The 1,003,809-nt window shown below is 42.3% G+C and overlaps 1 protein-coding gene across 2 annotated transcripts; it reads right to left on the bottom strand.

Moving 5' to 3' along the window:
• Nucleotides 1-29,292: 29,292 nt before the first annotated feature.
• LOC127236843 (voltage-dependent calcium channel subunit alpha-2/delta-3) lies at nucleotides 29,293-804,905 on the bottom strand. Of its 2 annotated transcripts, XM_051204755.1 has the most exons (35): nucleotides 804,748-804,905; nucleotides 804,002-804,083; nucleotides 619,312-619,428; nucleotides 553,993-554,052; nucleotides 478,003-478,165; nucleotides 432,762-432,893; nucleotides 428,613-428,673; nucleotides 428,375-428,525; nucleotides 417,339-417,413; nucleotides 384,340-384,429; nucleotides 377,220-377,333; nucleotides 268,549-268,627; nucleotides 255,260-255,393; nucleotides 204,624-204,641; nucleotides 184,404-184,475; nucleotides 183,162-183,242; nucleotides 177,216-177,290; nucleotides 155,196-155,279; nucleotides 147,557-147,628; nucleotides 147,235-147,296; nucleotides 145,842-145,909; nucleotides 141,804-141,849; nucleotides 141,551-141,648; nucleotides 139,051-139,144; nucleotides 135,821-135,916; nucleotides 130,354-130,475; nucleotides 127,168-127,248; nucleotides 65,601-65,662; nucleotides 64,568-64,612; nucleotides 57,448-57,510; nucleotides 54,315-54,385; nucleotides 41,904-41,979; nucleotides 39,080-39,132; nucleotides 37,403-37,458; nucleotides 29,293-29,408 (listed from the first exon to the last, which is right to left on the bottom strand). In XM_051204755.1, exons 1-35 carry the CDS (start codon nucleotides 804,867-804,869, stop codon nucleotides 29,293-29,295), a joined length of 2,991 nt encoding a protein of 996 aa, XP_051060712.1. In that variant the 5' UTR covers nucleotides 804,870-804,905. The 2 variants fall into 2 exon arrangements, with proteins under 2 accessions (XP_051060712.1, XP_051060713.1); XM_051204756.1 differs by lacking the exon at nucleotides 204,624-204,641.
• Nucleotides 804,906-1,003,809: the final 198,904 nt, after the last annotated feature.

Here is a 1,003,809-nt window from a genome sequence, read left to right as displayed (position 1 = left end):
TCAATTAATCTATTGAAATATTCCAGCATTGAGGGACCCAAATATCTTCTCTGGCTTCAGAGACTACATTGCTAACCCTCCACAATGATACACCCACTTGTTTCTACAAACAAATAAAATTGTACCTGTATATTTGGTGACCTATGAACAGCAACTCCATGGTATGATCAACATAACTCAAGCTGGTCCTGCCTTATCTTTCATGCATCCTTGTTTTGTACAGTTTTATATTGGAGTAGTATACTAATTATATAACTCAGAAATTTCTTACATAAAACAGCTATAAGATATTCTGAAGCTAGTTTGTATTACCTAAGTTTTACTTAATTCCTCTGTCCTTTTAACTAAAAACTTACTATAGCACTAATAACTTACTATAGTGTCTTATGTTTATTATCTTTGAAGCAGTTTGGCTAAAAATTTGGGGCTCAGTTTTTAGATAAAAATGTCAGTGCAAGCCTCTGTACATGCTTAAATAAAAAAATACTTACTACCTTACAAATAAGAATTTAAAGCTGTATATATTCGATCAGAATTTCGAAGTATGTTCTTAGGAGATGTGTAAAATTCCTGAAGTATGCATATCTTTTAATTGAACATAACTTATAAATATAGGTTATCGGGCTTAAATGCATTTCTTCCCTTTCCATAGAACCACTACTAATGTGTCCTTCCATGCTTTCTCGGCTCATACCTGCTAAATTCCTCTCAAATTTAGTCTATTGACAGTAATACATGTGCTACATAAAGCAAGGTGAAGTGTTTTCCCTTTAGAACCTTGTATTTTTTCCTTTATTAATTTGAAGTATTTGTTTTTCATTTCCATACACACCAACCATAGTTCTCCTCCCATCCCTTTGCCTCCGCTTCCCTCTCCTATCCATCATCCACTCCTCATACAGAGTACATAGTGGTAGGCACACCTCAATTCCAGTACTTAGGAGGCAGAGACAGGTAGATCTCTATAAGTTCAAGGCCACCTGGAATCCACAGAGTAAGTTCCAGGACAGTCAGAGCTGTTACACAGAGACATTTGGTCCAGAAAAAAACAAACCAATTTATGGAAGCTTGCATTTCTATATTATAGAAATATATGTATGCAGAATAACCAAAGAGGCCATAGATTTGTGAGAAGCAAAGGGATGATGGAGAGAGGTTGGAGGGCAAAGCATATAGGAAGGGTTGGAATGCACCTAAAAGAAATATACAGAACATTTCACCCAAATAAAAGAAGAGCATACCCTGTGCTCGTAGGACTTCATGGTGATTTCTTCAAAACTGGGCATATATTCAGATAAAAATGAAGCCTCAACACATACAAAAAATTAAAACAATACCCCATAACCTAATTGACCAAACAGATTAAACATAGATATCAGCAACAACAAAAAGCATAAAATTCATAAAAAACTGAACAATTCACTATTGAATAAAAACTTTTAGAATGGAATGAATATTCAAACACAATATAATCAAACCTATGTGACACAATAAAGGCAGTTCTAAGAGTTAAGTGCACAGCCATTAAGTCCCTACACTAAGAAAAAGGAGAGATCACATATTAATAACTTAAGAGCACACCCTGAAAGCTTTAGAACGAAGATGAAATAGTATTGCGGTTAAATAAGGATCAGGATAAACAAATAGGCTGAATAATGTTTATTTCGGGAGAAATAACTTACATCCTAGACAGATTAACACTAGCAAGTTCCACTGGATGCTCTCCTGTCTGCGTTCTGCCTGCAAGAGAGCATTCCCCAGCTCATCCTCAAGACTTCCTTCCACAGGTCACTTCTGCCCCTGGTTCCCCCACAATGGGCGTGGCCAGTGCCACAGAAGGAGACAAAGTGAATATCCCACTACAAAATCGCACCCAAAGGAGTATGGATGGTAAGCAAAAACACAGGTCTCAAATTAATGAAACAGAAGTTATACAAAAACAAAGCAGATAATCAATTAAACAAAGAGCCAGTTCTTCAAGGAAATTAGTAAGATTGATAAACCTTTAGGCAAATTAACTAAAAGAAGAGAGACAATATTCAAATTAATAAAATTAAGAGACATATCACAAAAGATACCAACGAACAAGAGAATCAGAAGGATATACTTTAAAAATCTGTCCCCAAGCAAACTGAAACCCCCCACACATAAAACTGATCAATTTCTTGATATGTACTCTCTTTTGAATCAAAGTCAAAATTAGATGAGCAACTTAACCAGACATATAACGCACAGTGAAATAGAAAGAATGACTCAAAAGTTCCCAAGCAAAAAATCCCAGGTCTCGATAAATTTGACTAAGAATTCTACAGGATTTTCAGAGTTCAATGTTATTCCCACTTTTCTTCTATCTTCCTTGGATATGGTCTTATTGAGGTCATTGACCCATGCATAGTTCAGTTTGTGTGGGAAGAAGATCTATAGGATTTATGGAGAAAAAAAATGATCAAAATACATTAAATTCAAAGCTTATTTTAAGTAATAAAAACTATAAAAAGAAAACCAGTTATCTAGCAGGCATGGAGATGATGCCTGGTAATTCTAGCACCCAGAAATCTGAGGCAGAAATATTGTGAGTATGAGGATATCCTAGCATAGGTAGAGAATTCTTTGGGAAGCCTCAACTTCATAATTAGACTTCATTTCAACAGACAAATTAAAAACAAAACAAAATCTCCACTAATTAAGTATAATAAGTGCTTGTTGAATGAATGAGTTAATTAAATGAGATTTCAGAATGCTGAGAGGCTCTTGGGAAATATCCTTTTGCAGCTCTCTTTCTTATTTGTATATTTTGTGAATTAGGTACCAAGGTAATTGTGATCTTTGTAAAAAAGAGTTTGGTGTGGCTTGTGTTTCTATTGCGTGGAACAATTTGAAGAGTATTGGTATTAGCTCTTTCTTTGAATTTCTAGTAGAATTCATCACTGAAGCCATCAAGCCCTGGGCCTTTTTGCTTGGAAGGCTTTTTATTGCGACTGCTTCTATTTCATTAGGGGTTATAGGTCTATTTAAGTTGCTCATTTGTTTTCTTCAATATTAAAGCCGAAGTTCTAGGCTGAAGCAATAAGACAACAAAAGGAGATCGTAGGGATACAAATTGAAAAGGAAGAAGTCAAAAAGTCACTATTTGCACTATATGACAGTTTACATAAGTGACCAAAAACTCTACCAGGGAACTCCTACAGCTGACAATCATCTCTTCAACAAAATAGCAGGAACAAGATAAATTCAAAAGAAATAAGTAGCCCTACTATACAAAGATGACAATGGGGATGAGAAAGAAATCAGAGAACCATTACCCTTTACAATAGCCACAAACAACACAAAATATCTTGGGGTAACGCTTACCAAACAAGTAAAAGACCTATATAACAAGAACCTTGTGTCTGTAAAAAAGAATTAAAGAAGATACCAGAAAATGGAAAGATCTCCCCATGCTCTTGGATATGTAAGATAAACATAGTAAAAATGACAATTTTACCAAAAGCAACCTACAGATTCAATGCAATCCCCAGCAAAAATCCTGATATTAACCCACACACCTGTGAACACCTGATTTTTGACAAAACAGCTAAAAGTACACAAAGGAAAGAGGAAAGCATCTTCAACAAATGGTGCCTGCATAACTGAATGCTGGTGTGTAGAAGACTGCAGATAAATCCATGCCTATCGCCATGCACAAGAACACAAATCCAAATGGATCAAAGACCTCAACATAAATCCAGCCATACTGAACCTCTTAGAAGAGAAAATGGGAGGTACCCTTGAACATATTTGTAAGAAGACTACTCTTCCTGAACATAATTCCAGTAGCACAGACACTGAGTTCAACAATTAATAAATGGGACCTCCTCAACTGAGCTTCTGAGCCAAAGGACACAGACCAGGATTTATCCCTGGTGCACAAAGGACACAGGACCAAACAGCAGCCTAGAAGACTGGGACAAGCTCTTCACCAACACTACATTTGGCAGAGGGTGATCTCCCAAATATACAAAGAACTCAAGAAACTAATCACCCAAAACACCAAATAACCCTATTAAAAAATGGGGTATAGAACTGAAGAAAGAATTCTCAATAGAGAAAATCAAAAGGCTGATGGACACTTAGAATGTGCTCAACATCCTTTGTTATCAGAGGAATGCAAATCAAAACAACTCTGAGATACCATCTTACTCTTGCCAGAATGGCTAAAATTAGAACTACCAATAACAACTTATGATGGAGAGGATGTGGAGAAAGGGAAACACTCCTCCACTTCTTGTGGGAAGGCAAATTTGTAGCAGCCATTTTGGAGATTAGTATGGTGGTTCCTCATGAAAATGGTAATCAGTCTACCACAGGACCAGACAATCCCACTCTCAGGCATATACCAAAATGATCCACATCCATGCAACAAAAACATGTGACAACTATGTCCATAGCAGCATTATTTGTAATAGTAAGAACCCTAGAAGCAACCTAGATGCCCCCCAACTGAAAAATGGATAAAGAAGATGTGACACATTTTCACAATGAAATACTATGCTGCAGAAAAAAAAAAAAACAAAACAACAAAACCAAAACACAAAAACAATGGAATCTTGCATTTCCCTGGGAAATGGAAGGAACTTGAAGAAACCATCCTGGATGAAGGTCCAGCCACAAAAAGAGGAACATGGTATGTACTCACTCATATATGGATTTTAGACATAGAGCAAAAGATCACCAGCCTATAATTCACACCACCAGAGGAACAATGATGCAAGGTGTATTGTAAGAGATTCATATAAAGCCTCTCACAGAAGCGGAAAGGGACAAGTCCACAAGAGCACAGGGGAAGTGGGGGGAGGCAATGAATGGAGATAGAAGTAGGTGAAAGAGAGGAGAGGAGAGGAAAAATGCGCGACTAGTAAGATTGAGTCATGGTAGGAATAGAAGACAAGAGAGAGAGAGAGAGAGACAGAGAGAGAGAGAGAGACAGAGACAGAGAGAGAGAGAACATAAAAGAAGGAGCCAATATTGGTTTGAAGATAAAACTGAACCTATAGAAAGGTCTAGAGACCTACATGACTGCCACCAACTAACAATTTGAGCAACTGTGGAAAGGCTACCATAAATGCCCTTCCTGGATAGTGAGATCAACAACTAACTTATCCATGGAGCCCTCATCTAATACCAGTAGGAAACAGAAGGGAAACACCCACACCGAAACTTACTGAGTTGAACTAGAACCCAGATGCAGAGGTAGAGGACAAGACCAGGTTGCAGAAACACATAGATACAGCTAACCCAAACAAGAGGGGAGCTAACGGCCCCCAGACTGATAGCTTGGAATCCAGCATGGGACTGACTCAGGCCCCCCATGAATATGGGTCTCAGCCAGAAGGACTGAGCAGTCTAAGGGACCTCAGAAAGTGGAGCCAGGATTTATCCCTCGTGCACAAAAGGACTTTGCGAATACATCCCCTATGGAGCAATACTGCCTTAACCTAGAGACAGGAGAGAAAGTCTTAATCCCCACTTCCAAATGACCTGACAGATCTACTAGATCCCACCTGATGGCATAGCCCCACATGGGAATGGGGGGGGGGGGATGGGAGGGGAGGGTGGTCAGGGTGCATGTGAGGGAGAAAGAGGGGGTAAGAGGGAGGGAGGCAGGGAGAGGGAACAGCGATCATAATGTAAAAATAATAAATTAAAATAAATAAATAAAAATAACATCAATAATGAAATATCCAACCTTCCTACCGAGGAAGGAGCACAAAAAAGCTGCCTGGCCCCTAACATGTCAAAGGAACCAAAATGTCTAAATTCACAGATGATCAGCATAATGATTTCAGTGTTTCCTGAAGAAATGTGGTAAATCTAATGTAGCAGTATGGAATAAAGCCCAGGAAAATTACAGTTAGAGCGCTGATAATGCCTATAAAACTAATACTGTTAACCTCATCATTTTCCCTTCCCTCTGCAGTAATTGATTCAGTGTATGTCATCCTGTGCTCCCCTGGGCCTTGCTGATGGCATCCCCAGGCAATCTTAGAGCATCATGATTTGATGAAAGCACAGACAGGTGGGTAGATATCAGCTTCCTATTAATGAAGAAAACAAAGAGAGCTGGGCTGAAAGACCTTCCATATGCAGGATCATTTCAATTTTAGAGAAATTTAATCAGCTTTGGAATGGAAAAAGAAAAAAAAAAGCATCCCACTTATTTCCATTTTTCCTGACCTGGAGAAAGGAGCAGAGAGGTGAGCAAAGTTGCCTGCTAATCACATCAGGCCAAGGCTGCTTTAATGTGCTTTGATGTGGTGGCAAGGATGAAATGTTCACCACCTCAGAGCATTGTCCCCTCCTCTCGAATGGGCCACTCAGGATTGTGTTTGTATTAGTTAGGTTGCTCTACTTGGTGTTCATATTTCTGCCCCGCCAGTCCATTCTGAAAGAACTACATCACAGTTGCTTTATACCAGGGCAAACAGCATGGGAAAACTAACTGGGTAAAAATGCCATCACAGACAGTCATTTTCTCAAGTGTTCTTACCATCCTTCCCTCACGTTCCTTTTTCTCTTTCCCTTGAATTAGGTTAGTCACAAACTCACAGAAGCCAACTCAAATTGAGATCTACAGAGCAAGTTCCAGGACAAGTGGAACATAGCTCAAAAACTGGGAACAAATGAAATTCACAGCCAATAACGAGTAGAACTAGGGGGAAAATGTCCTGAGTAAGGTAACCTATAAGCAGAAAAGACAAACATGGTATATATTCACTTATATACCTATATGTGGATATTAGCTGTTAAGTCAAGGATAATCAAACTAAAATCTGTAGAACCACATGGGCTAGATATCAGTAAAAAGGACTGGGGCAACAGGTAAGTCTTGCTAGAAAAGAGAAATGTAAAAGGTAATTATGGATACATGGGCAAGGGGGACTGGAATGGAAAGATCAGTTGGGGAGCAAGATGGAGTATGGGGAGAGACAGCTAAGATTAAAGATCATTTGAGGAGTAGTGTGGATGTGTGTGTGTGTGTGTGTGTGTGTGTGTGTGTGTGTGTGTGTGTGTGTGTGTGTGTGTGTATAGGAAATCTGAAAGAAATCATCATCAAATTATGGTGGAGAGAGAGCGTCAACTTGACATCTCTTGTCAATCAATGACCACTTTCAGTAATGGGAATGGTTATACCCTAACTGACTTACTGGCCAGAGGGCCCATAATAACACGCAAACATAGGGTTTGAAGAGAAAACTGAATCCAGAGAAATAACCAGAGACCTACAAGACTGACCCCAACTAACAATTTGAGCAACAGTTGAGAAGGCTACCATAAACTCCTTTCCCTGATAATGAGAATGATCGACTAACTTATCTACCATCATAGAGCCCTCCCTGTAGCAGATGTGACTAGGTACAGACACAGCCAGACAATAATATGCAGGAAGTACAATGACCTTGGTGAATTCTCAGCTCTAAATGGTTGTCTTCATCAAATCCTTCCACTCAGGGCTCTGTGAACCCCAGGGAAGGGAGTACAAAAAAGTGTATGAGCCGGGAGGTGGTAAAGGACACCATGGAAACAAGGCCTTCTATATACAACAATAGCATTGCACATATAACAACAGAGAGACAGAAGCAGAATTATCTTGGCCTGCATGGGTCTGCACCAAGATGAGGTGCTAGAGCTGGAAGGAGAAGGGTTATAAGCCCCCATTCCTAACCCAGAAACTATTTTTCAACTGAAAACCTCTATGCAAATGAAAATTTAGTTTTATCAAAGGGGTATCTCACTGAGGAAACAAACTACTCTTAAGGGTAGGTAGGCTGCACGTATCTCAGTAAATGACCAACAGAAAATGACTTAAAGGCATTTTTGGAGGTTCATTATCTCATAATAGGGTGTCAGGACTTTTTAAATTTTTCTCTTTTTTACAAGATTTTTTTACCTTTGATTTTATTTCATTTTTTTCTTTTAGACAATACTTTGCATATATTTTAACTTCCTAAGTTTTTTTGTTTGTTTGTTTTTTGTTTGTTTTGTTTTTATGGGATTGCTGGAGTGTTCCTGTACTCACAGTTCTCTGCATCTCTCTCACTTCTTTTGCCTTTCTTCACATCCTTTTCTTCTGTTTGTTTCACTGTCACAATCCAATGTGTTTTATCTTTTTTGTTTTATTATATTATTGCTCCTTCAAAGCTTCTCGCTTATTGTCTAATGAGAGACAAAAAAATGGGGTGGATGCAGATCAGAGAAGGTAGGGAAGAACTGGGAAAAGTATGTGGGGTGACCATAATTGGGAAATATTACACTGAAAAAATTATTTTCACTAAAAATAACTCTATTTACTATACACACAATAAACATAGACATACCTGTATACAGAAATGTACATACACATATGTGTATATACATACGCATGTACACAAACATGCACAACATGACTATGTACACACATAGAGGCACATTCACATATTTGCAGACGCTAATAAACATACATGGATACATGCATTCTTATTCTTCTCTAATGCTTTTTTTTGGGTTTTTCCACCTAGTCTCTGCATTTTTTATGCATTCCACAATGTCAATGGCTATGTTCCTTCTTCACAACTGTGTTCCTCGATTGTTATCCTTTGACTTTTTTATTGAACCTTCATTATTTACTTAGCACTTAGCTGCAAGCTTTGAAAGGTATTTAGATAAAAGTTAGAAAGTCTGCTGTCCTCATGGGATACTCAAGTTAATTGACATAAGGTGACATTGATAATCCATGGCTTATTTCTGTCCAAGAGATCTGTGGTTTCCTTTGTGTGGGCCTCATTTTGTTTAACAGCTGCCCTGATGTGGATGTTATCATTTGATTTTTGTGGAACAAGGAAAACAAGTAATTAAAACTGAAAGTGACATAGTTAAAGATAAAAGGTCTTGAGGTCTGATCTACAGTTTCAATGGCTTGTTTCTAGAACCTGTGCTCCCTTTTTGGCTACAGTTTTTGTTTATAAGTTCTGAAAAGCAAAAAGAGGATGTAGGTTGTGGTAGGGAAAGTATAAGAAAATATAAATTTGTGAGTGAGGATGAGGAACACAGAAAGACTTAGAAACAAGGGACTTCAGAGGGGCTGGAAGGCAAAAAGGGATGGGGGGAAGTTATGTAACCATTAGATGTTAACTGAAATGTACTTTGAAAAATAAAAGTAAAAAAACTGTACATATGTTTTCTTTTTGACCAGTTGTATGCATGTGTTTTGCCTAAAACATAGGATAAAACAGAAAAGCATTTGATATTCATTCAGAAAAATATTATTAAAATGTGGTATTTCATGACCGGAGCATAGATCATCTGAGATGATGTATGCTAAGGACCTATCTGAGTGAGACTATTTTGACTTATTTCCTACCAGAATCATTCACAAACGATGATCTTCTTTCTCAACTGAGGAACATTCTTTGCAAACATATGTTTTATAAGCAAAGCAAACATTATAGAATCTTATTTGTGGAGACACATGAACCATAATGCCCAGCCAACCACAGGAAGGGAGGGTATGCTCATGCCTTTCCTTACGCTGCTGCCTTGCAGAAGTTAAAGCTGAAGATCAAGGGTGGCAGTGTAAGAATGCGGAGGGAACTGGAGCTTTTGCCTACACTGCTGTCAGTGAAAATGCCTGTCTTTCCCTGTAATGATTCAACCCATCTGACTGGTAGTCGAGTCCCTCATTGTCATTCTTTGTATCCTCAGCCCTTTCTATTGCTGTGAAGACACACCCGTAACCACAGCAACTCTTGTGAGGAAAAAACATTTAACTGTCGTAGCAGTTTATGAGTTCAGAGGTCCAGTCCACTATAAAATGGCTGGGAGCACGGTGGCATGCAGGTAGATGCGGTGATGGCTATATGTTGATATGCAGGAAATAGGAAGTAGACTGAGTATCACGCTGAGGGAAGCTTGAGCAAAATCATCCTCAGAGCCCCTCCCCTAAATCAGCATACTTTCTCCAACAAGGCCACACCTACTTCAACAAGGACATGGCTCCTAATAGTGCCATTCCCTTCAAACCACCACATGCCAATCCCTTGCCCGCAAAGGCTCATAGCCATATCATAATGAAAAAAAAAAAAAAAGCATTCAAGTCCAACTTCAAAGGTCCCATAGTCTTTCATGAGTTCAACAATGTTTAAAAGTCCAATTTGGGAGCATATCCCCCATGGAGGGATACTCCCTTAACCTAGAGACAGGAGAGAAGGCCCAGTCCTTATTCCAAATGACTTGACATATTTAGATGACCCCCTCCCTGAAAGGCATCACCCTACATGGGGAGTTGAGGGGAATGTGGAAGGGAGGGTGGTTGGAGGGCATGGGAGGGTGGGAGAGAGGGAAATAGGGAAGGAAGGAAGAGGGAGGAAGGGAGGGAGGGAGGGAGGAAAGGGGAGAGGGACACTGGAGATCGATATGTTAAAAAAAAAAGAAAAGAAAAAAAGTTTACAGTCTTTTCTTAATGGCAGTCCTAGCTATAATTCAATAGAAAATAAAACTCAAACATCCAGATTACATACTTCCAACAAATAATGGCACAGAATATATATTACCATTCCATCATGTAGGAAAAAAGAGTATAGTGAGGAGATACTGGACCAAAGCCAGACCGAAACCAGTTGGGCAAACTCCACACTATGCATCTCTATGTCTGATGTCAGAATGTTCTTCAGATCTCCAACTTCTTTCAGCTTTATTGGATGAAAACTTATAGTCTTTCTATTGGGCTCTGTTCCACTCCCTATAAGTGGCGTTCCTCCGCAGATATCCTACCACACTGGCATCTGGAAGCAGTGAACAGCTATGTGTGCTTCATTTTTATCATTAGAAATATGTTGAACAGCTTCAATGAAAGTAAGTATTTTATACATCTAGAATTTCCAACGTGTGGAAAGGAATTAAAGACAGATTTCTTTCTCCACCAACGAACGGCAGAACAATCTTGCGATTGTTATACTGTCATAGATGAACATGGACATCCCAGAATTCTGCCCGTTTGTTTTTCTATTCTCACAGAGGCAATATTATAAACGTAGTCAGTGAAAGATAATTGGGACTACTATTGTTCCTTTTGTGTGTATAAATTCAGTTTTAACTACCTGCTTTTTGACCTCACAAGGTCAATGCTTAGGATTATCCATAGCTCAATAGAATCATTGCAGTGATTAAATGAAGCAATGTGTGGAGAATGCTGATCCAGAATTCAAATAAGTTAGAACTACTGCAAACTCATTGGTATGAATGAGCAATTTATGGACCAGTAATTGTCCCTACATAACTTTTCTACATTTTTATCTCAGTTAGTGCTATCATCTAATAGCACAGAAATTAGGGGTGTTTATAACTAAGAACAATTTCTTTAGGCCCATTTCCTCCTCTATAAAAGCACCTAGTTCATAGGATATTTCTGAAAATGGAAGAAGACACATTTGTCTATGGTGCCGACAACCCAACTCTTCCCTGTCCAAGATTTATTCAGTACATTTTTCTACGCACAAGACAGATTCTCAGACTCTTTCAGATCCCAATAATTGGATTAGTGTACATGGCAGGAGCCTATCAGACATCACTGGCAGTGATATGGACATTTGATGCTATGTTTCTGAATCACTGCTCAGAGAGGGAATTGAATTTTAGAAGAGGAATAGAATGAAGGTAGGCAAGAAATAACATTGAAAAAGACAAGACACATATTCCTTCACATCATCTTCATGTACATTTATATTCAGATTTAGAATGAATGAGGCAACTGAAGAGCGGAAGAGGACTAAGAGGAAGTGTTCTATGGAATCGTTGTCCTGAATAGTGCTTAAAGTACCTCTCGCTCTACAGACTCTGTTTCATCATTATTGTATTCTTTGGGAAAACCTGGTCCTGAGTCACTGCCTAAGTCAGTTTTCCTCTGCACTCTTGGACTCAGTACAAATCATGCGACTCATGAGACATTCTTGAGTACATGCAAACACACACACACACACACACACACACCATGTAGGAATTATATATATATATATACATGTATATATATATACAGATATATGTATATATAGTTTGTAGATGCATATTTTATTTTATATATTATACATATATATATTATATATATATATATTTTACACAATCCATCAGTAATAACAGAAGACCATGCCTACTACAACCTCAGATCTCCAAACTGCCCATCCCTTTACTAGCAGTAGGATGTGGCTCCTAGAAACACGAGCTCCCCAGAGCAGGTCACTTTCCTTTATGATATTGTGCCAAGAACGTCACAGTTGGATATTGCTTTTAATATTCAATATGGGAGCCAGAAAAATGTATTTGGTTGGACACATATGACAATAAATATAATGACAGCCAGTTAAAATAAAATAATACGTTATAATTATTTGTAGTTGGCCTTCTATACTGGTCCTTTGCCCCCATTGTGTCTGTATGCTCTCTGTTTCTCTCCCTCTTGCTTGCCCTTTCTCTCCCATCTGTTCTTCCTTCCCCATCTCCCTTTCTCTACCCGAGGCTGAAAAGAGTAAAAGGACTGACTAGTTGATAAAGGGAAAAGAGAAATGAGAGATGAGGAGAACAGAGTCACGGCCTCATTTAAAAACAGATGTTATGAAACTATTTGAAAAATGTATCAGGTTCTATGTATGTATATTAAGTGAAAACATGGTGTGCTTTCCCAAGAATCTATAAAACTGTAATACTATAAATGATGTGTGTAGGCAAAGGCTTATGTCTTACCTTGTCCCATAGCCATTTAGACCCAAACAAACACACAGAGGCTTATATTATTTATAAACAGTTTGGTCAAGGGTTAAGGCTTTTATTGTCCTGCATTTGTATTAATCTGTGTATCTCCACATGTTTCTAGCTTACTGATGATGCCCAGAAATCTTGCTCTCTAAGCTGCTACATGGAGTCTCTCTGGAGATTCTCTCCCTGTTCCTTCTCCATATATATATATATATATATATATATATATATATATATGTGTGTGTGTGTGTGTGTGTGTGTGTGTGTGTGTGTGTGTGTGCGCGCGCACGCGCGTGTGTGTGAATAATACAGATAGTTACCAATATTTGATAAACTTAGTCACTGTTTTTTTTCTAATTATTAAAAGATGAGTAATGGAAAGGTGAAATGCAGCAGTACTTGAAAGTATATATCACTATCTGACCATGTAACTATGACTATATAACTTCTCACTGTTTCTTGGTTGCTTATTTTTAGTCCATTTTCCCAATGATTAATTGACTGTTTGAACAGCTGTCAACATAACTCTACTCTTTCAAAATTAATGTATTCCCTTTAATTTAAAAAAGTTGAAATGTTATTAGTTACAGAAAAGCCTAAAGCTGAGCTGGGCATGATGGTACATAATTGCAATTCCAACCCTGGAAGACAGTGTTGGATAGTTTTTGAGTCTGTCCTGTAGCTAACCTTGCCCTTTCAATTTCCAGGCCATAGAAAAATCGCTATTCCACTGAAATATAAGAAGAAGCCTGAGAATAGATACTCTCTTCTTCACTCCGCCTACATGTTCATATATTTGTAAGCACATGAATTCCTCCCACCTGCTGCTTGCACATGCATGCTCATGCATGTGCACACATGCACGCACACACACACACACAAAGAGAGAGAGGAAGAGAGAGAGAGAGAGAGAGAGAGAGAGAGAGAGAGAGAGAGAGAGAGAGAGGGAGGGGGAGAGAGGGAGGGAGGGAGGGAGAGAGAGAGAGGCTAGTACCATAGATCTTGTATGTCCTGGTTACTGTATGAGAAGCCATCCTTTCTTTGTGAGTGACATAGGTGAACAGAGCTAGCTCCTACTTTTTAGATTAAATATTTTTAAGTAGCAAAATTTAAATGCAAAGGGCAAGAGAAATTTGCCTTGTTCTGTTGTTACCTTTACAGTTCAGTGTGCAGCCCTGATAGACAGGCTTTTAGAAATTTGAGACTGTTTTTAACTCTCTATATTCTGCCACTTAATATATGTTTAAAAGGCAGCTTTACTCATCAACCAATGAGAGAAACATATATTCACAGCATACAGAAGGACATCCCCCATCACTAAGCATTCAACATCTCTTTTTAAAGTACATGTAGGTGGAATTTTTCTGTGTCCCCCCAAACATACTCTCAGAGACTTTTTATTAATTATAAATGCTCAACCAATAGCTCAGGCTTGTTACTAGGTAACCTTTATATTTTTAATTAACCCATATTTCTTATCTACCCTGTGCCATGTGGCAGTGCCTTTCTTCAACATGGCACATTCATCTTGCCTTTCTTCATCATGGCACATTGCATCTCTGGTAACTCCCAAGACTCCATCCTCCTTCTGCCCAGCATCCCTCTGCCCTAAAATCCTACCTAGGCATCCTCCAATCAGTTTTTATTAACAATGAGAGCCATGTGTCTTCACAGTGTACCATAGGATTATTCCACAGCAAGTACACAATTCATCGCTCAGCAGAGGTTTGGAAGACTCCTTCCCCAGCTGACTAAAATAATTTATTCTGTCTATCAGGGTACCCATTCCACATGCTTATCACCTTCCCTCCCAGGATCCATAAGTGCCTCTGACCTCCCATAGCCTCCTCTCCGGATTACGTGTCCTTGTCCCTACATTCTAAAACCGCAAGTTAATCAACTGAATATTTGATCTTCTCCTTCCACTCAACAACTTAGATTTTTTTCCTCTTCATCTAAAACAAACCTGATAACCTGTCATCTGAAATATGACCTGTGTTAAATTCAAGTTTGTTAATCTCCAACTCATTACTCATAGCATATACTGCTGTTTTCTATATCATAGATAAAAAAAATCCTAGTAGAAGAAATAACTTTTCCATTCCTGAGATGCAGTGCCTGGTAAGATCCTCATGTAATAACAATAAATGGTGAGCTGACACTTGATTTTCTTTTCTGTCGATTAGAGGCATTTCCCTGGAGAGACAGTCAATTGCAACAAACAGAATTTCAATCTAAAATGGTTTTAAAGAGGTTTTAAATAGCATACTTGCCTACAGAAAAAAAAATTGTTGAGCTCCCCAAACTCTTTGTTGAGGAAGTTATTTGTCTCCCACTCCTTAATGCAATATCAATGCAAAATAACTTTTAAAATATGCACTAAGTCTATTTCTGTACCAGCAGCCAGCTCCCAAAAAATGATATGGACATTTATTATTAATTATGAAAGCTCCCAGCCTATAGCTTAGGCCTGTTTCTAAGTAGCTCTTATAACATAGGCAAACTCATGTGTTTGGTTAATATATGTTCTTTCCCATGGCTTTGCCTCTATTCATCTTGCACCTCCTTTTCCTTTCAGTCTCTTCTAGTGTCTCCCCTGTGCCTAGATTTCTCTTCTTCTTTCTACCTGGAAGTTCTGCCTATCTCTCCTGCCTAGCTATTGGACATTCTTCTTTTTGTTAAACCAATTACAGTAACACTTCTTCACTGTGTGAAAACATCCACAACAAAATTTGAACTTAGCATGTTATTAAAATTTAGACATGAGGCTGGGAAATTGACCCACGAAATAGGATACAGAGATGAAGGTAGAATTGTGGAGTAAACATATTATTTTTCATAGTCCACATGTGTAGAATTTTCATGTTTAGTTTTTAAATTTCAGTCATACTTTTATTTGATAATTTTATATATGCATATAATATATTATATTCATATCCAATCACCTCATTTCTTTCTTCCAATTCTCCCTAGAGTTCCCCCAAACTGTTGACCTCATAAAGGTATGTCTTCTTCTGTAATTGCTAAACCAGGCATCTATATCCAATCCTCCCATCCCAATGGTCAGAGAACATCACAGAGGAGGAGATGGGTAGATTATGAAAACTAGAGGGGCTTGGAGGAGGGTGTGAAACACTGTGCACTCACAAAATCACAGTGACAGTGGTTACCTGCTTAAAACTTGTATAATGTTGAGCCAGGTGAAATTACATCATAGTTAGGATAGATTATCTCCATGCTCCACCCTCTAAAAAGTTATAGGATGTTTGTATTTGTGAAAGGATAGATGATAGCACTTCTTCAAAATTTGTTACTATCAGAATCTATACATTCCATAGGAAAAGTCCTACACTGATACACATACACTATCAGTAACTGAACTTAGCACATTATTAAAATTTAGACATGAGGCTGGGAAAGAGACCTACCAAATAGGATATAGGGATTTTGAAGTTGGAAATGTGGCGTAAATATATTATTTTTCATTGTACACATGTATAGAATTCTCATGCATAGTTTTTAATTTCAGTCACACTTTTTTCAGTATAATAAACATGAGTAGTATATTGTATCATCTGCACCCCTCCAATTCATCTTTTCCCCACTCACTCTTATATCTATAATGAATGGCTTTCTTTTATTTTACTAGAATTATTTAAAAACCATAATTTAACAATGCATCAGAGAGCGAGGATTTTACACTTGACCTAAGCAATCATTTTCATAATCTAGAAAGCAAAATAGCTATTTTATGTAGATTTAAAAAATATGAACTGGAATTTTGTCAGTATATGAGCTTTTGAAATATGTTGTATGCTTATAGATGGAAGTATTGTCATCTCTTTAATATAGCTATGGTTCCTGACATAGATAATGGAATTCTTCTAGATAGCTTTAGACATTCCTTAATTTTACAGAAACAGTGAAGCCTGACACTGAGAGGCAGGTGTGCTGAGACTGGGGCATGCTGTTTATCTGATAAATCCAATAGAGGGCCTGTGAATTTCTCACATAACTTCTTGTTCTTCCCATTATCAGAAATACTCTGCCAGACCTAAAATCATTAGTGAAGTCAATAGGTACAATAGGACCCTATGGGCTGTTGTGCATTCATCAGTAGGCATTTTCCTATGCAAAACATTTGGATATACCTACAATGTGCTTTATTGAGTAGATTTGAAACTCCTGACTGATAAGGGCTTCCTTGGAACATTCCAATCTATTATTGTTGGTTTTACACTACTGTAGTCTACACAAGAGTGTATACAACAGAAAAATGACTCTGATGAACTAGAAAACTAGTGAAAATTAAAACAATGGGAACCACAATTCTGTAAAAGCTGTCATAAGTAGTTCTATCTACCAAAAAGCCTCAAACTATTTGGTCAAGGAAACTATAACTATAAAATTTCCCATGATATTCTTATTTGGAATATGTGTTTGGTAGTTTCTGATCAAATTTATACAGACTAAAAATTTAGTTCTGGGAAGAACTTCCATTGAGAAAATGCTTCTATCCAGATTTCCTGTAAGAAGATATATAGACAATTTTCTTGACTAACAATTGATTTGAAAGGGCTCATCCCAAGATGTGGGGGTATCACTCGACAAGAGTTATCTAAGAATACAGGTGGAACAATCCATAAGGAGGAAGACAGTAAGCAGCATTTCTTTGTGACCTCTGCTTCAGCTCCTGCGCTGAGTTCCTGCCCTGAATTCCTTCAGTTCTGGACTGGGACTTGAGAATTTTAGCTGAAGTAAACCCTTTCTTCCACAAGTTTCTTTTGCCAGGGTGTTTTACCACAATAATATAACTCTCACTCAGATAGGACATCTAGTGGGATTTTCGTCATAACCATTTTATGTCAAATTTCTTAAGCATAGAGCACTGTAATCCACTAAGACATATTAGGTACATAAAGTCCCAATGTATAAAACTAGTTATGGACATTTCTTCCTCCTGCTTTTTAAGGCCCCTTTGGTAACATCTCAATGTCACATCATATAGTGCTTTGAGAATTTTCCTTTTCCTAGAGTATTCTCTTAGCGGAATGATAGATTTTATAATTTATTAAAACATGAATTGACAAGTCTAGTGCTTCTAGTAATGCAAAGGTAAATGATATGAACAACATAGCTTTTTTTCTACTTTAGGAAATAAAGTGAAGCTGAAAAAAAATGTTTAAAAATCAACCCAAGTTCCTTTATCTGGTTGCTAAGATGGGAAAACCAAGATGGAGGAGAATTACAATTTCAACCAGGGAATTTGAGCTTGATTACATTTCCATACCAAAATATATTCCCCAGAAAAAAGTTAACTCATGAAAACTTGGAAGACTGTGAGGAAACTTGGCTTATCAAGTCTTTTCCAAAAATAGTACCCTCAGAACTTTTGCCTGTCTAAAGGTCTACCTAAACTCCCAAGGAGTTTTAATTTGCCCCTTTGGGAGCATGGGGGAGGGAGGGGAGGGAGGAGAAAAGGGAAGGGAGAAAGAGGAGGGTAGGAGAGCATGAGGGATCAGGAAGAGGAATGGGGGAGATGAAGAGAAGAGAGCAAGAAAAGATGCACATTAATACAGGGAGCCATTTTTGTTTAAAGAGAAATCTGTCACTAAGGAATTGCACAGAGATCCACGGGATGACCCCTATAATGAGAATGATGACTACCTTAAATGCCCATCCTAGAGCTTTCATCCACTAGCTGGGTGAAAACAGAATGAGAGATCCTCAGCTAAACACTGAGCCAAACTCCCAGGATCCAGTTTCAGAGAGGGAGGGAGTTATAAACAAAGGGGGCCAAGACCATGCTGGGAAAATCCACAGAAACAGTTGACCCGGGAAGTGGGATATCATGGACCCCAGTCTGACAGCTTGGAGACCAGTATAGGACCAAAGCAGGCCCCCTGCATGTGGGTGTCAGCTAGAGAGGACTTGGCAGTCTATGGGACTTCTGGCAGTGGAACCAGGATGTGGCCCTAGTGTACAAATGAACTTCAAGATCCCATTCCCCATGGAGGGATACTATCTTAGCCTAGATACATGAGGCATGGCCTAGGCCCTACTCCAAATGACTTGACAGATTTTGATGATCCCTTATGAAAGGCCTCATGTTTCCTGGGGAGTGGATGGGGAATGGGATGGGGTGGGCGGTGGGGAGCATGGGAAGATGAGAGGGAGAGGGAATTGGGATTGATTTGTAAAATAAGAAAAAATATTAAATAATAATAATTTCAAAAAAGAGGTGAAAGCCACACAGTTTAATCATTCACTTAGTTCTGCCCTCACTCAGCATTTTCACACTGCACCAAAGAAGCATGGGCCAACTAACCAGAAAACAACACAGCATGGACCATGGGAGAAGGGGTGGAGTTTCTACCACTCATGCGTTTATCTTTGCCCTTAAGCAACATCATTTGATGCTTAAAAAGCTATATAAATAGAATGACAACAAATGGTATTTGGCACTATAACAACCATTACTAGATGGTACTTGATCTTTTAGAACAATGCTCAGCTTTGACATCGTGTGCAATTTTGTGTCGCAGGATATCTGATGAAGGATCACACCAACAAGAAACTTATTTTACTAAGGGCATACGATCAAACAGTGCTTCGCTCTGTCTTATGAGAAATGGTTTCCCCACAATACCTTCCCCACAATTCTTGATCAGAAAATCTGGCTTTAGTTATTTCTGTTAAAAATAGAAACATTTCTGAAAGAAATATTTTAAAAATTGTTAATTCAAGTGGAGGACTTGCCCAAGGACATTTCACTCTACATTTAATGAAAACACAGAGATATTCTCAGCACCGTGGAAGCGGGAATAATGATCCAGATTCATGCTCAGGACTTCAGTCTAAGATTCCCCTTTCTGAACATATTTATAAATATGTACTGGCACTAGTTGCATTCTCCCATCATGTTTGAATGTTGTATTATCTCCTGAGATGCTATAATAATAATGTAATAACGCTGGAAGACTCAAGTCACTCAGTTTGTAAGAGGGATATATTTAAGATACCACAATCTTTGTTCTCATTTATTGACTTAATTATGAAGTGAGCTCTCATTTCCTAAGTTATAAAATAAAGGATTATCAATATAATATTGTGAAAAATATTCTGGACTCATAGAACAGATATTATGAGAATTGCTATGGACTCTGAAAGGGCAGAGGTAAAAAAATTTAATTGGAACTGAAAACAAGAAGCCAGGATACAGAGACACATAAGGGATGCCTTCCTGGGGCATTTCCATCTCCCTGGTGCAGACTTCAACATACCTTATCTGATGATGGTCTAAGTTCAGTGCCAGTTTGATGAGAGATCTGGGCCTGGAGTACAGGAGTCTTTTTCAATGAAACTTTAGCTTTCTTGTGTGGAAGCATAGAAGGATGATTTAGCAATGATATTCAGAATAGGAAAATCACATGTCAATACTCAGAATGTTTCATACAGCAAGTAGAGGCAGGCAGAGGAAATGTCAAAGGTCATCTTTGGTTACATAGCAATTACAGTCTAGCCTGACCTCAAAACAAAACCATAAAGAATATACCAAAAGGGTGATTATCAATACCTAAAATACATAAAAAAGTTTTTAGACCATTTTAGCCACTCTATAAATACATTTGAATATATACATCTCCACATAAACATGCATATACATACATATGTATGTAAATATATGTAACTATTTAATGTATGTAACTAATATAAGGAACTGAAGTTAAAAAATTCATTTCATAGACAATCCCAAAAATATGATTGACTTCTGTCTCCTTATGAGGCTGACATACAACCAGGATAAGAATAGGAGAGTAGTGGGCAAAGTCTTTTGTATATTTCCTTTCATTATTCCTATTCAAATGAGTCCCTTATATAAAACACATGTCAGTCTATTTACATAAACTATCTCATAGAAACTTTAGGAGGCTAATGACAAGTTACTGGAGAAAAGGATTTCTATTTTTATTTCCACAGAAAATGAAAAGCTGTGGATTCCTTCCAGACTAATGTGGTTTGATCAAGCCAGATCCCCTGAAATAGCGTTCCTGGTGATCCAACATTCAAAACAGCTTGAACAAGGCAGCCTTGCAAATTACAGCAAGGATTTCTGCATGCTCTTAGGATCCCCATGACAGCGCCCTCTATCAGCAGGAAGTAGTTTGGAAAGAACGACGCCCAAATTCCCAAATATTGTCTATAAATGTTTGTTTTCATTTAAATGGGGTTGGTTATAAATGGTTAATGATCACAACCAATATCTTTTTAAAGGTAAAAAGGGAATTATGGTATAGATATGAATACTTTGTTTTGAATGGATTTTCATTTATTGATACAATTTAAGGTCAATTTTGTGATGTGTATATTTCTCCTTTTGTTTAGGTATTGTGTTTATATAGTTCATTCAGAAATGTATTGTATAATGTAGTAATAACTGTTATGTGATATATTTTGCCACATTAAGGTTAAAACCCTTTTTATTTAGACAGAAAAGAGGAGATGATGGGAGATGCCATTCTGTAAATGTTTCTAATACTGGTTAATGAATAAAACACTGTTGGCCAATAGAAAAGCAAGATAGGTGGGACTAGGAGACAAAGAGGAAATAGGAAGTAGTAAGGGAGGGGTCAAGATGGAGAATCTGGAGAGAATAGAACCACCAGCCGCCTCTCGCTGGTAAGACCACGTGGAAATACATAGAAATGGGTTAATAATTACGACAGAGCTAGCCGATAAGAAAGTAGTAACTGGCCAACAGTATAATAACAAATACAGAGTGTCTGTGTGTTATTTGGGGCTGGTGTGGCGGCAGGACATGACCAGGCAGCGGCAGGTGGAAAAACTTGTATTTCTTACAATAGGGTGAATGATTTGTCATCAGAATACAATGTGTACAGATTATTCTATGTAGTCATTATGTGATCAAGGAACTACCTGTGACTTTGTATTGCTTTGAAAAATCTTAAAAAGGGTTAATGGCTAATTGCTCTAGTAGAGACAAATTTTACTTGTTACAAAAGAGAAGCAGTCATTTCAGAAGGCAGGCAAAATAATAGGTAATGGTTCTGCATAAGAATAAATTCTCTCCCACTGGAAATTTGTGAAACAACTCAGGGAGACACATGTTGAAACTTCTAGACAGAAATGGCAACAATCAATTTCTGTGTCCACCTCTCCATCCATTCCTCAGGTTACTAATGAAGTCAAGGTTCTACAAAACATTGGATTTGTTCAACATTACACCCAAGGCCGTATGACATTCATGTGAGAGCAATCAATTATCATCGAACTAATTGATTACTCTGATCTTCTTTCTGCCACCACTTCTGTAAATTTCATAGTAACTCTTAGTAAACATTTCCAGTAAAATAGCTAGAATAAGGGTGATTTTTTCCAAATTTTAGCCATGCTGTTCCTTACTATTCATATTTATAACTTTTGACAAAGTAAAATGATTAATCATATATCCTTAGCATTTTATTTCTGTGGCACTTCATTGAAAATCGCTAAAATAAAATATATAGCTGGGCCATGATTATAAAATCTGCTAATTAGAAGCTGAGTTCAGTATTAATTGTTCCTATTTGCCACCACAACTAGGTAATTTACTTATCTGCCCTAAAATAAGGCCATAAAATGTATTTATGTTTTTCACCTCATGAATTCCATTGTCCTCTTTTTGTAAGTTAATACCATTTTCTAAATTCTCAGTCATGATCCGAATAGTTTATTTTTCTCTGAAACCTACTCTTTCCCTCCTCTAATATGGCTAATATATAGTAAGATATTAAATGACACTTAATCATTAATGTTATTCGTATTTCCACTTATGTGTGTTCTGAATTTATATTTACCTTGCCTGGGCATTGCCATTTACCTAACCAAGTCCCCTTGGCAACTCTATTCACATGGTACCATCTCATCTCTTCCCTACTTCTTTTAGGACAGAGGATATCTTCATCACATCTAATTCCCTAAACTTTATCATGTCTAATTCCTATTGCATTGGAAATATAGAATGAAGTACTGTCTTTTACTCATCATCTTTAAACCTTGCTCTTTCATTCTGTCTGCTCTATGCCTGATGACTGTGGTGTGAATGCTGATTAACAGCCACCCGATCTTATTTTAAATGCTATCATATTAAGAAATGTGCCTTTTGGCACATTTGATTGAATCCCCTTGGGCTCCACCCCCAAAGACTACAATTGGTGCTTTTAAAAAATAACCTGACAGCCTCCTTTATATTGTATGAGGGCTATCAAAATGTCCCATCTTTGAAGTGTTTTTTTAGCCCTCACTAGACAACAAAGTGTTTCTACCTTGCTATTAGCCATTCCAGCATTCATAACTATATGCAATAAGATGGTTTTATTTTTTCAGAACTAATCAAATTTCAGATACTTTCTTATGTCTGAAACACCACTTAAAAATTGCAAATAGTTTATGACTTTGACTTGAAGTCTGTGGTTTATTCATATGTAACATGAATAAAAAATATGTACTGAGCAGAAATTGTAGGGAAGATATTTGGAGGAATATTTTTATATGGAGGAAATTACTGATTTCAATGAATTTTTTTGTAGCTACTTAGATTCAGCAGTTGGACTTCTAAAAGTCGGGACTGATTAGCAAGATCATTTGCTACCAAAGGAGTGATTGTAACTGAAAAGCATGTTGATGGGAGATGTCATTCTGTATATGTTTCTCATACTGGTTAATAATAAAGCACCGTTGGCCAATAGGAAAGGAAGTAGGAGAGACAAGGAGGAAATAGGAAGTAGTAAGGAGGAGTCAGCATGGAGAGCCTGGAGAGAACAGAACCACCATTCCTCTGCTCTCGGTAAGACCACGTGGAAATACATAGAAATGGGTTAATAATTAAGATAGAGCTAGCCGATAAGAAACAAGTAACCAGGCCAACAGCATTATATCTAATACAGAGTCTCAGTGTGTTATTTGGGGCAGACCAGCTGTAGCAGGCAGAAAATCCGTACTCCTTACAGCATGTATTCTTCTCATAGGACATTCTGGGTGGAGGGTTGAAGGTCAGTGAGAGACAGAACAGCACCACCATTGTTGATAATACAACATTGAATGATAAACTGTTCCTTTCTATGTATATATAAACAAATAAATGAGTAAGTAAATAACATATGCAAACGTGCTCCTTGAAGAATCTTATATTTATGATGTTGCCCTTTTCCCTTCCTGCTAAAGTCTGGATCTCCTTTGTATTTGCCAAACATGCTGTAATGGACAGTGCTATGCACAATATACACACACCACACACACATACACCCCCCACACCACATACACACCACACACACACACACACACACTCACACACACACATATACACACACCACACCACACTTACACATCACACACACCACTTACACACCACACACACCACACACCCCAAACACACCACACACACATACACACACCACACACACCACACACACTACACACACATACACACACCACACATACACACGTTCACACACCACACACACACACACACACACACACACACCACATACAATAGCACAGGTTCTCATTATGTAGGCCTTTTTATCTGGAACTTGCTATATAGATCAAACTCGGCTTGAACTTATAGAGATTCACCATTTTCTTCCTCTTAGTTGCTGAGAGTAAAGATACGCATCATCATATCTGACTTATTTGACATACATATTTTCATAAGAGTTTTTAGTACTAGTCTTTGTGCTTCTCCAAAGCAAGACTGTTATTTTTATTCCTTTAGCTCTTATTTTGTTGTCTGATACTGGATAACCATCAATTAACATTTGTTGAATTAATTAAATTAGTTTATCTAGTGCATTACCTCTCAAATTCTATGAAGGTGACACTACCAGTAATTGAGTCACTAACCCACTGAGTATCAAGAGGATACGAATGGCATGGCTTGGATATCTACATTCAGGCTCTATTAGAAAAGTGAGAGTTAATATATGACTATAATTTAATAAGTCCCTCTACCAATTAAATTGACATTATCTAATAGTGAAATGATTCATTCATAAAAAGTTATTTGTTAAATTGAGTGGAATGAATCACTATCAGATCAAGGTCCATTCTTTAAACAATTACATTAATGTAAATGTCCAAGGAATTGAATTATAATCCTATGACTCCTGACCAAAACCAGTAATTAACTAGGATTGCACATGAAATGTCAATTATTTTAAGAGACTCTCAGAAACACTGACATGCACAGCTAGTGTACACTAATATAGAAAGACATATCAACAGTTCAGTGACTTAGCATCCTGTTAGATATTTTTGAACATGAGGAACATCAGTTGTTTGTATAACAGCAAACAATAAACGAAATCAAAAGTTGTCCTGAATGTGTTGATTTATGAAACTTCAGTTGTGCAGTACCTCTATGTGGAATAAAATGTAACAGTTACAGTCACCCCAACATTCTAAATGCTATGACTCTGTGAGGACTAATATTTTCAACTTGACAGTGTCCAGAATCACCTTGGAGACACAGCTCTGGGCAGGTCTTGAGGAATTTTCTTGATCAGGTTAGCTGTAGTTAGAAGACTTGATTGCTAGATGAAGCAAACACAGACTGAGAGATGAGCACCACTGTTCATTACTCTCTGACTCTGAGCATGGGCACCTGGTGGTTAATTATCTCATGCTATTGCCACTATGAGTTCTTTACTGTACTGAGGGTACTCTGGAATGTGAAGCAGAACACACCCTTCCTTCCTTAAGTTGTTTGTCAGCTCTTCTCTTCCAGAAACAAGTGCCGGATGTGGGAAACTGATAAAGAAAAAACAGAGTTATTGCTTTGGTAAATTGTGGCATGTGGTTTGGGGGCCTTTGGAGTTTGTTTTCCTAAGGGATGTAGAAAACTTTGAAATTTTGAGATTAAAAAAAGGCTCTTGAGTACTTTAAACAAAGCTTAAAAGGACTTCTTATGGGAAGTTAGAAAGCAATAATGTTACGAGAAAAGCAGGCTATGGAAGCCCAACTGTTGGGATTTCAGAAGAGAGTAAGAGATCTACCAGGGATATGGCAATGGACAGTCACATAATGTTCTATGGGTAAAATGTAGCTGCATTCTGTCCTTACCCCTGAGAATTTGAGTTAGGGTAAATACAGGAGTAGCTGTTGGCAGAAATGCAGATGTAAGGCAGAACATAATGAGAGATGGGCACTGTTTACTTATGCAACCCAGGTCTACAGTAAAAGAGACAAAATTAAACAAACAAACAAACAAAAAACAAAGATTGCCGGGATGGAATCCCACTTTGTTGTTGAAATATTTCAAACAAGTTTAAAACTATAAACAGAGGCTGGTATTTTTAAAGGAGGTCTGTTGCTCTGTAGTGTATGTAACAGCAGACAAGATACCTGGGTACAGCCATAAAAGGCTCCAATTTGTAAACAATAAGAAAGTAAGTAAATAAATAAATATTGAACGGAAATAGCCTAAACTCTGATTTATATTTATATGATTTAAGCTATCATAAACACAATCCTGTAAAATATAGTAATTCCATGATCACTACAAGTCCAGGGACTTTATTTCCCTGAAACTTAGAGTTTATCCTCCAGGTCTACACATGGTTTTAATGGCTTTTGAAAAATTTCTGCATTCCCCATTTAAGTTTGATGATTATTTTCTAGATGCCCAGTATTTGAAAGTTAAGAAGCATAAGTTTCCAGTATAATTAAGAAAGAATTCACTTTGTGAGACTAACTTCTGATATTCCTAAGAGACTTCCATCTGTAATGGTCTCATCTATTGAAAGAGTCATTTCCCTTGATGAGGAGTAAGGACTATTTTTTTTCTGATTTATATACATACTCCAGGATGTGTACTCACACCTGAAGATTTGGAAATAGATGACTTGGTGAGAGAGAATATGAGATGTTTGTTATTCTATTACAGAAAACTACAACCAATCAAAATTCAGATTTGTAGAGTGCAGCTCCAATGAATAATCCATGATACAACTCTAGCAGGTAAGGCTCGGGAATCATTTTGTAAGACTGGTGAGGAAATATTGTAAGAGCTAGAAGACCAGAGAGTTTGCCATGAGAGGATATCTCCATGTCTCAGGAGTAAAACATACTCAGTTTGTTTCCCATCTCAGTTTAGTGAGCATCATTTTCATTTTTGTTGACTGTACACAATTCATATGTGTTACTGAGCAGAGCTTTTAAGTAAGTACTTTGCTCTTCCTAAAGAGAAGTCTAATATATCAATTTAATGCCAATTTACTACTGTCTAATCATTTGCCACTTTATTAACCTGACTCTAACTTCATTTATAAACAATTAAGAGAAGAGTAAATGGGCTCTGCTTTACAAGTAGTTACTCTGGGATTTGAACCCTGGATATATTACTTCCTAACACTTTAGTCTAGAATAAGTCACTAAAGCTTCCTACCTAAGCCATAATATATATTTATAGCTTAGTACAGCAGAGATTCTGGAATGAATAACCAAGGAAATAATGATGATGTCCCTCCACCTGAAAGCTGAGATGCCCTGAACCTTGTGATTCACTTCAGCTGAACAAGGTGTCATATCAGTTTGTCCTCTTGTTATATCTCTGACCTGGTACCAAATACAATGATACAATGTTTTGGGATAACATTTTATGGTCCTTGCTAAAGCCATGCTTTACAAATAAAGCTAAGAATACAACAATAAAACATGAGGTGTGTTTGTAGAAACCAGCTGATGAGCTTGACAACTTCTTTATAGAAAATAATTCCCTTTTAGAAGAATTAAAATTCCTAATATTGAATAAACATACCCACAAGGGCTGTCCACATATTATGTTACCTAGTGAAATTTTTCTATAATATTAAATCAGTTACAATACTAGTCCCAGAAAGGAAGTGGCACATCTTTAATTATTAGGGTACCACTGGGAATTTAAACAAAACCTTGCCCTTAACTTACGTCTAAGTACATTTATCTGATGGTAAGCAAAGTAGTGGTAAGCAAAGACAAAAGTCAAGTAATGTATCATTTCAGGTGTGCAATACATACCACTAGAGCTTTCTCAGATCACTGGAATCAACTGTACTTTGTTTATTTCCATGTTTCCTTATGGTGTCCCCAAAATATAACAATAGGGATCAAATAGGACAAATTAATATTCCTACAGCAAAACAATACTTTCAATAAACAGCTGTCTTTAGATTAATGTAATTAACTCATAAAGATAAAATATTCTAATGAAATATGACACAAAGAGAGAATCTTTATAAAATGCATAAAGGAGTCTCTGGGTTTCTTTTGGGAGGTGTATGGGTTTAAGGGAGGGAAAGGAGAGGAAGAAGAGACAAGGTAGGAAGAGGTGAAGGGAAGGAAACAGAAAGGGAAGGGAAGCAAACTGGCAGAGGCAGAGAGAAGGAAGGAAGGAAGGAAGGAAGCAAGGAAGGAAGGAAAAAAGGGAGGAAGGAGAGAGGGAGGGATGGAAGGAGAGGAAATGAAGTAGGAGAGAAGAAAGGAAGAAAGGCAGGCTACATATACAGTCTTTTAGAATGATTCACAGCTCTTGTTTTACAATGCCTCCTGTATACACACTCTACAATGTAGCTTTATAGCTTCTCTTCTTTAGACTTGTGTTTGATCATACTACAGTTTACTATCTAAGTTGCCTTTGTGTGTGTGTGTGTGTGTGTGTGTGTGTGTGTGTGTGTATGTATCAATTATAGTGGGATATAAAGTGACATTTTTACTCCAAGCTGAGGCTGCAAGCATATTGTGTTGTGTGGCACATACAGGCAGAAGAAGCTAAAGTTCTAAACACAAACAGCACTCATTAATGTGTTCACAAAGAAAATGCAAGACTCCTTGCGAGTGGTACACAGGGCATAAAAACAGAAAAGGACAAAGTATACTATATCAAAATACAAGCAAAAGAGAGATTCATCAAGAGTCACTTACATCAATAGTGAAAAGACCAAAGGACAGGATGGCCCATAGAGAGTATAGCTTTGTGGCAACAAAGTCTTGGAAACACACACAATACCTCAATCAACAAGAATGGATCTGATCTATCCCATAGGCACCGGACCCATAGTCTCTTAAATGACCAACTGTGTTCATCTTCAGCCCATAGATGCTCAACATCAGACCACAGCCTATGAGGTGGGATTCTAGAGGGGGAACATGTTCCTGCTAAACACCCTAAGCACATTTGCTGAAGTTGTCAGCTGTCAGCTGGGAAAACACCAATTAGGACTTCCTCTGAGCACCCTAGAAACTTGAACTAAATTCTTATATTCAAAGGTATTGTCACACATTCTGGATGCTTCCCAAATGTTAAATCAATCTACCAAAACCCAGGGCTGTTTCCTCCCAGTTGATAGAATTATGTCCTCACACCAGAGGGCAGCCATGTTTCCTGGCTCCCAGTGTAATTGTGTGTGTGTGTGTGCTCCAGTATCATTGTCCCATGGGGAGGGCTCCCACAGTCAACAGAAAGGTGTGTACAGTGGGGCTGCAGGGGCTGGGGATAGCTTACTTGGAGCAGTCTTCACAAGCAATGTTCCCTGTGGTCTCCTTGATGGTGCGTTCAGAAACAAAGGCAGGGTATTCTGTGTCACAAGGCTCCAGGATCTGTTTCAGTTTCTGGGCTGTAGGGAAGCAAAGGGAAGCAAAATAATGAAAGCTGGGTGCTCAGGGTCAGTGCTGTGCCTGGCAGCCCACAGCAGCTCAAGAGCTGAGGAAGCTCTGTGATTTTTCTAGGCACAGCACAATGCATTATTTTCTAATTAGTCCAGTGATTTCATCTGCCAAGCAACTCTGTAAGCTATAATTCCTGAAGCAGTTGTGTTGGCTTTGATTGGCTACCATTTATGCATCACAAGAACTCTACTTTCTGGGTCAACATCAACCACAGGGTCTCTGACCTCAGATTCACAGTGACTTAGCACCAACACATCTGGGAAATCAAATACATACATCAAAATGTAAGCTATACCATATTACTGTTTTATTGAGGACAAGAAAAAATGTCATGATACAATTGCATGGTTCTGTTATTAAAAGAAAAATTGAAGTATGAAATGGTAAAATGCATAAATGTTTGTGAAGTATAGCACATTCCAAATTCTGCTACTATGAAGTTTCTCATTCAGTAAGACACTATATCAGTTTAAAATAACTAAATAACGTGGGCATAGGAATGAGTGCACAGGCACTCTATATGAGCTAGAGGCTGCTAAATAGTTTAGAAAACTTACATCCCAATGGTGGGATCCAAACTGTAAGCCTCAATTTTCTTATTCGCACTAGAGTGCATGGTGTTCTGTTTTCAGAGGTTGATGGGAGAAGTGAGCAGAACACTGATGAGTACTGAGTGCAGTGCTGGTACACAGTGCTAAGCATTGGATTAATTACAACAATAAGAGTAACTAACAAAAGAATAAGCATTCTTGGCTTTGTAACAGCAAATGATACCATGATGTATACTGTAGGTCATGATTAAGTGCAAAAGCTCCTATAGGAGAAGTTTGGGGGGAAAATTCCCCATCTGCTACTTCTAGCTAACCCTCTCATTCCATTCTTATCTATAAAATAGGGATACTGGTTGCTCAGGCACTCTGCACAGTATGCCTACTCACATGTTTAGAATGGAATATCTGAGTCTCTTACACATAGTTTATTTTGTTGTTGTTGTTGTTGGTTTTTTGGGTTTTTTTTGGGGGCTTGGTTTTGGTGATGTATGGAATTAAGCTTATATATAAAATTTACATTTATAATTCCAAAATGTGATGTGTAGAATACAACATGTCAAGTTACACTCCAGGTACAGGTGGATGAATATCAGAACCATGGCAAACTGCCTACCTTCCTGGGATGCTGTGGGATCTAAGAGCAACACTGTAAAATATCCAGCTGCTCACAGTCGGATAATTATTAGGGCATCAATAAGTTGTAGCCCTGTGCTTTTATATTCTAACACAACTGTTTCTAACATATGTGTTTTCCCCTGAGGCTTCCTTATTTTGAAGAAACAGTCGGAGTCATAGTACAATGACACATTTTGTTTTGTTCTCTTATTTAAAACAAAATGATGCAGAGTCTAGTTCAGTTTTTTTTGTTGTTGTTGTTTGGTTGGTTGGTTGGTTTTTTTTTGGGGGGAGTGTTTGTTTGTTTGCTAGAACATATGATTTCACTGTCCAGTTGCTAACCTTAAGAGCGTGTGTTTGCCAGCTGTCACCCCACACAAGCTACACTGAAGAGGAAAATTAATGTACACACTGATTTTGACTGGCAAACTCTCTCTCTCTCTCTCTCTCTCTCTCTCTCTCTCATTCATACACACACACACACACACACAACACACATATACACATACAATAAATCCACATAAACACGCACACATAGACACACAAGACTATCTCTTGAGTCCCTTGGATGGTGGGTTTTTTTTTTTTTTGTTTGTTTTTGTTTTGTTTTGTTTTGTTTTGTTTCAATCAAATACAACAGACAAATGGAAGAAATGTAGTCCCTGTGACAAAGTGCTTGTCCCTGGGGAGGGGAAGGTGAGATGTCCCCTGCCCCATGGCAGGAACCAGCCCCTCTTCCAGTTCTTGCTTTGTACCTGTCTTGAGCAGAGAGGAGGCAGTTTGGCTTGATACTGGAGGAGGGGGTCCTGTGTTTGTTGGAATCACCTTTCCCTTTCCCTTGCATTCCTTCCGTTGTTGTATTCTTAACTGGGGGAGGAGAACCATCTGGCAACAGTTTGGCAACACGTTTTATTTTCACAGTTCTCATTTTCAAGATTGGCTTTTCTCTGTTTGGCAAGTGATTCTGATGTCCAATTTAGGCAACTTCCTTTTTATATTTAAAGTATCTGTGTTTCAAAAAGATCACTTCTAAATGAAATAAAGATTAAATATGCAATCATGTAGGCTATAAGTGGATATGGCACACACATGTAAACGGCATATAAAAACAAACAACTAAATGTGTTAAAGAGCTGCTGTGTGCCACATGCCATTCTGCTTGAGACACATTAATTTATCTCACAACAAAATATGACAAGATTAAAAATAAAATAGGAAGTAGGAACTTCTTTTTTCCCCTTTAAAGAAGTTTTAAAAAAGAAGCCTTTCACTTTTAAAGAAGGCTCTGCTGGCAGAGGAGGTGGGAAGTCAGAGTAGGCTGAAATAAATTGTTCAAAATCACCAAGGAAGTAGGTGGAGGAGCCAAAGTTTGAACTTGGGCTATTTTGCTCCAGCATGTCTAAGCTCCAGGGCTTCGGGGGCTTTGTGAAGTCAGGCCAATGCAACAAAGCTCGAGGTCTCCAGGGCAGGCTGGGGGAGGTGGCACACACATGATTTAAATAAGCCCAATAATTTCACCATCTCTAATTCTAATTGTCTGGGCTCTATTATGATGGAATGAGTCCAAAATGTCCATGGCAAAAGCTCATTTGGCCCAGATCCTTACTAGAGATGGAATTCTTTTTCCTTTGACAACCGTAAGGTACTCATGCTGATGTAGCCATAAATACTGACTGTTTGCAGCACAACTGTAGACGGCTTGGTGTGCGAGAAACATACAAATTATCCCACAAAACCATGGCCACATTTACTCTACTAACCTGGGCCTTTTTTGTCTAGAGCACTATGGAATATACCATATATATTTGCTAGCCACTACTGTTTATCTTTGGAATTTCAAACTAATAACCAACCAAGACTGCCAGCAATCTAAGGGCATTCCAAACCCATGATCTAGCAAAGCTGTAGGGACTCAGAGATGCTGCTGCTAGCCTGGGCCAGTTCATTCTTCTCCCAGAAGGGACAGGTAATGGCTCAGAAGCTGGACACAAGCTGCCTTGAGTCCTGTACAAAGTGGCTTGTCATAATCTTATCTATGCATATATTGACTGACAGCAGTGCTGGGGCAAAACCCATGATATCACCTAGACTAAGCAAGTGTTCTACACTAAGTGACACCTCTTTACGTCACCATTTTCTTAAGTGGAAAACAGCTAAAGCCTTTCAGTGGTTACCACTCAGGAGGTGCTTCTGGTTATGAGGCACTGTGCATCTGTGAATGGAACCTTCATCACCACACAATAAGCAAAGCTCTGCTGCTATGTAATTTGGTGGATGGAGCAACTAAAGCTCTGTGAAGTTAAGATACCTGTTCAAAGGACACAGCTGTAAGTGGCCGGATCCAGGTGTGCACCTGGACAGTCTCACCCGGGAGCCAATACTTGCTGATACTCTGATCTGTCTCTCACTCCAGTGACACTGGTATCTGAAACTCAAGCCACCATGACCTACCACTCACTCCCCACAGAGCATTCAACTGGACATCTACACAATTGAATTGCTTGCATTTTCCTTAGCAACAAATGTCCCTAATGAGAATAACTGACTTGGCTTCACCAGAATTATGTGCAGGCAATTGGGAATGGGTAGATTTGCAATTTGAAAAGCCTCACTCTCTCTTTGTCTCTGTGAATGCATTCCCATTCATAATTGGGTGCCAGCAAGCTCCATTTTCTTTGTGAGGCTTCACCCAAATGAGACCTTTGTGGTAATCAAGTAGAAGTGGGTTTCCACAGTCCCTTCATCAAGGAAATGGGGCAGATAAACAGTGTAATTATGGATTCCATTTTTAGCTAAAATAAAGATGTATGTCTCAGCTCAGCATCTTTATCTAGTGTGAGGATGATAAATTTAGCATGAATTGCAAGTCAAGATGGTGCTGAGACTATTCCTTCCCTATACTGAATACAGGATTCAACCAGACTTTGAACAATAACAGCATCCCACAGATAAATTCACAAACCTCTGCCTGTTTTGGTGCCTTCATTTACAACATGGCAAAAATCATAGAATAGATGGCTGTGGGCCTGAGCAAGATAGTTCAGATGTAGAACCCAGTTCACACTCAAAGAAAGACAACTGAGGCTTGTTATGGTAGAAGGTCTTGACTTAGGTCTGTGTGTGTGTGTGTGTGTGTGTGTGTGTGTGTGTGTGCTCGTACAAGCCATGCCTACGCGCAGCTTCCCCTCTCCTGCACTTTTTATGTATCTCTGCTTCTATCTAGCTACCTATCTCCACAACTTGGGTCATCAGAGAGATCTGGTTGTAAGGACTGCCAGGGACCACCTCTCAGCTATGATGGAAGGAGGAATTTGGGGGATGTGAAAGGGTTTCCCAGCATTCTGCAAATGATGAAATGTTCTGAGTCAGCACATCACAGCAACTATGCAACTATCTGAGCAGTTTTTCTACTCCATGGGATGAATGTGTTACAGTCCAGAGCAGTGGTTCTCAACCTGTGGGTCATGATCCCATTAGGGGTCACACATCAGATATCCTGCAAACAGATATTTATACTATGATTCATAACAGTAGCAAAATTATAGTAATAAAGTAGGTACAAAAATAATTTTACAGTCAGGGTCGCCACAACATGAGGAACTGTTAAAAGGGTTACAGCATTAGGAAGGTTGAGAACCTTGGGTCTAGAGTCAATGGACATTTTGGAATGGTCTTTTAGGAAGAGGTGTTAAGACTCTCAAGGCAGAATCACATAATACTTTTGACCTGTGTTGGGACAGTTGTGGAGGGAGGGATGGGGATGTAGAACTCAGAGCAGGAACTCTTTTAGAGTGTCTGGAGAAACCACACAGAAACCGTGTCTTTATCAGCCATTCTACTCTGGCTTACACCCCACTCCATCAAGACCAGAACTTCTCAAGGCTCTCATGCTGACTTTTTGAATCAGCTACTGCTTTGCTGTGGGGGCTGGCCTGAGTGTTGTGGGAATGTATAGCAGCATCCTGGCCTCTACCCACTAGATGCCAGTAGCAAGCTGTGACAATCGAAAATGTCTTCAGATAGTGCAATGACTGCTGGGAGACAGAACTGTCCCTCAGTTAAACACTGCTTTCAGCAAGGATCACAGGGACAGGCTCTCAAAAAAAGAGAAAGAAACAAAAGAAGAAAGGAAGGAAGGAAGGAAGGAAGGAAGGAAGGGAAGGAAGGAAGGAAGGAAGGAAGGAAAGAAGGAAGGAAGGAAGGGAAGGAAGGAAGGAAGGAAGGAAAGAAGGAAGGAAGGAAGGAAAAAAAACAAAAAACAACCTCAAGTGAGGGTAGGTTAGGGTGAGAATGGGAGGTCTGTCTGAGAGTGAAAACTGACACAAAGAAGGTCTTTCTTGGGGTCTGAGGATGTGGCTCAGTTGGTAGTGTGTCCATCTAGCATTCAGGAAGATCTAGGTCTCAGCACTGTACAAAGAAGGCAACATTCCAGCATTGGAGAGGTAGCAGCAGGAGGATCAAATGTTCAGGGTCATTGTTAGCAATACAGAGAAACGACCTTTAAAAAAGGAGAAAAAATGAAGGGAAGGAAACAAAAGAAAAAAAAAGAGTTCCTTCCTCACTTATGAAAAGGAACACCAAGAAATTAACCTAGTACACGACCCTCAGCAAGAAGCTCATTCCTAAGAAAGAGCCGCCCCCCCAAAGCAAGAACAAGCACCTTCACACTAGACTCCTGCCCATGCCCTCCAGTGCCCAATTCAAACCCATACTATACCTAACTAACCTCTACTAACCATTGACCTGTACTATACCTAACTTTTACTAACCATTGACCTGTACTGTACCTAACTAACCTTTATGAACCACTGAGGAAACTAGAGATTCTCAGACCTTTGTACTTTAGGCAGGGTGGGACCTGCAGGCTAGACATCCCCTTCGGCGCCATCACAGTCTCATTTGGGTAGAGTGAGTCTTTGTTCTCACTTATTGGTGCTATAGGAAGATGGTCTTAACTAAGCTACATCTCAAGTCCTCAAGATCTACTGATTTATTTTGCCTCATCTTACCTTTCTTTTATAAAATGTACATAATATCAACAGAAACAAATTTATACCACAGGTTGTTTTAGGGGATATAATAGTCTTTTTCTCACCACCTTGAATCATAGTTTGTTCTCTGCCTACTAACGTCTTCATGTTGATTTCTGACCATATTAACTCCACAGATCCCCAACACTGGATTGCAAGTCTTAGGTCTGGGGTTTTGATTATCGTTTTACATTTTTTTATGAGTTTTTAGTAGAGCATATTAATCTTGCTACATGGCCCAGGCTAGTTTTTACCCCCTAAACACAAAGCAATTCTCTTGCCTCTGCTTTCTGGATAGCTTGTGGGCCTGCAGGTATGACTCCTTGCATCTGGCTGCATAAGAATATCAATATTTTATGAATTTAATTAAAAATTTTGCAGTACCAGCATAATACACCCTTCTGTGTGTGAATTATAATCCTACAATGACCTTCTTAGGGAACATTTAAAAAGTCACCATCATTTGTTATTGTAAGTTCCTGTCAACTATGGAAACCCTTCTTTACAGTCTCAGTTACAGCCTCACATTTCATTTCTAAACTATGATAATGAACATGCACTACAATTCAAAACTAGTACCAGTCCAGTGGGCTTGATGGGGTCATGCCCAGCACAAAGATGACTCAGTGGGGTATTTAATATGCAAAGTACCTGTTGTCCCCTTAGTTGGGTGCTGATGAGAATGAATGGGCATATTAGTATCACCAAGGGAAACCTAGTGTCACGTAAAACGAAGCAAAGAAAGGTGATGGTGATAGAGAAGTGCAAGGGTTGATTGTTAAGGTACTAAGGGAGGAGCAGAATTAAATGTTTGGGGATTCAGAAAATCCATGTAGAAGGCGCCTAAGGCATGATATGCAAGCCAATATACAATACCTAAGTTGAACCACTTTATGATCTTACCATCAAAACTAAAACAAATAATTGAAAATAAAATTCATGGTAGCAGCCTACCAGTCTTTAATATCCAGGTTTAAAGAATTCAGAAAAACAAAACAAAAGAGAGAGTATCTGAGAACTTGCATTGGCTGAGAGGCCTGGAGGAGATGGGCATGGGACAGCTCACCATTTTGAAGACAAACTTCATCACTGCCTGCATTAAAACCATCATCTTCATTGTCAGAGATTAATTACAGCAGCATCTTAAGTTCCATTTACTCTGGTCAACAGATAACATGATTTATCTATCTTACTACATACACACAACACATACCACACACACACACACACACACACATACACACATGCACGCATGCACACACGCACACATGCACGCACACACGGAGATAAATATTCTCCCCACTGTTTTTATGATAGGAAACTGAGACTTGGTGAGATTAATTACTTTGCCAAAGGAAAGACTTTAAGCCAGAGTTGAACCCTACCATAGACCTGAGTTGGGTCTCTGAGAATGTCCACTAATTGTCACTCAAATCATCAACTCATGTGTTTGCAGTTGTACAGACAAAACTAGAATGCTTATCCATTTCAGACCCCTCCAAAGTGTGACTTTTCTGCTTCTGTTGGGGAAACAGGACAAAGTGAACAGGGGTGGAAAGTATCTGTAGAATACTGTGTCAGGCTATGTGGCATAGGCCTCAGCAGAGTGGCTTTCTGTCTACAGAGCTGAGGAACTGTCACAAAGTCCTGTGTGGTTTAACAAAAGCCAATGTTCACTGATAAAAAGTATCAGAACCCAGGGTTCATCACTCACACTAAGAAACAGCAACCCCAGTAGCCACCTACCTTTAGCTGTCATGTCGGAGTGCCACCAACTGCACAGGTTAAATTCCACTAGGAACCTAAACAAAAGGTGAAAAACTCCAGGGTTATACGGTCATCTAAGCCGTGGCTAGAAGGGTGTCATTTTATGTCCTTCTGTGCTTCCCCCAACTCCATTTGAAAATAACATTGCACTTTGGAGAAGCTGCTGAGCCTGGCTGAGTTTCCATTGAATGGCCACTAGGTTTCAACACACTTGGGAAAAGCTATTTTAACATCAGTGCCACCATAGATCTCCTAGTTGAGAAGGACTTTTAGTTGAAAAATGTCTGCTGTTTGGTCAGAAGTCAGCCTCTAGTAATTCACTTTTATTTATATATAATAGCACCTGGTTTTATTCCACAATAAATAGCCAGTTTCTAAAGGGCCTTTTGCCTTATTTCAGAATTTAAAATTGAACATTCTTCTGGGTAAGAACCATGGTCTACAGCAATCTAGGGTGGGTCCAGCAAATGTGTTTATACTTGTGTGTGGGGGCGAAGAGTGGGTCGAACTTTTAATGAAATTACACCATAAGCCAACTTCAGAAAAATCAGAATTTCTCAATTGATAGTGAAGGATGCAAAAGCAATATAAATCACTTTCTAAATGGGTGGCAATAGATCAAAAAATACTTTTCATTTACTTCATGGCTATCCCTAACTTCTCCATCAAAATCCAACTGCTAGGCTAGTCTCAATGCATCTTCCCCGTCTTCCCTACACAGAGCAGGTCTTTGCCTTTGAATTTACAAACATTCTTGAATTAAGAGACTGCATTAAAGCAAAGAGTAAAAAAAACAAACTGTCATTCACCAAATGGCAATGGATTTGCCTTAACCCTACAACACTGGACCCTGGCTGGGAAAAAGAAGAGTGACAGTTTAGTGCAATTTGTTCAGTCTGGTCAATTGCTATTTCTGGGATACACTGTTGCTGCAATGTGTCCTTTATCTCATCTGGAGGCCAGAGTCTTCATAAATCTGATTTAATCATAGCACTTAACAGGCAGAGTCAGGCAGATCTTTGTGAGTTTGAGGCCAGTCTGATCTACCAGAGTGAGTTCCAGGACAGGCTTCAAAGCTACATAGAAACCCTGTCTCAAAAACAAAAACAAACAAACAAAGAAACAAAACAAAACAAAAAACCCAAAAGAACAAAACAAAAAAGTCACAGAGTCACAGAGTCATCCAGAATCCTCAGAGAGAGGATCACAATTTGATAAGGTTAATTTACTTATTAACCCCTCTCTAGGTAAAGCCCCAGCCCTTTTTGGGGCCCATGTAAACCTGGCTCCTTCCCCAAACCAATACAACCCAGCAACAGTGGACAGCTTGGCTGAATGTTCTCCTGACCACAGCCCACCCAGGCAGCATTAAGACAGCCAGGCATCCATGTTAAATTTAAGAGTAACCACAATAAATAGATTTGGCTTGTGTATCGTAAGCTGTTAGTCTGCTCAACAATGACATCGGGGCATACAGAGTGGTTGTGAGTAACTAACATTAAAAAGATAGCTTTGTGTTCTCAGAAGTCAGTACTTTGAGGTATTCAGTGGATCCAAAGTTAATGAGAGCAGGAAGCACCATCTCCCCATTCACTGCATCACAGAAACAGAGGGATGAGGATACTTGTGGAAAAGAATATACCAGATGGTACTTACAAGACAAGTTCAGTCATTATCCACTTGGCTGCTGAGAGGAAGGCGTTATAGGGCTGAAGGGAAGAATTCACCCCCATTAAAACAACGCTTACACAAGCAGTTTGTAGTTTGACTTGAGGCTTTACATAGAGACAATGTTATTCTTCTGGAGAGATGGATATCATGTTAAAAACCAGGGAGGGTCTAGCTAAAGGAAGAATATGCTTGGATACTGTATCCCAAAACTAACATTTAAAACTTTGAACTCCCCTGTAGTGAGATGTGATTTACAAGTAAAATAAACATGATCTAATACAAGGGTTATCACTGGGGGGAAGGAGGAAGTTCAACAAACGATGCTTAAACCTTTACCCTCTAGGGGCTAATATTTCACAGCCTGATGCTGAGGGGCTGGAGTCATGTAACTAATTTCAAATGGTAATTCGCAGCGCTCCCCTTTGGAAAGGTGACTTGCAGTTCTCCATCACTGAATGTCATTCATTGAGAGAAGCACAAATTGAACACACTTGATTTTAATGCCTTCCATGAATTATGGAGGATTTGGGTTGCCCTTTCTCGCACTTACATATTTGGACTTGAAAAAATGATAACCATATGAACATGTGATTTTATCCCCACAGAAAATCCCCTGCATGCTATAAAAGAAGGCATTGACAGCCTAATCTTTATTTCAGAATATTTTAATTAAAAAAAGCAGTCGGATTGTTTACTCTGTGATATTTCCTATGTGGATAATTCAATTTCCTGAATTCTGGAAAATACCATGTCCCCCTCAGTTGGTTCTTTGTACCTAGGTATGCCAGATATGTAAGTGGTACATAGACTTGCGAGGCAGACGATGGCATTGGCAGAACCGGGCTCCAGACAACAGGTCCAGAAAAATCCTCAGCACCTTTTGTGGCTGCCATTCAGGAAGGCCGTGCCAAACCTTGGTTTCTGAGGCGATAGCTGCCTAATCCTCCTCTCTGAGTACTTTTAATTACAAGAACCAGAAGTAGGAATGGAGGAATTATCCAGTTTTAAATGAAACAAGGATGAGAATTTATAGTCCCCTAACTTGCTGAAAGGTTCCTTTCTCAAGCCAGAAAGCGGCAGAGAGCAGTATAAACAGACAAACAAACTAAACCTATTGAGCTTATTCCTGGCTCACTCTGCTTTTGAAGGCTGGGGGAGTTCTTGCTCTGAGTTCAGTGAGTTCTTCAACTTGGAGCTCCTGAACTGGAGTACTCTGTGCCTCCAGGGTTAGGGTCAGAGAAAGATACTAACTTAATAATTTCTTAAAACTTAATGTGTCTCAAAGCCCTGTGGTTTTGCCATTAGGTGTTATGGCATTTAAGCCATCATTTTCCCGATCCCCAGAAAGACCCAGGGAGTCAGAGCAAGAACTAATTCTGGGTCTTTGTTCCCCCTGGGATGGCTAATGCAGGTGGAGCTGAGGGGGTAGGCTGTGTAGCTTGGCACTGGCTCACCAGAGGCCAGAGAAAAGGAGTTCTAGCAGAACTTGCTAGACTGAGCTCCAACTGGATATCTGAGCAAACAAAAGGATTATGCAAATAGGGATTAAGATTTTTGAAAGCTAAAGATCATTGAGTAGGATAAGGCCATCAAGGTTTCTAAAAGCAATGGTGGAAGCCAGTCTTGGGAACATTGCAAATCTGCAAATAGTCCCAGTCCGTGCAGGGAAGCCAGTGTGGTCATGAAAACCCTCCATTAGAAGTGGACTTTGCTGTAAAGTATCCTTTAGGTGTTTTCTGTAAAGTCCGACTCTCAGGGCCTCTCAGAAACTGTGAGGCTCGGACCCTTTCTTGCTCATTCTGGGAAGGAGAATCAGGTTAAGCATTTGGCTTGTAAAGTCTCATGGCTCACAGAGGTCCAAAAGGTGTAGCAAGAAGGCTTTGAAATTTTGTAATTTAAGGGAAATTTTTGGTTGCATTTTAGTATTTCCAAAAATCAAATCACATTCCAAGGGTTATATTTGTTTACATATGTGGCCTATCTTGAGGAATACTACCTTTAAGAAAAAAAAAAAAGAAAAAGAAAGAAAGAAAAAACAAAAACACTGAGTTTTCAGATAATTGAGGGTGAAACTGCTATTTTCTGTATATTGCAAATTACATTTTTAAACCAGGAAGAGTTAATTTCTGACAGTATGGAGGCACCATGTACCTTGATCCTGGGTTGTAATATCCTCAGTGGACACACATGTGTGCACACATCTGTGAAAGGGCTCATTGGTGTGTGCTCTCTCTCTCTCTCTCTCTCTCTCTCTCTGTGTGTGTGTGTGTGTGTGTGTGTGTGTGTGTGTGTGTGTGTGTGTATAAGCCCAGGGTAGATGGCAGATGTCTCCCTCAGCTGCAGTCCACTAGCTTTGAGACTGAGTTCAGAGATCCCAGCTGGCAGACAGGGCTGGAGACGCTGCACCTGCCCTGGGGCTGGGTTACAGGTGCACACCACCAGGTTTGACTTTCATGTGGGTACAGGGGACTCAAACACAGATCCCTATGGTTAAGTGGAAAGAACAATTTATGTCAAACAAAACTAAATTCTTTTAATTCTCTTATGTAACAAACAGTGAAGATTCTCTTCTCCTTGTCTATAAAGGGGAGTGTGTGTGTGTGGGGGGGGAGGTTCATTAATCCAGCTAAGACCTTGACCTGCTTTTTAACTTATATAATCCCTGAATCTGGGTTTAAACAGAAGCAGTTCTTAGTGAATACAATCAGGAAATACCTGTAAACAGTCTTGGTTTTGAGTAAGGTACCTTTGATACCCTAAAGCCCGAGCCACATCTCCTCAAGGCAGCAGGAGGGCCCTGTGAACTTACATCCAGGAGTCCGTGGGCGCTGCCGCTGCTCTCCTTGTTGGCTCTACACATGGCCTGGTAGTCATACAGGTTGATTCTACAGGGCAACAGAAAGAGGTGCATAAGGAAATGAAAACACATGGGCATTACATAATGCTTAGGATCAGGGAAGTGAGTGATCGCCAGTATCATGTGCAATTGTCACAATCAGAAAGAAGCCTAACTGTTACAGACACAGACCATAGCAGGGAATGTACTGGAAACTCATGTCATGCCACATCACCACTGGAGCTTAAAGAAGGTGTCTGCAAGAGTACAGGGGGATTTTTAAAAATCTAACTTGATAAATTCTCCATTTTAGTTCAAAGCAAGGACAGTTTGCATAGACCACTGTACTCCCTAGGCTACTCTGATTGAATCTAGATTCCTGGATACAACTGTTTGCTAAATGAGACCCAGCAAGAGCCACTTTAGTTTACAAAATGGCAGCACCATCTTCCTGTTCTCATGCACTAGAAAACAGACCAGGATTAAGTCAATGCCTAGAGTGATGGGAAGGAAAGCCAGAGGTTCATTGACTACAATCCACTCAGTGTTACCACTCAGCACATCCTAGTTTGAAAACAGCATAATTCATGAAAGAAGATTGTGGGCCCTTTGTTTCTACTGCTGATGAGAGATAACTGTCAGCCCCAGAAATGCTGTACACAGTTTGTCTGGGGTATTTAGTTTCCTGTTGACAATTTTATTTTTTAATAAAGGTGAATGAATGGAACATGTGCTTTATCTCATTATCAGAAGCAGTGGTTAGAGCCCTGGATCTCCATCTGGCCTTCAATGTCCCATCACAATTGCTGGCAGTCTAAAGGAGAGATGACCAAAGTCCAGTCTGACATGGAAATATTTCAAATAGCTTAATATATCCACTCATATATGTTGGTGTAGAATTCTCCCCACAAGAATTCCTTTCTAGAGCAATCCATTGCTTACCACTTTGCTATGCCTAGAAAGAATACTAAAATACAATACTACTACTCTATGTGGCCAGTCTGATGTGGTACCCATCTCTCCCTTCCCTCACTAGTATAGTATATATCAGGGAAAAGGAATTGTTTCCCAAGGCAAATGCATGAATTACTGCCTGATGACAATCTCACCTAAATGAGCCCCAAGACAATATGTACAGACCTTCTTGAACAACTCTCTGGGGACAGTACAGATCCATGTATGGGTACCAAAAGAAAACTGGCTACCTCTGACCAAATTGCAATGGAGGTCAGCTCCAACCAGTGGCACATAGTGGTGTCACAATAAGCCTGAACTGGTGGTCACACAATCACCATGCAGTCCTGGGTGACTCTTTCCATCAAAAACAGTCTCCCTTATGCCTACCTTTTTCTTCCTGCAAATAAGCAGCTTTGTTTCTGGAAATAGAAATAAAGGCCTTGAACAAACCACACACTACCCTGGGTGAAGTCTAGGTCCATGCTTCAGACAGCTAGGCAGAGGATGGACAGGTCACTGGAAAGCAACCTGGTCTGTTACTATAGTCCAGGGTACCCTCCAAAGCTGGAATGAGGGACCATGCTATAGCAACCTTCATCTCCACAATCTGAGCTGATGACTGTGGTAATAGAAGCTGCTGTTGGGTGGATCCTAAGCAGGGACCATAATCTACAAAGCATATCATCCGATTTGCCAAAAATGCAAAGCATGTCTCAGCCAGTCTGACAGTCCAAGTCCACATAGCTCACCAGTGACAGAGCCAGAATGAGCTGAGGGCCAATCTAATGCACTTCATTCTGCCTTCTTCGAAGAAGTCTGTTCTGAAGAGTCTCAGAAAAGCACAGAGTCACACCTGTATCCATGCCAGACTCTCACTGGACCACCCTAACAAATGCTGCCCAAGATAGGTTCTCAGAAACAAAGGCCAGGACTATTTTGCACCTCCAGCTGAGGGGCTACCGAGCAGTCCTGTTACTCACAGCCAGAAAGAACCAGCTGGCTCATAAGACCAGCTGGCTGGTGGTAACCATGGTAACCTCCTGACTGACAGATGGCTGGAAGCTCGGGATTCTCCCTGGATCTTTTCCAGAGACCCCAGCTGAGGGCAAAATGAATCACTGTGGGGAAGCTTCCGGGCCTGAGCACCTGCCTCTCACTGCAAGTGGGATGGGGGAGGGGGCGTCTGATGCTACTACTGTTCCCAAAGAGGTCAGAGAGTCAACCCTCCCTCCTGTCTACTACACACATTGACATCCAGATGTTAAAAAAAAAAAAAAAAAAAAAAAAACCTTTAAGATTATTGGTCTTTTGGAATTGATTTTTTTTTTCCTTACTGTTTTAAATAACTCCACTTTGTGGCTACCTGCATCCTGTTCTGCTGATTATAGTCAAAGAACAAGATAATTGCCTGGTTTCTTGGGCTCTAAAATAAGCCCCAAGAATGGTGCCTAGCTCTGTGGAGCTCAGGGCTGGGAATGTAGACTCATGACAGATAACATGCCTTAATTCCCATGACTTCATCACCAGACCACTTCAAGCCCCGGTTGTCCACAGCCGGAGACCTTGTCATTAGTGACAACCAGCTCCCTAGATGGGGCTCAGATGGGGCTCTTTGAAACTCTGAAGGAGATAAGCACTGTGTCCCATGCAGCAGCCTCTCAGAGCAGCAGGAGCAGAGCCTGCCATGCACTCTGGACAGGGTGGTCTACTAGGGCATTTGCTGTCATTTGCTGTTACTGTAATTTTCTCCACTAGGAAAAACAAAATAAAACAAAGCCCCAACCAAGCAATTTTTTCCTAAGATTTAGCAGGTTGATGTTTAAAGTAGTAAGCTGAGCTCAGTTAGACTGCTTAGCAACTGTGGAACAAACATTTATTAAACATCTACTATGTGCCACAAGTCCAGGAAACTGGCCTCTAATAATGCCTAATCACGGTAGTGCCCCACCCCCACCCCTGGCTAAAATGATTAGCCTAAAACCCAATCTTGAAACAGCTTAGTATTTATAAACACAGCCACAGAAGCATGAACAGAGAAGCCTTTGACCTAAGGCCCATCTTGGGGTGTAATTAAACAGTTTTTAATCTAAACCACTATGAAGCAAAGAGACTGACCTGAAGCAGCACCTACAAATGTTTTTCCTGTTGAGCTTGAAAGTGCACTCCATAGGGATCATGCCCACAGGTGAGGGCACTAGATACAGCCACAGAAAATGCTGGAAGAGGGGGAAGGGCTGTCTCTCCTGCCCCAAGCCATCAGCAGGGTCATCCCACTGAAGTGTCTCTCCACAAGACACTGTAATTTCCACCTGGCACACTCATAAGGGAGTCAGGAATTTACCTCACCCAGGCCCTGTTGCCTTCCAGTTGGCTAACCACAGATCACTCAGCACCGGCCTTAGTGGATGCACACACTCCCTAAGCTGCATTGCCCTACAGTCAGCATGGCCACAGCAGATTGCCTTCACTTGGGATGCATTAAATCAATGTCTTTCATTGTCAGGTGCTAACGGTATCCAAAAGACCAAAGCTCTTATCTTCTCCCAGGAATATTGGCATTCTCTCCCAGGTCAGGGCTTGGAACATTAACAGGAGTAACAACCTACGGCTAAGGAAGGTGAAGTCCAACTCAAGGCTATTCCCACAAGTATGAGGCAGAGTTTTCACAGACAAGTACTTAAGAGAAAGTTAAAAGGTTGAAATGTTTATCTCAGATTACAGTTTCAGAGGCTCCTGTATACAGTCTGCTGGAGCCATTGCTTTTAGGCCCATGGTAAGGCACAAAGGTATCATGGAGGAACACTGATCACATCAGGACATTCAAGAGAAGAGCAGGACAGGACAGGACAGGGCAGCGCCTATCTTCCTAAGTCATGATTCGACTCGGATGACTTACTTCTTCTAATCAGACTTCACCTTCATAGCCTGCCTCCCAAGAGTCTCCCCAAATACTGAATCCACCAGTGGATGAAGCCATTGATTACTCCTAGAGAGTTTTTTGAAGTAGAGATTTTTGGAAGTTGGGTTCACTCTTCAAAGGAACTACATAGAGTAGAGCAGGTGTGGAGAAGGCAGAGTTAGTCTCTCTGTGCCTAGCTACTCTACTAATAAGAAGTACCCAAGAATTTCCTTGATTACTTTGCCTAAGTACCTTGGAAGTATGATGAAGCCATCCATTTGAGCAGAAGTATTGCAAGGGGGGGACTGCTTAATAGACATGTAATTTACTAAAGCAAATTTTAGTGAACAAATAGTAAACTCGGTCTTTTGAACGGTTGTGGACATTATGAATCTCTTTCTGCCGACCTGGACTGCAGACACAGTGGCTGACATACAGCTTTCCTGCATCACCAAATGGTGATGTGTTTAAAGCCAATGCGGGAAACAAAGCTGTGGTCCTGGGCTCACACTGACTAACACAAGTTCTCCAAGGCAGTATTATAAATCTCCACTAGCTCTTAAGACAGAGTAAGCATAACAGTTAAAGTAAATGAACAACATCAACCAAAATAATCTCGGGGGGGGGGGGGGACTCTCCCATTCCAACCATGGCAACATGGCAAAAGACCAGCAGAGACCAGGAGAACATATTCTGAGCTCAGTTCCATTAGCCCCTCTCACTCCTATGGGTAAACTTATAGGATACTAAAATCCTACAGCCTCCATTTTGGCTCTGCTTTTGTCAAATGAAATGATAGTGGCTTCCTCTTGGGATTGGTATGGAGATTAAGCAAGGGCAGGCATGTGGCATCTCTGCCTATAGTCAGTGCTATATACTAAGGCTGGCCACCCATTTCAGGAAGACCAAGGCAGCCATTGTTACAGCAGCTTGTGAGGTTTGCAGAATGGCCTGTTGGAATCTTCACATTTCTTCATTCCAGAAAGTTTAGCCCTGAAACACACTTGTTCAAGCCCATTTGTCTCCTTGTTCCCATCAGCACCACCCCTGATATAGCATACTTTGGTGGAAGTGGCCAGGTCAACAGGAAGCCAGGATTGTAGTCATTACAGGAGCCGCTATGCATTAGGCTTCAGTGGGGAAGTGGACAACCAACATTCAAGCATAGTACATTTCTCCTCTCTCATTTGCTCAGCTCCAAAGCTGGGTTGTGAGCTCTGCCATGGCTAAAGGGAAGACGTGCCTCCATTTTCAATTCTGCCTGGATGTGTCACCATTTAGAAAGGTGACTTCAATTACAAAGCATTCTTGGTAAATATATTTATGACTCTTGGGGGTGGGATGACAAGCCTAGGTATACTGCATCAAGCACAGAAAGGGAAAGACAGGGGTGGCAGATGGGGTGGGTCAATAGCTGACAGACAGAAGTAGGTTCCATTGACAGCTTCAAAACACTAAAATTATTTGCCCACAGTTCATTTCCTTGCAAGCTATAAGTCAAGTGTATTCACGATGGACCTTTCTGGCTACAAGCAAAATTCGATATGTGAAGAACAAAGGAAGATGAGCCTTGGTCTTCCCAGAAACCACAGGAATATTTGCTAAGAGTAGAAATCCCAGGGAAAACCCTCAAGTCCCTGTAACTTGACAAATAACATCACTCTTATGTCCTGCAGGGTGGACCTACTCCTTACTCGGTTCCTACCTGCTTCGAATCCCTTGACTGATGGAAGATGTCATTCTGTATATGTTTCTTATACTGGTCAATGAATAAAGCACTGTTGGCCAATAGGAAAGGAAGATAGGAGGGACTAGGAGACAAGGAGGAAATAGGAAGTAGGAAGGAGGAGTTAAGATGGAGAGACTGGGGAGACGAGATGCCTGCCATATTCCCCGGTAAGATATGACCAAGTGGAAATACATAGAAATGGGTTAATAATTAAGACAGAGCTAGCCGATAAGAAACTAGTACCTGGCCAATAGCATAATATCAAATACAGAGTCTCTGCATTATTTGGGGCTGGCGCGGTGGCAGGGCAAGACCAGGAGGCGGGCGGAAAAACCATGCTCCTACTCCGTACCGGGTTCCTACCTGCTTCGAATCCCTTGACGTCTACATGGAACTTGTTTCAATGATCCTGTTTCCATCTCCCTGAGTCACACTTGTGCCTCTTACCATTGGCATTTCCTATCTCAGCTGTAGCCTGACTCAGTGGGACTCAGGTGAACTGTATTCTGCCCTCTTCGGGAAGACAGAGGCAATGGGGTAGGAAGAAGGGAGACACACATTTCTTTGATAATCTGCTAAATATTCTGCTGTGGTTAGATGCCCTTCCTGGGATGAAGCCTGAGCTCACTTCTTTGTGTCTGTATACCTGGTGTTTTGCTTTACTAAGTGTGGCAGATCCTAGAGCGGTGGTTCTCAACTTGTGGGTTGTGATCCCTGTGAGCATTAAACAGGCTTTCAGAAAGGTCCCCTAAGACCATCAGAAACACTGATATTTACATCACAATTCATAACAGTAGCAAATTACAGTTATGAAGTAACAGGAAAATAGTTTCATGGTTGGGGTGGTCACTACAACATGAAGAGCTAGCTGTATTAAAGAATCTTAGATTAGGAAGGTTGAGAACCACTGTCTTAGAGAAACCATAGGATGCCTGGGAGAGAAATCACCATATGCATGAAAGATGGATCTCATCATACCTGATTTGGTTTGAATGTGAAATGTCTCCCTCAGGCTTATGCATCTGAACATTGGTTTGCAGCTGGTGACATTGTTTTGGGAGTCCTGGTCTAGCTAGTCCTAGCTAGGAGTGGGCCATGAGGTTTATAGCCCTGCCTTGCTTCCTGATCGAGCAAGACATGAACAGGATGCATCATGAAGTGCCTTGACCAAACTTGCAGCCATAGTGCCTGCCCTGCAGTATGGCCTGGAACCACATCCAGCCTTACCCCTCCTCCCTTAAGTGCTCTGTCAGGCATTCTGTCACAGCAGTGACAACTCCCTCAAGAAAGGTTGCAGGTGTAGCACTGGAAGGCAAGGAGACCCCAGGCCCTATATAGGAAGCAATAGACTTAAACGGCCTTACTTAAAAAGAGGAGGAACAGATAGGGAATGAGCAGGTTATATGCTAACCCCCATCTTGGCTTGGTGACATGTCCCACTCTGCCAAGTGTTGTGTGTGTGTGTGTGTGTGTGTGTGTGTGTGTGTGTGTGTGTGTCTGTCTGAATGTCTCTGTATGTCTGTGTGTGTTTGTGTGTGTGTGGGGGGGTCTGTGTGTGTCTGTGTGTATGTATGTCCTGCAAAGGGTTTGTCCTATGGTGATTCCAAGACTGGGAGCACAGGCTATAACACAAGGACATTTTCTAGCTAGGGACATACCTACATTTTCCCATTCAGCTCTTATTTACAGCTATGTGAGGACTTCATTTAGAGTCTAAATTTTGGATCATTTTGCTAAAGAAAAAGATAATGATATCAAATAAAAGCCACAAAAGCTCAAGTACTGCCTATGCATGAACAATGGGACTGGTGCACAAATAAGTTTTTTGACACTGGCTTTGACCTTGGTTGCACATGAGGAACACATGGAGGCATTTACTATACACACATACTGGGGCTCCTTCCCCACACCAATATAAGATGGATCTCCCAGGATGCACCCTGAGCATAGGTATATTTTAGATTTGTTTCACTCCTATGAGACACTGAAGTACAAGAGCCCAGACCCCTTGATCAGCCTTCATTTGTACAGCGGGGTCACTGATTTCTTGTTAAGTGACCAACGAGAAACCGGTGGTTTGATCCCTTGCTGAAGGGCTGATGTTCCCTTCTTAGGCAATAGCTCTGCAATGCTCCAACTAACATTCCTGTTGACAAAGCAAGTTTGCTTCAGAGACTGAGAGACCTGTGCCTAGCCACATGGTTGCAAATCAATTGCTCAACATGAAGTCTTCCTTTAATACCGGAGCATCGCAGAGGTACCATTAAGAACTTGGAACCTGCCAGGCATGGGACCTCCTGCCTGTATAATCCCAGCACTAAGGGAGGACAAACATAAAAAGAATTTTCAACCTTTTCCTACGACTGACTAGTATTAATTTCTCCGCAGATATTTGATAATTTTCTTTAGGACCCCTGGAAGTAGGAGTGGGGGAGGAGACCCATAAATTCTAGTGTATTTGCAAAAGGGACAAGGTCATGGCTGACAACAGACAGATACAAGTATGCATTCTGAGAAATGCAGGTTCATGGCTTTTACTAGACAAGAGCATGGGTAGAAAAGAAAACAGCCAAGGCAAGAAACCCCCAGTGAGTCACCAGTCAGTGAGCCCACATACTCTCTATGATAAGAACAAAGAAGTATTTGAAGTTCTCTGGAACAAAAAAAGCTGACCTGGCACAGAATGACAGATAAGAAGAAAAAAGTAAGTACAGCCTACGGGCATGGTGGGTCTGAGGATTTGTGAATTTCAACTGAGTGATCTCATCACTCACCTGGTCTCCCAGCCTACAACTTCTGCTCTCCAGATAAGACACCGCTGAGCCAACAGCTTCTTTCACCTCTGCTCATCCCCAGAAGCTGAGGTAGAGGGCAGAGAGTGGAGAAGTCTTGCTTTGTCCACACTACAGAACACTGGAAACCAGCTCTGCCATAGAGAATTAGGCAGAGTTCTTGGTCTTTCCAAGACTTATCATCTCCATACATAGATTAAGTCTGAGGCATATTTATCCCCAAGGCTGTCCCCATGGGCCTGTAGACTGAATCACTGAACAGCCCTACACTTATGACGGCTCACATTGCTTAAACACACTGCTGACAAGTGTCTATCAAGCCTCAAACAAAGGTCCTATATCTCTAGTTTGCTCTTGGCCCTGCTACTAGCTTTTACTGTTTCATGAAGTTGCTGGAAGGTTTAAAGAACAGTGATATGTGTGGGCCAGAGTGGTACATACCTGTTATCTCAACACGTTGGAGGCTGGGACTTCAAGGCCAGCCTGGGCTATAGTATAAAATGACAGAATGGAAAGAGAAGAAGGGAGGAAGGAGGAAGGAGGAAGGAAGAGGAGAGTAAATGAGGATGAGAAGAAAGGAGGAAGAATGGACAGATGTATGTATGTACAGATGGGTGGATGGAAAGAAAGAAAGAAACAAAGAAAGAAACAAAGAAAGAAAGAAAAAGCAAAACAGGAGGAAGTTGGTGGTGCAACCTAGCTCAGCTGTGACAGAAATGTGGAAGATGCAAAGATTGCCATTTTCTTTTTCTCTCCTTTCCCCAACACTGCTCATGCATCTGTTCTTGCCTCTGGGCCCCTAGGTCACAGAGGAGCTGGTGGGACAGATTGATGCCAAAGACTTAGCTAAAGTGACCAACAGCAAGGAGTTTTGCCCTTAAAGGGTTTCAAGGGCTGCTGTGGAACTGTATCGAACATCTTGTAAGCAATTTAGTTGTTCACAGAAATCAAAGGCCCAAGAAATCACAGACCCCAACTTGAATGTTATTTCCTTCTGATGGCACTGCTGTGTACATTACCATTGGGCCACCAGGTGAGAAGGCAGAACAATGATAGCAAAGGGCCACTGCAGTATATTGTCAGATTTTGCATTGCTGTAACCAAATACTGAGAAGAGTAAGTTAATGGCTGAAGGGCTTGTTATGGCTCATGGCTTCAGAAAGTCCAGTCCAACATGGCGGGGGAGAGCAGTTTACACTAGGAGAGCCATGAAGCACAGTAAAGGAATACAGGAAGGGAACAGGGAAAGATGTACCTCTAAGAGACCTACTTACTCCATCCTTCTGCTTGTGAGCAGCTGTTAATTATGGTGCCTGTTAGGGATCCATCAAGTGATGAACCCACCAGCTAGAGCAGGCCCCTCAATAATACCTCTGGAAACCCCCTCACAGACACCCTAGCAGGTCTCCAGCACTTTCCTAGGTGTTACTTCATATGTTAAAGTTGAATCTAAACATTTATAGCGAGCATTGCTCCCCAGATGGAGGGGCTTAAAGTCCAACCAGGGAAACAGCCAAAGATGGAGGGATGGGAGGTGTTTGTCTTCCATCCATCTTCTGGAGACGACCTTATCTCTTGTGAATGATACTCATTAAATCAGAGAGGCTGATCAAAAGAAGAATCCTTGTGCCAGCAGCAACATCCATGATACTGAAAAAACTGAGCTCGGTGCACTGACTTAGGTCCTACCGGAGTAGACCATACCTCCAAAGCCAGTATGCCTCTCTGTAGGTATGATTCAGCTTTGTTGGGGTCCATAAAAATGGCTTTGCATCATCTTGGCTTAAAGTCCTTACTCTTCCAAGGTTAAAGTCATAAGTCCTAAAGGTCTAAGGAGTGGCTTCTGTAGGATGTTTGGTCTTTGTCATGGATGTCTTATCTAAATAACATGAGACTTGATTTAAGGTGTGGTTACTCTTAACCCTGAAGGCCAGATAATGAGAGATTTCGGCTAGAATATTTGAAAAATTAAGGAAGTAAGTCTATTTGTTCCTTGTATCTTGATGAAGAAGTCTCTTGCCTTTCCTTCCTCTTTGGTTTTGGTATATTAGAATGTTGAAGAATAAACAGAATAAACTGTGTGGATTTCCTTCCAGACTCTATTCTGTGTCTGTATCTTTTCCTTACTATCCTTAGTTGCTGTTTTTGAAATCCACATTCCCCCTCTCAGGTACAAACCTGGAAATCAGCTAGATCTGACTGAAACCTCCCAAAAATGGGTTCCTACCTAGTGGTGCCACACAGTCTGCAAAAGCATGGCTGAGTCAAGATCAACAACAGCAGCTAGCAATTACTAATCCCTTTGTAGATACTAGGCATGGGCTGAGAACTTCATCTCACTACCTGCATCTACCCTTGGAACGGATTACTAATAACCTTTCTGTTCCATACCAAGAACTGAAATTTGACCAAATGAGTTGACATATTCTATATCATACAGCTAGTACATGTTAGAGCCTGGCTTTGACCTTAGTCTGTGTGACCCCAAACCCATCTCCTCATTGTTCACCTGGCCCCAGGGAAGGGGGCCCTCTGAAGAGGCACGTGGGACTTGGGGCTTGTCATGTAGCTCCTAGAGAGCAGCAGTTGCTATCCTAAATCAGGCAAGCTTGTAGCCCTTCCTTTTTCTCAAAGATGTTGGCTAGTGTGACAATAAAAGTAAGTTGTAGGTTCATGCCAACCATAATTAACCCACAACAAGGAGAAGACCAAACCCTTAAAAATCCATTATAACTTTTCTCTTTCTCCCACCGATTTAAAACAAATATCCAAGAAAGGGGGGCAGTTGTTAAAGAAGTTGAAAAATATACTTTTAAATGAGAAACACATGTACCATTATTCTTCATCTTGTTTCTCATGCCCCCCAAGAGCTGAAAATCAAGCTGCCATTATACAAATGCACACAGTGATAGAGATGTAGGCAGAAGAAGCTGTGCCCCAATGGCTGATCATCCAGGAGGGAGTTGTTTTAGAAAACTCACAGAAGTCACAGAAAATTATAAAATAGCTCAAAGCCAGGCCCAGGTGAGAAGGACTCCTGTCAAAAACAAACATCCTTGACTTGTTGAGCTGGAATTAGGCAGGAGTACATCATACCTGCTTTAGTCAGACCTCAAGTCAGGTGAGGGTTAGAGATGACAGAAATGCTGGCCTCTGGAAACTTTTTGTAGCATCCCTTCCTCCCACATCTCTTTCTGGCACAAATAAGCTATGGAATTTCAAATGCAGTTCATCCTTTTATTAATTCCCTGCTCTTAGCACAGTGCTCAGTTGTCTTGTTGACTGGCTTCCAAGTCTGATTTCCCAAGCTAGCACTTCCTCACCACTCAGCTACAGGAAATGGCAAGAGGGGGCCTGGCATGGAGGTGCCAGGGATCTGGCAAGAGTGCCACAGGGTCACCCTTGTACTTCCTGCTATCACATACTTAAGAGCCTCAAAAGTACCCAAGAAAGCTCGACTTCAAAGGCCCTTATTAACTCTACGAGAGTTCCCTCACAGGCCCATGCTATAGCCATGAGGAGCAAGGAAGGGGCCAAGGGGAAGCTGGTTAACAGGACCCGACCCCTATGAAATTCACCGACATCCATGTCTTCACCAGTGGACTTCAGTGGACCATGGTCAGAAGAAAGCTGAGAAAGCTTTCTTTGATTTTCTAAAATTGTATCAGGAAATCTCAAAAATATCACCTTCCATTCCCAAACCCTCAACTTCTAGTGGCTCTGGCTTGTGAGACAAATCCGTCCCTGCTTTCTGCTCAGGCAGGAACTTTTCTCCCTGTGACAGAATCAACTGGCTGCGTTGACTCTCATTTCAGCATGGTCCTCTGATGAATTCCATGATGAACAGACAGAAAACTTGTGATAAGCTGAACCTGAAAGACCAGCATGTGTGCAAGGTGTGAAATCTCAGTGCAGAGTGGGATCAGCTCTAGGGTCAATCCTGGGCTGCTTTATTTGACCTTTGTTTATTTTACTCATGTAAAGCAAGAGCATCATCCAGTTCTTACCTTTTAAAGGAGCCCATTGTTAACAACTTGTTCATTACAGCTCCCTCTACCTCACCAAAGAAATCTCCAGTCTGTAGGAAGACAGGAATGCATATGAGGAAGGGTAGAAATATAACATATCAGAGTAGAAATATTAGAGTAGAAAGGCAGGCAGACTGTTCTCTCTCTTTCTCTCTGTCACTCACGAGCATGTGTGGGGGTAGAGTGGGGGGAAGGGGGGGCTGAGAAAAACCAGAGGCAGGTTTTTAGGACTTCTGTTACAGAAAAATAAGAATGACTGTAATACTCCTAGTAGTTGTGTGTTAACAAAACCAGTGAGCAGATGGGAAGTCTCCACAATACATAGGGGATGTTGCATAACATGTGCTCAGTGCAGAAATTAGAACACATGTGTGTATACAATAGTGCCTGTGTGCCCGCTCATGAGTGCATGCGCACGCATACACACACACACACACACACACACACACACACACACACACACACTTGGACAGGATAGACATTAATCCAGACATAATCCCTTCTGATGAAAATGCTACTTCCTACAGACAAATGAGAACCTGGAAGTACTTCCTGAGCTCTTATAAAAATAATGGTTTATAATGCCAGGGATGATCTGCTTAGGAACGTACAAGAGTCCACTTCCTAAGCCCTATACAATTCTCACAATCCATCCTTTCTCAAAATAACTTTCTGAAGAATGTTCTCGTTTTGTCTATAGGTCGTTAATCTGGTTACTGGAATAAGACTGCTCAGCTCCTTGGGGAGACAACATATCTAATCATAACTCTAACAGCCTATCCCTGTACCTGGTGCTATCTTCAGGCCATTGCTAAGTAAAGCTTTGGAATGTCTAATTCTTGCTGTGATGAGATTTACAAACTGCATGGCAGAATGAATGATTAACAACATCCTGCATGCTCTCCAGCCTCTGGGATCATGAGGAGAAAAACCGTGAAGAAGCAAGGCATGCAGCAGCACCCTTCTGCTAGCATCCTGCAATGTACGGTGTAGTGTGCTTGAGACCCCTATCTCTATTCTGGGTATATAGCTTGTAAGGGGAGAAAGGTGGCATTAACCAAACCCCAATTCCTTTGTACTTAGCTTAGTGACCTTGACCATATTTTCCGGAGTTTAGAGACGGTGTGTGTGTGTGTGTGTGTGTGTGTGTGTGTGTGGTCATGTGTACTTCCGTGTATGAGTTTCCACACTTGAGAAAAAAGTGCTCATATCAAGCACTTGGGCACTTGGGTTTCCACTCTGGAGAACTTGGAAATGCCAGCATGCTCTATGGGAATGTGTTGCTGCTGTGAGTGAGAAGGCCATGTGTATTTTATGTATGCATATATACCCGTGTTAATGGAACTGCATGCCACATGAAAAAGAGTTATCCTAACTGGGGTTCAGGAAGCCAGGCAACATCAAATAAGCCTGAACTCACCAGGCTGGCCAGTCCCTATTTCAGGGAGGGAGAAAGGTTTCCTGCAGGAGCCATGATTTTCTGGCCAGGCCAGTGTTTACTGTGGGAAGAAGGCACTCCATCCTTCTTGAGCCTGGAACAGAGTCTTATCTCAGCCCTGTGTGGATGGCTGTGGGATTATGATGAAACTCCTTCTCTTAACCAAGGATTCTGGGTTCTTACCCCAAAGGTTCTTTGGTATGTCCATGATCCTTTGAGTCAAATAGGCCTGTTACTGTAAGCTGATGGCCTTTGCAGCTGTCTCAGAGCCTGGCCTTGTTTCATAGATTCATTAATTCTACCTAATGTCCACTAGTAGCCCAACCCCCATGGTACTCACCACTGAGACTGTAGGCATCAGGAGTCTAGGAACATTTAGCTACTCTCAGAGAGAAGAGCCAAATGGAATCAAATTCCTCATTTTCTGAAGACACCATTTTATGTGAACAAATCTCTATGCTCAGATCTTACAGAGCAATGTTGAAAAACAATGAACTAATTTATTGAGTGTGAATCGACCTATCAAACTGTTGACTCCTGAGTCATTTCAGTTGAGTTTAAAGAAAGTTCATGTGTGTATGGGTGTGTGAATGAAGGATAAATATCAGAAGGAGAAAAACAAACAAACAAAAAAACTCCTTAAAGTTGTTGCTCAAACTCTTTAAAGCATCTAAACCCTTTAGGCTAAAATGTGTTTTAAAATGTGATCCTACATTCAAAACAGTTGGACAAAGCAGCCTGACAGACTACCGCCAAGGATTTCTGAATCTTCTTCGAATCCCCCATGACATCATCCCTTACCAGCAGAAAGTAGTTTGGAAAGAACAACGCCCAAATTCCCAAATATTGTCTATAAATGTTTGTTCTCATTTAAATGGACTTGGTTATATAAAATAAAAAAAAATATAGTCACAAAAAAAATCTATGGTGTGTGTGTATACATGCATGTGTGTGTGTGCATGTGTGTATATATATATGTATGTGTGATTTGTGTATGTGTATGTGCATCCTTGTACTTGTGTGCTTATGTGTGTGTACACATACATGTGTGAGTGTTGTATGCATATGTGTACATGAACACATGCAGGCGCTTGTTTATAAATGAATAAATAAATATACATATATGTGTATATGTTTGTTTGCATGTAGCACAGCACAGATATTGAAAACAGGAAATCTAGTGGCTGCCTTTTATCTTGTCCAGACTGTCATTCTTTGTTAGTCACAGGCATAAACTTCCTGTCAAGCCACCCATCTTACCAAAGGAGGACTTCAGATACACACCATGGCATCCCGCTCTACATGGGTTCTGGGGATTTGAACTCAAGCAAGTGCTTTATTCAGTGAGCTGTCACCTCAACCCCCAGGCAAATTTTCTTTTGTAGTTCACACAACTCTGAGGCAAAGAATTCTGTAAGTTTAACATTTGTGAGTGTGTACGGGGAGCAGACCCTGGGCTCTGCCTCTGTACCAGCCTCACATTAGGAGGTAAAAGTGATCTGAGGGCTGCCCAGAGGTAGGCTGTGACATTCTGAGAGAAATGAGCTTTATAATCTACTATTGCCTCTTAGATATATAGACCATCATTTCCAAGTGTTAACTCCGTAGTTTGTCCCCAGCCCAGACCAAGAGCCAACTGATCCCCTTTCAAGTTGAGAGGGTTTCCTCACTCACCTGTGTGTAGTCTTCAGACACCAGTATGAATCCATTATTGTCTATGAGATAACAGTTCACAGTCTAGAAAATCAGAACACACACTTCACCTTCGGGCCTCAGACAGCTTTTACACAGAATGATGTATTTCCATACTCAGAGAAATCCCCCTTTTTTTGTGAGGGAAGGGAGGGGAGTTGAAAGCAGAGAATTGAAAATATTTGCTGGCTCTGGCAGTTAGGGTCATGGTTAAACTAACCCCAGGGTTGACTGCAAAACTAAGGAAGTTGAGACAAGGAAACAAACAAGGGAACTGACCTTGGAAGACTGGGATTGGGATAGGGATAGGGATAAAATGGATATACACAGAAAGTGAAGAATTGAGGTTTGTCTTTTGTTTCCCCTTTAGAATATCTGACTGTTTTCCAGGAAGAAAGTGTTCACAGAGCTGCAGTCTTTTATTTGTTGTGGCCACAGTGCTGGCCATTTGGAAATCCAAATGCCAGCACAATGTCATTACTCTAATGATGTATTAATGAAAACACCGTGTCAGTTGGGGGGGGGGCATCAGGGGACCAGGTAATTCTTTTTAATTTGTTCATGAACTGAGGCATGGGGGAAGGGGCAGCCTTCTGTTAAAGGGGCCCCTCAGGCCTCCTAAAGGTTTTCAAACTGTGTTTTTAATTGGGAACTGGATGTGGGGGTAGGGCTGCTAGCTTTTGGTAGCTCAGACTTATAAATTGTGGGGAGCAAGGTAAGGCAAACAAACCCCTGCTTCCCCCAGGCTCCTTTAATCTCCCCTGAATGGCTTGCTACAGGCGAAGATTTAATTACAGTGCTGTGGAGTTTAAACTTAAGGCTTAATTCCGTCCTTGATGTAACTCAGTTTCTATTTATTGCAGCTTTACATACCGACGGCAACGTTTAATTTGTACCATATCTTTACCCTGAGCTAAATTCCGCTTAGCTCCAGGCCATCACCAGGCTGGTGTGTGCTGGGACATTGGCTTAGGCACAGGGTGGTTTTGTCAGACATGAAAGGACAGCTGGTCAGCACTGGGGAGCGAACAAGACATGAGAGTACAGCCAGAGCTCTTTTTTGTTTTGTTTATTTTTCTGTTTTCTTGTTTGTTTGTTTGTTTGTTTTGAGACAGGTTTTCTTTGGGTAGCCCTGGCTGCCCTTGCTTTATAGACCAGGCTGACCTGGGACTCACAGAGCTCTGCCTGCCTCTGCTTCCATTGTGCTGGGATTAAAGCAGGCATGGATACTTAGATGAATGGGAAATCTTGGCTTCATTCATCCAAGGGGTCAGAGGGATGCTTCCTGTCTGTTTGTACTCTTGCTCTCTGCGAAGCTCTTGGCCTTAGGGACACTACCCCTGTCCTGCCAAGGGTCACAATAAACTCCACGATACCTCAGCACAGGCATTAAAGGAGCCATCTCCTAAAGCTGTGCTCCTGAGACAGTAGCCACACACTTTATGTAGATTTATTTTAAAATTTAGCTGAAATCTGGTTAAATGAAGACAATTCATAGATTACCTGAGTTACAGTTCAATGTTCTGTAACTACTGTGGTTAGTGGCCATGCTTTTGCATGTCTATTGTTGTAGATAGGTATTTTGAACATCAGTCCTGGGGTTCCACTAGTTTGCTGTAACAGCTCTGTTAATACTGGGCCTTAATAATTCCAGTGCCATGGTGTTCATTTTGCAAATATAGATGTCCTCAAAGCACTTAGCCCATGACATTCAGTCCAGTCAGTTAATGTGTACCAAGAGCTGCAACTGTACCCAACTTTTAAAAAGAAACACATTTCCATAACTCTTCCTCAGAGCAAATCCTCACTAAAACTTGTTGTCTAGTGAAAACACCTGGTTCTTGCCAATCTGGCTTTCTGTTGACCTCACAGTGGCCAGTGCTAGGTTGCTAGGTGGAAAGAAGTGGGACACTGGGACACCAGTGTCTCAGGCGTGAGGCATGCTCCTCCCAAAGCCCCACACAGAGCGAAGACTCCTATATCTGAGGGGATAGCTGCTTCTTACTTTAATGTCTGTGGTGTGTATGTTTGTATGGGGCATGTGCACATGCACATTGAGGCCAGAGGATGGTACTCTTATCTGCCTTATTGCCTTGAGACAGGTCCCTCACCAAACCAGAAGCTCACTATGCTGTCTAGGCTGGTGGGCTAGGAAGGTCCAGCCTGTCTCCACCATGACCCCCAGCTTGTCTTCTGATATGGGTGCTGGGATTTGAACTCAGATCTTCATACTTGCACAGCAAGCTTTCTGACCCATGGAGGTCATTTCCCCAGCTCCCTCCACTTTAAAATTTTTTATTTTACAAAAATGAACAGGTCACAAAGGGAAGAATGCAAGCCTTGGTGAAGATAGTACAACTGTCATGGGGTGGATTATTATTTTTTTTTCATAAAATATGGCTGTGAAGACCAGGAGGAGGAAGGAAATGGAGGAAGTGATGGGGGAAGGAGGGAGATGAAGAACAGGGAGAGGAAAGGGAAAGTCTCCTCATATAAGATGTTCATTCAGATCAGATGGCCAGGAAAGAAAGGTACCCATGGATAGAGAAGAAAACTGAGGCTAAGGTCACACAAATAAGCACATGGGATCTGAACCCAGTGCTCTGTGACCTCAGACCTTTGGTTCTTACTACTGGCAGGCTACTCCCCCTTCTGAAAGACATAGTTAGGGTTTCCGTCCTGCTTGTTCATGGAAGGCTTTCTTTGAAGATGAAAACACTTAACCTATAGATAGCTAAGGCAGATCTGGTCTGCCTGAGTAACCACAGAGCAATTAACTTAAAGACCTTAACAAAAGCAGAATGTTGCAGCATCTTTCTGTGTCTGGCTCTCCCCGACTGAGCAAGAGTGCAAAAGAGAGCAAGCCCCTCCTCATGCTTCCCTCTTTCTGATTCTGTCCACTCCTGAAACCATACCCCTTACACTGGCAAGAAAGATGCTGCTACAGCAGAAGACTCAGACAGACCATCTCTACACCAAGTGCTTAGAATGTTACAGTTGAAAACTAGCAAAACTCCAAAAGTGACTGGTGCTTGGGTCTGTTGGGTCAGGTGAGAATGACCCCAATGACAGGTTGCTGAGAACCATGAGCCCAGCAAATCTCAAGCTAATATATGAACCTAAGAGAGTACTCAGAACCTAAGAGAGTACTCAGATAGATATAGCTAGTAGGGTTTTCTGTGTGTACCCGAATGAGCTATGGAGGAAAGCTCAAAAGTCAATGATAGGCTAAAGTCTACAAAAGCATTAACTGATGCCCTGATCATGATCAGATGTAGTCTATACCCTACCACATAGGGAGAGAAAGAACCAGGAGGTCCCAGCTGCTACGTCTCCAAATAACATCACATACTATACTCCACTTGGTGTGCATCTGTTTCCTCTACATTGAGAACTCTGGGCTCCAGGAGGACATGAATGTTCCTCCTTGGACCATGTATCTTGTTACCATTTTTTGGTGTACCTTTCCCCTGTTCTGTGAGGATACCAGGATAGGAGCTGGCAGCAGAGGACACACCTTGTTGGACTTATGATCAAGTTTGAGTTTCAAGCTTCTGCTGAATATAAAAAGACTCAGTCACCTCATTAGGCTAGAAGTAAGTACTGCCAATAGTGGGGCTGACAAATCACCAAGGATGCCATAGGCCAGAAGCAGAAGAGAATGCTGAGTCACTCAGTGGCATCACTCATTGATACAGAGCCAGGCCACTGGATCTGGCAGGTACCATTATGTTTTGAAGACAGGCACTGCTATGTTATCTACCTGTAAATACTGAAAGTCAATTTTAGTGACTGTAGCACTCCCCAGACAAGCTTTCTAAACAATCCACGAGTTAAATTATGGCCAAGGGGTGCCATAGCCTGGAGTCCACACTTAGAATGAGAGTGTCCAGCACTAGGTGATGAGAACAGCTGGGATGAAACCCTCCATTTTTGCCATCTATGATAAATATGATTTAATCGCCTTTATATATCCTAGCTTAATCCCTTCATGTCACTCCCCCTAAAAGATGCCCTGGTATCTTTAAAGTTATATGCAAGTCACCATGTCCCTAAGTGTTTACTAACAGGGTGAAGGCTTGGAGATATCAAGAGCTTCAAGTTCGGACATTGCAGGAGGGGGTTGGTCTTAAAATGTGGAAATAGGAAAAAGGCAGAAAGAAGGTTTATTGATTAGTATATTTTAGTCTTTCTACAATGATTTGTTTATTCAGCATTGCTCAAAGCACTTGATTCCAGTTGACTGAGGCACACACATGGATTTCACACCAAAATCCTGGTGTGAACTCAGAAGCTGCAGGCTGGAAGGAAAGGGCGACGGGAATGAGAAAGCACTCCAATTGTAGAGTTCACTGGAAGGCACGATCAAGCCTGGGGCTGAGATAGGAACTTTGCCACTAGAGGCTCTGATTGTTGCTATCAGCCTGGGTGTTGTAGGGAGTGGAAAGGCAACTACTGCCATTGGATGGGGCGTGAGAAGGCCCCTGTAGGACACTGTAGGATGGAATGCCCTTGTGAAAGAAAGCTGAGCACCTTGGCTGGTGGCCAGCAAGACCTTAAACAATGTATACTATCCACCCATCAGTGAAGACTGGTTCCACCATGTGTCCTATTCTGAGCAGCTACATGTGACAGAGAGTGCTACAGTTTCTCAGGAAGAGGAGCACCAAACAGTTACTAACAGGTTCCAGAGCGGGGGCGGGGCTTCCCCATGTTTGTTTTGGGAGATACCTTCTGTTTGTTTTGACTGATGGAATTCACTTAAGAGCTCAGTGCTCTGTGGTACAGCATTGCAGTTTTGGGGTGTGTGTGTGTGTGTGTGTGTGTGTGTGTGTCTGAGAGAGAGAGAGAGAGAGAGAGAGAGAAAGAGGAGAGAGAGGAGAGAGAGGAGAGAGAGGAGAGAGGGATCTTGTATCTGAGGGTGAGGCTTGGATTCCTCAGGACCTTTTCTCCAGGTCTCCCAACCATATCCCCAGTGTGTCACTGTGAAACAAAATGCCCTAGCCTTCTACATTGCTTACTGTGCCTTCTCATTATAGACCAAATATCAAATCAACACACCAAATTTTGGGCTGTGGAGAAGATACAGTGGTTAAAGTGCTTGCTTTACATGTATGAGGAGGGGGCTCAGATTCCCCAGAACCCAAGTAAATGCTGGGTAGGCATGTAAGCTCTTATATAAATCCAGCCTCAGAGGGCAGAGGCTATTGGGGGTAAGAGGGATCTGAAGAGCTAGCTGGCTTGGGAGACTACCCATATCAGTGAGCCCTAAGTTTGTTTGAGAGACCATGCCTCAGTGAATAAAGTAGAAGACCAAGCCAAGATGAGTTCTAGCATTGACCAGAGTCCTTGTGCATATACATGCATGTGTGTGTGTGTGTGTGCGCGCGCGCGCGCGCCCGCAGACACACACACACACACACACACACACACACACACACACACACACAGACAGGGAGACAGAAAGGGAGAAATTTTTTTTTTTTTAGAAAAATCATTGTTTGTAAAAGGTAACTCTGAAATATCATGTCTGGTAGGGTTCATCTATATCCTTTCTCACACTAGCTATTAAACAATTCTCTGGCCTATGGATGTAACAGCCTGGGGTTTCTAGATATGGAGGTATCCAGTTGCTTGGATATAGCCCTATTCGGCTCTGCCACCATTCACAGCATCTTTCATATGCCAGAAGATATTCCTGTCAAAACTTAAAAAGTCTTAGTGATTCATAGCCCACACCAACCTCTGTCTCTTTGGAAGGAACATATAGTTACATTTATCATGAAGATATTTACCTCTCACAGGACAGCCATTAGCCTCCCTCTGTCTTTGCAAACTACGGGTATTGTCCATAGTGATAGAGTTGATGGACAGGTAAGTGGGCAAAAAGTGGCTATACTGCTGGGTCATACATAAATGGGAGGTGAGCATGGTCTCTCTGCCCTTAATGCCAATCATGTCTTCTTTGTTACCTTGGTGATAAAAATTTCTCTTTTAAGCTGGCTAGATCACTGGAAACCTAGAAACCAAACTTTTTTAAAATTTTGTTCTAACTCTGTCCTGGACCCCTTTTATATTTATGTTCTTATTTTCCATTTGTCTACTTTTAAAATCTCTATTCCTAACCTATGCTTTCTGCATTGAAATAATGTTTGGTAAATGCTTCTGAAATCCTTGTTGTAACCAGGAGGATTGTAAATATCTGATTACAAAGTTTAGTTGATGGATTGACTGATGTTTAGCTGAAGCAGAGAAATGTAGCGGCAACCTAAGCAGAAGCAGAATGGCCACCGTGATCTGGTCAAATGGGCAGGCTCTGACAGTGACACATTAACTTCTTCCATTGCTGACCCAAGTGATTCAAATTTCTCCCTCCAAAGAAGAGAAGAAAAGGGGGAAAGATAGAGGAATCTTAGGTAGAAATAGGTATATTTGAATGAAAAGCTGTGAGTTTCAGAGTTTTTAATTCCAGATTTGTAGCTTGCTAATTACACGAAATGAACCAAATCATTCATTTCATCCTCAATTTTCTTTTCTTTCTTTCCAATCCCTTTAATCCCTATGCCTAGCTCTTTCTTTCTGCCAGAGTCTCACTAAATGGTCCTGGCTGGCCAGGAGGTCTCTATGTAGACCAGACTGGCCTTGAACTTAGGATGCGCCTCCTGCTACCACCTCTTGGATGGGTTCTGAGATTACAGCTATACACTACTTTGGCCTGTTTCATCTTTGCTTTTCTTACCTGTGAATAGAGTCACTAGTTCCACCTAGTTCACCTAGTGTTCTGAGGATGACAATAGAGATAATTCTAATGTGGTCTTGAAATGGGAACAATGTCAATTACTTCCTACAAATAAAATGCTAACATTCCAGGACTACAGGCCAGGGAATATCTAAAGCATGTTTCCCTGGCTCTGAGAACAAATCTATGTCACTGGGGGTGGAGGATAGGGGACATAGTAAATGCTCCCTACCCCCCTCCCCTGGAGGCTGGCCCAGAGTGATGTGTCAGACCTGGCTCTATTTACAGCAGCATTCCTTCTGTCAAAATGCACTGTCTAGCACTTCCCTTTGGCCAAAAAACATGACCAAGAGACCACCTTACCTCATCATCGCAGCTTATGGAGCATTTGCCATCCAGCGAGGCACACTGTGGGGGGAGGAAGCAAGGAACCATGTTACTGGGTCATCCTAACATTTGCTGCAGCTGCTGCTTATCTATGGGGGCCCCGGACTGTGAAGTCCAGGTTTCATCCAAAGGGAACATGTCGATATGAGACTTGGCTGTGCTCTCTAGAGACAGTATGAATTCAGAATCATAGTATAAAAGACACAATGTGGGGAGGGCTGGCTCTTTTCCATCTGTCTTAATTTATGTTGTCATTCAACACTGATGATATCGCTTAAAGATCTCAGATCTTTTGTTACAAAAGATATAATTATGTCATTATTTAATTTAAAGCTATTTCTCAATGACTTTAAAAGGAAACTCTTGTTTATGTTCTTAGTTTGTAGTTTTCTATCATATCATAATTTAAGAAATGATAAGCTCCTTATGTATCCATCCTTGGATGGGTCTCTAGGTTTATTCCATATTATGAAGAGTACATATTAAATGTGGTATTGCTCCTTTGCCTTTTGTGTGCAGATTTCATTTTCCCTGGAAATATACTTCTAACATTTAGAACTGGGCAGATAGAAGCAACTTAGTGGCTACCATTTCTCTTGAATACTGGACAGACACCCATGGAATGTCTTAGTTCATAGAGCACAGCAAAGGAGAATGCCCTGGATTTTCCAAGGTGCAATAGCCCCTCGAAGTCCTTTGGCTAGAAAGGCAGATGCATGCTTTGACAAAGCAGGTCACATGATGGCTATAAGGAGAAGCACAAATAACTAGTTGGACATCACAATGTAATTAGAATAAAATCTCCCTGAAATAGTAAAAGGCTCCGATATTAAGAGAGAAACTCCTTTTATAAAGTCACTCGCTTGATCTCATAATCCCCTCCTTTGCCTAACATGTGGTATCTAGCATGCTGACAGCCCAAGTTTTCCTGTGACATGAGTGGTAATCTGAGGAGACACCTGGGTAACAACAGTGCAGCTAAGGCTCCAAGATGCCCACTAGAACTTACCTGTCTGCTGGCAGTCCAGAACTTCCTCTGGAAGTATTCAAGTTTCATCTGGATGCCTACAGCTGGGACAGATTATAAATAAAGCAAAGCATCAGAGATTCCTCATATAGTGATTTCGTTGGAGATTATCTGTCATGGCAGATCTGATATAAGCATTCCAGAAGAGAACTCACAGTGAGCCATACACCTATGGACTTACAACTCTGACCATTATTCTTGCAGCTAAGAGAATCTCAAGGGTCCCCGCACTCCGAACTCAGTCACAAACTGAACTCAATGTGGCTGTTCTTCACTTCAGTGTGCTTTTCCAAATTACATCTGTTTGTAGTACCAGCACAAACTGACACTGGTCTTAAAAATATCGAAAATCTAAATATCTCTTCAGTTCCTTTCTCAGCTATTTCTTTCGGAATTCAATATATTCCTCATGGCGTTTTTGTTTCTTTGTTTGTTTTGATATGTTACAGCATCTGAAAGGCAGCCATCATGAGTCTGGTATTTGCAAGGGAGTCACTTTTTTTCTGATGTGCCTTGGCTTCACTGGCCCCCTAGTGACCACATCCCAATGTACTTCTTTCCCCAGGACAGAATATACAGCTCTGTGTATCTGTGGAAGTCTTTCTAACTTTCTAATGCAACAGTACAGGCTGGCTGCAGTGATAGCTACCGAAACTTTAGGCAATGATATTTTGGGGGACCTCATAACTAGCACATGAACAGGCCTGTCACACAACCCATTCCCCAGAAAGCCATGTCAGAGTAACTCAGAAAGCAAAATGATGGGGCCTAAATATCATCAGATGGTAATCATACTTTACAGGAGTGAACTAGTGATGGTGGTGGAGGGGTGTGTGTGTGTGTGTGTGTGTGTGTGTGTGTGTGTGTGGTGTGTGCACGTGCATGTGTGTGTATGTGTGCATGTATGTGTGTGTGTGTGGTGTGCACACGTGTATATGTGTGTGTGTATGTGTGCATGTATGTGTGTGTGTGTATGTAGATAGCATGTACCCTGGTGCAGATCTGCACACTGGCCTGGTGTGCTATTTCAGGGTTTGCCATTATTGTCTGCTCATAGCTTGTGTGCTATTTATCTTTCCTTCAACACAAATGGTAACTTCAAACTAAATAGTAACAGTACCAAGAGAAAATACAAGTAGTTAAAAAAGAAAATCTCACAGGTGATACAGTATAGTTAGAATTACAAAGAAAGATGAAGACTCTGAGTAATAATAATTGTTCACACATGGTTCCCAACAGAATGGAACTCTAAGGAACTCTGAGGAACTCTAAGGAAAAGCACTGGTGCCAGGGTATCTTCTCCCTGCCAAGTTCATGTAGCTGAGACTTTCTGGAGGTATATGTAGGTGGAGACAGTTTTTATAAAGGTGATATGTATATATATATATATATGTACATATATATATATACATATATACCTACATACACACACATATACATACAAACAAAGATTATCTGTCTGGAGTCTTTAATACCTTGGCTCTACAATGTTTGGTGTTGGGTACCTGGTGAGATTACCAGTTGAGTTTTCCATCCTGACCTTGAAGCAAATATCAGAGAATACCTGAAGGATACTGATCTTAGAGTCTGGGTGACATTTGTAGCATTTCAAATAAAACCTGTCTTTCAAAGTGTCTACAAGGCTAAAGCCAGGTGCATACTAACAGGCAGCTGGGATTTGCTCAGGTGCATAAGAGCCAATGGCTGTATCCTTTACTCAGAAAGGCTTGAGACAAACACTTATGGTTTTCCCAGTCAGGCTGGAGTGGACAGCAACTGACTTCAGAGAAGACGGCCTCAAATTGCTGTTAGAGCTGGCCACAGGTATCTATGAGGAGCAAGAAGAGTTCTGTCTTCTGCTTCATAGTTTCCCAGCTGCCCTCCGTGGTACTGAGTAATTTGAATGCCATCTCTTTAGGTTAAGGCCAAGATCATGGCAAAGTACAAGGCCCTGAAGGATGAGAATATGAGAGTTCTAAAGTAATCACCCACAACAAACTCCCCATAGTGTTTCTCCTTCATACAGTTCAGAGTTGTCTTATCCACCTGCCACCTCTTGTGTTTCCTGATGGTTTCCTGTGCCCTCTGTGAGCATCCTCCTATCCTCTGGCTGGACCCCTTATTTACCTCCCTAATGAGTCTCCATGCTCCCTCCAGGGTGTTTATTCATCCCACATACTTGGAGTCTGCTATCATCTGCCTCTATTGGTCCTGTACCCCATCTCCTCAAGGCAATTTAATCTTTCCTCATGAGTCAGTTCCTCTGCCCCATTAATCATACAGGCAGGCCGACTTGCTCTGATCTCCCTCCAACAAGCTTCATCCTTGCCCTAGGCCTAATGCCCTAACTGAGACACTGCCTCTCTGGCTCACTCTCCTCTGGGCCAGGCAGCTACTGTCCAGGACTCCTAGGATCCTGAAGGTAACTTGTCTGCGCAGTTTCACCTGGCTATGTTCCTGTAAACTGCCTCCCCTCACCCCCCCCCCCACAACTCCAGCAGCATAGCCCTGGCTGGCTATTTGGACTTTCAGGGTTTTCATCTAGACTTCTGAATACTTCTCTATGATTCAGAAACTCATAATCACATTGGTGGATCAAGTTAATGACTTTCTGTTTTCTTTTTGGCTTGCCCTTCACTGTACTAAGCTCTCAGTTGGTTGCTAATTGAAATGGGGTCGATGACCCTGTCAGCATCCTGCTGAGAAATAGCTCCATGGTAAGGACTACACTATAGGCAGAAGCAACGAATTCTGGGATGTGAAGTCAGCCAAGGGATCTGTGCATGTTGTGGCAAGGAGATCTAACTCAAGGCAAAACAGGAATCAAGAGGAAACAGGGATATAAATGGAGGGAACAGCATGGGCAAAGGCAGGGAGCATTTAAGACCACAGGGCTTTGAGGATTTAGAAAAATGGGCAACAGGGTCCTGGGTGTGCAGGGTGGGGTCAAATGATAAAAGGTCTAAGTGTTAGTCTAAAGCATATGAAGACTTTCCCATAGGCTGGGGATTAGCTCAGAGCCAAATCTAGCCCTGTTTTGTAAATAAAGTTTTATTGGAACAGTCATTTGTTTACATACTGTCTAGGCCTATAATGCCAAAGCTGAGGAATTACAACAGAGACAGAATGGCCCACAAAGCCTAAGCATTTACTATCTGTCCCTTTACAGCAAAACCACTATTGACATTTGCTATAGGTACTACTAAAGATATTTACAGAAGTATCAGGACCAGATTTGTAGTTTTGAACCCCTGCTCAAAAGCTTGCAGAACAAAGGCCAGGCAAAGGGCCCAGACAGTGGGTGTCAGGGCAGCACACAGGCTTTGGCCAATGGCTTTCTATTTCTTAAGCATGGAAATAATTTAAAGTACAAACCAAACAATAAAAAATAAGGATAGAATATGAGGCCAACCATCTCTCTGCTTCCTTTGTTTTGGCCCACATGTTTTTCCTTTTCAACTTTTATCAGAGAAAGCACTTTTACCTCAGCAAGCCCACTCCTTGCTCCATTTTCCATAACCTAAGTGGAACCTGAGGTATTTCTTATGCCCATCTGCTTGCTTCTTTCAACAACATTTCAAGCCCTAACAGTGTATTCTGCTTTAAGTCAGTCTTGCTAATTTAATAAGGAAAACAAGGGCAGAAAATGCTTTAGTGAAACTCAAATCCCAAGGAGAGTGCAGAAAATAAAAACACCATTCCACGGGTTTGAAATTTTTTAGACAGTCCAGAAAATCCTGAACATATTTTCCTGGAGTCTGCGGTACTTCTCACTTCCATACAATCAGAATGTCCCAGGGCTCCTCACTCACAACCTCTGCCATGAGGACACAGGATGCTTTTTGCATACAACACTGAATATACCCCCAAACATTATTCCATAGCATCCTTCCCAGTGTGCCCCCACAGATGACTTGAAAATATGTGGGTAGTCTTCAGAATTCAGCAAGAGTCCGTTAAAAGTCATCCTGAAGACCTCCAAGCCCATTCCCATGAAATACTCAGATATCTCAGGCACAAGCATCTCTTTGGATTTGAACTACACAGGTGATAGCTCTTGCAACTCATTATTGTGAAAAGAAGGCTTGGGTACAGACCAGCTCAACACCACACAACTCAGGCTTTCCGTGATCATCTTCTTCTAGACTTTTCTGTTTTCCCAACCTTGGAACTTTGTACCTCCTTTACCTAAGCAGCCTAGTAAGTGGTAGGTAGGAGGTATGTTGTCATAAGGATGCAAGATACAATAGGTAAGGGCTAAAAGCCACGGAGGGCTGTCCAATCACTGAGGAGAGCCAACCTTGAACTGACAGAGGTCATCACAGGCCATCACTTATGACCACTGGGCTATCAGAACACCCTTGGTTCATTCATTTGAATATAGGAGCAGGCGCTCTGACTCTATGCTATCAAAACTGATGACCATTGATGATGTGGCTATTTAAATTATAAGTGAATACAATTAATCACTGGGCTCCTTTGTTGCATAAATCACATTTTAAAACCTTAAGAGCTTTGTGAAGCCAAAAGTGCTGTGTGGACTATACTAAGCTAGAAAAAAATTTTATTGGACAATAACCAGCAAACACAAGGGGGATTGGAGGTAAAGTTCTGTGAAGGCCTTGCCACTTCTTAGAGGTCAAAGAAATGAGGATGGCATATGTATGGAGAGCTCAGAGTGTTCAGTGAGATATTGGTTCTGCAAAGGGAAGCTGTTAATTACGTTGAGAAAAACCCCCAAAGAAATTAATGCAATATGCTCAGTGTGGCTACCACCCCCAAGATTGATTTATTTTGCTTTATAAAATTTGAGAATACAAATTACATTTCCAGTGCTATTATATTCAAATGCACTCAAGATGAAATCAGGCCTGCATCTCATATCACGTTAATAGACATGCATTCAAGGGTAATCTGAAACTCACCAAGTAACAATGTCACATGTAAAATTAGAAATAAAATAACATTTTCATATTGTATTCATTTAGAAATCATTTTCCGCAGGCTTGGCCTCAACTTGCAATCTACCCCTAGGAGCCCAAATCCGGTTTATAAAATAGCATTCACCAGGCCTGGCATAAAAGCCCCAACAAACACCCCTGTTTCCAAGCATGCGCTGTCCCTCCAGCCACAGAATATGTTCACATGTACTTGGAAAGCTCATCTAGGAGGCAGAGAAGCAGTTCTGGCACTGGCAGTGGATTACATGCAAAGTGTGTTGTTGGGGAACCGTTTGTGAGCTCCATTTCTAAGACTACTGCTGTGAGTCTTGAGAATATCATTTTATCTCTTCCCTCCATAGGGAGAGTCTCACTGCCTCATTTTTGGAAAGAAGTGTGGGCCAAGGATGACAGTACAGAACATGAGGTGTGTTAGAGTACTCTAATGGGCCCATGGTATCGGCTACCTTAGCGTGTCCAGGCTTTTGATTTTCATCTATTTCAGGTCCAATGCGCCTTTGATGACAATATGTTGAGACTAAGCAGAAAACCCATCTATGGTGAATCTAAACAGTCTGTAAATAGAAATGTTGTATAGGGTGTAAAACTAGGGCACAAACACTACAAAATGGTATCAAGCAGAATCTACAGGATGGTTGAGAGGAATGTCCTACCATGCAGACATTATCAGCTGCTGCCCTGGGATGATACACAGTGATGTGCAAGGCCAGATGGGTCAGGGCACAAGATTGAAGAGGATTATTATTATTGATATGGCCACCATTAGTTCTGTGTGTTCACTGCCCATGTATTCAGCCATGGAGAGTTTTAAAGATTCGGGACTTGCTGACAATTGGGGACAATGATCATTTCTTTGTGGCTCACAAAGGGGGGGGGAGTCATACCCTGTAGTTTCTCTGTGCTCACCTGGTTACAGATGGTAAAACCATAACATATTTCAACCCATGATAGGAAGCTGCCTTTTTGTTATAGAAAACAAAAGTGTAGTAAAATGATAAATGCAACAGGAGAGGGTTCCCTATACCTCTCCTCTTTTGAGAGTAGAGCTTTGCTTTTTGGTACCAAATGCCCATCCAGGTGTTCTCCGATAAAAAACCAAAACAAAACAAAAAACAAACAAACAAACAAACAAAAAACAAAACAAAAAAACAAAAAACAAAAAACCCAGCCCCCTGCTGGTCAGACTTCTCAAGCAAATGATGGCTAGTATGAATGGTGGGTTAAAATCTGCTGTGTAGTTCCAGCTCACTCTTTAACAGTATCCCTGAATTGTTCTCACTTTGTACACAATAGCAAAGATTGCTTGATGTGATAGGAAAAAAAAAAAAAAAAAAAAAAAAAAGCCAGGAAGACTAGTGTTTCCAACTTGCCTTAATTAACAGTCCACCATAATAGTTGTTAGCCAAGCCACATTTGTTTAAATGTTTTCTTCTGTTTGTTTTCAAAACAGTTAATTGCAAGTAGAACTAACAAGGAATTGGAATGTCACTTCTTTGGAACATTTCACAATTAACCCCAGCTTTGCAATAAGGGCCACTAGTAGCATTGGAGTGTTGGAGGAGGGAGCCCTGCCCTTCGCTGGATCAGTGCAAGTCCATCCCAGGGTTCTGAGGATGTTCAGAGAGAAGCCTTCCCACAGGAATCACAACTGCAAACTCTAATGTGATTGATGACATAGCTCATCTGCAAAGTATTTCATGTGAAGACTTTAATGAATCACATGATGGAATGCCGGGCAGAAAAAGACAACTGAAATCCTGGGACTAATTTGGATGAAACTGAGAACAGAGTACCCTTGCAAAGTTGGGGTGCGGGGGGGGGGGCAGCTGCTTTCCTGTTCCCCTGGATGTCAGGTTGACAAACTCAAAAGTTCTCTTAAAGCACCACGAGGGAGACCAAGTAGCAACACTCTTTAGAAAAATGCAGATCGAAGCAGTATGTGTCCATCGTACTCTTGGTAAAGTCTGGGAACTCATCTTTGAAGTAAGGCATTATTTCAGAAACAAGGGAAGAAATCTCATAGCAGCAGACACCCCACATATTTCAGTTGATACCAAATGTAGAAGCAGGAGGATAAAAGGGGAGGAGGTACTTTGAACATGAGCCCCCTTACCAAATGCATAGTTCACTTCGGAAGTATTCCCTGTGGTATGTGGGAGGTAAACTTTCTCATACTGTACAGTAATGCTTTTAAATAACAAAGAGCTACATGATGTATGTCTGTGTTGAAAGGGAGGGAGAGACATGGGGCTCATGTTATCTTTCGATTGAAAAGATGATGCTGGAGGATGTTCTTTGAAGACTCATAGCTGTAGAAGTCTGTTTTAATCTAGAACTTTCTCAACCTACTGTGTGAGCCTGGCTTCTGGGGACATATGGAGGAAGGCCAGGTGCCTTGGCTCACACATCTCTTTTCTGACCACTTTTCATTCAGGTCAGAGTTTCTTGGGAATAGTCACCCTTAGTAAAGTCTAATAAATGACAATTATACATGTTTCCTCCATTTCGGCTCTAATTACTTGACTGAATCAACGTTGAAAAGAATTAATAGGACTTGTGGAATGGAATAATAATTTTTTCTTTACCCCTGAGGTAATCTGGAAGCATTTTCCAGACTTCACTTGAAGAAACTTATATTCCCCAAGCTTTCCAAGGCTGCTGGACCTGGCATTGAATGGTTTTTGTCAGATCATTTTATCCTCACAAAATTCTTCAAATAATATGATTTCAATAAAGATTTCAAGGTAATACATTAAGAGTTGATTTGCATCTCGTCACCATTTCAAAATAAAACACTTAAGCCTCAGGTTTCATTGTATTTTAATCGGGATTACACAAATCAATGCCTATTAAGAAAATTATAAGCTCCATATTATAGGTCCCTAGTCAATAATTCTTATTAGGTTGCCACCTAGTAATGTTCACTAAAGACATTATAACAAAATCAGGGGTCAAATTTCTAAACTTTTAAAACCCATAATAGAAAGGCCACATATATTTGCCAAACACCTCTGAGCTGAGTGTTTGTTACTGTGTCTAATACAAAGCAACAGTAAAAATATTCTCATGGGAAAGCCACAAGGCTGAGGGGATGGCCCTGTCCACCAATTGTAAAGCTTGTGTTACAGGACATGTAGAAGGAAAGGGGAATTGACCAGACACCTGGCTTCCTCGGGGAGATTCTGGGTCCACTGCAAAGCTGCCAAGCTCTAGCTCCCTTTAGGCATATGTGGGAACTGTGGTGACTTGGGGTCAGTCCCATGACCAGTAGGTAGAAAGGGAGCCCTAGATTTCAGCTTAGTAACTTGTGAGGATCTATGTAGATGCTCCAAGTTATTGATGCTGCAGCAGAATCTGAAAATCTAGACTTACTAGGAAGGAAATGACACTGTGAATAATGCATAGAATTGCCAGATAAAAATATATTTAACTTGCTAAATCTGGTAACCATAACTTACTTGAAGGCCACATGGCACAACCCCAAGGAACCTGCAGTGGCCTCTGTGGCAATCGTAGCCTTGAGAGGGCCAAGATAGTTTGCATCTGCAGCCTAACTCAGGACTGGGAGCTAAGGACATCATGACTCCCACAATGTAAATAGTTGTTCCACAAAATGAAATTCTTATTCAGAAAGATTATATATATATATATGTATGTATGTATGTATGTATGTATGTATGTATATACACACACACATATACACACAATATATATATATATATATAATATATATATTCCAAATTCCTATATGCAAACAGCAAAGTGATATAACAGCACTCTTTATTAGGATAATATGGTTTGACTAGGAAACTGCTAATTTTTAAAATAACTATCATTTTACAAAGATTCCAAAAAGGCTTAATTGTCTTGAAATATCCCCTGAGCAGATTCTCAAACCCTTTAATATCTGCTTCTTCTTTCATATACAACAAGGGTATTAGAGTGTGTGTCTACTGTGGAAGTGAGTAGCAACACTACCATGACTACTACCAACAACTACCACTACTACTAAGGATTAACCAAACTATTGGAGCCATACAATATTTTGATGTATGGTCACTAGTTCTACCAGGTTAAATTCCCTTAATAACATTCATCAAGCACTAGCATTAGTTTATAGCATATACCATTTATTGTTTTAATTCCCTTCACCAGCTGTTTGAGTGTCAAAGTTGTGGTTGGAGAAAGTATGAGTCAGGGAGGCAAGAACTTTAGCGAGGTAAACACAGAGGATGCAGGCTTCAGCCTTTGTTTCTAGGCTCTCAAATGTGGTGGGTATGGGAACACATTGTGATTTTCCAGAAACCATCAGAGTCATTGACATTGGGCAGCATACTATGCCATCTCCTGTCCTTTCTAACACATGCAATAAACCTGAATACTCAAGAAAGTTTGTGTGGTAAATTCCATCATGATTTGCTTCCAAATAAATTAATGCATGCAACATTTTCCACTGCTCAGTGGTCATATCTTCATATTCTATAAGACATTCCATAATGAAAATTAGTTTATAAACCAGGCTATGAAACATAGGGTCTAAAGAGATGATCCAGCAGTTAAGATTAAGCTCACTGTGATTTCAGGAGACCTGAGTTTGGTCCCAACACCCACATTGGACAGCTTACAACCATCTCTAAGTCTAGTTCTAGAAAACCCAACACTGTCTTCTGGTCTCCATGGGTTCTTGCACACATAAGGTGCACATAAAATCATGTACACACATATTCACATAATCTTTTAAATCTTTTAAAAAGTTGGTAGCACATAATAGTAGTAGCATTACTAGCATTTTATTTTTGAAACAAGGTTTTGCTATACAGCACTGGCTGGCTTTGAACTTTTAATCCATCTGTCTCAGTGCTCTGAGTGCTAAGTAAGTGTCCCCTTCTCCAACTAATATAGTCATTAATATTATTGGGCATTCTATTATGTATCAGGTGTCAGCCAGAGACCTTAGACACTTCACTGCCAAACCTCAGGTGGCCTGAAATGACTATTGTTCCCAGCCATGTGAGACTGTAAGGAGACCAAGGATCACAGAAGAAAGTCATGTGTTGAAACTTAGACAAGAGCGTGGCCTTCATTCTTAATTTCCTCATCAAATCAATGACTTTGATTTTTGACAAGCTTTCATACTTTCTGTAACTGTCATAAAGACACAGAAGTATCAGCAAAAATCACTTGCCAGTATCTGTTTAAGAATCAAGAATTTTCATGGCACTTATCTAAGAATTCAAGTTGAATTTGACTTGTTCAGGTATTGATGTTGGCTTCTGTGACTTAGCCATGATCTTGACATTACAATCTAAAGCTTGTGTAACTTCATTGAATAGACAGGGTCACTGTTGTGAGTAGAAATTCATAATAAACCAGTTAGCAAGAATAAGGAAGATGAAGAGAACATTTTAGGTCAGATACAAAATCCTAAACTGGCAAAGAGAATGGAGACTTAGAGAACTCAAGTCCATCTGTGTGCTGACGCAAGTGACAAAGTTGAATGTCCCCAGTTTTTACAAGACATGGACAGGGATGTGCAAACAAAGCTGGTGATCATTCTAGAGATAGCCCATCATCAGCAGAATTTCCCTCCCTGTGGTGGGTCAACAAGACCATTGTTTCCTATCTTTATCCCGAATCTCCATTTCATTTACCATGGAAAGGATGACTACACATCAGCCAAAGGAACAGCATGTATGTATGAGCTGGGCTTGCTTCCCTGTGGCCATCCCAATTCTCCAAAGTCAAACACCTGGGTGACAGATGTGTCCTGTTGTAACAGACCCCCCCCCCAAGAACAGCTGCACACAAGACGACTGAGTCAGGAGGGAGGAAAGAACTCAGATATATTAACAATAGGGGCAGGCAGTGCTGTGGAGTAATCAAACATGCTCTCACAAACTTCCTGGAATCTCAGAACCTTGAGATGTTTGGGAATCAGCCCTGGAGTGATGGATACTAGTTTTGTCCCTTAGTTTAATCAGGCAGATGCAGAGGCTGGAGAAGCCATCTCCTGTCATTGACAGATGGCTCTTGGCAGCCCATAGGACTTTCCTCAGGGTCCCTCCAACAGTCTATACTGGGAAGGTTTCCTAAGGTAGGCTATTGGGCAAGGATAGGCCTTCACTTTTGATTGACAGACAAGTTTGAACCCTTGTCAGCAAAGACTACACCTAAGGGCTCAAGAGACAGAGTCCATAAATATGAATAAGATGTCTATGATCCTCAGCTCTGATCTTCTTCCATTCCACAAGGGACCTAGTGTATGGGGGCCAAGGAGACATTAAATAAATACAAAATAAATGAAGGAATAAGCAAATCTAGGGCAGTCCAGCCATGAGGCAGTTAATCAGCTTCCTTTCACGCTTTCTTCTGGGAGGAGAGTTGGAAACACAGTTGTTTCCAGCATTCTTTCTCCCAGAGTTTCCTGGCACCCCCTGGCTCCTCTCCATTCCCTCAACTAAAGCATTCCAGGCCTCTGGCCTCCGGGAAGGGAAGACACAGAGAAACTCAGAGGCCAAAGGAACAAAATCTAGGGTTTTGAGTTTTTCAAGCTGAGGCACTAAGAAACCTCAGGACAGGAGAGGAAATGGAAGTGCTACTTGGGCCACTCTGGTATTTCCAACCCAACCAATCTCCAGCCCTGCTGAGACTGTTGGGCAAGGATAATGACTTGTGCTGGGAAGGAAGAATTCCAAGGGTAGCTAAGGTACTGGCAGACCCAAGGAATAGATGTGTGTCATGTTGTGTCCACTTTCTACCCTGCCCTGAGATGGTGTTTTAAGAGTAGAGGTAAGCACTAGGAACTCATACTCATTTATCAGTGCTGGGCTTCCTCTTCACCATCCTTGGTATTTATGGACAAGAGACTGTATCCCAGAGCCCCCCCCCCCCCGCTCCCCAAGAGGCAACTCAGCAGAAGAAGGGTCCTTGCCCAGCAGGCTTGTCATGATGAGGTCCCAAAAGTGCCAAATGACTCCAAGGTGACTGTCCCTAGAATGAGGAGACCATGGCACTGGCCTATGTGTGGACTGATGGCAGAACACCAGATGGGCCAGTGTGACTCAGGACGTGCATGCATGATTAGATGATTAAAGATCCGCCCTATAGCTATGGGTAAGTCTTAGAGGAACAGGAAGAGAAACACTGAATTCAGAAATGGTAGAGGCTTCAGATAGACATTAAACAAAGTTCCGGTAGAGCCACACTGAACATACAATTGAAAGGTAAGCACTACAGTTCATGGTCATTACATGCTCATGGCATAAAAACATAAGCAATGGAGTTCTAAACTATAGTAGGTGACTTTGGAGATGCAATTAGCAAATCTTAGGCCCTTTCCCATGTCCTTCCCAAGATCCCAAAGAGATCCAAGAGCTATGGCTATGAGCTTCTTCTAGTCTTTAACATACTGTGATACCAATAGGCTATAGAGGAAGTAAAAGCACATTCCAGATGCTGGACCACATGTCCACAGACATGCTAAGGAAAAAACAGATCCAACAGCTTAAACCATGCCTGCTTTTGCTGCTGTTTCCATGGAAATGAAATCTTTTGTTGGGGACAACAATCTATAAAAGAAGAAAGAATTGCAGGTATCCAACTATTGTAAGAAGTGATTTTGAGAGAATGGAGTTTTTTTTTTTTTTCCAGAGCCCCACTGTAATGACTGACACTTTTTATCTATCCACAAACCACCTGAGCACTGTGTAACAGAGCCTCAGCTGTATTTGATATTTTTCAATCAGTCCTGGGTGTTCCATGAGAGGGGGGGACACATCTTACAATATCACTATGCTCTTTAAATTTAGCACTTTCTCCTTTTTACTGAAATCACAATTTTACCAATTCTTTGAGAATTTCATGTATATAGCAGATTATGTACCTTGGTCACATCCATCCCTCACTGCTCCCTTTCTTAGTTACCATCTATATCTTTTTCCTTACAGTGATACATTAATAGATAGTACTGAGAGTTTGTAAGACTGAAGATCCTACAGCAGTGTTTCTCAACCTGTGGGTCATGGCCCCTCTGGGGGCTGAATAACCTTTCACAGAGGTTGCATATCAGATATCCCACATATCAGATATTTACATTAGGATTCATAATTATGGTTGGGGTCACCACACCATGAGGAATGTGTTAAAAAAAATCACAGCATCAGGGAGGTTGAGAACCACTGCTGTAGTTAGACACTGATCTTATCACCTTTATTTTTCAAGTGAGGACATGGAAGTGTCTGAAGGGTTGAGTTTGAGGATGGATGACTGATGTTTCCCAGCTGGAAGGCTTCTTAGGGAGAAGTGGACCTGGACACATAAGAAAGCACTATTCCCTATGACCAGGAAACAGGATTCACTAAGTGCCCACCATGGGCAAATCAGGGCTGACTGAATCATCATATTTAGCTGTTTGGCATTCCTCAGGGGGAAAATATAGTTTCTTCATTTTAAAGAAAAGGTGGGGGGACTGGAAGATGGTTCGGTTTGGGAACACATAACACATGAAGACATGAGTTCATATCCCCTGCTGAGTATAGCAGCCACATTTGTAACCCCTAGAGCTGGACAGTGGAAACAGAAGAACTTAGAGCTTGTTGGTCAGCAAGTCCAGCCCATCAGTGAGCTTCAGGGTTAGTCAAAGATTCTGTCTCCAAACAAAAGACAAGGGCAGTAATGGGAGACGACTTTTGACGTTATATCCTATAATCTCTACATGAGTACCTCCATACATGTGTAATACTCACATGGACATAAACATACAACACACACACACACACACACACACACACACACACACACACACACGAAGGGTAGAAGATCATTGAATGATGTAATCAGTATCCAAAAGGTCCAGGGACTTGGTGGAACAAGGAATTGAGCCATGAACCTGACACTGGAGCTGACTACTCATTTTTCCCTATTCCTTTGGTTCACAGTGGGGTTTGCATTACCCCCTCAGAAGCTGGTTTGGAACTCTATGGTGATGTTTCGGTTGTCAGTGTCTAGATGTCCCACAATCCATAGGTCAGTCCCTCAAAGTGAATGGTTCTATGTGTCTCATGGCTTCAAGTACACTACCTGGATCCAAATCTGAGCCTTGAACCAACTCTGGTTCACATCCAGAAACAAAGCATCTTTAGAAGTTTAGCTGTGGTCCTATTCTTCCTTATCTCAGGTTTACTATCAAGGGTGTGATGGATGTAGAGCAGTCATTGTGTTAGAGAGCTTCTGCCTCAGAACAGGGGCATAGCTTCTGGCCATTCTTTCTGCCATCTCCTGCTATAATGACTAAGATGTTTACATATTAAGACATCCACTATAAGTTATTATGTTTGTATTTCTTGTAAAGATACTACAGTTGGGATGTTTTGTAGATTACTTTTGGTGGCATATTGGAAAGTAGTTATATTTTATATTAAGTTCATCTTGAAATCTAGCCAACATATTCCATATTATTAAAAGGAGGGAAGGATATTGAATGGGATAGCATTGGGAACCGTCCTGACTTCAGTGTCCTCTCTCTCACTGTGCCCAGTGCACATCCTAACTTTTCTGTCCTCACTCCTTCTGGTCTGTGACTCACCCCTGCCAGGCTTGAACCTCACAAGCCAGCATGTTTCTTCTGTGCTTATCTTCAATTCTCTTGATTCTGATTCTGTTCGTATCCGAGGTTCAGCTGAGCTGAAGATAACTGTCTAATCTCAGAGCTCAGCAGGAAAGGAGAGGGCCCTTCTGTGCTTAGAGAACCCCAGAAGAGTGAGGGGACCCCTTCCTTGGGGGCCACATCACAGTAGAGAGTGAGCTGAAGGGTTTAGCCCTGCTGTGGCACATTTGACCCTACCAGACAGCTTTGCCTCTGGATGGCTGGCAGACTGGGGACAGGTACAGAGCCTTGCAAACTCTCTCTTCCCTAGAGCATCTTAATTATTATTGTCAGAACTTTGGTCATTGTCTTGGGAGGTGTGTGTGTGTGTGGGGGGGTGCTCTGCAGTTTGATGGCATCCACCAGCTCCTTGAAATAAGGAGGGTGACTGAGAACAAAGGAACCAGCCAGCAAGGAACAGAACCTCCAGTAAATTAAAAGGGGCCTTTGTAGTTGCTGCATCTGTGCATTAAAATGAATCTCTCTGAGTGCTAAACAACATCTACATTCATTTGGGCCAGGGCCACACTCAGAATTTGAGAAATCTGACAAATATTGTTTCAGCATGTTAAAGCCTGCCAACTCACGACCAGACAAGAAAGTGACTCTAGCCGCCCTGCAGAAACACCCCTGGTTCCCCATTTTCACTCCCGATTCCCATTTTCCTGCTTCACTTGAAAGAAAAAGATTTTGCCCTTTTTTCAGGTGCCAACCTCTCAGTGGAAGCCTGAAATGGACAGCAAATTGCCCTTGGAGGTGGTAGACTTCAAGAAGAATTCTGTTCTTTCCCTAGAGGAAGCTGCTGGAGACTCTGCGTGCCTGATAAAGCCTTTAATAGCTAGAGAAACACAATTTGGGGTGGCCCTCGGGTAGACTAGACATGAATAATGCCTCATAAAAATAATTACTTCTACCCTGAGTACACACGCCAGAGGAACTTGGTGGGGGCCGTCTCCACCATGCAAATGGAATCTTCCACCCAGGAAGCTTTCAACAGGACAGAGTCATCTGTGGCGAGGATCATATTCACTTCTTTGGAGTGTGGCCCTCCAAAGCCAGCGCTGGAACTTCTTGAAGTCTTGGTTAAGCCATGTTTGTAGGATAACTCCTTGTAACTGTGCAGCATAATCAGGTCTGAAAGGAGCAATTTACATGTCAAGGATGGTGACAAAGGATGGTGACTCTAGCTAGGGCAGTCTGTGTAGCTGCGGAATAAACAGGGTAATGAGTAAAGTTGAAAGCTGGAATGTGCCATTGATCCCAGCCTACTTATGAAATAAGCCAGCAGCTAGAGATATGCATAGGTCAACAGCTTGCTGGAAAGGCTTCAGAGATAGCTCTAACTCCTAGCTGGACATATGAAAAGTGAAACAAGAAACTGGGAGCCCTGGTGACTTCTGATGCATCCTAGATCCAAATGTACTGGAAACTAGATTTGGGTTTTTGTTTTGTTTTAGTTATGTGTAATAGGGTCCACCTACTTCAGATGGTCAAATAATTACTTCCCACTTCCTCTTAATGTACTGATATTTGCTTAAGCTAACTTGAACTTGTCTGCAGTGGATAGCATTCTGACATAGTCAGGTGTGGTCTAAGTCTGTGGCTTCTCCTCACAGGAGAAGGGCAAATGTAATGGCTGGTGACAGGTGTGGCATAGTGGCATGCCACCTTTCCTACTTCATGTTAAGTGTCATCCATGAAGACTGGAGCACCTTTCTAGGCAGCACCCATATCTTCCCAATGCAGAGTACCAGGAGACTATGGGCCATCAGTGGACCAAGTTGGCTGAGTACATAGTGTTCCACATGGCACAACCTCTTGAAGAACATGGTGCTTTTTCACCCACCAGCATGATATGCAATGGGTTCTTTCTCTGCTCTAAGTAACTCAGTGCAAAGGGAAAGCATTTGACTGGAGAGATGGCTCAGCAGTTAAGATCACTTGTTGCTTTTTTTTTTTTTAGAGGACCCTGGTTTGATTCCAATAATAATATGGTGGATTACAACCATCGTCCACTCCAATCCCAGGAGATTTAAAGCCCTTTTCTTGGCCCCCAGGGGATCTAGGTATTCACATGCTACACAGACACACATGCAGGCAAAGCACCCATACCAAAAACAAATAAATCTTTAAAAAAAAGAAAAGAACCAAACATGTATATTCCCAAGAAGGCCTGATTGTTAAACCTTGCCATGATGATGGCCAGAAATCTACTTTTTAAAAAGGTAGATAATGAGGTAGTGCGTTAAGGGACCACTTGGTGGCATGACTTTCACGAGTTACCCTCAATTGACCATACACCCAAGCTTTTCCAGATACAAAGATTCCTAGACAAGAAAGCCAAGGGCATGAGTGCTGGGTAGTGGAGGAACAGAGATAAATGCTTTTGTAACTTGGAGTCATAGGCAGGTCTAGAATACTTGGTGGGTGGTATTCAACTGGACCTTACCATCTTCTCCATAGGTAGTCTGCCTTGTATTGAAAAAGAGGCCAGGCTTTCATTCCCTCGAACAATCCCTTGTGTGACTCCTGAGCAGAGCTTGCCAATGAGAGGTTAAGTGCTAACTTTAGAAGGCATCAAAGAGATTGAGGCCATGTTGCTCTGGGGGCAGTGCGGGCAGATGTGTTGGTAGATACATGATACATTTCATTCTTGAGAACTACCTGTACGGATTCTCTAAACCCACCTCCTCTCATAATTCAGTGATTGTGAAAGCTCCTTATTTCCTGCTCAGAAATGAGTGTGCTTGAAACACAGAACACAGCGTCTGCTCCAAGGCCCAGGGCCTGAGTGACAGAGTCTACACTTTTGCTTTCATTGGGTAACACCACTCCAGAGAGTCCTTCATGCGTTGCCAAGTCTCAGCTATCTCCACACTGTAATTCTACTGCTTGCAGTACCAGGCCATCATGGAGACCCCCATACGCAGAATGCTGTGGATCTGAGTGACTGTCCTATAGGCAATATGTTAGATGTCCTCCCTAACAACGGGGTCCCAGCCACATCCTGGAACCTCTTCCTCCCTGCCTGGCTATAGTTTCTGGTGCTTCATGCTTTCTCTTAGGGTTGCATGAGCACTTGAAAGATGAATGCATCCCTTCCTGTTCCATAGTCTACTGAAAATGCCAAGAGGCAGCACAGAACTATTGTGGGCTCAGGATCAGAGTCCAGCATTCCCACTTACCGGCCACGGAAGGAATTTGGGCAAGTTATTTAATATCCCTCGGCTCAGTTTTAAAGCTGAGATGATAAAGTCAGATCAAGCAGAGTGTCTGGCACACAGTAAAAGCCCAGAAATGGTTATCTTTGGTATTATAGCATTTTCTCAGAATGCAAGATCACTTTCCTTCAGGGGTTCCAGAAAAGAATAATGAGGACCCTTTGGTTTGCCAGAGTCAGTAATCTCCTCTTCCAAACCCAGAGCCATGTTCCCAGATCCAGGAAGGCCTCTAAGAACTATATCTCATTGGCTCACCCCACTGTCTCTCACCAGCTGCTCCAATAACAACAGGCTACTTCAATCCTCTTGACATTGTTAAAGCTCACAGCAACCAACAGCAATGCATAGCTCCCTGCCTAAGGCTGTCCAGGTAAGTAGTCATCGGAGATGGACTCCGGTCACAGGCAGATCATTTTTCATGCTACTTATCCATTTTTGTCTACAGGGTCCTGGAACTACAGATAAATATCTCTACCACTGGAACTCTGTACCCCCAGAATAATCTCAGCTCAGGACTAAACAGTAAACAACCACTACTTCCCACACAGAGTTTCTTTCTTTTTATGCCTTCCTGTATTTCAAGTGTTTTGGGGAGGAAGAGATGCTCTTCATCCAGTGGGGAGGAGAGCAAAGCAGAGTACTTTTGGGAAGCACGCACTCCCTGCCATCCCCATCATGTGGCATCTGTGCAGACTAGCCTCCTTCACTTTCTTGTCACATCTACTTTTCAGTTTTTCCAAACCTGCAGGAGAGTAATGACAAAGAGGCCCCATTTTCTGCTCTTAATGGTTTCCCACATCATATCTACCCTTTGCTCTCCTCCCTCCATTACACTTTTGCGAATGAGGACCTTCAGAGCTGGGGACCCAGTGAAGGGTGTGACAGCTTACTTGCTCCTACAGGCTTAGATTCTGTTGAGAGGCACAGACATTGAGCAGTCAATGATGTCTGTGAGTGGTTGGAAAGATGTGGATGTACTAGATAATATGTAAGCACGAAAGGGAACCTCCGCAAACTCCTGAGGACCACAGGGTAGTGGCTTTTAATCTGAAGTCTGGAACTGCAGGATGAGCCTTGGCAGGCAAGGCCTTAACATCCGCAGGAGGACTGGCCCCTCAGGAGAATGGTGGCAGAATCTGAAACTTTCAATAGAAGAACTTAAACAGGATCTTAGGATCAAGGGAACTTAGAATGGGACTGGGAACACATTTCCTTAGTGTTGGGAAAGGCCTAGGTGGGTGTGGTAACAGATAGTGTGTGGAGCGTGGTGGGAAAGAACCAGGTTCCCCATTCTAGCTGATGTTTCTCCATCATACTTTGCCTTGTCACCTACTGACTTCCAGGTAAAGTCACTCTTCCATGTGCTGGAATTCTGTTATGTTCCTGTGTGATCCCACCATTTCATAGCCCTAGCATAGCTGTAGCTAAAAGGAAGGGGGAACAGAGGCTCTGGATTCCAGAGCAACAGTAGGGAAGCTCTTCACAGCTATAACTGAAGTTGGAAGAGTGGGGGAGGAGGTGCTGAATCATGAATCATGGCTCTAAAGGGTAGAGGTGAGAAATGACTTGCCGTAGATTATAGTCAGGACAGACTGGCTAGACTCCAGGCCTTCTGAGAGACTCTGGTCCCCATCAGTACACACTCCAGAGATGACACAAAGCAACCAAGAGAAAGAGAGAGGCACAGGTGGGCTTCAGTAGGGGAGAGAAGGCATTTGGAAAGAGGGACAACTGGCCCACTGGACATTTTCAAGGTGAAGACTCATCAGAATGATGCTCTAAGAACAAGATCCATTGCGAATTCTAGTCATTGGTGTAGACAGGCAAAGAGGAAACCTTAACATCCCTGGTTTCCCCACCACAAATGGCAGGGTAAGATGGTCCTCAAAGTGTTCTTTTCCAGAAGAGGCAGGAAAAGGGCTGGGCGGGAAAGCAAGAATTCCTAGGCTCCTTCACCCTTCCAGCTTCTAGTAAGCACTAGAATTATAGATGAGGATGTATGCTATCCCAGGTTCATCATCCCCAGAGTACCCAACAGTAACCTTTCAGGCAGCATTTTAGTGCTTCAGTTTTAAATAGAAGGAACAGTACATATATGTTGAGAACCTTCATTACAACAAAAACAAAAACTAGAATCGTGCAGAAAAGAAGAATAAAACAAACCGTTTAACTAGAGTCAATATGCGTAGAGGAGTATTCTGTCCCCAAAACAAGAATAGGCTACTATTTAAAGGGGGTGTTAAAATAAAAGAATCAAAACACCAGTTATTTAATTTAAAAATAGGAACATGTATCTGGGGGAAAAAAGAAACAGGGAAATAAATGGAGGAAATATTTGTGATCAATGATTATATATTTCTTATTCAAAAAGCTAGCAAGAAACAGCATTATAAATTAGGAGGAATTCTAAATACTGGAGACAATGAATACATGCATGAATACTTTCAAGGAATGCAAACATGCATATCAAAGGATCTAAAAAATAGACCGACATCATATTTTACACAGAGTCAAAAGGAAGTAGAACGATGCCTACAGATTTTGAGACTGAGGAGAACAGCCTCCCCTGTCTTAGAAAACCTGGAGAACATTCACTAGTGAAGTGAGGGATGACATTGGGAGGAAGGGAGAATTGGGTTTAGGACAAAGGGGACATGATACAGGAAATTAGTGATGAGAAGTCTCAGGAAGCCAATAGTCCAGCAGGGTTAGAAAAGCATGAAGACAACATAGGGTACATGGGTATATGGACTTCACATCATGAAGAGACAGGTAGAAATACCAAATGGGGAATATACTAACAGAACTGGGAGGGCACACAGCAACAATGATAGTGTTTGGGAATCAGAGGCGGAAGAATTGCCTAAGTTTAGAGATAGCCTGATCTACATAGAGAATTTCAGGTCATCCAGAATTACACAGAGAGCCTCTATTTCAAAAACAACAAAGAGCACAAATGGGCTTGTGTGGTAGCTGACAGGGTAAGGGGATAAGTGACAGGTGGGAGAAAAACAAAGCAAGCAAAGGGTTAAAGGGTTTTTTCATAGCAGGGGGGCATATAAAAAGGAACACATACAATAGTCATTATTTCACATGAGGAGTATACATAAGACTATTCTATACTATAACCACTGTCTGATAAATGGAAAGTAAGAAGTAAGCTAACTCATCATGCACTAGTGAGATGACAAGGAGAACTAGTGTGAAAAGACTTTAAACAACTATAAATTAAAGGAAATAATGACCAGCATCTAAAATGAACTAGAGAGCAGCTGTGTCCACTGGCCGTTGAGAAAGCTGAAAGTAGTTGCATTTAGGAAGAGACCACAGGGAAGCAGAGAGCCTACTTGTTTTCTCTGTAAGCTGCATTAGTTTTATTTAACATTACAAAACCATGCTCATGTATTTGGCAATGAGAAGTCGATTAGAAAGATGAAGCATTAAGAGGTGAAAATAACGAGCAGATTCAAGCTCCTGGCACCAACATGCAAGCCTGCTCCCTTCTCTGCTGGTTTGTGTCCTGTGCCTGAAGCTGCAGGTGTGCACTACCGAGAGATGCAGCTACAGAGGATGATGAAAGACTCCCTGGGCCCTGAGCTTCCTCTGACTTTACCTGCCCAGAAGATGGTTCTCAGCCAGTATGATGTCTTTCAAAACATGTTCCAGAAAACCAGGACTAAGGTATAGACAACTGTCTTGCTCTGGAGAACAGTCACTTGGTACAACCTACCTGAAGTTTGTACTTGACCAAAGATGTAGTTTTGCCAAATAAACAAATCCCATGAATGCCACTCATAGCTGACAATTCCCAAATCATCCCAGTGAGTTTGCTGAGGGATGGCTGTCTTTGGTGTTCTACTGCTGAAGTTGGTCTCAGATGTGAGCAGTTTCCATTCTCACTACAGCCTAGATACCTTGACAGGCTCAAACGGAGTTGTAGAACTCTAATTCAAGGAAGGGGTCAAATGTTTGACCTTGAAGCCTCTATCTCAAACCCAGCCCTTGGCCTAGTATCATTCCTTTAGAGGTCAAAGGCAAACATCCAATACCTCATAGTACTCCACCAAGATTCCATTAGCAGGAAGAAGTTATGGCCTTCATAAAACTTGACCTTGTACTGTCCCACAAGCCGTTAAATATTATGGGTTATCTACTCTTGTCACAAAAGACAATGAGAACAATATGGGGCATTGTGTGGGGAGCAATGTTAGATATTGGAAAACCCAAATGTCATCAAGACTTTATTTACTGCTCCCCTACATAATCCCAGCTCTATAAAAATGAGGAATAATGAATGGGAGGCGGGAGCAGAAACAACAGCCAGCCAGCACTGGAGTCCTGGTGCTCTGTCCTGAACCAAGGAGTCTGCAAAGAGGTCTATCAGGACCCATATGTTTCTGCATGTGTAAGAATGCTCTTACACAGGGGGCTTACTTCATAACTGAGATTCTTTTTCATTTAATTCAGTCATATTAGATTATGGGCCTGATTATGATCATATCCACAAATCAGTATTTTAACAGAGTTTCCATGGAAACCCTATATGCCCCTGTTTTTTAACTTTTTTGGACAAGGCTTTGCCTGTTTAACAACTTGAACAAGTTTGAGGAGGACAACATGTTTTGTTTAAGTTACATTAACTGGGGCCAATATTTCCTAATTGCATTACCAGAAGAAACATTCGCGGCATTACTCTGTACCATGGAAAAGCTCCCCTAGCCCAGCCTTCGATTTGCTTTAATCACTGGAGAACAGGAAACATACGAGGATTGCCTTGTCTTATCAAGTTTTAAATGTGTTAACTGGTTTTTAAATCTACGGAATAATCTCCCTTATTAAATGACAAAGTTAGTCTTGTTAAGAGGATCGGCATTCGTAGTTATGTGCATTTATTTCGCAAGATGCAAACACACAAGATCCCCTGGCTCCTGCTAGGCATAAGTGAGTGCCTCTTTTTTTGTGTGTGAGTTTCAGAATGAAAACGGACTCCCTTCAATAAATATCTTCAATAATATAATATACTAGAAGAAATGTAATGATAGCATGAAGGCAACAAGGGCTTTTCATAAAACAATCTCATTTTATTTTTGTGGTGTGTGTGCCTGTGTGTGTGTGTGTGTGTGTGTGTGTGTGTGTGTGTGTGTGTGTGTGTGTGTGCATGTGTGATTCTCAAACTTATTCCCTTGAGATAGGATCTTTCACTGAACCCAGAGCTCAGTGCTTTTTGGCTAGACTGGTTAGCCAGCAAACATCGCCAACACTGCTGGTGTTTGAGGCTTGTGCATGGATGCTCTGGCTCTGCAATTGGGTCTCATGATCTTGGAGCAGATCTCTTGCACACTGTGCTCTCTCCTAAGTCTGATAAAACCAAGTTTGCTTGTTTGGGATCCTAATAGGTATCCAGACTTACATAGCCTGCAATATTTATTTCCAACCACAGTACGCTTTCAAGCAATGAAGCCAAGTCTTTGAAAAAAGCTATAGTATATAAAGACCAGAAGAAGGGCTCTTGTGTATGTCAGAGTTCACCCTGACAGTGCATCAAACATATATCCCAATGTCTGTGAGATGTCTACATCACGAAATGCTGTGGTATTTATTAAAATACCCTTGAGGGATAGTGTAAGTTTAGGGCATTAGGCACCAAGACAGTGATTTGAGTGAGCTGCACTGTATTTTAGCACGTCAAAGTATATTACCCTACAAGGAAGCCGGATATGACTTAAAGAGACATTCCCTGCCCCACTCAGACTTTCTGAAGATGTCTTCTCTGAGGAATAACTAGAAAACAGTTACAGTCTCCCAAGGCTACATCTTGCTATTTAAAATACACAAGTGCATGTTCAGTCATCCATTTTGAGGCAAGTGCCTTTTGCTGGAATGGTAGCAAATGGAGACTGGGAATCCCTCTTGTGAGTGTGGCTCCTTCCTGTCCACAGATGCCTGTCACCGGATGACTTCAGGCTGGCCTCTGGCCTCTCTGTCTTCCATACCTCTGTTTGACACACCCACTTGCTCAGATCTCAGGCCTGGCACCTGTCCCTGTGTAGGAAAACCTTGGATTCCTCCATGTGAAGAGCAGTCTCTACTCCACCTCCTTTCTAGGCTATGCTCTGTGGAGGAATCTGGATGTCCAAGATAGACAGGGCCTTTTACTTAGGGTTGTCCAAACAATCAGCTGGGCTGAAGGGCAAAGAAGGCAGGAAGCTGTAAATGCCTTGCCTTTCTTGCTACTGTCTATAGATCAAAGGGAATGCTTTCCTTCCTGCCCAGTAACAGAAAGAGGTCACGTGAGCCTGCAGGGCAGCCTCTGAACAGGGAGCCGCTATAACCAATGTGTCCAAGATGTGATTGATAATACCACACAGGAATGGACCACATTGGCTGTAATAGCCTCAATCAGTGTCCCCTTCCCTCACTTCTGGTCCTGTAGCAGTCTCCACAGTGCTACAGGAAACAGACCTTCTCTTGTCTTTATGGCTGTCGCACCACAGGCTGTGACTACTGGAAGCTGGCAATGGTGGTCGGCCTCCTGTATAAACGGAAAAGCTCCAGCAAGTGGGCTTCATTTGGGTCTATGTTTGGTTTAGGGTCTTTCTTTTGCTTGTGCCTAAATACAAGGGAAGGGACTAGAAGAATAAAGCCAGAATAAAGGGGATAGAGCACAGTAGTGACAAGACTGTGAAGTCAGACAGGATGTGAATCTGTACACTTGTCAAGAGAGCCAGCTTACAAAGCCTCAACACTTCTCCCGTAGGATGAGATAGATAATAATTATTTCCAGGCAACACTGAAGAGTGCCATGATGACCTCCATTACAGTACCACATGCCAGAGATGGCCATTTGCCGATAGAGATCAAGCTGCTGTGGACAGTGCTCCATCCCTGTAACTAGGCTGACTCCCTAGCTTCTTGGTGACACTTCATTTCCCTGCAGTCTCGATCCTTTCAGATCACTGTCTGATAGAGCTGGCGTGCTGGGTGACATTCAGGAAGATGGCACCTAGGAGACTCACTGCACTCATGTGGCCTTCCCTGGCAATCACAGAAATGGTCTACCTGTCCATGTTTAAAAGCACAAATGAATAGGGCTGTACTAAGGCTTTTGTAATCTTGTTTCAGAGACAACCAAAACCTCAGCTTGACTTCTTTGGCCACATGCCCACAAACTGTGTCTCTCCCTTGAAGGCCATTTTAGAGGAAAGGATTGACTTATTTCCATAATTTCAAAAACTATGTTAATATGTTCACAAGAGTAAGGACACAAAGTTTTAACATGAAGCCTCAGAGGTCAAGGTGGGGCCAGGTAGCTTTGGGCAGCTACTCCTAGGCTTCAGCTATCTGGCACTTGGCTCTGTGTTAGAGATTGTAGGGACATTAAGTTCAGTTTGTTTTGGAAATGCTAAAGATAGAATTCAGAGATAGTGCTGAGACTTAGCAGGGTACCAGGGGCTGAGTGATGTCGCCTATTTCTGTCTGGGTCATGTCTGGAACCCTGGGGCTACTGAGTGAGGCCCTGATGAGCCTACAAAGCAATGGTTGTTGACATTGATACTTGTGTGCCCCCTACTCTGCTGGCTTTTGTGTCCACACTAACATCTGCAGGGCTCACAGGAGGGCGAGTTCTGTTCCAGCAAAGAAGTTGAAGAGTTGAAGGGTCCAGAAAAGTCTGTTCTACCACACTGGACTCCAGGACATCTGGACTAAGCAGGGTAGCTCCTCTTTTACAAGCTGTATGGGGAGCTTGGGATGTGAAACATGTGTACTGATACTCTGTCATGCCCACAAAGTCACCATCTTCCCTCCCTCCTCCGCAATGCATCTTGCTAGTTACAGTCACTCAGTGTTGCCTGTGGTGAAGTGTTAGCCTTGCTCATGAGCCCTGTGGTACCCCGATCCTGACCCAAGCACCAGATAACAGCATTTAGGGTAATGCATGCACGAGTGAGAAAGAAAACCTCTGTAAGTCAATAATTGAGGGGGAAAATGAGTCCTGGACTCACAAGCAGCTTCAGTCCCTTCTTCCAGGGTCCATGTGCCCCACGCCTTCTTTTACTATTATGAGCACAGTGGTTTCCTGAAGGCCCTGGGGTTACTGAGCCCTCTCTCGGCCCAACACATATTATGTCTGAATCTGCAAAGACTCTTGCCCCTGACTTCCTTGGGGTGAATTAAATCTGGCTAGAATCTCTAGGTATACCTGCCCCAGCCTCCATATCACACCCCTTGATTACATCCTTAGAGTGAGTGCCATGGATCTCTTCCTCCTAGCATGGCTCCCATCCAAGTGCTAACCAGGCCTGACCATGCTTAGCTTCTGATCAGATGTGAGCAGGAACATTCAGGGTGATGTGGTTACAGCCTCTAGGCTGTACTTCCCATTCATCTCTATGATGGAGGCATCCATGTGGACTCTACACCACTGATTTTGCTGTTGTATGTTTGGAAGGCTCTACATCTCCAAACACAAAGCTTACCAGGGCAGGAACATTCCAGAGCTGCTCCTCTAACAAAGAAATCACAGACAACTGAGGATCCACGGCAAGGGTCCCTTTCACTTTCACATAAGGATGTTTTTACTTTTTCCTAGAAACTCAGAGCATCAGGAAGTAGAAAAATCCTGGTTTCTACATCATCACCCGCATTGCTCAGTAGATCTCACCTGTTCAGCACCCGCCTGCCCCTCCCCAAGCCCACAAGATGTACTTCAAATGCCCTCATGATAGAAGCAAAGCAAAGGATATAAACATAAGCTGTCTGTTGGGGGAAAACACACTCAGTTGATTTTCTCCTTGGTCTCATTAGAATCACAAATGAAATGTTGACAACACATGAAGGAGCCTGCTTGTTGAACACAAATGTCTCCACTCCTATCAACTTCCAGACTCTGATAGTCATGCTGAATGATGAAAGCTAAGCAGCCCCAGGGAGACGACTACACGCTCTTTCTAATTATGCAGGGATTTGGTAAGAGGGCCTCCTAGGGACTGGGACTGAGCACAATAGAGAATGACTGGGGTGGGGGTATGGAGGAAACCCTTAACAGACTGTAGCTTACACACACAATAGATCGCCCAATATGAGATTCCTGAATTGGATGAAAGGACATGGGTCACTGCAAGGGCATCGGAATGGGAAGCTGTCCCGTATGAAGCCAGCAGAGACAGAATCTTCATTTTGTTAGCATACATCCCACTTGAAGGTTGCACATGCATGCTGCCACCAATAGCTTGCCTTAGAGGAGCTACTCTGATGGCCAGACAAGCTGTAGAGCACAACAGAGTTTGCAGTGAGTTCTAGGCAAGCATACCTATGTCCCTGCTTTTTAATCCCCAAAGACAGTGAGCAAAATGTCCTAGGACCTGACCATGCCTTAGCTCTAAGTATATCCTGAAGTAGTAGGAGCCTAGTAGATACACGTCATATAAACACAATAAAGGTGATACTATATAAGCTAAATTCCCACCTACCAACATGTTTAACTAAGATTTGAATAGCATTTTAAGAACTTCACTTAATCCTCCTCATAAATCTGTGGCTAGGTTTAGGTGCTGAAACTGGAGAGCAAAGCAGTTAAATAACTCATTCAAGCTCAGGCCATCGGGGACTTTGAGAAGCAGCTCATGAGCCATGAGCTCAGGGAGTTTCATCCATAGTTTATAGCTTTAATTGGTTGTTGTTTGTTTTTTTTAACTTTAATTTTTGTTTTATTTTAATTAGTTTATTTTATTTACAGACATCTATGTGTACCTGAACACATTTACATGCATGCAAATACTTGCAAAGGCCAAAAGAGAGAGGGTCAGATGCCCTGGAACTGGAGTTACAGGCAATGAAAGTTGCAGATGTGGGTGCTGAGAACTGAGTGGGGCCATCCAAAGGAACATCAGGCAGCTCTAAAGTGCTGAGCCACCTTGCCAGGCCATGTTTTGTTTTCAATCAGAAACATGTCTCACATGGCACTGAGTTCCTGATGCTCCTGCCTCAGCCTCCCAAGTGCTAAGACTATATGCATTTGCTACCATGCCTAGCTAGGGACATTGTTATGAAACAAAAATGCCAAGCAGATAAGCTAAGGTAACAAGAATGACTCAAGCTCTAGATCTGTGATTGGAGAGTTAGAATGTAAATCACTCTCAAGACAACTGTTTTTCCCAAGACATTTTGAATGAGTGTTTGGAAGGGCTAATGGGGAGAAGATTGTAAAGGGAGTAGCACAAGACATGATTCACTATAGCATGGCAACATTCATACCCTGAGCTGTAGTTGAAAATATATGAAATGTATAATCTATCACAGAAATCCAACTATTGGCATAATAAAAGTACAAAAGCCAATAAAAATCCACCAAGAAAAACCACACAAAGCCTTCATTTTTATGTGTCACATGCATGGGTAAGCAGTCAAACATGAACATGAATTTGATTCCATGGGACAAAAGTAGCCAATCAAAAGATCTAAGTAAACTGAGTCAGTGTGAGGCCTTGGCTAGGTTTCCTAAGATGCCTTATGTCTTGATCTTTTGTTTCTCTCATTAGTGCTGTATCCACCGGCATCTGCCTGTGTTTACTGGCGAGCCACATGAGCTCACTAATTACCTTTAATCATACTTATCTGAATCCCATCTTTACCTTCACAGACATCTTGCACACAGTAAAAGTGCTGGAAGGCCACAGTTGGTGAGACATTGGGCCGGGGAGTCTGTGTTTTTTCTACTCCTGACAGTACACAGAGAATGTACCCCCAAACAGCTCTCTAGTTTGCCCTCTTCGACCACTGAAATTCTCAGTGGTTACTCCCAAGAATCTGTTTCCTCCCTGGAGAATTAGGCTTCTTCAAAGAAGCCATCACACACACACACACACACACACACACACACACACACACACACACACACCACCACCACCACCAACAACAACAACACCAAAATAACCAATGATGTCAAAGACAAAAAAGCCTGGGAGGCAGCAGGTTCAAAGAGTATGAATTCTGATGCAATAGGTAAGGACTACAAGACAGCACCTCTCCCACTTGTCATGGTCAGCATGTTGTGTTCTTTCTAGAACCCCCAGCACCTCACTCAGTATGGAGAAAAATGAGTGCAGAAGAGTGCTCACACATATTATCCCCAACAGCATCATCTACACTAGTTTTAGGGAGAGCCGGAAAGGTGTTTCACAGCCTCTATCAACCTCACTTATATTCACATCCCCTAGTCCTTTCTGCCATCAGGTGATGAGGGGCCTACCAAAGGAATTGTAAACTAAGTATGGACACTTGGTTTCACTTGAATCTGAATTCACCTCATCCTAAGAGCAAGAGAAAGCACAGGGCTGACCAAAAACTCCCACCTTTTCCTGGAGAAACTATAGGGCAGCCTCAATTCTTCCCTGAACAGCCCAGAAAGGAACCTGGGCCCCAATCTCCTGATGTAGCATTTACACATAATTCAAGCCAAAGAATGGGTGGATAGGAGGGAAAGCTGAAGCAGGAATATCTCTGATTTTGAAGCCAGCCTGGGCTGAGTGAAGGTCCTGTCTCAAAACCCAACAAACAAACATCACAGAGTTCTCTGACTGTCATACTATACATGTTCTCATAATCTGTGTATTAATTGTGAACAAGCTAGAGAGCTAGGGCAGATGACTTAAGTTCTCTGTGTCTTATTTTCTGGTTTGTCATCTGGTTTTAAAATGTGATATTAATAATAAAACCATTGTATTAGTTACTTTTCTCATCATTGGGATCAAATCCTGACAGTAAGCAACTCATGGAAGGTTTACTTTGGCTTACAGTTCAAGTTCAAGAGGAAAGAGCCATCTTGGCTGAGAAAGCATGGTGGCAGGAACCTGAGGCCATGGGTGACATTGTTATCCACAGTCATGAAGCTAAAAGCAGATGACAAGTACACCTGAGCTACCCATCCCCCCTGCTAATTTGCTTTCTCCAGGGATTCCATCTTTTAAGCATCGTTGCTTTCCAGAATAGTCTCACTGGCTTCAAACACGTGAGTCCATGAGGACATGTCATTCTGTGTTTGTTTTGTTTTGTTTTTCAAGTCAGAGTTTCTCTGTGTAACAGCCTTAGCTGTCCTGGAACTAGTCCTGTAGTCTATAGACCAGGCTGGCCTCAAACTCACAGACATCTGCCTGCCTCTGCCTCCTGAGTGCTGGGACTAAAGGCATGTGACACCACTGCTCAGCAGGACATTTCATTCTTAAACCACAATAGCCACCATGAATTCATTCAACATTTAGACAGTGAGCTCACAGATAATGCTATCCAGTTATGGGCAGAAGGAAAATGGCATCAGAAGCACACAGGCTGCCATTTTGTAGCGAGAGAATGGAAATACAGTGTGGAGTACAGGCTGCAAACCATCTCCAAAAGCTACATTTCCATTTCTTCCACAGGATACATATCTCCTCACTGCAAGATATGGTCCATGTGATTTCTTTTTGTGTTAAGTACCCTTGCCAAGCCTAGCCCAGGCCACATACTTATTGTCTTTTCCCATCAGCCACCCAGTGGAAGATACTCTGAGAAAAAGAGAGTCCAGTTATTTATGGAAGAAGCCTGGATCCCTGGGTGAGTCTACGTGGAGCCTGCTACCCTGCCAGTGTGAATTAAAGTATGACAGAGCAATATACATGATGCTGTTGCTTTAAGCCACTAAGATCTGGGGATTACTCTGTATAATCACCAAAATAATTTTAACTAAGACTAATCTGTAGCAATATTTGACCTGTTGGGTGCAATAAATAAATAATCAAATAAAAAAATAAATGACAGGAGGACAAACATTAAAAAGATATTTTCAGATCTTCTGCTGTGTGTCACACAGAATAAATCCAAACAGGGAAAGGCAGCCCCAGAGACAGAGGGGAGCCACCTCTATCCCCAGCACAAAAGAGAGACTGAGAGAGAGAGAGAGAGAGAGAGAGAGAGAGAGAGAGAGAGAAGTTCAGTTCAACAAAGAGAGAAATTTTGGTGGTGTGAAGAGGGAGGAGAGTGAGAGGGAGTCAGAAGAGAGGAGTTCAATGACAGTGAACTCTTTAGCCAACTGGTATGGACTTACCCCTAGTATATCTGATCACCCAGATCCCAAGGGCGTGGTTTCTCCCCATGCTTTCAAATGCCTTACTGCCTCCAGAGCCAAATGAAATTGCAGCCAGCCCAGGGCCGCCTCCCTGCTCTCCCCGGCTGCAGCTGCTCTTGGTTGGGTCTGGCCACCTGGCCCTGAAATCAGGTCACTGCAGCATTTGATCTGGATGGGTACCCGCTGACAGAGATGAAGGAACATTTTGCCATGATTTCTCCTAGGCAGACATTAAAACTGGGAGAAAGGCTCAGGTGTATCCTAAGGCCTCATGGCAGGCAGGGACCCCTCAGCATAGAAAGAGATGTCACCTCTGGGACATGAGAGGAGGTGAGCTCAAGGTCAGACACAGGTAGGTATCTATAGGCATTCCTCAGATACACACAGTACTTGGCCAGCCACCAGTGGACAGTGGATGACGCATCTGAATTTCCCAGTAGGTGAAATGGACTTAACATAGGAAACCCTTTTCCTTCCTAGATTTTACATTATAGACTCAAATAATGCTTGTGGTAGAGAGGTCAAGATATAGAGAAGGATAAATACAAATAAATACATAAATAAAATGTCCTTTTCTCTTAAATCACCACAGCCACCTAATTATCAGCACTGCCAGTTGGGCGGTGATGAGCCTCTACTCACTCCATCTTCAGACAAACACATACACATGGGTAGGGATCATTTTAACATTTTGCTACATAAATAGGATTATACAATACATATTCTCATTACAAATTGCTCTCCTTCACTTAATAATTTATTATAAGTCTCCTTCCAGATGGATATAATTAGTTCTAACTTAGTCTTTTTAAATAGCTGTCTAATGGTGCCTGGAAGAAAGAGCTGGTGCATGCTGGATTTCCAAACATCATCAATTTTGAGAGTTAATAATGGTTGTTGATTTATTTTTGGAGGGAAGTGAAATGTTAACTACACCAATTTCTGTAAGGAAACATGCAACTTTAAATGAGGAAAAGAAAGTGTCTTTGAAGGTAGGACCATCTTGAAAGTGCAGTGTGACAAGAAATGTGTTGCTCTGAGGTCCTACTGGAGAAACTGAGGTCATGCTGGGTCTTGGTATAAGAGCCCCCTGCAGTGCAGGCCTCCTCTTGAGGGAATGGAGTGGGCCAGCAATGGCATCCGGCATCTCTCGCATCTCTCCTGGGTTGCGCTTTGCCACCTCTTGGATCTGGCTCAGGGAGGGGTGGGGAAAGCACTGCACGCATTAGCATGCAGGTCACGAAGCCTCACTTTGTTCTCTTGGCTGAGGTCAGATAGAATAAATCAATCAGCCTTCGCATCCAAAGTCCTTCAACGTGTCCTGGAGCCTTCCAGGCCATGTGTGCTCTGGCCCAGCTTTGAGTTGTCTGTGAGAGTCTACAGGAACAAACAGAACCAAAGAGCTCCCTGGGGCAAGCAGCTGCTCCCAGGAACCCATCTCCGCTGGAGGTTCTCTGTGTACCCAGGGCATTTGTGTTTTACGTGGGAGCAGCCAGCTCAGACTCTCAGAAATCTAACAACACGCACTTGTAATAGAGATTCTTACTTCAAATCTCTTGTTCTGCCAGAACCACGTTATATGCTTACCACACAGAACTTTAGGTCCCTGGATTCTACAACTTGGATGCTGATCCCAGAGAGTTCATGAGCATCCTTTATGGGCATTAACACAACACAAAGGTAGACTTCTTCCATAGCCAAACAGCCCAACAGTAACAGTACATGTCTTTGCACCCCTGAAGTTCTCTGTAGGTGTCCTGGCCTCCCAAGGCCAACTGTCAATTTGGCCCTTTTAGGTTGGGTTCTGCATGACACAGCTAAACAGGTCCACAACAACTGAAAAAAAAAAAAAAAAAAAAACACCAGAGCCTCGGTCTGTCTGAAGCCCAGCTACGTTGGTAAGCACAGTATGTTTCAAGTTTGTTCATGCTTCTGACTAGAATGATAAGCTTTTGACATAATCAGGCCCAAATGCTTAAGCAGTCCTTCCATTTATACACAAGCAGAGAGGATGGTGGGTATGTCTTGATAGGTGTGTGGTAAGAGTTTGGGGTGAGTGACAGGTGGCAGGGTGGACCGGTGACAGCAGTGATTCAAGGGTGCAACTGAGCCAAGGCAGCCCTTAGCCAGTTTTTGTAAATGAGCCTGTACTGTGGAAGAAGCATGCAGGACTGTCCCTGGCTGATTTAGCTCTACACTGGGAAGCAGTCTCCATGAAGACAGTGTGACCCTCAATATCTAAAATATTCTATTTCCCATCAAATAAAGTGACTTATGATCCCTGGGAAAGACAGGCATGCAGGCAGATATGTGACATCATGGTTCTTGGAGAGTTGTGAAGCTTTCAGGTGTCCATTTGTTATGGTGTGTGGCTGTTACAAGTACGCCTGTGATGGACATGTGTGATCAAGCAATGATTATTATTACATTGTATGCCCATGACAATGAGGAAGAAAGGTGGGAATGAAGGAACTGAGGAGGAAGAACCATTTACTCTTTCCTGGGATGGGTGTGGTTTCCACAGTCAGACCTTTCCTGTTAATCTCCACCTAAATTGTCTCCATTGATATTTGTATCAGATGCAAACTGTGGTGAAGAGAAGGACAACAGACACAGGCTGAGTACAGAGGAATTCCCAACAATAGCAGGACAATATTGGGCCTCATGCACAGGAGATGCCCAACCTCCCTCAGTAACCTAACACCTCAGAATGCTATGAGAAGCCAGGATTCCCTCTGGAGCTCTTCTAGTGAGAGCAGCTCAGAAGTCCTAGGAATATTCTCATTGGTCATTGTAGCCTCTAAGTAGACTTCATGAAGACACTCTGGGCTAGATTTAATCCTGGACACAATCTTATAAAGCACCAAGTACCATTCGCCACATATGAGATGAGGCTTTGTGTGGGGAAGCTTCACTCAGTCCTATCTGATTCCAGAGTCCACATTCAGCTGCTCAACTATACTTCTTGGGGCCAGAGGTTTACTTAATGTAACCTCAATAAAAACAAAACAAAACTAAATGACTTTGCCACCTGACCAGTTGCAGAAGACCTGTGGAACATTCTGGAGTAGTAAAACAAAGGCTCACTTCATGCACTGGGAACCCAGTTGGGTCAATGGCTGGGCATTTGTACATTCAAAGAGGTGGTTCCAGTCCCTGTTAGGGAAGTCTCAGCACTGGTTACTAGTAAACAACCAACTCCATTAATGTCCAGTTCCCTACAGAGTGGTTTCATATGTGAATGGAATCACGAAAAGGCCCGAACCTCAGCATTAGGTGATGCAGAAAGATGAAGTATTTCATGCTTTCAGAAGGTCCAGAAGGTCAGTTCAATGTGGGGAGGGGGTGTGGATCAAACAAGCAAGTAGCTGAGATATATTTGTGGCCCTGGGAAGGAGGAACTGTAATGTCTACTGAAGGAGACCATAGCTGAGGATTCCAGGGCATGGAAGCCTGTCAATATGGCTAATCTCAAAGGATGTGGGAAGAATGTACCCTCAATAGCCAAAGAAGTGCACTGTGGAAACTGTTAGCCTCCAGCAGGCCAATTTGTTCTCATATTACACACTTGGCTGGCTGTGTTTCGAGACCCCTAAGTTGGGGATCAGTTTCAGGCACCCCCACCCCCACCCGGTGAAGGTTGACACAGCATGGTTGATAAGTCAACAGAATGTAGGAGCCACAGCCGGATTAAGAAGGCTGTTTTATTTTGGTGCCCTGGACTTCAAGCAGATTAAATAATCAAAAGGGCCGGGCCATTGGGGTCATGTTTGAATGCTACAGCTGCTCACTAAGGTCTGACCAACATTCTTTATGTGGCTTGCCATCTGAATGGGAGAGGCAGAGGAGATCCCAGGGAGGCTGACATTGTGAGAAAAAAAGACAGGACACAATCAAAAGATCCTCCTATGGAAAAGGACCCCAGCAGACGGAGACAAGGGGACAACAGTCTGCTTTAATAAGTGACCTCCCGAATGCAGCAACTGTTTTCTGCAGCAGAGAAAAGCCCATGCTGGATTCTGGAAAACTGAATGGAAAGCTGGCTTCAAGTTTGCTGTGACCTGGGTGTGTTGATCTGTAAGCACACAAGGCAGGAATACATGTTGGATGAGGGCTCGCACTGCAGAGACTGAACCATGAAAGGTGAGCAGGAAAGAATTCCGTTGCCCTTACCCCATAAGTCACCCACTGAGAGGAAGGGATCCCCTCTGAGAAGTGTCTGTAAGAAATTAATTTTCAACCTGTCTTTCTTAAAACTTGGACAGATGTGAAAAATATCTCTCAGTGGGAAGATGGATATTTCACCATGCTGAGCACGGGGAAAGGAGCTGGAGACAAATGTGTGTAGCTGTGGTGTGGACATGCAGTTGGTTTGTCATGGGCCATTTCATAGACAACATGATGCCTTGAGTTGGAGTTCATATATTATTTCCTTTGGGGAAGTGGGAGGTCAAGAAAAGAGGAACAAACTGGCCCCCATCTCAGGAAGGTGCACCCTTTATTAATAATTGGACTGGGTGAAGAAACATACTCTGGAGTTTAAGAATTGGTTCCCTGTGACTAATTCACACTTGTGGCTCAGGCAATAGTGATGGGGTAGGGAGATTTCTAATGGAAAGACACTTGGTCTATGAAAGAAGTCATTTAGATATCTGAAAAATTACAGAAAGAAAAGCAAGGGCTGTAGTCTTCTTTTGGGGGGGGGGAAGTACAATGTTCTGTGTCTCTTGAACTATATCAAAGAAAACAACACCATTTGGAAAAGCTCTGCATTTGCTTGCCCTACAGGCCTGGGCATCAGCAGCCAGGAGCAGAGTCCAAAGCAGGGAGATCAAGATGTAGTCGATTTCACAGTTATGCTGTGTGTTCCCTTAGGTGAAGCCCAAACCAAACTAACAAACAAATAACCTTCCCTTGAAAGCCTTCATGTTGATAACCATTCTCAGATTTGAATAGCATTCTGTGGCCCTGTAAATGCCTCTACAGTTCAACTAAGTACCCTTGACAGATGTTTGCCATACTTAGAAATTCAAATCCCAGGAGAGGAAAGGGAGGGAGACAGCAACTTTGAAGAATGATCAAGCAATCTTTTAAGAAAGTATCAATTCTCTGAGCCTTATAATGAGACCCACTTTGGATTCTCAGGAGTTCTCATCAACATCCCTATATAGCCATGGAGTGCTGGGAGATTTTGCAGCATCATTTGTAATAAAGAGAGAAGGGAACCCTGGCAGCTCAAATGCTCCTTGGTGGGAGAGGATTGGATAGTGGATTTGACATGGTTACACATGGAATATGACATACTAGTTGAGAGAGAGAGAGAGAGAAAGAGAGAGAGAGAGAGAGAAGAGAGAGAGGGAGAAGCTTTCTAAGTACCCATGTGGATACACAGTTTTGACTAAACAGAACAGATTTCAGAATAGGATGCACTTTATTACATTTATGTGGATTTATTTTAAACAAGTATAGCACCATTCAAATCCCTCCCCAATTGCTGCACCATGTCTCTCTCCAGTTTTTGGCATGGAGTATGGCAGATAAGAATTCTCACCAATTCTGTAGAGAGTCTGGGTTCAAATCATGTTCTATTGTTTACTGTTTCTGTGACCCTGGGAAGTGATTTCTCTTCTCTATGCCTCTTTCTTCCTTTAAAATGCCAAAGACAAACAATCATGTTGACAAGGTCATTAGGGTGGATTCATATGTGAAAAGTGATCACTGCCCAGAAGTGAATACTTCGTGGTCATTTGCTATTATCCTTACTAACTACTGCATTTTACAAAGTTCAGTTTGACAATTTTTTTATCTTGGTGATCATCTCCAGCAATTACAGAAATGAAAACCAGAAAACCAGAAGGGATGTCTAACAGTCTCACTCCAAACTCAAGCTAAGGACAAGCTCACAGTACTTCACAAGTCTGGAAATGTTGGGTCTTGAAGTCAGTGAAGAAAATAAGAGAATATGAGTATATGGCATCACCTTTTACAATCTGGGGATTTAGCTCAGTGGTAGAACACTTGATGAGCAAATGCAAGACCTCAGGTTTAGTTCTCAGCTTCAGGGGGGAAAATCTTTAGATAACTCCAAAGGTCTCAATAGAGTGTTCAGGTGATACACCCCTATTTCAATGCCACCTTGAAATGTTATGAACACTTCAGCTATGCTATCATTTTTAAATAGCAGTAAGAAAGCTGGATCTTTGCCTTAGTCATTAGTGCTTGCCTAGCACAGGCAAAGCTTCCGTGTGATCCCAGTACATTGCATACTGGATGTGGTGGCACATACCTCTAATCCCAGGATAGTAACTGTTATCTTGAACATGTCTGAAGACATAAACCAGGTAGGTCTGTGAAGGGCCTTCTGTGAGAAAAACTGACATAATCAGAAGAGTCTGTTAAAGCACTACACTTCCAGTGAAAAGCAAGAAGGTGGATGGCTAAGAGCCTATGAGTGGCTGGCACAGGTTACAGAAATAAGGATGCTTATCATGTTATTTCTAATAATTTTGGGGGTAGTTTTTAAAACCTTTATATAAAAAAGGAACAGAGACAATCATCACAGATGGGTTTTCCCCTCAAACACAGACAGCTGTTTGCAGGCATGCCTTAGCCAATACAGTCACCCAAGCCACATCAGATCATTTAAATCCAAACGAATTAAAGCCAAGTCAAAATTCAAAGTCAGCTTAATGGTTGCAGAAACCACATTTTGGAGCTTAGTAACTGTCATTACTGTAGGTGGCTAGTGACAACCATGTTGGAGAGCAGACAGAACATTTCTACCATTATACAAAGCTCACTTGGCCTGCCCTACTTGGAAGAGTTCCTTTGAGAAGTATGAATATAAGATCCCCTGTTACCTATCTGTCTGCCACAGCACACACATTTGTCTCTGACCTCTGAAGGACATGTGCCCCAGAAACACTGTCTCCTCACTGTTTCATGTAAGATTATCAGTCTTACATACAGTCCCTTCTCCAAGGCCACTGACAACGGCTGGCTGCAGTGACGGGATGGTGTACTCAGTCCCATTCTGTCAAGTAGGTGAGGAATAGGACTTCCTTTCTAGGTGAGTGGAAGGCACTACTGGCTCAGGACCATACGACATGTGAATTCTTTGGCTGGTAGTGACCTTCTCTCATACACTGGCCTCCACCCCACCCTCTTCTCTTTGTCTCAGGTGTTCTGCTGCTGTTTTCCAGTGTGAGTATCCTGCTCCCAGGTGTGGGCAGCTGCCCCAAGAAATGTTTGTGTCACCCATCTTCAAACTCTGTAGACTGCAGTGGCCAGGGGCTGTCCACGGTTCCTACTGATCTACCCCCATGGACATTAACCCTGCTCTTGCAAAATAACCAGATCCACTGGCTCCCTGCTCTTGCATTTAGGACTGTGCCACAGCTCAGCACCTTAAATTTATCCAACAACTCTCTTTCGCATCTGGCTTCAGAGGCTTTCCATGGACTTCAGCACTTAGAGGTTTTAAACTTAACCCAAAATTCCCTGCTTTCTGTGGAAAGCAGCCTTTCCCATGCCCTGCCTGGGCTCAGGGAGCTAGATCTGTCATCCAACAGCCTCAGTCTACTGCCCAGATCCCTAGGCAAACCTTGGGAGAACCTGACAGTGTTTGCCATGCAGCGGAACCGTCTCCTACATCTGGATCGTGCACTTCTAGAAGCCATGCCCAAGGTGAGGCTGGTACTGCTTCAGGGCAATCCCTGGGAATGTGACTGCCACCTGCTGGGTCTGAAGCTCTGGCTGGAGACATTCACCTTTGCAGGTCAGTAGTATGTCTTTGGAATGCTGTCACCAGCCTAAGGTGGGCCTCTTCCATCCTCCAAATCTCACGAGGATGGAGGAAGGTGCAAGGGACAGTTGTCGGTTTCTGCACATCTTAACATGCCGACTTCAGGGTGTGGCAAGGGAGAAAGTGTCTGTGGGAGTTTGGAGGTATTTATGCTCATCAGTGTCGTGCAGATGGCATGCCCTTCTGTCTGAGAATCACACACCAAAGTGCGTTCACCTTTAATTCCCAAGTATGATCTGGTGGAGGGTGTGGCTCTCACTCCTTAGGACAGCTCCCTCTCTCTTTCTACTTCTACATAATGATGGCTATAAATCTTATCAAATAATACTAAAATTGGGTCGAGAAGGTCCCTTCTCTAAAGTAACTATTTCTTTAATTAGCAGCCTAAATCTAAGAAAAATATGCCAGAATATTAGAGAGAGTAAACGTTGGCAAACACTCAGTAACAACCTATGACTAAGGGCTAAATTCTGCCTGTTTTTTGTTTTTGTTTTTTTCTTCTGTTTATAAAATAAAGCTTTATTTGAACACAGCCATACTATTTCACTTTGTACTGAGTGGGTATTTTATACAATAGGGCAACATGGAGCAGTCGTGACAGAAACCATATAGTATACTTTATAGTCTTTGCTATCTGATCCTTGAGAGAAAAGCTTGACCACCTCTGTAGTCAATGGGAAAGAGAAGCCCAGAGAAGTCCAATGACTGGCCCAAGGTGGCACAGCAGAAGCATAAGAACAGGTAGCATGGCTATTTGGCCTTGGCCTTATACTCTTTCCTGAGCCCCATATTGCTTCTCTGAGCACTATTCTTTAATTTCTCCCCTTGAGTGCCCTTGGTGCTACTATAGACCCAGAGAAAGTAGCAGTGAATAGGAAGGCCATGAGGGTTACCCTGGAAGGGTAAAAAAACTTACTATATAAGATAGTATATAAAGGTAAAGGTTCAGATGGCAGCGCTAAGACAGTGAGGTGGGGCAAGTGTGAATTTGGGAGGGAACGCATTACAGCTTAGGATGGGAAAGAAAAGTGTCCCCAGAAACTGTCATGTAGAAGAGCCAGGATCAGGAAAAGAAGATAACCCTTAGCACGTGCTAAGGGTCTGGTGACTGAGTAGCCCGATTTAGAAAGAGACAGAGGAGGGGAGTCTGGATGGAGATAAGGCATAGCACATCCTGGGTGCCTGCCCGGTCCTTTCCCATGTGCAGAGCAGGTGCCCTGTCTGGATTTTATTCTAAGGGAGGTGGGAAGTTCTAAGGAATTCTTGTCTAGGGAACAGTATGATCTGACCACTGTGTAAAATGCTACTCTGCCAACTTAGAGGGCAGGGTAAAGGCCATTGAAGGAGAGCCAGAGGGATGAAGGTGATATGATCTCAGTGAATTACAGAAGAGATGACAGTGACCTAGACAAGGGCTCTAACAAGATTCTTTTGTATTTTAATCTGCTTGGCAAGTACATAAAGGGTGAGGCTCTTAGCAGATATGGATTGAGGTCAGTTGGAGAGTAGGGGAGGTACTCAATAGAAGATTCAGGAAGCTGACAAATTTGAAATATTTGCCATGTTTGGGAAAGGGCTTTGTTGGTGATTATATGCCCATTGCTCTGGAAGATCTGAGAGCTGGAGATATGAATTAGAAGGGGAGAAACCCCAGCATTTGGAGGTGTGGTCTAAATATAGAAAGGGCTCAAACTTGCAACATCAAATTTGGAAGTTTCTCAATAGCCTAAGAATAATCAATACATTGCTAATCAGCCAATGTTGAAGTTAGCTCACAATGGCAACTATATAACTTAGGAACATCCTTCTGACATGTCAAAAACAAAATAAGTTCCTGTGGAGGAGAGAGGGGGCTAGAGCCACTGCTCTCAGAACCAAATCATAAGCATAAAACAGCCCACCCCAGAAAGAGAGCTTTCATCAAGGAAGAACACTTCTTAATTTTAAGAAGAATATGTAGTTTCCAGACCCACAACATCCAAAGCAGTGTAAACAAGGATGGCATTCTCCCACTCAGCCACAAACCTGGACCAATGAATGCTTTCCACTGGTGCTTAAGTGGAAGCTGGCAGTACCAAGACTCATTTTGGTCCCTTGGTCCAGCAGTGCCATTTAACTTCTCTCTATAGCAATTCTTCTCAAATATAGATAGTGGCTGTGTTCAGAGGAAGGCGAAATCAGTTCATGCTACCATGAGCTGGCATTCTAGTATAAAGAGAGGAAAAGTACCAACAAGATGCAAAGCATGGGAGACAGTCTGCTTATGCATACACTGACTAAAATTAAGCCAATTGGCAGATGCTACCCTGAACCATCATAAACAAATATAAACACTGACAGTAATAGTCAAAGCAGGGTAATTAAAAAAAATCACAGACCACCTGTGCTTAAGTCTATTACTTACTTATGCCAGAGTCCAAGGGAGCTGGGAGTGGGGTCTGCATTCCATGCAACCATTTGGGGGACATAAGTGTCCTCTGGATTGTGATGTCACTAACTTTATCACTTGGCATCTAAGGTCACCAACTAACACACATCACAGAGAGGACCACCTTGGGGATGTTTTGCCCTATCTGAATAGTGACATTCTTGCTTCCACTGCATAAGGTTCAGTCATATGGCCCTAAAGCAGCACCCAAAGGAACTGGAAGATGCAGTCTCCTGTAGACCTAAGGGGAAAAGCCTTGCTTTGGTCAGTGTAGAACTGTCTCACCTTGACTCAAGCATATACACAGGATGGTCAGTTATCATCTTTTACTTACATGTGAACACATTCTCTCCTGTTCACGGTTAACTGTGAAACAGGTAGTCTGAGCAAGCCATGCTGAACACGTGACACGATTTATCCATTTGCATTCCCAGAAGAATCTTGAAAAGAGAATTTCATTTTTATTCTTCTTCCACTTTGCAGGAATGCAAGAAGAGGTTCAGAGTGAGTAAGGAACTTTCCAGAACTGAACAGCTAAGTTATATGCAGACCTAAGATCTGAGGCCAGGTTCCTTCAAGGCAGAGGTGAAGAGCTCTCAGTGTCAGGTGTTGGGGACAGTGGAGATTGGGAGTTGGAGCTTCTTGCTCTGTCAGGTTTTCTAAGAGAGGGACCCTTATACTGCAACCAGCAGATTTGCCTCTGGGGACATAGTCCCTGAGATGGTGGTGGAGTTGGGAGAAGGATCCTGGCTATGGTCATAGCTGCACATGAAGCTACTGACATGGTACCAGCCACAGGCCCTTCCTTCTAGCCATATCCAGGCATTCACATCATATCTGTCCTTTGCTCTGAGTCTTGAGGCTGTGGATTTTAGTGTAATTCTATAGTGCAAAGTATATCTGGAGCAAGATTGAAATCTGCAGTTAATACACAATGTGCCACAGCCCAGGCAAACATCAGCCAGTGAAGCTGCCTGGCCCAGCAGGTGGGGTTCTCCTTGTGGAAACCTCACTGTGCTGTGCATAGTTGGATTAAATGTCTTTGCTTCTCCTGGGTTTCTGTCTCTCTAGCTTTATGCCTTGACACATGGCTCCTAGTAAGGGCCATCATAGCCATGTGCAAAGGGAGGTAAGTTCCCAAAGGCACAGCCCCCATCTTAGCCTAGCTGGGTGGGGCCCTAGGCACAGCTGGAGGAGATACCTTGTCCCTCTAACTTCATGAACACCAGTGGATCAGGAAATCCCTCCTTGGTCTTTTTGTTTTAAAAGCCAGCATGCATGTCTCCAGTGAAGAAGCTGGGTGTTGATGGTGATATTGGTGTAGTGGTGGCGGTGCTGGTGGGAGTCTGACCCTGTGCCATTCAGCTTTAAGCAATAGCAACAAAAAAGAATATGCATTGAATTTTGTCATCAACCACTGTGTTTCTGAGCCATGTGACAGATCTTGTATTATGGGTGGCTCTATCTATTTATAGGGCACTTATAACTCATCTTAAGATGATTAGATAGCGTGGATGGGCATACATCTCTCAAACCCTGAACTACTATGTAATGGCATGTGCTAATAATAGCACTGAGTGACAACCACCATATGTACCTTTCTGGCATTAATTTAGATAATTCCCTAGGGTGTATAATGAGAATCTACCATTTGCATTTGCAAAGGGAGTGTGCCACTCTCCCCTGGGTGAGTTGTTTTTAAGATAGCCTGATAGGAAAAAAAACGACAGATCCCATGGGTCCTGCCTAGACAAGTAAGCTTTTCTGCCACTGTCATGTTCCCAGGAGATGTCAGAGAGACAGAAGTAGAAAGAGGGAAGTGTACTAGGGGGCTGGGCTTAGTTGTTGATTTATCCATTCCTGTCGTGTGTGAATTATAAGAGTTGATGAGGAGGACTTTACACTGTCAGGATGTTCTGGTGGCAGAAAACTTTAGGAAGTTTACTCCTGTGAAGTTGGATAGTGTACCATGGGCAGGATGAAGAGGCTGAGGCCAGCACTGCAGGGAAGGATAGCTAACTATCACAGATACCCAAGGGACTCAGCTACTGTACAGAGACCAAATGCCACATTGAATAACTCCTTGGGATATTTGGCACTCACAGCACTCATAGTAGTAAATGTCACCAGGCTGGAGAAGACAAGTTACTTAAATACTATGAACTAATGATATGGTATAGTCAAATGCTCAGATACATAAAGCACCTCAACTAAGAAGTGTTGGTAGGGACATGGGGTCTTTTTAATAGCACCCAAACACAAGAATAGATATTTGTTTTATGCTTTCTGTGATGTCCAGTGAGAATCTGACAGGAAAGGTTTCTTGTGTGGTGGGGAGTGGGCAGGAGGAATGCTGGAGGCCACAATGCCTTTGGCTGTTGGGCCCTCATAGTCCCTGTCAGCCTGTACCCAGTGGTCTGGCAGCCTTATATAATATTAAGAGAACTTGGTTTCTAATAAATTCTTAGCAATACGTAATTGTCTAGTCTGTGGCAAGATGGGGACTTTGGAATGCTGTCGTATCAAAGCTCTATCATCGCCCTTTGTTTCTTGAAGGGGGAGTGACAGACGGTGCCAGCTGCAGGCTGCCTGAACCCTGGAAAGGAAAGGATCTGCTCTCCATTCCCCATGAACTGTACCAGCCCTGTCCTCTGCCTTCTCCAGACCAGGCACCCTCACTAGTTCAACAGCCTGGGTATACCCCTCAAGAGGCCCACAAGCCTCCTGAGAATAACTTTGGACAGCAAGGTTCCTTGGAGTGTGAGGTCAAACCCAAGCCAAAGCCAGCCAACCTGCGCCATGCTGTGGCTACCGTGGTCATCACTGGGGTGGTATGTGGGATTGTATGTCTCATGATGTTGGCAGCTGCTATCTATGGCTGCACCTATGCAGCTATCACTGCCCAGTACCACGGGAGACCCTTGGCACCGACCAGTGAGTCTGAGAAAATGGGAAGCAAGGATCCAATAGACAGTTCAGCAGCCTGAGAACCTCCGCGTCAAGAGGCCTTGATTACTGAGGGCTGCAAGAAATGTCTGAGTGGGCCTGATATGTTTTGCTGCTCTTGTCCCATATTTTGTCTTCCAAAACAACTAAGAAAAAACATGTGTCTGTTAAAAAAATAGTACCCGAATTTATGGGAAGAAATTTATGGTGTAGCTTTTAAATATCATAGATAAAATAGGCATACACATATACCTTGCATCTGAGAAGTTGTGATGATAAGTCTATGTTCAGTAACATAAAGAAGAGAATGGCTGTCTCTTTTAGGTACCTTTCTCTGGATTAACTTGTTTCTGCAGAGCATCAAGAATGCTGACATGTCTGCCAATAGGCATTCTTAGGAGCTTTGGGGGCCATCAGTTGGAATGCCTGGGAAGAGGCTGGTGATCTTACCCGAGGGGTACTGGATGCCTCTATAATTCAAGTTCATGCTAGATTGGTGGAACTTTTAGATGTTGTGTATGTTACATATTTAGTGGAAATGTCTGCTGGTTGAGAATTTCATAGCTGGCCACAAGAGTCAGATTATATTTAATTTTCTAAATCAGAAAACCATTTGGGGCTTTCTAAGCTGCAGGAGAAGACAAGGGTTCCATGTCTGGTTAATAGGACTCAGGCCTGGAGCCTGGGCAATTTTTTTTTTTTTTTTTTTTTTTTGATGTGAAGGAACACAGAGAGAGTGGGTGAACCAGAACACCAAGCAGATATCACCAAAAGGCCATATCCACCAACTAACTGGAACCCTACCCTAGAACTCACAGCAGGGATGAATTTAGGTCAGGCTGAATGCTGCTTGTGTCTCTGCAATCTGCACACACAATGCACAGAGGGCATGGATTTGTACAGCTACACCCACACATAAACACCCTCAGAGCAATCAGCTTACCCACTAATGAAATGCAGCCGTGTCGGGTGGGAGCCAGTAGCTGTTGCTCACCACCCAGATGGTATGATCAACACTCTGGGATAGGAAGTAAGAGGGAGTTTGAGGGGGAGTGGGAGTTACTGGGGGACTCGAGGTGCTTGGTGGCAGACATCCTGGCTAGTGTTAAAGCAGGCCTTTGAAAAGTTCAGGTATGGCTTGCTAAGTCCACAGACTTTGTCCCGGAGAGTTGCATGCAAAGTGAATTTTTGTAAATTGAATCATCATTTTAATGCAGCAGGGGAGCTCGCTATTTAAAGGAACCTTTCATGGAATCTTTTCTGTAATGGAAATAATTGGCTCCAGATTGATGCATTTTTCAAATTTGCATTTCTATGCAAGGGTTTCTTAAAGTGGAATATACCTATACCTACTCTTTCTGTTTATACAACAGGCACTTTTTAAAATTATAACTACTTTGCACAGGAAGAGAACACAGAGGAGTTAAAGACATGTTAAAAGCAGAAAATGACAAATATGGGGCAAGCTGTTCCTCTAGACCCCATGACAGACACTGCTAATCAATCCCAGCACTCTTCCCAGCTGAGTCTCAAATATACCACAGATGGTTTCTTAAGACAGCACTATAGGCAACCAGAACTAATCAATTGGAGTTGGTTCAAAGGATAAAGCACATTTGCCATTCAGGGTACTGGCTCTACTTCACCCCTTAAGGCCATGTAAAAATTGGTTTGGATCCCCAGTCAGTAGTCTACTCCCAAACTGGAAAGCAAACGGGACATGCACCGTTGGGATGGACAGATGCCTAGCAAGCTATAAGCAGTGTAAACCTTGTACACCGGTGGGCTAAGAGTCCACTATCTTTTTTAGAGCATCAGTTTAGCTAGATAGTTTCCTTGAGAGAAAAAGTTGAAGCATGACTAGCCAACGCTTTTCTAAATATCAAAATAAAACTGTAAGTTTAAAAGCACAATGTACATGTGAATAGAAAAATCACAGTGAAACCATTGCTATGTGCAATTAATACATATTAATGATTACAATGTGAATAAAAAGAGTTCTCAGGGAAGGCCCATGGCTGCATGGGCTGTCCCTCACCATGACACCTCCTCTCTATTGTGCCAAGGTGGGCCAATTCAACCATGTGACAGAGTTCCTACTCCAAGGATGTAGCAACTACTTTCAAGCTGGGAAAAACATTTCTTTCCATTGTTCTAAATGTGCCTTTGTTGTTGTTGTTGGCCAAGAATGTAATGTGAGAGGAAATTAAGAAAGTTCTTTATTTTTCATCTCCATTTGACCAAATGTTTTCCAAGCTCACACAGTTAGCAGGCATGGTGCAAACTGTTCCTATGAGCATTCCACATAGAAATCTGACTCTCACTCGAGGGATACCTGAGCGGCTATTACATGACCCAAGAACTCCCAGGGCCAATAGTACATGGCTCCTCTAACAAGTGTTGTAAGACTGCATGCCCTGCCAATGGTTTAGAGGTACTATAGATTAGCCTTGCCCTCAATGATTACATGAAGGAGTTTCCAATACACAGCACAAATCATGAATGTGGCCCAAACCCATGCCTGTCAAATCCTAATCCTATTAGATATCCAAGTACAGGTGATAACCCAGGCAAAATGTTTCTGGCTTAATAGATAGTCTTTAAGCAATAGGTATACATATGTATACCCAGATTTCTATCATTTGCCTACAATCACTACACACAGCACTTGGCAATGAAAATAATTACTTACTCTGAAATGTCAACAACTTCTCAGCACAGAAAAAATATAAATCAAGTTGTTTAGATGAACAAATGTGGAGTTATCATTTGTTAATATGAGAAATGAAATGTTTTAATTGCAAAGTGCATAGCACATGAAAGACTGGGTTTTCAGGGAATTCTGCAAGAATCACAAATTATCTTTCACAAGTACTACATCTCACAAGGGGCAATTTACAAACGCCTCACAGATTATTTTCAGCTGCTTTTTACTGCCATCCTATTCATAGATTCCCATGTAAGAATATCCTTCCATCACATCATCAGTCTGGAGGAGATGCAGAGGGCAAGATTCATGCTTAGTGTTGATTATGTCAGAGAAAGTCATCTGAAATGCCATGTTTTCATTAAAGGTAGTATAACATTGTGGTGACAGGCAGGTGGTTTTTGCTACGGCAGGGCATCAAGGTCACAGATGCTGCTGATTTCTGCAGTGAAGCACATAGGAAAGGCATGGAAAACATACCATGATGAGGCGGTTTGTAAGGAGTAAGATCTGGTACCAAATTAAGAAAGCCTGCACAGTTACAGCAGGTACCTCAGATGCCACAGAAATCTTGTGCTCAAGATGATAAATGCCAGTGGACAAAGGCATGAGCTCATCTTGCCTTACAACAATATAAAGCGAAAAAGACTCATACCTGGGCTTCCTGCTTATGGCTCCTGGAAACTAAATCCTATTGCTGAAGCCAGTTAGGAACTACTGAAAACAGACCCTTTTGTTTCCACTCTAAACCAGTGGTTCTCACTCTGTGGGGTCACAACCCCTTTGGGGTCAAATGACCTTGTCACAGGGGTCACATCAGATACTATTCATATAGTCATGAAGTAGCAATAAATTTACGGGCTCACCACACCATGAGGAACTGTATTAAAGTTCTACAGCATTAGGAAGGTTGACAACCACTGCTCTAAATATTGAAAGAAGTGGCTAAATTGGTTTCCATAGTAATCTATCTGTACCCCATATTCATACTTACTCAGTAACCATTGGGAACCTGTAACTTCCTATGCAGATCAGGAAAGCAGTGTATCCAGTGTAGTTAAAAACCCATCAGTAGAACCACCATATGCTACTACCCAAAATCTACAAGACACTCCAACCTGGACATCACCATGCTGGACTATCTGCAGAACTTCAGGAGAGCATCCTGTTCTCCCTCTTGGTGGAAAGTCTTCATTTGTTTAATGTTTAAATCATGATAAGGTCTCTAAGAGGCCTCTGTTTCACTCAGAGACTGAGCTTTACATCTTACTGGCCTGCTTTCACATTCTTGACAGGACCACCTGTAGCTATGTTCAGAATCCTCCGGGTAGGTGCTTGGTCATCCAGCCTCACAGATCCATTAAGAAGACCCAGAAAATGAATGAAATGAGCCAGGAAAGGCCCCGAAGAGCAGTATGCCTAGGCCTGGAAAATTTCAGAACAGTTTCCATTGGCCTCCTTGTCCATCATGGGCATTGCTAACAGATCACAGCAAACTTATCAGCTGGTTACTGACCAGACTCAGAATCCTTTTAAATCTGTTTCCCAGGTGCTCACAACAGCTCAACTAGAGTTGACATAGGGGATTAAAACTATTTGCTACTTTGATATAGTTCAGTGCCTTTATTTTACAGATCAGAACTAGAAATATGGAAAAGGAAAAAAAAAAAAAACCTTCCAAATGTCACACACAGTTCATTGTATGCCTGATAAACTCAGATGCAGAAGATTGTCAATAGTGTGGATAACACAAACTAATCTCCCATTACCCTCTGCTCTTGTGCAGTCAGCCAAACTTGACATCATTGTACTAATCTCTTAGATAAAAACAATTATAGCACCACCATCAACATTTGTTGAGCATGGTGCTGGCTAGTTTTATGTCAGTTTGACACTAGCTAGAGTCATTTGGGAAGAGGAAACCTCAATTGAGAAAATGCCCCAATTAGGATTGGCCTGTGGGCATTTTTCTTAATTGACAACTAATGTGGTCAGGCCCAGCTCACAGTGGGTGGTACCACCCTTGGGCAGGTGGCTGTAGGTGTTATAAAAGAAAGCCATTGGGAAAGAAGCCAGTAAGCAGAGTTCTTTCTTAGCTTCTGCTTCAGCTCCTGCTCCAGGTTCCTGCCCTCCTTGAGTTCCTTTCCTGGCTTCCTTCAATGATGGACTGCAACTTGCTGTTTTTGTCAGTGTTTCATCACAGCAGTAGAAACCCTAAGAAACAAGTCTTTCCCAAAGCCTAGGTACTTTTCAAGACTGAACACACCCTGTTTTGTTGTTTGTTTTGAGGTTTGCTTGATTTTTGTTTTATGAGACAGGGTTTCTCTGTGTAGCCTTGGCTATCCTGAATCTCTCTCTCTCTAGACAAGGCAGGCCTTTAACTCATAGAGATTCACCTGCCTCTGCCTCCTGATGGCTGGGATTAAGGGCATGTGCCACCAAGTTTTCAGTTTTTTAAATGAACAGTTTTGGCTAGAATACAAAATAATGGGTTTTGTTATGACGCCTTTTTATGTGTGTATCACTGTGGTTTATTCAAACTCATTCCCCAGTACCCTCTCCTGATCTCCCTTCCCACTCCTTTTTGTTCCTTTCCTCCACTTTTATGATTGATACACACACGCATGCATGCACGCACGCACACACATATCTGCATGTATTTTGAACCAAGATTTTCCTTTTTTCTTTTAAAGATTTATTTATTTATTAGGTATATAACATTCTGCCAGCATGTATACCTACAGGCCAGAAGAGGGCACCAGATCTCATTAAGGATGGTTGTGAGCCAACCATGTGGTTGCTGGGAATTGGACTCAGGACCTCTAGAACAGTCAGTGCTCTTAACCTCTGAGCCATCTCTCCAGCCCTGAACCTAGATTTTTCACATGAAAGAAACATGCTATTTTCTTCTCCCCATCATCCTCTCTTATTCCCTTTATACTTTCCCAATAATACACAGGCTATGCTAAAGTTGGGAAGGCAACTTTGGATTGAAGGAGATGCGGCATTATTTGTCTTGGGACATGATTGTTGCAGCTCCCAATTAACCTAGACTAAGAAGGCGAGGGTTCTGAGAAGACAGGAGAGCCAGAGGAAATACCTTTGTGACTATCCTGGGCAGAACCAAGTGTAGACTGTGCAAGTGAGGGGATGCTAGCCATTGTTTAAAGATAATGAACCGGATGATAAATTGGGTAGGATGCAAAGAGGACTCAAAATGATTTTAGGGACCAGTGAGATGGCTCATGCCTGTTAAGCCATGATAACATGGGGTTGATCTCTGGGGCTCATACAGAGGAAAGAAGGTATCCTCTGACCTCTACATCAATGTTGTAGTATATCCACTGACCCACATATAAATAAATAAACAAATACAATTTAAAGAAGGAACAGCTTCAAGATCTTGATGCAAATCAACTATAAAAATGAATAAAATGTCATATTTGAGACAACTAGAAATTAGATAAACTAGGAATTCTTATTTTTTAGGTGCAATGCCATGTTACTGAGGATACAAAGAGGTCTCTACTGTTTAAAGGTATATATTAAAATCTTAGGGAACAATTATGACATAAGCACAATTTGGTTTAAAATAAACTAGAGGGTTCAGTAGTGGGCTGGGGTTGGTGTCGGGGTGAGTGAAAGGGAGCCAACCTGGGCAGGTCTGGCTGGGATCATCACCAGGGTCTGCATGGTGCTAAAAATCTTGATGGTGGAGAGGACACAGTTGGAGAACTCTGGACTCTCTGACATTTACAAGCTAGATAAATGAGTGAGGAAGGCTAGGAAAACCAGAACACTGAAAGGCAAGACGACAATTGGCATAGAACAAGACAAAGGGCCATCTGAGGGTAGACTTGGGTTTGTCTGATGTAGTGACATCATTGGGAAATGTTTTTCTGTGCACAAAGCCTGAGTGCTGTGGATTGTAGAAAGAACTGAAGAGAGCACGAGAGAGGAAGGTACAGTGTGAAGGGATTACTAATTGAGATATATATATATATATATATGTATATATATATATATATATCACTAATCCTCTCACTATACACACACACACACACACACACACACACACACACACACACACATATATATATATATATATATATATATTCATGAGTGAACAATGCAACTGCAAACTGATTTTGGCCTAAGTCTGAGGAGTTCATCTGAATTCAGGAAGATGAGTTCGGGAAGGTAGAAGGCTTCTGTAGGAAAAAATGTTTAAGTGCCAATACCCTATTCTTCCACTCAGATTATTTCTGATAATTTCTTCTGATTATTAAATTAGATTATACACTCCCATCTTTCAGGAGCTGGGCCATATGTAATCACATACTTAGACTTGAAGTGTGGAAGGCAGTCAGACATTGATCCTGGCATAAAAATAAGGGCAGCAAAATAAATCCCTGAGCCATGTGTTAAAAGGAAAGAAGGAGGAAGGAAGGATGGATGGAGGAAGGGAAGGAAGGAAGGGGAGGGAGGAAGGGAGGGAAGGAAGGGAGAGGAGGAGGGGAGGGAAGGGAGGAAGAAAAGGAAGGGAAGAAAGGAAGGCAGGGAAGGAGAGAAAGAAGGGAAAGAGAGACAGAGAGATCCCATAAATCTCATCCACCAATGTGTTTGGGGCATTTCCTCTGTTGTACCATACATCATAAGTGTACTTTCCCAAGGTTTATAGACCAGAGTAAAGATGAAGTAAATTGCTGCTGGGACTGAGAATGAGAATGGGGCCTTTGCTTAGGATTTTTCTGTATAACCACAACCAGGTACAACTGACTGATAAAATTCTGATGCCTGAAACTCTTATGCCCATATTCATTTACATAATTTCTGATTCCAATATCACCTCATTTCTATAAGGACATGATGAAAGAGGTGAGTGAAGGGGTGACCTTTGTTTGGTTTTGTTTTAAATAGACTGTGTGACATTAATGAGTTTTTGTTTGTCTGTTTATTAGGAAAGAACCAGGCAGTCAACATTTTTGTGTTGCTATCTATACAGTTTCTATCCAACTACCCAGCTTTTCCATTTTTGTAAGAAAGTGTCTTCAGATGAAAGAAATAAGGCTACATGCCAACACAAAGTATTTACAAAAATAGGCAGCAGATATGCTACTAGGCACTTATTTTTAGGTAATGTAGGGAGCTCATACAACATACCAAACAGGCAAGCCATTATCATTTAAATACAAACAAAGGATTTTAATAGACATCTCTCTAGAAAAGATTGCACAAATGGCCAAAAATCTCATGACCAGATGGATGCTCAGTATTGGTCAGTAGGGGAATGCAAATTCATTAATATCTATTGTTGCAGTTAAAATTAAAAAGACTGTGAATGTTGGTGAGGATGTGCAGAAACTGGAATCCTTATGCATTGCTGGTAGGATTCTAAACTAAAGCAACCACAAATCCAAACAGATTTTCAGTTCTGAAAAATACCAAATATGTCATAATTCAATTCTAGGCACCTGCTCAAGAGGAATAAAAGCAAGTCCACACAATAACTAATATATTCATATCCAAAACAATATTACTAATAGGTAAGAGGTGGCAACAATGCAAATAGCGACGACAACTTAGGATTGGATAAATAAACAGAATATTATTTTAGCTATAGAGAAGATGAAGTACTAATTCATGATATATATGGTCTTAGAACTTTATATTTAAGTGAATAAAAGCAACCACAAAGGCTCATATAGCATGCCATTGATCTGAAATGCTCCCAAATATGTAAATCCATTAATAAAGCAGATAGTGGTTCTAGAAATAAGAAGAAATACCAAGAAAGGGGGTGATGTATGTTGGTTTCTCCCAGGTTACTGAGTTCTAAAATTAGATATCCTATTCTGTCAAGTATATGAAAGAGCCAGTGAGTTATATGTTTGAAAAGAGTATACTTTACTACACAGGAAAGACGTCACAATAAAAATATAAGAAAATATTAAAAGTCAATAAAATCAGGTGGCAACTAGAATTGGTTCTGTGCGTTGCCATTTTTCAACCTCTCTGGTCTAAGGCATTTGTAATGAAAATGCATGTTTCAGTATTTTACTCTGAAATGTTAAGACATCAAAATGAAAGTCCTTTTGTGCACCAGGAATACATCCTGCTCCACTGTCTAAGGTCCCTTAGACTGCTCAGGGCTTTTAACTGAGACCCATATTCAGGGGGTCTGAGTCAGTCCCATGCTGGATTCCCAGCTATCAGTCTGGGGGCCCGTTAGCTCCTCCTTGTTCAGGTCACCTGTCTCTATGTGTTTCTGCAACCTGGTCTTGTCCTCTCCATCTGCATCTGGTTCTAGTTCAACTCAAGTGTTTAGTTATGGGTGTTTGCTTCTGTTTCCAACAGGTACTAGATGAGGAGTCTTGTAGGTCTCTAGACCTTTCTTTAGGTTCAGTTTTCTCTTTAAACCAATAATGGCTCCCTCTATGTTCGTTCTCTCTCTCTCTTCTGTCTTCTATTCCTACCCTGACTCAATCTCCCTAGTCGCACGTGCTTTTCTCTCCTCCCCTTCTCTTTCTCCTATTTCTCTCTCCATTCACTGCCCCCCCCCCACTTCCCATGTGCTCTGGGGGACTTGTCCCTTCCCCCTTCTGTGAGGGACTTTATATGCATCTCTTAGAATACACCTTGTATCCTTGCTCCTCTGGTGGTATGAATTATAGGCTGGTGATCCTTTGCTCTAGGTCTAAATCTAGAGACAGGAGAGAAGTCCTAGTTCCCCCACCTGGATGGCATTGCCCTACATGTGGAATTGGGAATTGGGGTGGGGGGATGGGAGGGGAGGGTGGTCAGGGTGCATGTGAGGATGGAGAGAGGGTAAGAGGGAGGGAGGGAAGTAGGTAGGGAGAGGGAACTGGGATCAACATGTTAAAAAAAAAAAAAAGACACCAAAATGAAGGGCTGGAGAGAAAGATGTCTCAGCAGTTAAGAAAACTTGCTGCTCAGGCAGAGTACACTGAGGCCCTAATCCAGTTCCCAGTATCTACAAGATGCCTCCCAATTGTCTGTGACTACAGCCCCAAAGGATGCCCTCTTTAGGCCTCTATGAGTCCAGAGTAGTCACATGAAGCACATAAATACATATAGGCAAACATTCATATCCATAACATTTAAAGAGATGATAATAATAAATATAAATATACTATAAATAAGATGCCCCCAGGTAAGATTTCACAGAGACCAACACCTGAGAGAGATTGGGGTGAGGGGGACAGCTTCAGTTTTAAGAAATCTATCCAAAGCACCCAAGAAGAAAGGCTCCTATTGGTGTGAAGGAGGTGGCAGCCTGTTGCTAACTTCTACATATTTAGTTGATGCTAACTTTAATATGCAAGTCTCCTGGAATTAAGAGAAAAGAGGGTGAACTTGATAACTCTGAGTCTGTGAGCCATGGCAGCCTGTCCCCGTGTTCTACTGTTGAGTTTCGAGTGGATGATGTCTGGTGACATTTTGAAAGTGTTTGTAGCTCTTGGAAGCAGTATTCTAGAGAGTTAACACAGAGGTTACAGCTCCTCAGGGTATGGGCTATTTTCACTTGTAGAGTGGTAACCTTGAACATGCTCTCCTTACAGCTTCAGTACCATGCAGAGCAGATGTTCCAATGGGCAGTCCTAACTCTGAAATTTTGTTGCGGATGGTAAACAGCACAATCTCCAACTACTCTCAAATCCATTTCCATGAAATTGCTGTTGTCAGTTCTACTATGCAGACTCCTTTTATCCCTGTATTGAACCCATCTATCTGTTTAAAAAATGCCCAACACAAAAAGATCCACCTTTTAGCTGATAATTTAGAACAAAGACATGATGTGGATTTCCATCTCCTGGGCTACCTACTTACCTGCCCTTGAGCTCTCTCTCATAAGAATCTGGTAATTGCCCCCAAATTATATCATTCAGGTCTCCAAGTGTCAACCAGAGATGTATATATGCATAAGAAATCTCATCCAGAATTCATTCAGATTCTTGGAGAAGGGAGTTGCTTCTTCCTAAAAGCTCTTCCCAGTGATTTGTATGCTGGGTACTTCTCATCATTCAGGCTTCCACTCATGTCTCTACCAGGCTGTGTCAAAACTAAGAGGCATCATCCTCCACCACACACACACACACACACACACACACACACACACACACACACACACTCATATTTGTGAATGCAAGGGTGGCTTTCTTCTCTTTGCCATTGACCAACAATCTGTCTCTGTTTTCAAAACAGTATTTTCTTTCCATCCTTCCTTCATTTGCCTTCTTCCCACACCCAGAATAATATATTGGTTCTCTAGCCCCAACACAACAGGAAGTTCTTCCTTGGCAGCAGTATTTTTAGAGGGTAGAAGAGGAACTGGGTGGCAGAGTTCCACCATGGACAGATGTGCCATCAGCCTCTTAGCTCACTGCCATGTTGATTGGCATCTCCGTTTGCTCCACACTGGCTTTTGGAGGACTTGCTCACAAGCGCATCTTCAGCACAAGGCACCACCAAGAACGAAGCGTATGCCTGTTGAGAGGTTTAGTGATGGCACTCATTTTCACCCAGTTTCTATCTCATCATTACTGGCATTTTGAACCAGATCATTCTGTGCTCTGGGTCAGTGGGTAACTTTTGCTTTTCGATGCTTGTTACAGTTTTTGCGTTTTACCTAGTAAATTAAATGCCAGTAGAACTTTTTAACGAACCAATGGTATCTTCTCTCTCTCTCTCTCTCTCTCTCTCTCTCTCTCTCTCTCTCTCTCTCTCTCTCTCTCTCGGTGTGTGTGTGTGTGTGTGTGTGTATGCACTGCATACACATGCACACATGCCTATATATGTGCTTGAATAGCAGATGCTTGTGCATGGCCTCTGTGGGTACCACAGGTCAAATTTGGATATCATTCCTCAGGCCACATTCACCTTGTTGTTTTGTAACAAGGTCTCCTAGTGGTCTGAACCTAGCTTTCAGCAAGGCATCGCTGGTCAGGGAACCCTAGGCTCCCCCATCCAGTCCCTGTTTTCCAAGAAGCTGGTGTTCTTGCTCATGCTAACCACAACTAGCTTTTTAAAATGAGCTCTAGAGATCAAACTCATTTCCTCACATGTTACTGAGTTAGCTGCCTACTCCAAATATGCATTTAAAAATGATAAAAACACTCCCTTTGCTGGTATTTCACAAACCAGAGGTTTACAAGTGACAGGCTTGACCCTGAATCCCTGAGATGCCAGTTACTCACTGTGAGGCTCCACCACAGGGATGAGGTCAAGTTGGATACTTGCTTGGAAGGTTTTGGAAAAATTCACACAACTCTAATGAGGGCCTATATTACACACTACACTTAGTTTAAATAGCACTTACCTGACAATAGCTAATGGTTAATGATGCTAATCAATCACTTTCCTAATTAGCTGTTTAAAATGAAATCTTCCCCTTCATTACACTGCCTTGAATTATGCAAATGAGACCACATAACCCACATTTTCAAATTTTCCTTGTGAGTGGCTCTAATGTAAGCCAGGCCCCTTGCTAAGGAGCAAGCTTGAGGTCAAGACCTCTTTCCAATCTACTAAAATCACTGGATTTTAAAGCACAAACGCAGTGAATATGGGATGTCATACCTCAATGAAATTATTGTTTAAAAAGTTGCAAATCTAATAAATCAGTACTTTAAAGTCTAAGTTTTGATGCTGATTACATTAGCTGCTAGTCTAATATTCACATCAGAAACTAGGACTTCAGTGGGAACCTAACATTTGGTTTATAGGTGTCATCAGGATGGAACAGCAAGTGATTTTTTATCCTTAAAATACTCATATAATTTGTGATGGTGTTATTATGATGTAGACTCAAGTTTGCCAATGAGAATCTCAGAGCTTTAGTTGTGTACAATGGCTCTCTAACCTGGCCAGCAGATAAGAGATACATACAGACTCATGTATAGCAAGTGGCAACGAAGCCCATATTCCTTGAATAACTTAGTCAGATAGCATCTGTACCATCAATCAGTCCTAAAAAGTAACTAGGAGAGTTCTTGCTTTGGGGAGTTCACAGTTAATTAAGGGGTCATATGGAACACAACTGGGACCAACTTCAGATTGTGATGTGTTAAAATATCCATTTCAGAGCAACTGCTATTAATTCTGAATTAATTATTTTGAAAATTGAGAAGTCTAAGCTGGAAACAAGATGATAACCCTGCAAGGGTGAGCACTACAGTTTGATCTTCAGAATCTCTGTAGAGGTTGTATGGGGGCAGTGGATACAGGGAAACTCTGGAGCAAGCTCATTAGCCAACAAGGCAAAACATGGAGTTCAGGCTCAACGAAAGAGCCTACCTTAATGCATCTACTAGAGAGTGACCAAAGAAGGTATCTGTGGTGGTCTGAATGTAATTGGCTCCCATAAGCTCATAGGGAGTGGCATGATGAAAAGGTGAGTGGCTTTGTTGGAGTAGGTACAGACTTGCTAAAGGAATTATGTCACTGTGGGGGTGGGCTTGGAAGTCTCCTGTGCTCACAGTTTGCTCCTGCAGGATCAAGATGTAGGACTCTCATCTCCTCTACCAACATGTCTGCCTGCATGCCACCATGTCCCACCATGATGATAATGGTCTAAATAAATCACAGAAACTATAAGCCATGTCAATTAGATGTTTTGCTTTAAAAGAGTTGCCATGGTCATAGTGCTTCTTCACAGCAATAGAAACCCTGATAAGACAGCATTTTATATCAGTCCTAGGCCTCACGTGCACATGCATGCACACATGCCCCTGTGCACACACCCCAGCCCAGCACACACACATGCCCCTGTACACACTCCAGCCCAGCACACACACTGCCCCTGTGCACACTCCAGGCCAGCACACCCACATACCCATACACAAAAAACTTTTTTTTTTTTTTTGAGAAATCTGAACAAAAGCCGAGGTTAGATATCTTGCATTTGTGAGAGTTACACAGTCCTCCCCTAGCAGGTCCATCCATTTCACTGCCTACTGTCTCAAACACCCCCTACACACACCCCACATGGTTTATCCTGTTAGATCATTTCTACCCCTGCATGGCAGAGACAGTACTGTAGACAAAGCTGGCCTCCCCTACAGAAGGCCCAGTGGAGAATTACCACCATGGTCTAGATAGTTTATGGATCCTAAGTTGGCAAATAAAGAAGTTAGGGCAAAGCAGGTTTCTATAATCTCAATTTATTTAGAATAATTCGTTGAGGTCTGTCTACCATGAACAAAATTCTGTCTAAATTCTCAGCTGGCTATGGTTTAGGGTGAAAAAAGGAAAAAAATACAAAATCCTTGGTCTCTAGAAACCTTCCAGAAAATTATACAGCTCTTTAATTCACTAGATCAACACAGATATGGCTTTCTTTTTATTTATTTATTATTACTGTTTTGTGTGTGTGTGTGTGTGTGTTCTAGGGATTAAACTAAACTCAGGTCATAAGGCTGGGTGGTGTGCTCTTAACTCCTGAGACATTTCTCTTACCCTAGATACTGCTATCATTATTAAAATTGCTGCTCTTTTATGCACTTGATGAGGAGGGAAGGGATGTTAGTACAGAACCAGTTATTACTCATTGTAGGTCAAGTGCCTGGCAAAAGCAGGGGTCCTGTCCTAAGTATTGAATGAATGAATAAATGAATGAATGCGTGAATGAATAAAACAGAAGGTGAAAATGCATCACTTCTACACATCCTGATATTTTTACATTTTTTTCATATGCAGGTGTTTTCTTCTTTGTTCTCTTATGTTATTCCCCAAAGTGAGAATAAGGTAGGGAACTAATAATCTCAACTCTGTTGTAGACCTCTACCGACCCATGACCATGAACTAGGCAATGTGTAAGATGATTGGCAAATTCAACATGACCTTACATTCCAAGGTTTGTATTTTTAATCATAACAGTAAAATGGATTAGCATCTTGACACACACAGGAGTTTCCAAAACTCTAGAGAGGCTGGGTAGGTCCTGTCATGTTCTCCTATTGCCCTGGGAAAGCAATTAAGTGAACGAGGCACAGTGCTGGCAGCTGGAAAGTTGGCAGAGTCCTCAAGAGGAGGCTGGGAAACACTGTCAGAGACGCAGAAGATGGATGGAGCCTGCTTATACACTGAGACTGATGCACAAATGGAATCTTGCCCACTCCAACTGGCCTTTCTTCAAAGGTGTCATTGACAGATGAGTATCTAAATGTTTTTGTTTTAAAAAGAAAACAAAAAAGAAGCAAGAAGAAAACCCCTTTCTACCCCCAAACTAGCATACACAGCTAATGAACATGAATGTATCAGGTCAGGCTGTGCAAGGCACAGCCTTTCAAGGAGGTCTTTAGGAACTATTTGCAAAGTTGTACACCTTTTCTTCTAGATATGTTTTAGCTGCACACAAGGATTTCATTGGGACCCCAAATTCCTGATGGTCGGCTGGATCCCATCTGCCACCAGAGACCTGCAAATGGGGGCGAGGGGGAGGGCATGCCTGCTCACAAGTCCATCTTCATCTGCCAAAACAAGACTGCCTCTCCAACTAAAAAGGCCCCCTTAATTTCATAGCGGTAAACAGCATCTGACTAATGTGAGGAAAATACAGAGTGGAATGTTATAGGGCCTCATCACCCAGTGACTGCCATGAGAGTTGAGGCAAAGTCCACGGAAGCAGGAGGTGCACCAAAGATTCTGTTCTGCTTTGGGAGACAGAAGGGTCCCCCTGAGGTCATTGCCATCATGGGGCTGCATCCACAGCCATCTTCAAGATCAAAAGTGAGGCTGTTTTATTTCAAGTCTTCCAAACACAGTTGGGAAAAGGAGGTCAGTAGTTACCAACTTTCGAAGGGTCAAACTAAATACAGTTCCCTGGATGACCTTGTTTCTTGGCATAGCTTTATAATTATCTTCTGAGTATGAAGACCGGTTGATACACACTTAGAAAGCAACAAATCAGAGATACCTTTCCTATCTCCACAAGGTGAGCCTAACTGTGACCTTCCTATGGTCTCTGGCCAGCTATGTAACTCAATAATAGATCAGCAAACCACTTGCAAAGTATTTGGTCCCTGTTAGGTTAGATGCACAGCTTCTAGTCAAGGCCTTATTCATTTATAAAATAGTAGATATTTGCTCACATCTGAATATACCTTCTAAACTTGGGCTGGGTCAGGTGACTTCAGAAAAGACCTCAAATGCCCTTTATAATCACTGAATAAAAGACCCATGGGAAGGGTTTTAAAGAGAAATTTTGAACCAGATAGGCAACTTTGGCTTGGTCATGTCTTGGACAGCTGTTGTCTATGACCCCGGCACCCAGGAGATAATGTGCCTCCAGAAGTAGCTGGCTGGAATAGCCCAGAGGTAAGCAAGTCTAATGTCCTTTAAGTAAAAATAAATCTTACTGAGCTAAATGACCCTGTCTCCTGCTCTCCTCAAGGAACATGAGGCATTAAGTGACAGTATTTGAAGACAGCAGCCATGAATCCTCAGAGCCCATATCTGCTGGCTGATTAATTATCGGTCTGCCTAGTTCAAGATAAGCTGCAGGTCAAATACATAAGACTGTCTTCCTTGTCATATCCAATAACCGAAAGATAACCAGAGTGGCTATCCCCAGATTGTTCAGCCCCTGCTAATATAATTATGATGCACAGGCCCTGTCAGGCAGAAAGTGGAGGGGAAAGCTGTGGTTCCCAGGCAAAAAGCAAGCACTTCAGTCAGCTCTGCTCCTCTGTTCCTTTTGGCCCCCTTTCCACAAATTATCCCAGCATGCAGAGACACAGGCACGATGTTCAAAGTCACTCTGAAGTACAACTGCATGAGGAAGGCCGCCCAAAAACAAATGACTCCCTTTGGTAAACACAGTCCAGATCAGGAGAGTGCTTGGCACATATTGCCCATCCATCAACCAATGGATGCAGAAATAATGTAGTAGGAAGGGACCACGTGCCAGGCATGCTCTTAAGGCTTTATAGGAGAGCTATGGCAGATTCCAGACCTTCAGTGCAGACATCACTAACCAGCACTTTTAGCCAGCCATAGGTGATTACTGGAACTCCTATGAGATGAAAGCAGTGGAAAGACCAGGAGAAAAGGCTTCCTTGACAACCCAAGACTTAATTGCCAAATGTTTTGGCTTTCCTCTGCTTGCAAACCCAGCACTTGCACATATATCTTGGTCTCTGAGAATGCTACATTTCAGCTTGTGTGTGTTAATACATGAAAACAAACCTATAAGTTCCTTGCATGTCCATCACCATCCTAACAGTATTTTTTCAAGCTGTTAGGGAATGCTCACTACATTTTCCAACTGTTTCTTCTGAGCTTAGATTCAACAGAAACCCTGGGAATGATTTCTGCTTTTGCATGCAAGCCCATGAACCTTTAAAACAATTGGTTCTTAACCTTCTTAATGCAGCAACCCTTTAATTACAGTTCCTCATATTGTGGTGAACCCCAACCATAAAAATATTTCATTGTGACTTGTAAACTGTAGTTTTGCTACTGTTGTGTATTGCAATGCAAATATTGATATACAGGATGGTCTTAGGCGACCCCTGTGATAGGGTTGTTCAATACCCAAAAGGGTCACAGCCCACAGGTTCAGAAATGCTGTGCTAGCTAGAACCTTAGTGTGAAGGAGAGATGAAGAAGAAATGTTGCAGGTTTACTCTTTTTGAAACCTACATTTTGGAGGATGAGTGTGCTAGACAAAATAGAAGCCCTGAGCATATCACAATTGCCAACTAAAATCATTGTTTACCTGCCACCACAGGAGATTTCCGTTCATCCAGGAGCTGGATGGAGGTACTTGCTGTTACCACATTGCTTTTGTTGACTGTTCCTATAGAAAAAAAAAAACTCATCATAGTAAAAAAAGAAAAACAAATGAAGAGTTCTGAAGTCCAGAGATAGAGAACAACCATAGCAGCCTGTGGCCATTCATATACAAAGTGTGCTGGGACTCTGCTCCCAGAGTCTAGTATGCTGTAGGATGTGGATACTCTGCCATTGTTTCTAGAAGCAACATGATGAGTGTGGCCACCTGCTCTGTTGAGAATCCAGTTCTTCATATTGAAAACATTGGCTACCATGAAGACCACAGGTTTGTAACCCCTGGGTATTCACTGAAATGTTTACCCATGTTTGTGGTATGATTTATGTTACTGCTGTAAATAAGGCCACATGAAAGTGAATCCTGAAGCTACAGTAAGTTGACTGCTATAACTCTGATTTGTTATATAAATTTTAACTGGTCTATAAACATGGAATTTTAAAAAGATTTTCTAGGCAAAACACTCTAAATGAATGAAAGCTTTATTCAAACTCTATTAATGTGATAAAAATTGAATGCAAGTATTGACTTCCTATTAGTAAAAACAGTTTCAATATCCATCAAGTATAATTTATGAGCAGGAATGCTGAATGCTCAGTTCAGCTGGTGTCTGCCTCAGAGAAAGGAACTCAATAAACTTGAGTTGAATGAAATCTACTGAATTGAGAACCAGGCAATGCAAACCAAAGCTGGAATAAACTCATGACCAAAGCAATTAAGAATTTTCTTTTAGACCAAGTCCAAATAGCCAGACTGTCCCTGAGTATTCAACTCTAGGAGCTTCACCACCATGGCAGGCACCTGGTGGTTTTATAGATTTTCCTTGAATCTAAAAAAAAAAAAAATCCAAGAGAAAAGTAGCCAGCAAATCTTCTAATATTGTACATTATTTAAAATTTTACCACAAATGAGGGTAATTTCTCTCATTATACAGTCAGATTAAATGTTCAATAAAAACCTGTTTCCAAAACTAATTCAAAGACAATTTTTTTTAAAGATTTATTTTTATTATGCATACAGAGACTGCAGGCCAGAAGAGGGCACCAGAACTCATTGCAGATGGTTGTGAGCCACCATGTGGTTGCTGGGAATTGAACTCAGGACCTCTGGAAGAGCAGTCACTGCTCTTAACCCCTAAGCCATCTCTCCAGCCCCTCAAAGACAATCTTAATTAAGCAGAATTGATTCCCCCCCCAAGCATAATTATTGTAGAAAACACAGAGAATGACAAAGTATCTTGGCAAAAGAGGTCATATACCCATGTGAGCATGCATGCAAAGCAGTTTAGGGACACTAGAGTCCCACCGTGCAAGTTCCCATATTATTGGCTTGATGACTCCTAGCTAAGTATTGTTTTCTGCCTTGTAGGATTAAGGTAAAGGAAGGTGAAATGAAATTAAAATGCTATTGTTGGTAGGTTTTAAGTGGAACTGAAGAGTTCACTGTGTTCTGGTTGACATGCCCAACCAGAAAATTCTGTGCAGAGAAGCATGAATAAAGAGCTCTAGAACCTGGAAAGCACACAGGAGAAACTGTTCAAGTATCCAAGATCAGAGTCACATAGGAACAGAGAGTGTTCAAAACCCTCACACTAGAATAGTACCTACTAGCTATGCTACTGGAAGCCCTTATGAAAATCTCATCAATGATATTCGACCTTTCTTTTAGTCTCTCTTTTAATGAAGGATTCTGATATATAGTATGTCCCCCATTGGGCTTATGCTTGTCACAAGGTCCCCATTTGAGGGTATTGTTTGAAAAGTTTGGAACCTTGAAGAGGTGAAACTTGGCTGGAAGATGGAAGTCACTTGTGGAACAGGGTTTCAATTAATGGTCTGGCCCTACTTCCTATCTATTGTTGCTTCCTGGCTATGGATATAATTTGTCCATCTGGCCTACAACTCCCACTGCTTTGCTTTCCCTGTCATGATGGAATGCATCTCCTCAACTGCAAGCCCAAATAAGCCTGTCATTCCTTAAAGTGCTTTCATTGGGTATTTTGTTGCAGACCAAGAAGAGTAACCTCTTATTGATGCTTCCCATTGCACCCATCTACATCAGACCTCTGCATCATGTCTTCTGTAAATGCCAGAGGCATTCTGTCTGCAAACATTGACATTCACAGGAATGAGAAAGCATCAAGAGTTACAGAGACAGGTGACACCAAGCACTGTGGAACTTTCGTCAAGGTTGACCTAGGATTGTTGGCAAGAGGGTGACATAATATAGGCCCTACTATAAAGTGCTACAATTGAGAAAGTTTTCCAGAGAAGTCCAATGAGAGCTTCTAGAATGTTCCATATAGAGCCTTCTACAGACAGGATACTGAAAATTATAAAGCCTGAAATGACAAAATAAAAACAAAACAAAACAAAAACCAAAAAACCCCACAACAAACAAACAAACAAAAAAAGCAAAAAAAAAAAAAAAAAAAAAAAAAAAAAAAAAGGAGCAACTGAAGTGCCCATTGTGTCTTCCATTGAACACTGCTTAAAATAAGTCAACACTTGGACACTTGGATTTCAGTGTATGTGAGGGGAAGGTAACTTTATTTTTTTTTTCATAAAAGTTCTTCGTTATATGGATCTCATTGGTCACCACATCCCTCAGTAAGTGACTGAAGAGTATACAGGTATACAAAGCCTTGGTCCTGCTGGGTGTGTTGGTATACACCTGTAATCCTAGCTCTTAGAAGGCTGATTACCATTAAGTTCCAGTTATCCTGGGCTACATTGTGAGTACAATTCAGCCAGGGAAAGCAAGATCTTAGCAGAGAGAGAGAGAGAGAGAGAGAGAGAGAGAGAGAGAGAGAGAGGTATGTCTGAAGAAGCCTGAACTTTCTTTTACATGGGAATTGAAAGCAAATTGAGAATTTTGTCCTCAAATTCCATAGGATGCTAAATGTCACCTTTGTTTCCTAAAATGCCCTTTGCACCATTTGGCTGAGAAAAACCTCTACTTACTGCATTGGAGGCTGTCGCTTGAGCTCAGACTTGGCCCAATATTTCAATATTCTGCACTGGCTCTGAAGACTAAACTTGGCTGCCCTCAGGATTCAGGCAAACCCCCACAATGGCCCGTCAGCAAAGTGAGTCAGAAGGCACCCTGTCCTACCTGTACTGAAGGGGATAGAGTAAACAAAGCTCCCTGGAATCTGTTCAGCAGCCCGTCGGTACCAAAGAGGGAAATGGTCCGCGTTGAAAATGTTCTCCTTGTCTCCAGCCTTCAGAAAGTCCCTGAAAACAAAGCAGAAGGGTGTTTTACCTCAAGGTCAAGAAGCACACCATCTATCCAAGAGCCTTGGTCAGGAAAAGTCCAACTTGCCCTCCTTGGCACAGTGGAGACCAAGTCAACACTTGACTCTAAAACTCCTTTGTAGAGTCTGGCAGTCAGATTCTTAGAGTGTGTCTCCACTACCAGGGAAACTACCAGGACAGGTGTAAGGGAGGGGAAAGTGGCCCCCTATTAGGACCTTTAGATCCTTCTTCTTTGCCTATGTTTGTTCCTTCTCTCTGAGCACAAAGGATGGCTCCAGGGCTTTCTGTGGAGAAAGCCTTTTTTTTTTTCCCCTGGCCTCCTTGTCCCTTACCCATGGCATTTCTTTCTAAGGAATATACCATTTATGTATATTCTCTTTTCCATTGCATTTTCTCAAAGTCAAAAATCATTCTTCTTATTTTATTAAAAATTTACTTTTAGTAGATGCCTAATGTGTAGAGCTTATGGAGTACACCAATGATTTTTAATCTGTGGATCTATTATAGAAAGAGTCAATTTGTCACATTCCCACAGTGTGTGTGTGTGTGTGTGTGTGTGTGTGTGTGTGTATTAAGAATTTGTTGATTACAAAGTTCCAAATATATTGCAAAGTATATGTCAGAAATTGTCTCTAACCCTTGTGAATCTAGACACAAGACACATATAAGCTCTTGTCTCACTCAAGGCTCTGAGCCACTTGGTAACATGGCCTTCTTTTTCTCTGGGCCTAATTTACACATTGTCACATCTCTTTTGCCAAACCTCTGTAGACAGCATTTTGTTTGGCTTTGTGCATCTCTCTAAAGAGCGTTAAATATATAGTCATCACAGTGGCTAGCATTCCTTGTCAACTCAATACCTAGGAGGCAAGCTCTGGGCACAACTGTGAGTGATTGTCTAAGATTACCTTCTGAGAATGTCTATAAGGAATTGTTTTGGCTATGCTAATAGATGTGGGAAGATCCGTATGAATTATAGGCAGAACCACTTGCTGGACGGGAGAATACTAGACTATAAAGTGAGGAAGGCAAGCTTCATCAATCTGCTGCTCTCTGCTCTTGACAGTGAAGGTAATGTGAATATTCTCCCAAGCACTTAGCACCATGACTTCCCTGACATGATGGGCTGTAACCCAGAATTGTGAGACAAATAAACCTTTCCTTTGTTTTGCTGCTTTTCCCACAGCAGCTTCAAAAGAAATCAAGATGTTTCTCTTTTCCTACAGCTTTGCTTTCTGTTGTGCCAGCACCTGCTAGTCAATCATGGTTGAGAAATATTACCTGGGAATTTATGAAAAAAAAATTAACTCAAGAGTTTTAAATTGTGTGCTAACTTGGTAAAAATTCTTGAAGTGTCATATATTTCACCAAGGAATGAGCACTCTTTTTTGCTAGCATATGCATACTGTATATATTACCTGCCCATTGGTCATTTGATATTTATCTGTGATCCAAGTTGACTATAACGACAGTGCTTGTGTCCAAGTGACCCTTACCTAGTGGTCCCAAGCTACGCTCCAAAGCCTACACTATTCAGCCCATATCACCTCAGCACTCAACAGTAAATCATCTTATCTCAGGTTATCCTAAGGAGAGCAAACGATACAAGAAGACATTTTGAGAGAAATGATTGACATCTGTATAACTTTTATTATACTATATTGTTATAATTGTTCTATTCATCATTAATTATTATGGTAATTACCAACTATGTTCCCAGTCTAAAATTAAATTTTTTCAATAAATGTAGAAGAAAGGCAATATATAGGGTTTGGAGCTATCTAGTTTCAGATTCCCACTAAGAGTCTTGGGGCTTCTCTCCTAGGATGAGGGGATTTTTGTCCTGAAGTTCTAATGAGTGTTTGTTGACCTGACCTTCCTCCAGGGAGCACAGTCACTCCCCAGCCTCTGGGCTCTTTCTGCTGATGGATCACTCCTGAAGTGAGGAAATGATGGCCTCACTAATCCACTGTTTGCAAGCATCCTCAGGAAGAGACCTCAGGGGGCAAAATCTAAGTATGGAAATGGTCATCACTTGGACCTGTAATGGCTCCATTTGCTGCCATGGACCATGGCTAGAGCTTGGTGGTTTCATGAACTTTAGCATTCCATTCAGAAAAATCAGCCTTTAGTTTTAGGATGTGACTAGTCAGGAGTCTCTTAATTTTTACCAAGAAGTACATACCATTCCATTGAAAGAAAACACCTGACAGGAGAGGCCATCCTCTGATTCCTAATTCTGAACCTGGTGTCCCTGCAACTATACTAGCAGGCCCCAGTCTTCTATAAAGACAGAAACATTGTTCTTCTCAATATCCTCAGTCCTAGGCATTAGCAAGCACTCCATAAAGTGTTTAACATCACAGGATAACTTTGATCGCACATGCAGCATTTGAAATAATTTTCTTTCTTTAAGGTATTTCCAATCTGCATAAGACCAAACTAGACTCCCTTAATATAGGTGACAATGGTGTAACTGGGACAATATAGAGGCCACTGGCAGTGGGTCCAACATCTATCTATCTATAACGCACAAGCTGATTTAGTGGGGCCCATTCTATATGGAGAGACACCTTGCTCAGCCTAGACACAGGAGTATTGGGGTGGAGAGGTGCCTTGGTCCTTCCTCAAAAAAATGATGGGACAGACTTAGTAGACTCCCTAAGGGAGGGCTTACCTTCTCCAAGGAGCAGAAGGGGGAGAGGTGAGGGGAGCAGGAAGAGAGGAGAGAAGGGGAACTGGGATTGGAATATAAAAATAAATTAATAAAAGAAGTATTTCTCCTACTCCCTAAGATTCCCTCAGTGGTAGGTATTGACTAACTTCCTATGTAAATGACCCATTGTGTTAATGTTGACTTGCCACAGTCAGTTTGCTACAACTTTTGGTATAGCAGCTTCCATCTGCTTACTGACCTTCACTAACAGCACCCCTTTCCAGAAATATACCCCTGAACTATTTAAAAATGATGAAATTGCCCTCCTCTCCTTCAGAATATCAAATCAGTCAGCAAGCATCCACTGTGGGTCTTAGCAATGCCATGGATTTGGAACTCACTGTGGCAGGTATGACTATTTTAGTTACAGGGATTTGATTCTCACAATAACCAAAGGTGACTATGACCTGTGTTTTCCATGTGATCTGAAAAGTGGCCCAGGAGTGAAATGTATCAGGTAGTTGGACACTTTCAAGTGTGGGTCTGCTGTCTATCATGTCCACCTAACAAAAAGGCTACCAGATTAGCAAGGTGTGAGATTTTATTGTTGCCAATTGCTTGTTTGCTTATTTTTGTTTCTTTAATGATTTAATATAGCATACTTTTATTATATCCTTTCCTGCCACTCAACTTCTTCCAGATCCTACCATCTCCTTACCCATATAACTTCATGTTCTTTCTCTTTTAAATAGAAAAATGACACTAAAAATCATGGAGTCTGATTTATAATGGTCAACACCTCCTGAGCATGTGGCTTGTCCTGTAGTATGATTGATGTATCTGGTGTCACTCCAATGGAGAAAATGGATTTTCTCTCTCTCAGTGGCTATCATTTAGGAATTGCTTCTTAGCTAGGGGTAGAACTTGGTGCCCATTTCTACTCCATATCTTTTTGAGTCATTGGTTACAGGGGTCCCCTAGACTCTGCTCAAAATGACAGGATATTGCCAAGGCTATTGGTTACTCTCCACAACTTGAGGGCAAGACCCTATTGCTAAAGACACTATGTAGTTTGTATGGCATAGAACATGAAGAAACCTGGGAGGTTCTCAACTGGAAGCTTCACTCCTACTGGGTAGCTTTCATAGGTTCTATACATGCTACCAGAAAGAAAGAGTAATCATTAATCTCACACAGGTCTGAACTCTGCAAGCTATAATAATGACCTGCTTATAAGATCTGCCCACTGGTACAATAATGGCACACATGTTAGGGGAATGAGCAAACACTTTGTATCAGATTTAAGGCCCACTCCACAGGATGAAACCTATACCCAACACTCTTAATGAGGCTAAGAACCTAAGATTATGTAGGCCATGGGCCCAGAGGAAAACCTATTACTATTAGTATCCACTTGTTTTCATATCATCACTAGCAACAGTATAGTCTTCTTCTCTAAGAAATAGAAAGTCGATTTCTGCCTTTGCTCATTTCTCTGGATCCTCCCCAGAGAAGGCAATGTGAAGCTCAATATTTCTCATTCTTCCTAGAAACCCGTTTTGAGAAAAGGCCATGTTTGAGGGTTAAGAGCTAACGGGGGGGGGGGGGTGCTTTAAAAAGTCAAGCTTCAAACTTAACTTCCAAAAAAATGACAGATGTGAGCTCCTAAAACAGAGAAAGTCCTTGAAGAAGAGTCAAAAGCCAATCTTGCCAAACATATAAAAATGGACCCATCTGCCATTTGCTAGACTTGGCTGGTGCCAGGGTGCCATCTATGGGAAGAACAGTGTTAAACCGGACTTTGAAGACCCCAAGGGTCAGAACCCCTCAAACTCATGACCACTGTGTGGATTCACCACTCACTGTCATTAAAGGTCTGGTGTGTGAGGTTTTCTGGGGAATCTCTGAACTCCATCAATTATTAAACATATCCATCTATGCTTAATCTTAGGCCCCATTTGTCCCTGAACTAATAATGGGCCCATATCAGAGAAAAGAGATTGAGAAAAAGATTCAGATTATGGACCCATGCAGGTGAAACACCCATCTGATGATTATGGGATGGGAACTCCTGATGTATTTGGGCTAAGCATGACTCAATAAGCAGCTGGAGGCTAGATTCAGCGACTGTTTAGTCCCTGGTCCATGAGGTCTCTTGGGAGCTACATGGAGACAATGTCAATCCTGGTACCTTCCGAGAGCCCATCTCTGGGTGAAAGGCTCTGTGTCCTCTCAAGCTGTGCATAGAGGCACAGAGGTTTATTGAAACATAAAGAAACAAATCAGGAGCAGACCTGAGACCCTGGGAATAATTCCTGGGAAGAGCTTCAGGACATCTGAGTGCCCTCATCATGAGTCAGGAGCCCAGCACGTCTCTTCCTCCAGCTGTTCCCCAACAGCTGGAACATCTCCCAAGCTAAGTCCTACATGACTCACCAGACAGAAGAGAACTCCAGGACAGTGGACAGAAGCCAAGGACTTTGAGGAACAAAGGGCTGTGGAAGGGCCAACTGACAGGTGAACATGTGTACTGGGGGCCCCCATAGTGGAAGGGAGAAGAAGACTCTCAGCAGGCCTTGGGTGGCCTGAACCTCAAGAAATGAAATAAGCCCCCTTTGAATCTCAACTTTGAGTTCACTGGGCCCTGCAGGGGGACCTGCCTACTTACTGATTGGTGAGCTGTTCGGCCCCCACAAACAGGTTGATTCTTGAGAGGCCTGTGCGAGTGCCGAGGAAGGCGACCTCTACACCCTTGTCAGAATTCCTGAAACAGAACAGCAGACATCAGGGAGTGCTTCTAGACAGTAAGCAGATAATGGCTTTTACATTTCAAGACTCACGGAATGTTTGACAAAATGACAGCTTTGAAACCTGAACTTTAAAAGTCACCAGGGAAACTCACACAGGCGAACATGCACACATCCACACATGCACCAAGACCGGACTACTCTCATCCTTGACACAGCTTGCATGAAGAGACTTTCAGGAAAGATGAAGGAATCCCCTGCTGACAAATACAGAATGGGGGCCGGGGATGATGCACTTCCAACCATCAACACCTCTCATCTCAAGGTTCTTGGTACAAGCATAGAAAGAGTAGCCTGAGACTCAGAGGAGACATGGGAAGATGTACATGGGGTGTGTTTTTACTGTGAGGCTACCGAGTGTATTTCTGGTCTGAACACTGTCAGAGGATCATCTCTGTGGAAGGAAACAAGGAGTAGAGCCACTGAACAGACTGTGTGGTATCCGTTTAGCAGGAAAAGAATGTATAGCTTTGATCCCAGCACAGACCTTATTCTCAAAACCATTCTCAAAGAGATTAGTGAAATAATATTTATGAAATATTCCTCAGAAGACTACATGTGCTAGGGGTTGGTCTTCAGGTGGTGGTGCTATTTTGGGAAGCTTTGGAAACTTCAGGAGGACATACCTAGCTGGCGAAAGGAAATTGCTAGAGGCAGAAGTTGAGGGGGATTCTCATCCCTGGTTCCTCCCACACTGCTTCTCCTATTTATCATGACAGGAAGAGCTCTTCCCTGCCACAAGCTCTTGCCACCATGATGGCCTGCACAAGCATATGGGGCCAAGTGACCAAAAACTAAGCTCTGTGATACTGGGAGCTGGATCTCTTTGCTCACTTTGCTTGCTTTTGTCGGACTTTCAGTTAAAGTGATGAGAAAGGCAATGGATACAAATGGCTCCTGCCACACCCATTAGAGAGTGCCATGCATAGAAACCCCAGCAACTGTCATTGTAAAGGGCACTTGTCATAATGGTGTTTCATCTCCCAGAGCATATTTAGTGTCTGAACATGTTCTTTAGGAGATTTCAACATGTAGTTGTTCGTGGAGAAAAGGAAAAGTCCTTTCTCACAAACCGTTTTTCCAATACACAAATTATGAATACAATGGTAATTCTTGTGCTGTTTCTCTGTCTTAGATGTTAGTAGCAACTTGTTCCAAAGCACTGCCTGGGTCATTTTCAATATAAGGTTTTGGATCTCTTTGTCTTTGACAATAGACAAAGTGGCCAGTACTACCTTTAAGTATGTGGGGGGAGGGGAATAAAAACCAAGACAGTGCTTCTGGCTCTGTTTGTAGCCTATACCAAATTGGAAGGTTGTCCGAACAGTACACATGCGGACAGCAGGGCAAGCTACCATGTAAGAAATCTGTAGCATGTGTGAGGGATGAGTCAGCAATCTTTCTTCCAAATTCAGAGTTTCATAAGACCCTAAGAGAAACATTTACATATTTGTGGAGAAAGAAGCCTTAGGACAAGTTTTGATTTGTTCCCGAGCTTGTAGGGAATATAAGCTATGCAGGTAAGGGGGCAGTCCAAAGAATAATGGCAGTGGTGTCTCTCTATGGAGCCCCAGCCTCACGCTCAACTGTTCACCTGAAGTTTCCCCTGGTAACACTCCAGCCCCAGCATCTGGAAAGGCTCTGGTAGTGTCTGGCCAGCATCTGCTCCTCCCTCCTTATCTTCTACCCTGGAAAACAGCACTATCTTCCATGTGTCTAGAGGCTCAGCCTCTATTGGTTCACACCACAAACCACCAGCAGGTCTTGGTGTGGGGTGGAGGATGGCAATCTCTGAAGCAGGCATACGGGGGCTTCATCTCTTGGTGCCCACTGCCCTGGTGTGTATGGCAGATACCTGAGTATTGCCGAGCCTGGGCCGTGTTCTTACCCCATTGCACTGTTTTATAAAAACAAAAGCAAATCTCTTTGTCCTAGTCCTTTCTTAAAAGCCTTTAGTGATTTCCCAATATTCTAAATATCTCTATACCATGGGTTCAACACCCACTACTGCCAAAATAATAATAATAATAGGAAAAATATTAATAATGATACTAAATTAAAAAAGAAATTCCCAAACCTCTACTGTGACCTTCAAGGTCCAAAGCTACCCATCCTGCTGCAGCAACTGTTGTCATCTGATATCACCCACTTCCTGCCTCCATGCTCTTGCAGAAACCTCTAATTCTTCAAAAGTATGGGGCATTTCCTCATCTAGTAGCTCTGAGTCTTGCTAGTTCATCTCCCTGAAGTTCCCCTTGCCCCTTGACTGGTGCTGCCTCTCAATGTACACTAGGTCTGTCATAGTCTACCTGCCTTCTTGCCTTCACTTCAGTTATCACAAGTGAAGTGACTCATATCCCATAGAAGGCATGGGGCAATCTCATCTGTCTCTTGTCTGGGTCACCCCTGCTTCCCAATTGCACACACCTGATGAATGAATGAATGAATGAATGTTATGAAAAAGTGAACAATAGATGTAATAGGAAGGAAGGTAAAAGTAAAGGAAGAAATGAATGAAGACTAGGAGCTTAAAGAGAATTTAAGTCTACACTGCTTGAGGGTTTAGGGAGAGTGAATATAATAATAATAATAATAATAATAATAATAATAATAAGCTTCTAATGCAGTTATAGCCCTAGTTTTTTACATCAACTACTCTTGATTTCCCCCACCTGCACCCCCTCTTCTACTTCAGATATGAAACCACAGAGCAGTAGCTGACACCCCACCAAAAAAAGAGTTACCCATTCCCCAGCCTATTCTCAAGTTCACACCAGTGAAGGGGGGGGCGTGGCAAGGCAGGAAGCTCCTTCCACCAGCTCCCCTTTCAGAAGTGTCACCCTACCTCCACAGACTGAATTTCATGTAATGCTAAAACTCTAAACAAATTCCAGGTCAAGCCCAGGAGCCTGCCATCCAAGCTACCATTCTTCTGTAGCTCTTGTGGTTTGAAGCTTAGGGAGAAATTAAAAAACTTTAACACTAGGATTCTAAAATGGTTAATGGTTTAGTTTCTTAAACCATAACCATATTTTAGAGCTTGTAAGGAAATGTCCAAGAAGGTGGACAGTGGACACATGTAGCCACTTACTCAGATTTGTTGAGGGCCAGGCTGGTCCAATAGGCTTCAATAGGGGCGCTCACCACAGCATCAAAAAGGACTTCTTGGATCAATTCTTTGTCACCTATTGGGAGGGACAAAAGACAAGAAGGCTCTGGCTAGACACCAAAGATGGGCACCATAGAGGTCCATGGGGCTGGTTTGTGGGGTCAGCAGGCTACGTTCTTATAAAGGGTGTTGTTTTATGAGTTACCTTTCCAGTGGCTAAAAGTATGAAACAGCGGATATCTGCTACACTAGGATTACCACTGCACACCAAGCAATGGGACTAGATAGTATCAACCAGAAAGGGTTGGGTGTCCCACATTTGGGCCTTCTGTTCTCTCTCCCCTGAGTTCATGCCAGGGCCAGCAGGCTGAGTCCTAACTTTGGAGATGGGAAGCCGGAACTCCTGGCAAAGCTGCCTCTGGCCCTCACTACAGCCATCACTTGCTCAGCACTCTGTACTCGGCAGAGTATGTGAATGGATGGAATACTAGAGGCACTCATAGTATGTTATTTCTTCCATTTAATACTTTTCTTCTTTTTAATGGAGGGTAATTGTCCCTATCCAAAAGGCTACTGGGTAGAGCTGTGTACAAGATCATGGGAGAGACTTCTTAGAGGCTGGCCAGTACTCAGTTTACCTAAGAGTAAAGAGGATGAAAAGCAAATACGATAAACACTTTCACACATTATCAGAAAGACTATGAATAGGTTGAGATATGGTTAGATAGCTGAATCCTATGGATAAGACAAGCAAACATGACAAGTATGAAGAGTAAAAGGGGGCTGTGCATATATCTGTACATTATACTGTCTTATGTAGTAATCCACACAATATATCAGTGTGCCTACACCCTGAGGGTCTCTTAACTTAAATGTCTGATACCAAAATACCTCATATTTCAGACTTTGGGGGTTTTATAATATTTGGCATGTGTAGTGAGGTGTGAGGCTGGGACATGAATATAAATACAAATTTCATTTTTTCACATATACCTCAAATATAAAATATGCATATACTTGCAAACAACATTTTAAGGTGATCTTGCCCATAGAACAAGTTAATTTTTCTGCCAATTGTAGAATCACTCTTGTTGCTTAAACATTTTTCAGATTGGGGATTTGGGAGTTTTAGATGAGGGATGCTAAACTCTGTATATATAGTTTAATATACAGGATAATGAAAAAAGTGCCGTGCACTGTTCATGGAAGCCTACTTAACCAGTAACAATATGAGTAAAACTCATGAGAATGATAAATGAATACAGGAAGGTCATTCTTTGGGGGACAGACAGGGAACAGGACATGGTTACACAAAGGCTTTGGTACTAACTGATGTTTCTTCCTCAAAGAGTACCCAAAGCATCACAACTATTAGGAAGCTAAGGGCTGATTTAAGAAGCTGAACTCAGAGCTGGAAAGGTGGCTTGACAGTTAAGACCACTCACTGCTCACACAAAGGCTCTGGGTTTTATTCTGAGCACCCACATGGTGGCTCACAGCCTTCTGTAACTCCACTGTCAGGGAACCCAAGGCTCTCTTCTTTGGCCTCTGTGTACACCAGACACTCAGGTGGTGTGTGTAGGTATGCATGTGGGCAAAACATACACACAGAAAAAAAAGTTAAATAAACTTAATTTAAAAATGCATTTTCACAGTATCTCCATTCTTGGATTTTTTTTTTTTTTTTTGATATAGCAATTAACAAGTTCAAAGAAATGAACAACTGGGCTCATCTGTTGCCCATCTGATTCTTTTCCTACCAGAGGATAACCCCAAAAGCAAATCCAGCCCATGAAACTGTCAATGCACAGCTGGAGAGTCTCCACACACCTCTGCTGGCATTGCTCTGATCATTCTATAGGGCACCACATGTCAAGCAGGCTTCCCTTTACTGAAGGGGGAGCAGGTGCCATGCTTCTTCTTGGTGACTCCCTCTGTTGAAGTTGCAGCTACTGAAACTATCTTGTCATGGGGAGGGTCTATTCAGGCCTCAGGGGAGCCTCCGGAAATCCTGCCCTTCAGTGGCTAGGGGCTCCTAGGCCACAGTCAGCAGTCATTTAGTTCTCACAGAGCATTTCCAAGGGACATTGGTGGGAACAGATTAAAAGGCAACAGATGCTGGTGGCACTTTCCACAGACCTAGGTCATAACCTTGCATGAGGTAATTCATTGGCCAGTATTAGTTCCTTGTTTGTAGAAGGAGGACTGGAATAGCTGAGATGTACAGTCTTTGTCCACCTTTATCATTTCCATATTATGCAGCTCTTAACTAGATGGCCTGGGAGTGCAGATCCAATGAGATTAAGAATACTGTGGTCATAAGTTTCATTATTTTTCATGTTTTGCTATAGGAAGAGACTTAGCTGGGTATGACTGACAATCTGTGCAAAGGCAAATCTGCTTTTGAAACCTGAGGCTCCTTAATGGTTTGCAGCTCCTGTCCCTCCCCGTGCCCACAGGCATACTTTGAGAGCACACTCACATTGAAGCAGAGGCTCTTTGCCTTTGAGGTAGAGCTTAATAGCTTCCAGTTGAGACAGATGCCGGTGCTCTGGGTGCAGGTCAGTGTTGCAGTAGGACCTAAGAAATTGACATGGTCCCAAAGGAAAAGATGTAAGTATTCACAGCTTCTCTTCTGCGTATTTGGATCAGGAAAACTGAGTAAGAGGGCATGCAAAGTAGACAACAAAGAGGGCAACAATCTGGAAGCTTATGAAGGGTTATTGGATTCTTACCATTCATCTGCCAAGGACACATCAGGATGTTCTAAGTCATGGAGGCCTAGAAGTCAAGGACAAAGCATTATTAAGAATCACTCTTCTTCCTTTTCCTAGAGACCGGAAATACCTAGGACAGCACTTGTGAGGGAGTGGGTTCACAGGAGATATCAACCCCAAAGGGATATGCTGGGGAACAAGGACTCTGGATGCATGTGAAAAGTCATCCAGAACACTCTCACCATGCTGTGGCCAGTACCACCATATTCTCTTAGTGTTCATCCAGAAGAAAACTCAACCTCCTGAAAATGAAGGGCATTTCCAACAGGATAGATTCTGGAGCTCCATGAAGCCTGAACTTAGAACTGGACCATTTAACTCCTGTATGGTGTTAACAGCTTTACTTCTCCATCTTTTCTTCATGTACAAAACAAGAACGATACAGACCCTCCATACACATAGTTGTGTGGGTAATATTATAGGTTGAATCATGTGAGATTGTCAATATTCCATTATTTTCAACCAGAAAAAAAGGTAGTAGCTACAGAAGGGCTCTAAGTGAAAGTGAGCCCAGTTAAGAGAGCTGGGGTTGGCATGGGGCCTTGGAGTTTCATAGAATACTCCAGAATTCCTGCTTTGTGCTAGTATTTTGATATGGGTTGTTTTACAAAGGGGTGTATGTGTGTGCTGGAAAATTGAACCCTAATAAGTCAGCATAGAGAGGGTAGCAACTTTTAAGAATGGGATTTAATTTCCACTAAACTAGGTAATTGGGTTACTATCCTCTGAAGAGATTAATGTAGTGGTCACAATAATGGGCCTCTTGCTTCCTCAATGTATGAGGAGCCCTATTATACATAGCATTCCTTTCTACCTTTGCTATAGTGCCACAAAGCTACACAATCTTGGACGTTAAGCCTCTAAAACTGTAACAGAAATAAACTTTTTATAAGGTACTTAGCCTCGGGTATTTTAATATAGCAATACCAATGAGGTAAGGCACTGTAGAGACACCCTCTTTCTCTGATCTCAGTGGGTTATCTGCAGAGAAGCATTTTTGAATATGCTTATGTTCTCTTTTGCTATTTGCAATGTTTCAGGAAGTCAGTTTCTCCAATGACTCACTGTACTCCAATCCTTGTCAAATACAGATTTCTATAATGCTAGATGTGCAACATAATATTGCTTAGCCCTATAGGAAGCAAGCCGTTGAACATTGGTTTATCTATCTTGGAAATATTTCATCAGTCTTGGAATTATATCAAATTTCCTATCCAAGAAATATTCTCAAAAACCCTACAAGATGATTAAATAGGATAGTGATTGCTAGTGATTTGTCCCTAGGGCAAGCTTGATGTATATGTATATGTATATATATACATGTTGTACATTGAATATATGTACATGTGTATATGTATACATATATATACACATATTTTAACCCTTTCCCTCCTTCTCTCCCTCTCTCCTTCCCTCCTTCTCTCCCTCATTTCCTGCACTCTTTTCTTCCTCACTTTCTTCAATATTTTTCCCGAGGCAGGAAAAAGTGTGTGCTAGATGCTAGAAACATCCCAACGAACCAAACAACCTGCCTTCGTGGGCTGTAATGGCAAGTGACAGGAGAAACAAGTAATGTTGGGATTTTTATATGCAGCAGTTGATAGTGGCAGGAAAGAATGCAAGGGGGAAAGCCAGGAGGGGAGATATGGAAAGGCTTTGGAGAGCTTTGCTCAGGTTCTACCTATGGTGGCCCAGAAATCTTCACAGAAAAAGTAACTTCTAAGCAAAGAGGCATATGAGGCGTGCTGATGGTAGGGATAGTGTTCACTACAGAAGTGATAGATGCAGAGATCTTGCTGTGGGCTGTACCTGCCCAGGGCTGACTTCAGGGTGTGGATTCTGTTCCTCCTCTCTGCAGGTTATTCTGCCTTCATTTTTGAAGCTCTTCCAGGCTCACAGGGAGACTCACAGATGAGACCCAAGAGATGAGCTTCACTCTCATTTCTTATCTGAGTTCTTGGATACCAAACAAATGTGATTTTTTTTCCAGTTCTTTTTCCCTTCTGATTTTGATCCTTCTGCAAAAACCATACTTGGGGAAGCTGAGATTGATAACATGTACCCAATTTATTTAATAATCATTGAATTAACTATCTAAAAGAAGCATCATGTAAATGGAGGTCTTGAAGAGATACAACATTAGAAGACCAGCTCAGGCTTCGTTCAACCTTCAACACTGTTTTAGGACTTCTAGGGACTGATTCCAGGGTATGATGCTTCCAAGACCAGTGCTCTACCATTGAACTAAACCCTCAGCCCTGATCTCTTACCATTCTGAGTAAAAATTTGCTATTCATCATCTTGGTAGCAGCAGGCACTGGCAAAGCATGTGGAAGACCGCCACAGCACACTCCCTCCCAGAATATGGCTACCATCCTCAAAGAACTTTCCACTCCAGGAATAGAAGAGAACTATGATTAGGCCAAGGCTCTCACAGATGAGAGCTTTTGGCTAGCAGCCTCGGGGAAAGCAGCTTTCCTGGCCTCTTTTACTCGGGGAGCTGACAGGGATGAGTCCTTTTGTTTACAGAGGACCCACAGAGAGAGGAAGATCTGATCTCATTTGTGTGGATAACCAGACACTCGCCCCCTTGCTAAGTATTCAAGCTAATTTGTTGCTTAGTTCTGAATTCTCTCAAGTGATGGCTCAGCCTAACAGCTGTGGAACACACAGGAAGGAGGTAGTAACTAGAAAAATGGTTCAAAAGACTGCAATTTTGTGCAGGAAGAGAGTCAGTGAGAAGAGAGGTAAAACATAAAATAGATGAGGGATAGAAGGAGGGAGGGAGGGAGAGAAGGAGGGAGGGAGGGAGGAAGGCAGACATGAGAAGAAAACAAATGAGAGTCAGGCTAAAGGGAGGGGTACTAGAGAGGCAAATGGTTCACTAAAGACCTCTCCTGCTCTGACCATGAATCAGTGTTGCCATTTCATCTCAAATGGCTTGGCTATGAATTTTATTGCTTCAGGGGCACTGATGCATTCAAAGCTATACAAAGCCCATTGAATTAGAAAATTCTAGAAATTGGAACATGTCTTCTGAGAATGCATCCTTTAGAGTATATCTTGTCCAGGCCACAAGGTTGACTCATGTTCTCTTATGTGTCTTTGAGAAGAGACACCAGATGTTTGGCACTTGGATGGGTATATCCTTACTTCTGTCCAGTACTCAGTGGATCCCTCTACTTTCTCTTCTGCTCTATCAGACATCATGGCTCCTTGTCAGATAAAACCCAGTGTCCGTAAAACACTGCAGAGCCAATCAGCAAACAGACCTGACCCAAAGGCCAGGTTAAACAAGTGTCTTACTCTGTCACTCATAGAATAAGAGCCCTTTAAACACCACACTCACATAATTCCAAGTGTTCACAGAATTGGAAATGGTAACTGCTTAGGATTCATGTGTTGTTGGGGAGGTAAAGGATAATTTCTGTGACAGCAACTTTGTGCTTTCTGATTTGGGAAGACTAAAGTTTATGGGAGTCACTGTGCACCTGCACTTTCTGAACATGGAAGATCTCAGAGCTATAAGATCCTGCTTCTGCATCCCAAACTCTTTCAGTCTTTCCAGTAGTCACAGTTCCCTTGGATGAAGGACAACGCAATGCAAATGAGACCGGTGGTCAGCTATGTTGACAGCAAAGGCTTCCAGATCTTTCTTTGCATTGTTTCTCCTAAGACTTGTGCTTTTACATTAATTTCATTCTTCCTCTAGCACTGAACATGTGAGAAGAATGGTATGAGATTCCTATAATTTGCCTCCAGAACTTTATGGGTAAAAGAATATACCAAAGCCAGCCACCGGCCAGGGTTCCCACTATTCAGAAACCCACATAAAACTGGCAAGAAAAAGGTGCTAAGAGGGCAATGATTTGAGTCAAGTGCCCAAATCACTAGCCAGAGGCTTGAACGTCACACACAATCCCCGGTTCTCTCAGAGCTTGCTCTGGGCCTTCCTCCCCACACCCAAGGATAAGCCAGCCCAAGTTTGTGTCTTACCTTCTTCAATGGTTACATTCCCTCGGAAGAAGTATTTCCCATGGCCCCTGGAGAGCGCCACACCTAAACTGTGCAGAGAAACAAAGCACACCTTGAAGTCCAGGGTAGTGACTGGCATAGACTTGTGGGCTAGCATTTTTATTTTATTTTATTTTATTTTCCATTTTCGCATTTCCATTTCATGTTCTGTAAACAATTTTTCCAACAGTTTACTTTCAAAAACCTCACTGATTATAGTGGGTGTTGGTTTTTCTTAGGCCCAAGCAGCTGCTTCAAAGTCATTTCCGATTGGAAATGCCAGCCGCAATTGGCTGCTGTTGTGTTTGCAAGATTTGTGGCCAACAGCTCGTCCCTCCAGAAAGCCCTCCACTGGATGTCCTCCCAAGGCCACACACCCTGCTCCTTGCTACCACCTTACACACCTCTGCTCTGAACTTAGGCAGAGTCCCAGACCCCAGAAAAACCGACTTCTTCTCAAGAGCAAAACTCCGAAGACCAGTGACACTCCAATGCAGCGCGGCTATATGGCTGGCCTGTTAGCCTGGTCCACTCCCTAGTCTAAGGGCTTTCCCACAGTCTTATTGGCTTGATTTAAATGCCTTTCTGTTTTGGCCTAAAGTGAGAGACTGTTTTTTAAAAACAGTCCCTTCATTTGGCAAAGCCATTTAGTGGCTCATGTGTTCCTTGATTCCTTGGTTCCAAATTGCATTTGGCCATAATCCTTGGCAGTGGGGGACAGTGACACTAGAGTTTACTTTTCAGATTGGTCTATACTGGGTAACTCTCCCTTAACTCTGAAAGATACCAGCTCTGGCACATGAAGTAACCCTACTAAAACAGAGTTGTTGTTTTCTACAAATCACATAACAACATTGAGTTCACAGTGGCAGGCAACTTTGGAATGTTCCATACATATCTGAAAGCAGGCCACAAGGTAAAGTCTATAACAGAGAGACAACACAAAAGGACATTCAGAGAAGCTGAAACAGAAGCACAAGGAGGGGATGAAATGCCACCTGCAGGGTTACTGGAGCATGAAAATAAAAGGTGACAAATGGGTCTTAAGAGGCAGCAAGTGGATGGTGAAGAACCTGGTGACCCTCTGAACTGGTCTCTTCCACCCTTGCTGGGAGCCCCAGAGATTTTTGGGGAGGCAGGGGAAGGGAATGTGCAGCTGTGACAAATGGATGGGCTATTTGGGGTGGGCCTGAACCATCTTCCCCCTTCTAGAAGAAAGACAAAGAGCAGCCTGGGCAAAGCCCCTTCCTCACTCTTTCCGGCCTTTGGGCGGGGTGTTTGTTATCCTTAGATGATGAGCTCTGAGAGGCCAGCAGGTTGGGTACAAACACACTGAAAGGTCTGATGGAATGTCCATGATTATGGTCAGCTCTACCTGAAAGGAGTACCCTTGATGTCTGTATAATAGTAGTCATTTGTCATCACCAAAACCCGTTTCTAGATCGGGGGGGAAAAGTCATAGAGAAAAGAAAACATAGTTAGTCTGCTAGATGACGTTTTTCAGAAGTCAATAAAAAATAAATGGACACACTGTGATCTGGTTAATAATAATACTACATGAATCTTGTTTGAGATAAGTAAAGACAAGAGAGAAATGAGCTCAGCGAAAGATATTTATTCCAAAGAGAACCTTCAAAGCTAATTTTTCACGCTGGTTTGTTTTAATGAAGTGGCAAGAATGTTTGAGAAAAAGGTACCCCTTTGTCCACGGTCTTCTTCACCTCCATGGAGAATTTCCCCGTCTTCCGGTTCACCATGGCATTGCGTAACTAGAATAAGAAAATGAAATTGGGAATTAGTGCCTCCCTGGATTTCCATGTCATTGGATGCCAGGCTCAGAAGTCCTCTGTACACAGTTCAGAAAGGACTCCCAGCAACTCTTCATGCTCCTGAGGATAAGGTTGCACATGGCATGCAGAACTCTGATTTGAGATGCACAAGTGGACCCCAACACCTCTCCTGCTCCTGTACAATGAGAGAGGGAGAACAGGGACAAATGACTTCCAACTCTGATTTGGGGTACAGAAGTGAACCCTTAGGGGTAGCAACAAGAGAGGTCTCAGGATGTTGATGAGTCCAGAGGTCAGAGAATGAACTCTAGACAATCTGCTAAAACTATCAACAAGCGGGAATGTCTCTGGGGGACAAGTTAGTTTTCAAAGGGGGTACTGATTTGTCACAAAGAAATCATTTTTCAAAAGATAATCAAGTTAAAGATGTTTTTTCTAAACAGTAGTTTAAAAGATTGGGGGGCACTGGGGAGTCAGTAACTCTTTTTCCACAGCATGAATCAGCTTCAGATGGTCACCCAATTAACAGCCTGGCTGACAAGACAGTGAACAGTGCTGACCCCCTGCTCTGAGTTTTGGAGGTCCCATCTTGGAACAGCGAGCCTGGCTTGCCTCCCCTCCCCCTGGCTGACCTCATTTAATTACCTGTGGCCTTCCTTGAGTTCAGAGGAGGACAGCAGTCTGGGTGATGAAGGATGTGCCTTCATGGGGACATGACAGGAAAGGCCATTTAATGGGTTAGGAACAAAGGCTGACATGCTGGTCATTGGGAACTGTTCTTTGTGCTTCAGGATTCATATGTGTGCATGTGTGAGCATGTGCACATGTGTGTGTGTGTTTGTGTGTGTACATGTGTTGCATGTGTGAGCATGTCCATGTGTGTACATGTGTGAGCATGTGTATGTGTGTGCGCATGTTTGTGTACACGTGTGTGCATATGTGAGCATGTGTGTGCACATGTTGCATGTGTGAGCATGTGCATGTGTGTATGTGAACACATGTGCATGTATGAGTGTGTGTGTGTGTGCGTGTGCGTGTGCGTGTGCGTGTGCGTGTGTGTGTGTGTGTGTGTGTGTGTGTGTGTGTGTTGTTTTTGTTTTTAATGCCTTTCCTCTCTTTCCTACTTTGGAACCCAAGTGAGATCAGGCTGATAGAAAACTGCAGGGCTTGCAGTGCCTCAAATTTGATTCCAGGCTGTCTAGATTTGGGTTCGCATTCCCGTCTTCTCTGAGAGAGCATAATTTTTAGCTGGAGGCATGTATAAAATAAAACATATATTTTACTTTAGATATTTTTTAACAACACATAATGGGCATTTCTGGAAATATTTTCCCATTTTAACTTTTGTGGTTTTGGATGGAGAGAGCTGGTCCTAATTAAGTCTACTTTCTAACTTTTAAGAACGAGCTCGATTTATCTTTAACATGGTTTTCATTTTTCCTCTTTCTGGTGCCTGCCTAAAGCCATTTGGGACCTTCCCCTCTCAAGTTCCCCAGGCAAGCCAGAGATTATGTCAGCTTGTCCTAGCCAACCTACCCCTCACCCCCCCCCCAGTAGCAGAGAACAATTAGTATGGGGCCAGGAAGGGACAATGGCCAGGGTTGCGGATGCTTTCTGGAGGTGAAGGCTTAGACAGTTAATGCTAGTCTTGCAAGGATAATAAGCTCTTCCTCATGAGCACCTCATTTTGAGGAAGGACAGAATGCTGTCACTTAGAAATAGACCCTAGAGACAGAACTTTATGATCACGGGTAAATCGCCACTTTCTCCTTGACTTAATTTCTTTTTCTGTCGAACAGAATTGAGCACAGCATCCATCTCATACAGTTCTGGTAAGGAACACATGGGCAATGAGCAGAGGAGGGCCAGGTGACACTAACTGTTCTCTGTGCCTTACTGCCCTCCATCTTCCTCACCTAGGTGTGGTGTCAGGCACCTCCCGCTACCGAAAGGAGTCAAAATTCAAGCTTCATATGACTGGACACCAATGTCCAATGTCTTAGCAATGTTTCTCCTGTTGCTTTGACGATGAGTTATGTGAAGAATGCATCGTGGTACTGAGGATGCCTTTGCATTTCCTGTCTCCATAGACTCAATTTCCTTTCTTCACTGGTCAGAGTCTACTGGGTGGTTTGATGACATCACCCCTATTTCTGTGGATTTCAAATGACTGTCCCTAACTCTCCATGAGTTAGACATACTCAAGAGGAGACATCACGGGCATCAGGGACTCCAAGATAGCAAGGCTCACATCACTGACATGTACAAGACATTCTTTGGTCTCACTGTGCCTCGATGTCTTCCTTTGTCATTTGTTCAATCAAAAATGACTCTGAGTGAAGCCACCCAGACCCAAAACTCCTGCTGGGTGCTTTCCAAGCTGTACATGCCAGGTTATTGGCAAGCTCCCATTGCTGAAATCTACTGTTGACTGAGACTTCCTGAGGATCAGGCACTCATACAAAACCTCTCACAACTGTCTTCTGTGTTTCTATTTCCATATCTAGTTGATCCAAAGGGAAACTGAGGCCTGGGGCTAAGAAGCTTGACCAAGGAAACACAGGCTCTCTATCTACCAAACCAAAGTTCTTAGGACTGGAAAGATGGCTGGGTAATTAAGAATGCCCACTACTCTTGTAGTGGGCCTGAGTTTGGTTCTTAGCACCCCAAACGGGCAGATCATAACCACCTGTAACTCCAGCTCAAGGTGTTGTGATAGCCCTTTCTGATTTCAAAGGGATTTTTCATGCTTGTGGTACACACACACACACACACACACACACACACAAACACACACACACACACACACACACACACACACACACACACACACCACAAGTTCCAAACTTCTGCTGTCTAAATCAGAAGATAAAATTAGCGATTTTATCATTAGTATGAATTATATGTTGTTATTTCTTGCTTTCTCAAAGAATAAGTTTTAGAAATCGACTGTGGTGTGGTCTGTGGTTTTACCTTATCAATAGCTTTTCCATATACTTTAGCTCTGGGACTCAGAGCCCATGAGAAGGTAATAGCCTGCTCTCATGATCAGAGGAGGGAAGAGACTAATAATTGGAATGCACTTTGTGAGGCTAGAACATTCTAGAAGTCACTTTTCTTTCTTAATGGGCTGTGTATTGACAAGGATCCCTTGCACATAATCTCTCAAGAAGTTGGTGGTCTCCAGACATGAGGGAGGTCCAGAGTTCAGGTGAGAGTGGTGAGCAATAACAATTCTATCCTCCCCAAGGAAGGCGGGAAGAGCATGACCATGTTGTTGCCCTGAACAGTCTTTGAACTTGCCACTGCCTGGATTTGTAATCATGAACAGCTGGAAAAAAATGAAAATGGCTTGGCAGAGGAAAACTTGAAAATAAGTTTTGGTGTGTCCATATGTTAGCTGATTATACTGTCATTAAAAATCACATGCATAGATGCTTGATTAAACACACCCAAAGAAAGGCAAATCAGATGTCAATGGTCTATGGCACTTTTTTTTTTTTTTTTTTTTTTTTTTTTTTGTTCCCTATCAGATGCCAGACATCTGTAGGTGTGATACGCAATGGCCACAGAGGCTGCTCTCATCACAATGAGATGAATAACAGAAAAGGCAAAACCTCCTCTAGAGGATATAAAAATGTAGCCACTATCAGCCTCCCCAGTCTCTGGGATACACCCTGACACCTAGTTCACATGTGCTTCCTTGGAGTTCCTGGGGATTGTCAGCTTGGGTGACTTCATCAAAGCACCTACTTTTCTAGCCCTGTGTTCCAGTTAAAGCTGGATGCTTATCCCACTGGAGGCCTGCTGCTCTTCCCTCTTAGGCAGAGCCCACTGGGGAAAACTCCAGAAACTGTAGGTAGGTTGTGTCTCCTTGTATAATGACAGCTGATTCTTCTGGTGGTGTGGTCTTGTCCATGTTAGGATGGGGGAGCACATTCATTTGATCAATCAACTAGCCAGAATTTCCCACATACATTCACACTAACAAGATTTGCCTTAATGGAATGTAGGAGTTATATGCAGCCTTTTTCCAAAGTAGGACTTGATAGCTTATTTTCAAGATCTCTTCCTGCGGCAGGGTTGGTGTGTGTGTGTGTGTGTGTGTGTGTGTGTGTGTGTGTGTGTGTCCTCTCAGTTTACTTCTCAGTGAAACTTCCTTTGCCTGTCCTTCTGACACTCTTTCATGGTCATCATTCTTCCTGAGTGTAAGGCAAGGAGTTGAGAGACTGGCTTGGGTGAATGCGGTGTCCGTTGACCATTGGGGTAACCATATACTTGTCTCACATATTTAGCCCACTAAGAGCTAGTAAAGAGTCCCCTTTTGTGCTCAAAGAGTCAACAATACCCCCATATGGATGAACATTTACTTTGTAAGAACTCACATTTATGAGGTGCCAGATGGAGGTTTCAATGACTCTGGGACTCTAGAGCTTTTTCCATGGCACACTAAAGTAGGGGTATCAGGGATATAGCATAGGGGGCCAGATATCCTGATGTGTGCCTTTGGACTGTGACATAATTTCTCTGCCTCAGTTTACTTAACTGTAAAATGGGGGTAGATACTTGACAGGACTGCAATGTGAAATAAATGAGCTCATCTTTATAACACTGAAGGTGGTACTGTGTTTGAGAGAAGTTCCTTATTTGGTAGCTATTGTTATTTATATGAGCCTTCTCTATTTATAGAAATATTCTTGCTCATTGTGGAAAGGTTCTGCAATGACTAAAATGTAACAAGACCAAACTGAAAATTAGCCTTAATTCTTTCAGTCATCTCCAGAAATTTCAAACTTAAAACCATATTCATACAAACACTAAAAACAGACTCATTAAGATATATATGTATATATATATATGTGTGTGTGTGTGTGTGTGTGTGTGCATACATGCTTCACACACACAAACATATACATACACACACACACAAATACATAAATCTCAATAATAATAAAATAAAAAGAGACTATCAACTTGAGAGTTGAGGAAACATGGGAGGGATTGGTGGAGAGGATCTTTAGGAGGGGCTGGAGAAAGGAAAGGGAGAAGGGTTAATAAATTAAAAAAAAAAAACAATATAATTTTTCTTTCCCAGAGGTGATTCTCCCTGGTGACTCAGAAGACTTGATCCTGTGTATTTCAAGGTTCATTGCTGACACATGGGTCCCCAAAGATCTGCCTTTTCATAGTAATTGACACGATACCTAACACCCTATAATGGCAACAGAAGTCACATGCACACTCCTATTATAAGGTCTACTTTTCCCTTGTGTATGTGTATGTATGCTTGTGTATATAGGTATATGTGTGTGTGTGTAGGAGTACATATGTATGGAGGTAGAGGTCAGAGTTTAAAGGTGGATTCAGTTCCTCAGAAATTATCCACATTGATTTTTGGACAGGCTCTCTTGCTGGGATTTGGGGCACAAACCCTGGGGCTAGCCCAAGTACTGAAATGACAGCTCGAATTGCATCATCCATATGGCTGGTTTTTTAACATGGGTGCTGGAGACCAATGTCAGATCCTCACAGCATTCGCTTTGGCAACTGAGCCATCCTTCCAGCCACGTTTATTTTAATTTTGGCCAGACTATTTTTGCAAATGTTTAAATGATATACATGATATTACATCATTTTTTGAAGTATGTGGGGTTTATGCCATAAATGTCCTCATTAAATTGTACAAGAGCCTTGCTGCTCACAAGAAGCAGGGTCCTCCATTCAGGGTCTCTGCAGCCAGGCCAAGTTCACTGATACTGCCCAGTAAAATCTGCTTCCTTGGTCCTTCACACATTTTGACCTGAAACCTGTCCTTTGTTACTTATTTGCAAGCTTCCCCAACAGCATATGGGTGTGCAGGCCTTTATGTATATTACTTAAAAATGTTTTTTTTTTTTGTTTGTTTTTTTTTTTTTTTTTTTTTTTTTTTGCTGATTCAAAAAAATTGTTCACTCACAGGGGCACAGGATAGATGGCAGTTTGGGTTTTCCCATGTCAAAAATATGGATATTGAAAGAACTCACCTTTCAAAAGCCTTGGACTTCTTGCCAGAAGGGATGCAAACAAAAGATAGCCAGAGACCAATTTGTACATAAGAAGAACATTGATCTGATTTGTGAAGTGGTAACTCTGAGAGTACCTTGAGTCACATGAAAGTGAAGGACACTCTGGGAATCTGGTACTTAAAACTCCAATCATAATGGAAAATGTGGTGAGATGTGAAGCATTTCTGAGCCACAAATAGCAAACAGAGATGTCCTCACAAAAACCCCAGCTAGGCACAGGAGCAATAATAGTGAGATGAGCAAAAACATTCCAGGTGAAGGAGAGGTGAGAGCATGCCAGCCCCTGAGAGTGGGACTTGGGAAGTAAGGGTTAGTGTGACCAGCTTTGTCTTCCCCAGTGATTAAAACAGAAAAGATGAAGAATCTTTACTCTGCAAAGACCCAAAATGGAATGGGCCACAGGGCCCATTCACAGAATCCTCATATAGCCGAAAAATGGCGTGAGCACTTCTTTATCTTTCAATCTATCAATATGTTTAATCCTCAAAAACCCTCCATCAGGACAACTGGGAGTTGCTGCAGGAATGGTCACACATTAGAGACACAGGACTCAACACACGTGCGATTAGAACCCAGGCAGTGTAACTGTTCACACTGGTGCTGGTGTGGACCAAACACACGAGTTTAATCCCAAGAACCCAGCAGGATCCTGGTCACAACTCTTCCAGGTCATTGACTGCATACGATGTCAGAGCAATGACAAGCAAGTGGGGGGGGGGGGAAGAAGAGTGGATGAGGCAGGAGCTTTCACTGAATGGCAAATTTATTTGGTCTGAACTTGGACTTAACCAGACAGGGATAGGTTAAATCTCTATAACAGATATGGTTCTTGCATTTTATAGGCAAGGGAGAAAAACCTGAGCTTCCTGCTAGCTAGGGCCATTTAGGGAGCAGAGGCTATGAAAATAAGGAAAGCAGCAACAGGGGAGCTGTTTCTATACACAAGCATGAGAAGACAGTCTGGGATGTCAAATGGTTCCCTTCAACATCCCATGGGAGGGGTAGAGGCACAAGAAATGGGGATGGCATTGGGGGTACAGGTGGAGGTGGAAAGCCAACCACACATGGAAAGAGTAGTCTTGCAAACCCCTCTGCTGTTCTTAAGAAACAAGACTTTTGTCCAAGTAGACCTGACAAGTTGATTCTGTCTTCCTTGGAGCCTGTATTATTGGCCTGTATGATGCCCTGACCTTGTAATTCCTGAGTCTTCTTTTGCCCAGACAGAATTCTCTGATGATTAAGGCCAGTCCTGGCAATTGTACTCATCATAAGTTGGGATACATTAGCTGCAGAGGAAACCAGAGCCTGCTGGGCACATGTTTGGCAGACTGCACAACTGGCCCAAATGACTGGAAGGAGAATTATACAACTCCAACCACAGTAGAAGGGATGTTGCATCCATGCCCCTCTGCACCAGCTTCTGAGGTATCCTGTATGATCAACAGAGCCCTCACCCATGAGGCTTGGAAAGGGTCTCTTACCACATCATCCCGGTCTTCCCATTCTACTTCGGAGAGGTCCACACTACTGTAGTTAGGTTTCCTTCTCTTCTTTCCTTCTTCATACTACCATAGGTAAGAAGAAAAAGACAAACAAATGGTCATGGAATCATCAACCAAGGTATCTTCATCCTCCTAGGACCTGTTTCCTGCGTAGAGACTGTGAATAAACAACAGCTACCAGGGTTAAACCCTGTGGGTGACAATATTAGAATTTTAATGACAGGCATTGCTATAAATGTTTCCTCTAACCTGGAGAATATAAAGGTCAATTCTTTGCTTGGCATGAATTTGCCTAGAGAATTTCTAGGCTCTAAAATGCCAGGCACAAATAATATTTATCTTACTCATTGATGCAATAAATTTGTTAAAGGTGGGGAGACCCATCTCTATTAATAAGCTGATGAACTCAGCCCTTTATGACAGAGGAAAGCACTACCTACATACATTTATCAAAATCTTGTCCTTTCCCCTAAGCTTCATACACTTCCTATTTCAAACATCCTCCAAGATCCTCAGCTGAGAAACAAAACTTTGATTTCTGCAGTTGGACTTAGGCTAGGTATCTGGAGACCACTTTGCTGGCTTGCATATCTTTTATTTGCTACTGGCCATGACAGCGCTAAGCTAAGCATGGCTCATTCACCTGGAGTAGATGGCAATATTGGGAATGGCTGCCAGATTTAATGGTCATTAGGGCATTTCTCTGGAAAATCTGATGAGTGCATTAGTAACTTGTAGAATGGTTTCACTTCCCCACCCCCCAAATCACTGGAGTTAGTCACCCAACAAGTGTACCATTTTATCGACCATTTATTCTTGTGTCTGGATGTTTGTATGTCTCAAGGCCTTTACTGTTGGTTATTGGGGTGTTTATTAGGTAGGAAAGTCTGCCCTCTGCTGCAGGCTGGGAATAACCAAGCACTTTACAAGTTCAGAAGGTAATGCTCATAGTGCACTGATGAACTTGTACATATATACAAGATACATGCATAGAAACGTTTCTGTTTTCTTTTCAGCTCTCTGTGTCAGTCTTTTTGATGAAATAATAGAGCTAAGCGAGATGCAGGATCAGTCTACATGTTTTAAGGCCTCCCCCCCTCTACTCACCAGTTTAAGCACTGGTTGGTGGTTGTAGATGCAGTTCCTAAAGGTACCCCTGACACAAGGAGAGACCTTTGCCTGTTTAGAACTGAACAAGTCTAAAGTGGACCTCAGTGCAATCAAGGTGACAGTGGCCAGAAGGGACGATTCTCACATCTCTGTGGTAGCAAACAACGTCAAACTCAAACATCGCTCCTGCACTCTATTCCTTGCCAACTGCATTGTGGGGATCCCCAACCATCTCCAGAAAATCCCCTCCCCACAACAACCACCCAAGAGGGTTACCCTGCCCTATTGATCATGCCTTCCCTCACTTCTCTGGGGTTTCCAGTTAACAAGACATTCACCATTCACAGTCGCTTTTATGACATCAGATCCACTCCAGATGAGGAGGGAGGAAAGTGACTCCCTCGGAAGCCACTGTAAACGATAGCAGATTAGCAGTTGGATCCTGTTAGGGAAAGTTCCTGTGTGCACAGAAGCTGAGCAAGCCAGTCTTGCTAAAAGCAGAAGTGACTGGAGAAAGAAAGAATGTGGGAGAGATACAGTCGTGGGCGGGAGGCATTGGGGAGGCACACAGGGTGCTAGAACTCTGGACTTTCCTTGTGGAAAGCAGAGTCTGACAGCAGTTCTGAACCTCAGCTGAGAAGGCCACGGGCTTTTAATCCCATTTCAGTAAGAACCATTCTCAAAAAGCTCACCCATCCCAGACTTTACCTGCAAAAGCGCACTTTCACAGATGATTTGGTCACCTACTGATGGCTCTGAAGGATTCTTATGTTTTGTTTCGGTAGAAGGAATTCTTCCTTTGGTCATTGAAAACTGTTCCTTATTCACTTACTAAGAACACACATACTGGATACCTTGATGATATTAAGCATGGGGGTGGGGTATGGAGATGGTAAAGTGCCTGCCATGCAAACATAAATACTTGAGTTCAGATCCCCAGGACTGTGTAAAAGGCAGATGCAGTGCATCTGTGACCTTGGCACTGGATGTGGTGACAGAGACAGGCAGATCATTGGAGCTCATGAACCATCCAGTCTTGCCACTAGTGAGCTCCAGATTCTGTGGGAGACCCTGCCTTAAAAAAACAGAGAATGATTGAGGAAGATACTAGACATAGATCTCTGGCTCCAGGATGCGCGTGTACATATATGCACATACCCATGGCCAATACATACATAACTAACACCATACACACACACACACACACACACACACACACACACACACACACACACACACACGTAAGGCACCAAAGATAGGAAGTTAGGTAAGCATTATTCCTCTCTTCCCATGGACTTATTGAGCCTCCCTCCTTCAATTGTGCTTCCGTTATTGCCCATTCTACAACTAGGAAAATGGGTTCTGAGAAGCTAAATAACAAACAAAACAAGTCAAGTAAGATTATATAGCCAATATGAGGGAAGGATATCTCCACGACTGCTAATCTCTGCCTTAATATTTCTGTGTAAGCCTCATGCTATTTCAGCCTTTGTTAAATTTAAACCCACTCTAAGGTCCTAAATACCCCGTGCATCTTTATCTTCAAAGTATGCACGGGCTTTTGTCAGAAGAAGGGGGTGCAGGGGTACTGCCATTGCCCACATCACACTGGATCTGTGATAATAAGCAAGCAACTGAACAAACTGTGTGAGGCCTTTCCAGTGAGCTGCAAAATGAGGATAGAACTTGCCAGCAGAGTCAGGCTAAATGGTTCTCCACCTAGGCAACTCCTGCCAGGCAGCATACAAGGTAGATCTGACTCTTTGCAAAGAGTTGGACCCATTTCACATATTTTTGAGATTAAGTCCCTAGGTTGAATTGCAGCCCCTAGAAATGTGGCTCCAGTGATGACAGTACCATTGCTGGGTCAGAGACTGGCACAGGGCCTGACAATATGGGGATGGCTCACATCCCAGGACTCAGGAATTAGTCCAGAGAAAGAAACATAACTCGCAACAACCCAAAAGGGACTCAAAAGACCACACCTGGGATGCTTTCCTGGATTGTACCAGAGAAGGTGTTTCCCATGTACCAACATTGCTAAGGGTGTGAGATGGGAGCTTATAGCACCTCATGGCTGCCTTGACCACTACTTTGAGTCATCCTGGGAATGAAGCCAGTACAGAGAAAGCAAAGAAAACTGAAGACATGTGTGTACCAGGACCACACTGTGCCTGAAATCTTTGCCTCCTTGGATATGACAACGTATGCTATCCAAATTGCTTCCTTCCCTTTTGGAGACATGGTATCACTGTTTGTCCTAGCTGGCCTGGAACTATATAAATCAGATTGTCTTCAGATTTATACAGATCCACCTGCCCACCTCCCAAGGGCCAGCACTAAAGATATATACCACCGCATCAGTCTACGCCACACCCTTTTCCTAAAAATAATTCTGCCTGTAGTTTCAAACAGCTTATGGTCCGATTATACACATTTAATGCCTTCCTTCCTTCCTTCCTTTCTTTTTTTGTAAGTGAACTACTTTTGGAGATCATGTATTTATTGTTTTTATGTGTATGAGCATGTTTGACTGAAGAGGCTGGAAGAGAGTGTGGGAGCTACTGAACCTGTAAGCTGCCTAATATGTATGTTGTCAACCACACCTGGGTCTCTACAAGAGCTGTAAGCATTTTCAACCACTGAGCCATCTCTTCAGCCTGATGTACTACTTTTTAAAGGTACATTTTATGTGAAATATGTATAGACTTTGTTCCTTCAATGATTATTTGGGAACATTTGATTTACAAAATACCTTGCCACCTACCAAGATGCACTACTGTGTCTGAGCAGAACTCAGCTCCATATAGTTTCTCTCCATACCTCCTCCAGGCCATGGCCAAATAGTTAAGCTCTAGACTCTCCCACAGTGGGACTGGTCCTCTCCTCCTCCACACAGCCTCTGTGTGGGACAAATCCCAGGTCTGGATCCCCAACTCCCTTCTTGTTCTTAAGGAGCCTGTTATGGTGCCAGGCATTGTATATGGCAATTGTTAGTATATCTATAATCTGTAACTTCCTTTGAAAATGTGATTAACGAATTGCAAATGGTTTCCAAAGAGTTGTAAACAGACTTTCAGAGGCACAGGTAGGCCTGCAGCTTTTGGTGCCTGTTTTATGAAATTAAAAAGAAATGTCTAGGAGAATTTAATAAGGAAAGCTATTGTGTGCTATGAAATACTTTGAGGTAGAGTTTCAAATAAAGGCCAGATGTGGTGAGCAGACAAACAAGTCAGTGGCTAGGGTGATGGGAGAAGAAGACACCCATCTTTGAGCAAGCCAGAACTACCCAAGGGCTTGCTTGAAGCACAGTATTTAAAGGTCTGGATACAAACTCCTTCTGTGTCAACTGCAAACTGGCTTTGAAAGCACACCAAGGTGAGCCAAGATGTGGCTATTCTGATTTAGAGAGAATGATAATGGCTTTGCTTCTGCAGTGTCCCTTTGGGAAAGGCTCAGGAGCATCATCCACACATGTACCTGTGACCTCCATGCAACCAAGATAGCACAGGCTAACTGATCAAAAGCTCACACTTTGTAGACTGCTGAAAGGAAGGAAGGAAATGGGAGGAAGACACCATGCTTAGAACAGTGCCATCTGAATGAGGATATGGTCAACACAGAGCCAGCCATCTGGAAGGATGTTTCTATCTCCAGACATTCCTCTGGTAAAGACTCCCTCCCTCTCCTCTCTAAGCCTAAAGAGACTGTTTCAGAAGGGACATGTGCATCTTTCTCTCCTGTGGACACTCAATTGTCTATTCATTTCCTGTTTACCTACACATCGCTATATCCTAATGGATGCCAAATACTTCTCATCCCCTGTGCCAAGCACAGTGATTCTCTGTAAGACCTGGAAAAATTGCCCTAAGAGGATCAGTGCCTACCTTCAAGTTGTTGGTCATAGCTCACTATTAATGGCTCATACTAGCTCAACATAGGCTTCTGGATGGCAACTAAAAGCTAGGCCCAGATCACTGTCTAGCCTTCTTTCTCATGACCCATGCCTAGTTGTGCATGTTTCTGAATCTCATTGTTCTTCTCACTAGATAGTTTCAGCCTTCAGTTCCCAGAGATGCCTTGAGAAGCACTGAAAATAAACATGGCTGAGCACAGAGCCCAGAACATCATAGCTTCTAACAAAACATCCTAAACATTTGCTCCCTTGGCCAGTGTTAATTACCCCGATGCTGAGGCTGGTTTCCAAAGTACCATTCTTGTGTCATACATTGCTCATCCCCTGTGATATACTCACAGGATAAACTGGTTCTTAATATGTAAATTTCTAAAAGCAAACCTCAATCTGTATTGGTGGCCTTTTCTCAAGGCCAAGGGGAAGAACATGTGGGCTTGTGTCAGAGTGATGTCCCTTCCCCTACAGTGCTATAATTGGATTTCATCCTGCCAGTGGCAAATCAAGGTTTCCATAGGGATGATCTCTAGGAGGTGGAACCCATGGCTACTGCCAGCTCCAACTCTCCTAGGGATTAGAAACAACAGGGACTATAAACTAATGTCACCATCTAAATGGTTTGGATACTTTCTGTTTCTTGCAATAATTTTCCCCTAATTGTTTGTGTAATAATTGCTTGTAGGAAATTTTGAATGGAAACAGTGCAGAAGTCACACTGCAATCTCCCCCAATGAGCACTCAAAAGCGCTTACAATTTTCAGCTTCCAAAGTTCATTACTTCCCTAACCAGGAACTCATAAAACACACAGCCTGCCCGCTCTGTCCACATGGCTCCCCACAGAAAGTGTCTCAGGCCAGGCACTATGCTAACCACTGTATCTTCCCAAATCCTCCCAAGTCCAGTGAAGGATTTTATAGATAGAAAATTGGAGCCGGCTCCCTTGGCGACATGGCTAATGGAACTGAGAAGCAGATCAGCTTTACCTGATGGCTGAGTTCTCCACTGGAGTGGCTCAACCTCACTAACTTGGTCCTCTGTGCAGGTGGCTAGCTCTGCCAGTACAGATAAGTGCTCAGTCATGGAGGTAGAGCTATCTGGAAGGTAAATTCCTACAGGCCTCCTCTTCTCTGTGCCCAAATGAAGGCTATCTAGTCCCCTGTCAGAGTTACTGTCCTTTGAAACTGGCCTTGGTGTCCAAAGATTGTTTTAGATTAAGACTTTAGGGGTCACAGTTGCCCCTGGGCCCAGTTTACAGTGTCTGACCTCACCATGACTCCTGTCAGGACCTCAGGCCTCAGGCAATAGCTACAAGACTAGAAGAAGATAACATGTGAGCTGGGATTTCCATCCAAATCATGCTGCTCCCATGGTATGTGTTCTATAATAGCCTATAGTCCCCTCAATAAGACACACACCTGCATGACACATGCATCATGCCCCAGCATAAATTCCTATGGGTCTGTATTGGAGATGAAATCCTACAAGCCTGAGAAGATGAGAAGATGGCCTAGACCCAGGGCCATGAGGGTGTATCCCATAGTAGCAGGGAGTTTGGAGAGGGGCAGTGGGGCATGTCTAGACAGAGCCTTTTCCTCTTCCTCAGAGGCATGCTGCCCTTGTTAATTAATGTTTTTAAGTGTCTAGAAGATGAAAAGTTCTATGTGCTCTCCTGTAGTTTGATTACAAAATCCTTTTGATGGCTGTAAAACTAAAATGGCTTGGATGTTTAAAAAAAAAAACAGCAACAATTAAGAGGCTGCTTTGAAAACCCAAATGACCTTTATCTTAATCTGTGTCCTCCTAGAAGTCATGAGTCACACACTGTGTGTGGGGAGGTGGTGGCCTGGCTGTGCATGGTTTTGTAGGTCATACGTGGCTTACTGTACCGTGGCTGGATTAAAGTTAATTCTCAAGAAGCCAGTCTGTCTGGTTACCACAACTAGTTAAAGACACTAAAATGTACTCAGTATCTTGATAGGAAGGAAAATGTGTGCCAGCAAAAGGGACAAGTTCAGGGATTGGACTCTGAGAAGAGAGGGGCAATGCCAGGCCTGGTGAAGGAAATAGGGGTGTCAACAAGGACAGTCAGTTGCTAGAAGGAAAGAAATGACAGAGGCATGCAAATTAAGGGTGCAGCTAGCACCTGGGGGAATTTTCTCCAAGCAGTCAGAATACTTTGAGACAAAAACTTGTCTAAAGGTAAAAGCAAGTGGTCCTTGTAAACAAATTCAGAGTTCCTGAGGGTTGCATTGGGCTCCTGGGTGTGGGTGTGGCTTCTTCCAAATACTATTTCACGAAGGTTTTCACATACCACCATGCCATTAGGAGATCCTATCTAGGGCCAAGAGAACCCCTGTAATTTGGAAGTTTGTCTGTGATATCTGGCAAGTAATTCTCCCTCCCTAATTTATGGAATTTTATTTGATATTTTCCATTACTGTGTTAATGATATCAGAAGACCCCAGGATATGTTCAGCTGTCACACCATTTTAGAAGGGGTCTGATCAGGCACAGCTGATGGATTCTAGAGCTTCAATGGCAATGGCAAAGAAAACAAATGCCAAGCTAATAGCAATGGGCTCTGCAGCTAACCTGGCCTTCCTTAGGGGGCAGCAGCTGTCATTTGCTGGAGAGAGAGAGAGAGTTCAGGGTGTGGCTAATTTCTTCCTGTGATCAGTCTTGGGTACCCACATCCTTGATGCTTCTTCCCAGTTTGCCACTCTAGTCATCTCTACTTCGGGGCCCAGAGTCAGAACCTAGAGAACTCTCAATGTCCACAGGAGTTTGACAAATACAGGAACACTAAAGAGATGGTTCTAATTTAAATGAAGCAATAGAGGGATGCTACAAAGGCAAAGAGATCTTCCATGTCAAGCACCATCATCTTTCTGTGAGGTTTTTCTAGATCTTTCCAACTAGAGTGTCTCTCCTTTCTCACCTAGGTGACCCTTGTTTCAAACCTCCCTGAGAACATGCAGCATGGATGAGCATGTGGTACCTTGTCTAACAAATGCTCTCTGCCCTAGCCACATTCTGACCTCCAACCTGGGCAGTTTTTGATTCATCAGTACCTCTTACAGTCCCATTGGTCTGGTGACCAAACAAAATGTTTAGCTTTTGTTTAGTGTGAGTGTGTGAATGTGTGTGTGTGTGTGTGTGTGTGTGTTTGTGTGTGTGTACACACCAGTACACACCAGTGCCAATTAGAGTGATGTATCTTTTTGCAAATGTTTTTGAATACATGGTGGTCCGAATAAACCCAGGAGATTTATGACTAACAGACTCACAGAAAAGCCAGGGTCCTTCCTGCAAGGTTGGCTGAGTTCTTAACAGTCTTGCTTTGCCTGTGACCATGGAAATGTGGGCAGTGTTGGGGTTAGAGGATGAGAGAATGGGCCAGTGGGCCAGTGGGCCAGAGAAGCAAGCTACCACATCCATGGATCACTTCTGGCATCTGAGTGTTTTGAAGGTGAGTCACTTCAGGCAGGCCATCAACTTAGTGTCAACTGCCAAGGAAAGTCTCCCTCTGGGTCCTTTACCTCTAACCCACTCCCTGGGATCTGACTGAAGTATTCTTCTACAACCAAAATCAGAGCATGCCAGTGCTTGGTATAGACCCCTCATGCTCTGTAGGATGTCACTTAATATTCCAGTATTTTGCAAGGCCTGCCACTTGGCCTCTGCTACTCTTGAAATTTATATCATTTCCTTCCTCTCTTTGTACTCTCCAGCTAGGCAGAGCTGGCTGCTGAAAAGGTCATCATTGCTTTTACCTTCTGATCTGGGCACATGTCACTCCATTTGCTCCTTATACCCTTGACTCCAACTGAGTCAAATGGTCTATCTCTCTGACCCCTATAGGCTCAGCTGAGATGGATTCCTCTGTGGACTGGGCCTAGGCAGACTCAGTTTAAAATCTTCCCCTATTGTCCCAGCCTCTCATGGTGACCTCACTGTATGATACAGGAGTCCAGCTTTTATGTTTGCTTCCTACATTGGCTCCTAAGCATCTTAGAGAAAGTAGCTATTATTGGTGTGCCGTTGGGTGTGCAGGCCTGGGAATTGCCTGGCCAAGAGTAGGTTCTTCAGGAAACAGCAGATGACTATAGAGTGAACATGTATAGGGATTCATTCCACCAAATCCTGCCTGACAGTGACATGCCTGGCTTGTTGTGGGCATCCAGGAGTATTTACTCACTTACTCCTCATTATAATCCTTGCAGGAGGCATTGTTTCTGTTCTCATTTTTTTAGGGAAGAACACTGAGACCCTAGAGTTAAGTAACTAACACAATCCAGGTCACATAGCCGACAGTGTCAGAGCTGACCCTTCAGAGTGTCAGATGTGCCTCTGCTCTATGGAGAGACGTATGCCATGGAAGAGCCCTGGTCTAAAACTAAGGTTGTTGTTCCCAAGTCTGAAATGAATCATGGTGGTACAGGAAGGGGACAATGGCAAAACAGAGGAGACAGCTGAGTTTATGATGATCACATCTTTGAGGAATCTTGCCCTTACACACTCTGTCGCGTGCACACACACACACACACACACACACACACACACACACACACACACACTGCAGTATGAGCCAAGTGAGCATAGACACCCAATAAGGGTAATCTAAACCATATTAGTATTGAACCTTCTACAGAACTATGCTTCAGATACTGTCAAAGCTCTGCTCTGTGACTCCCTAAAATCCCTTCTTGAAGTACAACTGAGAACCTGTCGGTTCCGGGAGAATCATATAATTTCACTGTTTCTGATATTCAGGGTACACAATACTCTGAAACCCCCACATTTCGGGAAAGATATAATAACACTTAAGAATACCTCACTTTGCACTTAAGAATATTTCAAATGAATCCCTTGGCTCCTCTCTTATCTGTTTATACTTCCTGCTCCTGGGGGGTAAAGTTCCATTCATTGGGCAACCCATTCGGCTTAGTTCTATCTGCCAAGCCAGGTCCTGCCTCAAGATAAAATGGTCTGAGAATAATGTAGCAAAGGTATCTTAGGATTTTTGGTGCATCTCAGAATGTGTGTGTGTGTGGGCTGTGTGTGTATCTGTGTGTGTGTGTGTGCATGTATCTGTGTGTGTGCATATGTGTGCCTGTGTGTGCATATGTGTATCTGTGTGTGTCATATATCTGTGTGTGTATGTATGTGTGCCTCTGTGTATGTGTGTCTGTGTGTGTATCTGTGTGTGTGCATGTATCTGTGTGTGTGCATGTGTACCTATGTGTGTATGTCTGTGTGTGTGTCTGTGTGTGTGTGTATCTGTGTGTGTGTGTCTGCCTGTCTATATATGTTTCTTCTAGTTGATAGCTTAGACGTGTCTCTTGTGGAACTTAAGCTACAACTCAGCCTGCTATGAACTGTACACCTGACAAAGTAGACTTTGATTTTGTCATCTCTGGGTCCACATTATGATCTGGATGTGAAATGCCTCCACAGGTTGTGTCCAAAGCTTGGTCCTCAGCTTATTGTACTACTTTGGGAGGTTTAGAAGACCTGAAAACATCAAATCTTGCTAAAGGAAAAAGATTGCTAGAGGCATGTTCTTGGTGATCATATCTTGTCTCTAACTCTTTCCTCAATTTCCTTCTATTTCCCAGCCACCATGACGTAAACAATTTGTTCCTCCATATCCTACCACCATGATCTTCATTCTCACTCAGCCCAGAGCCAGCTAGCTCACCAGTGACTAAACCCCAGAAATTTTTGTCCCAGTGATAAAGAATTAACAATAAGAAATGGGAAGTTATTGTGGCTATGTTAGATGTCCCTTGAGTTTGCTCTTATGAGCCTCTAGTCTTCCAGAAAGAGATGAGTATAAGAAACAACAAATCCAGTATCTTAAACCTAGCACTTCATCCTTGGAGCTGGTAGACCAGATCAACTTTTTGCCTCTGGGTAGAAGTTACTTAGGTGCAGTTTAATCCAGTGAAAACTTCATCTATAAGTCAAAGAACTACTACCAGGCATCGTCCTGTTATGCCAACTAATGGAGGGAAGAGGTGACTGGACAAGGGCAGCTGTAGACTCATCTCAAGTTGAAAGGGGCAGACAAAACAGAGCACTCTCAGTGCAAACTCTGCCCTGCCCAGCTCAGCCAATTTTCCTTCCTGGGTAATCAAAGGGTTTGGATGTTTGTATTCATCCAGTAAACATCCCCCAAGGAATGTAGACATGATACCTGGGTTGTATGTGTGGAAATATATTGGCTTTCCACTTGATCAGTAAAAGTTAAGAAAAATTTTAAGAGGATGCTCCTCCACTGTGTGGCCATCATTTCAGTGGTGGGATGGGATTAAATTATTGTGTCCCAAAAGCCCATGGTCTCAACACTTTTATCTGCATTCCTTGGGTCTTATCATTCAGGATTATGTAAAAATGACAGCTGCTTATAATTATTTGGGAGTTTTGTGTTGCAATAATTAAAAACATCTGCCTTTATCTTTCTGCTACCAGACTTAACCCTGCAAGGTTGGGTCTACTGAACTTCAAAGAGGGAATCAAGAAATAAAAGAAAACTCCACACATTACTAACAAATTTCTAGCGATTCATTTAAATGTATAACCAGTTATTCCAACAGCCTTCAAACCCTTCATTATCTTTTAAATATATATAATTTGGGACTGCTAATTAGATAGCAATTTAATGCTCTCATGGGGATTCAGATGCAAGGTCTTCCTAAAATGTAAACGCAGAGGAATAATTGTTGGCATTCACATGATTGAATTCTTCAGTTATTCAAATAAGTATGCACATTCACACAGTGAGATCATTTGAATATCCTGTCCTCAAACTCAGCTGTAGGTTTCACAGGACCCTTCCATACCATGAGGGTCAGCTGGGTGACCTAGTCCACTCAGCTTTCTGGAGAGGGCAGACAGGACCCCTGGGAAAACCTAGCTTCATTAGACTCCTCCTTCTTCTCTCTGAAGTAGGCAGTTGCTATATTTCTGGAGAAGCAAACTTGCTTTTAGAATCTGCAATCTGCAGTTCTGAAAGCTTTTGTGTTTGCTGCTCCTGCTTCTCTGCACTAGCCTGCTTGCTATTGTCTTCCTAGTTAGCACCAATGAGTATCTATCTCCCCAGCACACTGCTACAGATAGATGAGGGGAGAGTTTCACTCTGTCTCAAGTTTCTACTTCCCTATCAATGAAGATGGTCCTTTAAATTATATAAAGATGTGCAGCCAGCGGAGCAGCATGATTGATCAAGGAGATGACATTGGCAGTGATAGAAACCAGCACGCATGTCTCAGCCTGGAAGCATGGCTAGGGTTTGCATTCCTGGCCCAGGCTAGTAGCTAGCAGCTGAGGCTCATTTCCCTCACTAGGGAAAGGAGGTGCAGACAAATCTATAGGAATTTTTAAGAGATCATTATTCAACACATTGCCTGTAATTACATTTTGATGAGCTTTTTAGTGCTAATTTATCATCCAAGATGGGGCACTCTAGATATGAAATTAATCTAGTAAAACAGAGGTCAAAGTGTGCTTGGGGAAAAGAAGAGTCTTTTTCTCATCAAATTATTTTACCAAACAAAATAAAGCAGCAGAAATTTCTGTCTCTAAACCAGATTTCTTTCTGGGGTCCTACTCATGACTTTTAATGCTGCCTAATGGACATAAACACAAACTCAGATGGCCAGAGCAAAGGAGCAGAAAAGAATAATGGGAACATGGATGCAGGGGGCCTGGACTAGGGGGAAACAAATGCTGCCCACTGTATGTCCACAGAGATGCTGGTGTGGATGCACTCAGCGTGGCATGTGCCCTAGTACAGAAAAGACTGCCTTTCAAGCCCTAGCAGCACACATCTGTCAGCAGGCCTCAAGACAGGCTCAGTGCAAGGTTTTCCTTCTACCGCTGAAGAGATAACCCCAGTAACATGGCAGGACATTGATAGGCATGGCACCAATGGGGCTTCATTTCTCTGGGGAGTTATGAGAGCACACACCCAGGAGCTGGGACCCCTGGGTAAGAGTGTCAATTGTCTGGCTGTGCTGGGAAGGGATGCTCCTTATCCCTTGGCTCACAGGCCTCCTGTATGCCGGAGAAGTAGAGCATGTCCCCAGGCACACACAGCTGTGCATGCACACAATGTGCTCAGAATATCAGGGGGAGGGGCAGGTGTGGGTGATGACTGCATCATCAGGGGCTGGCAGCTGACCATGGCACTGCTTTAGAAGTCTGCCCTCAATCAATGGAGAGATTCCAGGCACGGTGTGTCTCTCCAGGCCTCAGGATCTTTGCACATGCTGCTTCCTTTGCACGGCCCCAGATCCACAGTCTGTAGGGAGATTTCTCCCTTACCCTCTAGCTCTCAGCTTACATGGAAAGGGGACCTAGACAATGGTCTGTGAAGACTCAGGTTGGTAGCTTCTTCTCCCTTCCTGGCTGACAGGGGTAGGGCTTCACAAAAGAGCTCCTGTAAAAGTTTGGGAGAGGATGACTGCCACTACAATGGTGGTATGGTTCCCTGCAGCTAGAAATGTTGGGAGACCTTGCTTCCACTGTGCAGGGAATGACAGAGGGAGGGACAGCTACAGGAGCCTGAATCAAGAAGGCCACAGAGAAACAATGAGTCCATAGTTTCAGCTAGGGTGCAGCCAGACTGGCCCCAACCAACCATATCTACACTAGAATGCAGAACAACTTCTGTGTCACCAACAGATTAGCATCCAGGGACAAAGAAAACATCAGCAGAGGGAAGAGAAACCAGCATAGCTTTAGAACCAGAGGAGCAAGATTTTAACAAATCATGTCCACAGCCATGCTTTCCTTTTGTGAAGACTGCCTTCAGTGTATTTTCTGACAGTTCCCTTGATCTGAATATCAAATACCTTTCTTCTGTAAATATTTACATAATTAAAACAACAACAGCAAAATACCACAGCCTTACCTTCAGGCGACCCCTCTAATGTATGCTAACAGACAGGATGCTACTGGCACTTAGTGAGACAATTTGGGCAGGTGTCCATCAAAGAGCCTAGCATCTGACATCTTGGGTAGTAGCCACAAGGTCATCACAGTCCCATTTGCCTGCCACTTCTAGCATCTAAGGGTAATAATGAAGCACATTACATGTTCAAAACATGAAACTGACTCCTAAGCTCATCTACTGCCTGAGCATCCAAGCACTCACTTGGTCCCAGGACTAAGAGGCTGTGGGTTGGGAATGGTGGAAGTTGAAGCACCAAGCTCAGCTCTACCTGGCAAAATGTGGGCTCTGTTCTTTAGATCTGGAGCTGAAGCTGCAACTGCAGCATTCTTGCTTAAGTCTTAAGTGCCCAGCCCATACAGTTCTCACAGGGCCTGTGGCATTTCAGCAAGAAGCAAGCATGCAGAGATGCAAGACTTGTGTCCACCTAGCCCATCAATGTTTATCAAAAAAAAAAGGCAGCTTTCTGTAGGGGTTAAACAGCACCACCACTACCTCCCACCCCCGCCGCCCATCAACACAATCTTTTTGAGCTGATACACTCTCTAGCCATCCTTTAATATTTCTCTTAACCTAGAGTGGATTCAGACCAAGCCTAAGCAGGGACTCTCCTCATCCTTGTTCTGGGGCTGTGCACTGGCCAGCAAGACAACACGTGCTCAGCACACAGTGATGCCTGTGCGCCACCTACTGGTCAATCTCCTCCAGTTCATCAGCAGCCAGAGAATGGAGGGCAAGGCGGCTGAAAATAACAGGTGTATTTGCTTCAAAGTTTACAATGGTCTACCATAGACTCCCTGATAGACTTTGCCAGCAGAATGTATCCTCCTAAGATCAGAGACACATCATCCTTGAGCTGTCTGAGGCCAGTAGTTCCAGGGAGATAGTGAGGTTTCCCCAGTAATTTTCCATCTCCTTTGGGAAGCCCTCTCACCCTTCAGGGCACCCATCCCTGAGAAAGAAAGGTGCTTAAGCTGCACACACAGAGGTCTTCTTGGCCATTCATGCTGTTGCTGGTGGAGAGTAGTTTTCTAAGAAGAAAGAACCCTCCAATTGCCCAAAATCTTTTGCCAGTACCAAGCTTGATGTCAGCAACATCTGTGGGATGTCAGCAAATACAAGGGCAGAGGGCAGAGGGATGACCGGGCTAGAAGGGCCCCACAAGCCACACATGCCCTGACATAATGAGTGAATGTTTGATGAGAGCACATGTGGCACCCACATTTCTCATTTCTTGAAGAAACACAGTACCCAGACTCTTATCATTTGCATCATCCTTCCTACTCGCACCTACTTTGTGTAGTAGCAAAGTCCAGCAAAGGGCGGCGGAGAAGTTGAACATGTGTGCACACCCTAGCAAAAAGTGACCCAGACAAACAGAGGCAGGTGCATGCTGGAGAAGCATTGAGAAAGAGAAAGGCTTCTCTGAGGTGACCAAGAGCTGGGGGAAAGCCACACAGAAGACCAGATTCCAGGTAGAAGGGCAGGTGGACAGGGAAGAACCTGGGTCTCTAAGGAATAGTCAAAAGCTTGAGGACTGGCACAATTCTATAAGGATCCTTCTTAAACACCAGGGAATGTAAACTTTTTAATTACACAGCATCCGCTCACATGGCCCATTAACAGAACTTCAGAAGCTTGCTAGACGAAGGGAAGAACTCTAATGTTGCCTTCGCCTAAATTCTGCTTCACCTGCTGTTAGATTCACCCTCTAATTAGTGTAACATATATTTACATGTGCTATGAGAGTACCCAGTCACTTCCACAGGAGAGGACTGAACAACACATTTACTAGCTTGGCTACCTTTCATGTTATGTACTGAATAACTTTCTATAGGGGACCATCAACATCCAATGTACAACAGCAAACAGGGCTTAGAAAAACGAACTGTTCATTTACCCATAAAACGAAGAAAGAACTGTCCATGCACCCATAAAACAAAGAAACAGAATGATGTTATAGGGTAAGCTAGTCAAGGGGCAGTAGAGGGTGACATCTCAGGATGCAGAGTGTCAATGTCTTGAACAGGTGCATTTGCATTATGGTAGGCAGGAGGCCTATAAGGAGTTAAGGGAGGTGATACTGTTATCTATAGACTTTGGCCTTGTGTGATAGTTAGCATAGATTTTTCCAGAAGAGCATGGATGATTTTTGCCCCTAAACAGCCTGATTAGGATAACCTGACACCTCAGCTTCTCCTAGTGTGGATAATGCCTTCCACCCACTGTGGCACAATTTGGTTTAGGAAGTCCACATGGTTTAGGAATAAAGCCACATGGCTGACATAGTCAGTACTTCCCAGCCAGAGGAGAGAGTCCATCTGCTCTGGCTTCCAGCCAGCCTCTTATGAATTCTAGCCATCCCACTTCCCCATTAGAAGCCAGACAAGCCACAGTCTGGGAGGGGGTGTGTACCCATGACTGACCATTACTTTCATCCATGTTTCTAGAAATTTCTAAGATGTCTGCTCACATCATAGGCCCATAGAACCCCTGCAAGTTGTCACAGCTAGACGCGGCTCTTGAGAACTTGAAATATTGGTTCTGTGTGAGTCAGTTCTAATCGTCAAATCTGTATCATATTTCACAGACTACTATAGGAAGAACGTGAGATGCTATATTAATTATTTTCATGTTCATTATATGTTAAAGCACCAGTGATTTGGATACATGAGCTAAAATACTACCCTTCAACTTAATGTCATCTGTGTCCTTTTTTACTCTTTAGATGTGGCTACTGGGAGATTTTAAACGACATAGGCAGCTCATCTTGTCGCTCACATTATGTGTCTGTTGAACAGATTCTATCTATAACTGTACCATGGCTGCCCTGGAAGTCATTCACATAACTGCAGAGACCAGGCCTCTCAACCATACCTACTCCCAGCCACTCTGCCACCCACTTCCTGAGGAGCCAGCATAGCACTGTTGACTTAGCCAATCTAGGGGATCTGGGCCAAAGCTCCTGGTTCTGGTACTTGCTGGCTACATGATTTGGGGACAATCACATCATCCCACAGCACTTTGACTTTCCATGGATGATACTTTCCTTATTCTCAGAACACTCCAGATTATCAATCCGTTGTTCAAAGTTGCCCAGAATGACTTCTAAAAACAATCTTGTCTATCTTTATCCCTTCCAACCTCCCAGAGCCTCTGGATTCTTTTACAGTGCCCCAGACTCACCACTGTACCTGTCAAATGAAGACAGTGGCATGTGAAAGGCACCTGGAATGATGCTCTTCCCAGAGGGAGGAATCAACACACTGGAAAGACACAGTAAGGGTAACAGCCACAAAAGCTAACTCTTCCCCTTGTCCTTGCTTCTCTGAATTTATATCTAACCCCTTCCCAGCAGATCTTCACTTCCCTGAAGCACGGTACATCACAGGAGCCTTGCATAGGCCTAGAATGCAGCAATGACACCAGAAAGATTATACATTTTCCAGTCTCAGTAGTCTACTTTCCACCTCTTCAACAGTAATTGGTATGACATATTAATAAATTTGCATCTAGGAGAGAACCTGGGGCTGGAGGTATAGCTCAGTTGATAGAGAACTTACCTAGCATGCAAAAGAGCTCTGGATTTCATCCTAGCACCACATGAACCAAGTATGATAACTTGGATCCCACAGATCTAGGATCCCAGCACAAGGGAGGCAGAGGAGGGAGGATCAGATGTTCAAAGCCAGCCTAGGCTATATGAGAACAGATTTTAAAGCAACTGAAAGAGAGAGGAAAAAGAATGCCATTTATAATACAATCCCCCAGCATCTTCCCCCATCTCCTGGGACTGCAGACACAGAACAGACAGCTTTTGGCTGATTTCAGCATGATCTCTGTGGAAATGAGTCCCAGATTTTGTCATCCAAGGCTCCCCGTGGAATCCTGCCATTGCTGTGGCTGCTGAGAGGGGCCTGCTTTGTGTTCCCTTGAGGGTTCAGCCAGATCCATACTCCAGGCTTCCTTGGAGAGTGGTCAGCTTAAACAACCTCATTTTTTACAATTACAGAGGCAGACCGAGCACCAAACTCCTTAACAAAACTAAAGGTCATGTTAAAGACAGACTAGTGCAGGCTGTTTGTCCCTCCATCCCTTGATGAACAAAGGGAAAAGATATATATTCAAGGTTTACTATTCTAAGAAACATCTTTAGAGAGAAGGAAAACTAAATAAGACATGAAATCTAGGTAGTTCATAGGAATATTGTTAGCCTGCCTTTAAGAATGGTGAATGCTACAAGATGATGCACAGGCTCTACAGTTCTACAGGGGACATTTCTTGTTTCTTTGGGTCTACTATAATCCCAGTTGCTGTGCAGTGTCCACTGCTCCACAGGCTGTCATGGAAGGCCTTCTAGTCTTCTGGAAGGCAGCTAGCTAGCTATTTCAACCTTCAGTGCAGGACAAGACACTTCCCATCAGAAACTCAGTGAGGACCTGTCACTTTGACATCAGTGAAGCCATCAGGAAATGACAAAGTTGGTGGGAAGAAGGTATGGGGGACACTTGACAGGGCAGGGGAAATCCTGGTTTTCCCAGGGAAGCATGACTTCCGAGAAGCTCAAGTACAGCTCCTAGGGTGAGCTACTTTTGGAGACATTTCATGATTCACACCCAAATCATACAAGATGAAAGGAAATACCGGATAAAACCAAGCCAGACATGGAGTGTGGGGGAAAAGATTTTATTGGACAAATTAGAAAAATATTGGTACTGTGCTTTAGCAAAAGCCACTTCTTTTATCTGGCTGCAAAGGGCAGGAACAACCTCAGTGGCAGACAGAAGGGAACACGAGTTGTGTGGAGCGAGCCTCTCCACCCTCCCCAGGCTGGCCACAACCCATGCTCACATTCGCCATGCTAATCTGGCAGCCTTAGCCAAAACAGAGGGGGAGGTCCATTTATAACAACTTCATTACAAGTCTGGGCCTGAGAGGAGGCGAGCGGGGCTTGAGGGATGATTCCTTGCCTGAGCCAGTCATGGAAGCTGCGAGCAGCTGTCTGCTGCTAGCTGTATTCCAGAGTTTAGCCAAGGCAGATCTATGCATGACAGACCCCAGACTACTAGCATAACCATGGGATCCACTTACAGCTGTCATAAGGGACACTGAAAATAGTGGGTTTGAAGGATCCCTTCATTCAATTTCTGAAGACTGGCTACATGCTAAGCAGTCAGGAAGGAAGAGGGATAGAAAACACAGAGAGCAAAGAAAGCAACCACAGTGCCCGAAACTAGGATAGCCACAAACACTGTGGATTCTAGTCTTTTTCACAGTGTTACCTGAACAAAACACCCCTCCCTTTGTTTTTTTCCCCCTATAGTAGGCCCACACGGAGCTACATAGTAGAGCTGTTGCCTATACCCTGGATTAGAGTGAGCCAAAATTATTGTTCAACAACAACAAAAACCCCAGAAACAAGAAGCAAGCAAGCAAACAAACAAACAAAAGTCTCGTGTGTACATGATACATACATGGGGCATCACAAATGGTTATCAGGATAACCCCTTGAATAACCAAAGTGCATTCTTTAGATGCAGGATTCACCTGCCTCTATCCTGTCCTCCTAGTCTTTAAAGAGGGCCAAGCCCAGATCAGCCTAGATCAGCAGAGCCAGGACAGATGGGATGCTAAGATAACTCCACCACCCAACGATGCCCTAAAACCTGCCACACCACAGGATTTAACATTCTCCCATTTGCACCAAAGACAAAGCTGTGGGATGCACACTATGGTTAAAGCAGTGTCACCATGGGAAGGTGAGTCTCACAACAGTTGTGTGACTTTCTCAGTCAAGAGCTGGAATGAGGCAAAATCAGAAGTTAAGGACAAGGGCAACCTGGGTGACATCCCCTCTCCTAACCTCTGCAAGACATCTGATGACCTCAGAGTAAGAAACAAATGACTGGGACAGAGAACCCATTGGTCTGGCCATGTCCTCATCATGAGTCAGCAGCAACAGATGTATCTGAACAAGTGAGCACCTCACATATGGAAAGCCGACCCTGGCTGTTGTTTCTGGGAAATCCACTCATCCCAGCATTTGAACAAAGAACGATATGCATAGCAATGACCTGCATATGTGACCATTCACATGGCCAGGCTCAAACAGTGCTGTCTGGAGGGAACTGCTTTTTCAGCCTTTCAGCTGTCTCCCAGTAGACACACATTCAACAATTGGCTATTTGTTGTGTGACCAAGAGATACAAATGGTTACAGAGACACTGGATATACTTGTGGAGGACAGCCATTTCCAGTGCTATAAAGAGAAGGAAACCAACATGGTAACTCCTGGTTCCATTTCCTTCCTCCTTCAAAAGTTAATTCATTCCCCGACAGAAGAGTCAGGTTTGGCCATGCCACTGCCTCGGATCTGTTCTAGTTTGGAACACATAAGTACCAGAAGCCCATGTTCTGCCACATCAAACCCACCTGTACCCACTCTGTCCAATTAAAAATCCCACTTGACAGCTTGGGGTGAGTAATGCAGTAAGCTTTTTAGACTTGAATATATCTTTAGGCTAATTTTTTTCTTAAGATATTTGTGGCTTTTTAAATCAGACACCCCAAAAGTTCAGAGTTATAATTGAAATCAGCTAGCCAGTTAATTCAGTCCTTTACAACACACACACACACACACACACACACACACACACACACACACACACACACACATACACACACGTACATGCTGCAATTAATCATCACCATCAGGCCCATCTGAAAGCAAGCATGTGGGATTCATGTGATGTGGTCCTGACTCCATTAATACCATGGTGATTAGAGCAGTTGGATGATGATGGGGCTCTCAAATGGCCAGTTTCTAAGCGATGATGTGAGTGAGAAGAGAATGGGTCCCTACAGTGCTTGGCTGACAAACATTTGCAGAGTTCTCTGCTGCTGTGCTATTCTCTAATTCTGAGGAAAGGGACTTCTGCTGTGGATAGTACTGTGTGTCTATACAATGTGTGTGTGTGTTGCCAACAGGATGACCTATACATCCTCAACTTAGAAGGCTGTGTTTCTCTTAATACCCATATCTTCTTTAAAATGATCCAAAAAGGCACATAAATCTAAGGGGGTGTCATTCTTGTGGCACATTCTGACTAGCCCAGAATGACAAACTTTGACACCCTTCTGCTCAACACCTCTCCAGAATCCACAGGAGATACCACCAGTCTCCCTCTTCCTCTCTTTACATTTTCCTTCCCTTTGCATCATGGTGGATCTAGTATACTCAAGGCAAGTATTCCACCATGAACCTCACAGTCATCCCTTTACACACATTCTCTTCCTATTCTTGAGACAGGGTTTCACTAAGTTGCCTGGACTAGCCTTGAACAGTGATGCTCAGTCATGCTTCTTCTGAAGATCCTGGCTGTCATCTGGGAAACAGTCCTCATTGTTCTCTGGAGGAGTGCTTTGGGGCAGCCTCCTCATGAAGCTCAGCTTCACCAAACAGACCATGGACTCTCTTGAATTGGCCTCAGACTACTCTTGGAGAAAGTAAAAAGTAGTGCTATTGGGTATGACTCAGCTGCTAAGAAATGGAGAGAAACCTTAGCTGTTTCCATTTATCCACAAGGGTGTTGAATAGCATCTATGAATACTGCATTCTGGCAGTAACTGGGAGCTAAGTCCTAATGGCGTGAATTTTCAGAGATCTTGTATCTGATTTGTTCTATCAAAACAGATGTTGAGTAAGTGGGGCTAGGGCTAGAGTATGAATATTCATCATAATGGATTTCAAACTGTGTGGAGTTAAAGCAAAATTTCAAAATGCTGACAGGTTTCTTTTAAAATTAATAAATGCATTTAAATATATATGAATTTATAGGTAAGAACTTGCTAGAAACTGACTTCTTCTTTATCACTGATGCACTGTGGGTCAAAATACCAGTTTGCATCTATTCAAACCACCTCTTTAACACAGTGAATAGAATAGTTTTCTAATGAAAACTGCTGTAAGGCACCATTGCTGCAGATCTGAAGAAATGCAGGAATGGACACTCCTCTTACCAGCGGCCTGAGCTCCGGGTGCGTCAAGATATATCCATTATTTGTGATGGCGAAGGCGTAACCATGAATTCCTAACTGAAAAAGGATAGAGAGAGAGAGAAAAAAAAAAAACCCTTCATTAACTGACTCGCAGGCAGATTCACAAAGCACAAAGCATCTCGACCTGAGTAATTTACAGCTTACACTTGGCATTCATAACCATTATCAGCACAATATTTCATTAAAATGAATGCAAAGCACTGATCCTTGACATCTGGTGGCAATGCCGGCCTGTCACAAATAAGCCCAGCAAACAGCACAATCTGAGATGTCATATCCCCACACTGGCATCCTATAGCTTAAGTTTTATTTATTTACAACAAAACAATAACGTTTTAGAAAATCCAACAGTATTTCTGGAGAAGGAAGCATGTCCAAGCAAAAAGAAATTTTGGGGTATTTTCTCCCTTATCTAGATAAGGAAAAGGGACAGTGGCCTTCATACTGTCTCACTCCCAGGCTTCCTATTGTCCCATACCCACTGGAGCCATTTCTAATTCTGTTTCTTCTCCTGCTCTGTCCTCTTCACAGTCCTGAAAGTCTTAAGGTGTTCCCACCAGCGCCATATGTGTGTGTGTGGGGGGGAGCAGCCAATTCCTTTATATCCTTTCAATTTTATTGTGGCTGCCAAGCTCTGCCACACATGCTTCCATCCACACAAAACATGGGTCATTTTCTATGCTGAGCCTCACTTAATTTATGTTTTCTGACTATGTGGGTCTATGGGAAATAGTTTGAGAGCAATGAAATATTTTATTAGCTTTAAAAAGTATGTAATCAAATTTAACACTCCACTCATTTAAATAATAATCCCAGCTTTTTGACAATATTTCTATTACACACTTGACTGCACCCATTGGCTACAATAAATTTACCTACAAATCATTCATGTATTAAAATGGCCTCTGGCGTAAAACCCATACTGATCCCCCTGTCTCTCTCTCTCTCTCTCTCTCTCTCTCTCTCTCTCTCTCTCTCTCTCTCTCTCTCTCTCTGTCTCTCAAGAAATTGTGGCCCACTTTTGCCAGATCAGTGAAAAGAGAGAGGGAAGAAAAAAATTCTGTATTTTCTGCCTGAGGATCATTTCACAGTTCTGAGCCTTTACTTATTCTTTACTTATTTCATCTTTAAGTTCTCTGCCACTCAGTCTTGAATCTGATACATTAAATGATCCAGACAACAGGGTTTACAAACCAGGAGTGACCCTGTCTGCTTGTTAGCTTAATGTCAAGGTGATGTGAAATGAACTTCAGAGAATTTAACACCAGCAATTAAAAGTTTCCGTTGCATTACATAAAGCAAATATGTCTGCAGTCGTCAAGGGCAACAGACGTTTCTCCCCGTCTTACCTTGCACAGCAAGTCTTAATAACATTCTACTTGACTCTAATGATAAAAGTATATTTCATTATGCCGGGAAAGATAAACCCAAGATTTCCTATCCTTTGAGATGTCTATCGTCTCTTTCATCTTGTCTTCTGGAAGAATGTCAGACAGTCAACACGGCATTAATTATCGTTATTAAGTCCTGGTTTAATATGGGCTGGAAGGGTCAGGAAGGACTCTGGGAGATTGACTTCTTCCATTAAAGGCAAGAATAGGATTTGCCTGCAAATTCAAACTCAGCATCAGACCAAACAAATGGTATTTTATAGTCAGCTAATGCAGCCAGTGTGTTCCAACACAGCCGACTTTGCCTCTCCCTCTGCTGTGGGTCTTAAGAGAAGGTTGGTCTCAACTCTCTGTTCTTCCCTGACATGGGACTTTACCAATGAGAACCATCATCTATGAGAGTATGATCAGTAGTCAAGGCATTGGCTATTAAGTATCTACCTCCCTCCACCAGATATAAGAGCCAGGAGGGAAAAAGTCAGAGCATATGGTTAAAAATGGCAGGTAGATCTCAGTGAGTTCGAGGTCAGCCTGGTCTACAAAGAGAGTTCCAGGACAACCAGGACTGCACAGAGAAACTCTGTCTGGGAATACAAAAACAAAAAAATTTTTTTTTTTTTTGAAAAGGCCAGAGGGGTGGATGGGATGGAGAGCAGGGAAGAAACACGGGGAAAGAAGGAATATGGGAAGGGGAGGAGAAAGAGGAGAAGCAGAAATTGACACAGATTTTTACAAGCTAAGCCCTCCTTTGTGCTTCCCCCCTGGGAATGCAAGGAACCTGGACTTTCAGACCAGCATCCTCTCACTGACCACCTGTGGTCTTGGCTGCCATTGCCCACTTCTGCCTCGACCCACTAGTCTCTGACTCTGCCCTCCTGTCAGCCACCAGATGACACCACTATTCTCCATACTTCCAGTAGCCTCCCGCCAGCCCGAGTCTATGGGAGTCTCTCTTTTTATTGGGGGGAGGGTCCCTGCTGGTTTCATGAGCTGATTGCTACAGCCTCCTCACCATTTCCTTAGTTGCTAACCTGCTTTCTTCCCCTTTCTCCTTTGTTATTCCTCAGGCCTGGTTCTCCTCCAGACCCTGTCCCATGGCTCCTGTCTATCTTAACTCTACTTTCCATCTATGAGCTTCATCAGTCACCACGTCTTCTGTTATCCCAAGGACTCTGCTTCCCTGAGCTCTCCTGCTGTTCTCTTCTTGTCTTCTCTAGATAGGTACCACTAGGACTTCCCAGTCTTCCCTCCCCCACAATTAGAAACAGAAGCATCTCCTTAGCCTATTCTGTTTACCCACAATCCTCCAAACCAAATAATCATGCCATGTTTTCTCTATGATGTTCCTCACATGCAAGCCTGCCTCCACTTATAATCATCATTATATCACTTCAATTTCCAAAAATGGTCCTAGCTGATCTCTAGGCCTCAAAGACAGACCAATTTTATAGGCAATTCTGAGCATCCTTCCCGTGTAAGACTCACAGAAAACCCCTTTTGTGTGTGAGATGGGTTTATGAGTCTCTCTCTCAGGTTTCCCTGCATCGGGTTCCTACCTCAGCAACCACACTGCCTCCTTCCCCTGCTGCCCCTCGGGAGACCTGGCACCAGCATTCTCCTGCAGTACTCTTTCTCTCACAGGCCTTTCCTCACTCACCAGCCGCAGGAGGTCCCTTCAGATAAAGTTTTTACCTACCACCCTCCCAGCCTTAGGACCTTCTCCTTTCCATCCCATTTTATAAACCACTGGAATATTTTCGTTTCTAACTTTACACAAGGCATAAAGATGCTACCTATACCTTCTTGCATCTCAACCCTTGTTAGGTCTCCTTCCTTCCTCTGCCTTGCTTTAGAGAGCTCTGGGGGCTGTGCCTTTTCTAGGAGAGGGGCCTCTTTTTTCTGGAAGAGGCTCCTGCTCTCATCCTGGACTTCTTCAGCCCTTGGCATCATGTTAGGCATATGCTGGGCACTCAGTTAAATCTGCCTGCACTTTAGGTACTTATCATTTTCCTCAAACACTATCTTAATGATTTTGAAAAACAGAACCAAAGTCAACAGCAAAAACTGAGCCAAAAAGAAGCTGATCTGCTTCAGCACACACAGCCAGTCCTTCTCAATCCTGTGTCTAACTTTTCCTGACATTCAGAAACTACTGGGTAAAATCCCTTCCCAGGAGAATACCCTGAGAAAACTAAACTGGAATTCTGTGTGTGCTGGTGGGTGACTCTTAGAGATTATCTGATACAGCCATAAGAAGAGAGAGTGAGGCACCTACAGTATTTGCAGGCTGTAGATGGATCTCTCTGAGAATCAGACTTCATAAAATGACAATGGACAATGTTTGGCTTTGGCTAAAAATCAATATGCTGACGAAATCCCTAATTCTCATTTCATTTGAAACACAGCCAGTCTCCCTGTCCATTTGCATGTTCAGTCCCGTGAAGTAACAGGGAACAGATTGGATACAGAACCTTCCAGCACAAGGCGCTGCCAAACAGGCCCTGGATCCACAGCTCACTCCCTTGCTCTCCTGGAGGCCAGGAGCTGCGCAGACCCCTGTCCCTGGGAGAGGAGCATGTCCCTTCCAAGCTGAGAGCCTTCAGGCTAATGAAGTGAACCCAATTATAAAATGGCTCGTTATGGTAACAGAGGCCATGGTGTCTGGAAATTATTGCTGGGGTGTCTGGGATTCTTAATAAAAATTATAGGAAGTCTGATGGCTGGGGGGGGGATGTATGAAGCTTGGGGAGAAAGAATAATTCTTGGGAAAATCCCCAGAGCTAAAAGCTGACGCATCCTTATGGAGCGTTAACCAGGAGGGCCAGTGTGCCCTGGATCCTGTTCTCCTATCATGCTGTCCCTAGCTCTAGCTGGCTAGGCTGACATGCATGCCTTTCCCAAAGCTCTTTACGGGAATGGAGGAGGGATGGATAGCTTAGGTCAGTGTGTACCATACCTCTGTCTCCAGTTTTCCAACCAGGCTCAAGGAAAGCATGGAACACATTCCCTGAGATGCTGGTTCACTCACCACTACTGACCTTTATTTTTCTCATCTCTCTGTGTTTTGCTGATCTCTTAGTGAGTGATGTTGAAAAGGTAACAATGCATGTTGAGTACTTTGGATGACACCAACCACATGGTAAGAATAATATACTTTATTTATTTTTTGGTTGTTGTTATTTCTACAATTTTATTTTAACCATGTCTTAACTATCATGATAATTGCTCTCATCATTCCTAATGAAATTGAAGTCCTAAAGGCTAAACTTGTGGCTTTTCTACTTGCAAGGTACAAAACATGGCAAAATATTTAAACTTTCTGTACCCTAGTTTCTTTTGATAACAACTTGGGATAAAAGGTAGCTACCTATTATTAACATACCTTAGCCCACTTCCCAGTAGAAGAAATTGTGAGAAACAGACCCAAAGGTAATTGTTGACATTCCATTTTAAATACATCTTTCCTTGGCTCATTTGGTACATATCAAGTAGTGACCGGTGCTTGGAATTCTACATATTCTCACTGAAATCAGAACTTAAAATTGACTTGAAATACAATGAGTAGATGCCTTGCTTAAACAGTGGGTGCTGGTTACAGATGCCAAGGTCTGGGGATTGCAACGGAAGTCGGCTCTCTTTAGAGGCCATGAAGCCTTCCTCTTCCCATTCTTGGCTTTCATTTTCTGGGGCTCTGCCATTTATATTACTGATTATGTGGGGCTAGATCCTTGTTCTGGTTCTGGAAAAATTATCCAAGTTCCGGGAGTCTTGGTGGGAGGAGGTGGCTGTCCCCTCCTGACATCCATGGAACTCCTCTTCCTTCTCTCTTGTTTTAGCAGAAGGTCAGCAAGGCCTGAGCCAGTCTCAGCCAAACAGACAAGAAACTGAGCTGGCCTCAGCTGAGCAGACAAGGAAGCCATGCAAAGAACCTGGCAGCATCAGTAGATTCCAGGCCTGGCCTCCATCTTCATAAAAGCAGAGGGAGCCTATGGCAACCAGAGTGAGCACAAAGAGAAAGGACGAAGCTTGGGTAGAGTACTTTGCCCAGCGGACCATCAGGACCGTTAGTGCACACCATGCTTTCCTCATTTAGGAGCTCTTGGAACAGTTCTGTGTGCCTATACTGGGCCTTGAGTGGGCCCACCCCCTCCCCATTTATTGATTTGTTCTCCTCTCCACCAGCAAATGAGGGAGTTTTCTTCATGGGAATTCAATGAGGCTCTGCACCATCTGATCATGTCAATGTTGAAAGGAAAATACAAGGACCTTATCAAAACACAGGGTTTCGCAGGAAGTCTTTATATTGAGCTAGAGGAGGCAGTAAGGAAACTATCTATTTAAATTAAGAAATACCCATCAAGGAGGAGTGCAAAAAGATACAAAGGCAGGCAATAGACTATGGTGGTGGCGAGGAGAACTTTGCCTGAAGAGCAGGCAGAGTCTCATGCCGGACCTCTGTGAAATCAAGGCTTCTGGGCCCCTCTTTGGCACCAGCCAGAGTGAATGAGTGTATTACCTTGTATTTAGGGATGGTCTTCAGAAGTTCTTTTACTGGGACATCTGTGCCAACCACACCCAGAAGAATGCCCTTTGACCTCTGAAGAAAGTAGACATAAAGCAGAATACAATAGATTACTGTCTGATTCCTTCTCTGAGACCACTAACTCAGATCTCTACAGGCTTCCTTTTTGTTTCACCTTCCACTCAAATTATAGCTAGCCAAGAAAGGGAGAGTCTCTGACCTAATAGCAACATAAGTTGTCCCCTACCCAGCTTCTTGCAAACTGAAGCATGCTGTGCAGGAGCCCAGAAGTTCCACAGCCAAGGACTTTCTGATTATAAAACAGCTTCTTCTAGCAAAGCTTTCTATAGGAGAGAGTGGCAACTGTTTGTTTGTTTTGTTTTGTTTTCCATATGGCATCAATGAAAGAGATGCCTAGTGAACAAGGAGAGACACATTTTTTTTTCTTTAAAACAGAATTATAGAACCAGGGTCCCCAATTTCCAGGGCAGGTGGCCACTGTGATTTGTGAAACTCCCACAAACAGAAAGGTCATTGAAAAGAGCATGCCCAGCACTGCTGTCTGTTGCTTTGTGGTTTTGTGTATGGTTTGAATAGTGTCCTGGCAAACTCACACTCACCCAGAACTTCAGAATCCAATGGCATTTGGAAAATGGGGTCTTTGCAGATACCATAGCTAAAGACCTCCTGAAGAATCCTCTTAGATTCAGACAGACATGCAAATATAGTGACTAATCTCCTTAGGAAGAGGAGAGATGGGGGTGTAGAAAGGACAAATGATGTGACTTAGAATGATGCTACCATGGGCCAAGGGATTTTGGGTTCCACAGCCAGAAATAACAAGGAAATATTCTTCCCTTGCTTCTTTGGAGGGACCCTGGCTCAGTCAACATCTTGTTTTCAGACTCTCATATCCACAAGTATTTGGTAAAGCATCCCACTTTGCAGTACTTTGAAACGTTGCTCCAAGAAATTAATCAAAGATAGCCAAGGAGAGGTGCAACCTCTAAATTGAGCATCTGATTTTTAGAGAGGAACTATTATGAATGCTAAGAACTCTATGCATCCCTTTCATTTACATTTGACTCACTAGCCCTCACAATATGGGAAAACAAAGAATAAACTCACATGCAGTATCCTTGCGGTGGGGGAGGGGGAAGCATACAGAGCTTAGATGCAAAGTATTTGAGAAATAACCCTCCCAGCACCAGGCAGGAGGCACAGCATCATACTCACAGTTTCGTTCTGTTTACTAAACACAGGCATGGCCACTGTGGTCATCAGGACGGGGCCCTGATCATCAGCAAGCTGGGTGGAAAGAGGAAAGGTAGTTACTGGCTATGCTGTGGATGCCTCTGTGCAGAGGCCTCCCATTGACCAGGGCATCCTTTGCAGCTAAAGGCTGCCAAGAAAGTACCCTCAGGATCCTTTAGCAGGGGAGGGAGAGCACAATCCCTCTACCTGACCAATAGGTAGATAGTCCCAGCCCCAGCTAGAAACCCACCTGTCAGTCTTACCAGCTGATGCATCTGTGTTCAGCTATTTTGCCTCAGATGAACATCATTTAGATTCCAGTGATTTGTTTTATTGTAACACATCAACTTTATTGTTTTACTCCCCAGACATTTATGTTCAGTGTGTGTTCTAATGACACTTCTGACAATGTAGGATCAGAAACCTCAGACATCAGAGGCCTCATGAAATACCCTTAGGGGGCAGGGACAGAACCCAGAAGCTCTCCCCAAGACAGGCAGGCCAGTAAAGCACCTTCACCTCTTCAGATTCCTGAATGCTAGTCACAAATGGAAAGCAAATGGATGAAAAGACAGCTTTAGCATCTGACCCTGAAAATCACCCCGAGAAAGCTAATCACTGCTTCCAAAGGAACTGTTCCTGAAAAAGAATGCAAACCTGCAATGTTTTCAGCTGCATACAGACACGTTGAGACCTTTGGCACATCTGCTTTTCATACTGTGTTGGGAGGGACACAGGCAGGAACAGCTGTTCTGCCCCAGTAACAAATGGGGAAACAGAGTCTCAGAGCACAGTAGCAGGCTTTGGTTCAAGACAAACCTAGCTCTGATTCTCAGCTTTGAGCTTCTTAGCTTTATGCTAGCTAGCCAGGTCTTCCATGCTAATTAACATCACCATGGAGATAAGATGTACCAGTGCCTGGCCAGCATAATGCTCTGATAGAGAGGCATGCAAAGGAAGCTGGGTTCCTTTCTCTGTCCTAGGGTCACACTGCAAGTACAGGGCAGACTTAAACACAATTAAAAGCAGCAGAGACTTATTTGGCACAGCTGACACACAGCAAAGTTGGTGTGCCCAATGAGAGAGATCATTTCTGGTTCCTGTCCTCTTTGAGCACCCACTGCAAGCACTCTAAGGACTGGACTTCACCATCTTCAGTCTACCTCACATTTTTACTACATTTTACTCAATTTTCCACAGCTTTAGCTCCATGGAGTAATTAGGGGCTCTTCCATCCCACTTCTCTCTCAGAAAGAGGCCACCCAAGGAGACAACTTTAGAATCTAAGTGGTTGACAGCTATACAGATTATCTAGTCTCTTGTGCAAAAGTCATAGACCTTAGACTTAGCACATCTTTTCCTATTTTTGTTTGTTTTTTTGAGAAGGGTCTTATATAGCCAAGGCTGTACTTACACTCCTGATCCTTTTGCCTTTACTTACTGAGTGCTGGAATTACAGGTCTGTAATACCACACCCCACACTCCCCTGTTCACTTAGTACTAAGCAAGTTACATATGTATCATGACTATTATCGAAGTTCTTATGGACCTCACTGCTTACAATGTGATACGCCAGGCAACAACACTCCATTGTCTGTCATAAATGCAAAACTTTATAGACACCATTCTATAGGAATTCTTATTTGAAAAATTAGTGTACATGACGCCAAGGAATATTGTTACAGGGAGATCATTCCCACTAACATTCGAGAGCAATAGAAAAGCTGTCAGATGTGGGGAAATTCCCAACAGAAATGGAGGGGACATGCTAATCTTGCATCTATTTAGAAATGAGCCTATGGCCCTCCATTAAAAAAGAGCCAAACAAGTCATAGTCTTTAAGGACCAGGAAACCTGTGGTATCTTCCTGGCTGATTGTGGTGTCTGTCCACTTGTATGACCAATCACTGTTTGTGTTGATGGCTGGGAAGATCCTTTTACTGCTATAACTCAGATCCAAACAGGAAGACTTTGAATAAAGCAGATACCTCTGCAACTTGCATGGCCCTCATCCAATCAGGTGAAGGTTGTAAGAGAATAGACATACCCTGTAAGGACAAAGGAATTCTGTCTCTGGTTTGACTTGGAGCTCAACATTGAAACACCAACACTTTCTGGAATTTCCATTTCACCAATCTGCTTCACAGACCCAGATTTACTAGATCCCACATTTATGTTCTTTAATATAAAACTCTCTCCAACCATAAGTCTGTGCATATGTATATATTTATATGCTCATATGCATATACACATAGGCTGTCTTCATATGCCACGTTACTCAGGTCACTTGCCAGGCATTAGAATAACTAACTAATGTATTTCCTAATATTAATAACCAAATTGCACTAACTCAAGGCAATGTTGACAGTTTTTGTTATGCCAAGAATCAAGGCAGCTAGTATATGCAGTACAGTAACTGTTTATGGAAACGCAGTTTCAACTTCTACGAAAAGTACTTAAAGTATAACAGGGTGGCCCCCAGAGGCTCAGAGGCAGACCCAGTCCACAGTAAATAGCTCTCTTAGCATCAGCCATCCCATTTCCCAACTCCTTGATTAATCCTTGCTGCTACACAGAAAAACTAATTTGAGCTGATCCATAACCCTGGACAATTTCCACTTTGCAACTCAAATCAAAATTTCAAGCAATGCCAGCATGGATCACGATGAAACCCAAACATACCACTGACAGTAATGAGAAATGAGGCCTTTCCCCTGCAACCAGGAAGTGTCCGTTATAAATCACTAGTAACTGTCCTGGCATAAATGCAAGGTCAGGGGAGCTGGACTCCCAAATGTTAAGCCAGAATGTAGTATCAGCTTCACCAGGGGTGGGGGGTGGGGGGTGGAAGGGTGAGGGGGGAGATATCCTTATACTATTGCATTTGTACTAAAACCACTCATTTGTAACCAGTCTCAAGCAAACAAAAGAAATATCATAAGTCCAGGCAGGCCAGAGTTCACGTGTGGGGCTATAATCTTGTGTACCCTTCTTCTAAGTGTTGTGACCCACTTGTTGGCTTGGCCAGAGCTCCAACCTGCAGGCTTCCTATGGACTTATCTTATGGACACAAAAACTAGCAGGAACCCAGAAACACCACATGAACAAAATTATGACCCTCCCCTCCATCAGTCCTTGTCTTCCCAGTTTGGCCTCTGTGCATCTGAAACATTTCATGGAGGAGAAAATCAATTTGAAAATTTATCTGTACCACAAGGATCAGAACACATTCTGTACTGCTGCCACGGGAAACAGTCAGTGGCAAGAAGTTTGTATCCAGACCTCCAAGAAGAAATCATGCAGCTAGCCATGGCCAGAAGCCCTCTGTCTCCGACACTCACTAGGAGTTGCTGGCTTTTCTGTGGCCCCAAACCTGCAGCTGCTGCTAAGGCAAAACCAGTACCTAGGATTCATATTCAAGGCTTCTAAGAAAAATGCAGACACAGAATCAACATTCATTTTCCAAAGGGTAGAAGTAGGAGATGGAGGTCCCCATTGTGCATCTGGGCAAAAATCCCATTAAGTCTAAGCGGGAATCCTAAAGTGAACTGCTGTTCAATTACACTTGTCCAAGCACTGAGCAGCCCCTGAACTGCTGGCTATGGTGTTCTGTTGTATAATAAGTGTATATTATCCTATATCCTTCGTTTCCTATGCTACATAATGGGGACCATTCTGGTATCAAAGGAAAGGATGGATAGTAATGCTGAACATCTGGTTTATAAAACACAAACTTGCTCAACAGATTGACTGCTTCCTGTCAGCTCCCCAAGTTAACCATGCATGTGTCCCTATGAATGTGCACACAGACTCTTGTGCACAGTGTGTGCGGCTATGCCAGGCCTCTATTCTTAGTGCTTCATACCTGTCCATGGATGGAGCCAGACAGGAATGTGGCCAGTCCCTAGCATGTGGCTCCCAACAGCTTAAGATTCCCAGGTCACTGCTGGCCTCCTCATTGCTATTCATTGTTTTCCTTCAGAACTTCCTTAGGCCTCAGCTGTAGACCCAGTTTTCTGCCATTGTGCTATGAAGATAACTAGGGATAAGACTGGACTGTCTCCCCACCCAGGGAACCCCAGGAGGCAGAAAAACTAATGAGACAGAGGGAGAAGGTCTAGTAGGGGCTGCCATGCGGGGTCTCCTGTGGCAAACAAAGAGGACATCTTCTCCTGCTCTAGCTTGGGTTGGAGTGGGCATCTTCTATTTATTGATAGCCATCAAGTTAAAAATGACAGGCCCAAAATGTCTCCTGAAAGCTGGCTTAACAAGAAGAAAACAGTTCCCTGTCTCACCCCAGTTCACTGAAGCAAATTATGGATATGTGAAACAATATCAGGGAAGAGTTTTCAAAAGGGCACCTTCCCTTTCTTTCCCGTGGGTGCCTTAGATCCCCAGCCTTAGATAAACCCTTTCTACCCTCCAACCACAGGGTCCCCTGGCACCTAATGCCTCTTACCCTGCTCATATGGCTAGGTAGCCAAGCAGACTGCTTCTTGTGTGCATGTATAAGCCACAGGGTTGGCTGTAATTAGGCACAAAGATTGGACCTGGATTCTCCAGGATTTCTTGCCTCTTTGTTATCTCAAGCTTGTGCAAAGAGGATTTTTCTGGTGGGGGGTTATAAGAACCCAAGTTTGGCACCCATGTCCCCTCATCCTAGATAGAAAATTAGACTGAAAAAATAGCCACCAGAGAGGAGGAAAGGAAGGTCAAGAGTGGAAAGCCAGGAGGGAGGGAGAGAGAGAGGGGAGGGGGGGGGAGAGGGAGAGGGAGAGAGGGAGGCAGAGAGGAGGAGGGAGGGGGAGAGGAGGGAGAGAGGAGGAGGGAGGAAGAGAGGAGGGAGGGAAGGGGAGAGAGAGGGGAGGGAGGGGGAGAGGGAGAGAGGGAGGCAGAGAGGAGGAGGGAGGGAGGGGGAGAGAGGGGAGGGAGGGGGAGAGGGAGAGAGGGAGGCAGAGAGGAGGGAGGGAGGGGGAGAGGGAGAGGAGGGAGAGAGGAGGGAGGGAAAGAGGAGGGGGAAAGGGAGGGAGAGAGAGAAAGGAGGGAGAGAAGAGGGAGAGAGAAAAGAGGGAAGGAGAGAGGAGGGAGGGAGGGAGGGGGAGGGGAGTGAGAGAGGGAGTGCTAGAGAGAGCAAATGGGAAGGGAAGAAGACCAACTCTAGCCTCTAGATGCCTTCATCCCTAGCAACTGTGCTTTATGATGGCATGCTGTCCTTAGGATGTTATGGAAAAACAAGAACTTGGCTGCTTTGAGATGTCCAGTAAGAAGACACAATCTTGGGAGTCTCCTCTGTCCAACCAGCACAGATATGCCAGCATCTTCAGGGCAAGCAGTCAGGGCTGGTGAGTGTGGCACTCCATGGGACTGAGAACCACGGTGGCTACTGAGCAGCACAGCGGCTGCTCTTGAAGGACATCTGTCTGCCTTGCTGTCTTTACATCTCCATAAAGAGGGAACTGATGAGGCTAATGGCAGGATGCTGTTCCTCCTGCAGCTGGATGCCCCGGGGGCGGGGGGGGGGGCAAATCTGGGGGAGGAGGTAATCTGGGCATTCAAGCTAGTTGAGGGCAGCACACTTGGCAGCACATTGGAGGACTACCAGGTGGGTTGAGCAGAGTCTCCCAGCAGATCAGCCCTGGAGGCTGGGACTGAAAGGGAAGGTTGTGCACAATGGCAGACTCTGCTGGGAAGACTGGCTCTCTGCCAAGGGCAAAGATTAATTCACTTACCCTTTTCCAATACACAATTTCTTCTATTTTGTTCCTCTTTTTCTCTGCTTTGCTTATTGAAGTTGATCACCACACTGACCATATTAACGGAGTGTATGGTATAAATCCACAATACTACCATACATAGAAATGTTATACTCAAGTATGAAGCTTAAGTACAAAGCCACTTTCCTTCCTGTTTCAACACCTACAATTAACTGCACTCAGCACTCTGTAAAAGAACACCGTTGCCATCTAGTGGTAGTCTTTGTGAATTGCAGGCATACTGCCCTGGGAGATTAAAAAGCCATTTGCAAAGTATAAGCTTTTCCAGTAAAAACACATTTAAAAGGCAGCTGGTGTTGTTTAATACCTACCTAGATGAAGCATAAGTTGCATTAACTTAGTTCTGTCAAAAAAAAAAACCCTCTTCCTTGACAGGAAAGGAATAGTTATAGGTGGAAAAACATAGCTGTGTGCACCTTTGAATACCAAGTGAGGCATTTTGAATGAAAAACAGCTATTTATTGGTGTGGAGTTTGGAAATGCAACCAGCGGTGCCAGAAAAGGTCAAGTCCTTTAAGACTCACTTTCTCAAGTGTAGCTTAAGCAAAGGGGAAGCCATTTTTCTCACACCCTGTCCTTGGGCCCATGAAGTCTTTGAGTAGTACTTGGGAGTTCCCAGAGGCCACATTCTGGGTGGTAAGTAATGATGGGAATTGTGGACAGGGCTTAAAAAAAAACATGTGCCACTCATATTCTCCATTTTACACTATGCAGAACGTCCCTGAAAGTCACTAAAACAATCCCTACACAAATGATGGCACAAGAAGAACAGAGGGACAAGTAAGGGGGCAGGAGCCCGTGGTGCAGTTGACACTCCTTATGAGTCTGGACCTTTTCACCTTCTGTCCTTAAACAAAATGAGCCCTCTGTATGTCTGTCACCTGTCACTGCCCCCAAATATTTTCAACTACCTTCTGTTACTATGACACAACTATCTTTTAATACCAAGCTGGGGGGGCGGGGCTTAGGTTCAGAATCCAGTAGGAACACACTAGTGTTGCAGGATGTGTTTCATGCAGACAGGACCCTGGTGAAGACAGAGGTAGCCTTCAGTTAGGCAAGGTTGTAAAAGTCCTTTCACAGTGACAATGGAACCTATTTAAGCCATGCTTTCTGTGGGAGACAGGGTCAGACAGCTTGTTTGTCTGATGCCAACACTGTCTAGCTCAGGCTGTATGCTTTACTCTTATAATCTTTGCTTTCCTCTTTCTGTTTAATAGAGGCCAGTTTTGACATGCTTTCTGTGAATGTACATATTTAAACATTGCTTAACTAACATTATACTTAAGATCTAAAAAGCCATTTGGAAATGGGAAGGGTAAAATGTTGCTTGTTTCATGAGTAGAACGCAAAGACTCTTACGCCCCCCCCACCCATGGTGAGAGGATGATATATATAGATACATGGATATTCTAATGACATGGGGGTGGCATGCAGTAGACATATTTATAATTGAATTGAAAAGTGATTTTTTTTTTCTGGGCAGTTTTATTCTAATTCCAGGACACAAATCCTTGTGTGATCTCTTTCAAATCCTAAATGACCATCTCACAGGAGTATCTAGATAAATCACAACATTTAGAAAAATAAACAAAATAGCAGAAGCGTACTTGTAGTACGAAACTATGTGTCTACATTTTTAAACATGCACAACGGGTGATGCTTGTCCATTGTTCAGATACAGACACTCATAAAAGAAAATTTGCACAGACAAGTGAGACAGAAATGTCAGCACAAATCAGAGCTCACAATCCAAGCAGCTATCTACAGAAATGGATGTAATGAAGGACTGTTTGCAAAGCTGCAGATGTCTTGCACAGTTCCCCAGAGGATGGGCACAGGTCCTGAGAGCAAGTGCTAGGAGTAAGGGGGCACTGCTGTACCACAGAGAGGGGTACAAGGAACAGCTGTAAAAATGGAGGCAGAAAGGCTGGCCTCCGAGGCTCCTATTAGGAGCCAGGATCTCCCACAGGAAGCTATCTACAGCCGAACTGCCAGCGAGAGCCAGGGTATATCCACAGAAGATCAGTCAGCCATGGCAAGCCCTTCAATTTTGATGACATTTCATACCATCAAAAACAACTCTTCAAACAATAAAATAAAATAAAATCTTTAGTGGATATTATAAGAATTTTGAGTCTTAAATCTGAATGGTGAGGGTACACATGTTTTTCTGATTTCCTTTCCGTGTGATTGAACGTTTGAACAGTAAGGAGGCTTTCAGCCTCCACTATAGAAAGCACCACATCAGTAAACCCACTTAGCAGTATATACCTGCAGTGAAGATTAATACAGCCAAGCTAAAAATGCATATTTTTATTTTAAAAAACAGTAATACTAAGTTGTAAGTCCTGTGTTTAAATCTCCTTTTACACAAAGATAAAAAACAACCTGTTACAGCAACCTTGGAAACAACGTTGACATTAAAAATGCCACCAGAATATACTTTTCATAGTCTAGGTTAGACATATTGTATTTGACCATTAGTATTTTGAATGATCTTTACAGCGAGGAGCATAAAAAGCAGATATTTCCTTTCCTGAAGAGTTGATGTTCACAGTGCATGGAACATAAATAATTTATGATAATCTCCTGGAAGAACACCTTCTCCTTTAAAACCCAAATACTGTTTAGATTTCTGTTGTTTCAGGGCATTTTTTTCCAACATTTTTGCAAGATGCCCAAATCCTAAATAACGCAAGGCTCTTGCAAAATGAACATGGAAGAATAAGACATAAATATGAAATAAATAAACTTTAAGCAATGTTTCTGTCCTTGATGGCCTTGGTAAATTATAGTCTTTCAACCCATAAGAATTATACTAAATGTTAATTTGTTTTTGTCAAAGGCAGTTTGTGTGTGTGTGTGTGTGTGTGTGTGTGTTTAAAGCAAGTCACTGTTGCCTGCATGGGAGATGCTGGATTTCGAAGAGACCCTGACTTTAGACTACATTGTCTAAACACAAAAGAAAGCCAGTGCCCTCTTTGAACTTTAGCTGCATCTTGCATAAACTGGATTGCTGAAGTTGTTTGTTTGCTTTCTCTTCTTAACAACCTAAGGACAACTTTGCAAATGATAACCCTGAATGAGAGTTGGAACATCTTTAAGAAAAATCCAAAATCACTCTTGTAAGAAAATAGCTATTACTTGGGGAAATGTTGATGCTGTTTCTCTTTCCCAGTGATTCTAAGATAAAAGCCATTAAGCAGGGAATCTAGTTTATAAGCAAACATTTCAATAGCATCAGCATGCTGTCTTTGACCAGGAACACATCTATAAATAAATCCATGGTCAAGAGAACACTACTGATTAGCATCTGATTAACATATCTGAAAGCTGTCTTGGAGACTGCTTTGTTTGTTTATTGGGAGTGACCTGCTCATTTCCAGAGTGCCCAGGAATGATGACAATGGGGATGATCACGGAGCACTGGATTTGGGCCAGGATTCATGATGAGCCTGACATACAACCAACCCCCTATTGTGGCCAAACATTCATAATTTCACAAACGTGGTTTAGACACCTCCCAAATAGATGCCTGAAAACACAGCCAACAGTTGGAGCTGTGGGGCCCTGGGACAAAACCTTCCCCTTGTTTAAAGACCCCCTGAAACGTGGCTTCCTCCATAAAACCTTCCCTAACTAAGTGGAAATGGGAACCAGATGTCCTTAACCTCCACTACAAAGATAATCATATTTATTCTACAACCAAAGATACCATCTAGACCCAAATCTGTGCAAACTGTTAATACAGCTAAGTCTCTGAACACGGTGGCTGGAAGAGACACAGGAAATGGTGTAGCACCTTGTGAACTCTGAGAGCAGGGAAAGAGGGTCTTTCCCTCAGCCCCAAGCTTTCAGTAGAGAGCCTGATACACAAAGTATTCAGCAAATGATCCTTGGGTAAATCCATTCAAAATCACCCTTTTGTTTTATTTTGCATAGGAGGCTCAGAGAGGAGAGCAATCAGGAAGAGTTAGTAGCAGAACTCGGACAAGATGCTGGCCCTCCTTTGCTTTGAGCCTGTGTGCACCATGTCTCCATCGGTGTGGCTAGCCTGACAATAAGGACTCTGAGGAGCTGGGACTCACATGCTGCTGCTGCTAGAAGCGGACACAGCACACTGCCAAGCCCAGGCCATGGTAACAAAGAACATGACTTAACTTTTAGAACCAGCTTAGTACTGTGAGTTCAAACAGACAGACCTGAATCAACACCCCAACTGGGTTTCACGCTCTTGAACTGGCATGCTTATACATCCATTCTTTCATTCCTGCTCCTCTCCCCATCAACCCATTCCACTATGTTTACCCACTGCCATGCTTTATATCCGTGTGGTCTCAAATCTAACCTTGGCACAGAACTTGTAAATTGTTTGTGCCCATTCAACATATGAAGAAATCAAAGCTAAAATAACCAGCCAGGTGTTGGTGAATACCTTTAATCTCAGCATTTGGAAGGCACAGGCAGGCAGATCTCTATGAGTTTGAGACCAACCTGGTCTACAAGAGTGAGTTCCAGGACAGGTTCCAAAGCCACACAGAGAAACCCTGTCTCAAAAAACAAAACAAAATAAAACAAAAAATAACCAAGGCAATGGAGGGTAAAGACATAGCCTTAGTTTCTGGAGATCAAGTACCAATCATTCTGCTCCCAGAATCCTTTTGTCAGGGGTGTAAAATGTCATGTTCTGCCTTTGAGAGCTTAGAACACGGCAAAAGAAACAACCAATAAATTGTCCTTAAAATAAAAATAGCCCTTTTAAAAGTTATTGAAAGATTAATCAGAATTATCAACAAAGAACCTAGTGTACTACATGGTACCCTGCCATGTACAGCTAAGCCCACAAGGACCATCTTGAGTTATGGAGAGAAGCTTGCAAGTCCCTTCTAAACTCATTCATTACTCTGATGAATCTGAACATGGCCTCTCCATTTGAGTCACATTAAAAAAAAAAAAAGTGACTGGTATGGGTTAATAATGACTTATGCCTATTAAAGGAGGTTGAGGTGATAGGAGCAATAGGGAAACAGTTTCTGGGAAAGAAGGGAGCAGGGAAAGGAGAGCTGTTTCACTGATACCCAGCCTCCGAATCACCTAATACATTGCAGGCCTGGGCAGATAGGGGTGGGTGCAATCCAGGCAAAAGCTCACCAGTCAGCAAGTAGTTCAAGTCTGTGAGTCATTTCTGGAAAAAGAAAATCCATAGCATGGCATTAGTCCTCGCCTGACATTATTCTACCTCATGAAATTTGGTTGAGTTTTCTCCAAATCCTCTGAGTTAATTGGGATGGGATAAACATCTAGCCTTTGTTTTTGAACTTCTCAGCATGGCTTTGCAAAATTGCACAACTGCCCCAGTTTTCCCCAAAGTGTCATTCCAGTTGAATCCATTGGCATGGCATCTACAGCTTGCCAGAGTCATCAAGTCATCATCTTTTTTTCTCATGGAAGACTGGGCAACAAATACCCATTACCTAGGGACCTGAAAAGTGAATAAAATGACCAGGAAAATGACTGGACAGCTGAACTATGAGCAGACTTGATTGGCAGGTGACTCGGTTTGTAATAAGACATGATGAATCATGTCAATGAAAACTGGATTTGTTTTATATAAAAAATTATGCCAAGAAGTGAGTAGGCGATGACTATTAGTGGATAATTGGTGTTTTTTTCTGCAGTCACTGTGACCTTTATTAGGTTTATCTGTAATATAAGAAATACTCTCCTATGAGGACCAGTTAAGGTAGATTAAAATAATTGGTAGTAAATATATACTGGTCTGATGTAAGCTTTCAAATATGATCTTCAAATCAACCACTGAATAGTACTGATTTTGTTTTGCCTCCATATGAGAATGGTCTTTGTACATTCTCTCTCTAATGCAGTAAAAAATACACTTCTTACTCAGGTCCATGGTTTTATGGGTTAGTCTACATAGTGGTCCTTTAAATGGCACATCTCCCATGACTTGATCAATACAAAAGTTGAGATTCAGAAACCACTTCTCCAGAAAATACAACTGCTATATTCAGAGGGGACTTCAAACAGCAATCCAGTTATGTGAGTTCAAAACTTCACTTGAGCCAATAAAAACCACTCTCAGAATTATACCTGGAAGCAAGGAAGCCAGAATCATAGGCATTTCCAGATGTCCCACCAAACTTGCCCTATTGATGATAGCATGACACTGTCATCATGTCCCATGTCACAAAGTTAATTTCTCTCCCTAGTCTGCTTTTATTTCTGCATAGATGGAAGCACAATTGAAATAAAATGACTTTGAAAATTGCCATCATTCAGACTCAGACATTCTTTGATTTTCAAAGGAAAGGGCAATTTCTTTTGTTGAATAGAAGCAGCCTCTTGTCACCTCCGGATGATCATATTTAATCACTGGGCTGATGTAAATAAACAGAAATTCACATTTCTTAAATAAATGAAATTTCTTGAAATTAGGCTTTGATATCCTTAGATGTCAAACATCCAAAAGCCAAGTTGGGGATCAAAAGATCTTGGGATATTACAGATTTTGAAATCAATGTTTTGGTTTTTCAGGTGTATGATTACCTAGTTCTACTGTTTATCTAAAAAAGAATCACTGGGGTATCCTGGACAAGGTACGGTGTACCTGGAGTTCTCTGTATAACTCCTGCAGAGGACAGTTATAGTGCTACCATGCAATGGAGTCCTGGGGGAGCTAGGCCCTGTGAGGCCTATGCACACCCTGCAGAAACTCCTGGAGACTATTGTTACCTCATCCTACCTTATTCTGACAATGAGGATACTGTGTCCTGGACCCAAGGAAAGATGTTTCAGGCCTTAACTGTACTTCCCACAGATCAGGTATTTGATCTTGAAGCACAAGGCAGGGTTCCCATTCCTTCAGCAAGAGTGCACTTGCCTCATGGTGAGGGCAGGTAGAAGAACTACACTATCAGTTCACTTTCCAAGCAAACTCAACTTTATTTCTACACCTTTCAGCAAAGTAGCTCTTCCACACACCCAGAGGCATAAGCCAGGTGCTGAGAAACAGAGAGGGGGAGGGGTGTGACCCCCAGAGTGTAATCTTACCCCTGACATTGTTAGTGTCCTTAGACTCATCTCAGTCTTCTCCTAAGCATCTGCTATGGACCAGCCCTTAGACCAACTGTCTTAATAAATGGTTTCTCTAGCCAGCCAGAAGTAAAGATTACTAACAAACACAGACAACTGCTATTCATGATCCTTCTGAGTCTAAGCTATGTCAACCATCAGTTTGGGATGCCCACCCTTCCCTTTTCTTCTGAAGAAAGCTAAACTCAATAAATACTAGGTTAACCTTTGTCAGTCTTATCCCATCTAACATATCACAAGTAATACAGGGGCCAGAAAGATGGCTCAGTGGGTAAGAGTACTTGTGCAAGCACGATGACCTGAGCATGTACCTGTAACCCCTACATTTGGTGAGCAGAGACAGGATTTGGGAGCTCTGGGTCAAGCAGTCCAGGCTCGTTAGTGGTTCTGTCTTGAGAGTAAAGAAGAAAAGGGAAAAAAGGAGACAGATAATCAACATCCTCTTCTGCTCTCTGCATGTATTCTGCACTTGCTAATCTCCCTCTCTCTGCCTCTATCTGTCTGTCTGTCTCTTTCTCTCTATATATAAATTATATATACATATACACACACAAATATATATCAAACACACATGCATACACCACATACACATGCCAAGAAGTAAAATAGTGTATTAGTATGAATATAATTAGTACCTCATAAAAATAGTGTTTATTGTATAAGCTTAAAAACAAATATATTAAGGGGAAAACAGATAAATCTTTGTTTTCCTGCCACCAGGAAATAGCCACTATTAATCTTTTAACCTGATTTTCAATGCTCTTAATATCTCATCTTTGGAAAGTTTAATAACTTTGTAGCTATTTTCCCATTTTGAATGTTTTTGGCTCTTCTTTCCCTTATTATAAATAAAATTGTAAGTCATGGACAAGTTAAAGTTAGAATCTGAAAGAAAATTATTAGATAATTACACACAAATATAAAATATTTTGACATGCCTTGGCAATATTTGGATGTACAATACTAAAAGAGCTTTTTAGTTTGTATCTTTATTAATACTCTATTTTTATTTTGATTCTCAAAGTAGTACATAAATGCTCACATAAATATGAAAATGAGGTAAAGTTACAAGTAGACACATGGTATAAGGTTGTCTAACATTGATGAATAATTTACTTTCAATGAGAAATGCAAGTACCACCTGGGTCTGATAGCATAGGATGATAATCCCAGTTAGGCTACGATCAAGGCCAAGCTGGGCTAGAGAGTAATATTCTGTCTCAAAACAAAAGATTTTTAAAAGAGGGCTAGGGCTGTAGTTCGGCTCAGTGATAGAAGGCTTACCTAACATGTCTGGGTGTGGTGAGGGGAGAAGATATGGTTCTTCTGAGTTTTATGGGGTTTAATTTTGGTTTTGGTTTTTATCTTTTTGGCTGGAGTTTTTTGGGACAGTCTTACTCTCTAAGATGGGCAGCCTAGAACTTGCAGCTATCCTTCTGTCTCAGCCTCCTGGATGCTAGGACTACAGGAGTAAGCAACTGTGCCTAGAGGAAACGATGCACTTTGACTCTAAGTGTCGTGCACTCATAGCGTGCTATCAGACACAGAACAGGGCAGGATCACAGGAAAGTAAGCCCAGATGCATTTGAACTTGAAGTGTGTGAAGCTTTCCTCCTCTTCAGGGGCAGTGCCAATTGAGTGGGCTAAGATGGACACACACAGAATGATAACAAAATATCAATGACAACCATGGTTAAATGACATTGTCACTCAGATTTCCATGGTGTCCATTAAAGTGGCCACAGGACAAGCTGATTGCATCTGCCCTATTTCTGCTTCACTGATCTTATGCACAAGTCAGATCCCAGAACTCAGAGTAGCCCACTGGCTTACTTATCTTCCTTCAGAGTGAGTTGTATCCCTATAAAATAGTAAACGATTTAGAGAGGAACACAATTATCAAAATCAGTAAGTATTCACATGAAAAGCAAGTAGAGGAAGAAGCCAGACAGAAAGGTAAGTAGTTACCACATCACTACTATGCCCATTACTGCATCTCCATGGCTTGTAAGCAGCTGCAATGGGCACTGAAGACACCAGGCCCACAGTTCTACCTGAGAGCAACTTTGTGAACTTTCTATTTTCTATGTTCTATAACAGTTAATTCAACTTTTCAATGTAAAGACCCTAGAAGAAGAGCAACCCATGTCCTGAAATTTCTGAGAGCCAATTACAGGGAGGTAGGAGGTAGACACCCCCAAGTTTGTGTCTAAAGAACAAGATGAGTAAAGGAATAAGATAAGGGCAGGGCAGGGAAAAGAGGAGAAGGGAAGAGAAGGGAAGGGAAAGTGCAGGGCATGGCAGGGAAGGGAAGGGAGGGGAAGGGAGGGGAGGGAGGGGAGGGAGGGGAAGGGAAGGGAAGGGAGGGGAAGAGAAGGAAGGGAGGGGAAGGGAAGGGGGGAAGGGTGGGAAGGGAGGGGAAGGGAGGGGAAGGGAAGGGAGGGGAAAGGAAGGAAAGGAAAGGGAGGGGAAGGGAAGGGAGGGGAAGGAAAGGGAGCGGAAGGGAGGGGAAGGGAAGGAAGAGAAGGAGGAGGCAGGAAAAGGGGGAGATAAGCAAGCTTGCTTTTGACAACTGAACACTCCTATGTATCCTCTGAAACATTATAAGAAAGCCTGTAGATAAATGAGTACTTCCATTTATTCCTCCCAAATATAATTGAAGTACACAAAAGAAAGTGCAAATGGATTCAGGGCTCCATTTGCCTTGGAGTGTGAGGAGATTAATAAAACACTTTATCCAGAGAAAAAGATTCAAACTGGACCTCCATTTAAGAAGTTAATTTATGTGGTCCCTCATACAAGTTAAGCAGCACAGACTATCACAGCAGGCACAGAACAACAGATCTTGAACCCTGCTGTGTTTTGTTCACAAAGGCAAGCTAAGCTATTCCTAACAGGAAAGAAAACACAGGGTCGGGCCATTAAACTGGGATCATTTTGCCATACTGTGCAGCCCTGAATGCATCAATTGCTGTTCCAAACAGGATTAGAGAAGTGATTTGCTTTAACTATGGTTGGGAGAAAAATGCTTATGTCTTCTCAGAATTCTCAGACTGATATTAACTAATACACTGCCAGGCAAGACAGAGTACCCAGGAAACTTTCAAGAATTTTATTTTATTTGGTAAAGTCTGAATCTGTATAAATAGTATCTGGACAAGGTAACCCATACAAATAGCCAAGTTTAGGGACATCCAACTAGACACTCAATGTCATTATAGATTAAATGAAGCACCCGGTGACCAACTTCTGTGCAGTTCCTACAGCCAGAACCCAGTAGAATCCAAGAGCATTTAGTTCAATAATCTGAATGGGCATTTAGAGACAGCTTTGGCTGCATTTATTATTTGATCAGTATAAATGCAAACTCTCATCTATTTTTTTTCCTGAAGTAAAGAAGTACCGTGTAAAAGAAAATAAAAGTACTCAAAGGCAGACATTGTTTGTGTAGATCTCTTTCCCAGGGTTCCACTGGGGAAATGGGAGTTCAGTTTTGGCCAGTGTGAAAAGACCCAAGGGATGGAAGTCGTGAGGTTTGGCATCCCAACTCCAAGGATTTGTGGTTTACGTATTTGGTAGAAATGGTCAACATCCCTTGGGCTTATCAACAACTGTTGTCACCCCATTATCAATATCAAGGGTTGGAATTTATAAAGCCAAAAGTTAGCTTGGAGATGCTTAATAGTTACAAGAAAAAAAAAAAAAGCCTTTTCCAATTCCTGTTCTGAAAAACTGGCATGTTAGTCTAGAAGAGGCATATTGGAAGGCATATTGAAATCATGAAAATCATAACTTGGGAGCTACCATCATTGATATCTGCCACACTGAAAACAAGGACACCCAAATGGAACATTTTTAGTTGTAGACAAGCCAAGATATTAAAATAAGCATGTTTATAGAGACAGAACTATTTATAGAGAAAACAGTTGTAGATGATACTGAGGTACTTCTAACAATATCAGTAGAAACACAGATGTCATATGGTACAATGCATGTGTCCATGATCTCATCAGACAAGAGAGCTAAAGACACAGCAGCTGGTCTGCTTCCCTTCACCCACAGAACAAACTTCTGGGTTTGCATAGAACTCACTATAACCAGTGGGTAATGTCAACACTACCTGAAAGACATCTCTCAAAAAAGTGAACCCTGCACCTTCACTTTGTTGGCATTCAGGCTCCATTTCTAACTATTTGGAGCAGGTGAATCCCAGAAATGCAGACTGGCTATTGAGGTGCTGGGAGTGTCACATGCCTGTTGGGTTCTTTTGTCAGTTCTGCTTAGCTGTTAGGCTTGAGTTAGGATGCCAAACCATATGCATGGTCCCAGACCTTGCACATAAATGCTCCCTTGATCAGCTTTGGGGTGTCAGGGACCACATTAAACACTTGTTGGAACTCTATATGCCTTAAGTGCTGTGCATATGCTACCACTGCTAGACAGAGATAGAGGAATCAGGTATGTAGCAAAACTAGAGAAGCAGTCTGATATTCTCATTTAGTACAATGAGCTGAAGGAACCTAGAGAGCTTTGATAACTTGTCTGCTGCCATAGATGGATGAAGTCTAGGAAGAAAACCAGTGCATCCCTTTGCTGGTCCAGCTACAAATCAGCACATCCAAAGCAGCAGAGGCTTATAAGACCCTCTTCCTTCTAGCAAAGATGTCACTGATATAACTCTAGGGAGAGTGAGGAAAATGAATGGAGATGGGCAGGGGGTGGTGGTGGTGGTGGTTAGATAGAGCGGATACCCCAGTCAATGGGATACTGCCCTCTCAGCCCTGCAGCCAAGATAACTGGTTTTAAAGACAAAGTGTCTTTCCAGAGACATAAGAATTTTTTTTTTTTTTACAGAAACTGTCCCCAGGATTATGAAACCATTTGAAACAGTATTCTTCATGTGGTTTTAAAGGTATGCATTGTAAGAATGTGATGCTAGGATCCAGCTGCTGTACAGGCCACAGTTCCTTGCAGCAACCCCCATTTTTTACAGATATTCAGGCACACTACTAAGTCTCTGCTCTCCTGGTAAATACCAGGAAACTTGCCCAGGGCCAAGGTCTCTCACCTGGAAAGGTGAGTTTACACTAAAGAGATACTGATGGCCATGTTTCTGCTCCCAACCACACTTCCTTGCCTCCTGCCTGGGAACCAGAGAGACTGGCTGTAGGTTTGTGTTATGATACCACCCACCCCATGCCCAGTAAGGTGTAAGAAGAGACCTCGTTCTGCCACTTGAACTCTGATTCCTCTCTTCAGAGAGCCTTCCATGTTGTCTTGTCTCCGGTGCTGGGGCATAAACTCTCTGCAGAGCAGCCATCAAGCTGTTACCTCTTTCTCTGTTAATGGTCATTAACTTTTCTAATAAAGTCCTCACTGGACAAGATTCCATCCGGGTCTCATCTTGAACCTCACCATACAAAACCTTTTAAGTACCTCCTCTGTTTTAGTAGGCAAAAACAGACAGCAAGCTTAGAGTAAGAGGCAGAACTCTTCCTGCTAGCTAGACAGGACTACAGAAGAAGGCCTTTGGACTGTCTGCCCTCTGCTGAAGACAGGGGAGGAACTGAACACTCAACTCAGGAAGCTTCCTTGACTCGGTCCTAGGATCACAGTAGCATGGACCATGCGATGAGAGTTAGTAAACAACAGCAGAAGGAATGAGTGTCATGCAGTAAGCGCCATGGAGAAATCACAGAGCCCACAGCCCTGGCAATATTGTTCCTACTGTTGTCTGACTCACTTTGTTTGGAGTTTGTTTTAAAATCCCATGGCTGATAGCACCTCCCGTTCTTGATGAATCTTCTACAAGAATGCTTTTGTATTTGGACCAGTGGAATTGACTAAATGCCAGTATGGTCTATTTCTGATTTGTTACGTCTCTTTCTAAAATAAGATTTTTTTTTTCAAAAATGTGAGCAATTAAGAAAGCATGTCCTATCAAAGACATCAAGCTTTTCAAACAACCTGGATTCTGCCCATGAATTTACTCTGGAAGCTGTTGATATCCTGGATTACTTGAACTTTTAATGAAGTATACAGTCATTGTGTGATGGCACTGAAGTGTAATCAAACACTGCTGTGAGCCAAGTCACACACTAGCATGTTTCACCTTGTTTAGATATCTCAGATATATCTGAGTAATTGTGTAATGATTTCTAGACCTCCAGTCATCCATATGGTCTGAACAGACTGTCTTTGTACAACAGTTGTGTGCTATCTTGATGAGGTGGACCCGAAGCATCCTGAACTCACATGGAAGTCTCAAGATGCCGCCTCAGTTTCATGCAGGCACTATACCTTAACTTGTGAAATGAAACTACCACACATCTGGTCCCCAGAAACTGCTATGCCTTCCATAAGGCTAGCTTATGTCTGTGAAGAACATGAGAATAACGTGGCAGGCATGGTGTGACATTTTTTAAAAATACCATAACTGTCCTTAGGATACAGCAGCATGCCAAGGGAACAACAAGGCAAAGCCATCACTGAAACCACATGGACTCTGTCTGGACAGAGGACATTCTAGATGGTGGGAGGGGATTGTCTCAGCTACACAATGAAGACCAGTGAAAGGATCTAGCCCTTGTTCTGGACTCGAATATTCTCTGGATATTATGGGTCATAGACAAGAAAAGGAACTACTTTTGAGATTATTATTGTTATTTTATGTGTATGTGTGTTTTGCATACATGAATGTCTAGTGTGTCATACTCATGCAGTGCCAGCGACAGCCAGAAGAAAGTATCACATCTCCCAGAACTGGCGTTAAAGATGGCTATTTGTCTCCATGTAGAATCTGGGAATTGAACCTGGGTCCTCTGGAAGAGCAGCCAGTTCTTTTAAACCTCTGAGCAATTTCTCTAGCCCAGAAACTAATTTTGTAATTAATGACACACATGGGCATTTCAGGATTCAGTCAATGGTTCAGAATTTAAACTTGGTCACTAAGCTTACAAACTATATGCATTATCTTTCTCCCTGGGAGATAAATTATCCCAGGAAAGCCTGGAATGCTGGTTTTGAACCTAACTTACTCCTGACCTACATTATTTAGGAAAACGCTTAGGTATGGATTCACTCTTTAGCCTGATCATGAGAGGGTTCTTCAGTATGACTAACGTGGGAGTGGGGAGGTGGGGGTGAGCACCGGTGGAGGGATTCTATGATCCCCTCCCCTCCTACTTTCAGCTTCCAAAGTCACAGGAGGGGACCCTTTCACTGGTCATGAACCAAGTCAAATGCGCAGCACCATGGACATGCACGACAGTGAATTGTGGGGATGACTCAGATGTGACAGAAAAGAGATTACCTTTTGAGCCTGAGGGAGCTGAAAAAAATGGGGAGAAAGACAAACAAAAAGAAAACAAAGCGTTATATACAAAGTTAACTATAAAACATCATTGTGTTGCCACTGGCAACTGCAAAAACCAAAACAAGGAAGGAAATGAAGGAAATAAAATCAATCTCAGGCCCCTTTCAAGTATATACCCTTGAACTGATTATTCAGCATGTTGTCCAAATTTGTGGCACTAACAGACACTTTGGGAGTTTTGCAGTAGTCTTTTGCACACAACCAAAACAGTGTAGTAACCTCCTGAAACACTGGGCCTGCAGTGCTTCAGTCCAAGATAGTCTCAGACACAGCTTCATGCCCAACTCCTTCCTCACACAGGCCACAGACCCCACAGGCTGGGAGTTCTCCCCAGGGGAAAGGCTTTGGGGAGGTGGCTGTAACAACTGTAAGTGGTAAAAAGACAGAGAAGAAGAGCTGTTGCCCTCAAGTGGGTAGAGGATAGATATGCTGGGAAACACTCAACTGCAGGATAACCCTGTGCATAGGTGACACATGAGAACCCACTACAGAGACATACCCAGCCCATTGTTCAACAGGACCAAAGGAGAACTTTTTGTTGCCTTTATTGGTGGTTAAGGAAGCACAAAACCAATTTATAAATGTAAATTAAAGCATGTATGTGTAAAAATAGTCAGTCAATCCATAAAACACACACAACAGCATTGCCTATGGTACCAGTAAGGAACTGAAGGGTATAGGTATGCAGAAAAAAAAGGAACCAATGTATGAGTTGCATTTGTCTAATGTTGCATGTCAAAACTCTGGTTTCATGTCACTGCGCAGTGGCTGCCATTTTATGTGTAGTGCTGTGAAAAGCATGTTCCTAGTTTGGGGTGGGATTAACATTATCCCTGTAGTCAATACTCTATCTAGGAATCACATCACTAGGAAGACTCAGCTTTTCACCCTGTTTTCACTAACAGTTTTTCAAGTGTGAAACTGCCACCATCCATTGCAGTTAAGCCCTTTGTCTACTTAATCCCAGTAAATTTCAGTGAGCCAATGCCAAGTACCTCCAATTGACAGGTGAAAATCAAGTGGAAAGTGGAGGTGTTCCATGGATCGTGGATTGTAGCTAGGGGGCTGCTCTGTCTCAACCCACAATGAATAAAGACCTTTAAGGCTTTTGAATTGTGCCTGCAGAGCCTTTATTAATTCTCTAGATTAAACCCAAAAGTTGTAAAAGATGCAAGATGATGCAATGAGACCCACCAGCTAGGGTCTTGGGTTAGCATTCTGCCTTTCTGCTGTTTTACACCTTGGGAAGGAAGTTGTTCTGTGTATATTAACATCGGGATTCCCACCACAATATCCCCAGTCCCAGGTTCTAGCTAATCCATCTGTGGATGGATCTCAGACAAGGGAAGAAGGGGTAAAGCCAAATGACTTGGATTTTAGACATCTCCACAGACTCTTCTTTCAGACTGTCGTCCCCATTTAAGAAGAGAACACAACTGCATCTGGGTTCTACTTTGACTCAGTGTTTATGTATGGTGTTTGCTCCTTTTTCCAACAGATAACAGTTGAGAGGGCTCCATGGATAAGTTAGTTGCTGATCTCACTCTCCAGGAAGGGCATTTATGGTAGCCTTTCCACGGAAGCTCAAATTGTTAGTTGGCGGCAGTCATGTAGTTCTCTAGACCTTTCTTTATGTTCAATTTTATCTTCAAACCAATATTGGCTCCCTCTTTTATGTTCTCTCTCTCTCCTGTCTTCTATTCCTAACCAGGTTCAATCTTCCTGGTCACACATGTTTCCTTTCCTCCTCCTCGTTTTCTCCTACTTCTCTCTCCATTAGCCCATTCGCTTCCCCCCCCACTTCCTCTGTGCTCTGGGGGGGACTTGTCCCTTCCCGGTTCTGTGAGGGACTTTATATGAATCTCTTAGAACACATCTTGTATCCTAGTTGCTCTGGTGGTGTGAATTATAGGCTGGTAATCCTTTGCTCTATGTCTAAAATCCATATATGAGTGAGTACATACTGTGTTCCTCTTTTTGTGACTGGGTTACCTCATTCAGGATGGTTTCTTCAAGTGCCATCCACTTGCCTGCGAATTTCAAGATACCATTATTTTTTTTTTCTGCAGAGTAGTATTCCATTGTGTAAATGTGCCACATCTTCATTAACCATTCTTCAATTGAGGGGCATCTAGGTTGCTTCCAGTTTCTTGCTATTACCAATAGTGCTGCTATGAACATAGTTGAACAGATGTCTTTGTTGCATGGATGTGGATCATTTGGGTATATGCCTAAGAGGGGGATTGCTGGGTCCTGTGGTAAACTAATTCCCATTTTCCTGAGGAACCGCCATACTGAACCCAGATGTAGATGGAGAGGACAAGACCAGGCAGCAGAAACACATAGAGACAACTTACCTGAACAAGGAGGAGCTAACGGGCCACCAGACTGATATCTGGGAAGCCAGCATGGGACTGACTCAGGCCCCCCTGAATATGGGTCTCAGCCAGAAGGACTGAGCAGTCTAAGGGACCTCAGACAATGGAGCCAGGATGTATCCCTGGTGCACAAAAGGACCTTGCGAACACATCCCCCCATGGAGGAATAACTGCCTTAATCTAGAGACAGGAGAGAAGCCCTAGTCCCTACTTCACATGACCTGTCAGATCTACATGACCCCAACTGGATGGCATTTCCCTACATATGGAATTGAGGTGGGGGGATGGGAGGGTAGGGTGTTTAGAGTACATGTGAGAGGGCAGAGAGGGTAAAAGGGAGGGAAGGAGGGAGGGAGGGAGGGAGGGAGGGAGAGAGAGGGAATTGGGATCGACATGTAAAATAATAAATTAAATAAAAAAATGCTTTGACTCCAAAATTTAAGTTCAAGGACAAGTTACTGGGGGAAAAGGATTTCTATTTTTGTTTCCACAGAAAATGAAAAGATGTGGATTCCTTCCAGACTAATGTGGTTTGATCAAGGCAGACCGCCTGAAACAGAGTACCAGGTGATTCTACATTCAAAACAGCTGGACAAAGCAACCTTACCGACTACAGCCAGGATTTCTTCATCTTCTTCGAATCCCCCATGACAGTGTCCCTTACCAGCAGGAATTTATATTTTCTATAAATGTTTGTTTTCATTGAAATGGACTTTATATATATATATATATATATATATATATATATATATATATATGAAGAAGAGAACACAAGAATGTGTTTGTGATTCCTTCCTTCTCAGTAGGGCTATAGCTAAGAAGACAAAGCTTACAAGAGCTCAGAAAAAAAAAGTGTATCAGGAGGGGTATGCAAGCAAGGCGATGCCTTGAGTTCATTCTCCAGGACTCACTTGGTAGAAGGCAAAACATTACTGGTCTTCTGACTTTTAGACACATGTCATGGCCCACCTACCCACCCCTTACACCCACACAAATAAAATAAGTATCAAACACCTTTCATGCAATGGGAAAGAAGCCTGGGACACACAAACACTGGGCTGAAAGTCCTTTGCATTTGTGTTTTGCCATGAAATGCACAGAGGCCAGAGAAAACAAAGATCCACACCAAGTCCCACAGAGACTTCAGAGTTCATTGACAGGAGCTGCTCTTTGTTCTTTCATGGAGTTTCATTTGGGTTAGACAGGAAACAAAACTCAGAAAGAGTCATCCACTTAAGCATATGAAAAGAAACGCTGGGAAGGAAAATAAGAGACTAGGCCTTTTGTGGTGATGTCCTCAGTTTAAGAGTAGCCTCAAACTCTCCACAAAACATGAACTTCCCTCAAGAACTAACTCATGAGAACAAAGAGCTGCTTTCCCATTGGAGTTTTGGGCTAACATAAATTACAGCTTATCCTGCCCTAAGCAGGTAGGCCCCCACCAAGGAGCTTTAGAATAGAACATGACAGATTTAGATCAACTCTTCTGCATCCACAGATGTTATGAGTGGGTGTGGGCACCTCCCAACCATCAGTCACCCAGCATTCATGAGTAACATGCAGAGCCCAGAACTGAGAACCAGATCAGTGGAATACTCGATCTACCTTAGTTTCTTATTGGACACCCAAGGTCAGTGGTACTTGGTCTTTGGTTACTGGGTTCATAAATTAAAGAAAAGGGGGTTGGTCAGAAGGTGGTTGGAGGATGGCTTGGGTTTAACCCAAGAACAACTCTAATTGCCTAGTTTAGGACTGTCTGCTGGCAGTGTTAGGAAGGACTCTGATAGAGCAGGACAGTGGTGGTGCAAACCTTTAACTTAATGGGAGGCAGGTGGGTCTCTGTGAATTCAAGGCCAGCCTGGTCTAGCATAGCAAGTTCCAGGACAGCCCAGGCTACACAGAGAAAACCTGTCTGAAACAAACAAACAAACAAAGGGACTCTTTGTCTCAGGTCCATTGGAAAGAATATCATGCTCCATTAGCATACCATACTATAGGCTAAGATCAGGGAAATGGTCCTGCACAGGATGACTTCTTAAGGTCTCATTTTACTCTTTCTTATCAGTTCTGAGCAATTAACAACTGTTAGGTAGGTTATCTATTTTACACCCCTTTCTCTTGCTAGGTCCCCTTTGGGTAGTAGAGATATGACCTAGCCTGTGCATACACATCTGACATTTTTGCCCTGTGACTAGTACCTCATTGTAAAATCAGAAGCTTCATTGTTAGATATACCCAGGGTTGAAACTGGGCTAAGAATATCTAAGAAAACCGCCTTTAATCTTGCCACCACTGTATGCTAATAAACCAAGATGATATCTTTCAAGAGAAAAAAAAAAAACATTTTCTTCTAGGACAGACAGGATACTTGTATCACGTATACATACTTCTGTATATTTGCCGTAGTCTTCCTGCCTTGAAATGTACACAAGGAAAATCTAGAAGTATCTTTCTCATAGGTTCACAGGGAGACTTGACTCTCTTTTCACACTGTGGAGGATTTTTTCCCCAAAGCCACCTTGTTGAACATGGCTCCCTGTGGGCCTGCCTGTTACTGGGAAAAATTGGATGCATGAAGGACACTGGAACAGAGAAGACTCGGATCATGTCTACCAGGAGAGAATGAAGTAAGGAGAAGAGGATGGTAAAGAATAAGTGACAGCAGTAATAGTGACATTTTCCAGGGATCAGGTGCTTGGCTAAATGCCAGGCAAATCTCTTTTCTTCTTCATGTGGGTCAGATATTAATATCAGTTTCCGTTCATAGATTGGGAACAACCCAGGATTTAGAATTGTCAAACACCTCCCCAATGTCACTGTTCTGGTTTCTACTCTGCTACTCTGATAAAATACCCTAACCAAAAGCAAGTTAGGGATTATTACATTTTACAGGTTAGAGTCCATCATTGATAAAAGTCAGAAAAAAACTCAAGCAGAAACTTGAAGCAGAAGCTAATGGGAAACATTGCTGACTTACTCAGGGTCCAGCTTAGCTAGTTCTCTTAAACAGCTAAGAACCACCTGTCCAGGGAATGGCATCACCCATAATGGATTGGGCTGTCCTCTCCTATGTCAGTTAGCAATCAAGACGTGCCCTACGGGCATTCCCACAGGTCAATCTGATATGAGAAACACCTAAGACAAAAACAAAAATACTACTCCTTTCTTAGATGCATCTAGGCTGTGTCAAGTTAGTAACACACTCAAGTTCAGAGCTTAGGATGTCTCCCAAACTTTGATACAACCACCGTGTTTACAGCAGTTTCTCATGAAGATTAAAAAGAACTAGCACCCACCCAATTGCCTGAAGGCTTTGGGGACCTTGTGTACCATGACACTCTAACATCAGCCATTTGAAGAAAGGGGAATGAGAAATCTTGGCCCCATTCCCTAAGGTATGGAGTCCACCAATCTCTTCAGCATAGTTGGGTATTTGGTGCATGATAGGTAGTACTTGCCTTCTATTGTCACAGACATTCACATTTCCCCTTTCCTCATCCTAGAGCCCTTCCTCACACCCTATGTCCTGAGGCTAGAGAATACATGTGCCTCAACTCAAAAGTCTTAGGAAGTTCATGAAATTGACAAAGTCCTTATGTTTTCTCTCTAAAGTTATGGAAGTTGTAAAGAGCTGCTGTAGAGAGAAGGCACTTCTCTGACCTGTCAAACTGCCTACAAGTTATACAGAGTCCTCCAAGGCTACAGCTTTTGTCAGTCTTCACCCATGCTGGGGCAGGCATTTTTTTTTTCTTTTTTTGTGATGCAGCTGCCTTTATGTTACCCATGATTTAGAAGTAACTCAAATAGCCTCATGAGTTCTACAAGTTGGAATCTATTGTGATGGTTAGTTAGGTCTGTCCTTGATTCCATATCTGGGAGATGCATATGTTTGTTGTCATCTCTCTAAGAATAGTGATACACTGACAATCATGTGTCACTGATTCAAGGAAGCATTCTAACCTCTCATATCCCACCTGTTCATCATTTAACACTCTACATAATGTAGATAATCCACATTGCCAGTGAAATAACTACCATTTCAATTTTAGCAACAGAATTCCAAATTTTAGCCAGACTTTGTGACCCTGGTATAGACAGATGTGGCTAAGTGAATTCAGCTATGGCCATTGAGGTATGCCTTAATGTGTCGTTTTAAAGACTGGCTGGTCACGTCTTAGTCTCAGAAAGGTAGATGTGATAGCTAGAGACTTTCTTGAGCTTATGATAGGATACCGTGAATAGCAATAATGATCTGGTTATTACTGCTGTGGCATGCTAGCCACTATTCAAAGTGTCTCACTTCTGTTTACTAACTAGAAACTTATTAGACAATCTGTGTTATAACTCCAGTCAAAGAATGAAACTACAAGGTTACACAGACAAAGAACAGCACAGACAGTCTGCTGGCTAGCTTTTTGTTTTGTTTTTGTTTGTTTTGTCAGCTTGACACAAGCTAGAGTCGTCTGGGAAGAGGAACCTCAGTTTTGAAAATTCCTCCATCCTGATTGCTTCTTGGCAAGTCTATAAGGCTTGGTTAATAGTTGCTGTTGATAGAGCCAGCACACAGAGGCAGCCCTACCTCTTGGCAGGGGTCCCAGGTTCTATAAGGAAGTAGGCTGAGCAAGTCATGGTGAGCAATCCAGTAAGCAGCATTCCTTCACAGACTCTGCTTCAGTTTATCCTTCAAGCTTTGTGTTTTGAGTTACTGCCCTTACTTCCCTAAATGATGGACTCAAAGTACAAGCTGAAGGAAACCCTTTCTCCCAAGTTGCTTTTGGCCATAGTGTTTGTCACAAGTGTTTGTCCTAAGATAGACAGGTGCTGAGGAGATCACTGAGATAGTCCCTGACAGACAGAGAAGGGACCTGGGTGGAAGCTGAACCTGGATGCCACTGGTGGAAGAGGAAGGCACTAGTAGCCTGTGAGACATGAGAACCAACCCCAAGAACTTCAGCACCAGAGATCTGGCCCCACTCCTCATCTGCCATGTGGCAGTGTGGGTGGGGGAGAGGTGCCCTCTCCCCAACTTCTCTATGCCTGAGGTGGGGAGGGAGCTGGCTCTGAGGTCATGAGAGTGGGAGAGCAGCTTCTGGCCTGCACCAGCTGTAGCACTCAGGAGAGCAGGCCCTGCACCTCGCCTGGGCAGCACAGTAGAACCAATCCTGTTGGCTGATGGGAGATGTCATTTTGTAAATATGTTTCTCTTGTTGGTTAATGAATAAAGCCCTGTTGGCAAATAGGAAAGCAAGATAGGTGGGGCTAGGAGACAAGGAGGATTCGAGGAGAGGTAAGAGGAGATTCAAGATGTAGGGATTTGAGAAGAAAGTCCTGACACTCTCTCCGGTAAGATAAGATCACGTGGAAATACTTAGACTGATAGGAATGGGTTAATATTTAAGACAAAGCTAGCCAATAAGAAACGCTAATAATTGGTCAACAGCTTTATATCTAATACAGTGTCTCTGTGTGTTCTTTGGGGCTGGTGCAGCAGTGAGACCAGGCTGGTGGGAAAGCTGCTGGCAACAGCAATGAGGGTGAGCAAGCCCCAGAGTTGTGAGGATGGGAGAGCTGTCCCCACCCCTCATCTGTCATGTGGCAGCATGGGTAGAGGAGAGTCCCCCCTCACTCCTTGCTCCCTGCCACACGTGTGGCAGAGAGCTGACCCTCCCCCTCACCAGCTGCAGCATTCCCAGAAAGTGAGCCTTGCACCTCACCTGGGCAGCATAGCACAGCTGACCCTACTGACGGGTACCAGTGAACTGACCTCACAATATGAATGTGGAGATCTGCAACATAGTAGAGTGTGTGGGGGAGATGCCCCTCGCTGTTGTTTGTGATGGGTAGGAGAGCTAGCCCTAAGGTCATAAGAGGTGGAGAGCTGCTACCCTCACCAGCTGCTTCACTCAGGAAGGTGGCCCCTACACCTCACCTGGGCAACACAGTAGGACTTAGCTGGCTGGCTAACCAACCCTGCAAGGGTTATGAGTTGGCCCACCCCAACATCCACCCCATCTATGATTTGTGGGAGCACATGAAGGGCCCATCCTGCAGACCCAAAGCTGCAGGATCTCCATAGCACACAGAAACAACAGGGTTTCCAGGAGGAGTCCTAGAGAGGGCTCAGCATTGATAGTGTAACAGAAACCAGAGGCCTCAAACAGGACTCTTTGTCATGAGCGCTTACAAGTGAAGCTATATGGACAAAAGGATTTACTATGTAACTAACCGTGTCATACTGCAGCTTTCATGGCAAGTTTTTTGTTTTGTTTTTTTCTTCTCAAATGTTATTTTATTGGGGGGATTGCAAGGGCAGAGGGCAGGTACAAAGGAGTGGGGACATGAATGGGATTGAGGGGCATGATGTGAAAGACACAAAGAATAAATAACGTGAAAGTAGAAAAAAGATGATGTGCTGGGCATTAGTATGAAAGGGAGATAACAGGAAGCCCCTGAAGCTTTTGGAATAGATACCCCCCCCCAATGGCATTACTATTTACTGGAAAGTTGGTGACTGTGAGATGAAGGAAATAACATTTGAGGAAAGTACCTCAAGTTAATTTTTTTTTTTTTTGAAACAAGTTCTCACTATGTCGCCCTGGCTAACCTGGATCTCACTCTGTAGGCCAGACTGACCTCAAACACACAGAGGTCTGCCCACCTCTGCCTCCCAAGTGCTGGACTTAAAAGTGTGTTCCATACCCATGGCCAGGTCCTGGAGCTCAGGTTTATGGAACACTGGCATGAATTTCAGACCCTTGGGCTTGCAGGAGGAGCAAGAGGGCAGGTAGCTGGGTAGATGGAGCTCCTGCCCAGGCTGACCAAGTCCACAAAGTCCCCCGAGAGGTACGTCTTGGCAGAGGAATTCTGGACCCCTGGGATTGTTCACCTCCTGGAGAACTGTGCACTGACGTAGCATCTGTGAATGGGGAGCAAGACAGACAGGGCCCCATGGAGGAGCAAGGGGTGAGACAGACAGGCAGACAGGGCCCCACGGGGGAGCATGAGACTTTCTGTCCTGAGGAGACAGGCGAGTCCCTGTACCAATTCTTCTCCTTCATTTCATATGTACCTCAGCGTTTCACACAAAGCCCTTTGGAGATGACTACAGGGACATCCATCGCTCTAGTTTAATGAAGTTACAGAGTTGAGTAGTCTCTTCTTTTTCAAAAGCAAAACTCCAGTGAAGATCTATTGATCAAAACAGCACATACCACTAGGCAATATGTAAAGATGAAGTGGGAAACAAAGCATTTTCTTGCCAACTGTCTTTTTAAAAGCCTGGTCTACATATGCTGATTCCATTTGTGAAACTGGCCCACTGCCTAAGGTCTTATGAACGAGCAGTAACTCCCTGCTGCTGCAAAAGTTCAATGTGTTCATTTTTCCCACTGTGTGGATGCTTGCATTTATAATCACCCTTTTCTCTACAGCAAGCAATGTGGATAAAGTGTCTCACTCCTCTACACAGCAGAGGGAGGTCTGTGGATTGGCTTGGCCCCCTAACCAGCACCAAGGAGTGGATGTTCTCCATAGAGCTGAGATTTGGTACTGTCCATTCTGTCTACCTGCATCCATTTCTGCTACCCTCTGCTAGGTCTCTATTGCTGCTTATCTGACATCCTCAGTTATACTCTGACCCTGAAAATCTTGGTCTCCTAATTCCTTACTTTGCATCCAGAATGACCTAAAAGCATAAGTCTGATATTTTTCAGCTTTGCTCAGGCCTAGGAGGTGTCACACCAAACTGTTATGTGACCCTTTTCCCCTGACTGGCTGGTTTGCCTCCCCCATCCCATGTCAATTCTCAGAGCCCCACTCATCATCATTCAGATGTAATGTATGATGGCCCCTGTTCTGAAAAGTGTCCCATATCTACCCAGGTGTCTTTCTATGCCACCCGCTTGCTTCATCTTGCCAAGCATGCACTGCACTCTGCAATTCTACTGTTCCCGAACCAACTTGCTCATTACTTCTCCACCCGAGAATTCAGGCCAGGGCCCAGGGCTACCCTATTCACTAGTGTGGCTCTAAGGGATAGATCTGGGCCTGGGCAAGAATTTGGAATAGGCATTGGAGAGCAGAGAAAGAAAAGGAAAGGAAACAAGAGGGGGCAGAAAAAAGGAAGAGGGAGAAGGGGAAGAGGAGAGAAAGAAAGAGGGAGAAAGAAGGCAAAAAGGAAGGAGAGAGGTAGAGAGTGAGGGCAGCTTTAGAGTGTGATATGCCAAGTTATCAAACACCCACCTCTACTACTTCCTAGCCACAAGGGCCTGGGCAACACAGTCAATTCTGCACCCAGAGCTCTCATCTATAAGACTACAGTGATGGCACTATTTGTGGAGCTCATGTGAGGACTGCATGGGATAATACACATTCAGTCTCTACAAAGGCAAATAGCCCATAACAGTTGCTCTTTGACAAGCTGCTACACCTTGATATTATAGGATTCAAATGTCTCCAGGTTGGTGCCAACCTAGAGTATGAGCAGTCACAACCATTGAGGCACTGTGTGAGATGCATTCACAGACTTGGTATCCATGGCATCCTAGACCATCACTTCATTATATGATAAATATTTAAAGAAGCACTAACACTTAAATAGGACATCAGGTAGTGAGTGACTCTTACAGTACATATACGTATGTGCTCAGCACTCTGTTCCTTTCATCCATGCTGTCTCCATTCCCTGATCCTGCATCTAGTAGACAATGAGCAGACATTCATTGATTAGCTTGGTCCTTTCCTCAGGCTCTAAGCCACAGCAATTGGTTCAGATGAAGAAGTGATCTAAGCTATGTCATCCAGCCTTTTACAGGATCCTCTGGGGATCCCTTTTCCCAACTAGAGTCTGAAACTATGGGCAGCTGGGGGGGGGGGGAGAGCATATCAAATGGGCACGAGAGCAAAACCAAAACTGGGCAGGTGAGGCATATGGCAGGAACTCTAGAGCTGTGATGTTACTGAGCCCCACACCCACCACTTGGCAGTGCTAAAAAAGCTGAGTTTTATCACCGGCACCTTGTAGCTGGCCATCTCTAGGTGCACGCCATAGCAAACCATGACAAGTTTTCCTTGAACACATGGAGTGAGCCATCCAAATATTTTCACTAACTCTTCAGCCTGAAGTGTATTCAAGGGTGATTTCCTTAAAAAAATCCACAGTACTATTCATGTAACTTCAAACACACTGGGCATTTCATTTCCCTAATATCTGGAAGGCATCCTTGCCTTTATGTGATGCTGGCCAAGTCAGGAATCGAAAGACTTTCTCTGGCAATGGACTACTCTCTTCATCTCATCCCAGATCTCCTCTCCAGATCCTTAGGGTTTGTACCCTGGTATTCATTCTATAATCCCTCCTCACACTGGCCTTTCTTGGTCTCACAGCTTCAAACTACTCCTTGTCCTAAAGTAGTGAAGAAGAAGGAAGAAGAGAAATGCAAGAAGTGGTAGAAATAGATAACAGTGTAAAAGGCGAAGTGAAAACAGCACAGGATTAAGCAAGCAAACATCTATGGCTAACTATCCTAAGGTAGCATCACTCAAATTCCCATCCCCATTCTTGATGCATATCTCAACTTCTGCTGGAAAGACCCATGGGAAAATAGGCCCTGCTTCAAACACAGGTATTACATTACCAAACCAAATATAATTTAGTGATTTCTCAACATCAAGTTTATGGTAAGATGGTAATTATTTTTTCTAATGGTATGTTTAAATAGAAAAAATGGACAGAAAGACATCTGTAATACAATATACATGTATATGCACACACACACACACACACACACACACACACACACACACACACACACACACACACACTGAGTGGTTTTAAGGATCATACAAGTAATGCATGTTCTTTGAAGAAAAGCAGCTATGAAGCCAGGGGTGGCTCGGTTGGTAAAGTGCTTGCTGTCCAGCATTTTGGATCATTTGATCCTACATAAAAAGCAGGGCATGGTTGTACATTCCTGTAATCCCAGCACTAGGGAGCTAAGGATAGAAACAGCCCTGGCTAGTCTAGCTGAGTACTTAAGCTCCAGGCTCAGGGAGAAACACTTCTCAAAAAATAGGGTAGAGCAAATTTGAAAAAAAAAAACACCCACCCAAACACATGCACACCACACATACCACACACATGAACACACACACACATCAACATACACTACTAACACACACACACACACACACACACACTCCATTACCACCACCACCATCACTAACACACATACACCAGCAACACACATGCACACTCACACACACACACCACTACCACCATCCCCAATACACATGCACCAACAACACACACACACACACACACAAAGATACACACACACACACACAAAGCAGACATGCAATATAGAAGGAATAATATATTTAAAGCCATTGATGTTGCTAATACCCACATTGATCTTAATTAACGTGTGAAATGACAGCATGATGCCTAAGTCATTTCAGTACATATAAACTGACTTCCTGTATCCCTCATGCTGGATACCTAGACTGGTTCTGTCCTGTAATGAACATGAAGGACACTGTAATAATCCCTGTCCTTAAGTTGTTATATACATGCTCCATCTCTCAAGAAATTGAATGACTGGCTAAAGGGCACTGTGCGTTTTAGTACAAACACTCTCAGGAAAATTGTGCCACTAAAGACCTTTCTCTTTGATGTTCATTTCACTGACTCTGTGCCAGCTCTGTATCATCTTAATAAAATAAAATAAAAAGTCACATTTAAATACAGATCAGCTGAATGTGCCTTCTTCATGTTCTGAATGTGTTCAAGTGTGAATCTTCAGGATTGTTTAAGGGGCTAGGTAGCTAGCTCTGATGCAGGTCTGCAGAGAATGAAACACTGTCCTCCCTGGCCCAGAGGACCAGGGCCAGGGGATTTAGTGGAATGGAGTAGACTGATGAGGAATGGTCAGAGTTTTCAAACAAGTTTCAGATGAAATGATCTGGGGTTTTGCTGTGGTCATGAAGTCCCGCCTAGACGAAAGACAAGCCCACATAAATTATCCACTTGATGGAAGACATTTTTGGGGATGCTGGAAAATGTGGATTATTAATGGGCAGGCCAGAACAATTCTCACATTACATATAGCTTAGACTATCAGCAGGGGGAAAGCCCTAGGTAGTTATAACATTCTAATATTTCTCACAATAAGAAGTCACTTCTCAGCAGGCTCGACCTCTGCATTGTATTGGAAAAATACGGTTCCAATTAAAATTGTCATTCTTCAGACTTCTTTGGGTGGTCATCCCACTGAAAAAGCCATCTGAATTGCAGTTCTAACAATGTGGGGGAGCAGTTCTAACAGTACGGGGGACACAGGTTGGCAAAACCAAACAGAAATGTGGCAAACTCCCGGTAAAATTATCACTAAGATGGGTTGGTGTTTCTTGTAACGCATGCAGCTGGTCAGGGTAAGGAGGCATGTGGACATGAGGGGTTGGTAGCAGTATTGATTAAGGTATGGAAGCTCTCTTCTGCAGTTTTCCTTCTAGAAAGATCCGGACAGGATGTGAACCCACCCAGACCTCCTCCTGAACTCCCACCCTACCAATGTCAACTTTTCAACATTGTGACGGCTTCCAGTTGGAGGCTCTGCTGGTTTTAATTAAAACTTAATTTGCAGAAATGTTTCATAATTTATGTATGTCATGTAATTCCTCTGAGAAGATGGACGTGGAGCCAACTCAGAGCCATATAAGGACACAGTTGTAAGAAGGCTAGGGGAGGAATGGTGTCTAGCAAGAAGAGTACCAAGAGGGCGCAGCAGAGGAAGGCACTGACATTTTCTTTCAACCTCCTGTCACCAGTATTGGTGGCCACTTGGGAGGTTTTGTTGCCTGAGAGCTGAGAACCTATTTGGCAGGATATGGCTGTGAAGAGCCTGCAGGGTCAGTGATGGCCAGAATGACCCCACAATGAAAGTCTCACCAGGAGGAAAGGGGACAATGAATTCAAAACCCTCCAGAATAGATGAGTGAGTTCCCCAGAAAGTAGGCATAAAAAAACCTTAGAAGAGAATTAATGGAAACTCCAGATTCTGCTCTCTTCGATAGATGTCTTCCAAAGAGATTCTTCAGAGACCCGACAAACTGTTGGGCCACAAGAGAAATCCACGGGGAAACTTAACTAGAAACAGTGAACCCTGAAGAAAGATAGCCAGAAAGATGCCCCTGGTCCCAATCCTCCTTCTTCTCTAATGTGAAGCGTCTCAAGTCACTCTCCCATGTGTGCAATGAGAAGAGGCAGGATTTTCCACAGTAAACAAACATGAAAGGGATCAGCAAAGAAGAAATAAAAAAAAACTATGTTTGTGGGACACATGTCAGTGCTATATATTTAAGCAAAAACATAGTAAGCTATACATGTCATATACAAAACCAAACTAATAGCTAGAATAACTTCAAATTGCAGAGTTTTCTGCTATGATATGACCCCTGCTAGAAAGTTCACCTTTGGATCTGGAGAGATGGCTCTGCAGTTAAGAATACTGGATGCTCTCTCAGAGGACCCAGATTCATTCCCAGCACCCACATGGTGACTCACAACCATCTGTAACTCCAGAGCCAAGGGATCTGACATCCTCTGCTGGCCTCAAAGAGCCCTTCACCCATGTGGTGCACAGACACCCATGCAAACAAAATAGTCATACACATAAAACATAAAAGTAATGGAAAGCAATCTCACAAAAAATAACAGGACTTACAGGAAAAATAGGTTCTTAATAGATAACTCTTAGCAACCTTCTGACACCAATCAAGGCCAAATACACACACACATACACACACTAACACAAATACACACACACACATACACACACTAACACACACACATACACATATACACACTCACCATACACACACATACCATACACACACACATACACACATATCATACACACACATACATACACACAAATACACACACACACTAACACACATACACACACACACCATACACACACACACACATACACACAAACACACATACACACAAGTCCTTTACTATATGTTATAGAAACTCCTTTATATTATTTTTGCCTTGGTCCATGAGTGAATATATTCTATACTGAAGTCATGTTTTCCCAACACCAGTTTTTCTTGGGCCTGTAGAGGTCTCTGGTAAAAAGACTGGCTCATGCTGACTAATAATAAAACTTTCAAATACAGAGTCTGTACCCTAAGGCAGACCAATAGCTGAGGTCTCTGAATCCACCCTGAAATTCCCAAGATAGCCCTAGGGTGAAAATGTGATCATCTACATTCTATAAGTGTTAAGACAGATGACTCCAGAGTCTTATTTTGGCCTGGTAGCACAACGAAGTTAAAAAAAAAAATCTAGCCAGTGTTCCCTCAAAAATAACTTTAGTCACCTATTCATGGACAAGGAGGGAACACAAAGTACAAATTATACTGAAGTTGTCTGCTTGCCCAAGGACTGGAAGAGACCTGTGCCCTCCACACCAGCCTGTGACATGAAACTGCTCAACTACTGCAGGTTGATTTGGGTCATTTCTGGACAGGAGAAGCCTGTTAACATGCTGGGCCTGCTGAGCCTCTCACACCACATCCCCTCTCACCCTACAAGGCTGGGTTTTGGCAGTCCTTAAAGCACTCTTTGCCAAACACATGTTCCTTTAATTTGAAATCCGTGTGTCTTTTCAGTGGAATTTTTTTCTCATGGTCCCGATTAATTTACAGTTAAATTGTGAATCAGAATTACTTTTATCAAATGTCTGTGTTTCCTAGTGCTTTCTTACCATTCTGAAGGAGGACCTCTTACTGGACAAAGTCATGTCTCATCAGTAGCACAAAGTTTCCATGTGAGAACTACAGGGATCCAAAGGCAAAGACCGAAACAGCAACTGCTCTCTTTAAAAATACACAAACGTATGCATTAGGCACAATGGAGGCATCATTGTTTGACCAAATTACCTAAACTCAATAAAGTTTCCTATCCTGAATTTGGACAAACAAGTTATTTTCAAAGATGAAGCAAATGCACAATCTTTATTCTCTAAGTTTCTGCTTAGGGTCACAGAGTCATGACTAACACAAGATAAACCCTACACAACTGCAAAGTTGGATGGAGTACAAGACACAAGTGTTTATCAGCCAACAACACAAACTAAGGCAATCTCTAGGGTTTTGTTGTTGTTGTTGTTTAGTTTTTACGGGAACTATTTACAAGAGTGTAGAGACTGGAGGAGCAATAGCAGAACTTGATTGGCTGAGAGTGAGTCCATCAAAGGTCAGAGGTCACTGGAGCTGCATAGCTCCATTTGCAATGCAGAGTAGTGAATAAGAGCTGTGCAAAGAAAGAGATCCAGAAATCTACAAAGAGGTTTCCATCATTGACTTTAAAAAGCAGGATGAGCATGTCTACACAGGGTTCCATAGGGCTGGGCAAAGCACAGCCTGCAAAGAAAACCAGCATCACTGAATTCTTAAATTTCAACTTGCAAGAGCATAAAGCTTGTTTACAATAGGTTAACACCAGGAACCTAGGTGCCCAATGAAAGCACAAATAATGATACTTTTCTACATTAAGTGACTGCCAGAAAAAAAATACTCAGCACTTCTTAAGGGAGACAAACACATTCAGAAGCATAATGTGTACCACTGTCATTTTATTAGCAGCTGCTAAGCATTACTGAGTCTGAAGGCAGGGAAATATAACTCTTCACAGAATAAATAATCTGATTAATATTGAGAAATAAAATAGAAATGATGGAATTAGCAAACATGGACTTGAAAATAGCAATGCAAAACACCAAAGATTTAAAGGAAAGCATGAATGCAATGAATAAGAAAATAAAATTAAGACACAATAAACTCTAAGTAAAATGAAACCCCTAAAATTAAAAAATATATAACTTAAAATTTTTATTTTTTATTTTGATTTTGTGCATGTGTACATGATGTATGTGTGTGCATGCATTTATGTGCATCAGGAGAGGGTTGTTCGTGTATGTAAATTCAAGCATGCACATGCCTCTGACACATAGAAGCTGGATGACAACCTCAGTCCCTGACATCTACCTTGTTTAAGGCAGGATGTTTATTGTTTGCCACTCAGCACACCAGGCTTGTTGGCTGTTAAGATTCTCAGTGTTCTCCTGTCTCTACTTTTCACCTCACATGGAAGCACTGGGATTACAGATACGTTGTACTGTGTCCAGTTCTTAGGTGGCTCCTGAAGATTTGAACCCTGATCTTCATGTTTGCACAACAAGCATTTTACTGAGCTATCTCCCCAGCCCCTATATTTTATTTATTTATTTATTTATTTATTTATTTATTTATTTATTGGTTTTCAAGACAGGGTTTCTCACCCCTGGCTGTCCTGGAACTTGCTTTATAGACTAGGCTGGCCTCGAACTCACAGTGGTCCGCCTGCCTCTGTCTCCGTAGTGCTAGGATTAAAGGTGTACACCACCACTGCCTGGGGTCAGCCCCAAGATTTTTGAAAGTCAATGTATGGGTGTGAAAGATGACACTGAATAATAAACACTAATAAATCTTTGATGAACCTACAGACACAGGGAGCCAAGAGAAAAGAAAGTGCACTGAACTGGACCTGTAATAGCCAAAAGGGCAATGTGAACCAGATAGACGGATGAAATTCCAGAACAGCTTAGAGCAAAGGTGGTATGGATGAAATGCCTCAGTAAGTAATAGATATGCACTTTAAATCTGATAAAGATGATGAATATACCAATACAAAAACCTCAATTAACCTCAAGCAAAAGAAACAAAAATAATACAAAGGTCAAAAACATTGCTGAAAGCCATTCTCAACTATAGAATCTTAAAAGCAGTGAACATCAAGAAAACAACAACAACAACAAAAACAGCTTGTAGGATGGAGGTTAAGAGTGATGGCTAACTTTTCATTAGAAGCAATGGAAAGGCAGATGAGAATAGAATGATTTCTTTAAATACTTTAATAAAAACACAGAAACATAAAAGTCTTTGGTGAAAAATCCCTCCACAGGAGGGCAAAATTAAAATGTTTTTAAGACAAAAAAAATAAATTGTGAGACAACTCACTGCCAGTCAAACTGTTCTATAGGGTAAAGGAAGATATCCCTGAAGAAAAATGACTCCAAATGGAATGATAAATCTATACAAAAGGATGAACAGCACCAGAAGGGAAAAGATGTGTGGAAACAGTGTTTTGTCTTGTTTTTGAGTTAACTGTTTTATGAAAAATAAAACAATGCACTGTGGGGTTTATGGTATACAAGAAGGAAAATATAAGAGAATGATGCAGATGCGATGGAGGGGGTGGTAGGTGACCCACTGTCAGCTGGGTTGACTATAAGAAAGTGCTCCATACAAACAGTTAACAGTAGATGAACCACTCAGAGAATATAACACATAAGGAGATAAGCTGAATAAAGAAACTCAGTTCCAAGGAAGATGGGAGCTGGCATGGTGAGTGATGCCTGTGTGGTGAGTGGTGCCTGTGTGGTCACTGGTGCCAGTGAATCTAGGATTCAAAGAGCAGAAGAATTTGAAGCTTAAGGCCTGCCTGGGCCCTCCAGGCCTCACCTGATAAACAACAATGAAAACAAACAACAATGAAGATAGAAAGAAAAGAACAGAATACCTAAGTGTGCAAATACATGCTTGTGTGTTGTTCTTTGTAATTATATATATATATATATGTATATATATATATGCCATCTTTTTATATATACATTATTTATAGTTATAAATAGTACATGTTTATTCATAACATGATAAAGTTAAATATAACAGCATATACACATGTATATATATAATGTCTATATAAATATGTTCTGTTATATAATTTTAAGTAGTTATTTGTTATTCATATATTTATATATGTTATGTATAGATAGCAATATATATTTGTAATATAAATATATATTTGAATATAAACCTTTAACACTATACAGAAATTAAGAAAAAGAAAGGAACAGTATATATATATACACACACACACATAAATGTATATTTACACACATTTAACAATGCCATACACTCAACCCTAAATAATATAATTGCATTAAATATAGAATGATTAAAAAATAATTAAGTAGTAGAGATATTAGAATGGATAAAACAAAAAAGGAGATTCACATATATTTAGTTAATAAAATTGTCTTTTGAATGAAGATACATAGGCTAAAGGTAAAAACTTATAGAAAATGTATACCATAGGAGAATAATCAATAACAAAATTGGAGTGGTTTACACACTAGAATAAAGCACAGTGTAAACTTAATGACAAAGAATATTGCCAGACATAAGCAGAAATATTTCATAGTGACAAGGGGTGTATTCTTCAAGAGGACATAATTGTCAATCCTTACATGTGTTCCTAACATGACACACATATGCACACATATTATGTAAAATATAAAAACTGTCAGGATGAAAACACTTAGGCTTTTAATGATACCACCATTTTTCTCTCAGTAACTAGGAAAAACAACTGTTCAGAGAACCAGTGTAGTTAAGAAAGACCTGAACACTACGAACAATATCAATCTTGTTGGGATTTGTAAAACAAAATACAGACTAATTATAAAATGTACATTCTAAGTACATAGGAAATGGCCCCTAGGAAAGTTCATGTATAGTGTAATGTAGCATAGTAAATAAATTGATAATGACAGAAGTCATACATGGTATAGTCTCTGCACACAGGTCAAGTTAAAATCAGTAATGAAGACAAACCCAATAAGTTCCAAATGTATTTAAAAATGACAAACTCCTAAGTAATTTCATAGTTACAAAACATGCTAGCCAGAGCAGTGTTTAGAATGGAAGCAGAGCTGGGGGGGGGGGTTGTGGCAGCAGGGCAAGGGTGTGGTCTGGGGGTGGTTGGCAACAGCACAGAGGAATCTATCATCAACACTCTGTGCTTCTGAGTCAGGGATAGAAAAGCTACGGAAGTGAATACAAGATAATCAGAAAGCAATAAAGAACAAGGAGAAACAAGAGAGGGAATGGAGATGGGCAAACACTGGATTAACACTATAAATATCTGAAGCTAGTTCTTTGAAAATATCAATAAAACTGAAACATGGAATTGATTCCACAAATTGCTGATATCAGGAACAAGAAAATGTCACCACTATAAATAAAAAGAAATTCAAGAGAATAGTGAAAGACTATTATGAACAACTCCATGCCAATAAATTTAGCAACTTGGAGAAAATGGAAAGGTTCTTTAAAATGCAAATCAGCAAAATTGACACAAGAAACATAAAAACTAAATAGCCATATACCTATAAAAGAAATAAATTCTCCACAAAGGAAGCTCCAGGCTGAAATCACTTCATTAGTAAATTCTGACAAATATTCCTAAAGTAGAGCATTCTCACAAAAACTTGCTTTAAAAATACTTATTTCTTAGACTAATATACCAAATTCTGACCACATACAAGAAGCAAGACACAGGCTTACATTCTTTGTAATACAAGCAAAAAATCTTTAATAAAAGTGTAACCAAACTGAATCCAGTGCTATACTAAAAGGAAAAGCATGCTCTGCTCAAATCTGTTAATTGCAGGAATGCAGGGTTATTGTATTCTTGTAGTTGGCATCAATTATTATAATTTGCCACACATGCTGGCTGTGCAGATGGTAGTGCCCCTTTAGTGATTCAATGAGAGCTGTTCTATGCAAATCATAGGGGTCTAGATTCCCTGCCCTTAAAACAGGGAAGGCTTTGGCAAATGCCTCAATCCAGACAGCATGTGCGAAGGAGAACCACGTGGCTTCTGAAGACAAATGATTAAGATGCCACATGCTGTGCTTTGTTCACAATACTTGGAGCTATCTTGTGAGGAAGATATAAGAGCCTATGTGGTGACCACACAGGAAGACAATGAAGGTGTGGCCAGGGTAGGTGCTTCTCTCATATGTCACATGAGAACCTAGTCAAGAGTCAGTGCCAAACACCTGACTTGGAAGATGTCTCTAGGTGACACTAGTGCCTAAACACCAAGTCACCCAAGCCACTGAGTCCTTCCAACAAAGGTACAGACACATAGTACAGCCAAGTTCTGCTCACTCTGCCATGTCTAAATGCCCACAGCAGTTTTGGACTATGTACTAAAGTGGGCATTTCACACCACTGAGTGTTGTAATGACAGTGACCACTGAGCTGTGGCAGTGGTCAAAAGCATATGTGACTGTTTTCGCCTCACAGAAGACAATATAACCCATGAGGCTGATTATGAAGGTAGTGGGGGTGACAAGAAGCAACAGCTCTCTCTGCCAAGCTGCTGCACAGCATGTCCTGAATGTGGGCAGTTCTCACCAGAATTCCAACCTGGAACTCTAGGAGGAGTTGGTGGCACCATTACCAATAGCAGTCGCGATTCCTAACTGGCCTTTAGTTGTTTTTGGAAGGCACTTAAAGTCTAGGTTTAATATGCTTGGTCCATGGTGCCCTAAAGAGTTAACTGTTAAGCATTTAGCAAGGAATATCTCCCATGCTTTCATTTGTAAGGTTCATGGTTCATAAATTTGGGGCACTTACACAAGAGTTGATTGAAACACAGCCTTAAGTATAGCTAGCCAAACAGCTGCCAAAGATCCAGAAAGTAGTGGCTTAAAACTACTCATATCTGCTTCCACCTTCATGGCAAAAGAGATTTCTGATGGCACACTAAGTACTTTTGATACCAGGGCAGTATGGCAGATTTATCTCCTCCCTAAAATGCTTAGTGACTTGGGATGAACAAGATGGGTTGGTCTTTCCTATTGTCTCTGGTCTCCACTACTTTACCCCTCCCCACACAGTCTCTTGGCTTTCGCCACCTTTCACAGATTCTACTTTCACAGATTTTACTTGGATTCATTGGCTGATTTATCTGAAGAGACCAGCACAGAATGGCTGTGTTTTACTTGTAAGACTTCTTCCAACCGTGAACTTGTGATTAATCGCTGAGGCTAACATCACTCTTACTCTAAGACCTTGTAGTTGGGCATAGGGTGACTCGATCCTCCCTTTAACCAAGATAGATATGTGTCTCCCAAAACCTGCATTCTTCATCCTGTTGACCTGAGGGCATAAATGTGTGGTCATGGGAGACAGCTATGACTTAAGCAGAGATGAGTCACACATCGAAAAACAGGGACAGGAGATGGTGAAAGGCAGACTTCTGACACCACTGGAGTGCTTAGATCCAGTCATACCTGAAGACAAATTGGTACTTTGATGTTCCAGTGGGATGAATCAGTAATGTGTATCCAGGTACATCTGCCAAAGCCAAATTCCTCTCATTGCCAAGGACATCTGAGAGACTCAGGCAACAAATGTGACACTGTCTCAGCAGCTCATGAGTACTCCATGAGTGCTCCAAAGAATTTTATATGCCCCAGGCTAATCAAGGAGACTATATGAATTCTTGGATCTGGTCCCATCAGAATCTCTGCATACAAGAGTCTGAGATGGACAAAACAGCCCTACAGACTACAGCTAGGATATCTGAATCTTCTTCGAATCCCCCAAGACAGCGCCCCTTACCAGTAGGAAGTAGTTTGGAAAGAACGACACCCAAATTCCCAAATATTGTGTATAAATGTTTGTTTTCATTTAATTGGACTTTGTTATATAAAATTAAAAAAAAAAAAAGAGTCTGAGATGGGCACCTTAAATCAGTACCTGCTGACTTGGTCTGATTTCCTTTCTGTTGCTACAACAAATACTCTCTTAAAAAAAAAATTTAGGGAAGAATTAACAGATTTGTTTGATTTCATCATTGCTGAAAAGGCCACACCACATCCAGTCCTGAGCAGAGATAAACAAATGCAACCATAGTACCTGCTTGCTTGCACTCAGCTAAGCCCCCTCAACTTTCATACAACCCTGGCCTTCATCTCCAAGTAATGGTGCCTGGCATACATGGGCTAGATCAATTAGAAAGTAAGACAGTCCCTCACAGATATGTACATAGGCCAACCTGACCTAGACAAGTCCTAGATCAAAACTCTTCCTTGGTTGTAATAAATTATATCCAGTTAACATTTAAAATTAACTAGCACGTGACCCTTCAAGGCAAAAAATGACATGTTCTTAGATCAGGGTGTCCTGTTACTCAGAGAACATCTCTCAAATCAAACCAGTGACCTGAAGATGCTAGCACAGGGTGGATGTAGGCTTCAGGAGAAGATCCTCTGTAGCAAGATAGCCACATCACCTACAGAAGTGTCACCATTACTATTGTCCAGTGCTGGGATCATGTTTACCAGGGAATGAATCTAGTCTATAGTGACAGCAAATATGAGGGTCACAAATGAAGGACTGGTTTATTAAAATGGATCTCTTAAAATTAAAAAATAAGGCCGAATATGGTTACTTTTGAGACACGTTAATTGACTCTAGTCTGTCTCAATGTGATTTTTCTATATTGTAAAGCAGGGAAAAAAAGGAGAGAAAATTCAAACTGGCAAATAATATCCTTTTAATTAAATAAACCAACAGTTTTCTCACTCTAATGAACATAAACTGTTTGCAGAAAAGATTTTATTTAAATAATCCAGAGTGATTACTTTAAATGCAAAGTTTGGTTAACAGCTACAGTCATAAATAATTAATTTTTCATATTTTAAAAGAATCATGCAAATTAAACTATGAAGCTAAAAGTTGAAGAGCAGCTAATCACATGCTCCTCTACATGTCTGTCTCTGCTGAGTTCTGAGTGAAAGGCACAGGTACCCACTGAGGTGCTACGAGCTAGGGAGGTAGATCTTACAATTCACAATAACACTGCTGAGCTGGGAGTGAGTGCATGAACTAGGTGACTACTCTTTGTTGTCAGTTTCCAGATGATGATGATGATGATGATGATGATGATGATGATGATGGTGGTGGTGGTGATGATGATGATGATGATGATGATGATGTGTGTGTGTGTGTGTGTGTGTGTGTGTGTGTGTGTGTGTGTGTGTGTGTGTGTGCGCGCATACGGTTAGTACACTCTTGGTGGTGAGGGAGATACAGAATCGATTGATCATGACACAAAGCTCCTGCCATGCACAGGAATTCTGCTGAGTGGGGAACACTTGGGGAAATGAGCTTCTTTTCTCAGGACTGCCCCTATCCTACCCACAACAGAAAGTTCAATGGAAATACAAGGAAAGGCCAGGCGCTGTTTGGGCAGCTCCGAGGCTGGTAGACAGTATCAGGAGGCACCACCAAATTTAATCAAGTCTTTTTGATTGTGGGGTGGTGGCTATTTGGCGGTTAACACAGACTTTGACTTCACAATCTTTCACCTATGCTCATACACCTAACAAGAGACATACACCTGACATAGCATGTTTTAACATAGATGATGAATAACAAACAGATGCTGAACTGTTACCTTCCAGTAACAATAGGTACCTAGGGCTGCCATGGAACCAACAAGATGAAAGGGAAGAAGGTAGGTCCCTAAGAAGATTCTGTATCAGTTTCACTAGCAATAGTTTAGACAGGCAAACCTCCCATGACCCTTCTTTTATACACGACGAAGCAGAAGCACAGATGTATTATGAAAGCTCCCCCAAGTCACACAGCGAACATTTAAAGTCCACACCCTCTGCCTTGTGTTCTTAACTAGCACAAACCATCCTTGCCATCTCCCTAATGATACAGATACCAGAGCAGGCCAAACTATAGGGAATCTATTTGGCTCTTCAATCATTCCATTTCATAACTCTTAAAGACAAAGAGTCTGGTCTCAGGACAGAGAAGAATGGCTTGGGCTTCTGAGCCAGCCTGGGTTGCCAAAACTCATCCTGCCCAATCTGGGTGCTTATGTATAAGCCCTGGATCATCTCAGATGAGTCACACTGCCTCACTGACATGATCGTAATCCATGTCTGCTTTAGAGGGGCTTTGGAGAAGTCTTTGGCAGCTTAGGCAACTGAAAGGGTAACATGAAAATGAATCAGAGGTCCAAATTAAATTCCAAATAGCTACGCGGTCTATGATGAAGAAGGGAAGAAAGCTCAGGAAAAAAAAAAGTGTGATCTGGGCCAAAACTGCCCAGATTTTCCTAGCTTCCTTTGAGAACATAAAATAACTCACTGACTTTATTTTTTAACATTTATGTTCTAGGAATGATCATTTTTAATTTTTTAAGCAAATGAATTTAATGGATAGTTGGGAAAGTATTCAACTCTTTCCAATAATTCAGTTTTATCATCAGCAAAGACTAAAAGCAATGACACCTATCATTCCCCCCCCTAAATGCTACTTATAATATACCTAATGATAGATTTGATTTTATATTTAAATACAATTTTTGTGTGTTTTGGTTTTTGACATAGGGTCTCACTATATAACATAGGCTGGCCTAGAACATCCCTATTGCCTAGCCTCACCAGCTGGGAGGTTACAGGGGTTCACTGCTATGCCTGGTAACTAAACAGAAGTTTGCTTTCACATTTATTTATAAATGTGTTTTTTGGTATAGCTCTATGACCCATGTCTGGACAATAGTGAGTACCTGATATGTGTAGCTATAATGTTTATATCATTTTTTTTTACTTTCTCAAGTTGCAATGCATAAATGCAAGAATAGATTTTTTTCTTTCACTCATTAACTCTTACTGAGTTAAACACCAGACCTTGAGAATTTGTGAGATGCCTCTCAGAGCTAACTTGCTGTAACTACTGACTGTGGGAAAATTTAGTCCTTATGCCCTGGTCATTACCCTATGATGTGGACTTTTGACTATTCCTAGTATCTCCCAGTTTCACTTCCTCTGCATATGATTATTCATAGAGGACCAGATCAAGTTATATAGGGAAAGCAGGGCCCAGACATGGGAGCTGATTTACTGATGACAAAAGCTCAAGAAACCAAAGGGAAAGCATATAGGCTCTCTTCCCCAGTGTCCATCCAGCTGTGAGGTCCTCAGCCTACTGAGAAACATTGGATGAAACTCAGTTCTTGCATCTTCACAATTCCCACTTTGAGGAACTTAAAAGTGATTTGGAAGACATCCCTTCCTGATTTCCCAATGGGTGCTCATGAATAGGGAAATGTATGTAAATTCAGTAACCACTACCCTCAAATATGCCTCTTTGGCATGAGATTGTTTTGAACTGTAGACAGCTGATGAACAGGAGGTGAAGGAGGGATTCTGAGCCCTCCCACTGCTGCCTAAAATCAGAGTTTAAACTTCACTCTGTGAAGGCACCTTCTTGCTCTCCACAGCAGAGTGAGTCCTTACACTTGTGTCTGCACAGAACCCTTCCAAAAGCACCTCCGTCACTGGTGGCCCTCATGTTTAATCACACCTAGAAGCCCTGATCACCTGTTTTTTAACCTTCTTACTTCTCCATTTGGAATTGTCCTTTCTTAAAGTAATATATAGGTTTCCAAGCCTAAAGATTTGGGAAGGGGATGCTTCAGTTATTTCCCACGAAGCATTTACATATATGTAAATTGAGAGATTTCTCTATTACTCTTATCCATCTAATTCATATGCCTTAGTGAATATAAATGGATTATGGGGCATATGGAAAGGTTCTTTCACCCCTCTCTCTGATATAAAACCAGTGTCATACACAGAAATAAGCTATGCTTATATCCTATATTTTTATCTTGGAGATAGATTTCTTTTTTCAAGAACAGGGGAAGGGAGAACCATGAACACACACTTTACTCAATATGTCTTACTACTCATAGGCTGATTTCCAAAGCAAAAAAATTGAGGCTGGAGAGAGGGCTCAGTGATTATGAGCATTGGCTGTTCTTCTAGAGGGCCTGGGTGATGGGAGTGTCCTTCTGCATATATGTTTCTCTTATTGGCTGATGAATAAAATACTGATTGGCCAATAGCCAGGCAAGAAGTATAGGCAGGGCTACCAGATGAGGAGAATGCTGGGGGAGAGGAGAGAGAGGCCTCGAGGAAGAGACACCATGTAGAGACTGTGAGATTGGATGCACCAGGCATTTTCCAGTAAGATAACACCATGTAGAAATACTTACATTAATAGAAATGAGTTAATAAGTAAGACAGAACTACCCAATAAGAAGCCCTAGCCATTGACTAACAGTTTTATATGTCTCTATGTGCTTATTTAGGGCTTAAGGGTGTCAGGACCTGGCAGGATAGAAACCTCCATCTTTACCTGGGTTTGATTCCCAGAACCCACATAGCAGCTCACGGAATCTGTGACCCCACTTCTAGGGCAACACAACAACCTCTTCTGGTCTCCACAGACACCAGGAATGTAAATGGTGTACAGACATTCATGCAGGAAAAAATAGCACTCATACATATAAAACAATAATTTTAAAAAGCTTAAAGAAAAATCTTAGTAGTGACCTAAATTAATGCATGGAAAAATGAATTTGTGAAGGGAAAGTTTGATCTGATATGGTAGGCTAGCTCATGAGAGACAGATTGTATCATTACCTTGTTAACTTGTTACCCAAAACTAAGTTAAAACAACTGTTTCAGAGTTCAATTGCCCTGAAACCTAAAGCAACTGCCATTAACTGTGTGGTAAGAGGGGCATGCTGAAAAATGTATATACAGAGAAACACCCACAGAAAGAGACAAGTTTTGAGACATGTGAGGATGGTAACATTGGGTTGTTTTCATCTTTCTTTGTTGCTAACTGAAATTAATGAGTACCAACCACAGAGCTCTTTCAAACAACAATGTCTTCCATATCTCCATGCTAGAAAATATGAAAATCTAACATAACAAGATACAGCAAATTGAAGGCATACATTCATGAGTGAGCTCGCCTAATCACATAAAGAATGAGTCTTGGGTATGCAGGCCACATGCAAAGATAAATAAGATACAGGCCCTCTGAGGTGTTACTGTATGTGTTCCCAGCTTCAATATTTCATTTGCAAAAATTCATGGTGTGCTTTCTTTTAAATCATGGATAGATCAGACAGATGCAGAATTGCGTACTGTCTAACAAGGCGGTTTTAGTGATGACCTCACTGCATTTAGAACTTTATAAGTTGAAACCTACCAAAACTCCCACATAGTTAATCCTTATTTATTTACCTATTAAATACCTATAAAGCATCAGCCTCTGGGGCAGGTAACAATGGTAGAGGTAAGAGATTTGGGTGTGACTGTTCTGAAGACTGGAAAGATACAGAAGGAAAGACAGCCATACTGTGTGGATAATGGAGCCAGTGGGAGGGGTTCACAGGGGAGACAGTGCTTACACAGAGAATTGAAAGGCTACATAAGAATTAGGAAGACGGATCCACCTATAAATAATGTATTCTGAGTGAATACTATTTCACTACTGAGCCATGCATTCTCTGGTGTGGCATGGCATGTGATAAGAAAATAAATAAAAATTCAGGGCCATTACCACATACAACTTAAGAGCAAGCTAAGGAAATACTTAAAAATTTTTTAGTCCAAGTAGGGGCAGGCAAATGGCTTCATGGGTAAACGAGCTTGCCACTAAGCCTGGAATCTTAATTCCTGGGATCTACAGGGTAGAGGAAAAGAATCTTTCCTACAAGTTGTCCTCCCTGTCTTGGCTGCCTAAGGTCACACTGACTTGTACAACTGTGTATTCGAAAAATTTATTAGCACATTAAGAGACTTGTTGGACTATTCACTGAGGTAAGCACACTTGCCATGTAGAGTCATTTAAATACCAGGAGGAGCATGGTTCTGAACACTCCATTTCCTCAGGAAAACTGTGCCTATTAGGAATAATGTAAGATTTCTGATACAGTGACAACAGTTGGAATTATACAAAATATAGGGTGTGATGTTTGCTGTGATAACATCTCCCTCCCATTCTTTTCTTATGTGTACACATCCAACATGCAAATGCAAAGACATTTAAAAGCCTATCAAACGTTGTTGACATGCTTGGAGACTTAACCCAGGAATGCTGTGGTTCTTCCTCTGTATTCTCTGCCATAGCAGAGACTGCTTCACAACAGTGCTTAAATTGCAAAATTTAAAGGTTCCTGTCTTGGGCTGCCAAGGCTCTGGTAATACAATCCAGGTCAAGTCGGGCTTCAGTGTCTGCGTCTCCCAAAGCAGACACAGTGGAGTTTTCAAAATTCGGTAGACAAAGACCAACTCAGGCTTGTGAGACAGAAATGGCATCACTAACTTCCCAGCAGGCATTCATAAGACCCTAGCAGCTCTAGGAAGCAGCCTGTGGGGCCAGGTCCCCAATCAGAGCACAGACAGGGACCAGGAAATCTTACTGTTGTGGCATCACATCTAAGGGGCTCCCATCCACACAGACTATGGGAGCTGAATTTCATGTGTCTGTGTAGTTATCCCATCTCCTTGTGCAAATTGCTCAAGTTCCCTTAGCCTAGTCTCTACCATCTGGAAAATAGAGTTAATAAAATATATCTAATAGAAGAAGAGACAGTTACACAGGTTATTGAGGTTCTTGACATTCTGGTTGTCCTCACTGTGTGGCTCAGGTAAAGCCAGTATGGGAGGAAAGTATGTGTCTGAGCATCACCCATCATTGCAGACTAGCCGTTCTCGCTGGCTTCATGGTATACTAGAGGGCCAACATACAGCTGAAAAGCATGGAAGATCCCAGTGTCACAGTCCCTTTTTATTCCAGCTGTTTCCAAAGGCTATAGCTATAATGTCTTCCTAGGCAGCAAGGGGGCAATGACCTTGGTAGAATGTCATTGGCTCCTTTTCAACCCAAGCATGGCACAGGGCTTCCACTAGGCACAAGGGCAAACATGCCATTCAGAGAAGACTCTTTGAGCCAAGACAATTCTAGAAGGAAAGGTCATTTGTGGCCTCTGTTATTTACTTATTGTTTGTTATTTTGGAGATTGTCAGAATTGGATAATCCCAAGTGAAAGGAAAATTTCATAATACTATCTATCTATCTATATGAAGTAAAAGTATTCTTAATTGCTAGTTACTGATGACTAGCCTTTATCAAGCACTAGCTATGTGCTTGGCCTAGTTATGAGTAGTGCTCTGTTTTTGTTTTTCTTTTTTAAATTTATCAAGTACAGGAGCTCAGCACCACTACCCCCCATTTCATAAAAAAGGACATAACACATCAGTGTTCTATAGGATGGTAGTCTCTATGGAAGGCCTCAGGATAGACAGCTTGATATAACTGTGAATGATTTGGTCTATAGGGGTTCTCACTACTTTCACCATTAACAGATGTCCTGTAGACTGGAAAGATGCTCAGTGGTTAAGAGCACTTGCTGATTTTGCAGAGGACTGGGCTCAGTATCTAGCACCTACATGGCAGTTCAGAACTGCTTGTAACTCTAATTTCAAGAAATCAGATACCTTCTTCTGGCCTCCATGGGAACAGCATGCACATGGTATACTTACATGCATGCATGGAAAACACCCATACATATGAAATAAAAATTCTCCAGAGCCTTGCTTTCAAGACAACCTGGTTATACTGTGGACAATGACCTACAGCCTCACTGCTCAACACTGATGGGTACCAATGAAAAACAAAATGATTGACAGTTATCAGCAAGAGAGTTGGCTCTTTTTGTTTACTATAAGAATTTAATTAAAAAAAGAAAAGAAAAGAAAGGAAAACTAGGGCTGGAGAGATAGCTCAGCAGTTTAGAGCACTGGCTGTATTCCCAGAGGACCTGGGTTCATTTCCCAGCACCCACATGGCAGCTCACAACTGTCTGTAACTCCAGTTCCAGGAGGTATGACACCTTCACTTTAATCTACATAAAATAAAAAGTTAAAAAAAAAATGAAAACTATGACACCTTTGTGTCCAATGCAGAGACTGACTCAGCCTAATAGGTGTCTGGAAATGAACTAGGTCATCCTACATCTGGTCACATAATAGACTCCATTATGGTACTGTGCTAACAGTGGCCCCTCCTAATTGTTGACCAGCTGCAGACATTGAAGGGGCATTTGGGCTCACAGGAAGACCACAAAGTACACACATTCTGAGCCCTCCTCACTCAGCCCTGTGTTAGATTATCATAACAAGAGAAATGGGAAATGGACACATTTGATCTAGATTCCATGAAGTCTGGGGAAATCACTAGACCTTATAAAAATGCACAGCTCTGCCAGGACAGCATAAGCGGCTGTGAATACAGGCCTTGTGGCCAGCAGCTGCCCTCCCTCGATGCTCTGCCACATGTTTAGCAATTAGTGTTCTTTTCCAAGTTCCTTCTTGTTTGCACTCAGTTGTCTGTGGTTGAAAAAAAAATCTGTTCTTAATAATATTAATAGTTAAGATTAAGATTATTTTAACCTCTAAATAATGTATGTTTAACAAAACCACAGCACTTTCTAAGTAGAAAAATGACCCACACATTTTCAAAACAAAATAAGCAATCCTTTCATTTTAAAAAGAGTTTTTGAAGATGATACATTTTTGTTTTGTGTCCATTGTCATGCAGTGATCAATATTTCTTAACTTGAGAATTCTATGCGTTTGCATAACAGCAAAATAATAAGAAGCAGATTGCCAAGTGCTGTGAAGGCAGCCAGCTGCCAAAAGCTTATGATTTCACCCATCCAGGCCCTGAGTATTCTGTTGCAAAAGTCAAGATGCTAATTCATTAAGGATTTCCTCAGTATCTCCTGCAGGAAATGCTCTACCCTTCAATCATGATAGTGGGCTTTCTGGGAACTTTTCTGTTCAGCCTAGCCCACAGTAATTAACTTGGCCTGGATGAAGCCAGTAATTAAAAGCAGATAGCATTTATGTTTTGATGGCAAAATGAGTGCTAATGCTAAAGAGGTTTTATGGGCCTAAATATTTTTCCCGGCTTCCCCTAATATCAAGTTTCTTTGGAGTCCACCTAAATCAGGATGATGCTCTACTAAGAAAAAAAAAGTCACATTCCGCACTTCATCTATAAACCATATCTATAGCAAGAAAACCACTGTTAGGAACTTTTCCATCAGACTCGAGGGCTCTAGCATAAACAATGTGACTTAAGCAATCAACTCTACTCTGTACATCTGGGTCATCCCTGATTTTCCCAGTCCTTCCTCATGAAATTAGGGACTGCTCCTCAGCAGCTAAAGATGTCATTCATACTAACCAGTTTCTTCAGAGAGAATTTACCAGAAGGCAAGTTTTTTAACAAGAAAGTCAAACAGAACAAATTTTGAACAGTATTCTCAGTACCACTACCCACATCGTAGCTGATATTCTGTAGTACTTCTCTTACTTCTGTGGGCTCATTATAAAATTACACACAGTGAGGAAAAGTTCCTGACACAACTGCAATGAGTACTGAACAGAGAAACAGCTGACAATGACTAATCCTGGTCTTAAATACAACGTATCAACCATGTGCCAGGCTTGAGTTCTACAGCCAAAGCAACTTTGTCCATAGTCATCATGGTGTTGGGTGATGAAAACAAGAAAGATTTTTTTTTTTAAAGAATGGGAAAATCGAAGCACACAATTATAATCAATCATCAAAGCCCTAAGATGGAAACTCAAAGACAGATGGAGTAAGATTTCATTAGAAGCACAGAACTTTCATAACTGCTTCTCCCCAGGAGGGGATCTGAGCAAGGTGGCTTCCCAGCTAAGAAAAAAGCATGTCCAAAGCTCAGGGGTGAGAAAGCATTCTAGGACACAAAGCAACAGACCAGGAAAGCTGATATTCTTTGCATGAAAGCTGACATCAATAGTGAACTTCAGCTCACCAGAGTAAGATACCTCAATACATTAGATAAAGCAGCAGACAGAAGGCCACGAAGTACAAAATCAATGCAAGGAATTATTTTCAAGGTCTTCCTAGGTGCCCATTACATGACTAGAAACAAAATATGCAACTACTTTTTAAAAATTTCCCTTTAACAGTGGACAGATATATGATTAGTTTTTCATGCAACAATGCCAAGTCTGATAGAAAACTACCTTAGTCACTCACGATGCCCATGTTCTGGTTCTTGGTGACTTCTTGCTGAATTGGGTATTGGACACATAATCATGTGTGAGTATAGGAAGATGAACTACTGACCACATGTATTACAAAGATGGCCTTGAGCAATGAGTGACATGCTCAAGGCAGTGTGTGGTAATATCTTGCTTGTATAACTAATGCTTGGCTGAAGATCAGAGAATGGAGCTTGCCACTAGCTAACCATAGAGTTCTGGAGGTCTGTACAGACAGACAGGAAGTGAAGAAGTTGGGCAGAAACAGGATATAAATAGAAAGAAACAGAACTGGCTCTCTTGTCTGCTGAGATACCGAGGAGGCAAGATGTGCCATGGCTTGCTCCTTGTCTCTGACTCCAGGTTTTTATTACTTAAGAACTTTTTTTTTATAGAGGTGTTGGAAATTATGCTATCCTTACTAATAGGATATTTCCAGATGTATTTCAACTTGAAAAGCTCCAGTCCATGAGATTCACACCCCTGGGGGATACATATACCTATGGATCCTGGCTCTTCACTGAGCACATTGCAAAAAGCTAGACACCATCTTTTCCCTCAAGAAGCCTAAATACATGTAGACATTCTGGGACAGTAGGCATTCTTGAAAGTTTGCAGATGCATGGAAAGAAGTGATGAACATTGCACTGTAGACTAGGGTCTGGGAGAGGAGGCCACAGGAGCAGAGGAACAGAAAACTGAAAACACAGAACATGAACATAGGTTCCACGTAAGGTGAGAGGAAGGCTGCTTCCGTAAGAAAGAACAGCATGCAGTGGTCTAGGTCAGATAGCCATCAGGGATGGCTTCTGAGATCCCTATGCTGCGAGCTAGATATGAATGAAAAGTAGGGACCAACGGAGAAAGGTTGTGCTAAAGCTCAGGCTAGAGTGAGCTACTATAGGCACCTGAAACATAGGCTTTGGACTCCCCTAAAAATCTGAGCCATAATTATCCTTCTGTACTTTAAATTCTCTATTTTATTACTTGAAATTAAAAAACAGCTCAGGTGCAGCTTAGTGACATCTTTCCAAACAAAATTCTTTTCATAGATAGACAGAAATGATCTTCTTATTGGGTTTCTTGATGATCCTACCCTATAAGATGCAAGGGCAGTGTTGTCCATGAGTACCTTACTTGGGATACTCCGGGAAATCTAGGTATATAGGGACCTGCCTTTCCCAAAGGAAGATACAAGGCAAGTGCTGCTTAACAACTGGCCACCTGGGAGAGAACCAAACTGTGTGGTGAATTCTCCCTGCTGGCTTCATCTTGGGCCACCTTGTGTCTGATCACTTCAGAACAGTAATCAATGACAAGTATCTTTAGTAGCTGTCCCTAATTCCCTAAAAAGATGGTTACATTCCAGGAGCTTTGATGACAAATAATAGAAATTGATTTGAAAACATGTTCCTGTTTGCCTGAATTAACTACGGCCTCTGCTCATCTTTTCTTTGCTCCAAAAATGAAAGAATTTTCTACAAGTAGCTGGCATTGGACATGGTGTTTGGCTTGGACAGCCGACAGGAGTACATATTACCAACAGAATAGATTCAGGTTAGCAGGCACATCCAACTGCCATATTGTTCTCATGCTGGATCTGAAGGACCATGAAGGCAAGAAAACACAAAGCAGGGTTTTTTACTGATTGTAAATAGAAGTTGGTTATGAGCCCAGGAGAGGTGACATTCTCATCTGTGGTATCTCTGAGCCACAGTCTCACAGGAGTTACACTTATCACTGCCACATCTATTCTTCCAGGCTGAGCATAAGAGAATTAAATTATTCACATGGAGAAAATCCTAGAGACCACAACAGACACGAAGCTGGCAGACGATATCAAACCACAGGCTGGTTCTCTGGGATTATTTTAATTGTTCTTCATGCTGGTAATAAGAGGAATGTGTTCATTTAAGTCTAAACCATGTCAAAGCATGAGAATATGTTCTGAGTAGATAACTCACCCAAATTTCTGAGCCATGATGGGAGACTAGCAGAACAGATTTCCCTGAGTCCTCAGATGGTGCAAGAGTGGGTGGCTCCTTCAACACACACACACCAGAGATGGTTTGGGGGGAAAGGAAATGACCATGACATCTGGAAGCAGGGAAGGGATCGGGGTGACACTTGTTGGAGAGAGTGATATTAGATCAAGCTATGTCCTAGTCTGTAAAGAGTAGGGGTTTTCTGCCCGCTGCCTGGTCTGGTCCCGCCGCTGCACCAGCCCCAAATAACACCCTGAGACTCTGTATTTGATATAATTCTGTTGGCCAGGTACTAGTTTTTTATCGGCTAGCTCTGTCTTAAGTATTAACCCATTTCTATGTATTTCCACGTGGTCTTACCAGGGAGAGGCGGCTGGCAGTTCTGCTTTCTCCAGACTCTCCATCTTGACTCCTTACTCCTTCCTCTTTCCTCCTCGTCTCCTAGTCCCGCCTGTCTAGCTTTCCTATTGGCCAACAGTGCTTTATTCATTAATCAGTATGAGAAAAATATACAGAATGACATCTTCCATCACTAGTCTAAGTTATTTTATAGTGTATAAAAGAGTGGTTTTCCAGGCTGTACATTGCCTTGGGAAACAGTTTTACAAGCAGGTTTTTAGTTCATTTTGGGGAAGAAGGAGAAGTCTAGCCCTCGAATGGATCAAGAAACTGCATTATCTGTGAGGTGCCACTCATCCAGGGCAGACCAATGACAAATTTTGCCCAGAAAGAGAAAGGGGTCACAGTATAAACTTGTCAGAAAGACCAAAATGTGGGGATATGGGGGATTCTTAAAATCACATGAAGAAAACCAGACACAATAACTTACTAACACACTAGATGGACAAATGGGAATAACTCCCCCATAAAGTGATGGACACCTGACACTGGTAAGACAGCCATTCTACCTCCCTGCTGTTGTTGTGGTCAGTCAAGTTCTCTTGGCCTTAGCCAAATCTGGGTGTACCAATGTGGCTGTGAGACATAAGATGACTGTTCAGGTGGCTTGCTGTTTCTGTCCTTGCTGCACCTTTTGGAAGTTGTCCATCCGCATTTTCTGTCTACTCTAGTATCGTTAATTTCCTTCTCAGGTCTTGATGAGGTTGAAGATTAAACTATCACAACTATTATTCTCTCTTCCTAGTTAGATATATTAGGTACTAGACTTATGTTTTCCAGCTTAGGACAACTCTATTGTAAACTCCATTATGCCCTCACCCTAGGACTAGATATGTAGGTCATTTTGTTCACGATTTTCCTTTTCTTAGAGCACACTTGTTATTCACTGTTTTGTATATAGTTTTGTATTAAGCCTAAATCTTTTCTTTAGACTAAAAGGGGAATTGTAGGGAAATAGTTCTGTGGCACTGACCACGCCCATTGGGGGTGGAGCCATGGGCGGAGTGACCTGTGGAAGGAGGTCTGTGGGGAGCCAGGAAAGGCGCTCTCTTTCTGGTGTGACTCGGACAGGAGAGGATCGGGTTGAATTTCCTGGTGTTCATCTGTCTAGGTTGTAAGTTATTTCTCCCTGAATAAACATCTATTCGGCCTATTTGTTTATCCTGATCCTTATTTACCGCGATAATGACCTAACTTTCCTACCTCCAACACACTTTCTGCACCTGGCCTGGGTCAGCCCTTTCACTTTGGATTCTGCTGTCTTGCTCTCAATCCTGTCACCAGTGCACTCTTCTGTACAGACTTCCCGGTTCACTTCTGAATCCTTGGAACTCTGCTACAGCCACATCAACTTGCATTTATTCACACACACACACATACACACACACACACACACACACACACACAGAGAGAGAGAGAGAGAGAGAGAGAGAGAAGGAGAGAGAGGGAGAGAGAGGGAGAGAGAGAAGGAGAAGGCAGGGAGTGAGAGAGGGAGGGAGGGCTTGTTACTGTGTCCTGTGTGGAATGAGTATTCATGTTAGTAAATAATCTTGGAAGAAAAGGACATGCTCCACCTCAGCCAAGCCACAAGGTACACAGATTCTATGACAAACTGCTGTCATCAAACTTGCTAGACATTGTGACCTTATTGTTATTCAGTAAATTCTGACATTATGGGAAGACACAAGTGTGTGCTGGCACACAACACTTGTGACAGTAGGGATAAAAGGAGGTGAGAGAGGACAGGAGAGCAGACATGCTCATGTGGGTTAGAATCACACAGAGCCTAGCTGGGCTGTGACTTGCTGGAGTTTAATGGAAGAACTTGGGTTTAGACATGCCAGGGCATTCAGATCCCAGGCATTTGCTCCCAATCACATCTCTCTGTGAAAGAATCTTTATCCACAGCTCTGGCTGATCTGTTCCTGAGCTCCACACACCATGGGCTCAGAAATGTAAACCTAGCTACGTAAACACCAAATACGTGTCTATGTGTTTGAACCAGGAAAACATAGAAAGCCAGGGCTTGGAGACAAGGTTTCACCAAACTGATGGGAAGAGGAGAACTGGTCTGGAGAGAGAAACACAGCAAAAGTTTGAGGGAGAAAGAAGACACGGGGGCGGAACTGTGACAGAGCCAATAGAGAGACTGTTGGTCTCGATAGTTTCCTGTTCTTAGTGGGTCTGATCCTAATAATAATAAGTCCCACATTCTATGGGTCCTGGGACCTATAGCCAATGCTTCTGAGAGATGATACAAACACAGAGTTGGCTTTCAGCTGTCTCTAGTAATCAAGAAAAATTTTGCATAACTTTACCTATTTGACTTTCTAACAGAAACAGATATAATTTCCATTGTCATATTTCCTAATGGAACCCATCTAATACCTCATTGCAAGTATAAGGGCACATTATATATTCAGGAGCTATGGAGATGGCTCAGTGGTTAAGAGTACTGGTTGCTCTTACAGGAGACCTGCTTCAATTCCCAGGTTGCAATGGTCTTCGAGCCCAGTTCCAAAGGATATGATCCCCTCTTCTGACCACCATGGATACCAGGTAAACACAAGTGGTAGTTCAACACTCATAAATATGAAAATAAATAAATAAATAAACAAGTCCTTTAAAAATGATAGCCCAAAGTAGAGAATTATGCTGCTAGTACCAGAGGGGAACACCCAATCACTTAAAACACCACTTGGGCTCTTCAGTGTCAGACAGTGTAACTGGAGGTTTCTGTCCCACCTCGTCCCGCCACCACTTTGCCCCACATAAGCACACTGATGCTATATTAATTATGAAACTGTTGGCCAGTGGCTAGGGCTTCTCTGGCTAGCTCTGACTTAATTATTAATCCATTTCTATTAATCTAAGTAATTCCATGTGGTCTTTTCTTACTGGAGAACAATCCAGGCCTGTTACTCCTTCCTCTCCTATATGGTTTCTTCTCTGGCTGCTTCTCTCTCTCTCTCCTCCTTCCTCTCATAGCCCTGCCTACAATTCCTGCCTAGCCAATCAGTGTTTTATTCACCAACCGATAGGAGAAACATATATACAGAAGGGCATCCCCCATCAAGACAGGGCAAAATATTATTTCAGAGCCTTTCTTGCCATTCTGGAGACAACTCAGAAGTGGGGTCTCCATGTTTCCAATACCCCAAGATCAATTACAGTAGCTCTGCACTCACGTGTTCTATAAATATAGTTCACAGAAACATCCAAGTAGGTTATAGCTTCCATAGCTATAAATGTGGTACCATGATCAGCAGCACACTGATATAATGATTTTGGCATGGATTGTTTTGGACTTCTAGAGACAAATTTCTCTGTCTGACTCTAAAACTTCTCAGACCTACTTCCTATACCAAATTTCTTTTGAGACTGATTTCTTCCTATTCTGCAAGATTCAGGCTGTTAGTATTGGCATCTCATCCTAGTGTGAAGGTATGAATCAAATAGGCCTGTGTATAACAGGTTAGGTTAACATAGATGCTAGAAGAGAAAGGGCTATGGGAATAATGCAAGTCAGTGGCTAGTAGAAGCAATCACTGTCAGAATCAAGAGTCAGTACAGGAATTAAAGCAAAAGCAAAAAAAGAAAAAAGAACCAAATCAAAATAACAACAAGACTTACCCTGAATCTAGCTATACTTCAGTGGGAAACTGCAAAGACACTATTGCTGTAAGAACTAACGTTTTCAATGCTACTTTGAGAAATAGACATGTCATCAAAGTACTGAACAATTCCATGTTGCTGGGTGTGGTAGTTTGAATGTGAGTGGACCCCATAATTTCATAGGTGTGGTCTTGTTGAATTAGGTGTGGTCTTGTTGGAGTAAGTTGGTCACTGTGGGGGGAGGGCTTTGAAGTCTCTTTTGCTCAAGCTTCTCTTCCTGTGATATAGACCATTTCCTGTTGCCTGTGAGATGTAGGACTCTCAGCCACTTCTCCAAAACTATGTCTGCCTACCCATCACCATGTCACATCATGGTAATAATGGACTTAACCTCTGAACTGTAAGCAAACAATCACAGTTTTACCTTATAAGAGTTTCCATGGTCATGGTGCTTTTTCATAGCCATAGAACCCCTAGAATAGAAGTTGGTAGCAGGGACTGGGATATTGCTGTGAAAGGCCTGACAATGTTTTCCTTTAGAGGAATTTGGGCTTTGGTACTTTGGGTTAGGAAAGCAATGGGATGCTTTAAACACTGCTTATGGGTCATACTAGTAGGAGCATGGAAGACAAGGGTGTTGATAATGATTCAAACTGGTGGATGCTGGCTCAAGAGGTTTCAGAGGAAAAGAATTTCAGCATGTGACCTAAAGACTACTCTTGTGATATTTTGGTGAAGAATGCTGCTGGTTTTTGCCCTTGTCTGCAAAGTTTGTCTAAGGCTAAAGTGAAGCATTTTGGATTAATTCACTTGGCAGAGGAAATATCAAAACAGCCTGGTAAGACTCCATTGTGTTAATCCTAATGAAGAAGTATAATGAAAAGGAGCAGCAAGAAAAATATTTGAGGGGACAAGGAGAACCAGAAAATGGAATGGAGCTAAATTCAAGGAGATAAACAGATTAAGAAAAGGAATAAAAGGTGTAGTGACCTCAGGGCAAGATCCCATACAACTAAATTTCCAACCTGTGAAAAGGAATTAAAGAAATCTTAGAGCCAGGTGTGGTGGTGCATGCCTTTAATCCCAGCACTGGGGATGCAGAGGCTGGCAGATCTCTGAGTTTGAGGCCACCCTGGTCTACAAATTCAATTTCAGGACAGCCAAGCTTAGGTAGTGAAGAAAACCATGTAAAATAGAAAGCTTATATAGATGTAATTAAGTGAGAGGGCCATGTTCCAGCCCCAACAAGCAGCAGAACTTAGAAGCTTTGGCCGTGTGGGTCTGGCTTTAGAGTTAAGGACAGAAGAAACAAACAGGTTATTGAATTTGCTTCCATGTTTAAGCAAAGACATTGAGGCCAGGCATGTGTCAAGGATTTCCCCAAATGGAGGCCTAGAGAGGCCACTAGGTAAAGTTATTGAAGTTAAAGCCTTGATTGCCTTGGAGACCCCAAGATGTTGGAGATGCCTGAGCCTTGGGATACCTGATAGAGAGGGCTGCTAACAGGCAGCAGAAACAGCCCAGGGGGAAAGTATGTTGTAGTTAGCAAAGATGAAGGGAGCTGGAGATCTGAAAAGTGTTTTGATATCGGGAATGGAGATGCAGAGTCTGGAGTTTGCCCAGCTGGTTTTCTGTTTTCTTTCCATCAAGTATTTCCTTACTATGATTATTTCCCTACAGTTAGGAACAACAATGTATATCCTTGCCATTATATATTGGAAGTATGTGATCTGCTTTTTGATTTTCATTTTATAGGGGATTACAGTTAAGAGATTTCATGAATCAAAGTCTCAAGAGACTTTGAACTTTGGACTTTTAAACATTGTTGAGACTTTAATAGACTATGGGTGTAGTTGGAGGTTCTTTTACACCTGGCCCCACAACCATTAACCCCAAATAATCACACAGAGACTTATATTAAATATAAACTGTTTGGCCAATGGCTCAGGCTTCTTAATGGCTAGCTCTCTCTTAATTATTAACCCATAACTACTAATATATGTATTTCTACATGGCCTTATCTTACGGGAGAATGCCCAGTGTCCTATCTTCCCAAAAGCTTCATGGCGTCCCTCTTAAGCTTCTCTCTGCATCCTCTCACCAGAATTCTCCTTGTTTAGTAGCTCTTCCTGTACTTCCTGTCTTGTTATTGGCCAAGCCGTGTTTTATTCATCAACCGATAGGAGAAACATGTATACAGAAGAACATCCCCATCCTATGGGGATTTTTGAAAATAGACTACATGCAATTTGCATTACGATATTGTTATAAGCTTATGGGGGTTAGGGAGTGGAATGTGGTAGTTTGAATGTAATTGGCCCCAACAATCACACAGGAAGTGGCACTATTATGAATTGTGGCTTTGGTGAAGTAGGTGTGGTCTTGTTGGAAGAAGTGTGTTGCTGTGTAGGCAGGCTTTGAGGTCTCTTTTGCTCAGGCTTCACACAGTGTGATACAGATAATTTCCTGTTGCTTGTAAGATACAGGACTCTCAGCTAGTTCTCAAGCACCATGTCTGCCTGCATGCTGTCATGTCCCACCATCATGTTAATGGACTGAACCTCTGAACTGTAAGCAAGTCACCCCAATTAAATGTTTTACTTTATAAGAGTTGCTGTGGTCATAGTATCTCTTTACAGGAATAGAAACCCTAACTAAGAGACAGGTTAACCAGAGCTTAATGGTCTCATCCATTTCTGCATGGTGGAGGACAGAAGCTGACCTGTCACTATCAACAGGTATATAGCATAGAACCAAATACTGGTAAACAGCAATAAAGACCTGAAATCCAAATGGCTCTTTCATTTTCAGCCCTAAGCTTCTCTAGTATTGACCATCATCCATATGGAATTTACATCTTTTCTGAAGTTAAATTTGTATTATTGACTAATAGTCTTATAATAACTTCAAAGAAAAAACAAATCAGGCTCTGAAAGATAAATAAGATTCAAACAACAATAACAATAGAAAGGACTTAAAAGATAAATCTACTACCAAGTAGAAGAAGAAAATGTTTGGGTGTCTATAAATGGTTCCCTAAATCAGGAACACACATCAGCATCTACTGCAAAAAAAAAAATAATAATTATAATAGTAATCTGTTGTGATGGAAATAAAGTACTGGAATATTTATGGTGTGTGCCAGAGTTATAATGATTGTGAGGCCAGAAGTGAAGTGTCACAGCATGCTCCACATGTTTTTAACACGGTTTCCAAAGGCTCTGGAGGCTGTTAAAATTAATGAACCCATCTGCTATGAAATAGAGGTCCCAACATAATCAGCTTCCTCCATGCCAAGTAATGCAGATGGCAGCCTCTGCAGGATGGTTTGTGTTTCTCCTTACGTGTTTCTCTGTCCTGATGATTGTGAATTCTTTGATATGCAGGGTTGTCTTGGGAAAATACTGTAAATTCCATTTCCAACCTCCAACAACTTCCTTACAATGGCTTTAATACCCTTGAGTAATTGATTGTAGGCAATAAGAAGTTGTAGCTTAAAGCAATCACCCAAATAACTCCTCAATGGCCGAGGTGCCATTCTTAGATGGGAAACTGAAACAAATGTGCAATTTATCAAACCCAAAAGCATTTTCTCCAAGTTGGACTTAGTGGGGGGTAAGGAGGAAGGATACAGGTCCAATTTGCCAATGGAAGTTAATAGGTTTGAAGTTCCTGCAGATTGCCTACTGAATTGCATTGCCAGCAAAAGGGAGGGACAGGAGGGCTGGGTAATGAATTCTCATTATTTTAAATGGTCACATTCCCACTGTTTTTGAAAGATTTCTTTGCTTCCCTTCTGTGTATCACCAAGATCTGTGCAAACTCCCCTGGAGGGGTTTATCAGAGTGTGGATGCTTCTTAGGCTTGATGCTGCCTCTGCCCTATATGGCAAGCTGGGTAGCTATCCCCAGCTGATTAAGACCCAACTGCAAAGTGCAAGTGATTTGCTTACAAAATGGAACAAATTCCACTTGTAATGATTTTTCACTCTGCACCTCCAAGATAATGGCTGTGCATGACTCGTGTTCAGATGAGAAGCCTGTGAATTCCAGAATTCTGGTGTTTGCTGTTTTGCCAATTAATACATGAGATCTTATTAAATTAAACATAATTAATGTTGTTAACATTCATTCATTTATTTGGTCGTTACCAGGAAAGAAAATTGAATAGAGCAGCTAGAGCAGACACAGAATATTTAATCAGACTGATAGCAAGAAGCCAAGAGTATGAATCATGAAAAGAGCTTTGTCGTTTTGATACTAGAGCCAGGCTGGGTAAATGCAACTTATGGCCCCAAGTACAAGAATCCAAATCCAGGCTTTGTTTATGGTTCAGCACTTTATCAAACTTGCCCAGACTTAGAACATCATGAGTCAGTGTGTAATGAGTATAAAAGCAGGGCTACACTCACAGGTTACTGTGAACCCTTCTGTCAACTATTGGAGATTATATAACTATATCTGTTAATGCTGGGTGTTTGGTAACAATGCCTAATGAGTCAATCAAACAGGAATTCCTGTCACCTTCTAGCTAAACCAGGTAACTGAGGAGAAAGAGCTCAAGTGTTCAGATTTATTAGACAATTGACAAATGTCAACTTCCTGGGGACTTGGTGGAAATTGATGGAAGCAGTGTGTCCAATGAGGCAGGATGGGACTAGGAGACAAGGAGGATTCTGGGAAGTGTAGGCAGAGAGCACTCAAGATACAGGACATGGGAGAAGTAACACCATGCTGGACATCTGGGTAAGCCACAGATTTATGGCAATAGATAGATTGATAAATATGGGTTAATAATTAAGACAGAGCTATCCTAGCATTGGTCAACAGCTTTATAATTAATATAGTGTTTTCTTGTGTTATTTGGGGGCAGGAGCAGTGGCAGGACCCAGCCAGCTGGAGGGAAAGAGTACACATAACAGGAAGTGATAAAAATCACAAGGGTCATGGGTTTTCTGCTTCCAAATGAGTGAAAAAAGACTTTTCACACCACAGAATAATGAAAACAACCAGGCTGCTAGAAGTTCATGGAGAACTCAAACTTTACAGAAGGACGGACACAGCTTCCCTGGTCCAAGAGTTGGTAGAATAAGGCATGGCTCAATTTCCTCCTGGCATTATCATTCCTTCTCAAACCAGAGTACAGAGACCGAGGAGCTGCTGTGGTAGATGACATTCTAAACCAGTTCCCAAGACTTCTGCCCCTAACAAGGACATCCCTGTAAAATTCCTTGCCCTTGAGAATGAGCAGGAAAGGATGCCACTCACACAATCAAATAGCCAAAAAATTGACTTTGAATTAATGAAAGGGAGTCTGGCCTGCTGAACCTAACCTAATGAGAGAAGTCATTAAGGGGAGGGTTGAGCGCAGAATGATACATTGTGGTGGTCTAGAAATAAGTAAGTTTGTGTGGCATAGCAACAATGTGATAAGGAATTGCAGGTAAGCTCTGAACAATGTCTGCAGGAGGCAACTCAGTCCTACAACAGCAAATGGAATTCCATCAAGAACTTGACCACCCAACTCATTTTGGAAAAGAACTCTGAGCTATAGATGCGCTCTAAAGCCCAGCTACCAGTGGCCTGCGTGCTCCAGAGTAAATGGTCACCCTTAGGAAATTCAAGCCCATGTTCTATACTGTTTACAGCAGTTAAATGCATGGCTGTTTGTTACCTGGTCATGGAGAACTAACAGCTATGTGGATGATGTTGAGCTGTGTAAGAAAAGAGGGCAGATGAAGAGAAGTCGGGAAGTGAGGGAAATCAGGACAGTGGAGGGGAAAGATAGCTGTCCCATCCTGCAAAGCTATTTAGTCCTCAGAGCTAACCCTGGAGGGCAGGCTTCATTTCCATCTTATAGGGGCAACTGGGTAGGAGGCAGAGCTAATGTGGACTGTGTGTGTGTGTGTGTGTGTGTGTGTGTATGTGTGTGTGTGTGTGTGTGAGAGAGAGAGAGAGAGAGAGAGAGAGGGCTACCATTATAACTCTGCATTCAGCATCCTTAGCTCAAGACCTAAGATGGATTTTATGTAACTATAAATACATTAAAGGGTTTAATGTCAACAACCCCACCAGAGTTAACACTCATCAAGAAGGGGTTGACTGCCTGCCTGTCACTGTAGCAAGTGCTCATTATTGCAAACTGAGTTACATAAGGACAGTGCTGACACTGGATTGTTCTGGATGGATGGGTTAGGATAGAATGTCAGGCATTTTAAAGTCATCAGTATATTAGACACTACTAATCAGCACTGGAACTGGCCTCCCAGGCACACCCAGAGGTGGGCATCACTGACCTCTGACATGTTTCTCGAGTCAATAAGGGTCAATCGCTACTGGCAGTTAGGAGCTCTAAGTATGCTGAACTCCAGCTGCACACTTAGGGGATTCCAATTTTAGAACTCAGATTTCACAGATGAATCCAGAATGTAAATCCAATATTGGCCCCACTGTATAAATGATTTTTTTTTAAATTTGGGTGTTTGTGTTTGTACTTGAACTATAACATCTAGGCCTCGATGACTTGTTTGCAAAGACTGAGGTTTCTAGGTCAAAAGCACTTGATGGGGTCAGAGCAACTGCCCCCTCACCCACAGAGCTGGTAAACAGCCACATAAGCAATGCCCCAAGAGGCCTCTCTAACATCTCCAAGGTGAGAAGCATCACCAGGAGCTTAATTATCTAATGGATCTGCAAATATGTAACAGAAGATGCCAGGGAAGCCGGGAAACCTTGCTGAGCTGTCATTTCAGGCTAACCGAACCCTGGGTTCCAGGTTTTGTGTGCCCCAGAGGGTTCGTGAGAAGGTCGGATGTGTCAGCTCTCTCATCTTGCCATATAGAGCTTACTGAGTAATGAGCCATGGGGCACAGAGTATTAATTCCAAATGGAGCATTAGACTTCAGAGGTAATCCTTATGCAAATGCTTTCCCAGGTAAGCTGTAGGCCCCCCTCCTTTCTTCTGCTGACCAGGGTTATCTATGGGGGAAACACTTTAGTAGCAGTGGGGCCTCAATGAGCTTCATGTTATATTTCCAACCAGAATAATCAACATGAGGACCACATCCTCCTTCTTGGGAATATAGAGTTCATTTGCCTCTCATTGGTGATGCTAATTTTACTGACCTACTCAAGATGTTGTTGGGATACTCCCACTACTTGTGAGAAGACATATTATTCTTCTGTTCTGGTACTATTATTTTTCCTCACAATGAATTAAAAATAATCTCTGGAGAAGCACTTTGAGACAATAAAAATGTCCATCTCATCATCAAACATTTGCTCTAGATTTCCAATCCATTGATGATGTTGGCTCTAAATGACTTTGGTGTTCCTAAACTTCCGGGGCTGCAGAATGGCCACTCTCTAGCTCCATTACCCCCTCACTTACCACTCAGCATGGTATTACGGATTATACTTCCCTCTCCATGTAGTCTGTCTGTTCAGTGTTTGTTCATTATCAGTAAGAATACATGGATTGCTGTTTTACTCAGCAAGCCATAGTCTATCACTGTTATATACATTGTTCTGAGTTTAACCTGTCCCAAGTTTGATGAACAAGAGAGATCCTTAATGCAAACTGCATGTGTTTAATATGGCCATGTTTTTGCTTTAAATATTTATTTTCTAGTATAAAATATTTCCTGTTTTCTTTATTCAGAAGAGAAAGGAACTTTAACTACCCCAGTCCTGGAGTGAGTAACTTTTCCAGGGAATCCTGCTTTCTTTTCCTGGGAGAGGATCTGACTCCTGGGCAAATTCACTGCATCGATACTGGGCTTTCTCGGGTAACATAGCTGGAATTGCATTCTGAAGGTTTTTACCCAGTCTAACCCATAGGCACCTGCCTTGTCTCGAAGAATTTCTTTGTGTTCACTTCCAGCATCCTCCCAATATAAACTAAGAATTGTTTATCACTACAAGGGTTGCTAAGAAAGTTTAAATTCACTTGTAGTATCTTTAGGTTTAAAGGTAGTATTAAGCATTTTATTCAAAATTTAATAATATATATTACTATGTCAAAAGTTAATTAAAAGTTTAGTTACATTTCTTTCCCCCAATTTCTGGGTAAATTTGCCATTTAAAATAAAATTGTTTTTCTTTTTAACTTCTCTGTACCCCATTTTTCTTCCATTCTTATTGTTACAATTTTAATGCTTGAATTCACAGAATACATGCTTTCAAAAGTCAAAACTTCATACACACACACACACACACACACAAGTAAAAATAATAAATGTACACAAAAGTTAGGTTTTTGTTTTGATTTGATTTTTTTGTTTTAAATTTGAGCTATCCAGATGGCTCATCAGGGAAAGGTACTTGTTACCAAGTCTGATGACCCATTCCTAGGAGCCACATGTTACCAAGTCTGATGACCCATTCCTAGGAGCCACATGGTATAAGGAAAGAACCAATTCCTGCAAATTACCTCTGACTCCACACATGTACCCCATGTCCTCCCCCACACAAGCATATGTTCACTAAATGTAACTATGTTTAAAGTTAATACTAGGCTAAGAATACAGATTGATAGGTACAATGCTTATTATGCAAGCACAAAGACATGATGGGTTCAGTTTCCTAGAAATCACATAAAACTAGACTCAGTAATGCATATGTGTAACTCAAGCACTTCTACAACAGGATGGGGCAGAAACAAGAGAATCCCTGGAATCATACAGACTTGCTAGCCTGGAGTAGGCAGAACAAATGATCCTGACTCAAACAAGGTGAAAGGTCAGGACTGCCCTTGAAACCAAAGGTTGTTCTCATACCTTCGCATGTGTGCCATAGCGTATTCACCTACACACACACACACACACACACACACAAAATTACACAGACACACACACACACATACAAGCACACACATAGACAACATACACAATGCAAAGGTACAATAAAACAGAATTCAAAACTAAACAAAAAGGGATGTGCCATTGCCTCCCCAGCCAATATCTTCTCATTTCGTACAGGTAGGCCATTCTATGGACTTCTTATTTCCCTAACTTCACATTTCTGTTTGTACTTGTGTAACTTCTCACACAGCATCCTGTCCTACACAACAGGCCACCTACAAGAGTCATTCTTGCATTTTGCTCACTTTCCTTAGCAGCATATCCTATGACTACATAAACACTCTATGCTGACAAACAGAGACTGCCCACATTCCTATTGCAATAGTCTATGGCTCACACAATCAATCTTTAATGTTTGGGGAGTTAAACAATTTCCAACATTTGGAAATTACACAGTTCTAGTGAGCAAACATCTGTGCATGCTTTTGTCTTGATGGAGAGTTATCTTCATGGCTCCAAGTATGACTGCTGGGGCAAAGGGCAAATGAGCACCACCTTCTCCCCCTAGAGACCACCCCACTGTCCATTTCCATAGTGATCTATTGACACTCTCCCTTATTGGTACCCTCATCAGCAGGGTACCTGGATAAGTTTCCAATTTCTATCACTCTGCTGTTGTGAGAGGGCATCTCATCAGTTTATTTTGCATTTTTCATACTATGGGTAAAAGTGTATTTTTTTTTCATATAAAAAGCCGTTTTGCTATTTTTTAGACTTGCCTAAGTCTTCTGCTAATTTCTTTTTCTATACAAATTTTGGAAGACTCTCCTCAGTTTCCCAAAATGCTTTATTACACTATTTATTTGCTTATGCTTGTGAGTGATGGTGGTGGTGGGGTTACGTGTCATGGAACTAAGTGTGGAGGTCAAAGGATAACCCATGATAATTAGTAGGTTCCAGGAATCTAACTCAGGTCATCAGGTTTGGCGGCAAGAGACTTTACCTGCCAAGCTATCTTATCAGTCCCTCAAATTTTAAAACACTCTTTGTCTTTTAAAATTATGGCCTAGCTCTGCTAAAATGAGATCACACACTAAGTTCCCATATGTCATCGGGCTTTTATTGGCCTCTGCTGTATTAATCTGTCCAAGTTCAAGCATCATATGGGGAGTTAAAACAATCTACAACCAATCTACCTGGATGTCTAGAGCTTGCATGACAAACTACAGTGTAGTTTGAACTTCAGCATCAGCTAGACACACACTTCTCCTTTGCTCTTGGTTTTTCTGCCTCAGTTAACTACAAGTGCAAAGAGATGGCACTATGACTGTTGTGGCCCTTGCCAGTTGTCATTGTTATAAACATGGTGTCAGATTAAATATGGCAGCCTTGCTGTTTTGTTTCTACAGTTTAGAACCAAGCTGGGATCCAACTCCCAAAATGACAAAAGATCACACTGTCACCAGCAACCAGAAAGTGCTTCCCAACCTTCACCTCTCATCTTTAGGTGACTTCCTGAGATTAACCATCTTTCTGAATCAGGAGTTACACAGTTCTATCTGTGTCTTCAAGGTCCCACTGTGTCCTTGAAGGCTGGGCTACAGTGAGCTATTGTGGCGTTGCTGTGTCAGGTTGCCACCAGTTTGACTCTCATGTGTTGTTATTGTCCCATGTATGCTTGCAACCACCAGAAATAATGTATGAACAAGATCAGGAGCTCCCGGAAAGAGGATAGTATGCCCAGGCAGCCATGGAGACCACTACACAACACAGCTGTGTCTGTGCTGCCATGATTAATGTGATGTGAATCCTAACAAAACTGATGGCAGTACAGTCCTTTGAGAGCATTTACAATCAATAAACGAAACACACCACTCCCATCAGACTGGTTATCACTATGAAAAATCACCCTGAAATTACACAAAAACACAGCCATAGAGTGATCACTGCATGACTGGCAAACCCCTCCTTTTAAGCGCACACTGGAATCCAACTTTTCAGGATCCCATGATCAGAGTTCACATAGCCTTGCTTGTAGAATCCCACCCACGTAATCACATTTTTGCCTGTCTATGGGAGGGAAATGTAATTGCATCCTCGATGGTGGCCCCCATTTATTATCACAATGAGCTTCAGTTGCATCTTCAAACGAGACCTAATAATCCATCATTAGGACTGGGCCTCACACATGGCCAAGTGCTGCTTCTTATCACTTCCTCATGTAGGGATGTGAACATATGTGGGACATGGGGAAGTCACAAACCAAAAGGGAGAATATCTGATACTTTCAGAGGTGCAGGTCATTCCTGTGGTCATTTTCTAGCATGTCTTTGCTCATTGAGGTGAACAATATCAACTGTCCCTACAATCTGGGTCAGTGTTACTAAAGCCCATTACTGATGGAGAATGATATGATGGCTTGTTTCTGGAATGAACATAAGAAAACCCTTGCACTGGAGCACAAGAGCCAACCCAGCATCTCCCTGAAGGGACCCATAGACTCACTGTGCTGTCGATGTATGCTTCAGTCCACACCACGTCATGCTCCTGGTCAATGACTTTGGGTCGGCTGAGAACATGAAGGTATTCCATGACATTTTCCTGCACATCAGCCAAGGTGGAGATCTGGGTGAAAAACCCTGCCAAAAGGAGGGCAGGGCTTAGAAATGCACGAGAGAACATGCATTAGGGAACACACATTGGCCAGAGTCCAAATTGCCTTCTTCATCATTCTGAAGTGCTGGATCTCATCCCTCCCTCTTGAAGTGAGCTGTATCTTCACTGACAGAGTATGGTCACAAAAGGAATAAACTTAAATTAACCCACACAGAAACACTTGTTGCTGACTCTTGAAGGCTATGCCCCCCCCCTCCAGGCTTTCTTATGGACATGGAAACCATAGCCCTTACTTCAGGCAATCCTATCATTCCCACATTAGTAAACGTATTTCCAAGGAGAAAACTATAAGTCAAAAGATTAATACAGATTCCAGCATCATAATATTAATAATAGTAATGATTAATGTACTAAAAATGGTGCCATAAAGTTTGCTAACCCCCTTTTCTTTGTTTTGGTTTGGTTTTTTGAGAGTGGTATGGCCATGCCACTCTGACTGGATTTGAACTTATAGTAATTTTCTTGCTTCATCTTCCTGGAGGCTGAGCTGGGATGGCTCTCATTTATTCTTAATAACATATTCAGGAGGATTATTATGTGGACTAAAGACTTGGGTTTTGCCCATGCTTACCCAGTATCGAGTGGAAATTATAGAAAAGAGCATGGGCTGTGGGTCTCTTGGTTTCACTTGTTTCTTCTGCGACTCTTGGTTTGTGCCCATTACTCATATAGTGTTTTACCCCACATATGCTTGAGGCTGGAATTTCAAGCCCTACTTGAATGTCACTATCAGACTAACAGGCCTGGTTTCTATGCAACACAAAATGTTCTAACCATGCAATCATTCTACAGGTGAAGTTGTCTGTTTGATCTTGAGTTCAGGGCACTTCGATTTGGAGTCTGGTGTGCTTTGTTATGGGCTAGGAGGTGTAAAAGGGAAGAGAACACTGGGCACAGCTCTGGCTCACTCAGAGGAAGCCATTTGTTCAAGTCTGTATGGAAAGCTTTCTTAGCACAATGCTAGGATTGCACCATGAAGAGAGGAGGAAAGAACCACAAAATAGCACAATCACCATTAAGCTAAGACATAATAAGGGTAGCCAATCAAGTTTGGCTACAATGAGCCAGGGTCTCTGGAGCCAAACATTGAAGGATAAGGGAGGAGATTAGTGTGTATGTGTGTGTGGGGGGGGGTGATTGAGGAGTGTGTTTGGCAAAGCAAAGAATACAAAGGAAGCATCTAGATTACAGAGAATCAGGCCCCTTCTGAGAAGTGATAGTAACTCAGAATAGCCCCAATTTAAGATTTTAACAGAGAGCAGAAATGACCCGAAGTGACAGGCCCAGGAAAGAATAGCAAAGAGTTGAGATCTTCTCCTAAAGCAGTGATTATGGAAGAATTTAAAGCTTTGGACACAGAATAGATATAGATTCATGCTGCTTCTTCTTATCACTGAGTATCAATTCCTACTCATAAAATAAGTCAGAGATGGCTTAAAAGGTCTCTCAAATTAGATCTGTTGCTGCACTTGCATAGCAATCAGAGACTCTCCTTGTGTCTGAAACAAGCACATGGTAAGGAAACACCAGCCCTTCTACTTTCCTAGATGGGTTGGACCCTACAAGCACATTTCCAAACAAAGGCCAGCTGGTTTGAATTTGGTGTGCCAGTTACAAACAGGTTGGGACCATGTGGCTTCTGGTTTCCTGATGACAGCTCTGCATAGTGCTAATTAGCATGCATTATCACTCCTACCTGCCCCATCCTGTGGCCATGACTATATCAGGTAAACAGGGCCCCAGAGAAATAGTGGGAATGCCTGTTAGAGAATGAGATCCCAGAACAGGACTGTGAGTTCTCTTGGAGGCCTGATCATAGGGAGACCCTTTGGTATATGTCTCCTAGGTAGTCCAGCGAGAGGCATGGCTAGCAACAAAAGCTTTATAAGGGACTGCTAAAGGACAAGGAACATGTCCTACTCAACAGGAGTCATCTCTCCATGCCATGAAACTATACGTCACTTTTGAAGAAGAAGAAATTAATATCTCTGCTAGTAGTTTGACCTTGGGTTCTGAGTGGAAAACCTTGCACATCATACAAACTAAGGAGGGCATCATCATTTTGGTGGTTTTGTGGTTCTAGATCTGGATGCGGATGCTTGGATGAGCATTTTCACTGTGAACCTGTTTCTGTGAAGGCAGTCAGTCTTAGAACTGCTCCATGATCACCTCTATCATTCACATCTAGCCCTCAAAGCCGACGTTTGAAGCTCTCTCTGATACAGGTTTTCCAAAACAGGGCCAAGAGAAAAGAGGAGATGGATCTGTGAGAGAGGATGAATGGCACAGTTCATCAGCTTAGAGCATGAGGTTGGAAGGGTGTCAATCATATGCTTGGAAAGGATTAAGCTGAGAAATGCCTACCACTGGGCCTCGTTTATCAGAGTCAAAACACAAATATTACAAACAGCTCACTTTCCAGAGCCTCAGACTAGTAGTCAGCCATTTTACCTGATAGCTCTTGTGGATGAACTTGGGAATCCAAGATAAAACCCAAAAAGACAACTCTTCAAGCCCTTGCCTCTAACCCCTTATCCTTCCCCACCTTAGGAATAGCACCCAGACTGGTTAGAACTGAAGCAAAAGAAACATCTAGACCCCCACTATCACTCCCTGCTCCACCCCTGGCCCCATATCTAACTTGCCAATATGTTTTCTGGTCCAGTCTCTAAAACACACTCAAGATAAATGTTCCTTCTTGAACAAGTGCCTCATGCCAAGTTTCCATGGTTTGTAAGTAAAAGTGCAACCACAGCCTCCCCATGGCCCCCTCTCCTCACTTAGGCTTAAGGATCATCTGAAAGTATAAAGTGTACTTTCATCTGTCTGGCTAATGCAGCTTCCATGTAGAGTTAGAACAAAATCTAAATACCTTACCTGGCCCTCCATCCAAGAGCTTTTCTCCGCTGTCCCCACCTTCCTGGAAAACCTTGCATACTGTTGCTGGTTTTTATTTCATCTTTCCCCTGCTCTCCTATGCTGAGCTGGCCCTGATCCTTCCCCCTAGCCTGACTAGAACCTTTTCACATTCTGCTTTTTCTCCCTGGACACTCTTACCTAGTTTTCAATGTGGGTCCATTTTATCTGTGATTGGTTGGTGGGGGAAGTCTCTCCTCAACTGATGGGCTCATTGAACTCACTCTCTCTCTATGCATCTTGCTTTGGTGTCTTGAGAATACTGACACCAGTCTGGTGCTGAACTCCAGCTTGTTTGCTGTCACGGGGGTGTTACCGCAGTGACATTAGACAAGCTAGGGCTTGTCTGGTTGGGAGCCACTTTCCTAGATTGGGAGCCTTGCAGGAGCCTTCACCTGAGTCTTCCTGAGACTCATGTCCCTCTCTGCCTTGGAACCCATGACAGCCCACCTCAGGCACTCTTTACAGAAGGAGGTGCAAGAGCTTGGCCCAGGCCAACTTGAATTCAGGTTGATTGGACTCCAAGGCCTTTATTCTCAACCTAGAGAACACTGTCTCTTGCCCAAATAGAAAAGGACCAAGGACTCTCATCACTCTTCCCTCAGGGGGCTTCTAGTGGGCCAATTGTGTTATAGCTGGGAAAGGTTCTGGGAACAAAAATGAGCAAACACACAAGCTTCCTGGCAATAATTAGTACAATCATACAATCCCAAAGCAGGGTTCTAACTTATATTTCCATATGATAAGCAGAGATACAAGTCTGCAAAAGGTAAGAAAAGCTTAAATTATATACACACACACACACATATATACATACACACATGCATATACATATATACGTGTGTGTGTGTGTGTGTGTGTGTGTGTGTGTATGTGCATGTTGCAAAGCTTACACACATTTGGTTCCAGTCTGTTAAAACCTGAAACCTTTCTGAAGGAGTCTTTTCTTGCTTTTAAATGTTTTTCTATAAGTTTTAGCTAACAAATGTATGGTATGGTTAACAAATGATGGATAGTAGGAAGTAGCTAAGGGTTGAGATCTTTGGTGGCTGAAACCATAGACGTACATCTCTCTTAGTTCCCTTCTGTATTCTCCAAGCTGGCTACCTTCCTTACTTCCCCCTTCTCTTTTCTTCCTAGTGAATTCTAGCTCTTGAATGTTTATTCTTGTCTTTAATGTGCCTTTTTGAACTTCATATATCATGTAAGAAAACAGAATCAGCAATCATTCAGTAATTGCTGAGTAATTAATGCTGAAATTAGCCACCTATTACAAATGGTCTGCTCATTTTTCTATATAACATCAATTTATTTGGCTTGTTCCCTTGTGGCATTCCTTCCGTGAACTCAGGGTTACAACTCTCAGTGTGATAAACCATATGCAGACCAATGCTTTGTATTCCTGTGATTTTACCCTGGCTTCATGTTTTCAAAATCTTTTGCTTGGATCTGCCTTGCCACAGACAAAGAATGACGTATTTCACTTTACAGTAACATCAGATGCCAGATCCCTTAGAGTTTGCCGATGTGAGTAGACCCTGCTGTGGAATGTTCCTGTGATGGAACCATTTCCCCACGTGTGACAGGCACATCACCATCATGAAGCAGAGTTGCTGTGGTGACCTACACAAGACCTGGGTAAAAGCTGTGACCATGGCAGAAGAACAATATAGCTGTACCCAAAGCAATGGCAATGGTGATAAGTCTGTTAGTATTCCCTCCTTGAAGGAGAGGGAGGGTCACCAGACCCTCATCTGGATGCTTGTCATGGCTTCCTCTTGTCCAAAACATGTATGTGGTCTTAGAGAGTGCTATAACACACAAGGAGTGGAAGGCTGACTGCAGGTTAGGACTCCAATGGTGCAGTTTTTCACACAAACCATGGTGTGTGTGTGTGTGTGTGTGTGTGTGTGTGTGTGTGTGTGTGTGTGTGTTGGGAGCTAGGAGTGGAGGAGTGGGGAATAGTTTTCAATGATAAAATTCTCTGACTTAAAATGTTCCTTTAAGTATTAAGCTTTTGGGGTCATTAAATGGATGTGAGTAGAATAATTTTTTTGGTCAGTAATGTCTCTCTAATTCAGCTGAAAAGATTTTTCTGTCTCCCCTGGAGACAGAAACATGGGTCTATCTCCCTTATATATTTCCAAAGATTCTCCAACCTCATAAGTATGGCAGGCTGAAAACCAGAGAGCCCATGTCTAGGGGCTCTCATTTTTTAAATGAAGATAATTATAACATACACCTCCTAATGATTCTATGAGGGTTTATAGAGTGTCACATGAATGCAGTGTGTCTTACCTGATGCAGAAAGCAGTCAGTTGTCCTTAATTGCTATCAATAATAGTAACATGGTGATCTTTGTCTGCATTGCACACAAATCCTTGGGCACTTACAGGAGTGACTATGTGTAGCTATCTGCCTAGCTGCTCTTTTTACGTTGCCTATACTGAAAAACCAAAATGGTTTAACTATGTCTTTTCCCCTACCCATGCCCACAATCATTCTAATGGCTTCAGAAATATGAAGCACCTTTGGGGTTATATAACAATTGAAAAGGGATAGTGAGATTAAGAATTCTTTCTTGGAAAAGTTCAGGGGCTGGACCTCCAAGGAGGGCTTAGGCTACCAGTTCTATTTCAAACAAGGAGAGAACAACCTCTAACCCCTCAAAAAGGGATAAGCTAAACACACAAGTGGGAGAGACACACAAGGCGTTTCCTTTGGAGCACGTGATGACTGATGGGTTGAGAACCTCAGCACTGAGCAAAGCCTTTGTTTGCACAGCTGGGAAACACTCCATTAACTCTGGATTGTGAAGGGGAATCAGCTAGTGCTCATTTCAGATGCTGGCATGCTGCACATTAGGGGAGGCTATCGCCTCTTTATGGGACATCTGAACTTGCCCACCGTCTTTGCTGCTGTCCCAGTTTGTGTGTTTCTGCAGTGCTGTGAATCCAGCATTTAAACTGCCCAAGCCTGTCTCCGGTGGAAGGGATTGCTTGAACATCTTGAAAATGACATGCTGCTTTGCTTCATTAGGAATAGTTCCCTCAGGACAGGCCCTACTTAGGCATAAAATGAAACAAACTAATATGCTCTGAGCCTCCCTGGATTTGCCAGCCTGGTAAAGGAGGCAGAGAACTAACACCCATGAATGTCCCCCCCACCATGCATCCATTTCCAGTGGAAAGTATCTGGGGCCTACTGGATATGAACTGTTTCCATGGCTACCAGGCTTCTAAGGAAGATTTTATGCCTAGACAGTAGGTCCTTGAACACCAGGGATCCAGGGACAGCATAATGGTCCTCACTATCCTTGTCCCCTTCAGGGTCACTCTGTGGTCAGGCAGCTCAACCTGTCAGCAGGCTTAATGTTGGCCTTTTCCTGGTCTTCTCGAGTCTGGGATGCTGACAGTTCATTTCACTGAAGAACTTGGTTGAGTCAGGGGAAAAACATGGAACAGGGGTGGGTGGGGACTCGGACCCCATGTCACTTGAGATGAAAATGCTTTGCTGTCTCCATCATGTAACCATAAACAAAGATTTAATTAATGACCATAGAGGAATACTTGCTTGTTGAAGTTACATGGATAAAAACCTCATGACTGACGCAACTTGAAGCCAGTGTTTACATGCGTGCAGATGAGCGGAACCTAACACTGTCATTGGGAGTGTGACTTCGAAGAGAGCCAGACAGTGACTTTCTGTTCACCAAACCCATCAGAGGAAAAGTTGAATCACAAAGGTGAAAATGTTGAGAACCTTGGTTGTGATGAGGTGGGATTCCAGCAGGGACAAGGGTATTTTAATGGCTCCCAAGGCCTACCCCTCTAACAGCTATGCTTACTTCTATGGATCTTCTGAACCTATAAACTTTATAGGCTAAATAAACTCTAGAGCTACGTCCTGGCTTCACTAAATTATCTTACAACAATATTTCAAAGATTCTTAGAAATGACAATTAAAATGAAGTTATGATGCAGCAGTAGTTGATTAAGATAAGATTCCAATTTGAAGAACTTTCATCAGTTGGACAGACAGTAAAAGCAGTTACCCATGACTAAGAGCCTATTAGCTTATGGGGGAAATTGCAATCTGGTGCGACAGGGATAAAAATAAAATGCTTTTAAAAATAAAAACAAAAGAGGAATTTTGTTTTTTGCCATGACCACAGAAAGGAGGGAATAGGGAAGCATAACTTACTCCCTATTCAAATGTCAACAAAGTTCTAAGATGCACAGAGGGGCCTCTGCTGTCAAAGGGAGTCTGGGGTTAACTCAATTTCCTTATCCCCTGCCTCCTCCATTCCACTGCACCTGCTCCCAAAACGAAGCCAAACATATGACCCTGGGATGAGCAAGATGATGGATACTTTCAGGAGGCAAGCCAACCTACAAACAAAAATAATTGTACCACTTGCTACTTCAGAGATTCAAGGAAACATTCATGCTCTCTCCTAATGCACTTAAAAGACCATTCCAATAGAAGCAGCGGATGATAGGAAAAGCCAAGAGAAAGCACTATGGGAGCAGGCTTGTTTGCCTAACTCTAAGAAGTTACTCTGTCCCTGCTGACCTCTATTTTCCCTCTGTGGGCTTACCTCTGCACATGCCTCAAGGAGTGACCCAGGTTGGGTGACATAACCTTTTTGGGGAAGAGAGGCTTCAAGTTAAGAGTTTAGATTTGCTGGTCAGTGTCCAGGGGAGAAGCTATCTGATCTACCATGTCTCCTGCATAACTCACCTTGTGCAATAGACAAGACAGTACAGGAAGACTGTTTCAAACCACACACATATACAAAGCAGGGAAGATCTATCTCCAGAGAAAAATAATGTAGACATGTAAAGAAACTCCACAAAGGAAAGGGAAAGCAAAAATACATCTTCCCTGGTCTTTCCTGGGACTTCTTGACCTTCCTTCTCACTTAAGCTTCTGAGTCACTCCCTTCTTTTCCCAGAACATTCCTTTTTTTTATGCAGAGAAACAACTTTGGTTGCTCAAAATAAAGTTAGGTTTTTCTAAAGTCATCAAAACTGCAGCTGAGACCTGTAAAACTTTCATCACATTTTCTTTCTTCCACTAAAATCCAAACACTACCATCTTGATGAATTATAGCTTACAAGGCCAGTAAAAGGATAGACCACCTAAGTCAATCAGTACAAACTACTGTAGACCAGCACACCCATTTTTTATGAATATGAATAATTAACTTATGTTGCAAGCTATCCCAGGAGCACCTGCTCTTGAGTAAAATTTGAGGCTGGACTCTGTCAGGCAGCCAAGATGAAGTCAGAGTCCAGGCTTCTCTAATGGAGCCTGTGGTCTCCAAGGGGAAGGAAACCAGATCTATAGGTCACTGGCCACAAGGGAATATTGTGAGCACTCATGTTCTAGGGACAGAGCTACTAGTGTGACTCAAATGACCTCCCTTCCTGCCTACAACCTTTGTATTGAGTGGCTATTACACCACCTGTGTTGCCTTCTGCAGGTGATAGAGCTCAGAGACATCCTAATAGCAGATGGTAGAGATTGGGTTTAAAATCCAAGATACTGGATTTAAAGTTCAAATCTTTCTTGGCCATATAGAAAAATTAGAGAAGTCCTTACAAAAACTAGAAGTGCCTGTTACTCCTATTCCTGGTCTTTGCCCCACACATTATTTCTGATACACTGCTAGGATTGGTAATAAATTGACTTCATAAATAAAAATTTCATAAATGATTAAGCACCTATGAACTAGTATTGAACTACTGAACCTAGCATGCGCCATTTCAGTAATCCTTCTGTTTAATAAGAACCAAAAGAAGAATGGGATACAAAATTACAGTTCTAAAGGAAGAATAAACACAAGACCTCTACTGCACAATGTAGAGACTACAGTTAATGACAATGTCTATATTTTTGAAAATCACCCAGAATCTGTTCTCAGTACAAGTACAGGCAATGGAATTCATATTAATTGTCTTGATTTGTCCATTTCACAGTATATTCCTATCTCAGAAAATCATGCTCTGCACCATATATAGTTTGTATTTGCCAATTAAGAATTCAAAGGAAGAACTATTAGTACTCCCATGCTGAATATTAAACTAAATACAAATTAAAGTTAATTTCACTAGTCCTGTGGCCAAATATCAATCCACACAGAGTCTTGGCATACATTTAGTGTGTACCAGAGCTATCTATCCACTCACTCAGGGATTTGAGTGTGGGAAAGTTGCTGAGTCTATCTCTGTTCCATCTGGAACATGAAGCTCCAGAGTTCATGGAAGCAAAAGGAAGAGTGTGGATACCCAAGCCAGCTCCTGGATGCTTAACCTCAGATTTAACCCAGGTTGAATTCCTTTAGACTACAAGAATGTGTTTTGAAGGCATGCTGGGAGACTGGGAATGGTAATGGAGCATGGATATTTGGAGCACAGTAAACACCTCTGCACAGTTGCTCTTCCAGGATTACTCAGCTACCACTAAACAGAAAACTCACATAGCCACTTGACTGGGACCTCAAAATACAGAAACATATTTTGGGAAGAGTTATTAGACACTCCTCAAAGATAATTTAGAAATGGATTTTATCTTAGAATTACAGCTTTCTTGTTCATTCTAAGTCATATGCAGAAGCTAAAGGGTTATAAAATACAGTTAAATAGGAATATATATTTATTTATTTACATATTATCAAATAGGTAGTTTAGCATTCTTACAGTACAGCAGGGTGACTACACTTAATTTTTGTGTATTTTAAAATAACCAAGAGAGGGGATTTTGAATTTATCCAACACAAGAAAATAATAAGTGTTTGAGGTGAAGGGTGCTATGAAATATTACTTTAACTAGGCAAAGATGTGTTACATTTGGTTACATTTGCTTATTGATGTAAGGTTGTGTGTTTAATTTTGTAAAAATATGTTCCTTTTGTTTCATCTTGCTTGTCTAAGGCATCTGATAGGTCTGCTAAAAAGGTGACTGGCCAGTAGCTATGCAGAGAAAGGATAGGAAGGGCTAGCAGGCAAAGAGAGGACAAAGCTAGGTTAATAAAGAATGAGATCAGAGAGGAGAGAACAAGGAAGAGGCCTGGAGCCAAAAGCCAGGTGGCAACCAGCTTGCTAGACATAGAGAAGCAGAGAATTAAGTAAATAAGAAACATAGTAAGTCCTGAGGTAGAAGGTAGATAAAGAGAAACAGGTTAATTTAAGTTAAAAGAGCTAGCTGGAATTGAGACTAAGCTAGGACAAACGTTTAAACCTAATAATAAGTCTCTGTGTAATGACCTGGGAGCTTGTTAGTGGACTACGAGAGGAAGCCTAGTATATGCAGCACTCTGATGTGAGGCCTGGATTTCCACACAGGGCCTGAGATAGTGGAAGAGGCAGTGTGGGCACTGGAATCCCCGAGGTGAAGGGCTGAATGCAGTTCCCAGTCACACACACCTCTGGACCAGGCCTGTGAGCTGTGTAAGGCTCAGCTCTCACAGACCTGAAGAGGGATGGGAGTCAGCTGCCAAAACCATGCAGAGGACACAGTGGTAGAGCTTACTTGCTCATGCAGACATAAAAGTTTAGAGATATGCAATAAAGCAGGTTGAAGTGAAAAAAAATCCTCTAAATAGGTTACGGTGTGTTTAAAAATGTGTGCAGGCTAAAGAAAGAAAATAACATGGGTATAGACAGTCACAGAAAAGAGTCAATACTTTAAGTCATATAGAGATGGGAGATACACAGGGACTTTGATTCTTGTATGTTGTTGTGTTGATTTTGAAAGTTGTGAATGCTGATGAGTGAACATTGCTAAGAGACAGTGGATTGTAAGAGGGACTGCTGAATTAAAATGGTCTAGATACTCTAGGAATGCCATAACTTTAAAGTGGAGGTCAAAAAGTGTCTTGCTTTGGGGAAGAAGTCATGCTTTTGTTTCCCCAGGGAAAAAAAGACTGTGGATTCAGTCAATGTTAATAGTGATTGGGAAGACTCCCCCTCCCCCCCCCAAAAAAAAACCCTGGGTACATCTAGATGTAAAGAAACAAACTAAGAAAAACTACAAAACGGGTGATATATATTTTACTTACTCTAACATAAAACTATAAAATCATCTTTGGCTGACTTCTATACAACAAACAGTCCATACTCATACCAGTGTTAACACAGATATGTATGTCACCTTTCCAAAGCCTGTTGAGAGCAGAGAGACCAGACACCAATGAAAACATGTGGCTCTGCTGACCGAGCCTCTCAGAATGCCTCTGTTGCCGTTTTTTCAGAGTTCTGCATCAAGAATAGCTTCAAGGCTTCTGACTGAGATGGTCCAGTCTCAGACTATTCTAGCCAGGACTGTAGACAAGCCTTGCACTTTTCCATTCAGAGAATGGGCAACAAATTGTATAACTAGTATTCCCAGGATTTGACCATTATCTCAATCATCCCAGGTTCCATAAAGATGTCATTAACCCCAGACATCAGGAAGCAGTCTAGAAAACACAATGCCTACATTTCCCAGAGGTAGGGTGTGTAGCTTTTGGTCATTCAGTAGGTTATGGATGTTTGTCATAATTTAATAGAGACATAGGAATAGAATATAGGATAAAAAGACAACTATTAACCTCAATTTTTTACATATGGATTTTGATATATAATAATTCAACTTGTAATTATGTTATGGATGTTTTCAAGATTAAACATATATTTAGATTGATGGTCTTTAAACACTTCAAGGTCCTACAAAATATGGTATTTCAGATGTTCAATAACCTAAGCCTTTTCTTGACAATATTACACATCTGCTCCTGGCAGCACCAATTTAGGTGAGAGAGATGATGGGCATCAAAGAAACTACTTAGGGAGTTTGCTTTCATTGTAGCAAAAGATATCCATTCAGGCAAAACAAAACAAAAACAAAACAAAACAAAACAAAACAAAACTTCTTTTGCCTTGACTGCTGACAATATGCAGTAAAATGGACAACCAGAACACAAAGGAAAACCACCACCAAACTTTGCCAAAAGAAATTCCTGCTTCATAGAAGAACCTGACAAATATTCTGTGCATGTAGGTCAAAGACAGATGCCCCAGTGTTATAAAGGAACCTTGAGTGACTGTCCAGGAAGCCAGATGTCTATCCTTTCTATAGGTTTGGATGTGGCTTGCTCAGTACTTCCTGTTTACTCAGATATTATATCCTTCTGGGGTCTTTGATGGAATTGAAAACTAGATAGTTAACAGTTACAGTTTTACTTAGTATTATAGAAGGTAAATTAGGTACAAAACTTTGAACTCACCAAGACAGAATTAATAATGGAGTATTTTTAACTGAATTTGCCAAATACAAATGGGCTGGATATTGTAAATTTAATTCTTACTTGATAACTGTTCTTATTGTATATAGCTTCACTATGTTAAAGTTAACATCTTTTTTTTTATTTAGACAAAAAGGGGGACATGTTTTGGGATATTATTTTAACTAAGCAAAGAGGTGTTGCTTTTGTTTATTCTGTAGAACATTACATTATCTGTGTAAAGGTATGCTGCATTTGTTTATGCTACATTTGCTTAACATCATAAGGATGTGTGTTCAATTATGTAAATATGAGTAGTATTTGTTTCACCTTAACTGCCTAAGGTATCCTATTGGTCTAATAAAGTGCTGAACAGCCAGTAGCTAGGCAGAGAAAGGAAAAGTGGGGCTGGCAGGCAGAGAGAATAAGTAGGAAAAACATAAGTTAAGAAAGAACAAGAGAAGAAAAGAGGAGAGAACAAGGGAGATTCCTGGGACCAGAAGCCAGGCAGCCACCAGCCAGTCAGCCAGCCAGACATACAAAATCAAAGAAAGTAAGGTACACAGAAGCAAGAAAGGCAAGGGAAAAAAAAACAGAATAAATATGTTGTATTAAGTTAAAAGAGCTATCCAGAAAGGAGCCTAAGCTAGGCCAACCATTCAAAAGTAGCAAGTCTCTATGTCATGATTTGGGAGCTGGTTGGTGTCCTAAAAGAAAAAAAAAAGAAAAAGCCTGGTAGGGATGGGTGTGCTTGTCACTCTAACTACTTACTACATGTTTTGACACATTACACTGGACCCCAAGAATATATGTTATTACTATTTGTCAATAAAAAATAGCCATCTTCTCTTAGGACTCTCTTTTCCCATATGTGCTGCTAATTCTGTATAGCAGAGACTAGCAATTCAGAGTGAAGCATGTTTGGGAGACTCACCTTTGTTAGCACAGGCCATCCACTTGAGATTGTCTGCAAAAGCAGCCTCCCGTCCAATGAGGTATGTGAAGATTCGAACCTAAAAAGAAGAAGGAGACATGGTGAGCTGTCCTTTGCTTGCACCATGCTGTGCAGACCACATGCATGCCTAACACACATGTTCTTTACCTCCTCCAAGCTCCATGATCCCCATCTGTAGGAGCATATTTTAGACATTTGAAGTACAGTCAGCTAGAAATATATTCAGGGGGCCTTTGATCTTTGTAGCCATATGGTATAAATGGTAGTTGTTTCTCGGCAGGCAATGCAGGCCAGAAGTGGGAGAGCTGGCAGTGTTCCACCAATGGAAGAGAATCATGCAGGTCTAGACCAAATCCACAACTGTTTTCCTCACTCCCACAGAAAACCCAGGCTGTGCTGTTCCAGAGAATAAAAACTCCACTGTGAGAACCTCAATGTCTCTCCCCAACAGAAAGCACAGGCTGCAAAATCTCATTAACTATCCACAGGGGCTGGTAGGGATTTAGGTCATTAACTGAGACAAGAGGCACTGCCTGTGGCTAGGAGACCTACAGAGTCCTTCTCTAGTTCCCCTAAGACATTAGCTCCCAAAGAGCAGAGAACTTACATTTTTAAAAAGCTATCACATTTTGCATTGCCTCCTCCCCTCACACACAGCCAGAACTCTTTGAAACAAAGCACTATCTGCCACAAGTAGTACTAGAAGGTTAGATAGAAGAAAAATGAAGAAAAATGGTTTAAGTCCCTTTGATACAAGTTTAGAATGATGGGGCAGGAAGACAACACTCTATAATCCAAGCCAGTCTCTCTTGGTAGGCCAAGTGCATTCCTCTGAAGACCATGAAGATGAGGCATTACAAGAAGGAAACCTAACACATGGCATCAAAGGCTTCACGAGCCGTTTCCACTTGGCTCACACAGCCTGGTGGGCCACATGACTGCTGCTCCTCCAAGGCCTTTCCTAGAGTTTGGTAAACTAGTAACTTTTGTAGTCCAGTCTAGAAGACCACCTCTTCCATTAGAGTCCCCTTTTATGGGGAGGAAGAAGGGGCTGTGCCACCTAGCTGTGCCACCATGGAACACAGTGCCCAAATGGATGGAAGCTTACAAAGGTTCACAGCTATGAAAATGGCAGTTTCAGTGTCATTTGGACTTCTTTTGATCGGGCAGGGTAACACGGAGGCTAATTTTTGGTCATGGTCTACTTCTAACTGAAAGAGGTCTTTAAATGAATATACTATGGCAACAAAGCATCAGTCTGTCCCTGTGTGTCTGGCAGACCCTTGCCACTCCTCGCAGCTCCTGCACAGGCTCCTCCTTGGAGGGTGAGCTAGTACTGACCCATTCATTGACTTCACTTCTTCATGCAGCTCTCTTCTGCATCACTCTAGTAATAAAATTTGGGAGCAGAGATATGACAAAAACAAAAAGAAAAAAGAAAGAAAGAAAGAGAGGAGGAAAGAAAGAAGGAAAGAGAGAGAGGGAGGGAAGGAAGAAGGAAGAAAGGAAGGGAGGAAAGAAATTAAGGGTTTTTTAATCTCATTAGGGGAAAAATAAAGGCAAAAACCTAACTTTATGCATACAAAACATGGCCAGCGCCACCCTCATGCCAACAAGCTGCTCTTGCTGGTCACTGTGTACACTTGGCTGAATCTCTCTGATTAGGGGAAACTAAGGCCCAGTTAAGTAAGTTAAGTACAATGACTTTCTTAGTTTCTTCCAGGTCTGCTATCATAAGATCTCTGAGAGCTCAGGTAGTGCAGGTGTCTCTGCTCACTCTCCTGAGCTGCCCAGTCTGACAAAACCCAATATCCCAAGCAACTGTAAGCTCACAAGAGCCAGCACCCACAGGACCAGGGCCAGAGTCCAGTCCCCTGAGATAGGGCTCAGGATCTTTGCAAATCCTTAGCACTGATTTCAAATTTAAATTCGTTAAAGGGTAAACACTAGACTGATAAAAGCTTGCATCTTTATTATTTTTAGGCTAGCAAGGAAGAGTAAGAGATGGTTCTCTAGACTGTGAAGCTACTCATTCATCATTACAGTTAAGGACCCCTGGGTAAATCTGCAAAGGTAGCCATGGCTGCCAGCCTTTTTGATGCCTGGATGAAGAGGGTGAGCAGAAACTGTTCTCTCTTGGACGTATAGTTAAAACCCAGAAAAGTGTTTGGGTTGCTGGCAACCTTGTACAGTTCCTGATTTAAAATGTGGCAATCTACTTGGAAAGCTAGTAGGGTTGTGCCAAGCTTCAGATCAGTCATGATTGCTGAAAAATTGTACTAACAAGCACTGAGTAATGAAAGTCAGCACTGTGAATCCCACCACCGCCACCAGCAAGGAAGGCCTCTGCAGTCAGCACCATCCATGGGTCAGGGACTCTGCTGAGAGATTTACAGGCTTTCTATTTGTTTTGTTGCTTTCTATTTTATTGTATTGCTTATGAAAGAAAATCAGAATCATGTTCAGTGTTTCCATTTATGTACGATGCTTGGCTCCCAGTGGACTGACCCCTTATCTGAGTAGAAGCAGCATGGACATGGCTCGCTACATCATTGCCTAGAAAATAAACATAATCAGATGATATTGGGTTTATGCCCTGCATTTCCTCACAATAATGCCTTTCAACTGAGCATAAAAGAAAAGGCATTTTACTTCAAAGTATAAAACATTTTGGAGAGCAATTTAACAATATCAAGAACATTTTGTATTTGTAATTCTTTTGGCCCAGTAATTCTACCTCTAGGCATTTATCTTATAGTCAAGATTGTAGGCAAAATGCCCATGGAGATGAACAGTCACTGTAGCTGACAGGAAGCAGAAGAGCAATGAAGAATGCATGACTTGCAAACATACAGCACAGAGTGCAAGCATGTTCACCTTCATTACATCATGGTCAGAAATCAAATCCTAGTATTTCCTCAGACCTGATTGGCTAATAATCATGCAATGAGGTTTTGTTTTTCGAAAGGAGACTTGCAATTTTTACATCGTATTTGTTATATCATTAGAATGATTGAATGAGTTAAAAATACGTGACTATTGTTTTAACAATTAAAGTGCATTTTAAATGAGAGGATAGAAATAAAATTGTAATGGCCTGAAAAATTCTGGGTGAGCATACTAAGAATAAAATCAGAGTGAAAGTCAAATAGAAAATGTTAATATGTCAAAACCAGAGCTGCTTTCCTCTACCATTCATTTAACGGAGTGCCAAAGCTTAATGTGACTTGGTCAACCACTCTTCATTTCCTCACTGACAAGTCCAGTAGCCTGATGTGCCACATTTCTTAGGAAGTGCCATCAAACCAACTTTCACTGGTTTGCTGTGAGCTCAGCTGTTTTCATGGTAAGTAAGGAACTCTAGGAGAGTCAGGTCCGGGGCAATGCTGAGACCAAGCAGACAGCATAGAAGGTCATGAACAGCAGCTATGGCACAGGCCAGGCTAGCCCATCAGGATCTACTCTGCCATTCCTAGAAGCTAGGCCTCTGTGCTCCCCAACCACAGGCACAAAAGGTGCTTCTCATTGTCACAGCCCAAACACAGAGCACAAGAGTGCCTGACTCACACCACTAGTTAATTCTGATCTCACATTGAAGTGCTTTCTACAGCTCCAACTAAGTTTAATAAAGTGCTTGAATGCAGTCTTTCAGAGCCTCTTCATTTCATCCAAAGGAAAACAAACCCATTCTTTTTCAAAAATAAAAGGTACACTTATATTTGACATAAGCAGAGGTTCTGAGGGGTCCTGAGCACAGTGATGCAGGCCTGTAGTCCTGCAAATACAGGGGCTGAAACAGGAGGAGGGCAAGTTCAACAAGAGAAGAAAAGAAAGGGGAGGAAGGGATAACAGAAGACAGGAAACACAGATGCCATTGCCTCTAATTATTGGATCCAAAAGCCTTATTTTTCAAAGAGGGGAAAGGAGGTAGTTGCAATAGGATTCCAATAGGTCCATGTTACACCAGAAAGGAAACTGCCACCACCCATAGCAACATATGATAGGGACAGCTTATCAGTTTTCTGAGTCCCTGCTTGGTGACATGGAAGAAATATGTGGCCAGGAATATGTGGCCAGGGTGAAGGGATGTGGGCCTGGGAATTAAGAAAATGCTAGAGTCATTTCCAGAAAGCTGTGTCTGTATCCATTGCCAAGTTGTGTCTATCTAAACTCCAAGGGCTTTATAATCCAGTGGGTGTTGAATCAAGATGACATTCTAAGGAAGTTATGTCAATCTACAAGTCAAGAACAGCAGACACCAACCAGACTTGGCAAGCGATGAGTCCAGCCAGCTGACTACCCTTTCTCCTTTCACAAGAAGGGTGGGTGTTGGAGCAACTCTCCACACTTGCTGTGCTATGTGTTCCCCAAGCCCCAGCTGCTCTGTGAGATCACAGCAATCCTCTCTTGCCCCCAGATGCAGTGGAGATAATCGGGACAGTGCTTTCCCACATACACAGTCTACACTATCATAGGAAAAGGCAGTCTTTCGTGTTAGAGTGTGAATGACATTTGCTACAAGAATAGACCAGATCCTGTGCATGTCTATATTAGTAGGTCCTAAGCTGTGACTAGGGAGTAGCAGGCACAAGGAATCTGTGCTCATCTTTTTGAGTTGCTCAAAATGATGAGTGACTATAGATTTTACTCAGACTGATGTTTATCTTCATTTTTAGTTTATTTGACACAGGGTTTCTCTATATAGCCCTGGCTAACCTGGTATTCACAGGAACTCACAGAGATACACCTGTCTCTGCTTTCCAAGTGCTGGGATTAAAGGCATCCACCCAATGATGTATTTCTATCTTTGAAGTCAGCTTGATGTTACTGATCATGTTCTTAATTGGCACCATAGCAAAAATATATTCCTTGATAACTTCTATTGCTATTTGTCCATTTCCACAATATCTGATAGTTTTCTGAATAAAATATTAATCTTTAAGCAGATGATGAGGTTGAAACCCAACACAAACACACACACACACACACACACACACACACACACACACACACACACTTCATAAATCACTGCCAATATTTATCTTCACAAAAATGCAATGAGAGACAGGCTCAGAGAATGGTGACTCCACAGGAAGCAGTTATATTGAACAGAATGCTTTTTAATCATGAAGCCATCATACTCATTTAGAGGATGAGAGAGACAACTAAGGTAATGTTGCCCTGAATGTTAATAAAATGGGATAAATTGAATTAGATTACAAAAGTAATAAAATCTCAACAAATGAATATCATAGATCATCATGAAAAATGGTCTGTCACTTTAGGGATGCTCCAAGGGTTTGCAAATATCTTTTCACCCAAACACAAATGTCTGATACCTCATGTGTGGTAATGAATATATCTCCATTTAGAAAGAAGTGTCATTTATAGGCTTATAGCACAGGGGTCAGATAGTGTAAGCTGAGTTTCCTCATCACAAATTTTGTAAGGTGAAGGATACACTCAGGCCCACAAGTGAGGTTGGTATAGTGGAATGGGAAGAAGACAAGCTATGGCATCTTCAAAGGAGGGTGACATGATTTATTAGATAGTAGCTCCAGTTGCCTCATTAACTCCAACATTCTATTATCTGTGTTTAATAATTATTCTGTTTATATATGCATGCATACATGTTCAAATGTATGTGTGGGCATACATGTGTACATCATATGTGTAGGTGTACATTCAGAGGCCAGAAGTTGATCATAGATATCATCCATGATGTCTGTCCTGTCTAGTTACTGAGACTGGGTCTCCTGCTGAAACTTTTTGTCAAGTGAGCAGGCTTGTCCTGGAGATCCTGTCTCGGCCTCCAGAGTGCTGGGGTTACTGGTGGGCCCTGAGTGAAGTGATGCCAGTCTGGATGTTGAGTCATTTCCAGAATGCTGTTGAGTTGTGTCCATCTAAACTCCAAGAGCTTTACAATCAAGTGGGTGTTGGATCAAGATGACATTCTAAAGAAGTTGTGTCAATCTACAAGGCAGGAACAGCAAACACCAGCCAGGCTTGGCAAATGATGAGCCAGTCAGCTGACTACCCTTTCTCCTTCCCCCAGCTCTCTACACTTTGGCTTTTATGTGGTGGTTGGAGCCAAATTTTGGCCCTCACATTTGCATGGCAAGTGTTGTATTGGATGAGCTATCTCCTGTTCTCTGTAGTCTTAATGCTCTTTCCAGCCCCAGGCTGTACTGACCTTGGAAATAGTGAATTACACCTGCAGTGTCTTTAACAAGCAAAACACAACCCATCCACAGCCCAGGACAACACCTGTCCTGTTATCAGGTTTTAACTTTCCCTAGACCATTTCTCATCTCCCCTAATAAACCCAGACCCAAGTACAGCAGGACTTGGGACAGCCCTGTGTCCCAGGGCCCAGAATAATTATCTGCATTATCTAATTGCCTCTTTCTCCCCTCAAGAATCCTAGTAGAGGCTTTTGTGCCACGAATTCCTTTCTTCCGACCTGCACACGGTGGTCTTGCAACTCTACTTCTCTGTGAGCCTCTTGCATCATAAGTCAAGTCCCAGTGCATCCTGCAAAGCATGGATGTAATAGATCTTTTCCTTTATGGCAGTATGATGTCTGTATATCTTACTGTCCCTGACTAAACAAACTCCTGGTATAGTTAAAACAACCAGAAACTAGGAGGCCATGGTTCCAGTCCATACATGGGGAGCCTACAAGCTTTGAGATCTTGAGGATGATGTTGAAATACGAAGTGACTTACCCATTCCTGACACTGTGATTGATAGCAAGTTAGAGAACATAATAAGAGAAAGGGGAGGCCAGGATCTTTGACCCCAAATAACCCTCTGTTGTCCTCTACTTGTGTGTCAGACAATGCACTGAAGCAAAACTCAACAAGTACAATGAAACCTAGGCACCTGTCCCCCTGGCTCCAGTGGTTGGGTTGAAGAGGAAACTGACTCTCAGGGGTGAAGGGGAGGGTTTCCTCCTAGAGCTTTTCAACATGTCAGCACTAAAAGACAATGAGATAACATTTCCCACTACTAGCAATGTAATGATCACAACATCTACCAACCTTCAGAGTCCAAGACATGCACTAGACCTTGTCCTTTAAAACACATTCACAATTTCAGCTAACCTTCATGAGCTTTGGAGACCCATTCCCCCAAATCTCAGAATCAATTTCTCTAAGGTTATCTAGATCCCCAGGTTGAGGACTCTTGCTTATGTAACCTATAGTTTTCAGTATAAATTGTCTCCAAATGAAGTGTATTCTTTGAATGATTGAAATGGAATCTCATTCTGAGATGCTCACAAAAAAAAATGTGCCAGAGAAGTCTATTGGCTCACATGCCCATTTCTTGATGGCAGAGTACCAGATGCCTGCTTACCATTAGATCCAGAAAAGTCACTGCAAATAAGGCCTTCACATGGAAGGTACAAAAATGAGATTCCAGGACCTGAGACAGAATGGCAGTGTGGTAAGCACTGGGGGCTTTTGATGCACAGACTCCAGTACAATGTATCTAGTAGAGATAATTCTCAAATGCATATTGACTGGCCTGCAAATCATCTGTGCCACTAACGCTTCTGAATCACATATTGGATTCCCCAACTTTAGACTTTTACCCATGAGCACTGTGTTGCATTTGTAGGGTGTGCCAACCCTTCATTGCTCTTCTCTCCCCCAAAATTTCCAAATATCAAGTAGTGACGACAGGTTTTGGTTCCCAGATATGTAACTATCATGAATCAAATCTGAAACATGCTCCAAAAGCCTTGTGGTATAAAGGTTTAGTCCCTAGCATGTGACAAATTTTGACCACTGCATTTTTTAATAGGTATGATGTAACACGGTGAAGTAGGTTACTAGGATCATTGTCTTAGTTAGGGTTTATTTTATATTGCTAGGATAAAACACCATGATCAAAAGCAACTGGGGATGGGGTGGGGCTGGATAGATAGTTCAGAGGTTAAGAGCACTGTCTACTCTTACAGGGGTCCTGAGTTTAATTCCCAGCAACCACATAGTGGCTTGCAACCATCTTTAATGAGATGATGCTCTCTTCTAACATGCAAGCAAACATGCAGGTAGAACACCGTATACATAACAAATAAATCTTTTACAAAAAAGTAACTTGGGGAGGAAAGGGTTCACTTCATCTTAGACTTCAAGGTAACAGCCCATCACTGAGGAAGTCATGGCAGGAACTCTAGCAGGACAGGGACCTAGAGACAGGAAATGATGCAGAGGACATGAAGGAGTGCTTCTTACTTACTTTCTCCTCATGACTTGCTCAGCCTGCTTTCTTATAACACCCAGGAACACTAGCCCAGGGATGGGGCCAACCACAGTGAGCTGGGCCCTTCCACATCAATCACCAATCAAGAAAATGTACCCAAGGTTTGCCCAAATCCAGCCTGGGATAGATATTTTTCTCAACTGAGGTTCCCTCTTCCAAAATGACTCTAATCCATATCAAACTGACATAAAAAACTAACCAGCATAGCCCACTTTTATACCCATTTCAGTTTCTGGCCTGCTTTTTCTGCTTTCTGGTCCATGATGAAGGAAGAACCATCAGACTGAGCCACTCTTACCGGTGTGCCATCCCCCTTCCCCAACATGATGGACTGAAATCCCTATGAGACTGTGAGCCAAAATTAACAACTTTCATCCTTGAAATTGTTTTTTTTTTCCCCAGTAATCTTCACCATGCTGATACAGAAGTAAGGCCTAAATGATGACAGAGTAAACACATGAACACATAGACAAACTCATACAGACAAAGCCACCAAATTAATCCTAACAGGTCAGAAAAAAACAAAACAAAACCCTTTCACAAAGTAGAACTTTGTTCCACAAATTCAGATATGGACATTTTTATGTAAGGAAAGTCATGGGGTTGTGCTGCCCCCTAGCAAGGACCCTCTAATGCCTTCCCATGATGTGGGTTGCCCTGTATCACTGCTCCCTAGGCACTGTTAGGATGATCTGGGGAACACGCTGAACTTTCTGATTTCATGGCCTCGCCATTTACCATCCCCATTACTTGGAATGTTCTACTTCTCCAGGTCTATTTTTCCATCTTCATTTTACTTCCTTAAGTCACCCTCATCCTTTCCTTTGTTCCTTTCAGGGTACTTGAGGCACTTTGTAACAGTCTCAATGATTCAGTTAATTATCTGAGTTGTGTCTGAAGGTAGAAAAGAAAACTGTCCAACTCAGTGCCCAGCAGGCAGTGCCCTCTCAGTAAATACCAGATGCCCATGCTTTCTCCACTTCCCATAAGTTTAGTGAAAATAAGTCAGTTAAGAATTTATTAGCAACAGAACTCTTTCCTTCACTTCTGACTTGCTTTCAAAACTTCCCTATTTTCCCAGTCAGATCTGTTATCAAACAGTTTTATCTTTTCTGTGCTCAGTTCCCTTGGGCTTTTATTTTTAGCACCGAAGATTGGTGATAAAATATAAAGAAACAGAAATAAAAAAAAAAACCAGAAAACTCTTCTCTTAGTTATTACTGTCTTCCATTCAGGGGTAGCAAAAATGGTGTCTTATTCCAGGCCTCCCACAGGATGGATATTCAGTTGCATGTTTCTTCTGAGTGTCGACCCTTGATTCCAGGATGGAAGCCCTACAAGACTGAAGCTGATGTTGTCTTAAATAATCACCTAGTGGGGCTTGAGAAATGGCTCAGTGGCTAAGAGTGCTTGGCTACTCTTCCAGAGGACCTAGGTTCAATTCCCAGCACCAACCTGTCTGTTACTCTAGTTCCTGGGGATCTAACCCCAATACAAATAAAATACAGTTAATAAGAAAAATTTAAAAAAAAGAATTTCCTAGTTCAGAGATTATTATTAGAGAAAAGAACAGATCCTAGGTGTTAAAGCACTTGGTCTGAGAATGAATGTCAGTGGAAGGTATTATTCACTTGACAACAGTGGACATACAGAATTATTTTGAAGTACCAAAGAGAACCAGGTGACTGGGTGCATGGGCTAGCAGAATGCAGGGTTATGCCACTCAGTTGAGCATACACACATATATATTCAGAACCTGGACCTTGGCCAACAAGTTGAATGTTCAACCTCATTTTCTTAACTTGTGGTTAGTGTCACAGAACTCTCCTGCAAAAGCTGTTACTGAATGGGTGGTAGGGAGGGGGGAAGAGAGTAAAATATTGAATGGGTGGCTGGGAGATGGAGTCCATTATCCCCAAATCTTCAGCCCTTAAGAGGGAGATGGCAGCAGGGAAGGCCTGTGAATATGAAACTTGAAGAAACAGCTTGGGTAGGTCATTGAACCTCAGACGTTAGGAACTCTTTCTTTAATGATTTTCTTCCAAACAATTGGTTCCCTTTCCCCTCCTGGATCAGGGTTGAATGGCAAATGGAATCTTTATGATTTTCCTCTGGGATCTGGGACAAAGCTCCCAGTAGCAGCATATATTTGGGACGTGTCCCCTCCATGTGCCATCCTGGTGACCAGCACAGCAATGAGTTATAGATTGAGGATGTAGGAGCCTGAGACTTTTTCCTGAATCATTCCTGGCCTCATTAAGAGGAGCAGCAGTTGTGGGTTCTACGCTATCACGCTGCCACACTGGCTTCCTCCCAAGGTTCTTGTCATTTCTACTTTCCCACAAACCCTCTCTGTCACTAGGAATTAGTCCAAAATAGCAGTTTCTTCTGTCACCTCACCTGCTGCCTTCTGGGGCTTACTGTCATGAGGACAGTGAAAGGCTTGTCAAACAACTTTGAAGATATTGCTGAAGACAGTGCTGTCGCATTTTACCTGTGATACCCAGAAAAGCACACAAGACTGCAGGAAAAGCCCTCTGCCAGACTCACCAGGCAATGTGCTAATGTCTGTATAGTAAACTCTGGCCCTCTGGCAGTCTCCAAAGATCACCCACCCCAAAATCCCACTCTAGTAGTGAGTGCTCCAGAATGATGGTCCTGCTATGTTTCAGTAGAGTGCCACTACTCTGGTGGCAGGAGTTAGGGACTGCAGGTAGGCAAGGCAGGAAGGAGCTTGGAGTTCCTGGGGATTTGGGGGGGCCAATATCTCATCTTGGGGAAGTACCAGCAGGAATTTCACATCTGATCTTCAGTAGTACATGTGGTTTTATGTCCTAAGCTACTAGTTAGGCTTTCATCTTGCAGCCTTGTGAGGTGTTATTTTGGCAGACACTGGCTTAGACACCTGATGGGATGCGGTCTTTCTATGCTAAATGATGAATTCCATTGGATTTTCTGCCTTACCATCTTCCCATTTTATTAAGTATTCAATAGATCCTAGCTCCATACTTACTGGCTTTGGGTATCCTGGAAGACACAATGAAATGAAAAGACCCATACTGTCTCCACAATTATGGAATGTGTAAGTTGTTAAAATACTTTTCAGAGAATTAAGGACAAGCAATTTGGAAAACAAATTGTGTGGTGGTGGGGGGATGTCCTTCTGATATTGCATGTTTCTGATGTCTCAAAAGTCAGTTATTTGAAGACCATCCTCAATTTTTAGTACTATTTCTGTCTCAACTTTGTAATGCACACTGAAGTCATGGAACCACTTCTCTTCCTAGTTGAATGCCAAAGGCTAGAGGTCCAGAGTACCATTTCCCAGACCTGTGACTCTCCTGTACTCAACCTCACTCCAAAGGACTTTGTTTCCAGGACAGAACACAAATAGCCTCATGAAATTGCAAAGTCACCCTCCTGCACTGATGAGACAGACATTTGGGGGTAAGGATCTGTCCCTGATTCCTTCTTTTACTCCTTGTCCCTATACATGCCCCCTCCCCCAGACTCTACCCTTAAGGATAAAAGGTTGATAAATATTGCTCATTACATAAGTGGCAGAAGACACTGTGACAGCCAAAGAAGGTTAGGTCATATGGGACAATGGATCATCTTCAGCCCTGGGAGACTTCTTCAGCCAATGGAGAAACTGTGAAACAAGAATTGATATGACAAGCAAGGGATGGTGGGAGGCAGCACAGAGAAGGGAGCAAAAACCCTAGAGAACACAGAGAAGAGCTGCATTCTAATAGGAGAAGACAAAGGAAAGCCAGGCTCCCGCCTGTCCCTGCACCTTCATGTCTTAGCTTGCTTATTTGTAACTTTACTAGAGTCTGGAGTCAAGATGTCTCTGGTTATTAAGAGATGGGAAAGACGGATCCTCTATTCTGTAATTGAGTTGACTTCCTAAGGTCTTTCTCTCTGCTAGATGCCTGGAGAACTGTCAAAGCTAGAAGGCTTGGTGGTCCAGATACTTTACAGTTTCCCAGTGTGTGATGGCTATTCTTGGTTGTCAACTTGACTACATTTGGAATTAACTAAAACCCAAATGGCTGGACACACCTGGGGGAATTTTTTTCTTAATTAAATCATTTGAATTGGGAAGTTCCACTTCCAATTTGCATCTTTGAGGTGGGAAGATTCACCTTTAATCTGGGCCACACCTTTTGCTGGGAGCATGGAAGAAGGAAGTTTGTTATTTCTTTTTTTGCTCTTGCTCTGCCTGGGAAGTCCATTCCTTTATTGGCATTAGAGCATACTTGCTTGAATTCCAGCATATACTGAAGACAAGCCCTGACACAAAGCCCTGTGGACTGAAAAACTACTGGATTCTTGGACCTTCTGTTGGTATATGCCTTTATTAAGTCCAACAATGGTGATCTGCATGCATTCTACCCATACCCTTGTCTGAGTCATGTATGTGTTCTCTGGCTGACTAACTATGGGTACTGCCTGGCCCCTTCCATAACTGCTCGATCCTTGAGGCCTTGTCACACAGCATCTACCCAATGTTCTGTGGTGCTCCCTTTTATTTGGAACTAAGATGAGCCTCTGCTACACTCTGACCCTTGATGTACTTGCATTCCCACCTCGTATTGCTTCCCTCACTCAAAATACCAAAGTCTCAGGCACTTTCTCCCTCAGCTTGACTTTTTTCCTAATTGTTATTCAACTTGTTTTTCCTTCCATAGGGCCTTTGTGTTAGGAGTAGTTTTTCCCTGCTGGCTTGGACCCACCACGGCGCCAGCCCCAATTAACATACAGAGACTCTGTATTTGATATAATGCTGTTGGCCAGTTACTTGTTTCTTATTGGCTAGCTCTGTCTTAATTATTAACCGATTTTTATTAATTTAAGTATTTCCATGTGGTCTCATCTTACCGGAGAGTGGGCCCAGACCTCTGTTTTCCAGTCTCTATATGCTGACTCCTCCCTACTACTTCCTCTCTTCTCCTTGTCTCCTAGTCCTGCCTATCTTGCTTTCCTATTGGCCAACAGTGCTTTATTCATTAACCAGTATGAAAAACATATTTACAGAATGACATCTCCCATCATCTCCTCTTTTCTGTCTAAATAAAAAAAAGGGTTTAACCTTAGCATAGTAAAATATGTTACATAACAGATATCAAATAAGAATAACAGTTAACAATATTTAGTCCATTAACATTTAGTAAGATTTAAAGAAAATATTTTATTATTTATTCTATCTTCTTAAGTCTAAAGTCCTATCTGTAACTTATCTTTAATCCTAACTAAGTAAGACTATAACCATAACTATCTGTCTTTAACTCCATTAAGGACTACAGAAGGATAATATATAAACTTTAGAAATGACAGAGACAACTTACTGCCTGGTTAGTCACCTGAAGTTGTTTTGTTTCCAGTCTCTATATGCTGACTCCTCCCTACTACTTCCTCTCTTCTCCTTGTCTCCTAGTCCTGCCTATCTTGCTTTCCTATTGGCCAGCAGTGCTTTATTCATTAACCAGTATGAGAAACATATTTACAGAATGACATCTCCCATCACCTTTGTACATATTAATCACACCAAAACATGTTAGCATGGCTATCTCCTTCCTATCCATTAGATCTCATCATAACATCATAAAACTTTCCATACCCTTTGAAAGATTTGGGTTTTATTCTTGTATTTTTAAATATACATATGCATATATATATATGCATATGTATATTTATATTTATATGTCCTTGTATGTATATGCACATGAGTGCAGGTGCCTGGGAAGTAGAATACTCAGAAGTTACAGGTGGTTGTGAGCCACCTTGTGTGGGTACTAGGAACCACACTCTGGTCCTCTGAAAAATCATTGACCTTAATCACTAGCCATCTCTCCAGTCCCGAGTTCCCCTTATGTTCTACATCTTAGCCCATATTAGTTTTCTTCACAGTGTTGACATATACTTATTTTTTCACTTGGTTTTGTCTTGTTCCCCACATGCTTATGGATTCACATTTAGTAGAACAAAATTTTGTGTTGTTGCTACAGTATCAGTTTTGTTCAGTGTTTCTCTGACTCCTAATCAATTACCTTGCCCCTAGCAGATACAACAAAATATCTGCCAGGCAAATGAACTCTCGTGATTATACACAAACCCATCATATGTGGAGTGCCACCATGCTAAAAAAGATAGTGTATTTTAAAAATCTATTCTATATCCACAGATAAATGTAGCCCTCCCCTCTCATCAAAGAAATTTCTTTTGTGAGCAGAGAGAGACCACTGCAGAGAGCCACATGATCAAAACTGACAATAGTGTGCCCAATCCCAATGATATGTTTACAATGCAGCCAGCCCTGACACCTAAGCTTGGGGAACGTGGCAGAAGAAGGGGAAGAAAGTTTTAAGGGACCAAGGAACAGGATATGTGTTGTGAGATATCATCTTCTATACAAGACAGGGAAGCTATACCCATGAAATCTCAAAACTATGGGCACCTGGACAAGAGCTCCACAAAGAACACACCAGTTGATATGTCAATGAGGATGCAGGAGGTCTAGCAAGGCCCTATCCCTAGATGAAGAGCCAGAGGCATTAACAGCTGTTGAGGAAGAGAGAAAATCAGTCTTCTCCAGGAACAAGCTCCCTGATAGATATCTAATCCCAAATGATTGGCCTTAAACACATGTACATATACTGGGTAGAGAATAGGCACCAGGAGATTATAGAAGAGCCACATGGAAACAGGAGACAGAACAAAATGTCCAACACTCTTAACCACAGCATAAATAAAATTTGAGAGTATTTTTCTGTCGTTACTATTGTCATTATCAAATTGGAAAGTGTATGTTAATGATGAAGGTATTAGGAAGTTGTCTTTCTGTTCTAGAAATAAAACATAGCAAGAACTTCCTGAACAGAGCTTGTCCAGATCTGTCAAATAATCACAGTGTTCATAAACACTGACACAGCAATTCTGTTTCATGAGATCCACCCAGGGGAAGAAAACACATAGTATGACACCAAGTTTTGATATGAAAGACAGAAGCTGCAGCATTGTTCATATTAGAGGAAAATGACCCTCCCAAAAAAATCAGAATACATCACTGAAGGAGATGGCATTAGGATTATAATCCATAAACTTTCCTGAACCCATCACAAATAATGGCAAGAGTATTAAGTTACTCACCTCTGACTAACTAAACAAAGAGGCTCTATACATTTTGCATATATGCACATATATATTCACACATATGCATGAAGATTAATGGTATCTAATCCTGTTATCTCTGGAGTTTGGATAACAGTTGATTCTTCCTTGTCAGGATCAGCTTACTTTTATCATAAACATATTTTCTAAATTGAACATATAAAGCTTTTTATAAGAAACACATTTTAAAGGAAAAGGCAGAAATTTCCATTTAGTTCCATTCAGCAAAAATCAGACAGCATTTCCTACATTCCAGGCTCTTATAAGTTACAAGGGATATAATGCTGACCAAACCCTTATTTCCAGCTTATGTTCATGTTGGAAACAGCATGGAGGGTTTACATTCCAGGTGTAGAGGAACAGAAGGTCAGTTTATAGTGAGTACATGCAATAATCGAGTCTCACAAAGACAATCTAGGAAAATTAAGTAGACACTCTTTAGCAATGATGTATGAGGCCAACAGCTAAGTGAGGAAGGGCTCAGTGTGATAGAGAACAAACAAGTCATTCCTGATACCTATTTCTATAGTTGAAAACTTATTTTGTGAAATTTCAAACCTTTCTGCAATTTATAATTGTCTCCTTCGGAAAATGTCAATGCAAATGGATAGCTTGAGTCAAACCCTTGAGTTAGTTTCAGGGTTTTGGGGTACTGCATGAGAGATCTCTGAAGACTTGCTGTCTACCTTACCTGTCCTAAGGAAACTAGAAAATGCACTGTAGGTCCACGGCGTATGTTGAAAGGATTTCCCAATTCTCTCTCTGCCTGTAGAAGACTGGCTAAGAGGCAAGTCTGTCATTAAGAGATCCAGAAACTGATTAACCCCACAATGTGACATCTCCATGACTGGCAGTATTATTGTCTTCTTTAGGTGCCAAATAAAGGAGGAAGAATGCTGTGTGTTACCTGTGGCTCTCCATGCTAAGGTAGACAGGGGTGATGGGCAGGGGCTATGTGAACCCACTGCCTAAGATGAGCACATCCAATTTTTTGCTTGCACAGAGTGTGTTTGGCAATCCGATACTCTTTTCTGTATGCTAATCCTCAGTCACAGAACAACTAAGATGGACAATATAGTTTAATATGCCTGATATTCTCACTCCATGTTCACTCCTTTCACAAGTAAGAGCCCAAAATGAAGTCTAGGGTAGTTAATGCTCTGACAACCAGCTATTGTTCCCCATAACAGGCACTTTCAGAGGCCTTCTTGAGTTTAAAACCACCCTGTATCTTCAGCCTTAAATGCAGAGGGGAAATGTAATGTGCCAGGCATTGTTGAGTCTTCATGGGAGCCCTTATCCTTTGGGAGGAGTGAGTGAGGGCAGGCTAGAGGGAGCCGAGGGGGCAGGAAGATGGGTGAGAGGGAGAACTGTGGTTGGAATGTAAAATGAAATTAAAAATAAATAAATAAAACCATCCTGTAATAACCGGCAACTAGATGCCGGTACTGTAGCTGGTTTCTGTTCCTCCTGGTCCCGCAGCCAATTAGCCCCAAATAAACACACAAAGACTTAATTTATAAACTGTTTGGCAGATGGCTTAGGCTTCTTGCTGGTTAGCTCTATCAATTATTAACCCATTTCTATTAATCTAAGTGTTTCCAAGTGGCCTTATCTTACTGGAAAAGAGATCGGACCTGTCATTTCTTCCTTGGCTACATGGCTTCTCCCTGGTGGCCTCTCCCCTCATCCTTGCCCCAAAATTCTCTTCTGGTAGCTCCGCCTATTCTTCCTGCCTGTCTACTGGACAATCAGTGTTTTATTCATCAGCCAATAAGAGAAACATTTGTACAGGAGATCATCCCCCATCACAGTGTAGTGGGTACAGGTGTCATGTGAGAGCTGCCCTTTTCACACACATCTGCCAAGACGTTCAGGGCACTGAAATATAACTATGAGAGCAGCAGTGGGATCAGGAGCCCAAGGATGGGTTTTAGGAGCTGGGAAAGTTATGTGTGGTACACCTGTGTCAGAGTCATTCCCCCAATAGCCTTTCTAGGCCAATAACAATTGCTTTTTTATAAAAAAAAAAAAAATCATTTATCTATCTTTGCCATCTTTGTCCTTTCAAGTTATTTATTCTGTCTCCTGAGCACCAGAATTTGGTGATATTACAGTGGTCCTGGAGTAATCCTGCATCCAGGTGTCACTGAGGGATGTTCTTCCCTCATAGGAGGCCTCAGATGGAAGGTCTGCCATGAGACCTGCTTGGGAATCTCTAATATGTACATCCTGACTTATCTAATCCTGCATTGGGAAGATAAATAGAGGTGAGCATTGAAAGAGGAGAACAATGCATTGTCCTCAGTGTGCATTAGTCTGGGTGTTAGTTATGACAACATGACTCCACACCTTACCAAGTTGGCATAGCCTTATAAGGGGAAGGTTATTTTTAGGTAGTTTGTTAGACAGAAATCTCCTTAAAACAAACAAACAAACAAGACAAACAGAAAACCACTAGTGTTGGAGAGAGAGCTCAGTAGTTAAGAGTACTTGATGCTCTTGCAAAAGGCCCTGGTTCAGTTCCCAATACCCACACACAGGCTTATTACAATGCCTGTATCTTCCAGTTCTGGGGAATTTAATGCCCTCTTCTGGCCTCTATGAGTACTGCAAGCATGTGGTACACATAAATGTACTTAGGCAAAATAATCATACACATAAAACACTGATGAATTAAAAAAAAAAACTAGATGATGAATGAGATATTTCCTTAGAATGGTTTTCAAAAATACTCTTGTATCATCCAAGTCAAATTCCAAATTCTGAAACACTAAGAAGGCATGTTTTTATGCAATTCTTAGAATAAAATCATTGGGTTCTTTGTACTTTGAATATACTTGTACTTATGAATATCCCATAAGTTCCAGCTGTTTGAACTTGGGCAACATATTCACTGATGAAATTAAATCGACATCATCCTCCTTTATCTTGACAGTCCAGAGGACTGGAGGCCATGGCTGCTCTGCCTGTTGGGTTACCATAGTATGAAACTTATCATCCTGCCTTCAAGTTTATCTTTGATTAAAAATTAAATTTAACTTTCCTTTATCATTCTCCAAATTCCAACAACATGTACACATGTCTTAGTTCTCTAAGTTAAATCAAGATGGACTAAATATTTAATACCCTGTTCTAATTAGCTACAACTGTTACCTGATTTTTCTCTGTAAATGAATTTGAAAGGACCCAGGAGGCCTAACGTTAACCTTCATCCACTCTCGTTATAGGAGAGAAATTACAGGCTCTAATTAGATGCTTCAAATTGCAAAGAAATAGAATTTTCATAACCAGCTTATTAAAATCCTGGGGCCCCTTTGGGATAGGGCAAATTGCTTCTACCCTGAGCCGCTTATACTGGTACAGCACCACACAGAAGACACTCGTTGTCTGCCTAACACAGCTCATATTTCTCACAAATTAATGAGTACGCAAATTATTCCAGCTGCCCTGTTGGCATGGGGAAAAATTGAAAATCTACAACTGCCAAGTGATGTGGGAAACTCAGCTGCTAAATAAAATCTGCTTAAGGGGACACAGCTGCCGAGGTGCCTATTTGCATTAAAATTACTAAATCCATGAACACAGAACAAATGTCCCAAGATAGTTAGGCAGTGTTCAACACTTGGGTTAACTCTTTTATTATTCCAAGGCCCAAAAGGTGTGAGTGTCCCACACAGTAAGCCAGAAACATGAGGTTTTAACCAAATGGCTTTCCTCCCTGGGATGGATACATAAGCATCATGATGGAAAGCACAGTCGGACATTCCCTGGGGACTTCCCACTGTGGGAAGCACCGATCGCTTTCGCTCCCACTGTGGTATTAGGACAAGTCAGTCAAAGCTCTCGTTCTGACGGAGATTAGACATTGGTGTGAGACTAGATGTGACATCACATGCACCTTCAGCAGGATTTTCTATTCTGGCATCTGACCTTCTCAAGGGGCCACCTAAAACTGGGACCTAAGATGTGAAGGCAATGATGCCCCAAAGGTCAGCAGTCAATGAATGGTATCTGAGAGAGAGGCATTCAGCCATTCCCTGGAGCTTATGGATGCTTCCAAGTAAAACAGTGAAAGTGAGAAATACACCAGTACAATAGGAGGCCAGACAATAGGACCGTAAGATTGGGGGAGGTGGTTCAAGCACACACTGCTTGTTTTAACCCAGGTCAATACCTAAACATAATTAACATGACTGTTCACTCCCCAAATTCCAGATACTAAGTGATATTATTAAAATCCCTCTGAAACCCCTGGTCTGGAGCAAATTTAACTCAAAATTCAAATGTTAAACTCCCATTCATACCCATATCTTAACAACTCACTGCTTTTGGAGCACCCGAATACACCAGTGAAGACCATCTTCTCTTGTTAAGTTTATAGGTGGATTAAAAAAAAGCCACTAGTTAAGTCCAGCTCTCCAGATAATTACAAAAACCTGTTTTGTTTGCTGCCCTAAACATTCACCCTGGGTGCTTTGGATTGTTCAAATCCGGTGAAATTACAGAGTGACGTCATCCCATAGACCTGGATCAGGAGAAACAGATGACAGCTCTATAAACATTTTTCACCCTCAAACATGTAGCCTAAACAGAATACTTCCTCTCCCTGTAAGAGATGGCAACAAATGAGAATTTAAAAACAGAACTGGGACATGGGAACGTCACCCACAAACATTTGAAGATGATTAAGAAAGCACAGACACAAATGAAGATAAGAGGGAAAATGGAAAATGTTGCTTTGAGAATGGAAAGAAAAGCAGCCTTAACTCTGAAGAAACCCAATGCAAAGTCAGTTTCAATTACACGGTAAGGTGGTTGATCCATGCCATTGCTTGCACGTTTTTGCTTATATGCAAGTGTTTGTCTAAATACCTGAGTATTTCCTTTCCTAGGGAGACAATACTTGCCTTTGAACAGCTGCCTCAATTAGAGCCTGAGGACTGAGACATTTTAACACATGGCCTTTCAATCCTAGCTCTGCCCAGCTGCAAACACCAGAAGCTGACCGGGTGGCATGCCTAGGTATTTTCTCAGGGTAAATGCAAAGCCTCCAACAGAGGTATGAGTCTTCTAAATCTTTCTCTGTCACTTTTGTCATGGGTCCTTCTGATGCTTTTACAGTAACTGTTAAGCCTTTGAGAAGTTCTGAGTTAAATAGAAAGCCAGCACAATGTGATCTTAAGGAGAGAGCAGAGGCTTGGGAAAGCATGCTAACATTTTATTTTGCCTCAGACAAGTCAAGGCAGAAGCACCAATGTCCTGAACAAATTGGAGTTACATAGTCTTCAAAATTAGCTCTGAGATGTGTAGTCAGGACAATCTGTTTAATGAGAAGAATATATATTCAAGCATTGATAATCAGGAATGAGTGGACATCAAGGACTCTGTCCATTTCAGAAGGTAACGTGAATTTACATGGAGGCATGTCTTTTTTCTGATTATTTAGAAGCTATATTAGCCCATGAATATATATGTACATGTGTACACACACACACACACACACACACACACACACACACACACATATGTGTGTGTGTGTGCAAGCATAGGCAGTTACTTAGCTATGTAACCATACAAAATCATGTGACTATTAAATTTGTTCTTTTCCTTTTTGCTATGCTGATTCTTTCGAATAATTATCAACCTACTCTGTAGGATAGATCAGATGGTTGGACAATCTTTAAAGCATTTTAATGATGTGTTTCTTGATCTCTTGACAATTTGAATTTAGAAAACCAAACCAAAGGATGTGTTTAAAGAAGATTTCAATTAATTTTTATTCAGTAACACAGCAATGCTTGTCAAAAGGTGTGACACTGCAAAGTCAAGAGACAGCATCAATGTGGTACATTAAATATTCCCTTTTAATCTAATTTATTCCCAATAGGGGAAAAATTCTCCAGTGTGACCACTTCAATTAGGCATGCTCTCACATCTACATGCTCACACTGACCTTCTGAAGAGCACCAAAGAACATGGAAAGGACTGGGGAGGCTCGTCCTCGGGGCAAGTCTAACATGGTATTTCACAAGCACATTTTCTGAGCATGGTCACATCTGCTACTAATGTGGATCCATGAGAAACTGTGGTGACTTCCAGAGATGCTTTCTAACTTGCTAATTACGATGCTCTCAGAACTGAGAAGAACAAGCTTGAACACAGAAGTGATGAACGGACTGCTTTGTCTTTAATATGCTGAAAATGAGCTCTTCACATATTTTTTTCAGGTAGAGGCTGACTTAAGATTCTTGCACATATTTACTAAGTAAATAAATATAATGCCTCTATGAGCATTTGTTTTTAAAACAGAAAACACCTCTACAAATCTGCATTTACAGAATTTCATGTTCTAGGGAGAACAACTTTATGGCCACACTGAGAAACAGGCAATGCTCCTTCTGATAGCTCTTAGCTGTGGGAAATCATGGATAGAAGCATCTCTGTGCCAATGCTTCATCAACACAGCAGTACCTGGGAACATTCCACCTAATGACTACACAAAGAGCAGTGACAGGTAGAATCCAAGTTTCAGAATCAGATGACTTTTGAACTAAAAGGCTGAACTGGAAAAATACCATTTCAAGGTGGGGTGAATCAGCCGTTATATAAATCCTAACACTGGGAACAGACGGATAAACAGACACACTAAATGAATAACTATGATATAAGGCATCGAATTTCAGAATGAAGAGGATGACAGGGGTGGGGGGATGGTAAATTCAGCAGCCATTGCATTTACTCAATGATGGCATTTGCCATTTTATGAGCAAGAAAAAGCTAGATTTAAACCGAGTACCTAGTCATAATAGGAAAGGGGAGAAAAACTGAGCTTGGGGCTACAGTTTCTCAAGGGAAAGAGATCACAGAGAATAAAGTAATGAGCTGCTCTTTCTTTAAGTGCCTAGTAATCTCCACATAGCATCCAAATTGTAAAGCACTCCATAGCCAAGCAGGAAGTAGATGCTAAGAAAACTGTGTTAGCTAACAATCTGGCAGACAGGAACTGCTAGGAAATCAAAAATCTGACATTGAAGTCTCACCAAGAAGGAGAGGCCTCAAATAAAAGCTCAAGGACTTTGATAGAAACCTCTGAAAAGCATGTGTTCTAGCAGTAAAGACAAATTATAAATGAAACTGGTGGTAACTTGATTAAAATACTACCTGAACTTTATCTGCCTAAAGTGGAACTTATTTCATTCAACGGGGAGATAGAACTTCCAAAGCCTCAGTAATTTTTCATATACATTGTCAATGAAGGAGCCAAGAATTACCAAACACACCAAAAAGCTGAATAACTGGAAAGCAAGAGTAAAAAATTGAGTTGATCCAGATACTGTAGTGATCAGGCATGGACTCTAGCTATTAGTGAACTATTAAAGGCTGACCTGTGAATTGCTTAAAATAACCAAATGGCTCTTAGAAGGCACTATGCAAACTGCCAAGGCAGAAAAGCAATCCATAGCTCTGCCCAGCAGTGATGCCTGTGAAACACAACAATGACCAATGCAGCAAGATATCCCCAAATATGTAACAGTGACACTTATATCTTGCAGTAAGCAACAGCTGTCTAATGGACTTAAAGCTCACTCAACAGGAGGGAATTAATGTCTAGTTCTACAAATCTAGTCAACTACCTATGACTAGTGAGATCTTGGAGCCCAGATGTCCAGAAGAGAAATGACAACTGCTGCTTTCCCAAACCTGCCAGTATGATACTTAACTACATTCTAAATACTTATCCTCCTGAAACCCAAAGGGAAGCATAGCTCTTACTTCTCATCAAAGATATTTCTTTTTGCTACAGATGGAGACCAATATAGAAAGTTACAACTGGTCAAAATGCAATGAACACTTGATCATTATGCATCAAATCTGAACTGCTATATCTACAATGCAACCCCAATATGTAAGGCTCAGGGAGTGCCACAGAAGAGAAGATAGAAAGATTTTTAAGAGCTAGAGCAGTGAGATGTCTGCTGAGAATCCGTGTCTTCTATATAGAGCAAGGAAGCTGCACCCATGAAATTTTAACAGATTTAATAGAAGATTAAACAATACAAAAAGAGAATACAAAATTATCTGGAGAAAAAAAAATCAGAAGACAATATCAAGATTGAACTATAGAGGGAAACATAATGCAAAGTAAAGAATTAAAAGCCTGGCAGTCCTACCCATAGGACAAGCTCACAGTTCTCACAAGCCTTGAGTCCATTTGGGGTTTTGGGAAAACAGTGACTCTTATAGCATGATAGAACAGAAGTAGAAAAGTTTTTTTTTTTTTTTACATTCCCCAAATTGTAAAGGAGTCTAATGAAACATCATCTTGAGGTAGAACATGTTTTTAAAGACTAAGAAACAATAATGTCCCTACATAAGACAATATCAAGTCACATAGTCTGGGGACAGCTTAGCATAATTTCAAGATTTGAGACAGGCATAGGAAGCCTGGGCACCAACACACCATAACATTCAGGAGAAAGGACCTTGACTTGAGAAACCCCACCTTTGATGGATAGGAGCAGAGTCCATCACCTGAGAACAAAACAGTGATGTCTAACAAACCTGAGCCCAAGGCAAAAAGCCAAGCCCATTCAATAGGAAACTAATATTTAGAATAGGTAAAGAGCTCTAAAAATTCAACACACACACACACACACACACACACACACACACACACACACAAAAAAACAAACAAACAAAGCCATCCAACCAATGAATGGGCAAGTGACTTGTACTGTCAATTCTCAAAGAAGAAACATAATGGTCTATAAATACAGGAGGAAAATATTCAATATCCTTAGCATCAGGGAAATGAAAATGGAATTTCTCTGGGATTCTATTCCAACCAGTCAGAATGGCTATCATCAAGAAAGCTAGAAGACATGAGGAGACAATGTGTAAGGGTTGATTGGGGATATAAACTGGGCAGCAACTATAGAAATAGATTTGGAAGTTACTCAAATATCTAAAAATAAAATGACTGTGTTTAACTGTACTGCTCAGATATTTATACCAACAGAACTCTAATTAATCCTATCCCATGATTCTTGCAAATCCAGGTTTAATGTAGCCTCATTCACAATAGCCAAGATATAGAACCAGCCTAGATGCCCATCATCAGATAAATGGATAAAGGAAATAGGAGGTATATACACAATGGAGTTTTGTTTAGCTATAAAAATAATGAAATGACATCATTCTTAGGAAGATAGAACAAACTAGAGATTATTGTGTTAAGCAAAATAAGCCATACTTGGACAAGTGATGAATGTTTTATATAAAACTTGGACTCTAGATTTAAAATACACATACACACACACACATGAAAGTAGAAGAACAGCTAAGTGAGGGAAGGGATAATAAGGTATTGAAAAAGAGTAGGGAGAACAAGAAACTGTATAAAGGAAATAAAGCAACTATCAAATATATTTTTGCATGTGTTAGTGCAGATTTATATATGTATATGATATTTACAGGTATGCATATATCTCTTTATTCATAAGAAATGAAGCAGAGGGAACATTTGAGGGGTAATAAATGGACCAAAAGCAGTTGAGAGGTAAAAGAGAGTAACAAAGGGGACAAATATGAGCAAATATGAGCAAATATGGGCAAATATGAGCAAAATACATATGTGTTAACATATACATTTAATGTCTGTTGATGAAGTGGACAGACAAAGCCATCAGCAGAGACTCAGATCTATCTAGTCAATTCCACTATGCTGGTATAAGCAGAACAACACACTCACCAGGTGTGAAATGCTTTGTGTTTACTAGTGCTTAAGGGCCACCAACCAGAACTGACTACATGCTTGTTATAAAACAAGCCTTGGTGAATTTGCAGAGATGGCCATCATACAAAAGGGTATTCACTTCAGTGGAATAAGCTATAAGTCATAAGAGAGGACTAGGAAACATGGAGTTGAAACTACCTTAAGCAAAACTATATACTTTAAATGATTTCTGGGATAAAAGGTCCGCAGTGAAAATTAGACAACAGTTTGAATGCAATACTAATGAGAATATAATATCTAAAAAGGAAGCACACTAAAGCAACTTAGGAGAAAATCGTGCCCCTAGTTTTCAGAACAAAAAAGAAAGGTAAACAGCATGATGTTTCATGGTTTTTCTATATGTGTTGGTTTGTTTGAGGTTCTTTGGTTTTTGTTTTATAATAAACTGAAAAATATCAAACTCAATCCAAGGGAAATGGAAGGAAGGAAATCAAAATAACAACAGAAACCTATGACACAGGAAACCTAAAATGCCAAATGTTTTCTTTTTTTTTTTTTGTTTTTTTTTTTTTGAAAAATCACAAATTCACAGTAATATGGATTTAGAAAGGTTTGAAAAAATGCAATTAGCCAGATTGGGGATAAATGACAAGGACAAGGAGTAAATATGAGACATTATGGGAAAGGTCACATTCCTGAATGAGTACAATATACTCAACCCAGTTCAAGATCAAAATTTGAAAACAGAATAGTCTTATTTCTAAGTAATTGGGTCCATAATAAAAAATAATCTCCCAAAGTAATTGCAGTCCCTTGTGACCTTACCATTGGGGTTTTCTGCATGATTAGGGAAATAAACAACAACTTTACACAAGTCCTTCCAGAGATTATAAAAAGAAGAAATCTTAAGGTCAGTTCATCCTAACCAAAGATGGAAAGGAACCTGGGTACATCACTCCATACAGACAATGCCAATGATCTGGAGACTGAGGCAGAAGATAGTGAGATCAGCCCAGCCTGGTCTGCGCAGTGAAGCCCTGCTTCAAAGGCAAACAACAATTCAACAAAGCGTCATAAAACAGGATGTTTCACAACATGGTTTCACTCTGACATAAATATACAGATCTGAAAACTGGAGCAAATTAAATGCAGCAAGACATCAAAGCTTAACAAGTTCTAAAAAAAATAAATGGATCCGTGCCATGAAACCAAACAATGTAATCACTTATACTAAAAGATGGAGGAGAAGGAGGGTTCAATAGCCAAATACTTGTTTTGCAAGTATAAGAATCAGAATTGAATTGACAAAATCTGGGTATTGTAGTGAACATTTGTGATTCCAGAGCTATGGAGGCAGAGACAGGCAGGTCTCAGAGGTTCATTGACCAACCAACTAGCCTATTTCGATAATTTCAGGCCAATGAGAGACACTGTCTCAACACAAACCAAAAAACAAACAAACAAACAAAAAACCCAAAACAAAAACAAAACAGGGTAGATGGTGCCTGACAAACAAACCTGACTGAGGTTGTCCTCTGGCCTCCACAAGCATGCACATAGACCTATATACACATGAATATGCAAGCACATGCATAAGCATGAATATACACAAAAAATACAGAATAATGCAGTAGACTCAGAAACACTTGATAAAATCCCACATTCAACAAAAAATTTTAAACTGGAAACAGAATTGCACTTCCTGAGCTTTAAAATGACTACTGCATTAAAACAAAGCAAAAACAAAGGGAAGTGAGGTCAAATAGGAGGTAAGGACAGTCTCAGCAGTGTGGTTCTGTCACTGGTGGATACAGGCACACAAAAACAAACAGACAAAAAATAATTGGTACATAGGTTAGAAGATGGGCTGGAGACTCTGTAGAGAGAAGACACAAAAGGTATCTGTACTGTGAACTGACTAAGCGAACTTTGCAAACCTATAGTAAAGACCAACATAAAAAGTAAATTGTTTTCATACACTAGCACGGAACATTTAAAATTATCATAGTTTCGGCAAACCCCCTCAAATACATGGTACAAGACCTCTAATATAAACTATAATATATGGAAGAAAGAAATGGTAGACACAGTTTGTGGGTTGGAAGATTCAACAATGTAAATATATTTCAGTTTTCTTCCAGTCAATTTTTGCTTTCAATCGATCTCAAGGTCCCCGAAGATGATTTTTTTTAAAGAAATTAACAAGCTTATTCTGGAATGTAAATAAAAAGAAAGTAGGAGAGTTTGGAATGCTCAGTGTCCCAAAGGTGGGATGTCTTCATCAAACTCCTCCTCTGGGGCTCAGGAAGATATGCAGAGGAGGAAGCAGGGAGACTGTACAGTCAATGGAGATGGATGACTCCAAGCAAGCCGTGCCTTCCAAACACAACAGGATGCATGGACATGGGAACTGATGCAGAATGTGGCAACATTCACAGAGCCCGCACAGGCTCATACCAGACACGGTCCAGTGCTGAGGAGAGGCAATAGACATGGGCTCCCATCCCTCACCAAGAGGATATCTGCAGCTGACATCCACTTACAAAGAAAGATCAGTTTCCTCCAATGGAGTTTCACTGGGTATAGAAGCCACACTTAAGGGTAGGCAACATGTCCAGCAGTAGATGGCTCACACAAATGAACTAAATGGTATTTTTGTAGAATATTTGTCTCATATTGCTTTGTTTGTGCATTTTTTTTATTTTACCGGTCTTGGTATATTACGGTTTTCATTTTGTGTGTTTATGGATTTTGTTTCTCCCTGCCTCTTTCTCTCTCTCTCTCTCTCTCTCTCTCTCTCTCTCTCTCTCTCTCTCTCTCTCTCTCTCTCTCTCTCTCTCTCTCTCTCTCTCTCTTTGTGTGTGTGTGTGAGTGTGTGTATGAGTGTTAGTGTGTGTGTGTGTGTTTGTAAGTCTGTATGTATTTCTTTTGCTTTTTCCTTTAAAAAAATTCTACTATATTGCTTTTTTTGTTTGTTTTTTTTTGTTTGCCTGTTTGTTTCCTAAAGAGAGAGAGAGAAAGAAGATTTGGAGTTGGGTAGGTAGTAAGGTGGGGAGATCTGGGAGGCATTTTGGGAGGGAAACTGTTATCAGAATATATTGTATGAAAAATACCTTTCAAACAAAAAACAGGAAAATATAATAAAAAAGATCATATTGGCAAATATCATCCATCCTTGAGATACAGAAATATGTCTTGAAGGGTACATAAGATAACACTATTAATAAAGAAAATATTAATACCATGAACTGTAGCACAATGAAAATTCTTGTGTTTATCAAGACACTATTAAAGAGAGATAAAAGCAAGTTGCATAATGGAAGAAAATATTTTCAGCATCTATATATTCAATAAAGGGGTGATTTCTAAAGCACATAAAGAATGACCGTAAGTCAATAAGACCACACCACCAGACTTTCAGGGAACAAAGGAAGTAGTGCATGTGTTTTGTATATGGATATATGTGAAATTTTAGTTTGTGCTCCATGATAACAGTGCACAGGTGCTAATCAGTTCTTATCTGTCTACTGCATATTTTTCTATTCTTTCTTGTTTTGCATCTGTTGCCCAGACATAACACACACACACACACACACACACACACACACACACACACACACACACACATTCATTTGCTTATCACCTATTCAGTGATAGTAACTTAGATGGTTTCCAGGCCTTGACTATTATATATAAGGCTGCAATGTATCTTACAGTCCTGTTATCACGTCAAGATAGTGATTTCACCCTTGTTAATCCAGTGATCTTCTAACTCATGACTAAATATGAATAACCCATGGGTGTGGAAGATCCATGATGGCAAATAAGTTCAAGATTTCTAAGAGTGGCCCTGGTAAAAAGTCACTGGTATCACTGGTCACCCAACAAACCCAGTGACCTCCAACCCAAAAAGATTCAACAACTTTTATCATTTATGTAATACTCTGGATGAAAACTATTGACCTCACCAATGTGCATGTTCTAAGCATGACCCGTGGTGTCCCCAGCGAGAGCTAAAGACTTTTGGTTTCTAGTGGGTCTGTGAAGCAATCCTAAGCACATATGTGAGGCTGACAAGGGTGTAATATTCTGTGTGCAGACTGTACCATTAAATCTTCTAGCTCTGACAGATATGCAGCTCTAGAATAGAGCCCTACTTCCCTCTATTTAGAGTGGAAAGAGTTTGGCTTTCTTGCCTTCCCCTCTAAACTAGTCTTGAATAAATCCATGCTGTTACCACTCTCACACACAGATGAACCAGGGCTCATCTGCAGACAATAGCACCCTTGTTTCCAGGGCCTGGGACATTACAGGATCATCTTGTTTTTCATCATCTTTGTCTTTATCTGCAGTTCTTCCCACTGTGGAATTAAAAACTATTCAAGACAAGATATTCTTCCTGCTGTCTCTAGGCCCCACAACATATTTCTTTCCAATGAAGAAACCACAGCTCCCTTCTATCTGTCCCTTGGCCCACTTGTCACAATCCACTTCAACCAGCAAATCCAGACTCCTCACCACAAAGATTCAGAAACCATTGTCACTCTGTATGAGACTTGACCAATGGCTACATCTTCCAGACATGTTCATCTCATGGTTACACATGATGTAATCTGGGAGAAGGGTTAATGGAATAAACATCCACCTGCATGACAGTCAGATATTCAAAATAATGATCAGAGCCCACACACTTCTCAGCATCTGACCAGCAGAGAAAGAATACTGTCAGCTGAAATTACTTCAATGAGGCCTCTGCATTACAAAGCACACTGCAATTGTCCCTAACCCATATGGATTGCCAAGCCCTCACTATATGCCATGCTCTGTAGCTGTGGCAGCTCACCCGGCTCCTGACTCACCTTGAGATACATGTGGCTTTTATCCACATCCGACAGATGGAAAAACCAGACTATGAAGCCATCCATACAAACAAGAGGAGAAATTCCAATTATGGCTTGCTACCTTAACCACACCCTCCTTGTACTTCTTTTCTTACGTGGGCCGATCAAAGGTGATCTAAGGAAGTGTGCTGGCAACCTTTTCTACCTGTCATGTTTCTATGAGGATTCTACTTCATTCTTGTCATTTATACAATTGGCTTTGTGAAAATCAGATACTTTCAAAGAACTGAGGTTCTAAAAGCAAGATGGATTTATCTCTTATTTATCTGAATCCTTTTATCATTCCTCCTAGCATTGGGCAATATAGCATCCCTTGGGACAAAATCACTAACAGCCAGTCCAGACACATGAAAACAAATTTGTCAAGTCACAAGACATTATGGAGTCAAAATGGACAGTAAGTGAGCATCTGATTATATGACCAGTAGCATCCCAAACCCTACAGACACCATCTCATTTATGCATCAGAATATTCTTATGGGGCAGCGTAGGATACAAAATAATGTTTCCTCTCCCCTGTCCTTGCAATGTCTAGGAATTTGTGATTATATGGTACATGACAAAGAAGAACTGATGATTCAGATAGAATGGAGATTGTTAACCAGAGACCTTAAGATGTGTCCAAAGATCCTGCCAGGACAACATAGCTACAGAGTGATGGAAAGAGAGAAGAGAAAAAAGAGAAGAGAGGAGGGGGGAAGAAGGTGATGTGTAGAGCTGTTCATGCAAGAAGTACCCAGCTCCCCTGATGGCTCTCAAGTGGGAGAGACCAGTAGTCAAGAGTGACAGGCAATGGCTAAAACTAGAAAAAGCTAGGAAATCAACTCTCCCCTAACAGGCTCCAGCAGTCCCCTGCTCACGCCTTGACCCTAACTCAAGTTGGCCCCTCCAGCCTTAAAGATCTGGAAGAAAATAAACCTGAGTGGTTTTAAGTCACCACACTGAAGTCAGTTTGTCACAACAGAAATAGAAAACTAATAGAGATAGGTGTCATAACAATGCCCATTCTATAGACAAAGAAACAGAGGCATCAGCCTTCTGGAATCTTGTCTGAGGTCAGCTAACAAGTAAGTGATAGAGTTACAATTTCAGTCAGGGTTTCCAGAACCCCCATTCTAAGTATGTTATGCCTACTTGTCTTTCTTTCAAAAATTATGCTGATCATTCCTTTAATTAAAACAAAGGTTTGAGGTTGACAAGATGGGTAAGAGGGTAAAGCACTTTCCCTCACAAGCCTGAGCATCTGAGATACATCCTTGAAACCAGCTCCACAGACTTGTCCTCTGACCTTCATGCATACAGTGTGGTATGAGTGCTACCATATGCATCACACCCATAATGATAACAAGCAGAAACAAACAAGAAAGCCAAAAGGCTTGGTTTCCTAAATTTAACACTGGCTGTCTAGCATGGGCATGGATGCTGGGATGAAGAAACAGCTGGCCTTTATAGTCTCCTGCAAAAACACACAAGGTGCCCTTCTAAGTGGCAGGCCTGTCATGAGCACCTACCTGGCAGAGTGCAGGTGTAGGTTATTGAGGGCTAATAGCCAACGTCCCACCTGCTCTCCTTTCTGTCTCTTTTGCTGCTGGACTTCTAGCTAGCTGCCAACTCTCTTCCCACCTTGGATTCCTCTAAGCCCCAGGCAGGAATCATGATTGCTCCTCAGTCCACCTAAATAAATGTGTTTTGTTTGTCAGCAGTCGCTTCTGCCTGGTTAGTGCACAGTGGTGCTTGCTTGTGGGTAGAAAGGGATTTTGTCCTCAATAAGATAGAAATATATAGGAGGTGTCTACTGCTAGGTCCTCAAACTGTAGACCAAACTTTGGACCATGTTTCTGTCACCATTTTTATGGAAAGAAGGCTGGAGAATCTATTGTAAAAACACTTTGAGCTGGGGAGTACTTTAGAAGCATTCTATCTACGGGTGACAAACTTTTCAAGTTCGCTCATCCTAACTGAAGTGATAGGGCTTTGCTATGGATACCCTTTGTCTTAGGGTTTCTATTGCTGTGAAGAGACACCATGACCACAGCAACTCTTATAAAGGAAAACATTTCATTGGAGTGGCTTACAGTTTCAGAGGTTCGGTCCATTATTATCATGATGGGAGAAGGTAGTGTGAAGACAGACGTGGTGCTGGAGAAGCAGCTGAAAGTTCTGTATGTTATATAGGCAGCAGGAAGTGAACGGTCACACTAGGTGTGACTTGAGCATATATGAGACTTCAAAACCCACCTCCATAGTGACTTACATCCTCCAACAAAGCCATACCTAATAGTGCCACTCCCTCTGAGCTTTTGGGGACAATTACATTCAAACTACCACACCCTTCATTTGATATACCTAGTAAGACAACAGGAAGTACTCAGGCATTCTTACACTCATAGTACTGGTGACAAGCAGCAAGTAAAATGCCTTTTTTTTTTTTTTTTTACTCAAGAGAATTCTGCCCCGAAAGGACAATATAGCTTGAGAAAAATCATGCTACTTTATGCAGAGCTACTATTAGAATTCTGCCCCAAGCGAGTTTACAGCTTGGTTTCTTTCCACCTGACCTGCCTGTGTTCATTATTTTACTACATAGAGTTCAGTTTCCTTGTATGAAAACATTTTGCACAGTCACAGAAGGATGGTAAATAGTTAAGCAGTTGTTCAGTTTGCCCAGATTGCAATTAAATTGGCTTCTCAAATGTGCCTCTGACTTTTAAACATGTTCAATGGCAGGTAAGGAGATTTAACTAAATATTCTAAGTAACTGCCTCCCCAATGGTAGCCAATGTGTGGTAATGGCTGTAAGGTCCCTGAACATAATTACAGTGTTCATTATACTCTTAATGTAGCTAGCAATTAATATTCTAATTGCTGGTTAAAAATTACTTCAGTACAGAAAACTACTGGAGCCTTGGATCTAAATGAGGTCTTGCATTAAAATCAAGGGAGGCAGTCAAGCCTGGTAAACACTCGGGGGAGGACATCTTTCAGTGTCCCTTGCGGGTTACATTGGATCCATGAGGTTGGGTCTGGCCAATGGAATGAACAAAAGTGATACATTGACTTACTGGCTTGCTAAGAAAATATCAGATTTTCTCTTGCCACATGTTGAGATTTGTGACATCAATGGAACAAGATGGCAGACCCTCACTTCCCAAGAGAACTACCCAACTGACATCATGTTACAAACCTTTTAAAGGCCATTTGAATGGTGTTTACTATTGTTATTGTTACTCAAATTCAGCTCAGCCTTTTCTTCATAGCACTTAGACAATTTGCTATTAAAATTTCCTTGTCAGTTTTCTGAATCTTTACTAACCACTATTTACCTGTGCTACCCTCTGGTACCAGTTCATTGACTGGTCAATGGTATATGTTCCATAAATACTTGCCTAACATATGAATAAATGGAGAGTTATGTGTGTGTGTGTGTGTGTGTTTCTTTTCTATTGCTGTTTGGCAATTTTATAGATTAGGCCAAACAATAAGCAATCTAAAACCTAAACCATCTCAAAGAATTGAACAGTTTAATTTGATAATGCAGACAGAAAAGCAGTAGCTGCTGTCCATCTAGGTTTTGCATTTCCTAACAGCCTGATACCAGGCTCTTCTTGAGATTAGGGACATGTGACAGAATGGAATAGTCAGTAAGTCACAGATCCAGATGTTTCATTGGTTGATTTTATGTGTTTTTTAATTGACTCAAGACTAGGAATATACAGCCCCTGGGACTTCTTAAACTGTGTCTCTTTCATAGCTGAGTTTGGGCTTTAAGGAAAAAATGACCTTATTATGTAACTGTTTTCAGTGTAGGCAGCAACACAAATGTTTAAACAAGACATGTTCATAGTCTCTGTGGATATGGGTAGATCTGGTGTCACATGCCTCAGTCCTGATGATTGGAGTGGTCTACTTTCAAACGGCAGTGGGGGATGAAATCTAGAAGGAGCTCCCATTTTCCTCTTCCCTGACAATATCCGCAAAGCATCAATCCAGCAGATATGTAAGATTATGTCCCTGAACCCCATTTTTTTAAGCTTCTACGTGGCAAGGTGCTTTGATAGGAAATCCCCCTTGATGAAGGGCTTTCTTTCATTTATTTATTCCCTTATTTGTGTGTTTACCTAAGTGCAGATGTAAGCACATGTATATTTGGAGGTTAGTGGCCAACTTCAGGTAGTGTTCCTAAGAAGCTCCACATTACTATTTTAGACAGGTTCAAACGGGCGTGCAGTTTATAGAGTGAGCTAGGCTAGCTGGTCAGCAAGTCCCAGAAAACTGCCTGTCTCTGCCTCCCCAGCTCTTAACTATAAGCAGAGGACACCATAGCCAGCTCTTTAAATGGGAACTAGAAATCAAATTCAGACCCTTATGCTTGGAGAACAAGTGCTTTACCAACTGAACTTGCTCTGTCTCCAATTCCTCAATTTGGTGTGTGTGTGTGTGTGTGTGTGTGTGTGTGTGTGTGTGTGTGTGTGTGTGTGTTGCTGAGCTAGGGTGTCATGTAATCCATCTCATTATGTAACTGGAAATGGCTTTGAGCTATCAAGGACTTCTTTGGATGGCTTTGGTATAAACCTTGGAAACATCAGCCACATACTAATGAAAGGACTGCAATGAACATCTCACAGAGGAAGGACAGGATCAGCGTCCTCTTCCAAGTGACAAAACAAATACCCCAGCATCCTATTTCCATTCATATCCTCAGTTGTTCTTTGAGCCCTAGACATACATCAGAGCAGGGATATAGATATCAATTTCATCAAGGTAGTGGATGTATAGCTCATTGATGTATCTGTCCTTTGTCTGGAAATTAAAAGGCAATGTATACATCTTATGATTGCAATGAACAAACTCCAATAAAACACACAGGAAACACACATGACAAACTTCAAATTAAATACTCCTCTGACCTTGAAAATGCCAAGAATGCCCCCTCAGAACTGGACTGGACCATGGCCAATGAGGTCTGAATTCATTACATATGTTTTTGGGGGTAGGGTTTGCTTGCACTCATGCTAATGAATTGTTCAGCCTTCATGGAAGTGCTATAATGACAATAATTCTCAGGAAGTTGCTGGTTCTTGCCATCTTTCATTTGCTAACCTCCAATACACTGTCTATGCATTACTAGATTAAGGACTTTGTGAAGGAGGCCTTTGTAAGAGAAATAACTCGGGCAACAGTGCAGCAGGGCGTGAAATCCCAATCTGGATGGTTGGCTGTGTTGTAAAATTCATCCAGGAACGGAGAAGCCAAAAACAGAGGTAGGGAACAGAGCAGCAGAGTTCACAGTAGCTGATGGAAAGTTTCCCAACCATATCATGACAGTTGGCCTATGCAGGGCTCCGAATGAAATCCATTATGTTGCCCACAGAGCATGGGATTCTGGCAGAGTTGGTGAAAAAAAAATGTTTCCCTCTGTGAGCTTTAATAGTTATCAAATGGCCTCCCACTGCTCCTCACACTGAGAGTGAGGACCTGAAGCTAGGGAGTGTCAGTTCTCACAATGGACCCAACAATCATCAGTTATAAGAGCATTTTGAGAGGGAACTGAACACATAGTAAAAGATAAAGTAAAATGTAAAGGCTGCAGAAGCATCGACACTCTGGAACAGCTAGTCTGTTTGGCAACATGCTACTCACAAAAGTCCAAACACAAAATTTCCAAAATTGATACCATTTTTAAATAGTGACAGATTTTTAACTATACTGCCAATAACATTACCCACCCACCTGCCTAACTCCCTTGAGAGTTACCTGCCTAAGTCTCAAGGGAGTTTTCATGAGAGAAAGGGCATGGGAGACAACTCTTGGCTGGCACTGCCACAATGCCTTCACATATTGACTCTGTATGATGGGCAGGCAAGCTAAGAGCAACTATCACTTTGCTGCTGACAACCAAGTTCCCTACACCTGTATTAAACTCTTTTTGAAGTTTCAATGCCAGGATGGACTTAATGGGTACAGTACATTTAAAAATTCAGAGAGGTGTTGTCCTGGTGCTAAAAGGAAGCTCTATTTGGAGACAAGAAATCTGCTCATTGCTGTGCCTCCTTGAGCATTTATCAAGCCAAAAGAGTGGAGATGAGGCTCCCTTGGATTAGACCAGGCAGTGTGTGCACAGGGTGCTGCCTCACAGGAGACAGCAAAGGCAGGACGGACAAGTCTACTTGATAAAACTATAGGAAGAGAAGACAGACTGTGACCATCATCCCCAGTACTGATGTATGAGCATTGGTATTAGTTCCTTTTCTGTTGCTTTGATAAAAATGCTATGACAAAAAATTTGATGCAAGGAAGAGTTTATATTGGCTGTAGCAGAAAGGCATGGTAATAAGTCATAGGAAGTCACAGAGTGCAGAGTGGGTGTATAGGAAGTTGGGTGAGGCTAGGAACCTTCAAATCTTGCTCCCAGTGGCATTCTTCCCCTGCCAAAGCTAGATCTCCTCAAGGTTTCACAACCTTTCCAAACAGACTCGCCAACTGGCCAAGTATTTAAATAAGTGAACCAATGAAGCTATTTCTTATGTAAACAACAATGCTACCACTCAGTTCTTACTGGGAACAAAGTCCGTTTGCAGGTATGAACAAGACAAGAGGCTTCAGACACAACCTCATCCCAAGCCAACACTCCTTAGTTACAGTCACATAGTATTTGAAGCAACTTATTTTCTATAACCAAGACAATGCCTTTTATTGTTCTGTAATTGCATCAATTAGTACAAACAGCAAACTTTAATATTTTATGAAAGATTGCTAGGGAGACTCAAACCATTGAATTAAATGACTACAATGCTATTGAAGCACTGATTAAAAGTATTAGATATCAGGATCAGTGATACAACTCACTAAGTAAAGATACATGCTCCCAAGCCTTATGAGCTGACTGTGATCATGGAGACCCACATGTTGGAAGGAGCGATCCAATTCCCCATGTTGTCTTCTGACTTCCACAGGCATAACATGGGATGCACATGCCCACCCCCTAACTCAATAAAAATTAATAAAATGATAATTTAAAATATATTATATAATATATATATTAGTCACCAGGGCCAGCAAGATGACTTGGTAGGTATAGGCACCTGCTGCCAAATTTATGATCTGAATTTGAAAACAGGGACCCACATGTTTGAAGGAGAGAATCAACCCTGTCCCAAATGTTGTAATCTGTCCTATACATATACAGCATGGCATATAGTTGTGCATGCATACACATATGCAATAAATAAATATATAAAGCAATAAAATTATGAAATATTTTTAAAAATTAAACAATAAGAAAAGAGACTGTTTAGTTATTATCTAAAACCCTTGACCTCTGATTTTTTTCTGAAATGATGTCATGTCTGCACTTACAACAAATCATAACAACAAACTTGTCACAAAGGGTATGGTGGTTTGAAAGAAAATAGTCCCCAAAGGGAGTGGCACTATTAGGAGGTACAGCTTTGTTGGAGTGAGTGTGGCTTTGATGAAGAAAGTATGTCACTGTGGGGGCGGGCTTTGGTCTCCTTTATTCAAGCTACACTCTGTGTGACAGGGAGACCACTTCTTGTTGCCTGCAAGATGTAAAACTGTCAGCTACTTCTCCAGCACCATGTCTGCCTGCACACAGACATACTCTCAGCCACCATGCTCCCCATCATGATGATAATGGACTGAACCATTGCTGTGGTCATGGTGTCTCTTCACAGCAATAGAAACCCTAGAGACAAACATTGGGAGAAAAGCCAATCTGGAGTTCTTAGAGAGTAAGGGATCTCATGGGAGCAACAGCCTTATGGTTCTAGTTCATTGAAATAACTCCCAAGATACCACCAGCATCAGTTGTCATTCCATCAGCCAATCTACCTGGAGAAGGAAGCCACTCAAGCCCCAGAGAAGGAAAAAGAAGTGAAGACCCCAAACAAGGCCCAAGAGCTGAAATAAACATGGCCTAACATGAATATTCCTGCATTCTGGACATTTAGAACATTTCAGCCTTGACAATAAAGCATGGACTCTTTTGGAAGAGTAAGCCACATAGGGAGCAATGAGGGAGGAAGCCCCGTTAGAGGACAGGACAGGATCGTGCCTGAACTTCTACATTTCTTGTTCCCTGCAAGAAATGTTCATGGTTGTTTTCAATTCAGTTCACTTGGGAATGCTTCTCATTTGTGTCCAGGAGCAAGTATCTGGGGTTGGGGAGTGGAGAAAGGACTCTGCCAGGCACCACCACAACTGAGTTTGTACTGTCTCTCTCAGATGGTAATTAAGCTCCAAGTTCTATCCCCAGCAAAGTACCAAAGAAATAAGAGACTTTAAAAGACAGCGAGGGAGTCACACGGCTAGGCCATTGCCTTCAGTTAGGTGGGTTTGGTTTGTGTCTCTTGGCTGAAACACTGCTTGTTGAATGACATTCCTTCCTAGAATGACCATATGCAATTCTGGATCTCCACCATGTCAGTGGTGAAGAAGAGATTTCTCCAACATGTCAAAAAAGAAAATCACTAGCTCAACAAATTTATAGTGACTCTATAGTTCATGGAGGTCCCTCAGCCTTCAGTGATCTACAGGAAAGACCTACTTAGCAGGTATAAAAACCAGAACAAAGAAATGCAAACTATGTATGGGTTGGGATGTGGTGTCTTCCCGATAGGAGATCGTAGCTATCCTTATACAAGTCCCTTTAAGATTCTTAAGGAACATGCTTGGAGTACAGCATTTCTAATGTGGCTGTCACACCACATTTAATACAGAAAAGATGTATTTTTAAATGATCCGGTTACTCTGAGGGCTTTGGCTTATAAAAGCCTTTTTTATTGAGATTCTAAATTCCAGTCTGACTAACCTTTCAATTTGTTCCAGTAATTCCCCCCACCCTTCGTACATTTGCATTGGCGATACAGCTGGAGTCGTTTCAAAGCCCAGGCCCTAAGCACTGAGCCTTTTGTACCAACTCTCCCCCTTCAGCATAGACTATGGATGCCAGATTTGACATTTCTATGAAGCTGTTTGCCCAAGAAAAACCACTTGCTTTTCAAAGATTAGATTAAAGAGATCTTAGGAAAAGAAAGAGAGCATGTAGTGTTTTCATCCTTGCAATGATTACCTGGGGGTTGAGGTAGGGATTTGAACTGAGAATTAAGTCACTTCAGGATTCCAGGACTTGTTAATGTTGCAGGCCCTCTGTTAATAGGTCTGTCTACTTCCCATGTCCCCTGTTTTCTTATCTAATCATTAGTCACTTTTCTTGGTTCTCCACTGGGAGTGCTCTGTGTGTTTTCCAACATGGTATGTTGGTGACATTCACAGACAAAGTGTCAGTGTGAGAGAGATGTATAAACTATATAGCTCTTCAAGAAGGAACTGTGTAGCTAGACTTTCTTGTTGGCTACCAGCGCCCAAATAATGACATGGGAACTTATTATTAATTATTAAAGATTGGCCTTACCTTTGGCATTTTCCCCACTAGCTCTTGTAACTCAAATTATCCTGCTTCTATTAATCTGTGCACTGCATGCGGATTGGCTACCTCTCCACTGTACTGTACATCTGATTTGTTTTGCATTTTGCTGGCATCTCCCATCTCTCTTCTTTCCAGAGTTCTCTCACTCCCTCTCTGCTTGGAAGTCTCACCTGAACTCTCCTGCTTAGCTATTGGCCAATCAGCTTTTTATTACACCAGTCATAGTAACACAGCTTCACACAGTGTGCAAATACCCCACAATACAACTTCTCCCAGAAAACAAATGGGAAAGAGAAACTTGGCAGGGACAGATGACTATGAAGGGATCTGGGGTCACTGCAATGAAACCCGGTAAGGGGATTGTGGATATTATTAAGCTTTTTGTGGCTTAAATGAAGTAATATGCTTTGGGGAATATTAAACAGAACCTTTAAATAACTAAGCTCAGACACCATTCCACTGGTGGATACAGCAGTTATTCTGAAGACTGCTTAATATAACTCAAGTTCTAGAGACTAGTTGTTTTGTTGGGAAAATACAGAATCTATAAAATCATTACTTTGTCTTCAGTTTTTGAGATGGGTTCCATTTTGTTGTTTAGGATAGCCCTAAACTTATGAACTCAAGCCACATCCTTGTCTCAGCCTGCCCAGTAGCTGGGAAAACAGCCCTGTGCCACCACCTCAGCTAGCTGAGACTATAGAAGTCTTCACAATATGTTCTAGTCCCAAATGTGTATAGTAAATATCATGTAGGTAAATGATGTACATCTCTTGGTAATTTGTCTGACACAAAATGTAGTGGGATTTAGTTTTTGAGATGGATTCTCACTAGTAGTCCAGGTTGTTTTCTAACACGCAACTTTCCTGCCTTTCTCTCCAGAGTGTTGGAATTCCAGGTGTTAACTACCATGGCTGGTAAAACCAAAAAGTCTTATAAACCCTTTCTTTCATAAGTGGTTCCTATTCATAACATATTTACATTGTGTCAATACATCTTTGAGAACAAAGCAGGTGTGCCTGTAGAGAGAGAATAAGAAGGACTCTTGGCAGAATCCCTGAAGATTATTACTGCTGGTTCTCAGACCTCCTGCACACAGTATAGCTCCTTCCATTTTCATACAGATTACTGATTTCAAAGCCATGATGAAACAAGGCAGTTTCTTATATAATTTTTTTCTGATTTATTTCCAAATATCAAATGTCCTCTTTAAGTGGGTTATACATAGGTCAGTTGATAGAGATTAAGACAACATGTAGGACCAGTGATGATTCTTGAAGTTCAGCAAACAATTTTATGTTTTTTTTTTTTGTGTTTTAATTAATAGATGAATTGGTTTCTCTTAGGAACTGTAAGTGCCCAATAAGAACCATGAACAGAATCCAATTTGCCTCATCAGTATGGCCCAGCTGCATGTGCTGCCTATGCTTGTGAACTAATCACCAATAGCTCATCCTTTTGGACAACATGCTGTGACTCTGCAAAGATAGGTAAATGGCTAAGGGCTACAACATAGAACCTAACATACCAGGATTAGGTCTTTGACTCATCATCAAGCAGTTCCGTAACTAGGGCCAGTGGCTTTGTAACCTCCTAAATGGACTTAGTGTTCCCCTCGCTTCTCTGAGTCACTGAAGTAATTCATTGGATGAGCTGGTGAGATTGCCCAGTGGGCAATGCTTTCTGTGTAAACATGAGACTGAGTTCAAATCTCTAGATACCACATGGTGACAGATGCCTTAACCCTAGTGCTAAGGAGGCAGAGACAGGTGGATTCCAGGAATTCTTGGGCCAGCAGATATAGCAAAATCTCTGAAATCTAAACTTGAGATCCTGTCTCAAAAAAAAAGGGGTGGGGTGGGGTAGTATAATAGAAGATACCCAGAGTTGACCTTTAGCCTCCAAGTGCACAGATGAATACACTCACATACATACATATACACTCATGTATGTAACATACACACATAACTTAAAATCAACAAGACAACTCCCAGAAAGCATTGTTTATGGAGCCAAACATATAGGACAAAGTCAGCTAAACAAACACTTAACCTCTTGATGGTATTACTCATCATTTCCCTACCAAATGGCTTTTTAGTCAATGTTACATCTTAGAAAAACCCAGAAGCCTGAAGGACACTCTTGAGGCATTCTCTGGAGCAGCGTTCTCAATAGGATTATCTACCCTGACATATGTATGTGCCAATGTGGCTGACACTTACAACAGGAAATACCTGAAATGTGGCCAGTACAACCAAGGAACTGAATTTTTATTTTTTCTGAATTTGAAGTAAGTTGAATGTGAATTCCAATGACCACATATGGCTCACGGTCACCATATTTGGAAGCAGTCACCCTGGGGATGATAGGAAAATAGGGAGACAGCATTTGTGTAAAAGTAAACAAAGAAATAAATACCAATGGGAAGAGCTGCAAGTAAACCAACTACTCAACCTTCACCCAGAAAACCTTTAGGATGGCACATGTAACTATGGAGGTGAGGCTGAGTGTGTGTGTGTGGGGGGGTGGTGTCAGGCAGTCCTGAGTTCAAAGATGCCCACTTGCAAACTCTGTAGGCCTAGGGGCAAGCTTCTATGTCCATGGAGCCTTAGCTGCCCTTGACTGGGAGCAGGTGATACTAACCCTCAGTAAGAGCTAGGAGGGAGTGAGCTCCCCAGGGAACCCATTGGCGCTAACTGTACGTGCACACACACAAAAACATACGATTTAAATTGGTTGTCCATCTGGAGATTAACTTGGCATATTTTGCTTATTTATTGGAAATGATATAAACTGCTAGGAGTGAGCATTTTGCTATGTGGTGGGATGTACGGGAATAGGAGGAAAAAGCTAAATTCACATAATCCAGTACATACTCAGTGCCCTCTACCATTCTCATACTGTATCTTTAATCTCGTGGAAGCTTGGAGCACAGTCAATATTGCTATCATTTTCTGCAGGCTATGTTTATGTATATTTAATGTGGCTAAACACTTATCCACAGGAAAGCATCAGAGCAAGATGGGCATCTAGTCTGAGAAAGTTCAAATTAGAAGGCCACTGCGAAACACTGTTACAGCCACTACAGTCTCATACTTTTATTTTTTAAAAATGCCATGAATCTAACCAGGAAGGTAAGACTCAAACATAGAACAACAATATACAGGCTAAAAGTGGTCCCAGTGAAAGGAAGAAAGGATCATAAGAAACAGTCATCATCAAGTATCCTGCCCAAGTGGACATACACATTATTTTCCACAGATGAGTAGAACTTTGAATGGTAGTATTGAAAATAAGCCTGGGGTGACATAACCCTACAGTCTTGTGTAACTTAATAGGTGGGAACTGAGGCAGGAGGATCACATGACTCCAGGAGATTAAGACTAATCTGGACAACATAATAAGAGCTGATCTCAAAACAATAAAAATTAAGGGCCAGAAAGATGGCTCAGTAACTAAAAGCATGCCCTGTTCCTGCAGAGGACCCAAGGCCACTTTCCAGTGACTCACAGTTGCCTATAACTTCAGCTCTGTGGTTTCTGACACCTTTTTCTGAACTTCACAAGCTTATGAGAAAGATATACATGCAAATAGATTTAAAATAATAAAGATAAATATTTGGAAAATGACAACAGCTGGGTACCCTTCAACTCCATTAGCGAAGGAGCCTTGTTATTTTGACCATGGCTGAGAGGTGGGATCCCAAGTTCTCAAGCCCTTCCCCCTCCCTGGCTCCTGCCCAGCCTCTCCTTCTCTCTGACCCCATCCTGCCGGCTACCCTCTCCCAAGCATCCCATTGCAGGTGGGCCAGCATGGGGTCAAAAAGGAAATGGCATTTAGACTGGCAGCAGATGCCAGTGACTACAGGCTCCTTACATGGCGGTTGTCTTTACACCCTTGAGCTTTGTCCCGCCGGCTGCCTTTGTCTTCTTTCATCTTAACTGTTCTAGGCAGGTTCAAGTCTTCTGTGTTTCCAGTGGAACATACTGTCAGCACTCAGTAATCACCAAATAACAGAGGGATTATACCCTCCTTGCTCAAATGCCAATATGTTTTCAACACTCTTCTAGTCCAGTTAAGACCCTCACTGAGCTGCCTACATTTGCAAGGTCACTGGTAATTTGTTCAAAATTTTACCCACATGCAGACACCCTCTAGCTCTATACATGGCCATATTTGAGAGAAAACACACACATAGAGTGGGAGAAAATTATATATGAAGGCCACTGCCCATGCATCAATTTTATAAAATGTTTCAGGAGAGATGAAAATTGCCAGGCAAATGTTATTATTTCTATGTTGTTCACATTTCCCCAGTCACATCACATCTCCTTCCACAAATGTTCTCATCATGGTTTATTCTGACTGTACAAATTCTGCTTACTTGAACATTCTCTTCTCTTCAAAGACAATTGCAGGCAGGAGGCATTCCGTTTTAATCCTTCACTTGCCCTCCCGAATGTCAAGCATTTGTGCTCAGCATTTTCAAAATCAATAGGGACCCAAGACATATCGCAATGAATATCAGGTTGTTCAGAGCAGAATATTAAACATGCTTTCTGTTTTCCTAAGGCGGATTTTAAAAACAGGACTGGCAACAAAAGCAAGTTGAAAGTTTATGAAAACAGACAACTCTAGCTGTATTGCATTTCCCTTTGTCTGGAAGCCAGTTCTTTTGAAAGAGTTCAAAGCAGAACGGGATTGTGGCTCCTCTTCTAAGCAAACAACACTGTCTCTGCATGTCAGTAAGTCTCCCTCCTGCCTCCCAGCTCCTGGTGGCCTACCTCACTCCCTGCAATTTGCCATCCACATTCCTGAGACTACTCCTAGGTTACAAATCTGCTGTGGATGCTATTTCATTCTGTATCCACAGGCAGTTTCCTGCAAAGCAACCATGAGTAATCGATTGTCGCTAGGATCTGACAATGGCTTGAAAATATTGTTATTTGGATTGTGTGCAGCTGATTGTCTTAAATGCAAGTAAGGAGACAGAGCAGAAAAGATGGTGACAGAGGGCTCTACAAAGGGACAATGAACTTGATTTTCTGTTTGTGTAAAGTGTTGCTATGATAACATATTGAGTATAATTTTAAAAGTAAAGAATGACAGGCCAGTAGGGCTGATCACCATGCACACTGGCAAAAAAATAGACTCTGTTAGAATTGTTAGAAGAAGGGAAGAAAACTATTTCACCAACAGAAAACTGGAATTAATTGCTCCATCTTAAAGATATTTAAAAAAGATGTGCATCACCCTATCCCATACCCCTCCCCACACACACACCAGAAATGGCTTTGGTGTTCATTAATGGCTGATTTGAATGCTGAGAGGGGAACCGGAAAGACTGGCAGCCTCTTTTGCCTACAGTGTTTCTGCTCTGACTCCTTCTCCCTGGAATGCATGAAGAACAAGTTAAGTGTGCACACAGCTTCCTTTCCCTCCACACCATAGCAGTGATGGAGCCAGGACAGAGGAGGTCTTCCAAGGGGCCAGGAGCATGGGTCACAGGGCTGGGTTGCTCTGTTGTCCAGAAGGGCCAGGTGGGTGCTCCAACTCACACACTAGAATTGGTAGGTCTGGAGGAATGGAAGCTACCATTCCCCCAAGAACTTGGGCACAGAAGAATCTTCTTGCTGGTCTTGCCATGTGGAAAGCAGACACTCTGCTGTTGCGGGTGTGTGTGTGTGTGTATGTGTGTGTGTGTGTGTGTGTGTGTGTGTGTGTGTACTCCTGAGTGCATGTGTATATGCTAACATGTATATGAAGGCCTGCAAAGGTCCTCTATTGCTCTCCATTTTTTGTTGAGTGTCTTTGAAGGATATTGAAGCAGTGTCTTTCACTAATCTTGGGGCTTGTTGTTTGAAATGCTATGGCTAGCTAGTTTGCTCTGGCAAATCTATGCCTTGGACTCTCTATACCAGGATTTCAGGCAGGCTGTCATACTACTTGACTTTGATGTGGGTTCTGGAGAGCTAAACTATGGCCCTCACTCTTGCACAGAATGAAGTTTCTCCTCAGCCCTGGAAAGCAGATTTCTTGTTGCTTCTGGAGTCTTGGTGGAAGTCACAGATGAGTTAAAGGCATCACATGAGGCACCTCATCTTTTGTTAAAGACAAGTTTAACCCCAAGTCTGGCTTCCCTAGGCAAAGCCCAGCCCAGGTGGAGTAGATAAGAAAGAAACACACTGTTCATCAGGCTTCACTCTCACACTGTGTCCATAAACGCTGCTGAGAAGAAGAAAAGGGAACTGCCAACCTCAAAGGGTTTGGACAGTTCCCCCTATCTAGTTCTTGCCCCTCCAGATGCTCAGCAGCCAGCTCAACACTTGACTCCCATCTTTTCCTTCGAAGCAGGAAGCAGAAGAGCCACACACTTCAGAGTCAGACTGCCCCGAGTCTGAGGAGTAGGGAAGACATACTGGGGGTTGGAGGCAGAGAAGACTCCGTTTTTACCTACATTTTCCTCAACCACTGGTGAGTGATGAAACCACCTGTGGGAGCTCGGCTACCCCTGTAAAGATTCCCCACTGAAATGGGTCTCAACATCTGCTCTAGATGAGAACCACCTTGAGAACCTGTGCAAGTATAAGCTGAATGTGTAAATACTTGGAAGTGACCCCAGAGGCACAGATGAGACAGCAAGGACAGTGAACTCTTAACACTGCAGGAGCCACAGAAGCCAAAGGCCTCAAAATCTTTTTACTTCCACTGGGCTTCCAGATCAGGGGAACATTGTGTCAGCATAATGCTAATTAACTTGTGGAGACTATCTCATTTAAATCTTTTTAAAGTGTCCTCTGAGGAGTTGAAGAGCTGGCTCAATGGTTAACATTCTTTGCTCCTGAAGAGGGACATTAGCAGGATGACTAAAATCTCCATGGTGGCTCACAACTGTTAAAGTTCGAGGGGAATAGATGCCCTCTTCTGGCCTCTACAGGGACTGCATGATGCACATGGTACATATGCATACAGGCAGGCAAACGTTCATACTCATAAAATGCAATGAAATTGAACCTTTTAAAACATACCATCTAGAAAATTTAGGTTTAGGATGTGGACAGGTAGACATAGTCTTTGATGACACTGACCAAAAACTAAAACCCTGAAACCAAAACAAAACGTAAAATCTTGCTAAGAGATGTAGGGAATAATCAACATGAAATCATCCACTGGCAAGAAGGACATGTACAAGGCAGTAGAATTGAGCCCAGTATTCCCTGGGGATACTCCCAAACACATTGATGAACACCTTTCCAATGATGAGATCCTGCACAAGTGACCACTATGTGCGGTCTACTCAGGAAGCAACAGCCTTACTAAGGAATGTGCCCACGTCCAGAGAAACAAACAGCATGGACCACAGAATAAGGAGATGAAGGATGCCAGCACTGTTGATACACATTCCACAGCATCAGCTCCCTGAGGCCTTGGAAAACTTTCCTGATGTCAGTGCAACATCAAGCAGCCTCCTCCCTGGCCATGTGGAATGCCTCCTTGCTAGATGGGCATTGGCTTGTCACGCAACTTTAGATGAAACATGACTGCTGTGGGAGCTCCCCTCCCAATCTGGTGACTGGGGAAAGCGCTGGTCCAAATCATATATACACCAAGAATTGTTTGTGAAGTTACAGCTGTCAGCAGCTACAATTGAAGCTAAGATTTTTATCTAGTTATAATGCTAGGACTACGAGAAGCCAAACAGGAACACATCTTGTTATTCGACCTTGGCTATGACACCCACCCCTCTCCCCAGTCTCTAGGACCACAGAGAGGAAAGAATTGAAAGAGGACAAAGGGAATGAGATTCAGAAGTGAGAACACAAAACAGTCTTCTGTGGAACACTAGCCAACACAAAAAGCCGGAGAGGAAATAACGGATCATCCGACTTCACAAAATTTCTAAATTTTGACATGGTCAAAGCCACCATAAAAATCAGAATGCAGACAGAAAGCTGAGAAAAACATCTGTAAACAATGACAAAAGTTATATGTATTTCTTGATCTAAAACTAGAGGAAATGAACAACTTGAGAGTCATTTAGGGAGAAGGATGGAGGACCGGTGAGGAAGGTGTGCTTGTGCCATCAGCAGCCAGATGTTACAGCTCATCTCTAGCAACAGCTAGAAACACATTGAAGTGAGGGGGTGAGGCTCCCTTGCATGCCCTTTGGAAATGGGCATCCTTAGCTATAGGATGCTCTTGGTTCTGGCTCCTCTGATGCATACGTATATATGCAACAACTTATAACATTCTTTTAAAGATGAACTAAAAACAGAAAGCCTCTGAACTTTAATATGACTTGGTGGTTAGAAGTATATCTTTAGGGGCCGTGGACAGATGGCTCAGTCTTTGAGAGTCCTGACTCACTGATTGCTCTTCAAGAGGACCTTAATTCAGTTCTGCAGCATCCACACTGGGTAACGTGTAAGTACCTATAACTCCAGCTCCAGGGGTTTCAATGCCCTCTTCCTGCATACCCAGGTACCTAAAGGAATACAGTATACATATAGACACACATAGTGGCATAAGCTTACACAAACACATACATAAAAATAAATCTCAAAGTATTTTTAAAGTATATTTCCAACATTTATTTTATGACACGAAAAATTGTAATCACCCAACAGAAAAAGGATTGAGGCACAAAATTGTTTAGTGGGATCTTCACTTTATAAAAAGCATATACTTAAGATGTAATTCCCCAAGAGGTATATTTGTAACACAGCTTTTAAGATATATTTACCCACCATTTCTCAAAGAAATATGGCAAAGGTGTCAGAAATGAAAATAAGAAAAGAAAGGGAGGGGAGAGAAGGAAGAAGAGGGGGGAGGTGATGTGGGAAAGTGGAGAAAAGGGGAGGGAGGGGAAAGGAATGGAGGTGAGGGGCAGAGGGGTGAGAGGGAGGGAGGGACGTCAGAGAAGCAAATAGGCAGCACAGACAGTGTCAAAGGGAGCCGAACTGCCAGCAGAGCCTTGAGCCTTTCCTCAAAAGACGCCTTTGAACACAACCAGGGCTCATTCCTAGCTCTGTGTTTGAGGAGTTAGTTACTTTTGGCCCCGAAGAGGGGTGATTACAACACAAAAAGGTATTTTGGGTAGCGGAAACATCCACCTAAGTTTTATTATGACATATTGTTATAGGATTATCTTATTTCACTAGGCATTATTTTTGTTGATCTCTTACTGAGACTACACTTGAACCCAGCTGGGTATGTATGGGGGATATGGGCTTGGTGGTTCTGGGCATCTTAAAACGTATATCCTAAAGAAAGGGGATGCTATTATATTTGAATTGGGGTATCTGGGATATGCTGCCCATAAAGAATATGGATGTCTGGTTACCAGATCTGAGCAGTGTAGGCAGTATGAATCCTCTTCTTAACCAATCATGAGCCTGGAAAAATGCCATTAAGAAGAGCAGCCCATATGAGAACAAATCTTCACCAAGAGAAAATGAGTGACTGGACAATTTCTCATCAAATGACACATGCATGAACCCTAGGATCATCTTCTGTTAGGACTCAATCTTCGTTACAGTGTTAAAGAGTCACATTCACAGTTGTTCTGTTTGTGTCTCTTTAACCCTGAACAAGCTAAATGAAAGTATGCCAACCCCATACTACAGCACGTGCCCCACCTCCTGTCTTCTAATAGTTTACCGGTCCATGAAATCCAGACATCTGATAACTGAATCTCTACCACTTCAGCCCAAATTAAAGAAAGAGAGTTAGCCATTTCATGAGATGAAGCAAAAAGGAAGTGACTTTTTCCTCCAGGCCCCTGCTGGGTAAATTCTCAGCCCAAGATGAAATTATAGATAGTGGCTCCAGTTGAGCAGATTTGCCAAGGCTGAGGCATCCATAGGGTGAGAGTACTCTTCCCCCCCCCAAAAAAAGCTGTGCAAACCTGTCTACAAAGAGGGAGGGAACACAGCTCCAGAGCTGAAGCCCGCACTAGCACTGGTGAGCGGAAACCCACAATAGGCAGGAATCTTCTGGTTTGCTAATGGCTTGTCTCCCAGAGCTGAAACCTGGAGCTTCTAGAGAGTGTTAACAGCACCCAGAGCTCAAATGAAAAGTCACTTCTAGTTCTCTCTAGAAGGACACCTAACTATAACAAGGGAAGAAGGTGGCAAGGGCCGTGGATTGAGGTTGGACATGAAGGTCCTGTGTTTGGTACTAGTACCTAGAGGTTCCCAGCAACCCTTTAGACCCAAGTGCCCAGCCATGTGGCAGGAGGAGGTTCCACTCTGGTATCTGCCCCAATTCCTCCTCACTAGAAAGGGCATGTTTAAAAGGAATTGTCCAAAGGGAAAAAGGAAAAATAAGGCTGACCATGGGATGGGTAGAAATGAGCAAATGGTTGCTTTAGCTAGCTCAGCCACCTCTTTGTAAAATGTGGGCCACTTATGGAATCAAATTAAAAACAAAGAAAGATAAATGGAGAATGCCTATTGGATTTTCATCCCTGGGTCAACTCTTGTGGCAGGACAAAACAAAACTGCCCAATAATGTGAGCATTTTAGTGTGCACACAGTAAGTGAATTCAAAATTCTATCCTACAGGGAAAAGGAATTTATGCCCTAGCACAGAAGCCCTAGAGCTGTTCCCTACCCCTATAGCCTTGTGAATTTGGAGGATTCAACATTTACAGGCAGGCAGGCAGGCAGTCTGGGTGTCAAATGTTCCCCCAAAGGTCTATCAGTAAAGGCTTGGTCCCCCAAGCACCAACATTTAGAGGCCAGAGAATGGCTAGGAGGTAGGGTCTGGTGGAAAGACCTTGGTTGATTGGTAAATGCCCTTAGGGAACTGTATGACCAGCATCTTCCTTTCTCTTTCATTCTTGGCTATGAAGTGAGAAGTTTGCTTCACTGTATCCTTCTTCCCATTGACATCTCATCAGTTGCCCAAAGCAATGGGTTTTCCGAAGGTTGGATAGTAGTCTCCAATGTTGTGAGATGAACTAATCTTTTGTCTCTATAACACAACAACCTCACATGTTTCATTACAGTGACAGAAGGTCGACAATGGCAGAAAGAAGAAAGATAGATACAACAAACACCTTTTATACTTTCTTGACATTTGTAGGTCACATACCACCAAAAAATCACAGGGTGAGAAGCAATCAGTGCACAGGCTACACTGCACTATCTCTGGGTGGTAACTGACTCCAGAAGACTCATCTTGACTAGGTTAAGAATTTTTTTCCCATAATGGGATGAATACGATCAAAATGTACATGAAATTCTCAAAGAATAAAAACATTGGTTCTCTTATTCTAGAATTAAGGAAAACAAATGACAAAACCTATTCACCATGGTTTGCCAAATTCATTGTTTTCCCAAGCTGCATGAAATGACCACTGCCCAAACAGGCATGCTCTGTGGAATGTGGCCTCAATGAGCTTGTCACACAAAGGAGATGACAGATGCTGTTGCTGCTCCTGATGTGTTTAGTGTATGTTTACTGCATATACACTGGGTCTTGCTTAAACAATTAGCATTTATCTGCAAGTAAATGGCAGAGAATAATTGCCATCCGTCCATGTGGTGCTAAAATTCTATGAGAGAAGACCAAACAACGAACACTATGTATAAATAAAGCATCCGGTGTGGAAGAAGATAATAAATACTATAGAGGATGTCCCCAGTCAGGGTTAGCATCTTGGAAGGATTAGGCCAAACTGAAAGGCTCTGGTGTCAGTCAGAGGGTCATGGTAGCTGTCTTAATTCGTGCTTCCATTGCTGTTCTCTTATAAAGGTAAACATTTAATTGAAGCTGGCTTACATTTTCAGAGGTTTAGTTCATTATTGTCATGGTGAGAAGCATGGCAGCAGGCAGACAGACATGGTGCTGGAGAAGGAGCTGAGAGTCCTATATCTTGACCCACAGGCAGCAGGAGAAACTGTCTACCACATAGGATGTAGCTTGAGCATATGAGATGTCAAAGCCCGTCCCCACAGTGACACACTTTCTCCATCAATGCCATGCCTCCTAAAAGTGCCCATCCCTATGAATCTATGGGGGCCACACCTATTCAAACAACCACCACAGTGGTCCTCATGGACAAAGTGATATTTAGGCAAAAGCTGACTGATGGCAAGAAAGCTGGTTGTGTGAGCATCTGGAAGAAATTCTCCAGGAAGAAGATAAAAGGCATACAAAGGCCCAGGAAGGTGCTCAGCTTGTCTCTGGATTGGGAAGGAGGTTGGAGGGTTGTAAAAGAAGATTAAAGTGGTAACAGGCAGGGTAGCACAAGGATAGATGTGAGGTCTTTATAGGAATTGGGATTGAGGCCACCAGAAGATCATGAGGGAGAAGAATTACAAATTGCCCCTCATTAAAAAAACAAACAAAACCACTATTAGGTTGATCATAAGGGATGGGATGTCACATGGACATGAGGCAATAGGGTGGTGTGTGTCCATGCATGTGTATGTGTGTGTGCGTGTGCGTGCATGTATATGTGAGTGGGTGTGAATGTGTGTGTGAGAGAGAGATAGAGTATTATGAAAGAGTGAGTATGTGTATGGGTTTGAATGTGTGTATGTGGCTATGTAAGAGTATGTATGACTCTATATGTGTGTGTATGTGTGAGTCAGTGCATGCATGTGTGTCACAGATGATATACCTGAAGGCAGAGCCTTCAAATTTGATAAGAATCTTGATGAAGAGTATGAGTTATAGAGGGACTATAAGAATGACCTCAGTTTTAGATTTGTGTGACTAGAAGGGTCATCAGACACAACAGAGACAGTGGGTGTACTGGGGAGGTAAGTGAGGAACAGGGCTGGGCATGCAATTCTGAGACACAGTTAGACACCTGGCTAGAGAAGGCAAGCATGAGCTGTAGGAGGAAGGGATGTAACTGAAAGATCCAGCCTGAACCGGGTACCCATCCTGAGGAATGAGGACAAATGGAGGGCCAGCAGCGCCCAGCAGTGTAGCTGGATATAGCATCTGAGGTCAATGGAGAAAAGAGGAAAGCAGGGGAGAAAACTGGAAAGAAGCTGGTGGGAAGCAGAAGGAAGCGATGTCCATCCCAGAAGCCATGTGGAGAGGCTGGGGGAAGAGACAATAAAGGAAGGCAGGGCAGAGCTGCACCAGAAACAAGCACAGTGCTGGGAGCTCTCATGTTCCCTGTGTCTGGAGCTACACACAGTATTTGATACATATGACCTCATTTGGTTTTCACAGCAGCCTTGGAGTCCGTTTTACTTCACTGTGGAGTGGAGGTTTGGGGAAGTACAGGGCGCTTGACCAGCTGTGAGGATTCTGCACATTTTCCTCTGTCCTGCTTTCCTACCCCCCCCCCACACCCTGCTCTTCCCCGACACTTGCAGTGAACAGTCAGAGAGAAAGGAGAATGTGAAAAAGGAAATCAATAAAAAACAATTGCTCAGAAGAAGGACCAAAGAAAATAAATCAGGTTCCCTATGTATAGAAATGGCTTTTAGACAACCAGGAAGCCTACATGGGGTGACCCAGGTCCTCTGCATGTATGTGACAGCTATGCAGCTTGGTCCTCTTATGAGACTCTTAACAGAGGGAACAACAGAGGGAACAGTTGCTGTCTCTAACTCTTTCACTGGCCTTTGGGACCCTACTCCTCATACAGGGTTAACATGCCCAGCCTCAGTACATGGGGAGCTGCTTAGTCTTACTGCAACTTGAAATAACATATCTTGTTGATACCCAAGGGAGATCTCCCCTTTCCTAAACAGAAAACAAGGAGAAGTGAATTGGAGAAGAGTGGGAAGAGAAGGGATGGGCAGAGAGGAGCTGGGAGGAGAGGAGGGAGGGAAAACTGACTGGAATGTAAAATAAATAAATAAATTTTAACAACCTCATTGCTATAGCCATAAAAATGACTTTTAATAGGGTTCGCATCACCCCAATTTGGGGAGACATAGAATATGATAATGAATACCTGACTAATTGATACCTAATAAAAGAATGGCAACTCCATGCTCTTGAGGACTGGGAGCCATGACTGCTAAAATCTCAGCTGATAACTCTTCTGTTTTGAAAGGCTTTTCAATAAGCCTGACACATGTTGTTAACCAATATGAGTGATCATAAACCCAGAAGAGGGAAATTGGTATTTATCATCAAGTAGGATGGTCCCAGGACTTAGTAACACAAACATGAGTAGATTCACAGATGTTTTTATGAAAGTCTGTTAGACAAGGTGTAAATCACAAGGGTGCCAGTGGAAGGTATGCACAAGATCACATCACAACACTAACAAAATATTCCTGTGATGGTGTATCACCAGCAAGAGTTCACAGGAAAAGCTGTTTCCAAAGTACTAGGTGAAATTTCAAAATAGTTGGTGCTGGGGAAGTGGGGTAGATGTAAAGTGTTTGTGGGAGAAGCCCTGGGTTTGGATCTCTGGCATCCATGTAAAGGACTGGGTGCGGCAGCACATGCCTGTAATCCCAGTGCTGAAGAGCAGAGACAGGAGGATCCCCTGACTGGCTGGTCAGCTAGTCTAGGCAAATCAGTGAGTTTCAGGTTCACCCAGAGCCCTGTCCATAAGACGGCTCAGAGGATAAAGGCATTTGCTGCCAAGTCTTATGACCCAAGTTTGAGGACCATATGATGGAAGGAGAAAACTGACTTCTGAAAAGTGTTCTTTGACCTATACATGTACGTGTACACACACACACACACACACACACACACACACGTGTGCGCAAGCACACACACACACACACACACACACACACACGTCATGTGCACACACATGCATACACTCATACCCACCATGAAGAAATGTATTTCTCTTAAGTGGAAAGAGATTGAGGATGACAGGAAACACTGATCTTTGGCCCCCACATGCACATACATGAACATGAATGCACATACCACACATATATGCAAACATAATTACAAAGTCAAATTCATCCAGATATGGGCAGCTACATGGGATTTGAAAAGCAACTGTCTTTGTTAAAATGCTTCCCAGGAATTTCTTGAACACATGCCTCTTTGGCCAGTATTGTGTCTCTAACATGTAATGAACATTAAACTTGTATTTACTGCAACAGCTGAAGCCAAATGTCTCCTGTTAGTTTGGATATTGCCTCACCAAAACTTGGCAAATCAACCACTTAGGGCTAAGATAGTCAATTTCCTCTTCATCATGATTTTTGTTTCTTTAACAAAACTTGAAATTTTTTTCTCAGCTAAAGAAAAGTTTCATATGTCAGAGTGCATTGAAGGATTTTTTTTTTTTTTTTTTTTTTTTTTTTTTTTTGTCATTTGGATATGTCAAGATCATTTACCAGAGTTTCAAGATTCTTCTCAGCCCCCAATAACTCAAGGCCAAAGGAAATATCTAATAGTGTCTTTTATTAAGATGTATCTTAGCCTGCATTGATGGATCATGCCTTTAATCCCAGCACTTCGGAGGCAGAGGCAGATGGATCTCTGTGAATTCAAGGCCAGCCTGGTCTACAGAGTACAAGCATAAGCTCCAAAGCCACAGAGAAACCCTGTCTCGAAAAACAAAATAAACAAATAAAAAAATGTGTCTTAACAATGTAGAAATATTTGAAAATAGTATTTTATAATATTCTATTTTAAAATTTAATTTAGAGTATATATTTGCAAAAGACAATGAACATGCACACACACACGCACACACAGACAGACTCTGTGTGTGTGTGTGCGTGTGCATGTGTGTGTGTGTGTTTGTGTGTGTGTGCATGGGCCCAGACAGACATGTAGAAGTCAGAGGACAGTCTCTCCTGTTGTTTCTATCATGCTGTGCATGTTGCTATGTGTGTATTCCATGCTAGCTAGCCAGACAGTTTCTAGCCCTAGTTGTGCGGGGAAAGTAGATGGATGTTCGATGCTACCACATGAATCTTGAAAAACAAAACAAAACAAAACAAACAAACAAACAAAAAGGAAGTTCCAGTCACTGGGCTTGCATAGCATGCACTTTTACCCCTGAACCATCTCCTTTCCCCCATTTTATTATATCATTTTCAAATAACCATATATACAGCTGATAGATTGGGCACAAATTCTTTAAAGCCTGGAGATCAGACTTCATACCAACCTTCATTTCCTATTCTATCTTGCTTTGTACATTACACTCGTTTGTAAAATCATATAACTACCAAAATTCCCTCTTGACAAGATACCACATTGCTGAAAGAGCTTGCTCCACAAAACTACCAGATCATGTAGTGTCAAACTGTGCAATTTTTGACTTGGTGTCCCTTGCAACAGCACTGGGACTACAGCTGTACCCCAGGGTGCCTCAGCACACAATTTGAGAAGCAATGTCATGAACTAGTCTGACATCATAGTGTCTGAAATCTGATGCAATGTAAATTGGGAAAACGTTTAAAATTCAACTGAGTAATTGAAGATTCCCTCTATTCCCTATTGGCTTGTTGATTCAATCTTGATATTCTTTAACATTTGACCATAAATCTTGATGTAGGCTGACAACTATGAATCTTTCCTGCTCAATGTCAGACATCTGCATTTTAATGACAAGTGTCAGTCGGAATATTATTGGAGAATTTAGCTCAGAGATTAACAAACCTTCTCTGTAAATACTTCAGGCTTTGTGGGCCATATGATCTCTGTCAGAGCCCCTTAACCATACAATGAACAATCAGCTACTGACAATAGGCAGACAGATGAAGATCACTGTATTCCATTAAAACATTATTTACAAGGCGGGCCTACACTCGATTTGGCCGCAGGTGACATTTTGGTAAACTCTGGTATAGCTAGGCAGGGAGGCTGCTCAAGTGCTTGATTGGGATAAACAGAAGTTAATAAGATAAGCAGTACCTTCACAACAAATGGTAGAAAGCATTGTTTCAATATAACCCTAAATACTTTGAGTTCCCCCACTCCAACCCAATCCTTGTGACCTCCCCCAACCAAAGAAAGAAAAAAAAAAAAAAAAAAAAAAAAAAAAAGAAAGACAGAAGAAAAAAATACACCAAGTCCAATTTGTGTTGTCCACTCACAGTGGTCAGTCCCTTAAAGAAAGCTGAATTCTTTCCCACCCCACCCCTCCCCATCAGAAGTCATCAACTGTGAAGAGCTTCAGTAGTCCCATCACAATTTTTAGGAGGTCTCTTCCTATCTATATCGTTCCTCTTTTGGGAAAGGTGTCACAGAAGCCTTCTATGTCTCTCATTCTCAACTGTGAGCTGTGGTCATACGTTATACTGCAGAAGTAGCTTCCGTACCCATTACACTCAGCGGCATCAAGGCTCATGGACTTGCATGTGGTTTCTGATGATAGCATGGACCACAGACATCCACATGGCCTCCTGTGGCAGCCTGGACCACAGACTTCAGTATGTTCTGCATGGACAGTAAAGACTATGGACATCCACATGGCTTCCAGCCACAATATGAACCATGGACACCATCATGCTCCTTGGGAGCAGCATAGGCCATAGACACCAACATAGTTCCTGGTGGCAGCATGTTCGTGGTCTGTGCTGCCACCTGAAAACATGTCAATGTCTGAGGGCCATGTAGTGCCAGAGGCCATGCTGGTGCTGTTGCCAGAATAAAGAATTATGCTTGTGTTAGGCAGGCATAACAGTTAGTCTTCTTTGGCTGTGTAATCATGGGGTCTATCATGATTTAAACAGGATCAGGAGAAACAAATAGACTGAATAACTGTTTATTCAGGGAGAAATAACTTACAAGACAGAAAGATGAACACCGGCAGGTTCCTGGACACAAAGATGCCTGTAGATGCTCTCCTGTCCCCGTGCTGCAAGCAAGAGAGCACTCGTGGGGCCCCTCCTCGGACCTATTTCCCCCAGGTAAAATCCACCCCTGTCTCCACCCCAATGGGCGTGGTCAGTGCCACAGGTACAGACAAAGTGAATATCTCCCTACAGGGGGCATGCCTCTGAACATGTCTATGTGGCTTTCTTGGAGAGATCTGAGTAAGTAGAGAGGCCCTACCAGAATGCAGATGGTATCATCCCATAGACTGAGGTACTGATTCCTAATTCCTGACAGCAGGCACCATGCAGCCAAGCACCCCATACCCCTGCCTTCATCCTTTCCTTGCCACGATAGACTGTAATCCGAAACTGAGACTGAGATATACTTAGTCCTTAAGCAGATTCATGTCAGGTATTTTGTCATAGCAACAAAAGCAGCAACAAATTCACTAGGTAATCTAGCTAACACTTGCTGGTGGCTATTGGGTGCGAGTGTGGAGTAGGATAGGGAGATACAGGGTGGGTCTTGTCCTCAGGGAGGAGCATGTGGAACTCCTATACAGGACAGACACAAATGGTTTATACCTGATGAGGAAGGAAAACAATAATATGATGATAACGATGGAAAAAGAACATTACAAAACAAAACAAAAACCCTCACGACACACTCTGACCAGTTTGAACACAGGAGCCAGAAGCCTTTCTGCAATTGTCACAGTAATAGCAAAGCACAAACAGTCATTATATAGTGCTCAATTGCTTGGTTTTCTGAGATAAGAAACTACAAGTAAGCCTGACTTGCTGCAGGTCAATGGCAACAGCAAGATTTGAAACCAGCTGTCCTTTCTCTAGGTTCTGGCCCTTGGCCACCATACTAATCAACTTCAAGAGAAAGGCCACCACCTGAAAGAAAAGAATCAGGTGGATTAAATCCATACATCCTCTGGGTTGTTACACTGTGGCCCAGAGGCTAAAGTTGGCCCACTGCTGTTTTTGCAAATAAAGTTTTATTGGAACAGTGTCATGCCCTCCCTGTCTATTTATACATTGTTTACAGCTGCTATGTCACTATAATAGTTGAGATGGAGGCTGAGACTGGCCTGTAAAGTCTAAAATGGTTACTACCTGGGACTCTGAAGAAAAACTCTAAGGACCTTGATTCATTCATTCAAATCATGCGGTTTTCTTTTTTCCTTTAAAATTTGGCATTTGTGGTTGTGTTAGTTCTTTCTCATTTTTCAGAGCTTGGCCATGATCTCCTGGCATTACAAGGTCCATCCTTCTGCACTTGTAGCTGTTCACTGGTCCCCTGTGACACCCTCACAAGCTTTTGTTCTCTGTAGTATAGTTGTTTTCTGACTTTCTCCTATGCCAAGATGTACACATAGGCATTCATAGTTTGTAAGTTGACATTTAACGAAAGTCAGAGTCTTCACGTCTTGATGAATTTAATGGTAAACAGACATCTGTAGATCCTTGCACTCCTTGTGGTAGGACCCATGCTTCACACAGCCAGAAGGGATGGGATTGTGGGTGGGCTTGCAGCCCTCTTTATTCCATGGCTGTGATCCACACCAGCTTACTAGCACCCCTCCCCCCATTAAATTGGCCCCTAAGATGCTTTCATGGTTTTCATGAGCCACAAGCTTCTTTCTCCACATTAGTTTAGACCTTTCTGAACATGACAAACATTTAATAATGGTCTTCAATTTTTCATGCTTCTTCTTGACTTCACAGGAAATGAGGAAAGCAATAGCTTCTGTCTTTTGATCAGAGACATATAACATAATCTGCTTAAACCACAAAATGTACCATATGAAAACAGGGCAGCAGAAGGCCAGGGAAATGATTGCTAAGTGTCACTAACAAAAGATTAGTCTTGCTTACAGTGTCCAGGCAGGGCTGGATGGAGGATACAGCAGCTAGTGAAACAGGACACTTCAGACTGTGCTTAGTTTAGGACAAGGCAAAGACACCTTTGGATTAAGATTATGATGCTATTTCTTCTGGACAGGGAATACCTGCTGTACCCATGAACAGTAGCTGAAGTTAACTGCCTAAGAGCTGGGAAAGGGTGGGTCCATCAACATTCCTTCATTGATGGTAGAAATCTCATGAGGCTCCTACCCTTCCTGAAGAGCTGTAGGTCATTAATGGTTGCTGGGGTGAAGGGGTATATTCCTTTGCATAGTAAGTTGCCCTTGCTCTAATAGAGGCCCATGCATATTAAGGGCATGTTTTAGGGTTTCTATTGCTGTGAAGAGACACCATGACTACAATACCTTTTCTAAAGGAAAACATCCACTTAAGGTAGTAGCTTACTGTTTCAGAGCTTCAGTCCATTACCATCATAGCAGGAACCATGGCAGCATGAGGGCAGACAAGGTAGTAGAGGAGTAGCTAAGAATCCTACATGTTGCAGACAACGGAAGTTGACTCATTCAACTGGTTGTATCCTGAGCATAGAGAACCTCAAGCCCACAATGACACACTTCCTCCAACAAGGAATAAATAAAACCACTCCAATAAAACCACACCTCCTAATAGTACTACTACCATGAGATTATGGGGGCTAATGACACTCAAATCAGGGAAGCAACCTTAATTAAATGCAGATAGCTACACATATACACAAAAGACACAAAGTTGAGGGGACTTGTTGGGAAGGAGAAAGGATTCTCTAAGAGGAGCAGGAGATGAGAAGATAATGGGGAAGAATGAGGTTGCGTGTGCACGTGTGTGTGTGTGTGTGTGTGTGTGTGTGTTGCTTTAAAAAAGTAATACATGAAGATGCTATTTCTTATTAGCCGAATTATGGTCCTGAATTCCCAATAAATGTTGAAGTCCTAACCCCCAGGAGCTGTGACTCTGGCTTTAGTTGGATTTAGTCAAGTTCAGATGAGGAAATGCTGGATCAGAGGATCCTTCCGCCCATGACCAATGTCTCTAGAAAAGAACAAAATTTTAGGCAGAGAAGGAAGATAGCTATGTGGCTCCAATGCATAAATTGCAGGCATCAAAAGGAGGCAAAGGCTGGGACTGTGCTCCATGGGTGGAATACAGAGAGCCATGCACAGCCTGCAGCCACAGAGAATAAGGGCAGTGAGGCCTGTAGGACATCTCTAGAACCATGCAAACTTTACTTTCAGACTTCTAACTTGCACAACAGAAAAAGGATGCTTATCAAGGCCACTCTTTGAAACTAACAGCATTGAAGGTGGTCACAAGAGAAAAATAAAAGCAAGCAGAGTGGAGGGAGGGCTTCCTATGCTCAAGAATATTCTAAAGCTCACTAACTTTGACAGGAGTTTTGGCAAGTCAGTTGTGGAACTGGTATTCTCAGGAGAACCTGTCTGCAGTGAAAGGACCCAGCAAGAGCAACATCTGGATTCCAGGGCTGTTGGACTGACTCATTCTCTAAAATACTTTCATTTACTCTGAAAATTTTGTACATTTACATGGTACATTTTGGTTATAGCCATCATTTCTGTCCTTCAACTCCTCTAGCACCACCTCACCATCTCCCTCCCAACATCATGCCCTCTATTTTTTTTAAATTGTCACAAATTCTAAGGATACTGACTACTGTCTTAAGTCCCCCAATCAAGCATGTCCTCATCTTAATAGATCACATCCAACTAATGCAACATTTATGAGTCCTGGGGGTTAGGACAGTGCTGTCCACAAACACATGGGTATGGGGTCATCTACCAAGGTATGAAGAACTTACCAGTAGTAATGTTTACAATCCCTCATTTACCAGTCATTTTCAAATCTCCACTGAGAATAAGGCCTCAGGTCCCTTCTCCATTTATGTTGGAATTCTGACTGTCTTGATATTGTAGCCCATGCTTGTGACCACTGCTTCAGACTGCTCCAGCCATTCTGAGACTTCTCTCTTGTGTCTAGCCTGTGTTTTTATTTCATCACTTAGCCAGCTGGTCCATATGGACAGGTATGGAACCCTTGGTCAAGGAAACTAAAGGACTGGTATTATAGCTATAGAGGGCCATCTCATACCCCCCACCCAGCAACTTGAAGGTAGGTAGTATGGAGAAGACTCATTTGTCCCAGAATTCCGTATTTTATATAAGACATGAGTTTCCAATTTCCTTTTCTTTTCTTTTCTTTTCTTTTCTTTTAAACGCCTGTCACAAAATGGGATAGTGCGTGAACAAAGGAGCAGAGGACATAATCTATAATGCTTTTTTATGTGACCCTTTATCTAGTTGCCTGCACAAGATAATCAGAATTCAATTTCTGCTTTTCATATTTTCAGGACCTGTTTTGTCATATGATTTAATCAACTCAGAAACTAAAATTAATAGCTCAGCTTCAATGATGCCATGGGGGCTGACCCAGCTCAAGAGAACGCAGGGGGTCTCAGTGTGGTAAGCGCATGATTTGTTTTCACTCACTCTGCCTAAACAGAGCACAGCCCCAACTCTTATAATCCCAAAGATGATCCTGCAGGAAGATGATTAATAGTGTTTTTATATTTATTAGACTTATTGATGAAAGGAGGCTATATTGAAAGACCATTCTGAGAGCATCCAGGATATTTAATTTCTGAAAATGTAATTGTTTTTTTCCATTATTGATCTTATCACTAATGGTCTGATAATAGAATACATAGAAGATAATCTTGCTAACCAATAGCTAGTTTCCATTTCCCTCTCATATTTATATCCAAGTAGTTTTTCTTTGTTGTCATGACATTATCAGGGTATTGGCATATGCGTGGTATTTTATTTTCCTATAAAACAGATCCAGCAGAAGGTAGCATGGAGCAACAGAAATATATTTGGCCAGCAAGCCAGTGTAAACACAAATTCCAAAGTCTCTGATCTCTGACTGCAGGGATTCTCCAGCAAGTCACTTATTTTATCTGAACCTAAGTTTACAAATCTAGTATCAGAACTAAAACCATTTCACTCTCCCTATCTGTTAATCTGGCCCTGACATGTCCCTCCAGGACTTCTCTACTGAAGTCTTCATCTGCAGTTACTGGGAACTTTGGGAAGTGGGACCTATGAAACCAGAGTTAGGCCAGGAACAGCACAACCCTGGAACCTCCTTTGTGCACTCTTCCTTGGCTGTCTGCTTACCAGCTGCCATGAGGTGAATGGTTCTCCTCCGCCATCCTCTTCAATCACCGTGTAGTGCTATCCTGCCATTGCCATGTTTTTCTACCTCACCAGAATCAATGGAAAGTGACCATGGTCCAAAACATCTGAAACTATGAACCAAAACATAAAGCTTGTCTCTTTTTAAATTGCTTCTGTCAGACATCTTGTCAAAGTGTTTAATTAAAGCAAAATACCTTTATATTTTTCTATGTATTGCCATGGTTATCTCTTAGTAGCATTTTAATCTTCCTTTCTCACAGCATGTGATAACACAGAATAAATCCATGTCTTCTACCCTCTCCCTAGGTAGTCTTTTATATTAAAATAGAAACAAAGCATTTTAAAATGGAACTCTACATAGCTATATGATTTCAGAAAATGAAGCCATTAGATAATAAACCAGAGATGTTGTTCAGGGATTGAATGCTTGCTGAATATGTGCAAGGCCTCCTGCCCCATTTCTAAACTTAGCAAGGTCAGTAGAATGCTGAACATTCCCCTAAGAATCTAGATACCTGAAGTACAATGAACACTCCTCTTCATAGATGATGGGACAAAGAGACTGCATATGGAGACCACCTCTACTGTGATAGTTCTCTATTTCATATTTTCTGTAATTACATGTTTATTCTCTGTCTACATTCTCTCTTGTATGTGTGTGAGTATGTGTGTGTGCATACATGTGCAGCTACCACAACATGTATGTAGGTCAGAAGAATTGGTACATTCTTCCTATGTGTGGTGCCTGGGGTGCTCAGATAATCAGGTTTGGCAGTGAAAACCTTTATCTGTGGAGCTAACTTTCTAGCCTTATGCCAGTTCTTGCCATGGAAGTCACCAACAATCAACTTCTTATGGGCCTAGAACTAAGTTCATAGATGCCAACTGTACCTTGAAATGTCTTAATTTTAGTAGAATGTGAAGATAGAGGCCAGAAAAACATGGGGCTATTAACATGGTAGAGTAAGTTTCTATTAGATAGTACCCAGGCTGGGGGTAAGGGCAAGCTAAGGAGTTTACACACACTTTTACTATCTGAAAGCTATGTAGAAAATCAATAAAAACTCCATTCATCAACACAGCCTCAGAAACATACAAACATACAATCACACCCATAAAAATGAGAAACATCTGTGTAGTCCACAGTAGAAAGCCTTATAGTAAGCCAGACAGTTATCTGCTCATCCATTTCCACAATTATGCAGATCGTTGGACATATCTATACATTTAGTTCAGGGACAGAGTTGGTGATTTTCTCCCCAAGCAAGAAATGTTTAACTTCTGAATGAATTCAGAATTTAAAATTTCAACTTCAGGCAGCTATCAGTAAGTTGTTGTTGCAAAACGTCTGCATGAAGAAATTAGCTTTTGTTCACAAATGCAAGCTGAAAAACTAAGAGTGTCTTTGTAGACTGTCATTGGCTTCTATGAATATAGGCTTTTATGCAATAAATATATTCACTCGGTTCTATTATATACGTTCAGCTTCAGAGAGACTACAATACTGGATCTGGCTTTTAAAAGCTTCAATATTTTTAATTAATTTGCAATTGTGGTACTGACACAAAAGTGGGCTTTTGTTTGCTTTAGCTGTTTGCTCTAGGAAATATTTATAGTGGCTCTAATACTTTAATTCAAAATGGGAAATATTCTTTCCATTGAACTGTACACACCAACACAACGGTGATCAGTCTTCTCATCTTGTAGACCCTGAGAAGCACTGAGAAGCACATCTTCAATGAATGGTGTGAATGGCCTACTAAATCTATTTCCCAGGGTATCAACTGGCAGAGACAAAGGCACTGCTGAGTAAGGTCTTGACTGAAGAGTATGAGGTACAGGAACAAGGCATCGTCCTAGGCAAGGGCTGTAGCATTCTCCTTCTCTGAACTCACTTCTTCACTAGCTAAACACAGTCTTTAGTTATTATTCTACCATTGTCCACTAAAAATAGACTTTCACTCCAGTGTTAAATGTGTGCGCGCGCACGCCTGTGTGTGTGTGTGTGTGTGTGTGTGTGTGTGTTTAGATATACATGGACGTGTACTCGTGTATGCCTGTATTTAGAGGCCAGAGGTCAATCTTAAGTATTATTCCTCAGGTCTCACCCAGCTTGGGATAGTGAGATATTCACTTTGTCTGCGGTTGTAGCACTGACCACACCCATGGGGGTGGAGCTGGAGGCGGAAGTGACCTGTGGAACTAGGTCTGAGGAGGAGCCTGGGAATGCTCTCTTGCTGGTAAGACTGGGAGAGGAGAGCATCTGGTGGAACCTGCTGGTGTTCATCTGTCTAGGTTGTAAGTTCTTTCTCCCTGAATAAACACATATTCGGCCTATTTGTTTATCCTGATCCTTATTAAACTGCAATATCTGGTGTCAGAAGCGGAATCAGGATTTTCATGGGACCTGAGTTTCACCCAGGTGGCAGACGCCATTCCCTTCCCCCACCATGCCTGAACAGGCAGTTGCCTTGCCTAACCAGGTGGATACACCGCAGCTTGTGAGACATTTGTGTCTTCCCTACAACTCCACTGTGGCCCTGAGACCCCTGCTCCTCTCCTGCCCATTCCCTCACATTCCATTCGCACAGAGCCCTGCTGTGCCTGTCCTCACTCATGTGTTGCTGTGCACGGCCCAGACTCTGAGCCTGCCCTGTTTGTGTGTTACTGCAGCGTGGCGGTGCCAGTTGCAGGCGACAACTGTTAGCCATGCAGTCCCAGCAATCTATACATGGCTTGTTTTACTCCTTTATTTAACAAAATTTCGCTTGCCTTGGTTTGTTATTCTACAGGGACCGTGATCAGAAGGATAGTCTGCTGTCGGACACTATTTGGTGTAACACTTCTGGGCAGAACCGGAATCAGATGGATCCTCTGCTGCCAGAGGCTATTTGGTGGTACACCTCCTGGTGTAACTACCACAAATTGAGATTTACAACTAAAAGCATCAAAGTTCCAGGACAGCAGAATTACACCTAAAATAATTGTAACATACTTTGCAATTTAAGTGATATAATATCTGCGATCAATTGTTCCATACCTATAGCAGATAATTTTACAATGAGGACTTTAGGAATTCTTTTACTTCATATATGGAAGGAATTTTAGCAGAAGAAAATTATGACTGGACAAATATATACATTTTTTCATAATAGTAATGGGTTTCATCATTAATATGATATTCTTAAAGAAATGGTTTGAGATTAGAGCAAACAATAAGGAACTTGTACAAACCATAGGAGACTTAGTAACAAAGATTCAAAATATTGAAGATGGCAATAGAGAGCTGAAAGGTAAAATATAAAACATGGAACTTAAAAATGACCAAATAGAAAACAGAATTTGTTCCATGCCCGATGCCTCAATAACCAAAACAGAAACAATGCAATGCATTAACACCCTGGCAGAAACAGCTCATTCCTCATCGGATGAAGCTACTAATAAGGGTAAAAAACTGGAACATCAGATAGAAAGACTAGTATATAAAATCTCTTCCATGTCTGAGGATAATGGCAAGGTAGCAGATAGGACATTGTTTCTGGAAGGCAGTTTATATGAGATTCAGATAATATCTAAGGATGAAAATACTAAAAACATGGAATCGTGTAGTTGGAGAAAGTGAGAAACTGTCTGATGCAATGAAGGCTCTAGAAAGTTATATTACAGACACTCAAAGAAGCAATGAAGAATAGATTTCAGGCCCTAGAAGACCTTCAATCTGATACATCAGAAGAAGAACTACAGGTAACAGGGCATGAAAAAAGACTTAAATTTTTCTACACCATTTAGGGATAGGGGAACTTTCCCTGTATCTATTAATAAAAAATCATCAGCAACAAAAAAAAAAAAAACAAAAACAAAAACAAAAAACAAAACAAAAAAAAAAAAAAAAAAAAAAAAAAAACACCCAAAAGGTGTCATTGCATATCAGTGGGAACCAATAAGTATGAAAGATTTAAAAAGTATAAAGGAAGCAGTAGTCTCTTATGGCATGCACTCACCATATGTGAAACAATTAATAGAATCATGGGCAAGGAATAACAAGGTAACCCCTAAGGATTGGGTCAATTAATATCAGCTGTCCTTGAAAACTCCTCTCAATTAGAATGGAGGGCTTTGTGGAGAGAGGAAGCTAAAGCTCTTGAACTTCAGGGCTTAAAGAAAGGTTATAAAGCTCCCCAAGATAAAATTCTTGGTGAGGGTTTGTATGCTGACCCAGAAACCCAAGCTACCTATGATGAACATATCTTGTCTCTATGCAGTACAGCAGCTCTGAATGCTTGGGATAAGATTCATGAACTAGGGGAGAGGATGGAATCCTATACCAAGATAAGACAAGTATTGAGAGAATGTTTTAGTGTGTTTCTAGAAAGATTGTCTAGAGCAGTACAATTAGAGGTAGCAGACATAGATTCTAGGCAAATACTCATAGAATCATTAGCTTATGAGAATGCGAATCCACAATGCAAACAAGTGCTTTGGCCTTTAAAAATTAGATCAGCACCCTTGGATGAATGGGTCCTATATACAGCCAACATTGAGTATAATGACAATAAAACTGAAGCATGGGTACAAGAAGCCATATCTAAAGGTCTGAGAAGACATCAAGATAACAGAGGTCTTAACTATGGTGACATAGATGCTTGGGTAGGAGAAGCCATCCCCAAAGGTTTGAAAAGATATCAAAATGTCAGATGTTATAACTGTGGTAAGATAGGACATTTAAAAAAAGAAATTGTAGGCAAGCATCTCTAGAAATAACACTTCCAGGAATGAATCGAACAGAAGGCCTCAGCCTCCTGGGTTATGTAGAAGGTGTGGCAAAGGCAGACACTGGACAAATGTGTGTAGATCGACCAGAGACAAGCAAGGAAACCCTTTACCCTCGGGAAACTCCTTGGGGGTGCCTCTCAAAGGCCCCCATGTCAAAGGTGGTCTGAACATTCCCAGTCACAGTGGAGGATAATTTCCCACAGGACAATTAGATAATCCTGTGCCTATTGTAAAAACTCACAGCACTCTGGATGACAAACTAGTGATGGAAGTTGAATCAAACATGACAGAAGGAAATAAATATTTTGGCAAACCTCTATAAACAGTCAGAGGCCTAGATTGATAGTTAAGATGATAACAGACTGTTTGAAGGGATTGTTGACACAGAGGCTGGCATAACTATCCTAATAAATTTTGGCCTCGAAAATGGCCCCTGCAAGAGGTAAATGTTCGATTCTTAGGGAATGGAACCCTGTCTCAGGTAAAACAGAGCACAAGATGCATTGAATGTGTAGGACCAGAAGGACAGAGAGGAAGGTTGAGAACATATGTGGCTGATATAGTGATAAATTTATGTGGTTGTGATCTATTACAGTAATGGAATACACACATTAACATTCCTCCAGTATTAGATAGGAACCATAAATGACCTCATGATTGTGGAAAAATATTATAAAGTACTATACAAGACAGACACCAAATATCCAGGCTGTACAAAAACAGAATACAAGTGCCAAACAGAGGAACCAAAAGCACTACCCTTAAAATGGCTAACAGATGAATCTTTCTGGGTAGGGCAATGGCCTATGACCTCTGAGAAGTTAGAAGCTTTAGAAAACCTGGTTCAGGAACAGCTAAATGCTGGACATATAGAGGAATCAACCAGCCCTTGGAATTCTCCTGTACTTGTTATCAAAAAGAAATCTGGCAAATGGAGAATGTTTACAGACCTGAGAGCCATCAATAAAGTTATCCAGCCAATGGGGTCTCTACAGCCTGGAATGTCCTTGCCTTTTCCGATACCTAAACAATGGCTTATTATAGTTATTAATTTTAAGGATTTCTTCTTCACTATACCTTTACAAGAACAAGATAAAAAGAAATTTGCCTTCATTGTACCTAATTCTCACCCTGTGAAGAGATATTAATGAAAGGTTTTGCCACAGGGAATGCTAAATAGACCCACCTTGTGCCAATATTTTGTACAAAAACTGCTGGAAATGATTGGTAAACAGTTTCCACAATCCATAATCTATCATTACATGGACGATATATTGCTAGCTGACTCTAAAGTAGAAATATTAGAAAAAAATTTTGGGAAAGTAAAGGAAGATTTACCTCTCTGGGGATTACAAATTGCACCTGAAAAAAATACAAAAAGGAGATTCTATCAACTACTTTGGATACAAAATAGGTCTACAGAAAATTAGACCATAAAAAGTACAGATCAGGAGAGATTGCTACCAGACACTTAATGATCTTCAAAAATTACTAGGAGAGATTTCTCAACTGCAAACCATTATTGGAGTAGAAGGGCATGATTTGAAAATGGCCCTAAAAGGGGACAAGGACATGAAGAGTCCACAGATACTATCAGCTGAAGCTGAAAAGGAATTAGAATGGGTAGAAAAGAAGATATTAGAAGCACATATGGACCATGTGGATCCAAACCCAGACTGTATTCTGGTTATATTACCATCTAGAGAATATCCTTCAGGGATTTTGATGCAGAGAGAAGATACCATATTAGATTGGATATTTCTACCACATAAACAGAATAAAAAAACTAAAAACATATATAAAAAAGATCAGTTATTGTTAGGAAGTGTGCTAGAAATCTCGGAGTTTCATAAGAAACACTATGTGAACAGCAAAGGTTTAAAAAAGGATTTTTCTATCACTTGGATACAAGCCAAGGAAATAGTAAGGGAATGTCCTACTTGCTCTTTCTATAACCAAACTCCTTTACCACCAGGCAGTAACCTTCAAGGTATAAACAGAAATGAAATATGGCAAATGAATGTGTTTCATTTTGCAGAATTTGTAAAATTAAAATATGTACATCACACTATATATACATTTTCAGGGTTTCAATGGGCTACTGCTCTGAGATCTGAAAAGGCTGATTCTGTTATCACACACCTATTGGAGGTAATGGCCATTATGGGCATACCTGCACAAATAAAAACTGAAAATGCTCCAGCATATGTCTCCAGCAAATTGAAACAGTTTTTTGAGTATTATAACATAAATCACATAACTGGTATTCCACACAATCCTACAGGACAAGCAGTAGCTGAGAGATCCAATTGTACTTTAAAAGAAATGTTCCATAACCAGGCAGGTGGAACCAGACACCCGAAAACAGATTACATAATGCTTTCTTAACATTAAACTTTCTTAATGCTGATAAAAAAGGAAAAACAGCTGCAGAAAGGCACTGGACAATAGAAAAAAACTTCTGAACTAAATCATCCAGTATACTTCAAGGATGTATTGACCTTAGAATGGAAACCAGGATATGTGTTACTTTGGGGTAGGGGTTTCAAATTTGTATCTACAGGAGAAGAAAAGCTATGGATATTATCTAAGTTGATCAAGATTCAAGTTGAAAAAGGGAAACATCTTAATGAAGAGAAATGACAAGTCATCCAACAAATTGGGTCCCATGAAATGTGTGGAGACCTCTCAAAGGTAGGGGAAGTTTTCTGTTCTTGTCCTTACAGGAAAACAGAGAATACCTGTCTTCAAACAGCCAAAGGACACTGAACATGTAGGTATCTACAGAAGAGAAGATAGCTCTCCAGAAACAATGACTTAATGAAGAGGAATCTGATTTATTGTAAAAATATTTAATTCTAGTAAACTATTTCTATACAGAAATCTGTTTTTCTTTACTATCTAGTATTCCTGTAGTCCACATTCATGTAAACCAATGCTGGCTTTGGAGTTGGATTTGGCTTCCCTTCTCTAAATTCAAGCATGTTGTTAAGATTAAATTCACAGTTTCTGCCTTATATCAAGAAGCCTATTGGTGTAAGGCAGAAGAAAACAAAATCTGGGGACTCATTCACTTATATGCAACTTTCTCTCTGAAATCCTAATTTTCTCATATATATTTTAATGCTTATTATTGTCTTACTTTGATATTGATGTTTAATTTTCACAAGGAATAATAACAATTCCTAACAGCAATCTTTGAACTCTCTGGAAAGAAGATTGGGCCCCACTTCGACATTTCCATTTGACTCAACCAGATGCATCTGGACTACAAGCATCACCCTAAAACCAGTTCGAGATGGTTTTGCTGGAGACAACTCAAGACTAGCTTAGCTGCTGGCCAGAGTTTCAAATAGAACTACAGTCAGGCATTTTCTGCCACATAGTGACTAGCTACATATGTCACAGCCAGTCCTGTTGAGAAATTTGGTTGCTAAAAATTTTCTCCCTACAGGATTCCATGGAGCAATCAAAGTCCCATTTCAGCAGGAAGTCATCTTAAGATAACGTCGTCCCCTTTTCCCACTCTTGAAATTTAGGGATAATATTCATCTTCTTAGGGTTGGTTTTAGTTACTTAGGGTTTGGTATGGAAGGTAATGCTTAGACTCAGGTATCTCTTTTAGACAGGGATAGGGTATGGTTGGGAAAGGTATGGTTTAGATGGGATATAGGTAGATTAGCCTATCTTCTTGTGAATTATTTAGTAAGAGTGAGATATTAGTATTATACAGCTTACATTGTTATATATTCTTATTTTTGGTAACCTATGTAAGATTAAGTTTATATTCCCTTCCCAGAAGATTTGTATATTATATTTTGTCATATTGTGTCATATTGTGAAAAATCTTTCCACTTATGCTGTTTTATGCACATTATCCTTACCATATTCTATATATGTATACTTTTAATTATGTTCAAGACATTTTGTATATAGATACAATTTAGGATATTTTTATCATGCTGCTTTTATGATTCTACCTCTGGTCTAGACATTTCTACTCTATCTCTGTTTTAAAGATTTACATATATATATATATATATATATATATATATATATATATATATATTTATATTCTTTAGGTATTTGTCCCTGCTTTACTCAGGGAAGTTTCAATCAGTATTTTAGCTAAATTCCTGAGTATTACAGATTATCTTCATCCATGTTTCCTATACCTATGAGATTAGTCAGACATAGATGCTTAATCTTCAATCACTTCATAGACATGCAGAACATGGCATTTAAATGTTTTAATATTAGTACTCCGTTGACATGAGACACTGTTGCTCCTGACAGCACCATGCACTTTCCAGAAAATATGTTGGACACTGTTGTTGCTCCTTCTGGAGTCCATCCTCACTTTGGCTAATGGCCTCTTGGGCAAAGAACTGCCCCCACCTTGACCACTGATTTGGACCATGTGCTTGCAGGAGACAAATACAGAAGACTGCTGAACCTTGCCAAGTCAGGGTAAGACAGTCTTTCTACCTCCCTGCTTTTGTTGTTGTCTGTCAAGTACTCTTGGCCTTAGCCAAAACTTGGTATACCTACATGGCTGTGAGAACTTGGGTGACTGTCCAGGTAGCCTGCTGTTTCTGTCCTCGCTGTATCTTTTGGAAGTTGCCCATCCACACTTCCTGTTTACCCTAGTATTGTTATTTTCCTTCTCAGGTCTTGATGATGTTGAAGATTAAATTATCACAACTATTATTCTCTCTTCCTAGTTAGATATATTAGGTACTAGACTTAAGCTTTCCAGCTTAGGAGAACTCTATTGTAAACTCTGTTATGCCTTCACCCTAGGACTAGATATGTAGGTCATTTTGTTCTCAATTTTCCTTTTCTTAGAGCACACTTGTTATTCATTGTTTTATATATAGTTTTGTATCAAGCCTAAATCTTTTCTTTAGACTAAAAGGGGAATTGTATTCACTTTGTCTGCTTCTGTGGCACTGACCACACCCATTGGGGGTGCAACCAGGTATGGAAGTGACCTGTGGAACTAGGTTTGAGGAGGAACCTGGGCATGCTCTCTTGCTGGCAAGACGGGGAGAGGAGAGCATCCAGTGGAACCTGCTGGTGTTCATCTGTCTAGGTTGTAAGTTATTTCTCCCTGAATAAACACCTATTTGGGTTATTTGTTTATCCTGATCCTTATTAAACCACAATACCTTGGTTCATGAGACAGGGTGTCTTATTAGCAAATAGGCTTGATTGGCAGAATACCCAGGGATCTACTGGTTTCTTCCTCCCCAGTGCTGAGATTACAAGCAAGTACCACCATGCCCAGTCTTTTCACTCAGGTTCTAAGAATTGAGCCCAGGTCTTCAAGAACTATCTCCCATCCCCTGAATATTTATGCTTTAAATAGCAAAATATCTTGAGATTCCAACACAGCTATGTGCACCATCAGTGCAGAGTATCCCCCAACTAGTCCCAAGATTAATGACAGTACAGGAAACATCTGAAACCTAATGAAATAGCAAGATATGCTGGTCAAAGAGATGCTTGCAACATAATAATGCTTGATCAATCATCTATATCTATTATTTTCTTTTCTATAAATACTTTGCCATTAGATCTTAGGATTTATCAGACTTCCAGGACTGAGCTCAAATATGCCTTTTTGACAACCAAATTCCTTTTGTATACATGCATGCATATGTATGCATGTACACATGTGCATGCAGGTGCACAGGTGAGGATGCATGTGCAAATGTGTGAATGCATTTTTCTTTACTTTAATTCAAAATACATCTCCTCCTTGTTTTCTTCCACATGGACTGTAGGCCTAGAGTATCTGTCTTACCCAAATACAGAATAGAACACGATCACTCTAGTCCTCTAGATACCTTCCAGATAAACTGAAAGGCATGAGGTAAATTGGAAAGGACTATGTACAGCAGGTTGCCCTAGAGTACTCAAGGTCTCACTGCCCAGTATATACATCCCTAGACTTTCTTCAGAGTCTTCAGATACTGAGCCTTATATTTAACATAAGCCTTCAAAGATAAAATCCATCCATAGCTATCTCCAACCATTCCTTAAGCATGTGAAAAAAAATGTCATTTTTTCCCCCTGAAGTTTTTACCTCTAACTTTGTCTCTCATCATACACTTATTACTAATGACTGTAAATGTATCTCAACTTTACATGTTGTTTTAGTTAGGGTTTCAATTGCTGTGAAGAGACACCATGACCATGGCAAATCTTATAAAGGCAAAAATTTAACTGGGGCTGGTTTATAGTTTCAGATGTTTATTCCATTATCATTATGAAAGACATGGCAGCATGCAGGCATACATGGTTCTGGAAAAGGAGCTGAGAGTTCTACATCTTGATCCAAAAATGACAGGAAGTAGACTGTATCACTGGGTGTGGCTTGAACATATGTGTCTTCCAGCCTCAAGGTTCACAAGTATGCCCTCCATTTCTGGATTGTAGTTCATCCCAGATTTTGTCAAGCTGACAACCAAGAATAGCTATCACACCTGTTAATATTAAAATGCCTCCCTCTCTCTCCTCCTCTCATGGCTTCATAAGTTAAGCCATACTCCTGGGACCACTACATTCCAATATTCTCTTTGGTTCAGACTTTGGATATTTCCCCCCAATATGATTGATATTCTTAGTTGTCAACTAATTCTGGAATGAACTACAATCCAGAAACTGAGGGCATACCTGTGAAAATTTTTCTGCTTGGTTTGAGGTGGGTGGATCCAGTTCCAATCTGGACTTCTGAGGTAGAAAGACACACACCATGATCCAGATCTTAAGGCTGGAATACACAGGCCTTTAATTCAGATCTTGAGGTGCTAAAAACACATGCCTCTAATCCAAATCTTGATGCAGGAAGACATCCTTAATATTTTCCATATGTACTGCTGGAAATCTATATAAGGACATAGAAGAGGGAAACTTTCTGCTTACCCTAATCTTGCTAGCACATACATTTCTTCACTAGCATTGGAGCCTACTTCTATGGGTTTCCATCATAAATAGAAGACCAGCTGAGACATCTAGTCTTATGGCCTGAGTATCTACTAGAGTCTTGGACTTTCTATTCACAGCTAGTCACTCTTGGACTAGCTTGACTGCAGCCTGTAAGTCATTCCAATAATATACATACATTTCATAATTTCTGTAACTCTAGAGAACCATGACTAATAACACCATTCAAAGAATCAATAGGCAGAGGTAAAATTAATAATACTTAGTAAAGGAACAGAAGAGTAAAAGTAACAACTTAGGACACAACTCTTCAAACACTGTAACAATTTAAAGCAATAAAATCCTAACCTAGTCACTCTATAACATAGCTATCCCACCAACTTTGAAGGTCTATAAAGCCCAACATTTTCTGATGAGCACTTCAACTGTCCTTAAATGGAGGCCAAATTTTCAGAAGGAACCACAGAGAGGAGCAGGCAGAGAAAAAGGGACAGAAGGCAGGAAGATGGGGAGAGAAGGATGGATAGAGTTGTTAAGTAAGTTGGCTAAGTTTGTTCCCCAGACAACAACTTGTTTAGCTGGGATACTGTACTCATAGGCATAGATATATCAACTCTCTTCTGTTTCTGAAGTACCACATACCCTTTGAGTTTAAAATTACAAACTTCTAAGACAAGCTGAACTGTAACTAAGGTAATTCCACATCTAACCTTACCTGGTGTCAAAATAATTGTTTCACCACGATCATTTTGGGCATCAAAGTTAAAGCCAAGAAACTTTGCCACCAAACTACCAGCCCAGGACATTCTATCTTCTTGTCTGTAGGGGTCACTCCTCCTGCACTTATTTTTAAATTTAAAATAGAATACAGTCTACTCCTTGCCTTGTGGCATCTAAAGGGTTTTTCCATTGAAGAAGTGGGTTGGCCCTTTGCTCCCTGGGATCTTTGCAAGCCCATAGGAAGGTTAGTTTAGACAATCTAAATCACTAGATATAGCAGAAGGGAGATTCTGGCTCCTCTGTCCTGAAAACAACCCAGAATACCCTTCTCCCCTCCACCTCACAATACCATTGTAACTGCATGCAATCAGGGTGTGTTGGGGAGCTCTTAAGACTCAGTCATCATCTTGATGTTGGGAGAGGTGTCAAGTTATGTGTAAATATATGCTGGCAATGACTCTAGTGCATCCACATTCCTAGGACCATTTACCATAACTGTAGTTCTCCAACAGATAGAACTCGCTATTTCTAGTTCCAATATCTATGCTTCTAAAGACCTGTCTGTGAGAGGATGAGGATGGCAATGCTTCTCAAGGGCCTTGTAATCCAAGAATCCTGTCAGGTATTCCTCATGTTAGCACCCAATGTCCATTAATGATGAAGGAATGTCAGGTCAGGAAGGTAAAGGAAGGGAAGCTGGTAATCACCCTGGAATTGAAGCATAGCACTTCCAAGAGCATGTTACAGAAAAGCAACCTCTGCAGATTATATGCAGATCATCAGAGGGTTCCACACAAGAGTAAAATGTCTAGGCTGTGACCATGGGAACATGTGGCTGAGGTGAGGCAGAGAACATCCTCTGAGGAAAGAAGCCATTAAGGTTTGAGAAACAAATCAGCAAATGTCCCAAATCTCCCAAGTGTCTGCACCACTGATACAGTTTATACACAGCTACTCTCAAACAGGACACATGTATAACTGTAAAACCTACATGGGGCATGCTAGAGCTGACATGGGAGTAGTGTCCCCAAGAATATGCAAATCAATAACCTTGATCCCTTGGGATCCCTCTATCTGAGCTCTTCCCTTTACCTGAGCACTTTACTCCACAGCCTCACCCTATCCTCTACCTTTGCCATGAGCCACAGAAAGAAATACTTATTGGAATATGGCCCACTTTACCCCAAAGGTCAAGAGAGCCTTCAAGAATTGTTCTCCATTGCCAGGAAAAGCCAAGTTCTCCCCAAGTTATTCTTGAACATCCAGCCCTTTAATCTCACATGCTGTCTTTTGACCATCCCTTATCCTAGGCAAGCCTACCTTTCCCAGTTGCTTGAAAGTTGCTTGTCTGTGCCTTTTTGCAATTCCTGGCCCAGCCTCACAAATTCTATCCTGTCTCCAATGTCTCAGGATGACTTTCTCCTTTATGTACTATCTGTCCCTGGAGACCTCTGCCTCTTGAAATTCTATCTAGTGATGACCTGGTGTTTCCCACATTCTGCCTATCTTTCTAGGAAATCCAAATATAGCTTCATATAAAAGCCAATGGTCTGCAGCCCCTGCTGCACTACTTGGGTCCCTTTTATTATTCCGTTTTCCTAACCTTCAGATCATCCATGTATGCTTCAGCACTGAGCTAACCACCTACCTCCATCATTTTCCTGTTGTTGACTTTGGCAAAGATACCCTTGCCTCTGAGGTTTTTACAACATCCCTCTCAATGGCAGTCTTACCTACCTGACCTGCCTACTCCCATGACTTTAACTGAGACTTTGGCACTGTTGGTACATGATTCCCTATAAGATCTTGATTTTCCTGAACTCAGCTATCAGACCTCCAGCTCACTTCCCTCCATCAATTATGTCCTTAAGTAGTTGCTCTCCTATGATCTGTCATCTCTGTGATGGTCACTCTTTGTTGTCAACTTGATTAGTTCTGGAATCAATACGCAACTGGGTGGGTTCATGAGGCAGTTTCCTGGAAGACCATGTCCCAAAGTGGGTGACCCCTGCCATGGTACTCCAGATAGAAAGAGATCTAAGGTAGAAAAGGTTTATGCTTGCCTGCTCATCTTCCTCCTTGCTGGTGAGCAGCCACCTTGTTTCAACCACTGATGCTGTCATCCTTTGTAGAATTGGAACTCAGTTTCTTTGACCTTCTAACATAGACTGAAGACCAGCAGCCCTCTAGCAATCCTCTGGGAGTTGATCATCATCTTCAGATTGCTAAAGCATCCAGCCTCACTGACAGCCTCCGTCTATGCTGTTCAGATGGTGAACTACTCACTCTAAATCGTGTAAGCCAATCTAATAACCCCTTTGCAATATATATTAATGTCCCAATTCTACTCCTCTAGAGAACACTAATACAATCACCCTCACATCCTTCCAGAACTTTCCATACATACTGCCTTACCTACCTAGATTCTGACACTCTTTCCTGTTGACTCTACACTCAATTCCATTTATTACTTCTTTGCCCATCTAATTGTACACTCAATTCTAAGTCAGCCCAACTTTCTATTTCCAAAGAGCTAATATAGCTGGAGGGAAATACAGCTGGATTAGCCAAGTCCCCTTTAGATGTATAAAAAAATATCTCAAGTCCTTCCTTCTTCTGGATACCCTTCAACTTTCCTCTAGTCAACCCTCTGCATGACCCTCCTGGAAAAAACAACTATACTCATTCCTTTCCTCAGACCTCCATCTTCCCTTCCTCCCATTAACCTTCCAGACTCCCTTCTCTCTCTTAACTCAATGATTTAAAAGAACTAATGCATGAGATCATCCATCACTCTGTGAGGTATGGGACCCCTTTGGAGGAAGAATACTCTCTTATCATTCAGCCAAAAAGAAGACACTGATGATCTAATCTCTGCTCTGAGTTACTGCTGGTTGGAAAAAACAGTTATGTTTTCTTTTGTTTTTGTTATTGCTTGCAGTTGTTTTGTTGTTTTTTTGTAACACAATACATAATTACTAATGGGGAAAATAAACTAGTTTTAACAGTCTTCAGGGGTGACAGCTGACAAACATTATGCATATGGAGTTATTTATTAACCACAGTGGAGAAACCAACAACAACAAAAAAAAAAAAAAAAAAAAAAAACTGGATTTCTAGGACCTTCCCTGCTACTCTCTGATTCTTCCTTACCTGTCACAGCAGACTTTGAGTTTTTTTTTTCCTTTGCCTCTAAGGAAACCAAGGGAAGGGTATCCAAGATGGGTAGAAAAAAACAGAGTCCCTTCTCCCTACAGGTCCTCTATGAAGACCAATGCAGGAAGACAGACCACCAGAAACAAACCAAATCAGGATTTACCACAGAAGCTGAAATTCTTGATATTTATCATTTAAGTATTAAGCAAACATTGTAATAGTTTTCAATGTTGTTCCAAAGAGGAATCATCATTTAAATATGACCTTTAAGAAGTTACATTTTTGATAAAATGTGAAAAGTTCATGGAAGGGGATGACGCTCATGATTTAATAATCATTGGAATTTTTGAGACTTCTACATCTTGAGAATTTGAAGAGAAAAAGTAAAACAGTACTGTGAGGATGGTCTAATTTCTCAAAGCCCATCTATGCTTTAACTAGGTTCACAAATTGCTTTCTGAAAAACAAATTAACAGGTTAAGTTCAGGAAGACAGGACAGCATACTCTCTTGGGATTTGCATATACACTGCACCTTAGAGGTACACAGAGGCTTTACAATTGGTGAACATGTCCTAACTCAGGCTATGCACAGCACTTCCAGACCTACCTGCCATCTTCTACCTCTACCTGTAAGATCTTGAAGCATTCAACTCTTCCTCAAACATGGATCTGGCCCAACTTTCCCAATTGTTAGCATTATGATATAGGTTCTAAAACACGTGGAATTATAATTATCATTAATCTTGCAGCTATTGAGAACAGATCTCTGGAGTATGTGCTGTTGCAAAGGTAAGGAACCTCCTGAGTAGAGTGGTCAAACTGTGCTCAAGTATAGCCTCTCAACACTATTCAACACAGTCACTCAGTGATGGTTTAAATTGATCTTTAGGCATGTCTGTAAAAAGTGTTCTAGATTGAGTGAGTAGAAGAGGGAAGACCTATCATAACTACCAGACCAATTAAAAAGAAGAAACTGAGATGACCACTAGCTGTCAACTCCATGTGCTTCTTGAATATGGATGCACTACAACAAGCTACCTCAAGTTCCTGCTGTCATAATGAACTAGTCATGCTGAACTGTACCCTGGACTTGTTAGCCATAATAGACACCTTCCTTAGCTTGTTTTCTACCAGATATTTCGTCACATAAATACAACTAATATATCTCCTACTCCAAAGAAGCTGAGATGCAAAATTATACTTGAGTAGCATCCCCCAAAATAGCTCATAAGCCTTTGGACTATGTATTTCCAAAACACAGAAGTTGCTGTCATCATCATCATCGTTGTCATCATCATCATCATCACAGCTGTCATCTACCAAGTATTTACTTTTTATCAGCTGTTGTGCCCAAGTATCTGTGCCTTCTGTTATCATTCCTGCAATTGCCTGAGGGGACAAAGCTCATATAGGCAACTCTACTCCACACAATAAAGCCCACTTCTTTGTGGCCAGGAGTCTCCCAATATGAAAATGTCTTAGCTGATAGACTGATATTGTCAAGCAAATTTCCCCAAAGACACAGCTTCACTACTGACAAGACCATAACATTTACACTGAGCTAAACAACTACCATGCTCAGGATTGGATAACACAGACTAGTCCCAATCAACTCATTTGGTCTTTAGTTTTTATTCTAGAAACAACCCTTAAGATGAAGCCAGAGATCCCATCAGTGCTATTTAGGGAAGAGCAATGTGGACATAACAAGGAGGTCTGAGGTCTATACAGAACCTCTAAAATAAAGGCCTAAGTGAGGTTAGAACTCACATTGTATGGTAAGAACACACACAGGGCCCTGGGCCATGGGTTGCCTTCTCAGCTGTCCCTTGCCAGGGGAAACACAGCATCTCTGCTTCTCTTTAGACTATCCTCTCAAGAACTGCAGAGTAGCCAGCCTGATTAAGACACTCCAACCAATAAAGGCAGCACTGACTGCTCCCATGGCTACTCTAGGGTACTAATTACCTGCGCTGGCTCAGCCAACTTCAGTGGAAAACTTATCAGCCATGTGCTCACTATCCTGTACCAAATGAGGTCTCTTGATACTCACTCTGCCCTACCTCAAAAGGACCCCACAGGGGATTCCCATCATTTGGGACAATGAGAGAACGTTCAGTTTACTTGGAAAACCCCTCTAGATGCCAGACTCGATTTTCCCTTGGCAGAGCACAATCACCTTGGTGAACACATTCCTGTCCTTTGGTGACCCATCAAGTCTCGCTGACTTTCCGTTACAGCAGGGCCAGACCAGGCAGATCCAATGGCACCCCTGTTACTAACTCCTCCTGGATTGTGATATCTCCCTGGGTCTTGGGATACTAGGTCTTGGCAACTCCCAATCTGTAAGCAGCTTGGCATTCAGTCTCCATTTCCATAATGAGGTGATTCAGTCCCTGCCCTGCAGACTGGCTTCCACTGCCAGGAGAAAGCCTAAGGGTCTCTCTCCTATGTTGGCCTTCAGGAGCAGCTGTATTCCTGTACTGAGTCCCTGAACCTCAGCTGGCCATCTGCTGGGGAAAATGGGAAAGGAAAGGCATTATGTAAATAAGAAGGGAGCTGAGGGCCAAGGCAGGCACTTGGTCTCCTTGTCACTTTTGATAAATCACACCCTCTCTCAACTTGCTCTGGCCTCTGCCTTCGTTACAGCAAAGTAATTATCGAGGAAGCTGTAGACAAAACCTTATGGAAGAGAAAAGGTATCAGACAGATGCGTTCCACTTCCCAAGAGCTCCCAAGGTCCCTCTATGCCTATGAAGCAGCATCCCAGAAGTCCCCAGAGCTCCCCACAGCACTCACAAGGGCAAGAGCACAGACCAGTAAGTGAGGAAAAGGGGGACCTCTGCTACTCCATTTAAAAACAAAACAAAGCAAAGCAAAATCCTAAGGACAACAAAAACAGTAGGTTTGCTTTCAAAATGGGAGATGGGCCCTCCTGTGAAACTAGAAAACCATCAAGACACAAATCCCTGACTTATTTCTAGGTGTTGTATTTATATGATTTATGTCTTTCTTCGATCTTTAATTTTTTTTTTTTTTTTTTTTTTTTTTTTTTTTTAAATGACCATTAATCCTCCACTAGGAGAGGACTAGATTTCTAGCCAAAGCAATCCATGTCTGGCCAATATTACCTCATGAATGGTTTCCATATTTACTGGCTTTTATTTAACACAGTTCCCTGTGCACAGGTGAGGGACAGCAGGAGAGTGGATGCTCAGGCTGCACGCACCTGTGGAATCCCCCTTCTTCTGTTGACCATGGTGCTCAGCTTATAGCAAGCCTCACTAGGCAATGGGACAGCATGCAAATGGGAGGAGGAAGTCCACAAGCCTTTCAAGGTGTGTCTGCTTACAAGACAGCAAACAGGTCTGCAAATTAAATGTGAGAAATCACAGAAAGCGAAAACAGAACCCTGACAGTCCAGCTAATGCCTACAATCACAATAATAAAGGCCTGTAAATGGCTTCATCCCATACTGTCACTCACAGCTCTAGCTCTGCCCTCGCTCCTGCTACCTACAGTGACCTTTGTGATGCCTGCAGAAAACAACATCCTGCTGTGAATTCTCTTACAGAGCAACCAGATGGGGCAGTTTGGCTCCATTATTGGTTTGCCTGTAAAGGGAAAATGCCAACAGAAAGATTCATGATGATCCATCCCATCTTTGCAAAGCATCTCTGACTTAATTAGGGCATAAACTGCTGTACAAGCTGTAATGAGACATGAATGTTCTGGAAGGCCTATGAACTCTAGGAGGAAACGCCTCGCCACCAAACTTCTGTGCACCTAATTTATTAACAGTTTCTGCCAAAATAGCCTGGAAAATCTTGTCAACTTCAGAATCCATGGCTTTGGGGTAGGCATGGGAGAACCATGGATAAAGATGTCCAACTAGATGAGTGACTGGAAAGTTCACCAGCAACTGCATAACAACCTTGAAGGCTTGCATTGCCCATGGTAGTCCCACAACCATGCTTTTGGGGGTCAAGGGGCAGTTGGGGACAAGGGTTCCCCAGTTGTGAGATAGACAAGCCTAACTGGACGTATTTGTTGCGCCAGTGTCTCTTGATACTGCATGGATGTGGGAAAGAGTATGCTTGGGTTTCATTCAGAAGAGCTACAGTCCCTGTTCAAATTCCACTATCATTTAAAGAGCATCCCCTCCAATCTAGTGGCTCCAATAAAATTACCATATCTGTGCCCTCTAAATGCTGCCCTTTTGATTCTAAATATAAGTCAAAACAATTAAGAGCAGGCTGGTCCATGTGTTTATATTTCCTGTAGTTTACAGACATTTCTTTTCATTACAGTGTGTATATCACTTTAATTCGATTTTGGCTTCATTTGTCAAACGTCATGAAAGGAATGAGATGAAGGATTGAATGGTCAGGAAAGTATACAGCATCCTGACATGATATCAGGCATTGGCCATTTGCCACTTCATGCACTGATGACATCACCCTTTGTCACCCTAGCATTCATTTCCCCACTATCTCCCAAACACATGGCATGTGAGAGATCTAGCCCAAACACATGACACATGTGAGAGATCTAGCAGGCACAGGCACAGCACAGACGGGAATGGTGATGTGATTTGCAGAGTCTGGTAGAAAGCAGAATTGTGACTGGAATGGTTTCAAGACGAAAAGGGCAGGTCATTCAGTCAGACTGGAAGCTTTTCTGAGCATGGAGCCCTGGGTATTTGTGCCATAAGCAGCCTAGAAACAGCTTTCTCAAGCCAGCCCTGCTCCAATCCTTGAGGAGCTTGTGGCTTAACCGAGGCCAAATGTTCAGACATCACCATTGATGGACATTGCTCAGGAGGAAAGCAACACTGCCTCTATGGAACACGACAAAGGCATGTGAGTTAGGCTGGGCACTGAGGGCAGGGAAGGCATGCCCATGTCAATGCCTGCAACTGCCCTTTTGCTTGTCCTTGCAAGAGACAGAAGGGCCTAAGAAAATGCCTCAAGGAGAGAGCCCACAACTGGGCGCAGGAAAGAATCTGGTTTAACAAAATAGCGGGAGTAAGTGCTTTCTCTTCTGCCAGAGGCTGCATGCAAGATGTTACCACTACAGCACCTTTGCAGGTTCTTTGGAACTGCTGTTGAAGCAATGTCTGCAGTGGGCTCAGGAGTTCATGCTTTTCCAGCTGTTGTGCTGCCAAGAGAAACCTAAATAGACTCCCCAAGTTCGCTGGGCCTAGATGTTTAATGGGCCACTGGGCCAGCATGAAAAGGCTTCATAACAAGCTTCTTCTTGGGTACCTTACCCTTCAGGCCAAATTCTATTCAACTCTCAGGCAGACATGTAGGACTGCCGGATGTAGCCAGCTGGCTGCCCCTGTACTCATTCGGCAGCCTTAGCAGTTTAATACTTTTAGGTAATACCATGACCACCTTTAGCCCACCTCAGCAAAGCAAATGCTTGATTTTTCTTTTGATTAGAATCTGATGTCACCATTAGTCAGTGGCAGAAACTTTCTGCACCTGAGCCCGTAAGCTTGGCCTTTAGTCCCTGTACACCTGGCTCACATCTACTGTTTCTCTGATTAAAGTCCTCTTGTCTCTCTAAATAGTTGCCTGAGTCTTCTCCTAAGGTCCTCATTCTTAGTGCTAAGTAGATGAACTGCTAAACCCATTACAGCCCTTTGTGCTGGTGAAGAGATTTGCATTGCAAACATCAGAAGAATGAATTTGTTTTTTAATATAAAAGACTGAGAACCCAACTAGCTGCAAAGCAAATGTCAAGAGTGCATTCCACACCTGAGCAATAAGCCTATTTCAACACTGCCTGGAACACTGTCACTGTAATTAAACACAGAAAGGCCGAGGATGTCTCCATGCCCAATAGTGGGGCCTTTGCTCACATTAACTGTGCTGCTCTTAGGTTACCAGAGCATCAGCCCCCAACATCTCAGCAGCGCTCCTGGTGGCAGAGTCAGGGAGCATGTACTTGATGTTAAAGGCACTTGAGAACTTGCATATGGAGAGTGAAGCCCAGGGATTTGACCTTGCACATGTAAATAGGTCAGTATGGAACATGGAAGGGGAATTTGAGGCACTACCTGATTCATTTGCCTACATTCTTTTATCAGACCTAATTATTTCTAATATTTCAGCTATTCTCTCTTGTGTTTAGAGGACTTAACTTTTTTATTTCATCAATATTCATGAAGTCTATTGATACTTGATCTTAAAATCAAAGTGTTGCTTAAAGACAACTACATTAAACAATCCTCTGGATTTCTGGGTAAGGAATTGGTTTCTTTACAGCAAATCTACTTTCCTTTGCTCTGTAAATGTGTGGTGTAAGAGGAAAAAGCCAAAATAAAATGAAGTAGGCTCATTTAACATTACTGGTGATGTTTCCACCTAGCTAAAATCAAAACTTACTGTCAGATGTCCCAATTCCGCCTTAAAAAACGATTCATACCGTTCACTATTTTATGGTAACATCAAATACTGAGAGACAAGGGTTTCAACTTCATGTTTGGAAAGAATTTGTTAAAGAGGTGTCTTTTATATGAATAACTTATGAATGTTACCACAGCTTCTGAAGTTGTGTCCATGTAGTGAATGAATATGCTATACCAGCCAGAAAGCAGAGGAAGGACTTAGTAGAGGGACCTAGACCTATGGATTTAAGGTGGAGTGAGCTGCCTCTGCTAAAACCATGAGTGAATTAGCCTTTGGGGTAACAGAGCTCATAAGCAGTTCCTTGTGCATATGGGCTATGTGATGTATATGTGCACACTTGCATGCTCATCCATGGAGGCCAGGGATCAACATCAGGTATTCCTCAACCTTAATTTTTTTCTTTTTTTGAGGCATCTTCTGTCACAGAACCTGGAGCTCACTGATTTTTCTAGACTGGCTGGCCAGTGGTTTCCAGAAATCCACCTATCTCCACTTATAACCACACCTCATGCCACAACACTCAGCTTTTTCCATGGGTGTGGGGCCCAACTCAGGCCCTCATTCTCTAGCAGCAAATACTTTACCAAGTGAGCTACCTCCTCAGCTCCAGGAACAGCTTTTCTGACAAGAGTAAAATCTACCTCTAGATCCAGAGATCTGCTCCAGGTTGTGGCCTTTAGCCTCAAACCACATGAGCCGGTTCTGCTGACCCAAGATAGAGGTGTCTAATGACACCAGATGTTCAGATACTGTTGGGGTAACACAAATCTGGGTTTCCTTCACACTGGTCATCCCCAAATCACATGGCACAAAATAAGATTGACCTTCTATTTTAGGAAAACAGTTTCACATCTTTCAAGACTTTCCTGTAGTTGTTTCATGGCACACATTTTGACAGAAGGGCCTCTAGAACAAAGCTGCCTTTAATATCTGCAGCCATCAGAACAGGCACACAAATCTTCACGCAAACATACCTGAACGTTCTTTCCTGCTGGGTCAACATGCCATGGAGTAATCCCACACAGAGCTTCTGCATGCGTGGGTACATGTAGAAACAGAGGCAACAACACCCCTTGAATATTTTTCCAAATGGCATCTTCTTGGCCCAGTTTCCACTCACGAATGCATTATGGAAAATCTCTACTTCAAAGGAACATTTAAGCACAATTTTGTTCTAACCTTTGTCTAGTTACCAAGGACTTACTTATAAAGAACCCATTTTATTTTCTACTTTCTTATCTGGTTTTTAATGCAAGTTTCCCCTGATTTCCTCAAAGTCAACTTTTCCTACATCATTACTGCTATCCGCTGAAGCTGTCTGTTGAGAATTTCAAAGAACTGTGAATTCCCCTCAAGATTAAAAGTAAAATAAGAAAAATATCCCATCTTTGGACAGACTCATCTATCCAAGGACAGATTTTCCTGGAATACACCTCTTCTGTCTGCATGATGCTCTCTCTCACTATTCATCCATCTATCTAACGGTCCCAGAAACTTGTCCACTCATTCACCTATCCAGTGCAACTGAGTACAACTTAGAAATTCATGGTTAATGAACTCATGCTCCTTGGCTTCTGCCATCTCTTGTGACCCCTGCTGTCCTTGTGGTATTATCTCTTACTAACTCTTTATTTTCTTTTTTTTTTTTTTTTCTTTTATATAAGCTTTTAGTTTATTTGTCCTCTTGGAAATCTGAACATCACAGAAGATCAAGTCACCACAGATCTACTCCTCTGGCTTTTTGAGCACCAGCCTTTGCTGTCCTCCTGACCTTCTTCATTCTGTTCTTGCGTTCTTTTCATTGTTTTCGGGGAAGGTATTTTTCTTCTTATAAAGGCCATGCTTGCAAGCCTGTGCCTGGGCTCATTCTTCTTTGCATAATCTAGAGAATCATAGATCATGCCGAAACCAGTTGTTTTGCTACCACCAAAGTGGGTTCTGAATCCAAACACAAAGATGACATCTGGTGTGGTTTTATACATTTTGGATAGCTTTTCCCGAATTTCTGTGTTTGGTACTGTTGCCTTCCCAGGGTGAAGGACATCAATGACCATCTGTTTCCTCTCTAAGGCAGACAGTCATGAACTTCCTGGTCCAGAGCATTACTATGTCATTCATGATGGCTAAGGTGCCTGAGCTGCAAAGGAGGACTTACTAATTCCTTTGGAGGGAAAAGCATTACATTTTGGGATTAGTAGAGCTACTTTATATTTGGCCATTTAAAAAGTATCTGAGGCTAAGGAAAATGGAATTTCTTGGAATTAAAAAGAAGTACCTCATAAAAATAACTTTGTATTTTATTTCCAAGGTCTGTGATTGTAAAGAAAACTTCTTGTTGAGTGAGGAGGCAAGCCCCAACAGACTGAATCAGAGCTCAGTTCTAAAGGAAAGACTGAGCACCAGAGAGATGAATGCATTTTATTATCTTGAACTTATTCCATAGGCATAATTAGAACTCCTATGAGAAGTTACCTAATTATGTAATATACAGCAAAGTACGTGAACATTTCAGTTTGGCATTAAATGGAATCTATCAAACTACCTTTTAATTTAGGATTCCGTGCTTAAAGGGGGGCAAAGAGGACAGGTTGTTTCCATGGCAATGCTTTCTGGTTAGTACAACTTTCTCATGAAAACGTGGAGGAGGGTACATTTTTCCTTTGAGGCATCTCTAGACAAAAGGCAACTTAGATCATCCAGTATATTATTAGATGTCCCCGTTGTCCTAGAGAACTATAGCTGCAGATACATTATTTCTAGCAGAAATATTGGTAATGTTGGGGACCAGAAAAGACATCCCTAACTAGGTGGCCATTTTCCCTCCTTTAGGTTCCCTGGATGGAGCAGGGCTACCTGGTCTCAGCAACAGACCTTACAACAGAAGCTCCTGAAGTCCTAAATCATGCTAGCAACCCCACCTCAACTCCACCTACCTTTGTCCAAGGTTCCTTCTGCCTTCTAGCAGCTGGTCTAGAAGTTTCTTCCACCTCTGTGGCTTCTGGGGAAAGCATTGCTTACTGCCTATTCTGTCAGCAACAAGTGACCCTATCCTACTGTGAACCTAGGAAATGGCCTTGGCACTTTTCAAAGAATTTCTTACTGTGTCAAGATGGACTTCAATAGAGGAGCAAAGGCATCTTTCAAGGGGATTGCAAAGCACAAACAGGCAGCTGCATTGCAGGAAACTTACAAGAAGAAATCTACTCCTCTGGTGAGAAAGTAAGGCACTCAGATGATGTGGGCATACCAATCACCCAAAATATCCCATTGGTGTAATTAGACTTTCTTTAAACACCAACAAATTATATAACATCCACAAAACATGTGGGCATTGAAGTTTGGCATTTAAGTGGAACTTATCACACTCCCTTTAATTTAGGATTCATACTTGAAGGGGAACAAACAGTATAGGCCATCACATTTTCCAAGATTTCAAATGTCAGACAACATTGCAACATATGAATCTGGCCTTCTGTGTTCTGAAAGTTCTACCACACCTTGATTGAAGTCCTTGGGACATAAGAAAGTCTTGGGGAAAAGGATGGCCAACTTGTGGCACCAGGATTTCTTGATTTGGGGGGGGCAGCAGACTCTGCTCCCTGGCCCCTCTTCAGGGGCCTTTCCCAAGAAGTACTCCAAAATGACACTTCTAAAGTCTTTAGTTAGTCCCTGGGGCAATATATTTTTGCTATGTAGGATGCCAGTGTTCATGAAAGAGTGAAGAAAACTTTCTCCTCTCTGATTGTCAGATGGATTGTGGTAATAACTGGGCCATCTCAAGCTAACTCCAAGGAATGGAAAGATTCTATCTTCACAGACAAAAAGGCCAATGCAAGCTAGGGACAGGCAAAGACAGGCAGGCTTCTTTGGCTGATATCATAAACCACAAGAAACAAAACAGATGCAATGAGAAGAGGATGGTGGTGATGTGGCCATCTTCCCAGCTATAGAAAATGCCCCCCTTTCTCACACATCTGACTGCATCCTTGGGTTGTTGGTCCCAGGGCTGGTGTGCACATGGTGAGGAAGGGGCTCAGCCTCCGCACCTCATGCATCCTACAGATGTGTCAGCTGGTGTGAGTTAGCCAACAGTGACCACATTTTGGGGAGAAATCACCCATTGATTTATCACAGGGGGCATAAATCATAAATGCATTTAGTTGTCTTCATCGCCTTTCTTGTCATCCTGCCCCTCTGAAGTGAAATTAAGAGGCAGATGTCTTATCTGGGATCAATTCCAGATCCCATTTGTGTTTAAAAAAGAAAGCCAGGGAAGGGTTTCATACAAACCTTCCGTCACAGGTTGATCAAAGTCTTGGTGCCTTGAAGGCCAAGTCCCATAACGGATAGCTTTGAGAGATCCAGGGATGCAAGAGGTAGACACCTTGGCTCACACAGTCCCCTCACATCCCAAATGAGACTTAAGATGCTAACAAGTTCCACGCTGTCTCTTAGAGAGCCCCTCCCCATTACATACACCCTGTGGCTTACAGAAGCCAAGGCCCACAGAGATTCTTGCACACAGGGGAGGTCCCAAATGCCAAAGAAGATCAAAGACTTCTGGGCTGTAAATTTTAAAATGTAGACTCAACCACAGCAAGAACAGAAAAGAATTCTTCCAGAAAGTTCTCAAGAGTTCCTCTTAAACACTTCTGCTTTCTCCACCCTCAGATTCCACACAGGTCTTCTGGTGGCCCTACCTCATTTGCCTCAATCTTTCCTGGGGATGCTTGTTCTGTTTTGCCCTCCTGGTTCCAAATACTGAATTTGATTGTTTGTTTTTTCTTGTTTGTTTTCTATCCTAGAACTCCCTTTACAGACCAGGGTGGCCTCCAATTCACAGAGATCTGCCTGCCTAGGAATGCTGATATTAAAGGAGTGTCCTGCATATGCTGTCCTTAATCCTCACAATGAAGAACAGGGGGGTGGCATTCACAGGCAAGGCTGTTTTGAAGATTAGGAGACCAGAGAGCTTGAGCAGCTAGTCTGAGATCACACAGTTGAAGGTGGAACACCAAGCTCAGCTTTTCTGGTTTTTTTTTTTTTTTTTTTCAAATATAATACTTTCTAACTCTTAGTTACTCTGTGAAGTTTCCTTTTTACAGCAATACTGAGACATCATTACCCTTTCCTGAGTCTTTGGAATGGAACTATACATTCCACCAAGGGCACCAGCTATTTATTTTCCCTAAAGAAGAGAGCAAATAGGATGAAAGTATATGCTAAAAAGAGAAGGAAGGGGTGGTCAGGGGATCTTTTGCTGAAGATGTACATGGATATATACAGTTGAATATGCATATTGAAGCACAGTCTGAACTTTGACACATAAAACACTGATGTAAGATGAACAGCCATTTCCCTGAGACTGTCTTGACAGGAGTACTTGCAGTGTCGGCTCTTGACCTCCACTGGTCAGTGACAGAGGAAGTGTCTTGTCTATAAGAGCAGACTCACAGACCTGTAACCCAGAGTGCACCCCACTCTGTTTTCCTCATGTCCCTTAGCCAGCTGCCAAATGTTTCATGCATTCTTTAAAAAAATCTTTTCTCAAGGGAGCCTGAACTTTCATTTAATAAGAAGAGCTCCTAAAGGATAGTTTCCTATACTGAGAGGAAAAGAAAGGAGTGGGGTTTTGGAAGGGCTGGGATAATTACTCTGTGCAGAGGAAACACATTTCAATAAGTACCGCTTGGCTCATGCTCACGTCCTCCCCTTTGGAGTCCTGATCTGGAACAGTCTCCTTTGAAATTCGAAAACCATCACATTTTATCCTGTCCCACTGAGGTACAAAATAAGTCACATAAAAGCAAAACTGAAGTGACCCAAATCTCAAAAGCTGCAGAGTTTCCATGGGTTGTGAGGGTCAAATTCATAGAAGCAAGAGTTCAAAGTCCCCCAGATCCAGATTTCTGAAGCCACAGGCTCCAGATGCCTGCCCCCAGCCTGATCCACCTTCCCCAAAGCAGAGGGCTCTTGGGAAATCTGCTCCAGAGCTCTGTAGGGGCCCCAGGAGGCTCCCTGGCCATTTAGCTAATCCCCCCATCCCACAACACACACACACACACACACACACACACACACACACACACACACACACACACAATCTCACTTTTAGTTTGAATTCCAGTACCCATTCCCACATGGGCCTTTCTGCTTTCCAACAAGGCATGTCAGGCCACAGAATTCATGCCTGATAGTTAACATACAGCTCATGTAAGTTCTCCAAAGAGGCCCATTAGTCACCACCACCCTCAGCTCTTTTCTTTCTTGGAGAGGAATGCCTGAGGAACAAAGAGACTAGAACAAAATCTATTTTTACTTTGTGGAAGAGGGAACAATGCACCAAACTCAAACTGAAGATTCTGGAAAGGGGTCGGGAGACTCTTGTGAGAGGCGGTGGGCTCTAAGAAGGGTCTCAGAGGAGCCAGGCTTGAATGTAGCTGGGATGTAGCACCCCACACCCTCACAGAAGTCTGTTGCCTTCTACTGTTCATAGAAATCAACAACAGAAGGTTAGTTTTATGGACAGGAGGTCGGTGGTCAAGATCATCTATGCTTATGACTAATGCTTAGATGTCCGAAGGAATGCATGGTCTGGGTTATGCAGGCTATTAGACTTCCCAAGAATCTCCTGCAAAAAGGAATATGAGATAAAAACGGTGATCTGTCTGCCCCTCCCCCTTCCCATGGAGGGTGCTGGGAGAGAAAGAAAGGGTGGGAGGGAGGGGCTAAGTAAGCTAATATCTCATCTGTGAAGAAAACCTTATACTGTGGTAAGGCTCATGTCAGGTTCAGGGATTCAGAGTTCTTCCTGTTGGACGGCTGGGATCAAGTTTAAAAAGTAAACAATTCCTCTGGTGTACACAGCATTAATACGCAGCCCAGTTGGTAACTCATAGGGTGGGTGGGAAGCTTGCCTTGACCTAAATTCACCTATTCTTCCTTCCATCTGCAAGTGTTTACCAAGCACCTAAGGTGTATGGGGCACTGTACCAGGTTCTAAGCTTAAAAGAAAACAAAAACAAAAAAACCAGAAACTGTTGTGTCTCCTGGAGAAAACAAACACTCCCCAGTTACCATAGCAATTAGGGCTATGGAACAGTTCAAGGTGCTGGAGAAGGTCTTGCCCTGCCAATCATAGCAGTCCTTCTGAAAGTTAGTTTGCCACTATCTATACCTGGAGATACTTTGAAACTCTTACTGAGTCCATGGGCACTCCCTAACTCAAAGGTGGGATACTAGGCAAGCTATGGTCTCTGTCCACCCAACAGCAGGAGGTACTCGGGTCTAGGCTACTGATGTGGAATTTGCATGCATGTTCTAAAACTTGCATCATTGGTGATTATTGTATAACTTTATTTCTTCAGCAACAAAGCAGTAAACTGTTAGCATCTATATCTTAAAATTTCTTCCATGAACACCAAGGTAATGCTTTTACAGGGCTCTGCAAGTGGTTGGCTAGCACCCAGGAAGGAGCCTGTACATATAATGCAAGTCAGGCAGCATGCTGCTCACATGATGGACAAAATAGACATACCTTATTTTATAGCATTGTGTTTCTCATAGATGAAATGACAAACACAAATCACCTCCTAAGGTCTTTGTCTGGTGGCTATAAGATGAAAAGTGAGGCACATAAAAGGAAAGCAGTAGGGAAGACAAGAGCAAGCTCAGTCAGGTAGTCAGCATGAACGTCATAGAAAGCACTGGAGACAAGCCATGAAAACTTGAAGAGTTAGTTGGTGCAGAAGCAGGAGGCAAAGGCCAGCAGAGGGAATAGAAGATACAAATGTCCCAAAGTAGCCTGGAGCAGAGAGGTGAGCAGATGGCACTAGGCATGAGGGGCAGTAGTGTCAGATCTTCACGGACCAGAGTGAAATTCTGATGGGAGCCCAAGGTAAGAGCAAGGATGCATCTGTTTCTAGTTCCCAGAAATCTCTCCATCCTGTGGGCTGCCTTTTTATTTTGTTGATCATTTCCTGTACTGTACAAACACTGTTTAGTTTGATAGAGTCCCACTTACCTAGTTGTGTTGTTGTTTTGCTGGTCATACTTGTCATACTTTGTCATGCTAAGACAAATTCAAAGCATACCTAAACTATATCTAGACTCCATATCTGATAAGGGATTAATTCCCAAAATACATAAGGAACTCTGTAAACTCAACAGCCAAATAAAAGCAGAAACAACCTGATTAAGAAAAGGACAAAGGCCTTGTGTAGACATTTTCTCAGAGGAGACATATGCATGGCCAGCAGGTGTCTGAAAAGATGTTCAAAACTGAAGTCTCCAGGGGAAATGGGAATCAAAGATATCCCTATCATCCTTGTTGTGGAGAAATGTAACAAGAGCTGACAAGAAAAATGAACCTCTGTATAGTGATAGGCTATGAACTGGTATATTCCTTATGGAAAATAATATGGAGACTATTTAAAAATGAAAACACAATGGACAGCAATGCTACTTCTGGGAATAAAACCAAAAGAATCAAAATCAGGAAATCTAAAGGATTGATGACCTCCCATGCACATTACAGCATTGCTCACAGGGACCAGAATATGAGAATAACCCAAATGTCCACAGTGAAGGGATGCAGAAAGATAACGTAGCATGTATATAAAGAGGTGTCTACCTCATCTTCCACAATAAAGACGAACCCTGGAGATACCAGGCTAATCAAACCCATCACAATAGTACAAATACTACATGTTGTTGCTCACATGATCCAACTATTGAAGGCTATAGAATGTGATCCACTGCTCAATGACTGATGTCACTGGAAAGATATGAGCAGAGGAGGATGGGGAAGCTGCTCAAAGAAATATATGAGGAAGTACCCCAGGCCATTGATAGGGTTTGCTGCCAAGCCTAATTACCCAAGTTCAATCCTCAGGACTCACAAGTTGGAAAGAGAGAACCAACTCTCAGTAGTTGTCATTTTATCTCCACACATGCACTGTAGTGGGCAAGACTATCTGCCTACACACACACACACTTTACAAAATTTAAATAATAGCAAAGGATGAGTTCCAGAGAGCTTTGGAACAATGTGGTATTATACACATCTGGTGAGAGGAGATGTGTCCTGAAAGTTCTGAGGTGATAAGTATGTTTATTTTTTGCTTGAACTGTGGTCAAGATGAGAATATACAAATGTCCAAATATGCCAATTGCATGTATTATTCACATGCTGTTTATAGCATAGTAATTATATCTAAGGCTGACCATTTTTAAAAGAAAATGTCTCTCTGGTTAATCCATAGAGGAACAGGCCATAAGGAATAGTTCCCTCAGTGAAGTATACATACCGGAAACTGGAAGGGGAAGGGGATTTGGTTGTAACTTAGTACAGGTATGAATGGTGTGGGGGAGGTGTATTTTACTAACTGGGCACACCAGGTATGTCACTGACAGCAGTTGGGGGATGAGGACTTTTCCCTCTTCCTCCTTAGCTAGTTCTATGAATCACTCACTGGCTGAGACAATGAAAGCACAAAGTAAGGCTTGCTCAATTCAGTTTGAGAGCCTTAGCAGTTTCCAGCTACCTAAACAAAGGAGGGTGTAGGCCAGTAGAAACCGCCGTCCAGGTTTAGCATACTATCTTGTCTAATTCTTTTAGGTTTTATTTTACTTAACACTTTTTCATTTACTTTACATAGTGACCACAGATTTCCCTCCTTCCTCTCATTTCCCCCACACTCCCTCTACCCCCTCTCCCTATCCCCTCCTTCTAGGGGCAGCAGGCCTCCCATGGGCTTGAACAAAGCATGGTACATCAAGGTGAGGCAGGGCAGAGCTCCGCCCCCTGCAAAAAGGCTGGGAGAAGTCCTGATTTCACTGCTAGGAGCCTTACAAACAGACCAAGTCGCACAACTATTACACACATGCAGAGGACCTAAGTCAGTCCCATGCAGGCTCCCTAACTGTTGGTCCAGTGTCCATGTGCTCCCATGATGAACAACACTGCATGTTATGGGTAATCAGCCACCCATTTTTAGATGGAGAAAATATGAGCACCCAGGAACCACCGAATTCATTTAGGTAGTATTTCTCTGTCCCCATCCCACCTTAAGTCCCTTACCCTGGAGTCCAACAGAAATTAAAAACAACAAACAAACAAACAAAAACTCTGGGAAATAAGAAGATGTGATTTATATGCAAAGAATATAGAACTTGCTTGGTAGATTTTGATTACCACTGGGTATGCCAGCTAATAAATGAATATATCTCAAAGATGTAGGTCTTTATAAGGCTGGGATTAGCTCTCCACAGACCAGATGTTTGCTTGGTCAACTGTTCCTGGCCAGGGTCTTGACCAGCAGAGGCAGGCTATACCAATGCAGGAAGAAAATGAAGTCATTCTTCCTATTGTCTTTTTGCTAGCTGTCCAAGTTGGTTCTAACTGCTAATTTGACATAGTCTGGAGCCACTTGAGAAGGAAATCTAAATTGAGTGATTATCCAGATCACAGTGGCTTGTTGGCAGGTCAGCAGGGTATTGTCTTGGATGTTAATTAATGTAGGAGGGTCCAGCCTACAGTGGATGGCACCATTCTTAGGCAGGTGGTCATGGGCTGACTATATATGAAAAGTAGCTGAGCAGAAGAAAGTCTGCAAGACAGACAGCAAGCATGGTTCCTTCTTCATGGTCCCTGCTGTACTTCTTGGCATGGAGGTGCATCTGAGATAGTATTGTACAGAACAGCAAGAGGTCTTCTTTGATTTCTGTGGTAGTTTGAAAGCAACTGGCCCCCATAATCTCATAGGGAGTGGCACCGTTAGAAGGTGTGGAATGGATATGACACAGGAAGTGTGTCACTGTGGGGGCAGGCTTTTAGGTTTCCTATGCTCAGGATACCATCCAGTCTTAGTCTACTTCCTGTTGCCTGCAAGAAGTAGGATGCTCAGCCACAGCTACAGCAACTTGTCTGCTTACCATGCTGCTATGTTCTCCCCCTTGATGATCATGAACTGAATCTCTGAAACTGTAAGTGAACCACTCCAATGAAGTGCTTTCCTTATAGGAGCTGCATGGTGATGATGTCTTCTCACAGCAATAAAAACCCTGAGACAGAAGTTGCTACCAGGGACTGGGGTATTGTGATAGGCCTGGCCATGTTTTTGTTTGGACAAGTTTGGACTTTGGTACTTTGGGTTATGAAAGCAATGGAATGCTTTAAGCACTGCTTAAGCATGGGAGTCAGTGGTACTGAAGGTGATTTGATGAACTGTGGGGGTCAAGAGGTTTCAAAAGAGAAGAATGTTAGTATGTTGCCTAAGACTGGTTTTCTAATTTTGGTGAAGAAAGTGGCTGCTTTTTGTCCTTATTTTAAGAGTCTGACTGAGGAGAAAGTGAAAATTTTTGGATTAATAACATGAGCAGAAGAGACCTCAAAACAGCCTAGTACAGATTTGCCTTGTGGATGTTATTTGTATCTCCAGATTTATAATGAAAAGGAGCAAACTGAGCAGAGGAAATCACAAAATGTAAATTTTGAGGAGAAGGGGAGCAGCAGGAAGTAGAATGGAGCTGAGCCCTGTGTCCTAAGAGACAGATTAAGAAATGTAATAAAGGGTGTAGTGACCCAGAGTAAGACCCCATCCAGCTAAGTTTCCAACTTGTGAAAAGGAACTAATGAAAAGCTTAGAGCCAGCTGTGGTGGTACACACCTTTAATTCTAGCACCGGGAAGGAAGAGGCTGACAGATCTCTGACTTTGCGACCAGCCTGATTTACAGAGTAAGTTTCAGGGTAGCCAAGTTTAGGCAGTGAAAGACAGAAACCTGGTGAAGAAGATTTTACTGAACAAGGGGGCCATGCTCCAGCCTCAGTAAGCAGAACTTGGTTGCATTGTTTATGTGAGTCTGACTTTAGACTTAAGGGTGGAAGAAATGGGTTATGGAATTTGCCTCCATGCCCAAAGAAAGCTGCTGAAGCCAGGCATGTGTCTGGAGTGTCCATAAATGGAAGCCTACTAGAGAGGTCATCGCATGTAGCTTTAAAGTTAACCCAAGATGCTAGAGATAGCAGAGTCGTGGTGTCCCTGCTGAGGAGAGCTGCCAACAGCAAGTGGAACCAGCACCAGAGAGAGAAGCATGTTGTGAACTATTCCTTTACACTGTACGAAGATATGCCATTGTGATTGGCTTAATACAAAGTTAAACAACCAGTAACTAGACAGGATTTCCAGACAAAGAGAGCCCTGGAAAGAAGAAAGATGGAGACGCCATGAGAAACCAAGGAAGCAGAACACACATGAGCCACGTGGCAGGAATGGCGATCTGAAGAGGTTTTGACATCAGACGTGAAGACAGAAAGTGTGGAGTTTGCCAGCTGGTTTTCATTTTTGCTGTGGATCACTATTTCCTCACTAGGCTCCTTTCCCTATGTTTTGGAACAGTAATGCATATTCTGTGTCATTATATGTTGGAGTATGTGATCTGCTTTTTTATTTTGATTTTACAGGTAATTATAGTTAAGGGATTGCATGAATCTCAGAAGAAATTTTAAACTTTAGATTTTAAACTATTGTTGAGACTGTGATAGATTATGGGGACTTCTGAAGTTGAGCTAAATGCATTTTGCATTATGATATTGTTACATGCTTATGGGTGTCAAGGAGTAGAATATGGTAGTTTAATTGGCCCCCATAATCACATTGGGAATGGCACTATTAGGAGGTGTGGCTCTGTTGAAGTGGGTATGGTATTGTTGGAGGAAGTGTGTCACTGTTTGGGCGGGCTTTGAGGTTTCCCATGTTCAGAATACCACCCAGTAAGTGAGTCAACTTCCTGCCCCCTACAAGATGTAGGACTCTCAGCTACCTCTCCAGTACCAAGTCTGCCTGCATGCTGCCATGCTCCTAGCCATGATGATAATGGACTGAACCTCTGAACTGTAAGCTGTAAGTGAGCCCCCCATTAAATGTTTTTCTTATAAGGGTTGCTATACTCATGGTGTCTCTTCAAATCAATAAAAACACTAGTTAAGACAATTTCTCTCAATATGTACTATAACCTGGACGTTTAAGCCAAATACCTAAGCTGTTTTGGTTTCTGTATTTACCACAGCAACAGAAGGAAACAACACTGGCTCTTATTTCTAATGTTTTTCCCTCCAACAAGGCTGCTTCCTCTGGGTAGGGATAGTTTCTATTCTATCAACAGTCATGATACCAGGCAGAGGTTTTCCCAACACTGGCAGAATCAACCCCAAACATTTGAGCCACTCCTTGCCAAAATGCTGCAACCTAGCCTCACAGTTCCCTTCTCTGAGCCCTTGTCAGAGCTCAAGGACCTAGTCCCATAGGTTCTTTCTACAAAAGATACAACTGGTCCAGGTGATGCTTCTCATCAAATTCCATCATGGACAGATGCTCTTTTGGGAGTCATGGCAGGACCACTAACATCCTCATAACTCTCAAAGTGTAGCTAACACTAAGAGGAATGCACTCAGATCGTAGGGCTCTGCCTATAGGCTGTGGGACCCAACAATCATTTTCACAAGCTCCCCATTTATCAAAGCCTTAGTAACTCCAAGGAGCCACTGTGATGGGGCAAAGGCCATGGGCTACTGTGTAATCTGAGTAGGTAAGGCCCTGTGACAACCAGTACAAAGCTTTTGCTAGTTAAATAACACTTTCAGAGTTTCAGGCTGGTGAGGGCTACACAGTGAGACTTATTAAAAAAAAAAAAAGAAAGAAAGGAAAAAGTAAAAGGAATTGCAATAAGAGGACTTCCCACAGGGCAGAGCAAAACATTCCATAATGAGCTACAGTAGCAGAGAGGTTAAGACTTTCCTAGCATGGTAGGTGGAGGCTACTCGGATAGCCCCTCACTGAAAGATGGTGGAGTCACCTGGTGGGAATGTACACTGCCCCTCATATGCTTTCTGAGGACAGCGGCACCTGGACAGAAGCCAAGGCCAACAGACCAGGAAGACACACAGCCGCCGAGGCAGCAGGAGAGTGGCCCACGCAGCCTGGAGCCCTGGAGTCCTAGTAGCTCTTTCGATGGCTGGCTGCAGCCGTGCCAGTGAGTGTCCTTCCTAACATGTCTTGTCATGTTCTTCTTGCTGGAGTCACAAGATGTCTAACACCAGCAGAAGTAATTAAAAATAATCCAGGAGACAATGAACCATTTCAACTCTGCCTTCAGCTGCATGGAAGGCCTATATGAGTGCTCCCCATGGTGACAGCAAATGCTTTTCCTGTCACTCTGTTGACTGACCATGAGTAATGGATGTTTCTGCCACTTTTTCAAGACAGCAATAGGATTTATCACCCTTGAAAAAATAAAAATACAGCAAAGACACATACCCTAAACTTCCAGGCTACAATGTGACTGCAGTCAGGGAAAAAGAATGAGTAGAAGGGGGGGCAGGGTGGAGGAAGGGTAAAGAAAGAACCCTCTCAACAGAGCCCTGAAGTAAAACACCAGTGAGAAACAAGTCTAGTAAAGCGTTTTTGAGATAAAGGGTCTACCACCTAGATTCCTGCCTCCCATTAAAGTTGATGAAAGCTGGCAATGAAGGTCAACTCCCACACTCCATGTTAGCCTGGTCTTTGTCTTAGTTGCCTTAGTACCCAAACCAATAAGCTCATGTACAATCCCTGCTCAAAACCCTCCATAGCCCTCTATTACTCTTGTATCAAGTAAGGATCCCAGTCTCTTGTGCCCATCAAACTCAGAAGAGCCAGCCTCTGTAGCCCCGCCAGCCTATTGCATGACAGTCCCAGCTCCAGCCATACATTCTTCAGTGGACTCTGTCCATATGCCCAACTTTTCCTGGCTCTACTCCATGGTTTCTTTTAGTTACCCATGATCCCCCTAGAGGCTTGCCTCCCTGGCCAATCCACAAGAATGGCTACCATGTCATTCTCCATTGTGGAGCCCATGTTTGTCTCATTCAGAAGATTTATCATATTTCAACTGTTATTTTTGATCTGCTTCAGTTTTTGGTGTTTTTGTTTGTTTAAGGTTTGTACCAACCTCATATTTCTGATCTCTGTTAGAGCACCCTGAGCATAAGGGACCCCAGTAAACATTTCCTGCATGATGAACTGCCCCCATACCTTCTTTCACTTTTTTTTTTCTTCTGTCAATATTCCCTGACTCCATCTAGGACCCACCCATAGTAATCTGTTTCTAGGGGGTGGAAATAGATACAGACAGTGTAGGAATGGTTACAAGAACTAATTCACACACGCACTCACACGTACACACACACACACCTCCTTGGTTGCTCATGATCTTGGGAAAATACTATCTCCTTTCAACCTGCTCAAAGAAAGGTAAAATGCCACACATGGGAATAATGGAATTTAGGAAGAAAACAAAAACAAAAACAAAAACAAAAAATGCCTTCCAACTGTATCTCAATTATTGGAAGACCAAGTTCCTAAAAGAATTAGTCCTTTAGAAGTAACCAACAGTTCTCTAGTGGAACTTAAAACCCACACCACAAGAGGGGATCATGTCTAGGAACTGAAACCTAACCAACTACTCAGGGCAAACAAAAGACAAAAAAAAAAAAAACCAAAACCATAACAACAACAAAATATTGTAGGGGCCAAAGAGACGCAGAGTTTGCTGTGGGGTTTGTGTCTCTGAGGAATGTCCCAACTACTCCCATAAAGTCTCACCAACAAGACTACATAAAAACAATCTGGGGCTGGAGAGATGGCTCAGCTGTTAAAGGCTAGGCCCACAATCAAAGAAATGATCTGAACAGAACAACAACAATAGACAAGTTAATGTGAATGTGGGGAGATCAATCCTACACAAAGAACTTCTGAGAGCAGAAGAAAGAATGTGTCCCATTGAGGAGCACATCAGTTTGTGACCCACTACAAAGCAGTCAGCCCTGAACACAACAGACAAGTAACATTACACAGGTCAAGCAAGCTGTGCTTATGTATTTAAGAATACACATCAATAACTCATGAAAAAAGCGGCCATGATTTTTGTAAAACAGCATAGAGGGCCTATGGGAGAGTTTGGAAAAAGGAAAGGGAGCAGGGGAATGATGTAATTATAATCTCAAAAAAGAAAAGAATTAATTAAAAAAATAAAAAGAAGCAGCCCTGTCCTTGTTCAGAAGTTGTGCTCCCCAGAGTGGTGTAGGCTTCGTGGAAACATGAGGTGCAGGGGCATTGAGTGTTACAAAACTCCTCAGGGGCTCTGAGACAGAGCTAAGCCTTTTGCCATCCTGAATACCACAGGGACAAGGCAGACTATAGCAAGGGAAAGCAGGCCTGTCTGGGCAAGGGATGTAGGAGGCTCCAGCGTTCATCTTGCTGACTTCAACAGTACTTCTATAGTGCTTCATTGACATGTCCCAGGGTTCTCCTAAGATCAAAGCCTTACTCCCACCTAAAACTGACTTTGGTTCTATGCCTGTGGTCTCCACCAGGTCACCAAGAATCCCCAAGAACTCTGAGCCCCAGAATGCCCTTTTTTGTCTTCTTTCTTTTCTGGTATAGGGACTGGATCCAGGGCCTTGTGTATGCTAGGAAAGTGTTCACTATGACCTGTATCTCCCAGCCTCTTCAGAGGCTCTTGAAGGAGTGGGAGCTACCATTGCCCAACCTGTTTTGGAGATGACTGAATAGCAAATGGGAAACACAAACAGCCCACCCAAGGGGACTATCGCTTGCCTCTGAATTGCTTTCATCCTTTCTGAAGAGGGAATCAGTTAAGCACACAGACAGCCTTGTCCTGAGACCAAGCAACTTTCTCTTTTGCTCTTGCCTACAACCTGGGTTTTCCAGCACCCCAGAGTCCTGTCATGCTGTAGACTATCCTACAGTCTACAGTGAAGCCAAATGACAGACTCACTGTCCCAATGACACTGCACAGTGCAGAGCCTGTGTGACCCATGTTTGTCTCGCTTTGCTTCTTCCTCAAGATACCTGCATGGTCTTCGAGGACCAAGCAACTGACAGGAGCCACTGACCAACACCATCAACCATGGGACCCTAATCAGTCATGTGGCCTCTTGATACTTCAGTTTCCTCTGCAAAACAAGGGGATAGTAGTAGTTCCCATCTCACAGAGTGGTACATGAAAGGTTTAGAACAATGCCTGACACTATAAAATTTTGCCTCTGGTATCAGTGTCATCTGATGATTTGAGGGCACAAGAGATCAATTTAAAACGAATTCTTTATTGAACAAAACTCAGGTTCTGGGGAATGGAGAGGAAGTAAATGTAGAGAATTCAAAAATTAAACCACTTCTGTTGTTCCATGAGCCCTATGAGGATGGGTTGCTCAGTGACATCCAAGAGGGAAAGATGGGTCATTATCCACATCTAACACCTGGTCACTGTTTCTCTTCTTCCCACACCAAGAATAAGTTAATGAGTAACCCCTTATTTAACTGTTACAAATAAAACATTACCCCTAACGTATAACAAAAAGACAAATGTAGTTTGCTGGCTCATAGATTGGTCCTTCTCTAGTAACATGGATTAGGCAGTGGTTCTCAACCTTCCTAATGTTGTGACCCTTTAATACAGTTCCCCATGTTGTGGTGGCCCCCAACCATAAAATTATTTCATTGCTGCTTCATAACTGTAATTTTGCTTCTGTTATTAACCATAATGTAAATATTTGATATGCAGGATATCTGATATAGGACCCCTGAAGGGGTCGTGACTCACAGGTTGAGAACTACTAGATTTAGAGAGATGTTATTCTATTTGTGTTCAAGGAGGGTTACGGCTGTTTGAATCTCTCTAAGGCATGTGTTGAAATCCTGGCTCATGGTCTGATGGTACAAGAAGCATAAGGACATGACTAGAATGGGAAATGTAGAATTCCCATGCATATCCACTAAGAGAACTTACTGGCCTCCATACTGCTCTGTACTATGTGGGGTTCAGCAGGCTACAGACTGGAAGCCATTTCTTCCCACATACACTGGCTCCTAGGTTGTGAAATATAAATCACTATCATTAATAAGCCATCTAGACCATGCTATTTTAATGTAATCCAAATCAACAAGGGATCTCTAGTTTCCCAAATCTTGCCGAAGAGGGAATCTGATTCTTTCTAGTGTATTCTTTCTGTCACTCCACCAAACTGAGAACCATGATCTCTTGCCATGTTCTAAAGACTCAACCTTCCAGGTCTGGTTCTAGCTCAAGGCCTGGGACCCCCACCCCTCAGCATTCCTGTCACAGGCATGGTAGCTTGAATTTGAAGCAGTATTGAAGGGGGCACAAGGATGGAGACCCACTCCCTGCCGAGAGCAGTTAAGTGAAAGACTTTAGCTTGCAGAGCAAGGATGTAGGAAGGAGAATAGTTCATGCAAGCAAAATATAGAAAATCACAAAGAATGGACGTGGACATAAGTGGAAAGATCAGGAATTATGAGAACAAGAAAGGTTACTATGGTGATGGGGCTAATGGTTATATGCTAGGCTGATCTTGTTAAATAGGGCTAGTTACTGAATCATCAGACCTTTGTGGAATAACTGAAGGCTCTAAATTTATAGCCAAGAGAAAGCCAGAGTATGAAAGAAGTTTCTCACAGGTCTTGGCCCACAACAAGGAAATAGGCCCCCAACCCTGGAACAAATGATTCCAGATGAACAGCCCTGTCTGGGTCACTCCTGGCTAACGGACAGTCTGGGGACTCGCCAAGTCATTCTATGGTTTATCCTTTGAATAAGAACAGGTCATACCTGGGTGATCTCTCAAACATGAGATCATACTTTGTAATCAATCACCTTGTGCCCTATGCATGTATGCTGATTTGTGGTTTGTCTCTAAAAAAGGAGCCTAAACCCTTTGAGGGATGTGCAGCTTTCCCCGGATTGCTGGCACCCGAGTGCACTCATTCAATAAACACCTCTTGCTTACATCTCCTGGTTTTGGTGTTTGTGTCACGGGGCTCTCCCATTGGCCCATCAGGACCCCCACATTAGGGCCTTACATAAGGCCCTGAGCATTCTAGATCTCTAGCAAGTAAAAGCATATTCCACTCAAGGCCTCACATTTCTTGATTTTAGTCTGTGGCTCTACAGTTCCTCCCAGAAGAAAAGAGCTCAGGAAGGGGTTGGGGGGGGTGTTACAGACCGCTATGCCATTCTCAGCAGCATCTAGAGTAGCATACCATGTTGAGGGTGTCTCAATGACACATAACTACACAACACCTCTCTATTTCCCCTTAACCATTTAGAACAGGTATTATTGGCAAACAATCTTAAGGGACCATGGAACAGCTATTTCAGGCTCCAAGGGGCAGTCAGTCTTAGTCACAAGCAAACCCAGGCATTAGCCATAGGCAATATTATCATGATTTAATAAGAATCAGGAAAAACAGGTAGACTAAATATTTTATTCAGGGAGAAATTACTTACAACAGAATCAGCTGAACACCAGCAGTCCTAGTCCCAAGGATGCCTCCAGATGCTCTCCTGTCCCCATGCAGCAAGCAAAAGAGCGGTCCGGGCCCCTTCCCCAGACTGAATTCCCCCAGGTAATGTCTGCCCCTGTCCCTACCCCCAATGGGCATGGTCAGTGCCACAGGTGTGGACAAGGTGAATATCTCACTACACAATATAGAAGCAAATGGGCGTGTACACACTAAAATAACAGTGTCTACTGACTGCACAATTTGATCTTCATGTGCTTATTGTTTTTATATATACACACAAATATACATACATATATACACATATACATACATATATACATACATATATACATATATATCATACATATATATGTATATTTGTGTCTTTGTGTGTGTGTGTGTTTGAATGTATGTTTGTGTGTGATGTGTTGGGCATATGCGTGTGCATTTCTATGCATTTGTGTATAAAAACCAAAGTAGGACATCAAGTGTCCTGCTCTATTTGCCTTATTCCTCAGGGATCCTCCCATCTTTGCTGGCATGACAAGTTTAAGCAGTCAATCCCCCCCCCCTTTTTAAGTAGGTGCCAGAGATTTGAACTAAGGACCTCAAACCTGTATAGCAAAAACTCTCATGAGACAACTCCCCAACCCATTGTTGCTGTTTTGTTGCCTTTTTGGTTGGTTGCTTTAATTTAAAAATGTACACGCTATCCATAGCCTACAGTCTGCCAAAGCAGGTAGTAAGCCAAATTCAACTATGGGTGCTGGGCTGCCAATCCCTTCTGTGTACCATTTAACTAATCACTTCCTACCAGTCCAACCAGGATACCTTCAGGTTTTGAACTTCAGGGGACTAACAAGAAACAATAAGCAAGTCCATGAGCAGCTGTGCAATGGTAGCAGACCCAGCCGTTTTCCTAATTTAATGTACACACCGTTGATTTTGAGCAGACCCTGGGACAAGCACCTCTTAGGCTGCAGAGTTCATGTTTTATTCCAAATGTGCTACAGCTAGTGTTAAGCCACTAACCAAAGAGTGTTAAGCAAAAGTAAATGGTGTCTCATAAATAGATAAATAGCTCCTCACTTCCACTCTTGGAAATAAATGCTGGCAAGGGACACATTGAATAGGCATTCACAAGGCTGCTTTCACAGGTTCTTGGTTAATCTCCAATAATGCATTCTCTCTTCCAATGTGCTCGAGATGTTTTATTATACAGCTGTCTCGAGCAAGGAGGGCCTAGTAGGCACTAAACAGCTTTTAAAAGTGACAGCCACAAGTGTTCCCCCAATCTTCTCCCCCATTTCTTCTGCCTTCCCTTTCTTGAAATTCAAATACCATGCTATACAGAAATCCTGTTGACTGTACTGAGGGGCAGACCCAGAGCCACCTGGAAAACTATATACTATATGGAGAGGCCATGGAGGACAGGTGGCCAAGCTCAGGCCAAGTAGAGCTTTGCTACTAACATCCCCGACACCATGTGTTACCCAAACAGTATAAGTTATCAAGTCCATGGAATTGCATGAGATAATAAGTTATTGCTATTTTAATAGATATGGGTTATTTTATAGCATGGCTCTCGTAAGTAGTTTTCCTTCCTCTCCTCCCTTCTGTGCTTCTTAGATTGATCTCACAGTTCCTGTGGACTGGGAGTCTGGACACAGCCTTGCTGGCAGTGTCCTCTATGGCTGTAAGTAAGGCAGAGAATGGACTGGCTTTCCATCCCAAGGCTTGACCTACTAAGAATCCATGCCGAGGTGACTTACACTATTGAAGGAGAGAGGCCTTTTTCTGGGGCGGAGGGACTGAGGCCCCTCGGGTCCACAAGGGACCTGCTGTCCCATGTGCTTGACCTTCTCAAGCAGTAACCTACTTCATCACATTAGCAAGGAGAACATCTGAGCCCAGCCTAGCCTTCTTCAAGGGTTTGGATAGAGTTCCACCCAGGATAAAAATCTCATTGATCAGCTCACATTAATGGGGGTGGGCTAAAAAATGTCTCTCACCATTAGGAGATGCAATTGGCTAGAAACAAGTCACTGATTCTGCCCACACTGAAGGTGAAGTGATCATACAGGACAACACCCTAAAGGAGCAGGAGTCAGAAAGTGTTTACTCTCAGCCCCGCCCCCCCCTTAGTAAGTAATAAGCCCCAGATTCTGCCCTGTGTGGGAACCAGCCCTCCAGTTAGGGCTGAGACTTGATTACTTCTGAGAACTACTGTTTTATGGGACTCATGTTCCATTCTGTGGATGGTCTTTGTCTCTCCTGATCACACCTTTTGATTTTACAGTCTTGAGATTGCCAATTACTGCATGTCAGACACAATCCTTTACTAAATTGCTAGTGTTCAAACTAATGGAGAAAGATGACTGCTTAGACCTTCTGTGTCATCTCACTTTACTGAGGTGCTAAATCATATTGGGTGCTATGCAAATTTATCACCTGTACCCTCATGAGGAAGCTCATAAAACAGAGAATGTATGTATATATGAATGTCATAGAATTATCCAGAATGGGGTTGAGAACTGGGATGGGGGGTGTACTTATTAATTTCCAGCAATAAAAGACCCTCTGACTAAAGAAATAATTTCTGCTTTTGCTTGACATTTTCTAAGAAATGGAGCTATTTTATATACAGGATTCTCATCCCAGAGCACCATCAACACAGGCATTACTCATGGCAAAAGAAAGGTGTACTGAAATCTGTGTGTCTTCAGGAGACTCGGGGCTTTGCCACTATCTCTTTAGCTAGTATCTCTCCCTATAACCAAGGTCAGAATGTTTCAGTACCAGTATCTCTGGGTAACTGCTATTTGCCCATGGACCCCAAATGGGAGAAACCTAGGGAGCACAGCACAGGTGACATGTACCATACACAAGGGATAGTATCCATAAATGCTTATTAAAGGCCAATCACTTTCTTCTTTTTTGTAGTCCCAAAAATAATGCAAAGCATCCTTCACTATGTAGTGTGCTGTCAGGCTATCTGGGAACTTTCTGTTTTGCTTATAAAATACCTAGGGCTCTACTCTGCCTTTCTGGTGCTCACCTCTATGGTGACCTTCTCTGGACCCCCAGCTCCCAAATAATGACATGGGAACTTGTTATTAATTATAAAAGCATGGTCTTACCTTAGGACTGTGCTAACTAGTTCTTGTAACTTAAATTAGCCAGCTTATATTAATCTGCAACTGCCATGTGGCTTATAGCCACTTTTCAGTAGAATATGTCCCACTTCCTCTGTTTCTGGATGGTGAATTCTGCCTCTCTTCTTCCCAGAGTTCCTGTCTCTCTCCAGAAGTCCCACATAGCCTCTCCTGCCTAGCTAGTATTGAACCAATCAGAAGGTGCTCAGGCAGGCAAGGTAAAACAGCGACATAGCTTCACAGTGTACGAAAAGAGTATCCCACAACAAGCCTCTCTCCTGGCCCTGTCAATCACTAAGCCCTGTCAATACAAAGCTGTTAATTAAGACTCATACTGTGCTGTGTGCTACAGGGACACAGGGTGTCTGTCATCCTTCTCTCTATATAGCATATATACTCTTTAGGAGTGAATAAGGCCTCTGACTGAAAACCAGTGCCCTAATTAAATCTCAGATTCTAGCACCTAAGATCTTGTGTTAAGTCTTAGAGGGAACGTTCCATTTCATTTGAGGGTTAAGTTCTAAACTCAGTGTCTCTCATGGGTCACACTCCTGGACATCCTCACAGTGCCATGTCAGCATCCTAGATATTCTCTGGACACCAAGAACAGCTGGGGTTCCTCTAGCTTCAGAGGTAGTGGCTGTTCATGATCCCTTAGGGAACTATGCTATACAGAACACATGCATCTTTAATCATGATTTGTTGGTAACATAGATCTATGTGTATCAGAGACCTGTGTAGGTTAAGAATGACAAACATAACATGGAATGACTTTTCCTGTCACAATCGCACAATGTACATATTTCCCTGGTTATGGCAAAAGGTAAAGGCTGCCTTCTGTTTCTTTTTAACATATGTGTTTAGTTAGTTCATGTCTCATAAACTAAACATACAAAACAGAGAATGGAAGATGGATATGGCCTGGACCATTTCATTCTGCTACACAGTGGAGGATAACACAGGGAACAAGAAGATGCCCAATGGCACCTGCTCTGCCTGATATTGCTCACTGCTAAAATCCTACCATGTAAAATGACACAGTGATCCCCCAACCCCCAACTTGCCAATTTATTGGCACATACCCATTGGTGGCACTTTAAAAACATGGGTTATGGAGACATATTTCCAGAGATTTCAGTGTAGAATAGGGTCCAAATAACCACAATTTTACATTTTTCCTCAGAGAACTCAGACTGACTACAAGCTGAGGAACCTCAGCAAATGTCAGTCATGGATGCTGTAATAGATGGATTCAAAAGATAAAAAATAACTTACTGATTCTACTTGGAAACCAAGAAGTAATTGGTTAGAGGGCAGACAACTTTGACAGGTACATGGAGCTGTGCCCAGTAATAGAAGACTCTAGGTAGAGCTTCAGGGAATCCCTAAAGAAGCATGCACAATTGAGGTGGCTTCAAGGCCACATCCAAGAAAACCACATTAAAGAGATGTGCTACATAGCAAGAGCAGGTACTTCACAAGGAACTTTTTTCACACATGTTAAATACATCTTCACAGTCTCCTCCCTTTTCTCCAAAACAGTTTCATTTAAAAAACTACAAAAGCCGTAGTATTTGATTTTGGTTAACCCACAAACACAGGCTGAGAAACCATAGATCATTATGAGATTAAGCTGACACGGGACACTTATCTATGGATGATCTGGAGGTTGCAATAAAGACTGACCATGGCCACCACTACCCAGATGTTGTCAGCATCAACTCACCTTACGGTCTGGCCAATTGTATTTTGCAAAGATGGTGTCATAGGTATCAACTGCTCCATCAGTTATGAGCATGATGGCCTGGCTGCAGATACTGCCTTGTCCTGTGTGGTTGAACTGTGGAAAGAAATGCTTAAAATAAGACACAAATCAGGGAGTCTGTGTATCCACAAGATCTCCAGGGCATGTGGTCCTTGAAATCTAAGAGCTCATTACATACCGCCAATACAACCCATAGGATAAGCTTTGCAAACAGCTCGCCTTTGTGCTCTGAGAATGGAAAACTGACTGCAAGTAACTACAGAAGTCAGAACTGACTGCAGAGCAAGGCAAAGAGGAGGGGTCTAAAACTCATACTTGGAGTCTACCTAAGTTGGCAAAGGAGTTTATAGAGTACAGTGTTAAGGGCAGCAGGCTGTGAGAGAGGTCACATCTCCGTCAAAATCTTAATGAGGCTGATCTGAGGGAGTTAAGTAGGTACAGAATGTTTTATATATTAAAAATCAAATGAAGTATCAGACAGAAATGAAGTTAGGAAAATGATAAGTCACATCCCAAAGTTAGGTACTCTTTATGAACAATGAAGTTAATCTGAATGTTTTAGCATAAAAGTTTTGTAATAGTTTGTTAGCACGTGTGGCATTCTGGAACTCCCAGATTGTACTTGCTAGTGTGCAGATCCGAATGGCAGCTTTATATTTCCGTTATTTTCCTATATTTCCTTTATATTTCCCTAAAAGTAGGGATCCTACTCTTAGCTTGAAATCCCAGCACATGGATGACTGATGATAAGAGGATTGCTGCAAGTTCAAGGTCATCCTGGTCTGTTTGCAGGCAAGCCTGTGTTTCAGGTTGAGTCTCCCTTCTCAAAACAAAACAAAACAAAACAAAACAAAAAACCAAAACAAAACAAAAGTCAAATAATGGGGGGGGCACTGTAGACATAACTTGGTGGCAGAGCACTTCTTGCAGTATATGTTCCAGGCCCTGGATTCAATCTCAGTACCACATACACATAGCTCCAGCCTTTGTAAGTAATAACTGCAAGTGAGCAGACATAATTACCAGGGTTGTGCACCCTTCCTGTGGAAAGGAGGTGGGAAGAAAAAGCCTGTAATGAATGCTATTAATGATACAAGTCAAATCAACACCAAGTCCTTAAACACCCCACAATTACACAATGCTGAGGCTCTGACATATAAGGCAGATCTTTAGCCTTCAGAAGCAAATGATCTCTATTATAACCCACTGTGTATTCACTTGCTAACATGCGTGTGCAGTGCTGGGGATGAAATCTGCCCAAAGCATTCCTTCCCTTAATTTTGTATTCTCTTTGAAAAGACATAGAAGAACTACTCTATGTGCCTGATGACGATGACTCTAAGAGGAGGAAGCAGAGAAGGGAGACAGGAAGTGAGGGGTTTTATGAACCATTCTGAGGAAGACTTCACCATGAATGTGATTCTTCTTCTCCTCCTCTTCCTCCTCCTCCTCCTTCTCCTTCCTACTTTTTAACAACAATGACAAAATCTGTCTTGGGGTAAGTGTGTGGGGGGAAGGGATGCAGACTGAATACTGAATTGAGGCTCCGTGGGAAAACACATTCTTAGGCTTTCCCTAGAAGAAGAATGGCTCCTCAGCAAAGACTGTGTTAAATGTATTGACCACAGCTCTGGGAGAGACTGAAGGATACTTCAAATCGAAGATATTCATATTTAGTCTTTGTGTAATTACAAGTTTAGTGTGTTTACAATAGATAACTGCATGGATGGATGGAATTACTCTGAGGTCCTATTAGGAGAGAGCAAGACAAGCATCCACACATGCATAAAGCCCCCAGTCCTATTGTAGACCCAGATGCATGCCTGAGATATTCTTTTCCCTGATTATCCACTTCTTCATTTGTAACATGGGACTAACATCCTTACATGGGTATTATAACGGAGATTAAATGTTCATTGCATATCAGAGGAGAAGCTTAAACCTACTGAATCTTTATTGGTCTTGGAGGTTGAAACTGCTTATCCTTCTTTTATAGGCAGGAAGACTGAGGCCCAGAGAGATTAGCCCAAGGAGACATGACTGGTATTTGAACATGGGCAGGCCAGCCCTAGCATCCACACTTGGCAGTCTTCACTCCAGCTTTTCAGTAATGATAGGGAAGTTCCTGAGCAGCTAGTGACTGTTAGGATCTGAGAATGTCCTCCTTGTGTCCTTGTGGTGGAGGCACGACTTTCAGTGTAGCTGTATGAAGAAGTGGTTCAGACCTGTAAGAGGAAGTGCCAACTGGGAGGTCCCTGGGTCAATGAGACTGTTGTTCTCAAAAGAGACCAAGAGAGTTCTTGACAAAGCAGGTTATAAGAGTGGGCATGGCCTTTAGTATCTCTGGCTTCTTGATTCAAGATGTGACCTCTCATTCTCGCATACACCCCTACTTCAATGTCTGCAATTATCTGCCATTGGGTTCTCATCATTGGTCAACCAATGGGGCTCCTCTCCACCTCCCAATCTGTGAGTAAATAAACTAATTTGTCCTGCCCCTGAGACACCACTAAGATTCTCTCAGAGTAGTGCCTTTCTTCCTTTACTTCAGTAGGAAAACAAAATCTAGCCTGGCCTTCCAGGGAGGTTGTTGGGACAATGAGTAATGAGGCTACATTCTACACAGTTCTCCAAGTCTTTGAAAGGCCCACAGCAAGTCTTTGAATACAAACCATTCCTGCTTCAGGTCACAGAGACCTTGGGCATGGGGATAAATGTCTGGGGCTGTTCTAGAAGCTCATTCAAAACCATTCTCGAAGAAACACTCCCAACAAAAGGAAAGAAGGGTAGGGGAATGAAGGTATCTGGATACTGGGGAAGTCAGAACCCCCCCAGGAGCTATTCATTACAAAGCCAGTCCTTTCCTCTCAGGCAGGGCCCCCTCACACAGTCTCTGAAGCAATATGGACTTGGAGGATTTTGAGGAATGCAATTAAATTCAAATGCTTTGATGAGTAATATCTCTTCTCTTCATATTTGTCTAGAACATTTTTTTCATTGAATAGGGAGAGTGATGAAAGTGTTTTCCATAATAATAACAATGACAAGGGCCTGGTGATGAACTACAATTAGCTCCCTGATTCATCAGTTAGCAGTGAAACTTTCAATGCATCCTGACATTTGGAGCATTTGGTTGTGATTAACCGTCTTTGAAATGTCACTGAATTTTATTTAATTGGCTAAGAAAAAAATTTTTAAAAGGTAATCACTGCAAAGATCACATTCATCGCCAAAAAAGATAATTGCAGTTGTCACATGACAAGGTAGATGCTAACTACTGTAGCAAACTGGTTCTGTGTTCTTTGTGGAGTCTAATGAATGGAGTAGAGATCAATAACTGGAAAGGGCTTAGAAGTTTATTTAAATGCTGTTTTCAAAGCCATGAGTATCAATGACCACAAACCTTTAAGTCATCTGAGTAAATACCAAAACTGAAATGTTGGTAATTGCAAGACAGAATAAATTCCATTTAATTATTGCAGTCTCTGAGCTATTCTAAACTCCAGCCAGTCAAGTCTCTCTCTCTCTCTCTCTCTCTCTCTCTCTCTCTCTCTCTCTCTCTCTCTGTGTGTGTGTGTGTGTGTGTGTGTGTGTGTGCGTGTGTATGTGTGTGTGTAAAACAGCTTTTTAACTTCAGGTAGGCTTTCAGAGTCAGGCATAACACCCAGGAAAAGAATTCTATCACTTAAAGGCCATATTGATGAAATGGAAAATAGATAAAGCCTCATTTTCATGGAAGATTAACCATCTCTGTGTTTGTGTAAGAATGTAGCTGTTTGAGAGCCCAATGGCAAGAGCTGGCGTGGGAATGTTTCTCTATGAGATGCATGTTCACTCAGACCAGTGTGACACCAACTGCTAGCCATTCTCCAGCATGGTCATTTCGTAGCCTTCATTAGGGCTGTTTCCTACCATCCAGCATTGATGAACAGTCCATCTGGGGTCTAACTAGCCAGACTCCATGGGTTTCGCCAGTAGAAGATCAGGCATATGGATAGGTAGAATGTTTCGCTGTTTAAAATAAGGAGAGCCAATAAGATGGCTCAATGGGTAAAAGGTACCCGTCACCAAGTCTGATGGCCTGAGTTAAATCTCTAGAACTCACATGGTAGAGGAAAGAACAAACAAGCTGGACTCTGGCCTCCACAAATACACAATCATACTCACATATGTGTGATAAGAATTTTTCTGACAAGAATTTGAGGCAGGCAAAAAGTGCCCATATTGGTGTTCTCTCTGGTCTTAGTAGTCTCTGGCAGTGTGGACATAATATTTTGGAGGATATAAAGGGCCTTATACTCAAACATATGCTTAGTGGACCCAGACTACCATCTGTTGATATTCAGTTTAAATGATATAAAGTATTATCTGAGCCCAGACATTTAACTACTGATATAAACACATTTTGAAATGCCTCTACCTAACAGACTTCTCCTAGCCTTTACTATATACAAGTGCTGTGGTACTTCTTCCAAGTAAGTATTTAAGTTTTGAAATGGTGAAAGTATATGTGTGAGTACACTACACATATCCAGGATGAGGGTAGCTCCCCAACTTGCACAGCACCCTATGTTGAAGATCTTGGCAGATCAGCATTTATCTGGCTGTAACACTGGTTCAGGAATGTTTGAAGACAAAACTGATGAATGGAAGGAAAAAGGACAGGGGATGAATGAAAGGACTTGAAAGAGGTGAGGCCAAGTCTCAGAGTGGAAGCTATAGCTGTTTTGAGACAGGACAGAAAGCCTGGAGTTACAATGTGTGGAAGAAAAGGCTCCTGGGCTCCTGAGACTACAGTTCAGTTAAAGCTTCCAATTAGCTGAGAATCAACCATTCCATCACAGCCATTAACATTCACTGTAAAGGTGCCGATAGGGAGACACTATGGATTTCATATGAATATATTTTCTTTCTTTCTTTCTCTTTCTTTCTCTTTCTTTCTCTCTCTCTCTCTCTCTCTCTCTCTCTCTCTCTCTCTCTCTCTCTCTCTCTTTCTTTCTTTTTTTGAGACAGGGTTTCTCTGTATTACTTTGGAGCCTGTCCTGGAACTAGCTCTGTAGACCAGGCTGGCCTTGAACTCACAGAGATCTGCCTGTCTGTGCCTCTGGAGTGCTGACATTAAAGGAGTATGTCACCACTGCCCAGATCAAGCTACCGTAATGCCACATATGAATATATTTTCTAATAAGGAAAATAAAATAGCAATGACCCATGCTAAAGGCAGGTTTATTGGAAAGTGGAGTATGGCCTTATTCCTATCCTGAATACTTTCTGGAAATTTCATTAAAAACACTATACACTTTTATTTAGAGTGTAAATACTCTAAGTTCTCTTACAACTCTTGCTTTATCTTATCAAAGGCAAACCTATCAGGTTCATCTCTAAGGGGAGAAAAAGATCTCATTCAGATTCTTAGCAGTAGGTCTCACCCTTTCCCTTCTTATTAACCCCTGTTCTTGAATTTCCTGAAGGAGTGACTTGTCAATCTGCCATGTATCTGCCATGGCAAAGCTGTTCAGTGACTCATCGATGACTTGGGGACCTAGCAGGAAAGAAGCAAGACAATGCAGTGACAGCCAAGTCTGCTAAAGGGAATAGGGCCTCGCTGGATGCACAGTGCTCATGAGCTGTCACCCATGTTGGGATGGGACTCCGTGGTAGTGTACCTCCCTTGGAGTTGTATGTGCAGCTGTAAATAACTTCAGTAATAATAATAATAATAATAAATAATAATAATAATAAAGTTTGCCAAGTTGGACCTGGATTGGATCCTTTCCCTGGTCTGTGCATGGCCTATGGAGGGTGAACAGCTATTTCTTTACGTGTCTCCAGGAAAAGTCACACGTGGGCCTTCATAGATAAAAGAAGAGTGAGTCTGATAATCCCTTATTCAGTATGACACACAGGTTTCCTGCTCAGCCACTCTGATTCCTGAAGACTACAAACTTAACCACATAAAGGCCTCCTAACTCACACTCCTATACCACCAGGGCAAGAAAGCAAGAAGTACCATGCAAAGACTTCCAATGGGAGGTTGAGTTCAGAGTGATTCTTGACATAAAAAGACTAAATTTCCAAATCAGGACAAATCTTTTCAGCATCACCTCTTACAAAGAGACTGATAAACTCAGGCCTGCTGTGATAGACAGCTCTGAGGCCTGAGAAGTCACCTGCCTGGGTTCAAACCAATGTGAAGGAGCAGCTGGCCTCTGCCCTGATCAGCAGTTTCTAAGCTATTAATATGCTATTAACAGAAATGTGCTTCTGAATATATGAAGTGTGTGTGTGTGTGTGTGTGTGTGTGTGTGTGTGTGTGTGTGTGTGTGTAAGAGAGGAAGGAAGGGAGGGAAGTTGACTCTTGGAGTTCACTATGTAGCTAATGATGACCGTGAACTCCTGACTCATCTGCCCCCATCTCTCAACTGCTAGGATTACAGGTGTATGCCATCATGCACAATTTACATATTACTGGGTCATGAACCCAGGGCTTTGTGTATGCTAGACAAGCACTTTACTGAATGTATCCCAGCTTTAGACATGAAGTCTTGCATACATATTAATCACATGTAGCTAACAGCCCTTGGGAATGAGGCAAGATGAGTTGGCTTCAGGTATATCTGGAGGAAATGAATAGATGCTGTCCTTCCCTGTTTTTGTTTCCTCTGAAGGAGGAAGAGATCCTGGCTCAGGACTGAGACCAAAATGGCTTTCTTTGTGCCACATGTCATTGATAAAAGAAACTCTAGGTGTTATGCCAACCTTTGACCCAAGAGCCAGTGTACCTAGGTATGAAAAATGCAAATCTAGACTGGAATTTCACTGAGTGGCAAAGCAAAGCCTGGGGTCCACAGTGGTTATGCATGCTGAGAAACTCATCATCCTGATCCTTCATTTTCTCACAAGCAGAATGACAACAGCCTACTCTGTAGAGCAGATACCCTAATCCAGATGTAGGTGGCATTCCAGTTTGTTCCAGTTGCTCTCAGAGCACCTCAGGCCTGAAAATAACACTGACCAAGATTTTCTACAAACCCCATCTATTGTACTGATCCTGAGAAAGGCAGGTCAAAGAGGTACTTACATCACTGAGTATGTTGAAGGCCTCATTCAGAGCGATATCCAGCATGCCAATTCCTTTGGCGAAAAGTTTGTCCAAATGCTCCCTGAAGTGCTGAAACAAGGAATACAAATCCATTAGGGCTCTGCATGTGTCCCCTCCTCATGGAACTTACCCCCAGATCACCTGCCACACTCATTCCTAACTGCAGAATTTGGGGGTTCAGTACTGACATCACCCCTTTCAATCTTAGGAGGCTTTCTCAGGCCACTTACTCCTCAGAGCAATTCACAGTGTTTCCTTTGTGCCCCAGTTTGCTTCTTTGTGTCAATGATAAAACATGGACCAGAGAGGAAAGCCTTTATTTCACATTAAAGCTTCCAGGTCAAAATCCATCAGTGAAAGAAGGGCAGGGGCTCAAGGCTGAGTCCTACAGGTAGGACCTGGAGGAAAGCTGCTTCCTGTACTGGTCCTATGGCTTGTTCAGCTGCTTTCTCAATCAACCCAGGACCACCTGCCTAGGCATGGCACCACCCACAGTGGGCAGGGCTCTCCCACACCAATCATTAACCAAGAAAATCCTCACAGACATGTCCACAGTCCAATCTAACAGACATTTTCTCAATAATGTTCCTTCTTTCCAGGCATTGCTAGTGTGTATCAAGTTAAGCCTTCTTTGTAGTAGCCTGGAGTATCTTCTGTTTCTTCTGGTTCTGTAGAAATCCAGCCTACACATCATAAGAAAGTAACTATGAAACCCTATGAAGAAGTTTGGCAAGTGAGGACATGGCACATGGTACATGCACCACATAGCATGCTTGAGTCTGGACTGATTTTGTTTTGTTTGGATCCACATGCTAGGCAAGCACCCTCTCATTGTGCTTCATCCTGAAGCTCTTTACTAAAGAGTTAGTCCTTAACTGGACCCAGGCCTGTATCATTATGGTTAGGCTCTACTTTACAAGTCCACCTGGTATCATATCCATCACCCAGGCTCAGTAGTATTGGGTGTTATAGGTTTATACTGAACAGTTACCATTCTTTAAATTCATGTGTGGCTGTGTGTCACATGCTGCTTCAGGCAAGGGCTGCTTTTATTGTTGGATGTGGAGAGTCCAAATGGAACACACATGTCAGAGATTGGCCCAATGCTCTTTGTGACAAGGTTAGTTGATTTTGTTTTGTTTTTCCTGTTACAATATAATTCATATATCCAGTGAAAAATCATTCCCTGAAGAGAGGAATTTCTTTCTCTGTCTTCTCCCCTTCCTCATTCCAGACTGTTCCCTTCTTTCCTACCTATAACATAAACCAACTCCCTGGTCTTAGAGCTGTATTTACCTCTCAGCCCAGCCCCATCTACATGCAGAGTTGCTTTTCAGGAAACTATTTCCCAGGTTGAGATGTCTACTAATTGCTGCTCTATCCAGTTTGGTTGCTATGGGTGACCTATACCTACTGATATTTAAGTTGAAATAAAATTATAGCTCAAGGCACATTTTAAGTGCTCATTACATCCTTGTGGCTAGTGACTACCTCACTGCCAGTGCCCAGGTAAGGACACTGCTGTCACAGTGCCAACCTGAAGATACAAGAGTCAAAGCAGTCATTTGGGCTCAACATGTCAATGAAAAAATGGAGAGCCTAAGGCCTAATGTGGTATGATAGTTAATCTTGGTTGTCAAATTGACTGCATGTGGGATCAACTAAGAGATAGGCTGCTGGGCATCCTTGTGAGGGATTTTCTTGACCTGGTTATTTGAAATGGGAGGTTCCATCCTAAATGTGGGTGGCAATGTCTGGGGGCAGCCCAGATGATAACAGGAGATCTAAGGGGAAAGTTTTGTTTCCTGCCTGATTGCCTTCTCAGCTCCTTTCCCAGTTCACAAGCCTCTAACATACTGAAGACCAGTGGTTCTCCATGGCTCCTCAAAGCCTTTAGCAGCAGACTGTGACTGCCCAGGTACCTAGACTCATGAAATGTGTATCTACCTAGTTCTCGGCCTCTACAGCATGAAAACAGCTATTGTGAAATTGCTGTAAGTCAATCTAATAAATCAAGAGACCTCTTAATGATACAGATGGAGACTGTCCTAGTGTTCTAATTGCTGTGAAGAGACACCATGACCTCATGGCAACACTTACAAAGGCAAACATTTAACTAAGGTGGCTTACAGTTTCCAAAGTTTAGTTCATTATCTCATGGTAGCACGCAGGCAGACATGGTGCTTGAGAAGGAACTGAGACTTCTACATCTTGATCTTCAGGCAGCACAAAGAGACTGCACACTGGGCATGGCTTGAGCATAGTGACCTCAAAGCCTGCCTTCACAGTGGCACACTTCCTCCAAAAAGCCACACCTACTCCAACAAGGCCATGCCTTCTTATATGCTACTCCTTAAGCCTATGAGAGCCAGTTTCTACCAAACCACCACAGGGAGCCAGAACAGGGAGTCCAGGCAGGAACTGAAGTAGTTAGTCATATCACAACCACAGTCATTAACTCCTTCCTTCCTTCCTTGATTCTTTATCTGGTTTCTATTTTTACCATTTAGGAATCCCTGCCTAGACCAGTGGTTCTCAATCCTAATGCTGTGACTATTTAATACAGTTCCTCATGTTGTGGTGATCCCCAAGCATAAAATATTTTTTTGTTGTTGTTGTTGTTGCTGTTGTCATTTTCATAACTTTAATTTTGCTACTGTTAGGAACCATAATATAGATATCTGATATTCAACCCCTAAAGGCATCATGACCCACAAGTTGAGAAACATTGACCTATAGACTGGTGCTGTGCACAGTGGAATAAGTCTTCTTTTATCAATTGTAATCAAGACAATCCCTCACAGACATGCCCATGGCTAGTCTGATTTAGATAATCCCTTAGGAGGATAATCCCAGGTGACTGACTCTAGTTTGGGTCTGGCTGACAATTAAACTAACCAGCACACCTCCTCAGATCAAGAAATGGGTTCATTTATTAGACCCACCTGTATGGGCATCTTCCTTGCCAATGTATGTGTTAGTGGTCACACCCTTTGGGCGTGGCTTCACTTGCAGATGGAACCAGAAAGAAGAATGCAGTGAAGCTGGACACAGTTGACTCTGCCTTGTAGAATTCCACCCACCAAATCCTAACTGCTAGATCACTAGTCCAGCCATGTGGACTGGTCGGGATTACAAATTCACTAGACCCAAGATAAATGATAAATGGGTGTTTTATTGGGGAACAACTTATACAGATAACAATAAAGAATCACCACAGCATTTTTCTGCATTTCTTATCCAATCTGCCACCCAAGAGACAGAGAAGAGGAGAGAGTGAACCTCACCTCATATTTCCCTATTTCTGGTTCCACCAGCCACCTGGCCATTGTAGGAATAGTACTTCCATGAGTGAAGCAAACAGCCAAAAATAAAAGTCCATAGTGGAGGGGCATGGTTTAAATGAAAATGCTCTCTCATAAATCTACAGGGAGTGTCACTATTAGGAGGTGTAGCCTATTAGAGGAAGTATGTGTCACTCTGGAGGTGGGCTTTGAGGTATCATATATGCTCAAGATGTACCCAATGTTGACAGTTCACTTCCTGTTGCCTTTGGATCAAGATGTAGACGTCTCAGCTCCTTCTCTAGCACCATGTCTGTCTGCATGCTACCGTAAAGATGGATAAAAAGTTCTGAAACTTTAAAGCAGTCCAAATTAAATGTTTATAAGGGTTGCCATGGTCATGATGTCTCTTCATAGCAATGGAAACCCTAACTAAGACAAGAGAAAGAATGGGTCATGATGGCAGGGCTAGACCACTCCATACAGACACACACACACCTGACCTTTTCAGGTGAGTAAGCCAGCATGCTTGCTCCTTTGTTTATTAGCTTTAGTTGGATGAGGGCATCTGAAGTAAGAGGATATCTGTGCACCATAGCTGTCACAAAGATCCTGGAAGCCAAGATGATGCCTTGGCCAAGTGTTCCCGTAATAAAATGACACTTATTAGGACCCCCGTGCTTCCCTTTTCTTTTGTTAAGGGTGTGCATTCATGTACACATTCCATGAGCGTCTGTGTGCTTGTGTGCACATACACATAGAAGCCAGAGGATACTTTCAGCCCTCATTCCTCAGGGGTTGTCACCTTGGCTTTTACAACAGCATGGAACTATCCTGGAGCTTGCCACGTAGGCAAGGCTAGCTGACCTGTGTAGGGACTCACTTACCTACCAAACATGTGCTTACACACCAGCCTTTTTGACATGGATTTGGGGGAACTGAACTTATGTCCTCATGCTTGCAAGACAAGCACATTATAGAGTTATCCCCCAGCGCAAGTCCCCACCCCTCTCTTGAAGCACTGTCTCTGACTGAACCTTGCTACTTACTACGTGTCTGTGCCAGACAGAGCACAGAAAGGCACTTTATGCCCAGTGGGTCTTTAATACTTAACAGTGACTTAATACTGCTTTGGTATCATGGTTATAAGAAAAGCCATCATAATATTACCACTGTGCATACTAACATAACTGAGGTTCAGCCCCTGAAGATCCCCAAACCAAAAAAAAAAGTGAATTAGGAGCTCTTGTCCTTACTGTAGACTATGAAGCCCCCATCTTGCCATCTGTGGAATGGCCATGGTAACTGCCTGGGTGGCAGATAGAGCCGAGTATATCAGGGCCCAGGGCAACAGGAAGAAATATCTGACCCATCCTGTCTCCTTTAAGACATTTTTCTTCCCCGAGCCTTCCTTTTCCTCTTTGCACTCAGAGGTGTGGGCTGAGAGACAAATGCACCTGAAAACAACCGTGGAACAAGGAAGCAATGTGAGGCCATCTTCATTTTAGAATCACTGACTGTTCCCCATAGCTCCTGATAGGAAATGACATCACTGTGCAACAGAGCTCTGTCACTAAGGAAGAGAGTGCTCATCTGTGAGTACAGGAATGACTGAGCTAGGAACCCGTTCAGCACCTTGTTGAGATTTCTAAGGAACAAGTGATTCTGCTGGAACTCAGGTTGGGTAAATGGGAGTTCTGCCAAGGCCCAGCCATCACCTTCCTTCTCAAGGACACTGCCAGCATGTTCTCCAACTGTTCTTACAACCACGCCATGGTCACAGGCATCCTTCCACACACATGCTGTTCTGTGCACGTATAATTTGGACTTCTTTAAAAGTTTTTAAATCTTGCACAAGTGGAGGGAAAAGGGGAGGGGGGATAGGGAAGATTATTGTCAATATTTTAAAAAGGACACCAGGAAGTTGGTGGCTGTGAGGTGGCTTGGTTATGAAAGTATTTGCATCACAAGCGAGAGGAGTTAAGTTCAGGTGTAATACAGGGAAGCTGAGGCAGGAGGCTCTCAGAGCTCACGGCCAGCCAATCTAGTTACTAGATGAGTGACAGGTTCAGTGAGTCCATGTCTTAAAAATAAGGTGGAGAGCAAATGAAGACACAAACAACAACAACAACACACACACTACAAATACACACATGCACATCCTTACTCCCCCCACCCCCTGAAACTTTATACTTCAGATACTTTCCATGCCAACTGCCTCATTTGCAGCGTTATAATCCGATACACCTTGGAAAAATAAAAGGGCCAGGTTGTTTTAAATGATTACAATCATGGTTAATTTCACTCATCCATAATCCCCAGGGGTCCTGGAGAACCTAGCTACCACAGACTAGAAGGTTCTAAATTGCTGGGCTGGGAACTGTTGGATGGTTGTGGACAGAAGGCAGCCAGTCCCCCACACCTTTTTTAAAATTAAACAGTTTGTGGGAAGGAGTGACAGGCCCATCATATTATTAAATTTCAATAAAGGAGGAGTGGGGTGGCCTTTTATCATAGCTTCTGGCAATTCATGTGGCATATGCTGCTGCCTAGGAAAAGGCCTTGCTTCCAAAGCAATTAGTGCAGCTTACTGCCTGGGGAGATAAACCCGCTATGGCTCCCCATGCTCACTGCCAGCAGGAATCATGGAGCCTGCTTATCTCCTTCACACAGTCACCACAACCTGGCCAGAGGAGGACTCTGGTGCAGTGGGCTGTCCCCCCCCCCCCCCACCTGCATTTACTTTGGTAGAATCACACTGAGAATTCTCACTGTGACAACAGGATGCCTGTGCTTTGCTGTCCATGTGTCTTAGTTAGGGTTTATATTGCTGTGACAAAATGCCATGACCAAAAGTAATTGGGGAAGTGTCTTCTTTAGTTAGAGTTTCTTTTGCTGCAACCAGACACAATGACCCAAAAGCAAGCTGCTGAGGAAAAGGGTTTGGCTTACACTTCCACATTTCTTTTCATCACTGAAGGAAGTCAGGACAGGAACACAAACAGGGCAGAAACCTGGAGGCAGGAGCTGAGGCAGAGGCCAAGACGGATGCTGCTTACTGGTTTGCTCCTCATGGCTTGCTCAGTCTGCTTTCTTATAGAACCCAAGACCACCAGCCTAAAAGCCGCTCCACCCACAATGGGCTGGACCTACCCCATCAATAAGTAATTAAGAAAATGCTTTACAGCTGGTTTTTATGGAGGTATTTTCTCAATCAAGGTTCCCTGTTTTCAGATGACTCTAGTTTGTGTGTCAAGTTGATGTAGGACACCAGTGTCCCTCAGTATGTTTGGCTCTAGTGGTTACCACACACAGTGACAGTCAGGTAATTCAAGGTGAGGCAGAAAATAAAATAATAAGGACATGATAGAGAAAAGGAGACCCTCATCTTTTCTGCAGCTACAGTGAGGTCACAACAGCAAGGGCACACAGCCTTTCTCCTACCCAGACTGGGGACCCACAATCTTCGGGGAATTTTAGCAGGAACCCCATTTACAGGAAAAGAACATGTGTTGAACTTCTGTGTGATCTTATTTTTGTCTGTTTTTTTTTTTAACTTCTCAACAGATTATAATTCTATCCAGGTCACCATTGAGGCTGCCATATAATCTCACTTAATAAGAGAAAAGAAATGGGGGAAAAGTTGCTTAGCAACCCTTTAAGATATGCCTTGGCAACACGAAGGATGTATACATGGCTAATAATAAGAAAATTGATATTTTCCCTTGGGAAGCCTATATCCACACTTGGATATGTCCTTCTGAGCACCCTCATACTTAATGTTTACACTATATCTTTAATAAAACCAACTCAGTCATGAAATTCTTTTCTGCTTTAATGCTACAAATCTCAGTATAGCCTGAGCTGAAGTACCTAAAAGATTTAGGGGAACTCCTCAGGTAACTGAATGTGACAGCATGGTGGTCCAGCTAGTCCAACAATGATCATCTACCAACAGAAGTACCAAGGATACAGGAGTTTTTCAGTCCCTGATAGGCTGGGAGTCTCAGCTGGACTTCCAGGTATGCTGGACTACCAAAGAATTGGCTCCATACCAGTTGAGATATGGAATTAATAGCAAGAACAAGGACAAGCAGGCAAGGAGCAAAAGCTTCCCTCTTCCTTGTCCTTCATATAGGCTGCCAGCACAAGGTGTAGCCCAGATTGAAGATAGATCTTCTCATCTCAAAATTCTGGATTAAAAGTGGATCTTCCTGACCCTGACATAAACCCATATATCTATAAACACCTACGTTTTGACAAAAGAAGCCAAAGTTATACAATGGCAGGAAGAGATCATCTTCAGCAAATGGTGCAGGCATAACTGGATGACAGCATGCAGAAGAATGCAAATAGATCCATATCTGTCACCCCGCACAAAACTCAAGTACAAATGGATCAAAGATCTCAACATAAATCCAGCTATACTGAAATGATAGAAGAGTGAGTGGAAGGTAACCTTGAGTGAATTGGCATAGGAGACAACTTCCTGAGTAAAACACTAACAGCACAGGCTCTGAGAAGTACAATTAATAAATGGGACCTCCTGAAACTGAGAAGCTTCTATAGGTAAAGGACACTGTCAACAAGACAAAAGGGCAGCCCACAAAATAGGAAAAGTTCTTTACTGTTTCACATCTGACCGAGAGATGATCTCTAAAACATACAAAAAAACTCAAGAAACTACACATCAACAACAACAACAACAACAAATAATCCAATTAAAACTGGGGTATATATCTAAACAGAGAATTCTCATAGAAGAATTGCAAATGGCCAAGACACACTTAAAGAATTATTTAACATCCTTAGCTGTCAGGGAAATGCAAATACAAAAAACTCTGAGATTCTATCTTACATTTGTGAGATTGGCTAAGATCAAAACCACTAATGACAGTTTATGCTGGAGAGGATATGGAAAAAGGGGAACACTCCTCCACTGCTGGTGGGAGTGCAAACTTTTACAGTCACTTTGGAAATTAATATGGCAGTTTCTCAGAAAATTATGAATCAGTCTACCTCAATACCAATCTTGGTCATATATCCAAAGGATCCTCAATCATACCACAAGGACACTTGCTCAGTTATGTTCATAAGACTATTATCCATAATAGCCAGAACCTGGTAATAACCTAGATGTCCCTCAACTGATAAATAGATAAAGAAAATGTGGTATATTTACACAATGGAGTATTGTTCTGTTGTTAAAAACAACGATGTCAGAAAATTTGAAGGCAAAGAAATGAAACTAGAAAAAGAATCATCTGGAGTGATATAACCCAGATCCAGAGAGACAAACATGGTCAGTACTCACTCACAAGTAGGTATTAGCTATAAAGTAAAGGAGAACCAGGCTCCAATCTACAGCCCCACAGAGGCTAGATAACAAGGAGAGCCCAAAGATAGACAGATATTTCTCTGGGAAGGGGAAATAGAAGAGATCTCCTAGGTAAACAGAGGGTGAGTGTGGGTGAGAACATGAAGGACCAAGTTGGGGTCGGGATAGAGTTGGAGAATAATGAAAGAGATGTCTTATGGGGGGCACATTTCAGGGTCAGGTGGAACCCTGGTGCAAGGGAAACTCCCACAAGTCTAGAAGGATGACCCCAGCTAAGACTCCTAGCATTAGTGGATAGACAGCCTGAACTGTCCATCTCCTGTAACCAGATTGGTGACTAATCTAACTGCTATCAGAGTCTTTGACCAGTAACTGATGAAAGCAGATGCAGAGATCCACATCTAAGCACTGGGCCAAGAGCTGGGAATCCAGTTAAAGAGAGGGAAGGAGGATTGTACAAACCAGGGAGAGCCAAGGTCATCACAAAAGAACTCACAGAGACAACTAATGTGGGCTCATATGAGCTCACAGACACTGGACACATATGGGAGACAGTTGCATAGCTTGGTCTCCTTGTAAGACTCTTAGGGAGGGGAGGCTGTTCCCGATGCTCTGGACAGGCTTTGGGGAACCTACTCATCCTACTGGATTGCCTTAATATGAGGAAAGGAGCTTAGTCCTATCTCAACTTGATATGTTTGCTTTGTTGACACCCATGGGATGCCTGCCCCTTTCTGAATAGAAACAGGAGGAGTGGATTTGGGGGGTGGGGAGCAAAAAGAGGGAGGGGGAATTGGAGTAGAGGAGGGAGGGGATACTTCGGTCAGGATGTGAAATAAAGTAATAAATTTAATTAATACCAATATATAAAGAAAAAGTGGGTCTTCCTACTTTAAATTATTTAAGAGAAAAATCTTTCGTGGGTGTGCCTAGCTGGTGGGCTTTAGTTAATTCTAGATGCAGTTAAGTAGACAACCAAGACTAGCCATTACAGGAGCCCAGTAGAGACCTTCCAAGTTTTAGTCCCAGTAACAGATATGGTGCCATTTTCCTTCTAACAGGAATTTGGCTTATCACAGTCCTATCAGCAAAATAGATGACTGGTCTACCAGCCATCATGGCTGTTTCACTGTAAGCTCCATGTAAGCTTTCACAGGGCTCTACAGTCTAAATCCAAGCCACTGAAGCCATCTACCAGAGACCAGAGCTTCCCATACCTGTCTTCTAGTCACATTCAATTACTACCAGGTTATTTACTGTAAACAGGAGTTCTCTGTCCTAACAAATGTAAGCCTGATACACATACCACCCCAACCTCACCCCCAGACTGATTCTCTTAGGCACTCATTGAGCCTGAGAAACACCCTGGCTGAATTCTATAGCCTTTTTTTTGGCCACTTGCCTCAAGAATACAGGACCAGGAGTACTCAGTAGAATTACTGAAGTCTGGGGTTGGAGGTTACCATGGGATTTCACTGGGGAAAGAAGAGATACAGTGTTTCTAAAAATGAAAACGGAATGGTCCAAGAAAGCTGGTAGGGAGAAGGTAGCTCAGCTGTTTGTAAGTGGAGTATACACACACACACACACACACACTCACACACAAACACACACACACACACACACACACACACACTGATAGAACTGCCCTGAACCCTTCCAGGATCTCCTTCCTATTGTGGATAACAAATTGAAGCGTCTAAAGGCAGCAGCTGTTTAAAGCCAGTGCCAAATTAGACTCAAGATGGATCTCTTGGACATGAACAACACATGCTATTTCATAGCAGGTTCCTCACATCAGCTACACATGGCAAAAGCACTAATTACTCCCTGGAAGCCAAAGGCGGTCCGCTCAGCACAGGAGATTGTCAACTGGGGAAGCTTTCAAGTGGACCAGCACTCCCACCACACCAGTCCCTGTTGTCCTGGACAACATTAGTCACCTTATACAGCTCATCACAGAGGCTGAGAAGACCTGTTGCCAAGCTTCACTGGAGACCACTGCAGGGTCCAGATTCTCTGAGGAAAACCACAGCCAGAAGGCTTCAGGACAGTGTGCAGGATGACAGTGAGTGCTTGAAGTGGCAGGCCTTGCCCATCATGTCTGCCACACATCTCTGAAGGCCAGCGATCACTCCAGCCATGATGCTGGGCTCTGGCTCTGGAGAAATGTGTGTTTGTATTCAGTGCCCAGGAAGACCGCGATGCGGACACAGCACTGTGCATGCCAGTGAGCAAATCCACACAGGGCCATCACCTCCTAGGCACCCATATTAAGAACCTTAGGCTCACAGGCAAGGCTGAAGGGCAACAAGATGCTTGTATGGGTGCATAAAGATTTGTGAAGTTTTATAAAACTTATACTTAATTAAAATGTGTTTGTTTGCTACAGTAATCTCTGTATTTTGCCAGCCATAATTATATATTAGTATTAAACTTTTTAAAAAAGATTTATTTATTTTTATATGCATTGGTGTTTTGTCTATGTGTATGTCTGTGTGAAGGTGTCAGGTACCCTGGGACTGGAGTTGCAGACAGTTGTGAGCTGCCATGTGGGTGCTGGGAATTGAACCTGGGTCATCTGGAAGTCTTCAGCTCTCTCCCCCAGTACTAAACTTAATTGTATCCATCTCATCCATTCTCATTCAAGTCTGGAAATAAACAAACCACATCTGGAAATATAGCTTTATTTTTATTTTATTTTTTTAAAAGATTTATATATTTATTATGTATACAGTGTTCTGCCTGCAGGCCAGAAGAGGGCACCAGATCTCATTATAGATGGTTGTGAGCTACCATGTGGATGCTGGGAATTGAACTCAAGACCTCTGGGAGAGCAGTCAGTGTTCTTAACCTCTGAATCATCTCTCCAGGCCTTGGAAAAAAATAGTTTTAATGATCTACTTACATGACTTGACTAGACCCTGACTGATGACTACTTAGATTTTTCAGGATTTTATTTTTCCAGTCATTACTCCGGTGGACATCATCATGCTGAAATTGTAAGTCATTTGCCTGGTAACACCATCATGCCAGCTTCACAGAAGTAAAAAAAAAAAAAAAAAATCAGTAAATATACAGTGGATGTATTTCTTTGTATATACCACAGGAGTTATTATAGAAACATAATGAAGCAATTCAGATAGTGCTTAATACGGAGTCAGTATTTGTAAGTGCTCAGTAAACACCAGGTATCTGTGGGATAACTAGAGGTCATAGTGTCAGAAGGCACTGTGTTTGGCTCTTGGTTTTAAGCCTCTCTGCTCACATGCTTTTTCCCCTTCCAGTGCTACTTACAAGGACAGGAAAGTTGCTACTTCCTCAAGTGGGATAAGAGAGTGCAGATGCCTTGGTGAAGAGGGTCACCACACCCAGGGGTCTGCAGCTCTCCAGCTCCCCTTTGTTTCAGATTGCCACAGTAGGCACATGCCAACATGGCTATTCTCTTTAGTAGGCTCATATTTCCCCAGTTCTAGGAAGAGCTGGCAAGGGTTAGGGTTGCCAGCTAAAATACAGATCACCACATTAACACCAAGTTTCAGATAAATAAAACGTGGAAAATTCATTGTTTATCAGTCTACACAGTATGCTTCAATTCCCTGTGAATTTGGGGTGGCTTGCCGCGGTATTCAGTGTCTCCTATCTTTAACCAATCATGGTCTGTTCTTTCTAGGTTGTTCTCTGATCCCCTCATGGCCTCTGTCATCACAATGGACAGGGTGTTTCAGATTCTTATTCAGTGTTAGCTTCAACCTGAGATAGGTATTTTTCTAAAGATCCCAGGAAATCTTGCACTGTTTAATTTTTTTCAACTCCATACAAACTAGTTTCCTGGGAAGAAGAAATCACAACAGGGGAGTTGTCTCTATCAGACTGGCCCATAGGCATACCTGTGGGACATTTTCTTGATTAATACTGATGTGAGTAGGGACAGCCTACCAAGGGCAATGGCCCTGGGTCATATAAGAGATCAAGCTTAGCAAGCCATGGGTAGCAAGTCAGTAAACAGTGCCCCCCCCAACTCCTACGGTCTTTGCTTCAGTTACTGCATCCAAGTTCCTATCCTCACTTCCCTTGGTAACACACTGTAGCTTGTAAGCTGAAAGTAGCCTTTTCTTAGACTAAACTTGGTCAGTGGTCTCTTATCAAAGCAAGGGCAAAGCAAATGAGGCCATTCTCGTGTACACTTACTCTCGTACATACAAGTGGCGGCAAGGAGGAGGAAGAGCAAGAAAAGAAAACAGCAAGGGGCCAAGTGAAGGGGCAGAGAGGGAAATGGTGCCATAGCCTTAGGGAGGCTCCACGGGACAGGGCGAGGAAGTGCTCGGTGGCCCGGGACAGGCATCCACTCTGAGGAGGGAAAGGGTGATTGGTGGTGGGAAACTGACAGTAGAAGCTGCTGATTCCCATGTGATGGAGTAGGCAGGAACATGTTCTGTCTACCCTTGCTCAGAACCTAGGGAGGATACATTCCATCCAGGGCCTTCAGAGGGCCATGAGGACACTTGTGAAGTCCCATCCACACACAGTGTGAGGTACAGGGAGCGCTTGCCTAGAGAAACCCATTGCTGCCCTTATATTCTCCTCCCCTTCCTCCAGGTACAATGCCCCCCAACATGCTCAGCCAGCTCTGGCTCACGACCATCTGTTGAGTCATCCATGTTTATAGTATTTACTATTTAGTTTTGGTGCTGAGGATGGAGCCTGGGGCATTTCACTTGCTAAGCACACATTCATTCTACCACTGAGCTAACTACATACCCAGTACGACCGGAATCTGGTGGTACTTTGGCTTGCTAAGAATCCACCCATTCTGTGTAGTGAACTTGATTGACTGAGCAAGAGCACACCTGACCTTGTCTCACAGGCCTCACATGCCATGGAAGTACTTCTCTACTAACACACACCACAGTAAGAGGTGCCCTCAAGGGGATGGCCTAGGGTACTGTTCACACTTAACAGGGATACTGAAGGAGGGCCCAAGATTAACCAAAGACAGGAATGCCAGCCAGGCCATGAGGATTGTAGGTAGAGGACTAGATATCCCCAAACCCCAGGATAGGAGAGAATGACATATATAAGTGACTCTGATGGTAGGAATGCAGAAAGGGAGGACTCTGTGTCCTGTGGATGTGGGGAGATAGGAGCCCATTAAGCAGGAATGTCCAGGCACTCTGAGCTCCCGTTCAACAGATTGCTAGTCAGAATGGCTGTGTGAACATTAAAAGATCTCAAAACTCAGAGCTGAGGAGGAATCCCAGGCTTAGGGGTTAGGGGACCCTCAGGTTGCAGCAGGTGAGCCAGAGGAATGAATAGAAAAATATGGACCTCAAGGAACAGGGCAGCAGAGGCCCAAGGCCAACTCAATCAAAAACAAATCAGCTGTGATCAAAAGGTAATAGAAGGATAGATTTTTCAACCACAGGATATGAAGGCATAGGCATTGGGGAGCTTTACAAACAACTTGCACACTATCCCTGAGAAAATTAAGATTCAATCACTGGCAAGACAATGAAACTGAAGAAATCGCTCTAAGAGAGAATTATAGGATTCATCAATAAAGTTTTCCTTTTTTAAGCTCCCCATTGGAAGATTAAAGATACAGATCTTTTCAATATTCCAGTTGTTTTTCTGAAGTAAAACGTCTCTTTGCAATTCTTCAGTGGGAGTATAAACTTAGAGGCATGGCGTGTCCTTTTCAGGCCTTGTAATGGTCACTCAGTGTTCACTGTGCTGAGTCTGCAGTTCTAGTCCCCACAGCAGGGGAAGACTTGTAACATTTCCTCTCATCCCTCTGTGAGTGTTGCCCCTGTAATTCTTTATCGTGTCCAAAGAGGAGATGGGCCATTCACAGCAATTCACCAATACCTATCCTTGTGTCACCAGCTGCAATGGATGCTGGGTCCCTCCCTCCCCTGAACACAGAGTGCCTATGCCGGCAATGCACAGCTGTGGAGGTCAGGTGGGGTCCAACCAGCTGGCAAGCCACATGCTGATTCTTCCCCAGAGCTCAGCCTGGAATGCTGCAGGTGTCAGGAGCCTAGTGAACACCTCCCTATTTGCTTCTTAATTGAAGCTCAAGGAACTTTAGAAAGAAAATCATTATTTCCATCTTTCAAAGAAGCATCGTGACCTATGCTCGCTACCTGATATGGGTACCCTTCTCAGAGACAATAAATGAGAATGAGGAAGTACACCTGCCCTTTATGTGGAAGTCAAGTGTTCCTGCCTCACAAATTCAGGGTCTCTGGGTTGCTGATTCTAACTGGACTGGGATAATGAGCAAGTATCTCTCAATGAATAAGGTGATGACAACAGGATCAGAGTCCATGGAAAAGTGTCTTCACTCATTCTTGGAGGAAAAGGCCCAGCATGTAACCTGGAAACACCAATGATGGTGCTGTTGGGAACCCAACTTATAGCCTGCAGGATTTTAGGGGTTACCCTACCACTTCAGTCCCCAAGAGGGGACAGAAGAGAGAGAGAAGGAAGCTTCCTGGAAGAGCAATTAAGGCCTGATGTGACTCCCAGCCTGGACAGCCTGGGCAATGAGCTCACGGTGCTACTTCCTTTAACTTCAATCTTGTAATGGAAGGCTGCACCGAGGGTTAAGATGACACAGAGTTTTTGAAAAAGATAAATATAGTCCATGTAAAAATAAAAGTACCGCATGACTACAATGCCGATGTTCTGATAACTGGCGATTATTTTTCTATCCCTCTCCTTACTAACTCTGAATATAATTTTCAAGACAGGACAATGTCTTAAATGATCTTCCTAACATTTCTGTTCTGTCTTCTAGTGCCTTGCTGCTGTCAAGTCAGAAAAGCAATGGAAAGCACTGTGTGTGCCATGTTTTTTTTTTTTTGTTTGTTTGTTTGTTTTTTTATTTTAGAAACTTCTCTGAGTAAGTATACTCCATCAATAAAGCTATCACACCAGTCAGCAATGCAGATGACTTCACTGACCAGTGAGCCTGAGGTCAGATTACCTGGTGACATGTGTGGAAGGGATACGTGCAATGTCAGTCTTAGAAAGCAGGACCTCAGGCTCCCTGCCTCCCGGGAGGAGTTGATGGGCCCCCTTCTCACAGGTCTGGAGGCTGGGAGGTCAGGTGTTGGCAGATGTGGGTTCTACTGAAGGCTCCTCTTTACCTCACATATGGCTTGTTAGCCATACAACTATCCCCGAGATCTCTCACTTTGACACTAAGGGTAGCAGTCATATTGGATCAGAGACTATCCTGGTAACTACATTCGCCCTTACATGGTACTTCAGAAACTCTGTCTGCAAATGCGACTGAGTCACAGCAATGAGCTCAAGGGTCAAGGAGACACAGTGCAGTCTATAACACCCCCCAACTGTTTAATCCTTGTGTCCCAGGTAAGAAAATAGAACAAGTGAAGTGCACCATTGCAGATCACTAGCAAGTATGTAGCTCCTGGTGATCAAACTCAAGTTGTCAGGATTGGTGGCAAGTGCCTTTGTCCACTAAGTCACGTCACTGGCCCCAGCCTGATCCTCTGCCAACTGGGCCCTTGCTTTCTTCCTTCTTCTTTACACACACGCACTCACTCACACACACACACACACACACACACACACACACACACACACACACACATATTGCTTAGCTGCAAAAGTGATTCTACACCATGACACTTTCCAGTCTGTAAGACCCATGCCCCACAGAAAACAGCCAGGGCAAGCAGAAGCCATACCTTCTAGCGCCAGCATGGAGATCTCCATTTGTGCAGTCCTTAATCAGTGAGGTCTATGTGAATCTTATGTCACAAAGTTTGCCAAAGAAGAGACAGTATTAAAAGGACAGAATCTGTTTTTCAAAACCTACCACATGCTTTTGAGTCTTTATTATGGGAGTGATCTTGGTAAAGATTTCACTTCACTACCAATTAGGGATTACAGACTGTACAATCAAGGCTGTAGGAAAGTCAATCAGACAGCGCACGGACGAAACAGCACAGGACCTAACGCATAAACTCTCAAACAGTCTTGGGTGTTCTTCAGGGAATTTTTAAGAAACATTATATCTGAAATAATTATAGGATTTCACAGAAGTTTCAAAACTAGTACTGGTTTCCACGCTCTCACCCCAACTCCCCCAGTGATAATGCATTTACCAAAGAACAGTTATCTAAACCAGTAAACTGACAGTGGCATAATACTGTGAAGTAAACTACAGTCCTCACTTGATTTCACTGGTTCTCACAAGCATTCTATGTAGGGATAATACTTTATAAAGTGTTGTCCTATGGCAGGCTCACGGGTGACTCACTATCACCCTCTGGAGACCGTTCTCTTGCTGAAGAGAAAAACCCTCTCATGGACCCTCTATACCACAGCCTTGGTCCACAACTAAGCACTGGAGACCATTGATTTTTCTCTACTACTGAATTATTCTTTTGAAGGTTTATTTTTATTTATGTGGGGGGGGGGCAATATGCATGTGTATACACAAATGTGTGCAGTACACACAGAGGCCAGAAGAGGGCATTATACCCTCCGGAGCTATACTTACAGGTGGTTGTGGGCTACCCAGTGTGGACACTGAAAATTAAATTTCAGTCTTGCAAGTGCTTTTAGCCCCTAAGCCATCTCTCCAGCTTCTATCACTGGAATCTAATTTTGAACATATTATATGACTGGAACCATGCAAGTGCCACCTTTTGAGACTGGCCTTTGTCACCCAGCATGATGCCCATCACACACATATAAAAGGGTCTTTGTCAGTCTTGCTGACAATCAAACCCTCAAAGCCCCAACAGTGCTCAGCCTGAGGCAGATAAATATCTCTCAAACTAGGTTTCTAAAATTAACAGGCATATAAAGGCTTACATGTGTGCAAAAGTTAAATATTATTTGGCCGAGTTTCAATTCCATGGTTTTACCCCAAGGAATCAGTCAAGCAAATATCCAAATGTTTATATGAACCAAGTCTATCATAGCACTATTTATAATGATAACAAAAAACATGCTATATATTGAGCAATAAGGAGAATGGAATGTTATGTAGTCATATAAAACACTGCAGATGAACTTATATATGCCTATAAAGGTCATTTGAACTTACTCTTAGTTTTTGGAGACACTTAAATACAATGTACTTTAAGAAAAACATTGGATGGCCTTCAAAAAGCATGTTATTGCCTACTTTTGATAGCAGGAATTTCACATAGCTTAGGATTCTCTTCTTTTTGTTTATCCATATTATGAATCAGATTTTTTTTTATGTAAAAGCATCATTTAAAAAAATATCACTGCTGTAGCTAAGCCTTTCTACCAAGATGTCCTTATTTGCAGAAGGGTTCCATATTTTGGAATCTTAGCTGCAAAGTTGTCATTAGATGCCTGGCCCCATAGCTTTGGTACAGTGGGAGAAGAGATGCAGTTGCTTTCCAGAAGCCCAGCTGATGCTCATGACCAGCATTGAGGGAAGAAGAATTTGGACATCTGATGGCAACCAAAAAGACCTTCATGGGGAATTTAGAGGAGATAGCCCTTAAAAGTCAAAGGAAAGTTTTGGATAGGTGGGTGGAGAGAGCCTGGTGATGGAAAATAGAATCAAGAAGGTTTATGGGAGAGGGATAATCGGGGAGTTCCCCAGTCCCACCTAGGAGGAGGCAACAACAGTAATTCTCTTTCTTAGAGACACAAAAAAGGAGTCCCAGGAGCTAGGCAGGCAAGCGGGCCAGCTACCAGCCTAACTCCCTAATTGAGTTTGCTTGCACTACAAATGAGACTGACTGACCAATTCTTCCCACACATTGATCATGACACCAAACAGAGCAGAGGGGACCACCCAGCAAAGATCACAGCTTCAGACAGAGCACCTGACAGCAGCAGACACTGCACTTCTTCAACTGTGGTTTGAACCTGGAGCCTGTAAGGCAGGTATGTTTGAGTTTCTGATATACAGGGTCTGGGCTAAGAAGGAGCTGCCTCCTCTCCTGGCAAGGAAAACTTTCATAAGGTGGTAAGAAACCAAGTACTACCTTCAGAAATGATCACAAAGTGGAGGAACCCTAAACCCAGAAACTCAGCCCACATACCTGGAAAATGTCCTGCTATAATTGAGGGCTTTTGCTCTTAGCATGATCATTTCCATACCATTAGCAGGCTCCCAATAGATAGGTAGAAAGGGCAATATTTATGATCAGAGTTAATAAAACTGAGTGTAAGTGTAGAGTTAGCTTTCTTTGTCATGGCGCCATGTCGTCACCTTTGTCCCATGCTCCGAAGGGTCCTACTCTCACCCAATGCTCTGCTGACATCTTCCTATGCCACTACATTCAATAAGCAAGAAGCCCTGTTATTACATTCATGCCTAGACCATGTTCTGCTGATCCAGCAACAGCAATTCACTCCTGGAAGATTTATAAAGGAAAGAAGTGATGGGAGATGTCATTATGTATATATGTTTCTCATACTGGTTAATGAATAAAGCACTGTTGGCCAATAGGAAAGGAAGATAGGAGGGGCTAGGAGATAGGGAGGAAATAGGAAGTGGTAAAGGAGCCAAGATGGAGAGTCGGGAGAAAGCAGTATGCTGACCGGCTCCCCGGTAAGAGAAATACATAGATCAGCAGAAATGGGTTAATAATTAAGGCAGAGCTAGCTGATAAGAAACAAGTAACTGGACCAACAGAATTATATCTAATACAGAGTCTCAGTGTGTTATTTGGGGCTGGTGCGGCGGCGGGACAAACCCGGGTGGCGGGTGGAAAAACAATACTCCTTACAAAGAAGCATATTTTTGTCTCAAGGTTCCAGAAGTCCAAGATGCCACCTGCTCAGCTCCTGGTAGAGGATTCAGGTTCATCTATGTGCAAGCAGCAAGAAAGAAAAGCAAGTAGAAAGGCGAAAGGTGGGCAGCTTGGTGTATCACAACCACTGGCTCACAAAAGTAAACTCTCCTTGTGTGTACTGCTGGAAAGGCAGACCTTATGTTCTATCAGACCAAGCCTTTACAATGGGACTTACTTAAGCCTCAGCATGAGTTTTGGTAGTGTCTAACTATAACCAGACCATGGCAGTTCTGAAAATTCATGTGGCCCACTCTGATGGCTGCAGAGGTTTAAGTTAGGCTACATAAGGACATGAGTAGTGAGACAGGGCTGTCTCTAGTCACAAAGGTTTGGTCTCTGTCTCTACATAAATGTTTACCAGTGTTCATGGATGTAAAATTAAGTTTATATTTTGTTATATTGTGTGAAATCTTTCCACTTATGATGTTTTATGCACATTATTTTTACCATATTCTATGTATGTATTCAAGACATTTTGTATATTGATACAATTTGGGATATTTATCATGCTGCCCTTTATAGTTCTACCTCTTGTCTTGACATTTCTACTCTACCTTTATTTTAGGGATTTATATGTATGTATATGTATATAGTTATATTGTTTAAGTATTTGTTCCTGCTTTACTCAGGGAAGTTTTAATCAGTTTTTTAGCTAAGTTCCTGAGTATTACAGATTATCTTCACTCATGCTTCCTGTACCTATGAGATTAGTCAGATATAGATGCTTAATCTTCAATCACTTCATAGACATGCAGAACATGGCATTTAAATGTTTTAATATTAATACTCTGTTGACATGAGACACTGTTGCTCCTGACAGCACTGTGCACTTTCCCGAAAATATGTTGGACACTGTTGTTGCTCCTGCTGGAGTATATTCTCGCCTCAGCTAATGGCCTGTTGGGCAAAGAATTGCCCCCACCTTGACCACTGATTTGGACTTGCAGTCCTATGTGCTTGCAGGAGACAAATATAGAAGACTGCTGGACCTTGCCAAGTCAGGGTAAGACAGCCATTCTACCTCCCTGCTGTTGTTGTGGTTTGTCAAGTTCTCTTGGCCTTAGCCAAAACTGGGTGTACCAATGTTGCTGTGAGACCTAGGGTGACTGTCCAGGTGGCTTGCTCTTTCTGTCCTTGCTGCACCTTTTGGAAGTTGCCCATCCACACTTCCTGTCTACTCTAGTATCGTTATTTTCCTTCTCAGGTCTTGATGAGGTTGAAGATTAAACTATCACAACTATTATTCTCTCTTCCTAGTTAGATATATTAGGTACTAGACTTAAGTTTTCCAGCTTAGGACAACTCTATTGTAAACTCCATTATGCTTTCACCTAGGACTAGATATGTAGGTCATTTTGTTCTCGATTTTCCTTTTCTTAGAGCACACTTGTTATTCACTGTTTTGTATAAAGTTTTGTATTAAGCCTAAATCTTTTCTTTAGACTAAAAGGAGAATTGTAGTGAGATAGTCCTTCTGTGGCACTGACCACGCCCATTGGGGGGTGGAGCCATGGGCGGAAGTGACCTGTGGAAGGAGGTCAGAGGAAGAGCTGGGAAAAGCTCTCTTGCTGGCAGGACTCGGACAGGAGAGCATCCGGTGGAAATTGCTGGTGTTCATCTGTCTAGGTTGTAAGTTATTTCTCCCTGAATAAACATCTATTCGGCCTATTTGCTTATCCTGATCCTTATTTAACCACAATACATGGATGCCTTGCTTCGGGTTCCAGGGTCATGACATCAGAGAGCATAGATTTTGTTCAACCAGCATCTGGATAAAGAATCCTCCACAGTTCACTTGATGGAGTAGTTTTAAAATTAGCTTGAGTGAGAGATCAGGGTAGAAGGATTGTGTTTAGAAAACAAATTCTAACCAGGAAAGCACACTATTTCAAACCCTTAAGGGAGTCAGTCATTGATCCTGGTTCTTAGGGCTTTGATGGACAGTGATGTTGAGAGGCTAGAGCAGCAGCATGCTTACACACTCATGTATACCTGTATTCACAGACACAAGTACAGCTGCCAGAACTGAAGGATGCTGGGAGTATGAGTTGTGGTATCTAACAGCATTCTGGTGAGCAGCTGACAATGAATCCCTGGGAAGCTTGCTAAAAAACACTCAACGGCTCCAAGCTTAAAGGATCTGTACTTTACAACATGTTGTTCATTTTACAATGGGAATCAAAGACCTGGGGCAGTTGGGATTGGGAGATGATGGCAAAGGTGTTTCCTAGGAAGAAGTCATTGTCTGTCACTAGGATGCCAGTGTGAGATAGGTACTATCACCGCCTGGGAGTTGGACAGTGAGATAAAATAGCTCACTTGGCTAGGAGTCTGGAAATAGCACAAAGGCCCCCTCTGGTTTTGCTGCCTCCCTTTGAATCCCTGTGAGGTACCACTGGGCCTCAATCAGGCTGCTGCTACAGTCTTGCTATCACCATCCTTGACTGTGATGATGAGACTGGGAATCCAGAAAACAAACTTAAGTCAAAACACATAAACACAAACAGTCAAATGAGACCATGCTGCACCCCTCATGAAATACCCACAAGGAAGACATGCTGTTTGAGGTCTGCTACCAAGGAGCCCACAATCATGTAAAATTCCAGTCACATGATTTGGATATCATATAAAACACAGCCCAACAAAACACTAGATTTCATTGGCAACATGCATGTCATGCAGAAATGAATTCTCTGGGCAGGGTGAAAAAGAGCAATGTTGAGATGCTTTAGATGCCACTCTGGGCCTTCCTGTGGCAAACCACTCCATGTAAGAGACATTGCTTCTACCTGCAGATGCACACGCGCGCACACACACACACACACACACACACACACACACACACACACACACACACGGAGGCAGAGAGCAAGAGACTTGTCACACTACTGAGAAAGAAAATTCAAAAACAAGAACAGCCAGAAGTGCCCTGGGTATGTCACAGCACACATTATCTTCCTTCCTCAGCAGTGGATAGATCCCAAACTGGTCCCTGAGGAAAAGCCAGGCTTTGGGCTTCTGCCTCCTCAGTGGGATGATAATGAGAATTCAGCTCCAGATATGGCATGCTGGTCCATGCTGGATGTTCCCTTCAAGACCCAGCTGGCTGTTAAATGAGGTTAATTCAGCTCAACCCAGTGAGATTTGGAAGCAAATGCCCAAGAAAGCTGCTAGACTCCAGGCAAATATTTTACAAATTGACAACAAAAGAACATCTTCCCTCTGTAGAGATAGGAAAGAGCCTCGGTACCATGCATAGATAGATGCCTTCAGCATTATGTCTATTATTTCCAGACTTCTGCCCAACCGAGAAATTTGTCTCACTGTCACCCTCCCAGGGCATGATAGGCTACACAGTGGCATCCCTGTGCCAAGACAACATGCTCCTTCCCAGGAAATGCCTTCAGCATAAGCTACCAATCCTGACATGTTTGGGGAGTCTAAATAACTGGCCATTTGGGGGCTGTGCCAAGGCCAGCTGGCAAAGATTGCCAGGGACCTGGGCCTGCAGAGTGTAGGGTCTGGGTCTGGCATCTGGGTTCTCCGTAGGCTGGATGGTCACAGCAGAGGCAGAAACAGAGACACTGCTGCCCTTCCACTTACCACCTCAGCTCTGCCGAGTGATGGGGGATGTAGTTAATGTTCAGATGAATTGGCACCCAGACTCAGGCCTGTGCAGAAAAGCACAGAGTGAAATCATGCCTGCCTAAGGACTGTCAGTGACTTTCATAGCACATTTCAGGCAGATTTGTCAACAGGTTTAACCCTATGGAATAATTAAAGCTAGAAGACAGGCCACAGGGCTGCTCTCCAGGGCTGATGGGGAAATCTGCACATGGAAGGAGGTGCCTTGTTCTGCCGGCCAAGTTTTTAAAACTTATCACTATTAACTCATTAACTTCTTCACTTGAAACACACAGAAAGAAAAGCAGAGACTGGCCAACACCTACAGCTCTCTTAATAGAAAGCACAGCACAATCAAATGCAGGTGCCGATGTTTTATGTGTGAGGTGTCTTCCATCAAAGCCAGTGTTGTGTGTGCATCCATCTAACCCAAATGCAAGACACTCAGACTGCACCTGTGTGAAATGTCTGACTACTCTATGATCTAAAAAATATTGTAATTTAATATGGTTCCTTCTAACAGCTGTTTTTGTTGTTGGTTTTTGTTTTTGGCCTGAGCACAACACCCTGGATTCAGTTTGTCTAACACAAAATGATAGCTGGAGCTTGACCTCTGGCCATACAGGATGTGATGAGTGGGGAGATAAGGCAAAGCTTTGCAAAGTATGAAGTCACACCCCAAGCTGAGGGGATAGGAGGACTGAATTGCTGTTATTCCAACACACTCCAATAGTCAGGGCAGCTAGACCTGTACAGGATTTGGGGTGTTAATTTAACCCAGAGCATGGGCTTTAATATGCATGGTCAGATGTCCTGATCATTGTACTTTCATGCTCCTCCCCCCCGTAATACTTGCCATAAAACTAACATAAATTTTTATGCAGTGAGACACACTCTTTCAGATACTGACTATAAATCCCTGAGTTTCCCTGCATAGCCACAGCATTCAGTTAACAAGTCTCCAGCGTGACCTGCAGACTGGGCTACATGCTGTACACGATGTAGTCATGTTTTATCTGGAGAACACATTGTTTACCCATGACCAAGTTCATCCACATGAGACCGGGCCACAATATAAAGTAAAATCCCTGTTATTGTTAGGGAAATACTTGCAAAATTACAGCTCCTTCTAGCCCATAGATGGAAGATCCTAGTAAACATAATCAATGGAGGGGCTAGAGAGATGGCGCCTCACTCAAGGAAACATGCTGCTCTTTCAGAAGAACTGAATTCAGGTCCCAGCACCCATATTAGGCCACTGACAATGGCCTGTAATTCTAGACTCTTCTTTAGACTTCCATGGGTACCCATAATCACATGCACAGACACATGTAGACTAACCAAGGACTGCAAGGGAGATAGCTCAGTGATTAAGACTGATTACTGGGCACACATGAGAGACTGAGTTTGGAGCTTTAGTTCACACATAAAGGCTGGTCATGGCCATGTGAGTCAGTATTTCCAGGGTGGGAAAAGGGGTAGAAGGATAAGACTGCCTAGCCAGAAAGCACTGGAACTCCAGTTCAGTGAGACCCTGTCTCAAGGGAATAGTGTGGAGAATGGCAGAGGATGTTGGGCATCTTCCTCTGGTGTCTGTACATGCACCCTGATCAGAATTGCTCCCTAGGCCCTCATGATCAGTTTCATAAATGCTCCCCCAAAGCACCAGAGAATTAGAGACAGCAACATGGTAGCTTGTTTGTTTGATAGGGTATCAAGGTAGAACCCAGGTGAGCAGCTACGGAGACCAGAGAATAGTTTATAAAGAGTAGTATCCACAGTCCCTCCTTGACTAAAAATCACACCAGTTCACAGCCAGGTAGCAATAAGACATACATACATACATACATACATACATACATACATACATACACACACACACACAGATAGAGATAGATAGATAGAGAGAGAGAGAGAGAGAGAGAGAGAGAGAGAGAGAGAGAGAGACTGACTTACAGCAAACCTGTCTACATTCAGACAGAGAAATCAAAATAAAGGGCTCAGTGGATTCCCACAGGGGTGGAAGTGGTGAGCGAATGTCACACCCTTCTTCATGTTAAAACAGTTGTGCTCTGCCTTACTGGGGTGGATGCCACAGCTCTGTAAGAATATCCAACTGAACACCACCCATCACATCATGTTCAAGCATGTTATATGGTTTTCCCATAATTCAGAACTAGGCTTGACTTCCCTGTAATACAAGACTTTAGGAGAATGAAGTAATACTGAATTGTGTAAGAAAGATAATTCTACCTGCTCAGCAAGGCACTGGGTGGCTAATATTGGGCTTCTTAAGATGTAGGTGACTGGTGTGGCTCTGTATTTACACTGTGTTATCTAGTTATCTAGCACAAGTTATCTAGCACCTCCATGTTTCTGTCATCTGTTCAGCGGACCAAATATCCTGGGACTAGAACTCCTGATGTATACACTGGTAATAATGATGATGGCAATCATAAGAATTGGACATGTTTCTACCTACTAAGGAACTATATAATGTTATATATTACTATTTCATGTACATATTTCTATGTGCAATGTATATCTTTATTTTTGCCTTCCAGCTAAATACAGATGAACAGTGAAATTAAGAAATCAATTAACTGGTGAGTCTACTTAAAGTAGGAAGTCCATCCAAGGTAGAAATCTCCCTAAACCCTCATTTGCTAAGGGTCGAATTGAAAAGAGGCTAAGGGCTTCCATGTACTCTATGCAGAAAGCGTTAACTCTGAGTTATGCAAAAATCTGCATTTAGTAACACACATTTTCTTCTAGTCTCATTTACAGTTTACACCAATGATGGGCAAACTATCACTATGGGCCATGTTTGTCCATGGTCCATCTGATGGGGGAATCATAGTTTTATTGAAACACAGCGAAGACAATTCATTACATATTGTCATGTCTGCTGTTGTGCAGACATGATAAATTCCAGTCATTGTAGCAGAGATTCTATGCCCCCCCAAAACCAAAATATTTACCATGCAGGCTTTAACAGCAAGAAGTTTTCTGGTATCTAGTCTAGACTCACACCAAAAATTCACATTTATTCCAGTGCACTGAGGAAGGGATAAACAAAACTGCCCATACTATATGTTGACATACACAGTCTAACATAGATAGTCCCCAATAGCACTTTGGCTAATCTTAAATGAGTGAACTTATCAAATGCATATACACAGATAATTATATATTAAAAGGTAATACTTGGAGAACCTCCAAGAATAGTCTCTCACACAAACATTCCCTAGATGATGGTTTTTGTAGCTTCTCAAAAAGCTACCTCATGGGAACTCAGGCTTAGCGTGTACCATGGATCATTGTATCACTGATTTTTAAGTCATCCCAGCTAACAGAGTAGTGTGGACCTAATACTATGTGACCTCTTGACTATGACATTGCCCCATTAGAAAAAGACATTCTGTCTAGAAATTAGAAACTTCCCTTAGAACTGTAGGGGAGTGAATGGGTTAATATTCACTGTTATACAAAAATAGTTTGTTTTAAATCTTTTCAATAATGGGAAAGTACTGTTAAAAATACTTGATTCCCAATTGCACAAGTATGATATGCTCAATGAAAAGACACTCTAACAACACAGAAATCTATCAGATAAGCCTCTCGAACTTTTTTTTTTTCATTTCTTTCTCTCTCTCTCTCTTCCTTGCAGTTTAAAACAAGCAAAACAGAAGCTACCGTATCACAATAGTAGTTGATTGTGAGATATACACTTATTTTCTGTCTTTCTCCCTTCCCACCTCTCTCTCTCCTCTATGCATGTATTTTATTCTTGTTTGTAGCCATTTTTATTAAATTATATCACTGAATATTAAATTATATGATCTAAACTTCCTATACAACTGCAGACAAATTGTCCCTAATTTTTTCTATTTAAGTGATCTCTCTAGGTACTCATGATGTTTAAAAGTAGTGCAATTCTTATACTTTTACTAGTTTTTAATTTAATAAAAGTGAATTATCATTCATTCCCTCAACACACTTTATCTCCTTTTGTATTTTTGCAGGCAACATTTATTTATATGCAGAAAAGCTACATAGGCCCTGTCTGTTACCTTCAACCTAGCTCCAACCAGAAGAAATAGTCCCATGGAAAATCCAGTAATTCTGCTGGGTCTTTTTGTTAGTTCAAGGAGCTCTGGTGTCTCCTGATGCCAGGGGAAATGATGAGAGCTGCCAAGAAGATGGGAGTCACATGGGTCTCTAAGATCGGCTGATTTTGCAACAGCCAATTCACAAATGAATCTTAAACAGAACCATGAAATTTAGTGGATTTTAGGACATCTTCATTATAAAACCAGAGAAAAACCATATCACCCTCCTTCCTCCTTTCTATCCCTGCTCTGCTCCCCACAGAGACCACGGGAGGTTCATTTCGAGGTCTGACGAATGGTTCAGAAGGTCTGAAGTAGATTACAATGTGAATTTCCTTGTTTGAATTCTATATTTGAACTCCAGACTCACCCAATTTGTCATGGTTTCTTTTTCCTTAAAGAAAACACCAGTCAGTTATTTAGAATATAAAACAGCAAAGCCAGACAGAAAACCACACCTTTAGAAGACAAAACCAACCACTTAAGAGAACTTCCAGACCCCCGTCCAGGGATGGCGAGCTATCGGCTATTTATTTTATGCAAAAATCATGGGAAGCCAGTTTTGATCAAAGCTGGCCAACATTTCCATCCTCCTCTTGCCTTGTTTTAAGACACACTAATATCCCCACATTCCTTTTCTCATTTTTTTAAAAATAGTTTTATCAAATGCTGATTTGATTTAAATGATCGCGTTCTGATTTTCAGGGTATAATCCTAGATGTGACCTGGGAGCAGCTCTTCATGTCCTTTTGAGTAGCTGAACCTTCAGAGGCCACCAGGGAAACCTCTAAGTGATGAAAAGTTAGTGGGGGGGGGTCAGGGAGGGTAGATACAGTTTCAGATATCCTACTGTCCCTAGAATTTATCAGGGGGGACACACGAACATTCCCAAAACCATCAATTAACCGCCACTGATGGTCACACTACCAGTTTTACACAGGTGACATGGCAGGTGACAATGTTCCATTACCGTTATGAGAAGAACGGGTAAAACGTTCAAAGCTGCCATCAAGAGATCAGAAATGACTCGGGAGAAATGCCAGTCTGAAACCAGCCAGTTTCACCCCCTGTCTGTCACACTTTGATTATCTTGATTGTATTTAAATGTACTACATTTTTACCATTTTGTGTAGTACATGATAATAAGCAGGGCAAAACCATAAAGAATTCTAAGCTTTTATGGTCAATGTTTTCCATAAAACAACAAGAAAGAACCAAAACAAACAAACAAAAAACCCTAGATAGGATCCATTTTCAAGTGCCTCATGCATCTGCCCAGTCATCCACATTTCTAGGAGCCATGCGCCCCTTAGCCTTAAACTCGTGCTCAGTGTTTTTCCTGTAGAAGTAGGCATATTTGTCCAACACAGACTATTTCTCACCTGCAACCCTATGGTCTGCTGTCTGGCCACTCCATCTCCAGCCCTGCGATGGGGTCCCTGACCTATCAGAACCATGTGGAAAAAGCACAGGGACACAGCCAGGGAGAGGGTCTGACTCCAGACATCAGGTCTGAGGCTTAGGGTACAGTATCCCATCCCTAGGAACCCACTGTTAAGTGAGTATATGAAAATTTACTCTTAGTTTTTCATGAATGGTTTGTGTCACACACTGACAAAGACTACTATGCATGTACATGCCCCATACCGAACTGATGGCAAAAACAGAAACCTGGTCGAATTGACTGACATAGCTCCACTCTAGTGTAACATATCTTAATAATGGAAACTAAAGACTTGGTCTTCTGAGACTGTTCTCAAAATGTCAAGAAGCTTTTTGCCATTATAAGGTAAACTGCAATCAGTACTAAATTATAAATTAAGTTTTTCTTAATAGTTACAGAATGATATACGCTATCTAGTTTTACTAGCTTGATTCCATAATGTTCCTTTACTGTCTTTTTTAATGTTTTCAGGGTCAGTGCCGATCACTCTTGTTTCATTCCAACACTTCTGATTTGTCTTCTCTCTTTTTATTTTTGATTTTGCTAGAGATTTATTAATTTTAACTGACTCTTTTTAAAGAAGGAAGTTGTGAGTTTTATTGTTTTCTTTTATTTTCAAAATAAATTGTTTCTGTTTTTTATTATATTGTTTCTCCATGCTTCCTTCTCTTTTATTTGCAAGCTCCATCCACTTGATAATCTTTTCATTTAGTACTTGAAAGTGCTATCCTTTCTGCGCCCCCCCCCCCCAGATTTCATGGGAAATCTGCTATCACTCACATTGGTATTTCATGCAAGCAATATATCCCTTCTCTCTAGTTGTTTAAAAGATATTTTTCTAACTATATTTATGACATATCTTGACACAGATTTACCTGGGCTTATCCTATTTTTTTTTTTTACACACAGCCTCTGAATATATAAGCTATTTTCTTTTATTAGGTGGAGAAATATTTCAGCCAATATAAACATATGTTTGGTCCCATTCTCTTTTCTCTCCCGGAACTGTGATAGTATGGATGCTGGCTCTTTTGCTATGATCTGACCTGTCTCCAGGACTCTTGTTTGTTTCAGTCTACTTTCCCTGTTGCTAAGACTAAAATGTCTCCATCAGTTCATGCTGAAATTCACTGAGTCTCTGCTCTCACTGACACTGGGCTGATAAGTTCCTCTTTTATGGTGATTGCACTTTTCTCTCTCTTTTTATTTTTTTTTATTTTTTTTTTTTACATATTGATCCCAGTTCCCTCTCCCTCCCTCCATCCATTTTCTTACTCTCCCACCCTCCCATGCCCCCAACCACCCTTCCCTCCCATCCCCCCACTCCACATGTAGGGTGATGCCTTCCAGGAGGGGTCATCTAAATCTGTCAAGACATTTGAAGTAGGGACTAGGCCTTCCCTCCTGCCTCTAGGTTAAGGGAGTATCCCTCCATGGGGAATGTGCTCCCAAAGTCCTTTTGTGCACCAGGGATACATCCTGTTTCCACTGTCAGAGGTCCCTTAGACTGCCCAGGCCTTCTAGCTGAGACCCATGTTCAGGGGGTCTGAGTCAGTCCCATGCTGACTCAGTCTGGGAGCCTGTTAGCTCCTCCTTGTCTGTGTGTTTCTGTAGCCTGGTTTTGTCCTCCCTCTCTGTATCTGGATTCCAGTTTGGCTCAGTGTTTAGTTGTGGGTGTCTGCTTCTGTTTCCATCAGCTACTAGATGAAGGCTCCATGATGGTGGATAAGTTAGTCATCAATCTCATTATCAGGGAAGGGCATTTATGGTAGCCTTTCCACTGTTGCTCAAATTGTTAGTTGGGGTCAGTCTTGTTTGTAGGTCTCTGAACATGTCTCTAGATTCAGTTTTCTCTTCACACCTATAATGGTTCCCTCTTTTATTCTCTCTCTCTCTCTCTCTCTCTCTCTCTCTCTCTCTCTCTCTCTCTCTCTCTCTCTCTCTCTCTCCTCTTTTCTCCCCTGACTCAATCTTCCTAGTCCCATATGCTTTCCTCTCTTCCCCTTCTCTTTCTCCTAGCTCCCTCTCCACTCACTGTGCCCCCTCACTCCCCATTTGCTCAGGAGATCTTGTCTCTTTCCCCTTCTGTGAGGGACCTTGTATAAATCTCTTAGAATCCTCCTTGTATCCTAGTTTCTCTGGTGGTGTAAATTGTAGGCACATTTCTCTTTCTTAGTTCCTACTCGGCTCTATTTTGTAGCTCTCCTTCTTTGCTTAGATAGTCTGATTTTTTGCAGGAGAATTCCCATTTGTTAGTAGAAACATCTTTGCAATTCCAACATTTGATTTGTGTCATCACAGGCTCCTGTCCATTATCGTTTCTCATCCATGTTGTGGCTTTTTGGTTCTTGAGATGACATGGGAATTTGTTGGGGTTTTTTAGTTGTTTGTTTTTAATTGTTTCTTTGTTTTTTTGGGGGGGGAGAAAGTTCTAGACATTATGCATTTTGGTTCTCTCTCTCTCTCTCAACACAAAGAATGGCTTTCTGTCTTTCTGTTTGACTAGAGTAGAGAAGCTGCTATGACAAAAGTTTTCAGTGGTCTTACCACCAACAGAAATGGAGTTTCTAGGAGGTTTCTGGAGTTTCTATTGCTGATCTGAGCAAAAGCCTTGGATGTTTGCTGTCAGAATAATACTGCTCAATAAGGAAATCAGGTAAAAAAAAAAACACCTCCATATTTTCCAGTCTAACAGCCCCTGACCAGGTCACCTTCTCCTGGATCTCTTTAGTTTCATCCTTCACTTGTTTACTAGAGTTATACATAGAGTTCCAGGGTTCTGAAGAAGGCAGCCTGATTGATACATAGCTCTTTTCTTCCACACTACAGAATCAGACAGTTGGATTAATATTTTTTATATTCAGAAGGACTCTGGTTTTCCTATTTTTATAACAATATATTCAATATATTTTATAACAATATATTTAATATATAACAATATATTCAAAGACAATTTCAAACAAATTTCTAGACCATTCCTTCACCCAGTCCTTGTTTTGTATATAAGCCTTGATACTTTCAAATTTCACAATGCTCTCCATTCTTTGATCATTTAAGTATCTTTCTCTTCAAAATTGGAGACTTTGTCTACTGGTACCTTTTTGAGACAAGTATCAGAGAAGGGTGAACCCCTCATCAAGGCAGCAGACAAAGAGAAAGTGTAAGCTTGTTGTTTCCCACAAATGAACATCCTCAAGGAGCACTATTCTGTTCTTATTTCTTGCTTATAAAAATGAAGGTGTTTTGTGCATGTGTGTGTGTGTGTGTGTGTGTGTGTGTGTGTGTGACGCACATGCATGTCTGTGTGGTTCTTTGCCTCCCAGTCTGAAGCTCAGCTATTTGTTCTTGTATGTGCCAGCTGAAGGAATCTCTCCTGGTCTCCTATGGCTCTCTCCCTCAGAGATTCCTAAGTCTTGCCTGCCTCTACAGCAACACCAATCTCTCTCTCTCTCTCCACAAGTGCCGGGGCTTTTCTCTGTAGCATTTGTTCAGTGCTCCATGGAAGCCCACCTTGACCACTACCCTCTGTCCACTCATGGAGGTCTGCTCTCCAGAAAAAGAGAAGTTCTTTGTGGCGAGTTCAGTAAAAAAACATGGGCAATGCCATCCATGAGTCTTGTGAGATATGACAAGGCTGCAGCTAGACCTTTACTGGTCTGACTTGTCATGGGTGCTATAGAAGAGGAAGGGTGGAGGTGGGACAGTTGGATTGGTAAAGCTAAATGTTGCTAGAAGGAAAATGATATAGCATCTTAGAAGGCTGTTATAAGAAATTTCTAGAAGGCTCAAATTTTAATAAGACCTTCAATCACATTTCCTAAGGTTTTCCTTCAACACATCTTTATTATATTCCATAGCTCTTATGGATGAATCATTCTTGGAACATTTATGATGTAGCAATACACTGATCAGTCCTCTATTGTGAGGCTTATACTCTACTGAAGACAAGTTATCCTAAAAGGCACCCCAATGATGCTTCAATCCTTTGTAACATGTGAGAACAGAGAAATAAGAAATAGATTCAATTTTTTTCTTGAGATCTCATTAAAAACCATATTCTTTCTGTGGTGCCGACAGAGACATTATGCACACACAAGATCCACTATGGTTAGGGGAAAACAAAACCAATATGATGGATTCAGAAGTAGCAGGTAGCTGAATAAATTATTTTACCATCACGATTTTATATATGCTCCTCAGTAAACATTCCACAAACTGCCACGGCCACAGTGAATACATGTTACATTCAATGAAATCTTAAGAATTAAGATAGAACTATGAACAATAGCAGTAACAGAGATAGGGGTATTCCCAGGTCCCCGGTGTTTCCTGCCTAGAAGCAGTCCCTACCTCCTTGTTGGTCCTGTCAGCTTGCACCAGGGTTCCATTCAGACACGGTTCCACATAGTGAAGCTCCTCGTTATACTGCAAAGGATAGAAACAATGAAGAGGAAAACATGAAGAACCCAAAAGATACTAGTTAACAGTCAAAGGCTATACAATCACACAGGAAGTCAGCCTAATTACAGGCTCAACTCATTCAGTCAATTGCAATAAAATGCTAAAGACAAACTTGTTTGGAGAAACCTAAAGAGCCCATGCTAGAGTACAACATGGTGCCTACTGCTAACTGCTCATCCTTCAATAGTGACTCGGCAGACAGGAGTTCACACAGGCATGCCCAACTGATGGTGGAACAGACAGATTGAGTGGTCCAGGGCCAGCTCCAGCCTCAGCATCATAGAACAGATTCCTGTGTTGGTCACATCCATGAGGGGACATAATGGAGGAAAGGAGTGGCCTTGATATTCTCAGTAGCCATAGAAAGGCCCGGGGGGGGGGTGCTTCTGGTAATATTCCTTGTATAGAGTGGTATCATCTATATAGCTCTGCAAATATCTATCCTCTCCAACACTTCAGGCCCTAGCAATCCAGGATATGTCCCTTAAGGGTTTTGATGGGTACTGTCTGACCACTCAAGTATCTTCACTCCTTAATCCGCAACAAAGGCATGTTCTTGTCAGCCTATATTCTGCTTCTCGCATGTCTCATCTTTTCCTTCTGACCTCCACCACTGAGAACTATGGCAGGAGGTCCACCACCTGACTTCTGATTTCCCCTGGCTGACCCATGCTCATCCTCTGGATTGGTTCAGTTGCATACCCACTGGGAAGGACTGGAAGGTACCAGAGGGGCATTATCAACCCTCTTGCCTGTATATTCCACATATGTTAAATTTCCTTCACCTGAAGCACCCAGCTCACAGGGAAGCCCCACCCTTAGTTGCTCTGCCTGATCACCTGAGACTGTGACTGGCTGAGACTGACTGTACAGCAGACATATTGTTACCCTGAACTGCTAAGCTCACAGAAGGTGCCACAATTCATTTATTCAGTGAAAGCACCATGGCATTTCCAATTTAACAGCCAAATAAACCCAGACCTCTCTTGAGGAAAGAGACTAGAAGCATCTCTCATATCCACTCTAGAACAAAATCTGGCTGAGTATTTGACTGAGATCAGCGAGCACCATGGGAAGGCCAAGCAAGCCAGTGAAATAAAGAATGAACTTATGGCACTCACTCTGGATACTTGCAAGAATATACCTGTCCCTGATACCATGGTGAGTGCATGTATCAGCAGAACATCCAGAGAAGCTGCCTAAGGGATAGGCCAGGGTGGTGCTGCTCTGGGCAACTTGTTGCTATGGAGCCTTCCCTTCATCCAAATTCAAGATAAGCTTCATTTGTAGTTTGACTCAGCCTCAAGTACTTCCAATAGCTCACCCTTTGTAGACAGGAAAACTGGAGAGAACAAGCTGCAGAAGACATCAGTGAGTAAGTAGGGAGCAGTGTCCAGGTTTGTATCCTAATGGTCTGACCTCACAGCCACTTGGTTTCAGGATTTCAAAGTCCTCCTCAACATCCCCTACCAGTCTCCTCCACTTTCCACCAGTGTCACCTTTGCCCCTTGCTTCTTCTTGAAAATGCATCTGGAAACTTTCATTTGTCCCATGAAGCATTGAGAAAATATGGATGTGCATCAGCCCCACATCCTACCACCAAGTGTGGGGGCTAACCAAGGACTAGTTCTCTTTGCTGGACAACTTCTCTCTTAGCTAGTGCATGTCTCTGCTGAAGGCGGTAGTGACAGAGACTGCTTCTGTACTGGATTCCTGGGGGCCTGTGGTAATTCTCTCTATCTGGAGATGGTCAGCATGTGCTTATTTGGTAGTGATTCTTAGAGCTGTATGTATATTGTGCATACCTTTGTTATGTTAAATAAAAATTAAAAATAGGTGTTTGCTATGCTGAAGTTAGCTGCTAAGGAACAGGGTATGGCATTTGATCCCCATAAGGGAAGTCGCCTCGGGATTCAGGAGGCACCTACACAGATCAACTTGAAGGTCTTCACTGAGGTTCTCTTGCATTTGCAGGGTTACTGAAAGCTGCTTGGGAGGCAGCCATTCCCTTCTCTTTTTTCTTCCTTGCTGATGACCAGCTTGGTTCACAGCAATAATATCCTTGCAGCATAAGTGGTCTTAGCCAATCACAGTTATCCAGCTATGCAGTATTAGATAGTTGCTTCCTGAGCTTTTTTTGTTGCCCGGGTTAGTCGGTGAACCATGTGCAGGCAATAGAACAGAAGGAACACTTCTAGTGTATTCTAGAGCTTTCTCCTGGTACCAAAAGAAAATTTATATGTGTACACCTATCCCTTGCTTCCTCATTACACAAAAGGATGAAAAGCACAGGTCAAGAGAAGAAGAAGAAGAAGAAGAAGAAGAAGAAGAAGAAGAAGAAGAAGAAGAAGAAGAAGAAGAAGAAGAAGAAGCATGGGTTTTCCACAGATGCCCTCTGAACCACAGGACCAATACTTCATCTGCCCTCCTTCTGGATCCTTCCATCAGGTTATTAGATACATACATATTGATGTAACCTTTGAATCTTTATTCAGCTATTCTGTAACTCAGGCCCTCTTAAGGGTCCCAATTTGGTTCTTGCTTTTTAACATTGTGTGTGTATGTGTGTGTGTTGGTATGGGTACACATGCATGTCATATGTAGATATCAGATAACCTTGCTTGCATGTTGGTCCTGACTTTTTTAAGTCTAGATTGAGATCCTGTCATTCATCACTTCATACCCTACTTAAATGGCACAGGAAGGAGTGTGTGAAAAGTGTCTTGTCTCTACTGTCTGTCTATCCATAGAGGCGTTGGAAAAATAGAAGTGTGATGCCATACCTGGCTTTGTGTGGATTCTGGGGATTTGAACTCAGGTCCCAGGGCTTACAGGACAAGCATGTTACCAACTGAGCCATCTTCTCACCCTTGTTCTTGCTCTTAACCCTCCATTTTCCAGGTAATTAAAAAAATTAACCAATACTCTTCCTAAAACACACTTTTAAAGTCAATTCCTATGGTTGCAGAGTCCAACATCAGCGTTAGCACAGCTGGTACCAAGTCCTCTGCTTCTATGTACAGCGTGGGGCTAAACCTCACTGATCCCACATCCTTACACCTACTCATCTGTGGTAACCATCAAGTGGGCCCACAGAGATGTAAGGGACACGTCTCAATGAATACATTTTGCTAATACAAAGGCTAGTAGATGTTGGAGGAAGAGGCTTCAGGGGGAGTTTAAAAGCAAAGAAGACCAGGAAAGTTTGTCCTCATCAGGGAGGTACATGTGCAGTAATCAGAACCAGGGTCACTGTCATTGCGTACACTGTACCCACAGTAGAGAAATCCACTCTTCTGAACCCCAGCCAGCTTGTTAGTGGCATCATCTAAGCTTGCAGTTTTCTAATTTCCCCTGACAACATCAGGACTGAGGTGGTCCCAGCAATCTGGTCTGTATCACTGTGCAGAGCAGAGATGGCCATGTGTCGAGCAGAGTGCTACAAGCCCAGCAGCTAAAACAAGAAAGCTCACTGGCTACACAAGCTCATCACATTCCCAAGGGTTGCAGAGAATGCCCTGCACATGGATGGTCTCTTCAGCCCCAGCAGGTCCCCCACTTGGCCACCTTTCAGCTAATACATACTTTCAGGTGCTCCCTTGATGTCTTTGCTGTTTTTATTGTGTATGTGTGTATATGTGAGGGATATATATGGATAAGTTCTGGGGGATGTGTACATCTGTGTGCATGCCTGCAGAGGCCAGAGGTATCTTCCTCTATCACACTTCACTCATTTAGACAGAGTCTCTTACTGAACTTGGAAATCATTGATTGGTTAGACTGGCTAGCTCATAAACTCAAGGGATCTGCCTGTCTTTCTCCCTCCCTCTAGTAGCATGGGGGTTACAGACACTTGCAAGCTATGTGCCTAGGTTTCACATTTTGGGGCTCTGAAATCAGGTCCTTATGCTTGAGCAGCAGCTGTTTCCCAAGTTCCAGTATCCCCCAGATTTCTGTTCTCTGAATCAATGGTGTTAGATGGTTACATTAGTGTATAACCAAAGATGTGGTGACTGCTAGCCTTAGGGCATAATAGCCCATGAATAACTCTCATTCCTATTTGGCCAAGCTGATGTCAGTATCCTCAGGAGAAAGAAGATGCCACCATTCACCCTCATAGGTGCAATTTCTTCTGTACTCTGCTTCGGCTCCTCCTGTGACCAGCACTCCACCCTAGAGGCCTTCTGCCACACCCTCCCACCAAAGTACCAAATCCTTCCTGCAGATGCTGGAGAAGTTCTCTTGGTAGGACAGAAGAGTCTGAGGATCCGAGAAGAGGTGCTATGGGAATGGGCATAGGGCGACATCCACTGTCGCTTAAACCTCTCACATAACCCACTGGTCTTGGTCACTGTAAGCTTTCTCCTCCATTTCTATTTCCTTGTGGTTTCCTCTTTGGGTTCACACAAATAGTCCCTGGTTTCTCCACAGACAAGCTGGGATGTGTGACCAAGGCTTTGTAGCTCCACGAAGCACAGGGTCTGGGTTGGAGAAACCTGGAGTCACTACCCCTGCCAGAGGCTCATTGTGAGGATGAATGAGTATGCTCTAGGTCCTGGCATGAAGGAAGAAGAGGGAGGCCACCAACTATGAGTGCTCAGTGTACAGAAGAGGCAGGAGGTAGGCATGGGAATGCAATGTGACAGATGGGATAAAGAAGGAAGGGAGCTGGTAGTGGGACAGGACTACTCTTGGGGTCAGGGGCCATGACCTCTTGGTTTCCTCTGAAGAACACTTCATATACATTTGTGGGAGATAAAGTGTTATTCCACTAAAACTTGGGGTTCTATTCCATACCCCACACCACACTCTTGAGGGACCCAGGTCTCTAAAATCTAGGAGAAAAGGTGTTGCCAGATCCCTGCAGGAAGGTGTCTATCACAGAAGTTTTCATTCCCCCACTTCCTCACTGAATACTAACTACTAGCCTACTATGTGCTGGGCATGTGAACACTGGCTTAGTCTGCTCATGTATGTGCCAGGCATGTGAACACTGGTTTAGTCTGCTCATGACCATCACCGCTGAGTGATTATAAACAGCTTTTCTTGCCCTTTCCTCATAAAAGAACAAATTCTTATCTCTGCTTCTCTTTTTCATGATAAAAAGTGCTTATCTCTCACACCAAAAGGGTCCTTCTGAACTCAAATCAGGCCACCATGGTCTTCATTAGACTATGTCTTAACACTGCTCTCTCTCTCTCTCTGGCTGAGAGACTATGTCCCTCTCTCAATCAACCACCAAATATATGGCCAGGTACACAAGCGTATCATGTGTCTCCTTTCTGCTGTTCAATCTCTGAAAGCATTTTCATCTCCTCATCCACAGGCACAGTACAGTTCTCAGAAACAAGGCTATTTGGAAAGTCAGGCTTTAACCTCAGTCCTTGAATGGCTAGAGTACTCTTGTAGAGAATCTGAGAACGAGGAGATGGCCATGTAGTAGGAATCATACCCTCTGTCAACATGTGTATACCACAGCCTGAGGGCTGGCCAGCAGCCAGATTGCCCAACGTGATGGAAGAGAACAACACATCTTTCAGACTTGATGGGATAGACTATCAGTTGCATAGACATGGGGATGAGGGAAGACCTTGTAAGAGGGGAGAGGCTTGCAGGAAAGTTCCCAATATCACCCTGCAAGATGAGACTGCACATGATGTCATGCACATAGCTAACTGGATTTGTGTGATATGGCTGACACTCTCAATGCAATCTGATTCTTTTCCCCAGCACCAGTCTGGTTCTGTTTCCTCCATATCCTACCTCATCCTAATAAGCTCCAGATACAGTCAATTCTCTCCTGAAGTGTGTTTGTTAGTGGGGGGTGGTTCACAACCTGAAAACGGTGCTTGCCTTCTCAGTAAACCCTTTCTTCTTCCATCCTAGACCCAACCCATGGCTTAGGCCTAATGTCTGCATCACTTCCAGTACCTACCCAGTCATCACTTGTAAGATGCTGTCACTGAATCTCCCATGGCTTACATGCTCTATCTTTTTCCCTGCCAGGCTCCCTCCCACTGTCCCATGAGCCTTTGTTCCTGGGCTTCTCCATCAGGCAGTCACATACAATCTCAGGGGAGATGAGGCAGATGGCTGCCACCTACAGCAGCTCAGCCGCTAACGTGGCAGACACAGCCATGTTTATTAGACCACTGATCGCAATAACAAAAACAGGCAAAGAAGCAACACTGCAGGGAAACTCATTAATGACACAAAGCTGAGGGTAAGCTGAAGTATAAAATTAAAACTGGAATGTCTATACATTTCCAAAGAACAGATTGATAGGCAAACAATAAATAAGTGGGAATGTCCTAGAGACCCTGGAATTCTATCACTGCCCATGATATTAAAGTGCTGCCTCACTCATGGAAGCAATGGGGGAAGGCCCGTTGCTACATCTCAGGAAGCTGATGCAAAGGAGACTCAATTAAACAACATTAACAGGTTTGCTGCTTTAGTTTTAATCAAATGATCTTCAGGATGAAAATGTAGGAACCATGGAAGGAAACCGAGAAATCCAGAATATTTTCACTAACACACTGTATCCCAGGATCTTCTAGCTTACAAAAGTATAGTCTGAAATTAGAGACACAACTGGCTATAACTGGCAGTGCAGCCCCAACAAACAAGGAAAGCAGACACTAACCCCTGCCTCACTACAACAGCGACTGCTCTGGAGAGCAGGGCCATGGCAGGCAGAGTGCTGGAGAATTAGTTCTCAGAAACAAAACAAAACAAAACTGTGAATTAAAAAACAGAGTATGTACCAGAATTTTCTAGGATGAACCAGCAAATGGTTCTCTCCTCCATACCATTTTGCACAAACCTGGCCTGAAGGAGGCCTTTAAATTGATTTTATAACATCAGCCCAGTGAATGTGGTGTTAGCTTAATACCTGACCTAAGCTTCTGTAAAATAGTTTCTCAACTTCCAGTAGCAGATCAAATTAGCATCCTCATTTTTATGATAATGTTGTTCATTTAATGCATGGCTTGGAGAAAGACTTCAAAGTAAATGAGAAAAAAGTAGGCTCTTTCCATGTCATAATTTAACCTCAAATTTTAACTCCAACTGCATAAAACCTCTCTATTTCACCTGTCCTTTATAAATTCCATCAGTTAATTCATTAGCTCTAGATAGATTTTTCAATATCTCGCTCATCAAAGATAAAACAAAGACCCAGATCATGAGATTTTCAATATAATACTTGAGTTACACTTGACAATGAACTTAATGAAATATAAAGCTGATTCAAATGGCCATGAAACATATTTCCTATTATTTAAATATTCCCTTGCCTTCCTGCATCATGTCACTGAAAATCAAAGGCAATGGAAAGTTAGATTTACCTAAACAAAACCCTATAGTGCATGCAGACTTCCAGCACTGGAAATAAGGAGTCTATTCTTGACTTTCTCTCTCCAAGATGTCTCCCCGAACATCTACCTGACAAGCAAAGGAAGGCTGTCCATACAGAAAAGGCTGCCAAAAGGGTGTCCTCTTGGGCAGCAGGATTCTGCAAGAACAGCCCACTCATGCATGAAGGGCATTCTGCATGGCAGTGCAAAACCCTTCATGTATGCACTTGTAACCTCTAATTCTTGGGAGTACCCTCAAGCAAGTAAGCTCTTTAAAGAGACTTGGGGAAAACCCACATCATATTATGAAGATACGTGTGCAAAATGGGAGCAGGAGAAAAAGCTGCTGCAGGGAAATACGAGTCTGTAAAGCAAAACTAGTGTAATGCACTGAGAGCCAGGAGACACAACTCAGGGGATGCAAGTAACAGTGAGCCACCTCTGAATGTAGCATAGACAGGGCCCTCCAACTGTCAGTAAGCATGCAAACTTATACCCTACTTGGTGGATACTGTAGTAGGACTGATGCAATACTTTCTAGTGTAGCAATTTCATATGTCGATACTATCCAATCAAATGCATACCCAACCTCATTATCACGCACACATTATCTTCAGTGTGTTCCAGGTCATGGTGAGTTCATCCACTGGGACACTCTCAAATAGATGAGAGGGCCTCATGGCACAATAGTAACATAAATCTATAGCCAACCAAGAGGCTTGGGTAAACATCTAATGCCAACTACATGTGACAAATACATTTCATTAAAATAAGATAATAGAGACAAATTACTAGGTATTCTGTAGAATATGATTCTGTTTGTAGAAAGATTATGGGGGCTTGGGTCAGCAGGATGACTCAGTGGGTAAAGGCATTTGCTGCTAAGCTGAAGGACTGAGTTAGTCCCTAGGACCCACATGCTAGAAGAGAAGAGACTCCTGCAGGCTGCCTACTGACATTCAAAGGCACTCACATACTAAAATATAATATAATTTTAAGCATATAGATGCATATATAGAAAAATTGAAATAATTATATCAAATGGAAGAATGAAAAATCTGAATTGTTCAAAAAGATTTATAGGTTTATTCATTCAAAAGCAATCCCCATAGAAGTGGAGTTTGTCTTCTAATGTGAATTCATTACTATATTTGATCCATTCATTTACACATTAGTGGAATGGAGAGCATAGTTCTATCATAAGGTTTCAAGTAAAAATAATCAGACTTTCTAGTCATCACAATAACTTTGCAGATAATCCTAATTCATGCTGAAAACTAATGGACAGATGCAAGGTGATGGCTAATGTAACTGCCAGTGGACTTTATTCTATAAGGGGATGATTTAGGGTAAAGACAAACATTTTCCTTCAACTATTCCATAATAACTGGCTGTCTCCTTTTAATTATCTTAATCACCCTCTCTTCATTACTGCATTGACGCTGTATATCTTAATGAACTTACATAGATTATTTCACGTGATTGGTCTTGTTAACTGAACAATAAATTCTGACAGATAAAGGATGTAGGATATAATTAGTTAGCTTCCCTTCTTCTGTGAATTTCTGATACTTGATACTTCTGTGAGACATAATTAAAGATTAATAGGATAGATAGTCTCAAATTTGCTGCTACTTATCGTAAATGCTCCAGGATATGTGAGGATCTGAGCACATAGTCGGATGGAGGCTGGCAACTAGGGGAAATCCTGATTAGAAAGCCAACATACTCTTGATCGGAAAGCCTCTTTGCAAAGGCCGATGCTCTGAATTCAGTGTCTTTATGGTAAGATGGCTGAGGACTCTGGCTGCATCCTCTGCATCCTCTCCACTTTTGCACAGGAGAGCTGGAGCACGGCAAGTCTGACCTGATGGAGGCTGCATTGTGCACCTTCTTCTGACTGTCAGTTTGAGACCGTAACTTACACTGCTCTGTGACTTTGCCTTCATGCCATGAGCAAAGAGCTGAGACAAAGGTCAATGTAGTGAGCTACTGGGGATCTATGGGTGTGGGCTTTACACAGTGGGTACTCTAGAAACTTGTAGTTCTCAGCCTTCCTAATGCTGCGACCCTTTAATACAGTTCCTCATGTTGTGCTGACTCCCAACCATACAATTATCTTCAGAACTAATTTAGCAACCGTTATGAATCCTAATGTAGATACATGTGTTTTCTGGTGGTGAATGGGTCATTGAACTCCCAAAGGTTGAAAACTACTGCTAGAGACAGTAGCTACTATTATTCAGCCCACAGATATTTAAACTCCTACTGTTTGTCAGGCATTGTCCTAGGGACTGTGCATACATGGTAAATAACCTCTGCACTCCAGTTAGGTAATGGTTTCTTTCTTTTCCAATTGCTCTTCAGAGCTTTAAAATTGGTATTGGGCTTATTTATTTGGCAGATGCATGTGTGTGTACATGAGTATGCATGTATATACATGAGCCATGCAAAAGAAAAGGCAGTGTTGAGTTGTGTTGGTAGTTTATGAGTTCTGGTGATTGACTCAAGCTTGGTAGCAACCACTTTTACTCTCTGAACCATCTTGCTGCCACATCTCAATGGCCTTTTAAAAACTGCATCTGTTGCTTCTTTTGTTTTGTGGCTACACCTTCTAGTCTGGAGGTCTTGTCAGAAACATGGTAGAAGACTACCCAGATGACATCCTTGCTACTTAAACACTTGCACCTTGACCTAAATAGAGAACACAAATTGGTGAGCTGTGTCTGCAGGCGCTGCTCTCACACAGGACGCAATGACAACATGCACTGTCCCAATTCCAGGGCCCAGGCTCTGTGTTTCTTTGCACATTGCCTACATGGTCACCTGCTACACAGAACATAGGATGTCCCAAACAGACATACATGGCAAAGCACACCTGTGCACCACGTCCAAGTGCCCAGTTGAGCACAATAGGGGCACAAAGCTCCTTGTGACTGCAATCTTTGAAAAAGAGAGAGGTTTTTGAAACAGGAGGGACATAACATGATGATAATGCCATGTCAAAGAATGACACAGAACTAAAGAATTACTAAAGAATGCAATAGATCTCTCTTGCAAGTCTATGTTACTGCCCAGTCTTGGCTTGCTCTCTGGTCTCTACCTGACAGTCTCTGGACCCTTGACGTTTCATTGACACTTTATCTCAGCTCTTCTCTGAGAGATGCCCAAGGCGGGCCCTACATCCTGGAGTGCTAAAGAGGGAAGGTGCTGTATTTATGAAGAGCAGATTATTCCCCATCTTCCTGCTCTCACCACCATGGATGTGGGGTTGACCTCGCTTAAATTCATTAGAATGTGAGAATTCTGGCAGCTCATAGGATAGCTTTGCTACATCTCTTTCCCAACATCCCAAAGAAAGTCTGAAGAGGTTGTTCACTAACCTCAAAGAAGCAATGAATTCCACAGCATTCTCAGTCCCTGGAAGACCCTCTACTGTCCCTGATTCAGTGATTCACATGTGGCCTAACCAACCTCCATCCTCTGGTCCCCAGACCCTACATATCCAACAGCAATGATGCAAGTGACCCAAAGTGCAAAGGAAGTACAGAGCAGCCACACACTTACTGTGATGATGTTGAAGAAGTCATCATCACCCAGAGTGTCCAGAATCGAGGAGACCGTTTGCTTGGCGATGGTCAGGCGGAGTCCTTTCATGCTGCCACTGACGTCCACTAAAATGACGACATCTTTTGGAGAAGTTGCTGCCTGGATGTACCTAAATGGAGGGAAATTAAGTAAACATGAATTCTGGCCTCTCTAAATTGCCTCTCAAAATTGACTAAGAGGTTTAAGCACTGCCTACCATTTTCTGTTCCTGCAGTCAAAGGCAATGACGCCATTCTCATCTGGTTCCCATTTAATCCCTAGAAGAAAAAAGGGTTTTATGAGAAACCCTGCAACTTCAAATGGTTATTTGTAGTACTTCAAGGATGCTCTATTTTGCTGACCAGATAGATGTGGTGAGAAAAATCACAACCCAGGAGCTCCTCATTGGCTTTTTACCCAGCTCTGGAAAGCACCCTCCGGCCTCAGCCCTTCCTGCTTCAGAGACCTGCAGTGAATGGAGACAAGATGCTGTCCATGGACAGAGGATGTGACTTTAGCTCCTTTCACAGCTTTGAATAAAGACAGCCAAGGCCATTTCTCATAGCCCAGCAAGGTGCTGAAGCTGCTGGCATCATTCAAAGTTCTCTAGGCAGTGTCTGGCCCCAGCCCTGGCCCCAGACCCCAGTGAGGTTATGTCTACAGCACGGGCCGGGGAGAAATCATGTGATTTGATGGTCCCACCTCGGAATTATTTCCTCCTTGCTTCTGTTATAAAACTCAGACGTTTGGCATGCCTTTCCATGATGAAATGAAACAACCCAATTATCCTGTAAAGTAAAGATTGAATCTGGGCCTTGAAGCTAATACAGTTTTTCCTATATATAAATCTAATCAAGCATCCTTAGTTTTCCTGGTTTGAAAAGGATACAACCAAAGGTGGCATTCTTCTTCTAAATCTGATTATTTTAAGAATAATCTTTTGTTTCAGGGCCAATAAGGTGGCTTAGCAAGTAAAGGTGCCCTGCAAAGCTTGACAATATGAGTTTAATCCCTCAAACCCACTTGTTAGCAGGAGATAAGTACCTGTGGCAAGCTGTCCTCTGACTTACACATATTGTGACACGTGTACACATGTATTCATGCATAAGAGACCCACATTCACATACATATATCTAATGCATAAATAAATCCATTAATTTTCATTCATTTTAAAACAGGAATCACTGCTTTAAAACAAACTAGGACTTCATAATTCCAAGCCAGCAGTGCTGCTCATGGCTAGAGGACTTCAGACTTTAGAGAAAAGAAAAAAGCAGAAAAGTTATTTTCATGGCTGAAATTCCTGATTCAGAGTATGGCACTGGTGCTTCCTTTTCGTTTTCAACTCACAATGGCCAGCATCCCTGATTATACCATGCTAACAACTGTCTGGGGTAAGAGAACATCCCGGCCTACTTCATAGAAGCCTGGGATTGGCACTGTGTGTCTCACGGTGACACCATGTTCTCCCATCCTGGCACCTGCACTGGAGTCTACTTTAAAGAGCATAATAAGGAGCCATAATGTGATTTATTCCTAACTTAATCTGGCACACTGTTTTGTGGAAAGTCAAGCATATTTAGAATGGCAGATTTCAATCCTTTTTTCATTTTTTATTTTTAGTAAATGAGCCTAGTCAAGGGGCTCAGTGGATGCTTCTTACATTTACTGTGTGTGTTGTTTGTGCCTGTGCATATCTATAGACACTATAGGTAACCCACCATCACTCTATGGATCTGTTAGTCTTCTTCCTATGATGTCCTGCTGTGCACTCTCCCAAAACATCTAAGAAGGGACTGGAGGTGGATTTGAAATGGGAGCTCTGTGCTGCATGTGGCCTTGTAACTCTCCACATCCCCACAGGCACTGTTGACAGAGGAGTTTTTCTAAAAGTCCTTATCAGATTAATCTGCTGGAAAACTAGCAAGGAATATAAAACCATCACAAAAATAGATACAGAATAGGATGACCCTGTGCAGGTAAACTTAACACAAACTAGAATGGCCCAAGGATGGCTCTCAATGGAGGGACAGCACATAGAAAGAAATCACAAGGGCCCACAATGCCAGGGCATGCAGATGCCTTGGGGGGGGGCGTCATTAATAGGAAAAGCCTGAGATGCTGCATCACTTTACCTGGGATGCTGTCACAGAGTACAACCTGAGAGGTGGCTTAGAAGGCCTGTACCCCACACACCCACAGTCAGAGGAGTTTTTATCCAAATTATTGGAGCACACACTCCCTACACCCCCACGCTCCTCACTGAGAAATCCTGCAAGGTGGAAGACAGTATTCCTCATTTTAAAGTAATCATGTGCCAGTGAAACAAGGATGTTGCTAAGTGCTAGTGTCCACCAGATTTCTAAAACAGCACGAGCGACTTCATGTTTCATGAGCGTATACATGAGTTTCTTGCTGAAACTTCATTTCACTAGACCCATGTCACTTGCAACCCAAAGTTCCAGTAAAGATGTTTGCTACAAGACAGAGCTTCTCAAGTCAGACTGGGGAACTAGTTTGCCATGTGAGTCAAAAGTCCTCACTTCAGGCTTGTAATAAACCTAGGACTCATGATACACTTGTGAGAATGAAGGCAAGCTCATCCTGCCTAAGGTCAGGCACATTGGTACCAAATGGTACTTTTACAACATGGTGAAAATGGACATAAGCATCCTAATATGAAAAATATTCAAGTAAAAATACCTGCCCCGTGCTTCCCCTCGCTGTATGAGCAGGAGGCAAGAGATGAGCGCTGTCTCGAACCAATTCCACAGGCAGGGGTCACATGACACTATTCGGGGCAACTAAATATTTTTGGAAGACTGTTCCCATGTATTAATTAATGAAGGAAGCACACATATTCTATGGAGTCAAAATCCTGCCAAGAATACCACAAAAGAACTGCAGGCACTTTGACTAAAGCAGTCTGACTAGCAGAAGCTTCATCTATCAATATATCTCGCAATTACCCAAGCAAGCCTGTCATGTTGACTCCCTGAATCCCTTTGTTTTCCAGTGTCCTTGCAACTATACTTTAAGGACTTTTTGCTGGTGGAGACAATTGATAATTTGTGGCTTCTTTTCCACTCTCATCCCAATACCACATAGTCATGTGGCAGCTATCCAGTTGACTGCTAGGCGGGCTTGCTTGCCCTGCATGTTCCAGCCTTAACAATGTGTACCAAGGTTGCTCCATGGAGCACATCAAGGCAGACTGCAGTTTGGTGACATTGAAACTTTAATGGTTCACTGTTTATTATAACATTATCCGTAATAGGATGCTTATTGCTTAAATGGCTGTGAGCTCCACGAGAAAGCGTGTGTACCCTACTGCACAGGGCCCTTGGGAACCATTGAATAATCTGGTGAGGCAGATGCCCTGGCAGGCAAGTCTCAAGCCACAGATGCTGTGTGCAGAGCAAAAAGCTCCTCGAGGCGGAGGCTGATGGTGTCTGTGCAGCAATGTCGAAAGACATCAGGTGCCTAGTCTTACTTAATGAAAACATAAAAGCCTCTCTTTAATTGCTCCAAGATTATGCAGTGTGTGTGTGTGTGTGTGTGTGTGTGTGTGTGTGTTTCCCCCTTCTTTTAGGTTGAGCTTGTTAATTCCTACAGCTGTGATACTGGAACAATTGCAGCCTCAAGTCCTGCTTTCACAACTTGTAAGCAAAATTAAAACTTCCCTTTTTAATTAAAATTTAAGCCAAGCTAGAATTAAAATTCTACTGCAAAGCAAATACCCAGGAAGGCCCCAGAAGGAACACCTGTTCTATGGGCATGGTAGATGAATACTGGGGACATACTAACCAGGGGGAGTTGTTGGAGGCCTTTCTAGAGAGGGGTGTCACCATCTGCCACGTTTGGCACTTTCAACCTCTGACTCCAAGGAGTCAGCCACATCTGAAGTCAGGGAACCCAAGTTTACAATCTATATATCTTATACCTTTTAGTCAGAATTTAATTTTATTCCAAATAGTCAACTTGACAATAATGATCATAATAGCAACAACAGCAGAAGTAATAATAAGAAACCAAGCTCTTGTGTGGTACACCTCACAGCCAGTTCTTTGCTTTGATTGGTTGCTCTATGAATTAATTTATGGAGAAAGATCCTGAAGCCACACACACTTTCTGTTATCAGTGCACAGTGTGTGTGTGAGTGTGCGCACGTGTGTGCATGCATATGCCTGCACACATACCCACACATGCACACACACAGGTATCTCCTTTTTGCTCCTATTCTGTACACTGACAACAGGATCCAATCTTTCATTTTCTTCTAAGGGAAAGGAGAAAACAGCAGGAATCTGAAGAGAATCACAACACCATTCACTGAAGCCAGAATAGTCAACTAAGGCACACTCACCTGGGTACTGCCTGAAAAAGCCCTTTGCACTTCCAAAGTACTGCCATATGAGAGATGGGTCCCGGTCAAAGTTATCTACAAAAACTTTGTTTAGGGATTCAGACCAATAAACTCCATTGACAATTGCAGGATCTGAAAATAAAAAGAGGAGAGCAACATTAGGAAACAGAGGGAGCCAGAACACAGGCACCGCACACCCAGGCTCTCTCACAACAGTGCAGGTCTGAAGGCTGAGACCAAATGTCTGAAGACACTTGGGACTGGTTCTCCTGTCCAGCTCTCTGAGCTACCCGGGAGCCTCCATATGGTACCCTACTCACACTGCATAGCCTTGTATTAGTAATGCTTAATTTGACAGAGACCATGGTTCTTCAGAAAGCATAGAGCATATCACCACCTTCCTAATTCCTAGAACTCAGCATTCAAAATGAAGAATGTGTTTTCTCTTACTGTAATCACCTTGGACAACATGCCATATTCCCATTGGGATTACACCACACAAACTCTTTCCTTCTTCTAAGTGGAGTGCTAGCCCTGTAAGGGAAGGAGTCACCTCTTGCCATTCATCCTCTGCCCTATGGATACTCACGTGGCTGGATGAAAAAACTGGAATGACAAATGAGTAGATAGATGGGTCGATAGGTGGATGGATAGGTGGACAAATGACAGATAAAACAAAGGGTGTTCTTCAGAAACCTGATCTGGGCACTGTGGTGCCAATGGAACTTAGGAGGCAGAGGCAAGAAGGTCACCAGTTCAAGGCCAGTCTGGGTCCCCCAAACAGCCTGAGCTCCATAGTGAGACTCTTTCTAAAAAAGAACAATTACTTTTCTGTCACAGAGTTCCATCAACAAATCTCTTTTCCTCTCCTTGAAAGGCCAAATAACTCTTTGTGTTTTTTCCCCCACATATTTAAAGGGTTAGAGCAAAGAAACGGAAAGCAAAATAAAGAAATTTTAACCCACTGGGTAAGAAATGGGTTTCTGGGGGTACTTTATGACTGTCTACCTTTTCCTTATTCCCCTTTACTCCAGAAGACAATGTTTCAAAATGAGGCAACACACTGAGCCACAGTGAGTTCTAACAGGAATTACTACTTAGCCTTGGTATGAAGAGGGAAGAGTAGGAACACAATGAAGATACAGACCAGGAAAAGTAGAAAAGAGCTGCCCCCTGCTCCCTTCCCGTGGGAAGAGAGGGATTACTTTCTTCTGTCTCCTACAACAGCCCTCTAGGCAGGAACTCAGAGACACTGAACTGCACAGAGACTGGAACGGTAGCCAAGAGAGGGGCCTTTTCCAAAGCTGCATCACCTACCAAGAGGCAAATGTTCTCTCATAGGCAAAAGAGTGAAAATAAAGCCCATTTGAAAGGTTCCGCATATCTTCAGGAAACAGCTAACGGCAAAAAGCACCCACAGAGCTGTTCCAAAGTTCAGATCCCTCTCTGTACTTGATTTCTTTCACTCTTTGGTGATCTAGCTCCCAGATAAATATAGGGAGACATATTCTTACTTATGAATGCCTGACCTTAGCTTGGCATGTTTCTAGCCAGCTTTACTAATTTAAATTATCCCATTTCTCTTTAGCTATGTTTTGCCTCTGGGCCTTCTACCTTCTTATTCTATATATCTTTATTTTTTACTTTGTGGTTATCTGTGTGTCTGTGTGTCCGTGTGGCTGGGCCCTGGTGTCCTCCTCTCCTTCTACCTTTCTTATTTCTAGCTCTTCTTCTTCAAGCCTAGATTTATCTCCTTTTTATTTCCTCTGCTTGGCAGCACTGTCTATTTCTCTTTCCTGCCTAGCTATTGGCCATTCAGTTCTTTATTAGACCAATCATGTGTTTTAGGCAGGCAAAATAGCACAGCTTTACAGAGTTAAACAAATGCAACACGAAAGAATACAACACATCTCTGCATCATTAAACAAATATTCCACAGCATAAACAAATGTAACACATCAAAAATAATATTCCACAACATTTCTCCACAGACTCTTGTGGACTTCTGGGTCATAGCAGCATGCTTATCGCAAGGACTCCTGGTACTATGCAGGTGGGAGGAATAAGGAGAGCTTTCGGTGCCCCTGCTAAGATGGAACATTACATGGAAGTGTGAGCTGAAAGAAACCCTCTTTCCCATAAATTATTTTTTATCAGGCTGTTTTGTCAAACTAGAAGAGCACCCCACCTCTCCCCCATGCCTGCCCTCGGCTCGCTGTGCTTCCCCAGTTGGTCACCCTTAATATGTTTCCTAGACACCATCTACAATTGACAACTGGAAGTTGGTGGGCCTGGGTCTTGCCTGACTGTCTCACCTCCACCTTGCCCTACTCTTTCAGATTGTGTAGGCCATTGGGACTCTGACTTTCATCCCAAAAGTACATCTTGTAACTCCTGTAACTGTAATCAACCACATCATAGCCTGGGAGGGTGAACATGAGCAGTTCAATCTTATCCCATAGAATACTTTTGAGAAAGGCTCTATTCTTGCAATCCTGGAGAACAAAGCCATTTATTATTCCTGCCCAAGCTTGACAGTAATTACTGTGACTTACTCCTGGTTGCAAAAGCCACTTACATGAGCCCACAAACATGCAAATATAATAATGATTCAAAAAACAAAACAAAAAACAAAACAAAACCCATGGCTTTCACCTCCATTGATGGACTTAATTATATCAAAATCATATAAAAAAAAACTTACCACAGTCAGAAGCAAGGAAAAAAAAAAAACCTATTTCACTAGCTCATTGTCTCAACATGTTGCAGAACTCAGGGATTTCCAGTTGGACCATGTTTACTTTGGAACTGGTTTGGTTGTATAATTAGGGCTCCTTTGCAGATAGAGAAGGGATCCCCATTCTTCCAGGTAGTCCTTGAATTCCAGGATTTCTACCCATGAGCAATGTCAGAAATGTAAAGGTAATCCCATGGTCTGAAGAACATGCTGTCTAGTTTATTTGGAAACTAAATCTTGTTCTGAAGTTTTTTTCTTTAAGAAAAGGGAGAGATGACTTTCCAAGGGCAGAGTAAAGGGAAACTAGGAAATTCGACCTGTTTGAAATGGGCTGGATTATATGCATTTGTGTGATTAAATATTTGAGATAGAACCTTCTTTGGCAAGTAAAACTACCACAGTAAGTGCATTTATTCCAGAGGCTCCTTTAATAGATGGGAAAGCCTTGAAGAGCTGCCTATCATTACAGTCAGGATCTAGACAGGCATAGATACAAGGCATTGTACAAGATGTCAAATATCTAACACATATACACACATACACACACATAAACACACACACACATACAAACAAACAAACACACACACACACACACACACAAACACACACACACACCTTGGTTAAAGTTGGTCTTTCAACATCAGTGGCCTACAACAGAAGTCAGTATCTCAAGGGTAAGTCAAGGCTACCCATCTACCCTTCCTCAGGTCCCCAGCCCTTTCTTCTAGCTGTCATTCTGATGTTGGACCAGTAAGCTGGCCTCATAGTCCATCTATGGAAACTGAAGAGATGACATAATTTGGGAAACTCTCAGCATTCTCTCTTGCAACAAGCTAAGCATTTCCTTGCTGTTTGGTTTCAAAATTGGTCTACAGTCCCCTTTGCCTCTAATCATCATAGGGGTCTAATACACCATATCCACCAGCCCCTCTAATGAGTGATTTTAGAGCTGGTGGCCCTAACAGCAGAAATTCATTCTTGTATAATTCTGGAAGCCAGAAGTTCAAAGCCAAGTTTCAACAGGGTAGATTTACTGGGGAGCCTGTGAGACAGACTCTGCCCTGTGCCATGCCACGTTCCTAACCTCTTTGTAGCTCAGCATTCATTGGCTGGCAGACTCCGCATGACATGGGCCACCCATCTGGGTCTCTGGGACAAATACCCCCTTCTTTTCCTCATAAGAACACAAGTAGGCATTAAGTCCAGACCTTATGTCCTAATAAGGTCACATCTACAGATGTGAGAGGTTAAGGCTCAGACAGTTTAAAGGCAGTATACATACACTGAATTATTCACCATAATATACTCCCATTTCATGATTTTCATATATTTTCATATGTATGAGGGTTTTCCTTCTATGTTCATCTGTACACCAAATATGTGCTTGATGCTTGAGGCAGCCAGAAAAAAGTATTGGATCCCCTGAAACTGGAATTACAGACTGTTGTGAGCTACCATGTGTATTATATGAATTGAACCCAGGTCTTCTGGAAGAACCACAGATCCATCTCTCCAGCCCCTGTATATATTACTTTTAAGATCTGACTTTAGTAAGCACAGGACTTTTTGTAGTAAAAACACCTTGTAAGGACTCACATTTTACTTCCATAGCAATAATTCTAATTTTCATGTCAAATTATGTGTATGATATTTGTTAATAAGTCCTATCTGGATTATACTAAAATATATATTTAAAAATGTAGTTTTTGAAATGTGCCTGTGAATGGTATACATGCATGCATATGTGATGTAGGTACACATTTATGTGCTGATGTGTGCATGTGTATACATGCATGAGAGCAAGGGGTTGAAGTTGATTATTTTCCTTGATCAGTCTACCTTCTTCACTGAGGCAGCATATTTCAGTGGAACTCGGAGCTCACCAACCTGACTAGCTCCACTGGCCAGCCTGTTCTGAGAATCCTGTCTCAGAGCTACAACTGTAGGCAGGCCACCATGCCCACTCAGCATTGTATGGATGTTGGGGATTTGAACTCTTGTCCTCATACATGCACAGTAAGTGATTTACCAGCTGAGAGCCATCTCCTCAGTCCCAAAGTCTCCTAAATGTCAAGTGTACACACCAAAACCAAGATTTCCCATGCAAGAAAGCATCTGTTTCCAGACAACAAGGTCATTCTTCCCACTGTTCCTGTCTGCCCCACACAACCTTTTGTGCCTGTCTCTCTATCAAAGTTCAGCAATAGTACCAGCCCTGCCTCCCTGATGAGATAAGTCACCCCCAACATGCCAAGAATGTTCAGCTTTTAACAGAATGGATGCTAGGAGATGCCAGAGAGAATGCCACCATCTTTGTGGTGCATCTTTGTATCTAAAGAGCACCTTCCACATCCCTGGCTTGTGTTTATCATATGTCAGACATCCCAACAACAAACAGCCTGTCAGTTCCAAGTCTATCAAGTGCTTACTACAGCAAATAGGCCAAGAACAATACATCTTAAATAGAGGCTGATTCTTATCCTGCCCATTAGGAACTATATAAACACAGCCTCAGGATGAGCTCTCAGCTTTCATCCTTTCTCTGTATCAGAGTTGCTGGGCAACACCATTGAGAAGCAGCCCAACAATCTGGAGCTCAGACTCTGGAATGAACTCCCAGAATTGAGCTTGCACTTGACACTTGTTAGCTAATGGCCTGGGCCTTGTGACTGCACTTCCTTAAGTGGCAGATACTTCCATTTAGGGGAGAGAGATGTGAGTCACCTTCCTGAAATGCTGCTGAAGAAGGAGTGGGAGTGAACTCTACATCCCTGGGCTGCACAACTATCCCAGGATGCAGCAGTCACTCTAATCGCATGCTTTAGTTCAGCTGTCCACAGACCTCCTGGCTAAGTCTGGATCAGTCTCTCAAATCCTCAAGGCAAAGCACTCTGATTATTCTCATTCATTCATATAACAATATTTCTCAGTCACTTAATCATACAGGGTGTATAATGGTTTGGATATGGTGTGTCCCACAAAGGTCCACTCACTGAATGCTGAGTCCCCATCTGACAGCACTCTTTTGGAGATTTTGAAAACTTTGGAACACGGGGTCCAGTTGGAGGAAATAGGCTAATGGGGGCATACAGTGGGGGCTGCGTCCTGCCTGCTCTGCTCTTTGGCTCCTTCTGTGCTCTCTGACTGCTATGAAGTATCTGGCTTTGTTCCTTCTTGACTTCCTCACCACAGTGCTCTGCTTCATGATAGCCCAGAAAAAAACAGAGCCATCAAGCACAGACTGGGACCTCTAAAATACAAGCCAAAGAAAACCTTCCTTCCTGGAGGTTCCATCAGGGATTTGGCCAGTGGTGACAAGAATCCAGTCAGTTCTGCCTCATGAGGACACAACAAAGGGAATTTCAAAGAGAAATAAGTGTGGCGAAGCAAACAGAATGAAATAGGTCAGAAAGTTACTTTGGGTGGGAAGGAATGGGGGCACCTTTTGGAGGTGGCATCTACAAGCTGAGAAGGCCCCCAAGCATCTGTTCAGGTAGAGGACAATCTTAAAACTGTGATCTGAAAAGGAAGGAGGCATAGCAGGAATGGGGCGCTGCTGAGGTCAGTAGGAGGTAGTAGAAGCAGAGGCTGGGGGATGGGCAGGATTAGGAGAGGATTTTAGCATAACAGTGAAGTTCCCAGCCAAGTACACACTCTCTAACAGATAATGCCTGCCTCCACTATGCGAAGGCACATCCCACCTAGATTCATGTTCCCAATTCAAATTTATTTCTGAAATCTGTAGCAAGCATTGCCACTTCCTCTTCCCAGGACAAGCAATCAGAATCTTCACAGCTATCTCAGTGCCCAAATTTCCTGCCCAGACCTCTGTAGTCTAGGACACACTTGATTTTTTCTACCAGTGCCCCTCATTCTACTATAAATTAGCAGAACTGAACTATTTTAACTTGTTATTTCCTACCACAAAATCTGAGTCCATTTCTAGGGAATCTGAGTAAACATAAATGGATATAGAATTACATAGAAATTTCTCTTTTCCAAAAACCACCGTTGGAAGGGAAGAGTGTGAACTTAGATGCTGCAAGTTTGGTGCAGAGTTGCTCTTTAGGAAGATGTATAGTACTTTGCTCTTGGTGACAGACAGGATCACAGGCTTGCATAAATAAAACTATTTGAAGCTGAGTACCTGTAGATATGCAATTACACGGCAATGATTAGTCAGGGGACTGAGCCTATGTAGCTGTTCTCCAGGGCTGGTGCTAAACCACCTTCAGAAGAATGGATGGGAATTTTCATGCCTCTATTTGAGCAAGTAAATGGCATCTTCCCCTTCATTCTCACTAGATCATGGACTAAATAAGTGACTCTGATGCTGGTTATCCATCCCTTCCATCTCGTAGAGCAGGCTATTGCATATGGACTGAATTATAAAACAGGCTTTTTTGCCAAACATTTGTCGTCCCACTAAACTTCATGATAGGATAGATATTAAATGCAGGTTACTTTTCACAAAGATGGAGTCAATTTCTGGCAGTTCTGAGGCCAGAGGGACAAGGAGGATCCATAGTCCCATGGTGCATGACTCTGGATGGGGTTGGGAAGCAAAGGCTTGGCAAATTCCCAAGAATACTCAAGATTCTCTTTGTATGTTGTCTCAGTGTGTAAGTTGGGGGATGAATTCCCCAGTGCATTTTCATTTCATTGATTAGCCTTATGCCATTCTTCTGTTGTTAAAATTCTTTCCCAGAGGCAGATGTAACCAACATCTGCCCCTTCTCCTAAGGTCCCAATGACAAACAGGGGCATGATTCTACCAAAGTTCATTCTGGGAAAACAATGAGTTTACTGGGCTTCTTTGCAGAACATGGGTAAGAGGTTATTCGTGGGGTATAGGAAGTTTCTACCCATCAAGGACCATAGCTTTCCCACAGTCACATGGATGGATCCTCAGTATTCCCTGGCCTCTATACTCTAGCCCCTCCCTGAGACCACCTGTAATTAGATCAGAGTCACATACAACAGGTGGTGTTGGATGGTCAGATACTCAAGTAAGGGTCTTCTGACCCTGTCTGTCCTTTGAGGGGATGTAAATAGTCAACAAGTCCAGCTTGGATGGTGCCTTGCAAGTAGGCATAGTTGAACTCCCCAAGCTGGTGAGCATTTGTCTTGGAGGATAGACCTGTACAACACTCCATTAATTTAAGTTGTATAGAATAATTTATGTATGTTTTCCTCTTCATAGGATCTGAGAATAAGATGCTCACAAGTCTTTGTGGGAGAAAATAATGATAGCAATAATAATGATGATCATGATGATAATATTTATGACACATTTACAATGTGCCACAAACTATGCAGACCCTTTACAGAGGGTGACAGACTCCTCTTCCTATTCCCATTTTGTAAGAAAATGTATTCCATTATTTAAGGCAGAGGCTAGTAAAGTTAGTTCCTTGTATAAATGGCCAGATAATGGAAGATACCATCAGAGATTATGGCCTCCATTTATCTGACCTATGGGAGAAAGGGATGGCTTAATGTGTGTATCCCATAAACCAGGTGATACATGGGTTGGCACAGGAGTCCTAGACTCAACTGTCAACAGATAACTGATGCATGGTCTATATGGAGATAGGCAGTCAGCTTTTCTAGGGACTCAGACATGGCATCTTTGCATTTATTACAGGGAAAATCATAGATTAGTTCAAGGGATTGGCCAGATAAAGTAGATAGGGCTGGGGACCAAGACCAAGCTCTTCTTCAAGAGTTGCCCTGTGTGTTCACCTCAGTTTCTTGTGCAGAATAGTATGTAAGGCCAGCTCATCACCTCAGCATTCAGAGTTGGGGTGGGCCTACAGAACACTGCAAGTTATAAAACCTCAGCTAAAGTGTCCCAGACTTACAGCTATGTCCAACCATTGCCAGTAATTTACATATAGCCAAGAATAGCTATAAATATAGCCCAACACAAAATTGTAAACATACTTAAAACACACACTGTGGCGGTGTGATAGGAATGACCCCCATAGACTCATGTGTTTGAAAGCTTGGCCCATAAGGAGTGGCACTATTAGAAGGTGTGGCCTTGTTGAAGTAGGCATGGCTTTATTGGAGGAAGTGTGTCTCTATGGGGGCAGGCTTTGAGTCTTATATGTTCAAGCTACTCCCTGTGTAGCACAATCTCCTTCTGATGCATGAGTATCAAGATGTAGAACTCTCAGCTCCTTCTCCAGCACCAAGTCTGCCTGCATGCTGCCATGTCCCACCATAATGATAATGGAGTAAACATCTGAAACTGTAAGCCATCCCAATTAAATGCTTTCCTTTCAAAGAGTTGCTGTGGTCATGGTGTCTTTTCACAGAAGTAGAAACTCTAGCTAACACACACACACACACACACACACACACACACACACACACATACACACACACTGCATTATTTGTGAAACCATATTATGGTTCTCAAGCGGGAACTTTATGGGTGACAATTTCATATCCCCATATCATAAGGTTGGACATCATTACCAGATAAGCACATTTTTTAGCGCTTTTGAATTCTAAAGTGGTACCTGATACATTGTAGTCAGGCTGGTATTCACTAAATTAAATCATCACACTGTATGGGACATATACCTTTTAACCCAATTACTTTGGACCTCCAGCAGAAAGAAAATCTGCTAGTTTCTTTTCTGGGTGTTTGCTTAGGGACTAGCTGCATACAGCACATTGCCAGAAGTATGTCCTTGGAGCCTATTTTCTTGGTTGGTTCTCTTACCTCTCTATTTGCTCCTGCATACCACAAGGTAAGTTGCTTTGCTCTACCATGCTTCTCATCATGTGTTCAGCCACATCTCAGGCACAAAACAATGTATTCAGTTGGCCATGGGCTCAGACCCATGGTAATTTTTCCCAGGATATGTATGCCATGTCAGCTATCTTCTCACAGCATTGTGAAATCTAAATAGCACAGAATATTGGCACAGGGAGAGGCTGAGCCTTCACTGGGACTAGATAACCACACTGTCCCACCTGAATGGTGGGAGTTGGGGAAAGTTTGGAGAAGGAAGGTAGAGAGATCTTGAATGGCTTGATGGGTAAGTAGTATGGAAGTTCAGGAGACCAGAGTGCTGATGGGAATAGGACAATAAAGAATGTACTCACGGCCAGACACATGAAACATGACTGGAATTCAAACACTTGGCAAATAAATGGAGCAGGGAATTGGGTATTTGAAGTCAGTCTCAACTACATATTCAGTTAGAGCCCATCCTAGGCTACATGAGACCCTATCTCAAAAAAAGAAAAAAAAAAAAAAAGCTGTACTTTACTTCAGATGGTAATTAGGAGTCCACAGGGAATAGGAAGGACCACGGACCACATGTCTAATTTTGTACAAAGAATCTCTGTATATTTTGTCACTGTCTTGAGACTTTTCATGAAGATGAATTTAAAAGCTGAGGTCAAATTAATCTTGCAGAGAAAAATTCCAAGGCACCCTATGGCATGGTTATTGCTAGCTGCTTTTAGACAGGTTTATAGTACATATTTAGAACAAAGAACAAATGGTAAAACTTGAAAAAGAATTAAGAAATTTGGAAAAAAGGAAGGGAATTTAAAATCATGGAAGGTGCAGTTGTTAAAGAGATAGGGTGACTGAGGCAAAATACTTTGTACCAAGACAGTGGGTAAGATGCCTTGAAAACACCTCAGGAACCATATCCATCATAGGCTCCATTGTAGGGTATAAACTTTTTTCATAAGTTTCATAAAAAGGAAAGAGTTCCTTTTTATCAGGCCTTCGGGGACATTAACAAAAGTGCTCCTTGTGGTCAGTCATTTAGATACTGACCTAAATTAGGTACAGAGGCCCCAGGGAGGCTGGTTACCTTTTGAGCCGGCAGCAAAACTTGACATCAACATGTGATGCTGGTTTTGCATGTAGGCATGCAGAATGCAAGATGTATGGCATCATACATGTTTCTATCTAGTTTTCAAAGGAAAGCCTGGGAAGCTAGGAAATGTGTTACAGGGTTATGGACCTTGCAAGCAATCCCCAAGAGAGGGAGCTGTGAGGATGAAGTCAAAGAGGTAATGACAAATCCAGGAAGTTGAAGATGCCAGGAATGTGAAATGTCTGCCAAGGAAAGCCACAGTCAGTGAGCAGAGGTAGCCCAGGGGAGATGCATGTGGTCTGTAGCCAGCAAAGCCTCCAGCCAAGCTGTTTGTTCCCTTGGCAGCTCATAGCAAGCAACCACCAGGATGCCAGACACAGAGCAACAGGATTACAAGATTAATTAACTGTCCTGCTGGGTCTCAGTCTTACTGAGGTCCCACCTTGCCTATCCGTGTTCTCATCACTCCCATTTAGAAAGAAAATGTTTGTCCTTCTCTACTATATCTATTTAACCTGAGGGAGGGGGGGTAGTTTTGTGTGTGTGTGTGTGTGTGTGTGTGTGTGTGTGTGTGTGTGTGTTTAACTTAAAAGTCTCAGAAAACTTTTTTCTTTCTTTAATTTTTATTCTCCCAGTGGCCTAAGGCTAATAGCTTTTCTTGAGTCTAAGAAGAGACTTGGGACTTGGTGAACTGTTAGGAAGTGCTTGGAGTTTTTGGACAAGGGGCCTACTTGGAGGAAGTGGGGCAGCAGTGTCATGCTTGTGTGCCAGAGCACTTCTTGCCACCAGCACCTTGTTTCTCTCTGCTTGCTGGCTGCATGAGGTACGAGCCCCTTTCCTCCGACATGCCCTTCTCCCTTGATGCTCTGCCTTGCCATGGGTCTAGAAGCCATGGAGCCCAGATGGGCGTGGACTAAACTTCACACACCCAATCAAAAAAGAAATCTTTGCTCTTTGTAGATTGTTGTTCTAAGGTATTCAACATGGTAGCAAGAAGCTAACACCTAACTTTGGCAACCTTGCCAGAAGGGCACAAATCATAACCAGCCATATTCTGGCACACAGATTAATTGACTATCTCTACTGGATAGAATATAACATTTACTTACACACTCAGAAAATATTTTCTGACGACACACCGTGGGCCACCATGTGATGGGACTTGGGGATAAAGTGATAAAGGAAAGCCAGATATGGTCTTGAACTCAATGAATTACATGACCCAGAGGGGGAATCGGAATCTACATGGTGAAGGGGCCTAGAGTGAGAAAAAGGGTACAGACTGGCCTAGCAGAGCCAAAACAAGTTGATATGACTTGAATTTGGATTTCAAAAGGAAGCCAGACAGAAAATGGTGAAGTAGGGACTCAAGCAGGGTCCTGTAGATTGGATCTGTAGACAGGTCTCATCTCAATAGCACTAGAGACTCCTAGAGAACTGGCAGACACTTAAGGTTGCTATTAGGCAACAACCAAGTGGTTAATCGATGGGGTTGAAGGAATTCCAGGCTCCTGCAGTCCCTTAAGGCATGTGATGGTGCTGTATTGGTGTGACAAGATAAGAGAGGCCAGAGGTGTGCAGAGCAGACACATACTGATTTGAGTTTTGAATTTGAAAGGCATGCATTATGCCAGTGGCTGCATCTCACTTCTGTCTCAGATAGTATAAGGATAGCAATACTACAGCATAGTTATGTTGTAAAAGTAGCCCAAGGACTGTTGTGGACTTTAAATCACATGAGAACCGGGAATTCCAGTGACTTTCGGGGTGGGGGGGGGGAACAACACTGGATTGTCATTGATGTTAATACTAAGGATGACAAATTTTCCCTTGTCAGCATCCTAGGAATGCACTTAAGCTACTCTTCCATGTACTTCAGGCTGATGGAACTGAATTGTTCTGGTACCTAAAAAGAAGAATGATTAGACAAGAAAGTCCCAGAATGCCCTGTCTGGGTGCAGGGAGCATCCATGGACACAGGGTATCCACTTTATGGGTGGATAACACCCCATGGTACCAGCTGCCCTACACGTATCATCTCCATCATGTGACAGCTCCTGGGAGAATCATGTGATTCAGTGGAGCATGAGGGATCTGAGGTCTCACAAGGGTACATCATATAGCCAGATGGACATGGGTTCTGATTTGCAGAAGACTGTGCAGGGCACATGAGAGTGAGGCTTCAAGAACATTTAGTTCTTGACCTCTGTCCTCATCTTTTTTTGAGTATCCCATCAACAACACTTGAAAATATGGTACTTGAAATCTTATCTGTTCTATATTCCATTTAAGGAGACACAGAAAAGAAACCACTATGGAAAGAATAGCTGTTCTGACAAATGACATGCAATTGAGGACAACATCCAGTCTCCATGGCTGTCATCATTTAGTAAGAACCAATTCATGATACACCCAGAAAGACTGCTCTTGTTTCATTTAACCTTTAGAAAAGAGAATGAAACCCAAACCTTCCTTCCATCTTCCAGACAGCCCAGGCTCCCAGGAAATACGATTCCGTGGGCCTGCCACCCAAACTGATGCTATCAGCTCTTTATTGATATTTAATATAAACACAGCCCCAAGGCTAGCAGGTACCCTGACAAGGTCTGAAACATAATTGCCAAGGAACTGTACGAATGCATGTAGCAATTAAGAAACTGTCAGGGCTATTGCTGGTGCAATGACATAGCGCTGCGGGCAGGACAAAAGCAGCTGGTACTGAGCTGTGGAAACGGGGAGCAGATAACTGCGGTGGGAACCAAGCAACTGAACTAACCACACAGCATCCTGATAGCTGCTGTGGCCCAGACATCCAGGCAGGATACCAGTACACTGTGGGCATTTCAAAAGGAAGTTGGACCAGGATTAAGTCTGCTGTTTGATTTCACCCAGAGACCAAAAATCCACTCTCCCTCCTCTGACACAAGACTGTATACTGCAGGGAGAACACTAGCTCTGATTCTGGTTTTTGTAGGGATGGAGAATGAGGGTTCTATTGGTTAGCATTGTCAACTTGACACAGCTAGAGTCATCTGAGGGGAGGGAACTCCAGTTGAGAAAGTGCCTCTGTAAGATCAGGCTGTAGGCATGCAAGCCAATAGTGCATTTTCTTAGTCAGTGATTGATGCTGTAGGGTCCAGCACACTATGGGTGGGGACATCCCTGGGGTAGTATCCTGGGTTCCATGAGAAAGCAGGCTGAGCAAGCCACAAGGAGCAGACCTGTAAGCAGAATTCTTCTATAGCCTCTGCATTAGGTTCCTGCCCTGTTAAGTCCCAGTCTTGTTTTTCTCAATGAACTGTGATTTGGGGTATGTAAGCCTAATAAACCCTCCCTTCCTCAAGTTGCTTTTGGTCATAGTAAGCCCAACTAAGACAAGAGATAGAAAAAATGGATGCATGGTGGTTGTTTAACACCTGCATAAAGAAAATTGAAAGTTGTGTTAGCATTTTCACAGCTGTCCTACTAGCACTAGCCTAAAAAGTCAGAAAGTTCTCAACCATATAGGGTCAGGTAACAGTACATAGAGTTATGAGTGCTCCAGAAATAGATGGAATTGGGAAAATGTAGTTTCCATGTTTGTAACTCCTCCCAATGCCCCTCCTTGATAAGTTCCCACCAGCATCCAGACCAGTATATGGGACAGCCGGAGACACACAGACACACTCTTTGAACAAGGAAAATTGGTTCTTTACTTTTACAAAGTGTACGTCCAGCCTCTCTGTCCTCCTGGTCTGAAAGTGACAAGCCATTGAAGAACAAGAAGATGTACATGTGGTCCCCTACTGAGTATTTCTAGCTCTGTCCCTGTGCAAGTAGTTAAGCTGTGAAAGGGGTAGGCTGGGAAATGTTCAGAAAGAGTTCCAAGTGGATGGGGTCTTCCATGAGTGGATCCCAAGAAATACATGCTCCATGCAGCCTTGGGAAGGCAGCCAACTCCATGCTGAGGTGGTTTTATGGACCTGGCATCAGGGGTCTGGGTTCACATGAGTAGAAAACACTGTAAGTGCTTGTTTCTGATGCTCAATTGCATGTGAGGATCTATGGGCCATAAACCTTTTGAACTGTACCACTGGAAGTGTGAACACTGCCAAAGGCTGTGATACACACTAGGAGTGATGCCAACTTCCAGGAATGCTAGCCAAGAACTATTAACAAGGAGACTCCCGCTGTCTTTCCATAGACCTCAGTCACCCTGCACATGCTTTTATCAGCTATAGTTTTGGCTTGTAGAACAATGGCATTGAACAAAATTAAATGAAACCAAATGATTGTGTTTATAGACTCTCCATAGGGCATGTACACTAGCACCTAATTCCTGAGTGTCAGGGACAGATATCTAACAGTTAGCTTTTCTTGGCATATAGATGGTTCGTCCAAGTGATTTACAACCAGGATGACTGTATAACTTTGCATCCAAAATATGTCACTGAGAAGAAAACAGGGTATACTAGTCAAACTTTTGGAGGTAATGGAAACATAACTGAGGGGAAAAACAGCAACACCTAAGTAAAGGAATTCCATATTTTGGCTCCTTTTCCTGAGCTTTCAACCCATACCCATGCATGGCTAACTATATCCATTGCTTTGGGCTTGAAATGAAGCAAAACATCAAAGCAGCATGAATATATAGCAGAGGCTGCTCATCTCAGAGTAGACAAGAAACCCAAAAGACTATCCAGAAGGACCCAGAGATCTACACTTCAAAGCACTTCTCTAACGACCCATGCCCCTCCAACTCTCACCTCCTGCAGTTTGACCACCTGTCAGTGGTCTCAAAATGAACTCACCCCTGAGTTCAGCCACTGATGAAGGTAGAACCCCCATGGCTCACCCACTTCACAGAAGCTCCATCACTAAACACTGTGAGTCAGGTGAGTTCCATCATGAGGATACTTCACATTCAAATCATAAGGATGCTAACTATTATTACCACAAAACCAGTGTGAACATTTGCCACCTTTCTTAGGCAAACCCAGACGACAAGTGCTCACTTTTCATAATCTAACCAGTTCTATGGACAATGGAAATGTGCATATGTGGATGGGTATGTGCATACGCATCTCTAATGTGGTTATGATGTGCAGTCAACTACTTAGTCAAGAAAGGTTGAAGTAAAAAGTGGTGTGTGTATGCGTGCGTGCGTGTGTGGGTGCGTGTGTGTGTGTGTGTGTGTGTGAGAGAGAGAGAGACAGAGAGAGAGAGAAAGAGATGTTAACACTTAACTATGTTAAGCTAATCTTAACAGCTAAGACCATGGCCTTTTGAAACTATCCATGCTATTTTACCAGCTCTGGGCACTCAGCATGTCCCAGAAATTAGCCAGGTCACTTTGCTCATGATAAAAGAAAGGCAAACATTAATTAACCCACCAAATTGCCAAAGCAGACAATGCTCAAGGGAGTTTCTCTCATGATCATGTCAATGCATGATGTGTTCACTATCTCTTCAAATTGGGATTCTTTCCAATTTAAGAAACTTCTTAAAACATCTTCAAGAAGTATTGGTTCACAGAACCAAAAATACTGCCTATTGTTCTACACCTACACACACACACACACATGCCCATAATGCTCTCTATCTTTCCGTTCTGTATCCTATGGGACTGGCTTCATACTCAGGCCCTTTCTCACTGCTATAGCTCTTGGCTCAGCATCTGCAGTCGTTATTTGTACAGTCTTTCTTGTACAGCATTACTGCAGGACTCACAGCATTGCATCATTTGCCACACCCTACCCAGAGGCAAAGTGTGGGTTCTGCAGATGTCTCCTCACTTCCTTGGCCTTTCTCATCATCATCATCTACCCAGCCCCAAACCAGTTAGCAAAAGAAAGTGATGAGGTCTGCCAATCAGCTTAAATCTGGGCTCAAATCTAAAATAAGCCCAGCAGATATGAAAGATGGGTTCCTAAGGCAAATTCAGAATTGTAGGAAGAAGAAGCTCCTCCAAGATTCTGATATGCTCCCAAACAACCACCAAAGGATCATCTTAGATGCCAGAAAATCCAAGATACTGAGGACTTCACTTTGTCACTAATTTAAGAATAAGCAGATATTCACTTTGTCACTAATTTAAGAATAAGCATCATCCCCCTGCTGAAAGAAGGAATTCACACCTTATTACTGTGTAAGAAGTGGTTCAAAGGGTTTGGCTATACAGATAGCGAATTTAACTGGAATGCACAAAGCCTTGGGTTCCATCCTCAGAGCCATTGAAAAATGGAAAAAAAAAAGGAAAAGAGGAATGGAAGGAAAGAAGGGAGGGAGGAAGGAGGAGGGAGGGATAAAGCAGTCTCGAAATGGCACACAGAAAGACTTTCACCACAATCATCAGAAAAAAAAAATTTAATGCAAACTATAGCTCTCTTGGAATATAGAGGGAAACAAATCAAAGAGGAAAGAAAGAAGCACCTGCTGGACTGCAATGCTTCAAGTCTGGCAGATTATATAAGTGACAAGGAAGAGAAGAAAATAATATTTCTGCAAAAATAAAACTAAGCAGCCCATACATGTTTATACATATTTAACAGGACTGCACCAAGAGAGGAAGAAGCCAGCAGCTGAGAGAGAGAGAGAGAGAGAGAGAGAGAGAGAGAGAGAGAGAGAGAGAGAGAGAGAAGACAGGAAAGAAAGAAAGAAAAAAAAGAAAAAAAGATATGCTTGACTAAAATAGCAAGGCCTTCCAAAATGGCAGTCAGGCCCCCAAATTCCTCGCAACAGATCTATTTGGGCTTCTTGCTGGCACTGCTCACACAAGAATGTGCTTTGTAGTCAAGGCTTCCCAATACATTCTTAAAATGTGGGGCAAACTTTTTTATTTTTGTATCTGTACAAATGCACTGATTCAGAAGGATCTTTGAGCAATACAGATGTTAAAACATTTAAATCGCAAAGCTGCTCTATTTAATCAATGCTATTAGTTTGGAACATTATTCAAACTGCCAGAAATACAGTGTAAATAAAACCTCAGGCCAACATTTTAGAGCCCTAACAGATTTGATGGATAATTTTATCATGGACACTAACTAAAAATGAAAGACACCATGGATGCCTCTAGGAACCAATGCAACCTTTTAATTGCCCCATCAGGGTTTTGCTCTTTGATCTGATTATTTTTAAACAGTTTGGTTTTATTTTTGCATATTATTTGTGGGGCAGATTTATACCTGCTGCTGTTTCAATGTATTTACCCATACAAGAAAATAATACATTTGGGGGTGCGAAGGCTGAAGCCCATTTGTACATTGAGTGTGCTTAGCACCATCAAAAAGAAAACAAATGGGGCTAGACAGATGTGATTGATAGCACTGGTTGATACCCCAGGACCCAGGTCTGATTCCCCATACCTGGCTGTCCACACCTGGGGTAATTCCAGTGCCAAGGGATGTGACTCCTTCTGTCCTCTGAGGACACCAGGCACTCACAGAGTATATGCAGACAAGACACCACACCCACCCATATAAAATAAAAATAGGAAATAAATCCTGGGTTGTTATGTTTTTATGTTTTTGGGGATTTTGTTTGTTTTGCTTTTTTTTTCTTCAAAAAAATATTGACTTTTAAAATAAGAAATGAAGCTATGTTAATCAAAGGATATCCTAAAGTAAGAACCATTAATGATGATGCCATGTTAAGGAATAAAGTACAAAATAAAAGAGAATATCTTGGTCCTGTAAAATAAATAAGCAGGAGGAATAGACAACCACTATGACAAAGGACAAAAAGACAGGAAAACAAAGCCCATTTGAAAGCAGCCCTTCACAAAGGGAAAACTATTAAAGAGTAAACTTTTTACAACAGATATTTCTTCTCTAAAATGTATTATTATTCATTTACCAAACATATCCAGAGATCTTATCTCTTTTAACCAAAGTATGCATAGGACACACTTAATCAACATCAGGGATCAATAAAAATCATACCAGTGGCACCATCTAATCTTGAGTAACTCAAAGCTTATTAAAGAAGGAAAGGGAAATGGAAGGATGGGAAAGGCCTCTTTGTGCCTTGAATACAGCTGGTGATTGTTGATGGGTGGCATAAAAAATTAGTAACTTTCTAGACCTTTAGCTTTCTTCAGATATTGTCATTAAAGCAATAAAAAAGTCTAAATGTTGAAAATATCTCCAAAACTATTAGGAAAACAATATAGAAATAGATAGCAGATGCACAAAGGCATCTTGGGATGAATACATTAAGAGTTCACAAATGCAAATGATCAAATCCACTTAATTGTGCCTAACAGAAACATAAGAAAGATCTTTTGATAAACAAAATGCAGACAGCATTAAAAAAAAATCCTTTTGAAGTCTTGAGCCAAGCCCTCTTCCTGAGTTTGTGACTTAGGCTGACAAGATCACCAAAACACAGGCTATGTTGTCTCACCAACCACCTTCAAGATAGTGACAGAGGCCAAACCTTGAGCCTTAAGAAGAGGGAGTGGAGAATGACATGGAGTCTGCAGTCAGTTTCCTTCAGCTTAACAGAACACTGAGTGCAACTGGTGGAGAATAGGGGGCAGAAATGACCTCTAAAAGAAGTTTCAGTCTTTTCCCCAAAATTACTTACTTTAGCTAACAAAAATAGCCTCTACATCTGACACAAACAAAAAGATCGGAAAGGAAATTTAAATCGCCCTAATGTAAGTGACAAGTGTTATATAAATATAATCATCCTAGCAAGCAGGAAGACAGTCTAAAGGGGTGCATGTGCCCCTGCCTGTAGTCTGGTAGCTATCACAGTACTGAGACAGTGGATCTGAGAAACTGGAATTGTCCCTAGGGTCTCACATGAGGAGTCAGGAAAGGCAGGATCCTGGAGCCAATTGAGGGGAACTTGTCTCCCAGGTACATATTAGACATGGACAGCAACTTATCATATCCTTACAGGAGAGACTGGCACATGATGGCTAGGACCACAGTTCCACCAAGACAGCTTGGCTTTGTATACCTCTTGAACTCTGTTTAAACAAAAACCTTGCGTCAGGACCTTGAAGATGAACTTAAGTTCTCTATATCCATTCTTCCATCCAATGTGGCCTCACTAACTAGATCTTTCTCAGCTCTCCACTATCACCTGTCCCTTCAGATGGGCATTCGGGACAGGTGATGTTATTCCTGTTACTGTGGTAAGACATCCTGGGCATGGCACTCTGCTGCACATGTGGCCTGCAGTGGCTCTGACTGCTAACACAAAGCCAGTCACATCAAGCCAGACTAAATCTCAGCATGGATGGGGAGGGGTCTCATGAAGTGCCACCTTAGCTGAGGGGCTACTGGCAGCTGATTCCTGATGGGGGGCAGTGGGGAGATCCAGTTTTCCTCAGGGATCTAGTGCCTGAGAGGCACCCTTGCTACAGAAGATGGTTCTGTACTCATTTAGACAGAGGAAGCAGTGAGTAGATTCAGTGGAAAGAGGAGGGAGGAGGAGGGGAAGGAAAAGGGAGACGGAGGAGGAAAAGGAGCAGGAACATAGTAGTGCTCTTGCTTTGGGAGGGCAGATAGAGGACGTATTGAAAGGAAGGAAATGGGAGTCAATTTGACCGAAATGCATTATGTTAAACAATAATTTTAAAAGCAATGTAGGCAGAAGGGGGTTTATTTGACTCATAATTCCAGGTTACTGTTCGTCGCTAAAGGGAAATCAAGGCAGAGCCTCCAGTGGCAAGTTACATCGTATCCAGTCAAGAGCAGAGAGAAATAAATGCATGCAGACCTGTGTTTTTCTTGCTTGCTTCCTTTCCCCATTTACATTATGTGGAACTCCTGTCTAGGGAATAGTGCTCCCTAAAACAGGTAGGGTCTTCCCACATCAGCTAATAAACTACAAAGTCCTCCATAGCCATGCCTCCAACCCATCCTGATCTAGAAAATTCCTCATTAAGACTTCCTTCCCAGTTGACTTTAGGGTGTCTTAAGTTGACACTTAAAGCCATAAAGCCAACACCACTGGTTCATCTTGAAGTCTCTGAGCCAGAAGGCATGGCAAGCCTTTCTTCTCATATCTGAGGGTTGCTTAAAGTCTTGGTATGCTTTCGTTTCTAGATGCCTCCATCATCATGTGGTTATCTTCTGTTTGTGTCCCTGTGATCTTTCCTTTATCTTAAAAAGACACTGTCTTTTGATTTAGGGTCTATCCTCAATCCAATTAGGATCACCTTTCATATCTTTAAATGGTTCCATCTGCAAAGGCCCTGTTGCTGAAATGTCACTTGTTGGATGCATGTTTGTACATCCCGCCACACATCCATGCGATAAACTCCTGAATCTCAGTATGGAGGCATGTGGAGCTGAGATGTAATCAGGCTATGAGGGCAGAGGCTTCACAATGGGAGTCCTGCCTCACGAAAGTACCTGAGGAGCTGGTTCCTTTGTGCTCTCCACTACCTGTAATCACAGCAAAAAAAAAAAAAAAAAAAAAAAAAAAAAAAAAAACAGTGACCTGCCACAAGGAGGACCAGAACCTGCCCATGCTAGCTAGCATACTGACCCTGCAATTCCAGCCTCTAGAATTAAGCAGGTAATTAAGCAACCCTGCCTCTGACATCTTTGTTATAGCAGCCTGAGCAGACAAAAGCAATCACAGCCCCAGGTTCTGAGCACCCAGGGACTTTGGAGGAAATATTACTCAATGCACTACAAATGCCCTCCAGTTCTGTTGTTCCAAAATTTGTATTACTTAACAATGACTAAGTTATACAAGTCTTCAAATTACCTTAATGCCATATAGCACAAACAGGTGTCACTGTAAATCTGAAAATCGCCTCCAACTCAAAACCCCGCACAGTATATTGGGGAAGGTTGTGGCAAATTATAGTTAGTTTCACATCAGGGGTTTGCATTATGCAAAACCCATCACTCAGCAAGAACTTCATAGCCACTTGTGTTTGTTTATTCCTTTTGAAAACTTACCAGTGACCAGTCAGCTGATCAGACTTTGAGGCTGCCTCTGAATAGGATGTGTACGTAATAGGGTACTGTCAAGACTCTAGCCATGCCTCACAGGGCAAAGGCAAAGGATGCCTGGGACCATCACCATACCTCACTGCCTACTGCCACCTGATCAGAGGAGGAGATGTTCTCTTAGAAGTACCTGCTCATAGCAAACACTGACCATGGGAGAAACACCAGCTGCAGATTGGGTTGTCACACATTTGCTCCCACATTTAGGCAAACAAGTTTCAGCCCTCTTTATCCTTCCAGGTACCATGGGTAGTAATCTTCACTGGGAACAGCAGCAGGGCCCACTCTCCAGTGGTTTGCAATGCTGGCCCGAAGATGCCCTGCTACCCACTGCTATAAGGGGCTCGCACCCTACCTTTTATATAGGTATTTTGGTCATTTACACATGTGATTGGCGAAAGGCTCCCTCACTGTAAATAAACATAGTCCCACCTAAACCAGAGCAAGCCCCTGCGTTCTGCCTTCCATCTTTCTACAGCTGCTTTTAAATGAGCTAGCACAACATACCACTCACTCTGCTCCCCTCCACCCTCCTTCCCTCCATCTTTCCCATGTCAAAAGCTTAGGGTAGGGTTCCTGGCACTAATAGAGTCATAAGCACCTACTACTGAGCATCTGTTTCCACAGGTCTGTCTGCTGGGTACCTGCACTGCTGCCCCACCCACTGCCCTGAGCCTCCTTCACATCCCATAGGAGAGAGGCAGATTCTCAGGAGTTCTGGGTACCTGTGAATACTTATATACAACAATAGCTATAGTAATAGCAATAATGACAGCAATGATGAAAAGACTTCAGCAAGTATGTCAGAGGGAAGAGACAGAGGAAACTCAATGCCCAGGGTCCGTGTCTTACCTTGCTCTCCAAGGGCTCTCTGGTAGCCAGTTCCCATCTGGTGATTTAGGGGACTACTAGCCTTGGCTTAGGGGCAGCCTGTGCACTAGAAGCCAGTTCACCAAGCAGTGAAAAAGAAAACTGGTATTGGGATCTATGGCTACCAGCAAAGGGCGCCTTCTGCACTCTAGGTCTAGTGTGGATGCTTTCTGTTGGGTTTCCATCAGAAGAACAGGGATAACCCCCTGAAGTCGCCCCCAATTGTCCCAAGACTATGCCTGTGGACACCTCTCTATGTATAAATGAAGAGAAAATGACTCAATGTAAGTAATCAAGGGTATGCCAAACACACTCATAAGATTATATTTATAAAAACAGATTCACAGTGGAAAATAGAGTACATAGAAATACAGGTGAGATGAAAAGGAGCAGATGGCCATCTTTAATAGTGACATGTCTAGCTAGTTTTCTAGCCCACTCACCACAACAATGATGCCTTCAGTGTGTGCGGCATGCACACACCTAGGTCACAGTCACATTCATCAGCTATGTAGGGTCAGTGGCAGAGACAACTACTGTTTTTTAAAAAAGATTTTTAAAATTCTTTTAAATCAATGAAGGCACATGTGAGCATGTGATATGCGGTGGCAGGGGGAGGTCTGGGGGTGGGAGGACATGTGAGTACAGCTGCCAGTGGAATCTGAGGAAGCTGGAGTTACAGGAGGCTGCAGGCTTCCCAGGAAGGGTGCTAAACGTGGGTTCTCTCTACATACTCTTAACCACTGAGCCTCCAAGCCCGTGCTGGGTGCTTTGAAGAATATGTTACCTGCACTGGGATAATTTGGAATGTATGATGTGCAACCACAAACACTCAGGTGTGAATAGCTTTCAGCAAAGAACTCAAGAAACCATCAAAAGTCCCCTAGGACTTGAAAGTTCTCATTTTCCATCCAGTAACCTTTTAGCCCCTTTCATTTTGAGACCTGGTGGCCACTTCATCTGTTCTCCAGATGAGAATGGATTCAGGGCCGACACTGACAAATTGACCAGCAGAGACCCTGGTCATATGGGACATTACTCAGCATCCTGACAGGTGACCTGTCCACCATGTGGCTTCTACTTTTAGCTTGGCAATGGGCTGATGGGAAACCTAGCTCAGGCCACATCAGCAGCTGAGGACACAACCTGTCATTATTTTTCCAACAGACATTCAGTGATTCAAAATAATGATCCTACTTTTTTTTTTTTATAATTTGGAGTTACCAATATTCTTTTTGCCCATTAATAGACATTATTAGAAATGAATACTAAAAAAGGATGCAATAGCTTAGAAGCCCACAGAAAATAAAAGAGGTGGCAGGGCAGAGAGGAGAAATAAAGAAGTCATATTTAAGCCATACATTCCCACAAGGTCCAGAGGTTAAAAACAAATATTGTGATAATGAAAAGCCAGTTTCTAATAGAATGAAATTTTCAGGACACGGGAAGCAAGACAGCAACAAAGAATGGATGAGAAAACCCTGGAGAGCGCACCTTTTATGAGGCATGATTTTAAAGTGTGATGTTCAGAGGCTACAGTGTATCAGGCATCTGAAAGACGGATGCAGGGTGCTGGGTACTCCCTGTGAAGGATCTGACTCAGCTTCTACGACTGAACTCTAAGGAAGCCTCCTATTGCTAGGTCAGACACCGGACCCCATGGATCTCAGGATCTCAGGATGAGATGGGCAGAGGAAAGCTCCTCTGCCTCTCCTTACATGTTATAAGGACATGCTATAAGGACATACAAGAGCCAGGTCTTGGGCTGGAGAGATGGCTCCATAGGTACAGTATTTGATGAACAAGTGTGAGGACCTGAGTCCAAGTCCTTGGAACCCTCAAATCCAACATGCTAGCACACATCTATAACCCTTGTGTGCCTAGGATGAATGTGGGGTGGAGGTAGGAGAATCCCCAGAAGCTCACAAGCTGGTTAGCCTCATGTAAACAGCAGCAAGCATCAAAAAGAGACCTGGCCTCAAACCAACACCCAAGGTTGTTCTCTGACATCTACAGGAGTGCTAACACACACACACACACACACACACACACACGTCCAAGTAATGAACTTCAGTCCCCTAAAGGTCTGTTTAGATGGATATGAGAAGCATCATCAACAAAACATCCTCCTCCTGGCAAGTTATTTCAATTTTCAGAGTGCTGCAATCTGCCTCTATGCTTGTATTTTTAATGCAGACACATAAGACAGGATAAATACTCCTGTGCTCTCTGCCACACTCCTTGGCTAATACTGCACTTGCCTAGGCTTATGTCATTCAGTGCTGGCCAAGAACTGGACTTCTCATCAGCAAAGGTAATAGTCACTATCCATTTGAAATCCAGCTCTGGTCTCCATCCATTGCCACCAGGACATTTGACTTTGATTTCTAACACTCTACTAATGTGAGCCATATCCCTTCAGAGACCATATCTCAGAAACAATTCTTGCTAATCTAGCCAGCCATGATACAGAAATGTGTGCCACAGGCCTGGAAACAGAAGATAAGACTCCTTGGCACAAACTAAAGGTATGCTTTGGCATCCTACAACCAAGTTATTTACTAGGAAAAAGAGCTACTTAAATTGGAAATCCTAGGTTGTCTAAAGGGGGTAGGACCTCAAGGCTCCTCTACCAGATCTGAAGTTACACCGATTGAGCTGGGGCTAAATCTGCAGGAACATGAGGCCATGTTTCTTTGTTATGACAAAGAAGGATAAAGGAGAGGTCTGAGCCTATGGTGAGGCTCCAGATTCCTTGAGAAGAGATCCAGAATTCCTTATGGAAGAAGACATATGCTTACCCACTACTAAGAACACGTTTGGTCATTTATATTCAACTGTAGCTGAAGGAAGGCTATGATATGATATCTAAACAATGGTCAAGTTTTATAGTGGGCTTGGTGGTGCTGACCAACTAATTATCAAAGGCCTTATCTTGACATGCTAACCCCTGGCTGTGGAAAGGTCCAGGGTTGATAAAGGACACAAAGGAGGTTCCTTGATGCTATAGCTGTTCACAATCCTACACTTTGTTTCCCATATGTGAATCACCATCTCAGCTGCACTGATTCTCCCTAAGGCCAAGGCTGCAGTATCTACTGTTCACTGTGAGATTGCCATGGTAACACTCAGACCCAGGAAAACATTCTTTAAGTGTTAAAGACCCAGGTGAATCCCAATGCCATGTGGAGGTCCTCAGTTCACACTCAGCTATGAACAATAGGTAGATCCACCTCAAATCCCACTTGGAAGAAAGAACATGCATTATTGGCTTAGGTGGTCAAAACAAAATGCCATGCACTGGATGGCTTAATCTACAGAAATGTGTTTTCTCCTTGTTCTGCAGACACAAAGTGCAGGTTCTGGCAGGGCTGGTTTCTGGCTGCTCTGTAGAAATGGGTTTGTGTTTAAGTGGTCTTTCCTTCAGTACCTTGCCCTCATTTTATAAAAGTCACACATATTGGATTAGAATCCCATATTAAAGGGCCTCCTTTTAACTGAATTACCTTTTTGAAGATCTTACCTCTGCCTATGGTTATATTCTGAGATGTAACATATGAGTTCTTGGGATGGTCATATCTTAACCCATAACAGAGAAACAAATTAGCAAATAGATGATAAAATTCATCCCTTTGTTAACCCCAGAGATGATATGGCATTACTCCCAATGAGTAAAAGGTAGGAGCTATCCCAAGGCAGATTGGCAAGAGAAAACTCACAAGGTAAGAAGAAGGAAGTGAAGATCATTCTGGTAAGCTAAGTAAGCCATGTTCAGAGACAAATGTTGAATGCTATCTCTCATATGCAGAAATCTATGTTCTTAAAAATATATAAGATATGAAAAAGAAGGAGACACTGGGGGGAGGATGGGGATTAAGGAAAAGGGGAATTAGTAACAATAGAAAAAAAGTGGGTGAAAAAATCTAAACCACCATGATCTTTCATGTGAAGAATCTATATTTAGTTCTGGCATGCCTTCTGGGGCCCTGCTTGGAACCTGTTGAGGCCTGGGGACTGGGCACACACAGGGAAACCTGTCCCAGCCAACTTGGTCCTGTCTTCACCCACAGGAGGAGCCCACCCAGAATCTACCAGCGTCCTAGTCCTACCTTCAAACACCACAGTAGGAGGTAAGCTTGGGCCTTTTTCTGGCCTGCCTCTTGAGGCCTGGGGCCTGCATAGTCACAGGGGAGCCAGTCCTGGTGGAGCAGCCTATTCAGAACCTGCCAACGTCCTGGTCCTTCCTCCAACCACAAAAGGAGTCCCACTACCACTCACTGGAAGAGAAGAACAATCAGAGCATTGGACCTGCTTGCACCCACCGGAAGAGAAACCTTGGTCCCATACCCACCAGGAGAGGAAGAGACCCCACTGGTATGCAGTGGAAGAAGGGATGGGTAGTAGACAGTATAAGAATACAGTCAACAACAGAAAGATCAATATGATGCCATCAGAGTCTAGGGACTCCACACCAGCAAGATGTGAACATCACAACACAGATGAAGCAGAAGAGAATGACCCTAAAAGCAACTTTATGGTGATGATAGAGACCCTCAAAGAGGTAAGGTAATGAGAAAATCCCTTAAGAAATGAAAGAAAACACAAACAAAAAATGCAAGAAATAGAGGAAAATACAAACCAAAAATACAAGAAACAATTCAAACAGTGCAAGCCTTGAAAGGTGAAATACAGACAATAAAACACAAAATAAAACAAAACAAACAAAAAAACACAGTCTGAGGGAATGCTAGAAATAGAAAAGCTAGGCAAATGATCAAGGACTACAGTTGCAAGCATAACCAACTGAATACAAGAGATGGAAGAATTTCAGGCATTGAAGATACACTAGGAGAAATAGATTCATCAACCAAAGAAAATCTTATGTCCAGAAAGTCCCAGACAGAAAATATCCAGGAAATATGGGACACTGTGAAAAGGCCAAACCTAAGAATAATAGGTTTAGAAGAAAGTGAAGAAACCCACCTCAAAGGTGCAGAAAATATTCAACAAAATCATAGAAGAAAACTTTTGCAACCTAAAGAAAGACATGTCAATGAAAATACAAGAAGCTTACAGAACACCAAATAGAGTGGACCACAAAATAGTCCCCTCACCACATAATAATCAAAACACCAAACACACAGAATAAGATCATCAAAGGAAAAGGACCAAGTAACACATAAAGGCAAACCTATCAGAATTATACCTGACTTCTCCATGGAAACTCTGAAGGCCAGAAGGTCCTGGATAGATATTCTATAAGCACTAAGAGACCACGGATACTAGTCCGGACTACTATACCCAGCAACACTTTTAATCTCTATAGATGAAAAAAACAAGACATTCCATGACAAAACCAGATTTAAACAATACATATCAACTAATCCAGCCCTACAGAAAATTCTGGAAGGAAAATTACAACCCAAAGTAGTTAACTATACCCACAATAACATAGGCAATAGATAATCCTAATTTACCAATAGCCAAAAGAAAAAATGGGGGGAAATCCACACATACTACCACCACCAACAACAAAACAAACAAGAATTAACAATCAACGGTCATTAATATCCCTCAATAGTAACAGTCTTAACTCCCCTATAAAATGATGCAGGCTAACAGGATAGACACAAAGACAGAATCAATCCTTCTGCTGCACACAAGAAACACATCTCAATTTCAAAGACAGACCTTACCTCAGAAATGGGGTTGAGAAAAGATTTTCCAAAAAATGGACCCAAGAAACAAGTGGATGTAGCAATCCTAATATCTAACAAATAAGACTTTAAACTAAAATCAATCAAAAAGAAATGAAGACGGTCATTCCTTATTCATCACAGAAGAAATCCATCATGATGAAGTCTCAATTCTGAACATCTATGCCCCAAATACAACGGCACCTACATTTGTAAAAGAAACATTACTAAAACTCAAATCACACATAAAACCTCACATACTATTAGTGGGAGATTTCAACACCACACTCTCAACACTAGATAGGACCACCAGACAAAAGCTTAACAAAGAAACAAAGGAACTAACAGAAGTTATGACCCAATTAGGTTTAACAGACATTTATAGAATATTCCATCCAAATACAAAAGAATATACCTACTTCTCAGTGCCACATGGAACCTTCTCTAAATTTGACGGCATACTCAGCAATAGAGCAAACCTCAATAAGTACAAAAATAAATTGGAATAACCCCCTGTATTTTATCAGACCACCATGCTTTAAAGTTAGAATTCAAGAACAACACAAATTGCAGAAACCCTACAAACTAAAGGAAATTCAACAGTATGCAACTGCACCATTCCTGGGTCAAGAAGAAATAAAGAAAGAAATTAAAGACTTCCTTGAAATCAATGAGAATAAAGACACAACATACCCAAAGTTATGGGACACTTTGAAAACAGTGATAAGAGAAAAGTTCAATCTACTAAGTGTCCACATGAAGAAACTGGAAAATAGTCACACTAGAGAATTAATACCACAATTGAAAGCTCTAAAACAACAACAACATCAAAAAAGCAAACTTACCCTGGAGGAGTAGATGCCAAGAAATAAACAATTTAAGGTCTGAAATCAATAAGGTAGAAACCAGGAAAACAATAAAAAAATTAATGTAACAACAAGTTAGTTTATCGAGAAAATCAACAAGATAGACAAACCTTTAATCAAACTAACCAAAAACAGAGAACAATCAAATTAACAAAATCGAAATGAAAAGGGGGACATAAAAACAGACACTGAGGAAACCCAGAGAATCCACAACATTTGAAAATTTAACAGAAATGGACAATTTTCTAGATAGATATCAGTTACCAAAATTAAATCAAGAACAGAAAAGCAATTTAAATAGACCTATAACCCCTAATGTAATAGAAGAGGTCATCAAAAATGTCTTCAAACAAACAAACAAAAAAGCCCAGGGCCAGATAGTTTCAGTGCAGAATTCTACCAGAAATTTGAAGCACAGCTAATACCAATACTCCTCTTTTTACAACACATGAGAGAAATCTTCCACCATGACCAAGTAGGCTTCATCCCAGGGATGCAGGGATGGTTCAACATATGAAAATCTATCAATATGATCCACCATATAAACAAACTGAAAAAGAAAAATCATATGATCATCTTACTAGAAGCTGAAAAAGCCTTTGACAAAATCCTACACCCCTTCATCTTCATGATAAACGTCTTGGAGAGATCAGGGATAACAAGAACATACCTAAACATAATAAAAGCAATCACAGCAACCCACCAGCCAATATGAAACTAAATGGAGAGAAACTCAACGTGATTCCTCTAAAAGCAGGAACAAGACAAAGCTGCCCACTACTATCAGTACCCCTAGTATATATAGAAGATAAAGGGGCTAAGAAAGAAATCAGAGAAACATCACCATTTACAATAGCCAGAAACAACATAAAATATCATGGGGTAACACTAACAAAGCAAGTGAAAGACCTATATAATAGGAACATTGAGTCTTTAAAGAAATAAATTAAAGAAGATACAAGAAAATGGAAAAATCTCCCATGCTCTTGGATAGGTAGGATCGACATAGTAAAAATGGCAATCTTGCCAAAAGCAATCCCCATCAAAATACTTGAACAATCCTTCACAGACTTTGACAGAATAATACTCAACTTTATATGGAAAAAGAAAACACCCCAGGATAGCCAAAACAACCCTGTACAACAAAGGAACTTCAGGAGGCATCTATCCCTGACTTGAAGCTCAATTATAGAGCTACCGTCCTGAAAACAGCTTGGTATTGGTGCAAAAATAGACAGGTAGACCAACTGAATTGAAAGCCCTGATATTAACTGACACACCTACAAACACCTGATTTTTGACAAAGAAGCTAAAATTATACAGTGGGGGAAAAAAAAGCATCTTCAACAAATGGTACTGGCATAATTGTAGAAGATTGCAGATAGATCCATATCTATCATCATGCAAAAAACTTAAGTCCTAATGGATCAAAGACCTCAATATAAATCCAGCCACATTGAACATCTTAGATGAGAAAGTGGCAGGAACCCTTGAACAAATGATACAGGAGACCGCTTCCTGAACATAACACCAGTAACGCAGATGCTGAGATCAACAATTAATAAATGTGACCTCCTAAAATTGTAAAGCTTCTGTAAGGCAAAGGGCACAGTCATCAAAACAAAACAGCAGCCCACAGACTGGGAAAAGATACTCACCAATTCCATGTCTGACAGAGGGCTGATTTCCAAAATATACAAAGAACTCAAGAAGCTAGTCATCCAATTAAAAAGTGGGGTAAGAACTAAATAGATAATTCTCAATAGAGGAATCTAAAATGACTGAAAGACACTTAAGAAGGTACTCAACATCTTTAGCCATCAGGGAAATGCAAATCAAAACAACTCTGAGATACCATCTTACTTCTGTCAGAATGGCTAAAATTAAAAACACCAAAGACAGTTAATTCTGGAGAGAATGTGGAGAAAGGAGAACACTCCTCCACTGCTGGTGGGAGTTCTAACTTGACAGCCATCTTGGAAATCAGTATGGCGGTTCCTCAGGAAAATGGGAATCAGTCTACCACAAGATCCAGCAATTCCACTCTTAGGCATATACCCAAAAGATCCACATTCATACAACAAGGACATCTGTTGAACTATGTTCATAGCAGCATTAGTCGTAATAGCCAGAACCTGGAAGCAACCTAGATGGCCCTCAACTAAAGAATGGATGGAGAAAATGTGGTACATTTGCACAATGGAATACTACTCAGTGAAAAAAAAAAACACACAATGGAATCTTGAAATTCCCCGGCAAATGGATGGAACTATAAGAAACCATCCTGGGTGAGGCAACACAGTCACAAAAAGACAAACATGGTATGTACTCACTCATACATAGTTTTAGACATAGAGCAAAGGATTATCAGCCTATAATCCACACCACCAGAAAAGCTAGGAAACAAGGAGGACCCTATGAGAGACATATATGATCCCCTGGAGAAGAGGAAAGCAACAAGATCTCCTGAGCAAATTGAGAGCATTGTGGGGAGGGGAGATGAAGTTAGTAGAAAGAGAAGGGAGAAGAGGAGAGTATAGGGGAGCATGAGGGAGCAGGAAGATTGAGTCAGGGAAAGAAAAGAAGAGACCAAGAAAGAGATACCATAATAGAAGCCACAATAGGTTTAAAGAAAAATCTGGCACTAGGGAAATGTCCAGAGATCTACAAGGATGACCCCAACTAACAATCTAAGCAATAGTGGAGAGGCTACCTTAAATGCCCTTCCCCGATAATGAGATTGATGTCTACCTTATATGCCATCCTTGAGCCTACATCCCATAGCTGATGGAAGCAGAAGCAGACACCCATAGCTAAACACTGAGCTGAACTCTTGGAATCCAGTTACAGAGAGGGAGAAGTGATGAGCAAAGGGGTCAAGACCAGGCTGGAGAAACCCACAGAAATGCTAACCTGAACAAGGGGGAGCTCATGGACCCCAGTCTTATACCTGAGAAACCAGCATAGGACTGACCCAGACCCCCTGAATGTAGTGTTAGTTGGGATTACTAGGCAATCTATGGGGCCTCTGGTAGTGGATCAGTATTTATCCCTAGTATACAAGTGAACTTTGGGAGCCCATTCCACATAGCAGGATACTCCCTCAGCCTAGACACATCCCGGGCCCTGCCCCAAATGATATGACAGACTTTGAAGATCCCCATGGAAGGCCTCACCCTCCCTGGGGAGTATAAAGGTGACGGGATGGGTGTTGGTGGAGGGACAGGGGAAGATGGGAGGGTGAGGGAACTGGGATTGACATGTAAAACAAGGTTGTTTCCAATTTAAATAAAATATTATCAAAAATAATCTATATTTAACTATTTCTATCCATATAAAGGAAAGTGTGAGGAAAACTACTTGGGGCAGGCAAGGCTCGCAGGAGAAAAGGGTGAAAGGAGCAAGAGGAGTAGGTCATAGCTGGGGGAGTAAAATATTACAGCACATATATGGAGATACATCATCATGAAACCCATTACTTTGTATATCAACTAAAGCAACTATAGTTTTTTGTTTGTTTGTTTGTTTGTGAAAAGGACAGAGAGCATGGTGACTCTTTCTTGACATCCAAGGGAACAGAGCAAGATGGTTCAGAACCAACAGCTTGTAGATGTTCTGTGTGGCCTGGTTTGTAACAAGGAAGGCACGTTACAGGAGCATGGAGAAGGTGGTGTAGCCTTCTCCCAGTTTCTACTCCAGTGGAGGGATCTGCACTGATTCCAGGATACCACAGGGACCCCAAGGAGTCATTGGCTTAAAGCTCTAAATAACTTCCCTCGTGATTATTTTGATCTGCTAGTTCCCTGGTGGAGAACATGAAAGTGTGTCCTGGAAAACTCTCTGAAGGTAAGATATGGCTAAAGGTCCTTATAGCTAGCTCGTGAATTTTACTAAAGCTGACACAAGAGAAGAAGACATTCCCTTGGGAATCAACTGCTTTAATGCACTAATGGGAGAGGCCAGATGTGATCCAGCACTCAGTTACAGTCTGTGTTTCATCTGGGTAGAAGACACTATATTTCTACAATTATTCTGTAGCACTTTATGTCTAAAGATGTGGATTAACCCACTGCCAAGGGTTAAAATAATGACATGTGGTGTCTTTGTGCATGTGGAAATGCACAGATCTCTAAACGTGAGGTAGTGAAATGGGGGTTGTTGAGGCAGAACCTCTCAGGTGTTGCCTTAGCCATGACATGAAATGAGAAAGGGGTGCAGAAAGGAACAAGACCAGAGATGTGCAAAGATAAATTCTTACTTCAGAATGAAGAGTAGAGACAATGGACCCTTGGTTATTGGAAAACAGGGATGTCTACATTGTGGGGCAAGAGATAGCAGGAGATCTGAGAAAGACCACTAAGTCATCTATGTTAGCAACCTAAGGCATGGACACTCAAATACCACATTAAAGATCGGGAGACCTTGAGCACAGACTATATCTGAGGCTTGGAACCCTGCTCTCAAGACCCTACTGTGATGCTACCAGGAAGTCTTCAGTCTACATGGGAGCTCTGACACATGTCCCTGATGCAGCATTAGGCTCCACAATGGTACCTGAGCAAGTAAGATAGAAAGGACTGCCCTGTGTGCATCACTGACCACACTAGTAATGGGTCTCCATCAGGACCTCTCTAACTTCTGTAAATGTGAGAAAGCCTAGGATCTATATTTCAAAGAGTCGACTAGTAAGCCTCCTGGCTCAGTGTGCAGGAATGCACAGACAGGACTGTATAGTTGCTTCTTCAGGACAGAAAACCACACTTCAGATCTGTTTGGGTTTCCAGCCTGACCCTGAAATTCTTGAATTCACTTGTATTCAAAACATAAAATGTTCTTCATGGTTGAGGAAAGATATCCCTGCTCATGACATTCATCAGCAGACATCCCATAGAGTTATTTTAGAGAGAACTTCTTTTCTCCAGCATCATTTGTATTAAAGGACTGTTGCTACCACAACATGGCACATCATTCAGTTTATGAAGGTTGCATTCATGTCGACTCTGCCATCAACACTTTACTAGATAGATCCCCATGCTGATGCAGAAAGTTTTCTCTTTACTATTAAAAATTAATACATGTTCATACAAAATGAACAGAAGAATAAAAAATAAAAACCGAGCATCATTAATTCTCCTCAGAGATTCCCTGACATCCACTTCCACCATTTGCATCCACACATGCACACATACTGTGTTTTTGCTCCTCTGATTTCCTTTCACAGATTTGTCACTTGCTTGTGTCCCTTTAGGCTCTTTCCCCTGACTTCTGGAAGCTTCAGTACCGTGTCTTCCACTCATCTTTGTAATAAAATACCTGACTAAAGCAACTTAGGGAATATTTACACATGCCTGATTAGGAGTTCCATGCAGGGAATCAATCCTGCTATGCGTTGTCCAGACTCAGCGACTTTCTGGAACCTTAGTACTAGAAGCCTCCCCGTGCTGTTACTCTTGCTTTTTATCTGCCAGCAAAACCTGCAATAATGGCTGATGTCACCAAGTTCTGATGCCTCTAGATTTCACGAGAGTGATGAGTCCTTCAAGTTCCTAAATGTCTGACCTTTGGAAAACACCCGCTTAGGTGATACCCAAACTACCTCTGCAGTGATAGTCACTGTTCAGGCATTCCCTTTCAAAGTGCCATCCTTTGAAATTACTTTTCTTTTTTTTTTTAGATAAGTGTCATGGCATACCTGGAAGCTCCTAATGACTGAGGTCTCACCTTCCCTCAGGACCTTCTGTGCTAGCCCAGGCAAAGTCCACTGATTGTCTTTGCATGTGATAATTGCTTGACTGTGGTTGCAATTTTGTTTCCAGACATTTTATCTTCAGATACTTTGAAACAATAAACTCACTTGTTCTCCTTTCTTCACAAACTGCCTATTTTTCACATTTTTTTTCCTGTCCCACTTACACTCAGGATAAATCAGACTAAAGCCAATAAACAGGAACCATGCTACAGTCTAAATGTTGTACTGCCTTGAAATCTGCTTTGCTAAATAAATTAATTTTTTTGTTTGTTTGTTTTTAATCTAGACTCCTTCAAATTTTCAGGCATAGCCCAATACTTTGCCAGAATGTAACATGAATGACTTCTATCTCTAGATGTACCCCCCCTCCCGATATATCCTTTCTTCCCCTCTAAAACCTTATTGCCTATATTTTCATTAGTACTCTGGTTTCACAAAATCCTACCAGAATGGCCCATTAAGTTCTGCCTACATTCTAGCTCATACTGCCAAACTCTTCTGCATTCCTCTTGTAAGCCAGTTCAAAGGCCCCTGAACCACATGGTCAGGGTTATCACAATAATGCTGACTCCACTTCTCAGTTTTCTCTAGTAGTTACTTTTTTGTTGCTATCATAAAATAGCTGGATAAGGCAACTGAAGGGAGAGAGCTGGGCTACTGCATAAGAGAGTACAGTTCTCCTTTTAGCAAAGATATGGCAGACACAGGCAAGGATTTTTTCAGCTAGGATTCTTCACATCTTGATGTACCAGGAAACAGAGATTCTGGGTCCAAAGTCTAACCAACCTATAACCTTCTATCCCTAGGCCCTGAGCTCTGTGACTGGCCACTAGCATCCACACCCAGTGGTCCACAATCTCCCCAAACAGCCCTGATAGCTTGGAACCAAGTGCTCAAATACATAAGCCTGAGCAGGATATTTGACCCCCAAACTGTAACACCTCATAAGCACATTACAGTGAACTTTCTGGCTGTGAAAAGTGCCTTTCTTTGCATTGTGAAATCATTCCTTCCTCCCTCATCTCCTGTGTATCTGGATGTGGATGGAAGTTTGCAGGCTTAAATGTAGGAATGTCTTATCTCCCGCATGTATGAATAGTTGGTACTCTGATGTAGAATTTGTTTTACATTTTTAGAACACTTTATGCTGTAACATTATTTGATGAAGGAGGAGATTGGAAGTGTTTATGTAAAATAAGAGTACTTTTCATTTTGGATGGATTTTTCACATGCTGTGAAGAAAATAGCACAATTTGACAAGAATGGAGACTTAAAACTTCTATACATATAAAGTATGCATGACAACATCCAGGACACAGCTTGCTAAACACACAGGCAGACCCTCAGGGTAGTAAAAATGGCGGCAGGCAGGGCACAGGATAAAGAACCTGTGTGGCTGGGGGTTCTGGAGTCACCATGCTAGGTCCATATGACTTGCCCACTTTACTGAGTGATTCATAGACAGTCTATAACCTCAATTTTCTCATCTGGAAGCCAAGACTAATAGTTCCTACATCACTGAGTTATGTGTAGGCTGGCATTGTATTAAATCATGTTCCTGTCACACAATAAACACCACGTTACCTAAAGGAAGGAAGTTGATGGTATCTATGTCTACAAGGACATTCTTGTTGGTAAACACATTTTGGACATAGGGTTCCATTGGCTTGGATTTGTGAAGAACAGCAGAATGTGAGAAAAGACTTTCTTCATGTCTCGGCCAAGGTTAGAGTCCCCAGGCCCCTGCGAGAGCCCCAAATCCCAAACAAGAAGAAAGTAGTCATCACTATGTCAAGCCATGCACCACCTGATTGACAATGACACTAATGAAAATCATGTCAATTTCCACACAAAGAGCTTCTCTCAGTCCAAGGAAAATGAGTGAGTGCAGGTAGATGGGGACAAGGGCACCTAAGGAAGGGACAGCCCAACCCCTAGGACCTGCAACTCTGACCACACACTATGTTCTGTTCACTGAGTTTCATTACTTTGAACTGAAGCAACAAGTTTTTGAGATATAGGAGAAAAACGAATGGCACTTGGCTCAGAGTCATAGACATCTCCAAGCATGAGCCCCATCACCAGGGACTTCACTACCACCCTTCTTAGAATGACACTCACAATCACAACTGTCTCAGAGCATTTACTTCGTGGCACCTCAGGACCCAATGCTTAGTATACATACACTGTTCCATTTAATTCTCACAACCACCCCCCAGAGCCAGTTGCTGCTATAATGCCTATTGCATACACAAGCAAGAGTCAGGATTTAGCCCTCTGAGAGCAGTGCAGTGAGTCACAGGGAAGGAATATTATCCATACCTCACAGGCCATGAGCAAGTCCCAGGGTTAACCACTGCTACCAAGAAAGCCTGGGACTTTCCACAGACTTCCTGCCTGACTCCATATTCCTTGTTAAATCTTATAGGCCAACCTGTGTTTCTTTAGCAAAGCAGTTCTTCTCTCACAGGCACAGGGATAACGTGGGTAACAAGTTGAACTGAATGAGGGAGAGCATTTTTAATCTGCTCCCACCTGTCACCCCAGCTGCAACACTCACTGCAGCCATTTGTGGGATGTTACAGGCAGTGGCCGCTTCTTCTCTGCCATTCAAAACAGTCCAGATGGCAAGTGAGGTTGTCTAGGAATAACTTCACATTCTAAGCCATTCGTTTAACAAGTAAAATAAGCCAATTATACACTTGGACTCCCAACAGTTACTGTCATGTTTCATGGATGTCAGAGTCAGGACAGGGGAATGGAAGAAAACACTGTCAATCATTGTTGTGTGGCTGTGACTCTTTCCTGCCCTGCCCTTCTTAGAGTTTCTCTAGCCTAGGCCTGGCTTCCATCCAGCAGCAAGACTCCATTGATTAAGAAGATGAATTAAACAACCCAGAGAACAATGTCACGTGAGGCATACGCTTAGAGACCACTAGCTTCCAAAACAGAGAGTAAAACTCACACACAGATGGCACAAAGGACAAACAAACAAGGAAAAGGGCAGAGGACTGCTCACAGGGGGATCCAGTTTAATCCAGTGATTTCTGTGGAAATCTGGGTCCTCAGACACATACTCAAAGAGAGTAAAGGACAGCTCTGTACCCCAAGTTCAAGGAGCTATACTCATGTGAAAGAAGCTGAATATAATGAAAATGAGGGACCACAGATCGCTCTGGGGAGAAGGCTAGGGCCATAGGCAAAGAAATAACTCTGAAGCTGGGCTCTGTCCAGATGATAGGGAAGAGAGCAAACAACCCAGACAGATACAGACCCGAAGTAAAGGTTTCAGGACAAAATGGGCAGGGTACCCTGTTAAAACTGGCAGTTATCTGGATTCACATTTACTACTGTACTTGGCTTTCTAACAGTGGTGCTAGGAAGGGACATCTGTGCTTGCAGATGAGCATTCTCTTCAGGTTTGGACAGGGTAATATGGGAATAGGTGACATCTGCAATTGTCTATAGTCTAGACTAGAATGTAGAGTGAAAGAGAATCATATCTACTAACTAGCATCCATGGCAGTGGAATGTACTCTGCATGCCGAGGAGAAAGCTAATCATTGACATTAAGCCATAACAAACCCTTTGACCTGCAACAGCAACCTGTCTGTAAGATATACTGGTGTAATAGTTGCACAGATGTTATGGGAATAACCAACCATTTTTGATTGTATTTGAAGTCCACTTCATGAGATGGAACCCAATACTTGACACTGCTAAAGTGACCAAGCACCAGGGAGAGGACAGGCCTTACATGTGTGTGTGTGGGGGGTGACCTATTATTCTGCTAAAGCACAAAGCAATAAACTGACTCCTGATGATATACTGTTATAAGCACAGACCAGTGTTTATAACCAACCAACACTTAAAAAGTTCTTCTTGCAATAGATGGGAATAATCACAGAGACCCACAATAGGACAATATACAGAGATTGACAGTCCTAACTGGGATGTCTTCATCACTCTGTTCTCCATTCCCACCACTCTACCAAGGCTCCAGAACCTACAGGGAAGGGGAGGTGTAGAGACTGTAATAGCCAGAGGTTAATGGATGACACCAAGAAAACAGGGTCTTCCGCATACATCAGGACTAGTAGACATATGAACTCATACAGTCTATGGAAGCTCAACAAGCACAGGTTCAAGCTAGACAGCACTGAGAGGAGCCAGTGGACACCTGCCCCCACCTCTAATCAAGAAGTGATCTGTAACTGATTCCCACTGGCAAAGGGAAAATTAATTTTCTCACTGGAGTGTCACTGGATATATCAACCACTCTCTAGGGCAAGCCCCACATGCAGGAGAAGTTGGCCAACACAAAATATACTCAACAGCAATTTTGTGAGCTTTCTGTGCCTTTGCTTGTTTGTTTGTTTGTTTTGTTGCTTATTTGTTTGTTTGTCTTACTGGGTTTTGTCTGTATTGATTTTTGCTTTATTCCTTGGCTTTGTTCTGTTGTAAAAGAGAGCGAAAACATAAAGTTGGTCAGTAGGAAGAGAGAGAGGATCTGGAGGGAGAGGAATGTGTTCAAAGCATACTGCATAAAAATGTTAATTAGAAATGAAATGAAGTTACCATTTGGCGATGGTAAAAAGAAGAAATCACAAACAAACAGAACACCAGGTGTCTCTGTACCGGTGCTATAATCCCACTTCCTTCAATGCTACAAGTGACTTGCAGCCGTACAGACCAGGAAACAGGCTCAGAGGGGGAAAGTCTTTCCTCTGATGCCCAAGCTACTGCTCATGAATAGCACTGCTGGTCAAGTTCCACCATTATGCAAAGCCTCCCTGGTGGCTCTGGAAACAACTCTGCAGCACCACACAGGGCAGTGGCTGGAGTGGAATAGCCCAGGGATATAGGGATGGTGTTATAGAAGACTGGAGTAAGGACACAGACTCATTCTCTACCTATAGCAATGGTAGCTAAAGTTTCATGGAGTCTCCTTGGAATCAATGTTAGACAGAGGAGATGGAAAGATTTCCATGCAGGATGGTAGTCCCCATTGCAGCTTATTACCTAAGGAATTGTCATGCTCATGTGCTGACCACACACATGGACAGCAAGAAGCAGTAGGAACCACACACCTTTAAGGAAGGTTACATGACATACATGTATCCATCCATCCTCTGTCTACTCATGTATAATTGCTAAGCCAAATGCAAGCCTGTAGTGCTGAGAGGCATAAAAGACCCTGTGATACCTTCTCCCACTAATAATACTTCTGAAAAATACAAATGTGTATGTGCATGTGTGCACACATGCTGGCCTTGGTCTGTGTGCATGCACAGAAACTGGGAAGTGTAAAGGAGATGTCCACTGAACTTGAACCCTTGCACTCACACCATAGGTTTTGTCAGAGGTAGTTCCTAGGCCTTGTGAGGACTATGATAATCAAGAGCTACCAGGCTGGGGCATGGGTGTCTTGATTGTTTTTCTCTGGAGCTGAAGCTTTGCCTTGGCCTGAGTTCTCTAATCTTGACCCTGAATTCTATTTCATAGCCCTCATATACATGCTCTAGAGGAGCCAGTAGACAGGCAAGAAAGCAGGAGCCAAGCCTCCACCGCCTTGGGTTCAGAATCCCAAGAAGAAAACAAACCATTAGAGCTGGAATCCATTTCTAACATTACCAGGTCAGCCCTGGTGCTCAGTAACCCTCTTCCCCCTATGTTGCCCCAACCCACATATGCAAAAAGGAAAAAAAAAAAAAAGGAGCAAGAAACTTTAAACAGCTTTTTAAAGGGTTTGTGAAGGGTTCTTGCACATCAAATGGCTCTTCATAAACAACATTTTAATGATTTCTGTGTAAACAAATCAGAAACATATGGATTAAATTTTCTTCAAAATATACACATGTAATTAAGGGGGAAAGTGCTTGGCAAAATGCATTTTGCATTTTATCAAGCTCAACATTTGAAAAATAGGTTGAGACATCTGACAGATGCAAAAAAGCAGAGGGACTGTCTGTCCTACAACATAGACACGTCTTCTTAGCTGGAGACCGGACTCTGCCTCATCAGACTTTGGCTCTGTCTCTGGGCTGTCTAGAAAACCTGTTGCACTGCAGCAGACAAACCAGTTCCTCAGCTTCTGCATGGGGATGAGTCTTCTGGAAGCCACTTTCATTTCACAGGGCCTCCGAGCATAGCATAGCCTGAGGGTCCATGCTTGGTCTGACTGGTACTTTTTCTGGGAAGTCTAGAACATAAACAAGTATCCTAGACTATATCCTGCAATTCACACCTTTCCGTCACCCCTGCTGGGGCAACAAGAGGAAGAAGCAAACCTGGGCACTTCCTTAGCCTTCTTTTCTTGCATGCATGGATTAAATGCAACCCTCTTTTCAACTGTACCTTCACTCTTTGCTCCTTGCAGCAAGCATTTGTTGTCTGTGTACAATATCCAAGGTATCATATTGGGTTCATTTCCTCACAAGTTCATCATTCTAGATAGCACTTGCACTCTAGGACTCTGGGCCCTAGGCTTCGCACCATAGCCCCCCAGGCCTGAGCCATGCACATTCTTCCCTGCAGGGAGTTCTCCAAGCAAGAACCAGATTCCTCTTTCCTTGTCAGTCTTCTTCAGGGTGAATACATCTCAAGGTAAACTATATAATACTCCCTATAGCTGCCTAGCCTCATAGCTTCCATGAGCCTCTGATGGCTCTCCCATCCTCCCATGGCCTGAGAATCCATGGATCATTTCTTAGACTATACCAGAAGCTGCCAGAGCCCAACCTCCCATGCTCAGTACCCCAGCACCACTAATCAGAAACCCCCTCAGTCTCAGAATTTACCTGTGATGAGGTATTAACTATGAATTTTAAGGGATGCCTCCATTTAAGCCATACTATATGGCCATCATGTGCCAGACATCCTAAGCTATGCTTAATTGTTAGCAAAGCATCCTCCAGCATGTCATTCATTATCCACTCCAAATCATGGCTGAAGAAATGAGATGCACACTTGTGTGTAGTCACAGGGGTGTGATGGTGGGGTAAGCTATGAAAATGTGAGATTCTCAGCAGGCAGACTCTGAATCTATGTCTGGCTCCCAGCAGCCCCCATTCCAAGGAACCTTACTCTAAGTCTTCTTTCTTTTGTAGTAGGTTTATAAAGACCCAATGTCTTTTCAGTTTCTTTTTCGTTGGAATCAACCAGTGTATGTTCTCTAGCAAAAGCCATGGAGCATCATAGTTCTGGCTGACTAGGAAAGTAGACATCAGCAAATAACCTGCAGGTAGCTTAAGATAAAGGGGTACTAGTCTGGCTCTATAGGTTCCCTGCCCTCGGAGAAGTTCAAGGGCAGAACAAAGAAGGCACAGAAGCAACATATGCCCAGGACAAAGCCAAGCTGTACAAAGGCTCATATACTACCAAGGTCTGGAACAGCTGAGGGGCTGCATTGGAGCTGCTTTTAAAGCATGGGTATTGAAGAAACAGAGATAGGGAAGGCAAAGGTAATAGGAATTAATGGTGAGTGATAAAAAGAAAAGGGAGGTATATGGAAGGAATGGGGTTATCACCTGGATGGACAGAGGAATAAAAGGGAAGCGATGGAGTTGATTTGGAGAACAGGGCATTTCCTTTCACACATATACATGGACCGTACATATGTATATACCACCCCACACATAATGCCTAATATGTACAGGTATGTATACATCTGTATGTAACATGTGTACATAAATCTTACATACTTTCATCTTCTTGAAGTGTGCCCTACTGGTGACCCGTGGGGCCTCATGCACTCCAAGATATCTATGAATGTAGTCCAACACAAAACCAGAAACATAGTGAAGCACTATGAAATTAACTTGTGATTGCTTTCATAGAACTCCACTGTGGATTTCTTGGGTGTGAGTTTTGTAAATTACATTGTGTTGCATTGTCAAAGGTTGGACATGCCTAAAAGTTATTCAGCAAAGATGGCAAGTTTTTCTAATCCTCTGCCAGATCACTGGCTACCTCGCAGAAGCTCCTGCCCTGTGCTTTACTTCAGGAAAACACAGCTCTAAAGGCCTAGATGTTCCTGTCTCTCAGTGTCAGACTCACACCCCACCCCACCCTAAGCTCTGCTAAGAATGGTTAGCAAAGACTCTACCATATACAGAGCCTAAGACTACTCAAAGGCTCATCCAAAGAGCCCAGAGAAACCAGCTCTTTTGAGTCCCTGTGGGACTTGCACATTTGTCACCACTTATGGAGCTACAATATCTCCTAGAGTTATGAAAATGGCAACCACAGAGAGAGGCCCTGGTCTGGTTGCTAATGCAGCAGAAGGCAGGGGGGGGGTGTTGTAGAGTTATCCACCACTTTCCTCTACAGCTGGAAATTTCCACTTGACAATGAAACACACAACAGCAACTTAGAAGCATCAAACATTGTTCACAGGGTCCAAACTGCAGGGGGAGAGGAACCATGCACTGGTTTCCTTTGCTGAAGGCGAGATTTCCACCCCAGGGACATGAGAGCCAGTGACCAAGCCCAGAGCATGTGTTTTGTATACTTGTCATCAGTAACTAGATCTGAGTGGGAGGCCTTCTAAACATGAAATAGATTCCTGCAACATGAAAAGAGACTTTGGGAAGCTGGTTTGAGTTAGAATAGAGTCAAGAATTTTCTTAAAGTCTCTGCCCCCCTCCTATGGGCAGTTATTTGCTGCCTGGCTGAGACAAGATATAGCCCCTGGCTGACCCTGGTTCACTTCCCACAGCCTGGCAGGGTGACAGTTGAACCTGGGAAGGAGGTAACAGGCAGATCCCACAAGGACTGCCAAGGATGACTTAAATCTAATTATGTATCTCCTATAGCTCAAACCCTCAGACTGTCAGGGATCTGCCTAGCAATCTTCATGAAGCAAGTGTAAAGCCTGTGTGACCAGTGACAATGTGAGTTCCTTCCACATTACTTCCACTGAAAGACACAATTATGCCTTTAAATCCCAGGATGCAATTAAATCTCTATCATGATGCTAATGGTTCAAGCCACCTTGGAGTCACTGTCATGTTTTAAAAGACCATTCTGGATTGTTTCATGTCTGAAATTACTCTATAAAACCATGTTCATTTTTCAACTTCTGTTCAGAGCATATTTAACACTATAAATGGCTTTTTCTGTCAGTGACACTGCACAAAAAGGCAGTTTCATTTAACTCTTCATTAGTTATTTCCACTATCCTGGAGGACCAACCTTTATTGGGCAATGCAAAATGCCAAGTCAAAGCTCCATTTGTGCCCCAAGGAGCCCAGACATGAAGGCAGTTTAGATTGCTATCACCTTTCAAAAGGGAGGTGAGAAAGAATAGCTATTCATTCCCTCGTCATATAAGCACGGGGAAGGCCTGCTGCCTGGACTTAGTTGTCTCCTGGCTTTGCAGAGATGTGGCTATAATGATGACACTCAGTCTTTGGTTACCTCATTACCAATCTGCTCCATACCAGGCTGCAAATTCTTTGAAGATGGTGGTTCGACATGGAATCCCTAATAACTGTCAGGATAGTTAATGAAATGGGGGACTGCCTCCCCAGACTCTGAAGAGTGAATAATAGGCAAGCCAAGAAAGGGAGCCATTGAGTGTCTAGCCACAAGACATAGACACAAGAAAAAGATCCCCAAGATGCAGATTTGGATGCTTATGGTTGGCTAAGCCCCTTAACTGGTAATTCAGAGCAATTCAACAGCTCAGCTAATTTGGGGATTTCCCCACATTGACAGCTCAATGCATAGAGCTACACACACATCATTTTATACCATCTGACTATGTATCCCCGGTTGGACTTAGAAGAGGAAATATCACTGCCCCCCCCCAGAGTTACAAGTGTATGCCACCATAGCTAGTTTGTACACAATTATTATTGACATCATAGGCAGGAGGAACTGTGATCTCAAAAGAAAGGGAGGTACATCTAGTATCAATACCATAAGGTGGTGTAACCAGGAGATTAGCCAGTATCATTGGATACCAGAGCCCAGTCCTTGGCCATTGAAATTCCAACTCAAATGGACAGACAGGAATGCTGGGAAAATAACTTCAGTGTCCACGAGAAGAATTGATTTGAGGGAGTTAAGCCTAGACACATGGAACCTTGTTGTGTCCACACTTCTCTGTGCTAGAAGGGAAGAGGACGGCACTCAGTTTATCTTATAGCTGCCACGGAAGCTGCCCAACTCTTAAATACCATCAAGGAAGGAAAGCAGACAAAAGAAGGGATAAACTTGGTTAGTGCACATGTTTAATCTGATGAGGTGAGTTTTGCAGTACATGTGTTAAGCAACACTGCCATACTTCCATCTTATGTACTAGCTAACAAGTTGTTACAGACTACAAGGCAGGCAGAGCCAAAGATACTTATGGAAAAAACCTGCTGGTATCTGCACTGCATGCAGAAGAGACCATCTAGGCACACAGGTTCATGTTAAACCCACCCAGAGGATACTTGGAATAGATGATGTATTGATAACCCAGTGAGTGCTCCTGATGGAAGCACTAGCAAGGAGTGTTACCTTTGTTGTACATGTTCGTTGGCACTTGGACATCACTCAGACTGACGTTCACAGGCAAATTATTAAAGTGGTCATTGGGGGCTAAGATGAATTCTTTTCCCAGTTCCAAAAAGTTCCCATCTTTGTCCCTTTCGTTGATCAGCACAGCATTGAAGTATTCATACTGAAAGAAAAAGTCAGAAGGTATTAGAGGTCAGTGGCTCAGAGATAAGGACTGGGACATCCAGGCAGACCTGAGCACACCTATAGCTGTCTCCTACTTTTGTGATGCCCATCTGCTCATGGAACGAGTCTCTAAGTCTTTGCCTCATTTGTATTGGTACCATAGCATTAAAGGAATATTTGCCACTGTTATTCAATATTCTGGGAAAAAAATACCTTTATCTAAATATGGAGAAAATTGCTATAAAGCATTTTATTCTTTGTAAGTTGAAGATAAAACATGTCCTAAAGTAGCTTATGTGTTTAAGTTGAATGTGATTGGAAAAAAAAAAACATCAATGAATAAGGAAGTTTACAGTATGTGAGATCACCATACTATGGAAAATAATGAAATAGAAGGGTCATAGGAAGGGGGAGGGGTGAATCTCTATACAGAATGCTCAGGGAAGGCTTCATGGTGATGACAATTTTGTGAAGGGGCATAATGAGGCTGTCAGTTGAGAAACGATCAAGAGGGAGTGTCTCCATCAGAGAGAGCAGCAAAGAAAAGGACTCTCAGATGCAAGGCCCTTTCTACAAAAGGCTTTGTCACCACCTCACATACAAAGAATCCTGACTTCATTATGGAAATTATTCTAAGGTCTTCGCAGTTTAACACATTTGGTTCTTAATATATCCTGTTGAAAACTACAATGCTAAGAAGTAGGTCTGAAATTCCAACACTGGTGATCTATCTACCCCCAGTACTCATGCTGTTACCAATTTTACAATATTGCAAGACACCCAGTGTTTCTGTTTAGTTAGGACTCACAGATCAGGTTCTTAAAAAAACTGTAATGATGAGGGGATAAATGAAAACATTTCTATGGACAGCATGCAAAAACAAGTGGGCAGTACAAAAGCAGGGAGATGGCGAACATACAAGAGAACCAATATAAAATGCTAAATTAAAACACGGAAACAGAAATACAAAAGCCTTTGATGGACAATAAGACTGATACAGTAGGTTTGAAGGCATTTCCATGGAAATTCTTCCACCTGAAAACCAATGGGGAAAATTGGACCAAAGTATCCTAGAACTATGGGACAATTGCAAAACATAGGGTGCATGTAGCAGAAGGAAAGGTATGAATGTTGAAAGAGTTGAAAAAAATACTTGATGCTTAAAGGCTGAGAGTTTCCCCAGATTAATGACAAATGGCAGATCTTGGGTCCATAGATTCAGGAATCTCAGAAAACACCAAGCACAATAAATATCAAAGTCTATATTGATACAACATATTCAAACTTCAGAAAATCAAGAATAATTCTTGAAAGAAGCTAGACAGAGAAAATTCTTTATATAGAACTATTGGCTAACCTTAGTTGTCAACTTGACTATATCTGGAATCAACTAAAACCCAAGTAACTGGGCATGAGTGTGAGAATTTCCTTAATTGGGTCATTTGAGGTGGGAAATCCTACCCTGAATTTAGATCACACTATCTAGTAACAGCCTTCATAAAAGGACACAACAGACAGAAGCTGTTTCATTTTGCCTGCTTGCCCTCACTCTTCCCGGCAAGTTCATCTATCCTGCTGGTATTAGAACCTACTTTGGAATTCCAACATATACTGAAGACTAGCTGAGACACCCAGCCTTATGAACTGAACAACTATCATTTTCTTAGCCTTTTCATCAGGAGACAGCCATTGTTGGAATAGCCAAATCATAGCCTATAAGTCGCTGTACAAAATCTCAATAAATAGATTCATTCTGGCAGTTTTGGTCCTCAAGAGTGGTGGCTCTCAACATGTGTGTTGACATCCCTTTTGACAAACCATTATCTCCAAAAATACTTATTTTACAGTTCTTAACAGTAACAAAATTACAGTTATGATGTAGCAACAAAACTAACTTTATGGTTTGGGGTCACAGCAAGATGAGGAACTGTATGAAAGGGTGGAAACATTGGGAAGGTTGAGAACTACTGCAATACTAACTAATACAAGAAGCAAGAATATTGCATCATACTTCTCTTCATAAACCATGAAAGCAAGAGGCAAGTGTAGTAAGCTACTTCAAGTATTCAAAGAAAATCAAAACCACCTGGTGGAACTGTGTATCAAAAAGTGCTTGTCCTTCACATGTGAGCAAGAAAAAAAGACCTAGTCACATAGAAGTAGAGAGGATGTGTGTTTAGTAGACCTGCCCTGCAAAATGCTCAAAGCTCTTCATAGAAGGTAAAGTATGCAGGTCAGAAAACAGTTTACATAATGACCATAAGGAGAGAATGCATGAAGACACATTTTTTTTCTTTATTCTTCTCTGACCTAACATGTAAAAGCTTGTTCAAAATAAAGATAGCAACAAGTTATTGGATGATAACAGTTTGCTGGATGAGGGGAAGGAATTGCTTCAGCTGTAAGAGACCGAGGGCGGGGCAGGGAAAGAAGAATGCTTTTTGCTCTGGTTTGAAAATGATTTCAACACAATTCAGTTATGTCAATTCAGTGATGACAATAAGAGACAACTATATTGTGAGGGTCCTTCCTCATGGATGAGATTTGGTACCCAGATAGAAGGACTGATGAGGAATTCATCCCATTTGCTGTTCTACCTCCAGTCACATGAATAGTGATTCTCTCTGACAGAGGTTACAAGCATCAACCAGCTTGGAAGAAGGGAACAGACTTCACCCAACACCAAATATGCTGCCACCTTTCATTTGGCCTTCTAACCCCCAAAACATGAAGAAAATACATTTCTGTTTCCATTAATTATCTAGTCTCGGACATTTATTTCATAGTGCAAACACACTAAGATACTCATTTCTAAGGTATTACACTGCTAAAGGACTATTACAAGGTATTTAAAAGGGTCTCAAAGTTCATATTGAACATGTTCATGTATGTATGTATGGCACTAATTGGGTAATAGGGGAAAAAGAAAATACAACTTTAGGAGATGTGAGACAATCTGGAAGGAGTTGTAGTGGGGGAGTATGAATGAATATGATCAAATTATCAAGGAATAAAAATATTGCATTTTTTAAAATTGAAGCTTCACAGCTAAAATTGAAAGTTGTAAAATTATATTATAAACCCTAGAGAAACTACTAGCATCTAGAGAAACTACTAGCATTTAAAAATTAAATATAATGTAAGCTAAGACAGAAAGCTAAGTCATATGAGAAATTCAGTTAAAACGAGATGGTAGAAAAAGCAAAACATAAAAATAGGAATAAGCACAATATGAATGCAGCTATAAACATGGGAGGGCCCACTACCCACCAGGAAGAAATGGATTATCATAGCAGACTATGGCAGGACTCAGCTAGATTTTGTTCTACAGAAATCCACTTTAAATGTAAACACACCGGTATTTTGGAGGTAGTAGGAGAGAGAAATATGCCATGGTCACATCCATGAGGAGAAAGCTGCAGTTGCTGCATTAATTTCAGACAATGAAGACTTGAGAGAAAGAAAACTGATCAGAGGAAGAGATACTACATGGCCCATGGCCACAACTTAAATCATAAAGAAGGAAACATTGGAAAGAGCTATCACAACCCTGCCTGTGCTCAGCATGTACACACCTAACAACAGACTATTAAACACACATAGCAAAGACCAACAGAACTGATAAACAGACAAACCCAGCACTATACTACACACATCAATGTGTTTGCCAGTTATCATTAGGTTTCACAGGTACAAACATTGTAACAATATAGATGAAGTGAACAACATCACAAATTAAACTGAATTGACATTTGTATTTAAAAATGTCATCCAGTAAGAACGGAATATATTTTCTTGCCTCACATGTGAAGGTGTTTGCTCCAAACACTCAGCTATTGGGACCATGATATATGGTTTCTAATCTTAAAGGAATATGTTCCACATGAGGTATGTTTCTTATCTATAGTGAATTAAAGTAAAAATAAAACAGACAGCAGATACTTGGGAATAAAAACAAATTTTTCTAAGTTATACACAGACCAAAGAAAAGGTTTTTGGAGAAATTTTAAATATGATAATACAAGTGCTCAAAATACATGCAACAGTTAATTGGGGGCATAGTGCTCTCCCCCCCCCCCACATATATATGTTAAGGAGCTAACCCTGACCTGTTAAGGAGTTGCAAGAGACCCCCTGAAATCCCTAAAACTGTGTCACTGGGAATGTCAATGGAGACTCAGTGCCAGGACCTATATTGGGGGTCTTGTAACAATTTTACCTAGCAACTTAACCTGGTTGATATCAACATAACCTAACAAGTGCAGTATTATTGCCAATGAGATCTGTCTGAAAGCAAGATTATTGCTAATTGGACTTTACCCAAACACAGTGCATTGGAAGAAAGACTAAGGGTAAAAAAATAACATGGAAAGTCCCCCATGCCTTGTATCATAAATGCAATAATGTTTGTCATGTTCTGTCACTCTGACAAAGTCCCCTAGAAAAACAACATAAGAGTGTTTGGTCCATGGGCTCAGGGGCTTCAGCCCATCACTCACTCTTTTCTGATATGAGAGCTTGGTAGAAACCAATTGCTCCTCTCCTGGCTGCTAACAGATAGGCAGGAAGGGACCAGTGACAATTCATACTTTTTAATTACTTTGTTGATCTACTTCCTCCACCGGATTCCTGTAGCCTGTTTTTCCCCTCTCTCAGTGTCATCTAATTATGCACCAATCATGGTGACAATACTGATTAGTTCACAGCCATCATAACCTAGAATTTCTCAATGATTAGAGCCTTTTAGGATGCCAAACTCTAACACATACTAAATTAATGAATTTAAATGTAAAGCTGTGCTTTCTATATAGACACTAATCAAAAAATAATTTGAGGAACTTTATAAAATTCAAAATTTTATAATAATTAAATTCACCATGATCAAATAAACGGGGAAGGCACCGCTAAGGAAAATCAACCACACACAGAAGGCCTGCCAGCGACTTGCACCAGCAATGCATACTGAACTCATGTGACTCATTTAAAATTCCAGTCACAATTTGGGCACATAGTACAAAAAAGGTGTATAAACAGCCAATGTGCAGAATAAAATATGTTCACCATCATTAGCCATCAGGAAAGTCAGAAATAAAACCTTGATCACATACCATTTTATACCCAAGGAATAGCTAATAAATAAATAAATAAATAAATAAATAAATAAATAAATATAAAAACTCTAATATTAAATGTTGCCTCTGCTACACAGTAACCAAAAATCTTATGTATTTCTTTGTGAAAACATAAAATGCCATGAATATTTTGGAAAACTATTTTGTGCTTTCTCACAAAGTAAAACATATAGCACCCTACAACCTAGCGCTCCCTGCCTTAAGGAAATGAGAACATATGGTGCACAAGAAAATAATTATGTGAATGTTCACAAAGCCCCTTTCATAATAGCCCCCAAATAGAAATAACCACAATATCTCAAGTGATGAAGGGATAAATGAGTCTTTGATATCTTCATGCAATAGGTTACCATTTGAGAGCAAATTACTGATGCACTGAAAACATGGATAAAGCTCAGGTGCATTGTGGGGACATATGTGAGATTCCATTTATTGAAAGTTCTAGAGAGGGCAAGGCTACTGTACAACCGTGGGGAGAGATATTGGAAAGTTTCCATTTTTTACATAGTGTGGGCCACATAGATGTATTCATTGGATTGAATATTAAAAGTAGAATAGAACAAAAATATCAACTATGTTTTACTAAATAGGAATGGGTACTTCAAAAATATAGTCATAATATCTTTTAATTATTTTTAAAATTATCAATTCATGAACTTTATTTTTGCATATTTTAGTGTATATGTATGTTGTGTGGTTTCATAATCACATGTGTGGGCACACATGGTGTGGATGCGCATGATTGCTCTGAGGTAGAGGTCAGAGGTTGACATCTAGTCTCTTCCTTGAACATTGTCCATCTTATTTACTAAAGCCACTTCTCTCATAGCTTCTATTAGTCTAGCTAACTGGGCTGCCTCAAGCACTCCCTCCCCTTCTCAGCCCCAGGAGTGCTAGGAATTTGGGCATGCATCACACCTGCCTGGTTTTTATGTGCATGCTGGGGACCTGAACTCTGGTCCTCTTGTTTACATGGTGAGCATTTTATCCAGTGAGCCATCTCCCTAGCCCCTGATTCACGAACTTATAAAACCATAATTTATAGGAGCAATCCCCACCCTCTCTGTTTTTTAAGGCACCCTTTACTTGATAAGTGCCATAAACAGAAGTAACCATACCTTTCTGAAACAGAAAACCTTTGACCACCGGGGTCACAGGGCTTCTTACGAGAGTTCTGCTTTCTAGACATCTATCTCCCAAGAGCTTCACAGACTGCCACACTTTCTCAAGCTCCAACTTTCACCTTCTACTCCCATGGGACTGATAGTCCACTCATAAAAAACAAAGTCATGGCCTTCTCCCAGAATGACAGTGCAGCTGTGGCTCACACATCCTGGAGGCAAATTGTAGCAAATGAAGTAAGGATGGGAACATAACACCTTCCAAGTGGGGAGTCATCTTTTATCAAGGACAACTGTGTGCTCAGCTTGTCCAGCCTGAGCCTATGAATCCACCTATTTCAAAAGGTCTGCTTTATCATAACCAAGAAGAAATAATTCTCAGGGAGGTGAGATGGCTCAGCAGGTAAAGACATTCACTATCAATTGCGATGAAGTGAGTTCAATCCTTAGATCCTACATAGAAGAGCAAAACCAATTTCTGCAAGGTGTCTTCTGATCTCTATACTCATGCACACAAACACACATAAAACACTAGCAGTAATAAAATAATAGTTTCCCAGGCCTGAGATGTCATTGCTGCCATCACCAGGCTCAGAACTCTGACCATATTATTGAGGAAACTACACTGAGTTACATCACCTTACCATTTCCTGATCTTCCTCTAACACCTAGTATCTTTGAGCATGCTGGATATCCTACTAGGTGTGGCAGGAACACAAAGAATATGGACCCAGGAGACCAAATGTAGCACGCAAAGTACAAAACCCAAAGCAGCTCTGAGAGCCATACACTTGCTGCTTTGGGTCTAGTACTCTGCATGCTACATTTGGTCTCTCTTGCACCTCACTGCGTTTAACCAGAGCCATTCATTGCAAGGTTTGTCAACACTTTCAACTCACTTTGAAAATTAACAATGCATACATTAAACTGGGTTGGGGTTAGATGGGATGCTATGTGCAATATTCTGACATGGTGCTATGTATGTAAGCATTACGGAGTTCTCTGTGCATGTGCTCGTGTACTTGTACAAGTCATCTTTTAATTGATACACAGATCCTCATGGGAACAGTTCCACACCGTAAGAGTTGTGTCTGTGTCATATACCATGTGTTACCAGCCCCAGCACAGTGACATCACTTATGACTTGGTGGCTGATGGACTAGATGACAGTTTCGGCATCCACTGGAGTAGGCCTCTCCTGGGTTACACAGATATTGCTCTGTGGTCAGCTTTGTGCGTCCTCACAGTGCCAGGGAAGCTTCAGAAGGACCTATGTAGGCTGAAGATGGGGAAACAGGGTGGCCACATTTATACCACTTTGGGGACCCTGAAGTGGGTACCAGAGAAGAGGGATGAGATGACTGAAGAAAGGATCAGGGCTGATACCCTGCACTGTCACCATCAGGTGAAGAGAACTGGGGTTCTGTTATCCACCCCACCGCCCTAGAGAAGTCCTCTTCCATACTGTTTTTGACACAGACCATGGCTACTTTCAGTTCTGATGGGGTGTTGTTCAGGCCCACTAGAAGTATTTACTACCGGTCTGATTAGAGGAGCATGGGAAGGCTCTGTGTGTGTCCTCCCTAATGGCAAGGCAGTGGCCAACTGAAGCTTCTGAGACAGGAAACCTAGTCCTCCTCTGAAACACTGCCCAACCCTTCCCTGCCACCCACAGCTTTGAAACCCATCACTCCCCAGTTTAGGGATTGGCAATCCAGAGAGTAAATATTTTAGGTTTTGCAGACCAGACAGTCTAGGTTGCAACATACAATTTGGCTATTTTAGTGAAGGCAGCCAAGTGCAAGGCATAAACAAAGGGATGTGACTAGGTTCCAATAAAACTTTATTTACACAAGCAAGCAGCTGGAAGAAGGCAGCCTGCAAGCCTGCAAGCCCTGATTTTCCTATGCCCTGCCCAGATTCTTTCTTTGTTCTTTCTGTGTGACAGGAACCTATACTCCCTGAGAAAGATGCCCCAAGGTAGTATATCTTCACCCTGGTAGAACCTCAGTGGAAGTAAACTGTGTCTCTGGACAGGGCCCAAGCACTGGGATTCCTTCAGCCCTCCCAAGAGACCCAGTATGTAGCACAGGATGAACCATGGTGCTGTGGAGGGTAGCTGCTGCTACTTCCTGCTGGAAAAATCACAAAACAGAAGAGACTCAAGGCCCTGACTTGTGGGTGGCAAGCATGCTGTACAGTTTTCCCTGGTGATTTTATTCTGCTTTAAAAACTTTTGGGTGCTTCCTATGTGTGCTTACTATAGACTCAGTCTCCTGTAACCTCCAAGAGAGGTGGGGCTGTACATCACTGCACTCTGACTCACCACTGAACCTGATGTGTGCAATTCATGAAACTCAATCTGGGGGGCGGGGAAGAGCCTAGACACCCAATTGAGAACCCTTTCAGTGACCATGGGCCAGTTATCCTCAGGAAAAGTACAGAGACAGACAGACACAAGGAATAATTGATGTATAGGATAGTTGAGTGTTTATGCATTGCCTATATTTGCTTCTGCCTTCCCATCTCTAAGATGGAGAACTGTGAATATCTTCATGGCTGTATGCCAAGCTGCTATCATAGTTCCCAGCATAGCTACAACAGGTAGGAACTCAACAATGGTATCCATGGTAACAAGCTCCACCTTACCTGCAAGGTATAGACTCCCCTACTCTACTTGAAGCTCTTCTTGTCACTAATCCCCAAAGGATGCATTTTGAAGGCTGACCCCCTTAGGACCTGCTGACATCATAGACCCCTAGATATCTGAAGTATGTACCTTTTCCCAAAGCCCTCCTTCACTATTCCCACTACATAGTCCATTACCCAAAGGCCCTAAGAGACATGACCCACAGACAGCACAGAAGGACATTTTTATATGTGCAGTGGGTAGGGAAGGTCCTCCAAGCTACGTCATTCCCATGCAGAGCTTACTTGAGTGTGGATTTCACATTGTGTGCCATTCAAGACACTAGAGCCCAGCCTATCTGGCCATAAGAGCCAGAGCTTGGGAGTGTACAGGGAAGTACCACACTTGCTTCCTAAGGCATTTTAACAAACTTTGACTCAGTTTCATTTTCTGTAGAGTTGGGAGGGAGTGGCAGTTCCTCAGATCTTTCTGAAGATGGACTAGGAAGGGATAAAACATACAGGAGCAGTGGGCACAGTGCCAACAACAAGTTCTCCATGTGTCTGGGTTCTCCCCTTTCACGCTTGTTTTCCAACCCTTTCTTTCTCTGGGATGATAGCCAGCTTTATACAACTTAGATTAGAAAATAAAAATTAATAGGAAGATTAGTCCCAAATGAGCCGAGCAAATATCCAACTTTCCAGGCATACGTACATACCCTGTGAATAAGTGACACATACTGCTACTCCGCCCAGCCCCTCTAAATATCTAGTGCCATTTGGTTACTGCTCAATAATCTCATTTTCTCTTCATGGGTGAAAATTGATTTGTAAATGATATGTTCCAGGATATTTCTGAGTATTAGCATTACATTAACTCACTTATAATTCCCTAAGAGTCAGAGTCCTTTTAAGAAAAAAGATAATGAATTACCCTCTTTGCCATCTGGAATCTGAAGCCTGAGAGTGCTCATGTCTGTCTATTAATGGCCCCCATACCAAGCTGCTTAGACAGACCTTGGGCTGATGCCTTCTGCTGGCCACTTAGCACTCAATCTTAAGAGCCTCAAGGAGAAGTAAATGTACTAAATTCAAATCCCATCTCTGTTGCTATCCCCATCTTTCAAATGAGTTCACAATCATCCCTGTTATAGTGGAGCTGACTTAAAGAGTAAATGGAGGAAGAATAAAAGGTACATATTCAGTACCTAGATCATGGTACAGATTTAAGTACAGAATATATATATATATATATATATATGTGTGTGTGTGTGTGTGTGTGTGTGTGTGTGTGTGTGCGAATACAAAGATAGATTTATAGAGATATAGATTACATATAGATGATATGGATATAGGTACAGATATCTTTATTATGGCTTAAATGTAGTTGCATGCCTAGGTTTAAACAGGTGATGAAATTATTGTGGTGGTAGAGCCGATGGATGAGCAGAGGATAGGGGATGGTTTGAAAAGCCAAGATATATATTGAGGCTTTTGCATTGCTGTGACAAAAGACCTGGTAATTAAGGAAGACGTATTCTATTATATGATTTTAGATAGTTCAGTTTATGGTGGTTTAGCCCTCTGCATTTGGGTAAGACATAACTAAGACATGAGCTTGGCAGAGGAGCTTCTTCATGATAGGCAGGACACAAAGAGAGGGGATGCCAGAGTCACACTAGCTTTCTCTTTTACCTGCTTCCCTTGTGTCTGGATGAAATGGTGCTAGCTACATTTGAAGTCCTAACCATGTTTGAAGCAAATTCCCATGCCCTTTATTAATGCTCCCTGGAGAGGTGCCTCACTTTCCTTTTACAGAATCCTACATTCAGTCAAGAGGACCATGTAGATTAACTGTCCAGCCAGACTTGTCCTAGGTCAGCACCATCCCTCTCATCTGGACGCTCAGCACTCAAAGTGACATCAACGAAGAGTGAGCAAGTGGGCTGGCTTTGTATACAATCCCCCAGGAGCTTTTACTGCTCTGAGGTCAACCAATATCAACCTTTGCCTTTCACTTGCTCACATGCATGTGAGCACATGAACAAGCAACCGCGCGTGTGTGTGTGTGTGCGCGCGCGTGTGCACACACACACACACACACACACACAGAGTTTTGACCCAATCGTCTTCATAGCACCTATCTAAGCAGAAGGACCCAGTGAAGGACTCATGTGTATGCAACTGCACCTGTGTTGGCAAGCGAACCCTTTTTCTTCTGATCAAAGGTTAGCTAAAAAGTGAATCCACACCTAATTATCTGTAGCAAGACTTTCTTGATTTAAGGGGAAACGAAAAAGTTGACACCTATAGAGAAAATCCTGCTCAGGCAGAAAGAAAGGCCAATGTAGAATATTGCTTTGGTCTCGGCAGAATTCTTCTCCCTGGGTTCAGTTAAGAGCCACCTGATTCTCCTTATGTTTGAATCGAGGGTACCTATCAGCCATACTTGAAAAAGAGCATATGGTTCAGACTGAGCTATTAAATCTTCTTCCAGGAAATGCTATGAATAGGAAGTGACTGAGCTCCCAACACTCATTATCCAAGACCAAGATGCCCACTGCTGTTCAGGGCTGTTAATATTTTATTCACAATACAAGAGAACCTTCATCTTTTCAGACCATTACAGAGCAAAGGAGGGGAAAGGCCCGGGACATTTCTATGTTTACACATCTCCATTCTGAGACTGACTTCACATTGTCACAATTTCCTCAATTCTCTAAAAGGAAGGGTGAAGGGTGGGTGATGGAGTCAAATTACACAAAGATGGTTTTTGGAGCCCACACATCTAATAGAAGGAGCTCCTGTTGGAGTATCATATCATTGCTCAACTGGATAAGGCCCCAAAAGTTATCTACTAACTATATGTTTTTTAAAAAAATTATTACATGCATGTGTGCATGTGTGTGTGCATGCGTGCCTGCCTGCCTACCTGCTTGCCTGCTTGTCTGCTTAACAAGTGAGTAGTCTCAGAGTATACCCACTACCATATGGAGATTAGAGGACAAATTGTGGGCCTCAGTTATTTCCAATTTGGCTCTCTAGGACTGAACTCAAGTTGTCAGTCTTGGTGGCAAGCACCTTCATTCACCCTGTGAGCCACTTCACTGGCCCATACAAAGGGATTTTTACAAGCACCTCCTGAGGTAATAGCTAAACATAAAATCAACAACAGGAAAAAAACTGACTGCTGCATGACTTGCATTCAGGGACTTGAACATCTCTGTCCCAGCAGACAGCCTCTGCACACAATTCAGAAAACCAATTTGTAAAACTAACTATCCACTAATGAACTACTTTGGTGTCAAGAAATTAGGTTTCCTTGGACTATGCATGGGTTTGAATCTAAAATTACTATCAAGTTGTGGAAGAACAGGGATTCTTGGGCATTGGCAATAAGGTGCTATACATAGTTGAGAATCCCTGCTATAAAGCAAATCTATGACTTTAGTATTGCATTTAATTTAGTATCACATATTAATATAGCGACCTGGATTTAAAATTATCTAAGTTGTTCTTCAAAGGGACTCACACAATTTCCAGTATATTAAAACAAAGTTTCTTCACAAAGCGTAATTTCAGAAATAAATCAGCTCTTGTTCCCACATCATACTTACGCCCATTCTCACTTAGAAGAGCTAAGAAGCAATTAAAAGATAGACACTGAATATGTGGCCTCATTATCATGGTGATTACTGCAGTTTGGAGTGCCTGACACTCAGTATCTTTGTGGTCCAGTTGCTCTGCTGATTCACTTTATGTTTCTCACAAGATGCTAATTAGAGAATGAAACAATCAAGGCTACAAGGCTACATCACGGAAGGACATGATGCCTGTTTCCAGTTGCTAAGGTAACAAATTATACGAATGTCTTTTTTATCATTAATTACTGTTTTAAACAAAACTTCCTCTCTGATTTAAAAAAAAAGTGATAGCTAGTGATTAGCACTAGTATACTTATGGTGAGGCACCATGTTGCCAGTGGGTGCTACTGGTTATAAAAGTGGCAATGAACAGGGGGAGTAAAAAGCAAGCTTTTTAGACATATCAGATGCTATGGTTTAAATATCTGTACCCCAAAGACCAGAGTGTTAAAGGCTAGGTCTCCAAACTGCATCGCTATTATAAAGTGTGGGCCTAGCAAGAGGAACCTGGGTGGTTGGGACATGCGCTTGAGATGGGCAGCTGGACCCATGTCTGCTATCTTTCTCCTCCTTGTCACCATGATGTCACCAAGCTTCTGATGCCACATGTTCTCATCATTATGTTCTGCCTCACCATGGACTCAAAAGCAATGAGACTAATAAACCATGCATTGAAACCTTCAAAGTGTGAGCCAAAACCTATCTTTCTTCCTTTTTAGTTCATTAGAACTTAGATATTTCATTACAGTAGCAGAAAACTAACTGGCATATAAAGAATGTCCAGAAATTCACAAAGTCTAGAAGAACATTATTTCATTTTCCACACATAATAAGTTCTTCGTCATTCAAACAATGCTAAGATTATTTTAAATTATGCTGGTGGGGGCCTGGGGGAAATAGCTCAAACAGCAAAATACCTGCTACAAGTATGAGGGTCAGAACTGAGACCCTCTAGCTCTCTCTGAAAAGCTGAGCTCAGCATTGCAGGTTTGCAGTAATGCAGGGGGAAGCCATGAGCATACCCCTGAAGCTCACTGGCCTGACAGTCTAGCTTATTGATAAGACCTAGATTCACTAGGAGAATCTGTCTCAAAACTAAGTTAGACAACAATCAAAGGAGGCACACAAAGTTGATGTGCCCACTGTTGTGCCCACATGCCCCCCTATAAAATTATAATGAGGATAATGCTAGGATTCTAAACTATTTTATTGTTCATGCCCTATTATAGTTTAACCCCCCTACTCTGATGAAAATAAAGTGGTGGCTCATCAAGATTCCATAAGTGTATGACCATGTTGGACCTGGGAGTGACAGAACCTTGAACCTGATGTGGACAACTCCCAAGTTCACTCCACCTTGGTTGCTCTGGACCATGTCCCAAAATTATAATTGAACAATATATCCTAAAAAGGCAGGCATTTGTCACAATATACTTACTTCATACCATGTCTTGTATTTATTAGGTTCTCTCAATATGTTTGAGTGGACTGGCTACCTGGGTTATAATAAACTCTGAATTACAATATAGAAATAAGCTTCCATGTGTCAAGAAAAATCAAACCTGGAAATTTTAATACCATGATATGCCTCATGGATTTTGCAACACTACTCATAAATAAGGTAGGAGATCACTGAAGTTGATGACCTCTCTTAGCCTGCAGTATTTATTTTCCTGGTCACTGTAATTTCATATCACAGCCAACACAGTTTTTTTTTTTTTTTAAGAATAACATTATAATGAGAGCTAATACAAAAAGGTGAATCCACTGAGTGCCTGAACTTCACCTTTGAAAGGAATCTTAGAAGGGAGGAAACAGTATAAACCAGTCAACCGCTCTGCCTGAGAAAAAAATGTCTGCTCTTTTGTCCTGTTACTGGAAGTTAACCTTCACTGTAACCTTAACTAGGAGATCTGTTCTCTCAGAGGATTCTGGAAGGGTCAGAAGTGTATCCACCCAATCTACAGCAGATATTTGCTTTAGACACCTTAAGACTCACAAGACAGAATTTGCCAGGCTATGTACATCAAGAAATAAATACACATATATACTGCCTACATATATACATATGTACATACTTAGATCAGCAACAGTCTCTTACGGATACACACAAAAGTCCCTTGGCATTAATATTCCCTATGCTATTTCAACCTCTCCTTTATTCATTTCAAATAACTGTGGCATACTCTGACTGCAAGGTTGTTTAGAAGAACTCATCAGTCATCCATTCCCTCTCTCTCTGTCAGTGTGTTCTACCTGTGTTATGTCAAGATAGTGGGAAGAGAGCTTGCTTGGTTTTCTATGAATTCAATTACATTTCCCAGCATTACTTGCTTGACCAATAAGCTGTGAGTACAAGTATTATGTTTCACTTCCTACCTGAGAGGTGTGAGTCCCCATACTGGCTTTTCTCCACACAGCAACTCCAAAAGCTAATCTTCCCAGATGCAATACCTATATATACCATGGAAGGTACCTGAGTCCCAGAGTCACACATAGGCTGGAAAGTAGTTCAGGGCCACAGTACGTTACAGAACCAAGAAGTAAACTTGTGTGGGTGTGTGCGCATGCATGCATGCATACATGTATGTGTGTGCATTTGTCCATCTGTGTGCGTGTGTGCATTCATCTTTGGAGGGTGCAGAGTTAGCCTGATTAATGCTCTGGGAGCTGACTAAACACATGAAAAGAAGAGGAATGGTATAAATCTCTCCCCTAATTTATTCAAATCTGAGAAAATTGAAAATAAACACAAATTATGGGTATTAGTCTTTGTAAAAGAAAGTGTTCTGAGATTGGTTCAAACCCTTCCAATTCCCTTCCAGCACACCCTGCTTGCTAGTAATGATGGCATTCTGTTTGGTGAAAAGCCTTCCATTAGTTTAAAAGCTCCAATTGTCAAACCATCAATGCCTACAAGGGGGTAATAAAGAGCAGAATAGCTAAGTGTCATGGAAGTAGAAGCTATACCATATTAACATTCATGAGTTTAGACACAGCCCCATTCAGCACTATTTAGAGATAAAAATCCAATAATAAAATTTTAATGTACAAAGAATTTTTCACCGTTCTCACTCCCCTTCCCTGTCCCCAATGATAATTGAGTCTACAGTATCAGTTTCATTCATGATGTCTTGATTCGGCTCTAATTGTGGGGAGGGAAGAAAGACCACCAGAGAGTCATCAAATATAGCATATGCTTTTTTTCTTAGGTTTTTGAGTTCTTCCCTACACTTTATTGATATGTATTTCTTCCAAGTGTTACCTTGTAGAGGGAAACTATTTATCCACCAAGCTGAATCCAAAGGAATATATGTGTATGCACACACACACACACACACACACACACACACACACAGAGAGAGAGAGAGAGAGAGAGAGAGAGAGAGAGAGAGAGAGAGAAAGAGAGAGCTGTTCAAGAGGAGAAACTCACTTTAGAAATCCCCACACATATGTATTACCATCACTTAATAAAAAAAAATTTTATAAACTAAAAGAGCCAAGACAGCAACATGGTGTTGAAGATGTTTGAATACATCATAAACTAACACAGACATCTCTTAACCCCTCAAACAATAACTGCCTCCTCCCAGAAAGCCACACATTAATTCAAATGTATTCACTTCACAAGACCTAAGCAAATGGAATTCCAAACGCTCATCTACAGATAGAGTTGCCTGTGGAATAAATGGAGAAAAACCATCAGCTTTTCAGCCACACTGGAGCATGGATGTGCCGTGTACAATTTTTGGAAAAAGATATAAAGGCTGGACTTGCAAGAACAAATCACCGCGGAGGCGCCAAGCACAGGACCAACCCTCTGACATGCTTGGGCTGTTTCCAAATCTTTGATCTCTCCCCAGGAAGCCACAGAAGGCAGGTCACCAAGAAGCCACCCGAGATTCCAGGGCCATGGTGGAATATTAGCCGCAGGCTTTCCAGAGGGTGGTAATGGAGATCACACAATTTCTCCATCTGCTTGAGGTTTCCAGCAAATTCTGCACGCATCCCAGGAACGCACTGGAAACAACAATTCCACTTTGGTTGTGTAAAGGAAACATCAGAAAGGAGGGAAGACTTGGGATGAAGCTGGTAGGTGCCCCAGTGCTTTGGAAATAAGATGCTGGTGTAACTTCTCATCTTGGATAATGTTTTCATTATCCCAAAGTGGCTGAGCCAGAGGTTACTGTTGAGGTTTAGCCTCAAGGTTCCCTTCCTGGAAACATGGAAGTTGTACTGTCCATCTCCAGGAAATTGAGTCTTGGAGACCACCAGGAAGTGAGCATCTCTACATCCTGCTCCATCTTCCCAACAGAGATACCTGACCCAGAATCTGAAAGTACCAAAACCTGGGGACATCTGGGGTCATCTCAGAGATACATGGTCTCAGCTTCATGAGTCACAAAGCTTGATTTATTCTAATGATTATTTTCTGTTACCTATGTGAGTCTTCAACATTTTACACCTGCATCTCTCCAGCTTGCAACAAACTGTTTTTACCAGATGACCTCATGGGCTCCCTCACACGCCTATACATTTCAGAACCAGGAATGTGTCCCCAGGCTTTTCAGACACTGAACACCATCTGTATCACTGTGGTAATCATGAGTACAAGTTCATATTTTCCATCAAGAGTACCCACACACATACAGAGAGAGAGAAGAAAATGAAATATTCCTAGAAACCAGGAGACACCTAAACTTGGCCAGCCATAATCACTAAATTACTGTAAGGTTCATGTTTCGGATTAAAAATTTCATGCACATTTTATATCCTTTAACTTATTTGTCTGTGGCTCCTGCTTCTACGCTTCTTGCTATTCCAAGACTTACTCAGCAATCAAAGCATGCATTTGCTATGACTTGGGAAGTGGGTGGAAATGGTGGTGGTGATGGGCCATTGAAGGAAATGTGGTAGGGAAGGAGGTACCCTGAGAAGCAGAGAGACTATGTATTGTGGGGTTCCAGTTCAGATGTTGCTCTGTATGTACAGTCATCTCAACATGTCTTTTCAGAGCCTCTACCTGACGCATGGTGGGAATCAGCAACCCTATCACCATTGTGTTCTAGCTCCAGCATTTAGAAGGGCTTTTAACCCCTAAAGACCCAGCTCTTGTGAGTTTGTGTAGGCATACTATGTAGGAGTAAGCACTGACCCTTGTCCTAGACTCTTACAGGGTTGACCCCTAAAGGTCAAGGCCACACATAAACCAAACTAGACTTTCCAGACTCTGAAGGTAGTCATGGTTTTGTGGATTAAATGATGATGGAAGCTTGAATGATAGCTGCCTGTTGAACACATGTGACTTTAAGACCTTTAAGCACATTCAATCATTTGGTTCTGTGCACATGGCCATGCTTAATTACAGTGATCATGTGGCTTATTGTTTCACTGGGACTCTTTCTTTAACAGTGTCTGTCAATGACAGCCCCATTGGTATCTACAGGACACATGGGCCATTATATGTTCTCTTTCCTTTGGGGTTCTGATGTCTTGAGGAGAGGGAAACAGAGCCATGGAACAGTTCATAAATTTATTGGTTTTAGAAAGCAAATTAAAACAGAATTAAATGTTCCAGAAGGACCTACAGTTGGTGTTTCCCAAATGCTAGTCTTTCTTGTACTGTGGGCAATTTATGTTTCATTAGATCACCTGCTCTGCTTATTAATTAATATTTTCATTACAATTCTAATTAAGATTTAAATTAGTTTTAAAAGAAAAAGAGAGAGAGAGAACTTTGTATCAGAAAGAGGAAATGGTCATACCTATGTCCCAGGCTATAAAACAGAAAGAAAATATTTAAATATAATAGAAATGAACAATAGTATTAACTCCTAGCTAGTCACAGCTGCTTGCTCTGAGTTTAGAGAGAATTTGAGCAAGAAGTCCAAACCTACCAAAGACATTTAAATACTGAGAACTATAGATGAGCTTTCTGAGGTTGTCAGAGTGGCTGCTTGAAGTGAGACTAGTTCTGTCCTAGCTTGTTTAATATCCTGTGGAATGTCCCATCTGGAATGTGGCACTCCTGAAGTGAAGGCACAAGAGAGAGTCAAATGTGAGATAACTGCTCTAGGCCTGCACCCATTCGTGTAGGGAGCAAAGGATGAGTCAAGTCAGGGAGGAGTCACAGCTTCGTGTTTGTGTAACAGAGGGTGATGTTCAGTAAGGAGAAACATGGCACTGAAAGAAATGTAAAAGAGAATAGACCTTCTGTTGTAAATATTATTACATTTAATTAACTTAGTGTGTGCATCTGTAAAAGGAGCTCTAAATTGGTCTAGATAATAAAAGGTCAGAGTCAGATATAGAGGGACATGCTGAGAGATCAGAGAGAAGGAATAAGCCACCTTACCTCCTAAGCATCTCAACAGAGATGAGAGTAATTTCCTGTTTCTCCCCGCTTATATCCCGTTTCTGACCAGCTATATCACTTCCTGTCTATCTGTACAGACCTCCAGACCTCTATGGTTAGCTAATGGCAAGATCCATTCTCTGACCTCTAGACAGGCTTTATTTGTGCAAAAAAAAAAAAAAAAAAGATATCTCCACATGTGTCTGTGTGTCTGTGTGTCAGAAGACAACTTATGGGAGATGGTTCTATTATACCATCATGTGGGTACCAGAGCCCAAGCTCATGTCTTCAGGTTTGACACCAGAGTCATCTCACCAGTCCCATTCCATCCATCTTAAATACATCATAATGGGAGGTAGTCTGGCATGGCAGAGAGTCATGTAGGCCTTAGAGTCTGGTTTGAAATCCCTGTTCTGTTGCAATCTAGGTATTGCTATAGCCTTGTTTGGCTACTGACTCATTTAATATTTCTTATCCTAAAATTTAAGGCTAGTTCTTTTCCTGTAAAATGTACCTGTTGGGTACCTACTGCATGGGAGCCAACACTTCATGAGAATTAGCTATTGGTATCGTTCATAGATGTAGTGGCATCTTGCTTTGCCAGTGAACTTGTGGTAGTGAGGGGCTGGCTCCTGCTCTTGGGTTATGTTCAGAGCATTGGAAGGGATCAACTGCATTTTCTGGGGCAGGAAGACTGTGGTGGTTATTTACTATTATTTGTGTAACTGCTTCCCTAATAAATACCTGTTTGTCATTTATCTTTGGTATTGTGGACTTATTTAAACCCTGCCTTCACTTGGCACACCATTGGGACTTGAACTCATGCCTCTGAGATTAAGAGGCTCATTTACCTTGAAAATATTTTCTGGACAACAAGTATCCCCATAATAGCTATCAAGGTCAAAGCCCCAGGCTGGTAGCTGTAGACCATCACCAGCCTACCCCACCTTCCCTCTCTGCTACTGAAGAGGAGTCTAGATACTGGACCACCATGCCATCTATAGCCTCTTTACAACCAGTACCAAATGAGATATCCTCGTTTCTATAAAAACACCTACTTAAGTTTTAAGAGAATAAAAATCACTAAACTTCTAAATATGTGTAAACTGCCTTTAACTTGTTAGCCATCTATTCAATAAATTGTTGATGTCCAAAATACACAAAGAATCTATATAACTTAGTAGCAAGAACATAAGCTGATATCAAAATGGGAAAAGGAACTGAATAAACTTTTTTCAAAAGAAGATGTACAAACAAACAACAGGTATGTGAAAATGTGTTCAACATCAGTAATAGCAAGAACAATGCAAATTAAAACCAAAATGACATATCACCTCATACCTGATACAATGGCCATTAACAAAAAAAGATCATCAATATGACCAAAGTTACACAAAGAGTACCCCTGCAGGTATCTCATAGCCCTGTGCATGCATGTACATGCAAGCATGCCCACCACATCATTGCTCACAATAGCCAACATGTGGAAATTGTGCGTGTGTGTGTGTGTGTGTGTGTGTGTTTTGGCCAGGTGAATAGATAAGGAAATCTATTTTTTCAGTGAAATAAGTCAACTTTAAGAAGAGGAAAATCCTACCACTTACGATGAGTAAACCTCAAGGGCATTATGCTGATTAAAACAAACTGGACACAAAAAGCCAGATATTGCATGATTTCATTTATATGTGGAATTGAACAAAATGTCTCATAAAGAGTAATAGAGATAGAATTGTGATTTCTGGAAGCTGAGGCTAGGAGAAAAATGCAGAGGTTGATCAAAAGTAATTGACTTCCAGTTACAAAATGAATAACGTATAAAGACTTATTTGTGTAGCAGGATTCAGTCAAAACAACAGATATTATTCACATGAAACTAGCTGAGAGAAAAGATATCAAGTGTCTTTGCAACACCACATATATAAATGGGAACTGTGAGTTGATGGACACATTGAGTGGTTTAATTGTGATAATCATTTCACAATGCATATGTATGTCAAAATATTACACTGTATACTTTAAATATCTACAATTTTCATGTGTCAATCATGCCTCAGTAAATCTGGGGGGTGAAAACAAATCTAAGAAAAGAGTTTATTTATATAAACAAAGAAGTTCTTTTTCTTCGGTTAGATTCTCAGCAAGGCTGGCCAGACGACTGAGTGACAGGAAGAGAGCAGTGGCTGATGTTGGTGTACTAACAGCTCTCCTGTGACCCTGCAAAGAGCCCAAGGAAACTGATGGCTGGCACAAGCATATTGGCATCATCTGTTCTGAAAGCATTTCTTTATTTGTTCTAAATGAATGAGTACCACAAACTGAACGCTATTAAAATAACCTTTTATTCTCCCTCTCCCCTCATTGCAATAGAGATGTTCCACGCCATTGCAGTTTTACTTGGGAAGGTAAGTCAATTATTTTCCTGCCCAAAAAGCAGATCACTAGCAAACCCTGGAGGTTTTCTGTCCTAGATTAAATGAGAAGTCTTTACCAAATAGTGAGAAGTTTGTTTTCTTTGTGACTCCAGGAGGAGATGAGGGCAATTGTACAAGATTCAGCAGCAGTTTCTGCTGGGAGAATCACACTAGTCTTCATCTTCGGCTCCTTCTCCACCTGGGAGGACTTCAGCTACCCACAACTTGCTCTACCACACAAGTTGGGTACAAATCACAATACAGACATCATCATTTGTAGATTAAATCTGCAAATATAAAGTCTGATGGCTGCAGAAGACTTCCTGGGATCTCCTAGGACTGCATGGTATTGCAGGGGCTATCTGGAAGCTTCCCTTGCTCCTCTCCTGTGTCTCCAACCAGAGGATAGGGAAACTCATCATCTCAAATGAATGAATGAAGTAGAGTATTCATTCAGAAGCCCAATCCTATATGGAAAATGAAGCAATTAGGGTTTGGAGATGGCTTAGTTCAAATCTTTGGAACCCTTTTCAAGTCAAGCATGGAACAAGCACACATCTGTAACCCTACTGTAAGAAAGGAGGCAGAGAATCACTGGAAACTCAGGAGCCAGTTAGCTTGGCACAGGAGACAATGACAAAGAGGCCCTGCCTCAAACCCTGCCTGTGGAGAGGACCAACACCTGAGGTTGTCTCTCTGATCTCCACATGTATGAGTCAGTACACTCACACACCATACACACATGTATACATCATATATACACATGTGCATGCATGTAACTACTCTCACTCAATGAAGAAATTCAACTTAGACTAAATTATTCTTCTAGTGAATAGAATTCTAGGGGCTCAGATTATGCAGCTTCTACAGAGATACTCTTACTTCTCAATTCCCACATCTGTGTGTGTGTGTGTGTGTGTGTGTGTGTGTGTGTGTGTGTGTGTGGTGATAGTGGTGTGTGTACAAACAGGAAGTGAATCCAGGACCTTACTCATAATAGGCACATGCTCTACCCCTGGACTTGAGTAGTTTATATGTCAACACACACATAGTCTGGATAAATTGTCCAGGTTGATTTTGGACCCAAACACACCTGAATTTTGCCTAATCCTGTCTTGATCTCCATGTTAGCTGGGTTATTGGTCTATGCCTAGGCCTGCTCCACCTATGTCCTTCATATTTCTCTTAGTCTTTCCCCTTTCCTTCTTCAGTTATAACTTTAGTTAGAATGTTGCTAAGTTCTTGTGTGCCAGGTTCCCCACTAAAGAGCTTCCATGCATGACTTCTCAACTACACCCAAAGACCTCAGGGGTGTTATGACTCTGACCCCAGTGCTGCAGATGAAAACAGTAGGTATAGAGACAGGGAAAATTGCACAGTCTTACCACACCTGCCCACATCTCATTCAAGCCAAGACTTGAGAACCAGTAAAGCTGACTCCAGACAACACTTCATTAGTCACTGAACCTCTTCTCTTCCCTTTTCACAAGCCTACATGTGTTCAGGCAGCACTGATAGTTCAGCAAGTCTTTCTATAACCAGCTACTCATACTTCTGGTACACATCACAAGAGGAGTCCTCAGGGGTTGTCAAAAGTGCCTGAAGAGTCAGTGCCTGTTGCCAGGCCTGGTGGGTTAGAGTCTCATGCAAACACCATTCACTGCCCTGCTTTGAACTTCTTTTTCTGGGGACAGATCTACAATGGTACCCTTTGGCTTGCTAAGGCCCTTACTGTTGCTCATTTAGTATGCAGAAAGCCCTGCCCTCATTCTATCACTCAAAGACCATGAACAAAAAATATTTGCTTTTAAATTTAGAAGTTAATTACAGTTGCTTTTCAGTATCCAGAGAGCTCTGTGGTATTTGCAGCAAGTAGGTACAAGCCGCAGTTGAGCAGAATGGACCAGAACTCACTAACTTTCCTTCTGAAATGGCCCTTGCTTCCCAACCAAAGACAACACAGCATGATGATGATGGGCTGATCCTTTCTGCACTGGATTGCCTACAAAACCCCCACCAGCTTGTCTAACTTTTGAAGGACCACCCACTTTTCTAGCTCTACTTGTAATTATGTCAGGCAACTAACGTAACTCAATACAGCCCAGAAATCACATTATAATAAGGCGGGTCGCTGCTTTATAGGGATTCTGTGTCAATCACACTGACCTTCTTCATTTAAGCTTTTCCACATGTCTCTTAAAAAATAGGCTTGTTGCCTAGGTCCACCAAAGAAATAAACACTATATATGAATAACATTTGTGATGTTATTGAACAGCGGCAGCCACCAAGACAAAAAGTTGATTTGGATTGGTAAATTTCCCTTTCTTCCAAAAAAAAAAAAAATTAAAGCAACAACATCATTATAATTACTGTTTTGTTTTTCTTTCCTCCATTAGTCTGTGGTCTTCTTCATAACAGCGGATGGTACATAAACAGCATAACAATGATATCATACAAAAATAATTCTCAAATTAATGCTAAAAAATCAATCAATTTGAGATTTCCTTTCAATATATTGTGTCTTCAATTTTCTCCTTGATTCAATTTATACAAAAGAAGATGTTTATACAATGTCCGTGGTCACCAGACCTCAAAGTATGGCTCTATCTAAGCTTCCTGTCCCCCATTCTTCTATCAAACCCTAATGTAAACATTTTGTAGTCTGAACTTGGTCACCTAAGAATACTGAGATGTGGGTATAGAGTGTTTGCCCAGGCTAATGGAAAAGGGCAAGTTCAATGCCATTAATGGATTTGAACTTGAAGGAACCACACATAAAGGACCAAGACAGCTGCCAAGGCACAGGCCTTACCAAGGCCATCATATTCATAAGAAACTTATTATTTACTTAGAACATGTTGTGAGTCTTTAACACTGACCTCAAAACTTTAATACCAAATACTGTAATGGATTATCACACACACACACACACACACACACACACACACACACACACACACACTCGCCTGCATAAAGCTACAAAAATAAAAAGCAAGTCAGTGGCTGCCAGGAGTGAGGGCCTGGGATGAGGGGACAAACCACAAAGGAGCACAAAAGAACTTTGGGAGGGAAAGGAAATGTTCTGTGCAATAATCGTGCCGGTGGTTGTAGAATCAAATACCTCTGTCAAAAGCCATCAAATTGCACTTAAAACTGGTGAATATTACTTGTGTGAAACACAGCTCAAAAAGTCTTCCAAAGTATGTTTCAGAAGCATACCTTATTTTTTTCCCCCAGTAACTTGTCCTTCCACTTAAATTTTGGAGTCAAAGCATTTTTTTTTTTAGTTTAATATATTATTTTACACGTCGATCCCAGTTCCCTCTCCCTCCCTCCCCCCTAGCCCTCCCTCCCTTCTTCCCTCCCTTTTTACCCTCTCTGCCCTCTCACATGCACTCTAAACACCCTCCCCTCCCATCCCCCCACCCCAATTCCATATGTAGGGGAGTGCTATCCAGTTGGGGTCATGTAGATCTGACAGGTCCTGTGAAGTAGGGACTAGAGCTTCTCTCCTGTCTCTAGATTAAGGCAGTTATCCCTCCATGGGGGGATATGTTCGAAAAGTTCTTTTGTGAACCAGGGATACATCCTGGCTCCACTGTCTGAGGTCTCTTAGACTGCTCAGTCCTTCTGGCTGAGACCCATAATCAGGGGGGCCTGAGTCAGTCCCATGCTGGCTTCCCAGCTATCAGTCTAGTGGCCCTTAGCTCCTCCTTGTTCAGGTAAGCTGTCTATATGTGTTTCTGCCGCATGGTCTTGTCCTCTCCATCTGCATCTGGGTTCTAGTTCTACTCAGTGTTTATGTATGGGTGTTTGATCCTGTTTTCAACAGGCATTAGTTGAGGGCTCCATGGAGAAGTTAGTTGTTGATCTCACTCTCCGGGAAGGGCACTTATGATAGCCTTTCCATGGAAGCTCAAATTGTTATTTGGGAGCAGTCTTATAGTTCTCTCGACTTTTCTTTGTGTTCAATTTTATCTTCAAACCAATATTGGCTCCCTCTTTTATGTTCTCTCTCTCTGTCTCTGTCTCTCTCTCTCTCTCTTTCCTATCTTCTATTCCTAACCAGGCTCAATATTCCTGGTCACACATGTTTTCCTTTCCTCCCTCTCATTTTCTCCTACTTCTCTCTCCATTCGCTGTCCTCCTCCACTTCACCTGAGCTCTGGGGGACTTGCCCCTTCCCAGTTCTGTGAGGGACTTTATATGAATCTCTTAGAATACACCTTGTATCCTAGTTCATCTGGTGATGTGAATTATAGGCTGGTGATCATTTGATCTAGGTCTAAAATCCATATATGAGTGAGTACATACTGTGTTCCTCTTTTTGTGACTGGGTTACCTCATTCAGAATGGTTTCTTCAAGTGCCATCCACTTGCCTGCGAATTTCAAGATACCATTATTTTTTTCTGCAGAGTAGTATTCCATTGTGTAGATGTGCCACATCTTCATTAACCATTCTTCAATTGAGGGGCATCTAGGTTGCTTCCAGGTTCTTGCTATTACAAATAGTGCTGCTATGAACATAGTTGAACAGATGTCTTTGTTGCATGGATGTGAATCCTTTGGGTATATGCCTAAGAGGGGGATTGCCGGGTCCTGTGGTAAACTAATTCCCATTTTCCTGATCTCCAAAATGGCTGTATGAGTTTGCACTCCCACCAGCAGTGGAGGAGTGTTCCACTTTCTCCACATCCTCTCCAACATAAGTCATCACTGGTGTTTCTAATTTTAGCCATTCTGGCAGGGGTAAGATGGTATCTCAAAGTTGTTTTGATTTGCATTTCCCTGATAGCTAAGGATGTGGAGCATTTTCTTAAGTGTCTTTCAGCCTTTTTGATTTCCTCCATTGAGAATTCTTTCTTCAGTTCTGTACCCCATTTTTTAATAGGGTTATTTGGTGTTTTGTTGACTAGTTTCTTGAGTTCTTTGTATATTTTGGAGATCAGCCCTTTGTCGGATATAGGATTGGTGAAAATCTTTTCCCAGTCTGTGGGCTGCCGTTTGGTCTTGTCGACTGTGTCCTTTGCCTTACAGAAGCTTCTAAGTTTGAAGAGGTCCCATTTATTAATTGTTTCTTTCAGTGTCTGTGCCCCTGGAGTTATATTCAAGAAGCAGTCTCCTATACCAATTTGTTCAAGGGTACCTCCTACTTTCTCTTCTAAGAGGTTCAATATGGCTGGATTGATGTTGAGGTCTTTGATCCATTTGGACTTGAGTTTTGTGCATGGCGACAGACATGGGTCTATCTGCAGTCTTCTACACACCCTCATCCAATTGTGCCAGCACCATTTGTTGAAGATGCTGTCTTTGCCCCATTGTATAATTTTAGCTGTTTTGTCGAAAATCAGGTGTTCATAGGTGCGTGGATTATTATCAGGATTTTCAATTCGATTCCATTGGTCTACCTGTCTATTTTTATGCCAATACCAGGCTGTTTTCAGAACTATAGCTCTGTAGTAGAGCTTAAAGTCAGGAATGGTGATGCCTCCTGAAGTTCTTTTATTATATAGGGTTGTTTTGGCTATCCTGGGTCTTTTGTTTTGCCATATAAAGTTGATTATTATCCTTTCAAGGTCAGTGAAGAATTGTGGTGGGATTTTAATGGGGATTGCATTGAATCTGTAGATTGCTTTTGGTAAGATCAGAAGCATACCTTATAAAAATAATATTTTTGTGAAGAAGAAACTAAGGGTCCCTCACATAACCACTTAGCCAGATTCATAGCAAAACCCAGTTGTCAGGATAGCTGTTGCTTCAATTCCTTCCCTCCATATTGATGCCCCATGACCCTCTGTATATGCTGGCCTGCACAGCAGACCTTCCTCTTCCCTTTCCTTCTTGATAGGAGCCTAATTTCTATGATAACTAAACAATGGGCTTGCAAGTCTAAATCCAGGTGTGAGCATATTACTCACATGTGAAGCATACACAAAACCATTTCCCTAGCTTGAGGAGATAGGAATGCTCAGACTACTGGAACTGGGAACAGAAAGGCCCAGAACTTCTGTGCAATACTATGACAATATTTATGCTTTCTATATGAGATGCAGGTAGGTGAGGAGCTGGTTCAGACAGTAATGTGGGTGTGAGTTATCTACTAAATAACATGAAGGATGGAAGACATGAGGGCTTGAACAAGAGCCAAGCATTTATAGGCTAGGTCACCAATCTCAACCTTGGTCATATCACAAATATATTCATTTCCCATAAGTTAATTTGAACTATGTTTCCTGTTACCTGCAACCATAAATGGTTATATAAATATGGAAACTAAAAACTTTAAAAGGAATAGTGTTGTGGACTGAAATATGTGCACCTTGTAAAAATATGCTGAAATTCTACTCCTGTGATTATGTCCATTTTGCAATATTGGGTTTTTATAGGTATAGTAACTATAAGGTCACACTGGACTATAGTAGACCCTAAATCCAACAGGAATGCTGTTCTTACAAATAAGGAAGATGTGGACACATAGAGGGAAACAGAATGAAGAGGCCCTATGGAGAGGCAGAAATAAATATTATGTAGCTATAAACCAAGGCACACCAAGAACTGCCAGCAACCAGCAGAAATCAGAAGTAGAGAAGACTGCTTTTCTATAGGGATCAGAGGAAATACGGCCTTGCTGACATCTTAATTTCAGCCTGAGATATTCTCTAGAACCATGAAATAACAAATTTCTGTTGTTTTTAAGCCACCAGTTCATGGTACTTTGTGTCAACAGCCCTGGAAAATGCACACCGATTGATTTTGCAGCAGGAAGTGAAATGTTTTGCAGTGCAGCAGTGCCCTTGAAATGGACAGTGGGTGAGAGGGGAAACTCAGAAACACAATATCAGGAAATCCTAGGATGCTTGAAAGAAGTGCGGTAGAGGGGGGCATTAAAGATGATGCCAATGCAAGGTACAGATGTCCTAGTTTGTCCTTGTTAAGTCATAGTAAAATGGAAGGGAGGGAGGTAATAAGGGAGGCAGGTAATGAAGGAGGGTGGGAGGGGAAAGAGAGGGGGGAAGGGGAGAGAGGAAGGGAAGAAAAGGGAAGGAAGATGGATAGATGGATAGGTGGATAGATGAATAGATGGATCCATGGATCTATGGATACATGGATTGATAGAGGCTAGGGAAAAGGAGTCAGCATTTGGGGAAATTTTAGGTCACATATATAGAAGAAGTGAGGGAGGGAAAGTGGGGAGGGAAGGAGGGATGAGGGGAGAGAGGGGAGAGAAGGAGGAAGGGAAGAATGAAGGGGGGAGGGAGGGAGAGAGGGAGGCAGGGAAGAGCCAAGTGCACTGTAGAACAGATATCAAGAGTACAACAGGCTGGGTGGGCTTTGGGGGTGCACACCTATAATCCCAGCACTCGGGAGGCAGAGGCAGGAGATCTCTGTGAGTTCGAGGCCAGCCTGGTCTACAAGAGATAGTTCTAGGGCAGGCTCCAAAGCAATACAGAAAACCCTGTCGCAAAAAAGCAAAACAAAACAAGAGTACAACTGCATGAAAGTCAGCTGAAGAAGGCTGGCACATGACCCATGAAACCATCTGATCATCCAAAGGAATGCCAACAATAGAGAAATCTATGGACATTCTTTATATTGAATTGCCTGCATCCCCTTGACATTACTGAAAGATTAGTAAAATTTTCCTTATTAATTAATCAATAGACTCAGTTACCCCGAATATAGAGGACAAAGGCAGGGTAATATGAAGGTATAATGAGGGCAGCTACAGATTCAGAGGCCAGCGAGGCCAACCCAGGAGGGTAAGCACAGCTACCTGGTACCTGGAAGGTCCAGTCAAGCCACAGTTGCTCTCAGCCCTGGAAACCTCCTGAAATCTGCCCCAGTGGGCTGTCAATTGGCTTGTCACACAGGACCTTGTCATTCCCTCCACTTGTCCCCTTTGGAATCAGAATGCTGACCATTTCCCCACCCTTCTAATGTATTATGGGAAAGAGACAACTTGTTTCTTCATTCTTTAGATCAAAATTCATCCAGCTGCCAGAAACTTTCCCACGAGTGTTACCTAGACCTGCTTAATGATTCAGATTTGAGATTTGGGTGTTTCTGGGTTGATTATAACATGCACATTTTGAGAGTAATACTGAAATGGGCTAAGATGTAGGAGCAATGCTACGACACAGTTGGATGTATTCGGCATATGAGGAGAAGGTAGAAGGTAAGTTACTGTGGACTGAATTGTGACCCATAAATACAAATTGCCAAATTCTTGTTGTTTTAGCCCCTGGGTTTGTGGTGCCTTGCTATGAAAACCCCAGGAGACTAATATAGGTAGAACATCACACTGTCCCACAAAGCTAATCCCTGGCAAACTGGTTTATAGATTGATCTAGTTCATGAAGGAGAAGAAATAAATTATCCAAGTAAATACTGTAATAAGTATTCCTTCCACAAACAATGACTGACTCCAATTATTGCATTTATAGATAAAATGCCCAGGGGACAGGCCAAAAAGAACTAGAGCGTACATACTTATTTAGGTACAAAATGACATAAATTTGGTACCAAAATTAAAACTTTCCTTAATATACAGAAAAGTGAAATTGAAAAAATAGCTGAAACAGCTAATCAGCAAATTGTCTTCATTGGAAACACGAAGTGAACATGAATGTTCTTTGCATAGAGGGAATGTCCCCTTGCTCTTAACACCCAGCTACAAATGGAGATGGGTCATGTACTTAACCATTCCTTCATATTTGACAGTGAGTTATTTCCCCATTATGCTGATCCTGTGTTTCTCACTTCTACCTCTGAGGTGTATTAGCTAAGTGTAATTAGCAGCAGAAAACACACTGACTGCTACAGCCTGCTCCATCCTCCTCCATTGTTCTAACATGGCATGCACAACCAAAAACCAAACATTATAGTTTATGACATTTAAATGAAGTTGGCTGTTACTTTTAGCTGAGAGGCTGATTGAATGATATTGACCGTTCTAAAGAAATTTAAGATAAAGCCTCACAGGGCTCCTGTGCTCATCATTTACATCACCTCAAGTGAGATGGAGATGGAAAGATACAAAAACAGTGCCGACTATTGTAGCTCAACTACCAAATGTCCTGCTGCAAAAGGGAACAAACCCACTGCAATGGGGAAATATGCAGAAATGACATTCCTGTCACAAGTCCCGGGCTCTGGATAATATGTACAGCTGAATTTGTATAGCTCACAAACAAACCAGGGGTGTCGGGTGATCTATGGTTCATGGGTGATGAAAGATGTGCACAAAGAGCACATGGGCCAAGACATGATTAATGCCTGTGGACTCTTCATTCCACTTGGTAGTCATTGGTTCATCTCTAGAAGTGGCATTTGTAGACATGGTCCTTTCATCAATATCCTACTTTTATTTGGAGATGTAGTGTGTGGAAAAGATAAGATGGAAGAAGAAATTTGAGAGGGAGTAAGGGTGCCCCTACCATGATACCATTGCTCAAATGGTCTAGGTCAAATAGCTTAGAATACAACCTGTGGGAGCGTTGCTTTTGGAACTTCAGAGGGGGCTTCTGACCCAAGCCTTCTGTATTAGTCAAGTTCTCTAGGAGAATAGAACCAATGAGATGAAAATATTAATATATAATAAGGAAACTTAGTAGATTGGCATACATAATATAGTCTTGGTCGTCCAGGAATGGTATCTTTGGACCAGGCAGGCTGAGGGCACTGGCTGCTTAGTTCACAAGGCTAGCTACCTCAAAATATGGTACTGGTGGCCAGGCAGATTCCTGGAGGGCCACTGGCTTTCAGTCCACATTGAGAAGCACAGAGGCAAAGAGAGGTCCTGGTGCTCTCATGGCTTCATCTGAGCCCCAGGTTCATCCTCTGCTGAAGCCAGGTGTCTCTTTGAGAATGTCCCCCCATGTTCCCATGGAGCTAAGCCACTTTGTGTTGAGTTTTCTGTCACTTACAACCAAAGCTGACATTAACATCTATAAGGCCTTTTCCATTCTTAAATTCAGGGAGGACTAATTATTTCTGGAATCTTGTTCCAGAAGAACCATGTTTTGACTTGGCTCTATTACTAAGACCAAGATGATAATTAACCATTGTGGAATGATCAGAAATGCCATCTGAAGGAGCCAAGGATTGATTCACAGTAATGTGGGTCATTATAAAAAAAAAAAAAAAGACAAATCCATATAGCATTCTTCCATTACCGCCAAAGCATTATTTTCTGAAGATCAAGGAGGTCAGCTTTCCTGGCCTACATTTGCCCTGACGTGTAACTTGGAACTGTGGCTTAGTTCTTCTTTCCTACACATCTGCAGTATCAACAGATGGGTGTCCTCCTGCCTTTATTCAGGGCCAATGAGAAGCTAAATAAGCAGAAAGTCTGCATGTCTCCCAGGCCACAGAGGCCCCTCTACACCACATAAGACCAAATCCTGTGGTCTGGCCTCCAATCCTTGTGTATATGACATTTGACTGACAAAAAAACCAAAACTCTGGAAATAGCTCATTTTCTGGAAACTTCTTCTCACAGCCATTTGAGGTTCTTTGATTTGAGCAACACCCAAAATAGCCTTAAAATTATTGACATTCTCTTCAGATAAGTCACTGCTCCATGATCTCTCTCTCTCTCTCTCTCTCTCTCTCTCTCTCTCTTGCTTCTTTTCATAATTTCCCAATTTTAATCACCTCAATAAAACAATCATCATTAATACATTCACCCATCACCATTCAATTTCTTGGATTGTCTTTCCTTAAAATATATTGTTTTAGGAAAGCAAACACTAGCAGATGCCATTCATGTGGTGGTTTTCATCTATTTTGAATTGGAACAGATTAGCACTCAGAACAGTTGTGTAACTCAGATCAAAGGAGACTGACAGCACTTAGAAGGCATTTCAAAATAAGGATGGTCTTGTCAGCTCTGGGGAAATAACTGAGATGTCAATGATCAGCTTCACAAGCATTCCTCCTGCCTTCTTCCCAGAGGTGACCTTGAGGGACTTTGACTGTGGAAAACACCTCACAGAGGGTGAGAGAGTGAGACACTCACTCAGCAGCCCTGTCCTTTTGGAGGGGCCATGAGGACATCTTAGTGCAAGTATGTCAGACTCTTCACTCAGTACTGTGGGGAGTACAAAGCAAGTCACAAGGTGAGTCCTGGGGGGGGGGTGTCTTGACACATCCCTGAATGTCAACAGTAGAAGTTTTGTCATGAAGATTGTACTACAAATATAATCTGGAAGGGGGCAGTCTATTTTAAGGAGACACTGCAAAAGTATGCACTAAAAAGGCAAAAGTAAGATGCTGGGAAGATGGGTTAGCCAGTAAAATGATTTCTTGAAAGCATGAGGATCTAGTTCAGATCCCCAGGACCCACACAAAAAGCCAGACAAGGTAGCATATGCTTGAAATCTCAGTGCTAGGGAGGCAGAGACAGGAGAATCCCTGGAGTTAGCTGGACTGCCAATCTAATGATTGGTAAACTCCAATTTCTGTAAGAGACCCTTTCTCAAAAACTAAGGTGGGAAAGCAACTGAAGAAGATAACTATCCAATGTCAACTTCTAGACTCCACACATTCACGTATATACACACCCATGTGTTCCCCCACATACACAGACACACAGGCATGTAAACATTGACTTGCAGGTAAAAGTGAAAAGTGTTAGACATCATTCAGTTTAGGGGGGTGATCTTGTTGTTTGTTATATTTGTTATTAGCATTTTTTTCAGGGGAGGGGCAATAACACAGAAGGTGAAGGAGCCCGACAATGGACCCAAATTCTTGGCTTCTTGCCTTGTTTTTCTGTCCCTTCCAGCCTATGGGGTCTGATTTAAGCAAGTCCCTCTTGAGACCTCATCTGTAGAGTGAGGTCTTTCATCTTCATGTTCTGTGGATGTTTGTGTGTGTGTGTGAGAGAGAGAGAGACAGAGACAGAGACAGAGTTCTTGATATAAACAGCCAAATCTTGAGCATTTGTGGATGGTAAAGGCAGGCTGACAGCAGCACTGGATGGCTGAATGAATGGGTGGATAGATGGATGGATGGATGGATGGATGGATGGATGGATGGATGGATGGGACTCAGAGCTAAGTCCATTATGCAGGCAGCACAGGCAGTCCACACTCTTGGGATTCTTCACTGACACATCAATGGTCACTTCACACTTTCAATCCATATAGAGCTCAGTCACCAACGCTGTCATGTGCCAGGGAAGTTTTTTTTCCTAGGTATCTCTGAGGACACAGGTGAGGGGCCCTAAAGACACCTACACTGAGCAAGAAGCAAATGCAGAAACCACACAAATATCACACTACTGTCCCCTTCCCTTGCCCCATGTCAGGAATCTCCTATTTGTTATTTCCTGGCCCTCAAATAAGACATATTTCTAACTAAAAACTTACATACTAAAGAAAGGAAACACAGGAGTTGGAATTACCTGGATGCCACTCACTTCTTTTCTAAGATAGTTATTCCCCATTTGTAAAAGGAGTATTTATAACTACACATGTATATTAGTTATTTAATATACATACACATGTTTATACCATGCACTGTCTGTCCATTGCTTTCCACCTATGAATGTGTTCTACTTGCTTTCCACCTATGAACATGTTCTACTTAAGCCAACATGGTAACTTATGGCTAACCCAAAAATAGATGAAGGCAGGAGGATTACCGTGAGTTTGAAATCAGTGTGGTTCTACCCAATGAGCTGCAGGCTAGCATGGGTTAAAGAGTAAGACTTTTACCTCAAGAGACCATCACCATCATGATAAATTATAGAACTCAGGCATGGTCTCCTGAGCACATTGACACTTAAGACTTCTCAGCATCAGGCTGACTTCAAGCTGCAGATGAGTATGACTCAGTGTATTAGATAGTGTGTAGTGAGGTCTGCTTTCGCAGTGCTTTGAACTTTAATTAGCTACCAACATTTGTTAATAGCATAGTTCACATCAAAATATATGCCACCAACTCTAATAATAGTGGACCTACCTTTGCCGATGCCACAGTGAAAGAACAGAATAATGATGACCCACACTGGAAGGGACATGCATTGCGTTGGTCTCTGTCCCATCTCCTGTCATTATACTATGACCTATCTCTTAAGAATCACTACCACTTATCTCTGGGACCAATTTGAGATGCCTGCTAGTTGCCTGGTACAGGTTGACACCAGCATCTATATACTCTGGTACCTTTAGTTGAGACTTGGACTCTGTTTCATAGTCTGGGAAAAGGATTGTTCATGGAGGACATGGGTGTAATCAACACATGGAGGGGTGGATTCTTCTCATGAAGAAAGCTTTTCATTTCCAAAGCATGTGGAAAAGGAACATGATGGTCGAAAATATGAAAATTACAATAGTTGCACTGAGTAATGAGTAGAATTGTAAGCAAGACTTTTATTTAGAAATGGCTCTAAAAGCTAAAGTCAGGCAAATCTGTCATAAGCTGAAAACCTACAAAGGCTAGCACTCTGGGAAGTTGACACATCTTGGAGAGAAAGGGTTTGGCACTATAGATGCCTTATTGACACCACTTGGGCTCCTTGATTTTGTTCACAAGATCAGAAAGAAGCTGTCTATGAACAAAATGAGACTAAAGCATGCAAGAAAAGAATTGGCCAGTTTATAAAAAAAAATGCCCACTGGGCATGCTTTGGTAGAAATCAAAGATAATGATTATAGCAACTTAAACCAAAAGGAAAATTTAAAACATAAATAGAAACAAACTCCCTGAATCATCTATAAGACTGGAGAACCAAACTTCAGAAAGAAGGAACTACAGTCACTATGGGTTTCTAAATGGCAGGAATTGTTCAATGGTGTGGCCAGGAATGTGCCAGAGAAGCAATGTCTAGCATTCTGCCCCAATTAAAGTCTTGGAGAAGTCTGAGTAGCCAGGTTTGGATTAGCATCCCTGGAGCAAGCTGGGAACCTTGGATGGTATTCTCAGTACAGGAAGTTCATTTGCTAGCATTCAAAAAAGGATTGGAAGGGGTGAGGGACCAGAATTGACCTGCTTGTCATCTTGTGACAAATGTGGTCCAGGTGGCCACTCTGTACTTGGCTTGCTGGGTCAACTAGGAATCACCTGGTGCACTGGGAATGTTGGATGTCAAGACAGGGAGGTCCAGAGGTAAAGATAATTGCAGTAAATCAAACCAAGTCTTTGTCCTACTCCTCTAGTGACTTATTTTCAAAAGGGGCTCTGGGAAGCAAACATGACTTTGTGATCTCTTTGATCTGTGACCCATAAGCAAGATGAAAGGAAGAAACGGTGAAGCCATCTGCCTTCCCTGCATTCTCTATGTTCCTGTACTAAAGACAAGACATGGTAGGAGATGCTCATGAAGGCTCAAAGCAATGCACCCAACCTGTTCAGGAAGGATGCCAAAGCTCTGCTAGCATGTCTGCAGATGGGAATCAGAACTCCTTACCAAGAAGCCATCTCTGCTCCTCCAGAGAGATAGATTCTGGTCAGGTGTGTCAGGTGAGGGTAGACAGGCATCCCTTCCCATTCCTTATTTCTTTACTCTTCCTATCAAAGGAGCTCTAGATAATTAACAGCCACAGAGCTGGGGAATTAGTGGTTAACATGATTGTATGAAAACATGAGGATTTAAGTTTGATCTCCAACACCAAGCCAGACATAGTACTGCACAGAGGAGGCAAAAACAGGTGGGTCCCTGGGACCCACACTTAGCCTAGCCTACATGGTGAGTTCTAGACCAGTGGGAGATCCAAAAACAAGAAAAGGGGTGGCACCTAAGAAACAATACTCAAGGCTGTCCTTTGTCTCCATGTGCATACACATATTTAAAGAAAGATTTAACAAGAAGTGAAGGGATGGGCTTACTTTATATGGAAACCTAATAGACAGAACCTCAAGGCTGCCAATCATGATCTTCAAAACTAATTTACTGCAATACAACATGGTTCCCAAAGTGAAGTGTGACACTCTGTTGTACCTGCCTCCCCCAACACTGTCCCACCATACACAGATGAAACTGTTTTGTGTGACAAAACTAAACAAGGACAAGAGAAGGCAGAAAACTGTCAATCTTGAAGAACTGGACTTGTCTGATTTCCCAGGTGTTTCTGTGGATGGTACTATCTTGTGACCTCGGTGTCTATATTTAGTCTCTCTTTCCAGTACAGATTTTTACTTAAGGCACACACATCCTGCAGTCCTGGTCTCCTGTTGTGGTTTGAATGAGAGGTATCCCCCATAAGTCTATGTATCTGAAGACCTGGTGTCCAGTTAGGGGTACTGTTTGAGAAGGCTAACCTCCAGGAAGAGGAGCCTCACTGAAGGAGAAGTAGCTCACTGGATGCAGGCTTCGAGGTTTTCCACCCAAGCCCACTTCCTACCTTCTCTCTTAATCTGCTTCCTATGTGTGAAGGAAAGGCTGTGTATTATCTGCCACAATGGACTGTTTCTCCTCTGGAACCATGAGCCAAATTAAACCATTTCCCCTTAAGGTGGCTTTTTGTCCATCACAGCAACAGAAAAGTAACTAATAAATTTCTTTTGCCACCTACTCTGCTTTAACTGGGCATCTCCTGTGCACCAGGCACTTCACACATAGTATATGATTAGGATCTAGCTCCCAAGGTCTTTTCCTGGAGGGAGGTTTCAATACCTATTTCTTTAGGCAAGATTGGCTCAGGGGAGATAGACTACACTCAAATTCCCAAGAAGCTATAACATGGTGGGACAGCCTTCACAGTCCCAAAGCCATTATTCAACTGAACAAACATTCATGAAGTGACTGGAAATGGGGAAGTCAAGACCCATTCTTTAGAGGACCTAGCTCAACGCTGTCCCTCATAACACTGAATGAACACATAGATGGTTGACTGGGTTCATGAAAGATGGATAAACAATGAGTAAATGTTGGCTTTAGAGCAACTGCTTTCAGTGACATGTAGCATGCGGCATGAATGGCCACGCCACAGATGAAGGATACTATGTGGATGGCAGTCCACTAACAGTGTGCTCACCTGAAAGGGCATAAAGAGATTCTGTTATTCTTTTAAAAGTCAAGAGTTTCATTTTCTTCACAAATAATGATATACAGGTGACTCCAGAAATTGTTCAGAGGGCAAGAGTATTTGTGATTTAAGCATAAGGACCTGGGTTCAAATCCCAGCACTCACATAGAAAACTGAGTAAGAAAATAAATAAATAAATAAATAAATAAAACTTAGTATGGCTACATGTGTGGCTGTAACCACATTTCTGAGGGGAGGGCAGAAACAAAGGAAGCACTAGGGCTTGCTGACTGCCAGCCTAGTTCTAGGTTGAATAAGAGACTGAGTGTCAATGGGGTTAAACAGACAATGATAGAGTAGGGCATGCAGGCATGGACACAGGTGAATACCCACACCCACAAATGTGCACATGCACTGCACAAACATCACATCAATTTCTTTGTCTCTCATGCACGTGCACAGGCATGTATGTGTGCGCGCACACACACACACACACACACATGAGCATACACCACATACATATGCACACTCACATACTTCACACACTCACACATCACACATTTATTTGTGTATGCATGTACACACACACACACACACACACACACACACACACACTGCTATGATGTCCTGCTATGAACATTATTCAAAGGCCACTCAAAGACTCAGTGAAGTAGTGGGGTACCTCACAGAGGTACTGTATTATCCTAACTTCCTAATTTACCATGCTTGATATGATCTATGGCTTTCATCTTCATGTTAATATAACTACTGTATCCCTAAGTGTAGCATCTGTGTTCAGTGGAGAAAAACTTTCTCCAGGAGCTTCTGTTAGTGCCCCATTGGTCAGAACTACCAAATGGGCATTGGAGAGGCCAGGACAGAAGAGAACTCGGGATAATGGAGCAAGAGTAAGGAGATTAGAATGGGCACAGAGTTTTTCTCCAGAGCCAGCCACCCTGGCTTCATTACTTAACTCCCTATCAACCATTTCAGTATGTCTAGACAAAGGAAACAGATCGTTGGAGTTCTCTTTGTTCAAAAGTCAGTATACAACCATATACAATTAGAGCCTTGAAAGTAAGTTTTTATGACTTTTGCCATCTCCATCAGATAGATCAGCTTTCATAATTTATCCCCAGGGCCCTTGTTGGGTCAAGGATAACTTTTTACATGAATTATACCTGACATACAGAAGGCTCCTGGAACTATTTAGTCAATTGAAATGGACTGTGTTTGTCTATAACAAGGAAGGAAAGTATCTCTGAATTGCTATGAGTTAAAAGATAATCCCTGCCCTCTAGGAATTTGTAGTACTGCAAAGAAGCTAAGGGAAATCCAGTGGATTTTATGGAAGTGTTCTCTACTAACAGAGGCAAAGGGAGGCTGAGCATAGGGAATTCAGGAGGATGCCTCTGTAAGTAAAGTGATTGCTGTGCAAGCATGAGGACCTAAGTTTCATGCCCAGCCTGACATATAAAGATATGCACAGTAGCACATGCCTGTGACCCCAGTGCTGATGATGTGTGTGAGGGCATGCAGAAACAGATGGATCCTAGGAGCCTACTAGACAGACATTCTAGCTGAAAGAAGGTCCAACTTCAGTGAGGGGCAGTCTCCAAAAATAAGACAGAGAGCAATAGAGGAGGGCACACTAAGATGACCTCTCACCTCTCACCAGGAAGCAAAGGCAAACACACTTGTATACACATGTGTGTGACACATGAGGACAATGAAAATGACAATAGCAACAAGGATCTGCAATGTGGTGAGGCTGTTCCCTCTGGGAAAGACTGGCCTCATCTAGGTCCCAATGACAAACATCTACCATCATCAGGGTTGGTCCCACCAGCAAAGGGGAAACTATTTGGCTTCCTACCTCCTCTTTAAGGTACATGTGACCATTTCTACCTCTGAGGGATGAGCCAAGGACTCCCTCAGCTGAGTTGAGACATTGTCACTAGAAAGGAGGAGGGAGACCAGAGTGACCCTGAAAAGGAGACAAGAAATGCACAAGGTTCAGGACAAAGGCAAGCAAAGGGTCAGGCCACAAGCCAACTGAAAGTGAGTTGGCAGTTGAGGTCACAGAAACATAATGAGGGAAGGGAAGAATCTGAGAACGGGGTATCAGGGAGGCCCTGGGTTAGGAATGTGACTGTGACATGCTAATTATAAACAATACCTTGGCTAAATACATCAGACCACCCTATGAGTGAAGTGAGGACAGGAAGATGGGATGTGAGGAACATAACGAGAGCTCATCTGTTTTGCAGTTGGTCTCCTATGGTGTAAAATGATTGGACCTTAGGCAATTGCCAGCCACTGACCTTCTGTGTCACTGTCTCCCTGTAGAGCATGCTGGCCTTGGCTTGGCCAAAGAAAGTGGTGCATGATGAAATCACAGCCTCCCCACCTCACCCCACCCCATGGAATGTGGCATTGGCATTTGAGGCCTTTCAGAAGGGCCTGCATTCCTGGGAAAGCAGAGAAAGCTGTTCTACTGCACAGAAGCTGGAAGGAAAGCAGCAGATGCTAAATGGATGGAGAGAAATTAATAAACCCTCTGAGCACTCCACCCAAGGTTGCTCTCCTCAATCAAAGCTTCCTTAATCTGCCATCCTTGGGTCCCAACAAGCTCAACTTTAGCTAATGGGAAAAGTCAATAATCTTCACACAACATAGCTTGGGTCCTTTCACAAAAGCATCTCTGGATAACTGTAAATGAAAGGAAGACATTTCAAACCCAAACAAGAGGTAGCCTGGTACTGTTACTAGGCTGTACTTCCCCAGTACAGTAAAATCAAGGGCTGGGGCAAAATCAGAGCAGAGTTGCAGGACAGGCACAATATGTTGGCTTATTCAGTCCACTATTCAATTCTCAGCAGAAGCCACCAGAAAATGAAAACAAAATATATAATGCACTAAAGTAAAGATGGCAGATTAATCTTTTTACTGTTATATAAAGCTTAGATCAAGTACATCATTTGCAGAGATGATCACCAATCTCTTAGTGCTCACTTAATGATTGTTAAATTACCCCTTTAATGGATAATTAATGCACTTAATGTCTCTCACTATTATGATTACTTTTATGCAAATTTAGAATGATAATAGCTGACAAACACAATGGTCCCTTTATCATAATTTAGCCATCTAAATGCCCTTGCTACAAAAGACAGGTCACCTTCCATGCATTTAATAATAATCCAACTCTGTCTCTCTTTTAAGCAAGGAAATGTGCATTAATTAAACTTTGATTTCTCAAAAAGCTTTTCCGTCTCTTGGGCAGTTGCTTTGGAAATGCTTCAAGGGGTCATCTTCTGATGGGGGGGGGGGCTCTCAAGCAGATGGCTGTTGGTAAAGATCATCATGACTTTTATATGTATATATATTGACACAGGTTAGAATCTACAACACTTCCAGATTATTTTACATATTATTTATAAGTGATGTTCCATGTGTTTGGAAAGTAATCCACAAGAAATTTGAATGTAAAAGAAACATGAGAAGGTGCACTCAGAGAGCAGCAAGTGTTCCTCATGCAAAGATCCCAGCTATGGGAGACAGGGCTGATGCCACTTCTCCAAAGCCCTGCCAATAGCATCCTCAGAGAAATTTCATAGAGTTGTTCAACCGCTACTATTTAAAACAAATTCCATTTACTGTCAACATTTTCCTTAAAACAATACTATACAGACGCCCTATGTGTACTGTGTGCATATACTTCTATATCCGCACACTATCCCCCACTCCACAGAGAGCTGGCTGCATTCCTATTGCCTGTCCTCTTCCAGCCGGGAGCGATGGCTTACCACCCCACACATCCTTAAGAAAAGGGAACTTTAGGTAACTGGGGATACTTAGAAATCATGACATGATGTGGGCTGGGAGGAATGGCTGATGGGGTCTGAATCCCTTGGATAACAGCGTATTGTGAAGGAGAGAAAAACACCCTTCCGACTCATCTAGAGTTTGCTGTTCAGAAAAGCTATCCCCACTAATGGGGTTTGCAAGAATCTGACTTAACAGATGGACCAGAAAGAGCCAAGAAAATGATATAGGGTAAAATACCCAAGGGGGCTTGTTTTAATTAGAAAAATTAAGAAACAAATATACAAATACCCAAGGAGCCTCCAGCAAGTATATTCATTATACATAGTTCATAAATGGTGAAGTCTGGAAAAATGACTATGAGTGAAAGAACAGAAAATGGGGCATTCATACCTGGCATGGTAGTTATGAGAAATCGCTGGAAAAGCATCAAATGGAAGAAATTTCAGAGGCTGTGCATGGTATGGTGACACATGTCTGTAAGTAAAGTATTCAGGAGGCAGAGGCAGGAGGAATGTGAGGACTACAAGGTATGGCAACACTGAAAACCACAGATCAACTAGAGTCCTGAGGCTCTCTCCAAACAAGCAACTAAAAACTGGAACGTGCAGAATGCAATGTATAGTGTGCCATTGTCGTGTGTGTGTGTGTGTGTGTGTGTGTGTGTGTGTGTGTGTGTAAAATCCTCACAAGACAACACTATGTGTTTTGTCAGGCATATAGATGCACCTCCATGCTTTGGAAAATGTCAGGGTGGAGGGTTACAATAGCAGCGACTTCAGATATTAAAACATGCATGCATAATTTAACAGTCCCGTGACACATAGAAGCCTTATTTGTATTTCAGTCCCTTTTTCCTGATTCCCTTTTTATGTACAATTATTTGGCTTCCTCTACACACATTGAGTCTCATGCTAGTGTTTTTTAAAGCATTTAGCATTTAGTGTGTGTGTGTGTGTGTGTGTGTGTGTGCGTGTGTATGAAGATGCCCATGAAGGGCAGAAGAGGGCATCAGAGTTACAGGCAGTTGTGAGCCACTTAACAAAGGTGATGGTATATAACCCTGCCCCTCTGTAAGAGCTACATGAACTCTTAACTGCTAGCTATACCTCGATGTTAGTGCCTTTTATAACATTGGCCTAACCACAATTCAAGAAAATAAGGACAGCCTATTGAATAAACTCTTTTTTATTTTTATTTTTCTGTTATTGTTGGAACTAGATTCTTCTCTCATATAATACATACCAACCACAGTCCCCCTCCCCACAGCTCCCCCATACCTCCCCTTCTCCCTAGGTCCACACCCCTTCCATTCCCTCTCCAGAAAAATGCAGGCCTCCAAGAGATAACAGCCAGATATGACAAAACAAGATACAATAAGACAAGGCAAAAGCCCTTCAAGCTGGACAAGGTAATCCAAGGAGGAAAAGAGCAGGCAAAAAAGTCAGAGATACACCCACTTACGCTAAAAGCAGAGGACCTGGCGCAGCCCCATGAAGGCCTCATGCATCCTGATTTAGTCTCTGTGAGTACATATGAGTCCCTATTAACTCTGCTCAGTTGATTTGGTCATGTTCTCATGGTGTCCGCAACCACTCTGACTCTTCAATCTTTCCTCCCCATCTTCCGAGGCATTCCCTGATCTCCAGGGTTGTGGGGGACCCAATGAAGACCTTCAATTTAGACTCCCTCTCTCTCTCTCTCTCTGCCTAAAGGCGGCTGCTAGAGGACTCTTGTTTCTACCCATTCAGAATGTTCTTTACATTTATGGATTCCCAAGATGCCTTTTGCTAGAACTTACTTTCTGTTCAGAGATGAACTTTCTATTTTCAAAGACAGATACATAGCAACAAATTCTCCTAATCCAAAAATGTCTTTATTTTCCCTTTATTCAGCCCTGAAGGAATCACTGTACTTGTCACCTTGTCTTCCAGGCAATTACGAATCAATCACATTGATAATGAAGATTGACCATGACAGGCATAAGGCTCACTCAAATATATCACAAGACCGACACTGTGTGTCGCTTAGCAGTGTGATACATCCTGACTTGGGGTTTCCAAGTGTGGCCTTGGGTTACTAAGTGACTAGCATGATAGGGCCTAAAACACAGGACAGACGGACACAGCATTCATGAAATTTAAAGCAAGCCCCACTCTGAAAAGCTTAAATTCCCTCTCTGAAAGAAATGCTTGCTATCAGCTCAGATGGAATCCATGCACACGAAAGAGAGAAGAGCCCACCCCGACCAGCCACCTCCCCACCTTCCTCTGCCCCCACTCTCCCACCTCCCCACGTCCCTACTTCTCTGTCCTGTCACCCAAACCCCCTTCCCCTACCCCTTTCCCCCTACACGCTTCCCTCCTTCCCCACTTGAGAAGAGCCTCCTCTCCAAGGCCTTCCACTCAGGCAGCTATTCTACTGTGACTGTAACTAGCCAATGGCATGCACCTACTCCTGCAGTCTGATTTATAGAACTCAGCCAGAATCAATTTCCTGAACATCAGACAGAGATCAGGACTTACTTTTTGTTATTACCCAAGGAAGTCTCCGGAGAATTTTAATTCATGAATCACATAGTATATTTGAGTATTGAGTGTTGTGTACCTACCTGTGCATGTTTTTAACAGGCATGTGCGCTGTATGTTCATATGCTGGTGTATGTCCTAACTTCTGTGAACCAATGTAAGATGGAGAATAAATTGGGGATGAAGAGAGCGAAAGCACTGTGACCGGCAGGATTCAATTTTGTCTAAGTCAGGACGAAGAGGAAAAACTGTCCCTGGGCAATGCGTTCAACTAGAAATATCTCAGGTCCCCACACATGACAGTGTTGAGTAGTATCACTGAAACCAGATGAGATGGTACCGACACTAGGGTAGGGACACATGGAGGGGGAATAAAATGCCATAGCTCCACTATGCATCACACAGCATACCAATTAGCCTTATTACAAGATGGACTGAAGGTCCAGTGAGGATGCTGCCAGCTCTTCACCCTTGCACTCCTCTGCGCAGTCATGCTGATGGCAGGTGGATATGGGAGCTCATCCCGGCATCAGGGGAGGAGAAAATACTATCTCGACTGGTACAGTCTTGCTCTGCCTTGCTGCTGGGTTGCTGGCAGGGTGAAGGTTACCTCACCACAGGACCCCACTGAGAGTTCTGTGGCAGAGACAAAGGGCAAAGAGAGGAGTGCTGCCTGCCCCCACCACGCAGGAGCTGGGAGATGAAATCCCTTTGGGGCCACACTAATACTGCGGGGTGGGAGGGTGGGAATGCATCTTTCCAGCTGAGGGAGGCAGGCAGCGCTTGGCACAGTTCTACCGAGGCCACTGGGTGGGAAATCAGAGTCACTCACTGCTCAGCATTGTGGAGCATGAGGTCTGATCTGTGCTTAGCTTCCTGCGTCCAGAAAGGGCTCAGAGAGTAGTTTTCTCAGCAGTGGCATAGGGTATATATGTCCAAAAAGTTTTCTGTAATTGGGCAACCTCTCCCTAGTCCTTTGTACAGGGGTAACAAGCTTTTCTTGCAGTCTGTGTGCTGGGGCACCAGGGCAGAGACTTCTAGAGCTCTCTCTTTGTGAAGTATGAGAAGTAATGAGGAAACCCAGGAACCCATAGCCATGTTGTTTTTCCCTGGGCCATCTATCTCCCTCTTTTTGTCATTCAAACTTTTCCTAAGTCATTTGTATATGGTATCTAGAGTTCTATAGTTAGGAATGGGAAATGGGAAGACATACATGAAAGGGACTACTTTTGCTAGGAACTAGAAACACCAGGGCTATCCTGGTATACCTGAGTACTGTATTGTCCAACTAAAACTTTAATCTTATATATATAACTTAAACTTGACTCCCAATAGGAATATCTGATGACTATTTTACCATTTACCGAACAGTCTGATTTGTCCAGTATTTACTAGGTGCCCCTTTAGTTGCAGGTTCAACCTAGACCCAGAGTTACAGCAACAGAGAAGACAAGACATAACCTCTGGGTTCCTAGAGTAAGAGAGATGACACCAAGCAAGGACACTGAGCCCCAACAAGTCACATCAGCACTAATTGATGATTATGGCCCCAGTGAGCTACATGGATTCCTCTTCTCAACCTCCAGTCTCAAGTTAAGCTCGATAGAGGGTCACTTTGTTGTCCATTTCACAGGTAGATTCATGTTATTTTATTTTATTTATTTATTTATTTTTTGCTGCTTTGAGCCAAAATATCAGCTTCATAATATGCCGATTAAAATATTTTATCTAAGTTTATCTAAATTTAGTATATTAATTTTTTAAAAAAAGAAAAGAATTCCATTACTTAATTATTTTGATCCCAGCAAAAAGATTGATCCGAAAGGCCATGTCATCAAGTAAGCCCTGGTAATTTTAGTTTTCACCCAAGCACACAAAAGATGCGAGTCAGGCAACACGATGTCGACATGTTGTGAAGGCACCTCCCAGAGTGTTACTCTTTTCTTTCTTCTTTCTTCATATTCTAATTAAAATAAATTGAATCCAGGCAACTTTTCTTAAAATAACGCCTGAAGTGATTTAGAAGAGAAAGAACATTTATAAACAGCAGCAGCAACAGGCGTTTTCTGAAAGCCTCGGATTCCTCATGCAGTTGGAGTGTTCAATAAAGCCTTAGACTCTTAAGAAAGCCTGGTGGGAAGCAACATGTCTGTCCTGCCTGCTGATGGGGAGGACATCACTAAAAGTGAGTGTTTTTAAAGAGAAAATGCTTTCTTAGGGAAAGAGCTTGCGTTAGTATATGAACATGCACACATTCACATGTGTGCATGTGCGTGTGCATATGTGTGTTTGAGCAGGTGCGCACCTGCACCTGCACCTGCTCATGTGAACACTTGTGTGTATGTTCATACCCAGAGGTCACAAGAGAATCGAGTGTATCTTGCTCTACCCCTCTGCCTTGTTTTTTCAAGACAAGGTCCCCACTGAACCCAGAGATGCTGTTAGCCAGTGAGCCCCAGCAGTCCTCCTGGTTTAACTCACTGTGTGCTAAACTCACAGCCCCATGCACAACCATGCTTTTTCCATGGTTTCTGACATTTGAACTCAGGTTCTCCTAGTGCATGTGCAGCAGCACTCTCAAGGGCCAAGCTAGACCCAAGCTCATAGTTTTCTCATTTAAGACCAATGATAATATTTTGTAGAACGGCATTTCTGAGAAATCCATTTCAGGACTGGTTATGGTCTGATAGCAGCTTGAGAAACATCAGGTGGAATGAGAGGGCTAAGATAACACAGCCTTTTCTTGCTGCAAATGGCAATGCATTCCCTTGATTTTCCCAGTAACAAACACAATCTAATTTCATCATAAAAATTAGACAGCACAGGAAGGAGCAAGACTTGTCCCTGTTTTTAGAGGCACAGACATGAACATACACATTTATGACAAGGGGACTTTCTCGCACCATTGTTTCATTTTCCTGTGAGAATCCTCCCCTTTCCACAGTAACACATGGACAGATCATTACAGATATTTTATGGATACAGTTTTATCTAAGGAACTCTTACAGGGAGTTCTTAAGTTTAAACAAGCAACTATGTTTTCCAAGTTCCTGTTCTGAAAATACTACAAATTTGTATTTGGATGTAGCTAGACACATTAAGCTGTATTTTTAGAGCTCTAAACTTTAAGGAAATATATTACAAAGAAGTCATCAAGCAAATTTGCATACTGATAATCAAATAAGGATAGGGAAACTTCCAGTGACAGGTCTCCATAAGCTTGACACTGCAGGTGCAGGCCTAGCCAGCATCAGCACTGGTCTGCAGCAAATGCAAGCTAACCAGTTTGGAGGTTAACTACAGGGTGAGCCTGCACAAAACCGAGGGACCCAGAATATTCCATTTACCCCAAGAAACCAGATGCTATCTATAAGTAAACCAACTTCTGACTGTGTTGTGCTATGAACTTTAATCAAAGTCAGTTCTTTTAAATTTCAAATGTCAGCTCTGCTGGCAAAGAACCACAAATCACAAAAGCTGAATTACACACTGTGATGCTAGTCTTTACTTTATTTCTATCACAGTTGTTCATTTACTGTATGTAGTGTGTGCATGTGTGTGTCCCAAGGTAGTAGTGCTATGGCACACATGTCCAGGTCAGAGGACAACTTGCAGGACTTCAGGTCCCAAGGGTCTAGTGCGGCCTGGCAGCAAGTGCCTTTATCCACTGACCCCGTGTGACAGCCCAATATCTTCAAAGAACTTGGAATGTTGGAATGATCCCAAAGATGCCATAAAAGTTGAGTTCTTGGATTTCCAACCCTTCTAATTGAAAATGAGATGAAGTATTGGTATTTTTATTGAACATTAAAACAGAGAGAGAGAGAGAGAGAGAGAGGGAGAGAGAGAGGGAGAGAGAGAGAGATAAGGCAGTATACCCAGGTAAATCTACAGAAAATATTTTACACCAACAGATACCTAGTGAATGGTCACAAACTTGAATATATAAGCTCATGGTGAAATTTGGTTGAGGCTTGGAAATCTTTTCACATTTCCCCACAATCAACACGGCAAGTTGCCACACAGCAATAAGATATTTAGAATTAAATATGATTAATTCATACTATGGAGAAAATCAGGAGGAATTTTGTGTTTTCCTGCTTTAATATGACTCTTTTTTTCAGCCTCCATGCTTAGAACTGTCAAGCAGACCCTTAGAGGACATTCATTCCCTGATATTCTAAACAGAATGGCAGGGTACCACCAGGGATTTGGGGCCTTATCTTTCTAACAACTGTAGAATCTAGACTTCTCGTGTTTACACTAGCTTAATTTCATGGTTGCTTGTCTTTGCAATGTAATGAAACCCACCAATAACTACTAACAATTATCTCAAAGGAGTGCTATAGAAGTATCCAGGTGCATTGTATAGACATCTATTTTCCATCTTAGGGGTTCATATTTCAGGGTGCCTAGGTAATGGGGGAGTGGGGTTTGGCAAACTGCGATTGGTACCCAGTTGGTGACACAGCACCAATATGGTGAGAACCCCGGGGAAAGCCCCAGTCTCTTCTCTGTTAATTAAATCTCATCGCAGCAGAGAAGCCTGGAACACCTCTCACAGATGTGCTCCCATGCTGGGATTTTCCATAAAGACAAGATCTAGAGCAAATGCCAGATCTAGCACCTAGGCTCTGCCTTCACGGGCTCACACTCCCAGCCAATCAGGTAGTGTGCTCTTTAAGAACCAGAAGTCATGAGAGAGAGAGAGAGAGAGAGAGAGAGAGAGAGAGAGAGAGAGAGAGAGAGAGAGAGAGAGAGAGAGAGAGAAAGAGAGAAAGAGGGAGAGAGAGAGAGGAAACTGTTTCCATTGTAATATTTACAAGAGAACTTTCTGTGGGTCTCAAGCTTGGCTGAAAATTAGTTTTAGGATTTTTTTTAAACTTGATTAAAGCTAACCTTACTCCCTTTTAACATTCCTTTTAAAATCTGAGGGTCCCATCCCATATTAGCCATGCTCTAGGGGAAAAAATGTAGCTCATTAGGGGTGGAAATCTGTAACAGCTGACAGTCTTTGTGCTTTTGTTGTTGCCTGGCCCAGAATTTATTCTGTGTATGAAAGGAGACATACCCCACAAACCCACATGGAACCACCCCTCATACCATGAGAGCATCCTGCTAGTTGGAGTCTAAGTCAGGATGGCTAAGATCTTAACAGGCATCTGATTCCCACTGTTGGGAGCAAATCCTCAGAACTCAAATGCTAAGGATATATTTTTTTCCTTTCCCAAAGTAAAGGGGCCATAAACCTGAGAGGGGGCATAAGTCTGGGAGAGGGAAATTAACTGTACTACATGAAGGAAGGCTAAAGTAACCTTAGTAATTACAGAAGTTTTTGTGAAGACAGACTAACCAAATGCATCAAGGAAACAAAGCCCGAGGAGTTTCACCCTAAAAAGTCAGGGAACAAAGCGACAAAGAAACCCATGGTTTAAATAAGACAGACTTTGTTATCCTCCTTGCTTTATTCATTTATTTATTATGTTTACAAACTTACAAAGATAGAAAGGTCTCGAAGAGCAGAAATAGTGTCCATTTGAATAACACAAGGAGATATTAAAAATTAGACGGTAAAAGGAAACAGTATGTAGAAATAGCCTAACCTTTTTAAAAAACAACAAAAAAAAAAAATCCTCATCTGCACTGTGAATCATCAGCGCCATCTAGTGGACCTCAGGGGTATGGTGTCAGGTTGCAGCCTGAATTCAAATTAGATCTCAGACCTCAATGTCTCACCCTATCTTAACATTTATTGCTTGCAGAAGAAAACTAGGTGACCTCCATTTAGCTTAATTTAATAAGTCTGCTCGAGTTTAGTCTGAAGACACGGATATGAAAGAAACCGTTAAGTTGCTTAGTCAACCTGGCAAAGATCACCCTCAGGAGGGACCTAGGAAAGCAGAAGTGTTGTCGGCGCTGAGACCTGGGTTGTATAAAGCCGCATTGTTGCTTGGATTGATTTAATTCCAGTGCAAGAAGAAAAGGGCTGCACGGTAAACAAACACTGAGGTAGTAATTACGTGACTATGGCCAATGCTATTTCACTCCTGTCAAGCACATTATACCTCAGACATTTTTCAAAACGACTTGACATTTTTTTCTGTGTGACATGTTTTGGGTTGGATACAGCAAAAACAGCTGGCTGCCTCCTGCAGTCTGGACCATCCAGCAGCTGGGAAGTGACTCTTAGTATGGTGGGCTGCAGGGGCTCTGCAGACCTTCAGGAGGATCCGGAAGGGGCCAAAGTGCCATGCAGGAGGCCAGAGAATAAGGGAGGGTGAACAGGGCTTTGTATGCTGGATGGCTTGAGGTTCCCCACAAATCTTAGCCATCTGACCTTGGTGGTATTCTAAACTATTGTCTTCCACTGCTAAGTGCCCAAAGCCATGGTTCCCTCACATTACCATTGGGTGGGTGAGACTTAATTGAATAACCAGCCTAGCTCCTGAGATCAGTAACCAGAGGCTGAGCTTCCTAGTGGCAAGACAATGCATCCCATACTCCTGACTATACATACAAGTGCGGTTGCCAGACTCAGCAAAGAAAGGCATGGGATGCATGTTAAACTTAAATTTCAGGACAGATAAATATCTCAGTGGTAAGGTGCTTGTCACCAAGCCTAATGACCTGAGTTGAATCCCAAGATGCACATGGTGGAATGAGTGAACCAACTCTTAAAAGGTGTCCTGGGACCACCACCTGCATGCAACTGGCATGTATATGTCCCCCACATACATACATTCAATATATACAAAATAAATGAATATTAAAACATATTTAAGACTTACAATGATTTGTTCTCTAGTTTAACTGGCCGTTACCAAAAGCCACCAGAAATATTTCTCTCCACATTTGTCTTTATGTAAACAATTGGTTTGCCCCCATGTATGTATGTGAACCACATGTGTGCCCATTAGATGCCCTGGAGTTGGGGTTATAAGTAGTCCTGAACCACCATGTGGGTGCTGGGAATTGAACTCAGATTCTCTGCAAGAGCACCAAGTACTCTCAAGCACCGAGCCATCACTCCAGCCTCCTCTTTGACATTTTATATTGCCCTAAATAATCTTGGAAACCCATTTCCCCTCTTAACCAAATGGATAGCTGCTTCCTGCATGGGGGACACACGGTGAGGCAGGCACATCCAATTGAAGAACTACCCTCTTGTTTCTGAACACGTTTATTAAACAGCAGGTATGTACTGACAACTACACACACAGGGCTTTCCAGAACTCTGCATGTCAGCTGACCAAGCAGGAAGCACTCCCACTCCATCCTTGCCCAGTGCATCAGGCACTTGAGTCAACATTGTCTCTACTTTCTGGAAAAAATGTGGAAAGGGGGTCACAGAATGTAAAGGAAAGGAAGATGAGGTGAGAAGAAGGGACAGGGAGAGAGAAGATGAGGCAAATGGAAACCAAAAGCCAAGGAACACAACACACAAAAGTAGATGAGAACAAGTGGGGACAGGGACAGGAAGCCACAGAGCGGTCTGCTCTGCAGTCTTCAAGGGGCTTTCTGATGTAACAGGACGGGAAGAAGTCAAAGCATAGAGTTTGCAAACAGGCATCACCACCAACTGTAGTGACACATTATTTTGTACAATGGAAAGGAAAAAACAATCACAGGAAGCATTTTACACAAAGATCCATATAGAATCAGATCTAAGAGTTGACAGTTTCCACTTGTTCCTCCAGGAAAGCCACAGCCTCTCTCTTCTGTTTATGGCAATACATATTTCCTCCTCAACTAATTGGAGCTGGTTTTTATGATGGGTTGTTAATGACAGAGCTAGTCAGCAACACCTAAATGCTATCATTGATATCACCAGGCAAGGATGGCTCAGTAGGCAAGTGCCTCATAATTAATGTCACTGAAGAAATTATTTTCAAAATATTCAAAATAGTTAAGGGAGAAAATGGTGTTGCATTTTGTGTGAGAAATAAAAGCATTGTGTCATCGATCCCCAGATATTCTGACCCATTGAAAGGCATGGGCAAACTAATATTGTAATAGATCTGAAAAGTAGTTTGTACTGAGTATGAAAGATGGGGACTCCAAAATGACAGGAAGCTATGAAAACCTCTTGTTGTTGTAGTCCATTCTGGAAGAAATAGATGTGTGTTAAACATGAAGTTGAGACCTGAAGCAAATGTTCCAGGCATCCTGTAACTGTATATGTGAATAAATCATGATCCACTAGCTTCCCCAGGTAGAAAGCCAATCCAACAAAAGGGCTTCTCGCCTCTTCTCTCCCACATAAGCCAGAGATCAACACTTAGGGGGGATACACTACAGACCCAGAGCTAGAACTCTGTATGCCTCTCAACCTAGCAACTCCTAGTGTAAACACCAGTACAGAGCTGGGAGCTGTACTGATGAAATCTGGGGTACAGAGAGTGGGCCCCAATCTGCTTATGGGTCATGTAACTCTGTAGAAGGGCATCAGTGTCACACACTAAAGTTCTGGAACAGGTTTCCCTCCTGGCTTCATGATGCTTGTTAATAACATGACCAGAGCTGCTCACGGATGGGAACCAGTTTCTCCCATGGCCTGGTGCCTCAGAGGTGCTTGGAGCTATGACAGGGATGTGCTTGGACTCCCCTAAGACAAAGCAATCCCTTCCTGGCACCCTCAGATCTATGGGTGGGGAAATAATAAGAGCCCCATGGTAAACCCCTGAACAGAGTTGGAAAGGTGCGCAAACTGTGCTAGGCCAGTATTTGCAGTTCCTGTTGTGTCTACCCCTTAACCTGTAGACAAGAAGAGTGATGGTAACTCATGCAGCTAGTAAGCAGACACGTCTTCCTGACTTCTCTGTTCCTTAGCTGACCTCTTCATGGACCCCTGTCCCCAGGGCCAGTTCCAGGGAGGAAAGACTTGGCTGTGAGGAATTATAGATCTACGGATGACACGAGGGCCACAGGGACACTAGGGGACACTAGGGTATTAGAACGTGGACATGTGGAGATGTAGAGACTCTGGAATTCCAGGAGGAGTGAACAGCAGCAACAGGCATTGTGATGAAATGTGAGCACTGTGCACCATAATGGATAGAAACGACCTCCCAGCACCAGCGTGCCAAACCCCACCGCCAGGGTCTAGCTCCCTTACACCACAGATCCTGGGGAACAGCCTAACAGGGTTCTCCAATCCCCACCCAAAGCTTTCCTTCAGACAGGTGAGCCCAGCAGGGTAAGTGCTGAAGGATGCTCAGCTGGGCACACCAGAGGAAGCAGCTGTTGCCCTCAGGACAAAGCATGGATGTTTTAGTCCCTTTGAACTACTAAACAGCCAGTCAGCTTGGAAACACTCCTTTTGTCATTCCAACATCAAAGCTCTCTGCTTTTCCTAGAACCCTGGGCCAAATATTATCCTCCTGTCGGGACTGAGGGATGATCCTAGACTAGCCTTTCTGTTAGGCCAAAGGCAGCCCCAAGGGTCTCCCATGGGAAGTACATCAACTTCAGGGTTCATGAAAATAGAGGGTCCCTTGTCCAGATATCATAAGGACTTTCAAGGGGTCAAAGAGAAAACATCAAACCAAGTGTGGTCCCTTCTGAGTATGGGGCCTGTGCAACCACACAGGTCACTAAATCCAGAGACAGGCCTGGTGCTTATGTGCACAGCCAGAGAAAATCTGTGGTGGAGGTGTGCTGGAAACCCTCCTCTATGCTGGCTAAGACATTCCTGTATAGGAAGTCTACAGGGACCCTTTTAAAGCCAGTGGCTATGGGGTGTCCACAAGTGTCAAAAGGCATCTGACTGGAAGGAAACTGAGGAAGTTTTGTCCCGGACGTCAGCAGCCTATGGCCATAAGGCACACCCTGGTCGCCACACAGGATGCCAATACAGCGCACGGCCAGTGTCAGCTTTATCCCAGGCATGGTGCTGGGGCTGAGGATTCACAGGGACTCGCTTGATCTTCCCCAGAACCCCAAGGCTGGATAAGGGAATGAAAAGGAGTAGTTGCAGGCCCAGCTGTCATCTGCTCTGATCTCTGGCTTCCCTCCGAGGCTACTGCAATCTACAGACACTACTGAATAATTACCCTAACGCATGTCTCCTTTTTTGCTCTTAAAAGATTTTTTTTTTTAAAAAAAAAAATTCAATGTGATTACCCAAAGTAATTTCCATCTAGAACATCTAAGCACCCCAGATAAGGCTCCTATCCCCTTGGACCCCACTGCTAACCCCAGGCCATCTCCAGATGCTACCAACATTCTTTTTCCTTCAATCATCATAGACAGCTATAAAATATTCACAGGAAGCATAAAGAATCACTTTCCTTCTCAATAACTTGCACTATATCAAACTGTAAAAATCATTCTCAAGCCTGCTTTTGGAAGTTAGCGATCGGCTCGGAGCAGTGTCCCAGCTGTCATCTGTGGCTCCTCTACACTGCCTGGGAACTACCTGGGTTCACCATCCTTAGGTATGCTACTTCTCTCAGATATTCCCACACAGGCAGAGCTGTAATGGTTGACTTTTGCTAAATCTAACAATATATCCTGGTGTACAATGGCAGTGTTTATGTAAGAGGGTTGCATGGCTCCAACAGGAGCCCTGCCTCCCTGGGCCCTTACTAGCATCACAAGGGGTGTCGTCAGTCATCATTGCTTCATCACCATCACCTTCATCATCATTTTCCCCCACTGACTGGCAAGAATGGCAGTTTGCTGCTTTTATGGACCTTTTCCTGATTACTGGAGAGATCAAGATTTTCTTTGTGGATACGGTTCCAATTTTGTAAAGTGATTGCATCCTTTGACCATTTGCTACTGCTATGTTGCAGTGGGTTCTTTCTTCAAACTTCTTACTTTGGTACTTTTTAAATGACATTGTTACTAGTGAATTCTGAGACCCTCGTGATGTTCTTAGTCTTCCTGATAAAAGAATTTAAGAAAGAACTCAGAAGAAGGCGCCAGGATAATTGTATTATGGGTTAAAACATTAGGGCAGCCAAGTTATAATATCAGGAGCTGCCAGGAGGGAGGAGCTGAGAGAGAGAGAAAGAAAGAGAGAGAGAGAGAGAGAGAGAGAGAGAGAGAGAGAGAGAGAGAGAGAGAGAGAAGGAAGCAGCCACATGGATGGGAAGAGGGCTTCAGAGAGTTTAAAAATGCCCAAGTACCAGAGAAAACTCGTTTATGCTCTGGCCAATATCTGAACAAGACAGAAGAGATGAAAAAGAGAAAGTTATATCTTTTTGAGTTGGCTCCATAGGGACGGCTCAGAGAGCAGGGGTTTGGGGAAGGAGAAGTACATTATGTTGTTAAAGGAACCGTTATTCCACTTGTCTTCTTAGCATGGCTTATGGTAAATTGGCCTTTGCAGGGGACAGTCACTTCATCTGGTGACTGAGCAGCCCAACTGCATTAAATCTGAAGGGAGGAGACAGTGGCAAGTCTCCATGCAGAGCTAAACCTCACTGTTTTTACCAGATAGAAACTACTCTCCTATAGTAAATCTCTGATGCTACTAAAAGAATAGGCTAGCAAGGTCCCTGTGCACCATCAATTCTAGCACTATGGTGCCTGTTTTGCCAAAAGAATTCAATATTTCACAAACGTAAACATTCCTTCCAGAAGCCTCTGTGGCAAGGACCTATGCAAACTCAAAAGCAGTTACTAACATCACCACAACTGGATGCTGCGGGCACCAGCTCCAGTATGCTCCTGCCCCTTCCCTTTGGAAACCTGACATTGTCCCTGCACAATAGGTCCTGAAACCACCAAGGGGAAATGATGTATGAGGACCAGTACAGCCCCGAGGGACTGCTGACAATAATCACGGTTACCAGGTTCAATTAATTGCCCTACAGAAGCAGGTCTGGCTCTTTCTCTAGCCAGTGAACCCTGACATGCACACATATAATTAGAAGCAAAGAATAAATTAAGAGCATGTCTTCTCTGCCATATGAAATAATGGGCATGGGGCAGCCTAATCTTTTAAAGTGATAAGTGAAATATAAAACAGAGAGAATGGACAAACTGAGAGGTCACCCAGAGGCCCTTGGTGGGACCAATGGACCAGCAGCCTGCTGGTGGAAATCCAGGTGAGCACAGTGCTCTCAGCTCACAGCTGCTTGCACAAATTTTCATCCACAGTAGTCTGGTATTAACACTTCCAAAGTATCTCACTATCCTGTACTTGGAAGGGGCTGAAGGCACTATGCTGTTTAGTGGCTTGACTCTCCTCACGTACATGTTCATTAAATCCTTAGCATGTGCTCTGGCCCCCAATCCTCCAGAAGATAACGGGGCAGCAGAATGGGTTACTTCCCCCAGGAATAAAAATTAACCCAGTCCACAACAAACACCTCTCCATCCTCGGACCCCTCATCATGTCGTCCAAGCGGACCTTTCCAATTTACAATCTGGCTTCTATCACCTAGAAAAGCAGATGCATCAACAGCATGAGTCCCATCAGCCAACAACCCCGGGTGACCCCGCTGGGCCCTCTGGGTCATCTAGTATCACCTGCACTGCCTCTCTTGTCTTTAGTAAAATAAACTTAGCAGACTAAGGGCAGAGGGAAGAAGCAGAGGGGAACAGGGTGTGGGCCCACTGTTTTGTTGTTTCTTCCTGTCTGCTGTCAGGGTCCTCAGGAAACAGTTTAGAGGGTTCTTTTTTCCCTTGTAGCTAAAGCCAAGAAAACACTGTACAAATAAAGATATTCACCTGCAGAAAAGTAGCCCCTCACAGTAAGAACTCACTGCCTTTGAAACGGATATGCAATCAATCACATATATGTTGCCCTTAACCTATGACCAAGTCACTGTACATTATCTGCACTGGAGGTCATTTGCTTGAACTGATGGCAGAGCCCTCAGAAAAGAATGTGCTGTGCAGTGTAACGGCTGCCTTTAGGGCCAGGGAACAAAAGCTTCAAGCACATTAGGGGACACTACCAAAGCCTAACAGAGCAAGAAGACAGAACCACCCCTGTCTCTGTCATACCTTTACCCTGAAACTGATCATGTAGTATGTGTGTATTGCTCAATGTTGCTCTTGTTGGTTGTAGGCTTTAATTTGTGTATGTTTTTACCTTTTCTTTTTTCTGGAATATACTTAACATTTTTATCATTGTTTATAGTTTTTGCATCAGGCATTCAGCCTTCTTCTTGCCAGTGAATCTAGTGGCCACTCCCCTTTTGGTGTGGCTTCAGGTGAGTAGGTGACAGGAAGGTGGAGAAACTTGGAGCGGGCTCTCTCTCTCTTGGGTCTTGGATCAGATTGGAAGGGCAGAGACTGCACCTTCTGGAGTAGGAAGGCCATGGCAGTTCTTTATTACTATCTGTGTAAGTTGTTCTCCCAACAAAACACCCATTAATCATTTATCTTCATACACACACACCCAACTCTCCAACCAGACTCACCCACACATGACCTCTGCCTTGGATACCTCTGTCTTCGAATTCATTACACTTTCCAATCACCCAATACCAGCAGACAAAAGGCTGACCTGGCTAGTAAAACTCACAGCAAAGGCTGCTTACCTGGTCGAGTACCTTTCATGGGATGAAAGCAATCAGGGAATTTCTGATTGTGTTCTGCTACTTCCTCCTGAGAGATTTAGGAAACTGGGTTTCTCTAGGTGATAGTTTCATATTTCATAATGTAGTGGCCATAAAGTGCCTACTACTTCAAACAGCATAGGATTAAATGACCCCAATGCCAGGAACACCATTCATCTGACAATTTAAACTATAGGTACCCTGATGAGAAACTGTGCCATTTCTGGAAACTGGATGTGGATCTGCTAAGGGTGTGGCTGAGATTCAAGGTCAAAAAACAGTCAGGACTAGGGCCTCTAAGACTCATAAAGTCCCATAGGAGGAGTCCGAGCCAAGGAGACTGCTTCTGATGTTAAGCTGATGGTTAATGCTACCTTTGAAAACAAGATGAAGAAAGCCCCAGGCTGCAGGCATCTGTGCCTGCTAAGGTGATTCTAAGGACATGGAGGTACTCTTGAACATTTCAACTGGACATGATTTTCCCAGGCCACCTGTCCTACAGCCAAATGTCACTCATAATTCAAAAGGCCCCTTAAAATTCTGGAAGTATAGAATATAATCAATGGCTGGCATTTAATAATGAAGACAAAATACTCTAGGAGGTTACAAGAAATTTTTCTCTTAAAGGTATTAATGAAACTTAACTGGAAGAGCAATGTAAAATGTGTCTTAGATGAGTTACCTTGATGGTGTATTATTTCCTGCTACATAGCAGGGATCCTTGGGGCTGGAGAGATGGCTCAGTGGTTAACAGCACTAACTGCTCTTCTAGAGGACCCAGGTTTTATTCCCAGCACTCACATAGCAGCTAACAACTGCCAGTGTAAGGATGGAAAAATTTAGCCTAACTCTCCCTAGACTCTGCCCCCTAGCAATGAATAGGCAAAAGTTCACAGTCTTGACTGTTTACGACAGGGATTTTTATGACAGCACTTGTGAGTGAATGAACACAGGAAATTAGTCTTGTCACACACACCCCAGAAGCCCTAGCGAAAGCAGACTTCCTGGACTAGGTGTGGGCTTGGATAGTTCCAATTGATTGGTCAACACAGGATGCTATGAGATGATTGGTTTATGATGTGTGGGCTTTGTTGTAACCCTATCAAAGTTATCTAACCCCTGTACCCAAGGTTCCCAGTCCTCTACCCCAGTTGGAGTATGGCTGTGGACCCCAGTGCACTGGAATATAAAAGACCTCATGCTTTTGCATCAAGACCACTCTTCGTGAGTGATTTGGGGGGAGCGCCTTTCCTGAGTCGGGGCATGAGGGTCCATGCCCTCTGCGGGTCTTTCACCAGTAACTACAGTACCAGGGGATCCCTCTCCTGGCCTCGACAGCTATGGCAGCATGTGGTGCAAAGATGTAGAAGCAGGCAAAACACCAATACACATTAGAAAAAAACCTTTACTAGTAATGTCTATATAGTAGCTGATGGTAGAATTCAGCTGGCAGAGTTCTCACTTGGTATGCATAGAGCCCTAGGTTCAGTCCTCAAAACTTCATATGCTTGGTGATGCATGCCTGTATTCTTAACACTTGTGAGACAGGTGAGAGGACCAGAAAGGTAGAAAGGGAGGGAGAGAAGGAGGAAGGAAGGGAGGGAGAGAGAGAGAGGGAGAAGGGGGTGGGAGGGAAGGAGGGAGAAAATGGAGAGAGGGAAGGAGGGAGGGGGTAGAATGGGGGTAGTCATTCCATATTTTTTTCATTCATTTCTTCTTCAAATAGTTATTGAATACCAGCTAAGTACCTAAATTCTGATAATAATGCAAAAAACAAAACAAAACAACAACAACAACAAAAAAAAACAAAACAAAATGTGGTCCTCTCCTAATAGACATGGCTGTCTAAAGACAAATGTGAAGTTAAAATTTAATCCACATCTTTGCATTACAAAGGTACTGGTAAAACTCATCATCACAATAGCCATGGTGATTCTAGGATTCTCTGCTGCAGCAGAAGATGCACCATGGTCATTACTTTAGGATTGTGCGATGCAGCAGAGGATGCACTATGGTCATTACTCCAGGGTTCTCTGCAGTAGCAGAGGATGCAACGTGGTCATTTCTCTAGGATTCTGTGATGCAGCAGAGGATGCACTATGGTCATTACCCTAGGATTGTGTGATGCAGCAGAAGATGCACTATGGTCATTACTCCAGGGTTCTTTGCTGTAGCACAGGATGTTCTAGGTGATTTCTCATGGACCAATCAACTTAAAGAGCCTTCTACCTTATAGAGAATATTATGACCCTACTCACAGAGATGGAAACTCCAGGAATTCAAGAGGCTAGGATACAAGCCCTGGCCCTTGATGCTGGAAGAGAAATAAGCTAAAATTTTCTGCCCTAAAAAGACTTCTCAGCTGTGGCTGTCTACCTCATCCAGGATGTGGACTGGCACACAGCAGATGGGAAGCTTCCTTTTTACTTCCTCCTAACCAAGAAGCATTTTAACAAGCTGTTCCCAAGTCCTTGTTCCTTTTGGCCTGTGTTTCAGAAAATACCGCTCTGAGGCTGTCATGACCTCCCAACTATCCCTGCTCTCCACTGGAACAAGATGACAAAAGGCTTTAAATTCTACAACAATAGAATAAAATTGAAATGTCATGGTGATTGGATATTCTCAGCCACCTGAAACCTTTGCTGAGGATGGACAGATTATGAACACATTGATATTCATGACATAATCACTTTCAAAGAAGTCGAAACAAAGGTTAATTTGATTTTGAATGTCTTTAGTCATACAGAAAATTAAGGTTTCAGTCAAACACACCATTTAGTTACATAGTGAAGTTCTTAAAATTACCCCAAATATATTTTATGTTGCACATAAGAATTGTTAACTCTGAAATAAACGTATTTATAAGAATCTGTGTATGATCTAATCAAGTATTTTTTCCTGGAATTTTCCCTTTTGGGATTATAAAATAGAAAGCTTGTATCTATTTGTGGGATAGAAAAATATAAGACTGAAAAGAGTATATTCTCAAATATTGTTTCTCTTGAGCACAATGCTGTGTCTAAAGAAGTTACTAGAATTCCTAATGGGATGAACACATAATTTCTATCTTTTCTATGCACACACACACAATATCACAACCTTACATACTTAATTCTAGATCAGAAAAGAAAATCAAACTAGTCCTAACCCTTCTCTACTGAGGACAATATAAAGTCTAAACAGACATAGGGCTTGCCCAAAATTACCTGGTTGATAAACAAAACATCCCAGCCCTTGATTGGTAATGCAAAGACTCCAAGTCACAACATTGTTGTTTTTCTCTTTCATTAATGGCTACAGAATAAAAAAGGCCACCATAATCTTCACCTCCAACACGTGTTGTTGTTTTATTTGCCAAGGATAAGAAACATGTCAGAGGACTTTCTGTAATGAGCAGACTGGCAGCTTTATAAAGGATTTTCAGGGGAGACTTGGGCTACAAGCATACTCTCTAGACAACACAGAGATGTAGACAGGACCTCAAAATACACATGCTTGGCTGTTAAACACCTACCCGATGAGACTGGTCATCTCCCTCTGAGTATCTGTGGGGAAAAGACTGCAGATCTCAGGCTGTTTTGCTGAATGTGGTGGTGGGACCCTACCTAGCATCAGAAGCCTGAGTTGTAGTGGCACATTTCTCCTGCAATTATTTTACTTTCAAGTTTTAAAGTGTTCTCTTGAAGCTTGGGCCTGTTTCTCACCTGCCATCCAGGACCCTATTCAGAGCCTCCTGAGGACAAAGGACTGTGGTGGAGGGAGCTTCTCCCAGTGGACCATCCCATCTGGAGTCTGCCAGTGTCCTAGTCCCACCTCCACACACGGGAGGGAGTAAGCATGGGTCTGTTTCTGACCCAACTTCTGGAGCTCTGGTTGGAGCCTCCTGAGGTCTGGGGACAGGGAACAGAGTAACCCGTCCCAGCTGACCAGAATCTGCCAGAGCCCTAATCTCACCTCCACCCACTGGAAGAGAAGAGCTATTATCAGAGTGTTGGACCTGCTTGTACCCACCAGAAGAGAACCTTGGCCTGGTACCCACCAGGAGAGGGAGAGACCCCACTGGTACATACTGGAAGAAGGGATGGGGAGACAACACATTCAACGACAGAAAGATCAATATGACACCACCAGAGTCTAGGGACTCCCCATGCACAAGACCTGAACATCTCAACACAGATGAGGCAGAAGAGAATAACCCTAAAAACAACTTCATGAGGAATAGAGACCCTAAAAGAGGAAATGAGAAAATCATTTAAAGAAATGGAAGAAAAAACAAACCAAAAATTGCAAGAAACAATTCAAACAGTGCAATGTTTGAAAGCTGAAATAAACAACAAACAAACAAACAAAAAGCAAAAACAAAACAAAAAAAACTACAGTCTAAGGGAAGGAAATAGAAAAGCTGGATAAATGATCAGGAATTACAGATGCAAGCATAACCAACCGAGTACAAAAGATGGAGAGAGAATCCCAGGTGTTGAAGACACACTAGGAGAAATAGATTCATTGACCAAAGAATATCTTAAGTCCAACAAATCCCTAACACAAAATATCCAGGAAATATGGGACACTGTGAAAAGGTCAAACCTAAGAATAATAGGCAAAGAAGAAGGTGAAGAAACCCAGCTCAAAGGTGCAGAAAATATATTCAACAAAATCATAGAAGAAAACTTTCCCAACCTAAAGAAAGATATATCAATGAAAGTACAAGAAGCTTACAGAACACCAAATAGAGTGGACTATAAAAAAAAAAGTCCCCTTGCCACATAATAATCAAAACACCAAATATACAGAATAAAGAAAGAATATTAAGAGCAGTGAAGGAAAAAGGCCAAGTAACATATAAAGGCAAATGTATCAGAATTACATCTGATTTCTCTATGGAAACTCTGAAGGCCAGAAGGTCCGGTATAGATATTCTACCAACACTAGAGACCACGGATGCCAACCCAGACTACTATACCCAGCAACGCTTTCAATCACTGTAGATGTAGAAACCAAGATATCCCTTGACAAAATCAGATTTAAACAATACTGAGCAACCAATCCACCCCTACAGAAAGTTCTGGAAGGAAAACTCCAACCCAAGGAAGTCAACTGCACTCACACAAGGATGACCCCCAACTAACAATCTAAGAAATAGTGGAGAGGCTACCTTTAATGCCCTTCCCTGATATGAAATTGATGACTACCTTATATGCCATCCTAGTACCTTCATCTAGTAGCTGATGGAAACAGAAGCAGACACCCATCACTAAACTCTGATTAGAACTCCTGGAATCCAGTTGCAGAAAGGGAAGAGTGATTAGCAAAGGGACCAAGACTAGGCTGGAGAAACCCACAGAAACTGCTGACCTGAACAAGGGGGAGCTTCTGGACCCGTCTGATAGCTGAAAAACCAGCATAGGACTAACCCAGACCCCCTGAACATGGGTGTTAGGAGGACTGGACAGTCTATGAGGCCTCTGGTAGTAGATCAGTATATATCCTTAGTATACGAATGGACTTTGGGAGACTATTCCACATAGAAGGATATTCCCTCAGCCTAGGTACATGGGGGATGGCCTGGGCCCTGATCCAAATGATATTACAGACTTGAAGACTCCCCATGGAAGACCTCACTCTCCCTGAGGATCAGAAAGGGGATGGGATGAGGGTTGGGGTAGGACAGGGAGGAGAGGAGGGTGAGGGAACTGGGATTGACATATAAAACAAGCTTGTTGCAAATTTAAATAAAAAAAGAAATACAAAAATAAAGTGTTCTCTCTATAAGCACATAGGTAGCCTGAAAAATACAAATTAACTATAATGCCCATTAAATGCAAGTCAGTTACCTTGATCATAATTATAGGCACCTATTTGTAACTGCATATTAAATTATTGGTAAATAGCATTTGCATGAGGAAAATGAATAAATCATGTATTTTTCCACAAGTAACAATAAAGGTCAATGCTTCATTAAAAGGTTGCCACTAATACACAAGAGTACAGGAATGTGTTTGAACCTCAAAGCTTCTGACAAATACTATTAATTTGAAGAAAGAATCAACTTTCTCTAATAGAAAAAGATGACAACTTCACCAACGACGAACAATTCACAGCTCTGAGACAGACATGGCTTGTAGTAGTTGCATTCCACTGAGGGTGGCCATGAATGCTGCATTTGTGGGCATCTCACTAGTCTGCAGGGATCCACTCTTAGAGAGCTTATGTTTCTGCTGGAGAAGAAAGGACAAAACAACAAAAATACTATCTGGTGGCTCCATGAGTTGTAGGGAAACAGGACCATTTTAGAAAAGCCTTTCTGTTTTGTATCCACAGAAAATAAAAAGATGTGGATTCCTTCCAGACTAATGTGGTTTGATCAAGCCAGAGCGCCTGAAACAGAGTACGAGGTGATCCTACATTCAAAACAGCTGGACAAAGCAGCCTTATAGACTACAGCCAGGATTTCTGCATCTTCTTAGAATCCCCCATGACAGCGCCCCTTACCAGCAGGAAGTAGTTTGGAAAGAACAACGCCCAAATTCCCAAATATTGTGTATAAATGTTTGTTTTCATTTAATTGGACTTTGTTATATAAAATAAATTTTAAAAAATTAAAAAAAATAATTAAAAAAAGAGAAAGAAAAAGAAAAGCCTTTCTGGATAGTTTGAAAGCTCACTCACACAATCCATGAAAAGTGTCATCTTAAATTTATGTTCTTCTAAGATTTGTCTAATGCAAATTAAGATCCATGTTAGAACATTGGTTCTATGAAGCAGCACTGTTGATTAGTCTTTGGAGTCAGAGTGGGGTGTGAATTCTGGCTCCTCCCACTCATCTTGCATGACCTTGGTCCTGTCAATCTGCAGTTTCTCCCTGTGTGGATTAGGGCTCCTAACAGCACCTATCTCATAGAACTGCATGAAAAGGAATGGATGAAATAAAGTCTGTGAAGCATATACGACACTGCCTGTACTTAAGTTTACTGCTAATGTTGTCCATTATTCTTAGCCTAGCTGCTGTACTCTGTTAGTATTAGCCAACAAAGAAAAATATTCTAAAATTGTTAGTCATAAAAGAATGTTTAATTTGAACAAAGCAGGGTTATCTACCATGCTCCCAGTCATGAATAGGAAGGTACCCTGTACTATAAACCAAGCGGGAATGGGGTGTGAATTAGCCCACATGTATAGAAGTGCTTGCCTTATCAATGGACTCTACTGGTTTAGACATTTTCTTCTGAACTGTCAACTTTCTGGGTTAGCATGAGTCAAGGTTTACTTTAGGGAAGACAGGATGGCTCAGAGAGTAAAAACATTTTCTGTGCAAGCCTAAACACCTCGGCTGGATCATCAGAATCAATAGTGGAAAGAGAAAATTGACTCTCACAATTTGTCGTCCAACTTACACACACACTCCCAACCCTACAATAGCAATCATAATAAATAATTCCTTTACTATTACACTGAAACTTCAATAGCTGTTGGCAAACCTCTGGACCACAAATGAGCAGCCAGAGGGCACTCACACAGATGCCAAACGATTTTCTGGTGAACAATACTGAGCTATATCTGGGGTCTGCCAGGTCAGGCCTCCTAACAAGGGAAGTGGGGGGTGCTCTGGAAACATGCTATAAGACTCAGACTTATGATTAGCAGAAACAGTCTATTTTTCTCACTTGATTAGAGAAAGCCCCAATTATTTTCTTTCTAAACTGATATATAAAACATGATAAATACACAATGAAAAAAAAATACAATTGAAACAAAAGCATTTGCTTATTTGTGCATTTAATAAACTTTATGCTGGTGATATTCATTTGTTTAAAATATAGTTAAATAAGTGTCTTAAACAAACATCTATTTAAAATAAATATCACAGAATCAAGGAGGCTAACAGAAAAAAAAATGGGATAAAGGATTACAAAAGAAGTGATAGCCTGGGTAAGAAAGACTACATTTTCTGCAGCAATGATTTAGACTTAACCATTGCTGTCCATGAACAAAAGCACACAGGATTGTGACACATAAAAGAATGTTAGTGTGCCAGGCAGTGGTGGTGCACACCTTTAATCCAAGCACTCGGGAGGCAGAGACAGGTGGATCCCTGTGAGTTTGAGGCCAGCCTAGTCTACAGAGTGAGGTCCAGGATAGTCAAAGCTACACAGAGAAAATAAGAGGGTCACTAATAAGGAATTGGTACACATATTTAAATAACAAATAAACTTGGAAAGGACAAACAATACCTTCACCTTCCCTTCAGACTGCAAAATCAAATGGCTCTTCAAACAACACCAGGGCAGAGGTCATGGCATGAAAAGGTACACTTTCTGTTCTTAAACTTATTCATATTAACACTTCCATACAGATTTAGAATAGAAGCTAGTGCTGGTACCATAAAACTATAGAAATTATAAGCTTTTGATAGACATATTTACATCTCAAGACCTGTAACTAAAAGGCATTTTTTCTTTCTTTTGGGTGGAAGATAGTCTTGTAATTCTGGAACACCAATTGTATGGTTATATGGAATACAGAAGACTCATCGTGGGGGGCTCCTTGCTACACAGGGCTTGTCATTCTTGCCTCATCTCTTTAATAACTCTCTTATCACAAATTGATTCAATATATTTGGGGTTGGGGAGAGACACATACTACATGGAAGAAAGTATCCTAAGTAACAATGAGGAAATACATCAAACAGATAACCATAATGTCTGGTAAGCAACAAAAACACCAAAGAGGGGAGAGTGCAAATAAAAGAAAAACATCATTCAGAATAAGTAACTCAGATGGTAGAATTAGCACAGAAAGGCTTTAAGGTTTCAACAGTAGATATATCTAAAGACTTAAAAGAAAATATGGACACAATGAGATGGGATTTCCGTAAAGAAGTAGAAATGAAACCAAAAATTCATAAGGATAATAACAAACATTTCTTTTAAGTTCTAGAAAGAAATATAAAGATAATGAAGCAGGTACAATTCTAAAGAAACATGCAAAATCTGTTGTAATATTGAGAATATTAGCAAATATCTAGAAAATACACAACTAGAAAAATCACAACTAGAAAATCCTTGACCCATCACATACTGTGTCATATACTGAAAATAACAAAAAAATAATAATAACTTAGTATATACAAAGGAACAAGGTACAAATGCTAGCCAGGGTCACAGCAGCATCACCATCAACTACTAAAGAACAGAATTCAGAATTCTATTTTAAAGAGCTCCAAGAGAGATGGAGATGTCCATTTTGCTCACACCTGCTAAAATCACCCTTCAAGGTAAAAGGAGATATTGTTAGATAAACAAAAGTTATGTTATCACTGGTAGACCTGAATTGAAAAATAAATAAAAACAAGAGGTTTTTTTTTTCAAGTAAGAGAAATGGAAACTGAGATGTAAAGAAAGAAATGAGAAATGGCAGAGACAACAAGTAAGTGTCTTAAAAATGGATTGCAAAAAGGTAATGAAATGATTCCTAATGATATTCTGCTATACTCATTGATTGGTGCCTAGCCCAATTGTCATCAGAGAGGCTTCACCCAACAACTGATGTGAATGGATGAAGAGAAACACAGCCAAACTTAGGTGGAGCTCAGGGATTCCCGAGCAAGAGTAGAAAGAAGAAAACCTACAGAACCAACTAACCTAGACTCATAGGAGCTCAGAGAGCCATCCTGGGAGCCTGCATGGGGCTGATCTGGGCACTCAACATATATGTTAGAATTGTGTGAGTTGCTCTTCATGTGAGATTCCTAAAAATGGGAGCAGGGCTGTCTCTGACTCTGTTGCCTGCTCTTGGGACCTGTTCCTTCTACCAAATTGCCTCATCTACCCTTAATAGAAGAGGAGGTGTCTAATCTCACTGCAACTTGATATACCATGGCTGGCTGATATCCATGGGAGGCCTGCCTGTATCTGAAGAGAAATAGAGGAGGAGGAGTGGATGGGGGAAAGCAGTTCAAGGAGGAATTGGGAAGAGAGGAGGAACTTTGGTTGAGATGTAAAAACAAACAAACAAGACAAAAATTGATTGTTATCTTCACTTCTTATATAAAGTTCTTAAGCAGACAGTAGTTTTTAAAAAACAACAAACAAATTCCATAGGGTTGGTGTGGTGGCAAACACCTATAACCCCAGCACTTAGGGGGTGAAAGGCAGGAAGGTAATAAGTTCCAGGTCAACCTAGGATACATTGTACAACTCTGTCTCCAACAATCAAATCAAGCAAAGTAAAACAAACACAAACAAAACTGATATTTTCTCATGGGTTCATAATACATGGAAATAAAGTATGCTGGCAATTCCACAGTGAACAGTGGTAGATAAAATGCTTTGCATTCCAAATTAACTCTAGACATACTCGAAACTTAATTGAGTATACTATAATCTCCAGGATAACAACTTAAAGTTTTATGAAGGGAAAGTAAAAGCCAAAAGATAAATTAAATGGTACCCTAAAATATATTCAATTAAGAAAGAAAAAGCAGGGAAGAAAATAAAAACAGCAAAAGCAAATAAAATTACATCAAATACTTTATAAATTACAAGTGAACTCAATTATCTGACTATAATCCAAAGGTTTTCAGATTGAAAAAGAGAGTAAGTCTCTACTCCATGATGCAGAGGTCACTATGACATGTAACATGTAGGTTATAGCCCAGACAGGATGCTAAAGAGCCAGAGTACTCTGACATTGAATACTGACAGAAGTAAGAATATTTCCTAATGGCAAAAGACTCAACTCACTAGGAAGACACAATAACTTTTAAATGTGTTTTAAGAAAGATCCCAGATTCATGAACAGGAGTTCACCAGCACTGAAGGAAACAGGCCAATCCACAATCACACTGTACATGTAACTCCACAGGTCAAAGGAAGCTTTCATTGCAAAACAGTTCCAATTGGAAAATAATACAAATAAAATAATGCATGAACATGGAGACAGGGGATGCAGTAGTGGCTCCATTCAAGGGGAAATTTGTAATAGCCAATATTTCTATTAGGAAAGAAGTAACTGAAGCCATACTCATAGGCTTTGTGTTTAAGGAAGGAAACTAGACCCCAAGACTGTACTTTTTTTCACCCTCATAAAGCTTAGAATGCACAAATTCACTGTGGTATCTTCAGTTGGAACGGCAGTTTCCCATGGAGAGAGGAGGGACATGAACACAAAGGAAGCAGAGGGCACAGCCCTGGCCAAGTCTACCTTACCAGGCTGTATGACCATTTCCTTGCTCAGTGAACAGATTTCACATAACCCAAAGCAGAGTTCTGGGCTCTGGAGGTGGTTCTGAGAATTTGGCACCTTGTCACCTGAGGGTGTGAGTCTGAATACAAAGAACCCATGTAAAGCTGGGGCACAGTGTTGCTTGTCTGTAAGTACCCCAGTACACCTGCTTCAAGATGGAAGGTGGAGACAGGAGGGTCCCAGAACCCCACCAGCCAGCTAGCCTGCAGTGTGAAGCAGAGAAAAACAAAAGACAGACCCTGTCACAAAAGGCAGGGACAAACACCTGAGGATGCCCCCTAACCTCATGCACACTGTGGTTCACATGCCTGCCCTCACACACACACACACATGCACATACTACACACACATACACACACACACACACACACACACACACACACACACACACACAGACTTTTTTTAATACTAGCATTTGCTCAGTTGTAATCAGATAGTTGGTATAATTTGCTGTCAGTAGAGGCTGAAATACTGGCTCCTTTATCACCTGTTATGCATGGGTCCTTCTGTCTGAGCTTAGCACAAAGTCTGCAATGTAATAGGTGCTCAGTGAACCAAGGTGAGGGAGAATAAATGAGTGAATAAGTCCAAAGAACAAGCAAACCTCCCCTTGCTGAGCTCACATTGTATGTCAGCTGGATAGCGTCTGCCACTTGCCAAAATGCCTCTTTATCAGTCAGGACTTTCCTGGAGGACAAGGGCCACCTCTTAGTTTGTAAAGCTCCCTTCACCTACAGTCCCAGCAGACTGAGCTCTGAATATGCCTTAAGCAACAACTGGACACTTGAGTGAAGAAGATTAAGGGAATAGGAAGTAAAAAGTTACTACTGAGTATGATTTGTTACGGTATTAGTCATCAGCCTTTTATTTGCAATTTGGAAATCCAGGCATCCTCCATTCTGCAAAGTGGGCTGGGGGCTCCCATTGGTCAAGGGCTGGGTTCTATAAGGTAAGAACCAGGTTCTTGCCTGTAAAGATTAAAGCAGTTGGTATTTATGCTTACCTGAATAGATCAGAGTCTCCCATTTTCAGGGACAAACTGGTTCTGCCTTCAGCTTTATCTTCATCCTTAAAGGTTCGCTTTAACTACATGGGATTTAGCTTGAGTAATTCCATTTTGGTTTGGCCTGCTCTGTTTAAACCTAGAGTAGGGACTTTATCTAAAACAGTTGTTTCCTGTAATTGCTGTTAAAAAGAATTCAGAAGTAGGAAAGATTATTTTCTGGAATAAAGATAAAGTAAATCTAGTTTTGCATTTATAGAGTTATAAGTGTTATTGATTGTGTTTAGACAGATTGCTTCCAATTGTGACATTAAACCTAGAACCTCTACTTACTACAACCTCACCACCTCAGGAGACTTGTTCCTAGTCTCCCACCATGGGAGACTGCCTTGTGCACCATAACAACACCCTCTAGTTCTTTCCTGTCGTGTACCATGTTTAAGATCTAACACTTGTTTATGTTCTCACAAGGTGGTGAGTTTCATAAGAACAAAGATGGCAACTGTAAGTCTAGCCTTATGACCATGCCCCACAGCGTGGTGACACATAGGCAGCCATTAGCAACTTGGTGGATGTCAGCATCTGTGAGAGGAATGAGCACTTAGACGTATCTATCAACTGGATATTACCACAACATCCCTTTACAAGTAAGCAGAATCTACAGATGTAAAGCCCTGAAGTTATCCCAGTCCATCCTGGATTCAGACTATAGAATTTAGAGGCTCCTAAGCCCAAGAAGTCTCCATTTGAACAAGCTGAAGTTCTAACAACTGCTGTTTCTTTCACTCACAGATGACCAGCAGTTGGAGGCATGAGCAAACAGTCACTAATTAGCACAAAGCTTAAAGTAATGGCATTTAGCCCTGCTCCAAGTTATAAGGCACAAAATCAAGAGTGCATTTGCATAAGGGGCATGGGAAACAACTGAGAAATGGCTATAAAAATAAAATGCTCAGACTTAGAGACACCTTGGAAATGATGTACACAACACTCCTATGACAAATGACACTAGTGAGTCCTAACCACAAAATGCCAAATGTACAATCCCAGAAAGCTGTCACCTAGCCATGACCCTCTGCCAATCTGATCAAAAGAAAATAAATAAATAAATAAATAAATAAATAAATAAATAAATAAATGGCTAGCAATGGGTTTGGCAAGGAAAGAATGGATTTCTTTTAATGCAGAGTGTGAAAATCCATTCATCTTTCTCTACATTCTATAGGTGACCTCTATTTTTCTTGTTTTTACACAAAAGCAGACAGGCTATCCCAGTGACGAACACCCTTTCCTTCTGGCCTTGGATCTTCCTTGTTCCTCCAGCTGCCCCTCGTCCCACTACTGTGTACACCCCAGCAAGGAGTTGTACACAGTCGTGTCAAAATGGAGAGGATGGACTCAAGTTGGCAAGAGGGTGGCTATTTTTTCCACTCAGGATGTACTGCTGCCAAACCCTTCCTTTCATGGCCCTCTGTTTCCCCCAGGGCAGGAGTTCCAGGCCCAGCAGGGATGTGCTGTCTTTGTGGGGATGAGGGAAAGCCCTGCTCATGCTCTGCTCCTTGCACCCCTTTCCTCAGTGGGTGGCGGGAGCATATCTAAAGTAACTGCTGGGCTCCAGGCTGCCCTCGTCCACCTCTTTCACAAAGTTCCCACGGGAACATCAGTAGGGAACAGGGTTGGGGAAGCAGATCCAAGTACTACCCACAGCCACCCTCTCTCTGGGATTCCTATACATCGTAGCTTCTTGGCCCCCATTTTGAAACCAGGTCACTGTGTTCACAGGACAGGCGCTCGCAGTAGGATGAGGAGCAGAAGGGCACGGTGAGGACACTCCACAGCAACCCAGCTTCATCTCTTTCCACCCTCACACATGTAAGCCCTCTGAATGTCACTGGGCATTTTCCCTCTTATTACTTACAAAACAACAAATAAAACTTCCTATAGAAGACTTTGTAATAGAAAAAGCTCCTGCAACATTCACTACCCAAACTCACATTTCTCTCCTCCATGAACCAGTTCTAGGCAATTGGCACTTTTGAGACAGCTTTCAGAGAAAATATGTTTGTGCTTCAGAGATAAGCAGGTTTTTAGTAAACTGTCAAAATGCATTTTTCTCCTTCTCTTTCACTGCCAATGGGAAAACTTCCAAAAGAATAGGAATGGGCATAAAGGGACTGATGGGGAAACATTTGGCTTGAGTTTATTAGGTATATAGATCGATTTTTCTGGGACCTTATCCATGTATATTATAATATAGGCTGGGTGGTTGAGGCCAGGGCCTTCTGCTCTTCCTCCATATAAATAAAGGAGGTTTTGTCATCAAAACTGTGAGAATGATCACAGTAAAATATGTGTGATAATTAACATGCAGCTTGGTTTATGGAAATCTTTGTTTCCACTGTAATTACAAGTCTTTTTGACATATATTAATGTACAACATAAAATTTTGTAAAGGGAGGACGTCACATTCGAAGATCATCTGCACATCAGTTGTTACCAGTCGTTACTAACAGGGAATTACAGGGATAAAAGCTAAACTAAGAAATGGACAATCTAGAACCCATAGGTATAAATAGGAACAAGTCAAAGGGTGATACTTGTGTCCATAAGAAAGTACCCCATCCACAAAGCCCAGGCAGATCTGCCTTCTACAGAGAGCTGTGGATTTTTGGATTGTTCTCACTCAGAACAGTCTGTATTTTTGCCTCAATATAGTTTTTAGGTGATAACAGTATAATGCCACAGTTAGGTTCCTTAGAGAGGGCCTAAGATGCCAAGACCACAGCTCGGAGGGGAACAGTTAAACCTCCAGAGAGACTATGAGAAGAATTTAAAAGGCAAACAAAACCCTGATGATAAAGACATAATTTGGGAGGGTTGTATCTTAATGAACTTATCATCAAATAACTTTTTTTTTCACTTTTACAGTTTGGAATGAGGCAAAGACACAAAGTTACTATCTAAAATTAGTCCAGGGGCATAAATATCATTTCTTTTCTCTTAGGGAAAAAAGGAAGCCAAGAACTGTGAAACTTGAAACTCTGCAGTCAGGCAATGTCACAAAACCAGTTTCTGTTTTTTGGTTTTTGGAGATATATTCACACACACACACACACACACACACACACACACACACACACGAAAACACACTCCTCTCTGGCATTAAAGGTACAGGGACCTTCCTGGTGTTACTACAAGGTGAGTAGATGGTATCAGAGATTTTGTTTTTTGCTTTTTGTTTCTTTATAAAAACAATCCTCTGGCAGGGTCACAGAGAGGTCAGCAGTGCCCAGATTAACAATTGATCAGCTCTAATGGACCATCAGAGCAATAAACTCTAAGCTGGTGCTCAGGCCTGCTGCCTCATAATAGCCACGGGCTGACACCGGCTGTTAACAGACCTGCACTTAATAGCATCAGAGTTTCAGTGGCTTTGAAGCCTTCGCCTGAACAGACAGATGCTGCTGTGCAGCCTTGCTATCAAAGGCCTCCCTTTTACAGGTTTCCACCAAAGAGCACCAGGTTTGCTCTGACCCTAAGATTTCAATGAGGTCTGAGGTCTGGATGAATGGCATTTTATAATACCAAGAGATTATTGCAACATTTTCTCATGTTCAGGTGACAGGGGTGCCCTCTGCTAGTTTTTCTGTTCACATAAAGAAAGGGTGAAGGATGAGGATGTACAGAACCTCCCAGATAATAGAAGCGAGAGGCTAGTTTTCTTGGTGTCTGTTTTGTTTATTTTTCAAGAGATCTCCATGCTTCATTTGTGTTCACAGAATCACACTTGAGCAGAAGAGGTGGTTGTGCTTTGCCAGGATTTTATTTTACAGCTGTAATAGAAACCCAGGACAGTCTGGGTAGGTAACAATAGCTTCAAACACTAAGAAAGAGCACCCTGTTCTTAGCATCTCCCAGAATGCCCCTAGGGTTTACTGTTTACTGCTGCTAAAGGATCTATAATCCCTGCAAGCAACCAAGCTGACCCCACCCCTGCACCAGCCCATCTATGGTTCACTGGGAACAAACTTCAGAATAAAATTGTCTATAAATAGCAGAGACAGCCATGCCAGATTTCCCCAAACAGATCTGATTTCCAACCTTTCTTACCTTCTTGTAAATTCACCCCTTCTTGCTAGACTCATGAATCCAAATCTCCATGAAAAATCAGAACTACAGCAAATGGGTCACACAAACCCAGACCCACCAACAGTAACACAACATTACTATCTGATACACAGCCTGCATTCAAATCTCTCTAGCTCAACACCCTGTTCTGAGTTATACATCCATTCTATTGTCTCTATCAACTTGGAAAAAAACCCTCCAAGTGTTCTGTTTTGAACTTGTCATTTTAAAAAAGAAGCCCGGGAGAGTAATACTGCAGGATACTCCACAGTCTATAGTTACCTGTAGCTTTATAACATGTGAGCAGAATCACTAGTGTCACTCATCACATGTCTGATAATGGACTCTTTCCAGACTGCCACATCTGGAATAAGCTTCCAGACAGCAAAGATGCTGCTTTCCCCAGCATCACTTAAGACTTTGTAGAGGAATACTTTGACACTACTAATGCCTTCCTCTTGCTCAGAGCTTCCCCCCCCTCCCCGATTTTAGCATCCATTGAAGACCCTGGTGTTAAGTGATCATTCTTTTAAGTTTTTATCTCCATTATTTTCTCCACATGTGTTAGTTAATTTTTATTGTGAGAGACTTTTCTCCATTCTTAATAGGTAGCTACCTACACACCTGTGCCCATATTCTCATGTACTAATGGATTCTTATTTTATTTTGTTTTGAAAAAAAAAATGCCTAGTTCTTTGAGGATAGGCTAGGGTCATGGACATGCCATAGTGTGCATGTGGAGGTCAGAGGACAACCTGAAGGAATTGATTGTCTCCTTCTACCACATGGGGTCTAGAGGTCGAACCCAAGTCATCAGGCTCAGTGGCCCCAAAAGCTTATTTTAATTGCTATACAAAGATTTTAATTGATTTGAGGTTCTGTCATTTCTAACTGAAACTCTTTGGCAAGACACCAGGATTCCAAGGGTAAGGCAGAAGCATGTCCCTGGCCATGCATTTGACTGGCTCTTAGTGTCCTTACACTCAGCAATGTGCCTCCTGGTGCTTTTATTAAATCCCTCCGGCCTACTCTAGGAAATCCAGTCCTCTGAAGTCAGGGCTTGCTGCAGACAGCAGTATCCAGTTGGTGGTCTCTAGATCTTCATAAAACCACGATGTGAGGATGGCTATAAGAAGGCAAGGTGCTTGTTGCTATATGCAGTTTCTCTTGCTAGACTCTGCACTTTCTCTTGCAAGTTTGCTCAGAAAATGTGCCAACTTCCCATTCTTCCCCCAGTGTTGGCAACGGGCCCTCCCACTTCTCCACACCATCCCCTGGCGTTTCCTGCACTTGTCTACATTTCTGCCTGCTTTTTATGTCTTGTGCTATATCTAATAGTGACACCCAGCTCATGCGACATTTTCTGCTGACCCTTACAGACCTAGCTTGAACCTTATCTTTCTAGGTCAATGACTCAGGACACTGAACACCAACAGCTACAATCCTCAATATGTGACAAGAAGAAAGCAGGGTAAACCTGTGGGGCCTGTTTACCGATATAGTCTACCTTTGCCTGCCCCCTCTGAATAACTGTATTGGTTAGCAGATAGACTTTCCCTGTAGCCATTACCCCTGGGGTCTGGAACTCCCTTCCTCCTACAGCTTCCTCAGGCCTCTGATGAATACTGTGGGTTTTCTCTTAACCCTCACTGCCATTTGCAAATATCCCTTCTGTTAAACTCTCATCGATTTTCCCCATTTTAGTGTGGCCATAAGAAAAAACAAAACAAAACAAACAAGCACAGACCAAAGCTTCTTTAGAAATCTCATTTCTTGACACTTTGAGATTTGTGTTGCTTTTGCTAATATATTTATACTATATGCAGACCTAAATCCTTTTCAGCTAGTCTGTCATGATTGTGAGTTATACTACAATAAATTTCTTAAATATATATTCTAATCCTAAGTATATGAATGGCATAATGTTTAAGCATATTATTCTTGTCATTAACAACTAATTCAAGACCAAATCCATCACAACATTGCTTCCAGTCACTTATAATCCAAATTCCAGCTTGGGAAATACATTTTGGATATCCACCATTTTACCATTGAGGACACTAACAATTATTATATAATTTACTGATATAAATCATCCCAGTATCAGGGAACTTCCACATAAATCTGGTATACATGTGCAAGTGTGTGACACCATCTACTATAACTGCCATTGGTGAAAGCAGACTGAGGATTTTTGCTAACCCTCACCCATCAAGAAAGAGGTATATTTATGCCAACTTGGTAGCATCCTCCCAAAATATTTCTCTTCTGTCATCGAAACATACCAGTACTTCAATTCAAAATAATTACCTGCAAGTCAGCATCAAATTCGTGTTTCAGGTGTGCGTCTTCTGCAGCCTCCACAAGCCGCTGGAAAACAGAAGGCAATAAACAGAATCAGGACTATGATCTAGACTCTACACACAGTATGAAAAGCCTTGAGTAATTTCCCATCTGAAAAGGATGAGTCACATCATTGATACACATAGCTACTTCCATGAGATGGAAGGACATTCCATCCCAGTTAAATTCTTATTTCTGCCCTCATCATTCAATTATGTTTCCTAAAATAAATATGTATTGTAGTGTTCACCCATGAATGCATGCATGCATTCAGACCCTGGCATTTGATCTCAATGAGGATCCAAAATTTATATAGAAATTGTATAACTTAGGTATCAAAGGTCCTTAATCAAGATTGATCAAGTTTCTCTGAACCAAAGATTTAGGGTCTTCTCAAATGGTTTGGGAAAGAGTTCTCATTTAAATTCCCTTAATCATTGAATTCCAATTCTTTCTGCTTCAGTTCTGATACATCATTACCAGGCAATAGTAATTTTCATTTTTATTATATGCCATGCTATTTTGATAATATGTACCTTACTAAGGTACATATTATCACTGAGATTAAATTAATACCCAAACCCTACAAAACCACCATACTTACCCTTTTTGGTAAACTAGACTCATCAAATTCATCACCACATGTTTTGAGGTAGGTAGAACCCAGGGCCTTACACATAGTAGGTAGCAGATTGCCATTTTTAAGAGATAAGGTTTCATTTTATAGCCTTGACTGATCTAGAACTCACAATTGTCTGGCCTCTACCTCCCAAATTCTGGGATTATAGACCTGTCCTGACTCAATTTCATATCTCTTTTGACATAGAGAAAACTAATCAACTATCAAAACCATTTCACTTTAACTTGAGGATGCAAACAGTAATATATTTTCTATGAAAATATAGGCTAGAGAACATTATAGAAAAACTCTCATTTTTTGAAGTAATATTTCACTGATATGTCATGGAAAGAAATTGGAAAACCCCACCATTTCCATTTTCCCATGGTTACTTTTGCTGCCTTTGCTCACTTGCTTTGTTTGACCTTGTCCAAGCTTGTTTTTTTTTTTAACACTGTGATAAACATCATGGCCAAAGGCAACATGGAAGGGAAAGTTTATTTCATCTTATAGCCTCCAATCCACAATGAAGGGAGATCGGGACAGGAGCTCAAGGCAGGAGCCTGGAGGCAGACACTGAAGCAGAAGCCATGGGATTCATGGCTAGCTTGCCATGGTGTGTTCAACTTGCTTTCTTACACCACCCAAGACCACCAGCCCAGAGGTAGCCCTACAAATAGGGGGCTGCGTTCTTCTACATCAATCATTTATCAAGAAAATGCCTCAGAAATTTGCCTACAGGCAGTCTGATGTATGCAATCCCTCAAACAAGGTTCCCTCTTCCCAATAGACTTCAGCTTATGTATAGTTGGCAAAAGAAAAAAAGAAAAAATAATAATCAGCACCATCATAATAAAAACCAGAGTTTAATAGGCCCAAGTTTGAAAAATTACATTTGTGTTCCTCTTAAGTTGTCACAAGTCAACAGCCAAGCATCTCATGATGGGACAGGTGTAGACATGAAGAGGCTGAAGTGTACAGTGTAGAGATTACCATTGCTTCTCCTTAGGCCATGAAGAGAGAAGCTAACTTACACAGAAAATAATCTGGGAGGATCACAAACTGTATTTTCCATGTTCCCTTCAGTCAGTCACCAGGGCCTTCTGCTCTGAGCAGTCAGAAACAGACCCTGGAGAACATGGTGGAACCAGAACCAGAAGCTAAACTACATTCTTTGTGACCTATTGGGGAAGCCCCTGACTTGCTCTGGGTCCCAGATTCCTCCTCTAAAATGCAGGAGTAGGTGACCATACAATAGTAGTTCTCAATGTGTAGGTCTCACCTGGAAACTTGCTATAACTGACAAATCCCAGGTCTGACCCAGGACCCACCCAAACAGGAGGTCTGAGCAGGCCAGTGATGTATTTAACATGAGCTCCCTCCAGGGGCCACTGCTGTTGCTGGAATCTGAGTACCTCAAGCAGCACTCATTTCCCATTCTGCCTCACCTTGAAGGCCTTGAGTAATTACCCACTAAATCTCCCAGATCCCTCAGGTCTCATTCATTTTCTGGGTACGTATGAGTTTTCCATTTAAAGTGTGAAAATCTTTTCTGAAGGAGACATAAGATGGAAGCAGTAACAAATAGAAAATGAAGAAAGTATAAGAAGAACCTAGGCACACTGCCCTAAGGTTTGGTTGGATCATAATCTTCCCGGAACCCTCCCAGTCAGGACAGTTTGTGAGCCCCTGGGAGCACAGTGTGCAATCTGTAAATGTGTCTCCATGAATTGTGACAGATGAGTGACAAGGAATAATAGAAGAAAGTTATGTTTATGAGAGCTTACTTTTTTAATCTTCGTAGCAGGTTTAGAACTGCTAAGCATGTATCATGGAATCAGTTCCATGTGGAGATTTATGTGTAAATGTTATGCAAGACAACACTTACATTAACAAAACTCCTCATGCATTTTGAGCACTTGTTTACTTAAACAGCTTTAAGATACATTTAATGGTGTCTAAGCACACTGGGAACCCAGGGGAAAAACAGTGAAATATGTAAATGATCAAAAAATGACAAAATAAGACTTCACAATAACTGTAATGGTAATACTGAAATGAGCAAAGAATTGGAAAGAAAAAAATGATAAAGTAGTTTAGGACTGACAAATAAAACAAGATGGGAATACATAACTGAAAGAATACACGAAGAATATTTCATATATAGCATTTTATCTACATAAGAATGAATGTATCTATATGTACACATGTATCATGTACATGCATCCAATATAACATATAAATTCCTATGTGACATAATATGAATTGTATGTATTTCATGTCTAACATATTGTGTTCATGCCTGCATGCATGTATATGTATGAGCCATATGTTATATAGAGCTTACAGTGTTCTTATAGAGCATAACATAAAATGTATTTCAGAAATAAACACAATTGAAAGCACAGGAGGCAATGCCCTGGAAACAACGGGGTCCTACTACATTCCTGCTGAAAAGAACCAGAACACATCTTCTGTGCTGACAATAGGGAGGGCATGAGAACCTGACTCTTCTAGTCAATGTGTTTACATTCGTTGTCCAGTTAAATTTCTGCATGCCTTTAAAAAACTTAATCCCCAGAGATAGTTTCCCACCATTGTTTCTGAAGAAGTTTAGGAAATACTATTCATGAGAAGAAGGTTGACCAGCAGCTGTCCTGCACTCATTTCATGGGAAGTGATTTAGGGCAAGGCCTGGACGCAGAGCTATCCCAACCTGCCTGCTAGGGCTGGTGAAGGCAGGCAGGCCTACATTTTCTGGGAGAATGTAGGGGAACCAGGCACGTTCTGATGTTGCACCAAAGAGTCATGGAACCAGCATCTCAAAACCTACAGGCCTTGGAGGAAGAATAGAGGGCACATTACCCTTCTGTATAAGATGGAACTTACAGAGAGTACTGAAAGAAAGAAGTTCCTGATGTTAGTAAAATAAAATAAATTAATCTTCACCTAACAAAGTCTAGAACATTTGACTTCAAGTTCTGGTATGCAGCCATGGGCAGCAACAGCCTATAGCATCTGTCTCCTGAGCAAATATCCTTATCACCCAAGTCAATTGAGATGAGCTTTAAAAGGTAAGTTTGATTATCACTTACAGGCAAGGAAAAAAAATCTATTAAATTTGCTAATATTCTTATGTAAGGAATGGCCACAGAGCCTGTGGAAGGCAGCTTCTCTAGTATATCTATTAGAAAGGCAGTGCACTTTTAATAATAATAAGCTAATTTTCTCTTATGTGGATTTCCCTTTTGAATTGGCAGATGGGATTATAGAATTGAATGTGGTTTTTAATTAAAATCGAATACTGGGAGTTTTAAAAAGGCTTTGAAGAATCCAGCCTGAGCTTTGAGGTAAAGAAAAACAGAAACCGTGGCCACAACTTTCTCTTTCTCCTCTCTAAAGCCAAAGCATCTCTGCCGTATAAAAAATGGTAACAATGTAGTGGCATGTGCAGCTGGTCCCCAGACAAAGCACCCACTGGCTAGAAGGCAGTAGTTCCTGAGGTGAGCCACCTTGTACTACTTTTTTATATTTCTATGTAACTCTTCCATTTTAGTGAAACAAATACAAACAATAACCATCTTTATAAATAAGAAACCCAGAAGCCATGGGCTCTGGACCGTATTTATAGCTTCAATGAAGGCAAAGCTGCTAAGGGGACAATGGGAACATTAAAACATTTTTAAAGCACTTCACTGAACATCACATCTCACTTCTTGTGACAAGACCACATGTGTACATCTCTGCACCACCATAGAAAACACAATCTCTCATTTCCTCCCCAAACACTTAAATCAAGGCTAGAGGTGAAGATATCACAGAGGCCAAACTTTCCATGACAGTCCAGAGGCCGGCAGACAAGTCACAGTAAAAACTGGGTAGGAAGAAAAAAATTTTTTGTTCTATATTTCTCTTTTGTCTCAGGTTATTTTGACTTAACAAGAGATAAAAAGAAAGCATGGGATGTCCTATGAGATACGGAAAAGGTAATAGAACCTTAACTCTAAATCCAAAGGATCTCACTACAGACTCCTGCTGATAGAACCAGCAGGAACAAATTGTGTACAAATGAAAAAAATAAATGTTCATGAAAATCCCCAGAGTGGGAGAGAGACAATTACAGATAAAAACCCTTAAAGCAAAGCAGAATATAAAAACCATATGGAATAGCAAAGAACTATTTTTATTCCCCCTGTTAAAGCTAAAAGCCCTGTGTTGTAAAAGCTGCTATAATGTGATGCTTGATTTTAATAAAGATTTCCAAACAGTTCATATATTTAGTGGGTTTTGTTTAACATTTTGCAATGATACATTTAATACTTATATGAATTCTAATGCCATATATAAATGAATTCTTTCTCAAATAAGGTTGGAATTCAACTACAATGACTTAAAATAAAAATCTATAATCATTAGCCTGGGTGTGGGCTACAATGATAACTGGTACAGAACTAGCCCATGAGTTGCCATTAACATTGAGGACAGGTATTACTTGTCTATTCTGTTATATCAACATAAGCTAATTTACTGGGGGAGGGGACGACATAGAATCATCAAGGAATGGCAGCATTACAGTCACCACTGTATCTAGAATGGTGTGGTATCTGTGGGTTTTATTTTAGGTGCTAGAGTTTGAAGAATTACAGCTTTTGTGCATCACTGTGTACTCATAACCAACACTATCAGTAATGTATGACTGGGGGGGGCAAGGGGTTAAATACAACATGGGGATAGCTCATAACCAATAGATCCCAGAAATAAAATGATACATCTCTATCCTCTAAGGCTTATTAATACATTGGAAGCCAAACACAATGAGATTGATTTATCCTGGGATTCATGAAACACATCTGTCTTATATTGAGAGTCATAATCCATTTAGGAATCATTATGGAGGCTGAGGGACAGCTTAGTGGGTAAGGTCATCACTTGTCCTCCAAGCCTGAGGAGCTTAGTTGAAATCCTGAGCATTCACATAGCAATCCAAGAATATCTGTGAATACATATAATCCCAGCATTAGAAAGAAGAGACAGGCAAATCCAAGGAGCTTACTGTCTGACCAGCATAGCCTCAACAGTGAGTGTTCAATTCAGTGAGAGACACTGACCCAGGGAAATCAGGTAGAGTGATACAGAAAGACACACGATGGTCCTGCTCTGACTTCTGAACTGATGTTAACACCTGAACACTCATACCAGTACCTCATACAAACATCACATATGACACACAACATACCACACACACACACACAGAGAGAGAGAGACCATTACATTGAAAAATATTAATTAAATATTCAAATTTACATTTCCATTCCTACTGGTACTGAAATCCTTTCCCCTCTGGTCTTGAAAGGCACTTTCTAGCTCTCTGGAACAGAAGAGGTTAATTGAAGCTGCCTCCATAATTAGCATAATTAGAATTATCTCTATAGTGGGGTATGGGACCACCAGCTGTCTAAGAACATGGGAGATGATTCACAAAGGGGCACAGGGGAAATGACTATTTACAGACAAAGGGCCAAAAATGCTACCAGGAAGGTAAGTGCTCAAGCCAGAAAACAGCAAGATTCAAGTTGTACTCTTAAGAAATGAAATATCCAGAAAAAAAAAATGGATACTGAGACAATGCCTGAGATGATAGGAGTTTGGGGGTTAGACAGCATTTTATAAACACATATTAGTCAAAACCCAAATGAATATTGCATCACTGGCTAAACAACAAAGGAATGAATCTAGAAAGATTGACAGAGGCAAGAAGCAGAAGCAAGCCAGGGCATCGCTGCTTCCCACGACTCTGCTGTGGCCACAGTTGAAATCATATCTGAGCACCTAACAATATTCCCTAATCTATATTGATACAAATGTTTTTAACTTTTCAATTCCAATAGAAGTGGCAAGGAGAAATCACCAACTAGCAAGAAGATCACTCTTTGGAGAAAAACAGCTTTTAAGAAGGCTTCATTATTTCTTTTTGTTCCTGTAGAAGAAATAAGCTTTGTTGCACACGAATGAACATTTTGTATAAAACGACCTTCTGCCTGAAAGCTGCAGAGCTCTTGCTTCTGCTCTATGAACAGCAAACATTTCAAAGTGGATTATAAAAGCTCTTCTCTAAGGTTTCCAGAGGAAGCAGGTACCAGAACAATGGGCCAGACACACCTCTCCAGTGCACCTCATGGAGTGATGCCCCCTGCCATCATACCTCCCCTTTCCTGTCTCCTTCACATTGTGGAAGGCTGCATATGGGGGCCTTTTACAGGACACAATAAGTCCTGTAAGAGTTTCTATCAGGAGACAGGATCCCAATCAATAGCAAATTATCTTTGTTTCCACAGGAGGTACCTGTTATCAACTTGAGGCTGATTAAATTAATAACCTGTTATCAACATGGCCAATTTCCAAACTAAGACCATTTCATTCAACACGTCAGGCTGCATTTGCTGAAACATGTCATTTGCTAGGCTGTGAAAGATGGGGGCAGCCAAACATGCTCAAAAGGCCACCCAAGAAGCAAGGGGGCCAGGGAAGGTGGGAAGAGAGTGCCAGCCCAAGATACTCTTTCCAAAGGATTCAGTATTTTAAAGAATGCCTTTCTACTTCACTGAGTCCCTGGGAATGTCTTAGGCTATTTCGATGAAAAACAAGACAAGTCCTCTCTGGACCCTTTGGCTGAGATGACTGGGCTATTTCCTTTGTGGATAATGAACTCTCTTTTGTGTGTATATGTATGGGCATGGTACATGTGTGTGTTATATGAGTCCATGTAAATGAGAGCATATGAACCTGTAAATGTATGTTCAGAAGCCAGAGGAGAATACCGGGTGCCCTGGTCTATCACTCTGCATCATATCCCTTTGAGATAGAATCTCTCATTGAACCTATAGCTAGGCTAGTGGCCTGTAAACTTCAGTAAGCCTCCAATATCCAACCTCTGCAGCTCTGGGGTTAAGATGTGTATGTGTGTGTCACATCCAACATACTAGAACTATCTGGACCTTCCCAAGGGGATAGGGAAGGATAGATGAGATCTAAAGGATGGCTGTAAATATGTATTGCTTTTATTGGTTGATGAATAAAACTGTTTTGACCAATGGAAGGCAGTATTTAGCTAGATGGGAATTCTGAACAAAGAGGCAGGGAAAAGAAAGACAAAGGACAGAAGCCATGTAGCTACCAAGAAGGTAGGATACCTGATCATTCTCCACTAAGATAATGCCATGTGGAGATAAACAGATTAATAGTTATGGGTTAATAATTAAGAGAGAATGAACCAATAAGAAGCCATTGGCCAAACAGTTATAAATAGATGTTAAGTCTCAGAATGTTGATTTCATAGCAGCTGCAGGGACCCAATTGGGTGGACAGAAAATGGTCCTGTGGTACTGAGACTAGACAAAAAAAAATTCTCAACATATATTTGTTTTCCACATTGATAGGAAAATGTCTTTTCCTGTGACCTGACATTAGTGAATAAAATGATGTTTCATTCTTCAATACAGCTCTTCCTAGGCTATCTTGGGGTGATGACTAGAAGCCCCAACAGCAGAGTGTTGAAGCTAGTGCCCAACCAACAAGGGAAAAGGGAACATCTGTCCTATTATCAAGTGAGTCATAGTCAAGGTAACAAGGTGTGGGAACAGTTTATAAGCAAATATGTTTTAAGAACCCATCTGATAGCCAGAACCTCATCAATCACTGATTGAACCCTCAAGGAACAGACCTTGGAAGCTTCTGGCCCATTGTTAAAAACAGGCCTCAGATTCTACGGGCAAGGTTCTGAATCCCAGTCTTCCTGCTCAAGAGCTGTTTGGCTTTGCGTTTCTGCTCCCCTCTCTGGTAAGCTGGAGCAAGACTATCTTCACACTGCCCCACAGTGGGTGAGCATGATGGGGATGTGCACACAGAATACTCATACAGTAGTCCACACAGGCACAAGCTGCTACAAAGACAGTGTTCAGAAGAGACAAGATTTCCCAGCAGAAAGCAGCTTGACTGGAACGAGGATACTTCACAGCGTCTGCGCCTCCCACGGTTGGCTCTCACACAGACAGAACTTGGAGGAGGGCCTCAAGTTCACAGTTACATGGAGGTTATGTGAAAGTTAATTCTGCTGCCAGGGGAATGACTCCAAAGCTCGTGTTCAGAAACACAAGGCTGTGCACCTGCTCCTTCTGTGCTGTGCTTAAGAGAACTCCACTCCCTTTTTCAGCTTCACTGAGGAAAATCTGTGCTCAGTGGGGCTGAAAATGAAAGAGATTGAAAGGTCTGACTGATATCCTCCCAGTGACAGGAGCATGGGGATTAAGCTGTTGGACAAAGCAAGTGCCTTTGACTGATGCACCTATGACAGGCTACATAGGTCAGCACATGTGGCAGGCAGCCCCAAGACACCAGATTAAACCCGGGGTCAGGAAGTCAACATGTTCTTTCACCCACAACAGCATCCATGATCACCCAGGCTTTGCCTTCTCAAAGTGGATTGAATTAGATCTGAGAAGAAGAAACGCTGTTCAACATTCCCCCTTTGCTTTCGCCTTCTACCCTCATCCAAATGTCTACAAGAGCAATTTCAGTTTGTGGAGGGAAACATGTTGTATTGACCTCAAAAGCTGGCTCTAGGGTCACAAGATGTGAATTTGAATCTCGGCTACAGCAGTGCCGTGACAGTATTCTGGGCCAAGTTATTGGCATATAATAGATGCTAGCTTATGTTAGCTTTTGCCGCCACTGTTGTTGTGGCAATGAAGATGACAATGGTGATGATGATGGTGTGGTGATTGATGATGGGGATAATGATGATGACAGATGGCGCTAGGCTATGTGAACAGAAGGGCCACACAGCGTGCTCACAGCTGACCAACCCAGAGCTTTGCACTTCCTGATCTATGTACCGAACTGTCCTAAAGCCCCGGTCAAAGATTCCAGATAAGGCTCAGCACTGTCCCCTGAAGGAAAACACTACATCAAGACAGCAAGAGAGTTATAAGGAGCAAGGAAAACGGGTGGGGCTGAAGATGCAGGTGGCTGGGTGTAGGTGTCTCTCAGTTGGGGGATACAATTCATCATGGCCTAGGAGGCATTGCAGTAGAAACATGAAGCACCCACAGGTAGGAAACAGAGAAAGAAAACTGTGGATAATCAGCTAGCTTCATTGGTTTTTCCATTCTTATTCATTCATGGAGGAGTTCAGCACATGGCCTGGTGCCAACTTCATCCACCTCATGTCTCCCCTCCTTAGTTAAGCATCTTTGGAAATGTCCTCACAGACATACTCAAAGGTATGTCTTCCAGGAGACTCCAAATCCAGCTAAGTAGACCTCATGTGGTAGCAACGCTGGGGAAGAAACTCAAAGGGGTCAGTGGTGAAATATAAAACAGAGAGGTTGGTTCGATGTAAAGTCCATTGTACCTGCTCCATCCTGTGACCTACTCATGTCCCCTGGCTTTCAACACTACCTAAGTACAAGCCACACCTCTCCCTGGTCAGCAGAGCTCCTGGTTAGGCTTCTGACAGACGTGGTCACTGGAAAGAAGGAAAGACAATTTTCTCCCGGTGAAGGCCTGTTTAATATGCCAGCAATGGCAGGAGGCAGATTTTCTTTTTCTTTTTTTTTTTTTTTTTTTTGCCAGTGTCACCCATCCAGGTGTCCTTGTGTAGATGGCTGAGACCACAGGTGGTGACTCACTGTGACTCTAGTACCAGAACTTCTTGCATCCCTGAACCAGGGGCAGCAATTTTCCTGGCCTTTGCTCCCTCACTTCCACCGGCTACCTAGGATACCTTCATTCCTGGTGTGAAATCCCTGCCTGCCAAAATATAGAAAAGGTTTGTTTTCTGATCACGTGCCTGGCGGAGTCCAGAGGAAAAGTACGAACCCATTCAGGGGAAGGGTAGGAGCAGAGGAGAATGCAGAAATCCACTAAAGTCAAACTTGGGTGATAAAACTCCCACTTGCGATGATTAATCACAATAGTCAATTTGATCGGATTTACAATCACCATGGAAACAAACCTCTGCACAAGTCTGTAAGGGAGTGGCTATCTTAGGGTAACTAAGGTAGGAAGACCCTGACATCATTCTAAAGGATCAGGTCTGTACTATATGGAAAAGAGAAGGCTAGCTGGGAGCAGCTCTGTCACTGTCTTCTTCCTGACTGTGGATGAAAGTGACCAGATGTCTGTAGCTGCTACCACCATGACTGCACCATGGGGAATGATAACCTGAAACTGTGAGACAAAAACAAAAAACTAAAACTAACAAATACAACAACAACATCTTCTTTCCTTGCTTTCATCCAGCATTTTGTCACAGTGATGAGAGAAGTAACTAATACAGAATTTTATTTCAGGAGGGGGTAGAAAGCAGAGAGTGAATAAAGAAGGGAATAGAGAAAAGGAGAAAGGAAGAGGTAGGAGGGAAAATGAAAGAAAGAAGGAGAAAGGAAACATAATGAGAAAGGGAGAGAGGTACACACCAGGGCCTGATGGGAGATGTCATTCTGTAAATATGTTTCTCTTATTGGTTATTGAATAAAGCACTGTTGGCCAATAGGAAAGCAAGATAGGCGGGGCTAGGAGGCAGGAGGATTCGAAGTAGTAGTGAGGAGGAGTCAGCATGCAGAGACTTGAGAGAACAGAGGTCTGGACCCTCTCTCCGGTAAGATGAGACCACATGGAAATACTTAGATTATTAGAAATGGGTTAATATTTAAGATAGAGCTAGCCAATAAGAAATGCTAGTAGCAGGCCAACAGAATTATATCTAATACAGCATCTCTGTGTGTTATTTGGGGCTGGTACAGTGGTGGGACCAGGCCGGTGGGAAAAGCAACTCTTAACAAGGGCCTGTGGGATGAAGAGATGGCAGGGAGGGCTCTAGGATGAAAGCAGAGGCAATGACAAAGCTGCCCTGGGAAGCTCCATGAAGACCCAACCCACCTAACTCCAGATTTCTCCCTGGGATCACAATACTGCTGGGTCCCAGCTTCCACTTACACAGCCTTAAAGTCATCTTCACATATCACCCACCCCCAAGGTGATGGTTTTCACATCAATCCTACAGCACTGGAGGAAATGAGTTAACGTGTCCTTTCCTCTGTGGGATTCCCAGCCATGGGACACCATAAATACACCTTTCTGTCTCTCTGTGTGTGTCTCTCTCTCTCTCTGTGTGTGTGTATGTATGGTGCATAATTGTTTTGAAATTTTAAAAAATTGAAATATATATATAATCACATCATTTCCCCTTCCCTCCAATTCCTCCAATGTTGTTCCTTTGCTCCCTCTCAAATCATGGCCTTGGCCTTTTTCTTTTTTCTTTTTTTTTTTCTTTTGGTTACACATGCACACCCACAATTTCTTTTTACCATGTCCTTTATTTTCTTGAGCAGAGATCAACATTATTATGTAGGCATTATTTTTTAAAGGCATTAAACTGCTACTTTAGAATATATTTTCAAAAGCACAATTTTCAACCTAGCTTGATCATTTCTTCATTTTATAATAAACAGTGGCCTTGAAAGATGACTGGAGTCATCTGTCTTTTCGTAGGTCACTGTACCAAACTGCCATGTATCCCCCTAAGATAAAGCCAGCCACAGGCACTTAAAGGTGAACTCATTTCAAATGAAATCAAGAAGAAATAAAGGAAAAAAGATTATTCTCGGGACCACAGTGTCTGAAGAATTTCCACAAATTGCTTGTTTCATTTAATAGCACACTGGTAAGTTGGGGAGCCTCAGGAGAAAGTCTTGTTCCCCCACAGAAGCAATGAAATCCTAGGGCCAAGAGTCTGATCCCTGCCCAGGACTGTCAGCTCAACAACAGGGCAGCCAGGAAGCCAGTCTGGTTGGCACAGCAGTCACATGTAGCTGGTACACCTGCCCATGGGGAGCTGTGCCAAGCAAGGGCTCAATGCAGTACATGTGCCTAAATTCACTTTTTGTTATTTCTCCCCTTTAATTCTCAGAGACTCCTGCTCCTTTTGTATTCAAGAAATGACATCTTCACCCTCTGGAAGCAAATTTTGCATTTTTAAATTTCCAAGGATAAGAAGGCAGCTTAAAGGATAAGCCGTCTCTCCCTCTTTTAATGCACAGGTAATGAACTGAAATTACACACTAGGCTGGAATTTTTACAGAGAGTTATTCATAGACTTTACTTTCCCAGATTAACTTCTTTCTCCTGTGTCAACTATTAATTATAACTTTATTCCAAAACGACAAAGAAATAAGCAGATATTTGAATATATAGTAGTAATAAAAGATTTGAAGAAATTTTTAATGAAGAAAAGACAGAGGTAATGAAGAAAGATGAAGTCCAGTTTATGCCAAAGTAAACCCAAACTGCAAACTTAAATTCCCCCGATTGCCTATGCAGGCCTCATTTGCATGTCAAGCCTGCTCTTGACATTCACTGTTGCTTGATCACACCCTGCAGCTTAAATTTTTGCTACTTCACACATCATGTTATGGTGTAATTTCTGTTGCCCACCTTCTACTCTTACTAGGAAACAGAAATGCGAAGTCTAAAGCCCTCACTTAGTGAGTCCAAAATAGGTGAATATTAATTAGCAATTCACCTAGCTTGAGTTAAATATATGCGACATAATCAGATTTCCATAGTTCTTACACATTATAGAGGAATGTAAAGTCACTGAAAGAGGAACATTTAGAAACTGGGTTAAGCAAAAGTCAGGCCTTGTCCATGCCTGGCACCTTGGAGAAATTCAGCCTTCCCATGAACCCCTGGAAAACAACCACATCCCCATGCACAGATGAAAACCCATCTCTAACATACACAGCAAGTGAGTTGTGGGGCCAAGAATGGAACTGGGCTCACTTGCTTAAACTACTGGGAAGCTTGCCAGTGCCCATAACGGCTGTCCTCTGGTTGGGTAGAAGACTATGAAGCCAGAGCTATTGACAGCTGCATCAGTTGGCCTATATACAAAGACATATACAGTCATACGCCAAATCATCTGGAGCCAGAAAAACTTGATTGGAGCCCTGCTATTGTAAACATTAGTCATCAGAAACTACTGTGAACAGAACAGCAAAGAGCCAGATTTCAGGGAAACTCCACTCTCCTATCTATGACAAGTAGGCAAGTGGACCTGATATTCAGTCAGCTTTCTTCCTCACTGAAGAACATGGATGGAAATCAATCTTTGAAGAGAAAGAGGGCAGTCAACAGTCTTGATTGTTGGTGTCTCCCAGGGTCAATGATCCACTCTCTCAGGGTCTAGTGACAACTTGAAGAACTTTCTGTCTCTTGTGATAGAAGGTGGACACAAGAGTCAAGACTATGCACCTCATTTCTGATGTGCTGGAAGACACCTGATAGACATGTCTCCTCAGCACCATTCAGGAGGCCAAGTAGAGCCAGATGCATAGCACAGGAAGCCAGCACAGGGGCAAGTTAAATGTCCCATGCACACCCACACTCAGTAAGTATCTGGGGAGTGGAGCAAGGCTCCAGGACTATTTAGAAGAGTCACAGACGCAAACAAGAACAGTTCCCTTACATAACACCAGGTGAATATAAATACCACAGAGAAAATCAAACTGGCTGACATAGTAAAGAGTGGCAGGGGAAAGGATGTTCTGGGTGGCTTGGAGGGTGATCCCTAAAAAGCCAACACCTGAATAAGATGGAGAGACCCAGAAGATATCCAAGCAGAGCTTTCTGTAAGAGAAACAGCCAGCACAGAAGTTCTGAGGTACTGCGTACTCCACTAAACTTTGGGCCTCATCTCTTGGAGCTGGCATGCAACCCTAGTTCAGCACTGTATATACTTAGAAAAGTGAAATGTGTCCTTATGTTCCTTGTTTATCATAGCTCATCCTAGGGAGGTTCAGGACTTTCATATGATCTCACTTCTGTGAAGACTTGACTATGCCATTTCCCTCAGGTATTAATATTTCTTTTCTGTTTACTTACATATGTATTATATGGTTTACATTCATTTGTTACTACATGCACACATATGCTTATGCAGTAATGTTCATGTAAAGGTCAGAGAACAAGAAACAACATGCCCAAATCCATTCTTTCCTTATACCATGAGGGTCTTGAGGATTGAACTCAGATTATCAGGCTTGACAGCAAGTGCCTTTACCTGCTAAGTCATCTCACTAATCTACATAGCAATATCTCTACAGTTGGCACATGATTATTTACATTAACTAGCTAGAAAGGTAAACTTATCCATATGTCAGCTTGGGCAAGCTTTTTCCACCAAATAAAATTCAGAAAAAAAAAAACAAAAATAAAAACAAAAAAGCCTCAGTTTTTAGAGTGTTACAGTTTTCATCATTGAAGATAGAAGATAATAGAACTGCAAAACTCCCCACACTTCAAATAAATAAATAAACTAAAACATTTCTCAATTCTGTATTTGCTGAGCACAAGATTTTTCCAGCCCTTTGTCTCAGCTTCTGCTTGGGATAATACATCACAGTGAACTAAGCAATGGCAGAGCAAATGAACAGTGATGGCATGAGGAGTAGGCATCCCAGAAAAGGGAAAAGAACACATGTACCCATTACCATGCAACAGTGGTCACAACCTGCTAGATTGACTAAAATCCCTGAGTTCTACACTCACAAAGGAAGAATTTTATGTAGATGATAATCACATCAAAGTCACTACAGTATAAATGAAAACAACCTAAGAATGTGACCACTTATGTAACATGGGATGCAGTCTTCTCACAGTAAACATGTTTCTAGCAATTTAAAATGCTTCAGTCACATTGGAAAGGTACAGAAAAGTTAAACACAGTTCTTGACCCAAAAATTCCACTCCTAAATATAAACTCAAAAATAAGGAAAATCCTTATGTATGCCAAAATGTTGCACAAGTATTCATAGTGCCTATTGTAGAAGTGTTTTCTGAGGAGTCATGAACAAATATTTTTTCATCCCATGTACTAACAACAGACAAAGAAATAGCTCTACCCAAGTCTGATGGCTCAATGGATTTAACTGGGGTTGCTTATGCACACCTATACCATCAAAGAAAACACTCCCCAAACCCCCAGAAACTTCTCACACTTATGTATTTGGGGGGCACTCTTGTATCTTATATCTTATATATTGTCTTGTGAGACCCTCCTGGCCCTACCTGATAGAACATTAATAGACCCAATCTTGTCTGGATCTCCTGAGGGTAACTAAAGTTGCTAAGAGTTCAAGAAGCTAAGAATGTCACACCTAGAAGACAATGTTAATGTTCCAGCATGATCGGCTGATGAAGGGATAAATACAGTGTGGTATATCCATAAAATGGACAGCTACTCAGCAGTTAAAAAAAAGTAAGTCACAGCACTAAAGATGTAAAGCAACATTGGTAGGTAAACCTTGAGAATAGTATGCCAAGCAAAAGAGCCTGACTCAGAAAGTCAAGCATTGCAAATACTCACAAAAGGAAAACCCACAGGAACAGAAGTGGCTTTGGACATGCCCAGTACTAATGCAATGGGTAGAGTGAGGGTGTTAAGAGGAGCTGGGTTTCTCCAGGGAGCAATGAGAAAATGTTCAACAACTGACCGAGGTGAGGTTTCCTGAACTATGACTATACTAAACAACACGGAATTATGTAATCTAAATAGTGTACAGCACTGAATTCTATTTCTAATGAAGAGCATCTGGGCAGAAGAAGGCTGAAGAGATGGCTCAGTGGTTAACAGAGCATATTGTTCTCCCATACGGACCTGAGTTATATCCCAGCACTCACATCAGGTGACTCACAACTACCCAGAACTCCAGCTCACAGGGGATCTGACACCCTCTTTAGGCCTCCAAAGGCACCTGCACTCAAGTACACAACACATGAACACACAAAAAGACACACACATGCATACACACAATTAAAAATAAGAAAGTAAATAATTTTTAAAGTGTCTGAGGGTAATTGGTGCAAGAAACTTGTCTCATACTAAAATCTACACTACAACTTTTCACATCCCTTATATAAATTGCTACACATTTTGCATCTTACCTACACTTATTCTCCTTTACACAGCAAATCTTCTCTAAATTACATTTAATACCTAATACATTCTAAATACTATGCATTTAATTGTTATACTATATCGCTTGTAAATCAATGCTGAGAAAATCTACACATGTTCAAAGAGAGACCATAATTTGGCAATAATCCAACCTGTAGTTGGTAGAATCCACAAATATGCAAGGCTGGTTATATTAATATGAAATCCAATTGAATATGTTTCTCTGTTTGCTGTTCCTCAATGACCCCATGGTGACTGCCAATCAAGCGAGTATCCTTGACCTTCACAGTGGGTGATGCTGTCACTTCCAATCCATGAGGGAATATGCTTTACCCACTGAGAAGCTGGGCAAGTCTGTGGAGTGAATCAAATCGACTTTAAAGACTTACTTATCAACCTGGTTTCTAATTAGTATTTTATATGCATCTTTATCTCTATAATCTATTTTAGATGAAGTAGTCAAAATACTGTCCCTTTCAGTAACTGACAAGAAACAGTAATAGATATTACTGGGAAACAAGTAAGTTAGACATATTTAAATGACCCCTAGGAATGTTATTATGGGCTTGGGAGAGGGCTTTGTGGCCTAGTACTTGCATGAAGATCAGAGTTCAAATCTCCAGAGCCCACATAAACATTGGGTTGTATGGTAGGTATCCTGAATATTAATGCAGTCTAAAGAGGGGGATCCTTAGATTGATCTGGCTAACAAGGCTAGGCACATTGGCACTGAGCTCTGGTTTGACTGAGAGACCTTGCCTCAACAAATAAGGAGGAAGAGTGATCAAGAATGACTTCAGAGCTCAGCGTTGGGCTACAGGCACATGGCCCCATTTGCATGCACATCCATATACATGTGCCCACACACATGCAAACACACATACCACACACATGCAAATAAGCACACCATGCACACATACACACACACACACACACACACCACATACAAACATACACACCACATATGCACTTGCACACACACCACATATGAGAATAGGGGACAATGGGTTATCTTGTAAATATGTAATTCATAGACCCCCCCCCCAAAATTAGAATTGATGGTATCTAGTAGAATTCTAAGCCAAGCCTAAGCTGTGACACAGACAACACTAATTGAAAACATTCCTACTTCTTGGAAAAGTACACAGCAAATGGAGGGAAGTATCATAGATTTACAATATCATTGCAGAAGGTTTTCAAAAAATTATCACTATTTATTTATACCCTACTTTATTCCCTAAGGTTTTTCCATTGTGTATATGCTATATCAAGAAAAAACGTCTTTATAATTAAGAACAGCTGGTCATAAGAGGAATGAAGCTAATCATCCATTACATATTTACTAAGCATCTACTATGTTTACAAAAAAATAAAGTGGCCAGGCACTGAAGGGAGCTAGGGTAACAGTTGCCTCCTTCTAGAAATTGCCAGCCATACCTAACAATAACAAACAACTCTGCTCCTTAGCAGATTGCAGGTAAGAGTTTCTGTTAAAGATGTGTTAGAGTAAGATGAAGGGGAATGACTTTTGACTTCTGAGGCCAGGAAGAGCCTCACAGAGAAAACGGGATTGGAACTGACTTCTCAAAGCTACCAAGAATTTAGGCAGGTGCAAAGAAACAGCGATATCCCAGGATAGAAAGGCCATGGTGTTCTTTGGGAATGAGGCTCACCAGTGATGGGAGATATTCTTCTGCATATATGTTTCTCTTTTTGGTTGATGAATAAAACACTGATAGGTGTATATCCAGACAGGAGGTATAAGGGAGGCTATGAGACAAGGAGAACTCTGGGAAAGGAGGCAGAGAAAGGCCACAAGAGATGTCATGTAGAGAGCAGGAAGATAAGACACACCAGACATTCTCTGGTAAAATAAGCCCATGTAGAAGTACATAGATTAGTAGTTATGGGTTAATATTAAGAGAGAGCTAACCAGTAAGAAGCCCTAGCCATTGGCCAACAGTTTATAAATTAATATGTCTCTGTGTGCTTATTTGGGGCTAGGGGGAGTATCAGGATCTGGCAGGACAGAATTATCTAGCTATACACCAGAATGGGAAGAACAAAGACCAGAGAAGAGGACAGGGGACAGCTCGGGGCAGGATGCTAGATTATCAGTGATAAGTTGAACTATAACCTAAATTGAAAAAAGTACTAGAGGAAACTGATCCAGGGTGGATTAAGGCATTAACCTCTCTCTCTCTCTCTCTCTCTCTCTCTCTCTCTCTCTCTCTCTCTGTGTGTGTGTGTGTGTGTGTGTGTGTGTGTGTGTGTGTGTGTTCCTCAGCCCCATGTAACCTCAGTGGTATATACACACTAAATGCTATGTACATCCTCAGTACTTCCTTCAGCTCTGATTACATCCCCCTGGAGAATAACCTCAGCCTGATTCTTTATAACTAGCAAAAATGAAGTTTTGTGTAATTAAATTAGGCTATACATTTCATAGCTGAGTAATGCAAAGTCTCAGACACACAGTAATATTGTATGTACCTGGGTACCTATGAACTAAGCTTTCAGTATTTGGAGGAATTATAAGTTACACAATCAACACAGCAAGAAGTAAGTTATAATGAACCTCACACCCAAGTGTAAGCCTCTATAGAACACACATGCTGATTACTTACCAATTATACCTAATATGTTAATTCTATGCTGAAAATTAAAATGTATACAAATCAGAGGAGGACAGTGATGTAGCTATGGCTTTTCTTGCTCTTTGCCTCTGTGCTTTCTGTCTTACTCCATTCCTTCTCTCAACAGAATAATTTATTAAGTAATGAATAAGGAGATGGAGTTCCTCCCTTTGAAAATTGCACCACTATTTGATATGATGCACACCACAACTCACTCAAATGTATTAACTATGAACAGTAAAAAATAACTACTAATAAAATAAGCAAAGGTAAAAATCTTGCTTCTTGTATAATAATCCTCATATCAAGTGTTTCTCCAAGGCAACCTGCTTTGCCTATGTTCTCTTTGTCTACACTCTCTTTTCCTATGCTTTGTCTATACTCTTTGTCTATGCTCTTTACTAAGTCTCTGTGTGAATTCAGTCTGTACCACCTGCAGTATAACTCATTCCATTGATGTTGAGCAATATGAGTGGATGGATCCAAAACTCTAAGTCACGGAAGGATATGTAAAGTTTTAGGAAATCAGAGCCCCACAAAGAGCAAAGAATCAGAAAGTTCAGTGGGGCTGATGGGAACCCAGTGCAGGAATTCTAGGAATGCATGAAGGTGATGCTAGCTCCTTATCCAATAAAAATACACTAATGTGACAAGACTAGTCAACAAGGCTTATAAAATGAATTTTCAATCATGGGGTGATTTCTGCTGGGCACAGGGTGAGGTTACTGGTGCAGGTGGAGGCCATGGCTCTGCTAGGTCCCCAAGGTCTATGTTCCTCATATCCTGATGCATTTTCCTACATCTGGTTCCTTGTGAATGGGAATCACACATTCATCCCAACATGGAGACATTGGTTGGCTGCTGGCTCTGATTAAATGTTGGAGGGTCAAAACAATACTCCTCTGCCACCTCTCTCTGCATGTTGGATCCCAGGTAGGCCACAAAGGGAACCCAATAGCGGTTTTGGAGACAGTAAGATGAGAGAGTTTGAGTATAGAAGCCCAGAGCAGCCCAGGTACTTATAAGGGGATCATGAATGGAATTCATGAGAGTAGTGTTCCTTCTGGGGACTTGATCAGTTTTAAAGAAATGTCTCCCTTGGTGGAGGAGCAAGTAAATAAATTCACTGAAGAAATTGTAGATGCTAGTGCAGAAACGTTGGCTAACGCTGCTATTAAAATAAAAAAAAAAAACTTTAAAAACCATTAGGCAACATGACTGGACAGCTGCTGGCACAGAAAATTACCAGAAAAAGTAAGGTGATACGAAGACAATTAAACTTGGCAGCTTCCCAAATGTGAGCAGTTGGGGATGGATGGATTCTTAAGTTCATAGCCATTTTATCATTCCTAGCAACTTCCACCTGGCAGGTGCCTGGATGCAAGCCACAGCATTTGCTTGCAAAGTGTGCTTGCCTGCTTCCTCTCCTGCTTTGGATGTGCAGCATCCTTCTAGTATGAGGGTACTGCCCTCTAATTGTAGCCCTAAGCTCCTTGGGAAATACCAAACTCAACTACAAGATCCTGAGAGGTGACATGAGTATGTCCAGACTGTGCACACGGTTACTTCAAGGGGCATCTTGGGAATGAAGGAAAAGAGAAAAAGAGTTAAGAAAAACTGCTGCCAAGATCCAGGAACCATGCTGGCAGAACACAAAAGCTGATGATGGTTTCTCATGTGAAACTCACAGGCCTTTCTTGAAGCCCACTGCTCTGTTCTCCCCTCTCTCTCTCTCTCTCTCTCTCTCTCTCTCTCTCTCTCTCTCTCTCTCTCTCTCTCTCTCTCCCCCCCCTCTCTCTCTCTCTCTCTCTCCCCCCCCTCTCTCTCTCTCTCTAGTGGTACCCTAGCTCTATGTGGGGCTAGCACACCTCCTGTGAACCCAATCTAAACCCCAAGTCTCTGCACCCTGATGGTTTTAAGCAAGTTGTAATCAGGAGGGTGATGTTTGTTTTCAAAGTTTCAGTGTAAATGATTTCTGCCCTCAGGCTATTCATTCTCAGTAGGTAATCTGAACTTGTCCTTCACTCCAAGATATTTTCTACATCAAGTACAAATGAGAAAAGCCAGTCCCAGACCATCATCATTGAATGCCCATTGTCAAACCAACAACAAGCAAGCATTTCTTCCATATATGGGGTTTTGGTCTAGAACAGTGAGCAGTTCTCAACCTTGCTAATGCTGCAACTCTTTAATACAGTTCCTTGTGTTGTCTGACCATCAACCACAAAATGTTCATTGCTACTTCATAACTGTAGTTTTGTTACTGTTATGAATCATAATGTAAATGTCTGATGAGACTCCCTGGGAAAGGGTTGTCCAATCCCCAAAGTGGTCATGACCCACAGGTTGAGAACCACTGATCTGACTCACTCTACCCTAGATAGAAAGCTCCTTCTCTTCCTTCTACACCAAAAACAAACAGCTACTGCCTTGTGAAATTCTCTCTGATCACTCCAAGGCCCCCTATTTTGGGGTCCCAGATGTTATCTGTTGAAAATTTGACAATTCTTCACCAGTATGCATTGATTTGCTTCACTGTGTTTGATATATAAAAAAATTCAGATCTTTCCTTGCTTTTATCCCAGAAAGCCTTGGACTTCAGGAAGAACTCCATGCTTATGAACAGAAAACACCCTTCCTCACTCTCCCTGGACTACCTTTCTTCTGGGTGGTAGGAGGATATGAGAGAAAGGGTGGGGAAATGAAGGAATGGAAATTTTAACAAAAGAAAAAGAAAAAACTGGTTTCAGTCTCCTCCATGCACTCCATGCATTCAACACAGTTATTGAATTGATCGATGGGTCCTTTCTTTACCTGTGCATCTCTCATTCATCTCCACATCCCCTGTTGGGCTGTTCGGAGAATTGCAGATACATGTACTTGGACAGAGGCTGTCCGAGTTTCATTTCTTGTTGCTGTGATAAAACACTCCATCAAGAGCAACTTCAAAGAAGAAATGTTTTAGTCCACTTACAAGGCCAGGTTCCAGTTCATCATTGCAGGGAAGACAATGTATCAGGGACCTAGTCACATCCACAGGCAAGTATAGAGAGAGCATGTACTCACTCTTGTCAGTGCTCAGCTTATTATCTGTCTCCTCTTTTATAGTCCAGAACCCAAACTCAAGCAATGGCTCCACCTACTTTTGTGCCAGACATTTCCACATCTATTAATATAATCAAGACCACTGCCCCCATGGCAGACATACCACAGGTCAACCTAACTTAAGCAAGCTATCAGAGTCCCTATCTTGCCAGGCAATTCTAGACCACGTCATGTTGATCATGAAGCCTCATTGTCACAGAAGCCCTTTGAGGTGTGTAACTTGCTTGATTGCTTTTTTTAATCCAGAAGTCTGTTGACTGACTATACAGCAAAGATGGCATGTGATCTCAGGGCCATTGAGGTGGAGCTCACTTCCCTTAAAGGAAAAAGGACCACGTGGGCTTATCAGAGGATCAGTGTGAGTTGGTGATTAAGTAGGCTGGTGGAATATATGGAATATTCAATCTGAGATCACAAAATCCAACAACTACTGCCAGCTGGGCTTTTTTCTCCTCCATCTTCTCCTACATAATCAAAACTGCACAAAATTTATCTTTAACCTATTACAAAAAAGGAGAGCTAAGCATGCCATATTATACAGGAAGAAATCTGAGTTTGTCTGACAGCAGTTCAATACGTTATTCATCAAATACAATGCTTCAAAATGTTAAGTAGGATTATCTGTTTGCTGGTGATTCACTGATATCGAAAATGCTACTTTTCATTCACCTCCTCTCCCATTGTACTTCCTCACACTTATTTTTAGTTTAGAACAAGTTTGGTTCATGTTTCATGATCTATATTGTGATAAACAGCTGAAGAGTCACCATAATCAAGTGAGAACAGTCAGTATTGAAAATCGCAACAGTCTCACTTCCAACATCTAAAGCTGTTGCATAATTGGCTTCCTTCCATTTTTCTATCTCTTTTCATTCTTGCTTTTTTTTTTTTTTTTTTTTTGGTCTGAAGGAGTAACTTGACCTACATGTGTTAAGAGGTGGGTAAAAATCACTTAAGAAGCAGTAAATGAGATGCTATTATCCTGGCTCAATATAAAATCACCGTCCATCATTTAAACAATTTGATCTGTGGCAGGGAATGGAAATTTCCATAGACATTCTTAAAGACCACAAAACATTTCTCAAGCTATCAAATAAAAAGGCACAGGAATAATTAGATATTGCTTGAGGTCTTTCGACTCTGAAGGAAGAGACTTTTTTAGGAAGATAAAAATTGCATGTCCCTGTTGTTTTGATATTTTTTTTTCTTAATGAAAACAAGCCCCAGTCACAGGCAATGATTGAACTACAGCATGTCAAAAGGGTCTTCACTAATTATTTTTTTAGGAAGCTAATCAACACAGCCTCCATGTAGAGAGTATTAACATTTCCTCTTGAGATCTACACACAGGATGGTTGAAAGCACACCCGGAAGCATTGCTCCAGCCCACATCATGGAAAGCATCCAGGTTCCACACTGTCCTGACTGTAGTGAGCTTGAGAAGAGGTGTCTTGTGGACCTGGATCCTGAGGTACATGCTCACATCTGAGGACTGGGAATTGGAGCTGGGGCACATTGGTCAGTCTTGTGGGTTGTTTTCATTAAGGCCTTGTGATGCCAGCAGTGCTGAGAGGAGTCCAGGATGTAAAGAAGCAGAAGGTGAGAAATCAAGGCCTGGGAGCTGCACCACCATTGCTGGTCCCTGAGGGGTTGGTGACACACCACCTAAAGAACCTTAACACAACTTTGCCAACCTGTCAGGGATAGAAAATGGCTTTTCCACAAACTCTAAAAATGATATGGTGACATCTGTTGGGGCTTGTGAAGTTCTTGGTTTGCCAAATACCCCCAACCTTTGGGATACTTAGTTTTAACTATTCAGGATGGGACCAGCAAGAAAATGTATGCAAGATAAATTCTCTAGAAAATATTGTCGAAGACCTCAGTTGTTGTTTGAACCCAGTAGGCTAACATAGAGAATTTCTAGAAGCCTCTCTATTCCACTCTCTATTCCAATCGAAGGAACTGACATCATTTAAGAACAACAACACTGTATTCTACCCAGCATGCCCCACAGTATGAAAGGTTAAGGGCAAGCCTGTAGGATTTTGTTTTTATTCTATTGAGTGTGTGTGTTTTCCAATGTACAAGAATCCAACACTATTATATGGTATAAAACTGAACCCCGCCCCCTATCTGCAGAATGATCTGTTCAGCAGGCATAGTTATAAACCTGTACACCAAGAGCTTTGAGTCCTGATGAAATACATTCCCTTCTGTGAAGTGTAAACAGGGTCTATGACTATGATGGGATTGTACTTCCCTAGGTTAGGTTATATAATGTAAGTAATCATTTCACTGCTGATATTGAAGTGAGCTGTTGGACTAAAGGTGGCTTCTATAAGCTGAGAAAGTCCTTAGGCAACAACATTCCAGACAACAGGAACACCAATACTACAACCCTAAAGAATCCAGTTCTGCTATGACTGTAAGGAGCTGTGAGGAGTTCCTGAGTCTTGGACAAGACTGCTACCCATAACAACAATCTTGGTTACTGTCTTGTGAGAAACTGAGAAGAAAACACAGACATCTTATATGAGTTATTTACTTTTCTTGTCCCTCTGACCAAATACCCAAGAGAAACAACATAACAGACTGTGCTAGTTAAATATCAACTAGATAGAACCTGGAGTTACCTGGAAAATTTTTCAGTTGAGCAATTGTGTAGATCAGGTTGGTCTGTGGGATGCTTCTGGGGTTCCTTGATCATCACAGTGGTTTGAATGAGGGGTGTCCCCCACAGGTTTAGACATTTGAATATGTGGTTCCCAGTTGGTAGCATAGCTTGGAGAAGCCATGCAGAGATGCAGCATAAGGAAGCATGTTACTGAGGGCAGGCCTTGTGAGATTAAAGCCTCATACCACTTCCTATTGACTTACTCCATGTTTGTGGTTGAGATGTGATCTCTGATCTTCCTGCTGTTACTGCCAAGCCCAAAGCTTGCTGCCCTGTCTTTCTGCCATGATGGATTCTTACCCCTCTGGAAACATAAGCCAAATTAACCCTTTACTTCGTGAGTCACTTTTGGTTATTTATGGTGTTTGTCACCACAACAGAAAGGTAACTAATACAATTGTTAAGTGATATAGGAAGACAAGTTACAGAGTATGGCATCCCTAGGCCAAGGTGGAGAAGGACTGATTGTAAAAGACTGAAGAAGCTACCTGGAAGAGAATGGGCAGTATGGGTGTGTTCACTTCTGCTCTTGACTGTGGATGCAGAGTGATCAGCTGTCTAAAGTTTCTGCCACTGTGACTTCCCTGCACATATAGACCATAACTTGGAATTGTAAGCCAACTCAGTCACTTCCTATAGAAGTAGAATGATGCTATAACTCAGAAGCACCTCTGTGAATCACCTCTGCTAGCTATGCTCCTACCCCAATGACTGCATAATTTCCCAGACACCACCACTAGCCAAGAATCCAGTGTCAGAACATGTGAGCCTTTGGAGGAAAATTTCAGATTCAAACCTCAACACTGTATTTGGACCTGTGAGCTACAAGTGATAACAAGGGATGGGGATTGTCTTATGTTACTTACCTTGTGATAATTCATTATAAAGCAATAGAAGACTAGTACTGGACTCTGAACATACTAGCTGCTCTAAGGATGTGAAATCATTAATGGAAAGAACTAAGCATGTATGTCACAACTATTCCATTCAAAGTAGCTTTTGTGGCCTTGTTGCTGATCAGTGTGCAGAGCCCACAGAGACCTATTCACATGGTAAGTAGAGTACATGCATATACAGACACACTTGCTCACACACACATCCATTTCTATGGACTTTGTAGGCTTCCTACAGATATCTGCCTATCATTTTCAGAATGTAGCTTTTATCTCTTAGATAGCTTGCCTCTCTTCTGATAACTGCCATAACTGGGAGGTTGATGAACCCAAAACCCTTTGTATCACACCAGGAGAAAAGCAAAGACTTGGATTCCAAGTAGGTACACAGCAAGACAAGACCACACACACACACACACACACACACACACACACACACACACACACACACAGAGTCACACTTCCTCGTCTCATTTGAAATTATGAACCTTTTTTCAGTTGCCTCATATAATTATTTGACAAATGCCATGGACACGATTGAATATGATTGCAGTTCTAATCTCTGCTCAGCTGGGAATCAACAACAATACCCCCTGATTCTCAGACAAAACACTGAAGCAGAACTTACTGGAAACTGAATCTTGGAAGCTGAACTGGACCCATCTTATCATCCTTAGGTAGCGCTGATGGGGCTGGGGATGTGAACACATAGTGCCCTGGCTAAATATACCCTGTTTGAGCAGGACAGATATTCAGAACTTCAGGCAAATACCTCAGGCATGAGGTATTTCCAGCACATGGGGCAGATTCCACAGCAGTGTGCACACTTCTGTAGGACTATTTATTTTATAAGTGACATTCTTAGGTGGTACTTACATTTGAATTAAAAACAAATATTCAAAAGTCCGGTCAAGTTTGTCCTATGTATGTTTCACAGCTAACAAATATAACATGGTTATGTTTTATGTGCAACTATTTGAAAATATAGATTTTAAAAAGTACCTATTATTACAGATAAGGAGTCAATTATTGCCACTCTGTATGTATCTTCTCTAAATACATTTTACTAAATAGCCTATATTTTTTAAATATATTATTAACCCCACCCAAAAATACATTTCTCAATGTTGAGGGCCTATGTGGGTTAAACAGAAAAACTAAATAAAACACATGCTGGAGCAAGGCAGCCCAACTCTTCGATGGAATGTCTAAATCCATCTTCAGGGAGTGACAGAGTTGAATGGTTCCTCTCTACACTGTGAGGCAATCACATGCTTTTTCACAAGATCCTACACTATAAATGGTGCATAAATACATGTGCCCTGAGAAATGTGTACAAAGTTAATTTCCAGGGGAGAGAACTGGAAATGCCTGCCAATATCAACAGTGTGTGGAGGAAACGGAATTCAAACCAGGAACTGCAGCCCAGTCTCTATGGGGTTGTGACATAGCCCATGGCCATGCCAACAGCAATGATTGATAGCTTGTGAGGCTCAACTTTCAATATGCAAGAGATACCCTGATTATATTACAGACTGGGTCTCACCATGGAGTAAGGTTTCACTCCAACCCCAGGAATGAAGGCAGGTCTTTTTGTTTTCTAGGGATTGAGACCTGAAAATGCAGATGCCGATAATCCCAGTCTCTGCCATATTTATTAAAATATTCAAGCCAGTGCTACCTCTGATGACTGGTATATGAGATTATATATACCGTTTCATTCATTACCTTTAAAAAGTCATTAACAGAAAAGCACAGAACAATCGCATCTTGTCATGACTGAAACCAATCTAACCAATGAACTGTATCAAGGACCAGGCAAGTTTTCCCTAAGGGCAGGGCAAGTGGGAGTTTATGACCTGTGAGTCATACATTCCTGGTTGTTGAGACTTCACAACCCTATAGTGTTATCTCAACAAAAGCATGTAAAGAAATGGATAGACAGGTGTTCTTATGTTCTTTCTTGCTCATGTTGTACTTGGTGACACGTAAATAGGCGTGTGGCTCATCTATGTAGTTCTCTGACCCATGACTTCTGTCTCTGTAAACACGACCTCAGAAATCCACGAATGTATTGATACAACCTTTGATGCTTATGATGGCATTACGTCTTTCCTCTACACACATTCTCCTCCCTGCACACTGGACCTCCATGAGAATATTCGGAGTATGTTTCCCCTCTAATTTGAGGGGATAACTCCCATAGCATGGAAGGAGCACCTCAAATATCCACTTCAGGGAGATTCACTAGCCCTGATAACAACGTGCATGGAAAAGACTCTGCTGTCTACAGATACTGTGCTTTGGGGAAATGCCCAATTCAAATTTGACAAGGTACAGCTGCTTACCATACGGTGGAGCACTGAGGACTACATGGATTGTTAAAGAAATAGGACAACCAGAAAGGAGGAGGGATAATCATTGTCAAATGTGTCTGCCCATGGAACACTTGTGTCCACAGAGAATCATTCAACAGCTGTGTTTTGGGAGAAACATCTTGGAGCATTCTGCCACAGGATACATTCACTAACATATACACATTACCTTCTCAATCTAGAATCAAGTTCTCCATAGTTCCCGGCTTCATTCTTCATCTTAGTTCATAGACCATCTCACTTACTCAAGCTCTACACTATGTCACCCACCACATACCAGGGACTTTGTCTCTTTAGCAAAGCACATGTTGCCCTCCAACTTGCCAGACAGTTGCACAGCTGTGGAGTGGACCATCATGTAATTAAGTAGCTTCTCCTGAAAGCTGAGATTTCAGGCCTTTGTGTTTAGAGAGTACATAAAATGATAACTCAGAAACATATTTGACAGAGCATGTTATTGCCACCATTCCTCCATTTTGTATTCTTGCTGAGGTCATTTCAAGTTTAGCTATAGTTTGGTCTCCTTGATGGAGAATTCCATGGAAAATTACCAAACTCTATTCTAGGAGCCCAAGGTCAAGATGTCCCAGTGAACTCAGATCCTGTTAAACTGCCTGCTTCTGTGTAGCCCCCTGCAGCTGCCAAGCAAGATGTCTGGACATTCTTTTTGCCTTCAAAAACCACATGCTCTGGACACTCAGAACTATACTTCAGTACTAAAAAGCCTAGGGCTGTCCCAGCTGGCTGGAATAAAGACTTCCAATCAGCCACGTTGTGTCTGAGTGATCATCCCTGGTGGGCTCCTAGGGTAACAAGTATCCTAACTTAATAGTGAGCAACATAGTTCTTCCTGTTTGAAATCATGACCTTGGACAGAATAGGGCACACCCTGACTCCACTTGCTACTCCCGCTTACAAGTACAGTCCCAAGAGGCGATTTCTGCTATAATGCTCAAGTTAAATACTGCCTCATCTCTCCAGCAAATCACTTATTGGGGATCCATGTACAGATGGACAGGTGGAAGAGTATAAATGAAAATAAATAGGCATAAAGAAGAAAACTATCCCACCACCCATCCAGCAAATACTAAGTATGACTATTCTAATTAACTGTCTTATTTTCCAGACTTACTCTTGTTCTTTTGACTTTTAATAGCCCAATATTGTTTTTCTAGCTTACTTTTTGTTGATAGGCAATTTGCCGTGCTGTTGATTCATAGGCAATTTCACACACCAAGTACCAGAGAAGGGACCACAGAAGGGTGGAGCTGGGAGGAATAGCATGACCATTTTTCAGATAAGGCATAGGAGCTAGCAGCTCTCCTGTGGGTGGCTCGCATTTCAGCCATTGTTGAAGGGCCAAGGAGGCCCCTCTCACCCTCCCACAGGCTTCTGTTGTAAGTATCCTCAGGCATCACCACCCTAATTTTGCAGATGATGAACACAGGACATGGAAATATTGAGTGGCCTGCCCAAGAGATACACTCTAACTCTGAATGCTAATGCTAAATGTCACAACTGGTCCTCCTTGCAGTCAGAGAGTGTTTCCTCTACTTAAATGAGACCACACGTTGGGCTTCACAAGGAAATCTAATGAATCCTGAATTAGATCTAAATGATATTTTTTAGGGAAATCCAATAGCACAAAGATACAATCAATCCCTTCTTTGGAACTATGCCTTTATGTTACTTCAGGACTTTCTGAGCTTTTATTGTCTCTTATCTCTTAAAGCAGTTTTAACAGAAAATCTGAAGAATAGGAAAAAAAAAAGAACAAAAGATCCTGTAATACTACCTCACCTCTGCCTCTCCCCACATTCCCCTCTTGATAACATACTTCATTAGTGTGATACATGTGTTAGTGAGACCTATGTTATCAATCCCAATGGGATTCACTCTGGTAGTATGTGTCCTCTGGATTTGGGGATGTATAATGGAATATATTACAAGTATCAAACAGAAGCTTAATGGAACCTTAAGTATTCCCATTCACTCCTCCTCAAACTCTCAGGGGTAAACAATCTTTCTTACTGTCTCCATGATTGATTTATCCAGAAAGGTTGGACTCTTACAGTATATAACCTTTTCAAGTTTTCTTCTTTTAGTTAGTTGTAATGGGTGCTTAAGTTCTCTCTATGTTCTCATAGTCGGACAGCTTGCTCCTATTTGTAACTGATAGCCCATGAATGTTGCAAAGTTTGTGTATTCATTCATCTTGGTAGCTCCTAAGTTCTGGCTTTTGGGAGGATGACCACTATAAACAACTGTGTTCATGTATAGAATATAAGTTTCTACTTTTCTTGTGTAAACATCAAGGAACTCAATTGCTGGACTGTGGGGTAAGAATGGGCATCATGCGGTTAGAAATGGCCACTGGTCTCCTGTAATGGTTACTCCACCAACATCTGGTTAACAAAAGAAGATACAATTGATTATCACTTTGATCTCTGACAGCTTTTGTGGCATATATGTGTTGCACTCCAAGGGGCAACATCTGACTTTTAACATGCTTGCATATATAACAATAACTTTCTTCTAATTCCAAGCTTCTGCAGGTGTCGTTGTGCTCCCTAGCTCATTCACTTAATAAATGTTCATCAAGTGGCAACTCAAATGAGACAGCAGCTTGAAGGCAGAGCTGGGAATAAAATGTATTATTCCAGCACTCACAGGACCTACAGAGTGACCTGAGCTGGGATGCTGACATTCAGGTCCCACCATATCATGAAGAACCAAAGGTCCTCAAAACATCTTATTGAGAAAAGGTCCTGTGTATAGAGCCAGGATGACAAAACAAAGACCACATCTTTCTTCAAATGTGTCTTTGCAAAGCTGCCAGGAAGAATTTGCCCTGCCGAATTCCCAGGAAAGAAAATGGGAAAATGGGTTGAAGTTTCAGAATAAGAATGTTTCTCATCCCTGAAAGTGATTTTTACAAACACAAATGATGTGGGAATTCAGCTTTTTAAAATTAATACCTCAGTATAGACTACATAGACTTATAATGGCCCATTAAAAAAGCTATGCTAACAAATGTATTAAATATTTCTGATGGGATATTTACTAATGTTTAACACTAAACACTCAGATTTTTAAAGCTACCCTCCCATCTACACTTTGTTCCAATTGGTAGATTGCCAGCTGTTACTTCCCTCCAAGACAGCTCACATTAGCTACAAAGGGCTTCATGGGGACAGAAATGCAGTACCTGTGAGTCTCTGCCAAGGTATAAGTCAGCACGCTATGTCAAAGTTAGACCTCGGTGCCAATAAAGATTCATTAGGTACAAAAAACCTGAATCAGCATTGTCTTTGCAGTGACCTGAGCCCTTGTGTTGGCATAGAGCTTGAGAATTTCTCAACAGGGAAGAAAAAAGAGGCTGAGACAGTTTCTGATTTATAGACAGCACTACAGAGAAAGAAAAGGGCAGCCTACATAAGCAGGTGTGACCAAAAAGAAAAATAGGATAGTTTGAAGAATACTGGTTCCTCATCTCTGCTCAGGCACCTTCCAGGAGGTCTCTCTGATTGTGGAAACTGACCTATGCTGTTAATGCTGCTTCCAGATCTGGACACTAGGGATCCTCATCCCAGAAAGTGGTGGCAGGGGCCTCTGACACTTGAAAGGAGCTCAAACATGGACGTGTTTGATCCAGGCAGCTTTTGAAAAGTCCTAAATGCTCCAACTTCCAAAGACTTAGCAACCTCATGGCTGCTGTCCCAGTCTTCAGAGAAGACAATGAGGATGGGATAGTATAGTTTAGCTATCTGCACACTCCAGTCTGAAGACTGATGGGACTATACAAGGAAAATGGCATTTCGTTCACCTGGGCCCTCTGTACTGTCTCTCGACCATTCCTAATAATATGGAAACCCTCCCAAATATCCTCCTCCGATCTCACTCCTGCTCTGTGCTTAAGCCCCACAGAGCCAAAGGAATCTTGAATATATATCCACTTGCATTTGCCAGACATCTCAAACATAACATGGTCAAAGAAAAACTGGAGCCTGCATGGTAAGATCTAGAGCTTAGGATCTGTTTCTATCTTTCTCTCACCTTTCCACACACACCCTTTCATGGCCAATTCAGAGGCAATTCCTGATGAAGCTACCTTCAAACATATCCTGACTCTACCCCTCCACTCATCTCCATCTCCACTGATAAAAGCTCACTCCAGGATCTCTTCAAAGATGAATACAAGATCCCTACGGCTGGACCATTCAGTCTAGTCTCCAAATAACAGCCATTGTAACCCTAGCAAAATCAGTTCACATCTTTTACTTCTTAGAGCACTCAGAGGCTTCTAGTGATCTGAGTTCCCAATATCATCTTCAAAACTATATACACTAAGCCCTATCCACCTCTTCAACCCCATCTGGCATAAACAGTGTCAAATGTTCACATCTTTAAAGAGATGGCCATGGCGTCCCCATACAAGAGGCTACCAACCAATCATCCTCTCATATGTTATTTTCTGAAGTGTACTTACTTACTATCCTTTAGAACACAACACACACACACACACATACACACACATGTGCACACATGCACACACACACTCACTTACACATCAATGTATGAACCTTGTTCACTAAGCTACCTCCAGTGCTCAAGAGGATGGATGGATGTATATATGGCACAAAAGTCTCTCAATGAGTATATTGTTGAAGGCAATATAAGATAATAGTCATCACTCAGTAAATCTGAGCAAAATTGCAGTTGTTGGCCCAGTTTCAGAAGTGGCATTGCAGAAAAGATATACTTTGGTGAATGCTAAAACCCTGTTCAAACTCCAGGAGAGACACCTAAGGTCATGGTAGCCAATCCTTAGTTTGCACACTTAGCCACCAAGTAGAATAACAAGTAGGATTCAATATAATATTCAAATAGTTTTAACCATTTGTTTTCTTCTGGCTGAATTCTCATTAGTGAAATGAATTTTGCTGAAGAGTAAAAGCATTTATAGAAAATCTCCAGGTTCCCAATAATGAGACTCAGAGACACTCAGGAGGGGCTGGGGAGTGGAAACCACTAGAACTCCGTTTGACTTGAAGTTCACCACAGTATCATTTGTCTTTTTTCTTTTATTATTATACTTGCTTTTTTTAAGGCTTCAAAAACACCCTTCATACTTTATAAGCTTTAAAGTAATGGAAACACTAGACATTGTTGACTTTTGCTCATGCCTCAAATTCAATTTTAAAGAGATATCATCAGGGGGGCTAAAAGGCCCTGGGCTGTACTTAAAACCATAGTAAACTGAATCATGTCTCCCTAATTCCCCCTGTGAGTATGTTTGCAGCAGACTTACAAAGTGCACACTGCAGCCAATGATTCTAAGGAGAAAAATTCTTGTGCTTCCAAAACGCGATCCAAAGCAAACAGTGCACAGCATGTATGGGTAGGTGTTGAGGGGCTGTGAGGCCGAGATTTATGAGCAAAGATGAAAAGACCTTGAATGTGTATAGCTTGGCTAAGGAGACATGATAACTGTCCTTAAATATTTGACAGAGTAAACACCAACGGGAAAAGAAAATAGCAGCCAAAGCTACACAAGGAAGGCAATTAGAAGGTAATGGAAGTCTTGGGCAAACATGATAAAAAGCCACCCTGGCAGGAAGACTCTGGATGGAAGAATAGCTTGCTGTGGTCCAGGACTCACTACTACCCTGGGGGGGGCCTTTCCTGGGGCTCCCCACCTCTCCTGCAGCAAGAGCACTTGGCCCAACTTCCATACTAGCACGGGATGGAAAGAAACCGAAGCCTGTGGGGAAGCAGCTTGGCCAAGTACTCTGGAATCTCATCCCTACACTCTTCTGCCCTCCCCACAGTCTACTGGCAAAGCCAGAGAATGTTTGCACAAGGTCATCTCAGGATCCAGAGTCTGAGTTGAGGTTAGTGTTGGCATACATGACTCTGGGTTCTGGTATATCAGAGAAGCACTGGGAGGGGAGGAAGGAAGAGGATGGCCATATCTTCATCTAAATGTTATGTACATCATACCATAACCTTGCTACAGAGCCAAGGTTCCCAGGCATCACTGAGAAGCATCCATCCTGGGAAAGGAGAGAGTATTCTCATAGTCACAGCTGGCAGGCAGAGGACAGACTGAAATCCAAACATTTGTCATCCTGGTAGAGAATTTACACTCAGCCACTGGTCCCAGAGCAAGAGAAGTCTGAAACCCTTCTCAGGAATCTCTCATTGCATCTTTGTGTTTCCCTCCATCTGCTCATTATATCCCAACTATTTCTGAGTTGGGAGAAATTACTTCATAAAAAAGTCACTGCACAACTTATACTAAGTCCCTAGAAAACCAGAACCCAGTAGGATTTACTACCACAGCAATATTAAAAAACAAAACAAAACAAAACAAAAAACAAAACAAAAAAAAAAAAAAACTTCTAAGAGACTGCTCCTGACATTTGCATGTAAAATTAGTACATTGTGTTCCTCCTCAATCATACTTAAAGATGGGATACTAGAGGGATGTAGGGGTTTCTAAACAACCTAATCAAACTGAACAGCCATGTGCTATCCAGTACAGGCACCACTGCTCTCTCAATGACCTGAAATTTCTAGTTCAGAGGATTTAAAAACCAGAGTAGCCATTGTTTTTCTGATTGTGACTTTTCTATATGCAAGCTTATTCACAAGCAACTCTAGAAGTTTACATTAACTCAGGTTTATGGGAGTGGTGCAGACCAATCTGTTCAGGATCAGCTTACTTCCACAAGGATTGCAAAGCACCCAAGGCTGACCAGGAAGAAGACTTAGTTGAAATCCAATGGGTGAGAAGTCACTGGGGAAAGAAAACAAACAGGGAGGATTCAAGATGGGTCAACCACATGGAGAAGTTGGGCCCACTCTGGAGATCTCCAAATAGTGATTACAGTAAGAGAACATAGTGAGGGACGATAGACCTGAGCTTGGCTGTGCATTAGTGATGGTACCTGCCAGCAGGCAGGACCTAGAATAGAAGACTTGCCCAGGAGCTGTGCAGAAGTTATGTGAATGGTCTTGGCAAAGAACAGCAATGTGCTTGATGAGGACAGTGAGTCTATAGAGGGTTTTCTCAGCTAGCTTGCTGAGTCTCCATGGGACATAACACGGAGCCATGCACACTGTGGAGACAGATAAATCACCCTTCAAGTGATTACACCACGGCCACCAAACGTACACTACAGCTTTCAAACATGAAGATGAAGCTAGGACTGAAGGAATTAAACACAAATTATAAGCGGGTGGCAATTTCTGACTCTAGTCTGAACACCATTCTGACAATCCTATTTGTATGTTTTCCCACATCCTAAGATAGTCCGAAGTGGGGAACTTTTAGAAGATGGCAGAGCAAGGAGCCACTGGTTGCTGATAAGAAAAAGTAGAAAATTCTTAAAGACCAGGGATTTAAAAACCACAACTATCTGGAAATATGTGGCCCAGAAGCAAACAACCTCTACATTGTACCATTTAAATAACTGTATCACAAGTAGTTATTAAATGTGATGAGACAGGCCTCAAAGGAAATATTAAACTAGAATACAAACCATGTAGGCAGATAGGTAGAGGACATATGGAAGACATATATCCTGTAAAACTCAGGCTGATGCTGTGAATGTCTGTAAAGATCACTCCTGTGGAACCTTTGCCTGGCATGGGAGCAAGAAGATGCAATATGCTGGCAATGGCAATGTGACTGGTATGCTACTCATTCCAGAACATCTAGGTATTTCCAACTATGCTCTGATAAAACACACATAAAACTCGATGCCATGAATGAGTCTGCAGTTAACTGAGAAGAATCCAAAGCAGTGTCTACGTCCACAGCAGAAGGTTATTTCAGTGCACCCATGGTCTTCTACCTCTCTTGGCACCCACACATTCAGCTCAGTGAGGGAAAGCCTATCTTTTCCCCATGCACCTCTAGCTCATGAAGGTCATCCTAGAGAATCAAACTACAGTGGGTGCTTAATAAAAGGTTTAATAATAAAAAGTCAGTGAATAAGTGATGAGCCTCAAATAGAAGAATATTGACTTATATAAGCATCTATTTAAACAAATGCCATTAAGAGCTAGAGTCTCAGTGTGAAACTAGACATGGTTGGAATTTCCAGAAAAAGATGGCAATGAATTAATTTATCAACCTTTGGTTTAAAATGGAGAGAACCTCACTTCCCTGTCACAGGTGTTTCTTTTTGTGTTCTTGTAACAGAAGCTCAAGAGAAGGCAAACATGGGTTTGGACAAGAATGGGAACATAAATCCTGGAGGGATCCAACACATAAAACAACTGATGCACCATGAATGCCTAAGCCAAAGGATTCTTTGTCCAAAGAAGAAGTGTGTTAAATAGTCAACATCAGCTTGGCAGAAGGCAGGCAACTGCTCTAGTCAGAAGTAAACACAGATGCCTTTGGTGTTGATAACGGTAAGATCACCAAGCTTGAACTCTAAACTGAAAATCTGAAGAAGTCACAGCTGGACAGGGTGAGGGTAGGACATGACATCAAGACCCAATAGGCACAGCACATTTTCTGGATGCCTGGGTGGTTTGGTTTTATGGGCAAGTCTGTGAACAAAGGAACTCAACCCTAATTAAAATGAAAAAAACAACAACAAAAAACAATCTCATTGGAGATTTTATAGACAAGGAGGAGAATAACAAGAAAATCAAGGGAGTGAAGTGATATATGCAGAAAAACTCTGAGAAGATAAGGTACAAACAGCTTGGCACTGAGTCTGGGGAGACATTAAGGGCTGAGGCAAGAGGGAGTGACAGATGGGGCTGGCACTGTGAATGGGCTGCATGTTGTATTTGCTTCTGAATTCCTAGAAGGAGCTGCCTCTTAGGAAGGTCTCCTAATGAGAGCTTCCTAATGAGAAAGCTCAATGTTCAGAACGAATGGAAACAGGCCAAGCCGGTAGATTCCGGCCCCCAGCCCATCAGGCTGGGGAGCAGGGAGGACTAAGGGAGCCTCTTGCTTTGCTGTGTGCCCTCCTCTTGAGTCCCTCATCTGGAACCCTGCAGTGTGACCAAAAAGCCCAGTCTGGCAAAGACAAGCACAGCTCAGAAACTCTCCCTGCCTGTCCTGGGAATGCATCTCTTGGGAGAGCAGGAGGGTTCTCTGCCAACTTGCCCACCACCGTCATCCACATCCTCCCCATCCCCAGGCAATTCTACTGCAGGGTGCTGATAGAAAACAGCCTTTGCCAGCAGGTGCTTCCTGCCCAAGAGTTTGTCCTCAGCAGAAGGAGATGAGTATATCAGTTTAGTGTAATTCACAATAACCCTTACAATGAGAAACTCTTGAATTATGAGCAAAGAAATGGAGGCATTTCCTCTGCAAACAAGAGACTGCCTGATGATGTGCCTTGGATTTCCATGTAAAAAGAAATAGATGTCTCCAGAGTTCACAGTATCAAGTATCCTCTAACTGAAACATAATATGTAGATATCAGAGTATCAGCAAGAAAATTTCTAGGAAATTATCCATTTTTTACTGTAGTAGAAAGATTCTGTCAATTAAAAAATATCTTATCTCACAGTTAAAATGTTGGAGTGAACCACAGGTCATGGTTCTTTCAGTCAAAATGGAAGAGGATGAAGGGTAAAAAAAAAAAAAATAAAGCCCCACTAAAAGGTACCAATACTGATGTCCAGATTAGTCATGGTATTCATAGGTTACAGACCCATGGATTCAACCAACTGTAGACAAAAAATATTTGGGGGAAGTGTGTGTATACTGAATTGTGTCTACTGTGTGTGTCTACAAATAATTCATCTGAGAGGAGGGAACCTCAATTAAGAAAGTTCTTCTATAAGATAAGGTTGAAGGCAGGCCTGTGAGGCATTTTCTTAATTAGTAACCAATGGGGGAAGGTCCCAAACTATTGTGGGTGGTGTCATCCCTAGGTTAGTGTCCTGAAATCTATAAGGAAGCAGGATGAGCATGCCATGAGGAACAAGCCAGTAAGCAGCACCCTCAATTGCCTCTGCACCAGTTTCTGCCTCTGGGTTCCTGCCCTGTTTAAGTTGCTGTCTTGGCTTTCTTTAATGGCTGACTATAATATGGACGCATAAGCCAAATAAGCCCTTTCCTCCTTAACTTGATTTTTGGTCATGGTGTTTCACTGAAGCAATAGAAATCCTAACTGAGTCAATATATGTTGTCTTCCTACATAACCCAGGTTGGCCTTGCACTCAGGACCTTCCTTCCTTTACTTTTCAGGTATGTACCACTATGCTTAGTCAGTTCTCTCTCTCTCTCTCTCTCTCTCTCTCTCTCTCTCTCTCTCTCTCTCTCTCTTTCTCTCTCTCTCTCTCTCTCTCCTCTCTCTCTCCCTTTCCCTCTCCCTTTACCTCTTCCTCCTCTGTCTTTCTGAGATTAGCAAACAAGGACAACTTTGGGCTTTGGTTCTCATCTTTGACCTTGCTTGAGATAGAATCTCATAGTTTTTGTTTTTGTTTTGTTTTCTGTTTTTGTTGTTGTTGTTTTGTTTTTTGCTGCTGTGGTTGCCACACTAGCTTGCCAGTGAGCTCCAAGATTCTACCTTCCTTGTAAGAGCACTGGGGTTATAGATGTGTACTACTATTCTTGGCTTAGCATGGGTTCCACAAATTCAAACTCAGGACCTCATGCCTGTGTAGCAAGTACTTTACCTACTAGACCCCCAACATAGTTTTTCTTTTTAATCCTGTAAATATAATAATGACCCTAAAGTGTTTGGATCAGTAGTTCTCAATCTTCCTAAGGCTGGGGCTCTTTAATACAGTTCCTCGTGTTGTGGTGACCCCACAAACACAAAATTACTTCATTGCTACTTCATAAATCTTAATTTTGCTTCTGTTACAAATTGTAATGTAAATATCTTATATGCAGAATATCTGATATGTGACCCTTGTATAAAGGTCATTTAATTCCCCCCCCCACAAAAAAGGGGTTGCAACCCACAGGTTGAGAACCATTGGTTTAGATTGTCTTATGTGTTGTAAACAATCTAGAAATGACTAAAAGCATACAGGAGGTTGTATAGCAATTGTGTACTAATAACATTTTGTTATTATTATATAACATATTATATATATATATCATATTATATAACAATGAGCATTTGCAGAGTCAGGTATTCTGGGACATTCTAAGACAAATCTCCCAAGCTTCCTGCCTTCTTATTTACAAGACATCCCAAGATGTTCTCCCTATACTGCATAGGGTCTTCCTGTCATGTACTGTCCCACACCAAACAGTAAGCTGGCTCAAGACTTCTTAAACAGCCCTCCAGATCTCCTCCAGGGATCCTCCTTTCTAGATTAAATATATTTTCCAGGAGTTGGGGAGTAAAATTTTCCTTAATATAGTAAATAGCTCCAAATGTGCAGCATTCAAGGGGGACCCCCTGAGCTGGGAGTATGCTACACTGTTAGCTGTGTGTTGTTTCTGGGAAGGCTGGAAAGGAGGTGTACAGCACAGCTATGGATAGTCTGTGGGCCACACACAGAGCACCTGTGGCACACAGAGCATCAGTGACATACACAGTATCCATGGGGGATGGCTCTTGTTTGAACAAAGGACTTGCTGAGACTCTGACAGGGCGACTGTCCTCCTAATTCAGGGTCAAAAATTACCCATGCAAAAGCTCTGACATCAGATCAGCCTTGGGTCACCTTCTTGACTGTTGTTGTCCCAGGAAGTATTTACAGATATTCAGCTAGTCAGTTATATGTCTAGCACCATTCTTAGCACTGATTTGTAACCCAATGTACTGGAGGAAATATGAGGCTCCAAGGTCTGAAGCATCAACTAAGCTCAGAAAGGAGTCCTGATGCTAAGTCCCTGGTCACACTATGCCTGGAGTGGTACCCATCCCATACCTCCAACTAGCCAAAGTGTATAATCAACTGCCTTCTCAGTCTTCCCTGCACAGAGATCACCATTCCCCACCTTCACATTTGAACAGAATTTAATATCTTTATAACAATACTTTGTCTTGTCACCTCCTAAGACAGCCATGTGTAGGAATTTCAACACTAGTTCAAGACAATAATCTCTGATTCTGAAGCTGTCTTGCCCATCTTTAAATTTCTGCCACATATACAGCATCAGTTGGTAATGGCTCAGAGGTTAGTAGCTTGGAAAATTCTAGTTAGGACTATCCAGCACAAACATTCTCATATGTATAAAGATGACTCCATCACATTATACCAAATCTGTATTATTTTTACATATTATTAAAATAAATATTATCTCTATGTTGATGAGTCCTATTCCAGGCTTATCTATTTGCTGGCTGTGTGGTCTTTGGAAAGTAACTTAGTTCTGAGTGTTAGTTTTCTCTTCAGTAAAGCATGGAAGCACTGTCTGTCCCTTAATATCACTATGAAAATTAAGTAAACTTGTATGTACAATGGGATTAGAACCAGGCCTGGTCACTGGAAATTCTTAAGTTGTTATCTATTATGCTGTTATTATGACAATGATTGACCCCCCCTTTATTGAGCCCTAAGGAACTCAGAAAAACGAAAATAAAAAAAGCTTCATTTTTGCAAGAGAGTCAAGTTGAAAAGTGTCATTAATTACATAAGTTGTGCAAGCATCCTACCAGGAACTAAAATGATGTAAAGGATTGTGAGTTCACTGAGAGTGGCTGGATAGAGCAGGTTCTAAGTATTGAGTAGCATCAACTGCAAGAGATGCTGCCTCTCAGGACTTTGAGTACCCACACAAGCAAATACCAAGATCTCATTCCCAGGCTCTCATTTCTGTGTACAAAGCCATCTATCTGTGGGTATCTAATGTCGAGAGGAAGCAAGCTTTCTGGCCCCTTCTATATGCCTATACTAACACCTCTAGGCTTTGTCTTCCCTGTGTATAGCTTCCAGTTACAACTCCTTTAAGTTACCCATCAAGCTGAGACTACAAGTCAAAATGACCATAGGTATTATTTTAGGTGACCAAGGAAAATCTCTGAGAATTGACATTAAAACAGAAATGTAAGAGAAGTTCAGAGTACATTGTATGCATCTCTGGGGAGAAAGTGGTCCAAGTTACAGGACAGAAGGGCAGGAGGCAAAAGCAACCCAAGGAAGGACAGAGAAGAGTTAGTAGAGAAGTCAGGAGGCAAGTTCAGGTAGATGATGGAGCCAGAGACACTTGAGTGTGGTAGCCTAGTTAGCAGACTATGCACATTTTGTAGATCAGAAGTCATAAGGTGACAGATACTTATGAAAAAAATCAGGAAGTAACAGTTTCTTTGTAGAGGGGAAAACAGAAACCCAACAGTCTCCTCTGGATAGAGAATGTCATGTTTCCACAATAAAACACCCTGTAACTAAAAGTTCTTCAACTGATGCATAAAGGAACTACAGCACATCTATGTAATGGGATGCTACGTACCACTAGAGCATCCCATGAGGCTTTCTTTTTCCAATTCTTTTGCTATAATCTTCTGAGTAAGTATGTTATTTACCCTACTTTATGCTGAGCATTTTCAAATATGACCTTAGGTTTTAAAAAGCATTCTTTTTCAAAGCCAAATAAATTGTTTCAAGTACTATCAGCATCCAGGTGTGGTAGGGTACACCTGTAATCCAAAGTACTCAGGAGACTGGAGAAATGGGATCACTCAAAGCCAGTACTTTGGGCCAGCCTGGGCAACATAGCAAGATCCTATCACCCCTCAAAATGCTATTGACAACTCTGAAATTTACTTTTAAATACACCAAAAGTAAGATGACAGACATATGAAGAGGGGTGTTTTTTTAATTTTGTTATATATACATTTGAACAGTTCATAATAAAATATTGGGAGAGAAAAATTATAATATTATACTTAGGTGAATAACATTAGAATCACTATTATAAATACCTTTTTAAAATGATGACATAACCTGGAAGCATTTTCCATCAGCTTAGTCACTTTTCCTTTTACTTTGCCACTGTCTGTTGTAAATGAGCTAAGTCATAATCTTTGGAGAAGTGTTCTTTCTTTGCCACGTGCTTCCCAAGCACACAAGGGCCAACCAACCATGAACTAAAAATGCCAAAACTATGAACCAAAGTATCCCTTTTATGTTTATAAGTTCATCTGCCTTGGTTAACTTACTAGCATAGAGAAAGGTGACTATTGGAAAAAGAATGTGATATACTGGAACATACAGTGGTTTGAATGAGAATGATCCCCATAGACTCATATATTGACATGCTCAGGCCCCAGTTGGTGAATTGTTTGGGAAGGATTAGGACATGTGGCCTTGTTGAAGGAGGTGTATTGCTGTGGGGTAGGTGTTGAGGTTTCAAAATCCCATGCTAGGTCCAGTCTCCTATCTTTGTCTCTCTGTTTCTATGTCTCTCTCTTTCTCTGTCTCTGTCTCTCTCTGGGCCTGTTTGCCTTTGGATCTGGATGTAAATCTCTCAGCTACTTCTCAAGCACCATGCCTACCCATGTGCTACCATGATCCCCACTGAAAATGGACTAAGCCCCTGACACTATAAGCAAGCTCCCAACTAAATGCTTCCCTTTATAAGAGTTACCTTAGTCATGGTGTCTCTTCACAGCAAAAGAATACTAAGGCATACACTGAAGAAAATGTATATACAGGACAATATGAGAGCAAATACCAGCTCAATGGTATGGTAGAGAGACAGGGAGGTGGCATTTGGAGGTAAGGTAGGAGGGTTTCCTTCTTAGACAAGGCAAGGATGCACAAAGGAGAGCCTGGGTAAACTGTGAAGATGTAGAATAACCAGATTCTGGCCAACAAATTCTATTCAGAGGGATCTCACTAAGCATAGACACTGAAGTCAAAATGTCTAAAGAACTAGATGGCAGTCCAATAGAATCCTCTGTGGAGACTCAGCAGGGGCAGGACTGGACAGTCAGGAGGGGCCAGAATCATGCAGTGTGTCTACCAATGACTTTTGAGTTCACACAAATAATAAATGAGAAATGATGGCAGTGATCAGATGCCTGTAATTAAAAATTCACTTCCTGAGTCCATACCATTCTCTGGTGCAAAGAAACTTCAAAGCTTAAGAAATGCCAATGTCAGTGAAAGTAAGAAGACAATTGAAAACTGGAATGTCTGGGATGATGACCACAATGCCTGCAGTACCAAATGAGAACTAGAAACAACAATTAATGAATCTCTTGTGGGTATCCAGAATTAGGACACATGTTAGAGATCATACATTACTCAGCCTCAAAAGCCAGGTAATCCTAAGTCTTCATTTTTACAGTTGGCCTTCTTGGAGCACAGAGAGAAAATTGCCTTCCTTTAGTCATCTCCCAAAAGGCAGAGCCAGGATGTGAACCTGGATCCATGGGAATCCAAGATCTATCTTCTTTCTTCACTTAAGTCAAATGTCTGTAATATATAAACTCCTTGGATGGCATGCTGGAATGTCAGAAACACTGCCTAGAGGCAACACGATGTCTCAGGAGATAATGGTACCTGCACCAAGCCCAATGAGCTGAGCGTAATCAGCCAAATCCACATGGAAAGAGAGAACCAACTCCTGCAAACTGTCTTCTGACTTCCTCCCAGGTACAAGCATGCACAGGCACAACTAGACAGCAAACAACAGGGGGGGAGGAATAACATTAAAAAGAAAATATATAGACAGTGTCTATAAACTGGTAATGAGTAGGCTAGATATTCATATTCTCATAGTTTGTTATAACACAAACACATACATACACATACAAACATACATATAGTACATTCATACACACATTGAGCTGGAAATATGAAGAGGAAAGAAGATAAAGAAAGAACATGGCTGGATGTTTTCAGGTTTGCTGTCTTTTCTGTATCAGTCACCACATGCTCACAACATGTTTAGTTCATAAAAGGCACACAAGGCACACACACCACAGCAGGCTAGAGGTCTTGTGTTCTTTTCTGGTCCAAAGTAAACAAGTTAGTTTTATTCCCGGGACCCATCACCCAAGCTGCAAGAGAAAAACATTGTTCCCTGGGTGTTTTCTTGCTACAGCGCCTTTGTGCACCTGTGATTGCTGTAATTTAACCTCCATAATAAAACAGAATCATTACTGGATGACGAGTTACAGCAGTCTCTGAGCTGGTTACTTTTCCCATCACATTCTATTGTTACCTCTATTTACTGGCGTTGTTTGCCTTGGGGAGTGGTGGTGTGCCACCAGCCACTTGGCCAGAAAAGACATGAAAAGTACCCCGACATTCTGAAGGGAAGGGGGCAGATACATCGTGTGTGTGTGTGTGTGTGTGTGTGTGTGTGTGTGTGTTCTGTGGGGGGGGGGCTAGTACACTCACTCATATAGATATGTATGGACATTAAATGCCATCCTTCGTTGCTTTTCCATCTTAGCTTTTGAGTCAGTGTCTCTCACTGAACTTGAGCTTATTGTTTTGGTTAGATGGGTCTAGCCAGGAGCCCCCAGGATCTGCTTGTTTTTGCTCCCCAGTGCTCAGGTTACAGATCCATTCCATTGTGCCTAGCTTTTCTTAGAGACTGGAGGTTGGAACTCAGGTTCTCATACTTGCACAGCAAGTGCTTTACCGATGGAGCCATGTTCCTAACCACAAATCTTAAAGAGGAAGGAGTCCATTATTGATCTACTATAGATTATCAAATCAACATAGAGCACCCCAGTGATTTGGCTGTCCTACCTAGCCTGGGGTCTTCCTGTAAGCCTAAATTCACATAGCTCCTCGGCATGAGAGGCAGGCATTCAGATGCTATGTATAAGAGGCCATTTGAATAGCCAGTGTATTAACGGACAGAAAAAAGGAAATGGCACTGAGATAATATGGCCAAAGACCCAAGGAGCAAAGAATAATAAAGCATGAGCTTTGGGGACATTAACAGAAGGATCAGGACCAACCAACTGACAAATAGCTGCACTGAGAAACTATTCTATGCTAAAAAAAGATCCAACCTGGTAGTTGACCTGGATTGCTTTACATTGCAAGAACTTAATTCATGAGGCTGGATATCTCATGAAAGACTAACATTCGTTATTTCATAGTTCTGCAGGTCTGGATGTTCAAAATGAAGTTCCTGCCTGGCATATGGTGAGAGTGTTTTTACTGCACTTTCCTTGCAGAAGGTGAAAGTCCCTTTGTTAAGTGCCTTCCTGAGGACACCAATTCCATGCACCAGGGAGGAGCGCAGTAGGGCTTTCAACTGTTGTAGGACAACTCCATTTTCAGCTCCTATAAGGGAAGTAGGATTTGAACAATTCAAATATTGGCCTGGGTGCTGTTGCAAGTACACCCATTTTAAAGGCACAGGGACAGGGTCTAGGACAGATATGGACTTTTGGACCAGACTATATGCTTATGCACTGCCACACTTGCCCTCTGTGCTCCTGAACTTTCTTCTTTCTTTTTCTATCATCCGTCTACTTCTACAGCTACATCTTGAATGTGCTAGCTCTCCAATTAGGGGGCTGTCAACATAACAACATTGAGACATGCAGTCTTAACAGGCACATAGGTGATATGCGCTCCTCCCTGATGCATGGAATTGGTGTCCTCAGGAAGGCACTTAACAAAGAGACTTTCACCTTCTGCAAGGAAAGTGCAGTAAAAACACTCTCACCATATGCCAGGCAGGAACTTCATTTTGAACATCCAGACCTGCAGAACTATGAAATAACGAATGTTAGTCTTTCATGAGATATCCAGCCTCATGAATTAAATTCTTGCAATGTAAAGCAATCCAGGTCAACTAGCAACCTTCTGAGGGTGTTAAAAAAAATATGGGTATGCTTGATATATATAAATCACCAGAAAAGGCCAAAGAAAAGGTACAAAGAAAGTCAGCAAGAAAGCTAATTGTGATAGTCTTCCTTTATACAAAGGAGAAGGCCTCAAACATTGGCATACCATCCTCACCATTTGCCACAGCAGCCTGCCTGGGGCAGCCATCTGTCTGTCATCTGTCTCTCCCTCTGTCTGCTTACATAGACAGCGAGTTACTCGTGTTCAAAACATATAGTCATCCTTGGGCCCCCTCTTGTCTGGCATTTCCCCCTTCAGATCTGCCCTTCACAAACCGTGTTCTCATCCCTTTTGGCATACAACCTAACAGACAGAGTTGATGGATGCTCATAACTATGCATGTACAAAATGGGTGTTTTACATGTTTTTAATTTTATTTGCCATCATTTCATACAAAACCAACATGGGTTATTTACTGCTTCTCATGGCCACATACATTATATTTTCTTATGGCAGATTCTAGAGTCTCCAGTCACCTCCCAAATCACGTCAGTGCCAGCAGCTTCCTGGCTCCTGCTTATTCACTACATTTCTTTAAATATCTCACATGACTTTAAGTGACATTTAGGAGTATGCAACTGTCAATGTTGCTGGGCAAGCATAACCAGCCCTGGACTCGACACTATCTTCAGTACACTAAAGCCTGGTCTGCTGCCTGTCTACTCTCCATGTCTATCTTTTCCTGAGCTGAAAGCTCAGGTGAGTTTCCTCATCTAAACACTCTATTTCCTGCTCTGACCTTCCTCAAGAAAGGACAATGAGAGGGTCTAGCAGTGCCAGGAATCATGTTCCCCTAGCCACCAGAAAACAAAGACATGTTCCACCTGGACTACTTATCCATCATCTCCTTGCTGACAGATTCCCAGGGAAGCCAGAATGCACCAAGCAGGAAGCTTCTTTGTAAGCAGGAGCCAATAGGTGGGGGCTCTCCACCTGGGTATTTTGAAGAGGTAAAGTTTCCTCTAAAGGAACTCCTCCCTAAAATAATGTGTGCCATGGAACATATGAGTGGGGTACAGTGTGGTAATTCAACACACGCACACACACATACACACATGCATGAACACGAATGCACACACACACACACACACACACACACACACAGCATTCTTACAATGACATCCTGGGAGATGTAAAGAGTATATGTTCATTCCATAAAGGCAGGGCACTGACAGATTCAGGATTGCATTTAAATCTGAGTATGAGGTGACTACTTACAAGAATATGGGTTACTCATGGATAGCTAGGCTATCAGGATGACCATAGAACAACTCACCAGCATTTAAATGATTAATGGTTCTACCCTAGTCAACTGTTTGCCTCCTATGCAGTGGTAACTAGAGTCTTGGGGAAGGAAGGACCCTGCACTGAAGATCTCATGAAAACTTTTTGATTTCTCCAACTAGAACCAGGGAGGAAGATGCTAATGTGATCACTCTCATAGGGTCTCTTGTGTATGACCACAACAACTCTGCTTCAAGCCAGCAATGGTCATGTCAAACAAGAGGAAACACCTACACAGCCCTGTTCACCAATAGCAAAAGGGTAATCACCATTTCCCTTTCCTGCCTTTATTTGCAGCCTTCAAAAATCTCCTCTTCTAGGTCTCTATGTTGTTATGAACTATAGTCAACCATTAAAAAATAAAGAATTTCCTCCCTGGAAGATACATGAACAACCCCTTTCTCATAAGGTCCCAATAACAAACCAAAGTCGGAGTCCACCAAAGTTCAACCATGGAACCAGTGAGTTTACTGGGCTTACTTACAGGGTTCGGGTGACCTTAAAGTAGACACATTGCAAAGTCTTCACCTAGAATAAAAGTTGGCCTCTCCATAGCCCCTTAGACAAACCCCTTCCCAGCCTTCCTACCCTAGCCCAGTGGTCCTCAGCCTTCCTAATGCTGTGACTCTTTGCTACATTTCCTCATGCTGTGGTGACCCCAACCATAAAATTATCTTCATGGCTACTTCATAACTGTAATGTTGCTGCTGTTATGAATTGTAATCTAAATATTTTGGAGATAGAAGTTTGTCAAAGGGGTAAGCCCACAGGTTGAGAACCCATGCTACCTCTCCCAGCAACTACTGAGGCTAATGAAATTGAGATAAATTGCATCCAAATGGCTGGGAGATATGCCTGGATACTTAGGTAAGAGTCCACTGATCCTCCCTAGGTCTGCCTTCTATTCAGGAATGTCCATACCCATGGGCCCATAATAATGTCCTTTGCAAGCAAGTATAGCTGATTTGATAAAAAAAAAAAAAAAAAAAAAAAAAAAAAAGGCAGCCGTTTTCTTGGAGGATAGGACTATATAATTGGCTATGCATTATAAGCCTGCTTCATAGTTGACGATACTGGAGTTTAAGAAGTTCAAGTGCATCAGCCGAGATGGTTTATCTGTTACATGAGATGGACCAGAGCCAGGTTCTGTCTGACTCACACTGCTGATAAAAGTCACACTCACTGTCTTCTCACAGCCAAGATGCTAGTCTCATGCTGCATCATGTTTCCTTATTTGTTCCCACATTATTCCTGAGGTCACACACATGGCTGTTTCTACCTCAAACAGGTAGCACACGGCCTGGACTCAAACACTGACCTACAGCTCTCCTTAGTGGGTCCTGGTCACATGTCAGGGTGTCCATTTTACAGGTGAGAAAATTGAGAATGGGACTCAGGTCTCACAAGAATGACAGCTAGGCTCAGCTCTCCGAGATACCAGGCTATCACATATACTGCTCCACACAGAAGCAGTGAGCTACCTTCCCAAGTGTTTGTTAGGTATCCTTATAGTTAAAAGCCCCAGATACAGAAGATACACTGTAGGTAAATGTGCTGTGCTCCTGCTTTCACAAGAGAAGGTTCTTCTGAAGGCCAGATTCTTTAAATTGCTAAGAGTCCTGAGACACACTAAAAGTGTCTGCCTTAAGAAGTCATGACTGAAATTCAGCAAATTACAGGCTTTCTCTTTATAACTGCTTTCAGCACTGAGGCCCAGTGTGATGTAGGCTGCAGAATTAGCAGGTGACTCTCCCTCTTGGGTCAGCCCCTACTAGGTTCCTTCCACCCACTAATTTCCCTTGTTGGGTGGCAGACAGCCTTGAACTGGTCCATCTGCTAACTGAGCTGGAAGTGGCATGCACTTCTTCCCAAGCATGGGTGAGTGCCACTCTCTATGAATGGTACACGACTCTGTTCTTCTCTGCCCTTAGGGTATAGTCAGAAAGGTGGGTAGGACAGATGGCCAGCCACAAAAGAGCCAAGACCTGTCCAAGAACACTTGCTGTACACCAAGTTAGGTTTGTGAGATACTGGACATGGAATAAAACATGCATGAACTCTACCCTCATAGATGTTTGAGGGAAGCATTCAAATAAATAGAGCAATGAATCACTTCTGCACCTCATGAACTCTACCTTGCAATTGTCACAAAAAGCCAACCTCACCACCAACTACTTCCTTTCTCAACTCCTTACTGTACTCCACTCTCTATCCCTCTTGCGCCACAACTTCTGCCCTGAGCCATATGCCAGCCTAGAAGGTGGCCAGTATCTTGGTACTCTAACTCGCTCTACTTAGGTACCACCTCCAGGTAGAGCTCACTTCTCCTCTAACTTCTGCCCAGTAGATGTCTTCCCAAAGGCTCTAACAATGGGTAACCTCTATTCCATGGGCAGCATAACACACAGCCTGTACCATAGGTAGCATGTACTAGGGAAGGTGGTTCCAGGCAGGTGAGCACTGTGCACCTCCATGCAGGTGATGGGTAGACAAAGATAGCTTAGGACACAGAGAGAAGACAAATAGTAAGTTGCACCTCTATTCTTGAGCTTTTATTCCTTCTTCTTAAGATGACAGGCATTCTCAGGGAAATGTACAATTCCTCCTTCTCCCAACAGGCATTAGCTCAAAACTTCCCTCAACCATTCCATTCACAGCTGCAGGTACCAGATAAATCAGAGGGTCTGAACTTGCCTCACACATATATCCAATCTGTTGCAGAACAGCCTAAGTAGATACACAAGTGTCTCAGTCATATGTGAAGTACATCTCAGTAAAGCTGCTTAAAAGAATGCAATAGTAATGAGGTACTGTGGGCTTTGGGAGGGGGTGGGCAATGACTAAATAGCTGTTATTTTAAATTCTAACTACTCAGTTATTAAGACAAGTTATACACATGACAAACATCAGGGAGGAGATGTGAGCATCTAATTTAAAGTCATTGACTATGCAAATGTGAAATTTCAAAATATGTAAATGCACCACACTGTGATAAAAAGGAAGGGTATGTGCGGCTAATTTCTTCCTGTTAATTCTGCTAAAATAACTCCTTTATTGTTGTGTTCCTGTCACAGCAAGGTCTGTGTGTTGTTGTTGATGAAGGCTTAATGCTCTTTTCCTAGAATGAAGTTTGATTAATTACTTTCTTCTCTAAGTTGCCTGCACAGCAAGATAAGTGTTGCATATTCACATGCAGACACTCCGAGCATTTTTCATTTCCTCCTCCACCTGAGAGATATGGCCTCACTCGCCATCTAGGGTGCTAGCACAGAAAGAGAGCATCACTCTGGGGTTTCCAATGTTGTGTTTTGTTTTGTTTCTGATTCTACCAATGAGATCAGACTGGGAATATTTTCATTAGATCAGGACTTCTCAGAGACTAGGAGAAGACACACAACCTGAGAAGGAAGACTCTTGCCAGCTAAGAGCCTGCACAAGGGTTGGAGTCCTAAAACATCCAAGGTAGAAAAATCTCAGGACAAATCTGAGCTGGGGGATTGGAAAGACAAATACCATATCATCTTAAACTATTGTATTACCTCAGATCCTGGAATCATCCTCTGCTAGGTCCCACTTAACAGGTTTTTGTTTGTTTGTTTTGTTTTTTTTTGTATCTAATTTCACAGAGCTCTATCATTTAAGTGGCAGGATATGTGTGCAGCACAGCACAGCACACAAGTATAGAAAATGAGAAAGGGTATTAGTTATTTTTCTCCCTGCTATGACAAAATACTTTACCAGAAGCACTTCAAGCAAAGAGGGTCTTTACTCTGGCTTACGGTTCCCGGGGACACAGTCCACCATGGTAGAGAAGGCACAGCAGCAGAGCTAGAGACTGGCTGGTCACATTGGATCCATAGTCACGATGCAAAGAGTTCACAAAAAGTGGGGGTAGGAAGTGAAACCTCAAAGCCAGTGCAGCCTAACCTACTTCCTCCAGCACAGTTCACTGCCTAAAGGTTCCACAACTGCCCTAAACAGTTGGGGAGCAAGTGTTTGAACACAAAAAACCAATGGGGGACAGTTCATATGAAACAGCAATACAATCATTCAGTAGCACAAAGGTGATGCTGTTATCTATGATGGCCACATGGAAAACAAATGGGACCATGCCTCCTGCTAGCTTCCATGTTGTAGGGATGGCAATCACAGGAGCTGCTAAGTGTCCTGCATAGAAGTTTTCAAACTTCATCTCCTTAAGACAGTTATGTTCCCTGAATGTAGGTGTCCGTTACAAACTTGGTGATATGAAGGACAGAGTATGAACAGCTATGCCTGGGAGCTGAGTGGACAGCATTGGACAAGGCAGTCCATGCTGGCTATGGCTCCATGTTAACAGAGCCCCGGAGGACCCCACCTCTCCATCTCTCAAGCTTTAATTCTGGGTATTTTTATATTACTTTGTGTTTTTCTTTTAAGCAACTGTAAACTTAGGAATTTACTCTTCCAAATTTCATTATATAGATACAGATTTTGTTTAGGCCACTGGTAGAAAACTATGCATGTTGCTTTTTGGTGAGATCTTTTTATCATATGAGCTAGCTTTCTGTAACAATAACTCAAAACAGATCTGTAGCACTACTTTAATAGCTATATAAAAATAACAGTGTTGTTCTAGTTTTATATATAATTCCTTCTTACCCTTCAAGCCTATACAAACCAGATCAGGATAGGCACAGGGCCACAGGTATATAATTCTGATAACAGTTTTAACTTTTTCTTTGCCACAACTGACCTAGAGGCCAATTGCAATTTCCCTCTCTGAAGCACAAGTTCTGTATACCATCCTAGTCCATGGCTATGGAGATGACAGCAACAGGTACACAGGCAGGTAGTCAGACTGGGTTCCGCAGCAGCCTAAGTGAAGCCACAAAGTTGTTTGCATGCCCTGCTTTTCTGTCCCTGCTTTCTGCACGAGCTCTTTGTCCACTCACTTCTGGATAAATATGCTGAGAGCCACTGTCTGCACAGCCACAAGTTTTCATACATTTTGGCCCCTGCTTGGGGGTGAGAAGACATCTTGTTGGGCTGGTATGGGATGCCACAAGCAACTCAAAAGATGACCTAGAGCCTCATCTCACCTCTACCCTAAGCTTCCAGAAGGCTCTTAGAGAAGTCACTTTTGAACCTGATAAAATGATCCAGAGTCACTGTGTGCAGTGTATTCTCCAGGAGTTGATTGTCCTCACAATCAATTAAAAAGCACATGAAGAAATCTCTCCATATTTGTTCCTGATGGTACAGAGCAGTACGCATCTTCCATTTAAGCAGCCAGCGAGCCAGGGACATGCAGCGAACGACCTCCTAGCTGATTTTGAACAAAGACTTTGATTACCAGCGAGGGCTGTCATCTGTCTACTGAATGCAGTGTAAATGAAACACCAATGAATCCCTAACTACCTTTTCATTTTCCCCTCCTAACCTAATTTAGAAAGCGTAAATAATTTCACTCTTTGCAGGCCCAGCTGCTCCTGTTCTCCGTAGGGGAAACTGAGTAAAGACCAAAACGCTGCTGCCAACGCCACCAACAATCCCCAGTTGCACACATCGAATATGCATGTTGATCTGTTGCTAGTAATTTATACAATCAGAACCAGTGGTCCTTTATTATTGTTATTATTATTACTACAATTATTATGGTTATATTTTGTCATTTCAATCTTTTGATGGTGACATGTCAGTAATTCGCTGTAATTTCCTGCCACCCACAAACCTTTTAAGATTTCTTTCACTGTGGCTGAGTATAAATTAAGTGACATTATCTCCTACCTAGCCCAGTGTGTTGGAACAACATTATACTTTGAAAACACCAAACTGGAACAAGCCCCTTTGTGCAGCCCCGCTTTCCACTGTCAGCCCAGCCCACCTGCTCAGGTTCAGCTGAAGCCCTAGGCACGCACTCCACCTCCACAGCAGCCCCTAGCTTCTAAACACAAGGAACCAGGTAGTTCAAGAGCACAGGAAGGGTTATTATGCAGTCTGTAGAGACTTCCCAGTGGGCCATAAGTGCTCGTAGGCTAATGGCAGAAAACAGTGTTGTAATTTCATATGAGGTTTGCATTCCATGGCCACAATCCTTTTTTCCAGGATAGCTGGACCACGTTGTCTCAAGCAAAGGCACTGGAAAGCTTTCAAACCAAGATTTTATAAATGAAGAATTAAAAATAAGCAACAGAAGGTGGGAAGTAGGATTTTAAAGGCATTTTGCTATGAATGCAAAGACTTTTTACTTTTCCTACTCTTTCCTTCTAAAACAGGAACCAAATGTAAACTTCAGAAGTGGGACCAGGGCAAGGAAAGGAACTCACGGGAGATGCTATAGCTCTTCACCACTCTAGGGCTAAGCTTCTTCCAGTACAGGTTGCCTACCCCAACAATCATGACACAGGGGGCAAGTGCATTCACCCAGACACTCACCAAACTCCTGCTTGTTTGTCAGGGTTCCTTCCCTGATGACCTCTTGGTTCTAGTAGGGAACTAAACAATATGCACTGAGGTAAAACATTTGGAACTCCCCACACAAAATGACAGGATGGTGATAACTTGAAGCAGGGACTTTAGATGTTGCTCTGGTTCAGCCACTCCAAAGCTGGGACCCACCTTGGACCAGATGGAGATGCTTGACAGGTACTGGTGGGATTTTTCTAAAACTCCCCTCTCTGACCTCTCAGGGAGCAGCCACCAAGTTTCTGAAAACCTCTTACTCAGGCGTAGAGCCCAACTTGTACTTCACAGATAGTGAGCTCACCTCCCGCTGCATGTGGAGAAACGGGCACAAGCTCATGGGCATCCAGTTTCACAAACCAGCTCCTGGCTCTGGCCAGGCACAGGGAGGCACATCTGGGGGCATATGTGAGCTCCTTCGTGACTGAAGGCCTCCCAAGGCTGACTTCATCCTACAGGTCTACAGGTCTACAGGAATCAGGACTGACTTCCTCTCTTCCTCTCTCTCTCTCTCGCACTCTTTCTCTCTCTCTCTCACTCTTTCTCTCTCTCCCTCTCTCCTTCTCTCTCTCTCTGTCTCTCTCATGTGTATATGAGAGAGACAGAGAGAAGGAAAGAGAGGAGAAAGAAAAAAGAGGGTAAAAGGAAGGAAGAGGGAGGGAGGAAGGAGAGAAAGGCTGTCTTTACTCAGCTATCTCTATGGAAATCTTTAGCATCAGAGCAGTAGACCTGGCCTGACCTTTGCCCCTTCTACTCACCTATTTCAGGAGATTGGTCCAAGTTCATAGCTAGTCTAAGCAGGCCCAAGCTTGGAGTGGGTGGTGTACAGATGGCTCATTCATGTGAAACAGATAGGGAAGGGTCTGAAAGGCCCCAAGGCTTCTCTGCAGTTCAGCTCAAGTATATTTCTTTACTCAGGATTTTTATGGCCAAAAGAAAGAGTTATAGCCAGCATCACTCAGGGTTTGGTTGATCTTGACCTCAGAGGGGAGATCTGTGAGTCAATCAGCAAAGCGTTGATGACCGCTCTATAGGCTCTGACACTGTGGTCAGCACCAGAGTGGAGGGAAGCTGGAATGACACTCAGGACAGCTTTAACACGAGTAAGGGTTAGCAAGCAGTTAGCAAAGATGGTGGGGGGGAGGACTTAGCTGATGAGCATGTATAAAGATTGTTAATGACTATGTACCACCTTTAGGAAGAGTGGGCCAAGGTGATTTGGGGGCTCAGCCTATTGCCAAGAGACACAGAACAGAAAGAGGTGCTTTTCTAAGGGTCACACAAGTGACCCTTTGTGTGGAACAGAGGGTTTCTCTTCCAGAAGAGGAGTCTGAAACACTGGTTATGACAGTCCTGTCCTGAGAAGCTGGGGTTTCCATAACTCATCCCAACCACTGGCACCCCACACACAGGAAGCCCAGTAAGAAGAGGAGGGTGCTCAAGCATGCCAAGCAGAGTGCCTGAGCCCCAGACCTCCCTGTTAGAGGGTGAGTCTGTACATGGGCCTGTCACACTCTCAAGCCTTACTCTCTGGTTTGATGTCATTTGCTTCTCAGCCCAATGGGAGCCAGAAGAGACCTAACAACACTGAGGAAAAGATACAGAGGAATGAACCATTCCTTCTTGCCTATAGGATGACAAAGGCCAAGAGTCAAATTGCCATCAAGGAAAGACAGTGCAAAAACAGTATCTCACCAATCCTACAGCCTGCAACCTGGCAACACAGGCCCAAGGCATTGACTCTATCAAATACGTGGCCAAATTTCTTTACAAAGGAAGATATTATGTTATTGTTAATAAGACTTCAGTATTTATTGAGAGAGCTACTTACCTGTAACACCAGAAAGTACATTATTCTATAGTTATGAAAACTAAGAGAAACCTATATTCATCATCATAGGAAAATGTTTACTATATGTATTATTCTTAAATGCTGGCTTCCAACCACTTGGCATTCAACACACTAGAAACAGAAATTTCCAGGTGGGTAAAAAAAAGCCCACATGTATGTTGAAGATTTTATAAGGCAGACTGACAACTTCAAGCTCTGTGACTGTAGAGAGCTGAAATACCCTAAAGCCAGAGCCAGAAACACCTTATACTATTTTAAATCCCCTTAGACGCCACCTTGCCTACCTGCTGTAGATGCTTTCACAGCCTCTCAGCCACCAAATAAACCCTTTGGAAGGTGTAACTTAACTGACCACTGACGTCCACCAACCCCAAATCTCAGAATGGCATTAGGCAACAGCATCTGAGACTTACAGTACAGCTCCCCTCAGCCGACGGAGCCCACTTGCCTGATGCCACCACAAATGTGATGGTAAACACCACTGGTCATAAGTTTCTCCCTTCTGTGACAATAGTGTCCATTTAACTGCATCTTTACTGGAACATGCTATTTGGAGCAACCCAAGTCCATGTTCCTGGGCCACTCATATTTGGCTTATAATACATGATCTCCTATTCATTCTGAGTTAATTACTGTGCTTTATGTCAAGGTTTTGGTACCCAAAGTAGGGCTTCAAGGACAACTCCTGGGTAATACAATACAGAAAGAATAACAGGTTTGGCGTCAGGTACCAGCATGGGTCTTTGTGTGCAAGTATCCCTGCTTACCTGTGTGGATTTTGATGAGCTCTCTCTGGGCCAAGATAACCCATTTGTTTTGTACAATTGTCCACTGGTTTATTCTGGAATGTCTGTTGGTTATATCCTGATTTTTTCCAGAGACTTTAGTTGTTTTGGAATATCCAGTCAGAACATGTATGTGAGAGCATTCAGCCTTTTCTCCTGCCATTCCTCAAATAGATAATTGTGTTTTCTATGTCTCCCCTATTACAATCCTGCTCATTTTAAGGTTAAAACTTGAACAAGTGCCTGATCATCCAAACACCAACAAGAAGGGGCCCTTGTTCCCTCCAGTCCAGCATGGTAGAGGTGTCAAAGAAAAAACCCTGGAATATGTAACTCTCTCACAGGGAGGTTCAAGATAATATAAACCCTTCCTGGGTTGGATAGAAACTTAATGGCTCAGCCACAAATACAGATATAAAATATTCACTCTATGTCTCAATCCCAAGGCATAGTGAATGTATTATGCTTTATTGTAAATATTATATTTTATAAATATATAAACAAATATGTACCCATTATGTGTACTTTATCATGGGTACATGGTAATTATTGATTTAATGTCATTATTTATGTGTCCTTTTGTCTGCTGGGCCATTAGTCTGTATCTAACCTAACATTCTTTTTTGAGACTATAATATACAAGGGTCTGGCTTTCACCTGACTATCTGGGTTTGGTTTTGGAGGATTTCCTTTTCCTCTACTTCATGTTAGAAAATCAGTAAAGTTGTTATCTCAAGCCCATTTTTACAATTTAATTATCAAGCTGGTATAGAAATGAGAAAAAGGAAACAAAAGAGAAACGTATCTACTTATTTATTTATTTATCTATTTATTTTGAGACAGAGTCTCATACAGTTCTGTCTGGCCTGAAACTCACTATATAGGCCAGGCTGGCATGGAACTCACAGATACCTACCACATCTAGGAATGGTTTGGTCCTGGAAACCTCACTGAAATGATAAGAGGATGAAGACCTTACAGACACGAATACAAAAAAGTTGGGATTGGGTAGGTTGTTCTCATGTTTACACAGCATTCTGGAATTTATTACATGCAGACCAGCTGAGAGAGTCAACTGGTCTCTGAAAAAGATGTCTATAGGAGAGTCATCTCAAGCTTTTATCATCCAATAGGAGAAGCTGTGGCAGATGCTTTCTATACCCTCTGTCAATATTTGTACATGGACCAGAGAAGTCTTACCCAGTTCCTATGGGTCTGAGGCACTGGTCATTATCAATAAAAGGTGTTCACCTGGGACTTCCCCCACTGTTTGTTGGGATAACCCTTTTGTAAACTGTGTGGAGATATGTATCTGTCCTTCTCCACCTGCCTAAGGCACCTTCTGATTGGTTTAATAAAGAATTAAATAGACAATAGCTAGGCAGGAAAGGATAGGCAGGACTTCCAGGGAGAGATAAGAATTCTGAGAAAGGATAGGAGGCATGGGAGTCATGCCAGCCAGAATTGGAGGAGAAGTAAATAGTCATGTGGAAGAATGTAGATTAATAAATGGGTTAATTTAAGTTTTAAGACCTGTTGGGAATAAGCCTAAGCTAAAGCCAAGCTTTCATAATTAATAAAAAAAAGTCTCCATGTCCTTATTTAGGAGCTAGTAGTCTAAAGAAAGACCTTACACATTCACTCAGGCTTTCTCTTCTACCCACAGAGATCTACCTGCTCTGCCTCCCAAGTGTTTGGATTAAAGACATGCACCACCACCACCAGGAGACAAAACAGACAGTTTAAAATCTAAGCAAAACTGACATAACAAAAGGTTTTAGAGTTTAACCAAACAGACAAGGGGCCACAATTTATTCCACTCCATTACTAGTTTAGATTCATACTCATTTTAAGTTGAAAAATTAGTTTTGCTTTGTCTCCTGACTAAGATTTAACATGAACATCATAGCAAATTAGTTTATTGGTATCTATGTTTCTGTACCTTACAGATACACACACACACACACACACACACATACACACACACACGCACATACACACAAATGTGTATGTATGTATGTATGCTTATGTATAATAAGATGTGGGATGCTCACATGATAAAGCCTCCCTCGGAATGGTTTGATTCAAATTGGCTTATATAAAATTGGCTCACATAAAATTAGCTTAAATTCAGCTACATCCATTGGCAGAGGACTGACAGTGTAGCAGCAGTATCTGAAGACTCTAGACTCTGAGGATCTGAAGCCACTTATTCTGGACTCAACATCCACAAAAGGGAAGTAAGAATGCTTATGAACATTTCCTATCTTGTGCTTTTCAATTTACTAATCTTTAATTTTTACTCATTCTTTTAGAATTTTATACATGTTTTGATTACACTCATTCTTTCCACCAACTGATCCTAGATCTAACCTACTTCCCTACCCACACAACTTAATGTTTTCTTCCTTCCTTCCTTCCTTTCTCTCTCTTTCTTTTTTCTGTTTCTTTCATTCTCTCCTTTCTTTTCTTCCCTTCCTCCCTCCCTTCCTTCCTTCCTGCCTCCCTCCATTTTACCAATTGTGTCCAGTTTATACTACTCATATATTCTAGGATGTGTGGCCTTCTACTGAAGCAATTTAGAAATTATTAACAAAATTGTTAATTTCATTTCTAACGACGTACTGAACAGCTTTTGGAAGCTATGTTTTATCTAGAATTCTCCACATCTACAGGGATGAGTTTTGAAGCCAGAAGTATTTATTCTACCCCAGAGGAATTAACCACTCCTGGCTCCTGCTGCCACTAGAGTCTGCCTTAGCTATCTTCAATTTCCTGTGTCCTGTGATATACATATTTACAGGGCAGTATAGATGCATTTTATAATCATACATATGTAGACACACATCAGTCAAGAAACAGCTAAAGAAAGCTGCTTTAATAGTACCCTCTGGCTTCTAGGAAGACTGGTGCAAATCTCTTCTGGAAGGGAAAGAAATCCATTTTCCTGAGAAGGTAAGTGTTTATTAAATGCAAATACTGATATCTGTTACCTAAGAAAAGTGACTCACGGCATGTGGAATGTCTAGATAAAAAGCTTTCAAGTCCGAGGTTTCTCAAGATAAGCTTCTATCAGGGAACTGATGCGTGAATGGGCTGAAATTGAATTACTGTTACAACAGCAATTACTTCCCACAGCACAGCTATAATAGGAATCAGTTCCACAATGGACAGCAGGTAGCTGGAGGAAGGAGACCTGAACACAAAGTCTAGTCTCCTTTAGTTCTTCCAAGAAGTGGGGGGTGTGTTTTTAAGCAAAACCCTTTTCAAATGTCCAATTTCTCATTTTACCAATGGAAATCAGAAAGTAAGTACAGGAGGATGAGATTTATTTACAGAGATGAGCTGTAAGAAGTTGGGGACTTTATTGAACATCCCATCCAAAGGTTTGCAAACAACCAACTCTCTATGTGGTGAATGTAGTTACAACTTGCTTTCTCTTCCCAATCCTCATAGAAGATCATTCTGTCAGACACCTCTGATGATTTCAATAGCCATTAAATACTCATTGCTCCACTTTGTAGTCTACCAAAACATGCAGTCTTTTCATGCTTCCCTACCCCTCTCTCCAAGAGATGTGTTTAAGTTTGTGGGCATCTAAGCACTGTAGGACTTAACATAAAGCCAGCTCCACCCTTTGCAGAAACCAGGACCTCTGAGAAAACGGGGTGAGGGGGGCTGCACATCTTCCCAAATCTAGAAGGTAAGGGAAGAATGTCTCTGCATGACCCAAGGCAAAAGCCACTCTACAGATGCCACATTGCAGAGATGAGGGTGTACCTAATCATCACAAATTCTCCACAGTAGCTCTGCCTACTCAGAATTCCCTGGAGCTAGAGCAGATGCCTCCAGGTGATTGACAGCTGTGGCTGCTCTGGCTGAAAGACAAAGCTGGGGGGCTACCTGCCCACATAACCAAGACCTATCTATTGTCTTCTTTTCCCCTCACATTGGGGGACTTTTCTTACTACTAGCCTCTCAGCAGCTAGAGAAACCATGCCAGATTTGCTCACTGTCAATATCTCAAATAAGTTCGGACTTATGTCATAGGCAAGCAGTCCAGGTGTCACTTAGAATGGCCCAATGGGGATGTGCCACTGGCAGGAGACAGGTGCATATTATTTCTGCTAAATCTGGCATTTGGAAAGACTCCTTGAGATGCTGATAAACTAAAAGTAAATTGATGCCACTTCTTTGTCATTCAAAGGAAGCGGAAACATGATATAAACTGCTCAGCAACATCCATTGAGGGCTGGGTAGCATGTACACATTTGAATACAGAAACAGAGAAATAATGCCTTGCGCATAACTGCTATGTACAAAAGCAAGCAGCAGCCTTGCTCCTTCAAACAACCTGGACCTAGACTTTGAATGAATTTACAAAAATTATTCAAACCACCCATAGCATTAAAATTTGCTAGAAAATAGAGTTAAGAAAAAGCTGTCATAATGATGGCACCATTATGTTAATGGCAATTATGGAGGTTAAGGTTATTTGTAATTTGCTAACCCCCCCAAAAAAATGTTGCATGTAGTCCATTACCAGCCATATGACAGAGGTTATATAATGGGCAGGCCACTTTAGGTTTCACATTTACCTCAGACATCTGACGGGCAGCAAATAGGACTTTCTATGATAGGATAATTGCATATTGGAGAAGAATTCAAATCGGGCCGGAGCATGATAAAAATCGCTCTGATTCAACTAATCACTGGGCAAAGTGATGGAGGAGAATGATGAAATCAAGCCAGAGAGACAGAGAAAAATAACAATATTATTCAACAGCCTGAAGATGACAAGCTGTGTATGTTAAAGGGCTGGATTACTAGAGTCCAGTCTTCCCAGTGCTAACGGGATTTACCTATGAAAGCCAATGGCAGCCTATGGCTACAGACAGTTTCAAGGCACTCCATACATGTCAGTGCTAGTTTTAATATTCATTGTTGCTTGCAAGCCAGGTTTTCCTAGTATGTGTTCTTAAGTCACAAGGATGAGTGACACCAGATCAATAAGCATGGGTCACCAATAGGCATAAAGGAGGACTCCAGGACTCTGATTTGATGAAAATTACTAGAGGTGAGGGATGGAAACTTGGGAAATGATAATCCTAAAATCTGTTCTGCTCCTGGCCCATTGTCCACTGGGTGAGATTCCTGGCAAAAGAACATCCTCCTTTCAGACAGAAGAGGGTGGCTCCAAAGCAAATGAGGTCTTTGGCTCCTCTGATGCTCACAGACCCCTAACAGAAGCTTCCTGCTAGGGAAGCAAGGAGTTATTATAATAAGAGGGCTTCAACATAATCCAGCAGTCCATTCCAGATGTTCCATGGCTTTTAACTGCTGCCAGCAGAGGTGCATGGGTCACAAGGGGGACTGGGTCAATCTCAGCTGTCTCCAAATAAGCCCACTGAAAGCTAAAACGTAGTGGAAAACACTGCCTAGGAGGCATGAAGTCTGGATCAGCAACACAATAAAATTAAATACCTAGGGGCAGTAAGAAACACAGAAGGATGGATATGATTCCCAAGATGCTGCAGCATCCAAGCTGCTTACATGGGGTCTGACTGTATTTTAAATACAGAAAACACACATCTCAGGAACATTTCAATTCAAACAGGGCAATTTCTTTTTTCTTCTCAAAGAAATAGCACCAGCCAAATCAAAAATAGTTTTGTTTTGCTTTTTGAATGTCACTAATTTGAGGCAAAATGGTTTCCAAATAGGCAGTACAGAGAGGCTGAAGGCAGTTCCTGCTTCCACCGGTCCCCACCCAGGTGCTTCCTGCAGCCCAGGACTCCTTTTCCATCACATGCTCACAAGATGGAGACAGAAATCACCAGTGTGCAGGGTGTTTTCTGTTTGTTAGGCCTCAGACTTTGCAGGGCCAGCTGTGCTCTTAGGATGCAAAACAACTAAACCCCACCGAGCCCTGGAATGTGCCTGGGCAAATGACTTTGTGCAGCTCAGCTTCTGTGCGCCTTTCTAGGACAATAATAACTCCTGGGATTGATACAAATCTAAATGGCATAACCTCCTAGCACCAGGCCGGGTACATCCTGAGCATATAACCTAAGCACACACTCTGTGTGGCTCCAGGAAAGCATGAGAGGAAAAGAGAAACCCTGGTTAGGACATCTACAGCCCAAGTTGCATGCACTACAAAGGGTCAAGGTCCTGGATCTAGTGTTTCTGCCAAACAGCCCAGTATATGTGCCCTCCCCCAAGTACCCTGATGGGGGATGTTCTTCTGTATACATGTTTCTCTTATTGGTTAATGAATAAAACACTAATTGGCCAGTAGCCCCATACTTAATGTGACTGCAGAGAAGCTACATAGCTCCTACCTCTCCATCTCCCCTTCCTATACTGCAGATGGTAACAAAACATCCATCATGGGCTATAATAAAGACAAGATACATGAATTCTAGCAAAGTCCTTAAAGGGAGGCACACAAACCAGATTGTTTGATTTATTATCAATATACATGAAGATCCACTGCAGTTATACTGACTTCAGAACCTGCAAACAATGTAAATGTACAAATAGGTAGAAGCAGAAACAGTGGAATGAATTAATAAACATATTTCAGCTATCTAAGGAAACCAGAAAACACAATGGCAGGAAAAATTACCAAAGAGTGGTTGCAAGAAAGGATTAAAGCTGGATTATAAGGAGAACAGGTACCACAAATTTAAAATTTGAAAAGAAGAAAAATGCAAACACACACATAGAAAGGAAAAAAAAAAAAAAAACGACTCTAGAGAAAGCACACAAGACAAAATTATAGTTTTCTGTCACATGGTCACAATTCCAGATATTTTCTCTGTAACAGTCTTGTCTCAATCTTGTTTCTCAGCTTGACAGGATCTAGAATCATCTAGATAACAAACATCTGGACTAGTTGGTGAGGGGATTTCAGGATTGATTTAACTGATGTGGGATGATCCATTCCATGTGTAGGTAACTCCATTTCCTGGGTTATAGTCCGAGCCAGTGAGCTGAGCACTAACAACCTCCCCTCCTCCAATTCTCCCCTTCCTGACTGCAGAAGCCACCGTGACTAGCTACCTTATATGTTTGTTGCTAGATTTCTCTACTACATTGGACTTCTGTCCTCCAACTGTGAGCCAGAGCAATCTCTTCCTTCAAGATATTTTGATACTTGGTCAGAACAATGGCAAAAGCAACTGATACATTTTGCTTCATATTATTATTTTTTTTACAGCATATTCTAAAAGTTCTACCCAGGAAGCATCCATTTTGTAAACAGAAATTCATCCTGATGGTTTAAAAGGATTATTCTTTTAAAACATTTATTGTGTTTGTGTGCATTTATGTTTTACTTCCATGCATGTACATGCACCATGGCCACACAATGCTTGTATAGTTCAGAAGAAGGTGTGGGATCCTCTGGAAATGGAGTTATAGGCTGTTCAGAACTAAACCCAGGTAATCCACAAGAGCAGCAAGTACTCTTAACATCCAAACCATCTCTCCAGCCCTGAATTAATACATCAGGGTTCTGCTTCTGACTATATTAAGCTGCCATACCTATTAGGACCAGAATGGGCCATACTCAGAAAGACTAGTATAGGCTTTGGGGAGTAACTCAGTGGTACAGGCTCACTTGGCAGCATGACCCTGGTCTACTCACTATGGCATGTTTCTTCTCAGATGCTTCAAGGCAGTGATGTAAGACAGGTCAAAGGCCACCATGCAGCTTCCAGGGCACTGCTGGTGTACCATGCCTTCAGAACTTCCATCAAGAAGCCTTCACCAATAAGCTGATCCACAGCAGTAGTTCCCATTCATTGAGCACCTACTCCTCCAGGGCCTGTGCCAAGAGCAAGCTTTGTCATGGTCCCTCCTCAGGTGGGAGAGTGTCCTGTCCTATCCTGCAGATGAGAAATTAAGGTGCATACTGACTTCTTTGCCAAAGAGTAGAGCCTGCTAAGTGATGAGGAAGGCTTTAGACCCAGGTCAAGCTCATTCATGCTCATACAAAGACACAAAATGGATGAGACTGTTTAGAGACAGTGAGATTATCCACTTTGGGCAGAAATACTTTGAGAAAATTTGGTTTGGTAGTTCAACATGAAAAACAGCTAAAACAGGAAGTGATTGTTTCTAACAAAATTGCCACTGGAGAAGATCATTAAAAGCGAAAATCAAGAGAAGTAGACACAGGAACAAAAGACTCTCTGGGTTGCAATTTTCCTTGCAACTGTATATCAATATGGCTTTAATATCGGATACAATGGCAGTCACACATCTCAAATCATGAACCTAAGATGCCCTGTTTGGTCAACAATAAAAAAAAAATAAAGTAAAAAACCAACTTAGCAATACACACACACACTGAAATTCCCTTCATATGGCTTATATGAAATCTCAGTGAGCTACTTGGATCAATTCAAACACTGTAATCTCAGTAATGGTCCAATAAAACAAGGAGAACATCCAACTTCTTCCAGACTTCATCTGCCCCACTGAGGCATTCAGTTCCACACTGTGGCAATCAGTTTTTAAAGATGTTTTATCTCTGTCCACTGATCCACACTGCCCCCCCCAAGTGATCCTGAGAAGTTAGTGAGAACATCAAAGAGCAAAGGGGACCCATCCTTTGCAGACCCTAAATTGAAGGCATAACATCCAAAGAGAAAAGCTGGCACCAGAATCCCATTATGTGAAGAGTAGACTGAGGAATGAAGAAATAAGAGCAAGTAAAAACATCATGTAGTAGGCAAACTGCAAGTCGGGTTCATCAGTGACAGTTCCCAAAAGGGACTGGCTGTGTGTCTTTGGACAACATAGTACAGAGCCTCTACGACTTACCCTCACTGCCTCAGACTTCTTGTGGAACATTTCCTCCATGTTTTTAGCCAGCTTTTTCACCAGATGGAGACCATCAATTTCTTCAATGGCAACATCTTTTTCATACTCTTTGTATTTCTGTAAGGAGAGAGGCAAGTATTAGAGGCATGCAATTCTAAGGTAGCACATGTCTTATTTCCTCTGATGGATACAATAGTAAGACTTTATCAACACTATGTCTGCTAGAGTTGGAAACAGTAGGTTATATTTTATAATTATTTAATCAAAGAGCAAGAAACATGAAAATTGAGTGTGGCTTTGACTGGAAGCCAAAGCAGCACCAGGGAAATGAAGAGTTGTCAACTAATCAAATGTGGTCACATCTAAGAAATATCCCAAGGGGCTGATTTGACTCTTGGTTTCTTCATCTTCTTGATTTAAGACAGTTTATTTCTTAAAAAATCCATCATACACAAGAGATCAGATCATCATGTTAAGCAAAATAAGTCACACTCCCAAAAACTAACACTGGCCTGCTGGCCTGGGGCTGTAATTCAGCAATAGAATGCCTTCTCAGCATGTACATGGCCCCTGGTCCACTCACTAATGCGTGTTTTCTCTCAGATGTGGATCCTGTAATTTGTTTTTTGGTTTTGTTTTGTTTTTCTTTTAGAAGTAAAACATGAAAGCAGAAGGAGGAGTGTGAGAAGAAAAGAGAGAGTAGCAAGAGGGATAGGAGGGAGACTGATAGGGTGAATATAATCAAACTATTCACATGAAAATACCATGTGCGGTGAAGGAGATGCTCACTCAGAAAAGTACTTGCCATGCAAGCACAAGGATTTGAGTTCCATCTACAGAACACAAAATAATCATCATCATCATCATCATCATCATGAAGGAGGAGGAGGGGAGAAGGGGGAAGGAGAGGTGGAGGAGGAGAAAGAATAGGAGGAGGAGGAAGAGGTAAAGAAGGAAGAAGAAGAAAAAGAAAGAGGAGGAGGAGGAAAGTAGCAGCAATAGGCAAGGTGGCAAGGCACACACTTGTAATCCCACTTGGGACATGAAGACAGGTGAACCCCTGAGGATGGATGGCTAGCTAGCCTACACGACTCTGCATGCCCCAGGTCAGTTAGAGGCCTCGCCTTAAGGAAGAAAAAAGGGAAATCAGAAAAGACAAAATGAAAGAACAAGGTAGAAGGTGCCTACAGTTTTCTCTGGCTAATCACACAGGCACATGCTCACTTGATGTGCCAGTGCTTCCTGTTGCTGTGATAACCCACTCAGATCAAAGAGGCAAGAAAGGATTGGTTTCAAAGTACATTTCCACAGAACAATCACTGCTGAGGGAATCAGGGCTGGAACGCAAGCAGGAGTCCAGAAGTAGGAGCCGATGATGCACAGATCATGAGGGCATGGCTTACTAGCTTGCTCCCTGCTTCTGCTCAGCTAGATTCCATATATAACCTGGGACCACCTACCAAGAGGGATTACCACAAACAGTATGCCAGGCTCCACTCCAGAAACTAGCAATCAAGAACATGCTGCATAGACATGCCCAAAGGCCACACTGCCTCTTCTCAGCCTGCCAAGTTGACAACCAAGACGAGCCATTACACCTGCACACATATGAGTGTGCACGTGGGAGTGTGCACACACACGCATGCACACACACACAAGAAAATGACCTATAATTTTATGCACTGACCACTCACTAATTTAGAAGATAATTACATACTGTGATAACTAATTTTTTTAAAGAAGCAATTCTAAAAGTGGTCCAGAAACTCCTGAAGGCTCCTCAGACACTCTCAGATGGTGTCCTTATTCCAACAGCGCATCTAAGTGAAGCTGGCTTACTTTATGGATATCAACAAACAACAGCAGACTGACACAAACACATTCATGAAAATCCACCTGTCTCTGCTTACGTCAAACAAAAGAAATCTGTCACATAAAAGGGAAAAATGCATACCAGCTATTGTTCATAAAACACATTATTTACATAACACATTTTTATCTTTTCAAATAGTTTCTCTGTAAATGTCTTAGTTTTAAATTTAATATGATAAGTATCAATAGACATAACCCACATGAACAAAAGCTCTGATGGACTTTAGTGGTTTGTAAGAACATAAAGTGGGTTTGAATAAAGACTTCATTTTGTTCCCACTGAATGGAAATGTTATTTCTTATTGAGAATTCCAACAGGAGTTCACAATATTTTTATTTTTTATGTCAGTGTGAAAACAACACCACAATGCTTATGTCCTTAAAAAAAAAAAAAAAAAAAAGGCGGGGCACTGAAGCTGTGGGGATTATATGCTGCCTTACTTGAAACTTGCCTCTAGCATCAACTTAGGAAAAACAGGGGGTTCACGCTGCCTCTTGGCTCTGGGGTGCCTGCAGAGTTATTTTTAAGTGATAAATGTAAGGATATGGCAGGGTAATTCCCAAAGCATAAATATCTACCTTCTCTTCATTTTCTCACCTCTACCTTCAAATGTGGGAACTGGAAAGAGGCACCCTTCTTCCTGGCCAGCAGAGGCCAGCCTTCCACCCAAGGCTCAGCTAAGAAAAATAATATGTGGCCATATGTCACACAACACACATCCTTTTCCAGTTCCAGTTTTCAAATCCTTTCAGGCAATATAACAGGGCTCTCAAAGGAGCAGTGGGGAGGATGTGCCCCAGAATCTCAAATGTTCTGGTTGGACCACAGGCACAATAACACAAAAAGGAAAAACACTCTGCCTTAAGGCAGAGCTGAGAGCCCAAGAAAAAGAGTGAATGTATAGGGTTTTCCTAGATCCCTAAGGCTTAATGGAAACCCTAACAGCCAGCAGTGAGATAGAGGCATCTGATGTTGGGTTCTAAAAGCAGAAAATCCCACTCCCGCTCCAACAGTAATACCCACTACCGGATACCAACAGAGGATAAAGGCAAAAGGGGACACCACTCCTAAACATTGAGACCTCTGACCTGAACACCAGAACAGATGGATTCATAGAATGAAGTTGATCCTGAGATATAAATGAAAAAGATAAAGATCTGCTGTGCTATTTTAATTGACACTCTGAGCTGCTATGTATACAAGAGCCTGTGATACCTCAGGAGTTATAGGTTCATCCTTCTCCCTAACCACTGAGAACATACACAGTTTACTCTTGGGGTCCTCTCTCTTGGATCTATCCAGAAAAAAACATCATTCCTTCTTCTCCTATTGTTTTTCTTCTTCATATCAAAACTGTTAGGGTCCCTGAATATTGCACCTACATCTCAGTGCCCAAAACCCAGCCAGAAGAGGCTGGACTTATCTCTCTTGGTACCATAAGTGGCCCAGGAGGGAGGGCCAGACATTTATGGTTACTGATCCACCCAGCTTATACTCATAGGGATTTTTTGAATAAAGCTCGATGCTGAATAGATAGGAGATGATAATGGTGGTGGTGATGATGATGGTGGTGGTGGTCATGATGATGGTGGTGGTGGTCATGATGATGATGGTGATGGTGGTGCTGCTGCTGATGGTAATGATGATGGTGGTGGTCGTGCTGCTGCTGCTGATGGTAGTGATGATGATGGTGGTGGCGGTGGTGGTGGTGGAGATGATGATGATGACACACCGCAATGTGATGAGAAATGAGATTCAGGCAAGGAGGCAGGTGTGCTGTCCTTTGTTATCTAATGGTGACATCTCCCACCTGTGAGAAGTGGAATATGATGGCCTGGGATTTGCGTCCCAGGACAGCCAAACCCTGGCTAACAATATCCTCTGATATCTGAATAAAACTTCAGTGGCAATCACTGGAAAGTTTTACTAAGTTCAAAAGTCAGCAAGGGGTTTTCTTCTGCTTACCAAATGTGCTACAAAATTCCCAGCAGGGGCTAGGTTTTATGCCCAAAGCTAATTAAGTACTGAAAATACAAAAACTTAACAAAACTAACACCAGCCTTGTATTTACAGAGAGGGTGAAATGAATGCCTGCCTTCACTTCACTCAGTGGTGTTTGGTATTTGGTGTTTGGATGTGTTTTCCTTGTAATCATTCTGAATAGAACTGATGTATTTAACTCTTGACTTTCTATTGACTTTCCCATAAGATCTCCCTGCATCTGTCCTCTGGACCTTCTCTATGGGAAGGTCCTGCTGAACTGACTGACCTCCTGGACAACTTGTGCCCATGTTACAGTCCCTAACCTCAACGCAACATGTGCCAAGCTGAGATCCCAGATCTGGGACAAATTGAGCAGTTCACTGTTTCCTCCCTCCCTCCCTGCCTGTTCTCTCTGCAGCTCCTATGCCCCAGATGGTCTTTGCTAATGGACCAAGTGTATACTATTCTCTTGCCACTCTAAGGAAGTCACCCTGGAATCAGGGCAGGTGAACACATTAGTCTTGCCAGAAAATGTTTCTTGTTGCTGGAATCAGAAGATTTTGAAGAACAAGGGAAGAACCCATGGACTGCCTAGAATCAGCAACAAGCCCTTACTGGCCTACAGCAGTAGCATGAAACAAAAGCCTTAGGAAGGAACCTGTAATGGAGGTCAGTCTGACGCTAGCAACTGCATAATTCCCACATACCCACACCACAATATGTCAAAGAATGAAGGGAAAACAAATATAGTATGTTTCAATATGATACAATCAATCATTGACCTATTTGTTTTAAACCAGAAATCTGTATACAGACAGTTAAAAGGACATCTTCTATGTTCAAAGCAGGCTATGCAACCACATATGATGTTTTTCTTTCTTTCTTTTTTTATCTTCATTTTTCTAACTTTTATGGTGAGTCTATCATTTTACAAATTAAGAGATATGAAACTTGCAGTTCTATTTGAAACAGAATAGGGGTCCCTTCTTTTTATTTATTTATCAACTTAAAATGTTTTTAATTACAACAGAATACAGTAAAAGACCTGTATAGCAAGAACTTTGAGTCTTTCAAGAAAGAAATTAAAGAAGATAAGAGAAAATGAAAAGATCTCCCAAGCTATTGAATAGGTAGGAATAGCATAGCAAAAATGGCAATCTTGCCAAAAGCAATCTACAGACTCAATGCAATCCCCATCAAAATCTCCAGCACAATTCTTCATAGACCTTGAAAGGACAATACTGAACTTTATATGGAAAAAAAGGTCCAGGATAGCCAAAATAACCCTGTTTTCTGGAGGAACTTCTGGAGGCATCACCATCCCTGACGTCAAGCTCTATTATAGAGCTAAAGTCCTGAAAACAGCTTGGTACTGGCACAAAAATAGACAGGTAGAACAATGGAATCGAATTGAAAACCCTGATACTAGTCCACACACCTACGAACATCTGATCTTTGACAAAGTAGCTAAAATTATACAATGAAAAAAAAGAAAGCATCTTCAACAAATGGTGCTGGCATAACTGGATGCTGGCATGTAGAAGACTGCAAATAGACTTATGTCTATTGCCATGCACAAAACTTAAGTCCAAATGGATCAAAGACCTCAACATAAATCCAGCCACACTGAACCTCTTAGAAGAGAAAATGGGAGATACTCTTGAATGAATTGATGAAGGAGACTGCTTCATGAACATAACACCAGTAGCACAGACACTGAGCTCGATAATTAATAAATGGGACCTCTTGAAATTGAGAAGTCTGTAAGGCAAAGGACACAGTCGTCAAAACAAAATGGCAGCCCACACACTGGGAAAAGATACTCACCAATTCCACATCAAAAAGCTAGTTACCAAAACACCAAATAATCCAATTAAAAAGTGAGATACAGAACTAAATAGAGAATTAACAATGGAGGAATCTAAAATGGCTGAAAGACACTTTAAAAAGTGCTCATCATCCTTAGCCATCAGGAAAATGCAAATCCAAACATCTTTGAGATACCATATTACTCCTGTCAGAATGGCCAAAATAATAAAACACCAATGATAGCTTGTGCTGGAGAGGATGTGGAGAAAGGGGAACACTCCTCCACTGCTAGTGGGAGTGCAAACTTGTACAGCCAATTTGGAGATCAGTATTGTGGTTCCTCAGAAAAATGGGAATTAGTGTACCTCAAGATCCAGTAATTCCAGTCTTAGGCATATACCCAAAAGATGCACATTCATGCAACAAGGATATCTGTTCAACTATGTTCATGACATTATTTGTAATTGCCAGAACCTGGAAGCAACCTAGATGCCCCTCAACTGAAGAATGGATAAAGTAAGTGTGGTGCATTTACACAATGGAATACTACTCAGAATAAAACAAAAACAAACAAAAAACAATGGAATCTTGAAATTCGAAGGCAAATGGATGGAACTTGAAGAAACCATCTTAAATGAGGTAACCCATTCACAAAAAACAAACATGGTATGTGCACACTCATATATAGATTTTAGACATAGAGCAAAGGATCACCAGCCTATAATCCACACTGCCAGAGAAGGTAGGAAATAAGGAGGACCCTAAGAGAAATACATATGGTCTCCCATAGAAGGGGATCACCCCCAGCAAATTGGGAGCAGTGGGGGAGGGGAAAGGGAGTTAGGAGAAAGAGAAGGGGAAAAGAGAAGAAGAGAGGAGATCATGGGGTAACAGGAAGATTGAATTTGGGAAAGAATAGAGGAGAGCAAGAAAAGAGATACCATAAAAAAAAGGGGGAGCCATTATAGGTTTAAAGAGAATTCTGGCATGCGAGAAATATACAGAGATCTACAAGAACGATCCCAACTAACAATCTAAGCAATAGTGGAGAGGCTACCTTAAATGTCCTTCCCTGATAATGAGATTGATGACTACCTTATATGCCATCCTAGAGCCTTCATCCAGTAGCTAATAAAAGCAGAAGCAGATACCCACAGCTAAACACTGAGATAAACTCCTGGACTCTATCTGCAAAGAGGGAGAATTGATGAGCAAAGGTGTCAAGACCCGGCTTCAGAAACCCGCAAAGGGGGAGGTCATGGACCAGACTGATAGCTGGGGAACCAACATAGGACCAATCCAGAGCCCCTGAATGTGGGTGTCAGTTAAGAGGTCTGAGCACTCTATGGGACCTCTGACAGTGGGAACCAGGATGTATCAATCCCTAGTGCAAGAACAGACATCAGGAGTCCATTCACCATGCAGGACTACTACCTTAGCCTAGAGACATAGGGGAGGGCCTAGGCCCTGCCTCAAATGACTTGACAGACTCATAGAAGGCCTCACCCTCCCTGGGGAGTGGATGGGTGATGGGATGGGGGGTTGGTGGGAGGTTTTGGAGGATGAAGGGAAAGAGAACTGGAATTGATATGTAAAATAAGAAAAAGTATTAAATAAAAAACAGAATACATCCCTTCTGTTATGATAAAGCTCGTGGTAGACCTTGGCGGATTCCATGGCAGGCAAGAGTGACAGAGGCAGAGGGACAAACATGTGAGGCAGACACAGCTTAAGTGACAAGTTTTATTAGAAAGGGGAGGGGAGGAAAGAGAAAAGAGTTATAGAGACACAGAGACACAGAGAGAGGACAGAAGAGAAGAAGGAGAAAGGAAAAGTCCTGTCTTCTCCAGGGGAACAGCAGGAAAGAGAGTGGGTGGGTCTTTTAAAGGGGCCCTTTGCACCTGGGCTGACCAGGGTACTGCCTGAGTGCATTTTGCCAGCTTACAGGGGTGGTCAATATAATGCCCAAATCCTTACAACTTCCCCTCTCACTTTCCTCCACTACATATCCTCCCAGCTAACCTCCCTATAGTCTCTCATGCCCCCCACTCTCAAGTTGATATCATAGTCAAAACACTAAATACACAGAAAAGGTATTGAAAGCTGTGAAAATGATCACATATAAATTAAAACCCATCCGAATTATACCCAATGTCTAAATGTAAACTCTAAAAGCTAGAAGAGCCTGTAGCAATATGTTGCAAGTACTAAAAGAACAAAAACTGCCAACGTAGACTACTATACCCAGTAAAACTATCTACCAAAGGGAAGTGAAGGGAAAAGAAGAAGTATCCATGATCCAAACAGCCTAAAAATTTTCATGAGAATATTGTGTAAGCCGGTGGGGGAGGGGGGGTCTGAGCCCTGATTAGAATCCCTGCAGGTAACAAATAGCTGCATTGAACAAGTTTCCTGTCCCTCCTGGTGCTATCTTCATCGCTCTGCTGAGGGTTGGTGTTACCCGTGTGTTGTGTGTTGCAGTGGAGTGCCAAGGCAAAGAGGGGTTTACTTAGCAGGTGAAAGTCAAAAGTGTGGAGACAGGCTTTCACCCTAAAAAGCCCTGACATCTAATTGTCAGACTTTTGAACTTCTGCAGGATAGGGAGACAACAGATTGACAGGCTCCATCTCTTCAAACTTGTTTTGAAAGGGCCCATTTCATTCCCATAATCACCTGTCTCATTGATTTTTGCCACCAACAGCAGCTTGAACTCTGAAAAGAGTCAAATATCAAGAACTGGGGACAGTCAGTTGACAAGAGTGATAGCCGCCCAAAAGCAAATCAGAGAAGACAAATGCCATGTGGCAGGCACAAAGAAGGTGCCAGCAATGGACTCTACCCTCCCCAGGGCCTACACAGATGTAGGGATGAAGAAGCTCTTGCCAGTCCAAACACTTGGAGGGAAGAAACCAACTTGGAAATTGTCCTGGAGCTTCCATGAGAGTCTTTTCCACTGTCACATGTAGTTACAGCCCCTTCCTGTTCTGCAAAAGCCTGGACTCCTCCCCAGCAACCTCCCACACAGCTGTGTAGCACGGCTTCCAGGACCATGCTAGCAATGACTTCTGCTTCAAGGCTGCCAGTCACCTTCCCTCTGTAAAAAGGAATTATTAGGAAAGTATGAGGAAGTCTCCATGGCCACACAATAGGAAGACATGAAAGAATGACCTAAATAACGAAAGCATGGCTGCTCTCGCATAACACTGACTGGAGCCACCATACTGTGGGATTTATCTGATCCACAGACTATGCTTTGTGTCTCTGGTAAGCCAGGCATGGTCCTGAGCACCATGCCTGTGATGGTGAGTGAAACAAACATGGAGGAAGCCTGCTCTTTGGGTCAGCATGTGCTGTGGGATCAATGGGCAAAGATGTAATGGGATAAAAAGAGCCCTGGTAGATAGAGGTGGCCACCTTCTAAGACCCTGGAATGGTGACTTGGCTGAGAAAGTGGGGAGAGTCAGGGTTGAGTGTGTGAAAGCAGAGCCTGTAATCTAGAATAAGAAGCTGCCTGTGGCTCATCAAACTGTCCTTGACCTTGTCCTTGTTCATGTCACTGGAGAATATGCAGCTAAGGAGGACCATCATGAAAGATAAGTCAAGTGAAGTGATGAGAGCTGGGGACATCTGGAGCTACCAAGGGTCCTTGGAGAGAGGGCAGACTAATGCACAGAAGTGGGGGGGGGGAATCAAATCTTAGATAGAGTGCAGAACCCAGGGTGAAGAGGTGGTTTTCCCAGACACAATAAGGAGGATGACAGTCATAAGTTTGGGATGGTGGCTATGTTGCTTTAAGCCAGCTAACTTCCTGAGTCCTAGTGTCTTCATTCAGAACACCAAGGATAATGATGCCTACCCTCTAGCATTGCTCCATGGACTCACTGAGAGAGCATGCAAAGATCCCTAGTATGGTGTCTACTCACAAAAAACCACCTCAAATTCCAGGGGTTCCTTGTTCTTCAGTCTTAGTATTTCTGCTCCAAAGGACTGTAGTGCTATGGTACAGACGTGTTTCTGAAAGGAAGCCCCTGTTGTCACAGTCAAAGTCCAGTAGGGTATTTGATGTTGCTCACACTCCCCATTCTGCTTTTCCTGTCTCTCTGCAGGAGCTGAGATGCCCCAGTACTGAAGCCTGCATGTGGTTGTAGCCAAGAGTCTAGGTAGAACACAGCCCTTCAAAGATTGCCGCTGAGCATTTGTGTCACATACAAAGGCGAGCCCAAGAAACTTTGCCTTCCTTTGTCACAAGAGAACATGTGAGTCTTCCCATTCCTTCTGTCAGCAGAATCAGCATTTGGCAAGAAATCCCTTGGTGTGCTGAGAACATTTATCACTTGAGAGGGGAGACATAGAAATGCATTATTCCTGCAGCATCTATTTTGCCAGATCATTTCACACATACACCAGCAACAGAAAAGCACTATTTCACTGTCAGGACACTTAATGCTGCTCATACATTTGGGTCATTTTCCCCCCTACATGATAACTGCATATCTAGAAGTGAGTCACCCACAACTGCCTCCCCCACCCCTGGGCTGCTCCAGAGGAGATGAGACTCAAGTCGGGAGACTTCTGACCAATCACAAGTGACTGAGAGAAAAGCTACTCATAAAGAAGGGTGTTAAGTGTGCTCAGAATCAGGAACCAGCCAGCAGGTGGGCTGTGAAGAGTGGCAATGGGCAAAGCAGAGCTGAGCTCAAACATGGACCGGGATAAATTTTCTCTCCAAAGCTAAAACTGTGCCCCTGTAATGGGCTTCATAAAGTCAGTATAAAAGGACTGACAGGAGACCCCAGGTGAAACCATGAGACCCTGCCCATCCCAAAGTAAGACATGGGGAGCTTATCACCCAACATGGGGCTGCTTCTCCAGAAAAATCCCAAACCCAGATACCCTGATAAGCCCTGCCTCTGGGAGAACACTGCGGGGAGTGAATGTGAGAGAGGTTCTCACCCCCAACCCTGGCCACAAATTCTTATGTTTGGACTCTTGGTCTCCAGCTCCTAGTGCTGTTTTGAGAGATTGTGGAACCTTTGGGACTAACAGGTTTTCTGGAGAATGAAGGTCACTGAGGTAGGCCCATCCTGGCACCTCCCACCCTGTCTGTCATCTCTGCTCCCTGACTCTTCATACGTAAACAGGCACACTGTGAGCGCCCACTAACAATAAACTCCACCACACCTTCCCTACCAAAATGGCAGGTATCCATTAAAACCATGAGCCAAAAGTAACTGTTACTTCCCTTGAGTGGCTGTTTGGTCATTTTGTCATAATGACTAGAAAAATAAGAACCACAATGATACAGAGAAAACCCAAGCACTGAGCCTTTCAAATTAATGCATTTTGAAGGAGTATTGCATCCATACATTTAGGTTCTTTTTTTAAATATTATTTTCATTCCTTTGAATTCCAAAACAACTATATTACAAGACAGAAGAACCTCATTAAACCAATCTTTTAAGTCATCATTATACTAACAATCACCAGACACAAGGGAGCTTAAACTGAAATTATTACTATTTTTGTTCATCAAACAAATATTCACAAATTTCTCACCCTGAACCAGGATGCTTGTTCAGGAGAGAGAGGGCATATTGACAAATACATGTAGTTTCCCCTGCATTACCAGAGGCCATACTGGTACCCAGGACCCCAGGTGATCCCTATACCTCTAGCTATAGACCACCAACACTTCCTCAGAGCCTGTCGAGCTTTCCCAACAACAGTCCCCTTCTCATCACTATATCCTGGACCAAAACTTCAGCAGAAACTCCCTGCTTTATCATAGGCCACACTGGTACCCAGAACCCCTGAGGTCACAGAGGCTGCCAGATCCTCAGCAGAGGTACCCTTGGACCAGAGGATTTGTGGGATACCAGAACTGTAGGCCATTCAGGCCAGCCAGATGACTACAGAGGAAACAGAAACCAAGGGAAAAGACACCCATCCAACAAAGACCATGTCAGAAAACAATACCTAACTTATAATTACCCAAACCCAGATGCCAAGTCTGCAGTATAAAGACACAACAACAGCCATGGTGATTTGTCACTACCAGAGCCCAGCATCCTACAACAGCAAGCCCTGAATATTCCAACATGGATGAAGCACAGGAAAATTACCATAAAACCAGCTTTATGAAGATGATACAGGTCCTTAAAGAGAAAATGAATAAACTCCTTAAAGAAATTGAAAAAACAATTGGAGGAAATGAATAAATTCCTTAAAGAAAGTCAGAAAAACACAAACTATTGGAGGAAATAAATAAATCTCTTAAAGAAAGCCAAGGAAAAACAAATAAGTGAAGGAAATGAATAAAACTGTTCAAAACATGAAGATAGAAAAAGAAGCAACAAAGAAAACACAAAACAAGGGAATCCTACAGATGTAAAATCTAGGTAAGTGAACAGGAACTACTACTAGAATATTAGAGATGGAAGAGAGAATCTCAGGTGCTGAAGATACAGTAGAAGAAACAGATACAGCAGTCAAAGAAAATATTAAATCTAAAAAATTCCTGACACAAAACATCCAGGAAATCTGGGACACTATGAAATAAGCCAAACCTAAGAATAATAGGAATAGATGTAGAGGAAGAATCCCAGCTCCAAGGTCCAGAAAATATTTTAAACAAAACCATAGAAAATTTCCTTACCCTAAAGAAGACCATGCTTATAAAGATACAAGAAGTTTACAGAACACAAAATAGACTGAACCAAAAAAGAAAGTTCCCTCAACACATAATAATCAAAACACAGAACATACAGAACAAAGAATATTAAAAGCTGCAAATGAAAAAGGCCAAGCAACATATAAAGGCAGACCTATTAGAATTACACCCAGCCTCTCACTGGAGACTCTAAAAGCCAGAAAGGCCTAGACATATATCCTGCAGACTGTAAGAGACCACAGATGGCAGCCCAGATATTATACTCAACAAAACTGTCAATCGCCATAGACAGAGAAAACAATATATTCCAATGATAAAGTCAAATTTAAACAATATCTACCCACAAACTCTGCCCTAAAGAAGATACTAGAAGGAAAAATAGATGTATTTACTCTGGGATACAAGGATTGTTTGGGGTTTAGGAATAAGCATAAGTTAAAATATAACTATGTGGATAATTTCCATATAAACTTGCACCTCATTCTCTGTGTGGCCCTTCCTGAGGACACAAGGACACTCCTGCTCATAGTGCAGAGGTGTCACTCTTCCATCTGTGGGGAGTATTCTAGCCCAAACCAGGAACAACTGGTTATCATTCACCAAATAGAAACGAGGGCCTCTGAGAGGGTTGAAAAGTAACAGATAAGGCAGAATTCTTAGTATATAGGGATAGGCAGTCTGTGAAGGACCCTATTAATGAAAAAAAGACCATCATGAGCCACAATAAGATAACTGATAAACAGAAAGGACATCTTTGACAGAGGTTTGATGGACAAGAGAACAAGAGGAGGGAAAAAAGAGGTGGTACCTTAGGTGGCATGCAAGCAGTTGGCTTTACATTTCTCCATTAGGACACTCTGTGTGACTCCTAGTCAAGACAGCTGACCATGGCAAGTCAGAAAGGCAAGAGTGCATTCCACTGTATGACAATGTTACCTGCTAACTCACAGGGCACAAGCCAGCTACTAGTAGGCAGGGATCAAATGACAGAAGGACCACCAGTGTGCACCAACTGCGTAGTCTGTCATGGGGCTAACTGTCCAGACAGGCATGTGAAAAGTTCAAGTCTCTACGGCACGATCGACTATGTGACAAGCTTCCTGTGCTTGGTCAGCCTCCACAAGCTTCCTGTGCTTGGTCAGCCTCCACTCTTTCACAGAAAAATGGACAATGCCAGGCTCCACAGTGTTCATGGAAAAATCAGGTGAGGTAAAATATGTGAAGGGCCTGGAGAAAGCTGGACAAGGAACAAAGAACTCAGAAGCTGGTGGTGATAATGGCAGAGATAGCAATAAATGCCACACATTGTCCTAACTTCTAAAAAAAAAAGGTCATTATCTCACCTTATCAAGAAGTAACCATCAACCAATATCATACACATCAGACAAACCAGCTCCAAGTGTGACTCCAGGCAGGGGCATTTTTCAAGGACATTCGTAGAGCCTTGAGTGTTCCTGGTCAGTCTCTGTGGATTCCACGCTTCTGATGGAAATAGGTTGCTAGAAATCTATATGTTTGGAGGGTAGGATGACAGCTTTCAGATTTTTCACTAAAGGTGTTGCAATAAAAACTAATCATCTACAATTTTTAGGCCTCTCCTTATAGGAAGCTTTATTTTCTTATTATGACATAAATGCACTTAGCATTCCTCTCAACTCAATTATTGCATACAAAGTGTCACTTCAACACATGACACTTCAGAGCTATTATGTATCCAAGTAAATACACTTGCAAATCTTTTAAGCTGACATTGGGAACACTTCTTAACTGTGAGCACAACAGAACTAACAGCAGGCTCCATGGCATTCTCAGTCAAAGAACAAAATTTTTCTTCTGAATGTGTAAAGAGTCATGTTGCATAAACTATCCTGCTTTACACAAGTATGGCCAAATCTTGTCGCCAAGGTCAAAAAGCAAATATTATTTGTGTTGTCCCTTTCTAGATCTGTGAAGTTTCCAGTAAATCCTTGAGAATGTAATTTTCTCAGTCAAAACAACTGTACCCAAAGCCACAGTGCCTTAGAGCAGAGAGAAACAGTCTCAAGAATCCTGCAGGTCCCAGCCCTAGAGTCCCTGGAGTACGCACTCCCAGCTAGCTGCTTGGAGGGCCTACTAAATCAAGAAGCCCCAGGACAGCAGGCTCCACATTGGGTGATCTCTGAAAGATACCTAGTGCATCCAGATTGACAGCTCCTGAATTAAAAGATGGCTATCTCTTCTCAGTCTATCTACTGCCCCGATATATTTTCATTCTGAAAGTCACAGACACTTTCACTGTTCAACATAGTCAACTGGACAATTGCTTCTGATAAATTTGAGCTCTGTGGTGATAAAATTGGGTGAGGATATGACATTATTTCATACAAGGACACTAAGTCAGAGACAAATGGGTAGACCAAACCATAATTGCCCTGGTTTACCAGTATAATATGGTGGTCAATATGACAGGGAGTGCCTGCCTACAAAGCCAATCAAATGGCCTTACACATTTTTAAGATTTTATGTATGTATGTATGTATGTATGTATGTGAGCATGTACACATATATGTGGGTATCCATGGAATCCAGGAAAAGGTACCTTATCTCCTGGAGCTGGAGTTACAGATAGTTATTGATCTGCCTGACCTAGAACCTAGGAACTGAACTTGAGTCCTCCACAAGAGCAGCAAGAGCTCTTAACCACTGAGCCATCTCTCCAACACAGTTGTTGCTTTATTTTTAGTCTGCGATTTCTGAGGACTTTCTAACTAGTGCATGGGTACCCCAGGCTCTGAAACGAGACAATCCTTGAGACACAAATTCCTCACGACCCCACAAGCCAAACAATGCCTGCAGGTCCACTTGTGTCAGAGAAGAAATGTCTCTATGCCCATCAACATTTAACTACAGCCGAGGCACAGACGCTTAAATACCACCTGACTGAGCATGAGCTCCTTCATGTGACTGCTGTCTGCAGCCTTATTCTTTCAATTGTATGATGCTCTAACCAGAAGCAATGCATCCTTCTCACTTTCAGAAAATCTGAGGGAACAGAGACAATTCCTTATTAATAAGAACAGTCTACTTACTGAGAGCTTGCATTAAGTTAGGCCAAGGTCATTTCCCTCATTCCACAGGTTAGGGAACTGAGACTTGCCTAAGGTCTCACATTATCAACTGCTTTATTAATTAAGGGGTCATAAGCTGTACCAATAGGCCCCAAATCGTAAAGGCCTAACACAATGGAGTTCTATTTCTTACTCACGTTACCACTTCTTGATGAGAAGAATGTTTTCCATGTGGCCCATGATCCTCCCACTACTCAACTCTCTGGCTTTGCACTCTTCTGCATTCAGCCAGTAGATATGAGGAAGGGGCCCAAAGAAAACACGCCTACTTCTTGAACTCCTGAGTCTGGAAGCAATGTTCATCAATTTTTCTTATGTTCCATGGGCAACAGAAAGGCACATAACTCAACTGGACACATCAAGGGCTTAGTTATGGAACTCCCAGCTTGGAGCTGCTTGCAGGGTCTGAGTGATAGAAATGAGCATTGAAACTGTAGGGCAATCCAGGATTTGAACCCAGGCAGCAAGGTCCCAGAGCCCAGGCCCTTAACATCACACTTCAGTTTGAAAGCATGTTAACTGACAGCAAGATGAAATCTCATGCTAAAACTTGGCTGGGAACAATTTGCCCGATGGATACTTGAGAGTGGACGCAATCAAGTCTCAATCTCCAGAAAGGAAAATGTGACCCAATCACTTGTATGTGTAATTAAGGTCACACTCAGATGGAAAGGCCAAGCTACTACAACCCAGAAGCAACACATTATAAAATATTCTTGGACCTTTTGCCTGGTTTCTTTAATCCCAGCACAAATAAAACTGCTATTTGAATAACATCAATGACCTTCTCTAGCACACCATATTAGTTGTTCAGGCGCCACAAAAGTTAATTGGCTTAACTAAAGTCTTTTTAATTCTATATCCAAGATGTCCTGGAAATCGAAGGCAATCAATGAATGAGCCTGCAAGATCTGTAACGAGCTTAGAGCTAATGCTATTTGCAGCTGCTCAAGTGGTTTCTGTAGTTACAGAGCCAAGACCCAGAATGTATGTTAAGATCTTGTATCTGAAAGAACCTTTAACTCTGTCACTTCCAAACTCAGTGTAAGAAGGAACCAGAGTATAACACAGCTGCACTTTAGGTTTCTACTGTGAATATGGAGAACCATCATGCCTAACAAACTTACCAACTCATCTCCCTCCCACTGAAGGGAGAGGTTGATGCCCCCCTGTCTCATAGGGAAAGCATTCTCTAAACAAATGCTGGGGATATTCTGAGATGCAATTCCCTATGTCTGATATCAGAGGCCAGGAAAAAAAAATGGTCCATAGTGTCAGTCTTCTTCATGAAAAAGCTTTACACCATTTTCTAGGCTTTTGGTTCCTGTTAAGTGTAAAATATCTCTTCCCAGGTTGGGGAGATGACTCAGCAGTTAAAAGAGTTTGTTGCTCTTCCAGAAGATCTGAGTTTGAATCCCAGAACCCATATCAGGCAGCTCACAATCACCTCTAATTCCAGCTCCAAGGGAGTCAACCTCCTTTTCTACCCTCCATGACTCCATGAACAACCACACAGCTTGCGTGCACAGACACACACACACACACACACACACACACACACACACACACACACACACACACAAAACAAAATAATTTTTAAAAAATTCCCTTATCTCCCATTGCCCTTAGTAGTCTACAGGTCTTCTGGGCCTTCTGATTTTATCCTAGGAATACCTCTCCCCAATGAGGTCACTACATTAGAGCCTCCCTGATGCCGAGATGCAAAATCATCTGAGCCTGCTAAAAACATCATCAACTTCAGAACCAAATGATTTTCTGGTATGTTTAGTTAAGCCCAGTACACAGAAGGTTTTCCTGATAGCTTTAAAATCTTTGGGGTAATACATTTCAAAGAGACCAGACTAACCATATATTAACAAGCAAAAACGAAGGAGTCTGGTGTTGGTAACAAACAAAAGACTCCATTTCATCTTGACACTGGAAAGTTCTCAGCCTTCTTCAGATCTTTGTGTTTTAGGGTAAGAGAGATATACCACAGCTATCCAATCTTCTTTTTGTTTATAAAAGCTTGTGTATTTGTACAAAAACACAATCTATCTCTTTAAATACTTTAGAACCCTGTAGTGTAGCCTTGTCCTCCAGGTTGGATGTGACCACGGTCATCTTGCAACACTGCAGCTTTGATGGTGGCCTGCATAAGACTTTGATGACAACTAGCCTATTAAAATTTCTTCACGGAGGAAGGGAGGAGGCTGTGAGTCTTCAAAGATCTTCATTAGGAGTCTTCTTCACAATAGCCTGAGGAGGGTTGATTCTTCAATGGTGTAGCTAACAAGATGTCACCCAAGGAACTTTCTGGTGTTACAGCTGTTTATAGTCACATATACTCTTGTAAGTAACCCTAATAAACCCATGTGTTCACCAAGAGGGGCATGGGTAAAATCATATTTAAGTCTGTTGCTACACTTCTCTTGTGGTCAAATATTCTATATATCATTCTCCTTATTCATCATGTGAGGAAATCAAGAGCCTCAGGTATAATGCTAGTCCTTGGCTCCATATATATATATATATATATATATATATATATATATATATATATATATTTTTTTTTTTTTTTTTTTTTTTTTTTTTTTTAGAACTTAGTATTATAGCTCAGGCTACCCTGGAATTCATTATGTAGGCCAAGCTGGCCTTGAACTTGGTTCTCCTGCCTCAGTCTCCCTAGTGCTGGGTTTACCAGTGTATGCTGCCTCACTTAACCTGTATGTTGCTCTTGAGATACAGAGTTCTGCAGCAGTTTGAAGAATTCATGGAATCTCAACTCCCCCCCCCCCGCCTTTCTCATATACTCACACATAAAACACTTTACTGCCCATATTTTTAGGAAACTCGGAGCAGACCTGTAGTTGACATTTTCTTTGGGCCAACAACCAACTTCCAAATAAAGATGTATTATTAGATATGAATGCTTATTCATAGCTTAGGTTTGTCTCACTAACTCTTTTAAATTAATTTAATCTGTTTCTATTCATCTACCTTTTGCCTCAGGGCTTTTTACCTTTCTTTCATTCTGTGTGTTCTACTTTCCTGTTTCCTCTGTGTCTGGCTGTCTGGCCCCTGACATATTTTTTCTTTCTTTCTCAAGCCTAAATTCCTCCTCCTACTTGCTCTTCCTGCCTAGAAGTCCTGCCTATACTTCCTCCTTCCCTATTAGCCATTCAGGTTGTTATTAAACCAACCAGGTATCTTAGGCAGGCAAGGTGAAACAAAAACACATCTTTGCATAATTAAACAAATGCAACACATCTTTACCTATTTTAACAAATATTCCAAACCATAAATAAGTGCAACACATCTTTACACAATTAAACAAATATTCTGCAACACAAATGTCAAATTATCCATATAGTCACTATTATGCTGTGCTTTACTTTAAAGATGAGCAGTTTGAGGGGACAATTGCCACTGGCTGTTCCAGTCAATGAACTTGGGACCACTTTTAAGAATTGCCTTTTTGTGAAAACATGTAAGAAGAAAATTGTACTAAAACTAAGTTTTTAAATGCATAAAGCATAGGTGTGTGGCACAGAAATATGGCTGTTTCCTCAGGAGTATACTACAAAGAAGACCAAGGGTTGATTCTATGAACATTATGATGAATGGTGACGAAGATGAGTGATCCTCACACTCACTAAATAGCTGCTGATAATATTGAACCCCCTCCTGTCTCCATGTTTCAAGTACTGGAATTAAAGGTGTGGCCTCCACTCTGTGTCTATGTGATTCTGGGGACTGAATGCCAGGCTTGTGCATGTTAGGCAAGCACTCTACCAACTAAGCTCCATCCGCAGCTCCTCAATGCCTGAGCACTAACATGTATCCACAGTGTGATTTGAGGTTTCTGGGTGGTAAACAAATGCACTAAACTCAGAATTTCCTAACACATGTAATTCTGTTTCCAGGTGGTTTTGCTGTCAATATAAGTGCCTACTGGAACATATGATTTTTTTCCTGGCTGTTCTGACAATAAGCAATGATTTCTCTAATGAGAGAGCAGCAAACACTAAGCAAGAAATATTTTACCTCAGTCCAGAGTCATAGGGTAGAATTAATAGAACTATAATTTCTCTCTATATAACACTGGGTTATTCAAATTCTTCATGAAGAGCACACATCCATTCATTATTTGTGTGGTTAAAAATACATAAAGTATAAAATTCAAAGAAATGTACTAATAACTGATATAAAATGTAACAAATACATTAAGGTGAGTGTGACAAACTCAGGTGTATGCAAGAAACATTAATTAAACAGCTCTTCAAGCAAACCTGGCCTTTGTCCCAGACTTAGCACAAAGAAAAAAAGCCTCATCTAATATATATACTACCATGTGCTATCACAGAAATGTGTATATGAAACTGCACTAAGATACATATTTTACAAGCAATTGTGTTAAAAATTAAATCCATAAAGACAAAACTTGAGGCCACAGTGAAATTCCCTTCATGGTGGGGCTGGATACACAGTGGAATTTTGACACCTTTTTGTTTCCTAATTCATTGTGTGATCATAATTTTCAAACTGGGAAAAGTGGAAAGTGTGTGTGTGTGTGTGTGTGTGTGTGTGTGTGTGTGTGTGTGTGTGAGAGAGAGAGAGAGAGAGAGAGAGAGAGAGACAGAGAGAGAGAGAGAAGGTGTGGGAGGCCTGAAATGTAGGCAAGCTGGCTCAGGGGACTCCATCTTGACTTCCCCTAAGTCTTCGAAGGTAAAATGAGACTGAAGCAATACACTGTGGGCGTCTTAAGGAAGGGGAAAGGGACATTAAGAGCAGCTGTTCTCAGCCAGGGATCACTTTGTCCTACACATGACCTCATCTGCCATACCTGGTAACATGTCAGGTTTTCAGAACGGGTGGGCTGAGGAAGCTCTTGTCAATCTAGAGGAAGAGGTCAGGGGTGCCATCAAACACTCTCCATGAAGCATGAAGCAGGGTAGTTACCTGCAGCACAGACTCATCCACTCAAATGAACCAAGAGTGCAGTGGTGGATAGAGAATTAATTTCCATAAGGGATGAAAAGAATACAAGTCTTAATGCCCCTCACGACAGCAATGTTCCAACAAAACAAAAGTTCTGCCCAAAGCACTTTGATCAAGGAAGTGAGCCTTGAGCTTTTGTGTGGAGATGTTTGTTTGCCACCTCTTAAGGACATCTCCCATTGCTGGGCAACCTTAGCATGAAAGCATGGACTCTCTGTGCCCTTCCACACCGCCTGCCCTGATACTGCTGTGGTACTGACCCACCCATCACATAGGCAAATCTTACTCTGCCTTGCAGGAGTTCAACAGGGAGGCCTCTTCCATTGGGAGCTCAGGGACAAAGGTTCTGAATGGGACCTCAGTCATTTCACCAGCTCCCAGTGAGTTCTTAGAGAAGATGTCACAGGCAGCCTCTGATTTACTTTCTCCATCCTCCAAGTGAGAATGACAATTGGAACTATCTGATAGGGCTGCTGAGGAAGTTCTGCGAGTCTCTATGTGCCAAATGGTTAAAGAGGTACATGGCAACATTTGCCACTTGGGTCACCTTTTTCTTAGACGAGCAATATATGCAGCCACACCCCCATGGATATCCATGGGGCATGCATGCTAGAACCCTTCACACCTTGTTTTGTCACTGTTCATTACTGGTCATCTTCAAACCTGGAGTCTCACACTTCCAGTGATCCATCTCTAGTGTGGACTGATCACTCCGGGACCTGGGGCAGCCACCAGACCCTCAGCCCCCTCGACAACAAATGCCTGTCGGTGACCTCCAGTGTGCCACTAGCTTCAGGGCAGCAGCAGGACCCACCACAAAGGCATCTGTTCAGTCTTCAAAGTCACATGCCATCACAGAGCAGGTGCATCAGTAAGCAGGCAAACTGCTGGGGACAAGGATACAGGGAACCTCCAGAAACAGGCAAGGTCAGGAATTTGTAGAGAAAATTGCCCTCCAGGTGGGTTATTACAATGAGGGCTGATAAACAGGGGAAAGAGGAGGATTCCTAGGACAGGGACTGGGAAGTCACAGCACATAAGAACCCAGCCGATCACCAGATCTGTCATGATAGCAGCTAATAGTAGCCATGCATAGCCTGTGAGCCAGGACTCCCATGAAGAGTTTTCTCACATCATTGCCTTTTCCAGACAGCTTTGGAGATCGACAGCACTCTTGACAAGTGAGAAGACCTGGTCTCTCTGAGAGAACACCCTGGGCTTCAGAGCCATGCTTTGGAATTTCCTAAGAGTCAGCACACTGCAGAGAATCTAGCTGTACACTACATGCTTAGATATGAACATGTTCTGTTGTGGAAACTGAACTTTCAAAATGGCCCTGTGAGAAATTTCCTACATCCACTCATTTGCTAGAACAAGGAACACTTCTGGCTTAGTTCCTTCCCAGCAAACAAAGCCAAGCAACACATTCTTCTAAATTCATAGAAAATCATCCCTTTCAACCATGCACTTGCAAGGTTGGTAGAACCACTGACCAGACACCTCCTGTCCCTTTACTCAACAAACATTTACTAAATAACCATTAAGGACAAGATGTCACCCATGAATCTAAAAAGGAGTCATTAACCAAATAAAAGTACAGGACACACATGTCATTGTATCCAATGTCAGACTTCTCTAGCTAAGACATCAACAAGGGAGACTCAGTGCTTTCTCTGAGGAACTGCTGTCACTACAGACTCCAGGATGGGTCAAGGGGCAGAGGAAGAAAAGACAGGGAAGGTACTGCAGGGAGCAGGCAGTTTGTGTGTCTATGCCACACACCAGGAGGATCGTAGAGGAAACAGAAAAAAAAAATGAGAACGGATCAGGGAGCAAAGTGGGGGACAGCAGATATGATAACATGGTCCAGGATACTGTACATGCATGGCTGGATGTGGGAGGTAAGGGAGGGAGAGGAAAGAGAGACAAATGGGCTATTGGGAGAGGCTGATGTCATAATCCATCAATTATTGGGACCTGGGCATACTTTCCCCCGGTGCAGGACTTGTGGGGGGGAGAGAAGACTCATAAGACCAAGGAAGACAAAAATCCTTCCAATCCTCAGGCAGCTTAGAAAATTACAAGATTTACAAGGTCCATCCCCAAAGTTATGTAAACATCAGACAGTTGCTGAGGATGAGGACGAGAACGAGAGACTCTCTTGTGAAAATGCCTGCGGGTTACATAAGGAGGGTGGGGAAACGATCCACTTAACTCTGGCTCACCAGAGTTAACTCTGGCTTGGATGGAGTTGTTTCTTTGGTCTGCCATCCATGCCCCAGCTGGGGTGAACAGATGTTTATTCATGTCTCCCCATGTCCACTTAGAATTTATAAAAAGTAGCCCTACTTTGGGTATTTCCAGTTGCTCCCAGGCCAATAGGAGGTGAGTGTGGGCATGCTGAGAGTGCATGCTCAGCTGTGGGGATCTTTGGTGAACATTCCAGAAAAAATAAGCATGAGGTCAATAATTAGAGGAAGGGGGCCTGTAAGATGGCTCATGGGGTAAAAGTGCTACCGAGACTGACCACCTGAGTATGATCCCCAAGACCCAGAAGGTAGAATGAGAAAACCAACTGCAAAAGATGTCCTCTGACCACCACATGTGTACCACAGCAGACACAAACATACCCCTGTGCCCATGCATGAACCACCATACTCAGCTCCATTTTGTCCTGAGCCCTTCTTGAATTAGTTTGTCACATACTAAGAAATTCATTCAGCTAAAACACCACCTTCAAATACTCAAAAAGCAATATAGAAAGTACATACCTCAAACAAAAGATGGGTTTAAAGCAGGCTTCCAAACCATCCCAACCATTCCCAAACCTCCCATCTCTTGTGTTCTCATAGAGAAGTAACAACCCTGCAGGCCATGTCTCAATTTTACTGGACCTCAGAGTTGGTGTTGATAGAATTATTCCCAGCAGAAAAGTCACAAGGCTTTAGAAGCCTCAACTGCAAGGAGTTTCCAGTAAGAGGAGAATGTGCTGTTCAAATGCCCAGCTTTCTTATGAAATGAAATACAATAGTAAGGATTTCAGTAAATCTGGCCTTGGTGTTAAAAAAAAAATCATGCTAAGTAGTAGGGGCTAAGTCAGGAATCCAAAATGAGAAATAAGGATGTTTAATGCTGTGTCTGTCTTTCTTTTATTGGCTTTTGCAGTTCTCTTTCAGAGAAGTGTATTCTGTTATTTGCATATTCTGCAACGTACTTCAAATCTTCATAATGATGCTTCAACAATGGTCCAGGTGGGAGACATATGCCTGTGTAAGCTATGATTCATCTTGTCCAGATATATGTTGATATAAAAGCAATACATCACCAAGTGAATCATCAACTCCATTTCCCCTAGAGCCCACAAAAAACTGAAACACAATCTCCCTCTCCCTCTCCCTTTCCCTCTCTTCCTTTCCCTTTCTCTCTCTTTCTGTGTTTGTGTGTGTGTGTGTTTTCATGTGTGCATGTTTTATATTGTGGGGCAAGATAAATTGAATCCTGGCAACAAAGAAAACTAGAAGGACTATGTCAATGGGTAAATAGACCAAATTTGCTTTGGAAATACTAACAATGATAATACCTTTGCAATTTTAATAATACTAGTTTCTTATATTAAAAAACCTTTCTATTTTCCTATATTTTACTAAATGGTTGCAACTTTAAAAAGAAAAAACCTAGGGCCTTATGCATCTTAGACAGGTATTGTACCACTTAAGCTATTAATCTATTCCCCAGGCACTTTTTATTTGAGATAAGGTCTTATTAAGTGACCCAGGCTGACCTTGAACTCAGTGTATAGTCCAAAGAGGCAGGCTAGCACCTAAAGGCCCAGTTTAACTCATTTTAAAGGAATCCACTCACCCAATGGACTCAAAAATAAATAAATAAATAAATAAATAAATAAATAAATAAATAAATCAGAGCTGGTTGCTAGGGGTTTGACACAATTGATAAAAGTGTGAGGACTTGAGTTAGGATCCCCAGAACACATGTTAAAAGCTGGACACAGTAGTAAGCACCTGTGATTCTGGCAACCGTGAGATGGGAAGAGGACATAGGTAGATCTTCCTCTGGAAGCTAGTGGGAGGGTTACCTTGACATTTGTAGTGAAACTCTAGGCCAATAAAAGATCCTGTCAGAAACCAAAGGAAGAAGAAGGCTGAGGATCATAATCTGAGGTTGTCATTTGACCACCATATTTGATCTGTGCCCACAAATGAAAGCACAAGCGTGTGTGAGTGCATGTGTGTGTGTGTGTGTGTGTGTGTGTGTGTGTGTGTGTGTATAAGCACATGCCACACAACACGTGCATGTGGTGGGGGTAAGGCAGGGGAAAAGGGAGGGAGGGAGAATAATAACTAATAACAATGATGTTTTAGGTCTTATTTATTCCCTGAAGGCAGAATAGTTAGTTAAATATTCATGAATGGAAGGAAAGAGGGGGAAAGCAAGGGGAAAAGGCATGACTAAAATAATAACAGTAGGAAAGTTCAGAGTCACATCAGGGACTGACCTTCCCTTACCCATCTACTTTAAGCAGCACCCTATATCCCAAAAGCAAAAAAAAAAAAAAAAAAAAAAAAAAAAAAAATCATAGAGATCATCAGAAAAATCAATAATCCTCTGTAAATTAGTTGAGTCAAGCAATGCACACCAGCATCCTCTAGAAGGGTTACATACAGGAAATCCAGGCAAGGCCATTTCAGGATCACATGACAGGGGCTGCCTGTGGCACATCCCACTTCAAGGGTTTCACCTGCTGACAGGGTATCACATCCTATAACTTGTGTTCCACTGTCAACAGACAAGATGGATCCCAAAATACTTCTCAGGGATGCAGAGGAAGTGCAGGACACAAGGGTGGAATGAACAAAGAGGCTCCTGGTGAAAGAAAGAACTTCCCTATTGAAACGATCTTAGCTCTGGCTGCAAATTATTCTTATTAAGTTTTAAGCGAATGCCTTTGATTGGGGTGGTAAGCCTTTGAATTACTAAGGTACAAGAGAAATGCATTGAATGTTGAAAGGGAAAAAAGGAGGAGATCGTAGCCTTTGTGTAGTATCTACACAGCACCTGGTTCTTCAGCCTTAAAATCCTTTCCATGCTAGAGACATATCACCCAGAAAGAAGCAGCAACAAAACACTTGCAAGTTTCAATTACCAAATATTTATCTTCCAAATAAATCTTGTGTCTTCTAACCCGTACAGAAAATCGATTAGTTAATTCACTTCAATCTCATTCTATAATGTCTCCTTTTGTTAATCCTCTGTCCCCAGGGGACTCTTTGCAAATCTTGTCACTAATCCCTTTTTTGAAAAAGTTCCTTTTTCTGAATTCAAGGTGAATTTTCCTTAATGAACAAGCCCTGCATTTATCTGCCTTTGCTTGCATTTGCTTTGTGTTCTGTGGGTTCAGAGTAAGGGGTGCTTCCTTAGCCTTCCCATTTCCCTGTTATCACCGTGCTTCCTTTCATCTGTCTATCTTTCCTTATACACAGTGCTGAACTACAAAGGATTAACTAGGGAAATAAAAGGGCTGGGCCAAAAAGGAGAAAGAACTGAGACCTCAGAAACAGACAGTGGAAAGTAACTTTAAAAGGCAATGTTTGGGGACATAGCTCTACTGGTAGAGTGCTCACCTAGCCCACACAAGATCCTGTGTTAGACCCCAGCACCACATAAAGCTGGTATAGTGGCACACATACATAATCCCAGCTCTTACAAGGTGGAGAGAGGAGGATCAGAGGGTCAAAGTTATCCTTGACTACATAATAGGTTAAAAAAGAAAAAGGCGATAGTATACTGCACCAAACACTGTCCTTGCAAATCTAAGGGGGCAGGGATCAGAGTGCACTGGAATTCTCCCAGGTCTCAATGTTGCTGCCCAGTCCTAGACCAGAAGCAGGTGTGAGCCTGGGCTCTCTTTATTGGCTACATTTTAGGTTAGTTGTAAGGCACTGATTTTTATTAAGGATGGAGCCACATGTTTGAATAACAAGTGTGATCCCACAGTTCTACAAACAAGCAAATCTTTCTCAGCAGTCGAGAGAAGTAGTAAGAACACTAAGACTCTTGCAGGCTGCTATAGACCTCAGTGTCTCTTAGAAGTGGCAGAGCACCCAGCTAGGCTCAGAGGCCAAACCCATTTTTATTATGCCCAAGAAACAAACCTAAAGTTGAATACACTTATTGTAAAGATGGTTGATGTACACCACAGAGTTCCAGCAGAGATCATAAGTGAGTACTGGACTCCAAACCTCAATACACAGTGGGCAGAAGTCAAGGCAGGTCAAATTATTTTGCTATTTTATTTTTTGTTTTTGTTTGATTTGTTTTGTTTTGGGTTTGTTGCTGCTGCTGCTGCTGCTGCTGTTTTCATCCAACCTTTTCTCTTAGAAGTCCCTGTCTGACTCTTTCTTCCCAGCCAATCTCTCCTTTATCAACGTCCAGGTCAAAGGTCACCAACCATTGGAAATCCTCTCATTCCCTGGGGTGAGATTTGGGCCAGCCTCACTAGTACTTTCTCTTAGTGTTATTGGTCCATCTTCCCATTGGCAGAAAAATCATCATAGAGCCTGGCATACTTTAATCTGCACAGGAAGGAGGAGCAACGTACAAATGCTGGTTCTGATGTTGATTCTGGATGAGGCTAGAGATTTGGTACCTCTAGTTCCTGAGTGATACCAAGGCTATTGATCCATAAACCACAACTTGATTTAAAGGGAGAGGTTGTGGGTTGCATTTCTGTTATCTCTGCTGCAGGAGCAATTGGACATGTGAGGAAATTCATTGAAGAAATAGACTGGTTGCTACCTAGGTGTCAAGTGTGCCTCCACTTGTCTACTTTTAAAAAATTATTAACATCTGCCTTTGGAAACCAAACATAATGATTTTCACCAGTAATACCATTATTTGAGAGGCAGGAGAATTATTGCAAGTTTGAAGCTCTCTTGATCTGTACAGCAAGTCCCAGGTCATGAACCAAGACCTTAGTCTACACTCTGAGTTGATTTTCGCCATACTTGGCTGACTCCCACTAACACCATCCTCAGCATCTCAAATTGCTCCCAAGTTAAAAACAACAGGTGAGAAAACATGATATTCTGGGGAAAAATAAATGAGGTTGTCAGCACTGTTGGAAATTTATGGCTCCAATAGGCCTACTGGCTTCCCTTCACTACAGCCTGGGTTATGAAATCACAATACTGCATAGCCTTAACCTTCCCCCCGGGGGCTAATAACACTAGCAGTAATGGCAGCTCAGCCCTGCCTCAGCACTGATCCAAGGGCTCCTCATAAAACAAAGTGGTTTCATCCCACAACAATCCTGGGAAGGAGATGCTATTGTCACCTCCGAAGGCCAGCATGGCCATGCAACATCCCCAAACCCCAAAGTGTGTTCATAACTGGACAAGATTCAAACCCAGGCTATCCGACTCATAACCATGAATGTGTGACAGACAAGTGACCATGGCCATTTCAAGATGGACTGGAGGAAAGACTGGCCCTGAAGACAAATTCTGACACCTAAACAAAAATCTGTAAGTAGGGGAATTAGAGCAGGAGACACAGCTCACTGGGTGAAGTACTTGTCATACAAGCATGAAAACCATAGTGTGGATTCCTTGAGTCATGTAAAAGCCAACCCATGGTGGCTTGCCTATAAATTCAACTCTGGACAGGTGCAAACAGGGAATCTCCAAAGCAAGCTGGCCAGATTAGCCAAAGAGGTAAGCCCTGGGTTCAAGTGGGGGACACTGCCATATTAAACAGTGCAGGAGATAATCAAGCACATCTCCCAATGATAGTCTCAGGCTTGTACACTCACATGTAATAACATATACACACATACATGAGCACTTACACACAGGTAAGAATATGCATACACAGCATATCTACACAAACATGCAACAAAATAATTAAAAATGTTTTATTTGGTAAGTGGATGATGTATTCCCCAGAGTCTGTAGAAAAGGCCCTCCAAAGAGGTCAGATCAATCCAAAATATTGCTGGGGTGTCCACTACTTTCCCATTTTATTCACAGGCCCCGTATTCCTCTTTTCCTCTACAATTCTCTCTCTCTCTCTGTCTCTGTCTCTGTCGCTGTGTGTGTGTGTGTGTGTGTGTGTGTGTGTGTGTGTGTTGGCTTTTTAGTTAAAAACAAGAGAGATGAAGCTTGAAACCTAATTAAGGAAATGGCCCGTGAACAAAGAAAACAGCCAGGGATCATTATTCAAATGGCAGCCTCTCTTTTTATTTTTGAGGGGAAGCTAATGACTGCTCTGCAGTCCAGTGGCCTCTGCATCGTCTCATGCACACATCCTGTCATTTGAGGATAATGTGAGCAATTGGAAAACGGCAGAGAAGAGCGTACATGGTCCCTGTTCTCACCTAGAGGCTGTGTTGATGGTTTAAAATAAAGACAAATGTTATCCTGGGAGATGCAGAACTGCCCGTGGCCGAAGCCATTCATCTTTTGGCAGTAAAATGCCCTCCCTAAGAGAATGAGGGTTTATGTGAGGGGCCAACGGCAAGAAACAAGAAGGCAGCCAGCCTAACTGTATCTCCCCACAAAAATGCAGCATTGGGGAAAGGGCAATGAAAGATGAAGACAGAAGAAAACTCCAGAGTTCTCTGCTGATGTCTATTCATTCTGACTGCCAGGTCCAGTTCACACCCTTACCACCAACAGCCAAACATCTCAGCACTGCCTGCTTGGGTCCTTGCTGTTGGCCATTAGCAAAGCTTTCCTAAAGTGCGTGCCTTTCTAAGGCTAGACACAACTTTCCACAGGGGAAGGGACCTCCTCCACCTGCACTGCCACCATTCCCACCCCTGTGTCTGTCAAAACCCATCTCTCTCATACACGAACCCTGCTGAACCCCAGCCATCAACATCCAGCCATATCTTGAGATCTAGGAGGGAGACTTGAAACCTCTACAGCTGGAAGTGCTCCATCCCCAAGGTCCCCCTCACCTAACCGTTCCCTGCAAGTGAGATCTGCTCTGCATCTCCACAAGTTCTGATGATCCCCCTAGTCTGGGGAGCACCCCTGACCAACGTGCTCTCCTACGAATGCCTTGGTTCCCATCAGATCCCTTGTCACCCTTGCATGGTTTTGTAAAGACTCTTTAAATGTGCTTCCTCCTTCCTTATCCAGGGCACATGTCACCAGGCTCAAATAGGCAATCTGATCTTGGACTCTGATGATTTCCCGCTCTATGACCACATATACATGAAACTTAACAATTGGTATTTTCAATCTATCTTATTTTACTTGATGTGATACATCTGTATCAGGCATGTTTCTTCATACGCCAACATGTTCCCTTGTAATACTAAATAGCATTCCAATACATGGATGTGCTATTGTTTGTCCTATTGAACGGTATGAGAGTTGGCCTCAGTTTTAGGCTGTGACAAATCAGCTAATACAACCACTCATATACAGACAGTCCAGTGCACATAAGCTGCATTTGCTTTGAATATATACCTGAAAACAGAATGGCTAGATATGTTTGGGTATACATTCAACTTCTAAGATATTGTTAAGCTATTTCTCAAAGTGGTGACTTAATTTCACAGCAATATATGATCATCTTATTTACTCTGCAGCCTCCCTCAACATTCAATATTTGGGGTTCTGAATATTCAACACTTTCATAGATTTATAGTAATGTCTGCCTTTGTTGTCGTGTTTTCTTGACAACTGGATGTTAACACGTTTTCTTGGACATATTTATCATGTATACATAGCTGGTAGCACGTCTGTTCAAAGATCACCTAACTTAACTGTAAGGTCTGAAAGTGAAAGGTTCCTCACAGGCCCATGTGTTTGATGGCAGTTATGGAACCTTTAGGAGGTAGAGCCTTGTCGTAGGAAGTTGGTCATCGGGGGTGGGACTTGAGGCCTTACAGCCTCTCCCTATTTACTATTCTCTGTCCACTTCCTGAGTGCCCATACACTGTCATCAGCCAACCTCAGCTCCTGACACACTGCATACCCTCCCTGCCTGTTACAATATTCCCCACACACACACACTCTGATAGACTCCAACCCTGTGGGATCATAATAAAAAAATACAAACATCAAACAAACAAAACCCCCTTTCTCCCCTGAGTTATCACTATCAGTTGTTATCACAGCAACAGAAAGGAAACAAGTGTGGCTGTGTTGCTCTTTTCTTGTTCTTAGGTTTCAAAATTTCTTTACGTAGTCTAGATACAGTCTCAACGCCATAGACTGTCAAACATTCCCAGGTACTCCACAGTCTGGTCTTGTCATACTTTTAATAGTGTCATTTGGAGAGCAAACTTAAACTTTCAAACAATTATAAATTTGTTTGGCTTCTGTTTTAAAGGATCGTGTTTTAGGGTCAGGTTGAAGGACTCTTATGCCTGAATCATGATCACAAATTTTCTCTTGTGGTTTGTTGTTGTTCTTTTCCTGTAACTATTATGGTTCTGCATTTTTAAACTGAGGCTGATTATCTATTTTGAGTTAACATTCATATAAGATGTGAAGGTTGAGTATTACATATTTTACAGCAGACATTTTTGACCTTCCAGCACCAGTCCATCCAAACTAAGATATCTGAGAGTGGCAGGAGCTTTGAAAGCTGTTTAATGTCAGCAGTGCAGTGGTTCCAGTGAGAGACAACCTTCATAGACTCCGGTATTTGAACTCTTGGTCTTGAATTCATACATCATTTTCACTCTGGTAAAATACACATGGCATGAAATGTTCGACTTTAGCCACTGCAAGCATGCCGTTTTGTGTCACTAATTTTAGTTCCAAATATTGTGTGACCATAACTGCATTGCTTCCATCCCATTTTAAAACTCTACTGCCATTCAACACCATTCCATCTCCCCTGTTAGCTCTGTGCTATCTCGATGAGCTTGCCTTCACTAGCTACTTCATATAAGAAGAATTCTATGGTATTCACTTCGCTTGACATAGCATTTCAAGGTTCATCTACACGGCAACACGCATAAGATGTTGTAGTGGAATAATAGCCCTTTGAACCCGTCTACCATGTCTGACTCTCCACCTTTTGAGGGTACCTGAGCTGTTCCTGTCTCTTGGCTATTTTGATTAATGCCATCGGCACTGCTGTGCCAATGTTGGTTTGAGTCCTTCCTTTGACTCCCTTGACTGTATACTTACAATTGAAATCACTGAGTCAAGTAGGAATTCTAGTTTTAACTTTTTGGTATTTTACTCAACTGTTCACCTTAGCAATTTACCATTTATATTCCTGCCAGAAATGTATGAGGCTTCTAATTTCTCCCATCTCCTAGCTTATCCTGTGGTTTTTAAAACTACATTTAATTAAGAGCATGGGGGAGGGGAAGAGAAGGGGAGAGAAGGATTGTGTATCTGTAGAGACATGGAGATAGAGGGAAAGGGGAGAAGTTGATTTGCTCTTTCAACCACATGTGACCCATGCATCAGACTTGGCAGCAAGCACCTTCACCCACTAAGCAATCTTGTAGCCCTCAATGTGATTTTGATTTATATTTTCTTGAGCTCAAGTGAACTGAAGCATCTTTTTATTAACCACTTATCTATCTTTGGGAAAATGTTCATTTTGATCCTTTATGCATTTTTAATTATGTTTTGATTATTTGGTTGTAAGAATTCTCCATATATTTTAGATATGAGTCCTTTATCATATTTACATATATAAATGTGATTTATAACTATTTACAATCTTGTAAGTTTTTTTTTTTTTTGCTATCATTTTCTTAACTTCATTTTATGTGTATGAAGTATTTTGCCTGCATGTGTGTCTGTGTGGTATGAATGTGTGGTATCTGAAGAGTCCAGAAGAGGGCATCAAATTATCTAGAACTGGAGTCACAGACAATTGTGAGCCATGATGTAGGTGCTAGCAATTGAACCCAGTTCCTCTGCATGAGCAGCAAAGCAAGTGTCCGTAACCATTGGCCAGCTCTTTAGTCCTCTTTCCCTTTTCTTGATAGTGGTTTTTTCAGCAACAAATGGTTTTAATTCTGTTGAAGACCTGTATACTAACACTTTTCTGCTTTGTTTTTGTGCTTTTGCTTTCATGTCTAAGAACCTATTACCATGTCCAAGGTCAAAAAGATTCAAATTTATTCTTTCTCCCATGAGTTATATATGATAAACTGATACACTTAGCCTTTGGAGTAACATTTAGGGTTTAGAGTTCATTTTTGCACATTGTGTGAAGCTCAGAGCTTTCTCCATATGGCTCATCAGCTACACCAGTAACTGTGAAAAGACCATTCTTCCCCTAATAACCTGGCTATGTATATAAGGTCTATTCATACATTAAACCATTCTTTAAAAAACAAAACAAAACAACTTGAATTTTAAAGCATACAGATACTTGGCTTCATTAGTTACCCGTGTTCTCAGTCTTTCTGGGATGTCTTATGTTCCACTACTTCTAGAAATACCCTGTTTATAACAGGAGCTTTAGAGTCAAGTGATGATGGATGCATGGACAAAGGCATGGATGGATAAGATGGCTTCGCTCCTTCCTAAAGCATTATTTTGTGAGCATCTCCTGCATTCTCCTTCCCTTGTTTAACTATCTCCACCAGTCCACCTACACTTTAGTGCACAGCTTGCAATTTCAGAAATTTTGGAAACATAGCACTAAGCCACATCAAGAAGGAAATATACAGAGAGAGAAGCAACTATGAGGAAATCAGCTGCTACATCGTGGTTCTGTTCTGTGCAATGGGCAATGACACACTTACACATGCACAGGAATTACTACTCACCAGTAATGTCTTTGTAAAGATTACACATCCAAATAGTGTCATGCCACAAAACATCAATGGCAAAAATATGACAGAAGGTCCTGAACTGTGAGTTGAGCTTTCAGAAGAATGGACATCAAAGGAACAGACAGTGTCAAAGGATAGTGTGTTTCCAGAAAGAGGAACTTCAACAGTGATTTTTAAGAACAGCATTGAGACAAAGCTTACATATGAACACACCATTTTCCTTACCCACACCTTTGTAACAGGACATTAAACATCCCTGCAACTGCTTTTACATTTGTGTGGTGATGGTGAAGACACTGGCTTTTTGTCCTCTTTAAACAAATAATACTAGTTGTCAGTAAAGCAGGAAATTGACATAAATAACATAAACAAAGATCACTTGCAGCCCCCAAATCAATTAGAACTTGTTTTTTAGCATATAGGTTATTACAATTTTTTTTATTTTATTTTGTTTTTTGGGACAGGGTCTTATCACAATGTTTTCCATCCCCCTGTGCATGTCTAAAGACATTTTCCTCATACACTCTTTTATGATGTTTTTCTCCCCCACATATCAAGAATACTATTAGTCACTGCTATAATCCCAGCACTCAAGAGACTGAATCAGGATCATCACCAGTTCCAGGACAGCCTGGGCTACAATTAATAAAATAATGATAACAACAACAATAGTGGCAAATACATTGTATCCTAACACCATGACTGCTGTCCAGTGTTCCAGTGCATTGAAGAACCATTGTTTACATAAGCAAGCTCTTCATTTATAATAGCACCCTCTCTTACAGATAGGGCTGCAGTGAATATCCTCCTCTGGCTCTCATTAAATAAAAGTCAGTGACACCAGCAGTGTGATGGCTGATTCTGTGAGAAACACTGGTACTGAAAGTATTCTCCAACAAAATTCATTTCACATATCTTATTTTGCATGTTATTATTATATTTTATTCTTGTCTATCAAGATATTGATGTTTACTGCTAGAATATGCCATATATCAACTTTAAAATGAAGGAATCTTAAGAACACTACCATTTCAAAGAATTTATTTATAAATAATTCTGGGTTTATACAAAAGTTACAAAACAAGCAGGGTTCCCCCATATCCTTCAGCCAACTTCTCCTAAAGAAAAGCTCACATATATTGTATATATCCACCAACAAGTATAAAAACAAAAACAAAACCCTAACATTGGTACAGGTTATAATAGAGATGTTAACCATTTAAAAGATGTTCTCCTATAGCAGGCAAATATGTGGATATATCTCATGACTCCAAGAGTCCTCCAGATATAACAGATACACACATATTAACTCACAGACACTATGGCAGCATGAACAAGATCTGAACAGGTTCAAGCCAGAAAAGTCCCAGCACTGAGAAGGGGAAGTGGACACAAATCCCATCCCTAACCAAGAAGCTGTTTTCAATCACTACCTGTTTTCTCCAAAGGAATGTCGTTACAGATATTAACCACAGCCCAGGCCAAGTTCCATGTGCAGAGGTAGTTGACCAACACAAAACAAACTCCATGAGTAATTTGGGAGGGGTTGGTTTTTGTTTTGTGGTGGGGGGGTTGTTTTGTGTGCATGTTTTATTATTATTTTATCTTACTTATTTTCTTTTGGTTTTAGTTTGTCTATTTTTTGCTTTGTGGCTTTTTTCTTTCCTTTCCTTTCCTTTTCTTTTCTTTTCTTTTTTTTTTTTTTTTTTTTTTTTTTTTTTTTTTTTTGACACCCAAAAAGAAAATATGAAGTTAGGTGAGTAGAAAGGTAGAAAGAATCAGAGAGTAGATAGAAGACGGGAAAGAATATGATCAAAATGTATTATATGAAAAGTAAAAATAAATATTTTTAAAGCATCCCCTTCCCCTGATGATAGATGATATATGTATATATATATATATGCACCCCTGGTGTCAGAAAATCAAAAGCAATCCTGTCATGTTCATCCTGTGCAGTGTAGGGTGGCACAATGGGAATAAGTCACCAGAGATGTGTCCCCACTGAGGAATCACCCTCACCCACACCACTCGCTTTCTGATGACATGGATCGTTCCTTACCCACTAAAGCCAGTTACACAGAGGAAGTCACAAGGCAATCTCTTTCTTTCACTATCAGTACCCAGTGAGCTGAATATGCTCTCACTGTTTGCAACTAAATTCAAAACATTTACCCATTAAGTGTCTCTTTCTCCTGTTTAATATTCAGAGGAAAGAGCCCAGAACCCCACTTTTTAGTTAATATTATGTGACGAAAATCACTGAGCAGCACCAAATCAACCAACTATGGAGTGGGCACCCTCACAGCTTAGCCCTTGCTGTGTAGGCAAAGAATTATTCCCTAGGGGGTGGCAGAGCCCTCCCCCTAGACAGTGAACAGTGGGTACTCCAGCCAGGATTATGGACAGGCATTTCTTTTGAAACCTCCCTACTTTCTCTATTAGTTCTTTTTGGACAAGACTGTGTCTCCCTCAAATTACACAAAGCATAGGCTATAATTATAATCACATTCCTAATCCATGCTAGCTCTAAGACCAAAACAGTTCCTTTCTTCCCCCCACCCTTTAAAGCAAAAATGACTCTACTGTCACTTAAGCCACAATTTTGGATAGATAACTGTTTCATCAAAAAGTACATTTAGTCTCAGAAATAAAGACCTGTTTTACAGGTGTATTGCTTCCTATGATCTGTTTGGTAATGGGCTTTGGTAACAAGCATAAACAATGCTAGCTATTATACTGTGCTCAGGTTTGCAACCTAGGCAACAACAATCCTGGTGGATAACTGAAAACCTCTAAAACTTGAAGTCTATACTACTTTCACCTTTAGAGAGCTCATCCCTAGGCCAAGTGGTGTCTTTTACTCTTTCACACTGCATCTTAGTGAGTTTTTTTTTCTGTAACACTTAGCTCAATTTATACACCCCATATTTAATATCCTGCATGCCATTACACTGAGCGAACACTGTGTACCCCAGACAGAACTCATGGACTGGTTATCCTAGTAACATGGAGACACCAAATGCTAGCCAGTATGCCCTCTTCACTACCTAGATCTCTGTAGATTTCTAAACATGTATATGATATTACCATGAAGACTCTATACTCCATTCCTTTACTCCACAGCTATTTGTGATCACTTGCTGTGAGGGCCCCAGAGACCTGGAATGATCCACACAGTATTCTCCAGGTCTGTGCTGGTACTACTGATCGGCCAACCTCATGCTTTGTCCCTTATCCAATGTCTATTATCCACAGGGCTATGACTATACCAACTCAATCTTTAAGAAGCCTGTCTATGTCAGTTTAATACAAAAAGCTAATACTCATTACAAAAAGTGCTGTACATACTTCAGTATTCCTTATAACAATACAAAGCATGACTTTAATATCTGGGTGTGAGTGGCATTTTTTGCACAAAGTTGAGCATACACATTTTCTTAAATATCAGAATTGTTCTGTGTATGCCATCTTATGTTATGCTTTTTCACTTGTAATAAGAGGCTTTATATGCCATTAAGTACATTAAGTAGTTTTCTGTCACCCTCAATTTTATTAGCTGTGCTTTGATGCTCTGAAGCCATTCTGGTAGTCCTTTTCTTTTGAATATTGTAAAAGCTAAAAAGGCAGTCAGCAATGACTAATGTGCATAACATGTAGACAGAAGCATTCACTCTATGCTACTTGCCATATGTCCTTAGCTCACTTTATGGCAGTGTGGCACACAGCTCCCATCAATGGGCCTTGTAAGAATGCTAGGAGTGACCAGCTACTCTGCAAAAATCACTATGGATTGTGGCTTGGCTTCTCTCCTCACTATCTGCACAACAAAATGTCACTCATTTCTCCTTACTGACAATAAAACATCAGTGCATGTATTGGACCTGCCATGAGTCCTCTGAGGTGTGCAAGGCTCCCACGTGACTGCTACAGGCACATATCTATGTGAGCTGCTCTTGCTCAGCAGTCTGAAGAATGAAGGATTGCCTCATTACAGATCTGCCACATCTGAGCAGTCCCTGAGGTCGGCCTCTTCTCCTAAGAGCCTGCTTGCTGGCCTCCATCCCCATTCATGGACCATGGTGACGCTGGGAGATTGGGGGTACACACCACTCACCTGCTCCAATCCAGGCAGCAAGAAGTCTTGAAGTACCTGGATGTAAAATGGGAAGAATGTGGGCCAACCTATAATACAATGACGCCTTCTTGTTCCAACCAAGCCAGAGTTCTTTACACTGTTGTCATCTATATTGCCATACATCCAACTGGATGAATGAATTGCCTGCATACACCATCAAGCTTCCTGTATCCAAAAGTACCTCAATTATATATAGTGTAGGAACCAGACTCATTCAGTGTTCATTCCCATAAGCACCCACTGAATTAAAATCTACTAAACAGTCACCATAGTGCATGCCCAAGACGGAGGACTGAGCACAACAACCTTGGCCCTGGACCCTGGGCATTCAAAGCCTTAAGAAGAAAGATGCCAAGTGTGTGCTAAGGAAAGGGGTGGGACTGTACAGCCAGCTTCGGGGAATACTATTCGTCTCAGCCTGAGACACAAAGGCTGAAGAGCTGTCAGTGCAGACAGGCTAGGATGGGCAGCAAGGAGAGAATAGGAGAAGGGTGCTGATAGAGGGCAGGAGGTGAAAAGGCCAAAGACTGAGACCCAGGAGCAGCTGCCCTTGGAAGATGCCCAGCAGACAGGGTCAGGTTGTTATAGGGCATCTGCTTAGCTCCAAGGTTACTTTGTATGGGAGGCCCACCCCCTCACCCCAAGTCTCTCTGTGCGGTGCCCTCGGGAATTATACCCTTTGCTATCCACCATTTATTACTAGACTCAAACAGTTATGAACATGAGAATTCTTGAGTTTTTATCCCTAGCCAGGATCCCAGTCACATAAGTGCTTGATAAATATGTGTTGACTGATAACAGTTCTCTTCACTGGTTCAAACCTACAGTGTGCTCAGGATAGTTCTGAACGTCATCATCAGTTGCTTAACCTTACAAACTCTTTCTGCTTTCATTTTTTTTTTTTTTTGAGAGTGGCAGCATGACTCTTGAGCCCAAGATGCAAATGATGTTGTCTTTTCTCAACATCAAAAGACTGGATAAGCCTGGTACTGCCTTTGCCAAAAGAGCGCTTCCCTGAAACACTATGAGGCTAGTATTAGCCTATTAGACATGAAAAATGGTAGAGGATGTAGGGCAGTTTATAGGGTGGGATGGAGGGCATCATAAGTAGGAGAGGGGGCAGTGTCAGGGAAGGAGACTCTACTAAAAACCACTTTATTCAAAAATGACATAATGATGTCTAATACTTTGTATGAGAATTTTTAAAATATAAAGCATTCCTTAAATAAATCAATAACAAAGAGTTACTTCCAAATGCATGCTGGACACAGGAGTGCACACTTGTTTCAGCACTTGAGAGGCAGAGGCCAGAGAAACACTAAAAGTTCAAGGTCTGATGTATCCACACAGCTAGTTCTAGGCCAGCCAGAGCTACATATCAAGACAAGACCCCTCCCCAAAAGAAGACAAAATAAAAATTCTGAATACTCTATTAGAACAAACACATAAAACCTTCCACTTCATTTGGACCTAAAAATGTAGGTAATCTTTCCTTCATATAAAAATCACATTGTTGGGGCTGGGCCCAAGCCACAACTAACAATCCCCCCACACTCAGGCCACCACCATAGCCCACTGGTCACTAGGTAAGAGCGTCCTCTCAAAGCATTAGCATTCATGTCTCAGAATGAGAAAGTATGACCCAAACATCTTCAAGATGCTAGAACCCAAAAGAGTTCAAGTTGTTAGGACTGAGTCATGTTTCCTCTATAGTTGACAGGGGCTTCCTATGCTACCCAGTGCTCTCTTATGGCAAAGTCAGGGGGCAGAGAAGGAATGCTCTGGAAAATCCAATCGCCATGTGAGCTCCACTCACAAGGTGCAATGTCAGCACAACCAAGGTCATCTCTGGACAGGGCAAGGTACAGTCAGCACTTGTCAGGATGCCTTAATAAGTCCCTGGTCCCCAGGGAAATCACCCAGCCTTATTGGATATGCAGAACAGGAAGGTCTTCCATTTGGTCCACACTCACGCGCACACAGGGAAGGTCTTCGACCCCCACTTGCCTCCCACTGGTGGCCAAGGGTGTCACTGAGATGACTCTGGGCATTTCAGCTCCTCATAGTCTATACTTCACCCTTGGACTTGTGCATTCCTCTTGTGAGACTGGAAATTAAGTAAGCTGTCAAAGTGACACAGCCAATCTCCTCATTGCTAGAGGCTCCCAAAGGAGGGCTAGAGCTTGGGGAAGGAGGTAACGAGTCCATTTATAGCACAGAATTAGATATCTTCCCAGGATCCATGTACAATGAGGAATGCTAAATTGATTCTCGTCAGCTGGCTGGCTGGGCTGTCGACAGCAGTGGGTTTTTAAACAGTAAGGAAAGAGCAGAAGCTTTCAAAATGGCGGAACCACAGTCTTGGAGGGCAGGATGAGGATTACCCACACACCTGGACCAGGACCTTCTGGAAGTGTGAAGGCAGGCTGGTACACCAGGTCTTCATCTTTATTTGATGCTTCTGTGACATGAGTCACAGTCCAGGTAATACAGCATCAATAAAAGAATCAGATCCCTGACTTGAGACTGGGAAGTGGACCTGTGGGCTATAGTTGTCAGTCCTGGTTCTACATTAAAAACATCACAACACAAGCATCAGCAAACAAGCCTATCAAGTACAGCCATCTTGGTCTGGCCCTAACCTAGATATGGGCTTTAAGTCAAATGTGGTTGAAAGAAAATAGCAAATTAGAACTGTATGTCAATCACTGTGTATGTCAGACATACACAAAGGAAAATAAAATTTCAGCATCCTGCTTCCCATTTCTTTCACCCACAAGCTCTGTGGTTCTGTTGTCATTGTCCTAATATGTCCTTTTCCCTCAAAACACCAATCTACTACAAGTGCCATGGTTCACTGTGGCTCATCCTCTTTGTTTTTCACCACCTACCCTTCTTCCTTGGTATCACCCATAGCTTTCCAGTGTGGGCTATGTGGCCATTGCACCCCATGGCAAGATATCAACCAAGGAGACTTTCACCTATGGCATACATGAGACAACAAAGACTAAAATGCTCACAGGACAGCTGGTCTACCTGTTCAGGTAGAGGGTCTTAAATGGGGCTTCAGGACAACTGAAAATGATCAGATCTTGATTTTCACTAAGCTCTCCTTATATTGCACCATTTTGTTGAATTTTATTTTATTTTGTTTGGGTATCTTTCTTTTCTTTGTTTATTTGGAATTTTAAGACAAGGTCTTTCTATATAATCCTGACCAGCTTGGAACCCACTACATGGATAAAGTTGGCCTTGAACTTTTGGCAATCTACCTGCCTCAGTCTCTTAAGTTCTAGGATTACATGGCATGTACCACAGTGCCAAGCTCCCCTTCATATTACAAGGAAACTAATTCAAGTAGTATGAAAAGACCCTGTAAGTTTGACACCAATGGAAATCAGATATTTTACTACTATATTTGGCTGCTGCTTTCACTCAAAGTAACTGTTATTTTCATGTCAATTTTGAAACAAAATTCTGCTGGTCTAGCTATTTACAGTATATATATATATATATATATATATATATATATATATATATATATATATGATAAAATTGAGGACTTTTAACATATTGATAACTGCATTTAATTATAACTAGTGTCCAGATATTTCTAACTCATTCTGAGTACTTGAATATGTCTTTCCCTATAAATTATAGTCTGCTAAGTAGATGATAGCATAAGGAAGGTTAAGAACTATCTGCTTGGGTAGGCTCCAATGCCACAACCTTAAAGGTTTAGTAGATTTACCCAGTGAAGTTTCAGAGGCTAGAGCTGGGGACATGCATCTTGGAAGAGAGCTGCATCTATATGCTATAGAAGTCCAAAGGGCAGAGGCACAGCAAAGTAGCTTTTAGAGCACTTGCCCAGGAGATAACTCACAGTGCTAGAACTCTGTATCAGTGCTGTATTCTATATCTTAAGTATCCTCCAAGGGTTCATATAGTAAAAGTTCAATTTCCACAATTGGCACTATTTAGAGATAATGGTAACTTAAGACATGAGGCCTATAGGGAGGTCTTCTGGTCACTGAATGTATATCTCTGAGGGGTGTTATACAATGCCAGCTCCTCCCCCTTGTGTCCTAGCTATCAGCTGAGTGCTTTTGATATATCATACATTTGTGCCATTATGTATTAGCTTGACAAAGGCCCTAAAGATATATAGCCAAGTGACCATGGAGTAAAACTTCCAAAATCTTGAACACAAATAAACCTTTCTTTCTTATATGCTGGATATTTGGGATTCTAGATACAGCAATGGATGTCAACTAACAGAAAAGATGGTAATGAGAAGTAAAACAATTGTTATACCTGAGGGGAGGTGGAGAAACCTCTAGTTGGTTTGCAGGAGGAATTCTGGGGAAAGTAATTGAGAGCATACTTAGAAAGAACTCTCAAAGCAGAGCTTAATGCCAAGTAATGGTTGAGTCCCAAAAGACGTAAGAATGTTGGTAGAAACAAGAACAGTAAAGGGGACTCTACTGAAACTGAATGGGAGCCAACACAGCAAAGACACTGGATTATGTTCTCCAGGTTCTGAGACTTCATGGGAGGCTGAGCTTAATAGTGATAGACTATTTTATGTATGGAGACAGCTTCATGGTAACAAGACACTCATCTGCAGCATGGTGGTTAGTGCTGCTTGCAGTCAAATTTACAGTGAGAACTGGAGACAAAAAGCAGAGTGGAAAAATTTAGGGGTGTGTAATCTAACTAGAAAAAGAAGATGTTTAAAGGTATTCCCAAAAGACTTCAGCCAAGGAGATTGCTGTGGTTGGTACTCTTAAGATGAAGCCAAGGGCTTTAGAGGAAAGATTATTAAGGGCACCTCAAAGATTAAAAAGGTACCTTTCACCTCCTACACAAGCTCACAGGTATAAGAGTGGTCCCTGCTCACTCAGGACTGCCTGGGGAATCACAATACACAAGGCACTGAACGGTCAATGCAGCCTTTCAAATGGGACTAAGTTCAGCTAGCATTGGTCACAGACTTTAGCATTGCCCATGGTTATGAGTTCATAGTGATACCACTGAGACCCCCAAGGGAGAGTGGGAGGCAAACTTAAGAGTCAGATTATCTGTAAGCATCCCCTGAAAAGGCAATGCATAGAGCTATAAGAGTGGAGCCAAAACCCAAAACTAGATCCCAAGATGAGAGATCAGAACCAGAACACCTGCTCTTGCCAAGGGAAGCTTGAGACTTATTAGAAAACCTGCCCTGCAGAGGGGCCATGTAATATAAAGCCACAGGGCCAGGGATGCCCAAGGCTTCAAGGGCACTCACCCTGCCACACTGAGTTCTAGGAGCTGGACATGAAGCTATAGGATAGAATGTTTGTCCTACTGAATTTTATTTCACTTTGGTTTGACTCCTTAATAATACTTTTCAAATTTTATTAATTTATTTATTTTTGTGTGGCAGAAGTTGCATATTTTTCTAATGCATATTATGGTGCATGGATGCCACTATGCATAACGACGACAACCTGTGGGAGTCAGTTCTCCCCTTCTATAATGTAGGTCTTTGGGATCAAACTCAAATCATCAGACTTGGTGGTAAATGCCTTTATCCACTGAGCCTCTGGGCTCCAACTTCCCATTGTTAATCATAATATCACTCCATTGTTTCCTTATGGAACAGGAAGTGTTACCTTGAGCATACACCATTATATCTTGGAAGAATATAAGTTTTCACTGAAGTTTTTCAAAGGCTTACAATTGAGTCCACCCCAAGTCATGGAGGAGACTTTGGATTTCAACCTTCGAGAAATGTTGAAACAGTCATGACTTCTTTGAGACCCTGGAGATAGACTGAATGTATTATACAATGTGAGATGGGTGAGAACTGTGGGAGTCTGTCTGATGCAGAATGTTTTAATTTGGATCTAAAGTATACCCCAATGACCCATGTGGTAAAGATTTGGTGCAATGGAAGTTGGTAAAATTCTTGGAGGTCTTGGAGTCACTGGAGATGCTCCTGAAGGAGACCGTAGGACTCTTGTGATTTCCTTTCCCCTCCCATAGTGGTTTCCTTTCCCCTCTTTTTTCTTCTCAAACATTAAATGAGAAGTTATCTTCTGCTATGTGTTCCCACCATGCTGTCTGCCCTGTATTTCCACTGGTCCCAAGGCATCATGGCTGGGCTAGCCCATGATGCCTGATCACCTCTGATACTGTGCACCAAATCTTTATTTACTCTTTGTAGTTGATCACCTCAGGTATTTGTTGCAATAATAGCATACTAATACTCTCAGCCACAACATTCACTAGCCTGAGAATTTTTAACCTTGGGATAAAAATTACTGGGTATTTTAGACCATGAAACGTAAATTCTTTGGATAATCCGCAGACAAAGCCACCTCAGCACAGACGCAAGGCTCCTGAGCCTTACAACAAAGATAACTCTGATAACAACTCCAAATCTTTTTGTTAGAGAAATGCCTGCTAACTGATTCAGACTAGATACGGGTGTGAGAAATTGTGAATCTGACTCCAAGGGGAAGGTGGCCTTCAGAGACTAGTCAACTGGGACTTTCCAAGAACCACATATACAGCATGGCACCAAAGAAACAGAAACTGCTTTACTTTTATCAGGGTGATTGATGGGACAAAGAAAAAGCAAGACAATCTCTCCTCTTCAACTTCTGAACAATCAAAAAAAAAAAAAAAAAAAAAAAAAAGGCAGCCTGAGCAGCCAAGAGTAATGAGGTGAATTCAAACCCTTCCAGCCAACAAGCACATCTGGGTCAAGGGGAAGAATTAGTCCAAGGCTGTTGTTCAATCCACAGGCCTTCTTATGAAGGACATTCTTGGATCAAACCCGAAAAACCACAAAATCTGCTTCCTTTTCGACATGTTTGTCACGATGAGTCAGGATAAGCACTGAACACAAAGTCGAAGCTAAGTGCCTTTCTAATCTATTCCCCAGGAGGAGCAGCTGGCAGTTCTCATAGCCTGTAGTAGGACACACAATAAGAAAGTCCACAGCTTGGCTTTTAAGTCCCTTGAATGTAGTATTCAGGGGATAAATGTAGCCTGGGACAAGTGAGGTCAGAGGCATCAGAACCATTTCCTCGCTCACCCTGCACACCATGTCCCCTGTGGTAAGACCCAGTATCCTCAAAATATAAAAGTTAGAGAACATTTAGGAAAGAAGGAAAAAACAGATTAGTAAGGCTCCTGGGTTGGAGGTTTGGTGCCTAGTTGGTGACACTAGTTTGGAAGGTTCTGGTACCTAGATAGAAGAGATAGACTTCTGGGGATGGGTCTTTAGACATGTCTTGTCCCTGACCCATTCTTGTCTCTCTGCTTCATGTATGTCATGAGGTAAGTATCTCTCCTCTGCCTCCTGACCCTGATATCATGATGATCTTCCCAAACCCACTGTGCAAAGTGGCATGAATTGAACCCTCTGAAACTATGAACCCAAATAGATTCTTTCACTGTTAAGTCCTTTGCATCAATTGTTTTGCCACAGTGATGAGAGAGTAGCTAAAATAAAGATCCCCATAGTCCCTAAAAAATATCTTTGAAAAGAAGCATTCTCATCCTTTGTTACTCTTCCCTGATCAAACCCAGAGATGGAGAAAGAAACAACAAGCCTTGAAGAACAACAACAAACAAGCAAACAAAACCCAGAAAGCATTCATTCCATTCATTATCAAAGTTAGTAGGAAACCAGAGTAGGCAGTCCTCCATGCCAGCATGTTAGAAACAGCTGTAGTTCAAATATGACCCTCCCAAAGCTCATGTAGAAACACAATTCCTAGTGTAGTGATATGAAGATGGGAGACTCTGAGAAGGTCTCAAGTGATTAGAGTTCTGTGGTAACAGCATCCTTATAAAAGTTCTGGACTTTAAAAGAAAGGCTTCCTTACCATTCATCCTCCTATTGTGTGAGGTACCATCTTAGAATCAGAAAGCATCCCTCACCAGATAACAGGGTTGATTCCTAGATATGTGATTTCTCAGATTCCACAAGGACAATAATTTAATACCTGTCCTTTATACATTACCATTGTTGTGTATTTTCTAATGACTACAGAAAAGATAAAGAGAAAAGGCTAAAATCACTGTGTGGTGTAGATACACTCAAGATCCATAGATAGCCCCATGACTTCCAAGATCCTAAACTGTAAAGGTAAGAAGTTTTCTTCACTGTCTTGTGTCTTGGAGAAAGACACAGCTAAGTCTCTGATAGCGGTGTAGATGAAAGATGTCCTGAAGAATTACCAAGTCCCAAACCTACATGAGATGGTAATGATGTAGCTGAGCTTTAGGAAAAATTCATTATGGGATACAACCTATCTTTTCTTTAATGAATCCAAGGAAAATTGCAAACAGGGCTTTCACCTTAGGTGACTTCATAGACAGGCAGGGCATCAGGGACCTCTTAACAGCAAGTCTCAACTCAGCTTGGGGCTCTGGATTATGGATTAACCCAAGGAGAGGCATTGGGAACATCACACCCTGGTCCAACTCATATGGGCCAAGGGCTCAAACTGGGAATTAAGTTCAATTAGAGGGAAATAGAGTGACTTTTCACCACACCTCAGTTTGTGGCTTGAAAACCGAACCTGTTCCCCAGATGTCTTTTTGACAAGCCAAGCAAAGACCAATTGGCTCTTTGCTGGCTGTCAGCAATTTGGCCAAAGGAGGTGATAATTTCTCATTTGAGGGAATTGTGGCATTTGGGGATGAAATGAGACCCCTGAGTGCTAGGATGACACATGCACTTCATCTCCAGTGCCAGAACCACTGGACTGATGGTGACTTCCTGGAGGGCCGTGTCAAAAGGATTCTAGGACATCATCCAGGCACAGTGGGGAAGAGTGGATGGTTGATTAGCAAAGCTTGCCAGGAGAAGTCATAATGAGAACATGTGAGCATGGAGAAAACAAAAAGGAGGAGGGAAGATAGCAGTATGATCCCAGGAGCCCAGATGTCTCATTTTACAGGTGATGAAATCAAAGTACTGAAAAACAGGCCTAAAGATTCCAAGATACAGCTCCTAGAGTCCAGACTTGAACTCCCTTCTCTCTCCTCCTGCCTATGATCATTCTGTAGCCACCAACTATCACTTGGAAATAATTACTTCTACAAATGCTAATGAGATACAACCCTCCTGCCTAGATGAAGTGTCTCTCAGTAGCTTACTGCCCCTGACTTTATATAAAGGAATATACAAAACCCAAAAAGCAGAGAATGTTCTCAGGGTACCGGTACTCGGAAGCCAGAGGCAGGCGGATCTCTGAGTTCCAGGATAGCCTGGTCTACACAACAAGTTGCAGGACAGCCAAAGCTATGCATAGAAACCCTGTTGAAAAAGAAAGGAAGGAAGGAAGGAAGGAAGGAAGGAAGGAAGAGAAAGAAAAAAGCAGAGAATTTGCTCTCATTTGAATAAAGTAGGGAAGCCAGAGATGTGAAAGTTGGGAAGGACTTGAACTTGGTACAGGAGAGAACTAAATGAAAGGGAAGTGCAGGTAGCCTCTGGGGTTGAAGACAGGTGAAGAATCAGAGGTGTGGTCATCTTATGAGAAAATGAGGTTGGACCAGGGCTGTGACAGCCTGGGCATGATGTACAGAGTTACAAGATGACAAGCTGTTTTACATCACTGGGTTTCCACTGAATTGCTGCATGTGAGTTTCTACTACTTCCTAGCCAGCTCAGTGAAGTGTGTCCTGAGACTAAGGAGACCCTACCCCAGTGTGGTATTTTGATCTAGTTGGAGTCTTTTTCCCTGTTCCTGCATTCCCAGCCCTCATTTGGACCCCAGGCTGGGTGGACTCTGGCTGATCAAAACACTACTGTTGTTCTTGTCCAGATGAATGGAGAGCTTAAGAACCAAGCTAAGCTTGCAAAGTGTTATCTCCACATCAGGGGCTTCTAGAATAAAAGAAACTAAAGATCTCCAGCCACTGCACAGGCCTCTGTGCCTGCTGGTTTCTTTATGAAGCTACACACACCTAGAAGATTGGTTTCAACACACTGACTTCAGGATTACTCTTTCCATGTGTTGTTAGGTAAGCTACAGAAAGAAGCCTGGGGCCAAGTTCCAGTAATGCCATTCAGCAGTTGGGTGACCTTGGACAAATTACTAGCCTCTTCAGACCTCAGTCACCTGTCTCTCTCTCTCCCTAAAAATGGTAACAGTAAATATTATGGTTTGTATGTTTTGCTGTTTATTTATTTATTTATTTATTTATCTATTTGTTTGTTTATTGAGACGGGGTCTTTCACTTTCTGTGTGGTTCTGGCTGGCCTGGAACTTACTATATAGACCATTGTAGCTTGGAAACCACAGAGACCCGCCTACCTCTCCCTCCAAAGTGCTGAGATTAAAAGCATGTGCCATCACATCTGGCATGGTTTTCATTTTAAATGTTCCTTAGACGTGTCTGTGTTAAGGGGCAGGTATACCTAGTGTCCTCAATACATCTCTGCATTGTCCCTGTTGCATGCTACACATGCAAATGGCCAGAGTTTCAGGGTTCTGGAGACTTCCTTCCAAGTTTAACATGCAGCAGGTTCAGATTCCCTGCAGGCGCCCCTCAGAGGGTGCTGCACAAAGCCATGACAGAGGGAACCCAGGAAGTGAGACAGTCTAAGAACATGGCTATCTGTTAAGGAAAGCTAAAAGCTTGCAGAGTGAGCCCCAAAGAGAAGTCCCGCGAGCTTCAGGGAATGGGGTCTTTGGGCAATTTCCTAAATCTCTGGAAATTCACATTCCCACCATGGTGAGCCTGAGGTATCACTAAACACCGGTCAGCCAGGATTTGCCTCTTGGGTTCTTCATTTGCTTTGATATCATCTCTCTTTATTATGCCCCATTCCATGCTTTGGAACTAGAAATGTACATTTTATGCCACCATCATACACTAGAAGTATGAAGTTTGTTTCATTTATAGGGGTTTATACTTCAGAGTATGCCTTGAGTCTCAGGGAAAACTTCAGATATGAACTTTTGACAGACTGGGGTTGATGCGATATTGGAGATTCTTTGGGGGTGGACAACATATGTTTTGCATATAGAGATTAACAGGGGATACTGAGGGGCAATGGGGGAAAAGAGGTAGAATGTTGTAAGTTCTATCTGGGCATGCTCTCTGGAGGCTCATGTTGATGGCTTGGCCACAGTTGATGGTTAATTGAGAGATTATTAGATCAAGAAGTATTAACTTCATAAGTGGATTATCCCAATGATAAATTCATAGCTAGATAGCCTACTAGTAGATGAGGCCTAGTTAGGCCACTAGCAACGGTGTTCTTGAAGGCTGTATCTTGTGCTGGGTCCCTTCTTTGATACCTCTCCCTCTCACTGTCCCTGTCCCCGTTCCTGTCCCTGCCCATCCCTGCCTTCCACAACCCTGGCTTTGAGGTGAGCAGCTCTGCCCCACCAAGCCCTTCCAATATAATCTTCTGTCTCGCCATGAACCCAAAGCACTGGAGTCAGCCTCAGTCTTCAACCTTAGAAACCCAAGAAATCCTTTCTCTTTTATCATTTTCCTCAGGCATGTGATAATAGAAGTGGGAAATGAAAACACACATGGATAGCCTTGACACACCAGATCTTGTTGACATAAGGCACTCACCTAAGTGCAGTGCCCAATAGATAGGAAGAGTCCATCAGAGGCAGTAGTCAGCCAGCTCAACAGCATGATGACAATGGCCCTGAATGGCCACTACACAACCCAGAATATTCAAGTAGTCCTTACATATGGACAGGGGCTTCTTTTCCACTAAAAATTGAGCACACAAGCATTTTCCTTAAGTCTCTTTTCCAAGGTTCCAAGCCACAGCTCAGAATATTATTTCCCCCCTGCCAAAGCCAACACACGGATCTGATTCAGAACATAAACACATACCAGCCCTAGGTTTCAGACCATTAACTTCTTGCCTTTTCCTTCCTTTCATTTTATCATTTCTAACTTGGAGCAACTGTGGGGATTTATATTTTAACCATTATAAAAACATCCCCCAAACATTACTTGCTCCCAGGCTGCAATCTTTTTGTGCCATTAGCGTAAGCCCAAAAATCGTTATATAGATGGATTGAAAACCTCTGAAAATTATGTGTTTAGGATGAAAAACATAACTCAGAACAGTGAGTTCTGGGGGGGGGGGGAAGTCATTTAGAATATACTGTCCCATTGACACCAAGGCATTACAGGTAATTCATTTTCCATGTTTCACTCTCAAAATATTTGCTATGTTTTGGTCACACATGGCACAAGAAAAACTTGAACCAGCCAAGAGACAGATACCCTTTCACCCTAGTATTGGCCTTCAATGATGGTTTTGGATTCATATTCAATTTGGGGCACCTGAAAAATATTTGTTAAAATAGTGGCTATGTTCTTTTTGCTTCAAAAAGTATTTCATTAATTCTATGTTTAAAACAATTAAGCCAGCTTCTGTGAATGAGCGACAGCATGCTTGTCTTTCTGGGTTGGGTTACCTCATTCAGAGTGATTATTTCCTCATCCATTTGTCTACCTTGAACTTCACAGTTTCATTTTTCTTCACAGCTGAATAATGTATCTTTGGGTATATGGACCACACCCTCAGTGCTCATTAATCAGCTGATTCCATTTTCTAGTTGTTATGAATAGAGCAGCAGTGAACATGGATGAGCATGTGTGTCTGTGGCAGGATATCGAGTCCTTTGGGAGTATAATTGGATTATATGGTAAAGCTATTTTAGCTTTTTAAGGAATGACCACACTGATATCCAAAGTGGCTGTACCAGTTTGTGTTCCTCACATCCACTCCAGCAATTGTCATTATTTTTTTTTTAATTTTAGCCATTCTGACTGGAGTAAGATAAATCTCAAAATACTTTGCACTTATGCCTAAGGATGATACATATTTTAATTGGAGTGCCCATAGAACTCAGGAAACTAGGAAGGGACCTGGATCAGAAGGGAAATAGTACTGAGATGGTGCACTAGGGAATACTGGAACAGAATAGAGGAGGGAGTATGGGGAAAGATAAAAAACAATAAAAAAACTTTGAAATACAGAAACATACTATTGAAAAAGATTCCATATATATATATATATATATATATATATATATATGGAATTGAATGGAGTTGCCCTACAATAGGAGGATAATGTCTCTCCCAGACACTCCAGGCTGTCAATAAGAGGCCCAGTTCCAGGTATGGGCCCTTTTTTCAAGTTGCTTATTAATGGGCATCCCATAAGACTCATGCCCTCCCTAAAACATTACAGAATATTGCCATTACTCCTGGTCATACTCCAGAATTCGATATTAAGACAGTATTGTTGAAATTCACCACATACTTGAGATATAGGACATGGAAAACTCAAACTGATAATGACCTAGATGCTTTATCTTTACTGGCTAGCTTTCAAAGTGCTGGAATATTCTATGTCTGCTATGAAGGGAGAAAAATAACCACAACTCAGATATGAACCCTGCAAGCCATTGGCCTAGTAAGATATGTCAACTGAGCACACTAGAGGCATGAGTGTTATGGGAATAACCACTTTCTGGTTAGATTTAAAGACCATTTCACAAGATAGAACTAACTCATGTCTGGTACCATTAACTGGTCCAACCATCCCTGGCTGGCTAGGTCATTGTTCCTAGAAGAGAATCTAATACTACTATTCTGCTAAGTGAATGCAGAAATAAGCTATCCCCTACATTCTCATTTTATCTTTATACCCTTTGATGGATGCATATCTCAACCCTCATTAGAGAAACTTCTTTCTGTAGTAGATGGCAATTAATACAGACATCCAAAATTGGTCAAACATACAGAGAATGGGTGGCTATGGGAGTATCAGCTCTAAGTGGGAGATCTACACTACAGCTCCTCCTGCAATGGCTCAGGGGTCACCACAGAAGAGGGGACAGAAAGACTCTAAAAGCTAAAGGAAGTAGACATCTTCAGAAAAACAGCATTTGCTGGACATGACAAGGCCATTACATAAACTCACAGTGGCTTTGGTTTCATGCACAAGATCAAGCCCGCAAAACTCCCACCATGGATGGGAGGGGCTCATGATGTCCCACTAACAAAGAGCTATTTATAACCAACTGCGATTAGAGGAGGGAAACTCAGTTTTCTTCAGGGTTGTGGCCCCTATAGATGGCCCCACACCCATGACAATAAAGGCAGCACTAAGTGGATTCTGTAGGCTTTAACAATGAAGAGAACATGAAGGTGGGGAGGTAAAGTGATGGTGGATAGGATGGGGGCATTTGGAGAGGAGAAATGGGAGGTAGATTTGACCCAAACACATCATATGCAATAAAAGATGGAGAGATGGCTTGGCAATTAAGAACACATACTGCTTTTGCAGAAGGCTTGAAATTGGTTCCTAGGAATGATGATAGGAGAGTCGCAGCTATCTGTAACTCTAGCTCCAAGGAATCTGATACCCTCTTCTGGCCTCAACAGGCACTGCACTCATGTACACATACTGTACCCTCATAAACCATTAAAAATAAAATGTTTTAAAACAGTAACAATAAAAATAAAAGATTTTGTCTATAAACACTAACCACAAATCTGAAACTTTGTGAGGTCTCAACCCAGAGACTAAAAAAAGTCTCAACCCTTCCCCTGCAATGCAGAACATGTGACATGTCCCCTGAAATGTAGAGCATATGACATGTCCATGTACTTAGGACCTAAGTATCCATAGGACAGTCATTGCCTCTTGGTGAGACCTGGCTAATCTGGTGTCACTTTGTGCTCACCTTGCCTTTTGGTCAGTGGTATTCCTTCCTAATTAAGCTAAGCTAAGGGAGGGCACACAACTGTCAACAATATTCCTTGTTATTCTGAATTCTGCCCTTTAAGCATAAACTTGGCTGTCACTGCAACCATTTGCTCATAAGCAAATCCATCTGAACAAATGATCTTTGTGTGAAACCAAGACCCTAATGCAAACTGCCCCCTCCTCCCACCCTGGGGCAAAGTTACCGTGACCAGCATCCCACAGGGTAAGAAGCTTTCTTGAGCCTCTGGATTTGCATTACTGTAGAGGAGATAATGCAGCCAGAGAATATTATTCTCAATAACTATGATCTCCATTTTCAGTCAGCTTCATTATTTTCCCAGAGAACAGGAGTAACTTCAGGCAATGTTAAACTCCAAAACTCAGAGCCTGGGAATGCAGGACATCAACACACTTGAAGGATTTAGAAGCCTCTTTAATAAAGCATCTCATTTCTTTTAACCTTGTTTTCCATTTCAGTTATCTGGAATAATGACCAGGAGACTGTCTCTAAGCCAAGCAACTTCCATCTTGGGGAGTTCAGCAGTGCCATCTTTGTAAAAGATAATCTCAGCTGGGCTGGTTGGTGTTTTATACCCCCATATAGAGAGGTAGAGCAGGACAGAAGGGGGTGGGATGGGGGAGTAGGGGGGATGGGTTAGTGGGTGGGGTGGGGTGCTAGAGTATATACAGAGCTGGGAAAACTAAACCAATGGACTCCATCTCTTCAGCTACAGGAGAAGACTTAATTGATGTTCAGTAAGGCTTTCCAGATGTGTCCAGCTGAGAGAGGAGTGCCCATACTCCTATAAGTGACCCTTCATGTAGGCTCCGTGAGGGAGCCCAATAGGTTCATTCGTTCTCCAGAGTTAATGTCCACAGAACCTTGTTTCATTTGTCAATTTGGAAGGAGAGGTAGGTGTTGCTTTATGTCCACCCAGGGAAGGACTTCCAGCAACAACATCAGTTAATCTACAGTTATTGTGTGTATGTGTAGATGTGTGTAATGTGCATGCATGTGTACAAGCCTGTGCCCGGGTATAGGTGCATGTATGTGTACATCAGTATGGAGGCCACATGTTGAGTCATCTGTCTTCCTCAATCCCTCTCTACCTTCTCATTATATCCAGTTGTCAAATAACTGAGCAGTGTCTAGGAAGTTTCCCATCCCCCATGCTTGGCTTTTTTACATGAGTTCTGGAAATCCAAATTCATGTCCTCATGCTTACACAGCAAGCACTTTGCTGACAGAACCATCTCCAGAGCTTCAGTACATTTATTACTGACAGCGACTAGCATGCTCCCCAGTTCTACCATCAGAAGCTTCCCCAGGACCTCATGCTACAGCATCTACTGTGGTTTGTTTCATGCCTCACAGACATGGCCCAAAGACTTGTCACTTCTATAAGGCTCAGACCAAACCAACCCATTTTCTGGGTTGTACAATAAAAATTTGCAGGTTGGGCAACAAAAATTTGTGAGTCGCTGATACAGGTTCCACTACCCAAGACCAAAGGATGTTTCTGCTGCTTTTCAATGTGACTATATGTACAGGAAAAAAATGCCCCATATTATTCTAATTCCTGTGTCCTTCACTCACCAGACACTTTCTCTGGGAGCTGACATTCAAGAAGGCCTTTGAGCATTTATAAGTCTCTAACATTTCTTCCTGCTTTGAACTAGGAAGCTCCTTTTTTCCCCACTAGCAGTATACTAAATTTGAACCTCAAAAGACTTTAGGTCAGTCTGGAACTGAAAACTCCTCAAAGTGCAACTAGTTTCTAATCGAAGAAGGAAAAATGTTTTCCTCTCTTAAATATACTTTTCATGCTTTCATTTTATGCCTAACAAAGTGAGAAAGGCATTATTTAAAAGAAAGATATCTCTGTTAAAATTAGTTCTTTTTGCTGTGACGGAACAAAAGCTTGGCAGTTTTGAGTTCTAAAAGTAAAGGTCATAATGTAATTTATCCAAGTGCACCATAAACAATCAAACAGCCATGCAGCTTATATGCATCCATTTGAGCTCAGTTATGAGTTCATTAGAAATGGAAAATGGGGACAAGCACTCTGGCCAAAATCACCTCCATGGACTACCCTTCCATTTAAAGCTGGTATACACACACACACACACACACACAAGTAACAAAATTAAAGATGAGAGGAGCTGAGGAGATGGCTCAATGGTGCTCATGCATAAAAGCCCGTTCTGATCCCCCAGGATTAGAAGTGAGCAGACCTTGTACCTCACTGGCCAATCATTCTAGCAGAATCCATGAGTTCTAGGTTCAGTGAGAGACTGTCTGAAAAAGTTAGGGGAGAGCAATCAAGAAAGACACTTGACATGGACCTCTGGCTTCCACATATGCACATATACAAGTACACATATAACCACACACACAGGACATATACCCATATGACTACATATAAGCACCACACATATGACAATCACAGAAAAGAAAAATATAAGATATTAAGCCTTTTTCCAGTTCTAAGATGAAAGATGCATAGAAAAGCTAAGTCCACACCTTCATCTAAGCCTTCAGGATAACCAAGGAATTCACTAGTTCAAAGCCATCTGACTTTAACTTCCTCTGCCCTTAACTGTTCTCCTGATTTTCAAAGAACAAAAATCACAGACACTGTGATTATCTTTCATCATCACACAAGATATACTAAATATAAGAGAACCTTTCTATTACTTCATTTTATTTTAAACACAAGAGCAGAAAAAAAAAATCCACCCATAGGAGTGATCCAAGGACAAGAAGAGAGAGTGTGGCTTCTGAAACCCTGGGCTACAATCTTTGTAATCAACCAGGGACACCACCCACTGCATCTGGGTGGGCACCACAGCCCATTATGCTAATGCTGATTGAGCTGGATGAATAGCAAATCTGCCATATTGTGGCTGGGCAGCAAGTGGGCATAAAACTCCAGCATTCAGGACATGTTGTGTGGTGGCTTCCTTCTATGCAGACACAGCATAGAAAGCAGGCAAAAGCATCACTACAGAACAGTGGAGTCTCCTCTAACGCTGCTAAGGGATACGTTGTTCGTACAGTTTAACAAATGCCGCCAGCCACATAGGGAAACACAGTGCTTCTGTGCCAGGTGCAGACATGCATGCCTTCTGAGGTGATCAGTCAGCACTGCCCTGAGTTGTCAGTGCCCACCTCATTGCTGGGGACTGGGAAGAACATGGCACACCCAAGTTTCTCAATGGGTGCTGGGTGAAAAAAAGCAATGAACTAATAAATGAACAGAGGCAGGCACCACCTGATCACACTCAGATCTATAGGATGAACTTAACACTGATATTCCAGAAAACACAGGTGCCCAGGAAAGTCAGCAAATTCTGGGCTCTACATGGCTCTACTTGGACTTCAGAGTTTGCATTATTCACCCCCGTGTGACCTGGGGCAAGTTCCTTTATCTCTCAGTGCCTCAAATCACCGCATCTGTAAAACTATAACTAAATATAAACCTATCCGGCTGAGATAGTCTCATGGTCAATTGGAAAAATCCACATGAATGACTCAGAATCATGCCTGGTAAACAGTAAGCACTAAATAACTATAAGGTATTTTCATCAGCTACTTTTATCATCCTTTGTCAGTAAGAAAGACACTAACAAACAATATTATGAATAAGCATAACTTTTGTCAGCGGTTAAAAGTGCCAACTACCTTCACAGGTATAAAAATTAATTAATGCAAACAGACTACAGAGCAAAATAAAAAAGCCACAAAATGCAATGTATAACGTGTACTGCATTTGTTAGAACCACAGTAGGTACTTTCCATAGATGTGCACACACACACACCACTACAACCACCACTCTACCACACACACCCCAAAACACACACACACACACACACACACACACACAGAAGTATGACAAAAATTCTCTATGAAAGCACAAATCTATCAGAGTAATGACCTGGAATGGGGGCTGGGAGATCAACATAATTTAGGCTTTTATCTGTAATGTTTTAATTATAAAGCAAATAGATTACTGAACTTTTTAATTATAATACAACATCTACTGGAAATCAAAGAAAAAAATGAATAAGAAAAACTGAGATGGAGAGATGGCTCCAATAGTAACAGTTTTTGATACACAAGCACAAGGATCTGAGTTCAAATCTCTAGCACCCAAGCAAAAATCCCAGCACTGTGGGAAGTAATGACCAGGGACATGGAGGAGGGGGTAGTCACTGGGGTTTCCTGGCTAAAAGCCTAGCTCCAGGTTCAATGAGAAACCCTGTCTCAAAGGAATAAAGTGGAGTGTGATCCTGGAGGACACCAACTTCCTCCTCTGGCCTTCAAGCACACACATGGTGCTTACCCCCATATACACATGTGCATATACCAGACACACAGAAAAACTGCCATTGCTTTTAGCACCAGCTGGAGGGGGTGGCTTTACCTTGGAGCTGCTGAAGCAGAGAACTCTAATTGCATATGGCTCTTATCTTTCAAAGTTTCTCTTTTAAACTCTGCAAAAGCCAGATGAATTGAGTGCAAAGCACAGCTTTAATTGTGAACTTTGATCTTTCCTGGGTCAACCATAAGAGATATGACACTTTCACCCAGGGCTGGACAATGGCAGCAAGCTGAGGCTGTGTCAGCTAGGCAAACCATGAGGTTCGGAATGCTGTGTTGCTAAGATGGACGTACCAGAGGTCTAACAAACAAATTCAACCCACATTTTCAACACACAGTGGTGTGGCATCAGGACACATCCCAACACAAGCTGAGAAATATCTGCAATTGTGCAATTGCACACTCCTCTGCTGGAGTACATGCTCTGCTGGCAAGAAAGCTGCCTGCATTTTCTTCCTCTGGTGTCCCTGTCTCCATCACCATATCAATCACAGTGTACACACAGATGTCTGTAAACTGAATGGGTGGAATTTTTAAGACAAATCTTTTAAGCAAATTGATAGAGGTTCTCCTTTTTTGCTTTCATTATCTCCTCTTAAAGCCTGAACACATTTCCTTCTCAACCTCTTGCTAGTCAGGGTTTTTACCAGGGTGTTCATGTTACAGAAGTGATACAGAGCAGAGGACACTTGCCTTGTCTACCGTGGGGCTATTTCTAACATCCTCCCAACTTTCCCCATTGTAGGGTAACTGTCTGTAAACAGTGCTTCTTTTACTATGACACCCCATCTTATATCATGACCTTGAAGTCACAACAGCCTTGCTGCCCTGTTCCCCACCAGAGCCTGAGCCTGTGAGAGGATACATCAACATGCTCTACCAAGTCTTGCAGGCAAAGCAAACACGTCAGCAAAATCTATCTATCCTTGCTATAGATTTATGTCGGTCCAGCAATTATGCAGCCTGTCATGGGTTCTGGGAACACACTAAAGTGAAAAATGGAAGAGTTCCCCAGAGAGCAGTAGCAAATAATTAGGACTCATGCCCCCCCACCCCCAGCCCCACTTTCTCCTACAGACCTCCTTCCCCAGGATAGATGTAGGGGCTTCAAATGTTGCTGCAAGAGCTTCCGTAGCAAGTGCCACGGGGGATTTCTACAGTGCCTATGGAAGAAGCGCAAGGACAATGCAGCCTCCATGACCCAGGGTTCCAACAAGTACAACATACATTTGTACACATCAGGTGAAAGCACTAAACTCCCCCTTCTCGCATCTCAGGTGCAATGTGACACATGGCACAGCTGATGCTAGAAACCACCAAATCCATTGTCCAGAGCAGACACGATAAGGGACTTCAGCCAGTGCATCCTACTCCATGGTTCTCACAATGAACACCCAGGCCTTGGGCACCCACGGCTCATGGAGCCCTCGTAGGCTGGGAATGTGTGCCATATATGAAGTAACTGTGGGATTCAGAGTCAGGCCCAGCAGCAGCAGCAGCAGCAGCAGAAAGTAAGTTCTGCATACACTTTACAAATCAGCTAGGCCTAGCTCTTTGAGGAAATGACTTGAACCAAGGCTTTAGTGATGAGTCAAGTATGTGACAAAGCAAAGGATGAGCACAGAATGCAGAAACAGTATGACAGTCTGAGTCCTGAGAGTAGAGGTGGCATGGTCAAGAAAGAAAAGAACCCAAACAGCTGCAGCCTTACTACACACCAAAGAGAAAGAGAGGATGTGAAGACCCCAAGACACATCCCAAGGACTATGTGAAACAAGACAGAGATTTGAGGCACTCAATCTAGGGACTTGTGCCAAAAAGTGAAGAAAAGAAAGATCAAAGAGAAGGGTTGCAAGGAGTCACATTGCTGCACTGAACAGTAAATAGGAGTCTGTTTACCAAGCAGACAGGTTCATCACGTCCTTCTCAGTGTAACAAGTGTCAGAGGAAAGAGCTGACTCCATGTTAACATACCCCAAACACAACTGGGTTCAGCTCTTGGAAGTCACAAAGCTGAAGATTCCACATTTCCAAGGAGGAGGGCGAGGAAGCATGTTTAATCAAGACGTCCCTACCCATCCATTACCGAGAGTAGCGAGCAGCTGGTCCCTCAACAAGACCGAAAACGCCTGAGTACTGCAAAAGCTGAGTGGCTGGGATGCCCGGCTCTGCGGCAACAGCTGTGGATTTCTGCGAAGCCTGGATTCTGCATCTACACAAACGCAAAGGCAGGCTTCTGTTTTCCCCGAATGGACCTTTAATTTTGTGTGTTTCCTTCACATAAAGCCTTTGTGATGTATATTTATGATGCTGTCATCATAAAAGTTACTTAAGGGAACTCTTTCCATCATATGGCTGCATGGCAGGGCCACACCAGTTCAGAGCGCCTACGCCTGGGCCCCAACTCATCACGTCACCTTAGGAAGATCTCTCCCATTATAGCTGACGATGAAATTTCCCGTTTCTCTTTGATAACAGACAGCAGACATTTAATCTCACTAATGTGGATTCATTAAGAGAAAGACACTTCGGGCTTTTCTTTTAGGAGGGTACTTTCTGCATCTCCAGAGAATTTTGACCTCTCAGCAGTGGATGGGATCTGCACTTGTTCCGACAGCCTCTGTCACCTCATCTTAGCTCTCCATTCTGCCCAATTTCCAGCAATGAGCAAGACATTCCAGGGGCCAGGTATATTTATGTCCCAAGGGCACCCTGAGAGGAAGTGCTTCTTTCTCCCCAGCTCCTAAATAGAAGCCCCGGTTGACCTATAATGAACTATAGCCCATGCAGCAGAGGGAAATAATTCTGTGTCCATGGGGAGGTGAGACCCAAGTGGCCAAGCCTGGACTCTAGCCAAGATGCACTATGACAGCTTCAAACATAAGGAGAGGGAGAGACCCAAAGACTCCATATTTTGGAAGTAGGAAACATGGCCATCTGGTTTCTGTTTTAGCCATCTTCTGCCACAGGCATGTGAGTTAGTGAAGCTCCACACTGTATATAACCATGTCTGATTAGACAATGTAGAGTCTGCCATGCCAGCCAGCATCATCCAGGGCTTCCCCCTGCTCTCCTGGTCTTGCAAAAAAAAAATCATTTCATAACACCTCCAGGTGTTATGAAAGTTTTCAATCAATACTTTCAAACATTTACATGACTGAATGAACATAGGATCCTTTACCTTTAGTTCCTACCCTGTTCTGAATGTTGATAGCATGGAAACACCCCATCCATAGTGTAAAAAGAAAACGTTGCTACCTAAACATCTCAAAGACAAACTATGTTCAATGTTTCATGCAGTTTCAGATCCATAACTATGCTGGAGTCAAACCTATTGTTCCAGAGTCCTGTCTCTTGCTGTGATAAAATACTTTTGACCAAAAGAAATTTATGGAATGAGAAGGGTTGTTTAGTCTTTCACTTCAAGGTCATAGTCTGTTGTTGAAGATCAGCAAGGCAGGAACTTGGGGATAGAAATCATGAGTAACACTGCTGAGCATGCTTATCTAGCTTTCTTATCTAGCCCAGGACAACAGACCAAAAGAACGGAACCTTCCACAGAGGGCTGGACATCCTACACCAATTAATAATCAAGATGACACCACAAACATAACCACAGACCAACCTGATTGAAGCAATCACTCAGCTGAGCCTTCTTCTCTCGGACAAATCTAGGTTGTGTCAAGGTGACAATTAAGGCTAACCAAGACACCTATTTTATCTCTTTCTTGACCTTTATTTTCTAATATCAGCCAAGGCTGGTGTTCTCTGCCTCATTCCCAATACTATCTGATATTATCTGCTGTCTTTGGGTATACAGTTGCTGTGTCTTCCCAAGTGTTGTAGAAGAATGTCACCTTTGAGAACTAACATCTCATGTACTTGAGCTACAGGGGCCTAAACTGTGTTGAAACACAGCAAGTGCTCAGTAATTGTCTATAGAATCCCCCTTTCTATAATCAGTCCTCACAGCATCTGTGACAGTTCATTTTTTTCTTTTCAATTTGATTGGGCTAAGAAATACATAGACGTCTAGGAAAGCACACTTTTTTGTGTATGGGGGTGTCTGTGGTAGAATTTTCAGAGACTATTATCACAAGAGCTCTGACCTAGTGAATAGGCCAATTACTTAATGGATCATTAGTACAATGGCATTACTGGGGAATGATGGAAGTGAGACCATGTTGGAGGATGTATTTCACTAAGGGTGTGTCTGTGAGGGTTATAACTTGCCATGGCTCCTTCTTGTATTCCCTTGTGCTTCCTGCCTCCTCTATACCAAAAAGTGCCTCTACCACACATTCCAGAGATCATGTTGTTCCGCCCAAGAACATGGGGCCAAGCAATCACAACTGAATGCCCTAAAAACCAAGATCCAAAATAATTCATCTCTGTAAGTTATATACGCCAGGCATTCTGTCACAAGGACACAAAATAACTGGGATACGATTCAATTAAATGTAGTATCATGCGTAAAACAGCACCTGTGCTAAATTCCAACTTATCCCCACCTGTATTAGGATCTCCGTTTAACCAAGACTTCAGGAAGGCCTTGGGAGTATGAAGATCACAATGCTTTGATGACCCTCTGTTTCTACAGCCTTTGAACTCCCTGCAGCAGCTCTGACCTTGTGTAACTAACTTCCCAATGGAAATACTTGACAGCACTCTTCCCAAGTTATGCCAACTTCTTGATGTCCTACAACACAATGCACAGGTTACTGAGTATGGAATGGCCAGCAAGCAACTGATGGGACCACCACAAAACCACAACTTTATCGGTCGGTCGTCTTTCTTGATTTTCCCCTTGGCTGCACTAGGAGTTCTCCTTGATAGACTTCTGAGTACCACTGTGCTTAGAGGACTCTTAGAAAGAGGATCTCAGGTTTTCATTAACTCTCAGGAGCTGGAGAAGCACTTTCAACCCATTGTTACCTACTTGATTTTTTTTAATATAAACTGAAATAGTTATGAGGACTTCTTGTTTTCATTTTTCCAACAATCTCCCTTTAGTCATAGAGAAGAGGCTATACAAAATCCAGGAAATAACAATTACAGAAAACATATAATATTTGTCTTTCTGAGGTTGGCTTGATTTGTATAATCTTATTACCTCCCATTTCATTTATTTTACTGGAAATAACATGACTTAGATTCTTCTTTATGTCAGAAAAATCCATTTTATGTGTATACTAGTTGGTTTTTGTCAACTTGGCACAAGCCTAGATATATCTGGGGAGAAGAAACCTCAGTTGAGAAAAATACCTCCATCACATTGGCCTACAAACAAATCTGTGGACATTTCTTTGATGGATTGATGTGAAAGGGCCCAGTCCACCAGGGGTGATGCTACCCCTAGGCTGGCGGTCTTGGGTTGCATAAGAAATCACGCTGAACAAGCCAGTAAGCAGCGTTCTCCAAGGCTGTTTCGGTCTTTGCCTCAGATTCCTGCTCTGACTCCCTCTACCATGGACTGTAAGCTGTAAGTGGAAATAAACCCTTTCCTCTCCAAGTGGCTTTCAATCATAGTGTTTTACCATGGAAATAGAAAGCAAACTAAGACAGGATATTTATGCATTTTCTTTATCCAGTCCTCTGTTGGTAGACACATAGGTTTGTACCATAGCATAATTGTTGTGGCCACTGATATGTTGACCTGGAGTCCTTTACCATCCATAATGATTATACCTGGATCACACAGTATTTTGAGAAATGTCTATGCTGATTTCCATAAGGGCTAGACAAGATTACATTGCTATCATCAATGTATAGTGGTTCACTCTGTCCATATCCTCACCAGAATTTATTATTTGTTTCCTTGGTGACTGTCCTTTTGACTGAGATGACAAGGAATAGCAATGTAGTTTTGATTTTCATTTCTTTGAATGACAGTAGAAGTGAATATCTTGTCAAATGTTTATTGGCCATTTGTACATCATCTTTTGAGGAGTCTATTCATTTCATTATCATTGATTAGGTTATTTGAGTTCATGTTTATATTTTTTAGTTCTTGGTATACTCTAAATTATTTCTCTGTAAGAGCATAGCTGGCATAATTGTCTCCTCTGCTGTGTATGTGTGTGTGTGTGTGTGTGTGTGTGTGTGTGTGTGTCTGTGTGTGTGTGTGTGTGTATGCATTTTAATTTCACAATATGCAGCATGTCAATTTCTGGCATTGCTTCCTAAGCAAGCAGAGTTAGGAAGTCTTTGCCTATATCTATATTTTGAAATGTTTTCTCTACTCATTCTTTTCAATAATTTCAGAGGTCCAGGTCTTACATTGAGGTCTTCAATACATTTGGAGTTGATTCTCATATAGAGTGAGAGATAATTATCTACTTTCATTCTTCTGCATGTGGATATCCAGGGTTTTTAATTATTATTATTATTATTATTATTTTAAGTTTCATTTTACATTCCAACCTCAGTTCTCTCTCCCACCCTTCCTCCTTCTCCATTGCTTCCCTCCAGCCCCCCTCCCAAGAGGCTGTCTTCTAGACACTGAGTATTTTTGGCATCTTTGTTGAAAGAATGAATGAATGAATGAAAGAGAGAGAGAGAAAGAGAGGAAGGGAGGGAGAGAGGGAAGAAGGAAGGAACAAACAGGAAGCTATAGATACATGGATTTTATCTGGGTCTTCTATCCTTTCCCATTGATCTACATGTTTGTTTTAATGCCAATCTTCCATGCTGGTTTTGTTTCTATGGCTCTGTAACCAAATATGACCATACTATCCAGATTATTCTTTTTACTAAGAATTGCTTTCTTTGACTATCCAGGGTCCTTGTAGCTTAAATGTGAATTTAAGAATTGTTTCTATTTCTTGGAAGAACGTCATTGAAAATTGTGATGAGGATGTCATGGAATCTATACATTGCTTTTGGTAGTAGTCATTTTCACAATATTAATTCTTATAATCCATGAATATGGGATGCCTTTTTATCTTTTACTATCTTCAATTTCTTTATTTGGTGCTTTCATTGTAGATGGTTTTAATTTTCTTGATTTAGGTTTACTTTCTTTATCTTTTTGTAATTGCCATTGGGAATGTTTTCCTAATTTTTCCCCCCTCGGCATGTCTGTTTGTGTATATAAGTGATATATAAGTGCTTCTGGGTTTTGTTTTTTGTTTTGTTTTGCATGTTAATTTTGTATCCTGTCACACTTTGCTGTGAATGTTTATCAGATCTAAGAGTTTCCTGGTGGAGTCATTCTGGTCTTTTATGTGTACAATCATGTTATCTGCATCTAAGGATATTTTGACTTTTCTTTCCCTTTCATTTCCTTCACTTGTATTGCCCTAGCTATGATTTCAAACCTAACAATGAATAAGAGTAGAAAAAGCAGACACCATAGGCTCATATGTTTGAGTACGTGGTCCCCATCTGGTGGAACTATTGAGAAGAATTGGGAGGTGTGGGCTTTCAGGAGGTATATCACTAGGAGTGGGCCATGAGATCCCAAAAGACATGTCTTCCAAGAATAGCTCTCTGCCTCCTACTTGTGGATCAAGATCTGAGTTCTAAGATACTACCATCCCTACCTGCCTGCTGCTATGTTCCCCACCATGATGGTCATGAAATCTAACCCTCTGAAACCATATCCCCAAATAAATTTTTTCTTCTTCTAGAATTTCCCTTAGCCATTCTGTCTCATCACAGCAATAGAAAAGTAAGAACACCCTGATCTTGTTGCTAATTTTAACTAAAGTGCTTTTTAAAACTTTACTCTTACTATTTTGAAATTTTGTTTATATGTGTGTTTCTGAATATGGGTATGTCCTTACCAGGGCAAGTGCCTGGGGAAGTTGGAAATTCTGGATGCCCTTGGAGCTGGAGTTATTGGTGGATGTGAGCTACCTGATATGGGTATTGAGAACCAAACTCTAGCCCTCTGGAAAAGCAGTATGCACCCTTAACTGATGAGCCATCTCTCTAGCCCCCAGCAAAAATGCTTTGAGTCTGTCCTCATTTTGTATAGGACTGACTATAGATTTACTGTATCAAGCCTTATGTTGGGAAAAGTCCATTATATTTCTATTTTATCTAGGGATTTTTAATATGAAAACATGTCAAATTTTTTCCACAAGCCTTTTTTGCATCTATTGAGATACTATGATTTCTGCCCATTAGTTCATTTATGTGACATATCACATTTATTGATTAACATTTGTTGGATCACTCATGAATTGATAAAAGAAAGCCAACTTGATCATGGTGGATGACCTTTTTGGTGTGTTTTTGAACTCTATTTGCAAGTGTTTTACTGAGGGGATTTTTTATAGCATACAAATAAACATATATATGTTTATTAGGGAGATTTATTTAAATTTTGCTTTTGGATCTTTATCTAGTTTTGGTATCAGAGTAAAGTGGCTTCAAGGGAGAGTTTTCTATTATTCCTTTCTTTTTCATTTTATATAATACTTTGAGAAGAATTTTGTACTTTTTCTTTAAAGGTCATGGGATTCATCAATGAATCTATCTGGACCCAGATGTTTTTTAGCTTGAAGATTTTTTTATTATTCCTTTAAATTCATACCTTGTTATAAACCTATGTATCTCAAGTTCATTCAGCTTTGGTTAGCCATATGTGTATAGAAATTCACCTAGTCCTTTCAGATATTTCAATTTAGTAGAATATACATTTTTAAAGTGTGCCCTCATGAATTTATGACCTTTTGTGTATTCTTCAGTGCTTGGATGGAATATTCTGTACATGTCCATTAAGTCCATTGTATCTGTGATGTCACTGAACTCAGACGTCTATCTTTATGGTTTTCTTGGGATGATTTGTCTATTATGAGAATGAGATACTGAAGACACACTCTATCAGTGTGCTATGATTAACCTGTCTTTACATCTAGAGGTACTTGCTTTATGAGTTACAACCTCCCTTCTTTTATTTAAAAAAAAAAGTTTGCATCAACTGCAATCACGTTTTCTATAACGCAACTCTTCTTTCTGCCATGACAAGACATAGTCAAAAGCAAGAACAGCAGAAACTGTAGCTGAGCAACATTGCTGACACCTTAAAGAGCAGGGGGAAAATAAGTCCATAAACATTGCAGAGAGGCAAAGCTCCCCCAGCTCCCATGCTACATGCAGCAACCAATTACTCTCTCAAAAGAAGAATGCAAGTCTTACATGGAGTGGAACAATTAATTTCACGCTTGTCATCCTGGCCTCAATAGTAAGTTGATTTGAATCAGATATTTGCGGTACATTACAGCTTGCAGGGGACAGTTCTGGTGCCTCCTGAGCTGACGGACTGCCTTGATGGCTACCATTGTAAAACAATCCATCAATAAGAGTAATTATGGTATTGATCAAAGCGGTTGGCTGCTTCAGATTGGAATCAATTCTCTGGAGTTGCTGGGAACAGAAATGTCTAATGGACTATTCCATCACTAGTCATTGCAGCAAGTGAAACAGCTAATATTCTGGAAAGTTCTTAATAATTACTCGTTGGATCTGCATTTCTGCTTCAGTAGTTTTAACTGGACCCTGCTTACCCTGAAAGTCAGTCCAAGAGGATAAAGAAAGGGACAGATGTAAATCGACAAAATGCCAGAATGAGCCCCCCAAAATGGAATGGGAAATATAGAAAACTGCAAATTGCCTTCCATAATTTTATATTAATATGGGATTCTCGTTCACATTTCCCTATGAAGAGAAACCAGGACTGGGACAAAGATTTTTGTATAGGTTTCTCTTGCTCTTAACAATAGTTTCTGACAGGAGAAAAAGCATTTTCAATGTTGAAAGCATCAAGAGAGAACACATCATCAAAGAGAAATTTTGTGTGTGCTCATATCTGTGTATGAGTTTGTATTGCTATTGTGTTTGTTGTTCTCTACATTCTAGCATATTAAGGGCATGCTGAGCCCTCTAAGAAATAAGTCAGTCTTTCCTTGACTCCAGTGTCTACTGATTTATACAGCCACCTCCAGGGAAGCTGCCACAGGTCCCAGAATGACCCCAGAAGCTAATCCCTTACTCAGCAGATGTACCTTTTCTCATAAGGTTGGAGAATGGGTAGCTTTGGTCTTGTGGCTGTAACATGAACTGACTTAACAACTTCAACCAGACTTCACTGGTGACACAATTCAGGTCCACCAGAGATGCTGGCAATCTGAAATCTGAGGGTCTTCCATCTCCAAGACCCCATCCATTGAGTCTTCTTTCAGGGTGTAGTCCAGTGGTGAGTCTTCACAAAGCCTAGTTTTTTGCTTCTAAATTTGACAATAATATTCTATAACCAACTTCAATTTTTTCATAATTTCATAAACCATTTGTACGCTGACATTTAACCAGTCAGTAGACTCTATGTGCTTTCCTTGTATCTGTTTATACTTCAACATATGAGGGTAAAATAACTACTTCTTAGAACATCGTGTTTAGAAAAGACTTTCCTAAGGTCTATGAAGGATGATTTAAGAGAAAGCCACAATACTTGCTGGGTTGATGGGGAAACAAGCTCACAGCAGGGTGGACAGCCCAAGCAAAGGTCTGGGGACACAAACACGGGACACTCACCATGAAGAGGCTAGGGAAGAGCTTGCCAGTCTCTGAGAAGGGACTAGAATATAGAATATAGAATATAGAACTCCAAGAACTATACTTCGTTACAGACAATGAACAAGGAGTGCTGGGCTTCCCAGCAAAAGAGGCATCTGACAGAAACACTGCCTCAGGAAAGGTGGTCAGAACTTGTAAAAGATGGCCCATCCAGGAGGGTCCTGTAATCATTCAGGAGAGGTGACACTAAAATGACAGAGTTTGCAATGTGAATCACTGATAATTGGTGCATTATTTCAAGTGGCAAGGTAATTAATGCTCACATGGCCTTCTGCCAATGTGTGTCCTGATGCTGTGTGTGTGGTTTTTTTTTTCAGTTATTTGCAAATTTCAAGAGTGGCCACAGCATTAGAAAGGACTTACAGGACCTGTAGCTGCCCTCCTTTTACAGGTCAAAGCACTGCCAGATGCCCAAATGAAAGCTGTGTTTGGTTTGGAAATTTTCAAGATGACAACACTATACTTATGTAAAGGCTTAGTGGGTTTTAATGCCAGAATAACTCTTAACTCTCCTCAGCTCCACAAACTTTACCATTAAATCAAACATGGCTCTATATTTAAAGGGGAGAATCTGGGCTGAGACAGTTTTTACCACAAGAGAAAAACGTGTGCAATAGACTGTAAATGGCCATTATGTGTGGGAAAGCTTGAGATGCCTCTCTTCCCTCTGCAACCAAATATTCTTTCCACTGATGGTGAAATTAGGAATGCCAATCAGATTCAACTGAGATAGTCCTAGTGCTTCTATCTACATTTGACAGTGCTTTTGAGCTGGGGCAGGAAGACAGGCAGAAGTCCTATTAATACTCTTCATGAGAGATCCCAATGACAAACTGCACTGTAGATTGGGTTGCCTTACAGCAGAACTCACACAAAACCTTTAGAGATACATACAAGCTGCTTTGGACACCATTGCCCTGGTTCTTCTTGATGATTTATATGAATTCCTGACAAGGAGGGTTTCTGATGGGGAAGCTGCAAGGAACTTATTTTCATTCAAATATGTTTACAATAATAGCAACAGCAATACTATATAGTAATACTTGCTCTTAGGTAATACACACTAAATGTTATTTTCAGTGTTTAAAATTCAATCTTTACAACTTCACAAACGACATACTATTATCAACTTCAGTTTGATGTAGGCAAACAAAAGCTCAGAACAATCAATTTGAACAGGGTCCTAACTTTGCAGATCAATGCACTTAGATCATGCATACAGTCACAGAGAAGCTCCCAGAAATTGCAGTCCTATAAAATACATTTTTTTCCTTGTTGCAAAATATAATAATAATAGTCCATTAGAAGATGGGTCCAAACTGGTCCCTGGGTTACTTCCCCCAAGAAAGAGAAACTGAAGGGAATGGGGAAGCTGCAAGTGATTGTGCAATGATAAACTCTCTAGAAATAGAAAATGACCCCAGGGAGCAGGCAGAGGGAGCAAGAAATCCACACACTATGGAGAGAGTCTTCCTTATAGGAATGCCTCTCTTACAGTCTAAAGAAATGGGAAAATCTATACTTCTGGGTCCATCTCATACCTAACGCAATGGTTCAATGAAAGGTTACTACCTGGGATAAGGCTTTAAAGGAGATATTTGTGTCATTTTACAGTGCCTCTAGATTAGGAAATTTAGTCTTTTGCTTTTATTCAGCGCCTACCCAATCTAATCTTGTTGCCCAGTATATCACCCAAATAAACCCAGACTTCACAATCCTACAAACACTTCCTCCAAATTAAAACATACATAACAGAAGAAACCCAGTCACAACCTCTTGCTCACCAAAGAATTTAACACCCCAAGGCTCATTGAGCTGAGCAAACAAACACATTAGAAACACAGTGTTATTACAATCCCTCAATGTGAAGATGCGTGGGTGACAGTGCCTGGATGAGCTAGCCAAACTTGGGATGCGTTTGAACTTTAAACATTACAGGTCATATTCCAGAGCCTGTGTTAACGAGATGGGCACAGAAAACTTAGGTGAGAATATAGATCTTAGAAGACTAAAAGGTCTCTGCATGTGTTGATGAGAAAAAAAGATGGAGTCAGGAGCATGATTCACAGATGGGAAAGGTGTCTAGATTTCCTGGGAACCAAGTCCCCCTTCCCTCTCCCAGTCTTGGTACCACCACACTTCTCTGCTTCAACGCCTATCTCATGGTACTCTCAGTCAACAGCAAGCTCAGGGATGGAGGGTGCAAAGAAAGCACGGGATAGCTATGCATTGGAGCGTAGATGAGTTGGAGTGGGAGGAAGCAGGGGGATGACAGTGGACTGCTGCTTCCAGTGAGAACATAGCAGAGGACAACATGCAGGGAGAGGTCAGCTTCAGGACAGACAAGTCCTGCAGGGAAGAATACCGAGGCTAACTTCCAAGGAACTGCAACAAAATCCTAGTAGCATAGTCACGACTTAATTGAAGTCTTTACAGAAGCCCAAACAGTAGTTCTAAAATGACGGAAGATGAGCATGGGATGGGAGGAGAAAATGGTAATACAATGAGAAAGCTGAGACATAAGCTAGCTGTCCCTGTTCAAAGAAATGAGATTCAAGCTACCTCCAACTTCTATCCCATTACTGTAATGAGCAGAGGTGATGGTATCAGCTAATTGGTTTTTGCATGCCCACTGGAATATAAGTCATGGTTATATTCCAAATAAGTTGTTGTAAACTAGGGTTCAAGAAACTCAGCTTAGATGTGGGATGATGAGATGAGGAGAGGGCTATGGGTAAAGTGCTCACCTTATAAGCATGAAGACATGAGAGATTCCTTACTCCACAGGCATGGCAGTCATACTTGTGACCCCGATTCAGGGGAAGCCAAGGCAGACAGGTGACCAGGGCTCACTGGAAAGCCAGCCTGGCCTTATCAGCATGCCCCAAGGCCCAGTGAGAGACCCTGACTCAAAAAAAGAAAGGAATGACACCCACTCCAACCCCCACACATGTGCATATGCACCTACACTTACACAAGCATACATGGGCATGCACCCACACCCAAACAAACAAACAAAAATCTAAGGTTAACCTTCTGGCAACGCTATCATCAGACCATCCTACAAGAAACCAAAGATTTCCCTTTAAGGATGTATCTGCCCTTTTTAAAAAAAATGTATAAATAGAATGGGTAGAGGAAGGAAGAGGAGAACTGTAGGACCCTGGTACTTTACACAATAGTACTGTGGAAGCCCAATTAAGGAGGATTTCTAAAGAGATTACCATATGAATAAAAAAATTACATGAATGCATAAATAGGAGAACAGACAGGCTTCAACAGGAAGGCTGTAAAACACCAGGCCTGTTCCAACTCAGGTCTTTGAGAGTCTCACCATAGCTCTGTCTTGTAATGCCATCATTTTATGACAATATCATTTTGAGATTTCACTAGCCAGTCCCTTGGAAGCAGGTCACATAATACTATTTCTGCTCCCTATCAGCTTTATAGTCAGTTTCCCAACTCATAATATTTATTTGCTTTTTAGAGAAAGGAACACAGATTGGATTTCAAGGGCCACAGTGCATGTTAAGCAAACGTTGCAAAAGGAAGGCAAGACTTCATTTCTGAAATTACCCTGAGAGTTGGGCAAGATGGTAGGGATTTCGGTACAGAGGAAAGGACAGAGGTAAATCAAAGCAGAATTACCGTGAGAGTCCCATTCATTCTTACTCACTACCACACAGATTCAAAACAAAAACAGGTGCAGATGACAGGAAGGAGGCTCCTGCAGAGAATGCTGCATTTAGCATCTCATTCCATTATAAATAGCCTGTGGTCCTGTGGAAACACAGCTATGTAGCTAGATGTGTGATCATTTAACTTAAATACAAACATGCTGGCTTATGACAGAGAGCTAGAGGATCCCTATACCCAAAGTCAAAGGCTAACTCTGCTTCCCCTGCCTCTGGCAGTACAGAACTTAGTGCTGTGTGAAGGCTGCATTTCCTTCCTCCCTGCCTACTCTGACATGTCTTGTTTACCCAGAGTGCTCTACATCTCTCCCCACCCAGACCATGGCTCAGAAGATCTTATTCACAGAAACCTATAAGCTTTCAGGCCCTTACAACACCACCATTTCTTCACTTCCTGGAAGTTCAGTCAAGTGCTCACAGGGTTGGTATCTACTGAGGCCCCTCTTGCATGCTTATAGAAGGCCACCTTCTCACTGTGTCCTCACATGAACTTTCCTGTGTGTATCTATGACAAATCCTTGAAGTCCATTCATCTTAGCACAAGGGCATCAGTGCTAATGAATTAGGCCCATCTCTGTCTACAGATACATTGGTGACTATACTTTTACATCAGTGATGTTTTTTCATTGTGACAAAAATAGCTTAAGAGAGGAAAGTCTAATTTAGACTCATGATTTCAGAGACTTCAGGCCATGGTTACTTGGTCTCCTGAGCTTGGGCAGAACATAGTAGCACCTGGAGTCTGCAGGGAGACTGTTAGGCTCACAGAAGACAAGAAGCAGAACCAGAGGCTGGAAGGGAACAACAGTGACCACAAAGACTGTTTGTCAGTGACCTACATCTTCCAACTAGGTCTTACCACCTACAGTATCTGCCAGCTCCTAAAAATGCCCCCACTAGTTGGACACAAATATTCAATACATGAGCATGTGGAGAGATGGCTCACAAACCACCACAGACTTCAATCTATGGATTTTTGTGGATGGACATAATTCATTCTGTAACAACTTTATAATATTGACAGGCAATGTATAGCAAATGATAAATAAGGAAAACAAAATCATTATAATTTCTAAACTTTCTTATGAGTCTCTTATTTACTCATCAAACTTTAACATGTGAGGCAGTACAGAGTACAGTTGAGTACCTACTATGTACCAGGTACTGCATTAAAAAAAGGCAGACATAAACAGTGGACAGCTGACATGCCATCAGTTTGTCTCAGATGCTGGTTGTCATGGGCCATCATCTCTATTATGGGATCCCAACATAGAGCTTCAAATCATTTTCATGTCAAGAACATTTTCTTGAATTATAGAGAAACATAAAGCTTTGATCCTTGATTTCATTTTCTTTTTCAGGGGCTCCTATTAGTCACCTATTGACTCCCTTTTTCCTGTCTTTAATATGTTGCTGCAATTTTTTTCTATTTACAATGTTCTTAATTTTCATCAACTACCTTATTTAAGGGGTTATCTCTTATGTTCACATGTTCTTTCTAGCTCAATCATTATCACTAAATCTCTTTTTTATATTTTTGAAGCTTCTAGTACTTTATTGCCAAGATTTTTTTTTTTTTTTTTTTTTTTTTTTTGCTTATGTCATCATACACTCCAACCCTGTGTTTGTTTCGTTTTGTTGTTTTGGGGTTTTTTTTTTTTTTTTGGTTGGTTGGTTGGTTGGTTGGTTTTTCAAGACAGGGTTTCTCTGTATTATTTTGGAATAAAACATGAAAAAATTACAATAATCTATAGTAGAAGGGGAAGAGGAGAGAAAGAGGAAAGAAAACAAACTTAAAAGATAAAATAGGCTAAGGATTTTTAATTATTTTCAAGCATAAAGGGAATAGCAACATGTAAGACATCAGAGAATACTGCTCCCCTGAGCAACTTCTGAGAAACATACTAGGGGATAAGCCTCAGGCTGTCAAAATACCAAAAGAACACAGACTAAGACTGCTAGTGACTCACACAAATATAGATATTTTAAGATTAAGATGGAGGAAAATTATGAGTGAGGAAGAAGCTATATGCTCTCAAAATACAGACAGGGTATAAACAGGAAAGACAAACACAAAGGGATACTAAGTAATCATCTTTGTGATGATCACATCATTCTGGAATGTATTCCATACAAAAGATGATTAAACAAATGAGCTAGCCTGTGATTTCTATCATCTATGTACTCTTAGAACCAAGTTGTTTGTTTTCTTGGGGTTATTTGAGGGGCTTGGTATGAAAGAAAGATACATGCTTGAGCTATAAAATGATTAGTGGAAACTCTGTGAATCATTACTCAAAAGCAGGGTGAGAGAATAAATTATATGTGTACAGGCTAAGCAGCTTCCTACTATTTCTCCTGAGAAGTATGAGAAATTAATGACTGAGCAGGAACATGGGACACCCTTAGCTCCCAGCCTGGGACCTACATAGAGATAACTTCTGGGACCTGATTGTTGCTGCAAGGACCCAACTCCTGATAGCACAGTCAACTATGAGCCCAAAGGTGAGGTTAGGATCCTCGCATCCAATCACTTATTGACAGCTCTATGGACAGAGACCAAGTCCTTAGCATGTGATACCTTTGGAGGGGCACTTTATAGTCAAACCGTAACTACAGGAAATCAATTAAAAACCGGCAAGAGAAGATATCCCTGCATTAAGCTGATGGTCTAGTGGGCAAGGAGGCAAATACACATAAATTTAAACAACAACAACAACAAAAAAACAATTTAAATTACAAAGCAATCAGGCTTATTGACAAAGATTTCCTGTCATGAGTTGTCATATGGTAATCTTAATTTAAAACGTCCATTCTTGGAGCTGGAAAATGGTTCAGTGGTTACAACATCTGACATACAGGCTTGAAGACAGTTAAGAAACCTAGAGCCTGTGTATATGCCATGTGTGTGTTGTAACTCCCCTTGATTACGGAGTTACAGAAGATGGAGGCAAGGATCCCCAGAGTGAGCTAGCTAGCTTGCCATATAGTGAGCTCTGAGTTCAACTGAGAAACCTTGCCTACATGGACATGGTAGAGTGTCACCATGGTAAACTCTTGATGTCCAACAACTTAGGGCCTCCCCCTCCTTTCTCTCTCTCATATACACATGCACATGCATGTGCACACACATGTGCATTAACACACATGCACATCACACACACACATACACACACACACACACACACACACACACATATAGGCAAAGCATCCATTCTAATTCTACATTTAGTCATACTCTCAAGCTCTGGGTCTTTGAGAAGCCCTACCTCAAAGTATGAGGTAGGGAACAATCAAGAAAGACTCTGAAATTCAATGTCAGACTTCCACATGAACTGTGAGACAGGTGAGTCCAACTCCTCACCCACTCACCATTTCCTGGTGGGAAGGCTGGTCAGGTCATGAGCCTGCCTCCCTCTACTCCAGCCAGTTAGCATTCTGAGCAGGTGCCTCTCCCAAGACAAACCCTCTACAACTTCTGTCGTTGTGATTATGCTGAAGTAGTAGAGGGCTCCAGTAACCATCTCTGACAAACATTAATATATCTGGTAATTACCGGTCTCTTGGCCAGGTTGGAACAAAACAGACTGACTTAGTTAGCATCATTGATTTTTCACCTCAAACCTCAGGGTCACTGACCCTACTCCCACCCCCAACAATCAACCAACAGGACCTGCCAAACTATTCTGTGGCTCCTGCCCAAGTTTTATTTTCACTTAAAAAGAAAGAAGGAAACCCAGCAGCAGCCAATTATTTTTCTTCCATCCTTATGGTTTAAATACAGCAAATTTTCTTCTTCAAAAAGCCCCTTTTAACATCTTAGACCACCCAGGGAATCCTGGCATAAATGCTAAAAGTGAGAGATGTTTTATATTAGTAAATTAGAAGTTAATTTCTTTTTATTTACTTTTTATTACATTTATTTGTGTGCTGTGTTTGTAGGAGAGGCAATTTTGCACCAGTCCCAGAGTATGTCAGGATCAGACAGCAGTAGCCCCTGGGAACCTGTTCTCACAGTCCATCACATAGGTCCCTGAACTTGAACTCAGGTCAGCAAGCACCTCTACCCACTGAGCAATCTTGCTGGCTCAAATTATTTATAAGAATCCATTCCCTACTCTGGAAACTTCAATCCTGGCCCCAAATAAGATCCCACAGGCACTGTTTATGGGATGATTACAGGGGCTAATAGTTAATGACGCATTACCAAGTTCCCAGCTAGCATCTAGAAGCCTTATTATTTCAAACGCATCATCTGATTTTACTGTCCGAGATCTAATGGTGGACATTGTAGTCTAATTTGTAGCCCTATCTAGTTCAGTGATGACTAACGCAAGAAACCATTAATTTGCCCCAAATTCAAGTTGGCCCTTCCTTCTGAGCAGCACGGAGGAAGACCCTTGGCATTCAAGTCACCCTTAGCCTTTCTGTCATCTCCCCTCTGAAACATACATCTAACAGCAGGCAGAATTAGGATCACTGTTCCCCATCCTTCCCTTAGCATGATTAGTTACTCCATAAAAACTGATTTTTCTCTCTCATTTCTCCAGTTATCTGTGACAGCAAATGCAAAGGAATTCAAATGTTCTGCCTCTGAAATTCTCCTGCTATTCAAGAGCCCTTGAAAGGTCTTAACTAGACTCCAAGCCAAGTGTCACCTCAGAGCCTCAGTTTTACTGCCTCTGTCATTTTTGTACCATGCTGCTTGGTGTCCCTATAGCCTATCCACAGGGCTAAACATCCACACCTTCTTACACACAAGATATTAATATTTTGACAAGCAGTAGAAAAATGACAGATAACTGATGATTTATGGGCATCATGTGCACAGAGTGTTTACACTTCACAACAATAAACACATCTGCTGGTTTATATGAAGGTAATAAAATAATGGGAAATAAGCTGAATGCTTCAAATTAGTTTATTAGTGCTATGGTTTGTGTTTTTGATAAATACTGCTTTCAGAGGCATGTGCAAAATGATGTCCTCAAATCATAGGATGGAGAATTGATGTGAGTTACCACGATTTGGGAGGTTCAACCTGTACCACAAGGACAGCTCCACCACAAAAGCTCCACAGATGAAACTGGGCCACAGAAGAAACTGGGCCACCAGGGCAACTTCACCAACCAGGTAACTGGGCCATAGGGGTAACTGCACCACAGGGATGACATAACTGCATCACAGATGCTTAACTGTTCTACAGGGGCAGCCTAACTGAATCAAAAAAGCAACAGTGCCACAGGGGTACCCGCCACACAGGGGTGCCCGCCTCTCAGGGGCCACAGGGGTACCCACCTCACAGGGGTACCCGCCTCACAGGGGTCACAGGGCTACCCACCTCACAGGGGTCACAGGGCTACCCACCTCACAGGGGTCACAGGGGTACCCACCTCACAGGGGTACCCGCCTCACAGGGGTCACAGGGGTACCCGCCTCACAGGGGTACCCGCCTCACAGGGGTCACAGGGGTACCCGCCTCACAGGGGTCACAGGGGTACCCGCCTCACAGGGGTAACTGCCTCAAGTTATCCATCTTTTCAGCAGCATTTGCAAAGCCTCTGCACCATTTAGACTGGAATTACAAGTGCCCTTTTGTGTTGCTGTGTCTTCTCAGGGAAACCAGGTTGCTTTTGTTTGACTACACTCAGTTTTTAACAGTTCCCAGCAGTTATGACAACTGATGCCATGAAGATGAGATCTACTGCTGTCCCCTGGATGCCAAGATGTGGCGTGGTGATGGGAGAAAAGCATCTTAGCAAGTGCATTCACCTTTGGAATTTTCCTATTAAAATGAGTCCACATAGTGGGACTGCTAAAAGAAGCAATTATGGCATCCAAAATGGATTTTGTTTTTCTGCATAATCATTTGATGTGATTTGCTCTACCTCTGGGTTTAGTTGCAATTTACTTCTGCCTCTTTAATTTGCAAAGGTGATTGACAACTTACTAATAACTTTGTGCCAATACAGTAGATTACAGGATGAAATAAAACCCAGAATTTTACAGAGTTTCAGCTTTTCTGGTTCTTTTTTTTTTGGTACAAATGTATATTATAGACATGAGGAGCTATATAGTAGAACATTTTAATAATGTGTACATTTTGCCACAGACAGTGGCGGACACAGGAAAAGTAGTGTGGTGCATGTAAAGAGACTAGAAAGTAAAAGAGAATTGGGTTTTGCAAGGATGTCCCTTTGAAAAGCCCTACAGTGAAGAGCCCTTCTTACCTTGGTGTGTTTTTAAATGTATCTACTTACAAGCAATCTGTTTCCTACTTAGCACTTATTAGCACTTGTACTCAAGACTGAGGAGATGACTCACTGGGTAAGGGACACTTACTATACATGAGAACCTAAATTCAAACCCCAGATCCCTTCTGAAAATCCAGGTTTACTTGTAACCCAGGCACTGTGGGTAGGACAGAGCTGGGGATCACTGGGTTTTCTGATTGCCAGCCCAGCTCCAGGTTCAGTGAGAGGCTGTGTCTCAGGGGAATAAGGTGGGAATTGATAGATTGGGACACCTGACATTCTCCTCTGGCTTCAGAAATCACATCCACATGTGTACACACGCACACACACACACACACACACACACACACACACACACACACACACACCAAAAATAAATGAATAGCCTGAAAAACAAATATCTGGACTCAAGTAACTGGTAGGGAGACCCTGCATTGAAAAAAGACTGAAGGAAATGATCCAAGGAGTTTCCTTAGTTGAAACACAGGCTGAAAGCAGAAATTCTTGATCTTTTTTAAAGTAAGATAAATAATACCAACACAGTAATTATTAAAGGCAGGAAAAAGGCAGTTAAAAAGTTCAGCACTATAAAAGTCTCAGTGCATCTTCTGATATCCCACCTCATAAAAGTCAAGTTCCACGGATCTAGCTGCTTGGGCAAGGATTCATCTTTATCATGTAAATCTACAAAGATGATTTTACTCGTATTTCATTTGTCTAAGTAAATCCAAAATGCATGGCAACTTAGATAAGCAGGAATCAAAAGAGGAATTATTCTTACACAAGGCAATGGAACTCTGCCCTAGGGTAGATCCTGGGGGCTTAGGGACACAAACAACTTGCCTTCATCCTCTCTTTGAACTCCTTTCTGCTCTCCAAGCCCCGGCCCTACTCTAGAACAGACCTTAAAAATTCTTCCACACCATGTTTCTTCTCCTGAGGATCTGATCAGCTTGAGAGAGATGGTAACCCTGAAACACAATTATTTAACACATTCCACTTTTCCATGTGACACTGGAGATGTCAAGGACATCTGTGATCTAGTAGAAGAAATGTCCTGACAGTCTTGAAATCAAACAGCTGTGTAGTGAGGTAGTCCTTCTGTAGCACTGACCACGCCCATTGGGGGGTGGAGCTATGGGCGGAGGTGACCTGAGGAAGGAGGTCGGAGGGGGCCAGGAAGGCGCTCTCTTTCTGGCGTGACTCGGGCAGGAGAGGATCGGGTTGAATTTCCTGGTGTTCATCTGTCTAGGTTGTAAGTTATTTCTCCCTGAATAAACATCTATTCGGCCTATTTGTTTATCCTGACCCTTATTTACCGCAATACAGCTGTGGCACCATCCACTACAGAAATCAGACTCTGAGGCCTATGCCCACAAAATGCTTTCACATGTTAAAAAGGGAAAAGTTCTCATTTGCAACTTATACCACCATCTACAGAACAGCTAGTGAGTACCAAGTACTGTTCTCTGTGCTTTACATACAGATTCATGGTCCATCTATTCTTTAGGATGTCAGCATACCATGATGTTCACTTATATATGAGAAGCTGAGGAGCTGAGTACATCCATGAGTGTAAAATCCCCATAACTAGTATGTCCCAGGCTTGGACTTGAACAAAGACAATGTTTTTAGTCACTATGTTCAGTTTGGCCCATGTAGAACAATGGTATTTTGAATGAGTTTACATTATTTAAAGCATCGTCAGTTGACCTTGGCAAGAAAATCCCTGACAATACCTATGCCTATGCAGAGAGTTTTGATTGAGCTACCTTCTTTAAACCACCTTTCAACCTCCACCCATATATCACCATGGTCTGTGATCATACCATATCAAGTATATCAAATGTAATTGCAAAAGCTAAACAGGGTCGCGTTTGGTTAGCACTTACATGGAAGGACACGTATTAGCATGTGTCTTAGCATCCTGCTGTCCCCTCCAAAGGGATAATAACCTAGTAGGTATTTAATGTGATTCCTCTCTCAGAGGCTTTAGAACTATTGCTAAGGAGGGCAGAGTTCCCATCTGTCCTGTGCCCAGGCTCCCCTGTTGTCTTATATTAGCTTGGTCATTTGTCATGGAAAGTGAACTAAAATGAGTACACTATTATGAACTAAAGTCAACACTCAGAATCAATCATTCAGATGCTCTTAGCCTATTCCATGTTCTTTCCCTGCATCAAGAGCCCACCTAGGATATGACACTGTTTGTGGTCATCACATCTCCTTATACTCCTCTTGTCCATCATGAATCCTATGACATGTTCTCATTTCAAGGAGTACAGTTTGGAGGTCCTAGAAAAAAATGTGCTACAGGTTGTTCTCAGCTGGAGTATTGTTTGGGGCTCTGCTTGTGAATGAATATACCAGGGCTCTGGGTTTGGGAGAGAAAGACCACACAGACAACGAGTCAATTTCACCACACCATATCAAGGGTACATAGTGCTAACGTGACTTTCCATAGTGGAAACTGACCAGGTCATCTAAAATGGTGATTGCCAGATCCCTTGCCATATAGTTGTTTTTGTTTTTTTGTTTGTTTGTTTGTTGGGGTTTTTTTGTTTTTGTTTTTTTCCTGACATTTCACACATGCACTTTGCAGGAAAGTCATGTGTGCAGACCACACTTGCAGAAAGTTATGTTCCCCCATGGAAGGACAAAAGAGCTGCATAAATTCTTTGGAATCCTTCTGTAGGGGGAGATCTGTCTTCTTTCCCTAAACTAACACATGACATCAATGTTTGTTGTATGCTTTAGGTTATGATCTAATGCTAAAGAAATATGTTGCTTGAATTGGTCTAGCTTTGGCCACTGAAAGCTTTTTGGGTTCATTCTTCTATCTCTCTGGCATATACTCAGGGTTGGGTTTTTATTGTTTGTTTGTTGAGCACTTCCTGACTTTATGGTACTACAAATGCTCCAAGCTCAACTAATAAATTCCCTATCCCAGCCCTAGTACCAACCATTTCTCCATATAACCCTGGTCCTTTTTTATTGAAAAATGTTATTAGAAACCAGAATCAGGGAGAGCTGGTATTTTTTAATGCTCCTAAAACCATGCTTTGTTTTTATTTTCCTGCAGCCAGACTATCCTTTGTCTTCTAGATAGAATCAATTCCTGTCTGGTACAATTCTACAAAAGGACTAAACAAAAACTCTACCATCCACCAACAGACCTTCAATCTTTATACTTAATAATCTCTAACTTCTCTTTGAAAGAAATTCAGGATCTCATGCTCCAGGGCAACTTCTTAGATCAGATTATCAAGTACCCAGCCATGTCCACACTGTTCATTTTCTCAATGCTATACAAATTGTGTAACAATATAATTACATGGAAAGCTAAAGCCAGAAGTTCAATACTAGCCAGGACAACATATCAATGCCCTAACCTCATGTCCAAATTTTTCTTTGCCGAAGAATACACATCCCTAAGTTGCTCCATGAAATAGATCTGAAAAGTCACTGTGCTGTTTTGCCAATGTGATGCCATCGGATGTTTTCAAAACAAGGCTGCAGACACCAAAATATGTGGTGCTCACCATTGTCACTTCTCATGTATTACACACTCCATGGAGAGTTGCTCTGTGGCTCCCACTCAATCGCTCCATCTATCACTCATTCAGTTCTCTCTGCACTAGGCTAGACCACTCCCTAGGGATGTAAGGCTGAACACAAACAGGGTAAACTCCTGCTCTCATAGTTGATAATGGAAAAGACAAAAATCAAAAATCAGGTGGTCGTAAGTGCTGAGAAGAGGGTTGAAAAAGAGGGGCACCCAGCCAGATGTCTCCCTATCGGAGGGGCCAACCTTGCATGTGCCATCATTCTCTCCACCACCTTCCCTCTCCTCAGACTGATGCTTTTGTCTTTCCAGCAGTGTAGTGGCAGGCACAATGCTGAATGTAACCATTTATCTGTCTGTATGCTTAGTACACACAATTTCTCAGGAGTAGGAGTGGGGTAGGTTTATTTTATTGTGAAGCTCAGATACCGAGGCAGGAAATGGCAAGAGGGTATGCAAAGAATAGGTGCAGCGTTTCCAACATGGCTGTTACTATTACTTTGATAAAACACCATGACCAAAACAACCTACAGAAGGACTTAAGATTCCAAAGGGATAAAGAAGCCATCACCATCAGGGCTGGAAAGCATGACAGAAGGCAGGCATTAGGGCCAGAGCAGCAAACTGAGATCTCATACCTTAAATCAAAAGCAGCAGAGTAAATAGGAAATGGTGCATGGCTTATGAACCTCAAAGCACAGGCTCAGTGACAATCTTCTTCCAGCAAGGCCACACCTCTTCAACCTGTCCTAACAGAAACACAAACTGGGAACCAAGTATTAAAATGTCTGGGCCTATGGGTTCCTGGGATAACAGCATTCTCCTTCAAACCACAATGATTTTGTGACTGAATCATGTCACCTGAAACATGTCACTTTGTTATTGCCTGTCTGCTACCATCAACCAAAAATACCTTTGTTCTCCATCAGCAGCTCAAGTTCTCCAGTGCTACCAAAAAGCTTACAAAACACACGTGGGTGAAAACATTGGGTTATGAAAAAGAACAGACCCAAGAAGCATGATGGGATTGAAGAATGTGTTCTAAGTGATCATGGTGGTAAGGAACTCAATGCAAAGAAAATTAACAAATTCTCCCTGCAAGTCCCCTCTTCCAACTTGTTTCCTTGGAGGTATACATTTTCACTTTATGGTACTGGAGAGAATGGCTCTGTTGGAAAGAATACTTGTGCAAGCAGCTGAATTTGAATCCCAGCACCCACATTTTAAAAAAAAAAGAGCCAGTATGCTTGCACATGTGTCTCTAACCCCAGTGCTATGGGAAACAGAGACAGGAGGTCACTGGGGTTTGCTGGCCCACATCCTAGCTGTAGGTACAGTGAGTAATCCTGTCTTAAGAGAATAAGGCAGAGTGCTGGGTCATACCTGATGGCCTCTCCCTCTGCCCATGCACAGACATGTACATTCAAACACATATGTGCACATACACAAAATAGGCATACAAAAAAAATCTCACCTTATATTATTTAAAAGTTAAGATTGTGTACAAATTTTTAGGACATGTCTCCTAATGTCCCTTAGTAAGTGGAATTAATTAGTTAAAAAAAAAAAGTAGCATTCACCTTCTCGAAACTACAGAAAACACAATCCACTTTAAACTCCTTGGGGCAGGGGTAGGTTAAACAGGGTTTCTCTGTGTAACAGCTCTGGCTGTCCTGGAACTCACTCTGTAACCAGGCTGGACTTTGACTCCCAGATATCTACCTCCCAAGTGCTAGATTAAAGGGGTGTGTCACCATGCCCAGCTCCCCTTTAAATTTAACACTAGCACATCCAATGCTCCTGATAACTCTGTGAACCAGATTAACACCCCACCCCTAGCCCACTCAACCCCCACTGGCCACTCATTTCCTAGAGACCCTCAGTCCAGCCATCAGGTACTTCCTCAGTCCTATCACTGTGGGGTACATACAGGCATCATGCCAAACTGCCAACCACTGAGCTCTGGCCTGGTGGAGACACACATACATATATGTGTGTATACATATATGTATACATTTGTAAACTATTGCCTGTACCTTGCACATCCAAGTGGAACCCAGTGAAGTCCATCCAAGTCACCACATATGCCCATCATCATTAATCACATTTACCAGACCTTGGTCTCTTCTGGCAACAGACTCACCTTCTGTGATTAAAAAGGAGCCTGGAAATGTGGGATTATTTCATTAATCTTCATACATTTTGTCCTGTTAAGCAGGAAAAAAATGACTACAACTCAACAAAAGAAACTGGCATTTACAATTCTTTACTTTGGCAAAGAGATTTATCTGTGTCTACCTATATAAAACACTGTTGAAATAAAAACGTCAGATCTAGGTTTCTTTGGCAAGAAAGGAGGACTTTTGTAAGACTGTGGCGGAGACATGTGGCCTGCATAATCTCACATACATGCAGGTTGCATCTCTCGAGCTGTGATCATAACATGCTCAATGAAGCACAACACTGGCAACCTGTCTCCCGTCGAGGCCATCATGTGCCCTCAGAATCCTCTGGGCACTGCTCTGCCTTGGAATTTACATACTAACATGAGCCTCTCATGCAAAAGTCATAGGTGATGTTCTTCAAAATTATTCACACAATTATTATGTCCTTTCAGAAATTAATAATCCTCAAAATTTACCAATTTAAATATATATTGCTTTAAATAATTCATGTGAGATTTGGGAAACGTCTCCTTGGATAAGCATCGTGTAGGCAAACCAGGAAAGAGAATTTCACACTCTCAGATCTTAATCTTCTGAGAAGCCCAGAGAAGCCAGGAAATAAATACTCCACCAATAAGACTGAAGGAAAGAAAATAAAATGTAGAAAAATCCCCCTATCATAAAGCTATACGACCTTTCCAGTTCATGCCTGCTTTTAGCACCAGATACTAAGAACACTAACCATTTTAAGAGACAAACCACAGCCTAGGATAAAAAGGAAAGTGGGGGAAAGATGAATTATAATGAGCACTCCAAATGAGTAGAATATTTTTTATCTTTTCTTTTTTACTTAAAATTAAACATACCTTTATCGCCATTGCATATTCTGTCTTGCTGTGACTAATCCTTCTACTCTGCATCATTTAGTAGCATCATAAGTTAAAGACAAAATGATAAGAAATTTGAAGATGCTGAGAAAGGGAAGCCTCTATAATCTTCATCCAAATTATTAAAAATTTCACTTTTTGCTCTAAACAAGATATATTTGTCCCAGAATAGTAAATTTGGATCATTACATTAAAAGCTGCTCAGAGCAGCTAATATATAGCAGGGAGCTGGTATCTCCATAACTGAGTAACTACTTTATGAGCAAAGCAGTATTAAAAAAAAAAAAAAGAGTAACATGGGGTGGTGAGGCATGGAAAGGTGGCTCAGTGGATAAAGTGCTTGCTGTGCAAGCACGAGGTCCCGAGTTCAGATCTCTGACATCCACAATATAATGCCAAGCAAACCTGTAACCTCAGTGCTGGGAAACTGGAGATGGTTGATCCCTAGGACTAGCTAGCTAGTCAGTGGAGCTGAATTGCTGAGAGACCCTGTCTTAAGATATAAGATGGCATCAATTTTTCCCTTCACACCTTGCATTTGGTACATACACACATATGTGTACATATACATAGACAAACAGAAGAATGTGAGATTACATAGCAAACTCTATGAGGTTTCATATTTTTTTAACTGACCAAAGTCTTTCCAACTTAGAAAGATGACATCTGTCATAGAATAAATGCCCCAAACAGGAAAGGGTGATGCCTTCCCAGATTGGTGCCAGTGTCTCTACTGGTGCCAGGAAGGCTTGCCTTCATCCCCTGCACTTCATTCCACACTATAGAAAGATGCTCTGACATAGAGCAGACACCCATGGCCCAGCAGGCTTCCAAGAAGGATGGCCATCTTCCATGAAGACAAATGTGAGCCCTCAGTGGTGAGACAGAAACAGAGAGCTGGGCTTCATGTCAACAGGGAGCAGGAGCCCACAGCCACCTGGGTAAACCCAACCCACACCAGGGACAGCAGAGGCAGCACCCCACCTATGTTCTCCCAAGGGACAAAGTGACTCTGCAGGCTCCCAGTGCCATTTGTAAAGACATTACCCAGCTTCCACCACAGGCACTCCAGCCAAAATGAATAGAACCTGCAAAGTGCAGTGATGAGAAGAAGGATGAAGCTACTGGCAAAGGTCACAAGCCTGTGCTTTCAGGATGCTTCCTTCAGGGTCTGAATTTCCTGTATAAAATAAAAAAGTGGCTAGAACCCCTGTGAACTTACTAAAGGGGTCGGGTCACTAATAGGCTGTGGCTTTGTGGCCACCTCCACAAAGACGGCCCAAGTTCCCTCAATGTGGCCAGGCCACAGTCAATACATACTAGCTTGTTCCTTCATCTTAAGCACATTTTTCAGTATCAGGCAGGTACTATCCCCATCACATGATGATGAGATCAAGTTTGAGAGGTTGACCCTCCCACAAGAACACACCCAGCCAAGGAGCACAGCCAAGATTTGAACCCAGGTCTCTGCTCCACCACCCTGCTAAGGAATCCAAACGGGGGGCAGGGCAGGGAGATGGGGGAAACTCTCAGGCTCAAGATGTGCATCTTTGAACGGGCAGACTCAGTTTCCTAATCTCTAACGTCTGACCTCTTTGTACCCTGACAGTTTTGAGAGCCCAGATTCTAACCATGGATCGGGGAGATGAGGCAGACATGTCACCTTTTAAAAGGTGACACAGTATCACTGAATCACATCAGCCTCGCTTGTGTGTTTATTTCTCAGAATTGGAAAATACACCCAGGGCCTCAAGCTTGCTGAACACACTATGCCACAGAGTCACAATCAGCACAGAAATTATAATAAAAAAGAATCTATGTAGATTTCCTGGAACAAAGACCAGGAGCCAGTCCTGTTTCATCTGAGCTCTGGAAGCTCAGGCACTGTGGAGCTTGCAGGGAAGGAGAGCTCAAGATCCCTGGTAGCTGCTGGAGATCTTGGCTTTGCTTTGTCCCCTTACAGAAAGCCTCTGCTTTCCAAGTCTCTTGAAGATCAATAAAACATGTTAAACTGCTTTCATTTTTTTCCCTCAGAACTACTTTTATTGAGAATTTCATACCTGCTTTAATCTTTTGATCAGCCATCCCTCTCCCACTCCCTCCCCCTCCCCTCCACCCCTCCTCCTCTCCCCACAAGCCCATCACCATACACCCCTCCCAGTTTCAAGTGCTCTTCTTTTTAAACCCACTGAGTCTTCAGTGCTGCTCAGATATACATGGTGTAGCATCATCTACTGGAGCACATATAGCCTTGCACGGGCCACATCCCTGAAGAAAACTTGGTGTTTTCTTCACCAGAAGTTGTCAGTTGCTAACAGCTTCTCAGGTTGGGATGGAACTTCATGACCCCCTCCCACCCATGCTGGGATTTGGGGTGACTTGATCTTATATACTGTGAGCTCACGTGTCTCTGTAGATGTGCACCACCTCTGGCTCTTATGATCTCTCCACCCCTTCTTCTCCTTTAAACAACTGCACACTTCTCCCCAAGTCATCCATTTTATGGTCAAATGATCCAACCGCAAGCTGAGAACACAAGTGCAACCCTCAGTGGGCTGTAACCACTCACTCAGGCAGAGAACAAAAAAGGAAGCCGCCAGCAAACACTGGATGCCAGCACCCTGAGGATGAGAAAGAGCGTAGCTGCTGCTACACAGCAGCATATTATTATCCAAATATCTGAGCTTTCACAGTGAGTCGCATATGTGCATCCTTCCACTTGAAATGCTCTCGGATTTCATACAACACCACATTCTGAAGTCTCCATGGTGGGCCTGCAGGTGTGTCAGCACACAGGGAATTAGCTCCATCTTCAACTTGACTTCAGAGCTCCCTAGCAGATTACATTTCCTCCATCAAAGATGAGGAGTCATTCTTGAATTGTGATTCCTGCCATAGTAGAGTAGCCACAGCAGATAAGCTACCCTGCTGAGAATAATTAGGAAAGCTAGACAGAGTACAAATTGCATTTATTTGAAAAATATAGATCTATCAAAAAAGCCAAAGGAAAAAGCCAAATTTCTAAAGAGAATACAAACTGACAACAGTCATTGATCTCTCCACCATGAACACAGATTTCAATGTAGATGAAGGTGTAGGTGCTTGCATGGGTCCGAATTAGACTTCAAAACTATTATGGCATCCAGGAGCCAGGGGACAAGACTCTCTGCTACAGGGAATGAATGGCAGACCAGGGAGTTTGACACTGTGAATCATCAGTCCTTCTGGTTTGAAATTTCCTTGGAAAAGAATCCTGGGTAGAGAACACCCAAGCTCCACAGAAAGTGACCCTCAAGAGGAAAAAAAAAAGTAGCTTCAAGTATGCCTTGACAGTACCAAGCTTACCTTGCATGTGGATGGCAGGGGTAGGGGGGGAAAGAGAGGGAGGGGAGGAAGAGGAAGAGGGAACAGGATAGAAAAGCTAGGTAGGTCTATTGTTAACTGGAGAGACAAAACCTAGTGAAGATTTCAGGCCTCCTCCAGGGGGAAGGAAAATTTCAATGGGACCAGACATCCAGAAGCTCACCACATTGCCATCCACTTGTTCTCTGACCCCTTGAAGGTAAGCAACTAGAAAGAAGCTAAAGACTGTCCCTGGAGAACTGCATGGAGGCCTCCATACACTTTCATACCCAATGTCTGCTACTGAGTCTGATATTGACTAGTATATCTGTACATAAGGTCAAGAGAGAAAAAAATTCACATAATGCATAAACAATATTGGATTAATCAAAAATATAGAGAAAAAATTTGCAAACCAGAAGTCATCAGATAAATAACATGTTCAAGAAACTTCACCAGTAGGTTGGTTGTTCTCTACAAAACAAGTTGATATTCTAGAACTGAGAACAGTAAGTGATGTTTACAACACCACAGATGTGTTTATTGACAGATTATACACTGTTTTTTAAAGACTATTAATATGCTAATTATGTAAAATAACATGAAAGTACCATGTAATGACAGATGACAAAATAAAATGCAGGCAGCAAGGTGTGTGGTACACACCTGTAACCCAAGTACCCCGCAGCCTGCAACTGGAGCATAATTAGTTAGAACCGGTCTTCATTATACAGCAAGATCCTGTCAGTTTAAAAAAAAAAAGGCTGACAATGGTGGTGCACAACTTTAATCCCAGCACTTGTGAGGCACAGGCAGTTGCATCTCTGTGAGTTTGAGGCCAGCCTAGTCTACAAAGTAAGTCCCAGGACATCTAGGGCTGTTACACAAAACCTGTCTCAAAAAACAGACAGATAGATCTGTTGCATAAATGGCTTAGTGGCTGCTGGGAGCTTGGGGGGGCATTAAAAATGTATGCTAAACAGGTTTTTTTGCCCTTAAAGCAATGCCCCAAAGGGCACTGTGGGACCTTGGTGTCTGTTCCTTTGCTTTGTGGCCATGAGATTAGCAGGTTCACTCTACTATGTTTTTACATCATAATGAGCTACCTTCCTCAGAGCAATGGTGCCAACCAAACATGGACTGAAACCTTTATAAAACTAATGTGCCAAATTGGATGTCTGTTACAGTGACAGAGCACTAACAGAAAGTGTGAATCAAGAAGGGAGGGGCGGTTTTTGCTGCTATCACACACTTGTAGTATTCAGAAGGTTTTGGAATAGATTTGAAGGAGGAATCTGGAAATTTTTAAAGGAACAAACTAGGAAAACCCCAGAGTACAGTAAGTGTAGTTTAAAGAATAACTCCGGAAAGGGCTCGGGACACAAGAAATCTCCTAAGAAGACAATCAGGGAAGGACCAGCTGATGCTTCAAATGGAAATGAGTCTAGTGAATTAGACCTGAGTGAATCCATCTTACCACAGCAATGAACCAGGATATATTTTTCCTTCTCTTTTCTTTATTACATGTATCCCCTTATATATGTACACATGTGTGTTCTCTCTTTCCACCACATGGGTCCCAAGGACTGAACTCAAGTCATCAGACTTGGCAGTTGAGCCACCTCACCGGCCCTAGATGTTCCATGCTCTAATTCTTTGTAGGGAACTAAACTTAAATGTGATAGACTCATTTATCTGGCAGAAGACACTGAAGTACTCAGACCGTGACAGAGACATTACAGGCTGCTTTTAGCCAAATTTGCAAAGAAAATCAGGACAAAGAACAGAAAAAGATTTTATTTTGATATTTTTTATTTAAATTTGAAACAAGCTTTTTTTTAACATCAATCCCAGTTCCCACACCCTCCCTTTCTCCCCTGCCCTTCCCACCAACCCCCATCCCATTCCTTATCTGCTCCCCAGGGAGGGCGAGGCCTTCCATGGGGAATCTTCAAAGTCTGTCATATCATTTAGAGCAGGACCTAGGCCCTCCCCCATGTGTTGAGGCTGAGGGAGTATCCCTCTATGTGAAATGGGCTCCCAAAGTCCATTCATATACTAGGGATAAATATTAATCCACTCTTAAGTAACACCAGACTCGGGGTCTGGGTCGGTCCTATGCTGGTTTCCTAGCTGTCAGACTGAAGTCCATGAGCTCCCCCTTGTTCAGGTCAGCTGTTTCTGCGGGTTTCTCCAACCTGGTCTTGACCCCCTTGCTCATAACTCTTCCCTCAGAAAAAGATTTTAAAATCTCACAGATTGGTGAGAAAAAGTATGCATGTACAGATGTAGCTAAGAGAGGGATAATGATTAATAAGGATTAAAAGAGCCAGTCACTGGGTTCGGAATAAAGACATCTCAAGATCATTTGAGGAACTGGAAGGCTACCCCATCCATCTAAAGTTCAAAAGGTCATCTAGAAATCTAAATTTATATAAAGATTTTCAATGAAGGTGTTCAGGGTGTCCTCTATGCTTGAAAATGACTAGGGATTTGTTTACTTACATCCAACCTGCAAGACATGTAGAGGTTACTGTAAGGAGTATGGTTTTTCCTCCCACCGCTGGTCTGGTCCTGCCGCCGCACCAGCCCCAATTAATGCACAGAGACTCTGTATAGATATAATGCTGTTGGCCAGATACTTGTTTCTTATTGGCTAGCTCTGTCTTAATTATTAACCCATTTCTATGTATTTTCACATGGTCTTACCGGAAAGCGGGGGCCAGCGGTTCTTTTCTCTACCTTCTTTCCATGCTGACTCCTTCTTCCTACTTCCTCTTTCCTCCTTGTCTCCTAGTCCCACCTATCTTGATTTCCTATTGGCCAACAGTGCTTTATTCATTAACCGGTATGAGAAACATATATACAGAATGACATCTCCCATCAGGTTACCACAGCTGTGGTTCACATATGCCCACATACTGTGTGTTAACAACTGCCCTTTGCCTCATCAATACAATGCTGTTATGAATGCATATTAGATGCAAATGTTACAGGGAGGTGATGGGAGATATCATTCTGTATATGTTTCTCATACTGGTTAATGAATAAAGCACTGGTGGCCAATAGGAAAGGAAGATAGGAGGGACTAGGAGACAAGGAGGAAATGGGAAGGAGGAAGGAGGAGTCAAGATGGAGAGTCTGGAGAGAATAGAACCGCCAGCCGCCTCTCCCTGGTAAAACCACGTGGAAATACTAGATTAACAGAAATGGGTTAATAATTAAGACAGAGCTAGCCAATAAGAAACTAGTAACTGGCCAACAGCATAATATCAAATACAGAGTCTTGGTGTGTTAATTGGGGCTGGAGCAGTGGTGGGACAAGACCAGGTGGCGGGCGGAAAAACCCATACCGTTACAGGGAGGCTTCCACCAAGCTTTCAAAGGAAAGCCTGGAAGGTCAGTCAATATGTTATAGGTTCCAAGTCCCGGCAAGCAGTCCTTGGTAGGGCAATGTGTATAGTTATGAGAGCAAAGTAAAGGTGGCAACAGAAACCCTAGAACAGTGGTTCTCACCCTTCCTAATGCTGTGACCTTTTGATACAGCTCCTCATGTTGTGGTGACCCCAACTATGAAACCATTTTGTTTCTACTTCATAACTGTAATTTTGCTACATTACTAATCATAATGTAAATATCTGACATCCAGTATATCTGAAAAATAACCTCAAAGGGATTGAAACAGGTTAAGAACCACTACCCTAGAAAGATATAGAGGCCAACAAGGCCGGGCATCTGCAAAAGAAAAAATGAAGATAGCATGAAAATCCAGCCCAAGAAAACACCAGGATGGGACTCAATAAGCAAATCCATATGGCTAGTCTACTCAATTCCTTGGGAGCCCATAACAACACAATGTACCCCAGATGCTGACACACAGCTGTAATACTTCGTCTTCAGTGTGTTAGTCTGGCTTTTCTGTAATACCCTCTATTTCTTCTAATCTTCACTTTAGTAACAGAAACATGTACCCCTGGAAACGTAATTTATCCTTTTGACTATTATAGTGGCTTGCAGGTAAGACTTTGTCTTCCAATTTTGGTGGACACTTCACACATAGCCTTATGAGCACTGCTGGAATAGTTAAGACACTGAAGAAATTTAGAAATGGACTGGATGCATTCGGCACTATCAAATGGATAAGAACCTCTGGGGACCTTGAATGGGACACTATAATTTGGCTCTTGAATGTCACCCAAAGTCCTGTGTGTAAGATTTGATGATGGATGCATTAAGATGTGGGCCCTAGTAAGAGATCTTTTGGTCATTAAGTCACTCCTTAAACGGGATCATAGACCACCCTATCTCTTCTCTTTCTCCTTGGCCCCTGGCCAAGAGGTAAATGGTTTTGCTCTACTCTGAACTCCTACCATGATGAACTGGCTTGTCCAATGCAATGAAGCTAAGTAGTTATGAACTGCACCCTTTAAAACTGAGCCCAAAGAATCTATTTCTCTTGCTGAATTAATCAACTCCGGTATTCGCAAACAGTGACTAAAGGGTAACACCAAAAATAATGGCTTCACAATATGATAAGGGACATAAGTCTATAGTTCAGAAACTGGATAAACCCAGAGAAAACCAGAGCTAGACAAGCCATAACTGAATGACTAAAACATCAATATATAAATACAAAAAAAAAATCAAAGATTTATCTAGGGATATAATAATTTAAAGCACCACAAATTTCTCTTAAACAACAAAGAAAAGACCAGAGAATTCATTTAAAATGCCAAGGGAACTGCCACCTTTAAATTCCTCAGCTGGCTGTTGTGATGCCCACAGCTGAAAGAAAACTAGGAATTTGCTATTGTCTTTCCAAGAACCTCTAGAGAACATGCTCTGTCCCAAAAGCAAGTGGTAACAGAGGGACACTTAGATCTTCAAGCAGAGAGGAAGATGAGGAAAACTAGAAATGTAGCAAAGGTCTCTCTCTCTCTCTCTTTCTCTCTCTCTCTCTCTCTCTCTCTCTCTCTCTCTCTGTGTGTGTGTGTGTGTGTGTGTGTGTCTTTTCCAAACAGGGTTTGTTTGTGTAGCCCTGGCTATCCTGGAACTTGCTTTGTAGAGCAGGCAGGCTGGCCTGGATCCACCTGTCTCTGCCTCCTCCCAGGTGCTAGAATTAAAGGCACGTGGCACTAACACCCAGCCCCAAAATCCTTTTCAAAGCCTACAGTGTGTAACTGCTGAAAGCCAAAACATTGAGGATGTCTGTTAGGGTTTTCAATGCAACTGTCAGATGACTATAACACAAATGTCAGAGTGTGTGTATGTGTGTATTTGTGTGTGTGTGTGTGTGTGTGTGTGTGTAGTGTGTGTGTCTTTGTGTGTATATCTGTGTCTCTGTGTGTTTATCTGTGTCTGTGTGTATTTGTGTCTTTGTTGTGTGTCTCTGTGTATGTGTGTTTGTATGTGGTGTGTGTGTGTGTGTGTGTGTGTGTGTGTGTACCTGTGTATGTCTGTGTTTCTATATGTGGTATGTATGTGTCTGTGTGTATGTCTGTGTCTGTGTGTGTGTGTGTGTACTTCTGTGTGAATGTGTCTATGTCTATGTAACAACAAGTAAAAAAAAAGGAGGCCATGAATTTGAAAGCAAGCAAGGAGGGTACATGGGAGGGGTTAGAAGGAGGAAAGGAAATGAGGGAAATCAAAAATCATGTAATTAAATTTTCAAAAAATAAAAAAGGAAGGAATGTGATTTGTGTGATCCCAAGGTTTCTCTATTTTACAAGACATGGTGTAGTATTCATTCTGAGTAAGCTGTGAAAGATTAAGTGAAACTCTTGAAGTGTGAATATGTGAATCAATCCATAGGACACAATATTTTCCTCCAGAACCATCCATTGCTGAGTATGTCAACAACACAGCCTTCAAACATCTCTCCAGTCAAATCCACAAACAGAAGCCCACTTTACAATGCTAACCCCAACAATTGAAATACTTGTATAGATTCAGTCTCAACTAACTTTCACTTAAATTTCCAATTTTCAACTAAGGCCAAGGAGTTCTCATTTTAGGTAAATTCTCCCAGATTAGAAAAATAATCATGTGAGGCCAGTGACAATCTCAATTGTGAAAAAGGGGGAGTTAGCCAACTCAGAAGATCTAGGGAATAAACTACAAGCATAAACCATGCTGAGAGTCTGAAACAGAGAATAACTTTCAGCTGTGCCTGGTCAGCCTTGGTCCCATCTATCGCCTCCATCATCTGCGTATTTTAGGCTCTGCACTGATTTTGATGTCTACCTCAAAATGCCTGTGACGTGGTAAGGGCTAATATTGACAGCATCCGAGCTGCAGAAAATTGTCTTTTGAGACTGTATCAGGTTGGTTGTGAAAATGCAATGAGGGGGGATGCTCTTCAAAGTGCTTCACCTGGTGCCTAGCATGGATCAGATGAGAGCTGTGTCCGCTGATCTTACATAAACTATGTCTTACCTCCAAGCTGGCACCATTCTCTGCTCCCTCAGCTCATGAGCACACACACACACCGGGCACTTCACTAGATAAGCACTACACAAGACAGTGCTCTTGGTGAAGAACTGGGCTGGACCCAACATTATTATTGAACAGAACAAGTTTGTCCCCTGACCTTGCAGGAAGACACAGGAGAGGGGGAAGCTGAGACTATAGTTATACCCAGAAGCACAGAAGACAGCTGGCTGACTGGGTACCAGAATTCCCTGGGAAGGGACCCTGGAGAGGCTGAGACCTTGTGCAGAGTGGGTGGCATGTGGGATTGCTGAACCTCCAGCAGCTCAGCCTGGAAGGGCTCTGAAACCAGCATCTACAAGCCAACACCCTGAGCCTTGTTCTCTCACATGACAATCCCTCCGAGCCCTGATGCCACATCCAAGCATGGCTTCATTCTCTAAGCTGACATTCTTGAAGTCTTAACAAATATCCAGGCCTTTGTAAATTTAGATGTGTTTTGGTTAATCTTTGTCTTTTTTTTCTGAAGTTAATTTTTACAAACTAACTCTATGCCTATGTGGCGGTTATTAGATAATAATCACACACCTAATTAAGAAAGCTTGACTGAACATTTTCCTGATAAGAGTAATTATGTCTCAAAAGCCCTCCCTATCTGTGCACTGCAAATGCTGGTGCTATCGTAGCAGGCTGGTGAAAAAAGACAGAAAACAAATTCACTGCAGGCATCAGAGACAACCAGCTACTGGCAAGGGTAACGAAAAACATACCCCTCCCCATATTCTACACAGCCCACCATACGTAGACATTTTTAATCAAAACACTCCTTACAATTCTATGAACAAAAGGAAGGAGCACACAGGATCACACTTTCTGAGAAACAGGAGATGCTGGTGGTACAATGAAGCTCCAAGCAAAAAAAAATAGGCTTAAAAGTTTTAACGGAAGTTTCATTCTATCAGAATCCTTCAGGTAGCAAGGAAAGACAGTTATTTCATTAAGAAGAATTATTAAGTACGAACACCTACCTTGCTAGTATGTCTCAAAATATGCTCAATTTTCCTAGGCTCTGGGTATTATTAATGACTGCCATCACCAAGCTATCAACAAGACCACAGCTGTTGGATAAATCTACAATGCATGCCCATCAATAAGAAAATATCAAGGGAAATTCTGAGTGTCACATAACACTGTGACTTAAAAGAAATAAGTGCAAATACTTCCAGAGGTCAGAGGTTATCATTTCAAAGCCATCTTGCTATCTGTTTCCTTTATTCATAAAAAGGAATAATATGATATACATCTGGAATGATCAGACAAAATTCTGGCTTCCTTAGAAGGACAGGGAAGACAATGGCATGTGGCTTGTTATCCAGTCGTACAGAGTTCAAGTGGCTGTTAGTGGTCATCTCCATACCAAGACTCCCACAAGGCTCCCAAGACATCCCTATCTATGTGACATGACAGTCCATAGACTAATGGAGAGGATGTCCAGATGGAAGTCAAAGGCATGCTGGGAGCTGTTTAGGATCCTGCCCTCTATAAAAAGGGACTGTGGAAGGGGCCCTGAAATGGACACTTGCTCATATTCAATGTATAAATGCTCATTCTGGCCAATGCCAAACCCCTGAGGTGAGGCTATACACACAGCAGTTCTCAGGGGACTACAAAAGCCAGCTCTCGCACAAAGCAGAATGAGTAGGAAGATGACAAAATTGTCAGACAGACAGGGAAAGTGATAGGTGGATAGGACTCAGTGACTCCCATAGGTATGGCCCATCCCCTCCACCCCAAACCATGCCTCTGTCCTACTACCCAGAACCACAAATATGTCACCTCACATGCAACAAAACCAAAACCAGGCTTTGTCGATACAGTGTAAGGATCCTGAGGTAGGAGGCTGTACTTGATTATCGGGGTCTCATAAAGAAGATTGAAGGAAAAGGAAAATGGAAGAAAGAGATGTGAATTTTAAAATAACAAAAATCAAAAACAAACAAACAAAAAAACAAACAAACAAAAAAAGCAGGTAAGGGCCACAAACAAAGGACAGCCTCTAGTGGTCAGAGTGCAGATGGGGGAGATTCCCCCTGAGGTCCTCAGAAGTTCTGCAGTGGCCTAGATTTTAGTCTTTATCCACAATTTTTGTGGTGGCATGGGGAGATGGCTCAATAGGTACAGCGTCAGCCATATAAACACAAGGACCTGAGTTAAGGTCCGCAGTCCCATGAAAGGCAAGCACAGAGGCACATTATCTGTAACCCTAGTCCTGGTAGGATACAGAAAGGAGGTTCCTTGTATCTCACTAGCCAGCCAGTAAAGCCAGTGGCCTCACAAAACAAGGTGAAGAGGCATAGAGGAAGGACATCCAACATCTGCTTCCAGCCTCAGGGTGCCCATGCACAGGGGCCCATGCATACAATGTATACATAAAAAGACACAACATTTTAAAATTGCATTTAGCTTCTTACTTCTTGAAATGCAAAACAATAAATATGTGTTGCTTTAAGCCATAGGTTTGTGGTATTTGTCTAATTGACAATAGAAAATGAATACACTGACTATATTAAAATGGATGTGGAAATTACTATGCTAACAGCAAGATAACTAGACCCTGGAGAAGAGGAAATACAAATTATAAAACAGGGCCTCACCCTAGGTCAAATAAAACCTGGAAATTTAGAACTTGAACCTCCTTTCAATATCATAAAGTTTCATATGGGGTGGGGGGGGAATGTCAACCTGGTTTGGTGTTCATCTTAGTCTCAATGGCTGAGACAGAAAACCTTAAGTTTGAGGGAAGCCGGGCTGCGTACCAAGTCTCTGTCTTAAAAAATAGTAATAATCGCTTTTCAGGTTTATCTGGAAAAAAAATCAGACAATTTGATTCCATTGGTATCCCCAAAGCCATGGGAATGTCAGCAAAGGAAACACACAGTTACCCAAGGTATGTGACTAAAACTTGGTGATTGTATAATGTTGGAATATTGTGAGTTCAAAGCCAATTTATCTTAGACTGTCTTTAGACATTAATACTCATTCATTAGCCACCTCTACATCCTTGTGCCTAGTATGTGGAACTTCCTGGGATGTGTAAACAGATCTCTGACGTCAAGCACCCAAAAGTCAAGAATATCATCAGATAGTGTTTGAAGCCTACAGCAGAGGTCCCCCTCTCTGCTAAAACCCCACTACCCTGCTGTTTCCTTCTTTTTATTTGAACAGTGCCTTGACGGATTACTTTCTTTTGTTCTGTACCTACAAACTTTGTGAAACTACTTTCCATGTTACAGTATGGCATTTTGGAGTCACATGAATTTGTGGCTACTGTCACTAATAGTGGCTCAGGTATACTCTGTTATTCCCTTTGAGGTGAGAGTTGTGGGTTTTTTTGCATCAACCAGTTCTAGCTTTCCACTGCCACCTTCTACAAGGGATGACCATGGAGGACTAACTCAGATGTCTGCTGGGCTTGACTGGACCATTGACACAAGAGTTGTGCACAGACTGTCCCAGGAAGTAAGATGGGTGTCTCCCATGACCCTTAACCTTACATCACCATTCCCAGGCTTGGGAACCCGTTAGTCTACCCTCTCCTCTCTAGGCAAGATCTGTATGAGTTTCTTGTGGCTGCTCTCACAGATGACACAAACAAATGGCTTAGAATCATAAACACTGATCTACAGCTAGAAGCCACACATCTAACATCCCCATGTCAAGGGCCACTTTCTGGCCAGAAGCTCCCTCCAAAGGACACCCCATCCCTTGCCCAGCCTTTGGCTGAGAGTCATGTTGTCTCTATTCACATCCTCTTCCCCATCTCTAAGTCACTTTGCTTCTAAAGAAGAATACTGGGCATAACACTGAGTGTCCTGTGTCAGTCATTTGGGTAGAAGCTTAATTACTGATACCTGAAGGTCCTGGGACAGTTAGCTTTCCTTGCCAACCAGACCCAATCTGGACTCCCCTGGGGAGAAAGCCTCATTCAGTGATTTTTCAAAATCAGATTAACTCACTGTCAATGTCTGTAGGAGACTGCTTGATTGCATTAATTGGGAAAGTAATGTGGGAAAACCCACCCTGAGAGTGGAGGCAAGACTCCCTAGGTTTGGGTCCTGAATGCATAACAAAAGTGAGCTGAACACAAACACGAATGCATTCATTCTCTCTGCCCTTGACAATGGACCTGACTAGTTACATTCCTGCCACCTGACTGCCCTGCAATGATGGATGGCAGCCTGGAATTGTGAACCAGATTAACGTTTTTCCCCTTAAATTGCTTTTGTCAGGGTATTTTATCACAGTAACAGGAACAAAACAAAGACAGAAAGTAGCTAGCCCAGTGATTCTCAACTTGTAGGTCATGACCCTTTGAGGGTCAAATGACCCTTTCACAGGTGCAGCCTAGGACTATAGGAAGTATCATATTTTTATATTATGATTCATACAGTAGCAAAATTAAGAGTTCTGAAGTAGCAATGAAATAATCTTTTGGTTAGCAGTCACCACAACATTAGGAACTGTGTTGCAGCATTTGGAATGCTGAGAACCACTGAGCTAGTCTATTCCAGTGTCCATCTCCTCTCCCCAACCCAGTGCAAGGAGCAAAGCAGTTCTGGAGACACAGAGGCCCTCTGAGCTCTAGGACCCACTGACAAGCCCTATGATGGCTCCTACCCAGGTTCACTCCCCCAGAAGAGACTGGCTCCTCTTTTCCACTTCAGAATGGTCCATCAGCTTGCAAGGGACAGGCACCCCTCAAAACCACATGCAGGAATACACCTTCTAGTACCTCTGGTCTCTACCTGAAATTATGTGCTGTGATGCACCTCCTATGTGTCTCCCTCCATCAAAGAGAATTCTAGAAAACCAGAAACCCTCTGTAGCATCCAAAAAGAACACAACAGAGGTGCTCAGAAGGATGTTAACTAGAAGGATGGTGTCTTGATGCCTCACAACAGTGATTTTAAGGCCTGGCTGGTTACCACTGCCTTCCACCTGGTCTTTATTGACAAAAACAAAATAGTTAATGCATTATTCCTGGGTTTCCTTCAAATGTGTTTAGTTAAATCAGAAGTGTTAAAAAGCTTTTCTAACTAGACAATTATGTTGTGCCACCTTCCAGCTGGAGTGCAAGAAGCCATTATGCTTCCTTTGGAACACTTTTACCTCATCTAATTAGTTTAAAATGTTGATATTAATCCAGATGTTCTATTGTGGGCTTAGCACTTCAGGGTTCACCCACCCCACACACACTTGGAGGAACAACTTTGACATTTCAGCTACACTAACTTTAAAGGAAAGCAGACTCTTGCAGCAATTATACAAATACTAATTTTGTCTAGTGTTATAGTAAGCATATATATCCTTAGAATATCCATCCAGACATGGATTTTAATAATCATTGAAATGTGATATTAGTGCAACATGTATATTACTGCAACAAGATTGACCACCCCAAAAAAAACCCCTGCTTTCCCAATACACAGGTGAATATCATCTATCAAAGCATCCACTTCCTCCATTCAAAATAGCCTTCAATGGAGCCACTGCCTTAGTCACCTGACATCACAGATGTGTGGGTACAGGTGGACACATGAGAACAGACGCCGCATTTCTCAAAGGCACGAACAGACTGCTGGGTTTTCATTTAATCAAGGATATCAAAAAGGGAATATATATTTGCAAGCACACAGATATACTGTCTAGTGGCATGATTTATCGTGTGTGTGTGGGGGGGTGCTCAGGTGTACACATGTAGAGGTCAAGGTCAGGTATTAGTGTCTCCCTCTATTGTTCTCTAACTTTTAGAGACAATCTCCGTGATCCCAGAGCTCATGATCTCAGACTGGTTGGCAAGAAAGCCCCCAGCAACTGCCTGACTGTCTCGAGGGGCCATGTTTGCAGGAACACCCCCACTTTTATGTGGATGTTGGGGATCTGAACTCAGATCCTTGTGTTTTTCTGCTCACTGAGCCAGCTCCATGACCATTTTTTAAAATGAAAGGACCTTTAAGAAAAGAAGAGCGAGCTCATGATCAAAAGCTTCTCTGCTGAATGGGATAGACTTGCTTGTGCGAGCACCTCCCTGCTTTTCCCTTTTTTCTCTTCGGTCAACTGAGACCTGAGGAAATAGATTTTTCAGTCTCCGATCCTAGAGTGAGTTTGTAAGCCAGTGGGCTCAGAAATTACATGTGGGAGCTCTGTTCTAAGCACTGAGACTGAGTGACAGAAGAAAATGTGAAGATGTATTGCTCCTAGCCTGTCCTCTAGGAAATGCCTAGCAAACCCAGACAACAGGAGATAAGTTTGGGCTTCCAGAATCATATGATCAAGGCTACATATGCATTGTTTGTTTGTTTAAGACAGGGCCTCACTATGTATCCCATGGTGGGCCTGGAACTCTCTATAGACCAGCAGGCTTCTGGGTGCAGGATTTAAAGCATGTACACCATGCCCAGCGAAAGACACTTTCGCATAGTTTTCAGTTAGGATTAAGGCATTCTGGGTATGGGCTAAATGTGGCATCAGAGGCAAGCAGCTCTTTATGAATTGTTGTTGGCCAGCCTGATCTATTAGCAAGTTCCAAGGCTAATAGTAAGACCCTTTCTTAATAAATCAATCAACCAATAAATAAAGCAACAACAAACAAAGCCATGCTGGCATAGTGACTTTAGTTAATAATACCATATTGTACGATTGACACCTGCTGCAAGCAAACCCAAATGCTCTCACCACAAAGATTGTTAAGTGTGTGAGGTGCTAGGTATGCTAATTAGCCCATTAAACAATTTCACAACGTACGCATACAGCAATCAAAGCATCACATAGTATACCATAAATACACGCAATTTCTTCCAATTATCCTTGCTAAGGCTAGGGAAAGAACAGTGAAGTGGGGAGTAGGTGGCTTTGGTTCATGAGGCTGTTCTTCTAAAGAGCAAGCATCAGTAGAGAAGGCAGAGAGATAGATGATTCTAAGTGGGCAGTTGGGATGAGGAGTTAGAGGATGCAGTGTGGGTGGTAGAGGACAGGGAGAAATTATGGAGGCAGGCAGTTGGGGTGAAAGGGTGGGAAAGGAAGAGTAGTTGACAGTAGGTTAGAGAACACAAACGTGGGAAGCTGGGGGATGGAGGAAGCAGCACAGATAGGTGGAGGGGGTACAGGGAGGGCCATTAATGGGGGATGGAGGAAGCATCACGGGTAGTCAGAAGGGACGGAATGGAGAATGCCCTGTGGGTAGTCAGGGTAAAGGAATGGAGGATGTAGCCAGGCAGTTGTGCAAGAACAACAGAGCAGGGAGGAGTCATACCTGGGTTGACTGAGTAGGGTTCACAGCTGCCACTCTCCTCTAGAGGACTGCTTAAGTGGCCTTACCCTCAAATACCTGAGATCAGAACTGTTTTGAGCTCAAGATAGTTGCAAATGTGTTAATATCTGCAAATATACAAGGAGACACACTGGGGATGGAGGCCAATTTCATAGATGATGTCGTTAGTCATTTCATATATGAAATGGTTTCATGATATGGAATTGCTTATTTTAAGATCTCATGTTAGCACTCTGTTATTTTCGGATTTCTGAGCATCGAGCTTTGGATTCTCAGTTTGGGAATGTTCAACTTGGGTCATGTTTGTGTCTGTTTACTCAAGACTTATCCTAGCACTAGGCATGGTGGAAAGACTCCAGTCTAAAGATGACAGACAGTTGGGTCCTGAAGTCTGGCCCTTGTTGGCATTAACCTCAAAGGACTAAATGATGAGAAACATGGTGACCATTTCTCAGTCTGTCACTAACACACCATCGTCTCAGGATTATAAGAGATAAACTAAATACTACTGTTCTGCTAAAGAAACCCAGCAGTAAAATGACTCTTAATGACATTCTGCTATACTCATAGATCAGTGTCTTACTCGGCCATCATCAGAGAAACTTCTTCAGTAGGTGGGGACAAACACAAATACCCACAACTGGACAACGTGCAGAAAGTGAGAGACCTTGGAATATTCAATCCTATGGAATGTCCCCAAATGACTCCAATCCCTCCCCTTAGGCTCAGGAATCCCTGTAGAAAGGAATGCCAAGAGAGGATAAAAGCCAGAAAGGATCCAGGACACCAAGGAAACAAGGCTTTCTAATTACAACAGGACCAGTACACAGATGAACTCACAGAGACTGTGGCAACATGCCCAGGTCTGGGCCTGATGGGATCCCAGCTCTGAGAGGGAATTGAACACAAGCCCCCATCCATAAGTTATCTCCAACTGATAACCACTCACAAAGGAAAAACTAGTTTTCTCCAATGGAGTCTCATGGGTATATAAACCACGCTCAGCAGTAGGTAGCCAACACAAATCAAACTCAATAACAGTTTTGGAGGTTCTTTTTTCCCCTTACAGGTATTTTGTGTATATATTATGATTTCTGATTTTGTGGTTTTGCACGTTTCTGTGTATACAAAGGTGTGTGTCTCTATCACATGTTTCTTATGCTTTTTCTTTGGCTCTTTTTTTCTGTTTGTTTTGTTCTATACTGGTTTGTTTGTTTGCTATTATTTTATTGTATTATTATTTTTAGATGCCTGTTTTCTAATGAGAATGAGAAAAAAGGGCATGGATTTAAATGAGGAGGGAGGTGAAGAAGATCTGGGAGAGTCGTGGGAGGGGAACCATAATCAGAACATATTGTATTTTTTAAGAGTTCACTTTCAATCTTTCAAAAAAAGGAAGAGAGAGCAAGCACACTAGCACTGCAATTCCTTGTAGGTGGTGGTGTCACTCCAGACACTGACAGAGAACACACACTGCTGCTTCCTGGCTGCACTGGGGCAGCTATTGGCGCAATGGCATGCAACATCAGCAAGGAACACAGCCATGTCCTCAGTTCATCTCGAATGTAAGAGCCATGTTTGGGCAGGGGCACTGGCTCATTCATAACGAGGCCACAGGAGGTGAGACTTACACTTCTCCTGAGGGCCTCTGTTAATCCACTGAGCCCTCACCAGCTTCTGCCTTTTGGCTCCAGATTTTGCTCATGAGACCAGGAAGAGGGGCCTCTACCTTTCCACTGTGATGACTTGGGGAAAAGGTCATTTTTGAAGACCCCTCTGTATGTTTACCAATTAAGAGAAAATTCAGGGAAATGCTAATGATGTGACATGTAGAAATACTTGTAATTGACAGAATATAAATGCTGGATGTTTGAGACATGAGAAGTGATGGGTATAATGAATTGATTGCCTCAGCTAAAGTCTTCTAAAATAAGGTCATTTTCCCATGAGAATTATCACAGTCTAGCTTTATCTTTGCAGGGGATCTCGTGTGTGTTTGTGTGTGTGTGTGTGTGTGTGTGTGTGTGTGTGTGTGTGTAATGCATGCATGTGTGTGCATGGGTTCATACATGTATATACAATGTATGATTCCATACATGTACATGTGTGTGTACATGTGGAGGTGTCTTCTTTCATCACTTTTTATCATATTTTTTAAGACAGAGTCACTCACTAAAGATAAAGCACACCAATTCTGCAAACTCATGAGCCAGCAAGCCTCAGGGGCGGTCCTGTCTCTGCTTCTGGGGCTCTGGAGTTACAGGTGCACAGCACTGTATCTGGCTTAGGTCCTCCAGCTAACACAGAAACACCTCTTTACTAATCGTGACGGTTTCTATTAGAAATGTCCCCATAACCTGGGGGGTTGGACACTTAGCCCCCCCCATTGATGGTGCTGTTTGGAGGTTTAGGTGGTACAGACTTGCTGAAGGAAGTGTATCACAGGGGGCAGCTTTGAGACTAACACCCTCCACCTCTTGCAGTTTACTCTCTTTGCTTGTGTTTCTGGTTCAGGCTATAATCAATCTCTCAACTTCTCTTCTTCCTCCCATGCCCGCCACTTGTGCTCTGAACTGTAAGCCCAAATAAACCCTTTTATAAGTTGCCTTAGTTATGGCACTTCATCATAGTAACAGAAAAGTAACTAATACACCCACTGAACCTTCTCTCGGTCATTGTGAGTTTTCATGACATGTTCTAAGGATGCCAATTCCAACCAGTCCTGATCTCCAGTGTCCAGAGAGCCCAGTAACTGCCAGCACCCTAGTATTTCCATGTAATATGTTTGTGCGAACTTTTTCCTGCAAGTGTCCAAATGCTGATATTATGATCCTTAATACGGTGATGCTGAAGTCCATAGAATTCTAGCAGGGAGGGTCAGATGGGAGGCCCTGAGGTACTGGACATGTTGTTCCTAGAAGGGTTTACGTTGTTCAACCACCAATCAGTAACTTTTAAGAGAAAGTTGTCACAAAAGAAAAGTTGTTCCTTTATATCACCCAGCTCATTGGCCTGTTGAAGGGTAACTTGAGCATTCAACCCACACACTCACACCCTGCCATTATAATCCACCAGAACCTACAGCATGGCCTCTGAACCTTCAGCCTCTAAATCGAGGAGCAAATAGACCTTTCTTCAAAGATTATTATGTTCCAATAATTGGTATAGCAACAAAAAAACTGAGTTATAGAAATGTCAAAACTCAGCACCCCAACATGCTAAAGATGATGAAAGGTAGTCAGATAATGCCCTTACCCCTTTACCCCTCACCCCTACAGCCCTTTTTCTGGGCATTTTCCTACTGAGAGGATTCTACCAGCAATGGGTGCTGGAAAGGGACCCAAGGACAGAGATGTCAACACCTTAAGCTTTCCTCCACCCCCCACTCCTAGAGAGCCAAGCTTACACAATGATGAACACATATCTCCAATAGCTGTCAGTTTTACATCTACCCTGATGTCAATATGCCAGTTCTATCAACCTTCAAGACTAGTTTTTCCCATTATCAGCAGGAAATGTGGCAACCCTAAGCTGTGTTAGTCTGTCATATGTGATATACCTGAAGCTTGAGGGTTCCACATCCCATCCCTGAATTGAGAAACTGAAGTCAGAAGGCCATGAAGAAGTCTGTTTCTCTGCCAACATCCTTCAAGTAGTGCAAAGGAATGGAATCAGGGTGAGAAAAGAAAGAGAGAAAGGGGCTGCTGCTTCAGACAGACTGGAAGGAAGACCTCCATTAACGGGGACAGTGACCTGTGTGGGAGGAGGATCAAGGATGAGAGCCCTGTTCCTGCCCATCTGAATGACTGGCAGAGGAAAGGAGGTCTTTAATGGCTCAAGCCTGTGGTAGAAAATAGCTGCATTAACATTATAGAAATGCTCTAATTAACAAAAGCATAGAGAGCCTGAAGAGGGAGATTTTATTATACCTACTTAAATTATCCCATTAACAACCTTTCAAAGGGGTGAAAAATCAGGTTTCCAGGAAGCTAGACCTGGGCATTTCCTAAAGGAAGCAAGTCTGACCCAGTTTCAGTGACTAAGCGCCATGTGTGGAAGCATTTGTTAGCTCTGGGCACTGTTCCCAAGCACTGGAGCAGATAAATAATTGACAGTGGATATTCTGACCTTGGATCATCAACTCAGAAGCCCACATCATGTGCACAGATTAGAGGCTATTTGTAAAAAGCCATGGACACGAGTGCTAACGGACAACAAAGGCTAATCCGGAGGCCTACTGAGTCTGGCGGGCCGCTTACAGCATCCCTCTGGAACATCCTAGAAGGCAGGGGAATGTCAGCATCTCCATCCTGGGGGAAGATTGAAGCCTGGTGCCCAGTGCAGGTCTTCCTCACCTTCCACAACCATCTAGTACAGGGCAGACTCAGCTGGATTCCTCTACCTCCTGTCTATTGGAGGAGATTTACCCACTCCCTGAACCTGTAAGGTCAGATTCCTCAAAGGGCTCAAGTGGTTTCTTGGTAAGAGGGCAGGATAAAGTCAGAGCTTGTAGAGCCTTCTCTACAGACATGCCTGCCAAATGAATGAATCTAGTTTTGATCATAGCTTTGCTTCATGGTGCACCTTGCCCTCCATGCTTTTAAACCTCCATTACCTACATATCTAAAACATAGGAACCCAAGGAAAGACTAAAATGAACTGTGTTTTATGAGTATATTTTGAATAAAGTAATTCCTATGTGCTTTTAAATAGGCTGCCTTTTACTAATTAGGCATTAATTCATAGATGACTTTCCACTTTGATAAAGATGCTAACAACAGAGAAAATTAAAACTGAGTTAGTGTCAACAGAGACAGCAATTAAGAATGCCTAGAAGGAAGAGGGAAGTATTCAGTCAATTTAAAACACATGGGTCTCAGATGGCTGTGTAGGGTGCACACCTGTAATTCCAACACTCAGGAAGATACTGCAGGAGAATCCCAAGTTCTAGGCCAGCCCAGGCCATATAGCAAGCCTGAGAACAGGATGGACTCACAAAAAAAAAAAAAAAAAAAAAAAAGTTGTCCAGGCAAGTGAGAGAAATACAGGAAAGGCAGAGTGTCATGAAGGGTAAAGTCCTGATGGATCTATGCCTGCTCCTCTGGAGGGGCTCTGAGAGGCTGGCAGCCCTAAGGACACAGAAGGGACATTTGTTCTCCCACACTGACAAAGGTGCCTGGGGGTAAAACTTGGTGCATCCCCTCTCAGGGTCACTTTAATGGATCTAGTCAAAACAACCCACACATGTAGCCTTCATTCCCATATAGGAATTTGTCCCAAAATAAACACAATAAGTACTACCTGTGTGCATGTGAATGCACTCATGCATGTGTGTGTGTGTGTGTCTGTGTGTGTACACAGACACACACACACACTTTTATTTTAACTTAAAAATTAAAAGAATTTTTTTTTTAAAGCAGAGGGCTGAGAACTAGACAACAGGTACTACCCCTAGGCTAATCGATCCAAATACCAGGTATCTACATCTTGCCTCTATCACTCTACTCCCTAAATCCTTTTAAAATATTCTTATTTATAATGCCTGTCTTGACTGCCTCTTTACCACTAGCATACAAGCCTCACTTGGGCATGGATTTCTTTCTCACATCACACACAGTAGAAGCTCAACAAAGCCATGCTAAACCCATCTCAAATCCAATCTTCAGAAATCTTCATAAAGTAAAAGAGACCCACATGCAACACACATCCTGAAAGGCATTTTGATTTTTTTTTTTTTTTGAAAAAACAAAATGCTTAGATATTTCATTATGTGACAGGCAAAACAAGCACAGAAAAGTTATACAGAAAAATAACCTTTCATTTATTTATTTATTGTACAAGCTTAAGATGAAAGATATTTAGTGAGAGCTAGCATACTTTGGAGAAGTATCTAGAGGAGTCGATTAAGGTTATGTTCCACTAATACAATCCAAGGGAACAGCCAGAATCAGGTTAAAAAAAGAAAAGAAAAAGGAAAAGAAAAACCTTTGTTCTTGGAGCAGACAGCAAGATGAGAGAGCCTACATCACCACTGAGGCCCCTGTCTTCTCACACCAGTTAAAAGCCTTTCACATTATGCTTTCTTTAAATAAAGGTGTAAAGGAGCATATGTTGGAACAGACTCTGAAGATGTAATTTAATGGGTGAACTCCTTTCTGCCTCACTCGGTGCAGAAAAGCTTCGGGAATAATTACATTTGACCTTTGTTTCCATTAGCTGAAAGTTCTGTGGAAAGTTCTCTCAGACCCCATGAGACTCAGCCCTAGTCAGAGCTTTACCTGAACCAAGGTCACCAGGGCAAGCCCAAGAAGCTGAAGGGTGGCAGGGCATGGACACAGGAGACTCCCTTAAGCAAGGCATGGTGGTCCATGCCTATAACCCTGGCACTTGGGAAGCTGAGGGAGGAGCATGAGTTCAATGGTGATCATGAGTTCAAGGCCAGACTAAATTCCTGAGCTACATATCATCTCAGCTATATAAACAGATCCTGTCTCAAAAAACAAAAGTATTTTCTATGTCTTCTCAGTACTCTGTGTATCCCCCACTCTCCACCTTCTATAGTCTCAAGATGCTCCAATAATTTTCGTATTTAGTTAGTTAGTTTACATGCATAAGTACTTTGCTTAATGTTTATCTCAGTACTATGTGCATAACTGGTTCCTACAGAGGCCACGAGAAGGTATCCGATACCCTGGCACTGGAGTTACAGAGAGTTGTAAGCAGCCATGTAGGTGGGAATCAAGCCTGGGTCCTCTGAAAGTGCAGACAATGTTCTCAGCCACTGAGCCATCCCTCCAGCCCCAAGTATTTATGATTCATCTGAAATCCTTTAAAATCTGTGTGAGCCCTTGCTGCAAAAACACAAAGACATTGAAACCCCTCTCCTTATTGCATTTTCATGCCAAAAAAAAATTGAGACAATTGGGTAAAATAATTGCACTAAGATAAGAAAATATATAGAGGTCAGCACTGGATATGTCTATCCAAAATGGAAGAAGCAAGAGAAGGCCAGGAACCTGTAAGCGACAGGGGCCCATCCCCAGCAAGACCATGATGGGACTAGATCTAGACACTCACTACTTAAACAAAGTAAGATGGAGAAGGGCTAAGTCCCAGGTACTCAGTCAGATTTACAAGGCCTCCTGGGCCAAGACAGACCCACTTATCATTGGCTTACTGACAAAGCAGGTCTCCTAACATAGCAGGGATTTGAAGAAAACCCACAACTTCAAGGGCAGTTAATAATTGATCAAAGAAAGACAAGAACCCACTCACTACACAAACAGTTTAGAAAAACTTCAGAGGATAGGTACCATAAATCAAATTAACAGCACTGAGTAGTCCCAACATCCACACAGACTGTGTGAATCATGGGGCTCAGGTGACAGGGATGAAAGGTAGGATTCACACAGTCACTCAGCCAGCAAGACTGAAGATCACTTTTGCAGATAATGGATGCGTGTCATGAGAATGGATGTGCTGTGAAAGCTAATCCAAAGTCATCTGGTCTGAATGCTTTCTGTCAAATGGCACCCACTTCCAACTCCTGGGATGAAGTTACAGCAACAGGAGGCCCTTCATTTCCCTTCATGACTTCAGCACCCATGCCATTTTGTTGACCATGCCCCACCCCCACAGGAGCCATGAACACACAGCTTGGTCACGGATATGTCAGGAACTACGCATTTTCTCTTCTCTAGTAGCCTGGGAAGCTGCCACCATGAATCTCACAAAGATCTCCATGCATCCAGGCAGGTGAGTGGAAAGTGTACCAGGGAAGGTAATATACTGCTCCAAACTCAGACTTAGTTCAGAAAAATGCTGTAAGAACAGGCCAAGAAAGGCTTGCAACCTGCCATAAACTTCTTTGGATTCTTTCTTTATAAGTAAAAGGGGGAAAAAGTATGCTCAGGTGGTACCTGGCTCTGGGAGGCCCAGTTCCACTACTGCCTGGCTATGAGCCTTTTGGCCAGTGATTCTAACTCAGAGCTTCACTTCCTTAGCAGGAATGAAGACCCAAGTGCTGGAGAGATGGCTTAAAGGTCACAAGCATGGACTACTCTTGCAAAGAACCCAAGACCCAAGGGCGTGCACACACACTCACACACTAGATAGATAAATAAATAGATGAGAGATAGATATATAGAGAGATGGATGGATAGATGGATAGATAGATAGATAGATATGGATAAATAGGTAAAAGAGATGGATAGACAACAACAGAGAAAAAACAACAGAAGATAAGGACCCAAGCATGGCTTTTCTAGGATTACAGAGACTGTATAAACAACTTAGTTTGCTGATGTCCAAACAGTGAGTACTGAACACACATTAGAACTTGTGAAAGTTACTACCTAGAGGCTTATTATCCTAAAAACCCACTCATTCTTCTTCCTCAAATCCCAAGAAGACTACATTTCACAGCATTCCTTATGATGAAGTTAGGTCCATGTGACCAGGTCCTTGCCAGTGGATAGAAACAGAAGTAATAGAATAGTCAGGCCTGGCTCTTCTAATGTGCTTTTCTAGACAGTGTTTCCATTGGCTGACTAGTCAGATAAGAACTGCCAGAGGACGAAGGGTTCCTGAGGGAACAGTAGGGCTTCCAGGAGAAAAGCTCAGGTCCTCAAGTCAGCTCAGCCTTGTAAGTAAATCCCATAGGATGATCTCAACTAAGTAAGAAATCTGTGTCATGGTGAATCCTCAAAACTTTGAGGCTATTTATTTCAAGCAACAAGTATTTCTCCCTGATTGACTTGGCTATTTCATAGATACTCAATGAGAAGCAGCCAGCCCCCAAACACAACAGGGGCCAAACAGAGGGCCACTGTAGAGCAGAGCAATGACTTTAGGGTTTTCAGATTTGAACAAATGTTTTACAAGTGTGAGTGAGTATGCACATGTGATGTATACTGACCAGATGGCTCAGTGGGTGAAAGAATTCACCACCGAGCCTGGAGACCTGCGTCTGAGTTCCAGAGCCTATATGGTGAACTCCCACAAGTTGTCCTCTGACACCCACATGCCTATCATAGAATATGTATACCTCCATCCCCCACACTAAAAATATACATACGTAGACACATACATACATGAGAATATATTTGTTTGCCTGAAATTGAAGTATGACTAAATACCAAGCTTTGTCGCTTAATATGTATTGTTGTATTGCTTTGATTAGAAACAAACAAACCCCATAATTAATTACACATTTAAAGCTTTGAAGATGATGCAATTAATTTAGTTTTGGGTGCCTCATGGGGGGCTGTCATTACAAAGGGTAAGAGATTTTAGTTTCACCTCAATGGGACAACTAACAACCTCTTTTCGGGGCAACTGGACCCCAGCATCTCTAGGGTACTGTCTACATAGCCACTCAACCCCTTCTCCTCCTTTCTCCTGTATTAAGGGGACTGGGGTCTTCAGGCCTAGGGTGATCAAGGATAACACAACATGCCTCATTAAAGTCGAACAAATCAGTTTTTAATAAAGTATTACATGGCATATGTTTATGCTAAAAACAACTTTTTTATATGAAACTCAAATTATAACTGGTTACTCATAGTTTCATTTGTTAAATGTGACAACCCTACTAATGAATAGGAGATTGGCAGGCTCAAGGCCATGTGCCTTCACAGACATCTGAAGTACATTAAATGCCATTCATCTTATTCTGTTTAGGTGTCAGAATTGCTGAGGTGGGCTCCCCGTTTTTTATGCCTGACTTGTTCAACATTTAATTCTATCAAACTCCTTTTAAGGAACAGTTTGATTGTTCTGTTGCCAACTCAATTTCTCCCTCTTTAGTTTCTTCCAACTGTTTTGTTTTACAGATCAAATGTGCCCTTGTCTAAATGATGCTATCATTTATTTCAGTGACCTTGTTCTTCGCATTTCTTACTCTGTCTGGAACTTGATTTAAAGTGAGGATCAAATCTGATTTCATCTTACCAGTTAATAAGGTTTAGACTACCAAAAAAAAAAAAGAAAAATCAAAAACTCCCATTTCCCTCAAAGAGACTAGACGCCACTCCCACATCTATAAAAGTGCTGTTTGTTAGTCTCAGCTGCCTGTTCCTTCCGCATGTCTGTGATTCTCAGTGTTAAACTCCTTTAGCGCTGTAGTTATAAACATGATACCATCATTCTTCAGCATCCAACGAGTCAAGATTCCCCATCATTGCCCCAATAATAAAGAATTTCCCGATTCCCATCTTAACATTCAACACTTGTCACTCATATAAACCTTAACTTTCCTAATACCCACCTAAAAGGAATAAAAAGTAAATAGACATAATTCCAAAGGTATATTTCATTTACTCCAACATACCTAAAATATTTCATTTCAACATATAATCAATATTTTTAAATTATGAGATATTCCACATTCTTTTTGTCATGAATTCAAATCCCTCTCTCCCCTTCATATTTACAAACTACTTCCACCGAGGCCAGCCACGTGCCTAATATTCCACTGTTGTATTTGGTCTGGTGGCTAATAAATTAGCTGGTGCAGCTCTAAGCAAGCCACAAAAGCAGTTCCCACAAAGTATTACACTAATCCAGAATTATGCAGCACACTCAAAAAAATATTTCATGTTAAAATTTCAACCTCGCCCTAAACCTTCTACTTCTATAAGCACTTGTCTCGGATGCAAGGGAAATGGGGAAACTTGAAAAAGTCAATGGGTCAAGATACTCTATTAGCTCTCCAGTCCTAAGTAATCAAATGATGATATGAGGATCCAGAACATTCTGTAGCAGTCCTCTGTGAGCCACAGCTCACATTCTAACAATTACATCAGAAATAGATTCTAAAATGAGAAAATCACCAGCCTCCAGGAGAAATGGTTCACATCCTCTTTAATTTCAATGCTTTTCTCTCAGCTGGGTACCCACCGATGATAGAGGACTGACATTACAGAGTTACATCAGCCCAGGATTTGCTAGGACACTCTCAGGCTCTCCCATTCAGTGGTAAGTTATTCAGCTTCACAACTTCCCTTATTTCTCTAGAATGGTGTGTCTATTAGTCAGCATAATAATGTATGGGACTTGCCATCAGAAACTTCACATAGAACATTTTTACATGGAAAGTACAAATCATTCTGCTCTGGGGGAGGGAGGACCTATTCAACATGAGATGTAAACACAATCTGAATCATGTAAAGACATCAACATAAAGCTTAGGGTAAGAAATTAGGGTGGGAAAAATCCAGGGATGGGGCTCTGGAAATGTTCCTATTCTGCCATGTCTGGGTGGGAGCTGTTTCACCAGAAACCAAGTCTGCTTTCCCTGCCTCTCGGTTACATCAGCTACAAAACCAGAAGTGGGTCTAATTGGAATCTTCCAAACTGCAGCCATTCATGTCCCAAGGTCATGAAACTTGCTCTACTTCCTTTCTACCTTAAGTGGGCAAACGTTTTCCTATAAAAGTCCAGAAAGTAAACCATTCCAGCTTTGTACATCAGATGCTCTTTATTCTCAACTCTGCCATTAGAACACAAAATCATCCATGGACAACATATAAACAAATGAAAGGCTGTGTCCTAATAAAACTTTATTGACAATAAAAGAGTCAGTGGGTTTGATTTGAACCTCAGATCATGGTCATTTTTATATAACACTTACTTTGTTATCTGACATTGATATCTTAATGGAAATCAATATTATTTGCCATAAAATAGGAATCATTCAGAGAAACAAGCACAAAATAACATTTTAACTATTGTATACCATCTCAATCACCCCATACAAGAGCACTTTTGAGAAATGCTATTTGTAGTGATCCACAAGAGTCTTTAAAGAAACAAGATTCTAGGATGCTCTCCCTGAGATGCTTTCTCAAAACAAAAGAGAATACCAGGAAGAACTGCTTCCTCTAAAGATGCAAAGTGCTGCTAGTATGGGGTGGGGATGGGGTTACTGATGAAACCAGAGGTGTCTGGGAGCTGACAACCTCGGGATGTAGGCATACTAGCATGTGTTTAAGTTATCTACAGTTTAAAGGTTAACAAACGATGATCACAAAGCAACAATTGCTTTAGGATGAGAAGAGGCAAGGGAAAAGATGGGAAATGAGGCCAGGAGAGTGCAGAAAGCAAACCCATCCACAAGACACTTCCCATGCCTTGACAGCAGCCTCCATCCAGCACAGGAAAGTCAGCCAAAGAACAAAGGCTTTGGTGAGCAACCCTGACAGCCAGACTTTTGCTCCCAGGGTCGAGCTACAGGGAGGTCTGGCCAAAGCCTGAGGCTGTGTACAAAGCCACAAGGTACACTCCAAGAGTTGGCACCACCCATGGCCTGACAGTCAGCAGACCTGCCTGGAGCTGACAGACAGGCAACCTTGAATTCTAGTGCACTCGCGAGCTGCACATCTTCCCTTTAAACAATTCCAAGGGAGGCTCAGAGCCAAAGCTGGAGAAGAAAGCTGTTCAATATGCTAGAAATGGGTCAGTTTAATTTCGTTGTCTAAACATAGTAGAACCAAAGCAGAAAAAAGTAGCAAATGACATAAATTAACAAACTGGACCCCGCCGTGAAGCTGGCCAGCAGTCTGCTACAGAGATAACCTAGCCAGTAGCTTCCAGCTGGTTTGCCAAAATATCAAGGACCACAGGAAGACAGAGGCTTAACCCATTGTCCCCAATAGACTAATAATAAAAAGACTCAAGACACTAAAGTGTGCCCCCAGGAAGATGAAGCTGACAACTGGGTCAGGCCTTCTGGATCAGCAGTTGGCTGCATTGAACCTCTTTGTATTATCGGAGTCACAAGAAGTCTGTAGAGATGGGGACTCTTTAGGTATAACAAAGACAGAGAGCACAGAGCAGTGGGTTACTTGTTCTATCCTGTCACAAACAGGGAAAGAAGAGAAACAGGCTTGTAGATATTTTAGGTTTTAAAAACAGGTATTAAGAAAGCTGAGCCAGTTGGCCTGTGCCTCTTCCCTTGGAACTTCACTCATGCGATTCTGGCTTCCATCAGGCCTGAATTCAGGGTCACTTACTACCACTTCCCTAAGAACAGCCAAACTTTATTAAAGCTGCTACCACCTGGGGAAAACTGGGACCAAGGGCATCCTTGAGCCCTTGAGGTTAGAGATAGGAAAAAAGAATGGAGGAATTTCAGAGACAGCTGATCAAAGAATTCTCAGCAAATCATGAAATGGCAGAAGGGATGTAGACATGTTCCACATCCCATTGGGTCCTCAGTGGCCAGTAGCAGCTTCTGGGACAGTGGCTTATGGCACCTTGTAGATCAGAGCCTTGTATATACATGGGAGCAATTTTAAAATAGATGCAACAGACTGTCTCCATGGGGGGAAAAAAACAAAAAAGAAAAATCAAAGGATATGGCTCAGAGAAAGAATTCACCAAATTTCCTGACTTCCTCTGAGAGAGAGAACACAGCACCAGGAAAACATAAATAAAAATTCCTGGTAATTCTCAATATGGAGAAAGTGTGGAAGATAGAGAGACACTACAGTCATGCCCTACATAGCTTCTTGGGACCAGAGAGGATGAGGGTGTGCTGTAGGTAGTGTCTTTTCCTACAGATGCTTATATAAATATGGCAAGGATCAGCAGACCCCAGACCCAAATGATGCTTCTTACCGGCCCCAGCCTTAACTTTCCCAGCTTCATCACAGGTCCACTCACCCACTTCCCACAATATCTTTGACAGATCAACTTTTCTGCCTGTAAAACTCACAGATGGGAAAAAGTAAGCCTAAACTAGAACACATTTGAAAACTCAACCCATCATGTAATAAATGTTAAAACTGTTTACTAACAGGTCCTATTATGGCTTTCATACAAACATTCACAGGGAAAGGGGAAACACATTTTACATTGGAGCCTCATAAATAATGCAAAAGGTCTAATTTACCATAATCACATCTGACATTTATCTCTAGTCGATAATATATCGGGCACATGCCTCATTTTATATAGGTGCAATTGCAGGGCAGCAAGCGAGCATCTGTGTTGGGATTTAGTAAATTCCACTGCCCCTTGAACCTATGTGCAAAAATTGTCATCTCCTAAGACATGCACCTAGGTAAAAGATGGAAATGTCATTATTTTCTAGATGAAATTAAGTGGGAAATTATAGAAAATGCAATTTAGATGAGATTTTTTTTGAGACATAAATATTCATAACTTGCAAACTGACAAAACCCTGCAGATACCATAGGAACCACTTTGTAAGAGGAGCTGATTCTTCCAGATTCCGTTTGTCAGTGACAAGATAATTTTCATAGCAACAAATTAACATCTCCAAGAGAACTAGGAAAGCTGTGGCATGTGGGCAGGAGGCAAGCTGGGGTCTAGCAAAGGCGTTCCAAACTTTCCTAGGAAAACTCACCCATCAGATGTCCCTCTCAAGAGCTCAGGAGCCTCCCAGCCCTGAAGAATTTTCTACAGCCTTGTTCTTAATCTGAGTTCATCCAGACTCTGCCAGAGCCCTAGTCTTGCTTCTACCCACTGGAAGAGGAGAGCCATTGGAGTTTGGAGCCTGCTTGCACCCACCAGAAGAGAACCTTGGTCCCATACTCACCAGGAGAGGGAGAGACCCCACCAGTATGCACTGGAAGAAGGGATGGGTTGACAACAGTTTAAGAACACAGTCAACAACAGAAAGATCAATATGACACCACCAGAGTCCTAGGGACTCCACACCAGCAAGACCTGAACATCACAACACAGATGAAGCAGAAGAGAATGACCCTAAAAACAACTTCATAAGGATGATAGAGGCCCTCAAAAGAAGAAATGAGAAAATCCTTTAAAGAAATGGAAGAAAAGACAAACCAAAAATTGCAAGAAACAATTCAAACAGTGCAAGGTTTGAAAGCTGAAATAGAGACAACACACATACACACACACACACACACACACACACACACACACTCACACACACACAGTCTGAGAAGGGAATGCTAGAAATAGAAAAATAAAGAATCTGGGTAAATGATCAGGAACTACAAATGCAAGCATAACCAACCAAATACAAGAAATGGAAGAGAGAATCTCAGGGGTAGAAGATACACTAGGAGAAATAGATTCATCAACCAAAGAAAATCTTAAGTCCAACAAATCCTTGACACAAAATATCCAGGAAATAAGAGATACCTTGAAAAGGCCAAACCTAAGAATAATAGGTATAGAAGAAGGTGAAGAAACCCAACTCAAAGGAGCAAAAAATAAATTTAACAAAATCATAGAAGAAAACTTTCCCAACCTAAAGAAAGACATGCCAATGAAAGTATAAGAAGCTTACAGAACACCAAATGGAGTGGACCACAAAGAAAAGTCCCTTTGACACATAATAATCAGACTTGAGACCACCTTTTAAATCATCATTTTGTAATGTCTTCCTTACTATTCTGAAATAAAACTCATATATTAAAAAAAAATAGTAGTCCAAGCCTATAATATTAAGGGGATTTTAAGGCAAATGGTTTGTAATAAAGCCATATAAATTTCATTATGTCAATGCTTACACATGACTATATTAAAGGCACATTGAGGGCTGGGGAGTTGGCTCACTGGGTCAGAGAACTTGCTATGAAAACATAAGGACCTGAGGTTACAACCCCAGTACCCAACTAAAATCTATGCATGGAGGTGTCCTTTAATCCCAGTGTTGGGACAGAGACAGGTGAATCCCCAGAGCTCTCTGGCCAGCCAGCCTAGCCAAACCAGGCCATCAAAATATCTCAAATATCTCAAATATCTCAAAATATAAGGATGAGAGTAATGAAGGAAGACATCTGAGAACAACTTCCGTTCTGTACCCACACTACACATCAACATGTACGTGCAATAATAAAAATTTTTTAAGTTAAAAAAATGTATGGTGAAATACAGTTTGGATTTCTTCAAAGGAATTACAAAAGTGCACGAAAGTGTGTCTTAATGGCAATGAATGTTGGCTTCAATGAAGTCACTCGTGTAAAACATGGAGTAACTTGATGATACATGGGAGATCTGCTCCTGGAAAAGCCAGTACTTATTAAAACCATGCAATAAAAATGTGTGTTTAAAATAGAATCTAGGCTTAGGTGACTATCTGCAGATTTTGCATAGGTCTAGAGTTCCAGCAGGGTATCTGATACTCATGGGAAGAAGAGGGTTCCCCCCAGAAGCAAAACTGATTGGCGTACTGAAGAATTCCTGTCATGTCTGAGCCCTGTACCCCCAATGCAATCAGTATCTGCCAACCATGATGACACAACCCAGTTCCACACAGATGTGAGGAGAGGCCCCACTATCACCCCCTTCCTCCTGACGACAAGACCCAGCAGAGACCATTCCAGAACAGCTCTCTGCTCACCAATCCAACTTACTTGGAAAAGTAGCTCTAAACTCCTTGCCTTCACTGTCTACAAATGTGGACACTGTCCATAAATGTGTCGGCAATGAGCACAGCAACTTCACAAAGCTGTGGGCAGCAAATACCTTCATGTCTGTAAAAGCTCTAACCACAAGCATAAGCCATCACTGAAGACTATATGATGCTTATGTCTACAATAGCATCCCTGTGCCTGTCTCTTTGAGCTAAAATCTAATGCAAAGAAGCCAGTGGGAAAGGAGCATAAAGGAAGAAGAGATCAGAACAGCCAGTGGACTAAGAACAACAGAGGCAGAAACCAACCAGGACTCAGAGGCATGCTATGGAACTTGGGCTGAATCCTCATGGATCGCTGTTCTATTGAGATGCTAGCATGTGTACATTAGAAAATTTTTAATAAATGACTGTAATGCCCAACTAAGGTTTAAGAGCAGCTTTCTGTAAGTGACAGGACACTGTCATTGGAACATGGGGTAACCTGGTCAGATAGGCTTTGTTAGTTTATCAACATGATAGCCATGTAAAAAAAATGGATCAGAGACAGTACAGCCAGCAAATTGAATGCCATTTCAGTAATTGATTCAATAGCCCTGTTCACCAAATGTACAAGTAGGGAGGGTGCTACTATAGCCTGAATGTGTCCCTTAAAAACCAAGTACTAAAACATAATGGCCAAGGTGACGGGTGACCCTGAGAAGTGTGGGCTGTAAGAGGTAAGTAAATCATGATGGTGAAGCCTTGGTGGCAGGATTAAGGCCTTGTAAGTGACTCTAAGAGGTAGGTTCCCGACCTCTTGTGCTTGTGAGGATGGACAGTGAAGCCTCACTATGAGGAACTGGCCTTTGCTACCATCTTGGCTTCCTGGCCCCTGGAACTGTGAGCAATGCACTTCTTTACAAGTTTACTCAGTCTCTTGTATTTTGTTGTAGCAGTGCAAATGGACAGACACAGGCCCACCCATGTAGTGACTATAAGGAGAGGACAGGACAGACGTGAAGGGGAGAGGGGAGCTGGGCTGAGGAAATAGAGTGGGATTCTACCTTGAGTTATTAGAAATAGGCCCCAACCCCAGGTCTCCTCAATTGTGAATCTAAAGGCTGGGAGCCAGCTTAGAAGTACCCAGCATCTTAATAATGTGGGGAGACAAGATATAGAGAGGCTATCACCTACTTCCCATTGATACCTATTCCTTGAGTGGGGGGTCAAATTAGAGCCCAGCTGGGTGCTAAATGCCAAGGCTCAACATGGAACTCTGATTGAGCCTTGAACAAGAACACTTCCTACATGTGTGCTAATGTCGGAGACCTTCCTGGGAGCAGCAATATCTAGTGGTCCTCAGGGGAGCTCTGAGGTGAGCAGTCCAAGTTGAACAGCAATCTCGTGATGCAAGACTGGTATACTTATCAGGCTAGGGACTCAGTTTCCTCATCTGGAACTACATCTGCTTTGGGCTGTTGTGCAGATTGAAGTAAAAACAAATCATCTTAGAAAATATTTCAGGCAAGTACATAGTAAGTCTTGAATGGCTACACCGTCTCATGCTCCTGTCACAGAGGTACAGGAGAAGGGTGGCCTTGTTAATCCAGAGAAAGCAGACTGTGGAAAAGGTATTGGCTACAACAGGTGATTTTGCAGGAAGATGAGGAAAGCCCATGGAGCTTGCTGGCTCTCACTGGGGACAGCACTACTTTTGACCACACAGGAGCAGCAGCAGGGGCTGCTGCACCTCACAGCCAGGGCTGTAGCCGTGGAGACTGACAAACAGGAAACCTGACCCATAGTGAAATAGGCTCTGCCTCGCCACATGAGTGGGGAGTATCATTTCATTCATTAAAGATTTGTGCCATTTCTGGCAAAATGGAGATCAATACTACTAATCTTTCAAGACCCTCCCCAGAGCACAGACATGAGGTCTCCGACTGGAAGCAGATACCAGAGGGCCTGGCTAGTGTCACATTCTGAAGAAACACTAACTCATCCCCAGAACAGGGAAAGGCAGCTGAAGCATGGTTGTACAGTCTAAAAGGCTGTGACAAACCATCATTTGACTGCCTGACACTCTTACAGTTTACTCCCTATGGTGGATCACCTGTAACAGCCCTCCTTTGGTCCCCACCTATAGTTAGGGTTAGTCTTGCCACAACCAGCCTAGTTCAAATACTCCCTTATAGACATACCCAGAGCCTGTTTCCTAGAGTATGCTAGACTCTGTCAAGTTGAGTGATGGGATCAGTCTTAAACATCACACTGGGTTGAGTGATAGACTGCAAAGTGTCATTTGTCACCACTGAAACGTGAAGCTCCAGAACTTAAAACCACTGCTCTCTATGGGTGATGCCTCGGTGTTCTAGCTTTTAAACATGCCCAGACTCGGTCTGGATATCACTATGGTTTCCACATACCACCAAAGAGGAAGGTCCAGTTCATACTCTTATCAGCCTTGATCATGAATCTGCATGTGGCATGCAGAATTTCAAGACACGAACACTACCAGTAACTGAGTATTTCCCCTCTGGCATATTCACCACCAAAAAGATGCATGATTGTCAAAACATATCATTTGTATTAAAAAGAAAAGTCTTCCCCTACACCCACAAGTAGTCTTTAAAGGAACTTTCTGGAAGTGGGAGGAAGAAGGGCCACCCACTCTTGAATTACTTGATGCTTCTGACTGACAGAATTTGGGGTAAAAAAAGAAAAATCACTGTGCCCCAGGTTTATCATCGTCATGACACGGGCATACTAAAGGAAACCTTCAGAGAGGATACAAACATGCTAGAAGGTATCAGGCAGATCCCAAAAGGACCTAGACCTCCCAAAACCCCACCTCAAATCAATGCCTCCTTGAACTTCCCACTTCCAAGTCCAGGTCCACTTCATAATGTCACCAGCATCTACCATTGCTAATTCTCAGGGAGCTCTCTTCATGACAGGGCTGGGCTCCCACAATGCACCTCTTCCACTCTTTACAACACTATCATTAGGAAGCAAAGGCTTAGAGCAGTTATGCAACTTGCCCCAATTCAAATGGCTGGGACACTTAAATCCAGCTCTGCCACTCCCAATCTGAATGATCTCAGGCCAGGGTGTTCATGCAAGCTGTATCTACCACTTGCCTTGCTTGACATTGGGCATGAGCATGAGCAGAAAGAGCTTTGCCAAGCTCCGCATGCTGGGTCAGTTCAATATGAAAATACAAGGAACAGTTCTCACCTTCCAAGGCATTCCCTGGATAACAGACTACAAGGTCCACTGAACAATTTGGATGGCTCATCATAGTTATAAATGGAAACACTGAGTATTATTATGATGGTAATGGTGCTGATGATATTGGGAAAAACATGAGATCATTAAGTACAGCTAGAAGACAAATGGTACTCATTTTAAAATCATTAATTTACTGCCATCTCCCATAACAGGAAGATATCGAAGGTTGCGTGACTGTCCTGGAACTGACCCTGCTGAAAAATCAAAGGTCACAGTGATGTGAGATTTTTAAGTCTATAGATTTGGGGAAAGAAGAAAGTTACAGTTGTATTGTTAACAGAAGGACACACCCATAATCTAAGCACTACTCATTAGCCATTAGTGAGTTCAAAGCTTCTGTCCTCTCTCTAGCTCTCTCCCTTCTGGGTGGGACACCAAGTTGAAGAAATGGCATTCTTTCTGAATACTTCACTTTCCTTCCACTTTGAAGGCAATTTTACCTGAAAGGAATCCTGGGGCTATAGTCTGAATTGCTGTGCCCTTTCACCCCCCCCCATAATTTATACAGTGAAGTCCTTGCCCCCAAGTTGATGGAGGGCAGGGAACCTTTGAAAGGTTAGTTGGCCACAATGGCAGAAGCCTTGAGAATTGGATATTGCACTTATAAGAGGCTCCAAAGCACTAGCCTGGCCCTTCTACAACATGAAACCACAACCAGATAGTTCCATTTACAGACCTATAAGAAGCCATCACCAGATATAAACCTGCCGATTCCTAGCCTTGGGCATCAAGCCTCCAAACCCATGAGAAATACAGTTACATTCTTTTTAAGTTACTCAGCTTTTAATATCTTGTTATAGCATCCCAAATGAACCAAGGCAACTGAGAAATGAACATTGTGAGGATGTATTTTTACAAGTGAAGATTAAAGAGGAGAAAACTATTGACTTTAATTACATATGAATACAAAAAAAACTCACTTTTATAAACAATCTAGGGTAAGGACATGTGCCTATAGAGTCTGACATTTTGAACCAGGCCTTGGCTCACTCCTTTACCCACAGAGATTAGAAAAGCCTTGAATCAAGTCTTTCTAAACCATCACAAGTCAGGATGATTTTGTCCTGAAGCCAGATAAGCAGGAGCTCTCAAACCAACAAGTGGTCAATCCCAAGCCCAGAACCAGCCTGCTCTACCTCACATTAGGACACTCACCTAGCTGAGGACTGAAACCCTCCTTGCCAATCTGAGACCCAGATAAAGGATGGGCTGAGTATCAGAGGAACACAAGGAATAAGACTACTGAGGGATCCAGATCACCCACTGTCCCTAACTGGTTTATGGTCAAATGACCAAGTACAGGGGAAAGTTACACAACCTTGACTGATGATCAGAAAACCTATTCTTATCGTGCACCTCCTCAGTCCCTCTGTGGATTCAGAATCCCTAAAATCTCCACAAGGGCCCTACACTCTGCTTGTTATTGTCTTTACATGGCAAGTCATTCTCCAAGGTTGACTACATGATTTGCAGAAGTGAGAGTTATGTGATGATACTGAGCTAATTCTAAAATGATTGATAATTTCAAATGAATTTGAATGCAGGACTTTCTAAGGATGGACCCTTTGTGACTCTGCAGACCACATTCCCATGGAATTGGCCTTGATTGTGTCAGCTGCATCAAAAAGTCATGAAGGTCTCAGAGCAGGATCTTCTAGCCCTGTCAATTTCTTTTAACATATCCATATTTTTAATACCCAAAACATTTCAAAGCCAAAGATACACCTCACCAGAGGTCTAGCTCCATGGAAAGCAGTTCCTTAATCCTCTGGCTGTGACTACACAAAACAAAGAGGACTCACCATTAGATCCCCTTGGGGAACTAAGTGAACTGGTCAGTCCTCTGGCTAACTAGAGATGGAACGGTCAGGATTTATGACCCATAATCCTAGGAATCACTTATTTCATTCATAACAGATGTTAAGATTATAAAAATAACATATACATATAAATATGTATATTCAGATACACACACACACACACACACACACACACACACACACACAAAATCTCATCCAAGTTTTAAACTCCCAGTGCTTCACTTCTGACTTGGACTGAAGCATTATGGGAAGGTTGGAAAACAGCCTGATGACTTATTAGAGTCAGTCAAAGACTAAATCCAACTGAGTTGCTGGAAGGATGATACAAACACTACAAATAATGTCAGAGTGGCCTGCCAAGTACATAATAAGTGACATTCTACATTCTACAAAATTTGGCTGCTAATACCACCACTAATGTGACTTTATCAAAAATAATTAACCAGCTATTTTGGAAGTCTGGGGTCTGTGGGTATTTACAGAAGGGGCCTTGAGCAATTGCTGGTGACCCAGAAAAGTCATTGACCATCTTCACAAAGCAACTTGGAGAAAAAAAATTATAACCTTGAACCAACTGGCTAACAAGAAGTCCAGCAAGTATGGCCTCTCACTTTCCTCAAAAGGCAGTAAAAAACCCTGTAGTCTGCTTAATCTGAGCTCCAAGGGATCTATTCCAGAGGAATGCTGATACTGATGTCATAGGCTATTGTCACCCAGCAAATGAAATTCCTGAGGCTGGGTACACATAGCCTCCACCCTGAGAATGTTATTCTGCACAGCTTCAATGTCTCTAACCATCAAAGGATTTAGCAGGCAGCAAAGTGGTGTGTGCTGCTGTCCGTGGTGCTGAACAGCAGCTGTTGTCTGCCCCATTGTTCCTCTGAGGTCATTCTTGTACAGCTTGTCCTGCTGTTCAGTTCATCTTTTCTAGCTTGACTGAAGTATATTCAGTAATAGGGGAGAGAAAACATCACCATCATGACTGGTGCTTCACAACAAGGATTTCTGTACACAAGTGACTTGTGCCACATGTATGCCCCTTAGAGTTCTCTTCTGAATGGCTAGTTGGAGGAGAAACACATGTCTAATGCTGTGTCTACAGATCTGACAGTTATTTGGGAATTCAATTATGCCTGTTAGGAATGTCTGGAGCCCTGTATCCCTCTGTGGTGAATATCAAGTCATCCTTAAACATGGCCTTTCCTGGCTGTCTTGTCTTCCTTCTTGTTATGCCTCTCCTGCTGCTACCACACAGTCCAGCCTTTAAGTGGGGATGGGGGGCTTGTGTACATCTTCTTTCTTGATCCTGATAGGTGCTCCTTAATAAAAGGAGCTTAAATTGTGAAAAAAGACAAATGTAGTGTTCAATAATTTCTATTGCCAAAGTTTTAAAATCTCTGTCACTCCCTTCCATCCAGTTCTTAGAAAGGCAATTCAAGAGGCATGTTTGGTAGCATTCAATATTCAACTGACAGAGTAATGTCTTCTTTCCCAACCTCTAAGACAACCCAAAGAGCCAATTGATCACTTCCAGAAATAGATGGAGTCATTGGAGATGGGAGCTAAGATTTCAAGCCACTTGCCCAAGGTCACCTCACCCGTCACTAATGGTGTGGTGGAGGCAAAATAAACTCTCCAATCCAGACCTCTGAGAGCTATTACACTCTGAAGTGCTCCTGGGGATAGCGGGAGAAGGGCATCCAGTTGCTTACAAGTTATAAGATTCCTAGCAGGGAGTAGAAAAGGCTACCATGGTGTCCTTGCTAGAAAAAGGCAGGTCAAGCATTACAGAACACTGAGACAGCCTTTGCCTTCTTTTCCCTCCTCATTAGGCTAGGGCTGGATCATAGTCATACTTGGTGGCCAGGACCCTTCACCAAGGAGGGAGGTGGTTGCAGGCCCTGACAAACTTGAAAGATGAGGGCAGCTGTAAGTGAACATTTGAGTTGGATCTTCAATTTTTAAAGGCTCATTCCCTTTTAATTCCACTACTTTATTTTAATATTAACTTAGTTAACGTTCTTCTTCAGAAGGCAGAGGGAAGGAGAGAGATCATAAATCCAGACACAGGAGATAACACATTAAAAAATGCAGTTCTATTATCTTAAAACTAGAGATGTAATTACAGCAGTCATGTAATATGAAGAGAAATTACTAGAAAAAATACTTTAAGGGCATGAATAAAAAGAAGAAAAGACCTATACTACTCATTCTCTAATACATATAGAAAGAAGAAAAAAATATGCCTTCAGATCTTTCAAATACCTCCCATTGCCCCCTAAATTATTATTCCCACTCAGCTTTTCTGTTCCACATGAATAATTCACAAGAGTGCACAGAAGCCTAATTCCTTCCTTTCTTTACCAGAGAATCATATGTCTTGGGAGGGTGAGAAATTCACAACCAGATTTACCCAGATTACCTGTGTCCTTGGGGATACTTGAAATTGCAATGTGAAAAGAGCATATCCTTCTGCTGTACTTACTGTGAACACTGAGAGTTCACCCAAACAAAATGAAGTGCCACAATAACAAGTCACCAAGAAGGCACATTCATTCAACAAGCTCCCAGTGAACCCTGTTTTATGCAAGTACAGCATCCTTATGAACCAAACTGGAGACACAGCTGAAAGACAGGCTGAGCCAGGGAAGGGAACAAGGGATGGAAATCCAGCTGGTTTGCATTATGATAGAAGATGCCACAGAAAGCTTGAAAGTGGTTAGCAGGATACTAAATGGTCCTGAGAACCTAATAAAGTCTCAAGGGGATGGATGCTTGAGCTAGAGGCTGAATAGCAGGGTGATTGAGGGGAATTACAGGAAGAAGGAACATAATAGAAGAGGCATCAGAGTAACCAGAAAAAGATCAGGGACCCAACAAGGGATTTTCAAACTCTGTCCTTCAAGACAAACCTACTCTGATGTCATTTGTAAACAAAGTTTTAACAGAACATGGCCATGTTCATGTGTGTGTATTTTCCATAGTTGTTATCTCACCATAGAATTGAATAACTGAAACAAAGACCCTTTGACTCACAAAACGCAAAATACTCATTTCCTGAACCTTCAAAGAGAATGTTTGTTAATCCCTGGCTTAGAAGGATTCTAGAAAACCATGCTCATGAATAAATACACACTTGTCATTCTATGCCATGGCATTGACCATTACAGTTTCAAAGCTCCATTTCTTGAAGTATGTTACAGGCAAATTAAAATTTGGGGTGCTACATAAGTTTGGGAAGTGCCAGAGTAAAATTAAACATTGCTTTTTCAGACTTCTCAGAGCCATTAGTATGTGAAAACACAATTTTCATGGTAGCAGAGAGATCTATAAAGTAGGAATTCCCTAGTGTAACTCCGTCAAAATACCTTTTGTGTGCACATGGGGGTGGGAAACCCTCCTGTGTAAAGGTCATTTGACTGTAATGTAAGTGTGTCTGTGCTTTACAGACGTTATCCTTTAGGATAAAACACAGCATGGAAACATCTGAAATCTGTGCCACAAAGAACTGAAATCTGGAAAAATATGGTGGGCATGACCTTGTGGTTCTGAAGTAGGTTGCCCCATTATTTCACCTTCCAAACTGGCAGGCTCATTACTTCCAGGCAATAGAAATGCCCCATGCTAAGCAGTAGCATTTACACTTTCTGCTTCAATGTTCTGGAATCCAGCCCTGGCACCTGGGGGGATGAGGTGTCTCCATTCTGGGTTCCTCTGCCTAAGCTGACATCAGTAACTCAGCAAACCTCAGCAGGACTAGAGGCGGCTGTGTGTCTCATCTCAGAATGTTGCTGACAGAGACAAATGCTACAGGGTTCAGCTATGAGCTCCATGAAGCCCTAGAATCTGGGTCCCAGGGAAAGCCCTCCTCATTTGCTCAGTTGCTACTCTGAAATGGGAAGAAATGTGAACCATAAAAGAGTGTGAGCTCAGGAAGTCTGCTTGCCAAGATGGGCTCAATACCATCAAGCCTAGTAACAGCCCATGTACAGCAGAGTGCTTGCTAGTGTGGCTCATTTCACAGAAGCACCAGCCATAAGGAAAAGGAAAATGGGCTAAAGCTACACTAACACCTACACATTCTTCTCAGTGGGGTTTATAAACATTCCATTTCCCTAAAACCAGTGGTAGGCACAACCAGGATGGAAGTTCAGACTTGGGGACTCCAGGCTTGTGAGCTGCAAAAGTTACCACAGCTCTTTAGACCTCATTGTGCCACTATAATTTGAGGAAGATGCTCATAAGACTTTTCCAAAGGGTATGGTATAAAGAATATCCATAGGAGGTGGCTATGATAATAATACTAATACTAATACTACTAATAATACTAATACCTACCACAGGCTGAGTATGCAGCCTTGAGAGAGGCAACCTCTGAGCTCAGAGTTTCTCCTAGTATAGCCAATGCTTTGACGGAACCTAGGCTGCATGCTTTTCTAGCCACCCAACTTGCTGACTGGTTGAAAATATTTTGTTTCCCCAGCTCTATGAGAATACATGTTGCCCACACTTATACTGATGAGGACATGTATTTACACTCAGACAATTTCCCTGTCTTTGAACTTGACTGCTGGCAACTGCATATAATCTACAATGGCTACCAAAAGTGCATGGTGACTTCTGACAACTATATCTCCTCCACAATGGCTATCACAGGTGCATGGTGACTAGTGCCAACTTTTTTCATCTATAGTGGTTATCACAGGTGTACGTGAGACTTGTCTTGAATAAAGCAGTGAACAGCACCAGAGAGGAGATTCCATCATTCCACCATGTCTAAACTGAAGGCAAGAATGTTTAACGTGAGGAAATGGTTCCATCAAGCATCAAAATACTGGTGAATAGTCATTTGTTTTTCAGCTCCTACTACACTCAGGCAAATGTGAACCTAGAAACCCATAAAAAGTAATACTGAGATTTCAAAATAAATCAATAAATCTATGGGCTTTTTCCTGAATTTTGGACAGGAAAAAGATACCTTGGCCAGGAGTCCCAAGGGCAGGTGTCTATGTACAGATCCAGTCACGTGACATAGCTGATGCTTTCACATACTGTATTCTTCTCCCAAATAGTAAGAGAATAGCCACTGTGATCTCTAAGCCATCCGCTATCCTCAACACTAACACCAAGTATTTACATGCTCTCCTTTGTTCTTTTTCAGTGTGTTTTCTAAATGGCCAAATAATGGTATTTTTAAAGCCCTGGTTTACCCACTGGTAACTGTGGTAGCTTTTAATTCTAATTTTGTTGGGTTTACATAAATTATACTTCTAGTTTTTAAAATAAAAAAGTCTTTTGTGGGGACAAGGTCAACCTCAGAGGGGAAATATAGACTAAAGCTTCATCTCATAATTTCCCTTGATAATATGTGGATTATATCCTTTAAATGGAAATGGGCTGTAATTTAGAGAGATGTGTCATAGAGTACGGTGAAATGAACTCAGAAATAGGATTCCCATCCAGTGCTTGACAGATTCAGTCCTGGGCATCTCAGCTTTCATTCTCTGCTCTGATTATTCTTAAATTGTTACTTGAGTTATACGGCCCTTCTGGGACTTACTTTCCATTCTATGCCATGATAAGCTGCCCTGTCATCTCAATGGGAATCCATGGCAAGGAAGTAACTGTCAAGGGCCCGCTTCCCCAGTACCTGCGCTGGCAAAACACACCCTACCTGGGGAAGTACAGCCAGAGTTAATTAGTAAAGTTCTCTGTGTAGGACTGGGGGGACAGCCCAGTGGATACAGCATTTCTAAGGAAGCATGAAGACCAGAGTTTAGATCCCTAGCACCTACGGGGTTTTGTTTTGTTTTGTTTTGTTTTAAGCCAAGTGGGTATGGTAACTATCCTGTAATCCCAGCACACAGGAGGTAGACACAGAACCTTCTCAAGGAAAGCTGGCTAGCTAGACCAAGGCTGGAGAGTTCTAGTTTGAGAGAGAGAGAGAAACCCTGCCTTAGTGAGTAAATGAATGCTATGGAAGAATTTCTGACCTCCACATACATGAGTACAAAGTACACATGAACCTATGAGAACATACAAACACATACACACACACTCACACATACCCATACATGCACACTATACACATACACATTTTCAAAAGTTATCTACATAGTTTCTCTAAATCAAATACTGTAGGAACATTGTTTGAGACCTCAGTTTCCTCTCCACAAAAGAATTATCACAAGTGAATATAAAGTCATTCACTAGATTTTCAAAGACAGCATGAAATTTCCTCAAACTTACCTTCAACCTTCCCTTCCCCTCTATGCAGCTAGAAGGAATGCATTTATTCACACCAATGATGAGTGGGCGCCTAACATCTGATTTTTATTTATTACACTATCTCATCATAGAATGCCATTTGTTACCTCTCCTTTACACTTATAATAAAGGGTGACAATATTTATCAAAAAACTCATTATTATGTGAGACAAAAAGCTAAAATTGGATTTCCAAAATAAAAATAGCAATCAAGCAAAATCTCATTTAAGGCAAATAGATGTTTCCATCCTGATAGGGCCGCTGAATGCTGATGAGTTCTCAGTGGCTCTGGACAAGGTTGTATTGCCGAGTGCTTACCCAAAACACCCTCGTTTTTCATCTGTCTTAGTGTGGAAAAGACAAGTATTTGCATTACAATTACTTTATAACTTCAGCTTTGCGGTAATCTAAAGCTAACTTTGATAAATATCATTGCCTGTAAGTACATTCCCAGGAGTGCATTTATTGACATTTCAAGCACACCAGGTTATTGAAAGTATTAAAATCAGCTTTAAATCGTTGCAATACAATTTTAAATTTTTTTCATTCTAATTATAATTACATATAACATGATCTGAAAACTATGTGTTTTAAAGCAAATGAAGTTCTGATGGCCTAAATATAAGCCAGCCTTGGTTCCCAAGTTATTCATGATTTCATTTCTCCATAAGAATCATGCCATGGGGGCTCCTAGCACTTGAACACCGGGAAATACAGGGAAGCAACTCTGAACTTTGTGTCAACGGGTCCTGGTAAAATGCACATGTGACTCAGGGCACTTCACAGAACTGTTTAAAAATAAGTGAATTCATTGATGCCAAATCTCGAGGTGTAAGTAATGGGTTTAAATCCTAATTTGGGCAGATATAGACATGGAAGTCTTACCACTCTCTGGACTTGTGACAGAACAACTTTAAATTATTTAAGGCAGGCTTGAATCAGAGTAGATTTTAAGAGATGCATACATTTTTAAACCAAGAAGTGATTTGGAATTAACTGAAAATAAACCATAACTATTCCTTAAATGTAAGCTTATTACTAACTTTTAAAGTCTAGTTTGTAAATAGCCAGTGTTTTTAAAGGGAAGGCAATCACTGAATAGGACAATTTGTCTTGAAGGAAGTTTATTTACTGTCACAATCCTTTGTGGCTGTGATGGTTGCTAAATATGAATATCTTGATTAATAGCAGTAACATAATTGGTGTCCAACATCTATTTATCAACACAGCTCAATTTCATTATAAAATACCTCCTTATATAATAAATAAGAACGCTGTGCTTTACCTGACAGCTTGATTTACAGTCCTACAAGCAAAGTCTGTTTCTGCAGTAAGTAAAGGGTGGGTACAGTACATGTCAGCTATTTGCACTGGGAACAGAACACAGGAGAACATGGCCTGGAAGACTCCCCGCTGTATGTGCGAGAAGTCTGAGCCTAGGAAGCATTGCTCTGCCTTACACAGTTGAGAAGCTCAGAGATACAAAAGAAAAGCTAACATCTATTGAACGCCTTCCTTCCACTGGCATTTACAGAGCTCCTCCTGGGTATCAAGTGGGAAGTTCAGTGTTTGCCCTCCTGGCCTTCTTGGCAAGGTGGATGAGCATGAAAAGTATCCTTCTCCAGGACCACTGACTGAGCAGACCCTAGGATAGCCAGGGAATAGCCAGAACAGCTGAGCAGAGGGCAGGCATGGTTCTTGAAAGATTCTAAAAAAGGAGGCACCTGGCTTCCACAGTCAACTACACTATAAGTGCACATCTAACAACTGGCAGTGACCAAGTACTTGGCAGCAGGAAGATGTGAGTGCTGATCCTAGTCTGTAGCTATGGCTTTGTGGAATGGAGGGAAGGCTGGTGGGACCTGGACCTCGGCAATGTGCACATTTATATCTCAGTCTCCTTTTCATGAAATACAACAGGAATACAGACATGTTCATTGCCCTGGTCAGACAATCTCTGTCACAAATTCGTCAGCTGGTAAAGTGCTTGCTACATAAACATGAAGACCTGAATTCAGATGCCTAAGATAGGTCTGTAATCTGAGTGCTAGGAGAGGCTGTGTGTGCAGACAGGAGGGTCCCTGGGGCTTAATGCCAGACAGCCTAGTCTTATCTGTAAGCTCAGGCTTAAATGAGAGATCATGTCTCAAAAAATAAGGTGGATAGTAATTGAAGAAAGATATCTGACATTTACCTCTGGCCCCAACATACATATTCATGTGTGTGTACACACAACACACTCATTCTCTGTGAGTTTGTGTCTGTCTGTATTCTCTCTCTCTCTCTATTTCTATCTTTCTATCTCTCTCTCTCTCTCTCTCTCTCTGTGTGTGTGTGTGTGTGTGTGTGTGTGTGTGTCATGAAAAGGGTATAACATAAAAAAAAAAAAACTAAGAGTCATGGAATAGTAAGAACATTGCCTAAGAGATTCCAAGGCACAGACACAGACGGCCAGTTGTGAAGAGGTTCAGAGACCCTGCTAAAGAAGACCAGGGAATGTGTCAGCTCCTGCTGATATAACAAAAATGGTCTGATGATCTAAACACCAGCAATTTTGCTTCTGTCAGATCTGGAGGCTAAAATCCCATGGTCACAGTCCCAAGTAACTCTGTCCTTTAAGTGCTTGTTTCCTAGAATACAGATGTCCTCATTATGTCTTCAATGTGAGACCAGGTTCTCACCATGTCTTCCTTATAAGGGTACCAATCTTGACATCTCTGTTTTCCTCATGACCTCATCATCTCCCAAATGCCCCACCCCAAAATATCATCAAACCTGGGCATCAGTCTTTACCATTTGAATGGGAGTAGGGGACACAAGAATTCAATATACAACAGAGGATACCAGTAAAATTTTTCTGATAAATGGATTTCTTCATCTCTAGGCAAGAGGGTTGAGAAGGCATCAACAGCTAACACAGAATGTCACAGCCAGGCACCTTGAAGACTCAAGAGTCTACCTGGATCAGAGGAGAAGCACAAAGGAAAGGCATTCAAGAGTAGTGGCAGGACTACACAGAAGGGGCTTCTTCAAAGCATAAAACAAGAGTGAGACTTCCAGAAGGTTCAGCATTTCAGATCTTTCTGCATGTCAATAGTTCACAAATAAAGCAGCTACATTTCTACTTTAGTTGAAACAGATTAACCTTTGGTGGATGTGTGACTGAGTCTCAACACTAGTTTTTGAATTTTGCAAAATGTAAAAGATGCCAATCCTCTGAAGAGGGTAAAAAGATCTCCTTAGGGTCAACTACCGATGACCTCTCAAGACAGAGCTTTTAGCACAGCTACCTGTCTCTCCTCAAAATGTCAACACAATGGTTACTGGAGGTGCTTGGTCCCATCAACCAATAAATAAATGGATGAAACTTTGAGAAACATGATAGTCATGCAATTGAAGCCATCTTCCACACAGAGGCCATGTAGAGAATCTGGAAACAACCAGTTGATGGTGCTCTCATCTGGGAGAATCCAAATTTCTGCTTGTCCAAAGTAAAGCACCAAGAGATCTGTATCCAAAGAAGAAAATCACCCTCAAACTCCCCATTTCATCCTTATTTATTTCCAATCACTTTCTTCAGAAAGCATTTGGGGGTTTTGTTTGTTTGGTTGTTTGTTTGCTTGGTTGGTGGGTGGGTGGGTGGGTTTTTCACAGGTTATTTCTGGTAATGGTATCAATTCACTGGCTTCTGACCAACTTCCATTGAAGATACAGGCTGACTGGGTTTTAGAAAAAAAGCATAAGGCCAAATGTGAGCTGTCCAGGCAAACAACGAAGACAGCCCTCAGAAATGGCAAAGTGCAATTCAGTCGTTGACAATGCCCTTCAACCTGGCCTCTCTCTCTCTCTCTCTCTCTCTCTCTCTCTCTCTCTCTCTCTCTCTCTCTGTGTGTGTGTGTGTGTGTGTGTGTGTGTGTGTGTGTGTGTGTGTGTGTGTGTGTGTGTCTACTTACTGAAGCACACAGGAATTATGAAAGCTCATGCCAGTGTGAAGCCACAGGAAGGCTAAGCTCCTGGCAGATGAAAGATGCCTTCTCTCCTGCCTGCCTCATGAAGCAGACATACCATGATTGCCAAGTAATCAATACCTGATTGTCTCCATGTCTTCAGAGAAATTTCTGAAAAGAGACCAGGGTAGGGACCCAGGAGCACTGAACCTGATTCAGAAGAATGTGTGGGAAGCACAGAGCCTTCCAACTTCATCACCAACAAGAGTCATGACTAGCCTGGCCACAGGGCAAGCCCAGAGAAGGGGCCAGATGTAGCCTGGGCGGTCCTCTGTTTACTACTACATGGCCTCCGTTTTACCTTTCCTTCCTCAGTTTTGCTTCCATTTCTATGGTAACTGGAGTGGGAGTCAGGAGCCAGCCTTGGAAATGATCATCAAAAACCATCTTCTAATTCTATTTCCATGGAAACAGATGACAGATCAGTGGAAATAAGGTAATATTTTTTTTAAAGTGAGGTAATCCTTTAAAAAGAAAAAGAAGAGAAAAACTCCCTCACCCAGTTTTCCACCAGTTTTTCAGAGAGCTCGAATTTCAGAGTGTACACTGCTCAAAAAGTATAAATGCAACATTCTTTTCAGGTTAAAGGTGAATTGAAGAGGCAAAGAAGAACAATATCATGCAAAGCTAAGAAAACATTGTTTCAGCAAATAGCCTTAAGAACTACAAGCAGAACATCCCGTACCCATCATAAGCATGTGCTTTATCTCTCTGACCTTTACAACAGAATTCCCACCACATATCATAGATTTCACTAAAGAAAACAGATAGTGATGGGGGACAGTTGACTGGCAAAGCACTTGCTTCACCAACGTAATAAGAACCTGAGTTGGGACCCGTAAAATGCACACTGAAAATCCAAGTATGGCAGCATGGGTCTGCCACGCCAGCACACAGATAGTGGAACATTGGGTCTTGCTGGCAGCTAGCTCAGCCAAGTCATTAAGAGACACTGTCTCTGGTAAAAGGTTAAAAGATGCCTGAGGACTGACACCCAAGGCTGTCTTCTGACCTCCATACACACATGCTCATTCATACGTTTGCACAATCAAAAACATCTACACACACACACACACACACACAGAGAGAGAGAGAGAGTTTTTCTAAATAAAAAAAGCAAAGATATTTGCTAAAATATAAAGTGTTGCAATAGAAGAATCAAGTGTGGGGGTAGAATAATTCTCTAAAGTCAAAAACTTTCTAAAGCCAACTACTCCATACCAAAAGCACTAGGCAGCCTGAACCTCCAGCCAAGTTGACACCAACACCTGAGGCCAGCAACCTGGTCCTGCCTGCTGCTTCAGTGAGCACAAGTGTGGCTTAGCAACCCACAGGTGACCTGCCAGATCCCTCTTTTGACATAATGTTGGTCCAAGACCCAAAATAGAGAACCACGGGTAAAGAACCTGGATTTGCAGGCTAAAATGGCAACAAATCACAGCACTTCGGGTCAAAAATAGACTGGGCTCATGAGAGCTAGGGGATTCAGATGGATGGTATTTCTACTTCAGTAAATGGAAGAGCATGTAGGAAGAGGCTCACATTGTGGAACACATAGAGAGGGCTCACCCATCTGCTTCTCAGTAGTGTGGTAGTAATAGCTGCTGTGATGAGAGACTCACCCTTTGGGAGGCTTGTACTCAATAAATCACATGCATCTCATTCCACATCCCGAGGGACCTCATAGATAATAGTGGCTCCAAGTCACCCAGCCAGGTCCTCTACTTAGCTCTACTTGCCTGGCTGAAGTATCATCACAAACACCTCCAGAGTACTTTATCCCAATGAAGGGGACAGCAAGGCCTCTCAGAAGCATGATAAATAGAAGCCTACTGGGGGAATGACTCAGAGTGTCTACAGAAAGCATAGGCTTTTTGATGAAAACTAAAATTATATTGTAAAAAAGCAAGTTCTTACTGAATGGCTGATTGATCACTCAATACTCTCACAGATGATCTGAATTCAGCACCCATGTCCAGTGTCTCACAATCACCTATAACTTCAGGGCTGGGAGATATGATGCCCTCTTCTGGTTTCCACAGGGACCTTCAAGCATGGGCACATATACACACTCAAGTACACTTATAAACACAGAGATTATAAAATGAATCTTTTTAGAAAGAGGCAAGCTCTTAAAAAAATAAACAGAAGATGATACATGTGAAAAATAAAGCACAAATTTTCCTATTCAGAAAACAGAAAATCCTGGTTGTTTTAAAGAAAATAATAATAAGTATCCCTTCCCAAGTGGAGGCCTTAAATTGCTCTGTAATGAAGGAATATAACGAAGTTTGGGAAATAAATACAAACATGTCAAAAGGAAATTTTCTCATATTTGATAATAGTGGAATGGCTGGAATTTCACAGACTTATATAAGATAATGGCCACAACAGACCCATTTGGTTAGCAGATTGCTAAGGCTGACCCGAAGATTGCAAGCAGGAGCACACTGCTACACTTCTAGCATGGTGCAGGAGGAACATGGCTGAATTAAAACATTATAAAATGCACAAATTGGCCAACATCATTATCCCTACAAAAGAAATCAGAAAACAAGGTAATAGCAAGGAATTGCTGTGACACAGAGAGAAAAGCTTCAAGGACATGAGCAGAAACACGTGCTGACGGCAAATTAGTCAGGGCAGGCATGGCTATGGGCCAGGGGAACTGTCTCCCTTAAACACATAAAAAGAAACTCTCAAACTAAGAAAACTATTCAAGACAAGGGTAGCAGAAAAACTCACCATGGGCTGGAGGTATAAAGTCTCGGCAAATGGACCATACTCAGTGTGATATAAAGTCTATAATGGTCCACTCTCTGATGCTTACCATTGGCTCTTACACAACCTGGGCCTTCCATAGCCAAAGCATCTTCAAAGCCCTGAAAACTTAGCTATGAGAAATTAACAGTCTGTGCTATGCTGACTCTTGAAGAAGGCAAGGGAAACCAAGTTGCTGAACTCTGCACCTGGAAGAGTTTCCAATCTGTGAAATCGGTTACCGTGTGACCCTTTTTATACTCCTCATGTTGTGGTGAACCCCGACCATAAAATTATTTTCATTACTACTTCATAACTATAATTTTGCTACTGTTCATGAATCATAATGTAAATATCTATTTTCTTATGGTCTTAGGTGACCCCTGTGAAAGGGTTATTCGACCTCCCCCAAATGGGTAGAGATTCACAGGTTGAGAATCACTGCTGTATGGTAAGATCTGAGAGGTAGTGCAAGAAATCAGCCAACACAGTGAGTGGGACTAGAGAGAAATGTTAACAGTAACTGGGCAGTCACCAACCAATCACTACTACGGCCACCCACCTCCAGTGGCAAGGAAACTTGAGGTCTTCGAAAAAGATTCAAGTTCATCATGTTATGGTTCTGGTATCCCCATATCAGGAGAAAAGTTTAAGTTAGCTAATTGCCATAATATTTAAAGATGGACTTTCTAAACGATAATAATAAAGGAAGAAACAATGTCTGAGCTTCCCTACCTCTTTCCTTTTTTCTTTCTTCTTCCTCTATTTTTCTTCCCTGGTTCTTTACAAATGAAAACTTTCTGGGTGGGAAAGGGCAAAGGTCAACACCCTCTCTTTAGTCTTCTAGGACTATAGGAGCTTTGCATAGATGCTCCATTTCCACTTGGGTTCACTCAGCCATGCTCTGTAATTATTAGTGAGTTGCTGTTCTAAGATGGGGAAGACCATGTCTGTTTCCATAACAACTTGGTTCAGACTTCAGTAAGAAAATCTTTACTTTCAAAAAGAGGTGAGCACCCGGCTTGCACAAGCGCCTGTCTGGAAAACAAAATCGGCTCACAGTGACTCATGACCCTTCTGTAGCACATTAGCAACCCTTCTAGAAACCTTTTAATACCCAAATTGTGTTATTATTAAACTTACTTGCAATGAACTATTTTAATACTAATTGTTGCCTGAATTATGGATGTGACTAATAACATAGGTAATAATGCACACTTTAGGATAGAGAAGGACGCAAATCTTTGCCAAAGGGCAAAGAGGAGAGAACCCAAAGATGTTCTTGCAAAAAGAGCTCCAAAGTCAAAAAAAAGTTAAAGAAATTCTGGTTAAACAAATTGAGGAGCTTTCTCTGTTCTGAGACTTCCCCACACTTTCCTCTTGCTAGTGGTCCTCTGACTCTTCCAAGGTAGAGGAGGAGGCTTCATCCACAGCGACCTTTTTTGCCCAAGTGTCCTAGGTTGACATGTTTACCCCAAGACTTTTTAGGGCTGAAATTAGAGCTGTCCTGGACAATCTGGAACAGCTGCTCTCCACAACCTGCCCTCAACACCATGAGAGGCTTCCTCTGAGTCCCTGACCCTGACATTGGAGTTGGTGGAAAGCTGTTCTTCCTGGTGAAGGAACAGGAATCACTCTTGATTTCTATTGTTACTCTAACACCAATCAAAATGCAAGCCCAGGATGCTCAACAGTACGTGTTTAGGAAATGAATTAATGTTGCTGATGAAGATGGAGAGGCATTTTAAACAAAGTCTACTTCTCTTCCTATTTGCTCATTATTACTTGGTCCAAGTATATGAAAATGCCCTTTAGCTAGGTTGAAATGATCAAAGACTAACAATTTCAAATTTCAGCCTAAATCCTACACTTTTATTCCAGAACTACAAAATATATGCATTAGATGACTACTTTCCAATTTATATATTTGGGGACTGAACTGAAACGGTCAGGATCAACATGAAGAGAAACAAGAAAGACCTTGACTTGTGATGTGCAGATGTGGACAAGAGTCTAACCCTGTGATATGCAAACTTGGGGGAGGCAGGCACTATGTAAATGTTCTATAAGGCTCATGGGCCACATGTGTCAGCTCTCTGGGGCTCTGTGCCCAGCCCACTCTAATTCCTGGCAGCATCTTTCATTTCTTAGCAAGCTCGATTTTTCAGTCTAATCATGCATCCATCCCTAGTGCAAGCCTTTCCTTGTGACACAAGAACCTGGAATGGGGCAGGTAACCTCTTAATTTAGCCCCATACTCCTTCCATCATACTGGACTTTCTCACCGTTTCTCTAACCCCCATGGCAAACTTAAAGACCTGACTTTTCCTCCACCTCCCTTCTTCCTGGAAGCATGTGGATTCCCTTTTGCCTGTCCTGTTGTTTTTCTCTCAAACTCTGATACAACTGTCCTCAAGCTTCTTTCTGAGTCCACTTTAAAAATATTTTATTGATGAGCACCCAACAGAAACCTGTTTTCCCAGTAGCAAGTCCGTAACAGATACTATGTTCTTCTAGGTGCCAAAGATCTTATCCAGTGTACTTTTCACCAACACCCCATAGATGGAATGAGCCACCTTTAAATGTATGAAGGCTAGAAGGGGGATTTTCTGATTCTGGAGGGGAAAGGCCCACACTTCTGTCACAGTCAAGCAGCTTGCAGCAAAACTATGCATAGCAACCAGAGTTTGCCAAAGCCTTTAAGTCTGAGGCTCAACAGAAAACAAGAACATAGGTCCAGAATGAATAATACATTTTCTGCCAAATCAAATAAACACTTTTGCTCAGAGTTTACACTGGCAGCCTGCAGTCAAGAGCCCGCTGCTCTCGAAAGGTAAAAGCCTGAAGAGAGGCACTCGGAGGCTGGCCGTGGGCTGGGCTGTGTGAGTGAGCTTGGCAAAATGAATGCCAGATAGGCCAGCTTTCTCCAAACATGTCAGAACTTTCTTATTGGCTGGTCACTTACAGGAGACAGCCAGAGGTCAGAAGACAAGGAAATATGTGTTAAGTACAGTTTCCTTAAGCCCTGGTAAGGAAGGAAAGATACCAAAGCCAGAAGTGACTATAGAAGTTAAAAACAAAAAAAAAAGGATAGACATGATGAAGAAAAATACACACACACACACACACACACACACACACACACACACACACACACACGGGAGGGGGGGAGACATGAAGGATTTTGCACTGCAACAACTTAAAAGGTCAGTAAGAAGTTAGGCCATGGAAGTAGCAGACTGCCTAGACTGCCTGTCATAGGACAGCATTTGGGAATAAAGGGGGACACTCTGTTCTTCAATTCTGTCTGGTGGCTCATGAGTTTCAGTTTCAGAGGAACTCTCACATACCACCTGATCTTGCCATTTGTGCTTCTAAGTCTCAGGAATATCTGTATTGCTTCAATTAAACCAAATTTTTAATTGCATTTCTTCCATGGCTTAGAACAGAAAATATTTCACATCTGGAATGTAGAACTTTGGGAATAGCTCCTCCTTCCCCTATAACTGTAATATGCTTACTGATCATGGCCTCTGACATCTCTGAATGCATCCCTAATAGTCTTGCCACAGAAACCAGTCACAATGTGCAAGGCATACCCAGATCACACAGAGCTTCCATGTAGGCTAACTAACACCCCTCTGTGGCTCCTCTGAAGTGCTTATCATACTGGTAAAACAAGGTAACTAATGCCTGTGACAAAGATCAGAAAAGAATACAGCTACGTCCTCATTAAATAACTCTGCTGACCTGCCAGCTATTTGGGGAAAAAAAATGGTTATCAGCTCCAAACTGAAATAAAAAGGGCTGGGGAAATGGCTTCACTGGTAAAGTGTCTTCTGTGTAGGCATGATGACATGAGTTTAGATCTGCAGTACCCATGTAAAATCCAGGAATGGTGATGCACTTCTACAACCCCAGATTTGGGGCAGGGTAGAGACAGCATATTCCTGAAGCCAACCTAACCAAATCAATAAACTCTAGGCTCATGAGAGATACTGCCTCAAAAAAATAAGATGGAGGTCAACCATGGAAGATATTCAATATTGACCTATGGACTTTCTATGCACTTGTATACATGTGAATGCTCACTGGTATATATACGCACATATATACCACAAACATATACACAAAAAATTATTTACATTATTAAACATTTATTAAACTAAATGGAAATAAAGACTTAAAAAAACTCCATAAAGGTCCTAAAATTGGGAATTTTTGGTATTATAGGTTTACAAGATTCACAGGGACTCCCTTCCCCTGGTCAGACTGCCAACTCACAGTCTTGCTTCTGCCTATCAACAAAGAACAGCTCTAGATCTCGATCTATTGTATTCATAAAAGACTCTAACTATAATTCTTTTGTGTTTGATGCCGTTTGAAGCATCTGACAAGGACTAGAGAAAGCCTAGAATCTATTGACACGACAGATGATAAAATCTACTCATCTTCCCAGGTGAGTTCAAGTGTCATGACAATTTGGTTTCTCCAGCCTGGAAGCTTTAAAATGTAGATATTTTCTAGACTTCATAGAGAAAGCTTCTCCTAGATGAAATTGATTCCAATAGGAGGAAGATTGACTCACTGATTCAACCTCAGATAATACTGCTGAAATGGGAGAGAGAAAGAAAGGGAGGGGAAAGGAGGGGAAGGGAAAGAGGGCCACTGGGAAAGGAAAGGGAGGAGGGCGCTCTCTAGGCCTTTAAAAGACAAATAATGATCATAGAAGAGGTTTGAAGATACCTTGTGCTTCCGAGCTATGTCTTAAGGTGGAGGGGGGCTCAAAATATGCCATGAAGATTTGTTGGAATGCTTTTACCTTTAACTGTTCAAGTTTGATGCAAAGATCTATTTTTCAGCTTTCTACCCCTGCTTGGTCAGAAATGGGAAACTCTTATCCTGAAGCTGATGGATCTGAGAAAATGTTCCCAGTTCCCCTAATTAGGTCTTTAGCAAAGTCACCTGAGCACCTGTTGCTGGACTGGCCTCTCCTCATGGCATCACTTCCCCTCTTTCTTTACTGGAAAACTCGTTCTGGTCCTTCAGAGCTTGGTGGAAATGCCTTCTGCTCAGGCAGATATCTTCCTTTCTCAGCTACATAAGGAATTTCCTCCACACACCATCACTGCCCCCACATGATGCTCCATCCCTAGTCCCCATTTCCTTTACTGCCTTTGTCACCATGGGGAGTCACATGTGTATGCATGTATATGCCAACATCATGTGTCTTCCCCCATGGATCACCATCTTGCTTTTTGAGGCAGGGTATTTCACTGAGCCTGAGCTCAGCTACCTACTGACTGGGTGAAGAGCATGCCCCCGGGGAACATGCAGCCTCACTGGCCTTTATGAGTTCAAGTCAGGCCCCTGTGTATGCACAGCAGGTGGACATTACTGGCTACACTGGCTCAGTCACTATGTTTTAAAGATGCTTATTTTCTGTTTTCCCATTAAACTATAAGATCCATTTTGGCAAGGGTCTAGATCCAGAGGATAATTGCAATAATACACTGGGAAATAAATACATTAAACAAGAGGACCAGACATGAGAGACCAAAGCTCAGTGTACAAACTCTGTGGTAGCTCCTGAAATGTCTCCATGAACCTTGAGACAATATACTGTTTTAAAGGCCAACAGACAATTCTACAGTCAAAATAATCAAACCCTTTTGTGCTCAAGGCTTGGAGTCCTGAACAATGGCCGAGCTCTCAAAGGCTTTTATTCACAGGTTCTGGAGTAGATGCTATGTCTCTCTTGGCCTCCATACCACTGTTGAGACTGAGAGCGCTGTTTTCTTCAGATTTTTGATTTTCTGGTTTTATGTCTTAAGATAACCCTGGGGGCTAATAGCCTGCAACCGACATCGTCTGTGATAAGCAGCACTGCTGCATCCAGTTTTGATGTCTCCTACACCTGGTCAACCAGAAACACCCATTGCAATCTCACAGTGTTGGAAGCCATGCAACATATACTAAACTACTACGGAGTGATTCACATCTTGACCCCATGTAATAGATATTAAGCTAAGAGGGGTGAAACATGAAACTTTAGGGGATTTCAGGTCAATAAAGAGGTGCACCCTTGGATGCACTCAAGACATCCACTATTCTGGCACTGAACAGTGAAGGCAATAAGGCCATGCAATTCTGCCCCACTGAGCTTTGGATTTAGGGAGCACAAGGCTATCCCAGGCCATCTGAAAACAAACAAACAAACAAAAATCCTTCCAACCATTTTTTACTTACAACAAACTGTGAATTCATTTGCATAAACAAACTCCAGAAAGTAAACAAACTTGTTCCAAAAGTAGAGCCTTCCTGAAAACAGGCTCCTGTGACAGCCAGGGTAACAGTGCTGAGCAGGCTGTGGATGCTGACAAGTGTTCCTGGAGTCTCTTTTTCAACAGAAAACAGAATTAAGCCAAGTTTCCTAAGAGGCCTGTTCAATATTTCCTCATATTTCAAGTAAGCATCCTTGTACAACAAAACGGGGCACTGCAACAGTCCTCATCCACAAAGCACCCCAACTTACTTACCAGTGTGGGAGAATATCTAAAGTATGTTTGCACAAATTACTGAAGTACCACCTCTACCATCACATCACACAGATGTGAAATAACGTTAGCATGAGTGAACAGAAACTTCGCTCATTCCACAATGTTAATGGAGAAGTGACAGTCTCCCAGATCCTGTGCAGAAGACTCCACTGACCTCACTGTTCATCTCTCCTTCTCATGGGATTGCTTGTCCTTCTGTCCCATGGAATGAACCATAGGGACTGGGAAGGTGGCTTGGTATATACAGTGATTTCTGAACAAGCATGAAGACCTAAGTTCAAATCTCCTCATCCACATGAAAGCACTTAATGCACATATATGTAATCCCTATGGAGAGACAGGAGATAGGACAGCTTATGAAAAGCTTATGAACCAGCTAACCTGAGATGCATGTCAGAAAGACAACAGAGATCCTGCCTCAAATAAGATGGAAGGCAAGGGCAAACATATGTGTGAATTATATAGCCATTGTAAATTTGTTCAACTGAAGGATCCACTAACAAGAAAAATGTAAGAAAGAAAAGGAAATGATAAACAGGGGAAAGAGCTAGGATCAAAAATGAGAAAACATATACGAAGCACAGGAACAGGAAAATAGAAGGGCCTGCTGTTTATGGGAAAAGAAAAATAAAACCAAAGACTACACCATGAGCCCAACCCAGGCTCATTCCATAGTCAGGCAAGACTTGCATGAGGCATTCACTAGCTAAGGGGCCCTTTAAGAGCCTCTGTACCAAGGACTGCCTTGAGATGAGGCCTCCTGCAACAATCACAGCAATTGAGCATCTCTACAGGGATAAGAAACTCACCAACAAAAAGCAGCTCTGCCTGCCCATTCCTCCAACCCCGAGGGAACAGAGAAGCTAAACAAGGTGACTTCTAGGCCATCAAATAGTTGTTTCCAGCCCACCGTTGGTGGCACATACCTTTAATCCCAACACTCGGGAGGCAGAGGCAGGAGGATCTCTGTGAGTTCAAGGCCAGCCTGGTCTACAGAGCTAGTTCCAGGAGGCTCCAAAGCTACCCAGAGAAACTTTGTCTCAGGGGGAAAAAAAGTTGTCTCCATACTATATCAAGAGCCCTTTGATCCAAAGGAGGTCATCCCTGACCTCACCAACATGCCCTGGAGCCAACCATCCTGAACACACTTCCTCCCCAGTTTGAGCTCACTTGTCACACACTTACACAGGCACTGTTGAAGTGACAAATGGTCCAAAGGTCTAAAAAACCCACTGAGATATGATGTCTTGAAAGAGGATGTTAGAAAGCTTGGAATACATTAGTCAGAGTTTGGTTGTCATCCAGTCCAACCAGTCCCTTTACAAGCCCAGGGAAAGCATGTAGTTTTCTATTTAATGGGCTTTATCTGTGAACAGGCTATTGTGGAGCAACTATGTGCCTTGTCTGGCAATGTCTAAACATCTGGGAAGAGCTTATGACCTAGTGTAAGACATCACCACATGCTAGAATAACTCAACTAAAATAAAACCAAGCTTAGAAGGACAAACATGTCATATTCTCTCTCACATGCAAAGCCTAGCTTCTCAGTATATATTTGGGATTGAGTGCATGTGGAGACCAAGGGCCCATGAGAGGAAAGAAAAAAAGGGGGGAGGGCTTAAAGGGGAGGAATGGAAGGCTAACAGAACGCATGTGATATGAAAGGATAGGGGAAAATACTGGGGACAGAAAGGTCTACTTGGGGATGAGAGGAAGGTGTGGGGAGAAGGACCAACCAAAACCAAGAATGGGTGAAAATGCTATAAGGATACATCCATAAACCAGTTAACATGAAACCAAAGAATGCAAGGCAGGGGGATTAAATGTCGTTATGGAAAGTCATATAAAAACTCTGAATGTTCCAGAGGTTTATATATTGTACAACAAACACATCAAAATTGATCTCCTAGGGGCAGGAAGTCAGTTAAGTGGGTAACAAGCTTGCTACAGCAACCATTACCCACACAAAACCTTCCTAAGATTGGGCCAGTCAGGATCCAGCATGAAGAAGGAAGGGCTCATGAGGAGCTAATGGCAGTTGATGATTCTAGGGAAGGAAGAGATCAGTCCTACACAAATTGAGCTCAGTGAGTTACTAAAGTAGAGAACAAAGTTTGAGGTGGATCAAAGGGGAGTTAGCAGGGGGAGTGGTGGTGAATATGACCAAAATACATTGTCTGCATGTATGAAATCAACGCATTAAAAACTGACAGCTACAGTGGACGAAGTTTCCAGGAATGACTTCATGGATGTGATTGTCAGTTGTAAAATCAGACCACTGAAGGGGCATGCTAAATAAGTAAGTAAAGTGTTTCCTTTGCAAGCATGAACAGTGGAGTTTGGATCTCCAGTAGCCACACAAAAGGCTATGCAGGTATGGCATCCACCTTTAATCCCAGCAATTGAGAGACAGAAAAAGGGAATCACTAGGACAGGCTGACTACCTAGATTAGCTACAATTTGAGCTCTGGGGTCAGCCACAAAAGTACCTCAACCTCAATAAGTGAAGTGGAGGGCCACCAAGGAAGACACTGAATGTCAACTTCAGGGTTTCACATATGTGCATGACACCTCTCTCTCTCTCTCTCTCTCTCTCTCTCTCTCTCTCTCTCTCTCTCTCTCTCTCTCACACACACACACACACACACACACACACACACACACACACACACCCCAAAATGTCATCTCTATAAATTAAGCACTATAGAGATGGTGATATCACTAATAGATTTTAACTAAGATGCTTGCAATAAAAGAAGAAAAAAAGAAAGACCTTCCCCCAATTACTAAGTTTGAAGAATTTAATGAAAACATTCAGAGGTAAAATTAAAGGGACAATAAGCTCCCCTATCTTAAAATGAATGCTACTCTCCATCATTTTCCCACATAGTCAGTTAATACAGGACCTGGACTGTGGAGTGATTTTCATGCCTGTTCACAGGATGCCAAGGTGAGTAGCTAATAACCTGCAATATGAGGCTTGCTTAATATTAGTGGTGTGGAGCGAGCAGCATTGTAATTTAGAGCTGTTGACCTTGGGAGATCAAGTGAGTGGGGGACATGGTGGATTTAAGCTTCTTGGATCCTCAGGACTGGACTACAACATCAGCTAGAGTAGAAAAATCCACCAAGAGTCCAAGCCCCAGCCTGGGGTCTCCTCTCTGAATGCTGCACCAGGCTAAAAGGAAAGGTGGTCGGTTCCACACAGAAGCAGAGACATTCCAGAGGGGAACTGAGCCCCTGCCCATCTCTTGTGTTTCAGCATACAAGGCACTATGGATCTCAGTAGCTTGCCTGCTGCCATCATCCCAGACCTGAGCTCTTCTTATTACACAATGCTCAAGGTCCCTCCTCTGTGACTCCTTTTCTGGGTCACACACCTCAAGTCACACTACTGGGGGTCAGTTGTATTTTTAGTGACCACATGGTCACTTTTTTTGTCATCCCAAGGCAGTTTGCCAAGAACATGATCAGGAAACAAAGAGGGATCCTGGGCACAGAATCAGCTTTGTTACTTTGTGTTCATGGCCCCTTCATTCCTCCACATGCAGAGCCAAGAAACACCTGGGGGAGGAGGGGACACAGCCCTCTTAGAAACGTGTTAGAGCCTCCAAGACTCACTCCTTGCTCACCTCTGCTGAGGTCTTCCCACTGTGGTCCTGACCCAGCTCTCCACACCTTGAGTAAAGGGCAAGCTGAGCTATTCAGTGGTTCCCTGCCAGGTTTTACCATCATCCACTCTCAGCGACACTTAGAGAAAAAGTCACTACACAAATGGCTGAGTAAGTAAAGAATTTGCTAGGCAAGCATATGAACCTGAGTTCAGAACCCCAATACCCTATAAAAACTGGCTGTAGTATTTACCGCTAACCCTACACTGGGAAGAAAAGGGTGAATAAAACACATGGATTTTCAGAACTTGCTGCCCCACCTAGCTAATGGGTAAGCTCTAAGTTTAAAGAGAAACTCTGTCTTCAAAAGGAAGATGAGAGCCACAGATGCAGACACTTGGCCACACACACACACACACACACGTATGTGTATACATACTAATATGCACACATATGCTTCATGAAACATGTCTCTCTCTCTCTGCACACACACGTATATACATCCTAACATGCACACACATGCTTCAGGAAACATCTCTCTCTCTCTCTCTCTCTCTCTCTCTCTCTCGCTCTCCACACACACACACACACACACACACACACACACACACACACACACACACACACAGAGCCATAGGGGTTTGCAAGGGGTATCACTTCTAGTCTTGTGACAAAAGCTTTGGCTATATTGTTTAAGCACACACATGTACTCACATGTGCTCTTTGTGAGTGACCACAGAGTCCACTTTTGCTTCTCTCATTTCTCACCAAGATGGCAATTTCTCAGGGAAAAAGAAAGTCTTTGGCTCAAATCCTGGGGGGATGTTCAGCAGAGCCATCACTGAGTCTTGGAGGCCATTATGGTGTGGAGTTTGATAACCATGTTTGGAGAGGGCTGTGGCCACCCCCTAAGATTCCTGGTGAGACTTTTTTTCACAGTACTCACCATAACCAGTTGTTGTGGGGGGCATGAAGACTGGGTGTTTACTGGTGGTGATTCCTTTTCTTCTTGCTGTGACCAAATACCTGAAAAGCAACTTAAGAAAGGAAGGCTTTGTTTGGGGCCAGTTTCACAGTCCACTGTGCCAGGGAAGGCAGGGTGCTAGGAACACAAGGTGACTGTACACATTGTATCTCCAGTCAGAAACCAGAACAAGTGAATACTCCTGCTAAGCTTTCCTGCTCCTTATACAAAGTCCAGACCCCCAGCCCACAGGTGCCATGATCCACATCCAGGCTGGAGCTTTCTACCCCAGCTAATTTCTCTGGAAATCCCTTCATACAGACCCAGAAGTCTGTGTCCTAGGTGATTCTAGACTCCATCAGGTTTCCCAGGAAGGGTAATGCTCACACGTAGCAGGCTGTTCTAAGCTTCTATCAGGCATCACATCAAATACAACATCATCTCCACATCCTGCACAGCACTGCATCATTTGACTCCTTCCTGCTCCTCCAGCTTCATTTCAACACTCTTCTTCACTGTCTCTGCTTATACGGGTTTTCCGATCATTTCTCAACCATGCAAGGAACATTTGTCTGTGGAACTTCCCGTTTCCACCTTTGCCTAGACTGTATCCAGTGAGGTCTCCTCTAACATCCCTATCTTAATAGCATTCTTCACTTCTTTATCCCATCTATTTTTCATTAAATTACTCAATGAGTACCTAACACTACATTACATATCATTGTTTGTCATAATTTCTCATCATTTTGCCATTAATGGGCAAGTTTTAGAGTTAAGGAAAATATCTACCTTCTGTGTCTATAAATCTTTAAGACAGAACTTGGCATAACACATGTTCAATAGATATTTGCTGATCAATTAAAGGCATGGTTGTATTTCCCTACTAGAAATAGATATGTGTTGATCAATTAAAGACATGGGTTTTTCCCTACTAGATTATAAGGTTCATGAAGGCACAGCACAAAACCCTTCAAAAAGACTGTACTTCTCAAGCTGATTGCAGTGGTATTTCCCAACTATGTATTCTTTTGATGATCTTACCAGTCTCTCTTCTTCCATACGGATGGACCAACCAATATGGTGTAAGTGATGACAAATGAAGTCAGGGACCTTCATCTCCCTGGGTATTCGTAAAACTCAATTGACACATTACAAACAAGCCCAAACAGAAAGACTACAAAACATGTCAGCTGATGGGAGATGTCATTCTGTATATGTTTCTCATACTGGTTAATGAATAAAGCACTGTTGGCCAATAGGAAAGGAAGATAGGAGGGACTAGGAGACAAGGAGGAAATAGGAAGAAGTAAGGAGGGGTCAAGATGGAGAGTCTGGAGAGAATAGAACCACCAGCCGGGAAGACCAGACGCCTGCCCCACTCCCTGGTAGGTGAAACCACGTGGAAATACATAGAAATGGGTTAATACTTAAGACAGAGCTAGCCGATAAGAAACAAGTACCTGGTCAACAGAATTATATCAAATACAGAGTCTCTGTGTGTTAATTGGGGCTGGCACGGCGGCAGGACAAGACTGGCAGTAGGAGGAAAAACCGTACACCTTAGTGATGGCGCCCAAAAACCATAGTCCTTACATAAGGCGCCCACTTGGCTAATAAGAACTTCCACTTAAAATTTAACAAAGGCTTTAAAAAGGGTTTTAGAAACAAAAGAACAGAGACAAGTAAGGTTTCTTGGTAGCTGCATTTTTCTCTTGCGAGAGACAAGCAGATTGTGCGGCTCCTTTAAGGGAATTTTCCTGACTCAGCATTAGCGGCAAAAAACTGTACAGCTTTTAAATAACTCTGCTAACAATTTATTGGTGTGAATGAGAGTTGGCAATGGCAGTGACCACATCTCCAAGCCAGCAGCATGCCTGCTGGATGGCAGCGTTGACCAGGGCAATGACCACAGCTTTCATTGCTGGCAGTAAAGGTACCCGCCGCCATCTTTGATAACCTCGGCAGAAACAACAAAGACTTTCATTTTAACAATGTTGTTGTTTAACAGATAAAGACTCATGGCCAGAAAAAGATAAACATTTACAGTAAAGACAGATTCATATGAAGAAAACCCTCTAAAGGTTTACAGTGTGTTTTAAAAGAATAGGCAGGCTTGGGAAAAAAAAAAAAAAACATGGTTTTAAAAAGACAGAACAGCTTAATTGGGCTGGCACGGTGGTGGGACAAGACTGGCAGCAGGAGGAAAAACCGTATTCCTTACAGTCACCTACAGGGTTTCAGCCAATAGCACAGCTAAGATCCCCACATACATGGAAGTCAGTCCTTCTCCAAATAATTCCAACTCTGAACCATCAGTTATCTCCAGCCTCTATCTTTCCAGGTGTGCAGAGGCCACCTGCTCATGTCCAAATCACTTACTCCAGGATCCCTAAGTTGCCACGAAGTTTGGGGGTAGGGGGTGCTGATATTAGGAAATAGTAACTAGAACATCTATATCCCCACCATGTGACCCAAACCTGGCACTTAGAAGAATCTCAGTGAATATCCTTGAGGGAAATACTGGCTTTCGTCCATAGTCCTCACCTCCAGATCCAGGCTAAAGATTACATTCTACATATTACATTGACTCCAGCAATTCTTAGGAAGAGCACTGCCCATGACCTTACAAGATTTCTGGAGAGATGACTCTGAATGGCCATGACAATGACTGAGAACCAGACTGTGGACAGGAGACACTCTACACTCCTGGCTGAGAAGGTGCAAAGATCAGTGGTCACTCACCAAGGAAAGCTTGCCACTACCTTAAGGTCAGAAAATGAGGAGGTACTGGCGCCTTCAGCAGGCTGGCTTCAGCTCAGCCTTTGCAACAATTCCTAAAGCAGTCACTTGTCAAGTATGCAGTAGAAACTAGAAGACTACAGAAGACAGCTGCTTTGTACATCGTGATTCTGGGCAGGCTCTGAAGATCCTACCTCAAAAAAGCAACAGTCATTCCACCAGGGTGAAATGGAGGCAAAGGCATAAAGGCTGTGAGGATTTTCTAAGGTGCTTTGGGCCCTAAGCCGGTGGTTTGGAAGAAAACAGCCCCCACAGGGAGTGGCACTATAAGGAGGTGTGGTCTTGTTGGAGGAAGTGTGTCGCTGTGGAGGCAGGCTTTGCAGTCCTAAATATGCTCAAGAAACCACTCAGCGTCTCAGAGATGGAAAGCCTACTAAGACAGGCTGAAACTTTATCTCGTGTATTCCCTCTTAAGCTTCAGTGTTGCTATATACAGACTCAGTTGCTAATTCATTACACAGAAATAGAGGTAGCTTAACTCTGAGCCAAAAAGACTCAAGATTCCTGGCCCCATGCTCAGAGAGCTCCACCCAAGAGAGCATGACATGTGTTCACATGTATGTGATCTTGAATCATCAGCAAAGTGACAAGAGTACACACTATTTTAACCTCATCATGAGGATAGTACTCTTACCCCATTTGCATCCTGTCACCTGCTTCCTCCCAGCAGGTGGCCATGAGCCTGTGAGGACCTGTTGGAGGGGTTGTTGCATTGGACAGTATGAGTGTAGAGTTACAAATGTGCATGTATGGTCATTGCTGGCTACACACACACATGTGCAGACTGAAGGGAATAACCTGAATGCTGCATGGTGCCATCTTTTCGGAGCTCACTGGCATCATAAGGGTAGAGAGCCCATCCTCCCGCACATGTCTCCTATGTGCTACCTCCTATTCTAGTGACATCCTACATAGCAATTCCCATGCACAGAGCTATCCACGCAGGATTTACCCACTAAATCAACCTTTGTTTACACTCCTCTGGCAATTTCTATAGTTCTTTGACACAAAACACTGCTTTCAGTGAAAAACAGCATAAAACTCACAAAATATCTAAATAAAGGACTATACCAATTATAAATGGACCTAGTAACTGTCCTCAAAGAAAATTTAAGATTAGTGTAACTGGACAGGAAACTTACAGTGCCCTCAAGTCTTATGGTTCATGCATAATGGAAATTTAATGAATTTAATTTCCCCAGATTTGACAATGAACCTGTAAGCATCTGTGATGATCTTAGTGACAAGCAGTGGACAAAAAAAAAAAACAGTGTCAATCTAACTCCCAGCACCCATTCTGTAACTGGTTCTCACCAATGCCTTCAGAGTACTGACACCAGGATTCTAGCCACCCTGACTCAAAGGGTCCATGGGGGATGCACATCCTGAGCACCAGAATTCTCAAGGTCCCCAGTGTGCATCCCTGTGGGAGCCCCATGGGAACCGATGCTAGGAAGAAATGATTCATCACTCCATTCTCTCCCTAGAAAATGATACTATGAAATCGCCATCCTAGAAGAGCCGGTCAAGAAGCACTTCGCCAAAATCAGAGAAAGGAATGAGATTACAGAGTGTGTTAGACAGTCAATTAAAACAATAATCATTTCATGTTTGTTGCCTGAATGTTATAATGTTTTGTGTTGTGTTCGTTACATAACTGGCACTTTAATCTTTCAGATTAAATAATGTACTCTGATTTCTTTTCTATTCCTAATTCTGTGTTCTTTTCTATGAAGTATTTTCTCCCCCATATTGCAGAAGCTAATGTTCTTTTCCAAAAAACTGTGTGTGTGTGTGTGTGTGTGTGTGTGTGTGTAAGCATGTGTATGAGGTGTGTGTGCAAGTGTGCGTGTGCAACTGTGTGTGTATGTGTGTGTGTGTGTGCATGCTATAGAGCACGTGCAGAGGTCAGAGGACACCTCCAGTGCCAGTCCTCACCTTTGCTACTGATGGAGACAGGGTCTCTGTTTCCTGCTGCTGTGTACACCAGGCTAGCTGCATGAAGACAGGGTCTCTCTATTTCCTGCTGCCGCATTCACCAGGCTAGCTGGGGTGCAAGCTTCTGGAGGTTCTCACACATGTCTCCGCCTCCAATCTGTCCACAGAGGCTCTGGAGTTACAAGGAAGCCCTACCATGCCCTGCTTTGTGTAGGTTCTGGGTATCCAAACCCAGATCCTTATGCTTCATGTGGTAGCATTTTCAACCATCTCCCTAGCCCCTGTGAAAACTGTTTTGTTGAATGGGTAGATTCCACTAGTCAAATAAGATGGGCAAGGGGCTGACTTGTGGTACCAAACACAAACTGATTTCAAGAGAACTGGAAGGAAATGAACACTGATCTGCATTGAGGTCATGGGACTTGAACAGCCCTGTTGCATTTGTTTCTACACCAACCCCCAGAACAAGCCCAGGCCTGCAGGCACTAGATGGAACCCCTACTGTGCATTTTCTTTTTCTTATCCTTTCCTCCAACTAGGACATATACTCCAGTAATACAGAATGTAACATTTAAAATAAGAGTTAAAATTTTTAAAGTTAAATTTTAATTTAAAGTTTAAGTTTATTGTAGATCCCATCCACACAAAGGCCTTTCATGAAGACTACAACTCCCAACCATGAATGACAGAGTACCCAGGAGACAAAATCTGAAGTTGTATGTAACAAATAGTTCAGTCAAATTAAAACAAGGCCCACAATGATGTTTGTTTTGGCTTCTGTTTTCTTTCTACATTTCCCCCATTTCATAAATTATCTTAAATGTCCATGTACTGCTTTGATGATGGCTGAATTGATCAGGATCCCAACAGGAGATAAATGATATAGACAAACATGGGGATTCTGGAGAGGGTCAGGCTCAAAGGTGCAGACAAAGGTTATCTGGCACCTAAAAGTACGGCAGCTATAACGCAATGTGTCTGATCCAGGACACATAGCAAGCTGCTTCCAATTGGCCATGCATGCCCCCTCACCCATATTATACTAGACAGAGGAGGCCATGTGGCTGCTTCAACAGGATGGAGAATTGATGTACCCAGAAATGAGATAAATAGAGTATTTGCAAACACCACTGTTGGTACATCCACACATACAAATGCAAGTGTCTGAAAGAAAGTACCAAACCATGTGGAGACAAGAAATAGTTACTGAGTAGAACACACAAGAACCATCTCCTGAAGGAAATGCTGCCTCTGTCCACTAATGTGGACAACACAGAAACGGGTGGGGGGTGAGGTCACTTGGAAAATTAGCCATGGACAGAGCAAAGCCAATTGTGGAGACCCAGTATGTATATGGTGGGAGGACACACCTACTTCTGAGAGTCACATCCAGCAGTTAGAATATTCAGTACAAAAGGGAGATCTCTTTATTCTGTGGAGGAGAACAGATGCTGTTGTGGTTGGGGTCGGGGGTGGAGAAATAGAGTCCCCTCCCCACAGCAGGCTGCTCTGATGCTCCTGGTGGGCTTCTCCGTCCACCTATTTTCTGACAAGCGTGGAACACTCCTATATTGTTCAAAGAGAATCAATTGTGGAAACATTTCTGAGTCAGTCTGAGACTTTTCCACAGAAGGCATCTGAAATGGAATAGCTCACAAAAGGAAGAAAATTAAAAGGCATAGGGATCCGGCTGCACCCAGGGTGACTTTATAGCTGCCGCTGTAAAATACACCCCCTACAGAGTTCAAATAAAGGGCCCCCAAAAACACAGAACCAGGGGGTTCCTAATGCCACCAAGACACCTGCCAGAGAATCACAGAGGAACAGAGGCCAGAGATTATGGGCCACACGAAGGAGAGTAATCTTCAATGTTTCTAGCACCAGGAAGCTGCGGTGCCTCCCACCTGGGTGGCAATTTCCTTCTGAAATAGTGAGGCTCCTTGTAAAATTGTGTGTTGCTTCTCTCCCCTCCCTCAGAGTTTCTGAACTTAATGATTACAAGAAAGCTGTTCACTGAAAAGAAGCCTTCCACTGCCAGTTCCTCCCCATCTGTGTGCTCCTACCAAAGTCACACCTGTGCTCAGTATGCCTGCCTCACTTGAAGACAGAAGCTATGGACCAATGCTGACTTGCAAAGCAGTAACCAATTGTTGTGAATGCTATAGGGAAAACTGTGTCTCCTCTCTAAACTCATACATTGATGTCCTATCCCCCAGTGTGAGAGATATTATAACCTTTATGGAGGGAATCAGATTTAATAAGGTCACAGGATAGGGACACCCCTCCAATAGTATTTGTGGTTTGATAGAAGAGTAAGAGACAACTATGACAATATATCTCTATCCTCCGCCCATCTGTACACACAGGCATACACACACACATGCATGAGCACACACACACAGAGTGGGGGCATCTGAGGACACAGGAAGAAACTGGCTATCTACAAACCTTCATTAGAAACTTATCATGGGAACTGCCTGAAACTAGACTTCTAGATTCTAGAACTTCAAGAATAAAATATTCTAATTGCTTAGTCCACCCTGGCTGTGATATTTGGTATGGCAGTTACTAATATAGTGAATGCAGAGTGATGTGTTAGCATATAGCAAGTTACCTCAAAGCCTAGTGGCTTAGCCAGTGATAATGTATCTCATGTGGCTTCGGTGGGTGAGGAGCTGGGAAAAGGCTCAGTCGGGTTGTTCTCATTTGGGGTCCCCTATGTGGCTATTACAAAATCTCTGCTGGGGTGCAGCCTGTATGGGCCGACCAAAGTTGGAAGATCAACTTTCAAAGGGTCTCACTCAAGTGGCTAGCAAGTCAGCTCTCCCCAGTGTGTGCCTCTCATGATATGGTGAGTAAATCCCCACAACAAAAGAGCCATGAGAGTAGGTGGAGATCAAGTCTCAGAAGACAAGCATTGTCTCTTCTGCCAGAAAGGCCAGCTTTGATGCAGAGTGAGAGACACCAACATGGGAGGATGAAGGCCAAGAGGCAATGGAGCCAGACAGTCCAGACCTGGTGCTGTCAAGGCATCAGGTACAGTGGGTATCTCACAGGCATCCAACTTCCAACTGGACAGGCCTTCTGAGGAACAGCTCTTAGCTAGTGTCTAAAAGGCATGAAGATATAACTCCCAAATTCTCCACCCCTTGGACAGGATAATCCCATGGTTTTTCAGGTTCCCTGGAAAAATTACACTCTAGTTGGCCATAGCACCAAAGAAGCTGGTGATGCAGCTTTAGCAAACAGATCTCTTCCCTGTCTTTGGTTTACATCTCCACTTCGCTACACTTCTAGAGTTTGCCTTCATACTCAGGTCACACTCAGAGTCTGCCTCTGGGAACCCAATCAAGGTGATTTGGGGACAGAGTTTCCTCTCTTCATGGTTCTTTCTTCCAGCCACAGCAACATAAAAGCATATATCAAGCACTCTGCATCACTTAAAAGGACAAACTAACGTCAGCATGTGCTTTCACAGAATACCGTGTTTGGCAGGCCCTCAGTTGGCAAGGCCAAGAACACATGAAAATTAGAGGATTCTTGCTTTAATAATGAAAATGAGAGTATTGGTGTTTTGAAAGCAATGTAAGGACAAGTTTGGAAGTTCTGCTCCCATGACTAAATATGCTCAGACTAGGGACTTGTTCCAGGAATAAACTTTAGTGGCCTCATAATCACCACTTGGGTGTTGAGATCTACCAAAGCAGTTTCCTACAGACTGTGAATGAGAGAAGATGCTAACAGACCCAATATCCAATCACAAACTCACACCATGTGGGCCCAGGGTTACCACCTTACAACTTGTTCCAATTTTTGGAAGAGAAAACAAAGACCTTGTATGTTAACCAAACAAATACCTACATGTTGCATCTTATTTCCCAGCCTCCCTATCTTTAGACTGCCATGTCAGCAGTTCTGGGTAGTGGGCACACACACAACTATGAGGAGAATAGGGCCAGTATGAGTCCTTACTCTCTTCCCTCCCAGGAGCCACCAGAAGGCCATGTAGTGTGCTGGTAAATCTATAAGGAGGGCACCTCCAACCTGGCAAGTGCAGGATGGATGACAGGGAGGCCTGTGCATAGGAAAGCTTTGTGGGTGGGCACACAGATCAAGTCTTTCTGGGTAGAGCCATGAATAGCCAAGACAGCAAAGCCAGACTATGAAAACCACCTCTCAAAAGTCCCTACAGAGACACCTGACCTAGGGTACAAAGCTTTCAGTAGGCAAAAATCATCAGCTGCAGGCCAGTGAGATGGCTTAGCAGGTAACAGTGTTTGCTGCCAAGCTTGACAATCTGAGTTCAATCCCTGGATTTATATGGTAGAAGGGCATACCCAACTCCTTCAAGTTGTTCTTTGATATGCACAAACAGAATTATGTATGTAATAAAAAATAATGTTCTAAAGAATAATCACGACAGCTAGGATGCAAGGCCACCATTTTCATGTCAAGTACTGTCACAGTACCTGGTGGTGTTGGCTTGGTGTTTTCTTGTAATATGAATACAGGGTTCTATTTAAATGATTTTATTGAAACTGAAAATGAAAGCTAAATCAATGTATAGATCAGGTTGGGGAGAGCCAGGTCACAGCCACCTCCATCTAACAGGATGTACCATAAATCTACAAAATATATGTGATTCAAACTGTGGCTGCACATCATGCCCCAACATGATTTCTAAATCAGGTTGGAGCAGACCTCAATTGGAAGGCCTCTACAGGGTTGGCAGGTCAGGAGGCTCAGGAGAGTGAATGGTAGCATTCACATAGACAGCTGTCCTCAGAACAGGCTTCCTAAGAGGAGGCACATAGATTGTCCACAGTAGGGGAAATTATAATCATTTGGCCGGGGGTAAGGGCACCAGAGCACAGACTATGATATTTAAATAACCATGCTCATGGCCTGACAGTGTGCTGCATACCTACAATCCAGCCCTCAGGAGGCTGAGGCAGGAGGATCATGAGCTCAGTAAGACCCTATATCAGAAAGCAAACAAACCAATTAAAAATCATGTTCTAATAACAAGACCAGCTGATTTGTATGTGAATGTGATTTTTTAAGTAATTTTAATACACTAGGAAATCACACAACTTTAAAACATGGGTCCCTATATCTTGGAGCCCTGGGTTCAAATATTAGCCTGTAACTTAATCTTGGGCCTGTGGCCCAGTCTTCACAAGCCTTGGTTCTTGTTTGTAAGATGATGGTAACAGGACCTTTCTAATAAGGTTACTGCAAATATTAAATGAGTTACTATATCTGTTTAAATTAATGCCCTCCATAAAACAGATGTCACAGTAGCTTAGCAAACACTGAATTTGAATATAAGAAAATAATGATTAGACTGAAAAATAGCATTCAAAATCAGCTGGCCAGATTAAATGAATTTTGTTAGTCTACTGCACAGTATTAAAAAAGAACATCCATATGAGTATGTGGCGTGTGGGTGGGTGGGCATGCGTGTGTGTACGTGTGTGTGTGTGTGTGTGTGTGTGTGTGTGCGCGTGTGGTGTACTGATACAAATACCCATATTTTATACCTTAAAAGCCAGGACTGGGTCTAGAATTCAGTATTTGATTACTTAGCCCCTAATTCAACACTGGCTGAATGCCCATGCAGCCCAAAAGATGTTTATATTGTGTTGCACTTTATTGGGAGATGTGCACAAGCCAAGTCCCAGAAGAAAAGGTTCAGTGTGGTTCAACGGGAGTTTCTTAGACAGCAGTGGCAAACTGACATTAGACTATAAAATTAATTCAGTGGGCTAGAACTTCTTTTAAAAAAAAAAGAAAACTAAAAAGAATAAAAATCTCTCAGTGTATTGCACATACTGGGGAAAACAATAGCTGTGATGTGCACACCCCTGGGTTTGTTTGGCAAATTTCTTTCTTACTGTGTGTCACTTTAAAAAGTTCCAAACATGAGCTATATCCCCATCCCTTTAGGGTTCTGTCTTAGTCAGTGTTCTATTGCTGTGAAGAGTCACCATGACCACTGTCACTCATATAAAGAAAACATCTAATTGAGGGGGGAGCTTACAGTTTCAGAGGTTTAGTCCATTATCATCATGGCAGGGAATATGACAGCTATGATTACAGCAGTGTGCAGGCAGACATGGTGCTAGAGCTGAGAGTCCTACATCTTGATCCAAAGGCAACAGAAAGTGAACTGTCTCATTGGGCATATAGCTTAAGCATATATGAGATCTCAAAGCCCACCTCCACAGTGACACACTTACTCCATCAGGACCACACTCCAATAAGGCCACACCTCCTAATAGTGTCATTCCCCTTGGGGGCCATGCTCTTTCAAACCACCACAGCTTCTCTTCATTGACCGTTGTTTCCTTAGCACCTGCCCATCTAGAGTTTCCCTTCACTGATGATTCTAGTTTGTGTCAAGTTTACATAAAGCCAGTACACCAAGTCTAACTCAGACCAAGTTCCTCCCCAGGGCACAAAGCAATCAAGACATATGTCCCTTTAAAGTCCTAGAGAAGTGGCCAGAGAAGTAGCTACATTCTGATGAGGCCTCCTATTTTACCTTATCTTCTCCAACTTTAATACCATTTTAGGGACATGAACACATGGGGATTCTCTTCATTGAAAGAGGCCCAAGGACATAATCAAACAAGTGTCACACCCTGAAGAACCTGAGGGTGGCACAGATGAGCCAGGGTCACAGTGTGGCACAGACACCTCTCAATATCAAACCACTCCAAGTTGCAGCAGAAACTCCAGAGAAGAGGGCAGCATGGGAACCTGGGCTACAGCTCAGAAAGGCTTGACCAGAGAATACATGAATAACCTCAGGAGGAAAAAGTGCATGGTCCTCGGGGCGGGGGTTAAAGTAAAGCTGAAGGATAGCATCATAGCTGCACAGCATCCTGGTTGTCCAGCAGAGGAAGGAGCAGGTACATGCCATGGGTGGCAGAAGAACAAGCTTCTAGGTGTGAGAGTAAAGAAAATTCTCCCTCATTCACTAACAGGCCATTCTAAGAATTGACCCAAGAAAGCACTCCTTTTAACAGGGACATGCTGCCCCTAGTGACCTTTCTCAGTGTTGCAATACTGATAAAGCAAGAAGTCTATAACTTGGCCAAAAGAGCAGAGAAATAGCCAAGAATTCCAAGGTTCCTGAGAACAAAACATAATTTTTTAAATCATATCTTTCTATCCATCTCATTTATGAATCCACCTATTTATCCATTTATTAATCCAACAACCCTACCATTCTTCTATCCTAACCATTCCATCTACCCACATGCCTACTCATCTAGCCACTCATTCACCCATCCATTCATTCACTTAAATATCCATCTATGCACTCTTCTGTTCATCCATCCATTTATGTACTTATCCACCCATTTGCCCATTCATGCATCTATCAGTTCAATACCCACCTTAAGGGTCATCTCCTTGTAGACTACTTCCCAATTGACCGGACTGAATTATAATCATCTCTTTGCTCATCCTTCTGTAGTATTTTTGTTTGAATATGCAAGCGTAACTTGACTGTGGTTCTACCACATGAAGGAATGACACTGAACTAAGGACCGTGACTGAAATAACCATCCTGTTACCATTTATCGAGAACTTACCATGCCCCTGGTTTTTGGGTGAGTCCTCAGAAGGCTTTCAGCTTAGATTTCATGGGCACCCCATGCTACAGAAGCAAGGCATGAGGGTGTCCAGGCCTTCCCAGCACCTGCCTGTTTTCTTGGGAACAGGAGAAGGCTAAGAAAGGACATTTTGGTTTCACATGCTCCCAATTTCCTTCTCTCTTCAGAATAAAATGATCTTTCTCTGCCTTTCACAATCATTATATTTCTCCTTTGGAATCTTCAAAGGATTTCCCTGAAGCTTAGCCTGTTAACATATAAAATGGAAGCTGAAAGAGTGAAACTGAAAAGTGACAAATTTGACCCCCAGTGGGCCAACTCCCTCTTAACTCACCAGCATTCTAGGGGGTTTTCACAACTGTTGTTTTTGCATTTTCTTCCCAGACATGACTAGAAGCACTGTTTCCTTCACCCCTTTGTATTCCCCCTAGGAAGGAAGCGGACACTTGAACTGAACTTCCCCAGAGAAGGCTAACTCTGCTTCTATCCCTGTGTCTCCGTCTGAGAGAGACATAAAGGGATATTCCTTTAGGAGCACCTTCTCTGCTGCTATAAGATGAAGTGTAGCACCCAATCTGAGTCCAGACATAGCCTGTTCCTGTAAGTGCATTTCTGGCCAACATCAGAGCACCAATAGGTCTATAGAATGGGAAAATGGAGCAAGCCTACCACCTGTTCCCTGCCTGAGGTCTCAGTTGGGATCTACAGGTTCCTTGAGGTCCTGCTTGGGTCCCAAGTGCCAGAAGTTCTCCTCCAGCCATGACTTCCCTGAGGGGATAAGGAGGTCCTGTATGCCCAAGAGATACATCTAACCTGTACTCATTCTCTTCCCTTTACATACCTCACACTGGTACCTGTGAGCCTCAAACTCCCTGCCCAAACACACTAAGTCTTCTTCCAGGATCCGGATGACCCTTCCCTAGTGGTCTTCCAGAAAGCAGATGACACCGTCATCGTGTGCAGCCTCATGCCAAGATAGCCAAGAGATGGCTCTCCGTGGACACAACACAGAGACGCAAGTGGAGATACACACTTGTGTGCACAAGTCCCATGTCATGCACATTCCAGCCAGGAGGACAAAGCAGACCAAGTTGCTGATGCAGGAATAAGGAGTCCATCGTTGCTTGACTATCTGAAGCACATTAGTTCCCAAGCATTTTTAGATAAGGTAGACACAGCCCATATTAATAGAAAAGTCACATAATAGTCCCCATTTTACAGAAGAGGAGAAAAGACCCAGAGAAACCCCATAACACATAATGGAGAGTTGGATACAGCAGGGCCATGACCTCTCTTCTACTAGAGGAGAATGCTCACAATAGCAGAGAAGGATGAAGACATGAAGACAGGACTTGCTTCTATCCTCCTTCTTGTCCAAGGGCTATGTGGGAAATGCTCCAAGTAAGGGTTCTTTTAATTTCTTTCCTCCGCTAATTTCAGGCACACTGAACACTGACTTAAAAGAGAATGGGGAGAGATAATGAGAAATCTCCCTCTTCAAAAAATCTGCAATGCAGACAAGAAAGGGCTACATGGGATCCTGAGCTTTGTTGGTGGCCTTGCTTGGAATATCTATGTCAGCTCTAGGAGGGCCTGAAGCATCCAGCCTGGCTCTGTCCACAGCTGTGGTGGAGCAAAACTGAAGGTTCCTCTTTATGCTAACCCGGGAGTCTTAAATACATGTGACACATGCCTTTATCAACAGCCTATACCAAGGCTGATAATGATCTCATTTTATAGATGGGGACATCAAGGCCCTGAAGAACAGAGCCACATGCCTGAGTACCAAAACCAATAGGGTATGCTCTGGGAGCTCAGGGTTGTAACCTCTTCAGCCCTTCCTTTGATAGTTATGTTCTATCTTTTTTAGTACCTTTGCATTAGTATTGGTTTAGAAGAAAAGACAAATTAGAAGTCAGTGTCTATAATTGGTATTATTCACCAATGGGAAATTTCCCTCTTCTCTGAATGCAGACAACGCAGACAAGAAAGGGCTACATATGACCCTGAGCTTTGTCAGTGGCCTTGCTTGGGATGCCTATGCCAGCTCCAGGAGGGGCCCGGACATCCAGCCTGGCTATGTCCACAGCTGTGGTAAACAGTGGGTTCCGTACCTGACTCTTGCTGCCACCATGTGACGAACAGTGGCAATGGCAAGCAGGGAAAGGCTTGGCTATGGCAAGGGTTGGGAAGGGTGGGGGCTGACACTGAGACTCCCATAAATGAATCCCTCAGCATCTCCTCCCGACTGTCTGTAAGCATGGGCGGTTCAGCAAGACCATGTGGGTTGGATATGCTCCTGGTCCTCAGAGAAGGGCATGCCAGCTACCGAGTACTGATGCCAAGGAAAAGGAAAAATGAGAGGGTAGCAGCAGGAGTGAGGTACCGTAAAGGGCCCAAGGGTAGCTGACCACCTTTGCTGAGCACGTCAGTTTGTACCCCCTCTCAAGGGTGTATTCCAAGGCTCCCAAACAGGTGTTCGGGTGCATATTTAGAAACCAATAGAGCCCTTGGCCATGCCACTGCTGTGTGCACCATCCCCACCCCTTCTGGATGGTTCTCTAAGGGCCTGAGCAGTGTGCTTATCACACCATCAGAAGTAATGTCACAAAGGACCCCTCCAGCGGGTCCTCACCCCCATTACTTGGTGCTAACACTATGCCCTTTCCCAAACAGAGTCTGGAGCAGGAGAAGAATCCAAGTTCATTTCTTTTGGAGCCAGAAGAAAGAGCCCAGTGCCCCCCCCCCAACAACTACTCCATGGCCCCCTCCTTGCAAGCATGTGAGTCCACACTGTGGTGAGTAATTATGGGCTCAGCCATCCTATACTGTTGTCATGAGTAGTGTCTCTCTCTTCGGGTTCAAGCTAATTAAGCTCCTTCTTGCACTGCCATCTCCTCTCCAGGGCTCACTGATGAGACTGTGATACTTCACCAAGGGATACAGCCTGTGCCATGTGCCACAGTTGCCCCAGAAGGATATAGTGAGTCTCACATGAAACAATCTAAGCTCCAGACACAGCTTTCTGCTCTTCTCAGAGGGAAGGACACAAGTCACAGCCCCCACCCCACTCCCACCCACCCCTCTTCCACAGGATGATTACAGGAGAGGTGAGGTTAGGCTTCTTGGGGACAAGTTCTCTGCAGAGAAACTAGGGCTCAGCCTCCAGGGCTCCTCCAAAGGGACTCCCTGCAAACAGACAATGGGATCCTTAATTCCTCCTCAGCAGGAAAAAGGGGAAGTCTCCTTGCCAGGCTAAAAACTGCTTCCACCGAATGCTTCCCTCAATTAGAAGAGATTTGCATAACAGAATAGTAGCATGCCTGGTAGGAGAAACCAGGCCAAACTGAGCTTCCAGGCTTGGGCATGAGTCCCCCAGGGGTAACCGAGAGGTGAGACTCAGTGGGCCTTGTTAGGTTGCACAGTTGGTCACCTGCTCTCTGGATTCCCTCTGCTTGACCTGGGGTGCCATATGAAAGCCATTCTAGTGCTAGGAATGACTCTCCTGCTCCACTCAGCTTGCAGGGAAGGCAAGGATCCAGGGGCACATCCAATGTCTCTCAGGGCTGCTGCCAAGGAGCAATTGTCATGAGACTATAGGAGACAGCGACCTACAGCATCTGGAGGTCTTGATCCCCACACACAGCTTGCAGCAAGCCCTCCTGATACTTCATTACTCCAATCTCCTTTCCAGGCAGAGGCAAACAGCATCTCATGTCTGAAAATAAGACTCAGTTTCTGATACTTCCTAAAGACAGACTCCCACACTCCACAGTTATTGCCGTGGGCTCACTGGATACATGGAGGGTACTGTGCTCTTGGTGGTCACTCAAGAAAGGGATTCTGATTCCTTATGTTCCGAAATCAGAACACAGAATGGAACTGTGTACCAAAGACCACATTTTCTAGCTGCCTTCTCAAGGGAGGGAGGAGAGGGAGAAGGGGAGAGAAGGGATGGAGAAAGGGATTTGGCCTCAGATACTGTAGTCCCATCACTGGTCCTGTGTGGATGCAGAGCTAACTACTCACCTAAAGTTCTCATGGCAGTGGGAATGGTGGGGGAAACATCCCAGGGAGGTTTAGCTTCATCCATCATCTCTGGAGGCACCAGGCAGAGCTCTGCCCCAGGCCTCAAGCTCAAGAACTAGAGGCCAAGGTCACCTACAGTGTAGTGGAGGACGCAAACCAATAAAAAGCAAAGCAACAAATTCATAATTCATTTATATTCAGGACTAATGCTGTCAAAGAAGTCACAGGGGTAGAAGTATTGGATATATTTTAATGACCCTGGTCAAGCAAGAGCAGGCATTCAAACTGCAGGCCTGTGGCCTGGCTAGGAAGAATACCCACCCCTAACCAAAGATCAAGAAAATATGACAATTTAAATAATAATAGAAACTCCAAAAATATAAAGTAGTAGAGACTTTTAAAAGTGGGAACAAGCTAGCGGGATTAGACCAAGCTGATGAGAAATAAGAAACCCTAACCTCTGCCCAGAGGGAGAACTGAGAAATGTGAGCAGTGCTTGGAAGAAGGAGGTAGGGACTCTTCCACAGTGTGAAAGAGAGATCTTCCCATAGTACAGTGGCCTGTCAATGCTTCACCAGACTCACCGCAGACACCCACTCAATGCTGGGCCCTGCCCTGGCCATTAAGAAGACAGATGGGCAAAGCCAGACCCTATTTACAGAGGCTTCATTTTAGAGCCCAGACTCCCAGGCCCCAAGCCTTGCCACCCACCACCCCAGGAAATGGGGACATACAACACAAAGCCAGGCCCTACTGTTTACAGCCCATTCAACATTGACAGAGCCTCAACCCACCCTGCCCCACCCCACGGACTTTCTTCTATGTTTTGTTGGTACTAAATGACCAGAGGAAACAGGCAGTCTTTCATGGTATCCACACCCTCCTGCTTTCAGGCCACCATCAGGCAGCTTGTAGCTTATAGTAGGGTTACTACTTCCCAAAAGTCCAAGAACAGGCAGCCAGAGTGCTTCCAAGAGCTATGGCAACAGCCCAGCCCCAGGAGCTGTATGAAGCTCAAGCTCACATCTGTAAAGATCTGCATTTACTCTAGGGTCTAGGCATCATGGCATAATTACCTCATTTTAATTAGCTGCTGTTAATTCCTGTTATTACTGTTACCCTTAATTTATTTGACTGCTACAATGAGGGCACTGGGAGCTGAAGCAGGCAGCTTGCTCTCCCCTCACAAACTATTACATCATCGTTTATCTTTTTAAAGCCCGCCTTAAAAAACAGCACAAGCCCAGCATAAAAATCTCTAACTATAAGGTTCTTAGAAGCACATAAGAGCAGTGAAGGATGCATGGCTGAGATCTTTTTCTAAACCACATAAAAAGTAGCTAAAATGAACACAACCCATCTGTAGAATATTTTAAAGGATAATTTGAATGAATAGTAGTGTTTCAAAATTATCCAAATCCCTATAGCCCTACTGTCTAAAGGCTGGAATAAATAGTGAAAAATAATTAAATAGCACTCGCCATTACTGAGCCTTTATTGTTTAATTCTACCCTAAACATGATATATCTGACTTCATTTAATACTAATAACAGTGCCAATGAGTGGATTTTATTTTTCCCCTTAGCAAAGTAAACCACAGCAAAGTTAAGCATCCTGCCTAAGTCCACATGGCCTGCAAGCAGCCAAGTTGGTACCTGAACCTAGATGTGTGTGGTTCTAGGGCCTGTCTCTGAGTGCCATGCTAGACATCTTCATGTATAAGGAAGGATGGCTTGATCACTGTTCTGAAGGTTGAATGACTATATATTGGGTATTTTACATGTTGTCTGACTCTTGGTGAATGTCCAACAAACATTGTTGATAGAAGTGTCATCACCGTCATCATTGTCACCATACGGTTTTGTGCTGGGGAGCCACAAGGAAGATGAAAAGAGCAAAAGGATCTCAAAGAGTCTGTGGAGATCAGGGAAGAGCCTAAGTATCACACAACAGCTGACTAGCTGCCAAGGTCAATTGGGATGATCTGAGTAATGTTCTGAGAATATAGAGGATGAGTAGGAGGATAGCACAAAGACCCTAGCAGAGTGGGAACTCAGATACTGAACTCGAGTTGTGCTGAGAGATTAGCAAGCTGCTGCAGGGACCAGGGCAAGAGATTGGGACTGTAGGAAGAAGAGCAGTCCCTGGAGCTCAAGCACAGCTGACACATCACCCAAGTATATCTCTGAAGGCAAGGCCGGACCACCGTGGCTTAGGAAGTATCACAAATGGTACATGGCCTCCTGACCTACCTCTCTGCCATGCTACTTACTTCTTTCCCTTCCAGCCTCAATGAAATGCCAATTTATTAGCAAAACCTCCTTTGACTCCAGACCAGAGCAGGCCCTGGGGCTATGTGCTGTAAGCATTGCTTTGAGAGGCATCTACAAGCACTAGTCTAATGGTTTGAGAAACTCCTGATTTCTGTACTAGACTGTAAAACCCATGAGAGTGGGGGAGTTCTGTCTTCCACTCTTTGTCCTTACAAGGCATGATTTCTGAGACAGAGGAGCAGGATGCAAGAAATGCTTGCGGAATGATGGATGAATGTATGAACCATGAAGTGCAGACTATCTTCTTGTGCTCTTGCCAAGGACCAACCACGATCCAAGGCAACCAAGTCCCCTCTGGAGATGCCCTCCACCTTCTCCCTATAAATGAAATGGAGAAATGAAGAAAGAACATGTTATTGATGTGTTTTGACATTCTGGACTAAAAGCTGCTATATAAGAAGTAAAGTACAAATAGCCATCAGCTCTCTCAGATTGATACTCTGCTGTTTGAGGGCTGAGTCCAAGGACTTCCATCATGCACAGGGACGGGTTCCTCTTCATACCCCACCCCTGCCCTCCTCCTTCTCCTCCAGCCAGCCAAATGGGGTCTGAGAAAGATGGCACAGAGTGCAGGTCCACAGCCCACAGCAATGAGAATGCAGTGGTCTCACAGAGGTGGCTAAGGCAATTTAACTCACCGCTGCATACAGGACAGAACCTCTGTGGAAAAGGTTTGCCCTTCCCATGTCACAGAAAGGAAGGGAGGGAGGGAGGGAGGGAGGGAGGGAGGGAGGGAGGGAGGGAGGGAGGGAGGGAGGAAAAAAGACAGAATGAAAGGAAGGAAGGAAAGAAGGGAGGAAGAAAGGAAGAAAGGAAGGGAGGAAAGGAGGAAGGGAGGGAGGGAGGGAAAAAAGACAGAATGAAAGGAAGGAAGGAAGGAAGGAAAGAAGGAAGGAAGGGAGGGAGGGAGGGAGGGAGGGAGGGAGGAAGGAAGAGAGGAAGGAAAAAATAAGACAGAGTGACAGGAAGGAAGGAAGGAAGGAAGGAAGGAAGGAAGGAAGGAAGGAAGACAAACACCTCATAGTGGACTTTGGTAGTTATGAACTACTTTAACTTCTTAGAGTCATACCAACAAAGTTGGGAGCCTTTTCCCAAAGAAAGAGTGGTTACCAGCATAGCGTTTCACCCAAGGAAAAAACTGATCACATTATAGTTTCTAAAAAACTATGAGGTTACAACTAATATGACACATATTCTTTTGTTGTTCATGCATGCATGTATGCACACATGCATATACACACATCACACACACACACACACACACATACACACACGCATGCACGCACGCACATATGTGTGCTCACGTGCACACGAGAACTCGCCTATGGAGAACAGAGGACATTTTGCTTAGAGAAGTTCGGCTAATGAACCCCACTAGCCAGCAGTCACAGTTGAGGACAGGGTAGACCTGGTGTGAACCTATCTTTTCCCTTCTGATCTTATTGATTGCAGCCTATAAAGTTCATTGGTTCCCCACAAATATTTATGGACAGTGACTGCTATCAAAGTCAAAAGCAACAGAACAAGAACCAAGCCAGACAAAGACCCTGTCTGGAGACCAAACATTCTTGAGATAAACTTGGGAAGAGACAATGCAAGTAGCCATGGAGAGTAAGTATATGGCTGATTCAAAGAGAGCAAACTTTGAAATAATGGTTGCTGCTATTTGTTGAATTCCTAGGACTTTCAATCTTGCCCTCACACTCTACTTTACATTCACAAGAGTTCAGTGAGCTAAAGGTCATTTCAGTGAGATAGAGAGCTAAGAAATGTTGTGAGGCCACACCCTGCCCACTGGTAGAGCCCAGATTTGAACCCATGACTAACATCTAGCCTCATGAAATGCATTCTTCTCCATTTTTGGTGGAGGGCTCGTAGAGACATTGCTTCTGAGATGAGTATATCCCTTCTTCCAAACCACACAGAGCACCACTCTCCTTCCCTAGCTCCAGCCTGGGCTGAGAGTACAGCATACTTGTTGAATCTAGACTAGATTTTTTTTTTAATTTGGCAGTTTAAAGCAATTAACGTCATTTAGTCAAGCATGTTATTAAGTCAACATTCAAGGAAGGGTGGATCATGAGAAATGAATATACCAGGTTATATAAATACCAATTTGCTCACTGTCTAAAATATCACAACTTCATCATATGTCAAATACTGTAGTCTGTTTATTATTGCCTTTTACATTCAGAGATGATTCCATTCTCATACACAACTCTAAGAACGAGGCTGTGGTACAAGGATTCCTGAGGGAGAATGTTAGCAGAAATATAGAATTTTTTTAAACTAAAATTGAGTATCACTTATGCCTCCTTTCATACTGAAGCTGTGGGAATCTTTTCTTGGCCATTCAGCTAAGTCCTCTCTGGTGAGTCTACTGCCAGACTTCAAAGCTAGGTAGAGCCAAGAACAACTCCACATCTTCTTCTCCTCCTGCAGATGCCAGATGTGGATAAGAGAGAGGCAAAAGATGTTAATAGGAAGGGTGAATGCTAGGATCAAATGAAGAATAGACCACTGCCCTCCTGATGAGCAGACTTAAAAGCAAGGTCTGACCTCCTGCCCTCTGGAACCTGGAGCTCTCTATACTGAAGAACCTTCGAGCTCTATCATGTGAAGACCCAAGGGAAAGTATCAAGGTGTCCTAAGCCCTCAATTTCTTAACTGTAGGCCAGGGATCTGCATTATCCTATATGGAGATTTCATCTGGCAATACCATGCCAAACAACTAAAAGGAGGAGAGGCCAGTATCTGAGGAACAGGAAGAGATATTCTCAGGAAGGGGTAGATGATAAAAGTTAATCTTTAGAAAAGTAAATCAAATATGACTATAACAAGCACATTAGCATCCAGGGCACAGCAGTCCAAGAGGCGCCCTCACCCCTAGCTTCAGATCTTAGCTTGGTTTCCTCACATGCAATCTAAAGATGGAACACAATTCAGTAGCTCCTTGGCAGCTAACTGGAAGGATCTTTACTGCACCTAATCACTTGTCATGAGGTACTACTTCAGGTGATGTTCTGGCACACCAAGAAAAACAAGGCATAATTCCTAACTTCAGAAAGACAGCTGATACTGAAGCTGTGAGAACAAACAATTGCCCAATAGGTAGAATAAAAATCCCAAGTGTGGTGGATGTTCTGAGAAAGCAACAGGCAGTGCGGCGCAGGCACCAAATCGCTGTGTAGATTATGTAGCACAAGGCAACATTCTATACGTTCCTAAGACCACTGCCCAGTCTGTGCGTCCCAAAGCCCACCTTCCATTTTACCTCCCGTCTTCTAATAACTCTTTCCCATTGTTTCCAGGCATACTGTCTCTATATTGCCTCTGACTGGGCCTACCACACAGTAGAGCCCCATCGTTAAACTTGGAGCCCACTAAGGTGACTAATAGTATGGGGGGGGGAAGCAAATGCCAACATAGTTAACAAATATATATGCTTTTCCACTTATGATGGGGTGATACCCAAGAAAGCTGTTGTAACTTGCAAGTACTTAGTATACCTAACACTATGGCACATTTCAGCTCAGTAATACAGTCCACTCTAGAGCAAGGCACCCCAGTATACAAAATAGGTGTATACAAATCAGTCATTGGGAACAAATAAGAAAATTATTTTTAAATATATTATTTGATACACATATAATTTTACCATTTACTTAAAATAGACATGCTTTTTAATTTTTACATAAAAATTAAATCTTGGTTGATTATCTGATAATATAGAACACAGAGTATCTTGCTCATTTTCCAGCATTAGTCAATATTTTCATTTTATAAATATGAATACTGAGAACCCTATATCACACAAATACATAGATGTGTGTTTAAGACAATTTTAGAAATTGTTCCCTAATCCCAAACCAAAAATTCAGAGTTATTTTTTCTCTTTTATGAAACTCATCCACAACCCAAACAGCTACTTTCAAAGTCAAACACTTTAACACAACACAATTTGAAGAACAGAAACACTACTCCGATACTTACATCCTGGAGGATTATGGACTGAAAACATCAAAGGCCTTGTTTTCCCTAATTAAAACATTTTAAGTTTCTGTAGGGACAGAAACCTTGGTGTGTACAGGAAAAACACTCCAGTAGGTGACACAGAATGGCCCCAATGTGAGCTGAGGTGTTTCACACAGTGTCCGGTGGTACCGTTGGTGTGGTACCAGGCGCAGTGCCAAGTGTATATTGTGTGTTAGGAGCCAAGGATGGGATGAAGCCATGGATGCCACACAAGACAGTGACACTAGAATCAAATCATATTTGCTGAGTGTCTTGTTTGGGGTTATTTTTTATCACTTTCCCAGCCCCCCACATTCATTTACACCATCTCATGTGAGGTTGCAGCCCAGGATTTGAGGAGCGAGCTGTGCGTGCCAGTGGAAAGTGTCAACTGTATGCCCTCATAATCACATGGCTGTCTGAGAGCATCAAAAGTGTCACGTTGCATGTAAGACAACAATTAAAAATTTAGTGCAGCATCCACTGAATGCATAAGACCAGCATAAGGCTGGAAAATTGTGGGTTGAACCATGGGTAGGCCACAGACTGTCTATAGTGGCCCCATCATTCACACAGCCAGCCCTGCATTTAAGAATCAGTGTTATGGCTTACAGGCTTTACCATTTTGTGTAAGTTACATGATAACCCTGAACTTAAGTTTTTCTAGAAAATTATGAGAGTACCTACCTCATGGGACTATCAGGATGATAAAATAAGTGCAAACATCCTAACTATTCCCCATTGTTGTTGTTGTTGTTGAACAATGTACCACTCTAGTCGTAGAATCGTGATGAACTAGCCTACCATTTACATTTGCTCTGTTACCTGTAGATGTTTTGTATACACTGAGTTGTAAAATAAATTTATTGCACACAACTAGAATCTCAAGATGGTCAGAAAAGAATAAGGATAGAATACTACAACACATCAAAACAGAGAGTCAAGTTGAATAGAACAAAACAGAACATAACACAAAACGCAACAGTAGACAAAGTCAGCCATGGCCATGAGTGCTGAAGATAACACACCCAGAAGGCTGTGGATGGAGAGGGTAAGTTCAGGAGGTCCTTTCTCAATGATAATGATAACAATAATAATAGCAAACTGCTCTCCAGAGAATAAGAGTGAGTAGTGGTTAGTGGAACGAGTTTCACTTCTGAGGCTATGTGAGGAACAATGGAATGTGCATTATTTATTGTGCATGCGTTCATTTAAAAAGTTTGAAAGGCACTGCCTTAGGAAACACACAGTTTTGTACCCATCAGGCCCCCTGAGGGAGCAATCCTTGTGCAAGGATGAGGAGACACCTTTTATTGGAAGCAGATGGCACCTTTCCTACTGAGGCTCACCAAACAATTTTCTGTTAAAGGGCTGGAAACCACAGGTCCCTGGAACCTATTTGGGAAGAAGAAATGCCATCGGCGATAGGTCAACAAATTTCTCTCCATCTCACAAATTGGAGAGTGGCTACTTCAACTGCACTCAGTGATTTCTAAATAAACCGCTTCAACAATCAGCTGTGCACCTGGCTGCCTTCAGACTTAAGAGATGAAATATCTGGCTTATTTCAAAGTCTACATTTCTACTGCAGAGGAATACCTCCATTTGTGCTATCCATTCTAAGAAAGGACAGACCCTCGTGCCAGCCTGGAGTTCCTCCCTGGTTCTGGAAGAGAGTAGCCATAGTCTCTGGCCCAGGACAGACTCTACAGAGAGATATGTCAGCCAACAAAGGAAGGGAAGGAATTCTATTTAGGGGAGGCCAGAAGCTTTCCCAGGATCAAATGTACATAGCATTTCTCAGATCCTGGTCCGAGGACTACCAAATCCCCAAGATGGTGCCTTGTATAGATTCCTGGCCCCTGACCGTGTTCATTGAGTCGGAATACCTTAGTGGAAGACCTTGAAACAATGCATTTTTAACAAGCTCACATGTGACATACTGCATACTAACACCAGATTCTGCAAGATGGGGCTGAGAAGCCAGACAGGGGCATCAAGATTAGATCAGCAGTGGGATGGGTGACAGAGGTGTGACACGGCCAGATGCATTTGGAGAATATGTAAAGTGCACGGTCACCAAAACATTCAGGGTGAGGACTTGAAAGGTGGCCATAGCAGTAGCAGGACCTTGGCGCCCTACCCCAGCTCTGCATGTCTCATTGGGCATGCAAAGGATCTTCTTCAAAGCAGGAAGGAAGGAAGAAGCCATTTTCAGCATTTCACCAAAAGCAAATGTATGTTTGTGTGCCTGTGACGACAGCTACAGATTTGCCAAATAATGGCCGTCTAGCCCATCTGGACTTGGATTGAAAGCAAGGAGAAGGTGAAGGGCCTTGAGTTTCAGGATGGGTTTTGAGTGTTCAGTAAACATTTGAAAAAATATATACTGTCTTCTCTCAACCTCACTTATTATAGAAAATTCTCCTAATGACCCAGTGTGATGAAATGCTTTGGCTGCTAGAGATTCACTAGAGGACAGTCTTTCCATGTGGAACTCTGGTATACACATGACACAACCGAGCATAGGTTGCAATATCTCCCTTTTGCAAAAGCAAATAAAGTAGGTTTCCAGTAAAGGCCAGGCAGGGTACTTAGAGGGTCCCATCAGGACACAGGACTGCCTCTCCATGTCACCAGGAGCCATAAAGTCTTCCCCTTCTTCCCTTTGTAGCCTGGGTGCCCTGACATCTGGGCAACATTGTGACTTGGCAGTCAGGACCCAGCTTCCTTCCATGTTTGGACCATTCCTATTTTTTCTGTGAGGTCCAAGGTCTTTTCCTGACGCCTATGCACTCATAGCTAGAAGAGCTAGCTCCTGGCACATACAAGCTATTCCAAAGTCTCCTCACTTCCTCCACAGTGAACAGACAAGGCTCAGCTGGAGGGTAGAATGTTGGCATAGGATCCTCCTGACAACTGCCTCACCAGTGCTCTATCACAGAGAGATCAAGGTCTCCACAGAGAAGTGCTATGTCTGAGAGAAGCTGGATACAAATGCCCTCTAAAGCCTCTGCACATGAAACCTGGTCAGGTCTGGTACTTGGGAAGTAGAGGCTGGAAGGAACTCTTTTTGGAAAAACTGCCTCCCACCGAATCCATATCATCGAATTCCCATGGCCCAGAGAAACGCCCCAACACTTTCAAGTCTAATGCTTGCACTCCTTCAGAGGATCTGCACTTAGTGGGTGTTCTCAAATGGGCTGGAAGGACAGACAATGGAATCTCTGGGCCACAAATGCCAACAAGAATAGCCCAAGGTGGCTCCAGGATGTTTCATCCCAAGGTTCTCTCCCTGCATAGAGACACTAGAACCAGCCCTTGCCAGCTGGATATAGTCCATGTGGGCCTGGAAGCAGGGCTCTGTTCAGTCTGCAGGTGTAGGAAGCTGCAGAGATGTACTTACCTCCAGACAGCCTGCAACACACACCTAAGAAATCTAGTGTCACTGATATAAACAACAGACAACACAGAGATTAAAGGGAACCCCTCCCTAAGAAGGCCAGGTCATGCTCTGCACACAAGTTGAAGCTGGAAGGACCTCTGTGGGGTGAGGGGGCCAGGGTGGGATACAGGTGAAGCTTGATGTCCTGTGAAGGTGAAGGGGAGAGAAATTAAAATTCACATTTCTCCCTAATGTCACCGGGAATGTGGCATCCGAGCACTTTATGGAATTAGCTGCTGCAGCTTCCTAATTGCCTTTGCCGAATCGCCTCCCCCAGGTTGATGGTGGCGGCTGCTGCGGCCCCATCAGTCTCGCTTGGTGCTCCTCGTGCACCCGCGCGGCACTGCAGTGCTCCTGCTGCAGCTGCCAGGCCCTGTGCTGCAGAGGCACTAGGACCCCTCAGCACAGCTGCGTGCTTCCAAAAGAGACTCCCTGAGCTATGGGTACAGATGCAGATGGGCAGGGGTGCTCCCCAGAGGCAAGGAGGGGGTCATCTGCCTGGGAAAAGTGGAGATGGTGGACTCTGTTGTCCAGCCATCAGTGCCTGCTGGCATTCAGAGAGCTGTGGGTGAAGGACCCGCCCATAGGGCTTCAGAGCAAGATACTGTCCCCAGATGGATCTCCAAATTTTGTGGCATCCAACAGCCTGGCATTGGAGCTCAGAAACTGGGCACCAGACAATAAATGGAGAAAAGGGCAGAAGTCCTTCGTCCTTCGCCTGTGACCAGCAGCATTCTATGCATCATTAGCCTGCAAGGACAATGAACAGGCTGGGCAAGCTATCCCTTCCTTTGTTTATCTGAAGTGCATGCCACAGGAAAAATGCTGAGTACCACTCCAAAGGTAGCTCTATGCCAGGTGCTGAAGGGGAACCCTCTCCAGGCCAGAAGGAACAAAACTGTCCAGAAGGAAGCAGATTCCTGCTCACTGTACCCCGCCTACCACCAAACAGTAGACAAGGGGGCCTCCAGATCTCACACATCCCCAGGCCTTCCAGAGGCTTGGAAGAGTTGGCTAGACTTATCCCACACAAAATGAAACTGATCCTGGGGTCAAAGGGCCATGGCCTTCAAGATGGCTGTCAGTGTGTGTGTGGGGGGGGGGCAAAATGTAGGTTTCACTGAGCGAAAAGAAAAAAAGAAAACAAAACAGGCACCAGCACAACAAACATCCAGGAAATAGAGACAAATAATGGACCAGAGTGATTCTAGCCCATTAAGCAAGGAGCAAAAATTGACTATGTATTTTCCAGACACCCAGCTCTATGTGACTACCGTTGCGTGACTCTGGACTTAAGCTTACTGTGACTTCCGTTTTTAGAAAAGGAACCTATGTCCTCATGTAAAGCTAAGAAAGGTCAGGCTGGATTTCAAAGTCACATCTGTCTGGTCCCAGGGTCTCAGAGCCCATGCTGGCTATTCTATACCACCATCAAAAACCTCTATGGATAATACACAAAGGGGAAGTTTACCAAATCCAATCAGAGTCTTAGACAGCAAACCTAATGAGGGGAGGGCTGACCCTCAGATGAAACCAAAAGACAAGTGACATCCTTCTGTTATAACAACAGGAAGAACTACAGAAAAGTGGAGGTCCATGGACCCTCACAGTCTCTTTTCAATGCCTTGTTATACAAGTGAATGACGAGATAGCCAAGAAATGAGACAATGAAGGTCACTGGGAAAAGATGGGGGACTGCAAACAAATACCTTTATGAGTCAAGTATATACAAAGACCAAAGCAAAGGAAAAATGGCAGGCCCTAGGAAATACCCAGAGCCAAACTCTCACCCCACCCCACTCTAAGAACTGGGATTGAGATTCTACAACCAAGACCCAAAGCCTCAGAGTGAGCCCAGCCCCATGTTCTCTCTGTTTCCACATCTTTAGCAGAGATGACATTAGACCTCAAGGATAATTCTAATTCTGTTTAAATAGGGAAAATACAAGGCACAAACTACAAACAAAAAAAAGAAGAAGAAGGATGCCAATCTCATCATTATTACTGCCTCCTAAGACTCCCTGGTAAGGTTCAATGACAAGCAGCTTGCAAATGTCTGCAAACAGTGCCTCTGACACCCGAGGTCATCGAATGGCTTCTTGGAGACCCACACTTCCTGGTGCGTGGAAGCTATGCCCCAGGAATCCAGGAATAGTAATAATGGTGGAAACAGCATTGCAATGGTCCACTGTTTGTGAACACTTCCTCAGAAATACTTCTGAGAATCCTGCATGCATCTTCTCACTTGGACCTCTCAATTCCACCCTAGAAGCTGGTATTCAATAGCCTATTCAATAGCCAGGAACACTGAGGCTCAGCAGCTGACTTAAGGGCCCCTGAGCCCCTGAAGCAGTACCATCTAGACCACAACCTGCCTTCTTGATGCAGACACTCAGCTCTCCACAGATGACTGTTCCCAAGACCAAGCACTTCTCTTAAGAGCAGATTTGTAAGTCAATCCTCGGCTTGCTTTCTATGTCTCTATATATTTCCTATCAGCCTTAAGGCATTTATTTCTAGAAAGAAAAAAAAAACAAAAACAAAAAAAGAATGCAAAGCCTGCTACTCAAGTAGAAAATCCAGCTATGGGGCCATAGCTCTGAAATTCCTGTTCTCAGTCATTTTCAAAAGATAAGTGAGTTGTGAACACTCTGTGGAGAAGATTATACCTTCTTTCAGGGTGCCCAGGACTCTTGATATTCTATAATACTTAAACTGGGAATAACACTTCAGGTTTTTGTTTTGTTTCGTTTTGTTTTGTTTTTTGTTTTTGTTTTAATTAGTTACCAGTATTCCTCTAAAAAAAAGAAAAAAGCACAAAACTATCAAACACACCCACAGACAGACACAGAAGTCCTGGATTTGTCCTGACTTTTAGTGATTGGCTTGAACTATTCCATCTGAATTAGTATGCAAATTCTTTGTGAAACCAAAAGCCAATGGTGTCCCCACCCCTGCCCAGACCAAAGCTAAGAAAGAATATTCAAACTTCAGCATCACTGCGCTAGAAGCCAAATGAGTTGCACTTCTTTCTATCTGGAGAGACAAAAGTCTACGCCCACTGAGCTTTTACATATGGCACATTCGTTTTGCTCTACTAGACAGTTCGCCAATGATGGGACCCCATGTGAAATAGAGTACAAAGCTGTATGTTATGACTTAAAAACTACCTGCATCCAATAGATTTACAAATTCCCACATCTCTTGTTCTTTATATTTTTCCACCTCTACCTCAACAAAATACAATGGGAAAGCCACCATAGATGGTACAAGACTATAACTCTTGCCTTACATGTTTAACTTGTACATTGCTTTCAGAATTACTGCCCAATGTCACAGCAAGAACAAACCTAAACTCTACAGCTGCCCACCTTTACCATGGAAGACCAGAAGTCTTCCAGTCACAGCAGTTTTACAGGGTTATCTTTCTCCTGTTGGACCCATTCCTATACTAAGATGGTACTGGAGTGACCTAGATGCATACTGCCCTTGCCAACCACCATCTAACTAACCACTTAGCTCTGTTGCTGTCCTCCAGCAAGCACTCATATCTAGTATGGCACAAATCTGAGCTGCTGGACTTCATCATGGGGGCCCAACCACAAACAAAACTCGCTGGGGAGCACATTTTGGCAGCCCTACTGAAGACCATGGATATGGGGGACTATAAACAAGAGCATCATTTTTCTAGTCCACAAGCTTCACCTGTTCATGGTGACCCCATAGATTAGACTCCAGCTGTGCTCAGTTGGGTTGGGCAACACAGGCAGATCTACTGAAAAGGGAGGCAGAGAGCTGAGGATGGAAACACCCCCATACTGAGCTGTTTCACCTCCAAAGGCAAATAATATGGGTCACTTCAGTGTGGTAGGATACGAATGGACATCAGCTACTCCAGTAGGAACTTCTCAAATCACACCAAACCCTCAAAGAAAACACAAGAGTGCATTTTCTTCCTCTCCACCCCAATGGGCATATTCTTGTATACCTGAGCTGACTATGACCTTGGTGGGTTTCTGGAAGCCTAGGGCCCATCAGGCTCTACAGCTCTGTGACTCAAAACAAAGGGCTTTTGAGCACTTTCTGCCAATTGGCCTAAATGATGGAGATTTTCTTTCATTACTAACCCTTCACTGACTTCTACCACTGCTTAAATAGCTTTAGGCATAAATGGTTGTAAAAAACATTCAGTTACTATAGCAAACCCCACCTGCAAGACTTTAAGGCCCAGGTAACCAGTGGGGTGGTGAGTTGTACTCATTCGACCTCTTTAAGGACAAAGCACAGGACTGCAGATGCTCAAGGCCAAAACACAACAGCAGGGCTGCCAAGCAAGCTCTGGAGAGGGCAGGACCAGCGGGAAGAGCCAAGGAACACCAGGTGCCCTTGCCTCCTGTGAGGGTGACAGATGGTTATCCCCACACACTGCCTCACCTCTCCACACTCCTCCTTGCCTCCTGTTGGTATCCAGTACCATTCCATAGGAAGCCCTTGGGAGAAGTCTGAACTTTCCAAAGGCCAGTGGGAATCATTGTCCCAGCAGGAAGCGTCTGGCATGCTGTCCAAGAGGCTACTAGAGTTAAGGTATCCGCTATGGCTGCTGCACACACACCTTAGCATCTTATGAGCCTCTCCCATGAGGAGGCTGTAGGGTACAAGCAGCCACTTCTTCGGCCTGACCCACTGCCCAGAAAGCAAGGCAAGGAAGGCAGCAGACAGACCATGGCTGACAGGCTCCTGTGATACCTCCTGTCTAGGAAGAAGGGAGCTAGCCTTCTTACAGATATATGACATTCATCCCGGCAGGAGCTACACTGCAGTAGTTATATCCCTCTGCTCCATAAGATTTGGTTCCCTGTCAGCTACCAGGTGGATTGCCATCCTACAAGGTCCTCATTTACCAACCTATGCACTTACTCACTCTTGAATCCACAGGTATTTAGGAAACCAAGCCCCATAGGGCTTAATGAAGATGAAGACCTGCAGAACTCACATTTGTATGATACAACCCATAATGCCCACAAGAAGTCATTGGCAGGAGCTTTTGATGTGCCAGGCATTGTGCTGAGCACTCTGCATATTTTATTCCATGGACTGTATTGACCTCCTTTCCCACTTAAAGGGACAGGTTCTGAAATGTTATACCACAAGGTGACCCAGAAAGGCAATGGAGATAAGGAACTCAAATCTAAGTTCTTATGACTCCAAGACTGTCCTCCCTGCTGTTATCCTGGCTTTAATTATTTCTGAAGTAATTTCCCAGATGTTACCTCATTTCTTCTCCCAAGCATCCCGTGCCAGAGAAATTCAGGTATTATTAAGTAAGCACAACTTGGATTTAAAAAGATCGCATAAAGTGTGTGGCCAGATGTGCAGGCTTCATTCAGAAGCCTAGCTCAGCCACTTGGAGAGGCTGCTAACTTTTTTAAGCCTCAGCTGGTGATTTGTGAATGGGTTAAACAGTATTTCCCTGCACTATTAGCTTAATGAGGGGTCTGTTGTTGATGTTCTTAAGACAGGGTGCTGTTATATAAGCCAGAATAGCCTCAGACTCACAACCTTCTGCCTCTGCCTCCCCAGTGCTGTACCTGACTTGTTGGAAAGGATTTAATGAAATGACCCTAAAATGGTTACCACAGCACCTGGAAAAGAGAAACTTCGGAGTGAAAGTCCCCTGCTTCTACTGTCAGATTAAGTGACTTGCCCAAGGCTACTCAGGAAATGACAGTAAAGATAAACACACAACCCCCCCCACACACACAAGGTTAGGGACCTTTTAACAGCACATCTCTAGAGCAGTGTATCTCTACAAATGCCCCTCCCAGGTTTCCAGTGCATCCAGGATGAGCAAATGAAGTCTCATAACAAATGAAAGCAGGGATCAGAAGTCTAGGAAGAAAACCAACAAACTGAAATGAAGACATCTGGTCCCACAAAGGGCTTGCCAGGGATCAGTGGACCCCAGACGTGGTTTCACATTCTGCTTTCTGCATCTTGTGACCGACCAACAAGGCCTGAAAATTAGGCAGCTGTTCCTTTCCTTTACAGCTCTTCACATTCCAGATGCATACACCAACCTATATGCTAGCCAAATCCATGCCCGACTAACTACAGTCACTCAGTTCTATCCTGGCATCCTGGTTTGCTCTGTTTGGTGAGCATCTCTAGCAACCCAAGATGATGAGGCCCTCTCCATCAGCAGCATCAGGTACACTCCGAAGTGAGCAGCATCTGCTTTGTTGGCACAGATGCAAACAAGGGCATAAACTTAGGAAGTACAATCCTAATAACAGTTGCAACCCCATATACTGACTAGCAGTTGCTCCCCCTAAAATGTACAACCAGTGGTCTGTGGTATGAACCCACAGCATTTATGGCTGTGCTCAACTTCCCAGTCGGGATCGTTTGCATACATAACAGCTCTTCTAACCTTGAAAGGGTACCATCTTCCAATAACAGGTGTCAGGATAAATGCTCTGAGCTATACAAAAGGAAAGCTGTGACCATCCATCCCTTGTCAAGAGATAATGCTTTCCTTTCCGGTGTGGCCTTGACACACACTATTTGGCTCCTGAATTGTTTTTATCATCCTGGTCTGGGGTAACTGAGAAGTTATAGAACATACACATTTAATACAAATTACAGATGCAATGCCTTATTTAAATGGCCTGCCAACTATTCCGTGTGGCTCAAAGCAAATGAAAACCTGTCATGTTTTAAAAAAACAAAACAAAACAACAACAAAACAACAACAAAAAACACGTATTTTCTTCAAAGTTTATTTGTACAATAATTCTCTGCTGGCTCGGCATGCACACTACCCCACATGTCAGCTATGTAGCCAGCCACCCAAGGCACTGAGGGTGAGCCTAAGCACAGGCCACTGCTTCACAAAGGGCAATGTGAGTCTACTACAGACACTCAGGGAAGCCCCAGGATGCAGCTGCTCCTCTCCCTCACTGCCTGCCTCCTTTCTTTGAAGGGAAGGGTAAATTTTGTTTAATAGACTGGGGTCTGAGAAGGTGCTATCAGGGTCATCAGAGCCAGCCAGGTTCCAGGAACTTCTCTCTGTGGACAGTACTCAAGAGTGCACTGCCATCATTGGAGATGAAACATAGGCCTTTAAGTCTTCATCTAAAAATTGGCATTACACAAAGGTAAAGTCTCACATGGTAATTCACAGACTGACATTTTATAGCATATATTTAATTTCTTCCATGGTCTCAGACACAACAAAACCTCTAGTCAGATCACAGCATCTTAAGCAACTTATACCCATGAACATTCTATGCCTCAGAGACCCTCAAGTCTCGACTCCAGAGCTGTTTCCTCTGGTGCTGCTGTTACAGAAGGTGGGCTAACCCTGAAAGACCATGTGTGTGTGCGGACAAAGCAAAGGCCCACTTGCTAGCTTCAACGCTGGCAAATCTGGATTAATGACAACCCTGAGACAAAGGACTGCTCACATGAGATGTGCACTCATTTTCGCAAGCTCAGCACATTCAGTCATTTATTGGCTGCCTTATGTGGGAGCCCCATACACCAATGGAGATCAATCAAAAACAAAGTCTGAAATCCCAAACTTGTACTCCTGTGGATATGTGCTTCAAATTGAAGAAACAAAATGGAGTGTGAGGGCCATAAGTGCACGGGGAGGGTGACTTCACAGGTCTTATGTTTTTGTTGGTCCTACAACACAGTGACATCTTCATCAACAACAGGAAACACTTATCCATACCTGAGAGATATAGTAACTGGTAGATGGTTTGATACTCATGTTTCTGTCTAAAATCAAACTGGCATCATAATAAATGTAATCATTTACTAATACCAGAAAGGGAGCATCATAATAATGGATCAAAACTTGTAACTGCGACAGAATGGAATCCTGAAGTTCACTTCCAACAAGAATTTCATTCATATCTTCAGCCCCTTGACTTTAATAAACATATGCAAATCTCTTTGAGTAAAGCAGGCTGAAGCAGTTCCAACTAAAAGAAAAAAAAGAGCAGGGTTATCTCTGACAGAGAAGTCTTAAGAAAGGGAACAGAAAGAAAGACACTAAACCAAAGACACACAAAAACTTAGCAAGTGACCACATGGACATTAAGAGTACAAACACCTATCAAATGTGCATCCTGGTAAGAGCAGTCCTTAAGCAAAAAGATTGTAACTGTCATTTCAGAAATGTCAAGATTTTAAAAGATAGTTAGTCTAAAAGAAGAAAGTCTACTAATCTGAAGCGATACTGTGAATGAACACTTGGCAACACAGGTTGAATGTGTCTCTTCTTTATTGTAAAACCAGAGCCTCCTTCATGATCTGGAGGGCTGAGCTTCCTCGGGGCAGCGCAGCATGGAACCCTCAGTTTGTAATTCACAATGTTCTTTGTTAATTATTTAAAAGCCCATTGATTTCCACATTGATGAAAAGTCATACTTGTAAAAATGGCTAAAGGAATTGGCCTTTTTACTTTGCTGACTCTGTCCTGTGGAGAGAGACATCAAGTTTATGTATTAAAGCCATCGCAATAAATAGTTGATAACACAAAAGCCTGCTTGCGCATTTCAAGAATCGAATGGCCTGGTAAGTGCTGGAGGAGGTGTCCGAGGTAACTGTGGACTCTTTGTTGATACTAATGGCAGATGCACATATTACCTATGCTTATCTTCACAATTCTGGAGAACACCACTGGAACCCATTATTCCCAGGGACATTCATCCCCTGAATGCAGGTCTAAACGGAAGGAAATCCCCCTGAGGAGACTCTTAGTGCACATGTTAAAGGTGTGGTGCCTTTGTGTTTAATAGCCAGATTCTCAGACCCATTAGAACACTTCTCACTGAATCCTAGAATAGAGAGGTGATGAAACTACCCTGCCCCAAAGAACCAGACAAAGCACATTCTTTGGGGAAATGAAGCGAGATGGGGCAGCTGAATACTGGCATGAATATGTCAAATAGGAAGTTAATTAAAAGCTGAAGAGAGTGGAAAAGCCTGCAGTATCTGCCAGCGGAGGAGGGCAGCTGCCAGGCACACAGGACCCTTAACTACCACAAAACTGCTGCTGGCATTCACTCCCATCCCCTCCCACTCCACAGCAGAACACACACAACTTAAAAAAAAAAGAAAGAAAGAAAGAAAGAAAGAAAGAAAGAAAGAAAGAAAGAAAGGAAGAAAGAAAGAAAGAAAGAGAAGGAAATACCTGGCTCACTGTGCTTTATAAGATGAAAAATGTCCACTGCAAAGAAAATGAACAAGGTGCTACTCCCATGCCCAACAAGGGCAAAAAGGAAAAACTAGAGGGCAACTCTGCACAGGTCACCTCCCATCGTGTCTCAATCTGTGGCAGGGAAAGCCGTGGCATGGAACAGGGGACAACTGAGGAAACAATGATCCTGTGTGAAACAGTGGTGACATTCAGAGTCCACTGCAAGTCACATTACCTAACAAAGCATGTTGCCAAAATGGCAGATCTCCCCGCGTCTTCAAACCTCAAAGTGGACGGCCAGTTCTTATTTAATTTATATTCACAATAATGACTTTGGAATGTTTAGGCCCTAGATTAGGAAGGAAAGAAAGAAAAACTTCCATTCCAAAAATGAGCATGCTACCTTGATTCAGAACATGAAACGCCAGTTAGAAAACTATATAAATACAAAAAAAAAAAAATTTATGCCATACAGTATGTTTTTTTCTTAATTGAGACTCAAATATAAATGTAAACACCCTCACCTTACAAGTAAAATTATAGTATATTATGCAAACCAGTATTATCACCTGTGAGTTCCCTTAACACAGTGTTGAATGCATTTTCCATTGAGTTTTTTAATTCATTTTCAAAGCACCTCAATTGTTAAACAACAGTAAAGTGAAGGGTAGCTGCATGCTGTTTGGATTTAGGGAAATAATTCCTAATGTGAGAGGCCAGAAACTTAAAAAACAATCAAGGGGTGGGGGGATTCCTGCTTTTCCAAGTGATGCTCCATCTCCCACGCTCAGAGCATCTCAGATTGTCTTCCCATTCATGCTGAACTCTCTAAGCCAATGTTCTTCACACCATTTGAAAGAATACAGTCATATTTGGGAGACCAATATGGCTCAAAGATTCCTACCAAATGCTCCCCAAATCATCTAACATACCCTTTCTGGGCACTTGCAAAGTACTTGCCAAGCAAACTCCAAACCATGGGTAACTCACCATCCCTGTGGTGTAATATTACAAATCCCACAGCTTCAGCAGATAGCCACCCTGGACTCTCCCTGAAAGCATCACTTCCCCCTTCCCCTCAGAATTAGTTACAAAAGGCCAGGCAGCAGAAAGGAAGGGCAACAAAGCCTTAAACAGCTGGAAATAATTACACAATTGTCAAGCTGCAAACACAACAAAAGCAAAGCAAAACTAGTGAATTCAATATCAGAAAATATGCTGATGAGAAGGTGAGAGAAGTATCTCAGTCATTTCCAATTTGCTATTACACAATGACCAACAATAGGGCTGACAGACTTTTGTGCAGTATGCGTGCTTTCTAACTTCCAAGAGAAGAAAAAAGATGTTTCATGTGCTCCCCAAAAGGTGAACTAGAAGTTATGTAAGTACAACAAAGACCCCAAAGGGGGGTTCTTTTGGAGTTGCTACAACTACAACATGCAGATGGGAAATATTTAAAGTTATACAATATGCTCACTCCTTCCAACGCATAGACAAAATACACAGGTTATGTCACAGTCCAGAGCTTGTCACATAAAACATCTGACAAGCAGGCAAAAAGCCAGTATATAGGCAAGGCTGGACCAAATTAAAAGAATACCAGGGGGAAAGGCCATTCCTGTAAACACAGAGGGTCACAGGTATGCAAATGACTGTCTTCTATAAAGGCAGATGGATGTAGCAAGTTTTTATCAACTGATTAAAATTCAATGAACCTCTTCCCAATCTAAAGGTGAGTAATCTTTCCCACAGTTTCGAGGAAACTGGTGCTTGGCATTCTTTGCAGCAGGTATACCTTGCCATCCATTGTTGGGTGATGCTTTATTACGATATTTGAATTTTGTGAGACAAACCATTTCATATAATGCCCCAAAATGCTACTCTCTGAAATGGAATGCCATAAATAAAATATGGACTTGGTTACCAGGCAGCATGCACAACACATATGGCATATTGGCCCAAAAGACACATTTTAAAATGCTGTAAAAGTTAACTTAACAATGTAAGCTGTTTATCCCCATTCTCAGCGAATTGTCCCCTGAAGGCCAATCTTATTTTCTATTGTCAAGAGAATATCTGGACTAATTTGTCTAATTTGCTAACTTGAAATTCTCTTCACCTGCACTGATCTCCAACCCTCACCCTCCCATCCACCAGTTCATTCTTTGTCTTAGAGGGGAGGAAAGGGGGTCATATATCTCACGATGTAATTTTAAGCATAATGTTGCCTATTTGAATTAAAATTGATGCAGTTTCTGATAAAAGCCTAGTAATCAATTTTCCATTCTCATTACGGTACAGAATTATATAGATGCAGACCAATTTCTTAAGTTTGTGGAACCACTCTTCCTAGCTTATTACCCGGCAGTGCATCTGAGTGGAAAGATAACCACATTCATTCTCCTTATCTGTAATGATGTAATGCACCCCAGCCCTGGGTCTAGATGATTGGGGAATAATGGGATTGTACAACTGCAGGGATGACAAACAATGCTGCTGGTATCTCTCTGATACACTAAACCGCACGACTCCCGTGCAAAGAGGAGGCTCAGAAAACAGGCACTGATTCTGCCCCCTTGGATGAAGTTAGCATCTTTTGGCCAGGGAAGCATCTGCTCTCGCACTGAGACAGCAATACCGACAACTGAGAGGAGAGCCATGCAAACACACTGTTTCCCAGCCCCAGCCAGGACAGTGTGAGTGAGTACCGTGCTTTCCTTTGTGTTTAGAATCAAGTGTCATCTAAAAATAACTGGTTGGTAGGGAAGTCACTGCACAGTACAATGCCAAGAACTGGAGATCAGAGAGACTACTCTGATAACTAATGCAGCTCTGGGCTCACGTTTGTTTGGAAAAACTAAATCTGCCTCCATTTTCTGTGCTAGAAAAATCATCGCTGTCTGTCACCACAGAAACCTTACCTTTTGCAGAAGCTGGGAACCCGAGTACTTGGCAGCAATGGATTTTATCTCCCCACCAAAAGCAGAGGCCCACAGCTTCACCCTGCGGGGAGAAACGGCAGAGGAAGAAATGTAACAACCCCTGTCACGGTCACACTTGCACACACCGGGCTGTGGCTGACGGAGCAGGACCATAAACATTTTTAAAAAATGGAAATAAAGATAGATAAGCACTTTCATACAAACTACCAGCCCAAACTGCAGAGCGCAGCGCGGGAGGGGGTCGAGGGTCAGCGGAGTTCAGAATGCGTGAAGTCTCCCTGGCCCTCCAAAAAGACCACGGGCTTTCGCAGAAACAATTGCCTGGTTGCTCAAACACCTAAAATGAGCATAACCTGGCAAATACTACTCTTAACAAATCCACCCATCCCCCCCCCCTTCCCGGAAAAGTGGGATGGCAAGGCAACAGTAAGGGGGGACCATTAAACGGCCCGTGGAAGTTGCAGTCGGTAAATAGGTTCTAAACTTGGCGCTGTCACTTGAGGTGAACCTCTCCAGTTCTTACTCTCCAACCCCAGGGAAGGGGTGAGATGGTCCCACCCCAGTCTCGCGGTTCGGTGCCTAAGCTAGGAGGCAGGTGCTAGAGGCGAGGCCCGCACCCGCCGCGGGTCCTGCCTAGCGGCACCTACAGGCACCCAAACTTGGGCGCCCCGGATCTGTCAGGCGGCGGCAGCCCCTCCCCGGGAGTCCCAGCACCGGGCACTTACACGGAGAGCGGGATCTGCTGCTCCGAGCGCACCACGTCCCCCAGCGCGGCGTAGAAGAGCGCGGTGGCTAGGAGCGGGGAGGCCCCCCGGGACGCGCAACGCAGCGAGCCCAGCCGAGCCATCCTAGGCTCCTTTCGGCACGCCGGCGGCGACGACGACTAGAGCGGCCGCGGAGAGCTGAGCCGGCCGGGCGGTGGGCGAGCGCGCTGGGCTGCCTGCTCCGCCGCGCGCCGCCCAGCCTGCTTCTCGCGCGCCGGGCTCACTTGGGGAGCAGAGAAAAAAAGGATCGGGGATGGGGGGGGGGGGGAGGCGGGGAGGAGGCGGGAGGGAGCGCTGGGGAGGAGGCAGGCGCGGGAGGAGGGAGCGAGACGCGCCTCTTGCCGCGGCGGCTGCCCGGCCCCGCCTCGGCGGCCCCGGGGAGTCCGGCGGGCCGCGGCGGGAGGGCGGGAGGCACCCCGCGGGCGGAGGCTCGCAAACTCCAGTGTCCTTGGCTGCCGCCGCCCGTGCCTGGCCTGGCCCTTCCCACTGCGGCCGCTGAGTTCTTTACAACTCCGCAGTCCGCCGCCACCGGCGCGACTCTGGGGTGGCCCCGGGCGGTCCCCAGGCCTTGGGGACTGGAGCGGAGTGAGGGTGGGGGCTCGCGAGCGAGGACGAGGGCCCTGGTGCTCCACACTTAGCCAGTGGTTGCTCTGATCGATCGCTGGTCCCAGGGAGGGTCGGGGACGGCGGGGTGGGAGGCTGCGGAGCCTAGAGGTGGCACGACCCCCTCCCCACGGCCCTCGCAGTTCCCGGGGAAGAGACAGAAGTCAGTAAGAGGGCAGCTGGCGGCGGCCGAGTACCCGCTAGGACTGCGGAGGAACGGGCTGGGGATGGGACAAGGGGATCAGGGTCTAGGGAGTGGACCCGCGGCGTGGCCACCGGTCAGTGCTCTCGGGCTGCGGTGACTGAAGGAAAGCGCGGAGGGTGGCGCTGCAGTCGCGGTGTGCCTGGGTTAGGGAGTGCTAGGCTTGGGCATTGGGTGGCCGCACAGCCACCCCTTGTGCTTGGGACCACGGGCCTGGGTGCTTCCGAGCTTGCTGAGGCCCGGGGTCCGCAGCGATAAGAAGTGTACCCAGGGGCCGAGATGTCGGAGCGGGAGAGGAAAGAAACAGCGCCGCATCTATCCTGACCGGCAAACACCCTTCATTCTGCCGGGAGGGGGAAAGACTGCTCCAAGACCGGAGGCTCGCCGCACCAAACCCAGCCAGGGAGGAGGCAGCTGAGAGCAGGGGAAAGCGCATTCTGGATGCTCATAGAGGAAGCCCATGATGCTGCTTTTCGCCGCGGCGCCCATCCTTGGAAAATCCTTGTCCCCCATCCTCATACAAGCCCTAGGGTGTGGCTAGGAACTTTGTGGAGCCCTCGCGCGGGCTGGTGGTAAAGACTAGAGTGAGGCTGAGTCATCCTTGGCTGGCAGAGCGCAACTCGGTTGACCTGGGCCAGCTGTGAGCTCCTGACCTCGCCTAATCACTCAATGCTCCCACCGCCTGGGATTTCTTAATGTGCATGTTTTTCCGCCTCTGGGACTTCATACGAGTTTCCCTTGTCGCCCTACACCCCTGGGTTGCAGAGAACTGAGAAAAGGTGGGCTCTGACTTCTACTGGATGGTATCGGGCTAGGGAACCAGCCCAGCTCTCCTGCACAGCAGTCTCAGGAAAAGTTACCTTGGCAGCTGATGCTTGGATTACTGAGTTGGCTGTGAGGGGGCTCTTACCGGGCCTTTTTCCGAGTACGGGCAGACCCCAGCACCGGTGGGCGTAAGGCCAGTCATACACCAACCCAGGAAAGCAGCTTCGGGAACAGGCCCACCAGGAGAGCGCCAAGTGCACCCCGCCCACGGGCAGTGTCTCTATGGATGACTAACTGGTTATAATGAGTTCTCCGCTTCTGTGCACACCTCCCGCCTGTGAAAATGTGCCAGCCTTTCCCAAACAGAACCGAGCGCAGCCTGACCCCAGAGCAAGTGGTCTGTATTGGCTTTGACACTCGCATTGGGGGCTGAGAGAAAATTAATTTCCTCACCAGAATGCAATAGTTTTCTAAATGGATGCTTGAGTGAATGAATGCGTGGATACATAGTATGTATCCACGTATGTGGATACATACGATTCATATCATCGTCCCTTCTCTGGTGTCTGTATGCTAACAGCCTTTCCTACACTCATTTATCCAGTTAGTGATGGTCAAATATCTTGGACAAGATGGACACAGTAGGGGGTGGGAAATGAACCATTCGGGCAATCTAACCTCCTGGGATTTATATACCCTGAAGGATGAGGCCTTTCTCCAAAAGCAATAATGAGAAATCTATAATTACACATTTTGACAGAGGATCAACAATAGTAATATACGAAGAAAATGTTCATGTTACACACTGATTATCTTGTGCCATTAACTGCAGCCACCTGAGGGCACCAAGATAATGACCAGGTTTGGTGATAAAGTCTTTATATACTGCCACCGGGCATGGTTGGACTCCATGGTTGTTTTAGGGCAGTGAGAGGGTCTTAGCCCAGGGAAAGAATTTTGAGAATTTGTAACTATTAAAGCAGTTTTAGAAAGAACATGGTACACTTACATTTAAGATGGAGACTCTAAGTATTTCCCGCTAGCTCAAAAATGATTAAATATCTGGCATTACTATACCCAGAGCTCAAAGTGTTAAGAATTTGGGAACCTGCCATTCAAGTATTCTATCCCTTTTCATCATAGCATTCAACGAAGAAAGGGATCCAGGTGTGTACTCTTATTTAACCGAGGGTCATAATGAGACCCAGAAGGGCTTAATGACTGGTCCAGACCACAGCCAGTTAAAGATGGTCACCCGGCAGACCAGGCTGCTTCAGACAGCTACAGCACCTTCTATTATGTCAAAAGGAACATGGAGGATTTGGACACTGCTATTTACACCAAGAAGTGATACTACAGCACACAGCTTTCAGCTGTAGCAGGGTCCAGCCAAATGAGAGTGTCATTTGCCCACCACAACATCAGCCTTTCCAGTTACAGAGCTTGCACAGTGTCCTGCAACCATGAGATGGCTACAACAGTGAAAACTGAGCCAGAAGTGGATGCTTTGAAATGCTCACATGTTCCTAGTGTAAGGCATCAGTACTCCAGGGAGATCCTGCAGAAGCATTTTTAGAAGAGAGCTTGCACCATCCCACCCCACCCAACCTAACCCCAACCTATGCTTGCCACATGAGGTTGTGGAGGCATTTAGTAGTAGAAATAGAACAGTCACACAAAAGTTGCCCTGTCCTGTGAGGATTTTCAAATGTCCCACTGGACATTCAAGGAGGAAAAGAATTAGAACTATGAGAATGCAGAATTTAATCTATTTCATGTATAAATATATAAACACAAATGAGCTTTGCATAGCTTTTTATAAACCAAATACAACTGCTGTGTAAGATAGTTCCAATCCTTACCAAGAGACTTTGTTTTGTGGACTTTTGCTCATTTTTTTTCTCATACAGAAAAACAACAACCAAAAAAAAAAAAAACAAAAACAAAAAAAAAAAAATAAACGAACAAACACAAACAGTTCCTGGACAGGAACCCAGCTTCCTCATCCTGCATCACTACCACAGCCCTCCCGGACAGGTTTGCATTTGGCATTTGGGGTTAATGCACAAAGGCACAAACGTATGACAGCCACTCTATCTTGCATCTAATCTTGCCTGAGCTTTCCACACTGTGAAAATACTCTTATTTTTACTCTAATAATGTATTGTTTTAATTAACTTTTTTGGTATTATCAGATCGGGCATCACTGATCATTTTTTAAATCTAACTTAAAGCAGGGCATAATGAGACTTTCAAGCCAGGATGGTAAAGGTAGGCTATAGTGTCTCTCTTGGTAAAGCTGTGCCTTTGTAGGCTGGAAAGGGGTACTAGCTAAATGGTTGTGGTGGTGCTAATACAGATGCAAACTGTTTGAAGCAATAAAACATCAAATACTTCAGTGAATTTTGACCCAGCATTTCCTCTTCCAGGACTTTGTCTTACACTCACTAAAGGAGAACTACTTAATCTCCTGGGGCCCCCAAGATGGCTCAGCAGGTAAAGGCACTTACCACCAACCCCAATGACCAGAGTTCATTCCCTGAAACTGGTATGGCAGAAGGAAAGAACCAACTCTTTGAGAGCTGTCCTTTGACCTCTAGCTGTATTCTGTGATACACAAAGAGGAACACACACATTGAACTTACACACAGAAATGTAACAAATACATAAATCTTTATCCTCTCCAACAATGTCCACTAAAGCCACCTTCTACTGAAGACAGGGACAGCCTTTTCACACCTAGGAGCTGCTTGGCTCTCACTCTGCCTCACTGGCCGATGACACTGGTCCCTCAGCTGACACCCAGCTCCCTGCTTTGCCATCACACTTGCACAGATGCTCACACACAGAAGCCATGTCTCCCCACTACTGCCATATGGCTCAGCACACAATCCATCCTTAAACTCCAGCAACCAACTCTTAATTGACCTCTTCTTTTGCACTACAAACACTACCTCTTTAGAAAAGAACAATTAGATCACAAATTCAAAATCCTGCTATGACTTCTGCATTAAAACCAAAATGCAACCATGGCCCTTGGCTCCCACTCTGTTTCCTGTCCAGTCATTTAGCCCTTGCTCATTGTGATCCAACCAGTCTACTTGAGGTTCCAAGGAAAAGCCAAGCTCATTTTCTCCAGAGGTCTTTGAATATGTGGTGTCCTCTGACAGATTCATCTTCCTTCACATTGGCCTGAGTTTATGGCTCACTAACTTGAGCCTCTGTAAAGGAGCCATTGGGGAGAGCTTTCTCCTCCTTGAAGAGTCTCAGCTCCACATCTTGGAGCTTTTAGCTGCCTTCATTTCTCTTTCTATCAGTTATCACTACTCACTGATTGGTTGATTGATTGACACCACTCCCTATGTGCTATCTTCTCCCTTATGTGACTGCAATTAGCTATGCAAGACACTCAGAGTTGTGAGACATAACACACATTTGTCTGGAATCCCTTTGTCCTAAAGTCACACCTTTCATGCTTCCTAGACTGCAGCATCTTCATCACCAAGACCCAATGCCTTGCAAACAGCACTGGATTTGCCAAGATGGTGAGGACCAGGGATCCTCAGCCACAATTCTGGAGAGAGATGTAAAGGAAGGAGACAAGGATGATGTCTCTAAAGTTTAAAAATCCCACACCAAACACTGGCTTTTATACTATTAGAAGAATACTACCTGCTACCTTTGGAGCACACCTTCCCTCCATGTGTTGTTTCTAGCCCCATGTGCAGACATGTGCTGAGGAGACTGCAATGATGACAGAGGGTACTCTGCTTTTGGGAGCAGTTGGGCTGTGAATGAAATATGGTCCAGGAAAGCACAAACCTGGAAACAGCCTCAGGTCCACTGTGTCAAAGCCCCTGCATGCAACAGACTTTAGGCAACTTTGATCTGAATTCAACCAGATAAGATGATCCTTTCCAATGTTAAGCCTTCCACTGACTTGGAAGAAGTAGGCCCTTGAGCCCCCAGCACAGGAAATGGCAGTGTGGCCCTTCTATTTATCAGCTTCTCCAACTCTGAGGAGATTGTAATGGGAAAGGGCAAAAGCCCACCCCTGAGGAAGTTGGAGGGATCATCCAGCATGAAGCTGCTCCCCCAAGCCAATGGGTGCCAGTCACTGCAATTGGAGCCAGCTGGCTGGAGACTGAGTTTGTGGTCCTCTGGTCCTTTCCCTATCCATCCTAACCCATCTCCCAGCATGAGAATAAGCACTCAGTGAGCCTCTGATCTTTATTGGCAAAGTGATTCTCTGTGAGATTTTGTGTCCATGAGGGTTTGTGTACATGATTGTATATAATAGCATGTAATATGATGTTGCTTGCATGTGTGTGACTGTGCACATGTATGTGTGGTAACCATGCCATTGCATTTTCTTAGTCTGCAAAAGACAATATGGCCTAGAGTAGGGCAGGACTAGAATTCAGTTGAAAGATTCCCAGCAAACTGATTTCCACTGCCCTTTTGTGTGGGGAAAATGTGTCTCACATTCATAAAGTCATACTGTCTTGCACAAGGAGGCAGCACCCCAGCAGCCACCCTCTCTAGCCAAGAGAAGGTGCTCCTGTGGAACAGGAAGCCCTATGTGAATGGAGAAGAGAAGGAAGCATTCACACATCACACATCTAATGGTATGACTCCAAAGTCACTTATTTCCATAGAAGACAAGACGCTTTTTGGGAGCAGGAGTGTCTTTCTGGGTTAAGGTCTGATTCTTCTACAGTATTTTGAGGAATCCTAAGGTTTCCAAATGTCTATCAAATAGGAATTGGTAAAAAAAAAATTAATCACAGCTTATTACATAATGGAAGTTCATGCAACCACTTAGAACAGGGAAGCTCAGTCAGGCATGGGGCACACATGGATCTGTTTCCCCAGAGATGGAGGCGGGAGGGTCAGAAGATCAGACTGGATCAAGCCAATGAGACTCTGCCTTAAAATCTCAAAATAAAGGAATGCAGTTTAGTGATAAAGCACTTGCTAGAATACACAAGGTTCTGAATTCAAACCCCACACCTCATTGATAAAGGAACAAATAACCAACTCATACTTCTTAAAGAAAAAGAACAGCAAGTTCTATGTGCTGATGTGCCTATATGGCAAGCTGCCCACAATGAACATGCCAAGAGAAAACCAGGTCATAACATAATATATGCACCAAATACCCATCTGTGTCATATTAAAGCCACAGTGTACATGTGTATCCATGGATAAATGTGTAGACATTTTGCTACACATCTTCTGAATTTGCTGTCATTTGAATGTGAGAGATCCTACATAAGTCATGAGTTTGCACACATGGTCCTCAGCTGGCAGTACTGCCTTGGAACATTTAGGAACTTTTAGGAGGCAGGACTTGGTGGGGGAGCAGTTTTAGAGGGCTATCGTTTGCTCTCTGCTTACAGCTCAGCTCTCTGCCTCTTTGCCTGCACCACATAACAAGCACTGGTCAGTCACATGTTCCTGCCACCAGGTACTGAGCTGATCACCATGGCTTCTCCACCAGGACAGACTGTTTCCCCTGAACCAGCCACCAAAATAAATATCCCCCCTTTTGATTAAGTTGCTCCTGTCATTACTTTGTCACAGCGACTAGGTACAGTAACTGGGTGCAGTGGGCGTGAATGGAACTAACTGGGAAGTCACTTAAATGGATTGTTTGTATCAGAACAAGAAGCATGTAGATAATATGTCCAGGGTTAGACATCTGTGAGACGGCAGAATGACACAGGTGTTCCCAAAGGATGGCATGTGTGTAATCATCGTGGTCAGATGGGGCTGGTAAACAAGCAGAAAGAGAAGAGCTAGCTCTCCTGGGCTGGACCAGGGAGGGCCCTGGACAGAAGAAATGCCCTGAGCACCCACAGGCTCAGCAGTGTAGCCTGCGAGCATCCCTGAAGCCCCTAGAATACATGCATTGGTGGTGTTGTCACTGACTGAAACTATTTTGAATGCTGAACATCATTTCATTCCAATGCTGCTTTTCAGTTGGTTATTCAAGGAAACATTTTCAGAAGGTATGTTTTTAGAAGGAAGGACAAAGTGTTTTAACTCTAAGAATATCAATAATTGAATAAGTCAATTTCTCTGCTACATTACTTGTATAAGAAAGATAAACAAAGTATTTAAACTTTTGCATGAAATAACTGAATCCATAAGAAAATCAGTAAATTCAAATTCTGCATGCATTTATATATGTACATACATATTTTTGTCTGTTTGAAATCAATCTTGGGATTATCTACCTTCAACTTCTTATGTTGGATGAGACTGCCCAATGCTTTCAGAAGCCTTCACACAATCACTGGGGGGATACTTTGGAAGATACTTTTATGTTGATAAGTGATCTCTTAACACATGCACGCATTCTAAAATATGCACAGTTGGAAAAGATTAGCTCCCTTTTATTACATTCACTTATTTCATGATTTACTGATTTATTCGGCAGAGGGGGTGATGAGGAGCCACACATGCATCACCGAACAAACGTGAAGCTCAGAGGACAACTTTCGGTTGCTGATTCTTTCCATGTACTATGTGGTCCCAGAGATCAAACTCAGGTGGTCATGTTTGGCTGTAAGCACCTTAACCAACTGAGCCACCTCGCTGGCCCTAGATAGTCTTTAAGTCCTTACTGTCGATAGATACTCTTGACTCCGCATAGAGTAGAACTGGCCAAGAAAACTGAACCTCGTGATACAAAGAGGAGCTCACTTAGGAGCACAGGGCCCCCTCACCGTGTGGGGCCATTGCATTCTGTTGATTCTGCATCTGTGCACTTCCTGTTATGTCAACTGGGATGGAGGCGACACCCTGAAATAGCCCAATTATTCAAGTCTTCCCAGTGAGCAAGTAAGTGGCCACTTTCTCTACAGTAGGTCTGGAACAGTTAAGTATTTCAGGAGTGTGGCTGAAGTTAGAGAGCGAGGCTTCTTAACCAGACTCACCTGGACGAATTAGGAAGCATTGGACAGATGTGTGCTTTATTACATGAATTAAAGCAGCAATCTCATTTAATAGACATTTGGTAAATCATTTCAAGAGCTTAGTGAAGTAATTGTGAAGACAACAACATTCTGCTGTGAGAACATTTATCACAATATTGTCTATACTGGAATAAGAAACCATGGCACTGTCTGAAAATGGGTTGTTGGTTAAACTAATTATGGTTGATTCATGTAACATTATGATGCTATTAAACTTGATATTAGGGCTAGGAATGTAGCTCATTGATGGAGCCCTTACTTGCCTAGCATGCACAAAGACCTGGGTTCCATTCCCCACATCAGAAAGAAAAAGAAAAGAACATTGTATCTTATATGTGCTATATGTGCTAAAGCTATATGCGCATGTTAGTGTTTGTCAACTTGATACACACTCTGGAGTCCCCTGAAAAGAGGGAACTTCAGCTGAGGACTTTTTCTCCACCACACTGGCCTGTGGGCAAGTCTGTGGGGGCATCTTCTTGATTACTAGTTGAGATGGGAGGGCATATTCTACTGTAAACAGTGCCACCCTGGGCAGGTGGGCGGGTTGTATAAGAAAGCCGGCTGAGCACACCACTGACAGCAAGCCAGTAAGCAGCCTCTGCATCAGCTTCTGCTTCAAGTTCCTGCCTCAAAAGCTCCTGTTGTGGCTTCCCTCGAAGATGCACTGTAAGCTGTAAGATGAAATAAAACTATTTCTTTCCTAAGTTGTTTTATCACAGCAGAAAAGCAAACTAGTATACTACCTTAACTACAAAAATTCACATTGACCAAAAAATTAAATATATAATGTATTTATACAATGGCAAGGCAATGCTTTAGAATTACATTTTCCAATGTAGGCACAGAAACCAGAAAATTCCTCGAACATCTTTATTGTCAAAGGAGTTACTATATTTCTCCTGTTTTATTTAGCCATTTATTTTATATTATAGAATCAACCTGTGCACATAAGTTCTAAGGGTTCAACCAGTACAGAAAAGTAAAAGAGGATATGAAATCTCCCTTATATCCAAACAGGAAGACTGTTAACATTTTCTGCTTTCAGGTTTTTTGTTATTTTTTTGGTGTGTGTGTGTGTGTGTGTGTGTGTGTGTGTGTGTGTGTGTGTGTACCATCATGACATTTACACTCCAATTGTTATTTTATTAATAATTAAATAACATTTTATTATTTAATTACCAACTTGAATATTTTGCTTGTATTACAGTGGTAGAGACTGAATCTAAAACTTCAGGCTTGATAGGCAAGCCTCCCTCCATGGAGCTGCATACTAGAGAACTCCTTGTGTAGCATGTATAGGAGTGTACAGAGAGCCCTTGCTATCCTGGAGATGGCTGCTTAATGCAATTGACTCATTAGCTTCATTCTCTCATGCTCTGTTAGCCAGTCTCCTTGAACTTGTAACAATGAAAGAGAACTTTCATATTTGCTGCTTACCCCATGCCCACACACCCACATGTGCACATACACACACACTATTTCAAGTACGCATACTTAGCAAATCTCTAGCATTCATTTCCATTTTTTTTTACATTGTCAAGGTTTATTGTATGTGTATTTATAAGTTAATTTTCCAGACTTTTTTATATAAACTTACTAAAAAACCTGAGAGTTGGACTGTGGTGGCGCATGCCTTTAATTCCAGCACTTGGGAGGCAGACACTGGTGGATCTCAGTGAGTTCAAGTACACTATGATCTATAAAGAGAGTTCTAGTATAGCCAGGGCTGTTACATAGTCCTGAAGAAACCAAAACCAACCAACAAAACAAAACAAAACAAAAAACCTGAGAGCCCAAAGCTGTACTTAGGATAATAAACTGTTCTGTATTTGTTGTTGTCAGAGTCTGTGACTCTAAGGATGCTAAGTGGATCCACAGAGAGCACACAGACCTCTAATATGAACAAGGCTCATTCAAGTCAGCCTTTCCCCTTCAAAAAGTAACAAGTTTAAAGACCCATATAGTTTATTTTCATTGAAAGTAGTTGTAATCTCCAGGCTACAAAATTCAGGTAAAGGCTGTCCAGGAGAGTACAAAAACTGCAGGATGATGGGAAGATGAAGGATGGAGGGTGCTGTGAGGTGCCAGCATTAGCTAGCACTCTCCAGAAAGCACTGCTTCCCTGATTGCAAGGCCTCTTCCCAAAGCAGAGGCTGTGTCTGCTTAGGCTAGCCACTGTGAATGCAGAGCTGAAGTCAAACAAGGAGCCCTGAGGCACAAGGTGGACCCCTAGAACAAAGGAGATGCCAGTACCAGATGCCGGCTACTTAAAAGCTGTTGTTATGACAACAGAAAGGGAGAAAAATATATGGCTTGGGAAGCAGGCTAGAAAGGAGGCTATCTTACTTTATACCCAGTCTTCCTAAATGCTGATTTAGGACATGGAGCAATAAATAAGGGGAGGGGAAGGGAGGAAGAGTAAGAGTGGAGGATGACTAAGAAGAAGATTAGCTCGCCACAAACAAGTCTGGGAGTTTATTCTAAAATGTAAAAAGAAAAGTAAAAATTATGCAAACATACAGAATACTCCTAAAGAAAGACAGAGACGCAGATACATTTTGCTTTTTAGAAGATAAAAACTATGTCTTAGGGTTACTGCTGTTGTGACAAAACACCCAACCAAAAGTCAATTGAGGAAAAATGGTTTGTTCAGCTTACATTTCCATATCTCTTCCCATCACTGAAGGAAGCCAGGTCAGGAACGCAAGCATGGTGGGAACCTGGAGGCAAAAGCTAATACAGAGGGGTGCTGCTTACTGGCTTGCTCCTCATGACCTGCTTTCTTATAAAACCCAGGGCCACTATGGGCTGGGCCCTCCTCCATAAATCACTAATTAAGAAAATGCCCTACAGGCTTGCCTACAGCCAGATCTTATGGAGGCATTTTCTCAATTGAGGACCCCTCCATTTAGATAACTCTGGTTTGTGTGTCAGGCTACCGTAAGACTGGCCAGCACAAACCATAACAAATCTACAGCACCAGTGTAGACAGCATGAGAAGCATTTCTCCTTAGCAATAGAAGAGCACAACATAAAAGTTCAAGAAACTCAGGTTAGACATGATGAAACAAGGGGTGTGTGTGAAAAATAGCTTTCAGAGTTTAACAAAGAATTAGAAGAAAATTAAAAAAAAACTTCTAAAAAATAAAGTTAAAAGAGACAGAAGAAGAAGGAACGCTGGAGAAATTAAAGTTAAGAGGCAGAAAATAGGGCAGGTGGTAGTGGTGGTGGTGGTGCACGCCTTTAATCCCAGCACTTGGGAAGCAGAGGCAGGTGAATCTCCATGAGTTCAAGCCCAGCCTGGTCTACAAAGAGAGTTTCAGAGCAGCCAGTGATGTTACACAGAGAAACCCTGCCTCAAAATAAAATAAAGAGGCAGAGAATAGAAACTGTAAAATGGAGATAAAGAAAGGGTTAAAGTATTAGCTAGATATTGATTACAGGCCAAGGTGACCCAAATATCCTCAACTTTACTCCACAAAGAAGAAAACCAAGGAAATGAGCAGAGAAAATATATAAGACATAATTTAAGAAAAGTTCATGGGAACATGAAATGTGGATGGACATATAAAAATGATAACTTGTACATTAGGGAAGGGTTGTCCCGAATGGTTAGCTCTGAGATATATGCTGGAACAAACTGAGTTTTAAAGATAAAGTATCCTTTAAGCAAACATGAGAGGCTGCTTAGCAAACAGAGTAGATCAAGATGGCATCAAGTGTCTTAAAGGTCAAATGACAATGGATCAGTTCCCATGGGATTCCTTTTTTGTTATTAAATAAAATAAGAAAAAATCTTATTTTATGTATCACTCCCAGTTCCCTCTCCCTCCCATTCTCCCATGCGTCCCACCAACCCCCATCCCATCCCATCCTTCTTCTGCTCCATAGAAAGGGTGAGACCTTCTATGGGGGATTATTAAAGTCTGTCACATCATTTGGGGCAGGGCCTAGGCCCCCCCCCATGTATCTAGATTCTTAAGGGAAAATATGTGGGCAAATATTTCAGATCCAACTTCCTGGTGTAAAAGTTTCACATAAAGACTAGTGGCTAATGAAAGTCTCAGAGAATGGTCTTCTACATGAGATCATGAGGGAAACTACCAATTCATAGGTTTCTGCTAAACAAGGAACCTAGAGAACCCGGGGTAAAAGAACAGGAGGTAAATGCTGAGTACATGTAACTATAGAACTGAGACTACACAGATGTGCATGATGGAAATATAACAGAGTGTTTTTCCTGACAATTTAGAAGGAAGGCGTCTAAAATACGAAAAGCCATGAAAGAAGAATGTAGAAGCAGGGGGTAGGCTTTCATCTCCAAATCAGGCAACCAAATTATAACACTTAAAAGTGAATCGTGGCCAGATGTGGCAGAGCACACATATAAACCGAATGTGGGGAGCAGAAGACAGAGAGAACAAGAGCTTGAGGCCAGCCTGAGGTAGCAAGTTCAAGGCTCACCAGCTAAAGTGAGCCTGTTTCAGGGGGAAGAAGTTTGAAAGTTTATGAATCATACAATATAGACATATTTAATAGTAACACTAATGGCTAAATTAGCATTGCTACTCATAAGAGATGGGAAATAGAAGAGGAAAAAAGAGCAGGAAAACTTGATCATTTTTTACCAAATATTATTAAGTAGGAAAATAAAGGCTTCAGTAACTACCAGAAAAATATCTAAGTATTAAAATGTGCACCAGGAGATTGGAGAAATGTTCATCAGTTTAATGTACTGTTGTTCTTGAAGAGGACCCAGGTTCAGTCCCCACACCTGCATGCCACCTCACAGCCATCCGTAACTCCAGTTCCAGGGGATCTGATGCCTTCTGACTTCTGTGGGTGCCAAGCACACATGTGGATACATGAATATATTTGGGCAAAACATTCATATATATAAAATACATGAACCTAAAAGCTGGAGTGCACAAAGGACACAAATGTGTATACTTACTATATACCACATGTCTTATTCTTTAAAAATATCAAAAGAGAAAACAAAATTTAAATTTGTTGAGTTTCAACTTGGATAACGAAAAATAAAGCCTAACTTACCTTCTATTGTAGTGTCATTCTTCAAACAAAATCATTCAGAGTTTTTTTGTTTTTGTTTTTTTCTTTTTGGTAAATAAGAGGTGAGAGAAAGCCAAATGAATGGAAACAGAAACAAAGAAAAGTAATTTTTAAAAATGTATGATACACTTTTTACCAAAAAATATTTTTAAAGTCAGGAAAAAGTAGCTATAAAACTAAAGTGGATCAGTTTACAATGTGAATGTAACTATATTTATAAAATACTAAAAATTGATAAACAGAAACTAGGAAAAATAGACATATATTGTTACAGTGAGAAACTGGTTCATTGTGGTATATTCTGTAGGCCAGAAATGTAAGAACACGTTCCAGATGACATAATCAATAGACAGAGGAGATTAATATACTTTTAGCATTCTACTTTCCAAATACAGAACATATCTTCTTTTCAAATGTTTGTATGAATTAACAAAGTAGAGCCAGAAAAAATGGGTCAGCACTTGCTACTAGCTGAGAGCCATCCTTGGGATCTATATCAAGGAAGAAAGAGCTGACCCCTCAAGTTGTCCTCTGGCACACACATTCACACACACACACACACACACACACACACGCAACACGCATGCACATGTACACACATTTACACACACAATAAATAATAAGCATTCCCTGATCATAAAGAAAAATAAGAAATCTAAGGTGCTGAAAATGTAAGACTCTCCACTAACTCTTTGGTAAAAGAAAAACACAAGCATAAATTGCAGATCTGGGGGAAATTAAAGTATTTTGAAGCCTGGATAACAGTCTGAAATGCAGCTAATGCAAAGGTTGTAAAGAGGGAAATTCTTACCTTAAATGTTCAGAATCAATAAAAATGGATGAATTTCAGCCGATGTGGCTCCAAATTAGAAAAGAACAGCTTGAATAGCTGAAAGCCTCATTAATTAAGTGAAAGGCTGGGCTGAGATGGCTGGGAGTGGGGTGGGCAGGCGATGCCACTTTTCCAAAGGACACTTGGTTCCCAGAACCCACATCAGGCAGATCACAACCTCCTGTAACTCCAGCTCCAGGGAATCTGGCTCTCTCTGCTGTTATCCCAGGGTGCCAACACACGTGTGTGTGTGTGTGTGTGTGTGTGTGCGTGAGGAGTAGTAGTAGTAGTAGTAGTAGATAACAGAAACTACCTCAGGAACTACAGAAAGAAGAGTAAATACCTAGAATAAACTTAAGTATGAAAAGCATTAAAGGACAAAAAGAAAGCCTTGAATGCAAAGAAAGACAATATTATCTTGAAAAATATATAAATGATATCAGTTTCTTCAAATTAATGTATTCATTTAGAACAATTTAATTAAATATCAGGATAATTTTATAACAGAACCCGCAGACATGCCAGGAAACTCTAAAAACAGAAATGCCATCACACACACAAGGGCACCAGAGAGAAAGCCTAGACTGGTCTGTGACCGGCCAGCTGCTGGATTCTGCTGTGGTCTAGAACCCAAGCTGGGCCTAGAGCACTCCGGGAACTGATGAAGCTTTCCAGATTGTCAGAAACATGAGGAAAGTAACCCTTTGCTAAATGCATATGAATTCTCCTGTGCCCTATATTGAGTCCTGAAAGTTCATACAGGAGCATATGTGACAGGAATAACTGAGTACAGTGGGGCAGGAAGGTGGCCAGAGCCTTGTCTGTACAAGCATGCCCCGATAAAGGCTTTGGACACATCACCTTGTTGTCAACACTTCTTTCTTTGAAATTCTGCCTGGTCCCATCTCAGGCTGGTGGGGCTATTCTTTGTGGGAATACCTATGGTGCTGCTTTTGAAATGATTCCAGTTGGTGGCTTGGCATGCCAAAACATCTACCAATATTAAAATCATTATCAAGCCACAATAATCAAACATAATGATACTAAGGCCAAAAGAGGAGACATCCCTATAAAATTCTAAAATAAGCCTAATAAATCGTACGTACACCATTGGTATATAATCAAAGTTGGATTTCAATTAAAGAGAAAAGAACCATTCCTGGTGTTGAGTCAACCTGAGAAAATCAAATCAAATAGCACACTTGGGAACATCCTTTATTTGTATATAAGATTTCCATACAAATGAGGAACCAGTTTCCTTATCCAGTACTGTTGTTCTTTTGCTGCAGCTATTGCTTATGAAACACAAACACGAGACTCAGCGCCCACGTGGAGTTTATTGAGAGGGGAGAGAAGGGAGGTAGCTGGTGACAGATTCCTTTGTAAAATTCCTATGAAGAAGCCTTTTAAAAACTGTGTCTCACAGAAGCAGAGCATGTGAGACTAGGAGCTAGGAGCGGGGAGCTGGTATCTGACCATGCTTCCTATTGCTGTGACAAACACCACCACCAGGGGTAATTTGGAAGAAGGGTTGTTTCATCTTAAAGCTCACAGTCCATCATAAAAGGAAGTCAGGCAGGAACTCAAGCAAGGGCCTGAAGGCAAGAACTAAGGCAGAAGAGCTGAGGCCATGGAAGGCTGCTGCTCACTGGCTTGCCCCACTGGAAGGTGGGGTGGACTTACTCAGCTTGCTTTCTAATACACTCCAGGACCACTGCCCACAGGAAGTACCACCTACAACAGGATTGCCATCCTACACCATCATTAATCAAGAACGTGCCCCCTCAGTCTTTTCCACAGGTCATTCTGCTGGAGGAAATTCCTCAGTTGAGGTTCCCTCTTCCCAGATGACCCTGTACAAACAAAAAAACAAAAATCTCATCAGCACAGGTAGACAGAGAAGTTGAGATAAGAGGTTTAAAATAAAGGAAATAAGTCCCAGTGTTCTATAGGTGGGAACAGTAGCTACAGTTAGAGTTATATTATGGTATTGTGTAATGTGTATGCATGTAACATGTATGTCAGAGCATGTTTTGGATGTGTACGCATGAGTATGTATGTGAGTGCACACATATGTCCTGTGGTGTGTGTGTGTGTGTGCGCGCGCGCGCGTGCGTGCGCGTAGGTCAGAGGACACTTGCCTGTCAATTCTCTCTTTTCACCTTGCTTGAGATAGGTTCTGTTTTTGTGTTATTTATACTGCATGCACCAGTTTAGTCTGCCAGCTTCTAGAGATTCTCCATTCTCTGCCACCCATCTCAACATAGAGGCAATGGGATAATAGGTGTGTGCTAGCACACACAGCTTTCATGGATTCTGTCCCCTTACACTTGCATGGTAAGTGCTTTACCCTCTGAGACAACTTCCTAGTCCTGTATTTTTGTATATAAAGAACTAGAAAAGGAAGGCTGCCTAGCACAAAAAAGAAATAAATGTTTGAAAGGCTAGCATTGCTAATTTAACCATTACATATGGTGTGCATGAACTAAGCCATTATGTCACATTGTACCCCACAAATATTGATATGTCCAATTTTAAATAAATCATTTTAAATGGAAAAATTAAAAGTTGGAATGGGAGAGTTCTGTCTCACTGCCACTGAGAAAAAGGCTAGCTACACAGAGAAGCTTAAATTATCCAGAATGTGGTTAACAATGACAGGTCAAATGACAATAGCTCTCCACTTCTGTTCATATCACAGAAAGCTACAAATGACTGGTGTCACCTTACATACAAGAATAAGTTGAATCACCTCTAAAACTCTGGCAGAGGAGCAGGCAGGGAAGAACCCTGCATCATAGTTGGGCACAAAGGAAAAAGAACTGATCATTGCTGGCTCCATGGGAGCTACTCCCAGTCCTAGAGTGAGGTCATTGGAGCGCTAAGGGAGATGAAAGAAAATCTATGGAGCCCACCACATTTCAACAGTGAAGAGAAATGTAATAAACAACTTCATGCAGGAAAAATCAACCACCTAAATTAAATGAACAAATTCCCTGAAAAATCAGTTTATATAAAACTGACACATGAAGAAAGAGAAAACATAAAATCCCTATATCAATACAATAAATTGATTTTTTTCCCCCAAGACAGGGTTTCTCTTTGTAACATACCTGGCTATCCTGGAACTTGCTCTGTAGACCAGGCTGGCCTGGAACTCACAGAGATCCACCTGCCTTTGCCTCCTGAATGCTGGGATTAAAGATGTGTGCCACCACTGCCCAGCAATAAATTGAATTTTAATAAAAATAAGCAACAGTCTTTACATATTTACATAGTTGTAGGTAGACTTTTTCATCTAGACTGCTGATCAGTTTTGTTCTGCTAACTGCTCTCCAAATAACTATACAGAGACTTAATATTAATTATAAATGCTCAGCCAATAGCTTAGGCTCATTTTTAGCTAGCTCTATGTGCTGCCCCAAGGCTTGTTTACCTCATACATGAACTTCCTATCCTGTTCCCGCAGCATCTTAGGGCGTCTCCTCATACTCTACCCTTCTTCTCCCCAGCATTCTCTCTGCCTCAAAAATCGTGCCTCACCACCAGCCAATCAGCTTTTCATTAACCCTAACCCGAATTCAAAAATTCCTAACAAAATGCTAGAAAGTTGAATTGTCTATGTGCCCAAATGGGAATTGCAATAAGTCAGAATGATTTTATCTTTTGAAAATAGTAAGAACACAATTCTTATCGATTTGAAAAGTAAGACAAAATGTTTTAAATGTAATTCATTGCATTGATGAGGAAGAGGCAGAAAGTTTGACATTTCTAACACTTGCAAAATAAAATTAACAAATTTTAACACAAATTCAAGATTTTTGAAAACTAACTTTAAAAATACAAATTGAAGAGAACTTCTTCAATGTGGTAGAATCACCTACCCTCAACATCTGCAAGTATCAGTATAGTAAAGATAAAATAGCTATGCTTTCTCTGTCGCTAGGAATAGCATGGATGCTGATTCCCAGAACTTCAATTTAAAATAACATTAATGATATCATTCAACTTTGTTAGACTGGGAAGGAGAAACACAGTGCTCACTGTTTGCAGTTGACATGGTTGTGTACACAGAAAGGCCTATAAGATACACAAAACTGTATATACATGATTTGTAGATTATATGCATATGGGGGCTGAGAGAGTGAGTGCAGCGGTGTGTTGGTACATGCCTACCATTCCAGAATTTAGGAGACTGAGACAGGGATTAGAAGTTCAAGGGCAGCATAAACTTTCCTACTCCATAGTAGAGAATCACCCAAGCACCCGTTAACAAGTCTGTGAATAAACAAACAGTGTTGTATTCGTCTAACAAAACCTAATTCCACACTTAAGAGTTAAACAGCATGAATGGATCTCAGAAGTACTATGCAGAGCAGAAGACCATATTCTATAAAGATTCATAAATATGCCAAGTTTAAAAACTAGTCTGTGGTGGCATACAATACCATCCCAGTTGGGGAATGGTGGGTGTCTGACTATAACCCACACAAGGACAATGTCTGGGCTCATAGGAATGCTCTGCAGTTTGTTTTAGATGATGTTTAAACAGTAGGTCAAACCTCAGAAAACTTGAGCATTAATTTGCAAATGGTGCCTTATGATGCTGGGTTTAATGGTGACTTGCCACAGATTAAGATCACCTGAGTAGGGAGCCATTTCAGAATTGTCCTGATGGCCTTAACTACTATAGAAGACTGCATCTACAGGCAGACCAAATTAAAAGGGCGTGGCAAGAGGACAATGCTGCCTTTGGCCCTCCTGGTCTTTCTTCTTGCCTCTGAATTGATTTACTATGTTACTGCAGCTTCGAGTTCCTTCTCTGATATTAGAACAGGTGTTTCCAGGCTTCCACATTGAGCTGAGGACCAGTTACTTCAAGAACATTCCAGGTTTTGGACACCAGATTGGGACTGTAGAGGCACCAAGCCCAGTGGACTGAGCAACTACTTGGTTTTCAGCTTCTTGGATATGATTCAGCTATAGTTACTATTTGATGTAAGCTGAAATAATAAACCCTTGCATACACACACACACACACACACACACACACACACACACACACACCATTGGTTCTGTCTCTCTAGAGAACCCTGACGAATATATGCCTTGATTTCCAAACATTTACAACTATTCAATTTCTTTGTACAATATCTATGCCCAGAAATAATAATATTATCTTAAAGAAATATCAATGAATGGACTTTGTGGTAATTACTATTTTACACCACAGCAATGTGTAACTCTTATAAGAGTATTCATAGATGTAGTCAATTACAATAGTAAAGTTGTAAAACACCTTAAGATGACAACTGGTAAACTCATCTCTCAGACAGAGGGATGGGCATGGTGGCTCACAACTTTAATCCTAGAACTCTTTCAGCAAAAGCAGGTGGATCTCTGTGAGTTCCAGGCCAACCTATTCTACATGGAAAATTCCAGACCAGCGTAGACTATGTTGTAAGCCCCCATCTCAACAAAAGCAGAAGCTTAGACAGATGGCTCAGCAGTGAGGAGCACTTACTGCTCTTGTAGAGGAACTAGGTTCCGTCCCCAGAGCCTCCAAGGCAGCTCATGACAATCTACAACTCCAGTTTAAGTGACTCTGATGACTTCTCTTGGCCTCTGCCAGCTCCTGTGTGCATGTGGTATACATAAACTCATGCAAGAACACACACACACACTAAAGCATTAATAAATAATTTTAAAAAATAATTCTTACAAACTAATTTCTAGAACATACTAAATTACCAGATGCATAAAGCTTTACTACTAGAGTAAACTAGTTTCATTATAAGTGGATTCATTCTTAGGTATGGCCACTTACCTATTCCTGGCTTCATACTCTTGTCTATTGGTGGCCTGAAAAAGAAAGAAAGAGATGGGGTGGGAACAGATATATCATTTTGCTCAAAGAAAGTATGAATCAAAACACCAACCTATCAATAATACAAGGGACACTGTGAGAGCTCTTGTAATAGACTGTTTTGCAGGATGAACATTAACACTTATTTTTCATGTATGGGAAATGCTATAATGCAAATGAGAACTATTTCTGGGAGCCTATTACACTTACAAAGTACTTTAAATAATTTTCATGGAACTCAATTTATGAGTCAAAATTTTATTTCTTCAACAGGCAACAGTTTTATTATTCATTTGTCCCACCCACAGAACAGGGATGAATTAAAAGAGCTTTGTGAGTTTTTTTTACTTATAAATGTTGCATGATTTCATATTCCAATAGCAGGGAATATTTTTAAAGCTCATTTAAATCTACCTGTTATATTTGGAGTCTTCTTCTATAGTATTCATTAAAGATTGGGCCTATGATGGTTCCTAAAAATAGATGATGAAGAAAAAAAAAATCACTGGCAATTTATCTGTCCTTTAGAAGATTTCTCTGTGTTGTAAAATGCTTCAAACACAAATAGAAAGAGTTGTTTACTGAATCATGCATAACTATCGCCTGGCTGTAAATGTTTGCCATACTTCATCGATTGTGGTGTCTTGTCGGCATGTACGTGTGTGCACCACGTACATTCTGTCTTAGTTTGTTTTCTAGTGCTGTGATAAAACACCATGACCAAAACCAAGCTGGGGAGGGATGGGTTTACTCATTCCTCATCACAGTTGACCGTCTGAGGAGTCAGGCAGGGACCTGGAAGCAGGGGCTGCAGCAGCTAAAATGGAGGTGTGCTGCCTGCTGGCTCTCTCTGCAGAGCTTACTATCCTATGCACCCCAAAACCAGGGGTTCACACCACACAAAATGGGCTAGATCCTCCAGCTTTGGTCATTAAGTATAAGAATCTAATTTTGATAAAAATAAAAATAACCTTTATCAGAATAAAGTTGTAAATGAAATTGAATGTATAAAAACTATGTATATCTAATATCCACTTATGAATAAGTGCAAACAGTGTTTGACTTTCTGAGTCTGGGTTACCTCACTCAGGATCGTTTCTTCTAGTTCCATCCATTTGCCTGCACATTTCATGATGTTATTCTTTCTTACAGCTGAGTCATACACGTTAGGTAAATGTACCCCATTTTATTTATCCATTCTTCAGTCGAGGGGCATCTAGGTTTTTTTTTTTCAGGTTCTGACTATTATGAATGTTGTTGTTGAGCAAACATCCTTGTGGTGCATGATTGAGCATCCTTTGAGTATATGCCCACGAGTGGTATTGCTAGACCTTGAGGTAGATTGGTTCCCACAGTGACATACTGATTTCCAAAGGGACTGTACAGGTTTGCACTCCCTCCGCCCCCAGCAGTGGAGGGGAGTTCCTCTGGTCCCACACCCTCTCCATTCTGCCAGGTGTAAGATGCTATCTCAGAGGCATTGTGATTTACATTTCCCTGATGATTAAGGGTATTGAACAATTCCCTAAATGTCTTTTGACCATTTGAGATCTCCCTCTGAGAATTCTGTTGAGCTCTTTACCCCATTTTTTAATTTGATTATTTTGTATTTTGATGCATTTAATGTCTAGTTTCTTCAGTTCTTTATATATTGTGTCAGATGTAGGGTTGGTGAAGATCATTTCCAAGACTCAGAAAGACAAAAATATGGTATATACTCACTCATAAATGGATATTAGATGTAAAGTAAAGGATAACCAGACTTCCATCCACTGCTCCGGAGAAGCTAGGTAACAAGGAAGACCCTAGGAGGGACACATGGATTCCCCTAGGAAGGGAAGTTAGATGAGATCTCCTGGGTAAACAGTAGGCAAGGGGGGTTGGTAATGGAGGGGGGGAGAACATGAGGGAACAGGATGGTTAAGCGGGGAGGGATGGAAGGGGAAAGCAATGAAAAAAACATCTGCATAAAGAGAGCCCTATGTGGTTAGGCAGAAACCGGGTATTAGGGAAACTCCCAGTCCTAGCAACAGTGGAGAAGGTATCTGAACTGTCTTTCCCTTATAATCAGATTGGTGACTACCCCAACTATCATCATAGAGCTTTTATCCAGTAACTGATGGAACCAGATGCAGAGATCTACAACCAAGTACCAGGCCAAGCTCCAGGAATCCAGTCGAAGAGTGGGAGGAGGGAATTTATGAGCAACCGGGGGTGAGAGTAGGGTATCAAGATCATGATGGCAAGAAATCTGCAGAGAATGCTGAAACAAGCTTGTGGAAACTCATGAACTCTAGACCTAGACTGATAACTGTGGAGCCTCCATGGGACCTAACTAGGCCCTCCTTATGTGGGAGATAGTTGGGATGCTTGAACTATCTGAGGGGTCCCTGTCAGCAGGACCAGGATCTATCCCTGGTGCATTAGCTAGCTCCTTGGAGCCCATTCCCTATTATGGGATGCCATGCACAGCCTTAATGCAGGAGGAGGGGCTTGGTCCTGCCCCAACTTAATATGCCAGAATTTGTTGGCAACTTATGGGAGCCCTCACTTCCTTATCCATTGGGAGGAATAGATGATGGATGGGCTAGAGAGAAACCGCGGGGTGGGGGTTGGGGAGAGGGAGAACTGTGGTCAGAATATAAAATGAAATTTATAAATAAATAAATAAAATTTAAAAATAATGCCATATTTTAAAGAAAAAAAAACTATTTGTTGCCTTAGGTAAGTGAGATTACAAGATGAGTTAAGATGCAGGGAAGATATCAATAACTGTGCAATGCCGGTATCATTTAGTTTCCAGTGAGCACAAGTAATTTAAAATATTTTTGTAATGTTTCTCATAAATCCATTAACAAAAATGAAGAAAAAAGAAAGGGAGGGAGGGGGAAGGAAGGAGTAAGGAAAGAAGGAAGGAAGGAAGGAAAGGAGGGAGAGAGGAAGGGAGGGAGGGAGGGAGGAAGGGAGGGAGGGAGGGAGGGAGGGAGAAAGGAAGGACTCCACAGCCTGGCCTACAGGCCAGTCAAATAGAGGCATTTTCTCCATTGTGGTTCCCTCCTCTCAAATAACTTTAGCTTGTGTCAAATTTGAAAACAATAAAACAAAACAAAACAAAAAATCCTTAATGTGTGTAAAAGTCAGATCCCCTAGAACTGGAATTACTGAGTTATGATCTTATGTGTGGGACTCAAACCCCATTCCTCTGGACGAGCAGTGTTCTTAACCACTAGGCCATCTCATCAGCCCTTTACATTTCATACCTTTAAAGCATAAATAAATTATTCTTGCCTATAATCCCAACATTCAGGATGCTGAGACAGGAGGATCACAAGTTTGAGACTAGCCTTGATTATAGAGTAGTACTCTGTCTCAAAAACCCAAACAATAAGCAAGCAACAAACATATTAAACCCACAAATATAAAGCAAATTCAACATTGTGACATTTCATCCATAAGCATGTCAACATACATTCTAAAAAATGAGGGCATCTTATAGATCCATAAAATTCCTCCCATCTATTTCCAAAATGCATTTTTGTAATTCTTTGTTCAAAGAAGCATCTCCATGGGGTTCAAGTGATCATTCATTTTGAAAAACCTAATCTCTTATAGCCTACAACAATTGCAATAGGCCCCACCCCCTTTCTCCCTATCATTGTCCTCCTGCATTCTTAGGGTTCTGACTTAAACTGTTAGCCTTTTCATAGAGTGTTCCCTGAAATCTTAAAGAACTATTCATGAACAATACCAAAAGCTCATTGAAATAAACCACCTTGTCGAAACACAGCAGCAGACTCATATTTTAACATGAAACCATCACACACAGACGTGAGTGGCAGCAGGGATGGGAGGGGATGGGGAATCTCACATAGATAAACTGATCCTGGATCTCCTTACTTTTGCTTTCAGAGTCCTGATTCAAGAAAACTGCCTTGTCTTTTGATGCTCTCAACCTGGCACTGACATCACCATTGCTACTCAGGCCCGAAGGAAGAGAAGCCTAATGTGTTTGCAGGACACCTGACTTCAGTGAGCTTCATCACCCCAGGAGTTAAAACGTGAAACACAGCACTCCCTTTGTAGAAGGCCCGTCTGATCACGGATAAGAGGTAAAAACAAAACACTCACACACATGTCAAGCTACTGGTGCTTAGGGTTAACCAGAGCTAGTGATGTGATTTATTGGACTTCAGTTTCCAAGTCTCATTTCTTATATTAATTTATATTTCCTATGTAAATCTATTTATGTACTTTATATATTACATACATTTATAGGTCATACATAATATACTATATGCATTCACATATATTGTATACATTTATAGTTATATATATTTGCAAATATTATATATTCTATATCTCTTATATTTTTTATATTAGAACACTCAACCACCAGAAGTACCCAGCTATATCAGTTACTTCTTGATGCGACCAAATGACTGATGGAAGCAACTAGTTTTATGTTAACAAGCTAGAGTCCTTTAGAAGAGGCCCTCAATTAAGAAAATGTCCCCCCCAGAGTAGCCTGTGGGCAAGCCTGTGGGGCATTTTCTTGACTGATGACTGACATTGGAAGGTCCAGTCCACTGTGGGCAGTGCCATCTCTGGGATGGTGGTCCTGATGCTGTAATAGAATAATGTAGAGCAATCCCTTAAACAGCACCCTCCATGGCCTCTGCATCAGCTCCTGCCTCCAGGTTCCTTTAATGGTGTGAGTTGTGAGCTGAAATAAACCCTTTCCTCCCCAGGTTGTTTATAGCCATGATGCTTTATAACAGCAATAGAAACCCTGAGTACACCAACTCTGAAGGGGAAAAAAGGTTTGTTTGGTCTCATAGATTCAGAGGTCTTAGTCCCTGGTTACTTGATCCTGTGTACTTGGGAAGAACATTGTGGTGGTGGGAGAGTGTGGTGGAGGAGGTTGTTTACTTCATGGTGAACAAGAAACATAAAGGAGTGGGGGAGGAGGGAAAGGAGGAGGAGAAAGGGGAGCAGGAGGAGGGAGGGGGAGGAGGAAGAACAGGAAGGGGGAAGGGGAAGTAATGGGGCCAGGTAGAACCTTCAAATGCATACCCTAACAACTTATTTATTCTAATTAGACCCTACCTCTTGAAGTTTCCAGAACCTCCCAAAGTAACACTGTCATCTGGGGATCCAGCATTGACCATATCACCACATGGACATTTCATATTTAAACTTTATGCTTCCCTGAGAATTATGTTAGACCATGAATTCTTCACCCAGCTAATTAACTATCTTTAAGCTTTCCCCAGGCTATGACACTGTGTGTGTTAACTCAATGACCTCAAAAAATTTCCAACATGGAAGGACAACCACAAAAGTGAGAAATATTAAGTGTAATGAATGGGTCACTGCTAGGGAGAATTTCATAAGGTGCAAGCGAGAAAATATCCTATTTAGAGAAGAAGGAATGCTTAAGTAACACACAAAGCTAAGCATCCTGTGGTAGGGCCATCTGTTGACACTTTTCTATACTGGTCTCTAGGTTCTGGGAAAGGATGGCACTTTTCTTACTAGTCATTCATCCCTGAGGTTGGAGATCAAGTCAGTATCATCAAAGAACAGTGAACAGAGCATTTCCCAAGAAAAATCAGGGAGCAGCTGCCAACAGAATATCAGATGTAACAAAACCAAAGCTGAGTGCTCCTAGAACAGGGGCTAAGTGGAATCAAGGATCCACACATGGAGAGAAGGGGTGGTTGCAAACGTGAATCTGTTCCTGGCATTCAATGTATGGACTCCTAAGTGTTTCTAGCTAGCTCCTCTTGACTCTTCTCCAGTAGCATCCCACCCTCTCAAGGGTCTGTAGGTCTATTGAACAACGACACTATCGTATACATTCTCTCTCTCTCTCTCTCTCTCTCTCTCTCTCTCTCTCACACACACACACACACACACACACACACACACACACGACATCCCCACATTAAATGCACTGTTAAATTCTTTCTTGGAATGACACTAATAAAAAGATTATCTGGTCCCAACCCCTAGAATCATGTTACAGTTTAACATCTATGGTGGTGGAATCTACCCATAATGGAGAAAGTCATGGCTTGGCCTGGTGCTTTTAGACAACAGACGGCGACATAAGAAGCACTTATTGAATTTGTCAATGAAAGAAGAAACGGAGGGAAGTAGCTTTCAAATCACTCAGCGGACTGACTTTCAAGTAAGAAGAGATCTCTACTGGGACTTAGCTCTGTGGTAGAGTGCTTCCCCAGGATGCATGAAGCCCATGCCCCACCCTTATCACACCACCCCTCCCCCACCTCCTGTATCAGAAGAAGGGAACCCTTAGCACCTTGGGGTTGCTTGATCCTGTTTGTGGTTCTTGACTTCTCTTCCCCTCAGGCAACCTGCTCAGAAGCAGAAACCAAACTCTGTAATCAGGGTGGAAGGCAGCACAGAGGGTCAGAATCACTTAGAGCCTTCCAAGGGAGGCCACATCTGTGCTGGAAAATGCATAGCAAATGTTGAAGGACAGTAAATAAAAGAATAAAGGGGAAATGAGTAACATTTGCAAGCGAATTTATGTTTATACAAAATATTTGTGGCAACATGCTTTTCCACTTTGGAGACCCTGCTAATCCATCACCGTGACAGTAATGTTGCAAGAAGCAAAGCCATCAGCCAGTGACCATGACTTTTTAATAGACCACTCCATTCTCAGCAATCACACTAACGAAATTGGAGCAGCCCAGTGTGCTTGCAGGAGATGCAAGCTGGCAAAGCTTCCCGGAAGCTCCCTTCTGCAGGCAGAGCCATGCTCACAGGTAGTCTAGATGCATAGGAAGGAGTGCATCAAGGAAACACCTCACACTCAGATTCTTGCAGGGCCTGGCCCACATCTGTGGAAGGCTGCAAGCTTGTAGCACTGGAGTTGCCATTGCTTTCTGAAAGCTGTCCTCATTTTGCACAGGAAGGCTAAGCTCCAGGGCTGGGTGTATGGCCCTCACTTTCAGATTATGTAAAATGCCAAAATACACAAAATGTAGATTATATGGGCTAAACTACGGCTTAAAAATAAAGCTTACCATTGACATTAAGTGATGGGAGATGTCATTCTGTATATGTTTCTCATACTGGTTAATAAATAAAGCACTGTTGGCCAATAGGAAAGCAAGATAGGAGGGACTAGGAAACAAGGAGGAAAGAGGAAGTAGTAAGGAGGAGTCAAGATGGAGGGCCTGGAGAGAACAGAACTGCCATTCCTCCGCTCTCGGTAAGACCACGTGGAAATACATAGAAATGGGTTAATAATTAAGACAGAGCTAGCCGATAAGAAACTAGCACCTGGCCAACAGCATAATATCAAATACAGAGTCTCTGTGCATTATTTGGGGCTGGCACGGCGGCGGGACAAAACCAGCAGCGGCAGGCGGAAAAACCCATACTCATTACAATTAAGGGTGAGCTTTCTTAAAACCATTTTTAAACGTCTCTCATGCGTTTGTCTCCATGTCAGCATACCATTCATTCATTCATTCATTCATTCACTCCTTTCATTACCTTCTAGAGGATGGAGAACGTGACTGGAGCTATGGAATATGGATGTTTATAAACCATGGTCCTGGCTCTCATATGAAACACAGTTAGTTATGCTCAACATCAGAAGTAGTATGAACCCAAAAACATAAGCAAGGGGCTACAAGGACATAGAGAAATCGGTGATTTAGAAAACTTCATGTTCATGGGAGGACCAGCAAGATGGCTGAGCAGGCAAAAGTACATGCCACGCAAACCTGAAAGCCTGATTTAGAGTCCCAGAAATCACAGTACGTCGTCCTCCAACCTCCATCAGCCTCCACTGTGCACATGCATGCCCACACCCACATATCATCCATACATTGTCGTATGCATGCTTAAAAATATTTTTTAACTTTGTAAGACTAGAAACAAACTTGAAGAGGGGAAATTGAAGTGGGAGGACTTGACCTTAAAAGGTAGCTATGTTACTATATTATTATTATTTTATTTTCCTTTGTTACCTGTTTTCCAAAGTACTGCCTTTGTAGAAAATATGCAAACATAACACAAAGTAACTACCATTGGTATTCTCATTTCTCTAGGAATATGAATTTTTTTCAAAATACAGTTATATCTCATGGTTACAATCTGCTTAATCTAATGCTTTGTACATATGTGTGAATGTGCATATGTATGTTGTGTAAAGGCACACACAACTGATACAACAGACACATTCTCAAAGGACTAGAATGTATAGAAGCACTAGATGTTCAAAAAATAATAATAGTCACCCAGAGGGCCCAGCAGGTAAAGGCACTCCATGCCAAAGCTGGGAACCTGTGTTTGAGCCCCAGAAGCAACAGGGAGAGGAGAGGACTGCCTCCCCCCAAATTGTCCTCTGACCTCCACGTACACGCTGTGACACATACACTACATAAATAAAAAACATGTAATTAACAATAACTACGTGAAGAACCATCAAATATAATAAAACAAATATGGAGCAAATTTTACTTGAACTCACAGCCACATTCTGTCATTTGCCACTCTCCTGATAAAAGCCATTTCTTCAGCCCTCACAGTGCTGGGGAGTATTTTCTAATGTGCTTTGTGAAAATACTAGCTTCAAAGTCTTTAATATGAGGTGAAGATTTAGAGCTATCCTTGGAGTCTATTGAATGCAGAGATCTTCCAGATTTTAATTATCTCACAGTCATGGATAGTGTTAACTGTCAACTTGACAGAATCTAGAATTACACGGGAGACGGGCTTCTAAGCATGTCCACAGGGATTATCTTAATTATACTAATTGAGTTCAGAAGGCCTGCTCAGTGGGCTGGACCACTCCCTGGGCAGGGAATCCTGGACTGTATAACAAGGAGAAAGTAAGGTGAGGGCTAGTATGCATTCATCTCTGTGTTTTCTGATAGGGGATGAGCTACAACTTAGCTGCTTCAAGCCCCTTCTGCCTGGTCTCTGGGCTGTGATGGACTGTACCTTGATTGTCAGTTTTCCAGTGTTATTTTAAAAGTTCATCTCCATCGTTGTGGAGCAGCTCTCTTTATGTTCAGACTCTTTGTCCTTTTGTTGGCACAGTACTTAATATATAAGTACATATAATTATAACCAACTCAATTAGCTGTCAGCATACATGGAAGTATATGACTCAACCAGGCAGAGCCGAGAAGACAGTATACAAGTTACCAGCAGCTAGTGCATTCAGTCTACCATGCATTGAGCATGGACTTCAGTCAGATTGATGGCTGCTCTTGTCAACTTGACAGTATCTAGAATCAACCCATAAAAAGGCCTCTGACATTGTAAGAGCATCTCAGAGAGGATTGGGGGAGTGCCTGCCCTCATGGTGGGTGCCCTTTTCTTCCTGAATGCATGTGTCCATAGCTGCCATCGTACTCCTCCGCTGACAGTGCGGACTCCGGCTTCTGCCTCAGGACTGACTGGATGTCAGTGGCTCTCCAGGAATCATCCAGCACTATTTGGGATAGCTGAGGCATCAGGTTTTGTGCTGAGCATCTCCAAGGTTTTCTGCCCCTTCAAAGTGCAGAAGGCCATTGTTGGGAGACCTAGCCCTATCCTGCAAGCCCATCTAATAACCCCCTGTTGTGGAATATTTGTACACTGTGTGAAGGTGTATTGCTGTAATTGGTGTAATAAAAAGCCAGGTAGGAGAGTATAGGCGGAGCTTCTGGACAGAGAAAGGATTCTGGAGTCACCAGACAGACAGGGGAAGCAGGATGGGCAGTATGGAGATGACGTTATGAGCTATGTGGAAGAATATAGATGTTAAATTTTGGGTTAATTCAAGTTATAAAAACTATGTAGGAACAAGGCTGTGCTAAGGATGAGCTTTCGTAATTAACAAGTCTCTGTCATTATTTGTGGGCTGGCGGTCCTGATGAGAACCATGTTTAATACAGTTAGCACCTGTCATCAGCATATGTTGTTAGTAAGAAACAACAGGCTCCGTGTGAACACTTTCACACATGCGTCGAACATACTTGGCACATACTTACCCCTCACCTTTCCCACTTTCGGTTAGCCCACTTTCTCCTCCCAAATAATCGCTCCCCTTTTATTTTCATGTCTTCTTTTTTGTTTTTCACAATTATATTTGTGTGGAGGGAGCTCGTGAGTGCCACAACACTCAAGAAGAAATCAGAGGGTAACTTGCAGGGATCAGTTTGCTCTTCCACAATGAAGGTAATGAGGCTGAGACTCAGGCAGCCAGAGATTGGCAACAAGTGCCTTTTCCCACTGACCAAACTCAGCAGCCCGTATCATTGAGCATTTTTTTTAAAAAAAATCAACAAAATACATTTGTCTTTCAGAGTCTGGCTTATTTTGTTTAGTATGATGACCTCCAGTTCCATCTAACTCCCTGCTGACTAACTGGTCTTGTTCTTTAAAGGTAAATAATCTATCACCATACGTACCAATGGGCACTTAGGCTGCTATAACTTGGCTCCTATGAACAGTGCGTATAAACATTTGTGTGCACATAACACTATTTTTGCTAACTGTGATTCTTTCAAGCATACACTCAGGAGTGCTAAAACTTCAGTCAGCAGTTTTCACACATGACATCTAAGTCCAGCAAGGTAGTCATTGTATTATATTAGTTCCTTGCCTTGCTGTTGCGACAAAAAATACCTGACAAGAGCCACCTAAGGTGCATAAAAAAGCTATGACCTACAGAATGGGGCCAGAGTGTGGAATGTTCATCCCACGATGTGACCTTCTAGAAAGAATGAATAAACTATGATAAGTGAATGCACTTGAAAGCTAGGACAAGCAGGGAATGTCCTGGCATGTCCACATTCTCTCTGTGGGAAAGGCAAAGGCCTGGGAGGAATATTCGTGGCTCTTTTCACATGACCAAAGATGATAAGACATAACACCAGGTGTATTCCCCTATGGTACTTGTATTTGCTTAAGCTAACTGTAAATGTTGCCTCATGATTTGATTGTTTGCTTTACCCTTGAGTTCAAACGCCTAGATTCCCCCAATTTCTCATGCACTTTTTTTTTTTTTTTTTGCATGTCCTTCTTCCATCCAGGAGACTTAGCCTCACTGACCATGGGAAGTGTGGACACTAAAGAGGGGTCTGTCTTTGTTTACAGTTCTAAGGGACGCCATCCCATCATGGAAAGCATGAGGCAGGAACTGAGGTAATTGCTTGATGACATTGTATCCACAGTCAGGAAGCAGAGAGAGATGAAGGGATGTTACACTCAGCTCCTCTCCTTTGTGCCCAGCCTGAGAGCCCAGCCTAATCTAGACAATCCCTCACCAACATATCCAGAGATTTGTTTCCATGGTGACTCTAAATACCATCAAGTTGATAATGGAGATTAACCACCATGATGGTTTAAAGCAATTTCTATTTCATATGGTAAAACTCCCTTTGTCACTGTTAGTTTTCTATTGCTGTAGAAAGAAATGATCACCAACAGTTTAAAAGGACACCCACTGAGCCTAGCAATTAATTCTCTTGACCAGAAGTCCCCATCACTCATGGACAAAACCAAAGTGCCAGCCAATGCGGTTCTTACCTGCAAGGTCCAGGAAATGATTCACTTCCATACTGGTAGAACTGAGTCACCTGGAGTGGTAACCCTGAGCCCATGATTTCTTTGGGGGATGTCAACCCAGGGGTCTACTCTCAACTCCTAAAAGCTGCCCCCAGCCCTTGGCATTCGACCTCTCCTGCCTTAAGCAGGCAGCTGCATGTAAACTTTGCCCTGTGCTTAAAATCTATAATTTTTCTCTCTGCTACCAGAAAACTCTTCTTTTTTTGTGTTTGGGACAGGCCCAATCAAAGACCTATCTGAGCATCAACTATGTCAATGACAGTGCACAATCCTGGAGGTGGCGGGTGTCACATCACAGGGGTCTGGGGATTAGAACATACATTATTTGGAACCCATTTTTAGAATTCCACAGTCTTCAAAATAAGAACAGAAAGAACATTTCCCAGGTGAAATGAAGAATATTAGCAAGAACATGTGGAAACAACAGGGACAATCTGGGGAATAAAAGATCCATGCCTCCCTCTGGTGTGAACCCTGCTGCTTCTAACATCCCAGCTAAGAACACTTGCAAAGAAAGTGAGGAAACATGAGAAATCAAATCATGCTAAGGTGTCTTGGAACACATTAAGGAAAGGTGAGCTGGGCATAGTAGAACACTTGCCCAGCATGTGTGAAATCCTGGAATAGTACCCCAGAACCACACAATGAATAGCAGCCAATAAACAAAGACAAGTAACAAAAACAGAAGAAATGTCACCATGATCTTTCCCAAAATAATAAGAACAACGATTAGGAAATAACTTTCCATTTCTTCCAACAAGAGGGTGGGGAGAATAATTGTAAACTGCACCCACTTTGCAGGCGTTTAAGTAGAAGATAATTTGATCAAGAATTCCTATGCTAATAGAAATGCCCCAACATTGTGTTAATGAATGTAACCTACTAAGGATACAAGTTTGTACTTTGTCAAAAAGGATGAAAATACTCCTATCTTTTGACCTCATTTTAAGGACTCCATGGTGAGAAAATTACACAATAAGAATATACTTCAGAACAACAAATATTTATGAACTGTATTTTCATTAAATGTTTATGAATAAAAATGGTCAGGCAAACAGTCTCTCCGTCGACAGGATAAGACATAGGTATCAGCATGCCCTGTGGAGAGTATAACACTTGTGTGTTACATTGCTTTATCAAGAGGATGAACATTTGAAAAAAAAAAAAAGTCAACATTTCCTACCACAGCTGCTGGAATGCAACACTCTAGACCAGTGGTTCCTCTCTTGTGGGTTGTGACTTCCACAGGAGTCACACATCAGACATCGTGCATATCAGACATTTACATCATTCATAACAGTAGCAAAATTACAGTAATGAAGCTACAGTGAAATAAGTTGACAGTTGGGGGTCACCACACCATGAGGAGCTGTATCAAAGGGTTGCAGAATTAGGAAGGCTGAGAACCACTACTCGGACAAGAAATGCAGCTTCAGCCAAGTGGTGGTGGTGCACACCTTTAATCCCAGCACTCTGGAGGCAGGTGAATCTCTGTGAGTTCAAGGCCAGCCTGGTCTACAAAGTGAATTCCAGGACAGGCTCCAAAGCTATACAGAGAAACCCTGTCTTGAAAAAAAAAAATGCAGATTCTTTGAACCTATTCAATCACACACTATATATCCTGGTCTAATAATCTCTATGTCTGAATTAATTATCTATAAATGTATTTCAGTGAGAATTTATCAATATGAAGAATATAATGAAATACTGAAACTATGACATCTTAAGTTTAAAAGTAAAACAGAGAATCTTATCTATAGTGTTACAACCATGTAGAACACACACACACACACACACCTGTGTGTGAACAAGATTTGGGAGGGAATTGGAAAAATGGAAACAAGTTCAATAAAATTAGAGAAGAATCTTTTTCTCTGACTTCAATAGTGCTACGAGGTCATTTATGTGATAAATAATAAAGACAGTAAGCTTTTAAAGTCACATGTGCACTCTTAAAGAGTGACTACTGTGAATGTCACTGCACTCTTTCTGGTATTAAAGGAACCAGAATGGTTAATCAAACAAAATGTAGATTACAAACAAGTCAGGGCCAGTGTGCAAATGGGCCCTCATCTTTGAGCTCCGGGCTCCAACAACTCAGCCAAAGAAAAGCAAAAGTATGTTTTTTCCCATGACCATTACATCTTGAAGAAATGAGCACACATAGTACATATGAGTCAAACTTACAGTTTGTAAGTACTGTGGAAAGTGCACCTCAGAGAAGTGAAACAAACCCTCCCTTATCAGACCTGCAGTAGTTACTAGTGCTCTTACCCTTTACTCAGAGTCTGGCAGCTTTGATGTAAAGCAGCTCTTCCAAGCTCTGGGGAGATACTTAAGTGGGTAAGAGTGCTTGTTGTGCAAACACAAGGACCTGCATTCCTATCTCTAGAACACACATACAAAACAAAAGTGTCAGGTTGGTTGCAAGCATCTGTGACCCCGGCATTGGAACTCAGAAACAGGAGGATCACTGGGGCTTGCCTACTGCCAGCCTCGCTCCAGGCTCAGTGAGACCCCGTCTCAAAGGAATAAAGCATACTGATAAAGCATAGAGCAGGACAGGGAACACTCTCCTCAGGCCTCTGTGCATGCACAAACATACCACATATATACCACATATGCACATATGCACATACACAATTAATACAAAATAGAATATCTCTTAGGAATTCATATTCCTAACTGGACTGGTCAGATCATATGTATGTTTGCCTGCTGGGAAGTAATCCTGGCAGTTAGCCTAAAGTTGAAACAAACTAACCCATTTCTCCTACTGCATAGATTTCACCATTGGCAAACATACAGCATCCACCTATTGCAATTGCAAATGAAAATTATTTTCATTCTGATTCCCTGGGAACTGGCTGTTTCCCACAATGAAACTTGTACCACAGAATCACAAATCTGCTGGAATCTACCAGAAACCCTGCTGTAGTAGAGAAGACTGTGGCCCTGATAAAGGTCATGGCCCATAAACTAATTAGAACTGTTTTACCTCCGCTGCCTCTAATGCCCTCTGACCTTATCTTGGTTAAGAAGCCATGGCCACAGAGGTGGTTCTGTTGCCGTACTTTAAGTCCCCCACTGTCCACAATGCCAGGAAAACTAGTGTCTCTCTCTGGCTCTGCCTTCAAACTGTCATATGATCCTTTCATTTGTCTATTTTCACAGAGCAAATGATTGAAAATTAAACTTTCATTTAGAAGTGTAATTATTTTAAAGGCTATCAGGGCTTTGTGTTAAACAAATTCACCTCAACAAATAGGATGAAGATGTGGAATGTCGATTGGAGAGTTAATGAAATAACCATAATTTGGTTAGGTGGATCAACCAATATCACCTTATTCATCTAAACAGATTTCACTCCTTATTTATTTAGTTGTCACATATGTAGCTGTGTTATTTGTACCTTCAGAAAGTATACCATAATTCAGAATGACTCAGACTAACATTTTAAGACAGTAAGCAAGCAGAATGTCTATATAGATACAAAATGAAAATTATGTGACTTTCCCTCAAAAGAATGGGACTGTATTGTCACAAAAGTAGCAATGATGACTATTGCTGTGGCCGCTCATATTTGCCTTGCTGTGACTGAGTTACATGAGAGAAACCTCTCAGGGAGGAAATCTTTATGTTAGTTCGTGGTTCTATAGGATTCGGGACACTTGCCTCCATTTTTCTGGGTCCAACCATTACAGCAGTGGGAGATTCTAGTAGTGAAGCCTCTTCGTGGAGGAAAAAATGCGGAGAAAGAATATGATGTTGTGCCAGGGCAAGGCTTCCTCCTCTCCCTCTTTCCTTCCACCCAGTCACCAAGTCCTCGGATGGCAATGCCACTGTTCAGGGTGGTCTTCCCTCCCCGGGCAGTCCTTGTGGGAAAGCATCCACAGCCACACCCAGAGATGCGCCTCCTGGCTTTCCCAGGTGTTCTAAGACCAGTCTAGTTGAAAATGAAGATTAACCATCATCGATGCTAATCTGAATTTCTAATCTCTTACAGTTCCCCTAAGTAACATGAAATTCTGTTCTGAAGTTCTGAGATAAACCAGTGTTACAGGTTTTTAAAAGTTAATGCTTATCCTGCTGCAGCCAACTCCAGGGATGAACTTGACTCAGGTAGAGAGGGAACAAAGAAGATACAAACACGCAGACACAGAAAAGCTGGGATCAGGTAGGCTGGGCTCTACCGTAGAGAAGCCACAGCACCCTAGCAACTTGAATAAGAGTATTTATCATATATGTTTGAACAGGGAGGTGGGCTTATTGCCCACAGCTGAACAGGGAAGCAGGTTTAGCTAATCTTGTTAGGAGCAATCTCTGTAGGGGAGCAGTCTTCAAACCACAAACATCGAGGCAAAGAAAACCAAGGTAGATATTTTCTTCAAATGCTGTCAACATTCACACTCACACCCGAGGAAGGCTTTGCCCTCTTTCTGAACCTCACCTGGGAAAGAAAAGCTTTGCTACTCCCATGGGGTTAAAGCATTGAGTTTCTTAACATGGCTGTGTCCAAACCAACAACACATATTTATTCTGGGCTTCATTCATTCCCTACCTTATATTATTGCCTGGAAAGCTATCTCACATGAATGAATGAATGAATGAATGAATGAATGAATGAACGAATAAATGAATGAATGAACGAATAAACCAACAAATGAACTAATTGTGGTAAGCAACCTTCAAGTTGTCCCTACCTCACGGTGTTCACACTACAGTGTAGTCCTCTCCCCTGGAGTGTTGCCTACACCTGGAGACCTGACTCTACATCAATAAATGTGGTAAAGATGAAGGTGTGTGTTCCCAGAGACTAACTTGCTAAACACCATGAGGCTCATACTCCTCTATCATCTCCCACTTGTCCTAATAAAACCACGGATCTTGTTCCAGCTGTCCTACAGGAGGCCTACACAGCAAGGCGTGAACAGTGTCCTGGCCAATAGTCAGGGAGGAACTAAAGCTCAGTCCAACATCCCACAGGAAACCTCAGTATTTTCATCACTTCCCAGTATTGGGAAGTAGTTGGGTTCTTTCCAATCCAAACTTAATGGAGGCCTTGAACACCAGAGCAAAGGATTCAGTTAAGCTGGGCCTGAATTCCTCACTTCCAGCACTCTGAAACACAAAATGTTGTCGCTTTTAATTTGTAGTGCAAATTTACTACACAGCAGTTCTTAATACACTAAGCAATACACTGATGCCTGACAATGCTCCCATGGACACATTCATATTGTAATGCCTGGGGCCTATCTGGCAGCTCGGAGATAACACATACCCTGATGGGGGCAGCAGCCTGGGCAATGTGTCCAGGAGCTGACAGGTAATGTGGCCCCTGCAGGGTATGGTAGATTCACAATGCAAATATCACCTTTTTGTCTCTTCTACCTTAGGATTGAATTCGCCACACCAGCAGCCTAACATGCCCACTAGATTTTGTTGAGTGGTGGTTTTAAGAGGATGGTGTTGAGCAAGGCTCTCATAAAGCACCCACGTGTAAGCATGAGGACCGAGTTTCAATCTTTTAGCACCCATATAAAAAAGCCAGACATGGTACATGTAGCTATAATCCTAGAGCTGAGGAGGCAGACACAGGGTCCTTGGGACTCACTGGATAGTCAATCTAGTCAATCAGAGAGCTCCTTGTTCAGCTCGGAGTCCTCTGTTCCCCCAGCCATGTATACACACACACACACACACACACACACACAGAGAGAGAGAGAGAGAGAGAGAGAGAGAGAGAGAGAGAGGTGAAAAAATGCTGTAGGCAAGCTAACACACAGTAAACCACATACTATTACTAGGAGTCCCCTGACTCCTTGCCCATACAGTCCTTTTCAGGGGCCACAGTATCCCACTCTGGGTTTGAGGCCCAGTCCTTTCTGCTACCATCCCAACAGGAAACATAAATATACTAGACAGGGCTGACAGAAACTAGGCATGCCTCTTGAGTTGGACAAAAGGTGGCGGTGGGGGGAAGGGTGACCAGAAGCACTGTCATGTTCCCTAGGGAGCCAGCAAAGACCCCCTGCTGAGTGGGAGCCCGCCCACCTGCTGGCTTGGGAGAGTTATGCAAACCACTCCAGCCCTTAGCCAGTGCAAAGCAGGGCAGAACTGCTCAGTCCATCCCACAGATCTCCAGGAGCTACTGGAAGGCCAAGCTGAAAGGAAAGCCCAAGGGAGGGCATGACTAAGCAGCCAACAGTCCCTTAAATGTGCAGAGCAATGCAGTGTTTCAGAGAGGGAGGGACATGCCACCCTGTACCCATTAGACATTCTGAAGGCAGTCTGAAGAAGCCAAGCACTGAACCTCAAAAGTAACTTGCTCAATGCTCTACTTTCTTTCAGGAAAAAAAAATGGAATGGGTTTGTTTCAAGTCACAACAGTAGCAGCAAGTACCCACACTTCACTGTCAGATACCATGTTGCCTGCTTCTTCTGGATGACCCAACCAAATCTTGGAGACAATGTTATATGAAGTGCTGCATTCTTTTATGTTGCATTTGTTTGTTTAATTCTGTGGAGTTGTGTTACTTTGCCTGTCTAAAACACTGATTGGTCTAATGAAGAGCTGGACAGCCAAAAGCAAGGCAAGAGAGAGGATAGGTGAGGCTGGTGGGCAGACAGAATAAATAGAAATCTGGGAAGAAGAGATAAAGGATAGGAAAAGGAGGAGAGGAGGACACCAGGGGCCAGCCACCTAGCTACACAGCAAGCCACGGAGAAAGAAGAAAGGTATATAAAATAAAGGTAAAAGCCCAGAGGTGAAAGGTACATGGGATGGTTTAAGTTAAGAAAAGCTGGCTAGAAATAAGTCAAGCTAAGGCCTGGCATTCATAAGTAAGAATAAGACTCCATGTAATTTATTTGGGAGCTGGGTAGGGGGCCCTCCAAAGAGTGAAGAGTAAACAACAACCCCCCCCAAAAAAAAACAAAACTACAAGGAGGTAGATGGCAGAGCTCCTGAGGAACTACATAGTGGACAGTCATTCTCTGGGGTGTGGGGTGTGTTCTTCCATGGAGTTATAAATGAGAGGTGACATACTCTCATCCACACACCTTCCTATGGGACACTCTATCCCTGCCCAGACCACATGGACAGAGCTGATTTAAATCCCCCCTGGGAAGGTCATTTAAATAACTCCTTGCCTGGTTAGCTATATGCATCCTTCAGGTCTGATGGGGTTAGTAGTTCATCCACCTAAAACATGGGTGTAATTGGTCTAATGCAAACACACACTCATTGCTAAAAGAATTCCATATTCATCTTTGAGCACTAAGATAGATACCTGAAGTAAAAGACAGATTTATGCAAAGCCAATGTTTCCATAGACTGCTAGTCCGTTGTTCACAACATACAGAGACTGACTCTATGGCAGAAGGGCTACGTTACCTTTCTAGAAAACAACAAACAGAAAATAATGAAATCATCTTTCTGTCTAACATCTAACAGTGAGTGAAAAAGTACTTGAGCTTGAGTTAAAATACTATTTTCACTGACTATAATATTTATGAAACCTCTGACTGATACCTCTGTCCTCCATGGGTTCTCCCATGTAAGGAGTCTATTTTATGCTCCAGGACTAAAGGCAATGGCAGGAACATAATGCCTCTATAAAGGCATACTTGAGTGTTTATTGAATGCTCCTGAACACGGGTGAAGTGCCCTGTGCTCAAATCTTGGTAGCTTAATGAGTCCTTCATTTTTCCCACAGGAGGAACTTAATAAAATGGGAACTAGATGAATTAGAGATCATAAACTCTTGCCTGGCTTCTATCTAACTCTGTGGCCTTGGGCAAGTCACTGACCTCTCTGTGCCTCCTTAGCTTTGTCTCCTTAATATCATTTACTACCATCACTCTGCCCATTCCATAAAGGGAGTGTTGAATCAAAAGTGCTTTAACAGTCATTTTTGTTGTGTGGATAACATCAACCCAGGAGAACACAAGCCTATGTACTCAGAGATTTTTGGACTGTCTTGTTGTCATACAATCCTAAATTCCTGTCCAGGTTGTCATCTCCACAGCAACTGAATAAACTAAAGAAACTGAAGGATTGCCATGGAGCCCAGTATCAAAGCCACTTACACTACAGCATTGGAGTAACCACCTCTGAAAGCCGGAGGCAGGCAAATCCTTCCCTCTATAGACCCTTCAAAATGTGATCTGGAACTTGCCACAATAAATGTTTCTACCAACCCCAGCAAGAATTAGTTCCACCTATCATGCTGACACAGTGCCTCATAGTCAATGCACATACAAAGGGTGTCTGTGAGGAAGGTGGGCATATTATTAACTTTCTTTTGGTCCTTCATGGTTTTCAAGAAGAACTTAAAAATCTGGTCATATCACATACCATAGTCAAGCACATAAAAAACAGCTTCTCTCGGCTGGATTTCTCCACTAGGATGCCATGCCTAGGGGATGGTGCTGTCCACAGTGGGCTGGGTCTTCCCATATCAATTAACTTAGTTAAAGCGCTCCAAGACAGAGAATCTAGATTCCTGCCCAGAGGTTCTCTTTAAAGGTGATTGTAGGTTTCAGCAAGTTGATAACCAAAACTAACCATCACTATTTTATTCACAGCTCCATTTAGTGAAGTTCATTTCAAGGCACCTGTTCTCCCAGCACTGGACCTTGCGATCATTCACTCTTTGCAGGCTGCTCACAGGCCATGGCAGCTTCCAGAACTGTGTTTCATTCAGTAGCTTCTCTGTAGTCCATGCTTGAGGACTGTCTATAGTCCTGCAGGCTTGTGAGTCTGGGTGCTATCCGGCATTCAAGTGGTGTATATATGTGCTTGACATGGATGTGTGCTCATCCACAATGACTTCAGCACCATAGGAAGTTGAACTTGTGAGAACCTTTCTCCTCACTTACATTTCCTAGAGCAGACTGCCCACATTTGAGTGTCTGTGTAGAGAGAATTCCCACTATTGTCATCTAAAGTTAAAAGCACAACATTTATTTCATTTTGGAAAGTGATGGGTGAAAAAGGCATAACCACAGACTAACATTGTAGAGACTCAAATACAGCATCCACCTAAGTTGAGATTTAGAGCAGTTATGTTACCAGTTCTCCAGTTTTCCCCTGGAAGAAAATTTCCAGATCAAGATGTGGTAGAAGCAAAAGGAAAAAACAAACAAACAAAAAATCAATCAAACAAACAAACAAACAAACAAAACCCTAGCTTTTAAAATCAGATTAAGGGCTGAGGGAAAGGCTCTGTGGGTAAGAGCACTAGCTGTGGAAGCATAACAACCTGAGTTTGGGTGCCCACAGAAAATGCCAGGCATAGCCCCCACACCTGTAACTCCAGCAGCAGGAGATTATGGGGCAGAGGCAGAGGGATGGGGCATCCTGGCTAGCCAGCCTAGCTGAAATGTGGCAAGCTCCAGGTTTGCTAAGATACTCTGTCAAAACAGTGAGGTGGAGGGCAATAGGGAAGGACATTAATACCTTCCACTGGTATGTGTGCACATGGCCTCACATCCCTACGCACACAACCACCACTACACTACACTAAAATATAACCTAAACTGTCAAGCTGCATAATAGGTTTTTACTGCCCCAGGGTTGAACGCCCCAGTGTTGAACCAGTCACAGAACAGTCAGAAGATGGGACCAAAGCTACTAATTACAAAGCATTTACCAAATCAAGAAGGAGGCTACGGAGACTTACAAAAAGAGTTGGACTGAACCCCGCCTGGTGTGAGTGACATTCCCCAAGGAAGCCAAAGTCTCAGCTGAACGGTCAAAGGGCTTCCGGGTATGGGGGAGTAGGTGGGCAGGGGTGGAACCTGAAAGCTGGAGGGACTGAGAAGGGAGGCTGGAGCACTACCAGGTGAGGTGGTGAGGTCCTGGTGTATTCATGAGCTCTCCCTGTGCACTGGAAGCTGTCTGCATTGGAGCCCAGAGGTTGAGCTCCCTGAGAACAGGGCCACACCCATCTTTGTGTGTTAGAACTGGCTTTTTGATAGCCCCATGGGTATGACATGGGAGCCTAGCACACGGGAGGCTAGCACATCCTAGCAGCCGGGAGCCTAGCACACGGGAGGCACTGTTCTCACAGACCTGAACCCACAGCCATCCCCTCTCTCCATCTCCTTTCGCCTATACTCTCTGCTACTTTTGTTTTTCATGATTTTCCTCATCCTTCCTGATTTGGTTTTCCTTACTTATCCATTTCCTGTTCCACATACAAAGTATTTAACAATTCCTTGCTGTATCAGACATAAGAGGAAAATTGTTCAGTGGGGCAGGACAAGGGTACAACACATATTTACCCTAAGTCTCGAATCTACTCATTTTGGGTGGCTCAAACCTAGTCAGGGCTAGTAGTGTTTCTATGAGCAACTATATAGAAATTAGGGGGCTCTTCTGATGGTTTCCTAAGTGTCCTAACTCATTAGGAAGTACCCTGCTCCATTGACAGTGAAGCCAAAGCTTAAGGAGGGCATGAAGAAAATACCATGTGCCCCAGTGCAAATTGATCCCTCTGGGACTGGAAACACATTTTAATCATCAGAGCCCATCCCTGTCCTATGGCAAAGAATACTAATAGTCAAAGAAAATGGGTACCTGTGTGTGTTAGATTCAAAGTTCTGGGTCTAAAGATGCAGGTGGGCAAGCCCCTTGACTCAACAACCAGTCCAGGAGATGCAATCAGCAAGAGGCTTTTATTGAACAAATGCACAATATGGAGTCAGCATTCTCCAGGGAACTCCAGGGAAAAAGTATCAAGTCTCCTTAATAGGGCAAAACCACAAATTAGCATACATACATTAGGCATAACATGATTGGCTAGATTGACATCCCTTCATTAGCATAAGATCAAACTAGGGTAAGGTCAAACTGGGATAAGGGTCATCTTTATTATTTATTTATTTTATAACCAAGTCCATTTAAATGAAAACAAACATTTATAGACAATATTTGGGAATTTGGGCGTCGTTCTTTCCAAACTACTTCCTGCTGGTAAGGGGCGCTGTCATGGGGGATTCTAAGAAGATGCAGAAATCCTGGCTGTAGTCTATAAGGCTGCTTTGTCCAGCTGTTTTGAATGTAGGATCACCTGGTACTCTGTTTCAGGGGGTCTGGCTTGATCAAACCACATTAGTCTGGAAGGAATCCACAGCTTTTCATTTTCTGTGGAAACAAAAATAGAAATCCTTTTCCCCAGTAACTTGTCCTTGAACTTACATTTTGGAGTCAAAGCATTTTTTTAATTTAATTTATTATTTTACATGTCGATCCCAGTTCCATCTCGCTCCCTCCCTCCCTCCTTCCCTCCCTTTTACCCTCTCTGCCCTCTCACATGCACTCTAAACACCCTCCCCTCCCATCCCCCCACCCCAATTCCATATGTAGGGGAATGCCATCCAGTTGGGGTCATGTAGATCTGACAGGTCATGTGAAGTAGGGACTAGGGCTTCTCTCCTGTCTCTAGATTAAGGCAGTTATCCCTCCATGGGGGATGTGCTCGCAAGGTCCTTTTGTGTACCAGGGATACATCCTGGCTCCACTATCTAAGGTCCCTTAGACTGCTCAGTCCTTCTGGCTGAGACCCATATTCAGGGGGGCCCGAGGCAGTCCCATGCTGGCTTCCCAGCTATCAGTCTGGGGGTCCATTAGCTCCTCCTTGTTCAGGTAAACTGTCTCTATGTGTTACTGCAACCTGGCTTGTCCTCTTCATCTGCATCTGGGTTCTAGTTCCACTCAGTGTTTATGTATGGGTGTTTGCTCCTGTTTCCAGCAGGCATTAGTTGAGGGCTCCATGGATAAGTTAGTTGTTGATCTCACTCTCCGGGAAGGGCATTTATGGTAGCCTTTCCATGGATGTTCAAATTGTTAGTTGGCAGCAGCCTTGTAGTTCTCTAGACCTTTCTTTGTGTTCAATTTTATCTTCAAAACAATATTGGCTCCCTCTTTTATGTTCTCTCTCTCTCTCTCTCTCTCTCTCTCTCTCTCTCTCTCTCTCTCTCTCTTTCTCTCTCTCTTTCCTATCTTCTATTCCTAACCCGGCTCAATCTTCGTGGTCGCACATGTTTTCCTTTCCTCCCCCTCATTTTCTCCTACTTCTCTCTTCATTCGCTGCCCCCCCCCCTCTTCCCCTGTGCTCTGGGGGACTTGTCCCTTCCCGGTTCTGTGAGGGACTTTATATGAATCTCTTAGAATACACCTTGTATCCTAGTTCCTCTGGTGGTGTGAATTATAGGCAGGTGATCCTTTGCTCTAGGTCTAAAATCCATATATGAGTGAGTACATATTATGTTCCTCTTCTTGTGTCTGGGTTACCTCATTCAGGATTGTTTCTTCAAGTGCCATCCACTTGAAGATTCAAGAAATCATTATTTTTTTTTCTGCAGAGTAGTATTCCATTGTATAGATGTACCACATCTTCATTATCCATTCTTCAATTAAGGGGCATCTAGGTTGCTTCCAGGTTCTTACTATTACAAACAGTGCTTCTATGAACATAGTTGAACAGATGTCTTTGTTGCATGGATGTGAATCCTTTGGGTATATGCCTAAGAGGGGGATTGCCGGGTCCTGTGGTACACTAATTCCCATATTCCTGAGGAACCACCATACTGACCTCCAAAATGGCTGTATGAGTTTGCACTCCCACCAGCAGTGGAGGAGTGTTGCCCTTTCTCCACATCCTCTCCAGCATGAGTCCTCATTGGTGTTTATAATTTTTGCCATTCTGGCAGGAGTAAGATGGTATCTCAAAGTTGTTTTGATTTACATTTCTCTGATGGCTAAGGATGTTGAGCACTTTCTTAAATGTCTTTCAGCCTTTTTGATTTCCTCTATTGACAATTCATTCTTCAGTTCTGTACCCCATTTTTAAATAGGGTTATTTGATATTTTGTTGACTAGTTTCTTGAGTTCTTTGTATATTTTGGAGATCAGCCCTTTGTCGGATATAGGATTGGTGAAAATCTTTTCCCAGTCTGTGGGCTGCCGTTTGGTCTTGTCTACTGTGTCCTTTGCCTTACAGAAGCTTCTAAGTTTGAAGAGGTCCCATTTATTAATTGTTTCTCTCAGTGTCTGTGCCCCTGGAGTTATGTTCAGGAAGCGGTCTCCTATACCAATTTGTTCAAGGGTACCTCCTACTTTCTCTTCTAAGAGGTTCAATGTGGCTGGATTGATGTTGAGGTCTTTGATCCATTTAGACTTGAGTTTTGTGCATGGCGACAGACATGAGTCTATCTGCAGTCTTCTACACACCCTCATCCAATTGTGCCAGCACCACTTGTTGAAGATGCTGTCCTTGCCCCATTGTAGAATTTTAGCTGTTTTGTCGAAAATCAGGTGTTCATAGGTGTGTGGGTTAATATCAGGATTTTCAATTCCATTCCATTGGCCTACCTGTCTATTTTTGTACTAATACCAGGCTGTTTTCATAACTATAGCTCTGTAGTTAGACTCAAAGTCAGGAATGGTAATGCCTCTTGGTTGTTTTGGCTGTCCTGGATCTTTGGTTTTTCCATATAAAGTTGATTATTATCCTTTCAAGGTTAGTGAAGAATTATGCTGGGATTTTAATGGGGATTGCATTGAATCTGTAGATTGCTTTTGGCAAGATTGCTATTTTTACTATGTTTATCCTACCTATCCAAGAGCATGGGAGATCTTTCCATTTTCTGGTATCTTCTTTAATTTCTTTCTTTAGAGCCACAATATTCTTATTATATAGGTCTTTTACTTGTTTGGTAAGCATTACCCCAAGATACTTTATGTTGCTTGTGGCTATTGTAAAGGGTGATGTTTCTCTGATTTCTTTCTCTGCCTCTTTGTCATCTGAAAAAAGTAGGGCTACTTATTTTTTTGAGTTTATCTTGTATCCTGCTAGTTTGCTGAAGGTGTTTATCAGCCGTAGGTGTTCCCAGGTAGAGTTTATGGGTTGCTTGTGTAAACTATCATATCATCTGCAAATAGAGAAAGTTTGACTTCTTCCTTTCCAATGTGGATCCCCTTGATCTACTTTTGTTGTCTTATAGCTTTAGCTAGAACTTCCAGTACGATATTGAAGAGATATGGAGAGAGAGGGCAGCCTTGTCTTGTTCCTGATTTTAGAGGAATTGGCTTAAGTTTCTCTCCATTCAGTTTGATGTTGGCAGTTGGTTTGCTGTATATTGCTCTTATTATGTTTAGGTATGTTCCTGTTATCCCTGACCTCTCCAAGACCTTTATCATGAAAGGGTGTTGAATTTTGTCGAAGGCTTTTTCCGCATCTAGGGAGATAATCATATGGTTTTTCTTTTTCTGTTTGTTTATATGGTGGATCACATTGATAGATTTTCGTATGTTAAACCATCCCTGCATTCCAGGTATGAAGCCTACTTGGTCATGGTGGATGATTTCTCTGATGTATTCTTGAATTCGGTTTGCCAGTATTTTATTGAGTATTTTTGCATCGATGTTCATCAGCGATATTGGTCTATAGTTTTCTTTCTTAGTTGTGTCTTTGTGAGGTTTGGGTACCAAAGTTATTGTGACCTCATAAAAAGAGTTTGGCAATGAACCTTCTGTTTCTATTTTGTGGAAGAGTTTGAGGAGTAGTGGTATTATTTCTTCCTCGAATGTGTGGAAGAATTCTGCACTGAATCCATCTGGCCCTGGACTTTTTTTGGTTGGAAGGCTTTCAATGACTGCTTCTATTTCATTGCGGGTTATAGGTCTATTTAACTTGTTTGTCTGTTCTTGATTTAATTTTGGTAAGTGATAGTTATCCAGAAATTTGTCCATTTCCTTTGAATTTTCAATTTTTGTGGAATACAGATTTTCAAAGTATGACCTGAAAATTGTCTGGATTTCCTCTGTGTCTGTTGTTATGTTCCCCTTTTCGTTTCTGATTTTGTTAATTTGCATGTTCTCTCTCTGCTTTTTCGTTAATTTGGATAAAGGTTTGTCTATCTTGTTGATTTTCTCAAAAAAAAAAAAAAAAAAAAAAAAAAAAAAAAAAAACTCTTCATTGCATTGATTTTTTGTATTGTTTTCCTGGTTTCTATTTTGTTGATTTCAGCCCTCAAGTTGATTTTATCCTGGCATCTACTCCTACATGGTGAGTTTGCTTTTCTCTGTTCTAAGGCTTTCGGTTACGCTGTTAATTCTCTTATGTGGCTATCCTCTGTTTCCTTCATATGGGCACTTAGTGCAATGAACTTCCCTCGTAGCATTGCTTTCAAGGTGTCCCATAAGTTCGGGTATGTTGTGTCCTCATTCTCGTTGAATATTAGAAAGTCCTTAATTTCTGTCTTTATTTCTTCTTTGACCCAGGTGTGGTGCAATTGCACATTGTTCAGTTTCCATATATTTGCAGGTTTTCTGCTATTTGTGTTGTTGAATTCCAATTTTAAAGCATGGTGGTCCGATAAGATACAGGGGACTATTCCTATTCTCTTGTATCTGTTGAGGTTTGTTATGCCACCTAGTATGTGCTCGATTTTAGAGAAGATTCCATGTGGAGCAGAGAAGAAGATATATTCTTTTGTCTTTGGATGGAATGTTCTATAGATGTCTGTTAACCCTAGTTGCGACATAACTTCTGTTAATTCTTTTGTTTCTTTGTTGAGTTTCTGATTTGTGGTCCTTTCTAATGTTGAGAGTGGTGTATTGAAGTCTCCCACTATAAGTGTGTGAGGTTTTATATGAGCTTTGAATTTTTAGTAGTGTTTCTTTTACAAATGTGGGTGCCTTTGTATTAGGGGCATAGATGTTCAGAACTGAGACTTTGTGTTGATGGATTTCTCCTGCGATGAATATGAAATGACCATCTTCATCACTTTTGATTAATTTTGGTTTGAAGTCTAACTTGTTAGATATTAGGATAGCCATGCCTGCTTGCTTCTTGGTTCCATTTGATTGGAAAATCTTTTCCCAACCCTTTACCCTGAGGTAATGTCTATCTTTGAAGCTTAGATGTGTTTCTTGTATGCAGCAGAAGGATGGATTCTGTCTTCGTATCCATTCTGTTAGCCTGTGTCTTTTTATAGGTGAGTTAAGACCATTAATGTTGAGGGTGAGTAAGGACCATTGATTGTTGATGCTTGTTTGTTTTAGGTTTGTTGTTGGCAGTGATATTGTGAATATATTCGTTCTGCTTTACCCTTGGTTTCTGGTGTAGTTCGATTATCTGTTGCCTACATTTTTGTGGGCATAGTTACCTTCCTTGGGTTGGAGTTTTCCTTCCAATACTTTCTGTAGGGCTGGATTTGTAGATACGTATTGGGAAAATTTGGTTTTGTCGTTACATATCTTGTTTTCTCCATTTATAGTGATTGAGAGTTTTGCTGGGTATAGTAGCCTGGGCTGGCATCTGTGGTCTCTTAGTACTTGTAGAACATCTATCCAGGACCTTCTGGCCTTGAGGGTTTCCATGGAGAAGTCAGGTGTAATTTTGATAGGTCTGCCTTTATATGTTACCTGTCCTTTTTCCTTCACTGCTCTTAATATCCTTTCTTTATTCTGTATGCTAGGTGTTTTGATTATTTTATGTCGAGGGGTCTTTTTTCTTTGGTCCAGCCTATTTGGGGTTCGGTATGCTTCTTGTACTTTCATGGGCATGTCCTTCTTCAGATTTGGAAAGTTTTCCTTGATGATTTTGTTGAATATGTTTTCGGCACCTTTGAGCTGGGCTTCCTCACCTTCCTCTATGCCTATTACTCTTAGGTTTGGCTTTTTCATGGTGTCCCACATTTCCTGGATGTTTTATGTTAAGGATTTGTTGGATTTATGATTTTCTTTGGTCGATAAATCTATTTCTTCTAGTTTACCTTCTGCGCCTGAGATTCTCTCTTCCATCTCTTGAATTCTGTTGGTTATGCTTGTGTCTGTAGTTCCCGATTTTTTGCCCAGATTTTCTATTTCAAGTATTCCTTCGGTTTGTGTTGCCTTTATTTTCTCTATTTCAGTTTTCAAGTCTTGAACTGTTTCCTTCACCTGCTTAATTGTTTTTTCTTGACTTTCTGTACTTTCCTTAAGGAATTTGTTCATTTCTTCCACTTTTTTGATTGTTTTTTTCCTCCATTTCTTTAAGGGATTTTCTCACATCTTCTTTGAGGGCCTCTATCATTTTTATGATGCTAATTTTTAAGTCGTTCCCTTCTGCTTCCTCTGCTTTGTTGTTGTGTTCCGTTCTAGTTGGTGTAGAATCCCTAGATTCTGGTGGTGTCATGCTTGTCTTTCTGTTGTTAGGTGTTTTCTTGTATTGCTGTCTTCCCATAGCTTCTTCCAGTAGGTGTTGGTGGGGTCTCACCCTCTCTCTATGGTACTTCCCCAGTGGGCTTATGTGCGTCAGAGGTTCAATATCTGTACGTCTGGGTGGTTGAAGCTCTATAGGAGGTCTCTCCGCAGACAGGGACCCAGGGATGGGGTCAGGGATGAGGGTACAGTAGAAGATTTCTGCAGAAACTCAGAGTGGTCCCGCAGAGATAGGCAGGTCTCTGGGAGAGGCCTGGGTCTCCAGCAGAGGACTGGACATGGGGTCAGAGACCAAGTAGGTAGAAATTACGGGTGGTCCTGCGTGGATAGGCCAGTCTCCTTTGTTCAGAGTTGCTCTGAGAAGTCCCCGAAGTAGGGTGGACTGTTGGCTCCACCCTCTGTCCCAGTGCTCAACCAGAGTGGTGGGACAGTGGGAAGGGTAGGAAACAGGGTAGGGGGGGGCAGGCTCGCGGTGGGGATGGATGGGGTTATATCAGAGCTCCAAGGGTACTCTCGATGGGGACAGGACACAGGAGCAGCAGGATCAGGGGCCAACCCAGTGAGTTGGGGGGGGGGAGGTTGTAGGGGAAAGGCTGCCCCAATTGGGCCCAGACACTCACCTCTAGCCAGTGGCTGGGGGAAGAGGACAAAGGCTGAGCTGCTACTTGGGAAGTAGGATCTCACTGGAAACTGGCACTCTCCAGCTGAGGCCTCTTTCTTTAGCAGAGGCCCTGCTTTGGGGATCAAGGATCTTGTGGGGAGGTCTCAGAGTGGACCTGCAGAGATAGGCGGATCTCTGGGAGGGGCCTGGGACTCCAGCAGTGGGTAAGGGTTGTTATGTTCCAAGAAAAACCACAAATGTTCTTGGCCCGGTGTTGGTCCATCTGGGGGTTATTTAAGATCTTTCATTCCCCCATTTCTTTTTGTTCTAGTTTTGATCTTAAAACTTAAGGTCCCTCCTGCTGCTTGAGGGCTTGATATTGCTGGGACAGCTTGGGATAAGCGATCCTTAAACTGGAGCAAGCGGTTAAGAATGCAACATCCAAAGGTGAGCACAAGTAGGAAAATAATCAGGGGTCCTAATATAGTGGACACAAGGGTTGTCATCCAGGGGGACTTGTTAAACCATCCTTCAAACCAACCCTGTTGGGCCTCTCTCCCTCTCTCTCTCTCTGCCACTGGCTGACCTCTCTCTAAGCTTGGCCATGGAGTTCCTGATGACCTCGGAATGATTGACATAGAAACAACATTCTTCTTTTAGGGCTACACACAGTCCTCCTTCCTTAGGAAGAGGTCAAGCCCCCTATGATTCTGAAGGGCTATTTCAGCTAGGGAGGCTAGGGAGTGTTTAAGCCTAGTGATAGACCCTTCTATGGCCATCGAGTCTTCTGTCATAGCTGATTTTAACTCATTGTACTGTTGGGGGACTTGTATTAGGGCTGCTGTCCCTGTGCCCACCCCTGCCACCACCCCCATTCCCACCAGAATGGCTAGGGTGATAGTGGCTTTCTACGGAACCGGCTGGGGTGTACTGCTCCAGATAATTAGCAGGGTGGTAGAAGACTCGGAGCAGCAGGTAGATTAGTAAGTACACAAACGCCCTGAGTAGCCGCCGCTGAGAAGGGTGGTGTGCTAGCTGAGGGGATAGCTGCAGGTTCATAATCAGGGATGTCCCAATAATCAGATCAATTGGCAGAAGTCAGGGGTAAGTGTAGGCCACCAGGTACCTGGGGGATATGAGCCTGTGGTTGACCAGACAACCTCTCCTGTCTGAGAGGAAACCTGCCAGGTAAGTTGTGGCGGGGCATGGGGGCTGCTCACTGCTCAGGCATGGGGCTATGAGATCTAAAAGGAAACACAGTATTAGGCAACTTTTGAAAGTCTTATCTTGAGTGGATTTTGAGTGTGTTGGAGTTTCCATGTGGCTGGTGCTTGTGGGATGTCACTGCTCTCTGGTGGTCCCTGCTTGACCTGTGAAGCATGAATCCAGGCTGTGATTCCGTCCACTGTGAGTGCCATGGGGGTATTCAGGAGCACGGTGTAAGGTCCTTTCCAGTAAGGCTCCAAAGTCTTAGATTGGTGTCTTCTAATGTAGACAGAGTCCCCAATTTTGAAGGAGTGTGGGCAAGTTGGAGGTCCCTTTTCGCAATAGGCTGAGGCCAGGGGCTTCCAGATCTGCTCCTGGACAGCCTGAAGGGCTTGCAAGTGGGATTGTAGGGCTTGGGTGTTAGCATAAGCAGAGATATCAGAATCAAAGAATGAGGCAGCAGGGGGAGGCCCTCCGCAGAGGATCTCAAAGGGGGTGAGGCCATGCTGTAAAGGAGTAATTCTTGCCTGGAAGAGGGCATAGGTAGGAGTTGAACCCAGTCTTTAGTGCCAGTCTCCATTGCTAATTTAGTTAGGGCCTCTTTAATGGTTTTATTTATTCTTTCTACCTGTCCAGAACTGTGGGGTCTATATGCACAATGTAATTTCCAATCAATCCCCAGTAGCCTGTACACAGCTGACTTACACGGGAGACAAAAGCAGGCCGTTGTCGGACCCTATTACCTTAGGTAGTCTGAACCTGGGGAAAATTTCCTCCAGTATCTTCTTGACCACCAACTGGGCAGTCTCCTTTTTGGTTGGAAAGGCTTCGACCCATCCTGAAAAGGTATCTATGAACACTAAAAGATATTTGTTACGTACATGGGTTTGATCTCTGTGAAGTCTATCTCCCAGTAAATGCCTGAACAATGTCCCCTTGCCCATGTGCGCTTGGGTAGCTTGAGTCTACCAGCATTGGCCTTGGCACAGGGGCCACAGTCATCAACAATTTTCTGTATCAAGGAACCAATATTAGGTATATAGAAGAAGAGCTTTTCTCATGATAGCACGGTGGTCATTTTCTTTCCCAAATGTGTTAGCTTATGGAGGGAGGTTAGTAGGTTTTTGGAGTCCCTTTGGGGGAGAATCAATTTGCCTTGATACTTCTATCCTCCTGTCTCAGAGTTGTAAGTGGCCCCCAGTTGTTGAACAATGTCCAAATCCAGATCAGAGTAATTAAGTGGGGGAGACTCAGGCTCTGGGCTATCAGCTTCAGCCTGCAGTAGCAATATCTGGGGTCCAGGGATGGAGGCTCCTTTTGCATGGAACTGAATTCGGGCTCCTAATTTAGAGAGGAGGTCTCTTCCCAATAGAGGGTAAGAACAATCTGGCACATGCAAGAAGGAATGAGTCACTTTGCCAGTGGCCAGTTGGACCTTATGGTTAGTGATCCACCCGTACAGCTTTCCACCCGTACAGCTTTCCACCCGTGGCCCCTTGCACCCATGAGGTTTTTCCGCACATGGGCCCCTTTGATTCTGTTAACACCAAGTGTTGAGTCCTGGTGTCAACCAGGAAGGTCACGGGTTGCCCACCCCCAATCTTAAGGGTTATCTGAGGTTGGGGGAGGGGGAGTCTCCTGGCCCTGACTGCCCTAGTCCTCTAAAGAGAAGATTTGCGTCTGGCAGTTTCTTTGGATCCTTTGGTCTCTTAGGGCAGTCTCTGACCCAATGACCTTTTTCTTTACAATAGGTGCATTGGTCTCGATCTACCTTGGACCGTCTTCTGTCTCCCAGATTCCTATGCTGCCTCCCTGCTTCTGGCCTAGTCTGCACTATGGTGGACAGGATTCTACTCAGTTCCTTAGATCGCTTTTTATCTCATCTTTTTTCTTTTTCTTTTTTTTTTCTTTCTCTCTTCGAATCCTCTCCTCCTTCTCTTCCTGAATTTTTCTAAGCCTTTCTTCCTTTTTCTCTGGCGTCTCTCTCTTGTTGAAAATCTTTTCTGCCTCTTTCATTATATCCTGTAAAGTATAATCCTGCAACCCTTCTAAACGTTGCAATTTATTTCTAATATCGGGGGCTGACTGCCTGATGAATGCCATCATCATTTCGCCCCACCACTCAGTACTGGCACAGTATGCCTCCATTAACCTGTCTAAGAAACCAGCTGGGGGTTTCTTCTGGCCCCTAGGTGCTTGATCTTACCTTGGCCAAATTAGTGGGTCGCTTGCCAGCGCCCTTGAGACCCCGAGGAGAACCTGGCGATAAAGACAGGCAGGTATGTTGTGGTCCCAGTTGGGTCTGTTCAGGGGGAACACCGCATCGATCTCATTGGGGAGCTTGCCGAATAAGTATTTGCTGCACAAGGGGGCCCAGTCCACGGTGTGCTCATTGTACAGGCCTTTCTCAGCATGGGACACCACCTTGTCGATGCGGGCCTCGATCTTGGAGCACTCATCCTGGCTGAAGAGACTTATCTGGTGGATTCTGCTCTTCATCTTGCGCGCCTCCTCCTCCTTCTGCAATTGCTGCTCCTCATAGTCCCTGCATTCCCGGTCCCAGTCCTCCTGGTATTTCTGTTTGGTGGTCCTGGATACCAGGTAAGGCTTGGTGGCAGCTAAGCGGCCGCTGAGCAGAGCGGCTTCCCGGCTGCCTGCCTTGTAGTTGTCTCTGGATGTCATGGACTTGAGCTTCTCACCCAGATGAGTGTAGCCGCCATAGCTCCTGCAACTCAACTCTAGGGTCCTCCAGGGCGACCCGGCACGGCCCTAGAGGGAAGCAGGGGGGGTTCCTCATGCCTGGCCTAAGGAACCAACTGGGGGGCGTAGAGGGGCCAGGAAGGGGTCTAACCTCAGCAGCGGTTGGTCATGCAGCACAAGCGACAGCGAGGCTTTTTCCTCCTCCATTTTTTCCACGTCCAGAGGAACAAGGGCACCAGCAGTGCCTCATGCCGTGGAGGCTTTCCACAAAGACTTGGCCAGACTCTGGGTCAGACCTGAGACCCGGCCCACACTTTAAAGCTCTCCTCACAACGTCACCGCCTGCTTAACGGGAGTCTCTTCTGTGGTGAGGAGGATCTGTAAAAGCTGCTGGCAATCATCCCAAGTGGGTTGATGGGTTAGTAAGATGAACTCTATGAGCCCGGTAAGGACTTAAGGGTCTTGGGAAAAGGGAGGGTTGTGGGTCTTCAGTTATAAAGGTCTGATGCTAAAAAGGGCCAATATTGCATCTGGTCACCCACTGATCGAAGGGGAAAAGTTGGGAAGACCAGGAGCCGGTATCCCCAGTGTCATCCATTCGCTCCCTTGGGAGACGTGTAGTCATCAAGGGTGATGGTGATGGCCCCATGTCTTCCCATGGAATCGAGGGAGATTGGGCCCCTGGGTTGATCCCTGGACGGCACTGGCACCAGAGAGGCAGGGCCCGGCGCCGGGGAAGGGGTAAGGAGGAGGGTTTAAAGTGAGGAGGTCCTCTGTTCGTCGGAGGGGACTTTTTTTTTGGAGGTCCTTGGTTTCCTCTAACAGGTAGAGGACGGTATGGGAGGGGTGGATGGAGAAGAGACGGGGATAAGGGGGGTAGGAGACGGTTTAGGCACCTGTAGTAGCTGTTTCCTAGGGGAGACAAAAGGCTGTACCCAGGTAGGGAGGGTCCAGGGCCAGACTTTCCCAGGTAATGATGTAAGGGACCTGGTCAGGGTGTCCATGAGGGCCAGTGTCGAACATCCACTCCTTGACCTGCAAGATAATATCAAGGTTAAAAGTCCTGTCCTGGGGCCAGCCCACATTGAAAGTGGGCCAATCAGAGGAACAGAAAGTCTGCCATTCCTTTTTCTTGACTTGGACGTCTGGTAGTTGGCTTGGTCTTGGACTTCTTTCCAATGATCTAAAGTCAGACTTAAGGGGGTACCCTTGGCCACCCAGATTACCCTTGGAGCGTCCTCCAGGGTCCGACTCAGAGATTTCCTGGCTCATCAGCCCACCTCTTGAGTCTCTACAGAGTCTGTACAGGTACTGAACCACAGAGAAAACACATATAACAAATTCAAAATGCCAGCTGGACTTACCTCCTTCTGGTTCTGGAAATGAGTCTGGGGGGGCCTCCCGATCCCAGACAAGCCCCCAAATGTTAGACCCCAAAGTTTGGGGTCTGAAGATGCAAGTGGGCAAGCCCCTCGACTCAATGACTAGTCCAGGAGATGAAATCAGCAAGAGGCTTTTATTGAACAAATGAACAAACAGGAGTCAGTGTTCTCCTGGGAACTCCAGGGAAGGCTGCCCGCCCAACAAAGTATCAAGGCTCGTTTATAGGGCAAAACCACAAATTAGCATAGATACATTAGGCATAACATGATTGGCTAGATTGACATTCCTTCATTGGCATAAGGTCAAACTAGGGTAAGGTCAAACTGGAGTAAGGGTTGTTTATGTTCTAAGAAAAACCACAAAATGTTTTTGGCAGGGTGTTGGTCCATCTGGGGGTTATTTATCTAAGGTCTTTCATGTGTAAGTAAGTCTTTGGGACTTCAAAAGCATATGCTACATTCTGTTTGTGTTTTCAAACAGTTTAGATTCTGGGAGACCTTTCTAGTAACATGTCCAATAAGCCACCTCTGCTGGGTTTGTCTGCATTTTCCTTTTTAAGTTTCTCTCTCTGCTGGGACAGTCACCTTTTGTTTTAATACCCAGCTAAAATGACTCAACATCCTACAGCTCATAGGCTTTCCCAGGTGCACCAAAATACAAGATCCTGCTTTCTCTTGCTCCAAGTTCCTGCCCAAAGTACATGCCCAGTCCCTTCAAATTCTGAACAGAGCCATCAGCTACCCTTTATGTTCCAAGTGGCACCAGGCCAAGCCTTTATCTGTAAATGACCTTTGCAAAAACTGGAGTGAACACAGGCATGTAAAGCACAGGTCTGGAGAAGGATTAAAGCTGAATATTTGCTGTTATGGTCCCAGAAAATACATGACCAAAATGTCCCCTGACTCAGAGTATCTGAGTGCCTGTCACCTCCTTGGGCACCTGAGTTGCTAGCCCTATTTTTCTTTGCTCCTGAGGACAATTTTCCCTCACTCTTATTCTCCAGAAGAATCCTCCTATTCCCTTGTGTTGGGAAGCATTGCCCTATGAACAGAACAGCCTCCATCTTCATGAGATCAGTTGTACATACTTTCAACAGCCAACCATAATCTGGTCTAGGGACTGTTGACATTCTCTCACAGAAAGAGGTGTGGGAAGGGTCACAAAACCCTCATCTGAGTGTCTAGACACGTCTCTCAGACATTAGTATGCAATTTTGCTCCTAGTGGCATGTGGCTTGAGGTGGGAAGGTTGAAGAAGAGTTAGAGTGTATAGGCTGGGGAAGAGTAGCATGAGGGGTGCCATCTATGCAGTCATGGGGGAGCCATCATCCATTCTGGGTGAAGACCTTCCAGTGAAGCTAATTTAGGGCACCTGAGCTCCTGCCCTTAACCAGCCCATCACCTGTGCTCTGTAAGTAAGCCCAATAAACTCACTGATTTCCTGGGGATAGATTTGGGTGAAATTGAACCTAAGTTGACACTTTATAAGAAGGAGGTAGATATAAACATGTGTCTCCCAGGAAAGGAATTTTTGTAATACTCTATAACTGGCAAGCAGACAGATAGTTTGTGGTCTTGAATGATGATGGTTGGTTTTTCTTTCGTGTTGCACATTTCCAAGAAACCCTTAGTAAGGACCTGCTTTCATGGGTCAAACCTGCACCATCTGTTTCCATAACACCTGAGACCTTAGAGTCTCCCTGTCTCTCCACATTTCTTGATCTTCAGCAATGATGTTTCTAACGTAGGCAAACGGCCCTAAAATTACTATTGCATAAGGACTTCCTGGCACCAAATGCTTCCCACACCTTATCTCATTTAATCTTTCTGATAGCTCAGTGCAGTTCATATTATCCTGCTTTCGAGATGACAATTACTGAACTGAGGTGTGATGAGCTCCTACTATGTATCAATCCCTAGGGAAAGCAGTATGCACCCCTTGCTGAATTCTCTCATCTCTGTGAAGATGGCAGTGGTGATACATCCATTTCACAGATGAGGGAACTCAGGCTCTGAGGGGAAAGAAGATGGGTCTTCAGTATCCAAGCAGGAGTAGAGCTCAGGTCTCCACAATTCTGTGACCACAGTCTGTAACCCCTATAGTGTCTGTATGATGGAGCTACTGGAGTTTCAGGGAATCCTAGGGCAAGCCTCAGAGAAAGCCTCAGCAATTTGTCATCAGGTGAGTGAAGGATGCAGCTCTGGATCCTTCTGCAGAGATTCCCCAAAGCACAATGTTAGTCAAGAGATGCTTATTATTCATACCAGATCTTTTCTTGATGTCACTAAGTGTGATGGCTCAGTCTAGCATCCCCATCAATGAATGAAGAAGATCCTTGCTGAGGGCAAAGCATTACATTTTAACTGGAAAAAGAAAAGAATGGTAATTGTGGCAAGAATAAACTGGACATTTTCACTAACAAAATCCTTGCCCACATCACCCCCGATATTTTTGAATCTCTAAAGTATGTTAGACTGTGGAATGATGAATGACCCTTTCTGTCATCAAAAGCCTGGGCATCTCCATTTCTCTCCCAAGTCACAGCAGAATCTCCCTCTGTTTCTACACTGTGTCAAGAAAGAGGTGGTATCCTGGATATGGAGAAGGCCTGAGACACAGGGAAAGGAGGAAAATCTGGCTCTTAAGATGGCAAAAATGAGGTTTCTGGCTACTCTAAAACTCCAAGGCTGCTTCTTACAGGAGGCACCTGCTGTTCTGAGCATGATTTCTGAACTGACAAACCTACCCCTCTGTGGTAGTTTGAGTGCCCCCATAACCTCATAGGGAGCAGCACTATTCCTTGTTGGAGAAAGTGTGTCACTGTGATTGTGGGCAGGCTTTGGGATGTCCTATGCTTAGGATACCACCAGCATCTCAGCTGACTTCCTGTTGCCTGTGAGATATACCACTCTCAGTTACTACAGTATTTCTGCCTGCATGCTACCATGCAGCCTACTATGCTGATAATGGAATGAACCTCTGAAACTGTAAACAAGCCCCTCAATTTAAATGTTTTCCTTATGAGTTGCTGTGGCCATGGTGTCTCTTTCCAGCATTAACAACCCTATCTAAAACACCTTCCCTTAAGATGACAAGAAGGAGGAAGATAAATAAAAAGAAAGAGATGGAGGAGGATGAAGATGAGGAGGAAAATAAGGAGGATTATACCAGCATAATTTAGGGTTTTCTAGAGGAACACAGCCTATAGAATGAATTATGTTATAAGAAGGGATTAGATTGGCTTCCATAATATGGACTGGGTAGTCAAATAACTGCTGTCTGCAGGGCTGGAGAGCCTGAGAACCTAGCTTGTTCAGTGCACAAAGCTAGATGCCTCAGCAGTCCCGATCTGGTGTTTAAGGACTGGAGGAGTCCTATAGATAAGCTCCATTGTAAGGTCACAAAAATGCATCCTTAAGTCAGAATTGGATGGTATCAGCACCCTCAAGTCAGAGATGGATGGCATCAGCAGCAGCAACAATGGGATGGATGTAATCATCAGCAAGAAGGCGGGCAGGCAGCATCCACTGTTCCCTGGGATCTCTTTACATCTGCCTCTCACAAGCTTATTGCCCATTCCGAGGGAGGGCCTTGTTTCCTCAGTTAATTCTCCCTGGAAATGGCTTTTCAAAGCCTTCCTGAAGTGTTTCTTTTAGCTGAATCCAGACCCAATCAAGTTGACAAGATTAGCTATCACATCTAGTTCTGGTGAGAATAAATGCAAGTAAAAACCTGGAGACGTGGGACATGGAGCTTTGATAGCATGCATTTCATTTGATTCATGGTTCTGTTTAGAAACCAAAAAAAATAATTCCATGTGTGATGTTTTAGCTATAATGACGCTTGTTACATCAGTGGCCCCATAACAGCATAAAACTGGATCAATTTAACTGACCAACGAGGGAAAGTTGGTTCTAACTTCAATTCAACTCTGCACTGGAAGATTCTTTAAAATAGTAATGCTGTTTCTCTTTGAAGGCATAAAAGGGTATAATGTAATGCTAAGATAGATTAAATCAGAAGATAGCCTGGAATTACTACAACCAGGACAAAAGCCAGCATTTCTGGTTCTTCAAGAAAGATAGTTTGGGGGCTAAATCAATGGATAGCTGAACACATATACTGCTTTAGCAGAGGACCTGAGTTAGGTTGCCAGTACCATGACAAGTGGTTCACAACTGCCCATAACTCCAGTTCCAAGGGACATGGCACCCTCCTCTAGAATATGAAGTCACTGCACTCACACATACACAAACCCATGCTCAGACATACATATATATAATTAAGCTTTTTATTCTTTAGAAGGGATTTCTCCAGACTGAGAAATAAAGCATAAAAATGGCACTTTCACAAGAGCTTCCAATAATATGAAATATCTTGGGGCAACTCTAACCAAGCAAGTGAAAGGACTGTATGATTAAAAACTTGAAGACAGTGAAGAAAGAAATTAAAACTATCCCGTGCTCATGGATTAGTAGGATTAATATAGTAAAAATGACCATCCTACCAAAAGCAATATACAGATTCAATGCAATCTCCATCAAAATTCCAACACAATTTTTCAGAGATCTTGTAAGGACAATTTTCAGCTTTGTATGAAAACACACACACACACACACACACACACACACCAGAATAACTAATAAAAAAACTGTGAGAGGTATCACTAACTCTGATTTAAAGTTGTATAACAAAGCTATAATAACAAAGACAGCGTGGTTTGGGAACAAAAACAGGCACATTGATCAATGGAATCAAATTGAAGACCCAGACAAAAATCAAAACACCCATGAACATCTGGATTTATTTATTTATTTTGTTGTTGTGAAAAAGCCAGAAGTATACACTAAAAAACAACCTAGATCATGGCCCTCGGCAGCAGGTTGGACCTGGATGTTACCATAGTCCTAGAAGGCAGCACAGGCCACTCAGATCAGTACGACCCCAGTGGTAGCATGGCTCTCAGACACCAACATGGTCTCAGGGGGCAGTCCAGACCCAGGCATCTATGTGGCCTTTGGTGGCACAAGGGGCCATGAACATCAACAGAGACCCTGGCTGCAGTAGGATCATAGACCCAGACATGGTCCTTGGCAGCAACCTGCACCAGGTAGACACCATGGCCCCAAGTGGCAGTGCAGGTCACTCAGATGAGCAAAGCACAGTAGCAACACAGCTCCAGGTAGTGGGCAGGCCCTGAACATCTATATGGCCATCAGTGGTAACAGGAGCCATGGACATCCACACAGAGCATAGAGCCACAGACTCAGACATGGCCCTTGGCAGGCAGCAGCCTGAGTCCAGATGCCACCGTGGCCCTGGGTAGCAGCGTAGGCCACTCAAATCGCCCTCTTCCTTACCACTTTGGCTTCTTCAGACCTGCCTCTCTCCACAGCACATTCTCTGCCTCTCCCTTCTTCACCATATAGTAATGGTGCTGCCTGCCCAGAGCCTCAAGGCCAGTGGTCTTCAGTCAGACTGGGGCTTGAGGCACCAGGTGGGCTTGTGGGCATCTTCTGATAAATTTAGGGGTGTGAACTGTTCAGGAGCAACCAGATCACTGAACACTCACCTGGGAGTTTGCAAACAGTAAAGCAAATGGGTTTTAACCAGCAATGGGTCTGTGGCTTCTCTGCCCCAAGTTCCAACTCAAAGGTGAAGCCATGCACTTTTTCAGGGTCACAGCCTCCACAAAGCTATGTGTGATGTAGCTGTTGTCTCTTAGTTGGGCAAAGCCATTGCCTTCCTGAACCAGAACAACTGTGATTGTGCACAGAAGACTTCCATAAAATGTGGCCCATCAACTTTCCCTGTAGAATGAAGAAAACACTCTTGGGATCATGAATCTTTATGAGATTCTCACCAAAGCCTCCCACCTCTCTGTGGTTATATAAAAAGTGAATGGTCAATAGTGATGAAGACTGGAACTCTGGTACTGTTACTTTCAGTAGGATAGCTGTGCTCATAAACTGTCTAGGTGACTTCCCAGTGACACCAGCCTTTGAGTCACCCATGCCCTTATGGGTTCACCAAGATAGACCTGGACAAAGTTCTTTATTCAGCTGGTGGTGCCCCCTCTATCTGGGGTAACAAAGCATTTCTTCACACACACAGACACACACACACACACACACACACACACACACACACGGGGAAACTGCAACACCATCCCTTCCCTCTGGTATATTTTCTGGGCACTTGTCCTTTGAATGATACTGAGCCAAGCACATGGGACTTAGAGAACAAGAAGGGTCTCCACTACCAGAAGAGAAAACTTTCCATCTCTCATGGAAGGAAATATTCCCACAGACCTCCTGGGTCACCTTCCTTTCTCATTTGTCTGCATGTCAAATCCTCTTCCCATCAGGCCATCTGTCCCCTGGGAACTGCTCTGAATCTCCCATAGCCTATAGCAGAATGGATGGCATAGAGCAGAAGCTCAATAAATATTTATGGAATGACAGACAGAATATAATTACTCCCAGCAAAGCGTATTTCCTTTATTTAGATTTATGTGAATGTGATGTCTGCAATCATATATGGGATCTTTTTTCAGGCAATAGTGACAGAAAATATAACCCAAATCATATCAGTGAAGGAAGGAGAATCCCATAACTACAATATTTGTAAGCACAGCCTCTGTTGGACCCAGGGGCTCAAATAACACAAAATTTGGTTTCTTTCTCTTGGCCTCAACTTATCCTTATTGGCACCAATTTCATATTTTTTCTCATAAAAGCAAGATGGCACCTACAATGTTAATCCTTCACAGATCCCAAACCTGATATAGAGTAGAAGAAAAGGAAGAAGAGGTGGTGGAGGAGACCAAGCAAGACTATCTAGAATGGCTAATTAGTCTCAGTGCTTGGCTGGCATATGGAGTCATTCTGACACAAGTCACTGAGTTGGGAGATGAGCATTCTGACGCTCAGATTCTATTTACACTAGGGATTGAGGGCAGGCTGGATCCCCAAACATAATCAGTGTGCTCTCTCTAGAAGAAGAAAGGCTGGGTTGGGGAGAAGAGAGTACATCCCATCTCACCCCTGGCCTGGAACTCCAAGCATTCCCTTCAAGCATAAATATCTTTGGTTTCTCCCTGAGCTTGGACAGCATATCTGCACCAAAGTCTACAAAGGACAACACCCCTGCCACAATGCAAGTCATGTGTGATCCATAAATTTGAGTCTACCTCTACCCCACCCACATCAGCTGCTTATGATCCGGCATGCAGACGGTATGGTAAGCAGATGCCAGGATGAACCTCTCCTGTGCATACTGAGATGGTGTGGACTGGATCCTCCTGCCCTGTGCCTTCCATTCACCCCACTGTGAATTATAGAACAGCAAAAAGAAGACAGCTTTAGCTTGCATTGCTGACCCAATAGTCCCTCGGTGGCTCACTTCCTTGTTTGTAAAATGGGAATGAGAACCTCAAGTTACTAGAGATGCTGCAAGGATGAAACAAGGCCCATCAGACAAGTTTCTGGGATTCACAGGGGCTCAGAAGTTCTTACAAGCAGGTTCCAAATAAGATGGCCTCAGGGCACCTATTACTCATTGAGAGCAGGAGTAAAGTGTGCTTTGTTCTCTGCTAACTTGTTTTTCAAATGCCAGCAACTGACTCCATACTTCAGCAAGGCAGAACAGCATGTCAGGATGCCTAATTTAAGAAATCCCTCTTAATATTATCCTAATATAAAAACGATGCTTTTTCAGAAGAGTTATTGTGTGTCTTGCTCAGATAGCATGAAGTACAAAAGAGACATGCATATGCAAATTAATCTTCTAAAAAGTGCACTCCAAAGACACTTTCTGAATAATGAATGTAAAAAGTGGCAAGATTATTGGTCACCCAAGCACCAAAACGTGCTTGGGAAAGATCAAACATTTGTTTTCTATGTTGTTGACATTACATGAAGGGAGAGGTCATGGGGTAACAGGTAAAGAGATTTCACTATTTGAAACTATTACAAGAACAGCCTCCCTCCAGCACAGGGACATGTAGATGGTCTTTAATGTCACTTACAGTCTCAAATTTATTACAGTGGATTTGCAGGAAGAAAGGGACATAAAGGGTCTTTTTCATTAGAAATGCTTCAGTTGTAGCTTTGGCGGTAGAAGCAGCAAGGGAACAATTGCAGGGATGGCTGTTCCACTGGCAGAGGGGACTCAGCCAGGAAGGCACACGGGGCAGTGTACACATGAATGAGACAGAGCTCCACCTCAAAGAGGAAGCTCGGACCAGCTGGCTGATTGCACTTGTAGTAGTCACTTGGTTGAGCTCTACAAGGAAATATAGAACCCATCTTAAAACCCAATGTTGGGATTGCAGCCTCTACTCTGCTTACCCATCTCACAAACACTGATATTGTTGGGACCAGACATGGGACTGGTATTGCAGCCAGAGTGAGGCAAGGCTTCAAGGAACTCAAAGGTTACAGGGATGTGGGTGACCATGGAGATGAGGCCCTTAAGTACAGACACAAGCAGAAGGGCTGAGGAAACCCACCCCAGCCTGTGTGCTTAGGTCACTTGTGGCCGTGAACTGGGAGGCCTCCAAGGACCTGGTTTAGCATGAGCACTCTTCCATGCATGGGAATCTGTAAAGTTTTCACACAACTTTCCTTCCCCTCTTGGGGGATGGGTATCTCACTGTGACCGGACACCCTTCCAGGCTGCCCCCATCTCTCTGCCCACTTTTTCTCACAGTTATTTCCCACCCCCACCCCCCAAAAGAATCCCCTCACATTTCCCCCCTTCTCAGACTCTGTTTCTTGGAGAAACTGGTCTTACCAATTGTCTCACAGTCAAGATCCCTAATGGAGAGAATGGGGAAGGAAACACACGTGGACCACAGCTTGTTCTGTGCCAGGCACTGTTGAATGCTTGGCATGGACCCGACTGAGTAGACATTGATACTCACTAAGGAGCTACTGCTTTCAGCTCTGTGAGGCAGGGGAGACACAAGAGGCACCAAGAAGAAGTATTGGTTGGACAGGTGAATGGAAGAAGGAAGATCTGATCCTGTCTCCTGGATCTAGAGCCTGTGTGCTTAACTAGTCCATGGTGCAGGAGGTCTTCACAGCCATTGCAGCCTTGAGGAAACAGGATACAACCACATGGACAACAAGGAAGGAAGAACAGTGAAGACACAAAACCCAAAGCCAGCAGGAAACTGTGATTCCCAGTTACCTAGGCAGGGTGGTGAAGGTAGCCCTTGTGTCTGGAGCCAAGGGGAAGAGCTGATGTGATGATCTGTGTTGAGTGTTAAACTGACAGGATCTAGGATCACCCTTGCAGACAAATGGTGGCCATGCCTGTGGGACATTATGTCCATCAGGTTAATTGAAGAAAGATCACTTCCATTGCAGGTAGCAGCATTTTACAGCCTGGGGTCCTGGACTGGGTCAAAGGAGAAACTGATCTGAGCACCTTTCCTTTCCTCCTGTTCCTGACTGCAGATGCAATGTGACTGGCTGTCTCGGGGCTTCTGCCATGAAGACACCCCATCAGACACCCAACATACCCCCACCCCCACCCATGGTAGACTGAACCTTGGACCTAAGCACCAAAACAAACCCTTCCTTCCTTGAGTGGCTTTTGCCAGGAAATTTTGTCATAGAGGAGAAAAATGTCGTAGGATTTTTGTTGCTGAGAAGAGAAACCATGACCACAGTAAAGTAAAACATTTACTTGGTGTGGCCTACAGTTTCAGAGGTTCAGTCCATTATTATCACAGAGATGTGAACGAAGATGACATGATGCTGGATTAGTAGCTGAGATCCCTACATCTTGCAGGCAACAGGAAGTCAACTGAGATACTGGGCAGTATCCTGAGCATAGGAAACCTCAAAGCTGGCCCCTCAATGACACACTTCCTCCAACAAAGCCACACCCACTCTAACTAAGCCACACCTCCTAGTGGTGCCAATCCCTATGTGATTATGGGATTATGGGAGCCAATAACATTCAATCTACCACAACAAGTAATTAATAAAGCTGTCCAAAGTCACAGATCAAGAGCCAGGATATGCTGGGAACTGATGCAGGGCAAGCTCCCTTGAAGACCTGGCTCTCAGCTAGACTGTGTCATGCATGCTGCCATGTTTCTTTCTACTAGCACTACCTTAGTTTCCTTTGAGGGATTTTCACCTCCCATGCTGTAACCCTTAAGTTTGGAGTATGGTTTAACTTCTGAAAAGATAGACCTGGCATTAAATTCCTCTTGGAGGGAGAATTGGTACAGGAATGGCTTTGTCACCAGATGGAGGCAAAGAGATGTAGTGGGACTCTGCAGTGACTTTGGAATAGACCTCCTCCTTTCCTTTGAACTTGAACCTGCCACTGAACATACCCAGAGCCATGAGCAGTCTGTCAACTGATCCAAGAAGGAAGCCAACACAGTCCTGAGAGATGGCAATGTTGCTTGGGCCCCTACATGGAACTGAACCTGAAGTCAGCTTGCTTGTGGAGTAACTGGTTGCTCTGGGCAATGAAAGTTGTTTTAGCCTACACCCAGGTTAGAAAGGGTTTGCTGGAAGATATAGTAGAAATATCTTTGACTGTCCAAGTCTTCTCTCCCACATTTTATCTCTGTCCTCTAACTTTCCTGCCAGACCTCATCCTGGCAACAAAGGTCCCAAAATTCCCTGCAAGTGGCCAGAGTCAGGACAAGGTCAGTGCCTCTGCACCTGCTGGCCATCTCCCAGGAACTGATGACCATGGAGTACTTGGTACAATCTGCTAAAGGGGCCCAGACTGACCACTAATTCCAGAGGTTCCTGCAGTGACAAGTAGCAGGGCTCCCCTGCCCAGGACTCTTCTCTCCTCATCAGTCCCTCTTGGTAGTGGATAAGAGGAAGGCAGGCCTAGGCTAAAGAGTCAGGTGGTGTGGACTGTCTGCGCTGAGGAGAGCCATGGACCATGCGCCAGACACTGATCTGAGCCCTTATACTCACAAACATCCTGTGACAATGGGCCACTAATACCCTTATTTTACCAATGAGGAAACAATACTTAGAATGAGGGGAAATGTGTGGACGTTTCCTGTCCTTTTCCCTGTTGATTAAAACCCTGTTTGGGTTGCACTGACATTTTTGTCATCTTAAAAACAAAGCAAAACAAAAAAAGCCAGTATGGGCTGGGAAGGTGTTTCCATGGATAAAACACTTGCTGTGCAAGCACGAAGACCAGAGTTAGACTCTCCACGGTGTGGTAGCAGGTGCATGCACCTGTAATCTCAGTGCTCCTGTGAGGAGATGAGAAGTGGGGGCAGTAGAATCCTTCCCCAGAAGTTCTTGGGCCAGCTAGCCTTGTGTATGCATCAGAAAATAAAAACAAAGCTACCCTGTCTCAAACACCTAAAGCAAGGACTGCCACCTGAGGAAGTCCTCTGACCTGCACATGTTCCCTGTGACTTGTACATACCAATATCCACACGTTAATGCACATACACACAATGAATTTTTAATGCATCGTATAAACTTTCAAAGACTGTCAAAGAGCCCAGACAGAAACAAGCATCTCTCTTGCATCCTGTTCTCCAGCTCCAGTATCTTCCAAGTCTTTACTAGATACAAGACATCTGCTAAGCTTTTTAAATTCATCTAGTCCTCAAACGTGAATAGTGTCATTATTATTAACTTCCCTTAATAATAACCAATTGAGACAGAATTAGATAGAGAAGAAAGCATCTGGATGCTGCCTCAAGTGCCCCCTCCAAAGCCTCAGCCACACCTACACTTAGAGCCAGGACTTTCCCACTACAGATACTGTTGTTCGCAAGAGGTACTCTTAAAGCCTGGTGTGGTGGTGTACACTTTCAATCCAACACTCAGGAGGCTGAGGCAGGAAGACTGTGAATTTGAGGCTGCCCTAAGCTAAATAGAAAGACCCTGTCAGAAGGAAGGAAAAAGGGGAAGAAAATGGAGAAGGAAGTGGGGGAGGGAGAAGCAGAAGGAGGAGAAAGAAGAGGAGAAGGAAGAGAAAAGAGAGAGAGAAAAGACCAAAAGAACAACAAAAGAGCCCACTCAAGCAAAAAGGGAGACAATATTTGGGAGTGTTAGATTTAGCTTAGTAGGAGAATGTTTGACTAGCATGTGCAAGCCCCTCAGTTCTACGAGGATGGATGGGTGGAGGGAGAGAGGGAGGGAGGGGCAGAGAGAGGGAAGGAGAGAGGGAGGAAGGGAGAGAGGGAAGGAGAGAGGGAGGGAGGGAGAGAGGGAAGGGGGAGGGAGGGAAGGAGAGAGGGAGGAAGGGAGAGAGGGAAGAAGGGAAAGAGGGAGGGAGGGAGAAAGAGAGAGGGAGGGAGGGAGGGAGAGAGGGAAGGGGGAGGGAGGGAAGGAGGAAAGCAGAGAAGAAGGGAGGGACAGATATAGACAAACGGGAATGAGGGGGTGTCACTTGGATTTTCTGAGGTTATTTCTGAAATAAATGCATCACTTCTCACTCCGAAAGATCCCCATGTCTCCCACCATCCCAGGTCTTTGTCCCAGGCCTTCCTCAGCTAGCTGCACACACTGCAGCACCCTGAGGCTCCCCTGGCTCAGGGAAAGGGAGAATGATGGTCTTACTTTAACGTTGTCAGAGCCTTCACCGTGCCCACCTCTCCTCCAGCAGCGAAGGGTGGGGAGTCTGTGAGAGACTGGAGTAGGCCAGCTAATGAACATCTCCATGACACTGCATGTAATCCCATCCATGTGACAGAGCAAGCCAGCAGCTGATGTTTGCCACACCCTTAGCTCATAGCAGGTGGGACAGAGGAGTCTTGGCACTGTCCAACTCAGTAAGAGAGAGAGGGAATGTGGAATTATGGCTGAGACCACATCTCACCAGTAAGGGACTCAGTTACTGGAGACTTCTCTGATTACTGCCTAGACAGCCCCTCACAATATTCACAGAAATACAAACTAAGAGATGATGGCTCGGTGAGTAAAGGTGCTTGCCACCAAGTCTAATGACCTGAGTCATTCCAAGAGCCACATGGTGGAAAGAGATAACTGACTTCCATCATTTGTTTATGTACACTACACACACACACACACACACACACACACACACACACACACACACACACCAAATACACAAAAATGTAATAGAAATATAGGCTATGTATTGCAAGCCAATGTGAGCCAGTCCAACACAGATGTCAGGAAAGAACACTGTTCTTGAACCCTTCAGATTTTCAGGGGAGCCAGATGCAGATGACCCATTCCAATAACAGAGTTCTCCAGGAAGCAAGGGAGCTCCATTAGCTTAGGCCTGGTGAAGAACAAAGTGCCCAGGCCCTCACAATCCCACTCTGCATGTGCAGTCTCTGGAGCATCCTTGTTGGAGAGTCTTGTGCCAGGCAGTCCCAGACACTAGGTGGCTTCCAAAAAGGGCAACCTGCATCTGGAGGTCCTCAGCTGAGGCCATTCTTCAGATAATGCCTGGAATTACCAATTAGGTAACAATTAGGTCACAGCCTAAGGGCTGATAATCTGAAACCAAGATTGCCTATGGCATCCCTTTCCACAGAGCATGGTGTAGGCATGGCAGATCCTTGGGGCTACACACCCTACTGCCATACTAAGGCTCCTTCATCTCACCTCTCTGAGAAAAGCTATGGGGCCATTGAAGGGATTGGCTGGCTTGGGACTGCTGTGTTTCCACCAGTTGCTGCTGGAGAGACTATGCCCTAAGCACCATCCAGAAATGCACCATCTAGTAAAAAAAACAAGCTTGCCCCACACCATACTGTCCCTGCCACCTGCTAGGAATTCTGTCCTCCCCCTCTGCCTTCCTCCTACCTAGCCACTCTCCCAACAAACTGCTGTTCATTTCCAGAGATAAATACCAGCACAGCAGGCAAATCATGATCTCAGTTTGGGCCAAATACTTACACCTACCACACACAGGATGAGAATTTTAAAAGAATGAATAAATCAGTGAGTATGTACATCCAAGCACATGCATGCCACCACAAACATATTGTCTTAGTTAGGGTTTCTGTTGCTGTGAAGAGACACCATGACCATGGCAACTCTCCTAAAGGAAAAACTTTTAATTGAGGTGGCTTACATTTTTAGAGGTTTAGTCCATTATCATCCTGGGGTGACATGGTGGCAGGCAGACATGGTGCTGGAAAAGTAGCCCAGTGTCCTACATCTTGGCTTGTAGGCAATAGGAAGTAGTCTAAGCTACTGTGTGTGTCTTGAGCATATGAGATCTCAAAGCCCATCTCCATAGTGACATACTTCCTCCACAAGACCACACCTACTCCAAGGCCACACCTCCTAATAGTGGTGCTCCTTTAAGGGCCATTTTCTTTCCAACCACTACTCATTTGCAGGTCAGAAAACAACTTGAGGGAGTTGGTTTTCCCCTCCCACCGTGTGGACCTCACTGATCAGAGCCACATGGTCCACTGCCTGGAGCTGAGTGCTGTCCTTGTTGAGCCATCTCACCAACCTCATTATGATATTTTAAAAAGATTTTACTAGTGTATGTTACTTATGAATAATCATATCTTACATAGTGATACAATGTATTTTGGTCTTATTAGCCCTCTGTCACATTCCCTTCACCCCCTCCACCCCACCATTGTCACTGACCCCTTCCCCTTCCCCACTGGTTTGCTTTCTCCATGTCTTTTTTTTTTCTTACTAGAGCATGGATAAGGAGCTATTTGCAGGAACATGAACAACTTACCAATGGTTACACCACTGATGAAAATCTCTGTGTCTCTCTCTGTCTCAGTATCTCTTCCTCTCTCTGTTACTCTCTGACTTCCTCTGTCTCTTTCTCTGTTACTCTCTGTTTGTCTCTGTCTCTTTCTTTGTCTCTCTGTCTTTCTCTGCCCCACCCCCAGCAACCATGAACTGCCTATACATCCTCAAGAAGAGGTGGGATCTCATGAGCCTCCCGTTTTCAGGGTTTTCCCCATGTGCTTTCCTGCATTTCCTCTTGTCTGCACACACACAATAACAGCATGCCCTTATTTTCTCTCGAAGCCCTCTCCCACTGGGGCAGTGAGGGAGTTGGCTGCCTTCTGTTCTCAGCCTGCTTTGTGCACTTGTAGCTGTGTATGCCATTGTGACTTAGGTTTGTCTTTGTGTCCTCTTCCTAGAGTCTCTTGGCCTGACTATCCCAAGCATGCCCTACCCAGGACTCTGACTCCAGGCCTCGCACAAAGAAACTTAACAAATGACCTGTGGGACTCAACAAGATCATGAAAAGCTGAAGCCAAGTGTAGCTTCCATTTCTACAGCAGGAGGACCTCAGCTAGAATCTAAATTACAGTGCTGTCAAGGACAGGTCTACTCAATTCGTTCACTGCACAGACGAAACTATCAAGGGCTAGAGAAGTCCAAAGACAGTCCCAATCCATGCGGCAGTAAGTGCTGAAGCAGAAATCTGGGTTAAGTCTTAATACTTCACATGAAGTAGGAACAGAGAGAGCATAGGGTACCAATGATGACAACAGGAGTCAACACGAGAACTTCCTGGGCACAAAAACCATTCCTGAGACTTTCTTTCATATTATCCCATGTAAACTACACCACGGGTGCCAGCCTCATTCCCACTTTGCTTATGAGAAACTATGGTTCAGAAAGGCTGAGGAAATTCTCCAAAGTTCCATGGCTGGGCTAGCCCAATCCACTCTTCCTCAAGCTCCTGTGCCATCAGTGACCAATGAAACCAAAGGGTAGAGTGGGTAGCGTGAAAACCCTAGTTTCAAGGGCAGCCCAGGCTCTGGAGGTTGTGTCAGCCTCTGGTTAATGACATCAGATCCAGGGGAACTTGGGGGGCAGCAGGCAGAAGGCCATTGCCCCAAGTAGGACGATCCAGAATCATCTTTTTTTGACAAAAAAAAAGAGGCCGATCGAAGTTCCACCCCACCTAGAGGGTTTCTCTTCCTAGTTGTCTTCTGCACTCGCTCACTTTGCTCAGCTTTCCAGCCTCTTCTAAGACTGGGACGGGCCCTGGGATGGTCCAGCCCTCTGGGCTCTGTGTTGAAGTGAACTTTCCTGGCCTTGCTCTCCTATCACTCACTTTTTTGCTGAGCTCATGATTCCCCTGTTCTTTTCCCACCTTGGACTTAAATCCTGCTCCAAGAAGCCATTAGGACACCTTCCTGCATGCCTCATGCTCAGCACACTGGTAGCAGAGGTCAGACCTTCTTGCTTTTGCTGAAGCAACCCTTTCTTTTCAGGGTAGTCGTTGAGAGGTCAGGTTCCCAACAGCCCTGCTCCTCTCTTCAAATCTTCCCCACTTGGGGATCTTTGTGGTTTGGCATGAAGCATGTCTGACCTTTCAGGTAATACAGCTACTCCAATTTTACTCAAGTTTTAAGAGGGGAAATGCCTCTGGAGATATTTCTCAACACAAAAACCATTATTTTTCCTCTACGTATGAGCATTGTCAGGTCCTTGTGGCCTAGATAGAGCTGCCCTAACCCATGAGGCAGCATAGTGTACTGGCAACTTGACAGATCTGATTCAAAACCAGGTTGTTGCTCTCTCCAGCTGTTCGACCTTGACCTTGAAAGAAAGGGGCTCCTCTGTGCTGTGATTTCTTCCTCCATACAATAAGATCAATTAAGACTGCTCTACAGGGTTATGTGGGCTCTGGAGACAATGGCTGGCACACAGTGAGTGTCCAGAAGACTGTTCTTGGCACATTCTTAATCTTAGTAAGGGAGGTTTACATTGAGGACAGTGCCTTGAGTTCATAGGTTATCTTATCTTCTCTGCCACAAACTGCTCATTGCAGTTTCCCTGTGGAGTATAGAATAGGCAGTAGCAAGTTTGTACAGAATAAATGGCAACAAGTTTGTACAGATAAAAGGTAGAAAGTCTGTACAGAATAAACAGTAGTTTATTCTACCATTTAAAGAAAACAGTCTCTTCTATGACTTGAAAGTTCTGATTTTGATCTAGAAACTTCCAGATCTAGAAGTTTGATCTAGAAACTGCCATTAAATGATGGTCCCCTACCCATGCAACCACCACCATCATCAGACAGCCACCATGGACAGGAAGGCTAACAGTGTGCAGCCCCAGAATAGATGGACATATAGCCAGGGTAAGCCCTTCTCTCCACACATAGCTCTGTGATCACCATGGTCAGCAGAAGATGCTGAAATATGATCTCCATCTCACTCCTACCTCCTGAGTCCCACCCAAGTCCATATCCAGTTGGTTTGGGAGCTCATATAGAAGCCGAGGTGCCAGGGAGTGTAGGAAATGGTGGCCTCTATAGTGCAGAAACCATGCCTGCTAAGGGCAGAATGTGTACTGAGCATGTCATCTCTGTGTCATAGTGGACTCTTTGTATTATCACACTTTTCCTGGCATCAGTACAGCCTAGTCTTGTGCACAAGAACTCACCTTCAAGCACTATCTGCTTAACTTTTGGTTACCCTCAAGATGGCCTTCCTGCATGTTTCTTGGGTGGGGATTATATTATGACCAAAGGTAGAGGTATTTATAACTTGTTATTCTTTTGTTGCCATGTCAGAATGCATAGCAGGGCCAACTTAAAAAGCAATATTTATTTGGGCTCACACTGTCAGAGGGATCCACCCCATCAGGCATTGTGGAGCAGCTCAGTTAATACCATGGTGGCTACAGAGCAGAGAAGAGAAGTGATATTTTGAAAGTAGGGCAGGCAGAGTAGAGGGCAGGGGTGTTAATGTGGCACAAATATGGAGAACAACAGGTTTAGGGTGTGTTGGGGTAGGGGCTGAAATTGTGCAGAGGGAAAGCCCAGTAGTAGTAAAGATATCACTCTTGACTCTCCTGACTTATCATACTAGGATACTAGGTGGCCATCTGTAGAACACCAAGCATGACCAAAGGAGAAGAAATGTGGAGGAAAATGTCATGTCAGTGCTTTGCTGGCCTCTCCTTTTATTCTGCCCAGACTCCCAAGGCTAACAACCATACAGTGCCTACTGCCTGCTATAGTGGCTGCCCTGTGGATTTATATTTTCCTGATACACAAAGCCAGGCCTAAATCTGCTCCTACATACAAAATAGTTGCCACTGTCACCCACATTCAGGACCCATCTTTCCCTCCATGAAGCCACTCTGGAAATAGCTTTACTGACATATCTAAAGGTATGCTCTAATCTTTTGGTCAAGTTGACAGGAAAACATACCCATAATACATTGCTTGGCTCCTCTTACCTTGTGTGGCCCATGTCTCCATCTTGCTCTCTCCATCATCCCAGTCTCTGTGAGGCCCCACCAACCTCCCTTTCCCCTTAGACTCCCTTTTTAAAATTGCTATTACTCTTTTGGAAATTGTAGAAATTTGTGCATTGTCCCCCTTTCTTCTCCTTTGATCACGTGTGGGGACCTAAAGATGACCAGCTAGTACCCTAGTATGAAGAGTCAAAGGAGATGTCTTCACTTCTGCTAAACTCCCCCTCCACTCTATTACAGCAACTACCCCCGATACACCCTAGACAAGTGGCCCTCAACCTGTGGGTCACAACCCCTTAGGGTTGAATGACCTTCTCACAGGTGTCACCTGAGACCATTCTCATATCAGATATTCATATTGCAATTCACGACAGTAGCAAAAGTAGACTTATGAAGTAGAAATGAAAATAATTTTATGGTTGATGGCCACCACAACATGAGGAATTGTATTAAGGGGTCAGAGCACTTGGGAAGTTGAGAAGCATAGCTATAGACCTTGTCAATCCCAGTATTGGCACCACTTGAGCTCCCCCCACTCTGCCAGTCCTACTTTTTAAACATCACTCCCCATGCTCTTAGCTCACTTGCACCAGGACACTCACATTCTTCTAGTGTGCTAGAAGCTCCTGAACCTTAACTTATTGCTGTTCTAGTATCCATCATACCCTATCTCCTTCCATGCTAACACAACAGAGCCTATCACTGTCATCGTCATTGGCCCTCAGCTTTTTACCTTTCTATTATTTTGCAAAATCCAATTCAAATGTAAGCCCACCTTCCTCCAGTTCTGCACATAGATGGTTGAAATTGGTCACTGGAAAAACACTGTGTCATCAGGCATCTTGTCAGCTCTGTGGTTCTGAACACTACGAAGTTCCCATGAGCCCATTCCCTGTGACTTCAGAATCCCTGCTTTCCTTTCAAACATCTCAATTCTCTCCCTCCCTCCTATCAGCTTTTGGTTGTGTTCAGTACAGAAGGACCCTTTACTATCCTTCCCAGAACACCAAGCTAAAGCTGATGTGTGGATTTCCTCATGTTATGATGGATAGTGTGTCCTTTTTTATTTATTTTTTATTTTTGGGAATAATTCATGCTTTCTTATCTCTCGCTATTATCTATGTAATTACTCCAGTCAGAGCGAATTGCTGACGTCACCAACGACCCTCCTCTTGATGAATCTGAGGATCCATCTATCCACCATTCTTACTCTCTCACTCTGGAGATGGAAGGTCCAGCCTTCACCTACACCTCAAACAGTCAATTTCCTGAAGCACACTGCTTTTAATGCCTAACCTTAGGAATGCTATTTCCTCTGGGAAAACAAAATCTTGAATTTGAATTAAACAGAATCCCCAGTTCACAGGATCACATGTGGGGGCCCCTAGTGGACAACATCTTGGTTGGGAGAGATGGAGAGCAGGTAAGAAGGGGCTGCCACACTGAAGACTTTCTTTTGACACTGCTGTAAGCCTAAGCAAGTGGCTTTTAGAAAGTGCCAATTTCAGGAGCTTGCAGGACTAGAAGAGACTTTGAGGAACCTCTAACCTAGCCCTGTCTTCCTGTAGAGAAGAAATCTAAGGTGCCAAGGTGTGAGAGGTCTGACAGCTGGAGAGATACTTTTTGGTGGTAAGACCTCTCCCAGTAGAGCAGGAAAGACACTGACCACCTACCTGCTCAACAGTTGCTGTCCTTGGCTCCCAACAACCAGAGTCTGAGAGAGAATTTGTGCTAGACCTTGTGATCAGAATGGTCAGAATGATCTTGGGCAAATCTACATGGGAAGGAGACACATCGGATAAGGAAGAAGAAATTAAGGAAGTAGTTTAAGCAATATCTAGCCTTGCCTGATTCTGCAGGGCTTAGTTCTAGCACATACTAGAAGTGCATAGAAAGGAGCTGCCTCATAAAGGGAGGGGATTTTTGAAGTTTCCCGCCTTGTGGGAGTTTAGTAGTTACTTTTAGGTACTATCAGGTAAAACAGCCTACACCACTGAAGAACAATGTTTCTCAAAAGATGTTAGCTCTGAACTATTCATAGCAATGCTGCCAGCAGTTGTAAGAGGAGTCTAGGTGCAGTGGATGATAAAATGGTCCCCAGGAGATCAAAGCCAGGCACTGTCCATGTCTGCTACAGTAGCTGAGAGAAAAGTCTCTAGATGCCAGTAAAACAACTGGGGCCTTGAATAAGTCACTTAATCTTTGGTTCCCTGATCTGAAACTTAGGAAAAGAAAATACTCTTAAGATTGTTGTGAGCAACCATTGAGCTAATGGGTAGTACTTAGTCTAATGACTGCATTCAGTAATATTACTGCAATTATTATTAATAATTATATTACTATAATTGCAAGTAATTATAGTGATGATAAAATATGACAGCCATGGCATGGAGCTATCTGACGTTACCATCCATCTCTTAGCATACCAAAAAACCAGACAGACATTGTCCGTGTCTCAACAAAAACATTAGGAACATCCAAGAAACAGCATAATTTTTAGCCACAGTGTGGATGTGAATGTGTGTCACTGGTGCTCCCATCTCACCACTGAGATAATTAACCAGAAGCAATTATACTGCACTTGGCAAATTGCAGCTTTGCCCTCTGTGAAAGAGACATGTTTTATTTATACTTCCTCCCTTGGGGCTTTCTGATTGATTACATATCGTGTTCGATAGTTAAAGGTGAAATCCTGACACAGACCTCACCTAGGTTCCCCTCAGGGTACTGTGAGCAAGAAATGACCTCCTGTCTGTACCACAGTGTGATGCGCACAGCTGAGCAATCACCGTGCCTCCATCCCAGACACATCTGCAGAAGACCTCTTTTCAGGTGGCATACTCAATGCCATACCCCAAGTTGGATGCCTCATCTTCCCTGCCTTGCCTTTTGTAATTTCAGAACTGCTGTAAGCCAACACATGTGCAGAACATTGAGTTCACAGAGGGTTGGACATCAAAAGTAGAGGCTCCAGTCATTCTATCTCAGGGTATCTGGGATGCTGGGATGCTGAGGAGGCTGAGTGAAGGCTGTCTGTGCATTACTCTTCAGAGCAAGGGTGGGGGAAAATGGGCAACCTGACAATTCCGACTGGGTGTAATATGTGCAGTCAAAGAGACAGTGAATAGAAATGCTTTCAAGGCAGAAGCAAAGCTTCCCAGTTCCGATGGATTTCCTCTCCCCAACGTGATTATTGCATGGATCATGACAATTTGTGTTCATTTTTGTTGTTTATTTGATTGTTTTTTTTTTTTTGTTTGTTTATGTGCATTGGTATTTTGCCAGCATGAGGATGTCGGGTACCTGGGACTGGAGTTAGATAGTTGTGAGGTGCCATGTGGGTGCTGAGAATTGAACCTGGGTCCTCTGAAAGAACTGCTAGTGCTATTAACCACTGAGCCATCTCTCCAGCCCCAATTGTTTGATGGTTTTAAAGACAGGGTCTTAATATGTAGCCTAAGCTCTCCTGAAACGTATAGAATTATCTGGCCTTACCTCAAACTTAGGATTCTTCTGCCTCAGTCTCTGGAGTGCTATGGTTATAGGAGTATTCTACAATGCCTGTCTTGTATTAGTGTGCGTGCGCGCGCACACGCGCGCGTGTGTGTGTGTGTGTGTGTGTGTGTGTGTGTGTGTGTGTGTGCGCGCATGTGTGCGCGCACGCGCATGTGTTCTGGTTTCCACAGCACATATTACAAATGCACACTACCACATCTAGCTTCTTTGACTTAGATTCTGGGGGTAGGACTCAGGTTGTTAACATTTTAGTATACAATACTTTCCACAGCAAACAATGCTCTCTTTATAAAACTTTAGTAGAAGACTAAAATTTATAAACTCACAATTTCCTTTTGGAAAAAGAAAACAGGATTTTTTGTTTGTTTGCTTTTGTTTTTGTTTTTTGGGGGGTTTTTTGTTTTGTTTTGTTTTTTGTTTGTTTGTTTGCTTGTTTGAGAGACGGTTTCTCTGTGTAACCACCCTGGCTATCCTGGAACTCATTCTGTAGACCAGGCTGGTTTTGGTCTCACAGAGATCTGCCTGCCCTTGCCTCCCAAGTGCTGGTATTAAAGGTGTGCACCACCACCTGGAGGACCTGTATTTTTTTTTATTTTTTTATTTAATTTTATATAACAAAGTCCAATTAAATGAAAACAAACATTTATACACAATATTTGGGAATTTGGGCGTCGTTCTTTCCAAACTACTTCCTGCTGGTAAGGGGCGCTGTCTTGGGGGATTCGAAGAAGATTCAGATATCCTGGCTGTAGTCTGTAGGGCTGTTTTGTCCAGCTGTTTTGAATGTAGGATCAGCTTGTACTCTGTTTCAGGCGGTCTGGCGTGATCAAACCACATTAGTCTGGAAGGAATCCACATCTTTTCATTTTCTGTGGAAACAAAAATAGAAATCCTTTTCCCCAGTAACTTGTTCTTCAACTTAAATTTTGGAGTCAAAGCGTTTTTTTTTTTTTTTTTTAATTTATTATTTTACATGTCGATCCCAGTTCCCTCTCCCTCCCTCCTTCCCCTCCAGCCCTCCCTCCCTCCTTCCCTCCCTTTTACCCTCTCTGCCCTCTCACATGCACTCTAAACACCCTCCCCTCCCAACCCCCCACCACAATACCATATGCAGGGGAATGCCATCCAGTTGGGGTCATGTAGATCTGACAAGTCCTGTGAAGTATGGACTAGGGCTTCTCTCCTATCTCTAGAATAAGGCAGTTATCCCTCCATGGGGCATATGTTTGCAAAGTCCTTTTGTGCACCAGGGATACATCCTGGCTCCACTGTCTGAGGTCTCTTAGACTGCTCAGTCCTTCTGGCTGAGACCCATATTCAGGGGGGTCCGAGTCAGTCCCCTGTTGGCTTCCCAGCTATCAGTCTAGTGGCCCTTAGCTCCTCCTTGTTCAGGTAAGCTGTCTCTATGTACTTCTACCGCATGGTCTTGTCCTCTCCATCTGCTTCTGAGTTCTAGTTCGACTCAGTGTTTATGTATGGGTGTTTGCTCCTATTTTCAACAGGCATTAGTTGAGGACTCCATGGAGAAGTTAGTTGTTGATCTCACTCTCCGGGAAGGGCATTTATGATAGCCTTTCCATGTAAGCTCAACTTGTTAGTTGGGAGCAGTCTTGTAGTTCCCTCGACCTTTCTTTGTGTTCAACTTTATTTTCAAACCAATATTGGCTCCCTCTTTTATGTTCTCTCTCTCTGTCTCTGTCTCTGTCTCTGTCTCTTTCTCTCTCTTTCCTATTTTCCATTCCTAACCAGGCTCAATCCTCCTGGTCGCACATGCCTTCCTCTCCTCCCCCTCATTTTCTCCTACTTCTCTCTCCATTAGCTGTCCTCCCCCACTTTACCTGAGGTCTGGGGGACTTGTCCCTTCCCAGTTCTGTGAGGGACTTTATATGAATCTCTTAGAATACAACTTGTATCCTAGTTCCTCTGGTGATGTGAATTATAGAGGGCCTGTATTTTTATAGAATAAAACAAATATATAACCCAAGACATTACACTGTAAAGATGTGTCCTGCCTAAGACACCTTCTGATAGGTTTAATAAAGAGCTAAGTGGCCAATAACTAAGCAGGTGAGGATAGATGGGTCTTCTAGGCAAAGAAAGAGAAACTGGGAGGAGGAATCTAGGCATGTGATTTCACCAGCAGACTTAGAGTATGTCTGATGTGTCCTACTAAGAGAGGTAACCAAGTCACATGGCAGAACATAGATTAAAAACATATGGGTTAATTAAGTTATAATAGCTACTTGGGGAAAAGCCTAAGGTAAGGCCAAGCTTTCATAATAATAAGTCTCCAGGTCATTATTGTGGGCTAGTGTTCCAAAGATAGTCTGACAATAATTCTTACCACATTTACCATCCAGCAGGGAATAAAGTTTACTTGGCCAATAAAGTGTACTTTAATCAGAGAGCAGAGCTAGCTACTAGTTGGCCAAAATTAACCACACAGCTTTGGAGGATCCAAGACACATAGAAAGACACAGGAAGTAATAGGAAGTGGCTTAGAAAGATCCCAGGCCCTTTTGAATCAAGGAGGAAAGAGAAGGAGGTCACGGGTTCTTTCCCACCACTTCTCTGAACAGTTTTTCACCTTGTTAGCAGACTCCTGGACTTTTATTGATAAATAATATTTAGATAAACACTTAATCTGGAGTCCAGTGTGGGACACCAGATCATGAGGCAGCTTCTCACTGACAGCTTTTCAGTCACCAGAGTTGCTGTCACAGCTGGCTTTCCCTATCTACCCTCAGGCCTTCCACATGAGTCTGGAGTTTTCCAGGTGCAACCTTTCTATAGCAGCCCCCAGCTGCTTCCTGTCCCTGGCCCCAAATGCCATAGGTACCTCAGCCCCTGCCAGCTCTGTCATTCAGGAAGCCCTCATGACCTTGCTTTCCACCACGCTCTTCTGTGTGTTCTGGTGTCTGCAGGCTTGCCCTGGACCCTCTCCTCAGGCTGCTGCCAAGCCAGGTCGGCCGTCTCTGCACCCACTCAAGCTTTTACTGCTGTGGCCACCACCACACACTCTCAGCTCCCAGCTACACAAGAGTAGATATGGCTGCCCTCAGCCAGGCCATGCACCATCCATGTTCCCTGTCCAGCCATGCAGTCCAGCAACAGACAGACAGCCTCACATTTGGCTGTCATTATCAGATCTGGTGGAACACCTGGGAATACTTAAGGGGGAAATTAGTTTTGAAAAGTTTTTCCCCACATTAAGAATGGGGAACAATATTACAATGCAGGAAGTTAGGTCTCTGTATGGATCCACAATGGATGATTTGGAAATGCAAACGTTATATGAAGGGATAATCAACTTAGTTGGGATTAACATAATGTCCATTATAATCAATATCAATTTGGTAATTTACATTTTATTCTTTAAAATAGTGGTTTGATATTGGTGCCAAATGATATGATATAATCCTTTGTTAATGAAACTAACAAAAATATTCACACATAGATAGAGGAGTTTAGAACAGAACCTACTGCACCATTGTTTTAAGAAACTGAAAAGGAGTCACCCAAAGTTATTAGAAAACCAACCTAATTTACCCATTTATTACTTAAGAATGACTAACAAATGATAAGCACCCCCAAGGCTATGCAGTAGTTAACTGGGAGCCTGTAGAAAATGTTAGATTTGAAGAGATTTAAAGAAGCAGTAGTTTCATATGGTATGCAGTCACCTTTTGTGAAGTAGATGTTTAATTAATGGGCAATTTGGAACAGAATTATTCCACAAGACTGGAAAGATTTAGCTACAGCAATACTGGAAGCTGGTCCTCAGTTACAATAAAACACATGGTGGGTGAAGAGTGGCAGCTAGGGTCATAAAACAATGAGTTAGGGCTAGAGGTATGGAAATTTCCAAAGATAAAGGTCAGTATGGTGATTTGCAAAGACAGTTTAGATTTGATGATCACACCTTGGCCCTATGGCATATAGCAGCTTTGAATGCTTGGAACAGGGCTGAAGAATCTGGAAAGAGGATAAGGTCATATACTAAAATTATACAAGGCCCAAAAGAAACCTTCACTGATTCTTTACAAAGATTAACTTCAGCTGTAAATTTAATGATTTCAGATCCAGAAATTAGAAAAAATTTAATTAAATCTTTGGCTTTGGAAAAGGATAATTCGGAATACAAAAGGGTGATTAGGACTTTAAAGGCAAGAGCAGCATCAATAAATGAATGGATTAGAAATACAGCTGATATTGAATCTCACTTATGATAGTTGGATAGGAGAAGGGATTTCTAAAATTTTTGAGGAAAATTGAAAGGTTAAATGTTGTAATTGTGGTAAACCAGGTCTTCTGGAAAGGAATTATAAGCAAGGTGTTCCTAGAGACTTTTGTTTTTCTGGAGATAATCTATATAGAAGGCCCTAGTCTTCTGGGATATGCAGATGGTGTGGCAAAGGTTAGCATTGGACTAATGAATGAACGTCAACAAGGGAAAGACAAAAATATCCATTTGCCACCAGGAAATACTTTAGGTGGCCTCTTACAGGCCCCAATGTCAAATTTGGTTCAATAATTCCCTGTAAGCATTGGGAAAACCCATCCACAGAGCATTAAAGATTTAATGACTGTTTTTCAAAACCATACTGCTCCGGATGACAGAACGGTTTCAGCAGAGAAAACAAAATTTTCAGGAGAGGTCATAAAACAAATATTTTAGCAAAGACCAAAGCTAAAATTTCAAATAAAAAGCATTGTGTTTTAAGGCTTACTAGACACAGGTGTGGATGCAACAATAATTACACCAAAATCTTGGCATCCAGATTGGCCTCTTGAGGAATTCAGCCTTTAGGGATTGGAACTTTATCTCAGGTAAAACAAAGTACAAGGTAGGTGGAGTGTGTAGGTCCAGAAGGACAGGTAGGGAAATTAAAGCCATATGTGGCTAACATAGCAAGGAATTTATGGGGATGTGATTTGTTACAGCAATAGAAAACCCAGATGGCACTTGAAGAAACCATCCTGATTGAGATAACCCAGTCACAAAAAGAGGAACACAGTATGTACTCACTCATATATGGATTTTAGACCTAGATCAAATGATCACCAGCCTATAATTCACACCACCAGATGAACTAGGATACAAGGTGTATTCTAAGAGATTCATATAAAGTCCCTCACAGAACTGGGAAGGGGCAAGTCCCCCAGAGCTCAGGTGAAGTGGGGGAGGACAGCTAATGGAGAGAGAAGTAGGAGAAAATGAGGGGGAGGAAAGGAAAACATGTGCGACCAGGAATATTGAGCCTGGTTAGGAATAGAAGATAGGAAAGAGAGAGACAGAGACAGAGACAGAGAGAGAGAACATAAAAGAGGGAGCCAATATAGGTTCGAAGATAAAATTGAACACAAAGAAAGATCAAGAGAACTGTAAGACTGCTCCCAACTAACAAGTTGAGCTTACGTGGAAAGGCTATCATAAATGCCCTTCCCAGAGAGTGAGATCAACAACTAACTTCTCCATGGAGCCCTCAACTAATGCCTGTTGAAAACAGGATCAAACACCATACATAAATACTGAGTCACGCTAGAACCCAGACGCAGATGGAGAGGACAAGACCATGCGGCAGAAACACATAGAGACAGCTTACCTGAACAAGGAGGAGCTAAGGGCCACTAGACTGATAGCTGGGAAGCCAGCATGGGACTGACTCAGGCCCCCCTGATTATGGGTCTCAGCCAGAAGGACTGAGCAGTCTAAGAGACCTCAGACAGTGGAGCCAGGATGTATCCCTGGTTCACAAAAGGACTTTGGGAACATATCCCCCATGGAGGGATAACTGCCTTAATCTAGAGACAGGAGAGAAACCCTAGTCCCTACTTCACAGGACCTGTCAGATCTACATGACCCCAACTGGATGGCACTCCCCTACATATGGAATTGGGGTGGGAGGATGGGAGGGGAGGGTATTTAGAGTGCATGTGAGAGGGCAGAGAGGGTAAAAAGGGAGGGAAGGAGAGAGGGAGAGGGAACTGGGATTGACATGTAAAATAATATATTAAACTAAAAAAAAAAAAATGCTTTGACTCCAAAATTTAAGTTGAAGGACAAGTTACTGGGGAAAAGGATTTCTATTTTTGTTTCCACAGAAAATGAAAAGATGTGGATTCCTTCCAGACTAATGTGGTTTGATCACGCCAGACCGCCTGAAACAGAGTACAAGCTGATCCTACATTCAAAACAGCTGGACAAAACAGCCCTACAGACTACAGCCAGGATATCTGAATCTTCTTCGAATCCCCCAAGACAGCGCCCCTTACCAGCAGGAAGTAGTTTGGAAAGAACGACGCCCAAATTCCCAAATATTGTGTATAAATGTTTGTTTTCATTTAATTGGACTGTTATATAAAATTAAATAAAATTAAAAAAAAGAAGAAAACCCAGATTAATGTTACTCCTATCTCAGAAGCAAACCATAAGCTGATATGTTTTTCTAGAAAATATTAAAAGGTATTATCAAGAACAGTCACTGGCCATTCAGATTATATATAAGCAGGTTGTAACAGCTGCTAATATTTCAAAGGTAGCAACAGCCCTACTTTTAAAACAGTTAACTGAGAATCCTGTGTGGGTGGAGCAATGATCTTTGACATCAGAAAAAAATACAGGTATTAAAACAGATGGCACAGGAGCAGTTAATGCTTAACATATTGAAGAATCAACTAGTCCTTGTAATTCTCCTATATTTGTCATTAAAAAGAAATCTGAAAAATGGAAGATGTTAACAGATTTAAGAGCCATAAGTAAGATGATCAGCCAATGTGGTCTTTACATCCTGGAATTCCCTTGCCTTTTCTATTACCTAAAGGCTGGTTTATTATAGTGATTGGTTTAAAAGACTGCTTTCTACTATACCTTTCCAAGAACAGAATAGAGAAAATTTTGCCTTCACAATGCCTACTTATAATAATCCCCAGCCTGGTAAAAGATATCAGTGGAAAATTCTTCCACAAGGGATGTTCAACAGCCCACCTTGTGTCAATATTTTGTACAACAGCCACTGGAAATAAACTGTAAACACTTTTCTCAAGCTATAATTTGCTGTTATATGGATGTTATCTTACTAGTTGATTTACATTCAGATACCTTAGCCAAAAAAAGGGTCTGAAGACGTAAAGAAAAGATTTTGCCTTGCTGGAGATTATAAATTGTTTCAAAAAAAGAGGGGATTTTATTAATTATCTAGGTTTACAGAAAATTCAACCACAGAAAGTACAAATCAGGAGAGATCAACGATTTTCAAAATTTGCTGGGAGATATTAACAGGCTACAAATAATTGGATTGACAACACAAGAACTAAGCAATGAATTTCAAAGCTTACAAGGTGATAAGGACTTAAATAGTACCAGAAAATTATCAGCTATGGTTGAGAGAGAGTTGGCTTTGATAGAAGAGGAATTACAGGATGTACATGTGGATCACTTGGATTCAAAGCTTAACTGTTCCCTGGTCATACTACCATTCTTCTACAGGAATTCTTATTCAGAGAGGAGTAATATCTTAGAATGGGTATTTTTAGCACACAAACAGAGTAAGAAATTACAGATCCATGTAGAAGTTTTCTGAACTGCTTCTAAAAGGAAAATTGACAGTTTGTCATATAACAGGTATAGACCCAAAAGAAAATGTGGTACCTTTCACTAAGCTGAAATTTCCTCATTGTGGGCAGAAAATGAACACTGGCAAAGAGTGTGCAGTAATTTCTTGAAAGAAATTAACAACAAATGTCCCCAAAACAAGAGACTTCAGTTTGTAAAAAGAACTAACTGGATTCTTCCTCACATTGTACAAGGAACACCAATTTCTAGAGTCCCTTCATTCCATACTGATGCAAATAAATCAGAAAAAGGCAGGTTATAAGTCAGGAAATTTAAGTAAAGTGGCTCAAAGAACTGATTATTCTATTCTATTCTATGCATTAGTCATGAGTGAAGAAAATATGCTATTCTCAAGTATTATTAGATTTTCCAGAACCTCTTAATATAGTTACTGTACTGGATGGTTTTGTGTGTCAACTTGACACAAACTAGAGTCATCAGAGAGGAAGGAGCCTAAGCTGAGGAAATGCCTTGATGAGATCCAGATGTAAGGTATTTTCTTATTTAGTGATTATTTATGAATATCGATCCCAGGCAGGTCTACCAGGCCCTCTAGTGCAAGGTGTTGTAATTAAGAAAAGTGGCATGTGAGGAAAAAACACCATGTGACAGGGTTTTTTGGTTTTGGTGTGTGTGTGTGTGTGTGTGTGTGTGTGTGTGTGTGTGTGTGTGTGTTTAATTAGGGAAAGATATCATAAAAAGGTGAAAGGGAAGGGGGAAATTTGCCTCCAGAGACAGGAACAGCAGGAAAGGGGAGAAAGGAAAGATGGGGGAGAGAAAGTAGGGGGAGAAAGAATGTAGGAGAGAGGGAGAGGGGGGAACAGATAGACATAGAGAGAGAGAGAAAGTGAGGATGATGGGAGCTGGGCAGGGCCTGATTATAAGGGAACATAGTGAATGTGCACACGTGGTGCTCTTAGTGGCTGCAGATGAGGGTGTATCCTGTCAGGACCCCAAGGACAGACCAGTACAGATGCCTGACTACTAATGAAAGGTAATAATGAAATTGATCAGCTATTGATGGAAACCTCAGAAATTCATAAGAAACACCATGTTAATAGTAAAGGTTTGAAAAAAAGATTTTTTTATCACTTGGCAATAAGCTAAGGAAATGCACTACTTGTTCTTTGTATAGCCAAAACTCTGTTACCTGCAGGAAGTAATGCAAAAGGCACTCAAAGAAATAAAATTTGGCAAATGGATGTGTTTCATTTTGCAGAGTTTGGAAAATTAAAGTATGTGCACCATACCATAGATTTCAGGACTTCAATGAGCAAATTCTTTGAGTTCTGAAAAGGCTGATTCTCTAATAACACATTTATTAGAAGGTATGGCCATCATGGGAATACCTGTGCAAATTAAGGCTGACAGTGCTCCCACATATTTCTCTAGTAAAATGAAATTGTTTCTTTTTGCATATTACAACATAAAACATAGTACAGGTATACCACACAATCCTACTGGACAAGTAATTATAGAAAGATCTAATCACATCTTAAAAGATATGCTTAATAAACAGACCCTCAGAGAGAGATTACACAATACTTTACCAACTTGAAATTTTAAAATGCTAATGAGAAAGGAATGACAGCTGTAGAGAGTTTGCAGTGTATAAAACACTACTGAATTAAGTAATCCTGTACACTTTAAGGATGTGTTAACCTCAGAAAGAAAACCAGGATATGGGTTAAATTAGGGAAGAGGTTTTCCTTTGCTTCCATGAGAGAAGAAAAGCTATGGATACCACCAAGGTTTATAAAGATTATATTCAAACAGGTAACACTTCTTAATTAGGAAAGCTGATATTACATCAGACAGCATGGCCATCCAGTCTAAACTAACTTATAAGACTCACAAATGCCTTTTATTTGATCAGATATAACCTGCCAAGAAGAGAAACTCCCTAAAGTAAGGGTTGGGGCAGGAAAATGAAGGCATCCATCTAAGGAATCTGAGGACTACTGGACAAATGAGGCATCTAAAGAAAAAGAACAAATCATCCAGAGAAAATTTCCCAAGAAAAAGAGTAATTGGCCTAATGGTATAGCATACTTCCATCAGGATAAAGTTTCATAAATCTTCACAAATGTTGGTTTCTGCTGTTCTCTGCAGACATATAAAGCAAATGGTATTTTTGTAGTTCCAATTAAATTTAAATGCTCTGGAGTTGGAGCATGACTTTCTCCTTCTCTAAACTCAATCGTGCTTATTAAATGAAATCCAAACTCTCTGTCTCATGTCAGAAGAGCCACCTGGTGTGGAACAAAAGAAAAACCAAAATTAAGGGACTATTATATTGCCACTAATCTAATAATCCTTTGGTTTTATTTTAGCTCTTTAAAATGTTCTTAAGGTATAAATATTATATCAAAATTTATAAGATTAATCTGTATATACTTAAACTTTTTGCCATGATATTTATGGTCATATAGACCACCAAATAATTCTAGCTATAGGCTTCATGTAACCTGCTGTATATGATTTCAGACTTACATCTGAAACAGGTAACTAGGAATTAAGTTTGTGTACCCTGGATGTAGTCCTTTAACCTCTCTGATACAAATTGTAGTCCTTTAACCTCACTGATATCTGCTGCATATAACATTTAAAATGTTAAAGGTTTTTACATTGAACTATGACCACTCCCAACAGCAACCTTTGAAATCTCCAAAAGCATGATGGGCCCCCCAATGGCAATTCCACCTGTATTGTGATAATGCCATTGAACTGACAAATACCAACCAAAGATCAACTTTGGACTACAAACGCCTCAAGGCAATTTCAAAGTGGTTAGATAAGATGGTCCAGCCTCATAGACTATTCCAGCCAGGGCTTCAAAAAATTCTGCACTTTCCCATCACACAAAGACTTGGCAATAGCTCTCCCAAGACTTGACCATTATCTCAATTTTCTCAGTGTCCCCTAAAGATACCATCACCCCCAGACAACAGGGAGCAATCTAGAAAACGTGATGCCTGAATTCCAAAGAGGTGTGGTTGGTGTTCTTGATCATTTGGTGGATTATAATTGTTTGTCTTTGTTTACAGGGGTTGGTTGCAAGTTGTTACTAGTCATGGTCAGGAAAAAAATAAACAAAGGAGATTAAATGGAGGGATCTTGTTTTGAAAAGAAAACAGGGGTTATAAGAATGATAGGGAAAAAGGTAGAATATTGAATCTACTTTTAAACTAAAAAACAACTAGTTTTAAAGATTTTATATTGATATGGATTTTTGATAGTGATACAAATTTAGGGTTATTTTTGTTATACTGTAAGTATTTTTCTACTCTTGTTTAGATATTTTTGTATATTGATACAAATTTAATGTTATTTTGTTATACTGTATATATGTTTCTATTCTTTTTTTAAGGTATTGTGTCTATGCAGCTCTTTTGAAAATTTAATGTAAAGTTCTAGTGCTTGAAACTTGTTTAGGATAATAAAGAGATACATGTGTGTAGTTAGTCATCTATAACAATCAAACTTAAGATAGGTATGTTTTCAAGGTCAAATAGAGATAGATATATTTTAAATAGATAGATGGTCCCCAAACACTTCAGAGACTTGCAGAATGTGGCATTTAAAATGTTTTAATAACCTAAAGCTTTTCATGACAGTGAGACACATCTGCTCCTGGCAGCACCAATTTTTTAAAAAGGATGATGGGCATCAAAGAAACTTCAGATGGAGTTTGCTTTCATTGTGGAAAAATTAGCCACTGAGCAAGAAACTGCCCTTGCCTCAGCTGCTGACAGTATTCTCTCAAAATTGGACAAGCAGGACACAAAAGAAGATGACTGCTAAACTTCGCCAAGACAGGGTAGGACAGTCCTTCAAAATTCCTGCTTCACAGAAAAGCCTGGCAGATATTCTAGGCCAGTCGGCTGAAGATGGATGTTCCCACACTGCAGAGGAACTTTGGATGACTGTCCAGACATACAGATGTCTCTGTAGCTTCTTTGGTTTTGGAAGTTTCTCACTCTGCACTTCTTGTTTACTAAGATATTATACTCTTCTAAGATCTCTAATGGGGTTGAAGATGAGGTAGTTACAGTTACAGGATTTCTTGTTACAGAATTCAAAACAGAAACAAAAAAGATATAAGGTGTATAAGGTTAAGAGACATAAAAGCTTAAATTGTTTATCTACAAAAATGTTTGGGGTCTCAAAAGATAGCTTTGGGTTGGTAATACAAGTTGGGATAGAAAGTGAAATAGGTACAAAACTTTGAACTCACCAAGAAAGGATAGATAATGGAGTATTTTCTCTGAATTTTCCAAATGTAAATGGACCACACATCATGAATGTAATTCTTACCTAATAAATTGTTCTTATTGTATATAGTTTTACTGTGTTAGAGTTTAAAAACAAAAACTTTCCTTTTTATAAACAAAAGGGAGGAAATGTTGTGGGATACTTTGATCTTACGTTGACACTCCCAAAACTGACAATAAAATTTACCTTGAATCAGAAGGCAGAGCTAGCTACTAGCTAACTAAAATTAGCCATAGAGGTTTTTGAGGACTCAGGACATATAGAGACACAGGAAGTAGTAGGGATTAGCTTAGAAAGATGCTGGACCTTTTAGATTGAGAGAGAGAGAGAGAGAGAGAGAGAGAGAGAGAGAGAGAGAGAGAGAGAGAGAGAGAAAGAGAGAGAGGAAGTCACTAGATCTTTTCTGCCACTTCTGATCTTTCAGGTTTTTACTGCGATATCAGACTCCTGAGTTTTTATTAATAAAAGAGTAAACACTTCAATTCACATCTTGACTAGATTTTTAATCATATTCTGCATCCATATTTATCTCTTTTTAGAGTGGGTGGGAGACAGGAGGAGGGAAGAAGGGTAGAAGGAGGGAGAGAGATATAGACAGAGAAAGCTTGTTCCTCTAGGTGGCAAAATAAAAAAGGAAATGAGGCACCTAGCCTTTTCTTCATAATCGACCCAGATAGCATCTGTCACTGTGGTATGGTGAGTTGCTGTTTAACCACACACTGTCACAAACTAGCATCTGTCATATCCCATGCTCCCTGGCCTCCATAGTCTGAGTGACTGACTCCCTTGGTGATACTATAGGTAAACAACATTGCTAATACTATACAAAATAATTTTTGAAATAAACAAGGGGAAATACTTTAGAACATATTTTGGTCATTCAATTTTATCTTTATATACTAGCAACTAAGTAATACTTTAGAACATATTTTGGTCATTCGATTTCATCTTATATACTAGCAACTAAGAAATACTTTAGAACAAATTTAGTCATTCGATTGTATCTTTACATATTAGCAACTAACTTCTATTTAAAATTAGCCTCACTAATTAATTTTTAAAATCTAGAAGTTGTCTATTAGTACATTATTCATTGTAGACACTGTATTAGGCCCAAGAGGTGAGGTTATGAGGTAATCCTGTCCTAAGGGAGTCTGGGGGAGATAACTAAGCATCAGACAAGAAGGATTCTACCAATGAGCACTAAGGAGTCTGAGAGAGAGAGGAGTGATCTGTGTCCTACCAAGGAAAGTGGGATCTGAGCTCAAGTGGATGTTAGCTAACAAGAGGCGGGCCAGAAGCAAGAGCATCTGTGAAGGAGCAGCTTTGGCAGAGACATTGAGGTTTCAACTGTAATCAAGAAAAAAGTGGGCAACCTTGCAAGATGAGACTGCAGATGTGGACAGTGTTGTAGTAGAAACACTACACAGGCTCATATTACTGGTGGCTTTCTCTCTCTCTCTCTCTCTCTCTCTCTCTCTCATACACACACACACACACACACACACACACACACGAATATAATTTCATCTATATAGTCTACCTCACAAGGCTATGTGATACAGGAATGATATCACTTTCAGGTCCAGGGATGGGTCCCAGTAGATGAAAGTCAGTGCTTTCAGACCCCATGTTTAAACATTACATATGATGATTGCTAATAAGCCAAGGAAAGAATGTGGTCTAATTTGGAGCTCAAAATTATGGGTGGCCAACTGCATGAGAGGAAAACCTTCTCATTCCCTTTAGGAATATATTGGGAAGCCCACTGATTGAGTTACTGCTATTGGCCATGGGACTAAATCAACCAACTAAAGAAGAGAAATGGAAGAAGCTTGGGCCTCAGAGACACTATATTGTTGTCACTAGATTAAGCAACCCTGAAGCCAGAGTTACCTCTGTTATCTCTTATACTGGGGGACAGCAAATTTCTCTGTATAGCATTTTCTGATACCTGCTTCTAATAGCATCAGACTGGATACAGCTCATGGGTAAGGGTTCTTGTTGCCTCAACTTGAGCTGACAATGTTCTGGATTTTGAGAGGAGGCTGGATAACTACTGGCTTGTTCACTGCACCTAAGAGGACTACAGTGTAATGCTGCAGGCAACCTCACTTCAGTTTCTGTGTACTTTTAGTCACGAGCGAAAGACGGAAAGCAATGATCTAAGGAAGGTTGTTTGAGTTCAGAAAAACATGTAAATAAACGTCAATGAGCACATGCTGTATATTAACAGCAACACTTTCCCAGAACTTTCTCAGGACAGACAATTTAAAGTCAGTTGACTGACAGGCTCTATAGACTGTATCCAGGAAAGCATGAAAGCAAGGCAGACGCCAACATCCAGATTCAGGGCACACTGACCAGATTGGACTCTATAGCTATGTTCTGACATCAAACAAGAATAAACATGTTTTATAAGTTGTATATAGATGTTTTTCACAGGAGGCATGAAAGCATATCCAAGAACAATACAGGGCACAAATGCACCTGAGGTAAAAGGCCATCTGCCTCTTTTCCTGGAACTGCTCTCACAGTTCCCCAAGGCATTATTCACCATGTGCCATTCTTTTGGCCATATTCTGACAGATAACTGTGTGAATTATTGACGAGGACCTGCATATACCTCACTCTACCCAAACAGGACAAAACTAAGTGAAAAATACAGAAAAAATTTTTCTATATAAATTTCAAATGTCATATACAGCGCACGTGCGCGCGCGCGCACGTACACACACACACACACACACACACACACACACACACACACACACACAATCCCACTGAATTATTTCTCAAAAGAATGAGATTATCACTGGGCTGTTCAGTTGTGCCTTGCTTGGTGTGGTCTAGCTCCTCACCACCACTTGGGTTTCATGCAGAGAATATTCTTTGCTTCTATAATTAGACATCAAAGGTAATAGCTGTTTTCCTTGTAAATTAATTCTACCCATCACAAAAGAAAGCACATTTACTTTTAAAAATGCATAAGGACCAAAAGAAAGCTAACCAGAAGCTATCTAACACAGCCTGTTAGCAAAGAAACATTTCAGGTCTTTGTGTACTGCGTCCAGACAACTGAAACTTATCATTGGTTATAGAATAGAATAAAATATCTTAAGAGCATGAATTTATCCAATTTGTATTTTAAGCCCTCACTTTTTAAGATAGTTACTCTTTTTCATTTTAAAGTTTCATTATATAAAATAGACATGCTGGCAAATTTTGAAACCCTCAGGAGATATCATTTAGCATTTTTGGAAAACATAATATTTAATTATCATAGCATGAGGTTCTTTTAATGGCACATTCCCACATTGCTATTGAGAGTTGATTTCTGAGAGGCAAATTAAGTGGTATTTCTACACACGCCTTATTTAAATATAAGCTACATGAATAATTATGCTTGATACCATTGCCACTTAAAAATAAAACACATGACAATACACCGATACCTGTGGACATTTTCCCCTCAGTAGCTACAATCAACAGAAATCTCCAGAAGTACCACTACACAGTGACGACCTCCAGAACCTTTGGAGCTCTTACTGCTAACTAATGTTGCTATGGGTCTGATTTCCAGTTAGCCTTTCTGTTACCACAGCCATTTCAGATAAGGTGGACTACAAGAAGGAAGATGATGCCATTTCACTTTACTAATTATCTGTACATATATTTTCCTTTTTCTTCATTTTCTACTTAGTTGTGCACTCCCTTTTGCCCTTGAAAAGTAGTATTTTTATTTGCGCTCTGACATTTATAAATGTATAAAGATAACACAAGCAAACATCTTAAACAAGATAAGAGAGAGAGTTCCTTCCCAGTGAGTCCCACCTTCACAAATGAGTAAGCAATGATGAGGAGGATGAGTAAGGCATTAGGGCTGAACATAAACATCTAGATATTTCCCTAAGTGAACACAGGGCAGGATTGCCCTTCTCTGTTTGCTTTAATGATGGCTTGGCATATAACTCTCTTATATTTTTGGTTGTGAGCCTAGCCTTTAATAGCTGAGCCATCTCCAGCCCAGCACAGAACTCTCTGTGACCAATACTCATTGTAGAAGGGTGATGCTTAGAGTGTTCATACTGTCTTTCTTGATCTCCATTAACCTGAGCCCTGAGGTGATCATAATTAGCAGATAACTCCTTCCATTCCCTCCTCAAAGAATGTACCTGTTTTAGGCCAAGTTTTTGCCTCTACTGTTGGTTAGAAGAAAACTGAAGTGAAAGGAGAGCCCAATGGCTGTGTCTGGTCTTCTCCATTGGTTAACTAAGGTCAATGAACACTTTGGAAAAGATTAAAAATCATCCAAAACTAAGGTCATTGTGTTATAGTAAATATACTCGTTATAGGCTTATAGCCACCACTTCCATCCTAAAGCCATGCTGTGATACTTAGATGAATACAGGAGAGCCTACAAGCTGGGGGAGGAGTCTTTATATTGATTAAAAATCCCTAATGTAAGCTTGTTCTGTAGTATCTAAATGGCCAACTTAGACAAGGCAGTGGCAAGCCCACACTTACGCTTGGGTTAACACTGATGTCAAAGGCCACTTAGCAAAGAACCAAGGTGGGGTAATACCAAAGCACACATTGCATCTGTGCCTCAGGAGCTTATGACAAGGTGAGGTGATCAGCACTGTGCCTCTGTTTATTTCTGGAAAATCCAGTAATCTTTCACATTCATTTGTTCACCTCTAATTTATTAAGTTCACTGTATTGTGTAATACCCTAACCTGTAAATCAGGGGTTTAGAGGTTGTAGGTTTTTTGGGTTTTTTGTTTTTGTTTTGTTTTTTGATTTATAGTCCTGTAAGAATACAGAATTACAAACATGAACTACTTAGACACACTTCTGTGCAATTTAAATTTAAATTGTAGTAAATATTGTGCAGATGATGAAGGTGACAGGGCTACTTTTCCTCTAAAAGCCCCTTTGAATGGACTAGATCCAAAGCAGTTCTGTCCCTTTAAATGGCTACCTTTTCCAAGTCACATCAACTTTCTTACCCACAGGTTATCCAAAGCAAAAGCCAGCTCACATACTTCGTGCATTTCCACTTTGTGCTTCTGACAGAGCAGGCCAGAGAAAGAAAGGACACTGTGAAAGCAAAAATAATCAAAAATGAAACACATGCATCTATGGCTGTTTTGACAGGCAGGGCCACATATAGCAGAACAGGTCTTTCTTTGTGGTGACCGCAGTGGGAGGGGAAAGCCACACTCCCCATCTTCACTCTTTGTTACCTTGTGAAGAGGAGTAAGAGGTGGATGTACTATTTTGAGATGGAGCACTCTGCATTGAAATCATCAACCAAAAGAGGGTCAAAGCAGCATGTTTTCTAATACTAAGGACATTCCCACTGCTTTCAGTTTCTTTCTCTTTTGTTTGTTTTGTTGGCTCTTGCTAAGTGCTTTCACTAATTTCTCTGTTAATGTAAAAAACACTAGTTTATGCTTCCTCATAGCACTTGATTCTGTTTATGCCTAGAGATGCTCTGGGAGAACCAGCAAAGCAGTGGCCCTGTCCACAGAGGCCCAACACTGACCTCACTGCAAACCTTGATTGAATCAGCAAAACATACAAGTATATACTGCCAATAAAACTGGTCCCACGAACACACTCAACCAATGGTATATGGTGCTGACAGGAAGCGAGATTAATGCAACAAAAGACTAGAATGTTGGTGGCAGTGGTGAAGGCGATGGGAACAATGGCGATGAAGGTGACAATGATGATGACGACGATGAACTGGATTCTTTCACAAGTTCCTAACTGTTTACAGGTTGCATCAAGTGCCAGGAGGAGAGTCAAAGCAATTGCACTTGTCATAGAATAGATGGAATGGGAGGGGGCGGCGCCAGAGAGATGTGCAGTGGCTAAGAGCACTGGCTGCTCTTCAGAGGACTCAGGTTCATTCCCAGCACACATGTGACAGCTCACAACTTTCTGCAACTCCAGTATTAACAGACCTGACACCCTCAACAGACATACCAGCAAGCAGAACATCAATGCACATGAAATAAAAATAAATTATTTTAAAAAAATAGATAGTATGAAAGGCAGAGATTGCTCTGGTATAAAACAAAGTTCTTAGTCTTTTTGTTCTCTGGCTCTGTTGATTATTTTTTTTACTTTGTTGTCAAATTAAGAGAATGCTCTAAATGGAAGAATTCTGTGTTTTAGTTCATTGTCTCAAAGGGCTCAGACCACAGTCAGCTGGTTCCATTACTCTTGGCCTGAAGCAAAGCTGAACATCACAGTGGTGGGCGAGGAAGGTGTTACCTCATGGCCAATTGGAAGCCAAGGCATAAGAAGGGGCGGGGACAAGGAATATCTAAAGTGTTCCAGAGCCTACTTCTTTCTAGTCCAACCTTTCCACTGTCTCCAACTTAGCGACACTAGCTGGGGACTAAATGTTTAACAGAAAGCCAAAATATTTAGTTTGAAAGTGAGATTTTGTTCACAGAGCCTACCCCTTCTGCCAGTGTGCAACTGGCCCATTTATTCATTCATTAATCATATACAGAAAAGGCAATGGTTTGCTGATACACTGGCCCGTAGCTGGGCAGTGGGCAGCCAGTACTAGAGTTAATCCTGGCTCAGGCTTCCTGAACTTTTCAATGTGGCTGTTTAAATAGAATGTCTCCTGCCCTGACCCTACTCTTTTATATGCTGCAGCAGCAGCAGCAGCAGAAGCAAAGTAGGTGTACTCACTGGCAAGGTGAAAGCTGAGCAGGCAAAAAGCAGCACTGCCTTTCCCTCAGACCTTTTAATACTTGGCTTGCCTTCAGAAGGTTCTGATTACACTCAGGGTGTCCTCTCATTAGCTTATCCTTCAGGAAACATTCGCACAGATCTACTCAGAGGCATGACTCTTATTTGATCCCAGAGCCAACTCAATGTGACAACTGTCAGGTCCAAAGAAAACTCCATTTTCCCAAACTACAAAAGGCAGTGTGTGTGTCCAGAAGTGATGTCTTGGGCCAGCTCAAGCTGAACTACAAAGGATTGCTAAAAGTCTACAGCCAGAATTTCTCAGAAGCCCGTGTAAGGGATTGCTGCCTGCCAGAAACAGTTCCTTCCCTGTCTCCCCTTCCTCTGGCTTCCTATCAGCTGTAGCCATGGTGCAGACCAAAGCCAGTGCTAGCCCCCAGGCCCCTCTAGTCCCTTTCACATGTGTGCATTTCAAAGTCCACACTAGCCTCCAGGTCCTTCTCCTCCCCAACTCCTCTCCCACTATTCTAGCTCCCCGGCTATTGCAATTCACAGGCCTCCCTTCTCCCAGATGCTCCTTCATCCTCTATACAACACTGCAGGTTTTCTCTTGCTCTCCCACTATTCTGTTCTCCTCCTAGCTATTCTCTGTTATTGTCCCCACTTCTCCCTGCCATTCTTGCCTGAGAGATAGGCCCAGATATGCCCATGTCGAGTTCACTTTCTTTTCGCACAGCTCTGGGCTCTTCCAGATGCCTCTAGGCGTCGTCTCTATCTTACCTACAATAAAAAATTTCCCCTTAATCATGGAGCAGCCATCTTGGTGGTTTCTTTACTGTGTCCTGTCTTACAACAAACAAGAGTGGTCATCACAGAAGCATTTTTCTCTTCATAGAAGACGGTCACTCTATTGCTGGGTTTATGTTTTATCTGCTCAGTGTCTCTGTGTTGGGAATTTCCTCATCATAGGGGGGAATATAGCTTTATGCACCGGGGCTTATGTTTAATTATGCACGTAAGTTTAATTATGCACGTACTCTGGGCATCATCACTAGTCCCAACATTCTGGATTTGAAGAACGCTTTTACAAAACACTTCCCCCTCCACTTCAATCCACCCGAGTCTATATTTCTAAAGGAAAATACAATTCCCCTGAGCCTGATTTGCTTGCATTTCACTCATCACAACGCTGTTTTGAAAAAGCTGATGTGCAAAAGGCTCCTTAGCAGATTCTTGGGAGCTGTTCCCTTCTCTTCATGGGATGAAGGAGGCAGGCAATGTTACCAAGGGTAAACAAAGCCATTTAAAAAATCCAGAAGTAGATCTAAATCCTGAACTCACCAAGGGGCAAGGAGGTTTGAACAGTACAGGCTCTCCCCTCTACCTTGGAAATAGGCCATGGCCCAGAGTCATCTGTCCAGTCTTCTGGGCAGAACTGAACTGAAGCTTTCACCTTGTACTACATTCATTGAGCAGGCCTTACTCCACACTCTGAGCCAGGATGTGTTTGCTGCCGCCAATAAACATGCCTAATGATACTCTCAATAAAGCCCGCATTTTAAGCCTTGTTTTTCTCTTCTTTTCATGTTGTTTTCCTCAGTGAAAAGATCAAAGCAAAGAGGCTACTCTCTCTCCCACTCAATCAGGCAGGAGTTCTTTGAAGTAAATGTGATCCCCTCCTCCTTCTCCCCGATGAGGACAAACCTTCATCACCAGAGGCCAACAGTAGTTTTGCCTAATACCCATCCCTTAGCAGGTGTGCATATGTCTAGGAAGCAACATCTGCAATCTTTCTCTTCAGATCTCCATGCCTTGTTTTTTTTTTCACTTGATGAGAGCCATTGGGTGGATTTTAATATGCCCAGGATGGTTGAGAACATCTAAAGACAACAACATCCATTCATCAAAAACACAAGAAAACAAAGACACAGAGTTCAGCTGAACAGAAAAATAAATCAGGGAATTTTTGAAAAGACATGTGTAGTTACAGCTTCAGGCTTCAGAAAAAAAAAGTATCAAAATAACTCCAATAATGATCATCTCAGAAGCAAAATGAAGCTGAACGCTTGTTACTATGGTTCTTGCTTCCATGGGGAATTCAAAGTATCTTATGAAAATAATAGGATGGTGAAGTAAAAAAAAAAAAAAGAAAAACAAAAAACAAATGCAGAAGTCGAGTTGAGTGTTGGCTTCTGCTGGAGCCTTTCAGTGTTATGGATGATATGAAGCCTGTGACTATTTCTCTAAGGGGCAATAAATGATAATCACACTAATGTATACATTCACTGTGTGCTGGCCATTTCACTGGGCTTTATGCATACTCTCTCTTATTATACAGTGTCCCTGTACTTTTAGCCCCATTTCGCATAAGAAAAAATATTGAGGCTCAGAATGCCCAAAGTCAACAGGTTGAAAATGGCAGCAATCAAGCTCAGATCTATTTGATGCCAAAGTCTATGCAGGAACTATTGAAAGACAAAAAAGTAAAGTTAAAAGAAACCCCCCCCCACACACACACACTTGAAATGAAGGACAAAATAACCTGGAAAGCTAACCCAGACCAATATCTGTTCCTTGGAATGTGCTAACTTCCCCTCACAAGGCCCTGAGATAACAGGACACCAAGAATTCACACTGCCCCTCCTTTCTTGTGAGTCAGCAGGTGGTGAATAGGGTCCTTAAGAAACAAAGAGATAACTGTACCTCCGGTTTGCCCAGACAAATTAGCACACCCTGAGGCCCTAAGGTCTGTTGACTCTAATAGCGAGACCATCTGGCCTCAAAGGGTCATGTACCGAATGGACAGAGGGTCCTACCCCCTCCCTAAGCTTGTGGGTTTTGCCTTTAAAAACACCTGTGCCAGGGGGATGGGGCTTTTCTCTAGCCTGCGTGCTAAGGAAGCCTGTTTGTGGAAAAGTTTCCTGTTCATTAAAGCCTCTTGCATATTGCAGCGACTGGACTGGACATTGCGTTCTTGGGGGTACCGACCGAAATTGGGAGACTCCTCATTCTGAGGGTCTTACACTATCAGAGTCTATTCTTTCTCTGAGAGTGTTTGTCACTCCAAGAATGAAGTCATGTCTATCCTCACTAAGCACACTGAACCAAGAGTCTGACCTCTGGTGATATATTGTTTATGATTTATTAAAGCTTGCCTGTGAATTCAGAGAACAAAGTCAGCCACAAACTATTGAGGTCAGGCAGTGGTAGTACACACCTTTAACTCCAGGACTCAGGATTAAGAGGTAGACAGATCCCTCTTAGTTCACCACACAAAATTAATCCAGTTTTAAAAGAAACAGCTCACACAAAGGTAATCTCAGCACCTGGGATCACACGCCTTATCCCAGCACTAGGGAGGTGGAGACAGGAGTGATATGTCTGGGTGGAGAAAGGAATATAAGGAGAAGGAGACAGGAACTGAGAGCTTTTGCCTTTGAGGATTCATGAAGACAGGATTGTCATTTCAGCTGGGTAGGGGTAAGATCTACTGGCTTGGTTGCTTTTCTTTTCAGTTCTTTAGCTTGAAGCTAGAATCCCAATATCAGTCTCTGGGTCTTTTTTATTCATGCTACACTGACCTGAACAAAACCCCTTTCTCAGCAGGGCATTGGTGGCTCACACCTTTAGTTCAACACTCGGGAGGCAGAGGCAGGAGGACTTCTGTGAGTTGGAAGCCAGCCTAGTGCAAAACTAGTTCCAGGACAGGCTCCAAAGCAATACAGAGAAACCCTGTCTCAAAAAAACAAAAGCAAAAACAAACAAACAAACAAACAACAACAAAAAACTCCTTTCTCATTGTTCTCAAACTCCAAGAGAAATCATTCTATAAAAGTTCCAGGGAGTCTAAACACTCCCTGCTGCATAGTGGCTGTATTGGCCCAATTCAATAGATATTTTCACCTTGAAAAACTCTTTTTCATACAAATGGGGTTTTAATCATAGCATAAGTTATTAATATAAACCAGAAAAAAAATGCTCTTGGGAATTATTTATTCCATGGATAAGTTTTTATAAATGTCTATGATACTTCACTAATTCACCCATGTTTACTTTAAATGAGGTATTGCATTATTTTATAATTGAGACTTTTTCACCTCTGGAAATAAACCAGACTGGGATAAAACAAATGTTTTGTCAAGATTTTGGTAGAATTTAGTCAGCTGGGTAACTTGTAAAATCAGGATGGGGCAACTCATGTGAAGAAGTAATTTTGTTAGAGGCCGGTGCGTTGGCCTCCTGGCCCCCTCTTAGGCTCCTGACCCCCCTCTTAGCCTCCTGAGCCCCTCTTAGTCTCTGCAAGGTCACAGCCTCAGCTTCAGTCCATTGGAGCAGTAAGTCTGGCTCTTCAATGCTGGATATCCAAGCACTTGGTCGAAAGGGCTCACAGGAGAACCCAGCTACTCAAGTTGGACGCTTAGTTAGATCAGCATATGCTTTTCATTGATCACCTTCATGCCCACAAGCAAGGATACTGTATTTGACACAATTAACTATCTAGTGGCTAGGAATGCGTTGCTTTTTTCATATATTACATCCCAATGGCGGTTTCCCTGCCCCCACTCTTTCCAGGTCCTTCTCTCCCCCAGATCCACTTCTCCTTCTTTCCCTTCAGAAACAGGCAGTTTCAAGGTTGGGTGAGAAATCCAGTTGGAGGAAAGGGGTCCTGTTAGGAGCAGTTTTCTGGCCAGCCTGGTCCCATAGCTCCAAATAACACACAAAGACACTGTATTAGATATAACGCTGTTGGCCAATTACTAGCATTTCTTATGGTCTAGCTCTGTCTTAAATATTAACCCATTTCTATTAATCTAAGTGTCTCCTCATGCTTCTTATCACTGGAGAGAGGGTCTAAACCTCTTCTCTCACCATCCTACATCTTGACTCTCCTCCTACTACATCTCCCAGAATCCTCCTAGTCCCGCCTATTTTGCTTTCCTATTGGCCAACAGGGCTTTATTCATTAACCAATAAGAGAAACATATTTACAGAATGACATATCCCATCAGGGTCCCAAAAGAGTCAGAAACACCCCTCACCCTCACTGTCAGGAGTCCTAAAGGCACACAAAGCTGCACAACCGTAATGTGTAGGGGAATGACCCAAATGTAGGCAGCCAAATTACATGTAAAGCTAAGTGAGGAAAGTGCCACTATCCATGCGTCCCTGCTTCCTCACTGTGGATATAATGTGAGGAGTTGCCTAGAATTCTTGCCACCATAGCTAAAGTCCCTCTTGTCACCACACATATACCATAATGGGCTTCACCCCAAAACTGTGGGCCAAATAAACACTTCATAAGTTGCCTGACAAAATTATTGACATACTGAGTAAGGACTCTATGATGAACTATACACCTACAGGTTTTGATTTATTGGTTTTTTTTTCCTGTGTGTCAGCAAGGAATGTGTATATAGGTCAAAGGTCAGTCTGTAAGAGTCAGTTCTCTTCTCCCACAATATAAGTTCCAAGGGTGCAACTTAGGTCATTACTCTCAGCAGCATTTTTTATCTACCGAGATATCTCACCACCACCATTTTAATTTAGGTAATACTTTTCCTTGCTGAAAAATACACTAAGTAAAGGGGGCTTTGTCCACTGAAATTCTTCTTGCTTTCTGGTTTTGGTTTCATGTTTGCCTTTTCCCTGGGCTCTCAGCATGACCCTGGTCCCACAGGACCATGGAGGTTAGCATGTCGCCTTGGCCTGAGTTCTGACCAATAAAAATGTGTATCATTTCGGGGCCAATCCCATAATCCCTCCTCTAGGCTCTGTTCCTGTCTTTGGCCCTGTCAGGAAGTGAAGTACTTCGAGCCTTAGATGGAAACACAGTATGGAAGAGGCAGATCCCTGAATTAGAGCAAAGGCTGTCAGCCAGACAATGCTATTACTGATACGTGGCCTCAGGACTGGAAACAGCCCTGCTTTTAGCAGTACCGTGCTGGTCTCGACCTTTCTGTCTTTTGATTCTTTTTATTACAAGTTTTCTATGTCCCTGAGAGCCCACTTCACTGTCTGCATCAAGATGACGCAAGTGCCTCTTGGAAGTAGTGATTGCCACTGTGTCCAGCTCTCTTTCAGAGGACATATTTGTTACCTGTTGCCTTTTCCCTGGAAAGGTTTCTCCTTGTTGCTTTGGAAACTGCTCCTCCCTGAGCCATTGTGTGCTGTAGTTAAGTGCAAAAGCCAACCTACAGGCTGATAGGACAGGCCAGTGACAAAGACGTAACAAAGCACCACGGAGTCTTCCCGAAGGCTTCTGTTCCTCTGAGAAAGCTAGGGTAAATGATTATTTCAGCCCAGAGAAGACATCTCAATGATGCAAAAGCATAGAACGCCTAGAATTTCTGCCCAGCATGCTGTAGAAGAGAGTTGTGTAGCCAGGCCCACAGTGGAAATTGTAAAGATGAAATTTGTGTTCATGAGGGAGAGGCAGAAACGGTTCTGGAGACTACAGCTTACTACCTGGGTCAGTAGTATCAGATCCTTTCCATTTTATGGGTCCACTGCTTCTATTTCCCAACCAACTTGAGTTCCCAGCCCCACATCATGAGACTTTGCTCTTCATCCATTTTGAATTTGGTTGAGTGAAGATTACAGTGTGTAAGGTTGAAGAACCCTCAACACTGAAAACTCAATAATAAAATATACACATTATTTTCTGTCTTTATCAAAACATTTCTTATACCCCCCTCTCACAATTATAAAAGTTTTAAACTAAGCCTACCGAGTATGGTACAATCATTCCTCGTTCAGGAAGGATGCAGTCTTAACTACAGCTGGTTATCAAAGAGCCCTGTCAGATTATTCACAAGCATTACCGTTGTTTCTGTGTCCTCTGTTGTGATATGCACCCATTATGTAAATTAGATTTATAATTGCTTGCTCGCATATATCCCATTTTCAAGAAAATAACACAGACCTCTAGTCCAGATTATGCTGTGACCTCCAGAACTCCCACCAACTATGTTTGAAGCTTAGCTGATTCACACCTCACTGTCTTCATTTCTGTCTTTCAACCTTCTGAGGTCATTCTCAATCATAGCTTCCTAGTGTGGTGAACCTCACATTTCTTTCTTGTTTTTCTGTTCATTGTTTTGTTGGTTTGTTTTTCAAGACAGGGTTGTTTTTTTTTTTTTTTTTTTTTTTTTTTGTGTGTGTGTGTGTGTGTGTGTGTGTAGCCCTGGATATCCTGGAACTTGCTCTGCAGACCAGACTGGCCTCAGACTCAGAACACAGACATCTGCCTGCCTCTGCCTCTAGAGTGTTGGATTTGGGGTAGGGACACCTGCTGCCAAGCCTGACAAAGTGGGTTCAATCCCTGGTACCCATGTAGTGGAAGAGAATCAATTCCCAAAAATTGTCCTCTGACCCCTATCTTGCACTAAGGAACATGGTTGAATTTGAATGCACACACACACACACACACACACACACACACAAATAAATAAATAAATAAATAAATAAATAAATAAATAAATAAATAAATAAAATAAAATTTAAAGCCTTCTCCCAAAGGCAGTTTGGGCAACATGTTTACACCAACCAGTTTCTATGGTGGGGGATGTGTGTAATGCTCCTGTCAGCATGGCTCACATTACTTACATACCCCCTGTAGTATGAAGCTGACAAGAATGCTAAAAAGGAGGAATGAACACTTGATATTTGGATCCACTGAGGCAATTAATAGTAGCTGCTGGAATAATCTGAACCAAATACCCAAAGCCAAATGGTACACTGCACATTTTATTCCTGCAAAGTCTGGTGTTGAGAGGTTCTGGTTCGGTACTTCCCTTGGCAACACTCCACCAGCACTGACTCAGCAATGCAAGTCTCTTCCACTCCGGAAGACTACTATGTGTATCATAGTCTCCAAGGTTGCCAGGGGAGGGAAAAAGTGAGTCGGATGCAGTGTAACTGCTCGCAGCTGCCTTGGCTTTAGAATGATCCATCAGTCTGTACCTACACTCATTGGCGAGAACACAGCCACGTGGTCCTACACAGATGCCAGGGGGATGGGAAATGTAATTGAGATGTGTGCCTAGGAAAAGGAAACAGATTTGTGGCCACCTGGCCAGCCTCTGATAACAAAAATCCCAGTTCATCTCTAACACAGCCAGAACTGCTCAGAGCCTCTACTTGGTTCAAACAAACATTGAGTTGGAGGCAGCTCAGTCCTAAGAGGTAATCTGATCCTACTCCCTACTTGGACAGCATGGGAAAGGAAGGGCCTCACACCTGATTCAGAACACTGGGATTGTATTAAGTAATTCAAAGAGAAATACTTCCCCAGATACCAGAAACCCACCATACCCACCAACTTGTCAAACCTTGTTCATACCAGGCATGGACTAATAGAAATATGGGAGTCATCAACAGATTATGAGCCCCATCTTTTTCTAGACTTGGCAACTGCTATAGCTTATCTGCCTATTCCAATGAGCATTAAATTCCTCTTCATTTCCATTTTCCCCATTACAACACCAGCAACATCCAGTTTTCCTGACGTGACTGCTAGTAAACCTTATGAGGGCCTTGAGTATATTTTCCTAGTTGTTAGTGCTTAGAGCACTATCGGAAAATAAATCTACAGATATCCATATAAGCTCAGAGTCGATGCTTCTATGTAGAGGTGAATTACCTTTCATAGATGTAGGAGTGTGTGTGTGTGTGTGTTTACTTCCAGAATGCACTTTGCAGATTCAGTCATCACAGCTCCTGCTACTGTAATTCTTGGTGAGTATCAACTGGTCAAAGTAAGGAGAATTAGTGCCTGTGGCATGTTCTGCCACAAATGGGGCAACCTTCACACACACACACACACACACACACACACACACACACACACACCACTTCCCTGCCAAGGCTCAGGGAGAAGAAAGATTGTGAGAGCCCTATGTAAGGAGTAAGGTTTTTCCTCCTGCCACTTGTCTTGTACCACCACCGCACCAGCCCCAATTAACACACTGAGACTCTGTATTTGATATAATGCTGTTGGCCAGGTACTTGTTTCTTATCGGCTAGCTCTGTCTTAAGTATTAACCCATTTCTGTTAATCTAATATTTCCACGTGCTTTCATCTTACCAGAGAGCCAGCTGGCATCCTGTTCTCTCCAGACTCTCCATCTTGACTCCTCCTTACTACTTCCTCTCTCCTCCTTGTCTCCTAGTCCCTCCTCTCTTGCTTTCCTGTTGGCCAACAGTGCTTTATTCATTAACCAGTATGAGAAACATATTTACAGAATGACATCTCCCATCAGCCCTAGATCAGGGACAGCAAGAACAAAACAATATCTCCTGGACATGATAGGAACACTAGACTCACAAACTCACAGTAGGTATGGCCACATGCACAAGTCTTTCATAAGATCATTCCAATCCCTATTCCAACAACTGCAGGAGGGGAACAGGACATTCACAAGCTATTCACAGATGATGATTCCTGGGAGGTCAGTTTTCTCAATGGGTGTGATCTTTGGAGGGTCTACAACAATTCAGTTGCTAGCTACACACTCATGAGTATATGTGCAATACAATTCATCTCCTTGGTATATTTAACAACAAAAAGAGGACAAGGGGGGGGTTGGGAAGAGAAATGGTAGGGGGTGAATATTATCTAAATCCATTGTAGCATGTATGGAATTCTCAAAATTAATTTTAATAAAGCATTATATGTTTAAAAAGCTTAGAGAGTGTATCGGTCACTTTTATTACTCTGATCTGAAAACATAAGGAAGTGAAGATTTGCTTTACCTCCTGGTAACAGAGATCTCAGTCAAGCATGGCAGGGAAGGCAAAACAGAACAGTTCCATCATGACAACCAACCAGGAAACAGAACAGGATACAGGAAGTAGCAAGGGCAAGATATAGCCAGCAGGGATACATTGACATGAAGCACCTTCTTGGTGACCTTCCTCCAATAAGGTTCCCCCATCTTTGTCTGCCATCCTATATTGTCATCACATTATGGAGCCACCAAAAGATTAACCTGTTCATAGATCGAAGGGCTAAGGGTCTGTGTGGCCCTAGAAACATCTCAGACACACCCAGAGGTGCACTTCAGTTTTTGTCTGGGTATTCTTAGTTCAATAACTTGAGAGTGGGGGGGGGGGTTAAGAAGAAAGTGAACTATGGGAGTAATGAAGTCCCTTCTCCTCAAGACTTGCAGTGACAGTCATCTCTTCCAAGGGTGTCCTTCACCTACTGTAAAACCTCAACTTACAGCTTTAAAAGGCCCTCATCTATAGTTCCCAGGGCTGTGAATGCTGTGTCTATGTTTTGAGCAAATTGTCCCCAAGGTTCTGTGTCCTTTCGAAGGACATTAAGATGTTTGCAGTAACCCGCTTTTGGTGGAACCAGACAGGAAGCTAGCTTGGCTCCAGATACCCCAAACAGGCATCTTGGTCTACTCATTTCAGAAGTTTCTCTCTCCAAACAAGCCTCCAACTCGGGGTGTCTCTTTCCTTCCTTAACTCATCAAAACATATCTGTTGCAATGGCTGGTTACCTCCCTGTTTTGCCAAGCACTCAGCTAGCCAACCAACTTGATAATGTGATTCACGATTGCCTGTGATAACATTTCCCAAATAACACATGTTCCTTTCCACAGAGGCCTCTTTGAGATAAATGACCTGCCTCGGTAGAGACAAGGACACGTGCAAATCGTGGTGGAGAACGTTTGCGTGAGAAGACAAATCTGTCTTGGAAATCCCACGCTGAGTTCAGGCGTGGCTGGAGGTTTGCCAAACCACGGCTGCTGGCTTCAAGTCTGTGAGGCAGGTAGCAATTCCTCAGGGAATATATGGCTGCAGAAAATGGCCTAATTCTTACCCCACTACCTCAACCATCTGGATGGGGGTATTTGTTAAATGTCTCTACTCTTCACACAATTTCAGGGACACCGGGGTTTTGTCACCCTGACTCCGACTTTTTTAGGAACTTTTCTTTCTTGGGTTTCCTTTGGCTGACCTTCACAGTCTGACCCACAGAAGTGTGCCTGGAGCACGAAATGCCAGACTGAAGGCACACATGCTCACTGCACCTCGGCTTACTCTCATACCCTCACTGCGGTTTTTAAACACTGTGTTGAGGTGTGGCAGTGGTGGTGGCAGAGATTTATGCTAAGGATCCCGTTTGATTGGCTAGTGTTCAGTGCTTACTGAGGAAATATCTAAGGGCATGCTTCCGAAAGCAGCTTCCCACCCTCCCACAGGCACAAAACCTTAGTGATTTACACCCCAAAATAGAGCAACACACATACCTCACGGTTGCCTCATTTCAGTCCAGGCACACCTGAGTAGACCTTGCATCCCATAAATTCAAATTTAGGGAACCTCTCTGAGAAACAGACCTACTTAAATTTCCGTCAAGCTGGCCAGAGAGGGCACTGGAGACAGCATCATGCGTTTGGGGCACCCCGTCAGAGAAACTGCCTCTAACTAGCCAGAAGCCCTGACCCAGTTTATGAGGAATGGGCTTAATACCTGTTCAGCTATTTTCCCACTGTACCTCAAGTCAGCTCATCCAGTAGACAGGCTGGAGAGACAGGAACCCTAGGGCCCTGCCTAGATCCAGGCACAGTATGACCTTCTGCCAGGGACTGCTAGAGTCCCTGTTCCTCTGTTTCCAAGATGAGCTGGGGCGAGGAGAGCTTGGCTTCCATCCGACTCAGCCTTTCTGCTGCTGGGAGGTGGCAAGGGGGAGGTTTTCTGTTCCAAGAACAGATGAAGGGTTGGATCCTTTCCTTAAAATGTATGCCGAGCACCAGAATGCTACACAGAGTTAATGGTCTGAGATCAGCTTAAGGTCCCTCCATGCAGGATGGTACCCCCCAAACTTGCCTTTCCTAATAAAATGATGACATAAATAAATAAATAAATGGATGGTTTTTCTTTCAAAGAACATGAGAATGATCCTTGAATTCTTCCCCTCCATTCTACCCCCACATCTAGCTCTCTGATTTCCTATCAGCACTAAGAATACAAGACAGTCCCAAAGGGTGTTCCCTATTGCTACCCACCCTTACTCTCCTTTTCACAAAAGCTGTGCTCTCTGACCTCCTGATCCCATTTCCTGTGGCTAGTTGCTTTTCCCAGCAGCTTCCATGACCCAGCTCCTCCCCCCACACGGACAAATTCCTTTCTGTGTGTACCAGAGTTTCACATGGCTTTTCCATTCCCACGAAAGCCCACCTGTGGGGACCAGTTTGCCCATCCTGCTATCACTAAGGTGTGAAGGTTAACTGTATCAACTTGACTGGGTTAAGAGTCATCTAGAAGCTTAGTACAGCACACTTCCAGTCTATCTGTGACAGTGTTCTAAAAACAATTAGAATATGAGGTCAGTGAATGGACTAGATGATTGATTGCTATTGATTGATTGATATTAATGGATGGGTGGATGGATGGATGGGTGGGTGGATGGATGGATGGGATAGACTAATCTCCTGATGGATTCAGAACAGGGTGGCACCATCAGGAGGTGGTGAAAGGCAGGATGTAGGTCCTGATTGGAGGACGTAGGTTACTGGGCACATGTTCCTGGGGACAGTGTTTTACCCTGGCCCTTTTTCTTTTCCTTTCATTCCTGTTCCTGGCGGTGTGACTCTAATGTGTCATACCCTTCCCCATGATGGACTGTGTGATCTGAAGCCATGGGCCCAATCCTCCTTTAAGCTGCTTTTCTTGGGTATTTAATCATAGGTCTGCCAAAGCCTAGTGCAGTTGTCTTTGCAGCATCTGTCTGTCCCTGACTGGAATTCCTGGTCCCCTGCATCCTTCCTTTTGTTTGCCTCCCCCTCCTCCTTCCCCATCTATAAGGAGTAGTTTTTCTGCCCTCTGCTGGTCTTGTCCTGCGGCTACTGCGCCAGCCCCAATTAACACACAGAGACCCTGTATTTGATATAGCACTGTTGGCCAGGTACTAGTTTCTTATCAGCTAGCTCTGTCTTAATTATTAACCCATTTCTATTAATCTAAGTATTTCCACGTGGTCTCATCTTACCGGACAGTGGGGCAGAGACCTCTGTTCTCTTCTGTCTCTACATGCTGACTCCTCCTTACTACTTCCTTGAATCCTCCTTGTCTCCTAGCCCCGCCTATCTTGCTTTCCTATTGGCCAACAGTGCTTTATTCATTAACCAGTATGAGAAACATATTTAAAGAATGACATCTCCCATCACCCATCTACACACAAAGTGCCTTCTATCAGACTCCTCTATTCCTTGATACCTTGTGTACTTTGTATCCTGACCATGGGAAATGCTCACTATGTATTTGTTGAACTAATCAAATAATGGTTAAATCATTCCTTTGAAGCTGTGTAATAAATAAATAGTGACTTGTTTAAAAAGGATGTCAAGACATGTAAAATGTCCAAGAAGACATCATTAGAACATCACCAATTTCACCCTAGATTATTTCTGTGGACTGACCTGCTCTTAGTCCCCTGAGATTCCCCATCAGTTCTACTCAGCTCTTCCCTGAAGGTTGCCCAGTTTCTCCCTTTCGGCCTAAGATGCTAGATAACTCTGTTCTGACTGGGACCCAGGAATCTCTACAGAGGAGACAGGGCAGTCACTGTGCAAGACAGAGAACTTGAGGTGTGGCCTCTCTGAGCAGATTTAGGTTCTGTCTTAGTTTGAATTTTTATTGCTGTGAAAAGACACTATGACCTTGGCACTACTTACAAAGGAAATATTTAATTGAGGGGGCTCTCTTACGGGTCAGAGCTTCAGTCCATCAAGGTGGTAAGCGTACTGGCACGCAGGCAGACATGGTGCTGGAGAAATAGCCAAGTGTTCTACATCTTCCAGACAACAGGAAGTTGACTGACTCACTGGGTGGTATCCTGAAACCTCAAATCTGCCTCCATAGAGACACACTTCCTCCAGAAGGTGTGGCCCAGAGTAAAGGTGTGTCCTCCAGCCTCAAGGTCTGGATTAAAACTGTGTATCTTCCAGCCTCCTCCAACAAGGCCACAACTCCTAACACTGCCACTCCCTATGAGCTTATGGGGCCAAATACATTCAAACTACCACAGGTTAAAATGCAGCCTCAGAGGAGGCGCTGTCTTAGCTTCTGTTTTCCTCCTCTGTAAATGACTAATTCCATTACAGAAGCGTGTGTGTGGTGAGATCACACACACACACACACACACACACACACACACACACACACACACACACACGCTTCTGTAATGGAATTTGTCATTTGTCCAACAACTGTTTGCTAATTATGAAGGTCACATTCAAGGACTTCAGAAACAGGAAGTCTATGGCAGAGACCCACACACTAAGCAGAAATCACACTGTGATTTCGAATTTTAGAGGGAAGGAAGGTAAGTGTATTCGTTATAACACATGCCGTAACCAAAAGCAACTTAAGGAAGGGTTTGTTTTGGCTTGTGGTTCCAGAGGGCTGGAATTCATAGTGGTGAGAAAAACATGGCAGCAGGAGCAGGAAGCTGAGCCATCACATCTCAACCACACATAGCAAGCAAGAAGTAGAGGGAGGCTATAAAACCTTAAAGACACCTCCCCCTCCCCAGTGGCACACGTCCTCCAGCAAGGTTCCATGTCCTAAAAGTGATCCCCCAAACAGTGGTACCAACTGGGAACCAAGTATACAAATCCATGATGTGGGGGGGTTTCTCACTGAAACCACAGCAGTAAGTAAGGCAAAGGGATGTATCCTAAAACTCTGAATGAAGTGGCCATAGCACAGAAGGCTGTGTAAATCCCGTGACTTCAGGGGCACACACAGAGCAGCCATCCCTAACTGTCATTGCAGAGGAAGGAGTGTGAACAGAAGCCGGTGTGGGGCAGAGGGGAGGCTGCTAGGAAAGGGATGATTCCTCCTTCCTTTACATAGAAGGTGAGCAAGTGAAGAGAGGGCTCATCCAGGGCTCCACACACCTGCACTTCCAAACCCTGATCACTCTGCAGCCCCAATAAAAGGTAGAGCTGGGCTGCTGTCTTCAGGGGTTCCCGTGCGCAGAGGCACTCCTGGAACATCTTTGTTTGTGGACAGCCTAGCATGCTCATGTAGAAGAGATTTGATGAGGGATCCATGAGCACCGAACAGACTATTTTCAGAAAGCATACATTAGCACAAGTGTCCATGGCATAGAACAATTGGGTTGCTTCTGAGGAGACTCCAGAACTGGCTTCCAACTGAGGTGGCAGCTTGGGAGGCTGGCCGCCATAGAAATGAAATTCTATCAGGCTACCCACACTGTGCAGTATTAAACAGTTACCCTAAAATGTCTGGCTTGGAGGCAGTTCAGTCAGTAAAGTGGGTGTCATGCATAGGGACTTGACTTGAGATCTCCAGCAGCCATGTGAAAAGCCGGGCACCGCAATGCAAACTATAATTCCAGCTCCAGAAATGCAGAGACAAGTTAGTGAACTCCAAGTTCAGTGAGAGGCCCTGTCTCAAAAATAAGGTGTAGGGCTGGCAAAGGCACTTGCCACCAAATTTAATGACCTGAATTTGATTCCTGGTGTTGTTACACTGCCGTCTACCCATCTTTCCCTCTGACTGCTGCAGGTGGAGCCTGTGCCTCCATGGGTCTCTTCATCCAGCTGGTGCAGATGGGTCCTGTGGCTGTGGTGGTCACTCTTCCTCCAGGTGTAGGTGGGCTGTGTGGCTCCCCCAGTCACGAATGCAGTGGGGGATGGTTGGGAGGGGTGGGGGAGAATGCTGCCTGGTCACTGGGGCTGTGGTGGATGGATGGTGGGCTAGGGCCTAGGGAGCAGGGCTGTCCAGCCAGGAACTCAGATGCTCACCTCTTCCTCCAGGTGTAGCTCATGCATGCCCTTCCTTCTCAGCTTTACACTATGGTCTCTAAGGAGAGATCGTTTGTATGCAAATTACAATATTTGAAGATATACATTCCTATACTATTTTTTATTACAAAAAGCATGTAATTTTATATGTGAGGGCAAAGTTTCTTTAATTTTAATTTATAACCCTGATCATTTTTATCCCTGGTAAAGGTGTAACTTAGTGGCAGAATACTTATTCAGTATGTGCAGAGTTTAGGTTTCAGCCTTAGCATCAGATGCACCAAGAACTAAATAAAATAAAACAAACATCAGGATCCTATTGGGCCCTTCTAAAGACACAAGTTTCTATAAATAACAAAACTCCATGAAAACAGCTGAAGCAAACTGGAGGAGGGGTACAAAATACCTGAAGGCACAGGGCAACTAAGGAAGTAGCGTCCCCAGGACTTGCAGAAAGCTGGGTCCAGGGAAGACAGTATGGCCTGACACAAGAGGTCAAAGACAAAGCCTTTCGCTGGGCTCGGGTCTCAGTCACTTCTTCCTTAAGCTGCTCTGAGTTCTTGGGAGAACATGACAGCAACATAGCTCTTATGACCACACACTCCACAGAAGCTAACCACTCCATGTTCTGGTGCTTCATGCCTACTCTGTGCACCCTCTTCTGGACAAAGAGAATCCCGGTTGCTCAGATGGAAACCAGTGGTCTCACTAACCCTGACTGGGGCAGGTCTTCTGTCACTAATTAGACTGTTGGAACTTGAAGTGGAAGTATAGGGAGAATGGTGGGAATAGGATACCAACCAATATGTATCTGTTCCAACTCCTTTCTCTCCAAGACATCTTCAGTGACTTTGGATGGCACACAATGTATTTGCATGGAACACTAAACCCAAGAGAACACTTTTCTTATGGGAGAATCAAGCAAGCTCTCCAAAGCTAATGAACCCATTCTTTCCCTCTTGACATCCATGCAGACTGCTACAACTTAAGGAAACTGGGGAGAAAATATCCGTGGAACAAGAGGGTGCCTGTGCCCAATTGTTGCTCTGCCTTAGCATCGTCTCACAGGATGTTTGGGACCACAGGAATAAGCACTTAAAATGTCAGTTAGTGACCTAGACACACAGTGTCCATAAACTAAATCTGGGGAAACATGTCCATCTTGCTTGTCCTTGTAAAACTATTTATAAACACAGGCTCAGGCACTGGTCCAAGGCAAACTCTGCACCTCATACAATGATGTTAAAGATAAAAAGTGCCCCTTGATAGAAATCATACCTCAGATAGTAGAAACATTACCACCAATTAGCATGACTATCTAATGAACACTAAAAGGGGTAAACTAATTGCAGGAGTTACAAGCTGTCTGGGTTAGAAGGAATCTCACAGGTCTCTCACAGATCATCCTAAAAATGTGTCTTTCCCATTTTCAGCCCTCAACCAACCATACCAGGGGTCCCATTTACCACGTCTATAGCAAATTTTTCAGATGTTCACTGAAGCACTGTCTTCCATTCTCAGTGAACTTCTGGATCCAATACTGATTCCTTTAGAACACCTATCAGTTGGCACAGCTTCTGCCAAGTCTTGCCACTGGGACATCATAAGCAAATTTTCTTCTGCAAATATGCTTTCCATGTTTGAAAAGTAATCTAGGTGTGGATATGCACATTGTTCTTCCAAATGCTCCTCCACACACCCTTTCCAGAGATAAGGGAATGTTAACTTTGCTTTATTATGGGATGGACAACAATGTGCTCATTGAAAGACAGTCCCTCTTCGGCTTCAAAGATGAAATTGAGTTAAACTTTAAAACTGAAGCGCCAAAGGGTAACCACATGATACAATCTGGCCAATGGGATACAAGAGGAAGTTTGTTAAGAAACTTCTGGAAAAGATACTTCCTGATTAAAAGACATGTACTTGAGGAGCGATCCCAGTGTCCGAGTCTTCTACTTTCCCTTGCCTTGAATGTAGCTGTGTAGAGAAGTGATACTCAGAGCAATGGCAATCATCTCAGTACTGTGTGTGTGTGGGGGGGGTGACAAGCTTAATAATGAGAAGCCAAGACACCAAGGGTACAGAACATGAATCCAGAAGGAGTTTGGGCCTTGCATGATAATGAAGCTGTGATTGCTTATGCTTCAGTCATCCTGTTACAATGCATAAGTATGGTTTTATAATCTATCCATTATGTGAATTGTAATAGAATGTACAGTTCCATTACAGCTCACTGGAGCTACAGATGTGTAGTCTCCCAGGCTGAATGATCAGCTATTTCAAGTCTTTATTCTGAGCCCCACATCTTGACCTCTGTCCTTGGTGCAACTCACCTGTCAGCTGAACTGATGAAAACTCAAGGCTGCCAAGTCTGCCAGGCAGAGCTACATCTCACTCACTCATTATTCCAGATTGCACTTTACCCAGCAGCCATCTCCCATGAGGTTCCAGTTTGCTGTAATTCAGAAATCTCCCGAGCTCTCGGGCCATGCTCTTTCCCTCATATGGACCCCACAACTCCAAGCTGAGTGTGGGGCTATGCATTTGTCCCTTTTTACATCTGTACTTCTAGTCACCTGGTTTGACCTGACTCCTTGGGCTGTCAATGTGACTTTGAATCATTATTTTTTCATCCCATCTATTAGCTATCCTCTAAGCTCCACGATGGCCTAGGAATGTGATGCTCATGCTTTCAATGTACTGGACAAATAAGCCAAGGGAACCAACCACAACTGAGTAAGACCAGATATAAACACTAATACAATAGCAGCAGTATGTCCAGCATTGTTAATAGTCTACCAATGTCTAAAAATATGCCACCTTCACACACATTTTAATTGGATCCTTTCTGATATTATTGCCAAGGGGAGGCAGGAGTCATCCCACAGGAAGGGACCAAACGTGCCAAGAAAGGAATAGTGAAGGGAAGCCGACACCATGTTCCATGGTTTAATATTATGGCATGTGTCAGTCTATGTATTCTGATTGTCCTCTAACAAAAGCTTGTTGGGTTATGCACAACAAAATACAAGTTGAAAGGACTCCTGGGAATTTAATAGCTTTGCTCGAAGAAAACTGCATTTTGATGGAATGCAGGTATTTGTTTGATAACAATAGAACACTCTCAGAATTTATAAACCAGGGCACATAACAGCATATACTTTTACTGTAGACATAACAAGAGACCCAAAGGGAGGGAAAAATTTGAATGGTGTCTGTGACAAACAAGTATGCAGAAAATAAGAGAAATGGGGGAAGGGGAGAGAAAAACAAATGCTGAGAAAGTGATCAGAATAAGTGCTTTTGAACTGCCTAATGTTTGATTCTTAAAAATCTGAACTACCTGTCACAGCTTCAGCTGTCACCTTGACACAAACTTAGGGAACATCAACTGAAGAATTGCCCGAATGAGAATCGCCTATGGCCATGTCTGTGAGTCATTTCTTGATTGCTCACTGATGTAGGAGTGGGTAGTGCCATCCCTGGGCAGGTAGATCTAGGCTGTGTAAGAAAAGTAGCTGAGCAAGCCACAGGGAGCAGCCCAGTAAAGCAGCACTCCTCCACAGTCTCTGCCTCAGTTCCTTCTCCAGGTCCTGCCTTGACTTCTCTCAATGATGGATGGTAACCCATGAGCCCAAAATAAACTCTCCACAAGCTGCTTATGGTCACGGTGTTTATCCCTGTGACAGAAAGCAAACTAGAACATGTCCCAGTGCACTGCAATTTCTTCACATGGCACCTATTACCATTGCCAGCTACACCAACACCAACACCAGCATCACCACTGTCACTGCTGCCATTAACAGTGGCTGTGCAGCTGCCACCACTAGGAACAACCTCACCACTGCCAGATAACCAGCATCAAAGCTGTGGCTATACCAGTACTTAAGCAGCCACCATCACTACCAAACATATCATCACTCCACTGGCCATTCCCTAAGGTTCTGAAGAGGACAGGAGACCAGGGTGGTAGCCCTAGCTCTGCTGATCAGCTGGCAACCCTGGGTAAATCACTTATGTCTTCGCATCTTAAATTAGTGAGTGCATGTTGAATGAATGAAAGAATTATTATGATATTGTTTTGCATCTGCTCTTAAAGTCCACAGACACAAGTCATGCTGAGGCAAGTAAGTAAGCTCTCCAAATCCAGAGATCAGGGAGCTGAGGCTGAGCTATCTCTGATTCCTCATGCTTCTCCATTCCTCCAGAGAACACAAAGCCACCTGAAAATGTACACAGAAAAGTGTATGTCTCAACAAAGGTGTGTGACTTTTAAGCCTATTCTCAAAGTGGGCCTGCTCCTAAAATACACCAATTGACTGCTGGCATCCTGATAGTACTTGATATTTTGAAGTTTGCTTACTATTTAATGTCCCTTTCACCTCACAGAATGAAGCTTAAAGATAACTTTGTCTACCTGAATATTTTCTTCTCCTTTGTACACATAAGGTTCATGGTATTTTGTTAATGAAAAGTGGAAATATCCAATGTGTCAGTGTTCAGAATGGTTGAGCAAAAAGAGAAGAAAAACTTTGACTAAGAGAAAAAAACCTATTTGATTGGATAACTGAATGAATTTATAATCACAGTATTTTCCACACGGAAGAAAATGGAATAATGGATGATAAAAGTTGACCTCAATACTGCATATAACATTCTGGATTTGAGTGTTAACTCTGACAAAGTTTGTGCCTTAAACAAAAAAAAAAAATGTGTTACTAGTTTCTGGTTCTACTAGAAACTTGCAAGTTTAAATGGTAGAATCAAGAGTAGGTAGGCATTTTGCCTCTGCCCATTTCACACAGTGAGGATACACAGCCAAAGTCTACAGAACATTGTGTGGGGAGACCTCACCACTCCATTCCCTCCTTACCTCCTCACAGGCTCTTCCCAGGGAACTCAACATCTCATCCTTATTGATTGTTCATGGAGAATTCATTACATCGTTTAAGCATTTTGCACATGTTACACACCTGTAACATGAGGTGAGTAGATACTGTTGCATTTGGGAAACTGAGGCTCAGCAAGCCAGGGAATCAATCTCTGAAGCTCCATGAACAAACACAGTAGTGAGCAGCCCTGCCTGTGTACATGTTTGAGGGACTTGTTTCTAAGTTGGGGAGCCTAGAAAGGAGCAAGAAAACAAGGGAGGTCATTCAGGACTGGATGAAAATGAGGAAGAAAACACGTGTAAGACATGCCTAGCCTTGTCCAGGTCACAAGACACCCAAGAGTCCAGGTGTTGGTCTGGGATCCAGACTGTCCGCTCCTGAGAAATCTCTTAGTATTCATGTGGTTCTCAGGGAAGCTCCCCTAACATTGCCAGTGTGACTTTTAGGGGGACTTAAGGTGAAGTAACTAAAAAAAATACCAAAAGGAAGAGTGGATTTTAAAGTTTTTTATATAAAATTCTTAGAACAAGTAATAACTACGTGAACAATAAATCATCATACCATGCAGTTACTTCAGGTTCATCTTTCCTAAAAATACAGTCTTCTAAGCAGACATGTCATTCAACAGTTAGGTAAAAGTCCGCACCCCAGCAAAAGAAAAAAAAAACCAATAAAATAAAGGAAGAAAGAAAACACCATGCAAGCTACAGATTCTTCTAACTGTTCGATTATTTTCCAGAAAGACTGTTCCAGGGTAAACTTTGGCTGGCACAACAACTCTGAGAATTAATCATTGATATAAATCTTTGACAGTTTCATAGGATAAAATCGTACCTAACTGTTGCTTTATTTTACATTTCTTAGACTATTAAAAAGTTTCTGAAACTTACATTTGGAACAATTTTTCTCTGACTTTCCATGGGGACTTTGTAACTTGGTAGGTAGAGCATGCATTCATGACCCTGGGCAAAGTTAGGCAAGAATCTTCCACTTGTTTGCTTCAAGCTTTTATTTGGCAATACATATATCTAACTTCATTACTATGCCATTAACATGAGCTCTGCACAAGACTTCAGGAGACAGACTCTTGTCTGAGGGACACAGAAGGGGGTGCATGTCTGTGTTTTTAAACCAGAAAGTGGGAAACTGGAACAGTCATGTCTAGAAGTACTGACTTCCACATGGACCGGAAGTGATGTGACTCTTCACTGTCTCATCCTGGCTCCCACCTGAGTTTTTAAACTCTGAGACAGCTTTAAGGAGAAGAACACCAGAGGCTTGGAGATATGATTCTGTCAGTAAGGTGCTTTCTCCATAGTCTGAGGACTGAACATGAATCCCCAGTACCTACATGTAACGAGTATGGTTTTTCTGTCCGCCGCCTGGTCTTGTCCTGCCGCTGCACCAGCCCCAATTAACATACAGAGACTCTGTATTTGATATAATCTTGTTGGCCAGTTACTAGTTTCTTATCGGCTAGCTCTGTCTTAATTATTAACCCATTTTTGCTGATCTATGTATTTCTTTTACGGGGAGCCGGCCGGCATACTGCTTTCTCCAGACTCTTCATCTTGGCTCTTCTTTTACTACTTCCTCTTTCCTCCTTGTCTCCTTGTCCCGCCTATCTTGCTTTCCTATTGGCCAACAGTGCTTTATTTATTAACCAGTATGAGAAACATATTTACAGAATGACATCTCCCATCACCTACACAAAAAGAAAAGAGCTGGCCAGTGTGGGTCTCTCTCTAATCCCTGCAGTGGGCAAGCAGAAACGGACAAGCCCTTGGAGCTCAATGGCTAGTCAGTCCAGCTGAAGAGCCCAGCTCCATGCTCACAGATTCAAGAAGAGGCATGTATCAACAAACATTAGGAGAAGAACCCAGAAAACCCCTGATAGTGACTTCTAGGCTATACATGCTGCCCCATGCAGACATCACACTAACACATCCATGCACCCTGACAAACACATCCCAAAACAAATAGAAACAAGCAACACTTCTCAAGCTTTCCTGGGACCAACTGAAGCTTTAGTAAAACAATACCCCATCCCACCTGAACAGACTTTGAGACTCTTTTTGGAGAGCAGCAGTAGCCATCTTGAGATGTATTTATTACACATTTTCAGGGCAATGCCAGTAGGGGTACAAGGAGAAATTCTAAAATAACTACTTATAAACCTTAAATGAATTTAATTAGACAGCTAAAATGCAAAAAGCCTAAATTACAAGCCATTGGAGACATGATTAATTGCATGCACATTATGCAGGAAGCACAGAAACCACCCATGGCTTCCCTCCCGCAGCCGGAGGTAAATATATTGTTGCCAGCAAGAGAGCTCCTATCGGGGACAATGCAAACCCAGTGTCTGCAATCAAAGCCATAGGATTTGAACAGAAAGGATTTCTACCTGTCCTGGAGCCCAGAGATCACGGAGCCACCCCTCCTTCCCCGGCAGGTCCCTGAGATCATCTGCAATCTTTTTGAGAGGGCTAAACCCAATTGTTCCTCATTCTGCATCCCCTCGGGACCTGGTACACAGCAGGGCTTTCATCTTTCCTGCCTGCCTGTTATGTTAACACATGTTCAATGTGTGCAGGTGAGCCATCATTTAGGGAGACCAGGGATGACAGGCAGGTTACAATGTCACTATCTGTGTGGGGGATCAGGCTTTCAGACCATACACAAACAGAATAATCCAATTTTTAATTTTTGAGATATATACATGAAAAGAAACAGTCTGGAAAGGCATTCTTAGATGTCAACCTTCAAAGATGGGGAAGAGTGATGGGTGTAGATGGGCCCTGGCTGGGCCTTTTCTTTGGCCAGAGAATGACACAAGCACGCAGCCTCCTCCTCTGGTTCTGTGCCCACAGGGTCACAGGAAGAGGTGGTCCTGTGTTTTTAAAGCCTCCACAGTAGCAAGAGCACAAGGAAGAAATAAATTGGGATTAAATGATGATACTGCCCTGTTTGGCTATAGTCCCAATTCTACAAGGATGTATTGAGACCCTTGCCAGATGTTTCTAGGAAATAGGGTACACAGTGATTAACACCAAGAAGACCCTAGATCCAGTGGAGGAGGTGTGTTTCACTAAAAATACCCATACAACATTACAATTAAAAAATATTTGCTTGGTATGTTAGGAGGCAGCAAGGTGTGTGTACACAATAAGGGTAACTTGGTACAGAAAGCCAGGTGGAGCCTGCCAGATATAGGAGCTCTGTAGGAGGATGTCTGAAGAAGGGTTGGGAGAAAGGCCCTGAAGTCAGATGTGTCGTGAATAGGTATAGCATGGAGGCCAGTAGATGAGGGAAGATGCAGTTAGAGCAGAAACTTGAGGTTGGACTACCTTATGGGACATGACACATGATGACGATATAGGTCCTACTTGGGAAAACCAAGGAGTCTCTGCAGGATTCCAAGCAAAGAATTTAACTTCTAATTTCCATGTGTATATAAGTGACATGTGTGCACATGAATGTGGAGTTCCTTGGTAAGACAGATTCTCATTGGGCTGGAATCCACCAAGTAGGCTAGGCTGACCACCAGCAAGCATTGTGTCTCTGCATTCCCAATATTGGAATTACAAGTGGCCACCACTGAGGCTGGCTTTCATTGTGTGGAATAAAATCATGCCAACATGCTTGCAACACAAGCACTTTACTGACCAAGCTATCTCCCCAGCCCAACTTCTTCTATTTTAACAGCTTTGTTGAACATAATTCATTTTCCATATAACTTCACCCATTTAAATGGTAAGGATTTTTAGCAAACAAATTTGGGCAACCTAATTTTATAATTCTTTGGTTGCTTTGCATAAAGTATACACACCATCAGTTTTCAGGTCTCAATTCCTTCCTCACCTCCGGTCCTAGCAAACACTAACCTGCTTTCTGAATAGGCCTGCAGACATTTCAGCTCAATGAAATCATGCAATAGATGGTCTTTTGGGACTACCTTCTTCTTACTGTTTTCAAAGTTCATCCCTGCTGTAGTATGAACCAGTACCATTCCTTATCACTATACCTAATTGTAGGATATTCTACATCTTACTTCATTACCTCTTAGTAGATATTTGATTTGTCTGCACTTTGGGCTATTCTGAATATTACTTTGAACTTTCGTGTGCACGTATTTTTTTTCAATTTTCTGAGAAATTATCAAATTTTGCTGGATGGCTACACGTGTAATAGGGCTTAAGAACAGTGTAATAGGGCTGTGGTCCTCCACAACTCACCCATGCTTGTATTATCTGTCTTGTTTATGTAGCCATGCTAGTAGGCATAAAGTCTAAGCTTGTTCTAGTTTTGATTTGCATTCCTTTAGTACCTAATAATGTCAAGTATTTTTCCATATGCTTATTAGCCAATTGTATATATTATTTAGAGAAAAATCTGTTCAAATACTTGCCCATATTAAAAAAAAATAGCTTGTCCTTTTTTTTAAATGATGTCTTTAAAGGAGTCTATCTGACTAGTTTAAAAAACACACACACTAGGAGAGAGGGAGAGGGAACTGGGATCGACATGTAAAATAATAAATTAAATAAAAAACACACACTATTTTGGAAAACAGAAGAATAAAGAAATAATAATTTTAAAATAAAGCAATTTTAAGAATGGGGAGATGGGATGCCCCAAATACAAAGGCACCCACATTCGTAAAAGAAATGCTACTAAAACTCAAAGCTCATATAAAATCTCACACATTCATAGTGGGACACTTCAACACCCCACTCTCACCCCTAGACAGGACCACCAGACAGAAACTTAACAAAGAAATAAAAGAACTAACAGAAGTTATGTCTCAATTAGGTTTAACAGATATCTATAGAACATTCCAACCAAACACAAAAGACTATACCTTCTTCTCTGCTCCACATGGAAACTTCTCTAAAATCGACCACATACTTGGCAACATAACAAACCTCAACAGATACAAAAAAATTGGAATAGTCTCCTGTATCTTATCAGACCACCATGCTTTGAAGTTGGAATTCAACAACAACACAAATTGCAGAAACCCTACAAACCTGTGGAAACTGAACAATGCGCAATTGCACCATTCCTGGGTCAAGGAAGAAATAAAAAAGAAATGAACAATATCCTAGAAGAATGAAGACACAACATACCCGAATTTATGGGACACTTAGAAAGCAGTGCTACAGGGAAAGTTCATTGCACTAAGAGCCCATATGAAGAAAACAGAGGATAGTCACATAAGAGAATTAACAGCACAACTGAAAGCCTTAGAACAGAGAGAAGCTAACTCATCCCAGAAAAGTAGACACCAGGAAAACAATACAAAACATCACTGTAACAGTTGGTTTTTCAAGAAAATCAACAAGATAGACAAACCTTTATCTAAACTAACCAAAAAACAGAGAGGCCACCTGAAACAGAGTACCAGGTGATCCTACATTCAAAAAAGCTGGACAAAGCAGCCTTACAGACTACAGCCAGGATTTCTGCATCTTCTTAGAATCCCCCATGACAGCGCCCCTTACCAGCAGGAAGTAGTTTGGAAAGAACGACGCCCAAATTCCCAAATATTGTCTATAAATGTTTGTTTTCATTTAAATGGACTTAGTTATATAAAATAAATAATAAGTAAAAAATAAAAATAAAAAAAGAGAGGGAACATGCAAATCAACAAAATCAGAAATGAAAAAGGTGACATAACAACAGACATTAAGGAAGTCCAGAGAATTTTCAGGTCATACTTTGAAAACGTATACTCCACAAAATTCAAAAGTTCAAAGGAAATGGAAAAATTTCTGTATAACTATCACTTACCAAAATTCAATCAAGAACAGACAAACAACTTAAATAGACCTATAACCCCTAATGAAATAGAAGCAGTCATCAAAAGCCTCCCAACCAAAAAAAAAAAAAAAAAAAAAAAAAAAAAAAAAAAACCCCAGGAACAGATGGCTTCAGTACAGAATTCTACCAGATATTCAAGGAAGAACTAATACCAATATTCTTCAAATTGTTCCACACAATAGAAAAAGAAGGTTCATTACCAAACTCTTCTTATGAGACAATAATTACCTTGGTACCCAAGCCACACAAAGAAATAACTAAGAAAGAAAACTACAGACCAATATTCCTCATGAACATTGATGCAAAAATACTCAACAAAATACTGGCAAATTGAATTCAATTGCACATCAGAGAAATTATCCACCATGACCAAGTAGGCTTCATCCTAGGGATGCAGGGATGGTTCAACATATGAAAATTTATCAATGTGATCCACCATATAAACAAACTGAAAAAGAAAAACCTCACAGATGCTGAAAAAGCCTCTGACAAAACCCAACACATTTGCATGGCAAAGGTCTTGGAGAGATCAGGGATAACAGGAACATACTTAAACATAATAAAAGCAATATACAGTAAACCAACAGCCAACATCAAACTGAATGGAGAGAAGCTTAAGAAGATTCCTCTAAAATCAGGAATAAGACAAGGCTGCCCACTCTCTCCATATCTCTTCAATATTGTACTTGAAGTTCTAGCTAAAGCAATAATACAACAAAAGGACATCAAGGGGATACAAATTGGAAAGGAAGAAGTCAAACTGTCACTATTTGCTGATGATATGTTAGTTTACATAAATGACCCGAAAAACTCTACTAGGGAACTCCTACAGCTGATAAATACTTTCAGTAAATTAGCAGGATACAAGATTAACTCAAAAAAAAAAATCAGTAGCCCTACTATATACAGATGATAAAGGGGCTGAGAAAGAAATCAGAGAAACATAACCCTTTACAATAGCCACAAACAACATAAGGTGTCTTGGGGGTAACACTTACCAAACAAGTAAAAAACCTATATAGCAAGAACTTTGTGTCTTTAAATAAAGAAATTAAAGAAGATACCAGGAAATGGAAAGATCTCTCATGCTCTTGGATAGGTAGGATAAACATAGTAAAAATGGCAATCTTGCCAAAAGCAATCTACAGATTTAATGCAATCCACATCAAAATCCCAGCACAATTCTTCACTGATCTTGAAAGGATAATAATCAACTTTATATGGAAAAACAAAAGACCCAGGATAGCCAAAACAACCCTGTGCAATAAAGGAAGTTCAGGAGGCATCACCATCCCCAACTTCAAGCTGTACTATAGAGCTATAGTCCTGAAAACAGCTTGGTATTGGCACAAAAATAGACAGGTAGACAAATGGAATCAAATGGAAAATCATAATATTAACCCACATACCTTGAACACCTGATTTTTGACAAAACAGCTGTAAGTATACAATGGAAGGAGGAAAGCATCTTCAACAAATGGTGCTGGCACAACTGGATGCAGACTTGTAGAAGACTGCAGATATCGCCATGCACAAAACTCAAGTCCAAATGGATCAAAGACCTCAACATAAATCCAGCCACACTGAACCTCTTAGAAGAAAAAGTGGGAGGTACCCTGGAACAAATTGGTACAGAAGACCACTTCCTGAACATAACACCACTAGCACAGACACTGAGATTGACAATTAATACATGATACCTCCTGAAACTGAGAAGTTTCTATAAGGCAAAGGACACAGTCAACAAGACCAAACGGCAGCCCACAGACTGGAAAAGATCTTCACCAACCCCACATGTGACAGATGGTTGATCTCCAAAATATACAAAGACCTCAAGAAACTAGTCAACAAAACACCAAATAACCCTATTTAAAAGTGGGGTACAGAACTGAAGAGAGAATTCTCAATAGAGAAATCCAAAATGGCTGAAAGACACTTAAAGTGCTCAACATCCTTAGCCATCAGAGAAATCTAAATCAAAACAACTCTGAGATACCATCTTACTCCTGTCACAATAGCTAAAATTAGAAACACCAAGGACAGCTTATGTTGGAGAGGATGTGCAGAAAGGGGAACACTCCTCCACTGCTGGTGGGAGTGCAAACTAGTACAGCCATTTTGGAGATCAGTATGGCAGTTCCTCAGGAAAATGGGAATCAGTCTACTACCGGACCTGGTAATTCCACTCTTAGGCATATACCCAAATGATCCACATCCATGCAACAAAGACATGTGTTCAACTATGTTCATAGCAGCATTATTTGTAATAGCCAGAACCTGGAAGCAACCTAGATGTCCCTCAACTGAAGAATGAATAAAGAAGATGTAGCACATTTACACAATAGAATACTACTCTTCAGAAAGAAAGAAAAAAAAACAAAACAAAACAAAACAATGGAATCTTTAAATTCACAGGCAAATGGATGGAACTTGAAGAAACCATGCTGAGTGAGGTAACCCAGTCACAAAAAGAGGAACATGGTATGTACTCACTCATATATGGATTTTAGACATAGAGCAAAGGATCACCAGCCTATAATTCACACCACCAGAGAAACTAGGATACAAGGAGGAACCTAAGAGATTCATACAATATCCCTCACAGAAGGGGAAAGGAATAAAGTCTCCTGAGCATATTAAGAGTGGGTGTGGGGGGGGGGGGGTTGAGTAGAGAGGGAGTTAGGAGAAAGAGAAGGAGAGGATAAGAAAACATGTGGGATTAGGACGATTGAGGGGGAAAAAAGAGAGAGAGAGAGAGATACAATAATGGAGGGAGCCTTTATAGGTTTGAAGAGAAAACTGACTCTAGAGAAATGTCCAGTCAGTAAAGTGTTTGCTACCTAAGCAAGAAGACCTAAGTTGGGTACCTGGCACCTACATCAAAGATGGTATCAGCAGGGTTTGCCTACAGTGTCAGCTCTAGGCGGATGGAGATGGATGGATCCCTGGTCATTAGCAGTACACCTTGCCAAATCCAGGAGCCACAGAGCAAGTAAAAGACCCTGTCTCAAAATTAAGGAGTGTAACTGAAGTCACCTGACACCTAATGTTGATTCTGGCTTCTACACACATTTGTAAATCCACATAACATATGCATACAACACACATACATGCACACACACAGTGCTCTGAAAAAGTTAAGTGCAAGCACTGGCCCGCATCATGCCTTGTGGCCTGTCACTGATCAGGTGCAGGTCTCAGAAAACTAGATTCTCTCTGAACTTTGCTGGTCTAATTTACCAGGTTTAGTTAGGACAATCCCAGTGGATTACCCCAAATGAAGAAACTGGGGTGACTTGAGCATGTACATCACCACACAGGACACAAAGGCAAGGAGTGCAAACAAACCCAGAGTAAAAATAGATCACTGTAGTTCCCTACCACGAGACACACTTGACATTCTGATGGGAACTAGATTTGCTCTTTGAGTGCTTAGGAGTAAAATTATTCTCAAACACAAGAAGAGGTGCTGGGATGGCAGTCAGTACTGTCGTCAGGGGTGGTAGCATGGCAGTCAATACTATGTTGTTATGGGTGCTGGGATGGTAGTTGGTACTGTATCATCATGGGTGCTGGGATGGCAGTCAGAACTGTATCATCATCATGCCAAATTAATACTGCTCTAGAATTGGATGGTGAGACTAGATTGGCCAGTCCTCAAGGTGGATCATGGGCTATAAGTGAAAACACAAATAACTAAGGGTATTATTGAGAAACAAATATACAAATAGTCACGGGTCAGAAAACTAGAAGAAAATAGACTCAGTAGTTAGAAGTCATTGTAAGGAAAGGAAACAGAAGTATTTAAGTCACCTGTTCATATTGAAATGCCAGGAGGGTGCATAACTGTAACTCCACACTTACAGAAAAGAAAAGCAGGCCTTGGTGGGCACCCCAGGGTTTCTTCCACTTACACCAAAAGTCCCAACTAGCCACAACTACAAGGCAGGCTTATGGGTATTATTTTCGTCTTCACATAGGCAATGCCTGATCCTGTGTTCACATATCCTTCAAGTGGTTGATCAGAGGCAGATCATCAACACTAAGTGGATGTTAATGATTAGAGCAACGGCTTTTCCTCACTGGCCCTCTGTTTCCCCTCAGTGCATCATGGGAATGACAATATAATGTACTTGCCCCAGGCAGTTGTTGAAAACTGGGGCAAAGACTTAAACCATACACAGAAATCTGGAGCACAGTAACTGTGTACTGGCTAGTACTAGTACTATCTGGACCCATTTGGAATTGCTAACACAAATGATCTGTGCCTGTGAACTTCATACAGGAAAGAGGTTTATTTGATTCATTAAGTTTGGGACACCGGAAGTACAAGATACAGAAGCCCCATCTGTCTAGTGTCGGGTGCAAGCCTTCTGGCTATGTCACAGGATGGCATGTGTCAACATGGATGGATCCTTATCAGAAGGAAAGAGAACTCAGCAGCAATGCCAGAATCAAGAGGGACAAGGTGACTTTTTATATTGACCCACTCTCAAGGCATAGTGTTAATTCATTCATGAAGGAAGAAGCCCCTCAACATCATGACTATTCTACCTCATCCAGACATCACAGACATCCTAGTATTACCATAGTCATGATGAGGTTTGTTAGTATGGGCCTGAATGAGATGGGAGCATCACTCTCCATGAACTGCACTCTTTCCTCTCCTCCCTTGTCCTCAGCCCTTTACACAGGTCCATTTACTCTCTAACTGCTCAAGGTTCTGCCCTCTCATCACCTCTACTGTCTTTAGTCCTTATGACTCCAGCATGTTTCTTCTTTCAATTTTCCACCAGGGTCCAAGGTTTGGGAAGTAAGTGGCTTAGATCTATCTCGGGGGTGGAACCATACTCTCATAGCTTTCCTGAGAGGTTCAGCAGAGGGTTTTAACTTTACTCCCGTCCCCTTTTCTCCATCTCCTCACTCTCACCTTTCCTTGACACACCCAAACATGTGGAAGTTTGATTAAATACAGGCTGAGAATACTTTTTTAACAGCCTATTGAAACTATTAAGAGCTGAAAACTGACCTTGGGAAATGGCTGCAGTAGCTTTATTTCATTGCTTGAAGTAGGGTGGGTGGAGGGAGTGGGGGGGTAGAAAGCCTAGCTGTTGAGCTTTTGATTTCTCAGGGCTCTCCGTACAAGCTTCTAAATTTGGATCTCAAGAATTATTGAGTTTCTACTGGGGAAAAAATATTCTGAAGTCCTGCCAAAGCTCAAAGTAACTCCACAGCTCTTCTCTGAGACACCTCGGAAAGCGAATAGGTGAGGATTTTACAGTGCGTGTGTGTGTGTGTGTGTGTGTGTGTGTGTGTGTGTGTGTGTGTGTGTGTGTGTGTGTTTAGGGCCAGGAATGGGTGTCAATGGGGGCTTAATGCTGGGGTCCAACAGGGTCCAGAGACAGACCTTCCCAACTAAAGTGGTGCACCATCTTCCCTCTTGTCATCTCCTGAGGACAAAATAAAGAATGACCACCCAGACTTCTAAATCTCTTGTGGTATGCTGTAAGACAGTGATTCTCAACCTGGAGATCCAAGACACTTTCACGGGAGTCACCCAAGACCATCAGAAAACATAGATATTTATGTTACAATTCATAACAGTAGCAAAAATACAGTTATGAAGTAGCAATGAAAATATTGTGTGGTTGGGGTCACCACGGCATGAGGAACTTTATTGGGGGCCCCAGCATTAGGAAGGTTGAGCATCACTGCCTAAGGAGTTTACCAAATCAAAGTCTATCTTTCCTGGGCACCAGCATGCATGCACTAGGCATATACTAACCACATCAGTAGATTCTTAAGTCTTCACCACTAATCCTCACAGCATCCCATGGCAGAAGGACCATTTCTTAGAAGAGACCATATTAGAGTTTGAAAGTCATTTGCCCCAAACCACATAGCAGTGAAGTCACAGTGACTAATAGACTCATAGTAACATTGAAATATAAGCAATACACAGCCTGTATTTAGATAAATTATAGTGGACTCTTTGGGTAGTGTCCTTGAATAAGAACACACAGAGTTCCTTGGCTGTTTTTCAAGTATCGCCATGAATTGAGAACTACTATTCTAGAATAGTAGAACTAATATTAATCATTTTTTGATTACTAGGCTTTTTTTTGTTTTGTTTTGTTTTTGCTTAAAGTCGTAAAATTGCAAGAAAAAAGAATGTAAGTGGAACTGTTTAGGTTGACAGGCTAGCACTAGGTTCAAAATTATCCACTGTAGGGTCGTACTGAGTCCAGGGAAGACAGCTCACTTCATAACTTTCATTTAGAGTTACCTCCCTTCCTGCCCTCAACACACTGAGGGCCAACCCATGTGCAGATCCCCTTTGTGTCCCCAGTGTTGAGCAGTGAAGAGAACAGGTGGGAAATCTGGGGTTTCGAAGCAAGTCTCGTTTCTCTAATATGCGAACTGTGACAGAATTGCTGCATGGAGGATCCTGAATAAGTCCCCAAAGAATCTAACCAAACACACTGGGAAGGGTAGGCCCCAAGAGCTCCTGAGATAGCCTGTAACCAAGTTTCCCCTTCAGAGGAACTGCCAGGGTGAGAGTTGCCATACTTGTTTGGGTAATAGTCTGTGGCTAAACTAGGCATTTTCTATGGCCAGAAAAGTGTTGTAAGCAATACTCCAGCAATCACCTTTAAACCACTGGAAAACCACTGGCACCAGTGACTGACATTTCCAGAAGTCTGGAGGTTGGTGCCAGGCAGAGTGAAGGGAAGAACCTGTGAGAAGTTCCTCCTTGCCCGCTTCTGTGTTGTCTCTCAGGTAAGTGAGCTCAGCCTGGCAGAGCTTAGCCAGGCAGAGCATGGCAGAGCCTGTGCCTGAACAGACTCACAGATGGCCCCTACCTCCTTGCTGTGAGACCTCAGTAGGGTTTATACATCCCTTCTCATTCTTGGCTTCCTCCCCCTAAAACAGTGAGATGACACTGCCTTCCTCACAGAATTGCTAGAGCCTTAAAGAAAAATTTTAGATGTGCTGAATGCTAGTTGGCAATGTTATTATTTCAATGCAAATTGCTTCTTTCCTCTACAGACTCAGATTTCTCCTTACACCCAATTTTCATTTGGAACTTAATTTCAGGAAACGAAGATTACACTCACTTCTCCATGGTATCTGTCAGTGTGGCATATCCTCAAGTTGGGCGATACAGACTAAGGGGGGGGGGGTGAGTAGGCACTCCTACCTACTGCTTGTAGGGATGTAAACTCTGCAAGCCTGGGGTGAAAACCTGCTGGACAGTAGCCTTTACTTTTGGCTCAGCCGAGTGACTTCCAGACTTCTCTTAAAGATACACTACCAAACAGAGCAGAAAGGCATAGCTCACATTGACCAATGGCAACACCTGGACCTGGTTGCTCCACACTTGCAGAAATCAGCTATGGATACAAGATAGAAATATGAGCATGGACTGGGTGTTTGACAGTCCCGAGGAACTGCCATTGATGATTCTAGATGTGGTTGTGGTCCTGTGCTGTAGTCTTTCTTTAAAGATTCTTATCTCTTAGAGGTAATTGCTGAAATATTTATGAATGGAATACAATGTCTGCTGTGCTTAAAAATAGTCAGGAAGAAGGTATGTGTGGGTGACAGTACTTGGGGTTTATTATAGTGTCCTATTTTTGTATTTGTGTGAGAGTTTCCATAACCAAATCAGGACAGTACAGATAAAAAGGAAATCCTACCAAGCTTACCTTACTCCCAGGGCTCTTTCCTCTCCCCAGGGAACCTTGGCTTCCAATTGTTCTGAAGCTTTCTGCATATTTTCTGGGCATTTGTGTCCTATCTGTGTACTCACAAGAGGTGGAGGGATGATGATTCTTTTTAAAACTACAGTTTTGCTTTGCTCTGTTTACATTTACAGTAGCGTTATTACCCTCGCTGATTATTTTCTCCCATATTTTTGCCCAGTCCTGTGTTAGGAAGATACTTCACATCAGCACACAGAGATCAGCACATATGCTGTTGCTGTCCATGGCTACATAACTGTCATGGTGAGAGTGTGCTGCAGATTATTGACACACTCCCATAATGCTGAGCATTTCTGGTTGTTACCAACTGGTTTACTACAGCCAATGCTGCAGTGGACATTCTTGGATTTATCTACCCATGCATGAGAGTGCTTCTCCAGGAGAGGGTGTAAGAGAAGGGATAAGAGCTGCTGAAATGGCTCAATGGGCTTAGGTGTCTTCAGCAAAGACTAATGATGCAGGTTTCATCCCTGGGACCCACATAGTACAAGGAAAGAACTGACTCCCGCAAGCTGTCCTCTGACCTCTACAACCAAGCAGGCTTGCACAGAGGCGCATATGCCCACAAATATAGACACCCCTCACAGGTGTTACCCTGCCCCCTAAGTGATTCTGGGCCCTCAAAGCAGATAATTAACATTAACTATTGCACATGTTTTAATAAAACAGCTGTTCTTTCAAGAAGCACTCATGGCTGGAAATCCTGCCCCTCGATTGCTACCAATTCCCATCACACCTCCCAAGCACACAAAGTGTTTAACTCAGCGTGCAATCACTCGTACCCAACCTCCTTGACCTCTGGAGCTGGTGGGTCAGGATCCTGATAGCCTTTTCCTCCCCTGTATTGGAGAGCAGCATCTCTCCTATGGCATACTAAATAGGATCATTATGGAGCGAGAGTGGACGAGTAGAGGAATGATTTTAAGGTACTTAAACTGCAATGTCCTTCTAACTGTGTGGCCTCAGTTGACCTAAAACCTAAAATACACACCCAGAGTATATCAAAGAGCAGACAAAAGTGGCCCTGTAGCTTCTGTCCAGATTAGTCCAGTTGGGTTGTGTCAGGATGCCATGTCCCGAGGCTGTCTACTCTTACAATGTAACTGAGCACTCTGCTGTGGTGGCTGATTTTGCCAGCAGATCAAAGTTCCTGAAGTCTCTGTGCCAAGCATCTTCCTCTGGAGCAATTCCCTTCTTAATTCAGCCAGATGCTGATACCAAGCTTTCATGGGCACACCAAGAAACTTCTGTGGCTGGTATGGTTGTTTCCTCCTTCTCAGCCAGCATTTTACTTCCTTTTGAAAAGTCTTGCTTCGTAAAATCTCATTATATGACTCATCTGTATATGCTTCATATTCATTGAAGGGGAGAAAGGCTCTGGATAAGTCTCCTACACACAATTTTATAGGTTTGGGTTTGATGGCATGACTTTAGAGAAATCTTGAAGCCAAGATGACCTCACCCACATCTAGAAAACCACATCTTTCTTTGGAAAGTGATTGACTCAATGACTGGACCACAAAGAGTGTGAAGTGAAATTAGAAAACCCTACTGCTTGGGGGAAATAAAGAAACACTCAAAGAATGGTGAGGACGTCAATATACAGCCAGGACACCAAGGCCTAGTCTCAACTAATTTGAACATCAAAATAAACAAGGATATGGAAGGAAATCAGTCCAAATATGCTACAGTTAATTAAATAATCACTGGAGAGAGAAGTTATCTTAGTTTCAGTTTCTTTTCCTGTTGTAACAAAACATAGACAAATGAAACATAAGGGGAAGTAGGTTTATTCTAGCTAGTGAAAATACAGCGAGTATCCAGGGAAGTAAAGGCAACAGGACCTCAAGGTGGCTGCGCTCTCTCTCTCTCTCTCTCCCTCTCTCTCTCTCTCTCTCTCTCTCTCTCTCTCTCTCTCTCTCCCTCTCTCTCTCTCTCTCTCTCTCTCTCTCTCTCTCTCTCTCTCTCTCTCTCTCTCTCACACACACACACACACACTGCATTCACACACCAGAAACAAAGAGTGATAACTCACACTGCCACTCAGTTTCCTTTCTTTATTTAGACAGTCTAGGATTCCAGCCAGGGCATTGCACCACCAGCACTGGGCAGGTCTCCCCCGAAAGAATGAGATTAAAATAGGAGCCTGTCTCCAGGCAATTCTAGGTTATGTCAGGTTGATGATTAGTATTAACCATCACAAAAGTTGCCCTCCTTGCAACAGCCAGGCAACTGAGAAGTAGGAAAGGAATGATAGAATTAGAAAATACCCAGATTAATAGCTGTCAGAGAATAGCTGTCAACCAATGAAAATTCTGGTGGGTGAGAATTTGGGAAATATTGGAATATTTATATAGTTCGAAGATATCTACTCCCAAAAGAACACCACCAGGGAAGAATTTAGAAGCTCAAAGTTATCCTCCACAGTGATGGGACAGGTCAGTCACACACATTTCACACATTTCTTGCTATGATGCACGAAGGAAAATATGGCATGAATTCTGGGGCATGTCTATAAAAGTATCACAGTGTGACCCTTGTCATGGGGATACATCAGACAGACTCAAAGTAGGCATTCTTTTATAAAATCATACATCAGAGAACCAAAAACAATGCACATCTAAAAAAAAGTGAATCGATTGATCAACAGATTGATTTGTTATACCTTAGTATGCATGATTTAAAAAAATGAACCAATCTGAGTGCTTTAAGAATATATATCATAGAAAACAAAGAAACACTAGAAACTGATCCAAATTAAAGAAGACAAAATAGATAGAACAATATGCTAGCAGACTTCTCTTGACTATAAAGAACATCATGAACATAATAAAGGATATCAAAGTAGGGTTTATAGATTAGAAAGTCCCATGCAAATAAATGTTGTGCTGTGGTCATGTTAGAAAATGGCCCTGTTTTGGGGTGATAGACTATCAGGTATTTGCAAGCTTTCTTAGTTCCTGTGGGTTCATATAACACAAATAGCATAGACTAGGGGGTTAAGTAATACAAAATTATTTATTCCAGTACAGAGGCTGGGGGGATCCAAGATCAAGGTGCTAGGATGCCTTGGGTTCTGGTGATTGCACACTTCCTGGTTTGTAGATGCCCATCTAATTATATCAGCCTGAAAGAAAACAACAAAGGAGGCAAGTGCCCTCACTGCCATCTTGTGTCTTTTTATAAGGTCACTGATCATTCTGTAAGGCACCACCTATAGCCTTAACAAAATCCCACCTCTTGGAGCCACTTCAGAGGTCGATTTCACATGTATGAATTTGGAGATCCAGTCTATAGCAGCAACAAAGGGCCTTCACATCACATTTGTAACTTAGGGTCAAGCTGCATGCTTCAGTGTCTTATTAGAAGCAGCACAAGGGAGATAGGGCTTATTTGTCTCCCAGATGTTATGATCCATTATAGCAGGGAAGTCATAGCTGTAACTCTTCAAGCTGCTCATATTTCATTCACAGCCAGGAAGCAAAGTGTGATGGGTACTTATGATCAGCTGACCATTTCCTTTTCATACAGCCCGGGAAATGGTACCATTCACAATGGGTGATGGGTCTTCCTACCCCAATTAATTAACTTATGATAATCTACCACAGGCATGCGTAGAGATCCCTCTCCTAGGTGACCTCCAGGTCTCCATTTGACAATTAAGATTAAGCATCATATAGGAGACAGACAGCCAGACAGGACTACTTAGGAAAATAAAAAAAAGTATTATTTGTGGGCTAACAAGATGGCTCTGTAGGTAAAGGCTGCTGTCACAGAGCCTAACAGTCTGAGTTCAATCCCCAAGATCCACATGGTGGAAGAAAGGAATCAACTTCTGCCAGGTGTCCACAGGTATGCTATGGCAGATGGGCAAATACACACACATACATACATACATACATACATACATTAAAGGTAGTATCTGAAAAATCTAGGTAAATGGTTGATGAGAATTCATGGTACAATTATTCTAATTTTCAGTAATTCTGAAATTATGCCATACTAAAAAGAAAAAGAAAGGAAAGAAAAATAGACAGTACACCAAAACCACATCCTCTAAAATATAAACTCCAGATCTTGAGCCTAAGGAAAACATACCATTCTCTCTCAGAAGCCAACATTGCTCCTTCCCCCCCCCCCCCGCACATAGTTTCAGCCACCCATGTACACCATTCTGACTACAGCCAGGTGAGCCAGGGAGCTATAAAATGACACACTATCTTCTCCTATCTATCTTCTCTCCTGGCACTAAATACTTCCACTTCTCCATGGTGCCTGGACCACAGATACAGTATTTCAGGGTACTGGTCATGGCCAGGTACCCTTCTCTCTCACCCAGGGGCCCATTAGCATCAAAACACAGGAGTTGTGCTTTCCTTACTGACCATTACACTGGCAGTGTGGGACCCAGTGCAAAATAAAGATGTAGCCCTCTCTGGTAGAAAAATAGTCTGAGTTTTAAGAGAGAGACAGACAAGCATTAAATCAAGTATAAAAACCTTGCTGTGTGAACCAGAGGTCACAGCCCAGTGAAGCTGTCCATAGCCACCACAGACTCTGTACATGTGTGCTGTGGAACTGAATAAATAATGTTCCTTGGGCACATTCCCGGTCTGAATTTGAAGCTGAGGTCTCCAAACTTTTACACTCGTATTTGATTTGGGCCGTCACAAACCAATGTGTTATAGCCTTGGAATTAGGGGGTGGGGTCCTCCTTCCATGCAGTAGAGATGCTGTGATGCCTCCAGCCTCCCACACTGTCCTCCCCAAAGCCACCTTCCTGGACCAGCCAATGTGGGCTCTATGCAAGAGCCAGCTCTTACTCACAGCCCCTCACAGATCCTGCACCCTGTGCCTCCTCTCCCCACCCTCAGACATTCTAAGTACAGAATGTTCTAACCAAACTGGGCTTTGAAAAGGGGCCACCAAACCCCCTCTCACTTGTGACCTACATCGCCATTGGTTCCATGGATGGTGCATTTTGTAACTCAAGGAGGAAAGTGTTACTATGACAACAGCTCCTGGAGCTACAGGGATGCAAAGCACCTACTTAAAAAAGTTCACTCACCCATATGGCAAATGGACTTTATCAGTTGTTTCTAAATCTGAATCCAAACTGGGTGAACTGAAAAGGTATTTTCAAGGCTGACCATACTGTGGCATCGGAGCTACCACTGAGATGTCAGACAATGAAAAGAGAGCACAAGAGGTATTTGAGTTTTTATTTATTCCATTTGTTCAGTGGGTGTGTGCCATAGTCTATACGTGCAGGTCAAAGGACCACTCTTGGGAGTCACTTCTCCTCTTCCAACCATACTCAGGTTGGCATATTTAGGGAAAACCACCCTTACCTGATAAGCTATGGGTTATTTTAAAAACAATTATTATTACAAAGTAGCAGTGTTTTCACTAACATGAACTTGACAGTGGGAGCAGAAGTTTATCAATGAAGACTGGGGATATTTGTTTAACTATACAAAGATGAGCTGCACTTGTTTAACTATGCAAAGATGTGTTGCCTTTGTTTAACTATGCAAAGATATGTTGCATTTTTTAAAATTATATAAGAATAAGTTGCTGTTTTACCCTTGCCTGCCTAAGGCACCTGATTAAGCTAATTAAAAACTGAATGACCAATAGTGATGGAGGAGGTTTAGGTAAACTTCCAAGCAGGGAGAGTAAGTAGGAGGAGGAATTCGGGCTTAAGGAAGAAAGAAAGAGACACAAGGGACACATCAGGGGCAAGACAGCTAGACATAGAGGAAGCAGGAAAATAGGACATACATAATGAAAGAAAGGTAAAAAGCCCCAAGGCAAAATGTAGATAATATTAGCAGGTTAAATTAAGTTAAAAAGAGCTATTGGGACAAGCCTAAGCTAAGGCTGAGCATTCATAATTAATAATGAGTCTCTGTATCTTTATTTGGGAACTGATTGGTAACCCAAAAAAAATTCCAATTACAACATGTTCATTGCTTTGTTCCATGACTCATTCCCCCACTCCTGGAAGTTAGAGTCTCCTGTGATTCCAAGAACTCCATCTTTCCATCACAATCTGGTTTATTATGGTAAGTCCTTGACTATATCCCTGCACTATCTTTCACTTGACTGTAAGTAGCTTCCTTGAGAACAAGGATCATCTTAACCCTCTCCCTCCAAGTCCACTGAAACTGACATGAAACAATACATTGTGAGCCCAGTTCTACATAATTCAAGGAACTCTGCACAGCCAGGGTCTACAAGCAGGTTTGAACTTTTTCTTGTATTTTTTTGGCCTAGTGAGTGAAAAACCCTGTGCAGCTCTATAACTCCTGTAGTGGGGAGCTGAAGAGAGACATTTGGGGGCTAAAGAGATGGCTGGGTGCTTAAGATCACTTGCTGCTCTGAATCCCATTGTTGAAGACAACACCTACACAATGCATTGAATGTGGAGAAGTTGAGCTGGTGCCTACACAGAGTCTTCACTATATTCTAGTGTCTTTGGTGCAGGAAGGTACTCTGCATGCTACCAAAAGAGAAACAAACACCAAGCCAGCCACAAACCGTTTGATCTACAATGGTGTCCTGCCTGCCCTCTATGCTAGGGCAATGGTGACACAAAGCTTGTGAGAGGAACCAACCAATATCTGATTTGAGTTAAGGCCCACTCTGTGTGATGGAACCCATATTCAGTACTGCTAAGGTAACAATGGCCCTGGAGCCTAGAGTAAAACCAAACTGTTCTACTAAAAGAATGTAACAGTAACATGACATTCTGCTATACTCATAGATCAGAAGCTTCCTCCTGCAGCAGATGGGAACAGATAAAAGGGTCCCACAGCCAGATATTACACAGAGAGTGACTTTGAAATACCCATCCCTAAATGGGATGTCTCCACCAAATCTCTTCCCTCAGAGATCAGGGAACCCTGGGGAAGAGGAGACAGACAGAGTGTAAGGGTCAGAGGGATTAAAGACATCAAGGAAACAAGGCCCTCTAAATACACCTGAGCAACGCCTATATGAACTCACAGAAATGGACGCAGCAGGCACAATGCCCGCACAGGTCAACACCACGTCCTCTCTGTATATATTATGGCTTCTAGTTTAGTATTTTTGTGGAATTCCTGAGTGTGCCAAAGAGTGGTTCTCTGATCCTTGTGCCCTCTCGTGGGCTCTTCTGTTTGTCTTGTCCAACTTTGATATGTTGTGTTGGGTTATTATTATTCCTTAGGAATCTGTTTTCTAATAAGATACAGAAAGGGAGTGGATCCAGATGGGAGGGAAGTTGGGGAGGAACTGGGAGGGGTGTAGGGGAAACCATTATCGGGGCATATTATGTGAAAAATCTCTTTTCAATAAAAGAAAAAAAAAAGTAATGTGCTGCCCTTCCAGAGGACCCAAGTTCAGTTCCCAGAACCCGTGTCAGGTTCCTCAAAACTACCCAGTTCCAGGGCATCCACTGCCCCCTTCTGGCCTTAGTGAGCATCTGTATACAAGTGGGCACACTCACACATACACAGACACACACACACACACACACACACACACACAAATAATAAAAATAACTTTTTAAAAAATCACTAAGGGCTAGTGAACATGTACAAATAGTGTGTGAGTTTGTGGGGAACTTGGAGCTGTATAGTCACTGTCTACAGTCGGGTGGAGTTGGGTTACTTATATACGGTATGACTTGGGCCAGGTATAGGCAGAGACTAAAAATGAACTTCTCCACCCTCTTTAGAGTCCCCAGACCTCAGCTTCTTCCAGTTGTGCATCTCTGTTTGATTCTGCACATCCCATCAGTGGTCTATGACCCTCCTCACCATCTCCCTACAAAACAACACCATTACTTCTCAGTCTTAGCAAAATCTAGTGCCCAGGGGAGTGCTACAGAGAAGAGTCAACACCTAACAGAGCATCCAAACAGAGCATCCAGGGACAAGGACCTGCAGACACATGTCCTTTCCTTCACTGCAGAGTCACTCCCCAGTGAGGCTCAGAGAGACAGAAAACCATTGTGATAATCCCTTCTGAAACACAGTTCTATTCTGGTTATTTCCTACAATGATCTGCTTACTGTTTCTTATATTACCATGATTGCATTCAAAACTTGATTACATTCTATTGATCCTGTCATAATAAATAAATAAATAAATAAATAAATAAATAAATAAATAAATAAATAAATGAGGCATACTTTCCCTGTAGTGTCTCACTCGCTTAGTTTGAAAATCCACCTGTGCTTTCCAAGTTTCAGCATCTGTTTCTTTGCTCACTTCCCATCTCACCATTCTGTCCTATGCATGGCTTTAGTTTTTATTGCTGTATGTCTGCTAGTCTCTGCTACAGTGATTTGCTTTTCACAGTCACCAGAGAGGAAAGGAGAAATATGCCTCCAATTCCCAGATAGTGTCACTGGCCAAACTGCTTCACAGTGAATTCATTTATATTTATTGGTTCCAAGTGTTATTTCTCCCCATTAAATGTGTCTCCTCTCATGATAACAGAAAGGCTGGCTGTGATCCACAATGAAGTCAGCTTCCCAAACAGGCCCTGTCCCCACTCTACTGTGTACCAAGATCTCATTCCCTGTTCAAGACCCAACTCAATTCTCAGCTAAGTCCTCCTTGGCTGCCCCCAGGAATTGCAAATTGATGGAAGAAATTAAGGAAGAAAAGTAGGCTAAGTACCCAAAGCAGAACCAATAATGAGGCCCCTTACAAAGAAAGATGCAACTTGAAGAGCTCACACTGGCTGGTTACAAGCAAAGTCTGGATTACTGTGACTTCCTCACATTTCAATTGCCTAAACAGCATCTGATGTTAGGTAGCTGGTTAGATTCCTGCTGGTTTGAAGGATGCTGGTGCTGGATCTCTCGCTCATAATTAACAGTCTATAAAATCAAGACAAAAATGTCAGAACTCTAATGACTGATTAGAGGAATGGGACCTGGGTCCTCTCTGTAGACCTGGGAAGAGATGTGACATCCTGAACTGCCTAGAAAGTCATTAATAGCTAACTACCTCAGCCTGGCTGCAGGAACTCTCTAAAGGTAAACTACATGGCTGGAGGCTTTCTGATAAAGAACAGAGCATATCATTGCCCTGTCCTGTAATGGGCCTGTCAGTCACCTGGAAAGGAAAAATCACTCAGGAAGAACTGCAGATAGATGCTAGAGACTTTGGAATTGTTGTGAAGCCTGTCTACAACACAGGCTGGCATACTGCTTCCTTTGGCGATTGTTTACTCTCAGCCCTTGAGAATCCTTTCCTTTACTTGGCAATAAACTCGGTCTTCTATTCCTTGCTCTATGTACCTCCTCTGAATTCTTTCAGTGGATATTACAAAGACTGGGGAGAGGAGTCCAGCCCAAGATACCAATGAAAAGGTTTCTTGGTTAGTTGGTTGGTTTTGTTTTGTGTTGATAACTGATTTTTGTATGTTCTTATATTTATTTTCTGGGTGCATGTATCTTATTTGTCTATGTGTCTTGTGTGTGTGTGTGTGTGTGTGTGTGTGTGTGTGTGTGTGTGTGTGTGTGTGTGCAGGTGTGTGTGTATGTGTTTGGGTGAGAGAAAGATCAAGAACATCAGGTGTCATCCCTCAAGTCCTGTCCACCACCTTTTTCTTTTCTCTTCTCTTCTTTTCTTTTCTCTTCATTTATTTTTGAGAGAGAATCCCTTACCAACCTGGAACTCACCAAGTAGGCTAGCCTTTCCAGCCAGAGAATCCCGGAGATTCTCCACCTCCCTAGTACTGGATTTCTGTGTATGCCACCATGCCTGGCTTTTCATGCCTAAAGATGGAACTCGGGTCCTTGTGCTTGCAAAGAAAGCACTTTACTACTGAAGTCATCCAGGACTCTTATTTTTATTTTAAAGAAATCTTACCTCTATCAAGGCTTGTTTCCATAACCAAAAGATAACTAGCTACTTTATAATATAAACAGAATAAAAATGAAACACCTAGGAACTAGGCATAAATTCTGACCACAGGCATACAAGATTAAAAGATTAACCCAATTCAGTGGCAAAATCCCAATCCTTTTAGCCTTCTGTGCTTATAATGTCCTTCCTCTTTCTTTAGTACTTTTAATACTGCCCCCCCAAAAGAGTCATGGAGAAGCTTTCAAATACTGCTCCCTACAGAAACAATGCTTTGTACACTGAGATATACTCGAATAAAAGAACTATATGCAACCATTAAAATTAGGTTTCAGGGGATAGTGAGATGGGTCAGCAGTTAAGAGCACTGGCTATTCTTCCAGAGGACCTGGGTTTGATTCCTAGTACCTACATTATGGTTCATAACCATCTGTAGCCTCAATTCTAGAGAATCTGACATCATCTTCTGGCCTCGGTGGGTACTACATGCATGTGGTACACAGACATACAGACAAAACACTCCAAATATGTAAAGTAAAAATAAACAAAACTTTTTTATATAAAAAGAAATAAAAGCTGGGCATGGTTGTGCGCATCTTTAATTTCAGCATCGGGAGGCAGAGGCAGGCAAATCTCCATGTTTGAGGCCAGCCTGGTCTACAGAGCAAGTTCCAGTCAGCAGTGCTATGCAGAGAAACCCTGTTTCAAAATAAATAATAAATAGAAATTTTAAACTATGTTTTAGGAGAATGTGGTTAATATGGAGAAATACTAACACCATAGAAACTATTAAAATAACCTACTACATAGCAAATGTGACCTAGAACTCAAGATCAAGTATTTTTCAGCTCTAACAGCTCTCATGGAACACTAATTCCTTGAGTTATAAACAGTGAACATTCCATGTTTTTCTTCTTTTTGTGTGTTTGCATGTGTAGTGTATGTACTTATGTGTGGGGAAGTTCGAGGTTGATGTCTGTTATCTTCCATCATTTCCTGAGGCAGGGTCTCCATCAACTCCAGCAAAGCCACACCTACTCCAACAAGGCCATACCTCCTAATCTGTGTAGTAGTGTCATTCCATAATGAGCAAGCATCTAAACATATGAGCCTATGGAGATCATTCCTTTTCAAACCACCACATATGGCGACTATAAGGACAGCGGGGCTACATATTGAGAATTTGTGTGGATAATAGTATTGATCAGTGTCAGAATCATCATCAAAACTAAAAAGTAACTTTGAGCTCCCTAGCAGCCAGGAAAAGATGAGAAACAAGATGGCAAGTGGCAAAGATCAGAAAAGTGAACATTTGGCATAAAATGAGATATAAGAGAGCTTCTGGGTCTGAATTCTAAAGGAAACATTTTATACAGACTTTATACACTGGACATAGACACATATGCTAGACAGTGCCCTTGACTGGGTTTTTATAACAAATTCTGAAAGAATGATTTTCTGTGGCTGTTTTTCAATGAATATTTACCTTATGAACTATGAGTAAATAAATAAACAAAGTGAAAGATAAATCTCTGCCAACTGGGCTGCTTTCCCCTCACATGGAACACATAAATTTAGGTGGGTGTGATAGCATTAAATGTCGGCTGGAGGCTGCAATCACTCCTGAGGTAAGTTATTTTAAAACCTCAGTTGGATAGCAATGGATCCTTCAATCAAATGAAAATGTTAGAATTCTCTGCTAATAGCTCTACTGTTGTCTGTGAGGGTTTCCTAGGCAGATCTGAGGGGTTCACGGAGCTTGCCTGATGGAGGAGTCCCTGGCTCATTGTTCCTTCTGGGTGTGTATTCATGGTTTCATATCCCAGCTTTTTTAGTTAAAGAAGGTTTTCTGGTGTCCCTGGGCTAGATCTGCTCTGTGAGCCATTTGAAGAGTTTGAAAGAGAATAGCCACATAGGCACAGCTGGCCATTATGCCTGCCCAGTTCCGTCAGCTGAGGCAATCACTCTATTCACAACTCAAATTCCTCAATCATCAGCTTGAATTTCGAGAGGAAATCCCTAGCTCCTTGTGTAGGCTCGAGCTTTTTGTAGGTTATAGTCTCCAGTAAGACCTAGGAACAAATGGAGGCAGTGGAAAGAAAAGCCCTGTAGAAGATATTTCCCAAGGGTGGCAATCATTCTCCCAAGGTCTCTGGTGTTGTCTTTGCTTCGTGCAGAGTATCAAGCCCAGGACCTTACCTATACAAAAAGCACATGACATATCACTAAGTTATACCCCAGCCATGAACTACTTTTAACCCAGAGATTTTCCCCCTCATTATTTTATGATTTTTCTTGTATGCTTGTATTGTTGACTCATGAAAGGCTGCTCAGTTTTGTCTTAGTAAGAAAGAAGGAGTGGTAGAGAAAACAGGATGCAAGGGAGAGGGGCCACAGCATAGAAGTTGCTCATCTGTCCCCTCATGGCTGTGAAACGTTGGGTGACTGTCCCATAAGACAGGGATAAAGAACCCCAAACCACAGAAGCCAAGACCAGTGGCTCATATTAAGCTCATACTTAGTACATGTACAAGGTGCCACAAAGATAACTATTAATATTACTAATTAGTGCTCAAATTTCACAGAATGACAATACCAATGTGAATATTCCTGTTTCCTCAACTGACTTGAACACAGTGATGATTATGCTGTAGTAAGCTGGAAAGATGGCCTAGCATGCAAGAAGAGTACTTGTCATTCTTTCAAAAAGCTGGGGTTTTGGTTCCTAGCACCTACATGGTGACTCACAACCATCTGTAAGTCCAGTTCTGGGGGATCCAAACCCCACCTTCTGAACTCTGCAGGTGCTTTCAGACATACATGTGATGCACATATATACATGTAGACAAAAAACTCAAGCACATAGAAAATAAAATTAATAACTCTAAAAACGCTTTTTAAAGAGTATACTATAAATGCAGCTCTGTATTCTGACTTTGTCCTCTAATATAACATGATAAGCATTTTCTGCTAGCTACAAAGCATTCAACGATTATTTAAAAGCTGTCTTCATCAGGGACAATAAGATGCAGCGACCCCTTGTGCTCCCTAGCAGAGCAGTGTTCTCCACATTTCCTAAATTAAAGTCAAGATGCACAACTCTGGCCCTTGAAAAAAACCAAATTCAGTATAGTATGAGCAATGTCACCAGGAGGCCAGCATTCTGGATTATGATGGAACATTATTAACCTTTCATGAAGCTGAAAGCTGCTAGGTTTCACATTGCTACAATTTACAAATGTACCTTGGAATATGATCTCCCAGTGGCTGCCTCTCCCAGTATAAGTGCAGAGTCTGACCTCCAGCAGAAAGCCTGGACTATCCACCTGACACCTTCAAACCAAGGAAAGGCCTCCCTAATGTTTGGGTTCTTCCTTCTGCATGCAGAAGCCTGGGCAGGTGGAGGGCTAAAAGGACAAGGCCCTAGGACAAATTCCTGAGCCAGCTAGAGCTAGCAGAGACAGAGTATGAGCTGGTTTAGTTACAGAGTACATATGCACAGTAACCCTAGGAAGTGGTGAAGAAAGCCAATGTTAAAATCAGTTGGCCTAAGGCTTATGGTAGAGTGGTTGCCTAGCTGGAATGCCATCACCAACACACACACACACACATACACACACACACACACACACAGAGAGAGAGAGAGAGAGAGAGAGAGAGAGAGAGAGAGAGAGAACAGAAAACCTTGAATAATTCTACTTAGGAGCTTAAATATACTCAGAAGCTTACTGAAGAGTTGTTGAGAGTTGTAAGACAAGGAAACAGGCCAGAGAAGGTGCTGAGTTAGAAAAATATGGGTGAAGTGTGGGGAGTTGGAGGAGAAAGCAACTGTGCCAGAGGATGAAGAGAAGAAAATGACAAGATAAATGGTGACCAGGGGTCTAAGTACTGTGTCCAAGTTCTGTTCCATGTACTTCCCCTAATTTAATGCTTTTACAGGGGTCCTATGATTACACCCTGTTTTCTAATTAAAAATATAATCAAGGCTGGGACTGGGGAATATAGATGAGTTGGTAGAGTCCTTGCTTGCCTAACATGTTTGAGGCCCTAGATTTGATCCCTAGCACCAGATATACTGGGTATGAATGTTCCACACTTGCAATCCCAGCCATTGAGAGGTAGGGGCAGGATGATCAGAGATTCAAGGTCATTATCCAGGGAGTTTGAAGACAGCATGGGATACATAGCACACTATTTCAAAAGGAGAGAGTAAAAAAAATCCAACCCCACTTACCAAAGTCCCAAATGATAAGAGGTAGCTCCAGTGTTGAAATGTGGATGGCTGATTTCCAGGCTTGAGTGTCTAGCTCCATACCAGGCTGCTCTAGAAGCCAAGCCAGAGTCTAGAAAGTAGGTAAGGATCATCACAGCAGTGGCAAGGACAAAGGCACTGGTTAAACACAACATGTTTAGAGAAAGGTAGAAACTGCAATGAAAACAAAATGTAGACAGGTATCCCTGAAGAGAGGCATGGTTTGAATATGAAATGTCCCCACAAAAAGGCTCACATATTGAAATACATTCACCAGTTCTGCAGACTTTAGGAGGTAGGGCCTAGCAAGAGGGAGCAAGTCATGGGCTGGAGATCCTTGAAGTCTGCATTTTGTCCAATCCATTCTGGTCTCTAATTCCTATCTGTCATGAGCAATGAGGTAGGTAAATAGCTCCCCACCTTTCATGACTGAACCTTCTGAATCTGTGAACAAAATTATTTTTCCTCCTTTGTCCTACAGTTGATAAACACCTTCAGTGAAGTGTCTGGGTACAAGATTAACTCAAAAACATTAAGAGCCCTCCTATACACAAATTATAAATGGGCTGAGAAAGCAATCAGGGAAACAACACCCTTCACAATAGCCACAAATAAAATAGCTTTTATTAACTCTAACCAAGCAAGTGAAAGACCTGTATGACAATAACTTCAGGTTTTTGAAGAAAGAAATTGAAGAAGGTATCAAAAGATGGAAAGATCTCCCATGCTCTTGAATCAGTAGGATTAACATAGTAAAGATGGCAATCTTACCAAAATCAGTCTACAGATTCAATGCAATCCCCATCAAAAATCCAACACAATTATTTACAAACCTTGAAAGAACAATAATCAACTTCATATGTAAGAAAAAAAGATAGATATAGATAGATAAAACAACCCTGTATAACATAAGAACATCTGGAGGTATCACAATTCCCCAGATCAAACTGAACTACAGTGCTGTAGTAATAATAATTATTATTATTTTTAAAAAATCATAAAAAATAAGCAGGTTGCTAGGAAGTAGTGCTGAACACCTTTAATCCCAGCACTTGGCAGGCAGAGGCAGGCAAATCACTGTGAGATCGAGGACAACCTGATCTACAGAGTGAGTTCCAGAACAGGCTCCAAAGCTACAGAGAGGAACCCTATCTAAAAAGAACAATAATAACACAAACAAAAAACCAAATAGGTTGCTCAGTGGAATCAAATCAAAGATACAGACATAACTTCATACACCTATAGACACCTGATTTTTTTATTTTATTTTACATATCGATCCCAGTTCCCTCTCCCTCCCTTCCTCCCTCCCTCCCTCTTTTCCTCTCCCCCCTCATATGCACCCCAACCACCCTCTCCTCCCACCCACCCCCACTCCACATGTAGGGTGATGCCATCCAGGAGGACCCCTCTAAATCTGTCAAGTCTTTTGAAGTATGGACTAGGATTTCTCTCCTGTCTCTAGGTTAAGAGAGTATCCCTCCATGGGGAATGTGCCCGCAAGATCCTTTTGTGCACCAGGAATACATCCTGGTTCCACTGTCTGAGTAGACAACTGATTTTTATAAAGATGAAGTGATAAACAATGGAATAAAATCTTAAACAAATGGAACTGATATAACTGGATGTCATCTTGTAGAAGAATGCAAATACATCTATATCTATCACCCTGAACAAAGCTCAAGTTCAAGTGGATCAAAGACCTCAATGCACCTGAGCCTCCTGAGGACTGGGGACTGAGTGCAGGGGAGCCCATCCCCACGGACTGGTCTAAACAGAGTCTGCCAGCATCCTGGTTCCACCTCCAATCATTGTAGGAGTTAAGCTTGGGCCTGTTTCCAGCCTGATTTCTGGGGCCCTGCTGGAAACCTTCTGAGGTCTGGGGCATGCGCACCCAGGTGGACTGGCCTGTCCAGAGTCTGCCAGTGTCCTGGTCCTGCTTCCACCCACAAAAGGAGCCCACCTTGCAGTGCCCTCCTCTGAGCCTCTTGAGGACAGGGGACTGTGTGTGGGAGAGCCTATCCCAGCAGGCCCCTCTGGAGTCTGCCTTCATCCTAGTCCCACTTCCATGCACAGGAGGGGGTAAGTGAGTCTGTTTCAGGCCTGCCCTCCGGTACATTGGGATCCTCCTGAGGCCTGTGGACTGTTCACACATGGGGAATCTGTCCCAGAGGACCAGCCCATCCAGAGTGTGCCAGTCCCCTAGTCCCACCTCCGCCAACTGGCACAGGAGAGCCATCAGAGTATTGGACCTGCTTGCACACACCAGAAGAGAAACCTTGGTCCCATACCCACCAGGAGAGGGAGAGACCCCACTGGTACAAACTGGAAGCAGGGATGGGTAGATAACAGTATAAGAACACAGTCAACAACAGGAAGATCAATATGACGCTACTAGACTCTAGGGACTCCACACCAAAAAATCTTGAACATCCCAACACAGATGAAGCAAAAGAGAATGATCCTAAAAACAACTTCATGAAGATGATAGAGACCCTAAAAGAGGAAATGAGAAAGTCCTCTAAAGAAATGGAACAAACAACAAACCAAGAAACAATTCTAGCAGGGCAAGGTTTGAAAGCTGGAATAGAGACAAAACAGAAAGCAAAACAAAACAGAAAAACTGTCTGAGGGAATTCTGGAAATACAAAAGCTGGGTAAATGATCAAAAACTACAGATGCAAGCATAACCAACAAAATACAAGAGATGGAAGAGAGAATCTCAGGCATTAAAGATTGTCCCGCGCTACCTTCTCGCCAGCAAGAAGGACGCGGCACACTCAGGATCCTTCTGCAGTAAAGCTTTAATGCATCTTGAGAGGGAGAGCATAAGCTTACAGAGCGGAGACCCCAAACATCCAAAACCCAACCCTTATATAGGTTTACAACCTTCGCCTCGGACGTGTCACCTCCTGACTGGCTGCAGCCCATCGGCCCATATGATGCCACGGGAGAGGCAGAGGCCAAGGGAGGGAAAATCACCCTGCACCTGTGCACTGACTTGCTTACTCTCAACGCCAGCCGGATGCAGGCGCCATCTTGTAATGGAGAATGCCGGGACAGCTCCCTACAAAAGATACACTAGGAGAAACTCTTAAGTTCAACAAATTCCTAACACAAAATAGCCAGGAAATATGGGACACCATGAAAAGGCCAAACCTAAGAATAATAGGTATAGGAGAAGATGAAGAAACCCAACTCAAAGGTGCAGAAAACATATTCAACAAAATCATAGAAAACTCTCCCAATCTAAAGAAAAACACGCCAATGAAAGTACAAGATGCTTACATAACACCAAATAGAGTGAACCACAAAAAAGTCCCCTCACCACATAATAATCAAAACACCAAACATACAAAATAAAGAATATTATGAGCAACAAGGGAAAAGGGCCAAGTAACATATAAAGACAAACCTATCAGAATTAAACCTGACTTCTCCATGGAAACCCTGAAGGTCAGAAGGTCCTGGATAGATAGATATTCTACCAACACTAAGAGACCATGGGTGCCAGCCCAGACTATAATCCCAGCAAAGTTTCAATCACTATAGATGGAGGAACCAAGATATTCCATGACAAAACCAGATTTAAACAATATTTACCAATTAATTCAGCCCTACAGAAAGTTCTGGAAGGAAAATTCCAACCCAAGGAAATCAACTACACCCACAAAAACATAGGCAATAGATAATCCCACTTTACCAACATCCAAAAGTAAAATGGAGGAAAATCCACACACAATAACACCACCAACAATAAATCCAAAACAAACAAGAATTAACAATCAATGGTCATTAATATCACTTAATATTATTGGTCTTAACTGGCCTATAAAAAGACATGGGCTAACAGAATGGATACAAAGACAGAATCCATCTTTCTGCTGCATACAAGAAACACACCTCAACTTCAAAGACAGACATTACCTCAGAGTAAAGGGTTGGGAAAAGATTTTCCAGTCAAATGGACCCAAGAAACAAGCGGGAATAGCAATCCTAATAATATCTAACAAACTAGAATTTAAACTAAAATCAATCAAAAGAGATGAAGAAGGTCATTTCTTATTCATCACAAGAGAAATCCATCAAGATGAAGTCTCAATTCTAAACAACTGTGCTCCAAATACAAAGGCACCCACATTTGTAAAAGAAACATTGCTAAAACTCAAATTGCACATAAAACCTCTCACACTTACAGTGGGATATTTCAACACCCTACTCTCAACACAAGACAGGACCACCAGACAGAAACTTAACAAAGAAACAAAGGGACTAACAGAAATTATGACCCAATTGGATTTAACAAGCATTTATAGAACATTCCATCCAAACACAAAAGAATATAATATACCTTCTCCTCAGCTCTACATAGAACCTTCTCTAAAATCAACCACATACTCAACAATATAGCAAACCTCAATAGGTGCAAAAAAAATTGGAATAACCACCTGTATCTTATCATAACACCATGCTTTAAAGGTAGAATTCAACAGCAACAACCTTACAAACTCATGCATATTGAACAATGCACAATTGCACCATTCCAGGGTCAAAGAAGAAATAAAGAAAGAAAGTAAACTATTCAATGAGAATGATGACACAACATATCCAAACTTACGGTACACTTTGAAAGCAGTGCTAAGAGGAAAGCTCATAGCCCTAAGTGCCCACATGAAGGAATAGTCACATTAGAGAATTAACAGCACAACTGAAAGTTCTAGAACAAAAAGAAGCAGACTCACCCGGGAGGAATAGAGGCCAGAAAATAATAATGTAGAAACTAGGAAAACAATACAAAGAATCAGTGTAACAAAGAGTTGGTTCTTCAAGAAAATCAACAAGATAAATGAACCTTTATCCAAACTAACCAAAAGGCAGAGAGATAACATGCAAATTAACAAAATCAGAAATGAAAAGGGGGGATATAACAAGGGACACTTAGGAAATCCAGAGAATCTTCAGGTCATACTTTGAACAACTGTACTCCTCAAAATTTGAAAATTTAATGAAAATGGACAATTTTCTGGATAGCTTTCACTTACCAAAATTAAATCAAGAACCACATAAACAATTTAAATAGACCTATAAAGTCTCCCAACCAAAAAAAAAAGCCAAGGGACAGATGGTTTCAGTGCAGAATTCTACCAGAAATTCAAATAACAGTTAATACCAATACTCCTCAAAGTGTTCCACACAATAGAACCAGAAGGGTCATTGCCAAACTTTTATTTACGAGGCTACAATTACCTTGGTACCCAAACCACACAAAGACACAACTAAGAAAGAAAACTACAGACCAATATCCCTCATGAACATTGATGCAAAAATACTCAATAAAATATTGGCAAATTGAATCCAAGAACACATCAGAGAAATTATCCAACATGACTAAGAAGGTTTCATCCCTGGAATGCAGGGATGGTTCAACGTTCAAAAAATACACCATATAAACAAACTGAAAAAGAAAAATCATATGATCATCTTACTAGATGCTGAAAATCCTGTGACAAAATCCAACACCCCTTGGTGATAAAGGTCTTGGAGAGATCAGGGATAACAGGATCATACCTAAACATAATAAAAGCAATATACAGTAAACCAACAGCCAACATCAAACTAAATAGAGAGAAACTCAATGTGATTCCTCTAAAATCAGGAACAAGACAAGGCTGCCCACTCTCTCCATATCTCTTCAACATTGTACTTGAAGTTCTAGATAGAGCAATAAGACAACAAAATGGGGTCAAGGGGATACAAATTGGAAAGGAAGAAGTCAAACTTTCACTATTTGCAGATGATATGATAGTTTACATAAGTGATCTGAAAAACTCTACCAGGGAACTCCCACAGTTGATAAACACCTTCAGCAAAGTGGCAGGATACAAGGACATCTGATCAACTATGTTCATAGCAGCACTATTTGTAATAGCCAGAAACTGGAAGCAACTAAATGCCCTTCAACTGAAGAATGGATGGAGAAAATGTGGTACATTTACACCAATGGACTATACAGTGGAAAAACACAAACAACAGAATCCTGACATTCTCAGGGAAATGGATGGAACTGGAAGAAACCATCCTGAGTGAGGTAACCCAGTCACAAAACGACAAACATGGTGTATACTCATTCATATATGGATTTTAGACATAGAGCAAAGGATTACCAGCCTACAATCCACACTGCCAGAAAAGCTAGGAAACAAGGAGAACCATAAGAGAGACATACATGGTTCCCCTGAGAAGGGGAAAGGGACAAGATCTCCTAAGCAAATTGGGAGCATGGGGGAGGGGAGAAGAAGTTAAAAGAAAGAGAAGGGGAGAAGAAGAGAGAAGAGGTGGGCATGAAGGAGCAGGAAAATTGAATCATGGAAAGAATAGGGGAAAGCAATAGAAGAGATGACATAAAATAGGGAGACATTATAGATGTAAGGAGAAATAATCTGGAACTAGGGAAATGTCCAGAGATCTATAAGGATGACCCCAACTAACAATCTAAGCAATAGTGGAGAGGCTACCTTAAATGCCCTTCCCCAATAATGAGACCAATGACTACCTTATATGCCATCCTAGAGCCTTCATCCAGTAGCTGATGGAAACAAAAGCAGAGATCCATACCTCAGCACTGAGCTGAACTGGAATTCAGTTGTAGAGAGAGGAGTAATGAGCAAAAGGGGTCAAGACCAGGCTGGAGAAACCCACAGAAACTGCTGACCTGAACAAAGGGGAGCTCATGGACCCCAGTCTGATAGCTGGGAAACCAGCATATGACCATTCCAGACCCCCTGAATATAGGTGTTAGTTAGGAGGACTGGGAAGTCTCTGGGGCCTCTGGTAGTGTATCAGTATTTATCCCTAGTATATGAATGGATTTTTGGAGCCCATTCCACATAGGGGAATAATCTCTCAGCCTAGACACATGGAGGAGGGCCTAGGTGCTGCTCCAAATGATATGACAGACTTTGAAGAATCCCCATGGAAGGCCTCACCTTCCCTGGGGAGCAGAAAGGGGATAGGATAGGGGTTGGGAGTTGGGGAACAGGGGAGGAGGGGAGGGTGTGAGAACTGGGATTGACATGTAAAACAAGCTTGTTACAAATTTAAATTTAAAAAATTATAAAAAAATAAATAAAATAAAACCAGATGCACTGAACCTGATAGAACAGAAAATGGGGGATATCACTGAATGCAATGGCCCAGGAGAAAACTTCCTGAACAGAACACCAGTAACCTAGACACTACGTCAACTGTTAATAAATGGGCTCTCATGAAACTGAAAAGCTTCTGTAAGGCAAAGGACACCATCAATAAAACAAAATGCCAGCCTTACAGAAGGGGGAAAGATTTTTACCAACCTATATCTGACAGAGGGCTAATATCCAAAATATATAAATAATTTTAAAAAAACTAGACATCAACAAACCAAATAATCCAATTACAAATGAGGTACAGATCTAAACAAAGAATTCTCAATAGAGGAATCCCAAATGACTGAGAAACACTTGAAGAAATGTTCAACATCCTTAGCCATCAGGGAAATGCAAATCAAAATGACTCTGAGATTCCTATCAGAATGGCTAAGATCAAAAACACAAGTGACAGCTCATGCTGGCAAGAATATAAAGCAAGGGGCACACTCCTCCACTGCTGGTGGGAGTGCAAACTTGTATAGTCACTGTTTTTGTCAATATGGAGGTTCCTCAAAAAAAAATTGAGAATCTACCTCAAGAACCACCTATACCATCCCTGGGCATATATGCAAAGGACATTTCGCCTTACAAGTGTCATAAGACACTACTAGTCAACTATGTTCATAGCAGCTTTATTTATAATAACCAGAAACTGGAAATAACCTAGATGTCCCTCAACCAAAGAATGGGTAAAGAAAATTTGATATATTTATGCAATGGAATATTACTCAGCTGTTAAAAAAATGACATCATGGCATTTGCAAAATAATGGATGGAACCAGAAAAAAGTCATCCTGAGTGAAGTAACCCAGGCAGGCCCAGAAAGACAAACATGGTATGTATTCACTTATAAGTGCATATCAGCTATAAAGTAAAGGATAATCATGCTACAATGCACAGACCCAGAGAGGCTAAATAACAAGGAAGGCCCAAGGGAGGACACATGAATCTACCCAGGAAGGGGAAATAGAATTGATTTAATGAGTAGGCTGGGCTGGGAACAGGAGGAATCAAATGCAGGGTAGAGGGAGAGAGTACTGGAAGAGACAAATGGAATTAGGGTGAGGTAGAAACCTAGTGCAATGGAAAGCCCCAGGAATCTATGATGGAGACCCTATGGAAGACTTCTAGCAATAGGGGATATGGAACCTGAACCAACCTCTTCTGTAACCAGGCAAGGCTTCCAGGGGAGGGATTAGGACACCAACCCAGCCACAGAACTTTTGACCTACCATTTTCCCTGCCTACAAGATGTGCTGGGGTGAGGTGGAACAGACCTTATGAGAGTGGCCAACCAATGACTGGTCCTTCTAGAGACTCATGCCATGAGAGGGAGCCCATGCCTGACACCGCCTGGAGGCCAAGAACCACATTCTGAATCATCCAAGAGACCAAGGAGAGAACCATAAGCAAAAAGCAATCAATGAAGTGATCCTAATGATACTCTGCTATACTTATGGACCAGAGTCTCCCATAATCATCAAAGAGGCTTCATCCAGCAATGACGGGAACAGATGTAGAGACCCACAGCCAAACACTAGATGGGGCTCAGGGAACCCTGTGGAAGAAGGGGAGGAAGGATTGTATGAGCCAGATGGGTCAAGGACATCACAAGACCATGGCCCACATAATCAACTAACCAGGGTTCATAGGGGTTCACAGAGTCTGAAGCCACAGTCAGGAAGCCTGTATGTAAGGTTCTGGCCTACATCCTCCAAATATATGTTACAATTGTGTAGCTTGTTTTTCCTGTGTGACTCATAACAGTAGGAGTGGGGGCTGTCTGACTCTTTTGCCTGCTTGTGGGCCCCTTTTCCTCCTCCTGGGTTGGTTTGCCCAGCATTAATATGAGGGGATGTGTCTAGCTTCGTCATAACTTGTCATACCATGTTTGGTTGATATCCCTGGGAGTCCTGCCCTTTTCTGAAAGGAAAAGAGGAGGAGTTGATCTGGGGGAGAAATGATGGGGGAGCTGGGAAGAGAGGAAGGAGGGGAAACAGTAGTCAGGATCCAATATATGAGGGAAGAATAACCACCTTCCATTGGGCTCTACCTCTTAAAGTCCCACCACTCAACACAGTCACAGGCAACACACAAGAGGTCTCACAGACACCCGCCACTGCAGCCCTGATCTGCAATTGCCTTGTGCCATCTTTCCAGTGTTCCAATTGAAAATTTACCTATCCATTTCTAAAGACCACTCTTCCAGCTACAACTTAGGTGAAAAGTCCTTGGATGGCATCAAGAGTGGGGTCACTTACCCCAAGTGGGGGGAACACTAGAAATGCAGTGACCCAAACAGAATTCAACACACAGGTGTCCAATTATCATGGAAATAGAGAGACATTTATATACAGAGGTGGGAAGATGTGTGTAGCACAGGTCTGCAAAGGACCTACATCTCTACTCAGGAAGATTGCCTTTTATGCAATTAAAATGAGCCCACCATCTGTCTAAAAACCACTTACATAAGCAGCCCATTCTCCTGCCTTCACAGGTCCTTTATCCCTGCTTCTCTGCTGGTTATTGCCGGGGCAATGGCTAATGTATGTACAACTGTATGCAGCCCAGGCCAGCTGCTAAGGAGAGAAGCCCCCAGCTTCTAGATCACTTGCTTTAGAAGTACATAGATGCCCTGCCTCCTGGCTTGCTTTCCCACTTCCTGGGCCTCTGAGATGTGGAGGGCAAACAGGCTATCTCCATTCTCCTGGTGTTTGAAAGTATGTCTTGGGAATAGCTCTCTCAGAAGCTTCAACTTTGAAGGGGACAAGTGAACATGCTTGTGTGCACATCAAAAGGGGGAGGAATTGAGGCCATTGGAGCAAACCCACCTATTCATCCTTCGTGCTCAGATACCTGCTCTGGGCCTGTACAGACTTACAGGGGAGTGCTCTGTAAGTGCCCCTACACCCATTAGCATACCATTTCCTCTGTATCCTCACTGTGAGCAGTTTGGAGGCACAACAAAGGCTGAAAATATTATGCATGCATGCATGTATGTATGAACACACCCAGAGCAGGTCTCTGAGCAGGAAGGATGAAGAGGTAGGTTTGTTCCAATGCCCTCAACTCCTCCCCTTTTGGTGTGTACCCAAGCATGTTCACTTGTCCCCTTGAGGCTGCTGAGAGAGATGTTCCCAAGATGCACTTTCAGACAGACACAGGGAGAATGGTGATGGCCTGCTTGCCCGCCACATCTCAGAGGCTCAAGAAGTAGCAAAGCAAGCCAGGAGAGAGGAGCTGAAGGGCACATAGGTCTCACAGGAACAGCAGAGATTTCCTCCCCAGCTTCTAACATCGCCTTCTTGGTCAACCTCCAGCTCACCCTGCCCTCATGCTCCTGTAGTCTCCCATCTATGAGAGGCCACAAGTGACAAGCTACCAACAGCCTGAGCACAGACACCGGGAAACAGCATTGGGAAGACGTCAACTTGGTCTACAGAGTGTTCACAGAGTGTCCCCAAGCCTCATCCCCCTCATCTTCAAGGCAGGAATAACCATGCCACAAGGCATTATCCTCAAGCAAAACAGCCACCATTTTAGTAAGATCAGCTGTGCCTGCTGAAGGGCCATTATGGCTGGGTTTGTTGACTGCTGACATTCCCTCATAGAAGGGGCAGGGGTGAGAGGGTCAACAGACCCTCACCTGAGATTCCAGCTGTACAATTCCCCAGCTCTGGAATTCCTAGAGTGTATAGGCTGGGAAAGGTTAACTGAGGCGGTGGGGCTTCATCTATGCAGCATCATCCATGCAGGGTGACAATTTTTCAGCAGCCGCTCTTGTCAACAGCTCTTCACACATGCTCTGCAAAAAGCCCATGGCTTCCCGGGGTGAACTTTGGTGGAATCCTCATTTGGTTTGTCTTGGGACTTCATAAGCTGGGGACAATTTGTTTCTATCCCTCCAGAAAAGGAATTCTGGTTTACATGCCTACTTATCGGGTCAAATGAGATGATGTATGCAAGAAAGCTTGATTCAGACTCTGCCCCTACAGAGAGCTGCCCATTTGGCAAACTTTGTCATTATCTACTCAGTTACCTCTTTCTAGACCACAGTACTTTGAAGGCAAGCACCATGCTGACTTCAGAGGGTAAACTGTGCTAGGTATACAGCAGGTGCTCAGTATATATTTGTTGATTAATGATCAAATATAAGCCTGAGCCCATGGTATTAAGGTCATCTTCCCTTCCTCTTTCTTCCTTCCTCTCTCCCTCCCTCCCTTCCTTCCATCCTCCATTGATACTATAGCTTAAATCTACTGAGACAAGTGTTTTATCATTCAGCTATCCCCAGCCTTTTTTCATTTTCTTTTTCTTAACTTTTTATTTTTAAGACAAGGTTTTGCTAAGTTTCCCAGGCTGGCCTTAAACTCACTCTATAGTTCAGGCTGGCCTTGAGTGATTCACCTGCCTTGTCCTCCTAAGTAGCTGGGATTACAAGCCTGTAACACCAGGACTAGCTATTCATTCATTCATTCATTCATTGTTTTGTGGTGTTCTGTAGAGCTCATCTGTTTTAGGCAAGTGCTTTGCCACTAAGTCACATTCCCAGACTCATTTTATATTTATGTGTTAATTTGTTTAGGTCACCATGCCCAGGTATTTGAGCAAACATTATTGTGTCCTGGAAAATTCTGTGATGGTGTTTTTGGATGAGGTTAACATGGTGGTATTGGTAATAAAGGGGAACCTAGGGCCATGTATATGCTAAACATGAACTACGTCCTCAGCTTCCAAGGCAAACAATTTAAATGTGTGGACTGAGTAACACATACTCCATAGTGAAAGCCAAGCAGGCGAAGGCCTCAATTAGACCAAGATCAACCTCACCCCCCACCACCACCAAGTGACAGTGAATGCTCCACACACTGTCTTTGAACTTGAAGTATAATTCTTCCTGGAGTTTGTGTTAGCCCACTATTCAGAATTTAGGTCAACAACTCTTAAAACAAAACTCTTAGCAGAGCATAGTGACACACACCTGTATCCCCAATCCTGAGAGGCTGAGACAGAAAGATCCATAGTTGAAGACCAGCCACAGCTTACAAATACTAACACAGAACTGAATTGCCAAGCCTAACTTCAGCCTGATCCTGGCATTTCTCAAAAGAAGAGGCGGGTGGGGTACTGGGTTTCTGGGGGTGTGACTTGGTAGTTATAGCTCTTGCCCAACATGGTTAAAGTCTGGGTTCTCTCTGAGCATTGTAAAACTAACTAGTAAATTCTATGAGGACACACATCCTGTTGGTTCTGTTTCCCTGGAAAGCCTTAGCTTTTCCAGGATAGTCTACTAACAAAGAAACAGCTAACCGGGTATAGATTTGTAGCCCCACTCCCAGCCTGAAAGCAACTCATGTCAGGTTCCCAACACCTGTGTGAGCACACATAGCAGACTCACACCCATGTAAACAGATTCACTTATCAGTCTCACACACAGTCATGAGTCCTACCTCAATAGAAGGGGAAATTGAGGTTCAGAAGATCAGCTAAGTTTCCTAAGTTTGCATATAATAGAAATTACAAAACTGACCCCAATTCCTCACCTCTCCCTGTTTTCAAGCTCTTTTCCATGATACAGGCCTATCCATTCCAACCTAAATGACTATGTGATTTATTTTGGCCCACCGGATACTAGCAAAGGTGTTGCAAGCAGTGCTCATGTGATAGGTCTACTGTTATTCTCAGTTCTGCCTTACATGACAGCATGCCTGAATAGTCTGCTGGGGAAGAGGAAATAGGTGGGCCAGGGTCCAGGCATCGCCTAAAGCCACAGCAGTCCCTCCAAGACCACACCAAATAATGTAAGAAAGCTCAGCCCAGAAAAGCAGAGTTTCCTGGCCAAGAAACCCCCAAATATAACCCTGCTTTGTGTGACCGAGGGTCAGACTCCAGGATATTGATTCTAGCTTGATCCAGAACTCAGCACACTGACCAGGCCCACCTACCTGCTCGGCTGGGCTCTTCTGGCCACATCAAGGAATAGAGACATCACAAGAAGAGGTGCATCTTACAGTTGAAACAAAACTTTTAATAAGTTGAGTGAAGGTTCCTTTGTACTTAAGGCACAAAAGAGTGGCTTTTACTTTTTCTGCTCACAGGGTACCCAATAAACAACAGGTTAAGCACAGGGACCAGGCACATCCCAGAAAAGTAGGGGTTAGCAATAAGAAATGAGATTTTTAAAAAAAAAAGAACTTGATATTTCAAAAAATAAGCACTGAAGTAGTCATGCTAACTTTTTTAGAATTCCTTATGTTACTTTATGGTTTGGGCTTTTCAGACTGAGCATTGCATCTAAAGAGGTGAGTGTGGTTCCAGAATCAGGCACAGTTCTGGGGTCTCCTAATAGGCAAATGCAGCTAACAAGGCCTATTTGCTGTCCATGAGCTACCTGGATAGGCCAGATCTATTCTCAGCTCAGTAGTCATGGCAGAGCAGGGTATGCAGAGAGGGCAAGGAGAGCTGGGGGTGGAGGGGACACCCAGGGACACCCAAGAGAAAGGAGCTGGGCTCCTGCAATCTGTTTCCTTCTGTTTCTGCCTATGAATCATCTACATCCACACTCCTTCACAACCAGCATATTACATAAATAATGTACAAAATGAGCAAAAGCAAGCCTCCACCACCACGGATGAACCTGACCTTGAACTATCATGAAAGAGGAAGGAGACAGGCTGCTTTGGAGAGTCTGGGGCCTCTCTAGAAGGGCAAGGTTTGCCTGAATTCTTGGTGTTACTAATAGCTTTTTAGAATCAGCCATCTTGGAGACCAAGAGCTTAGGAAACTATCTTCAATATCAATTTCTCACCCAATAAAATGTCTGAGGGAGAAAATCAAAGTAGGCATGCACACCAAGAGCAAGGCGCACTGAGTGATTTACTGCTAGGACTTGGAACGCTGGTGGCATCTAACTTTGGGTAAGAGTGGGCATAGGAGGAGGAGGATCGCTAATTAAATGACCAAAATTATAAGTGCTGTGCTCTTTTGAAAACTCTGGGAGTGAGACTCTGATTGTTTCCTCTGTGAGTCTTGAAAGCCTGTGAGGAAATATTATAGCTGGGCTAGGCTGAACAGCAAACTACAGACACCAACTTGCTTCCTGGAAACCAGGTGTGGAAGCAAGCAGGAGGAACAGTCCACAACCAGGTTAGGTTGTCAGAGGGAAGAAGAGGAAGACCAAGACAAAGGAGGAGAGGAGGGAGGAAAGCTTGGAAGAGCTGGTATTGAGCACTAGCACTGGCATAATCTCATTCAGTCTTCCTGACGTCACTGCTGTTACTCCCATATAGGTGAAGGAGCTCTGTGCTTAGGCTACTTGCCTGAGATCTTTCTGCCCAGGGGCCTGACCAAAACCCATGGCCTAAGGCACAGACAGTCTTCTCCTGACTCCTTGAGGCTACTTACAGTAAGGAGAGCTGTCAAGTCCTTCACTTTGTATCAAGACAGGACATGATTGCTCTCAAAGTCTGTTTCTTTCTTTCATGCATTAGATCCTGACCACAGTTCCCCCTATCTCCATTTCTCCAAGGTCCCCCCAGATCCCCTTTCCCCCAGATCCCCTCTCCCCCAGATCCCCTCTCCCCCAGATCCCCTCTCCCCCAGATCCCCTTTCCCCCTAGATCCCCTCTCCCCCGATCCCCTCTCCCCCGATCCCCTCTCCCCCCAGATACCCTCTACCCCAGATACCCTCTACCCCAGATACCCTCTACCCCAGATCCCCTCTCCCCCCAGATCCCCTCTACCCCAGATCCCCTCTACCCCAGATCCCCTCTCCCCCCAGATCCCCTCTCCCCCCAGATCCACTCTCCCCCAGATCCCCTCTCCCCCCAGATCCCCTCTCCCCCAGATCCCCTCTCCCCCAGATCCCCTCTACCCCCAGATCCCCTCTCCCCCAGATCCCCTCTACCCCCAGATCCCCTCTACCCCAGATGTCCTCTACCCCAGATCCCCTCTCCCCCCAGATCCCCTCTACCCCAGATCCCCTCTACCCCAGATCCCCTCTCCCCCAGATCCCCTCTACCCCAGATCCCCTCTCCCCCCAGATCCACTCTCCCCCAGATCCCCTCTCCCCCACACCCCCTCTCCCCCAGATCCCCTCTCCCCCAGATCCCCTCTCCCCCAGATCCCCTCTCCCCCCAGATCCCCTCTACCCCCAGATCCCTTCTACCCCAGATGTCCTCTACCCCAGATCCCCTCTACCCCCAGATCCCCTCTCCCCCCAGATCCCCTCTCCCCCCAGATCCCCTCTACCCCTAGATCCCCTCTCCCCCTAGATCCCCTCTCCCCAGATTCCCTCTACCCCCAGATCCCCTCTACCCCTAGATCCCCTCTCCCCCTAGATCCCCTCTCCCCAGATTCCCTCTCCCCCCAGATCTCCTCTCCCCTAGATCCCCTCTCCCCCTAGATCCCCTCTCCCCCAGATCCCCTCTGCCCCCAGATCCCCTCTCCCCTCATCCCCTCTCCCCCAGATCCCCTCTACCCCAGATCTGTTGCTCCTCCATTTCCCTTCAAAGAAAGACCAGCAATATCAACCAAACACAGCACAAGGAGGTAGAGTAAGACTATGCACAAAACCTCATATCAAGGCTGGGCAAGGCAACCTGGTAGGAGGAAACAGGGCCCCAAAAGCAGACAAAAGAGTCAGATACACCCCCCACTCCCACTGTTAGGAGTCCTGCAAAGCCCCCCAAGCTACACAACCATAACATATGTGCAGAGAACCTAGCTCAGACCCAAACAGGGTCCATGATTGCTACTTCAGTCTCTGTGAGCCCTGTGGGCCCTGGAAGCCCTGGGAGCCTGGGAGCCTGGGGGCCCTGGGAGCCCTGGAAGCCCTGGGGGACCTGGGAGCCTGGGAGCCTGGGAGCCCTGGGAGCCTGGGAGCCCTGGGAGCCTGGGAGCCCTGGGAGCCCTGCTTAGTTGCTTCTGTAAGTTGTGTTCTCCTGGTGTCCCCAAACTCTCTGGCTCTTACAGTCCTCCCTTACTCTCTTATTGGGGGTTCCCCAAGATCCACCTAATATTTGGGAGTGAGTCTTTGCATATGATCCCATCAGCTGCTTAAAGGAAGCTTCTCTGATGATGGTTGGTCTAGGCACTGATCTATGAGTATTGCAGAATATCATTAGGAATCATTTCGTTGACTTTTTTTTTTTTTTTTTTTTTTTTTTTTTTTTTGCCAATAGTGCTTGGTTCTATCCTAAAGCACCTTCTATTTGTTTAATACAAAACTGAATACAGATATGCAAGAGAGGGTATTTGGGACTTCTGAGCAGAGAGAGCAACTAAGAGGAGGAATCTAGGCAGGCAGATTCTGTCAGGAGACTCAGAGCTAGTCGCCTGTACTATACTGAAGAGAAGTAAAGAGCTAAGTGGCAGATTTCAAAATGTGGGTTAATTAAGTTATAAGAGCTAGTTGGGAACAAGCTTTAGCTAAAGGCCAAGCTTTCATAATTAATGATAAGTCTCCATGTCATTATTTGTGGGCTGGCTGTCCAATGAAAGTCTGACAACATCTCTGGGCTGTCCAGGCTATGGTTCATGGCCATCTAGTCACTGTTGAAGTGGCTGGATACAAGACTAAAAAAAAAAATGTAGAAAAGGGCTGAGAAAGAAATCAGGGAAACACCCTTCACAATATCTCCAAATAGTATAAAATATCTTGAGCTAACTGTAATCAAGAAAGTGAAAGAAAAACTTCAAGTGTTTGAGGGAAGAAATTGAAGAAGATATCAAAAGATGAAAAGATCTCCCATGCTCATCCATGCTCATGGATTGGTAGGCTTAACAATGTAAAAATGGCAATCCTACCAAAAGCAATCTACAGATTCAATGTGATCCCCATCAAATTCTGACACAATTATTTACAGACCTTGAAAGAACAATACTAAAATGGTGCTGGTCCAACTGGATGTCAGCATTCAAAGAATGCAAGTAGATCTATATCATTACCCTGCACAAAAAAAAACTCAAGTCCAAGTGGATCAAAGACCTCAACATAAAACTAGATATACTGAACCTGATAGAAAAGCAAGTGGGGATAGCCTTGAATGCATTGACACAGGTCACCTTCCTAACAGAACACCAATAATGCAGGAACTACAATCAACAATCAATAAATGGGACCTCAAGAAATTGAAAAGCTTCTGTAAGGCAAAGGACACTGTCAATAAAAAAAAAAAAAATAGCAGCCCACAAAATGGGAAAAAATTTTCACCGACCCCACATCTGGCAGGGGAATAATATCCAAAACATCTGAAGAACTCAAAAAACTAGACATCAATAAACCAAATAATCCCATTTTAAAACTAGGCTACAGATCTAAACAGAGAATTCTCAACAAAGGAATCTCAAGTGGACAAGAAACACTTAAAGACTTGAAGACTTGTTCAGCATCCTTAGCCATCAGGGAAATGCAAATCAAAATGATTGAGATTCTATCTTTCACCTGTCAGAATGGCTAAGATCAACAGAAGACATGGCAGCTCATGCTAGGAGGACTAGGAACACAGGTAGCACTCCTCCACTGTTGGTGGGAATGCAACATTTATTTCTGAAATAAACTTTAGCTAACAGAGTAAGCTTCAATCTTCCTTAAGTGAACACTACATGAATTGGTTTAATGGAGACTGCTTCCTCCACATACCCACCTCTCAGCTGGTCTTCCTTTTTTGTTTTCTTCCAGTTTTGTTGTTGTTGTTGTTCATATTTTCTATGTAGCCCAGGATAGCCTTGTGCTAGCAATTCACCTGCCTCACCTCTCCAGTGTTCACATTACACCAAGTGCTTCAACACTCTTTTCAGAAATGCAGTTAACTATGTCATCCTTCATTCAGCATGTCATGCTATTGTGATAAAACACCATGACCAAGGCAACTCTGAGATACCATCTTACTCCTGTAAGAATGGCTAAAATCAAAAACACCAAAGACAGTTTATGCTTGTGGGAGTACAAACTTGTACAGCCACTTTGGAAATCAATATGGCAGTTCCTCGGGAAAATGGGAATTAGTCTACCTCAAGATCCAGTAATATACCCAAAAGATGTCATAATCCCATCTTTTGGCATATACCCAAAAGATGCACATTCATACAACAAGGACATCTATTCAACTATGTTCATAGCAGCATTATTTGTAATAGCCAGAACCTGGAAGCAACCTAAATGCCCTTCAACTGAAGAATGGATGGAGAAAATGTGGTACATTTACACCAATGGACTACACAGTGGAAAAACACAAACAACAGAATCCTGACATTCTCAGGGAAATGGATGGAACTGGAAGAAACCATCCTGAGTGAGGTAACCCAGTCACAAAAAGACAAACATGGTGTATACTCATTCATATATGGATTTTAGACATAGAGCAAAGGATTACCAGCCTACAATCCACACTGCCAGAAAAGCTAGGAAACAAGGAAGACCCTAAGAGAGACAAACATGGTCCCCCTGAGAAGGGGAAAGGGACAAGATCTTCTGAGCAAATTGGGAGCATGGGAAGGGGAGAAGGAGTTAAAAGAAAGAGAATGGAGAAAAGGAGGAGAGAAGAGGACATAAGGGAGCAGGAAGATTGAGTAAGGGGAAGAATAGAGGAGAGCAAGAAAAGAAGTACCATAATAGAGGGAGCCATTATAGATGTAAGGAGAAAGCTGGCACTAGGGAAATGCCCAGAGACCTACAAGGATAAACACAACTAACAATCTAAGCAATACTGGAGAGGATACCTTAAATTCCCTTCACAGCAATGAGATTGACTACTACCTTATATGCCATCCTAGAGCCTTCATCCAGTAGCTGATGGAAACAAAAGCAGAGATCCATACCTCAGCACTGAGCTGAACTCCTGGTATCCAGTTACAGAGAGGGAGAAGTGATGAGAAAAAGGGGTCAAGACCAAGCTGGAGAAACCCATAGGAACAGCTGACCTGAACAAGGGGGAGCTCATGGACCCCAGACTGATAGCTGGGAAACCAGCATAGAACCGACCCAGATCCCCTAAATGTGGTGTTAGTTAGGAGGACTGAGCTGTCTATGGAGCTACTGGTAATGAATCAATATTTATTCTTAGTATAGGAATGGACTTTAGAAGCCTATCCCACATAGAGGGATACCCTCTCAGCATAGACACATCGGGGAGGGCCTGGGCCCTGCTCCAAATGATATGACAGACTTTGAAGACTACCCTAGGAAGGCCTCCCCCTCCCTGGGGAGCAGAAAGGGGATGGGTTGGGGTTTCATGGGGAAAATAGGAGAGTATGGGAGGGTGAGGGAACTGGGATTGACATGTAAAGCAACCTTGTTTTAAATATAAATAAAAAAGGGGGGAAGGAAGGGATTATTTATTAAGCAGTTTTAGAGGGACTAGAGCCTGCCACGATAAAGAAGCATGACAGTAAGCAGTAGGCATGGCAGCTGGAGCAGAAAGCTGAGGGTCCACATCTTGGATTCTAAGCACAAAGCAAAATGGCTTTAGTCTTTAAACTCTCAAAGCCCACCTCCACTGACACACCTCTCCGACAAGTCTCCCCAATCCACACCACCAACTGGTGACCAAGTATTCAAATGGCCAAGACTACAGGGGATGTGCCCTTCAAACCACCACAGCACCCATTCATTCTTTTGGGAAATGTATTGAGCACCTACTAAGTTCCAGGCACATGGTGATCTTTTATGACTGAGCAGAAGAGATCCCTGCCCTAAAGGGGCTCACAGTCTATATAAAGGGCTGTTCAGGACAAATCATTCAGAATTCAGTCTACTAAAGGGACTTCAGTCAAAACAGATATGCAACATAAAGTAAGAATGAACAATGAAGGCTGTACTATAGCCAATATTATTCCAAATGGGGGAATTTGGGAGTATTGCCTAAAATCAGGAATGAGACAAAAGCACCCACCTTCTCCATTTTTGTTCAAGTACTTGAAGTCATAGCTAGAGAAATGAGACAAGAGAAAGAAACACAAATAGGAAAAGAAGAAGTCAAATTATCCTGATCTGAAAACAACATAATCTTGTACTTAAAAGACCCTGAAGACTGTACGAGAAGCCCAATGCTGATCAGAAAGAGAGAGAAGGAGAGAGAGGAAGAGAGAGGGAGAGAGAGAGATTAATTGAAAAGGCATTTCTCAAAGGAAGAAAGAGGAAATACTTCAGGATGTGCTCCACATCCTTAAGCACTGGGGAAATGGAAATTAAATCTCAGGCTGCGAGCAGTAGGACACATCTTTAATCCCAGCACTCAGGAGGCAGAGGCAATGAGTTCCAGGCCACCCAAGGGTATATAGTGAGACCTTGTCTCAAAAAGAGTAGAGATTATATGAGTAGGATTAAGACAAATGCTGAGAAAAATGTAGAGAAAAAGGGAGCCTTATATATTCCTGGTGGGGATGTGGACTGGTAAACTGGTGTAGTCACTATACAATTAGAAAGGAGTTTCCTAAGAAAACTAAAAATAGAGCTAATTAATTCAAATACCTATCCTGGATGTTTACTCAAAGGAGTTCAGTCAACAGACCACAGAAATTCTTGCAAACTAATGTTTGTTGATGCTCTTGTCATAATAACTGAGACATAAAACCACACTAGATTAGATTCACCAAATGAATGAGGAAAATGTGGTATACACACATGGTAGAATTTTATCTAGCTGTACAAAAATGATGTAAGAAAATGGATGGAATTGGAGATCATTATGTTAATCAAAATAAGCCAGACTTGGAAAGACAAATATCACACATTTTCTCTCACATACAGCATTTAGAATTAAATTTATGTAGATGTGTATAGATGCAAGACATAAAAGTAGAAAGGGACCATAGGGAGATCGGGGAAGAGATATAAAGGAACAAGGAAAGAAGGGGGGAAGAGGTTAATGGAATTTATGTGACTATTTGTAGGAAGCAAGGGGATCTGCAAGGGAGACTGGGGGTCAAATAAAAAAAGAATAAGCAAACTCTATAGATACAAGACTTAAACAACTGAATAACCATCTCTAAACAAAATAAGTGATTATCAAGCCCCCAACCAGTCACCCACATACATAAAATAAATTAAAAATTAAAAATATAGCATTATGCTCACAATCCACAGCTTCCTCATTTGATTCCAACCAGTACTGAACACTCCCAAAATAAAACAAAAGAGTCAAACACTTCAGCTTTTCAAAGCTGGACTAAAGCCAGTACTCTGGGCTCAGCTGTGGAACAACCAAGACCCTCTCAGTAAGCCTATAAATAAGTTTCAGCAGATGCTGGGACTTACAGGGTCTAAGTGGAAAAGCAGCCCACTGGTCCTCAAAACTGTAAGCATGGCCTCCTTTCCTCATTCCTCCCCAGCATTAGAAGAGTATGCCTTGGGAGCTCCTAAATGATAGATTGCTCCCAGAAAATGCTAGGAAAGCCTGGGCCCCTGGAGAAGAGAGTGTCTACAGTATCCTAGTCACAAGTCATCTCTTCTCTAGGGTTCCAAAGTATATAAGCAATGAGAAAACAACACAAACACTAAGCTCCCTGCCGAGTGGCTTCTTCTCTGCCAGTGACCTCTCAGGATGCCAAATTATAAATCAGGGACGCCAAGCTCCATTACTCTGGTGTTAGAGTGGGCATGGTGCCATTTCCACGTGCTTTCCAAAGTAACTATATTCATTCAATTTGAAAAGAGGAAGGAGCCAGCAACCCCCTTCAGGAGGCAGAAGAGCACAGGAAGATCCCACAGCAAGGGCAGCAAACAACAGGGGTAATTAGAATAAACTAGGACTTTCTCCCCTCTTGTCCTTTGCTGAAGATAAAGTGCCTGAATAATTTTGTGTTTAATTCATGACCACTGAATGAATAGATTGATGATACCAGCAAGGAGCACTGACTGTACTCCGGGCCTAGCACTCTGTCGTCGTCACCATGACCAAGGAAACTTTTATAAGAGAAAGCATTTAATTGGAGTCTTGCTTACAGTTTCAGGGAGTTAGACCATGCTCATGGTGGCAGGAAGCTTGAGGAAATGCAGGCAGGTACTGAAGCTGAGGCTGAGAACTTCATCCGGATCTGTAAGCAGAGAGAGCCTGGGACTGACATGGGCTTTGGAAAACCCAACACCTCCACACCTCCTAATCTTTCCAATACTATCAAAGAGTTCCACTCCCCAGTGACTAAGTAACCAAATATATGAGCCTATGTCCACCACCACTACACCCTTATTTCTAATCTCATGACCTAATTAATACCCATAAAGTCATGCATCTGTTGTGGGGAAAATGAAAGTCATAGCACATGCATCATTTCTTCAGGGACATGGAGCTTCCCTGGGCCTCTAGGTCTGGAAGGCCCTAACACATGTACAGTCTCAGAATATCTAATTTAAGGACAAGAACTAGTCAGGGTTTCTACAAGAGAACTGATAGAATGAGCACATGTTACAAAAGGGATTTATTAGGTTGGTTTACATGATGTGAGCTGCTCAGTCCAGTCTGGATGCTTCAGCGATGCCAGCGTGCTGGGCTGGAGTTTCGTAGACAGTCATTGGTCTTCAGTTCATGTTGGAAGGTTAAGGAATCTGGGATCTGATGTCAACAGCACAAATGCACTTAACAACTAGAGGCAAAGCCAAACAAGCAAAAAGCAATGGCTTTTCCTTGGACCTCCTTATACCCGGGTGCCATGCACTCTAGGGATGGGTCTTTCCCCTCAATCCTTCTTAGTCAAACTGACAACAACACTAACCATCACAGGCTAACATCACAGGATAGTTGGTGATTTTTCTGTTTCAAAAGAAAAAAGTAATTACAACAAATTGTAGGTGAAAAAGAAAACACTGATAAATATCATAAACACAGAAAAAATAGTGATTTTTAAAATCTGTCTGGCACCTATTTCTGTCTCTTATACTTGCTGACTGCATCTTTACTTTTCCCCCCTAGAAAGAGATCAGGAAAATAACTTCATTTCTGTAACATGGCTGATGAAATTTTGTTTATTTTCAGCTTTAGGAGTGACTCTAGGTGACAACAGGTGAATCCTCAAAGTTACTGTCAATTGGGAGAAAATACTACCAAGATTGTTTTCCCCTGAGTTGTGAGATTTCAGAGAATTTCGATGTTTCTGTCAGTGATGTTGGCCTTAAACCAGGCCCAACCTGTTGAGTTGTTTGTGATAAACAGGCGTCCTCACATCCATAACTACTACGTTATCACTTATTTAGTTTTGTATTGAACTGTCTTAGAACTCACCTTGTGGCCCATGCTATCCTCATGCTAATGCTCCTGCCTCAGCTTCCTAGGTGCTGAGACCACAGTCATAAGCCTATAGTGACCAAGTCTCCAGTGACTCATTCTTAAGTTTATGTAGACACCTTTATTTTGTGTTAAGTTGGTCAGATTTTGAACTCCTCCTCCAGTGAGCTGATGGGAGTCACTTGTTTTCATTAATTAGCTTATCAAAAGCTACTATTTCTAACTAATATGTATCTCTTACTATAAATGAATAAATAAAATTCTTTCTGTTAAATAATGCACTTGGTAGTATCTGAAATTTTTTGCTATAATCTCAATATCTTTATTATCCTTATTTGTGTGTTTATGTGTGTGTGCCTGTGAGGGATGGGAAGACGTTGTGAGCCACCATGTGGTTGCTGGAAATTGAACTCAGGACCTGTGGAAGAGCAGCCAGTGCTCTTAACCACTGAGCCCTCTCTCCAGTGGGGGTGGGTGGTTGTAGAACACCTGTCATGGTGTGACTCAGAAGATCAAAGGACAACCTTTGGGAATCAGTTCTCTCTTTCCGCCATGTGGGATCCTGGGGATTGAGCTCAGGTTTGGCAACCGGTACCTTTACCTACTGAGTCATCTTGCCAGCCTTCTATCATTTTTCTAACTTTGACTCTACCACTTCTATTTCATATTTCTATCTATAAGTAAAAAAGAAATTCAAATAAATGTCCCTTTATTTGTTTAATATGTGCAGAGATGATTACAAAAAAAAAAAAAGTGAACCATTAACCTATGTTTCAATCAGCACCCAGCTCTTTTCAGTTGTTTTCTTAATACATCCCAAAAGCCTTCTCTAGTTCCAGCTGAGACAACATCTTCTTAATCCATTTCTCCTTAGCCAGACCCCCAAAATGTCATTGGCCATTGAGTGCCACTCCACCACCACTCCTGGAAAAAAGACACAGAGAGGAAATCAGAACAAAGGCAGCAAATCTCTACCCGTCCAGGGCTCTGAAAGAGAATGGCAGAGAAGGAGCCTGGAATCCATCATCTCCAGCCCTTTAAGGGTAGGTGCCTCTTTGCATAATGAGCTATGGTGCTCTCATGCAATGTTGGTCTGGCTCTGGATCCTCCTAGCTAAGAGACTGAAGAAACTGCTGGGCTCGGTGACATAGGCTCATCATCCCATCTATTCAGGGGGCTTTGATAGAAGGATCACAAGTTCAAGTCCAGCCTGATCAGCTTAGCAAGAGCCTGATTCAAGGCAAAAGTAAGTCATGGGGCTGTATTTCAGCTCCACAACAGAGCACCTAAGGTCAGCCCTCAGTGATGCAAAAATAAAGAAAAAAAAAAAAACAGACCAAAAGAATCTACATCTTCAAAAGGAGCAGGCCTCTGTCTTGTAACAGAAGTCCTCCATTAATTGCTAACAAATATTCAAAATTGGCTCTGGAAAGCTGCATAAAATAGTCTTCTGGAAAACCTTGAGTTCAGAGAGTTAAACTAAACAGCAAGTGAAGAATATGTCAGGAAAATTTTATTTTCTCAGAAAAATAAAAATGAATCTTTAAAAAGTCACCAAAGAAGGAGATAAAAGGAATAAATATTGGAAAAGAACAAGTCAAGCTCTCACTATTTGCTGATGATATGATAGTTTACATAAGTAACCCCAAAAATTCTACCAGGGAATTCCTACAACTGATAAACACCTTCAGTAATGTAGCAGAATACAGAAAAAAAAATCAGTTGCCCTCCTATATAAAGATGACAAATAGGCTGAGAAGGAAATCAGAGAAACATCACCCTTTACAATAACTACAAATAACATAAAATATCTTGGGGTAACTCTAACCAAACAAGTGAAAAACCTGTATGACAAGAACTTCATGTATTTAAAAAAAGAAACTTAAAAAGGTTTCAGAAAATGGAATGATCTCCCATGTTCTTGGATAGGTAGGGTAGACACAGTAATCCTACCAAAAGTAATCTACAGATTCAATGCAATCCCCATCAAAATCCCAGTATAATTTTTCACAGACCTTGAAAGAGAAATACTCAACTTCATATGGAAAAACAAAAACCCCAGAATAGTCAAAACAACCCTGTACAATAAAGAATCGTCTGGGGGCATCACCATCCCTGACTTCAAGCTTTACTATAGAGCTATAGTAATGAAAACAGCTTGATATTGTCATACAAACAGACAGATGGACCAATGGAATCTAATTGAAGACCCCAATATCAACCCACATACCTATGAACACCTAATTTTTGACAAAGAAGCTAAAATTATAAAATGGAAAAAAGAAAACATATTCAACAAATGGTGCTGGTATAACTGACTGTCAACATGTAGAAGAATGCAAATAGATCCATATCTATCACCAAGCATAAAACTCAAATCCAAATGGATCAAAGACCTCAATATAAATCCATCCATGCTGAATCTCATAGAAGAAAAAGTGGGAAATACATTTGAATGCTTAGGCACTGGAGACCATTTCTTAAACGTTATACCACTAGCACAGATCCTGAGAGCAACAATTAATAATTAGGACCTCCTGAAACTAAGAAGCTTCTGTAAAGCAATGAAAATGGTCAACAAGACAAAATGGCTCCCTACAGAATGGAAAAAGATCTTCACCAAGCCTACATCTGACAGAGAAATGATCTCCAAAATATACAAAGAACTCAGAAAACTAGAAATCAAACTACCAAATAATCCAATTAAAAACTGGGGTACAGATCTAAACGAAGAATTCTCAACAGAACAATCTCAAATAGTGGAGAGACACCTAAAGAAATGCTCAACATCCTTAGTCATCAGGGAAAAACAAATCAAAACCACTCTGAGATTCCATCTTACACCGACCAGAATAGTTAAGATCAAAAACAGCAATGACAGCTTATACAGGAGAGGATGTAGAGAAAGTCAAACACTCCCCTACTGCTGGTGGAAATGCAAACTTGTACAGCTGCTGTGGAAATCAGTATGATGATTTCTCAGAAAATTAGGGATCAACCTACCTCAAGACCCTACAATACCACTGTTGGGCACATACCCAAAGGAGGCACATTCACACCACAAGGACATTTGCTCAACTGTGTTCATAACATTATTTGTAATAGCCAGATCTTGGAAATAGCCTAGATGGCCCTCAACTGAAGAATGGATAAAGAAAATGTGGTATATTTACACAATGAAGTATACTCGGCAGCAAGAAACAATAGCATCCTAAAATTCACAGGTAAATGGACAGAACTAGGAAAAGAAAAAAAAAACATCCTAAGTGAGGTAACCCAAAACCAGAAAGACAAATATACTATGTACTAACTCATAAGTGGATACCAGACATAAAGCAAAAGATACCCAGCCTACAATCCACAAACCCAGAGAAGCTAGAACCTTCTTCCAGAAACGGATGAAAGCAGATGCAGAAATTCACATCTAACCAATGGACCAAGCTCCTAGAGTACAATCGAAGTGAGGGAGGAGCAATAATATGAACAAAAGAGTCAAGAATATGATAGGGAAACCCACAGAATCAGCTGACCCGAGCTAGTGAGAGATCACTGACAAATGGGGAACCTGCATAAGACCGACCTAGACCCCCTTAATATAGGTGACAATGGTGTGGCTAGAACTGTATATGAAGCCACTGGCAATGGGTCCAAGTTCTAACACTAATGCACAAACTGACTTAGTGGAGCCCATTCTATATGGTGAGATACCTTGCTCAGCCTAGACACGGGAGTGGGGGTAGAGAGGTACCTTGGTCCTGTCTCAATGAGATGATGGGACAGACTTAGTAGACTTCCTAGGGCAGGTCTTACTCTCTCTGAGGAGCAGGTGAGAGGAGGGGGGAGAGGGTGAAGCAGGAGGAGAGGAGGGAGGAGGAACTGGGATTGGAATGTGAAAAATAAATTAATAAAAAAATCATCAAACACACACACAGGGTACAGCAAGGCAACTGCCCATTTCTACACACCCCTGGCAACAGACAGGTCCTGTTGTTCAGCCAGCCACCCCCTTTCTAAGTGATTCCTACCTCTACTCTAAATGTCACCAGTCCTGTCACCAAACTCATTCCCTGAATGTTGTGATCCTCACCTCAGGGAACCAAAAGGCTTCAACACCGCACAACTGGGAACACATCTGCTGTCTCTCCACGAGAGAGAGAGAGAGAGAGAGAGAGAGAGAGAGAGAGAGAGAGAGAGAGAGAGATATGCAGGATATACTGTGTGCATGCACATGGGGACTGTGTTGTGCACACGAGTGTGAAAGCATGCTTAACTGGCTCTTTAGATATACCCTGGGAACCGTAAACAAATATAATTAACTAAAAGACTGTTTCACAGCTGACATAGCCATCTTTCCCCTACTGATGAGTAAAGATATAAATGAAGTATATATTCTTCATCTCAGAGTCACCAAAACACACATTCCAAGCGAAACTCTCATTGTAAAATTATTCTGTAGCTCAATTTTCAAAGTCATATTCTTAAAATAACAATTCCACCTACTTGTACCACCAGGGAATCTACTGTTGTAAAGCGTATATGAGCATAACTCTGCTCTCAGCCAACTCATAGGCTGAGGAGGGAAGAGTAGGGTGTGAATATTCTCAATCCCGTGTAGGGACTGAGGCCCAATCAGCAAACCCAACACAGTGTTGTGGGGCTCTGGAGAAAACATGAGAAGTTTCCAAAGAGGCCACAGCAGAGGTACTTAATGCTGTACCAACCAGCCAAATCAAAAGTGCATTCAAAACAAAACAAAACTAATGCAGTTCTGAAAGCCTGCAAATATCTTGACAAGTTGAAATGGAAAGGAGAGATGACAGAGCTCGGGCTCTCCCCCTCCTCTGCGTGCGACTTTTATACAAAAATCGATATCGTATTTATTCCGTGTAATTGTGCTTCACTAATCAGAGACCCTGTCCCAGCATCCTCTAGATTATCTTGTTTCCCTGCCTCATTGACTTTCTGCTTCCACACCCTGGCGGCGAGTTGCCCTACATTATCACAGAGTAAATTTTAACTGAATTTGCAATTTGAAATCATTGATTTTTTTTTTCAAGTTTAAACAAACAGAAGTAACTGCCAGATATTTCATAAGAAAAACCTTCTGGAAGGGAGTGTTTCACAAACTCTCTCCCTCAAAGAAAAGATGCTAGAGCATGGAAGAGAAAATTTTAAGTGAATGTGAACCATGATCAGCATGAAGAAGGGTACATACAGACTAGAGAGTTCTCCTGAAGCTGGAGCTCTGGGGAGAACTTTCTAGAATCAGTGAGAAGAGTACCTTTTATTTTATTTTCAGCACCATGCAGAACCTCATGGGTGCTAGAGGAATATCCTACCATTAGACTACGTCCCCAACCCTCTTAAGCTTTTTATTTGTGTTGGGGGTGTGATGAGTGTACACACTTTTTGGGAGTTACATGCATGTCATACAAATGCATGGAAGTCAAAGGAGACTCTTTGTGTCCATCCATGTGATTCACCTGGTTGGAGACAGAGTCTCCTGTTGTCTGAAGCTACGTGTATCTGACCAGCTGGACACAAACCTCCAAGGGTTCTTCTGTGCCCCCCCCCATCTCATACAGCCGTGCTGGGATCCCAGATGATCACTACCTCCTGCAGCTTTCTGTGTGTTCTGAGGACCTGAACTCAGCCCCTCATGTTTGCACAGCAAGCACTACCCACGATGCCATCTCCCCAGCTTGCCGTTTCTATTTTCAGATCTGTATAGCATTAAAGAGGCTTGCATGTCTGCTGTGAGATGTCTACTTGAAAAGGAGAATGGTAGATTAGAGGCCATTCAGATTCTCTGTGAGCCCAGTGTAAAAAAACTGAGATTTTTGCATTTTTTTTCCATGTCAGTGTCCATAGAATAAAGCAGAGACACCCCACAACGGGATGGACTGCAGCTGTGTAAGGAAGTGGCATCAAACCAGGACTAGGATCTACACCTCTGATGCCACTCCCCGGCATTACATTTTATTTACATTTCAGTTTGAGACAAGGCCCCACAAAATTTCTTAGGTTGCCCTTTAACTCACTCTGTAGCCCAGGTTGACCTTGAACTTGCAATTCTCCTGCCTCAGCCATCCTGAGAAGCTGGAATTACATACAGCCTTTACTGTCAGGTCCATCAGGCAGTGAACTTTTTCTCTTTTAATGCCTCATTATTTTTAATTTTGTTCATGGGTGGGGGACTATGTGCACATGAGTGCACTTGCTCTCAGAAGCCAGAAGAGTGCAGCAGATCCACCCAAAGCTGGGGTTTTGGGTGGTTGTGCGCTACCCAATGTGAATTCTGGGAACCAAACTTGGGTCCAAATTGTAGAGGTCTCTACATAGTGAGTTCCAGGCCATCCAAAGATATATAGTGAGATCTGAATCAAAAAAAAAAAAAAAAAATCAAAGCAGTGCCTGCTCCCAACTACCGAACTATGGCTATCCACATGTCCTTCTTGGCAATAACTCCTTTAGTTCTTTAAAGGGAGAGGCTATAAGGATACACTTCAAAGATAATACTCTGAAGAGTCTAAAAAAGGGTAAGCAATGAAGATGGTCACTAAGTTCTGCAATGGTGTAGAAAGCACCATGGATGGATGGATGGATGGATGGATGGATGGATGGATGGATGGATGGATGGATGGATGGATGAGTGGATGGATATGTGGGCACAGTGGGCAGGGACAGGGTGAGACTACAGCAGCCTCCCCTGACAGCCTGCACAGGAGGAAACAATAGTGAGATATCAGACAGCCACTCTGCAGAGGCAGCAGAAAATCCCATGACCCGGAAGAGGGTGCTAGAGCCCTGGGAAAGAGAGGGGAGGAGGGAGGAAGGAGGGAGGAAGCTGGCAGACAGCAGAATCTAACATGGATTCCAAAGACACAAGACAGTGAGTAGGGATTCAGAGCCAGAGACTGTCACCACTGCCACTGACTCCCACATTGCTTGGTTCCTCTTCCCTGAAATGGGAAATGAAAAGAACTCTAAATAGCCTGAGCTTCCCTGAGCACTATGTAAGCCATACTAATAGTGCCCAAAATTGCCAGCTCCTGTCCCACACAAAGTCTTATACAGTTAGTTCTGAACAGCCCTGGGGTACTGTGCTTGAGTCACAAACATCCTGGTGTTTTACTGGGACCTCTAATTGATGTCAGCTTTCTTAGGTGGCCCTGGGACTCTCCTAATTCTGACACACATCACAGGAAAGTTAATGGCCGTGACTGGATCCTCATGGGGACACCCAGGGTGACACCTCTCTAGGTGACAAGGTAATAACGGGGCCTTGGAAACCTGCACTTTATCCTCTATCTGTCTGTGTCTCTTATTCCCCCTGTCCCTCTGGGACAAATAAGTCACCTTTGTGCTGAGAACATGGTCTTGGTGTGTCTTATTCCAATTCTGGCCCTTTCAACAAGTCCAAAGTCAAAGCACCAAAAGCCTGGGTATCTGCTGAGGTCTACCTCCTCAACGGATGACACCTGTCACCTAATGACAGAAAGGGTCACCTAACTCTTGATGCCTCCTATATGAAAGCACTAATGACAGTCATGAAGGTCTGTTTTCATTACATAACCATTTCCCAAAGACCTTGTCTGTTCATCTCATCCCTTTGAGGGGTCTATCTCAATTTGCAGATCTGGAGTGCCACATACATTTGGACAGCAGATCTGGAGTGAGTGACACACACATCAGGAATGGGCTGAGAGGATGGGCTGAGCAACTAAACCACTCAGGCATGCCAAGGCACGACTGAGACACAACAACTTCTTCTGCTGCCATAGCCAATTTTGTTCATTCTAAATTTACTAATAGATTTTTAGGTCAAATCACCTTTCCCAGGCATGCACCACAAGCCACCCACTCGGCACCCTGACACGCAGCAAGTAAACTTCCTGGAGAGTAAACAAGCTCTACATCAGTGAATCTCAGAGCTGAAATTACCAAAGCTATTTTGCTTGTAAACTCTGGGAACCCAAGGGACCCAGATGGATGGTTGGTAACTGATATTTATAAACAATCCCATACACAGCTGGGGGAACCTGGCTGGCACAGCATGACTCACTGGCTTCCAGCAGGCTTCACTTCCAGACTTCCTGCACACCCTCTCAGCACTGAGAGCATGGATGGGTTCATGAGTTCTCAGCTGCTGAGCAGCCTGTTCACATGGAAAGGGACAAAGACTGAGCCACACACCATACATTCCTGTTGCACTCCCGATCATGCAGATTCTGTAGATACTTATCAAGATCTTCCTTCACAGGAACACCCTGCACCAGATTCTGTGGAGTTCTCTGAGATCTGGAGTGGAGAGGCGGCTGTGCTCCAAGGCCTCAGAAATAGCACAGAGAGAAATCTGCCAGCCTGCAGCTTCAAGAAGGCAGCTCACCTTTCGTGAGAGGAGCAAGCACGGAGCAAATGAAAATCTCTAATGTTCCTATTCATCTGGCATATTGTTCCCCTTGGAAATAAAATGGCTCGTCTCCAGGCTGCAACTAATGATCGTCTTGACCTCTGATGCACAAAAGTTGTGAGCAGTTAACCATGTCATGTCATTAGCACTGAAGGACCTCAGAGCTTGGAACACTGGCCCACTGGAAATGGGGGTGCTGGGGCCCTGTGACACATCACCACTGGTGTGCTATGTTAGAAGCCCATTCTCATAGGCCTCAATTTCTCAGGCCCTGGCAAGGCACAAAGGAAAATTCATCTTCCCCACAAGGTCTAAAAGGAATGAACACATTTCAGATTCTTCAAAGGAAAGAGAAGAAAGCAGACAGACTCAGAGCTGTGTGCCAAGGCCAGTGACTGGTTACCTGCCTGGCTTTCAGGAACATCTGTGAACCACCTCCCCCAAAAGCCTCTCTTCCCTTTACCTGACATTTTAAACTCTAGGTAGCAAACATCTCCCAATGGTTTTGGAATACTGAGTGGACAGGAGCTAGGTGGTGGGGTTAGTATTCTAAGACAACACTTGAAGACTTGTCTCAAGGTCAAGGGCTGGGAGCAGTATGCCTAGAGATGCCCTGCTCTATTTAGGCTCCTATGACATTAGAAAATAGGAAGAACAACAGATAGAGTACAGGGTGGTTATTTGCATGGTTAAAAGGATTCTTGGGAAGGTCAAGACTCAGCACCATACACCTAAACTCTTGTTTCTGGGCAGATTGTGGAAACATCTGTTGATGGCAGGCATCTCTGTGAGCTAATTGTAGTACTAGGCACTTTCAGTCCATTATCTCTTCAGTCCCTTTTAATTGTCCCATAAACAGAGGGCACACGATCTACCTACAATCACCAAAGTCGTAAATGTGGGTAGAAATTCAACCAGGTTGCTTGGCCTCAGGCTCCTATTCTTTCTAGGATCCCACATTGCTCCCCTGGGACAAGGAGTGTTAGTTTGAATTCACGAATATTTAGGACTCCTATTTGGAGAGAGGGGGGAAAATCTCCTTAAAATTAGGCATAATGTAATTGAAAGGGAATAGGGTTCCAGTGAAACACACACAGAATTTGCATGTCATCCCTTAGAAGCTTCATGTCCTGAAAGCAAGATCCCTGGTGTTTGCTGCTGAATGAGGCTGGCTTTGACCCTAGCACATTCCTATATAAATGAAGCCCCACTGGAGAGAAAGGAGAGGAGTTGTCCCATTACACTTCACTAAGGCAGGCTCTGCAAGCCAAAGCTAATTACAAACCTAACAGGGTTCTTCTTCGTTCTAGATGGAAAACAGCTGAGTGACATCGGTTCTCTCACCTTTTCAAGGATCAAACTCAGGTCCCCTGTACCTAAGCCATCTCTCTGGCTCTTCACAGTCACCCTCGCAGCTAACCATGCATAGCCAACTTTGAGAAAGCAGAAGTGTTGTGCAGGACTTCTAGGGAGATTCCTTAAAGGAAGCTCACTCTCCTGGGAGAGACCCTCTGGGCTCTTTCTCCTCTGCACGACCTTGAATTTGGAAAAGATGTCCAGAGTTCCTACAGCTACAGCTTCCTTAAACTAAAAATTGACCTTGTGGGTTGAAGCACTCCAAAACAATGAAGGAGAAGATAGACGAAGCACCAGTTCCCAGTACCTGCTGTATCAGCCTTGGGCTGCCACCTTTGGATACAAAGAGAAAAACATATCCATCCTGTTCAAGTCTTGTTCTTCTGTGTTTTCCTATAAATAAAGTCAAACCTAATTCCAGATAGTAGCAGTTTCTTAGATTACCAAAGCTAGTAGTAGACAATTAGTTGCATGTGTGAAATCCCCATGTTAAAACATAAGCAGCCCACCAGAGGAACTAGGATACAAGGTGTATTCTAAGAGATTCATATAAAGTCCCTCACAGAACTGGGAAGGGACAAGTCCCCCAGAGCTCAGGGGAAGTGGGGGGGGCAGAGAATGAAGAGAGAAGTAGGAGAAAATGGGGGGGGGAGGAAAGGAAAACATGTGCGACCAGGAAGATTGAGCCTGGTTAGGAATAGAAGATAGGAAAGAGAGACAGAGACAGAGACAGAGAGAGAGACAGAGACAGAGACAGAGAGAGAGACAGAGACAGAGACAGAGAGAGAGAACATAAAAGAGGGAGCCAATATTGGTTTGAAGATAAAATTGAACACAAAGAAAGGTCAAGAGAACTGTAAGACTGCTCCCAACTAACAAGTTGAGCTTCCGTGGAAAGGCTATCATAAATGCCCTTCCCAGAGAGTGAGATCAACAACTAACTTCTCCATGGAGTCCTCAACTAATGCCTGTTGAAAATAGGAGCAAACACCCATACATAAACACTGAGTTGAACTAGAACCCAGATGCAGATGGAGAGGACAAGACCATGCAGCAGAAACACATAGAGACAGCTTACCTGAACAAGGAGGAGCTAAGGGCCACTAGACTGATAGCTGGGAAGCCAGCATGGGACTGACTCAGGCCCCCCTGAATATGGGTCTCAGCCAGAAGGACTGAGCAGTCTAAGGGACCTCAGACAGTGGAGCCAGGATGTATCCCTGGTGCACAAAAGGACTTTGGGAACATATCCCCCATGGAGGGATAACTGCCTTAATCTAGAGACAGGAGAGCAGCCCTAGTCACTACTTCACATGACCTGTCAGATCTACATGACCCCAACTTGATGACATTCCCCTACATATGGAATTGGGGTGGGGGAGGGGAGGGGAGGGTGGTTAGAGTGCATGTGAGAGGGAAGAGAGGGTAAAAGGGAGGGAGGGAGGGAGGGAAGATGGAGGAAGGGAGGGAGGGAGAGGGAACTGGGATTGACATGTAAAATAAAATAATAAATTTAATTTAAAAAAAATGCTTTGACTCCAAAATTTAAGTTGAAGGACAAGTTACTGGGGAAAAGGATTTCTATTTTTGTTTCCACAGAAAATGAAAAGATGTGGATTCCTTCCAGACTAATGTGGTTTGATCACGCCAGACCACCTGAAACAGAGTATAAAATGATCCTACATTCAAAACAGCTGGACAAAACAGCCCTACAGACTACAGCCAGGATTTCTGAATCTTCTTCGAATCCCCCATGACAGCGCCCCTTACCAGCAGGAAGTAGTTTGGAAAGAATGACACCCAAATTCCCAAATATTGTGTATAAATGTTTGTTTTCATTTAATTGGACTTTGTTATATAAAATAAAATATAATATAATAAAAAACATAAGCAGCCAGGAGCCTGAGGATGTGCCCCCATAGGTAAAGTGTTTACATGAGTGTAAAGACCTGAGTTCAGGTACCCCCTCCCCCGCTATGTACAAAGCCCGGTACTGAGAGCTAGATGCAGAAGCATCCCAAGGGCTCACTGGACTGCTGGTCAAGCCCATTGATAAGTTTGAAGTTCAGTGGGAGAAGCTGCCTCAAAACACAAGGTAAAGAAGGAAAGACAATGTCTTTCTCATGTCAACCTCTGGCCTCCGTGTGTGAGCCTGTGCACCCACACACACACACACACACACACACACACACACAGAGAGAGAGAGAGAGAGAGAGAGAGAGAGAGAGAGAGACATATGTGTACACAAGCATATACTACACAGATTCACAAAAAAAAAAAAAAAAAAAAAAAAAAAAACCTAAGCGGCCACTCAAGAATGTTACATGGTCTTCGGAGATAGCTCAATAAATAAGGGCACTTGCTGTTCAGGTGAGGATGAAGTCCCATCCCCAGGACAGGAGAAAACTAATTCCAAAAAGCTGTCCTCTGACCTCTGGGTTCCAGCCACAGCAGGTGTGTACCCATACACAGGCACATATACACATAAAAATATAGCTATATCTTACGAATGTATGATTAATAACAGCCTAATATATATTAATGTTGTATGAAGCTGAGTATAATGGTGCATAGCTATAGCACAACCCTCAGGAGACTAAGACAGGAGGAGGAAAGCAGGTTCAAGACCAGCCTGGGCTATGTAATAATATTCTGTCTCAACTGTATAAGTGTCTTTTTTGAAATATATTCACAATACATTAATATTTGATAATGATATGTTTAAAGTAAGTTCAGTGTGATCACTTTTTTTGCAAAAACTGATATTTAGGCATCAAAAAGAAAGTCTAGAGTTATACACCAAAATATAATAGCAGTTAACTATGGGTGGTTAGCTGTTTAGCCTACCCTTTATACAAAGTACCTTATTAACTTCAACAGATAGTGGACATGTGAACTGTTCCTGACACTAAATCTCTCCAGAATAACTTCAGAAGCCAATATTGAAGATAACCCTGTCCTGTGACACAACAGAGGCTCCATGGAACAGAAGGCTGGTGCTAGAAGATGCATTCTTCCCCCCAGATCACAGAGGCACCACTAACTGAATCCCAGTTCTGCTCCACAGAAGGTTCCTTGAGAGCCTGGAAGGATTAGGTACAAAGGCACGTTATTTTCCAGTGGCCATATGTGTCTCAAGTAAGAAGGGAGCCTACAGAGAGGCTTCTAAATGTTCAAAGGACCAGTTTCCAGGTCCACAGCTGTGCTTTATTAGGGCTGGAGTCAGTACCTGAAGAATTTGGCAGAACTTGCCTAAGAAAAATGTAACATGCAAAGAGAGCAGATTTACTACAGTCGCCTTTGGAACAGATATCAAATAGTCTAATAAATGTGTTCCAGAGCTTTCTATGGGTCTATTGTTTACTTGTTATTTAGTTGTGTGTATTGGGGAGGTGAAGTCCAGATGTAGGACATCTGTGGAGGTCAGAGGACATACTGTAGGGGTCATTCTCTCCTTCTGCTGTACAGGTTCTAGGGTTCAAACTCAGATCATCAAGTTTGATTGCCTGTGCCTTTACATACTGAGATATCTCACTGGCCCTCTGTGAGCCTTTTGAAACTTGCTAGGCATCTTCCAGTTACCTGAGATGAGGCAATGGATGGCTCTCTCCTTGACAGGGAGAGCCATATGAAGAGCCTGACACTTGGGCAGAATCATCACTAACAGCATCCCAGAGGCTTCTAGCACAAGCCGCCTGTTTCCAAAGGTTGTGAGTCTTGCTTTAACATCTCTTCTTTTCCCAAATAGCAGCAGTGAGCTGGCACCAAGAACACGTCAGCGGCCTCTCTCTGCCATGGTGGGATCGTTTTTTTCAGTCACATGAAAATCAACAAGAAAAGAAAAAACAGTTGAGATTTCAAACAGCTTTATGTTCCCATCTGGAGTCCAAAAAAGGCTCATTTAACTTAACACAGCCACATTTTTCAAACACCTGGTTCTTCATTGGCATTCTGTTAAAGAAAAAAAAACAGTCTTGCAAAACAAAAACATAATCTCAGTTATTGTTTAACTGCTCAGCAGTGTCTATGGTGAAAGGCCACCAGTGTCTGTGTGTCCAAACCTTACAGAAACAGACAGACATTCAATAATTAATGACTCAGTGCCTCGACCACCTACAGCAGCCACTGCAGAGAATTCTTGGTAGGTACTAGCTGGTTAATTTACATTCCACAGCAAGTCGTTGAGTCAGGTACCATCATCCTCACCTTCAAAAAAGAAAAGTTTAGACATGTTAAGTCACTGGTCCAATTCCTATGGGTGGGAGGCAGCACAGATAGGATTCCTGTCCAGATACACTTGTTCTCTCCATCTGCCACACCTTGTTCTTTTATTTTAGACTTTCTTTATTGAATGTGTGTGTGTGTACATATGTATATAAGTGTGTATGTACATATGTACATACATACATTTTCTTTAACTTGTTTTTGTTTCTTTGGAGAGAGGTGTTCATGATCATACCTTAAACCCCAGATTTACCTCAAACTATATAGCTCAAGCCTTGGTCTCCTGAGTGCTGGGAAACAGGCATGGACCACCGTGGCTGGCCACTTTAACATGTACATTTCACTGGTACTGCGTACAAGCACAGTGCTGTGTAACACCCCTGCTATCTAATCCCAAAACGTTTTTAGTTATTTCCACGGCAGGGCCTCACTCTATATCCCAGGCTGACCTGACACTTGTGGGGGGTCTGCTTCCTAGGTCTCCTGAGTGCTGGGGTCACAAGTGTGATTTTACCATGTAAAGCAAGCCCTGAGTTAAGCAGTGACTCCTCATCCCCTCTCTCCCAGCATGGTGTTCTGCTTTGTTCCTATAGCTGTACCTAGTCTAGATACCTATGCAATAATATCCATCCTATGCTTGTCTGTTTTATGTCAGGAGTCAATCACTTAGCACACTTTCCATGTTCATTCATGAAGTAGCATGTATTAAGCAACATTCCTTTTGTAGCTGAATAATAGTCTATCACATGTGTGCACCACACTTAGTTTATCCATTCAGTTGATAAACACTTGGGGTTTCGCCTCTAGCACCATGAATAATGTGTCCTGAACCCTTGTGTGGGGGGAACTATTTGGGTCTTTGTTTTGAAACTTTTAGGGTTTATGCCTAGACATGAAATTGCATGTCATATGATTATTCTGTGTTGAGTCTTCAGGAACCTAGATGTACTCTGTATAAAAACTGATTTCTGTGTGCTTGTGATAAGACCTTACAATGTAGGAGGCTGGCCACAAAACCATCCCCCTGTGCTAGACTCCCACGTATAGGGTTTACAGTGATAAAATACTGGACAAAGCAACTTAAAGAAAGAAAAGCTTACTTTGTCTCACAGATGGAGGGCAGAGAGTTCATCATGGCAGAGGAAGTCACCATTGGAAACAAGGGGCAGCTAGTCACAACATGTCCATAGCAGAAGCAGAGAGAGTTGATCCTGGTACTCAACTCTCTTTTTATTTACTCCAAGACCCCGCCCATGGAATTTTACTGCCCATATTTAAGGTTGATGTTTCTATCTTAATAGAACTGCACAGGCTTACCTTGAGATTTGTTCCATGCTGTTCCTAAGTCCCATCAAGTTGATGATCATCACACCTATGATCCCAATATGCATATTACACACACACACAGAGAGAGAGAGAGAGAGAGAGAGAGATTTGATTCCAAGTAGGAAGAGTAACCAGACAGACTGACAGACTCAGACTCTATCATTCAAACAATGGGCAAATCCTCTCTGTCTATAAAACGGCACCAACAAAACCTGTGCTGAGCCCCTGAAGATTTGAGCTCCTAGGCACATGCCTGCCTAGACTGGGTCATGGACAAAGGGGAACTTGCTGTGTTTTCGCAAGACAGAGAAAGGAGAAACTTGGATTTCAGACACATAAAACAGAATGTCTCTTTCAGTCCAATTCACAGGTGACAAGGAAAACAAAAGCCACATCAGGGCAAGTCTGGGGATTTTGGCTACTTTCGTGACAGTGAAATGCATAGCTTCCTGGTCTCTGCCCCAGGTACTGAGAATGGACATGCTCACCTCCACGGTTAGCTTTGCCTGCAGCCACAAGGTCATGAATCATCAAGCTGAGTTTTCAATAAAGCCTCCTGGCTGCATGTGGCTCTGAGCACTAAAACAACTAAACCCAACTTACCTGGATGACAGAGAGCTGCTTCATTCCCAGAGTTGGAATGAGCACCCTTTACTGGGAAGATTGCTTTAATATTATCCATGGAGCCACCCTGGTTAGAGTTCCTGAAACTACTACAGTCTGGAGGAACATTCACAGACTTTTCTCTTTCCTCATCTCTTTCAGCCCCTGCCAAAGACCAAGGTTGCTCTCTACTCAGGATCTGTTGCCCTTGAAGAGATGGTCACCTGGTGTCCCAGAGCTGTGATAACTTGCACCCAGAGGACGCATTAAGAAACATAGCTTGATAAAGTGATTAGTGCTTCTCCTCAATTTTGCTTTGGGCTCATATGCACATAATAGCTTCTTCTGCTGCTTAATGGCTATCAGGACACTCAAAACCATCACTGGTGTTGTCAAGGTCAGTTTCTAGGTTGCCTCTTACTTTGTCAGTCTCCTTTCATCTTCCTGAAATATCATCACAGATGGCTCTCTCTTTCAGTAAGGGACAAAGACCTACTGAGAGAGAAAGCATACCCTGAAGCTACAAAATAGTGCACCACCTGTGAGTAACTATAGCCAGAGACAACAAACACTTTTTTCCATTGTTTTGTTTTTCAAGACATGGTTTCTCTGTGTAGCCCTGGCTGTCCTAGAACTCACTCTGTAGATCAGGCTGGCCTCAAACTCAGAGATCTGACTGCCTCTGCATCCTGAGTGTTAGGGTTAAAGGTGTGTACCACCACACACCATACCCAGCTGAGAAAAAAAAACACTTTCAAAGAGCCTAGTTCTCAGCTGAAATCTCAAGTACTTACATTTGGAACAGCCACACTAATCAGACACTTGGATCCACTCAGTCTCCATCTCCCCCAGCATTGAGACCCAGTATAGGATGACGGCTGCTGCTAAAGGCTGGATCTCTGTTTGGGATCCCTTAACAAGGTTCAGTGCGTCATGTTTTGTCTTTTCCTCTCTCCACTAAGTCTAAAGATGCACACTTGACATTTGGAGCATGCGAATACAACTCCAACCTCCATCTGCAAGCAGAGAATAGTTCATTAAATAAATGTCTGTTGGTAGTACATCTTGAACATCAAGTCTGGTGTTTGATTCAGGCCTGAAATTTTTTTTAAATGATAATGAGCTGGTTCGTCAGCACCCTCGTTATGTTCATCCAGATTCCTTCAGATGGAGCTGTCAGAGTCTGATGGTGGATAGACAGGAGGGCCTGAAGTACATGCAGCACTGGCCACAGGCCTTTGTTCTTAATCATTTGAGCTATTCCCTCATTAGATGTGTAAAGCTTGCCCTGCCTTAATTTGACCAGAAACTGCACACGTGGAGCTTATATTTTAGGAAGGGCAATAAGCACCCAGAAATGTGACTGAAATGTTTCTGCTAGGGTGACTGGGAAAGAGAAAACTGTGTCTAGTCTGATGTTGTTAAAGGGGGATTACTTGTGCTCATGCCACAGCCATTGACCACCTGGTAAACAGAAAGGGAGGCAGGCAGAATGGGAGTGGGCCATTTATAGAAGCTCAGTCCAAGTTCCCTACTCAAACAAACTTCTGAGGATAATACGGCTAAGAAAATATCATATAGAGAAAAGATATTTTATAGTTAGGTGAGCCTGGCAGCAGGCACAAGCTTGTAACCCCAGTTCCTCAGAAGGTGGAGACAGGAAGAAAGCGAGTTCAAGACCTGCCTGGACAAATGTTTGTGTCTCTTTCTTTCCCTGGTGTGCTGATTATAAACAGATAAATAAATAAACAAATAAAAATACCTTGCCCTGGTTGACTTTCTGTTGTTATGACAAACATCACAACCAAAAGTACCTAAGACAGAAATCAGTACTGGAAGTGGGGTTGTGGCTGGATTGAGGAGGTTGTGGAGAGCAGCTGAGGCCTAGCACCACATTGACATGTTAGAGTTCCTGAAGAGAGGTCAGCTCAGTTCCACAGCCCCTCTCAGGCAGGTACCAAAGTTCCTGGATGCCCAAGTGCCCCATTAGATATGATGAGCTACTTATTTCTGTTTAATCTCCACATATCTTCCCATTTAAATTTTCTCTAGACTACAGAAAATACCTAGTACGATGTAAATGCCATATAAATAGTGTATTATTTCAGGAGCAACAACAAAGGAAAAGTCTGTCCATAATCATACACACAAAGAAAGATTGGGTGGGGGAAGGGAGGGAAAGAGGGATGGTGGGAAAAATAAGGAAAGAAAAGCAGCTAGAGGGATGACATATTTAAGTTCTTCTATTCAATAATTTTATCATTTATGTACATACAAAATATTTTCTGAAATCTTTTTATTCATACATATACTAACAAATAAAATCATCTAAGTTATATATACTGAAGATAACAGGTACCAGTATGTGCTCTAAGATTAAGACAAGACTCTACCTATACAGCCCTTTCACTTAAGAGCCACAAAGGCCATAGATAGTGAAGCCCAGTAGACTCTATAAGTTAGTGGAGACTGAAATCCAGGGATAGCTGTCAACAAAGGTCAAAAAAAACTTTTCACCAAAAATAATGAAAGCTGTGCTGACTCTTAGAGGAGGATCAGCCGTGGCTCCTGCAGAACTGGAAGAGGAGAACTTAGAAGAGAAGGAAGCAAACAGGAGCTTGGAACCACAAGCTTTAGCAAGAGGAACATGAGGCCAGAGGCAGAAGACAACACCTTGACATCTTCCTTGCACTCTGTCATCATGAACATTCTAGAGATTTCATGGTAAGATTCTCCTTCAGGCTGCTTGTGAAAGAATGTGTAAACTCAGTATCTCAACTGGGATAGTCAAAAAAGAGGCTAAAAAATGGATGAAATAATTTACCTACCCCACCCCACCCCGAAGAACTTACTTCAGTTTAACTTGCATGGTGACACAATTTTGAGGTTCACTGACTTTCTGTGACAGAGAAGGAAAAAAAAACTTTAAAAAAAAAGTGTGAAACTCTTAGTAGTAGTGGCTGTAGCCGCCTCCCTCCATTTATGAAGTTACGCACATCCTACGGTATGATTGTTGTACCCATCAGACAGATTTAAAAAAAAAAAAAAACTAAACTTTCAGAAGAAAAAGTGATTGGTCCAAGGTCACACATCGATTAGGAGACATCTGGGAGCTTGTTGACTCCTACAGCTATACCCTCGATTACCATGCTACGTGGTTGAAAGGATGGGACAGCTGGCAACCTGAGACAAGAAAGCCGATCTAGGTATTGCAAAGATGGTGAAATGCACACAAGTTGAATTTCAATCTCTTGCAAAATACTACACACCTTATGATAAAAAGCATGCACCTTTGGGGTGGAAAACACACAGTTCTAGTAGGTAGAAGGTAGTTGACTGCAGCTTTAAAGGTGCTGACTTCTGAGTCAGTATCATGGAATGGAGGGCCCAGAATCAAATTAATTATGTATAAAACCCCCATGTGAGAGGCATATCTAGGCAGCCAATGTCCAAAACTTGTATTTCTAAATACAGAAAATGGAGGAGGGAGAATGCCTGTGTGTATTTTCAGTCACTGTAACAAATGCCTGAGATAATCAGCTTACAAAGATAAAAGCAGCAGCTGACTCATGGTTTGGGGGGCTTTAGTCCATCAGTTGATGCTGATGTTTAGACCCATGTCAGACCATCCTGGTGGGAGCACCAGGCAGAGAACAAGGCCACTCAACTTGTGACTGGGAGGAAAAAAATAAAGAGGAAGAGAAAGCTACCCACCCACACTGGTGTATCAAAAGGCTTCAAAGACATTTCCATTAAAAGATAGCTGGTAGTGGGACCAGGATCTATCCCTAATGCATGAACTGACTTTTTGGAGCCCATTCCCTATGGAGGGATACCTTGCCCAACCTAGATACAGGGGGGAAAGGCTTTGCCCTGACTCAATTTGAATGCCTGATTTTGTTGACACCCCATGGGAGGCCTTACCTTACTGAGGAGTGGAAGGGGGTTGTATGAGGGAGGAGCAGGAAGAGGGGAGGGAGGGGGAATGGTGGTTGGTATGTAAAATGAAAAAAAAAAAAACTTTTAAATAAATAAAAAATTTAAAAAGATGGCTGATAGAACATGGGATGGTTAGAGGCATTAAAGGCAACTTGAACTGAGTTATGCAGGCCAACAGGCGCTGTTCAAGGATGGCCTGTTCTAGAAATGTGCTCTCACTGTATTTTAGCAAAGTAACTGTCTGTCACAGACTAACATTTTTTTAAAAGAACTAATCACTCATCACAGATAGTTTTAGAAGCATTGATTCAGACAATGGGTTGAGTCAGAAATAACACAGAGAAAAGTAAAGCAAATTTTAGAACAAAAAAAATTATTATTAACTTGAGGAAAAAAACAAAAATTTGTTCAGGAAAAGGAAAGTAATTACAGTTTTCTACATGACTGAATTCTAAATGGCATGTAAAGTCATAATGATGTAAACATTGACTGTTGATTTAACAGAGATTATGATAAATTATCTTTGAAGGATGGGAAGTGAGCCTGTGTAGCAGAGAGAATCCAATAGATGTAGCCAAACAGAGACGAATCAAGAGGTAAGAGCAGCACCATGTTATTTATAGGTATGGAAGGACAATTTTTAATCAGCTCTATGAAAGTAGATCCCTGTAGGGAGGAGGGAAACAGAAGCAAGGCAGATGGGGACAGCTGGTTTCTTAACAACCCTTAAAGAATTATTTATCTCTGCATGCCTATAAACCTAGCACTTGAGAGGTGGAGGCAGGAGGATCAGAAATTCAATACTATCCTTAACTACATAGCAAGTTTGAGGCCAGCCTGGGCTAAGTGAGACTCTGAAAAAAAAAAGAACTAGTTATCTCTTTGAACTATGTGCCTAGATTTCTCTAATAAATCAAAATCCAAAGCCAGTTAATGTTGAGGCAAACAATTCTGCACGTACTTGAATTGACAATGAGATTACCTAGGCTGAACTCAGTAGATGACTCTGTGGGTAGGAGGGCTTGCCAAACAAACATGAAGACCTGAATTCAAATCCCCAGCACACGTAAAAAGACTAGACATGGCCACACATACTTGTAACCCCAGTGCTACAAGAAGTAGAGACAAGAGGATTAGGATAGCTAGGATTTTCTGACCACCACCCTAGTTTCATGAAAGACCATGTCTCAAGGGAATAAGGCAGAAAAGACACCAGGCATATGCCTCTCTATGTACATGAACACAAATGTGTGCATACACTACACACACACACACACACACACACACACACACACACACACACACAAATGCCAAGGCCTAAAGAATATTAAAGTACATCATATAGTTCAACATACTGCTGGCCATCCAGGCCTAGAGCCTATCCCCTTCATTTCCCTGTATTCTGAAAGGAATTGAGAAATAGAGTTTGGTAAGCAAAAAATGAGTTTATTTACAACTTGGCCAGAAGAGAAAAGAAAAATAAAACAAACCTACTTCTTTTCTACCATGTCTACAACAGTCTTACAGTTATAGAAAGTGATGAAACAAAGGCCACGAGGCAAGCAGGTTTGTCTGAAACAGCTCAGTAACCCTTTCCTGCAAGAAAGGAGACTGGTCCTTAGGTTGTATCCATTGTCCCCATTCTCAGCAGGCTGTGTGCTGCTGTCTCTGTGCTCATGCCTTTTCCACTCTCAGCACGGAGGGGCACCAATGTCTATCTTTAGAATTCAGAGCATCTCCTCTCCTCCAACAGGGCACCAGTGTCTCTCTTTAGAATTCAGAGCATCTCCTCTGCCCTGCCAAAGCTCCAGCCCATTTTCTCTCAGCATTGGATCCCAGTTACAAACATAATAATCAATACTCATAAGGAGAGACTGTGTCCCAGAGAATCTGCTTAAGAAAGCAGTTAAGTGTTCGGCATGTTTCAACAACCTAGAAAACATCACTCTCCAAAACAAACCTAGCACATGCTGGGTGATCTATGGAAAGCTAACCTTAACTGTTGAGTCACAATCCCCAATGAACAGTTCTAAAAACAGTAGGTCCAGTGATTAATTCTGACAGCTTCAAATAATCTATAAACATATATCTATCTCCATCTATATTCTAAAAGACATGTAGTCTTAGACATGAACTCCTGGAGATGTTTAATTAACCCTGTATTAAAAGACATAAGCACAAAGTCCCTCATACATTCCCTTAAATGTTGCCCGCCTACTATTTTGTACAGATTTTAAAATATTATGGTGCTACCCTAAGCTTATCGAGGTTTACAGATGGCATTATACCATGATCCCTATTATTATAATTAGGCATTGTTAAGCATCCAACTGCATCCTAGCTGCTGGAACAAATACTTACAAAGACAGCCTTTGCCTGAAGGGACTCCACTTTAAATAGACAGTAGAGTAATTCAAAGGGAAAAGAGAGAGGCAGCCACATTTCATCCGTGTTTCTCCGTGAGAGATAAGGTGATTTAGAGCACTGCAGAGGGCACATCTTTGTTTGGAGAATCATAAAATCACAGAGTTTAGGGAACATGAAAGAGCATTGGAAGTCATCTAATTCCATGAGCTCCTAAGAATGGAGGAGAAAAGATCTACTCCACCAATATGTATGTACATTTTTCCTGAATTTTCCTAAGAATGTTCTGGGTGTTCATAAAATTCTTAAGGACTTTGGATTATATGATTTTTCTCATCTGAGCCATATTTGCATTTTAGAACTAAGAGAACTCAGGCTTCTGGCATACTTTACTTTTCCATTTGTAAGAAGGAAAGGGAGGGCCAGGGAGAAGTCCCCATCTGTCTCAGGGGCAACCGCAGTGGGAAATGTTTCCCATCTCCTAGCCCCGCATCCCGCTACCTCTAATATGCTATTTTCATTTACTAATTGCCACATTCAGCTTATTTTAGTTATATACATAAGAAGTCAGTAGATTTTACACACAATTTTGGGTTTTACATACCTCCCCAGTGGTTCAAGCTAAAAGCCTGGACAGCATCTCTGACCCTTTCATTTCCCTTCCACATCTTCCCAACTACTCCTGCTGCTTGGAAAGGGGCCTGTAGAGCAGCTTCCCATTGGGCAAGGACCTGAGCACTGCCATGAGTTTCTCACTGCTCTGGAAGTGGGGAATGCAACTCCACATTGTAGCTGTGTAGCTTCTACTCAGGGATACCTTGAATGCCTGGCAGGAGAGAAGACAGGTAGAATGAAGCAAGGTTAATGAGTTCTTTGATTAAGGAGGAGGGCTGTCACAGTCAAAGAGAGAGTGAAAGCAGGCAAGGAGAGGACAGAGCTAGGTGTCTCGGCACTAGCTATTTATATCATAAGGGAATTCTGAAGTGCTGGTGTGCTCATTTTCTTAGTCAGAACGTTTTGTTCTTTTATAATTTATTTATTGTTATTTTATGAGCATTGCTATTTTTTGCCTGCATATATGTTTGTGTGAGGGTGTCAAGTCAAGGAGTTACAGACAGTTGTGAGCTGTCATGTGGGAATTGAACCCAGGTCTTCTGGGAGAGCAACCAGTGATCTTAACCACCAAGCCATCTCTCCAGCCCAGAACTTTTTATTCTTGAAGAGAAAGCTTTCAGGGCATCATGTAAACTTACAGATGGGGAAGAAGGGCAGGACTAGAGACAGGACATTCCTCATAGGGACCCTTGTTCATACATGGGTCACAAGGAGGATAGACTGAGGACATGGTTCTTTAGCCATTTTAAAATCTTACTTATGATATTGGTTAAACAGAGAAGTGTAGTTCTACGGGAAGTCTGGTTGGTTAGTAGAAATCCCTAGGCATCAGAAACAAGCGTATAGGTTATTTATGATTTAATAAAGCTTGCCTGAAGGATCAGAATGCAAAGCTAGCTACACTAGGTGCCATAGAAATTGGGCAGTGTTGGCACACACCTTTAATCCCAGGTCCAAGAGACAGAAGCAGGTAGATCTCAGTGAGTTCGAGACCAGCCTAGTCTACAAAGTGACTTTCAGGACAGCAGGGACTGTTAACACAGAGAAACCCTGTCTAACAAAACAAAAAAAGAAAGGAAGGAAAGGAGAAGGAAGGAAGGGAAGGAAGAATGGAGAGAGAGAGGGAGAGAGAGAGAGAGAGAGAGAGAGAGAGAGAGAGATGAAAATAAAAGAAAATGGAACCGCCATAATGACAATTTGATCAGGACTATGATAACACCGTTAAGCTGAACAACACCAACTAAAGATTGGCTTTGAACTACAAATGCTCAGAACAATTTAGAGGTGGCTAAATGAGATGATCCAGCCTCACAGACCATGCAAGTCAGGTCTTGGGACAACCCCTGCATTTTCCCATTACACAGAGACTGAACAACCAATGACACAGCTTAACAATTAACTCAAAGTTTCCTTTTCAGGATCCCCTAAAGATGCCATCACCCTCAGACATCAGGAAGTAAATTTGAGAACACAATGCCCATATTCCCAAGAGGTGGGGTGGGTGGTGTTTGGTCTTTCAGTGGGTTATGGATATTTAGAATTCTTTAGGGGGATTGGTTACAAGTTGTTATTGGTACTATTCATAAAAAAAAAAAAGAAAAAAGGGGGGGATATAGATATGATAGGATAAGAGGGTAGAGCATTGAATATACTCTGAAAAGAAAAAAAGGAAGCATATGGATAAGGTGAGATAAAAAGATAGATTATTGAATCTACTTATTCAACAGGCAAAAAGGCAACTACTAGTCTTAAATATTTTTCATTGGATTGGACTTTTGTATATTGTATACAAATTCTATATTTTGATGCAAATTTGAGATTAATTTGTTTAAAACATTATATATATGTGTATATATATATATTTCTAAACTTGTTCAAGTTATTTTACCTATATTGCTCATTTAATAATGTAATGCAAATTTCTGATCCTTGAAAGTTATTATTACCAACTAAATAGGATAGCTAAGAAATGCAGGTTAGTAATTAGTCACCTATTACAATAGAACTTGTAGTCACATTAGGTATGTGTTCAAGGTCAAACAGATTTTTCTTTTCAAAGACTTCAGAGATCAACAGAATATGGTGTTTAAGATGTTTTAATAACATAATTTCTTTTTTTATGACAATGAGACATGTCTGCACCTGGCAACACCAATCTACTTCAGAGAAGATGATGGCACTGAAGAAACTCCACATGGAATTTACTTTCTTTGTGGCAAAAGTAAACCACTGGGCAAGAAAGTACCCTTGCCTCACTGCTGACATCATGCTGTCCAAATTGGACAAATAGGAGACAAGAAAGTGGCTGCAAACCTTGCTAAGACAAGGCGGGAAAGTCCTTCAAAAAAACCTGTCAGATATGGTAGGCCTGTAGGCCAAACACAGATGCCCCAACATTGCAGAAGAATCTTTGGTGACTGTCCAGGCAGCCAGCTGTTTTTGTCATTTTTCACATTTTTTGGAAGTCACTTGCTCGTACTTCCTGCTTACTTTGTTAACATTATTTCTTTCTTGGGTCTCTGAGGGAGTTGAAGACTAGATAGTTATAGTTTTCCTTGTTTGCCAGACTCAGAAAAGAAACTCACTAAAGAGGTATAAAGCATATAAGTTTGAGAGACATTACAAGATACTTTTGAGTTAGTAGCACAAATTAGAATAGAAAGTGAATTAGGTACAACCTTTTGGACTTACCAAGATAGGATGGATATGGAGTATTTTCTCTGAATTTTTCAATTTGGAATGGACTAGACATTGTTGATGTACTTATTGCCTGTATATATTACATGTACTTATTGCATTTATTATACATGGCTTTTCTTATATTAGTTATAGCCTTCTTTTTATACTAGACAAAAAAGGGGAATTGTGGTGATATAGTGTTTATGATTTATTAAAGCTTGCCTGAAGGGTCAGAATGCAAAGCCAGCCACACTAGATAGCCATAGAAGTTGGGCAGTAGTGGCACAAACCTTTAATTCCAGCCTCGGGAGACAGAGGCAGATGGATCTAAGTTCAAGGCCATCCAGGGCTACATGAGATGGAATTAGTCTAAAAGATTAAGAGAGCTCACACCTTTAATACCAGCACTAGAGAGTATATAAGGAGCTCAGTGAAGTCTCAGAGGGCAGTGTAAGATTTTAAAGCTTGATGGAGAGCAGCACAGTCTGGAGATGCAATCTGATGTTTAGTGGATCGCCCCTTTGGGCTGAGCATTGATAGAGGTGAGAACTCTCTAGCAACTGGGTGCTTTGCTTTTCTGATCTTCAGCTTGAATACCAATGTCTATCTCTGGGTTTTTTTATTTGTGCTACAAATTGGTGCACAATGTGGGGCATGAGCCCAGGCCTGAGCTACAAGCAGGGCTCTAGATGGAGTTCCTGCCCAGCTGGCTAGATTTTCTTTTCTTTTCATGGGTTTGCAGGCTGTCCATGGATTCCCTAGACTCCCTTCTTAGGATGCTGCCAAACCAGGTTGCTGCCTTGAAATCCACTCAGGCTTCTACTCAGCAGCAGTCAACTTCACACTTTATTGTCATCTGAATTGGCATCATTGGCAGCTTTGGTGAGACAACTGGGAACTCTTAGAGGAATGAATTAGTTAAAAGAGAGAGTTTTTCCCACAATAAAATTGTGGAACACTAATATGATGGAAAGAGTTATGTCTCTGTATAATTGATTATACAATGCATGATTTTAGAATGGAAAAATTAAATGAAGGGATATTCAACTTACCCAGGATTGACATACTGCTAATTATCATCTTGACAATCTTTGATAATTCTTGGTTTATCTCTAAAAAAGTTGGTTGATATGAATGTCAAGATATAAGCCTTATAAAACTTATTACAGCAGATCATAGAGATATTCAAATCCAGACAAAGAAACTCAATATACAACCAATATCAGCACTGCATTACAAGATTAAAGAGAAACAGTCTAAGGTCTTAAGAAAACCAACCTTGATATATCTAGTAGCTTTATAGGAAATATCAAGTGATAGAGGTTCTATAAGAGCTAATTGGACTCCTGTGCTAATGTTAGGTTCAAAGAAATTCAAGGAATCAGTAGTCTCATATGGCATGCATTCACCATTTGTGAAGCAGATGTTAAGCACATGGTCAGTTTGTAATATAGTTATCCCTACAGGCTAGGTAAATTTGGTTAAAGCTGTTTTAGAGCCTGGATCACAATTACAATGGACTCCTGGGTCAGAAAAGAGACTAAGAATATTGAACAACAGGCTAAAGCCAAAAGTATGGATATCTCCCAAGATCAACTTCTTGGAGGAAGAGATTATGCTATTTTAGAAAGGCAGTGTCTATATGATAACCACCTCTTGGCTTTATGCCATGCCGCAGCTTTGAATTCATGGGGCAGAAATGGAGAAGTAGGAAAGAAAAATGAATCATTTACAAAAGTTATATAAGGCCCAAAGAAAGCCTTCATAGATTTCTTATAAAGATTACCTTTAGCAGTAAATAGAATGATATCAGATTCAGAAGCTAGAAAAATAATAATTGAAACTCTGGCTTTTGAAAACACTAATTCTCAATGGAAAAGGATAATTGGGCCTTTAAAGACAAGGTCAGCATCTTTAGAGGAATAGATCTAAGATACATTTGATATTGAAACTTATGACCTTTATGATACATGGATAGGAGAGGTAATTTCAAGAGGTTTGAAGAAAAATCAAAATGTCAAAGGTTTTAATTGTAGCAGACAAGGTCACTTTAAAAGGTATTGTAAACAGGTCATTCTTAGAAACAATGCTTTTTCTAAGCATAATCCAAATTGAATGTCCCTCTTTTCTGGATTATGCAGAAGGTGTGGCAAAAGCAGGCATTGAATTAATGAATGTAGGTCAACAAGGGACATTCAAGGTAATACTTTGCCATCAGGAAACTCCTTGAGAGGCCACTTGCAGGCCCCCATGCCAAATTAGGTTCAGTCATTTCCTGACATCATGGAGGAAACTCTTCACAAGAGCAATTTAAAAACCTAAAGCCTATTGTAAGAAGCCGTACTGCTCTGGATAATAGAAGATCTTTAGTAGATAAAGCAAAAATTTCAGGAGAAACCATAAGTCAAATTGATAAAGATTAGACTAGGAACCTCCCAAAAGTTAAGGTTGGGAAACAGTTTTATTTTTGTCTTTTCAGGAAAATAAAAACAGCCATCTGCCATCTTGAAGAATTTAAAGACCTTTGAACAAAAAAACAAAAAAAAAAAAAAAATTCAGGAAAAACCACAAAGTGAGTATATTGGCAAGCTTATATAAATGAGCCGAGAATTAAAAGTACAAATAAACGACATTGTCATTGAAGATTTGGTAGAAAAAGCTGTGAATGTAACTATTATTTCACCATTCAAATTGACCTCTTTGGGAGGTAAATGTTCAACTTTTAGAAATTAGAACTTTATCTCAGGTAAAACGGAGCACAAGATGGGTCGACTATATAGGGCCAGAAGGACAGAGAAGAAAATTAAAGCCATATGTTGCTAATTTAGTGATGAATTTGTGGGGACGCAATTTGTTATTGTATTGGAATACTCAGATTAATATTCCTCCAATCTTAGAACCCAACCATAAATTAACCTATTATCCTGGGGAAAATATCAGAAGGTGTTATAAAGAACAGTCTCCAACCATTCAGGTTGCACAAGGACAGGTACAATAGCTACTGATCTTCCAAAGGCCCTACCTTTAAAATGGTTGACAGACAAACCTGTACAGGCTGCACGATGCCTTTAACAACAGAGAAGATGCAGCTTAGAAGAGCTGCAATTAAATGTTCAGCATATTTAAGAATCAGCCAACCCTTGGAATTCTTCTGTATTTGTTATCAAAAAGAAATCAGGAAAATGGTGAATGGTAATAGATGTAAGAGCTGTTAATAAGGTGATTCAATCAATGGGTTCTTTACAGATTGAAATTTATTAGCCTTCTCTATTGCCTAAAGGACATTCTTCCATGGCTATTGAAAAGATTGTTTCTTCAGTATACCATTACAAGAAAAAGACAGAGAAAAATTTGCCTTCACAGTGCCTACTTATAATAATTCTCCACCCGCTAAGAGATATCAATAGAAGGTTCTCTCACAGAGAATGTTAAATAGCCCCATCCTGTACCAATATTTTGTTCACCAGCTGTTGGAAATAATACATAAGCAATTTCCTCAATCTATAGTTTACCATTACATAGTTAAGAATTTACTGTCTGGGACCCCCAAATCCTGGCCTCTGCCAAAGAACGAGGTCTCAGCTGGAGAGCGCCAGTTTCCAGTGAGTTCCCACATTCCTGCAAAACCTTCTCAAGTTCCAGCTATTGGCCAGAGGTGAGTCTGGGCCCAATTGGGGCTGCCTGTTGCCTACAATCTTTCCCCCCTCCCCTGCCCGAACTCCCTGGGTTGGCCCCTGATCCTGCTGCTCCCATCTCCGGTCCCCATCGAGAGCACCCTTGGAGCTCTGATACACCCCCACCCATCCCCACCGCCAGCCTACCCCCCCTACCCTGTGCCCTACCCCACCCACGGTCCTGCTGCTCTGGTTAAGCACTGGGACAGAGGGTGGAGCCAACAGTCCACCCTACTTTGGAGACTTCTCGGAGCAACTCTGAACAAAGGAGACCTGACTATCCACTCGGGACCACCAGTAATTTCCACCAGCTTGGTCTCTGACCCCGCCTCCAGTCCTCTGCTGGAGTCCCGGGCCCCTCCCAGAGATCCACCTATCTCTGCGGGTCCACTCGGAGTTCCTGCAGGCAAGATCCTTGACCCCCAAATCCTGGCCCCTCCACTGTGAGTACCTGCTTACATCTTCTTCTGGATCCTCATCCTTGACCCCATCCCTGGATCCCTGTCTGAGGAGAAACCTCCTAAAGAGCTTGGACCACACAGAGCTACAGATATTGAATCTCAGACCCACATAAGCCCACTGGGGAAGTACCATAAAGAGAGGGGGATACACCACCAACACCTACTGGAAGAAGCTATGGGAAGAAGGCAATACAAGAGAACACCTAACAACAGAAAGACAAACATGATACCACCAGAATCTAGGGAATCTACACCAACTAGAATGGAACACAACAACAAAGCAGAGGAAGCAGAAGGGTATGACTTAAAAATTACCATCATAAAAATGATAGAGGCCCTCAAAGAAGATGTGAGAAAATCCCTTAAAGAAATGGAGGAAAAAACAAACAAAAAAGTGTAAGAAATGAACAAATTCCTTAAAGAAAGTACAGAAAGCCAAGAAAAAACAATTAACCAGGTGAAGGAAACGGTTCAAGACTTGAAAACTGAAATTGAGAAAATAAAGGCAACACAAACCGAAGGAATGCTGGAAATTGAAAAGCTGGGCAAAAAATCGGCAACTACGGACACAAGCATAACCAATAGAATTCAAGAGATGGAAGAGAGAATCTCAGGCGCAGAAGATAAACTAGAAGAAATAGATTCATCGACCAAAGAAAATCATAAATCCAACAAATACTTAACACAAAACATCCAGGAAATGTGGAACTCCATGAAAAGGCCAAACCTAAGAATAATAGGCATAGACGAAGGTGAGGAAGCCCAGCTCAAAAGTGCCGAAAACATATTCAACAAAATCATCGAGGAAAACTTTCCCAATCTGAAGAAGGGCATGCCCATGGAAATACAAAAAGCATACTGAACACCAAATAGACTGGAGCAAAGAAAAAAGACCCCTCAACATATGATAATCAAAACACCTAACATACAGAATAAAGAAAGAATATTAAGAGCAGTGAAGGAAAAAGGACAGGTAACATATAAAGGCAGACCTATCAAAATTACACCTGACTTCTCTATGGAAACCCTCAAGGCCAGAAGGTCCTGGATAGATGTTCTAAAAGTATTAAGAGAACACGGATGCCAGCCTAGGCTACTATATACAGCAAAACTCTCAATCAATATAGATGGAGAGAACAAGATATTTAATGACAAAACCCAATATTCCCAATATGTATCTACAAATCCAGCCCTACAGAAAGTATTGGAAGGAAAACTCCAACCCAAGGAAGGTAACTACGCCCACAAAAAAGTAGGCAACAGATAATCCAACTACACCAGAAACCAAGGGTGAAGCAGAACAAATATATTCACAATACCACTGCCAACAACAAACCTAAATCAAACAAGCATCAACAATCAATGGTCCTTACTCACCCTCAACATTAATGGTCTTAACTCACCTATAAAAAGACACAGGCTAACAGAATGGATACAAAGACAGAATCCATCCTTCTGCTGCATACAAGAAACACATCTAAGCTTCAAAGAAAGATAGACATTACCTCAGGGTAAAGGGTTGGGAAAAGACTTTCCAATCAAATGGAAATAAGAAGCAAGCAGGCGTAGCTATCCTAATATCTAACAAGTTAGACTTCAAACCAAAATTAATCAGAAGAGATGAAGACGGTCATTTCATATTTATCGCAGGAGAAATCCATCAACACAAAGTCTCAGTTCTGAACATCTATGCCCCTAATACAAAGGCACCCATATTCGTAAAAGAAACACTACTAAAACTCAAAGCTCATATAAAACCTCACACACTTATAGTGGGAGACTTCAATACACCACTCTCAACACTAGACAGGACCATAAATCAGAAACTCAACAAAGAAACAAAAGAATTAAAAGAAGTTATGTCTCAACTGGGGTTAACAGACATCTATAGAACATTCCATCCAAAGACAAAAGAATATACCTTCTTCTCTGCTCCACATGGAACCTTCTCTAAAATCAACCACATACTAGGTGACATAACAAACCTCAACAGATACAAAAAAATTGGAATAGTCCCCTGTATCTTATCAGACCACCATGCTTTAAAATTGGAATTCAACAACAACACAAATAGCAGAAAACCTGCAAACTTATGGAAACTGAACAATGTGCAATTGCACCACTCCTGGGTCAAAGAAGAAATAAAGAAAGAAATTAAACACTTTTTAATATTCAACGAGAATGAGGATACAACATACCCAAACTTATGGGACACC

The sequence above is a fragment of the Phodopus roborovskii genome, unplaced genomic scaffold, assembly GCF_943737965.1.
Source record: "Phodopus roborovskii unplaced genomic scaffold, PHOROB, whole genome shotgun sequence".
Lineage (NCBI taxonomy): Eukaryota > Metazoa > Chordata > Mammalia > Rodentia > Cricetidae > Phodopus > Phodopus roborovskii.
This window is presented reverse-complemented; position numbering and strand designations above follow the sequence as displayed.

Excerpts from the sequence above, each read along its gene's own strand:
- LOC127236843 (XM_051204755.1), bottom strand. The coding sequence starts at position 804,869 with ATGGCTCGGCTGGGCTCGCTGCGTTGCGCGTCCCGGGGGGCCTCCCCG. Across the intron at positions 478,166-553,992 it reads AATTTGATGCTGACTTGCAG|TATGAATACTTCAATGCTGT; the intron begins GTAATTATTTTG and ends TTTTTCTTTCAG. Across the intron at positions 37,459-39,079 it reads ATAATGACTGAACTTGTCTT|GTTCCTAGTGGAATTTAACC; the intron begins GTAAGTACCATC and ends CCTTTTGTTTAG.